Source organism: Gopherus flavomarginatus, chromosome 9 (assembly GCF_025201925.1).
Source record: "Gopherus flavomarginatus isolate rGopFla2 chromosome 9, rGopFla2.mat.asm, whole genome shotgun sequence".
Classification (NCBI taxonomy): domain Eukaryota; kingdom Metazoa; phylum Chordata; order Testudines; family Testudinidae; genus Gopherus; species Gopherus flavomarginatus.
Genome location: NC_066625.1, coordinates 20318427 through 21471859, shown reverse-complemented (window position 1 = coordinate 21471859; position 1153433 = coordinate 20318427). Strand labels below are relative to the sequence as shown.

General features: G+C 41.3%; 6 protein-coding genes and 1 long non-coding RNA gene across 23 annotated transcripts; 4 read left to right on the top strand and 3 right to left on the bottom strand.

Annotated features, from left to right (window-relative positions):
• Window positions 1-84761: 84761 nt before the first annotated feature.
• On the bottom strand, window positions 84762-332981 carry SHISA9 (shisa family member 9). Of its 2 annotated transcripts, XM_050967760.1 has the most exons (5): window positions 332400-332981; window positions 325306-325433; window positions 112111-112266; window positions 103517-103561; window positions 84762-87421 (listed from the first exon to the last, which is right to left on the bottom strand). In XM_050967760.1, the coding sequence occupies exons 1-5, from the start codon at window positions 332921-332923 to the stop codon at window positions 87051-87053; spliced, it is 1224 nt and encodes a 407-aa protein (XP_050823717.1). In that variant the 5' UTR covers window positions 332924-332981; the 3' UTR covers window positions 84762-87050. The 2 variants fall into 2 exon arrangements, with proteins under 2 accessions (XP_050823717.1, XP_050823718.1); XM_050967761.1 differs by lacking the exon at window positions 103517-103561 and having other exon boundaries at window positions 332400-332980.
• A 35115-nt stretch (window positions 332982-368096) lies between these two features.
• Window positions 368097-534753, top strand: CPPED1 (calcineurin like phosphoesterase domain containing 1). Of its 3 annotated transcripts, XR_007776298.1 has the most exons (5): window positions 368097-368281; window positions 382417-382635; window positions 419975-420397; window positions 451911-452629; window positions 534743-534753. XR_007776298.1 is itself a non-coding variant. In XM_050967768.1 (4 exons), the coding sequence occupies exons 1-4, from the start codon at window positions 368218-368220 to the stop codon at window positions 462028-462030; spliced, it is 771 nt and encodes a 256-aa protein (XP_050823725.1). In that variant the 5' UTR covers window positions 368097-368217; the 3' UTR covers window positions 462031-462357. The 3 variants fall into 3 exon arrangements, 2 of the variants coding, with proteins under 2 accessions (XP_050823725.1, XP_050823724.1); XM_050967768.1 differs by lacking the exons at window positions 451911-452629; window positions 534743-534753 and adding an exon at window positions 461966-462357; XM_050967767.1 differs by lacking the exon at window positions 534743-534753 and having other exon boundaries at window positions 451911-456871.
• Window positions 534754-553850: 19097 nt separating this feature from the next.
• On the bottom strand, window positions 553851-997554 carry SNX29 (sorting nexin 29). Of its 9 annotated transcripts, none has more exons than XM_050967714.1 (22): window positions 997446-997554; window positions 985447-985511; window positions 983597-983649; window positions 978432-978556; window positions 977580-977645; window positions 972975-973155; window positions 968437-968507; window positions 966378-966626; window positions 956032-956407; window positions 955129-955247; window positions 945867-945948; window positions 945235-945317; window positions 919623-919686; window positions 917501-917629; window positions 878936-879018; window positions 838614-838720; window positions 794837-794953; window positions 770056-770111; window positions 769232-769313; window positions 684275-684415; window positions 625222-625361; window positions 553851-558868 (listed from the first exon to the last, which is right to left on the bottom strand). In XM_050967714.1, exons 1-22 carry the CDS (start codon window positions 997450-997452, stop codon window positions 558739-558741), a joined length of 2526 nt encoding a protein of 841 aa, XP_050823671.1. In that variant the 5' UTR covers window positions 997453-997554; the 3' UTR covers window positions 553851-558738. The 9 variants fall into 9 exon arrangements, with proteins under 9 accessions (XP_050823671.1, XP_050823672.1, XP_050823680.1 ...); XM_050967716.1 differs by lacking the exon at window positions 553851-558868 and adding an exon at window positions 573631-573686 and having other exon boundaries at window positions 997446-997553; XM_050967715.1 differs by lacking the exon at window positions 977580-977645 and having other exon boundaries at window positions 997446-997553.
• Window positions 802293-803930, top strand: LOC127058185 (uncharacterized). Its single transcript, XR_007776304.1, has 2 exons — window positions 802293-802377; window positions 803277-803930. It is a non-coding gene; the product is annotated as an uncharacterized LOC127058185 (long non-coding RNA).
• Window positions 997555-999395: 1841 nt separating the features above from the next.
• On the bottom strand, window positions 999396-1048607 carry TNFRSF17 (TNF receptor superfamily member 17). 4 transcript variants are annotated; one of them, XM_050967783.1, is made up of 10 exons: window positions 1048384-1048607; window positions 1047415-1047468; window positions 1022237-1022427; window positions 1019603-1019736; window positions 1012724-1012882; window positions 1012307-1012384; window positions 1004947-1005174; window positions 1002744-1002881; window positions 1002267-1002413; window positions 999396-1001517 (listed from the first exon to the last, which is right to left on the bottom strand). In XM_050967783.1, exons 8-10 carry the CDS (start codon window positions 1002859-1002861, stop codon window positions 1001249-1001251), a joined length of 534 nt encoding a protein of 177 aa, XP_050823740.1. In that variant the 5' UTR covers window positions 1002862-1002881; window positions 1004947-1005174; window positions 1012307-1012384; window positions 1012724-1012882; window positions 1019603-1019736; window positions 1022237-1022427; window positions 1047415-1047468; window positions 1048384-1048607; the 3' UTR covers window positions 999396-1001248. The 4 variants fall into 4 exon arrangements, with proteins under 4 accessions (XP_050823740.1, XP_050823741.1, XP_050823739.1 ...); XM_050967784.1 differs by lacking the exons at window positions 1012307-1012384; window positions 1012724-1012882; XM_050967782.1 differs by lacking the exons at window positions 1012307-1012384; window positions 1012724-1012882; window positions 1019603-1019736; ... (1 more) ...; window positions 1047415-1047468; window positions 1048384-1048607 and adding an exon at window positions 1004228-1004353.
• Window positions 1048608-1048898: 291 nt separating this feature from the next.
• GSPT1 (G1 to S phase transition 1) lies at window positions 1048899-1095056 on the top strand. 3 transcript variants are annotated; one of them, XM_050967747.1, is made up of 15 exons: window positions 1048901-1049308; window positions 1063539-1063586; window positions 1063774-1063815; window positions 1066764-1066988; window positions 1068006-1068039; window positions 1070219-1070296; window positions 1075402-1075582; window positions 1075955-1076109; window positions 1076773-1076913; window positions 1081826-1081919; window positions 1082290-1082370; window positions 1086600-1086773; window positions 1087486-1087575; window positions 1088215-1088383; window positions 1093342-1095056. In XM_050967747.1, exons 1-15 carry the CDS (start codon window positions 1049002-1049004, stop codon window positions 1093392-1093394), a joined length of 1872 nt encoding a protein of 623 aa, XP_050823704.1. In that variant the 5' UTR covers window positions 1048901-1049001; the 3' UTR covers window positions 1093395-1095056. The 3 variants fall into 3 exon arrangements, with proteins under 3 accessions (XP_050823705.1, XP_050823704.1, XP_050823703.1); XM_050967746.1 differs by having other exon boundaries at window positions 1066761-1066988; XM_050967748.1 differs by lacking the exon at window positions 1063774-1063815 and having other exon boundaries at window positions 1048899-1049308; window positions 1066761-1066988.
• A 15227-nt stretch (window positions 1095057-1110283) lies between these two features.
• RSL1D1 (ribosomal L1 domain containing 1) lies at window positions 1110284-1118890 on the top strand. The gene is made up of 9 exons (XM_050967759.1): window positions 1110284-1110385; window positions 1110913-1111052; window positions 1111851-1111989; window positions 1113116-1113264; window positions 1113361-1113462; window positions 1114504-1114597; window positions 1114684-1114812; window positions 1115974-1116219; window positions 1118315-1118890. The coding sequence occupies exons 1-9, from the start codon at window positions 1110362-1110364 to the stop codon at window positions 1118663-1118665; spliced, it is 1374 nt and encodes a 457-aa protein (XP_050823716.1). The 5' UTR covers window positions 1110284-1110361; the 3' UTR covers window positions 1118666-1118890.
• Window positions 1118891-1153433: the final 34543 nt, after the last annotated feature.

Genomic DNA, 1153433 nt, shown 5'->3' with positions numbered 1-1153433 from the left:
GGAGGACGTTTATACATAACCATTATGTCTGACACTACAAGAACCCACTCTGTTATCCAACTGTTTAGCACTATGTTATATTGTCACTTAAATATAAAATTGGCTTGTGGATGTTTAGGTTTTACAAGGACAGATTGTGTATAAAGATAGCTTGGAGTGATTCACTTAGTTACTAATAATATATTATCCATAGGATGTGGATGAGGTGCTTTTTACAGCCAAGCATTGACTGTTTTTTGTTATGGGATTCAAAGTCAAAATATAAGAGTAGTTGTACTGCAGCTGACCAACAACCATTCTCGTCCAGTGCCCCTGTCTTCAATAACAGCCAGTGATATATGATCCACACTCATGTGCTTTGTAAAAAGAAACCTCTAATGCACCTGTCCTATTGCGCAATACTTTATCATTGGAATAAGCTTCATTCCAGTTTGTGATCATTCTGTACCTTGATACTGGTTATATGTCCAGATGCCATGGTGATAGAAGCATAAAAGATCTCAATGGTGAATTTAATTAAATATATCAGCAATGAAAGCCTGAATGTGTAAACGCTACAATTGAGGTTGTGAAATTTATATGTAGGGGTTGGAGGGATGACTAGGTGGTCTGTGCGTGAGGTCCTAAATACATAGATTTCCTGGAGTCAAAGGTTCATATAATAGGCAATATTGAATTAGCTCTTAATCTGTCAGAGGAAATGTGGTGCTCTTCAGGATTGTGAGGCACCTCAACAATACTTGCCCTTAATGTGAAGTGTCTTGTCTGCACGTGTTGTAGCTCAGCTCCCTGAAACCAACAGCCTCTGGTAACAAGAGCACTGCTTTCCAGGCCTCCACAGACCTCAATCTTTGTGCAGGTCAATGATAGGTACGCACCAGCCCTCAAATCCTTGGAATATTCTCTATAGTGCCCAGCCCTTAACCACTGGGCAGACACAGGTTTGCTGCCCCCAAGGGAACAATATACACACAGCTTGCACATTACAGGTCCAGATTAGCTCCTTTATAATATCTCAGTACTAAGATATATTTCTAGTGAAAACAATGATATGGTGATTATCAAAAGCTAAGATGTAAGAGATTGTGAGTAAGGATAATGATTATATATAAAACAAAAGTATTACACATTTTGTAGACTCTAAATCCTTGTCTAAAGTTTATCTATGTAAAGAAATCTCCCAGTGTCTCCAGCAAACCTGGCTGAGATCTTTCGTTCGTGAACACACAAAGCATTGACTTTTTTGCTTCCTCAGTGAAGGATAAAGGATAAAGAGAGATCTTTTGCCTTCTCCTTATGACCCCTGCCCTCCAACTTATATTGTTTATCTCCAGAGTGAAGATGACCTCCCAGGTCTATTCCCTGGCATGCTGACTTCATGTTGACTTCACATTCTCATGTTGACTTTGCATGCAAACGGAGCTTCCATTGTGCTTAATTTGCATGAAAATCAAGGCAGACAGGTGAATGCACATCCCTTTGTCTGGCAAAAACCTGGTTGTCAACCCTGAGTGAATTCAGACTGTAAAACATATTTTACAATAGATATACATAGTATCAGTAGATACATTTCACAATGGCAATGGTCATGAATATCATCCAAGCTTTCATTTAAGATCTCCCATAATATACTGTATAGATAAATACTATCAGTCATGTGCTAGGTGTAGTGAGTTTGTTGGGCCTGATAGGAATTGCTGTCATAGAACTGTGAACCCTTTGCCAATTAGCATTTAGGAGGCTTTAGGGTCACAGGAAGATAAATTGTATTCTATATAGTTTGCTATGTGTGGACTCCTTCTCGTGTCCTTATTCCAAATTTCCTCTATCCCCCGTTGTTTTGCATCAAGCTGGATGAACAGTTCACCCTCTGCCTCAGGGGAGTTTACATTCCGTTCAGATTCTGCTCCCTGTATAGTTGTGAAAGTGCTTTGTGGTCCAGAATGCAAGTTGCTATATATATATATAAAATATGATTGTTTAGAAAAATATATTTTAAATCATCTACAGTTAGGTCAAAATGGTGTAGGGTAAATCTCTGTGCACCAATGTAGTCCTGTAATATCTCTGCTTTAGGAATAGCTAGATTCAGAGGAGAGAGCCCAAAATATGCATGGGGCAAGATACATGTTATTTTCCATCATCCTGTTTTTTAAATGGCTACTAGCTCTTTACTGCCACAGATGCTATAGGCTAGCTCCTTTCCTTTGCTTCCTGCTACCACCAGAAGGTATTTCCCAAGAAGCTGAAACAGTAGCTGGGAATTAGAAAATTTGATCTTGAAAAGTAATCTAAAAAGTAAAGTGATTTAATTAAAAAACGGCAATTGAGGCTTTAGGCTCTAAGATTTTCATTTTCTGCCGGGTGTGGTGTGCCAGAAATATGGTAACACCCACACTTTAATTAAACTAAACATTTCCAGGAAAATAACAGAAAATAAAAAAGGGACTAGTTAGAAACTCAGAATGGCCTCTAATCTTAAATAGATCCATTTTAACTTAATGAATCAGGTGGCCGATTCAGGTGGCCGAAAACTTAACTCAAAGGCCTAATTAAGGAAGAGCCTTTGGGGCAGATTTTTGGAGACACAAGTGGAAGTTAGATGCCCAGCTCCTGTTGACTGGGAAATTAAGATACTGATGATGGTAGGATATGAAAATTGATGGTACAGTGTCAGTTCCAGTACAGTAAATACTTTGATTCTACATGGGTAAAACCCAAACTGAAAATTATATATTAAAATTTGGAGTTGACAAAATTGCCTTAAGTATTGACAGTAGAAAAGGAAAGAGGGTTGTAAATAGGTTGAGATGCCTTGGACGCCCTTCTCTTCATCATCATACAGTCTTTCAAGCTCTCTCTATTAGCACAGAACCATCCAACATGGTACATTGTGGCAACAGTCAAGGGAGTTGCTACTAGTTGTAATGTATGCCCCAACTTCACAAGTTCAGATCAAGCCCATAGGGAGTTCTAGTCTATAGATTATTGATAAAATAAACTAATACTTCACATTTCCTCTTCGCAGTGATGCCTCATTTATAGGTATTGGAGTCTATCCTGATAACTGGGGTTTGTGTATTGAGAAAATATAGTATATCAGTGGAATATCACATGAAAAATGAATGCACTAAGATTTCCCATTCAGCATATCTGCTTCTAAAACCTCCATGCTGTACCTCAGCTGTTTGTTTCTAATAGTTATTGCTGCTGAGCCAAGTAACTTTCTAGGGTGGAATTCACCCTGTGCACACAGTAAGCATAAGGCACATGTATAATTTTGGTGCCACTTATGCCTTATTTTGAGTGGTGCATAGGCCCTCTGCACAAGAGTGAATGCCACTTATACTGAATAAGTGTTCATAGTGCTTTACAGGTATAATAAGACAAGTATCCTGGCTCAAGGTACTTAAAACTGAGCTTAGCTGTTTGCAAACTTTTGTTTTCATACTCCTTTTATAGAATAAAAGATTAAGGTGGGAGTTGTCCTGACTCAGCTCCCATTGACATCAATGCAAGTTTTACCATTGATTTAGATGTGAGTAAAGATGCAGTGCAGAACACTTTTGAAAATCCCATCCTAAGAGTCTGAATCCATCTACATTTTTATCTCAAAATATTTAAACCATTAAAAATCAAAGATCCTTCCTGCAAAGATTTTAATCCAAAGACAACTCATGTCTATTCAGTGGAGATAAATTGAGATTATAATATATATACTGGTATAGGCTTGGGGATAAATATTTTGGGGGATCCCCATTCAAGTTAATGACAAAAAGCCTACTGTCTCTGGTATTTCCACATTGATGTCAATGTGGTGAGATTTAATGTTTGTGGACATGATCTAACTCCAATTAAATTCAATAGATAGATTCCCATTGTTTTAATCAGAACTGATTGGCCCCATGAGAGAGAATCCTATAATCATATATTTGTATATGGTCAGGAATCCCCTCAATCAGTGACCAGCCACAACTGTATTTTAAAGGGAGAGTTAAAATTAAAATGTTGAATAACAGGGACATTTTCAGAAAATATCTTGAAAGCAACAAAATGTATTAGAATACTGAGAGAGTTTGTTTTTTCAGCCTTCACTTAATTCTAATCCCTGTCATTTCAACTCTGAGTAAGGGAAATGGCAGTATAGGTCTTAGTATCATGCAATAAAATGTAGTCATAACTCATTCATGCAGGATTTTCTTCTTTGTGTCATTTTGCTATCTAAAGTATTTGTTCTGAAATTCTTTGGAGAACTCAGGTTAGAAGAAACATGACTGGACATAACTGCATAGTTAAATAATGCCTAGGTTGTCTTATAAAAGCCGAAGTGGCTAGATGAAGCAAAGAACACTGCATTAAGAATTTCCAGTAGTTCATGTCAAAATGATGCTTCATCTGCTAGTTAGCTCAGAATATGTTACTCATCAATTAGAATTTTTTCAAAAAAATAATTTAATAGGCAAATCATTATATTGTACAAATAGAGCTAAATTCTTATTCAGTTATACTGGTGAATCTGGATTAAAGCTAATGGAGTTAACCTGCCTTTACATTGCTGAATCCAGATCTTGTGAGTCACAGCCCAGAGCTTCAATGACTGCACCACCCTACTTCTCTGTTTTATCTTAAAGAATGTATAAAAATCCTGGCTTTTTGTTGTAGCTAACAAATATATTTTCTCACTATCGTGGCAAATTTAATTAACCAGAATTAAAGAAAGGAAGGGCAATGCCTGTGTTAGATTAATAACTGAACTATTTGAAGAAAGATGGGCTAGGTAGGGTGAAGAGAAATAGTTTTCATAAAAGAAAAGGGAATTTGTTTATATCTGTCACCCTCTGTCAGTACTTTCAGAAGAAAATAAGTTATTGTGTCAACATATCTGTTGACCTTTAATAAAAAATAGTAACTGAAATGTGTTGTCCAAAAACAGGACTAAGGAAAAAGTTTGCAGAAACTGTCAAACTTCATTGGACTGAACTACAGTTTCCCCATCCAAACCAGAGATAAACCTGTGAGAGGTTGTCACCCCAGAAGGGGGGGTCCACCTGATGTGCTGCAGTCCCACTGAGCCCACTTGTCCCATCAGCCTGGGTCTCTGCCCCCCCCCCATGCTCTGTGCTGCTGTGTCAGGCTCACCAGCCCCCTTCCAGCCCACACATGGATAGGGATACGCCCAGCTGTAGAGTCACACAGACTCTACAATCAGCTCTGTGTGGGAGGATTCAGCTCCGGGACTTGCCCAGAACTTTGGTGCACACCCCCTTTGGAATGTAAACCCAAAATTATATTGTCCTGTGTTGTATAGAAATTTATAGGGTGTAAGTTCATGAAATTCACCTCTTCCCTCAATGTGGAGGAAGATATGCACAGCTTTTTGCGCCTCCCCATTATGAATTTCACAAACTGGGTTTTGTAATAAAGAACAAGTTTATTAACTAAAAAAAGGTAAATTAAATTTTAAGTGACGACTATAAGAGATAGCAAACAGAACAAAGCAGATTACTGAGCAAATAAAATGAAACATGCAAACTAAGCTTAATACACTGAAGTATACTGGCCACAAATAATAATCTCTCACCCTAAATGTTGTTTCAAGCACGTTACAGAGTTTCTTGAAGGTAAACTGCACTGCTTGCAGCTTAAATCTCCAGGGATTCCTTTTATAGGCTGATCTGTCTCACCTGGGCTCAGTCCCTGCCCTCCCCCAGCTTAGCTCCTTTGTTTCTTCAGGTGTTTTAAGTAGTCTTCCTTCTTGGGCAGGGAGGCAGCGGAGAAGAGCCTCAATTAATTCACTACCCAGTCTTAAATAGGATTTACATATGGTGGAAACCTTTTGTTTCACAGTCTGACCCCCACCCCTCTTTTAATGGAAAAACACTGGAAGCCCAAGATGGGGCTCTAGTACCAGGTGACTTGATCACATGATTCTTCAGTGTCAAAGCAGCAACCCAGAAAGCTTCTCAAGAAGGCGAAAGATTAGTATCTTCAAAGTCTTATTGTTCTTCCTAATGGTCCATTCAGGCTAATTGTCTACTGCCTGGTGGGCATTTCCTAAATGCGAACAAACACTTCTGCAATTGATACAGAGCTTATATTCCTATCTTCAGATATAGCAGTGATGCATGCATACAAATAGGATAATCAGATTCAGTAAATCATAACCTTTCCAATGCTACCTCAGTTATGCCATATTCATATCATAAGCATATTTCTATGAAGAATATGAGGCATAATGTGACAAAACCATTACGGAGAATTTTGGTTTCTTGACCTGTGAAGTCATAAGTGTTTGAAATTGTGGGGTGAGTTTCTGGCAGGGTGAATAGATTCCATCTAGAAAACCTGGCCCTACAGAAGACAGACATTTAGTTCTTCCATTCTGATTCATTTCCAGAGTGAGGTGCTCATGTTTTCTGAGGAACACTGATAGCTGCTAAACTACCTATGTGCACACATTTCTTGTACACAGAGCAAAAATAATTTGGATTAAGGGGCCTGTTCAGAAGCCTATCATTAGCCAAATTATGGGTGCAAAGTGATCCTGGTTTTGTAGTGTTTTTGCACTCATTTTGCATGCACTTGTATGCTGAGTCAAAATATGGCCCATGTTGATTATAAATAGGTGTATACCATTGAGCTATAATTGAAAGGGCTAAGAGGAATTTTGAAAAAAAAGGGGGAAAAGGTGGCCAAAATCGCACAACAAATAACTAGAAATTCTTTAAATATACCAGAGTACCCTGTGGGAGATCCAGAGAAACTAAATGAAGTCTTTGCTATCAGTTTTCACCACAGATGATGGAAATAAACCTATACCAAGGTTATTCTTTATAGGTAATGAAGGTGAGGCATTATTCAGGGTAAAAGATGTATAAAAAAGAAGATTGATCAACTTGAGATATTCAAGTGCAATCAATCATGAGAAGTGGCTGGTACAGTATTTATCTGAGTGTTCTGATGGAACTAAACACAAGTAACTGAGCTGCTCACAAATATATAATTTATCATTACAATCAGCTGACGTGGCCAATGTGCATCTATCTTTTTAAAAGGTAATATAGGTGATACTGGGATGCTGTGAGATTTCAGAATAATTAGGAAAGAACATCATGTAAAGAAATCCTGAGTATAAGCTTTCGTAAAGATAAATTATGACTTTCAAACCTGTACCTAACCTTTTTCAAAGAAATCTAACAAAACTGTGGATAAAGTACACACATCTATGACTTATTGGGACTTTCAAAAGGCTTTTGATATCATTAATCACAAAAAGCTGTTAACGATGAGTTAAAAGATGAAGTTCTGTGTTAAGGGATATAAACCATTAACTAGTAATGAATAGCCAAGTCTCAAAATGCCAGTTTACGCTAGATGAGGTTTTAGCCCATTGATTAGATTTGAACGGTGACTGAGATCAGTAATAGATTATTAATACACACAGAAATGTTGCAAATGGTATTATAGGTTCCCTAGTGGGTCAGCCAAGAAGACAACTGTCATTTAAGTGAGTACCTGGGACTCCTGCTTCTTACTTGACTAGCCCAAGAATCCATCTAGACAGCCCTTCTTCTTGCATCTCCACGTTTCGCAATTGCATTGCTGCTATATACAGCACTGTAGATAGAAAATGCACATGCAGCTCTAGTGTGCACTTCATCCCTTCAACATGATTGTCAGACAGTGGGTGACAACTGACAAACTAGTTAAAGGTATCATCTGTGACTCAGTGAGTTTAAATAATTATACCTCGCCTCTGACATGTATCTGCATGCTGCAGGGTAAGCCCTTTTCAAACATCTCAGAGTACCGACTGAAAAAAGGAACCAAGACTTTTCAAGTTCTCTTGGTTGTTTTTCCACTCAGGTTGGTTCCAACATCTTTTTCATACATATTTTTTTTACTAGTAGTTGTTAAGGAGACCATCACAGAGTCACATTTCATATGATTCTTCTGAGTCATTTTCCAAATGAAGTGCTTAGATTAACAAGGTGATAGCTGCCCAAGTCATAGATGCTAAGTGATGGATTGGGATAATTGGAGCAGCAGCTGGAATATACAAGATTTTGGATAGGATGTAAAAGAAGAGCTCCATGCACCAGCCCTCTGCCGCTAATCCAAGAGATCCCCTAGGCCTGGTCTACACTACAGAGTTAGGTCAGCATAAGGCAACTTATGTCAACTACTTTAAAATGTAGCTCCTGCTCTTGTAACTCACCCACAATTAACTCTACCTCCACAAGAGGCCTAGTACTGGGATGATGGAGTTAGGATTGATGCAGTGTCATTGTAGACACTGCGTTACTTACATTGACTGTTGCTGCCTTTCAGAAGCCATCCTGCAATACCCCACACTGACAGTTAAATTGGGGCATGCACTCCTGGTGAGGACGCGCACTGCGGACACAAGGAGCATAGTGTGGACATGCAAAAGCGATTTAATTACTACAGGAGCTGCACATCAACATAACTTAGGTTGACTAAATTTTGTAGTATAGACTTCCCTCTAGTCTGTCTCTTCTCAATATTTCTCTTACAGCCTTTACTGTATGCATGTGTTCTCTGTTCATGTACTCTCTTATCTATGCTCATTTTTTTTGTTCTCTTCATCTCCCCCATTTCTCTATTGCCTTTATCTTTGTCTCCTTCTTTCACTCTCTCCTCAACTCACCTTATTCATTTTTTCACCCTGCCATTTCTCTGCCACCTCCTACCCCTTTTTCTGTTGCCCCACCTGTGTCCTCTTACTTTGCTTCTCCTCCTTTGCCCGACATCCTCAGGTCAACTAAGATATGCTCCAGCACTTTCAGGCTCCAGGCAAATTGCAGCCACTTGCCCCCTATTTTCCTTTTGCTGTACAGTAGATAAATTTGTTGCTACTGCATGAGGGGACTCAAGGTGCTGAAGTCCTACTGAGAGGAAGTCATTGTGTCCAGGTCCCCCTGAAATGAGAACTAACGGTGTTGCTTTCTCCACCTTACCTGCCCTTGGAACCAATCAAATCTCAGGCCTGGTGAGAGTTCTTCCAAGTTAATCACACTGCTTTAAGCAATCAACTTTTCTAAATACCAGAAAAATAGCAGTCCCTTTACCCATTGTGAACAGGTTTCACTGTATTTGTTTTGCAGGGGCATTCATATTCTAAATAAATAGCAGCACTGTCAGCCTGCAAAGGAGTTCTGAGACACAATCTTTACTGTTAACATACTGAGAAATAACATGAAGTTCCATATAAACTATGACACATGTCATATGAATGAGCCAGCTCACATTTGACTCAGAGACTTAAAGCATCATTGCCAAATGTGCCAGGGGCTAAAAATCTCCAAATACAGTAGGGTGCAGCCAAGCCATTACCCAACCCAGTCCTCACCATAGTGTTTGTTTTTTGGGGATGGATTATTTACACTCCACCATTTCCTCCTCCCTCCATACCTGTTTAAACTCCATTCAGGGTCCTACATCACATCAGCCCCATAGTTGTATTGAATTTACTAGCAGGCATTTCTAGTTACCCAAGAGCTGAAAAATACAACCTCCAGGTGGTAGCACCTGGAGGCCCCAATCATGAACCCATTGTGCTAGACACTGTACACATGGTAATAAGAGAAAAAGACCACCCCTGTCCCCCAGAGCTTTTAAATTTACTTTTTACTACAGACAGTATTTTCCAATGTTTGGGATATCTCTAGGGTTGCCAAGTTTGGCTGGCTGAATTCCTGGAGGTTTCATCACATGATATTATCTTTAATTAAAGTTGAGTGCTTAATTCCTGGAGACTACAGGACAATCCTGAAGGGTCGGCAACCCTAGAAATCTCAGGTTGGTATAGTAAAGGCAGTCAGTTCCCTTTTCTGTAATTCATTCCTAATCAGTTTCACTTTCCAGGTTTCCAGTGTTGTAAGGTTAGGGTTAAATAATATAAATAAAATAAATCTAGATCTTTTATATAGTGTGTTTCATCATTAGATCACAAAGCATTTCACAAAGGAGGTCAGTATCATTATTCCCATCATAGCAATGGGGAAACTGAAAAGACTTGCCCAAGGTCAGCAGGCCAGTGACACCACTGGGAAGTGCACTGAGGTATCTTGCGTCCCAGTCCAAGAGCCTACTCACTAGACCATACTGTCTCGCCTCCAAACACCACTTGGGGGATTTTTGAATTATTCTGACAACTGTTTCCTTTGAATTATTTTTGAAAGAAAGAAACATTTCAGTCAGGGCTGACGAAATCCTAGTTTAACAAAACCTGCAACTGTCACCTGATAGCAATGGTCACTTGAATAGATGCTCTTCCCCCTAAATGATCTCACTCTCTGCCAGTTTGGAGAGTCAGAAACTAGGAATGGGAATGGAAGTCAGCTCTGCCATGTGGCCATGTTGAGCTATTATACTAAACCCTTGGATAACCAGCAGAGTTTTATTTTATAGATGTATCTAAGCTGCTTACTGAATCAAAACTATACCGAGTTCTAGTTGGAAATTGTACACTTATTTTCGTAGACTGTGAATCAGGTGCTTCCCAACATCTGAATGAGCTTATTCCCAAAGTTTACAAGTCTCTCCTCACAAAATGGGATGGGCAAGTAGTAAATCAATTTTCTCAAGGATGAAATGTCAAGCTTTAGCATTTCTATTTAAAAAGGTGTGTCAGTGTCTTAACATTTTACAAAAGGTTGCACTGAATACTCTTTTTATAGCTGTAATATCATTTACTTGGCACCTCATAAATAATAATTTGCACATGAAGACCACTATATTGAAGTGCACTTAAGATTATCTGGATGAATGAATACATCTGAATTTTGTGTATCACAGTGGGAGATTGTTAGGTTGCTGAATAGAAATGGAGCTGATTAACAAGAACTGCATAACTTCGGATGTAACTACTAAATACTCATTGTGATCGAATGGGGGAGAGGGACAGCCTGACATTAACTCCCCCCTCTTTTCCCTCCTCTTCCCCGCAGAGCAAGCAGGAAGCTCCCAGGCACAGCTCCAAGGCAGAAGGCAGGAGCAGCACATGGCAGTGTGGGGAGGGACAGCTGAACTGCCAGCAATTGATAGCCTGCTGGGCAGCTGTTGCACAGGGAACTTAGCAGAGCGGGGAGCTGATAGGAGGGCTGCCCATCCACCCTGATTCCAAGCCCCCACCTGCTAGCTCCAACAGGCTGCTGTTTCTGCAAGCAGTGGACAAAGCAGACGTCTGCCAAACAAGGCAAGGGAGCATTGCACAACTTTAAAGGAGCATGTTCTCTAATTGATCAGCAGCGTAACAACAAAACAGGGACGACTTTAAGTGAGGAGTTACTGTACCATATGCTTTATTGAATATAAGATATGATTTTTTCCCCCAGTAATAGTTTTTGTCTAAAGAAGTAATACTTCACTTTTAGGAGACTGGTCACTAATTACCACTCCCATTGTTCTTGAGGGTACACAATTGCACAGTCTGCACGTATATCAGTCCTGCTGAGGTGACATGGTTGATACACCAGGGATTGCAAACTGGCACCCAATCTGAGAGTGGGAGAATCACATGTTTCAATCCCAAGAGAGAGACTTGAGAGCCCAAGTCTGAGACCTCCAGAGGAAACCAGGAGGGCTCAGAGATACAGTTCATCCAGTAACTGTGACAACAAACAAAATGCTAAAAGCCCAGTTAAAGTTGTTCATCTGGTACAAGTGTACTGAGAAAAAGGTTTCAGAGCAGCAGCCATGTTAGTCTGTATATGCAAAAAGAACAGCAGTACTTGTGGCACCTTAGAGACTAACAAATTTATTTGAGCATAAGCTTTCATGGGCTCCAGCCCACTTCATCGGATGCATAGAATGGAACATATAGTAAGGAGATATATGTACACATACAGAGAACATGAAAAGGTGGGAGTTGTCCTACTTACTCTAAGAGGCTAATTAATTAAGATGAGCAATTATCAGCAGGAGAAAAAAAACTTTTGTAGTGATAATCACGATGACCCATTTCAGACAGCTTGACAAGAATGTGTGAGGATACTTAACAGGGGGAAATAGATTCAATGCGTGTAATGGCTCAGCCATTCCCAGTCTCTATTCAAGCCTAAATTGATGGTATCTAATTTGCATATTAATTCAAGTTCAGCAGTTTCTTGTTGGAGTCTGTTATTGAAGCTTTTCTGTTGCAAAATTGCCACCTTTAACTCTGTTACTGAGTGACCAGAGAGGTTGAAGTGTTGTCTACTGGTTTTTGAATGTTATGATTCCTGATGTCAGATTTGTGTCCATTTATTCTTTTACGTAGAGACTGTCTGGTTTGGCCAATGTGTATGGCAGAGGGGCATTGCTGGCACATGATGGCATATATCACATTGGTAGATGTGCAGGTGAATGAGCCCCTGATGGTGTGGCTGATATGATTAGGTCCTATGATGATGTCACTTGAATAGATATGTGGACAGAGTTGGCATTGGGCTTTGTTGCAAGGATAGGTTCCTGGGTTAGTGTTTTTGTTCTGTGGTATGCGGTTGCTGGTGAGTATTTGCTTCAGGTTGGGGGGCTGTCTGTAAGAGAGGACAGGCCTGTCTCCCAAGGTCTGTGAGAGTGAGGGATCATCTTTCAGGATAGGTTGTAGATCTTTGATGCACTGGAGAGGTTTTAGTTGGGGGCTGAAGGTGACAGCTAGTGGCGTTCTGTTATTTTCTTTGTTGGGTCTGTCCTGTAGTAGATAACTTCTGGGTACTATATGTTCCATTCTATGCATCCAATGAAGTGGGCTGTAGCCCATGAAAGCTTATGCTCCTGTTCTGTTCTTTTTGAGAAAAAGGTGGCTCACGGAGTTCCTTTCGTCTTCTCCTTTCCATTTCTCATGTTTTCACTCACAAAGTGCAAAGGGGAGCAGAGAACCAACATGGCAATGTTAGCTGTTTAAAGAATCTGTGATCAGAGTGAATGATTCCAAATCGTATTACTTACTAGTAGATGAAAGCCCATGCTGCTGCACAGGAGTTACATTTGGGCCAAGTAATCAACTATCTGTGCTCTATATTGGATACATTTTTCTTTAGTATTCTCCATCTTCTAGGTTCTCTGTGTCCAGTGACTGTAGCTTTCTTTCTTGGCATTGTGTGTGGCCAAAGCATAGAGTGGTGCTGGTAATGGTGCCACCATATCCCATCACATATGGGAACTGTTTCTCTTGTGCCCAATTCTGTATAGCTTGGAATCAGACTATTTCAGTATTTGTGGCAGGCCTTCACACCAGTATGCCTGTGTTCCACTGTACCCTCAGTATGTACTGTTCCACTGAGCAGAGTAACAGGAAACATGCTCACAAAACACAGCAGCGATAAATATAATAACACAGCATAAAGCAGCGTGTGTTAGTGAACAGGAAATCATAAAGAGGCAGTAAAACCACATAGGCAGGTAGTAGTTTGAGGCTCTTGTGTCCATGCGCTATGTTGTAGTGAGCAATATTGCTGTTCGTACATGTTCCCCAAAGTAGGTTGACCAGATAGCAAGTGTGAAAAATCGGGACAGGGGATGGGAGTAATAAGGGCCTATATAAGAAAAAGCCCCAAATATCGGGACTGTCCCTATAAAATCGAGACATCTGGTCACCCTACCCAAAAGTGTGTAGGCAGAGCTGTCCCTGGGCTGGAGACACAACCACCTCTTTGTTACCCTGCAGAGCTGTTACTCCCACCTTCTCTGATGAACTGTCACATTCCAACTGCCAGAGAACCTTTTGGACTCCAACATTCCGTCTGGTTCTCAGAGTGCCCAGTGATTGAACTTGGTGCTATTGTCAACAAAAAGAGCTCTCAACCATGCTTGTGACTGTTTCCAGTGCTTCACATTGGCTCTACAGACATTCTAGGCTTCAAAGTGATATTAATGGCATCTTATCACATAGATTATACTGTCAAGTATCAGAGGGGTAGCCGTGTTAGTCTGGATCTGTAAAAGCAGCAGAGAATCCTGTGGCACCTTATAGACTAACAGACGTTTTGGAGCATGAGCTTTCGTGGGTGAATACCCACTTCGTCAGATGCGTGACATGCATTTGACGAAGTGGGTATTCACCCACGAAAGCTCATGCTCCAAAACGTCTGATAGTCTATAAGGTGCCACAGGATTCTTTGCTGCTTTTATAGATTATACTGCGGTACAACCTAGAGGCATGGAGCGTATGTTGTGTCACTGACTGTTCACTCACATAACAGAAAGACCATCTATTTATAATCTAATGGTATGTCTTCACTGGAGCTGGATATGTCCAGCTCAACTAAATATACCCATGCTAGCTCTGACTGAGCTAGTGCACTTGAAGTAGAAACGTAGCTAAAGTAGTGGGAGGGGCTAGGGTTTTGGATGGGGTCATACTTGAGGCAACCTGTCACTTATACCATCCTGTCACTTACTCTGCGGTAGTAGCATGCTAGCTTGATCAGAGGGGGGGGGAAATCTGTAAAATGGCTCCATTCAGCTCCAGTATATATGCATCTTGTGTATACAATGATAGACAACAAAGATAGATACAACAAACAGATGGGAAGCACTCAGTGAAAAAATTAGACTGATTTTTATATTTCTCCATGCAATTTTGGAGATAAATACACAGGAGCAGGTTATGCCTGGCTCTTTCATGGGTGAGCAAGGTGTAGGCATAAATAGTCTTTTCCCTAAGCCCCTGAAGAGTCAGGTACTACTGAGCTCACAAGCACATGTTGTGCTCCTTACTAGAGGCCCCTGGGCTAGTGATATGTTTTGTCATTCCAACCCCTACTGCACACACACATTGTGACCGTTACAAAGGAGGCTCCCCATGTAGTTGTGCAAGGATCTCACTCTTCCTGTGCTCTGTGGATTCATAGATTTTTAAGGCCAGAAAGGACTATTACGATCATTTAGTCTGACCTGCATAGCATAGGCCCTAGAATTTCTGGCAGTTCTGGGAGGCTTTGTGCTTCTTTGATTTTAAAGATAATTGGCCATATTCTGCTTTTACTAATCTTCCACTTTATTTGTGGTTTCACCACAAAATGTGTGAAATGTATGTGCCTACTAGTGTCTGATCTTAGAGGCTGGGGAGAGATCAATAATGGAGCCCACACCACACCTCTTGTAACATGCACTTCATTTACTCAGATTCCACTTTGCTGTTTCCTGTGTAAAAGTTCAAACTACAGAAGGCACAAGCTAATTTCAGATATTACATATTTTTTCTATGCAGTGGTGTAAGTAGAAATCATTTCTTGCTGGTATTGCGCTCATGGGAGGGAAACGAGGGACACGTGACCTCCCCATGTGACCATCCATGTGACTCCTCTTTGCCCCCAACCTGGGGCCCCCTGCTCTCTCTGTCCTCTCTGTTTCAGCATATGTACGACTTATTAAAAGACAAATGTTAAGTAGAACTGTATCCTAAACTGCTTTATGGTATTGTACCCAAACATTGCATTTCAATGTGGAATTCAACTTCCTTTACAGGAACAGACTCCTGAAACTCTTACCAGTCCATAAAAGTGTTCCATAGTCATGCAAATAGTCCCATTGTCTTCAACTGGATTGATCAAATGATTAAGCATTTACAGGATTAGGTTCCAAGTTTGTAAATTGTTGTGGATGAAACTGACAATGCCTGAGCTATCAGATCAGAAGGAGATTCATTTGAATAAAGGTGGGCAGATGTGTGATAAGTCTTAGATCTGTTGTTAAGATGAGCATATTTTCAGTAAAGTTCTTGGCAGATGCCTGAGGCACCTGTTTTAAGGCCATCAGTGTCCAGCATTATATTCTTCACTTATAGTTCTCTCACCCACAAACCTGAAAAATGAGGCATTTGTTTTCTTTGTTTTGCTGCTCCAGTTCCAGTTAACAAAATGCGTGTTAGACTAGTTCGGCTGCAAAGAAGAATTCTGTGTACACCTGGTTCCTGTAAGGCTGCAGAACTGGGCTGACATCAGAATCCAAACATCCTCTGGTCAGTGCAAACAGAGGCATTCCTCTAATGATTTGGACTTTATGTGATACAGTGTGGATATCATAGATAATTCAGACCAATGGGAGAAACAGAATAAAAAACACTGTTTAAACACCTTCCGTCCCTCCCTTCACTCCTCCCATCTTGAGGACTCCTGACCAACATAATAGCACAATATATATGCTAACAAACTTAAACAAAGCCTTTGTTTAAGTTTGTTAGGTTATGTATTGTGCTGTTAAAGACATTTCAAGAATGAATGCCCTCCCTAGCCACATTCACTGAAATTGTAAAGAATTAATAATAAAAAGCACCAAATTCTTCAAAGCCTACTGCATACTGGTGGGTACTGCCCTACTTGCACTCCAGTTTACAGGGGTATTTGTAGGCTTTGAAGAATTTGGTGCTTTTTATTATTAATTCTTTACAATTTGAGTGGATAATATTTTAAGCATTTTTTCAATTTTTATCTATATAAATGTTTACAGTTGCACCAAATTATTGGGTTTAAGTGTACTTTATTATTGATTTTAAATTTCACTATTGTGGGAAATTATGAGGGGTCAGACAATGGGGGGATCAGATAATTATTTAACAACAGTAGTTGAGATTCAAAAAGTTAAAACTTTATAATCATGAAAGCACAAACTGTGAAATTCACAAAGTAAATATGCTTAAATCAAACTCTAAAAAGTCCTCAAACAGCATTTTCTTTCTTCATCCATCAGTATATTTCAGTTATCGATTGAAACATTTTTGTTGGTTTGTGTGTGTGTGTGTGGTGAAATCAACATTTATTGACATTTTACCAATAGAAATCGAATCCTTTCAAACCTAGCTATTTGGAACAGAATAGAAAATTAACTAACACCTCCTCTGTGCCCCTCTCCATACAACCAAGTCCATTCCAGCCACCTTACATTTTTTAGACGCTTTTTCAGTCAATAATCTGATTCCTTTTTACCACATGCAAAACAATCAGCAAAACAACGGTGGTACATATACCAGCTGGTTATATGAAAATCTTCCTTTCTTATTCTTGGGACCCAGGCACAAAGTTATTAAACATTTTTCTTTTGCTTAGCATATGTGGTGTGGGTACATTGTCAATGCCCACATTCCTCCTCTTCATTATTCTCATCCTCTGTTCTCAGCTCATTTAAAATGTCAGAATCTGTCACTTTTCTGCCAATTTCATGATGGCCTACATTGGCAAGCATCCTGAACTCTGCTGTACTGATTCCTGCAAAGGGAGAGGAGATGGCCTCTTGATGCTTGTCTTGGATGATGTCATTTTTGTCATTTGGTTCTTATATAGTTAACCCATGTTTTCAAGCCACCTTTATGTATGATTCTGGCTGATAAATTATTTTGGGTGGAAACAATACAACATTCAGTTTTGTCTACTTTCAGCCCCAAATCATGTGTATTGTAGAGAGGATTTGTTGAATTTGAGTTTGAACTTGACACTCCAGGTGAAACCCCAGACTACAAACTAAAATAATACTTTGTGTGGACTGATGCAAACAAAAACTACTTTATTTTATTATGGTGCTCTGTAGATAGAGAAGGTAACATATCCAGTTCAGATTAGTTATTAGGGTGGGAATAGAAGTTCACAATTTCTACTCTCCAGCCGTACTGTCAACTCTTTTTTTTTATTTGGTTGCATAAATCTATTGGTGATCTTTAGTGGAAACCATTTAACCATTGCTTGATTCACCAAATCAGTATTGCCAAGCATAGTTTTCCTGTTATAACTTCTGAAGGATAGTGTGGGTAACAAACAGAGCTGGTTAAATTTTTTTGTTTGAAAGCTTTTTGACAAAAATGGCATCTTCACCAAAATGGAAACTGTGAAAAAATGACCTATTTTGACCCCTCAAAAAAACATTCCCAGAAAAATAAACAAGAAAACCAAAAAATGTAGGTTGTCAGATTAAACTTTTTGGAAAAAAAAATTGGCATTTGGCAACCAGTTTTTTGTAATGAAAACAAATTTTTCTTTCAAATTTTTCAATGAAAACTTTTATTTCATCAAAATATTTTGTGGGAACAAAAACATTTCCTGACCAGTACTTATAACAAATGAACTGTATATTTCAGTCGCATGTCAGGAGAGATGAACACACTAGTAAGGACTTATAAGCAAACAAAAGAATTCTCCCTGTCCTCTGTAAAGAATAACATGATCTGCCCACATTTGCAATTTTATAAACAAACCCTTCATGCTTATTGTTGCAGTCCCTAAATTAAGCAAAATTCCCACAGAAGTCAGTGGAAGCTTTGGTCAATTAAAGACCACTCAGGACTGGCTAAGTAGCACAGCAAGATGCTTTTCTACAAACAAAAGATGGTGGACATTCAAGTGTGTAACCTGAACAATGTGAATTTTTAATTTTTTGACTAGTGTTTTATTATAATTAAATATTTGTATCATGGTAGTGCCTATGACTCCAGTCTGAGAGTATAATACTGTATTAGGTATTGCACAAAAGCCTATTAAAAAGTCAGTCCCTGCCCCAAAGAGCTTTCAGTGTAGGTATGTGAACACAACAAGTGGACAAACTAAACAAACGAGGAGATGAGAAGTGGAGGAGCAAGTAGCAGCAGAATAAGCACAATCTGAGTACAGTAGCTACAGCTCACCACTTATCTAATCATTGTCAGGTGACTGTGTCTTGTAAGCAGCCTGGCTGACTGGCCGAGGTGAGTTGTAAGTAGGAACTGAAGACAGATAAGCAGGGCCGGCTCTAGGTTTTTTGCTGCTCCAAGCAAAAAAAAATTTTGTCTACCCCCATCCAAGCCCTGGGCTCTCCCCCCACAACCTACACCCCCTGCGGTCCCAGCCCTGGACCTCCCCAACCCACACCCCCCTGCCACCCCAGCCCTGGGCTCTCTCTCACACACACCCCGTGCTGCCCCAGCTCTGGGCTCCCAGTGCCCCCCCCACCCACCCACACCCTGCCGCCCCAGCCCTGGACTTTCCCCCCTTCCCCCACTTGCACCCTCCTTCAGCCCCAGCCCTGGGCCACTGGTAATTTGCTCCCAGGGCGGGTCATTCAGCAGGAATTTTGGATGTGCACAGAACACAGACAGGACTGGTTCCCATATGGTTACAGAACTGCAGTAAAGTGGAACAATTTTCAGCTTGTGTGATTGGAGGATATCTGGATGCATATTATAAGACTGTCCTCCATAAATGAGGAAAAGGTGAGGTGTCTTTATTATTCTTTTCTTCCACTCTTTGTTTCTATAGGGAATTTGCCAATGCAATATCACTGTCTTCCTTTTAAACAAATATAACTGGGGGGAAAAAAGGCAATGGCTGTTGAAAATAGAAATTCAGTCCTAAAAACCAATGGGAAGCACTTTTTGCTCATTTTTATCCTACTTTTTCTACAGCAAATTACAGTGGATCAGTATATTTGATTTGGGAGAAATGAAGTAACAGCTGCCCAAATTGAGCTTGAGCACTCCTGAATTTTGAGGCGTTCAAATCTGGAATGCAGGTGCTAGATTCCCTTTCTGAATATTAGCTAAATCTGGAACGGAAAAGTCCATTTCTGCTTCCAGGGCTCAGAAGTGGAAATCCTCCTATGTGCCTGTTACTGTATCTAAAGCTGCTGAAGTCCTCTAGTAGAGCCTCCTCTCCCTTAACTTTTCATTTTAAATTCTAGTGGTATCCACATACCTCCCTTGCTAGGCTTCAGATAGAGAGGTGCACTGTCCATTTAGTCCACCCAATTCCTTCTTTGGAGGCTACAAGGTGCGGTCACACCAGTGTCCCTAATCCAGTTTGGGGGATAACTTCTGAAGCCTTCTACTCCTTGGGCACACTTGTTCCCCATTCACAGTGCCACTCCGCTCTAGCAGTGAGCTCTCCATTCACAGCAAGCTGCAGCATGAGGTTTCAGCTACCATACTCCCTCCCCCTCCCTGTCCTGTTGATAGCAACCAAGGGAATGCTGGGAAATGTAGTTCTTTCCCTGCTCCAGGGCTGGCTCTATAGGCAGGGAGCTAATCAAGGAACTACAGCTCCCAGGGCCCCCTGTTGGTTCTCAGCTCCCAGGCTGGAACCCTGCCGCTGCCGCCCCTGCAAATGGGCTGCCCCAAGCACCTGCTTGCTTTGCTGGTGCCTAGAGCTGCCGCTGCAGATAAGATTTATTTGGGGCAGGGTTTCCACGCATGCGGGTAATTATGGGAGAAAGGGATGTAATTGTGGGAAAAGCTGACTACTAGGTGGTGATGGCTGAGCAATGTTAAACTAATGCAATGTCAAACATTGAAAAAGTTGTTTGTTCTTCAGACGAGAAAACAGGACATTTACCAGATGAATACTAAATGGCCAAACATCCAAGGAAGTCTGTCCCTGAGAGCATCAAATTTGACCCCATCTGTTCATTTTCCAGGAGCATCTTTGGAACTGACTCTAAGGAAGGGCCAAACCAAATACCTGATGCTAATTATCTCATAACTTTGATAGTCTGCAGCAAGATCTTTACTGTTTAAGCAGCGGTGGCTCCAGGCACCAGTGCTCCAAGTGTGCCTGGGGTGGCAGGCCGCGGAGATCAGCCTGCCAGTCCCTGCGAGGGCAGCACTCAGGCAGCCTTCAGCTTGCCTGTGGGAGGTCTGCTGGTCCTGCGGATTTGGCAGCACTTTGGCGGTGGGTACGCTGAAGCCGCAGGACCGGCAGGCCTCCCGCAGGCAAGCTGCCGAAGGCAGCCTGCCTGCCATGCTTGGGGTGGCAAAAAAGCTAGAGCCGCCCCTGTGTTTAAACCTGTCTCTAGTTATGAAGATCCTGAAGATCCTTCTGAGCTGAGTTTGTATGTGCTTGAATCTTTGTGCAGAATGACAGGAGACATGTTTGTAACACCCATGGCCCTTTGCCCTGCACCTTATGTAACCGTTTGCACCAGTGCAATGTATGAGTTCCATTCTAATTTGGTAACGTTTTAACCCCACTTTGCACTGGTATAAGCGTCAACACAAAGTGTGAGGAAACAGTGAAGTGGGAGCAGCAATCTCAAGCATTTTATAACCACACAGGAAACCTCTTTTGCAGAGAGGACTTATTGAACCAGATTCTGCCACGCACAGTGAATACTATCTTGCTCCTCAGGTAGACCCATTGCACTTGAGGAGTAAGGTACTGCTCAATGAGAGTAGCAGAATCTGTTAAGCACTGAAAGATATTTTATTCAGCCAACAAATTTCATGGTTTTAGAAAATATGCTGGTGTTCAGGTCTGCAAATAGCCAGCTTTGAACTGAAATAAAATTGTTCCTGGTCTCTAAAGGCAGGCTTCACAGCACAGATCAGCTTTGGAGCCTGGCTATCAACATTGCATGCTGAGATCCCTCTTTCATGCAAATTATGACTTTTTCTGTAAGTAAGTGATAAGCTTTTTTCAAATGGCCAAGTAACCGAACGAAAAAAAGAGCCTCTATCTGCATGAAGGAGTGGCCTCTTTTGTATGTATCTTAGAATGACCATAATTTCCATGCAATGAAATCTCCATCCTTTACTGATTTAACTGGGGTAGGTGACAGAAAAATGAGGGGAAAATTGGAGGAACTGGCACATTTATTGCTTCCAGATGATCTCATTTGGAAATACATAAAATGGATTTCAAAATTCAGTTGAACTGATTCACTCTTCAAATTAAATTATCTTTTATTGTAGTGTAGTTTCTGAGAAATTGCTATTATTCTGTCATAAAAATGTTCAGATTTCCAATTAAAAAAATGATCATCAATGAAAATTGGTTTAAATCTGCTCTGTATGTAACATAACACATTTTTTTTGTGATTTTTCTAGAGCCATACATCTCCTTATAACACTGCAATACTCAAACATGCAAATTTAAGTACCACCCCACCAAGTGTGTTATATAACTTATGGACAGCCCCTGTATAATAATGGAGGGGGGGTGATCAGAAGCCCCAAGAATACTATTTGTTTAATTATATTAATAGTTTAGAAAGAGAAATGTTATCTGTGAGTGAAACATAGCTAATTTAATAATCAAGTATTATCTATATGCAGATAAGTCTACACTTCCTGCCAGATCGGCAGGTAGTGATGGATCCCCGATCGTTCTGCCGTCGACTCCTGTACTCCACTGTGGCAAGAGGTGGAAGCGGAGTTGACGGGGGAGCGGCGGCAGTCAACCTCGCGCCGTGAGGATGCGACGTAAATCAACCTAAGATATGTCAACTTCAGCTACACTATTTCGTAGCTGAAATTGCATATCTTAGGTCGATTCCAACCCCTCTCCCCACATGCCCCTCCCATTGTAGACCAGGCCACTGTTTCTTTCAAAATCATAGGTGCTGACTTACTCAGATCCTGGGGTGTGCTCGACCTCCGCTCTGCCTCAGGCCTCGCCCCTGCTCTGCCTCTTCTGCTAAGCCAGCACACCTGCCCCACCCTTGTACCGCCTCTTCCCAGCCCCTCCCCCACCTCTTCCTGCTCCCACCCCTCTCCCCCCAACACCTCAATAACTAAGCATAAGTTTCCAGACACTGATCTCAGTTACCCTAGTAAATGCAGAGTAACTCCAGAAACTTCAAATCACATTGATTTTATAGTTACTTCGGTGTCACTGAAATTAATATAAAGCCCAGTTATGAAGAAAAATATCTGAATTTAAGAGGGCAGAATGTGATCATAGAATCATAGAAATGTAGGGCTGGAAGCAGCGGTGGTAGAAGCTTCCCAGAAGTGTGGAGTGGGCCAGGAGTCCCCACCTCTAAGGCCTCTCCACTTCTCCCAGAGGACCTGCCCCTGGCCAAGTTGGAAGCAGGAGCGAGGGCTGAAAGCAGCTCCTGCCTGTGTTCCTGGCCAGGGCAGGTGGAGGATCCACACCATACCACCCCACAGCTGCCCATGCAGCTCTTACGCCGATCTAGCTCCAGCCATACAGGTTGGACTAGATGACCAGAAGGTTTTCTAAACCTTCTGTCATTTTAGTTACTCTCCTCTTGACTCTCTCCAATTTGTCCACATAATATCTAAAACGTATCACCCCAAACTGGACCTAATACTCCAGATGAGGCCACACCAATGCTTACTAGATCAGGACAATTAACTCCCAGGTCTTATATTCAACATGCCGGTTAATACACCGTAAAATAATAGCCTTTTTCGCAGCTGTATCACATTGTTGAATCATATGCAGTTTATGATCAATTTTAACCCCCAGATCCTTCTGAGCAGTACTACCATCTAACCTGTTATTCCTGATTTTGTAGTTGTGCATTTCATTTTTCTTTCCTAAATGTAGTACTTTGAACTTGTGTTTATTGAATTTCATCTTGATGACTTCATCCAGTTCTCCAGTTTATCATAGAATCATAGAAGATTAGGGTTAGAAGAGACCTCAGGAGGTCATCTAGTCCAACCTCTTGCTCAAAACAGGACCAACCTCAACTAAATCATCCCAGCCAGGGCTTTGTCAAGACAGGCCTTAAAAACCTCTAAGGATAGAGATTCCACTCCCTCCCTAGGTAACCCATTCCAGTGCTTCACTACCCTCCTAGTGAAATATTTTTTCCTAATATCCAATCTAGACCTCCCCAACCACAACTTGAGACCATTGCTCCTTGTTCTGTCATCTGCAGCCACTGAGAACAGCCTAACCCCATCCTCAACCTAGCCCAAATAGTTGAAGGCTGCTATCAAATCCCCCCTCGTTCTTCTCTTCTGCAGACTAAATAAGCTCAGTTCCCTCAGCCTCTCCTCATAAGTCATTTGCCCCAGCCCCTTAACCATTTTGCTGCCCTCTGCTGGACTCTTTCCAATTTGTCCACATCCTTTCTGTATTGGGGGGCCCAAAACTGGATGCAATACTCCAGATGTGGCCTCACCAGTGCCGAATAGAGGGGAATAATCACTTCCCTCGATCTGCTGGCAATGCTCCTACTAATGCAGCCCAATGTGCCATTAGCTGTCTTGGCAAAAAGGGCACACTGTTGACTCATATCAGGCTTCTCGTCCACTGTAATTCCCAGGTCATTTTCCAGAGAACTGCCGCTTAGCTGGGTTTATTCACCCTCTCTGAATATCTGAAGTTTTCGGGTCCAATTCACTGGAAACCTACAATATCTCAGTCTTCCAGTGCAAAGTAGATTTAAAGCCACCAGAACTTTTTCTGCTGGAGCATTTCCCCATTGTGAAACAATCTAAGGTGCTCTCTTCCACCACTGCTCTCAGACCCGCCCTCTCTCCCCCAGATGCACACATAAAGAGTATGTCTACACTACCCGCCAGATCGGTGGGTAGTGATCAATCTATTGGGGATCGATGTGTCGCATCTCATCTAGACGTGACACATCAATCCCTGAAAACGCTCCCCATTTGATTCGGGAACTCCACCAGGGTGAGAGGCGGAAGCAGAGTTGACAGAGGATTGGCGGCTGTTGATCCTGCAGCCTGAGCATGCAAAGTCTATCTAAGTTGATCTAAGATACGTTGACTTTAACTACGCTATTCTCGTAGCTGAAGTTGCATATCTTAGATCGATTCCTCTCCCCCTCCCCCAGTGTAGACCAGGCCAAAGAGTGTAGATGATAGAAAGTGAGTATGTCCAGAGCAGCCTTGCCCTATAGCAATATTTAGAGGAGCCCTGTGTTAACGCTGGGCTGGTAAAAAACTGGCCTGAAAATAGAAACAGCTCCTTAGTGTCCCTGCTTCTTCATACCTTTAGCTGCACCAAGCACTAATTTTGCACAGCTGAGAATCAGGCCTGTGTTATCCCCAGATGTATGATTTATGTGCTGTGCCTATTTTCAATGTCACTTTTAAAGAATTTAGCATAGAAATACCTATTTTTCAGTATAAAATAACACTTCCAATGAAAAAGGAAAGCCTGCTATTTTAACAAAAGCATCAGGAGGAGAGGGTACTGCACACACTGTCAAAAATGCATGCAAATCAAAAAACAAAAGTACAGGCAGAAAAGATATTACATCTGAGCCCTCTTCACCAGATGTGTTCTGTATCCAAACTGCAATTAAAACTAGCTTATTGGTTTTGCTGTATACTCAGTGCCTGACTGTCACACATTCTCTCTCTCTCCCCCACCGCCCCCACCCCCACCCCCAGTCTTTGCTGAAGAATAAATCTCACATAATGGCACGTTAAGTGTTTTGACAGAAATTCATCCCCAATGAACCACAAGAAGGGTAGGTGGGTAATTTAGTAACCAATTTATTGTAAAAGCTACAAATGAAATAATTTGGGCACTGAACAGCAGTCCTGAAAAAAGTGACTTTTTATTAATGAAACTATTTAGATAACTTCACATTTGCTAATATTCTGAAGTACACACAGATGGCTTATTCCCAAGTGCTGGGTGGCCACAAAAGGAACGGGTAATCCTCATTATGACTGGGATGACATTTTTCCTGTGCACACACTTATAATTGCAATTCTAATCTCTAACTATGCTTTAATTGTAACAACTCACAGTGCTCCTGTTGCACAGTAAGACCAGCAGGACTTCTAGTTTGCTGCCATGATGTTTGTGTGATCGTTGAACTGCAGAATCCCATCAGAAAGAAGCTGCATACTTCTCCAAGTACAGGTGTAGCAGTGATTTTCTTTTAAAAGTTTTGAACTAGAAATGATGGGCCTGATTCTGATCTTTCACAAGTTTGACCACAATGTGCAATTCTGCTGTCTGCAGTAGAGTCACTTCTGATTTACATCAGTGTGAATGAGAGCAGAATCAGCCCAAATATATAATCACTTGAAGCCTTTCAAAATCTATTTTGTCCTGTGTAAGGACTGCAGGATTAAACTCCAGGCCTTGTTTGCCCAAAACCAGATAAACCTAAATACTGTAATTTTCCTGGTAAGAAGTTACAAGCTTCAGTAAAGCTATTTTTTTCAGCCCTGGTTTGGGGGGTGTGTGTGTGTGTGTGTCTGTCTGTCTGTCTGTGTGTTCACAGAAGCACACACATGCATGAAATCATGCTGCATTGCCACAGAAATATTAGCTTTCCCAAGAGTCTAGTTAACTATAATCCTCTCACTACTGCAAGTCAAGTTTTAAACATAAAAATACACTGTGGCTTTGTCTACACTGGCAACTCAAAGACAAAACTTTTGTCGTTCAGAGGTGTTATAAAAACCACACACCAAAAAGACAAAAGTTTTGTTGACGACAAGCACTGGTGTGAACAGCACTTTGTCGGCAGGAGAGCTCTCCTGCCAACATCACTATTGCCACTCATTGGGGGTGGAAGTTTTTTGTCAGCAGGAGAGCTCTCTCCTGCCAATAAACAGCAGGTACACTCTGCACCTTTTAGTGGCATGGCTGTAGCGGCACAGCCATGTTGCTAAAAGCTGGGTAGTGTAGACATAGCCTAAGACAAGTTGTAGAATCCTCCTGCCGGCTAAAATATGCTATGTGTGAGAGTTCAGCAAAGAAGTTACTATTGTATGTACAGTTTTTTTTAACATGCAATAAAATGTCAAAGCATAGTGCATTTGATCCAAGTCTTTTAAAACCAGTCATGACGATGTGTAACCTGGCAAGCATAATGATTTTTGTATGTTGTGTTCTTTCATGAAAAGCCTATGGACCAAAATTATATCTGACTTCAGTGGGGTTGCCTCTGCAGATATCTGGCCCCATAACCTCAGTTCAAAGAAGAATAGTTTGTGATATACCTTTGAATGTTTCCTCATCAGTTGTATAGTGTAATGATAAACTGGCTCATATGTACGTAACATTGCCCTCCATTGGATGGATTTAGAATTGCTTACATGTTACTGGCCCTATAATGCTAAGAATAGCCAACATTGATTCTCCTTTAGCTCTGGTCGTATAGTCCTGTGCTTTTGGAGCATCAAGATCTCAGTTCTTTCGTCACTGCCACTATGCAGTTCCAAAAGGCTGGGATGCATAGCAGAGTGACAACCATGAAGTTCTAGATTGCACTGGATTTAGTCATGCACTGCACTGCACTGTACAGTCATGGCTTATCTACAAAGTTTTTGAAGTTAGAACATTAGCTACATGAAATGAGAGAACATGTACCATACTCAAACTCCCATGTCTCTGAGAACATTATGCAAATACGTCCCTTCTTGTTTATTGTCTTTTATATTGTGCCAATAGCAGAATTACTTACAGCGGGTGCTGTACAATAATTAAAAGCAAAGGAATCTCAAAAATAACCCAGAAAACTGCCACCATCCACAAAAACTAACCCAGCCTAAAACATCAAACCAAGTAAGACTAACAACAGTAAACCAAACTGAAGGTCAACTAAACTCTCATATATTTTGCAACTTGCCAAACTCTGATGACAACTAAGGGCCAAGAGTTCCCCTGGGAGCACAGTCCTTTAACTGAGAATGCCCAGCTATCTAAGTTCTAGATAGAGCACATTTAATTCCCGTTCCTATTTCCTTTTTAAGATTCCCCTTGTTAAAGCTACATATTTTATGGTACCTTATTCAGCTACAGTTTGAATCAAATAAAGTATGAATGAACTTTCTTCATAGATGACTGCAAAGGGATTTATTCATCTGCAGAAAAGTATTTGCAGTCCTTTGCATCTATTGCTAATGTTAAGCTTGCTAATGAACATTAACAGTATAGTTAATGGATCTATTAAATGCAGTTATCAAAGCTGAGTATTTTAAACAAGACACAGTTAAAAAAAATCAAGATTTGTAAAAGAAGAAAAATGGTTCCTGCATTTGTTATATTGACCCCTTAATAGTCAAAAGTCTATGAGTTAAATGTATTCTTAAGACACAGATAATTGCAGGTTTGTAGAAGTATGAAGGGTTAACATGATAAAACATTTATTGTAAGCTTATGCCACAATATAGATCTCCTTTTTGATATGGGGCTTTATTTTTGTCAAACAGACAGTTTTTCTGTCTTCTTTTAATGTGGTAAATTTTTAATTACTTCCTTTAAAGTCTACCTTCCCCTAATCTGTCCCTCCGCGGACACATCATCACAGTGGCCCTTTTATTTCAGAGAGGATTCTAACATGCCTAGGGCATTTATTTAGCAAGGTGAATTTTAAAAAGTTGGAATTCGACCCAAGAGGAAAATCTCCATAGGGACTCTTTAGGATTTTATCCATGCACTAAACTGATTTCCTTGCTCATATTTCTTGCTTGAGTGAACTTTGCTAAGGTCTAGCCAATATCATTGCAATGTCTCTCTTTATTAGAAAATATCAGGAGAAAAGGGTTCAAACATGATGGTTCAAACAACATGATAAAGTATTGTGAAAATAACACTTGTTGAAATGTTCAGGTTATTTTAAGGGATTAAAAAACAAATAATTACTTAATGCTTCAACCATCGCAACTTGTTACACAGCAGCATGGAAACCAGAGCATCAGTGGGATTTCATGGTATTACTGCTTGAAATATTTGCCCAGAATCTCAAACCCACTCAAACTGAATGTGGATTTGAAGTTTGATGTGTTTGTGAACATCAGCCCATGCTTATGACATGTGCAACCAACACAAGCTCATGTTCACAGGGCTGGGAAACCAGCAAACCTTACTTCCTCTGGACATTACAAGAAAAAGAAGGGGGCTCCACATTCTTATTGTGACAGGAGCATGCAGATCCATAGAGATTTGGGCTGGTCAGACCAGAAGGAGATGATACGCTTTCAACCTCTGTGAACTGCACTGCAGGGCTCATGCAGTCCTGACTCTTAGTGCATACATACTGTACCTGCTTATTGATTAAAAAACAGAATTAAGCCAAGCCTTTGTTTGTCCTTTGAGGTTCTAAGAGTGCATCTGTACATGTGGTGGTGAAGGATCAAGGAACATTTTGTTGTTAAGCTTTTCAACATGATCGCCTTGCTGTTTCTTTATTGTTAAAAGATGATGTAACTGAACTTCAGAATTCAGAGACTGGGCAAATGGCACAGTTCATGTACTTGAATATTTCTTTACGCATAGAACTTGATCTAGTTCCCAGTGAAGTCCACAGAGTCCACACCTGTCAACTGAGAGGGAGTCAGACTGGCCTTATTTATATGGCACCTGTCATGCAAGCATCTCGGAACATTTTATAACCATTAGACTTCACAATGCTCCTGTAAACAGTAGATGGGGGATTAGCATTAAGGGAGAGGTTTTTTGGGTCCCCCAAAAGCCAGCTAATGATTAATAAGAGAGACAGTGGAGTCTGCCAGACCTCAGGTATACTTTAGGATTTCCACTTAGTTACGTTTTAAAATTAATCTCATATAGAATCTGGCCTGTTTTACTGCTTTTAACACTGGACAGAAGGGTTGCATTCCCATTTTGCAGCTGGAGAAACTGAGGCACAGAGTGTGCCTTGCACAAGATGTCATGAAAGGCAGTGACAGTGTTAGGAATGGAACATAAAACTCCTGAACACCAGGGCCATGTTGTAATCTCTTAACCATACTTTTTCTTCATTAAAAATGAACTATTTAATAAAATAATCAAACAGCGCAGCTAATACAAACCAGGTGCTCTGTCTTGCCTCATATTCTTACTTGCCTCATAGACTTACTGAGGCTGTCATTTCACCTGTTGAATCTCATCCTGCTGTCAGAAATGAAATCAATCTGCTCTGAGAGCTCACCTGTCATAGCTCAGGCTGGCATAGTAACATAGTGCCTATCTCTGAATGAGACACTCATTTTTGCCAACTACATACCTGCTTTAAATTAGTCCCCCTACCTCCTAGAATTATCAATCAGTACACATCTATTGTTAACATTTTTTAGGCATCTTTGCTTCTGGCTTCCTTACTTTAGAGAGTCCCTGGAACTGATAGGAGATAGATCACTGCATTTTATGGAGTGTTGTTTCCAGCCTTGTTCTCTCTTTTGGTGGCAACACTGGCATGGCTGTTGAGCCCTTCAGTAAAGCACTATTGTTTCAAAAACTCCTGCTGAAGAAAGGGAGAATTTGGGGTAGGGCAGGAACAAAAGAAGTTTTGCTGGTCAGCAAGATGGATGAAAATATGTTAGATTATTGTTTCCTTCCTTCATTCACAGATCTCATTCACACCAGTGCAGGTAAGATTTCTCACTATGTAATTTAAGTGGTGCCCAGAAGTAATGGTTTCATATGTTGGGTATTGCTGTTTCTGTCTGTAATACTTTCCTATGGGCAAATACACCCACCTTTCACAAAACCATAATGATTAAGATGATACAAGCACCCTATAATAATTTCTTTTCTTTTTGTAATTAATGATCTCCAATGGCATTGCTTGGCTTAATGAAGTAAACTATAATGCAACAAGAGAGGTTATTGACGGAGAGCTGTAGAACCCTTTAACTCTGTAATAGATTGTGGAGGGTTTCTTTTAAGTAAACTATTAGGGATGCAGAATTTTAACTTCTCCCGACTGTGTAAGGGAAACATAATCCTGCAAGGGGTCAGGCCAAAATCCTGCAGTGATTTCACTGGAGAGAGAGAGAGAGTGTGTGTGCATGCGCACATGCATGCACGCACACAAGGGTACCCCTGAACTCATGGTTTCTAACATTAGGTCTCAGCTGTGCAGTTTTGCTACAATACACTATGTCCAAATAGAGTTCTTGGATATGCAATTAAGGAAGACTAGTAAAAATGTGGAGTCAATTGTTCACTCATATTTTAACAAAATATTTAACTTAATCAGTTTTTTAAAAATGATAACGCCAAAACTACAAGGGAATATATATGGAACAACCACAACAAGTAGATGAATTTTACAATATCTGGATGAGGAAAAAAATAAATCAGAAATGATACTGCAGATGAGTTCTGTTGCATAATTACAGTAGGATCAATGTTCCAAATATCAAGAATAATTTTCAAATCTCTAATAAATTCAGTACCTAAGATTTGTTCTAGTTAAAAATCCAGTAAGCAAGATTTTTCTTTTAGAAATATCGTAATTACTAACCTCAAAGGATTGATCCTTGGTAGAAAATGTCTTAAGATGTTTTGAAATAAAAAAAAATTGGACCTCATTAAAGTCAAGAAAGGATATTTCATGATTGCAGAATAACTTGAAACTCCTGCAGGATAAAATATTGCTATTTGCACACTGCTCTTACTACTATCTGCTTTTAAAGACAGAGCAAAATTTTCAGAAGTTCCAGATTTTTAAAGGTATAGGTGCCTAACTCCCTTTAAAAATCAGACTTAACTGGCTAAGATACCAAAGTCTCATTTTCAAAAGTGAGTATTGAGACAGGTTCTTAGGCACATAAGTCACCCTCTAAGTCTCAGATCCTAAAACTGGTACTCTATGTGGGCAAATCCCTGCCATTGGGGCAAAGTTTAGAGTTGTATTTATTAAATCTAGTTAAATATAATGCAATGGGCTACTTTGAACAATCTAGAAACTTGAAAATTTTAATATTTGTATGCACCACTGACCATCTTACAATACTACGCCCACATTTTCCTAATGCATATGATAACTGGTTTTACTTCAGACATCTGCTGTTGACAATTCTAGACCAAAGTTCTATTGTGGAAGTTGTTTTACTGTTAATAGATTTGGTTTTCAAGACATTTCTCACTACTTTTTCTTTTTAGGTCTACCTAACCTCTCTGAATAGGAGGCAGATGTATGAGACTCAGTCAATATCAAGTGATTCTGTGCTCAGCAGACCCATGCCAATTGCTGAGTCAGTGATGTGCCTCCATCCATATTTCAGGCTGATTTCTGGTGCTTCGGCCCATAATCTCATAGATGTGGATACAATAGGGTAGATTTCAGTAACTGAACATTTTATCAGACATGGAAGACTACCAAATTATGATCTGCAATCTCCTAGGCAGATCTATACACACAAATAAGTTTCTTATTACAGTACATTCTGTAATGAATAATGTAAATTTCCTGTTTGCTGGTCTGCGAAAAGCTGTTTCAAAGATAGCAATCTGTTTCTAAGATCGCCTTGACCTGAAAAAAATACAATATAATGAAATAATATAGTAAAAATAAGTCAGACGCCCATCACAGAAATTAAACCTTTAAATGATCAGATCTACTGCAAATAAAACTCTTTTTAAGGTGCCTTATCACAGTAGCCTTGACATGAAAGACTGAATTTTCTATTGCTATGGCCAGGCAAATTAATTAATTTAAGCTGTTTTCCTGGTTGGGATGTGGGAGGAGGGGGGTGGAGTTTATAAACCAACTATGGGACTTTCAAATATTTCATACAATTCTGAGATCATTACCTGAAAATGATACTGCTAGTACATATTACAGTGTAAGGTCCTGCTTCTGGAAAGCATTTAAACATGTGCTTGAGTGATTTCCTGACTATGAATGGACTTAAGTGCTTTCCTGCATCAGGGCCTAAGAAAGTTGACTACCTGACAATGGGTGCAAGAAAGTATGAGTGTTATGAGGTGTCCTGCTAGCATTATTCCTTTGAAGACATCTTCTGTCCTTCCTATAACTTTGCCACTTATTTTTTAAGACTCCTTCTGATTATTTCTAAAACCGTAAAGCATAACTGCTTCTGCTTAGCGTCTTATCTCAAGTTTTACTGTATGAATTAACCTTTTTGTTAATTAATTCTGATCTTTTAGCAGTTCTAAAACATAGCTTACATTTGATCAGCAATACCACAATTTTCTGAACTTTAAAACAGCTTGCTGATAGTTTCTCAGTGCTAAGGCAGTGAATCCATGCAGGACCCATGGGACATCATAAATACAAGTGTTTATCATTTGAAATGGGCTGGAAAGCCATTTTCCTTATTGTTCCTGTACGTGATCTGTGATGCATGCCCCGAAAGAGTTTAAAAACGAGTTTCCATTTTGTTATACAGTTGTGAGGGAAAGGTGACAGCTGGACACCAATTCTACTTGTAGTTTGGAAAGCTCATCAAATGACTCTGTTTAGTAAATTCAGCATAATTTTCTTGTCTGTATTACCCTAAACTCAGAATGTGGGAATCAGAGACAGTACCAAGCACTTCTAATTTACTTCAACTATTTAGAGCATGAACGTTCTAGGTTCTTTTCGTCTGAGGCAGCAGAGTGGAGACACATGTGGCCTTTCTTAACAGGAACAGAAACAATGAGGGGGTTGTTTCTTGATTTGGCTCAATTTTTTTTGTCAAAGGGAAGTATTGCCACTCACCTTTTTTCTTTCAACTAAGTTTCTTGAATGGTTTATTTTGATTCAGTCTAACATTGAACACAGTGAGTTTAGGCAGAAAGATAAGTTATCTTGCTAATTAAATGGCAGATATGGAGATATGAGACATAATTTCATATCACAAAGTCTCTGGTTAAAATCAGCTTGCTTCATTCTTTACTTCTCAGCATTCAGCTCGGACTTGCTCGTTCAATTTATGTTACTTACATGTTGCATAGTCTGTTTTTTAGATGTTTAGAGACAAATGGAATGCTGCACTGTGTGGACTATAAGAGAGATTGGATGTTAATAACCAGCACTGGGAGTACTGGCCCAATCCTGCAAAGAAGAAGTCAATGAGAGCTTTTCCTTTCACATCAATGGTGCCAAGATTTCACGCACAGTGTATAGCAGAGTTCATTTTAGCTAGAAAAATATATTGCTTATAGAATCACAGAGATTTATTGGGACATTGAAGGTACCAACTCGCGCATACACCCATGCAGGACTGAACTTCTTGCTATCCCCCAGGTCAGATCAACAACATAATAATGTGCAAGCACTAAGATAAGGATGTGGCCCCATCTACTAGAGGAGGCGCTGTCTACACTAATCATTACAACTTTCCCCCTGCTAGTTAAATAAGAATTTAAATAACTCCTAGGAACCTAGGCAGTCTGTCATCCACACAATTTTCCATGTCCATCTGTCCACTTGAAGCCTATAGTCAGTCATGGACAACTCACTCATGGTTGGACCTACATTATCAGTGAATGCAGGCTGCATGTCCTCTAGTTCAAGCCTATCTGTTGTGGTAGACTGTCTGTTGAAAATGGCAGTGTGGTGAGGTCTCAAGAACACTCTGGCAATTCCTTCACCAGAGCTGGTCTCCCACCTTGAGTCACAAGAACTTGCCAGGACACCTCCACATCCTTCTCTGCATTTCTCTGGCATTCCCATTTCCTTTTTTTTCAGTGAATCTGTGCACCAGTTCTCAATGCAATACAAAGGGGTGAGTTCTTTCTTTTTGCATCAGGAAGACTAAGTTGTTTAGATTTTTTATCACTGTGTAAGGTCCCCTCCAAAAAGGAGTATGATTTTTCCAGGGACTAAGGCTGATTGGCCTGTAGTTCCCCAGATCCTCTTCCTTCCCTTTTTTTAAATAATGGGCACTACATTAGCCTTTTTCCAGTCATCCGGGACCTCCCCCAATCGCCATGAGTTTTCAAAGATAATGGCCAATGGTTCTGCAATCACATTCCTCAACTGCTTTAGCACTCTTGGATCCAGCGCATCCGGCCCCATGGATTTGTGTTCATCCAGCTTTTCTAAATAGTCCTGAACCATATTTGTTTTTGTTAATATGCTAATGTGAAAAGACTGACATACAAGTGGGGAGGGTTAGGCTGCCTAAAAATTGAACTTTGGTTGAGGAGCGGCAGTCAGCTACTCTAGGTCTTGTTCAGAGTTCGTTCAAAAAGACATCATGATGTACAGGGAGTAATGTACCTACAACCTGTGATCCTGCAATGAGTTGTTTGTTATTTGTATTGCAGTAATGCCTGTGTGGGCCCCATTCGTCCTTCTTGTAGCCACTATACAAACAAAATGAAAGCGTGAGCTGATGTCAGTGAAGCGCCATGTGCATGCAGGGTCTTCCCATGAAGAGTTCTCTGCAGGACTGAGGTTTCTGTCTGCTTTGAGGGAGCTGCAAAGCATTCCTTCCTGGATGACAGCAGTTCACATTCTACAAGGCCCAATCTGCATCATAAAAGTAAAACTTAGACGTTTTTAAAAGATTAGCGAGCAAGTGGCCCTAGATGGGCCCAGCACTGTGTACAGTATTTTCCTTTGCTGTTTGGCATCACTGGAAAAGAAAGTTGTTCCTTCCACACACTGCAAAAGGAATAGGGAATGAAGTGGAATTGATAGTTATGGATCCAGTTGGATAACAAGGAAGGTGCTGCTGCTATTTGTACTAGTGTCCTCAGATGGTAAACCTGAAGAGGTAGGGATTTTATCATTGTTTTAACCTAGCCCACCCACTGTACAGCACCATAGAGTTAGTGTGTGATTGGGTAGTCTGCCCCTTAAAGGTAGTACTGCATACTGGTCAGTCCTCCCTCTCCCATGGCATGGCTCTCAGTAGCAGGGCCGCCCGGGGGGAGGGGGGCAAGAGGGGCAATTTGCCCCAGGCCCTGGGCTCCGCAGGGGCCCCCACGAGAGTTTTTCGGACCCCCTGGAGCGGGATCCTTCACTTGCTCCAGGGGGCCCGGAAAAGTCTTGCGGGGCCGGGCCCCAGAGCTTCTTCCGGTCCCGGTCTTTGCCGGCGGGGGGGTCTTTATGCTCCGGGGGGAAGGCCCCCCCGCCAGCGAATTACCGCGGAAGCGGGACCTGCTGCTGAAATGCAACCCGGTCTTCGGCGGTAATTCAGCGGTGAGGGGCCCTTCCGTTCCGGGACCCGCCGCCGAAGTGCCCCGCAGACCCGCGGCAGGGGTCTCCCGCCACCGAATTACCGCCGAAGAGCGGGCTGCACTTCAGCGGCGGGTCCCGCTCCGGCGGTAATTCGCCAGCGGAGGGCCCCCGCCACAGGTCTGCGGGGCACTTCGGCGGCGGGTCCCGGAACGGAAGGGCCCCCCGCCGCCGAGCAGGGCCGGCTCTAGAATTTCGCCGCACCGGGGGTGCGGTGCCGCTTGCCGGTCCCGCGGCTCCGGTGGACCTCCCGCAGGCATGGCTGCGGATGCTCCACCGGAGCCGCCTGCCGCCGATGGCCCCAGGCCCCCGGAATCCTCTGGGCAGCCCTGCTCAGTAGTCTGATACACAAAGCCTGAGGAGATACAGGGAGAGAGGAAAGGGATAAGGGATCCTGAGAAGAAGTAGCACTTAGAGTGAATTCTGTAACTGTATCTTTAAGGACCTGGAGCCTTGCAGAGAGGACGGGGAGGGCTCCCCTCTCACCCAATGAGAGAGCTGAGTAAAGGGCCAGCATAAATGCTGCCTCCTGTTTCATAGCAGGGTAGATGCCTAGACGGTGCAGGGAGCAAGAAGGCTCCTGCAGGGCCCGGAGTTAGCAGGGAGCAGCTACCACCAGGAGAAGGCTGAAAAGCCCTCTGAGCCTGAGGGCTAAGTGAGGTTAGCTGAGGGAGATGATAGCCCTCTTCCTGGAGCTTGGTTGCAATTTGACTTCTGGTAAGGGGAGGGATATCATTTGTGTAAACTACCCAGGTTCCAGGAGGAGAACTGAGGCTCATGCCATAAGGAGAGAGAGAGAGTCAGAGAGAGAAGCCTGAGAGGACTGGGAACAGAACTCCAAGGGCAGGCTTTGGAGGAACCCTGAAAGCCAGAAGCACCTTTTGTTTATTTCAGACTTATTGTTATGGCCCCTTTTTTATGAGATTTTTTAATAAACAAGCCCTAAGGAGGGTATTATTGTCAAGCATCAAGAATGTCTGAAATGATGTTATTGGCTTTCTGAGAAGGGAAACTGAGGCAGGGAGTATTTGCAGTGCCACACTCACTCTGCAGGGCAGGCACACCCTAAGACATGGTGTTGTATAAAGAACTTCAAAAATAGCTACTTTTGCACACAGATCTTGTAAATAAATTTGCACTTCTGCACATCCATATTTGTCTATCCATTTATATTATGCTCCTCTCTTTAGTATCTGAGTATTTTTCAGAAGCTGACGATTCCAGCAGCTCAGCTAAATATAGGGAGTGTTTAATATGTTCCCTCTTTCCCTGGAAGAGGGATTTTTTTTAAATTTAATTTTCACTGTTTACCATTATTGGAAAGCTGTAGCAAAGTGATGGGTCTTGGATTTTGTCCTGAAGGCAGTAAAGTTTGTGTCCACTTTCAGTCCTCATGGGAGAATGTCACAGCTATAAGCAAATGTAATTTATGTGGAAAGGTATTCTAGTGAACTGTCTTTAATATCTTCCCCCCCCCCCGTATAAAGTGAGAGAGTCTCATGAGTCATATTTAAAAAAAATTGGTTCAAAAGCTAAAACAGAGTTGAAATATTTAACTCTAAGACAATGAAAATCAAAACAATGCTCTGCATTGGCAGTCCTGCAAGACTTCCTTATAATGATTATCTTAAAAGATAGAAATAAACAACCAGAAAGTAAGTGATCCTTTTATTTCCTTTCAGGGTTTTGTGGATTCATTATTTGTCAACATCCTGTCTTCCAATATGAGTGTGAAGACCAGTGAGAGCAAACTACTGAATTACTGTGAATGGACAAGGGCAGAGTTTGGTCCAAGCTCTCATCAAGTGTTTGATCTGGATCTGGCAAGCTTTCAGGATTTGGCTGTACAATCCACTAAAATGAAAGTTTGTCTGAGTATCCTACAGGATGTGTGTCATGGTTACAGGATAAGCTGCGGTCTACATCCTCTTGCAGCCCCCGTCCAGTGCATCCTCTTGCAGCCCCTCTCTCCAGTGTGGAACCATATGGTCCTACTGCTTTTAAACAAGGAGTGTGCATCCCAATCTACTACTTGTGAAAAAATGACAAGCCCAATTTATTCTGCACCTACAAGACCTTTTCCCTTCAGGAGCCTGTGATCGGTGGTTGACTATTGACTCAAAACAGCTTCTTCAACACAAAGGTGCACCCAAGGTACGTAACATTCCACGAAGGAAGTTAGAACAACAAAAGGCCTACACAGTGAGTCTTACCTCAACTTTATCTTTTCCTTGCAAGTTTTGATAAGGTCTGCTCAGCCTGGACACTCCTACTTCTGGGCAAGAAGAGACAGACAACCCCTACAGCATTATCTGGCTCTCCTGCAGCATCTTCCTCCACTCAGCAACTTCTGCCAACTTACCCCCGCCCTTCCTTTCTAGGCAGGGGGTTTTAATGGTTTAGTTTTCTTGATCTTAGGCTTGGGGAAAATAAACATAATAGCCTTGCTTCGGCCATGCTGACGAGTATTTCCCAATTAATAGCTCCCCCATTTTCTCTTAAAGCCCCTGGATACTTTCCCTAAAAGCATCTTCTCTCTCTAATTGTTTTGTTTACTAATTGGTTTTCTTTCACAGACTCATTTGATCACACAAAATGATAGACAGGTAAACTGCCACAGACAGCATAGCCATACAAAATAATACAGATATCTCTCCACAACATGCATACAGTCTTCTTTGGGCAATCATGGGTCTTGAGACCAAAGGGATGTTCCTTGCTATACCCAAAGGTAGCTTTCCCTCTCTCTATTATATTTTAAATGTGTGAATAATAGTGCTCCTTAAACATAAGGCAGACTGACACTGGAACTCGGTTGCCAAAATATATCTTATGGAAGGACAGGATAACTAAATGCATTAAGCGCATGACTACTGGTCAGAAACATTTTTTATGTTTAATGGGCTCATATTCACCAAGGTAAAATCAATGGGAGTTGAGTGTCTCAACACTTTGTGGGCTTGGACTGTTAGGCCATATAGTCCAAGTCTAAACCTATATTGAAGAGTGAGAACTTCCTTACAACCCTGATCAGATTTCTAGCATTGGGTCTCATAGTATGTGCCTGTTAACACCCTCTGCACAGCAAGTGGTTGAGGAGAGGCGGGGAATAGGTGGAGCCTTGGCTCCACGCCTTCCTACATGTTAGCCCGCACAGCCGAACTGCCTTGGGGAGTGTCAGAATTTTCTACTAGTCTAGATCAGCAACAAATTAGTTCCCTCTCGCACCTACTTGGAGCAAGGAGGAAGCCCAGCATAAAAAACTGTGACTTGTGTGTATCTGAGTCATGTTGTCTCCAAGGGCTAACCCTAGAGTGATACAGCTTACAAACCACCCTTTGTTCAGGGCAGTGCTTAAAGGCACAGTCTAGCCCATAGCTTCTTCCAGACTATTTCATCCCTCCTATCTCTCCCAAAAACCTCTGTTAAAAAAAGAGTGTTCTGTAGCAACTTATAAGAATCAGGTATGAGAAGGATAGCACAGTTTTCATGGAAAAGAAACCTTTCTCCTTTCTCTCCAGCATTTTAAACTCTGAGAATCTTTTCCCACAGCATAGTTAAAAATGCTCTTATTTTCTGCATGGAGAATAATAATCAAATTCTCCAACTTCCATCAGAACATGTGCATGAATGCTGGCATATCTAACGTTTGACACATTTTGTCATAAACAAGGTAGCAGATGTTACCTTATCCACATATATTCAGTAGACAGCATATTTTTTTAATTTTCATTTATAATGTTAACTCTTTAAGTTATGCTGCTAAGAGGGCCCAAGTGCTAATATTCTATGCTTAATGTTACTTTGTAGTTTGTATTGGATCTGATGCTGTGGGGGACACTAGTTTCTTAACTAGGAAAAATGTCATTGAATTATTGCTTTCCTAGACTATGCTTAATATGTACAGAAATGAGATTTTACTTGGCAGAAGTCACAAAACTGGATGTTTATTACCAAAAAGAAGGAAAATAACCTAACTGGGGATGAGCTGATATGGATTAGGTGCTTCTGTGAGACAAGGCACTAAGCATTAATTCCTGAAGAGCTGGGTTAGTCTGATTTAGGTCACAAGTGAGATGAGGAGTCTGATCTCAGCCTAGAATTATGGCCTTCATCCTGCAAGCTGCTCAGTATGGGTGAATTCCCGCTTCCCTGCGGAACTCCATTGAAGCCAATTAGGAGTCCATCCACATGGAGCAGTTGGCAGGATTAATGCCATAGACATAAAGTTCTAGGCTAAGACTGCCTAATTCATTTAATTTGTGACCTAAATCAGACTTTAAATTAGGTCTTCAGGGATTAATGATTAGTACACAGTCTAAGTGAGTCACCTGATCCATAAATCTATTCCATTTTATATTGTGTCCCTTCCTTCTGAGTTTTGGAGCCAACAAGGTTCTGCACAGGTCTTGAGAGTGGGGTGAGGGTGTCTACCTATGGAGAGAAGCTTGCAGAATCGGGTCTTAAATCAGCTCTCTTTTGAGACTTATGTGCACATTTTAATGGGAAAGCAGTTTTAATTGAATTGTGTAATTTAAGTGCATCTTACATTAAAATAATTGTGGATCTGACATGTAAAAAATGATTTCACTTGAAAATCTACTGAAAACAAGTTGGTAAAGAACACTTAGCTTTGTACTATGTTGCAAGAAGCAGAAAAATAATTTTCTGTAGCATGTGGGAATATTCAGTCTTCTGCCAATAGGTTAAAAAATATTATCTTTGTACAACATTCAGTAAAATGTTTTGTGTTATCCGCCTAATGTAATTGGTTTTCAGAAATTATAATGGATGATCCCATTTGACCAGGGCAAATGAAGAGTGGGTTGGCTGTAGTAGTAAAAAATTGCTGTATTACATTTCCCTTCCTCTTTGTGGTTTTGATTTCCTGATGATTCTTGGGATAAACTTTCCAGCCATCCATGATATCTTATGTAGGTAGCATCTGTTCTGGTTAAGAGGGTTGGAGAATATACAGAATATGCTCTTTGTGTTCAGCAGCTTTAACATGATGCAAGGATGGTGTTTTATTGCGCAGCAGGGACACCAGTCATGATAGGAAGCACTGATTTTGTGCATGTTATATTTGCGCAAAAAAAAAAAAGAGCCTTGATTAATAGCAATCAACAGAGAATCAAGTGAAATAGATAGAGGCTTGCATCATGCTGGGCGGATGCAGGGAGCCTTGTCCTCTCCACTTGTATGTTTGCACAGGGGCTTTTGCTCCTGCTTGTGGGGAAGTGGCAATATAAGGCAGCCTTATTATGCACTGAGTATAAATGGGCCATTCTGAGTTTAGAACTTGTTGTAGAAACCAGGGACTAAGAATAAATCTCTTGTCAAACTCAAACCATTCATAATTTGAATTGTCTGTAGTTGATTATTCTAGTTACCAAAAGTGCATTTTATCTAACATCCATATCAGTGATGGCAAACCTGGTAAAAATGGCACTTGGGACTGATTATTAGATGTCTAAAATCTAATCAATAACATGGATATTTTTTAGAGTATATTATCTAGACTGAAATGAAAACCAAGCCAAAGAATACCTTTACCTTTTTTTTTTTTATTTGAAGGGTTGGGGGAAGAGGAGGGAAATGCCTCTGACTTCAGCCTGGATGGTAAGAAACCCCATTATAGCACCACAACCACACTGGTCATCAAGATCAATAATAATCAATTCCACTTCATTGCTTACCGACTGTTCTTTTTTCAGTATGTTGAAGGAATAACTTTCTTCTCTATAGCAGCCAAGAAGTAAAGGAAATCTGAGGACAATTTTCAGGTAGAGAGCATATAGCTGATGATTAGCAATATTTTTCCCCTAACATAATATTGATATTTCCTTTTCCTATTCAATAGCCTTGAAAGAAAGGCTTCATCTTTGCTTCTAGTTTGGTATATGGTATATCATATTCATTTATTTTCATTATTCTATAAGTATAGTTTTTATATTTTATTTTTTGTTCATTTTGATTCCAATAATTGTATAGCTTAGTCTAGCATTTAAAAATATGTTTACAGTTTACTACTTTCAGGAGGTGGGGTAGACTGTAAATTATGGTGCATTTTAATTGGTCATTCAGTTCTGTACTTCCAGATTCTGTGCATACAGATTGTAGCCTAGAGCTGAAGTACTGCATAGGTCTTGTGCTTGTTTCTGTACACCCAGACACAACAGACCTTTAGGCAATCTCCTTGTTCTCTTTTTGTGTATGACTGCCAAATGTCTAGTGGCCCATATTGCAGAATTACTGCTTTGTCTCTTTCTGGTATTCATTGCAGGAGAGGAATCACTATAGCGAGCACAAAGTAGGAGCTGACCCCAAAGAGCTCCTAGTTCAAAAATCTTGATTTCAAGTATGGGGGCTCCATGGCTTGAATGCAACAGAGTCATAATAGGTGCCAAGTAACTTTCTGAGCTTTCCTGTAAAGTCTTGATTATGAACTTTGGCACCAGCATAGAACAAAAATATTCAACTGATCTTGTTACCGTGTGAGTTTCCTACCCTGGTGGTGGTGTACTAAGTCAATAGAGAGAGTGTTAACAATGAGACATAGAGAAGGATTCTTTCTCCAAGCCACAGAGACAAGACACGAGCATCAGATGGCCTTTAAAAAGATGTTCTCTCCTTTTTCCCTTTTTTAAAAGCCATTTTATACTATCTGGAACCAGATCTGTCATTCTTTTCAGAGATACGGATGAGAAATAGGCCTCTTATGTAAGGACATAGAGGTAGAGGTCCTTCTGAAAATATCGCGGAAACCTCTTAAATAAGTGCATAGGAACTGCCATGGCAGAAAAGACCAGTAGTCCATTGTGACAGTGCTACGGGACATGAAGCATTGTAGTGAACCAGCCCATAAGGGGATGTTTCTTCCTGGTCTGGGAGTGTTAGTGATTAGGTTTATGTTCTGAAGCATGAGGGCTTATATCTATTCTAATTTTTTATTTAGTTGACGCAGCTCATTAAAAACAGAAACCCTATATGACAATTACATAATTTGTTTCGATGAGCAGAAAGTCTCGGAGATACATTTTGCTGATGTATTCTTCTTTTTATTTAATTAATTCATTATTTAGTGCTAATTTTAAAGCAATTAAAATCTTGATTTAGCAAGGTATTTGAGCAAGTTCCTAATTTTAAGCACACGTGTAGTCCCAGTGACTTCACTGGGAGTACTCATGTACTTAAGATTCTTGTTGAAATGGGGGTTTAATTAATTTTTAAGTGCTGTGGTAAGGTTAACACATAGTTAATTTGGACAGCATGGAAAACAGCATGAGTGAACAAAGGGCTGCAGAGGAGAGAGACTTTACATGGGTAAATATCTATTCATACCTCTTAAGCTCCTGCACTAGGCTCCCAGACACACCACTAGGTATTTGCATTTGATATAGACTAGGTGTGCCATTTACCTATTGCTTAGGCTCATGGAAATGTACTACACTGAATTGGGTCTCTGGCAATTAGCCCAAGGAGGAGCACCGGGATACCGGGATGCCAGCTAATTAGATTCAGCTGTGGAATCCAATCAGTTCCAGAAGCACTGGTACTGTTTTATTTTCCTTTTTAATTTGCACCACTGGTACAGTGCCTCTGCTTCCTCTGTCCTATTTCCTTTCCCTACCTTACCCCCTACCTTCCAGTGACTTTCTGCACTTAAATGGGATGTACAGTGTACTGAGGGGGTTTTGTTTGCTGCAGGAAAGATTGTGTCTTGAATATATGGAGAAGCCCATTCCTCTCTGTAACAAAAGATATAAAAGCATCACATGGAAGAAAATAAGAATTCTACAGTGTTAGGCTGAAACTCTGTTTGAGGAAGGTAAGTCTGCCATCCTGTAGAATTACAGGTCATACAATGACCCTGTACAGCTAGTGAGGCCTGGGAGGGAAGTGGAGCCTTGAAATCCTAGAGTATAGAATATATATTTCAAGGCTTCCTTTCTTTCCCAGGCCACACTAGTTGTATTTGTTCAGGTCTGTAAGGCAGAGAGAGAGGCAAATTATCTTTGGCCACTGACACTGGGGTCTGTTGTACAAATCCAGCCTGATTAGTAACTACACCTCTACCTCGATATAACGATGTCCTTGGGAGCCAAAAAATCTTACCATGTTATAGGTGAAACCGCATTATATCGAACTTGCTTTGATCTGCCGGAGTGTGCAGCCCCGCCCCCCTGGAGCACTGCTTTACCGTGTTATATCTGAATTCATGTTATATCGGGTCACGTTATATCAGGGTGGAGGTGTATTAAGGCTAAGATTTTGTCATGGTTATTTTTAGTAAAAGTCACAGATAGGTCATGGGCATTAAACAAAAATTCATGGAAGCCTGTGATCTGTCCCTTACTTTTACTAAAAATAACCATGACAAAATGGGGAGGAAGACAGTCTCCCCTGCTGCCTATGGTGGCTGAGAGTGCCAGGGTCCTGTTTCCTTCTCTCTCTCCCTATCCCCGTGGCTACAGGGCTGAGCGGAAAATGTCACAGAAATTCTGGAAATCATGGATTCCATGACCTCTGTGACATATCTTAGCCTTAGTAACTATCTTATTAGTTGAAATGCCTAAGCACCTGTTATGAAAAGTGATGTGAGAATAAAATGGAAATCAACCCTTATGAAATAGGTGGATCAGTTATTATTATGATTAGAGATACAGGGCTTGGTTCAGCCTTGGCTTAGGCTGGCTTCCACTGGTGTGAACTAGAGCACAGTCCACCTAATGGTTGGAAGTATCAGAGGGGTAGCCATGTTAGTCTGGATCTGTAAAAGCAGCAAAGAATCCTGTGGCACCTTATAGACTAACAGACGTTTTGGAGCATGAGCTTTCGTGGGTGAATACCCACTTCGTCACATGCATGTAGTGGAAATTTCCAGGGGCAAGTATATATATGCGGGCAAGCTAGAGATAATGAGGTAGTTCAATCAGGGAGGATGAGGCCCTGTTCTAGCAGATTTGTCCTCAGATTTGTCACCTAAAAAGAATGGCTCAGGTTTGGGAACTCCCTCACATCCTCAGCTGTGGAGACCTGGGGCAAAGAATTCATTTAGTTTCGCTGTAATGATCTTATCATCCTTGAGTGCTCCTTTAGCATCTCGATCGTCCAGTGGCTGCACTGGTTGTTTAGCAGGCTTCCTGCTTCTGATGTACTTAAAAAAATGTTGCTGTTACTTTGAGTCTTTGGCTAGCTGTTCTTCAAACTTTTTTGGCCTTTATGACGGGGTGTGCATACCCCCATAGGCGTTGACTTCCTCTCTGCCCCATGAGTGCTTGACCCCTGGCCCTGCCCCTGCACCACCCTTGCCCCCCCCAATTCTACTCCCCTTCCCCCAAGTCCCTGCCCCTGCCCCGTCTCTTCCCCGGAGCATGCCGTGTCCCCCCTCCTTCCCGGAAAGCCTAAGCGCCACCAAACACTGTAAGGGGGGATGTACTTTCTTTCAAGGACCTTTCAGACTGGGTCAGGTGCATGAGAGTCTCCCACGCCTTCACCAACAGCTTGGCCACAGTAGGTTATGACAGCGCAGCTAGCCAAAGACTCAAAGTAACAGCAACATTTTTTTTAAGTACATCAAAAGCAGGAAGCCTGCTAAACAACCAGTGCAGCCACTGGACGATCGAGATGCTAAAGGAGCACTCAAGGATGATAAGGTCATTACGGAGAAACTAAATGAATTCTTTGCCCCAATCTCCACAGCTGAGGATGTGAGGGAGTTCCCAAACCTGAGCTATCCTTTTTAGGTGACAAATCTGAGGACAAATCTGCTAGAGCAGGGCCTCATCCTCCCTGATTGAACTACCTCATTATCTCTAGCTTGCCTGCATATATATACCTGCCCCTGGAAATTTCCACTACATGCATGTGACGAAGTGGGTATTCACCCACGAAAGCTCATGCTCCAAAACGTCTGTTAGTCTATAAGGTGCCACAGGATTCTTTGCTGCTAATGGTTGGAAGCTTGTTTGTAAATGGGTTGCAGTGGTGCGACTGCAAGGACCCTGCATATCGCCCGTGAATCTCTGTAAGTAGGTGCCATGGGTCAGGGGTAGGGCATAGTTGGGGCAGAATCTAGTGGAGAAGTTCTTTAGGAGTTCCTACCAAGTTTAAAGCTTCTTTCTCCCTGAAGAATCTGTGGACCAAGGTGTTGGTGCAAATATATGGTCAGGAACTTTCTCTGCCCTTGCCAATATTCCTTATAAACCTTTTCTAGGTGTCCCACTGTCATCTTTTCCATAGTATTACCCTAATGTATGTAACTTACTCCTGTACCAGAGATCTTGCTATTTAACAGCAGCTTGTAACAGAGAGCGGTTAAGAGTATGGACTGCCATCAGAAAGTGCTTTATTGAAGAGAAAACTGTTTTGTTGAGAAAGGAAGAGACTCCTCAAACCACTTATTGCACTTATTGGAGCCTCAATGTCTCAGGAAATTAATTCTGCCAAGGGAAGAACTGCTTATGAGTTCTTTCCTACAGCTCTGTTCCACACAACTCAGGATATTTCTAATAGCATAGGGCTAACATGTGGAATCCCTTTGCAGCGTTTGGCTTTTCACTCTGATTCATTTCTGAGACTATTGCAATATTTGGGCACATCGGAATGAGTCAAGGACAGAGTGCCTGTCTTGATTTTACTCATCCCAGTATAAGTTGTCAGTAACTCACTGAAGTCAATGGAATTACAAGAGGGGTTTTTTTGCTGGTAATGAGAGGAGGATCAGGCCAGAGTGGTAGCCTTAATTTAAATGCTAGTAGTTCCACTGATTATTTTTTTTAATTATTCACTAAAAGCCACTTTTGGCTGGCCCTGCATATGGAAAAGAGAGGCAAAGCTTTCCTTCTCCCTCCTCCCCTTTTGCCTCTGCACAGGTACCATTCACAAACCCATCTTTGCATTCTGTGAGCAAAAAGGTCAAAGTGTAGTGTTGACAATGGACACCTGGAACAGGGCGGGAAGAGACAAGGACATGGCTACTGTGTTGTCTCTTTCCTCTTGCACTGAGCTAGATTGGCAAAGTGGGAACACTGTTAAAGGTATTTCTTTGGCCACTAGATGCAACCTCCTTTGCTCCTGGAAGAGTTCTGGCTGAGTCAGTCACAATGCTTCCAGTACCTGCTCCAGTGAAAGCCTTCTGCCATGCACACACATCATGTAGGCTATAGCTTAACCACAGGGTAGCCCCAACATCAATCCCTATATTATATTTTGACATAGATTTCAGTATTTTTATTTTTGCATTCATCTCTGAATTGCTTACATTTCCTGAAAGGACTGGCTATTGGATTTATGGGCGGTGTCCAACACATCATCCTGTGACACTGGACCTTGTTTTCAGATGAAGATTGTAGGGAACATTATTTGTTGCAAAGAAAGTGGCTTGACTTAACTGACAGACTGCTAGAACTGTTCTCTGAGCTTTTCAGATAAGGTCTGCTAATCCCAACACCTCAGTAATTTGGCTATAACAACCTCCACACAAATGTTACCTGACTTCATTTTGCCCATAAAATGTTACCTCCATTTGTCAAAGTACTTGCCTGAGAACTGGGGAGCTTTCTGATTCAAGAAATTGCATGGGGGAAAAAACGTTAAAAGCACAGAGTACAGTAGTATAGCCACTTAAGTGACACTCCAAACACACCAAAGCTGGATCTCAGTGGAAGTAATGTTTTATTATGCCAGGAGCCTGGATTAGTAATACCTCAATCTACCACACACTGCTTTCTAAATTAATTATTCAATTCTCTTTTCCCTTCCTTATATTTCTTTCTTTGACTACTTCAGTTTCTGCAAAGAAAGATGGGATAGGGAAGATATAGATTAAACCAGCTGTGACAATCATGGGACATAATTAACATGACAAGAATGACAGTAGATGCCATACTATGAATGGCCATTTTCCAGCAGTGTATCGTCTTAGCTGCTTGTTAGTTAGTGGCTCTGGGATTTCCTTTGGGTTTGCTATGTAATTGGGCTGCTGAAGCTTTTCATTTTTCCCAAACATATTTTCAGTTCCCTCGTGCATCTCTCTTCCATTTATCACTCTCCATTGTTTTAAGTCTAAAGAGGCCTTTAAAGTACCCATGTACACTTTATCTTTTTCATTAATGCAAATCCCCTATTACCAGTATCCCTTCATGTATTTTAACTGCACTCCTAAATTGTTTACTTCCAGGGAATCAAAAGTAAACTCCACTTTATTTGCCCTTCAACAATCCCTTTGAATTCACATATACAGTTTACTTCTGGATAAGGAATTTATTTTCAAGCCTGTTTCTTCATTATCTGCACTTATAAAGGTGGGAGCACTTTCATTTAAATATAATTAGCATGCCAAAATGTTTTGATCTTGCTTATCCAAGTCAGAAGCCTCATTAGCAGCAGTCTTCTACTGATGAGGAAATCTAAATTTGAGTTTTGGACTCTCTAGATCAAAGCCAAACTTTAGACCAAATTTGTCTTCATTCAGCAATTTTTAAAGGATAACTGTTTTTAAACGGCTGTTTCAAATATCACATTTTTATGGTGTGAGTAAATGAGTAGTGTGATTTGTGGATGTTTAATTGTAGTTTTTCCTAAGGATGGACAGAGCAGCAAGTTCGTTTTTGTTTCTTCATTAATTGATTTACAGCATAAGATTTCAAAAGAGAATTTTACATAAAAGCATAGCACTCTCACTCTCATTTTTAACAGAGCAAAAAAAAAAGTGCCAATGGCAAAAATCTAGAAAAAAATCTAGTAACTTCTTCTGAGTCAGCTGCCTGTGTCTTGCAGATATATGTAATAAAAAAGAATACACATAAAGTTGTTGATACTCAATAGTTATACATTTAAGGCCCAATCCACCTAGCTTTATTCATGACAGATTTAGGTCCCACTTCCTGACTTGTCGACCTCAATGGCAAAACTCTATGATGTAAATGGGAGCAGGAGCATTTTACTTAGGGTAAAATTATGGCCCCATTGTAGTCAGCAAGGGTCTTGCTATTGACTTCAGTGGGACTAGGATTTCACCCTTAGTCAGTTGCCCTATTTAATGTAATTCTATTGACTCTAAATTCCAATCATACCTGGGTACTGTAATTTAAAGCATTATCAGTGCTTTCAATGTTCGGACGTATAAGAAGACTACAACTTCAGTAGTTTGAGTGGAATTGTCACTGTTCAGGGCAACTGCGCCTGTATTTCTCCTCAGTGGTCCAGCAAGGGCACCCACTCTTGGTCATCCAGATCCCCAGTTTAGCTCTTCAAGACTGATTTTGAAATACAACACACTTCAGGAGCCTCTAACAAAGTGGCTGACGCACTCTCCCAGGAAGGTTTCCCAGAATCAGCTGGGTAAAAATGTCCCTGCATTCTAAGTCAATGTAGTCCTTGAAATGTAAAAAGTACTGTTTAGTTCTTCATGTAATTATTAGAAAATTAGAGGTGCATGAATCTTATTAACTCTGTTTCCTGAACCTACAGAAAGAAATACAAGCCGGTGTGGACCCGACCTGAATCAGGCTGGCCAGCACTGTCTGTGATTTGGGGTGTGTATGATAAGTGAAGGGGGGGCGGAAGATAACTCCCGTTTATGAACACTCAAGCAGCCAGTTAGCTGTAAAATCCCGCTTGGTGTCTGTTTTCTGCTTGCTTTACCTGTAAAGGGTTAACAAGCCCGCAGGTAAAAGAAAAGGAGTGGGCACCTGACCAAAAGAGCCAATGGGAAGGCTAGAATTTTTAAATTTGGGAAAGAAACTTTCCCTTTGTCTGTTGTTCTTCAGAGAAGGAGACATGGAGCAGCATGCTGTGTAAGGCTTGAACCAGGTGTGAACATTCATCTTCCATACTTAGAAGTAATTATTTGGATAGGGAATGTTTAGTTAGACACAATCAGGTTTATTTTTTATTTTGACTTGTGGATCTTCTCTGTGCTAACCCCAGATACATTTGTTTATAACCTTTAAGCTCAACCCCCAAGAAAGCTATTTTGGGTGCTTGATTTTTGAAATTGCTCTTTAAAATCTAGCAAAAGCCCTACGTTCCAGATGTATTTTCTTTCTTTTTGATAAAATTTACCTTTAAGAACAGGATTGGATTTTTGGTGTCCTAAGAGGTTTGTGCATAAACTGTTGATTAGCTGGTGGCAATTTCCTTTGTTTTTTTTCTCAGCTCTTCCCTGGATATGTGTGTGTGTGTGTAAGGGCTTGCGCGTACCCCACAAGGAGGGATTCCCAAGTGCTCCTTCCTGGGTCCAAGGGTTTTTTTTTGCATTTGGGTGGTGGCAGCATTACCAGGCCAAGGTCAGAGAAAAGCTGTAAGCTTGAGAGTTTAATACAAGCCTGGAGTGGCAAGTATTAATTTTTAGAATCCTTGTGGGTCCCCACTTCCCGCACTTAGAGTGACAAAGTGGAGAAATCAGCCTTGAAAGGTGATATTAAAATATCTCACAAAAGTGAAATCCTAGGTCCACTGAACTCAATATCAAAAGTCTCATTGGCATAAATGAGGCCGAGATTTCAGCCCAGTTGCATTGGTTAACTAAAGAAGATTTGCCATTAGCTAATCTCAATATTCAAGTTCTTTCTTTTCACTAGGAGAAAGGAAGTGCAAGGGAACACTGTAGATGCTGAGATAACTATATATATTTATCGTAAGCATTACTGACAAATTTTTCAGCTCTACCACTGTGTATATTTGGGAAATTATGTATGCTTTTATTGCAAGCGATAATTTGGGAAAGCAAATTTGCAGCAGGCAAGATTGGAACTTTCAATATTCTGTAATAAATATTCCTGTTTTGCATGGGAAACCTTCAGATTTAGGGTCCAGTGGGTTGTAGTGTACTGTAAAAAAATATTACTGCTGTTATTACCAAATTTTTCTTTCTTGTACTTTATTAAATGCATTTTAACCTCTAAGCATGTATACAATAACAAATTTCTTGATGGTGTAATTTCATTGAACTCAATGGCATTACACCAGCAAGGTATTTAGCTCAGAAACTTGTACTGTGTTTTGTAAATTCTACTTTAATCTATCATTGTATCCACCAACACCATCAATACTCCATAGGTTTGGGTGCTTGGCTATGTCCCTCTTCCACCTCCTCCTCAAAAGCCTAGGAAAGAAGATGGGCCTTCATAGTAACATGCAGCAGGTTCCTTAGTTCATTTTTTCTCTACATGACTATACTTAATTTTTTTCAAAGTTTTCACTTGAGGGATAGGAGCAACTAGATCATTACAGCCAAGTTCTGCTCTGAGAATTTGTCACATAGAGTTCTTTTTCCTCAATGAATCTGAAAGTTTCATTTCCACTTGGATCCAAGTTATTTATAGCTGCTTTGGGTTATCATTTATAGTCTCATTTTGCTAAAATTTGTGTATTTCATATACTGTTGGGATTTTTAAAAAAAATCAGGGAAATAAGCATCAGGAATATAATTTTCAAAATCATTATTTCCCTCTTCACTTTCCAATCTCAGAATGTGTTGTTTACTATTCCATAACTTTACAGAGGCATCTTATCACTTTATGTATAAAATAAGAATAAAGGAGGCAATAAGTGGGATTTGGGAATTGTAATAATCATGGGGTCCAATCAGGTTCTGACCAAATAAATTCTCAAGTACCTTTGCTTTTGTGCAGGGAAACTGAATGACCCACTAACCAACAAAGTTCCCTCCAGCTCATTGTTGTAAGTGGGAGCAAACTTGCCAGTGGTATACTTGCTCTGTATATAGACACTTCCAGTTTCTACTGCTCTATCCAGCTCCTTAACAGTATTAAATTCACTTACATAAAAATAAATATGTAGATGCAAACACAATAAACTCCTGCTCCAAACTGATATCATTAGCTCTAAAGAACACATTTGAATGTGAAAGGATATGTATCTGCAATTTAACAGTCACCTTTGTTAATTTTCACCTCACCTAGGGAGTTGACAGCATTACTTTCCCACATAGATTAACCAGTTACAAAATGTTTCTTCAAGTAATAGCAAGGTGCCAGATTTACATACAGAGGATGGGTAGTGGTAACTTTAATTTGCTTGCAAGTTAAATTGATAACCCACATTGTCTGTATATAGCTGGATTTGTCAAGAAGTTAATTAACTCTTACAAGTCTTTCTTTCTGGTCAGGGCTGGCTCCAGGCACCAGCCCAGCAAGCAGCTGCTTTGGGTAGCCAATGGTGAGGGGCGGCAGGCCCAGGTCTTCAGCGGCAATTCGGTGATGGATCCCTCACTCCTTCTCGGAGCAAAGGACCTGCTGCTGAATGCCGCCAAAGACTGAAGGGGCGGCGGTAGAGCTGCAGATCGTGATTGCAGCTTTTTTTTTTTTTTTTTTTTTTTTGCTGCTTGGGGCGGCAAAAACCCTGGAGCCGGCCCTGTGTCTGGTGCTATTAAATCAGGATGCCAGTCAATCAATAACTGGGGACTCCATCTGTGACTAGGCAGAGACCCCCCACACAGTGCATATGGGCCGAGTTAGTGTCCAGACTTACCCTTTTCCTGGGGGTTGTCTGTACTGTTAACTTAATACACAAAATAAACAGCGTATTGAAAATTATCTTAAAATTACAAGCTATCACTTTTAAGTTTGTAAGGGGTTTCCAGGTCCTGCATGTGGGCTAGGGGGTTTTGTAGGGAACTGTTATCTGGGGGTATGTCTACACTATAAAATTAGATTGATTTTTATAGATGTCGATTTTTAGAGATCGATTTTATACAGTCGATTGTGTATGTCCACACTAAGCACATTAAGTTGGCCAAGTGCATCCTCACCACTGTGGCTAGCATTGACTTACAGAGTGGTGCTCTGTGGGTAGCTATCCCACAGTTCCAGCAGTCTCCACTGCCAACTGGAATTCTAGGTTAAGCTCCCAATACCTGATGGGGCAAAAACATTGTCGCGGGTGGTTTCGGGTACATGTCGTCAGTTGCCTCTGCCTCCGTGAAAGCAACGGCAGGCCATCATTTCACACCTTTTTCCCTGGGTTACCCATGCAGACACCATGCCACAGCAAGCATGGAGCCTGCTCAGCTCACCGTCACCGCTGCTGTTGAGAACATTGTAAACACCTCACCCGTTATCCTGGAGTGTATGCAGAACTGGCTAAGAGATGCCAGCACAAGGAGGATTTTGATGAGGACATGGACACAGATGTTCCTGAAAGCATGAGCTGTGGCAATTGGGACATCATGGCGGCACTTGGGCTGGTTGATACAATGGAACGCCAATTCTGGGCCAGGCAAACAAGCACAGACTGGTGGGACCGCATAGTGTTGCAGGTATGGTATGATTCACGGTGCAAAACTTCCGCATGCATAAGGCCACTTTCCTGGAACTCTGTGAGTTGCTTCCCCCCACTCTGAAGTGCAGGAATACCAAGATGAGAGCTGCTCTGACAATTAAGAAGCGAGTGGCGATAGCACTGTGGGAGTTTGCAACGCTTGACTGCTATCGGTCAGTCAGGAATCAGTTTGGAGTGGGGAAGTCTACTGTGGGGGTTGCTGTGATCTAAGTAGCCAGTGCCATCATTGACATTCTGTTATCAAGGGTAGTGACTCTGGGAAATGTGCAGGTCATAGTGGATGGCTTTGCTGCAATGGGGCTCTCTAACTGTGGGGTGATAGACGGAACGCATATCCCCATCCTGGCACTGGACCACCTTGCCAACCAGTACATAAACCGCAAGGGGTACTTCTCAATGGTGCTGCAAGCACTGGTGGATCACAAGGGATATTTCACCGACATCAGTGTGGGATGGCCGGGAAAGGTGTGTGACGCTCGCATCTTTGGGAACTCCGGGCTGTTTGAGCAGCTGCAAGAAGGGACTTACCTCCCAGACCAGAAAATTACCGTTGGGGATGTCAGAATGCCAATAGTTATCCTTGGGGATTGTGACAGGGTCATGACTCACCACCGCTGGCACCTCCTGCTGGTCTCTCCGGGAATTAGTTCTTGTCACCTGCGGAGCACCCTTGACATGTGGTGCCTCGCTCATTGTCTGCTCTGCTGCCCTGGGACCTGCCTTGCTCCCTGTTCAGCAATGTCCTTTGGCCTGCACCTGCCTCAGTGGCCAACCACAACCCTAAAGTCTAGCTCCTTCTTTCAGGAGCCAGTTGCAGTCTATCTCAGCTACACTCCTCTGTGACAGTATAAAGGCAGGGGACCCCAGGCCCACCTGCTATTCTGGGTCTTGACCCAGGGATCCTCTAGCAGCAGCAGCCTCTCTACCCTCCTTCACTCCCCTCTTGTCCACCTATTTTCCCTGGGTCACTTCCCCTTTTTCCCTGTGCACCTTCTCGACCCTTTTCAGCAGGGACCGCAGCTTGGCAGGTAACTGGGCTGGAGCTCTCTTCTGCTCCCTGAGAGCCTGCCCAGCACTGCTCTGTCCAAAGTGCTACCTCCTTACCTCAGGATCCAGTCCTCCTCCCTTGCTAGTCAGGGAGTGACAGCCTTCCCCTCTACTAGGCACCTTTATTTAGGACCCAGCCCGGCACTGATTGTCTGTCTCTCTCTTTGCCCTGATTGGCTCTCCACAGGCCTTTGCTGATTGGTTGCTGGCCTGTGCAGCCTCTCTGGCCTCCTGTTCCAGCCCTTTATCTCGGGGTGAGACAGCTGCCCCACCACAGGGACCTAGCCTACCCTTTGTTCCCATGGCTCATGAAGCCATACACAGGCAGCCTGGACAGTAGTGAGGAGCAGTTCAGCTATAGGCTGAGCAAGTGCAGATTGGTGGTAGAATGTGCCTTTGGACGTTTAAAAGCTCGCTGGCGCTGTTTGCTGAGTAGTCAGACCTCAGCGCACCCAACATTCCCATTGTTATTTCTGCTTGCTGTGTGCGCCATAATATCTGTGAGAGTAAGGGGGAGACATTTATGGCGGGGTGGGAGGTTGAGGCAAATCAGCTGGCATCCAATTTTGAGCAGCCAGATGCCAAGGCGATTAGGAGAGCACAGCAAGGCGCAGTGCGCATCAGAGAAGCTTTGAAAACCAGTTTCATGACTGGCCAGGCTTCATGTGTTTTTCTCCTTGATGCAAACCCTCCCCCTTTTGTTGATTTTAATTCCCTGTAAGCCAACCACCCTCCCCCCTTCAGAATAAAGTAACTATTGTTTTGAAACCATGCATTCTTTCTTTATTAATTTAAAAAAAAAGAGAGAGAGAGATAACAGACAAGGTAACCCGGGGGAGGTGGGGAAGGAGGGAAGGACAAGGACACATTGTTTATTGTAGCCACACTAAAAATCAAACTGTTTTAATGACAGACTGAGTGGCTGGGTGCCCGCCTCTTTCCACTCCCCGGCCTTCTTGGGCATCTGGGTGAGGCAGATATGGAACTTGCTCCCCTATTAGCCTCAGCATCATGTCCTTCCTCTGCTCACTTAATTATTTCCTGTCCTCTGCCACTGAATGCCTCCATGCATTAAACTGTGCCCTATCAGTGCGGAAGGACTGCATGAGCTCGGAAAACATGTCATCACGAGTGCATTTTTTTCATCTTCTAATCTGTGATAACCTCAGAGACGGAGATGATAGGGGGAGCATAGAAACATTTGCACCTGGGGGGAGATAAAAAGGGAGAGTAAAATTTAAGATGATACATTTGAGAACAAAAGGGAGACTATTTCACAGTGAATCAAGCAATTCACAGCAGACAGCACATGTGCTTTAGGTACAAGGTTGCATTTTGCCTTTTATATTGAGTGCCTGCCAGTATGGTGACACATCACTCACAGCTGGGCTACAGAATATGGTTTCCAAGCAGCCATGGTAAGCCTTTTAGTACGCAGGGTTGGCTTCTTATGCCTTCATAACGTGTGGGAATGTTTTCAAACTGCAGTGCCCTCCTTTCCTAGAGCAAGCAATGGATTGAGTTTCATATTTAAAAGGAGGGGCTGCAGTTTTCGGGTGGATGTGCAGCACACACCTACCCCCACCCCACCGCATGGCTATTCTCTGGGATGATTCCTTCTCCCCTCCTCCCGCTGCATGGCTATTCTCCGGGATGATCCCTTCACCTCTCCCCTCCGCCACATGGCTATTCTCTGGGATGATCCCTTTTAGCCAAGCGCAAACAGCCTAGCATGAACGGGGTCCTTTTACTGTTCCCTTACAAAAATTCCCCTATTTCAACCAGGTAACCATGACTGATATCACTCTACTGAGGCTAACACAGAAAGATATAGACCAAATAATGCTTGAATGCGACCAAAACCCAGGACTATTCGCTGCCCTGCTTTGTGGGGCAATGATTCCAGAATACTTGCTACTGGCTTGGTGTGTTAAAGTGTCCTACCGTGGAGGATGAAATAAGGCAGTCCTCTCCAGAAACCTTCTGCAAACGCTTTCAGAGTACCTCCAAAAGAACTTCATGGTGGAATCTCCATCTCTGGAGATATTTAAGAGTAGGTTAGATAAATGTCTATCAGGGATGGTCTAGACAGTATTTGGTCCTGCCATGGGGGCAGGGGACTGGACTCGATGACCTCTCGAGGTCTCTTCCAGTCCTAGTCTATGAATCTATGAATCTGTGTCCCTGGAGGATTCCCGCTCCATCCCCAGACACGTTAACAGACCTTTCCAGTAGCTGTACTGACCGTGAATGCATCCCAGTTCTTCAGGGCAAATCAAACATTAAACACTATTGCTTTTAAACCCTGTACTGTAGTTAAAAATGTGAACCTACCAGAGGTGCCTTCTCCGGCTTCAGGGTCAGGGATCCCGCCTTGGGAGGGTATTGGCTCCAGGGTGATGAAAAGGTCCTGGCTGCTGGGGAGAACAGATTCACCATTTGCCTGCTGCACATTCTTCTCCTCCTCCTCCTCCTCCCTGTTGCGTGAGACTCACCCCTTCCAGGTGTCCACGGACAGCGGTGGGATAGTGGTAGGGTCCTCACCTAGAATGCCATGCAGCTGATCATAAAAGTGACATGTGGGGCTCTGACCCGAAGCGACCGTTTGCCTCCTTTGTCTTTTGGTAGGCTTGCCTGAGCTCCTTAACTTTCTACAGCACTGCTGTGAGTCCCTGTTGTAGCATCTGTCCAACATGCCCTGTGAGATTTTGGCAAATATATTGCATTTCTTCTTTTGATCGAAGTTTGGCCTTGCACAGATGCTTCTCCCCATATAGCAATCAGTTTCATTGTCTCCCATTCGGTCCATTCTAGAGGTCATTTGCGCTTCTGGGTGGACTGCATGGTCACAAGTGCTACCGCCACACTGACCAAACAGGAAATGAAATTCAAAAGTTCCTGGGGATTTTCCTGTGTACCTGGGTAGTGCATTGGAGTTCAAAGTGCTGTCCAGAGCGGTCACAATGGAGCACTCTGGGATAGCTCCCAGAGGCCAATACCGTCTATTTGCGTCCGCACTACCTCAAATTCGACCCAGCAAGGTTGATTTTAGAGCTACTCCCCTCACTGGGGAGGAGTGCAAAAGTCTATTTTAAGAGCCCTTTAGGCTGACAGAATGGGGTTGGTTGTGTGGACGCGGTCATTTTTAAATTGACCTAATGCGTCTAAATTCGACCTAACTCCATAGTGTAGACCAGGCCTGGGTCTTGTGCAAAGAGTCAGCCTAGAGCAAGGCAGGCCAGCTTGTGACTGTATCTTAGGGAACACCCAGAATCAGTCTCTTTCCTTTTTTGCTTCTTGTATGTTAGGATTCTAGATTTTAAGAAGCGAAGTAGTTTTACATTGCAACTTTCCAGAAAGATAAAAATAAAGTAAAAAACTTTAACTTCCCTATGTGTATGTCATGAACATAACGGAGAACTGGCAAACACAACAGTCTGATTTCTTGTGAGTTTGGCTAGTTCCTGGGAGTTTCTCTTTGGGAGGCCTTTATCTTCTTATCTCTGTCCCGCTTCTTCCTCAGGGTGAGAGATAAACCCTCTTATTCCCTGGATTGGAGCTACATTGAGCCCTAGCTGGTCTGGCTTCCATTAACAACAACCCTTCTACTCCCTGCAGGGCCCTGAAGCCAGTTCAGGCTATATCAGATTTATACTGTAAAATGGGAGTCAAGAAGTGAGGTTGATAAAAAGGAAGTCTTTGAAATGGAGAATGGGTTGAGAATTTTAATCTTCAATTTCTCCTTTATTATTATTGCCTCCTTGCGGGACTGCATCAAGACTTCATTGCTTAGTCACTAACTAATGATAATCTATATCATATATTCATTCTATTATTTTTCCGCAGGCCCCAGAAACACCTTTTTGACTGTGGTACATCTTGTCCAGTGATTGACAATAAGTGTTTTGATAGCTTGTTTCACAGCTTTAGTTGTACCTCAGTGGGTTAATTCCTTTGAGCTATGAAGAGAAATTCTAGCCTTATCTGTGCTCACCAAATTCTTGTTCAGATTTTCTTCCTGAGTTTCTGCCTGCTTTTACTGATTTAATTAATACTTCTATGTCCCTAGGTTATATACCTGCTGACTTTAAATCTGTTGTCATTTAGCCATTATTAAAGTAACATTCCTTGCCTGATGACTTGGCTGCTAGTTACAGAACTACTGCCAAACTCCCATTCCTCTCTGAGATGCTTAGAAACAAGGAATTTAACTTTTTTTCCCCAAAAAAATCACAAGTAGTAAGAGTTATCTTCATAGTTTAAAGCCTAAAATCTTGAAGATCTTTAGAGGTAAATTAACTTGTGTTCCATTGTCTTGGACCTTTCTATTTTCTTGTCTTTGATGCCAGTGATCATTTGGAAAGTTCACTCTGCTGAAAACTGCTTTGCTCTTTTTGTGAATAGATGTGAGCAAGGTAACCAGTATTAACAATTATACCCTTGGCCTCAAACTCACTTCTTTTGCGCTGTCAGCCCAATTTTCTTGTTTAAAGTTGCATGACTTTTCAAACAGCATCTCCTTTTGGGAGATGGCCACATACTTACAGTGTAGGGACGAAGAGGACTTTACAGTGGCAGGATTAGAGGAGATTACTCTCTTTGTCATCTGCTTCTATTATGAAGGATACCCCAGCCATATGGATCACTAGGTGCAGGATGATGATTTCTGGTGGGATTGGTCTGTGTCTCCTGAGTAATTACAGTTCACAGTCCTGCAGTACCCCCAGTCATGATGTGAAAGAGTAGCACTATGTTGATGGAGATTGCTTTCATCTGGACCACAACATCTGCGGATACCTGAGCACCTCACCTCAGTGCCCCAGCTTGGTCCTCCACCCTGGTTAGACTAGGGGATGGGGGATCTTCATGGAGCAGAGCCTAGAACATGTCTGCAACCACCTCTGCTGGTAAAACCCGATTGAGTACACCCTGGCTGCACTCATCCCCACCTGACCCGGTGTTCGTGTATGGGTGCCTATCAGTGGGTAGTTTTATTCCTCCTTGTCTTCTCTCTACAAATATACATTTTTGATATTTTAAACTACAATAGTATTTCTCAAATTGATCTGTGAAAAATGCTCACTCACCATTTAAAAAAAAATCTGGAAAACCACATGAAACATCTTAGTTTATAATTTAATTCAAAATATTTGGGGGAGGGGGAAATACTTCCACCAATTTCATCCCATCTTAGATCAAACTGATCTTTTAAGTGATCAAACATTTATGGGCATTATTGCTTGATATGTTTTTTACTTTTGATATTGATACACAGCCACCTTTACTGGACGTATTGTATGGTTCGGCCTATGCGTTCATTCCTATATTTATGTGTGTATATGTATATCATGCAAGTTAAGTTATCTGAGGTACATTGCATTGCTACATAATTGTTATATATGGTTGTCAGGAGAGATTAAAGAGGCTAGGACTCTTCAGCTTGGAAAAGAGGAGACTAAGGGGGGATATGATAGAGGTATATAAAATCATGAGTGATGTGGAGAAAGTGGATAAGGAAAAGTTATTCACTTATTCCCTTAATACAAGAACTAGGGATCACCAAATGAAATTAATAGGCAGCAGGTTTAAAACAAATACAAGGAAGTTCTTCTTCACGCAGCCCACAGTCAACTTGTGGAACTCCTTACCTGAGGAGGCTGTGAAGGCTAGGACTTATTAACAGTGTTTAAAAGAGAACTGGATAAATTCATGGTGGTTAAGTCCATAAAAGGCTATTAGCCAGGATGGGTAAGGAATGGTGTCCCTAGCCTCTGTTTGTCAGAGGATGGAGATGGATGGCAGGAGAGAAATCACTTGATCATTGCCTGTTAGCTTCACTCCCTCTGGGGCACCTGGCATTGGCCACTGTCGGTGGTCACATACTGGGCTAGATGGACCTTTGGTCTGACCCGGTACGGCCGTTCTTATGTTCAGATAATTTGCATGATTTTGCCATTTATCCCTATCTCACTTGGCCCTCTTTCTAATGGGCTGCTTCAGGGTTATCTCCTTGGTTGAGTATTTGCTGTCTGTAGTGCTTCACTAATGGATATTATTCTAGAGTTAGAAATTCAAACATTACTGCTGTGTAGATGACACAGATGTTTCAATGTTTCTACACCTGATTTCATTTAATCTCTATAACAGTGTTTGTCCAAAATTTAACGTTTGAATGAATACAATTAAATTGACCCTCAGTGTTTGAAAACCAAGTCCAGGCACTCCAGCTGCCTTACAACATGGTGTTTTCCCTTCCAGTTCCCTTGCAGGGTTTGAAATCACATTATGTCTTGCTATAGAAAATCAGTTTCAATTCATTGTTTTAACTGTGTTAAATGTTTTTAAGCTTCACTTGTAATCATATTTGTAAACAACTTTGATATTTTTCAAGATGGCACTATGCAAATAAAATACTGTTTCTGAAGTGGAACATTTTGAGTTACAAATGAAAAATCATTGCAAGTTTTGTATTAAAGTAAAATCAAGCTTTGGCTTTCATCTTTTTTATGGCCATATTTGAGCAGTTTAGAAGCAGCTTCCTCTTCTTTAGGAAGAACTCAAAGGACTGGTTCTCTTCATTATAGGAGAGGGCCCCCATCCATATTTAAGTGATACAGCCTGGCATTTTATGAAAATGGCTGATGTCGCAAACTAATGTTTTTTCACTGAGGTCAGTATTATGACTTCATCAAGCTATCTCTTTACAAGGGATGGGAAACCCTGCATCTTTGCACTCAGAGTTTCCAAAGCACTTTTCCATTGTGATTGTGGGCTTACCACCCCACAAGAATAACAGGAAGTTTGGCCTTCATAAACTCTCAAGAACTACAGAGACTAGGATCATCTTTATCCACGCTAGCTCCTGAACCTCTTTGGCCCCCTCTGCGTGCTCTAGCTCACAGCTCCAGTCCAGCTCACTGCTTCAGTGGGTATCATGCTGCCACATGCTCCTTAACTGGCTTCTGTACCACACCTCTGTGTGATAGTATTCAAAGAAACCTTGTAGAGCTGAGTTCTGTGAGTTTTCATCATATCCTGCTTTCCTCCTTGAACGGTGGCAATCCAACAATTCCATCACAAGAAGGTTATCCTCATGCCTGAATGGGCAGGGGGAGAGTTTGCCTCATTGTGCAGGACATCTGAACTTCCTGTGGCTTTCTTAATTCTTTGATTTTTATGATATCTCAAATAACTCATAGAAGTTGAAGCCACATTTGTACAGATATGCTCCAAGACTCACAGTTACTGCTGGTGGCCAAACAATAAAACAAAATTAATTAGCAGCATTCCCGTTCTACAGCTGAACTTGGGTTGTATGTATCCTGTAGGGAACAGCAGCCAAGATTCCAACTGGGGAACCTTGTAGCCCACAGGCAACAACTCTTGGAAGGCCAAAAGGGAGTCAGTCCAGCACAAACAGGTGCTAAGGCTGTCTCCTCTGGAAATCTCTTGCACGTTTTACAGTTACTTTCTTCCTACTCTGTTGTGCCCAGTCTCCTCCTCTCCCTCTCCCTCCCCCCACACCCCACAAACTCCCAACCCACTTCTGTTCCAGGGCCATGGCTTCAAAACTTGGTGGCTAGATTTTGTTAAATATCTTGATAAGGTCTACATGGAGGCTAGCTGTGTTTGTTAATTTGTTTCAATATCAAAGGTATAATGCATGCTGTGCTTGCAGTGCTTCAGGGGCTAATGTTGTTGTGTCTTCAGGCAGTGCTGGTTGGTGAGGGGCCTGGCAGGGTAGCTGCTAGAGTGTATACTGATTCAGTGCATTCCTTCTGAAACCTCCAGTGGCCAGACTTCTGTGGAAACCCTGCAGAAGATTAAAATTGCCTTCTCCCTCATCCATTTAATCTTTGTGGCTATGCAGCTTTGTCAGGGGTTAAGCACAAGGTACTAGATTTACTCCTTCTGGTGCAGAGAAGTACAAATAGCAGCTGCTTGCCTCCCAGAGGAGCCCCTCTACCAGATTTGTGCCTTTGTCATGACCAATATCTAGCCAGTGCTGCTCACTTCTTGGTGTTGCATTGGCTTGCTGGCCTTTGAGGAGGGCTTGCAGATGCCTTTTCACTTCAAACTCTCTCTGGATGGGCTTTGCATCAGGGCCCCATGCCAGAGCCTGTGTTGACTATTGCCAGTGTAGTGAAATTTCACTTAAGGAAGTCCTGCAGGAATCAGAAAGTAGTTTTTCTTTCTCTTCAACTTCCATAATAAATACATTTTAGCTCAGGATTTATTGGTCATCTACCTACGTTTCTGTAACAATATGCCCCTTGCTGTGCAGCAAGATCCAAGTCTTCCAGATTTCAGAAGTGGCAAAACATCATAGCTTTAAAGCACCTTACTCAATGTATATGTTCACTAACCCATAAAAAGGCTAGATTGCTGAGGCACTTTTTCAGCTGAAACTCTTTAAAGAATGTTATCCTCTTCCCCTCCCCTAGGATTAAAACCATGTAGTTTTAGTCTAAAAATGATTTTAAATTAGATTGAGAAAAACAAGAATGGCCAAAAGTTTAGATTCAACTCTGGAAAAAAGGCTGCTCTCACAGAAAAGAAGAATTCTTACCGATTTAAAGATGGAGTGTACAGATGGAGCGAAGGAAGCATTCGTCAACACTAGCACTTTTGGCAAAACATATCCCTGACTGACATAAGTTTCACTGACAAAAGCGCCAGTGTGGACAGTGCTATGTCGGCAGGAGACGCTCTTCTGACGACATAGCTACCACCAGTCATTGGGGGTGGTTAAATTATGCCAACTGGAGAGCTCTCTACTGCCAGCACAGAGCGGCCACACAGGAGACCTTACAGCAGCACAGCTGGAGCAGTACAGCTGTGGCGCTGTAAAGTCCATAGTGTAGACATAGCCTTAAATATACCAGAATTGTGTGAACTCTACTAGACACTCAGAAATAATTTGATTACAGCAGGAGACCATCACTCATTGATACTTTCAGGTCCAATATTCAGGGCTCCTAGTTTTCAGTTTTTCTGTGGCTATGGCTACTGCAGAAATGAGGGTTAGCTACTGAAATGTACAACTTTATATATAGGCTTATGTTTCTTCTCTTTACCCCTTTTCTCCTTAGGTCACACTCTGGCTGTCCATTATCCCTGCTTTTCATAGAATCATAGAGTATCAAGGTTGAAAGGGACCTCAGGAGGTCATCTAGTCCAACCCCCTGCTCAAAGCAGGACCAATCCCCAGAAAGATATTTACCCCTAAATGGCCCCCTCAAGGACTGAACTCACAATACTTTTGTTCCTTTTTAGAAATGTATTGACTGGCATCTTTAAATTTTAGAACTCTGCTGTAACAAAAACCATTTAGAGATCCCTTTGACCAGAGGGAATAGAGTGAGTCTGGGAAATGGAAATAATAGATGCAGGAAGGAAAATGGAAATCTAATTCACAGTCTAGAATTATTCTAAAGTGAATTTTTTCGTGTAAATAACAAATATAATTAGCTTCAGATTGTGACATACCGAAGACTAAAGAATTCTAGGGTAATTTTGGTAAGGTTACAAATATTACTGCACTACCAGCAAAGCTGCTGCAAAAAGCAAGTCTTGCAGTGAAAATATAATTCTACAAAAAAGGAACTTGGCGTTCAGCCTAACTATATATTGAAGACTGGTGTATTGGTTTAAATAATTCAGCAAATTCAGACACTGTCCTTTCCTTTAAATAATTCTGCATATTTCAAGGACGTATGGTCCTCATTTAGGCCCCAATCCAGCAAAATGTACTTAAGCACATGCCTAACTTTAGGCATTCAATGTGCTATTGACTTCAATGGGACTAATCTCTTACTTAAATTAGGCTTGTGCTTAAGTACATTGTGAGCCTCAGGACATGATCTAATGTGTATTGGAGTAAATGGAAAAACTTCATTATATTAGGATTAGTTTAAGGCCTGATTCCACTCATTCAGATAAACACTAACCACAAGACACCTACAGACTTCAGTGGTGCAGGATCAGGGCCTTATTTCATTTTATATAACATATTTACCATATAGCTACATCTAACAAATAATCATGTGATTGTGTGTGTACCTGTGAAGCTGGTTGAATATTTACCAATATTCATTGTTCAGCAAATATTGCCAGTTTTCTGTCGAATAACTAATATGACTTACTGTTTTGGTATTTATAAAATAAATAATTGACCAATTCTGTAGCTGGATAATGCTATTTGTTTTAAGAAGTTATTTGGCAAATAGCAGTCATGGAAACTATTCTGCAAATATTTTTTCTGGCATTTAACCAGCTCTAATAGGTAGGTGTGTGTGTGTGTGTGTGTGTGTGTGTGTGTGTGTGTGTGTGTGTGTAGCAGGGAACGGAGGTGGGACATTTCTGCGGCATACAAGAAATACAGAAATTCATTTTATCACAATATGTTGTCAAGGGAGATTCCTACTAGCACAAAGGAGAGGAACTCTTCTATTTATTTTCATGTACCGTCTTTCAAGACAGCACCTTTTATCTTCAGTAGTAATGCATTATGATTTCAAACCAGTGTAGAAGGACTGCAAGAAATCCCAGGGAATGCCTAAAGCCCCTTTTACTCATATATTAAGGCTAAATCCTGATCACACTGAGCTCATTGGCAAAAACTCCCACTGACTTCAGTGGATTCTGGATTTAACTCTTAGGTCATATAGAAACTCCCAGGGCTGGCTCTAGCCCTGGAGCTCTTAGGTTTATGTGGCTGAGAGGTGCCCTGACAAGAAGTATGGGGCCCAAGAATGCTTACAATCAAAGTATATGATGAGAGAAAATTATATTATCTCAGTTTTCCAGGTGTGGAAGTGAAGCAAAAGGAAATTAAATGATTTGCACAAGATGACAAAAGAAGTCTTTGTGCAGTGGTGTTGTAGCTGTGTGGATCGCTGGGTATTAGATAGACAAGGTAGGTGAGGTGATATCTTTAATTGAACCAACTTCTGTTGGTGAGAGAGACAAGCTTTTGAGCTTACACAGAGGGCAGGTCTAACTACAGAGGAAGGTCAATCTAAGCTGCGCAATTTGAGTTACGTTAGTAGCGTAAGGAAGTCGACATAGCTTAGATCTTACCGTGGGGTCCACATTACGCTATGTCAAGGGCGATGCTCTCCCATCGACTCCCTTTCCTCTTCTCATTCCAGTGGAGAACCAGAGTCAATGGGAGAGCAATCTGCGGTCGATTTAGCAGGTCTTCACTAACCCACTAAAACAACCCCTGGTGGATTGATTGCTGCAGCATCGATCCAGCAGTAAGTGGAGACAAGCCCAGAGTTCTTCAAGTCTGAGAAGTCTCAGAGTGTCACAGCTAACTACAAGATAGAACAGATTGTTTAGCGTAAGTAGTTAACACATATTTCAAGGGACCATTCAAGGTGAAGCGGCCTGTTAACACTCCTGCAGTCATAGGGAGGAAAGGAAGAGTGGAGAAGCACCTGCGAGGGTTGTTAGTGGATTATAGGTTGTTTAATAAGCCATAAATCCAGTGTCTCCATTCAGTTCATCATTTTTAGTGTCTAGCATCGTAATGAATTTAAGCTCCCAGGCTTGTCTTTTGAAAGAGTTGTGCAAGTTTCCTTTGAGACTGTGGGCTGATTGGTCAGATATAGAGTGATTGCTTTTGGAAAAGTGTTCACCCATAGGTGATGTGGTGTTGTTTTTGTCTTTTATCATTCAGAAGTGTGGGTGAGTTTCCTAGATAATATGAACTAATCTATAGGATGAGTTCTGATCTCACCTCTCAGTGCATATCATCCACAGAAGTCATTGCACATTGCACAAATATATGTGAGGGCAGCATCTGGCCATTAAGAGTTCTGACTGACCCACAAAATGGAAGAGCCACAGTTGAAAGTGTGGAATAGAAGTTATAACACACATGGTATTGCTAAAATATTCTTTGTGCTTTTGGCTTCTTTGTTTCCAGACACTCTGCATCAAATTACATCAGAACAGAGCTGGCTTTTCGGGTGCTGTAGAACACTACGCACAAATTAGCAACATGAGAACTGCAGCAAACTATAAACTTTGAGGAACTATCAAAGACATTTGTCGTACTAATTAAATAGGGTTATCAGACATCTGGGTTTTCCCAGACATTGCCTTTTTACTGAGGTTCTGTCCTTTATCCGAGTGGAGTTTTCAAATAACAGGAAATGTCCAGGACTTTTGCAGAGCAGACAAGCTGCAGCTCAGAAAGAGCCCTGATTGGTCTGCTTCCCAGTTGGTCCCTCCCATGCAGCTGTAGCTGACTGGTCCATTCCCTTGGTAGCAGCAGTATCCCACCCATCCAGGCCCTGGCTCCCAGCCCTGAGGTGGGGGATCCTGCAAGGAGGTGCTGACTGATGGCTGACACTGTGTCCTGGGCTTGCGCCAGCCACTCTGCCATCATGACAGGGAATGACACTGCCCACCACTTCCAGTGAGTACCCCTTCTGTAGGTACTCCTTCAAGCACCCTCCAAATACCCCTCCCAGTACTCTCCCATCCCTCCAGCAGCCCCAACTGCACTCCCCCTCTGGCAGTGTCCACTTTTTGTGACTCTGGAATATGGAAACCTTATAATTATAGCTCTCAGTTTGAGATCATGAGAAATATTTGAGAAGATGCTCTCAATCTTCAGAGAAACATAAGATGTAAACTAATTTCCCAGTGGCATCTCATCTGTGCCTTCTTCACATTGGGCATTAAAGAGAAATAAACAAGTTGTCACTAAACAGCTGACATAAAAGTGCTCTTAGAACCTTTCTGCCCATGAGTACAGTATGTGTGTATGCATATTACACAAATTACAGTCCTATGGCTTGTATGATTTCCACTCCCCCATTCTGAAAAATTAAACTAATTGAATGAATCAAGTTTTAAGAGACTTTGTTTGAGATTCCTTAACACTTTCTAATCATGTGACTTGCAAAGTGAATCAAATTCTATGTTTCAATGTAAGTCAGTTTCAGAATTCCATTCACTCTCATCAGTAGAGCAGTTTTAAGTGTACTTTTTGGGACTCTGAACAATTGTGGAAGATATTCATGGCTTCACTTATTTATTCTGCTACAAATTGAAAATTAGAGCCCAAAGTAGAAAACTGAAACCCTCCGTATATCCGTGCAACTGCTTTTCTCACAAATACTCCAATTGTTCTTCCTCAGAATTTATGATTATAACATTCCCACATGTATAGTAATCCAAGTACTCAAATTATTATAGTGACATTTGAGATTCAGCCTCTTCCTATGAGGAAAATCTAGAATCTATGAAGCTCAATGATACCAAACAAAAAACAAACCTACAGAGAGTAGTAGAGAAGGAGTCAGCTATTTTAGAGCATTGTGATTCCATGAAATGAGAGGAAGGATGGCCTTGTGGTAAGGACACTGGGGTAGGATTCAGGAGGTCTGTGTCAATTTCTAACTCTGCCACAGAATAAACCAGGGCACATCACTTAATCTCTCTCTTCCTCAGTTCCAAATCTGTAAATTGGAGATGCACTCCAAATAGACAAGACCGTATTAAGATCTTTCAGGAAGTGAGTGTTACTTACATCTTTGTACAGTGCCTGGCACAAGGGGCCTCTATGTGATACTCTAATGAAAATGATTAATTATAACAGTTTATTACCATCTAATGGCTGTGTGTGGCCTCTGTGAAAGGAGTCTGGCACTCAAGTTCATGGTAGACTGGTGTCCACATTAACATACACATATCTCATTTAGCACTAATTGACATGCTTGTTGGTAGTGTAAGCAGAGAGGCCAAAGATTAAATGGTTTTAGAGACAGAACTGCCCTAGATGTGGTCCAGCCAAGGCAGCATTGAAGCACTTTGATAAGTCACTGTGGTGAAATTTGCACTGTTCATGCCCATTTGACACCTGTTCTGAAGTTACATAGAGAACTTCAATTTCCCAGACTGTCAGGCCATGAGAAGTGCATTGAAAAATATTACAGCTAGGCACATGTACAAAATGTAAAAATCTGGGATTTTATAGCTACTCACTTTAAACTAGATGCTCCATGCAAACTGAAAACAGGAGCTATATATCTTAGCATGCACAATTATAAATTGTTATGGACAGCAAAGGTGCTTTCATAATCTTAGTATAGCTATATAAAGTGGTTACTAAGTGGTTTAACATCTCCCTCTGAAACTGGCAGATGAACTCAACAATCCTGTTTGCTTCCCTCACTGCTCCTTCTTTTGTTTGGGATTTTCCTAAGTACCTTAGTAGCATGAGTCCCATTAAAAGTCTAAGGGATTTGTGCTCCTAAGTCATTTTTGCAAATTGGAACAGAGCATTTGGCCACATGCCTTAAAACAGAATGGTATCCAGGGGGCTGAGAATGAGGGAATGCATTCTGAATGCCAATATACACTTAAGGAGTTTTAATAATTTTCTGCAATCCATAGTCTTAGTCTTCAAGTCTACTGTGTAGGGTTCACAATGTCTAGTCATTCAGTAAATTGCTCAGAGTGAACACTTTATACCCTTTTAATCAATATTGTAAAAAATCTCTGTGTGTGTATAGGCAGAAGGATGAAATAAAAGCAAATAAAAGATTGCTCGGAAAAGACTTTTGATCTAAGTGATCTTACACCAATTGTAGGTGTTGCTTAATAGCTGGATATTAGAGGAGGTTTGAGTATTGTATTAAAAGCTTCACAGGTTATTATCAAAAGCTTTAGAAAGTACAGCACTGTAGTTCTGCTATTTTAAGGATGGGATATTGCATTTCATATCTTCTTTGGGAATAGGAGAGTAACTTGTGTTCTTCTCACAGATCGCTAATAAACTAAATAAGATTAAACCTAACACAAGTATGTGAAGGATTCTGTTGGCCACAGGATCCAAACTTCATACTTTGCCATTTACCATGATCCTTATGTTTATCACTTTCAGGCCTGTTTTCAAACCATGTGATCCACAGTCAAACTAATTTGAATTAATTTCTCCACTAAGATTTTGTGAAACGTGATAATGGCTAAATGGAAATCAAATAGAGGACAATGGCTATCAAACCTGTTTCAGGTCATTAGGCAAGATGATTTCTCCTTGTCTCCTTTTGCTTCTATCAGTTTTCTACAAATTCTAGTTTCTGACTTATATTCATTACTATCTACCTCTCCTTTCTGCCATTTATTACATATTTTTAAAATATATACTTGATAAATACTTCCCATCTAGGCCGGGTTGGTTTTGAACAAGTGTGACCTTCTTTCTTGTTTGTGAGATTGTAGCTTTTTGGAGAGCTAGAAACATATTCTCAAAAAGTTTCCAATTATCTTTCCCATTTTTCTGTTCAATTGTTTTTATCCTAACTAATTTGGCTTATAATTGTTTTTTCAGGGTTGTGAAACTGGCCCTTTTAAAGCACTAAGTGTGTGTGTGTGTGTGTGTGTGTGTGTGTGTGTGTGTGTGTATTTTACTGGCTGGGACTTTATCCTGTTTGCATGTAACAAATATTGTCAAAGCATGATCACTTGAACCTAAGCTATCCCTTATTTTTAGTTCTGTGATCTTTCAAGATGATATATAATATAGAATTTCCCCATGTTGGATGCAACACTTTCTGAGTTAGGAAAGTGTCATCTATAAGATTTAGGAATTCTGGGGAATGTTTTAATATTGGCAGCCTGAGACCTCCAGGGTGTGTCACTCCGATTGAAGTTAAAACCAGTGATTTACCTTCCAATCATGTGACTCCCCTGTGATGCTGGCAGACCAAGTGCTGACTCCTGCCAAGGTTTTAGGTCTCAGTTGAACACTGACAAGTTGATTGCTGGAAACCAGACTGTTTCACTTGTGTATTAGTATGGTTAAGATGGGTATTGCATTTATAACAATATGTTTCATATTTAGAGTTTATGAAATGCTTGTAAATTGCTGCATGCATTAATTTCACTCATAATATCTTTATCATATGCTGTAAGGTAATATTTAAGTTTTTGCTTTGTAATTAAAAAGTGTTTGCTGTGAAACTGTGACTCTGTCAGGAGGGATCATCTCCTGCTTATCAAGAAGGCTATCAAAACTAAATGGGCCTTGGTGGGACATCACAGTACAAAGATTTTAATTGCCCATTCATATTGAATGAAGAGGCTACATGCAAAAGGGCTTGTCCCATCAGCTTGAATTCTGGAAGAAGGAAATAAGAATAGCTGACAAGAACATTTTTCATCTCTCTTTTGCTGTTTGGACTCTGACAGGGCCAGAGCTAGGAGACAGAAGCACAGATCCTCAAGGTCAACCTGGGTCAGCCCTGAAAGACATTCAGAGCAGACAGATTACTGCAACTTTCTTACCTTTTAAAACCATAGACTGTAATTCATTTGTATATATAAGTTTGTGTGCTTTAACCTGATAATAATTATGCCATTTCTTTACTTAGTTAATAAATCTTTAGTTAGTTTATTACAGGATTGGCTACCAGTGTTGTCTTTGGTTATGAGCTCTGAGGTACAAATTGCCCTGGGGTAAGTGACTGGTCTCTTGGGACTGGGAGCAACCTGAATATTTTGTGATCTTTGATGTGTAGCCACCAACTATCACTAAATCCAGCTTGCCAGGGTGGCAAGATAGACTGAAATGCCTAGGGGGACTGTCTGTCACTCCATGATAAGACCGTTATAATGCTTTAGGAGCTCACACTTGTTACTGGGTTGGTGAAATCTAATTATAGAACAACCAGTTTGGGATCTCTGCCCTGCTTCTTGACAGTCTACTCTGAGGTTGGCACTCACGGTCACATACCGCTCCAAACAGCGTGACACCAGGTTTTAAGTAATGCTGATTTTTTTCATTGAATTTATGCTCATAAATAAGCAATTCCAATTCCTCTTGTTAATTACTCAGACTCCTAGCATTGGTGTATAAGCAAGTTAAGGATTTCTTCTCTTCATGTCTTTTGGTGTCTTGATTAATTTTGTTCTCAACATCTTAATTAGAGATGTAGGTTAGGGTTTAATGTGTAGTTCATATGCTCAAAACATTTTCCTTGTCTCTTCACTGTCAGTATTTGCCATCCATTTTCTCTCCCTGAGCCAAGCTTTTTCATCCGGTCTAAATCTGAAGTTTTTTGAAAACAAAATTTACCTAAGAGAAACCCCTTCTCTGTATTGTTTTTCTGGCTTGTATCATTGTGTAACATATGGATCTGTCCCACTGCGGAGGTTGTTGTCTGTTTCAGCTGCTGTTTCACATTTGTTAAAAATACTGGTTCTCTTCTCACTTGTGTATATTAACAGTGTGAGTGTAAGTGAACATATATGTCATTGATTCTGGAGAAGTATGATCCTTGCAAAGGAGAAAATCACTGTGTATTACAGCAGCATCTGTGGTTCCTTTATACACCTGACAAAGAGGTAATTAGCAGAGGTTGTAAAATTTCAGTAGTTGTTAACAGTAACAGCATCACGTCTGTAATTATGTTCCTAGTCTAGTTTTACCTGCATTTTCATTGTCCCTTAGAGGTTGTGGGTTGGTTTTTGTATTTTTTAAGATCTGTTCTGAGTTTTTGGACAATCCATTTAGTGGTGGGATTACCACCATTCTGGTACCAGCAAAAAAATCTGATCAGAGACAGAAATAAAGTTAGCTTTCCCTCAGTAAGCTCTTGTAACTGTGCTCCTTCATCTGTCCTTTCAGTGAAACCTTACCATTATTACTGTTGGTATCTTCGCTTGTGGCTAAGCATCTGGAAGCTGCCAACAACTTTTCTCCTTTTTTGTGTGTATGGGCATGAAGGACAGATCCTCCTCCCATTTTTCAGTGATCACTGAACGACTGGTAAGAAATGATCAGCTTTGAAGGCCATTGAGTACTGTGACATTTTAAGGGAATCAGCATGCAGTTATTTAGCACAGGTATTTCTGAAATTGTGACCCATCCTGTGTGGCGTGTGTCAATAAACTGTTCCCAGCGTTCACTACAGTTACTTAAATTAATCTTCTTATATTGCAGTCTTAGTGGTACATTGTTACATTGCTTTGTGTTGTGTTGTACTTGTGGCTGTAATGTTAAACAGGAAGGGAATGGGATACTGGCTGGATAAAGACCTCATAAAAATTGTCTTGTCCTTACATTGCCTTTGTTTAGCCTTTTTTGGTATTTTTTTGGTTATGTACATAAGTGTCTTGTTCCTGTTATGAAAAGGAGCAACCTTTCTAAAAAAAGAGTAGAATAAGTTTTGTAGTGAATCATGTAGTATTTTTCACGGCAAATTATTGCATTACCAACCTTCCATATGGGATGTACATTCAATAGGAAACTGAAAATAAAATTATGAGGGCTGTGATGCCAGAATTTTATAATCTTTGTTCATACTAAATGCACATCTATTATATTTAGCTTTAATTTTCAGATATTTACATATTGTAGGTGACCATCTACTTAATGCTGATAGTATAGTTTGTATATAACAGAATATCAAGTTTATGGAATGGTACTACAGAAGTGCACATTACAAGTAATTGTAGGTGTATATATATTTCTAGATTAGCAGCCAGACATTAACAAAAAATCCAAAGAAACTAAGGATGAAGGCTGAGATTTTCAAAGGAGCCTAAGAGAAATCTCATTGAAATTCACTTGGATTTGGGCACCTAAAAACCAACCTGAAACATTTTCTCACCATATATAGAAGGGATTCTCTGTAGTGTTGAAAGTTCATGTGAGAATAACAGTGTTATTATGAAGACACCGATATCCTAATGTGCACAGTAGCAGCTTTTTCACAGCAAGCCACCTGAGAATGTGAATGTTTGTCAGAACAAGGGATTTTTCCTTATTTATTATGAACTGTGTCAAGGTAACTAACATCTGCATGACAACCAGCAGAAAGAGGCAGATGAGATATTGGCTGGATGTTTCCCCAAGATATTATTTTCCTCCACTGGACAATGCTCCAGCCACTGTTCTATTGAACGGCAGTATCAGTAGTAATGTGGCTGTGTTTGAATGTACAAACCTGTAGCTGCATCTCGTTCTTAAAGGCTTACTTGTTAAATTGCAAACCAGCTGAATACATCTAACTTGCTCAAACTACTATAGGGAGTCTAATAAAGTTTTGCTTGGGGTGTGGGCCTCATTTTATGTCCACTGAAATCAAGGCAGAGATACCACAGGATCAAGGCCTTAGCTGTCAGAGGTGTCTCTCTACTGGCCTGTTCCAGCTGACTTCGGCTTGTGTGGCTCAGGCTAAGGGACTGTTTAATTATGATGTAGATGCTTGGGCTTAGTCTGGAATCCAGGCTCTAGGACCCAGTGAGGTGGAAAGGTCCCACAAGGGAAATCCCACGAGGCATTTATCTGCATCTTTAGGTGTCTACATACCTTCCCAAATCTGGGCCTAAATCAGTTTTGAAAATAGGATTTAGCCTCGTAAACCACTTAGATGTCTTTGAAAATGTTACCCTTCAGGAGTATTGCCAATCCCAAGCATTCAAAAATCATGAGTCCCACTCAGAAAATCCTGAGGTTGTCTTAAAAATCATGAGATTAAAAATAATTTGGAATCTTGCTGAGATTCTCATGTAATCATATGAATCCAGGAGATAGGGAGTTAAAAGATGCCTAGTATTGTGCAAAGCCTGATTAATATAATGGGATCTAGCAACACTTTGTAGGTGCTTTTGGAAATCCCATTCAGTCCCTCTGGGGCTCTTTATACAAATAGACCAGAGTAGCCGTGTGACAGCATTTTACAGTGTACAACATAAACTCCGCTATGTGGTGCTAAAGCCTTTGGCTCATCTGGGTTAGTGGGGGAAGGATTGTGTCCTTACATTCTGTCTTACCATCCCCTTTGGTGAGGAGGCGATCACTGTTGCTGGCACTAGTACAAGGACTTTGGTATTTCATTGATCCCGAGTCAGCAACTGTGCCCTGTGGCAGTATGTGGAAGAATCAGCAGGAAGTATGGCACTGCATGGTATCCTGTAGCATACGTGGGAAGTCCCATTGAAGCATAACTATTTATAGCACAGTCCTTGCTCAAGCCTGTAAAAGATCAGGGAAGGGGAAGGGAAGAATCATTGAGTCCTATTCCTCCCCCTATGAGGACATGTTCTGGGCCAGACAAAATCTGGATCCTAGTCTATAGTCCCAGGCTTGTAAAAGAACATAATGATAGTTATTTATTTATGTATTTTATTTTAAAAAACCCACTTCTGTTGCTTAAAGAAAGGGTAAATAACACGTAAAGTGTCCATCCCATTGGGGAGCAATAACTTTGAGAATTGCATCTACTGGCAATGGGCGACAGGGATGGATCCCTTGATGGTTGCCTGTTCTGTTCATTCCCTCCGGGGCACCTAGCATTGACCATTGTCAGAAGACGGGATACTGGGCTAGATGGACCTTTGGTCTGACCTAGTATGGCTGCTGTTATGTTCTTATTTACTAACATTAGTAAAGGTCTCTCAAGTTGTAATAACCCTATGATTAAAATGTTACCATAGGCCAAAGTAGCAGAGAGAAAAACTGAGACTGGTAGCTAAATATGGTACAGAGAAGAATATGCTTCTGCGCAGTAGCTTATTTCTAATACCATTTTGCACATCTGCTTTTTGATAGGCTTTGTTTTTGTAATTAAATAATCATGCCAATGACGACTCAACAGGCATATGATTATTTCCTGGTTCAGTTCTGGAAACTAAGCTGAACCTCCACAGCAGTTTCTCACATGAACTTGTGCTCTCTTGATTTGAAATCATCAGCTGTTTGATGCTCTATTGTGCTCCCAGCCTTATTTATTGCTAAGGATGCACACAGCATATTGTGTGTAAGTTCAGAAAATGAGATCTTCCAGTGAAATGTCAACCTCTGTTAACTTGAAGTGATGCACTCTTAGAATTTAAGTGCAAGTGATGTTGCTAAGCAAAGGAAGCTACTGATGACTAAAGCAGGCAAGGTGCAAAAGGAGCAGAAACCGTTTACACAATACACTGAGTATATTGTTAAAATCACAGAATGACAGAAGGAATTAATTTCTCTTTAACTTTCCTAGATAAATTTTAGCACTAAGCTAAATGGTATCAATCTTTTTGGAGCAAAATCCGCCCTGAGTTGTCCTGGGAAAGAGAGAAAAAAGGCTCAGAAACAGGGCTGTGCCCGACACATCAGTGAAGGAACAGCACAAGAGACAATCCCACCATAGCATTGTCTTGAACCTCAGGAAAAAAGATCCAACTATGCATTATGGCCCCAAATGGGCCTGGATAGGCAATTATGGGGCATACCCAAGCCTCTAGTTTCCCTGCATACATACTGTGATCAATGGCAGGTGGAGAAACTGGGAGGAAAGAGGAAAAAACACACTTACTTTTGGGAGCAACAATAAGGAGCATTTCTGAGCTCATTGTCTCTAAGTGCCCTGTCACTGTTCTACTGTGTTGCAGAAGGCTTGGTTCTCTGCTCATCTTCTGCCATTCTGCTCCCCTACTTGGCGAACCCTGATTGAGCACCTTCTTGGAGTTGTCCAGCTCTAGCGAAATTCTCTGGCAGTAGAGGTTACTGCATATATTCCAGGAGTTGCTTGGCACCTTGCAGGATCAGAGCCTGGGTGACTTAGGAGAGGGTTTGCCCTTGAGCATGGCTGTTGTATATGGCTATGAGTATTTTGGACATTCCTTCTAATCAGTGATTCTCTGCAAAGCTCTGCTTTGGAACTTATATTTAAGTCATCAGCTATGCAAGAATGCATCACAGTTTTTAGCTTACCACATTTTGTTAGAATGAAAAATAAAGTCAACAGTTAGTGGTTGTGAAATGCTGACTGAGGGTGTCTGAATTATCTTTACTCTGTTTCTACCCCATATAATTAGGCCATTTATTCCTGGTTTAGATTTAGATTTATTAGAAATTAGCCTGAGCTAAAACTTGGGTCTCAACTCCTTGCCTTTACTTTTATGGCCTGTCTCTGTAGTGGATCAATTAGAAACACCAGATCCAGACAGCTACTAAAGTTTTGAGGATTGAAATCTTGATCTGAGTTTTACATTTCAGGCTCCTCTCCAATCCTTGCATAATGTGTCACATGGCTGTGATAAGTAGGGAAAGGAAAGTAATTGCAAAGCATAAGTCATTGGTTACCAACCTTTCCTGGCAACTGTTTTCCAGACTAAGGGCTGAATTATGCTTGCTCTAGTCTTGGTCCAGGGATTGATTGATTGATTGATTCTGGTCTGGTTTCTGATACAAAGGCACAACTTGTAAAGTTCCAACAAACAGATCTTTACAGCGGCCTGCTCAGAGATCATCTCTGCATGCACCACACCAGGATCCAACCAGTTGCACTTCCTCTGTGGGCCAGCACTGGGTCAGCAATGGGATGTAGGAGTCCCGCACTGGTAAACTGAAGGTTAAAGAGCAGCTCTGGCCCAGAAGGCCCTGCCCAGTCGCACTTGCTCGGCATACTCACATTGGAGGCAGAGCTCAAAAGGGAGCAGCTCTGCTCAGTCTGGGCACACAGAGCAGAGGAGCAGTCATGTGCTGCATGCTCCTACAGAGAAGCCATCAGGCTTCTACGCAGCTGAGATCAGGCCCCGCTATCAAGCCATCACAGACCCTTCACTCCATGAAAGCAGGGAACGACAGGCCATGGCTGATAAAGGAAGACCCTTCAGAACACCAAGAGAAAGAACTCCAGGGGGAATCCAGAAACTGACCAGTGGAGTGGCTAGAGGAACCGAAGCCAGAGTAGGAAGTCGCCTAGGGAACAGGCATAAGGGCACTTGCCCAGGCCACCTATTTGAACTATTAGTCAAAGGGCTCTGGGTTGGAACCTGCTGGAGTAGGGAGAACCACTGGGCGACACGGTCATGACTCTGGCCACTGGGCAGTACTGCCAGGTTCAGACCTCAACTCCCCGATACGTGGTGGAGAATGCAGGCAATGACCAAGGTCTGTTAAAAGGACAGCGGGTAACAGTTAACCTTACACAAAAGAAGCCATGGACACACAGAAGTTACAAAAATGGATGATGGAGAGACAGCAACAGCAAGGCCAACTGCTACAAGAGATCATGATCCAGCATCAACAAGTGGCTCAGCAACAGCTACTCCAGGAACTGGCAACACAGCATCAGGTGCAACAAGAGCACCTGATTCAGCAGGTGGTGGCATGCTTGCATAGTGGAGAACTGTGGTGACTGACAGTCCAGCCTCACTGACACCAGAGATGGGGACTCCAGAACGAGGATGCTTACCCCTTGTGAGGGCCATGATAGGAGGGAAAGTCAATGGTGGCTGAACCAGCTCCTCCCCTTTGGGTCACTTCTGCCCCAAGGATGGGACCCAGAAGCAGAGGCAGAAGGGACCAAGGTCACCTAGGCAGGTGATGTGCCCCACCAGGAGGCGCCATGGTCTCAAAAGTGAACCAGCTGACCATGACCCCAAAGGGAAGCTGCTTTAAGTGTGAGAAGGAAGGGCATTTTAGGCGGGAGTGTCTCTTCATGGACTGTGGCTACAGGCAGGCATGGATAGCAGGTACCAGAGACTGTAAGAGGTACCTGGCCTAGATGCTGCTGCTGGTATGAGTCAATGGAGCTGAAGTGATTGACCTGGTAGGCTATGGGTGTAACCCTTGTATGAGCAAGCTTGGTAAAATCCCCCACCATGTCAGGTGCTCTGATCTACCTCCAGTGCATCCACAGGGATGTGTGATTCTGCCCCACAACAAAAATGCAGCTGAGGGTAGGAGGCTAAATGGAGACTTGTCAAGTCAGCCTAGCAGTCATCCTGGCCTACCCAATCATATTAGAGCAGGACTGGAAGTGGTGTGTGGAGCTCCTAAAGCAGTAGAGCGGGACCCTCACAAAAACCAACCCAGATCCAAAAACAAGCGGGTTTATGGGCCAAGACACAGTGGAAGACCCTGCCAGCCAGGGACACCAATCCAGCAGGCACCCAAGGAAGTAAGCCACGATTGGCTACCAGAACATGAAGACTTCATACGGGGCAATAGGAGAGCCCGATGCTGAGCCATGCCTGGGAGCAGGTAACCTGTCTCCAATGGGGAGTTGGGTGAAACCCAATGGGTGAAGTAGTGGCCCCACTTTGCACTTCAGAATGAGAGGCTCCAGACTCAAGAAATATGGTGACAACTGCTGGCAGCCAGGAAGTTCTACCAAAGCCTGCTACACCTAGCCCAGTTGGTGCCAGGGGCTGGGCACTTAGGGAGAGAAAAGACACTAGAAAGAGTGGCCCTTAGATTCTTCTGGATGGGCATCCGCAAAGAGATGAGTGACTTCTGTGCTTCATGCTCCAAAGGGATGCCAAAGGCCCCTCTGATTCTGCTCCCAGTGATGGGCATGCCCTTTGAATGGGTAGGAATGGATTTAGTGGTTCCACTTGAGAAGAGCACATCGGGGTACCATTGTATACTAATGCTAGCAGATTATGCAATGCAGTCCCTTGAAGCCATCCCTCTATGCAGGATGAAGGCACTCATCATAGGAAAGGTACTTATGAAGGTCTTTATGAGGATCGGAATACTGAGGGAAATATTGACTGATAGGGATCCAACGTCTCATCCAAACTGAGGCAGGAACTGTGCAAACTGCTGAGGATCAAATCCCTAAAGACTTCTATTTATCATGCACTGATGGATGGTGTCATAAACAGATAGTAGGAGTTAATAGAACAGAAGTACTTTATATCTCTTTTGCCTGAAAAGGGTTAACAAGATCAGTGAGCCTGGCTGTCACCTGACCAGAGCACCAATCAGGGGACAGGATACTTTCAAATCTTGAGGGAGGGAAGGCTTTGTGTGTGCTGTTAGTTTTTGGTTGTTGTTCTCTCTGGGTTCTGAGAGTGACCAGACGTGCAACCAGGTTTCTCTCCAATCTCTCTGACACAGGCTCTTATATGTCCAGAATAGTAAGTACTAGGTAGATAAAGCTGGGAGGAGTTCAAATGTGTATTTGGCTGGAAGGAGTTCAAATTTGTATTTTGCTGAAAGGATTTTAATTTGTACTTGTATACTTAGGCTGGGAGGGTATTCCCAGTGTCTATAGCTGAAAGACCCTGTAAAATATTCCATCTTAAATTTACAAAGATAATTTTTACTGTTTTTCCTTCTTTAATTAAAAGCTTTTCTTGTTTAAGAACCTGATTGTTTTTTTATTCTGGTGAGACCCCAGGGGACTGGGTCCTGATCCACCAGGGAATTGGTGGGGAGAAAGGAGGGAAGGGGGAGAGAGAGGTTAATTTTCTCTCTGTGTGTTAGGATTACTTTTTCTCTCAAGGAGAGTCTGGGAGGGGGAGAGAGAAGGAGGGGGGAAGGTGCATTTTCCTCTCTGTTTCAAGATTCAAGGAGTTTGAATCACAGTGATCTTCCAGGGTAACCCAGGGAGGGGAAGCCTGGGAGAGGCAACGGTGAGGGAAAGGGTTTACTTTCCTTGTGTTAAGATCCAGAGGGTCTGGGTCTTGGAGGTCCGTGGGCAAGGTTTTGGGGGGACCAGAGTGTACCAGGCACTAGAATTCCTGGTTGGTGGCAGCGCTACAAGTACTAAGCTGGTAACTGAGCTTAGAGGAATTCATGCTGGTACCCCATCTTTTGGACGCTAAGGTTCAGAGTGGGGAATTATACCATAACAGATGGGCTGGTGGATTGGTTCAGTGGGACCCTGAAAGTCATGCTGAGGAAATTTGTCAACACAGACCCTCAGCACTGGGACTGACTGCTGCCATCATTGCTATTTGTAATATGGGAGATGCTCCCAGCCCAGGGAACAGGTGTAAGGGCAGCTGCCTCTAGGTCACATATTTGAACTATTATTAGCAGGGCTCTGGATTTGAACCCACTGGAGTAAGGAGGGCCCAGGTTCCCCAATCCCCAGCCAATGGACTATGGCCTCTGAGCTATACAGCCAACAGACAGGCCACTGGGCTAAATTTCCCAGGTCACCAACACTAGGTGATACTGCTGGGTTGGGACCTCTACTCCTGAGGTCGTCTCAAAGGCACAGACAACTTCAGTGGGAGGAAAAGAGCAAATGAGGCCCCTTGCCAGCAACACTTCTCTGTAGAAGGCAGCTGAAATAGCGTGTGCTCTGGGCACAGTGAGGAAGCTGCTAAGAATGGCAGTGGAACTGAACATACAGAAAGGAATTATGTCTGTGCAGTTCTGAAGCATGGCTTTGGCCCAGTCCATCACATTACCCAGCAATTACTAGGAGGATCTGCCAGTCACAACTGTCCTAAAGGTCAATGTGATTGTCCAGTGCACAGAGAGGCATTATTCTGAGTCCTGCTTCTTGCGGACACACTTTTTCCAGTCACTACAGCTCAGGCAGTGCACCCTCTTAACCCATACTATATGTCTCTGTCACGAGGTCTGTTAGGGTATGTCTACACTACCCGCTGGATCGGCGGACAGCGATTGATCCGGTGGGGATCGATTTATTGCGTCTAGTCTATACAAGATAAATCGACCCCTGAGCCCTCTCCTGTCAACTCCTGTACTCCAGCGCCGCGAGAGGCGCAGGCAGAGTCAATGGGAGAGCGGCAGCAGTCAACTCACTGTGGTGAAGACACCACGGTAAGTCGATCTAAGTCAGTAGACTTCAGCTATGTTATTCACGTAGTGAAGTTGCATAACTTAGATCAATCCCCTGCCCACCCCCAGTGTAGACCAGGGTTTAGTTAATTCCTAAGCTTTCAGCTGTGCCAGGCAGTGCCTGTATCACTCATTCAGCTGTGTGTGCTCTAACCTGCAAGGATGCTTGATCTGCTCCAATTGTGTGTGTGGGAGGCAAATGGTGGTGAACAGGGGTCCAATGGAGGATTATAATTAGTGTAAGGAGAGAGGTGCATAGCTGTGGCTGGGAACCCCTGGGCTTAGCATGTATCAGGGTCCTGCAGTTGAAACAGTGCTCAGCCAGTGCACGTATAACAATTCCGCAGAAATTAACTAGAGTAAATGCTACATTATCTCCTGAATATAGAATTGGGATTCTGTATATTTTATACCTCTAAAGAGAAAAAGACTTTATCCCTCACCCACAAAACTGTTTTAATATATTATTGTTAAATAAATCTGTGTTCTACAGTTCAGGAGGAAATTTAAGTGGGAGAGGGGAAGGAGGATGATAAATGGAAAAACTACTTGTCACAACTATAACTCTGAGTGGTTTTGTTGTTGGTTTTTTGGGTTTTTGTTTTTTACGTGTAACGCCATCTGGTTGAATGTCTCAGAGTAGTTCTGGTTGGGATTTAAAAATCTGACAGTAGAAAGAAAGACACTTCTGAAAATCTTGGATTTTAAAGATATTCTTTTAACCAGATCCTTCCTATATGACTTTAAGAATGTGTCAGAGAGCAAAGCATAGCTGGCATTTACAATAAAAAATGTGCCTTCCATAATTCTATTAACATGAAAGAAGATTTTCTTTCCATTTCTCTAATCTAGTTTGAAAAACATATTATTCCAAGAGTGGAGGGGGAGAGAGAGCAGCTAGCACACAGCTTCAGCGACAACCCAAAGTTAAACAAATGAACCAGAAATAATGGGAAGTTCACATGTGAATTGAATTACTACCTGGACCTGTAAGAAAGAATTGTTCTGCAGAAATTATTTGAATTGCATTTTATATTAAATATATGTAGCGGGTCCATTATAAATATTGTTGGTTATCAAATATGAAATTTACAAGAGCAGTTATTTGGTGAAAATGTATAAAATTACATTTAACACCAATACAACATTAAGCAACAGAAGTCTAAATGCACAAAGGTGAAACATGCAGGTGAGTAGTTACATAGATTCTTCAGCGGCTAAGGGGAAGCTAAGGATGACAATAGTTTAGGGACTAAACAGAGGGAGGGTCAAGCAGCAGAATGTACAAAAGACTCTGGAGAAAGAATTTGAGAAGGTGGATCAGAAATGTGGCATTTGCAGACTCAGTTAATGGGGGGGAAGGAGAATATCAGGTTTGCTTTTATTCTTACAGGAAAAGAGAAGGAGAAGCAAAAATGAGTAGAGGGGTTGGGGCACAGGAGGAGGAGGAAAACATTCTGCTTTGAGACTGGTTACTTTCCAGGCAAAATACAGTCTATGTATAGGTCATTATATTTTACTCTGTCACATAGGGTCTTTTCAGGAGAATAAACAGTTTATTTTCAGTTGTACAACACACATTAATATTCAGTCATGGCTGTGAGTTAATATATAGAATCCTTCAAATAAATATTGATTTTTTTCCTCTAATTTATGTGAACTTAACAATTAATACATAACTACGAGAGTTTTAAAATGGCAAAAGTATATGTGAGGATTTTTTGACAGTTTTCACCCACTTCCTTGAATAACAACTGCATGTGTCCAGATGCATTGATTCAGAGTCAGTTCTTATTCTGCCCCAGAACAGAATGCATGCCCATGGTAATTTTAAGGAAGAAGCCTATTTAAGTAGTGGTCTTATTTAAATTATAAAATAACCCAAAGAGGGTTGAATAGAAGCATGAGTGTGCATGGTTGTGAAGCTTTTTCTTACATAATAGCTGTTTGCTGGAGAGTGAGAATGAATAATGGCATCCTCACATTCAATAAATTGGCTCGTTCAATGTAATCAGAGCAAGATCAGTTGACTTCAATGACAAAAAATAAGTCTCTGTTAGTTTTTACTAGCTGAGCAGCTCCAGCACAGCTAAGGGTATGTTTACACAGAAAATGAGTGTGATTGTAATGCAGGTAGGCATACCCACACTAGCTTTAATCTAGCTATCGGAGGTAACACTAGTAGTGAAGACATGGTGGAATGGACTTCAGTGTGGGCTAGTAACCTGAGTAATAGCTAGAGTCCCCAGTGGGCTTGTACTGGGGCAACTAGCCTGCACTGAAGCCCATGTCATCATGTCTTCACTACTATTATTACCCACTCTAGCTAGATTAAAACTAGATACCTATCCACACTATAATCACACCTTCTTTTGCTGTGTACAGATACCCTAAGACGTTAAATGGAAGCAGTTAATCAACATGGCAGAAGTGAATTAATGCAACACAAAATTCAGAGCCCAGGAGGAGGTGGGAATGAAGGTGGGTTTAAGTCATCTTTATACCCTCCAAATCATGGGCTGTTCTGGGTGCTGGAGAGGGCCCTGATGTAACATTGGAGAAAATCCAGAGACAAGCAATGAAACTCATGAAAGGTCTAGAAAAGATGAGCTCTAAAGAAAGATAGAAAAAATTGGGTTTGTTTAGGCTGGAGGAGAGAAGACTGAGGGGGGGACATGATACGTCTTCAAGTACATGAAAGGTTGTTATGAAGAGGAGGGTGATAAATTGTTCTCCTTAACAACTGAGGACAGGATGAGAAGTAATGGATTTAAATTGAAGCAAGGGTGGTTTAAGGCAGACATTAGGCAAATCTACCTGTCAAGGTAGTTAAGCACTGGAACAGATTGTCTAGGGAGGTTGTGGAATCTCCATCATTGAAGGTTTGCTGCTCCAGGCCAATGGGAGCTGCAGGTAGTGGTGTGGACCGAGGGACATACTGGCCACCGCTTCCAGCAGCTCCCATTGGCCTGGAGCAGCAAACCGCGGCCAGTGGAAGGCGCAGTAGGCCTGACCTGCGGACGCGGCAGGTAGACAAACCGGCCCGGCCCATCTGGGGCTTTCCCTACACAAGCGGCATCCCAAGTTTGGGAAATACTTGTCTAGATAATACTTAGTCTTGCCGAGAACTGGATTAGATGACCTCGTTATGTCCCTTCCAGTTCTACATTTCTATGGTTCTGTGATTCCCAGGAATCCCTGTCTAGCTTACAGCAGGCTCCCTGGGCTGCTATGTGGGCCACATCAGTGCCTGGAATCTCCCCAATGCTGTTTGCTGTGGCCCTACCCTTAGCATGTCCCTCCAGACCCCTACACCAGACTTTGTGAGGTGGTCCTCAGAGGGCACCCTTATGTCTGTCTCTACTGTGCCTGTGCTGTGGGAATCCTCCTCTGGCCAGATATAAAAGGGCACAAAAGAGGATGTCATCCATTATGCCTTTCAGATGGATAACTCCTCCATACACCACGGCTAAGGTGATGGATTTTCTTCCCTACCCAACATATCATAGTTTCCTAGGAACCATAATTGAGTAGTTATTGTTTAAGTGACTTGCCCAAGGTCACAAAGCAAGTCAGTGGCACAAGCTGGACTTAAACCCAGCTCTGACTTCTAGTGCTTTGTTCTAAATACTAGACCACATCACAGCATGATATTGAAGATTAACTTGGAGATAACTAAATACTTTGTTTTTCCCCTGTTGAAGTTTTTGTTTACTCACAAGTGTATGGGCCATTGTCAGCTGTAATGAGGCCCCATCACAGTATATTTCTGTTCAAAGCGAATCACTATACTACAGAGCCATAATATAATGTTTTTTTTTCTGTAATTGATAACTCCTGCATAGGAATGGAAGTGTTACATCTACAGTCACCCCAGTGCACACTATATGAATCAGATCCTGCAGTCCCATTGAGTTCCATGGCAAAATTCCCATGCACTTCAAAGAGAATGGGATTTGGCCCTTATGTGTCTTTAATTTTTTTCTCCCAGAACTTTTAAATAATCAGGTGTGCAGAGTTCAAATGCTAGCAAGGTGCATACTGACCACAGATAAGATAAAGCCTGCATTTGCAAGAGAACTTTCTTCCTGCATGATACAAATAATAAAGACTCAGCTTCTCAGTTCTGCTCAGCCAAGACCCATTGGCTTGACAGGGTGTTTGTAAAGACTTTTTAAAAGCTAAATGAGGAACTCAGGAGTTGGCCCAGTGATCCAAGTTTATGAATGAGCCAGCAAATCGGATTCACATAGAATCAGTTTTATTGCCAGGTAAGAAATTCATATTAATATAGTGAATACATATGTTTACAAATAAACATTCTTAAAAAACAAACAAACATTTTATAATAGGAAGTATTATTGGTATCATAAACTCTGTAGTTGTTAACAAGTATTAACACGAGTTTACTTACAGAACATACAGTTACTAAAATATTTCCACATAAAATATGCTCAAGTTACACAAAAATCTGTGTGGATAAGAGTGCAGCTGAAGTGTGTATCTAAAGCATATGGGTTAACAGCAACATTCCATAAAGGTTCAAATTAAGATAGCCAGTTGTGAAGGCAATAAACGTTAAAGGAATGAAGTGATATACTGGAGAACTTGGAGTGTGTGCAAAGTATTAGTCCATGGGCTTTGTCTACTTCTCATAGGCTTAAAATATATGATCATACAATTTAGAAGCACACTTATAGAGTGATGCCTGTATTGTCAGGATGCAAATCCATCTTGAGATGGCTGGATAAGTGTTCTGTCCTGTTAACCTCTTTTAAACTTCTCTGCTCTTGCATCCTTGCAAAAATCTAAGAAGAAATACTGCCCGAAACAGCTGAATACAGTTAAGAAATCCCACCTTTGATTCACTTTACAGCATACAGTTCTCAGACTCATGGAGCCAGTCATGTCCTGATACATTATGAAACTAAACTTAAGGAGAATGTAAATTTTATTGGGATGGTTAGTTTATGACTTGTCCAAATGACTTCATTTTTGGGAGGACAGGGATTTTTGTGCATGATGAAAGTGAAATGCAAATTGCATTGCCTGGTGTCAGGCTGTTGCCACACAGTCTTAGTCTCACAATTATTCACTTCACCGCTTATGTACACACATTTTACCATTCCAGGACTGCCAGGTTGCTAACTATGCCAAATTCTGGAGTGGTTTTATTGATATGAAAAATGTATCCAAGTCATCAGAACCATGGTAAGGTGAGACCATGAGTCTGATTTTAAACCCAGACCCTTGTGAGGTCTGAGGCTAGTACAGTAGTCCCCTTTATCAAATAGCCCACCAAGAGTGGGGACACCACTAACAAAAAGGAAACAAGAGAAAAGACAATATGCCATGTAACATTTAATTGAACTTTGAAGGAGAACTACTGTGCCTAAAAGCAAACACAGAATGAAAGACTATAGGGGATTTTAGGTAGGAAAATTATGGTTTACCATAGGGGGTGAGGGGCTAACTAAATATTCTTGACCTTGCAACCACTACATGGAGATGAAACATGAATTTTCATTCTTGACAACAAAAAAAGGCAGAGAGGCTGATGAGGATGGAACCCTTCTAATACTTTAATAAAACATGAGGAAATAAGCTTAAAATAACACGAGTTTCACTTTGAGAAACAAGACTGTCATTGAACAATAGCAATACAGTAAAGGCACCACCCACGCTTATTTATTTTCAGTCCGAAGCAGTTGAATATAGGCAAAACATTTAGGTGAAGAAAAAGTCTTGACAGTCCGCAAGGTGAGAGTTGTTACCTTCTGCCTGGAAAACAGGACTGAGGGGGAGTGGTTTTTTGCCCATTGCCCCTGCCTTCCCGCACCCCCCCCCCCCACATTCTGTCATATGATATGTCTCTTATTTTGGAGATTCAAAAAACTTTAAAACTAAACCAAAAAAAACTAAAATAAAAGCTTCTTGGGTTTGTTGTTGTCCTTCTGGACTCTTTGCCAGCCAGAAAGTTCCCATATGTTTTTAATTGTAACAGTCTTCGTTGGATTCACATGAAAGAGTCTTTTGTCTATTTTATTTTATTGGGGTTTTTTTTTGCGCTTCATATAGTGACGGCATGAAAGTACAATAATGTTAGGGCTGGTACCAAGTTATTTGCACTTGGGTTTTCACAGGTCTAGTGATTATTATTATTAGAATTTATACAAAATTCCTGACCAAAACAATGTATTACAGTATATTGTTCTCTCTCACTGGCTCTCTGTCTCAAGGCAGGAACATAGTGTAAATGGTTTAAGCAGACATAAAGTTTCTCTAGATTGTGCTACTTCTCATCATGGATGTCAGTTTCAAGTAAAAAAAAATTAGTCACAAGGGTTTGTTTTCCAGTGTGAAATACAAATGGTGTTTCTAATTCAACCTTCAGTGTATTGCTGAATGGTATTAGCCCACTCTTTGCCTTACAATTGGCTTCATAGCAGGAATGTCCAAGTGAAAGTTCCTTTCTTTCTTGATATCATTTTTTTTGCCTCTTTCAGTTATTTATGTGTGTGTTTTGTTTTTAAGGGATCTTTTTTTCTCAAAAGCAATCTCAAACAGTCACTTCTGTCTTGCTGTTAGTTATGAAATATGGCTGTGTGGGGAGATAGTGCTGGCTCCGAGTTGTCAGTGGGTCACTTGCTGCTGGTTCTCCTGTGCCGTGCTTTCCCTTGTTTGCATATGTCTGCCGTCGGAGGGACTGGACACTGGGGTCCCAGGTTTTGAAGTTGGTGTTGTAAGCTAAGGGGTGTGTGTGCATCTTTGAGACTTTGGATTTTTGCCCATTCTGTCTGGTCGTGCCATTGTCAGGTGGGTACGTTCTGTCTTCCTCTCTGCGCACTGGGTGCAGTGGCAGGCTCCCCTTGGCAGCCAGTTCTGCAAGATGTCGGCGTTTGGAATAGAAGTCGTCATTGACCTTGTCAGCTGTTTGATTTCAAAAAGAGGAGGGGGGAAAAAAAGAAAAGGTCAGTTGAGTGCAGGAAAATATTAAACATCAATGCAGAGTTTATAGTCCATCATGTACGATTACATCTAGATCAGCTAGAAAAACAAATCTTTCTAGATGGGAATAAAAATCCCTTCTTAAAATGGTTTTAGTAGGAAGATTCAATCTTTTCCTTAGAACTTTATGGATAGCAACAGCCCAGGTATTAGTGGCTTCAGTATAATATTTCAACGGATTTAAACTGGCCATGCAAATGTCTACCTCTACCATTCATTTCTGAAAACCAAAAGACCCCAATTTTAATTCTCACAAAGGGGATCTAGCAGGAATCTATATTGATTAAAACTACAGTACATGAATTTCCACTTGGATAAGGGGTCAGCAAGAATGATACTGTTGATAGTAGTGGGTAAGTCCCTGGCTCTATCTCAGCCATGCCCTCAAAGTACCATGGAAGTACATCCCCTCAGAGCTAGAGAGAAGGATCTTTTATGGGATCCCAGGAGCAGAGAGATACTATGGCAGATGTGGCATTTCCATTCTGTTCTCCCCCCTCTCTAACCTCCCAGATTTACCAGTTTTTCCCCTCCTCCATTTGCAGAGGATCCTCTACCTGTTGCTTTTTAAATGGTGAATTCAGTCAGGAGCAGAATGACTCTGGAGGGTTAGCTGTAGTGTTTGTTGTTTGTGCACATAGCAAAAATACAAAACCATTTGTTGCAATTCAACACAAATGGTGCACACTGCTCAAGAGAGGCTGCTGCAGGCAGAGATGAGATGCATTTGGTACAGCTGTACTAGAAAACAATGGAACCAAACACTTTGGGTTCCTCACTTTCAGGAGCACTAAATTAACTCAAATCCTGATAAATTTTTTAGCATCATTCCTAAAAACTGCATGTGGCATACCATTTCATTATAGAGGAATATCAGCAAAATACCAGTATTTAGACATGGTGCTGGTGACAAACTAAGCAAAGGGACTATAGAAAAACTGTGGTTACAATGAGTAGTATGGATGGCACAATGTAATGGATACTATCTTTTTATTTCAATATGGAGTCAGAGGCACTTGCCCCATCATCTCTGAAAAATATCTTCATTTAATGGAGGTTGTTTGGATTCTGTAGAATGCGCTTGCTGCCATGAATGGGTACTTTGCTGCGCTTTACGTTCCCCTAAAGAGAGCAGATTTGACTTTGCCAAACCATTCTTTGCACCACCTCTGGGTGTGCCTTAACAAATTATATCCCCTTTCCTTGAAGCTAAAACTATTCAGCCTCTGCAAGTCCTTTAGATACCACTCTTGCTGTAGAGCCTGACATCAGTTTCCATTATGTTGCATGCTTCCTCAGCTGCCATTCCATTTTTTTGCACTTTTGCTATTGGTACAGATTCTGTTGTGCTCTAGTCCTAAACATCACTAATCCTGAATTTAGCCTTACAGTATGGAAATTTAATTCAGAAGGTGAAATTTACCCCTGTGCAGAGGGCCAGCATGAAGGCAACGCACCACATCCATCCTCAAAATAGAGCTTCATTAGGACATAAATGCATCCTGCTTGTGCAGGCCCTCTGCACAGGGATAGATTTACTCACAATGGTTGCTGCTCGTCATCTCAGGACATTATCTGTGTAATGGCCATACAACTGGGTTTTCTTTTTAATTGTAGATTTAATCACTGAAGATGTATTTTCTCTTAGATGAAGTGAAATTGCTTAGGAAGGAGACTATGCTGTAAAATTAGGCTTTACATGGCTTACCTATCTCCATCTGTCTCTCTTTTAATTGGTAATTGACTGCTTTCTATAATGTACAGGTGCAGTAAAGAATTTGTCTTCCCATTTAATTAAAACACAGAATGTAGATAATAGCCTGTTCTAATTTCAGTACATGATGTGCCAATGCAATTACTGATAAAGCTGTAATATATTACAAAGAAGACTTGCTAGAGTTTTCTTCCTTTCACAAATCTGTGATCTAAACAGCAAGGAAATTACATCTACTTTGTTTCTGAATGACTTTAGTCAGTCTAAATATGGACAGTCCTATTTATTGCAAAATAGTGTTCATCAGTATTTGTTCTGGGGGGAGAATCCCTGCAGTTTCACACTGTTGGATACACAGCCTCTCTTATTAGCTTCTCATGAGCATTTGTGCTAGCAAGGATCTATTTGCAATTATGTATTTGTATGAGTATTCACACCAGATACTTTTATGTGGCCACACTGGTAGATTTGAGTTAGCCAGTCAGGGAGCAGGAATCACTACCATATGACTTAGTCCTTGTCCCACCAGTTTAAACAATTTTAAATTAATCTAAACAAACAAGTTCAAACTCCCAATGTAGACACACAACAGTTTGTTCCTTGTTTAAATTGATTTAATTTTCATTGGAAAATTACCAGATTAAGATAAACTGATTTAAATAGGGGTTAAAGTATGGGTTTGGATCCATTTAGCTAGATCTATGTATTTAAACTGGGGCAACTTCTGTCATGTAGGCAATGTCTAAGGTGATCAATCACAACATACGAAATGAATTAGGAATAGTAAATGATCAAAGTAATAATCACGACATAATTTATGAGCAATCTGTTGGGTGAAAATGTTTGCAAAGGCCATTCACTAAATAATATTTATCAAATTAATGAAATCTGTATCTATTTGTAAATAATGAATGAACTAGGAAAAAAAGGTGTTAACATCATAGAGGACTAGATTGCAATAGACTATTCACAATGAATAGTACCTTAACTTCATTGGTACTTCCACTTACGTCCGTTGTAGAACTTGTCAAGGAAAGGGCTTCTAAACTGGAGCCATGGTTATCAGAAATCTGGCCCTGAATAAATATGTTCTCTGTGAATAGTTTTCTGAGCTCTAGTTTTAGGTATAATTCTAGTGGAGTATTCCAAGGTTAATACTACCCACTTCCAGATCTTCCCTTGGCTAAGTAAGCAACACCCCAAAGAGACAACCTTAATTCCTTGATTTCTTTTTCTTCATACTGTTTTTGTTGGCTATATCTTTCATGCTGGAGCAGTGCCTGCATTCAGTCTTCTGTCAGATACAAGATGTATTACTCAGATCTCTAGATATATTAAGATAAATGTTCTCACACAACAGTAAATTGTGTTACCATTGTATCTCTAAGAATTCAATTGTTTAAAACAGGCTCCCATTGCAAAAACTAGAGGTGGGGAGAGCAAAGCCTAGAAAGTGCTGTGAATATGAGGTACCTGGTGGTTTTATTTTGCCCTCATACAAGTTATATGTATTCTGTGTAAAATTTGCAGCTATTTTATTGGTTGAGCTCAAAGGCCAAATAAATAGATTCTGAAAATACAGTTCCATTTTGTTAAGTATTTCAGCTAACTAAATCCAGTGAGACTTTCTAGAGTTTTACAAAACTAATGGCTGGAAATCTGAGATTCAAGGTAACAGCAAAGTTCAATTTGCAAAAGTTAGCCGGTGAGAAGTAAATGGGCGAAATTGGCAGCACTGGGGAATGACTGCATTTGATTTGCTTTAGGCTGCTGTGATAGCATGGGAATGTTGGCATTTGAACCTGTACTAATCAAATCACTCATGGCTGTCCGCTGAGAGATTCCCACATTTGCCTAACACTTTGATTTTGTAAAGAAGCCTTAGGAAGCTGCCTAGGACTCTCGCTTCTTTCTGGGTTTTCTTTCATCATGGCCCACAGTGCATGCATCTGAAGATAGCTTCTGCTATTCAGTATGAGAAATTCAAAGGCAGCTGAAAATTATTCTTGGTTCAGCTTTTGATAAAATTTAGAGTTGTCATGGATGTTCTTTATGCTGTGAGGTCTGCAAAGCTGTAGGACTCTCCCAGTTTATGCTACAGCTACGATTCTATTCCTATACTATTTTGAAAGCTTAAATTCTTTGTCTCATTTCTCAGTTCATTCTGTCATTTAACCCATTTTGAAAGCTGTCTAGAATGTCTTTGAAGGAAGAGACGTGATTGCACTTTCATTCTTCCCTGCTATGTTAAATACTATGCGGTCTATATTCATTCTTCTAGTTCATCCTCTCACTATCAATATGATCAGTGTTGATAGCATCTTTTGATAGTGAAAAAATGCTGAAATGAGAGTGCCTACGGATATGGGAAAAATGTGTATTATACCCTGTTCCTCCCACTCACACCTGAATAACTCAAAAAAACAGCTGAATAACTTTGGAAAAGTTTGAGCAAAAGACTATTCACCTTCAGGCTGAAACCAAACACACACAATTTCACCCCAAATAATTTATCTGAGAAAGTTGTGAGCAACTAGAAAGAAGAAATTAGAATTAGAGTAGTGTAGGTTGCAAATTGTATGACAGAACAATTTACCATCAGAAAATGTTGATTCAACATAATCAAAACATTTTTTCAGGAATGGCTTAATATCGAAATTTTCACATTTGTTGAGACTTTTGTTATAATAAAATGTAAAAGTAAAAACAATGAAGTTGCGATGAAACATTTTGATAAATAGTCCCAGATTTCAACTTTCTGCCCCATCCAGGGTGAAACCAAATTTTTAAATTATAGAATTTCCTGTGGGATGGAAACCAACTTTTGACCAGCTCTAGTTACAGAGAAAACTGGACTTCTCTTTACCTGTCAGATGTAGGTATTATTGAACCCATCTTACAGGTAGGAAAATGGAGGCATGGAGGGATTACATAACATGCCCAAGGTAAAGCAGAATCTAGAAACAAGTTAGGGAAACACATTTTCTTATTACCTCTGTGGCTAATACTGAAATATTGTGTTTCTATAATCTTTGTAGAACAACATTATTTCTTAAAAGGTAATTTAACATCTATAAGTTCTCAGATCTTTTTTAATTGTTGACTTTCCACCCTAATACATAAAATGTCTGTCTTTATAAATTTCAAAATATATTGCGTTCAAATCATATTGGGTTTGCATTTTTTATTAAAAATCCTTCATATTTATTTCCACTGTGTGTCAAAGTCGATCACATTTTCATTACTTAATTATCATCTGATAAACCTTTGTCACTATTAACAAACAAACTGCATGTCAGCTTCATTTTGAAAAAGCAAAAATACCAAAACTGATTTTTATTAAATTAGACCTAATAAGGCTTCTTTTTGTACGGAAACTTATCAACCTATGCAGCCTCACACATACAGTAGGAGTTCATTTGAATTTTGTAGCCAATTTTAACAAAAGGGGTTGTCAGTATGTGTTTATGAATAGGCCTGTTGGTGATGGATTTTAGCCCTGTCGTTAAGCTTTAATTTTTGTTGGTGTTGTGTGGTCACTAAAATCCCCCTTACATTTTTATCATCTTTGCAACTACAGTTTGACTTCTTGCTCCTCCTCTAAGGCAGGGGGAAGAGAAGTTGGACGGAAATGGTACTTGATCAGAGCTGTTTCATGTCAATGGGCCAGACTGCGACTGTTCTATTGGTGTGCATGAAAGTGGAGGACAGAACTAGTCCAAAACGTTTCCTCTGTGTGTGGGGGGGGGGCAGGGTGGACTATATCTGGAGGCCCCCTGCTGGAGGCCTCATGGCCCTGCATCACCCTGCCACAGAGAAGAGCAGCAAGAATTCCTCCAGGAAGCCTAGAGTGGCTGCAGAGGAGCGGCCAATCGGGGGGCTGATAGAGCAGCCAATCCAGGGCCAGAAGGGCCCTATACAAGACAAGCAGCAGAGCACAGAAGTTAAGTTGCTGGGTGGAGCTGGAAGAGTGAAGACTGGGTGACTGGCTGGCTGAAAATGCAGCAGTACCGTGGAAAGCTCACTGTGGAAAGCTCACTGCAGACAGGACTGAAGCCCAGGGAAGGCTGCTAAAGGCGGGGTGCCTGGCTGGATGGATAGAGTAGCAGCAGGACCATGAAAAGGTCAGTGTGGGCAGACTGAGCCCAGGACCTGGCCAGACCAGGCAAGGATACCAAGATGGGCCCCACTGGTCTGGCTGAAGACTGAACCCAGGGAGGCCTGCTGAAATACCACCAGCTGCGGGTACCGAGATGGGCCCCAGCTGGGTGGTTGAAGAAGGCAGTGCCTCTGGGAAGAAGACTAAGAGCTGTGGTCCCATACCAGGTCTTTGATAAGAACTTGCGACTATATACCCCGGAAGGTAGACAGCTTGGTCGGAGGGCTGAGTCGCTGAAGACCCACCAAGAGAACCATCAGACGGGCAGTGCTTGCGAGTGGTGGGTGCCACCCAGGGCTGGCTCCAGGCACCAGCCGAGCAAGCTCATGCTTGGGGCAGATTCTATGGGGCGGCATTGTGCCCAATCCTAGGGCGGCATGGCTCCTTTTTTTTTTTTTTTTTTTTGTTTTGTTCGTTCACCGATCCGGCTGCCCTGTAGGGGGCGGCGGCATGGAGGAGGGGAGTGCCCTACTGGGAGCAGGCTGCACGCTCCATTTGCCCCAGCCGGTGCCAGGTCTGCAGCAAGCCCGACAGGGCAGCCTGCGTCCTTCCCTCCCCATCGACCAGAGCAGCGCGGAGCCCGCCTGGCAGGCAGCGCAGCAGTCAGGGCCACATGACGAGCGCCCCACTGAAGCCCTGGCCACCCCCGTCCTTTCTCTCCCTCTGCTCCCTCCCCCACCCCCCTACTAGCCAGGGCACATCTGCAGCGCAGGGAGTCCCCCTGCACCTGCACTCCAGCTGCCCCGCAGGGTTTTTTTTTTCTTGCTTTGCTGCTCTGGCCACACTGCGGCTGTTGTGGTGTTTTTTTTTCTCTTTTTGCTTGGGGTGGCAAAAAAGCCAGAGCCAGCCCTGGTGCCACCCCATGGAAAGAACTAAAAACAAAAGCAGGTTCACACCCAACCAACCAAAGCGGGGGCCGCCTGCAAGAGGTGAGTTCCACCCCATGAAAAAGACTGATTGCAGGCATATCAGCCTGAGAGGCGGGTGCCGACCCCGTTACAGTATGCATGACAGCCAGACACAATTGTAATCCCTGCATGAGAGAAGTACAGGGGCTTCTCCTGTCCATACACCATTAGCTGCAAGGCACCGAAAGAGGACAAGGAGAGAGAGGTCCTTGGCCCCATCCCTTAACACATGTGCTGGCCTTCAGAACCTGCTGAGTGGAGATGGGAGGGTATGCTGCACTCTCTGAAGTAGTGCAGCAGTGGTCATGCTGTACCTGGGATGGTATGGTTCCTACGTGGCACAATCAAGCCCCAAATTGGGTAAGAATATGAGGCCTATATGAATAATGTTCCTGTTAGGTTAAATGGTTAACTCTCTTTGGATTACTTAAGATGCAGTTATGGTGTAAACTTGTCCCTCTTTCTCATTTATTTGTCCCAGGTGTGGATTTATGATGCCTAGGAGTTCATGGACCTTCTGCTATGAGGTGTAAAGGGGACCAAAACAGAGTAAAAATTAATCTCCTAAACCTGTGGAAGGGGGACTGCTCCTCCTATTTCCCAGAGCCTGTCAAAACCCCATCTGGATACCTCTTTGCAGTTGTGGCTTCATAGGTCAGAGATATCACTTAGAAGTCACTCTGTGAAGCCTAGTCCCCAGGTACTTCTGCTAGTTTATCTGTCTGTGTGGAACAATGGGATGTTGATGTGCTGCTAAGGGTGGGAAAGTCAGTGAACTTGCAGCTAATCTTAGATCTGTAGGTTGGAACCTCCTTTACCTTCACATACTTAGAGGTACAACCACCAAAATTTGAAGAATCTTTCTTTATCTGCATTCCCAAACCCTTCTGTCTAAAACACCCGTAGATTATTACCCTTCTGTTCATTTACCATGGGAGGGTTTGACACTTGGTGGGGTGGGGTTGGAGGGGTAGGCATTTAAATGGTTAACACTTTTCTATTGTGACCCTTTGAACATTAGACATCACAGCTTAGTATGGCTGAACTGTTCTTTTTCCAATTTGATTGTTGTACATCTAAATCAGCTTTAAAAATACCTAAATATAGTAGATGCATGAGTGCACCTTGGGATAAATATATTATGGATACAGAGCCATCCCTGCATCCCTCGGAATCCCATTTTCAGCTGTTAATGCTGTGTATAACTGTGATATGTCAGCAGTGTGTTTGATTGCACAGTGAAAGACACTGACGTTCAAAGCTAGTCTTGTAAATCCCATTTTCCATCTGTTTAAAGTAGGCTTCTTTAAAAAACAACATCACCAAAGAAACCTGCCTCAATAAACACAGACAAAAAAAGAAAGATAAATAGTGTAAAAAATCTTTTGGCAACTCTTAAAAGAGGCCAATATTCCTGCATGTTATAGCTCTCCACCTCAAAATGTGCACATCAACGGGGCAGAAGCTTGAAACTGAGAGCCACTAAATATTTCCAAATACATTATAACTGCAACATGCTACCCCTAACATACCAACACCTGATGCTAATCTATTGCAGAAACATATCCACTATTCAGAGCTTTCTAGCCCTCCCCTTTCTGATTGGAGGGGAGGGGGAAGGATGAGAGGTGATTTCCTATCAAGCCAAAAATAAAGCATGTACACAGTATATGGATACTTGTGAAGTCATCTTTGAAAACTGCCTGTTGAGTATACCTGGATGGGTTCTTTTTTATTTTAACCTGTCACTGTAAACGTCTTGTTTACCTTTGTGCACACAGTCAGGTTCCAGGAGACCTGGGATTTTGCTCCAGATTCTGCCACTGACTTGCTACATGATCTTGGGAAATCACTTAACCTTTGCATGCCTGCGTTTCCCTTGCTCTAAAATGGGCTGTTAATCCTTAACTACCTCCTCAGAGGTGTTACTAGGATTCATTGCTATTTGTAGAGTGCATTGAGCTCTCAGATGAAAGGTCCTATAAATTCATTTGTATTGAGTATCTTTTGTATGCAAGTCAGTAAAATAGGATTTAAAGATATCACTGTCATATGAGCACAGAGAGAGAGAGAGAGAGAAAAAAGAATTGGAATCTCAGAATTGCGTAATGACTATGTACAATAAGAGCTTTAATTCTGAGAGTCACCCCTTTGCTTTTCCTGTCTCCAGTATTAATGGTTAATTAGATGCATTTTGACAGTTCAACATTTTTGTAAGGTTCCTACCTTTTAACTTAGGGTAGTGTATGGTACGTCTGTGGCCCCCACCACTGTAGTATTTGAATGTATTATCGTCTGCAATGTATTTATCCTCACATTGCCCCATGTAGCAGGGAAATGCTGCTATCTCCTTTACAGAGCAGGAACTGAGCTACAGACAGGCTATGTGACTTGCCCAAGGTCACACAGGGAGACTGTGTAAGAGCAGGGAATTGAATCTCTGTCTCCTGGGTCCTCAGGTAGTGCCCTAACCACTTCACCATTCTTCCTCTCTTAGTGTATCCATAAACTTCATGATACAATTTCCCTTAAAAAGCTGGGATTTTTGTTTTCAGAAATCTGAGTGTTTGAGAACTAGGGGTTTTAATGAGAAACATTTTACATCTTTAACTGGAGTGGCTACTCTTGGTGACCACTGTTACTTTTAAAGATAGTTTGTCTTTTTATTAAGGAAGGAGGAGGGTTTATTTGCCTGCGCCTATGAAAGGGAGTAGAACTGGGCAAGCTATTTACCAAGTGTATCCTCTTTTTGTTTGTGAATTGTCCGTGAACAAACTTCAATTTTTGCATATTCTTAATCCAAAATTATGTGATTATGTATTTTAGACAATATGTTGCTTATAAGCTAAATAGTATGAGTGAAATCCTAGATCCTTGAAGACAATGGGAGTTTTGCCAGGAGAATACCCTATTTGTTTTTTTCAGTATTTTCTATCCATGCTGTATGACATGCCACCAAAGCTACGTAGTATTGTTTCTGTTCCTTAAATAGTCTTCATAATGGCCATTCAAATGCTTCTGGCACAAATATTCATGTGAACACATTTCCATTGATATTTGTGATATGTTTTTTTCCGCACATCTACTTCTTAGCAAACTTTTGCCTCTGCAAATGCTGCAATTGCAAATATTGCATGGTGGAAAGTAAAAAATGAGGTTATGAATAAGCAAATTTGTGGGGGATTTCTTATCTGACTGGGCTTTAAGGCCCCATTGTATGAGGCATGGAAGAAAACAGTTCCAGCTCCCAAGAACTTGCACTTTGAACTTAAGACTAGCGATAACAGTTAGGGAGACAACAACAAATGAGAGGGAGAACAGGAAGTGATTCAGTTTGGTATAATGAGTAGCAGATACTGTGCACCTTCCTATAAGTAAGTCTTAGCCTATGAACACTGGTAAAACTGTTTTGGGACTTGCTTTCTTCTACCTGTGGTCTTTGAGCTATTGTGTAGTTACAGCCATCGAATGTTAAGATGGGAAACCTTGCATACCTCTCCAAGTAAAGAAGTTGGAAAGTCCCCATGAGATGGCTCAAGGGAAGACTTCATAGTGAGGAGCCCTAAGGAGATATTAGAATCCTGCCTTGGCTTATATGTTACTGTGAGTTACTGTACCACAGTCAAATTGATTTAGTGTTAAATATTGTGACTGCCTCTGTTTATTTGTCTGAGCTGAAGCTAAAACAATGTGTTTAGAAGCTGCCAAACTACTTGAGTCCTGTTCATTTTAGGGGCTTTTACCAGAGTTCATGTGAAAACTGATGCAGAATTAATTCTGCAAAGAATCAACCCTATAGTAACTTAATGTTTCCTATGCTGGGGCAAAAGACAAAATTACAGTTTGGTTCAGTTTCACTGAGTTCAGTGGGATGAACTTTAAAAATAACTTTAAAAATAGGGCTCAATTCATTTTTACGTCTAGGCAGATAGAACTAATACCCAGAGAACGGTGCTAGGCATGCAGGGGTTCCCCAGACAGCATAAAGCCAGTATAACAGCTCTGGTTGCCCACCTTTGTAATTGTCTGGCATAGAGAAACCTGGAAACCAGAATGCAGTCTCATCTCTGGAAGTAGACAAGCTCCTTCCAAACAATGGTTGTAGAGATAAAGGAAGATAGGATATGTCTTTACGCGCACAGTGTTGCCAAAGGGAGGAGGTATGGCTGTGGCAGCTCACTGCTCACCAGCTGTTGTCACCTGTGGAATGACTTCTGCTGGCTTTGTTGCAGCTGAGCACAAGTTAGAGCAGTCGTGAGCTAGACTAAGAATATAGAAAGTGAAAAGTGGCTTCAAGTCACCTTTGCCTCCCTCCATTTCCATTATTGTACTGAGCACAGCTTGGCTAGAACTGAGAATTCAGCCCATGGACTGTAAAAGATTGATTTTTTTCCCCCCCTCTATATTTACGAGCATTTTCTACTCCACCTTTTCTCTCCCACCAGTTTATTTGTAACAGTCTGCAAAGAAAGATAGCATATTATGACCGCAGATTATTTTCTGTGATCCATATTAGTGATAGGGATGTTTGGTAAGCAACTAAAATAAATTATATATAATGCTCAGACTTGGATGTAAATGAGTCTCACGGGGCTGGTAATCCTACTTATGTGGCTCTGTTACTCCTTTTCTAACATACTGTACCACTTTATCAGTTTACTCATTTCTCATACTGATCTGGAGAGAGCCCAAGCATAAAAAGACATATCAAATCATTCTTCTCCTCCACAGATGCTGTTTGAAAGGCGCTTGTCCACCTCCAGACACAAGACTGCATTCTGTTTTCCAATAAAATAAAATGCTACTTTCATGTGATGAAAAATGATTAAACATAAATATGTAGGCCCAAGATCTTCTCCTGTTCTATTGACTACTTTTATGACAGCTTTTGAAATAGTCAGGAGGCCAGAGAATGTTTGGTTTTGAAATACAGTAGGAATATTTTAGAATATGAATGTAATTAGACTTGGTAACTAGAGCCTGCAGTCTCCGCAATGTTCTCTGCACCCACTGCAGACAGTGAAGTCTGCTGCTTGGCTGGTAATTCTGAGACAGAATTTGATTAACTCCTCAGGCACTAGACATAATGCATGAGATTTTCCATGGCACCTTGCTTGGTAGGTAGCAAATCACTGGAGCTTGAGACTATCCACATGTCCAGAAGCAGAAGTGCCCCTCTTCTGAACATGTGCCAAGAACTATAAACACAAAGGAGCTAATTATTTCTGGTATTTTTTTTCTTATTCTTTTCCATATACTTTGTAAGATCAAGCAGGTTTCTCTCTATGGATATGTAAAACAACTTCTTTTCAAAAGGTATTTTTATAATAGGCCACACAGGTTTGCATCATTTTAAATTACAGGGTTAATTTTATTTTACAAACTAATGCAGTGGTATCATCCTTATTTACCAATCAAAGTATACTGGCTACATACATTGTATACTATTATGAGATTAATAAATTACAAATATATATCAGTTGCAACCAATGTTAGGAAAGCAGTGCATTGAATACAGATTTTTCATAATAAAGAGACTCTGACTTCCTGGAAGCAAATTATGCTGCACTGTGTTAAACTAATAAAATAGTAGCTTTTGTCACAGGATTTGAAATCTGTTGATGGACAGCAATGCATTAAGCCTGACCCGAGCCTTGTACTAGTCACATTTTATAAAAGGCAAAATTTAAGCACAGCGAGGTTGTTACTCACTCAATGTCAAATAGTGAGTGAAAATCTGAGAACAAAATAAAAAGATTTCCACTTCTCTGTTCTAAGCACATGGCGATGGGTTAGGTTTTCCAAGGTACCTAAGGGAATTAGGCACCCAGTTCCCTTAGGCTCCTTTGAAAATTCCAGCCAATGGGTATACTGTAATTTAAAATCTGTTTCATAATGATCTCTCCCCTTTCACAGTGAATATTAACACTTATCCTTGCATGGCATCTACAACTGGGAAGTAAATTACCTGCCAAATCATGGGATGGGTTTCATTAAAAAAAAGCCAATGTCTATTACAAAATATTTATTTCATAAATTAATAGTTTGAACATATTTTTCCCAGTTTTCTGACAACCTTCCCTGCATATTAGGGTATAGGCAAAAAAATTACCATTTGAAATACAAATTAACAATCCAATCCTGCTGTCCTGCCTGAAATAAACTCCCACTGACATCAATGGGAACTAAACGGACTGCGGAGTAAGTTTACAACAGTTAACATAAGAGAGATTTCCAGGTTTCTGTTAAAAAGTGCTTGTTCCTTCCCTCCTTCAGTAATCTAGATCTGAAAAGTTTGTAGCAATCCTTTTATGCATGAACAAATCTTATAAATGTTAAGTTCTGTGTTTCAAATAATAATAACACAGTGTTCCAGAACGTGTTTCAATGACTAAAAATATATTTTTGTTTCCACAAACATGTGTATTTATGTTATCTAACTATGGACTGAAAAAGCTAACAACAAATTTGTTCTTCAACTCACAGGACAAGGACAATTCCTTACCATGCAATTTTGTCACATCAGTCCTAAAATTTGACTAAGTATTAAACTTCAGTTTAACTTCTGAAAACAAAAAGACCCTTGAAATCATGATACCTGTTGTGCATTTTTGTTAAAAGTCTGAACGTCTGACTGCCATAGTTCATTGATTCCCAAACTTTTTATTAAGGTGACCCACCAGCTATCTGTTCTTCTTTTGTGACCTACCATTACATATATTCATCTGCTCTGGCACCACAACCCTATTCCCAGCCCATTGCGGAGGGGAGGCTTTGGGAAGAGAAGGGTTGGAGACCAAACTCACCTCACAGTGGTGGCTTCTGTCCCACAGGGCTGGGCCTGGCTCTTCACTGTGGGCATTGCAACCTGGTGCACAGGGTCACTGTCATTTAGTGTGGCCAGGAGAGGGAGCCAGGCCCAGCCCCATCAGACAGGAGCTGCTGCTGCAGGGTGAGTGCGGGGTGGGCTTGCTCTCCATCCCACCACACCCTACTTCCAGGGCTTCCCCTCCACCCTAGACCAGGAGAAGTATTTGTTTGTCTAGGGACCAGAGATGGGTTAATCTGGCCTGGAATGTGGCAACCCATCGTATATCTTCCCTCAACCCACTAGTGGGTTGGGACCCACCATTTGGGAAACACTGGCCTAGTCAGTTACAAACGTTACTCATTGTCCTGCTGCGGGGAGCCACACAAGAAGCCTCAGTTCAGATCTCTCAGAACAGTTTATGTAACTTAGACACAATTTTTTACGCTGAAATAGGGTTGATTTTGCTCTGTTCCATCAATGGAGTCACTCCAGATTTACCCCATTGCTTCTGAGAGAAGAATTTTACCCTCAGGCTCTTAATTTGAATGGTATTGATTAAAATGAGAGCTAAACTCACAGCAGTACTATTATAGTTGTTTTTGCAATAATAGTTTTCCTTTGATCTTTTTATTAACAGCTACAATTTCAAAGAACCTTTTAGTCACCACTGCTCTGAACTGAAGTCAGCTGGCTTCTTAAATCTTAACTGTTATAAAATTAGTTCCAATAGTTGTTACTTTAAAAAAATGAGAGCGATGTTAAGCAATAACAAGGGAAATATAAATTTTAAGCCTTAGCTTCATCCCACACATTTCTTTCTTTCTGCCTGTCAGTTTTACACTAGAGCCATATGAAACTTTCATGATGAAACCTCTACCTAGGCAGAGTTCTGCAACATTTCTGAACCTTTCAGAAAAGCAGGGATGTGTTTTTAAGCAATCTTGGTTGATTTACAGTTTTAGGAATAAACCATATTGAATTCTGAGGTTACTGATTTTATGTGACCTTTTCACCCCAAGTCAGGCAACATGTGAAGCTTCATCTGAATTTTCATTTTGTTTTGGGAGTTGTTCCCAATGCAAAGCAAAATTCTCCAATGCCTGGGAACTGAATCCTTTCAATAGCTTTAATATATATAGAGAGAGAAAATAGGGCAGAAACTGAAAAGGAGCCACTTTGGCTGAACAGTTTCCTTGGCTGAAGCTCCATTTAATCACAAGAGAGGAGCTTGTCGTTAGAGCTGGGGAGAGGGGGGAATTTTTTTGTTGAAGCTGTCAAAACTGTCATTTTGTCAAAATTGCTGTATTCGTCAAAACGAAATGTGTCACTTTCAACTAAATGTTGTTTCTGGGGGAAAAAATGAAACAAAGCATTTTGATAATGTCCAAACGTCCCATTTTAACATTTTCAGAGTGAAACATTTTGATTTTTCATAGTGAAAATACTTTTTGAAACCAAATTAATTGCTTTATATAAAAATATTTGTAAAACATGAAAAAAATCAAAATCAGAACAAAATGTTCTGATTTTTTTTTATCAAAACGTTTTGATCTGAAAAGATTTTTTAAATTTCATCTCATGGAAAATTTTGAAATATATTGTTTTCATTCCATTTTGAAATGGAAAACATATATTGTGGAATTTCCTGTGAAATGGTTCCCAGCTAGCTGCTCTTGTCATTTAAAAGTCTCTCCCTTCATAAGAGCTCATTCTTCTACACTCACCAGTCATACAATAGGAAAGCCCATGATATAGGATTATAGTTTTGAAATAGGCAACAGCATCGCAAACCAGTCTGTCTTCCTTGTGGTTTACAGGAGGAAACACACTTTTTTTTTTCATAATAGTGGCTTACCTGGCTTTCTGGGGCACATAAACTTTCTCCTCCATAAAGGCCAGAAATCTTATCTAAAGTGTTACCATGATGATGTGCTGTGACTTTCTGGTTTATGCCACAGATATTGTAGTGAGGATTTTAGTTGTTGTAGTCACATAGCTAATATTTCAGAAAAATTCAATTTTTAGGCCAGTGGGAAAATTCATTGGGTGCCTTGCAAATCATGTTACTGCACTTCCCCCCCCCCCGAGCCTTTTATTATTACCACCATATAGGAGTGTAGGAGTAAAGCAGTAATGTCTGTGATTTCTTACCTGTGAGATTTCTTTCTTATACTCATTTGCTCCAGTTAGAACAGCTTTTGCAATACCGAAATGGCAGACTGTTAACAGCTGCTATTTATATAATATTTACAATAAAGGGTTCATTCCCATCATTTGCCTAATTGCTCTATCTGGCATTGTTGAAAAAAAAACCACACAGCTGATGTCAATGTGCATCATTGTACAAAGGTGAAGACTGCTAACATTTATCTGCATTTGGGTTTTGATTTTGGTTAGAACAAAAGAGCAAAAGATCCTACAGTACCTTTTGACTTAAGTGTCATCACAGGAAAATCACCATCATACCCTCCTAAAAAATAATCAAGACATGCTAGTATGTTTGTTCAGTTTCATATCACAAACATCAGAAGCACAGTACACTGAATACAAATAGTTTAAAGATATATATTTGAAGATATTATACTCTGCTTAGGACCTGATTCTCATACCCTTGCTCATATTCAAAAGTATCTTAATCCACAAATAGCCCCTCTGAACTCGGTGGAGCTACTTTGATAAATAAGGTGAGTACGGGAATTGGAATCTGTCCCTTAACGAGTTTGCCTCCCTAAGCCAGAACTCTCCATTTCACTTCTTGCAGTACACACCTGATTTTAAATGCTAATCCCTCTCATACACTTTCATTGTCCTTCTCTGTCTTAACCCCAGCACTGTGTAAGATTTAAATTAGCACCCTTCTTTAAAAGGTTGCTTTAATTTTCACTTTTGGGGACTTAAAAAGAAAGCAGAACTTCTAGATCGACGTTAGGCACAAAATATCATATGGTTATCATGACTTTTACACAGAGTGTCAAAATGAAATAAAGCATATAAAAGCAGTGTACCGAGAGCCCCTAGTCATGAGAAACTATTCAGCTATTGATTAAGTTCTCTTCTGCATCTTTCCCTATTCATCCAAAGTCGACTATTTCAAATTACTTCAGCACTTATGTAGAAATTTTCATTTGAAAATCTCAAAATACTTTATAAACAGTCTAATGAGTCTCACAAAACCTTTGTGAGGTCAGTTTTATACCCATTTCAAAAATGGATGGACTGAGAGACTAAGATTTTTCTCCATAATTTGAGGCCCTACCTGAGACAGTCTGGCCCAATTTTCAGAGGTGCTGAGCACTCACAATGGGTCACTGAAGTCAGTGGGAGCAGTGGATGCTCAGCAGCTATGAAAATCAATTCCTAAATGTCTCAGGGGTGGGTTCTTTTGGAAATGTTGGTGTAACTGACTTGACCAGACCCTGTGAAATCCCGCAGGGCTGGCAATTGGAGTGGGAGGGGGGAAGCCATGTTTTTATTTGTAAATGGAGCATATACAAAAGGCACTGAATTCTGTTCAGCTGTAACCATTTTTGTTCTGTAGCACAGACAAGGCCTAGACATCATCCCACACATTTCCTGTTATATCACTTACCGTAAAGTCCAATGTGTAATTCATAAAGTTTTCATTAAAATAGGCTTTTCTAGAGGCACCCTGAATTTAGATTTACTGGCTTCTTACCGATCACTGATCGCTAAATGGATGGAAATAAACCCGTTTTGATTGTTAGGCTGTTGCCACCAAATCATGCATCCACTAGCAATAGAGGGAAAAACCCTTCTAATCAGGTAATGTATTTCATTAGGCCAATTGGATAAATGCTGCTGCTGTTATAGGTCTACACATTGTACACTATGGAAGACAGGTATGTGGGAAATTAGTTTTTATTATGAACACTGTCAAATAATATGGGTTTGGAAATTCAATTCACTTTCAAAGAACCAGCCTAGCTTTTGGTGGGGGAGGGATGTCTTTAACATAAAACATAATCCTTTAATTGATTAAAACTGAAATCCTTTTTGGAGCAGGGGGGACATAGATTTGAATCACTGCAATTAAAGAGATTCGCAAATTTAAACTAGACGTGTAAGAATGAAAAATAGGTTGAGAATTTGACAGATTCTGAAAACTTCATGAGGTTCAGGCTCACCAATGAAAATAGACACTGGGTCAAATTCATTCCTTAAGATAAAACACATGCAGTGTTCAGCTTAGTAAATCCTAAATCTGTTTATCAAAAATAAGTAGACATCCAGTGGTCCAGGTATTCTCTCTCTTAAGATGAGATCTGAATAATAGTTTCTAAATCTTTTCTATACTTTACTACGTTAGTGACTATTTACAAATAAGAAAATGCCTTTGTGCTGCTGATAACCATCCTTACCTCCTGCAAAATTCTTTAAAGCTGGATACACTACTTGACAAGTAAAGGTGAGATGACACAAATGAAAGTGTTTGCGTGAGTCCTACTTTGGTGTTAAAGCTGCCTCTACTAGACCTAGTGCTGTTTGCAGTCTCTCCTCCCGCCTCTCCGCAGTCTAGGTGTCACTTCTACTAAAACCAGTCTTATCCCTAAAGAGCTACGTTTTCACAGCTCTGTTCAGTTGCTGAGGGATGGATGTGTCTGTAACATGAACATTGCCTTTTGTGATGGCTGATTACTAATCCTCCTATTCCCCAGGCCCCAGAAAGAGAAAATCACCAGGTAGCAAAGGAGTCTACTATAAAATGTAATTTCTTAAAGGCTGCAATAAGACACCAGCCAAACTACTTATATTGTATGGTATCTGGGATACCAAGGCATTTCACGAGCAGTGCTTATAGCGAAATTCAAATGCACCCATCTCTGAGGTAGAAAGTGACAATTAGTTCATTACATTATAGGAAAGGGGGAAATGTTGATTAAGGACATTAGGGTAGGGTTTTTTTTTCCCCTCTGACAACATCTAAGGGATATACAGGAACTAATCCAGCTGCCACTGAAGTCAGAAAAAGTCTGCATGATTTCACTGGGAGCAGGAATGGGCCCTGAAAGTCTGTACAAAATGGACAGCAATTTTCAAGTTCTCAGCAGAAATACCCACACAGAGTAACCAAACAGGACAAAATTTGTCTATATGAGAAGAGAGAAGGGCTCCTTGGACAGCACTGAGCTTCAAAACTGTGGTCCCAAGGTATTTCTGATTTCATGCTTTGCCCACAAATGCCAAGATGCTTAGAACTACATCTCCTGTACCTTGGGGGAAAAGCAGGGATTACCTAACATAATACTTAGCAAATGAACACCCCAAAGGTCCAAAGCTCCAGCCCCGCTAGATTTTATATCAGGCTTTTATGTCACATTTAGTTCTGATAGATCCATGGCCCCAATGTTGAATCAGGCAAATTGCCTCATCTAGCATTATATATGACACTGCACATACCTCTAAATATATGAAATTATTAACTGAATCACCCTCTGGATATGACAAATGATGTCTTAATCTGTATTTCCCTGTCTGTTTCCTAGGCATTAAACTCAGTGAGCTATTCCTGTGTCTAAGATTCTTTTAATCCATTTTTGTGCCACGATTTAAAGAAATGGTAGCTGATAGGTCTTTGCTGTTGGAAATGAAAAAGTCCCAGTGTGGTATTTATTTTGCAATCCCTCCTTGAACCTTTGCAAAGAAATGTGGTTCTTTACTTCTCAGTCTAACAGTGTGGTAGGTGGCAGTTGGTAGCATAGTGTAATTACATTATGCCTAATAATTTTAATTTAATTTTAATTTTTCTAAAGGATCATCCCCCATGAAGACATAAACACATCTTCTGTGTTGTGTGCAAGGAGGGGATAGTGCTTCCATAGTATTGTTTTCCTACCTATTTCTCCCCAGCTCCACCTCTTGCTTTGTGTAGATGCTCCTTAACTGGAGCTCCATGTAATCTAGTGGGTAGCATTGCGGAGGAGCCACTGTCTGCCATGCAGAAATCCCTTCCCTCTAGAACAATCTGCGTGGGAGGTAATACAATTCAGGTTTATATTACAGTACTTTTCTTTAGGTCTCATGTGTGGCAGAAGAGAAGAATGAGCGGGGATTTGATAGCTGCTTTCAACTACTTGAAAGGGAGTTCCAAAGAGGATGGATCTAGACTGTTCTCAGTGGTACCAGATGACAGAACAAGGAGCAATGGTCTCAAGTTGCATTGAGGGAGGCTTAAGTTGGATATTAGGAAAACCTTTTTCACTAGGAGGGTGGTCAAGCACTGGAATGGGTTACCTAGGGATGTGGTGGAATCTCCTTCCTTAGAGGTTTTTAAGGCCAGGCTTGACAAAGCCCTGGCTGGGATGATTTAGTTGGGAATTGGTCCTGCTTTGAGCAGAGGGTTGGATAGCTGACCTCCTGAAGTCCCTTCCAACCCTGATATTCTATGATTCACTGAGCAGCTGCAGGGGTCCCAGCTAAGAGTGGTAGCTTCTTCAGAGGCTGTGCTACTTGGGGAAGACGAAACAGTGGAGCAACAATCATTCCTGCAAGATAGTCCCTGTCTCAGCACAGAATGGGGAATCCCTTCTTTGTAAATCCCCAGGATCTGCAGGGTTAGGAGGGGGCATGGCTCCACCCTACCAAATCCTTCCCACTGGAGGGTATGGTTCAAGGAGAAATCCTTGAGGACAACCTCACAATAATCTCATTGTCCCTTAGTCTCCACCCACATGTTCATAGATTTCCAGGGTAGCCAGAACTGGAAAGATGGCTTCACTTGCATGCTTCACCTCTGCCAATGGGATTTCTGAACTGCAGATAGCAGCCACAATGTGTCATATATAGCTAAAACGACCAAAAAACCCACCTCTTAGGCAAAAGTGAAAAAACAGGAGAAATTGTGGGGGGCGGGGTTTCAGCATTATATTTGTAGTTTCTCACTTTGGCCATGAATAGGACAAGTATGCTGTTTAACTTTATCCCTTGTGGGATCAAAGAACTGCTAAACCTCAAAGGATGCTGGGAGCTGTGAACGATGAGGTGGTCATTCAGCTGCATGCAGATAGTATTGTTTGTTTATGCAAGTAGTTCCACTGAGAACAGGTGCTTTGGCCACTTGCCACTCCTTGAAAATCCTGGAAAGAAATGAACTATTTGTGTGAGTCAGGAGCGCAGAATTGGGACTTAAAAATGCTAACTGTTTGCCTATATATTAATGTATGAAGACAACTAATACCTTCCATGAATCTCTGACTGAGGGAAAATTAGCTTTCAGCTACAGTATGGCAGTCAACTCTTATAGCTCAGGAGAAGAAGTTCAGGTTGGACTAATCATGCCTTCTGAATGTCCAAAGGCTCAAAAATGGATTGCAAAGTCTTATGAGGAAGTGACTCTGTGTTTAGTAAATCCCAGCACTCCGATTTAGTGAACATGTTCAGGTACTCTACCCTCGTCCTTTTCAAGAGCTTTCTATGTCAGCAGTGCATAAATGAACAATGACCATTTAAGCATGGAGTACAAACAAGGTTGATGAATTGAAAGTAAGAATAATTTATGCAGAAAACCACTTTCTGCACTTTTCTACGTAAATAATGAAATATTGTAAAAGTACCAAAGGAGACCAGGATCTTGCCATTGCAGGTGATAAAAAAAATTAAGATGGCTGAACACCGAGTGCTCTATGCCACCCAGCATTCAGTGTAATTTTTTGAAAGAAGTGGCTTTGGGGAAAAGCTTGTAGAACCTTTAGTATATTGTATTTGTACATTACCTAGCACAAGGAGGTCCTGGTCCACAACTAGAGCTCCTAGATACTAATGTAATACAAATAATAGTGTGTGTTTAATCTTTGGGAATGATTCCAACATTCTAACTCATTAAAAACAAGTCAAATGACATGGACTAGGTTGAGAACTATTGCTCTCAATTCCATGGGAGCAGGCAGTAGGAGAACGTATATCATCAGACGTCATCCCTGATATCCATCCTGGGCAGTGGCAGGAGTTTAATGCTGTTGGGGAAAAAAAATTCTGGCTGGATAGAGATAGAGCATGGAAAGGGGGCAGCAGATGGCAATAAACACTCAAGTTTATTAGTGATTCATGAAGTTGGATCTGCTCCCACTATTGCAGGGAAGTGCAAATTGTAGTCTTTTGTTCCAGAAAGGCCCAATAAGACTCCAGTGGGGAAAGCGAGTGTTGTTTCTGGGGAAGAGGGGACGGGGGAGGGACAGCTATTTGGCTCAATTTGCCATTATCCTGCACCTTTAGTAGCCGTACACATAAGTGCAAAGTGGGTGTAAAATGTTATCCCATCAGAATAGTACTGTTTTACACAGACATAAATAAATACACAAGTTGATGGGCAAAGGCAAATTTGACCCTTAGTTCCTGGCCTACACTCAACAGAATCCCAGCACTGGAGGCTGCATCAAATAGCTACCCTACAAAACAGCTAAAAATGAAGAAAAAATCCCCTCTTCCATGGAACTTGTAGGAGGAATTTAGATAGGAGTAGCATGACCATCTTTTCCCAAAGGGAAAACAAGACATCCCGTGAGCCAGCCCGAGGCCCCCTTCTTCCTCCCTCATGCAGGGCTGGCCAAGCCCTCCTTGCCTCCTGTCTACACGGGGCTGGCCAGAGGTCCCCATTCCTTTGACAAGTGGAGCTGGACCAAGCCCTCCCTCCCGCAACCCACTTCCTGTGTGCAAGGCCAGTCCAAGCCCCCCTGCGTATGGAGCCAGTCGGCCCAAGCCGCTCTCCCAGCCCTCCCTCCAGCGTGGTGCTGGTATTGCCAGTCGCTCCCGCCACCCGCACGTTCCTCCATACCTCACTAGGGGTCCCACACCATTTTTTTGACAAAACTCTGCATTTGTCCAGTTTGCTCTTGCCAACTGATCACCAGTTGGCAAGAGCAAACTGGATGAATGCTCAGTTTTGACAAAAAAGTTGGGACAGCCGGGACAGGGCCTAAAAAAGGGACTGTCCTGATTAAAATGAGATGTATGGTCACCCTAGATCAGAGAGACTTATTGAATCTGCTGTTTAAATTTCCTTATGTAAAAGCCTTTCCAATTTAAATAAAATATATAATGTCAATGATGGCCATTTCAACTCTGTTCCTTCCCCCTCTTTGTGCTGAATCAGGTGCTTTTAACACCACATTAATTAATAACAATGGCACTGTTCTTGTTTAGCAGTTCTTGTGCTCAGGAGTCTTGAGTTTGTCTGAAGTGCTAAACATTATGCAGGTGCAGCACTGTGTGCTCTGAATTACTATGGACCACTAGGTTTTTAAGAATAGAGCTCGTATAGTATCTTACATAAAGTTCTCTGCAGGCTGAATAGTTGTCTGCTAGAAATAAGCAGCCAAATTATTAGGACATCTATATTACAGGAGGAAGCAGCTGCCTTACCTCTGTTAACTTTAATACTGCAGCTGGTAATGCATCACTTTTTCAATTGCCTAAACATCTTATCAATTGGATTTTAATACCATGTTATGATTGGTGATATTTACATACTGTAGTACCGACTGCTAATAGTTGACAATAATGTTTCTCTGCAAGTAAAGGGAATTAAGCGTAGTCAACTAATTCCTAACATAAAGATCATGTAGCATGAGTTGCCCTTCAATGGCTATGGTTCATTTCCATGTACCACAGAGAGAGGAAAACCTCACTCATTATTACATTTCTGCTGTAGGCAATTGGATCAATGCTTAAATCACTTGTCATCAAATGCAAAGGGAAAACTAAAGTGATGGAACTAAAGTGATTAGAATCTGAGTGAACTTTATGATTTACGTGTGGGTGTATACAGCCAAATGAAAGGGCAAAACTGGTGTAAATGTAGAACAGCATCAAAGTCTTTGTTGTTTGCCAGTGGCATCTCTGCTCAAGAGAAGACTTTGGGTAACAACTGAAACTGGCAGGTTTTGTATCACTCTAGTAAAAACCCACCTGAATGTAAAACATGATTAACATGGTCTCAGACTAGCAGATCTTGTGAGTGTGCATGGAAAAATCATTTGCTAACAAGCTCGGATTTCAGCTTGCAATGAATAATTGTTCTGGTGTGATGACTTCCTTTGAATATCTGAGTTTTCTCAGCTGTACAACTATTTGTCTGAGCCAAAGAGCCACTTCTGAAAACAGAAGGTCTGATGCTGTTCTAAATGTAGGGGGCAATGGTGTTAACTTCCATATATAGGAACTGGGAAAGGATTGTTGGGACGCTAAGAATGGACAGAATCCCTAATTTTTGCTTTCTTATTGACTAGAAGGGGACAGAAGTGATAAGGTAACAAACAGTTCATATCCCTAAGTGTTGTGCTAGGGGATGTTACATCTCTCAAAATGTATTAGAAAAATAATTTCCATAAACGAAGGGTACGTTGCATTCCCCATCTGTCCCCTGCTGCCCCCATCCATGTAAAGTGCCTTTTCAAGAGCTTTAAAAACAAATATATATTAAATTAATGAGCCTTGCTCTGACAGCAATAAGCCACAACCGTGTATATATAGGTGGTTAAAGGCATGAGGCCTCACAACACACCTAGATTATACACCAATAGCCTGCTAATTGCTCCAAATAAAGGTCATTCTTACTGAACGTATATAGTTGTGCTTTCTGTATGGAAACACAAACCGGGTGCCTAAATTGTATTCTCTAAATTTGCACATTCATCTATTCTTGCATATCCCTTATCTGAGTGCACAGACTGGGTAACTATTTACTTAAGAACCTGCTCAGTACACAATTGATTGATTTGTATGTGTAAATGCAGTATTTGGTATAAACTTAAAATAGTGTTTGTGTGTCTGTCCGTGTACAAAATCCTTAGTTTGAATTTCCTTATGGGTAATTGTAAAGTAACCTCAGTGTTAATTTATGGAGTACTTTCTAACTGAAACAGTATTAGAATGGCTCAAATTCTATAATTAAGTGGTCAGAACAGTAAGGATTTCTTTTTAACTTAGAGGCTGATTGTTAGCTGACACCAGATTATGCAACATATTGAATTAAATGAGGAGCCAAGCGTTATTTTTCTTACTTACCGACTGCCTTTAGGGAGGCATACTTGTTAAGCTCCTTGCCCGGGGGCTGTTGTTCATAAGGATTTGTGATCTGTCCGATGCTGGGGTATGAATGTGGATGTGCCATCTGAGGGAGGAGCGGAGAAGTTGGTACCACATTATTCATCTGTGGGCCATCTGTATTAAAAAATAAAAATGAAAAAGATAGTCTCATTTTAAAAAAAATAAATCTTTAGGTTTGATCATCACTGTCCATTACAAACTAGACAGAGTGAATGTATCATGGTGTTACCAGAAAACAAATTAGTGTTAGAATACAGCCAATCTAACCTGTCGCAGTAAATATATTCATAGGCCGTGGTATGGTTAAAGCAGCATATATGAACAGAACAAAGACTTGGACTAGTAAATATTATTTTGAAGCTATTGATTATTAATACGCTACGGCTGAGTTCATTGCAGCACTAACTGCATGGTTTTGGAGTGTTTATTTATTTATGTGTATATATATGAATATGAGAGAGAAAATGAACACATATTGTGTATATATATAGTATATATATATTATATGGACCAAAACTTGCATTTAGTTCCATATTCCAACCTGAACCCTAAAGTTCAGGTGTATTTGACTCTAGGGTTTTGGTTCAGGTCCATCATTAACATTTGAGGTCATTCTAAAAATTGATACGTCTCTAAAGGCAGGAAGCCATTTGTATTTTTCTTCCTCCCCTTCCTCTCCACCACCCTTGATAATAGGTATCATAGCTGCAGAACAAGATAACATTTACTGTAGCAGCTCCCTCAAGTCTAGAGACAGAAGCTGGTGAGTGCTTCTGGACTGTCGTTATCAGTACAAATTTTATATCCATTATCAGGCTAGTTTGTCCCTTTATATAAGTGAATACCGCATGACTACTCCCCCTCCCCCTAAAATGTACGTGCTTGAACAATGAGCTTCTCCACCACTATTTTAGCTTCTGTCTACCTAGATGAATCAGACTTGTATGCTTCTCCCAGTAAGCTAGATTTCTACATGGTCAGCATTCCCTTTTGGTGAGTCTGCTACCAAGCTGTGTGCTTTACAGTATTTTGAACTGTATGCCAATCAAATAACAATGCTGTTGTCAAGTATATAGAGTTTCAGAACTCTTAACATTAACAGAATAGCTCATTTTTGTTACCTATTCCCGCAGTGAAACCATCATGCTGACTTTGTGACAATACGGTAACTCTCATAGCATCAGACATAGGATTATGACAAAGTAGAAGGAAAAGCTGGGTTGCAATGGAGAAAAAGCTTATGATGGAGTAAAAGGACCTTCCCCCACAGGATCTGGCAGAAGCCAGATACCCCTACAGAGGCTGCCAGGATTGCAAGGGAATGGAGCCACCTGACTGCCTACAGTGCTCTAATAAAGCTGAGTGGATCAGCAGGAGCTCCACGGAGAAATGCTATCAAGTCCCTCCTCCTAGCATTTGTATAAACCAGTTGAGAGAGGACATCCATGTGAATGAAGGATGGGGTTGGGCAAATCTATGATCTAATAACCAGGGGTGGCTCCAGGCACCAGCACGCCAAGCGCATGCCTGGGGTGGCAAGCCACGGGAGGCACTCTGCCGGTTGCCGTGAGGGCGGCAGGCAGGTTGCCTTCAGCGGCATGCCTGCAGAGGGTCCGCAGGTTCCGTGGCTTTGACGGACCTCCCGCAGGCGTGCCACCGAATCCGCGGGACTGGGGACAGCCTGCCTGCCGTACTTGGGGCAGCAAAATACCTAGAGCCGCCCCTGCTAATAACTGAATGTTCCTTCTTGCTATCACTGAATATAATAAGGGGTAATAGCAGGAGTGTAATCGGTGGATACTGACTAAAGTTGGGTGGAAAACAGTATTCCCATTTCGTGAGGATTTTTGAACATTTTTTCTGTCCCAAGTTGGGACAAAAAGTTAACATCTCAAAAAAATTGTGAATCAAAAAGCTGAAAAAAAAATTGATTCAGTCAATTCAAATGTTTAATTCCAATAATTTCAAAAATTTTTGTTTCAATTGCAATTTTTTTTACATTTCATTTTGAAATGTAAGTTAATTTACAGAAAAAAAGTAGTTTCAAAATAAAAAATGGAACTTTTTCATTTTGAAAAGTCAAAATGTGGTATTCTGACAACTTTTAAATGTTTTTCCAAACACTTTCTAAACTGTAAATTCATTGAAACCAACCTGTTCCTGCAAACATTTCTGGTTTTGACAGTTCAGCATTTTCCAACCCCCACCCCACCCCCCAAAAGGAAGTTTGATTGGAAAATTCCCAACCAACTGTAATAATGACCCCTAGCGACTGAATTACTGTAAAAGCAGCAAAGAGTCCTGTGGCACCTTATAGACTAACAGACGTAAGTTAGTCTATAAGGTGCCACAGGACTCTTTGCTGCTTTTACAGATCCAGACTAACACGGCTACCTCTCTGATACCTGAATTACTGTAGTGACTACTATCAAACAAGGAGCTAGTGCTAAAGAAAATCCATTCCCTTTCTGCTGAGTCTGGGCTCAGCTGAGGAAAGCCTTTTACTCTGATGACTTGTACTAAATGGCTTTGAAAGTAGCAGGGCTCCCTTTGCAAACCAGCTGTATCACCCAAGTATTTGGCTTGTACCTTTATGGCTGAGTCTTCACTAGACTTTTTGGGGGAAGTCACGTGCCATTGCATTAACAGCACTGTAGCTCCACTGGTGGGAGCATTGCTATTAATAGGGCATCAGCATTTTTACTAACATGTCCTTTAGTCTTGTTCAGAGTGGAGTGTAGATAATGCAGTGGTAAAAATAGTGGTGGGCATGGCTACACTAGCAATTTAATTGTTGCTACCACTGATGGACATGCAATGGTGGAAATCTTGTCTAGTTTAGGTAAAGTATAGGTGGCCACAGTTCTTTATCTAGCTTCCACTTCTCTGTCAGGCCTGTCATGCTTATTCAGAAACATTTTTAATAGCAACAAGGGAAATATAGAAAAACACTGACAAAGAAAATGGATTTAAGTATAAAAATGTTCTTTCTTTCAAGTGCATCCAAGGGCTTGTCTACATCAGAAAGTTGCAGCGCTGGTGAGGGAGTTACAGCGCTGCAACTTTGAAGGTGTACACATCTGCAGGGCACCACCAGCGCTGCAACTCCCTGTTTGCAGCGCTGGCCGTACTCCCGTTTTGTCTCGGGTGTAGAGGATCCAGCGCTGGTGATCCAGCGCTGGTAATCCAATGTAGACACTTACCAGCGCTTTTCTTGACCTCCGTGGAAGGAGGAAGCCTCTGGTAATCAAGCTGGTCTCCTTTCCCGGTTTGCTCTCTCGTTCCCGGAGCCCAGAGCAAGCAGATCTCCTTCCCTGCGGTTTGCTGGGTGGCTCCGGGAACGAGAGAGCAAACCGCGGCGAAGCGGGTCTCCTTTCCCGGTTTGCTCTCTCGTTCCCGGAGCCCAGAGCAAGCAGGTCTCCTTCCCTGCGGTTTGCTGGGTGGCTCCGGGAACGAGAGAGCAAACCGCGGCGAAGCGGGTCTCCTTTCCCGGTTTGCTCTCTCGTTCCCGGAGCCCAGAGCAAGCAGGTCTCCTTCCCTGCGGTTTGCTGGGTGGCTCCGGGAACGAGAGAGCAAACCGCGGCGAAGCGGGTCTCCTTTCCCGGTTTGCTCTCGCGTTCCCGGAACCCCCCTTGAAGCCGCCCAACAGCGCTGCAGTGTGGCCACATCTAACACCACTTGCAGCGCTGGTTGCTGTAAGTGTGGCCACTCTGCAGCGCTGGCCCTATACAGCTGTACTAATACAGCTGTAACAACCAGCGCTGCAAAACTTTAGATGTAGACATGGCCCAAGTGTTGAAGTCCCGCTTTAATACCAAGCTATTATCAGAGTTAATGTTGCTGCTTTTCAGCTCTTCAACAATTTATGAAGATTTAATAATTAAATATATTAGCTATTTTTTGTATGTCTGTGGAATCTGATTTCTACTTTGCCGGCTTTGTCTGAGGCCATGAAGTATTCTAAATGGTGACTTTCAATTTGATTAATGAGAAAACCTCTTTCATTGCATTCACTTTCTGCTACAGTAGCCTTCGTTCACACAGAAGTACAGATGCAAGGCTAGATCATTGGATGGAAAAGATTATTCAAGTTCCACATTCAGTTGGCCATTAACACAAAGGCTAATTAAGCAAAAGGCCAAACCGAGACACAGTACATTGCATAAGCAAGGAAAAGATGCATGTTTATAAAAGCCTCTACATTAGACTGGATTTCCAAGACTTAAAGGGAAATCTGAGCTGTCTATGATCACACACTTTATTCTGCATTCTTGTATTTTCTTTGAGTGAATTTGATAATCAAATGCCACTGTGGAGCCAATTTATCTTTTTCCCACCAAACATAAGTAATTTAACAGAGATGAGTTACCCCAATATTTGAATGATATTCAGAAAAATCTTATTATGGAATTAAGAAGGATATAATGTGAACTATCATGCTGGTGATGTGACTGTCTAAATCTGCAAAAAAAACAGGAGTACTTGTGGCACCTTAGAGTAAGTCTAGTAAGTAAGTAGAGACTTACTCTAAGGTGCCACAAGTACTCCTGGTTTTTTTGCAGATTTAGACAGTCACATCACCACCATGATAGTTCACATTAAATCCTTCTTAATTCCATAATAAGATTTTTCTAATACTGTTCTTTTTGCAGATACAGACTAACACGGCGGCTACTCTGAAACCTGTCTAAATCTAGCCACTAGGGGGAGCCCAGGTTTAACTCCAACCAAGTAATGTTCTTCAACATGACCTTGTGCTGCCTACACTAAGGGCAAAGTCCTGTTTAAAATTGTGTTAGGTAAAATGTGTTAGCTACATGTTTTAAAATGAAACCTATTTTCCAAGTCTAGATGAGGCTTCAGTGGCAGGGGTAGTCCCAGGAGACACAGAAATCTAACTCTAATCCCCTGATTAGAACTGGGCAGGAAACAATTGTTCTGTCCAATGAGACTTAGGATTTTTTTTTTAAATAAAATCTCAATCTTGAAGTGGGATGACAAGTCAAAATCCCCCCAGAAAGTTGTGAATTGATAATCCATAATAATTTTCTGGTTGGGTCAACCAAAATGTTTTCATTTTGATTTGACCTTTTTAAAATTTTAAACTTTTTGGTAAAAATTAACCAAAATTTCAAAATAAGAAGCCATTTAGAATTAAAAACTAAAAATTTTCATTTAAAAAATGTCAAAGTAGGATGTTTTGATGATTTTGAGGAAAAAATTCCCGACTAGTTCTACCCATTAACTCTAATGGCATGTTGAATCCTGACTATCCATCAGCCATGTATTTTCTGATTGATATTTGGAAATAGCTGGCTTACCAAACAGGACAGTTTCAAGCTCAAAGCTCCGACTGTGTTGATACATTACGTTTGGCGTTCCAACACTGCTATGTTGCCCGGCATGATACTCCATGTAACTGGCTGGCACTGTGCAGCTGCCAGTATTTATTTATTTAAAAAAGCCAAAAACAAGAGCACTACAGAGTCAAAGTATTTGCACCATGACCAAAACCTCCAGCATGCATAGTCAGACTTAGCCTAGTGGTAACTGGTGATGTTGTAAGAACTTACCCATGGGTCTCATTGGCTGCTGGAGCTACAATAGTTGACATCATGCTGCCAGCTGACCTGAGTTGACTCTGCAACCCCTGGACTGTCTGGTCCACAAGGACATGTGAGAATTTAGTGTGTTTGGCTAGCCCTCCGTCTCCCTACTGCCAATACAAGAAGGAAGAATAGGAAAGGAGTGTGCTGCAGTTCACCAACACAGAAGCTAGACACCTGCTGGCACAGCAAATGAGGCAGACAAGAAGACAGATGGTTCTTCAGATGCAGAAGCCTGCTGTGCCTGCTACCTTCCTTCCTTAAAAGCACTAGACATGGGAGCAGCCAGCGGGAGGGAGAGCAGTGCTCTAGGCAGCCTGTGTCTCTGGAGAAAATCTAGATAAGAGCTGGACAGGAAGGAAGCAGCACTTGAGCCACCTGATAGTTTGGGAGAGAGAAGAAATACAAGTAAATACTGACACTCTCTCAGCAGAGGAAGGGGGAGAGCAAAGAACCTTAGAAGCTAAGATGCCAGCATCTCATCACAATCCCAACAGGTGAAGGGTTTTTTTTGTGGTTTAATAAACTGGGTATAGTGATTGTGCACCACAACTTTCTATTGGATAATATCAGACTACTCTGCTGTGTGTCTCAGACACTATACAACTAATGGAGATTTTGAAAGTGGAAGTACTTTTGGAGCTAATACATCTGTTTTCTAATAGCTGCCCTTGTTGGGAATTTTCACATGGCATATGGACAACAGTGGAAATACATGGCTACAGTTTATTACAATATAAGCTGCATTCGATTCAAATATGGTAGTGTCATGTCTAATTTCAGCCTTTTGCTGAGATGCAGTGATGGGCATATCAAGCACTCATTAAACACAAAATAGATACCCAATACATGAGGGGCTGATAAATTCCCCCCACATCACTCTTATTTGAGAAATGTATTGTGCAGCTTACCCTGCTTATGTATTGGTGTTAAGCTGTCCTTATTTTAGGGTTAGGGAGAGGGAGAGATATGCCAGTACCCTGATAGCAATAATAAGTCTGTTCAACATGTGGTCTGCCTTGAATCTTCCTAAAGCTCAGGAATAAATCATTATTAAAATCTTCCTTCTCTTCAACTCTCTGAGACTGAAAGCTATTCTATAGAGTGGCCTGAGGATTCACTTCCTTCTGTAGCAGAAAAGTCAATTATTCTGTGCTTGGAGACAAGGAAAAAGAAGAAAAAAATACATAGGCATAAAATAGAATTTATTAGTAAATGAGCAGTTGAAGACATGAGAAAAAGAGCAAATGAGACAGGCAATATGATAACAAAACAAAATGGAGGGGGCGGAAGGGCAGAAAAGCAGAGCAAGATTTTGCTATGAAAACCACCTGCAGGCACATACAAAAAGGAAATGAGGACAGACTGACAAAAAGAGATCAGGAAGTCAGGTGAAAAAGAGACAAAAGAGCAAATTCAGAGCAAAATTTAAGATTAGTTGGACGTTTTCAGAGACTCAGGCTGAGTGATTGAAGAGTGTTTGTAGATAACACCTCCCCCCCAACACACACACGTGCATTTATCTCCTTTTCCCTCTTTGTCCTTTTCTGTACTGTACATTTAGCTTTGCCTTATTTGCAGGACCAGTTCAGCCAGGGCTGCCAAACCTGCAAGCCACGGGGTCATGAGACTCCACCACACCAGGGATAGGTTGAACTGCTAGTGTGATATTAGATGCAGTACTGAAGAACCACTTCGAGGCTGACTGTGAACTCCCTGGTTATAACACCATAAGCTTCCTGTAAACTCACTCTTTTTGCAGTGCAGTTTAGGATATTCTGTAAGGAACATTCTGCATACTAATTACACACACATATATACACACACACACACACACACACTTATTATCTGTTGCCCTCAACTTATCTGTGAGACTAAACGATCCGCGCCCAAGTTGGCATTGCAAAGTGGTTTGTGGTGGGGGCGCATGCCACCTACTCAATCACAAGCCTTGCAGCCTCAGTAGTTAATCTTATGGCTTTGCAAGTGGCCACAATTTTAGCTGAACTGACCCTGTTTGGTCCCCCCCCCCTCTTATTTGTGCATCCTTTCCTATGGCTAGATCTTATTTGCTTTTCCTCTCTCTTTTCTTGAAGGTATGCTTTTGCATTGTTAGTTGTTTTTTACTTAGGTGCCATCTTACATTCTCTACCACCTGTACAGTGGATGGCCTATTTGTAAAGGATATTCCAGTTCAGAAGTGGATTCTCAGACTCCTCGTGTTTCATTCTAGAGCTGCAGTATCCTCTATCAAGAACGTGTGTGTGACTGTGACAGGAGAGGCCACAAAAGCAGGAGTCTTTGGTTATCTAGTTGCTTAACATAGGAATTTGCCATACTGGGTCAAACACGTAGTCTGTTTAGTCCAGTATCTTGTTTCTGGCACTGACCAGTACCAATCAGAGGAAATTGCAAAAATCCCACAGTACACAGATGTCGGATAAACTGCCTCATATGATGGCCTCCTAACCTCTAATAGTTGGAGATTAATTTAAGACCTGAAGTGTGTGAAGTTTTTAATCCTTTAAAAAACTTTGTTTGCAGTAACTGTTACAACTCTGAAAGTTCTTGTAATCCATGTAATCCTTCAGTATGACTTTTCATCTTACCAAGTTCTTGGCCTCAAGATCCTGTAGCAATGTGTTCCACAGTGTAACTGTTTAGTGCAAAAGTATTTCTTTTTATCAGTTTTGAATTGTCTGCCTTTCTATTTTATTGCTCTTGTGTTACGAGACTGGGAGCTTCTGCTCTTCCTATCTACCTTCTGTATACCATCCATTATTTTATACACTTTTTTCATTTCCTCTTTTGTCTCCATTCTAAAGTAAACAATCTCAGTCTTTTCTGTATCTCTTCATATGAAAGGTTTTCTATGCTCCTGAGCATTTTGATTACCTTTTTCTGAACCCTCTCTAAATCTGCAGCATTCTTCTTGCGGTGGGGTGACCAAAGCTGCGCACATTGCTCCAGACGAGGCTGCAGCATTGCATTATAATATCGTCCATATAATTTGCCATCCAATTCCTTATGCAGTAAAATGTCTTGTATGCTCCTTTTTTTCCCCTAACCATAACTGCACACTGAGCAGAAGCTGTTTTTCTCCCAAATATGGGATAGCTGGGGGCAGGGAGCTTACTACACGCCAGTTTCACATTTCAGACGCTGTGTCCTGTCACAAACACAGTTAATGCAAAGAACTCACTGTTTAGTCATGTCCACGCTAATGGAATGACACAGGCTCCCAGATGAGTTATGGTGCCACTTTTTCTAGCAGGAGCGGGCTCCCATTTGACTGACATGGCAGTCTAGGGTGTTTGGGTCTGTCACCAAGCACATTTCCTCAGATAGAAAGAAACGGAATTCCACTGGCAGAAGGGGAAAATTGCAGCCTACTCTCTAATAGCTCCCATGTGCCTGAATGGAAACACAGGATTTGACATGGTGGAACAGACCATTTGTCCAGTATGCTTTTGCCACTCAAAAGAATCATGGGCCTCCATCTCCACCTGAGCTCAATGAGGGGTGAGCAGAGAATGTTCCTGTGTTGATGTACAGTTTTCTCAGTAAGCATGCAGTTAAGGATCTCCATTTAAATCCATGGAAAAGGATTTTTTTTTTAAGTATATAGAATTCTCTCGCATGGGAGACCTAAACTGTGTGACAGGGTGCCAGTGGGATAAAAGACAAAATCTATCATCTATCTATCTATAAAATTGTATCTGTGTATGTTGATTAAGCTAGATTACTGGAGAATACAGCTTCCCTTCCCTTTCCAGTGAACTAGGGACTGACTGATCCTGTTATGTACTGAATACCTTCAGCACTCATTAACTTAGGAATTGAGGGCCCTTGGTGGTTTTTATGATGGGCTCTTAGTATCTGATTAGGCTCCAAATGTGTAGGAGTCAAATCGAGTTCTGTGATATCAGTTGCTTGTTTTGCTACCATCCAGGGAGGTGTGGGAGTGGGACAGCATCGGTCTTGTGACTAAATTGGCTAGGAGCCTATGTCTTCTACATAGTTGCTAATTTCATACTCCCTGTGCACTGTATTATACCATTGGACTTGCCTTTTATTTTCTCTGCTCTGTTGTATGTAAATACACTTTATTTTGGACTTGGTTTTACAGATAACTTTTCATATGGACTTCTTGTCATGTGACACCATGTTCCCTTTTGTGATGGACATTTACCTGTATGAAAACAGGATCTTTGTCACTGAGGATTTTGCAGCCTCTTCTTATTTGTTCCCCACCTGAAGTAGCTGTAATCCTCTGATCAGATTTGTGACATTGTAATCTTCTCCCAAGCACCCATTGTGACTTCGCAAACAGAGGATTACAACATTTTAAGAGAGCACTAAAGTCTTCAGATAAAAAGTCTCTTCTTTCATACCAATCTCCAGTGCTTGAATTGTGATGGGAATGGTTGTGGGGGACAAGAAATGATGCTGTGCTCTTACTCCACCCACATTTTTGTCTGTCTTCATCTTCCTTTTCCTGCAGCAGCTACACACACTTTGAGCACTGCGAACATCCCTAGCTATGCAAATTAAGAAAAGACAAATTCAGCAAATTTGACTTATAAAGCTGAATTGTTGCTAAGCAGAATGTTCTACACATTTTTCCCATGAGGTGTCAGCTGTTCTTTAAATCAAACAGTTTTGTCCATTCCTAGAAATACTAGCAGAGTGGTTGAAATGTGCCACCTAGTTCTATGCTTCATTATCCTACTGTATTTTGTCTCTTATTGCAAACGTTTCCTGCCAGTAATACTATAACTTCTGCTTTAGAATGGCATTGTGGTGGTCTTATTATAATCTTTGGCATTTTTCTGTGTTTCTTTGCCTTACTTGCATTTGAATTTGAATGTGGAAAGAGTGTGTGTGGAGGGGGTGGTTTTATTTTTTCATTTTTCAATAGTGGTTATTGGCCACCAACTGATGCAGAAGCGATTTTCTTACAGTTTGAATACATTAAAATATTTTACTTGGGACACCTCAGTGGGCAGCCTGTCATCTGAATTGGGCAGCTGGCCTGATTAATTTGAGACCATTTGAGAGATTTTAAATGAAATAGCATGCTATATGGAATAAAAATTACAAGAATAAAAATGATTCTCACTGCATCTTAAAATTTCTGATCCAATTCAGCATCACTTAACTTCTTAACATGGGCCAAATGCATCCCCATTAAGCAGAATGAATGCCGATTACTACCCTGATTAAGCAGTAGTCATTACCATTCGCTAGCATCATAGCTAAATTGGCTAATTGAGAGGTGTCTTATTAAAACATCTACCCAAATTTAACCACATCCTACATAAGTGGAATATACTGTAAGAGACATATTCTGTCTTCAGTTACATTTGGGCATTGATAATGGAGCTGCCTGAACCATATACCTTCCTGGTGTAACTCAGTTCATGTCAGTGAAAATTGTGCTTGTGTTCTAATATGATGCTTTAATGTCCAGATCTGGGCATATTCTCTCCTGTTTCACATACATACAAAAACTCAGAGAACACTCTTAAAAGCAGTAGAGAATCACTGCTCAACCTTGAAAGAAATAGTCACAATTTGTCACCCTTTAGATACAGATTCCTGATGCTTGGGTGATGCATCTTACTATTTGGATTCATGTTTTTCTATGCCTTTTTTAAAGGGACATCCTGACTTCTTGACTCTTCAGCTAAGTAAATTGTTTTTTAAGAAAATAACCTTTAAAGCTGAATTATGCTAGAATCTTTTGCTTCCTGTCCTTTTCTGTGATCAACCCCAAACTTAACATAAATGTAGCCCTTTTACTTAAAGCAATTGCTGAGCATTTAACTAGTTAGTTATGATCTGAATCACTCATTTGAAGAGTTGCTTTTTCAATTTGTTTCCCATATAGCTAATGTTGTTTTATCTGAGCGTATGCATGGAAATTGCACAAAACAGTCGGAATTATGGGCGAAGGAGGAAGACAGGTGCATTTTAAAACAAAAATTGCCAATGGAAGAACATTTTCCTTTCCTTCTATTTTTGGTCTCTTTATTTGCTTTAGGCCTTTAAAGCAGCAGTTGAGGTAGCATGAAAGCAGATATACAGGACAAAGTGTAAATATAACACAAATATGTGGCCAAATTAATTTTTTTTCCATAGAGTCATTTATAAACATCCTGCCTAGGAAATAAGTTATTATGGTACCTCACAGACAGTCTGACTTTATATTCATAATATTTGCAGTTCCTATCAGACGGTAGAAAAGCTGTCTGGGAGTGAAAGAAAACATACTTGAAACCATTGTTTGAAAAGAGGCACATATGAACTTCCTAAGGTTCCTTGGTCCTTTCAGTTGCTGCATTGCTATTAATTTGTTTCAGTCTGAGTTTGTTTTGCTAGCTGTATATGTGGCCAGTAGCTGAAGATTAGTTACATTTCTGTCATAAGGTATGCTTATGCACCAACAGTTCTTAGAATATCTGTTGATTACATTTTCAGTCAAAGGTCAGACACCTTATTTGCCTTTTGTGTGGCCATTAAGTACAGGATCTGGAAAATTAAAAAAAAAAAGTGGGGGGGTCTTTTTTTTTTTTTTTTAATATTTCCTTTTTAAAAAAAAATTGAATTTCCTTCCATTTTTAAAAGTGGGACAAAATTAACCAATTCTGTAGTTGGATGAAAAAGAAGGACAAAATTTCATAGAAATGTCATCAAAGTTTTCACCACTTTAAAAATAAAAAGTCTTATTGACAGGTGCTATTTTACATTAGTATTTTAAGATGATTCTCAAGTTACACATTATTTGACCCTCTCTTCTAATCATGCATATAAAACAATAAGTAGGAAGCTACAAAATATAATTAGTGGGGATGGGGACAAAGGCCTGCCCTTAATTGGTCCATATCCACTAGAATGTTATTTTCCCTTTTGCTAAACCTCTGCTAGCATGTGTGAGGAATTTTACCATTTCAATCACGTCCTCATTTTTTTCAGTTTTCAGGTTTAAAAGGCAATGCTGGTAGTTGGTGTCTCAACTCCCATGTTATTTTAAGACTCTTTTTTTGTGGAATTTTTCTGTGATCAATAAGGTCCATGCACATACATTGATGTCTAGCATAGAGATGACCTGGTTCTATTTTGGGATGCTGTAAAGGTCTTTCGTAGAGGGACAGCATACCTGGTAAAAGGACAACCATGAACATATATTTCAATAAATGAGAGAGAGAGAAAAAAAAACTACTGCTTTAGAGATTCAAGTTTCAATAGTTTTTTTAAATGTCTTCTGTCACTTGAATGGAGATTGAGATTATATATTTTCTTACAAGCTCCTTACCAAAAAGGAGAAAATTCACTAAGGATAGGCTTTACACAGAGTGACTAAGGCCTGGTCTACACTACGCGTTTAAACCGATTTTAGCAGCGTTAAACCGATTTAACCCTGCACCCATCCACACAATGAGGCCCTTAATATCGATATAAAGGGCTCTTTAAACCAGTTTCTGTACTCCTCCCTGACGAGAGGAGTAGCGCTGAAATCGGTATTGCCATGTCGGATTAGGGTTAGTGTGGCTGCAAATCGACGGTATTGGCCTCCAGGCGGTATTCCACAGTGCACCATTGTGACCGCTCTGGAAAGCAATCTGAACTCGGATGCACTGGCCAGGTAAACAGGAAAAGCCCCGTGAACTTTTGAATTGCATTTCCTGTTTGCCCAGCGTGGAGCTCTGATCAGCACGAGTGGCGATGCAGTCCCAAATCCAAAAAGAGCTCCAGCATGGACCGTACGGGAGATACTGGATCTGATTGCTGTATGGGGAGACAAATCTGTTCTATCTGAGCTCCATTACAGAAGACGAAATGCCAAAGCATTTGAAAAAATCTCCAGGCTATGATACAGAGTCCACAGCACAGTGCTGTGTGACAAGCGTAACGGAAAGCCAGAGAATCAAATGGATGCTCATAGAGGGAGGGAGGGGGGGACTGAGGACTCCAGCTATCCCACAGTCCCCGCAGTCTCTGAAAAGTATTTGCATTCTTGGCTAAGCTCCCAATGCCTGTAGGGTCAAACACATTGTCCGGGGTGGTTCAGGGTATATCTCGTCAATTTACCCCCCCGACCCCCTGTGAAAGAAAAGGGAAAAAAATCGTTTCGTGACTTTTTTCAGTGTCATCCTATGTCTACTGCATGCTGCTGGTAGACGTGGTGCTGCGGCACTGAACAGCAGCATCCTCTCCCCTCCCCTCCCCAGTGGCAGACAGTACAGTACAAAAGGACTGATAGCCGTCCTTGTCATCAACCCGTGAGTGCTCCTGACTGTCCTCAGGTGAGGTCGGCCGGGGGCGCCTGGGTAAAAATAGGAATGACTCCTGGTCATTCCCAGTAGATGGTACAGAACGGCTGGTAACCGTCCTCATCATAACAACTGGGGGCTGAGTTCCATCAGTCCCCCCCTTTCATGTCTAAAGAAAAGATTTTTGTACTGCCTGGACTATCATAGCAGCGGGAGGCTGGGCTCCTCTCCCCTGCCCCCCACCGTTTAATGTCCGGCCTGGACTATCATAGTAGCTGGAGGCTGCCTCCCCCTCATTTTATCTCACCAAAAACTCGGTGTTTCTTATTCCTGCATTCTTTATTACTTCATCACACAAATGGGGGGACACTGCCATGGTAGCCCAGGAAGGTTGGGGGAGGAGGGAAGCAATGGGTGGGGTTGTTGCAGGGGCACCCCCCATGAATGGCATGCAGCTCATCATTTCTGCGGGATCTGACACGGAGTGGCTGTGCTTTCTGGTTCTCTGATACACTGGTTCTCTAGTACACTTCCCCCATATTCTAGGCAGGACTGACTCTATTTTTAGATAAAACATAAAGGAGGGAATGACCCGGGGAGTCATTCCCATTTTGTCTTTGCACCCCTGGCCAACCTCAGCGAAGGCCAGCCAGGAGCACCCATGACAGCAGCAGATGGTACAGAACGACTGATAACTGTCATCTTATCGCCAATTTACAATGGCACAGCAGATGGTACAGAACAACAAGTAACCGTCTCTGCTACCTTGCAAAGGCAAATGCTGCTGTGTAGCACTGCAGTACCGCCTCTGTCAGCGGCATCCAATGCACATGCGGTGACAGTGACAAAAGGCAAAATGGGCTCCATGGTTGCCATGCTATGGCGTCTGCCAGGGCAATCCAGGGAAAAAGGGCGCAAAATGATTGTCTGCTGTTGCTTTCACGGAGGAAGGAATGAGTGACGACATTTACCCAGAGTCACCCGCGACACTGTTTTTGCACCATTATGCATTGGGATCTCCACCCAGAATTCCAATGGGCGGGGGAGACTGCGGGAACTATGGGATAGCTACGGGATAGCTACCCATAGTGCAACGCTCCAGAAATTGACGCTAGCCTTGGTACATGGACACACACCACCGAATTATTGTGCTTTGTGTGGCTGCGTGCACTCGACTTTATACAATCTGTTTTACAAAACCAGTTTATGTAAAATCGGAATAATCCTGTAGTTTAGACATACCCTAAAGCTGACAAAATAACTACAGTCGGTTTATTAAAGGACACTGCGAATCCAGAGTAAAACCAAAGATTTTATTCATATGAGAGAGTAAGGCATATTGACTGGATAATAAAAAGATTGTAAACAAGTCATTTAATCTACTTACATTTAGCCAAAAATACCTTTCAATGTATGCAGGTGAAAGGACCACAGTGAAAAATAGTTCAGTCACTGTCCATCCATTCATTTTGGCCTCTCTGCAGAGAGGATGGTGCTAATTTGTGTTTCCCTTTAGAAGGTGCTTTTTGTAATATGGTCATTGAAAAGTAGTTGAGATCACCAACTCCTTTCACAAAGGCCACCGAATAGTCATTAGTTGCTAATAACTTTCAATCACTGCCAAATACGAGCTGTGTTTGAATTGGTTACATGGAGGTAAAAGGCCTCTTTATCCCACTGCCAGTCTCTGAAGCTCCAGTTCCACCTTTCATTAATTTACACCACCATTCTTTACATTCAGTATACAGCACTGACCGTCTCTCTCAGATTCCTATACTGCATGCATGGTTTTCCTGAATGTTTACCAGGTTGTAATATTATCTTTTCTAAATTGGGCAGTGTACTATTGTCTGGTATCTGTGACCTAGATGCCTTAATTTCTTTAGCGAATTACAGTCCAAATAAGAGATCCCCATCGCTCAGTCCTTTGCTAGTCTGCAGGATGAGATCAGCTAGTTCACTATATCTAAAAAGCTTTCAAAATTGGACCTTTGCCGTCTTGATAAATGGATGCTCAACAGAAATGGTTGTTTCAGCGTTTTGTAACATTTTAACTAAATCAAATGCTCATTATTTTGAGGCCACAAAGACCTGGTACAAAATGATGAATGGAGAGCTACCACACTCTACTTAGCACTTGATACTGATTAACAATGATGTTGCACTGCAGTATACTGATCTGCCAGCTTCCAGTTTGTGCTTACATCTCCACAGGATGGTAGTGAATGCCCTTAGGGACCACAACAAGATTTGGGAGCCAATCCTACATCACCTCCAAAAAGTAAACTGGGTTGGCAGAAGGGGAAATGATAAAATTCCATTCATGCCCCAGACTTCGTTTACTCTCCCTAGTTATTGCTGTCCCCCTTTCCAGGTGGTTACTACTCCTTTCCTGGTTGCTCATTTAGGGTGAACTCCACCTCTGTGTAGAGGGTCAATACAAGGCAATGACGAATATGGCATACATGACGAACAGATGAATAAGCTCTGTGCTGGGGTGACTTTCTCCCTAGATGCAGTTTTACACTATAAGTTCATGTTCTTTGTGCATTTGAACAATTGTATAAAATTGTTCAGCATCCATTGCTAACATGTGAAAACAAAATATCAGCGTTGGCACTTCATTTCTCAGTTGTTTCTGGTAATCATATATTATGTCATCACTTTGAATACAATATTTTTAATGAAATGCAGAGTGTGTCTGACTTTCTCTGAATTCCTTCAGAGAACACTGCTTTTTTGGAACCTTAACAGACACATGCACCCACATGGTTTGCACAATGTTCTTTTCTCCTCTTCCTGGTAAGGAAAGGATTTTGGCAACAGCATTCCTATACTTCCTTCCATTACACCCTGGCCCCAAATGCCCTGAAATCAATGGAAAAATTCCTTTGTGCCTTAATGCCTAATCCTCCAACATGCTGAATGCCCTCAGCTCCCATTAACTTCTATTTATTCACTTAAATGCTCAGCATCTTGAAGAGGTGACATCCCTGGGCCCATTGAAGTCAATGAGACTTTAGCCAGTGATTTCAGTGGAGTCATGATTTCACTTGAGGACTCAGTGGCTATCAGCTTCCTGGAGTGTGTTGGTCCTTAAAATAGAACTCCCTGCACAGCTGACTGAGACAATGGACTTTCTTAGTGACACATAGACTCAGTTATGAAAAACTTAACTTCCAACTCTATATGATTATTTATTTATTGCTGGTAGCATCCACAGTGTGGTAGGTATTTTCCAAACATAGAAAAAGGCACAGTTCCTTCCCCAAGGAGAATGTGCTAGAAGCTTTGCTATTTGGATGCATATAAACTAGCTTTGTAACCAAAGGCCATGTCCTTGAATTAATTCTGTCAAAACTCTGTTGTTTCTCACATGTTACTCTGTATAATCTCTGTTTAGGTTTAGAGACTCTACTGTAACTTCCCATAGAAACTCCATACTCCGTAAATGTGTTTGTTTCTCTTTAATACATTTTACTTCCAACTTTAATTAATAGTATGTTTAAAAAATATGACCTCATTTTATATATTTACAACCACAAATACTACAGCTAACAGTCCCTTTTCAGGATTATTAAAGATTGCAGTAGTTCAAAACAGGATAAAGATTGCAATAGTTTAATAGTAAATATTAAAGGTGCAATCTGACATAACATTTTGGGCAATTATATTAATGCTTCTATATGTTAATTCCCTCTCTGGTTTCTTCAAATCCTGCCCTAAACCTTTGTGAACTATTTTTGTGAGCTATTAAACAGCTTCCACATAGAATAGGCTGATTTTTTTCATGAGTGAAGTGATCCCTTTGTTCAATTTTAATTTTTAAGTTAGCTGCTGCTTTTTTTCTTCCTTCTCCTACAAAAACAGAGAGAGAGAGAGAATGGATTTGTGATGAAGGCATGAAACTATGACTTGAGAGATTTGGATTCATTTCCTGGCTGTGCCGTAGACAAACCCTGTCTTGTTGGCAAGACACTTCAGAGGATGTTTTTAATGGGAACTGTGCTCCTAAATTCTTTAGATGCTTTTGAAAATTGCAACTTTAATCTCTCTCCTCATTAGTTCCCTATCTGCAAGTCAATATAATAATACTGCCTTTTTGTCTGTCTTGTATGATTTAAACTAATTTCTTTGGGGAAGAGACTGTCTTTTAATGTTTGTTTGTAAAGTGCATGGCACAAGGGGCCCTGATACCAGCTGGGGCCTCTGGTGCTACTGTGTTACAAGTTAATACTAAAAATGTTTTTGGTTCCATTAGAATGAAATGTACTATATAAACATATGCAGTTATTTTGTCAAATGAAGAAGAAAACCAAATTAAATAATACTGTAAAAAAGAGGAATGTAGCTGCAATGTCTACCAGCAAGTACGATTTCTTTTGTCAGTACAGTATATGCAGTATTTATTTATATTACATAGTGTACAGTCCATGCTGAATACTGCTTTACAGCCATGAAGTCAGATGCCTATATCAGAGTACGGCCACTTACTGTGGGGAAAAAAATCAGTAAAAGAACCCCTCATTTTGTAGCAGCAGCATGCTTTTTTAGATTAAATTCAGTATGTGGCAGAGTCACTTGTATCTACAGAGAGCCTCTAATTATCTGTTATGTTCTTTTGTACATAGGTCACTGCATGCGAGAAGAAATACATTTTGCACTTATGGAGTTTGCCTTTTTTAAATATAAGTTGCTGTTGTTGTTTTGAGTGAGTCACTGCATGTAAAAGGTAAAGAAAAGTGTATACACAAAAGCAAGGGTAGAAATCAAAACAGCATTTTTCCTGAGGGCTGGTATGGTTTATGATAGGGCTACCAATTTTAATCCTAAATCTTGCAGAAAATAATAAGAAATATGTATGACCTATTTGTAGGACTGGACAAAGTTGGTGTGAATGGGCATCATGTGAGTTCCTGTAACTACAGCCATGGAAATGTGACAGTTTCCATTCCCATTGGTTTGTGGGAACCTCTTTTCCAGTTTTAATTCAGGTGGATTCACTCTCTTGTGACTTTTGCATTGTAATTAAAACTCAGAATGAAACATTTAAAAATGCTAGATTTTGTTCACTGGAAATGACAGCCAAGGTTGTCTTCAAACTCTGTTCAGGTTCTTTCCAAGTTTCACAAAGGCCAGTACACGTCTGGATAGTAGCAAAATCAGGTGAGTCTTGCCTAGTTTCAGATTATCATACAGAAAACTTCCACAGCTCCATCTGAGACATCTTTCTTTTGCATAAATACAGTCAGAATGTATTCTATTCCCTGCATACCTCCAGACCCAGAAGGCAGATAAATCTGAACCTAATTGCTAATTAGAAAACAATCTGGCCTTGGCAGTGTTCAGTGATCATAGGATTTTTCCATATCTTGCTGATTCAACTAGAGGGAACTAAAGATTTTTCTGCATATGTTTTGCATTATTTGTTCTTCACATGGGTGGATGAATGCCCTTTGCTTAACCATTTCTGTTCATAGCAAAATAGAGAACATTTTTGTAATTATTACACATGCATGTGTCCACTTGAGAGTGATTGGTGAAAGGACTTGAACTTTTATTATGATAAAAGGAAAACACAAGAGATTTATTTTATTTATTTATTTTATTATAGCCGGATTGGCTTGGAGTCCTAAACACACATCTATTTGAAATGTTAAACACAGCCACTTTTCGAGGCTGGAAGTAGTACTCACTCACATTATTACAGTAAAAGGGCCTGATCTGCATTCTTTATTGAGACAAAGCTGCTACAGACTTCAACTGTGCATCCAACACACATGATCATGAGTTTTCACCTCAGTAAGGATAGCAGGATTTTCCCCTGAACCAATAGAATTCAGCAAGGGAGACTCAAATACATACCTGTTTCCTGAACTTTTTGGAAGTAATTTCATAATACTAAGCTTCATAAATCCCTCAGATATTATCGGTTGAATTTGAAATGAGGAGAAGATGGTGATGCTGTGGTGCAGGAGCTGTTGTGTGCAAATGAGTTATACTGCTGGGAGCAAGATCTCCGACTCTTTTCATAGATTCCTAGGCCAGAAGGAATGATTGTATAACCTCTGGCTCTTTGAGTCTATCACTATAAGGCATGTTTTCTAATCCTTTAATCATTCTTGTGGCTCTTCTATTTATATTCATCTGCTAGTGAATGTCTGGAGCTGTAATGCTTGATACTTGTTGCTATCCAAAGAATACCACACACTGGAGAAGATAAACAGCTTTTTCAGAAAATCAGTATTTCTACATTTTGGGCCAAATCCTACAAGCCCTTCCACTTCCACTTAGTCTGAAATCCTGGCCTTAATGAAGTCAATTGGTGTTTTGCCACTGAAGTCAGTAGGGCCGGGATTTCTCTCTTAGGGTATGTCTACTCTGCAGTTAAACACCTGTGACTGGCCTGTGTCATCTAACTTGGGCCTGTGGGTCTTGGGCAGTGGGGGCTATAAAACTGCAGTATATATGTACAGGCTTGGGCTAGAGTCCAATCTATCAGACCCCACAAATTGGGAGAACCTCACGGCCTGGGCTCCAGTCCAAGCCCAGACATCTACTCTGTAGTTTTATAGCCCCATGAGCCCAAGTCAGCTGACACGAGCCAGTCACAGGTGTTTAATTGCAGCGTAGACATACCCTTAGTTCTTCTCCATGTAGGCCCTAATCCAGCAAAGCACTTAAGCACAAATTTATTTAACATTAAGCACCATTAGACTCAATGGGACTACTCAGGTGTTTAAGTGCTTTGCTGGATAGGGGCCATAGGAGCCTTATCCAAAGCCTATTGAGGTCAGTGGCGGCTTTCCATTATCTGCAATTGAAGCTGGTTCATAATTCCAGCAGTGCTATCAACAAGTGTAAGCATTTTCAAGATTGGCCTCTTTATACTTCAACCACATGTGCTGAAATATGCAGTGAAATACCCAAGCTTTGTGTGAGCCTTTGAAAAATGTTCACACTACACAAATTACTCACATCTATTCCACTTTTAGTCAAGGTTCTACCCAGTCCAGGAATATAAAGTAAACCCACAATTATATTTTGTTTAAAAAGTGTTGAAATGTGGCACTAGTAACTGTGTATGTGCTTGTTATTTTGGCTTATAAAATCAATATTTTGAATATAATATATTTTTATATTATGAGTGTAAAATTAACAGAGGATAGGGCCAGGGACCTGAGTTTGTTTCCTGATTCTGCCACTGAGTCACAGTGGATATGTCTACATGGTAAAAAACCCGCAAAAATACAAAACCATGGCAGCGAGTCTTGGAGCCCACATCTATAGACTCATGTTCATGCTCTGGTGCTAAAAATAGCAGTGTAGATGTTCCTGCTCAGGCTCCAAGACCCTCCCCTTCCCCAGGTTTCAGAGCCCAAGCAGGAATGTCTACACTGCTATTTTTAGTGTCACAGTGCAGCCTGGTGAGCCCAAATATGTAGACCCGAGTTCTAATACTTGCAGCTGCAGGGCTTTTGTTTGTTTGCAGTGTAGACTTACCCTGTGTTATCCTGAACATGTATTTCCTCTCTCTGGTGTTGTCCTCAATTGTAAAATGAGGAGAATGATACTTTCTAAAGTGCTTTGTGAGCAATGGATGGACTATGGGCTGTTATTTTAGGATAAAAACCTGTCTTAATAACCTAAGGGAAAGTCCATGGGAGGCATGTCTGAATAAAAAAATCAGGCTTTGACTCATAGTAAGCTGTAAAGTAAGTATAACCAAACCTGGCTGGGCCTACTAGCTTATCAAATACCCCACAATGTTACCCTGTTATGGTCAGGTATGGGAACATCCTGAAAATTCTCATTTTGGTTGAAAGGACTATAATTACCATATAATTTTCTTGTTGGAATAACTACTCTAGAAAGGAGATATAGGGATATTATTGGAGAATTACAACCTGGAAAGATTCACTGCCTGATTAAGAATTGCTTGGTAGGCTAAGCACCCTGCCAAGACCAGTCCAACTGAATCATGGTTTGAGTGACTGATTTTGAATAAACCTCGTTGGCAAATGCCCCAAAAGCTAAGATGAATGGAAAGAGAGCAATCAAAGCTAATAATGTCTAATATACCATAATAAAGAGAAATAACAGAGGAATACATTTCAAGACTAGCTAAATTCTGTACATATTTTTGTCCTTCAGAACAACTCCATGAGCAATATGCTAAACCTGGCGCAGAAAACATTAATCACGAGGCTAGCTTTGATTGATTTCAAGTGAAATGTCCTGATTTCAAAACAAAGAATAATTAAAATATCCTACTGAATATCAACTAAACTTGAACCTCACATTCCTGTACTTTTTAAAATATTGAGTCTAAATTTCATCCCATTTTTAAGTAATTTCAGCTTCATCCTAATTCACATTTCCTTATATTACAATAATAAAGTCATTGGGGGAAAAATTCTATGCACAATTCCCTTCCTTGCTGCTGGCACTAGTGACATGTACTAGGCTGCCTACTATTCATGGGGTTGTTTAAGATATAAACATCATAATTCATTAGGGCTTTTTTCTTTTCATTCTCTGAAAAGGACCACATGAAAAATAAATATATCCAACTAATTTGTAAGTATCGTCTCACTTTTTGTCCTGTGTCTTTGGAAATAGAATATTTGATACAAATCACAAAGGTTACATTTGTTTTTCATTTGGCTCTTCTAAATATTAAAACTACCCGAAGTCAATGGCAGCAAGATTGGGCCCCAAGACTGTTATCATTTAAGGCTTGGATTTTCAAAGCAGTCTAAGGGAGTTAGTGTCCAGCTCTCATTGAATTTCTATAGGATTTGGGCACTTAACTGGGGGAGGTCAGAAATTCTCTGATGAACATTTCTGAGTTGGAGATGCCAAATCATCAGACTTGAAATATTCTGTGGAGACTGTTGATTTCAGTACAGGTCTGCCGAAAAGCAGACTGGTTTCTGTTCGCCCACCCAGCTCCAGGGCAGTCCACCTGGGAGCTTTAGAAGCTCTGGGAGCCCCAGCTCCTAATTTTCCAGGCTCCTGGGCTCCTCCACAGATTGCCTAGTAGGCTCCCAGAGCTTCCATTCTCCCAGCAACTTTGAGGCCTACCTGGTAATCTGACAGAGTGCCTGGGAGCACTAGCTTCCAGGCTTATGGCTCTTTGGGAGTCCAGGCTACCAGGGCTTCCAGGGTCCGCAGCGCTGGGGCAACCCACAAGATAGACTGCCTCAAAGTCATGGGCCCCTGTGCTTTCCCTTTCATGTAGAATTTTAAAATCAAAACAAAATTAAATTTCAAAATATAAAAAATCTTCTGTGAAATGGAATTGCCTTTCTCTGCACAGCTCAAACCTTAGGCCAAAAAGTCCCTGGCATAATTGCTAAAAAAAAAAAAAAAAAAGTCTAGTGCAGCATGCAGTCACCTGGGCACAGAGATACATAGCCAGGTTGCACAGATGTTTCTGCTCCCAAAAATACCCAAGAGTGAGGAAGAAAGGGGAAATTTCCTGACAAATAAGCAAGCTGCACAAATTCATATAAGCAGAATTTCAAAGCCTTTTGCAAAAGTTAGATGGACTGGTGAAGATTCCTTGGGCAGCCAGAGCTTAAATGGTAAATAATTCAATATCCCACTGCTCTCTACAAGTTCAGCCTTTATGTAAGAATGAAAAGTTCTTAGAAAAATATCTCTAATTTATTAATCACAAGCAGACCTCAGATCTGGGTGCTGTTCTGTTTTGATGTTCAGGGCGTGGGGGAGGCTTATTTTTGTGTCAAGTATCAGAGGGGTAGCCGTGTTAGTCTGGATCTGTAAAAGCAGCAAAGAATCCTGTGGCACCTTAGAGACTAACAATTTCCAGGGGCAGGTATATATATGCAAGCAAGCTAGAGATAACGAGGTTAGTTGAATCAGGGAGGATGAAGCCCTGTTCTAGCAGTTGAGGTGTGAAAACCAAGGGAAGAGAAACTGGTTTTGTAGTTGGCAAGCCATTCAGTCTTTGTTTAATCCTGAGCTGATGGTGTCAAATTTGCAGATGAACTGAAGCTCAGCAGTTTCTCTTTGAAGTCTGGTCCTGAAGTTTTTTTGCTGCAGGATGGCCACCTTAAGGTCTGCTATAGTATGGCCAGGGAGGTTGAAGTGTTCTCCGACAGGTTTTTGTATATTGCCATTTCTAATATCTGATTTGTGTCCATTTATCCTTTTCCGTAGAGACTGTCCAGTTTGGCCGATGTACATAGCAGATGGGCATTGCTGGCATATGATGGCGTATATTACATTAGTGGACATGCAGGTGAATGAACTGGTGATGGTGTGGCTGATCTGATTAGGTCCCGCATGGCCCCACAATATGCCAATATTTTTATGGTCGACCTGGAACAACGCTTCCTCAGCTCTCGTCCACTCATGCCCCTTCTCTACCTACACTACACTGAGGACATCTTCATCATCTGGACCCATGGGAAGGAGACTCTGGAAAAATTCCACCACCATTTCAACAGCTTCCACCCCACCATCAACCTCAGCCTGGACCAATCTACTCGGGAGTTCCACTTCCTAGACACCACGGTACAAATAAGTGATGGTCACATTAACACCACCCTATACCGAAAACCTACCGACCACTATGCCTACCTTCATGCCTCCAGCTTCCATCTCGGGCACATCACACGATCCATTGTCTACAGCCAAGCACTGAGGTACAACCGCATCTGCTCTAACCCCTCAGACAGAGACCAACACCTACAAAATCTCCACCAAGCATTCTCAAAACTACAATACCCACATGAGGAAATAAGGAAACAGATCAACAGAGCCAGACGTGTACCCAGAAGCCTCGTACTGCAAGACAAACCCAAGAAAGAAACCAACAGGACTCCACTGGCCATCACATACTGTCCCCAGCTAAACTCTCTCCAATGCATCATCAGGGATCTACAACCCATCCTGGACAATGATCCCACACTTTCACCGGCCCTGGGTGGCAGGCCAGTCCTCACCCAGAGACAACCTGCCAACCTGAAACATATTCTCACCAGTAACTGCACACCGCACCATAGTAACTCTAGCTCAGGAACCAATCCATGCAACAAACCTCGATTCCAACTCTGCCCACATATCTACACCAGCGACACCATCACAGGACCTGATCAGATCAGCCACACCATCACCGGTTCATTCACCTGCATGTCCACCAATGTAATATACACCATCATATGCCAGCAATGCCCCTCTGCTATGTACATCGGCCAAACTGGACAGTCTCTACGGAAAAGGATAAATGGACACAAATCAGATATTAGAAATGGCAATATACAAAAACCTGTAGGAGAACACTTCAGCCTCCCTGGCAGATCTTAAGGTGGCCATCCTGCAGCAAAAAAACTTCAGGACCAGACTTCAAAGAGAAACTGCTGAGCTTCAGTTAATCTGCAAATTTGACACCATCAGCTCAGGATTAAACAAAGACTGTGAATGGCTTGCCAACTACAAAACCAGTTTCTGCTCCCTTGGTTTTCACACCTCAGCTGCTAGAACAGGGCCTCATCCTCCCTGATTGAACTAACCTCGTTATCTCTAGCTTGTCTGCATATATATACCTGCCCCTGGAAATTTCCACTACATGCATCCCACGAATTGGGTATTCACCCATGAAAGCTCATGCTCCAAAACATCTGTTAGTCTCTAAGGTGCCACAGGGGGATTCTTTGTTATTTTTGTGTGTGTTTTTGTTCGTTTGTTTTACAAACATAGGGTTTGAGCCTACACCTGTAGAAGTCAATGGGAGTACTGCTATTGTCTTCGGTGGGTACAGGATCAATACCATATTTAAGGCTGATTTTTCAACCTGTCCAAAGCCAAGTGACCAGATTTTGAATGGGGCTTCTCTGCAACAGTCATAAAGGACAAAACACTCTAAGTTCCCCACTACAACTTCCCGCCATTTCTCTGCTATTAATGCATCCTTCACTGCTGTTACTTCAGCCATACCCTGTATTGCTCCATTAGCTGGGGCTTTGGCCATGGATCTGCATGGCTGTGGACCCACTGGTCACATCCTCTCTACCCCGTCCTACCCCTGCCTCAGTCTAACCTTCCTCTACATTCATGTTTCTGCACAGCAGTTCTCCAAAGCACACACTATTGTCAAAATCCTCCTGTATTTCCTTTCACTGTGTTTAGCATCCCTGTATTGTCAGCCCCAAACATTCAAAAATCATGAGATTTCCTTAAAGATCATGAGATATTTTTTAAGTGCATCCAAGTAACTGTACACACTTGATCAGTGCATCTAGGACATTTTCCACTGCATGTGTTCAGCGTACAATTTTCAAATGCATGCCTGCAGCCTCAAAAATGGGGAGTTTTTGGATGAATCACCAGGGAGAAAACGGCCGGGGCCCCTTTAAAGGGTTCCCCCCTCCCTTTATCTCCCTTGCAGTTTTTTGGGGGGGAGCACTGGCCAAGCTGATAGGATGGCCTTAGGGGCTCAGAAGTCCATTAGTTCCACACACCCTTTCTCTACAGTAGAATGCCATTACATGCCCAGATCAACTTTGTTAAATCAAAGTAAACTCCTTCAATTGTGTTTATACACACCCGTATATGTATATTCAGTGAGAACAATAGCTTTGACCTATATGCCTATAGGACTCAAGAGACATCGATCTCTCCAGCTCTTTTTTCATTAAAGCTAACCCAGGCTTCCTGCCATAAGGACTAGGGTTCTTTCTAAAGGAAGATCCCTAGATAGCTATAGAGCCCAGCTCTGCTGTGTAACTTGCACAGCCCCATCTATGGGAGTTCTTTTTGCAGTATATGGACTGTTCTCCACTCTGAAGTTCTTATACAGCCAAACTCAGCTCCTGATGCATAGTCAGACAGAAAAACAGACCAGTTTAAATAGAATAAGAGTAAAAATAAAAGAATGGTAGGAAAGAAGGCAAATGGCACAAATAAACCCTTACTGCATAGCAGCTCTGGGGCACCAAGGGCATTTCAAGCCCCCACTAGACAAACAAATAATGAACATGATCAACAAGAAAAAAGAGACAATACTGAAGACTGGAAACTTCCATTGTTTTAATCTATTTTTCTATTTTGACTTCAGTTCCCTTTCAAACAATGATAACAGAGTGAAGAAAATGTATTGTCCACGCAATGTGTAAACCATTTTGTCTCATTAAAATAAAAAAGGCATTATTGCATCTTTAAACTTCATTACTTCTTTAGAGGCTAATGCAGCACTCTTTATTTTTGAACACCCAGTAATGGGAACAGAGGATGTTTACCGTTAACTTACTGCATGATCCTTTAGTCTATTATGAAATGTGTTATTAAGCTGGAGATAATTAATTATATGACAAAGAAAAGGCATTATTGAGCAGTTCAGGATATTTCCACTTCAAATCTAGTTCACTAAAAGGTCAGTCTCTCCCTTCTCCTTCAGTTACTTGGTATAATAGTGTGACCAAAGATTATGCACCACTGGCAAGATTCACTCTTGTGAAAGAAGGAGCACAAGGCCTGGGTAGCAGTTAAAGCCTATTTAAGCCTTATACTGAAGCCTTCAGTAGGTTGTGAATGGTACGTAGGCCTTATATTGATCCTCTGAACACTGGTTTCAGTGGTAGCCATATTAGTCTGTATCTGCAAAAAACAAACAAACCCTGAGGAGTCCTTGTGGTACCTTAGAGACTAACAAATTTATTTGGGCTAGAACCCACTTCATCAGATGTATGAAGTAAAAAACACAGGAGCAGGTATAAATACATGAAAGGATGGGGGTTGCTTTACCAAGTGTTAGTCAGTCTAACGAGATAAATCAAGTAACAACAGGATACCCAGGGAGGAAAAAATAACTTTTGAAATGGTAAGAGCGTGGCCCATTACAATAGTTGACAAGAAGGCCACTGTGCCAGCAAGGGGCCTCTCCAGTTGGAAAGTTAGTATAACGGCTTGATGTTGGACCTGATCTCCATCCCTGGGTTAGAGGGCAGGCTGGGGTGAAGTCTGGGACAGAGGGAGTGTTGCTGCGAGCGCATTGCACTACACCTAGTCTCCACTTCCCAGGTCCAGAGGATACGCTGTTGGCCTGGCAGGCCCATGGCTGCCCCAGGGCACACGGGGTACAAGGGAAGCTTAAAGCCACTTCCTGCTTCCTGCCTCAAGCACAGGAATGGAAGAAACATGAATGAGAGCCTATGTTGCTTTAGGACACGGGTCTTAAACACTTTTGGTTATTTGCTGTTGCCTGCCAAGCTCTCAGCTGTTTGGAGGCACTTAGTGCTTTCCAGGAAGGATAGGGGAGAAGCGGGGAGCCACGTGCTGAGGGGAGGAGGAAGAGAAGAAGCAGGGCCGGGGCCGGGATTTGGGGAAGGGGTTGCAATGGGAGTGGACTTGGGGTAGGGACTTTGGGGAAGGGGTGGAGTGGGGACAGGACCCGGGGGGGAGGGGGACTTTTGTACCTTTATATGAAAAAGTGTCAGTGATGAGGCCCTTGGGCCAATGTACTAGTCCTCATATGGCCTTCGTGGTGATTTGAGTTTGAGATCCCTGCTTTAGGATTCCTTAAATGAAGTTGCTGCAGAGCAATGCACCATAATGGTGACTTCAGCGTGCTGAGGCAAATCCCCCATGTGAAATGAATATCTGAGTGGGCACTGATCTGCTATCTTTCATTTCCTCTCTCCTCCTCTGTCTCTTCTCTTTCTCTTGCTATTATTTAAACTGGATGATTACTCTGTTTCTTTCACTAGTGTATGCAAGAACATGAGTGTAAGAGTTTTATTGGTATTGGGGTCGGATAATAGTAACATACTAAGGAAACCTGTTGTGCTGATGCGATTTGATATTTTTCTGATTTCTGCCCCACTCCTCCCTTGTAAAAACAAACCAAAAAAAAAAAGGAGCAAGTAAAAGGAAAAAGGAAAAGCCCCTGCATTGAGGGACTGTGTGATGGAGCATTGCCCCAGAGAGAGTATAGGAGCTTCCTAGTAAGGAGCGGGAACATAGATGCTGCTAAGCTCTTGGCACACCATATTCTTTACCCTCCCCTCCTCCACACTCAGCTGGCCTGGTTTAGAGGTTTGTGTGAGGACAGAAGTCATGGCTTCGCCTTCTCTCTAACCCAGTGGTGCCCAAACTTTTCCTGTCGTGTCCCCCCTTACTAGTAGTGGAATTTGTTGGTGAAGTTTGCTCAGCAGCAGAGCTTGGGCTGAAGGCAGAGCTGGAGGCAGAGCTGGGGATGGGGGAGGATCTGGGGCTAGAGCTTGCGGAACTGGTCTGGGGGTGTAGAGGGAATAAGCGCAGAGCTGTGCTGGGGCTGGAGCCGGAGGCGGAGTGGAGCTGTGGCTGGGGCCGGAGCAGGGGGCGGAGTGGAGCTGTGGCTGGGGCCGGAGCAGGGGGCGGAGTGGAGCTGTGGCTGGGGCCGGAGCAGGGGGCGCAGTGGAGCTGTGGCTGGGGCCGGAGCAGGGGGCGGAGTGGAGCTGTGGCTAGGGACCGGAGCAGCGGGCGGAGTGGAGCTGTAGCTGGGGCTGGAGTAGGGGGCGGAGTGGAGCTGTGGCTGCAGCTGGGCTGGGAGCAGAGCAGAGCTGAGTCTGGGTGGTACTTCCTCCCCATGTGGAGGCCGGCCTGGGCCTGCCACACCCCCCCGCACGAATGTTCCTCTGCATCCCCCTAGTGGAGTGAACCCAAAATTTGGGGACCACTGCTCAAACCAGTTTGGAATAGTAGGGGGAGTAGTTAGGGAGCATCTCCCGTGCTTCCCTGAATATATTTACTACCCTCACAAGGCTGTTAGGGGGAGGAGCGAAAACAGGGAGAAGACTCTATTTGTCCACACACACTGTGCACTTGCATAAGGACTAAGCAGAATCTGGCCCTAAATACTGTTTTACTCTCTTGTTGTCGGTAAATTCTTTAGCCGCAGTTCCTCACAATCAGCATTGCAAACATTTAGAATTACTTATGAAAATGACCTCCTTATGCAACAGAAGGCAAAGGGTTTATGAGCATAAAACAAAGTTTCCCTAATTAATGCCCCTGAGAAATATTTCTTTATTTAATGGTTTTTTAATGCTAAAATGTCTTAATATTATGGTAAAATATGTTAACTTCCTTGCTTCTCTGACTTGACTGATGAAAAGAATGGAAAAGTAATCTGTTACCTACCGTACTCATGTCACCTTGGATGGTGGTGGTTTCTGTATTTACATAATGTGCTGATCATCTGCTTATTCACTAATTGCATCTACATTTAAAGTGTATTAATCCTGCACTAGTTTATCATCATTGGCCTTTTATCTCATGTATCCACCTTCAAATCCACAACTCCCCTAGCTTTCAACTGATTGAAAATGTAAGTAATGTTATGTTGGAAGAAAGGTGGCTCCTAGTAAGTGTATCTTTGATCTATGTTCCATCACAAACCTCACTGAAATTGATGGACATGCTAACCATCTTCCATTCAGGCTAAATAAGGGAATAATTAAATGCCCCTTTGTGTAGTGATAGCTGAAACAATGGAAGTCACTACCCAAAGACTAGATTGAATGAAGGTGCTGGGGCTGGGGATTGATTTGATTGCAGCTGTGTGTCAGAAACTCTGAGGAGCAGGAAGAAAACAACAGAAAGCCCAGGAGACAGCCAAAGAAGCACTTTTAGGGTGGCCCTAAAAGGAAGGCAAGAAAAAGAACTGGCTGGAAAAAGACTTGGAAATTGTGAGCAAGGAAATGACCTCCTGTTATTTGTTCCTACTGTGTTCAGGAAAACAGGACTTATTGTATAACAGGATTGCACGAAGTAATATCTGACTCTATCGTTCATTTCTCCTTCTATGGCCTTAAATATTGCCTAATTGCTTGGGCCAAAAAGTGTAACAGTAATAAAAACAAGCTGTTCCAAAAATTTGAAATCACTCTGGCTGCTGTTGATATTCCCAAATCCTCAGGGCATTTGTGTCTTAAACCATGTGAATTGTCATGTAAATTATTTTAAAAACGGATTTTGGACAGGGAGGAGCTGGATTTGATTCCCCAAAAGCCCTAGTTAACATTCTGCCATCCAAATGAGTAGAAGATTGGGATGATTTCCTTGCCCAAACTTTTCTGGGTACCTGATAAGTCATCTCTACCTGAGAGGATTTATCACCAAGGCTCATGAAAATATTTGTGAAACCCACCTTTTTTCGCTTTTAGAGTGGGTCAGATAGCACTAAATGATAGGTATTTTCAAAACAGTCCATTTGGAAGGATGCACTTACAACTTTCGCAATCCATATGAAGCAGAACCGGGTGCTATACTCAGAAAAATAATTGAGAACCAGGTATAAATATTTCCATCAAAGGGCAGCTAAAATGTGAATTTGTGAACAGAATGGTGCCACCTCCTTCCTTGGTAATGATCATGAGACGGCATTTCAGATTACATGAGAAAACAAATGCATCAACTCCCTAGTCCCTCTCCCTCTCTACTCTGCCAGGGTACATGTACCTGCTACATTAAGTTTATCACAGTTTAAACATGGGAATTTTGTGTTAGTTCGCTGTTAAAATATTGGTAGTGCATCAATGTTTTGAGGTGTATATGTATGGAATACAGTTCCCTCAACAATCTTTGACAGTCCCTTAAAATACAGTAGGTTTTCTGAGATAGAAAAAAGGTATAGTCAGTTTGCCATAAAAAGAAAAGGGCATGAACTGCTTTAGCAGTTACACAATAAGCACAGTCCTGCATTCCTTATGCACCAGACCTCTGGTTATTTCAGTGGCAGGTCTGGGTGCCCAAAGAATGCAGGAATTGGCCCCATCTAATAAATTATATCAGGGGTTGCCAAACTGCTGTCCAGGGACCTTTAGTTATTTGCAGAGATGTGAGTGCTCGTACGGTGCTAACTCCTCCTTTTCTGGAACAAAGAATCTGGAAGCCTGTGAAAGCAGCTGGAAACAAGGAGAAGGAATCAGAACTACATAAGAGATGGAAACAAGAGTTGCCCTAGTGGGACAACTAGAGCTGCCAGATACCAGCAATGCAGGAATCCCCAAGGCAGAAGAGACTAGGCAGCCAAGTATTATGCCCAAGGGATTAGGGGGAAAAGATGAACAGGTGACTAGCTAAGTGGCCAGCATTTCTAGGGGGTCAGTGCAGTAGGGAACCAGTTGGTAGGGAAATGTGTCCTGGAGGAAAGGGGACCCAGGCAACAGGGAACAACTTGGAAAGGGAGAAGAGGATGAAGCAACCAAAAAGTATTTGCAGAGGACTGGGAAAAAGAGAGGAACAGAGAAGGTGCGGAGAGGAACAAAGAACAAAACTAGAGTCAGTGTGATTCATTTTTTTAAAAAGGGCAAAATACTTGTAAAATTTTAGGATGAAACAACTTAAGTTTTCTTATATAACTTCCCTAGATAAGCAATCGCTGTAGGCATCAGGTGGTGTTATTCAATTGTGAGTGGAAGCTGGAGGTTATCTGCATAATAATGAAAATGAGGAGGGTTTGGTCCCTCAGTGTCAAGCCTTGATATCGTCCACAGTGTAAATAAAATCAGAGAATCTGCTTTCTGATTTAATGGTGATAAATATATTACAGACTAACTAAACTCCCAGGCCAAAGGTGCATGTAGTGGTTATTATTTACTGTGTTCTATTATGCTGAAATGTCTAAATATTTTTGCAAAATATTTGGGTTAAGGGTTTGTTTTTTTAAAACTTTGAAAGACAGATGAAAGTCTGGAACAGCAGAAGTTGGCAGCTGGAGGAAACAAGAAGTTGAGGGAAGCAGCAGGAGAGGCAGGGAAATTTTAGCTGACTATTTTTGGAGTCATATCTAGTGCGATCTAGTGGCATGTTTACATGTCAGTTCTGCCAACTCACTTTCACAGGTTGCCAGACTGCTGCCAACCCGTGATGGCTGTCCCCAGTTGTTACAGGGATGTAAATGATGAGTTCTGAAGTCAACAGGAAGTCAGAGGGTAGGGAACGCATGAGAGCCAGTCAGGATGGAGGGACTGTGGTATGTTATGGATACTGGAATCTACCACAGTGGCACTGTACAGCATCACTGTGCTCAGACTGGCTGAGGGCATTCCATATTAGTGTAATAGTGTAAAAAGGCTAATAATGTGCCTAATAGAACATTCATAGCTTCATTTTAATGAGCTTCAGAATGATCTTATGAAAGCACGAGGATTTTTTTTGTCAGAATGATTTATTTGTAACTGTGTCCATTAACATTTTTAAAATGCTCAATAGCTCCTTCGATACACCTCATAAATTAATCTAAATAAATATGCAATAGGAAGCAGCTTACCCCAGTAATTGACATTTAATACCATACAATAGCTACAATTTCTCAAATAATTCCTACAAGAAGTTTAACTCTTAAATAGCCCAATGTCAAGATGTGGAAGAGGGAATAAAACCACTGGATGTCTTTGAAAGATGCTAACTGAGGTAAATTGCATGTTGCATTATTGTTAGTGAATGATTAATGTAAACTGTTGAGAGAATGGAGAACAGGATAGAACAAATACTTTTTGAATCTAATAAAGGCATTATTCACACTAAACATAACAAAAGATCTTTTTCCTATTGGCGCATTTTTTAAATTTATTTTCGTTTGTTTTTCTTGTGTGGAAAGTTTAGGTCAAAGAAATACATTCCAAAGGCAATGAGATTTTTGGTGGTTCTTATATCTTCTGGGAGTGAGTTCCACTATCATAGGCCAGTTGTCTAGGAAGCTCTGTCTCCTTCAGACGTCAGTGTACTAATGTTCCAGTGAAAGCCATAATCTTGGACTCCGAGGCAGTCCTTCAGGTGGCTTGGGCTAATCCCAGAGAGAGCTTTAAAGTTAAAAACCAAAACCTTGACTTTGGCTCTCTATTCAATGGGGAGACATTGTAGGCAGTGAAGCAATGGGTGATGTGTTCTTGGCAGCCTGTGTTACGCAGTAAACAACCAAATCTGAACCATTTTAAGCTTTTTTTAAAGTCAGAGGTTTGATTCCTACGTGTTGTGCATTGCAATAAGTGAAGCTGAAGGTCACAAATACATGGATAAGTGTGCCAAGTCTGAGTCCAATAGGACTGGGTGCAATCTCATAGTCACCAGATATGGAACAGTGTGTTTTTCACAGAAATGGATATTTCAGCAAATCATAGATATTGTAGTAATATGGAGTGCACAGAAACCCATAGAATGAGGCCTATATTGATGACCTAACAGTAGATGCCCTCAATGGAGGGCAACACCTACTGTAATGGCATTTTCCCTTTCCCCACCAGTACCACGTTTAATCTTGCCTCTGTTTAGCTTTGTCCAGGGCTGGATTAACCTTTTGTGGGCCCAACACCAAACATATTTGTGGGGCCCCATGGGGGCAATGGAACATGGCGCGGGGAAGAGGGGTGTTGGTCCCCAGAGCGAGGGGCCAGCCAGGGGCATGGCATGGCATGGCTTCTCTACCCAGCCAAGTGCGAGGGCACTACAAACTGGCAGTTGCCAGATGCACAATACCCCACCTGGTCATGTGCTGTTAGCATGTCTCTTCCCCTCGGGGGTGGGCCCATGCCACACCAAACATCCCCCCCCCGCCCAACACGCCCCTCCCAATTCCCTATGGCCAGAGCCCCCATGGACCCGCTATGCCCAGACCCCATCAGATCCTGCCACAAATGCACAGCGCCCTGCACATCACTACCCCTGCCCAGCGCCCCCCCACACACAGCCCCCCCACAACTGCCCAGCACCCCACACAGAACTCGCACTGAAGAACCCCCCACTAAAGAACATATCTGAGTGCCCCAACACACAGAGATTTTCCCTAGCCCCTCATAGCCCAGCACCATTCCCAGGCTCTCCAGAAACCCCCCTCCCCCAGGCCCTGCCCCCATCCGCACTCACCAGCCCTCTGGGAGACGACTCTGTCTGCCAGGCTGAGCCACCAGTGCAACCAGGACTAGTCCCGGGGCAGGGGATCACTCCAGCCCCTCGGGAGTGACACAGTCAGCCAGGCCAGGGCCTGTCCTGGTCAGGCTCCCTCAGGACCCACTTGTTTGGAGGGGCCCAGCCAAGCCCCTCAACTGGCCGAGACTGACCAGGCTTCTGCACCAGTCCCAGGCGACTCAGCTCTGGGGAGACAGGTGGGGCCTCACAGGTGGTGGGAAGCAGAGACTGCCGGGAGCCAGAGGTGCACTGGTGTCTGGCTGGGAGGCAGAGAGAAGCTAGCAGGTGGGGTCAGGGGGTGGAGAGGAGACCTCATCCAGCAAGCAGGTAAGCCGAGAGGAACAAGTGGTGAGCAGGGAGGAGCCAGTGAGCTCGGAGGGGTTGGGTGTCTCAGGGCACAGTGCAAGCGGAGCAGACCAGGGCTCCTTCTGAGCATGGGCCTGGCTCCATGGTGCCACCGGTGCCATTTTAAACCCGCGAGACCTCAGAGATGGTGGTTTGCTTGAGATGTAAAAGAAGCATAGAACTGAATCTGATCTGCTTGCTCCTGGCATTTGAACCTCTGTGGTCTCCTAAGGTGGTTCCCAGGCTGGGAATATTAAAGCCGGAGAGCAGATGCTTAAGAGAGAGAAAATTTCCTCATCTCCTTAAAATGTCCACCTCTGAAAAAATCAGTGAATGATCCTGCAGACCTTATTCAGACTGTCCTCGCCCTGGCTTCAAGGGGACCTTAATCTAAGGACTGCAGAATGGACTCCTTATTCAAAAACATTGCAGTCATTTTGGATAATGCTGAATAAAGAACATGAAGGATTTGTTGTAGCCATATATGATATAATAACCCAATAATACATATCCTTAACAGCGCTGTTCCTAATGACAAAGCACACTGTCTTATTTAAGCTTATTATAGAATCAATTTGTGGCAAAGACAGTCTACTGCCAAACCTTTGCTCTTAGTTACATTTAGTGCTTACTAAAATCAGCACAACTCATAATATAATTATATCGCTGATATTAACTATTGCAACTATCACTTTGCCTTCAGTAACTAACTTTTATGGGCAAATTCTTTTAAAGACAATAGCATGTCAAGAGAGGCAGCAGTTTCAGCTAAAATGCACTGCGGCCAAATTCACCATTCAGATGTTGTTATATTCGTCTGATGATACTATCAAGCCAAAGTGTTTCAATTTATTGTATTTATAAAACTATATTTACTATGAAAGTGTATTTAACCCATAAGCAAAGTAATCATTACTGTCAGATTGCTTAATAATATGATTTTATTTTTGTTTGATTCTCTTTCTGGTTTTCTTTTGTTATCTCTTCCAGGATCCCATTTAGCTGTTTCCTGGACTCAAATGCCTATATGTTTAGTGTGCATTTCAATGCAATGATTTTACTTCTCTTGGGTCAGTGAATTCTTTGTCACTAAATTTTTCACATCTCATTTCTCTGTTTCTTTTGTTTTCTTACCCTGACCTTGTCTTCTGGTCACTACTGAACCAATGATTCAACTGCTGAATTGCCAATTCTATTTTAAAACAAAAAAGTGACAACACATCTGCTGTTGCCACCTCTCAGCCCCATATTGTTTTTTTTTCTTGTGACACGAGTCTAAAAAGTTTTCAGCTCACACCAGTATAATAATTTCATGCCCTAAATCAGCTGCTAGTTTGTTATACCATAACATACTTTGTTATAACATAACTATAATTCCATATGACAGACTTTCTTTAAAGATGCACAAAAACACAGATTCTTTCCATCAACCTGTCTCAAGATTCAGGGAGATTATCTCATCCTTAGAGAACAGGATGGCACTTTTCAGATATTGTGGTGTATATTTTCAAAATGGTGCTCAGGAATGACGCATCTCTGATTAGCAAATAATTGGGATTTGTGAGCCCAACTCTCTCATGCCAATTTGAAAATGTACCCCCATGTAACGTCTAATTTGCAAAAGTTAAAAGGAGAACTCAGGCCAACCTCGTTAGAGTTCGTCTTGGTTTTTAAATGAAAGTAGGCCCATGGAATAGAAAATTCTGAACTGACTTTAATCCTGGATAAAGAATCTTTGAGTCTCTTCTTTGTAACTTTTAATAGTTCCAAGGGACTGGCTCTGCAGATGGCACTGTTCCCTTCAATGTACAGCAAGGGTCCTGTCTTCAGGAAAAAAAGTATAACTTTGTTTTCCCCACGTCATTTCATTTGCAGCTGGAATCACCGTGGGAGGGATTCTTTCCACTTGTATACCTTTTGCCATCTTGTTTCTCTTGCTGAAACTTTAGAAAAAGAAGCTAGTAGGTTTTCTTTGCTTGCAGCTGAGTAATTCCAGTGAACATGGCTGAGAGGTGATAGAGGGAAAGAAGCATTCTGATACAGTATGAAGTGCCCAGAGAGGACTGATGCATCCCCATATGTGGATCCTGTACTGTTGTCATTTTCTTCTGAAATCAGTTCCCCTTCTCTTCATTTCCCCTTGCCCAGGTCAGTAGGCAAGTAGGAAACCATGATGAGGTAGATGACTGATCATCTGCCAATATGGCTATTGATTATGAACATATTATACCAAATTCCTCTCTTAGTTACACCTGCATCAATCTACTTGTAACTCCACTGACTTCCACAGAGTTACTCCAAACTTACACCAGGGTGAGAGAGCAAAACTTGGCAAAATATAGTTTGAAAATAATCAGATTCTGTTCTGTTTACATGTTCAGTTTGAGAGCCATGAGCATTGATACACAGACTCTCCTACCCAAATCTGTCTAGGGTAAATGCTGATGGGCAGTGGCCTAATTCATTTTGGGAGGCATATGGGAAGATAACTTTGTGCTTACACTCACACCTTCAACTTGGTCCAGAGTGCTCTCCTCTACTTATCACTCAATACCCACTGCCACATAACAGCTTGCATATGTTCCTTGTAAACCCCGTATTTGTTGTGGCGCTGATTCAGGAAAGCACTTAAGCATGTCTTTAGTGTTTTTCATGAACAGTGATGCCTTCCTGAACTGGGGAAGAGGGGAAGCATCTGTAATTGATGCTACAGAGCCAGTGCAAAGTGGCCAGAAAGACATGCCAAACAGGGATGTATTTTTGGCCAGATGAGCATATGAAGAAAGAGTCCAATAATTCTTTGTATTGGGAAGGCTCCCATGCTTATATAATGCTACTAGCTGAGCCACTAATTTTGTTTATAAAATCTCGTTTATTCGCAGCTAAACTGTATACATTTCTAGCATTACTCAGACTAAGATCAGAGATTGTCATGGTGTGAATCCCAATGTAGGAGTGTGTGACCAGGTGGCACTCCCACCTGCTTCCAAAAAGTCTATACAGACTAGAGAGACCAGATGTCCCGATTTTATAGGGACAGTCCTGATTTTTGGGTCTTTTTCTTATATAGGCGCCTATTATCCCCCACCCCGTCTCCATTTTTCACACTTGCTGTCTGGTCAACCTAATACAGGCTGAGTAAGGCCATACTTACTAATAAAGCCAAATCTCAGGAAAGAGTAATTGATGTAATAACAACAGAACATAAGCCTCAGCCTAAATTTTCTCCCTAATCATGGCTGTCCCTGGGGTCTTCTTCAGGCTCTCCCTGTCTGCATCCCTAGTTCTCTCTGATCACAAGGTCATATCCACCTCTTGTATCAGTAATAACCAAAGTGTGCCAGTCAGTGGGCAGAACTAACTCAGCAGCTTTATGCAGGGCTGTAAATCATCCTCACAGGGCAGCTCAACAGAAGAGCCCAGCATCCCTATGCAAGGTCACAGATCCTGCCATCCTGTTACAGAGCACATTTCTTGTTAGGAAAAGACCTTAATTTTCCACTGTTGCCTGGAGCTTTTTAGCTGATGCTGCTCCAAACAGAATAACAAAATGAAGAAGGTATTTTACATTTAGATATACATTTTTAAATGGTTAATCCATATTTCATAGTGGAGGAGAGAAATTATTTTAGCATAACCCAGTGCTGTATTTGACTAGAAATGTACCATATTGTATTAAACCTTTCCCCAGGTACACACAAAAAGCCCCACACTGTCTGGAAGCTGCAACATCATATATAGAGTTGGATGGTGCTGCAAGCTGAGAAAAGTATCATAAAAATGAAATTATTCCTCCTGTGAAGGGAAATGCGGAACTACAATTGACTTCACATCAGCATATAAATTGACACAGTGCAGAGATGCATTCCATGGAAGCTGGCGTGTATCGAAATAGCTAGGACTGCCATCTCAGAGTACAGATAAAGACAAAAAGATGATATTGTAGGAAATTATGCATTTAAAAACACTGATACTTTGCCCTATAACTGCTCATCTTAAGGCAATGTTTGAAGTTATTCAGCAAAGTGAGGTGGGTCTTAAGATTCCTTAGAACCTCCAGCACTGAATATCTTAGTAGAGGCAGGCCACTGGAGTAAGAAAGCATATCTGATCATTAATAAACCTATCCATGGCTTCTTTATCCTTCGTGCAGACCTGAGAAGGAAGGAGGTGGATAGTTTTGTGGATAAAGCACAAAATTGGGAGTCATGTGATTTGAAATCTCTTCGTGGTTCTGCCACAGACTCTCTGTGACCCTGAGAAACTATCTTCACCTCTCAGCACATACATTTCCTTATCTATGAAATAGGGAAGATACTAGTTATGTACACAGATGCTGCGAGAGTAAATTCAGTTACATTTGTCAAGTGCTTTGTGAACCTTGGATGGAGGGTACTATAGATGTGAAAATATGTCATATCTCTGTGTTGTGAAAAATGCAGGCATCTGGGCAGTGTAAGCAGGCAGAAACTGATTCATATTTAAGGAGATGGAAATAGTGAGTTTTGTGGTAGAAAGGTTTGCCCAAAGCATGCTTGCACATATGAGTTCCCCTGCTATCTCAATCCACAGACACACAGGCTTCTTTCCAGGGGCTCCAAGGTCTGTCCTGGGAATATCTCCTTTGTATGCTCTTTGGAATAAAATGTTCACGTTTTATACAATTTGCGGCATGTGTTGTTTAAATTGGTTACTGAATTGGTATTTCTTTTCACTGCTAGCATACTTTGCTTCTTGAATGGCCTTGAGTCAGATCAGGTTGTCTTACAGAATGTGACTTAATTTTACAAACACCATTATGTGGCATGACATTCCTGAAGAAAGACTTAAAAGTGTCTAAGCCACAATAACACATTTCCAGTTATAAAATAGTTTCTTCTCTTCTTTACTGAGCTAATGGAGAAGGCATAAGCTATGGTATGTTAAACTGAGGGTTATTGGTTGTTGTTTTTGCTGAATGTCCATTATAGTCACATGTTTGAAATAGTGGTTGTAATTTGTAAAATCACCTCTTTTTGTGTTGGTTGAGGAAGAGGCGGAAGGCTGAATATTACACCTATTATTTAAAAGATGTTTCTTAGCAGCCTGTTCTTCTGTCACTATCCCTGTCATCTCCCCTTATACCAAAATTGCTAAATGACTAGAGTCCAAGGCTCATCTCAGAGCGAATGACCACATCAGCTGTTGATCAGTAGTGGGGCAACTAGTAGGTGCATAATGTAATTGCAGTGAGTAATATGCAATTACATGAAAGGTACAGTACATTTTCAAAATGAAAAATACTTTGTAAATGATTGAAAACTTTTCTTTTGGAACCACTTCCATTCAAGATTCATCACAAATTAGACCCAGACCTGGACTGAAGACAGTGTAAAATGTCAGGTCCAGTACAATCTACAGTGGGTAGTGGGGATTCTTGTACCCAATGACATGCAGTACCCTCCTGCTGTACAGAGGATAGGTAGCAGTCTCACACTGTCTGTCTATGATATTTATAGGCTGCCCATCACTGTTGTACCCCGGATAATCAGATGTATAGACATAGGAAAAGTCTCGATTGGCACTTCACAATGTTCTGCTCCTAGGCAAATCCACAAACTAGCTGTGAAGCCTCTTTCTAAACACTCATATAACTATGGTGGAAATGTCTTTCTAAACACTCATAAAACTATGGTGGAAATGTCTTCCCTCACTCCCCCCAACTTTTTGTCTCTTTCACCATCACCCAAATCCTTGATCTGGGGAACATGTGTACATATCAGTCACCTCTTTAGTTATGTTGTTGCCCCAACGGGTAGTCAATAAGACTCCCCCTGTGATTTTGATTCCTCACATATGTAAGTGTTTGCATGACCAGTCTTTAATCAAGAGTTAAAACAGTCTCTCTGACATTTATAGATTTCTTTCAAAACCCAGAGAAGAAGCTGAACAAAGGAGACCAGAAAGTGCATTTTAAAGACACAGAACTACTGGTTTTTACCTTGAAGGTTTAGTTTGGTTTGATACCACCACTCAGGAAGAGCAAAAAACTTCAATAAATCTTCTTTTCCTCATAGTTGTATTTTGTTTTGTGATGCCTGAGACTTGGCAGGGGAAGAGGGACGCGTGCTGAAGTAGCAAAACTGGGACAAATCTCAGGGTCTCAAAAATCAAACATATTTTTTCTTTTTTTAAAAAAAGATATATTCCTGAGGGTAGTTCTCCTCTTATGCTCATAGTCACATGAAAGCAGAGTGGTTCATAGGCTGTGTGGAGCCTGTGAGATTAAACAGGCTGTAGTGAAAAGGTTTGATATACCTAGATGCTAGGCTAAAAAACTTGGCATTGATACAGCTGATCCACTGCCTTTTTCTCCACCAAAAAGAGCAAGCGTCTAATCCTGCAAACTTTTGTCCATCAAAGTATTTCCATTGCATGGGTGTTGGTTGCAAGACCAATCCCTAGAAGTAAGGGTTGGTTATAATTCAAGTGCACTGAATGACTTAAAACAATACACTGCATGTGCCTCTGCAGTTCCAGTTCAACCAAGTCAAAGGGCCAAATTCAGTCCCCTGGGGCACAGGAGAGGAAGTGGTACCTCCCTGCACCAGCCTACCCTGCTGCACACCAGAGGGGATTCACCAAAGGCAAAACAGTTTATGGCACTGCTGCCTGTCCTCTCTGTCTTTGGGTTTTCTCTAGAGAAAGGCAGCTACAATCTCCACCACTGGCTCTATAGCAGCCATCCTCCATGAGGAGCACTACCCATTTCTGTGGCTGCAGCCATGGTTGCTGACTCCCTCAAAAAGAAGGGAGGTTATGGCTGTTGCCTTGCATCTCCCTGCTGCATGGGCAGACGCTTGGATACTAGGAACCCTGTGCCAGAAGCCAGCACAAACCCTGGGTTAATTTGGTACAGAGTCATCAGCAATGGGGAGAATAAAGCAATTAAAAACCCAAAAGCAAGACAGTGTTTAGGGAGAAGAGTAGCAGCTCAGGCTTGATCCAAGTACTGCTTGTGGAAGGAGATGGTTAGTGCTGCTGAGATGTTCTTTCTCATTTCCTGCTATAATTGTGGGTGATCAACCATAAATCTTGCTAGGCAGTATGGCAGAGTCAAATATGATGGTATGTGCCAATTATGCACCACTGGAGATATGCCTGCCATCACCATCTGCAGAGCCCTCCACCTGCCAGTTGGTTTCCTTGGAGTCCGGCAGAGCGGGCTGTGCTGGAGTGAACACATCTCCCTACTGCCTTAATCTTTTCTCTCCGCTAACTATAATTAGCCTCAGCTAAGGCTTGCAAGGCATCGGAATAGTGGCATTTTAAAGTCAGTTTGCTCATATGATGGGTTTTCCTAGGAACACCCAGTTCTTAAGGGGAGGAAAAAATAGCTAACATAGTAAACCTATAGTTACTCTATTGAGAAATAATAACCAACATTTTTTAACGTAACTCCTCTGGCACAACTCTAGTGGCTAATTATACAATTACAAATTTAGTTACCACAATTAGATTAGGAAAATTTCGCTTAATAGAATAACAATCTCCCTGGTGACAGAGGCTGTGGTAGTTAGGCCTGTAGTGAAGTGCACTCTTCATGGCTCTTCATTTTTTGAGAGATTGCTGGTTGCCAGGAAAGAACCCAAAGGTCAATCCTGAGGTTGCATCACCAGACACATCATACTGCATTATTTCTAGGGCATAAATTGCATTCACCAGCCTGGGAGTCTTGTGCAGAGTAGCACACAGGAACTCCAGGAATCTGTACAATCAATATTCTCTATATTTAGTTGGTTAATTATAGGAGTAAAGTCAAGCAGAGGAGCATAAGCACCACTTTCTGGAACTAAGCAAATTAACAATTTGAACCGTACATTTGTGACATTTAAAATGGACATGCACTCGTTCAACAGGCCTTGTCTTCTGCTGATGTAAACTGGCATAGAGCTATTGACTTCAGTGAAGCGACCCTGATTTCCATCAGCTGTGGATCTGGCCCACTTTGGTTTTATTATTTAAAAGGTGCCTGACAGACAGACTGAGAAACCAACAGTCTCTATCCATAGAACAATTACAGCATGGGCAGTGACTAAGCAATCTCTGCAGTCTCTCTACCCATGTGCCTCAGCTATATCTGGGAGCTGATACCCATTGTGTGGGGATTAGGGTTGCCAACTTGGTAATATTTAAAAACCAAACACTCCAGCAGGAGTGCTGGAACCTCCCCTGCCCCACCTCTTCCCCACAAGACTCCATCCCTGCCCACCTCTTCCCCTTAGGCTCTGCCCCATCCACTCCTCTTCGCCCCGCACCCTCCCATCGCTTGTTGTTTTTCCCCTCCAGTCTCCCCACCCGGGTTAGGAGGGACTTGCCTGCTTTTCTGAGACTGGGAGATGCAGCCACCTGACACAGGTAGGAGGTGGCCCCAGCTGAGTAGGGGCTGGTACAGGTGATGACCCAATGCCTCCCTTTCTCTCGCCCACAGTAATGACTGTGGGTATCAGGTCAGTAGATCTGACAGGACACTATTAGGTCCCCTTTTGGACTGAAATTCTGGTCAAAAATTGGGCACTTGCCTACCCTAGAGGGGGTGGGAAGGAGGTTCAGTCTCCAGAGCTCCATGCTATCTTTTATTTCTCTGAGGCTGCCAGCAAGGGTGTTTATGCGAGGAGGAGATTTGTCCAATAAGAACGGCAGTGCATTTAAAGCTACAATATCAGAATCCATCTGCATTACAAATGTCATAACATTGATACAGAATGTGCATACACTGCTAACCAAAGATTATTCATTCCCAAACATTGCCTAGTTATCATAAAGCATGGCAACAGATGTGTCATCAAGATGAAATACCAAGTCTCATATCTATTTGCATAATCCAGAAAAGATTGGCAAATATTTTAGAACTTAGTCTTGATTCCCAATTAAAGATAAAGTTTTCTGGTAGCCTGCATCCAGTTACATCTGGGATCCAGTCCTCTGCTGAAAGGAGAGGCTCTATCAATTTCGACATGACTATAGTTTTACTGTAAGCCATTATCAAAGTTACATTATGTAATCTGTTCATCTTATCAAAGTGTCCAGTGCTGCTTTACAATCCAGAAGCTACAAAGCATGTGATAACTCTGTTTGTCTTCAGCCTTATTCAGAAAAGTTTGTTCATCTTACCTGCACAGAATTTTGTAAAGAAAATAATTCAGCTCCACATTAGCTGCAGAAAAACAAGTCTCTGCTTCTTTTTGTACCAAATTATACCTCTTCTAATTGGGATAAATTTGGTATTGAAAGTATTTTGTCTTGGAGGGAAATAAATGTGTCCTAAATGGATAAATAGCGCAATTGGATTAACTGATGTAAAAGGAATTTGCACATCTAGGTTCTTAGCACTAGTTCCTCCTGTTTGTTTATCCCGAATAGCAAAAGTTGTGTAATAAGATTAACAGCATTGCGGCAGCTACTGCAGATTACTGGTTTTCCTCTGGTTATTTTTTAAGATATTTTGGTTGGTCAGAGGCAGATTACGATTTTGTGGGGCCCTGAGCCAGAGCAAGTGAGGACCACTCCCCACCTCTTCCACCTGCAGTCCCCTCCCGCCCCCTGCCAGGCACTCCTTCGGGGAAGCAGGGTTGGGGAGTGGGGGAAACCAGGAGGGTGGAGCAGGGCAAGCCCCAGTGCCCCAACCCTGCTACCCAGCAGGAGCGCTGAGTGGGTCGGGGCACCCATTTTGGGGGGGATCCCAAATGGCTGGGGCCCCTGGGCATAGGCCCCGTTGGCCCAGTGGCTAATGTGCCACTGGGTTGGTGCATGGCTGCAGGTTTATACCTCTTTATCTCCCCATTTTTATTATATGTTAACTTAGTAAAATATGTAGGGCAAAATTGTGCACTCAGAGCATAATAATACATTTATAAATATATGTTCTTGCAACTCCCATTGCCATCAGTGAGATTTGCATATGAGTATAAGTGGGCAGAATTTGGCCTATCATGTTTTTAGTTCACACAAAACTGTAGAATTTAGTACAATACAATTCAACAGTCACACTGGACTCAAATATTTGTATGCCATATTAAAGCTAAAGAGACATTCTCTTTTTAATGTTTCCCGGGTAATCACTCTAAACGTAAATGCATGTTCATTGCCTAAGTATTCAGAGTTTAGATGCACAATGGATTTCTTTACTTTCTTTCCACTCCAGCAGTGTTGGATGGGGTACTTGATTACACTGAAGGGCCAATTTAAAGCAAATCAGGACCATAAACACATCCCAGTTTAGGGTGAGCAGAGCAAGGTAAATATATCTCCACCTAATAGGGCTACTCTGGTTTGCTGGACAAATATGTATATTGGTGGGTTTTTTAAATGTTTAACAGTTTGTGTCTGGCTGCAACACCGTTGATTAAATACATATTGGAACATGGTTTTGTTTTCCAAAGTATCCAAAACACTGCTTCTAGATACCACTTGATTTTTTTTTGCCTGGCATGAACAATGGTTATGTTGTAATAATCCCATGAGAAATTGAGCTCAGAGTAGAAACTGAATCTCAACCCTCACTGGAGTAACACACCACTGTGAACAACAGATACAGAAAAATTAAGATTACAAATGACATGCTGATAGCGGGCTTTTCCTTAAGTACTTGGGAAAACAGAACGTGATATTCCACAGTCAGAGGAAGTCCACAAGGACAGAATAATCAACTCCAGTCTTGCCTTCTGCCTTTTGCTTCTGTCATCTTGTCACTTGCCTTAGCATTTTCCAGCACATGCAGATATTGGGCTCCATTCTGCAGATGCTCTCTGCATTGAATCAATGGAGGTCTATATGAAAAGAGCCTGCAGGATTGGGCCTATTATGCAGTCACATTTTTATTTTGCTATGTTGATTTTCTATTCTTTTTTCAATTTTTGCCCAGAAATAACATTTTCATTCCCTTGCTGGATTTAATATTTTTCCTTTCAAAGGGATCCAACTGCTGTTTCTCTCACAATGGAAATCATGGTATGATGAACAAGATAACCGGAAAACAAAAGCTAAGCCCAGTGAACCCTATTTATCCTTGTGTGACGGTGAGCAATATCTAATTTCACTTAACCTCCTCGGTTCACAGATCTCTCTCTAGAAATCCTGTTAAGCCTTAATTCACCAGTCCATGAGTTTTGATTGTTTCTAGAGGGTTTGGAGGCTAACAGACTGGTTATTTTATTTGCATAGTTCAAGAAACACTGAAATTGGTCTGAATGATTATATTTTTGTCCTCTGCTTGCTGAATCACACTTTTCAGAGAAGTTACATTGGTACTCCCAAGAAACAGCATTCTTTCCCAGGTGTTCGTGGGCCTGCACTAAATGTAGTAAGTGCCCCCAATGGCTATGATAAACTGGTAATTGTCTGGATGAGTGTGAAGAGTGTAATTCAAGGAGCTCTGCTGCAAAATATTTTTTTAAGCTCACAGGGTCTCGTTAATACCCCCCATTACCTCACTGGTTCCAATATAACGTGCCAAATTTACTGCTCCTGAACAATCAGGAGTGATTTACTGCTCCTGCTCTTCATCAGCAAGAAGGAAGAATCAACCCATCCTATTAGGTAGGAAAATGAGGAGGCTGTTAAACTGAACAGAATAGATATTTATATTTCCCTGTTTTTCATGCAGCTAAGCTACATCTTGTGAAGGTGAACAATGAGTGTCGGTAAAATGGCATTCTGGCAGTAATGAAAAGGATCTCTAAGTTGGATGGTCAATAAGTGCATTGGAATCATGACACTAACTGAGAAAGATGCTTCCATCTATGCTAATGCCTTTTTTTCTCTTTAGAGCAATAAACCAACTCTAGTTGTTTTGTTTTGGACTGTGCAACTTTGCCTTGGGCTGTGGGCTCCTCTCTTGTGCGTAATTTGCAAAATGAGTGAGCATCTTCATTTCACTATTGGAAAGTTATCAGCCTCGTTGAAAACAGATTAATTCACAGGACAAGCTGGCCCCAATAACTTGTTTGAATGCTGGGGAATTATATGTGCAAAAAGAAGGGAGGAATACAGCAGAAGTGGAGCTGCTCTTGGCTTCCACTCCAGCCTATTGGTGGAGGTGACCCAGGCACCCTCCCCACCTACATAGAGATGAAGGAATTCAGGAGCTGTATAACAGATTCTCTAGCATTCTTTAGCCTTGACAACTCTCCAGTCCCTTTTCCTGCCTCCAAATCAGCCATATGTAACAATGCTCAGGGACTTTCTGCAGAGCTATATTCTCTGCTGCGAGTTGGTGCACTGCCTCCCAGATCCTGTTGCATGTCCATTGTACGCTGATTCCACTGCAAGAGGGCCCTTTGTGTCCATAGAGGAGAGATCAGGATTTGCCCGGTAGAGGAGATGATGTTGATGGTATGGTTCATTTATATATAAAACTAAGATTTAAACACACAAAAAAGAAAATAGCATTAAAACTGAGCAGTAATTATATGTGTAGTTTTTGGAAAACTTAAAAAAATTATTTAGCTATTGCACTAACTATAATATCAGTTATAAGTCCCTGTGTCTAGGGTAATAATCTTTCTTCCTCGTCTCACTGGATAGCATACTTGTTGTTCTAAGTTCACTACCAGATGAATAGAGAGCATGAAAATGTTCTACAAATGAGCTGCAGTGGGAAAGGTGACTTCTTATCTTCTGTAGGCTTAATTTATTGTACACACCAGGCTTCCTTGGAGTCCTCTGTTCCACCCCTGGAGCTCCCTTCCATGCCCCTATTTCAGGAACTCCCTGTGACTCGCCTCTGTCTCTCCAGATGGCAGCAGTTCTCATTCCCTCTTCTGTCCCTATGATTTCCATTCCCCACTTCTGCTCCATGATAGGGACTCTGTGTCCCCCTATAGCAGGGTCCCCAAATCTCTCCCTAGTGACAGGGTCTCTGTGTGTGCCATCTTCCCCCAGTCTTCCCTCAATATCAGGGGTTTTGTATGCTCTCCATTTTTCCCTTCCATGCCAGGGGACACCTAGCAACCCTTCCCCCCACTCCTTCTTGCCTAGAGCTCTGTCTGCCTCACATTCCCCCCTTCCCCAAAGGGCTGTGTGCTCCCTCCCTCCACACCAAAATCCTCCAACTTTCTCCCATCCTCCATATCAGGGTCCCCCATTCCTCTCCCAGGCCAGGGGCTGTGTGTATGCCCTCATTCCCCTATTCTCCGCACAGTTGGCCCTCCTCACCCCATTATTATTTGTCTGGGAGATAAAGCATGTTAAACTCTGTATTGAGAGGATGAGTAGAGATGAGATGGGGTATTGTTGTGCTGGAAGGTGCTAATAGGTGCCACCAACCAGTTGTTTGATCTATAGACAATTGCAGAGGTGCTTGAAGCTATGGCTGTGCTGAGCTAGGGTTGCCAGGTGTCCAGTTTTCAACCAGAATACCCAGTCAAAAAGGGACCTGGTGTCTCTGTGGTCATTAAAAGTCCTGTTGGTGTGGGGCTGGCACACTCTCTACCCGGCTACGTGTGGCTCCCAGGAACTGGCCAGCACGTCCCTCTAGTTCCTAGGCACAGGGGCAACCATGGGGGTTCTGAAAGCTGTCCCTGCCCCGAGTACCAGCTCCGCAGCGCCCATTGGTGGGAACTGTGGCCAGTGGGAGCTGCAGGGGTGGCGCCTGCGGGCAGAGCAGTGCACAGAGCCCCCATGACTCCCCGTACACCTAGGAGCCAAAGGGACATGCTAGTCGATTCCCGGGAATCACCTGAGGTAAGCGCCACCTGGAGCCTGTACCCCTCACCGCCTCCCCAACCCCTGGCCCTAATCTTGAGCCCCTTCCTGCACACAAACTCCCTCCCAGAGTTTGCTCCCGCACATTAACCCACTGCCGGAGCCCTCACCCCCCCCGCACTCCTACCCCCTGCCCCAGCCCAGAGCCCACTCCTGCATCCTAAATCCCTCATCCACAGCCCCACCCCAGAGCCCGCACCCCCAGCCAGAACCCTCACCCCCTCTTGCACCCCAACCCCCTGCCCCAGCTCAGAGTCCCCCCCAAACTCTGAATCTCTCTGCCCCAACCCTGAGCCCCCTCCTGAACCCCAAACCCCTCATCCCCGGCCCTACATCAGAGCCTGCATCGCAAGCCGGAGCCCTCACCCCTCCCACACCCCAACCCCCTGTCCCAGCCTAGAGCCCCCTCCCACCCCCTGAACCCTTCATTTCTGGCCCCACCCCGGAGTCCACACTCCTAGCCAGAACCCTCATGCCCTCCCACACCGCAACCCCCTGCTCCAGTCCAGTGAGGATGGGGGAAAGCAAGCAACAGAGAGGATGGAGTGAGCAGGGCCTTGGAGAGGGGCAGGGCCTCAGGGAAGGGGTGGGACATGGGTGTTTGGTTTTCTGCAATTAGAAAGTTGGCACGTTGGCTAAGCAGATGGCAGGAGTTCCACGTTTTCCCCCATTTCCCCCACACCTTTTTGGTTTTCTGATGTTCCCCAACATCAATAGGATTCTGGCCATTGATTCTTAGAACAGTCCCTGACATTTTGGAATTGACTGGATGCAGTGTTTAAAGTACCTGTATGTAATGCAATCAGACAGATGGACCAAAAAAAAAAATCCCATTATGTTGAGTGTAAGGCCTTTGCCAGGTTGGCCAACCAGTGCAAAGTGGGTGTAAAATGTTGCCATTCTGATCTGGTAGCACCTAGAGCTTGTTACTCCATCACACGTTATTGTTATATATGCACACTCAAGTTATATTTAAAGGACCTCCCCAAACTCAAATATTTTAAAATCAGTTGTCTAGAACATTACTTTTTTTCACTTATATGAACAACCAAAACTTGTAAATGGTTCTCATGTTTGACCTTATGAAGTGGTTAGAGTATACGTACTGTGATTCATTGCATCTCAAATGTCATGGATTTTTAAGATCTACACACAGGGTTTGTTTATCCAATTTTAAGTCAGTCTCTGCACTAAAGGCTAAATTCACAAAGGAATTCAGACACCTAACTGCCAATTTAGGATCCTAAGTCTGACATTTAAGCACCACTGACATTCACAAAACCCCTCTTTAGCTGCTCTCTAACCCTGGAGGTGCCTAAAGTCCCTAAGTGCCTATGTTGAATCACTGTTAAAGTCCTCAAGGGCCTTACATTTCAGTAGTGGAGCATGTTCACAGCAGTCTGTCCTGACCCCATGCAGCAGCTCAGTGCCTGAGCCTCAGTGGAATTCACAAAATAGATGCTTCCCCACCTTTCTTGCTTTTGGGGCCTGATCCAATAAGTGTGCTCTGAGCAGGTGTAAACCTATACAAAATAGTCAGTGGTTAGCGCACTCACCCAGGCTTTAGGTGGTTTAAGTCCCACCTCTGCATGATGTAGAAAAGGGAGTTGAACTTAGGTTTCCCATCTCTGAGGTAAGTGCCCTAACCACTGGACTATAGAGTCATTCTCATTCTTTCTCCATTCCAGTGCATATTAAATTATCTACACACAGTGCATCAGCTTCAGCAGGAGAGACTGACAGAGCCCTGCATATTAGCCCAGAGCCTAGTGATTAGGGCACTTTCCTGAGAAGGGGAGACCTAGATTAAAATCCCAGATCCATATCAGGTAGAAAAGGGAACTGAATCCATATCTCCCATAGCATGTTTCAGTCCTCTGACCACTGGGGTAAAGATGATCAGAGTGGTGGTGGCATTTCTTGCAAAAATTAGCTTAGGTGCCTAAATCCAGAAGAGGTCATGGCTGTGAATCCCAAGCAGAGAGAGGCACCTCACCTGGGCCAAGAGTTAGCCACCTAACTCCCTTTGAGGGGCCTTGGGCTCCACCCCGCTCATCAGCCTTTCCTACTAGCTAGCTCAGGTGGCTCCCCACCCAGTGTGTTGGCTCTTGTGAATCTCATTCTTAGGTGCCTAACTCTCCCATGCATAGGGAGTCTGGGATGCCTGTCTCAGGGTTGTGAATTCCATGAGGCAGCAGGACTCCTAAAAGTTAGGTGTGGCACAGCTGAGTATTGCAGTGTCTAAGTCTCCACCTTACAGTTAACTCCATGAATACTACACTTAGAGCAGTATTTTCTGTTGCTATTCCAAACAGCTTCCATGAATGTCAGAAGGCCAGATAGTGCTTTCGTTTACCTAGCACGAACCCACTGACGCTGCTGCTGTGTAAATGAGGGCACAATTTGGCCCAGATGATTATACAAATGGAATAAGCTAACCGTATGGGTGCCCCTTGTTCTGAAATGTGACTTCTATGTGAATGGGAAGCAAACCATTTTTAAAATCTCCTTTGAGTCTACATAGTAATTATGACAATCTCTGCCTCACTCCGTCCCACAAAAATAACCTCAGTGGAAGTCACACGAGAAAACTACGTTCAAGCATTTTAACTTGTTACTGAGAGTCAGAAAAATTCCAGGTAATTCTATGTGAAATGCACCACAGAGAATCACCAATTAGAAAAACTGGAGCACGTACACCCTACCTTAATGCATCCCTTTGTGCCTGGGTACAGAGCAGATTCAGGAATGCCTCCTCCATTAATGTATTGGTTTTCTTTAATTATGCACAACCTTTGATGTTTTTTAATAAGTAATACACTCCATACAGGATGAACACAACAAAGTACTTCTCAACTCTGACATTTTACCTCCAGATATTCAAAAATAACCCTGCCCTGTATCACTTCCATTAATTTTATGGGCATTTTTAAAGCCACCTCAAATGGTCTTATTAATACTTTCCAGATTATCATGGAATCATAGAATATTAAGGTTAGAAGATACCTCTGGAGGCAATCTAGTCCAACCTCCTGCTCAAAGCAGGACCAACACCAGTTAAATTATCCCAGCCAGGGCTTTATCAAGCTGGGCCTTAAAAACATCTAAGGATGGAGATTCCACCACCTCCCTAGGTAACCCATTCCAGTGCTTCACCACCATCCTAGTGAAATAGTGTTTCCTAATATCCAACCTAGACCTCCCCCACTGCAACTTGAGACCATTGCTTCTTGTTCTGTCATCTGCCACCACTGAGAACAGCTGAGCTCCATCCTCTTTGGAACCCCCGTTCAGGTAGTTGAACGCTGTTATAAAATCCCCCCTCACTCTTCTCTTCTGCAGACTAAACAATCCCATTTCCCTCAGCCTCTCCTCATAAGTCATGTGCCCCAGCCCCCTGATCATTTTTGTTGCCCTCCACTGGACTCTTTCCAATTTGTCCACATCCCTTCTGTAGTGGGGGACTCAAGACTGGATGCAATTCTCCAGATGTGGCCTCACCAGTGCGGAATAGAGGGGAATAATCACTTCTCTCGATCTGCTGGCAATGCTCCTATTAATTCAGCCCAATATGCCGTTAGCCTTCTTGGCAACAAGGGCACACTGCTGACTCATATCCAGCTTCTCATCCACTGTAGTCCCCAGGTTCTTTTCTGCAGAACTGCTGCTTAGCCAGGCAGTCCCCAGCCTGTGGCAGTGCATGGGATTCTTCCATCCTAAGTGCAGGATTTCTTTTGGCCCAGTCCTCTAATTTGTTTAGATCACTCGGAATCCTATCTCTACCCCCCAGTGTATCTACCTCTCCCGCCAGCTTAGTGCCATCTGAGAACTTGCTGAGGGTGCAATCCATCCCATCATCCAGAACATTAATAAAGATGTTGAACAAAACCGGCCCCAGGACCGACCCCTGCGGCATTCCAATAGATACCGGCTGCCAGCTAGACATCGAGCCATTGATCACTACCCGTTCAGCCCGACAATCTAGCCAGCTTTCTGTCCACTTTATAGTCCATTCATCTAATCCATACTTTTTTAACTTGTTTGCAAGAATACTGTGGGAGACAGTATCAAAAGCTTTGCTAAAGTCAAGATATATCACGTCCACTGCTTTCCACATATCCACAGAGCCAGTTATCTCATCATAGAAGGCAATCAGGTTAGTCAGGCATGACTTGCCCTTGATGAATCCATGTTGACTGTTCCTGATCACCTTCCTCTCCTCCAAGTGCTTCAAAATGGTTTCCTTGAGGACCTGCTCCATGATTTTTCCAGGGACTGAGGTGAGGCTGACCGGTTTGTAGTTCCCCAGATTCTCCTCCTTTCCTTTTTTAACAATAGGCAATATATTTGCCTTTTTTCAGTCATCCAGGACCTCCCCCAATCGCCATGAGTTTTCAAAGATAATGGCCAATGGCTCTACAAACACATCAGCCAATTCCTTCAGCACCCTCAGATACATTACATCTGGATCCATGGATTTGTTCATGTCCAGCTTTTCTAAATAGTCCTTAATCTGTTCTTTCACCACTGAGGGCTGCTCACCTCCTCCCCATACTGTATTGCCCAAACAGCAGCATGGGAGCTGAGCTTCTCTGCTGCTTTAAACTGCAAACTATGAACAGTTACACTGCACTCCTATAGCACCTGGCAAGCTGCAGGAATGGGGCATGTATGAACAGTACCAAGCTCCCGAGAGCAAGTATGTAACTGCCTATCCATGTAGGCTAAGTGCTTTGCTTACATAGGGCCTGATTATGCAACTCTTACTCCTGTGCGTATAGTCTCATTGTGCGACTACAGTTCACACTTAATAAGTACTATATCCAAGTAAGGGCTGCAAAACTGGAGACCGGCTTTTCATTCAGCAAGGTACTTGAAGTTTCAATGAGACTACTTCTGTTCTTATGTTAAGCATGTGCTTAAGTATGTCACTAAACAGAAGCTATGGATGACAGCTCTCCTGGTATTAAAAGATGATCTCCTCTTGGCAATAGGTAGAATCCATATATCAGTGCATTCTATTCAGCCCCTCTACTATTTTTTATATAGGAGCTGCAACAAGGAGCTGCAGACTTGCTTGCTTGAGATAACTGTAGTAGCACTACAATGGCTCAAATTACTCCTTCTTAATAAGGCCCATAAAATAGTGCTGGGCAGCTGTTCCTCTTCCCCAAAAGCCCTTTCCTGCAAAGTCCCACAGAAATCTATCCTATGCCTTATTTACAGGATGCTACATGGACACTTGGAGAGGACCTCTCCTGCCAGCAACATACCGATGGCATTCAGGAATATTTCACATTTTCCACACATGCAATTTATGCCATCACCAGGATGTCACAAAGTCTTCAAGAGATCAGATCCTGGATTAAGAGCATCTGGGATGGAAATGCTGGTCAGAAAGGGGAAAATGCTACAGAGAACTAACTAAATTGCTGCCTTATGTTCACCAAGATGGGATACTGCCAATCATTAGGAGGGCCAGATAATCAGTTAAAATCAGATGCCACTTTCTACCTCTGTTAGGAAGGTTTTGTGCTAGAAAACGTCCACTTCCTCCCAGAAGAGGATTTGACCGCTGTTCCATATACACAAGACCTTCCTCTGGATTACTACATCTTGCACTCTAGTTGGTGCTGAAAGTGTCAGCAATGCAGAAGATTCAGCTTATTCAGAATGTGGACTCTTCAATGAGATGCATTTCCAAGAACATAGCACCATGTGCTCCGATTCCTCCACTGTCTCCCAGTCTGCTTTCTTTGCCAGTTCAAGGCTGTGATCTTCAAAGCCATCAGTGGGTCAGGATCTGGCTAAATCAGCAACTACATCTCCATGCATGACCTTGCCAAAACAGCAGTGCTCTTGTGGGGCAATGTAGTTGACAAAACGCAAGTTGAAATGTGTGAGATCTAGAGATGGGGTTTAGCTACAGAATGAGCTTCCAGAGACCCACCTGCTGAAGTGAAGAAAGAGATTGACAGAGCCAGAAGAGTACCCAGAAGTCATGTATTACAGGACAGACCCAACAAAGAAAGTAACAGAATGCCACTAGCTGTCACTTTCAGCCCCCAACTAAAACCTCTCCAGCGCATCATCAAGGATCTACAACCTATCCTGAAGGACAATCCCTCACTCTCACAGATCTTGGGAGACAGGTCAGTCCTTGCTTACAGACAGCCCCCCCCCCAACCTGAAGCAAATACTCACCAGCAACCACAGACCACACAACAAAAACACTAACCCAGGAACCTATCCTTGCAACAAAGCCTGTTGCCAACTCTGTCCACATATCTATTCAGGGAACATCATCATAGGACCTAATCACATCAGCCACACTATCAGGGGTTCGTTCACTTGCACATCTACCAATGTGATATATGCCATCATGTGCCAGCAGTGTCCCTCTGCCATGCACATTGGCCAAACTGGACAGTCTCTATGTAAAAGAATAAATGGACACAAATCAGATGTCAAGAATTATAACATTCAAAAACCAATTGGAGAACACTTCAATCTCCCTGGTCACTCGATTACAGACATAAAAGTTGCAATATTACAACAAAAAAACTTAAAGAACAGACTCCAATGAGAGACTGCTGAATTGGAATTAATTTGCAAAATGGACACCATTAAATTAGGCTTGAATAAAGACTGGGAGTGGATGGGTCATTACACAAAGTAAAACTATTTCCCCATGTTTATTTCCCCTCTCCCCCCCCCACACACTGTTACTCACAACTTCTTGTCAGCTGGTGCAAATGGACCATTCTGATTACCACTACAAAAAGTTTTTTTCTCTCTTGCTGGTAATAGCTCACCTTAACAGATCACTCTTGTTAGAGTGTATATGGTAACACCCATTGTTTCATGTTCTCTGTGTATATATGTATATCTTCCTACTGTATTTTCCACTGCATGCATCCGATGAAGTGGGCTGTAGCCCACGAAAACTTATGCTCAAATAAATTTGTTAGTCTCTAAGGTGCCGCAAGTACTCCTGTTCTTTTTGCAGATACAGACTAATATGGCTGCTACTCTGAAACCTTCCAGAGTCTGAGCACCTTTAAAGCACACAGTAAGACCTTTCTCATTGATAAGGCTTTCTCAACATAATGGGAATTATATATAATACCCCAAGCAAAGTTCACTATAACTAGGGAGAGGAAACAAGTCTCAGTTACTATGGTGATGGGTGCCAGTACAAAACTCTGAGATAGATGGATAGAAGAACAAAAGACTCCAGGAAGTCAGGGTCACTATGTAGATATAATTGAACTGTGGAATGCTGAAACACTACAACGATGGGTTCTGTAGAAAACAGTAAAATACAAAGATATAATTAGCAAAGTACCAGACCCAATGCTGGCATACTTGGGTGCTGTAATGTCCTTCTCTGTATTAATTCTCTTTGTAGTGTTAGAAAAGGCTGCATAGGCTCAGTGAAGCATCAGAGAAGGTCCCGGAGAACTGGAGAGTCATTGAAGAAGGATCACAAAGGTCAGGGGTTTATTGTTAAGGGCTACAGGAAAATTTCATATTCACAAAAATGTCTGTAGGAGCATCAGAGATGCTCATGAAGAACAAGATGGCATCAGAAAGGGCATGGGGGGGCAGGCAGCAGCAGAGCAGGTCAGCTACTGCCAAAAGGAGCAATGAAGAGAGCCATTAAGGTGGACCAGCCATAGGAATAATAGAGGGGTAGAGGTCCAAAAGGGTATTGACCACTAGTTGGCAGGGGCGGCTCCAGGCACCAGCATGCCAAGCGCATGCCTGGGGCAGCGAGCCACGAGGGGCGCTCTGCTGGTCGCTGCGAGGGTGGCAGGCAGGTTGCCTTCAGCGGCATGCCTGCGGAGGGTCTGCTGGTCCCGTGGCTTTGGTGGACCTCCCGCAGGCATGCCACTGAATCCACGGGACTGGGGACCTCCCACAGGCAAGCCGCCGAAGGCAGCCTGCCTGCCATGCTTGAGGCAGCAAAATACCTAGAGCCGTCCCTGCTAGTTGGTGACTGAATACTGATGAGGTTACAAAAGTGGGGGGAAGGTAATGATGGGGCTGGGAGACTCTGTGTTTATTAAGAAAATTAAACCAAAGATTTCATGAATGGCTAAAAAGGGGCTAATTCTAACCATCAGGGTCTACACATCCTCATACCCTATACTTGTGATTTAGTGCATAAATTATCCTCCATATAGATGCAGTGAAGCTGCCTTACTGTCAGCTACATTTCTAACATTTTTTTTCATGTAATGTTTCAAGCTACTTATTTATTTCACTTCCCCTGGCTCAAATAGCCTTGTATTTCCTGTAGCACAACTACTGTGACAGTGACCACATACTCTGGGTAGCATTATATGCTTGACTAGCTTCCTACCATTCAAGTCCCACCAAATGTATTTTCTTCAGACTACACACAGCAAGATTCATAGCTGCTATAACAAAGCAAGGGAGGATGGGCTCGAGCTCACTGAACACAGTGATACAGCTTGACATTCTGCTATAGTTACTGGCAAACCTCCAGGAGGCAAATTGTAGCTTTATTGTGCCCACAAGCACAGGAAACATTAAATGCTGGTCCAGAGAAAACCATTCTTCTATCAAAGGGATAGTGAGTCTGTAAGAGACCTGCTTCTGATTATACTGTATGGTCCAAATTTATCCCCTGAGGCAACTCACTTATTGTCAGTGGAGTTAGTTATACCTGGGACTTAGCCCTCTGTGTTATGTGGAAGGAGGAGATGAGAGGGTTGGCTTTTGGAATAAGGCACCAGACTTGGAGTCTGAAATTCTGTGTCCTATTCCTAATTCTGCTGTTGGTTTCCTACATAATATGGATTTGTAAAGTTGATCAGAAAGATTTTGATTGCCTGGCGCCTCTTTCCCACCTGCTCTGGAGAGTCTAGTGCTAAGGCTAACCATATTTAAACCTTGCATTCAGGGGAACACCAGGACCATATTGTAGCTGGCCCTGAACTGGGCTAAGGAGGGCGCAGAGGACAAAGAAAAGAAGACACCCCCTTCCCCCACACACAATTACACACCAGTGCAAGGGGGAAGCACAATATGAAAGGGTTAATTTAATTTAGTGCTGGTTCTAGCCTCTCCATTGAGTGGGGAGAGCTTGGCATTATTGCTTTGCCCATTCTGCTCTCTTCGGTGACTATGTTCCATCAGCACTACCCAGAGCTCCTGTAAGCATTGTGGCTGCTGCAGAAAAGCAGGTAGTACTACCCAGAGAGGCAGCATAGCCAACTGAATCCCCTTGAGCTTGGCGATAGCTAAGGGTCTGGCCCCATGGACTCAGTTTTCTCTCTTTTCCATTTTCATGCCTGCCAGCTAACAACATCATCCACTTACTGTGATGAACTTAACATTTACATTAAATACAACATACCATGCTTTTTTATTTCCATTCCACCATGTTACAAAATATGGAGAACAGCGGGAGTAGAAAGTACCTTATCCCCCTGACCTACCACAGTTCAGGAGCTCTCAACTATTCACTTCAGGTATTGCCAGCCCCTTAACACTTCTGAACAATGCCAAGGTTGGGGCCAAGAGAATAATGAAGATTTAAAACCTCTTCCTAAGCAGTTTGTAATCTCTAATATAATGGAGTTCAGTACTTATTCGAAACCTCAGAGAGATGACTCCTCACATGGAAGAGTTTTTAATAAAGCCATTAACTTTGCAAGTAAAGTGAGGGCCCCTCATGAGTGTCCTTACTCCCAATTAACTTCTTTGTTCAAATAGTATCTAAAGATATTTTAAAAAATATGCTGAGTCTCGATGTGTAACTGACTAGGAAAGCGAGACATAGAAATGTGTTGAAATGAACAGCCACTTGCATTTCAAAAGTGTTTAACCTTAGCCTGAAATTATACTTTATTAAATAATCCATTCCTGATGGAGACATCAACATGTAATAGGCAGCTGCTGTGAGAATTCCTGCAGCCCTATGAAATAAGAACAAAAATCTACCACACTTCTATAATTAATTTATTACCTTCCAGTTTTAAACACCTTTAAAATTCAGCATGAATCTCTTTCCAAGGGTGATGATGTACAGTAGTTGCATAATATCCATTGAATGCTGCATTGCTAACAGTAGAAAGTTGTGGTTTAGAAGTATACGTTTACTGCCCCTTTTGCAGTGTGCTGCATCTAACAATAAGAACTTAAGAATGATCATACTGGTCAGACCAGTCGTCCATCTAGCTCAGTATCCTGTCTTCTGACAGGAGCCAGCGCCAGTCGCTTCAGAGGGAATGAACAGAATATGGCAATTTATCCAGTGATCCATCCCCTGTCTTCCAGTTCCAGCTTCTGGCAGGCAGAGGTTCTGGTAGTTTTTAACTTCTCTAAAACTACATTCAGCAAATGTCTTCTCTTGAACTAAAATCTTTTTTCAAGCTGATTGAAAATGAAATTCAGAGTGATCAATTATTTTTCATGTAAAACTGAACTTCAGTTTAGGAATTGTACAAAAGAGGCTGAAAAGACCTAAAACAAAATGTAAGTGTCTTACTTTGGATTTGTTCATGAAAATTTTATGCACATAATACTGAAAATGCATTTAATATGATTTTTACTCATCTATATTAAAGGGCCAATTTTATCTGATTAATTTTCTGCACTAGTTCTATACCTGTTATTGTTTTATTCTCAGGTAATTAACTATCTCCCTGTACGGAGTTGGCTATATATATAAATATATATATTTTTAACACAAATCTTTTGTGGAAGAGAATGCGTTGTTCAGGACAGCGTATTCATTGTTTGCAGGGGTTTTTAAGGTTTGGGGTTTTATTCAGGACAGTGAAGCCTAGAAGCATCATAATGTCAGAGAGATACCAGTATTTTAATAACTTATAGAGATGGCTATAAAATTGAGCATAGCATAAATAATAATTACCTTGACAGTAAATTGCACTGAGTGAATAAAACTATTGGTATTCCTTCTGCCAATGAATTATTTGCATTTTCTTCGGCAAAAAGGAGAAAAATCACTTTTCAGCTTCTCTATCCCATACTATGAAAGTAAATTGTCAAGTTGCTATGTGTAGTGACATGTACAGGTCCTGATCCAAAGTAATCCAGGAAGTTTCATTCTTGGGTGTCTGCTATTCTTTATAACAGGAACATAAGAACGGCCAGTCAGACCAAAGGTCCATCTAGCCCAGTATCTGACCACCGACAGTGGCCAATGCCAGGTGCCCCAGAGGGAGTGAACCTAACAGGCAATGATCAAGTGATCTCTCTCCTGCCATCCATCTCCATCCTCTGACAGACAGAGGCTAGGGACACCATTCCTTACCCATCCTGGCTAATAGCCATTTATGGACTTAACCACCATGAATTTATCCAGTTCTCTTTTAAACGCTGTTATAGTCCTAGGAGTCGGCAACCTTTCAGAAGTAGAGTGCCAAGTCTTCATTTATTCACTCTAATTTAAGGTTTCGCATGCCAGTAACACATTTTAACATTTTTAGAAGGTCTCTTTCTATAAGTCTATAATATATAACTAAACTATTGTTGTATGTAAAGTAAATAAGGCTTTTAAAATGTTTAAGAAGCTTAATTTAAAAATAAATTAAAATGCAGAGCCCCCCAGACTGGTGGCCAGGACCTGGGCAATGTGAGTGCCACTAAAAATCAGCTCGCGTGCTGCCTTCGGCACCTGTGCCATAGGTTGCCTACCCCTGTTTTATAAGAAGAACATCTGAAGTATGGGAAGGTCTGATGTCTAGTAGTTAGAATGGAGGAATGGGAGTTGGACTCCTGAGTTCTTGTCCTAGCTCTGATACTCACCAACTTGGGTAAATCATTTAGGATAGAATCCTGACTCAACTGAAGTCAATGGGAATTTTACCATGATTTCACCCAAAATCTCTGTCCCTCAATATGCTAACCTGTAAAATTGATACCTGTTTCACAGGTGTGTTGGGATGATTAATATGTTAATATTTGTACAGTGCTTTGAAGATGCATATTAACTGTTACACATTATGAAGGAATAGAGGAAGGGAAAACGTAAAACTGTAGGACTTCATATGCAACAGATCTAAGGGTCTGAAAAATTCAGACTACTGATCAGAAATTGTCTCACCTGTACTGAACTAAGCTACTGTGAAGCCTTTCAGGGAAGATATACAAAAAAAGACAGAATATAATCCTGTGCTCCTTCACTGCTGTAAAAAGTGACCTGGCACACAAATAATTATCTGGATCTGCTTGTGATACCAACAATTCATTGTCTGTAAAGGGAAAAAGAAAGAATTGGTAACATTGTAGGCTAGATATAGCTTTTCTAAGAATGTATAAATTGTAACACAAACACAACTATTACCTGCTTTATTAAGGAGGTGCCAACCATTTGGTTTTGCTGCAATAACTTTTTTAATAAATACTTTCTGGGGCCCACTTTCTGATACCCCCCACCATTTACACCAGATCAGCAGCAGCTCCACTGAAGTAAATGGAGTTACACTAATGTGAAACCAGTGTAAGTGAAAAGATATTTGAGGCCAGCATTTTTGTGATGTATTTCTGGAGAAATGAAGTGACTTGTGCCAAAGACAATGGACCAGGTTCTCAGATCATGTGAATTAGTGTAGAGAAACCAATGGAGCTACACTGATTTGTGCCATGCAAAGATTGGCCTGCAGTTTTCAATAAAATGCTAATCATTTATGTGTAATATGAAAGAAGCCCAGAACTGGAATGGGGCCAAGAAGGTTTCCCCCTTACTGTCTTCTAAGAAGCAGAAATGACAAATTCTGATATTTACAGTAGCCAAGACGTTGGGAGGTTTGTTTCTCATGATATTCAGACAGCTGACAACTTGCTTCACATGTCTTCACTTTGAATTAACTTAACATGTCCACATGCAACATCAAATTCATGCAGTGTGAATATGCAGAAGTCCAAGAGCCTCCTAGAACAACTGCTCCAGTTGTTTATGCTGTACATATCAGGCCAGATCGTCAACTGGCATGAATCTGCATAACTCTGTTACTATGCTAATTCACAACAGCTGAGTGTCACAGTTCAAGGCTAGCTGCACATCTGACCCCTTCAGTAGGCTCTCCCTGGGTGCACCTCACCCAGGTTTTAGGCCGCAAGCCTTTACTTCCTTGGGGTGGAATCTCGCAGTTCTTCCACTTGTAGACTGGCTTCCTAGGCATGGGCGGTGGGTATAATAGGCCAAAGGAGGCTAAGCCTCCCCTGGCGCAGCCACCGCCAACCTGCTGCAGGATGCCTGGGCTGTGTTGGCCCCACCTGTCCTTTGCCTCTTCCAGTCCCTCCTCTGCCCCTTCCTCATGGTCCCCACCACTGCCTGGTGTGTCCCACCTCTCTTCCACTCTGTCCTCCCTCCGGAGAACCCTGCCACCCACCATGTCCCATCTCTCCTCCACTACCCGCCGCTCCCTGAGTCTCACTTCCCACCCCGTCCCGTGCCAGACACTCCTCCTCTCCCCCTCCACCTGCCGCAACCCTCCTCAATTCCCTCTCCTTGGAAGCTGGTGGGGGCTCAGCTTTCAGTGACCTGAGTCTCAGGGCTCGGGCTGGCTGATGGCTCAGGGTGGCACTTGAGCTAGGGGTTGGGTTGGTCTGGCCCAGGCCAGGGGTTGGGGTGACTTGGCCAGAGGTCCTCTGGTCATGGAGGGGAGTCCCTCAGGGCTCTGGTGGGGGGAGAAGAAGGGGCAGGGGAGTGGCAGGGCCTTGAGTGGAAGGGGCAGGGTTGGAGGTTTGCCTCCCCACAGGGTGGTTTCACCTGCTGCCCATTTTCCCAGGATACAGCATCCTGTGTACCAACTATGATTGCTCAGTAGTCCTGACTGGATCCAGCTGCTTGCAAGTCTTCCCTTAATGAGTTGTGAGTAATGTGAATACAGAAACTCAGCACAGCCTTTTCAAAACAAGTATTGTTTAATCTGAATAGCAGTTTTAACATAAACTATTTACACACATAACTGTTTTACCCAAAGTTTAGGAACCTCTGGGAATTTGGGTTCAATCTGCTCCCCTCCACCTTGCATGTACTTCAGGGGCACAGGCTTTTATTAATTCCAGCTTTCTTTCTTTCAGTTTCCCAGCTGATAGCCTTCCCTCCTGGGGTCACCAGCCAGATAGCTGATCTTGGTTTGGTGGAGGTAAAACTTCAAAAGAATTAACACCTGCATTGTCCCTAAGTACTGTTAATGGAGGACGGTCAGAATGTTTGCCCACTTCCCTGTCTATGTGTAAACCATCTCATGCCTGAATTAACCCCTAATAATCATATAACAAAAAGACAACAACAATTAACAAACAGATGGGAATATAATATTCATCACATCCTTCACACTGAGTAACTGGCTCTTTGTCCTTTCTCTTCCAACATAGTCTGCCACTTTTTGAAACTAACAGTACCTCCCTATGATGATAATACTGTCAATTACAACCACAAAGTGTCAGGTGTATTTTTGTAGACACTGCAAAATAATTTCAGATTACATATTCTTTCATTACCACATTAATTGAAATGGCATTTAATGGATACAAGAGAGCAGAATGAAACTAGCAGTTTTCTAACAAAATTCAGGTGTATTGAATAAGAAGAGTCACTGGAATTTCCATTTAACATTTAGGATAATAATAGAACTTTTTGTCTTGGACTGACAGTGATTAACAAGAAAAAATGAAACAAGATAATATGTGTGGGAAGCCTCTGTGAAAAATTTTTCAAGAACAGTTGATCCTTACCTAAAGATAACCCTCATAATTCTAGAAAGGCCAGTGTTTGAATGGATTATCTGATGCACACAGTAAATGTTGGCCATGACATTTCCCCACTATGACTGAAGTGGTGCAGTTATTGCATATGGGATTTGGTGTTTTTGTTTTGTTTTTCTTCTGTCTTCAATACTCCTTTATTTCCCTTCTGTGTCCATTTAAAGTTATCCTGCACCCAACACATACACATGCACACATGTACTGGTGTGTGAACGCTGCTAGAGTACCTTTGTCTGTGTCAGAAATCCATGTGTATGAGATTTGCTTTTGTTAAGTTACATAGGAAGGGTCATGCTGTCTGAGTTTCTTTGAAAACTCCAAGGAGCAAACCATTTGAAAATAGGGTACTTGCTATTAGACGTGAGGCTGAGTCAAGACACCTACATTTGGTCAACTCTGAACTGTATGTGAAGCAAAAAAATAAAAAGACAAACTTGCAACTTTATAAAAACACATTGCAAAAGGTAAACAAGCAAGGCTTAGGTAAAGCATTAAGTAAGAAAGCTATGAACTGGCAGCAGCCAAACAAACAGATGAAGTAGAAAACGGTTAGGATTTTCTCTGCCCATAAGCACTGTAAATGCCTAGACTAATTTATTTATTTGAAATTTGTTGCTACTCCTTGCAAGCCGCAGAGAAAAGATGGACCTTGCAGTGTGCCCTGCGTTTAACAAACTTGGCCTGTCGTAGAGCAAGGCCCTGCTTCAAGAAAGCATCCCTGTTTAGGACAGCACTTAAGCACATACTTGAGTCCCATTGGGTTCAGCTGGGCTTACATACATGCTTAAATGCTGTCCTGAATAGGGATGGCGCAAGCACATGATTTAGGATATGTCTGCACTATGAAGCTGCATCTGTAGCGCCATGGTATAGATACTTCCTGCATCAATGGATGGGGTTCTTCCCTTGTTGTAGTTACTCACCTCTTCGAAAGGTAGTAACTAGGATGACAGAAGAATTCTTCCATTGAACTAATTGCATCTCCAGTGAGGATTAGGTTGACCTAACAATATTGCACCGGATGCAAAATTGTTCACAGCCCTGATCTATGTAACTAGGATGATCTAATTTTTAGATGTATACCAGGCCTAAATTCTTTGCTGAAACTGGGCCCAATGTGAGGCACAGTATAATCTCATTTGAATACCAATGAATACTCTATCAAAGCAAGTTAATGTTTGTAATATTCCTTTGAGCATATATTCCAACCTTCCTCTTCTTTGTTTCATATCTTAGCTAGCCAGGGAGCTCCAGGAGCACTAAGCTTTTAATAACACAAAATTGTCAATAAGAATGTTTTGCTAGAACCCACACTGGAAATTAAGTAAGTGTAATTGTGACGTGTGTACTGGTACTGTATATCAGGTGTAATGGTGTCAGAGACGCTCAAAGGGACATTTGCAAATAGCAATGTGAAGAATGTACTCCTTATACACAGTTTTCTGTGTGAAACAGTAATGAAATATTCAGGATTTTGCATTTGGTGGACTTCAGTTTTATTGTGACTATTACAACATCTCCATATCTGTTTGCAATGTCTTTATGAAGTTGTAATGAGTGTTTTTGTTTCAAGGGAAATGCTGTGTTGTTTTGTGATGCAACTCAACAAAGAAATGTCTTTTTTAAATACAAACAAATCCTTAAGAACTAGTAAAAGTATTTTGTAATTGGAGAACTGTCCATGATTTAATGGAGCCCTCATTATACCCTCCATGCCTCTTCCTAGTATAATACTGTAGGATAGAATCTAATAATTGTTTCATGAACTGGTCATTAGTTTTCAGTTTGCTTACTGGATGCCATAAAGAAAAATTTTCTTCTTGTCACCTCATACCACTGCTCCTGACCTGTGATCCCACTTCAGCAGTCTGTCTCTATTCTACAAAACACTTAAGCACATGCTTAACTTTAGGCAGATACTTAAATCCTTTTGACTTCAGTGGGACTTAAGCACATGCTTAAGTGTTTGCTGAATTGGGATCTGTATGCACAATGCTGTTAGCGATCTGCTGCTCCCCGCTTCCATCCTAGGTACTGTGGATGAGGAATGGTGTGAAGTTGGCAGGTGGTCTGGAAGCCAGAAGTAGCTTGACATTAATATCCGTATTTTTAAGAGCAATGGAAGGACAATTTAAACAAAAAGTTTTACTACTTTTATTGGTAATGTTAAGTGAAACTGAAACCTGAAATTCCTATTAACATATAGGAATGCATTCTGGAGTCATTCTGGATTTCTATACCAGAATGCAGTCATTGGTTCGTTGTGTGACCTTGGCCATGTCACTTCACCTCAACTGATCTCTATTCAGGACACCACATAAGTCCCATTGATTTCAAAGTTTAGCATGTGTTTAAGCACCTGCTTAAATTCTTTCCTGAACTGGAGCTTGTATTTCTATGTCCTCATTTGTAAAATGAGGATGATAATGCATGTCTTTGCATGTGAAGGTCTAAAATTGTTTTATGAAGTATTACTATTTATTTTCTTTTTTTAAGTAACACTCATTGTTAACTCAAGTTAACATTTGATTGGAAACATTTTGATTGTAGTTTTTACTAGTTTTTTGCTTTTACAGACAACCAACAGACTCCCACTACTCTTGCCTCTTAAAAACTATTTTGTTATATTTTAGCCCAGAATTCTGAAAACAATTGTGATGGTGTTAGTCACAATATTGCAATGCATTGGATGCGTTGGCCACATTAGTCATATCATGTTGTATTGTATCTGATAATGTTCCATAATGTGACTTCCTGTGTGCCTGATTGAATGTATCATCCAGGGAATCTGAACATAAAAATCTTTTTCTATAAATGAGGATTTAAAAAAATCTTATTTTGAAAAATACAAAAGAGGCTTTATATTTTTTTCATAGATTTTAAATTATTATTTGAGTGTACTGTTACCAGCAATAGTTTTTTTTCTTCTTCCAGAGAAAAGGGCTGTAGGTAGCTAAGATCCAGCAAATTCTTCTGCATCCTTCATTAACTTCATTGCCTCCACGTCTTTAAGTATTTAAGTGCTGTCATTCATTCAGATTTTGACAAATACAGTTTTGAGACATCGTCTGATTTGGATTCTTATTTTAAAATGTATTCACTTACTAAGAACAGCCAGGATTGATTTTTCTGATCAGCTGGGGTTCTTCAGAGATATTTTGCCAATAACTCATTTGCCTTGGGATGGACAAATACTAGAATTCCACTCCCTGGGGAAAAAAACCATCAGTTCTGCTTTTCATCACTCCTCCAGAAAACAACAACAACATTCCTATCTCCTCCAGAAAACACTTTCCTTTTGGGTAGGACCTATTGTTCAAGATGGCTGCAAGCACTAGTTTGGAAGTTCCATAGATATACATGACTTGTCAGTTGGCCAGCTGCATTCAGAAGTATCCAGAATGTACCCAGACTGTTTCTGCTAAACTCTAGGTGTTACTGTATCAATGTATAACCACAACCAGTTATTGTTTTCACCTGTGGTTCTTCAGTGAATTCAATAGCATAGATAAACTATATAAGTTGCAAGCAGCTGGCCATTATTAACATTCACAAAATGCAGAGCAGTATTTTAAAATAGAGCTAGTGTTGGCAGCAGGCTTATTTATAAGTAATGAAATATTAAAATCCATATAAATCCTATGGTGAGTGGCTAGTAACAATCAATCCATTATATCATTGATTGGTCTTGCATTTACCACTAGTACCTTAATGGCCATTCCCACTGTAGCCTTTGTCTCTACATTAGTTATGAATGGGCAGCCTGCTCCCTTTCTCCCATTCATGTGTGTGCATGCTCACTAGAGTGGAGTTTTGGCTGATCCAAACCTCAGTCTTACGCAAGCTGAGAATTTTAGGATTAGCAGCTCCCCAACTTCTTTTACGGGTAAGAACATGCTTAACTGAATGGGAGGCAGGCAACAATGAAGCACACAGATCTGACCATTAGTTCATCAAGCTGAGGGACAGGACAAAAAGCTTATACATTCTGGTGATTTGTTAGTTGCTTGAAAATATCGAGGAGCGCTATACTATGTGAACAATATGTGCTGCTAGTTTCTTCTACCTTGTCTTCAATACATCTGTTCTCAAATATCTGCTTATACCTTGTAACATCTCTGACATACAGAGAATAATGGATTGCTGCTGGGGGGGCATTCTAGGAAATAACCGGTCCCTCGGCCCTACCCCAGGACCATATAGATTTTTTTGTGGAAAATAGACTATGGCCAATCTATCCAATACCCGAAGAAGGGGCTGTCAGGGTATCGACGCTTCCCTCTAGCCAGTCTCCAAACAGGGAAGTGGAGGAATAACCAAATTCTTCCAAGACTTCCCAGTCCCAGACCCTATCATCCCTGTCAACTGCTTCGGGTGTAATAACCTCCACTAAAACTTCCCCTTCCCATTCGGAATCCTCCTCGGTGGAGGAAATTAAAACATATTTGAATTTCTCCCCAGAAATTCAACAGCAAGTCCTATCTAACCTGAAACGACACACAGCGGGATTATTAAAAAGACTAAAATTAGAAGGAAACTCTGAAACTAACGCTACTCGGCGACTATCCAACTGAGTGGCTATAATAAAAATGCTGTTCATTTCCCCCAAACTGGGCGTGACCACTCGTGCTAAAGTTCACAAGGCCCAGAAAGAATTAAAGGGGGCAAGACAAAAAGAATGTGAAGCGGTCAAAGCGTAAACTTCCCGGCGTAAATCATCATGGCCATGGAACTATGGTAACTGTTCATGCTCCCTGGACCCCCGCTGACTTATTTCACTTAACTGACACATTCCCCAAAATTAGGGAAGATCCTGTCAAATTTCAAGAACAATTGGCACAAGTTTTCCGTTGTTATAATCCTCCTTGGGCAGAGTCCAAAAGTTTGTTGGTAGGTGATTTTGTAGCAAGAGGGGAGGGACTTACCGGAGGAGTGCCGTTGGTTCTTGTGGTTTAGAAAAATACGAGCGTGTTATGGAAGTTTAGTATTAATAGCAGGAGCATTGTTACGCATGTGAACCAGATGGAGGGTATGACCCATTTCCGCACCATGGCCAACTCTTTTATTTTTGCTGCTGGGTTGGTCATGGTGGTAGAGAGCCAGTGGGCACTAGGCTCTCCACTGGACTTTGGAGAGGCGTTATTATGGCCTTGTGTATGCTAAATTTGCACCCATAGCCCAAAACACACAAAACATGGGTTCCCAGTATTTGGTGTTCCCCACAATAACTCCAAAACTCTTTAAAAAAGTAAAAGCAGCAAAGAATCCTGTGGCACCTTATAGACTAACAGACGTTTTGGAGCATGAGCTTTCGTGGGTGAATACCCACTTCCTCAGATGCATGCATCTGAGGAAGTGGGTATTCACCCACGAAAGCTCATGCTCCAAAACGTCTGTTAGTCTATAAGGTGCCACAGGATTCTTTGCTGCTTTTACAGATCCAGACTAACACGGCTACCCTCTGATACTTAAAAAAGTAAAACGTCTCTGTCCACCCTTGGTACTTCTTACCGTAACTCCTCACTAAACACCAAGGTTACCAAAGGTGTACCCCCCCACCTTTGTCTGGTATATTAACCCCCCTCCCCCAAAAAAATTACTTTATGTTTTAAAGTCAGTCAAACATTAAAAACCACCCCAGTAAAAACTACCCAAAATTGCCAGTATATATTAAATTATTTTAAAAAAACAAAAAAACCAAAAAAACCTTTAAGTTGTTTGGTTCCCCTGCAAACAAAACCTGATGTAAAAACTTTCATTGCCATTCCTACTTAATCCAATTAAGTGGCACCACCATCCACTTATTTAATAATAAATAAATTCTTAAGCCAAATTCTTCCCTTTGCAGCAATAACACCAACCTCCTGTTAAATAACCCCCCGGCTTCCACCCTATGGGTCAGTTTGGTATGCAAAAATACCTCCAATAATAAATCTGGTATTTAAAGGGCACTTGTAAAGCACTTGCATAATAACAATGGACACACCCGGTGTGTCCCCCTATAGTTATGGCCAGATTTTCCAAAAAGGTCAACTGCCAGTACTCCCCATTTAGACACCTAAATAAGATGGTGAGATTTTCAGAAGCGTTAAGCCGCCTTCAGCTTCCATTGTCCTCAGTGACAGCTGAAAATCTGGCCACTTTATTTAAGTGCCTAAATGGGAGCTGAGCTGTTTGGAATATCTGGATCTTTACTTAGCAGAGATGCATCCCAAGAAATTTCTTTTTTTTACCCAAAATAGAAGGTTAAAGGTGAGTCTTATACGGGTAAATGAGCACTTGAAGTTAATACTTCAGTGCTTGAAATTGCTGCAGCCAGCTGCAAGATATGTAACAGTTCTTTTAAATCATCACCGCTGTCGGTTAGCAAATGCCATGGTGTAAAGTTTACATGCTCTTTCTGTTAGAAAGTCAAGCACTAGAGCTACTCTACTTAAGGAACTGTCAGCGCTCTGTTCCATTATCAGACTTTTCCTGTAGCATTAGAAGGATATTAATATCCTAGCTGTTTTGAATCTTATTGCATTGAAATTGCTACACAGATTGTCAGCAGAGATGGAGTTGGTTTATGTTTTACAAAACGAAGTCCAAGCACTTTTGATCTAGTGCTTGATTTTAAAATATAAAATTCTCAGAGTAGCAGGTGCTTTCCTGCCTTCTAGATTAAAAATAGTTAGATAAGTTATGTCAGATGACACACTGCAATCAGCTGGAAAATGAAATGTAGTCATAGATTTGGTGCTTGGAAATCATCCAGATATTCAGATTTGAAAACACTCTCAGTAGAAACCTTGTAAATGCATTGTGAACCTTGATAGATACAGTACTTCTTGTTTTTCATGGTAGCATATCCTGGATATTTCAGACTGCATCATGGAACATCTTGACGCTGCTATCATCTGAGATGATCTATTTATTCATTTGATGAACTTGGCTTTACCCGTAACATTATTATGTAATTACCAGCCCTGTATGACTATGTAAGACTGTGCTTTCTGTGTAATAAGCCTTGGCATATTTACTTTCACAATGGTCAGGAATAAGTAGTAATGTTTTATTGAAATGACTGGAATGGTTGATTTCAATGGAACTTTGGATAACAGTACATAATACAGAGTGCTAGCATGCTAGTCATGCTGCTACCGAAAAAAACATCCATTGTAGGAGTACTTAGTAAAGGGCCTGGAAATAATAACAATTCTAGACTGAGATAACAGGACGATCAGTGAGTTATCTTAAGTGCCTGTACACAAATGCAAGAAGCCTGGGAAACAAGCAGGGAGAACTGGAAGTCCTGGCACAGTCAAGGAATTATGATGTGACTGGAATAACAGAGACTTGGTGGTGCTCAGAACTCCAGTATGAAACTGCAGAAAAACCTGAGAGTCTCTGGATTAAGTTTAGAAGTATGAGCAACAAGGGTGATGTCGTGGTGGGAGTCTGCTATAGACCATCAGACCAGGGGGATGAGGTGGACGAGGCTTTCTTCCGGCAACTAACAGAAGTTACTAAATCACAGGCCCTGGTTCTCCTGGGAGACTTCAATCACCCTGATATCTGCTGGGAGAGCAATACAGCGGTGCACAGACAATCCAGGAAGTTTTTGGAAAGTATAGGGGACAATTTCCTGGTGCAAGTACTGGAGGAACCAACTAGGGGCAGAGCTCTTCTTGATCTGCTGCTTACAAACCAGGACGAATTAGTAGGGGAAGCAAAAGTGTATGGGAACCTGAGAGGCAGTGACCATGAGATGGTCGAGTTCAGGATCCTGACACAAGGAAGAAAGGAGAGCAGCAGAATATGGACCCTGGACTTCAGAAAAGCAGACTTTGACTCCCTCAGGGAACTGATGGGCAGGATCCCCCGGGAGAATAACATGAGGGCGAAAGGAGTCCAGGAGAGCTGGCTGTATTTTAAAGAATCCTTATTGAGGTTGCAGGAACAGACCATCCCAATGTGTAGAAAGAATAGTAAATATGGCAGGCAACCAGTTTGGCTTAACAGTGACATCCTTGCTGATCTTAAACACAAAAAAGAAGCTTTCAAGAAGTCGAAGATTGGACAAATTACCAGGGAGGAGTATAAAAATATTGCTCAGGCATGCAGGAGTGAAATCAGGAAGGCCAAATCATGCTTTGAGTTGCAGCTATCAAGAAATGTTAAGAGTAACAAGAAGGGTTTCTTCAGGAATGTTAGCAACAAGAGGAAGGTCAAGGAAAGTGTGGACCCCTTACTGAATGAGGGAGGCAACCTAATGACAGAGGATTTGGAAAAAGCTAATGTACTCAATGCTTTTTTTGCCTCTGTCTTCACAAACAAGGTCAGCTCCCAGACTGCTGCACTGAGCAGCACAGCATGAGGAGGCGGTGACCAGCCCTCTGTGGAGAAAGAAGTGGTTCAGGACTGTTCAGAAAAGTTGGACGAGCACAGTCCATGGGGCTGGATGTGCTGCATCCTAGGGTGCTAAAGGAGTTGGCAGATGTGATTGCGGAGCCATTGGCCATTATCTTTAAAAACTCATGGTGATCAGGGAAGGTCCTAGATGACTGGAAAAAGGCTAATGGCAGCCTCACCTCAGTCCCTGGAAAAATCATGGAGCAGGTCCTCAAGGAATCAATTCTGAAGCACTTAGAGGAGAGGAAAGTGATCAAGAACAGTCAGCATGGATTAACCAAGGTCAAGTCATGCCTGACTAACCTAATTGCCGTCTATGAGGAGATAACTGGGCCTGTGGATGAGGGGAAAGCAGTGGATGTGTTATTCCTTGACTTTAGCAAAGGTTTTGATATGGTCTCCCACAGTATTCTTGCTGGCAAGTTAAAGAAGTATGGGCTGGATGAATGGACTATAAGATGAATAGAAAGCTGGCTAGATCGTCAGGCTCAATGGGTAGTGATCAATGGCTCCATGTCTAGTTGGCAGCTGGTATCAAGCGGTGGTGAAACACTGGAATGGGTTACCTAGGGAGATGGTGGAATCTCCTTCCTTAGAGGTTTTTAAGGTCAGGCTTGACAAAGCCCTGGCTGGGATGATTTAATTGGGGATTGGTCCTGCTTGGTCCTGTTTTGAGCAGGAGGTTGGACTAGATGACTTCCTGAGATTCCTTGCAACCCTGATATTCTATGATTCTTTGATAACAGACAACAACCCACCTGTCTCTTCCATCCTATTGCCATCTCCTGACTCACACCTGCACAGGCAGCCCCAAATCTATGTGGATGACCATTTGTGCCCATGCAGAGCTTCATGGAATTGGACAATATGGAACAGTCCTAGGACTGTATATCCTCTTGTCCGATTTGGTTTGCACGGACAAACTGTCTTCTGTATTTATGTTGCATTTGCTGATGGGAATGGAGAAAGAAATTTTTTAAGGGATCAAATTTGTGAATTTTGGTAAAGATCTCAAGCTTCATGTGCAAATCTAAATTAAAAAACCTATGGTTTTGCCATTCCAGCAATTCACCTAGTGAGAATATTATACAGTTATAACAAAAAACTGCATAAAAGGACAGTGGACTACAAGAATAATTGAGTTGCTGGTGCATCTTATGGGATAATAATCTTCTTTCAGCAGCTTGGGCAGGTGTCTCTCTACATGTTATTTTACTCAGTCCCAATGAAATGAATAGAGTACTGCACCATTGATTTCAATGACGTTTTATGTATCAAGAAGAATATGCAATAATATTACAAAGACACTGTCTACTAAAGAAAAAGAGAGTTATTTGTGTGTTACACATGACTCGGCAAAACTCAGATTTCAAAACTCGTTCAAACAGCTGCTCATTTGGGGATTGTTCCTGCTCCCATTAAAGTCAGGTCTTTAGTAAGACAGCTTGCTATACATTTGGGGTTAGAAATGTTTACTTCCCTTCAATGGTTGATATGCAACAGAAACTGCAACTCTTCTGTGGTGAAAGGGGTCCTTTAATAATTAATTTTAAATAAGTAATTAATTTTAATTGGTGTTTAAATTAATGTAATATTACATAATTTGAAATAATTTCTGGAGTCCTAGCTCAAACACATTAATCAATTTAACCAATTCAAATTTAAAACACCATCATTCTCTTTCCATCCCATAATTATTCTTGGGACAGAGAAGCAGCAAGGTTATTGCTGGGCAGAGGAGACACACCCTCTCTGCCTCTCCTTACTACAAAATCTCTCAATTTTGCCTCTATTCCCTATTTCCTTCCCTCCCATCCCTTGGTTGAGATGAGGAGATTATTTCTTTTTTCCCACACTCCCCCAGCTCGTATGCCCTCCCTTATCTGGTAGTCTGCCCTTTTCCCGCAACAGACCAGTGGCGAGTACTCTGCTCGTCATAAGAAATCCCTTTCCAAATCATAGAAACCTTTGAATCTAGAAACTTAGGCTGATGATCTCTTGATAGCAGCCTTTCTCGTGAGCTTCCTTCCAGTTTCTGGCTGAGCCAGAAATAACATGAAAACAGCTTTACTCCTGGTATTTTGGCCTTTCCATTAAATTAACCAAGAGTTAGTTCAGGTTCTGTTCATATTTTCATGTGAATACTTATTTTACCTGACCTGATCTGCCCTTTCCTAGTTAAATCACCTTGTATGTGATAACAGTGACATTTCATGGGAATTTGGGTACCTAAATATGCAGATAGGGAGATGCCTAACTCCCTTAGGCACTTTTGGAAATCTCACTATGTGCCCATCTGCCTCTTTAGTTCCTAAGTACCATTACAGATCAGGCTCAAATACAAAAAGGAGACTGCATTTAAAACAGCAGGATATAACTTAGAACAAGTAATAACTGACATTCTTTCCTTAACTCTTAAATATAACCGTTTGTATCTTCTCCTGTTTTTGCAGGTCAAATATTAAATACTACCACTCCATCTCCCTCTTGCATACACAGCACTGCCAACTCTAGTCTTAACACAAGTCTCACTATATTTGGTGGGTTTCTTAAAGCTACAGCTCCTGATTCATGTGATTACATGAGATTCTCAGCTTTCATTTCAAAACAATCAAAATATTTCCAGTCCTCATGGTTTTGAAGAAAAGCTGGAAAATGTGATCCAAGTGCTGTCCTAAAGGCTCAAAAATCAAATAAAAAAGAACCCTAAATTTCTTTTAAAAAAACCTCATGATTTTGTAAGCCACGTCTGATTCATGATTTTTGAGCACTTGGTGTTGGTATAGGACATCTTCCAAGATCAGTGCATGGACTAAAAAGTATATGCTGCTGCTGAAATGCACAGTCACACTGGGCAAGTTCAGGGCAAAATAGCATCTTTAACTCTGAATGTCATTGTATTTGGCCTTTTACGTTTCATTCTGTCATTTGAACATAAGGAAAATGGGCCATGGGTAGGTTTGAGGATTTTTTTGGTCTGTTTGTTTAATAGTTTTAATAGTATAGAACTCAAAATAGCACAGGCCTGATTTACTTTAGAATAACATTAAGGGGCTTATTCACAGAATTACAAGCCATAAGCGTGAGAAAATTGCATAATTTAAGAACATAATAACTGTAATCATTAGAACATCAAAGGTCACTGGGTCCATCAATACTGTTTCTTCATTTCCCTCACTTCCATTCCTCTGCATGAACAGTATAACTTTATCCGTTCCATTCCCTCATTAAAGCGTCTGCCCCCTCTCTCAAAAATAAGTTAATGCATTGTTCCCTTTTCTTAATTGCATAACACAATCAGTTTACCTAAAGTTCTCCATTTTTAATACCAGTGTTGTAATGTATCAATCCTTGCTTCTATGTTCACTTTGTTTTTAATCTGAAAATTTTTACAAGTATGGAGTTGCTCCTTGAGTTCAAAACTGATTTTTTTAAACTTTCTCTAACAAATTATTGCTTAGTGAGCTATGAAGCCCTATCATTATAGGAAGAAGTTTAATTTTCTCTTTCTTTCTTCCTTCACAGCTCAACTATACTAAGCATGTCAAATAAATTTCTGTGTTTTATGTGCACGTGCACACACACACACCCGCCTTACTCTTGTATAGCTGAGGCCAGGGAGTGTCACTTGCCCAGGTTACACTTGATTCATGTCAACACGAAACGAGGCTAGTCTGAATGTGGGCCATGGGTCTTTCATCTAATTCTTGGTGCAGGTTGCCATTTTTCTGTGAAAAATCTTTCTCCATAACATGATATTCCATTGTAATAGCAAGCCATGTTCAGTTTCCTCTGAGTCAGCAGTGCCTCTAATACACACTAGGAGGTTATGCAAGTGAGGTATTGGATGCTCTCTCACAGCATTGCACCAGCAGCTGAGAGCTTCTCCTCCTGTACTACATAGGATTCTGCAAAGTTTGCATACTTTCTAAGACCTACAAGATCAGTGAAAATCTATTAAACTAGGTACTTATGGCCTTAGGCCTTCAAACTTAGGCCTTCATCACTTCAGTATTTGAGTATCATACCTGTCTCGTATGGAAGTATTATTACCCGAGTTGCTCCCAGGAAGTGTATTATACAGGAAGTTTGTGGCCAAGCCATGGATCAAACATGGATCTCCAGAGTCTCAAGTCAGCCTCATATCCACTAACTCATCCTTCTTACCTAGAACTGGTTGTTGTCTGGAACCCAGACTGTCTATTAACTTGAAACATACTACTTTGTTTTTCATTATTCTGAAAACCCATACCTTCTCAAAATAGTTTAACAGAGAATGTTATGAAAGCACCAACCAATCTTGATTAGCTGATGTAGTGATGTTGTTCCAGGACAATATCACTCTGTGAGTGGCCTTTCTGCATCTGATGTCAAACCATGCACTTCTTCCAAGTTCCAAATGGAACTGAGTGGTTATAGCTGGTGTTTGGGAGGAACTCACTAGACACATTGTTTTTCTGCAGACTCTAACTCTAATAATAATGGTAATGCAATATCCATTGCTTTATACTATAAACCTTTTTCAGTTCAACTCAGCACACTATTTGTCTTTTTTACTGCATCTGCACCTGAACATTTTACCCAAGGCTTTAGGGATTTTCTGAAAACTTTCTCACATATTCTAAACAGTCAGCATCAGATCCCCTCTTTTAGTTCTTTGCTCTAAGATTCATTCCATATGCACAAACTGAATTTCTTTTTGTGAGTCCTAAGTTCTTCTGTATTTGGTTGCATTGTTCACTATGTGCAAGACATCTTAATTTAGCATCATTCTACCATTTAGAAACACAAATATACAGGTTTATCAGGGAGAAACAGTTTGTAGCTAGGATGTGTCTGTACCTTGGAATCGCTGACTCATTGGTGCCATAACCAGATGGGCATAAATTAGAGCAGTTCTCAAACGGTCTCATTCTCATGATCAGCACAGTCCTCGGCTGGCTCCAAGCCAGAGTATATGCATGCATGCGTGTGTGTAAATCTAGCATAAAGCTGCCTTTGCCTCACTCCCAATCTCTCCTGAGCTGCTCATACTCACCCGGATCGGGAGCTCAGTTAGTATATATTATTTGTATTCAGGAAGTGCCAAAAGGCCCCAACCAGGATCAGGGTGTTAGGTATTGGACAACCAGCTTGGAAGAACTTGCCCTGAAGAACTTATAGTACAGTCTAATTTAAGACCAAATATAAAAAACATGAGTATGATAAACAATAGGGAAGAAGGGGAGAGAGGAGAAGGCAACAGTAATAAATTCATGCAGTTGCATAGTCTAATTATGTTCATAAGGCCAAGAGGGGGATAAGCAAGGAGGCGGGGTGGGAGGATGTTTTCCATATGCATTTGATACCCAGCTGTATGTCTCTGTCTTGTCCAACGCTCATTATGCTATTCTGTGCCTCAGTCACTGTCTAGTTCAGACTGGGGCATACATGAGAATAAGCTGACTAAAATGCAACCCAGGCAAGACTGAGGTCACAATGGCAGGTTGGAGAAAGCAGCTGGAGGAGGTAATATCAGCCCATTGACTAAATGCTATGTCTGCCATTAGTTACTAGGGTTTGCAACTTAAGTGATTTTGGATGCCCAACTGCAGTTTGACAATCACACTGTAACAGTAACCTAGTCCATTTTTTACCATTTGAATATGACTAGTAAACTGCAATCTTTTCTTTTGGCTGTAAACCTTGCCACTGTTAGCCAGGCATTTGTTACCTCAAAACTAGGCTATGCAATGTGCTCTGCATGGGGCTAGACCTTAAAACCATTCAGAGACTGAAGCTAATGCAGAATGCAGCGGCTCACTCACTGAGAGAGGTATTTCTCTGGAAGCACATGATAACAGCGCTCTGGGATCTGCACTGGCTGACCGTTGTTTTCCAGCTGGAGTTTAAAGTGTTGGTTATTACCTATGAGCAGCTAAAAGGCCTGAGACCAGCCTCCGTGAAGGATCACCTCTCTCCTCTTGGCAGACTGCCACAGCTGCATAGGCACCTTTTCAATTACTTTAAATCTAAATAAAATTTAATGAGTAACTATGCACAGAGGTGATTGGTTCCAAATCAATTACAAGTTTGTGTGTGTTGTTCAATATAAATAAATATAAGCTATCACAAGCTGCACTTCAGCCTACCTGTCATTAGTTGGCTAGGTTACAGAATAAAGTCTTGAAGAAGGATTGAAAATGAGAGGGTAGAGGCTTTACAGTCTAGACCTGGGAATCACCAACATCACAAGGATGACACATAATCAGAAAGAAGAGATAAAGTAGAAAATGTTCCTGAGGCACTATTCTTGTTGTAAGCGAATTTGGGGGATTTGATGTAGATAAAGTGATGTGTGTGAGTGGTGCATGTCACAGATCAATCTTGTTAATAATTGAATCTTCAGCAACCATTGTCTGAATATTCAATCATTCTCCTCGTTTAAGTTATTATCTGTTGGAAAGTGAAGTGGATTGGACACACAGATGGCAAGATATTTGCCTTTTAACTACAGCCATAGTGAACTTCTCACCTTGATTGTGCATTCTGTCAGACAAGAACTAGAAGGCTCTCTTTCTGCTGCAAATACACTCCATGTGATGAAAAATCTAAGACCTTAAACTGGAGTTTTTTGCACTGGAATAAATATGGTGATATAACTAAAGCAGTGCAAACCTCTAGTGCAAATAGCAAAGAGTCCTGTGGCACCTTATAGACTACCAGACATATAGGAGCATGAGCTTTCGTGGGTGAATACCCACTTCGACTCTTTGCTGCTTTTACAGATCCAGACTAACACGGCTACCCCTCTGACACTCTAGTGAAAATGTGCTGCAGCCATATAAAAAGTGACTTCCGTGAGTGGAGTCTATCTTGGTGTCAAACCCTTATCCAAGGAACTTTTTACCTCAGTGCAGTGTCTTTGTTAGGGGTTTGCAGGGGTATAGCTACATCAGTGTAGCTATGAAGGTGTCAAAATCTCCAGTGTAAAGAAGGCCTTCAAAGACCCTGCTTTCTGCCACAAAGGAAGCAGATTCCTTTTGAAAGGTATGGTGGTGTTAATTGGTTTATATCCAACTGATGCATGTATTCACTTTAAAAGGATAACCTCCTTACATAAATTTAAAGAGGTTGTTTGAAATAGGAGAACACTATTTGAAATGGCATCTTTGCAAATTAGGAGGAAATTGAAAAGGGTTAATGTATTTGATCAAATACATTGTGTCCTAGAAATATAATTGAAAAATGTTGTCTCTTTGAACTGTCAGATGAGGTGATCCTCAATAAGCAACATGCTAATAAAGACTTTTAACTCTTAGTCTGATAAAGCCATCAGAGATGCTTAAACAGAAGATCTTCAGTTACACATAGAGCTGATAGCTATGAATCAGATAGTGAACCCATTACTTGTACTGGTGAGCAATTACTCATTTAAGGAGTTCTGGTGAAGTCCCAACATTAGTAAAGGGTTCACATATCTAGCACTGTGGAGGTACACCTTTCTGAAACATTGGCTATGGCAAAGGAAGAAGCAGATACAATGCTTTTGGAGTGAGGGAGAGAAGCCAACCTTAATATACAATTGGTCCTCAAAGGGCAGTATCATAGCGAGTGATGCTTATCAGCTGGTTGAAAAATCCAATTTTATTTCTGTGAAAAAATTCAGATGAAGCAAATTCATTCAAAATGTTTTCTGGAAAATATAATTTTTATGAAAAAATTCAAAACAAAATACAAATGTGTGTTTCATATTGAAGTGACATTTTTGCTTCATTCAAGTGCTCAAAAACCCAAATGAAATAAAAATGTCAATTTGAATACAAAATATTTGTTTTTATTTTGAATTGACGTTTTGTTTCACAATTAAACAATGTTCATTTTTACAAAATTCTTCATTCAAAAATCAAAACAATTGAAATCTTTTAATGAAAATGAATTTTTCAATAAAAAATTGTTGAATTTTTTAATCAGCTTTAATGCTCATCACAATGGTTTTAGTCTACTGTAATTATTATACTCAGCTTTATTTTATTTTCTGTGATTATTCTCTTCATTTTCAATCCCATGCCAAATCTATTTATCTTTATTCAGGATAACTAGAGTTAGTAACAGAAAATATTTGTTTGGAGATGATGAATATTCTCAGATGCTCATGAGGGAAGGAACCTGAGATCTGACATTCAGGAAGATGGAAGCAGAGCAGAAGAACTCTGAGCAGACAAGCAAAGTAAATGGACTGCAAGACCCCTCCCCAAAAGTTGGTGGGCATGTAGAAAACAGGAAGACTGCTAGTTGTGGTTACATTCCCCATTCCATCGAAGAAATCAGAATTTTTCAAATGCTTGACCTTTAGCAAGAAATCACATTCAAAACAAGCTCAATTGTAAAGATTGCATTCTGAACATAAGCCACTTAACTACAGTTGAACAGGAAACTGTCTCCCCGTCCTATGAGAATTTTCAAGATTTCAAAACTTTTCCTGGACAAATTGGGACAAAACTGCAAAATCTTGAAACATTTCACAAAATGATAATCCAAAAAAAAAATGGATTGGATCACTCAAAATATTTTGTTTCAATAACTTCAAAATATTTAATTTCAATGTTGGCCTTTTAAAATTCTTTTAACTTTATTTTATGGTAAACTAATGAAAATTTCAAAACAAAAATAATAGTGTGTAACTGGAAAACTAGTTTGTTTTGACAATTTTAAACCAAATGGGGAGATTCATCTAAATAACCCTTTCCTGCAAACAGTTTTGATTGTTGAGAAATCAACACTTTCGGTTTAAAAATGTTACATTGGAAAATTCCAGTTCAGCTCTACACTTAACCTCCCTCTGGCACAATTTACCGTTCTGTAAAGACACAAGTGTTACAAAGTTTAATTAATGTTTGTAAAGCACTTTAAGAGCCTTTGATAAAATGTTCTTATACAACAGCAAAATATATTTTTCTGTTGTGTAGTAACATGAACTTTGCAGGTTCATGAATGTATCAGAGGCATGTATTGTAGAGAGCATCTAAATTTCCCTTTATTGCATTTGTTGTTTTCAAAATGTAGCAGAGGGAAGAAGGAAATAGGGCCAAAAAGAGGGGATATCTGAAACATTAAAATAGCAATTTTATTTTGGCTTATTGAAAAGAAATATATTCTGGGGGCAATGAATGAGAGGCATTTTCAGACCCAAAACAGCAAGTATACGTTTTCATAGGAACATAGGCCCTATATGACTAGAAGGGACCTCTTGAATCTTGTCTAGTACCCTGCTATCACAGCAAAGAGTCCTGTGGCACCTTATAGACTAACAGAAGTATTGGAGCATGAGCTTTCATGGGTGAATACCCACTTCATCAGATGCATGTAGTGGAAATTTCCAGAGGCAGGTATATATATGCAAGCAAGAATCAGGCTGAAGATAGTGAGGTTAGTTCAATTAGGGAGGATGAGGCCCTCTTCTAGCAGTTGGGGTGTGAACACCAAGGGAGGAGAAACTGTCTTTACTGGAATTTAGGCTTAAATTTATTCATTCATTTCATTGCTTTGCTTTGTCTTTTTCATAAAATGTCTGAAAGGTTGAGAAAGGAAGAGAGAGGGGTAAAGCCAAGGACATAGCTTGAGGAATGAATGTTCATGTCTCAAATAAATAACACTGTCATATTTTGAACTTTTTCTGTTTTTTTCAGCCCAATAATAGTATAGCATTTTAAAATGCTTAATTGATTTGTGTCCTATAGTACTAATTGAGGTTGCTGTACTGTACATTATTTAGATTTGTGACTATCAAGCAGGGAAAGTGAATTTGTTCCTTAAGTAATTCGTTCTCTGCTATTCCTCCAACTCTGGTAAATCCATCATCGAAACCTATTATTTACTCCATGATGACAACAATGGCATATGGAGTCTGAGGGCCCAATCTAATTTAAATAAAATAAAACAGAGTTGACTGCAGTCACCTTTATCTCTGCGCTGACAGTGCAACCCATGAAAACTACTGGCTCTAGCCTGTCTCTCTCCATCTCGACGAAGCTGCTCCAATCAAGCTGAAGCACTGCATGCAGAAACCTACAATATATAGGCCCCAAAAAGATAAATCCTGAAAAGCTATACTGGAGCTATCAGAGTTACTGTCTATGTCTAATGATAGAAAACAGATTGCTTGTATTAATATTAGTATTGTTAAGGTTTCCGTTTGTTTGAAAAGCGTCAGTGATTATTCATTATTTCATGTGAGGAATGTTCAACACATGGAGCCAACCTTTAAGCAGTGAGTAAACTGTTGTCTGCCTTTCTTCTATCCTATAAATTTAGATAAATTTCTTGTATGGCATGAGAAGAAGTAAGTGTACAATTTCTAGCCAACAGAAGTAGCAAAAATTATCTTTATACACTGCACTGAAAGTGTACACCTAATCTGCAATGCAGTGTGTTGGTACCTCAAACTGTTTATGAAAAAAACCAAGTCTGTGACAATCTCTTCATTCTCCTTTAATTATAATTCTACCTTCAAAAAGTGAAGCAACTTTTAGAATTAACACCTTTCTTTCATATGTCCATGGCAATTATTCTTACTCAGTTTGTGCTGATTCTGGTCACATACTCCACCATTTGATTACCTTTGATGGGTTACTTTGTAAAATATACCACACAACAGCTGACATGACACAGTAGTAAATCATAACTTTATGATAACCATTCACAACTCAAAGAGCTCTCCTAAACTGCAGAGAAAAACTTGTGAAAATGTCTGCTAGAGCCTTGTCAATGTCCGTGCCTTTTTCTCTGCTCATCATTGAGAAATCTTGTAGGATTTGGTTTGCAACCTTTACATTTTGAACAGTCTTTAACCTTATTTATAATTGTTCAGGTACTCTACTTTCTGCTTATCTCATAATTCCCCATTTCCAGGTCTCAATCACAGATGGATTTGTTGTTGTTTTATCCTGTCTCTTATTCTCATTATTATTTTTTCATGAATTAACCATTTCATCATTTTTCTCATGAAAAAATATTTGTAAAAAGTTCAGCTGTTCTGTTATGTTTCATGTGCATGATTATTAACCTCTTTTGTTAAGCTTGTTTTACATATTATTTGATATATAAAATATGTCCTTATACTTTTCATGTTGTGCAATACATCACTATGATTTGAAAGGGCATTCTGCTTATTGACATTTGTGTCCCCAATAATCAAATTTTATAAAATATATACTTATAAATGTTTTTGTGGTGCATGTGTTATATAAACACATTGTGTATATACACACAAATATATTTTATTTGTATATATATGTGTGTATATACACACATACACATACCCCCCTCAAAAACCCATTTCAATTATATAAGTCATATATACAGAATTTACAGACATGGTTTCACTTGTATGTAATACTGTATATAAAAGGCCAATTCTTCTGTTGATCTCAAGCCAGTCTTCAGTTTTACATGCCCACCTTTTCCTTGTGATTGCACCACTAAATGTAAATAACTCATGCAAAGCAGGCTGCTGAGCACAAATACCTGTTTCCACATGCAAAATGGATGCCTGTTCACTTTTGCAAGCTTGCTACATATGAGAACAGGACTCAATTTAGACTCTGAATTTAGCCCCCAAAGTGTACTCTGGTTTACTTTTAACTATTTCTGAGTGCATCTTTTACTAAACTTTCTTGCTCAGTTTCAAATATAGATAGAATCCCTTGTATGTGTGTATCTCCCTCTCTCAGCTGCACAAACTGAGCAGTCAGCAGCAGTGCCACCATTAGTCAAAGTCAGAGAAGCTTGCTCATGCTAGTATTTCTGTCACAGCTGTTACTATGGGTCGCAACACACTGATATGACTAAATGCCTTTCTTGGAAATGCTTTTTAGCTGTGCAAGGCTTGCTACTTTTTTCCTTCTCAGAAACAGCCTTATAAGTCTGCTGGTGAAAAGGAAAGAACAAGAAAAATATACAATAAATATCAAACTTGTTATACTCTCCTATGCAATCCTACAGTAAAGATCTGTTAACTATGCTCTATAAATACAGTATATGTTAGTTTTATATTATAATGATGTTTATAATATTTATTGTAACCCTTAAAACTTTACAGTTTTGCTTTAGATGGTGATTACATACCAAAAAAAACCCAAAATGATAGTAAAAGAATGTTAAGGTTGCAAAATCAAACAGTCGAAAGTTAGGAAAGGCTGGAATTAATTGCAACAGGAAACATTAACTCTGTCCTCTTGGGCATATGCATTATGATACAATTTTTAATTTTTCACAAGACCGCTGCCTTATTTAGTGTGCAGGAAGAATTGTGTTTACCAAGTGGGTAGCTATAAAATATTTATTTTTATCTTAATTATTCAGTATGCAACCCCAGGTCTTATTTATTGCACATGACTTGAACTCCGCTCTGAACAGAGTATTATTAATTTCCTCATAGGCTTTTCTATGAAGCTCATCACCAAAGTATTTCACTAGTTCACAAATATTATTGTATTTATCTCTACAACACCTTTGTGAAGTAAAATGGTATTATTATCCCACTGAGAGACTAAGGCCAGAATGTTTAAGTGTGTGCTAATTTTGGGTGTCCAATTTGAGAATCTAATTTCAACTTGAGGTACCTAAAGCTTGATTTTTCTGAGTACTTTGTTTTTCAATAGCACTATATATACTTAAGCACAGATCCCACTGAATTCAGCTACAGTTGTGAGCATTCCGTATCTTTGCAAATCAGGTCTCAGGTACCTCAAGATGGGCACCTAGAAAATGACAGAACACACCATGCCCGCCTGTGAAAAATGTGCTGTAAGTCACCACATACAAATTCTGTATCACATATGAACTTGAGGGCAGACACAATGAAAGAATTCAGTTCTCCAGGGTGAGACCATCCTTTCTCATCCTACAATCCCATCTCATTCACTACACATCTTTCAGCTTCTGCATCAAATGAGATAGGGTCCTACAGACAGCAGCCTCCTGTCCAACATACTGGTACCTACTGCCCATCTACTACTGACATACCCTGATCATTGTCCATCCTGTACACTGAATAAAGGCAGGGGTCTTTGGGGGTAAAAAATTATGTGACTATGTAATGTAACCATGTGCAGACATGACAGGGGCAAATTAAGGTTACACAGGAAGCCTTGATTCTGGCATGCCTAACTTTTGAGTGCTTGGCTTTTCAACCTTAATATTCTTTTAATGAAGGGATATTTTACACTATAATCTCCTACATGTTTAAAAAAGGAAACTGAAAAAACATAAATTCCATCATGTGAATCAAACTGATCTCACATGGGTCATCAGCAGGGTTGGTGGAACTTTTAGATCCACAGCACAGACGTGTACCACTTAAATTAACAGGAGAACTGGTAGCAGTGGTAGTTTATCTTATACAGTGGTATGAAACACATTTTGCCAATGTGTTTCAGATCTATTTGCTGACAGCAGAGGAATTTTGGAACTCAAGATCCCTGAGTTCTGTTCCAGGTTCTGGAGTGGAGTCTGCTCTGCTTGTTACAGATCAATCTGCCATTTCTCCTGCAGCCTGCTCCCTTCCCTTCCTGTCCTTCCAGTTCTGCTTGAATTCCACCACCCCCACCCCCACTCCAGCCTGCTTCCATCCATCCTAGCATGTCTTGTCATCCTTCTCTCTTTTCATACCTCTGCATTCAGGGAAGTCAGACTGTTTCCTGCTTTTCCATGCTGTCTGGGTACCAGCAGCGGAAATCTTCAACATTCTTGCTCTCAGTTCTGTGCCTGGCACCACAGCACCCTCTCCCCCCGGCCCCGCCCCAGTAGCTAGGAGGAACAACTGCAGGAGGAGTGCTGCTTAGCCCCTGAATACTGTACAGCCATGCTCAGTTACTTGGAGGGGGAAAATCTGTGGGCAGTCCAGTGGACATGTAGTAGCTGTAAGGGGGAAGAGTTTTGGCTAAGGACAGGTCAAAAGCTTACTTTCACACAAAATGCCATGGAATCTTAATGTAAATAGAGGGGATCTCAAGTTTTCAGGTTTTAGTCACAGGAAAGATGAATGGCAAGTCAACTCTTCTACCAGAGTTTGAGTGTAAACTTTTTTTTTTATGATTTTTTTTGCTGTATAGCAGAATTATTGAGAATTAATAATCATTAGTTGTATATGATACATTTTTAAACTTTTGTTTATGATAAATGGTGTTATTTTTCTTTTCTCATATCGGACACAATATAATACAATAATACTAAGCATGATTCATACATTCCAATGATTCAGCAAGCCTGGAAAGTCAAAAAGTAGATCTATGTAGTTGGAAAGTTTTAAAAAAGAAAGAGATCTCGGGGATGTTTAACTTGGTTTTGTGCAGGGTAATGCAATATGTTTCAAACTATTAGGGACTGTGTCTACATATACAAAAGATACACATGGGTTGACCAGAAATATTATACTAATACTGTATTTATTGAAGTCAAAGTCAAAACTCTCCTGTTGTTTTCAACAGGTGCAGGATAGGACCTTGCTTGTAACGTTTTGTACAAACCAAGCAATAGAAACCGAGATACTAGAATTATTCAGAATCCAGTCAACATAACTGTGAGAGAAAATGAAAATTTGCAATAATGACAGCAAAAATGGGGATAAACAAAAGACCTCTAATCTTGCCACAAAAATTCAGATTTTGTGGAGTACATGCTAGCAGAAAATGGCTACTTTTTAGGCAGCCAGCCTATTACCTGTCACAACATAAGACATTTTCACCTTCCCCATATTAGTGCCTGTCAAACTATTTTCAAATTTCAGCTACAGGAATTTCAGTCAATTTTGGAAAGTGGATGTTCCAGGGCACAGCAGACTTCTTAAAAGAGTCATAAAATAACAAGGTATAGCCGTATTAAAGGGGATCAGACAAAAAGAGAAATATAAATATCCTTGAAGATCTAGCCTTGTAACTCTTAATTTAAACATCATACATAACTGAATTCATATCCAAAACCCTTGATCCTTTGCTTGGCTATCAGCACTTTCTGTAACAAGTATCCATACCAATATGTCATCCACAATTAAATATGTATTATTCAATGCAAATATGAAACATGAGAAGCTGTCTGGTATAACGCATATGACTGCTTCCTTTTATTAACTTCTTTAATTAACTTCTAATCTTTATTAGGCTCAGTTACTATGTATGGATCACGATAAATATTTTTGTGATAGATAATTGGTCTACGAAGCATGTGTAGGTCTATAACGTAATACATTAATGCTTTAATGGTTTCTTTCTTTTCATTTTTAACAAGTATGGACCAAGTTCTGCTTTTGGATGAAGATTTCTCTTTGATGACAAGGGTCTCTAGTGTCTTATTTTATGACCATTTAAAACACATAACCTTTATCTTTGTTTGGCTTCTGATTACTGACTGCTGAATCTTCAAAGGTTTGGTTCAAATGCACACTCAATATCTAATTTGAACTATCAGTATCTTTGTATCTGTAAAATTGTTTTGGAAACATCTTGGTGTCATGTTTTTTGTGTGAGCTGTCAGGTGCTTCTTGCTTCTGTCTGGGCTGTAAATGCCATAAGAATAGGGTTTTTTGTTTTGTTTCAGCACTTCCACTCCCTATCCCAGCCATGATCAAAATGTGTGAAAGCACTGCATAGAGAAAAAAAAAAAGTTGGATGTGTATTTTCGAACTTCGAGAAACGTTTGGTTTGTATTTTGGCCAAAGGTTCAAATCAGTTTTTATTTTAATTGTGTCACTGCCTGCATTTCTGTGCTAGAGCATCAACTGTGGGTCATTATTGCCCTCTGTTATATTAATTTAGATTAAATAAATGGGCTAAAGGCGTTATCATTATCCAGTCACTATACAACATTAAACAATGTTAAACAAGATCTGGAGCTTAGAAAACAGAGACCTCAGCTTGCTTTGCATCATGCCAAACACACCATTTAAAAATCCTTTAAACTTTTTATTAACAATATGGAAAAGAAGGAAAAACAGATGAAATGTAAAGTATTAAATAAGGCTATGTCTACACTGCACTTTTTTCATTAAAACTTTTGTCAGTGTGAAAAAACACCCCACTGGACAGCGTTTTGTCAGTGAGAGACGCTCTCCTGCTGACAAAGCTACCAGGCCTAGTAGAGGGTGGTTTTATTTTGCCAGCAGGAGAGCTCTTTGCTATTTGCTTATGCCTCTTGTCTTGTACTTAGGTTGTAAGCTCTTCTAGGTGTAGTACCTGTCTTTTTGTTATATTATACTATACAGTATCTAACATAATGAGGTCCTGGTCCATGATAATCTAGACGTTACCACGTGCAAATATATAATAATAATTAATAAATTCTCATATACACACCACTTTTGATCACCATCAAAGGTAGTTTTGTTTTAAAAGGGTTGTAGTCCTTACTAACCCTTTTCAACTTTGTGATAGTGAAGTTAGAATGTTGAAGCTGTGATATCACAATCCTTTCTTGACAGCAGATCAAAATGGCACAAACATATAACTTCATTGCTTGGATCAGACCGAGGTTAAGAGAAAGAACTTCCCACATCAAAATAAACATATCCACTGGCTACCGAGAGTCATATAGACAGTTACTGTCAAAGTAAACTGTATTTTCATACACTCTGTTTTTCAGAATCTTGCTTTAAATCGTATAAGTTACCATGACTGTGTAGGTGCTGGTAGAGAATCAAGGTTCTCTGTGTGGTATTCTTATCTTGAATCACTTGCTGTCCTTTGCAAAACACGTGTCATTTACTAGATGTTTATTTTTTAGGGTTTGCCCTTGAACTATCCATAGAGTGTTTAATTTAAAGGCAAGTAACCATCTAGCAGTACACCGAAGGACTCAGGGCTAATTGTTACCATAACCACTTCTACAGCATCTTTGTACACAGGCACTGTAACCCCTTCCAGCTGCCTTCTTATGACCTTTGGTACCTTTTGAGTAGTTAACCCCATCTGCTTTCCCTCTCTCCTTCTAAAAGTAGAGCTTGTCATCTCTCAGACAGTCAGCACTTCTTCACTAGTGTTATCAATTTAAATCTAAATTATAGACACATTTAAACACCATCCTGTTTGTTTCAGATACAGAGAAAAGAAATGCACAAAATAAAGCAGGGAGAGGGGAAGCGAAGAGACTATGAAAAGCCTCCATAGTACAAGTTGCTGTAGCCAAGTTGGTCCCAGAATATTAGAGAGACAAAGTGGGAGAGGTAATATTTTTTTACTGGACCAACTTCTGTTGATGAGATAGACAAGCTTTTGAGACACATAGAGCTTTTCTTCAGATCTAACTGAGATGATTAGGAGATAGAAGGCTGGACTCTCCTCTGAAAAGCATCAGGGCACACACACTTTGGCTATGAATTGTATGTAGGGAAATATTCTGGTAAGTTTTCCTAGACCTAAAGAAGAGCTTTATGTAAGCTCAAAAGCATGTACCAACAAGTAGTTGGACCAGTAAAAGATATTACCTTACCCACTTTGTCTCTCTAATGCAGGGGTCGGCAACCTCTGGCACGTGGCTCACCAGGGTAAGCACCCTGGCGGGCCGGGCCAGTTTGTTAACCTGCTGCATCAGCAGGTTCGGCGGACCACAGCTCCACTGGCTGCGGTTCACTGTCCCAGGCCAATGGGAGCGACAGGAAGCCGCGCGGGTGAGGATGTGCTGGCCGCGGCTTCCTGCCACCCCCATTGGCCTGGGACAGCGAACCGTGGCCATTGGGAGCTGCAATCGACTGAATCTGCTGATGCGGCAGATAAACAAACTAGCCTGGTCTGCCAGGGTGCTTACCTTGGCGAGCCACGTGCCAGAGGTTGCCGACCCCTGCTCTAATGGGTCAGTCAGTCAGTCTTGTGTAGCCCTTATTCATACTACTTCTGAGGCTCGGTGTGGAAATGTACAAAGTCCTAATTAACATGTTGCCGTAGTATTTTCCAGTTTACAAAAACATGTCATGAAGGTCTGTATCTTGTGCTATACACTCTAATTTCCTTTTTGCATATTCAGGCACTTCAAAGGTCTTTCCTAAACTTCAAAGGATACCTTTGGATCCACTAAAGTCCAGTCAAGTTTTGCCAACCTGATGGTTGCTCTAATTTGGATCAGCTGCCCACAGCCCATTAGGCCACATACAGTAGCCACGGTTCACTGGGGCAAAGGGATGCTTTGGCCATGCTTCCTTTCTGCCAGCCCTGCTCCTATGCCAACCACAGAAAGAGGAAGGTAGTGTAAAAATCACTATACCAGCATTACATCGCCACAGTGTCCCCCTTATATAGAGATGATCAGATCTGGGTCTGTGTTTTCCAGTTAGTTAAACTCAGATGAATTATAACAGAGGTTCGAGAATAATTCTACAGCAGCCACTTTAGAGGACCTTAAGGTAGTCTCCCGCTGTCAGGTTCTCTTTTCCTACCTGTAGAAATTGCCTTAGTGAAACACGCTGCCACTGCCTGGCATCTTGTAAAAATTATTGGTCCCCTTAACTTGTGCAGATGTATATTTTTTTTATCACTCTGGCACATCATACTCGCCCAAACACCTCTCTGTTCTTGACTTCATATTACGGAGAACTTCAGATGTCCCTTGTGTATTCTTGATAACATCTCCCACTAACGTTTGTGGAATCACTATTCATTCATCTCTCAAAATAGACCAATTTGCTCTGCTGAGCTTCCTTCAGAAGGACCAGTATTGCCCACTCTCCTTAAAGCCTTTATGTGTTGCCTCTGTCTATCCACTGGCTGCTCTCTTTTTAAATATTAAGTGTTTTTATCATGCCTTGTTCCAAGTTGTGTTTCAGCTAGTCTGTTGGAAAAAACTGGGATGATGTGCATTTTGGTTTTCACTTAACTTTATAAATCCATCTGAAACCTCATCTGTTTACGTGCTTGAAAGAGAATTAGCCCTAAAAGTGGTTTTCCTGAAACATCTTTAACCTCCATGCCACAAAAGAGTTTATATTGTAGGGAAGAAGGAAAGTGTGTCTTTCCAAACCCGTACCAAAGGTCAGCTGGGATCTGATTGAACTGTTAAAGTGTACTCAAAATCCAACTACTGAAGTCTCCTTTCCAGTTTTCAACAGGTCTCCTAAATACAAATTGTCTAATTTTCAAAGGTGCAGCTCCCATTTAATTTGAGTGAGATTTGTGGGTGCTCAACACTTCTGAAAATTAGACCTCTTACACTCAGGTACTTAAATATAGATTTAGGAGCCTAACTTTAGCCTCCTAGGTTTGAAAATGTTGACCTAAATTTCTCTCAATTGATTATAATTTTATTTTTTCTCAGAAGTTTGATTCCTGGGGCTGATCAACGTCTGCACCCAAAAGAAATTTAATGTAATCTTCCTCAATACAATAATCACTTTCCCTCTCTGTTCAAATGTATGGTTCCATGAATATTAACAATATTGAATCTCAGCAGTAAATAATACGTCATTTTCTGGTAGATCATACTTAATTCACAAAATTCCTTTTAATTGTCATGCACACACTATTTCTTTCTACTGAGTTATTCAAAGCCCTTCCTATACAAAATGTATTATTCAAAACACAATCTGTGCTCTTGATTTGCAGGCTTCACATACATTTCAGAAGCTCTTTTGTGTAGTGTTTTACTTTTTTTTTTCTTCAATGCCATTTATTCCAGCACATACTTGTCATAATTTTTATTCTTTTCTAAAACCTCTTCCTTCCCTTTAGAGCAAGCTAATCTAAGGAACACATCAGGGAGAAGAGTAGAGACAGGATGAATATATTTTAAGGATGATCAAACTCCCTCTGCTGTCCTTTCCAAGTCATTGAACTATAATGGCATTAACATGAGTGCCCCTCATCTACCTGGCTTCTTTGAGTTGTTTAGCAGTTAAAAATCCCTCTTCAAGGAAACACCAGAGGCAAAGATCCATATGCTGTGCCCTCCTTTACATAATATATAGTTAGGGTACAAAATTACAACAAAACAAGGATATAAAAACTCCACTCAAAGAGGCAAAACCATGTGGTGTCATCCCCTGAGTACTTGTGCCATCCATTAGACATCCAGCAGTGCACAGCATCTGTGACTGTCATGCGCTGGTTAGAAAAATGTGCTCTGTTTTAGGTTGAAGGTGGGAAGGGTAAAAACGGCAGGCATTCATGCTATATGCTCTCCCACACAAAAGCCTGGAGATACTAATGATAAGAGAATCACAAGTTACTTCTGTTCCAATCTGTCAGCAAGCAACACAAGGTTCTATCAGTCGATGCTAGAAAATAGAGATAATAACCCTCACTGCTTAACTCACTTAACGTATCCCTTGTTCTGGTGATGTCTGCCTTACACAGCCATACTCCTCTCCTGCTGCATACTAGTCAGGGTCATCTTGCTGCGATTGGCTCTGGCTGTTTGAAAGTTCTCTGTCAGTTTGGTTCCTTGGTAATAATGTCCTTTATTCTCTCTCAACCTGCAGTTTGATCCCTTGCATGTTTCTCTTACTTTCGCTGCTGCTTCTTAATGTTTATTGTGTATCACCCTTTATGTTGTGCTACATGACCACACCAGTGCTCCATCAGAGTTTCCTTCTCAGTGGCTTCCTTTAGGGTATGCTATATAGCACAAGTGTCTGTAGCTTTATCCTTTACACATTTTTGTGCTTCTCTCCCCATCATTTATTTATGTGGATGGCTAGTATGTGGGCCCAGGAGCAAACGTCACAAACCAACATTCTCCTGTTGCCAAAATTATGCTCCAGCAGCATGATCAGAGTCCATGGGGAAATCTAAGATTCTTTTGAGATTTTTATTCCAAAATCCTGGTCAGGAATCTGGAGGTGGGAGAGTATGGTTTCCTATGGCATACTAGAGGACTGCTGCAGGAGAAAAGAGGGAGTATTCTTATTTCAACTAATTTGAAGCTGTGAAAAGGTTTGGTTTCGGTTTGAGGTCTAGGCTGAGATTTAGGTTAGTGTTTGTTTATTTCCAGTTGATCTGCCTGTCTCGATGTGGATTATCTTTCCCTGACTATCTGTCCATCAGAACCTTAAACCTGTCATTTATATTTTTACAGATACTTAAGATATTATGTATCAAACAGTGCTATAATTCACCCTCAGCCTCAGTTGCAGTCATTTTCTGTTCACTTAACAAGAGTCTCATAAATCATTCATAACAAAGGAACATAAATCTCTCAGCTCACACCGTGCACCGCTACCATTATTAAATTTCAGACCACCCTTCCTTAAAAAATAAAGATGAATGCATTTAGTAACAATAAATAACTAGGACTGCCAGCCTTAATAATGTACTGAAAAAACTGTCTACATGTGTAAGGAATTTGAACTAGAGCAATGCATGTTTTCTTTTCAGGCATCTGAGCACTAATTCATTAGGAAAATTAACTTTCATGTATATTATTTGCTAATTGTGGAGTGGAGTTGTACTTGACACCTCCAGGGAACATCAACAATGGTCTAGCTAAAGAATAAAGAATATGATAAAGTTTCAGTGAATATACTCATGATCTATACACTCCTGACAAACCATGATATGCCCTTGAGAATCCTGCAGGAGTGAACCATTGAATTTGTTGTATTAGTTCAGCAGTTAACACTCATGCAACTTTCTCAGAACCCATGTGTATGCATTTAAGATTAGGCCATCTTAATTTGCTTTTCATGTGACAGTGTGACTTTTTGTCAATTTTCTTATTCAGAGAGGGATCTAATCTAGAAAGAAAGTGGTGAATACCACAGAGAGGTGTTTGGGTTTTGTTTTAGGTGCTGGGGGCATTGTGTTTTTTCTCTTCTTTGGAAGATTAACTTGTTTAGTGTAACTTGTTTCAGCAGAAGTTTGGTCTGTGAAACATAAATAATTCATTGCATTATTTTGATATTTAGAATGTATTAAACATATTGAGTGGGTTTGAAAGCTAGGCTTGAACAAAAATCTAGTTAATTTGAAAAAGATAAACCTTTTATTTGAAGAATAAATGGGTCACCATTTTGGGGGGGGTCTCACACTATGATCTTTCATAATTTGTTCAAATAAAGCTTTCATAAATTAAAAGAAAATAGTGTGGTATAAAAGGAGATTTTAAGTGACATCGGCCAGAAAGTCCTGGCACTGGGATACACTTCATCCTTACTACAGTCCATAGCTTTGACACTTTGTGTGTAATACAGTGACAGGTAGTAACTACTGAATTTATAGAATTTGGAAGTGTATTTACAATAAAATAAAATCAACCTTTCTGTATTTAAGGTATATTTTTAGTAGACCAAAAGTGTGCTTGCAGCTGTAATTCTGTGAAGCAACGATGTTCCCATGGAAATTAAGTAAGTCTGTATGTGACCCTTCTGGATATGGTAAAGAAAGTCTGACCTTGGTCAAAGTGACATTTTTTCACATTTGTATTTGAATTTTGGACCAAAAATGCACAAGCAAGTATAGTGTATGAACAGTGTATATAATATACAGTGAAACCTGCAATCAGGATACCTTCAGCAAATAGCATCCTGTCATACGTGACTGCTTTAATGTAACCACAAGTTTTCATGTGCAATTTGGGTTGACCTTTAGTTAAGACCTACCTTTAGATGAGTAAGCCCTCAACTCTACTAAAGCTTGCACATGAGTGAGTAATCCCACTGATCTCAAAATTCTATACACTGAATTCAGTGAAATTTATTCACGTGCATATATATGCTCCTGAGTAGAACTGTGGCTCTAGTTTGTGCTGGTTTGTTGGATGATTTCTTAAAACAGAGTTTCACTGTACTGTCTATAAAAATATATTTAACCTGTTAGATCAATTGATATTTAACAGACCCATAAATTAAAAATACATTTGTTTATACACACACAATTTCTAACAGTATCTTATCTATTGGGTATTATTTCAAATTGGTTTCTATATTTTCTTTTTGCATTTTAGCCACCGTATAAGGAGTACCTGATGCTGACCTGAGTTTGTTACATTGGTGTAAACCTAGAAGAAAAATCCACTTAATTCAATGGCATTTTTTCCAAGATTAACACCAGTGTAACTGAAGCAGAATCAGGCTGTATGCATGTGTGATGCAGAGGGTGGTCTATGTTTTCCTCATTCCAGTCATAAAACAGAGAAAATAATCTGGGGTGGTTTTATTTCACTCTTTTTTTTCTTTTTTTCTCTCTCTCTCATTTAGAACATAACAAAGAGCTGAGGGGCTTGCTAGAACAAGATTCAATGGTACCTAACTGGTACATTACAAATAGTGATCCACACTGTGAATTAAATTCTAGCTGTCTGTAAATATTGTGGCTATACCTCTATGAAGCTGAAAATGGAAAGGCCGCCTTTGTCACAGCCTAACTGGATAGGAAAAGCTTTCCACTGAAAATGCGCAGCATACAATTGCTACTTACATATATTTTTATTTGTATGATGCAGCTGTATATGGTACATGGTGTTATCATCCGCTACACAGATAACATTATGAAAAGACCTGGAAGTATGACAAGAAAAGCTTTTCTTGTACTTAGTTAAGCTTGCCAGAAATCACTATGCTGCAAGTCTTCTCTTTCTTTTGCTGATGAAAAACAAAACTCATAGTGCTACAATTGTGCTAAGTGACAAATAGCATAAAGGTAAATAAATACATAGAAGAAAAATTGTTCTGTCTTTAGAGTTTTCACAAAGTGGAAGCAGCATGGCTCCCTGGTAGTTCAGTTCAATAGCACATCAACACTTCATCATTCAATAATTTAAGAATCCATAGTGGCAGCTGATGGAGATTTGTGCTGTTCCCTCCCCCCAAGCTTTTGCAGGTTTAATCATTTTCAGTGATTAATTAAAAGAGACCTACATATAAATAATGTCCACTACCACCTGGTGATATTAGTGAAGCAAATTTGTGTCCATTTACCACCTTAAATTCTCCATCACAGCATGCACACTCCTGACATCCATTTAAGCACTTAACAAAATGTTCATGTATTGATTTTAGTGTCTTTTGATCCACTCAAATGAATTACATATGAGTATTTAAGTATTTGTGAGTGGTCCAAATGGGCACTGATCCTAAATAATTACCTCAGCTTCCCCAAGAGATCACCTTCTTTTTCCTGTTCCCCTTGCTTGTTTGTGAAGTACCTGGCCGGCATATTGCATAAGAAGTTCAGAAGTTAAAGAAAAAGAGGGCAATTGATTCTCAACTCTCACCATTTTTTACATTAATGCAACACCACTGCATTCATTGCAGTTACTCCTGATTTAACCCAGTATAAATGGGAAGAGAACCAGCCACAGAGTTTTCATTTATTTGGAACATTTCATGAGGAAGGAAAGATACTATTCATTTTAATGGATTTTTGGATAAAGGGCCCAATACAATGCCCACAGAAGTCACTGGGAATCTTTCTATTAACTTCACTATACATTAGATCAGGCTCCTAGAGAAAGAAGTGAAAGATGCTTTCCTCATCTTTTGCAAGGGTCTCAGTCTATACAGGTACCTCCTGGGAAGTTTTACTTTTTCTTGTGAGTAAAAGCTCAATTCTTTATAAAGCCTCTTGTAAATTTTCTGAGTTGTGAAATATATTCTTGTGAAAGCTATGCTGTAACATAACTACAGGAAGTATTCTCTGTACCGTCGAAATTGCACAGAGGTACATCAAGGATAATCCCTTTCTTTGTTTTCCATTTTGATTCTCAGAGGCACTGGTTTCTGGGAGGTTCTCACAAACTTTTCTGCCTCCTAGTAGATTTTTACTCATGGTTTTTTTAAATTGCTTGACATATTAGACCAGTGGTTTTCAACCTTTTTTCATTTGCGGGCTCCTAAAAAATTTTGAATGGAAGTGTGGACCCCTTCGGAAATCTTAGACACAGTCTGTGGATCCCCAGGGGTCTGCAGTCCACAGGCTGAAAACCACTGTGTTAGAGTACAATAAAAGCAGCTAAAAGTGTACTGGCTTTTTCAAACTACTGTACAGCATTAACTAGCTCTCTCAAGACTCCTGTGAGATAGGAAAGTACATAGCATTCTGCCCATTTTAGAGAATGGAAAAATGAAATGCAGAGAATGACTAGCCCCAGGGCAGACAGTGATCTAGTGCAGTGGTTCTCAGCCTATTTACCACTGTGGCCTGCATAAGTGGCCCACAGTGTCTTATGTAGGCTGCATCCAATCCTACCTGTATGGCTCTGAGGATGTTACATGTGCCACAGCTCTGTGATGATTGGACCACAGGTTGAGAAACACTGATCTAGTGGTAGAGCTGGGATTAGAAATTAAGGCCCTGATTTTCAACTATAACTGACCTGCATTTGGACACTGTGAAAAGGGGTGGCTTCAGGGAGCCAATTGCAACTCCCTGATTTGAAGCCATATGGTCCTGACACAAGTTAAAGCAGAAGAGGTCCTCCTCTAAGTTATGCTGCTGGCACTGCAGTCATAAAGTTCCTTACACCAGCAGGGGATCAAATATAGCAGAGCTCATATCTGCTACATTCCCTTCTCATTAATCATTCAGAAGTAAAGTGGCTTCACTTCATCAGAGTGAAGTGAATTAAGCTAAAGTAAGCTGAGGCCACTTTGTTTCAGAATGAGACCATCCATGCCCACACTTCTGTAACAGACTGGAATTACAGAATATCTTCTTTAACTGGCTGGTTGGTATTTCTACATGTTAGAGCTTCTACTGAGGCTTGGTCTGCATTTTGAAAGTTATATTAGTAGAGCTATGTCATCAGGGGCGTGAAAAAAACACATCCCTGACGGACATAGTTATGCTGACATAACCTCCAGGGTTGACACAGCTATACCAATGGAAAAGATCTTCCAGTGCCATAGCTAACGTCATTCAGGATGTGGTGTTCCTATATCTTTAGAAAAACCCTTCTGTCAATGCAGGCTGCATCTATGTTATGAGGTTTTGCAGGTGTAGCATAGTTGTGCCAGCAGTCTCTGTACTGTAGGCATACCTAAGAGAAGACAGAAAGAGAGAGACATAGACAGTCATGTTCAATGACTACTGAACTTTGTGGGTTTAACTAACATGCTAGAAATTCATACATTCAGTTACTTAGGCTTAACTTTCCTGAGTGTCTCCAGGCAGACATGCCCTAACTGTTGGTACAAGAAAGCCCAGGAACGTTGATTTTCAAAGCATGGTGTGAAGCCCATCTGTTTACTTAGACTTTTGCCTGGCAGAATGTGTTTGTTTCTTCTTAGCATAATCTCATGTTTCTTTGTGATAGTCATGTTTCTTTGTGATACTAGCTGATAGCAGGTTTTTTTCTGTGCCTGGGTCCAAAGACAGCATTGTTACCTGCCTATATTTAGGGCACCCCATTTCACTCAAGGCTGGCTTAATATGGGGCAGGGAGTAGATCAGGTCTCAGGCAAACAGCATGATGGGAACATTTGTAGAAATAGGTTAGACCTGGGGTGAGCAAACTTTTTGGCCCAAGGGCCACATTGGGGTTGCTAAACAGTATGGAGGGCCAGGTAGAGAAGGCTGTCTCCCCCTAAACAGTCTGGCGCCCGCCTCCTATCTACCCCCTCCCACTTCCTGCCCCCTGACTGCCCCCCTCAGAACCTCCCACCCATCCAACCCCCCTGCTCCTTGTCCCCTGACCACTCCCTCCCAGGACCCCGTACCCCTAACCGTCCCCCCTCAGGACCCCACTCCCTATCCAACCCCCCCCCCCGCTCCTTGTCCCCTGACTACCCCCTCCCGGGACCTCCCACCCCAACCACTCCCCTGAGACCTCACCCCCTATCCAGCCTCCCCTGCTTCTTGTCCCCAGACCTCCCCCTCCCAAGACCCCAGCCCTATCCAACCCCCCTTGCTCACGGTCTCCTGACCGCCCCCCCCCGCCCCGCATCTCTGAACCTCCGCCCATCCAACCACTCCCTCTCCCCTGACTGCCCCTCGGGACTGCCTGCTCCTTACCAACCCCCTGCTCCCTGTTCCCTTACCATGCTGCTCAGAGCAACAGGACAGGCTTATTGGAAAGCCTGAGAGGTGGGCGGGTGCCAGCTATGCTGCCCAAGCAGCAGCATGGCTGCAGGGGAGGGGAGACAGCGGGGGAGAGACCGGGAGCTCAAGGGCCAGGCAGGACGGTCTCGCAGGCCAGATGTGGCCCACGGGCCGTAGTTTGCCCACCTCTTGTCTAGGTATACTTGGTTCTGCCTCAATGCACGAGACTGGACTAGCTGACCTCTCGAAGTCCTTTCCATCCCTACATTTCTATTATTCTATTTATTAAAAATCACAAAACAGAATATTTTCTTACCCTGACTTTTATTGAGCTGTATTTTTATGTCTACAGTTATATATTTCTCTGTTTGTTGTTTGTTTCTTGGTTTCTTCAGTCACGTTTAGCATTTAAGAATGTGCTAAACACAATGTAAGGATGCCACATATGAGAGAGAAAGGTCATACAAATGGATATCTATCAAGGTTGCAAAAACAACTCTGGCAACACCAAGGCCTGGTCTACACTTGGTGGGGGATCGATCTAAGATATGCAACTTCAGCTACGAGAGTAGTGTAGCTGAAGTCAATGTATCTTAGATTGACTTAGAATCACTTACTTCACATCCTCGCGGTGCGGGATTGACGGCCGCCGCTCCCCCGTCAACTTGGCTTCCGCCTCTTGCTGAGCTGGAGTTCAGCAGTTGATGGAAGAGCGATCAGGGATCAATTTATCACATCTACACTACATGCAATAAATCGATCCCCGATAGATCGATCGCTACCTGCCGATCTGGCAGGTAGTGTAGACGTACACCCATAGAACAAGATCAAATGCTACCCTGAGAACAGGAGTTTCTTTCATTGTTGTTCAAGTGCATTGTACGTTCTCTCAGCAAAAATTCCATTTAAGGGACTGGAATTCTCTCCTCTTTTCAGCTCAATTAAAGTATCAAATATTTGAACTGGTATTTTTAGTCTTGTAATAATAAGCATGGCACAAAAGCAAATACCCTCCCATTCCATAGATAGGTGCCCCAATGTCTAGAGATACTAATTTCTGTATGCAGTATTTCCAGTATTCAATAGTTTTTATTCTGCTTCAAGATTGTAAAGTCCTATCACCACAGAAGCAACCATCTGACTTCTGCAGTATAGCTAAGTAACTGGAGAGTATACAGGGAAGCAGGAGAGGGGAAAAAATGGAATTAGTGAGTGAAAATGCCTATCGGTATACTATGCTTGTTCTTTGCCTTATTTTGGTTTATAAAATACTTTGAGCACTTTGTACTTCTGTGATGTCTTTCATCTATGGGATCTCCGAGCATTTTATACACATTATTAATTAGGCCCCACAACAACGCAGGAGGTAATTAAGTATTTATTATTGTAAAGATGGATAAGCTGAAACAGAGTCTGAGCCACAGGACTTGATTCTCATTGACACTTAAAGTGGGTGTAAATTATATAGATGTTCATGTTGAGGCTCCTTCCCACAGCCAGAACAGTAGTTTTGGTGTGAATGAGAATCATGTCCATAGAGGTTATGTCAAACAGGGAGCCAATGGTAAAGCAGGGACTAGAACCCACTTTTTTCTGGTTCATAGTCCCCTACTAGACAACACTCCCTCCCCCCCACCAAAAAAAATAGAAAAGGAAACACAAATACAAAAGAAAGGATACCCAACAAGGTAATATAATTAAAGCCCAAAGAAGTTCCATAAGCGCAATATTAAACAATAGTTTGTATAATATATGTTCAACTCACTAGCAGGCCTAGTTCACCCTGCTGTAGAAATCCAGCACAAAACAGAAAAAGAAACAAAGACTCCGAAAAGATCCCCTCAGAGTTATTTTTGCACCATTCCATTGGGAGGAGGGACTATCAGTTCCCGTGGGATAGGCCATGTTTCCACACCAGGAATTCGAAGGGACCACACAGCACTCTCCATTAAGAACTAAATGTAAAACTCATCCCTTTGATTTGGTGAGCTCTCTCTCTCTCTCTCACACACACACACCTCGCTCTCTCTCACACACAGCTCTCTCTTTCTCTCTCTCACACACACACATTCGCACAAATGGCCCTCTCACTCTCTCTCTTACACACACACGTGTCTCTTTCTCTCTCTCACACACGGCCCTCTTTCTTTCTCTCTCTCTCTCTCTCTCTCACATACATGGCCCTCTGTCTCTCTCTCTCTCTCTCTCACACACACACACGCACACACAAATGGCCCTCTCACTCTCTCTCTTACACACGAGTCTCTTTCTCTCTCTCACACACGGCCCTCTTTCTCTCTCTCTCTCTCACACACACACAGTTTGCTCTTGCTCTCACACACACACTTTCTCTTACAGGCTTAGAAGGAAGATGTGGAGACTAGTGCTGCTCTCTCTAAATCCTTCAGATATGCCCAGATATGAAAATGATGAGTGCCATTATAAACAGATGTCAAAGGGACCCCAGGACTTTTCCTCTACTTCCTGGTGGTTCAGCTTCGCTGGAGCTTATTTATCCGGGCCTCCCCTGACCATAGCTGCCCAGGGAAACCCCATTAAAGAGATTTACTCCACATAGATGAGGTGTGGACAAGGTAGTACAATAGTATTACCTTGCTTGAAAAATCTCTACAGTGCTAAAAGAGGAATGATGTGGCCCACTGGCCCTAACCATAGCTTACCCAAGCTCACTACTTCCTGCCTGTGTGGATGCAAAATCTACAAGGAGCAATCAGCAATGTCCTAGGTGTATTGTCTCTTTACTTTCCTGTTTGTGTTGATATGTCAAGAAAGTTTTGTTAGCTAAGCTGGGCTCCCTCTACTGCCTCTGCAGCAGCGGAGTAAAAGAGATGGGCAGTGACTATTGGCATTTGGTTTTGAACCTGAGCAAGAAAACAGTGACTTTAAAACATACGCATCTCAAATCTGGAGGACATTTTGTACAAACTTCAAGGTTGATTTAAATTTTGGGCATAAACTACCTGACAGTGTCCCTTTAATATTGTACTATTTCAGCTTTTATTAAGTATAACAACAGTGAAAAAAGGTACACAAACTGGTGCAAAACCTAGTAGATCTTTGCATTTACTTAATTTGTCCTGACAAGAAGCCATACTTATTCAAGTTTAAGTCTGGAGTGCAATAACCTTCTATTTGTCCAAGGTGTGCTCATAAAAGCAACACAGCATTTAAACAAGAGGCAGTCCTCCCACCCTCGTGATTTTATACATGAATGTGAACTACTTACATTTCTAATATGTACTATGACACTTAAAGCAATATCTTCTCTAGAGTGCTGGAAGAATGTCCATCCAGGCTGTCATCACCAGCATATGGTAATAAGGCTGACCCACATAGACCTGGAAAGTTTTTGCATCAGTTTTGAGAAGTGCCTTTGTTATCCAATTATTTTCTAACAAAACTTTGCTTTACCAAAAGGACAGCATAAGGTGAAGAAAAGTCTTTGTGGTTTAGAAAGGGTCCAGGCTTCTATGTATCAGTTCTTCCCTACCCTGCTCTGCCTCAGGGTAGAAGTCCATCTGAGGTAGCACCCTATATTCTCCCTACATACAAGAGATGTGATTCCCAGCTCACATAGACATGCTGGCTCTCATTGAGCTAGCATGCTAAAAATAGCAGTGTCGCTGGGATAGCAGGGGCAGCGGTGAATGGTAACACAGGGCTAGTTGTGCTGCGTATAGCCATGGGGCTCAGGTGGTTTGTAATTGGCACAACTAGCACATGCCACCACTGCCCATGCCACCCTGGCTACACTGCTATTTTAAGCATGCTAGCTCAATGACAGTTAGTGTGAGTTTGTCTATGTGAGCTGGGAATCACACCCCAGCTCCAAGTGCAGACGTAGCCTAACACACACAACCAGCCATCTGCATGACAAGTGCTGCATTCACTCTGCTGCTGGGAGGGAAGGAATTACCTTCTATGAATAAAATGCCAATTCATGTCCCAACTCTATAGAGTGAAAAGGGTAATAGTGCTAGTGGGCACTCATCCACCACCTGTGACTTATATAGTGGCTGTGACTGCATCACTTCTCTGATACTCCCAGACTCAGCTAGAATGAGGCACAAAACACTTGAGGCCACTCTGGATTACAGGACTAAACGAAAACCTGTGCCTCAATGATGATTAATGGGCTATGGGTCAAGTCTCATTACAGTTTTAAGGTCTTGAACGATGCATCTAGATAGAATATAATCCTTTTAGGAGCAAGTTGTTTCCTGCTTGTCCATTGCTGGCTAAGGACTTTCCACTGGGAAAATCTAACAATCTTCTCTAAGGAATAAAATATGCTCTGAGGTTCTAGAAGGACAACAGTGTTATAACAAACTCATTTAAATCAGGGCAAAAACGCCTTATCTTGTAAATTAGTATTTTAGATCCTGGTGCACTGAAATCCTGTAACTTTTTATTTCAATTAGAAATAATAAGGTTGAAAAGAACATCTCTTTCTTAAATATACAGATGCGGAATGAGTTTCCTTTCATCTGAGCAAGATTGAAATGTCTAAATGTTGCATTACTACTTCAAATTGTAGATTGAGAATCCCAATACACATTTTAATTTACATGTAGTACCATAGCAACTGTATACAAAACACCATTTTTGCTTATGGAAAACTCAGATTTAACAACTGTCTAGTAGTCAGAGTCTTAAGGCAGAAGTCGGGGAGCATATTACACATACACATAAACATGCACACAGAATAATTAAGATCTGATTCTCTTCTCAGACAGTGCAATTTGATGCAGCTCTGTTGAAATCAATGAAGCTGTGCTGATTTACATTAACTGAGGATCTGGTCCTCGGTTGTTGTTTTTGTTAAATGAATGAAATGTATCCCTTCCCCATTAAAATTAGTAATGTATTGTTTTCTAAGAGTTATATCATCTTCTTATGACATATTCCCCATATTAGGAAAATCCTATAGGAAGGGGATAGACAGTAAATGCAACTGCAAGAGATGAGTCTCCTGAAGTTTGCTACAAGGCAACAGAGGTTTGGGAGTACATTGGGGAAACAGAGGGCATGGATCTGCAAAACCACATAATCAGAGATCTGCAGTGAGCACCTTCTGTGGAGATGTATATAATGTGCTGTGTAACATACGCTGGTGTATATAGAAGTGCTTCTCGCTCTGCAGCTGAACATTATGTAAATGCTGTGCTGCTCATTACATTGTTCTGAGACATTTTATAGTTTTGTAGTAAATGCAGATAAGTGCATATACCATTTCTCCAAAACACATGAGCTTTTAATGTGACGTATACGATCAGATATTTATGTGCAAAGACGTTATGCTGCGTGATTCTAAAGACCATAATACTTAAAATCCTGCTAATTGAAAAAACACTTAATTTTAATAAATCTATCAACAAGTAGTGACTATATGAGATGCCTGAATCAAAAAGAACAAAGGAATAACTCATGCAGATATAAACAGATATTGTGGAAAGAGCCTAAAGAAAGATTGTTGAGTTGTCCCAGTAGCAATGTTCTGTGCTGCCATATGGGGGGATTGTCTCTTCTGTCAGAAAATCCCATAAGGATGTGTCTCATGTTCCTTAACGGTGACACCTCTGTCCTGCTAAGACTAATCACTCATTGACTCTAAATGGAATGCCAAACTGTCCTCCTCAGATAGAAGGCTAGTATTTTATCAGCCATGAAGAAAGAAAATCTGTGGTTAATGCACCAGGCCAGATCTCCGAGATCTGAATCTTGTTTCCATCTCTGCCACAGACTTCATGTGTGACCTAGTGCAAGTAACTTAACTGTTCTTTGCCAAAGTTTCCCATCTGTAAATTTGGAATAATATTTCCCTTCTTCCCTCAAGTGTTAAGAGGGTTATTTCATTGATGTATTCATGATGTTCAAACACTATGAAGATGAGTATTGTAGATAAGTCTGTATATGAAATAACTACATGAAAGTTTAAAGTGCAGTTAAGGATATCAAAGTAACTATGTGAAAATGAGACCTTTTAATTTCACAGATCTGTTCCTGTATTTTACTCCTGTGACCATATGCAGGAAAAGTTATAAGAGAATGAGCTGCATTTTATTCTGGCTTGTGCTTCAAATCATGTCTAGAATTCTTAACTAACTTATATTTGCAGAAATTTCATTGCTATTAATTTGTGTTTTTTCTGGTTCACACTTGAACTGCCAGATCCCAGATTGAGTTTGCAGCACAGACAGTTAGAAATAATTTGTAACCTGACCAGATTTGATAGAGGAATATTACAGAAACATCCACATGGAACTCCATATTGCTATTTTCAGAATAAAATGGTGCTTCCATGTGAAGGAAAAAGAAAAATTATTTTATTTACACAAGAGATGTGGCAGATGCTTGAAGGAGAGAAAATAAGAACCTATGTTTAACAGAAATTACAAAAATTCCTTTGGAACATCTTCAGAATGTATTTGTTCATGCTGTTGCCTAGGGAGGTTGTGGAATCTCCATCTCTGGAGATATTTAAGAGCAGGTTAGATAAATGTCTATCAGGGATGGTCTAGGCAGTATTTGGTCCTGCCATGAGGGCAGGGGGCTGGACTCGATGACCTCTCAAGGTCCCTTCCAGTCCTAGAATCTATGAATCTATGTGTTATGTCATCTTGGTCTGATTGTGCCAGTTTGGAACCTGCACTGTCACATGCTGAGTGACATAAATTTAGGCCATGTCTTCAGAATGTTTATAGTGGAAGTTCAGTAATTCTCAGTGTCCCTCATGATGCATATATTGTGTATTACTAGTTTCACAGTATTTTTAGAAACGAAAAGGGAAAGGCTGCACGTGCGGTGTGTGTTTTTTAAGTTATCAGATGGCAATAAAATAATCTGATCTCACTAAAACACAAGCAGTGCCCTAACACACAAATAGGTTAGTCTTCAAAAAGAGCTTCTATTAGTGTTGAAACATTGAATTGGGCAGTCGTAAATATCCATTTTAACAAGCCTCGGTTGAGATCTTCTTTTCTTGACAAAATTAGCTATTTTTTTAAGTATATATGCATCTTTCTTTCCAGTTTTTGTGTGTCAGAGCAAGAGAGAGACAGAGGCAGGGCTACTATATATTGGTCTAAATATACTTAATCTTGTCAAGTATCAGAGGGTAGCCGTGTTAGTCTGGATCTGTAAAAGCAGCAAAGAATCCTGTGGCACCTTATAGACTAACACGTCTGTTAGTCTATAAGGTGCCACAGGATTCTTTGCTGCTTATACTTAATCTTGTCTCAGTGTGGGAGATGGACTAGATGACCACTTGAGGTTCCTTCCAGCCCTACATTTCTATATGGAGTTGCAGCCCAGTTCCCTCCCTCTCTGTGCCATTCATCCTCCAACCCTTGTGTCACTACAGTGGTATCTACAGTGGTACCTAGCTGTATCTTATGCCCCACAAATCATCACTCTAATACATACACTTCCCTTCCTAAGCTTTGGCAAATGCCTTTCAGCTCTTACTGAGTTTCTGCAGATACTTACAGGAACCAAGAGCTATTCCATCAAATTCAACCTGCAATGCAACAACCCCCTTCAGGACAGAAGGATTTTATCCTTTGAAAATTATTTTTATTGGATAAATACATCTTGAAAAAGCCATCTGCACAGATTGAGCAGGCATCCAGAAATACAGTCAGCATTATGTAGACTGCACACACTAAAATTAGAGATCATGGTTATTAGTAATATCCAAAGCTTTTTAACAATCTCTTTTTATAAGGAAGTCAAACAAAGCCAGTATAATCCAAGAAGAGAAGAAAAATGTATTATTGTAAAGGTTTACAGCCTATCATTAAAATTAATCAGGACTTTTTAGTTAATCAGAACCATCATGCAAGAAACTAATTATTATGTGTCAGGATCTCTTGTATTTTGGTGAGGGCAGGGAGAGGAGAAAATACCTGAGCAATGAATAAACAGATGCTCCTGCAAAAGATAGTGTTCTAATTTCCTACTACAATAACTTACTAGCTTCTACCTGACACAATAGAAAGCACTGCTACCAAGGATGCCAGGGACTTGCTAAGTACATGCCTGATACAATGTTGTGCTAGGGAAGGAAAAAGGGGAGAGGTTAAATATCATACATTGTGATTCCTGCTTGCAATCCTCATTAGTTTCTGCTGTGTCACAGCTTTTGTTTCAAGCAGCTGTCTTTGACAGTGTCAAGCAATCTGGTTGCTGATGTCCCAGAATACATATCTGATTTCCCATCAGTGGCGATTCCATTTTTTGCCAGATAGAAAACAGAGCTTCAGTTCCTCTGTTCAATTTTTGTTTTTCAAAATAGCACACTCTCTTCTCCTTAGCTTGTATGGCTGCATACAGAGCTGGGGAACTGAGAAATTTTAAATTCCAATTTCTTTTATAGCTTGTGCGGGAGCAGCATTTTCTGTCCTCCTCTGATCAGATAGAGATGTGATAAGAGTGCTTTCCTATTGGGAGTTTTTGTAGGCTTTCTTCTTAGAGGGCAGTTAGTTTTTTCTAAATAGATAAGATCTTCTTTTACATCAAGATTCAAAACTTTTGGCAGAAGATTTTCCATACAAGAAAGCAGCTCTGAATTATCCTTTCCCTGGAGGGATATCTACCACTTTTAGGTCTTGTGAATGCTAGGATTTCTTAGACCTGTCGTTCCCATTTAAGACAGTAAGAGCACCAGTGAAACTGGAGTGTAGACAAGGATCAGACCAGCTCAGGTAATTTTGCTGTCATGCCACCTACCCAGCTCTGAAGCTTGTTTACACTACTACTGGGGAGGTTGCAGGGGATGGGAGGGGGAGGCTGCTCTGATTAGGAACTATGGATCTGAAATGTCCAAGTGTAGACACAGCCTCTAATTTCTATATAGTATTTCATTTTCTGTAATTCCGGTCAATGTTCTCTAGTCACACTGCCCATGATAAGATTTGTAATTTGCTCCTGATGTTATTGAGATGTAGGGTTTTCAGCCAAAGCCTGCACTTTTTTGTCATTATTTCCCATCGTTGCTTCCATTAGTAAATTAAACAGCAATTTCTGCAACTTTTATTTTCCACAAGGGAGAGAGCAGCACAGAGATCTTGTTTAGAGTTAATCCACTGCAGTGTTCCTTGGATAGAAAACAATTCTGGCAGAGTTTCTGTGGGTACAGCTGATGACTACGTGGTGTTGGAAAGGGTCCTGGGTTTTTAAAAGTCCTTATGTTCACTTTTACTAACAAGTGTGGTATCTCCTTCAGAGTCAGTGTTTCTTGAAGGTTTTGATGGTGCTCTCTCCTGTCCTATGAAAGAAACTTTTAAAAAAAGGCTTAAACTGATTAAGCAGTAGCTTCCATTTCATGGTTCCTGCTCCCCTCCACAATGCCACCCCATCCTGGGAGGAGTTATAGCCAGGCATTCTAGCCCCAATCCAAGGCCCTTTGAAGTCAGTGGAAAGACTCCCACTGACTTCACCAGGCATTGAATTGGGCTCTTTGAATGCAGGAAATAATAGTTCTGATCCAGCCAAGCTTATGATCACATGCTTAATTTTTAACATGGGAGTCATCCCAATTAGGGTCAAGATTAGTTGTCCCAATAGGATGATTCACGTGCTTAAAGTTAAGCATTTGATCAAGCTGGATTGCTGCTAACATGCTTTAAATTCTCTCTATAGCTGGATATTTTTCAAAAATTCATCAGCATTTATTTATTCTCAGTGATTACATGCATGCATTATTTTAACTAGATGTCATTTCTTCTTTCTCTCTCCACTTTATTTGAATGCAAATCCAGTCTCTCACTGGTGAACAATGAAAAGGTCCACAACCTTCTGTTCTACAGAACACAGTTCAGACTTCAGGAGTCAAAGGAAGAAGAACTGTGCCAATCCTTAAGAAAATTAGAAAGCTTTGGATCGTTTTGGATTTAAATTACTGCATGTACAATGTAGTAATAATAATATGTAGTAATTAAGGAAATAAATTTATTGTACTTTCTAAAGCATAGCGCGCGTGCGCACACACACACACACCTTAATTGACAGTGCTTCCAGGTTCATAAGAAAATCTATCGTACTGCACTTTGAAATAATCTCAGAAAAATCTGAAGGAAACAAATTGCATTCATTACTGTTTTTATTAAACAGTGGTTGTTGTGACATATCACAACCTATGGCAGTAGGGTTCACATCAGGTAGAACTAGGACATTAAGCAAATAAGAAATCAAGAGCAGTAATTGAAAGATTCTGTCTTCTGAATGTATGCACTGTGATCTGTAAGAGTGTATATGTGACTCTAAAATGACTTAAGACTATTACTCTTGAGGTCTTCCTTCCTGTATGAAGTGAGCAAGCACAAAGTGTTAGTACCAGAAAAGAGACAGCTTGAGTTGGAAACTGTTCCTTTAATGCAGTGGTTCTCAACTTTTGTACTGGTGACCCCTTTCACATAGCAACCCTCTGAGTGCAACCCCCCGTTATAAATTAAAAACATGTTTTTATATATTTAACACCATTATAAATGTTGAAGGAAAAGCAGGGTTTCAGGTGGAGGCTGACTGCTCATGACCCCCCATGTAATAACCTTGTGACCCCCTGAGGGGTCCCAACCCCCAGTTTGAGAACCCCTGCTTTAATGAATATTGAAGTAAATAGGTAAGTAAGCTTCCTGTTCTTGGACAGATCTAACTGATACTAGAGGTTTATGTTACACTGATTTTTAATGGATAGATAGAGTTTATTCATTTGAGCAGGACATGCCTATTTTCCAGATAACTGCTCCTAGTTTTTGGACTTTTATAATCTCTAGGGTTCTTTGGTAGGTTATCAATTTGTTCATCAAGAATGAAGTTGTGATTAATAGAACCCCAAAAGAATTTGTTTTTTCTTGCTTTGTTCTCCACGTCTTGAATATACTCATTAGAAGGTCTGGATAACTGTTGATTTGAGCCTGAAACATTTTTTTTTCTTGTTTGTATATTAATTCATATACTTGTGTCATGTACAACATTATGTAGCTACATTGCGTTACAAGGATGAAATATTATAAAGTTCAAGTTGAAAATAAGATAGTCTTTATAGTTTATAATGAGAATATAAATAATATAAATAAACTAATGCTTGTCATGGGAGGACACATTGAAAAGAAAGGGTTAAATAGTTGCTCTGGGGCCAGGTGGCCCTGCCCCACCAGACCTTCAAAGCCTGCACAGGCTGGAGGAAGAGCTTCAAGAGAGGGGGGTGCAGAGTAGCCAATGGGAAGCAGACAGTAGGGGTAAACTGATGTATACTCTGAGCTCCTAAGAAGGAGAACTACAGGAGCTCTGACCTGGCCATGTCTACACAGAAAGGACTTGTGACTCTCTAAAGGTCAGAGACTTTGGCCTGGTCTACTAGGAATTTACATTGGTATAACTGTGTCTTTCAGGTGTGCAGGAAATCCACACCCCTGAGAGACACAGCTATGCCAACCGAACCCCTCCTGTAGACAGAGCTGGGTCAACAGAAGAATTCTTCCATTGACCTCTCAGGGAAGGTGGATTACCTATGCCACCAAAAAATGTGGAATTTTGTAGCTTTCCTCTTGTACCATGATCATGGGTGGAACTAAAGAATGGGACACATGGAATTCTCTGCCTCCTAAGTATCTCTACAACTTGTGGCCATGTATTTTGTTTCTTCTAGGTTACAATGGTATTTTTGCCTTTCTGCTGAATTAGAACCACAAGACTTTAGTCTACCATGGGTTTGTGGTGCCCAGGAGGGTACCAGTGTTTGCAGATGCATCGGGCCAAAGTGTATATTGTAAAATTTTAGTATTTTGATTACTTGCCATTAGTGAATGATTATAACAGATGAACTTGCATGCTACCTGTCCTGGATACCAACAGCATAGGAATGATAAGGGTGTTTAAAACACAAATCATCTAAGCATTAAAATATGCCAAAGATATTATACTATTGTTTTCCACAATAAAGGTAACAACAAATCTTTCCAGTATAAAGAATTCATTTCTCCAAACTTAAAAATATCATATTGTAATAATGGAAAAATAGCATGTACTGCTATATTATGATTATGTTCAATTAATTTTTCCCCTTACTTTCCAGACCATAATAAGAATATACTAATTCTATTTCTGTCTGTGCCGCAGACAGAGTAGTCGAAGTGAATTAGTTTTCACTGATTTTTGCCTAGTCATCTGTAAACAAGATCTATTAAAATAATTAAATGCAGATTTTGTAATTTGTACAGTGTTTAATCGAAAAATAGGAAATGTTGTAAGGATGAGTATATTTAGCACCAATTTGCCTCTAAGCTATGCAAATGTTGTGGACGCCATTATTTCTTGGTGAATTAAAAGCTAATCTCTTTTCGATTATAGGGTTGATGTTGATTTTTGTAAAATACACACAAAGAAAACCCCATACTACTGTGAGAAAAATTATAAATAAAGTCAATAAGGTACACGCGAGCACACCAGAGTCCACCCATACAGAGCTCACTGAAGAACTGGAGCCTTAGTCTTTCCTCGGGCAAAACCTCCACTGGTTTCAATGGAGCTTTAGCTGAGCTAAGATTAAGTAAACACTGCAGAATTTGTCTCTTTTTGTCCACTGTGATTTTTAATTTAACTTCCTTCTCACTGTTTTACCCTCCCTTCAAAAAAGTTTCCTTTCTCAGTAACCAGATTACATTTATGCTAATTGTCCTAAAGGCTTAGCCCTTAGTTTTCAAATCCATTCCCTCACTTGGCTATTCCCTATGGAGCCTACCACATGCTCAAAAAGTGGTCAGAATATATATCCAAGGATAAGCAACTGCTGCTTTGCCAGCTTTTGACTAGCCTGATTGTTGGCTGCTGTCCTATCAATCCTCCTAGGATCTGAGAGACCTGGTTTGCCTTTCATGTCTGCTCTGGTTTTAAATAGTGATACATCAGCAGTATGATGTTGTTGCATCTCAACAAAGGTGAAGTTCAAGCAGCCTCTCTGTGTCTGTCAATTTCCCATCTATTTTCAATTAACTGTCTAGATACTAATGCTCCCATCACCCTGGTACCTGAGCATTATACTCTTGCTAGCTAATTCTAAGAAGAAAACTGTTGATTTTTTCAGATAGAGGCAATAATTTTTCCTCTTAAAATGGGTTTCAGCTGTTTTCTGTCTTCCTTTTCCCTGGTCTTGAGAGATATCCATTTATCTTTGGCTTTCCTTTGTCAACAAACAGGAGTTTGTTTTTATTTTTTGAAGGAGAAGTGAGTTTAATTATGTTTCTTAGTTACTCCTCTTCTCCATCTCCTGTACTGCAGCTGCAGCATGAGCTAGAAAAGTTGTGAGGAGCTGTATGTACTGACTGCTGAAGGAACTGGAACTAATTATATTTCCCCATCATCTTATTCTAGTTGTTATGTCAAGACAAGTTCAGAATATCTAAAATATGCATGTAGATTCAATCATAGGAACATGGCTACAATGTTCAGTTGTCCAGAGTTGGAGAACTATCTAGTGGAGCAAGTCAAGTTATTTCTCCAGCCCTGAAAGACGAAGAATGACAAAGAGGATAACAGCACCTCTGAGGGGCTCTAAAGGGACAAATAGTGTTTGAGGAGCTGTAGGATGGAAGATTGCCTACTAATGGTCCTGTGGCAGTTGGGAATTTTTGGGAAAGTGTCACATGAAATGCTGGGGCTGGGAATTCTGTGGAATTTAGGAGTTTTTAGGGAGTGGTGAGATAGAATGTTTGGGCTCAAAGATTCTATTATATTTGAGGGTAGTTGAGCTGTTGGATGGAATATGCCATGGTATCCAAACACTCTCAACACTTCCAACTGCTACAAAGCCCAAATATTCGCAGACCTCCTTGTGAGCCAGAAAAATCCTCTGGGTTTCATGAGAAGGGCGCATCCACTCCATTCGTACAATCCCGATTTTCCTATAGGTGTCACATAGCAGTTGCACAGCTCGTGTTTTAGAATTCTCTGGAGGTAGAGCCCCACTACGATAGATCAGGAAAGGAGCCACAGAGCAGAATCATCAGCACTTGTAATCCAGCACACTGTTGAAGAAGATGAAAATACAAGGTGCTGCTATCACAAACTGGCCTCTGCCTGTGTTGGGGACAACTGAGGGTTACACATGCATGCTGAAAATTACTATTCATGTTTTCTTGTCTAAGTTGTGGCAGCCTCCCAGGGCTGCACTATGGGCCACAACACTGCCCAGAATCTCAAAAGTATTTCACAGCTCCACCCCTGACATGTTTACAAGGGGGTCCTTCAAAGGCAGTCTTATGGCCATGTCCAACACTACCTGCCCAGGAGGAATCCTGCCCCAGCCACAACTGGGGCTTTTAGGGCTCCTTTATGCCACTCCACCCCTTTTATCAGGCATAAGATGCTGGAGTGGAGGTGAGGATCTCATCCTCAATGTACATAGTACTCAATTCATAGGTAAATATGCAGCCCCTTCTACCTAGCAGCAGAGCTCCTCAGTAGCAGTTTGCATAGGGTTACAGGGGATGGGAAGTGGGAATGTCAGGATACAGTAGTAGCTTAGCCTGTGCATTTATGCACAGCCCAGAAATTAGAGTTGTGACTCGGGTCCACTACTCCACACCAGACCATCTAATAGCTACCATCTATTGATACAGGTGTTCCATGCTCTAGTTCTATGTTGCAAAGTGGGGAGAGGACAGTCAAGGATATTCTTTGGGCTTTGCTTGCGGAAGTTGGATTTGGCCCAAAGTAATTAAAATTTTTCTGATGTTGACCTATGGCCTCATTCATCTTAAGCAAATCAACCTAATTGTCATCTAGAATAAATGTTGACAGGAGACAGTGAATCTTGTGCAAGAACTGTATTGTTTATAGTGTGATATGACTGACATAAAAGCATTGTTCCTCTAAAGTTATTTTTGTAATGAATTAAGTTGAGTGCTATTAATTGTACCCTTTAAATCATTTAACTTGAGGCTTTTTAGTTTTTCCTTTAAAAAATAATAACATTATCTTCCTTTTCTCCATACTTTGACCACTTTGCCATTTTATTTGACTGTCTCCTGGACTTCCAGTCTCTTACTGTAACAAATCCAAGCTCCTCTGTACTTATGAAGTCTGCAGTGTTTATAATGAGCTTAAATGAATTGAAAAACAACATTTAAAAAGAGAAAGAAAATCCAAAGATTTTCTGCTTTATTTTCCTTTAATAGGCTGATGTTTGAATTTATGAAATGATAGCTCAGTGTAAATATGGGTTAAATCCATCAACAAGTGCCCATTACATATGATTGTACTCATACAGTGTCCATTATAGAAGACTATAGCAATTGGCACAGTTTTTAATAAAGTGCCCTACACTTTAAGGTTTCAGGATATAGAATTTTAAGGTGCTTATAGATACTATTGTTGAGAACAAAATGGGGCAGTCAGTGCCCTGTTGAAGAAAGTGTAGATTCACTTTATTAGGTAGTATTTCAACAAAGACTAAAAGATCGGAAGTGGTGAATAATGTATATTTTTAAAGAGTGTAGTTCTTTCAGATTGATTTTCATTATGCTGGCCAAGCAGGCTATTGGGAAATGGAATATTTTCATGACCGTTTCTATCTGAACAGTGGATTTGCCTTGCAGTGTGGGTTGGACAGTCTAGTGTAATGTAACTCAGCTGTTCATATTCTAGAGACCTGGATGGAGTTCATTCTGACATATAGCAGAAGTTTAAGATTTTTCCTCCTATCCTTAAATTTTTTGTTTGTTTTTTTTAACCACCAACCCAGGTAAAAGAAAAAGTAAGTGAACATTTGATTAAAACAATTTTTTAAGTGTGAGGATTAGTTGAAATGGATCAAACATTTATTTAGCAATATCTCTGTGTTTACATTTGCTTTCCATATTATTTGGTATAATGGTGAAATATGTTTATATTATTTCCTTGATAAAACATATTAAGTGCTGAAACCTTTACAAAAATAAGTAATTTCAGTATATTTGAGTACCATAAATGTCAGTGTGGGTGACATTTAAAATGAGGGCATTATACTTTTTAAATTTCCTTTCCTCATCTATCAAAGTTGAGTGTTATCAGCTGGCATATTCTATGGAATATTCTTTCAAGGACAAGTCATGACAGATAATCATGCTAGACATTTTCTGCCTTGGTTGTACTTCCTGCCTGACAACTTGTCTAGTTTTAATTACTCATTTTTATTTCAAAAGATATGCTCTGAAAATTATTTTAGCACTTCAAAATTATATGGGGTCTTATGGCTAGTTCCTGCACACACCTGAAAGCAGTAGCCCAAAGAGAGAAAGGTTGGAATTTTTCTGCCCTATTTCTGGTTTCTCTTCAAGAGGCTAATAGAAAGTCTACTTAAATCAATGGAATAAATCCCATTGAATTCAATGGGTTTTGGACCAGGCCCCAAACTTGGGAACAGGCCATTTCAGGAGATGCTTAGGGTAGAAAGGCCTTGTTCCATTGTATTTCAGTAGATACATCACAAGTAGTCTGTGCACCTTATCTTGTGCAGATGATAATGCATAGTAGTTATACTAATACAGCATTCATGTTTACCCATTTTGAGTAAAACCAAACAGTGCTGAAACAGGGACCATTAGCAGGAAATGTATTTTGACACTCTGGGAAAAAAATGGATTTTTCTTCTTTTTCTGTATATATCTTTGCAATAATGCCAACCTTGACAATTTTATTTAGGTTACACAAAGATAGTTATACGCATATTTTAATACAAAAATCCTGACATTCACTAACCAAGAAAAGGTCATATTTCACAGCATTGTAACTACAAAGCAATTATGAGGGACCAAGAGATCTATTTGTCACTGCTATATAGTTATAGCAATGTAATCTGAATTTCATACGGTGTAAATAAAACAAAACATTGCCGGAAATAAAACGAACAATAAACCCACTAACTCTTCTTAGAGATTGACTTTGAAAATACATCTTTATTTTCAAAATGTTCACTATATATCTAGTAATGACTGCACATTTAACGGTCACATTAGACACACAACTTCTCAGTTGTGTGCCCAAATACCAACCTTAGTGTTTATTGGATGTGCAAATGAGGACAACACTGATTTTTTTTGTGAGTGACCTACCTCTGGCTTTGTTTTCACTGCTAAAAAGACTGTGTTTTTACACAGGATAACTAGAGCATGTTTGCTATCCCACTGTAAAATCCTAGGGGAGACAAGCACTGTAGTCTTACCATGAGGTAAACTAGGAAGATCAAACACAGGCTGGGGGCATAGTGCTGACCTCGCCTTGCTATCTTGTGGCGAGACCTACAGGTGCCTTGTCTCCACTAGGATATTTATACCAAGATAACTATTGTGCACTATCTTACGGTAAAAAAGACCTGACCTTTTTTGCAGTGAAGACATAGCCTCTAACATCTGAGTGTTCCTACTATCAAGTGCGCAAGATATACATAAGTGTTCTGAAAGCAAGCTAGAATTATAAAAAGCATGCAGGAAACTTTTGTCCATTTTTTCTATTTATGTACAACTTATATGCAAAATGGGCACATTGGATGTTGGAGAGATATTTCATATAAAAATTTAATTTGAAACATGATTCCTGTGTTTGATATACTTGAAGGTTAAGAATATGGTTTAAGGTTCTGAGGACATCATAAATTAGAATCTCTTTATACTGACCATGTTATTAGAACTGGAGAATCTCCGGAGGTTAGATTTGGATAAGCATCCAAATGAGTGGATCATTATCTAAACCTTTTGGGTGTGAAAAACTGTATAGCTTAATTGATTTCCAGTGCTTGTTGCATCTGGTTGTGGCCAGCAGAGCCATCCTTAGGGGGTGGTGAATCAGGGCAACCGCTCCAGGCCCCATGCTTTGGGGGGGCCCACGGGCCAGGCCAGGGTGGTGGGGCTTGGGCAGGCTCAGGCTTCAGTCCCCTCTCCTGGGGTCGTGTAGTAATTTTTGTTGTTAGAAGGGGGTTGCAGTGCAATGAAGTTTCAGTACCCTTGATCTAGCACTTAATTTATACTAACAATAATAATAATTGGATGTTGGCAGACGATCCCAGGAGTAATAAGACCAAGGAAGGATATTGCAGTGCAATATGTCTGTCATGCAGGGTACAGGTGAACTAGAGGAGCACAGTAAGCTGAGTGGCATTTACTGGGGAGAAGCTATATCATGGTGGCTAGGGGAACCAAGTTTCTTTGTAGCTCCTGGCAAGAGTTAAATTTTCTCCCCATTTCAACCCAGCACGAGCTTTTAAGTACGGTGATGGTGGTAACATTGCTTGTTTTCCACCAGTGTGGATTCTCCCCCATGTGTAATGGGCTTAGTTGGTGCAGGAAGTTGAAATACGCCTCTACCCCGATATAATGCGACCCGATATAATGCAAATTCTGATATAACGCGGTAAAGCAGTGCTTGGGGGGGCGGGGGGGCGCACTCTGGCGGATCAAAGCAAGTTCGATATAACACGGTTTCACCTATAACGTGGTAAGATTTTTTGGCTCCCAAGGACAGCGTTATATCGGGGTAGAGGTGTATATGCTTCTCTAAACCACTACTGTTTTATCAAAATTAGCAATTGAGAAACATGCCCACTGGTCAAAACCCACCTTTTCTTTTGCAGTGGATTCTCCAGTTTCTTCTGAGCTCTGGAAACCAGAGCTTTGAGCATGCTATTGTTCTTTGTTGTATTAGTAATAGAAGTATAGAAGTAATAGAAGTGGTAGCATCCAGGGGTCACAGTCAATAATAGAGCACTAGGTTCTGTAAAACACATAGTAAGGGACAGTTCCTTCCCAAAATCTTTACGGTCTACTCTGAGAAAAGATGCAACATGTGGGAGTGAGAAACAAAAGGAGGGATGGAGAGAGGGAGTGTGAATGGAACAGAAAAAGAAAACATGTATAGCTATTGCGTAACCTGAAGGTTTTTGAAGGTACCAAATGTTTAATAAATAGCTCAAATCAGCTATCCCTGCCAAATCATCATTGGGTGGCATATTTATTGTAGGCATCCAGGAAGAGAGAGTAACAGCCTTACAGATTAATTCAGAGATGGTGTTCCATGAATAAGGAAGAGAAGCACTCCCCAGAATCCTCCGTGCCAGTTCAGTCTATGTTAAAAGTGCCGTGTGCTCTGATGCAACCCAGCTCTTAATGTGTTCTGAAGTTCTGATGTCTTTCAATAAGCTCGTTCCTGATTGCCACAGTTCTGCCTTATCACCCATAGGGCAGGAGTATTGCACTGTAGCCCGCATCTTCAGTTAATACTATAGAAATGGGAAATGATTTTAGCACTAAAACCCAACTTTGGTACAAAATAGAATCATGACAGCACTTCCATTCAACTCACCTCTTCATACCTCCTCACAGCAATCAGTGCTCTTTTGTCACTCAGAGTAAATTAACCCACTGGGATATAACTCATTTCAAAAGAAGAACCCACCTAATTTTCAATGAAGTTTTGTATATTAGAAATACTGTAAAACACTTAGATGATCAGGCATTAGGTTATTGTGTGCATCACCTGCACACATCTACCACTCAAAACTCTGCCCACAATTCTGACAATCAATCTGACAACACAGCCAATCAAATTCCATCCTACAGCTGCTTCCTAGGAAACCAACACATACTGTATCTATGGAAACTAACTGCAACACACTGGATGAAACATGAAGAAAAAATCATGCAGTTTTTTTACCACTTTAAAAAAAAAGTACTTGAAAATTGTTTAATACAGAGGGGAAAAGATAGCAGTATTGAAAAACACAACAATATTGTGTTCAAACAGTGTACAAAATAGATTACTCTTTGTGTGTGTGTGTGTGTGTGTGTGTGTGTGTAAATATACATATACCAACACATATGTATATGTAATATATCCATACATTTGAGTTTCAGTGTTCCATAGACAGTGAATAAGAAATGACACAACAGATGTGAAAGTTACATTTCTCATTAACAGATGTTTGTTTCTCTGTATGCAGCATGTTTGCCTATTGTATCTCTGTGTGTGTGCATGCATGCACACACACACATTTAAAACTACCTTCTGTGGTTATATATTTTATATATATATTATATATATTCAGATTATTAGAGTATGCAAAGTGGGAAAAATCTGATTTTCATTTTGCAATGCAAAGATACATTTTATTTTATAATTGTAAATTTCACTACATTTCGTCTGATCTCTTTGTGAGTGGTACCCTTGTAGAACAGAGTGTGTGAGAAGAAAGGAAGAAGAAACATTAACGATCATGCCATACAAAGTAACAGGAAGGAATTTGATATGCAGCACCTTATAAAGAACCCTGAATATTATAAATAGTACCTTAAAAAGAAGGCACCAAAGACAAATAGTGCACATCAATTATAACAAGACAGAACAGCCCCTTTCACCTTTTGTCTATCGTATACCACAGTACATTACATTGTACACAGTAAAGGTGTCCAGGGAGTGTGCAAATGTGTGTCAGAGGGAGTATTTATGAATTTGGAATGAATGAAAATGTTTTAAATTATAGACTTTTAAAAAATCTTCCCCAATAATTTAGTTTCATTACATTGTAGTTATTTCAGTTCCCAATACTCAGAACCACTAGCATAATTTGAAGGTGAAAGGCTGTTTTCCACTAAGACAGACTGTAAATCTGCATGCTGATTGCTGAGGCCCCTGATAGTTAGAACAGATGGGGCTTCTGTGTCTCTGCAATGCCCCCTGCTCAAAGCACTACTTACAATGGAATAATCTAGCCTACTAGGGTTGCCAACTTTCTGATTGCAGAAAACAGAACACCCTTGCCCTGCCCTCTGCCCCAAGGCCCTGCTCCTTCTCAGAGGCCCTGCCACCCCTCACTTCATCCCTCACTCACTCACTCTCTCCCACCGTCGCTGACTCACTCGTTTTCACTGAGCTGAGGCAGTGAAAAACAAAAGGAGGGATGGAGAAAGGGAGTATGAATGGAACAGAAAAAGAAAACATGTATAGGTAGCTATTGCGTAACCTGAAGGTTTTTGAAGGTACCAAATGTTTAATAAATAGTTTAATAAATAGGGTTGGGGTGTGGAAGGGAGTGAGGGCTCCACCTGGGGGTGTGGGCTCTGGGTTGGGGCCGGGCGTGAGTGGTTTGGGGTATAGGAGGGGACTCCAGCTGGGGCTGAGGGGTTCGAAAAGCGGGAGGGGGCTCAGAGCTGGGATAGTGAGTTGAGGTGTGGGAGGAGGTGAGAGGTGCAGGCTCTGGGTGCTGCTTAGCTCTGTCCTGGGAAGCGGTGACCTAGGAGCACCTAGGAGCCGGAGGGACATGCCAGCCCCTTCTGGGAGCCGCATGGAGCCAGCCACTGCGGCCAACCAGACTTTTAGCGGTCCGGTCAGCTGTGCTGACAGGAGCCACCAGGGTCCCTTTTTGACCAGGTGTTCCAGTCGAAAACTGGATGCCTGGCAACCCTATATCCTACTGACACTCAGGGAGAGATGGCTATTCTATTCTGTTAACCCATTCACCAAAATTCTTGGACTGCACTCTCTGCTATGTTTGTTCAAAGGTGATTTATTTTTAAAGTTTGAAGAAAGGCCATGTAGCCACTTTTTTTATTCCCATTTAAAACTACTTCAACTTTTTTGTGCTCTGATAAATCCAAAGTGTCTTTGTTTTAAAACTTCAAAACCGACAAAGAGGTAGCTGGGAATGAGCTGTACTCACTTTGCCTTGATTGAAAATATTTCATTAGGAAACACAAAATTTGGACTTTGAAGTTCTACTCTGCTAAGCATGGTTTCTGTTCTGATCCTGGAAGTACTGCTGTCTCTCCTTTTCTCCTATCCATCTCCCTTTTTTCATCTCTTCATTGGTTTTTGAGTGTTGAGAGGATTTTTAAAACTATATTTCTGTTGTAATCAAAGCATATAATAGTGTCTTGCATGCGTTGGCAGCTACACTTTATAACTAGATTGTTTACTATTATTGTCACACCAAATAGTCATACTACAGACACTCAACAAGATTCTGGATGAATTCATATTCACCGGGGGAGGGTGTTTGGACCTGGAAGTCTGGCAGAATAATTTCCTGTTACTCAGCAAGTTTACAAACATCTAAAGAGGTCATGGTGAGAACTGAACAAGACCCTTCTCCTGCCCCATTAACCTCCCTTAACATTACAACCTGACACCTATGCAGCTGTTCATTACATTTTAACTCCAACAGTATAGCAAACTTAAAAAATAAAAATAAATTATTATCTGACAACTTTTCAGTGACTTACATGAAATTAGCTGGTGGTTCAGTCCAGTTCTTGGAATATTAGGTGGCCATATTCCCCAAATGACTGCCATATGTGGCATCAGCTGAAACCCTTGTTGGCAGTCTCAGCAGAGGCGAACAACTGAATGGGTCTGGAACTGACCTTCTTTCTAATGATCCCTCAAAAGCAAGGCTGAAAGATTTTGAATGGACAGAGTGGGAGGCTTCCATGTCACTGCCTATGTGTGATGTACATTTTGGCACAACTTCTCCAGAAGTGCATGCTTGGGAGTAGAGGTAGGGGGCCTGATTATCCATTGCTGTGCACTTTCTGTAGTCATTTACATCAGTGCCAAGTAGGTGAGACTGTAACCCACAGCTGTGTGTGCTACTGGGCTCCCACTGTGCCTATCGGTAAAGGATAGGAGTTCTGATCTGGTGGCATTTTACACCCACTTTGTACTGGTGCTAATGACTAAACAAGATGAAGGGCAATGGAACATCAGGCCTTGGATTTTTTCATTTTCTTTCTCAATCTGCTACAGCCTGAGATTACTGATGCGGTAAGGCATCTCCTTTTTGCCATGAATTTGTCTGTGGGTTGAAGCGAGGAAGATTTTTCTGTTGCAGCAAAGGGCGGGAAAGCTATTTGTGCTGTCTTTGTGACCAGTTTAATTAGATATGTTGCCTGTTTATATGCTGCTTGCTTATATATATGTAATGCCAGATGCCCCAGCCACAGGTCCAATAAAAAGCATTAAAATAAACTGATGACTTCAATTGCTGGTGGTATAAAACTGGACCTTTTATGAATGAAAATCTAATAGGCAATTAACCATAATAGAGCTTAGAAAAATATCAGAAAAGCCCTGGGGAATTTGTTAAAATCTATAAATGTGTTTTGTTAAATCCCCAGTTAAAATTTTATCTTTGCATGTTCATTTTCCTCTGCATGTTAGATCATTAGTGTTCTCATTTTTTGACATCCTTATTTGGCTCCTAGGGAAGTTCAAACTGCTAAGTTTTCACATTGAACATCCAAAGCACTATTTAGGAAGCATGTGCAGAAGTGTGAAATAATTGGTGATATGCGTTTACTTGCCAGTACAATTATGAAAATGAACTCTGTTTCATTTTCACCAGCCAATTTAAATCAGTCTACAAAAAAAGTAGAAGCTGCGTCTCCAAACTTGTATGTTCTGACCAAATTTCAAAATGTATGTGGGGCGGTTTAAGAGTGTACTATGACTACAGGCAGTAGATTTCAAAGAAGTTTAAGGGAGTTAGGTGCTCCCATCTCATTAAAATCCAGTGGGATTTGGATGCCTGATTGATTTAGGTTACTTTGACTAGCCCACATTCAGTAGTTAAAGATTAACAACTGGATATTTGCACCGTTTGCAAGTACCTAACACTATGTTTAACATTGATGCTTATTTGTTTACATTGATTTTATAAAGAAAGTGGCAACAATGTTAACAGTCCCAAGCTCCAAAGAGTTATACCACCTTCCACATGAGCCTCACAACACCTCTGAGATAGGTAAGTATTAACCTCCCCATTTTAAAAGATGGCGGGAAATGAGGTTATGTTTTACCCAGAAAGTCAGCAAATAGCACTCAGATTTTCTGGTTTCTCGTCATGTGCGGTAACTTTGAGGCCATCCTGCTTCTTGAGCCAAAACTGCCTTCATATGGCAACATGCCTTTAGGTAAATGACAGAATGACACCATGGCTTTGCAAAATACTTTGGCAACCCACCAAGTGTGGCAAGATCCAAATTCAAGGGTCTCCTAAATACTGGTAGTTCTATAGAATTCAAATCTAGGGTCTAGCAGCACAACTGCCTCACTTACTATAGGCTCCAATCCACTTCTACAAATACCAATGGAAGATTTTCCATTGACTTTATTAGGAGCTGGATTAATTTGACAGGGCTTGATCCTGAGCCATTGAAGTAAATGGAGTTAGTCATTGACTCCAGGGGGGCAAGATCAGACCCACAGTGAATAGTTAGAGAAGTGTTCTTTCAAACAGCTAGAAGCCAGATTACATAGGATAGTTAGCATCAACTAGAATTCATGTACTTGAGATAAAAGCAACAAACAAATAGTGGTGTTTTGCAACTATACAAGGCTGAAACCCTGAAGTACTCACCTTTTTAAAAGGTAGTTCTGTTCTGAAAAGCAGCTATACCACTTTATTCACTCAGATCTGTCCCATTTGTATTCTCTATTTATTTTAATACATTTTTATTACTTTTTATAAATCTCAGCAGAACCAATACAGCTATGGAAGAGTTAGCTGGATTCTGTTCTTGCTCGTGCTTGATCAACAGAATTATTAATTTTTGAATGCAGAATATTTGTTAGCAGCCTGGCATGGATTTCAGTTTCCAGGTCACATAATAGGTTTAGCAGTTAGGGAAGAAAAACACACACACGCACCCATTTTTCTTAAAAACTGAGCAAATTTGATCTGAGTCCCTGAGAGAATATAAATATGCAATACTACCATTCCAGACTAGAACCACATTTGATGATCTGGCCATAACGATTAAAGAATGTATTTACTAGTTTCTAATCTTGTCACTATATGTAAGATTTTGAAATACATTTTGCTTTATAAAATAGCGTTTATTCTTTACACACCAAAACTAGGTATGTCCCATAAAGTCATGCTAAATTGCACTGAAAGATTAAGCATTGAAAAAGTTTGTAGTCACTGATTAGTTTCTCTACTTTTTAATTCAGAGACATTTTAAAATTCTCAGACACCAGGGTTTAGTGACTAGACAAATATTTTATAAACAAATTAGCAATATTTTACATTAAATAGGCAACTACGCCAGCACACCCAGAAATCTAACCAAAGGGCAAGTGCTCTCCAATTCAGAGAAGAGTGTTAGTGGCATGTTGCTAGATAATGGGAGTCTGGTTATCGTCTCTTCTACCAATTTAAAGAGGCAGAGTGGTGTTTTGCTTTTATGGAAATGTAAATGTGATGGGTGACACTCATCTTGAGTGCCTCCTCGTAACTGGGTGTGGAACTGCAATCTTTGCTTTTCTTGGCACCCCTTGTAGATTGTCCGCCTTGCCTGTTAGGTCTTCAGTGGCTCAGCCTTCCAGCCAAGTCATGCAGTGAAATGAATAAACCCCTTCCAGGGTAGCAAAGCATTCAACACACTGTTTGCCCTCACTAGGGTCTTCAGCCCATCTCTGGGCCCCTTTAAATGCTGCCTTTCCCTTGGGCTTCCCAATGGAGCCTTTTCCCCTTATCGGGGCTTAGGACGCTATGCTGATGGGGGAACATGGGCCTGCCCACTTCTCTGGGTCCCAACACAGGGACTCTATAAACAGCAACCATGTACCACTGCCACAATTCCCTGGGCTTTTTCACATGTAGTCCTTAAGTTCTCAGATCCTCTTCCTCCTTGCTGAATTCAAAAGCTACCAGCACCCGCCTTCTGGTTCTCTCTTGCGCTTCCATGACCACATAGGAGCACGCTTCCTTACTCCTCTGGTCTCGGCCAAGAACTGACCTGCTAAGGGCCTGCAACTCCTTTTATATCAGCCTGCTGGGCTCTGACTAGAAGCCTTTCTAGGAAAGGCTGGAGGACCCACCTGCACTGCTTCTTCCCGGGACATGGTATAGGACTCCAGCACCTCCAGCAAGCACCCACAAAGGGCCAGGGACACCCCACCATAGCAAGTTATTTTAAAATTTGCGTAAAGTCATTCTTGAAGTCAAGACTATGTAAACCAGATACATTATTTTGCTAGAGTCAATGCATGTGGAACTGAAACATACATTACTTCCAGTACTTTGCTAGACTGTACATTAGCTGGAGGCTCCTATACTCCAACGATGGAATATTTTTTTCTTCAGTTTTCAGGGAAGCTAGATGGCAAGTTAGCTAGATTGTGACAACTTTCATCAGGAAATCAAAGCCATTTTTAGTTGTTTTGTTATTCCAACAATATTCTCAGGAAGGTAATCCAAAGAAATTATTGTAAATCTCTGTAAAGGTCTGTAACCTTTTACTTTTCATTTGGTTTCCCTTTCATTACCATTTCCTTTAGTCTTTAGTACTGATATAGCCCTGTAGCCTTGTATACGGTAATAATTAACTCTATTATATTATATATGCAAGATAATAATTACGTAATCATCAGCTCAGCAAATATAGTGTTAAATATCTTTTTGCTTTCTAGATCACTGCTGAGACTCAAACATGAAAATATGGGATGAAATCCTGACCCCATTGAAGTCAATGGGAGTATTGCCATTCACTTCAGTGGGTCTAGGATTTCATTCCTAAAGTTCATGTTTAATAAGGGAAAATTTAGAGGTGAGGTGTTTTAACTAATTTTTTAACTAAAGGTATTGTCTAATTATGAGAATTCTGAACATAGTGCAGCTTTGTTGGAAGTACAGCAACTATGTCAGACACTTATGAAACAGATATTGAAAGCTGGGCCTGTTCAACTGCATGCCTAATGTGTGTGGAAGTAGCCAACGTAAATTCACTAATCAGGCATGTGTACATGGCCAGTTAGGTACTGTAAGATGCTAGCTTGTCCCCAGCCCATGAAAGACCCATTGCCACACCCAGAGTCTCATTTCCAGGCATAGGTTTATATTCCAAACATAAGCAAACAAAAACAGTTCCTCAGCCCACTCTGGGCCATAGCTCCCAGGGGAATTTCCCCTTTGCCTCTTCAAATTCTCCCTGCTTCAGGGCCTAATAAAGCATTCTCCCATGCTCTGTTAATTGAGCACTGCCTCCCAGGATTCTTTCCTTGGAGACTATTTTCCTCCTGGTATATTCCTGCAGTCTCCTCTCCCAGGGTACTCTGGAAGCCTCTCCCAAGGAAGTTCTGCTACCCTGGTCTCCTGGCTTCTGGCCTATCTCCTTTTTCCCCAGAGATCATGTCCCATTTTCCCATGTCTGCTCTCTTTCCCTTTCTTGAATAAGTTTCAGGTCTTACTAACCCAGTTTCCTCCCTTTCTGGACCCAAGTGCCTTCTCTTATAGTCTGACTGGGGGTCAGCTGTTCAGTCACAGGTACTCTGGCCTCTTCTCTCTTTAAGGGCAGTGCCACCCGGTGACAGTATCCAGCTGGCCATGTGCAAATAACTAATTTGAAAGCACACATTCCGCATGGCTTAGGCAGACATAAATGTATGCAAGCAATTGCATATACCTAACTCTGAAAACCTGGCCCTTTGTCCAGGTATGTATTCAAAACAGATTTTAGCCTGTATGCAGGTACTTTCTCATTTGACAGTATCATAATTTTAAAGAAAGCAGGGCAAAATCCTACCATTCCCAGAGCAAAAATAATTTAAAAAATTGTCCCTAGCCAATCTTGCCATCTTGTAGAACCTATGTTATCAGAGGAGCTGCTGTCCAGTCCCAGTGTACTGGCGGTACTCCCTACCTTAACTTACTATTACTAAAATTAATAGCATCAATAGTATTAACATAGTGTTTGCATACATAATTGCTTTCCCCAATGTATTTTAGTTTTCCCTTAACTATTTCTGAAATCTAGGGCCTGATCCCCCTCCCACTGAAGTTAATTGAAAGACTTCCATTGATTTCATGGGAGTATGATCTGGCCCCTAATCTCAGTTTTCAGTAACTGTTATGGTATACTAGCTTTGTCTAGAGCAGGGGTCGGCAACCTTTCAGAAGCGCTGTGCCGAGTCTTCATTTATTCACTCTCATTTAAGGTTTTGCATGCCAGTAATACATTTTAACGTTTTTAGAAGGTCTCTTTCTATAAGTCTATAATATATAACTAAACTATTGTATGTAAAGTAAATAAGGTTTTTTAAATGTTTAAGAAGCTTGATTTAAAATTAAATTAAAATGCAGAGCCCTCCGGACCGGTGGCCAGGACCCGCAAAATCAGCTTGCGTGCTGCCTTCGGCACATGTGCCATAGGTTGCCTACCCCTGGTCTAGAGATATAGGACTGAATAGAACCTCATCAAGTCCAGTCCACTGCCATTGCCGGCAACCCAATCAGATAAACCCATTTCTAAAGTTAGCAAACACCCTTTTAAAACTAGGTAGGCCATTTGCCTGCACTGCTTGTATTGTTCCAGAGCCTCTTTTCTCTGAAGGCTAAAAACTTTCTGATTTCCATTCATGACCACTTTACACCCATTTGTTCCTGTGCCAGTATTGTCCTTTAGCTTAAATAGATCTTCTTCCTCCTCATGTTTACCCCCAATGTATTTACAAAGAGCAATCATGTGGCTTTTCGACCTTTGTTCTGCTAAACTCTACAAGCCAAGCTTGTTTAGTCATGTCTGGTAAGATACGCTGTACATTCTCCTCTTTATCCTAGTCGCTCTTCTCTGCATCTGTGCTTTACCTTTCTATTATTTTCCTTACAATTCAGACTCTAATCACTTTGTTGCAACTCTAGACCCTCAGCTTCCCTTACTAAGCTACAGCTATTCTTTCAATCTCACGCTGAACTGAATCAAACTGTCATTCCATTTCTGACTGAAGGACGACTTCACACCAAAATTCCAGGCGCTTGCTTGGACCATCCCCCCTGCCAGTCAGCTTTGCTCATGGAGTGGGGTTTTCTCTCAGGTTCCTCTGACCCTAGTTACATTTTTTTAATATCATTTTACTTACATATAGTGGGCCAGATCCTCAGATAGTATAAATTGTCACAGCTCCATTGCAGCCAATGGAGTCCCAGTGCCTGGCTATAGAGTCCCCATACCCAGTACAGATTACTCTCCATGGTACTTTGAATCAGCTGTGCTGGCTGGCATACTGTGTGGGGGAGGGTCAAGCCAAGAGGTAGTCCATGTGCAAAGGAGGGGCCGTAGCAGCTTTCTAGAGGCTGCTCCACGCCAGTATACACACTCATTATTACCCATGATGCAGGTAGCCTGTGCAAGGGAGTAAGGAGGCTCACAATCTACCAATAATCTTCTGGAGGTATCCTACTTTGATTCTTGGTGCCCAACTCCCCAGTGGACTTAGCAGGTTGGTCTGAAGTTTTCTTCTTGGTGGCAGGGAATCCCAGAGGATTCAGGGGGCCTGGGGTAAAGCGGGGAAGCTGCAGGGCTTGTTCTCATCCAGTGGCGGTCCGGGTCTTTGGCGGCATTTCGGTGGGGGGGGGGGGGGGCCTTCAGTTGCTCTGCATCTTCGGCAGCTCTGAAGGGCCCCAGACCGCTGAAGACCCGGAGTCACTGAAGGGCCCCCTGCCACCGAAATGCTGCCGAAGACCCGGACCTCTGCTGGGCCAGGGCTTGCGGGGCCCCTGTGGGGCCTTGGGCAAATTGCTCCACTTGCCCCCCTTTCCCCCCCCTCTAGGGCAGCCCTGCTTGGTGCTGATCAGCTCAGGGTGGATTTGAATTATATCTCCCACTTCCAGCAGCCACTGGGACTGCTGACAGTCTCACTAAATGTTCTCTTTAAACATTTGTTAGTTAACTAAAACTAACAGCAGCAATGGTGGCTATAGTTCAGCTCCATCCCAGGCACACTGGCAGCTAGGAGAATGCCGCTGCACACTCCACAAGTCTCCCAGAGAATCAGAGCCCCAAAAGTAGCAGGGAGAATCAAGGTGCCCTGCCGGCCTCCAGATTAATCTTATGTATTTTACTCTCTTTGAGATTGAAACTATGGTGCCTGCACATAATTACCCTCTGGCCCAGTACGCCAGATCTGCAAATGTTTGTGAAAACCTCTAATTTTGCGTGGGGTAGGAGAGAAGAGAGAGAAAAGTAGAACTATGGAATTTCATATAGTTCTTCAGCCAAGGAACCTCCAAACATTAAGCTTAACTGTGGATAAATCAGTGGATTTCAGTGACTAATGTTTTTCATGGTTCTATCAGATTTATCTTTTCTGCAAAGCAGGACCTCAGATAAAGATGCCAGGCAAAATGGCCAAGGAACAGCAAGTAAGCAAATATACCTGAGCCTCAGGTTAGAAGTACATTGATTTTGGCAAACAAATTTGGCTCCATTCAGCTATTAAATGTATTAAGTTAAGAGGAAATGAAGTCAGCAGCTAGGATGTTTGGCTGATGTATCCTGTGCACCAACTGAATACTCCAAATCTTTGTAATGAAATTAATAAATTATCTACTTTTTGGCTGTGCTATTTTCTCTACATCCTTAGAACTCACATAAATGGAGATGGTACTGTGGTACATCACTGTAATAAGTGACTTTAAGTACATTATAATATCTCACCATGGCAACATCTTTCTGCTGATGTTATTTATAGTAAAAGAAAGAAAACAAAAACAAATCACCAGAACCCTGAAAAGTAGAGATGAAAGGCTAACCCAGGTCAAGGATTTTATCTTCATAACTGTCTGTAAAGTGCTTTGCACACTTTTGACACCATATAAACTATAAATAATAATTTAAAGAAGAAACAATACTTTTCTGCTTTTAATTCTCACTTTTTCAACTTTACAAAGAAATAGTAAACACAAGTGAATTTACCTAGTTAAATGGCTTTTGCTTGGGTAGCTCTGGCCAAATATAACTTGATTATAATAGAAAATGCTAGAAAAATACACTATAGTTTGCTATTATACCTTGGAGTTTGGCACATGGCCCAAGTGTGTGGGGGGGGAGGCCTGGTATAATTCCAACTTTGCGCTTCCCTGAGACTTCCTAGTGTCTGTCCACCCCCTGGCATAAATTAGAGAAGCTTCAGGATAACTAACTAATTTATGCTGACTGGTAAGGCCCCCTTAGGGGCTGTTATGTCATTTGGGGTTGCCAGAATGTAATCACTCCAACAATGCTCTGACATGCCTCCTCCACCAAAGGGTTGGGAGGAGGATCTGGCCCTATGTTTTGAATCCATTACCATGTCTCTGTTTGGTTCGTGCATATACAAATCAGTGCTGTGGAGCAGGCATGTGTTAGGGAGGTCCTGGTGAAGAATGGGGGTGTGTTGGATCAGAGGGTAACAGGACTGGTGGGGAGACATGGGGGAGCTATGGTGGTTATCAGTTACACAAAGGATGAATATGGCTTTGGGATGATGGGGGAGAAACAGAGCTTGAGTTCTGGGAGGGAGCAAGCAGAACAGAGAGGAGCTCTGCCCTGCTGAGCCATCTATGTTTCATCAGAATGTGCCTGCCTTCTAATGAATCACCCCAAGGGTCTCTATCATGGAGCAAGAGGGGGCGAGAACAGGGAAGTGGTAGCCATCCATCTAGAAATGTTGTGGTTGTATGGGGGTCAGTGGTGATGTTTGGTGGGATGCTGAAATGGAAGGGATGGGGCTGTGAAGTAAGGTTGGTGGGGGGGCATCCTCAGCACTGAGGCAATGACATTTGTAGGGTTTCTCTCTGTGTTGCCTAGTGTGCCAGGGAACCAAAACAACAGTGCTGGAGGAACCCTTCAAGTAACATTGCTTCAGGACAAACTCCATCCCAGGCCCCTGGGACAGTTGTAGTTCCCCTCCACTCCTGACTCTACCCTCCACTTGCCCTGTTTGTATATTATGATCAGTCATTAACGTGTAAAAGAGAAAGACTGCAGTCCCAGCTAAAGTACAAATCTGAAGGTAACTTTAATGTCTTTGGCCAAAATGTTCAAAAGTAGATGGCTGAAATTAGGCACCTAAAGAAGTAGCTTGGTTTCCAGGTCACTGAGCAGCCACAATTCCTGGTGACTTTGAATGGAGTTGTAGGTGCTCATCACTCAAAAAAGTCGTGTCACTCATTTAGGTGACTATGGATGCAGGTGTCTAATTTAAAGCACCCACTTTGGAAAACATTGGTATTATCGCTTGTTTCACTCCCACACACTCTTCATTCATCCAACTTTTTTTAGAAGAAGAAGCCCTATGTTTATATTCAGTGTAAACAAGGAAGGAAGTGAAGGGGAAATATGAAGAGATTCTGAATTAAACGCAGGACACCCCCCCCCCCGCAACTATTTTTAATCCTTCATGAATCTTTCATTACTACTTCCCACAAAACACCTCCTGCCTTCTCCAAATGTTCTATCAAATAAATAAATAAATGCTTCCAGGCTTGGTAGATAAACGCAGCACAAAAAATAATTGTATTTAAGCAACAAATGTTTTTTCAAGCTACAGGCATAGTGACTTCCCACCCCTACATCTTTTGCAATAGGAGTAAGATCTTTAAATGTCAGGAGAGTAAGTGCTGTTAGCTGTGCAAACAAATCTGTAATATGCATATGAGGGAGGGCAGGGAATGTTCAGAATATGGAAAACTTTCTTAGCCAGAGCATGGCTCTTTCTGCTCACTTGTACATAGGGATGCCAGGCATTCAGTTTTCGACCAGAATGCCCAGTCGAAAAGGGATCCTGGTGGCTCTGGTCAGCACGGCTGACTGGGCCATTAAAAGTCTGGCTGGCGGTGCAGCGGAGATAAGGCAGGTTCCCTGCTTGCCCTGGCTCCACACAATTCCCAGAAGCAGCTGGCATTTCCCTCTGGCTCCTAGGCAGAGGCATGGCAATGGGGCTCTGCATGCTGCACTTGCCCCAACAGCTTGCTCCGCAGCTCCCATTGGTCGGGAACCACGACCAATGAGAGTTGCAGGGGCAGCACCTGTGGATGGGGGCAACATGCAGGTCCACCTGGCTGTGCCTCTGCCTAGGAGATGGACATGCTGGCCACTTCTGGGAGCCACCTGAGGAAAGCACCACCCGGAGATGGCACCTTGAACCACCTCCTGCACCCCAACCTTTTGCCCCAGGTTGGAACCCCCTCTCAGAGCCTTCACCCTTCACCCCCACCATAACCCCCTGCCCCAGCCCTGAGCCCCTTCCCGCACCCAAACTCCCTCCCAGAGCCTGCACCCCTTCCCATACTCTGAACTCATCAACCCCAGTCCCACACCAGAGCCCGCCCCCCATCAGGAGCCCTCATCTCCCCCCGCACTCCAACTCCCTGCCCCAGCTCGAAGGCTCCCCCTGCAGCCTGAACCCCTCATTTCTGGCCCCACCCCAGAACCCATACCCCCTCCCACACCCTATCGCTCTGCCTTAGCCCGGAACCCCTTCCCACACTCCAAACCACTCATTTCTGGTCCCACCCTGAAGCCCTCACCTCCTCCCGCATCCTAACCCTGCCCAGTCCAGTGAAAATGAGTGGAGGTGGTGGAGAGTGAGCAATGAAGGGAGGGTGATGGAGTGATGGGGGTGGGGCCTCAGAGAAGGGGTAGGGCAGGAGTGGGGACTCGGGAAGGGGTGGGTCAGCGGTGGGGCAGAGGCATTTCGTTTTCTGCAATCAGAAAGTTGGCAAGCCTACTTGTACAGGGAAGTAAAGGAGTGTAAGGATCGCCTTACTCCCTGCACTTGTTACCTGTGTTGCGAAGGACAGAGCAACTACTAGTGGGTCCCAACTCTCCTGCCATGGGACAGCAAAGAGTAGGTGGAGCCTTGTCTCCACTTTTCCACCTCCATGCGCCAGCTGTAGGAACCTGCATGGTACTTAGAGAGTGAAACACAGATTTCAGGAAGGGAGAATTTGGAGGAGGCATCAGGAGATCAGTGTATGTGTATACGTTTGGAATGCGTTTCTGTAAGAAAGTTCTTTTAATGAAGAGTCTGTTTAGTTTTCAAAACATGGATTCTTCTCCTGTTATTGCCCAGCACACAGTACATGAAACATGAGACAGCACAGCTGAGCTGGCACAGAAGGAGAAATAAGTTGTACCAGGCAAAGTGCTGGCGCAAATTACTTTCTTCCATGGAACAAGGGAAAGCAGAGATTGAACTGTCATTCTTTGAGCCAAAATGGGTTCAAAACTAGATTCAAAAGGGGCAGGTGAAAAATGCCCACAGATAAGCATAAAAAAGGCCATCTTAACAGAGCTAGAGATTCTATAAATATACTAGGAGCAAGAGAAAGACACTGGATAGCGTAGGTCCTCTGCTTACTGGGGAAAGAGAGCTAATAACTGTTGACATCAAGATGACTGAGGTGTTCAATGCTTATTTTACTTCAGTCTTAACTAAGAAGGTTAATGGTGACCAGATACTCAACACAACGATTATTAACTACAAGGGGAAAGGAATGCAAGCCAAAATAGGGAAAGAACTAGTAAAAGATTATTTAGATAAGTTAGATCTATTCAGATTCATCCTAGGATACTTAAGGGACTGAAACAATCTCTGAATTGTTGGCAGTTATCTTCAAGAACTCCTGGAGGACAGGTGAGGTTCCAGAGGACTGCAGAAGGGCAAATATAGTACCTATCTTTACAAAGGGGAACAAAGAGAATTTAGGGAATCATAGATCAGGATAGATATCTCAAAAGATTCTGGGACAAGTTATTAAACAATCAATTTGTATCCTAGAGGAGAATAGAGTTTTAAGGAATAGTCAGCATGGATTTGTCAAGAACAAATCATGTCAATCCAACCTAACTTTTCTTTGATAGAGTTACTGGCCTAGTGGATTGGGGGAAGCAGTAGATATGATAGATCTTGATTTTGGTAAGGCTTTTGACACAGTAACACATGACATTCTCATAAGCAAACTAGGGAAATGTGGTCTAGATGATATAAGGTGGTTGCACAACTGGTTGAAAGACTATACTCAAAGAGTAGTTATCAGTGGTTCACTGTCAAACTCGGAGGGCATATCTAGTTAGGTCCCAGAGGGTCTGTCCTGGGTCTGGTGCTACTCAATATTCCCATTAACAACATGGATAATGGAATAGATAATACATTTATAAAATTTGCATATGACATTAACCTGGTGGAGGGGGAAGTGTGAGTTACAAGCGTTTTGGAGGACAGGATTAGAATTCTAAACAACCTGGACAAATTGGAGACAAATTCAACTAAATGAAATTCAGTAAAGATAAGTGCAAAAAGTACTTCACTTAGGAAGGAAAACTCAAATATGCAGCTACAGAATGGGAAATAGCTGGCTAGATGGTAGTACTGCTGAAAAGGATCTGGGGATTATAGTGAGTTACAAATTGAATATGAGTCAACAGTGTGATTCAGTTGCAAAAAAAGGCTAAGATCATTCAGGGATCTATTAACAGGAGTGTCGTATGTAAGACATAGGAGTAATTGTCTCCCAGTACTCAGCACTTGTAGGGCCTCATCGGGATTTTTGTGTCCAATTCTGGGAATCATACTTTAGGAAATAAGTGAACAAATTAGAGAGTCCAGAGGAGAGCAACCAAAAAACCTGGGCATGTTTAGTATTGAAAAGAATACGGAGGGGGGACCTGATAACAGTGATCAGATATGTTAAGGGCTGTTATAAAGAAGATTGTGATAAATTTTCTCCATCTCCACCGAAGACAGGACAAGAAGTAATGGGCTTAATTTGCAGTAAGGGAGGTTGAGCTTAGATATTAGGAAACACTTTTAACTGTAAAAGTAATTATGTTCTGCAGTAGGTTTCCAAGAGAGGTTCTGCAATCCCCATCATTGGGGGTTTTTAAGAACAGATTAGACAAACACCTGTCAGGAGTGGTCTAGGTTTACTTGGTCCTAGCTCCATGCAGGAGGCTGGACTTCATGACTTCTTCTTCGAGTGATTGCTCATATCCATTCCAGTTAGGTGTGCGCACGCTGCGTGCACGTTCGTCGGAGAAACTTTTACCCTAGCAACCCTTGGCGGGTCGGCTGGGCGCCCCCTGGAGTGGCGCCGCTATGGCGCCTAATATATACCCAGCCGACCCGGCCACCCTTCAGTTCCTTCTTACCGCCCGTGTTGGTCGTTGGAACAGTGGAGCGCGGCTTAGCTGACCTCCACATTCCCTAGCAGCTCATAGTTTTTCTTATCGTTGTTATATCCATAGTTGTAGTTGGTCTTAGTTAGTGTTAATAGTATAGCTGTTAGTACTTGTTTGAGGGGATCGGGGGTCAACCCCTTCCCCGCACCCGGAGCCGGAGCTCATGCCCGGCTCACCGGGTTTCAAACAGTGCTCGGCCTGTCACAAGCCTATGCCGGTAGGAGATCCCCATGACTCCTGTCTAAAGTGCCTCGGGGAGTCACACTTATCGGCTAAGTGCTCAATTTGTAAGTCATTCAAGCCGAGAACTAAGAAGGAGTGGGACATCAGGTTAAAGCAGCTCCTCATGGAAGCGGCCCTGACACCTCCGTCCTCGGCACTGAGCACAAGCCAGCCGGTAAGCAAAGGCACCCCCACGGCACTGAGCGCTGCCACCAAAGACTCCCGGCACCGGCCTCCGCTGGCACCGAAACCTACTCCGAGCCGCTCCCTCTCCCCAAGGTCGAAGACGGCGAAGACCCAAGTGAACCCGCCAACACCTGCCTCGCAGCCAGAGCCTGCACCGAAGCCGGACCGCCCGGCACTGATATCTGCCGTGGCACCGTCTAAGCCGGCACCGTCGACTCCAGCCCCACGAGGGCCGTCGAGTCCGGCGCCTGGCGGCTCCCCGGTACCCACCGTGGTAGAGCTTACTTCGCCGTCTATCCCGGAGACGTTTTCTGCGGCAAGAGATCTGATCGCGATCACTGATGCGGCACCGCCCTTACCCCCGGCACCGCCGGTGCGGGTACTGCAATCAATGGGCAAGCCGACCCTGACCAGACCATCATCAGTCAGCGTGGCGGACCGGCACCGCTCCAAATCGCGATCCCGCAGATGCTCCAGATCGAGACGTCGTTCCCATTCTCGACAGCGATCCCAGTCTCGGCACCGTTCCCCGACTCGGCACCGTTCGGACTCCCGGCACCGGCCTTCACCTCGGTACCGGTCAGGCTCCCGGCACCGGTCAGGCTCCCAGCACCGGTCAACATCTCGAGCGTCAACCCGATACTCGCGGTACCACTCCAGCTCCCGGCACCGTACCAGGCACCGCACCTCCAGGAGCAGGTCGAGGCAGAGAGACTCGAGATCTCGGTGGACCTCCCGGCACCGAGCCGGTTGCAGGTCCCGGTCTCGCTCTCGGTACCGATATGAGTACCGGCACCAGTCGCCACAACCGAGGGGTGTGAGGTCCGTTGGGACTTCGGCTCCAACCTTCGCTGCTCCACCATGGCCGTCCAGAGACACGTCTGCATCCTCCCAGGCGGGCAGCTACTATGACCGGGACCAGGATCCGGAAGTACTGGTGGGTGTGTTCCAGGACCCCCGTCCGCAGGACGTGGGATCCCAACAGTGGGCCTTCTGGACACCCTGGGCGTACCATCAGGCCCAGGGTGCTCCCCTGGTCCAGACCCGTTCTGCTACCTCAGAACATCGGGTACCAGAGGCCACCGTTTTCCGCCCCCCCGCAGTTGAGTCAGAAGAACAGTTACCACCAGACTCCGCGGGGCAGCTGAAGCAGGAATCGACCCAGGAGCAGGAGGCCATCCAGGACACACTCATCCCCAGAATATCCTCCTCCACCTCGCCAGATGAAGCCGTGGCAGGGACCTCATCTTCAGGACCCCCGCCGATAGACCTCAGGGCCCATCAGGACCTCCTGCGCAGAGTGGCCCTTAACATCAATCTGCCTGTGGAGGAGGTCCCAGAAGTTGAAGACCCAGTAGTGAGCATCCTCACTGCGGATGCTCCTACCCGGGTAGCGCTACCATTTATCAAGACCATCCAGGCCACTGCCGATACCCTTTGGCAGTCTCCAGCCTCCATTCCACCGATGGCTAAGGGAGTCGAAAGAAAGTACATGGTACCCTCTCGGGGGTACGAATACCTGTACGTCCAGCCTCCTCCCTCTTCCCTAGTTGTCCAGTCGGTCAACGAAAGGGAACGACATGGCCAGCAGGCACCGGCCCCTAAATCCAAAGAGGCTAGACGGATGGATCTCCTGGGTCGCAAGGTGTACTCAGCAGGGGCCTTGCAACTCCGTTTGGCCAACCAGCAGGCCCTATTGAGTCGGTACAGTTATAACACCTGGGCGGAGGTGGGTAGGTTCTCCGAGCTACTACCCCCGGACTCATGCCAGGAGTTCAATGCCTTCCTGGAGGAGGGTAAGAAAGTGGCCAGGACCTCTCTCCAGGCCTCCGTGGACGCGGCCAACTCAGCAGCCAGAACCCTGGCCTCGGGGATTACCATGAGGCGCATTTCCTGGCTTCAGGTCTCCAACCTACCCCCGGAACTGCAGCACACCATCCAGGACTTACCCTTTGACGGCAAGGGTTTGTTCTCGGACAAAACGGATCCCAGGCTGCAAAGCTTGAAGGACAATCGAGTGATCATACGCTCGCTGGGGATGCATACCCCTGCGACCCAGCGTAGACCCTTCAGGCCCCAAGCACGCCGCCCATATTTCCCACCCTGCCAGAGGCAGGACCTCAGCAGAAGGTGCGGACGGGGGGGGGGGCTGCAGATGCCAGTCCAGCTCCCAGGGGGGCCAAAACCAAGGGCCCTCTTAGGCACCTCCGGGCCCCAAGTCCGGCTTTTGAAGGTGCGCCCAGGGACGGCGTACCAGCCTCAGGACAGGATCCTTCCCCTACCTTCTCCAACCACCTCTCCCACTTCCTCCCGCCGTGGTCCCAGTTAACATCAGACCTTTGGGTTCTGCGCACGGTGAAGCAAGGATACCACCTACAATTTGCTTCTTCACCACCCTCCCACCCCCTTCCCGGTCCCTCTTCAGGGACCCCTCTCACGAGCAAACCCTCCTGCAGGAGGTCCGATCTCTCCTCGCAGCAGGAGCTATAGAGGAGGTACCTCTAGACGAGAGAGGAAAGGGGTTTTACTCCTGATATTTTCTGATTCCCAAGTCAAAGGGAGGTCTCAGACCTATCCTAGACCTGTGGGGCCTCAACAAATGGATGCTCAAGTTGAAGTTCCGCATGGTCTCTCTGGGAACGATTATCCCATCCCTGGCCTGGAGACTGGTATGCCACCCTCGACATGAAGGACGCGTACTTCCATATTGCCATTTTTCCACCCCACAGGAAGTACCTTCGCTTTACGGTCAGACACCAGCACTTCTAATTTGCAGTCCTCCCCTTTGGCCTCTCCACAGCCCCGAGGGTGTTTACGAAGTGTATGGCTGTCGTGGCCGCCCACCTCCGTCGGCAGCAAATTCATGTGTTCCCGTACCTGGACGACTGGCTCCTCAAGGGGTCCTCCCAGTCGCAGGTACGGCAGCATGTCGAGGTGGTTATGGACCTTTTCTCCCAGTTAGGCCTGCTCCTCAACACCGAGAAATCCACCCTGGTCCCCACGCAGAGGCTGGACTTCATAGGCGCAACCCTGGACTCTACTCAAGCCAGGGCCTACTTACCTCAGCCCCGCTTCCAGACAATCGTCTCGATCATACGGAGCTTGCAGGCCTCCACGATCACCGCAGCTCGCACCTGTCTTGCACTACTGGGGCATATGGCCGCATGTACTTATGTGACAAAGTATGCCAGACTCCGCATGAGACCCTTCCAAACGTGGCTTCATTCAGTATTCCGCCCGGGCAGGGACCACCTAGACGTCCTGGTGACAGTCCCCCCCGGCCCCCTCCGCTCCCTCGACTGGTGGCTGACTCCATCCCTCGTATGCGCGGGGATGCCATTCCATCCACAGCCATCATCGATGACTTTGACAACGGATGCATCATCCCTGGGTTGGGGGGCCCACTTAGGGCACCTACGTACCCAGGGTCTCTGGTCGTCCCAGGAGTTGACACTTCACATAAACGTCTGGGAGTTGAGGGCAGTCCGCCTCGCCTGCCAGGCATTCCAACAACACCTACACGGCCGTTGTGTTTCGGTATTCACGGACAACACAACGGCCATGTACTACATCAACAAACGGGGGGGACCCGTTCGTCTCCCCTATGTCAGGAAGCCGTTCGACTCTGGGACTTCTGTATAGCCCAGTCGATAGATCTTGTGGTGTCCTTTCTTCCAGGGGTCCGGAACACACTGGGGGACAGGCTCAGCCAGTCCTTTCTCTGCCACGAATGGTCGATCAGACCGGACGTCATACATTCCCTTTTCCAGAAGTGGGGATTTCCCCGCATAGACCTGTTCGCTTCCCGCTCGAACAGGAAGTGCCAGGAGTTTTGCTCCTTTCAGTGTCTCTCTCCCGGGTCGATCACGGACGTATTCCTCCTGTCATGGAGGCACCACCTATTGTATGCCTTCCCTCCATTTCCCCTAGTGCACAAAGTCCTGTTGAAACTCCGCAGGGACAAAGCGCATCTAATCCTGATCGCACCTGCGTGGCCCAGACAGCACTGGTTCACCACACTGCTGAATCTGTCTGTGGACTCTCCAGTCCCCCTCCCTCTCCATCCAGACCTGATCACACAGGACCATGGCAGGCTCCGTCACCCGGACCTACGAGCCCTCCACCTCACAGCGTGGCTCCTACATGGCTGAACGCGGTGGAGTTGAGCTGCTCCGCGCCGGTTCAGCATGTTCTCCTTAGCAGCAGGAAGCCTTCCACCCGCTTAACGTACTCGGCGAAGTGGAAACGCTTCTCTTGCTGGTGTGCAACTCAGGGCATTACCCCTTTGGAGGCTCCGATCCCCACGGCCCTAGACTACCTCTGGCACCTTAAGCAGCAGGGCCTAGCGACATCCTCCCTGAAGGTACACTTAGCGGCCATATCCACTTTCCGACCAGGAGAAGGTGGCCACTCCGTATTCTCCCACCCATTGGTCGCTCGGTTCATTAAAGGCCTAGAGCATCTCTATCCCCTCGTACGTCGCCCTGCCCCTACCTGGGACCTTAACTTGGTCCTAAACAGGCTCATGCTCCCACCATTTGAGCCACTAGCGACTTGCTCACTCCTGTACCTATCATGGAAGACAGTCTTCCTGGTGGCCATTACATCGGCCAGGCGGGTCTCCGAGCTGAGAGCTCTTACAGTGGACCCACCCTACACTGTTTTCCATAAAGACAAGGTACAGCTGCGACCCCACCCGGCGTTCCTCCCTAAGGTTGTGTCTGCCTTCCATACCAACCAGGACATCTTCCTCCCGGTCTTCTTCCCGAAGCCCCACTCTTCTCGCAGGGAGCAGCAGCTACACTCCTTAGATGTACGCAGAGCACTCGCTTTCTACATTGAGCGAACAAAGCTGTTCCGAAAGTCTCCCCAACTGTTTGTGGCGGTCGCGGAGCGGATGAAAGGCCTGCCAATCTCCTCTCAGAGGATTTCCTCCTGGGTGACTGCATGCATTCGCGCATGCTACGATCTAGCTCATGTCCCTTCTGGCCACCTCACAGCGCATTCCACTAGAGCTCAAGCGTCATCAGCCACCCTCCTGGCGCACGTACCTATCCAGGAGATATGCCATGCAGCGACCTGGTCATCGGTCCACACATTTACCTCGCACTAAGCACTCGTCCAGCAATCAAGAGATGATGCAGCCTTTGGCGCAGCAGTTCTAAATACCGCCACATCTCACTCCGACCCCACCGCCTAGGTAAGGCTTGGGAATCACCTACCTGGAATGGATATGAGCAATCACTCGAAGAAGAAAAGACGGTTACTCACCTTTGTAACTGTTGTTCTTCGAGATGTGTTGCTCATATCCATTCCAAACCCACCCTCCTTCCCCTCTGTCAGAGTAGCTGGCAAGAAGGAACTGAAGAGTGGCCGGGTCGGCTGGGGTATATATTAGGCGCCATAGCGGCGCCACTCCAGGGGGCGCCCAGCCGACCCGCCGAGGGTTGCTAGGGTAAAAGTTTCTCCGACGAACGTGCACGCAGCGCGCGCACACCTAACTGGAATGGATATGAGCAACACATCTCGAAGAACAACAGTTACAAAGGTGAGTAACCGTCTTTTCTCAAGGTCCCTTCCAGCCCTATATGTCTATGACTCTGTGATTCTAAAATGGATACATTTTCAATTTCTTGCAACATTTTCACAATATCTTTATATCCGTATGTCTCCTGGGTGCTGCTCCCAGACGCGGTACTGCAGTGCTACACAGCAGCATCTCCTTGCCTTGCCTTGCGGATGGCAGACGGTACAATACAATTGCTAGATGTCATCGTCATCCTGTGGGTGCTCCTGGCTGACCTCGGTTAGGTCATTCTCTTTAAGTTTCGTTTAATGGAGATTCAGTCCTGCCTGGAATATCATGCCAGCTGGAGGCTTCTGCCTCAGGCTGGTCTCCTAGTGAGCAGCACCGCGCAGTCGCACCTACCCCAGCCTACCTCTTGCTCCCAGGGCTCATGAAGCCTGGACAGTAGTAAGGAGCAGTTCAACTATAGGCTGAGCAAGTGCAGAATGGTGGTAGAATGTGCCTTTGGACGTTTAAAAGGTCACTGGTGCAGTTTACTGACTTGGTTAGACCTCAGCGAAACCAATATTCCCATCGTTATTACTGCTTGCTGTGTGCGCCACAATATCTGTGAGAGTAAGGGGGAGACGTTTATGGTGGGGTGGGAGGTTGAAGCAAATCACCTGGCCACCGATTACAGACAGCCAGACACCAGGGCACTTAGAAGAGCACAGCAGGGTGCATTGTGCATCAGAGAAACTTTGAAAACCAGTTTCATGACTGGCCAGGCTATGGTGTGAAAGTTCTGTTTGTTTCTCCTTGATGAAAACCCGCCCCCTTGGTTCACTCTACTTCCCTGGAAGCCAACCGCCCACCCCTCTCCCCTTTGATCTCTGCTTCAGAGGCAATAAAGTCATTGCTGTTTCAAATTCATGCATTCTTTATTAATTCATCATACAAATAGGGGGATAACTGCCAAGGTAGCCCAGCAGGGTTGGGGAGGAAGGAAGCACAGGGTGGGGTAGTTGTAGGGGCACCCCCTAGAATGGCATGCAGCTCATCACAGAAGCAGCATGTCTGGGGCTCTGACCCGGAGCGGCCGTTTGCCTCTTTGGTAGGCTTCACGCAGCACTGCTGCGGGTCCCTGTTATAACCTCTGTCCTTCATGCCCTTGGAGATTTTTTCAAATATTCTGGCATTTTGCCTTTTGGAATGGAGTCTGGATAGCATGGATTCGTCTCCCCATACAGTGATCAGATGCAGTACCTCCCATTCGCTTTTGCGATTCTGGGACTCCATGGTCACATGTGCTGATCAACTTGCTACGCTGGCCAAACAAGAAATGAAATTCAAAAGTTCACGGGGCTTTTCCTGTCTACCTGGCCAGTGCATCTGAGTTGAGAGTGCTGTCCAGAGTGGTCATAATGGAGTACTCTGGGATAGCTCCCGGAGGCCAATACTGTCAAATTGCGTCCACACTACCCCAAATTCGACCCAGCAGGGTCAATTTCAGCACTAATCCCCTCGTCTGGGAGAAGTACAGAAATCGATTTAAGAGCTCTTTAAGTCGACAAAAATGGCTTCATTGTGTAGACAGGGGCAGGGTTAAATCGATCTAACGCTGCTAAATTCAACCTAAAGTTGTAGTGTAGACCAGGGCTAAGATTGATGAACTTCAAATTGACAGCACACTAATCTTTCCAGGGACTGTCTTTTTGTTCTGTGTTTGTACAGCACCTAGCACAATGGAGTCCCGGTCCATGACTGCGGCTCCTAGATGCTATCTCTATACAAATAATAAATAACAGTAACAGAAAGCATGGTTCTAATTCATGATTGCCATATGTCTTGTGTAGTTATTTACACTGAGTGCAGAGTTCTTATTTATTATTTTGCATGTTGGTGACTCCTAAAGGGCTCAGTAAGGAATTGGGACCTCACTGTTTTAAGCACTGTACACACATAACAAAAAGATGATCTCTACCCCAACGCATTTTGGATGTAAAATGCTCTCATTCTGGTTTCATAGTATTTTACGCTGACTTTACACTGATGTAAATGACTACACAAAGTGCAGGACAATAATGAATCTGTCCCCATGAAATGAATCTCAGATAACTACTGACTTAACTTGAATAAGAAACTGGAAGGTGTAAGTGGGAAGACCAGATACATAATGATCAAATTGCCCAACTCAGTGATACAAGGAAAGGTTTTGTTTGTTTTGATCTTAATATATTCTTGAGGAAAGAGAAAGTTTTCATGTTTTGCACTTCAGCCTGCAACATCAATAGCAAACCTTAATTGTCTGTTTAAGCAACCTTCTAAACTGACAGGGTTGGCCAATGCAGTCACACAACAAAAGGCTTTCAAAGAGACAGCTTTGCTCCCAGGTGTTTATTGTCAGGCATTTGAGTTAAACTGATTTTAACAACCCAAACAAGAACTCCACAGGGGAGTTTTTCACAAACAGAAAACTGAAGCTCAGGTTTGGCTATTTAAAAACTCCAATCCCTTATACCTGATGTGGCAGTCTGCCTCCTCCAAAGCCCCTACATTAGCCTGTTCCTTGCTAACATAAGTTTTTCTGCCTACCAGCGAGCATTTATTATAGGGGTCTCTGATATAACTCTTGACTGACCTCAATTAGGAATAGCGATTGCTCTATACAAAGTGACAAATGTCTTTCCCTACCACCCCACAGTCATCACATGAACAAGTTATTGAACATTTTGCTGCCTGTAAAATTTTGAAACCTTAGGTGACTGCCTGCTCTACTTACATTGTAGAGCCCGTCTTGCTCAGGAGCCATACCTCATTACACCAACCCTTTGCTGTGCAGCCATAGACTATGGCACTGGAGACTTGAGGCAAGGATTCTGGCCAGAGTCTCTGCAGCCTGTCAAAAGTGGAGAGATTGGCCAAAAATAGAATCCAAAAATAAGAAGATAAATTGTATCTTGTTCTTTTCTGACTTTGTGTGTACCCTCTGACACAATATAAATAATAAACAGTAATATGAAAAGTTTATATTACTGAAAGTCCTAGAGTACTTTCGGGTGAACTTGGGAAAGAAGACAGAGAGGGTCTGTGAGTTGGGATTTGTTTTTAAGTTCAGTTCTGCGCTGAAAATGATTGTATTAAAAATTGCACCCACAAGGAGACCATAAATTACACATTAAGGAAAACAGAACAAGACCAGGAGGACAAAACAAATATATAAATAACTGTGCTAGACTAATAGAAACTGCTTATAAAATACATGAGACTCTACAACAGCCATATTCCAATCAAATTAAAAGTGATTTAAATTTCTAATTTCAAAGTTTGACTTGCATTCAAAAATCTCAGAGAAATTATCATGATTTCTAAATCATTCATCGTTCAAGCTTTGGTCAAGGTTTGAGGGGGAAACTCTGAAAACAGGAAAGTTATGAGCCTCATCACTGTACCGTCTGTAACAGGGTGAAATGCACTACAAACACCACTCTGATTATTTTATTTGAAATGTTACAGTCACTTAGGTAGAATCCTGCTCGGCTTAATCGTTCAAGTAGTCCCACAGACACAAACTGGAAGTCACAGGTACTTTGTGCTGCACCTCTGTCCCCTGCAGGTAGACTCTCCTCTGCTGGGGTGTTGCATTTGGGATGATGGAGATAGAAGTTGGCATACACCTGGGAATGACTCTAACCTAGCATCTACAGTAATATTAATGGACAAATTATTTAAACAGTGTGCTGCTCTCTGCTTTGGAACCATACTCTTGCAAGAACACACTGAATATGTCTGATATTTTACTGTTTGTTTTTAAAATCTAAATAATGATCAAGATTTTTGAAGGTGCCCAGTGATTTTGGATACCTCAACTTTTGGGTGTCCAACTTGATGTACCAGCAAAAGCCGAGTGATGACCCTCTGCAAATAAGTGTTTCAAGTTGAGAACTCAAAAATTGGTGCACTCCAAATCACTAGGTGAAAATTTTGGCCAATACTATCTCCCCCATATTATCCATGTAAAACAACTATTCCCTGAATATAAATTATAAAGGTATCTAGAAGTTTTATAGCAAATAGTTCTTTACTCGATATTAGAGGGTGGTAGTACCAGCTCTGAAAATATCAGAACTATTGTAACAAGAACCAATCCCAAAACTAACTTTAGGTGTGAAAAAAAGTTTAGATAGGTGCTTCCCTGGGCTGATATGGTGGGTAGAAAGAGGGAAGGAGGCAAAGCATTCTGGGATACTCCTAATCCAGGCATGTGATGTGATTGGAGAGGAAGTTATAAGGTTAGGGAGCTTATTGATGCGACAGAAGGAGTGATCTGAGGGTGAAGAAAAATTATAAGGAGCTTTCTGAACTGTGTGAAAGATACAAAAATGTATTCTTTCAGGCAACAAAACAAAATCACCATCTTGTTGTCTTTTGCTATGGCAAAATTTTATTGCAAAAGTGCTTTCTGCTTGGAACAAATATATTAAAATTTACAATTTTGTTCTAAGGCTAGAATTTTTCATTATTATTCTGAAAGGTGTATTTGCTGGCAGAGTTAGCAAGAATGTTAAATACCTTTTTTTTATTTTGTAAAAACTCAAAGATTTTTCTTAAGTGACTACTTGCAAAATGAAAACAATTTTTCACAGCTGTAGTAAGGAAACCTGCAGGGCTTCAAATAAGCATCCATACTTCTAAGGATTCAGTCAAATCTACTAATCAGTAGAAATCATATTTATACAGACTAAGCATCCAATTCTTCAAGGATGATATGTTAATCGAGGGCTATTAGCCAAGAGAGTTGGGACACCCCATGACCCGAGTGAGCCTAAATCTCCAATTGCCAGAAGCATGTGGCATTGGCCACTGTCAGACAGACTAATGGACTAGATAGCCCATTAGTTTCATCCAGTGTGGCTGTTCTTATGTTCTCAATATTTGGGTGCAATCAAAAAATTGAAAAGTTCTGAGGATATTTTGCAGCTTCTTTGCCTCCCTCCCCCCTACACTTTAGTTTTCTTAATTCAAACAAGTTATTGTGTAATTCTAATAGTGATGTAGGCATGACAATATCTCCTTACCTAACATCAGTGTGTTTCTATTATGATATTTGTAGGTTGCAGAATTCTGCTTTCAGTGTTGTTTGTAACATATATGTCTATTTCCAACAGCAGCTTGAAGCATATGTAGATCTTTCTTGAAATTTACTATAGCGGGTTACATTTATATCTTACAAGATGTGAAATTCCTGACATGTCAGCCAGATGCTTACTGTGTTTATTAGAGATTTATAATATGGCAGGGTTAAAACTTCAAGGCACAGAATCGGGATATTGCTGATAGCAACTAACTTTCTAATCTGATTTCACCAAAACCACTTTGATATTATAGGGAAATAAAATGTTTATTCTCTTTTATTCCGTGTCCATTGTTTCAGATATATTGATTCTTTCCTAATTATGAAGAGTGAAACCTGAATAGTTAACTTTCTGTACAAAGGTACTTTAAGATAAATGACTATAAGGAAGATATGACCCAATACATTAAAATAGAGAGTGCAATATACATACTGCGAATGAGTAACAATGTAAATCCGATATGATGATGAGTTCAGGATCAGGGTGAAAGGATGCAGTTATGCATGCAACCTCTAATACAGGATAGCTACTTCACACAAGCATCTACCCAGGATTGCTGTCAGAAGGACAGGTGGTAATTTTGTCCTGGTCCTAGTCTTAGCAGGGGTGCTAAACTACTGCTGAGCTGCTTGATGAATGTTTTAAGCATCTTGCTACACTGTAATGAAACAGCAGCAGGGGGTGCTTGACTTTTCCTTCCTCACTGTTCCTCCTCCCCCACCTCTGTCTGGGAGGAGTAAATGTGTTCATTTCTACTCTTTGGCTCCTATTTGACTATGATTTAATAAAGCTAAATTTTAGAAATCATGTAAACAATTACTAAGGAATTGTAATAGACTTAATATTTTTCTGCTATTTTCTTACTTATTTTGCTAAAGGAATGGGCTGCACTGGATCTGAAAATATAGTCAAAGACTGTGTGAAATTTTCCTAACTTTACAAGCAGGGATCTTTGGTCATGTTCCATGAAAGTTCTGCTGTGTGATCTTGGCCCAGTTTAATGTTCTGTGTTGAAACCAAGTGGAGCTCTCTGATTTCACATGGATTTCAACCACAGCCATTGGGTTTGGATGAGTTTCACGTAATTTGAATCTGAATCAGTGTGAAACAAAAGAGGAGAAAAGATTCACACTCCCTAATGAATTAAAACTAGTGAGTTTCAAACATCAGTTCTGCAGAAATCTGTGTACCTGCATAAGGAAAGGAAATTCCACTACCCATCTGATGCCAACATGTCATGCATACAGTGTGCATATCAAAACTATCCCTTAGGAAAGTTGCATGTGGAAGGGTGGTAGACTCTTTAAAGGGAATGTATGTAAGTCTGACCCAAAAACCAAATGCAGCCTCTGGCCACCATCTCCCTGTAACTCTAGGGTGAAGAGGTAACTGTGTATTGCTAGTTAGCTCAAACTACAATAAATATCCTATGCAGCTATTAAGAAACATATCAATTAAAGTAAATATTAGTGGTCATTTGCATCTGTTATTGGAAAAAGCAAAACAGACATAGCTCTCACGACCAGAGGGCAAAAAATTCAGGTGCTCCGCATGTCTCCACAGGCAGTTGTATTTTTTTCTAATTAACCCAATCCTGCTGTCACTGAGATCAGAGAGTTTTGCTGTTGACTTCAGTGGGGGTAGGAGCTGATCAAAACACAACTTTTCAATCAGAGCTTTTCAAATGATGTCAATAAAGCTAGACTAATTCCTACCAGCTGAAGAGCTGGCCCAATAATAAAAAGTACAAGTTACAAGTAAGAGGGGACTGTTGTAGTGTTCCCGGATCGTTTAGCACCAGGGTTATTAGTTTCTATTTCTGTTTCACATTCTATATATTTCTCCAGCTGTTGAATCAACAGCTATTTCATCTGTCCTGTTTTCTGAAATGCCACCCTTCTTTCTTCACAGAATTTCTTTAGCCTAGATAGACATTAGCAAATGTCTATTGTAAATGCCTCCTGATATGTGTCTGTGAACAAATCCTGCATAATTATGCTTAAGCATAGTTATGCGTAAATAGCTTTAAAATACATACACTAGTTTTTAATACTTAATAAGTAATGGTGTGTAAGAAATACAGGATCAGTGGTGCAAAGGGACTAGGAAGCTGCTTTTAGTGTGTATCTGAAGATTTCTCGTGCACAAGAGAATCTTTGGCTGACATTACTAGCTCTATAGCAACGCCTATCTGCATTCACCTCCAATCGATAGGGGATGTCATTAGTAAAAGGGCATCCAGAGATCTTGCCAGAATTAAAAGCATCTTGGGGGCCATTATGATTGAGGAAACAGCATAGGATTGTCCTCAGAGTCAGGGATAAATTGTGCCTTTACAACCTGCCACCTCAACTGTTTCTATCACTTATTGAGTATAGCTGGGAATTCAAACCATTATATTTAAATATACTTAACATATCCTACAAAGCTGTCTACTGAAAGGCTACTCAAGGCCATAACTTTTCTCCATTTTGGCTAACCTGCAACACACAACAGTCTGTAGATTTTCAGGTTGTGAGAAATACTCCTACATTAATGCAACTGTGCATGGAATTTATACAATAATAATATACTACTAGCAATAGATGACTAGTAATGAATTATATCATTTAGTTTTACAATATAGAAACTGTCAAAATATGAATATGACTCCAGTGGAGTTACTGTCAAAATATGGGCTCTGGATTTAAACTGGTGTACCTGAGATCAGAATCTGCTCCATATACTGTATTATTATTTTATTAATAAGCCTAAATGTATGCTGTAAATGCACACTATTAAATGATTACAAACAGGTTTTCAAATCTGAATGTTCTTTTGATTATTATTTGTGTTACAGTAGCACATAGGAGCTACAGTTATGGACCAGGACCCCATTGTGCCAGATGCTGTACAAAACTAGAGCCAATGGCGGTCCCTGCCCCAAAGCATTTACAGTCTAAGTAATCTAAATATCAACAGTACATTAGTGCTTCTCAACCTTTCCAGGCTACTGTATCCCTTGTAGGAGACTGATTTCTCTTGCATATCCCCAAGTTTCACCTCACTTAAAAACTACTTGCTTACAAAATCAGGCATAAACATACAAAAGTGTCACAGCACACATAGTGAAAAATTGCTTATGTTCTCATTTTTACTATATAATTATAAAATAAATCAATTGGGATATAAATATCGTACTTACATTTCAGTGTATAGTATATAAAGCAGTATAAACAGGTCATTGTATGAAATTTTAGTTTGTAATGACTTCACTAGTGCTTTTTATCTAGCCTGTTGTAAAATTAGGCAAATATCTAGATGAGTTGATGTACCCGCTGAAGATCTCTGCGTACCCACAGGATACATGTACCCATGGTTGAGAACCACTGATCTACATTCCAGACAGAGGACCTACACACAAAAAGGCAACAGTAAAGAGCTGATTTTGGAGGGATGTGGGGGAAGGTATAGTCAGGGGTGAAAGTGGGCCGATACAGCATACTAGTAAGAAGCTGGTACCAGCCCACACGCAGCTGATGTTGAAGTGCTGCTGTGCAAAGGACCCTCCTTAAATGTCACTGCCTCTTTTGCCCCCCGCGTCAGTGGCCAGTGACCCTACTGGCAGGGCCTCCGACACGGGGGGGCAAAAGGGGCAGCTGCTCCAGGACTGGCCAGAGACCCGGGCCCTTTTAAATTGCCACAGGAGCCCCAGGCAGCATGGGCTGGGCAGCGCGGATGGGCTGGCTGAGGGAGGCTGACTCCCCTAGCCTCGCTCCTTCTACCTGAGGCCCCGCCCCTTCCAAGGGCCCAGAGCTGGGCCCCCATACCGGTAAGAGTTTAATACTACTTTCACCCTGGGTATAGTGTCCATTGTCAGAAACATTGTGCCAAGTTTCTGTTCTCACAGAAATAGCTAAATTATAAACCTCTAAAAATTAGTGTTTATGATAAAAACTCTGACAAAACCTGAAGTATTGCAGTTGAAATGGTGTTATTGTAATATAAGAGTGATGAATATATATTTTCCTGGTAATATAGAATATATTTTTTCTATGCATTTATCTCAGTGAATACACAGTAGGGCTCAAAGTGTAATGAACTCAATGTGAAGTGCAAAATTAGAGACTAATTTGATTATATACTTGTGTGGAGAAAAAGGTAGATAGACCATTAAATATATGCTGAATGCAGTATTGTACCTGAGATTAATGTAATGTTACTAATGAGACTAATGCTTATGCAAGCACAAGCAGCAGCACTGGCAATTTCATTAATCTCTAAAACTTTTTTTTGTTTGAATATTTTCATGCCGTAATACAAATATCAATCATAGCACAATAGCCAAGCAATAATCAAACAAAACACTGAAATACCATGATAAGGAATGGTGCTGCTGACAATACTGGGATATGTAAATATGAATATGAATTAAACATAAAATAGAAGAAACCTCTGCTGACCATGTGCAAACTCTGATTTTTTTTCCAAAGACTTATAACTTGACTGCATTTGGTCAAGTTATTTCACAGGAACAAGAAAAGGCACATCACTGATACATAGGCCAATCTCCTACCAAATTTCAATCCCTTGCTCCAAAGTGTAGGGGTGCTGTGGTATTTCAAAGACGAGGTCTCAAGAATTTTTTAATATGGGCAAAACAAATTATTTAACTAGCCTTTTTCTTGCAAATGCTAAATTGTTTTGGCTAAAATTTTCCAAAAACATTTAGCCTGAGGCAATTAGTCAGCATGGAAAAATTCAGTCCAAATGGTTAGTTTCATAAAGCTATAAACAGCTGAAAACAGAGTCTTATAACTGGAAGCATAAACCAACTTTACAAGGCAGTACTACCAGCTCAACCTATAAAACTTGGTGTGGGAGAGAGAGGAAGTTATCAAGAATCCTAAATACTCTCCGAAATGGTAGCATATGTGGGTGCACCCACAGATAACAGTAATAACATAAGAGTTATATGAAATATATCCATATAATAACCAACCCATAACCAATGTCTGATAGAAATAAACATGCAAGTTTTCAGACTTAAACTCACACATACATCATTAACCTTCTCTATTTGTAGCAATCAAAATACTGAAGACCAAAACATATTAGTAAATAATGTCCAAATATTAACAATATAAGGTGACGTACCACCTGCAGAAAAGCACACAGCTCCCACTGATGTCACTCAAGTTGCATTAGTGAGCTGATAGCTAAATTTGCTTCATAGATCCTTGGGGATGGATTCTGGAAATCTTTACTATGGAGTTTGTTCCTGCGAGCACTTAAGACATGTTAGTAATCTCCACTGAAGTCAATAAAGATGCTCACAAGCATAAGAGTTTGCAGGACTGAACCTTTTTTGAATCATATATACTCATACAGGTTGTCCCATTGAAATCTAGCAGAAATATTCATGGATATAGGAATGTAAAAGTAAATTTTAGACTATTTACATCAGAAACCTTACTTTAAGAGTTATTTTCCTCCAATCAGGGAACAGAAATAGTATCATGTGATCTATCTCACTAGTCAAAACTAACCAACTCAGCTCAAATTCCACATTTTGAATAACCCACCCCTGCAATGTACTGATCATGAGCAATCTGCAGACCAAGAATTATTTACAGAAGTTATTCACTGAATTTCAAATAGCAAATAAATTCAAGAAAATCATGAACTCTGATCATTTTGTAAAGAGAAAAGGATGATAATGCCATTTTATATAAACTACTTGCTCAGCTTGTATGTGTAAATGAAATATATAAATAATAACTGCTGAAATAGCATCAAAATATGATTGTAGGATATTGCTTGTAGCTAAAGGCTGAGGGCACTGTGCCCATTTGAAATAATTTTTCTTTTAACACTTTTGCCTCTGTAGCCCATTACTATTTGTATTGTGAGTATTTGGACTTCGTTTTATGCACTTAACTTCTTATATGTTTAGATTCTGCTCCCTGTAAAACTGATGTAAATCTGGAGTAGTTCCTTTGAAATCATTGGCATCATTCCAGATTTATGCTGGTGTGACTGAGAGCAGAAATTGTCCCAAATACTAGAATACATGAAGCCAGCTTCACTGAGCAAGAGACATTTGGTCTGCCTATAGGGAGGAGAAGTCAGGGCAACTGGCCAACCTTTCGTTCCAAGAGTTGATGCCGGGTTAGTCAGCAAGCTCCCTTTGGCCATCAGATGTCATAAAAGGTAGTCATTCCCTTCCCCTAGTGGGAAGTGTTAGGAGAGCCAGCTGACTTCTCTTTCAGGAGATTCAAGAGCCCCCACCCTCTCTCTCTCTCTCTCTCTCTCTCTCGCTGTGTGTGTGTGTGTGTGTGTGTGTGTGTGTGTGTAGTTATATATATATATATATAGTTGCTATAGCCCCTGGCTACCTTCTTACTCCATGGCTGAGGTTACTTGCAGTGTGTGTATATGTGTATATATAAATCAGTTATACATCAATTTATATAGCCCTTACTTTATTTATATTAGGATATAATGTAACATATTACTCAGAAAAGTGGAACAAGAAAGGCGGACATCAAAAATATTCTGCGAAGTACAAATAGCTGTATAGTGTAAAATGTGAACATCAGACTATTCCCCAAATGTTCAATTACAGGCAGCTTCAAAGAGGGGAGAAACGCATTTTTAGCAATTATATCACACTAGATTTATATTGTCTTTGCTTAGAGGCAGTCTGCTTTTCCACAGACATCAAAATCCTGTTGAAGGGACCATCAACCAGCAAAATGGAGCAAAAAAAAAGTACAAAAGTGTGAAGTGGAATGTCTCCAGCATGCACCTCTCTCCTTCTGGGAGATTGAGGGAGTGTCTTCATAGCAACTCCTCATGGTCTAGGCCAGGGATGGGCAAACTTTTTAGCCCAAGGGCAACATCTGAGAATAGAAACTGTATGTGAGCCATGAATGCTCAGAAAATTGGGGTTGGGATTTGGAAGGGGGTGCGGGCTCTGGCTGGGGGTGCAGGCTTTGGGGTGGGGCTGGGGATGAGGACTTTGGGGTGTAAGAGGGTGCTCTGGGCTGGGACCAAGGGGTTTGGAGGGCAGGAGGGGGATCAGGAATGGGTCAGGAGGTTGGAGCCTGGGCAGAGGCTCAGGGGTACAGGCTCCGGGCAGCGCTTACCTCAAGCAGCTTCCGGAAGCAGGGGCATGTCCCTTCTCTGGCTCCTGTGCAGAGGCACGGACAGGTGGCTCTCCACGCTGCCCCATCCACAGGCACCGCCTCTGCAGCTCCCACTGGAGTGCCAGAAGGGGGCCATGCCACTGCTTCTGGGAGCTGCATGGAGTGACCCCTGACCCTGCTCCCCGGCTCAAGCGCTGGAGAGGAGGCTTGCTGCGGCTTCCAGGAGCCACGTGGAGCAGCCCCCAACCCTGCTCCCTGGCTGGAGTGCCGAAGTGGGGCAAGTCCCAGACCCTGCTCCCCAGCGGGAGCTCGAGGGCCGGTTCAATATGGCTGGTGGGCCAAATCTGGCCCATGGGCCATAGTTTGCCCACCCCTGGTCTAGGCTCTACAGTTCAGGGGATATGTGAGTCAAGCCAAGAGGTGGGTAACAGGGGTAGCTACTTTATTCACCATTCTCCCTGCTGAACTCAATGAATTTGCTAGGAAAACATCAGAAGTAATGCTTCTACTTCCATTCCATCCTGTCTATACCCTTCAGGTGCACAGTGTAGGTTTAGCTGAGGTGAAATATAGTGAGCAGTGTGAAGAGACAATCCTACATCATATATGTTGACCAACAGCGAATTTTTCAATTCCACTACCCTGCTTAAAACACTGAGATTTTGATGCTGAGGACCTTAAACTTTTTTATTCTATTTTGTAGAGAATCTCAGATGCTTACTGACTTTTTTGTTTCAACTACTTGGCCCTTGTTCGACATTTATTGAAATAATCACCAGATAAACCAGAAGCAAGCACTGATGTTAAAGGCAGTATTAGGAATGGACCTTATTGGTTGCTTATGGATGGGGGAAAATCACTTTAGAGTCCCAGGTTTCAGAGTGGTAGCCGTGTTAGTCTGTATCAGCAGAAAGAACGAGGAGTACATGTGGCATCTTAGAAACTAAAAAATTTATTTGGGCATAAGCTTTCGTGGGCTAAAGCCCACTTCATCAAACAGTTGACAAGAAGGTGTGAGTAACAGTAGAGGGAAATAGTTTTTACTTTGTGTAGTTCTGCAGTACTCACCAGCAACCACACACCACACAACAAAAACACTATCCTTGCAACAAAGCCCATTGCCAACTCTGTCCACATATCTATTCAAGGGACACCATCATAGGACCTAATCACATCAGCCGCACCATGAGAGGCTCATTCACCTCCACATCTACCAATGTGATATATGCCATCATGTGCCAGCAATGCCCCTCTGCCATGTACATTGGCCAAACCAGACAGTCTCTATGCAAAAGAATAAACAGACACAAATCAGATGTCAAGAATTATAACAGTCGGAGAACACCTCAACCTCCCTGCTCACTCAATTACAGATCTAAAAGTTGCAATTCTTCAACAACAAAAACTTCAGAAACAGACTCCAACGAGAAACTACAGAACTGGAATTAATTTGCAAACTGGACACCATTAAATTAGGCTTGAATAAGGACTGGGAGTGGATGGGTCATTACGCAAAGTAAAAACTATTTCCCCATGCTAATATTCCCCCTACTGTTACACCTTTTTGTCAACTGTTTGAAATGAGCCATCCTGCTTATCACTACAAAAGTTTTTCTTCTCCTGCTGATAATGGCCCACCTTAATTGATTAGTCTCATTAGAGTTGGTATGGCAACACCTATTTTTTCATGTTCTTTATGTATATCTTGCTACTGTATTTTCTATTGCATGCATCTGATGAAGTGAGCTCTAGCCCATGAAAGCTTATGCCCAAATAAATGTGTTAGTCTCTAAGGTGCCACAAGTACTCCTCGTTCTTTTAGAGTCCCCGAATCTTTCTCAATGAACATATCAAATTTCTTTCTTATTTGTATCAATGGAAAAAATGCCAAATCAATACTAGTAAGGACATAAAAAAATCTTATTTGGTGGGTGGATGGAGGATCAGGAAACTAAGAGTGATTTGCCAGAAATAACATGATACATATAGGCCTGGTTATCATTTACATTAAGGTCCCTGTGCACCACACTGGCACCATAAAGAGGCCTTAAAAGGGGCCTTAAAGTAGCTGCTAATGTAATTTACACCCATTTTAAGACCACTCAGTGGTGCAATACTAGTGTAAACGGGGCTTAGTGTAAATGAGATTCAGGCCCCTATCTGTCTATTTACCTCTCACGAATTGCTCCTGGCTTCCTAATTCTGATTATTTGTGTACCACATTCATTATAGCTGTACTTGTCAAGTGAAGTTTGCTTCAGAATTTCTGTGGGTTTTTATTCTGGCTATATTTTCTCTGGACTGATCCTTGCAAGAAAAGTCTTAACTAGGGAATAACTTAACTTAAAAAAATCAATATAGCTATTTTCTTGGATCTAGCAAGAAAAACTCACATCAAAGTTCAGGATTTGTATGTCATGGAGACTTCCTCAATCATTTAACTTTAAAAGGTTTTAATTTAACAAATGTAGATTAACAAGAAATAAGACCTCAATATAAGCTAATACCCTTTTTCCCCTTCTAAATATTGGTTTCTGTTAAAGAACCAATTCAGTGAAAATATTTTAGATTTTCTTCCACTCTAAATAGACAAGACCTCAGAAGCACAAAATTTGACTTCTATACCCATCAAAAATGAAATCAGGACATTCTCTTTTTGAACTGAGCCTTCAGATGATATCACAAACCTAGGGCCAATTTCTGATCAACACACAAAAGTGGTAACTGCAAACGCACACATGATATTGCAGAGCTGATGGGGAAAAAGCTGCAGAGCAGGAGTTGCTGGATGGATGGGTATATATGTAATATGAGAGAATTCAGTACCTACTAGCCAACTAGTAACCTTACCCTTATAGATGCATAGGGTTTTTTTATATTGTTATATTAATGTAATGAAATATTAATATGAATTTAAGTGCAACAGGTGGTTAAAATCTCTGTTTCTTTTTACATTTTAAGACCTTGTTGTCACTTGAAAGGCACAACATATGGATAAAGAAATTTAACTTCATCTAGTAAAAGAAGACTCCTAAGGCAATGCAGAAACATATGGATTTCTTGGTTCAACATGCTTATCCTTAATGTGAGTTTTACATAATATTTGCTATTCAGTGGTATCTTTTATTGATTGAGGGCTGAGTTGATTATTTCCCAGCAGTTGATTAAGCTAACATATTCGTCACTGGAGCAATTACTCATCAGTTTGGAAATGTATTCTCCCTCTTTCTCTCACACACACTGTTTTAATAACTAGAGTCTCTGTGGTGACTTTCACCAAGAATTATTTCAAGGCAATTGTTCTGTTTTCAGGCTTTCATTATATTAAAGAGTAGAGGTTGAATTATGACTCAAGGCTGGATTCAGTGCCCACTGCAATGGAAAGACTCACACTGACTTCAATGGACTTTGGACCAGGCTCCAAGTGCATAGTTCTCATGTGGAAGAGGGGATGCAGAAGCACATCGCTCCAACAGGCATTCAGGAGACACTATGCCAATCAGGCACACAATGTTATGAAGCTCCTGGAGACTGAATTCACTTTTACAGGTGTGCAATATGCACCTCTGTGCCCAAATGGCATGCATATCCCCAAGTTCTCCCCTCCTGTATCATCTTTATACAGGTGGTAGTGATGGGGAGAGTAATTCTGCAAGTAAGTGGGAAAAGAAGCTGCACAGCAGAGAGACACAAAAATTGCAAGTATGCCTTGCCCTCGCTTAGCGAACCAAGGCAGGTAAGGAGATATTCCTTGCACCCTCCCATTTTTATGCACCCATTCAGGCAACAAGCACATTCTTGCCCCCAAATTATAAATTAGCAATTCAATAATAAGAAACCAAGGTTCTTGGTTATAATTCATATAACTATTAAATTTGTTGCCTTCTGCATATTTCTTGCCCTCATGGATCATATTACAGTTACTGTATCTTCCTTTAAACCAGCCTTAGTACTTAAAGCTACTAGTGGGGATGAGATGCAATAATAGCTTTGTATGCTTAAAAAGTGAAGCAATGTATGAGTGAAGAGGAAAAGAGCTTCTGTTGTTTGCTGTCAATACTGCCACTCTGAAAACAAGCATCTAACGTAGCGTGACACCTTCTCCGCCTTTTAGAACAGATAGCTTCTAAGTCTGCTGGTCGACTAATTCTCCTTTTGTGACAGAGTGGATTTAAGATACAGTGCAAGAAACAACTGCTGTCAGACAGGGTTATTATTTCAGTTAGATTAACATGGAAAAGCATCTAATTATTCCTATCATCCAACACTCCTCACAAGGCAGTAAGTCTCATAGCTCCAGTTGTAAGTTTTCTCAAGCACTAAATCTATTTCCTCACTATGCCTGTTCTACAAAAAACAAATGTAAAGCATTTAAATATGACAGGATCCTCCAAAGAGCAAACTGTAGATTCCAGAAAAGAGTGTGGATAAATTTCAGTAGTTAAAAATCTACAACTAGATTATTTTATTTTATTGTTGAGCCCAAGCTGTCTTAAAGTGGCCTTTTCCAAATATTCACGACCATCTATCGTGGGGATGCGAAATCTGGATTAATGAAGGAATGCTTCTTGAAAAAATATCCCAGCACTTCCAAAGGCCTCCTACAACAATCCAAGTGCCTAGAGATTGCACTGCCTCTATCTCATTGGTCTACTTCCTCCAACCCACAGGAACCATATATATTTTGTAATTTTGGAAAGAATTCTTCCTCCTTCTGCTCCTTTCCTTCCTCAGACTTCCATTCACGTCCAGGATCCTCACAACTCTTTCTGAATTTTAGGGATCCTAATGTTACTTTGATATAATTAACTCTCACAGACTGCACTGAGGCCCTCTTTATCTTCTGACTCAAAGAGTACTGGATGGGACTCACTGAAGATCATTGCTCCTTCCTATATATCTGAAGGGTCACAACTGAATAATGTAAGGGACTCCCTATCCGATGGATCCTGGGGAGCGAGACCTCTGGGAAGCAGGAATCAGACGTTGATCTCTGGTGTGCCAATGCATGTTCGTGTTTTAGTCAGATTCTCATATTTATACTTTGACTCCAGAACTTTTATTAGATCAGAGGACTGCAGCACCAAGCCACAACCCTTTTGTCAGGCAAAACCTCTATCCCCATTCAGCTATGTAGCTTCTGTTTCTAATGGCCTGCCTCTTCACTATCCCCATTGTGCCAGTTGTAGGAACTGCAGCTCCTCTCTGCAGTTATGGCGCCTAGCACTATTTCAAGCCATCCTGGACCTTACATCCTTTATTCTGGCTCACTCTGCTGCTTTGTCCCATCTTCCCCTGCTGCCCAAGTAAAAACAATTTGCCATTACCCACTTCCTTCCTTTGCCACTATATTTTACTAACTCATACACTTGAATATTCTGACAATAGTCCAGGAAATAATGGATTAATTAATTTTTAGCTATTGCAAATTTGTCATAAGCATACAGAAAATCTCTTCTTGAAAGTTATGCAGTGGAAAGCTTAATGCCCAGAACTTTCTTCAGGCATTCAGTTAAATCTCTTAGAAAGGAGACATAATTTAACATCAAGTGAACATATGTTGCAAGTTAAAATTACACAAAAAAGAAAAAAGTTTAAACCAAGTAAATACTGTGAATTAGACACAGTCTGGAATACAGTATTGCAAAAAAATCTTTGATTTCTTTACAATATAGTCCCAAAATAGTCTCTGTTAACAATCAGTTATTTAAGTATTTCAAAAGTATTTGCTCTAAATGAGCATTTCAAAGCCTAGTATATTGCTCGAAGCTTCATGGAAACATATTTTAGATTTGCTGAATATACAGTTTCTGTTCGAAATTGTAGCAGCAGGAAAGTATTGTTCATATGAATGAAATGCACAGAACTATTACAAATTAGAACTGCATTTAAAAGAATTCAGACCTCAGAGGAAATTTTCCACTGTTAACCAAACATAAAGAACAAAACAATTATGAAACGACTGTTGATACACAGCTCTGGTAGTTTAATTCCAGAAGACAGAAAAACTCATAAAAACGAATAAATGACGGGGCAATGGAATTAGTGTCTGTTGCAGTTATGGCCATCAATAAACATGCTTAAAGCCTAGCAGTGAAAGACCCTGTTCTCATTATACTGCTCAAGCCTATATGCAGCAGTTATTCTTACTTGGTTAACCCTGAGGTAACTTCCAATGTCACTTTTAATATGCAGTGCATACTATTCAAATGTCAATCACTATCATGATTTGCAAATGCCAGTCTGAGCAAATAGCATTATTTTCTGGTGCTTGCTTCCTTTTTATTTACTTTTTCCATCATGGAAAGGGACACGCCCTCACTCTAGTAGAGAGGAGAGTATTGAGCTCTTCTGGGTCTGGTCAATGCTAACAAGGCGCACCTGTAAGGCCTGCTCAGCCTCAAGCTGGGGAGCTTAAAAAGGGAATCCCTGCCACAGGAGAGGGTGGTGAACAGGAAGAAGACTGTTATAGTTCTGTGACTGCTGACACAGATCAGCCAAGAGGGAGAGAGCTGTAGGCCTTGCGGCCCCTGAAACTGCATGGACCAGCTATAAGACAGGGTGCCCTAAGAAGACGGGCTAGAGGTAGATCCCAATTAAAGGCACTTTAGCAACTGATAAGCCAAGCCCTAAAGGGGTGACCCCAGAAGATTGCTTAAGAGAAAGATCACCTTTGCCTTTTGTTCCTTTTACTCTGATTCCCCTCTCCCCGCAAGGGGAAGAGATAGAAAAGTACCTTTTTTTTGTTTTTGTTTGGAGAACCCCGTGTATGCTACAAACAGGGGAAGGAGATTATAAACAACTGGAACTGGGGTCTGGTGGGGACTCAGAGGAGCCCAACTCAAACCCTTCCTTGCCCATCCTTCCCTGTTGCAAGGTCTCCAACTGGCAGATTGATGCAGTTCATCCTATTCCCACATCTACCTTAGGTTATACATTGGATGTCAAAGGAAACAGAAATGCTGCATATAAAAAGAATTTTCCAAACTTTAGGTTTCATAGCAAAGAGGCTCCAGTAGATAAAACCAAGGAGTTTTAAGGAATTTTCAACAGAAACAAGTTAGTCCCATATTCATTCAGTTATGTTCTTGCTAACTGCTTCAATTTGGAATCAAAACCTCTAATGACTGTATGGTCTCTTAGAAGAGCACACTTTCCCGAAGAAAGGGAATGAGTTGTCTTTTGTGTACTGCAGTCAGCTGTGGACAATATTTCTTTCACTAGTTTTGATTAATATGCCATTGCATTCAGCTAAAATTAATGGACTGTGAAGGATATTTGGATGTCTCTCCTATTTCAAAGCAAGAGTGTTAAGAATTTAAATAAACGTAACTGTGATAGAGCATGGCCAGAGGGTTAGAAGGGAGCCTTATTCCCTGTAAGGGGAAGAAGAGGGTTAGAAGGGAGCCTTATTCCCTGTAAGGGGAAGAAAGTTTGCTATAGATTATTTAGAGCACCTGAAGCCAGTTAGAGCACCTGAAGCCAGTCATATGATAAAAAAAACCCTGCTTCAATCAGACAGTGTGGGAGTTGGAGCAGAGAGGAATTAGTGTTGGAGCAGAGAACAGTTTGAAGGGAAGCAGAGGACAGTTTCGAGAAGTGCTGTGGTGAGCTAAGAAGTCCAAGACCTTAGGTAAAGGGGCCACCTGGCTTGTACAGAGGGAGAGCAGGAAGCCCCCCACAAGCTGAAGGGCAGGAGAGGGAAGTAGCCCAGGGGAAGGAAGTGTCAGTTCAAGGTTTACCACTATCCTCAGGGCCCCTAGGCTGGGACCTGAAGTAGAGAGCAGGCCCAGGTCCCTCCCTCTTCACTCCCCCTCCTCTAGGACAGTAGTGAGGCAGTTAACATTCCACTGCAGGGGCAAGAAATGGTGCCCTGAACCCGTCCCAAAGAAGAGAAAGTGCGAGACCCATCAAAATAGTGCCGGCAATTTGCCACAATAACATAGACTGTCTATTTTATCAGGGTCTAATTACCTATTTCTTCCATTTTTAAATCTGATTTTAATTTCATTCTAGTGGACTGGCTTACAGCTTTTGGACTCGGGTCATGTTAACCCACTGCAACTAAATTATTTCAACAAGTAATGAAAACTTAGGCTAGTTTAGGTGATCACATTTGTATTAACTGCCAGATGAAACAAGAGATAAGCATGACCACTGTAAGATGCTTTATAGATGGTGTTAAAAAAGGCACGTTTACTGTAATGATATCATTGAGGCAGTCATAAGAAACTAAAAGAAATCCGCAAAAGCAAAGATCAGATATTAAAAAGCACTTGAAAAACTGAAATGAAGTAAGAAAATCTTTAGATTCTTGAAGAATGTTATAGTTTTTATCAGTCGTGTTAAATTAGAAGGAAACTCCTAATGGCAAATAAGAAAACATAAGCCTGAGACTATTTTAGGCTTTACTTTGTGTTTCCTGTGCATATTTTAGCTAAAATATTTATCTTTGAAATCATCTACAATGTAATCCCCATTAATTACAGGCAAAACTACGCTGCCAGGCAGAGAGAGATAAATTCAGTCAATGAGTAGGAAGTAATTCCAGCAATTGTTTCTAACTTTCTTGAGCTACAGAAATGTTGTGCCTCTACTGATTTTAAGTGGCAAATCCTAACATGCTATTAATTAGAAACAACTGGATACAATTCCTTTTGTAGCCCCAATTAACAGAAAAATGTGATATACATAATCTCCCAACACCTTTATCCCCCTGTTCAGACCTACATTAGCTCACAGAACCATTTTAGTCATAGGTGACTGGATGACTGAAGGGATTGGTAATGAGATATGAATCTTTTCGTTTCTTGCTCAGTGGTATGAAGCTGACCCATGCAGACAGTGAGCAAAAGTCATTCCCATCTGATGGTTATTCACTGGTATATATGACTTGAATAGGCAGTCTCAGATCAGTTCTTGTTAGCCAAACTTTGACATTGAAAAAAGAAAAAAAAACCACGTGGGGCATGAAATGTCATCCTTTTTGGAAGTATCAGCCGAGATTTATAGACTAAGGGCTTGTCTTCACTACTAGAGTGAGTCAACCTAAGTTATGCTACTCCAGCTACATGAACAATGTAGTTGGAGTTGACGTAGCTTAGGTTGACTTACCCCGGCGTCTTCAGTGTGCTGCGTCGATGGGAGATGCTCTCCAGTCAACTTAGCTTACTCTTCTCAGGGACCTGGAGTACTGGAGTTGATCAGAGAGTTTTCTGCCATCAATTTAGTGGGTCTTCACTAGACCGCTGCACCTGGCTGAGGCAATCAGATAACCGCAGCACAAAGAAACAGTGAGGAGCTCAATGCTAACAAAGAGAAAAGCCAATTTTTTTTCACTTGAGGCTACAAGGGTTTATTCATCAGGACTTTAGTCTCTGATAACTCATTGTAGCTGAAATGACTTCTTTCACCAAGGCATTGTGATTGCCACAACCAGAGGTGACAAAGCACATATTGCAGCCAGGAAAATATGTAAGCTCACCAAACAAAGTAACAATGGCAAAAGGCCTTACCTAGGCACTGAAGTAAAAAATGACGTAGAAAAAATCAGTAGGCATCAGCAATACCCAGCCTGAGCCTGATAAATGAAGACTTGAAAGTTTGTGAAAGTGCTAGAATTTATCCCAGATTATCTTGCACATTTTTAATAATGAATAATTTCCAGTTTAGGATTTTACATAGTAATATCAAGGCATTCTAAGTGGACACTTTAACAGATCAAAGAATTCCGATAAGCAGCTCTGTCTGATAACTGGGCTTTATGATGCTTTAAATAACTCATTGTTTTACTTTCAGGGATATTCTGACAGACGCTTGATTTTTTTGCCTCTAACTTTTTTGCTAACTTCGTAAAACTACTGATGGTAAAGTAACCACAGTTGTCAAATTAGAAATATGCAAGCTTTGCATAGCTTTAGGCAAGTTTCAGAAACAGGTTTGAGACTGCAGTTTTCCTCAGGCTGATGGAGCCCTTGAACCAGCTTCTTCTTTTTTCTACAACACACATAACAAAATAGCACATTATATCAGTTACTTATATAATGTATACAATATAGGTCACATGTTCTGCTGGTACCTCATGTCAACTAGATAAATAGTCCTTTTGCTGGCTTTGGTTTGTAGGAATCTTGCTATAACCAGAATTTTCTCTAAACGCGTATATGCAGATTCAATACCATTAGTCACAAAACTCCAGAGGTGAAATTCTGGTTCCATTAACATCAATGACAGAATTCCCATTGACTTCCACTGAGCCAGGATTTCATTAACATGACTAAGTGTCTAACCCAATGGGACATCTTGTGAGTGAGAGCTACACTAAGGAATGGAATGAAGATCCCTTGCATGAGGTCCTATTTAAAAGAATTGTTTTCCCTGACACATATATACATATTGATTTCATGCTATTTTGCTCCGTTATCATCTATGAATCATCAAATATCTCTTCTAACATCTTCACCACAGTTATTTATAACTTGCCTGTTAAACAGAAGGTAGTTTACAGAGTGTTATTCAGTTCCACAGCTGTTACTACAGTGTAGCCAGAATAAGTTACTTGCAAGTGTGTATATATATATATTAAATTACAGATGGGCCTGCACTGAAATACCATGACCATCTGGTTGTCGCAGGGACTACCAAAATACTGACAGACATTCAACAAGTCTTATCCATCTTTTTCCCTTTAAGAAAACTTAGGGTGGGTGTTTACACAGGTGTCTTGTTTTGAAATAACTGGTTTCACTTTGCAGTTTGTGGTCTAGTGAATCCGCTTTTGGAACCAGTTCAATTCAAAATAGATAGCATAGCTAAAAGATCCAAGGCAAAATAAATGAAAGATAAATTTGACCCTCCTAGATAACAAAGTCAAGGCTAAATGACCATGGCCAGTGGCTGTAACTGACACAAGTACCTGGTCCAGCAGAGTAGAGGAGGGGTAATCTGATACTTACAGAAAAAGTCCCTTTATTAACAGCTAGTGAAAATTCCATGTGTTTCCTTCAAATGCTTCTGTGGTCAATGAGAATATAAATTTGCAGTATGTTGGGAAGCCAACAGTCACAGAATTAGGCATCAAAAGGACTGCCAGTGCCTTGTACCTCAATCAGTTATCTAATTCAGCATTTCACTACCTGAGTTCTATAAGCAAGGACCTATTCCCAGAGATTGTCCTCTGGACCTCTTAGACCCTGGAAGGTCTATAGGAGTAAAGCAATCACTTGGAAACTTACTTCCATAGCAGATTCGTGGAAGGGGGAAAAATGATCTTTCATAAACGTGCAATGGCAACTACATACAACAGTGATGGGTGCTCTTGATATAGTAATGATGAGAGACTGATACAGCATATCAGCAAATATGTCAAAACACAGTGTGGCTAATCTTAATTGGTATTTAACGTTTGTGTAACAAGAGTTTTAGTGCTACTAAAAGCGTGTTCTTTATTTTATATATGTGAAGGGGAGGGACAGTTGCAGAAGAACCATGATTTGAATGAAGGTAGGGAGTGAATTCATGTCAGGAACCCAAAGATATGACTTCTGTATTTCTCTGTAATTAGGTTAAATATTTTGCACTCTTTCAATTTCTTAAAGTAGGTCATTGGCAGGAAATCTTTGGTCCAGTTCAAAATAATAGAAAGGACTTCACTTATCTGACCGGATGTGACCTTTTAACTAAAAATTAGTCAATGATGATTGCATATGGCAAAATTCAAAAGAAATGCAAAAAACATCAAAAATTGTAAAGCTAAGACAGTTATCTTTTCTTTCGGAAGTAATGCCAGACTTAAAAGATGCTGCTAATCAGCTGTTAATTAACCTTTGATCTTACAGAAGAGCATCTAAGTGAAAACCACTGGGTGGGCCTGGAAACACTGAGAAAACCCTTGTGGTCATATGAGAATATATTTATTTGTATTAAAACAAGGATGTAAGTAGTTTGGAATTTAATACTAAATGTCTAGTTAATATTTGAAAATAAATGTTATGATTAAAACCTGCTTGTCCTAGAAAACCATTTCAATCAGAACCTGGAGGACTGACTTGTTCTATATCAGTAATGAGCACATATTTCCAACTTGCAAGACAAAATAAATGGCTCTAGGTACTGTCATACACCTCTAGGCATAAATCCCATTAGTGCCAATGCAAATTACATATGCACATTAAGAGAAGCATAGATTTCTTAGCTTGTGTTTTGAAACTGTTGTCCATGGCTAGAAGAATTGTGATGGACTTCCAATCCCTATCTAAAAGCAAAAACAACGAGGAGTCCTTCCGGCACATTAGAGATTAACAAATTTATTTGGGCATAAGCTTTCGTGGGCTAGAGCCCACTTCATCAGATTCATGAAGTGAAAACTACAGAAGCAGGTATAAATACATGAAAGGATGGGGGTTGCTTTACCAACTGTGAGGTGAGTCTAACGAGATAAATCAATTAACAGCAGGATACCAAGGGAGGAAAAATCTCTTTTGAAGTGGTAAAAGAGTGGCCCATTACAGACGGTTGAGAAGAAGGTGTGAGTAGGGAGAAATTAGTACCCGGGAAATTAAGTTTAGGTTTTGTAATGACCCAACCACTCCCAGTCTTTATTCAGGCCTAATCTGATGGTATCCCGTTTGCAAATTTATTCCAGTTTTGCAGCTTCATGTTGGAGTCTGTTTTTGAAGTTTTTTTTGTTGAAGAATTGCCACTTTTAGGTCTGTTACTGAGTGACCAGAGAGACTGAAGTGTTCTCCTACTGGGTTTTGAATGTTATGATTCCTGATGTCAGATTTGTGTCCATTTATTCTTTTGCGTAGAGGCTGTCTGGTTTGGCCAATGTACATGGCAGAGGGGCATTGCTGGCACATGATGGCATATATCACATTGGTAGGTGTGTAGGTTAACAAGCCCCGGATGGTGTGGCTGATGTGGTTAGGTCCTATGATGGTATCCCTTGAATAGATATGTGGACAGACTTGGCCCCGGGATTTGTAGCAGGGTTTGGTTCCTGGGTCGGTGTTTTTGTTGTGTGGTGTAGTTGCTGGTGATTATTTGTTTCAGGTTGGGGGGCTGTCTGTAGGTGAGGACTGGCCTGTGTCCCAAGGTCTGAGAAAGTGAGGGATCATCCTTCAGGATAGGTTGTAGATCCTTGATGAGTGCTGGAGAGGTTTTAGTTGGGGGCAGTAGGTGATGGCTAGTGGCATTCTGTTACTTTTTTTGTTGGGCCTGTCTTGTAGTAGGTGACTTCTTGGTCATCATGAATAGGTCGGAATATGAACAAGAGGCTGCTAGACAACTCTCTGACAACACATTCTACAGGCCATTACCCTCTGACCCCACTGAGGATTACCAAAAGAAACTACATCATCTGCTCAAGCTTATCCCCAAATATATTTGTTAGTCTCTAAGGTGCTACAAGGACTCCCCACTGTTTTTGCTGATACAGACTAACACGGCTACCACTCTGAAATCTATCTAAAAGCAGATGCTTATAAGGCTTTCTGATACTGAAATTCTGAGAATCATAATTCTTTTCTCTTAAAATTGTAGTTGTTTGCAATAAGGCACCATAATGAGCTCTTCAGTAAGAATCAGTATCTTTGCAGATCTTATGATCATTATTATTCAAACTGCGATAACTGGGTCTGATCCAATGTCCATTGAAGTAAATGGAAAAATTCCCACTGACTTCAGTGGGCTTTCTTTCAGATTTACAGAGAGATGATTTTTTCCATCATACACCACCTTCTGAGGGTAGGGGGAAAAGATTGCAAGATAGATAAATCCTCATTTGATGGATTATTTGCTCAATATTGGAAATATGGTTCTGGCTTTTAAAAAGGCAGTGTTTTTCACTATAATTCTCAAGTATTGAAAACATTTCTGCACATCACTACCTTTATGCATAAAAGTAATGCCATTGAGTTAAATGAGAATACTGACATGAGTGAATGTATTCATACCAATATTTCTTTGCAGAACCAGGCCCTCAATCCCTAACCTCATTTTTGGTACCATGAGATTTGTTGTGCTCTGAAAAGTTTGATAGAAGAGAAAAGGAAACTGAAGCTTCCTGTTGACAATTGAATTTGACCTTTGAAGGAATAAGGGCTTGTCTATATGGTGGGAAAAGCCTGGAATAGTTAGTTCAAAATAGCTACTACAGAACAGCTATTTTGCTGAAGCTCACTGTGTGGATGCCCATATTCTTCGCTGAGTGCTTTTAGGCAGACTAGTGTCAAGAACTCAGCTGCCTCCTGGGTCAGTCACCTAGCAACCCGATGAGGTTGATAGGGCCAAATAAAACCTCACTAAGTGACTGTGCTCCCAGATCACCATTTAGACCTTGTAGCATAGCAGCACAGTGGCTGTTTAATGCATTCTACAAACACTGCTGCACCAGACCTGCTTCCAGTCTGGCCCCTGCTTCAACCCTTGCTGCTCCGGTTCAGCCCTAATCCCTGCCTACCTCTAAACTCCTGATTCCTGGCTCTGGCTACTGGCTTGTCTCATGACCACGACTCCAGCTCTGACTTTCAGTTCTGGTCTGGCTCCTAACTCTGAACTTTGGCTTGCCTCCTGACCATGCCTCCAGTTCTGCTCTCTGATTCTGCTCCAACCACTAGGTCTCACACCTACATCCCAGTGTGTCACAATTAGACTAAAGTGGATTAGACTAAAGAGTACAAAGGCATTCTTAGTGTGGAATAACATCCACACGAGAAGCTAATGCAGAATAGCTATTGCTCTTTAAATGCACACCCTATCAATTTCACACTAACTTCCCTCTGAATTCCCCAGGTAGACAAGCATAAGATTCATTACATCTCATCCTTGTTTTTGAGTCTCTGACACCAATCTCTATACAAGTAGAACCAGGAATTTTGTATCTCTCAGAAGAGAGAGGGCTGGGATAAAAATCTGACAAGTGGTACCTATATGTGGAAAATGGCTGTTTTTTCCTTTTGATGCTGGCACAAAACCTTCAAACCTTTGTTTATAGCAACTGAACAAAGGGAGAAGATGTCTGGTGCTCTAGTCTCTTTTTATTTACAGTATCACTGGTAGAAATGAAATGCCTCTCCAGACAAGATTGGGAATGATTAAATGTCGAGTTTTCTGTTGTTCTTCATAGCTAAGGAGATCTAAAGACTGAACTTCTTGATATCCTCATCATAAGTTCCCTTTAATATTTACTAATATTAAATACAGGATTAGCATTAGTGATTGCCCTGAGCTACACAGATCAGTTCCAAACTTTCCCGTAGTTTGAGACTGTAAAGCTCCAGGCTTTTGATTTAATACAGATGAGAGCTTCTTAACCAAAGAGTTGTAGTTTAGGCCTAAAACGATCAAAATACTTAAACATGTACCTAACATTAAGTGCTTGGTTGTGCTGTTGAAGTCAATGAGACTACATCTATGCTTCACATTAGGCATGTGTACCTTGAACTAGGAAAAAAATACTGCAAAGTTTGCAAAGAAGAGAGGAGCAGTTTAATATGAGGATGTGACTTAGTCTCTTCAGCACTTCTCATTGCTACATTACCATATGCCCTGCCATCCTTTTCAGACCTGCATGAAAGTATTACAGGCATGAGGTCAATTCACTACATTAATTTAAATGGTGTGATTCCAATGATGAATTTGGCCCTGCCCTGACCTTGTGTATTGGGCATTGAAACCAATTAGAGTAAAGGATGCTCATCATATCTCAGACCCCATGTTTTCCCTTAAGCAATTTCTCCCTCCTTTGAACACTGCTTGTCTATACAGGCACGATTAATCGGCACCGTTGCAATCGACGCATCGGCGTCGATTTAGTGGGTCTGGTGAAGATGCGGTATGTCAATGACAGAGCACTCTCCTGTTGACTTCAGTACTCCACCTCCCTGAGAGCGGAAGAGGCGGAAGGCACGTTGGCAGGCAAGCGTCTCCCGCTGACATGGTGTAGAAACCGTGTTAGGTCAACGTAAGCTACTTAAGTGGCAGTGAAGACCAGGCCTGTCTCTGAGATTCCTTCTCTCTTCACTGAATTATTGCATTTTAAAAACAAAATTTGTAAAATTGCATCTGTTGTATGTGGTTGCTTGGCTGGTAATAGCAACTATATATTTTTGTGTGTCACTATACTAACACCTATCTTGGCCAAAATCTTGTAAGTAGGAAATGTATTGGCATCCTTTCTGATAGCAAACATTGGAGCCAGAATTTGGAAATGCTACAGTGGTACTTCATGTTTCCAAGTAATATGTAGATAAACTGGAACCAAAGTTCTGCTTCTTGGTGAATGGTGGGGAATGTAGAGGCAATTAACTTTTTAAGAAAGATAAAGACTTTTTGGTAATTATACAGTCAAGATCATTGTTGTCTGATTTCAAGTACTTCTACTGCTACAACTATTATGATGTTCATGATGTTCTATGTATTTCTTTGAGAATCCTCTGCTTCTCTTACCCACGTTTTATATATTTCTTTGAGAATCCTATGTTTCTCTCAGCCAAGCAGAATTTTAATTCGGATAAGACCTTGAACTCCTTGCAAATCAAACACATTATTTGAATATTGTTTTTGTTTTCTGTTCTTCTAATCACAGCAATCATCTCTTTGCTGGCTGGGAAGAATACTGTGTCCCTCTGGTAACACGGGCAGTTCTGATCAAATTGTTTAAACAACTGAACCATAAACCCCACCCTGTTTGTTTATCCCCAGGATAAAAGAAACAAGATTAGGGAAAAAATTATTTGTGGACTTTTTTAATATGCTATTTTGAATAGAAATAGTTCCTGCTGTCTTTGGATCAATGTGTTTCCATACCCAAAGGCATGCTTTCAGTTTATTTTAAATTAGGGGAAATAACACAAGAGACCAAAATTAAAATCTGTGCAAGGAAGCACAGTGTATGTATCTGTTCTGTAACAAGCTACAGGAACTCTGACAACAAAATGGCTGCTGCCTCTGCTTAGAGTTCTTACAAATTTCAGGGAGCAGTATACAGAAAATAAGACCATTGCTAAAGTTTTCAAAAGCACTTAGGTTCACAGAGTCAATGAAATTTAGGAGCCTACATTACTTAGACACTTTTGAAAATTTTGCCCCATGAGTTACTTGAATAAATATTCCACAGAATGCTAAATGCAACTGAGACTAGTGATGTTTTATTTTCAAGGCAATACATCGGTTGAAAAATGGATGTCTAAGGGCCAAATTCTGGTGACAGCTGTGGAGCCACTATGTCCCACCACTGCAGAAGCCAGGGTGCCAGTAGTGGGCCAGAGGAGGAAGGGGGCTACAGCAGATGGTAGGAGGTATCATCAGGCTGTACTTGCACCCCCGTGATTCCCCATTGCCACATCCTCCATAGGAATATGGCACTAAAAGGCACAAATTGAGCTGCTCTAGCCTGTGTCTTGGCCCCCAACTTCAGCAGCAAAACCGGGGAAGTGTAAGAAGCCTCCTCGCTTTCCCTGCTCTGTCCCTAGAACTGGTATATGGATGAATTTGGCCCAGTAAGTGTACATGACCTGAGGCTTTTCCATCTCAGAAAGCCACAAAGCTGGTGTACAGAACTGGTATCTAAATGAGGAAAATTAAATACAGATTTCTAATTTTCAATTACTGTGGCAGTATCCTTGCAAATTGGAATTGTGGAGAACAGAAGGTTAATGTATTGCAATTTTATGAATGTGCCCTACCTATTAAGATAGTAAATGCATAGCCTTATTGGTTTATTTGAATGTGTAAATGAACTGGTTCAGTTTAAGAGTGAACTGCTGGAAAACAAGCAGGATATTAAACAATGACTAGAGGTAAGATATTTCTGGAGAAAATACTTTCTCAAGGTCCTTAAGCAAACAAACGGTTCTTAATAGGGAAGTGCCTACCTGCCTGACTCCAGCTAGTTATCAGGATTATTTTTTCCAGAGCTGTGGCCTAAAATCAAAAGGACACTAAGCTGTTTAAAATCCCTGTTTACAGAGAAAGGGGAGGAGGCGAGTGAGCAGCAGCAGCTATTTAGGGGGGGAGACTCTAAAAGAGAAGCTTAAACAGGACAGTCTGCCCCTCCCAGCTCAGAATCAGGTGTACCTGGGCTAAGTGGAACTTACCAGAGATTGAAAGGAAAGGATATAGTTTAGGAAAGACCTATGCATGTAGGACTTTTGTTGTTTTAATTCTTGGCTTTGGGCACATAAACAATACATTGGTTTTGAAAAAGCTTTTTCAGTTACTTTAATAACTGCTGGGCACGTCTCTTAAAAGGAAGTCTCCTGTAGTGACCAAGCCCAACTGGACCTGCTAGGAGCCACTATTGGAAAATGGGGGCTGCAGCCCAAAGACTCAGTCTAAGACTGGTTGAATTGTGGGGTTCTCACCTAGAAAGAGATGGAGGAAGCCAAGTCTGTCGCCTGAGGGGTTCACTCAAGCGTGACTGCAAAGGGGTCTAAAACCTGCAGTTTGCCCTGTAGCCACGACAGAAATCCACTCAAACGTCCATTGACATTATTGACTCCATTGGTGGGAGTTCTACATGCAGACCAATGACAAGACCAGGCCCTAAGGGAGGCATATTTGCTCCTAAACTTGGCTGTCATCATTGGCAGCTGCCCTACTGTAATCCATCTCATTTTAAATCCTGACAATCTATCTATTGTATTAGTGTGTATCACTATAGAGTCTTGGTTCTGAATGATCACTTCACGCAATATTTTTAGAAACTTGAGTTTAAACGTTTTGGACGTAACAGTTAGAAATTCTGTACTATGCTGAGATTATTCACCTTATGCTATGGGCCAGATGAGGCCCTGCTGCTCCATAGGTGTGCAGAGATGGCAGGGTACAAGAAACACTACCCCTCTTACAGGGTACAACTGCAATCCTGGAATGCAGGGATTGCGGCTTCTATGCAAACCCTGGAAGCACAAGGGGGCAGGAAAGATGCAGGTCCTGAGGTTCGGGGCGGGGGGGGGGGAGATATGCTGCAAGCCCTAAAGGGCTACTGGGGATTGGTCCTGCTTTGAGTAGAGAGTTGGACTAAATGACCTCCTGAGGTCCCTTCCAACCCTGATAGTCTATGAAGTTATTAAGTTCTGTGTGACTCAAATAACTTCCTAAAGTCTCTTATAATCAAGAATGATTTCTGTTTACTTTTTCCTTCTCCATACAGATTTTTCATTAATTGCAACAAATTCTTCTAAACTTATGAAACAGTTAGTAATGGATCTGAATCCAAAACACACCCTGTGAGAACTGATAGTATAAAAGAACAGAAAATCTATAAGTAAGGGCTGCAGTTTCTTTAATTGTATCAAATAAGTGGGTTTTTTTCTCCCAGACATTTGCACAATGTAAATCCAATGTTTAAATCTGCACAAGGGTTAACTACAATTTGGCCTTTTACCAGTAGCTCCATGTGTAAAGACAAAAATAGATTATCCTTATCTTGGCTTTGAAAAGCTACAGTTTGTCACTTATCTCATCTCCCAAAAGTGAGCGATAACACATAATGCCATACCCATTGTCCATTTAGGTAATGGATTGTAGCTCTAGCATCAGGTATATGCTAATAAGAGTACACTGTAGAACCAGTTCTCCAACTCTAGATGGTACTGCACATTTTGCACTTGGTTTGGAGTGAGTTATTATGTTTGTTTGAATTGAATACCAGTAAGTATATTAATTACCACTGTCCCCTAATATGGATGGCATAAGGAGACTGTGAAACTCACACTAAAATCTGTAGTTGGCTAAACCATATTATGACTATGCTTATCACTATCACATTTTCACTGTTATATAAGAGCTGAGTATCTTGTAACCAATATTCCCATCCTTCCCATGCAAACAAGCTACAGGACAAAAAGTTATGCAGCTGTAACTACTAAAGAAGAAACATAAGGGATAAATATTCTAAGAGTTATATAGTACTTTAGCCAATGAAGTCAATCGGAATCATGTAGCCAAAGTACCTTGTGAATTTTTTTAAACACTTACCTCAGAATGTTCTAATCAGATAGGACTTTGAGTAAAAACTGCAGAGAACTCACTAGAAATCATTGAATATATTTTATCAATGGACTGATTCGATACTGGGGAATTTTAAAGTATGTCAGATCTATGCATTTACATTTCCAGTTTTGTTATTAAAACTATCATTCAAATCAGTAGGGTTTTCATCTGATATGATTAATTCTGTGCTTCTAACAGACACCCAAGATCAGCGCAGAAAAACTGTGAAATAGTGGTGGTAGACCCAACACCAAAGCAGTCCTTTCCCTACTGACTTCCCGCTCCCTATAATATCTCTCTACTGCAGAGTTCCTCTTACAGAAAATTTTCCCCTAGCATGCCTTTCTGGGCAAGGCCTTCTCAATTTGGTGGAGTGAAAGAGCTCATGACCTAAAGTGGCCATTTTACAAATGACAGCTTCTAGCTGCATCTTTCTATCTTCCAGCTGGTAAATGCATGTTATGTTTTCCCTTTCCTCTTGCTAAGGAGATGGCAGTTCCCACATACACAATGTGGGCTAGATTCATCAGTGCAATATTCTGTTTTATGCCAATGACACTCCCTTTAAATCAACAGAGTAAAATTGGAGTAGCACAATGGTGAAACAGCACTGATGCCTTTAATTAGTCTGCCATTAGACCATATTTTTCATCCTGACTCTCACTGCATGATTATACTTGTAAGAAAGAGGACAATGCAGTCTGCAGATTTAAATTTACGTGTATTTAAACTGAAATATGTACTATACTGAAAATACGTTTTTTGTACATCCTGACACCTAAGATACAGATCTTAATTTGAAAAAAAAATCATCCTTCCAACTATTTACACCCAGAGTATTTCAGGAAAATGTTATCAGATATTGACAGGGAAAGAGAAAAAATAAAGCTATCTAAATCATAGTGTTAGATTTGGTTATGTTGCCTAACCATGCAGCTAGAGAGTCAATGGCATGCAGTTTTGTAGTGGAATACACAGGACAATTGTGTGGAAAGAAACCTAATTATGAAGACCCTCTGAAGTGCTACAAGGCAAAAATGATACATCTGTAATAACAGACACCTCTGAAACTAATGTACTTACTCTCTGCCTGTGTAAAGATTCTGACAGTTACACCCCTTTGAGATCTCTCTCTATATTGATATCCATATATTTAATGATTTCATGAAATAACAAACTCTGATCACAAGTAAGTTACTCCTAAATTATGCACCAAATTAGGCCTTGGCTCCCACAAGTTGGCAGATGCATTCGGTCTTCTCTATAAGACCTTTTACCATCTAAAACTGGGCTGCCAGCCAAAAGTCAGTGAGTCACAGCTTTTGCAATATAGCGCTGCTGCAGATCTGCCATGCTGTTCCATTCACATTAGTGGAGAGACAATGCAAGCTACTACCCCTCTATGAGTATTGACAGGAAGCATCAGAGTTTGTTAGTGAAACCTGCATAACAAGTAAGGAGAAGATACTAATTGTTTTCTCTATTTTTAAAAAAATCAGAATTTAAGGGACAGCCTTGTCGAGAAGCTTCAGTGTCTGCCTTGGGCTTTATTATTTGTGATGGTAACGACCATCATCATTACACATTGCTAGGCTGAGAATTCCAAATGAGGCTAAACCAAAATCCCACTATGAACACTCCTGACTTCCAGGGAAATTCAAATGCAAATCCGATCCAAGCCTTGGAGGTTAGGCTCATCTCTAATGACAGTTAATTTTGGGATGGACTTAAGGTGAAACTTTTTTCATATTCAAAGTCAATTGTAATATACTGAAACACAAAGGCAATTCTGACGCTGAATTTCTGGATATCCAAATATCGATACTAGTCTGGAGTGGTTGACAGAAATATTGTATTCATTACTGAGCACCAGTGGTTAGCTCAGCACAGTGCACAGGGAAAAATCTCTGCCCCAAGTATCTTGCTATCTAAATCTGACAGACAGATTAGCTCACACACACATAATAGACTGGTTGACAAGGTAAAGGTCCAGCCTCCACGCTCAGGAGATTTTTTTTTGAAAGGTGATGTGCACAGATCAGCAATTTGCTTGCCCTCCACTCAAGAATTACTTTCATGGCACTGAGCAAGTAGCACATTTCAATCTGAGAAATGGGTGATTAATTTTACGAAATAAAATTAGTGGACAGCAGACACATGATTAATCATGATTATCTGTTTGCTTTAAATTGCAAATGTAAATTCCTGAAATAGGCTTTGAGCAAAATTGATTTTTAATAACAAAGCAGCATATTCCAAGTTCTCAAACAGATTTGCACAAATGTTTCTCTTCCCGTATACTTCTTGACAGTCCCCATTGTTTACTACTCTTGTCCTTGTCTTGATGTAACTGTAGCTGGGTGAATATTTCAAAATTGTTACCATGAATATTCACTTCAATATTTTAAAAAATTGCATCATCCATGTTCACGTCCTATTGTATTTGCTTTCTGCAAACTTGTTAGTGGACAAGATTAGTCTAGAATGTTCATGGGAAAAGTGAATTTTAAGAGAATATTAAAGAACAGCAGCTATTAAGATAATGAATTTTGAATCTGTATATGCAAGCATTCATGTATTTCCCATCAAAATAACTCAAACTTCAAATTTCAGATATCAAATATGAGCAGCAAATTGTTCACAAATGAGCACAGACCAAGGATTATTCATAATTTTGTTTAAATTGATTTAATTGTTTAAAAAATACCTGTCCTCAATTCATTCAGAAACAGAATGAGGTGAAATCCATTGAATAAACAGAGGCCTTACAGCTAATGGTCAACTCCCAGCCCAAAATATTAGTTATTTTTCGCACCACCCAAAACACAACAAAGTTCTCTGACCAATGTTTGGTAATGGGACTTGAGGTGGATTGAAACTGCTTCAGGGGGTGGGAATTTCCTGAGTTATTCAACAGGAGAGATCTATGTTAGACTCATAGTCATTATGTCTCTTTGCTCACACACTAGGGAAACCCATTAGATAACAACCCACTCATGATTTATTTGGTGCCGCTCATCTCTTCTACATCTATGATTTGATTGTTCTTATTGAACTGAAAAGTGAGTTCCTTCTCTTAAAGACAATCACACCTATTACTTCCAGGTCACTCTGGTTCCTATTGTTTTTTACATTTTTTTCAATCCTTTCCGATGGAAAATGGCCAAAGAATGTCTTCCACCTTCTAGAAAAATTACTTCTGACATGAATAGAGCTTCCTAGGTCAGATTCTTCCCCGTGCTGTTGGCATAAGAGGTATAGCTGGGGCAAGTTGGGTGTTGGCAGCTGCCACAAACTAGAGCATCCCAGAGACTGCTCTAACTTCCAACATAGTACACAACCAGTCCAGAATGGAAGGTGTCTTAAAGCCAGATTTACCCCCTCTACAAATTGTATTGTGTGCTCTCTGGCCACAGGAAAGAATCTGGACTATATTCTTTAATAAATGCTTTGCCAGTGTTGCCTTGCCATGTTTTGTTTATGGAAAGAGTTCGCTTCTGATTAGAATCTATAGATTGTGACATTATACTTCAAAAGGAGTTTGCCAAGTATTAAGATTAATAGACTTATTAATAGCAAGCATAATATAATGCAAATACAATTTAGTTTGAACCCAATTTATATTTAATGACATGACAGTTATCAAAGTTTAGTTAGTACAATTAGAATTTCACTCAATAAGACAATTAATTACTTTGCTGAGCACCTTACAGGATGAGGCCCTAAGACAGGGATGAAAGAGAGCTGGTACGGGCCGGTACAGCATACTGGTAAAAACCCACACCGGCCAGTACGCAGCCCACATTAAAGCGCTGCCCCCACAGTCCCGCCCCTTCTGCCCGAGGCCCCAGCCCCGTACCAGTAAGTGTCTGTAGTTACTTTAACCCCTGCCCTAAGACAAATGGTTGCTAAAACTGAGTATTTGCATGTCTGAGTTCCTTATTCGCATATCCTCAGGGGAAGTAACTGGATACTACTGATCTGCCTTTTAATAAATTATCTCAATATTTTGTGTAGTAGTAGCAATTTTGTGGAGCAGTAGCAAATCCCTCTATTAATGTAGTTTGTAAATTTAACAAAATCATTATTATCCCATATATCTGGTGCATGTTTTTCTTTTCTTCTTCATCAAGATGTCTCTTGCTACATAGAGTTTAAGGGTATGTCTACACTACCTGCCGGATTGGCAGGCAGCAATCGATCCAGCGGGGATAGACGCGATAAATCGATCCCTGAGTGCTCTCCCATCGACTCCTGTACTTCACCACTGCGAGAGGCGCAGGTGGACTCGATAGGGGAGCGGCAGCAGTCGACTCACCACAGTGAAGTCGATCTAAGTACGTCCACTTCAGCTACGTTATTCATGTAGCTGAAGTTGTGTAACTTAGATCGATTTCCCCCTCTGTCCCCCAGGGTAGACCAAGCCTAATATTTTCCCTCATATTCAAAGCCACTGGCCTGTGGTATGGATATTATAAACTGTTTATATTATGATTTGCTTTGTGCCTTACTTTTCCAATAAATGTAAGCCGGGCTTCACCAATGTAATTTATTCAAATGAAAATACATGATTATATAGTTCTTATTAATTTGCATGCCTGGACACTTTGAAAAGCATCACATTTTAGGAGTGGTATTAATTTAGCTAATTGTTATGCACAGATCTAGAAGAGTTTTAATGGGTACCACAATAGGATTTTATTTTATTGTAATGGCTTAGTTTTTGTGAAGTCTGAAGTATGAAATGAAAAAGGAAGGAATATTTTATTGCTTTCTGCTCCAGGCTACCAACATGCACCTGTTACAACTTCTCTAATATTTTGTTAAAACATTGATGGTTTGTTTCTTTCCCACTTCCAGAAGATGGTCCTTATCTTAAATAACTGGTGTGACAGGAATGTTTTACTAATTTATCAGAAACCTACTAGCTTGGTTAATCCACTGGCATATATTTCAGGTTTGTTATTTTAGGATGTCATCATATATGTACAGTTCAAGGAAGAGCTCTGTTCCATTACTCTGCAATTAACTACAGTATTGAGGGCTCATTGTAGCTAATAATATCCCCCAGCCCTCTGGTGCATAGCAGAACCCTCCTACCTAGAGAAAAGACCACTTTGCCTCAAAAGAACAAAAAAAGAAACCTAATTTGTGCAGATCTTTGCCAGTTAGTGGCAGAGCTACTCAATGCATAGAGAGTTATATTTTATTCTCTCTCTCAGAGATTTGTAAAGTTGGGCTCATAATACTAAGGGAGCTTGGCTGTGCAAGTGGGGAGATACAAAATACAAGTCCAGTTTAAAAATAATAATGAAATAACTAATGTATTTCTGAAATAATTGTTCTAAATATGCCATATGTAGAATATATGTTGCTCTGGCTTAAAAGTTTTATTGGCAATCCTTTGTAATCACTGTTAAAACTCAGGACTGGCTTCACCACTCATGAATAATTAGGCCGCCCTAAACTCATGCTGATAAAAGCTAACACACCAACATGTATTTTTTGTTCTTAGGATACATAAACTATATATATAGGGATATAGCCTCAGCTATAGCTGAGATAATTCCACAGAGTAATGGAATCAGTGCTGTTTGTACTACATCTACATATGTATGGATACTTTATCTATATTATGAGGGAGGGAAAAGGGGGTGATCCTGAGGGCAGTCTGGTCCCATCATAATTCAAAGCAACCTTATGGCTGCACTGAGTTATACCTGACTGCCCACAGCCAGGGATTGCTGAGATATAGGGATGCCCTGGCTGCATCCTTGTTTTCCCAGAAATGCCATTCCCTGCACTGGCAATGTGGGAAGGAGAGGTGACATATAGAGCCTCTACATCATAGGAACAGAACAAAACAGCACCGCGTACACATTTCATACTAAATGGGACACTGAAAGCCAGCCCAAGATTCTCCTGGATAAATGCAGACTGCCACAACATTATAGGGAAACCCTCAGTCAGTTAAACTGGCTTTCTGGCTTCTTTGCTTTGCTATAGCAGAATAAAGCACTTGGAGAGCTCCTGAGAATTGGGCCCATAGAATATGCAAGTTCCAGAAAAAAAAATAAAGATAACTTCGATATCAAATTAGTGGGCCATGAAGAAGGAAGCTGCCTAATGGTACTAAAAACCAAACACGGCTTGAAATCAGAAAGTTATTTATTAAAACTTTAGGTATGAAAGCAAAACCATCTAACTTCTTTTTACCTTCTGCAACACAGTGTTTTTGTAGCATCTTCTGTGCAAATTTGTCAAATAATTAATAGTCATAAACTGTATATGTAAATCTGGCTAATATACCTAGATTACAAAACAGTGTAATATACAGTTAATGTAGCTTTTCTCCATGAAGTAGGACAAGGATGCAGAAAAGTGAAAAAACTAATATTTTGGCAGAATTATTGAGCTCAAGAAAAATGGATTTGATTGTTTTTATTGAAGAGAAGCTTAGGAATGCAATAAGATTCTGTGCTGCATCTCTAAGAAGTGTGTTTCGGGGGTGGGGAAGCTAGGAAGGCTTTAAACCCTCCAGATTCTGGGCTGGAGTGATCCCCAGCATAAATTTTGGCCTTCCTATGAGCAGCAGCACTGCCCAGTATCTCTCTAGCACCATATTCTGTGGCATTCCCCCTTCCTGTTCCAACCCTGCCTTCACATGCCCCATAAACCATCGTTTGTGACCATCTTCCCCGATTCCTGTGTTGGTGGAATTCTTCCCCACTGGATCTGGGGCGTAAGAGCCCCTTTGCACTAGGGTTGACAACACTGTATTTCAAAAATACGAGACAGACCTCAGATATCCCCAGTCTTGATTTGAGCCTCTGATGGGCAAGTCCCTTTTCCTCCCCCATCCTTCCTAGGCTCTCTCCAGCTCTGGGTGTCATGAAGACCCCAAAGCCTCAGGCACTGGGCTGGGGGGCTGCTGCAGCTCCTGTTAAGGTTCTACGTGTGTGCTCGGATCTGAATCAGAGTTGCTGATCAATGCCTGCTGCAGTGTTGTGTGCCACTAGCAGTCGAGGCTGAAAGAAAGGGGTGCCAGGAGGGGTGCCATTTGGAACAGGCAACTTTCAGTGGGGGACCAGGGGCAGAGGGTTAGCAAGGCCAAATTTGAGTGGTGTTACAACTCCATGCATCAGGTTGCAAATTTTGCCTGGCTGTTTCTCTGTTATGCCAGATGGGGGAGAGGGGCAGCTGGGCCAAATTTGAGTGATGTTGCAATCTTGTGTGCCAAGTCAAGTTGCAAACTAGCAGTGCTTTGCAATGTGAAGTGTTGGTTTGAAATACAGAATAAAAGGCATCTCATACTAGTTTAGTACAGGACAGACAATTTTTTGATAAGAGACATCGCTTATAATACGGGACTGTTGGTGCAAAGTAGGGTTGTCTATTTGTCTCCTTGGCTGAAGCAGAGTTGAGAATCTCACATAGGTCAGTGCAAAAAGACTGTTCTTCAAAGTGAATTTGAAAAGACAAGGAAACTGTTTTAGATAGTAGTTACAGTAAACCCATATCAACATCACAGCCCCCAAATTGTCTGTAATTCCAAAATATACCCAGGATATTTCCTCATAAAATAGATTTGATTTAGACTAGTTGAACAATTGCATTTCATGAGTGCTAAATATACCCTGAAATATTTATTTCTAAGGCAGTAATTTTGGTATGGCAATTCCACTGAATATCAAGATATATTCAGAAATATTAATTAAACCGTTCCAAGAGCATGTGCCATAATTTTAAAACAAAATATTTATGGCTCTAGTTTAGTCTGAGACTAGTGTCTAATCTATATCTCAATACACCTGTATTCTCTTGTATACAGAGGTGGAAAGCACAGGATTAAGCTGTAATAATTTTATGAATATGTGACCTAGCTACTAATAGAGTACCTGCATAGCCTCTTTGGAATGTGAGAATTGATTGACTAAGTTTAATAGTGGGCTGTGGGGAAACAAGCAGGAAATGATACAATGACTAAAACATCAGAAGTCTTGGGGGGAAATGCTTCAAGGGTTCTTAAGAGAACAGTGGGTTAGCTATTAATTGGGAAGTGGCTACCTGCCTGGATCCAGCCAGATTAACAAACTTATTTTTCCAGAATGGGATCTAAGATCAAGAGGATGCTAAATTGTTAAAAATTCCTGCCTAGAGAAAGGGTGGTGTGAGGCGAGTTGCCAGCAGCTGCTGAAAGGGAGATGCTGAGAGAAGCAGAAAATGCAGGAGGGCATTTGGTCTGAGACACAGGCTCTGTGGGATGTGTCTGGGGCAGCAAGACTTGCCTAGGCTTTGAGAGAAATGATAAGCTTTAGGTAAGCCCCAGGCATGCAGACCTCTTGTGGTTTTAACTCTTTTCTGTGCATGCTGTTTACCTTTAATAATAATAATGTTTGTTTGGAAGGAGCTGTTTTGGGTCACTTTAATCAGCCACTGGTCAGAGGCTCCCAGAGGGAAGTGTCTTGCAGCTGCTAAATACAGCTGGGGCTATCATATTATCATGGCTTGGAATGGGGGTAGGGGTCTCCTATCCTGGGGTCCAGTATGAGTGGTAGAGCTATGGGATTCCACCCAGAGAGAGGTGACAGTAGTGGCACTTGACACCTGAGGGCTGTACTCATGAGGGACTGCAGAGAAGTCTAATAAGGCACCACTCACTCTGTAACCATGACGGGGGAGAGAGGGGTGATAAATAGGTGTGTTGTACCCTGGTGAACCAGAGTGTTCCACTTTGGGAGAATTGCAGGTAGAGAAGCCTGTCACTTTAAAGCTGCGCACAAAGAGACTGTGGGAGAGATCACAGGTGCAGCTCTCCTCTGAACTCTCACGATACCGCCTTCTTATGTAAGAAAATAATTTGTACTGCTAAGGCTTCTATTTATCACTTCTTTAATAAAAGAACAAACAAAAATATTGGTGGTGATATTATAAATGGAACCTACTGCACCTCTTCATGTTCTTGCATGAAATCTATACAAAGAGCAAAGATCTTTATAGATTTACAAGAGGAGCTGCAACAGAGGCTTCAGTAAGTTTCCCCATATAGACAGCGCAGCATTTGCCAGCTTAACAGAGTTTAATCTCAAAGTTTCTTGTCTCTATTCCCTCCATAGCAGTACCCCTGCTTTTAGTTTGAATCATTTTGTACTGAACTGGTTTTGTTATGTGCCTGACTGCCCTCTACTGGATGGGATGTCAGACCTGCTCATTCACATGTATAGTTTCCCTCTGTTGACTGAGCGTGTGTAGCTGTTCCTTTAAGATCATTAAGAGGCCTGTAGTAATATACTGGCTTATGCATATGTTTACCATAGCCCAATATAATATAGAATCAGACATGCTCAAGTATTTCCACTTGTCTTGCCCTCTAATTGCTAACTTACAAAAAGTATATACACCCAAATGCTACTGATAGTCAATGGAGCTTTTTCTTTAGCGCAGGTGGAGAAGGATTGTGGTTTTAAAATAGAGGAAATGAATTCGAATTCTGCATGTGTGCAATTCAGTTGACTGGTGTCTTTGTAAGTAAGGTGCCATGGTTTGTTACAGACTGGTTCTCTGTAATGAATTGTGATTTACCCATACCTAGTTTGTATGTGAAAAATTCTCCCATTCCTACTCAGAGTCTAATTGTGACTTTTCACCTTTTACTCTTGTAATTCTACCAATATTTTCAATTTTGAAAACACTGCCATGAAACTGCTGCAGTTGGAAACACTAAGTTGATAGTGATATTAATGTAGTCTCAGAATAAACTAGAGCCATAAATATTTTGTTTTAAAATGCATGGCACATGCTCTTGGAACTGTTTGTTTAATAGTTCTGAATACATCTTAATATTCAGTGGAATTGCCATACCAAAATTATTATATTAGAAATATTTCAGGGTATACTTAGCACTCATGAAATGAAATTGTTCAACTAATCTAAATCAAATCTATTTTATGAGGAAATATTCTGAGTATATTTTGGAATTAGAGACAATTTGGGGGTCGTGATGTTGATATGGGTTTACTGTAACTACTTCACGGTTGTCATAATAGAAACAGTAGAATTTTGAGATTAGGAATATATAGAATTTTGAGAATACGAATATATATAGATATCTAGTAGAGATATATAAATAAATATATAATAGGCCTAACTGTATTAATGAGTCTGTAAGTAAAGATGTTGGCTTTCTAGCAATAAGATTTAGTATCTATGTAAAACTAGATTAGAATTTGAGAGAGAAATTTAATACTGGATCAATAGTTTGAATAAAAATCCATTGTATATTTAGATTTATAAATCCCTTCGGCAATGTAGGCAAATGCTTACTTGGCTCTTGCAGGCGGAAAATAGTAAATACACACTTCCTGAAATTCACCAGTGAAATTGAAAGCTATAAGGATCAGACACTATATGTAATCTTAAACCACACTTGCACTCTACATTTACAAACAATAAAAAGCATGATGTACAGTGGGATTATTGCCACAGCATTTAACAGGCAGAGGATTAAACACTATTCATGTTTTGAATCAGAGTAATTAGCACATTTTCTAGATGAGAACAACTCAGAGAAGGTTAACATTACTCAGGGGCACGTGTGCGCACACACGCACACACAACCCAAACAGCAGCTCAATGATAAAAGATAATGAAAGTTACTTTACATCATTTAGGTGGTGCATCTTTCTGGATTATTGCTTAGCATAGGCACTGGCAGAAGTCCATTTAAAAAATACTTGTAGCAGCACCACAGGTTTGCAAAGTTATTTGATATTGAAGTCATATAGCAAGAGGGGAGAAACAGAAAAACTGGAAATAAAAAAATAAATTCCAGGTACCAAAGTCATTTCAAGAATTCTACCCTCACTTTTTGTCTCTGAATTCAGTGCAAGCTTCTTTCTCTCAATGGCAACTGGACAGTCAGAAACCCATTTAACAAATTATTTAGGAAAATATTTGTTCTATTAACTGTATTTTTAACATGATACATTACACTGACTATAGCCAATGTTTCTGAATAAAACAAAATATAGGAGTCTGAGGACAGGAAACATTTTTATACTATAGTTAGTGCTCAGTGTAGTGTTTATATTTTTCGGGTTCTGTTAGGGCTGTAGTAGCTTCAAAGAGGGAAGAATGGGCACTGTCTTTGCAGGAGTCCCTGCTGTATTGTGTTTGTACACAGAGTACTCCTCATGCTGCCAATGAGCACTAGCAAGCCCTGTGCAGTTGCAGTGAAGAAGAATCTTCTTCCTGTTCCTTCTTCTTATGTTTAGAAAACTCACAAGAAGGCCATTATATAGCCATACTCTTCAGTGCATCAAAAATATTTCCATTTCAAAATAACAGAATTTCCATTTGCAAAATATATGGAATGTATTTCAGAAGAATTCCACCATGTGGCTAAGGTAAGCAATGAAAAGCATCACAGTGGCAATGTGTGGTGAAGTTTATGATTTTTGCACAAGAATTGATGTATTGCAGGGTGAAATATCTTGATATGGAATTCAGTAACACTAACTGATTTGTACTTTTCATTTGTTAAAATTCAAGTGCATGGTGCAATGTTCCTTATGAATATTTGATTTTTATTAACAAAGACCATGTGTGGTACCAGAAAATTAGGAGAAAGAGGTCACAACTTGGGGACTGTTTATGGTATACTTGTGTGTAGTTACTGTTCTCAACAATATAAAAGTACACTTCATCTAATGCCTTGCAGAAACAAACAGAAGTATGCCTATGTATCCATGCATTCCTGATCTTCAACTTGTCCTTTGTAAATGACCATATTACTCCACTTCCATTAATCTTCATTTATCTTGACACAAATGCTAATGTCATGGTCAGCTATTTTGAAATGTCATACACTATATAGTTTGTTATCCATTTCCTGTACTAAGAATGACCATAAAGACTTGAATCTCTGAAAATAATTAAATTATCTGACTCCACTTCTCAATGGAACCAAGTCTATTTCATACTTGTATACCAATATCTTAAACAAACAGTGAACTATTTTGCTATCTCCTTTACATAACTGATGAGATTTAAAATGATCATATGATAGATGAGTATTCTAAAGACACTGAACCTTTTAAAACTAAATTTTCTATGAGAAGTATAGACCATGCATTACAAGGTATTTTCAGTATCAGTCAACATTCCTTGGTGCTCATCCTATTTGAAGAAACCCTGCATACAGTCTTTATCTTCAGTGTCTTCCAGTTAACTGTATAAGATTTGTAAGCAAAACAACTGTTAAATTTTAGTTTTTCTCTTTGACGAATGAAAAGAACTGGTTGCTAACAGTGAAAAGAACTGTGTAGTAATGCAATCATTCATTATAACAAGGACTGTACACCTTTGAAATGTCAAGACTTTCTCAATAAAGCATTTATTTAAAAAAAATATAAATTCAAGTGGATTATAGTGCTCAGAAAAGATGCCAGACTGACACCCAGAGAGACTTGTCTATTCATAATGAGATGTGGTACAGCACACACAGCAGCTCCCTCCTTGGCTCACAGACTACACGTCCAACCCTGTGCAGAAGAAGGAACTTTTAAGAATCACAACGTTTACCTTGTAAAATAAATCAGTACCAATAAATTATGTGAAAGGATGTGGAAATGCATGGTCTTTTGTATAAGAGGGAGACTACTGCAGAAAACACAAAGGGTTAAAATTAGATAGATTCCCTCCAGGGGTTATATCTGCAGAAGCCTCCTCTACCTGCATTCTGGCCCCCTCACCTGTAGAAACCCTCTGCACATCCAGCACAGTCCCAAATGAATTGTGCTGGAAGCAGTGGGGATGGTACATAGGTTTTATTGGTACTTGTGGCTTAGGAAAGTGGGAAATAATCTATTTCATTACATTTACATTGCAGCCTTGTCCATCAGGGTTCCAACCAGTTGACACACACAGCAGTTCTTCCCCATATCAAGCCCCAGGGAATAAAATGGTGGAAATGCAGCATGGCCTCCATCAGAAGTGATATCCCCAGGTCACAGCATCTCTCACTGGTGCAAGAATCTGCAAATTGCATGTATGACATGTATGCAGGAAATGATTTCGTAATACTTGACTATCTTGTGCTTGATCCAAAAGCCACTGAAGTCAGTAGGAACCTTTCCCTTTTCTGCAGTGACTTTTAGATCAACAAATGTACACTAGAGAACAAATATAAACTAGAAATATTCATTGTGCTGACACTGTATACAATCAGTAGTTAAAGATTCAGACTCATACAAGACTCTAAGGTAACCACATAGCAAGTGTGAAAAATCGGGCTAGAGGTGGGGGGTAATAGGCACCTATATAAGACTGTCCCTATAAAACTGGGACATCTGGTCACTCTACAAGACTCAGCAGTTTCTAAACTCATTAATATTGGTGCAAGGAACAAGATGCTATACCTCAGACATACACATTTGGAAACACTCAGGAGAATTACATTACACCTCATGGAAATGTTGATAGCAAAGATCTTTTGGTGAAAGTGTCATGACCCCAAGTGATATAGTTTAATTGAAGCTACTCTACTGATAAAGCTTCATAAGATGCAAATTACAAGCCGCTATATTTCCAAACAATTAATAAGTAATACTGGACGCTGCAGAGATTGCGCAAAATTGGGTCATGGGTTAGTGAACATGTGTAGGGAAGTGCTTTAGGGAATTGGTTGGGTTGTTAAGACATATTGCCCAAATACTAAAACATATTGGCATAAAATTAGGGACTATTTACAATAAAAACTAAACAGATTATACTAATGGATCCAAGTCCATTTACTAATGTTCTTTCAACACTGAAATGGCTGCAAAAACATTATATATTCTGGATGAGATCAGTGAGGAAAAGGGTAATGTATAGACTGAAAAGAATAAGAAAGATCAAACAAGACATAGCAAGTCCGTAAGAATTTAGATACTGGATATTGGATGGACAACAGTGAGTCACCAATAGTATCAGAGTGGGTTAGAGAGTTAGCAGATGATGTCTCATACGCAAGATCAATATATAAAATATAAAGTAATTTGTCATGTTATCAGTGTGTGAACAAACACCTTCTTGGACATTTTTATTGATATGTGAGCTTGTGTTGATCCAATACTAAACTAAATAATATAAGAAAAATGACGAACCACTGCTAGTATATTGGTTTAGCCTGACAAATCTATAATACCAAATATATATATATATAGGGCTCAATCCTCTGTTGTACTGAATAAGCATTGAACTGAACTGAAAAAGGAGCCATTTGTGACTCCATGATCATGAGGCTAGTTCTACGCCATTCTCAGCCCCAATGTACTTTACAGCAGCCTCAGGTATCTCAGGTACTTTACTGCACCAGGTATCTATGGCCCCAAGGAGCCAATACCCTAGCTGGGAATTGCTGGAGTGTAGTGGTGCTCCAGCCATGCCCCTGTACTCCCCAGCCCCCTAACACCAGGGACATCCATGTTGGCTGTATGCTACCAAGTGATTTCTCTAGGCCAGGTGAATCCCTAGCTGGCCGGTAACACCAGCTTTCTGGCCTCTTTTCACCACCAAAATGGTGCAATAAGACTGAAGAGGCTCTGAGAATCTGCCCCAGAGTTTGTATGTGGAGTGTTATAAAATACTGGAAAGTTTCATATTCAAGACAAAAATCAAAATATTGTGGGCTGAAGTAAGGAGGATGGTGTGTCTGTGTGAGAGAGAGTTTTGGGGATGGGTGAATTATTCATGACTGTTAAAGCCAAAAGTGTCGTACCACACATCCCAAATGAATGTCAATAAAACTTTGTACCACTATCATGTATTCTGTATTTGTTACAGAAAAACTATTTTAGGAATGTTTTTAAGAGTTTTAACAATTTTATTAGAAATATAATTTGTATCTACCAACTTGTAAAACCAGGTGTTTAATTACCATAAGTCTAAATATATGGTGATCAGAGGAGCCATGGAAACTGTTGCAATAATCTTCTACACATAAAAATCCCAATTTTAAAGTGTGATAGCTTGTGGGCTTGTTGGGCTAAAAGTAAACGCTGCCTGAAGCAGCTCTAGCATTTGGAATGTTGGAATAAATCCCAGGGAATTGGATTAGTGAGCAAAAGGCAGGTGAGGCTGTCAGTGGTGCATAAATGTATTCATGAAATGAATTTGCCACATGGATATTACTCTCATGTATGTTATATCTGTATATGTTTGCATATAAAAAAGCAGTTGAAAGGACCCCTAACTCTTCTAATTAATTCTTTGGCCTGCCTACTGAAACTTCCAAATGAGCATCTGGGCGGGGAGGGAGGAGGACAGAGAAGAATTAGTGATGTAAACATTTGTCCAGTAGGTTCTGGATGGAGTCTACCAACTTCTTACACTTAGGCCATTGAACAGCAAGCAAATGCTACTATCTCTCTCTCTCCTGCACATGTGCAGAGTCTGTTTGTTCCTCTGAAATAGTTGCTTGTCCTACTAGCTTAAGGAGAAAATTATAATTAATATGAAAACAATATCTTAAAATAAATCATCATCTCTAGTACTACTTCTTTTCTCTTTTTGCTTGATATCAATTAGAGGTTAACAGAACACCTACATAATGGAACACATAAGCACATTTACACTGCTGAATTACATTAAGACATGGTACCAAAACAAATTCCAGATAAAATAACAATTATAGATTGTCATTAATATTCCATAATTTGCACCTTAAACACAACCCTGGCTGCAGTAGAAGATGAACTGTTTGACTTCTCAATTCATGAGCTGAATACAGGAACTACTGGGTGAAATTATGTGGCCTGTGCTGTTCAGGAGGTCATGCTAGATAATCACAGCGGCCCCTTTTTGGCCTCTCTGAAATCTAAGCACAGGGTCTGTGCTCCTTCTCTGCAAAGCTCAGGGGTTTGGAAGGGATGGGAGCTGACCAATGTGTGTATATTGCTTGTGATCCACAACCACATACACTCATTGTTTTATGCCCCACAGTGAGAGCATGGACATATGCCACAAGCTATCATAGGATTCGGTCCCTGATAATCATCTGGTTAATAAAATGATGTCACCTAAAATTAATCCAATCGGTAAACAGAATCTTCTCAATGCTAATATGCTCCAGAATATTCCCTTCATGATAATGTTGCAAGTTAGCAAAACACTTATTTTCATGCCCTAGAACCTATCCATATTCATAAATTGAAAGTTGGGACTCCAGATCTGCTGATAAACACTCCCCATTTTTGTTTTAGCAAATCTAGCTAGTTAAAAAACATCAGGGCTCTCATAATCTATATGGACAAATATCCCTGATATCATTAAAACCCTGAGATGGCCAGCTTCTCTCTGGATTATTTAATACTTTAACCAAAGAACTGGCAGCTGGTAACAGACATGTTAACACTGATTACTAACTGGTAATTACTTTGTTATTCACTACAAACCATTGCTAGATTTAAACCAGAGACCTATATGTTAAAAGTTCTGTATGCCATTACCAATCTCCTGAGCTATCCAGTCCCTCAGGACTTCTTTTCTTAAGGAATTACAATTTCTTTGTTTCACTTTCCTCTGTCCATGTCAATAAAAGATTATATTTTTTCATTCTTCTCCTCCTATGTTGTGTGCATGCTGAGTTTACAAAATGTCATTGCTAACCTAAGCTATTTTCTTTAGTGAATAGCATAAAATTGAATTAATTAGCCTGGATGCTCATTTTATACACTTTAATATTTTATTACTCTAGTTTGAATCATTTTGCCATTAGAAATTCCCAACTTACTTGTCTCCCTCTCCCCCAGAAATGAACTTCTAATTAGTACCAATTTCTTAACAATTTTTCAAGTGTTTATTTTAATAACTATGTTACCTTGAACTGCATGGAAATTGGAAACTACCCTCCATCCAGAGTCTATATTCCAGGCAGGCTGCCACTATTTGTAAGACTTCTAGAAATCTCTGAGGTTTTTCTCTGCATTTCCCAATCTCCAGTATTTTATATTCTCATGTTTTTTGTTCTTAAAAATCATGTTACTTAGATGTCAAAGTACCTGAGGTTTGTAATAATGTTTATATAAGTAATATAGTAGATTTTTAGAAACATCTTTGGCTAATGAAAAGGGAAGTGTTACTCATCTGTAAAACAAAGATATCATTGGTGATAATATGCATAATGTGATATTATTCTGTGACATCTCAAGCATCTTTATTTAATATATAATGGGGTTGATCGAAAACCTACTAAAATCCATGGAAGTCTATCTTTTAACGTATATGCTTTGGATCAGGCCCAATATGGTGACCATAAGAACGGCCATCCTGGGTCAGACCAAAGGTCCATCTAACCCAGTATCCTGTCTTCTGACAGTGACCAATGCCAAGTGCCCCAGAGGGAATGAATAGAACAGGCAATCATTAAGTGATCCATCTCCTGTTGCCCACTCCCAGCTTCTGGCAGACAGAGACTAGGGACACCATCCCTGCCCATACTGGCTAACAGCCATTGAGGGACCTATCCTCCATGAATTTATCTAGTTCTCTTTTGAACCCTGTTCTACTCTTGGCCTTCACAACATCCTCTGGCAAAGAGTTCCATAGGTTGACTGTGTTGTGTGAAGAAATACTTCCTTTTGATTGTTTTAAAGCTGCTGGTGGTGTGAATTTTTTTCACAGCAATATTTTGCTTGTGAGTCTACTAATTCCACTGATTTAGGCATGAACTGTTTATCCATTCTAAATGGCAGGATTTTGCCCAGTACAGTTCAACAGCTATTGCAACTGAAAAAGATTTTAAATAATGAGCAGAAAAGTAACTCTGCTGGTAGAATACATCAGTTAGTTCTCTATCTAAAGGCTACATTTCCAAAGCACGGTGTAGTGAGCTCTCTGTATGACTCCCAGTGAACCATGTGACTATAGTCATGCATAATATTTTGAAAATGTTCTTCTAAGATGGCATGTTTGTTGCCATATTAATCAAAACGAATTCATTAATTAGTCTCTTGCTCCCTGAAGGTCCAGAGGGGCTAGGAGAGCTGTAGAGGCAATGTATACAGCCTCCCAAGGGAAAACGACGTAAGTTGCTCTACAGTCACTCCTCTGACCCAGAGTCATTGCTGAAGGGATCAAGAGAACATTATATCCACTCCTAGAAGGGACTGAGATATGAGACCTTGGGGTGGTGAGGAAGTTAAAGAAGGTTAAAAAAATGTTTACTACAAAAATTATATCTGTTACTCTTAGCCATGTAGTGTCAACATCAAGCCATTAGAAAGCCATAATGCACAGCACTGACAATGATAAGTCATGAGCATGATTTCTTCTTCAGCTCCAGCTGGTGAAGAAACAGAAAAAAACATATTACCATTTCCTGTGTTACCTTTATAGACCGTTATGATCAAGTGTCTCTTTAGTAGTTGGTTATGTTTTCCATGTCTCTACATGCATTTCTACGTTTTCACTCTCATCATTTTTTAAAAACTACTGAGGCATTGGGAGGTTTAAGAAAATTTGACTTCTGCTCTATGCCACAGAGCCTTAGAGAAATTTACATTTCAGTGATCACTTTCAGAAATTAATGTCAGGGCAAGTTTCATTTCATCTCTTTTGGCACAGTTTTCCTGGAATTCTTGTTCTTGTCACTGTCTACGGCATATCTTCATTAAAACTGTCACACACAGAATACCAGAATCACAAATATAAAGGAAACGAAAGGTTTTGAGAGAGAGAGACAAATGATCGTGTTCATCTGGTTGAGGCTCCTCTTGATGGGAAGAGATGATCTTGCCTGTGCAATTTTGAGTCACGTCCTGGCACAGTATGATCTTTAACCATTGCTGTAACTTGGCTCTGACTTCACATGCCAATTTTTGCCTATCTTCTTTTAGATATTATTGAGTCTTTTTTAATATTATTGATTATTGATCTTTGGCTATTTGGGGCCAAAAAGTAAAAAATGGAAGGTGGAATATGAATATTATGGGTCAGATATTGATTCATGTGAATCAGTTTGGCCTGCAGAAACATGCTTGCCAAATGGTCAGTTTAAGTAATTGTATGCTTAAGTATTATGGCAGTTTTGCAGGCAAAAAGACATCTGCATGGATCTTTTGGGATTCCCATACTGTACCCACGTTTGAAAATTTGATCCTATAGCTGAAAAAGAGTCTTTCGAGCCCTTTGATATTACATCCATCCCAGCTCCCCATGTGCTTTTTTTGACTGATCCTCATTTGTGGGCTAGATTCTGCCACCCTTACTCTATTGCGTAGTTTCTTACTATGTCTTGACTTTAGGGGGACTATTCAGGGAATGAGGTACACTTGGCGGAATCTGACCCCAGCTTTTCTCAGAAAGCTGCTTGTTTTTGGAATGCTGCATTGGCAGGTTCTGATTTTATCTTGTTCAGATAATATTTAGGATCAAATCATTCCCTCCCAGATTGTATCCCATCCAAGCAGAAAAGAAAGCTCAGGAACACTGAGAACATCACAGAGTGACTACTGCATGTTCACTTTCCTCATTGAAGATGCAGATTGTACAGACTTCTAACCTTCGAGCCTAAGGATCTATGGGGAAAGTAAACTTCAACTCTAAATGCAGAGGCTTAGAATCTGGGAATATTCACTGAAGTCTTTCCCCTCCATGCTGCCGTTCACCCTCCCACTGGCAGCTGCGATTGGCTTTCTGTTCTGCAGCTGTACAATACTACTTTTCCAGAAGGGCTAGAAGCCATAGAGGAAGAATAATGCTGCTTTTGAACAGCCTTTAAATACTGTGCAGATTTCCACTGGGAAAGCACCCAGAATGATGTTGGCATTGTGCACACCAGAAATAATAATAATTAACAATTAATAACAAATCTGCCAATGTTTGAGGGAAGCATGCTGTACAGAGCTGTTGCTCCCCTGACATACCGTTCCCCACCATCACCACACACATATGCAACGTGCAGACTACAAGTCAAGCACTGTATTCATGGAAAAACTTTGAGGATGGGGAGCATGCTGGAAAGCCACCCCACACATACATCTCACTTTCCTGTGATGACTAGATGTCTATTGCAGATGGTTAGGACCTCTGAGTGCAGTATATCAATATCCATTTATGTGCTATGCCAAATTCTGTGCTAACTATACCCTGTACTATTTTACTGCACTCAGTGGTGCTGCATGGAGAAATTTGTGTAGAATCTCTCCTTAGAGGTGAAATGTCCAAAAAATAGTCATATTTTGGTGGTTACAGTTTTTAACAGTTTCAAAACAAAGCTTGGCCCTGTTTTATCTTTCATTCTAAAAATGTGATTTTAATGCCTACTGAAGTGAGTCACTAATAGCTCTGGCTGTATCGAAGCACAGAGCAGGCAGGTGATATGCAAGCTTCCCAACACAACTCTAGAAATACACTCCTTTGATTCCAGTCCAAGGCTTTGCCTGAGTAGAGCTTGCCAGTCCAAAAATTGGCACAATTCAGCATGTTATGGATGAATGCCCTAGGAATTAGGATGAAGTTGCCAAAATAATTTTTATTTCAACTGAGATCTGCAGGGGTGAATACCAACTGCACTTAGCTGCCAATGACAAAACAATACCACCATATTTAAAAGGGTGCCTCTCAGAGTGAGTATTGTTTTCCTATTTTATTTTAATTTGCATTGATCAATAAATCTGCCAAGAAAAAACCTAGATCTAATTCTTCCCTGCCTTTATCTTATATGATCTTTTATACCTGTTCACAGCAGGTATAAAACAATATTGGATCAGAATGGTAATGCTGAACCCTTTCTTCATACTCGGGTTACACAGGTGTCAATGACTACACAAGGTACAAGCCGGAGAAGGATCAGATCTTCTGTGGCCTTTTATCAATCCCTGCATGCATGAAATTCTTAATAATGTTAACAGTTCAGGGAAACAGATTTCCTAAAGTGGATTGAGACCATGTTTTCAAAGAAATGTTAAAGGATTTTTATCAGAAATGTCTCAAAGGTCAGAAGTTGCCAGTAATTGCCACTGGTTTTGTTATAAACATTTTTACCCATGCTTAGTCTCTGAAGAAATCCATCATTCACAATGACACCTCTGGATAATTAAGGAGTACCATGCTGGGCTCCAAGGGGACATCTTTAGCCAGGAGTTTGTTGGCTTTCATGCAAGACTCTGTAGACACAGAGGACATGACAGACACCCACTGCAAATTAAGGAAATGTTCATTTTAAATTAACTTTGGTAGTTATATATGTTGCTTAAAGAGATCATTGTTCTAAGTTACACTTCTGCAGAAAACCTCCTTATAATCTCTTACGCCATTAAATGTGTTCTGATATTCCTGCTTTTCTGTGGTCGCTAGAAAACCTTTGCTTGGGGCCAACTGATTCAGTTCCAAGAAAATCTGTTCCTTTTTGCAGAGATCTTTTGTAGAATGCTTTGGAACAGCAAGAAAGAAAACAAGAAACTTGAAAAATAAAGTGTTAAGATGATGCCAAAGAAGAAATAATCAGTTGTGTATTTAAATGATTTTGCTAAAAAAATCTTTCTTAGAGCTTATTTAATTAAGCAAAGCTTTTAACGTTAATTTAGTTAGGGTGTGACGGCTGGAATCTTAAAAGCCTTCTAATTGAAATGGTGGTCAGGTCTTGTTGTTGACAATAGATAATGAATATTTCCCCATAGTCCCACTTGCTATTCAGAAATTAATTTGAAACTTTAAAAGGAAACTGGATTATTCCTGCAGAAACTTAGTTTTCTGTCATTGTAGCTTGGAAGAACATTTCAATTCATTATATAAAGCAGAAATTATCCTTAGAAATTAATCATTTGCTGAGGTGCAGCAGACTGGGGCTGTTAGAAAGAGAGTTACAGTTCCCTGATTCTCTGCCCAGCCCCAGCCTAGGGAACGCCAGCATACGGCAGCTGGGAATTGCCAGAGCACTTTGCACACTGGCCAAACCTCCTGCTCACTTGTCCCCAACATGCCATCCCATTCTAAACCTGTGACACAGACTCTGCACCAAGGACAACAGAGAGGATAGAATCCAACTCCTCAAAAAGAAAATTACCAGTAGCCTCATCTCCCTTGACACTACCTAGTGACACTAAGGGATTGGAGTGAAGCTGAGAATATGGCCCATAATATTTAGAAATGCTTTATGAAGTTGTAGTCACAGGGGCCAATTTAAAAATAATTCATTCTTACAGTAGAGCACAACTCAATATTTATCTTGAAATTGATCTAGATGCATTTTGACATGGGTCAAATCCTGCTGGCCTCATACAAATAGTCCCACTGCAGTCATTGTGAGCAATTAAAGCAGTGAACTCAAACCTTGTGATATGTCAGAATAGGTGAAAAGGGGATTGCTTCCTTGTATCATCCTCCCTCCCTCCTCCTGCCCTTGTAAATATCCTCACACATGTGCTCCATGAAACCGGGGGGGGGGGGGGTCAGGAGGAGGAGCTGCTTTTTCTGCATTCACCTAAGAAGAAACAGCTCTACTTAGATGTCAGTGCCTGTATTAATGCTGCTTGCATTAACTTTATACTCCATTGACCAGATTCCATAGTACACCAAGTTTGTGCCATTTACAGCCTAAAGCTGGTGGAAGCCAGCGTCTCTGCCAGCTCTCCTGCTGGCTCTAGCACCTCTTGCACTGGAACCCTCCACCCCTGGTGGTAAGAGAAGGGAAGGGATATGAGAGAGGGGCATGGCAGAGCAAATTCCAGTATATCCACTTCTCCACTAGTATAACGTCCCAAAGAGACTTTATGCCAATGGCATAAGTTAAAGCTTCAGGCTGAAGCTTTAACTTGAGCCAGAGAGGGGTGGCTGAGAACTGTGGAACTGTAACCAGCTTGTGACAGCTTCCCTGAGACCTTGGAAGTAGTAAAGAATCAAGCCTGATGCCTGCAAAGCTGTCAGAGGGGATCATTTTGCATGTTATCTGACTAATGGAACTACTGCTCCTACAGCAGCCATGCTGCCAAAGAGGAGGGGCCTAGAGTAGTAGCATGGAGGGGCCAACCTGTACAGGACTGGGGTTGCCTTTTCCCATGGGTGGCAAAGATCTGGACAAGATCTGGAAGTTGCACCTTTTGCCTCCTTTGTAGATTTCCAAATCTATCACCACTCATTGGACAATTAGAAGAAAACTCTGAACTTAAATGGAATTTCCTGGATTTTATAATATCCTTCTCAGGAGGGTATAATTTGCTCTTTATCTGGTAATTTGCACTCTACTTTCACTGACTATTTTATATTATTCTTTGGAATAAACATTCTTTATTCCTTTTTTTGCTTTGAATTAGGGATATTAACTGTTAACCAATTAACTGATAAGCATCAGTCTTATCAGTAAGGTATTCTGGTTAACATTTAAACTCTGCTGCCACCCCGCCCCTGCAATCCTGGCTGCCCCAATCCCAAATGCTGCACCATGTTCTTGGGTCTCTACTGCCACGCTCTCTCCCCGCGCCAAGGGTCCCCCAGGATCCCGGCTGTCTGCCCCACACCCAGGACTCCATGGTGCAGGACAGCATGAGAGCCCCAAGCATGCAGGGTGGCAGCCAGGATCCCAGGCGTGGGGCAGCAGCAGTGCCCTGGCCACACAAGGCAGCAGCCAGGATCCTGGGCTCAGGGGAGGCAGTGGATCATAAAGTTTAAATGTTTAACTATCAAAATTTTAATAGTTTAAATGTTTACTTTTTTAAAACATTATTTACATCCCTACTTTGAATTCCTCACATAAACTGTGATGGATAATTCAAAATTGTCATGTTCTTTTAATTCCCTCTGAAGGATCTGACATTGGCCACTGTCGGAAGACAGGATACTGGGCTAATTGGATCATTGATCTGACCTAGTATGGCCATTCTTATGTGTGGTGTATTAAAACTAAATTACAAGCTATCACTTGCAGGCTAGAAGGCTCTCTGTGGAAGCATGTGATCTGGACCTTGTGCACGCAATTTGCAAAGAGCCTAAAGCAAGGTGGGTCGAATTGTGTCTCTCTGCCTTAGGAAGCGACCTGCTTTATCTCCCTCTGGGTCTTTGGATCTTGTACTAGGGTTCTGGATTGTAAGACGTAAAGCAGCGTTATTGTGCCACCTTCCAATAAGGGTACTCTATGTTTTGTTTCCAACTCTCTCTGTATATGCCATGAACATAATATAAGGCTCTTCATGAGAGGGGGGGGCAGAGGAGTGAGTGTTCTGCATAGCTTCTTATCTTTGTCCCATTGAAGACAATAACAAAACACCCATTGGCTTCTATGAGAGATGGATCGGGCCTATATGAGTTGTATTTTAATGCATTCGTTTATAAGTCAGACTTTATGGGTGAAATCCTTCCCTCATCAAAATCAATGAGATTTTTGCAATTAACTTCCAACAGGGCCAGAATTTTACCCTGTTGGCTTAACCTAGCTACTGTTGAAGTAATTGGCAAAACTCTTCAATTGTAGCAAACGTCAAACAGCATATCTACCCCTCCATGGTTATTCCTTCAAGTGTACCTGTTATCAGCTCTCTGTAATTTAAGCATTTGGGGAGGAAGGTGGGGATCAGGAAATTAATTCTGAATGCCCTGAAGTCAGTAACATGACATGATGATGGAGCCAGCGAAAGAGCTTTCTGACATATTGCCTTGTGCACTGTCCAGGGTGGACAATCTTAGAATATTTCAGATTATCTTTTGAGATCCTGAACTTTCTAGAAAAAGACATATGTGTTTCAGAAAATACTGTTTCTAATCACTGAAAGGGACAAGGTTGTTACAGGCAGCAGAAATGACAGCATTTCAGTGTTAATATGTAATGGGAAACACAAGGTTTATTATGCATTGGAAACACATTGAGAAAACAATTGAGAAATAAAAATCAAAAATCACTGATCAGATTAGGCCTGGAAGAGCAACTGCATTTAAGGAAAAAGCCTCTCATAGCTACAGTTGTAGAAACCAAAATATGAACTAATGCAGCCAGGATAAACTCTTCAGAGCAAGAACTATGTCTTCTTTTGTGTTTGGTAATCACTTAGCAGATCTTGGGCACTATCCTAAACTAAATATTATATAATTACTAATAACAATAATACAACCAAACTTCTGATCCACTAGATTTGTCATCTGTTTACTCTTTTTCAAGTGTCAAGGATTTGATGCTGAAACAAAATGACATTATCTTGATACATGTTTTAGAAATTAAGAAGTCAATATCAGAAGCACATATACAGGCTCCAATTTTTCCTTCTTGTTGCCAATAACAAAAGTGCAAGGCAAATACATTTCTTAGAGTTGGATGCTTGCTCAGTTATGAACTATATGTGAAGTATGAATAATGTTCCCCTTTTTACAAAGTTTTAAGAATACTGTTTTAATATAGTAGCAAAAAATAAAATTTCAAGTTTTAAGGTTTAATGATATTTAACAATACATTAGAATCCATATTGTAATTATCTGTGAATGATTATTAATGTAGCTTTGCATCAGCTGTAGAGATTTGCTCTCATTATATTTTATATTATCCATATCAACAATATAGCCATTTCATAAATATTAAACATACTCAATTCCCTTCTTGGCTTTATTTTATAATAATGAAACTGGAGTCGGCACTGACATGTACATTTCAAAGCAAGTTATGATATAAAGCAGCAAATATAAATTAAATGGAACAAAGCTACTGAATACTCATTTGTGATTGAATTTGGTGGATTGAATTTTTTGAAAATATTACTTTACACTGAATAGCATTTCATAATTGCCTACTAATGCTGCAAAGTGTATTTATAAGCTTTTTAATGTATGCACCCAACCTCCACCACTTTTATCTTGTAACCACTGATTTCTGATGCAGGCTAGTAAAGTTAGTATCTATGGATTAAAATATGAAGTAATAAAAGAGAGGTGATCTTACAGGATGTAACAATAGTTTAAACCATAAATTTAGCATCAAAGTTTCACTCAGCCAGAATGGAAAAAGATATAGGTGCATCTTCAGCTTGCAACAGTTTATATCTGGTCTTGTATCCTTAGCTGAAACCAGCATATGAATGTATCCATGTTCTTTACCATTGCTGTGATTTTTTGAGACAACTAACATGGGGGTGGAGATGGGAACAGACTTAGAAAGATGATTAAGCTTTAAGCTAGCAATTAAGAAATCTATTTTGGCATACAAATGCAATTTCTACATATGACATTGTTGGCAAACCAGCACTAGAAACGAAAGGTACCTTTTGCCTGCCTTTTAACCAGGTGACTCATGCCACAATACCTTGGGCCTTATAAAGTTGTACATTCCATTTTAAGAAAACAAAAGAGTCCAAACTTTTTTTCAAGCAGAGTTACACCATGGGTGGACTCAGACTTTTCCATCAAAAATCAAGATGTTACAGATTTTAATATCAATGAAACAGTGATGCCTGATGCTGCTGACAATTATTATTAATAGAAGTATGTATTGCTAAATGTTGGTCAACCCCAAGCAAATTATAATGATTGTATCTGTCAAAGAGCTGTACATGATTTTAAGACCATGAAAAGGGGTAAATTGTTAGAACTTGCCACATTAAGAAGATGTAACAAATAAAAATGTAGCTTGTAAAGTGCCAAGCTAGTCCCAAGTGGTTATTATTGTGAGCACTCCTTTTTTTCTCAGAGGAACAGTGGACAGCAGTAAGCATTAACATTTAGTAGCAAGTATCTGCAGGAATGGACCCTTAGTAAACAATTCTCTTGACGATGCAAAAGAAGAAACTAAATCACCCAGGAAGTGAAGAAGTTCTTCTCAGAGTCAAATCAGATTTTAATATTAGACCTCATCTTCCCATGTATAATATGACAATATATCAGAAGTGCCGTGAACCACAGCAAAATGAGTGTTGTTTTTCACTATGTACTTTCCAATTTTGTTGTTGTGTGGACTGAAACTGCCCATATAATACAATATTATTGCAATCTTCTCTTCAATTGTGAGAACAATTTTTGTTTTATTAATGAGACATTCATTTAATTAAACTGTATTATAAACTGTAAAATTTATGCTAAATAGATTTTTAAGAACAGAATTTTAATACTATAATTTTAATTACCACAAAATTAAACAAATCTGTGATAATTAACTATTGCTGTATTTCTCTCAAATACCTTTTTACGTTGTTAAATATTTTATTAAAATATACCAAATTAAAAGCATGCTAAAATGATTATATATCAAATGGAGAAAAGTATGTTCATATTGCACAATAAAGAAGGCAATAACCAAAAAAGGACCTTTCTTGCACATTCTGAAGTTTTTAATGGCAGTGATCACATAGGGGCATTGTGATGGGGTCTCTACCACACAAAGCCTGACTGAGTAAAAAGGACCAAATAAGCCTGTGACAGGCTGTGCCTGGAGGAGCGTCAGGACTGATAATGCTTCAGGCTCCATCTCTGTCACAAAGGTCATGGATTCCGTGACTTTCAGTGACCTCAGTGACTTTTGCAGTGGCCGGTGTGCCCAGCCCGGGGGCCTCCTGAGCAGCTCAGGCAGCCCCTGGGCCAGGTGCAACGGCTGCTACTTTGACAGTCTTGGGTCCCCCTCACCCTCCAGCAGCAGGAGTTGGAGGGGGCTCAGTGCTGCGAGTTGGAGTGCAGGGTGGTGCTTACCAGGGTGGGCTCCCCAGAATGGCAGCAACTTCCTTCCCTCAGCTTCTAGCTCTGCATGCTGACTGTCGCCCCTTCAGCTCCCATTGGCCATGGTTCCCAGCCAATGGGAGCTGCAGAACCAGGGTTTGGGGTGAAGCGGAGGCAGCACATGGAGCTAGGAGCTGGGGTCACCGCTTCCCAGGAGTCAGCTAGGGAGCCTGCCCCAGTCCCACCAACCACCCCCGCAGCACCCGAAGCACCTCCTGGGGCTTCAGCTCCCCCCTGCCCCCGCCTAGCACCCATGGCGCACCCAGGGCTGCCCTCTTGAGCCTCCCCCCCCTCAAGTTTTAGTTAGGGGTATATAGTAAAAGTCATGGACAGGTCATGGGCCATTAATTTTTTTACTTCCGGTGACCTGTCCATGACTTTTACTAAAAGTACCTCAGAATAAAATGTAGCCTTAATAATTCTCAATGGCTGATGAAGCTCGGCTGTGAGAGGAACTGGGAGAGGCATAAAGAGAAGAAGCCACTGTAGTCACTCCCCAGAGAGGATGGGAGTTGGCAAAAGACAAGCAGGTCTAACAGGAGAGTAAGCCCTGGGATTTTGACTTAGACTATAGACTGGTCAGAACCCAAGAGCGGGTGAAGTAGATGCAGGGTGCAGGGGAAGCTCAAGTGGTAACCTGGGGTGGGTTAGAAGATAAGGTAAAGTAAGGAAGAGACTAAGAAATCAGCCACAGGATCTGGGATTATGTAGACTGTGGCTGCTAGTCATAGGGTCCCTGGGCTGGAACCCAAACCATTGGGCAGGCATGGGTTCCCCAACTAGCCACTGGGGACGTGGCACAGATCAGCAGTGAAACTGAAGACTGCCTGAAATAGTTTGTCCAGGGGTATTTTGATATCCCAGAAGGAGAAAGCTATAGTGACCTGGCCAGAGGGCCAAACCATGATGAGGGAGCACCCCAACTCATGAAGAATTAGTAACCTGACTCCAGAGAGGGATCACAGGGTGAGCAACCAAAGGAGGGTGAACCAGACTGGCTGAGAGCTAATTTCCAGATGAGCCAGAAGGAGGTGATCTAGCAGTGAGTAACAAACCTTGTCACAGGCAGACCCACAGCTGGTATAAATTGTCACAGCTCCATTTAAGTCAATGGAAACCCATATGGTTTCAATCCAAATTTCACTGACTTCAGTGAGATTTGAAGCCAGCCCTAAATGAATGTGATAGGCCCTGCACAAAACAGCATCCATAATATTGTTCTCACTGATTTCCCAAGGAAATCATAGCTGACAAGAATCATTTTAAAATCAAGAAGTAACTTTTGGTGCGCAGTGCTGACTTCATACCAAGGACACAGTCCTGTAGTCCTCACTCCACCAAAATTAGGTGCCAGTCCTACAAAGATTTACATGTGTGTTTAACTGTATGTACTGTGATTCATTCCATTAAAGTCAACAGGATTCACTGTGTATAGAGTTAATCACATGGGTAAGTCTTTGCAATATTGGTGGCCTTACCGTCGGATTGGGGGCAGATCCTCAGCTGGTATAAATTGTCATAGCTCCACTAAAATCAATGGAATGGTGATAACTTACACCAGCTGAGGCTCTTTCGCCTCCACAGCCTCGAAGGGTCACTATGGTGCACTGAGCACCAATATTTTATAAACCACCAATAGAGACGGTACTTCTGCTTTTAACATAATTTAAGTTAATGAACGTAGTCACTGCTTAATGACGAATTTATCCTACTTCCCCCACTCCTCCAATAAACTGATAAGATATTCTTTTCAGATTCTAAGTGACAATATCTTACACTATACCAGGCAAACTATTGAATTGTTATTCCTTACTGAATGAAGCATTTTAGGAATTCACTGTATTAAAAATGCAAATGTTTATGTAATATTGAGGGGACTGTATGTAATTCCATGGTGGGAAGGGGACCACAGTCCTCCAGGAACTAAGAATGGTGTGGGGTAGTTAGATAAATTCACTCAGGTTATAGAATTTCCAAGACAGGCTGGCATATACTGGTTCAAACTCAATTTTCCAGGGAAAAACAAAGGATTTTTTGATAAATAGCCTGAGTTAAAACTGACTCAGGCCCTTCATTCTGATCCAGCAAAGAGGGAAGACCTTCCATCCAAGGAAAGGGCATTAATCCTTAGGGAAGAGTAGGAAGGATTGACATGTGCCAGAGCTCCTACTGGAGTTGTGGGGGGATCTCTGGTAAGCTTAATAGCATGTGTGTAGGTTCTTTTATGGTTTTTAATGCATTTTCTCTGTAATGCTTTTACCTTAAGAATAAGTGTGGTTGCTTAGAAATAGCTCTGTGGTAATTTAACAGTGAGTAATTACACTGTGGATACCCTTTGAAGAATAAGCAAAGCACAGACGCAGTCCTGTTTGTGCGGTCTGCCTTGATGGGAAAGAATAAAGTAGGCAAGGTACTGTACAGCTTGGAAAAACCCTGGGAAGCAGGGAGAGGTCTCTGACCAAGAAAGGTGACAGCTAGGGTGCTGGAAACCTGAGAATGGGTGCCCTTGCTGCATCACAGAGGGGGAATACAAGTGCAGTTGCCCTGAACTGTGACAATAATGAACTTCCTTGAAAATACTCACTGTTTTTCAGGAAGGTTCATAACTCTTATTATAAATCAGTATAATGTATCTGTATTAAAATATGAAATGTAAACTAGTTACATTTTATATTAATGATTAACAGAAAATGGTTAACACAAATTCAGAAATAATTAAACAGTGAGTTATAATGACTGATTGAATCCATGCAGGAGATCAATGAAGTGCGCATTCACTTACTGTAATTTTAGATTGGAAATCTGTGCTTCCAACATGGGAAGCTTGGAGTTCTCATATTTATCTCTGTAACCATAATTATATTAACAAAAATCCCTTCAGCAACCTGCAAATGCTATGAATCCCACTGTATGTGCATAATTTAAACTGAAGTCAGGAGCTGGAAATGATGCTGTCTAGGTGGTTGTGACAATGCAGATTTTGGTTTTAACCTCAGTCAGAAACTACAAGACATAAAAAAAATATTGTGCTCCTTTGGTGGTGGTAGTTGTAGATTTCTCTTGGAAGAAAATGAATTTGTTTTGCTGGGTGAATGATATAAAACGAGAGTCGATCCACTCATTGTAGATAACAGGCAAAATGCAGTAAATAGCCGTGTCCCATATACCAGGGCTACCTTAACCATCCAAGTTTTTTTACATAGGATTCTTGATGCATCAATTAGTCTATAGTATTTGAAGTATCTGATCTTTAGAAATAGTTTTAAACTGCTTTCAGCTAGGTTGTATAAGGCCTAGTAAAACAATTTTTACATAATGACACTAATGACTAAGGCCTCAATTTAAATTCAGTGCCAGTATTGCAAAAATATATTCACATGCTTAACTTTAAGCAAATGACTTAAAGTTTCACTGAAGTCAAGGAGACTACTCACGTGATTAAGAGTTAAGCACAGGCATAACTTGTTGCAGCATGGAAAGCCCTGCAGATCATTATTGTTGCAACATTTTCCCTTCCAGTTAATTGTTCCTCTTAGCTGAAGCATTTGGGATTTTTCTTTGTTTGTTTAAAATTAATTTGTTTGTTTAAAAAAAATTGACTTTTTTGTATGGACTTAAGTTTTACAACAGTAGGGTCTTACAGCTGAGTGTCAGAAACAGCTGGTACTATCAATGGCTTTAGTACTATCAATGGCTTCTGTGCATGCTAAAGGGGGGAAAGAGAGCAGATTATAAAAAATGGACTAGAAGGATGATGACAAATGAGAAATCACCCAAATCTATGGAGACCTTTGAGGGCCAATGAAACCCTTCATCTGCATTTAGCAAATCAGCAGATTACCAGCTATATACAGCAATGCAGCATAAAATCTCCTTGGTAGAGTATTTCATTCTTTCTCTGATCAATTTTCATTTACTTGATTATTTAAATGGATAGATAAGTGTGTCCTCTCTTTATACTCTCCTGTCTTCCCTTTTAGTTCATACATTTGGCATTATCTGAAGGCTTATTTGTTTTACTATTTATCAGCAGTTAATTAAAACTTTTAATTTGTGATGAGATATAAGCAAAATAGGGAAATAAAACGCTAATACAGCCCCAGCTCCATGTCTGTTCCATCCATTACAACAGCAGTGTCTGCCCTGTTCTTGTTCCTTCCTAAGTCATCACTTCCCCACTCCCAACCATGTTGTAGAACCTCTTCCAAGTCAGCAGTCCACAACCCATTCCCCCGAACTAACTACACAGTCCCCTCTCCCATCCACAGCACTCTTGCTTCTCACAAACATGCCAGTCCTGCACCTTGAACCTATGCTAGCAGTTTCACGTGCCCTCATTCTTCTCTAACTCTGGCCCCCTCATCAACAGGAACGCCTATTGCCTGGCTAACCTCGGATACCCCTTTGGTGGCTCAACACCTCCTGTTATCCTCCATCTTCTTGCTCAGCAGATGTGGGTGAAATCTTTCCAGTAAAAGCTGCGTTCTTGGACTCCACTTGCATCTTCTGTCTGGAAGAAGCTGAGCAACCAACCAAGAAGAACATATGGAGAATACACTCTAATTCCTCTGGGCAACAGCCTGTAAATAACCAGGCCCAGAAGGACATTTTACTGTAACTATGTAGCCTAAATGCTGAGTAGAGGATGCAAATAATCATATACTCAGTCCTTTGTATATTTCCATATATCTGCATATTAATGACAGTGTAAGTTTAAGGCCCAGATCAAGGACAGTATTTTACCCAGAATAATAACTTTGCAAATTCTCAATAATGGCAAGTTAATTAACTGTGAAATTACATGATCAACAGATATCATGTCAGTAAACTTACTATATAGTATTGCGGCTCCAAGGACCTTCCATTTACAGGAGTAGCAACCTTTAGCCCTGCTCTAAAATGTAACCTCTTCATGATGCCTCCATACTTATTTCCTATTAGCAACGATAAGATTTATGTATAGGCAAAAATATTCTAGAAACACGTCAGAATTTAATGAATCATCTGAAGTAAACATTTTTGTTGCAAATGTATTTTTTTAAACATAAAAATAACTCATTTGCCAAAGGAGTCTTTTATTTATTGCTTAGGCATTCTAAATAAATATAGGCAACTGCGGAAATTCTTGCAAATCCTAACTTTCTTTCTGCCAGTATCAAGCAATGGATATAAGTGCCAATCCTGCTGTCACTAGTGGCCACAGTAATACTTTCTGTGGGAGCAAGATCAGGGCGATTATAAATGTTGCTTCAATATACTCTAAAATAAATTGCATTTGTATAAAATATAGTTCACTCTATTTATATGCCTGGATATTGCATAAATGTATTTTACAGTCAACTTCCTACTTCTTCTTATCAGACCCAATTCAGTATAACACAAACTTAACTTTAACTACCAGCCTTAAAACAAAACAAAGTTTCTTCATTTTTTTGTTTGCATCAAAAATGTTCAAGAAAAAAGAAAAAACATATGCCATCAGCTGGCAGAACAGTCCATTGAAAATATTTTCACACTAAATGAAACAGTAATATTATAGAACCGTCTGTGGCAGAACTGGAGATAGACCCCAAATCTCCTGACACCATACAATGCTCTTTACCTACTAGGCCATGTTTCCTCTCCACTGTCAATTTCTGATACACCTTTTACTTGTTCAAAAACAAGTTGCATTTGATACTACTTGGTTGTTTTTAAAATGTCAATGTGTCACTATTTTATATTTGCAGATGGGATTTTGTCATGTGATGACACTGAAAACTTAATTTTCAAAATGGCATAATCTCAGGATGGACAGTTGTCTACTAACTTGTCCTTTGTGTGCACAAATACTGCTTTGTGTATGCAGTCACAGTAATTGCACTTCTGCATGAGCCATACAGTTTTTCACAGGACCTCAGATTTTGCTTGTTTGAAAAGAGGTCCTGAAAGTTATTGCCAACTTTGTTATATTCTGCTAGTTTACTACTAGAGCTGGGAGTTTCTGTCTTCACAAAAATCTCACTTTTCATTGAAAAAAAAAAGTTCTCAGTTTCCATGTTCTTGGGGTTTTTAAAAAAAAATCACATTTTTCCACAGAAAAAGGTTTTCTGCAAAAATTTTCATTTTGTTGAAAAAAACAATTTTCATCCAAAAAATCAGTTTTTGAAAGAGAATTTTTGACCAGCCCTATATTAGGAGGCCTTAACACAATGATTATCCAGAATGTCAACATCCTTTGATTACTGTTTGACTTCTTCTTTTGTATATATCCCAAGTCAATACGTACATTTTTCAGTCATCTAACTGCTGCATCACCAAGGGTAGCAAGGTATTGCAGTCCACCTTCCAATCTTGTGATTATGCACTCCTGCACCACGTTTCATCATCTGCATTGCTGCCTCACAGTCCTACTGAAGAGTGGGCTAAGCCAAATTTCTGCACTAGGCAGTCACTCTGGCTGTTCCAGTATGCAACATGGGATGGAGATCCTGGACTACGTTTAACAGGCTGCTTACGGGTAGGTGTAAGTTAGGGCTTCTGAAATTCATCTGCATGCCTGTCTCTCTATGCCCGAATTGCTGCCACTCTGCAAGGCCCTAGCCCATGACCCTGATATGACATTGTTCATCCTAGGTTGGCACTAGACTGGCAGTACTGGACATGAGTGTGTGAATGGCTACCATGAAAGGATGTTGCAAAGTCAATCATAGCAAGTCAGCAGGAACTGCAGGTGTGGGTGTTTTCTTCCAGGCAGATCTCCTTGTAGGAAGTGTGAATTGTTTATTTACACCTATTGGAATCATTGTTAGCCTGGAGTGCAGCAGGTTGCATTCATCCATCATAGCCCTGCCTGCAGTTTTAAGGGTAATGGCATCATGTCAAAATTTTGAGGGAGCTATATGAGCCAACATATATAAATTAGATGTTAATGTGTGGCTAATGCAGCCACTAAAAATACGGGTAGCTGTGTTCAGCTCCAAATCAATGAGATGCATAAGCAAGCTTTCCCCATTCCCTCTCCCCGACCCCAGCTCCACAATATTCCACTCTAGCACATACCAGCAACAAGTCTGAAGTTTGTCAAACATTTGCCTCTACTCCCCAGCGTCTCTCCTGCTCACTTCTAGTGTGGCAGGTGATCTTTAGGGGACATTTCTTCTGCCTTCTTGTGGCCCCAGGAGTAGCATAAAGCAGAACGAACGCAGATAAGATACAGTACACAGGTTCGCATTCTAAGCCTACTGTTTTGACAAACTAACCATACACAACAGTGTGGAACATGTTATTTTAACACACAATAGCTTCAGAAGAATCATCCTCTTTCTAAATATCCAGTGTCCCAAATGGAAACAGTGGCTAAACACACACATAATTCTTTTCAATACACTGAAACTCCTTTATAAGCACCACTCTGTGGAGTCCAAAACTTTGGCCTTTATAACATTGGCCACTTACTGCAGTATAACAAAATATATCCTTCACATAAGCGCTGCCAATTCACTTGCACTTACACATTTCTGTAGTTTTATAATAAAAAATTATAATAAAAATTATAATAAAAAATTAAAAATTGGAAAATAACCCATAACTCCCTCAACTCAATTAAAATGTAGACAATTTATACAAACAATTTTCACCTTAGAAAAAAATCCATAATGTAGAAGTGGCTTCCCTTTTTAGTCACCTACAGCTGGGGGAATCTGCAGGTTCCCATCAATGCACTATGAAGGTGGCTGACTACTTTAGGATGAGTTATTACTGTGGACATAGGAACTGAGATTTTGCTGGTTATAGGTCAGTGGGTAATATTAACATAACCATTTGTTTCACTATGCTGTAGGACTGAGACTTAAGAATAATAATGGGAAGTATATTCCAGAAATGAGGACCATAGCTTCAAAGACTTTGCATCAACGTTATGATCCTGACAAGTTAAATAAATTACCAACTCCTAACATAGTAATCAATGGGGAAAATATGGCAAAAGAAGATTGATCCACTATGCTGTTCTCTTAAGAATTATGAAAGTTTAAAAGAAATTAACAAAAACATGTAACACAAGATTTTGCAACAAGGTTTAATATTTTCCTGACTTCCAAATATCTATATTTTTAAAATATTTAGAATTGTCCACTAATGAATTTTCTTTAATATTTCCTGTTAAGCCCCTTAAATGCTATATTATTTGGTGAACATTTGCTGTTCACTGTCAATTAGGGTCACCAGATAGCAACTGTGAAAAAACGGGACGGGGGTGGGGGACAGTAGGCACCTATATAAGAAAAAGTTCCCCAATACTGGACTGTCCCTTTAAAATTGGGACATCTGGTCATTCTACTGTCAATGCACTATTCAATGGTAATGCAAGTTGATGAAGGAAAATGTAGGAAGCTGTTTTGGCTTTAATCCAAAATAAAGCACATTACTAGAAGAGAAATAACGACAGTAACAACCAGTAATGGTCCAAGAAGACTTAAGCAGTGAGTATTTAGCCTCTCTGGATTCAGATATGCACAGGACAAAAGTCTGTCCTTCTCCAGATCCACCAAGATTGATATTCAGAAAAGGAAGAATGGCAAACCAAGTAAGTTACAATCCATTGGGCTGCAGAGACATGGAAATATTTTGCACTTATTCTGCAGGATTTTAGCTTTTCGTTGGATTCCTAATCTTGGCAAGTAGCAAAGCTAACTGAAGGCTGCTTAGAAAATCCCTTTTCTTTAGTAAAAAGTAGTCTAGAGACTTAAGCACAGTCTTTTTCAATGTCAGAGTTCATGCAAGGTATTTCATTTTGATAGAGTTCTTTCTGAAACAGCTTCAGTATGGTTTGGCAGCATCAGCAAAGAAGCATTTCAAGAGATCAGAAAGAGCAAATGAATAATCGCTCAAATTAGAACATGCTTGAATAATACTTTGCTTTTAAAAATTAATCTTTAATACATTTGACAAAATATTCAATGAAAAGTACATAGTGGCTATGTAACTACTCCCTGCTTTCTTGCATCATGGAACAATACAAAAGGGATGATTTCAAGGAACTTCTGACAGAAATTTTCAGTCTCAGTTTGAGGTGTTCCTGAAGGTTGTAAATTGAAAGAACTACTATTATAGTAGCCATCAGCTGATGCAGTAATTTTGTACCACTTCATCTGCTCTGCATGTGTAGTAACTTGTGATAGACCTATGAACCATACCCAAGGTTCAGATTTATTTGCTTGCAAAAACAAATTTTAAAAGGTTGCTCATTTCTTTAACATTAGCACTGGGTAATGCCATACTGTTACAGGTTAGTGATTCTGCTGCCAAATTTACTAGTTTTTCATAACTCCACCATCAACATTTCAAATTGCTAAAATATTTGACGTAGAAAACTGACTTCTGCTAATTTCACATAAATATTTTTCATAAAGGATTTCACTCTGTACCCTACATATGCACTTGACAGAATGTAATAGCTTCTAAAGCACCAGTTAATTCTGTTGAGTGGCTTAATCCCATTTTGTCTAAGTATGTATTTTCATGACTGATTATAATAGCACAAAAGCAATGATGATTTATCAGTTATATAATAAACATGTTTAAAATTGTTTATGTAACTCTATGATAAACCTGACAGGAATACCATGCCAATGTCTGCACACATTCCAGATTTTATTTCCATTTCCTTATTAACATGAAAAGCAAAGAAAATGAAATACAAAGGGGCAGATCCTCAGCTTGTGTAAATTGTCAGATGGGCCTATGGTATCTTAAATCAGTTGAGGATTTGCACTAAAAAGTCTAAGGTACCTTTACAAAACTAACTCAGACCCTGGTTCTGTCAACATACTCTCATTGAGTTAAACCTGGTATCTAAAATTGATACATCTAAGAAATACAATGAGGTTAATAAAGATCTGCTGTGTTGTGCTTATATAGTGCAGTATATAAGGTACTGTCTGTTAAATGCCCAGTGTGAAGATTTCTGAAATACCCAGAAATGAGCAATGAAATAAGAAGTTGTGCATTTCCTTGCTTTAATCTGTAACCTAGATCCTTAACATTATTTTAACATATGGGGATGAATGGGGTTGCACCTAATTGCTTTACCACTATGCACCTTCCCTGCTTGAAAACCTGATCATAGGAAGGATTTGCCTCTCTTTTTATTCAGAGAAGACCAAACAGCATATACTCCTGGGGGAATTCTGCGCCACTGTGCAAAGCAGAATTTTGCAGAAATTAATGTTGTGCATGCAGAATTCCCTTTTTCCCCCACAGAAATGGGCTACAGAGATGTTGGCTGCCACTAGGGGCCGCTGGACCCACCAGAGCCCAGCTCGCAAATAGAAGACAAGACTCAGGGAGAGAACTAGAGGGTTCCCAGCAACTGCAGTTCCCAGTATGCCCTGAAGGAAGGAGGCGGTGGCATGCAGGAAACTCCGTGCAAGCCCAGGACCCAGCATCCCTCTGGACCCCTGGCCTCTGGAGACTAGGGGATGTGAGTGTCTGGGCTGAGGGGGCTGTGGCTGGGCTCTGGGGAGTTGGGGGTGTGAGTGTCTGGCCTCCTGGCTGGGCTCTGGGGGCGAGAAGTGTGAGTGTCTGGCCCCCCGCCTGGTCTCAAGGTGGGGAGGGGGAAGAGAAACAGGAACTGGGTTGTCACAGGGTTTTCTTTAACTCTCTACCCCTTGGGAAATTTTGTGTGACTTGCTGACAAGTATTTTTAAATAAATTACCAAAATAATTGAAACTGGTGTGATTATATAGTGGTATTTTGACAAATAACATTTGCAGAATTTTAAAATCTTGTGCACAGAATTTTTTATTTTTTGGCACAGAATTCCCTCAGACGTAAGCATAGAATTGGTATATGGGAGTACAGGGATAGATGCAATGGCTACACCACACACTCCCATCTTTACATCAAACCTTTGAAAGTTCATATGTGCTCCATGCAGTTAAGGCTCTTTTGATTGGGACCGGAGTGTAAATTCCCTTTGGGAGCAGGTGTATTTTTGAGTGGATGTCAATGGGGGAAAGGGGGAAATTAGGTGCTTTTGTAAAGCTCTGTGCTTTGCCTTCTCAATGGGGCATCCAGATTACAATAGGAGGCCAGGCTTCACTGTACATAATAGCTTCACTATAAGTTGGAGTTTTTGCTCTCTCTTAGTACCTGGTATCCACAGAAGGGGGAAATCAAATCTAGCCTTCACCACCACCCCAAAGAGTGGTATTTATGAGAAATGCCGTTATTTATCTGGGTTCTCTGACCCTCCACCCCTCACTGGTTTTACCAGCAGATGGTATGATATAGCTTCAACACAATTGTACAATATGAGCCTAGCAAAACCTATTTTCTTGGTTAAAGATGTTGAAACTGTCAGCTCTATATAGTTGTAGAAAGACATATAAAAGAAAAATTGGCTGGCGATTTAAATATACTTAAAACACATCAAGAAATAAATCCATAATAGTTTTGCAATAGAATACACATTGCAGATAGACAACTCAGAAAGAAATTTTCCATTGTAGCCTGCTATTCTGAATTATGCTATTTTCTTTCACAAACACCTTGAATTTGAATATATACACACAGAAACCCGCCCAGCAGAAAGGGAAAGTTAATCTGTGCAGGAGAAAGAGCTTTCTTAGGGGTTTGTCCAAGACTGTGGAACAAGCTTGCACAGGATCTAAGAGCCGCCTGAAGCCTTGCCACATTCCATACCAAGTGTGAGGTGCACTTTTTTGACATTGCTTTCAATAATACAAGCACATAGCACAGCTGATATAAAATAAATGAATACATAATATATATTAAAAATAAAATAGAATAGAATAAAACAATCCTCCCCTAATTATCTCTTTGGAGACAGAAAAAGGGAGGAAGGGAGGGAAAGAGAACGTGACAAATGCCTGTCACTGTTTATTGCATTTCTGGAAGGTGTTTAGATGTTATGGTTGTATGAGTGGTATAAATACCTACACAGAACATTTTCTTTTTGGACTTTACAGCCTTATTAAATATCCTGTAAGTCTTACTGTAAACTTGGCTACTTTTGTATTCTCTGTCAAGTATACTGAAACAGTGAATAGGTCATAATCTGAGAACTGAATGAAAATGCCTTCTTAAATAAGAGACAGAGATATGAAATAAATGGCAGCCAACCACCAAAACTAATCCCAAATAAATGCAATAATTTAACTTATTTCAGTTGAAAATGCCATTCTGACAATGTAAAGTACTTGATGTAATCTAATTCAATAATAAGGCATTATAAGGAATAATTTCTGAGTTACAGAACCCATGTCCTATCTCCTTTGATCATAATCATCTCATTCACTCACATAGCAGAACAGTGATAAAATATAATGCAACTCACGCAAATTATTTGCAGGTGGCCTTGTCTCCATGTTTTCATAATGTTGCACATGAACTACAATGTTTAGGTCTCTTTCCATGTGATCTGTTGTGCAAGGACCCTGAGGTCGCATAACATCAGCAAGAGCCCTGAAGAACAAAAATTAAACTCAATTAGAATAAATCTGCTGCAAAATCTATAATGCAGTTGCAATGTACTCTGGTCCTTTTAGTTCTCGATATTGTACATTACAACGTATGTACTGCAGAGTCACAGTTTAATAGGGGCCTGCTCCTGCTCCCATTGACATCAAAGAGAGTTTTGACACTGACTTCAGTAGGAGCAGGACTGACACTACGTGTATACTATATAAGTAGCTGATCCATTACTGTGCCATAGAAAATAATTGGCCCCCTGCAAAAGCCCTGGCCTTAGGCAAAGGAATGATATGGCATGTGTTATTAATGTCTTCAGGGTTCAGTGCAAGTGTTTTCAGTTCTGTACCTCACTGACCGTTGTTTGCCTCCTTTTCCACCAGATTTGGACCGTTTAATCCATTTTTAGAGAATGGATGTTCTTACTAGGCACTATGCCCAGTTTAGTTTAATTTTGTGTAAAATTACATACAGTATCCTAGATACTGCATCTGGTTTATAAATTAATAAATAAATACATTCACTAATGAAAGTCGAGGCAAATACAGTACAGCTCTTCCACTGAACCAGTGTGACAGCAGTTATTTTCCTAGTTGTTATGTGCTATATTGAAATATTGAACAGTAACTCCATATAAATGTGTGGGTTACAGATAGAGAAATCTTGACCTGGATCTTGCTCTCAAAATGCAGATACAAACTTTGGTGCACATAAAATATACAATATGTTCCCTCATGTTTGTGGAAATGTTTATGCTATTAGAATGTGAGGTACAATTCTGATTGTGTTACACCTGATGATACTGTAAAAAGTTAGAAGGTAACCAAAATTATTTAAAGAACTGAGGCAACATTTCAATATGAAGCAATACTTATACAGCAGGAGTAGCAGAGCTGGCTTACATAGCTGAGAAAAAGGCCACTAGCAGAGATCTCATAGGGGTATGTACAGTATGATCCTAAAAGGAAAGGATTATATCACAAACCACAGTTTGAAAACAAGTTATGGACTGAAGCTGGGAGAGCACTCCTATCTAATGAATGTATGCAGAATTTGTTTATACAAAACAAATTGTTTATGTCAGCATTATAGATTTAATTCAAGAGGCAGCTGGACACATTTTTGGAAAAGGAAGAAATGCAAATGACAGATCTCACCTTCATTCTGGGAGTTAAAATGGTGTAATCTCATAATGCAGAGATTAGTATTTCCCAAGTCTAGGAGACCAGGCTTTTAGAGATGGCTTTTTCGTTGTCTTTAATGTTACTGTAAATATTATTAATTATATACTCTAAATAACATCCCACATGCTACCAGATTAACTGTTCCCTGTGTTTGAAAATACCAATGAAGTCTTCACCATTTCAAAGGGGGTTCCAGGAGTTAGGTATCCGACTCCTATTATTTTAAATTGCTTTTAAAATCCAAACCTTAGAAAACCTGGGCACATTTTGATTGTCTAGTACTAATTCAAAAATATGTGCTTGTTTGCTAATTACTGAATATTCAACCAGGCATTAAGAATGCCAAAAACCAGGATAAAAGAAAGAAACCTCTTTATCTGCAGAGTGTCTTTTGTTGTTTTTTCAACTAAACATTACCTCAATTTGTATTGTAATATACAAGTAAAGGGCTTGATCCTTCAAGGAGCTGAACATCTCATGCAAGATGCTGCACACTCTTATCTGTCATTTATATCAATGAAAAATAAGAATGCTCAGCACTTCATAGAACCCAAGAAAAAATATATAGAGAGAGAGTGACCAGATGTCCTGATTTTATTGAGACAGTCCTGATTTTGGGGTCTTTTTCTTATATAGACTCCTATTACCTACCCCCGTCCCGATTTTTCACACTTGCTGTCTGGTCACCCTATATATATAGGAGATCAAACATAAATGATATATTATTGTCTTAATTAATATTATAGTTAACGAGTCACATTCTATCCTTTTGAGGATTTGCTCGTAATTTTAAAAGTTAGTGTATGTTTATGTACCACACTGACAACATAAAGTACTTGGTATAGGGTGCTTGTTTTTCTGAAACTGTATATAGATACAACAGGTTGTTGGGTAGGGCTTCTCCCTCCATGCATTTGGCTAACCTGAGTAAATATGACCATATCTTTACTCTTTACCCATATATAGTTTTTCACTTGCTGACTTTGCTTCTGTATTGTAACTCTATTGAGGTACAATACAGAATGGCAGAATGATATTATCTTATAAATATCTGAAGAAGATGTCATTAAAGTTCTCACTGGGAAATTAAATAAGAGACTTATATTGGCACTATACATATGACTCACATTTAATGAATTTAAGAAAATACATATTACAGGATGAGATGAAAATCTTCAAATCAGAGATGTTGTCTGTCCCCTACACTGATAATGATGGAAATCATACATATATGGAACAATGTCTTTGACCTATCATATCAGCCCAAAGCTATTAAAGAGTGTCACAAATCTTCAGGATATCTCTTATTATAAGATTTTGCTCTCTGGATCTATAATGCTGTTTTAAGAAGTTATAAAGCATATCTAGCCCGGCAATTCCCTTATGGCTACAAGCTTGAAGAGGTGCATACAGATGTGATTTCATGAACGGTTAGTTGTCGTTTTTTTGCTTCCAAAAGTGGCTCAAAGCCAATCTGGGAAATAATTTCACACAAAGGATTTCAGCATTTTGGCAGTCTAGACTATTTTTGTCCCCAAGCACACTCCTTTTGGAAAATCAGCACATTCTGGAGGGTGGGAAAATTCAGGTGGTTCATAAGATATTCAGGAGGCAGCTTTCAAACTATCAAAAACATACAAGTTATAACAAAAACAGGAGCTATAACATTGCAGATCTGATTGCAGACTTTGGCCTTTAGGCCCTTTACAGCTCTTGATTTATGTGCACATCTCCGATGTGAAGTGGGGCACTATATGATGCTGCGTTTTTATTTACAAAAACAATCCCTTCTGTGGAGGAGAGGTAAAGTCTATTGAAAACTCTGCAAGGATCACTTTTTGGGGTTCCTTTCCTATTCACCCCTCAAGGGAAATGTTTCTCTACTTGAAGTGGCAGTAAAAGGATGCGGCTTTACAGCCTAGAAATCCTGTCGAGCCTAGTGCTCTGATGAACACCAACTGCATCCTAGGGCAACAACAGACCCCCTCTCCACTGCTACCCAGTTTCCCCATCTCACCTGGCAACAAAGCTCCCTCAGAAGGGAGGATACCCTACCATAAGTCTTCCCACCACAACGACATCTACCTCTACCTTACTACTTCTCATAGGAGATAGAAGATTCAGAGGGAGAATTAATGCTCTCTTGGACACATCCCTTTCTTGGACACTAGTTCTCTTTCTTTGCCTATGGATAAAGAAAACACTTTAATTCTCTTAACTTTGAACAAATTTACCTAAAGAAGACCAAGAGGTAGCATTAGGAATTAGGAATACATGATACTTTAGAATCCTATGGAAAGCATATCATGAGGCATCCTTCTCCCACTCTTATCTTCCTCCTCCTTCACCCAACACCACAATCTAAAGAGAATAATATATTAAAATGTAACAAGGGTCACACTTTGCCTTGTTTGTCTAAACTACAGGAAATACCCAGCATCCCTAAAAAGGTATGAATTAGTTTGGTGAATAAATCTGTTTTCCTTGTCAATGTTTTGTATGCATTTTAACTGACAAATAATTTATAAAATTTCAAAATGGCCATTTAATGTCAAAACAAATGTCTTCACATAGCATCAAGCAGAGTGCAGTCTATGGTAAAAGAAACCATATCTGATCATTCTAATTCCCAGGTTGTGACACTCTTAAGTACGTGACTTGGCTAGCAGATCTATGGACTGTCTGCATAAAAAAGTACTCCACAAGATGAGTAAGAATGACACAGTCTAGCCCTAAATTAGACAACATTCTTATTCCCTACATGCATATACAAAATTCCAGATTAAAAATAGCTTTCAGCAATGTAATATGACTAAAAATAAAGCTTTGCATGTTTTGGTCATTAGTAATAAAATAGGTGCACCAGTATATTGTGTGTTATAGTTCCGGTAAGTAATGCCTCTTTCTTTAAGTGAATCTGTTTGTAAAGTTAAAGGATTCAAAGAGTTCCATTAGCTAGTTAAGGAAGCTAAAGCAGTAGTGTCCCTCCTTGTTAGCTATATTCTCAGCCTGACCTGGGAGATGAGACACTGTCAAATGAGGGAATAAAAAAGCAAGTTAGCTTCTGTGTGCTTCTCACTACCAGCCAAAATGGACAGCACAGAAAACCAAACAAACTACTGTAATGAAAAATAGTGGGGTAAAATCTTTAACCAGGATTTCTAACATCAAGTCCATCATTTCAACATGGCCTAACTAACTCACTCATGACCAGGGTTTTATAATTTACATGATTTAAAAAATGAGATTGCATGTAGGCAGAGCATAGGAAGCCATGTTCATTTCTTACAGACCTCATGGGGATTGGTGCCATATAAGAAGGTAGCTGTCTAGATAGGATATATAATGTCTTTCTTACTGTTACTATGAAATGTTTTTTAGCAAGTACTTATGTTTACATCGTAAAACTTTGTGCAGAGCTCTGCCCCCTTTCTTTCTCCCCCAGAATTCTGAAACAAGTCAGGATATAGTGCTTTGGTTAAACTGCTTGAGGACAGGGAGAATGCCATTCATTTTAAAGGGAACTGGGATTCTAGTTCCCTTAGGTAGCCTCTGAAAATCTCAGCTACTGGGTGAAAAATTAAATTAGGCATCCAGATTCCCTAGATGGTTTCAAAAATCCCACCGTGTATGTTTGTCATGAGAACTTTTGAAAAAGTTGTAGCAATTCCCTAACAGCTGTGGAATATCCATTGTGTGTACTGAGTGGGCGTCTGTTTACCATCCTGACTCTTGTAGGTTCCTACAACCTCTGAAATAATCCTACCTTAAGAGATCTATGAATAAAAAAGTACATGAGTTTGAACAATATTAACTAATCAGGGCAACAGCTGTCCTTTCTGAGCCCCAATTCAGCAAGCTAATCTATATACATGTCTGAAGGGGCTTAGAATGATATTCCATCCCCTATAATTCTGTATCCATAGGCTTAGGGATAGAAATATCATTTCAGAACCTTTCATACCTGTATCTGATAGAGAGAAAATAGATATATCCTTTTAGAGGTTTTTTTAAACCAAATATTTCTACTACTGGAAATATGACTGACTGATCTAACCAGAGCTGAACAGAGATGGATGCACTGTTTTCACCTTCTCTCTGTCATGTGTTTGGTTGTTTAGGTGGTTTTTTTTGCAAATGAAGTGTCTAAACTCACCTGCTGTTTTACCTGCATGTAGACACTACAGAAATGGTATGAGGCAGATGGGAATAAAGCTATTTTACCAAAGCTTTGGCTAACAGATTCAGGGTACAGTGTACAATTTTTTTCAGGATTCATGTATTCTTTTTATCAATTTAGTGGGTCAGGATTCTCAAAATGTCTTACTATTTATACTCTGCTTAAGAAATCCAGTCTCCCCAGAATTACCACAGACTCTTAGTGTTGAGTTGACTAAAAATTCTATAGTCTGCTTTGTTCCTCAGTAGTAAAGATGAATCCATATCAGCCAGTATATAAATAGCAAATAATTGCTAGTGAACTGGTGATGCATTCGCAGCACTATTTTTGGTGGCTTCTCTGTTCATTTCAGGGGAGGCTGTTAATCACAAAGCAATACAGAAACTTGGACAAGAAATAAGGCTCCAGGTGTTGTCGATCTCTTGAACTATCTTTCCGAGGGTGACTCCTGAGCCAAGCTTTAAAGCTCTGACTGTGAATTACTCCATTTCTATTGACCACCAGTCAGGGAGATAGAAAACCTTCTGCCACACTGCATGTCCGCTAGAAGGTGTCCTTGCAATTGTATTTCATTTCCAAAGTTGACCAAGATGTTGGAATCAATTTAGACTCTTTAATGGCGCTATTTGCCTTTAAAAAAAAATCTGCAAATGTCTTTCCCCATCTGTTTTACTTTCCTGTGTCTGGGATTAGCATAATGAATCAGACAGACTGAAAACTGGACATATATGTTATCCCTTGATTCTAAAGTGCTGTGACAATCTGGATGCTGGAGTATGATGTTAAAGCAATTGGGCTGTGTCCTGAGATGCCCACCTGCCTACCCACCAGCAGGCAGCCAGTCCCTGGAGCAGGCAAGTACACGGCATGTCTCACTCTAGGAAGGGAAGGTTCTCTTTGATGTAACCCAACCATTGCATTGTGGACACACAGAGTGTAACAGACACAGGACAAAGACTTTTATGTTCCATATTTGGTTACATTTTGCCTCTGTAGCAACTAGGGGGGGAGGCTTGATACGCAGGCAGCTTGGTTACATTAAACGTTAGAATCCTTCTACAATAGGTCCTTTTAGTCTCTCCCTCTCTACCCCCCAACCTCATTTTCAGGACAAAGAGCTCTCACACTTCAGGGGCTGGGGGAGGGAGAGTCCTGTCAACACCATTTTGCAGTGGGAGAGGGAGGGAGGGATGAGATTTGTTTACATCCTTCTGTTGAGAGATAAAAACCTTGTCGGGGCTTGGCAGGGGGAACCCAGCAGCCCCCCTGGAGGCTGATTCAAGCCCCGCATTTGCGGCTAGACTTGGGCTTTTTCGTTTTGAGACAATATTTCCAAAAACAGTTACTGGCTCTTGCAGGGGAGGGGGGCGAACACTGCAGGTTAAAAACGGGTTAGTAATGCTGTCTGGTGCTCCCGGCCGTGTGAGGCAGAAGCCGGGGCTGGGGTGCAGCCCTGCTCTCCAAAGTTGGTGTGTCTAGTCTCTCCGTGCAGCGGAGCCTGGCTGGCTGGAGTTGTTTGCTTAGCGGGAACACATGGGCTCCGGTACAGTCTCCGGGTGTGGGGAGGGGTCCCCGCTGCCCGGCGCGGCGCCTTACCTGGACATGTGCTCCCGCTGCGGTCTGTGCGCCTTCTCCAGCCCCAGCTTGGTGAAGATCCCCACCAGCACCATGACCGCCACCACCCCGCAGATGATGTAGACGATGAGGTTGGTTTTATCCCTGGTGGGGTCGTGCAGGGGGTCGTCGATGCGGGCAGGAGGCTTCCCCGTGTTCATCCACACCGGCGTCTCGTAGTTCGTGCAGGTGTTTTGATCCAGCCGGGTCTTCTTGAACTTGCAGCAGAACCTGAAGCCACAAGTGCCGCAGCAGAAGACGAACTCCCCCGAGCTGCAGTTGAACGGCGGGTCCCACTGGCCCATCACGTCGAAGTAGCCCCGGCAGAAGTCCGGGGTGGGAGGCGGCTCCGAGGCGTCTCCGTGCTCCGCAAAGCTGGAGTGGTTCCCCCCGGAGAGCACCACGATGCTGCCCAGGTGCTGCCCGGCTTTCTCCTGCGCCCGGCACACCAGCGTGAGCAGGTCCGCCACCAAGCACCCGAGGGCCAGCCGGAGGAAGCCCTTCATCCTGCCTCCCAGCCCGGCCGCTGCAATGCCGCCGCCGCCGCCGCCGCCGCCGCTCGAGCTGCTGGCTGCTGCGCTGCGCCAGGAGCCGAACATCCAGGGGCTCGGCCGGGCGGGGGGCCACGCGCTCGCTCAGCCCGCTGGCGCCTGCGGCAGCCTGGTCCGCGCGGGCAGGGGCAGGGGAAGGAGCTGGGCGCCGAGCCGCCCCCTGCCTGGCGGGCTCCCCAGCCCCGGCAGCTCCCCGCGAGCCGAGCGAAGTGAGCGGCACTTGTGGAGCGTGCGGGAGAAGGGGAGCGAGGCGGAGGAGGAGGAGGAGTGGAGCGGGGTGGAGGGGGCAGAGATGAGAGGAGGGCTGGGGGGAAGGAGCGGTGGGGCTGGGGAGAGCGGGCAGGGGGAGGTGCGGGCTCCGCAGAGCAGGGGAGAAGCGGGCGCCGGGAGAAGCTTCTCGCGCAGCCTTGTGAAATCTGCAGGCACCGGGGAACCCCCCTTCCCGCGCCCCGTGAGAAAGCCCGGCCCGTCCTACGAGAAAACTCTCGCCCTCAGCAGAGCCCGTGGAGCCCCACCTGAGACAGGGGGCTGGTGCATCCTGACAGCGTCCGCGAGAGAGCGCGGCGGGGTGCACGGGCTCCCTGCAGCATCCAGCTGACCGGCAAGCGCTGTCACCGAGGGGAAAATCCGATTTGGTGGGCAGCGTGGCTGTGAGCGAGGGAGATGCGGATTTGGAAAGCTAAATCCGTCTAGCGAGGCGCCTGCAGGAGCCCCAGCGACGCTGCCTAGGTTGACAGTGCCAACAAGCACAGCCAGAGCAGCCCCCTTCAGCTGTAGCTGCCCCGCTCCCACTCCTTCGGTTACATAACACGGTCCTCGGCGAGGAGCGGGTTTCACACGCCAGCCAAGGTGCGATGGCTGTTCCTCCCCCTCCCTTCCCAAGCCCTGACCTGTACATTGCGGCCTCTTTCTCCCTGGTCCATTCCCACCCTCAGCTGCAGCCTCTGGCCCCTGGTGAGAGAGGAGCTGCCCGCCACCTGGGAAGAGAGGGTCCCAGTGGGGATTAACGGGACAATCAGACACACGGCTCAGCCCTTCTGGAAACAAGAGATAAGAGGGACTGAGAAATGCCAAAGGCAGATGTCTGGGAAGAGGCTGGAAGCCTCGCTGAGGTGATCCCCCCCCCCCATGCCTTTCTTCAGGAGAACCCAGAGAGTCAGGTGGGAGACGAACAAGGACCTTTGCATCAGTTTGCAGTGACTTGCCATGTGGACTCTCTCCTCAGGCCCTATGCTATCAGCACTCCCAGCTATCTTCGAGACACCATTGACTTCCTGAGGAAACTGCAAACCATCTGTGATCTTCCAGAAAACACCATCCTGGCCACTATGGATGTGGAAGCCCTCTACACCAACATTCCACACAAAGATGGACTACAAGCCGTCAGGAATAGTATCCCCGATAATGTCACTGCTAACCTGGTGGCTGAACTTTGTAACTTTGTCCTCACCCACAACTATTTCACATTTGGGGACAATATATACCTTCAAGTCAGTGGCAATGCTATGGGTACCCGCATGGCCCCACAGTATGCCAACATCTTTATGGCTGACTTAGAACAACGCTTCCTTATCTCTCGTTCCCTAACGCCCCTAATCTACTTGCGCTACATTCAGGGCCGGTGCAAGGAAGTTTAGCGCCCTAGGCGAAACTTACACCTTGCACCCCCCTAGCTAACCCCACCCCCCCATGGCAGCCAACTCAGCCCCCCACCCAGGGAGCCCCCCCCCGCAGCAGCTACCTCCCCCAGCGCGACAGCTAACCCCTCTCTCTCCCGTCCCCCCATGGCAACTAACCCTGCCTGGGGAGACTTCCCCCATTCCGCTGGCAGATAAACCTGCCTGGGGAGACCTCCTGCGGAAACTAAGCCTGCCTGAGTAGCCCGCCCCAGCTCACCTCGGCTCCGCCTCCTCCACTGAGCACGTAGTCGCTGCTCTAATTCTCCTGCCCACCCAGGCTTGCGGCGCTGATTGGAGGAGACTTAGAGCTGGGCTGTGTGCTCAGCGGAGGAGGCAGAGCGGAGGTAAGCTGGGTCAGAGACCCGTTCCCCTGTGCGTCCCCCCCCACCTGTTATTGCAGGCAACCCTCTCTGCGCACCCCCCCCCCACCCAGCTCACCTCCACCTCCTCGCCTGAGGGGGCTTTTAGGCGCCACCAACCACTAGGCGCCCTAGGCGGCCGCCTAGTTTGCCCAAATGGTTGCACCAGCCCTGGCTACATTGATGACATCATCATCATCTGTGCTCATGGAAAAGAAGCCCTTGAGGATTTTAACAATTTCCATCCCACCATCAACCTCAGCCTAGACCAATCCACACAAGTGGTCCATTTCCTAGACACTACTGTGCTAATAAGCGATGGTCACATAAACACCACCCTATACCGGAAACCCACTGACCGCTATACTTACCTACATGCCTCCAGCTTCCATCCAGCACACACCACACAAACCATTATCTACAGCCAAGCTCTAAGATACAACCGTATTTGCTCCAAGCCCTCAGACAGAGATAAACACCTACAAGATCTCTATCAAGCATTCTTAAAACTACAATACCCACCCGCTGAAGTGAAAAAACAGATTGACAGAGCCAGAAGAGTACCCAGAAGCCACCTACTACAGGACAGGCCCAACAAAGAAAATAACAGAACACCACTAGCCATCACCTACAGCCCCCAACTAAAACCTCTCCAGCGCATCATCAAAGATCTACAACCTATCCTTAGAGATGATCCCTCACTCTCACAGGTCTTGGGAGACAGGCCAGTCCTCGCTTATGGACAGCCTCCCAACCTCAAGCAAATACTCACCAGCAACCGCACACCATACAACATAAACACTAACCCAGGAACCTATCCTTGCAACAAAGCCCGATGCCAGCTCTGTCCACATATCTATTCAAGTGACACCATCATAGGACCTAATCACATCAGCCACGCCATCGGGCTCATTCACCTGCACATCTACCAATGTTATATATGCCATCATGTGCCAGAAATGCCCCTCTGCCATGTACATTGGCCAAACCGGACAGTCTCTACGCAAAAGAATAAATGGACACAAATCTGACATCAGGAATCATAACATTCAAAAACCAGTGGGAGAACACTTCAACCTCTCTAACCACTCAGTGACAGACTTGAAGGTGGCAATTTTGCAACAAAAAAACTTCAAAAACAGACTCCAAAGAAAGACTGCTGAACTCAAACTAATATGCAAATTAGATACAATTAACTCAGGCTTAAACAGAGACTGAGAATGTTTGGGTCATTACACTAATTGAATCTATTTCCCTATGTTAAGTTCTCCTCACACCTTCTTTGGGTCATCTTAATTATCACTTCAAAAGGTTTTTTTTTCTCCTGCTGATGATAGCTCATCTCAATTGATTAGACTCTTCCAGTTGGTATGCATACTTCCACCTTTTCATGTTCTCTGCATGTATAAATATCTCCTGTCTATGTGTTCCATTCTATGCATCCGAAGAAGTGAGCTGTAGCTCGCAAAAGCTTGTGCTGAAATAAATTTGTTAGTCCCTAAGGTGCCACAAGTACTCCTGTTCTTTTTGCGTATACAGACTAACACGGCTGCTGCTCTGAAATTTGCCTTTACTGCGCACCTTTGGATTCTGACCCCACCTCCCTCAAAATGGGGGCAGGATTTGAACATATACGGGAATTATATGGTACTTGGAGGGCGGGGAGAAAGGCTGCCACTTTCCTGATACTTCTTACTCCATAATCCTCTTATCTGTCTCTTAAGTTTCACTTACCTATATAAAAAATGCAATATAGGCCAGAACAATTCTAAATGTGTGTGTATGAGACTATGGCTATTACATGGCAGGGAGTGTAAACATAGTGCACTAGTTCTAGCCAATGCTATGGAATGATCCTACATTCTTGTCTTTCATACCTGAACTCCCTTGTATCATCTATTTAAGAAAGCATTTTATCAGCCAGTAAGGCTGGCTCCAGAGGACATCCTTACACCTCCGGCTATCAGATGCACAATTAAAATAACTTCACTCCCAACGCATCTTTGATCCTAGGAAAGACTTCTCAATGATTCACTCCATCCTGGTTACTCTACTTTCTCATCTCCACCACTTGGTTGGAAATCACCCACAGAAATAGAACATTTTCCTAAACACTGTGCTGCCACCAAATGCTAGGAGAAGTCCATTAAAGTGTGGGTTAGCAGACTGTGGTCTGTGTTTTAAAGCAGCTTCCCATCTCCTCTTTGTATATCTCAGATTGCCTCACCAGGGCCTCTTTGCTGTTATCTCTAAGGAAGAGAGGTTTGCTGATGGGCTCTGAAGCTGTGTGTGCAGGGTGGCAGGTCACAATTCAGTGGTGGTTCTTCCCCACCTTTGCGAGAGGGCTAGATTGCCGATGCATTTCCAGTGCTTCAGGCAACTTCCTATGGGAATTAAGAGTCAGTAAATAAGCAGAAAGGTGAATCAGAGGACAAAGCAGACGTTTGGAATCGGAGAGGGCTGTAGTTAGCTAATTGCGATCCTTTGCCGTCTCTTAAAAATAGACTCTAAGTACAGTGAGTCTATTGAGCATTTTGACAGGAAGCCTGGCATCCCTGGTCAATGGGTAGGAAATAAAGCCATGAAATTCCACAGCAGAGGAAAACAATCAGTTCCATTCAAAGCCAGCTTTCTTTGGTGTTAATATTTAATTCCTAAAACCTCCATCTTCATCTCCCTCTCTTTTCAAATCTCATCAGCAATCATCTCTCTCCTTCCTTGCCTATATTTCTCTCTGCTATTATTTATTATTTAACTCTGTAAAGCACTTTGTGGTACAGTTTGTACTGAGGATGCTGCACAAAATGAAGCTGTACCATATTTATAATCACATACAGAGTTATAGGTCCCAGGCCTGCCAAGCACTTGAGAAGGTGTGTCACTTTGCATACCTGAGTGGTCCCATGGATTTCACTTGTTAGGCAGGTGCTAAACTGCGCGGCAGGATTAGGGCCATAAATATATAGATATAATGATATTATAAATTAAACACAAATCTGGGCTGTTAGCACTAATTTAGTTGAACCAGAGATAACAATGGAAAGATTTCTTAAATTCTAATAAAGGCAAAACCTGACGGATTAAGGCCAGATTCTAATCTCAGTTACACCAGGAACTCCACTTACTTCACTGAAATGAGATCAGAATCGGTTCCTAAGTGATTTGCCCAGGAGAGTAGCACTGGGAAACACAAGGCATAATTCAAAGTCCATTGAAACCAACAGAAACACTCTCACTGATTTAAGCAGGGGTTTGGACCAGGCCTATAACTCTTTAATTTGAAGTCCCTACTCCAATTACACTCTTCGCCTTATTTTATTTTATTTTATTTTATTTTTGTATTGCCATAGCACTTAGGAGCCCTATTCATGGACCAGGACCCTATTGTACTAGGCCCTCTACATTTATTTTTAAATGGCTTCAATTACAAAATATAGTTGTTAGAAAGAATTATAAATCATCAAAATGTGAAATCATAAAGTGTAATAAATATTACAAAAGAAACAAGAAGTGGCTGTAGTTTACCCTTATTTCAGACACAGATATCTCATTGAAAGCGATTAAAGTTTGCAGAATGATGGGGTAAAATATGGGCCATTATGTGACAAAGGAAGTATTGCTCAACATTTAGGGCTTAATGCAAAACCCACTGAAGGCAGGGAATAGATTTCCATTTACTTCAATGGACTTTGGATCAGATTGTTAGACTTTTACAGTTTTAAGCTATGGTCTATCACTTTTACTTGCTTCCAAAACAGTTGAAAACTTGCAGCCTTTCACGATAATTATTTTCCCAACTCATACCTATGGGGTCAGTCTGCTGCCCTTATTCAGGCAAATAGTCCTTAGCCATATGAGTAGTCCATTGCAGGATCAGGCTTTACGTAGGGTCAGATCCTACTATGACTTCGTCTCTTCTTCTCTCCCCCCCGCCCCACCACCAAGTACTGCCATTGATTTTACTGAGATTTTCAGGTGTGAATCAATGACAGGATGTAGCCCAAAATTGTTAAAATAATAGGCTTCTTGCTGGGAAGTCCTGTAGCAGCAAAAAGCCAGTTCTCAATGAGAGTTAACTAAACAATTCAAACACCATTAGTAGCAGTAGCATTTCAGTAGCACCTAGCTCCAGAGTCCTGTTGTTCTAGGCACTGTACAAACAATTAATAAATGGTGTAGATGTTAAAACCGTGATCACAATCTATAAAAATGTTATGACGTTTGTTAGTAGAGTCATGTTCTTTACAACAGCAACACATGGTTTACACCAAGATACTACCAGACACTGTAGTGGTGGACACTCCATATATTTATTTAATAAAAATATTACTATAATTGTTCCTGGCAGGCATCCTTATCAGTCCCAGGAGTCAAACTAAGGATTACATGGTCATGGAAACGGGATGACTTTCTCACCATTAAACATGGTCTGTCTGCATCAAGGCTGAGCCAAGTTGGGGAGGCATTGAGGAAGTTTGCCATACCAGTGCCCTTGCTGTGCTTGTTTTATGGCTAAACAGCATTTGGTCTCTAAGTGCACCAGGCAGCACCATTCGTTAAACATGAAAATAATTTAGTTTGTAACACTATGTGTATAATATGTTGTTTTAGTATTGTATTTAGCTATCTAAGGTATTAGAGCTAATCACTACAGCATCTCTTTATTGACAATGGGGAAGTAAGGTTAACAACCTTCACTCAAGATTGAAAATCAAGCAAGAAATTATAATTTTGAATTAAACTGAATGTTGAGAGCATTTTGATGGGCAAGTACTCTAGCGATGCTGTGTACAAACCAATTGCAATTGCTGTGTTTAATAAATCCATAGTTCATATTTTTCATTTTATAATAACAATTGCCTTCAGGACATTTCCCTGGGATTAATGACTGACTAGGGTGAAAGGCTCAGTAGAGGGCCATAAGCCATCAATTCCTTCTAACCAGTCATTAATGCCCTGCACCTCAATCATTATTATTAAACAGACATTCCAGAGTCATGAAAATTACTACAACAGTAGCCAGACAGTACTCAATCCCTAGACAGTACTGATGCGAGGGGCATTCTCTCTTCTAAGAAGAAGTGTCGTGGCAAACAAAGGAGATGATTCCTCTATACAAGTCCTTTGTCATGCTGTTTTTGGAGTAATGAGTACAGTTTTGGTCATTGATCTTTAAAAAGGACATTTAAGTGTTAGGAAGTGTTCAGAGGGTAGCTTGAGACATGGGGGAAAGGGTTCAAGAACTAAATGTGTTCAGCAAGGAGGCTGCAGGAGAGCTGTGGTTTACAAATTCTCAAGGTGGGTCCTATGATTTACTATATTTTTTTGAACCTGGTTTGTTTCTTTAGAATACTTCAATGTTCTCCTTGCATGGTGATGCAGCATGCCACCCTGAGCCCTGACTGAGGTCAAGTGCCTCCATTAAGAGAAGGCTGAGCAAGTGCAATGGCCCAATTACCATCATACCAGTACATCACTGTCTGAAAATCTGGCTATTGTGTTTTGATAGTAAATCTACCTTTGCTGTTTCATTTTTTCTTTGGCATGTGTCTCAGTCTACTCTTGAACTCTTTTGGACCTTTCAGTTAAAAAACACACGTAATGAGATCGAAACAGAATGAACTAGGGCTGAGAAAATGCTAATATAGAAGTGCAATTTTTAATATTTTATTTAAATTGGCTTCGTATGACAAGCATGTAACAGTGGGCTCACCAATGATATTGCCAGGCCGGTGGCAAGCACTTCATGAGCTAAAGCTACTTAGCATGCAAGGCATGTTTTCCTGACTCTCCTGGGGAAAACAGTTCACTGCAGTTCTACAATATTGAAACTACGTTTAACACCTGATATTGTCCTTTTCAATCCTAGTATAAAACTGTAAGTTTAGTAGTTGCTTAAGTTTGGGTATTTTCTCTTTTTGAATGGAGATAAAGAACCCTTAACAGTTCTAGTTGTTTAAGGTTAGATTATTCAATTCTACAAATTCAGTTTAATTTAAAATGTAATCGGAGTACTTGTAAATATATGAGGGAATCCATTTACAATGCATAGGTTATCTGTATATACAGAAAAAGGAAACATGCCAAGAAGTCCACAAAACTTTAAGCAGAATAGTTGATAAACTAGGTGTGCCCTAATTTGTCTGTTGCATGGCTATTACTTTGTCTCTGGAACACAGCTAATTGTCAGTTTTTTTCTATCTTCTGCAGCGTTGATACAGCTTGAGAATTATAATAGTATTTGCAAGTACGTGAAAATAACTTATGTTTCTTCTAATTAAAAATCAGGACTGTCTGCAGAAGTCAGAACTATGGGTAACTTGCCCTGGGGTTTGTGGACTACTGCAATTAACAGAGTGACCACTGCAGATCATTCCAAAGTCATGACACTAGAACCTTTATAGCACACCACACTATAGTGTATTCTGGACATGCCACTTTTACTGAAAAAAATTGTTTTAGGAATGTTTTAGAAACTCATCAAAAAGAAATTAGGACTGGATTTTGTCTCCTCTACCTGTAAAGCCAAATGCCTTTGTTCTCATGAGTTCAAGTGTGAAGTGCTCAGAGGGAGCCATAAAACCCTTTTAAAGTTGACTAAAATAGCATTAATATGTCATACATTTAAAGGCAATGGGAGAAATTCTGTACCATGTGTGAGCTCAGCTCAGGCACAGTGGATGGTGCACTGCAGGGAGAAATCCATGATCCTGTGCTGCCTGGCCCTGACATGTTGGAGTAGCTGACCCACACTACTGCTTAAGGTCTATAAGTGACCCTGTGCTAGTGGAGGATCACATGTAGCCAAGCTTTACTTTAGCATGCCTTTTCTTCACCCCAGAATATCCTGGACACATTACTTCGCTCCCCATATGCCAGAGGAGGGACAGCTGGTGCAGTATGCAGCTCTCTCACCTCTGCCAGCTTTGTGCCAGTGACTTTTCTAGAGCTAGAAGTTAGTAGTGGGTCTCGGTGAAAGCTGGGTATCTTTTCTTTCCAGTGTTATAAAGCTGCTGACCTACATTTTCAAAACTGCCCAGTGATATTGGGTGTACCAATTTTAGACACATTTCAGGAGCCTAATTTTCTGAGCGTAGGTGCTCAGCACTTCTGAAATGCTGTCTCAAGTCAGGCACCCAAAATCATGAGTCACTATTTTGAAAAATTATACCACCATTTTTAGTGGTGCATGCCCACAAGATAGTTAACTTTAAAGCCATGATATTTTCATATATAGAAAAGTTGCCACTTGCTCATCCTGGTCATGGGTTTTTTTGGTCTTGTTTTTTTTGAGGGGAGAAAATTTCACATTTGAAAAAAGAAAAGACAACATTTTTCTGTCAGGATGATATTTTTAAACATGTCAGCAGTCTAAAGTTACTCAGGGGTTTAGAATAGTAAATTAAGTCACAGGAGAGATGGAATAGTAGGCACACAGCGAGTAAGCTGTCGGAGCTATGATAAACTAATTTAGTCCGTGGATCTGCACTTTTTCACATGGAAATCAACTGCAAATATGTGGTACATTATTGTGGCCAACAATTTCAAATCTGTTTGCCAAAATTTACACACTCAAGGTCTGATTCAATGTCCACTGAAGTCAACAATTGTCTTTCCATTGACTTAAATGGGACTTGGTTTGGACCTCTCTCATTCAGAGGGCTGAGACTCACAAACACTGAACTCAATAGAAATTCTGAGTGCTCCATGCTTCTGAAAGTCACGTCACCAAGAGCCTAATAATGGATTTAAACATCTAAATTTAGACATTCAAGTTTGAAAATGAGAAGGGTATGCGCACAAATGCACATGCATGTATATCACTAGGTTTCCAGGCAGATCATAAAAACAGCGTTTTCTAAACTTTACTCAACAGTCAATCCATGGAGTAGTATTGGTATTGATCCCAGAGGGATCTTCTTTTCTGCCTCCCAGAATTATGATCCATACATAATAATAGCTTGGCCAAAAAAGTATGAAGAAATCAAGATGCAAATACAGCTTCATATATTTTCTTTCTAAAAAGGCATTGTGATATGGATAATATGAGTTATCATTTGGTATTTTTCAACATAGTACAATCCTCTGTAGCTTGAACAAAAAGAACTCCTTCCAATCTCTCTACTCTTTGCATCATGATACTAGTACATTGAAGAATAAATGACTTAAGTAAATAAAGTGCTCTGTGGAAAAGCATGTTTGTTATTAATACTTTGTAGTCTTTTTTTCTTCTGGTTTTGCATACTGGGTTTGCTTGAGGTATTTTATTTTGAAAGGGCAGTGATTCCCACAGCTGATAAATAATAGGATAGATAAAAAAGGTTTTAACAGTAATGTAAAATGCACATCAGAGAGCTGGGAGAAGTAATGCGACAAAGTGCTGAAAGCAGATCCTGAGATGACTTTTGTTGCCACATTTTCTTAAATCAGCATATTATCTCTAACCTGCTAAATATCATCTAATTTGAATAACATGTTTAGGGTAGTAGCAGCTAGTACATGTATAGGACATTCCTGCAGTCTACACTAAGGTTAGGCTTAATACAACATGCTGGCAACTAAGATCTACAATTTTTAGAATATTTTATATGAGCATGTGAATAGTCTCAAAATAGTGGTACTGGCTTACATGTAATGGAGATGTTCTAACTGTACCTGAGATTGGAATGGAAATCATATGTCTATAGGGGCAGCTGTAATTTAATTTTTTTTAAAGGGCAACTCCCAATCTTGTTGGGTGAATGTGGGAGTTAATCTGTCATTCACACCCACACTCCTGACAAAAAGCTGGCCACTAAAGAGGCAATTTTGTAATTTATGTACACCTTGTACAGCCTTTAAATATGATCTTCCAGGTTTAAAAATCAATGGGAGTTTTTCCATTGACTTCAATAGGGCCAAGATTTCACCTTCAGGGTCACAGTGTGATACCCATTCTCACACTGACTAGTCCTTTACTCCACATGGAGTTTCATTAGTTTCAATGGGGCTACTTTAGAAGAAAGGTGCTATTCATTGTGAGCAAGAATATCAGAATCTGGTACTAAAGATGGCTCCATATAAACACAAAAGGATACAGGCTAGAGTCAGAAAAGGTTAAATAAAAGATCAAAACCAAAATGTGGCTGAAGTTAAATCTAAGGGCCACTTTCTGACCTGTGCTGGATGGATGCCTTTGGGGCAGGAGGTGGTGGAAGGAGCCTTTTATTACCCAGACACCTTACAGTCCAGTGCAAGATAGCTAGTGCTCAACTGCATACTAACAGAGAGGCCAGGGTACCATGCCCGTCAGCATACCCAAATAGGCATTGTCTACCAGCCTGGTGATTTGACCTCACACACAGCTCACTAGCTCATATGCTCAGGTGTGCACCATGCATTAGCAGTGAAACCAATACAAAAAAATCAGTAGTGTGTTCCACAACACTTGTTAGCACCCCTGCAACCTTTCAGCCATCCTGAGCCATTTTTCTGCACCCTAACTAAGTGGTTCTGAGAGCAGAGAGACTGTCTCATTCTCCAAGATCAGGGCCTACCACTACAGTTACATTACACAGGAACAATGGGACAGTCACCTTCATTTCAGTGGCAGGGAGAGTATTCTCAGCAACTGGCCCATGGCTAGGTAATTCACTCCCTTAAGATATTAGAAAAAGCATAAATCCCCCTTTGGACTGAAAGGTAAAACCCAGTACTCTAATCTGTACTTTCCATAATAATACTATCAAAAATAATGAAGCCATCTCCCTTGAGAGTTGGACAGAAAGCTAGAGATCCTTTATTGTATTTACTCTGAGAATTTGTAAGGTGCTCTGATACCATGGTGATGAGCATTGTATAAATGCCTAGCTAGATGGACGCATCCAGCTGGCACCTCTCAATTCTTCCCACACACACCATGGTGCTCACCAAAGCAAGCATAGCAGTACTTTTTTTATTAAGTATCTGGGCACATATTTTGCAGAAATGACACCCATAGCAAACAAACAATACTTTACACACTTGATTAACATATACAAATGAATATATAAATAAATATACAGTGTTCTTCCAATGAAAAAGCCCTTCATAGCTCTATCTGTCTGTGTCATCTTAAAGAGGATATACACAAAATGATATTACCCTGCTTGTCCAGATAGTGTTTATTATTCAAAGGTTTAGAAAGACTCATCCAAGTTGAGTCCTAACTTGCCTTGCTATTTACATAGGATTTGTAGAGAGATACCAGTTTTTCTTATCTCAAGGATAAATATTTACTATATCAGTCTTTGCATTATAGGCTGTGTCAGAAGTATCCTAGAGATAACACAAATCTCTTAAGGAAACCAAGATTCTGAAAAGTAATGGAAACTTCTTTAGTTTCACAAACTATTTCAAGGTTGGAAAGTATTTACTTTGCCTGTCAGACTTTTCCTAGTTTTGAATATTAAGCACTTTACTATTTTTGCATAATTCAAATTTTCACAACTTTAAAAAAAAAAGATTCCCCTTTCAGTATCCTTGTTGGTAGTGTCAGCAGAGGGCAAAGACTGAATAACTATAGAAAAGGAGCTAAACTTCATCTCTAAAAGTAGTTATTCCCAGGTCTGACTGAGGGCACTTTAATGGGGCAATGTGGGAACAACTTGCACCGTTGCTTCAGAAAGACTTCTTAGGTCCAAAGCCTTACAACTCTCCTGTACAATTATCCAGCAGTTGTAACTAATACTAAAATATTTGTTTTCTAAAGAAACACTTTTCAAATGGTGTAATTAGTTACTAAGGCACTGTATTGGGCAAATTGCTGGATGCTTCCAAAACAATTATATTCATAAGATAAGAAAAAGACAAACAGTGGGGCAAATAAAAATGGGTGCAATTTTAACTGATTTAAATTGGATTAGCATGCCCTTTCACCAGGAGTGAATTTGGTCCTGTATCTGCATGAATTGCAAAATTCTGATTAACTGGTTTTTATCCAGAGTTCAGTTAATATTAAAATATGGAAATCAAATCTTTGGTACTGATACCATAACTTTTTTTTTAAACCAAAGACTCTAATGACCAAGACCTAATAGAAGTTAGAATAATCTCTTTCTATCTCCCACCTTTCTCTTTCCATTAAAAATAATCAGTTTCTTGCTTTGTATTAAATCAGGTGGTGCTTATTTCCCTATTGAGGAATGAGAAGGGAGAAAACAACTCAGTTGCCCAAATTGAAGCTGCACTTCAGTAATACTGGAACCACACAGACCTATTTTTGCCTTTGAAACACATACTGAAAGTTCTGCTACCAGTTTGTTTATTATATCATTATTTTTAGCCAACAGATGCTTCTCCAGGTCAGGGCTTCCCAACCTTTCACAGCACAAGTGTCTTGTCTTTATTTACACTTTTATGTGGATTTCAAATATCATATCACATATCAAGCCTGCTTGTCATGGGCTAGGCCCAGAGGCCCTGTGCTGGAGACCTCAGGATCCTGCCACACCAATCCCTGGAAAGAAGCAATGGTGCTAAGTCCTTCAGTGGCCTAGAGAGGCTGCAAAGGGCTAGTCAATCAGAGAGGTTACAAGGAGTAGCCAATCAGGGCCCAGGAGAGCCATATAAAAAGAAGGTGCAGAGCCAGAGCCAGATCCAGTCAGTTCCTTGCTGGAGTTAAGAGGAGTATGGTGGGTGCTTCTGGAAGGAAGCTGCAGCACCATGGACAGCTCAATGCTGGCAGGGACTAGGGAAGAAAGAATGAGCTCCTGGCTGGCTGATCGGCCTGAATGAAGAAGAGCCCTAGGGTAAGGGTGCAGCATCAGTGAAAGCTGAACCTGAGGGGAAGTAGCCTAGGGAACTGAAAGCAGTTTTGCTAAAGGGACACTGGCATGTGCCTGCTATTTTTAGGGTCCCTGGGTGGGGTCTTGAAGTAGTGGGTGGGCATGGGTCTCCCTTCCTGCATAGGCTCCTGGGTAAAGTGGCCTACAGTCACAGTGATAAACATTCAGAAGGGGATTTGAACTATGCAGTGGCCAAGCTAGGGCCAGAACATACCAAGAGGGTAAAACCATTGCCTCTAGGGAGGAAGCCCTGGGGGTATGGCCTGATACCAGGGCAGGGACTGTAGACCACAGACACACCTGACCAGAAGGGGTGCTCATGAGAGGTGAGTGCCACCCTGTTAGCCTGCTGTATAGGATTCAGTGGTTAATGCCTTAAAGTAGAAGGGCCCTCTCAGTACATGTTCAGCAAAAGCAGCTTGCAAAGTCCTGTTCTAGGATCAGATTTCACCCTGTGTAGAGAGACAGCAATATTTAAGGCCCATAAAACCCTTGAAATGATGGAGTCTCATGTTGCTGTTGACATATGATTCAACAAACACTGTAGTTGAACACATGTATGTGAAGTCAAACTAATGTGACAACTGCAAACCCAGTTATATGTGGGACAGACAAGACTGTCCATGCCCACTAAAGATTATCTGAGCTATATAAATATTCAGTTTATATACTACATTATTAAACTATATAAACATCCAGTTTATACTACATTATTTACCACCTGTGTACTGTACTAATATTTAGACTGTTTGACTCCAGCTTATCTGAAAATATTTCTAAATGAATCTGACTTCCAGTTTAATTTGACCATCTCACTAGCAAATTAGCTTCAAAGTTTTCTGGGGGAACTAACACAATACCTGCTTCCCCATCCTTATGTTCCTGCAGAGAATATGATGATTCCCATCTTGGACATAATCTAGGTGTAATTATGCATGCTACATAGGGTGACCAGATAACAAGTGTGAAAACTTGGAACAGAAGTTTGAGGGGAAGGGGGTTATAAGCTCCTATATAAGACAAACCCCTAAATAGTGAGACTGTTGCTATAAAATTGGGACTTCAGGTCACCCTAATGCTATATTGCCAGTGGGTCAGCAGAGGTATTCCAAAGAATGGATTCAAATGAGAATTCCTTGACATTTTTACCAGAAATAATCGAGCACTATGGTGTCATGTTAGATTAGGTTTAAAAGTGCTTGAGTACTGGTGAAGACAACAAGGTGCTGTGCAGTTTGAGATTCAGAAATGAAGTGAATACATTATAAACATGACTGTATGTATGTTACACACTGGAACAAAAAACTATATAGTAAATTTCATATATTCTGACTCCTGCTGAAAGAGAAACATTAACTGTTAAATCCAATTCTACAAATCAAGTACATATAGTATAGCAAAACCTCTACCTATTGCATCACATTTATCCCAGAGAAAATAGCTATTTTACATGTTGACTAATATCACCTCCAGGAAGTAAAAACAACAGAGAATGATTAAGACTATAACACCTCCAGAGAGGTACTACTTCTTGGGAAGGCTCACATATTCTGGTTGACACTGGATTCTCCAGAGACCAACAGACAAAGAAAAGACTTTTGGATAAATAGGCTGATCTTCAGCTGAGTCAGGGCTTGCAATCTGGTTCAGGATATAAGATGGAAGAACTTGTAAACACAGGGAAAATCCAGTTGTGGGTTGGAAGGACTGAAAATTACAAGATCCCCTAGGTTGGAGTTGGGGGTTACATCTAGCAAACTTTTTAGCATGCATGTAGGTTCTCTTATTGTTATGTTTTCTCTGTAATGCTTTTACCTAAAGAATAAATGTGCTTGCTTAGAAGGAGCTATGCAGTAAATTATAACTGTAGGCCTCAGAGAGAAAGCAAAAAAAAAAGGCCAGCACCTGTGCAAACAGTCTGGCTTTCTGGGGATATCACAGAGAGGCAGGGAGTGGTGCAGCCTTAAAATTTCCTGTTAGGAGGAACTGAGATGTGGGTCTCTGCCTAAGAGAGGTGACTGCTAGGAGCCAGAAACCTGAAGTGGGTGCCCTTGCTGGACTGTGGTAGGGGAACACAGGCGTAGTTGCCTTGAAACTGACCGGCATCATACCAATTTTCTGTGCACCCCCGCTCTCCACTCAGTATCAGGTCATATTCAAGAAGATCTTCCCCTTTAAGGCCTTCAGTGGGTTACAAATCTAACTCCCTCATCGTCTGCAACTCACAAGACAGCTGCATTCTATGGAAATCCTGTGACTATCTCAGCCCAGGGTGAAATAATGAGGAAAAAGAGGGAGATGGTTCTTTGTCAAGGCCTAAAAAAACTCAACATTTTTAGGGTCTAAGTGTCATGATGCAGTATCAGTGGCTGAACCTGAGGCATAAGTTATCTTAAAAAAATACACTTTAACTGTAAATGCCATGAAGTGAATACAAAAAATGATCGACTGGAAATGGACCTCTACAGAACTAACCATTTTACGTACAACTTCTGTCTTTTCCACAGACTTAATTAATTGTTATGCTTCCTTGATGTTAGGGTCAGCAGATAAATGATTTGGTTTTGCTACCTTCACAAAAGCTCTGATAAGGGAGATTAATGCCCGAATGCTACCAACCTACACTCTAAGAAAAACATGGATGTATCTGGCTCTTTTTTCCCCAGCCTTAAATGCTTAGGGATATATCATGCTTCATGAACTTGTAGTTTCTAATGACATCGTGTGCACCATAATGTAAGTCATTAAGAATTTTCTCCTGCTGTAAATTTCCTTTTTCATGACTTCCTCCTATATACTTATACCAATCTAAGCATTTCTTAAGTTTGGAAACACTGATAGAGCCGCAAGAGAAGCACAGTCAATTAGTTCCTTCATTTGAATAATTAAACATTTTAAATATTCCCTCCATACCTTATGTTCCACTATAAATATATTATTAATAGTCAGCCTGTACTCTGTACTGCAATAGTGTATAGGCATATAATTCCTAGCGCCTGGTGTGGAAATATTTCCTGACACTCTGAATTTACTTGCCCATTGACAAAAAGTATCTTGTTCTAATTAATGCCTGTTTCACACTGTAATAGATATACTGTAGGACTGTTGTACTTCTCTCTTCATGAAATTTCAACACCAAGTTAATCAAATAAATTGTTGTGGCTGATGAATCCATCCTACTGTGTTCAGCAAAAATGTTGATCATGCTGTTCACTATTTTTAGGATATTACTTCGTTGTTCATCTCAATAGTTTAACCTGTAAATGACTGTACAGTCCAAATGCCTAGGTTTAGTTGCTCCAGCTTCTATTCTGAATGATCTTAATCAGTCTGTCACAATTCTAAGGACAGCTGCACCTCTGAACCCTCTCTGATTTTTTCAAAGTGTAACCTCACAGGTGTCAGGCCTCATGTCTTAACCTCTACTGGGTTGGATTCACATACTGTTGTTCCCACTCTTAGACTGGGTTCTGGGCTACCATGCTTACCCAACATATCCAGCTATGCTGGGTACCTGCAAGTCTCCCCTTCAGGATCTTGTGTCCAGTGGTAAATACAATGATCAGATAACTTTCTCTAACCAAAATACCGGTTAATTTAACTGTAGGAACAAAGTATAACATACGAGAGAGGATTTTAAAACAACAAAAGATCTATTTACATGTCTATCTTGCCTAAAGCCCTAGTATCCTATGAAGGTGGTGTGGTAGGCCTACCTGCTTGTGTGTCAGTCTCTTCTGTTCCACAACAGTAACTGTCCCTCCCTAAAGAGACAGTCACTTGTATCCCCCCAGAAATCCTTTGTCCTAGTTTCTTGGGATTTTGGTTCTTCTGTCTCCATAAACTCAGACTCCACCCATTGAAACTAGCCCAGTGACCTCAGCAGAGTGTTGGAGGTAACACAGCAAAGTGAATAGCCCTAGCAATGTCTAGCTTTAGTGTTTGCTTGTACGGTGTACTTCAGGATCTATCACCACCCTTTCTGACAATCCTGCTACGGAATTAACTCAATATATGCCTACAGTAAACATCACAATAACCAGATCAGCACATAATACTGATAAATTATTACAGGCAACTCCAAATTTGTGTGATAATGTGTTGAGTTTATTAGTTTTTAGCTTTAGGGAGTGTATGAAAACTTCAGAGGAATATCTTCTGAGACAGATATCACTTTTATGGAAGAGCTATGCTTCCCCTCCTCCTCCTATCTCTTATCAAGGTAACACATTATCAAGTGGCCACAATCCAGGAACCAGAAGCAGAATGCACTGCACATATTTGCAATTCATTTAACAAGGATTATTGTTAATATTTAGGGTCACATACTTCCCCCAACTCCATCCCTGCAAATTCCATTGACATCAACAGGAGTTCTGCTGTGGCTAATGGGCATTTTAGTCTCTGAATTATGACATAAGGCCCTGACATATTTTAGAATTGTATTTTAGTAACAGCTCCTCATCTCTAGTGCAGAACTCCCATTCTATAGGAAAAATTGTTACTATTCCATCTTCCACTCCAAATGTTAAATCCTAGAAATGTCACTCAGAAGCAGAATTTTTGTGTGTCTACATTGCAGTGAAAGAACCATGGCCAGATGACTCTGGTTTGCAAGGATCAGGCTGCGGGGCTATTAAAGTGCAGTGTAGCTGTTTTGGGCTCCTGAGCCCAAAGAGCTACACTTCAATTTTATAGCCTCGCAGCCTGAGCCAGAGTCAGCTAACCTGGGCTTTTTAATTGCATTGGAAACACACCCTGTCAGCCCCCGCCCCCCCCCCCCGCCCCTGTTTGCACATCTCAGCTCTGATAGGAGACTGGGAACATAAGATTTGAGGGCGCATTGCACATGGACTCTAATACATCATTCTCATTAATGAGAATGGTTGATGGGAATCAAAGAACCAAACCCCTTCATAGATAAAGATCTATTCTGTCAAATGCAGGCACCCCAGAAAAAGCAGGGGAGGAGACATTTCTTCCACCTAGCAGGCCACTTAAATGCTGACATTAGCCAAACCCCTGACAATTAAAGAGCTCTATTACATCCAGTAGCTCTGCAGACTGTGGGCAGGTGGGGTGGGGATGTGGTCAGGGCTCTCCAAATACTGAGATGTACAAAAGGTCAGAAAACAGATGCTGGGAGAAGCAAATGTTTCACCTTTCAGCAGCAGGTGTATGGAGCTCTCAGCAGTGTCTTCTCCCCAGGGTAATCTTAGTCACTCTCTGCATTTGCCCTGTGCCAATGCCTGAGAGGCCCTCGTCATGTTTGCCAACACTCCACACATCCCCCTTGCATTGCTCATAACAGAGAGGCCAGAATATACCTTTAAAATATCTCTTTGTGTATTGATGGTATTCTAAAGTAAAACAAACAAAGAGAATGGAGTTTGATTTACAGAGACAGCATAGCCTGTCATTCTGGGCAATCCTAAATTATTTGGATGTCTTCCTCTAATACAGTCTGCTGGGGAGAAATTGAGAGATCCACAATTCATACCCCTGATTTGTCATTATTAACAGTGACCTTTTTTGGCTGCAATGAATCTTAAGTATAATACATTGTCTTGGTCCTGCAGTCCATCCAGGAGTTATTATCCCATTGTGGTAAATATGAGGTCTGCATCAGAATGAACTGTAGAGTTGTTGTTTTTTGTTGTCTTTTTCTCAATAATCATATTGGACCATGAATTTCAAGAACGAATTTAGCATCTCATCCAGGTTTTTTCTAAGGGTTTGATCCAAGGTGTCCAATCCAAAAGGTTTTACTTTCCTTACAATATGACCTAAAAATGTGGACAGGTTTTTAAGCCTACACCTGACACATCTTGCAGAGTGGTTTATAGCTTGGTTCCATCTGTTGATTTTCATTCCTACAGTGAGTCCCATCTGCAATCTCATGATAGTGGGTGCTATTTTCTGAGATGTTTTGATAGGAGACGATCTTTTGACCATTTATTCCAGCTAATATTTCCCTTGATAGAAGATAGATCATTTGATGATTACCTGTTTTGTTCATTCCCTTTGAAGCACCTAGCATAGGCCACTGTTGGAAGACAGGATACTGGGTTAGATGGACCATTGGTCTGACCCAGTATCACCATTCTTATGTTGTTATGATTTTAACTTTCTTCCCAAGGAGCTTTATCACATGGCTATAGAGGTGATCCAGCCCAGGTGACTTGTGTGGTTTGAGCTTCCATATTGCAACTCGTGTACAATCGATCTTTCTAAAGCCATGGTACTCAGATATGTGTGCACGTTTAATTCTCCATCTTTCCTCCTGAATAATCCATCTGGCATATTTTGCAACAGCCCTATCCTTATCATTATATATGAGCCTACTAGTCTTGGTGTAATGTTTGACCAGCATATTCAGATGTTTTTTGTCATCTAATTCCACAACACCTCCAATTTTGGGGATTTTGGTGGTTTTTTAAATTGCAAGCCTTAGTCTGTTTGTTCTCAGTTCACTTCAGTATCATCCACAAATATTTTAATCTGAGGATCCAGCTGTTTACGAATCTCTTCCTACTGCCTTCATCTATTTTCACAGTGACCTCTTTTGAGGCTTCATTTCATTTCAACTGTCCTCTTCATCTCCAGGGCCTGTTCATCTTTAAATCAAACTTGATTCCTTTCTTAAAGATTCTTTTCATGCCAGTATCATTCCAATGTGGGCCCCTTTTATTCCTCCTGGGATGCTCTTTTTACTGTTTTTCTGCAAAGCAGATTAAAAAGAATGAGGTCTTTTTCAAGGTTGTTTCATAGGTGTTTGAGAAATAATATTCTCAACTTTAAAATAGGACTAGTCACTTTATGAAAGCTCTACCTCCTGTTTATGAACTGAAAGCTGACTATCTTCCTATTCCAACAAGTGAGTACAGGTCAGTGATCACTTCCAACATCCTCTAAAACATTCCATGTGCAGCTCGTGGACATGCTGCTGGTCACCAGAGTTGTATCTGATGCTGACTGTGTGCCATGTGATCTTGACATATAAGTCATAGTGCCATCATTCAAGACAACTAAATCATTGTCACCAATAATACCAACCAGCGAAGTTCCATTCAATTAATTCGTTCTGTTCTCCTTCCCCTTCCCTCCTCCTCCCGCCCCAACTTCACTTTTGGCATTGAAATCTCCACAGATGAGTTTCCCAATGCCATCACAAGATTGTTCTTATCAGTTGGGCTGACATCAGGATGGTAGACATTGACAACTCTTAACATCTTACTCCCAAACTTGAACATGCATACTGAGTTGGCTTGTATCACTGTCATCTCATACATTTCCATATCTTTCATGTTTGTCTCCCTAACAATAAACATCAGACCTCCACCAGCTCATCCCCTGCATTCCTTTCTCAAGCAGTCAAAACCCATAATAGATACACTTCGTTTATTAGAAAGCTTTGTTTCTTGTATAGCAGCAACAAAGATATTTTCCTCATAAATAACTTTTTCAACTTCTGATACAGTTCTGGCTCCCCGTTGCACTCAAATGCATGATGCTAAAGGTGGCAGTAGCATTTTTGTTGACCCCTCCCTTGGAAACCACAAGAGGTGATGTTTGGTTTCCCCATGTAGTTGCATTGTATTTCTGAACTCTCTTCTAAAACTTCATGGTGGGAATATGCTTGTTAGAGCCCCATTAGCCAGAGATTCCCTCTGGAAACACTCCACTATCACAATGAGGTGGGGATGCTCTTTACTTGCAACTGCAGTGTTGGAATAGATTTGTACCATTCTAAACAGAATATTTCATATTAGAACTAATGGAAGACTGTGACCTCTCAGCAACCACAGGATAATACTTTTAAATGCCATGGTTGTCTAACATTTATCCAGTGAAAGAGAAATTATAAAAATAAGGTCCAGTCCCATAAGGTGCTGAGCACATCCTGCTAGGTGCTAAATGTTAAGTTCAATGGGAGTTTAGGATACTTAGTACCCTACAGCAGTAGTTCTCAACCAGGGGTCTGATGGACCCCTAGGGGGCCTCAAGCAGGTTTCAGGGGGGCCTCCAAGCAGGGCCAGCATTACTCGCTGGGACACACAGCAGAAAGCTGAAGCCCCACCTCACGGGGCTGAAGTACAGGTCCCTGAGCCTCCCACCTAGGGCTAGGGCTGAAGCCGAAGCCTGATCAATGTAGGTTCATGAGGGCCCTTGTGGCCTGGGGCCCCACGCAATTGCCCTGCTTGCTACCCCTAATGTCGGCCCTGGCTTTTCTATGCAGAAAACCAGCTATTGTGGCACAGGTGGGCCATGGAGTTTTTATAGCGAATTGGGGCAGGGGGGAGACAAAGAAAAAGGTTGAGATGCCCTGCCCTACAGGGCATGTGTTTTAATCGGTTGGTCTCACACACACAACCTCAAATAATTTTGGCTTTTAGTGGGATCCTATCAGGTTTTACAGCTGGCATGACTGAGGAACAAGCAGATAAAGTTGGGGTTTGGGGGTGGAGGGGGTTGAGGGGTTTTTTTTTTCTCTTTTCCTCAGGGTCCCACAGTGAACTTGCAATTCAGGCAAGTTTTACATCTAGAGTTTTTCTCCTGCTGAGTCCTTTGCTTTAAGACAACACCACTTCTATACACTGCCTGCCACATGTACTTGCAACCAAATGACAACAGTGAAAAATACTTTTAATGCTGTGAGCCCATCTGGAGCATTGGTGAGTGAGTTTAATTTGTTGATCCTTGCCTGCTGCATAGTGAAGGTATTGCGAATGTGATCATCTCCCAGCAATGGTAGGAATGTACTAATAAGGGGACAAGTAACATCCACTGATAAAATCCCATTACCCTCATTATATTCAGCAGTAGAAGACATTCAAAGGGAGTTGAAGCCTATTTTTCCTCATGTACGTTAATGTCTGTTTCCTTCAGAACAACTACATTTAACACCTGGGTATGTTATATTTACACTATAGATTTTCAGAAATGTTGTGTGAAAGACATCATTAATCCCCAGGGTAATACAGACACCAGCAGACTTTGTGTGCTGCTATCATTTGGGGACTTGTAATAGTGTAAGTGCAATGGTGAGAGACACTGAGAAATGTCAGTATAAACCAGGTGCCTGAGAATTCTTTCACAGGATTCTAGTCCGTACACTGAGGTGGGAAGACATCATAGCCCATCTTTGCCTACAGCTCCTGGGATCAGGCCTGGTTGTTGGTGCTGTCCTATCTTGTCAGGCTGTCCAACTATTTTAAGTATTTCCAAAGTATGCATCCCTGTAATATCTGAACAGTTTTGTCCTGTAGAGGCCTCTCTGCCTAGCGTTCCTGTGGACATAGAGGAAACTATGGTTTGTACACAAGCAGTGTAACAGCTCAACAAATTAACAGAAAAAAATATATATTTCTAGCTAACTAATACGCAGCCAGTACCTTAATGCTGCCAGTACCTTAAAGCTGAGATAAACCCCTGTATAAAGGCTGTATGTGTTTTAGAGGGTAGGGTAAGAGACTGGAGAATCTGGTCACTTGTTTTCCCATTTAAAGAAAAATGGTTTCTCATAACTAAAACCAAGAAAGGACCACATGGCAAGCAAGCTTATATTAAGGGCGCTTTGCAGGAAATGGTTATACTTTATTCCTGAAATATGTTCCATTGACTTGTGTGCTCAGAACCATGTTCCATAGAATTGTGTGTGCTCAGAACTTCTGACAAGCAGGCCCACTGAATATATTGGCATAATAGAATATAGAACTTGTGTTGCTTGAATGGATGGGGGAGACATTACAGGGAAGCCAGCAGATTTCCAACCAGAGTGGATTTTGAAAACACCTAACATTTGGTGCAATCTGGTGCCTTCCAAAGACCAAACGAGTTTTTAATGCTCTCCAGGGTTGCATAATTTCTGGCAGAGATGACTGAGTAGTGTCCAGTGAGAGGTGACTCCATCAGAGACAGTGGATTACCTGACCTCTCCCTTAAATTGGCAGTGGCTCAATTTTCAGGCTAAGGGACGCAAGCATTTCACTGCTAGACTGAAAAAACAAATAAGATGCTGTTTAAAGAAAAAATCTATAGCATATTTCTATTGTCAGACTCCCTTTCAAAGAACTAGTTTTAAATTCAAGTGTGGTCCAGATGAGCATTATATGCAAACTTCTGGAATAAGAGACAAGATGGGAGAAGTAATATCTTTTGTTGGACCAATGTATGTTGGTGAGGGAGACAAACTTTTGAGCTACACAGAGCTCTGCTTCATGTCTGGGAAAGGTACTTAGTGTCTCAACTAAATACAAGTGGGACATCAGGAGGTTTAGCATGTCTAAATCAGTGGTGCAAAAATGTGCATATTTTTGCATGCTTCTATTTTTAGAATTGCCCCTGCTATCTCAGGCCAGCAGGGAGGATGTTACCCTCTCAAGTGCTAGTTCAGTCTGCCAGGGAAATGGTAAGGTTGGGAGTTTTGCCCCCTCTTTCCCCCAATCCTCCTGCTTCATTCTAATACAAGGTTGGGAGAATTGACAATTGAACTGTTCCTGGTGTAAACCCAAGTGCGGCACACAGGAAGGAGGCATCTGGAAAATATGGGATGAGGGGAAGTTTAGCACAGATCAGGGCACCCCTCATCTCTACCCTCATTCCCTTGTATGAAGAAGGGTGGTAGAAGATAGAAATATCTGTCTGAATCTCAGATGGATTAAGGAATTAGGCCAAGGGTGCCTTACCTCTATTGAGGTTATGACATACAGCAGGGGTAGGCAACCTATGGCACGGGTGCCGAAGGCAGCACGCGAGCTGATTTTCAGTGGCACTCGCACTGCCTGGGTTCTGGCCACTGGTCCGGGGGGCTCTGCATTTTATTTAATTTTAAATGAAGATTCTTAAACATTTTAAAAACCTTATTTACTTTACATACAACAATAGTTTAGTTATATATTAGGCTTATAGAAAGAGACCTTCTAAGAATGTTAAAATATATTACCAGCACCCGAAACCTTAAATTAGAATAAATTAATGAAGACTCAGCACACCACTTCTGAAAGGTTGCCGACCCCTGGCGTAGAGCCATGCCCTCCTGCGTTTAACTGTTGTTTCTGCCTGGTAGTACTGTTCACCCCTGTTATTAAAGAATTAATAAATCAGCCTGCTGTGTAAAACTCATCCTCTGTGTGTTGTCGTCTTTCGCCTGCATGTCTGCATCAATATGGGATTCCATGTATTTTAAGGATCTCCTTCTCTCCTCTCTTCTCCCTTTATTCAAGGTTTGTAACACAGTTTGAGATATTTGGATGAAGGAACCTAGAGAAGTGCAAAATACTATTTATCACTAAGATAATATTGAAAATGGAAGCTTTAGATTTGTTAAAAATGATCCTTAATGGAATAGAAAGGGTGCTTGAAATTCTCTGCAACAGAAGCTCTGAGCAAAGCTGGAAGATAGTCCACACTATAACACAGAAAATATCAAGTAATATTTAATTCTGCAATCATATTTTTTGCAAATTAAACTAAAATGTTTATAATATCAATTATCCATTCTGAGTCCATCAGTCTCAACTCATTTTCTTCAGTCATTACTTGAGTTGTAAAGACCTCAGGTGGGTCATTTGTGTTTAAATTAATCTGTGACTTTTCCCAGAACAGTGGCTTTGTTCATTTCCAGTTTTAATTACAGAGAAGTATTTTGTTATGCAACATATCCAGCACATCCAATATATGAAAGGATAGAAAATCCATAGCAAAATATATGTATGTTTCAATAGATGGTCATCGTTTCAGGAGGTTCAGTGATTAACATATCAGTTCTCTTCGTTAGCATAGGTTATACTGATGATAAAACCGTTGGTAAAGTAAGTACATAGCATGTTAATAGCTGTTACACCTTGAGAACACTGCACACTGCCTGAGTAAATGGGTAGTGCAGAGGGGAATGCTATAAGTGTTTGGAGGGACAGAATCCTTTCCCTCCCTGGACCTGAAGTAACAGCATAGCTTCTCTTTAGCTGCTGCTGCAGCAATCTATGGGTGAGGCTACAGCCTAAAGGGAGACTAAGCAGCCTTGGCAGCTCTTATGGCCAACTCCTATAAAAAGGGTATATGGCTGGTTGAACAATAGCATCCAAGTTTCCCTGCCACACTCTCAGGGCCGGCTCCAGGCACCAGCCCAGCAAGCAGGTGCTTGGGGCGGCACGTCTGGCTCTTCGACGGTGGGTCCCTCACTTCCTCTCAGAGCGAATGACCAGCTGCCAAATTCTGAAGCGGCGGCGGTAGAGCTGATCGCAACTTTTTTTTTTTTTTTTTTTTTTTTTGCGCTGCTTAGGGTGGTAAAAACCCTGGAGCCGGCCCTGTCACACCCTGGCTGTAATTGCACCCAGTCACTGAAAGGACTGTCCTTTAGGGGCTCTGCCTTATCTGCATGGGCTCTCCACATCTTGTCCTCTTTGTACAGTGGAAAGGAAATGAATCCTCTATCATTTCTTCTGTCCTCACTAAGGCAAGAATTCCTCCTCAGTGAATGTGATTTAATGCTTCTGTTCTTTACTTAATTTGGTATAGCCAATGTGAATGATACATATGCTTCTCAAACAAAATTATTTGACTAAACAGGTGACCAGCAAAGAGTTGTCCAAAGAAGACTGGAATTAACATTCATGATATTTCTAAGGTAAAACCAAGCCATGGAAAATAGAAACCCTCCTTTTGAAGACACAAGGAGAAAGAAAAGTCTCAGCCCTCTTTGCGGGTCACCTGTAATAAAACAATGTATCCTATCCAATCTGAGAGAATTTTTCTCTACATGTCTAGTTCAAAAAACAATCTGAGGGCTGTGATTGTTTGAATCTTTTTCTTTTGCCATTTCAGAAATAGCAACTGCACTTTAATAATCTTTTTTCCCCAATAAAATGTCTCTTATCAACAAAAGAGAAAGAAATCTGAAAAAGCAAGATAGACCATGCATACAAAAGCCAAAACTAAATCCAGCTTCTTTTGCCAGACTAACCTAGCACATTAATGGGAAAGTTCACTGTATTTAAAAATTAGACAGGTCAAGCTGTAAACTTCAGATCTAGATATGATCTTTCCCAAAGTTAAGGATACTTGAATCTGGGGTTTTGATCCAGGGCCACCTAGTAGTAGCCCTTAGGGGCCTGATTTTTAAAAAGGTATTTAGGCACCTAAAGGTACAGATAGGTACCTAGTGAGATTTTTCAAAAGCAGCTAGGCACTTAACTGATTTTTTTTCTGGTACTTTGCGTTATCCTTCAATTATACTTATGACATCAGGTTTGAACCATGGCTAATTAATGCTGAGTAACAATGGTTAGTATAGTCAATGTGTTCCTTGCCACACCCTACATAGGCCAGGAAAGGATTTAGGGCAGGGATGGGCAAACTTTTTGGCCTGAGGGCCGCATTGGGTTTCGTAAATTGTATGGAGGGCCGGTTAGGGGAGGAGGTCGTGGCCTGACTCCTGCTGCCTCATCCAACCCCTCCTCTCATTCCTGATGGCACCCCAGGATCCCTGTCCCCTGCCCCTGAATCCCCCGCCCCTGACTGCCCCCTGCAGCCCCATCCAACCCCTCCTCCTTTCTGACTGCCCCGACCCCTGCCCCCATTCAACCCCCTGACCCTTATCCACACCCTCCACCCCCTGACCACAACCCCGAACTCCCCTGCCTTCTATCCAACCCTCCCTGCCCCCTTACCACACTGCCTAGAGCACTGGTGGCTGGTGGGCCTGCAGCCGGGCCATGCCACCGCCACCACCACGCAACACAGAGGCTAGGTCAGGCTGGGCTCTGCAGCTGCGCTGCCCCAGGCGCTCACAGCCCCACCGCCCGGAGCATTGCGCCGGTGGGAGAGTGAGCGAGCTGAGGCTGTGGGAGGGGAGGGGAAACAGCAGGGGAGGGGCTGGGGTCGAGCCTCCTGGGCCAGGAGCTCAGGGGCCGGGCAGGATGGTCCCACTGGCTGGATGTGGCCTGCAGGCCATAGTTTGCCCACCTCTGATTTAGGGAGAAGCCTGTGATAATACTGTCAACAAAGGCTCTCTTTAGGAGGGAGCAAAAGAGTCAGGATATCCAGCAATTCAGCAAAGAATCTCCTTTGTATTTATTAGCAGTGAGTCCTTTCTCTTCTTTGTTATAATGGATTCTATAAATGAGCCCAATCCTGTGATGTGCTGAACACGACCTGTAACCTGGTCAGCACCCTTCTCTGGAATCAAGGTTGCAGGAAGTGCTCAGACTTGCAGGACTGGGCCCCAAGTTTACGTATATAAGCAGCAGGAAGGTCAGGAACTTATGTATGTAAAAATATTATGACCAACATTTTCGGAAGTAGCCTCTAACCTGAAATGCCTCCATTTTTTGGGTGGCCAACTTCAGACACCTTGAGCTTTGTTTGCTAAACATTCAAAAAACTCCAGTTACAATATTGCAAACATGGACATATCTAGATGGAATCTGTATCCGTGTCAAGAATGGGAATTCAGCGTGCAAAACAAATTGAGTTAAATAACGTATTTAACACATTACATCAACTTTTATATCTCTCATAGTTACAATGATTCAAGGAATATATTATAGGTTTCTTGAACAAATGGAGCCTGCCCACACTAAATGAGTCAGATAAAAATCAATTACATTGTAGATTCTTAACTGTGGAAACAATCAATGTCACTTTAGTCCCCTCCTTAGCAACAGCAGATCAGTTCTGGTCAACAGATTTTCAAGTTGGTGCAAAATATTTTTAATTTTCTTCATATTTTAAGAAAAAAAGTAATATTTATTTGAGTCCCTTTGAGCATTTGCTATTGAAGGACAGAAATTAGTAAAGATTTATTTCTTGCCTTTGTCGTCTTTGAACAGGATAAGCATCATTGTAATGACTCACTTGCACTTATTTAGTATGTCCAAAGTTACTTTCCCTTCCCATAATCAGATGGAAGGCCCCTGCTCAACCTATTTAACAAATGCCAAACTGCTGCCTTTGGAACTGACATTGCAGGAGGCTTTCATAATATAGAATTTTGAATACTTTGGGCTAAATTTTACAATCAGACACATGCACTCAGAGCCCACTGAAGTCAATGGGAATTTTGAATGAGTAAGGACTTGGTAGAAACTGAATGGAGACCTCAAGATTTGGCACATCCCATTTTTCTTCAGGCACATCCTGTTCTAATCATCCATGAACCTTGTGCACGCATCATTCTTCTGAATCACGCGGTTTACTTTCCTCCTAACGTTAGGGTGGTCTGCTGGCATGCATCTCTTAGGACCTGACTAGTATTTCTTGTGGTTGGATTGGTTCTTTCCTGGATAATGTAGGATTGTGATAGGAGTAGGTGGCTGAAATATGGCACCAGTTTTCAAGCATTACTAACTTTGTCCGTGTGTGTGTGTGTGTGAGAAAGAGAGAGAGTAAATACCACTTCTTCACAAGTGTTATAACTACAGGTATACTTAAATACTGGAGAAATCACACATTTTTCACAGCAAAAAGCAAATTTTGCAGATGCGTTCATACAGTATATATGCAAGTATTGTACTGTACTATTGTTATGTTTGTAACTTGCCCTGGATAAGGAAATCTGCTAAATTTTTAATAAAAAGTAATAATGCTCAAAGTTGTACATAAAGCTTAGAAATACATTTATGCTTACTTAAATAAAATAGTCTGTTTTACTTGTAAATGGAAGCATATAGCATCCACCAGCAGTTGCAATTGACATATTCTGTCTCTGTGGGATTACTCCTGGGGGAATTCTGCACCACTGCATGCATGCATAATTAATAAGCCATGCATATTTTTAACTTTTTTGTGCAGAAAAAAGCTTCTGCTGAAAAGTTGCTGCAGTTCTGCATTTTTCCCACCAGAGGGCACTGTGGTGATAGACCACAGCAGCAGCTCCCAGCCAGCTAGAGAAGAGAGCTTTCTTCAGACCAGATCAGCTATGGGGAGACAGTCAGTGTGAGTTGCTGTGGGGGGGGGTGGTCAGAAAAGGGCTTCTAAGGGGTAGTGGGGGAGGACAGATAGGGCAAGGAACTGAACGGGATTGGAGGCATAAGGCCATGAGGGAGGGGAGTGAAGGGCCACATGATGGTGCGGATGGGGTGTAGAGCTACATAGGGACAGAGGGTGTCTGAATGGCGGCCCGGAGATGCATGGGGAGGGGGTGCAGGGCCACATGGGTTTCTGAGTGGATGTGAAGGGACACCTGTGCCTGACTGAATGGAAGAGGCTAGGGGTCAGCCAGGGTCTGCATGGGGGAAGCTTACGAATGGTCCCTCCCCACCCCCCCAAAAAACTATTCCGTACTTTCCCACTCATACCCAACAACTCTCCAAGTTCACATCCAGGCTCCTTCCCAGCCATTATTTCCCTCTCCCTCAGCCCCTCCATTACCCTTGACTCCCCCAAACCTTTGAACTGCTTCTGGGTGGTTGGGGAAATACAGCTGTATTGTAGTTTAAATTAATTATTACTAGAGTTCTGTATTAATATCCCTAGTAAAGAATCTATTTGTCAAAAAACAATTTCTGAATTTTGTTTGTTACAGACATACTTGCTGACAGGTATTTTGAAATAAATGACCAAAAATAATTGAAACTGGTGTGATTATATTGTGTTATTTTGACAAAATATGCAGAATTTGAATTTTTTGTTGCAGAATTTTGAATATTTTGGTGCAGAATTTCCCCCAGGAGTATGAGGTGAATACCTGGCCATATGTTGAAACTGCATGTTCTGCATCCACAGAATTGGTAGGAACTGTAAGGCAGCATTTTGCCAACTTGTAGCGACTTGGAAACCAATCACAGACAGAGTCCCAAAACTCAGTTACTTTTACTGGCATTCTTTGACAAAGGCCAAGTAAGCAGCACATTCATTGTCATGATTTTTCTCCCACCCAGAAATCGCTTGAGTTAGCTCAGGGTCAAAACACAGAAAAGGCACCTGATTTAGGTAAAAAATGTGAATAGCACTCAAAAAGTAGGTATCTGGTTGTTTAAACCAAGATGGTAGTACCTGAAGTACTGGTTTAACTTCTGCTATTGACTAGAACATTTCTTGTCTGAGGCTATTTTCAGCTTGGCAGTCTGAAAGTTGTTGCGATGCCATATCTTCAGTCTATATGATCAAATCTATCAGTTTGTTGTACACTTTGAATCAAAACTGGCTGACTTTCAAACCATGTTAGAAGTTGCATGAACTGGATTTTATTCTCAACCACAACCTTCACTTGGTCTTCAATGTTGCTCTCTTTTAACAGATTAGAGACTTTAAGCACAGACTGTGTGATTTCAAGCTCCACAACCACAAATTGATGGTGGTATTTAATATTCCTTGCACGGTAAGTGTAACAAGGTGCTGGCCAGGAGGGCCTGAGCCAGGCCCCTGTTGGCCCAGCTCTAATTACGAGGAATTAATTGGCGCTGACTGGGTGTGGCTCACCTAGGAGCTTGAGGAGAAACACCTGCAGGCCTTATTAGCAAAAGGGCTATATTAAAGCTTGCAGAAAAGAAGCCAAAAGGGGGGGTGGGGGGTGGGAGGTGGGAAGGAATGAGAAGGCAGCAGCAGCAGCCGCCGCCGCCGCCGCCCGGAGCCCTGCTGGCCGAGGAAGCTAGCTGACACCCCTGGGTCCTGGTGAACAGACTGTATATAGATGGTGGTGGGAAGTGACACTGCAAATAAAAAGGCACTGGTGCTTGCACTCTAAGTGATCTCTGGCTGATTTTTGGCACAAGCAGCCCAAGGCTCTGTTACAGTAAGCAACTGCATTAAACTATGAATTCCGCCTTGTAATCACTGGTTCAGGTGGAAGCGAAGCTGCTTGGTTACCACTTTGGTTAGCTCCATGGACTCCTTAAGTTGTAGTTTATGGCTTGGACAATGCTTGAATATTCTTTTTAAAAGAAGAAACCACTATACCCAGAACAGGAAAATGTGTATACCAGATATCACTGGCCATTGAAAGAATGTGTGCATTACAGGTAACGTGAACTGCATTGGGCATCATTCCTTGTAGTACACCAGAGAGAGCTTTGCGCATGTACATTACATTGTCAGAGAAATGCTGAGACCTTGTTGAAATCTAACCCTTAGTTTACACCAGCCTTTACTACAGCTTGTGATACAGCTGAAAAAATTACTGACTTGAGCTGAATAGTCTGTTAGGAAAACAGGATAGTTGTCTTTCCAGCTGCAGGTATGAATAAAATGTGGAGTATGTACTTATCCTATGCATCTGTTGCTTTGTCAGCAACAATTGAAATGGAATCATATTCTGCCAGCACAGATTTTGTAAACTGAAGGTGCTTCGCAATTACTTCTGTTAGATAATCTTGGTGACATTTGTTTGCACACTTGAAACTGCCAGCATTTGTTACATGCTTTCTGAAGTATTCCCTTAGTTTTGGATTATCCCTTTTTTCCCCCCTAAAAGTACGTTAGCAGCCTTGAAAGCCTCCACTAGCTCCATTGTATCATCATTTTTTTCCCCCCAGACTACTTTCAATCATTCTTGTAAACATCACGGACACTGTCACTTATTTTTTGTTCTGACCTGTAGCCTCTGAACGTGCTTTTTGTTTAATATGCAATTCAGACTCAAAATGGCAACCAATTATGTTTTTTCTGAACAAATCCAGAGTCACATTGTAAGAAGAACAAAACAATTTACACCTGAACCTTACTACATATAAGGTTCTCCATGGGTACTGCTTCACACTAACCAAAGCTGAAATGTTCTTCGCTTTTTTTGATTTGTCAGCCATCTTTATATACAACAACAATCCTTTCACTCAACCTGTTTGTGCTCACTTATCGTCATAAATGTTGACACACTCTCAACCAACAATCTACTGTAATGACTGCTGTGCTAACTTTAGTCTACGTCATGCAACTATCCACTATGATGATTGGAATGATATTGCATGATATAGACAATTGTTTTTGCATTGTGGCAATCACAAGTTTTGCAGCATATTTTATGACTAATAAATATTTTTATTTTGAAGGTTAATTTTGTTGTTGATCCCATAGATCACAATTTCACAGGAATGTGAAATAAGTAGGCTTCTAGTTATAACTGTTAGGGCTGTAATCCATTCTCTTATTGTAGGGTTGCTGCAAGTTTATGGTGTTTTGAATAGTATCGTTTTAAAATCAGATTTTATTAATTATATTCCTTATTTAGCTAATCCTTTTAAATCCATATTGTCCCTTAACAAACACAAAGATGTGGCCCTTTGTATATCAAGTTTTATTTCCCTTATTTTGTCTAACTCTTCCCTCAAGGACTTGTGTATATATATCAGGACACATCAGAAACAGATGTTGATAATCCTGTGTGTGTTGTTTACACCCTCAGCATTCACTGGATTCTCTGAATTCCAGATGGCACATAGTCATTCTACTCTATGTATAAGATTAGAATGGGTTTAACTTCAAATGTGCATCTGTCTGTTTTGTAACTTTAATTCCTCAGTCTAGACCTCTCTGTTCTTTTCACCTTTAATATTCCTCCATTCTTGCAATATGATTTCTTCCTTCACTGAGAGTAGACAAGTAGCTTTTTTCAATACATTTTTGAACTACTCCTCATCAGAAGTTAGTGAATTTAAAAATTACTTGTTGTATTAGTGCTTTATTTAAATTTCTCAGAAGCGCATAGAATTATACCTTGAATTGCAGCAATTGATATTGGAAAGATTAGAAACTGAATTTTCCACAACTTTCTAAGGGTTAAGAATTCATACTGTAGAGCAGGGGTTCTCAACCTGGAGGTCATGTATCCTTGGGGATATGCAGAGGTCTTCCGGGGGTGCTTCAACTTCTCTACATATTTGTCTAGTTTTACAGCTGGTTACATAAAAAGCACTAGGGAAGTGAGTAAAAACTAAAATATCATACAAATGTTGACTTGTTACACAGAAATGTAAGTACAATATTTATGTTCCAGATGATTTATAATTATATGGTAAAAATGAAAAAGTAAGCAATTTTTCAGTATTCGTGTGCTGTGACACTTTTGTATTTGTCTGATTTTATAAGCAAGTAGTTTTTAAGTGAGGTGAAACTTGGGGAGGCAGGTACGCAAGACAAATCAGACTCCAGAAAGGTTGAGAGCCACTGCTGTAGAGAGTGTAGTCTACTGTATATTGCACTGGATCAAGTCTTAGCAGACCTGGATTCTATTCCCATCTTTACTACAGTCCTGCTGGATGACCTTGAACAAGTCACTTCCCCTTTCTGTACCTCTATTTCCCTTCCCAACTTTTGTCTGTCTTGTCTATTTAGGTTCTAAAGCTCTTCAGGGCAGGGAATGTCTTACTGGGTGTTTATACACTACCCATCACCAGTTTGGACACAGCACATACAAAAAGAACTCCCTCTCCCTCCCAGTCTTTGTGTGACTACTCAATCTGCTGTTGAGTTCAAAGAAAAATGTGGGGTTGCTGGCTGGGGCTGCTCTCCACTGTGCTGTACAATTCCTAAGGCTTCCAGGAAAGCACGATGGAGCCATTACAAGCATACTTATCAGAGGACTTGGATCCTGGAATGGGGTGAGGAAGAGCAGAAGGTGAACATGGGGGTCAGAGTGAGAGAGGTTGTGCCTTTGGTTTTAAAAACAAAAAGTTTAAATCCTTTGTAGAGCATCTTGAATAAAAAAAATGTTAAGAGAAAAGGAAACCATGAACTGACCTAAAAAACAGTCTTTAAAGACAGCATGAGCCTGAGGCTATTGTTGTTACTTTGCCCGCCAGTGCTGTTAGGGAGAAACAGATTCATGGTGTTTCACAAGTAAGGAGACAGTTGAACTACAGAAACTCCCAGATGCTTTTATATTTTAATTTAAAAGACAGACTATAGTGGGGGCAGATTCAGTTCCTGTCTCACAGGCCCACATTTTGGCTTTCACACGAGAGCCATCTAGCTGGGCCCAGGCACTACAGCCCAGCGCTCTGGCTCCCTCCCTGCAAAAGTTTGCAGCAGTGATGTCAGCTCAGGGCGCACGTGTTTTCACTCCGTGCCCTGACATGGTGCTGAAAACGGCTGAGCAAAGTGCAAAGTTGCCTGCCCCAGTGGTGCTGCCTCTAGGGTGACCAGACAGCAAGTGTGAAAAATCAGGATGGGGGGGGAATAGGAGCCTACATAAGAAAAAGACCCAAAAATCGGGACTATCCCTATAAAGTTGGGACATCTGGTCACCCTAGCTGCCTCGCCTGCCCCTCAGGGGCTGGATTCCACCCTTTGCCCTCCTGGCCAGGAGCCCTCTCCCTTCACCTCGTCCCGCGCTCCCCTCGGCCCCGCCCCGCGTGCGGTGGCGGCACCTCCCCTCCCAGTCGGCCCGGCCCAGCGCTGGATCCGGGTTTCCCAAGTCTGCCGCGGAGCAGCCACCTGGGGGTTCGGGACTTGGCTGCGCTTAGGCGGACGCTATGGCCGAGGAGCGGGACGTGTTTCTAAGAGCCCGGGGCAGGACGCTGAGCGCCTTTCGCGAAGGTACGCGGCCGCCTGGCCCAGCACGGGGAAGGGAGGCGGCTGGAACTCGGCACCCGGCGGAACGTTTGTGCGGGGGGCGCAAGTTTCAGCCGGGCTCTTGTCACCGGGCGCTACCAGGCTTTGGGGGGACGGAACAGGAGATGCGCGGGCCCGTCTGGCGGGAGGCTGGGGGAGCGAGAGGGTCTAGGGGGGCTGCGGGGTCACGGCTCTAGCAGGGACTGTGGGACCGCTGGGCTCCGGTCGCGCCGCTGCTGTGGGGCATGGTGGGAAGGGTCACTGTCCTCGCAAGCCGCGGTGGAGAGGTCCCTGGCAGCCCGCGCCCGCCACAGCCAGCGCGCAGCAGGAGGGAGCGGTGGGCAGCTGCGGCTGAGGGCGCTCCACGTACACTCCCGCCCCCGCGGAGACTCCGCAATCTGTGGTGACCTACAGCTGTGAACTTCCAGCGATGACTCCGGTTCCCATTGCCCTGCTCCCCTCACTGCAGCGCCCAGTGATTAACTCTGTAGAACACAAACATCAGTCCATTATAGCCAATGCCAGGTATGAAACAGAGTTGGCCACTGAGTCTATTAGGCTGCCTCCCACCGGTAGTTCATGGCTGGTGTGTTTGAGGCTATTGACGGTCGGCCCATTCATACCACCTCCTAATAACGCTTAATTCTTTCAGAGTAGCAGCTGTGTTAGTCTGTAGCCACAAAAAGAACAGGAGTACTTCTGGCACCTTAGAGCCTAACAAATTGATTCGAGCAGAAGCTTTAGGGAGGTGTGTGTATATAAATACACGTACGCAGGCACACCGAGAACATGAAACAATGGGTGTTACCATACATGCTCTAAGAAGAATGATCAGTTAAGGTGAGCTGTTACCAGCAGGAGAGAGAGAAACTTTTTGTAGTGGTAATCAAAATGGTCCATTTGCAGCGGTTGACAGGAAGTGAGGAACTGGGGGGGGAGGGAGAAATAAACATGGTGAAATAGTTTCTCTTTGTGTAATGACCCATCCACTCACATTCTTTATTTAAGCCTAATTTAATGGTGTTCATTTTGCAAATTAATTCCAATTCAGCAGTCTCTCGTTGGAGTCTGTTTTTGAAGGTTTTTTTTTTTTGTAATATTGTGACTTTTAGGTCTGTAATCGAGTGACCAGGGAGATTGAAGTGTTCTCCGACTGGTTTTTGAATGTTATAATTCTTGACATCTGATTTGTGTCTGTTTATTCTTTTACGTAGAGACTGTCTGGTTTGGCCAGTGTACATGGCAGAGGGGCATTGCTGGCAAATGATGGCATATATCACATGGGTAGATATGCAGGTGAACGAGCCTCTGATGGGGTGGCTGATGTGATTAAGTCCTGTGATGGTGTCTGCCTAATAGATATGTGGACAGAGTTGGCAACGGGCTTTGTTGCAAGGATAGGTTCCTGGGTTAGTGTTTTGTTGTGTGGTCTGTGGTTGCTGGTGAGAATTTGCTTCAGGTTGGGGAGGCTGTCTGTAAGCAAGGGCTGGCCTGTCTCCCAAGATCTGTGAGAGTGATTGATCGTCCTTCAGGATAGGTTATAGATCCTTGATGATGCGCTGGAGAGGTTTTAGTTGGGGGCTGAAGGTGTCCAGCGCACCATCAAGGATCTACAACCTATCCTGAAGGACGATCCATCACTCTTACAGATCTTAGGAGACAGACCAGTCCTTGCTTACAGACAGCTTATGCTCAAATAAATTTGTTAGTCTCTAAGGTGCCACAGTACTCCTGTTCTCTTTTGCTTAATTCTTTGTAAGTGGTCTGGGTGATGATCAGTTTATGTCTTGATGTACGAGTTTAAGATTACCATTATGTCAGCTTTCATAATTAGATCTAGTCCCAGGTTGTTATCCTAGCCATAAACTAAGATTGATTTAATATATCTTGAAAGTCAGATGTAGAAAAGGTGTAGATTTTATCTCTCTATTTGTTCTTGAATTGGTTTGCTGAGATGGCTAGAGGAATAAGGGCACAAAGCACCAGGCAACATTTGTCATATTTTCTTGCCTTCTCGGTGGCAATATTTGGTCTGGCTTACTGCCAAATTTAAAAAAATCACCAATTTTAAGCCTGTGAAATACATGTTAACTCATTCTGGCAGCCTATTAGTTACGGATGGTCTTGTTGGTTTGGAACAAAGCACTTAGGGTTCTTGGAACAGGTAATAGACCAGCCCCCTGGTTACATCAGCTGTATAGTGAAATCTCAAGGAAGGAATAGCGAGTAATAGCGAAAACATTGCTGAACAAAACTAGATCCAAAAACTTAATGAAATATGGTTGTATGAGAAGAGCAACAAGCAAAATTGTCCCAAACCACATTCTTTACAAGTGTTTTCTTTTTGCCTCATATCATCTGGGAACTTGATATTCTTCAAATACCTCCAATAAAATCATCTTTTTGCAAACCATTGTTGGTTTGGACTTACAAACTTGTGGTCAGTGTTCGTCTGCCACCTCTAGCTGTGATGTTTTCTTGTACTAGATTTAGTCTGTTCTTTTGAAAAAGGCTAAAGTTCAGTGGAAGAAATGTGTAAACAATAAATAAAGCGCTGGAAAGTGCAGATCCCAGGCTCCATAGGCCCAAGATTCTTCCATTTGAAAATGAAAACTATTTGTTCACATTTTGGGCTGGGGTTCCCAAATGTCTTTGTTGTTAATCTGTTCCACAGACATCATTCTGTTCACGAATCTCTCAACTTCTTTGAGATGCCTCTCACCTGTAATACTATTCTGGCACAATATTTCTTCAAAAAACATGAATACACTACCCATGGGCCTCATTTCCTTTTCTTATTGTTTCTTTTGCTAATCCACTGCTTCTGCATTCTATACTAGAATTTTTTGTATACTCAGCTTTCACACTTTTAGTTGTAAATGGATCTGTATTGACTTTAGGCTTGGTTTTTTTTACACATTTTCCTCCAAATTCCCTCTACCCCCTTGAAATTGTGCCCCAAATTTCTCATTGTTTAGAACAGTTGTAGTGTTTCAGTTAAGATGCTTGGCCCTCTATAGTTTAGACAACTAATTTTGCTAAATAAATCACACATTTTTAAATACTTGGTTTGTCCAATACAGTGTATTGTAAACAATTATTTTGGAATTGTATAGTGCCGTTTGAAAATGTGATTGTACTTATCTAATGCCATAGCTAGGGCCCTACCAAATTCACCATTCACTTTGGTCAATTTCATGGTCATCGGATTTTAAAAATTGTAAATGTCATGATTTCAGCTACTTAAATCTGGCGCTGCTGCCTTCTAAGCTAGAGAGCAGTGGCTCCTGGCAGGGAGCCCAGCTCTGAAGGCAGAGCTGCTGTCAGCAGCAGCACAAAAGTTGATGGCATGGTATGGTTGTCATGGGTTCCCCCTTGGGGTGCCACGTGGAGCTGGGTTACCTCTGAGCCCCCTCACCTGCCAGCCTGGGCTCCCTCTTGCATTACTGTTGTGACAAGCTGCAAAGCCTTCCAACCTGCACATTCACATGTAGGGGCATACTCAGCTGCAGTTATACATAGGCTCTCTAACCACCAGCTTCCCAGCCTGGGACCCCAAAGCAGTACTGTCTTGTCCTGCCCTCATCAAATCTGGGCAGTATATGGGTTTAATACCTAGTCTGCCCATCTCTCAATGTGAAGAGAACAATGCACAGTTATAACCCAGGAAAGATTTTTCCCAACCACTGCAGTCAAAGCCCACTGGTTTAGATTAAAACAAAAATAAGTTTATTAACTACAAAAGATAAAGTGATAGCAAACAGATTAAGGCAGATAGATTACCTAGGAAATAAAAAAAATTGAAACTAAGATTAATATACTTGATAGATTGCATACAAATTAGCAGAGTCTCACCCTAAGAGAGGATACAAGCAGGCTGTAGATTCTTAAGGCACAAGCTGCATTAGCTTTACAGCTTGGGTTTCTCAGGTCTTTATACACAGGCCAAAAATCCCTTTAGCCTGGGTCCAGCACTCCTTCCAGTTCAGTCTTTGTTCCTCAGCTGTTTCCAGGGGTCGTTTTGTGTGGAGAACGAAGAACCACAGATGATGTCACTCCCTGCCTTATATAACTTTTGCCAATGGCATGAACCCTTGTTCCAAAGCTTGGTTCCCAGACCAGTTTGTGGAAAAATACTGACATCCCAAGATGGAGTCCAGCATCATGTGGCCTGGTCACATGTCCTTGTAGAGTCATACCAGCCATCATTCTCAGGCTGTCTGTAGGGTTCTCAGGAAGGCTCACCAGTTGAAAGATAAGCTTCTCCTGAGGCCTATTGTTCTCCCTAATGACTCATTGCCCTGAATAGACCCTTCCCAACCATCTATCTAGACTGAAAGCATCTTGTCTAGTGGGCATTACCTAGCTATAACTACATTTGAAATACAGATATACAATCAATGTTCATAACTTCAGATACAAAAGTGATACATGTATACAAATAGGATAATCATATTCAACAAATTTTAAATTTTCCAATGACCCCTCACAGACTTACCTGTATAAAATGCATCATAATTATGCTACAACCATATCATCATCATATCACTATGAAGAGTGGGGTGCAGTGTCACAATGGTATTGTCACCTTTACTTCTGCACTGCTGCCTGCAAAGCTGGGCCTTCAGTCAGCAGATGCCACTCTCCGGCTGCCCAGCTCTGAAAGCAGCAGCACAGACATAAGCAGGAGCGGCACCAGAGTTTCTGACACCCTAGGTGGACGGCCATTTCGCCGCCCCCTCCCGCGGCCCCAGTGGACTTATTGCAGTGATGCCGGCGGGCGGTCCGCTGGTCTAAAGGCTCCGGTGGACCTTCTGCAGGCACCAGAGCCTTTAGACCAGTGCACCGTCCGCCGAAATGACTGCGGCAGCTCCACCCAAGCCTTTCCAGCAGCGGACCGTCTGCCGGCATCACTGCGATAAGTCCACCGGACCCGCGTGCCGACCTCCCCAGCAAAATAGCACCTCCCAAAAATTCTGGCACCCTAGGCCATTGCCTAAATGGTAGCACCGGCCCTGGACGTAAGGGTAACATGGTATGGTATTGCCATCGTTACTTCTGTGCTGCTGCTCGTGGGGCGCTGCCTTCAGAGCTAGGTGTCTAGCCAACAGCTGCTTCTTTTCTGTGCTGCCTTCAGAGCTGGGTGGCTGAAGTAAGAGTGGCAATACCGCAGCCCTCCTAAAATAACGTTGCAACACTTCCTCCCCCCCACAACTCCCTTTTGGATCAGGACCCCTAGTTTGAGAAACGCTGGTCTCCCCCATGAAATCTGTATAATATAGGGTAAAAGCGCACAAAAGACGAGATTTCATGGTCTGACGTGTTTTTCACAGCTGTGAATTTGGTAGAGCCCTAGCCTTAGCTCTGTAGAAGTGCAGCAGAACTTCTAAGGGCAAAGGATTTGTAGGAATAGGAAAGATAGTTTTCAACTGTATAGGAAGCAGGCAAAATAGAGAAAAGTGATTGTACAAGTGGCAGTACTGGCAAGCAGACACTAATTTGTGGAGTAGAAAGAAGCATGTTAAGGGAAAGGAATTTTTTGTTACTACCTTGAAACTCTTTATTGCAAGTGAGTTTTGCGGAAAGTTCTGCCAGATGCGCATGTTTATGCTTGTGTAATAAAATCTATATATTGTAGATAATCATTTGAGAAAAGCCATATATATAAAAATAAAACCTCTCCCCGATATAATGCGACCTGATATAACACGAATTTGGATATAACACGGTAAAGCAGTGCTCCAGGGAGGCGGGGCTGCACACTCTGGCGGATCAAAGCAAGTTCGATATAACGCAGTTTCACCAATAATGCAGTAAGATTTTTTGGCTCCCAAGGACAGCGTTATATTGAGGTAGAGGTGTATTAACTGAGGCTTTAAAAAGTCCTCAACACACTTTACATTTAGAATAAACTATTTTACAATTGCCAGTTAAATAAGAAACGCTTAATTTTAACAACATTAAGACCACCCCAATTTATTTAAAGATTATTTAAGAACTAGCTTTTTTTTCCTACCTCTTCCCAAAGGTGATGAATATCACAGTTGTTAGAGTCCCAGCCACTATTTCCATTTTGCTAGCAAGTTTTGTGATGCTTTGGATGATGGATGCTATATAAAAATTATTTGTATGTCTCATCTAGGGAAATACACACTTCTCCGAGCCAGCTCTGTTTTTCACAACAATTAGGCAAACTTATAGCCGGTTTTGACTAATGCACCATGATTTCACTTTGCCATAACATATTGCACGCCCCTCCAAGCCTTTTAAAAAACTTTTTTCTAAAAAGTCGATATTTTATATAATGGGCTTAAATGTTAAAATTTGGGGGTGAAGATGAAAAGGAATGGAAAATCCAGTGGAAAGAGGTCAGCCTTTCACAGTACTCAGCGCAAGCAAATCTATTTTTCTTAAAATAATCAGGTTAACAGATACCACTTAGATACTTATTGTCTAAGTATCTTTTAAATCTTTGTATTTTGCTAATGCATATTGTAAACATACATATAAGAAACTTTTTTTCCGCAGAAGGTCATGGAATAGTTTACCTTGGCCAAGAAGCAAAAGCCTCTTACGTACATTCTATGGTGGTTGCTAAGGCAAGACTTTGTTAAATAACCATCTGTCTTCTGATGGTTTGCTTGTTGGATGAAATCAGTCTTTGTACCTGCTCATAGAAGCAATAATGGCAGCATTTTTTAAAGTCACAATTAGTGAGAAGATTTTAGAATTGAACAGGAAATTATAAATGATATACTACAGTGTTCAACCTTTTTACACCCAAGATCACTTTTTGAATTTAAGGGCAACCCAGGATCTATCCTGCCCCGCTCACTCTTTCCTCCCCCCCCCTCGTTTGCTCTCCTCCAACCTCACTCACTTTCACCAGGCTGGAGTCGGGGTTTGGGAGGGGGAGAGGGCTCACGGCTTGGGCTGAGGGGGTTGCAGTGTGGGAGGGGGCTCTGGACTGAGACTGGGGTGCAGGAGGCGTTACAGGGTGCTGACTCTGGAAGGTGGGGCAGGGGATTGGGGTGGAGCCTCCTGCTGGACAGCACTTACCTCCAGTGGCTCCCGGTTGGTGGTGCAGCATGGCTGCCACTAAGGCAGGCTCTCTACTTACCCTGGCCCCATGCCATGCCTGGAAGGGGCCAACGTGCTCCTGCCGCCCCTGGGCGGGGAGCCCAGAGGGCACATGGCTCCATGCACTGCCCCTCTCTGAAAGCACTGCCCCGGCAGCTCCCATTGGCCACAGCTTCCATGTCTCAGCCAATGGGAACTGCAGTGGTGGTGCTTGCAGGCAGGAGCAGTGCGCAGAAGGAGACTCCTGGATGTGGAGCTGCAATGGCCGCCTCTGGGCGCAGTGTGGGGCCAGGGAAGGCAGGGAGCTTGTTTTGCATATGCTCGCATAATTTTCTTCCAAGTATCCTCACTCATGTTAAGCCTCTTGCTGTCTTGGAAGTAGTCCAACTTTGAAAAGGTGCTCTCTGTATTAATAGATCCAAGGGTACACTCAAAGTTTGCCATGCCACTTTGCTGAAGTTGGGAAGTGTGTCTTGATGATTGTTCCAAAAAGCCAGCACATCCAGTTTTGCATTGTCAGGGTTAGGCAAGTTCATGAAAGTAGTAAATTCCCATTCCCCTTCCCCTTCCAGATTTGAAATTTCATTGTCCATGGCAAATGATTGAAACATTCTGGCTGCAGAATTCATCTTGAGAAAGGGGTGAAACACCTAAATGACATTCCAGAAAGAATCTTTGTCACCAAATGCTTCAGGGTTCAGATTACAGATCATAGTCATCTCCCAGGTCTTGCTAAGCATTGTGTTAAAGGTTTTGAATGCTTTTTTGGTAAACATCAGTATTTGCAAACGTGGTGGCAGTAGTTGGAGAAAATGCCAGTGTTTTCTGTGTGTTACAAGTTTTCAGTGATGAATATTATTACCTTGGTGCACAGAATCTGGAGGTCGTTTTGGTTATTTGCTAGACTCGTCATTTCTTCTGCTTTAGAAACAGCAAACTCAGGATAATCTAGGTCAGAGCTTCATTAGCACAGTCCACACATTATTTACATGACAGTAAAGTAAAAGCTCATCAGCCAATGTGGCACAACAGGAGTAGGTAATCAGCAGTCAGCTCTGCACTTGTCTCGCACTGTGTAAAACAAAGCCTTCAACTTGTTTGCATGCTTGAAAATGGCCGAAAACCTAATGATGCAAGATTTCGCATCTTTCATTTCTTCTGTACCAGTAGCTGCTGACAGCACAATGTTAATCAGATGAGCAGAACAGGTAATGTGTAGCAACTCTGGATTCTGATTGAGTTTAATCTCCTGTGGAAATTTAGCCATGAAAGAAGCCAAATCTGTGTTAATTGTGGCCACATTGTACCAAGTTAGTTGGTACATCTCAAACAGGTCAGTTACTACTGTGTCACATCAGCACAATAAAAATAAAATAAAAATAAATAAAAAATAAGAAATAAAAAAACTAAAACAAAAGGCCAAGAATTGGATAGTCCAGAGCATCAGGAGACTCATCAAAAATCAGACTGGACGTCACATTTCCATCAGTTCATTCTGTCAGTTTAGATACTAAAGTATCATTTTCTTTCAGATATTTATGAGTGAGGTTGTCTGCATTCAGAAGGGTTTTTGTTGGTGGACAGTATTGTTGCACAAAGTCACCAATAGATTCCTCTGCAATTAACAGTGGTTGTCTGGCGAAACAAAGAGCGCACACACATTCATTGACACAATTATGCTCTGTCCTCTCTTTCATTAAAACCCTGGTGAAGGTCCTGATATTGAGTGCCAAAGCTCACTTCCTTCTTTAAGCTACTTGTGTTGCTTGCTTTCAACATGCTCCTTTATTCTGTCTGCATGAGCACTCACCTCAATGCTGCAGTAATTGCAGCGCAATGCATCCTCTTCACTCCAGTCTTCACTTGTCTTGAAAATTTTTAAGTACTGATTTTCTTGTTGGTTTTCAGGCACAAGTTTGCATTTTTGTCCCACATTTACCTTCTCTTTATCTGTGGAGGATTGATTGATTACATTCAGCGCTGCACTAAACAGATGCCAGAAAATAGGTTGGTATGTGAGCTAGTCGTATTGCGATATTAACATTGTTTTATTTTTTTTTTCCCTGACTTCCGTCGTGTGCTCTGTGTTTTACATTGAGAAACTGTTTCAGTCTCAGAGCTGCAGGAAACAGCAGTCATGTAAAGCATTAGTGTTTAACAAAAATAAATATCCGAAAAAAATTGAGTGGATTGATTTAAACTGGTGTAAATCAGTTAAAACTGAACTCCTTTAATTAAAAAAAAAAAACCAACTCCTAGTAATTTATTGGTGAAAATTGGTGAAAAACTGAAAACATGGAACACTAAGAATAATCTAGCTTCTGGAAACAGAAGTGTATCCTCCTCCTCCTTATTGATTAAAACTCAGTTAAAAACTTTTACTTTTTTTTGCCGCACCTGACACGTTTGTGGAGAAGCTATTATATCTGTTTCTCATGACTACATGTCGGAATTAGGAATTAGTGATGTTGTAGTACATAGTTCAGACATTGGCCTTATTTGAGACTGTAGCATTACAGCCACCATGGAGCTGGCAAGCCAGTTTTTAATTCTCTGGACTCTGCTAAATTATATGATTTTTCAACTAAGATGGAAAGGATGCTCACTGATGTGGAACCTCTAGTCATTTGCTCGCCCTTTGAATAACCCTTGTGTTTGTGATTATATAACCTACCCAAAGGGGTATGAAGAATGTACCTGACTTCCACTAGCATTGAGGACTGAGACACCTGGCTAGAGTGATACCTGCACACTCTCAAAAAAGCCATTGCCCATTGCAGTTTTGAAGCACAAAACTGCTGTGCAGTGTCTAATTGTAATTTTGTCTACGAACATTTTATTTATGAATAACCTTTCTTCACACAGGGTTTTGCAGAGGTTTACACTAAACTGGTGCAAACTGTGTATAAAGAGTGCTTTATCTTGGATTATCTTAAATCTGTTCCTAATCAATTTAAGATACAGTATAATAAGGCTGGTTTAAACCAATATACAGCCTTTTGCATTAGTGTAACCAAATGGGTTTAAAATTGCACCAAGTATTAATTAAGGATTAGTAAACTGGTGGAGCTCTGTGTAAATAAGCCCTATTTTTCTGAAAAAGGAACTTACTACTTGGACTGATCAAATAGCAGAAAAGTGTTGAATATATTATGTATTGATCTTCGTTGTTGTTTACTGCGTAGCTGAGCTAATACCACAGAAATATAGCTGACTGTTTTCCGTGGCATTGTTGAATAATTTTAATCAAACAGTATATTAACCAAATACTCTTTGCCCATCCCTGCTTATTGCAGCTCTCAGTTCTGATGTATCTTCTTCCCCTTCCTGGCATCACTCAATTTCTTCTTTTTTCTTTCTTATGATAGGTAATGGTGTAACTTTTCCTGCATCATTTCAGTTTCTCTTTCCTCTGTTTATTCTCAATCCTTCCATTCCTGTGTCTCTTTCCCTTTCTCTATTGTAAGTTCTTCTGCCACTTCTCCTCATAGAATCTCTCTGTATACTGAACTTCTCTTTTCTAATGTATCCCCACATCACTCACACCAATACATGTACATTTAAGTAATGGGAATTTCATACACTTATAAGGTAGAGGACTAAATTTACTAGCCAGTAACCAATTAGTATGAAAAAAGTAGATGTCCTTGTTGTCAGGGACAGTAATCAGGTGATGAGCCAACTGCGTAGCTCAAGTTGTTTGACCCTGTTCGGGTAGTTCATTTTTGTGTAAAACTCAGTTTAGTATGTGTTTGATAAAATTGAAGCCCTCTGCCTTCTCTAGCTTCTGGAAGAGAGAAGTACTTTCTCCTTGTTCTTCTGTGCTGCTGCATGAGTGTTTCTGATGAGGTGCCTTATACTCTACTTTTCCCAGAGACTCCACTTTTGTATTCTCCTGTAGTGCGTGTCTCCTGTATTGCGTGGAGCTTTCCAGGGCAGCAGTGAAACTGACTTGGTTCTTATCAGTTTCACAGCTGGCTACAGAGTTCTCACCAGCAGCAGTGAAACCTGAGAGGAATCTGGTCTGTTTTCATTGCGTAGCAGAATGGAGAAACTTTGAGCAGGAGCAAGGAGCACCAGACAGCCTGACCTTGGAAAGCTAATTACTCCTCCAAATTGAATAGCTTTTCCAAACCCTCCTTTTCCTTACTAAGTCACAGAACATGTCTGCTGAGTTAGAACCCTCAGAGAGGCAGGCTTCCTTAACTCATCTTTATAGCTTTTCTCTTAGATTTTTTTAAGTTGATTTCTCTGCCTAAACAATGTCTTTGATGCAGCACATAAACTGATTTTTATGACAGTCATATTTCTCATTTTCCATGCAAGACACATGAAATAAAAACCTAAATTATGTTGTGTCATTCAGCCAGTTCCAAAAGGATTCTATAGAAAACAGATGGATTGATGGATCATTTCACTGCTCTGAATAAAAACCTGTCTGAATGAGTTTTCTAATTTGCAAATGTTAAAGGTTGCATTTCAGATTTAAAAACTAATGGATAAAGGTTTTCAGTCTGTAAAACGTGAGATTGAGGTATTATTAATATACAAGAGGATGATGACTGTATGAATTGATAGATGTTAGCTGACTATAAATTGTTTTATTTAACAATTACATTTTAAATTAAGTGAAATGTAGGAACCTACATTTGGCAAAGAGATGTGGCGCTAACGACAGCAGCTAATAACTCAGAACTGATCCTGATATCTCTTGCTTTTGCTGTTGAAGGAGAGGAAAGTGGAATGGCATGCATTAAGGAGAGCAGTTACTTTTGCCAGTCTGTGTTTGAGTTTTAATGTTGTTAAACAATTTTTTTAAAGTTTTTCCTCCTAAAGGATCCCCAAATCAGGCCATTTATTTAGTTGGCTACCTTTGGGTTTAGGAGCCTAATTTTTTGAAATTTGTTTTTGATTTTTAAGAGCTTATTTGAAAAACCTGACTTGCTGTAGGTTGCCTAGAAATCAGTGTAGCTACCTTGGAAGGATGAAGTTCTGAGCTCACCTTGATAACATTTGAATCTGTAGTTCCAGGGGCACTGAGCATGTTTCTAAGCTAGCTTTTTATTATATTTTAATTCCAGTATTGCAGTTACCACAATTCCAACTATTATGTTGTGTAACCCTAGTCAGAGAGAATTCTGGTGGAAATGGAGTTCTCCTTATTCTGAAGCACTATAGTGGTAGAATGTGGGTTTTTCATCATGAATTTAATAAAAACAAACCCATCCACTTATATAATAAACAAGCTCAAGGACTCCAGACAGCTACTAATGAATGTTTTAATTGCAGATATTAAAGCAAGGATAAAACTAAAAGGGGTAAGACAAAGGGCTTGTCTACACCACAGGTTATGTCGGTACAACTTATGTCACTCAGGGATGTAAATAAGTTCCACTGACCTAAACACCGGTGTGTACAGCTCTATGTCGGCAGGAGAACTTCGATGCAGCTGTGCCACGGTAGTGTTTCTAGTGTAGACTAGCCCAAAGTGAGAGTCACATACCTTAAAGGAGAGCATAAAAGGAAGAAACCCAGCTGCAGTAGTCCAAAACTAAACACTTGGAATGCAAGGAAATGCCTTTAGACAATCAGGGCAGCAACAGTATACTTTTGAAAAGTTTGTACTGTAGTTTAGAGAAAAGTTGGGACACCCACGTTCTCTCATCTCTAACAGAATATGGTCTTAGCTATTCATGGACGAGTAATGCGAAATTTTTTCTTAGCCTGCTTTGCTATCTACACTATCTAAGCTATTTTTGTGATACTCGTTACTGAGATATCTGAGGCACAAAAGTACAAAAAATTAACTGAAACTACAAAAATCCTATTCTTTCTTCTCTAAGTTTCTGGTCTTAAGCGGAATGTGGGGGAAGCTCTAAACATTTTAGTTTGCCTCCAGGCTTATATATTTTTATTCTAGGTTTCAGTCAGGAGCCATTAAGAGCATCCTAAATTAAGGCTTCCATTTGACCCTTCCAGTTGTCACTAATGACTTTGAGACCCAATGTAAATGACCGAAGCTAGCAAATAAAAAACAAGCAATGAAATAAATTCTTTATAATATTTCAAAGTATAGTAGTAAATGTTGTGTAGCATTTTGAGTCATGGTAACGTTATGGGAGTGGGGAGAGCCTTTTGTAAGTCTAAATAGTACAACTGAAATGTATGAAAGCAGACCTGAAAAATTTGCCAGAGAATTAAAATTACCAGCCCAAAGTTCAAGTCAAGGAGAAAGGTGGTGTGCCTGGACCTCACTGCCAGTTGACCGTATGGGTATGTTTATACCACAGTTAGGCTCCTGCAGCTGGCCTGTGCCAGCTGACTTGGCCTTATGGAGGTCGGGCTACAGGGCTGTTTGTTTGTAGTGTCACTTCCAGGCTCAGGCTAGAAGCCTGGGCTCTAGGACCCAGTGAGGAGAGAGTGTACCAGCCCGAGCCTAGGAAGGTTCCTGCCCAAGTCTCATAAGAGCAATTCAGCTGGCATGGGCCAGCCCTGAGCTGCGGGGAATGAGGAAAGAATGCTGCAATTCCTACTGGGTTGCTGTCCTGCATCCTGTACAGGGGATGTCTCTCTAGCTAGCAAGAGCTTTGCACTAATGAGTGAATTTTTCAAGCTTTCTCTAGTAGAGTAAGAGCAAAAAGCATTTAACATAGTAATAATTTAAGTGTGTTCCTTCTGACACCATAAAATGTAGTGTGCATTTTTAATTTAATTAAAAAGGCAATAATTGAAAATGAATCTCATATGTCCCATGCTATTGAGCTATGTTGTAGTGCTGACGTTTTAAGCAGCATTTGCTTTGTTGTTGGTATTCTTTTTCTTTAGTCATCATGTAGCCACATGTCAGCATTGCATAATTACAATAAATACAAATGCTCTAATCTGTTATAGGGAAATATTATGCTTGTGCTTACTCTATTAAAGTATTGTGCCTACCGTATCAAAATGGCCTTCATTTAAAGAAAGTTACTCTTCACCTTAATAATACAGGGAAAATTTCCTTTCCCTTTAAGACTTTACTATTTTATTTATTTTTTAAGATGATGAATGTCAATGGAAAGCCCCTTTCTACTTCATCCAAGGAGCAGATCCTCAGTTTGGACTGATGAAAGCCTGGGCAATTGGTGACTGTGACAATGGAGGTGATGAATGGGAAGAGGAGATCAAATTAACAGAGCAAGCTGTGCAAGCCATTAACCAGTTAAACCCCAAGCCAAAATTCTTTGTACTGTGTGGTGACCTCATACATGGTATGCCAGGTAAGACTGTTAAAAATGTACACTGGTAATCATATTCCCATTTTCTTTTTAAATTTTAGATGTGATCTATAATTACCTTAGCTTTACAGTCGGGCATAGTATTAGGTACTGTATAGTATCGTGTTCTCATTGATGTGTGCTTCTAAGCCCATGCTTGAAGTAGTATTCTGACCTCTCCAGTTGACTCCCTGTGCCATTCATGCATGCTAGCTCTGCCTCTCTGTTAGTAACTTCTTCCTGTGGCTTAGAGAAATTTGCTGTTAGAATGAAATAAAATTTTTAAGAGGACATGCAAAAGTATTTTCACCAAAAGTATTACTTTCATAAACAGTATAGGGACTCCAGCCAGGAGAGAACCAAGGAATAGCCATGCATTTGAGTACCTAAAGGGAGTTTAGTTTCGGGCCTAATAGAAAATCTTCAGCGAGATCTTTCTAATGCTTAATAGAACCTTCTTCTTAAAAGTAATATACTCTATCTTAAAATGCCCTAATACAATTCAGAGAGTAGAATTCTAACCCATTGTTGCAGGACCATGAGATCAGACTAGTGTTATATACTGAAGCAGGCTACAGCAGAATATATACAAATATGGATTACAAGATTTAGCTGTTCCTTACTTTTGCAACTAGACCAGTAAATTTTCTTTACCGTAACTACTGTTTTTGTTTAAAAAGATAAATAATTTTATTGGAAGAGTATAAATAGTTTCATAGACTTTATGGGGTTTTCTTATTTAAAAGCCTCAACATCTTGGCAATTTTAATTAGAAGCCCTAATTGATGTTAGGGGGTTATAGGCCACAGAACTTTTTTTTTTTTTTTTAAATCTATACATGGCGTTGATAACAGAAAAGCATAGACAACCACTAAATTTAAACTTCTTAAGGAAATAATCTGTTAAACTAAGCAAAATAACATAAGGGTATTGGATAGTTCAATCATTTGATCATAAGATATGGTGTTTCATCTCTAGGTCACTTCACTGGTTTATTTAAATTCAGCCATCAAATTCAGCAGCTGCTGTTGCTTACAATTTGATGTCTCTTCCATTTTCTTGTATTTTGCTCTCAGGATCGCTGGTTGTTAACATTTTATGAATTGTTGATTGTGTGTTTTATTGTCATCTTTCTGCAATGCTTTGGATTAAAGGTTCTCCATAAATAGAATATGATGTAATCATAAAATACTTAATTTCAAACAAAATTATCCTTACACAGTGGTAAAAATATACAGTATGTTTGGTACTTAGGTTGTCATATATGATTTTCCTTCAATTTGGGAGTTCAGTTTAAAAAGTGAACATTATAAAATCAATATAAAATTGTAAAACTTACTCTCCCTCAGAAGGGAGAAAAGACTAAAGGGTCATGATCCTACACCAATGGAGGCAAAACTTCCATGAACTTCAGTACTGCAGCAGTGGACCCTATCACTTGCTAATCTCTCCATTGCATAAAGGTTTGCCACATCTTTTAAAGAGTCTGACTTTCCCAGTACAAAATTGTAGTGAGATTTTCAACAAATATCCCCAGTTTCTTTGTACTAATATTCCAATTTTGTTGCTTCCAGTATCCCCTGGGGGGGAAGGGGAGAGAGCGCACAGGAGAAACTCCAGAAACCAGCTATAATATGTCTGTTGCATCTGTTGGAGGACTTCCAGTCACCAAATTAAATAATGCAGTAACCTAAGATAAAACTGTTACGTTGGATTTCACCTTGCATGGGTATTTCCTGAAAGTCATTAACATAAAATGGCTCTTAAGCCTCTGAAAAGAGTTTTGTCTACTCAGGACTCATGTCCATATAACAAGCTCCATCATAAGTATTTCTCTTGTTACAAATTTCAGAGGGACTAAGGACCGAATGGGTGTAGAGCCTGATCTATCCTCTCATCTTTAGATGGTGTCTGTACCGATCAGGTTCTGGCAGGACAGAATGCAGAAATTTGTATGCTGTTACCCTTTTTTTTTCTTTTTTTTTTTTTGGGTGGGGTGGGAGTTGGATAGTGGACTTTTCCAACCAGTGTTGTCTGTCTAGCACAGTGATACTCAGACTGACTCTTGCGAACTGCAAGTGGCTCTTTAATGTGTCTCCTGTAGCATGCGATGTTAAAACACTGTGATTTTTATTATTAACCAGTCTGTTATTAACCAATTGAGATATTTTTACTATTACTTTCTTTATTTACCCAATGGTAGTTGATAAATAATAATACTTGTTCAGTCATTTTTGCTGTGAGAAGGGCTCTAGAGGTGATCCCGGCAATTACAGACCGGTAAGTCTAACGTCGGTACCGGGCAAGTTAGTCGAAACAGTAATTAAGAATAAAATTGTCAGACACATAGAAAAACATAAACTGTTAAGCAATAGTCAACACGGTTTCTGTAAAGGGAAATTGTGTCTTACTACTCTATTAGAGTTCTTTGAAGGGGTCGACAAACGTGGACAAGGGAGATCCAGTGGACATAGTGTCCTTTGATTTCCAGAAAGCCTTTGACAGGGTCCCTCACCGAAGGCTCTTACGTAAATTAAGCTGTCATGGGATAAAAGGGAAGGTACTTTCATGGATTGAGAACTGGTTAAAAGACAGGGAACCAAAGGGTAGGAATTAATGGTAAATTCTCAGAATGGAGAAGGGTAACTAGTGGTGTTCCCCAAGGGTCAGTCCTAGGACCAATCCTATTCAATTTATTCATAAATGATCTGGAGAAAGGGGTAAACGATGAGGTAGCAAAGTTTGCAGATACTAAACTACTCAAGATAGTTAAGACCAAAGCAGATTGTGAAGAACTTCAAAAAGATCTCACAAAACTAAGTGATTGGGCAACAAAATGGCAAATGAAATTTAATGTGGATAAATGTAAAGTAATGCACATTGGAAAAAATAACCCCAACTATACATACAATATGATGGGGGCTAATTTAGCTACAGTGAGTCAGGAAAAAGATCTTGGCGTCATCGTGGATAGTTCTCTGAAGATGTCCACGCAGTGCGCCAAGGCGGTCAAAAAAGCAAACAGGATGTTAGGAATCATTAAAAAGAGGATAGAGAATAAGACTGAGAATATATTATTGCCTTTATATAAATCCATGGTACGCCCACATCTTGAATACTATGTACAGATGTGGTCTCCTCACCTCAAAAAAGATATTCTAGCACTAGAAAAGGTTCAGAAAAGGGCAACTAAAATGATTAGGGGTTTGGAGAGGGTCCCGTACGAGGAAAGATTAGAGGCTAGCCCTCTTCAGCTTGGAAAAGAGGAGACTAAGGGGGGATATGATAGAGGTATATAAAATCATGAGTGATGTGGAGAAAGTGGATAAATAAAAGTTATTTACTTATTCCCATAATACAGGAAGTAGGGGTCACCAAATGAAATTAATAGGTAGCAGGTTTAAAACAAATAAAAGGAAGTTCTTCACACAGCGCACAGTCAACTTGTGGAACTCCTTGCCTAAGGAGGTTGTGAAGGCTGGGACTATAACAGTGTTTAAAAGGGAACTGGATAAATTCATGGTGGCTAAGTCCATAAATGGCTATTAGCCAGGAAAGGTAAAGAATGGTGTCCCTAGCCTCTGTTCATCAGAGGATGGAGATGGAGGGCAGGAGAGAGATCACTTGACCATTGCCGGTTAACTTCACTCCCTCTGGGGCACCTGGCATTGGCCACTGTCGGTAGACAGATACTGGGCTAGATAGACCTTTGGTCTGAGCCGGTACGGCCGTTCTTATATGAGAATATATACAGATATAAAAAACTAAATATTTCCCCTGTCACATTGTTTAAATATGAATATATAATAGTAAATGAAACAATGAATTCACACTACTGTGGCTCTTTTGGGTAATGTTGATCGTTAATTTAACTCCTGAACCACTGAGGTCTAAGTATTACTCGTCTGGCATCTTTCATGAACATAGGGCCCTGATTTATCATAAAACGTAAGAAACAAATTTGTCAGAGTATGGCAAATTGTTATCAAATAGTCATCTTAGTTACAAAATATATGAATGTTAAACTGAACAGATTGTAGACTTAAGACTACTTATGTTCTGTATAGTGTATTTGCTATGCATTGTACAAATATTGGCAGCAGCCTATTGCAATTTCCAAGTAGTAGCAGGAGAGAGCAATTTCATTTAGCGTTTTACCTTTGTCTCATTTCTTCTTTCTGGTGTAAAGATAGCTAGTAACTATAGGTAGTACAGGTATATCTTGCTTTGATCCTATGTAAATGTAAACATGTAATCTTAAATCAATGAAGCAATATTCTATACATCTGCTTTATGCTTATTAGACACTTTATGGAGACCTAAGGAAATAGTTTATTAAAGGAAAGCGTAGCTCCTGCTAGAACAGCTCATCTATTGCTTTACATTCTGTTTACATGTGTTTAAGTTTATATGAATGATTTACTGATGCCTTTTATAAATACATTTTATAGCCAGTAATTTGTCTTTCTGTCTAAACTGGAAAGAGACAAAGACACTAAAGTAAATCATTCTTTGGCTAAGAGACTGTGTGTGCAATCTCATCATGGGCATAAACTCCGTCACTGTCCTTTGGATGTATGCCAAAAAGGTCATTGTCACTTGAGTGCTTGTAACACACTGTTCTTTGTTTCCTTTCCGCAGTCACATGGTTTGGCTCAAGATTACAAAAAAAAAAAAAAAAACCTTGTCACATGTCCATTGACTCCAGTGGCTATTGTGATGCTTGGATTTAATATTTTTTTAACCACAGTTAAAAATCAGAGTGACATTCTTTTGTCATTCTGAGATGCCATAATTAGACTGAAGCAAAGCTAAATCATCAACTGATTACAGTGGAAAAAATGACCTGATTATGGAAATCCTCATAGGACTACTTAAATTGGTCTATAAGTGTTTTCACTTTGTTATGCCAAGAACTTGAAGTTGTAGAAAAACCTTCTGCAGCATTAAGGAGCAAAAGGCAAACTGCTTGAGAATTTAAGTATTTTTTGTTATGAATAATTAATTGATTTTTGATGTTTAAAAAATTACCTCATTTCTGCAATGTATAACCATCAATAATCAGAGGTCTTAAACTTAACTTTTAAAATTCAGTCCAACAGACACTTCCACAGTAGCTCTAATGTAAAAAATGGGGATATATCTAAACAGGGAGTATACCCGCATAGCTATGGCACTGTAGTTATGCTGACATAGCTGTGTCTACACTGTGGGGTTGACATCAACTTGAAGGGCTTTTTCCAGCAGTGAGGAACACCACCTCCACAAGCAACTGTAGTGCTGTCAGTGGAAATGTCAGGGTGTGGATTTTTCATAGCCCTAAGCAACTTAGCTACGTCGACCTAAACTTTAAGTGTAGACCAGGCCCGAGACTGCTCATGTTTGTGAAGTTACTCACATGCATCACATGTTTGGAGTATTGGTGTCTAATACTATTTTTGTCAGGTTTTTTTGTTTTCCTTTTAATTCTTTCTGCTTTCACTGTTTTTATCACCATTCAACACAAGATCATTTGGATCTACACTAATACATCTGTAGAGAAGAGGTACTGACTTCATTTCATGCTTTTCCACAGTGGAGTTTTTCTAGTGATCTTTATGTCAATTTGTTTAATCATTTTAGTTCCATAATGTATTAGGAGGAAAGGCTAAAATATGTTTTCTCAATGGACATAAATCACCAAAGACATAAGAAGAGGCAATCCTTGATTTCAGTCTGACAGTTGTCTGACATTTGGCCCATTAATATTTCTAATTGATATATCAAATTTGATACGAGCCCTCTAGTTCAGTTGTGGTTTTAAACAGGGCCAACGAGATGGGGAGAAGCCGGTACAAATTACCGGGGCCCAACAGTCTGATAGGGGGCCCGGCTTCGTTGGCCCTCTTTAGCTGGTCCGCCCTTGCTGCGGGGGAGGCCTGAAAAAAATTTTCACTGGGGCCCAAGCCTGCTCTCAGCGGCCACTTAAGCTGACAAAAAATAATGTTAATCGAAGAATACTGCAGTTGTTTCCCAGTATGGTTTTTGCTTAAGAATGACAGATTAAAGTTTGAATACATTTTAGCATCCATTGACTTCATATAATTATCTATGCTCTCTTGGATTGTATTTAAATTTTTCTATGCTCAACTTCCATCTCAATCAGTTTAAAAAAAAAAAAACAAAAAACCCTACCCATCTTAAATACATTTTTAACTAGGAGGAACACATGAAGTAAGTAGAGCTTTGACGATGACTGAATTCTAAAGCACCACAGATTTTTGGTCGAAATGATGTCAAGACCTTTGAACAGGGACTCCAAGAAGTCTCAGGATTCCAACAGCTAGGAGTGATTGAATAGAATCCTGATCAGCTAAGCTAGGAAGCAATCAAGCAAAACACTTGTTATCCATTACACATGCCATTAAAGGAGCTAAATAATCAGTGCCAATGTCTCAGTATGTAGATGCTGATTAAAAGTGATTTATACTCAGAACATTATTTTGAAAAGTTTTTCTTGATTACGTAATCAGAAATAATGTTACCAAGAATAGTTAACCTAGTATTGTGGCACTAAATCAAGAATTTTACAAAATACAGTTGCAGTATAGATACTACTAAAAATAACTTTTTCTGCAAGCTTCTTAGATATTTATAACTAGATATATTGTGATCCTTGAAAACTTTCTCCCTAAAGACTTCCATGTGCATATTATGTCAGCATAATTTGGTATAGCAAAAAATGTTAACCTGCAAAGCACAAAAATGCTATTGATTGGATAATTTGCTTGTTTCACTGCTTTGCTGCAACTTTCCAATTATCATATATTGAGTTCTCTAAATCTTCCTCTTTAAATTATAATTTTAATCTTTTTTAACCCTTAGTGCAGGTCTGCACTACAGCCAGGGTTGACACTCTGAGATCGATCCACTGGCAGTCAATTTAGCGGATCTGGTGAAGACGTGTCAGATCTCTCTCCAGTCAACCCCTGTACTCTACCCCTGACGAGAAGAGTAAGTGTAGACCGCATGGTAACTCGACCTATGTTATTCACATAGCTGGAGTTACATAGCATAGGTCGACTTACAACGGTAGTGTAGACATAGTCTTAGAAAGTTGTTTCTGCCAAATAACATTTCCATTATTTTTATGAACTAATTTTCTAATGTCCTAAAATGTGATATTTTATCTAGCACAAAAGAGATCACAGTAGATAAATTGAAGGAAGATGTCACTGCTTTATAACTGACCAAAATAAAACAGATTACCATGAACTGGAAATTCAACCTGTTGCCAGCTTGCAATAAATGGTGTAATAGAGCATAAAGAAAAAGGGTTTCCACAAAACAAGTGGGTTGCAGATGGGTCCTGTAGTCCAGCATTCAGGGGATGCAAAAATGTAAGTTGAGACTCTTCTTTTGGGTGAATCCCAACCCACTTCAGTTTCTCACCGCCAGAACCATCTTTAATTCTTGCCATGTACTCCATATGTGACACTTCTCAGGCAAGCATCAGGAGACATCAGTGGAGAATTAAGACAATATTTACTTATTTGCAGGAGTCAGAACTGGTGTGGGCAGTGAAAGCAAAGGAATTAGAAATGAGGCATGTGTGGTTTGAATTGGGGCATTTTATCAGAGGAGGAAATTTTGGGAGTGGAATAGAGCTAGAAGTGACTCAGGCCCCCTCTCTAGGGGAGGAGGAGGGATCAGTAGGATGGTGTAGGTCTGGAATGCTTTTGGTGAGAGAGTGCAATTACTCAGGCAGAACACACTCCATCAATCCATGGAAGACCTCTTCCAAATCACTAGTTGCTAATCAAACATCCATTCACGTAGTTTAGTGCTTCTTGGCAAACCTCTCAGTTTCTGAACATTTAAGGCAGCATTGTTCAACCTCTTCAGCCTAAGAAACCTCACAAAGGGCTAAGGGACCACAGTCAATACTTGCACTGCTTAGTAAAGGAAGCAGAAACCAAATGCAAGTCTCCTAATGAGAATTCTCCCAATGCAGAGGAGTCTCTAGAGCAGTGGTACTCAAACTGAGTCTCCTGAGCCACAAATGGCTAGTTACTGTGTCTCGTGAGGCACTTTGCAACACATGGTATTAAAACACTGTGTGATTTAATTAACAATCAGTCAGGATGCTTTTATTATGTTATTAATGAATTGTAGTTCATAAAATAATACTTGGTCAGTCATTTTGCTATGAGAATTATATATATGTGTGTGTGTGTGTGTGTGTAAAATAATAGTAAATAGTGAATTCACACTACTGTGACTCTTTTGGGCAATGTTGATCACTAATTTGGCTCCTGTACCACTGAGGTCTGAGTATCATTTCCCCAGAGGATGTAGAGCCAGCATAGCTGGTTCCTTCACCTTTATCTCTCCCCCCTGACCCTGGTTCAGGGGCTGGAGTGCACTGTACTTTGCTAGCCTCAGATGACATATGGTCCCTACTGGACTTTTGTGCATTAGCACAAGTTAATGTCTCCTCTGGCTGCTTTAATCTGGGCTGGGGAAGGAAGTTGGGAAGTCATAACTGGATGTTGTTTTTCAGCTTCTCATCTCTCCTCATATGGCAGCCGTTCCATACCCCTAATCATTTTTGTTGCCCTCTTCTGAACCTTTTCCAATTCCAATATATCTTTTTTGAAATGGTGCGACCATATCTGCATGCAGTATTTGAGATGTGAGTGTACCATGGATTTATATAGAGGCAATATATTTTCTGTCTTATTATCTATCCCTAATGATTCCCAACATTCTGTTCAGTTTTTTGACTGCCGCTGCACATTGAGTGGATGTTTTCAGAGAACTATCCACAATGATGCCAAGATCTTTCTTGAGTGGTAACAGATAATTTAAACCCCATCATTTTATATGTATAGTTGGGATTAAGTTTTTCAATGTGCATTACTTTGCATTTATCAGCATTGAATTTCATCTGCCTTTTTGTTACCCAGTCACCCTGTTTTGAGAGATCCTTTTGTAGCTCTTAGCAGTTGCTGTGGACTTAACTATCTTGAGTAGTTTTTGTATCATCTGCAAATTTTGCCACCTCACTGTTCACCCCTTTTTCCAGATTATTTATGAATATGTTGAATAGGACTGGGCCCAGTACAGAGCCCTGGGGGACACCACTATTTACCTCTCTCCATTCTGAAAACTGACCATTTATTCCTACCCTTTGTTTCTTTTTAGCCAGTTATCAGTCCATGAGAGGACCTTCCCTCTTATCCCATGGCAACTTATTTAGTAGCCTTTGGTGAGGGACCTTGTCGAAGGCTTTCTGAAAATTTAAGTGCTCTATATCCATTGGATGCCCCTTGTCCACATGCTTGTCAACCCCCTCAAAGAATGTTAGTGGATGGGTGAGGCATGATTTCAAATCTGTGTGCCTCTGTTGGAAAATCCCACTAGACCTACATCTTTAAGTGCCTAAGTACCTTTGACTATCTGGCCCATAGTATCCAGTGCAAAGTGAATTTTGAATTTGATGGCTTTAGGTTTAATTTCTGCTCTGGGAATAAAAAATTTAAAATTACATATAGATATTTATTAATTTCTATTATAAAATTAATAAATGTTAATATATAATGGGCAGTCTTGTCAGGGGCTGACTTTTTTTGTCCACTAATGCACTTGCAGCATCCATTGTTAGCTTCAGAATATCAATGATGTTGCCATTTTCCAGTTACGTGGACATGGTATGTCTGTCTTAGTCTGCACTCAAACCTACATCCTTCACTAAGGTGGTTTGGTTGAATCGCTAAACTGGAAAAACCCCAGTTCTGAAATATAATTTTTTTGCATGGATCAGCTAGCAAAGTTGTCTTTTCTGGAACCCTGCTGCTGGACACCTAGTACCTTCTCCTCTTCAATGTGTCTAGTTCACATTATTAAATGGCCCAAAGAGGACTAGAATTGCCATCTAAGGTGAGACGGAGGATGAACTAAGTAAATTAATAAATAAATTGGGGATGATCTGAAAATCAGGACTGCTTAAAAGCTGAAACTGCTGAAAGGACACATTTCCATTTAGCTCGCTGATCCCCTTTGCCATTCTGTGGGAGATGACTGATGGACAGGCTGTGATGGTTCTATGTGCTGCATTTTGATTTAACGTACGATACAGTGCTTCCCTCTTCATTTCATAATAGTAGTTTTATTTTGCCAACTGAAAATGGCTACAACAGACTAATATGTCAAATACAAGGGGCTGGATTCTTTGCTGGGGTAAATCAGCATAATTCCATTGAAGCTGAGAGATTTACACTAGCTGAGAATCTGACCTCAAATCTTTCGTGCAGCTGAGTTTCCTTGAGAGAACTTGCTTACATTCTGTAACTTCCTTGTGACACTACTGCTTGTTATTAACTTGATATGCACTTTGTAATATAAATTGAATCTTTTAAAGTCCACTATATGATAGACTATTAGGGCAGGTGTTTAATTGTGTTTCATGAATTGTATGCTGAGTGTAAGTACATGCTGTGACCTCTTACATCTCCAACTGTAAATTGGATATAGCTGTTAGAGAGTAAATGAAACAAGTCTTGTCTAATAATGTTTATAATCGAAAAACAAGTAGAACCTGATTAACTTGATCAGTTAGCAATGTGATAATGGACCAATGAACAAATGTTTATGCTTTCACTGTTTTAGATCAATGCATTTGTGTTCATATGTTAATTAGAAAAAATTAAAATCGCTAGAACAGGAAAGTATTATGGCACTTCAGCTTCATTGTGATTACATATGCTAATTGATCTTGTTAAGTGAAGGAATAAATCCTTAATCTTTAATGTCTGCTGAAGTGCTGCTCAGGTCATAATGTGCCAAGTAATTTGACACTAGCATCTTGTTAGGCAAGCCCTAGAAGTAGGACTCTTCATTCTCTGCATATTCTCATTTTTAGTCTTGTATCTCTAGGTTGCTGAATTCAGCCTTTTCTAATGGTCATGCTTCTTGTTATAACATGTTTGAAAAAAAATGGCTCTGGCTGAGGTGAATTGTTCATAAGGAGTATAACAAACTCCCTATTGGATGGCATGGATGGTCCTGTGGTTAGGGCATAGGAGTGGTGATGGGGCAGTCCTACCATAGATTTCCTGTGTGGTCTGCGGTTAGAGCATGAGTCTGGGAACTAGGAGATTGGGATTCCAGTCCTGGCTCTGCTAATGATTTTAGATCAGGGGTGGGCAATCATTTTGGCCCGAGGGCCACAATGGGGTTGTGGAACTGTATGAAGGGCTGGATAGGGAAGGCTGTGCCTCCTCAAACAGCCTGCCCCCCTGCCCCTTGACCCATCCAACCTCACCATCCCTTGTCCCCTCACTGCCCCCTCCCGAGACCCCCGCCCTCTATTCAACCCCTCTGCTCCCTGTCCCCTGACTGTCCCAAACCCTATCCACACACCCCCATCTCTGACAGCTCCCCCGGGATTCCCACCCCCTATCCAACTGCCCTCTGCTCCTCATCCCCTGACCACTTCCTCCCAGGAACACCCACCCCTAACTGCCCCCCGGGATCCCACCCCCTTATTCACACACACCCCGCTCCCTGTCCCCCAACTGCCCTCCCGACCCCTATCACATCCCTGACACACCCCCTGGGACTCCCACTCCCAACCCTCTCTGTCCCCATCTCCTGACCGCTCCCCAGAACCTCTGCCCTATCCAACTAACCCCTCCTCCCTGACTGCTCCCTCCAGGACCTCCCTCCTCCCTTACCTGACCCTACCCCGCTCTCCGCCCCCTTACTAGCAGCAGGAGCTTGCAGCCACAGCACCCGACCAGAACCACTGCGTTTTCCATGCTGCCCAGCGGGAGCGGCAGGCCAGAGTGCAGCCTGCGCGGGAGAGGGGAACAGCGGGGGAGGGGACAGGGACTAGGTTCCCTTTTCGGGAGCTCAGGGGCCGTGCAGGACAGTCCCACAGGCCGGATATGGCCCGCGGGCTGTAGTTTGCCCATGTCTGCTTTAGATGATCCCTTTTAATGTTTCCTCTTAGTTTAGGAGACTAGACTAATTATTTGACACAGGCAGAAAATAGGAGGCTGTGAGGTGCACTGTGCCAAAGGCCCCCGTTATTGTGAGATATACCCAGATAATCCTGGCAAGTGACCTGCACCCACCTGCTGCAGAGGAAGGTGAAAAAACCCTAAGCTACTCCTAGCTATAGTTTCTTCCCAGGAGTTCACATCACTGGGGGGGGGAGGGGGCTGACTTCAAAGAAGTTTTCTTTGATGGAGACACAGGTTTCACTTTTTAAATCTACCTTCATAGGCTAATTCAATCCAGCCACATGTTTTCTTTTAAGTTACTATATTAGAAATAAATTGAAGTCTGTTACAGTCCCATGCCTTACTCTCTTGACATATCTGGTGGATACATTCTGGGTGCATTATTTTTTCTGTTAATAACACAGTCAAAGATTAAACTATAGGCACCAGCATCAGAGGGCACTACTGGAATGGTTAGCCAACATCTGGATGAGTGAGTTTGATCAAGAAAACATTAATCAGAATTCTTTAGCTCGCTTTCTCAGAACTAGACAAAATTGTCAGTTGTGTGTGGGCATTAGTGGTGAGGTGTATTTAACATAAACCTCCACTGCTGTCAAAATCCACTAATTTCCCTGAGTTATAGCATAGTATCAAATTATATATTATTATTTTGACTTTATATTTAGGTTATCGTCTTATCTTTGTGTACGTGTGAAACAATAGTGACTTTATTTCCTTAGAAAGCAAGCTGTAATCAAAGCGGGAAGGTGGGTTGCTTACAGGGAATGAGTCAGTCAAGGGGGGTGTTCATCAAGGGGAAACAAACACAGCAGACCGACCATACCCTGACCCGTGATGAAACTCGTTTTCAGAGCTTCTCTGGTGCACACCGCTTCCTGGTGTGCTTTTCTAATCGCCCTTGTGTCTGACTGCGCATAATCAGCGGCCAGGTGATTTGCCTCAGCCTCCCACCCCGCCATAAAGATCTCCCCCTTACTGTCTCAGAGATTGTGGAGCACACAGCAAGCAGCAATAGCAATGGGGACATTGGCTTGGCTGAGGTCAGAGCAAGTCAGTAATGTGTGCCAGCGCGCCTTTAGATGGCCAAATGCACATTCTACCACCATTCTGCACTTGCTCAGCCTGTAGTTGAACAGCTCCTGACCACTGTCCAGGCTGCCTGTGTATGGCTTCATGAGCCATGGCATCAAGGGGTAGGCTGGGTCCCCCAGGATAACTACAGGCATTTCAACATCCCCAGCTGTTACTTTCTGGTCTGGGAAGTAATTCCCTTGCTAGAGCCGTTTAAACAGAGTAGTGCTCCTGAAGACGCGAGCGTCATGAACCTTTCCTGGCCATCCCATGTGGATGTTGATGAAACGTCCCGTGTGATCCACCAGTGCTTGCAGCACCACTGAAAAGTACCCCTTGCGGTTTATGTACTGGGTGCCCTGGTGCTCCGGTGCCAAGATAGGTATATGGGTTCCATCTGTCGCCCCACCACAGTTAGGGAATCCCATTGCAGCAAAGCCATCCACTATGACCTGCACATTTCCCAGAGTCACTACCTTTCGTAGCGGCAGCTTAATGATTGCTTTGGCTACTTGCATCACAGCAGCCCCCACAGTAGATTTTCCCACTCCAGATTGATTCCCGACTGACCAGTAGCTGTCTGGCGTTGCAAGCTTCCAGAGGGCTATTGCCACTCGCTTCTCAACTGTGAGGGCTGCTCTCATCTTGGTATTCTGGCGTTTCAGGGCAGGGGAAAGCAAGTCACAAAGTTCCATGAAAGTGTCCTTACACATGCGAAATTTTCGCAGCCACTGCTAATCGTCCCAGACCCGCAAAACTATGCCGTCCCACCAGTCTGTGCTTGTTTCCTGGGCCCAAAATCGGCGTTCTATGGCTAGAACCTGCCCCATTACCAGCAGGATCTCCAAAGTGCAGGGGCCCGTGGTTTGGGAGAATTCTGAGTCCATGTCCTCATCACTCTCGTTGCCGCGCTGCCGTAGCTGCCGCCTCCTCGCCTGGTTTTGCAGGTCCCGCTTCAGCATAGACCGCATGAGAATGCGTGAAGTGTTTACAACGTCCACGATTGCAGTCTTGAGCTGAGCAGGGTCCATGCTTGCTGTGCTGTGGTGTTTGCACAGTTCACCCAGGAAAAAAGGCACGAAATGGTTGTCTGCTGCTTTCACGGAGGAAGGGGTGAGGCTGTACCCAGAACCACCCCCGACAATGTTTTTTGCCCCATCAGGCACTGGGATCTCAATCCAGAATTCCAAGGGGCGGGGGAGACTGTGGGAACTATGGGATAGCTGCCCACAGTGTAACACTCTGGAAATCGACACTCACGTCGGTACATGGACGCTCACCGCCGAATTAATGTGCTTAGTGTGGCCGTGTGCACTCAACTTTATACAGTCTATTTTAAAAAACTGGTTTCTGTAAAATAGGAATAATCCCGTAGTGGAGACGTACCCGTAGATTGGTACTCTAGAGAGGCTAACATCTTCTGTTTATACACAGAAGAGACACAGCCTAAGTAACTGCTGTTCATGCTTTACCAGGCTTTTCCCCCCAGCATGCCTCTACTGTGACCTGGAAGGCAACACCTCTAGTAGTGAGAGAGTAGCTCATTCTCCACAGTCAATTCAGTTCTCTTCTGAGATTGATGATAAGGTGAATCACTGTCCACTGGAAATGTGACTAACCCCAAAGATTTAATGGACATTGGGTGATTTTTGCGCTGAGAGCAATAAATTGTGGCACAGAAGGGCAATTCTTCATTTTCAAACTTTAAAAAATACTAAATGTGTAAACAGAGTCGGAGGTTGTGCCTAGAAAAATAATAGACGTGGGTAACTTAAAATTGGAAAGGAGAGAAAAGCCTGCACAAGCTGCTTAGTAGAGAGGCAGTTAGAGGTAGTTTGTGTGTGTCATTTATATATTTGTGCATGTGTTTATAGGACTGCATATACAATTTTTTTAAAAATGATACCTTAGTCACTTTGCCTTTGTTTAATTCCTTTCACAAAGCTTTGTCTATGCTTTGTTTTTGGTTTTTTTTTAAATAAAAATGTGTTTAATGAAAGATTGTAAGCTCTTCGAGGCAGTTCCTGTGTCATGGTCTTTGTACAGCATTTAGCATGATGGGGAGGGTCTCCAGTCCCTTGGGCATAGGTGTAATACAGATAATAATAGTAATCACATGTTGATAAACTAATATCTCTAGCATCACCTCTGCCCACACTAATCTGAGCTGACTTTGAACTGGCAACTACTAAGTGAAAGACTCTCTGTATGTAACTGTTACTGCATTTCTTTTTATAGCTGATAAATTATTAAAATGTTCTTATTCCTCTCAGACACATTTAATCAACTTCTGTTTAAAAAAAATTTAATTAACTTCTAGTTTCTTTTTTAGGTCTTTTCACTTGTATTTTATAATTGCCAGAAGAGGAAACTCCCGAGAGCTGGCTATGTTTCCCTTCTAGGATAGGGCTGCTTTGTGCTATTCCAGGCCTCTTAGGCAGGTCTGTTTACTGGAGAATTTCTCCCAGCTAGGGGATACTCAGGCACCATAGAGCTGATTCTACACCATTCTCCCTGTGACCCTAAGAGCCCTTCAGTGCTGACTGGCAAAAAGGGCTCACTGTCATGTAGCAGCAACTTCTGTCAGGCCTGAGAAACACACTACAGCTAACACATAGTTGTCATGGTATTTATCTATAAAGAATTCAGTGTATGGTATCAAATGAGAACATATCACGTTGGTCGTCATTGTGGTGTGATGTATGTAGAGGTAATAATGAAAAAGTTGTATGTATGTACTAAAAATATGCTCAAGCCATATAACCAGGGAGAGTTGGTAAATAAGTTTGTACCAGAGAAAGAAATGTTGATATGCCCATCTGCCTAGGTCTCAAATGTAAATGGAGTAGGGTAAGCCAAAGTCTGTGGGAATTATATTTGCATCTGAAGTCAACAGGAAAAGCAAATCATGTAGGGAATGGGAAAAGGGGCCATGGTGCCAGCGTTCTGGGAAACAGCCAACAATACTTTTCAGAGGAGAAAGGGGAAAAAGACTTTTTGGTTATCCATCACTGAGGGAACAAAGAGATCAGTCTCTCTTGTATCTCTCTGAAGGGTGGATCCCCAGCCATGGGAGTTGGTGATAGAGATGGCTTTAGGTGAGAAACTGCCTTAGACAGGACTGTAGCCGGATAAGTTGAATTTTAATTACTAGAAATAGTTATACTTTTGTTTTATTGTTACCATTTTTGGTGTCTATTATCTTTTGCTTATCACTTTTCACTTTTAATAAAATTATTCTTGGTTTTACTATAAATTCATCTTGGGCTGTAATATTATAGGAAAGTGTAAATCTTCAGTTGATAGGCTGGTGTGAATACTATCTCTTTAGTGGCAGTGTACTTGATACTTTCTGATGTTGTCCAGTGATGGGATGATGCTGCAGAAGAATCCTCTTCCGGTGTCTCAGGGTATTGGGGTGCAATGCAAAGTAAGGGCTGGTTTGGTTTATAAACTGGGGTGTCAGGGAGTTGTCACTCAGTTTAGCACCAGCAAATCTCTCTCACTAAGGCAGAGGCATAACAAGGTGACTTACAGCTCTGAATGCCCAGAGAAAGTGTCACACTCCCTCCTTCCCAGGTGGTGGTGCTGTGGCCAGAGTGTCCCTGTATCCTACCAACCCCTGACGTCTGAAATTGCTCTTGCAGTGGTCAGGTGTTAGCGCTAACACAGATTGGATAGGCTGCTGTTGGTAAACCCGATGCCCAAATGACCCCAGAATAGGAAGTGATAAGGTGACTTAAAGCAACCTTTGTGCCCTGCTTCCTCCGCTATAGCTGTGGATCCAGGGCCCATGTGGTTTTATGTATTGCTATCTCCTTTTGAAGTATTATTCATTAAGGGCCTGATGCTGCTCATCTTTAAAGGAAAGATTCCCTTCCTCCTACCAAAGGATATTGGGACTTTTTGTGTCGTGTTCAAGATTTCAGGGTTTGAGATAGTGTAGCAGGAGAGAACCATAAGGAAAGACCACAGCTTTGCAGAGCAAAGAGCCTTTCAGTAGGATTTTTAACATTTCAAATGAAATGAAGGGTATGGGGTTAACTATACTTAAATATGTTAGGGCCACGTAATTACTGTATGATTTCCTTTATTCAAGTCTAAAAGTTAGGAAAAAATCTTTGATAATTGCTATATGTATTAAGTAAATTGACTTTCTGGTGGAATATACATTTTGCTTGCTTTCATTTGCTATTGTATGCTTTCTCTGTGTGTTCTTCTGTTTCCATACCGTCCAAGATATCTTTCAGATCCTTAGCAGGCTAAATGCAATGAGTATGATCAGCCCAGTAAAAATGACAGAAGTTGATATTTCTTCAGACATAAAAACCAGTTGTAGTTTTAGAGAACAGAGGGGCAGCTGGGGAGAATTAATCTGAAATTGTCAAGTTTAAATAAGCTGCCAAATTCTGGCCAGGATAGTAATAGAAAACATGAGGGATTGTTATCAACCATGACATCTTATTAAAACGTGTGCAGTGGGATGTTCTGCACTAATCAGATATCAAGTTAGAATTTGAGTTATGAAAGGATGTTTTTCAACAAAGCAAAGCAAAATCTACATTTTAAAATACTTTTCTGAATAGTTATCAGTGTTGTCACTTTTAAAATATCACCATTCTTCTGCTTGACCTGTCAGTATCTTATTCTTAATTCATTTTTGCCCTGTTTGGTCCCAGACAACTCCGCATGGAATCTGTTCAATCCACTGATGCCATCCAAAGCCTATACCATGGAGACTTGCTCTATTTTGGGATAAGGACATAGGGTTGGTTGTGAGTGGGTTACTCTAGTTTTCAACCTTATATTCTTTCTATGCTGAGGTTCTCTTTTATCCATTTGTTTATTTAATGACGATCCAACTCAGCAAGGTTCTTAAGCAAGTGTCACTTTTTACATATGTGAATACTCCGATTGAAGTCAATGGAACTACTTACATGCTTAAAGTTAAGCCTGTGCTGAAGTCCCTTGCTGATTTTCAACCTTATTGTAGTTCTCCTCCTTAGCTGCTAAGACAGCATGTGCAATTCTCCTTATGCTCCCGCGTACTGAAGTTGTCATTTGTGTAGCTCTCCCAGGATTTCAGGACGAGGCAATCCCAAGATTGTTCCTGAACTCAGGTCACTCCTTTCATCATTCTGTATGCTACTTGTCATAATTGTAAAATTATTAGGTATTCATTACATAATGTATTTACGTTCTAGTAGTGCTGATTAGTACAGCATTCTGTATAATGAAAAAAATCCTCTTTCCTTTAGTTATCTGAAAATGTTTGCGTTCTTCACCTGCAAGTCCAAGCATTAGTATAGGCCTACAGCTATCTTTACCCCTATCAACTTGTCTATAGAGCACCATCTGTCTTCGAAGGAGCATTGATGTAAAATATTATATTGACTGTATTTGTTTAATCAGTTCAGCCAGTATGCCGATGTTGATAAGCTCAGTGTGTATTGAACATATAGTAGTACAGTAGAACTTTGGAGTTACAAACTGACTAGAGTTATGAACTGACTGGTCAACCACACACCTCATTTGGAAGCAGAAGTACACAATCAGGCAGCAGCAGAGACCAAGCAAACAAAGCAGCAGTATGGTACTGTGTTAAACATAAACTACTAAAAAATAAAGGGAAAGCATTTTTCTTCTGCATAGTAAGGTTTCAAAGCTGTATTAAGTCAATGTTCAGTTGTAAACTTTTAAAAGAACAAACAATGTTTTGTTCATAATTCTGAACAACTTCCAATCCCAAAGTGTTCATAACTCTGAGGTTCTACTGTATCCAAAATGCACTTATTTATCTTTATAACTTTTCCATTTGCCAGTGGAGCAATTTAAATCACCTGATTTTTTTTAAAATTATTTTTACAAAACCACAACCTAATTTGACCTGTTTTGTTTGTTTGTGCTCCTTTCTGTCTGCTTTATGCACCTGTTGTCTCTTGTCCTTTACTTGGACAGTAAGATCTTATGTGGTTGTACAGTAGCTAACACGGGGGGGTAGGGGTGTCATAAACAGATAGCTAAGGGTTAATGTCTCTTTCACCTATAAAGGGTTAACAAACAGTGACCTGCAAACACCTGACCAGAGGACCAATCAGGAGACAAGATACTTTCAAATCTCGTGGAGGGAACCCTTTGTGGGTTTGGGGTTTGGCTTTGTTCTCTCTGGGTCCTGGACGGGACTAGAGGTGCAACCAGGTTTCTGCCAATCTTCCTGCTACAGTCTCTTATCTGTTCAGAACTGTGAGTAAGAAAAAAGGCGGTTATAGTCTTTTAATTTGTTTTCTTATTTGCATATGTGTACTTGCTGGGGAAGTAGCTTAAATTGTGTTTCTGCTGGTGTAGTTGACTCACAGCTGGAGTTCTATTGTCTAACAAAAGACTCCTGTTAAACTTAATGGCCCTTGCCTGAGGCCATATCTATGCACAGCCAGACAGAAGCAAGGAAAAAAAAATTCTCTGGTTGTAGTTTAAAAAAATTAACCTCTTCCCTCTGCTTATAACCAACTAGCAGAGAAGCAAATTAATAATCTTACTGGCTTTTGGATTCTTATCTTTCCCACACGCTGCCACCATGTCAAGTATAATTCTCAAATCTGGACCTTAGCGTCCAGGATATGGGTACTAGCATAAAGTCCTCTAAGCTTAATTACCAGCTTAGATTCTGTAGTGCTGCCACCAATCAGGAATTTTTAGGGCCTGATACCCTCTGGTCCCCCCAAAATCTTCCCAGGGAACCCCAAGACCCAGATTCCTTGAGTCTCAAAACAAAGGGAAATAAACCATTCCCTCCCACCTCTTTACTTCCTCCCAGATCTTTCCTGCCTGGGTACACTAGGAGATACCGTGAATCAATTCCTTGAAACACAACACAGAGAGATCAAGTTTCTCTCTCCCCCTCACCCAGAGGCAATACAAATTTACCTTTCCCTCCTTGCTTCCCACCAATTCCCTGGTATATACAGACTCAATTTCTTTGAACCTTAATTAGGAGAGAAAAATCAACAGGTCTTAAAAGCAAAACTTTTAATTAAAAAAGAAAAAAAAGTAAAAGGTTTATCTCTGCACTTTAGATGGTAAATAGTTACAGGGTCTTTCAACTTATAAACAATAGAAAGAAACTTTCTCCAGCAGAAAAACAATTTAAGCTACTTCCAGCAAGTACACATATGCAAATAAGAAAACAAATTAAAAGACTATAACCGCCTTTTTTCTTACTCACAATTCTGAACAGATAAGAGACTGTAGCAGGAAAATTGGCAGAAACCTGGTTGCACCTCTAGTCCCGTCCAGGACCCAGAGAGAACAAAGCCAAACGCCAAACCCAGAAACAAAGGCTTCCCTCCACGAGATTTGAAGGTATCTTGTCTCCTGATTGGTCCTCTGGTCAGGTGTTTGCAGGTCACTGTTTGTTAACCCTTTATAGATGAGAGAGACATTAACCCTTAGCTATCTGTTTATGACAAGGGGGAATGATCCTAGTCTGTGTCTGGAGCACCAAGATGCTAGCACAATATAAATAATTAATAATTTTGAAAATGTGTATCATAGCAATTGTAGTTTAATATTTCAACTGCACTAAATTATAAGCTGCCCACTATAATGGAATGAAAACTTTATATTAAATTGAATGTGTTGAATTGCTAGTGAAAAACTACTCTCTTTCCTCAAACTGAAACCTTAACTGCTCAGCAGGATTGTCTGGCTATGTGGACTATCTCCTCAGGCCCTACGCTACTAGCACTCACAGCTATCTTTGAGACACGACTGACTTCCTGAGGGAACTACAGTCCATTGGCGATCTTCCAGAAAACACCATCCTAGCCATTATGGATGTAGAAAGTCTCTATGCCAACATTCCACACAAAGATGGACTACAAGCTGTCAGGAATTGTATCCACGACAATGTCATGGCAAACCTGGGGGCTGAACTTCGTGACTCTGTCCTTATCCACAACGATTTTGGATTTGGGGACAATTGATACCTTCAAGTTAGCGGGACTGCTATGGGTACTTGCATGGCCCCACAGTATGCCAACATTTTTATGGCTGACTTAGAACAACGCCTCCTCAGCTCTCGTCCCCTAGCGTCCCTACTCTACTGGCACTACAAGGAGGGGGAGGGATAGCTCAGTAGTTTGAGCATTGGCCTGCTAAACCCAGGATTGTGAGTTCAATCCTTGAGGGGGCCCCTTAGGAATCTGGGGCAAAATCAGTACTTGGTCCTGCTAGTGAGGCAGGCGACTGGACTCAGTGACCTTTCAGGGTCCCTTCCAGTTCTATGAGATAGGTATCTGGACCCATGGGAAGGAGGCCCCTGAGGAATTCCACCAGGATTTCAACAATTTCCGCTCCACGATTAACCTCAGCTTGGACCAGTCCACACAAGCGATCCACTTCCTGGACGCTACAGTGCAAATAAGCTATGGTCGCATATACACCACCCTATACCGGAAACCTTCTGACCCCTATACTTACCTACATGCCTTCAGCTTTCGTCCAGACCACATCACACAATCCATTGTCTACAACCAAGCTCTAAGATACAACTGCATTTGCTCCAATCCCTCAGACAGAGACAAACACTTACAGGATCTCTATCAAGCATTCTTAAAACTATAATACCCACTTGGTGAAATGAAGAGACAGATTGACAGAGCCAGAAGGGTACCCAGAAGTCACCCACTACAGGACTTGCCTAACAAAAAAAAAAGTAACAGAACACCACTAATCGTCACCTATAGCCCCCAACTAAAAACTCTCCAGCACATCATCAAGGATCTACAACCTATCCTGAAGGACTTAAACCTCACTCTCGCAGACCTTGGGAGGCAAGCCAATCCTCGCTTACAGACAGCCCCCAACCTGAAGCAAAAACTCACCAGCAACTACACACCACACCACAGAAACACTAACCCAGAACCAATCCCTGCAACAAACCTCGTTGCCAAATCTATTCAGTGGACACCATCATAGGACCTAACCACATCAGCCACACCATCAGGGGCTCATTCACCTGCACATCTACCAATGTGATGTGCCATTATGTCCCAGCAACCCTCTGTGCCATGTCCATTGGCGAAACCGGATAGTCTCCACGCAAAAGAATAAATGAACACAAATGTCAGATATCAAGAATTGCAATATTCAAAAATTAGTAGGAGAACACTTCAGTCTCCGTGGACACTCAATAGCAGATTTTAAAGTGGCAATTCTTTAACAAAAAACTTCAAAAATAGACTGCAATGAGAAACTGCAGAACTGGAATTAATTTGGAAACTGGGCTGAATAAAGACTGGGAGTGGATGGGTCACTACAAAAAGTAATTTTCCTCTCTGCTAATACTTACACCTTCTTGTCAGCTGTTGGAAATGGGCCACCTTGATTTCATTGGCCTCATTAGCACCACAAAAGTAATTTTCCCTCCCTTGGCATTCACCCCTTCTCAATAGCTGACAAGAATAGGCCACTGCCACCCTAACTGAATTGGCTCGTTAGCACTGACCCCCCACTTGGTAAAGCAACTCCCATCTTTTCATGTGCTATAATATATATTCTGGTTACTGTTTTTTTCACTCCATGCATCTGATTAAGTGGCTTTTAGCCCATGAAAGCTTATGCCCAAATAAATTTTGTTAGTCTCTAAGATGCCACAAGAACTCCTTATTGCCTTAACTGCTCAGACGATCTCTAGTTGGCTTGATTGACTGCCATCGTTTTGCCATAATAGTTCTGATACCACATTGTTGCATCAGGCAGCTTGACTTGTTTGGAAATGGGTAAAACATCCAGCATAATGCTGTATCTCTGAAATCCATTAACTAAATGAGGTATTGGATATGGAACATATATGTGAAGACGTCCCAGCCTTATCTGTGTGATCAGGATTAATGATGATATAATGAATGGCGGCATCCGTATATAGCAGCTTTCCTCTAGAAGGAATTTCTAAGTTCGTAACAGTCTAGGTCATATTTAGGCCTGGTGTAATTAGGGACAAATTCCATTGGGGGTAAAGCCAAACTTGGCCCTCTATCTTTTATAATACTTTATTTTACCTATCGCTGAAATACAGTCATCTCTGGGATGGAGTATCATTCTGTACCATCAATGCAAGGCAACGCATTTTAAGAGGTGCAGTGAAGAAAAATGTCCTGTTGAAATTTACAGATGGAACATAATCACCAATGCTGGAATTTGGCCAGGGCATCAAGGTTAGTAAACAGCAGAAAATATCAGTAGTTGTCCTAATGCACTGAATATGAAATAGGTCACTGAAGTTTAGATGCGATGATTCTAGTATTTTGGTATGTGATTAGGGTTCAGTAAAAAAATTTGCGTACCCCTGCCTACCACTAACCAAGTACTATACAAATATGCATTTTTTCATAGAAGGAAAAAACATAGTTTAAAAAAATATTATGGGGATCCCCTATTATCTCTTAGTGATTTGCTTATGTCACTGGTGCTTTACTTGTATTTACCACCTCTCACCCACGGTTCCTAAACGCTTATGGAAGACACTAGCATACTTAGCAATTGGTACAGAATAAGAGACCCTAGTAAATAATGTTTGACTGTCATATTCAAAGCCTTTTGTTTCTATTTTTCAAGTGCTATGTTAAATGATTCATTTCATTAGTGTAATGAATAAGCTCCAGTGAGCCCTCTAAATGTGCATTGAATATGAGAGATTCTGAAATACAATGTATCATTTTGATTTATAGTACTGGGGCCAGAGAGACTGCACCTGAGCAGCACTTGATGAAGCTGAGGAGGAGGGAGTGGTTAAAGGTGGTTTCAGACCTCCTTCATTCTTCCCCTTCCTGGGACCTAGCCCTAGATCTCTCTTATTTTGTTTGAAGTGTTTGATTTTTGTCCATAGATTGTATTGAAAGACGTTAACAGCTCAGGGCATATGTGGTCCTCCATCCTTTGTGTTTAGCAGTCTTCCAATTCAATTTGCTCGCACTCTCTAGAGAAGGTACAAAGTTTATTTATTTGAGAGCAGTGTATTCAAATTAATCAGGCATTTTTGGCCTGATGGATAAGATCAAGCAGAATTAAATCTAATAAAACTTCAATCCACGATTAATGATGGTATAATGAATGACGGCATCCATATATAGCAGCTTTCCTCTAGAAGGAATTTCTAAGTTCCTCAGTGATCTACTAATAGTTAATTATTTTCAATCTCTTAAGTACTACAGTCTCCAAAAACACACACAGGGTTCAAATTCTGTACAAGCCCAATGAACTGTGTCTGCACAAAAGATCATGGGATCTAGAAATTGCAAAACATTATCAGATTGAAATTCTGGATATAGTAAAGTTAATATATCTTCTCTCAAGAAACTTGTCAAGTAATTCATCTAGTCTCAGAAAAAATAGAGTACAAGTGAAGTTTGTGATTTTACACAGAGTAGTGTGCTCCAAGTATTCTTTTTTTGCACATTTGGATTTCGATGTAGCAGTGACTGAACTTTAATCCAGGAGAGAGAAGATTTGCTGAGGTAGTACAGGAGATGGACAGTTTTAAGCTAACTGAATTTTAGTCATTTTGTCCACAAGAAGGAAAAACAGCTGATCTTGATGGGGGCAGAGAACTGTGTTATGTGACTAGTCCACGTCAAGACAAGATATCCATGCTGTAGTGTATAGGAATTTGGGTAGTATTGCTTTTAATAGTCTGGCATCCCACTAGTGGACCTCTGCTGTCTTCTATTGCAGAAGAGCTCCCAAACTATTTAAAGCAGTACTACCCAATTCCTTAACACTACACATTTGCACAGCAAATAACATTTCTGTGCATTCCTAAATTTGGCAAAGTTTTCAGTAATTTCAGGTACGTGGATGTTCTCCATGTGAGGGAAGTAATGGTAATATTTGCCAAGATTTTCAAAAATTGGTGCCTAATATTAGGCCTCTAAGTTCATATTTAGGCACCTAGAGAAGTGGTCTGATTTCCAAATCATTGCTGCTCCCACTAGATTCACTACTTAGCAACTTTTGAAAATCAGGTCACAAGATGTATTAGGCACATTGATTTTTTTTAACTATATAATACTTGTATAAAGGTGCCTTTACAAACCATGATTAGTGCACTGTAGAGGGTGAAGTTATTTCTGTTCAGAAGAGAGATCTTTAGAATTAAAGAACATCAAAGTTGATAGTGCTATTGTCTAGGTAGAGCTAAGGTCTCATTTCAATTTATAATCACTAACATTTTAAAACCATTATTTTTCAATCCATTCTGAGAGACCTTCTAAAGGGATTGATTATTTTGGGGGGGCATTTATAGGGTTATCTGAGAAGCATATTTTATTCAGTGTGGACCAGACAGAAGAAAAAAATACACCACTCAAAATTCTCCCAATGAAAGGGCTATATTGTAAAATCCGATGTTTTCCCTAGCCTTTTACTTATGAGGCATTTATGAGCCTGAAAAGGCACTGAACACTTGATTGCAATGGGGTCAAGGTCACATAGCACATCCCAAGAGGCTTTAAGTATCCTTCAGTGTTTTTCTCAACAGGGAGACTGAGATAATATTAGGCGGAAGCTCTATCTTGCTGTTGCCATTTGATCAAAAGAAGTCAGCAACACTTATATTGTGAAGATATACAAAGTGGTAAACTTTAGCATACTTTCACAATTGATTTAGTCTAACTTGACATGCTTTCTAAACAAGAGCCTACAGTACTTGTACTTTATTACATAAGAATACTGAATTATCCTGTTCACATTTTAGCAGATATAGTAGCTGAATAAGGTTTGAAGCCCTTTGGTTCTTCTAGTGGAATTTGGCACCCGATATGTGCTATGGATGTAATGCTGACAATCTGTATTCAGGCGCAGAAGCAGAATTTATGCACTTGTGAACCGAACAATTCACAGAAAAATGACTGCTCCCATACAGAGTTTTAAGATTGTGTGCATTGAATTATCAGCAAAATCTACAAAGAAAAGAAATACTTGAAACTTTTAAATATTTTTTTTCAAAGTGCTTTCCCCATAGTATATACCTGATATAACACACATTTGGATATAACGCGGTAAAGCAGCGCTCCAGGGTGGCAAGGCTGCGCACTCCAACGGATCAAAGCAATTTCGATATAACGCAGTTTCACCTATAACACGGTAAGATTTTTTGCTCCAGAGGACAGCGTGTTATTGGAGTAGAGATGTAATAAGTTATTGAGCACTCATCTTTGGTCAGGAGTCACTTTTGTTATTGCTGTTATACCATCATTAATCTTGTGATAAGTCTCCTCTGTCTTTGTAACTATAAATAAAAGCTTCCCATATAAAATTGAAGCCATACAGCTTGCCCAGAAGGACCGGGGACACCTTTTATGAGGTCTGCTTTAATAAATAGGGATTTTATTTTAATTAACAATACTGCAGTTTATAAAAAAAAAAAAATTCCCTTCCCCATCCAAAAGTTGACAGCATAAATTCTAATGTGTTTGTTTTGTCTGCTTATATGGCCCATGTTACTGTGGTTACTGGTTTAAAAAAAATCGTACTTCCAATGATATTTAAAATATGGTGATGACTTTAAAAAGTGATTGTAAACATGTCACCTTATTAGAACACACATTTACTCCTTTTTGTCTTCTCGGAGCTGATCTGCTTAGTTTACTGACAGAAACAAGTTTGTTTAGTTTTTTAACTACCATCACCATTGCACAACTATGCAGAAGCCATCTGTATTCTATTTCATCTCATGCATTTTCAGCAAAATCAGTAGCTAAATTCTGATTCCAGGATCTTTGTTGGGTGGTGTGGAAGAAACCCTTCCCCTTCCACAGTGGTGATTCATGATGGAGTGCGAAGTAGGAAAAGTACAGCTTGATTTTTCAGATACCAGGCTGAGAATTCAGAGATGATATTTAGAAAAATGTCTGCTCTGGTGTTTAAACTGCTCAAGTTCTACATGAGTCGTGGGAGAATAACTGTGGGATATTAACATGTCTGATGTTGCCTCAAGGAACATGAACTGATTTACTGCTGATGGACTGTGCACATGTGTTCTGGATTTGATCTAGTCTCCTGCCAATAAGTTAACTTAAATGACCTAATTGAACAAATTTTTCATGTGACTGTGTGTGCGCTATTTTTAAATTTGTTGCTAATTAGGAAGAAGCCAAAACTGTCACAAACTTTGATGGTTTAGATCAGGGGTAGGCAACCTATGGCACGCGTGCCGATTTTCAGTGGCACTCACACTGCCCAAGTCCTGGCCACCGGTGCAGGGGGCTCTGCATTTTAATTTAATTTTAAAAGAAGCTTCTTAAACATTTTAAAAACCTTATTTACTTGACATACAATAATAGCTGATTATATATTGTAGACTTATATAGAGAGACCTTCTAAAAATGTTAAAATGTATGACTGGCACGCAAAACATTGAATTCGAGTGAATAAATGAAGACTTGGCACACCGCTTCTGAAAGGTTGCCGACCCCTGGTTTAGATATAATGGAATCCACATCCAAAGAACACTTGACTATTTTTTCCCCAAACCCTCAGCCCATTGGTAATTTTTCATGTCCAAAGACTTTTTCTAGATGGAGCAAGCACTGTCAAAGGAGTTTTATATTCCCTATAAAAATTCATTATATTTGTACATTACTATGAAAATATTTATTTATGCAATTATCTGATTTCAATAAAAGCTAATGGAGCACTCACGACCTCCAGACAACTTTAGTATAAATTGTATTTACTATAATCATCCCATGAGCAGGGAAGTGTGAAATATACTCAATGCATGGTTTACCTCTTTGACAATATATTTTTGGCTTATGGGAACAAAGAAGCCTAGTGTAGTGGAAAATAATTGTATCTGTTGAGCAAGCATGCTTTCATTTTATTCATGTGCTGTGTCCCAATCCTGCAATGAGATCTGCTGTAGTGGATCTTGTGCCTCTGATGAATCTTGTTAACTTTAACTTAATCTTACCACTCTTCCTATGCTCAGCCATTGTGATAATCTTTAACTACGTGAACATATAACACAATATAACACTATCAACTTTCTTCTAAAACCTTAGCTATATATTTATTTGCAGAGTCTGCTAATTTAACTGGGTAGTCTTACCAATAATTATTTAATATTTTGTTTTGCTGTATTCAGAGATCAGGTGTTGAAGATGCTAGTTTGATTTCCTCCCCCCATATCCTAGCAAGAATTTCATCCATCAAAATAAAATTATTATTTTTTTACCACATCTTTATTTTTTCTTCTGTGTAGGTGAAGATAGATTAGCTACAAATATTTATTGAGCCAGTGGCAATGATTCCCAGCCCAAAGAGGTTTGATTCCATATATTATTCTCTCAGGTTGTTAGGCTGCACACTCACTGTGGTATCTAAGAACTGACAAATATATTTATACATAATTGGCAGCCATGTTTTAATGGTAACAATCCCATTTGTTTGTGGTACGAATGGTTGTAATACTTGCTAAAAAATGAGATGTGAATGTAAGGGTTGATATTTCTATGTCATTTGAGGAAAGCTCAGTTAGTAGAAGACTAATTTCTATGAGCATGTTTCAACTAGAACTCTTAGAAAGTGTGTCTTGGTGTTAACTTTGCAGGTATAGAAGGCCATATTATTCCAAAGTATAATGTTGAACAGTGAGTAGATAGAATTTCACTTAATGACCTTTCCTTAAAACAAAGGACAGTCTCAAGAAGACAAATGAGGAAGCAAACACTATACAACAGAGTTTCTGTACTGTATAATGTGCCAGACAAATAGTTTGTTATGCAGAATGCACACAGTATATATAAGCTACACCTCATTACTCACCCAGAAAAGTCTATGTGCTATATCAAAGTTTTCTATGTCCTATGTCATTTAGGCAGTCAGACTAGATTATCATAATGGTTCCAGTCTCTTTTTAAATTCAGTGAATTTTGAAAAGGTGTATTTCAGGCCTTTTTTCTGACCATCTGAACTGAAATTGTTTTCTACGTCTTCCTCCTTGGATGATGATGATCCATGTCCAACCAGCAGCAAGTTTGATTCTGAGTTAATCAAGCTGGAGTGAGATGGGGAGACCTCAATGTGCTAGTTTTCATGGAGTTAATAGGAGGCAACATGATCTATCGGGTACTGAACTGAGAGTCCTGAGATTCTATTCCAGAGTCTGCTATTGACCATGGATGAGCTGCTTCACCAGTCTGTCCCATCAGTCTGTTTTGCCTATTTCAATTGTAAAATCTTTGGTGCAGGGACTGTTTGCTACATTATTCTGTTCAGAGAACTGGTTTAAGAGTTCTTTTGCAGGTATATTCCTCTAGGATGGATTGCCAGTATATTCTACCAGTATATCTACACTGGCAAACCACAGTAAGTATAGACAAGACCTCAGACAGCAAAGTAGGGAAATTTCCCTTTCAGTCTTTGCACTTTCATCAAAAAACTTTTTTTAGTTTTCTGGTTGAATATAGTTGTTGGTTTGTTTTTTAAAAAAATCTTGTAATGGGACTAGATCCACAATTTGATGAAAATATTTGCGGTAGATATTAGACATGTTGATAATGCCTCAGTAGGAGATGAAAAATATTATGAAGACCTCAGAGCTGGTGAACTTCTTCTCAAAAAAGCAGTAACCAACTCTCAGAATATATTTAAAGTTTGCATAGCTAAACTTCATCTCCTTGCCTCTTGAATAAAAATAGCAATTGAAAGCTAGTAGTTTGTGTCTTCAGTGACACTCTGTTAACTTTTTTGTAAATTTTGTGTAATTATGCTAGTCTTGTCATGGTAACAATCAGAAACAAAGCATTGGCAGTGATGGGCTGCACTTGATATGCAAGGACTAAATTGCTAAGGTATGTGTGTGGATAAAAGAGCTGAGTATGCTTAAATGAAGCATAGCGATTATTTTCACAGCAGAAGGTGGAACAATAATCTGAAGGAATAGGTAGTTAAGTGGACACCTGTGCAGCTGAAAACTAGGAAAGAAGCCTGAATTCTCCATTTGTTTTTTATTTCACTGTCATTTCAGAAATATTATAATCCATTATGAGCTCATACTGTAGTAAAATTTTTGTATTGCTTACTTCAATATAGAATGCCCCAATATACTGTTAAATGAGTCTCTCATATCTTAGCTGTGGTAAAATGGCTATTTCAATTCCCAATGAAAAGATTCTTTTAGGTTTCTTTATAAGACAGGAAGCAATGAGTAATTTGTATCAGTGGTGTATTCATAGAATCATAGGACTGGAAGAGATCTCAAAAAGTCATCTAGTCCAGTTCCCTGCACTCAAGGCAGCACTAAGTATTTTCTAGACCATTCCTGACAGGTATTTGTCTAACCTGCTCTTAAAAATCTCCAATGATAGAGATTCCACAAGCTCTCTAAGCAATTTATTCCGGTATTTAACCACCCTGATGGGAAGTTTTTCCTAACGTCCACCTAAACCTCGCTTGCTGCAATTTAAGTCCATTGCTTCTTGTCCGATCCTTAGAGGTTAAGAAGAAACAATTTTTCTCCCTCCTCCTTGTAGCCTTTAATGTACTATAAAGCTGTTATCATGTCCCCTCTGTCTTCTCTTTTCCAGACTAGATAAACCCAGTTTTTTCAATCTTCCCTCATAGATCATGTTTTCTAGACCTTTAATCATTTTTGTTGTTCTTCTCTGGACTTTCTCCAATTTGTCCACATGTTTCCTGAAATGTGGCACCTAGAACTGGACACAATACTCCAGTTAAGGCTAATCAGTGAAAAGGAGAGTGGAAAAATGACTTCTTGTGTCTTGCTTACAACACTCTTGCTAATACATCCCAGAAGGATGTTCGCTTTTTTTGCAACAGTGTTACACTGTTGACTCATATTTAGCTTGTGGTCCACTATGACCCCTAGATCCCTTTCCTCAGTACTCCTTCCCAGGTAGTCATTTCCTGTTTTTGTATTATCTTATTAAATATGATTTCAGTCACTCAATGAATAGATTTATATGTCTTTGCGCGGAGTAAAAATGAGACATTTCCAGGGTGATATTTGGACTTCAGTCTTCAGTTTTATTAATAACACATATACTATCATGTTTACTAAAAAGATGACATGAAACATTTTGCCTATCACAGCACAGACTTTAACCTAGAAGGAGTATATTTTAAGAACATGACCACATGGAGATTATAAAATGTGGAGTATCCGATGTGTTCTTCTTGCATATATTAGTTGGAATCATTAACCCACATGCATTTGCAATATGTTGTATTACTGTAGCAACTTGGGAGCCCTAATCAAGAACCAGGACCCCATTGTTCTAGGCACTGTATAAACACAACAAAAAGATGAACCCTGCCCTAAAGATCTTACAACCTAAGTATAAAACGAGGTCCAACAGATGGATGCAGACAGATGGGGGAGTACAAAGAAACGGACAGAATTGGTCAGCATGATAGACAGCGGTCTCAGCACACCAATGATTGTCAAGTTCTTTGTACATATCACAGAAAATGGGAGTTCTAAGGAGAGTTTTGAAGGAGGAAAGTGAGGTAGCTTTGTGGATGTTAACTGGACCTGCTCTCAAGTGTGAGAGGCATCATGGGAGAAAGCACGAAGGTGCTTGTTCAAAAATTTAACAAGTGGAGGTTGGAGGCTGGCATTGTGGACTAAAGGGAGGTGGGAGTTGACACCTCAATAGCAGATGAGTGTGTAGAGTTCTGATGTGAAGGGCCTGGAAATGAAGAAAAATAGCTTATGTTCATGATAAAGAAGGGGGACCCAGAGGAGGGATGCAAAGAGAGGGTTGATGTGGTCAAAGAAACTGGTTAGGAAAATGATATTTGTAGCGCATTCTGAATGGCTGAGAGTGGGACAAGACTGCTTTTGTCAAGGCCAGAGAGAAAGATGTTGCAGTAAATGAGACATGAGTTAAGACCATGGATGAGAGTTTCAGCTGTGTGGATGGATAAGTAAGGGTGTAGAGATGTTATGCAGAAACAATTGTTAAGATTTAGACATAGCCTAGATGTAAGGATACAGAGAGAAATCTGAGTCAAAAATGCCACTCAGATCATGGGCCTCAGTGGCAAGCAGGATGATCACAGTGGTTGGAGGAAAAAGGAATTTTTAAGAGCTGTTTTAACCATGTTGAGCTTGAGCTGACGGCTGGATCCACAAGAAGACATCAGAGAGACAGGCCCTGATTTTAGTTTAGGGTACGTCTATACTACCTGCTGGATCGGCAGGTAATGTTCGATGTATCGGGGATCGATTTATCACATCTCGTCTGGATGTGAAAAATTGATCCCTGAATCGACACCTGTACACCACCTCGGCAGGAGGAGTAAGCAGATTCGTCGGGAGAGCCGCGGCGGTCAACTCGCCACCATGAGGAGAGCCAGGTCAGTTGAACTAAGATACTTCGACTTCATCTGCGTGAATAGCATAGATGAAGTTGCGTATCTTAGTTTGAAACACACACACACACACACACGCCAATGTAGCCCAGGCCCAAATCAGAAAGAGAAAGTTGGGAGAAAAAAGTACTTCTGGGAATCATCTACATAGAGATAGTAATTGAATTTGCATTTGCAGATGAGATTACACACAGATAAGGTGTTGAGGGAGAAGAGAAGAGAACCAATGGCAAAGTCCTCAAGAACCCACAGAAAGAGGTAGGGGACTTGAGGAAGATTCTCCAAAGGACACACTGAATGAGTAATTAGAGAGATACGGGGGAAACCAGGAGAGGACAGAGGCACATAAGAGAAAAGAGGCCAAGATTTCAAGAAGAGCATGGTAGGTGGTGGCAAGGGCAGCTGATGGGCCAAGGAGGATGAGGATGGAGTACTGCTTCTGAGCTTTGGTAAGGAAGGGTTCTTTAGAGACGTTAGTGAAAGCAGTTTCAGTGGAGTGCAAGGGGTGAAAGCCAGATGGAAGAGGTTCTACGATGGAATACTGTATATGTACCTTTGTCTTAGAGTGCTGTTTGTAGTCATCATGTGTATTTCTTTGAATGGGCCTAATTGTCTTTTTTACAGTGATGTATCTCCAATGACATAATTGTAAATGAAAGAAGAAACAGCCCATTATTCATTCCTCCATCAGTGGTGCTGTGCCATCTTTTAACTCTTTTAGACTTGGTACTATTTCTGCCTGAGATAATTCCATTTTTGTATTATTCTTACATAAAATGCAGTTCTTCTCAGTCTTCAGTCTATCCCTGTAAAACCAAATTTGAATAGTACAAAGCTAATTAGAAAGCCCTTTCTGACCTGGAGAGGTCAGGTAGAGAAATCATGCAGAATAGAGAGCCTATATGTTGTGCTGTGTCAACTCTATAGCCAGTAGAGTTGTATGAGTCCACATCCATTCTTGACTAGTCTGATTATTTGGCATCCAAATTATAGGATGCAGGGACAACTGGGAACTGCAACTCCCACTGACCTGGATAATAGGACCCCTCCAATGATTAACTCTCCTGTTATATGGTGCCTTGCTGGACAGCCACCAGAACCCAAAGGGAACCACATCTCACCGCCCTTGCTGCATATCAGTAGGAGATATCCAGCTGCCGCACACCTAGACTGAGCGCACAAGTTTGCAGTCGGTAGTGCTGGAGTTGTCTTTTTGATGCAAAATTCACAATAAACATGTTTACAAAACCACAAATCTGTGGCCCCAGTTATGTGGTGTGTTAAATCATATTTGTAGCTAATGCATTTGAAAAACTTTTTTTTTTAAAAAAGATATGTAGGTTTCTTCTGCATTGCTACCAAGGTAAATTGTAGCATGGATTATTAGCAGAAGGATTATTACCTTTGCAGAATAAACTGCAAATACTACTCCTGCTGACTGCAGCAAGTTTTGGCAAAGACATTTGCAAAATAGACTTCTTCTTTTCTTGAAATCTGCTCTAAGTCAGAGAAGAAAGGTTGTCTTGACTTTTTTGAGCAATACACTATTGGAAATGTTTAGAGAAATAGAGACTTACAAATAACTTACAATAGAAAGATGTTCCGCAACAGAGATGTTGTCATTTCCCCTTTATACTTTTGCTCATGTCACTCAACTTTCAAAAAATGATAGAACAGAAACCTGAAAGGAAAATTGCAGACAACTATACTCTAGTGACAGTTCTAGCTTCTTTATATTCCTTAAAAGCAAAATTATCCTTCATGGGCTATTAATTTTTAAAGTCATTTATCTTAGAGCAAAGCGGTATGTAGAGAACATAATATATAACATCAACATAGTATGGTGTGGCTAGTGACTGAAGGCATTTTGACATTACAACTCCAGGATAAACTGAACAAAAATGAACTGTTCATTACTTTAATTATATCCACCCTGACACTTCCCAAGTCAAGTTTCCCTGTCATGCCTCCCAGCAGTCCTCCTTCTCTCTCTGCCATTTTCACACTTCAAGAAACAGCTACAATAAAATACAAGACTAATAAATATCTCTTCACTTTTATTTAACCTTCCCCACAGTGAATACTATGTTGATATGTGTATTAAACTACATACAGAATACTCCTGTTCATCCAGGTAGGATGAGGGGACATGGATTTTATTGAGATAATTGGGAGTTGGGATCATTGAGAGGCCATTGAATAAGCAGTGAGGGAAGCAAAAGTGCTATCACTTTCTGTATTTAGAAAAAGAGTGCACATTTATTGAAAAGTAGATAAGCACAAACAAATCAGGTTGCCAGGAAATACTAGCTCACACAAAGCACGCTGAATACAGAAGCATAAGCAGTCACAGTAATCAGGTACAATACGCCAAAGAACTCTGTTATAGCAACCTGCTTTTTAGTACTCTTTAATTTTTCTACTGTCTGCATGCATAACTTTTGGAGTAGCAAGATGTGCAGGTAGTTAACGTTCTTCTGACGTCATCCAGTGTAAACATTTGTTCGATGCAGCAGCTGCTGTCCAGTAGCTGATCCAAAGGTGCTGCTATCTTTGACTCTCTTCCTTGTTATCCTCTTCTGCTGTGTCCATGAACTATATAGTGAATAGGATACTGAACAGGGACTCGGGAGACCTGGGTTGTATTCTCTGCTATGCCAATGCCCTATTATATGACTTGGACTCTAAACAAGTTATTTCTGTTTCTCAGTATGCGCCTGGGGTCCCCTCTCACTCTTTATCCACCTTGTTTAGTTAAATTGTAAGCACTTAGCTAAGGGACTCTCTCTATTTGTTCTGGGCACCGTGCCTTGATGCTCAACTTCAGTGAAGCCTTCAGGTGCCAACTGTAATATAAATAACATCTAGGTCCTTAGCTCTCCATTTCTGTTTCATACACAGACATTGCTACCTTGACGCTTCCTTGTTCTCATTTTTTAAAAATAAACAAATATATTGTCTGGACCTTTACTAAAAATACGAAACTAACTATTTAATTCTCCTAAAATTATTCTTTTGACCACTTAATGCAACTACCGAGGCTCTTGGGAGCAGAGATCTTGTTCTTTGTTTTGATGGCTGATTTTTAGTGTTGTAAGGCACTCTGTACACCTGTGTTGCTATATAAATAAAACTGTACTAATTGAGGAAACCACTGCATTGCTATCAATAAAGTGTCAGGGTTTTTTCCTTCATGTATCCATTTGCATTTTTCAAGCTCTTTTCCACTCCTATACAGAATCCTAGTAGTAGTAGTAAAACACTAGAGTAAACTTCTATCATTTGTTAAATATTCAAAATGAAGATGGTAAGGTGATTATTTTAAGCTTGTGTTTTTGTTAAATTTTCAATTCCTTTTGAAAAGTCACTAGTAAAATTTATTTCAGGTCAAGCATTCAGACTTTAGAAACTTTGAAGAAGCATGAAAAAGAAATTGTATAAACCTTATAGTGATAGGTGCAATTAAAATAAACTTTGTAATAGATTTTATGTAAAATCTATGTAGTTGAGAATTCTGAATGTGTTTAAGTGAACATGGTTTTTCATCGTTGTTACATGTATAGTCACCACTGCAATGGGAGCCTCAATTCAGACCTCCTGGTAAATAAAGACTTTTTTTAAAAAAATCCAAACCCAGTTTTATAAAAATGGCTTCATGGATTCTAAAATCCAACTATGTGAAATTTACCTTTGTAACATTGTTCCTTTAAGTAAAATACATACATATTTTTTTTAGAAATGTAATACTTTAATTCATTTATAATAAACACATAGCAACTGTCTCTATATTTTAAAAGTGTTCTGTTCTCAAATGTAGAACAAACTTTCTTATTTTTATTTAATGTAAAATAAATACACTCTCCAAAAACACATTTTTCTAACTTTTCATGACATCATGTACATTTCTCCAGTGATTAAATATGCATGTCCCAAGAGTAATAGGACTTCCTGTCAGCAGAATGATAAATATTTTAGACAGGCGTATTATAAATCAGCCATGGGGGTAGGAAAACAAATTGGTAAAGTGCACAATTACCCCCCCCCTTAAAATGAATCCCATGTTCTATTAATTGTTAAAACAATCTTGTACTATCTAAATGAGTTTCTACAGGACACTAATTATGTTTTTGCTGAAGCCGTTCTAGTAATGAACGAAAACTCCATTCTTTTACGTAGCCGTAAAATATAAACCAGATGTTTCATCGGTTGCTACCTTGTACACAAACTTGAATTAAACCTTCCAATGATTCTGCATTTTTCTCAGTGGATCATCGGTCTGTATGATGTATCTAGCCTCTGTTTGCCAGAAGCTGGGAATGGGTGACAGGGGATGGATCACTTGATGATTGCCTGTTCTGCTCATTCCCTTTGGGGCATCGGGCATTGGCCACTGTCAGAAGACAGGATACTGGGCTAGATGGACCTTTGGTCTGACCCAGTATAGCTGTTCTTATGATGGGGGAAAAAAGGAGAGAGAGATGTTTGATGCAAAATACTGACCATGCATCCTTATGGCATCTACTGTTGGACAATCTGTAAATTGTCTTCGGCAGTCTTGTGCATTGAAAGGTGTAGAGAATTGCAGAATACTAGCCATGGAAGGAAGGAAGGAGGGAAGCATGAAGGAAGCAGACAGCAGAGAAGGCATCAAACTTAGATGACTGATGGATACATTAAAAATATAATTAAAGAATAACATTGTACATTTTGTCTGCTGCATATTTGTTTTATCTGCGTAGCAATATCATTTGGTTTTACTGTCAATGCTGTCTGTATAAACAAAATTAAGTGGCGGTGGTGTAAGAGTGTAGTATAAACATAAAAGGTAGAATCCTGGTAAAATAACTCAACAATTCTTTTTATAGGAACTCCGTGGCGAAAGAACCAAGAACAAGATTTGAAAAATGTCCTGAAGAACATTGACGAAGACATTCCTTTGGTATTTGTCAGTGGAAATCATGATATCGGCAATGTTCCAACACCTGAAACAATAGATGATTATTGCAAGCACTGGGGAGATGATTACTTCAGTTTTTGGGTTGGAGGAGTTTTCTTTCTTGTGCTTAACTCTCAATTATACTTTGATTCCTCTAAGTGTTCCGAGTTAAAGCACGCCCAAGATGAGTGGCTTAATGCACAACTGGCTGTAGCTGAGAAACGGAAGTGTAAACATGTAATAGTATTTCAGCATATTCCTCTATTTCTACAAAACCCAGATGAAGACCATGACTATTTTAACTTGGAAAAGTCTGTTCGGCACGAGCTGATGGAAAAGTTTCATAAAGCAGGTATCATTACTTTTTGCATTTGACTGATTTTTCTTTTCAGCACTGTGATGTGAACAGCTCATATCCTGGGATACAATAAGTGGACATTGGGTGGAGTTTGGGTTAAGAGCTTTGTTTTGGGTTTGGCATAGGAAGGGAAATTTTTATTTTTAGCCTTTTTAAAAAGAAAAGCAGTTAGAGGTAAATGTGTAGTACTTGGGCAGTATGTTATGTGTTTATAAGTAGAATAGAAATTAAGTAGAAGTAACAGTTAAAATTGAAAAGGAGAAAGATCTGAGCAGCTAGGGATACTTTGTGTGTGTGTGTGTGTGTGTGTGTGTGTGTGTGTGTGTGTGTGTGTGTGTGTGTAAAATGTAGTAAGATGTGTGACTAATATCACCATGTGTGCATTTTTTATCTCTCTTCCCTCTACCTTTTTACATGTTCTGTCTTATAAACTATAAGCTCTTCAGGGCAGAAGCTCCTAATGTGTTTGTATAGGATTTAAAACAATGAGGTTGACTGGGGTAATACAAATTAATTACATACAGTGGGTATACTCCCCCCTCCACCCCACCCCCACCCCCGGAAACAAATAATCCTTCATGGACAGCCATTAATTTGGACTGCGTATTTGACAAGGGTGTAAGAGAGAGATGAGTCCCAAGATACTCAATTGTGTGAATGGACAGAATCCCACAGATTGAAGCCTCCCACTGCTCTGTGTGTGTATATAATATTTTTAAAAATTACATCCAGAGAATAGGCTGTATCCCATACAAGTGAAGCACCAGATAATACTGATTCAAGTCTCATTTAGAATCTTGTGATTGATAAATCTGTTTCATCTGACAGGTGTAAAAGTTACCTATGGTAAAGAGTAGTTTCAGAGCTATCAACCTCAGCAGGACATCTCCCATTTTACATCTCCCCATAAAAAGAAGAGCTGCAGTCTCAATAAAATGTCACTGCTGCATATCACCATGTATTTTACCGTGATCACCTTAGCTTGGTTGTCCATTTAAAAAATGTTCTCTGCATTAACCAGTAGCAAAAAAGAATAGGTATGGTTGTTCTAAAACAATGACCTAGAATTTCACATACATAATTTTGGGGGGTATTTAAGTCTGTGCCTGTGTGTCTGTTTCCTCAAAAAATAATTGTCAGTATTTTATTTCCCAAGCCCAGAAACTATCACAGTAGTCCAGCAAGCATCTTTGAATGTTAACATTTTAAAATATGTTTATTGCTTTAAAAAAAGAAAAAACAAAGCTATCTCCTTGGTACTGTTAAAATTTAAACCTTTTCTGTCACAGCTTTTCTGACACTGCAGTATACCTCACAGATGCATTATTACAAAACCATACTCTGCCACATTTTATTTTCGTTATTAGATCCCTGCTGCCAATAATATGAAACAAAATGGCCCAGGGGGATGGGAAATAATATAAGAGTATAAGGAAAAGTATCTTTCAGGACTGTCCTGGAGGATCATAGTGGAGGTTATTGTGCAAAATATAATCCTTCCATTTTGTCCTTTTAATCTTTGTGAATAAAATTGTTTAGCATTTTTTAAGAAAAATACAATAGGCATATCTGTTTATGGAGTTTTCAAAGAGCTGTTCATCTCAGTACTAGTTTAATAGGAAATATCTTGAATAGGATAAATACTTACACATTGTTTTAAAGTGTTCAAAAATGTATGTGTGAGATATTCGTACTTAGGCGTTGTCTACACTGCAGAGTTTTATTGCCAAAAGGCAGCTTTTGGCGACGAAACAGTGGAGGTGTTCACACTGCAATGCCACTTTTGGTAACAAAACTCTTCAGTTTCAGCGAATAAAACCACCTTGATGAGAGGCACAGAGCCTGTTGCAACAAAGCATTAGTGTAGATGCTGCCATTCATTATATCACTATAACTGGCTTCCCCCAGTATCCCACAATGCCTGCCGTGACTGCTCTGCTCACTGTTTTGAATTGGGCTGCCCTGCATTCCTGCTACATGGGAATGCACCTCTCCCCTTTCAAAGCTCCGCTCAGCTCCGGCAGCAAAGAGGAAATAATTAACGGGGAACGCTGCTCTCTCCCACACTATGGAACGCAGAGACAGGCCGGCAGAGGCATAGAGTGAGCGTATGAGAGAGAGAAAGAGAGACTGCTGTGCTGTGCAGGGAGGCAGGGACTGATGTTGAGGATGTCCCCCTCCTCCATCTCAGGGCTGGTTGCTTCTGATGGTTGCCTGAACTTAGAGACAGCATGCCAACACATTCCCTCTCCCCTGACACACACCCTGTGTCTCTCTCATTCGCACTTCCCCTCCCTCTCTCTTTTACTCCCCCAACACACACTCTGTCTCTGTGTTTCGCGCACGCACACGCACACACACACGCTCTCCCTATCACATGCTCCCCCACTCCCCCACAAACTTCAGTTGAAAAGTGGCTGGCAATCTAGCACGATGCCCTTGGAACAGTGGGATTGTGCAACCTACATCATGTGATGCTGTACCTGTCCCATGAGGCATTGCAAACCCTTCCCAAAGAACCCTGCAGCCAGTTGCCCAGTGGAATAGCTACCCACAGTGCACTGCTCTCTATGCCAATGCGAGAGCTGCTAGTGTGGATTTACTCTGCTGACATAAGGAGCATAGTACGGACATGCAATAGCAGTTTAAAGCGCTTTAATTAAAGTGACAAAACTCTGCAGTGTAGACAAGGCCTAAAATGAAATGGGTGTCATAAGTCTCCTGTAGGTAAATAAGCATTAATGTAGAGTCAAAACATTGTTGTCTTCCAAGTTTATTTTCATTCAGTTGATTTACTAATATTTGGTACCATTTTATAATTGTGACATTATTCCTTTGATATCAGAATTAATTCTATGTAAAATTCCTTCATTGTAACTGATACATGATACTGCATTAAGGCTCTAGTGCATTATATACCCCCGGGGGGAATTCTGTACCAAAAAATTAAAAATTCTGCACAATATTTTCAAATTATGCAGAATTTTGCATATTTTATTTGTCAAAAAAACAAAATATAATCACACCAGTTTCAATTATTTTTGGTCATTTATTTCAAAATACCTGTCAGCAAGTATGTCTGTAACAATATAGACAACAAAAAAGATTCAGAAAATGTTTTTTGACAAACAGATTCCTTATTAGGCATATTAATACAGAACTCTGAGTAATAATTAATTTAAACTACAATACAGAACTGTATTTCCCGCACCTCTCAGAAGCAATGAAAAGGCTTTAGGGAAACAGGGTTAATGAAGGAGCTGAAGGAGAGAGAAGTAATTTCTGGGAAGGAGCCTGGATGTGAACTTGGAGGCTTGTTGGGTATGAGTGGGAAAAGTATGGATGAGGTTGGGGGGAGGGGGTGGACAGGGACTGCTAGGGAGCTTCCCACAGGTAGACCCTGGCTGACCCCTAGTCTCTCCCATTCAGTCAGGCACATCTTCCCCTGTGTCCTTGCACCTCCTGTCCACATGTGTCCTTCCATCCCCATTCAGACACACACTCACCCATCCCCATGTGGCCCTACACCCCCTGTCCCATGTGACTCTGTGTCCCCACTCAGCCACTCCCCCTCCTCCTGTAGCTCTGCACCTCCCTCTTTCTCTGCCTGTGTGGCTCTGCACCTCTGCTCCCATTCAGACCCTGCCTCCGTCTGTCCTCCCCCACTACCCTTTATCACCCCCATCTGACCCCAGTAGTAGCCAACGCTGTCTGTCTCCCCATAATCCCTGTTTCCTGACCTGGTCCATCAGCTGCTGTGAAGAAGACAGGCTCTTTCTCTTCCCCAGCTGACTTGGAGCAGCTGCTGTGTTCTAACACCACAATGCCCTCTGATGGGCAAAAGGTGGAACTACAGCAATATTCCCGCAGAAGCTTTTTTCTGTGCATAATATTAAAAATAGGCACTGCTCATTAATTATGCACACACACAGTGGTGCAGAATTCCCCCAGGAGTAATAGTGTTACTGAAAACTAGCATTCCACTTGCCTTTTAAAGTTTACATTGTACAGTGTTTCTCCCTATCAGAATATTTCACAGAACTACATCTTACATAGTCTTGTCCTGCCATTAGACTGAAACTTGGTTGACTGAAACTCTTATCAGTATATAAAGGTCAATCATTCCTATTTCCTGACTGGTCACAGTCATGTTAACACTTCAAAGTGCTATCTGCTCAGATAATGTTTTACAGAGTTAATTAATTTAAAGATAACATAAAATAGTACATAGCTGTTGTATTTAACTTGGTGCTCCCTGGCTGTTTCATAGTCTCTCTTCGCACAGTGATATTTCATATTCATTTGTCTAAGACATATTGGTAGCTGTAATAAAAAGTCAATACTTAAGTATGTTAAAACTTTATCAGTGCACCAAGATAGCTTTAATTCATGGGGAAAAGAGACTGTAATAAAAGACCACTCTAATGAACAGATCACCAACCCTCACATAATAAGAGATACAGTCTGTTTGGTTCACTTACAAATACTTTAATGGATAATTCTGGCTTATTCTACAGAATAAGTAAATGATGTAATAACTAATAACAATCAGTCAAACGTTCGTATTAATTAAACAAATGAAATGAGGATAAAGCGCTGGAAAGCTAGCAATACAACAGCCTAACTAAATAAGCTGTGAAAAATTCTCTGAATCAAAAACTGAGAGCTCTCTGTGACTCTGAGTTTCCTTAGTAACAGATGCATTCTGCTTTCATTTTTTTATTCTCTTCAAGAATCTTCTTTGTATGAGTATAAAAAACAGTTATCATGGTAGCACAGATGTGTAGTGACACCAGTTATTTTCTCTCTTTATGCTTTTCCCCAGAATTAATCAATTTCAGCATGTCCTTGGTTAGGAAATTGGTTTTCCCCATAATTCACCTCATATATACAAGGAAGAAAGAGAGAGACAATAGATAACAAAGTCCCGGTGTACTCTGTTTGCTTATTTTCTGGGGGGAAAGGAAAAAAAAAAAAAAGACAGACACTCTGGCTCTTGCAGGTTAAGTAGGTTAACCTTTTGAGCCCTTAATATTTATTCTAATTTTCTGACTCTAATCTGAGAAAATTATTCTGGCTTTTTAATGAAAGGTTTTTCAACACCCCTCCACGTTCTTCCCCGCCAGTGTTCTAGTACTTTTCTCTGCCTCAGTGGGAATGACTTGAAATGCTATACAAAATGGTTTGTAATGATGAAAAATTCTAGTAAAGAATTCTCTTCTGTAAAGGTTAACAAGATATTTTTGTCTGAAATTAGAATATTTTTCCTGTTTTTAAAGTCTCTCTCTCTCTCTCTCTAATACCAAAAAGCAATTTTAATGTTGGAGAAGGGCAGAGAAGAAATTGCCAGGGAAAGTGAGATAGGAAAAACATTTGCACTTAATAAAGGGCTATATAGCAATAGGTAAACTTGGTTGTACTATACATGAAGAAAAAACACATGCAGATTTTTAGGAAGTAAACGGGGTGTTTTAGCATTCAAATATTGCATAAAGTTTCTTCAGATTAATTAACTTGATTTAGAAACTTCAGTATCCTTTTCAAGTTTAGAGCTCAGATTTGGTGCGGTTACTCTAATAATCAGTTGCATGTTAACATAATGTTTTTAATTTTGATTTCAATATCTCATTCATTACAAGCAAAGATAAAAGACTAACTGGCAGAAGCTACATCTGGTGCGAAATGCTGAATTACATTTCTCACGTTAGAAGTGTCCTTAACAGTTGGGCTAATTAAAGATAAAATCATGTCCTTACGATAAATATTTATAAATTGAAAATCTGGCACTTGTAAATGAGTATTATTACTTTATGAAGTTAAACCGTACAGATAAGTATATATCTAACAAATTATCCATTTTCCTGCATATAGTCAAAGAGATTTTTGGTTTGGAGTGTAATAGTAGATCCGCTCAATTCAAAGCAGTTTTTATCAGCAAACAGAAATTTGTTTCTGAAACCATAATGCTATAACTTCTGAGTTTTAGGCCTCTGTTTGAAAAGGCTGGTCTCCCTTATGTGCACACACATTCTTTCTCTTGCTAAGTGAAGGTGAAGAAAACTAATGTGAAACCTATGGAGTGAAAACATATTTGACCTACCCTAACGCTTGTGCATGTTAGGATTTGCACTTGCAACATCAGTTGGAGCCCGTGGATTCTAAGGGAGTTGTATGCATGCTCAGCTGTTCAAATTTTAATAGTGGGTACACAGGTGTGTGCACCTGAAAAGTGCAGGCTCAAGCTACGTGTACACAATTTTGTACGTGAAAGGCTGGGTGCAGGTTGAGCTGAAAACTTGGCCTTTAGTTCATATTACTTGAACAAATATGTATTGTTTCTTAAAACTGAACCTTTGTTTATTTCATGCAAAGCATAATTAATTGTGACTATTTTATTTAAATAAGCGTAGTTTTGTCAGTAAATTACATATATTTCTGTGACTTGAAAATGTAACTACAGTTCAATTTTAAGTATCCAATCCTGCAAACACTTAGTACGCTGAGTACACGAGTGACATCTGTGGGGCTGCTTAGATTAGTAAGTGCTTCACCCAGTAAAGTGATTGCCGATAGCCCTAATTCACTAATGTGACGTTTGAGTTTTGTTGAATTGGGGACTAGTTTAGTGGGCAGATTTATAGACCAAAGAGATTAGGGAAGAGGAGTTTGTGGTCAGGGATGACACCAAGATTACAGAGAGTGTTATGTGAGAGGTTTTGAAAAGATGATTATTGTGTCCAAGAGAGTACTACACCTCTACCCCGATATAACGCTGTCCTCAGGAGCCAAAAAATCTTACTGCGTTATAGGTGAAACTGTGTGTTATATCGAACTTGCTTTGATCCGCCAGAGTGTGCAGCCTCGCCCCCCCGGAGCACTGCTTTACCGCGTTGTATCCGAATTCGTGTTATATCAGGTCGCGTTATATCAGGGTAGAGGTGTAGTTAGAAATGCGGAGTTGAAGAAAACCTTTTGGTAAAACAGCAAGCAAGGAAGGTCTGCCGGTGGTGGTAATGTTTTTTGTATTAACCAGATTTTAGAATTCACCCAAATAAGTGTCTCCACAACATTTTTTTTTCAGCCCTGGTAAAATATGAAAACATTTTATGTATAGAAAAATAACTCCGCCTGCTAACATTTCTTTTTTTTTTTAAGTAGTAGTAATTATTACACTTGTGTTTTTATACTCCAGAACTTTCAACAAACTTTAGTAATTAGTTATAATCCAAAAAAGTTAGAAAATGTAGTGTAGGTGCTTCTCCCTCAAGATTATATGATAGAAGAATAGAGTTAGAGGATGAATATTTCAGAATATTTATTTGTATACAAGAAACTTTCTAAACATTTGGGGCTGGCATATTTTTGGTTAGAAAATTAAAGTATAGTAGCCCTTACATTGTTCTTTGAAATTTTACCAGACAGCATATGGCGCATTTCATTAGTTATAGTAGAATACTATTTGTTGTGTAATCAAAGTTGACAAGGGAATAATGTGGTTTTTTTATGCTTGCCACTAAGCCCCTGATTTTTGGCAAAGCCCGCTAACATGTGAGTAATCCCATCTCTATTCAGTTAAGCAGTCGAGCATGTGCTTATTTAGCATGTGTTTAAGAACTTTGCTGCATCGGAGCCCAATCTAGTATGTGTGTAAGTACCCCCCCACACACACTTTTCCATAGTGATCTGACCAAAATCTTTCTGACTTTGGTATTGTTTGTGCTAAGGGTGCATAAGGTGATGTAACTTGAAATTTTATGTATAACTTTATAAGTATAATATCTTACGGCTTATCCCTTGTTTCTGGTAATGGAATCTAACAAACAGGTATAAGTCTTATTGCCTAATTAGAGAACATGTTGATATATTTTTTTCTTTGCATAAATTCTACAGGAGTCCTGCATCAGTGCATTTATTAAGTAATATATTTCAGTAAATTCTGATCAAAACTTTAAAGACATTTGTTACTAATCTTTACCCATTTTATCTTTTTAGCACTGCTCCAAATTACACTATACTTTTTTTAAAGCCTAATGTAAAACACACTAAAAGAACTAAGTACATAAAATCTATTGAGAGTTGAACTCAATATTTGTTCTCTAGCTAAATTTGCAATATTTTCTGTTTTATAAAAAACACGTCAGGTTAGTAACAAGTTCTCACTGAACTGTAGTTTTGGATGATCAGGACTTTATTTTTATAACAGAGCATAATTTAAACCATGGCACTTTTTGGTTGCTTTGCTTTCAAATAATGCCAAGCAGTTAACCCAAATCAGGGAATACTTGCCTTCAAAATTTTATTGTGAACACTTTTAATGGATATTCTTCAATTTAAAAAAAAAACCTGAGACAAAGGCCTTGTAAGCGAAATATTTCTACTGAGTTTTTATTTTGCAGATAAGTTATAAGCTTTTAATGAGGCAAAGGCAGACCCTTACATGGTACCCCATTTAGATGCTGGTCTTGGAGCTTGATCTCTTACCCACTGAAGACAATAGGATTCCATTGACTTCTGTGTGTTGGATCAGGCCTTTGATCCTTCTGTTATTTAAAGCAGTCTCCACTTGCTGAACTAAGGGAGAGTTTTCTTAAGTAAGGCCTGTAGGAACAGGCTTACTGACAACAGGGAATGGTTTCTAAATCTATTCTCTTATACTTAGAATTCAGTATTTGTACATCTAGCTCAACCTGCATTTTCATGATTAATGTTAGCATGAAGTAGTATATGGCTTACAAAAAAGAATACACAAAATGAACATATGATACTGGCACTTAGATTGGATTTTATCGATTATGAAATTGATGGTGGCATTCACACACAGGCACGATTTTAATTCCTTGACAGTTTTATCAGCGTACACGTCCTTCTGTCAAACCACAGTGAACAGGAAGTGATTGCTTTTTAGAGAATAACGTGAAAATGGTCTCAGCATTGTGCAGTCCTGCTAATATTATCCCTACTACTGTATTCACATCTGTGCTTAGTGCTATAGCACATGGTTGGCAGATGGCATGAGGTGAATACTCTGGCTCTTTGAGTTGTAATGAGAGAGAAATCAATTTCATTCCACAAGAGATAGATATGATGGTGTGGAAGATTACTAAATACTGTCATTTGCTTGTAACACTGGAGTCTTGAAAATGATGTGGAGCACCTGACTAGGAAAAAATGCAGTGATGTGAAAGTTCCTGAGTTGTGCCTGTGCTGTATGAGGAACACTCTGAAGTGCAAAGTCATTTTGAGATTTTCCTGTACTGGCCACAATGCGTGCTCGGAATTTTAGAAAAATTACTGCATGCCTGTAGTGAAAGGAAAATCTGTTTGGGCCTAGTGCTTATGGGGAAATGCTTTGTCACAATGTCAACAATTCCTGAAGAACAAAAGAAACCACTTTGGACTGGGGGTGGGATCCTGACTGAAAGATTCAGCCAGTATGACTGCTAAAACATTTGCTTTGAATTTACTCAACTTGTTAAGTTAGGCATTAGTTGCGATTTACTTTTTTCTTGTAACCAATTCTGACTTCCTTGCCTCATTACTTGTAATCCCTTAAAATCAATCTTTCTGTAGTTAATATACTTATTTTATTGTTTTATCTAGCCCAGTGTGTTTGGACTGAAGTGTTTGGGAAGCTCCATTTGGGATAACAGGATTTGTGTCTATCATTTTCTATTAATAAAATGACAGAATTTATATGAGCTTGTGTTGTCCAGGAGAGGCTGGGCAGTACAAGACACACATTTCTGCAGGAAAGTCTGGGACTGGAAGTTTGCTGGTGTTGCTCTGCAGTGTAATTCAAAGGTGGCTGGCTGTAGCACTCTTGCAGTACAACAGAGTAATTTATATGCTGGAACTTTGTGTTTGAGCAGACTAGCAGTGTAAAAGGCACCCCAGGCTGGAGAAACGAGAGGACACAGCTGTTCATTGGTCCAGATTGTACCCTGGGGAACGTCACAGGGACATTTTATGTATTTATTGACAGGAGCCTCCAGGACCATAGTGTTCAGGACTGCTGCTGAGCAGGTTGACTGGTGTTCCAGTAGCTCTGCTGGAGTGGCCAGAGCTAATGGAGTGCTGGTCAGGATGCTCTCTGCTTTGCCAAAAGACCAGTGATAGTTGACTCCCTACTTATTCCTGATATCATGGGGGAATGGGGAGAAGAGCCTTTGGCCCACTCTCACACAGAGAAATTCCCTTGGGTTGTGAGAGGGAATTGTATTGCCATTTTCTCCTCTGGCCCATATGGAGAGGAGAATACCCATTCCCAGGACCTTTGCCTATCCAAAATATTTACATGTATGTGCTTGGGTAATTCATAGTGGAACACGTGAAAAACATTAATAAGATGCAAATATTTTAAATAGGTCCCATAGAAATGTAAATGCAAATTTCACAATGAAATATAGCACTGGCTGCACAAAATGTACAGTACCGGACAGTTTTCTTTTTAATTAAAAAAGGGGGAAAGTCTGACATTTATTTTGTAAAAAATAGACATTTTAAGGTGAAATAGACAAACAGCCTTTATATTAGGCTACAGTGTGTATAAAGATAAAGAGAATCAGTCTGAGGTTAAGAGTTGGATTGTCTCTTATAGACTCACCCACGTTAGGGGTGGGAGCGATTCCAGACTCTTTGTGCTCTTTGGCATGCACGCTTCCCCTCTTTCCCCCCCCCCTGCCCCCACCTTAAAAGGGTATAGTGAATGCTTCACTTAATGGCCAGCCAGTTCAGTTGGTCCATGTGGAGACACAGCCCTTCTTTCTTCCAGGCTGTTAAGGCTGGCTAAAGGCACTAGCATCACACAGTTGTTGTACTCGTTCCATTACTAAGGGAAAATGAGAGTAGAGCAGTACTGACTGGGTATGAGGGATGGGGGAGGGCTTGGAATCACAGAAGTGCAATTAAACAATAAGGCAGCACTGGGGTGTAATTATTGTGATAGAATTACCCTTCCAGGGCTTATGATGTATTACACACAACTAACTTCCGGTGTTCCACTACAGTGCAATTATATCATAATCATGCTGACCCCTTTTCCCTGGTGCTGCAAAACTGATATTCTAATGGGTTTATTTGTAAGTAAGAATATATTTCATTAGAAAAAGATGGTGCTGCAATTTTAATGTTCTAAATAACCTCACTCCACACTCTTGCTGACAAAGGAATATACTTCTTTAGGATGTTCAGCATGTGGCTTCTACTCAAAGATGAAACCTTTCCTCGTCTGTCATATGTTTCAGGGTACTGAAGATTTAATTTCTAACAATTTTAGCTACCTAGATGTTCTGTAATTGTTTCTAATCCTTTAAAATTCTGGTGTGGCCGCTCCTACATTCCTCAGTGTTGTAGTTAGTAGTTGTGAAATTAAACATGACTGCTAGGCCCTGAAGGAGGGGGACCTCAGGATCAAAAAGCCCAGGCTTGTATATAATTTCTTGTCAGAAGAGTGCACTGCAGGTTGCTTCTGATTGTACTGGGATTACCCAGTGCCATAAACTTTTGTTTTTTCATATCCACGAAGGATACATGATTTTCCCCATCAGAAATCCTGCAGCATACTTGGACATGTCAATTGTATTTATAATAGAACAAACAAAACCTGCAAAATAATTCGTGTATTTACTTGTTTTAAAAACAGTTTCAGCAAAGTTCCACCATTGAAAAGAGGTCAAAATGTAACCTGGACTCTGGAATCTAGACCAGTGGTTTTCAACCTTTTTTTCACTTGCGAACTCCTACAAAATTTCAAATGGAGGCGTGGACCACCTTGGAAATGCTAGTCATAGTCTGCAGCACCCCAGGGATCCGCAGACCACAGGCTGAAAACCACTGATCTAGACCATATGTAATGCTTTTGACAATGCATCAAAATTTAATTTATATTGTGATTATGGGTGTGGTATTAGAACCATTGAATAGCATAGATGGAATGAAGGCATTTGCTTCCAAATAAGTCATAGGAAGCTCAATAAACCTCTGATAATAACCGTTAACTTTATAATTTTCCTGTTTAATTTCTGCATCCAACAGACAGGTTCTGATTGGCCTCAGCTCCCATTGATGTCATTGAGAGTTGAGGACACTGAACATCACAGGATCAGACCTTGACTCTTCACATTTGTACATATTTCTGAATCTTGTATAGTAGGAGCTCCCTGGACCCCACACTTGCAGCACGTACTGTGCATCTATCCTTTCCCAGGAAGTTATGCACATAGTTTAGCAGGATCTACTGGACCTTCTCTTTCAGAAAGGCCCCTTTAATTTAGCCTGCTGTTTTGGGTAATAGATAGAGAGTTAAGAAAAAAAGCAGCTCTGAGGAATGCTGATAAATATTGTCCTTCTCACAAAAAGCTACTGCAGCTCAAAAACATCCAAACCAAAGAGAGCTTGTCACTCCCCATAATCACTTCTTCTTTGGTATGTTGCTCAATAACTTTTGATTTTTAGAAACTAGGCTCTCATACATTGGTATTCATGGGGGAGGCAAAAATATTTAAAAGCATTATTTTTAATTCCCCTTGAAAATATGTACCATACAAGAAACTTATGAATTCTAACAGAAGTTAAAAATGAATAGGGTATTCATGTGCCCTTGAATATTTCTCCAAAATGTGATACTTTTTTTTTTGCTTGGTCAAACTTCCATATAAAGTGTGTTTAAAAGGTAGCATTTTGAATTACATAAACTACACGCTACTTTCTGAAGGAATTTTATTCTTCCTTTGCCTGTCCCACTGGATAATACATATAGTGTGAAAGTATGAGCCAGAACAACATAATCTAATGTTTATATTGGTTAGAATAAAAACAAGGACCTTTTAAAACATATTTCATGGTCAAGATTTCAATAAATGCAGAGTTATCAAAATTTTGCAACAACTGTTAAGTATCATTTGAAGATAACACTACACATTGTCCATTGATCAAGTGTGTCATGAAGCAGATGCTGCTAATGGGCTGCTGTGCTCACAGAACTGATACGCAGAAACTCATTTAAAGTCCATTACTAGGACAGCATGTTTAGGGGAAAAAAACACACTCAGTTATTTGGAACTACCATATCTTGTTGCCTTGTCAAAATCAAGTCAATGAGAACAGTTTTGTTGACTGGAACCATTAAAAATAGTCTCCATTCTCCTCTTACTGGCATGGTTTTATACTAGGATAACTATTAACTTCAGCAGAGTTACTCTCGATTTACCTACTGTTAGTGGGATCAGAATCAAGCCCTGTATTTAGGCAGTGTTTTAAAGGAAGTTCAGGAATTTTTGAACTGTTTATTTGTGTTCAGGTGGTTGTTAAAGTTCGTCTTCGATCTGCAAACGAGAATGTCAATGTTCTTAGGCATTTGTACACAAGCTGAGTGTAGTTTCAGTTCAGATTGCTAGAGGCATGGTGATGTAGCTGATTGATTCATGTCTTGAAGACCTGATATAAAATCACATTTCAATCAAAAGTGAGTTTGGTGCTAGCAGACACTTTGTCAGCATCATAAATCTTGACAGATCTCTGCATGATCATTAGTCTCTGTTTGAGAGATTGTCATGACTTGGATCAGCAGGAGTTACAGAAAACAGGCAGCTATGATTCTCTATGATGATGAAACACTCATTGGTCATAAAATACTAGTTCAAGCAGATGACAGAACCTTTTCAACAGCCAGCCCACAGCTTTGGAGCTTCCTATAGCACCAGCTGCACTTCATGTACAGTACCTTCCTAGCTGAGGGTAATAATGAATCCAACCACCTTCAGTACAAAGCCATATGTAGCTAGATTTAACATTCAGTATGCATTTGCAAGCGTGCTCTCTGGGAGTGAGAGAGAACTGACCAAACAGTAAAACCTGCTAATTCTGTTTCTTCTCACGGTGGGGAAAGAAGAACATGGGATAACAAGTTTGTTTTTTGTTAGAACATCTACCTGCCTCTGGAGTGAAAGAGTATCGTGTCTTTGTAGGGTGTTTTCGTAGACCACTCACAGTTCATTTAAATTTTGCAAGACATTCTGGTATCATAATGATAGGTATAATATAAAATCTAGATACAGTCATTTTGCAGGTCAGGACTAGGGGAGCATCAGCAGAGATGAGTGTATTAAAATTTTATACAGTACCTACCTGCACTGTTCCTGGCTCTGTCCAGTGTATTTAATTTCTTGCTTTGCTGAGCACTTTATATACTTGCTTTTTTTTTTTTAAATGAGTAGTCTCTTATGCATGAATAGTAATTGATGTAACAGGTCCTAGTTTTTGTGAACGGTTCTGTAAAACATTCTGTGTTACATAATTTTGGTTTAATGTATATTTCATAAAACTTATCTAATGTATACTTGTGAAGGTGCTAATGCTTGGACAGTTCTTGGCACAGTGGTTTATGATTGCTTTGTAGTTCCTGTCTTGGTACCAGAGGTTTTACTAACATCTAGTTCAGAAATCAACACCATGCCTGCAACATGAAGAATTAGCAGCCATCTGCTGCTTTAATCACAATACTTTCTCTAAAATAGTGGGCAGCACCATGCTGTTTGAACATAGCAAGTTATACAGAATTGTAGTTAACTTATCCAACATATTCTGAAGCAGGGCATGAAATGATGCCTGCCCAAAAAATGCAGCATTCTTTCTAATAGAATGTATTTCTGAAATAATAATTTGACAGTACTACTTGAGCAAAACATTCTAAGTGAATAAATTTGAGTGTGTTACACATTTTATAAGACTCTTTTTATGTTCAGGATCAAAAGTAAGAGAAAAGTAAATTGCCTGCTTGTCATCTTAGTATTATTGCATTGAGTGGTTCACCCTAGCTTCTTATGGTGATAAGTTGAGTGAATAAAAATAAAAACCCAAACTGTGCATTAGTGAAGAAAGAGGTTTCATCAAATAGACTTCTGTTAAAATACAGCAGAGACCTGTTTCTGTTTCTTTGTTCAAGATGTAACATGCATTTTTGGCCAACATTTTCAACTGAAGGTGCCTGAAGGTAGACACCAAGGGCCAGATCCACAAAAGAGCTTTAGGCACCTAAGTCCAACATGTGATTCTGAAAATGCCCACTGAGCTGCCACGTAACCCCTAAATCCCAGGCACTTAAGTTTCCTCCAGTGGGCATGTGCAAAACTTCCTATCTCCTGCCACTGCCAAGCTGTTCAGCACCCTAGCTAATAACTAATCTCTGATGGGATTCTCAAGCAAGTTGTTCTCCTGCCAATCTTGCAGGTGGGGCCCAGTCTTTCTCTGAGCCATAGAAGACAGTGAAGGTAAGCAGGGTGGGATTTTTTGGCACTTACTGTATGCATCCAGTCATTAGAGCATTTAGCTGGGATGTGGAAGAATCAGGTTTGAATCTCCACTCTGCCTGAACTGGAGCTGGGACTGAACCGAGGTCCCACGCTCCAGGAGAGTGCCCAAGCAACCAGGCTATTAGGTTTTACGGGGTGGGGCTTTCTCAGTGTCTCCTGTTGGAGCTGTTCTACTTCATATAAATAAATAAATATTTCTCGGAGCCGGGACTTGCAGAAGGCTTGTGTACATCTGTAGCCATTGGCTATAGAGTCAGTCTGTCTTGTGAATATTTAAATGATTTATACAAAGTGACACCGCTTCAATGGGACAGTTTGAGACCCACCCCGTTTTGGAAGGTGGAATACCCTGGGTTCAAGCCCCTGCTCCAGATGAGGCAGAATAGGGATCTGATAACAAGTCTCCCACCTTCAAGGAGAGTGTCCTGGCGTCTGGGCCATTGGCTATAAAGGGGGTGTGTCTAGTGGTAGTGGCATTGATGCTATTTCAATGCTGTATTAAAGGATTGCCTTGATAAGTGTAGCTAAATCAGATTAGCATCAATAAACATTAAATATGCTGGGGAGGGGGAACAGACCCATTAAATTGCAAAGCTGAAAGTGCTTCATATGATACCTTTTCTTCATGTGTATCTAACCACATTTTAATTTCCCATAGGCTGTATGAACTTGTTGCAGTATGGTAACAGGCCCTCTAAACAAGTTTTGAGATTGACAAGGTGGGTGGGGTAATTTTTTTTTTTTTTTAATTGGACCAACTTTGGTTGGTGGAAGTAGGGTGACCAGATTTCCCGATTGTATAGGGACAGTCCTGGCATTTGGGGCTTTTTCTTGGATAGATTTCTATCCTCTCTCTCTCTCCCCCTCTCTCACATACACACCCACACACCTCCCTACCTGACCTGATTTTTCACACTTGCTATCTGGTCACCCTAGGTGGAAGAGACAAGCTTTTGAGCTTCATGGAGCTCTTACTCAGGTCTTGAGAAGGTAACCAGTATGTCCTAGGCAAATATAAGGTGGGACAGCTTGTTACACATAAGGGTTTAACACGTGTTGCAAGAAACCACTTAAAAGGAAGTGGGCACTGAACAACCCTGCAGTCATAGGACAAAGAAGCCTTACTAGGTTACAGAATGTTGTAATGAGCAATAAAACACCAGTGTCTGACCTTGATTTTAGTGTCTAGCAGCCTTATAACGTTAAGTTACAACGCTCATCTTTTGAAAGTGTGCAGGTTTCCTTGACAATGACCCCCCTGCTTGCAGGGCGATTTGGTTGGTCTGGCTGAGTGAAGGGAACAGTGCTTTATGGCTGGGAGGAGGAGAAGGAGGAGATGAAAACTGCTGCAAAAGGGAGAGAGTGGTTGCTGACTCCTCCCCTGGGAATGCAGGTTTGAAAGGGAGCCTGGACCCTTCCTTTTCGCAGGGTAGAACAAATGCCACCTCCAGGTAGGCTCTGTTTGAACAGGGCATAGGTGACAGAATGCAGGCTGGTGCAAGGGGCCAGCTTCAAGCAGTGGAATGGGCTAAGGCCTCCTGTGGGACAACCCAGAAAAGCCAATAGGTCACAGTTGTGGGCTGGGTTTTTAATGGAGGTTCTTATGCCCTCTGTGCAAAATAATAATTAAAGTTGGGGTGGGGTTTGGCCATCTCGTTAAGGCAGTAATTCCACAAAAATGAATTCTGAGCCATAGTGGCAGGACCATCCAACCAATTGCCAGTAGACAACTCCTGTGGAACTACCACAGCAAGGCTGTTGCGTCAAATTTGTGGGCTGGGTTTAATGGGGGTTCTTATCCCCTTTATATACAATAATAATGAAAGGGGCAGTGAGGTTTGGCCATGCTGTTAAGACAGTAGTTCCACAAATATGAATTCAGGAGTACAGTGGCAGGGCCATCCAACCAACTGCCTGTGCACAACTTGTGTACTTTGCCTCGGCTCCTGGAAAGGCTCCAGGGAATTACATTGCTTCATAACCTCTGTGGGGTTAACAATGGTATAGCACACGCCTTGTCTCATTTTCAGGTCCACTGCTTTCTGGAGTTGGCACCAGGAGCCAGCTGGGAACCCAGACAGATGCCACTAGTGCTATGGAAGCTTGGGGCAGAATGGTTGTCAGTGTGGTGCAGAAATCAGTTACTCCACGCATGTGGCAGAGCTATGAGAGAAGTTTTAATGATTTTATGCAATTTCAGGATCAGGAAGGCCGGTCAGTAATATGGCCCATTATAGAGGAACAGGTACTGAGATACATGCTGTCGTTGGCATTCTGTCAACTGGCATCCTCCACAATCTCGAATCGCCTTTCTGCTATTACATTCGTTAGTAGGCTAAATGGTTGTCCTGATCCTTGCAATGCTTTCTTTTTTTTTTTTTTTTTTTAAGTAGTTCAAAGGTTTTTGGCTGGGTGGTCACGTTCCGGTGGCCCTAGGGTGGATTCCCATCATCCCATCACGGTTTACATACTCAGGGATCTCATGCAGATCCTTGGCGATGTAGGTCATTGTTAAACTTGTGACAGTCAAAGACAGGTCACATCAGTCGGGGTAAATCATCCTCTGGAAGGGTGACGAGTCTGGGGTTCGGGCTTTAAAGGTCTATAGAGTTATACTGCTGAAGAGGAAAGGGCTCCTTTTTATGTATGGTGACAGGAATCCCCTCACAGCATAATAATTTGTTACCATGTTGAGATGGGGGCTAATGAGTTTTGGGGTTGTCAGCCCATGAATTTGGCTCCCACTCATTCAGAATCGGAGTGCCAACAGCAGCAGCACTGCCTCTGCTTCCATACCTAGCTATCGGGCTTTGGCATTCGGATGTGTACCAAACATATGCAAAACCTCAGATGTTAATTCAGTATTATACTGGACGACCAGCCATGCAGACATTGGTGTGGATCTGCGGGCACAGTATTGTCTTTTAGGCCCACAGGTACTCGTCCAGGTTTGCCCGAGGATTCACAGCTGGGCTTCAGTCATGGAGCTATGCGATAGTTGGCATACAAGGGAGGGCATGTTCTGGGATCAACTAATACCGATGCTATATGCTGTGCGGTCCCATCAGCGGCCCCCAGATATAATTGTGGTGCATCTTGGGGAAAACGATTTGGGAATGCTTGAAGGAGTGGAACTAATGCTCAGAGCAAGGAGGGACTTGTGGCTGATCCTTGAACTTCTTCCAGGAGTTAGCATTATTTGGTCAGACATGCTGCAGCGCAAAGTCTGGCAAGGAGCCATGAGTCCCCCGCAGGGTGGACAAGACAAGGAGGTATGTGAACAGGGAGGTGGCCAAATTCCTTTGGACCACAGGAGGGACAGTAATTTCACAACCTGGCATAGTATATGGGGCAGCAGAGTTGTTTTGGGAGGATGGGGTTCACCTGTCCGACTTAGCTGCTGTCATGTTTTAACTGATATAGAAGATGGCATTAGGAGATGTCTGGGAACCTGACTGGGTTTGGGGAGGAGGCAGCCAAGCTGATATGCCTCCTTGTGGCAGATGTCCCATGCAGGAACCCCATAGGAAAGTGACTGTATAAATGGCTTAGAAGAGGACCTGAAAAAAGGTGTTCATTAAAGGAATGAACTGGGGGGGGGACTCCTATGATTGGTACGGCAGGGAGCCAACCCCCCATTCTTATAAGCCACCGTAACCCTCCTACAAGTGGGGGCATGGATGGTAAGGTCCTGACAATGGATTTGCGGGAGGGTCCTGGATGGAAAAAGAGGGGGAAGCTGGTAAAAGCCCCCTGGGTAATTAGGGAATAAACTGCACACTGTTATCTGCCGTGTAGTCCCAGACATCTAATAATGAAGTTGCAGCCTGATTAAACCCATGTCAACTGTCTCCCGTCCTCCTTTCAGCATAGCCAGACAGTGAAGAGTGAGAGGTCACATGAAGGTGAACGCTTTTCACAGAGCTGTCATTCTGTTGAGTGATAGGGTGTTTTTGTCTCATCGTTTTTCTGTGTGAGTTGAGTGTAGTATCATCTGGTTTCACCCACATAGTTGTTGGGGCATTTAGTGTACTGGATGAGTTACACCACATGTTGTGCTAGGCATATGTAGGACCCATGGTTCTCAAAAACTGTGTTGTGGGTATTTATCATTGTAGCAGTGGCAGGACATCTGAAAGTTTTGCATTTGTTGTTAGGACAGAGTCTGGTGCCGCTTTGAATTGGTGGGTCCTGGTCTGTAGGAAGCTTGCTTCTGATGTTGAGGTTGCGGGCGGGAGGAGTGAGTGTTGTATGAAGGCCAGAAGAGGGGTAGTTGTTTGATACCCCATATGATTTCCAACTCTGCACACTCGTAGTTGTCACCTACTTCCCCAGTCAGTGCGGGGGTTCTTTTTCTCTATTATCTCTCTTTCACGCACGGAAGTTGGTCCAATTACCTTACCAACGTTGTCCCTCGTAGCCCTGAGACTAACATGGCTACTACAGCATTGCAAACAAGTTTTGAGTTGTCATAGAAGGAGGTACAGCACTTAGATCAGGGCAAAACATAAGACTAAAGTTACCTATCAAACTGCATCTTGCTGTGCTATTTATTGTGCTTTTATATCCTCTGTTACTGCTTTTCCAATTATAAAGAAAATACAACAGTAAGGGGTTTGGTTGGGGGTGGGAGGGGCAGCTTGTCACAGCTGGTCGTTTTCTTTCAGACCAGTAGGATTCTGGGGAAGGCAATAGGATGTCACTTTAGGAACACCCCAAACAACTTCCAGCTGAAGAGAGATTATTTTCCTTTCTAAGTTTAAAAAAACCTCTGTGACAATTTTTTTTAACATCTCCTTACAGCTTTATCACTGTAACTTTTTCATAAAAGACCAGGAGAGGAAACTGAGTTCTCAAATGACATTTTCTGCCTTCTGTGTAATTGTAGAGAAGAGCCAAGAAAAGTGACAGTAACAGGAGGAGAAGGGGGAGAAATAGGCTGCAGTGGAACTTAAATTCTAAGCAGTTTTTCTTCATCTGTAAAAGTGACAATATTTTCTTGAAAAAACTTAGAATTTCCCCTCACACTGACAGCACTAACTCTCTTCCCATTTCACCTAGAAAATTATATTACACAGCCAATTGGTAGACCCATCACATAGGGGTTTCATGAAAGGTATGGGACATGAATTTATTCTTGCAGCTTTAAGCCAGAGGTAGCCGTATTGTATTTCTGAATGAATATATTGCAGTGTTTTGATGGAGCTAAGCAGGCCTTTCATTCTACTATAGGAGAAAGTCTTACAACATAGTAGTCTACAAGCAGATCAGTGTCAGGACAGAAGGGAACATGCCAGAGATAAAGGTTGGTGGGTTTATTGGAGTGGAGTAGGTTGGAAGAAGTAGGTAGGAAAGGATTTAAAGGAAAAGAGAGGGTGAGGTTGGTGGATGAGAGGTGGGGAGCTGGAGCATTCTGTCTCTAGACCTGGAACAGTTATATGTCCATGCTACATGAATGACTGCTGTAAGTGATGAATCATGGTGAGGGAAAGGCCAGTCAAGTTATCTAGAAGGCAAGAAGGGTGGAGGTAATGTGAAAGGAATAAATTGTACAAAAATATGCTTGGGTTTCTGTTACCTTGTTATCCCCATCCATTAGTTTGTTTCATACAACTGCTGTGTCTTTCATAAAGAGATTGCAAGTTTTTGGGGCATTGGCTGTCGTCTTATTGCAAGCTTATGCAGCACCTAGCACAATGAGAGCTCGAGCACTGATCGTACACCTAAAGGCACTAGCAATAATAAAGGGAAATGTGAGCAGCACGTAAAAGAAAAATGAGTCTGCATTTGATTTAGTGAACATTCAATTGTAAGTGTATGAGTGGGGAGACATGAAAGGAGAAACAGGTGCATGTTATACTTTTTACAGAAGCATATTTTATATCTCTTTTTTAGAACCATATTCCCTTTTACAAAAAAAATTCCTCTACTAGTATCATGACCACATAGCCTTCACAATGCAATGCTTTTCACTGAGGCTGGATAAAGGAACAGGAAACTCCAGAAATCATATTGTACATATAAATATTGAGACACCTTGTTTAAAGTAAAAACAATACTGCTTCTGCATATAATGTGATTAATAAATATAAAAATTCAGGGGCAAGCAGTTTTTCTGCTTCATCCTGTTTATGAAGTTCCTTAACCTCTGCGTGATAGGAAATCTGAGTTTCTATATCTAAATTAACTGTCACCACTCAAGAAAGAGATCTTAGGCCACGTCCAGACTAGGAAATAAAATCGATTTTAGATACGCAACTTCAGCTACGAGAATAACGTAGCTGAAGTCGAATTTCTAAAATCGAGGTACTCACCAGTCTGGACGGCGCGGCATCGATGTCCGCGGCTCTCCGCGTCGATTCCGGAACTCCGTTCGGATTGATGGAGTTCCGGAATCGATGTAAGCGCGCTCGGGGATCGATACACCGCGTCCAGACTAGACGCGATATATCGATCCCCGAGCAATCGATTTTAACCCGCCGATGCCGCGGGTTAGTCTGGACGAGGGCTTAGAATTATTGCGGATAGTGCTCTGAAAACATCCACTCAATGTGCAGCGGCAGTCAAAAAAGCGAACAGAATGTTGGGACTCATTAAGAAAGGGATAGATAATAAGACAGAAAATATCATATTGCTGCTATTTAATCCTTGGTACACCCACATTCTTGAATACTAGGAGTTTTCAGCTTGGAAAAGAGACAATGAAAGGGGGATATGATAGAGGTCTATACAATCATGACTGGTGTGGAGAAAATAAATAAGAAAGTGTTATTTACTCCTCATAACACAAGAACTCAGGGTCACCAAATGAAATTAATAGACAGCAGGTTTAAAACAAACAAAAGGAAGTATTTTTTCACACAAAGCCCAATCAATCTGTGTAACTCCTTGCCTGAGGATGTTGTGACGGCGAAGACTATAACAGGGTTAAAAAAAGAACTAGATAAATTCATGGAGGATAGGTCCGTCACTGGCTGTTAGCCAGGATGAGCAGGGATGGTGTCCCTAGCCTCTTTGCCAGAAGCTGGGAATGGGCAACAGAGGATGGATCACTTGATAATTACTTATTCTGTTCATTCCCTCTGGGGCACCTGGCATTGGTCACTATCAGAAGCAGAGCTGGCTCCAGGCCCCAGTGTGCCAAGCGCATGCTTGGGGCGGCATGCTGTGGGGGGCGCTCTGCCGGTTGCCAGGAGGGCGGCAGGCGGCTCCGATGGACCGCCCGCAGGTGTGCCTGCGGAGGGTCCACCAGAGCCACAGGACCGGCGAGCGGCAGAGCGCGCCCCGCGGCGTGCTGCCGTGCTTGGGGCGGCGAAATGGCTAGAGCCGGCCCTGATCAGAAGACAGAATACTGGTCTGACCCAGTATTGCTGTTCTTATGTTTTTAAAAAAGTCTTTAAAAGCATGATGGCTCCAGCCCATTTTCCACAGAACCTTTTAAAGATCTGCTAAATCTTCTGGTTTTTTAAAAACTAGTTTGCTAGATTCATACAGCTAAGTCAAGGAAGTCGTCTTTTTACATTTATTATAGTGAATATCTATAATAGATACCACTTTTATCCTGGGCGGATTCAAATTTGGTAATCCTTTTGGTCAAAAACTGAAATAGGACTACTTTTTTACAAGTGAGTAAGGAGGATTCCACTGCTGATAATCAAACTGATATTTCACTAGTCATTACATATGTTCTGTTGGGTGCACGGCAGCAGAATACTTATTTCTGTTTAGAAGAGTTCAAATGGCTTTGAAAGCCTAGTTAATTTTTTCCCACAGCAAGTGAAGACTGTTGGCCTACTTTATGCAATTTATATCCTCTTTCAAGGCATTTAGAAGCTGTTCGTGCCCTCCCACGGACCCTGCAAGTTGGCGAAGTCTGAGAGCTCAGGCTGCAGCTGAAGCCCAAACCTCTATATCACAATTAAACTTGGCACAGGCCAGCTGCAGATGTCTAGTTGAAGTGGAGACATATCCCCAGGCCCAATCAAGAGCTTATCTAGAAGGAACTCCAGCGTATCCCTGGTTGGGAGACAAACTGGATTTCTTGTCCATTCAAGAGCACCATGAGGATTACATTCTCAGAATTCCCTGAAACACACAGATTTGTGAAGCGTTTGAGCAGGAAGTCCATGAACGCCCTTTGATGTTCAGGCTTTAGAAAGCAAAATATCATGTTTCAAGCCCACAGCTTCAGGTACTGTAAGTCCAGGAGTTAGGAGGCTCAAAGATGCTGAAGTGATATCTATAGGAATCAGAGATGATGGGTGGCTGGGCCAACCCTTCTGCTAACTTCTTGAAGATTCAATATCTCAGTTGACATGATGATGTGTGAATTGCCATCTTGCTTATGCAGATGACCTTTAAGCTGCTCTTTTGTTCAAATTTATGTAGTTTTAACCAGAGTGGCTTACTGTAAACCAGTTTTAATTTTTTGCATTTGTACTTTTTAGTTATTTTCTTAAAGAAAGGTTGATTCTCAGTGTCTGGTAACCATTAAACTATGTTGATTTGTAGCTCAGGGCTTATCTGTATGACCCATTAGTGCGGAGCAAGCTGAGGTGCAAATCTACAGTGCTCCAGTGTGCCACACATTCACTCTGCCTGTGGACAGAAAGTTCCCCAGTGCACATTGGGTAAGACAGTACTCACTAGAGTTTTCAGTGCACAGCAGTAGGGTCCCCATAGCCAGTGTATGTGCACTATGCTGGAATACTGTATATTTACACCCCAGCATGCTGCTAGCTCTTGTATAGACAAGCCCTAAATAGAGCCTTTATACTAAATTTGGTACTGTTTGCTAACCAGAAGAATACATTATACCTGTTTCTTAAAGCATATAAAACACTTTCAGCTTCTTAATTTATTAGTTAAAATGCATCATTCACCCTTTTCTATTTACTAGATTAACTTTTTATTTGTGATTTGTATCAAGCTGAATTTGGATGGAAATTGGAATTAAATTAAAAATGCACAAAAACTAGCATTTTAAAATTGTTTTAATTAAAGAAAACTACTATAAATGTACAGATATACAAGTTTAGTTTTTAATGCAAAACACATTTTGTATTAAAACTGATCTATTAAACAGAGGAAGTATTATCTGTAGTTAGTGAAATGGACTGATTATTTCAGGCTACTACTTCCTTGAAGATTTCAGATGTTGTAGAGCTTATCCTCTCAGACCTTATTTTTTATTCAGATTGGAGGACAACAAGTTTTTCTTCTTTTTCAAACTTTAAATTGAGCTAGCCAAATAAACTGAAATGAAAAAAAATTCTCTCTGCCTTTGCTGCAGCTGTCAAAAGCTGTTTTAACATTTTCACAAACAATGGTTACAGATGCTTAGAGTGACTTTAAAACTTGGTCAAACTTGTACTGCTTAACTATTTTAATAGACTGTACTAAATTTAGGCCTTAATTACATTTTGAAATTATTACAGAGGCTCTCTTTTTTTTAAATAAACTTGTATTTGATTTGAATTTTTAAAAAAAAATTCTGTTTTTACCTGTCCTGGTTTTAATATTAGATGCCTTATGTTGTGAACTGCTTAGAGAGCACACAGTAGGTGCTAGTTTAACAAAAAAATTCCTGCTCTTGGACCAAGAGACTTTCCCTTGCTTCATTCAAGATTTAATTTGTACTTTCTTGTTCCACTCCTAAAGTACCAGTAAGTCATGCAGGTCCTATTGTTGCTTGTTACATGAATGATCAACAAATCCAAAGGAAATCCTAAGAATAGGGGAAATGCTACCCTTTTGAAATGATGGTGACTCTAGCAAATTGTTCTGCTGAGCTTCCTGAGACAATAATTTGCCTTGAATTAAAGGGGGTCTCTGAACTCCCTCCATAGTGCTGAAGAGGAATCTAGTTGCTGATTCTGGAAATACTCTTAACATGAAAGTAGCTCTGTCAGTACTGTTTTGCTTAGGCTGTGGTTTAGCTGTAATGCACACACAGATGGCTATTTCAGTATTCCACTCAAACTGCAGCTTTAATGATAGACTGCTGTATCTGATCAAACAACTTTGTTGGTGTTGTCACTGACACTGAAAGCAGCTAACCATATATTTTTAAATCTATATCTATATCTTTTAAAAAAGGAACCAAACTAGGTTGCTTTGTTATTTCCAATACCTCACAGAAATGAATAAAGTTAAATACTGCATTATTCCTCATGGAGGGGGGGGAAAAAGTCACTTTGCCTACACATTAAAGAACTTACATTCAGCCTTACAGTGAATTTCTGTGCTAACATTTCTTAGCTTTAAGATGCTTGATTTAGAGCTTGTTTTGTTTTATATTTTGGCCTTTTTTAAACACAATGTTAATTTATTAGAAAATGGCTAGTCTAGGAATTATAGGCTGTATGTCTTGCTACCAAGGTAAGTAGTATGCGAAGTTTTTAACATAGCACAACTGTATCTCAACCTGTGTAGTGAGCTATATGCACCTAAATGTTGCACTTACATGCCTAAAGAGTGCTTACATACCTTAGTAAATTTGGCCGCAAGTGATTTAGTAGCACAAGTTCTATTGACTTTCAGTGGAAGGTATGCTCCTAAGTAATTTAGGTGCTTTTGAAAATCTTATTTTCCATTCACTTTTTAAATTACCATGAATAATATTCTTAACTAACATCAGATATAAAAGTCCTTCTATAGTGACACTAACCTAAAGTATACAATTAAATCGTATGCATTGTATGTGATAAATTATAAAACAATTTTCAGATTTTTCTGCCATCTGGTCCAGTAGTGTTTTCAAGCAGAATGGAATGGAGTAGGACTAGATTAGATGCAGCCTTAGGGAGTTTGTAACTGCCTGACATGCAAAGCATTTTGCTGGTTTGGTGGTCTTGTTTGTTCGTTTTGAGGTGCTAAATCTGTTTGTCAAATTTGCTATTTATGCTTAATTCATATGTCTGAGTTGTACTGTATCTGAAGTGATTTGCATTAAGTGTGAAAGCAATGCACATTAGCAGTAAATAGCTGTAAGAATACATTTTTGTTTAAATTACATGCTACATCTATTGGCATTCACCGGGGGGGAAAAAAAGACGAAAATGCCAGTTTAGGTATGTATGATGGTCAATATTTCATATTTGAGTTACCATGCTCCTTTAATTAGTCCCTGCAGATGGAATTATGTGACCATTTTTATTCTTGCAGTATTTTTTAAAAGTACCAGAAATGGCATGGAGCTCCTGCTTCAGGCAGCATGCATGGTGAACTGTCCAACAGCCCTAGGGTCCTTGGCTCTAGAACCAGGTGGATGAGCTGTCAAGAAATCAGACCAGCTTCCATCAGAACGTCATCAAAATTGGACTGTCTACATGAAGCAGTTTGATTCTGATGAAGCGGCAAAGTTTGAAAACTAGGGCTGTCGATTAATCCCGGTTAACTCAGGCGATTAATTCAAGAAAAATTAGCTGCAATTAAAAAAAATTAATCGAGTTTAATCGCACTGTTAAACAATAGAATACCAATTGAAATTTATTAAATATTTTTTGATGTTTTTCTACATTTTCAAATCTTGATTTCTATTATAACACAGAATACAGAATGTACAGTACACACGTTATATTTTTATTGCAAACATTTGCACTGTAAAAATGATAAAGAAATAATATTTTTCAATTCACCTCAAACAATTACTGTAGTGCAATCTCTATTGTGAAAGTGTAACTTACAAATGTAGGTTTTGTTGTTGTTGTTTGTTACATAACTGGACTCAAAAACAAAACTCTGTAGAACTTTAGAGTCTACAAGCCCACTCAGTCCTACTTCTTGTTAAGCCAATCACTATGACAAATATGTTTGTTTACATTTATGGGAGATACTGCAGCCTGCTTCTTATGTCACCTAAAAGTGAGAAGAGGCAGTCACATGGCACTTTTGTAGCCAGCATTGCAAAGTATTTACGTGCCAGATATGCTAAACATTCGTATGCCCCTTCATGCTTCAGCAACTATTCCGAAGGGCATGCTTCCATGCTGATGATGTTCATTTAAAGAAATAGTGCATTAATTAAATTTGTAACTGAACTCCTTGGGGGAGAATTGTAGGTCTCCTGTTCTGTTTTACCCGCATTCTGCCATATATTTCATGTTATAGCAGTCTTGGATGCTGACACAGCACGTTTGATTTACAAATACTAGCTCTGCAGATATGACAAAACGCAAAGAAGGTACCAATGTGAGATTTCTAAAAATAGCTACAGCACTCGACCCAAGGTTTAAGAATCTGAAATGCCTTCCAAAATCTGAGAGGGATGAGGTGTGGAGCATGCTTCCAGAAGTCTTAGAAGATCAACATTTCACTGCAGAAACTACAGAACCCAAATCACTAAAGAAAATCAACCTTCTGCTGGTGGCATCTGACTCAGATGATGAAAATGAACATGTGTCAGTCTGCTCTGCTTTGGATCATTATCGAGCAGAACCCGTAATCAGCATGGATGCATGTCCTCTGGAATGGTGGTTGAAGCATGAAGGAACATTGAATGTTTAGCACATCTGGCATGTAAATATCTTGTGACGCTGGTTACAAGAGTGCTACACGAACACCTGTTCTCACTTTCAGGTGATATTGTAAACAAGAAGCAGGCACCATGGATTACATTTGCAGGGGATAAACTGCTTTGTCTGAGTGATTGGCTGAAGTAGGTCCGAATGGACTTGTAGGCTCTAAAGTTTTACATGGTTTTATTTTTTAATAGTTATTTTTTGTATGTAACTCTACATTTGTAAGTTCAACTTTCATGATAAAGAGATTGCACTACAGTACTTATATTAGGTGAATTGAAATATACTATTTCTTTTGTTTTTACAGTGCAAATATTTGTAATAAAAAATAAAGTGAGCACACTGCACATTGTATTGTGTTGTAATTTAAATCAATATATTTGAAAACGTAGAAAACCTCCAAAAATATTTAATTAAATGGCATTCTATTATTAAACGATTAATTTTTTTAATCCCTTACTAGAATTTTTCTGATCAGCTCTACTAATGTTAAAGCATTTTTCATCCCAAAAATCTCAAAGCACATAATTCTTATGAAGTATAAAATATTTGTTTGCTTCCTCTTCCTGCCACCATTTATGTCAGTGAGCTTTCCCCAAATCCCTGCTGCCTAGAGCTATTATTTGGGTCACACATTAAGGCAGAGATTAGCAACCTTTGGCATGCGGCCCGCCAGGGTAAGCCCCCTGGTGGGTCCAGCTGCTTTGCTGTATCCACAGGTTCGGCCAATCGAGGCTCCCACTGGCCACGGTTCACCACTCCAGACCAATGGGGGCTGTGGGAAGCGACGCGGGCTGAGGGATATGCTGGCCGCCGCTTCCCGCCCTCTCCATTGGCCTAGAGCGGCGAACTGCGGCCAGTGGTAGCTGCAGTCGTCTGAACCTGCAGACACAGCAGATAAATAAACCAGCCCACCAGGGGGCTTACCCTGGCGGGCTGCATGTCAGGGGTTGCCAGTCTCTGCATTAGGGGATTACCTGAACAGAGTTCTTGAGGATAAGGCACAACTTTTCTCCCCAGCTGTCTCTAGCAAGAGACAAGTATTTCTTTTTTCAAGGCCATAGTTATGTTACCTCAATATGGTTTAAAATACAAATAGTGTAATTAAAAACAAGATTGATTAAGTATACAGAGAAAAATTAGATTAAAAACAAAATGATTGTGTAACATACTCTGCAAGAGTTAATTCACATTATTATAGTACCTCTTTCTCTTTGCAGTCTGTCAGCCTCCCCACTCCAGGTAGTTTTCATCTTCCTTCCCCTCTCATCTAACTTAGAGGCCTCTTACATGTTTCAGGTTTCTTTGATGTGCCTGCCTTATTTATATTCCAGACATCCTTCATAAAGGGGTGTATCTCGCAGTACCTCTGGACAGGAGGTCTGTCTTCGGGAGCCACCTACGCGGACCCATCACATCTGACCACAGCAGTGTTACTGAAGGAATATTGAGACTCGGAAAAATCATCCTCAAACCATTCACCACACAAAGGGCCAGCTTCCTCCTGAAATTCCACAAAATTATCAGGTTCCCTCCGAACACCATCCTTGCCACCATGGATGTCAGCTGCCTATACACCAACATACCTCACAATGATGGCATTGCTGCCTGCCTCAGACATTTACAAGATAATGTACAACGCTCAGATATCCACCCCAAAACTTGTCCATTTCATCCTCACTCATAACAATTTTACATTAAATATACACACCATAGGAACAGCCATGGTTACTAAGATAACTCCCCAGTATGCCAACCTCTTCATGGAGCACTTTGAGGAAGAATTTCTGGATAAATGCACCATGAAACTAGTCATATACCTAAGCTACACTGATGATATTTTTATCCTCTGGCAGCTAACCTACAGACCCTCAAAGATTTCCACCACAGTTTCAATTACCACCCCTCCATTATACTCTCGCTAGAACACACTCACACTAGTATCAACTTCCAGGACACCACGATTAGCTTCAACAATAGAACCTGACAGACAGCAAACCCATGGATCGCCAAACCTACCTTCACAGAACCAGTAACCATCCTAAACGCACCAAGAAATCTTATCTACAGCCAGGCACCCAGATACCACAGAATATGCTCCGAGAACGTCTGGGATATACATCTTAACACACTTAAAACCACCTTCACCAAACAAGGGCAGTCCACAAGAGAAGTAGATCGCATCACAGAGCAGACCACCAAAATACTGTCAGGAGAACCTGCTTCGATACAAAAATGAAATCCACACCCCTAAGTTGTCACCTACCAACTATATGGGATATCAGACCATGATAACCCATACTCAGTGCAGACCACAGCCTAAAAGAAATCTTTCCTGAATCTCCCTCCCCTTTCTGGCTTTTAAACAACCCCCCGACCTCATCATCAGCAAGGACTCAAAGCAGCACAAGACCCTGCCAGAATAACAGATGCAAAAATCTGTAGACATCTCTCCAATGCTCTGATTTGCAACACCCCACATAACACACTTCCCAATATCCATGGGTCCTATACATGCCTATCACAACATGTGGTACACCTCATTGAATGCATTAAGGGCTACAACAACGATGTGGATGAAATCCAGCAATCACTACACTTTTGAATGAATTCACACAGAAAATACGATATCACTTGTGGGTGATTACTTGTCACAAACTGATCATTCTTAGATGACCTCAGTGCTCATCCTCAAAGGAAATGTGCACAACACCTTCAAAAAGGCAAGAGCTTAAAGTCATAACTTTGCTAGACATTAAAAATCATGGACTGAATAGTGACACTATTGTGATACGCCATAAATCCAATTTAGAACCCACTTAAATACCCCCCTCCCAACCCTATTACTGGAGAAGTTAGCGGGCCACTTTCACTTGAATAGTCCCTTGCAATATGTAGTAACTAGTATACTATACAATTCTTTCCCACCTTGTGTTTAGCTGAGACATTTTCCAGATCTGAAGAACTCTATGTAGGCTCAAAAACTTTTGTCTCTCACCACACAGGTTGGCCCAATAAAAGATATTACCTCCCCCATTTGTCTCCCTTCTCATCCTGTGTCTGTCCTACGTTTTAAAGTCATTCACTCGTATAATCATTATCCCTTTGAGTAAACAGGTTGGAGGATCCTGTTACCTGTTAGTTCTCCAAATGTTAATTGGAAGGTAATGTGTGGATTCAACAATTGACTTTCTGCTCCTATCTACATGCAACATCCTCTGGTTAATTACTTGATTTAGAATTACAAAAGGACTTTCAACAACACCATGCTCTCACATTTTTACTGTTTCTGATCAAAAGAGTATTGGGAAAATAGCTGGCTTGAATCTGAGTTTAAAGATATAGGGCTCCAATATTTCTAAAGGGATTGGGAGGCTAGTTGGTCTGCACATCAGTATGTTGCTAATATTTATTTTCTTCTTAAATATAATATCATGTAACCAATTCCCTACTAATTTTACAATTTCTAAATCCATTAGATTACAAATGTCCATTAAGAAAATAAGGGTAAGCACGACAAGTTGTAGCTGATCTTAGTCATAAATATCTCTTCAATTATAATGGCTGCATAAGCCTAAAAAGGAGATCAGACTGTTTTTAAGCTCATTTTCTTTGTAGGCTGTAAGTATTAACTAAATATATATCCTAAATATAATAATATATATTATTTTTAAACAGGCATTAAAGCTGTATTTTCTGGACACTACCATAGGAATGCCGGAGGGTCCTACAAGGATCTAGAGATGGTGGTTTCATCAGCAATCGGATGTCAACTGGGAGAAGATACCCATGGGCTTAGAGTGGTCATTGTCACAGCTGAGAAGATTGTTCACAGATACTGCAGTTTAAATGATCTGAGTAGCCGAGGAATAGAAAAAGAGCTGATGGATTTGATTAAGCAAAATTAGCCATTTTCTAACTATGACAAGTCTCCAGTTTATTTTTAATTCGCATGTTTTATTTCACAGATAGAAACACCAGCTCAGCAAAAACAAAAAAGCCTACCACAAGCTGAAGATGATTCCCAGTTGTGTATTATGCACCAAAATAGTTGTCTTAACTCATTACCATCCTAAATAACAAAGCAGAAAGGTGTGCAGAGATATTTATACCTTTGAGGGGAAATGAAACCAATTATAATATGAAAAATAATAGAAGTAATGCTATCGCTATTGATTTTGTAATGGGGAAGAACTATTCTGAGGATTAGCTGCTCTATTCCTGGATCAGACTTTTAAAGCTAAGTAAGCGTACCCATGAGTAGAAGCAGTGGCTTCTGGATGACAAACCCAACTCCTAGTCCACCCTTCTGTTCTAGTGAGGCCTGCAAGATGCATCTCAAAATCATACTTAATGTTCTCTATTACTTTCTTGGTAATCCTCCAGAAAGTGACAAAGTACATGTGGCATGTTCGTATTCAGTATGGGCTAATCCAAACTCTTTGAAGTCAACGAAAGTCCTCTCTCTGACTCCAATGAGTTTTGGATCTCACTCTATTTCTGCTTCCTTCCAGTTGATGTCATCTCCCATCCCTAGCCTTTACTTCTGTAATCTCTTCACAACCACTACAGCAATCGGAGCAAGCTGGATTCTTCTCTGCCTAGCAAATCACCATTGTGGGTGCTGTAGGAGAGACAAGACTTACAATTTGGGTCTGCAGGAGTGGAGGTTAGAAAAGCCTGTAAATTAAGAAAATATAACAAGAAAGCCGTAAAGAGAAACAAAATGTAGAAAAATCATTTTACCGATACCTTTTGGCATTTAACCGCAATTAAACTTGCTGTTGAGTTCCCTGTAAGAGCATATCCTCTTTAGAAAATAGCTGACTCCTAGACAAATGGAGATTTATGGATGTCCATAAAGAACGCACAATATTGTAGAGACAGAATACATCATCTCTCTTGTACATATGTCATTTCTATAAGAGGATAGTAAAAAGATTTAGATATGTGAGAGACGTGCCCCTGTGTACCCCAAGTTAGTTTCGCTGAAGTCTTCGAAAGCCTGTCAGGTAGTTTATTACTTAATTTTAACTGTGTCAGCTTTTCCATGGAGATGCTCCACACTACATGTTAGGGAGGCTGAGGAGATTCTGACATTGGTCAGGGCTATTCTGGCTTCTGACAACAGAAATTGAATAATTAATTAGGGTGAAATTTCAAAGTTGTGCTTAATACAGGGAAATATTTTTATAAATAGGCAGACAGGAAAACCAAGGTATAGGCGGCCTCCTACACATCCATAGATGCCTCTGCAGGAATCAGTTTATGCACACAACCCATGAAATAGCTTTCCTGGTTTAAGAAAGGTTTAGAGCAGAAATAGGCAAACTACAGCCTGTCCTGCCTGGCCCCTGAGCTCCCGGCTCCTACCGGGCGGTGGGGCTGCGAGCGCCTGCTGCTCTGAGCAGCGTGGTAAGGAGGTGGAGGGGGTTGGATAAGGGGCAGGTGGTCCCAGAGGACAGTCAGGGAGCAGGGCGGGGGTTGGATAAGGGGCAGGGTCCCGGGGGGGGGCAGTTAGGGATGGGGCTGTGAATAGGGATTGGGTTGGGTCAGTCAGGAGCTGGGGGCAGTTGGATGGGGCAGAGGTTCGGGGGGAGGTCAGGAGATGGGGAACAAAGGGTTGGCATGGGAATCCTGAGGGGCCCATCAGGGCGGGGGTGTGGATAGGACTCAGGGCAGTCAGGGGACAGGGAGCAGGGGAGGTTGGATAGGTCAGAGGTGTAGGGGGGGCAGTCAGGGGGTCCAGGCTGTTTGGGGAGGTACAGCCTTCCTTACCCGGTCCTCCATAGAGTTTTGCAGCCCCTATGTGTTCCTCGGGCCAAAAAGCGTGTCCTCTCCTGGTGTAGAGCCTCCAAGTGGCCTTACGTAGTTGGATATTGTTTTAGTAGTCTGGTTTTCAGGATGCCACCTCAGATTTAGCAGTTTGTCCTTCACTAAGGCTAAGGACCAGATTTATAAAGATATTTAGGCTTGATTTTTAAAAGCATCTAGGTGCCTACCTTCCACTGATTTCAATAGTAGTTAGGCACCTAGTAGAATTTTCAAAAGTGCCTATCTGTAGCTTTAGCCACTTTAAAATCTGGCCCCGAATGGTTGAGATGTCTTTGTCCTTCCTGCTAGTTAATGCTTTAGAGTGGTGCTCCCCTTACAGTTTGTTGCAGAAGGAAGGGTATTCCAATGTTACTTATATCATTTAAGTATTGCAGTTCAGGTTATAGTAGCTCATCAGAAAGAACGGGGAGTATGACAGGCACTGGGTGGTTCTGTTGGTTTTGCCCCATACAGTAGAGTGAGCAGAAAAACAATAAGGTGGTTCATTTAATTGGGAGGGTGATATTTGGGGGAGCTGAGATAGATTTGAAAAGAATGGTTTTCCATAAACATGAGACATTAATAGAATGGGTATGAATGAGTGGTTCTAAAATATTTAGAATTTATGATTTTATAGATGATATATAAACAAGTGGAATTATAAAGCATGAATGTGTTTATGCAGAACCATTTTAACTATACAAAGTCATAACTCAAATTTCAACATTAATTCACATTGTATAAATAGTTCCAAGTTTGCTTTTTATAAGAGAGATTTTTTTTACCATAAATTGTTCATTGTCTTCTCACTAAAGTGTGTTACTACACTGTGAAATCTTTTTAAATCCAATTAAAAATATATATATTCCAAATAGTGTGTACCCTGTGATTTCTAAGAATATTTTAACTGTTACAAACCCTTGTCAAAACAAAAAGATACTAGCTTTATAAAATACAGATGCTTCTGGTGTCATTGTTGAATTCAAATATTAGATTTACTGAATCTTATACTTTATTTGAATGGAATTAATGTTCCAGAAGTTTTGGTTTCGTTGTATATATATTAGTTTTCATGATTGAGTGAAGTATAAGAAGCTTCAGGAATTATACATTAATCATACGGTCTACCATGAGAAAGAAAGATACTGTATAAATCAGGGCTTTCAAGTCTTATTAATAGCGAATCTTTCAGATCCATTCATGACACTATGCTGGAATAAAATAAATACAAGGTTCACTGAACCAGTGATGCCAGCTTTGTTGTCAGAGGTCCACTTCTGTCATGGATTTGCTTTTTTCCTAGGCCACTTCCTATTCTTGGGAAGTCCTTCTGAGGCTGAAACCCAGCGTACTGCCCTGTCCTCCTTCAAATCCCTCCCTAAAGGCCCACACTTCTACCTATAAAAATATAAGCTGCAAGGCAGCTGTATGTTTTTAAAAAATGGAATTAACATGATGTGCTTAGTATCACCTCACACATTTAATGACGTTTAGGGATAGAACTTGGATCAGCTAAAAGTGTGGGATACTCTGATTGCAGGATATCTACAGCAGATGGCTGTTTGTCTGTCCTGCTTCCCAGCAGCTGGCTCAGCAGCAGATCTCCAGTTAGCCCTCCAGCTAAGGAGAAGTAAAAAAAAAAAAAAAAAAATCCCAAAATGTCTGATGTGTGGTCAAGTTTGGCAGACATGATGGGCAACAGGAGGTTTACCCTGGCATCCCCACCCATCCACTTCACACAGCACAGCGTTTGAACAGTCTCTGCAGCGTGTACATGCACATGCTTCCTGCTGTCTTGCAGGGTCAGCCCCTTATTGTCTGTATAATTAGAAGACCAGTACATTTTAATTGGGAATTAGAATCTTGGTTACGGTGACAGAAACAATACCATTCAGCAGGAGCTAGTGCTAGTGACCTGTGAACTGTGTGTGCCTGTTTTTCCAGAGGAAGAATGCACCATGTGTTCATACTTTATTTAAAAACAGGTGTCACTTCCCTAATTTAGTCATGTTATACCTTTTTTATTGCTCAGCAAAGTACAGTAGTGTCCCAGCTGGCCATTGCAAGAATATAAAAGCAAATGTCTAAAACATTTCTTAACCTGCCAGTTAAGAGATTTGAAGCAAGTCTTCAAACTCATCTGAATAGTTTAAACTGATCACATGAAGTAGTACATAGGAGAATCAACAAGAAGGTTTCACTTAGGATATTGAAATGTACTAAATATAATGTATATTTTAATAAGAAATCAAGGGGAATTTAACTCTAAAATACAATTGAATCAACACTTTTCCAAAGTAGTAAAAAGTTATTTAAAATAGGAGGAGAGGGGAAGGGTATCTCACATATTAAAATACATCTTAAAAAAAAAAGTTTGTAACCTGGAACTTTATCGTGGCTAATCAACAGAAAAGGTAGATTGAGCAGTCATGGTGCAAGATAAAGAATACTTTACAATGTGCTACAAACCTGGACAGCAGATCTTTTGAGGAGTCTTACCAGTTTCTCATTCACTGATCAGATGAGTTTTTAATTCTAGATCAATTCACATTTTAATAAAGCAATGATTAATACATATGTCTGGTTTTTAAAAAATAAGGCCCAATTCTGAAGATCTTGGGGAGAACGGGGGCGGGAAAGGGTGGTGGAAATCAAATTAATGGAAGTTCTACCCAGGTAATGACTACAGGCTTGGATCTGTAGTAATTACATTTACTCTAGTCACTTTGGAAAAAATAAGTTAAAAGCGATTTCATATGCCCAAGGCCCCATTCTGGATTTTCTTTTACAATCACATTTTCCTTTAAGATGTTTCTCTCTCTCTCTCTCTCCTGTTATATTGGAGACCATTTCCCCCATATAGTTAATGAAACTGACTACGTACAAAATACTGTCAGATGCACTAAGCAAGCAAACAGAGAAAAAATCTAGTCTCTTAGTCTTTATAGTTGCTGCTTGTAACAATAGCAAGTAAGAGAAATGTCACGCAAACGTGATTTAAAAGTTGACAGTGCCCCTTCAATATTGTTTCATTCAAACCTAATCAGCCTGAATGAACCACAGTTCTAGAACGGGGGCACTGATATACATTACCAAGCCATCTACTTTCCATTATTTTCTCCTGAATATGAAAGTAAAGCAGGAATATATACATACGCACAGATCTTGGTGAGGATCTGATGACAGAAGTGACTCATGTATAGTCTTATCTCTAATAGTGGGGGAAAAGTTAGATACACAAGCAAGGTCTAATATTTTTCAAACCAAACACATTTATTCTAATTTTTCAGGAGTTTTAAATGAAATGCCAGAATGTTGGAGGTGATCAAGCTGATTACATAATTTGCCATCAGTTCAAACTTGGTTCATCTTCTAGGTTCTAAAGTAGAGCAACACTAGCTACGTTGGGAAGTGCTCAGAGGAAACATTCTTAGTAAAAACAACGAGGAGTCCTTGTGGCACCTTAAAGACTAAAGTTACTCCTCATTGCTGTTACAGACTAACACGGCTACCCCTCTAATTCTTGTTAGTGTGTGTCTAGGCATATCTAACATAAACCCCCTATATAAGGTGGGAGGTTTTAAAGCTGGATTTATTGCCTTTTTGTTGAGGAGGGAGAAAACTTTAATGACCCATTTTGAACAGAAAGTAATCACTAGAACTGAGCAAATAATTGACTTCCCAAAAAATAAAATAAAAAATGGTTCGGTCAGACAAAAACTGTCCTTTTTAACCTAGCAAACAGTTTGAACTAAATGTTTTGTTTGATTCAATTTTTTCTAGGTTTTCAGTATGTTCCCATGTACTTAAATACATAAGTACTTGAAGCACTCTACTTATTACGTTGTACTTAGTACCCATATTTAAGTACATTTTAAATGTATTTTATATAGCTGCTTTTTAATTTGAATCACGTCCCTCCCAACTGTCCCAGATTCTGGGGGCCCCCAGAACCCACTATCCCAGCTTAGGCGCTTCAAGCCCTGAGCTCCAGCTTCCAGGCTTCTTTCTATTTACCCTGCTGTTGCACCATGGCAGGAGGGTGGGGGCTTTGCCCCCTTCGCGTCTGATTGGTCATTCAAACAGGCGGGTGGGAGACTCACTCCCCAGCCCAGCAGCAGTGGGGAATGGGAGACTGCCAAGAAAGATCCATCTTCAGGATGGTTTGTTCAAGATTATTGAAGAGAAGTGCCCATTTCATGGAATTGATGCTGTCTGTACATATTTTATACATATACATATATAAAAATAAAATGGAAGTAAATTTATAAATTTGTTTGAGATTTTTTTCATGGTTATTCCATGCTTGTGTCTATGAATAAAATGTTATTGTTGCACTTCCCTCTTCCACAATGTGCTTATATTATTTATATTATTTCGGTAGTTGTCCATATATTGACTAGACAATTGCAGGGAATAGGGGAGCTAAAAGTATTTGCACTTATGCTTATAAATACATAGTCCTTCTGTAATAGTGGAATTGGCACTTATATTTAGTCCATTTTATCAATACTTAACAGCGACACCGTCATTTCAAAATGAACTGTTTTGACTTAAAATTCCAATGTTTTTGCAAAAACTATTTGCCAGATTTGACAAGAATTAGTGAAAAGGTTTCAGTGCCCTGAAAAATATATCTTGCAGTGCATTTGCTATTTGCTGGACAACAAATGCATCCGGCTCTAGTCAATACCCCTAAAACAATGAGGAGCCAGCTTCTGCTTCAGGTCCATTGGCCTAAATGGACTTGTATCAGTGCAAGTGAGAGCAGAATGTGACCTAATTTTCAATCCAAGTGTTGGCAGATTCTTAACCACAGTGGAATTGCTTGGGAAATACTACCAGTGTTTTTTAAAAAATCAATTTCTACCAGCAAAAAATGTCAAGTTTGTTGGATTAATTTACTTTGTCAGGCATAATTAGCTAATTTAGTATTTATACTGATGTCTTAACTAATTAGCAATGGCAGAAGTCCTTATGGTCACAGTGTCTCATCTGTTTATGTACAGAAAAATAATTCATACTGCGGTAATTTATGAAAGAGTCCACCCATGGAGCCACTCTAATTATCATTCAAGAAAACAAGCTTTTGATGATGGGGAGATATTTCTCTCTCTCCAACAGAGCTGATAATTGTAACTCCTGTCAGTGTATGAGTGACTTTGGAGTGGGATGCCATGAAAACCTCAAACTGCTGATGAAACAGAATAATTGAGTTCTCGTGCATTTCTGTGGCTCCTGGACTCGCTCTAGGTGGAAAAATGGTTAATCAAATGACCACAATTCATCTTAATTTCCTGAAAGCAGCTAAACGTCTACAGTTCACTCTGAAGAATTTAATCGTGTAGAAATTTCAGTTTAAAAACACCAGAACAATCTGTGAAAGAAATCTAATTCTTCATAATTCAATTCAATCTGAAGAAGAAACCTGTGCACAGGGTGCTCACAGGACGCTCAGAATAGCTTTGGCAAAGCAGAGTGTTCTGACCTGCCAATTTCTGTTTTTCATTTTAGTTTCAGAAGTAAACGCCTTTCTTTATCCTTGAACCCCCGCCAAGCTTACCCCTTGAAATTGTGTGTTTCTAGTTTGAATGCAGACACTCTTCCCTCCTCCCCTTTTACCTCTCTTGGTCCAACACTGTCTGATATTGTGTGGTTTTTGTAACTGATGATAGGGTGTTAGTAGTGCAAGATGTCACTAGTGGTTTTTTTTTGTTTTTTTACAGTATATAGTGTCACTGATATGCATGTTTATAAGTAAGGCAAAGTCCCTGTCCAGGAAATCATGGATTGAAGAGCATTATTTGAGGAGTTCTCATTATTTAATTACGTAGTTTTGTGGTGGTTCTTAAATACTTTTAGGTGTTTCCGTTTTAATATAATCAGAACATGAGGGGAAGGAGCACAGAGCTGAGAATGCCAAGAGAAAAGCTAATTGCGAGAAGTAGATTTTGAAAAAGGGAGCGATGGAAGGTGGTTGGGTACAGAAAGGCTGTAGCATTTAAAAGTGCACAAAGGCAGGTGTGGGAGGAGAAGACACATGCAGAGGAGGATTCTAAACTGGAAGTGACTACTCATGAAAAAAATGGCAAAGTAGTTTGACTTTCCAACTCTACATGAGAGTCCAATCATAGTCCTTCATACAAGAATGGGTCGTCCTCCGCAAGTTCTATGCCGAAATTGAGGAAGATGGCGCTGTATTCGCCTACTGTGCAAGGGACACTTAAAGTCATGCAAGTGTGGGATGATTCCTAGTGGCTGCAAAACGTTCAAATGCATAAGGCCATTTTCGTGGAACTCTGAGGGTTGCTTTCCCCCACTCTGAAGCGCAGGAATACCAAGATGAGCACTGCACTGACTGTTGAGAAGAGAGTGGTGCTAGCCCTGTGGAGCTTGCAACGCCTGACTGCTACTGGTCAGTCAGGAATCAATTTGGAGTGGGCAAATCTACTGTGGGGACTGCTGTAATTCAAGTAGGCAGTGCAATCACTGACGTTCTGCTATCAAGGGTAGTGACTCTGGGAAATGTGCAGGTCATAGTGGATGGCTTTGATGCAATGGATTTCCCTAACTGTGGTGGGGTGATAGACGGAACACATATCCACATCTTGGCACCGGACCCCCTTGCCAACCAGTACATAAACCACAAGGGGTACTTCTCAATGGTGCTGCAAGCACTGGTGGATCACAAGGGACGTTTCACTGACATCAGTGTGGGATGGCCAGGAAAGGTGCATGACGCTCACATCTTTAGGAACTCCAGGCTATTTGAGCAGCTGCAGGAAGGGACTTACTTCCCAGACCAGAAAATTTACTGTTGGGGATGTTGAAATGCCAATAGTTATCCATACACAGGCAGCATGGACAGTAGTAAGGAGCAGTTCAACTATAGGCTGAGTAAGTGCAGAATGGTGGTAGAATGTGCCTTTGGAGGGTTAAAAGCTTGCTGGAGCTGTTTGCTGCCTGGGTTAGACCTCAGTGCAACCAATATTCTCATTGTTATTGCTGCTTGCTGTGTGCTCCATAATATCTGTGAGAGTAAGGGGGAGGGAAGCTGAGGCAAATCGCCTGGCTGGCAATTTTGAACAGCCAGACACCAGGGCGATTATAAGAGCACAGCAAGGCACACTGCGCATCAGAGAGGCTTTGAAAACCAGTTTCATGACTGGCCAGGCTACGGTGTAACAGTTGTGTGTGTTTCTCCTTGATGCAAACCCGCCCCCTTTGTTGATTTTAACTCCCTCTAAGCCAACCACTCTCCCCACTTCGATCACAGCTGGCAAAGGAAATAAAGTCACTATTGTTTTGAAACCATGCATTCTTTCTTAATTAAAAAAAAGGGAGATAACTGTAAGGTATCCTGGGTGGGGTAGGGGAGGAGGAGAGGAGGGAAGGACAAGGCTACTTTGCTTATTGTAGCCACACTACAAATCAAAGCTGTTTAAATGACAGCCTTCTGTTGCCTGGGCCATCCTCTGGAGTGCAGTGGCTGTGTGCCCGGAGCCTTCCCTCCCGCCCCCGCCCCGTGTTCTTGGGCATCTGAGTGAGGCGGATATGGAACTTGGGGAGGAGGGCAGGCAGTTGTACAGTAGATGCAGCGGTGGTCTGTGCTCTTGTTGGCTTTCCTGCAGCTCCACCAGATGCCTGAGCATGTCCATTTGCTCCCCCACTAGCTCAGTATTGCATCCTGCCTCTTCTCATCATGCTCACTTAATGCTTTCCTGGACTCTGCCACTGAATGCCTCCATGCATTCAGCTGTGCCCTATCAGTGCAGGAGGACTTCATGAGCTTGGAAAATGTCATCATGAGTGCGTTTTTTTTTTACCTTCTAATCTGCGATAACCTCAGGGACAGAGATGATAGGGGGAGCATAGAAACACTTGCTGTTCCCTTACAAAAATTCCCCTATTTCAACCAGGTGACCATGAATGCTATCACTCTCCTGAGGATAACACGGAAAGATATAGACCGAATATTGCTTGAATACAATCAAAACCCAGGACTATTCGCTGCCATGCTTTGTGCTGCAATGATTCCAGACTACTTGCTACTGGCTTGGTGTGGTAAAGTGTCCTACCGTGCATGACGAAATAAGACAGCCCTCCCCAGAAACCTTCTGCAAAGGCTTTCAGAGTACCTCCAGAAGAGCTTCATGGAGATGTCCCTGGAAGATTCCCGCTCCATCCCCAGACATGTTAACAGACTTTTCCAGTAGCTTTCCTGACTGTGAATGCATCCCAAGTCTTCAGGGCAAATCAAACATTAAACACTATTGCTTTTAAACCCTGTATTGTAGTTACAAATGTGCACTCACCAGATGAGCCTTCTCTGCCTTCAGGGTCAGGGATCCTGCCTTGGAGGGTATTGGCTCCAGGGTGATGAAAAGGTCCTGGCTTCCGGGGAGAACGAATTCACAGCTTGCCTGCTGTGCATTCTCCTCATCATCATCATCCACAAAATCCTCCTCTGTGTTGCATGAGATTCCCTCCTTGCAGGTGTCCATAGACAGTGGTGGGGTAGTGTTAGGGTCCCCCTCTAGAATGCCATGCAGCTGATCATAGAAGCAGCATGTCTGGGGCTCTGACAAAGAACGACCATTTGACTCCTTTGTCTTTTGGTAGGCTTGCCTGAGCTCCTTGACTTTCATGCAGCACTGCTGTGTGTCCCTGTTGTAGCCTCTGTCCATCATGCCCTGTGCGATTTTGGCATATATATTAGCATTTCTTCTTTTTGATCAGAGTTCTGCCTGCACAGATTCCTCTCCCCATACAGCAATCAGATCCAGTGTCTCCCATTCAGTCCATGCTGGAGCTCTTTTGCAATTCTGAGGGGACTGCATGGTCATCTATGCTGCTGAGCTCGCCACGCTGACCAAACAGGAAATGAAATTCAAAAGTTCCCGGGGCTTTTGCTGTGTACCTGGCTGAGGCATCAGAGTCGAAAGTGCTGTCCAGAGCCATCACATTGGAGCACTCCGGGATAGCTCCCGAAGGCCGATAACATTGATTTGCATCCGCACTACCCCAAATTCAACCCAGGAAGATTGATTTTCATGCTACTCCCCTCGCCGGCGACAAATACAGAAATCGATTTTAAGAGCCCTTTAGATCGACGGAACAGGGTTGCTTGTGTAGACGCAGTCATTATAAAATCGATCTAACGTGGCTAAATTCGACCTAACCCTGTAGTGTAGACCAGGGCTTTGACTGATCAATGGTATTTCACTCAAATCCTCTCAGGTTTGTTTTTAAGTCTTCAGCATTTTAATTACATGGCCTTGTTTTGGGTTCCTAGAAATCCAGTTTAAGTAGAGAACATTCAACTGGTGCTTGTATTAACTTAGTGTTGAAGATAAGTATAACTATGAAGTTTCTAGTATCAGAGGGGGTAGCCGTGTTGTTCTGGATCTGTAAAAAGCAACAATGAGTCCTGTGGCACCTTTAAGACTAAGAGATGTATTGGAGCATAAGCTTTTGAAAGTGTAGATATTGCCAAATCCAACAATCCCAGTCTAATATATAGCTCACTCAGAGCAGGATTAGGTTCCTCTGAGCTCCAAATCCTAGGCTGTTATTCAGCAACGTATCTAAGCATATCAGCAAAAATGCTTAAATTTGGGGAACGCTTAAAAGTACCTTGCTAAATTCACGGCCCATCTCATCACCATTTAAACTTGCACTCACACGTGTAGAACTCCACATCTCTGCTCTGCAGGATCAAACTCCATGTCTACTTTTTTTCAAAAGAAGAAAGGAGTTTTCATGTAGTTCGGGGACACACACACACACACCCACACACACCCACCCACCCCCCTACATCTCCAAGTTATTCAGAGGTCTCAGGAGTAACCTGAGTCTACTGGGAGTGTCAACAACAAAGAAAGCTAGCGTACTGGGTTTGCAGGCCTGGAGTGTACACTTCAAAGGCTCCCATAATCTTAGAGCTAGGTCAGCTATCTAGTTTTGGTGCAGACACTGCAATCTGGGATGGAGGGAACCCACAGCTTAACGAAGACAAGCTGATTAACTTTCCCAGTGCTAGTTGTACCTACTTCAGACACTGCACTTTGGGGGTTCGAGTGTAGTGAAAACCTTTTCCAACATTAAGCAGCTCTGGAATAGAGGTGGTGTTTTGAAGACCCTTAGACACTGAAGATATATTGGTTAGCCAGCAGAGGCTATGCCCCATAATTAGGGGATTGGGAGCACAATCAACACAGTAGCACATGGTGCCATGCTCTGGTAAGTGCCAGATTAGGGATTTATCAGAAAGACACACTAAAGCCCTGGGGTCATAATCAAATCTCAGTTAAATGAGAATATAGTCAGGATTGTGCAGTACACAGTACATATATAAATTGCCCCTTTTTTTGTCTAAGTGGCTAGCCACTATTTGGGGCATTTCCAGGATGTTTCCACAGGGGGAAGAAATTGATGATAAGACTCAGGGATTTCCTTGTGTACCTTTCCTTGTATATAAACAGAATTGCACCTAAGTCCTATTTCCCTTTTCATAGTAGAAACAGACAGGAGGCAGGCAGTTTCCATACTAAGAAATCCAAGCCTGCCTTCCAGCAAGTACAGTGCCTTTACTCCCTCTTGTGTCACGCTCACAACTGCATCGCTTGCTTTCTGCCCTGCATACACATCTGCAACCAATCAAATCAAAGTCCTTGCCTTTACAATCAACCCCAGAGAAAGCCTCAGGCCTATACAGTTTCGCTTCTGGACAAGAGAAGACTGAGAGGGGACATAACATTTTTCAAGTACATAAAAGCTTTTTACAAGGAGGAGAGAGAGAGAAAAATTGTTCTTCTTAACCGCTGAGGATAGGACAACAAGCAATGGGTTTAAATTGCAGAAAAGGGAGGTTTAGGTTGGACATTAGGAAAAACTTCCTAACTCTCAGGACGGTTAAGCACTGGAATAAATTGCCTAGGGAGGTTGTGGAATCTCCATCACTGGAGATTTTTAAGAGCAGGTTAGACAAAACACTTGTCAGGGATGGTCTAGATAATACTTAGTTCTTCCATGAGTGCAGGGGACTGGACTAGATGATCTCTCAAGGCTCTTTCCAGTCCTATGATTCTAAATCAGCATTGCTCTGAGGCTGACGGACATTGGTAGTGGCTTTCTGCTCTCACTGCACAGATTAATTGCTCCTTCTGTTTATCCTGAATTAAAAGTGGCTAGCACATCAACACCTGCCAACATAATATTTTAAATGAAATAAATTATTCAATCACAAGAGAAAACATGTATGTGTACCCTGCTATGTGCTTCAAAAACACTATGGACTAGGTGGTGAATATTATGTTTTTATTGCCTGGTGGTGAAGTAAAATTTTGTAATAACCTTGGATTTAAAGCGACATTAATGAAAGACACTGTGCTGCATATTTAAAAGGTAGATGTTGGTCAACTTGGTTAAATTTAATTTTAATGATCAAGGTCTTATGTTCTATATGATCTATTATAATATGCAGATAAATTATGTACCCTTGAAAAAAAATATATGAACAAGTCCCAATCAGGAGAATAACATTTTTTTTTAAAAAATTCAGCCAATGTTATTAAGCACCTTATTTTTGAAATATAATTAACAGTTGATTCATAATGAGAATAGCTTCTTACCTTTTGAACATGCAGTCTGGTGGGCTGAGCGGAAAAAGATTGAGTTTTTCTTTTGAGACTCAGCATGGTGGTTTAAAGTGTACAAGATGAATTGTTGCAATTTACTTTGATCTGACATAACTTTGTTTCTAGAACGTCTCAGTGCACTATTTGATAGTTTTTTCTAAAGAGGATTATATCTTTTCCCTCCGCACTTCAAGATTAATGGCTGGCTGTAAAAATAAATAAATAAATAAATAAAATGTAAAAATTCCATCGGAAAAAGTTTCCATACTGGCAACGAGCATATGTATTTGTGGAAAGCACTATAAAACAGTTATAGATAGACAGATAGATAAAACACAGTTTATTAAATTGTGCATTCTGTGGCATTTACTGCATTCTTGTCAGTTTGCATTGACTGATCAGTCCAGTTATTTCTTTACATAAGAACAGTCTTCTCTACATGCATCTGATGAAGTGGGTATTCACTCACGAAAGCTCATGCTCCAAAACGTCTGTTAGTCTATAAGGTGCCACAGGATTTTTTGCTGCTTTTACGGATCCAGACTAACATGGCTACCCCCTCTGATACTTCTCTACATAGCAATTCTGGAGCAGTTCAGGCTTACCCATTACATTTCCAAAGGAATCTTCCAAAAGGAAGGAAGGAAGGAGGGAAATAACTCTGTATCACAGCTAAGCAGATTAGTATTTCTCTATAAATACAATCTCTTGTAATGCAGCACCATTCTACAGCTAATTCTTTGCTGCACTGCAACGGAATCGTGATGCAACATGAATGGTACTGGCCTTCAGCTCTAAGTCACTTTTTTAAATCTAGCATTAGTAATGACAGAACATAATACAAGGGTTGATTTCTAACCTATGTAAAGTGAATGGATTGTCTCAGACCAATTTCTAATAGAGAAGTATTCCTATGACTTATCATCACCACTCCATTTGGCACCTTCATTGTCAGTTGCAGAGAGACCAGGCACGGAAAAGGAGACTCAATTAACACAGCATAACTGACTCCATTGCAGGGTGTGTCACTCCCGATGTTGTGATATACCAGTTCCCCAAAAGTGGTAGCATGCTGGTTTTAGCACAACCTCAGAGAGACAACCATTGCAGGCACTCCAGACTGTAGGCTTTAAGCTCTTGGTGTGCTCCCAAGAAGACTTGCAAGTTTCAGATAAGACAGAGGATTTCTTGATTACTGGAGGTTAACATGGAGCCCAGTAACAACCCAACAGGTTCACTGCAGTATGTTCATTAGTCCTAATTCCTCCAAGGCCAGGTTGAAAAGGAAAGATTAGAGGAAGTTTACACTGCCAAGCTGACAACTTTCATCTTTGTTTTTAAACCAGCTGAAATGTTGGTTCAGAGCTGGAGCCTGTAAAGTGCTGCACATTCTGGCCCTGAGCTAGCAAAGCACTTGGCTTAATTTTCAGCACATAAGCAGTCCCACTGAAGCCAGAATCCTTAGGAAGAAGTTGCAATGCAGCAATATTGTTTAGGTGAAAATGTTACAAAATACTATTTTCGCTCATTATTGTGCCCAAAGCATAAAAGCCCCAAAAGTGCCAATGTGACTTAGGAGCCTAAGGCCCATAGAAAGCCAATGGAATGTAGGTTACAACATGATTTAGGTGCTTTTGAAAGTTTTACCCACTTTCAAGTAGGTTGGGCCCTAAATTAATATTGTGTAAGTTTTCTAAAACCCAGTGTGTTTTCACAGATTAAATGAGAGGCAGAGACACACACATAATATCCTTTAGGGGGTCCCGCTTTTGATTTAAAATGTGATTGTTAAATAATAAAGGCCTGAGCCGAAGCCCATGGAAGTCAGTGTAAAGTCTCCCATGCATTTCAATTGGCTTTGGATGAAGCTAGAAGTGTTTGAATACTAATGACTTGTCTACATTTTAAAATGCTGCAGCAGCGCACATATACTGCTGCAGCTACACTGCTGTAGCACCTCAGTAAAGGCACTACCTATGCTGACATGAGGGCTTCTGCCATTGGCATAGTAATCCACCTCCCCAAGAGGCAGAAGCTGGGTCAACAGGAGAATTCTCCCATCAGCCTGATGCTGTCTACACTGGGGGTTGGGTCATTTAACTGCATCATTCAAGGGTGTGGATTTTTCACACTCTGAGCAACATAGTTATAGCAACCTAATTTCCTGATGAAGACCAGGCCTATGAGAGCACGTCTCTAAGTAGCTTAGTCTCATAGCTATTTCCTTTCTTCACTTCACAATGTGCCGGAGGTAGAAAAAACTAAGTAACATTTTAAAAGCAACCTCATTGTGAAGTCTCAGTTAGTGAAGACATCTGATGTACAGCAGCAAGTCTCAAATGTGTTTTTCCCCTTACTATTTCTGTAATAAAGAGCCTAAAATGGTATCAAGTGCATCTTGTGCTATCATTTGTTTCTCAGTAGGGGAAGTTAGAGGACCTCTTCTCTGACTCTGACATTGATTCCACACTCATTACTTTAATTCTCTCACTGAACTATCTTGTTCCCAGTGTTTCCACAAGAGGTACTTAAAAGCTGTCCCCAACCGTGCACACACTTCTTTATAGTGAGACAGAATGTGTTAAAAAGCTACAATGAGACTCCTGTGGGTTCTCATTTTGATAAGCCAGACAGAGTTGTGTCAACTTAAATTTGACAAAATGGTTTGAAGTTTGTATTTGTGGCAAGAAGCTACTAATGGAATTGTTCATTTAGCTCTATATTTTCAGAATGTTTAAGGGGAAGGGGTAAAAGGGGAAGAGGAATTCAAAAGATGGGTGGTTTTTCTTGTTCAGTTTCACTTTCCTTGCTAACTGGCATCATAAATGCAAGTAATGCATCACTGACTGTTCAAATGCATTGCACCTTTTTATCACCTCAGCCCTGAGCACGCATTGTTACAGTGATGGGCACATGTGACTAATGCATTTTAATACACTTAGAAGTCTTGGTAAAAAACATTTATCAGACAGAGCATTTTAATAAAAAAATCATGTTAAGAGTTTGCATATTCTTACAGTTTTTGCAAAGCAGAACTGAAATTAAGATTTTAAAAGGCTTCAGAAACATAGTTCAAAACCATTTGATATGCTGGAATTGTTTGCCACTTTATGAGAAACATCAAAGGAGAAAAAGTAAAATCTTAATAATCCTCCAAAATATCCTGATTTGATGACTTGACCCTGGTATCAAACTATTTTGGAATGGCTGCATTCAGCAATGCTAATGTGTCATTAGTATTTTGTTCCTGGATATCAGAATTTACTAATCATAGTGGAAAACTACCAAAGATACCAGGACATTTTAGTACATGGTATCTAACAGCAACCCAAAAAATCAATGGACGTGGTGTTGCTGCTTTGCCCTACTTATAATTTATTATTCCATATTATTATTCAGAGCTAGATCAGGTCAAACATATTTGCTGAATAATTCATTCAATTAATTTCATAATATATTTTCAATAAATTATTCAATAATTTTTGTATTATTCATGCAGTTTTAGCATGACACAATATAGTTTTCAAGCATTTATTCAGTGAATTTTGAGATAATTTTTTTGAATAACTATTAAATGTTAAGCAATTATTCACCCAGGCCTGGTCAAAAACTCAAAACTTGCTCTTTTTACAAAATAATATATTGTTACTGGCAACATGTCAGCAGGTGGCACTGCACAGTCTGTCTAGTTTTTTCTTGGCATGTGAGCAAATGTTCAGCTGTGGGAAGAAATCTTGTGGTGATGGTCAGGGCCGTAGCAACAAAGAACGTGGCCCCCTCCGAACATATGTCCGGGGCCCCTTACAATGCAGAAACTGGAATGCGGTATTTATTTTATATAATATACAGGGTTCATATTATGCATACATAGGCCTACAGTGTACATGTATTCCGTATTTATGCAAAGCGCTTCTTTCGAGCCTTGTTCTCTGCAAATTGGTTAATCAATGCATCATAGTCCAGAGATCTGGCAATCTTGTTTTCGATTGAGATAACTGCAAGCGCAGAAAGCCTGTCATCTGTCATGGTTGAGCACAGGATATTCTTGATCAGTTTCATTCTGCTGAAGCTCCTTTCAGCACCAGCGATAGTAACTGGTGTGGTCAAAATAATTCTGATGCAAATGCAAAGATTCAGATGTATCTCTTGAAGGCTGTTCTTGTATATGTACGTTAAAAAATTGTTTGCCGTGACAAGTCCTCTCTCTTTCTCGATGACATAAATAAAACGATTCAATTCCATTATGAGTTCATTGGCATCAATGTCTCCCATTTTTCTTTCAAACTTTTTGCTGTGATTCTCCAGTTCATTTTCTCTGTGACACTGCTTCAGGCTGTTAGCGTTGTACAGAAATCCAAACAACTTATACCATTCCACGAGTTGGTCAAATCGCGACGAAACAGAAGATATGGCCTGATCAGTGAGAACAAGAAAGAACTGCGATTTGAATTTTTCTTCGGCAGAAAGACGACTCGAATCATCAGCACATTCGTAATCAAACATTCTCTTCTTACGTCGCACCCTGGTTTCTGGAAACACCTGCTCAATACCCATATGCTCTGCTATTTCATGTGCATTTGTGACCACAGAGTTATATCCTGTATTTTGATAGTCTTCCAAAAACTTCATTGTAGCACCGACTTCTGCCTGCAGTACGTCAATTGACACATCCGGTGACTGAATTAATTTGCTGGTTTTATTGACGTGAAATAGTATATCATACCACATGTACACAGTCAGAACAAAAGGCCACGTAGTAACATGGTCTAAAAGCGCACCAGCTTCTGTTGCTGTATTGCCATCTTTCTTTTCAAGCGCATATTCTCGCAAAGATGACAAAGCATTGCACAATTCTTCAAGGTGATAACGCAGTGGCTTCACAGCATCAATTCTCGACTCCCAACGAGTGTCCGATAACCCTTTAACAGATATTGGCATATGTTCTTGAAGTATATCCCAACGTGAAGGTGAAGAAGAAAAGATAACGTATATTCTGTTAATCAGACCGAAAAAGTCAACGGCATATTTTGATGACTTTGCCGCGTCTGAGATCACAAGATTCCAAGTGTGACCTCCACATGGTACATACAAGGCACAGTCATTTATTTCTAGCATGCGGGCTTGAACTCCTTTATTCTTTCCTCTCATATTTGCACCGTTATCATAAGCTTGGCCTCTCATGTCAGCAACGTCTATTCCTAAGTTGTTTGCCTTTTCAAGAAACGCTTCCAATAAACCCTCGCCAGTTGTATCATGAACATTAAGAAAACCAACAAACGCTTCACGAATATTGACACCATCTTCACCGTTGCATTCAACAAAGCGTAACACCACAGACATCTGTTCTTCATGTGACACGTCGGGAGTACAGTCCAAAATAACTGAATAATATTTTGCTTTTTTAAGCTGCGCTATGTTGGCCTCTTGAATGTTACTGGCAACAAGTTGAATCAGCTCATTTTGGATCTGTGGACTGAAGTACTGAACATGTGTCTCTGCCTTCTTAATCCTCTGTAAAAGTTCACTGAGGACAGTATCATACTTTGCAAGCAATTCAAACAGTCCCAAAAAGTTGCCATTCAAAGGATCGCCGAGCTTTTCATTATTTCCTTGAAATGCCAAGTTTCTTTCAGACAAGAAAATAATGACATCAACCATGCGTTTGACAACGTTTCTCCAGAAATCTCTTTCTTTCAGAAGAGCCTGGAATTCGAGTTGGTCAATAGATGTATGGTTTACTATGCCTGACCGATAGCATTATGATGTATCATAATGACTTCACGGTTTTGTCAGTAAAACCAACATGGATTGTTCAATAGTGTCAATAAATGTCACTTACCTAGTTATACCTTACATTTTTTTTGCCACTTTTAGGGGCCCCCTTCCTTGTGGGGCCCCCTCTGGTCGGAGGGTACAGAGGGCTCTTGCTACACCTCTGGTGATGGTAGTTTTTGTTATGCAAGGTTCCCAGCAGAGGGAGCTGAGCAAGTAGCAAGAGAGTGTGCTCTCTACCTTGGTCTCTGATTGGAGTTAATTCTTGAAGTACCTGGGAACTGGGCATTTGGTGTCAGGCTGAAAGGAAGAACTGTACTGCATGCTGTTTGACCATCTCATTTCAGGACTTATGTATGTATGTAAATAAAATAAGTTCCACTTAGACACGGGTGGTGCGTAATGGAGGCTAGGGGAGGCTAAGCCTCCCCAACCCTCATGCCACTGAGTGGGGGGCTGTGGCGGATTTGGGGGCCCCTGAAATATCCCCCCACCATAGCCACAGGGCTGGAGGAATTCTTGCTCCCTGCCGTGGCCCTGGAGCCTTTTCCGATCTCAGGAACACAGTGGGGGAGGGAGCAAGTGGGGAGTGGGGCCTCGGAGGAAGTGAGGTGGAGTCAGGGCAGAACAGGGGTGGGGGAAGGGGCGGGACAGGGCCTTGTGCAGAATAGGGCGAGGCCACAGAGAAAGGGATGGAATGGGGTGGGGGGCACAGGGGAAAGAGGCAGAACATGGGAGGGGCTCTGGTCTCAGAGCTCCAGCCAGGGCAGAGAGCTCTCAGCCCACCTCCTCCCTCGCCCCAGCTGGAGCCACAGGAGAGAGAGGCCAAGCTCTCAGCCCACCCCACCCCAGCTGGGGCCATGGGATAAAGGGGCTGAGAGCAACAAGCAGGGGCAGGGCCTTGCCCAAAAGAGGCAGGGCCTTGACTGGAAGACAGGGCTAGGGGGCTAGCCTCCTCAAAGGGAAAGCGTCACCCACCACTCAGGCACTTTAGAATATACCTGTACACAGTGTCACTGACTTCTTCTTCAGTGGGAAGCCAGCGTGCAAGGCCCTGGACATCTCCCACCGCATAATCTTTTAAAATCTTAAACAGCCTCCAGTTCCCGCCCTCCTCCCTCCCTGCCACATATATAGAGGTATTCTGTTTGGGTATTTAAGAGATCTCTTTTCCCTAAAGTGAAATTTTTGCACATATGCAAAGTCCCAAACTGAGCTCTCCAGAGGCTGAAATTTTGTCTGTCCACATGGTAGGAACAGCACAGGCAGAGGAAGAGCAGGATTCCCTTTATCCCTCAACTGGATGAAAGAATCACCAAGGAGTGAGAAGTTACTTCAACCTCTATGGCCTCTCTCTAAGGCTGCCAACAAAGGTGCAAATTGTGATAGCAACTCATTACACACAGTCATAGGGGGCAGTGGTTTCACTTTGGTAGTTAAGTAGTAGTAGTACCCTGCTCACTAGCAAGCTGTAGATTGCGTGGCGAGTTACACATGCTGAGTCAGGATAGGGAAGCTGATTCTGCTTTTACTTACAGCAGAGGAAAATAAGGAGCAATTGCACTGAAACCAACAGAATTACACCAGTGTAAATGAGAGGAGAATCAGGCCAGTGAATAATGGTGTTGAGGTAGAATCCCCACCTTGCAGTGCCAGCAACAAAGGAGATTTTGGCTGTTGTTAATGTTTGTATAAATTAATTTATTGCTCCAGAAAGGTACCACATTGACGACTCTTAACTCTAACTATCTGCTATCCAGAAGACTGGCACAGCTAAGCTGCAGCACTGTTATATTAAATCAAAAACCTCTCCTGTAAATATGAATTAATAATCAAAGATTCCAACTCCAAGTTGGAGGTACTGCCTCTGGGGCCAAGATGACTGGTCTCTCTATTCAGTTCTTTGTATCTATTCTGAAAACACCACCACCTAGGTTCCAAAGGCTAAAAAGCAACAATAGTAAGAGGCCAACGTGTCTCCATCAGGAGCTCTTTAATGACCTGAACATTTTTAAAAAAAGAAACTTATAAAAAGCGGAACATGGAAAAATTGCTAAGGAGGAGTACAAAAAAGCTCAAGCATGTAGGGACAAAATCAGAAAGGCTAAGGCACAGAATGAATTACACCTAGCAGGAGACATAAAAAGAAATGAAAAGAGGTTCTATAAATACATTAGGAGCAAGAGAAAGATGGGAAAAAGAGAGAACTGTTGACACCAAGAAAGCTGAGGTGTCTAATCCCTATTTTGCTTCAGTCTTCACTAAAAGATTAACAGTGACCAGATACTCAACACAATTAATATTAACAAGGGAGGAGAAATGCACATTACAATAGGGAAAGAACAGGTTAAAGAATATTTAGGTAAGTTAGATGTGGCAGGACCTGATCAAGAACCCCTAGGGTACTTAGGGAACAAACTGAAGCAATCTCAGAACTCTTAGCAATTATTTTCAAGAATTCATGGAGGACAGGTGAGATCCAAAAGAACAGGAAAGGGGCAAACACAGTAACTATCTTTAAAAAGGGGAACAAAAAAGGAGAATTATAGACCAGTCAGCCTAACTGCAATGCCTGGAAAGATTCTGGCACAAATTATTAATCCATCAATTTACAAGCACCTAAAGGATAATAGGGTCATAAGGAAGAGCCAGATGGATTTGACAAGAGAAATTAGGCTAGTTTGGCATGATTTGTTTTCTTTGACAGGGTCACTGGCCTAGTGGATGGGGGAAAGCAATAGACACGGTATATTTTGATTTTAGTACAGTAATTTTGATTTTAGTTTAGTAAAACATTTGACACCGTACCATATAACATTTTCATGAGCAAACTAGGAAAATGTGGTCTAGAGGAAATTACTATAAGGTGGGTGAAAAACTGGTTGAAAGACTGCACTCAAAAAGTAGTTATCAATGGTTCACTGTCAAACTGGACATATCTGGGGTCCTACAAGGATTTGTCTTGGGCTTGGTACTAGTTAATAATTTCATTCATGACTTGACTAATAGAATGGACAATATATTTATAAAATTTGCACGACACCAATCATTTGAAAGACAGGATTAGAATTCAAAATGACCTTGACAAGTTGGAAGATTGATCTGAAATTAACAAGATACACTTCAAGAAGAACAAATGTAAAGTTCTACACTTGTGAAGGAAAAAGGTCAAATACACAAGTACAGAACGGGGAATAACTGGCTAGGCAGTAGTACTGCAGACAAGGATCTGGGGGGAGTTAATGGATCAGAAATTGAATACAAGCCTACAATGTGATATAGGTGCAAAAAAGGCAAATATTCTGGGGTGTATTAACAGGAGAGTCCTATGTACAGGAAGTCATTGCTCCTCTCTACATGGCACTGGGGAGGTCTCAGTGAGAATACTGTATCCAGTTTTGGGTGCCACACTGGACAAATTGGAGAGAGTCCAGAAGAGAGCAACCAAAATTATAAAAGATTTGGAAAACCTTGTCTATGGGGAAAGGTTAAAAAACCCTGGGCATGTTTAATCTTGAGAAAAGAAAACTTAAGGCTGTTGTAAAGAGGACAGTTATCAATTGTTCTTCATGTCCACTGAAGGTAGGACAGAAAAGAAAGGACTTAAACGAGAGCAGTGGTTCCCAAACTTTAACAACCTATGAACCATCCTCCCTGATTGAACTGACCTCGTTATCTCTAGCTTGCTTGCTAGCATGTATATACTGCCCTGGAAATTTCCAACACATGCATCTGAAGAAGTGGGTATTCACCCACGAAAGCTCATGCTCCAAAACGTCTGTTAGTCTATAAGGTGCCACAGGATTCTTTGCAACCTATGAACCCCTTTCACTAAAATGTCAAACCCCCACCTAAAAATGAATATTTCCCAGGATTTTCTCCTATACCTGAGTATACATTAAAAAAGCAGTGATCTTGGAAATACAAAATTTGTTTTCATGACATGCTTATTACACACTCTTTATCATTACAGTATTTTTATTACATTATGAAAATGGCAACACTCTTCCAAGATCTCACTTTCGTAGTTTGTATCATTTTGAATAAGCCTGTTAGAAAACAAGGCTCCTAGGTTTCATCCAGGAGTATCAGATATGAAACAGCATGAAGGCATTTAAGAAGCCAACTCAAAGAGTTCCTCCTATGCAAGCATTCAGGGTCTTGAGCAGTCCATGCAAACAACACACATTACAACAAAGCTTAAACTTGTTCTTCACAATAATTTTAAAAACAATACTAGCTGCCTATTTAATTTTAAAAGCAGCAAAAAATATCCACCTCCCTTTCCGTTTCCTATAAGGAGTCTTGAAGTTTAAATCTCCTCAGTGTGATAGATATGCTTGCCTTGATCTGCTTAGCTCTTGGAAGTCCAGAGGCTCTGGGCTGCTGGCCACGAGTTGTCCTGGTCCCTACGGCCAGCTCTGTCTGCCATTAGGGATTTTTTTCCCCCGAGAGCCACCTGTAACATTTTGCAAACCCCCAGGGGTTCACAAACCCCAGTTTGGGAACCACTGATCTGGAGCAAGGGAAATTTAGGTTAGATATAGTTGGAAAGTTTTTTCCTAATAAGGATAGTTAAGTACTGTAATTAGTAATCAAGAGAAACTGTGGAATCCCTACCATTGGCGGTTTTAAAGAACAAGTTAGAGAAACACCTGTAAGAGATGATCTAGGTATACTTGGTCCTGTTCTAAGGGGCAGGGAAGGGGGTGAGGACTAGATGACCTCGAGAGGTCCTTTCCGACCTACATTTCTATGACTGATTTACATTTGATTATGAAAGGTCTTTGTTTGCTGGACAAACATGGAGGTTTCTAATGGTCTGTCAATGATCTCGTTAGCATACATAGCACACTCAGTGAATGCATGATCAGAATTCATGCCTCCCAAATTACACTTCATATTGACAATAAAAGTTATCCAGGCAGATGCACTTCAGAAAGATTATTACACTCCCTGTATGCTTTGGCCTTAATCCACCAGAGGCATGTTTTCCATTTTTGTCACAGAACACTACAGTAGGTTTTAAAAATGCATTTTTTCCAGACTGGAAAAGATTTCGTAAATACCAAATTTAAATGAAACTCTTTCAATACATAGCTTTGTATGGGAAAAAATTCTTAGTGACCTGCCCTTCAAGAATAGCGATCCAGATGAATCCTGCATCTGGCTAAAAGTCCCTTGATGCAGCTTAGTAGTCCAATCAGGAAATCATAAGCTAGAGTTATAGTCCTAAATAGGCAAGTCTTTTACCACTACTGCTTAAGAGAAATGACAGTCTAGTCCAGGGGTCGGCAACCTTTCAGAATTGGTGTGCCGAGTCTTCATTTATTTGCTCTAACTGAAGGTTTCACATGCTGGTAATACATTTTAACATTTTTGGAAGATCTCTTTGTAAAGTCTATAATATATAATTAAACTATTGTTGTATGTAAAGTAAATAAGATTTTTAAAATGTTTAAGAAGCTTAATTTAAAATTAAATTAAAATGCAGAGCCCCCCGGACCGCTGGCCAGGATCCAGGCAGTGTGAGTGCCACTGAAAATCAGCTCATGTGCTGCCTTCGGCGCCCTTGCCGTAGGTTGCCTACCCTGATCTATACAAGGGAAAGCTTGAGTTTTAACTGAGATTTATACGGACGAAGTAGGTAGTGGATATGTGAAAAGTTGTTTTCACACCCATCTTCAGCACTGTGTGCTATTTTAATTTAACAACTTTTTACTTAGTAATATCAGCTCTCAAGATACCTTTGGCCAGTCCAACTTGTTCCCATGATAGATCTTACACAAAAACAACAGGCAACTACAGCTACATAAGCATAACTGGGGGTGTGAGGGGATTGTACCTTCAAAAGAAAAAATGGGTCCCAGTTTTCAGAAACAACTGTTAAATGTGCCTCCACTAAACTTACCACATTTGTCAATGATCTGGAACTTGACAATTCTTTATGAAACTCTTTTGCCATACTACTGAATTTCTGTCTGTCACAAGAAAAGCAGACATGAAAACTCATCTTTCAGCTGACAGCTATTTCAGTTACTATCTTCTTTACTCTTCCATCTAGACATAGCAGCACAAGAGAGCCAGTCCAGATGATCTAATGATTTCCTCAGCTAAAGCATTTATTAAAAAGATTGAAACCCATAGTCAATAAAGCACAGAGTCTAAAAGCAAAAGGAAGATTCTATAGTTCTTACTTGCAGAGCACATCCTGGCAGTACTCAGGAATTGGATGACCCTATCTCTATTTAAAAAGCTATTTCTCATGGCAGTAGTGGAGGGGGGAATTCTGCAGCACAAAGTGTCTATTTTCATGTCAACAGCCAAGACACCCTTATAGCTCTTACCTTTTCCATAAGGGTGCTAGTCCCTGAATACAGAGAACAAAGCAGCATATTTGGAGGAGACTGTGTGCACACACTGGAGCGGACAAGGAGAGCAGCACATTTTGGGCACGCTATAAATAGTGCAGCTGGGTCACAATCATTCCACAAAATCACTACCCCAAAAAATCCCCACACAAAATACTTTGGTTTTCTAAAACCAAAAGAACAACACTTCTCAGCTTTCTGAAAAAAAAAGGTTTTCTTAAAAAAAATGAAAAGTAGTTGTTTTTCATGAAAAGTCATTTTTAAAAATCCTTAAAATCACGTGAAAAACTCACATTTTTTAGCCAGTCTCATACATAATTGGCCAGTTTTCGAAAAGAGCTCAGTTCTCAGCAGCCCCTACTGATTTCTGTGGGAGCTGGGCAATTCTTGTGAATCTGGCCACTTCATTTAGGTGCCTAAATGGAAGCAGAGTTCTTCTGAAATCCTGAGTCAACAAGAAGTTGTATGACACAGAAAACTAGCCCCATTTATATCAGCCCTCAACACACTTGAAAAAAACTTTTGCAAGCTCAACACACTTACTGTAAATCCCATCAGCACTTACTGCTGCCAAAGCAACTCCCTGTAAAATGGCCAAGGAGCCCTAGAACCAGTTTGTGCTACTGTCCAGGGAGGTAACAATAAGACTGATTAACTCCAGGTTATTTTCTCTGCTGATTAAAGTCCATTTAAGTCCTAAATTCTAATGCCTTGAAAAATTTGGTAAAAGTTGTTCTCTACATTTGTACATGGAAAATGCTCGATCTGTTTATTACAGTGACATTTATTCAAACAAATATGGGGTCTAAGGCTTAAATGTTCAAAAAGCATTTACTTTTTGTGTGCATGTCTCCATTTGGGACCCTTTGGCTTTGATTTTCAGAGATGCTGCACAGCTGCAGCTCCCACTGGCTTCAATTGGAGCTGCCCGTGGTGAGCACCCCTGAAAAAAAGCAAGTAATAGAATATTCAAGTTGGGCATCCAAAAGCTTAGGCCCTTGTAATCAGGGTCAACTGTTAAACATATTGACACAAATCTCTCTCATTTGCATGTGTAAGTGCTGTCAGCATGTATGAAAAGTCAGGAGGCTGAACATGAAAACAAGGGTCCCAGTTCAGAGGCTGCACTAAAGCTTCCTTGAAAACATGTTGCTATGTATCCATAATTTCAAAGGCCACCTCAGTTTGCTTTCAGTGTTCAATAATAATGTCCAGATATTTTAAAACAGAATTCACGGCTAATTCAGCTAGAATTTCAACTATGAAAATCAACTCTAAAAATAATATTGTGGGGTTTCTTCTTGATACCGTCTTACAGATTCTATACCCAAGTTGCCCAATTTCAAAATAAAAATAATCCTCCCCACCCCAACCAGTGTCCTGCAAATTCTGCTAGAGCTATGAGAATCAAGCCAGCTTCTTCCCTTCTTGATGATTGTGACAGGGTGTACCAGCCCTGCACTGGGCTGCCAGGGGTGGACCAATCATTGTGGGCCCAGAAGGCCACACCCCCTCTTCTCTGCTGCACATGCTCCAAGTGGAGAACTCAGATAAAAGGAGGCAGCCCAGGCCAGTTGGAGGTGTGGGTGGTTGGGAGGATGCTGTTGGGTCTTGCAGGGGTACCTGTAGTGTTCCTGGTGGTAAAGCCCAGTGACCTGGACTTCCCATCAGCCTCAGAGACTGCCCTGGCAGTTGAGCTGCTGCTAGTTGAGGAAGCTGCCTAAACTATACCCCAGTTCTAAGAGATGTGAGGTCTACAGACTGTTTGCTTACCTTGCCCTGCTCTGGGGTTGCAGCCTGCTTGCTGCTTTGCCCTTGCCAGGGGGCTAATTCCCTGGAGGGTTTGACTGTTTTGTTGCTCAGGATCCACTGACTCTCCCATCCTTTCTCTAACTCATTAAATAACTTCAGCAGGCTGTAGTGCCAAGAAGGTGATGATGTAAAAGGGTGTAAAGGCAAAGCTCAGGTTTTAACATAAAATCTCCATCTCAGAGTAGAGTTTTATTTGCAAGCATTAAACTCTAATGCAAATTGACAAGTCTCTGTCTATATTCCTTCCATGCAGATTATACATAATAAACTCAATATGCAAACCTTACATGTTTCTTTCTTGTTTCCTCAAAGCTCCTTGCAGTAGCTTCTGATTGCCTCCAACACTCTTGTTTCTTTGCTCTCAGTCTACAGTGGACTCAGCTGCATTTAATTAGCTCTCATCTGATAGTGCTTCTCTGAGCTGTCTCTGAACCCTGACTGGCAATTAACCCCTGAAACTCAAGGTTACTGGCTTGGCAGGGCTTCCTCCTAGGGACACCACCAGGCAGGCAGACATTTGTCAATGGTCTGGAACTTGACAATTCTTTATGAAACCCTTTTGCCATGCTATTGAATTTCTGTCTGTCACAAGAAAAGCAGACATGAAAACTCATCTTTCAGCAGACAGCTATTTCAGTTACTATCTCCTTTACTCTTTCATCTAGACATAGCAGCATGAGAGCCTCTTATGCTGGGGGCACCAAAATACCCATACACCCCTTTACACACAGTTACTGTGAATACACCTAAGCAAAAATGGAAGCAAAAAGAGGCTTCACTGTACCTGTGAGGCAGAGGATTCCAGAGTGACAAGCCCTCAGCGGAAAGCTCCTGATTCCAAATGTGTCAACTTTTATACTTTGAGATTAATCAGTTCCACTGCTACTGATAAAATACCATCTTGTCCATATTGCAGCTTTTGTTCAGAAGGCACATAATGTCACAGTAAAAACAACATAGGATTTTTTTAGCCTTCTGTAAGAAGCAACACTTTCCTGACCACCAACCCTCCACTTCTCTGTCCAAGACTAGAGAGCACTTCCCCCCACCACTGTCCTGCCTTCCCCTTTGCCAAATCCCCCCCTCTCTATCCCCACTCCTTCACCCTGTCTTGCCTCCCCTTGCTACAGACCCCCTCCTCCACTCCCCACCCCTGTCCTGCCTTCCCTGGCCCAGACACCCTCCCTCCTCTTCACTCCCAAGCCCCATCCTGTCTCCCCGTGCTTCAGATGCCCCCACTCTCTTTCCCTCCCACTCCTCCTTACCTCAAGATGCTCTCCCCTCACTCCTCCCTCCCACATCCTCTTGCACTCCCTTCCTCTGCATCTTCTAAATCTGCCCGTTGCTCCCCATTCACCTTTCATAGTATCTCTGCTGTCCCTGGCTATCTCCATCTGATCACAGAGTGGGAGCCATTTTGCCTGTGAGCATTGTTTCAATCTCATTGAAAACATCCAGTTAGACTCACCTCCACATGCAGATGGCCTGTAGGGAAAGGGCAGCAAAGCTTGCTGAGTTCAGTCCCGCCAACTGTAGTAGTAAATGGTAATATTTTGAATAAAGGGGAAATTAGTAAATTGGCAGTTTTCCATCATGTTTTCACAAGACAGGAAAAACACACCCCAAAATTACTAGAGTTGTGATCAAATTGTGGGAGTTGGCAATACTGGCTTTTGGCACTGTGGTCAGTCCTGGATCCAGTGGTATTCAATAGTTTCATTAATGCTCTGGATAGCGGAATGGAAAGTAGGCTTCTTTTTTAAAATTTGCAGATTACACCAAGATGGTGGGGGGTCTGGTGCAAGCACTTTGGAGGACAGGACTGGAGAATTGGTCTGAATTTAACAAGATGAAATTTAATAAAGACAAGTGAAGTAGTTTGCACTTAGGGAGAAAAAAGCAAATGCACAACTACAAAATGGGGAATAACTGGCTAAGTGGTGGCACTGCTGAAAAGGATTTGGGAATTATAGTGGATCACAAATTGAATATGTGTCAACAGCATGAGTCAGCTGTGAAAAAGGGTAATATCATTCTGGGGTGTATTAACAGGAGTGTTGTGTATAACACACAGGAGGTAATTATCCCACTCTACTCAGCACTGGTAAGGTCTCAGCTGGCGTACTCTATCCAGTTCTGGGTATCACACTTAAAAAAAGATATGGACAAATTGGACGGAGTCCAGAGGAGAGCAACCAAAATGATCAAAGGTTTAGAAAACATGATCTATAAGGAAAGGTAAAAAAACTGGGCATATTTAGTCTTGAGAAAGGAAGAGTGAGGTGGGACCTATTAACAGTCTTCAAATATGTAAAGGACTGTTAGAAAGAGAGCGCTGATCAATTGCTCTCCATCTCCACTGAAAGTAGCACAAAAAAGTAATGGGCTTGATCTGCAGGAAGGAAATTTAGGTTAGCTATTAGGAAAAACACTTTCTAACAATAAGGGCAGTTAATCTCTAGCATAGGATTCCAAGGGAGGTTGTAGAATCCCCCTCATTAGAGGTTTTTAAGAACAGGTTTGACAAATACCTCCCAGGGATGGTCTAGGTTTATTTGGCCCTGCCATAGCACAGAGAGCTGGACTTGATGACTTTTCAAGCTCCCTTCCAGCCCCACATTTCTATGATGCCATATAAGGCATTTGTCTTGATATTGCATGCCATTTAGATAAAGCAATTAGAACGATACAAAATCAACATGGTACACGCTAACTGGATTAAAAACTGGTTCTCAAAATTTAATTGTAAACAGGGAATTGTCATTGAACCGGTAAGTTTCAAGTGGGTCCCGCAGGGATCGGTTTTTGGCCCTACACTATTTAAGCTTGCTATTGATGACCTGGAAGAAAACACAAAATCATTACTGATAAAGTTTGCAAATGACAAAGATTGGGGGAGAGGTAAATAATAAAGAGGATACATCACTAATATAGAGCAATCTGGATCTTTTGGTAAGCTGGGCACAAGCAAACCATGTGTTCAGTACAACTAAATGTAAGTTCATACATCTAGGTAAAAAGAATTTAGGACACACTTACAAGATGGGGTATTCTATCCTGGAAAGCAGTGACTCTGCATGGACTCCCAGTGCAACGCAGTGGCAAAAAGGGCTAATGTGATCCCGGGATGTATAAACAGAGGACTATCAAATAGGAAGGTTATAGTACCTCTGTATTGGGCACTGGTGCAGTTGCTGCTGGAATAGTTACTGGAATCCAGTTCTGGTCTCCACACTTCAAGAAGAAAAAGTGTTGAAAAATTGTAGGGGGTTCAGAGAAGTGCCACAAGAATGATTAAAGATTGGAAAACATGCTTTATAAACTTAGAGTGAAAGACTCAAGAAGGTCAATCTATTCAGCTTACCAAAGAGAAGATTAAGGTTTGACTTTAATCATAGTCTATAACTATCTACATGGGGAACAGAAATTCAATAAAACAGGGTTCTTCAATCTAGTAAAGATATACTAAGATCCCAATGACTGGAAGTTGAAACTAGATATAGTCACACTAGAAATAAGGTGGACATGTTTATCAGTGAGGGTAACTAACCACTGGATCAACTTACCAAAGTCTGTGGTGGATTCGCTATCACTCAAAAATTTTATAACAAGATTTGATGTTTTTCTAAAAGATATGTTCTAGTTCAACCATTGTTATTGGACATGAAACAGTAATACATTTAGGTCAGACTAGATGTTCACAGTCATTCCTTCTGGATTTAAAATCTATTGATTTGGCCAGACACTGATGTTAGTATAACGTCTACAGACCCGGGTTGTCAGCAGGCAGGATTGAACAGGGGATCTCTGGAGCTTAGTGCATGAGTCTCTACCGCATAAGCTAAAAATCAATTGGCAGACTTATTAATCTCTCTCTAAGTGGTCTCAATGCCACTAGATGGGACGGAACACCACACCCAGAAGGTGTGTGGGTTACATTAGCACTCCCACTGTTAGGGATTGCTAATGCCACAAAACTCAAAAGGCAGAAAGGAATCAGGACACTGGCTTTAGGTCATAATTGAAAGTCAATAATAAAAGTTAAAAATACCACACAGAAGACTCATAGCCTCTTACATGACCAGTGGTAAGGTCTCAGGTAAGCGAGTGACTATATTACCAACTAGTAAGATAAGACTTTAATCAAGCCTTTCAGCTTGATAGGGAGCAGTGCAGTGGTCTGGGCCGTCCAGTGGCCTGGGAATAGCTGATATTGAAATTAATAAATGTCAGTAGTCTTCTTTGCAGGCTAGAAAGACACAGAAAGTGGAGAACGAAGCAACTGAATCGGAGCCATCATGATCAAATGCAATCCTTGGAAATGATTACCAAACATTTAGAGTGGTCTTTATGTGCACTCAATTGGAGCTCTGCACACAAGAGTTGTGTAATGTTAATAAAGAATGTGTAGTGATTTTTCTGAAGGTAATTGTAACATCACCCTACTCCCCTAGTATTATATTGCTAAAGGTTGATTCTTTGCCCTTTTGTACAAGGTTGTGGAAACAGGTAGCATTATTTTTCATTTCATGCAAGTTTTAAAACTTGACGGGTCAAAAGAGCATCCATGATGAAATAGTTTTATAATCTCATTTGGTATTAAGCACAAAATATTTATGAAATAGGCACAAATATCTTGATGTCACATGTTCACAGTTCTGACGTGTCCCACAATTTTGTTATGGGATAGAAAATGCAGTGTTACTGAAGGACTCAAAAACAACTCGGATTGACTTTGTATTCAGGGTTGTTGTTTTTCTCTCTCTCTCTCTTCTGTCAGCAAATTGGAACTCAAAGTGCATGAAGTCTTGGGGTATGTTTATCGGCGGGCAGTGATCAATCCAGCGGGGGTTGATTTATTGTGTCTAGTCTACTCCTGTATTCCGTCGACTCCTGTACTCAAGCGCCACGAGAAGCGCAGACAGAGTCGACAGGGAAGCAGCAGCAGTCGACTCACCGCAGTGAAGACACCGCAGTGAGTAGATCTAAGTATGTCGACTTCAGCTATGTTATTCACATAGCTGAAGTTGTGTAACTTAGATCAATTCTCCCCGCCTCCCAGTGCAGACCAGGCCTTGGTGTTTACAATGATGTGAAGTGTCTATGATACTTATAACACAATATAATCCCATTACATGATAAAGAAAACCATAACTCCTTTGTAGCAATGGGACAAGATTATTTTGCATGAATACACTGAATGGAAGTTGATTTTTTTTAATATCCATAGTGTGAAAACTTGTCATTTTTATTTCCTGGCACAGAGTGCCAGTCTGATCACTTGATGACTGTAGCTAGCTTTTGTGTATTCATTTTTCTCTTGTTTCCTATGGAATACAAATCTAGGCGTTAAAAAAAAGAGAAAAGTGTTTTTTTATTGCTTCATAGTACTTGAGCCTAATATTGCTGATACACAGAATTCCTGATGCTAAATCATTTACAGAGATGGGTCTCTTTCTCTAGACAACTTTCATGGCTCAGCAAGATTTTTGCCAAGATGGTATGTAGAATTATAGCTGAGGGTCAGAACCTGAAGAATGCTGAGTATCTCTTAGGAAATGCTGAGTTGTCCTCTGCTCCCATCAATTTTTTAAATTGTTATTTAGGGTGTTTTTTTTTAAATAATTATACTCAGGTACATATTGCATATGAAATGAGAAGAATGTGGAAGCACAGAAGTCAGCCATAGCAGAATAGCTCTCTCCTTTACCAGGAGATTGCCAACCACATCTTCTAGCAAGTTTCACAAATCTAATATATCACAAGCTCATTGCTATAAAACTAAATATCCATGCTCAGCTTCCTCCTGTATACAGTATGTACCCTATACTCCTTATGAGCTCTATACACTGTTTTGGAAGTAAAGAAGGGGACACATGAGTGCACTTCATTGTTACTATCAGTCTGGGGAATGAAAAAATATAAAGGTAAAATGGACACCAAAATCTTTGGAAATATCTGCATTAACACTAGTGCTGCTACTTAGGAATTCTTAATATAGTTGCTTCTTTAGTTCAACTGGGAAGGGCCTGTGCTTTTGATGCAGGTTCAGTCCCCACAGATGACTGTGGTGCCAGGACTTATGCTGTCATGGTTACTTATTTCAATATTTTTACTACAGCATTATTAAATTATTCTTGCCAAAAGAGGACATATTTCCATAAGCTAACTCACAAGAGAAAATGGAAAAGAAGCACCAGTTTGCTAAAATAGTTGGTGTTGCCAACTCTTGTGATATTTGGTGTTTTTCTGAAAGTATCAGCTGCTGAAGACAAATAATTAGGTAAAAAACCTCAGCTTTCATTTAAAGAAAAGGTAAGTGCCTATGGTTGCTGAGAAGACTTGAAAGCAATCCAAATGCATCCTAGGGGCCCATAAAAAAGAATGGAAAAATATATGCTGAAAATCTCATTATTTTTAAGTCAATCTCATGATTTTTCTCATTTTCTGAACATTTAGGGTTGAAAACACTGAATACTCCGTTTAAAACAGGGCCCTGCCTTAGGCTTGGCTGAAGCAATGAAGATCTTTCTGAATACCTCTTTATTGCCAAACATTTATTGGCTCTCAAGACATATGACATGTTTAATTTGTTTGGATATTGAATACAGTAACTGCATGTCTTTACTTCTCCTATTTGCCTTTCACTTGTCATCTCTGACATGCGATACGGGCGGTACACCGAATGCATCTAGCTTACCAAATTATAAACACAAGAAAGATGTCATCACTGTACTAACAAGTTTTCTTTGGACAGCACAACAGGTGAATATTGTAGGCCAGAGATAATGGGGATGGATGATCTCTCAAAAATATCAAATCTCAGAAGGTGAGGAGTATTGGTTTGTATCATTCAGCTTATGCTATAGTGTACAGAGGTGAAAAATTGCTCTTGGCCCTGTAAATCCTCTCTAAATCATCCAGTTTCCAATATAGTTCTGTGTTCCTTCTCAAAAACACTGTGCTTGGGAACCAGTTATTAACTAAGCTAAGGTAGAAAAAGAATGCAAAAATCCCATGAGGGCTGCTCAACAAAAATACACACAGTCAAGAAATTCAGAAGTGAAGGTTCCAGCAGCATCAACTCAGCTGCAAGGCACATCCTGTATGTTTATTGCACAAAGAGTAATACCTCCATGCAAGCAGACTCTACCCCACTGAAGTTAGATGTGATCTCATGACGTTATAATATAAAATTTTCAAAAATGATTGTGGGTTTTTTGATCAGCTCATTAACAACATATATATGTAGCCATTAAAAATGTGAGATTATCTCTGCTAGCATCAAAGAATTCTGATCTTTTCCCATTTTTATCCATCATATTTTCTTCTCTGTTTCAATTAGAGATTACTTTAAAATTCATGTTGTCTATATTATTCAGATGTATTTCTCCTTGCTGCAAAGACTGGAAAATTAAAACTAAGACGCTTAGGCATAATCTCTATATATAGTCACCCTACTGCCCTCCCACCATCCCCCATTAAACTTTGCCTAGTAATAATAAATTACATATTGTTAGAAAGTAATATACTTCTTAGTGCTCTCTCAGCTACATTTCTTGCCCTATCCTGTGATGAAAATAAAGAGAGATGAGTTGCAATATTTTCAACATAATCAATAGTAATGTTCAGCCTGCTTCATAGTGCCTACCTGCATGCTCCTACACTATCGAACCACATTTCCAGCTGCTGTAAATCTGTGTAATTCAACTGACTTCATTTTACATCATCTCAGGATTGGGCCCATCTTCTATACATTAAAATCTACATTTGTCTTCTTATACTTATTAGAAGTTTTAGTCACAGGTATTTTTAGTAAAAGTCGTTGACGGGTCATGGGCAGTAAACAAAAATTCACGGCCTGTGACCTGTCTATGACTTTTATTATATACCCCTGACTAAAACTTGGGGTGGGCAGTTTAGCTGGGTGGCCCTGGGGATGCTGCAGATGCTGGGGGCGGTGGCCTGGGGTGTGCGTGGGCACTGGGAGGGGGTGCCGTGGGTGCTCATGGCGGGGGCAAGGAAGCGCCATGGGTGCTGGGGAGGTGGGCGTGGCCTGAGAAGCACCGTGGGTGCTGGGTGGCATGGGGGGCAGTGAATGCTGCAGATTCTACATGCCTGAAGTGCACTTTTATTCTCTCTCTCTCTCTCTCTCACACACACACACACACTCACACTACATTTCCCAAGTTTTATCTTATTAGAGGAGAAAAAATAAAATGGCTCTGAATGGTTTTAATTAGTAGAACATTACGAACTGTATGGTCTGCCTTTCTCCAGTTAAAGGCTTTTTTTATTTTCTATACTGTTGTACAGTTTGTTTCTCAATTAGTAAATGAAATATTGTTACATTACATTATTTTGTGGCAGTTTTCAATATAAACAAATGTTTCGTTGCCTGGGAACTGCACACAGATACCAAGCCATGAAACCGTTTGTGCATTTGGGAACATTTTCCACTGATTTCTGGTGGGCCTAAAGCGAGTCAGAAAGCAGTATGGTGTTCCAGTAGATTTGTACACAGCAGAAAACTGGCTTATTTGTCTCAGAGGCATTTACAGACCTCCAATATCTACCTGTGAAACTATTTAGACAATAACTTGAGTGATTCCTGTTACTGAGGTAACAGTGGTAACATGGGCTAAATAAAGTCCAAAATGGAGATGCATTAGCCTGGGATACAGCTATTACTGAAATATTTAATGAACAATATTTCTGACAAGCAACTGATTTAAATAGATTGGAGGGTTTTTTTTGGTTTGTTTCACGAGGTCTGGATGACATGACAAGTTTAAGTGAACATGTTTCTTGGGGACATGTGGACGGGAAGTTCTGAAAGCAAAGTGCTGTCATCTGCATACTGTAGTAACCGACAAACTATCTGTACAATGGTTATCACAGAGCAGTAACCACAGACCATCCATACCCTTGACAGCCTGAGACCAATCTATTTCCAGAATAATTTTTAGTAAGGAAAATATTAGAAATTTAGAACCCATCTATCTTTGTGACACCTGCACCCAAAATAAACGGCTCTTCCTGACATAATCTGTTTTTTCTTGCAAATCCAAGTCTCGGTTAAGATGTATTGGTTATAATGTTTTCCTATCTGTCCTTTATTTCCCCTCATCCTAAGCTATGTCTGTGAATGCCATAGCACTCGCCTGTAACGGACCAACTGCTTCTGCCAACTATCAGTAGGGCAAAACCACAGGACAGAAAGAGACAGGATCTTTAAGGCCCTGATTCTGCAAGCTTCTTCACACAAGAAAAAGCAGTCCCTACATGGGGAGTAACATTTTATCATACATAGGACTCTGATGAACATACAGAATTGGTGATATGCCTGCTTTTGTTTTTAATTCCAGTAGTATGGTTTCTATATAAACTGTCTGCCGTTCCCTTTACTTGAGATGGGAGATAACTCAGTTGTTTAAAAATGGAAGCTATGTGGGCAAATAAGGAAATCATTGTCAATACAAAATCTTCTAATAAAAGGAGTAATTAGCTGAAGAATACAAAGTGCAGCACTACTTGTAAGTTTGTAGCATGGTTTTCCTGCCATTGTTCATTAAAATATCTATTTTATGCACACTAAAGTACATATTCCCACATTTCAGCAACTCACGCTGAATTTGAATAAGCTACTGTAATTATTACTCCTCTTGTACTCATGGGGAAAGGTAGCTGATCTTTGCTCACGTCTGTGCTTAGCACTGTGTGATGTTGAAAGAGCATGCAGGTCATGGGGGAAATTCTCTCACTAAGGATATTTCCCTGAAAGAAGCCATTTGAATGTCCAGTGTTTGGGTGGGTCTCAAAAAAATTTGCATATAGCAGTAACATCCCAAGTGGTGCATCAGCAAGAAAACTTCCCTTGCCAGCTTTAAAGTTAGTTTGCTTGCAGTACTGTACTTGACCTCATTAGAACCGTTTTTAATTTGCAGATTTGTTTAAACAAATACCAGCACTTACAGTAGCTGTTATCTGCTAGTGTGTTAAAACACAATGGGAAAGATAGTACAGTATTACACATTTTATAGCTGAAAGAACACCAGAAAAGACAGTGACCTTTTCTGTAACTGGTGTTCTTCGAGATGTGTTGTTCATGTCTATTCCACAATAGGTGTGGCTGCTCACCATGTGCACTGGTTCCGGAAGTTTTTCCCCTAGCAGTGCCCATAGAGGAGTGCCCCAGAGACCCCTGGAGTGGCACGTGCCTGCCATGGTATAGGGGAGCTGCGCGCTCCCCCTAGTCTCAGTTCCTTCTTGCCAAACAACTCCGGCAGAGGGGCAGGAGGGAAGGATGTGGAATAGACATGAGCAACGTATCTCGAAGAACACCATTTACGGAAAAGGTAACTGTCTTTTCTGCTTCAAGTGATTGCTCATGTATATTCAGCAATAGGTGATTCCAAGAGATATCTGTTGGAGGTGGGTAGGAGTTCACAAATTCTTGGGACGGAGCACAGCTCTGCCGAACCAGGCATCATCCCTGGCCTGGGAGACGGTCGCATAATGCGAGGTGAACGTGTGAACTGAAGACCACGTGGTGGCCCTACAAATGTCCTGAAAGGGGATGTGGGCCAAAAAGGCAGCCGAGGCCTGCGCCTGAGTGGAGTGCACCTTGACCATTGGTGGCGGAGAGTTTCCCACCAGGTCATAACAGGTACGGATGCATGAAGTGATCTAGTTGGAGAGCCGCTGAGTGGAGACTGGCCGACCTTTCATGCACTCAGTCGAGGCAATGAACAGTTTCTGAATGGCTTAGTCCGCTCCAGGTAAAAAGCCTCTGAGCCCATCTCACATCCAGCATGTGGAGGCGGCTCTCCTCACTGGATGCATAGGGCTTGGGGCAGAGGCCTGGCAGAAAAATGTCCTGACCCATGTGACAAGCAGAGACCGCCTTCAGGAGGAACAAGAGGTGTAGGCGGAGCTGGACCTTATCCTTATGAAACACCATGTACGGGTGCTCGGAGGTCAGGGCCCTGAGTTCCGAGACCTGCCTAGCCAACGTGATCGCAACCAGGAAGGCCACCTTCCACGAGAAGTGTGACCAGGAGCACGTGGCTAGCGTCTCAAACAGGGGCCCCGTGAGATGAGCCAACACCAGGTTTAGGTCCCACTGCGGGGACCTAACATATGGGAAGAGACCATTCAAATCCTTAAGGAATCAGCCAGTCATAACATGGGAGAATACCGCATGGCCCTGCACCAGCAGATGGAAAGCTGATATGGCAGCCAGGTGCACCTTGACTGATGATGGTGCCAGACCCTGGGCTCTAAAGTGAAGGAGGTAGTCCAGAATAAGCTGGATAGGGGCGGCCACTGGGGAAACACCCTGCTCATCCACCCATCTGGAAAACTGAGACCACTTTGTCAAGTAGCTTCGGCGCGTGGAGGGCCACCTGCTTTCTAGGAGGATGCGCTGAACCCCTTCTAAGCATGTCCTTTCCTCCCTACCTAAACACTGAGCAGCCATGCCACTAAGCTGGGGTGCAGGAAGTGGCCCTGGTCCTGGGACAGCAGGTCAGGCAGGACAGCAACAGCCACGGCGGGGCAACCGCCAGGCCCATGAGATTCCCGTACCAATGCTGTCTGGACCATGCCAGGGCAATCAGAAGGACCCAGACCTTGTCTGTCTTTATCTTTCCCAGGACCTTACCAACCAGCAGGAACAGGGGAAAGGCATAGAGAAACTGGCCTGACCAGGACAGGAGGAAGGCATCAGAGATAGCGCCTCGTCCCAGCCTCCCCGAGAGTAGAACTAGGGACAGCGACACTTCTGCCGAATTGCAAACAGGTCCACCTGGGGAGTTCCCCACACACTCTGGGTGGAGAGACCACTTGTGCTGAGAGGAGAAGTCCCTGCTCAAGTGATCTGCCCATGCATTCCAGGCGACTGTTGGATGGAAGACCTGTAGGCAGATGTTGTGGGCTATACAAAAGTCCCACAGCTTGAAGGCTTCGTGGCAGAGGGCAGAGGATCGGGCCCCACCTTGCCTGTGGATGTAGAACATGGATGCCATATTGTCCATGAGGTGCGAGCGGAGTAGAGGCTGTCTAGCCCTGCCACTCCCTGTGGTTGACCGACTCGACCACAAGGGAGTTAGGAGCAGAGTGGATGTATACTTATTCATGCCCCTTGGCGAGTACAAAATATTTGCGTTCCGCTCTGGAGATGGGGGCCAATGAGGCCAATGTTTGCCACAGGGCATTTGAAATGTTTGCCACCCCTTCATGGAGAGGCAAGGCCACCCTGCCCGGTGCCGAGGAGGACAGCACATTAAACAAGGAGTTCAAGGGCTCCTCTATCTCTTCTGCTTGGGGGTGGAGGCTTGATGCCACCCTTTATAAGAGTTCTTGGTGGGCCCTAAAGTCCTTCTGCAGAACAGAGGGAGGCTGGGCCATAATCACCTCATCTGAGGAGGGCGAGGAGGCTGGCGTGGTACTTTGGATGTCCACTGGCACCGGAGGGTCCACCACCTGGTTGGTCTCCAGGCACAGTGCTGAGGATGTACGTCCCACCGACTCCTTCCTTAGAGGTCTGGAGAGGGAGGTCAATGATTCTTCTGAGGCTCCAGCCACTGAGAGAGCCCCCACCAGGGGCTGCGTTGGAGGCCACGATGCCCACTGGTACCATTCAGCTGGCCATGGGGCCCAGTGTCACTGCACCTGCTGTGGCACTGGCGGGGCCGGCTATTCGGCCTGGCCCATCGATGGACGACTGTGAAGGGAAGCCGGGCTGACATACGACCTGCCACTGTCCCCGGACCAGGAGGAGTGGTGGTGACAGAAGTGGTGCCGACCATGGGACCACAATCCCAACGTGGAGGTCTGGTACTGTCAGTAACAGCTGCTCTGCGATCGACTCCAGCAGGCGGACCCACAACGGCGAGATGCCGGTGATTGATGTCCTAGGCTGCAGAGGCAGTGCCATGATGGGGTCCTGGAGCAAGGCCGAACGGGAACGACCTCGACGTCCGTGCTGTGACCGGCTACGATAACCCCTCCAAAATAAGAACCTTTGGCAACCTCTATCTCGGTCCTGTCAGTGTTCGCTCTTCAAGGTGGAGCAGTGCCAAGAGTCTCAGTCAGATGGAACCCAACCAGACAGCCCGGTGGGCATTGAGGGTGATCCACGTGGACTTTGCTTTGAATGGATGCTAGGTGGAGAACAACGTCAGGAAAGTTCCCTCGACCAGTACCAAGCTGGGGGCAACTGCAGAGATCCTAGTGGCGGCTTGCCTCTGGAGCACGGGGCCAACATCGGCGGTGCTCCTGGTACCAGCATGGACATACCATCCTGGGCCGCCTGCAGGGCAGCCAGATATCAAGGGAGGCCTGCTCCGAATGGGCCGGGCTACTCCGCTCAACTTGAGTCGGAGGTCTAGTGGCCGATGGGGATTGAGGACTGCCCAATATGGGTCTAGCCTCTGTCCTGGTTTACTCCGGTGCCGTGGCAAAGAAGGCCTCTTTCTAGCATTCTTGGCATGCCCTGTGGATGGGGAGCGGTGTCGACTAGTTGATGGTGCCGAAGGGTCGCCGTGCACCGACACCAAGTGCCCAGTGCTGACTCGGAGTGGCGCACTGGAGCCGATGTCAGCACCAACTCCATCAGAATAGCCCGGAACCTAATATCCCTTTCTCTCTTGGTCCGAGGCTTAAACGACTTGCAAATCTTGCAGTGATCACTGAGATGGGTTTCTCACAAACAGTGCAGCCAGTCCACATGCGGATCACTCAGTGACATAGATCACCTACAAGTGTCACACAACTTAAAACCTGGGGCCTGGGGCATGCCCCAGTTCAGGCGCTCTAGCTACGTTAAACTAAACTAACTACAGATACCATACACTGAACGAACAATCAGTTTTGGGGACAAGCTACAGCAAAGCTGGAGCAGAGCAGTTCCAAAGCACCTTCACTGGTGGCAAGAAGGAACTGAGGGTTGGGGAGCGCGCAGCACCCCTTATACCACACCATGGAGGCACCACTCCAGGGGTCGCTGGGGTGCTCCCCTACGGGTACTGCTAGCAGAAAAACTGCTGGCACCAGTGCACATGGCAAGCGCACACACCTACTGTGGAATACTCATGAGCAATCATTCGAAGAATTTATATTTACCCTGGACATCTGATGTAAAAACCATAATAAAATGGTAATCTCAGTAACACCCAAGGAGCAGAAAAACATACTTCCAAAGATGTTTCTGATTATGATGTGAAAATTATTAGGCTATTTCTCACTGCTTCCCTATCAAAATGTCAAGCCCTGTCCTCTGTTGAAAACCAGAGATAAGAGTCAGGATATTTTCAACATAATCAATAGTAATATACTGCCTGCTGCCTTCCTGAATTCCCTTGATAGGTTCTGAACTTGAAGATCTATATATTTGTCTCCTGATATGTATTAGCGATGGTAGCAGACTGCAATTGTTTAGCTAGATCAGAATACTCATCAGAGGACTCCAGATATTGTATTTCCCCTGACCTGCTTAATCTGTTAATGCATTTTCCCCCTATAAATGGTGCCATATAGATATAAGAGAATTTTAAGAGAGAAATTTAAGAGCAGAAATAAGTTGCTAAAACCAAAATCTCTGGCTTCTCTTCTGGAATGCACCCAGCCTTACTACCTGTTTATGTTGTATGCATGCAGGATCTATGGGAAAAGATAAAGGCTTCACCTTGTGGGGAGGAGGGAAATGAAAGAATGACTGATCAAAGCAATTGTTTCTGCCTGTTTGATTACAAAGAGGAATGCCAACAACAGAGAGGCTCCTTCAATACCTTCAGCAAAAGTGACTGTCTGAATGTTAATCACGTGGGGAACTAGATGGCTCAGAAGACTGGTAATGGGACATGGAACCTTTCATCTTGTCTGCAGCGATCAAAAAATGTTATCATCAGGTCACCCTTGCTGATCGTCTCTGTCCAATCCATAGTAAACAGGTGTCAGTGTGAAGCCTCAACAGACAGATAAAGAACTGGAATGCAATGACCATCCTCAGGCAGTCCCTCCTCCTTGCTATTGAGACAGGGCATTGTGGGGAAGCGTGTGCTGTCATCAGCTGGTCTGTAAATAGAGAACTTCAATACTGCAGGCCAGATTATACAAACACTAAATTTACTTTAAAAAAGAAAAAGGGTCACTAGAGAATTATTTTGGTGTAGCTATTCAATCCTGCTACAATCAAATGCGGTTAATGTACTCACAAGTATGGAGGGCTTCTAAACTAAATCTCTTTTAAAGCAAGATTTTTCAAATACAGTTTACCTTAGAAATGTTATCTGCTGAACAATTCGCAAGGTCCGCTAGAGACTCTGCACAGCTTGCAAGATCCAAAGAGCACACACAACTTGGGGCCCTGTGGGATTTGTGGATCTGCTGGGGTTGCTGCAACCTCTACAGGGATTCTGTCCAAAAATCATTATTAATTTTTTTTAAAACTTAAGGAAATTTCCAAGCAAAAAAACTTCGTTACCTCAGCTTAAAAAAAGCCCGTAAGAGAATGTGGATTGTCTCAAAGGTCATAAATGTTTGAAAACCTGGACTTTCCAAGTTAACTTTAACCTGTAAAACATTTGAGTGTTCGGTTATGTACACATGAGGACACCAAACCAGATGCCTCAACGCTACCCTGTATCACTATGCTGAGAACAGAAACTGTAGACAACCTTACCCATTTATCACACTTTTGTGGTCACTAATGAACCTGTGCAGTGGAAATGACTTTATTTGAAATGTTAACCGCTGCACAGGCAAATAAGCAGGCTGCATGCAATGTGATACGGTGGCATTTCATGCAGGGGTGACTCCAGGCCCCAGCACGCCAAGCATGTGCTTGGGGTGGCATGCCGCGGGACCAATGGACCCTCCGCAGGCATGCCTGTGGGAGGTCGACTGGAGCGGCAGGACCGGCGACCAGCAGAGCGCCCCTCGTGGCATGCCGCCATGCTTGGGGCGGCGAAACGTCTAGAGCTGCCCCTGACTTCATGGATTTAAATACAGAGTAACACAGCACGAAACAACTACCCTGAATATCAGGGAAATATTTTGGTCTAAGAATGGACAGCCATGATCTGTATAATGACTCCTTTGATCTCTGCACTATCATTCTGTCTGTCCATTTCATTTTTACCTCTCTTTCTTTTCTTTGTAACTGTAATATGCAAACTACAAAATCCATGCAACTAGATATATCCTTGAACTTATACTATATCAATATGAATGTTGTTGAATATTTAGTAGTAGTTTGAATAAGATTTGTTATATGTTAAACTGCAAATCTGTTTCTCTTTTCTCCTAAGTAGTTTGATCCTGATAATTACACACAGGCGTGTGTTTGTATGCGTAAATCTTGGATCTCAATTCTTACTTTTTCTACACAAATCTTTAAAATGACACTAAAAGGAAAGATTAGAGGAGGCACATAGACTAGCCCTAATTTGAATCCATTTTGTGTCATAAAAAAGCAACACAGTTGGAAAGGAGCAGGAGCAGGAGCAAAGAGAAATTTACATTCTGTAACTGAGTAGGACAGACCAGAAGGTGAGTAAATGTCAATGCAGGGAACCTGAATCATTCTTTTTACAACTGACCCAAAGCCAGAGCTTGCATAGCTTATTTACATACCTCCACTTCTTCTCTTATTTGCACTCACTAAAAACAAGCAGACATGGGGGATCCTAATTATCCTGAATAGTGTTGCTAACTTGGGAAAGAGTTTCTGAGCAGCAGCGCAGGGCCATAGTGCCTGCACTAAATGGCTATGGAGCACTGAGCAGTTTGTTCTCCTCCTCTCCCCAGCTAGAAGACCAGGTAGCACAAGTCTCCATGCCCTATTCCTCCACCACACAACAAAGAAAAAAGAACAGCTCACTAAGCCTCTCCTTTGGGGAATCTAGCAGAACCTGTGAGGAGGAAAGCGAAGTCCCATTACCCTTCTGTCAGTGTGGAGATGGAGGACAGGGAAAGGTATCTCTCACACACCCCCACCCCACCCCTAGTGCCACTTTCCTCTGACTCTGCATGGGAATAGATAGGGAAGAGAAGAGATCTGAGGGCGGATGGGAGGAAAAGATTGCACCTTGCATGGTTTCTGTGAGCAGGGAGAAGGAAAAAGGACCTCCTCCCATTATTTAGGAGGAGGAGAAGGAAACAACATACAGCCCTGTGTCACTGTAGGGGAAGGGGAAGGGGAAGAGATGGACCCAACACTCAGAATTCAAGCAACGAGGTGGTCAGTAACGCCCAATGCCAAATGTGCACCAAGCCCTAAGAGTTGAATCCATGCACTTCCCTGCAGTTGATTCTTAATTAAGAAATGCTTGTGGCTTTACTTAAGCATGGTCGAGGTGTAAGCAGAGGTCCTAAAAAGGTAAAGACCACAATAGGTTTTTCTCTCTTTTTCCTTCTCTAGTGTCTTGGACTCCTCTCTTCTCTCCCCCGCCCCCTAATCTTATTTATTTTACTTTAAATTTCACCACTGGCTCTCTGCCTGGGAGCTTAGCAAGGTTTGCCTGTTTAGAAAAATAAAACATACCCCACTACACAAGCTTGCTGAGAGACAGCTTTTCCCAAACCCTCACAGCTCTGCATAACATTCAAGAATGCAAACACCTACACTTTTACTAGAGATGGAGCTATAATGATCCAAAATATTCACAAGCAATGTGTACAATCAATACTCACTGGGAAAACATGGCCTGTGACTGCCTCTGCTCCCTGATTCATAATGAATGAATTATACACCCACACTTCAAGCACAACAGTGAAAAATATTGTGCTAGATGTATTTTTTTTAAATAAAATATTTAGTTTGGGGGTTTTATTCCCCACGTGGATTTTCCCCATGCCCGCTGTGTTATCTTCTTAACTCTTTGCCACAAAGAATTGTCAGAATGCTCTCAACTGTGCAACTGACTCAGTAACACAGAAAGATTTAATTTATTTTTTGAACCACTGTATTAAAGTTTAGAGGATAATAGGAATCTGCATCATACTATAATGCCCTTGCTCCTTGAATTTTTATACTGCAGTTAGCCACCACTGAGCAGATAAGACGTGGAAGATGTTCTAATCCATTTTACTCCACAGACATTTGTGAGTTTTTGATCATTGACATGTGTAGGCTACTAATAAGCTATTATGCCACCTTCTTGGCCTAAGCAGCGATTCCTTGTCATTTACCTCTCATTCAGAGAAATTGTGAACCTGTTCCTGCTTCAGAGATGAAAGTTGTCCAAAGTTCTGAGCTTAGATTCTTGTTAAGTAATGAGGGAGAGAAAGGATCAACACCCTGTTCCAAGGTGTTTCTACTACAGAAATGTGCAGATTAGGCTTAAAGCCACCCATAGTCAATGCATATTTTATTTATCCTGTGAAAGACTTGGGTATACAAAGGAAATGGTAAAAGGGGGTCCCTGAGGCAAAGCCATTCCCAGTGCTGTGTAAAATATGATGCAGAACTGTAATTATATATAACAAAGAAATATAGTATCTGCAAATAGGAAGTTACATAACTGGGAAACTAGGGACCTAGGTTTATTTGTAGCTTTTTCCATTTATAACTTCAAGAAGCGACATGACTCCACTGAGTCAGCGAGTGTAAGGTAAAACACATCTAATATGCCAGGCTGTGAGTAATTTAAGAAAGCTTGTATAATTCTTCGTCAACCTATTTCTTAATTTACTACAAACTATTCTGTTAGTCTCATATGAAAATGCACTGCAGCAATTTAAGAATAATGATACATAGAACTGTATACAGCTTTAATGAACCACATGGGCTCTAGTGGTTAGAACAAAGGATTAGGCATTCACATTCCTGAGTTCCATTCCTTGCTGTCTCACTGACTCGCTGGGTAACTCAGTTATTTCAGAGTACCTTTTGTAGTCCTGACCCATGTCATGTGATACAAGCCAGGAAATAAAAGCCAAACTTTTATCAGCACTCCTATGTGTCACACCTTTATTGCACTGGGCAAGTTATTAGCCTCTCTACTTCCCTCTGTTTCCTCATTTATAAAATGAGGACAACTACATTTACTGACCTATGGGACACTGAGGGGGCTAGATTAATTAACATTGGTGGCATGGTTTGGAGACAGTTGGATGTATGATGCTGTAGAACTTCAAAGAATTCTTACATTAGTAGTAGCACATAAAGATGTCTGATGAATGTGATGAATAATATCTACAGGAATATATGCCCAGAAAACAAACCAAAACAGTTTCTGAGACTTGGAAAGGTTGGATTTATATGGTTGACTGGTTGCATTGTTGGTTCCAGATGGTATTGTCATGGGAGGTGCCAAAATACCATGAGAGAGTCTGTCCTCACATGCTGAGCCAGAGTCTCAGCTGACCCAAAACTACTAAATACCTGGTCCAGTATTTCAGGCCTGGCTGGAAACAGGAAGGGACAAATATCTCAAGGAAACCTGTTCTCAGGAGATTCCAGCTCCATTTTGCAAAGCCAAGACATTTGGATGGTTACTAAGCTTTTTGAGGGTTGGCCATGAATAATAATATGAATTTAGCAATGAGAGCTGATTAGGAATATAAAATACTCTAATTTGGTTAATTCAGGCAATTTGCTATGGATTTTTTTTTAAACAAAGTCAGCCTCGATCAGTTGGTGACCATTTAGGACAGTGAGAAGGGAGTGATGACTATGATCTCTTTGAAAGTCTCTGGACTAAATTAGAAGTATAGAATCTATCGATTTATTTTGATTCAATCTTTCCCTTTTCAGCTGAGCCTCAACCTTAGCCTCCATTTTTGGAGGTAGAATTTTGTTGGTTCAGGTGAGTACTTAGACATCTATCTGTCTTTGCACTGACAGTGAATTACAAGCAAAGCAAGATAGTGAAATTATGTACAGGCACAAGGTTTGTTTTTATTTCTCTCTCGCTCTCTCATATACACACAAAAACCACACAACATTGACAATCAGACCCAATAGCAGCAGGTGGAGAAACATTATCCAATTCACTGCTCCTTTTTCTGAGAGTTTTTCAAGTAATGACTAGTAAACCTTTTAAATATTTTGTGTCATTGTGGCTCATATGGAATATTTATTTTAGCCTAGAGCTTATCCTGAACCAAGCCTGGAGAACCACACGCCATTGAAAGGTTATGGAATGTCAGATCAAGAACCAGGATGGTCTTTAGATTTTTCCTGTAGGTTTCACAGGAAGAGGCACTGCTGAAGTTTGGATTCTGCTGGTGAGAGAATTACAAATATTACAAATATTCTATAAATTAAGTAAATGTTAGCAAAAGTTGTGTTACTTTGACACTTGCTTCTCTATTAATTGGTGAGCCATTCCATCCCACTATTGATTTATAATCTTGTTTAATTTGTGAAGAAAGAACAGAATGAGCAAGGTAATCAGCAGAGAAAATATTATAAAGGTTACTGCATTTAAGAACCCCACAGTATTTCTTGCTGAATGTATTGGGCATTAAATGTCTAATGCCTAATTCTGAATCCAAACAAAAAAACAGCACTCCATTCTGTCCAGATTCATAGTAATAAGAACAGGAAATGATAAACTGTAACCAATTCAGTCATTGGATAAGTACAGTCCCAAATGCCTTTCCAGGTACTACTGTATATCGAGCAGTACTGGGAGACTAATGCCCACTCTAAGACAGCACAACAGTAAGGGCTAAAACCATTTTTTTAAATCTACTTTACTTCATCTTTCCTCCAGGCTAGAGCAGGGACTTGGGAGGAGGGAGAAGGAGAATGGCAGTGCATACAGAGGCTTGTAGTTTAGCAGTCAAATACATCAGTGTAGTGTGCAGAGAAAAAGCAGATTTTGTTACCTCCTATGGGTCCAGTTCTGCAGACTAACTTCTGTGGGAGTTGAGGGCAGGTTCCAAGGGGCTGCACAGACCCTGTGGTGAAATGTGACCTGGAGCTGGGAAAGGCCCCCAAAGGGAGGCTTCAGTGGGTATTGGTACTGCTCTTCGCTCTTCCCTCCCTCACCCTGCTCAGAGAGTGTGAGCAGAGCATCCCTCACTACCTCAGAACAAAGGCCACCAACAGATCCCTGCAGCAACAGCAGGGGGATCCTGAGTCCTCCCCCCCCTTCTTGGCACCGTCCTGGCTGGCTGGGAGGCACTGAGGCCCAGGCTGATGGAGCAAGAGAGTGTGGTGAGCCTGCAGTGCATGCTACCTCCCTAGCGGTTGCCCACAGATCCAGGCTCATTGTCCCCTTACTCAGGTAAGCAGCAGCCCTGGCTTCCATGAGCAGGAGAGGTACAGGAAAAAGATCTCTCCCTTTCTGCCCTCCCCCTCCTCCGCTCCCAACCTGGCCTGAAGAAAGAGGGAAAGAAGATCCCTGCCCCTCTGTGGAGGAGACTCCTCAAAGCAAAGAGATGCTGAGGGGTAAAGAGTCTAGTGGAGAGGTGTGAGACAAGGTATAGTGTGAGGACGTATCATCGCCATAGCAATGAAGTGGAGAGACAAGATAAGACCTGACCCGCTGGAAGAGAGGGAGATGTGACCTTTGTCAAATGGCTACTTTAGGACTGGAACTGCTTGGCTGTGGCAAATGTAAAGGGCCATCAGTGTCTATCCTTGCTGTATCACATACTGCCTGTGCAGGTGCAGGGAGGGCTGTACGTGTGTGTAATTGGTGTTGCACAAGACAAGACTGGTGCTGAGATATGTATCTGGGACAGACTGATGCTGGGAGTGTGAGAAGTGGTTTTTAAGTTAGAGGCAGTTCCCACCATTCCCCAAGCAAGTTTCAGTAAGCAGACCTCAAAGTCTCCCAAGTCTGAGCAGAGCCAATTTCCCTCCAAAATTCAACATAATCTCAATTGTAAGGCTTATTTACACTGTTCATGCTGTAAGCAGTCACATCTAAGTTCAAAGTGTCACACATTTGTGGGGGGGGGGGGCGGGGGAGAGATATGTGTGGCATATGTGCTTGCGCTGGCCCTGGAGCAAAGCAACTTAACGAGGCATTCAGCACCTTGCAGTATCAGGCCAACTATCTCTCCTAAACCTCCACTCTTATTTATAGACTTGGACCATTGTGAAGTCCTGAGGAATAGCTTGCCAGCTAGTAATGCAATGTTGAGAATTCTAGTTCAAGATTAATCACCAGCCCTAAAGAAAACAACATTAAAATAAATATTAAAAGGAAAAATATCATTAAACTTTTGATTCCTAGCAAGGAGTGGGAAGAGGGCAGTCTCTTTGCAGGAAAAAAATATGAAATACTCATTAACAAACTGGAATGGCTAGTAATCGGAAACATCTTTCATTTGTGAAAATTCCTCAGAGCTGTCAGGTCTCATTGCAAAGGCGAATGTGGCAGATGCTTTGTCCAGAGGGAAAAACGTGTTGGAGGAAATGTAGTTACCTTGGTAGCTTTGAGATGGGCTGTAAGAGAGAAGCATATTTACAGCTCTTCAAAACACTCTGGTAGAGGGGTTTATGTCCTGCTGGAATCAGGGATGCACTAATAATGAGCTGGAAGGAGACAAGATTCTTAAGGTACTCCCCATTTCAAAAACAAAGTCTAGTTCTAGTCAGGATCTGGACTGAAAAATTCCTAGATCTAGGTGTCAGAGCTGGTCAGAAAATTACCTTCAACATGGAATTCTGAAAACGCCTGCCAGCACCTTGTCCAATCACCTGTGTTGCTTTCATACTCTGAGGAGGGTGACAGGTTTCTAAAAATGGACAAGATTGGAAAGGATGACAGAAAATGCGTCTCAGAAGCTGGTAGTACTGATTCACCTCTTATCAGGACCTACTTTTCAGGGAGACAAGAGTCTATTCACAGGGTTTACATAGTACATGGGTACTTTCTGTCTTGGCTGAACTCAGAAAATAAAGATTCTTTTTAGAGAATTGATACCATCCTTGATTTTGGATTTCTGTCTGGCAAGGTAAATGACATGAAGGATGTTGCAGTGAATAAGGCTTTTTCCTCAACTTTATGTGTCTTTGGTCCTTCTGCAATATGAAGAAAGGAATATATACACACTGCTTCTAAGGGCATCTAATTTGAGCAGACAAATTTGCATCGTTAGTTTTAATGATGTTCTCGAGAACAATTCTATGACTCTTGACCATTAGCAACTCTGATCTTTCAATTTCTCTTTCATAAGGGCAACCAACTGGTGGTTGAAATATGAGCCATGGTTGTCTGGAATTCCTGTTTTATCTGGTGAGATATGAACTCAGCTTTTTCTTGTTTTTAAGAGAGAAAAAGAGAGAGAGAGAACAAGAGAGAGAGAGTAAGTGTATTTTCATCCTTTTATGCTGGAGTCTTATACCATTTAGTTGGTTTGACTAGGCAAGTACATTACTATTTCTCACTCCCAATTTTGCCTTAGAAGTTATGTGCACATGTCTTTGTTAGACCTTTCTAGATGTTTATTCAGTTTCAAATATGAGGCTGCAGGGAGCTTCTTCGTAGAAGACAGACACTAAATGAAATTCTACCTTTTACTCTTCTTTGTAAGTCCTGATCTCAGCCATACTCCGTTATACGGTGTATATAGTTATGAAATTGTTAATATTCTTTTCTCTTTACTTTACCTTTAAATGTGAGAAGTCTTTGCTGCAGAGGAGTGCAGCAGTGTTATGAGGCAGTTCAGGATGGCTTCTATTAGAGAATGAGATACACACTGTGCACTCTCACTTATGTTCCTTTTTGTTTTGTTTTCCTTAATCTACAATAAATTGTTCAAAATGGCAAGTACCTCTTGCAAATTTTACACAGGAAACAACAGTCTATATCAACCATCATAAAGAATGTTATTCCACCTTTCCTATGTTTGTGATCTTTCCAGAGATAATGAAGTTACTGGCACTACTAGTGTACGTAATGCCACACTGGACATGACAGGCAATGACTGGGTTTTTACTTCTCCAAAATAGAAGGGCTGATATGCTATCATCACAGGGCAGTTCATGCTCCATGTACAGGTCAAAATCATGCTTTAACTCTTCGGCCTTGCAAGGTGTTGTATCAACCAGGCAAGGTACTAATAAGCTTCAACAGGACTTCATTTTTACAGTGAAAACCTCTTTACCAAGCTGCTGCTGCACCCTCTGTAACTCTCACTCAGCCTCCTCAACTCTTCCCCCCTCCTTCCAGTTTCCTGTCCTTTCAGACTCCCTACAGCCAGTGCTCCCAGTTCTGATAATATAAGCAGCATCTAAACACCACACAAGGGAAAATACACACAATAGTTTCATAATCACTAAAACTGTGTGCCATCTGAGCCTTGACAAATAAATCAAACATTTTACCGTTGGCAGAAAGAGATCCTGATGCATACAGTCTGTTGGGTTCACTGTGGGATATGGTTGCCTTCAGTATGCTTTGAAATTCTGGTGCAAAAACATGCACTGCAGTTTAAAGGAATTGCCTTTCGGAGTCCATTGAGTTGAGTTCCACTTCTTTTAAGGTATTATGTAAATCATCAGCAACTTGTAAATTGCAGTTAAGCAGTGCATCAATGCACTGTGTCGGGGTGTGTTTCCATTTGCAAATGAACCTGATGGATTTTTCCCAAAACTACAAAGATAACTTGCAATACAGTTTTCGCTGGTTTCCAAAATACAAATTATCCAGCATAGTTTCATTGCCTGCTTTGAGGGGACTGCATCTTCTTCCTTAAATTCGGTCACATTGTCTCCATATACATGAATGAATTTTACTGCCTCAAACCAGGAATACCAGCATGATGGAACAACATGAGGTGGCATATGCAAACTCATTGGCTCACACTTTTACAGACTTAATAAATTGTTCAGCTTTGCCTGTTGGCATATATAAAAATATCACTAGAATATGTACCACAAAGGTGTTGACATCATGGAACACATCTGTTTTGATTGCATACCCAATGGCTACATGTAAAAGATAAGCAATATATGCAATGTGCAGTAGATGTGGATACTTTTCTGCAAAGTTCTTTACTAAACATTACTGTAGACTGCAGAGTCATTTCTTGATTGACACAAAGTTTTCCCAAGTTTGGCCAAACTCTCACAACACTCCTTGAATCCAAACTGAAGTGACCCCCTCATTGCACTGCAGAACGGAGAATTTGAATAGAATAGAATATAATTTATTGATTTATTTTTGTCACTGTAGAACACTGCAAGGATGTTAATTGCTGGCTTTTTAGAAAGCTCTATGGTAAGTGAATAAGCAGGGCTCAGGCACAGCGAGGCTGCAGTGGGCTCATTGTGCAACTGATTGTGCAAAATATCGGATCCCCACAGGCACTAAGTGTGAGGGAGGTTGCACTCCTGGCCTGCAGAGCAGAGACTCCTGCCCAAAGCACCACTCACCCCCCCCTCACTTCTAGATAGTGAATGGGGCCATGACAGCAAGGATGCATGGGTCTCCCTGACCAGCCAAGGGCCCAGGATACTGGATCCTTTTAGGCAGTAAGTGCAGGGGAAGCTGTACTTACTGATTACTGTCCACGGATTTTTTTAAATGTTGATTTCTGTGCATCAAGTACAATTGACACTTACTGCTAGCTAATGATTTAAATCAAATCCTTCTTCTTTGAGTGATTGCTCATATGCATTCCAGTTAGGTGTGTGCGCGCCGCGTGCACATTCGTCGGAGAAACTTTTACCCTAGCAACCCAGGCGGGTCGGCTGGGCGCCCCCTGGAGTGACGCCGCTATGGTGCCCAATATATATCCCAGCCGACCCGGCCACCCTTCAGTTCCTTCTTATCACCTGTGTCTGTCGTTGGAACTGTGGAGCGCGGCTTAGCTGACCTCCACACTCCCTAGCAGCTCATTTCGCTATCGTTGTATATAGTAGTTATAGTTTATTGTTGTACATATATATATATATATATAGTTATTAGTTAGTCAGTTATCTAGTGTTATTAGTGTAGTTATTAGTTGTAGTTTGAGGGGATTGGGGACACCCCCTCCCTTCCCTGCACCGGGAGCCGGAGCTCATGCCCGGCTCATCGGGCTTCAAGCAGTGCTCGGCTTGTCACAAGCCCATGCCAGTTGGAGACCCCCATGACTCCTGCTTGAAGTGCCTCAGGGAGTCGCACTTATCGGCCAAGTGCTCAATCTGCAAGTCTTTCAAGCCGAGAACCAAGAAGGAGCGTGACATTAGATTAAGACAGCTCCTTATGGAAACGGCCCTGACACCTCCGCCCTCAGCACCGAGCACAAGTCAGCCGGTAAGCAAGGGCACCGCCACGGCACCGAGTGCTGCCGCCAAGAAGCCGGCACTGAAACCAACTCCGAGCTGCTCCCTCTCCGCGAGGCCGAAGATGGCGAAGGCGCAGATCATTCCGCCACCAACTGCCTCGCAGTCAGAGCCTGCGCCAAAGACGGATCGCCCGGCACCAATACCTGCCGCGGCACCGTCTAAGCCGGTACTGTTGACTCCGACCCTGCGAGGGCCGTCGAGTCCGGCACCTGGTGGCTCCCCGGTGCACACCATGGTAGAGCCTGCTTCACCTTCTACCCTGGAGACATTTGCTGCAGTGAGGGATCTGATCGCGATCACCGAGGCACCGTTGCCCTTACCCCTGGCACCGCCGGTGTGGGTACTACACGCCATGGGCAAACCGACCCTGACCAGACCAGCTTCGGTCAGCGTAGCAGACTGGCAGCGCTCCAGATCGCGGTCCCGCGGACGCTCTGCATCGAGGCGTCGCTCATGCTCTCGACGTCGATCTCAGTCCCAGCACCGGTCAGACTCCCGGCACCGGTCACCCCGGCACCGCTCACCTCGGCACCGTTCAGGCTCCTGGCACCGATCACCTCGGTACCGCTCACGCTCCTGGCACCGGTCAGGCTCCCGGTACTCCTGGCACCGCTCCAGCTCATGGCACCGTGGTAGGTGCCGCGCCTCCAGGAGCAGATCGAGACAGAGGCACTCGGGATCCCAGTCGACCTCCCGGCACCGAGCCGATCGCAGGTCCCGGTCTCGCTCTCAACACCGTCACCAATACCGACACCGGTCACCACTACCCAGAGGTGTAAGGTCTGTCGGTACCTCAGCACCGACTTTCGCTGCTCCACCTTGGCCATCTAGAGGCACGTCGGCATCCTCCCAGGCGGGTAGCTACTACGAACAGGACCAGGATCCCGAAGTACCGCTGGGAGTGTTCCAGGACCCCCACCCGCAGGACGCGGGTGCCCAACAGTGGGGTTTTGGACACCCTGGGCATATCATCAGACCCAGGGTGCCCCCGTGCCCCAGGCACGTTCTACCGCCTCAGAACATCGGGTGCCAGAGGCCACTGTTTCCCGCCCCCCCGTGGTTGAGTCGGACAAACAGCCACCTCCAGACTCCCCGGGTCAACTCGAGCAGGAACCAGGCCAGGAACAGGAGACCACAAAGGATGCCCTCATCCCTGGAGTATCCTCCTCCTCCTCCTCGCCAGATGAGGCAGTGGCTGGGTCTTCAGCATCAGGACCCCCGCTGATAGACCTCAGGGCCTACCAGGACCTCCTCCGTAGAGTGGCCCTTAATATCAACCTACCGGTGGAGGAGGTCCCAGAGGTTGAGGACCCGATAGTGAGCATCCTCTCGGCCGATGCACCTACCCGGGTAGCCCTCCCATTCATAAAGACTATCCAGTCTACTGCCGATAACCTGTGGCAGTCACCAGCCTCCATCCCGCCGACAGCTAAGGGAGTGGAAAGGAAGTACATGGTACCCTCTCAGGGGTACGAGTACCTATATGTCCACCCTCCTCCTTCCTCCCTAGTCGTCCAGTCTGTCAACAACAGGGAACGGCACGGCCAACAGGCTCCGGCGCCTAAGGCCAAGGAAACTAGGCGAATGGATCTCATGGGGCGCAAGGTGTATTCGGCTGGGGCCTTGCAACTCCTGTGGCCAACCAGCAGGCCCTACTGGGACGTTTTAACTATAATATATGGGCGGAGGTGGGTAAGTTCTCCGAACTTCTACCCCAGGACTCACGCCCGGAATTTAATGCGTTCCTGGAGGAGGGTAAGAAGGTGGCCAGGACCTCCCTCCAGGCCTCCCTCGACGCGGCTGACTCAGCAGCCAGAACCCTCGCTTTCGGAATAACCATGAGGCGCATTTCATGGCTTCAAGCCTCCACACTACCTCCGGAACTCCAATATACAGTCCAGGACTTACCCTTTGACGGGAAAGGGTTGTTCTCAGACAAGACGGACTCCAAATTACAAAACCTGAAGGACAATCGAGTCATCATACGCTCGCTGGGGATGCATACACCTTCCACCCAGCGTAGACTCTTCAGGCCCCAAGCACGACGCCCATACTTCCCACCCCGTCAGAGGCAGGACCTCAATAGATGGCGTGGCCGGGGGGGCCGCAGACGCCAATCCGGCTCCCAGGGAGGCCAAAGCCAAGGGCCCTCCAAGGCACCACCAAGCTCCAAGTCCGGCTTTTGAAGGTGCGCCCGGGGACGGCATACCAGACGCAAGACAGGATCCTTCCCCTACCTTCTCCAACCGCCTCTCCCACTTCCTCCCGGTGTGGTCCCGGTTAACTTCAGACCATTGGGTGCTACGCACAGTGAAGCACGGATACCATCTGCAATTTGCTTCCTCACCCCCTTCCCGCCCCCCCTTCCCGGTCCCTCTTCAGGGACCCCTCTCACGAGCAAACCCTCCTGCAGGAGGTTCGTTCCCTCCTCGCGGCGGGAGCTATAGAGGAAGTACCTCTAGGCGAGAGAGGCAAGGGGTTCTACTCACGATATTTTCTGATCCCCAAGTCCAAGGGAGGTCCCAGACCCATCCTAGACCTGCGGGGCCTCAACAAATGGATGCTCAAGTTGAAGTTCCGCTTGATCTCCCGGGGAACCATTATCCCATCCCTGGATCCTGGAGACTGGTATGCCACCCTCGACATGAAGGAGGCGTACTTCCATATCGCTATCTTTCCACCGCACAGGAAGTACCTTCGCTTCACGGTCAGACATCAGCACTTCCAGTTCGCAGTCCTACCCTTCGGCCTCTCCACGGCCCCGAGGGTGTTTACCAAGTGCATGGACGTTGTGGCCGCCCACCTCCGTCGGCGGAAAATCCACGTCTTTCCGTACCTCGACGACTGGCTCCTGAAGGGGTCCTCCCAGTCGCAGGCGCGGCGACATGTCGAGGCTGTTACGGACCTCTTCTCCCAGCTAAGCCTGCTTCTCAATGCCGAGAAATCCAGCCTGGTCCCCATACAGAGGTTGGACTTCATAGGCGCGACCCTGGACTCTACTCAAGCCAGGGCTTACTTACCTCAACCCCGCTTCCAGACGATCGTCATGATCATACGGAGCTTGCAGGCCTCCCCAATCACCTCGGCTCGCACCTGCCTCACACTACTAGGGCATATGGCCGCATGCACTTACGTGACGAAGTATGCCAGGCTCCAAATGAGGCCCTTCCAAACGTGGCTTCATTCCGTATTCCGCCCGGGCAGGGGCCACCTGGATGTATTGGTGACGGTCCCCCCCGACCCTCTCCGCTCCCTCGACTGGTGGCTGACCCCATCCCTAGTATGCGCGGGGATGCCATTCCATCCACAGCAACCGTCGATGACTCTAACAACCGACGCATCATCCCTGGGGTGGGGGGCCCACCTAGGACACCTGCGCACCCAGGGCCTCTGGTCGTCCCAAGAGCTGTCACTCCACATAAATGTCCGGGAGTTGAGGGCAGTCCGCCTCGCCTGCCAGGCATTTCAACGACGCCTACACGGCCGTTGTGTTTCCATACTCACGGACAACACAACAGCCATGTATTATATCAACAAACAGGGGGGAACCCGTTCGTCTCCCCTATGTCAGGAAGCCATTCGACTCTGGGACTTCTGCATAGCCCAGTCGATAGATCTGGTGGCATCCTTCCTCCCAGGGGTCAAGAACACACTGGCGGACAGACTCAGCCGATCCTTCCTATGCCACGAATGGTCGATCAGACCGGATGTCATCCATTCCATCTTCCAGAGGTGGGGATTTCCCCGCATAGACCTCTTCACGACCAAGTTCAACAGGCAGTGCCAGCAGTTTTGCTCCTTTCAGGGTCTCTCTCCCGGGTCGATCACGGACGCATTTCTCCTGCCATGGACCCGCCACCTACTGTATGCCTTCCCTCCGTTCCCTCTGGTGCACAAAGTCCTGTTGAAACTACACAGGGACAAAGCGCATCTAATCCTGATCGCACCTGCGTGGCCCAGACAGCACTGGTTCACCACCTTGCTGGACCTATCTGTGGACCCTCCAATTCCCCTTCCTCTCCACCCAGACCTGATTACGCAGGATCACGGCAGGATCTGTCACCCGGACCTATGAGCCCTACACCTCACGGCGTGGCTCCTGCATGGCTGAACACGGCGGAGCTCAGCTGCTCCGCACCAGTCCAGTATATCCTCCTTAACAGCAGGAAGCCTTCCACTCGCTCAACGTACAGGGCCAAGTGGAAGCTCTTCTCTTGCTGGTGCGCTACTCAGGGGGTGAACCCTACGCAGGCCCCGATTCCCACGGTCCTAGACTACCTCTGGTACCTCAAGCAGCAGGGCCTGGCAACATCCTCCTTAAAGGTACACTTAGCGGCCATATCCACCTTTCGACCAGGAGAGGGTGGCCGCTCGGTATTCTCCCACCCCTTAGTCGCCAGATTTGTTAAAGGCCTGGAGCGTCTCTACCCCCCCGTACGCCGCCCTGCTCCTACCTGGGACCTTAACTTGGTCCTGAACAGGCTCCCGCTCCCGCCATTCGAGCCACTGGCGACTTGCTCGCTCACGTACCTGTCATGGAAGACGGCCTTCTTGGTGGCCATTACATCAGCCAGACGGGTCTCCGAGCTGAGAGCTCTCACAGTGGACCCACCCTACACCGTCTTCCATAAGGACAAAGTGCACCTGCGACCCCACCCGGCGTTCCTCCCTAAGGTTGTTTCTGCCTTCCATACCAACCAGGACATCTTCCTCCCGGTCTTCTTCCCGAAGCCACACTCTTCTCGGAGAGAGCAGCAGCTACACTCCTTAGATGTACGCAGAGCGCTCGCTTTCTACATTGAGCGAACAAAGCCATTCCGGAAGTCCCCTCAGCTGTTTGTGGCGATCGCAGAACGGATGAGGGGTCAACCAATCTCCTCTCAGAGGATTTCCTCCTGGGTGACTGCATGCATTCGCGCATGCTACGACCTAGCTCGTGTCCCCTCTAGCCACCTCACGGCACATTCCACGAGAGCCCAGGCGGCGTCGGCAGCCTTCCTGGCGCATGTGCCTATCCAGGAGATATGCCGTGCAGTGACCTGGTCATTGGTCCACACATTCACCGCACACTATGCGCTAGTCAGACAATCAAGAGATGATGCGGCCTTTGGCGTAGCAGTTTTAAATACCGCCACATCTCACTCCGACCCCACCGCCTAGGTAAGGCTTGGGAATCACCTAACTGGAATGCATATGAGCAATCACTCGAAGAAGAAAAGATGGTTACTCACCTTTGTAACTGTTGTTCTTCGAGATGTGTTGCTCATATCCATTCCAAACCCACCCTCCTTCCCCACTGTCGGAGTAGCCGGCAAGAAGGAACTGAAGGGTGGCCGGGTCGGCTGGGATATATATTGGGCGCCATAGCGGCGCCACTCCAGGGGGCGCCCAGCCGACCCGCCTGGGTTGCTAGGGTAAAAGTTTCTCCGACGAATGTGCACGCGGCGCGCACACACCTAACTGGAATGGATATGAGCAACACATCTCGAAGAACAACAGTTACAAAGGTGAGTAACCGTCTTTTCTTCAAGCCTAATTATGGACATTCCTCAGAGAGACCATTGAGTTCTATTTGTCAGAATTTTCCTGTCACATGTATGTTTTACTGTCTGTCTGCACCTTGACTACTTGTGGTTTTCATAGGCTATTTTTTTTTTGTAGGCAGCATTTCAGGGTCTCCCAGATCTCAGTCTTTGGTCTTTTACAGCTGTGATTTAACTATTGCCTTTGGCTGATCTAATTTAACAGCATAATATTAACTTTCATAAGTCTGATGTTGATTAATCTTGAGTTTTCTCAATGCTGATTCTAGTATTTTATAAGGACTGAAAGTTTTAGGAATTTAAACTTTGTTCAATTGAAGATCCCCAAATGCAGACGCTATTCTAGTGGTTTTGCTTAAGGCAGTTTGCAGATTGGACAACAGACTGATTGAATCAAATCAGTCCACTGTTTTCCTCATTTCAGGAATTCTGCATACATAGGCCAAGCACTCTGCTGTAATGTTTAGCTTTATCTTGGGTTTGTCTAGAATGCCTTTTCAATCATCTAGACATAACTTTTTCTAGATTAGTTGATCCAACCAGGTGGTTTGTAGAATGCCAGGGATGAGGATATTTACTCCTGTTTCAATCTAATCATAGTGGCTGCTAGTCTTGGGTAAAAATACCCAAAGGGTTTCTTTTATTCCTTTGCAGGAGTAGGCACCACCATCTCTTTTCTCCATCAGAGCAGCAAAGTCCTTTTGGTCTACCCTGGTTCTTAAGAATGGTGGGTGAAATTTTCAGCCAAATTTACCAAGCTCTACTCAGTAAAAATGGGAATGGGAGAGAATAAATGGTTTTATATCACCATTTAACCAGCCACGCACCCGCCTCCTCCCCCTACACACATGCACTGATTATGGGGCTGGCCAAAGCAAGGGTAGCCCTAGCACATATTAGAGCAGCCTCAGTGCTGCTCTAACTCACACAGACAGGTAACAACTCTCAATGGACACTCTACCAGCCAGAGGCTTCTGGAATAGAGTTGCCAACCCTCCAGGGTTGTCTTGGAGTCTCCAGGAATTAAAAATTAACCCTTAATAAAAGATTATGTCCTGTGCTGAAACCTCCAGGAATACGTCCAACCAAAATTGGCAACCCTATTCTGGAACAAAATCACATTGACATGCTTCTTGAAAGAGTCCTTATTCAGAAAAGCACTTATGCATATGCTTAAAGGTCAGCTTGTGTTTAAGCACTTTCCTCAATAGGGATAAATTTAGGGATGTGTTTAGGTTCTTTCCTGAACTGGGGCCTTAATAGGAGGTCAGGATCTAGCCCAGTATGCTAATGGTCTCCATATTTATCCCTGTCAACACTACCTCCTCTTTGTCCTCACTCAGGTTTTTAGTTAATATTATTTTGTTTTAATAAATTGACTTAGTTCAGGCTGAGTCTTAGCAGGTTTGTATCACTTTAAAGGTAGAGCTCTCAATAATCTAATCATAGAGCTAACACTGAGAACTCTGTGTAACAACACATGTGTTCTTCACAACACGTTTATATTTGTATAAAACTTTGGCTAGTATATTTTTTCTTTGCACATTGCATGGCATTTTCACCATGTGGTCTTTAATTTTGCAAGATGTTTGAATTTTGTAATTTGTTATTCAGTGCAGCCACTTTTGCTACTGGAAAACAGCTTTTCATGGTGATGGAAATGGAAGTGGGTCACTTGTTAAAATGAAAAGCAAGTTTATTCCTGCAAAAACTGCCATTTCACAAAAATGAAAATGCAAGGATTTCCAGGGGAAACCACTAAATCATGTGCTTTTCATTAATCCAGTGAAAAATCAATTTGTGCTGGCATCATGAACAATAGGAATACATTTTCACATAGCTCCATTAGTAAATACTGTTGTATTAGAGGTATATGATAAACACCCTGGAATTCAGTAAGCAGAACATTTAGGAATGCAAATATAAATGGTAGGTGAAAAGTACTTTCTACTGGCTATAATAAATATAGCTCTTCAGGGAGAAAAGCAGTTGGAATATAAAGATATGTATGCCTGATCTGAAGAAAAGTCTGCTTTGCTTCATGCAATGTAGAAAATTATTCAAGTACAGTTCACCTTCTACATACAATTATATCAAGGTTTCTTAATGCCGCTGAAATAAAAAAATTACTTGTTTGGCACACAGTGAAATTACAGTTTTAGCCACTTCAATATATGCTACAACTCTGTTTAGAGCATAAGCCCTTTTGTAAACACTAGGCTAACTACACAATAAACTTTTTTCTACTGTGCTACTCTAGTATTTTTTATAATACCATTTACTGTAGTCTCATTTTCTCACGTGGCTCCTTTCAGGGTAGCATTATACACAATCAGTCAGCTTTATGTGCTTCAGAATTGTCTCTGATGCTTTTCTTTCATACTAAAAAGCCTCTGTAGTACATTATACCACTTTACAAATAAGTCTTTTATGTACATATGTAAATTGGTTTCATTTATTTATGCCAGTGGCCTGTATGCTCTAATTGTGTAACTGGTGAGTAAACAACTTTTTCCTGCCTGAATTATTTCTTTTACAAGTTATATTGATATGTTTCATGCCACTCACTCCAAAAAAGCCATTTATTCATTAGTTTTTAACATTGTGTGGATCCTCTGCCAAAGCAGTAACACAGTTTTGGCAGCTTTGCAGCAGGTCAGTTTCTTGTTGGAGAAGAAGTTAATAACAGAGACACAGGGTTTCCTAGTCTCATTTATTTATTTATGGTATTTACACAAGTCCAGTGGTGAGCTGGAGCCAATTCCCACCGGTTCGCAGGAACCGGTTGTTAAATTTAGAAGCCATTTTAGAACTGGTTGTCCCGCCAGGGACAACCGGTTCAAAAAGGGCTTTTAAATTTAACAAAAGCCCCAGCAGCTCCCTGCCCTTCCCCCGGCCCCAGCTCACCTCACTCTGCCTCTGCCTCCTCCCCTGAACGTTCCCCCAGCTTCTCCTACCCCTCCCCGGCTTCCCGCGAATCAGCTGTTAGCGTGGGAAGCCTGCGAGGGCTGAGAAGGAAGTGGCTCCAGCCTGGCCCCCGACCCCGACCCCGTCCCTGGGCGCCGCATGTCCGGGCCGACCCCAACCTCGGTCAGCCAGGCGGCGCAGCTCCAGCCCGGTCCCAGTTTCGGCCAGCTGGGAGGCACGGCTCTGGCACAGCCCCAGTCCTGGCCAGGTGGGCGCCCTGACTCCGGCCCCAACCCCAGCTGAGCAGCCCAGCCTGGCTCCGACCCGGCCCCGGCCCGGTCCCCACCTCCAGGTAGTGCAGTAAGGGGGCAGGGAGCAGGGAGCGGGTGTTGGATAGAGGGCAGGGGAGTTGAGGAGGTGGATTAGTGTCGGGGCGGTCAGAGGGCAGGGAACACGGGGACTGAATGGGGGCAAGGGTCCCGGGGGGGCAGTCAGGAAAGAACAGGGGTTGGATGGGGCAGTGGGGGGCAGGCAGGGGCAGGGGTTCCAGGGACAGTCAGGGGACAGAGAGAAGGGGTGGTAGGATGGGGCAGGGGTCCCAGGGGGACCATTAGGAATGAGAGGAGGGGTTGGATGGGGAGGCAGGGGGGCAGTCAGGGGATAGGGAAGGGGGGTGAATGGGGCAGGGGTCCCAGGGAGGGGGAGCTGTCAAGGAACATGGGGGGTTGAATGGGGCAGGAGTCCTGGGGGGGTGGGGGCATGATCCCCTCGTGGGGTGAGGAGGAGGGAACCGGTTGTTAATATTTTGGCAGCTCATCACTGCACAAGTCCTGTTCATCTTGAACAGAGATGTCCAAAACAGCAGCATGGTTTCATAGCTCCCAGCTGCAGAAACCCCAGCCAAGAAGCTAGTGCAGAGGTCCCCAAACTGAGGGGAACATTCGGGGGGCGAAGTGGGGCCTGGGCCAGCCTCCACTGGGGCGGGGAGGCGGGGAGGGAGCACCACCCAGTTCCGCTCCACAAACAGTTCTGATCTGGCCCTAGCCCCAGCTTCACTCCCAGCCTCAGCCCTCACTGCGGCTCGGCAGTGGCTCCGCACCCGGTCCTGGCCATGCCTCCAACCTGAGCTCCTGCCTGCAGTTCTGCTCTGGGCCCTGGCCCTGCTCCCAGCCCTCTTATTCTTATCTGCCTCCACTCCCCCCCCAACTTGGGATCCGCGGCCCTGCTCCCAGCCCTATTATCCCTGTCTGCCTCCCCGTCCCCGCTCGGGATCCGCGGCCCTGCTTCCAGCCCCAGATATAGGGGCGGGGGTTGGCAGGCAGACAGAAGTAAGCAGGAGGGTGCGACCCTGAAAAGTTTGGGGACCACTGAGCAAGTGTGTGCAGCCTGGTACTGGAAGAATGGCACTCTCTGACTTTTGTCTCCTTTCAGCACACTCTTTGTCACTCTCTCCTGCCTGCCTTCTATAACCACAACTGCCAAAGCCCTCAGCCTTACACCACATGGTACAACCACTTGGAGACTAGTGGTCTCTACCCTGATCATAGGCTAGTTCAGTGATACTCAGACTGAGGCTCCCAAGATGAAAGTAGCTCTTGAACATGTCTCCTGCTGCTCTTTGCAGCACATGATAGTAAAACACTGTGTGATTTAATTATTAACCAGTCAGGATGCTTTTACTTTGCTATTAACCAATTGTAGTTGATAAAATAATAGTACTTGGTCAGTCATTTTGCTGTGAGAATAACATATATATGTATAAACTAAATATTTCCCATCATACTGTTTAAATATGAATATATAGTACTATAGTAAATGAACCAATAAATTCACACTACTGTGGCTCTTTTGGGTAATGTTGATCACTAATTTGGCTCCTGAACCTCTGAGGTCTGAGAATCACTGAGCTAGTTCATCTTGTCCCTGGGATTTAACCCTCCTTTTGTCCAGCTGTTTTGCAACATGAAGGAACTCTTCACATTTTCAGCTATAACCAATGCCCACTGGAGCTGAGTTCTCTGAGCTTCTCCGTTTACACAAGAGAGTACTTAACACAACTCCATTTAACAACCATCAGGGTGTAGCTGCTGCTGCCAGCCCATGTGAGGTCCTTTGAGCAAGCCTCTCTATTTTAACCTTTTCTGTGGAAAGTTTTATATCAAGCACTCATGAATAAAACATAAAACACTTACCCCGGTAGCCAATAATTTCTCTGATATGGTCAAAAAAGCAATTTGCTTCCATGAGAATGTAGCTCAGAAAAACAATGACAGAGAAAAATAGAAAACACAACCATGATATGAGCCTAACCTCAGAAACTGCCTGGAGAAGGCTGGCTCCACAGAGAAAAATTAATGGAAAAACAAATCCCCTGGACTGAAAAAACTGATATTGCTTATTAGCGCTCTGACACTTAAACTGTGGTCCTGACCCTGCTCCCTGTGAAGTCACTGGCAAAACTCTCAGTGACGTCCTTAAGAGCAGGATCAAGCCCACTAATATCTGCCACATTGTATATTTTTCACATATGCCACAGAAATCTCCTTACTATTCATGAAGGACATTTTACATTACCAGCTAGCACTTTTACCTTTATTAAAGCATCTGTTATTAGAGTCACTCAATATTTTTTTCCAAAAGAAAGTCTATAAAATGTTCACTTCTTTAAAAATAGAACAGAAATAAACAGGCTTGCCCATTTGTGAAGCCAACTAACAACCATGACAACGAGCCAATTAGCAATAGATGCTCAGAAAAGAGTGGGTGGAAAATGCTTGTGTGACCCTCTGCCAATGCCCCTGTGAGGGTTGGTGTTATGCTTGCAAGGATTTTAAACACTTCAATGAAAGCTCTTCAAAGATGTTTGTTAATTTTGTTTTTATTTCCATCCTTCTACTAAACCCCATTATTAGATCTCTGACCTGCAATAAAAGGAACATGACATGAGCCATATGCTCACCATTTCCCATTAATTATATACTATCTGTAAGTAACAGATAATAAAGCATGGTTTGATTCAGAAAAGCATCCAGAAATATCTTTTCAGGAGATTCCCGGTCTAGAATCTCAAGCTTTCCATTATTCTTCAGGTTCCATTTAGATCAGAAATACGCTAGTCTCTCAGTGTATAAGAATGTCATCCTCTCCAGAATGAGAAAGGAAAAAGTAGAGAAAAATATGGCAGAAGTTGAGAGCAGTCGGCAGAGGCAGATGCAATAAACAGTTTCTAGTTCCAAGATGACCACTGTACGGCTGCAGTTTCCCATCTGCCAATTCTAGAGGGCTGGCCCACAGAAAGGAATGTTGGTAAAAAGTTCCTATAAGAGGGCAACTTTTCATCTGGGAAGATCAATATGGAGATTGTCACAAAGGTAGTTCTGGGTTAAAACAGCTTGTATGTGTTATATATTACCACTCTGTCTGATAACACTTCCACTTCAGATCTTAGGCAAAGAGGGAACATGGAGAAGGGTAGGAAAATGAAGGAAAATTAAACACTAATTTTCTGAGGCGTAAAAGCTTTGGTTTAAGCTTTTTAGACAACTATTCAGGCTAGGCCATTTTTTCCCTGAAACCGAACCAGCACTGTCATCACATAACTGCTGGGTTTGAAATGAATTATTATTAGTGGTAGAAGTCATAGTATTGTAGTAGTGCAAAAGCTCCTGTTAGGATCAGGTTCATTGTGCTAGGTACTGTGCAAACACATATGAAGATGCAGTCTCTGTCCCTGAAATGATTACAACAAACTAGTCCTCTTTGTAGGGAAAAAGAATTGTGCGATTCAGGTACACAGATCTTTTGGTGTTTTGATTAAAATTTTAATTCACTGTGACTTACATATTATTTTCATAAGTAGGAATATTTATTGAGTATGTTTCTGTTTAGTATAATCAGTATAATAATACTAATACCCCTCTACTTCAACATAACACTGTCCTCAGGAGCCAAAAAATCTTACCGTGTTGTAGGTGAAACTGCGTTATATCGAACTTGCTTTGATCCACCAGAGTGCGCAGTCTCACTCCCCCGGAGCACTGCTTTACCATGTTATATCCAAATTCATGTTATATGGGGTGGCATCATATCACGATAGAGGTGTAATTGGTATAGTATTATAACTAAGACAAAATAACATGTGGTTCATGAAAGGTAGAGCTATACTTAGCTGCTTCTCAAAGATTTCTCCTCTGAAATTGAGAGGCAGTGTGGTCCAGTGAATAGGATACCAACAGAGAGCTGGAGGACCTGGGTACTATACTTGTCTCTGCCACTGAGCTATTTATATGGAGTTGGGCAAATAGCTTAACTTTTCTGTGCCTCCATTTCCCCATCTGAAAATGGGCAAATGATATTTACCCTGTTCTTCTGCTGAAAGCGACTATAAAGTGCTGAATATTCATTATTATTGCAGATGTGCTTTTGTAGATTTCAGGTCTATACATCCTTCCTCTGAACTAATCACTTTGCCAAAGCAAACCTTGTGTTCTACTAAAAAAGTAATGAGACATTATGACAAACTATAACCTAAAACTTCAGAAAGCTCATAATTAATGAACAGCCAGGCAACACTGAATATTTTGAAGATACTGTGATCCAATTTTAAACAATCATGATATGGAAAAATATGGTAATGGTATACCAGTGGAAGTATATTTTCACAGATATATTGCCAGATGAATTGTTCATGTGGTATCATGACATTTTAAATCAATAATGAAAACTTGGTCATACCTCTCCTTTCCCCTCCTGTGTGCAGAAATCCCTCTCTCTGTTCTTCATCTTGTCCTCCTTTACCTAGGGCCTCTGTTCCTCCAGTTTTATTCCACTGCAGAGTTAACTTGAGTTAACCTAGCCTGGCTAGGACCATGTTGTATCATTGCATTTTAAGACCAATAGAAAGAATGGAGGTATGCCAACACTCGCTGCTGATAAATCAAAGAAGAGTACAACCTGAAGCACTAAACATAGTTTGTAGATGAATATACTGTAAAAGCAGCAATGAAGACGTAATGAAGATGGCTTTGTATTTAGTTTTGATTGTTTCTGACAATATGGGAAAACCAGTCACCAGCACAAGATAAAGAGAGATTCTTATCCTCTGTGCTGAGGTCACCAGATGTATTAAAAGGGCTGTAATTTTCTCAGCAAATATTAAATACAGTGAATAAACACACAATGTAAGAACAAAATCCTATATTAGATATTCACAGTCACTGGATGAATTCATAGTATTTTTTAAAGTCCCGTTTGTTTAGAATTTCTTTCCCCTAGGTGTTTATACTGGATAGGTTTCAAGTCAAGCTTTCATACTTTGTGGTTAATGTTTTCTTTTGTTAAGTGCTACAAAACATTCCTTGGAAAGTTGAAAATATTACAGCTATGTACTGGTATTAAATATAATTAAATATAATATACTGTGTATATATCATGAATCATGATCCAACGTCCCTGAATGTATTTGATTGATATTTAAAAAGAGGTTTTGACACTTTCTGACCAAATCCTCATCTGGTGTAAATCATTGTAGCTCCGTGGCAGTCAACAGAGCTATGCCAATTTACACCAGCTGACTCTCTGGTCTTCCGTTTAATTTTTAATTTAACTACTTTTAATGAGTAAAAAATGAGGAATACATAGATGAGGGTAGAGCACTGGTAACAAATTTTACATAACATAAAGGGTTAATAACTATACAGAGATTTTAACATATACTTTATTGACAGGTTTTGAAAAATTTGCCTGGCGCCTACTCACATAAGGACTAAGCCAAATAGACCAGGCAAAATACACCTACGCTAGCCTTCCACACACAATGCCAAACTTATTCATGTTACATTGCCAGATTGTCTCTCCTGCAAAATACACAGTTGTTTCCCCAAATCAATCCTGCATTCCCAAATTAATGCTGCTGCCACCTCATTATTAACTCAATTAAAGCTCATTCTCTCCTCCCCACCCTTGATAAATCAATAATGAAAACTTGGTCATACCTCTCCATTCCCTTCCTGTGTGGAGAAATCCCGCTCTCTGTTCTTCATCTCGTCCTTCTTTACCTAGGCTCTCTGTGCCCTCCAGTTTGAAGGTGTGTCTTCACTGCAGAGTTAACTTGAGTTAACCTAGCCTGGCTATGACCAGCCATACTGCAAAGCAGTAGCTGCACTCCTGTGTGTAAGTCACTAGGCCTTCTGAGGCTGCTCTGATTCTGTCCCAATGAACCATGGGAGAACTTGTCTGTCCTTCTGGGCACCTCGGGTGAGGGATATGGGCAGCCATTAGAGGACTATCAGCATTTGAGTAGTTCTTGAGGGTCCTCGCTGTAAAGCTGATGGGTTACCAGCCTGAGCTCTAACCCATCTCCACTCCCAAAGAGGGCCAGTTGCCAGGTTAAAGCACCACCAAACTCAGATGAGATGGTTTTGTGTGCAGACAGGCTGGGTTAAAGGCAACACCCACGTAAGAGTGTGAGTTAACCCTGCAGTGACGACATAGACAGGCCTAGATTAAGCAATGTGCAGACTGTGCACTTGCAAAAGGCCCCCGATTTCAGAGGGGACCCTGACAACTGGAGAGGGGGGGAAATGAATGGTGTCACACCAGGCTGAAATGCCACTTGCTCAAGTTTGGCCTGGCTGTCCCTCCATGATGGTGGACAGGCGGTTGCACCAAGCCTGAGCAGTGCAGGGTTGTGTGAGTATGGAGTGAACACAGCCAGACAGCTGGGGTGGGAGCAGAATGTTAAACTATAGATGGGGGGCACGCCAATGAGTGGCTAGAAAAGTCCTGGGGGTGGTGGGTGAGCGACAAGGGATGGGTGAGGTGTGAGTTGTTGGTGGACAAGTGAGGAGTGATGGGGGACAGTGGGATGAGTTGTGGGGGAAGCTGAGAGCAGTGGGATTGGGGACTCAGATGGTGGGGTGTGCAGGAGGATGTTGGGGGCTGTGGCTGGTGGGCTGAGGGATTGGGGACTGTGGTGAGCAGTATGTATGGCATGTTGCTGGGATCTGTGGGATGGCTGTCAGGATAAGTGCGGGCTGGTGCAGAGTTGTTCTGGTATATGTGGGGCAGGAGGGGCTTTCATGGGCCTGTGTGTGAGGTGGAGTATGTATGGGTAAAGGGTGCTCTGCTGTCTCATTTATGTAAGGTGAGGAGGGACCCAATTTCCATAGTGCACACGGCCCCAGAATTCTTTAATCCGGGCCTGAATATATCCTTAAAGTAGCAAGGGCTCTGCTTTCCCTTCCTGTGAAAACACATAGTGGCTCAAACTGCCCTGACCCTGCCTTGCCCTCTATCTGTACCTAGACCTGCTCCCCTCCCAGCCTCAGAAAGATCTAGTAATTCAGGCACCACTTTGCTCCATCTTTACCCTGTGAAAAGGAACCAGCAGTTTGGAACCCATTCTGCTGCCTTCCTCATTCCCTCCTATCCTGTTAAAGGAACACAATGGTTACTCTACTCCTTTCCTTCCCTTCAGAGAAAAGACCCAATTCAGCCCAGCCACCAAAGGGAAAATGTCTGCTCTCTCTGAGGTGGTTCAAGCCCTCATATCAGTTCACAGGCAATTAAATGTTAACATTTTCCAACATTAGTATCCCTCCTTGGCAAGGGATGATCCCACTCTTAACCTACTGACTTGGGAACGTTTGCACATTAATTTAAATGTAAATGAAAACATAAACTATGCATATTAAAAGACTGCCGTAGGCTTAAGCTGTTTTTTTAACCAAATTAATTATCTTTAGAGATTAAAGAGGTTTCTTATATAAAAGAGTGATTTGACTCTGGGAAGTCACTCTGTTATAACGCTGTTTTGCAGAACCATGTTTATTGTTCCTCAGTGGCTCCAGAACGAAGATCCTCAAGCTTACAAATTAAGAAGCTTTTTCTAGCTGGTGTCCTTGTATCCCACTAGACATAGAGGCAAAGGAGAGAAATGAACCTTTCACAAAGGCGTGCTGGAGAGAAACAACCCCTCCAAGTGCTAGCATCCCTGATTAGACTAGGAAGCCAATGAGAGTGGCAGCCAAACTAGCCACCAGGGGCTATTATTTAGGCAAAGGTGCTCTAGTTTCCTTGCAATGTGACAGCCACTGAAGTATCATAAGGAGAGGAGCTGTAAACTTCATCTACCAAGGAATCCCCTGTGTACTTCTTGTCATTAGGACATACCAGTCTAAGGCAAACTTGGAGAAAGCATACTTAGCTCATAGTAATTTAAGTTCTTCAAGATGTGTTGTTCCCGGGTGTAGTGCACTTCAAGTTGCATATGCGCCCAGGACCAGGGATTTTTCCTTAGCAGCATCAGTCTGATCTGTGCATAAGCCACTGCTCTTCTCATGTACTGGACTGAGGAGATAAAAAGGACTGCAAGACCACCATGTCACCATCTTAGTTCCTTCTCTACTGCCAGTTCCCAGCAGGATAAACCAGCTAGCGGGAAAGGCTGGCAGGTACTGCATTACACAGAGGTACAACATCTCGCGAAGAATTCAAGTAACCCATCCTTCACTGACTGATTGTCTTTATATGTAGGGTACTTCAGGTAATTCGCAAGCAGTGTCTCTTTAAAGAAGTGTCCAGGATTCATATGACACAACAGATTGCAGAATTGCTCTGTCTAGAAAAAGCATCAGAAGCAGCTCAAGGAGAAACTTCACCTCCTGCTGAAGAATGTTCTTGTGAGGATGAGGGCAGGGGTGTGGGGTGGGTGTTAGAGAGAAAGAGAGAACCGGATATTGTGCACTGAGAAGACAACCTCTAGAACCCATCCGACCATCGTGATTTCTGTCCAGGGAGATAGGTTGTGAGAAAGTCAGTCTCCAAAAGGAGGGGAAACCAGAAGGGTTGTGCAGATCCAGAGGGACAGTTGGTGCATGGCTTGCTTTCAGAGATCCTGTCAAAACATCAGTTTCAAAGGTGGTGGTGGTGGTGGTGGATGGGAAGCAAAAAAACAAAAAGGTTGAGCTTGGGCACCCTTTCTATGTATCATTTGATGCTTGTGTGGTGATTTGTAGTGCCACTGGTGGATAGTGCTGGTTGTCTGAATTGGGACTTACTGGGTTTTCTGTTGATTGCAGGTGCGTAAATACCCAGTGATCAAAGTGTGGCTTAAGAGTCTTTCAACAAGTGAAGAGACTCATCCATCTTTGCACTGAATAGAGCATCACACTCTAATGAAAATTCTGCCGCCATGATTTGAATCTCCTTTGGGATTCCTGAGGAGGAGATTCATAATAGGAGTCTCTCACCACAGCAGTCACCATGGACCTCGCCACTCGGTCTGCCATGTCTAAGGCAGTCTGAAGTGCTGATCTCATTATCAGCTTTCCTCTGTCATTCGGGGCCTGGAACTGATATCGCCTGTCCTGAGGCACCTTATCGACAAAGCTTGTCAACTTACTGTACCTAGTAAAATCATACTTGGCCATCAGAGATGGCCAGCTTGAGACTCAAAACTGAGAGAACCTGAGGAATACATCTTTTGTCCAAGGAAGTTAAAGGTCTTTGCTTCTCTGTCATATGGTGTACATCTGGCTTGTCTCTTTCTGCTTGGTGGTCACTGACACTACTAATGAGTTGGGAGATGGGTGAGAGAATAAACATTCTGACTCTTTTGCAAGTATGAAACACCTCTTTTCTGCCTGCTTGGATACTGGTGAGATCATGTTGGGTGTCTGCCAAAGAACACTGGCAAAGTCGATGATATCCTCATCAAGAGGAAATTGCTTGAACCCAAGTGTAGTGAGGCTGAGTGGCCTCCCTCTGAGCAGGAGAGCACGGGACCATTACACTCCCCTTGGAGGGCAGAACCTATATTGCCCCACCCCCCTCGCTGGAAGTATCAGGGTGTGGCCAGAAGTATAAAAGGCCAGCCCTGCAGCACAGCTAGGGGAGAGCCTGCGGAGGGGAAGGACGCTCTGCTGGTTCGTCCATGTCCCAGAATGGAACCCTCACCAGGCGATGCCCAATCCACAGACGCTGATGACTTGCAGACTCTGGTCCTAGCCACGCAGGGCCTGTCTGAGTGGCCTCCCTCTGAGTGGGAGAGCGAGGGACCATTACACGCGGTGGAGAATGCAGGCACTGGCCCCTCCCCTGAAATAAGGGGACGAGTCAGCCACAAAGCTTGATAGAACCCCTGCACCCTCTACTGGGATACAAGGATGGAGGTTGAAAGGTTAATCAAGTGGCTAGCCGAGATCCAGCAGCAGCAGCAACAACGGCTGCTGCAACAACTCGGCAATCAGCAGCAGCAGCTGATCTGGGAGTTGGGGGCCAAAACCGTGAGCAACATCAGCAATGCTTGCAGCAGCTCATGGCCCTTTGGCCGGCCCTGGGATCAGCCAACCCCAGCGGGGCAACAGGACCTCCTGACTCAGTTGTGCCCATGCACCTGACCAAAATGAGGCCTGATGACAACCCTGAGATGTTTTAATTACCTTTGAGAGAGTCACCTCTGCAGGTAAGTGGCGATAGGCCCAATGGGCCACTTTATTGGCACTGTACCTAACAGGACCAGCCCAAGCCACCTACAGGGCACTTCCTGTGGCCAAAGCCCATGACTATGAGCGACTATGCGAGAAGACGTATAACCTGGGAGCCCGACCCAGAATGGTAGGCCAGCAGGTAAGAGAGGCATGCTTGTGGTGACTACAGCCAGAACAGCGTATGGGGGCTGATGTAGCAGAACAAGTGGCGCTTGAGCACTTTTTGCATATCCTTCCAGCACATGGAAGGACTTGGGTCATGCGCCACTGCCAAACTACACTGAACAAGGCTTTGATGGAGGATTTTCTTGTGGCTGAGACCCCTGTAGGACTAGGGTCTTGTCCTCCAGCCACCATGCTGGTCCAGTCTTGTGAAGGGAAGACCTGGGGCCAGAGGAGCGAACTCTGACCTGTCCTAAGACCCTCGGATGGATGTGCGGTTGGCCTGGCCCACCGAAGACCCCAGAGACAGTGGGGCCCACCAATAGATGCCCCCACTGAAGGGAGGCTCCAGGTCGTGGAGGCACCAGCTCCATCACCTATTGTGTTAGATCAGCCCCAATGCCCTGAACTCGACCTGTTTCATCTGTGGCTGCCTCGGACACCTCTGTCGCAAGTGTCCGATGATAAACTGCAGTTTTGGGCAGGTCTGCTCAGGGGATGCCCGGGCCCGTAAGCAGCCCTTGGGTAAACTGACTATCCCCATTATGGTGAATGGAGCCACCGTCTCTGCGCTCATCGATTCAGGGTGTGGGCAGACACTTGTCCATCAGGGTCTTTCCCCTTTGCCCGAACCATCACTAGGAGGTCATTCAGCTCCAGTATATATACGGGGATATGTGACATTACCCCAAGACCCTGGTGACCCTGACTGTAAAGGGGGAAACCTGGACCCTGATGATTGGGCTAGCCCTGAAGCTGGCGTACTCAGTCATCCTGGGCTGAGACTGGAAGGGCTTCACGGGGCTCCTGCGAACAATGGCTGATAGGACCTCACCTGCAGGGACCGCCCTTGGAGGTGCTTGCGCCCGCCCACCTCCCAGGATTTCCAATAAGACCCTTGGAGGTGAACCTACAGAAGAAGCAGACCAATCCCCCAGGAGGACCCCAATGGGAAGGACTAGTCTGCTGGCCCCCCGAACCCAGACAGCCTGGAAGGAGGGGAACCTGGTCAGAAAGAGGCCCCAACCTTGGGCGCAGACGTCAGTTGTGACCAACGGGAGGACCCCTCCCTTAGGTGTGCATACGAACAATTGGTGAGGGTTATTGGAACCCTGAACCTGCCCCACCAGTCCACCACATATCCCCATTTTAAGTTTGTGCGGGGGATCGCCTGTACAGGATCACCTGCGAGACCCAAACCAATGAAACTCGGGCATAACTCGTGGTTCCTCGATGCCACCGACGGGGGGTTCTGCAGCTGACCCATGATGTCCCCACTGCTGGCCACCTGGGCTATGAGAAAACTCTGGCCCAGATCCTGGCCTGATTCTATGGCTGCATCCGGAGGTCAGAGACTTTTGCGATTCTTGCCCAGAGTGTCGACGAGCCATTCCAAAGGGAGTACCGAAAGCCCCTCTCATTCCGTTGCCTGTCATAGGCACTCCTTTTGAGAGGATAGCCATGGATTTTGTGGAGGTCCTGCCCAAGAATGTTGCGGGGTTCCGGTATATCCTAGTGGTCCTGGACTATACCACTCGGTTCCTGGAAGCCATCCCACTTCAAAGCATCACACCCTGGGCGATTGCCATCAAGCTCCTGAAAATCTTTGCCTAGATAGGTCTTCCCTGGGAAATTCTGACCAACCAAGGCACCAATTTTACATCCAAGTTTCTGTGCCAAGTCTGTGACCTCCTGGGGATAAAAAAATTGCAAACCTCCGTCTACCACCCCCAGACAGACAGACTAGTGGAACGCTTCAATCGCACATTGAAGCATATGTTACGGAAGCTCTCCCTGAAAGATATGTGCCAGTGGGACCAACTGATCCCCCGCCTGTTACTGGCCCCCTGGGAAGTGCCTCATCTTCAACCAAGTTCTCCCCTTTTGAGTTGTTATATGGCTGACAGCCCAAGGGGCTACTCGATCTCATGTTGGAAAACTGGTAGCAGGCGCCATCCCCCTCACACAACCTTCTCCAGTACATCCTGCAGCTCCAGGAATGACTGACTCTGGTGGGGGACTCAGCAAGGGAAAACCTACAGAGTGCCTGTAGCAGGGTGGTTGCCTGCTCCAGCCCTGGAAGGGTTAAAGCCAGCCCTGGGATAGGGCTGAGGCTATGAAGGAAAGCCTAGGCTGATTGGGGAAGGCAGTAACAGTTGGGGCCATGTCTCAATCAGGCCCAGCTGGTCCCCATAAGAGGTGTGAGCCAGCAACCCAAACAGTCTCTTTGCTTGTAGAGAGAGAAGGGCCTGGCTGCTAGGGAGCAGCCTGGGAGTGGAGCAGGGCGTGGGGAAGGCTAGAGGAGCTGGGGAGCCCCAGCCTGGAAACCCCCAGGCTGCGGCCTAGCTGAGGGCCTAAGACAAGTACTGGGGTTGCAAAGCGGCAGCTCAGCAATAGGTAGAGGCAGCAGGTCCAGACCCAACCTTGCCTATGATGAGTGGCTGACACTACAGTCTGCCCCAGGGCGCGCGGGCGAGTTGGTGCCTGGCAGTAGCCTACGACTGAGGCGAGGTGGGGGTAGCGGGTGGGGGTTCCCCTGAGTGGGGAGACCTGGAGAAAAAGTGGGGGTACTGCTAGGGGGCCAGGGCTGTCCAGGGCAGAAGTGATGAATCCATAACTTCTGGGACAGCCCACGCTGGCCACGGGGGCCCCCCAAGCTCAGGGCCCAGAGCAGTCTCGCGCACCTAGGCACCCGGCAGCCCGCTCAGGTGATTTAAAAGGGTCCAGGGCTCCTGGTTATCGCTGCTACCCCCTTCCCGCCTCCTCTCCCCCCCGTCAGCAGGTCTGCCGGGAGGCTTGGAGGGAAGAGTGGGAAAGAGAGATCTTAGAGCCACCGTGGGACTGAAGAAGATGGGCCACACTTTCCTTCTTCAGGCCAACATATAGAGTCAGATGTTGCTCCCACCTTCACAGCTTCCTCCACGAGTAATCTGAAGGCCAAAACTTCCTGGTCTGTTTAGTTCTGCCCACAAACGATCTACAGATAGTGCACCTGGAGGGGGACATGGGTTTTCCCCGGGCATTATGGACGGGTGTTGTGCAAGTCCATGACTAGGAAGTGTTTGTGTCACTTTATGCAGTTTTTTGAAGCCAGGGATCCTTGGCATACTCCCCAACAATGGTTGAAAGACAGAGAGGGTGTGTGTTGGGGGGGGGTGTGTGTCAGAAACAGCTCCCCACCCTGGACTGGGATTCCAAACATTGGAAACCAAACCCTGAAGATATCTCCACCTGGCTATACTATGAAACAAACAAACAATGAACATTTAAAATCTTGTAAAACTATTTAAGAGAGAAGCTGAAGTGGTCAGCACAGACACTGAAACTCTGTCCTAGACCACAAGTGGTAAGAAAGAACTACGTGGTGGAAGTCCTGCAGCCCTCTTTGTCCCCCTGGTGCAGTGCACAAGGAGAGTGGGGGTGCACGCATGGAACAGGAGGACACTGCTAGGGAAAAATCTCCAGTCCTGGGAGCATAAAGCATATGTGCAAACTGAAGTGTACTACACAGAGGGACAATCACTCAAAAAAAATCTTCTCCATGCCCTTATGAAGTATGTAAATGCTAAGGTAAATCTACTCTGACAATGCTCTTAAATTAATTCACAGTGTAGCATGACAAGAAATAATCCATGTGTAGTGGGAGAATAATCACCATTCAGATACAGCCTTTGTTTATATTTAGTGGAATACAATGATCACTCCTCAGTCCATTCAGAGGGATACCATTTATTTTAATGGAAAACAGCACCATTTGCTTCACAAAAACCAAAACAGCTCTTTAAGGATGTAAAGAAGGAATCTTTTTCACATTACCTAAATATTGCAATGATTAAACTAGATAAATGTTAGATTTATTAAAAATTCACTACTGTCTCGTAGGGGCTTTGAAAATGTACAGCATGATATAATGATTACTGCAACTCAAAAGGTGTTATCAAAGAGTAAGAGAGATCAATATTGTTTGTTGGATAATACTTGTCAATATAAAGTGAGACTTTTATGGCTATATTAAACAATGTTGGGAGAGACTTCTTTTTAGATTGTAAAATCATTGGGCAGAGGACTGGTTTTATTGGTTTAGTACAGCATCTAGCGCAAAGTTGGTGCTTCGTAAATAATAATAATGCCAGCTAAAGAAAGAAATCTTGCTGAAGAAGCAGTGAACTGGGACAACGTCAAATCTTTATTTTTCACCATTGCAGTATGAGATTTCTTGAAGTCAGCATCCAAACAAAGATTTGTATCCAATCATACTTAACAGCACTAGAAGCTGTATAGATGAAACTCAAAGATTTTAAAACAATTTCTATTGCAATCAAACCTTTGAGATTTGTCTTTTGAGAATAAAAAAACCAGATATGAAAATGCTTTAAAAAAAACAAAACAAAAAAATCCCTCAAAACCAGCTATTTCTGGACTAGGTATTTATGAGAAACTTTTTGGCAACTCCACTTTTCCTAAGTGTTTCATCCGTACCTTGGCAGGGTACATGATATGTATTTGTTGTATAGATAAAATTGCCAGTTTTCCTAGAACACTTAATTAAATCCATCCTTGGGAAGCAAGAAAGGAGTGGGGAAACAGGTGGAATGTGCACCTTCTCTTTCCATTTAACAGTGAATCAGCTGCAAGTCTGACAGAGAGGAGAGAATGCCCTCTGGAATTATTTTCTCCCACAGTTGCTTCTGTCCATCACCTATACTGGCAGTTTTATAGAGCTCAGGGGAAAGATCAGTCTTTCTGGAAATTGCTCATACTGATTTGTTTGGTCTTGCCTTTAATCACTAGATATTCCTCCGAGAGGAGGATGAACTTGTGGTTAAGGTACTTGATTGGGAGCTAGAAAATACGAGTTCAGTGCCTGACTGTACAACACACTTCCTTTGTGACCTTGGACAACTCACTTCTCTCACTGTGGCTCAGTTCCCCAACTCTGAAATAATAATAATTCTTCCTCCTCTTGTTTGTCTTGTCTACAGAGACTATAAGCTCACTGCGGCAAAGACCATCCCTTGCTATGTGTATGTATGGTGCTTTGCACGGAAGTCTGTTAATTTATGAGTACACATATGAAAATGTGTGCATGTGTACATTTCAATAATATTTGTATGCAACTGGATTAGTAGCATGTCTTGTGTGGCTGATTTATCTGAAAGCGGACATTGTGTAAAGGTTAGAAATGTTCATTATATATTCTCTATCTTTGCCTGTTGTCTGGTGTGTGGAGATGCAAAGACTGTCATTTAAGACTACTGTAATTGATTATTAAATAATATAGCATTGAGATTTCAGAGTTAAAATTGTATTACAATTAATTTTTCAGTTCTTTGATGTGAAGAGAACTAAAAATGGGTGTTAGGAAGCGTGTTGATGTGGTGGAACGTATGACGGCTATGTGCCAGTACCTGGATATGGGTATTACATGGCATGTGGATGTTACCTTAATTTATCATTTCCTTGTTTTCCAGTGTATGCTTTATTGTAAGGAAATAACTTTGACCATCCTTAACTCTTTTTGTAAGATAACACTTGCATTAATGATCCCTTCCAATTCCCATTGAATTCAATGAAAAGATTGGCACTGACTTCACAGCATCCCTAACCTTTCCCTCTTCCTTAAAATAAATAAATTAGATAAATAATAATTAATAGAGAAGTTCCAGAACTGGGGAAAGATCACAGTCATATGGATTGTTCATTCTTGATCACATCTCTACTCTGACAAGATACAATTTAACCTCAAGTTGAACCTGATTTGCACAGACCACAGGGAACAGTTATATAACAGAGAACAATTAAAATTAGCCAAAACACAAAAAAGCAGGCAAAGGTTTTATAAGCCAAAGCCTAGAAGATTTATTAATGATTTATGTTCAAAGTCCCTTTCACACGAGCATCATTTAAACTAAATACGCAGTATCTGCTTCAGAATCAGAATTCCAAAACTGTGCTTACACATAATTTACGATTACTTGCATTTCACATTTGTCTTAAAAACCACCACCTTACAAACCACTTTCATTGCAGCTTACCCATTACCTTTCCCTTAGATAATCTGGTTTCCTTATGGGTGTTTCATTGGCAGTCTCCAGGTTCTAAATCATATATAATGAACTAATCTTAAGTATGTCTCTGTAATAAGGCTCTATAGTACTTGTGAACTGGATCAGCATGTGGTAGGCCCCTGCACAGTAAAAGTCTTGTCATGGATGACACCTCTCAGTGGGACATTTGCAATTTTATTTCTGAGTGTCAGAATTAGGGATTCTTCATACTTTCCTAATGACAGTTATAGTCAAACATACCTCACATTTTTACCTCTGAGGATGAAAGACCTCTCTGTGCTAACTGCAGGAGGCTATTCGTTAAAGATGCAATCTAGGTAACAACATTAGAGTGTTCCACCTTTGACATGTTTTTTTCTTTCCTATTTTAAGATGAACGAGTGCAAACCTAAAAAGGAATATTTAATTTGTGGTCAGCAATTGTATAGAGAAAAAGGTCCAAATGTGGCCCAAACCCCACCCTCAAATTTGAGTGTTGATAATGGAAAATTCTCTCTACTCCATTTACTGCAGATCTTGCTATATACTTCATTGCAGTGCTGTGAGTGGTGCTGGGTTTTTTCCCCCTTCTACAGTGAAATCCAAATTCAGTAAATAATTGCGTAATCATAGAGCAAAGAAAGCAGTTGGGGAGCATGTTTGTTGTATTTGTTGACTTTCACTACTTATGATGTCTTATAAAGTGCTTTCCTGTAGGCAGTAGGAACCTAATTTAATAACAGTAAAGGGCATGAAAAAGTTGGATAGTCATTTATGGAAAAAGATATTTTACCCATCTAGCAGGGATAATGGAAGTTGTGAATTCTGTAGGCTTTTTTGAAAATTTTAATTCCAAGATTCGACACACTTACTCATATTTTTGCTATTTTAGTAAACTAGGAGATGAATCACAGAGTGTCAGAATCCAGGCACAACACGTAGTATTACATAACGAGTCATTTGTTTCATACTGGAAATGTTGGCAAACTTACGTGTGTACAAGCTGACTGCTCTGCCTAGTGCTCACTTCAGCTTTTCACTTCCAGGCAAGCTCTTTATACACTAGTCAACTGCACTGTGACTACAGAGTTTAATATGTTCTGTTCTGCTTCTAGTAATAAAGATGCACAGCTGCCTCAGGAAAAATCATTAAGGCTAAAATTGACATTTAAGACCCACACCAGGTGCCCGATTTATTAGGGCTTATACAAATCCAAATTAAAATCTATTAATTATTAACTGAGGAAAAACTTTCAAACTGCAATTAGAGTAAAAAGAACAATGTTTTTCTCTATCTCAGGCATAGTCAACCTAAACGTCAGTTTTTGTACAGATCTGGGGCCTGATCATATAAGGCCCTAAGGAATTGATTTCAATAGGCATTGAGAGGGCGCAGCTAGCCCCTGCAGAAGGCACTCAGCACCTCACAAAACTGATGTCCCCCTAGCTACAGAAAACTGGCTACAAAGTTGAATTGTGCATATTTTTGAAACACCACTCATGTAATAATGGCATTTTTAAGTGTGTCCAACCATGCATATTAATCAAGAACCTGCAACAGAATACAATGTACTGTATGGTGACAGACAGAGCTACTCTTTCCACTGGAACAACATCACATTAATGTACCAGCTACCTAGCATACAGTGATACCTGTTCCAAATTACATTTTCCTTTAATTTGGCCAGTGATTCTACCATAAATACTATAACTAGCCTTTGTCAATACATGCTGTGAACCACTAATTTTTGTGGGAGCCAGCAGACAGCATTATTTTTTGGTTAAATGCTTGTTGCTTCTTATTTTTTATTTTTTGTTTCTGTCACCCATGAAATCAAATAAGCTTTGCACTGAAAAATACTTTTGAGTGCAATCAAGAAGCCCCTATAATCCAATACAAACTGGAGTAAAGACTGCAGGATTGAGTTTATGAGTAATTGCTCAACATGGGGCCAAACATTCAAAAGCACCCTTTCAGAGCCCTGTAACATTCCATTCTTATTCTGCCCTCATTACCATAATGTCAGAGTACCTTTCAGCAGTGTATTCAGCAACATGACTAACATCGGTCATGTGTTGTTTGTTCTCTCTCATCCTCATCATTCTCATTCACAACACAGAATTGTTCATGCAACATAGTGTTTGGTATTGGTAGGGTTTGGTTTGGTTTGGTTTAAAAGAAAAGAAATGTACACACTTTCTGTGTTTATGCTGGAGAAGGCAGATTGAGGAAATGTTCCTTCCACTTGGAGCAGATGCTGATGAGGTCCTGGCTCGTTCCACAGCCTTGAACCAGCCCCCGAGAACGCTTTGTCTCAGCTGCTGTTGAATGCACCCGCAGCTCCCACTGAAACTAATGGCAGGGAGAGCACTCGGCACCTCAAATGATTAGGCCGTCAATTCACACCCTCAATTTTGAGCACATGCAAATCAAGTAGCACATTTGAAGGCCTGGTCGATGTGAAGCCCAGCATTTTTATGAGCCAGGATCTTAGTTTTAGAATTGTCTTCAGACAAATCATCTGCACTTTCCCAACATGTTTTTCAGTTCTCTTTCCAGTATCCCACCTTTCATCAAAAACATCCTAAACAAACAGCCATCTGGGCAGAGTTGGCTGACTTCAGGCTTTAGTGGGGATTTTAAGCATAAGCAGAGACTGCAATTCCCTTCCCTTTGAACACAGAATAGAACAGCTTCAGCCTTCTTGCAGGCTGAACATGTCACAAAGAAGTATCCATCTGTGTGTATTGCACAGGAGCAGATTAGTTTCACAGAACACTGCTGGAGAGCTGCCTCCACAGATTGATCATGTTGATTGTACACATATTAACACTTTTAACACCCTAAACATTGCTGTCTCTATACTCTCTGGTGGTGGTACCATTTCTCACACACACACTCCAAAAATAGGTCAAGGGGCACACTTCGGATTGTCATGAACCCACAGATTCAAAAGACAGAATTACTATTGCAAAGCAAAATCACTTGACAAAGTAAGGAATTGTGAATAAATCTCATCCAATACATAAATAAATGAATATAGTACCCAAGTGTCTAACGGAATTCCATGCTACAGTACTAGCTTGGGCCATGAGCAGGTGAGTTTCTAAGAGAGGATTACTATGGAAACAAAAGATGGTCACACGTAATTAAATATGAAACTACATGAGATGTCTGCATAGATTATCTAGCACATATTCTGTTTGTTAAATGAAATTGTATTGTCAGGTTAGATCATTAATGTTTTCCTCAGTTTCTATGCCTCATTTTAGTTTGGACAGAATGCATCTCTGTGGACTTAACTGGAGTTCCACGCCTTTTACGATCAAGACAGCAGATGAGGGCTGGATGTTCTCTCCTCTTGCCAATCAATGGCAGCCTTCAGTCAACCAGTGAGATTTCTGGGCAGCCTAAGTGAGAATTACCATTATGATATAATATATATGAAAATCTGTCTAGCAAGGGCATAAATTCTTTGGGCTACACCTGGCCCAGTCTACACACCTGTGCAGGGGTTTAAGGCTCATTAAGGACCCCCAACCCCACCACCACAGGGCCTCCCTGAACCTTGAGGCCAGGCACATAGAGCAAAGTAGGTGCAGTGTGCCCACTATTCCCATGCCAAGCATGCTGAGAGGGTGCTGGGGTGACGGAGTAGAAGCCTACAAGTTACCACATCCCTGAAGCAAAAGGGGAGTAAGGCAGCACAGCTACATGTGGCCCCTTACACAAGAATTTGTATATGTACAGTCTAGATCCTTGCATGCACTGGGTAACTGCAAACAGAATCATTTTAATGGTTCCCAATGAAATCATAAATTTGTACAGCCTTCTTAGGCTAGCCAGGGCTATTGATCAAACAATGTGCCAGGTGTTCAGCTGGTGTAAACCAGTGTAACTCCATGCCAATTTACACCAACTGATCTGGCCCTTTATTTTTAAATGAATTATCACTGCTTGTGGAAGGCAGTAGATTGGCAGTCATGGAGACTGAAATACTCTGTGTAACCACACGAGAGTCCAGCATGGGCAGAGACATCCATTCTAGTTAATGACTGTGATGCAACAATGACTTCTAAGGATCCTCCTTTTAGGATGAGAAGGGTGTTCATTGTCCAGGGCCAATTCAATCTTTGACTCCCTATTGTGGCTCCTCAGCTAATTTTCAAAGAAGTTAATAAAATTTACTTGAACCAACATTATTTACTAATTTAAGTAATTCCTGCTAGACATTTTAGAGTATTAACCTTAACTAGCTAATTAGCTCATGCATTATCTGTATAATGAATCACATACTATCAGTGCAATGAATCCTAATGAGTATGGAAAACATTCATTAGAAGGAAATCTGATTAATTTAAATTGCTGTTATTATTCTAGCACGAGCTCTTTATATCAACACTCTGTGCAATAAAATAAATACTTTCATGAGAACATGGATACAAATAAGGGCCAGATCTTTGACCCTACGTAAGTCCCATTTACACTAGGCCAGCGCACAAAGGAAACTTAGTGAAGCAACTGTATTACATTAGCATGAGGGAGTCTTCAGCTGGTGCATTCTGTTGCTCCACATAGCAGGATTATTCAGGAGTGGGCCAGGGGAAAGATCAAAGCACAATGCACTCCATTACGCTTGGCCTCTTGGGGGCCATTATCCACAATTGCAAGTGAGCGTAGCCCTGAGGCTCAGTTCTACTGGAGCTGACTCTGGATCTTCCATTGCATTTTTAATACTATGAAGAGCTTAATTTGTCTACTGTATTGGAGGTGAGGGTTTAGAGTTGTAGTACACGAGATTAGATGGCTACGGTACAGGAAAATGAGTCCACAGAGAAATTGACACGAAACTTTCAGCCAGCTTTAAGTTATCCGGTTTTGGCACACCCTGCGCAAGAATGAGCACACAGCAGTTCTTGCACAAGCTGCAGCTGGGGGAGATAGTTTTCATTATCCTACTTGTGCATACAAAATGGCTGCTTATCTACTTTTGAAGGTGCAATCATTTGTCTGTGCACATGGTGAGTGGCAAACAGAAACAGAGGCCCAGGTTGAAAGAGCGATGAAGTCAGGTCAAATTTGTTCTCTCAGATCTGCATTGTCAATCTGAAGTCAGTATTCTGCTGTTTCTGCATGTCCAGATTTCCCATTAATCACATCTCAACGGGAGTTCTGCATAATATAGTGTTGTCAAAGGGAATTCCAGTCATGCAGGGAGAGCAGAATATCATAGTCTAGCTCTGTCATGCAGAGAGGAGAACTTTATCTGCACTGATTAAGTACAGCAGACAACAGAGTATTTTTTAATTATTGACTTATCCAAAAGGATCCCGTGGCTTGACAGAATCCTTAACACATTTGTTATCTACTCGAATGCATCTCATCATGGAACATATGGTGGCACTGTGCTGCAATGCAGAAATTTTTGTTTTCTTCTCTATATACATGCAGCCGTTTATATATATTGTTACTCTCACCTCATTTTGCTGTGTGGGAAGAAGCTCTCTCATGTTTACTCTTTCATATTGTTTGTTTAATTATCCTCCGGTTTTGTTACTTGCAATCAATGTACGTACTGGTGTATCTGTCTCCAGATCACTTATTTTTATAAGACAGTTCATCAATCCTATTCTGTTTTTAATAATGTTAATCATTTAAAAAATCAGCCAGATGGATTACAAACATGCAAATAATGTCTTAACGTACTGCAAAATGCCTCATCATATTAACTGCTTGCAGTAAAAACTGTAACTCTGGATACACAATTAATTTTGTATTCCAGTACTGTGTCAAGCAAAGCCTTTGAGGGTTTGAGTTGCTTCATGATAAATCTAAGAGTTAACAGTTAAATTGTACAAAGTATTAGTTTGTATCTCATGTTCAGATCAGAAAAGCAGATCCTTCAAACAGCCCAACAGTTTAAAGAGTTCAGTGCCGAGGTCATCATCGATTTTTCTTTAGTCTTCCACTTAAGGAATAGACTGGTTTGGTAGATCAGTGAAGTCAAACCACACATTTCTGATTCCAAATTATTTTATGGTGTTACCTTTTATAATTTGTGTCAATTAATGCACACACAATTTGCACCAGATGAAAATAAAATAGTGTGATACCCCCTTGTACTATCGGGTGTCTGGTGCCCGCCCACTGCTAAAGGATCCCCCTCCAGCCTAAGGGGAGGACCCACAGGACCACAGAACCCACTGATTATGGGGGACAACTAATAAAAGAACAGGGACAGGAGTGAGGTCAAAGGGTCATAAGAAGGGAACCTGACGGGGACACTGAGCAGAGAACCCCGGACAGCGCCCACTGCTCCTCGAAGGCATCAAGGGAGCCAGTGGATGCCGCCCAAAGGAACTCCGCCTGGATACGGGAAAGGACCATGGATCGGAAACAAGCCCCACAGTCACCGGAGCCTCCATCGGCCAACCTCCTCTCTCTGGTCATGTAGATGGCCTTTTTAGCCAGGCAAGGAGGACGTTGACCAGGAGGTCCCAGGACTTCGTGGGGCCACAGATAGGGAGTGAGTAGAGAAGGAGGTGAGGGGAAAAGTGCAGCCAGAAACACAACAGGAGATTAGTGAGGAGCCGGTGTAGGGGCTGCAACCTGGCGCACTCCAAGTAGATGTGCGCCAGGGTCTCCCTCATGCCGCAGAAGGGGTAGGCGTCTGGGACAGGGGTAAACTGCGCCAAGTACATGCCTGTGCTCATGGCCCGATGAAGGAGCCGCCAACTGACATCCCCGGCAGGCCTCGGGACCAGGGTAGAGTAGAGGCTGGCCCACTGGGGCTCCTCACCCTCCAGAGGTGGCAGGAGGTCCCGCCACTTCATATCGGGCCGGGACATGAGGGTGAGGAAGTGAAGGGTGTGGAGCACGAGCGCGCAGAGTTGTTTCCTTGGTGCGGTTTGGAAACGGACCGGCTGCAGGTCGTGCAGCCGGCTTGTGGAGAAGGGGCGGGGGGGTGGCGGTCGGGCCTACGGGGCAGAGGCCCGATGAAAAGGTCCGGAGGGCCTGGGGTGGGGGTGGGTGGGGTGTGCCCTCCCGCAGGACGCGGTTGAGGTAGGTCCGAGCAGTGGGCGGCAAAGCAGCCTCCACCTCCTGGAGTACGCGCCGGAGAGTACAAGGCCTGGAGAGCCCCATGCGCTGAGCGAGCGTCAGGGGGTCCAGCCAGTCTCCCCGGTCATAGTCCAGGAGGTCTCTGACCCTGGCAGCTTCTGCCAGGACCAACCTCTGGCGCACCGCAGGGGACTCCGCCACCTGTACACGGAGCTGGGGATTGTGTAGCAGGGGCTCCACGAGGAGATCTGCCCCCTCGGTGGCCGCCACGGACCTGGTCGCAGAGAACAGCTTCCAGGTCCGGAGGAGATCCTGGTAGAAGACTGGCAGCCAGGAGAGGTCTCACGGAAGACCCCTCGGTTCGAGATAAAGGAGCTGCCGGTCGTATCGGAGCCCTCGGAAGCGGTGCAGGAAGGCATGCGCCAGTGCTGTCCATGCTGGACTACCTGCACCATAAAGAAGCCTCTGCAGTGCCTGGAGGCGGAAGACGTGGACCTGAGTGCACAGGCACTTCAGGCCCTGCCCTCCCTCCTCCAGGGGCAGGTGGAGTACCCCTGCAGGGACCCAGTGCAGTCCCGGCCAAAAGAACTCCAGAACCACCCTCCGGAGGTCGGCCAGGAAGCCCGGGGCCGAGACCAGGGTGTTGAGCCAGTACCAGAGCATGGACAGGACTAGTTGATTGAGCACCAGTGCCCTCCCTTGAAGGGAAAGGCACCGGAGGAGTCCTGTCCATTTCCGGAGCCACTCCGCCACCCTGCCCTGCAAACCTTGCCAGTTCTCCGGTGGAGACGGATGCGTGGTGGAAAGGTAAATGCTGAGATACAGCAGCGGACCCGTGCTCCATCGGATGGCCTGAAGTGTGGCGGGGAGGGAGCTCGCCTGCCTCTCGTCCCCGACCACCAGGCCAGAGCTCTTGACCCAGTTGACCCTGGCGGAGGAGGCTGCTGAGTACATCGCCTGGCAGGCCTCCACCCGCGCCAAGTCGCCCGGGTCCTGGACTACGAGGAGCACATCGTCGGCGTACGCCAACAGGACCAGCCACAGCTCCGGCTCCCGAAGCACCAACCCCGTCAACCTCCTGTGGAGGAGACAGAGGAAGGGCTCGATGGCCAGAGTGTACAGCTGGCCCGAGAGGGGGCACTCCTGCCGCACTCCCCGCCCGAAGCTGACCGGCTCTGTCAGGGTCCAGTTGAGCCTGACCAGACACTCTGCGGAAGCGCATAGCACCTGGAGAAAACCCACAAACTGGGACCCAAAGCCGAACGCTCGCAGAGTGCCCAGGAGATACCCGTGGTCCACCCTGTCAAACGCCTTCTCCTGATCCAGGGACAGGAGGGCGAACGACAGACCATCCGTGCACCCAAGCTCCAAGAGATACTGGACCAGATAGAGGTTATCAAAGATGCTACTGACTGGGACAGTGTAGGTCTGATCTGGGTGGATCACGTCCTCCAGCACAGCCCCCAGCCGCAGCGAGATGGCCTTGGCGACGATTTTTTAGTCTATGCTGAGGAGCGAAACGGGACGCCAATTCCGTAAATCGCGGAGGTCCCCCTTCTTCAGCAATAAGGCGAGCACAGCTCACCTGCACGAGAGAGGGAGGACCCTGCCCTGCAAGGACTCGGCCCAGATGCGGGCCGAGGACATCCCAGAACACGCGGTAGAACTCCACGGTCAGCCTGTCCATGCCCGGAGACGTGTTGGTGGGCATGCGACGGAGGGCGTCCGAGAACTCGGCCAGAGAGAGAGGCAGCTCTAGCCAGTCCCGGTCGCCCACGCTGAGCGTCGGGAGCCCGTCCCAAAGCACTCTGTGAGCGGCAGGATCGGTCGGCTCTGGGGAGAAAAGGTGCGCATAGAAGGTCCGGGCCCTCTCGCACATCTCCGCAGGATCTGTGAGGGGGGTGCCGTCCTCCGCCAGAAGGCAGGTGACGTGCTTCTTGGCTCCCCTCCATTTCTCCAGGGCGTAGAAGAAGCGGGAGCCGCGATCCATCTCCTGAAGGAGGCGGATGCGGGAGCGAACAAAGGCGCCCCGAGCCCGATGGTCATCGAGGACCCGGAGCTCCTCCCGCCTCTCCCGGCACGCTCCGCAAAGGGATGGATCCTCGGGGCTGGCGGCCAGACGCCTCTCCAGCTCTAAGACCTCACGTTTCAACTGCCCTATCGCCGCATCCCTCCGTCGGCTGACGCCCCGGGTGTAGTCACAGCAGAAGAGCCGGGCGTGCACCTTCCCCACATCCCACCACCGCCTCGCCGAGGGAAAGGCGTGCCGCTGCCCTCGCCAGGCCAGCCAGAACTCCTGGAAGGATGCCACGAAGCCCGCATCCTCCAGCAAGCTGTTGTTGAAGTGCCAATATGCCGGCCCCGGCCTCTCCGCACTGAAAGAGGCCATCACAGTAACGAGGTGGTGATCTGAAAAAGGGGCCGGCTGGACGTTGGAGGACTGGGCCCGTGAAAGGTGGAAGCGCGACATGTAGATGCGGTCCAACTAGGAGTGGCATGACCGATGGGCTCCCACCCAGACATAGGTGAACGTGGAGACATCGTCTGGGTGGTGGTCGTGCCAGACGTCCACCAGGGAGTGACGGTTGACGATCTCCCGGAGGACGTCCGCGGCGGCCGGGCTCTGCTCGGTCCCCGAGCGGTCCCGCTCCTCTAGAATGATGTTGAAGTCCCCGCCCTGGACCAGGCACTCACAAGGATCCAAGGAGCTGAGGAAGGCGGATGCCTGCTGATAGAACGGCAGCCGCTCCAGGGCCGATGTCGGGGCATAGATGTTCACAAGGTTGACCATGAGCCCCTCCATGTGGACCCGGAGGTGCAGCAGGCGACCTGGCACAGCCTTGGCGACCCCCAGCACCTCTGGCCGTAGGTCGGGAGAGAACAGGGTAGCCACTCCAGCACTACGGGTTGTGAGATGGCTGAAGTAGACCCTATCCCGTCACTCCAGTCGCCAGCTGGCTTCGGCGGCCAGATTCGTGTGGGTTTCCTGCAGGAAAACCACAGAGTACCCCCCCTCCCGAAGGAAGGAGAGCACCTGGCTCCTGCGGAAACCCACCCTACAGCTCCGGGTGTTCAATGTGGCAAAGGTGATGGGTGCCATGAGGAGGGCTGGGGGGGGATCCTCGCCGGCAGGGACTCCCACGGCCCCTGTTGGGCCACGCAGCAAGCCGTGACCCACCCCAAAGGTGAGCAAGGCGTCATGGAATTTGAGGACCCGGGAGTAAGCCACGGCGCCCTGCTTCCCAGTCCTTTTGCCCTCCCCCATGAGGGCCCTCGCAGCCCGGAGGATCTGGTGGAAATCCCCCCAGCGCTGGAGAGCAAGCCGTACCTTGTTGCGGGAGCCCCTGACATCCTCCAGGAACTCCCGCAGCTCCTCTCGCAGCGCATGGGGGGTGGGGTCTCTGGCACAGCCCCGGGGCCTACGGAGATGGGAAGGCAGGGGGTGGACCCCCGATGTGGCGCCTGATGGGCTGGTGCCACATGGTCTGCCTCAGACCCCAGTTAGACAGAGGGCAGCGGAGGGAAGAGTGCAGCCCCTAGGGGGTCGGGACTGTGAAACACAAAGGCCGCCCCCCTGGGGGTCACCCTCCGGGAAAGGGAAGGGGACAGCCCCAGGGGCGGCAATACTATCGGGGGCGGTGGAGGGGACAGGGACGGTGTCAAGAGTAAGGGCAGGGCTGGGGTCAGGGATAGAGACGGAGATGGGGTCCCGGGCTGCAGGAGCCGGACTTTCAGGAGGTGGCTCCTCGAGGCCAGGCGCAGGGGTCTGAGGGGTAGGGAGGGGGTCACCAGTGATGCCTGGCTCAGGCTCAACGGTAGACGCGCTAGCCATGGCATCAGGAGATGTAACACTTTCAGTGGGGCCCCCGCCCGGGAAGGAACTCGGGTGCCCAGCACCACCGAGGGATACCCCCGTGAGCCCATCTCCCGGCCACGAGGCACCGGCCATTGCCTCAGCGGGCTCAGCGGCCGTCAGCGGGGTGCCATCCACGGCCAGGCAGGGCAGGGAGTCCAGGGGACCCTCGGAGGCAGGAGCGGATGCAGCGGTCAGGAGGAGGGAACACGGGGAAAGGGGAGCTGGGGAGAAGACAGCTACGTCGAGGTCCGCTGGCGGAGGGTCGTCCTCCCCCTGGGTAACTGGGGTCAGACCCAGGGCCTCGATCTCAAATATGGAGGGGGGCTCACCTCCCACCACCCCGAGGTCCTCCCTGCTAGCACCCGAGGCAACGATCGCTTTGAGTGTTGCAGGGGGCGCAGGTGGCAAGGGAGCAGGGGGGACCGCATCCGTGGCCTCCACAGAAGGGGATTGCGGAGGAGGGACGGTGGTACCCTCTGGTGCTGCCACGGCTTCCCTGGCCGGCACTGGCGGACGGGCTGACCCTGAGGGCACGGCGGAAGTCTCGGCATCGGCGGCCCGCTTTCTGGTCTTACAGGGGGCTCCCGCATCAGGTGGTAGGAGCGGAGCTCGAGCCTTCCGCTTTCCCCGCCTACCCTGGACTTGGGTCCAGCCCTCCATGTCGTCGCTCGCGGGCTGGTTGATAGGGGTTGGGTCGGAGGGCAGGGTTGGCGGTACGGGGACATGGAGGGGCACTGGTGGGACAGCCGGAGGAAAGGAAGATACCTCCTGGGGAGGGCCCTCTCCCACGCCCGGAGGTACCCCTGCCGCACCCTCCTCCACAGGCCCCGCCAGAGCACAGGCAGCGGAGGCAGGGCTCTCCCGCTCATCTGGGCACGCCGAGGGAGGTACCCCTGCAGCCCGAGCGGGAGCAGTGATGGATTGAGGAGGAGGAGGGGTGGCCCTGGGCACCGGGCGGCCAGGGGTGCCGGCGATGACGGGTCCAGCACCCTGCCAGGGCTCGGGGGTCCCGGGCGCTCCTCCAAGCTGGGCCAAGGGGCAGTCCCTCCGGACATGCCCGGTCGCCTGGCAGAGGTAGCACCGGGCCTCCCCTGTGGAATAGTGCACCCGGTAATGGGCCCCTTGATAGGGGACCAGGAAGGACCCCTCGAGCGTCTCTCCGCCACGTGCCGCCGGCAGCAGTTGAAGCTGCACCTGCCGGCGGAACGAGAAGATGTGACGGAGGGCGGGGTCCTTGCAGCCCAAGGGGAGAGGGCTTATGACAGAAATGGGCTTCCCCAGGGTAGAGAGGGCGGGCAACAGGGCAGCATTGGGGAAGAAGGGGGGGACAGAGGTCAGGACAACACGGACCCCCAGAGCCTCCAGCGGCTCCAGGGGGACTAACACGTCCCCCACCGCCAGGCCCTTCTCCACTGCCTCCTGGGTGGCGGCCTCCGAGGCAAGGAAAAACACAACCTTGCCATACATTTTGGAGGCCGCCACGATGGCCGTGGGCCCCACCACCCTCGCCAACGCCGGCACGTAGGTCTCCACATGGGACGAGGCAGGCACCAGGAGGCAACGGACGCCGTGCTTCCTGGTCAAGGTGGGGAAGGGGCCCCGGCCGCTATAGATGGTAGCGGAGGCAGCGGGCTGGGGAGATGTCAAAGCGGCAGGCGGGTGGGCCGCCGTCACTTGGGCATACACCCTGGGGGCTGGGGGAGGGGCACCTGCAGAGCTGGTGGAGGGAACAGCAAGGAGGGGCGCACCGGCTGGTGGCGGGGCCGCGGCAGAGGTGGCAGGCTCCGCCATGGAGGGCTTAGTTTTCCTGGCGGGGCCCTTTCCCTTCTTCTTGCCCTGGCCCTTCCCGCCAGCTGGGGGAGCTCCCCCAGAAGCAGAGGGGGTGAGGGACGTGGCGGCAGCAGAGGTCACCCCTGCGACGGCCGCTGCCGGCGCCCCAGTGAGAGCAGTGGCAGGTGGTCCAGCAGCAGCGGTAGAAACTAGGGGGGTGGTCGAGGGAGCAGGCGGGGGAGGGGGGACAGGTGTCATCCCAGGGGTCCCACCCACTGCATCCCCCGCCATGATGAGTAGGGAGGGAAGGAAAACAGCGGAGAAAGGGAGGGGAGGGGAAGCAGGTCAACCACTCCTCCCCGCTAAGCTGTGGGCAGGGGAGGAGGGTGCCGAATTGGGGCAGGGCGCGGATAAAGGGACTATGAAGGACTTGGGGGAGGGTCAGTCACCGACATGGGAGGGAAAGCCGGCTTCTCTAGCTGCACTAGGGGAGGGGAGGGATACAAAAGCAGTTGGGGGGTGCAGTGCAAGAAGGGAAACTCAAACGGGGGGGAGCACAAGCGCACGAAAGGGGCATGGGCGCATGAGGGGAGGGGCCGATCAGGGAGAAGGGGCCGTAGGGAAAGGGGAGCAACCAGGCTGGGAGCGGGGCAGAGGGACCAAGGGGCTAGCTTCAGGGCCAGGGCAGGACAAACAAGGCTGCAAAGGGAGACGGGCGGGGCAGGGAAACAAACTAAAGCTGGGGAGGGGGGGAAGCAAAATGCTACAAGGGGCAATGGAGCAGGCAACAAGGGGAAAGGCTAGGGGGCCTGTCACGGAGGGGAAGAAGTCAGGTTGGGGGGGGCGTGCACCCACGAGCACTTGTGCACAGTCAATAGGTGGCTGGCTGCTGCTGGAAACCCAAACGGTGGCAAAAGGGCGTGGCTGCCCAGGCAAGCAGCCGAGTCCCAGAGGTGGGAACCGAGGCAGATGGTAAGCGGTCTGTGGGGGTCGTGGAGGGGGCAGCGGTGGTGGGGGTTGGGGAGGGCACAGATGGACCAGTGGGCAGGCTCCATGCCACACCCCCTGTGCCCCCACAAACACAGTCTACGCCCCCACCACTAGAGCACAGTCAAAGAGTTACACAGTTTCTGAGGGCCCCCTCCACAGTGGTCTCCAGTGTCTTCTAGTGTGCTCCCCCAGCAGCTGGCAGTCTTCTCAGTCCGCACTTGCCTCCAGGCTCCAGCAGCTCCCCAGGCAATCACAGCTCCAGCAGCAGCAGCTCCTCCGCCAGCAGCCCTGGCAGCCAGACAGGAAGGACCCCACGCAGGTGGTAGCCGCGGTGGGGGTCCTGGCTTCTCCCTCCGGAGGTGGAGGAGTGGGGGCTGGCCAGCAAGGCCTCCCCCCCACCCCTCGCTCAGCAGCAGCAGTCCGGGAGGGGAGCACTCCAGTCAGCAGCAGCCCAGGAAGGGAGAAGGAGCTCCAGCCAGCAAGGCAGCCAGAGAAGGGGGAACGCTCCAGCCAGCAGGGCAGACAGAGCGCTCCCGGTAGCGGGGTGGTGACTCTGCTCCTGCCCTGAAAGGGTGAAAACAGCCCAGGAGAGGGTTGTGGCAGGGGAAAAGCTGGACTGATGGCGGGAAAATAGCCTCAGCTGAGGTCATGCCCCAAACACTCAGCTGGCCCTATAAAGGCAGGGAAGCCAGGGGCAGACACACAGAGAGTCTCTCTCTGCCTATAGAGGGAGAAGGGCTTGGCTGCTAGGGAGCATACCTGGATACCTAAGGTGGAGCAGGGCTGGGGGAAGGCAAGGGGAGCTCTGGCCTGGAAATCCCCCCAGGCTGCAGGCCTAGGGTAAGGCCAACTGGGTACTGGGGTTGCAAAGGGGAAGTCCATGGGTAGGCAGAGACAACAGGTCCAAACCCCTTTGCCTGTGATGAGTGGCTGATACACTGCAGTCTGCCCCAGTGAATAGGAGCTAAGTGATGACTGGCAGTAGCCAAGACTGAGGTGAAGTGGGGATGGTGGGTGGGGGTTCCCCTGGGAGGGGGAGACCCAGAACTGGGGGGTTACAGCCAGGGGGCAGCACCCCAGATAATGGGGCACCAGGTCTTGGGACAGACATGGGGGGCCAGAGAGAGGACAGGCAGATCACCGGCCTGCAGAGGGTGTTCCGGAGCTGGACCGAGCTAATTCCCAGAAGTCACCAGCTGGAGGCGCTGCAGGGGTGAGTCCACACCTCTAGACCCCTGTGATTATAACACAGTTGTTGATGTTTGTAATAATGTATGTCATTATTTAAGACTTAGTTATTAAATTGGATTTTGCAAAGTAACCAGGAAAGACTTAGTAAGAACTTTAAGGAAGGTTTGAGTAGGGTAAAAATATCATTTATTTTTATTTCATAAAAACCCAGAATGACCCAATACAGACATTCAGTACTGAACAGAAATGTAAAAGCAAAAACATTAAACGATAGCTCACACAAAATACTCACTTTCAGATCTGATGGCTATTTCACTAATCCAAAATCATCTTGGTCTAGGATTAGAATGCGGCATGAGGCACTGTTCTATTCTATTTGGCTAGCATCTTTGTGATGTCACACCAGCATCCTATAGCATATATCTGCACCCTTCTCACCAGACACAGCTGGGCATGGAAGTGGGGCAAAGGGAAAGAGACAAAACAATTGTTTTAAGTGGCCTCTCATTCCCCCTTCCTCCATGAATCCAGGTTCTTTTTGAAGGCATTTGAGGTCCTCTGGTCATTTAAACTTCATTCTCATATAATACATGAAATTGGGAGCTTTAATTTTTATAATTGAAAATGGGATTTGAAAGCAGACACTGGAACCTCAAACTGTTGTGAAACGCACTTGAACTCATGGAGGAATTTTAAGAAGAAGGGTCCAAACAGATGGGAACCTGGTGGGAAATAAAGTTAAGAAATATAAATTTAATAATAAATATATTCAAAATGGTACAAAAGGTGCTTAATTTTTTCACTGCTATTATCTCTTAACCAATACCTATTTTTCACAGAAAATATATGTAGCAAGCCTCTCAATCATTTTTATCACATTTTTTCTTAATGAAACATAAAATTAAGGATCCATCCATGCCAAAGTGAGTATTAGCAGGCTGTTACTGCACTCCTCAGGCACTGGGAGGGACTCTGCTTTTGGCATTGTGCCTCCCAATACATGCAATAGCCTACACACATATCAGAGCCTTATAGTTCAAAGTATTATACATTTTCCCCAATGAACTTGACTCCTAATATATTAAAGAAAAATATATTAAATTCACATGAAAGGTCTGACATATCCACAAAAGCAGAGTTGAAGGAGTCCTCCAAATTCTAAGCTTGTTCTAACCTAGAACTTAATTTATCTAATTCATTCCCAGGCTTTGTAGTTAATTTGGGGGCAGGTCTTAATCAAGCATGATTTCCACTTAAGTCAATGGGTCTGCATGACCAAGGGTAACAAAATCAGGATTTTTCTATACTATGTCCTGTATGAGTCATTGTTCCATGTTCTCTTTGACAGGGAATCATATAGTCCCAATCACACACCCAATATTAAGCACGAGTAATACAAATTCACATTAACAGCCCCATTGATTTTGCATGTGTGAAAATTATTTGTCTGAATATGAGTAAGAGTGGCCAGAACTGGGCACACAGTTAATTTAATGGAAGTTATCAAGGCTGGTATTTTCAAAGGAATTCGTGGGAGTTAAGTGCCCAACTTCAAGTGACTTTCAAGTCCCCTTTGAAAATCCCAGGCCAAGTTAGTTATAGGATATTCCAACAGAGGCAACAGGACTCTGATCTTAAAAGATGAAGCAGCAACTACATTATTGTTAATATAATTATGTTTAATATACTGAATATTTTTCTTACTGAAACCAGTAGTAGAAAAGTTCAAGTCATTGCTGTTGGAGTTTGCATAATAAAAATAAACAGAAGCAGCCCTGCTAGAAAATTGGTGACAAAACAATATTTTTATCACATAATACATACCAGTTTTGATTCTGCTTTTTCTACACAGCATTATGTAATGTTCCTATGTACAATATCATGCTGAATTCACAAATCCTTTTTGAAATGGATGCAAGTATTTTATTTCAGCTGGTCATTGCATGGCGTAAGTACCATGCCACAATATTGCATAAAAAGATATTGCATGGTAAGAATAAAATCATTTGATGCGTCATTTAAAAAATAGGTTTTTTTAAGAAACAAAAAGGCTTTAGCCTACATTAAAGATTAACTGCTCAGTTCTGTTCTTAAACAAGACAAAATAAAGCGTACGAAATCCTGAAAAACATTTTTTCCTGTTGTGTAAATTATAACCATATATATGGAATGAAACTTTTCTGTTCAAAACTTAGGATCCAGACCGACAAGTTGTATAGGCACATTTTTTCTAAAAAAGATTTAAAATTACTAAAATGTGAAAGGTTCAGCATTCGCAGTTGATTAGTAAACAGTACTGTTAATGATAGCTGTATCCTTCAGCACTGCTGTGTAAACTGCACTGTAACTGTCATGCCTAACTGATCATAAGTTTGCTTGTTTAAAAAAACAAAAACCTTATAAAGGACAAAGCACCTGAGCCTACAATCCCCCTTTCATTTGATAGTTCCACTGCTTTCAATGGATCTTACACAAGCGTAATCTCTATTTACACAAGGAGTTTCACCAGTTTTAATGGAATTACTCACCTGACTATGTTGTAAACAAGCAGACCCTTCCTGCCTGTATAATTATTTTAAATTACAACTTCTTTTGGTACCCAACACTTGACTAAGTATACACAAAAGGTCCAATTTAAGCTTTCCAGTCATATTAGGCACCCAAATTTAGCAGCTGGGTTTTTGCATAAGTACTTAGGTAACCAAGTATGCATTTTAGGTATGCAAATACCAATCTGGATGTCCAAATACATGATTTCTCTGAGATCCAAATACAGATACTTGGACGCTGAACATAAGAAAGTAACCAAATGAAATAAAATAATGACCTAACCAAGTAAGCCTAATTCCTGTTAAGAAAATGCATTTTTGGATAAAGATTTTGTATATCACACTGGCTAAATGAGATTTAATACTTTTGGCATTTATTTAGTGCCTTTCATCTAAGATTCCAATGCGCAGCACACAATTACAACTATGTAAGCTTCCACAAGAAATTCAAGAAAATACAGCTCATTTTTACAAAAAGCTAACTAGCTAAAAACAAAATCCAACCTGGCGGATTATAGGAAAGAGGAGTTCCAATTTCTCTGTCTCAGTAGTAAAAAGAAATTGAGGGAGAATAAAGCACGGAGGTCCCCTTATTGCCTCATTTACTAACGTGTGGCACATGCATGCGAAGCCCATGAAAACTGCTGCCTTCCCAAAAGGTTCTAAGCTTTCACACACATCCCAAATCTGTAGATATGGCCAGGTAATCTGTGAAGCAGCTTTATTGTTCATGTTTTATGGAGGAAGAAAATGCAGGCAGAGGGAGATTAAAATGGGTCTAATTTTCAAAACAGCTTGATGCCACATGGCAGGTCATTGGCAGACAGAAGAAAAGAACTCAGATCCTTGTGATTCAGTCCCCTGCTCTAACTCCTAGGCAACACTGAGTCTAACAAAACAATGGAGTTATATGAAAACTATGATTTCAGAACAGAATGCAGCTAGTGATCTTTAACTACTCCACTGTATTTGAAATAATTATAAGAAAATACAAAGAGGTCCAAGGTGACTTGCTCTTTGTCAAATAGGTCAGTTTGTCTTATATAAAACAAAAAGTTTGCTTTTAATGTTTGAAATATTCCCACTAATAATAATGTTTTCATTAAACTCTTCTCTCCCTAATACTTCTGTGATTCCAAGACCCCATTTAATTGTATTGGTTTTTGCTTGGAACATATTTTCAATGGCAAATGTGCCTTTCTAACAGCAATATGGAAGACAAGATGAGAATATAATTGAAAGATGTTTACTGTTTTGTTTTCTTATTTGTTTGGTTGACTGTACTTCTGATATCCATGTCTCCTAGATTTCACACATCAAATAAGCTTCATCAGACACAATGAATGAGAATTTTAATCTAATTAAAACCAGATGCCTAGTACATTGTTTTGGAAATTTAGCCCAAAGTATATTTGTATTAACTTTGCACATTTAAAAGGTGAAAATAAATCACAGATCGCTGTTTTTAAACAGCCGAGTACCACAAATAGGCTGCAAACATGCTATCTTTTACCATACAAAATGCCAATTTTTTAATTTTCTTGTTAGTATAGTGGCATATTTAAACCAAATTATAACAAAATTACCACAGGATATTTCAAAAGAAATATTTAATACAACAAAGTATTTAGAAAATTATATATACATTTGTTTAAAAATTCTATTATGTAAACATTAACATAACATGGCTTACAAATAATATAAAGAGTTTATAGATGCTTATCTGAATACTATATATACATTAAAATTAAAATAATCTTGCCTATTTTCTACAGTTGTGTAACAAAAACAAAAAGGAAACCCGGTTTCCGGCAGGTTTGGTCCGAGACAAAAGGGTATTTTTAGTCTATTTTGCTCAGGGCTTCTTAGAAAGTGCAGACCTTCAGAATTATGATTTCTTTTCAAAAGCTTTTATTTTCCTTTAAATTCATTATATGTAAAGCTATAGACTCTTAACATTTCAAATTATCCATGTGAAAAAATCAACTACCGGTTTAACTTTTCTCAGCGACATGGGCACTGCTACTGAAATATTGGTAAACATATTCCCATATGAATGTATTTGATCTATTCCACCTTAAATATTACAGTGAATTACTTGTGTGTAAATTCATGTCAATATAAACAGAAAAAACAAGAGTTCTTATTAATAGATGCATTGATAGATTTCCAGATGCGATTTCATAAATAATACAATTTATATGTAATAGGACCATAAAGTGAACTTTTTGGGGGACGTGGGGGGGCACAGAACATGTAACAACATTTACTGGGCCACACCATTGTTCGGCAGCAGAGCAGAACAAAGGGTACAAAGCAAACATTTAATATTTTCTTGAAAGTGTAATAAAACATAATGCACATCAACTTACAGTTTTAAACATAATAGCACTAGTTTAATATATTAAAATGATTTTTAAGACATTGCACATATCTAATGCTACAAAACCATGCATTCAAAATGGCTGAATGCTCAGCAGATTAATATTTCATGTTGTGGTATATGAGATAGGCCAAAAAATAATGAGGAAATGGTAAGGAGACAACTAAGTTAATTAGTCTCATGATCCAAGATGATGGAGCTTGAATGCATCTGCAGGAGTGGCTTATTCAAGCACCAGCAGGAGGGTGCTGCTCCTATTGATCTTAAGGACTCAATTCTGCTGTCAGCTGGGCTCTGATAATCTAGTTTTCCTATATGCCTGAAGCTCCCATTGTAGAACAGAACACTAGAGTCAAGTTAACTCGGTGACAACATACCCTATATGCCTTTGTGCCATTTGGTGACCCTCCTATCTCAGGAGATAGCACCTGATCTCAGAGCAGAATTTTGGCCATGACCTCACTTGCTTCCAAAATATCTGTTCCACAGGATTCCCATGGAATTTGGGTAAATCTAAGAACACCCACACACAGTATTTAGAATTATGGGATGAAGGACAACAAAGTGGGTATTTTTCTGAAACCTCTGAAACACAAAAACTTTGTAGAATCGGAGAGGTCCCAGTGGCATTTTGAAGCAACATAAAGAGAATGGCTACCACAATGCAAACAGAAAGTGAAATCCTTGAAAAGAGTAATCTCATTGGTCGATAGGTGCCTTTATAAAGCAAACAGAATTTATTTTGCTTGCTTATACACTCTACTATGAGGGAAGGGTTAAAAGCTTCAAATCAGTTTAAAAAACGTATGTGGCCATAGTTTGCAAATAGCTAATTTTATAAGATCTTTCCTCTCCCCACAGGAATGTAACACATTTGAGGTTCACTTGGCTAATAAATATTAATTGGTCTGGAAATGTCCTATGGGATAATTCACTTTTCCACAGTCTTGGCAGCCCTATGCACAATAGCTAAGTGTAGGGAAGAGGAGCAAATCTGAGACTAAGAAAAAAGGAGGTGTGTGGGAGAGTCCCATGAAACATACTCCTGTAAGTATGACACTAGTTAGGAAGAGAATCTGTCCTTTCTCCAACTTAAACCTTGGATTATTAGTATATACTCTTGTTCAGCTTGTCCAGTTTACTTCCCTGCCTACTTCTTAGCTGATGTAACACCTTTTCCATTTCCTTACTCTCGTCAAGTGCTGGAAGATAGCTCCTCCCTCCAACACATTCAGGTGAGAGCCTCCCGTTGCAACATGTCTTTCACTGACACTGGTCTCCACTCCCTTCTGCCAGCTTCCATGCTAGTTCCTCCCCAACTCCTGCATGACCTTGAGTAAAATCCATTTTCCCCTACTGGCGCCCAACCTGAGTGGAAGTCACGTTGAGAAGTGAGCCACAAGAGGAGAGGCAATTTGGATTAACTATGAAATTCTGAAAGCCTGAAGCATTTATTTTACAGTTTGCCCCAACAGCAACAGAGGAAACTTTCAATCTGTAACAAAACTGAGAATTAGTCAGTTTCCCAAGTATTAAGAGTTTAATATTTTCCCTATTGAAGCTGGATTGATTCAGATGCTATATTTGGGCAGGCAAGATTTATACATCTGCTAGAGTCTGGACCAGCCTGCAAAATTCTGGGTTTCTGGATTGAGGCCCATTTCTAAAACAACAAAACTCAGCTCTTCACTTCTGACGTATTGATAAGAAAAGATCACCATATTAGGTCATTAATATGAACTGACAGACAGCATCACTAGATCACTCAATGCTCATTTCAGGTCCCACTTATTACTAGCTAGCTGTTCTGAACCATCAATCCTATACATTAATAGGTTCCTAGCAGGTTCAGTGATTTGATAGCTTGTAAAGACATTGTTCTGTACAATAAAACATTCACTTCACAACAACAAAATGCACCTTAACATCTTGGTCTTATTTACTGCCATTATGCAGTATCTGCAAATATTTATCATATTAATCCCATCACAGTGGTTTACAAGTTGCAGTAAATTTTATAAAATTATACAATTTGTTTACAACTAACCATGTGACAATGTTTTTTAAACAGGACTGGTTTAGAAATTATGAATCCTTCCACCAACGTGTGATTTAATAGACAGGTCAAGTTAAGCCTTTGCTATTGTGTCATTATCCTTTCTCCAGTTAATCTTGGGATTTTTTTTTGTTTTGATTTAAATGGGAAATTTGATTTAAGACATGATTTAAGTCAGTGCATTAAAATCTGTGTATAGAATGCCAGAGTCTCTAAATAGACAAGATTCTGAATAACTGTAGTCAATATTTAATAAATTAATACTGACAGACAATCCCATCTGTAATAAAACTGAAACTGTCTGCTGTCTACTTTGTTTCTTAGGAAGTTATTTATTTTGAATGTAATAGGAAAACAGCATTAAAAATCTTTTCTACAATTTCTTTTAAGCATTCACAAAAGATTCCAGATTAAGACCCTGGAGATTTAAACAGTATATATACATAGAGTCCTATGAAATCCTTTTTATTATTGTGTATTTTCAGATTTATTATTTTCTGATTTCTTTTTTTTTCCATTTAAAAAAAATAATTAATTAAATCTTCTCCAGTGCTGGGGTCATGGTGGGGACACAAAGCTCCTCTGGCCCTGGGTCCACAGAGAGGAGACAATTTTATTTTTTGGTATTGTGCTGGATTTTTGAGTGCTGGATTCCATGTTTTTGTTTTTATTCCGCAATTCCATCCATGTTCTCGTTAATGTGGATTTCATAGTGCCTTAATATACAGCACAGGTACTGAATAGGAGGTAACACTGCAAGTTTCTCTATATTGTCCTGACACTGTGCTACAATCCTAAACTTAAAAGGCAACTCTATAAAAGACAGGACTATTTGATTGTTAACCTAACTGCTCAGATCACCACAAAATGACTGGTGTTCAGTGATGTACATGCTTATCTACCAAGAACTGGATTGAACCCACCAACTCATTTTGCATAGGCCACTGATCAGCTATCAGAAAGCAGTGTTTAATAATCAGAACTGCATGCATTTAATTAAATGATATATGGGAGAAATTGAAATTATTCTTATACACTTAATAGAACCATTGTTATGATTACAGTATTTTTATGCATACATGATATAAACCTACTAGATTCTTTAAACTAGATGGTCAAGATTTTCAGTGCCAAAACATTTTAAAGGGCCTGATCATCAGAGGATGAGTTCTTAGCACTGACTAACTAGGCCCCATTTGGCTCAGATGCCAAAAATTAGGGCATCCAAAATCAGTAGGCATTTCTGAAAATCTTGGCCAGAATCCTTAGAACACTAAATTCTATTCATCTAACTCACGTGAGTAGTCTCATGGTACTCTTGAGTAAAGCAAGCAGGATCTGGCTCATATCATATCATATAATCTGTTATTGAATGTTTCTACTGAGATTGCAGGCTCAGATACTGTATAACCTTTTATAATGTGTTAATTCTAGAGAGGAGATCCCACTGAATTATTGTCTTAAAGAGACAACAGAAGAGTATTTAAGTGGATTAATAACTGCAGTACGTAACACAAGCTCATATCACAAAGTGAAGGTTCTCTGCAGTCACTAATCTTAGTAGCATATATATATTTTATTTACTTGTGAGGGCATTCTGTGCCAAAAAATTAAATTCTGTGCACAATATTTTAAAATTCTGTGTGGAGGAGCTCAGTGTGGGGGGATCCAGGTGTGGGGTGAGAGAATTCTGTATGGGACAATCTGGAAGGAGGCAGCTCAGTGGGGGGTCTAGGCGTGGGAGATCTGAATGCCCAGAGGCTCCCCCCACATTGAGGGGGTTCCAGGTGCAGGGGCAATTGGACTCTGCAGGGGTTTCCAAGTGAAAGTGACTGGGACTCAGCAGAGGGGTCTGGGGGTGGGGGTCTTGGTGGCATGGGAGTCTGGGTGCAGCTAGTTGGGGGTCAGTGGTGTAGGGGTCTGGATGTGGAGGTACAGGGGGTGGGGCTTGTGGGGGTGTTGAGTGCAGGGAGGTCAGAGGGAGGTGGTCTGGGTGCAGGGGCGGGGGTCTGGAGGCAGGGGAACTGGGTGCAGGGAGGATACAGCTGCAGGGGTTGAGGTTCAGTGGGATGGGGTTCAGGTATGGAGGGCTAGGGGGGTTCTGGGTGTAAGGGGGAGGTTTGGTGGGGGTGTCTGGGTATGGGAGGTCCAGCTGCACGGTGGTTGGGTGGATGGGACAGCAACTCCCCATACAGAGACATCTACCCCTGCAGCTGTGAAGCGATGAAAGAAGGATGCAGAGCTTCCTGCAGCTGTGGGAGTGTGTGGGGGGGTTCTGGGTGTGAATCTGACACAGCCCCAGCCACTCCTTGCAGGGGAAGAGGAAGTCCCATCCTCACCTGCCTCCAGCCCAGCTGGGACTAGCAGCTGAACCCGGCTCAGGGTAGGAGTCACTAGCTGGGTGTCTCTGCGGTGATTTACCTCTCCATTGGCTGCTCCGGGTGCCTGAAACGATGTACCTGCACAGCTAGGGAGCGGTGCCTGACTGCTCTTGCAGCTTCCCTTTGCTTCCCTGTCAGAAAGTCATTTTTCTGCGGGGAAGCAAAAAAAATCTGCAGGGACATGAATTCTGCACAAGTGCAGTGGCGCAAAATTTCCCCATGAGTAATTTTATGCTAAAATTAGCAGGGAACAACTTGTTCACTGTAAACAAGTCCAGTATTTTTGCATATTTATTCATATACTAAAAATTAGGCAAGGCAAATTAATCAGGAGAGAGAGATAATTTAAAGAGCCAATAAGGACAGTTTTAAAAATATGGATAGTACACGTCATTCTATGTTTAGCACATGTGTATCTACTAAATTAGTTTCCTTACCATTTGCAGCTTTTCAAAGAAGGGAGGAAAAGCTGTACATTGAACTATTCTTTGAAGACGAAAACAGATTCATGTGATAAACACATCTACATCCAATTCTCCCCAAAGGAATTTATGCAAGGTAGGCTTTCAATTCAATCTGTAATTCAATATTAGTAGGCAAAAGTTGGCACATGAATTACAGATTACACTCCTGTCAATCTTGTAAAGACTTTAGACCTTTTAAAGATATGAATTTTTAGTCTTTCAAAGTGGAACTCACATTCAATCTATGAATTTTTCAACAAAGACAAACTTCAATATACAAGTTATGCATCAAATTAATTGGTTCGGAGAGGCTTTAGCTGCAGTCTGCTTACAGATTTTCTTATTTTTTATTTTTAAACAGATTCAAACACCAATATTAACTCATTTTCTGATTCAACCAAGACATCTAGCTTTTATGATAAGCTGCTTGTTGGGATTCATTTATAAAGGAGCTCTCTTATCGATGTGCAGAAGATACTGCAGTAGCAGATAAGACTGCAAGTAACAGAACAATTTTTGATTTCTGGGACATGATTTTTCTTTTGGGGTCTCGCATGTTAATACCTAGTTGCCGCTGGTTGCCTTTTCCCATCACTCAGTGCAATCTATGACAGTTCTTCACACTCAGTTCTGCAACCATTATTCACTTTGAGCAAACCTTATTCATGCGAGTCGTCTGACTGAAGTCAATAGGGCTACTCGTGAATAAGTGCCACAAAATGGGACATAGGCTTGAAGAATATGGGTCTCAGTTCATTAGATTTTTTAAAATAGCTCTACATTCAAAAAAGTGCATTAATAAGAAGTCACTTCTTTTTCTGAAAAAAACCCAACCCCTTGGGTTTCTATAACTACTGTCAGGTTTTAACATAATAAACTGACAGTCAATAACAAAAATGACCCACACAGCACCTTTAAGTGGGGGGCCGTTGTCTGGCTTGCTGAGGGAAAGGAATCAGTGTTTTGAGGATGAGGGAGAGAGGTCAGAAGCTGCTGCAAAAGGAGGTGGAGTGAGTGTGGTGACTCTGACTCATCCTCTGGGACTGGAAGGGCGAAGGAGTTGAAGAAGAGCAAGCCTAGGCATGAGGAGCTCTTTTTCCACAGAGCGGGCAAGGCAGCACCTACCTTTCCCTCCCCTTCAGGTGGCAAAATACCAGGTTTGGTCAGGACCTGCTGTGGGCATCATGCTAACCATTTCTTTTAGGGCATTTGGGAAGGACTTTTTCCCTCATCAGCAGATTGGCCTAGGTGGGGTAGGTTTTTTTTTGTCTTCCACAGCAGGTTCAGGGATGGTTTTATTATGGTTAACAGCGAAAGGAGTTAGGCTATATGTCGCAACTCATTATGTAAGTGTGGGGTGGTTGTCCAGGTACTCCACAGGGAATGTGTACAGTGACTGGATAAATGGCTTGGAAAAGGACTTAAAAAGGAAGTGTGGGTTAAAGTAATGGAACAGGGTGGGACAGGGGCTTCAGGGCTCCTAAACGTGGTATAGCAGGAGACAACCCCCTTTTCTTACAGCCCACCTTAACCCTCCTACAAGGGTGGTGGTGGATGGCAAGGTCCCAGCAATGGGTGGCTGGGGGACCTGCATGGAAAAAGATGGGGGCTGGCAGAAGCCTTCCAGGTATTAACTGAATGATCACGGAGTTACCTGCATGATACACTTTTATCTGCTGGGAAGTCATAGACATCTAATAATAAAATTGCAGTCTGATTAAAACTATATCAGGTGTCTCCTGTCCTTCCTTCGGTATAGCCAGACAATTCAGCAGCCTACGGGAACACAGATTATCCAAACAACTTGTGAGAAGAGAGTTGTTCTGGTGCACAGGTAAACCAGAATATATTATTTAGTAAACATGAATGAATATTGGTTAAGACTCTATACCGGAGGAAAAAAAAGATGGCTAAAGCACAGTTTACCGCCTGTGGCAGTATAGCTAACAGATGTTATGAACTGGATTCCAGTTGATCCATTTCAGGATTTACAGCACTTGTAACAATTATTCTCCCAGTTTTCTTTAGTTGTTCTCACAACATCGTTACAAGTCACTTTCCAGTAAAAAGGTGACAGGCACTTTCAACTTAAGCAATCTTTTAGCAACAGCATTTCATGTGTCTTACAAACTAGCTGTAAGAATGCCCAAATGTCCCCTTTCTTTATGCTGAGAGACTGTTTTTATAATAACATCAGCAAGAAATCAATAACAGAACAAAGTCAAATGCTGGAATACTCTATTCTGTAACATGTTAACTTTGTGTTTCCTTTTTTGCTAAACTCCTTGAGCTGACTTGTACTGCACCTTGTCTTTAAGCAAAAACAAAAATTTCAATAGAAAATTATTAGAATCTCCATTTTGGTAGAATAACTCTTCACAAGTGAGAGCTTCTGGGAATATCTGACTAGAAACACACAGGCTATTTTTGCCCTCTCTACTGTTTTTCCTTCTGTTATTTACTTTGTAACGTTTATAAAAGACTCTTGAGTGCACCAGAAGATCATAATGAAAAAGCAACAGTCATTCCATTTCCAAAAGGCCATGGGTTTGGAAAGTTTTTTAAGTACAACTTTGTGACAAATATTGATTAGTGATAGTTACAGTTGTACTTCTAAGAAAAAAATAATATTCTCCAAACATGATGCGCACAGATCTCAGGAACAGAAATAGATGGTATGGGTGTACGAGACACTACAGCACAAACAAGGGACTCAAAGTAGTGGAGTAAGTTTAGAAGAAAAGAGAATGCTTTACAAAACAAAGTGTGTACAATTTGCTGAGTGCCCCGTGAAGAGCCCTCATATTCCATTGGGAAAATGCTTGCTGCTTTTGAAAGTGACCTGTTAAATCAGAATGATGAACCTTAGTATTGAGTCTCCTTTCAGGAATTAACTCAATACAGCTATATTCTCCCCAGGGCCTTTCATAATCAACAGTATAGGATAGGTCAGAATCACAGGGCAGTTTAAAGTACATGGTGCTGATGTTCACAATTATACAAAGGGTCAGAGATCACCACTTTGAGGCTCCAGGTTCCGTGGCTCCCTTTGATGGTGCCGAGATAGCTTTGGAAAGCGGGTAGCCACTCTTGAGCGATTGCTTTTGCTTACTGGTTCTCCCACAGGTTGGATATCACTAGGAAAAAAGAAAAAGAAACACCAGAATAAGTTAATGTTGTGTGTAAATTCTCCTGTAGTTATTCTAAATGCAGAAAAAGGAGATGTTATGAGACTCCAGCACATGATGGCAAAGTACCGTATATATCTTTAACTACATGGACTTGCATTATTTATACTGCTAACTGGAGTATGAATTACAAATGCACTCTAGAAAAAATGAGAACAAGTAGTACTTTATGGAAGACTGTAATTTCTAAGACAAAAACATAACTCAATGGGCTGAAGTTCAGAGATGGCATTAAAAGCATTTGAAAGTGATATATGTAAAGGCAAACTAGACAAAAGCTTGGATGATGCCCTAGTTAACATTCTTCTCATTATGGATGGATGTATCCTTATGTGATGAAATACGTTAGTAACACACTGCTGCTGGAAATTCTTCATTCTACTCTGGCCCACAACAGACTATGATCTTACATGAATGAGTCTTCTGAAAATAACTTGGAAAGCAAATACTCTAAGAACAAAAAGCAGTAACAGAAATTTCTGGTTACACAGGTGTCATTCAGAGGCTACAGACACCTCCAGAAACCACAGCAGAAAGGAATAATGTTGTACTTTTGCCATACTTTTTAGAAGACTCTACAGGGCTTCAAATTATACAGTTTACACACGTCTCAATCAGCATCACTGATTAGCATTTCACAAACCAGCCAAATGATAACAAGGTTATGCAGCATGCAAAGTCAAAGTTATTTTGACATGTAAAAATCAGCTATTTATACCAATATTCAATCTGAGTTGATGAATTAAGAAGAGAGATGCTCTTCTGCAGTCTTTACTATTTTGGCTTAAAGCTGATGTATTTTAAAGCAAACAATGCATTAACTCCACGTAGATCTCTTCTCCCTGCAGGATGGCATTTACCACTGTGCAGAGAGCCTGCCTAAGGCTTATTTCCTTCATAAAGCACTTGGAGAGCTACTGATGAAAAGCCCTATATAAGAGGTGGGTATTATTATTATAGGCACACTTAGATTCCATTTAAGATGCATTTTGAGGGCTTAAATGGGATGGACCTAAGTGGATCATAGGCCTTGTAAAAGCTCTGTTCAAGTGTGCAGAATTCACCCTCAGGGAGCAGAGTATTTTAGTAAGGTAAGTCAATCAACAGTACTTCATTTTGTCAGTGGTAACTATTAGTTTTGTAAGGCTAATGAGCAGTTGCCAATATTCCCCAACATAATGGACAGTGGTTCCAGAAAATACCCTGCCAAAGTCAGTTGCTAAATTGAAAATGTTAGCAGAAAATAAAAATGCTTTTCAAATAGCAGTGTGACATTTCATTGTTGTGCATTTCCCTAGTAGAATAGTTTGAAGTAGCCTCGGTTTCGACACAGCCTTAAGTATACCGATTTTAACTAAAGTTTCTAACACAGTACTTTTTCTTCCGCTGTGATCAGAAAGTCCACAACATGAAAATAATTGCATAAAATTCTCATCAATCTCAAAACTTCTTAGCAACACACTTGTTGTTCTTGTGTAATAGCAAGGCTTACAAACTACCACTTTAGTGCTTTGCTTGCTTGTCAATAAAATCAAAACACTAAAATGTAGCTGGGTTCATAATCTTACTCTGTGATAGCCACAGATAATTAGATATCCATTTCAACATTTCCAGATTTTATGATTTTTCATTTTGTGACATCAAAGCCCTGGAGAATCCAAATTAACAAACGCTATATGCAGTACCTAGAAGATCCTGCTTTCTGAATCAATTTCAATTGTGCATATTAATATTACTTCTATTCTATTTTTATTAATATAGGTGCTGAAGGAGAGAATTACTACTTACGATTATACTATTCTTACCATATTAATACACCAATTATCCAAGGTAGCAAAGAGCATCATCATTAACTCAGATGTGTCTGCCAGTTGTATGATGTCATCTGCCCAAATTAAGGAGTTTAACTGTAGATCATCCAATGTCACATCCTCTAACTCATCTAACATTCTTAATGTTTAAGAACATGAAGAAAAGTGATAGCGATTCCATATCACCTTGTCTTACATAAAACTGACTTGAATAAGTTGCTTAATTCTCTACCAATTCTTACAGCACAGTAATAATTTTTATACATAGCTTTTATAATTGCAATCATCTTATCTGAAACTCCATATGATTTTGCTACTTTCCATAATGCTTTCCTATAAACCAAATCAAATGCCTTTGTGAAGTTCATGAAAACACCAAACCCCTATTCTCACTTTTTGTTCCATCAACTGTCAGAGCGTGAATAATTAATAAATGCAACTTGGACTTGGTCTGAAGTTGCACTGTTCCTCGCCTACTAATTTTTCTAAAACTGGCCTTAATCTGTTGATGATTACTTTCATCATAATTTTTCCCAGTACTGATGATATGCTTATTCCTCTATAATTATCTGAATTTGCAGGATCTCCTTTCTTCAAGATTGGCCCAGCTATTGCCTTTAGCCAGTCATCTGGTGACTCCTCTTGTTCCAGTACCTTTTTCTATATTTTTCTAATGCTTCAATAGCACTTGTCCCATCGGCTTTTAAGCAACTGAGCTGTTCAGTAGTCTTTTTTTCAAACAGCTCCACTTGCTCTTTCTATTTCTTCTTCTGATGGTAGTTCAGATGTCCATTCTCTTTGAAAGCTGCCCTATTCACCTAGCGTGACTAGAATGCTTGCATCTGGATGAATTACAAGGTTCAGACCCATGAGTCTGACGAAGTGGGTATTCACCCATGAAAGCTTATGCTCCAATACATTTATTAGTCTATAAGGTGCCACAGGACTCTGTTGCTTTTTACAGGGTTCAGACTTTGTCAGAATGCTCCTTCCGTACTTCCAGCACCTCTTTGGCATTTGCTGTCAGTTCACTGGTAGCCTTTTTTGCTGCTTGCATTGTTGGCCTGATTGTGTTTCCTTGTAACTTAATCGGTTTGTGTATTATTTTCATAGCTTGATTTCTGGAGGTCAACTCTAGTTGCTGAGCCTCTTTTTTCCAAAACTGTTGCTTGTCCAATCTTTGTAATTTCTTCACCACTTTGCATAATGCTTTTACTCCTTCCACTTTCCCAGCAGACTTGTTTGACTTGTTTACACTTTTATGGTGATATTCTTGTTTTGTTGCTTGTCCAGCTTTTCCTTGTTTGCTTATGCCTTCCAATAACTTCCTCCACTGTGTTTTATATTGTTTCCTTGAATATTTCTCAGCCAGACTATAGGGAGATTTCTTCATCATCACAAATTAATATCTTGAAAGGCCTTCCAAGCATCACCTTTTATGCCTCCCTCAGAGTTATCTTTTATCTTATCAAGAGAAAATTTAGTTCCAGCTGCACCCATTGTTTTTTCCTGGACTTTAACTTAATTGTTCCCATTCATGATCACTGCCACACTCAGCATTTCTGTAGACTAATATCCAACAGTGACAGTCTATGCCTTTTACTGATAATAATGTGGTCAGTCTGGTTTCTGGTTTGACCATCTGATGAGTTCTATGTAACCTTGTCTGTGTCTTTGTGAAGAAACTAAATCCCACCAATATTAGATCATGCATCTCACAGTAAGTTTTTAACTTTTTCCAATTATTGTTTGCCATCATGATGTTGTGTGGTCCAACACTATTCATTTGCTTACCATGTCCACTACTAATGTTTGCATTCATATATCCCATTATCAGGATCCTACCATGATGAGGAATCTCATCTACAGTATTATCCAGCTGCTCATAAAATCCATCCCTCTCTTCTGCTGGTGCGTAACAACAGATCACTGTTATGCATAGTTTATCGTAAGCAGTAGTAAACTCTGCTATGACAATCCACTCAGACACCAGTTTCCAGCTGTTCACTGAAGTAACTGTTTTCTTGTTCACTGTTATAGCAACTCTATCTCTATGCTTTGTGTGTTCATTTGAATGACCAGAGTGAAAGAAAGTGTAACTTCTACCTGTCAACTCTCCTATACTCAGCCAATGTGTCTCTTATAGGGTAGCAAAGGGAACCTGTAATTTCCTTAACTCGTTTGCTACTAGCTCAGTTTGGCCTGGAGCAAATAGAGTTCTAACATTCCAGCTTGTCATCCATGTAATATGTTCAGCAGTTATCTGAAATCCATGACCATTTCCATTTGTTAGGCCTAACAGGCTGGGTCGAAATGTGCATAAATCCATTTGGTTTGCTATCCTGTTTCTATAACAAGTAAGTTTTGGCTACAATGACTTTTTAGGCCAATTCACCCTATTAATCTCATGGGAATGCTATGTTATAGCCCGCTGGTCTCCTGGAACAGGGATCAGCAGTTCCACCCTAGCCACCTGACTTCCAAGGCTAAACTGGAAGCAATAAAAAAATAAATACTGTGACAGACCCAGACCAGGGGGGTACAGGAGTCTGGGTAGAAGGCAAATACACTGGCCACAGGATGAATAGTTTTCTGTTCCCTGAGTGACCAAAGCAGATAGATAGTGCTCCACCTACCCCTCCACCCAAGAACCAATACGCTGTTCTGGCAACAGGAAGTGAGGAACAGACACCAATAGCTGAGGAGGAGGCACTGCCTGCCTCCATATCCCCAAAGCTGTTGGGCTCATATGAGGTCCTGAGAGGTGTGCTGCCTGCCTGAAGCCTGCATCTGAGACATTAGAGAAACGGTGCCAAGGCTTATCCATACCTCTGACTACTCCTCCATGCTGCTCAACCACATGGGCACTAATGATACTGTCAGGCGTGACCCTGAGCAGATCAGCAGTGACTACAGGGCTTTGGGAGTGAAGATGAAGGAGTCGGGGGTGCAGGTTGTGTTTTCATCTATCCCCACAGTTGAGCTTAAGGGCACAGGCTGGGATAGGCACATCCTGAAGATGAATGCATGACTGTGCAGATGGTGTCGACAAATGGGCTTCAGCTTTCTTGAAAATGAGAGCTGTTCCAGGAAGGAGAACTGCTGGGAAGAGATGGGGTTCACCTGACCAAGAAGGGGAAGGGCATGTTTGCATGCTAACTCACTAACCTACTGAGGAGGGCTTTATACTAGGTTCAGAGGCAGCAGGTGACAAAAGCCCACAGGTAAGCATAAAAAAAGGTGACCTTCTCAGGGAACTATATGTTATGGGGGAAACGGAAAATTACAGCAGGGTCATAGGAGCAACAAGAGGGAAATTAGTGGGGGAATTTGCTCAACATCTTAGATATCTATACATAAATGCAAGGAGTACGGGGAACAAACAGGAAGGACTGGAAGTATTATTACATAAGCTACATTATTACTCAGGCGGCATCAGAGATTTGGTGGGATAAATCTTACGAATGGCATTTTGGTATAGAGGGATATAGCTTGTTCAGGAAGAACAAACAACAGAAAAAAGGAAGGAGGCACTTTATTACACATCGAAAATATATACACCTGTTCCAAGGTCCAGAAGGCAGGGAGAGGCAAAGCAGTTGAAAGTCTCCAGGTAAAGATAAAAGGGGTAAAAAATAGGGGTAACGTCAGGAAGCGGAGGTGGATGAGGCATTTCTAGAACAAATAGCAGAAATATCCAAAACACAAGACGTGCTAATAATGGGGGACTTGAGCTACCCAGATACCTGTTGGAAAAGTAAAACAGCAAAATACCATTTCCAATAACTTTGGAATAAGTTTCCGAAGGTGGTGGAAGTTATTAGGGAACAACCATTTTAGATTTGATTCTGACCATCAGGGAGGAATTGGTAGTGAATCTAAAGATGGAAAGCAATTTGGTTGAAAGTGATCATGAAATGGTAGATTTGATGATTCTAAGGAAAGCAAGGAGTGAGAGTAGCACAGTAAGGACAATGAACTTGGGGTGGGGGGGGGAAGCAGACTTTAACAAACTCAGAGAAATGGTAGGTAAGGTTCCATGGGATAAAAATCTGAAAATCTAAGAGAGAAAGGAGTTCAGGAGAGCTAGCATTACCTTAAGATGACAGCGTTAAAGGCACAGCTGCAAACTATTCTGATATGAAGGAAATGCAGAAAGAGTAGTAAGAGGCCAATATGGCTCCTCCAGGAGCTCTTTAATGAGCAGAAAATCAAAAAGGAATCCTACAAAGAGAGGAAACACGGACACATTGATAAGGAGGAGTACAAAAGAAAAGCACAATCATGTAGGGACAAAATGAGAGAGGCTGAAGCACAAAATGAGTTACACCAAGCAAAGGGGATAACAGGCAATAAGAAGAGGTTCTTTAAATATGTTAGGAACAAGAGAGACAAAGGTAAGTGTAGGGCCTCTACTTAGTGGGGGAGGGGAGCTAATAACTGATGGCATCAATAAGGCTGAGGTGTTTAATGCCTATTTTGCTTCAGTCCACACTAATAAGGTTAATGGTGACCAGATACTCAACACAATTAATATTAGCAACAGAGAAGGAATGCAAGTCAAAATAGGGAAAGAACAGGTTAAAGAATATTTAGATAAATTAGATTATTCAAGTCAGCAGGGCCTGATTAAATTCATCCTAGGGTACATAAAGAATTAGCTGAAGCATCTTGGGCCTTGGCTACACTGGTGCTTTACAGCGCTGCAACTTTCTCGCTCAGGGGTGTGAAAAAAACACCTCCCTGAGTGCTGCAAGATACAGAGCTGTAAAGCGCCAGTGTAAACAGTGCTGCAGCGCTGGGAGCGCGGCTCTCAGCGCTGCAAGCTAATCCCCATGAGGAGGTGGAGCATGTGCAGCGCTGGGAGAGCTCTCTCCCAGCGCTGGCGCTGTGACCACACTCACACTTCAAAGCGCTGCCACGGCAGCACTTTGAAGTTTCGAGTGTAGCCAAGCCCTTGGAAATGTTGGCAATTATCTCTGAGAACTAAAGGACAACAGGTGAGGTCCAAAACATATATATATTTTTAAAAGGGGAACAAAGAGAACCAGGGACACACAGACCAGTCAGCCTAACTTCAACACCTGGAAAGATACTGGAACAAATTATCAAGCAATCAGTTTGTAAGTACCTAGATGATGATAGGGTTATAAGGAATACCCAGCATGGGTATGTCAAGAACAAATCATGCCATATCAACCTACTTTGTCAGAGTTACTGGCTCTGGCCCAGTAGCCGTAGACAGGTATATCTTGATTTCTGTAAGGCTTTTAATGTAGTCTCACATGACATTCTCGTAAGCAAACTAGGGAAATGTGGTCTGGATAAAATTATTATAAGGTGGATACACAACTGCTTGAAAGAGTAGTTATCAATGGTTCCTCCTCAGATTGGGAGGGCATCTCTAAGTGGTGTCCCAAAAGGGAACAGTTCTGTGCCTGGTACTATTCAATATTTTCATTAATAACTTGGATAATGGAGAGGTGAGTATGTTTATATAATATGCATATAACACAAAGATAGGAGGGCTTGCAAGCACTTTGGGGAGAGAATTAGTATTCAAAAGAACAAACAAATTGGTCTGAAATTGACAAGATGAAAGTCAATAAAGTGCAAAGTATTACAAAGTATTACACTTAAGAAGGAAAAATCAAACGCACAATTACAAACTGGCTTGAAGGTAGTACTGCTGAAAAGGATCTGGGAGTTAAAGTGGAACACAAATTGAATGTGAGGCAACAATGTGATGCAGCTGCAAAAAAGACTACTAACATTCTGTGGTGTATTAAATGGAACGTCCTACATAAGACACAGGAGGTAATTGCTAAGTAAAGCAGGACACTGTTGAGGTCTTTTCTGGAATACTGTGTCCAACTCTGGGTACCAGACTTTAGGAAAGTGTATGGATAAATTAAAGTGAATCCAAAGATCAACAAAAATGATAAAAGGTTTAAAAAACCTGAACTTCGTGGAATAGTTAAAAAAAACTGGGCACATTTAGTCCTGAGAAAAGGAGATTTAGGTTAGAGATCAGGAAAAACTAAGTATAAGGATGGTTAAGTTCTGGAGAATAGGCTTTGAAGGAAGGTTGTGGAAACCCCAACACTGGAGGTTTTTAAGAACAAGTTGGATAAACATCTATCCAGGATGGTCTAGGTTTACTTGGTCCCACCTCAGCACAGGGGGCTGGACTTGATGGCCATCCAGTTCCCTTCCAACCCTTCATTTCTACAATGCTATGTTGGGGATTGTGTGTCAAACTGTAAACTCAGATTGTGCGTTTGCTTTCTACACGGCCATTTGAATTGCATCACTCTGTTGTCCAGTGGTGAGAATGTGCTCAGAGACTGTCGCTATAATAATAGCATTTAGACTTTGGCTTTAAAATAAGAGTGTTCAATGTATACCTGGATTTATTTATTTATTTTTGCTACTGTTATAATTATCTTTCCAGTACAGTGGAGAAAATCATTGCATACACACCTTAAGATACATTACTATGTACTGAAAATATTGGAGTAATTAAAAATAGAGAAGAATTTTATGCATCAGGATTCACAATACATCTTACATGCAAAAATGAGAGGAGTAATGTTTATTTGTTTGACAACAGCAATTTCAACTCACTGATACAACGCTGGATTATAGTGACTAACCAGGGACTTCCTCCTTCATATTCTCAAGTCGTTTGCATTCAAAGACTGACAGATTGAGTGTAGACAGCCTTAATTACCAAATTAACTTTTAAACAGCTCATAATCAATATGTTTGGCATTAGAAGTAACAACAGAACAGGATGAAATAGTAAAAAATGAAGCATGTAAACTATTTACAGAAAGCATGTTCTGAGACACTAACATATCTGCAACTAATAAAAGACAATTTTATCCCTATAGAAATCTTAAGCCATGCAAATCCAAATTTTTACAAAAGAAAGCAAGCAGAAGCCACACCACCCCCTCATCCGACAGGGGTGAGAAATGGAGATATTTGTCATCTCCTCTTACATCCCCTACTCTCTGCCTCTATCATGTCAAGAATATTTGAAAAGTGAAGTCTTCTACTGCTGAAATCACCAACTTACCTCCTGTGCTACTATGATTCAGTTTCCTCACTGAGGGTATGTCTACACTACAGGATTACTCCGATTTTACATAAACCGGTTTTTTAAAACAGATTGTATAAAGTTAAGTGCATGCGGCCACACTAAGCACATTAATTCGGTGGTGTGCGTCCATGTACCGAGGCTAGCGTCGATTTCCAGAGCGTTGCTTTGTGGGTAGCTATCCCATAGCTCCCGCAGTCTCCCCTGCCCATTGGAATTCTGGGTTGAGATCACAATGCATGATGGAACAAAAACAGTGTCGCGGGTGATTCTGGGTAAGTGTCGTCACTCAATCCTTCCTCCGTGAAAGCAATGACAGACAATCATTTTGCGCCCTTTTTCTCTGGATTGCCCTGGCAGATGCCATAGCATGGTAACCATGGAGCCAGCCCTATTGCACCATCTGCTGCTTTAGAAATTGGCAATGACGGTTACCAGTCATATTGTACTGTCTGCTGCTGTCATGGGTGCTCCTGGCTGGCCTCGCTGAGGTCGGTCAGTGGAGCATGGACAAAAGTGGGAATGACTCCCCAGGTCATTCCCTTCTTTATGTTTTGTCTAAAAATAGAGTTAGTCCTGCCGAGAATATGGGGCAAATGTACTAGAGAACCAGAGAGCACAGCCGCTCCGTGTCAGAGCCCCAGAGATCCCGCAGAAATGATAAGCTGAATGCCATTCTAGGGGGTGCCCCTGCAACAACCCCACCAGTTGCTTCCCTCCTCCCCCAACTCTCCTGGGATACCATGGCAGTGTCCCCCATTTGTGTGATGAAGTAATAAAGAATGCAAGAATAAGAAACACTGACTTTCTAGTGAGATAAAATGAGGAGGAGGCAGCCTCCAGCTGCTATGATATTTCAGGCAGGACATCTCCATTACTCATTAAAGGGTGGGGGGGGGAGAGGAGCACAGCCTCCTGCTGCTATGATAGTCCAGAATCTCCATTAGACATGAAAGAGGGGGAGAGGGGAGAGGAGCTCAGCCTCCAGCTGCTATGATGAGGACAGTTACAGCCTTATTGCACCATCTGCCAGGACAGAATCTCCAGGACACAAAGCTTAAAGAACGGAATGACCGAGAGTCATTCCCATTTTTGCCCAGGTGCCCCCCGCCGACCTCAAAGAGGCCAGCCAGGAGCACTCACAGGATGATGATGAGGACAGCTATCAGTCATTTTGTACTGTACCGTCTGCCACTGGGGAGGGGAAGGGAGAGGATGCTGCTGTTTAGCACTGCAGCACCCCGTCTACCAGCAGCATCCAGTAGACATACGGTGACACTGAAAAGAGGCGAGAAACAAATTTTTCCCCTTTTCTTTGGGGGGGGAGAGGGTGGGTAAATTGACGACATATTCCCTGAAGCACTGGCAACAATGTTTTTGACGCTTCAGCATTGGGAGCTCAGCCAAGAATGCAAATGCTTTTCGGAGACTGCAGGAACTGTGGGATAGCTGGAGTTCTCAGTCCCCCCTCCCTCCCTCCATGAGCGTCCATTTGATTCTTTGGCTTTCCGTTATGGTTGTCACACAGCACTGTGTTGAGTCCCTGCTGTGGCCTCTGTCTATCATAGCCTGGAGATTTTTTCAAATGCTTTTGTCATTTTGTCTTCTGGAACAGATCTCTGATAGAACAGATTTGTCTCCCCATACAGCGATCAGATCCAGTATCTCCCGTACGGTCCATGCTGGAGCTCTTTTTGCATTTGGGACTGCATGGCCACCCATGCTGATCAGCGCTCCACGCTGGGCAAGCAGGAAATGAAATTCAAAAGTTAGCGGGGCTTTTCCTGTCTACTTGGCCAGTGAATCTGAGTTCGGATCGCTTTCCAAAGCGGTCACAATGGTGCACTGCGGGATACTGCCCGGAGGCCAATACCGTCGAATTGTGGCCACACTAACTGTACTCTGACATGGCAATACCGATTTCAGCGCTACTCCCCTTGTCGGGGAGGAGTACAGAAACCGGTTTTAAGAGCCCTTTATAGCGATATAAAGGGCTTCGTTGTGTGGATGGGTGCAGGGTTAAATCAGTTTCACGCTGCTAAATTTGGTATAAATGCGTAGTATAGACCAGGCCTGAGTGATAGGAAAGCATCACCATCTGATTGGACTACTTCAGTCAAATCTTTTAATCTTATTACTGCTTTAGATTGCTTTGTCTTGGTTGAGCCCACCTTATTCACTACCAAACCCAGCTTCCCATGGACCATCTCTGTATCACCAGAGCTGTGGGTTTTAAAGAGATGTAGGTGCACATGGAGGAGGGATGTAGTAGGGCTGTTAGATCTCCCACTCTGTAAATCCAACATCCTCATTGAAGCAGGGATTCAGGCAGCAAAGGCCAAGGAGCAGGTGCACAGCTGCTGTGTTGCCTAGTTGCGAGGATTCCTCTCCCCCATTCTTCTTGAGACCTTCTTGCTCCAAGCCCAGCTCTTTGGATTTGGAACAATAGGATGATACATCTCTCAGCAATGGAACTCACATTTTTTTCATCTTTGTTCAGATATTCCCCTTAGTAAATAAGCTTCTAAGATGCTCTGCTCTGAGTTTTGCAAATACACTGCTTAGAAAATAATTTAAAAAAAACATGTTATGGCACAAAAGTTCAATGAGATTATTTTTAATAATGAAATCCTTTCTGTTATTATGATAAGAGTGAACAGCATGATAAAAAGAAGTTTACTCAAAAAAATCTTGTTTTGATCAACCAACAAGTCCTTCATCTTTAATTAGTCCATCAAATAAAGAAGTTTTAGCTGCTTTTCTGAAAGTAACCTCATCATTTGTCTTAGAAGGTAACAGGAGTGACATTAACACATGCAACAATGTAGAACAGAATCAAAGAAACCCTTTATTAAAGAAAGATTAGGATTTTCATGGGTGTTAAGCAAAGAATAGTAAATATGATAGGAGAAAAAATTAAGAAATGGGAAATCCACTTCTAAAATATAGTTCTGCAAGACTATGACTTTTCTCTGGTAGACAGGTTAACTACAGTAAATAAATAAATGAACTTTCACAGCAAAAGCTCTTCCTTTTATCTTTTATTACAGATGACAACTTAAGTGCTAACAATATGCTTGCTACTGTGGACAACAAGATGGCCTTTAGTCTAAAGAGCTTTTGAACAGAGAAAGGCCTCACCTTGGATAAAGTTTTATAGACTTTTTGGAGTTTTTAAAAGCTATCATTTTCCATTTCTTTCCTGTGGGAGCCTCATTAAAATACTAGACTTTTATGAAGTATTTGAATGAGCAGATCGTTGAGGCATGACATTCTGGATTTGGAAGTACATTTCATAAATCTCATCAAGATCATGAAGATGTAAACAAAGGGGGCATTTGGGCTAGCGTTGAGGAAGTGCAAGAAGGAATATGATATGGGAGGATGAAGTTATGCAGTGTATTAAAAACAGGGAAGGTGAAGCTAGTAGAGCAAATCAAAGAGGGATATGACATTGTCTGACCACTAAATAATTTTGGTTGTAGCATTTTAGCTGGATCAAAGAGGAACTATGTGGACATCACGGAGAACAGCAAGGAAGTGGCCACAATAATCAGTAACAAAATCTGATTTCACATAGCAGCAAGTTAAAAGCAAAAAAACAAACAAACAAACAAACAAACAAACAATCTCAGTAACTAAAACCAGGTGGAATTTAAACAAAAAAACATACTAAAAAGGCATCAGAATCTCTGGAAAGATTTAAATAATAATGAACCTTTGCTATAAGTATTTTTCAGAAAAACTTGAAAACCCAGTCTTCAATGAGACTACACCAGACTCCTCCCATAGCCAGCTGAGCCTTAAAACTCTGGACAGAAAACTCAAAAGACTTAACATTTACGTTAAAGTATTTAGGTGGACCATACTTCAATCTAGTCATCTTCTCAGCTTTGCATGAGTAGTGGCCTCTCTCCATAAACACACATCTCCCAAAGGTGTCCCATACACCAACATGCTCAATACAGGGTTGCTAAAAAAAGTTTTAATCTCCAACACATCAGTGAATTATGCAATATCAACTTGTACTTACGTTTCCTGTCTTTGAATGACTCATCTTGTGTGTCGTTCTGCTGGCAGAACCACTCAGCTTTATATTTTTCACACCATAATGCACAGGACAGCATACTTGAAAAAATCAACAGATTCAGACAGGCTTCCATTGATTTATGTTTCAGATGCATTGGCAAAGAAATAAAGCCACAGAAAATGGGATTTTTTTGTGTTTTATAATTTTAAATCTGGACTATGTTTCCCAGGATAAATATAATATGTGATTATCCATTTGCCCTTCATGAATGCTCCCAATCATTCATAAATTATCAGGTGTTACCTAACTTTAAAATAATAATTAATTAGTTCATTTCATGATATTAGAATTATATATAAAATTTAAATGGCAATAAACCTGAATGGCTGATGTATTTGCAGCACTTAGCTTATGCTGAACCACTTCAGATAAATTTCCTCATTATTCTCTGCAAACATATCCCTCAAGGGCAACTGAACTGTGATACTGACATTTCAGAAGGTCTGTAACGAACAGTAAGTACTAATGTTCAAGAACTTTGCTCGCGATATTTCTGAGCATGGATTACGTAAGTACATTATGCCAAAAGTGTTGCAAATGCCACACGGTGCCAAAAGAAAAGTCACAAATAGACACCCAATGTAAATATTGCCCTTTCTTTAATCTACAGAGATTAATTACAGGCTCTGGGACCTGATCTGGTGACAATTCTTGGGAGGTGCCTATTGCATCCTATTTCCAATGAAAGAGTAAAATACGCATCTTGCAGATCTGATGCCATGAAATATATTTTGTCCCCAAATCTGCAGAAAGTCCAGTTCTGTGGTGATACATTCTGTGATGAAAAAGTGTGGGGTGGGGAGAGTTGTGCCTGCTCAGGAGGAGGAAGCATTGTTTTATTCTCCTGGCCTAAAAGGAGATATGACCTGAGGTTTTCACTGCCTACCAGCAAGGTAGCATTCAGTGCAGACCCTGTACGCATATCTCACTCCATTTTCCTTGGAGTTCAGGCTCCTCTGATCCACACAGAATCATGCCCATAACAACAGCGGGAATGGGGGAATTCAGACTCCCCCTTCTGTTGATGCATAGAACTGTCACTGGCTATGGATTTGTGAGTGCAGATCCACTAATCCATTCTACTTCAGAGAGAAGCGTGCAGCCTCCGTTGGGTCAACTGAACACATACATAGGGCTAGGATGACCAGATGTCCCATTTTAAAAGGGACAGTCACGTTTTCTGGGACTTTTTCTTACGTAGGCGCCTATTACCCTCCACCTCCATCCCGTTTTTTCACAGTTGCTATCTGTTCACCCTACATAGGGCTGCTGTTCTACGGCATCTTTCACCCAGCCCTTGTGGAGCTCTTTGTGGATTTCATTTAAGTAAAAGTTAATGCTTAGCTTAACTGGGTTCTTGGCAACCATCTTACTGAGTTTCTCATCAAAAAGAATTCAAACTGATCATTTTGAGACACAGATGATTTGCTTTGAATGCATGTTCCAGGACTTCAGAGTTGGTGGCTGGCCACTGGAGTTAGCTGTCTTGCTCCTTGTTACCAGACTCATGGAGTCCACAGATCTCTGTCATGAACACAGTAAATAGAGAGATTTTTCTAAGTACAGATTTCAACTTGTCATGGTTCTCAGGATGAGGCTTATTGGGTCCTGGCCTCTAGACACTGTAGTTCTAATGAAGCATGTATTTGCTAAAGAGTCTGGGTCAGTGAAGAAACTGAAATCACTGTCAATGTGTACAGCCTCTTGGGAGGAAATGTCCCTCAGCAGGAATTACCACATCAATTCCCAAGGCTGACACTGCTGCAAAATAAAACCAAAGTTTTTACATATAAAAATTGTGTAGTTTGTGATTTCCAAAATATGTATTAGTGAGGAAGTTATTTTAAAGGTTATGCAGTTCAACAGAATGGTTTTACTGAGCTCAGAATTAAACCGCATTAGTAGATATCTTACACTACCTCAGACTACACTGCATTTTTATATATACTATAAATACCCGTGGACTCTTGAATCTTTCAATTCCATTTATGAATTTCTCTTTATCTTATGCACATACATTTAAACAGATATTTAACTATTTGATTGCATGTACTAGAGTCTTGGAAAGCCTTAGTTAATTTAAATTTTAAAGAATCACTAAAGGAATTACATAATATTTCAAAGCTTGAGTGTAGGGCATTTGTCAACAGTGGAATGACATATCTCCATCCACTAGGACCCCTCATGACACACTAGTTACCTTAAAAGGCTCAATCTTTATCCAACTGTATCTGTACTGAGCCTTGGAAAGTACCTCTTCTTTAAACTCTCGCAGGCTTTAGTGGGTTCTACATCCCCAAGAATGTGAGATCAGGTTTTGAAGAATACCAGATCTTACTGTAACGCACAGTACAATACATGTACAAAGCAAGTCTCAAGAAAAAACATTGTTTTGAAGTATGTAGTGTTGTTGTAGCTGTGTTGGTCCCAGGATATTAGAAAGACAAGGTGAGTGAGGTAATCTTTTATTGGACCAACTTCTGTTGATGCGAGACAGAAGCTTTCGAGCTACACAGAGCTCTTCTTCAGGTCTGGGAAACTAAATACAATGCATAAGAAAGTAACACATATTTCAAGGGAGCATTCAAGGTGAAGTGGTCCATTAACACCTCTCCAGTTATAGGGAGGAAAATGGGGGGCGGGGAAGAGCAGCTGGGGGGTGGAGGTTGTTAGTGGTTACAGAATTTTGTAATAAGCCATAAATTCAGTGTCTTTATTCAGTCCATGATTTTTAGTGTCTAGCAAAGTAGTTTGTAAGGTAAAAATAGATATTGAGGGTCATGGATCCCAGAGCTACCACAGGCCACTTGAACTTGTCCATGGACAATTTGCTGGACATCATGCTCTAATCAACTGACCAAATGACTTCTTATTAAACTATTTATTTGTTTTATTAGCTTACAAAATGATTCACTGGTGGTAGTTCATGAAGATGACTCCCCAGTACCTTATTTTCTGTAAGAAATGGTTACTTGCTTTAACTGTGGTTCTTTGAGAGTGATGCAGACGTATTCCACTTAGATGCGTGCGCACCTACTGCAAGAAGCCTTTTGCCTAGCAGTATGCATAGACTAGTGGCACTTGTGCCTTGTGGCTGTGGTCCCTTCCCAGCTATACGAGGTGATGCTGCCACGACCTCCCTCAGTCCCTTTGCACTGAAGGCCCATGAGAGGAGACTCTGATGCAGAGGGGATAGAGGGTGGGTTATGGAATGCACGTCTGGATCACATCTTGAAGAACCACAGTAACAGTAAATAACCATTTCTTCTTCTTTGATTAGATGCAGACATGTATTCCATTTAGGTGATTCAGAAGCGGGGACCCCAATCTGGAGGTGGGGTTCAAAGTTTACTGAAATAGGGATTGCAGGACCGCCCTTCCAAGGTCCGCATCTGCGCTGGTCCATAAACATATGTACGGAGGACCATGTGGCTGCCCTGCAAATGTCTAGTATGGAAATGTCACTCAATGCTATTGACATAGTTTGTGCCCTCATGGAGAGAGTCCATATTCGCTGAGGAGGTGCAGCCAAAGCTATCTCATATGCAGTCTTTATATGTGATGTTATCTGTCTAGAGATGGTCTGTGCAGAGACCTCTTTCCCCTTCATGTGGTCTGCATATGACACGAACAGGCAAGGTGAAGCACAAAACGGTTAGTCCTGTCTAGATTAAAGGCTAGACATTACCTGATATCCAGAGTGTGGAGGCACTGTTCTACAGAAGAGAATGTGTTAGAGGGAAAAACAGGTAAATACACACCATCTGATTCAGATGAAACTGAGAAAACACCTTGGATAAAAACTTGGGCATGGTCGCAGCGTTACCCTGTCCTCGGAGAATTGAATGTTAAGGCAGCTCAGCCACCAAGGCCTGCAACTCACACACACTTCTTGCAGATGTCATGGCTATCAGGAATGCAGTTTTCTGAGACGGGGAGAGGGCAACAGACAGGATGCCAGGGGCTTGACTGGAGGGCCCATTAGAACCACCAGCACTATGTTTAGGTCCGACAGGATGTAAGTGGCGAGGATGTAAATGGAGAAGCCCTTTCAGAAACTTTGTCACCATGGCATTGGGAAAAAAAACTGATTTTGCCTGAATATGGGGATGAAAAGCTGACATTGCTGCTGAATGCATTCAGCGAACTGAGCGCAAGGTCCAATTTCTGAAAATGTAGCAGCTACTCCAAGAGGTCCTGGATGTCATTTGGGTCCTATGGGCCAAGGACCACACCAAGAACCTCTTCTACTTTGGTGACTAGGCCATCCTAGTGGAGGACTTCGTACTGTAGAGTAGGACCTGCTGAACAGTCGCCGAGCACTGCTCCTCTGCTTCATTCAGCCATGTAGCAGCCATACCGTAGGGTGCAGGGAGCTGACTGCAGAATGGAGGATGTGGCCATGCTCCTAAGTGAGCAGGTCAGGATGGAGAGGAAGCAGTACAGAAGGCTCAACCAACAGAGCAAGGAGCTCTGAGAACCAGCACTGTCTTGGCCATGTTGGAGCAATGAGGATGAGCTTGGCCTGATCTGCCTTGAACTTGGGGATGATCTGAAGAATGATCGGAATAGGAAGAAAGGCATACAGAAGAGTCAACTGTAAGCTGCAGAGGAAAGTGTCTGAGAGGGAGCCAAGACTGAGGCTCCTCCATGAGCAGAATAGGTACACATTGTTTCCCCTTGTCGCAAACTGGTTGATCGCGGGGATGCCCCACGTCGGAAAACACTCGCTTTCAGGGACCACTCATGGCTCAGGGAGAAAACCCTGCTGAGATTGTCCGTTAGATGAATTTGCACTCCCAGCAAGTGGACTGCTACCAGAGTGATGTCTTTTTTGATGCAGAATTGTGTCAGGTTGATCGCCTCTAGGCAGAGTAACCTGGAATGTGCTCCCTCTTGTTTGTTCACATAGTTCAATACTCCAGAATGAGAGGTGGCAGCACTTTCCAAGCCCAAGGGCAATCTTCGGCCCAAGGAGGGCCTCGGTACCAGATCAGGCCATATGGCCTGTCCAAGCAGGTGCTGCTTGAGGCAAAAGTCCCATGCCACCTGAGTCCACTTCCAGAACAATCTACAGATTGAACAACACACTTTAAGGTGGGTCTTGCTGAGATAAAGCAAGCACCGCACTGGGGGTCTTCCCTCCACATGAAGGATAATGTTTAAACCTCTGTGAGGGCATCACTGGAGACACTATGGATAGCTCAGTGGTTTGAGCATTGGCCTGTTAAGCCCAGGGTTGTGAGTTCAATTCTTGAGGGGGCCAATTAGGGATCGGGGCAAAAATCAGTACTTGGTCCTGGGATCAGGGGCAAAAATCAGTACTTGGTCCTGCTAGTGAAGGCAGGGGGCTGGACTTGATGAACTTTCAAGGTCCCTTCTAATTCTAGGAGATTGGTATATGTCCAATTATTATAACTAACACTATCTACTGAACACTAACTAACTATATACAATAAACTAGGCTAAGACTAAATGCAAGACTGTGAAACTACAACCACACTGAGCTCCAACTCCAGCCACAAAAGTGAGAAGGAACTGAGGGGACAGTTGGAGTGGTGCCTCCTGCCAGGGGTGGAGCTACAGCCATAAGAGCCTCCCCGCCCCCTTTTATGGGTACTGCTAGGCAAAAAAGTCTCAGGTTCCCGCACACAGGGCATGCACACACTTAAGTGGAATATATATCTGCATCTACTCAAAAAATAGAGACTTGCAGATGGTTCGTTTCTCCTGAATACAGGTTCTATGAAACACTCTCTGAAACTAGCTGCTAGCATGCAGTCCTTAGCTACATATACTGGTATCCTACTGTGCAGATCTAGAGCTGCCAATCTTCTTAAAATGCTCTTCATAAAGAGATAAATAGCAAGCAATTATAGATCAGCTAGATTAACATCAGTCGTAGGAAAATATTATAAACAATTTGTGGGGATTTAGTGAGGGAACTCTTTAAAAAGCACAATTTCATTACAGAGAGTTGACTTGGATATAGGAAAGGGAGGTCTTGTGGGGTTCTTTGAAGATACTACAGCAGTGGTAAACAATGGAAGTGCTGTGAATATCACATTCTTAGTTTTTAAAATAACATCATAGTATTCCATAGCAAGTATTATTGGCTAAAAAGAGGCAAATGACATGTTTAGGGAGAAAACTGACTCAGAAACAAGAAATTTCCCCAAACAGCAATTTATCTAGATGGAATAAAAATATCTGTGGGTTATACATATGTCACAAACTTTTTGGAGCTCTCCAAATGATAAACTGAAGAATGGTGTAGTAAATTGAATTTATCATGCACTTTTACCACCTTATTTGCATTTTTCCCACTAGTCAATCACCACAGAGACTGCTTCTAATATTCCAAGTCTCTGAGCAGCTTTAAACAACTGTCATTTAAGAAAAATAAATAGCCAGGAAAAACTGACTTCTGATTTTTATAACTACATTTTTTATTTCAATTTGTCGGTTAGGTCAGCTGAATGCTCTCTGATCTTTTGGATACTGCATGCAGTGTGAGCATGTAAGTTAATTTGTAAAGGGTTTGTGATTATCCTATAGATCTGTCTCACATGGAAAAGTCAGAGATTGAAAAACACAATGATGACACAAGTGAGACTGGGTTCAGGTTATTACAAAAGGGAACAGACTTGCTAGACTAAGTGATTTTTTTCCTGACCAGCAATTCTTTGGCTTGAACAGGTATTGAAAGGTATTAAAAGGAGCCCATAATACCAGTTTTCAAAGTGTGCCAATTTCTGCTACTTCTTTTTTCCTTCTAAATTGATTAGGGCCAAGGTTATTATTTTTGATCCATGCAAAAGGTGACCTGCAAAAATAGAATAAAATTGAATTTGTCATTTTTTGTTTCTCTATGATGTATAAAGAAGGCCTAAAAACCCCCACTTCAAAAAAGGGGTTTGTTTGTTTTTCTGTTTAAGAAAAAAAGAAAAACCTAAGAAATATCAGAAATATCCCTGATTGTAGTAGAAGACTCATGTGGGCCTCAAATGTGCACTGCAAGATTTCTTCAATCCTTAGTTCATGAAGGAGGGGAGTTAAATCTTTAACATAGGTATACTTTAGTCCAAAAAATTTATTATACATTGGAATTAGATAGATATTAAACAAACAAACACAAAAAGATCTTTAAATTGGCTGACTAAAATTCCCTTCCTCTCTCATATGCTCAGCGTTCAGTTTCCTATCTTTGGTGATGCTACAGGCTCACTAATTCTCTGCTCGGCCATTGAGTTCCAGTGATATGGAACTCAATATGTTTGATACTGTTGAAAAAAAGTTAAAACCAAAGATATGAAAGTTAAATATGATTTTAGCAGCATTAGCTGAACGGGGGGTCTGATCCTGAATTTAGTATGAACTGGTTTTAACAAAGACAAAGAGTATGAACTTGGCTACAAAAACACAAGGACTAATCTGACTAGAATGTTCTTAGATTAAAATAAGTCCATTTGCTCCTCTCCCTCCCTCCCCCTCCAAGAGTCTTTTTTGAAAGACTCATATTGGTTCTGAATAATGTAAAGCATTATGGGAAAGTAGAAAGAACAAAAGGTCTAGTTCAGGGAGGACTGAGGGAGATGACTTCTAAAAGAAATGGGGGGAGGGGGGAAAGATTCCTAGAATTAGGAAATACAGAGAAAAACAGAATGTGAGTGAGAGCACAGGACTGAAACTAAATAGCTGTCCATCCAGCAACTGGACTATGTAGTATGTAGCTACAAAAAAAATTTCGGAATGAAAGCCAAGGTAAGAGGTTAAAGGTTCTTCTTACACCTTATTCAAAAAAAGCTAAGGTCTGACAACTCAGTACTTTAATGAGAGGCAAAATTACTCCTCAGGACAGAGAAAGAAATTTCTGTACCTTACGGGAATTATTTAGGAAGTCAGAAGATGTCTAATAGTTCCCGAAGAGTTTGGGGTCAAATCCAGAGGGAGAAAGCTGTATTTCTATGTTAAAGGAAAGGAAAAAACACTCCTTAAAATTTAACTATCTTCCAGGAAGTCTCCTTCATTCACATAAACTTGTGCGTTTTCCAGTTCTTACTAGTCACATTTATAAGATTTTACTACTAGAACACTTTTTTTTGGCAATAAACAGAAAAAAAGATAGTTGAACAGTCACAGGCAATTGCAATCTATATTAAAGACTATTTGTGTAACAAGCTAACAAGGAGATATTGGGCTTAACTATTAATCAAAAAGCTTGGATTTACAAAAGTAAGGCAAACTGAACAATATTCGATTGGGTGAGCTTTTCAGTAACAAACTCCATATCAATGTTTAACCTCATTTTTCAATCATAGCATTGTCTTCTAGTTAGCAGCTCCACAAAAACCAAGGCTGACTTTTAATTATGAAGCTGGATGAATTAGTTTTTTAAAAAAAACATTACCAAAGAAGTATTAGCAAATGGGTTTACATGCTATACATGGTGAAAGAGCTGAGACAATTAGCTTTAAACTTCAATGAAAAAAATATTTTTAATGTAAAAAGAATAACTAAAAAGTGTTCTGACAAATTGATCAGACTGTGATTACAGTCAAAAGTCCTATCTGTATTCTGACAGCTCATAGAGTTGACTTTATGGTTCTTGCAGCACGTTTTTTTCTGGGTGATCTAATAGCAATAACTGGAATTTTATAAGAATGAGTTCCTTGCTGGATGAAAAAGTTTCCTAATGGAGGTTAACTAGCAAGAAGGGAGAAGAACTATTTACAAGAAGTAGGGAGAAGTTGAGAAAAAATGCAGCTCATATTGCATATGTATACTGACACCTGTACTCTACTATCAACAAGGTAGTTGAGGTTCAATTTCCACCAGTGCATAAAATACAGCCAGGGCTGCTGTTGTAAACTGGCATAGTGTCAGTGACTTCAAACAATGTGAAATCATTAAATAGAAAGATGCAAGTAAGTAATTAACACACACAGTTTGCTCCTTTTTTGTTATAAGCAGGAGCCTGTTTTTGAACTCCACTCAGTGACATTCATCGGATCTCCACTTGTGTTATCTGAAAATAATGCAGTTTGTAAACTCTTGTAGTTCATGTTCTCCCTTCCACAATTTGATCGCAGTACAAGACAAACTGAGAGCATAAATTAAAGCTGCCCCTGGGAGACACTGACTTGCATGACAAACAGCTGCCCTGAAATTTACTCAATAAAAGTTTTAAAACTGCTTTGACAGTTCATAGTTTTATGATATTTTCTTAAATGCAGCAGATGAACAGAATTTTGGTTTTAAAATAAGATATTTAAATGGTCTTTCACTAATTCTTCTTAATCAAATACACTGTACAGCAAGTCAATCTTTACTAACTGTCATTTGTAATCAGAGTCACAAAACAATCACACAATAATGTGCAGCTAATGCATTATAATTGTTGCATCACTATGTGATGGCACTGTGTTATTTCAAGTCATCAAGTTGATGCAAAGTCAAAATGTAACACTTTTTATACCATGAAAGGAATACAGTTACAATACAGTGTTAGAGAGTCACCCAACATTTACCACTCTTAGCATTTTCCAAACTTATTTTTCAGCAACATTTTTGTATGTTATTTTTGAAGTATGCTTAGCTCTCAGTTTTTTCTTGACTTTTTTCTCCTTAAGTACTTATTTCTAAGGACACTGTGACTCATGTTTTGAAAGTAAAAATAGGGTTTATTGGTAGAGTATTTAAAAACTTGTCCCTACTGAATTCTGTAAATTGGCCTTACTTCAAATTCCTCCATAGCGGTGATCTTACCAACTCTCAGAGGAAGAGCAGGAGCGGCTGGAAGAGGCTAGTGAAATACACCCACAGCCACACACACATCAAATACAGGAAAAAGGGAGCAACACTTGCACACATGTACATCTTGGAAAGCTTTTCATTCCTCTGTTGAACCCAGCAAGGTCTTATCAATTTGCCAGTCAAACTTTATACATTAAACAAAAATTATGGACTTCCAATGACACAAACATAACAAAAACTCACCCCAAATATGCTCAGTGATTCAAAACTACTTCTAATTTTCGTAGGAATTCACCTGTTAAGTGCTGTGACAGATGTGAGATCTTAGAAGCATGAAAAGTTCAAAAGACTATTACACTGAGATGTACCAGATGCTGTGGGCACAGGGATTACTTAGGCCCAGTCTACACTGAGGGGGCAGAGGGAGGGGTAGGAGATCGATCTAAATTATGTGAATAATGTAGCTGAACTCAACATACTTAGATCGACTTGCCATGGGGTCTTCACCGCAGTGAGTCGACTGCTGCCGCTCGCCCGTTGACTCCGCCTGTGCCTCTCGCGGAGGTGGTGTACAGGAGTCGATGGGAGAACGCTCAGTCTAGACGTGATAAATCGACCCCCGCAGGATCAATCGCTGCCCGTCGATCCAGTGGGTAGTGTAGACATACCCTTACAAACTTTTATCTATATTTGTTATATATACACCTTTGTGAGCTAGGAATTTTATTCTAGCTTGATGGGGGCGGGTTACAAAGTTTCCCCCAGGAAACCCCAGTGGGGGTAATTACTGCAAATTCCAGAGCAGGATACAACTTCAGAGAAGTATCAGCCCCTGGAGGGAACTGTTTTTGCATATACTGGCTCGTATTGGGTCCATGAGGCCCAGCAGACAAAGAACAGGCTTTTGCTACAAAGGCACAGGCTGAACTAAGTCAGAAATCCTAATTTTGATCCTTGAATTGACATGACACTGTAACCAAGAGGGCAAACAGTGCTGGAAGGATTGGAAGGCACCACTCAGTCTAGTTCCTCTTTGCCTTCTATCACTCTGATCTTTCCCAACATTCTTATCCTTTTTTCTCTCTTCCTCTCTTAATCATTCTCCCAAGATTACATTCTTCCCCTCTCCTAATCAAATCTATCCCTCAATCAAATCAATCCTCCAGAGTCAATTTCGCCCCTAACTCTACATCTAAATCAATTCATTTCTGCTTTGCTACTTAGTCGTCAGTCTTGCCCTCCATTAAATCGATTCACACATACTCATTTAGTTCATGAAGCTGTTTGCACTAAGCTCACATTTGGCAGGTGTTCTTCACAACCACATGGACTAAAAACTAATTATAAATTAAAGCTAAAATTCTGCAGTCTGATGGACTTCATCTGTCACTAGAAAGGCCAGTGTGCTACATTCTGCTCAGCCATGTAGCTCTAGCGATAAAACTCCCACTGAGTCTGAGAGAAAATTTTGGTTCATTGTCCCACGCCTCCAAAACATCTATTAGCACCAAGGAAATGGTCAGTTTCAGGTATTTTTGGTATGCAATTTAATATAGACTACGAATCCCTGCTCACTGGTAAGGAGTTATTTTAATAATCTTTTTGCAGCCAGTGGAACTACTCATGTGAGTAACTGCCCACTAATGTAAGGAACTCACAATCTCTCTCTTTTCAAACACTTATTCTTTTACTTTTGTGCTCTGTGATTTTATCGGTTTAAATGTAAATCCAAAAATTCTAAGAACACTTTCTGATGCACCGCAAACTCCATACAGTAGTAATGTTTTCTTGGATTAAATAGAATAACTATGATTCATTTGTGTTGCCAGCTAGCGAATAGGAGCGGCTAATGGGAGTTTTGCAAGGGAGTTTAGAGGGGAAGCGTGTGTATGTGTGGGGGTAGATAAATGTAACATTCTTCAAACTAAAAGTCAAAAACATCCCCTGATAAAAATAAAATAGTAACAAAGGAACAAGATTCAACAGTAAAAAGATGATGCAGGCAGAAGTCCAGCAACAGAGTGAGGGCTATTCAGTTTATTGCACACAATGTACCATGCATGATTACCTGCCCTTTGGGCAGGTGGTGTATATGTGTATTCGGTAAAAGGACCTCCTTGCCCTCAGAGACTGTGAATGGGCTTTGGAGACCAGAGTGGATGAACTGGAGGAGGTAAGGGAGACAGAGAGGTACACAGTTGAGATCTTCTGGGACAAATTAGCAAGCTGCATGGAAACTTTTTCAAGACATCATAACAGAGGCTCAACTTACATGTATACCCCAAACTAAAAAACATAATAAGAGAACCAAAAGAAGTCCCACTGTGGCTAAACAACAAAGTAAAAGAAGCAGTGAAAGGCAAAAAGGCAGCCTTTAAAAAGTGCAAGTTAAATCCTAGTGAGGAAAATAAAAAGGAGCAAATGAAGTGTAAAAATATAATTAGGAAGGCCAAAAAAGAATTTGAACTACAGCTAGCCAAAGACTCAAAAAGGAATAGCAAAAAATTTTTTAAGTACATCAGAAGCAGGAATCCTGCTAAACCACCAGTGGGACCACTGGACGATCAAGATGCTAAAGGAGCACTCAAGGACGATAAGGCCACTGCGGAGAAGCTAAATGAATTATTTGCATCGGTCTTCACGGCTGAGGATGCAAGGGAGATTCCCAAACCTGAACCATTCTTTTTATGTGACAAATCTGAAGAACTGTCCCAGATTGAGGTGTCATTAGAGGAGGTTTTGGAACAAATTGATAAACTAAACAGTAATAAGTCACCAGGACCAGATGGTATTCACCCAAGAGTTCTGAAGGAACTCAAATGTGAAATTGCAGAACTATTAACTGTAGTCTGTAACCTATCATTTAAATCAGCTTCTGTACCAAAATGACTGGAGGATAGCTAATATGATGCCAATTTTTAAAAAGGGTTCCAGAGGTGATCCCAGCAATTACAGGCCAGTAAGCCTGACTTCAGTACTAGGTAAACTGGTTGAAACTATAGTAAAGAACGAAATTATCAGACACAGATGAACATAATTTGTTGGGGAAGAGCCAACATAGTTTTTGCAAAGGGAAATCATGCCTCACCAATCTACTAGTATTCTTTGAGGGGGTCAACAAGTATGGACAAGGAGGATCCAATGGATATAGTGTACTTAGATTTTCAGAAAGCCTTGACAAGGTCTCTCACCAAAGGCTCTTAAGCAAAGTAAGCTGCCATGGGATAAGAGGGAAGGTACTCTCATGGATCAGCAACTGGTTAAAAGATAGGAAACAAAGGGTAGGAATAAATGGTCAGTTTTCAGAATGGAGAGAGGTAAATAGTGGTGTCCCCCCAGAGGTCTATCCTGGGACCAGTCCTATTTAACATATTCATAAATAATCTGGAAAAAGAGGTAAAACAGTGAGGTGGCAAAATTTGCAGATGATACGAAACTATTCAAGATAGTTAAGTCCCAGGCAGACTGCAAAGAGCTACAAAAGGATCTCTCAAAACTGGGTGACTGGGCAATAAAATGGCAGATGAAATTCAATGTTGATAAATGCAAAGTAATGCACACTGGAGAACATAATCCCAACTATACATATAAAATGATGAGGTCTAAATTAGCTGTTACCACTCAAGAAAGAGATCTTGGAGTCACTGTGGATAGTTCTCTGAAAACATCCAGTCAATGTGCAGTGAAGGTCACAAAAGCTAACAGAATGCTAGGAATCACTAGGAAAGGGAGAGATAAGACAGAAAATATCATATTGCCTATATATAAATCCATGGTACACTCATATCTTGAATACTGCATGCAGATGTGGTCACCCTATCTCAAAAAAAGATATATTGGAACTGGAAAAGATTCAGAGAAGAGCAACAAAAATTATTAGGCGTATGGAAGGAGAGATTAATAAAACTGCGACTTTTCAGCTTGAAAAAGAGATGACTAGGGGGATATGACTGAGGTCTATAAAATCATGACTGGTGTGGAGAAAGTAAATAAAGAAGTGTTATTTACTCCTTCTCATAACACAAGAACTAGGGGTCACCAAATGAAATTGGCAGCAGATTTAAAACAAACAAAAGGCAGTATTTCTTCATACAATGCACAATCAACCTGTGGAAGTCTTTGCCAGAGGATGTTATGAAGCCAAAGACTATAACAAGGTTAAAAAAAAATAGATAAATTGATAGGTCCATCAATGGCAGGATGGGCAGGAATGGTGTTCCTAGCCTTTGTTTGCCAGAAACTGGGAATGAGTGTCAGGGAATGGATCACTTGATGATTACCTGTTCTTATGTTCTTAAAATGTTTAATAGGGCTACTTGAAAGTAAGGACTAAAAAATGGGCTTTGTGTTATTTCAAAATGACAATACTTTCCAGAAACAAAAAAAATTACTCCTGTACTTTTAGGGACAGGATAAGCCTTCCAATTGCTAGCCTCTGTAAAAATCACTAGTGCTTATATCCATTTTGGAAATGATGCCACTGTTACAAAGAAATGCTTCCAGCTTTCACAAAGGGTGCCAACGTTTCTGAAAAGCAAACAATGTTAAACAGATTACTTGACACCTTTTTCCAAAGTCAAATCCTTTCATGAAATCAAAAACTGGGAAGGATACTTTGAAGTGTTGCATACTTAATTGTATTAGCATTTCCAATGTTTCATGTTTTATAACTAGGATGTGAAAATCTGCTCCAGACTCAAATTTGGTAGACATGGCCTTAAGGAATACTGGTTTTGTTATAAATTAAGTACGTGTAACGACAGAATAAATGTAGGATGGCTTTTTGTCAGAAATAGCTGTTGCTTTAGCTAGAACTTAATCCACAATGTACAATCACTTCTAGTATTTTGAAAAACGGAAACATATAAACTGTGAAAAGTAAAATCTGCAGCATGTATATAGATATACATATCTATATACACATAGATATAGACATATACTGTCTATAGATATAGATATAATCTAACACACACACACACACCACTGCAGAAACTCTTACAAGGTTTGGTAAATACACATTAGAAAAATATAAGAGAATGTCCTTTTATTCAGTTTAGGCTACATTCCTCTGACTTTGATCATTTACATGAAAAACTCTGCCTTTTATCTGAATTTCTATTATAAAAATAAACTCATCTCCCCCATTCCATTCAGAGAAACAGAGGATTTTATGCTGTTTTTAAACTATATTCAAATTCTAAATTAACTAACAATTTTCTATCCTAATTTCATTTTCAAATTCAATATTTCAAGTTAATTTTCAAATGTTAAGTTTTTAAGACTTGTGAGAAAGATCCTCCTCTACCTTGGTGGGTCCTGCACTTATTGGCAGATTTGCTCACCTCAGTGATCTTCCCCACAGTCTGGGTCAACTCCTCCTGTGTCTGATCAGGAGTTGGGAGGTTCGGGGGGAACCCGGGCCTGCCCTCTACTCCGGGTTCCAGCCCAGGGCCCTGTGGATTGCAGCTGTCTATAGTGCCTCCTGTAACAGCTGCATGACAGCTACAACTCCCTGGGCTACTTCCCCAAGGCCTCCTCCAAACACCTTCTTTATCCTCACCACAGGATCTTCCTCCTGGTGTCTGATAATGATTGTACTCCTTAGTCCTCCAGCAGCACACCCTCTCACTCTCAGGTCCTTGTGCCTCTTGCTCCCACCTCCTCACACACACTTCCTCTCCTCTGGCTCCCCCATCCCTGACTGGAGTGAGCTCCTTTTAAAACCCAGGTGCCCTGATTAGCCTGCCTTGATTGGCTGCAGGTGTTCTAATCAGCCTGTCTGCCTTAATTGGTTCTAGCAGGTTCCTGATTACTCTAGTGCAGCCCCTGCTCTGGTCACTCAGGGAACAGAAAACTACTCATCCAGTGACCAGTATATTTGCCCTCTACCAGACTCCGGTACCCCACTAGCCTGGGTCTGTCACAGACTTTACTTACAGAAGCTGACAAAGAAATTCACAGTTAAAACAGAAACTCTGTACTCCACCCACCACTGAAATACGGACAGTATGGGACTGAGAGAAATTTGGATATGAGTTGTTTCGAAAATTTCCTCTCAGTGTTTGATAAAACAATAACGGTCATTATTATTATTTAAGACGTTGAGTCACAATATAACTAGAAAACTAGCAACTGTTGTTCAGAGTTTCCAAATCAGATGAGGTGTGCCCAGGACAAGGCTATGGGGTAATGAAAATGGTGTCTCAAATTACTTTTGCATTCTCTGATCCTGGGGCTGGAAGATGCTTTCCCTGGAAAAAATATGAGCAGACTTCTTATGCTTACTACTCAAGACCCTCAGGGATCATTTTCATTGAGGAGTGTCAGAATACAGAGATGCTATGGCCATACCCCTACAATCCATGTGCCAGGAGAGGGGTAGCATAGAAGCAGCTACAGCACCTCTACATCACCAGAAGATTCTCCTTATGCGGAGGGAATGTTCATGGGGCTATTTAGGATGGGATTACAGCTTCTGCAAGCATGGGAGACACATATCCCTTTAGGTCTTTTATGCATTTATGGTCTTAACTTACCATTAATTTTTAATTCTTTCACAGACTAATCAGAAAGTATTGTATTTGTTTTAGGAAAATATGTATATTTGGCGTTACTGTTTTTAATCTACAACTGCAGGAGAACATATATACATTTTTTAATTTTACAGAATAAAATATACAGACCTTGATTCCTATCCACATTGGTTTTATGCTGGCATAACTCCATTCACATCAATAGTTGCCCCCGATATACACCCGTGTGACTGAAATCAGAATCAAGTACATGCTATCGTATATTAAAATTTGTTCTATTTAAAGTTTTCTAAACTACAACATAACTCAAAGAAAGATTTTAATCCAAAATTGAATCAAGGTTATTCTGTATGGGTTTCCTTCTGCCTTTTTTCAGGGGGAGTGTATTTATGTTGTGCAGACTTTGAGGAGATGTAAGAAAAAATCCCAACTGTACTATTAATCACCTTTAAGAGAACAAAGAAGTGTAAACTACTTTCATAAGAATCATTAAGTGATCTTTGCTATCCTGAAGGCAAAACACTACCACTTCATTGGAAGTATAAATCACCAACAGACTTCCAGGCAAATGTTATTACGGCTTATGCTGAATGATTAAATTGGTCCACTGGGAGTCATTCATGACCGTGGGAGTCCTACCCTCATAACTATTATGGGTGCCTAAAGCTGGTCCCTGTTAGCACTTCATTACAGATTTTTTAGTAATATTACTGTGAAAATTAATTAAAAAGTTGCAAGCTTCCCTGCTATGATGAGGTTTCCATGCGTCACAATTAAATAAAAGGTACAAAGTCCAATAGGATTACATTCATTTTGCCACATTCTGATTCAGCTGAAACAGCAGAAGTCCAGAGGAGCTCCACGGAGATCAGAATCTAACCCATTCAATTCTTTGGGGGAAAAGAATCCCTAAATTATCTTCCTTCCTTCCTGTTCATGAGCAGCTCAGACAACTAGAACAGGTGAACATGTGACAGCTTTTCAAAAACATTATGTTCTAATTGTCCTGTTTGTTGGCTGAACTGCTACACACTAATCCCAAAAGAGTCACTCACAAGCATCCAATTTTTTTCATCATTATAACAACGACCAAAATGGGAAATCTGAGACAAGGAAAAGAAAGTGCAACCATATTAGTGAAAGAATATCAAAAGTCCTTCGTTCAGCCTAGGTTTCATTGATAAGGATCAACCCATATTCCCTCCGTCCTACAGGAACCAAAATTCATGATGCCAACCACTTATCAAACTGTTTAAGTCCCTACGTTGCCTGAATGTGACTGCCTTTGACTCACAGAAATTATAGATGGAAACCAAAGAGGGAACATAAATCAAGGAGGAACTACATCTTAAGTTGTGAATAAAATGTTTGCAGTATTGCTAGATGCTGCTTTATAGAAATACAGAGAAACATGAATATAGAAACTAGATTCTAGGACTGGAAGGGACCTCGAGAAGACATCGAGTCCAGTCCCCTGCCCTCATGGCAGGACCAAATACTGTCTAGACCATCCCTGATAGATATTTATCTAACCTACTCTTAAATATCTCCAGAGATGGAGATTCCACAACTTCCCTAGGCAATTTATTCCAGTGTTTAATCACCCTGACAGTTAGGAACTTTTTCCTAATGTCCAACCTAAATCTCCCTTGCTTCAGTTTAAGACCATTGCTTCTAGTTCTATCCTTAGAGGCTAAGGTGAACAAGTTTTCTCCCTCCTCCTTATGACACCCTTTTAGATACTTGAAAACTGCTATCATGTCCCCTCTCAGTCTTCTCTCTTCCAAGCTAAACAAACCCAATTCTTTCAGCCTTCCTTCATAGGTCATGTTCTCTAGACCTTTAATCATTCGTGTTGCTCTTCTCTGGACCCTCTCCAATTTCTCCATATCTTTCTTGAAATGTGGTGCCCAGAACTGGACACAATATTCCAGTTGAGGCCTAACCAGCACAGAGTAGAGCAGAAGAATGACTTCTCATGTCTTGCTCACAACAACCTGTTAATGCAGCCCAGAATCATGTTTGCTTTTTTTGCAACAGCATCACACTGTTGACTCATACTTAGCCTGTGGTCCACTATAACCCCTAGATCCCTTTCTGCTGTACTCCTTCCTAGACAGCCTCTTCCCATTCTGTATGTGTGAAACTGATTGTTCCTTCCTAATGGAGCACTTTGCATTTGTCTTTATTAAACTTCATCCTGTTTACCTCAGACCATTTCTCCAATTTGTCCAGATCATTTTGAGTTATGACCCTATACTCCAAAGAACTTGCAATCTTTCCCAGTTTGGTATTATCTGCATACTTAATAAGAGTACTTTCTATGCCAATATCTATGTAGCATCAAGTGATCCCTCCTGACACTATATCAATTACATCACCAAAGAGCTGTCAATTCCTCACCATCATGGCTCTGCTTAAAATGTCATTCCTGAAATGACAGATGACTTTCCTCTGGAAAAGATTTACAACTAAAGAATGCGACACTTCAGGCCAGATCAAAACTGGTGTCAAGTGGAGTAGCACCATTAAAATCAATGCAGCTATGCTGATTTACACCAGCTGAGGATCTGGTCCAGTGGGTATACTCACATAGCTCACCTCCTACCTTAGGCAACTTGTTGTCTCTATGTTTGTCCTACACAGTCAAATCAGCACCTGTGTTAATGATCAACCTCTGTGGATAGGAAGGAACATTATGTCCCTGTTTACCTGGGTTTTTGTTTGTTTTAAGACAGACACTGGGCAGCAGGGGAAGAAAATTCACTGCTTGGGTAGAAAACATCCTCTGGCTGTTGTTAAAGCTCTCCCTTTTTTTGAGTGGGGGAAGTGTTTGTTTGGTATTTTCTAAGGTTTTCTGAGTATAGTGTCTAAAGTATTAAGGTCGGAAACTCCTCCTTTTGTCGCCTTTATGAATTCTGTGTGTTTTAACCAGAGGTGAAAGTAAGTCGGTATGGCCTGGTACGGAGTACCAGTTAAAAAAGGAGCAGTAGTGTACCGGCAAATAAATGGAGCATTCAGTACCGGCTTACTTTCACCTCTTTTGGTTGCATAACAAAAAGTTCAAACTCAAAGCTAATAAAAGCTTGGAAAGGGAAAACTCACTGTCACATTTGTTTGTTGTTTCTCTCCCTCTCCTCCTCCAGCCAGGCTGCCCCAGGCGGCTCCGTGTTTCCCCAGCACTCCCACTCAGCAGGGGCTGCAGAGGCTCCCCTCTAGCTTGTAGCAGGGAGGAGGGGGACTGGCTGAGGGAGAAGCCTCCCCAAGTAGCCTGCTGCCTGCATAAGAACAGTTTAAATTTAGCTGTTCGCTCCACGGTCTGAACCGGGATTAGGGGCTGCTTCTGGCATCCTTGTGACACCAAGGCAGGGGCAGAATACAATAGGCATTTGAATGCACAGCTTAAATCCAGAGCTAATAAAAGCCAGTGGAAGGGGAAAACTAACTGTCACATCCGTTTCTCTCCTCCTTCCTCCTCCAGCCAGGCTGCAGATGTGGCTAGGCTCCGCATTTCCACGACCCCTCACAATCAGCAGGGGCTGCAGCGGCTCCCCTCTAGCTTGTAGCAGGGGGACTGGCTGAGGGAGAAGCCTGCCCAGGTAGCCTGCTGCCTGCATAGGAACAGTTTAAACTTAGCTGTTCACTCCACGGTCTGAACCGGGATTAGGGGCTGTTTCTGGCATCCTCGTTAATTTCACTCACGGTTGTTGGGGTGAGGGCTGTGACCAAAACCGGGGCAGTTCTCTTCTATCTATGATAGATTTAAACTTGGAAATGGTTCCTGATTTTGATTGTATTTTTTGTGTATTATATTATTGAAGATCGCCTCATCCAGGGGGCAGAAAAGAACCCAGGCTAGCATCGACTTCCAGAGCATTGCGCTGTGGGTAGCTATCCCACAGTTCCCGCAGTCTCCGCAGCCCATTGAATTCTGGGTTGAGATCCCAATGCCTGATGGGGCAAAAACAGTGTTGCAGTTGGTTCTGGGTACATGTCGTCAGGCCCCCCTCTCCCTCCTTCCCTCCCTGAAAGCAACGGTAGACAATAGTTTCGTGCCTTTTTTCCTGGGTTACCTGAGCAGACGCCATACCATGGCAAGCATGGATCCCGCTTAGCTCACCATCACCATATGTCTCCTGGGTCCTGGAAGACATGGGACTGCATTGCTACACAGCAGCAGCTCATTGTATTTTAGCAGCAGATGCTGCATTACAATTGGTAGCCATCGTTGTCGTACTCCTGGGTGCTCTTTTAGCTGACCTCAGTGAGGTCGGTCGGGGTGCCTGGGCAGACATGGGAGTGACTCAGCCAGGTCATTCCCATTTTCTGCCAAGCACCCAGGAGATGACGATGGCTAGCAGTCGCACTGCACTGTCTTCTGGCTAGCAGCCAGGAGATGATGATGGCTAGCAATCGTAATGCGGCATCTTCCGAGTACCCATGAGATGACGATGGCTAGTGGTCGCACTGCACCGTCTGCTGCCAGCCTAAGATGTAAAAGATAAATGGAGTGGATCAAAACAAGAAATTGACTAGGCAATGTGCACATCATGCTGATGAGCTCTGCATGGTCACCTGTGCTGATCAGCTCGTCATGCTGTCCAAACAGGAAATGAAATTCAGAAGTTCGCAGGCCTTTTCCTGTCTATCTGGCCAGTGCATCTGAGTTGAGAGCGCTGTCCAGAGCGGTCACAATGGAGCACTCTGGGGTTGGTTTGGTTTTACTGGATTTTTTACACTCCTGAGTGACAGTTATATCGACCTGTTTTCCTAGTGTAGACCAGGCCTGAGAGAGGGGTGTTAGGGGAATTTTATAATGTACTTATTGCTTTTCTGTTTTTCTTTGCTAGACAGCAAAATCCTTTTCTTCCACTCTCTCCCTTTAGGCTGCATTGCCTAATCGCTCAAAAGCTTCTTTGTAAAAGGACTGCTGCTGCCACTACATTCTAGCCCCTGCAGGGGTGGGTGCAGCTCTGCTGGTTCGGGAAACTCAAAATACTGGGATTTTAAATTTTAGGAAGGAATTATCCAAACGTTTCACAGATTTTAAAAATTAAAACAGACATGGAAATCTCAACCGGTTTACTAGCTGAGATACTAACGTGATACTAATGTACTCGCACTGAACTGATCAGCTCTGCAGTACTTTTCATTTGTATGATCTGTGTAGTATTTCTTTTAAAAAAGGAAAACAGGATTTATAGTTGCTCTTATACTACATAACACTCATACCCAGTCTTACTTTCCAAATCATCATCAGAATGGATTAAAAATTCTAAGAAGTTACAGAAACAAAAGGGGAAAAATGCTTCTTATTGTTTTAAACATTAACATTTAATGTTTTAAAAACAACTTAAATTTTTTTCAATTCATCCTGTTACTAAGTAACTGTAGTAAAGATAGCTTTCTGAAATATTTTTCTTATTCATGTTTTAAAAAGTTGATACTAATTGCAACTTTTTCTACTAAAAATAACAGATGCCCTCCAGATGTATTTTAGTCTTTCTTACTTTCCAAACTAAATCTGACATGTTATCTGTAATAAGGTAAAATGAGGAACTGATGCCAATTACATCTTACATTACAGAAATACTATTCTTAGGCAATGGTAAAATTATTCTGTTATTTGGCCAATGTTTGTTCCATAAATCCTAATATAGAAAATGCTCAAAATAAATAAATAAAATGCTTTCAAAATCCAGAATACCACTTTGCTATAAAAAAGTTTTGCAAAACTTCCTTGCCCATTCACTCAGACAGGTAATTATTTTCCCCACAAGCCAGAAAAATATCATTAGTTCACTGCATTATCACCACCATTGCAAAGGTGACAAGGATATTTTAAAATTTTTATGTGTGATTTGTCTTGCGGTCAAATTTCACCTCACTTAAAAACTACTTGCTTATAAAATCAGACATAAAAATACAAAAAAGTGTCACAGCCCACTATTACTGAAAAATTGCTTACCTTTCGTTTTTAACCATGTAATTATAAAAAGAAATCAATTGGAATATAAATATTGTACTTTGCATTTCAGTGTATAGTATATAGAGCAGAATAAACAAGTCAATGTCTGTATGAAATTTTAGTTTGTACTGACTTCGCTAGTGCTTTTTATATAACCAGTTGTAAAACTAGGCAAATATCTAAATAAACTGAAGATTTCAGAGTAGAAGCCGTCTTAGTCTGTATCTGCAAAAAGAACAGGAGTACTTGTGGCACCTTAGAGACTAACAAATTTATTTGAGCATAAGCTTTTGTGGGCTACAGCCCACTTGGTCTATGTGTCCGATGAAGTGGGCTGTAGATAAACTGAAGTACTTCTTCTGTGTACCCCCAAGGACATGCGTACCCCTGGTTGAGAACCACTGAACTGAACTAAACTTCTCACTGTAAAACATTTTCTCCAGCCTTTGAATCATTTGTGTGGCATTTTCGCTGCATTCTCTCCAAATTTTCAACATCCTTTAAAAAATATGAAGACCAGAACTGTATGCATTATTGTAGTATCAGTTATCAATGACATATACAGAGATAAAATCATCTCTCCACTCCTACTCACTACTCCTCTGCTAATATAGCCAAAAACTACACTAGCCTTTTTTGCCACAGCATCACACTGGGAGCTCATCTGGGGTCATATCCTTAGCTGGAGTAAATTGTCATGGCTCTATTAACTTCAAAGGAGCTATGACAATCTTCACAAATTAAGGACATGGTCCACACAGTGTATTTTTAAAACAAAAACTTAACTCCAACTACCAGTTCAAGAGTTTTAAAATTTGTCAACATTTTCTCTCAAGATAGTAGGAAATCATAGCTCTTTGGGGCAGGAACTATCTGTTCTTTGTACTGTGATCCTTGTCCTTAACTAGGGCTCCTAGGAATTATGATAATAAGACAAATACTAAATGATAACTGTTGTTATAATGTATATTAGAGGTAGGGGTCCACTCACCGCTGGAGCGTCTCCTCCTGGTTGCTCTGGGGATTAGTTGGTTCCAGTTCTTACGCCCTCTCCTGTCAGTTCCTTGGCCTGTGGTGTCCCTCTATCTCTGGGACTCGGGGTGCTTCTTCTTTGTGACTAAGGCCTTTGGCCAGGTCACTATAGTCTTCCCCTTCCAGGGCAACAAAGTCTCTCTGGACAACCATCCTAGGCAGTCTGCACTCCACTCACTTGTCTGTGCCACTTCCCCTGTGGCGGGAACCTGGGCTTGCTCATTACTCTGGGTTCCAGCCCAGGGACCCTTCAGCACACAGGCAAGGTCTGTTCAGTCCCCAACGTTGCTGCTCATTCCCTGGGCTGCTTCCTACTGGCCTCCCACAGGCCTTCTTCTCTACCCTTCTCTCTTCAGGGTACAACCTTCCCTCAGGGCTAATATCCCACTCCTCTCTCTCTATTGCATAGAAGATGGCTGCAGACTTCCTCACTACAGCCCTTTGTGTTTATCCTAGCCCCCATCTGGTCAAGTGACCTTCATCCTCCTATCAGGGGTTGCTCTTCCAGCCTAATCCCATAATGTGGGGCCTATCACACTAACTGGCCCTTTCTGAGCTTCCTTAACTCTTTCAGGGCTGGTGTGGGGTGCACACTCCACCACAAGAGATTCCTAAATTTGTTGGTCTGTTCTTAGAAACAGGAAGTTGTTCAAGAAACACTTAAAATAATAAAGGGAAGGGTGAGGTAAGAACAGCAGAGGTGAATGTGAGAAAAACAAACACAAGGCAAAGTGGGGGCAGTGAGAGTTTGAAGGAGAGAAAACAGGGATTTGGAAAAGAACGGAGTAAGAAAGGAATGAGGAACAGTCTTGAAGTGAAGAGAAAGAAAAAGGAGACCATGAAAAGAAAGAAAATGGGTGAGAGCAGATGATGGCACAGCGAAGTCTTCAGTCCCTTCCACTGTATTTCTTGGATAGGGTGTTAATGCTCTAGGTTTTCAGAAGTGCAGAGTATTCGGTGCAAACATGTATGAGTGGAAAAAGACACTGGGTCCCACTCTCCCTTTGCTGCTGCTAGTAGTGAGGGCAGGGCCGGCGCTTCCATTTAGGCGGCCTAGCCAATCGCCTAGGGTGCCAGGATTATTGGTGGGCAGCATTTTGGCGGAGGGGGCGGCAGGCGGCTTCGCTGGAGCTGCCACAGTCGTGCCTGCGGACGGTCGGCTGCTCACGCGGCTCCAGTGGACCGCCCGCAGGCACGACTGCGGCAGCTCCACTGGAGCCGCAGGACCAGCGTGCAGGGTGGCGAAACTGCCGTGCGCCTAGGGTGCTAAAACCCCTAGCACTGGTCCTGAGTGAGGGAAAGGACGGCCCCTCAAGGAACTGTCAGGAGAGGTGATCCTTCCAACGAAGAGACTCTCAGATAGTGCCCTTGCCTTTCAAATATGATGTGGGAAGTGGAAATCTTACAAGATTCAGTTATTATGCTCTGTGCCCAGTACTTCTGGCATGGTTCTCTGGGGTCAGGCTGACAATGGCCATGTGTAATATCACTAGGCTGCAGCAGTGAGGAACCAAGTGCCAAATACCTCCCCCACAGTAATATTCCTATTCATTATTCGAATCCCTCAGACCATGCTGCTTCCCCCAGCCCCCATTGGCCTGGAACGGCGAACCACGGCCAATGGGAGCCGCTATCAGCCGAACCTGCGGACGTGGCAGGTAAACAAACTGGGCCGGTTTACCCTAGCGGGCTACAGGCCAAAGGTTGCCGATCCCTGTTCTAATGGATATCAAAAAGCAGTGCTCAGATACATTACTACTCTGAATAATTCAAACATGTTTATAAAGAATATTTTATATTTCAGCTATTTTGGTTTTAAAACGCATCTGAATGATTTTAGCTTGCTGATATTTCTATGAAAAATCAACTGGGGAAGCAGTTGCCAATCATTTCATGTGTGGTCCCTGGTTCTTAGCATTACAGTTCATTACTATATTACAGACATGTTAACTTAGGGGTAGGCAACCTATGGCACACGTGTCGTGGGCGGCACGTGAGCTGATTTTCAGTGGCACTCACATTGCCTGGGTCCTGGCCACCGGTCCTGGGGGGGGCTCTGCATTTTAATTTAATTTTAAATGAAGCTTCTTAAACATTTAAAAAACCTTATTTACTTTACATACAACAATAGTTTAGTTATATATTATAGACTTATAGAAAAAGACCTTCTAAAAATGTTCAAATGTATTACTGGCATGTGAAACCTCAAATTAGCATGAATAAATGAAGACTTGGCACACCACTTCTGAAAGGTTACCGACCCCAGTGTTAACTCTTGCGAATTGATTGGGACAGTCGCGATTTCTGAGTAAAATTAAGCCTCACTCACGACCTTGCGCTAGAACTCTCAAATATCAGGATTTTTTTTCAACCCTGGCACAAATGTATTTCCATAAAGGAGTTACCCCACCCTAAACAAGGGAATGTGTTAATTTCAAAGTACTTTGAATGAAAATGAACATGAATTTACATATCAGATTAACAAACTACCAAACTAACAAGAAACAAAGTGGCTACACCCCAGCAGGAAAGAGAAACTTCATCTAAAATAAAAGGGTGGGGGAGGGTCAACCTTCAAATAAGCAACTGAATCAATTGAAAAAATTTCCTGACATTTGAGAATTCTAAAAGGGAGGCTTACTTTTACTTCGGGCTAGTCTACAGTGGCAACGCTAATGCGCTGCCGTGTCAGCACTTGAACTTGCCTTGTGTGGTCGCAGCGCAGCGCTAGGAGAGAGCTCTCCTAGAGCTCTAAAAAACCACCTCCACGAGGGGCGTGGCTCTCAGCGCTGGGGCACTGTTTACACTGACGCTTTACAGCACTGCAACTTGCTGTGCTCAGGGGGGTGTTTTTTCACACCCGAGTGAGAAAGTTGCAGTGCTGTTAATTGGCAGTGTAGACAAACCCTTAGAAATCCTATCAGCTACTCCAGGTATGGCTGGGGCCCCAGCTGTCAGTCCCGAGTGGTTGCTCCCGTGCCAGCTTGGGAAGAGGGAGAGGGGACCCCACTGCAGCCCCCCCAAAGGCCTGTAGAGAGTAAAGTACCCTAAGGACCAGAGGTGAAGCTGGGTGCTTCAGGGGGCCTAAAGTGAGAAGGGTAAGGGCTGATTGGGTGGGGGGCTGTATTGATGATGGGTTCTGAGCAGATGGGGTAAGTGCTTGGAGGGTGAACTGAGGGTGGTGGGGGGTCTGACTCATGATTTTTTATCTCCTGAAGTTGGCAATACTGACATTATTACATCACATCCAAAGATTCTAGAACAGGACCTAAGAATAGGATTATAGAAAAGAGTGATCCACCTGGGGGAAGGAAATGAAAATCATACTGTGGATAAATATAACAATATTTCAACAAAGATTTTTATTCCAGTTTATTCTTGAATTATCTGCAAACCAAAGAAGAGTCGCTCATTATATTTTTCCCATTTAACCCAATCTCAAAAATGTATTTTTCTTTATTGGTTATGGAGCCCGTTCTTTGTTAATAGAATTTAAAAGACACCTGCTGCAACACAGGAATGACTAAACGTCTAAAGTGTTCAGTTTTAAACATAAGAGTGCATGTCAGTTCGTTGTTACCAAGGAAACAGGATCACTGCTATAATGACCCAAAACTGTAACTGGTTGCATGTTCTATTTTTGAGAATAATTTTAACCTATTCCTAGACTGCTAGAAAATAAGCATGTTACAGTGATACTCTGTATGGGTTAGAAAACATCCTTCCTGCCAGAGGCAGGGATACTTCTGTGTTCATTTGCTGGCAATAGAGGAGTAGGATAAAAAAAGAGAAACAAGTTTTGCCAGTAATGACAACCATTCATTTCTCCTGAATGATCTGTCTTTTATTAATAATCCCCTTTATTACTGGGAGGGAAAGCTGGAAAACAAACATGTTACAATGCCTGGGGTCACAACCAACATAACACATACACAAAAAGCAATTAATCATGGTATATAACTAAACACAACCCAGCATGGGCCTGATTTTTCTTAAGTAGGAGTGTAAATGTGTCAGGTGACAGCATAGCTACATTGCACAAACTGATGGGTAAGCGTTGTTAAGCAGCAATCTACCCAAAATGTCATTAAAACAGCATTGCACATTATTAAAGCGGGAAGAGAGGAAGCAAGCTTAGGTGCATTGATGGTTGCTTATTTTCATGATAGGCAAACTGGCATTCTCACTTTCCCATAGGACACATTCCATGATTTGAAAAAGTGGGAGAGGGAACAAAATCTAAAAGACACACTGGAGGCAAAAACAGTACACTTAATACAAAGTTTTAAGCTGGCACTTGAGGAACACTGTAGGGAGTCTGTTGTAATACTGAATATCATTTCTTGTTTTCACTGTATTTCCAGTTCATCTCGGGGATTTAGATGCACATCTGTTTATAGTGAAAAAAGAGAGCTGCATACAGAGTGCATTTTGTATGCTTGACTTAAGCCCTTATCGTTAATCTTCTTGCTTTAAATTTTTGCCCCAAAGACCTCAAATTAAAGCATTCTCTAGACCACTGCTGGTATATTTGTAAGTACAAGTGCCACACACTTTTCTTGATGCATGTCAATAAATGTATATACATAATGTCAGCATTGCCTGATTTGATTTGATTTTTCTCCTTATACAAGACTAAGCAAGCATTTCTACTTTACTCAAATGGCAACTGTAAAAGCTGGTAAGTTCTCAAGTATTCTCAACTCTGGCTGGATAGCATTCAAGTACTGTATGCACTAAATTATTCCCTTCATGGGCCCTGCAAAGGTAGCTCTGCATACAGAGAAGCTTGATAGAATCTACCTGATGGGAATGCATTAATAAATATCCATGATTTAGCTATCTGTGAGGATTGTTGAACAATTCATAGCAATTAACTCTGCAGAGCTAAATCTTATTGTAGTTATTTAGATGCTAATCTAGTTTAAGAGTCCTACTGCTTGAGTGAAATGGATTTTTGCTTTAAACAAGATTTAATATAAATGTGAGATTCTATAATACAAAGAAAATCTTCAGTATTACACATTTATTTCATGACATGCCAGTTTGATAGAATACCATCAAGAGTAAGCAACACTGACCCAGGCGTGTTCTTTGAGGTATCTCGGACCTGAAACTGTGACAAGGTTAGGTGTTTCATTAGGGCTAGATCAGAGGGATACATTCTGAATATGAAAAAAATCAAAAGCAGAACACAGCAAAAATGGTTTGAATATATTTATCCTGGATGCTAAAATACTTCAGCACAAAAATGCCTAAGAATATTGCATATGTTTAAAAGGAAGTATGGATTAGCTTCAAAACACTTTGGCTGTATTCTCCACTAGTGAACTGTACACTACAAAAGTTGTTACACTGTAATGTTGAGAGGGAGGAGGCGGCCTCTCTTGGAGGTGGGTTTTTAAAGCACTGGGAGAGCTCTCTTCCAGCGCTGTGCCACGACCACACAAGGCACGTTAAAGCACTGCCAGTGTAGACTAGCCCTTAGGTTTTCTCCCAGAAGTTTTAATTCCCTCTATAACCAGGAAAACATATCTGGCATGACATGTTTATATGATTACTGCACATAGTTCAGGTGCGATATTCAATACACAGTTTTAAACAGACAACTTTTTGGAAGCTTCTGAAAACAGATAAAAAAGCTTAGAGAATTCTTTTAGAAAAGTGTGAACTCTAAACTATGGAAACTGGGGCTTCCTGTGATGTCTCAGAGCATGTCTTCACTGGCAATGTTAAAGTGCTGCCGCGGCAGCACTTTAACGTGGCTTGCATAGTCGTGGTGCAGCACTGGGAGAGCGATCTCCCAGCGCTGTAAAAAACCCACCTCTGTGACGGGAATAGCTCCCAGCGTTGGTACTTCACATCCCTGAGCAAGAAAGTTGCAGCGCCGTAAAGTGCCAGTGTAGACAAGCCCTGCTCTATCCCTGGCAGAACCAGAAAATAAAAGAATTTGGACACAAAAATTAAAAAATACAGTTAGGGACAGTGACTCATTCTGCACTAAGATGCCCTGGTTGAGAGTTCTCATGAGAGAGATGACAGGTAAAGTGGAGAACAATCTGCTGTACTGATAGCAATCAAGGAATCCAAAATAATATAATTAAGGCCCTGATCCAGCACTGAGAATCATGAGGTTCCACATGGGCACAAGAGCTGCCCGTGCACTTCTCAGCGAAGGATTTGGGCCTTCATCATTCCTGAAGGGTGACAAAATATATTTTTTCATCTGATTCTAAAATAAAAATGAAATCTAAAAATGAATTTTGATCTTACAGACATGATTCATCAACACTAAACCTGCTTTTGTATCAATCCACCCAAAACAGAAAAGAGTTAACTTGATATACACATTTCAAAATTCCTGTGGAAGAAGCCAAGAAAAAAATAAATTATTACAGCTCTTGAAAAAATAGATGTATAGCCTTTCCACATTCATGGTTATATCAAATTTTATGATGTATTGGAGCAAAGATAAGATCAAATGGCTACATGACTAATACCACTAAGAACTATGATTTTTTGGTCAAGCAAATCAGAAGAAGTTCACAGGGAAATGATCCATGGATTTCTAGAGTTCAAAATATAGGAACATATGAAAAAGAGACTAGTACTTCCAAGGGATATTTCAAAACTGATCATCATTTGCAAAATCTTAGAATATTACACCTGATTTATCAAAATATATAAGAAAAAAATGTATTTAAGAAACTTATTTGACAACATTGAGCTAAAGTACAATAAAAGTTACGATAGGGATTTTGTATCTTCCTACAGTTAGTTTAAAAAAACATAAGAATTAGAGAATTGAACTAGATTTTCCCTTACAAAACAGCAGGGCAATATTGACAATATGAGGTTAGGTGTGGGGACTGAACCAGCAAATCTCTTCAGAGAACTGGAATGACTATGAACACCACAGGTTCCCCTTCATGAAGAGAATATGGACAGAAAATTTTGATTAGATATTTTCGCACACCAGTTTTACCAAACGACAGAGACACAAAGTTCTCAGCAAAATGCTATACTAGATGCCTTATGGGATTGTTCCAATCTGAAAGGCTTCTGGTCTGATGAAAGGATTATTTAACAGATACACAACCTAAATTCTGCTTACTAAAGTCTAAGGGAAATACCCTGATTTGCTGAAACTAAACAAAGAGAAATACCCATTTAGATCTCTTGCTACAATGAATGTATATCATTACTCTAGTCTCAATCCTGGGAAACAAACTGAGTGTGTGGGCAGACCCCTGAACCTGCATAGAGACAGTTTAACTTCAATGGAGCTCTACACCGATGCATGGGGACCACCCACATAGTTTTCTGTATAGGACTGGAGCCCATGATTGCAAAAACAAACATCAGCTACAGAAATGAAGTTGACTGGAATGAAAAAATTAAGAGAAATGGAAAAACTTGCTGCCCTCCCCCCCCTTTTAAATATTAACTGAACTATCTGAGGAAAAACAGAAGACCAAGTGAGATGAACTTATAAAAAATATCACCGGTAAAACTGTAAACAACAATACACATATTCACTATAACTTGTAGTTTATCTTGTTCAAATCCTGCTGTAATCTTTTTATATTTGTTACCCTTTACTAACACACATGCAAAAACCTGTCAATAACGTTGTTCGTCTCTGATAAAATATTACTAACAACGGACATTATTTTTCCTGATTAAAAATTACCATTATGAGCTCTAGTTAGTAATACTTTGACCCCATCAACTTCTGCAACTCAGCACCTTTTGCACTGTATTCAGACTCAGCAGACATTTCCAGTATAATGGCTCTTTGGAATGTATCTTCATCAATGTCTATTGTATAAAGACTGTGAATGCCATTGATATTAATAACACTGCACGGAGTTGACAAGCCCCAAAATGCCAATTTATGGGGAAGAAATCTCTATGGCTGCAATGAGTATTTAGACACACTCACTCGGTACTGTTACTGAAGGAATACGAAATTGTTCATAGTCATACTGTAACATCATAAAGAAAAAAAAAATACAGACACAAGAGACAATACCTAAAGTTCCCTGAAATGCTTATGGAGTACAGTAATCTGAGGAAAAGACACCACTCAGTTATGGATGGCTTTGATTCACACTGGAGTCAGTTATTGATACCTTTGATTCTACAATAGATTCAGTTATTGATGGCTCTGGATTGAAATGGGAATTTCATTAACTTTCTTCAGGGTCCTGCATGCACGGTGGAATGAACAATTTTATATTCAGATTATGGAGGCAACCATCTGGATAGCTGATCTATGTATGCCCTTCCCTGGGTCACTCCACAAAGTGTAGGCATTATTTAAACTGAAGAGCTTTAAAAAGAAAACCTCTCTAAAAGCTGAAGGATAAGGAAAACAGATATTGAAAGCAGAAAGTCCTCAATCAAATAGGAGCCAATAAACATCTTGACTACAGGACAAGTTTGATATTTAATGTGGGGGGGAAAGAGGGAGGGTGTGTCAAAGATTTTGAATCCCAACAAATGAGCTCTGGCAAGGATTCATGTCTGCATCTTATGGTTAATCTATATTTGGGCTGCTGTTAATATATGCTGTACGGTAGGGATCAAAGTTTTAATCACTTGATGAAGATGTGCCACGCTGTAGGGAAAGAGGGAGAACTCATTAGTTTGAGCCCAACACTTCCCTCAGGCACCTCTGTGGAGGATGCATACATGCAGAGCTTCCTAATTTGCCACTCTGGAGAAATTGAGCTTGTTGCTCAACAGGTTAGCTTGTTATCTGCAAAGTCAAGAACTACAACCTTGTGCAGATTCTTCATTGTTAATAGCTAAAGGCTTACTGCAAAGATAGTGAAACTTCCAGTTTTAGAAAACCAAAAATAATACTAATACTTCTAATAATATTGCTAGCCAGGGCTCAAGAACCAATCTTTAGAACTATTTCTTACTGCTTTCTTCACAATATACCAAGTCGTCTTCTCCACATTAAATGCCCTCGGTCTCTTTTCCTGTTTGATCTCCCTTCTGTCATGTACTTTTTTGTTCCTCCTCTCATGTTTTCTGTCCTCTACATTCATTCACCTGTATAATCTTCCTTTCACATTCACAAGCATGTTCACCTACTTATAACCGAGACAAACAGGTTCAATACATTTGTCATTCCCTCCATTGCCTCTGTCTCCAAGATTTAAGTTCCTTCATAATATTAAATAAAGATTATATGCCATTATAATACCATTTACCGGGTACCCATTGCCTTTCTCCCCCCAGAGCTAAAAGGTTTGAGCTCCAGCAGACCGGGACTGTCCATCAAGAACATCCTTGTTGTAATTCTCGGGTCCATAAGGAGAGCTGTGGTTTCTTACATAGCTTGGTGCCTAATCACTCAGAGCTTCAGAAATTAAAAATAATACCTTCAATTTCAGACTAAAGCATATGGGTAACCAATGTGCTACAAGGTGTACTGGCTAACTATGCTCATGTCTACCCACTTCATTAAGTACTGTATATGGGGCACTATATTCTACACTGGTTAAAACTTCAAAATGGTCTTTCTGAGAAGAACTGCTGACTTAGTACTGTCTTAACCCAGTCCCCCCAAATCCAGTTAATCTAATGTCACAGTGAGATATCACATGCTGGGGCAGCATTTCCACTAGCCCTACCTTCATAATTGACTATGCTTATGCCAACGGAATAGGCTTCCCATACGTCTGTCATCAGTAAATCATTAAAAAGCTCAACTATATTCATTTCAAAAATCAAAACATTGGCCCAACAGTAGCACATTTTTGCTACATGATTTCCTTCATTGTCTTAACTTGTTTACCAAAGTTTATATATCTAATGTATTTTTACTTCAATTATCAGAAAAACTATAGCAACACTCTACTATTACAAGGTAAATATCAGACAATATCTCTATACAGTATTATGACCAAATCATTCAGTTAACATGATAGTAAGTTAGCTTCATTAGCATAGATCAAGAATTAGAAAGTGGCTTTGCCAATTTTAGGAGACTTCTATTATATTTCTTTTTTAAAAAGCCACATATTTAAGCAAATGGTATTCCCAGTTTGTTTTTTTACATTATGTTCCTCTTTATCAAACAAGATGTTTACTTACTGTTATAGGGTGCTACATATTGAGCTAGATCTCACTTAATGCAATAGCCAACTTGACAACATGAGCTGCCACTAAGGAGGATGCATTCAGGTACAAATCTGGCCACTGGCCACTTTGCTTCAGGACGTGAAGATAAATAAATAAATATTAGATAAATATTGTCACTCCTGCATTACGAGTCATGCATCCTTTTTATAATTTTTAACATAATTCTTGATGGCAAATGTTATAGAAGTACAGATATTGTTCCTTCAGAAATTAATCTATTCAACAGTGTAATTTAACAACAACATTTCTTATCATGCTGTTTTGCAGCATTTAGGTTTTTGAATTTGATTGGTAGTCAGACTTGGCCCCACAACAGAATTATTGGCACTATATATACTGCAAAATATAAATATAGACAACAATGCTATCTTATTATAGCTTTTGGCTGCAACTCCAGACCCAACGAGTGCTGTGACAGGAGGAAAAGAAAAATCCTAATGTGACAGTTAATATTACCAAGGACTGCACTGGTATTTAGAAAACAATATGAATCATGAAATAACATCAGGTGAAACATGCACAGTTACATCTTAACCAGCAGAATTTTAAACATTCATGACTCTACTGGAAGTATGCTGTTTGCTCAGATACATGCTGACCGCTTGCTTCTGAAAAACATACATGATATAAGTGATCTAATAGTTCTCTCTCTTCTATGAACCATGCATTCTAACCAAGTAATGCCAAAGATATTGGCCCACTGACTATTAAAATGCACACTTACTTGAATAAGTAAATGCATATTATTATAATATAATTATCCACCTATCTAAATATATTCCACACTTATTGGCTGTTTCCTACACAGCAGAATTACTTCACATAATAGAAACCTCCATTGCTATGTATACAATATGTGCATGTATATAGAACAGAATAAAGAGAAGGGGACTTCACTTGCTCAAGGGAAAACTTCTATCTTTATCATCATTTTTGCTAGTTTGTTTATGCTCCATACTTCACAGAATAACCATTTTTAGAACTTTTTAAAGTTTAATGGAACCAATGTTTTGGTGTCCTTCCTGTCAGCAAAGACATCTTTAGCAAAGGGTCATAATGCTGCCTTAGTATCATAAACGCACTAGAGGAAGAGAACAAATCTAATGTTTTAGAAACCTCTAAACAGCTGAAACTGGTTTTCTGTAAATCATAATCTTATATTTTAATAACTTCTACCTGATGATCAGCCAGGGCTAAAAACAAGTGCTGCAACCAGGTTGTTTATAAAAATGGTTTCTGGCTGAAAGTTGTATTGTACTCGTGCCAAAGATAGACTGAGAAATTAAAGTTAAAAGGTTAAATTTCACAATACTCCTTCTCTTCTCCACATTTGGGTTATCAGCTCACATTCAAAGTCAAGACCAACAGTGCACAAAATATAGTGTAATATATGACTGAATGCCTCTATATTTCATCAACACAGGTAGAATGAGAACTTGACAATTACCTTTGACAGTAGTGTACACTAGACCTCTCTCTGTAGGCCGGGCTATCAGAAGCCTTTCATGGGCAGAATTCCAATTTAACAGGGAGTTCTCTGTGCCAAAGGTCATCAGGATGTTGTCTTAAGGGATCCCGTCTCTACTCTCTGCACTAATGTCCCCGTCTGTCAATGCCCCCACAGATCTTATTTAAACCTGTATTTCATGAACACTTCAGTAAGGAGCTGTTTTCTTTTATTCTTCGTACTTGAACAGTGTCCACATCTGCTGCATATTAAATTAAACCATGTTGAGACCTGGAGCTACTGACTGAAATGCAGGAGACAAAGTCGGAATTTTTAACTAGCTTTTTAGTCTGGGCTAACTTCAATTTCTTTGTCCCTTTATTTTAAAATGTTTTGAAAGTAACCTTGAAAATTTGTTCAAAATGTCTTTAATGAACGTAGTCGCATATAAAGTACATGAAGCTCTTCACTGTAATTTTCTCATCATATTTGCTTAGTTTATCAGTCAAAACAACACTAGCAGCACTACAGGTATTAAAAGGAATAATCTTTTTATCGGCTCCACATATAATTATATACCATTAATAATCCATCTCAGGCTTTAAATGTTTCAGGTGACCACACTAGTACTGCCAGTTATCACTGAAGAAAGGATCATAAGAAACTTTTCCCCAGAAGTGTGGTTGTTTGATCTGCAAGACTTACGAAATCAGACATTTAATTTTTAGAAGTCAACTGAATTAATAGGTCAGATTAGTAGGTGAATAATCTACAACAAGATCTTTGGCTTGTGGTGGCTGGCAATGGCTTGGAGGTGAAATCCACCTGTCAACCAAGGCCAGAGGGCAGATCTCAGGGACACTCCACTACCCCTCCCTGGAGCAACTCCCTCCATGGAGCACTCTGGGAAAAGAGTGTATTGTTTAGCAATAAGATAAGTCAGGAAGATAACAAACAGTTAATTTCTGTACAATTACAATTTGATTTGGAAAACATGAGACTGAAAGATGAGTGACATTAATCACCCCAGAAATGCAACTGCCCTGAAATATACTGCCAGAATTGTCATATTATGAAATGGAAATTATATGGAAAAATAAGGAAAACAGTTAAAATCATATATTTATTCAGCATTACTGTCATCACTGACAGGTGATTATTTCTACAGTGTCCAACTACTTCATAATGCTATAGAAAATATCTTTTAAAATCACTTTTTAAAATATATCAATTATTAATCCATTCAAGAAAATATTTCCTTAGAATCCACTCCAGACTATTTTACCAGAAAATTTTCCAACCAAAATTATTGAGGATTCTACCTTCTGCCTGTTTTCAAACATTCCGTCAATGAGAACTAACCTTACGAACCTCAGAAAGCGCAGCTTGACTGAACATACTGTTTAAAACTGGTAAACCTCTGAGGTTAGTTTTTAATACTTTTAAAAGCATTCCATATCACAGATTTTAGTTAAACTTTTATCTAAGCTTTTTGAAATATGTCCTTTACATTGTTATAAAGTATAATTAGGGATCTATAAAAGCAAGTAAGTAAAAATGCGTACTTAACAGAGCTGCTCTTTGCATGTATTGACTAATATCTGCTTACTTTGCTGATGAATAAGCTTTTACTACACATTTTACTTCTATTACCACGGCAGAGTCAATACAACTGTGGAGTTTGGAACAGTATTCAATGCTGGTTTGTACATCAATAGAATATTTTAAGTTATAATTGCCAGCACAGGAATAGTGTGCCATAATAAGTAGTAAAGTGTAGAATATGTGTCTTAGTAGCTAATAAACACAGGTAAAAAAATTATATATGTATAAAATTTGAGTAAGCAGTTGCTGGCTTAGCTAACAACTGGATGGAAAAAGTTTGCATTATGGAAAAAGTTAGGGTGCACAAACTTGAATTAATATGGCTTGACTTTCAGATCTCCGGTTGAGACTTCAGGGATGCCACAGGGGGAAAAAAAGTTTTGAACTTGTAATATGAGCATGTTTGATACAGAAATCATTGAGGTTACATCTACACTGCCAAAAAATCCAACTCAACCTAAAACAAAACCCTGCAGAAATGAGTCTCAGAACCCAGTTACTGGTATTCTGAGGTTTCGTGGTTCATCTCAGGATATGTCTGTCTAATGTTTTCCATCCTTGTGAGGAATAAATTTAGTAATGTGCACCACCAGTAGAAACAAAAAACCTATACAATATATATTTTTAAAAAGCTACCATATGGATAATTACTCCAGCCAGGACAGGTTAGGCATTTTAGAACTCACTACTCAAAGAATTAAATTTAAGTATAAGAGAGAAATAAAAATTATGAAATGCATAGACCAGTCAAAACACTAAAATAACACACTTTGAAAGATTAAAATTACAGAGAATACATGTTGTCATAAACAGATAAGTAAGAGTTAATAGAACAGAAGTGCTTCATATCTCTTTGCCTGGAAAGGAGTAACAAGAACAGTGAGCCTGGCTATCACCTGACCAGAGGACCAATCAGAGGACTGGATACTTTCAAATCTTGAGGGAGGGAAGTTTTTGTGCTGTGCTGTTAGTTTTCATTGTTGTTTACTCTGGGGGCTCAGACGGATCAGATGTGCAACCAGGTTTCTCTTCAATCTCTCCAATACAGGCTCTTATAAGTTCAGACTAGTGAGTACTAGGTAGATAAAGCGAGTTAGGCTTATGGTTGTTTTCTTTATTTGCAAATGTGTATTTGGTTGGAAGAAGTTCAAATGTGCATTTGGCTGAAAGGAGTTCAAATTGGTATTTTGCTGAAAAGATTTTAATTTGTACTTGTATCCTTAGGCTGGGAGAGTGTTCCCAGTGTCTATAGCTGAAAGACCCTGTACCTATTCCATTTTTTTTAAATTTACAAAGATAATTTTTACTGTTTTTTCTTTCTTTAATTAAAAGCTTTTCTTGTTTAAGAACCTAATTGTTTTTTTATTCTGGTGAGACCCCAGGGGACGGGGTCTGGATTCACCAGGGAATTGGTGGGGAGAAAGGAGGGAAGAGGGAGAGAGAGGCTGATTTCTCTCTGTGCCAGGATTACTTTCTCTCAGGAAGAGTCTGGGAGGGGGAAAGAGAAGGAGGGAGGAAGGTGAATTGTCCTCTCTGTGTTGTGATTCAAGGAGTTTGAATCACACAGTGATCTTCCAGGGTAACCCAGGGAGGGGAAGCCTGGGAGAGGCAACGGTGAGGGAAAGGGTTTACTTTCCTTGTGTTAAGATCCAGAGGGTCTGGGTCTTAGGGGTCCCCAGGCAAGGTTTTGTGAGGACCAGAATGTACCAGGCACTGGAATTCCTGGTTGGTGGCAGCGCTACAGGTTCTAAACTGGTAATTGAGCTTAGAGGAATTCATGCTGGTACCCCATCTTTTGGACGCTAAGGTTCAGAGTGGGGAATTGTACCATGACACATGTGCATTGCAGGAAATACCAAGAAGTAACAAAAATAATACAAGTATGTGTTTGGATGTGAGTATGAAAGACTTTGTGTGTGTGTGTAGACACATTATGTAGAGATACAGCCTGTGCGTGTGTGTATGTGGAGAGAGTTCCTCTGTGTGTGTGTGTAAACAGTGTATGTATGTGTAGACACAGAGACTGCGTGTGTGTGTAGACACAGTATGTATGTAGACACACAGCCTGTGTGTGTGTCTGTGTCTGTGTCTGTGTGTGAGAGAGAGAGATTGTGTGTTCAGGGAAGTCTCTAAGGTAAAGGTACTCACTCACCACCCAGAACCGCGTTTAGACCTCAGATCCTCGGGGCTATCTCTTCTCCCCTGCTGGGGTACAAGGGCAGGGTAAGGGGGACACCCTGACAACAACAACAGCTCCGCCCTCTGCACAGCCAGCAGGAGAGTCCCAGGAGCAGCAGGGGCTCCAAGGCAGAGGGCAGGAGCAATGTGGCTGCAAAGCAGCGGGGGAGGGGCACCTGACTACATGCTGCTATCTGGATGTGAGCGACTCTGCTAATCAACTGTATGGCACTTCAATCACTCCTCGGAGGCCGCCCACATGCACAGCTTAGAGGGAACACATATCTACACTGCAAAAACAAAAAAAAAACCTAAAGCAGCAAATCTTAAAACTAGGGATGTCAAAAGATTAAAAAAAAGTTAATCGCGATAAATCACGCTGTTAAACACTAGTATAACAGCATTTATTTAAATATTTTTGGTTGTTTTCTACATTTTCAAATATATTGATTTCAGTTACAACACAGAATACAAAATGTACATTGCTCACTTTATATTTATTTTGATTACAAATGTTTGCACTGTAAAAAACCAAAAGAAATAGTATTTTTCAATTCCCCCATTACAACTACTGTAGTGCAATCTCTATTATGAAAGTTGAACTTACAGATGTAGAATTATGTACAAAAAACCCCTGCATTCAAAAACAAAACCATGTAAAACTTTAGAGCCTACAAGTCTACTCAGTCTTACTTCTTGCTCAGCCAATCGCTCAGACAAACAAGTCTGTTTACAATTGCAGGAGATAATGCTGTCCACTTCTTGTTTAAAATGTCACCTGAAAGAGAGAACAGGTTCACATGGCACTGCTGTAGCAGACGTTGCAAGATATTTATGTGCCAGATGTGCTAAAGATTCGTATGTCCCTTCATGCTTCAATCACCAGAGGACTTGTGTCTATGCTGATGATGAGTTCTGCTTGATAACAATTCAAAACAGTGCGGAACAATGCATGTTCATTTTCATCATCTGAGTCAGATGCCACCAGCAAATTGATTTTCTTTTTCAGTGGTTTGGGTTCTGCAGTTTCTGCATCAGAGTGTTGCTCTTTTAAGACATCTGAAAGCATGCTCCACACCTTGTCCCCTTCAGATTTTGGAAGGCACTTCAGAGTCTTAAACCTTTGGTCGAGTGCTGTAGCTATCCTTAGAAATCTCACATTGGTACCTTCTTTGTGTTTTGTCAAATCTGCAGTGAAAGTGTTCTTAAAATGAACAACATGTGCTGGGTCATCATCTGAGATGGCTATAACATGAAATATATGGCAGAATGTGGGTAAAACAGAGCAGGAGACATACAATTCCCCCCCAAGGAGTTCAGTCACAAAGTTAATTAACACATTATTTTTTAAATGATCATCATCAGCATGGAAACATGTCCTCTGGAATGGTGGCTGAAGCATGAAAGGGCATACAAATGATTAGCATATCGGCACATAAAGACCTTGCAAAGCCAGCTACAAAAGTGCCATGAAAATACCTGTTCTCATTTTCTGGTGACACTGTAAATAAGAGGAGGGCAGGATTATCTCCTATAAATGTAAACAAAGTAGCTTGTTTAGCAGCTGGCTGAACAAGTAGGAGGACTGAGTGGACTTCTAGATTCTAAAGTTTTACAGTGTTTTGTTTTTTAGTGCAGTTATGTAACAAAAAAAATCTACATTTGTAAGTTGCACTTTCATGATAAAGAGATTGCACTACAGTACTTGTATGAAATGAATTGAAAAATGCTATTTCTTTTATCATTTTTACAGTGCAAATATTTGTAATAAAATAATAATATAAAGTGAGGACTGTACACTTTGTATTCTGTGTTGTAATTGGTGGCAATATATTTGAAAATATAGAAAATCACCCAAAATATTTAAAATTTTCAATTGGGATTCTATTGTTTAACAGTGCGATTAAAACTGCGATTAATCGCAATTAATTTTTTTGAATTAATCATGTGAGTTAACTGCGATTAATCGACAGCCCTACTTAGAACCTAGGTCAAGTGAAGGCCAGTATAGACGTTCCCTCTCAGGCAGGAGCCGAGTTTCTGAGATCCACCCTCCAGACTGAGTTGGAATGCCTACGCTACTATTTTTAGCCCTATAGTGGGAGCCCGGCAAGCCTGAGTCACTTGGCCTGGGCTCAAAGACTTGCTGCTGCAGGTTCAGGGTTTTTTTGGGTTTTTTTTGCAGTGTAGACAAACCATGATACCTCACAATACCACTTTTACAAAGTCACTTTTCAGAATAGAACCACACTTAAAATAAATGGTATGTTAAAATTACATACAATTTTTAAGATGTAGATTTTTAAATGAGCAGAACAGAGAATAATGTTCTGGTTGTTGAAAAAGTTGCCTATAATTCTGATATATGTATTTATCAAGAGTTAACATGCGGCATTTTTTGGACAGACTGAAGTTTTAATTAAAAAAATAAGTGTACTTGCTATAACAAGTGCTACTGGTATACGACATACCAATCACGAGTACAATTGTTCATTTAAAAAGACAGAAAGGCTGTGCTCACACATAGTAGACAGAGGTGCCTCAGGTGCTTGATTACAGCAACCAGATTCAGTGCTGCCCAGCCCCAGCATGAGTTAGATCAGGAGGGGACCTGAACTTACTAAACTGGAGAATCCGTCCCAGTGTCCAGTTCTTCCCCACATATTGAGTTGGCTGTTAAATCTATAAATAGGCAAATTTCAAGTACAAAAAAAGTGTCATCTGTATACTACGATATGAATGCTATATATGAAGGAAACTGCTAGACCAATTTTGAGCTTGGTCTAATACAGCATTAAAATGTAACAGCCATGAACCAGGATTAAGAATATCTCGTAGAAAGAGATTCACATCAAAAAGAGAAGATGAGCATATTCAGATGAGAGCTCATAGTATTAGGAATTACAGGCCATTTAAATTTCCATCAAGAACCACCAGTATTTGCTATAGCAATGAAAAGGAAATGTTAGCAAAGTGGTTCAAACAGACTGCAACCATATCTGGGCCTCAAAACAAAGTTTGTTTTCATTTTATAACAATGGCACACTAATAAATTTCATTACAAATCATTTGGGCAATCAGGTCAGTGCTTAAATTATTGTATAAAATCATTGTACTTAAAAAGAAAAACAGACATGGAAGTCCTAGTCCTAGGTAGCAGCACTATTAACTAACTTCAGGTGTTTAATGTTCAGGGTGTATATGTTTAAAAGAGATTATTTTTAAAATTTCCACTGAACATTTTCACATTTTAGGACCTCAAGTGAATTAATATTCCTGGCCCTAAAAATTTATAGACATAGGGCACCACATGAAGTGGATCGAACTGCTCTTGGATTATTTTTTTTTACATTGTTGGGAGTGTTTGTGTGTAATTTTTGAGTGACGAGAAAACACTCAATGTAAGTACATGTAATTATTTTTGATTATTTTTGTTATTTTACATTTCAGTGCTTTCTAACACATAGCTTCTGTGCCCCGCGGATTTTTTAACTTGTATTATAGAATTTTATTTTCTGCTCTCCTGAGATAACACTAATCTTTGCTTCACAATCTGAAAGCTTGACCCACAATTGTTTGGCATCTGCAAACCCTTTTCAAGAGAAAGGTAACCCCTTCAGGAAACACAGACATTTATTACAGAGCTTAAATGGAAAAACACATTACATCTAGTTTATCACTACATGAATTTATAATTAATATTTTACAATAAATGTCCTTTATTAAAAGTAGACATTTACAGATTAGAAAAAAATATAAATAATTTCAAGTACAAAATCAAGGTTTCTGTCAAAGGATGTAATAAAGTTATCAACATAAAGTCCAATTCTTGTTGAGTGATTTCAGTTTCCATTGAAGGAGTTCAGAATTGCCAATGAGATGAGAGATAGGAGGCTCTTATGGGAGAGATGGGGCAGGGAGGATTTGGTGGGAGAACTGAATCACAGTCATTTTGGATAGTATTTAAAACCCATCAGTGTTAATGCCATTTCATTACGCTCAATTAAAGGAGAAAGAGTACACTCAAATGAGACACTGGGATGCTGTTGCCTTCTCTGGTTCATTGTTTTTGTCTATGTCTGAAGGGTCCTATGATATCACTGATTATTATTGTTCAGGTGAAGAGATAAACTGATCCTGATACCTCTGTAAAAAAGATCTCATCACTTATCACAACTGAGAGCTGCCTGGGAAATATGCTAAGATTTATTTGTTTGCTTGTTTTTAAGCTCTTCCAGGACCTCATTAATACTCTCATTGGAAACTGTCTATTCCAGTAAAGAGAGGGCTCTGACATTTTTCCTAATTCCATTTGAAAAAAATGCCTCAGCAAGGTTCACAGGATTTATGGGAATTTGAATCCTTCTCCCACAACCCTTGGGCTCCCAGAAAACATTTTGAAATCTTCTACAAACAAGTGCTGGAAACTGTGGGACAGGTACTCAGAGTGCAGCACAACTGTAAAAATGGATCAGAGTGCTAGTGTGTACACGCGTAGAAAAGCACCCAAACGATGGCTAACATGGATGCACCACCACAATTTGCCTTGGTGCAATCCCACCAGTTCATTAAGTGTGAAATGAAAAGTGAAGCTGAAGTGAAAAGATACTTCTCATGCTTTGTGTAACACTGTGATAACACATCACGCATTTCATATTTAGGGTGACCAGATGTTCTGATTTTATAGGGACAATCCCGCTTTTGGGGTCTTTTTCTTATATAGACTCCTATTACCCCCCACCCCCATCCCGATTTTTCACATTTGCTGTCTGGTCACCCTCGTCATATTAAAACAGGACCTTAAAAGGCACTATATAAAAATGCTGCCACCTTACTCAAAAGACTTTTGCTCTCTATGCGAAAGCTGCTAACTTTCATGACTAAAATGAATTTTTACTGCTTTTTTCACCTATTATCACTGCAGAGCCAATACAAGTACAGAAGCGTGAGCTGGTGTTTATTGTGACTTGTGCATCACCAAAAGAATTGTTAACTGGGTCCCTGATCTTTCAAGCTCCTGAACAAGGTTGAACCCCTGGGCCTGGACCTAAATTCTATTCACAGAGGCCTGGGGCCTAAATTATATTTACAGAATCTTTACAAGAATACAGCTTGACTTTAAGATTCCAGGTTGAGTATACAGGGCTGGGCAGTTTTAAAAAACACCCTCCTTTTTATCTGACAGCTTTAACTGAGGCAAATATAGAACTTACAATGCTATTTTTACAAAGTCATTTTTCAGAATAGAACCACAAAGAAAATCAGATCAAATTATCTCTAATAAGGTAATCAATAAAAACAATCAAGAACCTCCAGAAAACCCGAGCTATCATTTGTTTTATGACAGTAGTATTCATCATCTCATATTTCACAATATTAACAGCACAATCACTGTTAGTAAATCTGTACAACTAATGACCTTTTAGAAAGAATCTTTAAAATGTGACAAATTCTAATAAGTGGAATTAAACGTTCAGTGATAGAATACAGTTCCTGTTAAAATTTGTAAATAATCCATTATAGATTCAGTAGCAAACTACCACTTTTTACATAATTTAATTACTGCAAGCGCAAAATTTTATGCACAACTCCAAAGAACTATTTATCAATTTATTTTATCCAGAGTAACAATTTTTTTTCTTATCTAATTTTAACTAGTGTCTGTTCCAAATTATTGTATCCTTTTCTACTTATTTTGACGCCAATTTTGCTCTATTGCCACAAATTTTTTATGAGTTTCCCCAAAGACATGGTTACACTGATTGTTACAAAAACTATGTCCTTCCAGGCCCAGGATGTTGCCTGACCTCTGGTGGAGTGAGCCTTAACAGTCAGTGGGATAAGCAGACTGGTCAGCTGATAACAACGTGAGATAAAATGTGTAATACCCACTTTGACAATATTTGGGATGAAATAATCTGGGGACCTTGGAGTGGCCAGTTATGGCCACAAATAGATGTGGGAATAGTGTTAAAAGATTTGGTTTTCTCAATGTAATATAGCAGAGCTCTGGCTATGGCTAGAGTATGTAGCTTCCTCTTCCCCTGCATGAAATGAGGTTTAGGAAAGCACAAAGGTTGACTGGTTTAGGTGGAACTCAAACAACCTTTGGAAAGAATTTTGCATTAGGTCTAAGTATTCATAGGTGCCGACTCTGTGGGTGCCCTGGGGCTGGAGCACCCCTGGAAAAAAACAGTGGGTGTTCAGCACCCAGCAGCAACAGCTGTTTGGCAGCGTCACCAATAAACTAATCTGGGGCTTCACCAAACAGCTGTTTGGAAGCTCGGGGAGGAGCTTGGGGGAGAGTGGACAGCAGTGAGTGACAGGCAGGGGCCTTGGGGAGGAGATGGAGTGAGGACGGGGCCTTGGGGGGGAGTGAAGGTGGGGCATTAGGGGAGGGGCAGAGCAGGGGCAGGGAGAGGCAGAATGAACAGGGCTGCCCGGGGAGGGGCAAGTGGGGCAATTTGCCCCAGGCCCCGGGCTCCACAGTGGCCCCCACGAGAACAGCTGAGCCTCCTTCCCCGGCCCCAGCCCGACCCAACCCTGCCTCCGCCCCTCACCCGGAGCCTCAGCGCATCCAGGAGTGTCCCTGGATAGCGCCGTAGTGTGGCTCCAGCAGGGCCCCTGAGCTCCGCCCCACTCAGAGCTGCGTGGTCAGGGGGCGGGGCTGCAAGCTCCAGCGGGGCCTGAGTTCCCTCTGCTCAGCATGGAGCTCGCAGCCCCACCCCCTGACCACGGCTCTGAGCGAGGCGGAGCTCAGGGGCCCCGCTGGAGCCACGCTGCACTGCTGTCGAGGGAAGCTCCTGGATGGGCTGAGGCTGCAGGGGAACGGGGGAGCCAGGGGTAAGGGGCCAGGGATAGTGGGGTTGGCTAAGGGGCAGGAAGTCCCGGGGACAGTCAGGGCACAGGGAGGGGGCAGAGGTTGGGGGGGGTCAGGGGACAGGGAATGGGGAGGTTGGATTGTGGGAATTCTGGGGGTCTGTCAGGACTCAGCGGGGAGGTGGATAGGGGTTGGGGCAGTCAGGGGACAGGGAGCAGGGGTGGGGTCCCAGGGTGGTGGTGGGGGTCTCTGGGGGATGGTCAGGGGACAAGGAGCAGGATGGGTTGGGGATTCTGAGGGGGGCAGTTGGGGGGCAGGAAATGGGTGGGGTCAGATAGGGGCAGGAGCAGGCTGTTTGGGAGGCACAGCCTTCCCTACCCTAAAGGTCATTCAGCACTTTGAGGCTTGCAGAAGAGCCAAGCTGTTAGCTTTTCCATTAGGGCTACCATCCCTTTCACTTCTCAAATGCCAAATTATTGTCTATGTTTAATTTCAGTGCATTAGGGAGATTCATGTCAGGGGAGGGTAGCTTCATTTAAAATTAGCCACTGGCAGAGGGATCACATGAGAAGAGCAATATCCTTTCCAGCCCTACCAAGGGAGACCCCCCTCCACTGCATTCCCTGAGGCTTCAAAGGGGTTAATTCAGTGGTTCACAAACTTTTATACTGGTGATCCCTTTCACACAGCAACCTCTGAGTGCGACCCCCCCCTTATAAATTAAAAACACTTTTTTATATATTTAACACTATTATAAATGCTGGAGGCAAAGCGGGGTTTGAGGTGGGGGCTGACAGCTCGCGACCCTCAGTAATAACTTCATGACCCCCTGAGGGGTCCTGACTCCCAGTTTGAGAACCCCTGGGTTAATTTAATTTTAGCACCCTGTGTCCATTCACATGCATGTGCTATTTTGAGCATTTCAGTTTTCACAACATAGGCTCATCCCAGATTCTGGAACAAGCTCAAATGCTCAGTTCGTGAAGTATGTACATAAGCTATACTAAAGACAAACCCACAGTAACCGTCTCCAGTTTGTGAAGGACCCCATGGAGCCAGTCTCTAGGAAACAGATAAATGCTGAGAACCAGTGATACCTTGCAAAGAAATTTTCTCAAAACTGGGTTTGTGCCAAGATGCAGAAGGTTTATTTTTTCCAGGGCCCCCTGTGGTGGGGCAGGAAGTGGGGCAATTTGCGACGGGCCTCCCACAAGAATATAGTATTGTATAGTATTGCAATTTTTTTTATGGAAGGGGCCCCCGAAATTGCTTTGTCCCAGGCCCCCTGAATCCTCTGGGCGGCCCTGAGAATGAAGGTGGGGCCTTGGGGGAAGGAGCAGAATCTATGGAAGTGCCCTCTTCTTGAAGGGTATGTCTACACTACAGCTGCTACAGTGGAACAGCTATGGCACTACATCTGTGCTGCTGTAGTGTAGATACTTCTTAAATCAATGAGTTTTTTCTGTTGATATAGTTAATCCATCTCTCCAACAGTCATTAGTTAGGTCAATGGAATAATTCTTCTGTTAACTTAACTGCATCTGTACCAGGGGTTAGGTCAGCCTAACTACAGCACTGCTGCTGCAAAATTTTTCAGAGTCTGGAGTGACATAGCTAAGTCAATCTAATTTTGAGATTAAGATGGTGGCCTGAGATTAAGATGGTGGATGGATCACTCTGAGAGGGGCTGAGCACAGAGCTCCATAAGCTTCAAAAGGACAGTGATGAGGGTCCCATGCTGGAGTAGTATCTCTGACTGCTGGGTAAGCAGGCAGTAGACCCTTGTGAAATTTGGACACTGTCAGATGAAGGAAGACCAAGAACAACTGTATTGGTAGATGATATGCCGATGTTACTGCCAGATGGATGTTGACTGCACTAAATGAAAGTCCAGTATGTTTTTACTACAGCAAATAGTCAAGAATTTTCAGTACTGGGGCCTGCATGAGGTTTAGACTGTATTAAGCCGCATCAGGGTGCAGTCAACTGTATCAGGGTGCATGCAGTCAGCAGTTCAGCAACCTGAGGAGGCGTAAGGACTTCCTTTTTCAGTGGGTAATTTGCGGTTAAGGCTTATCAGAGTTTCCAGATGTGAACTGCCTCTCATCAGCCAGTTGCCCACATAGGACTAGACACTGATGCCCTTTTCCCTAACGTGTGACACCACTATAGTCAGGACCGGTGCTAGAGTTTTTCGCGCCCTAGGTGCACGGCCATTTCTCTGCCCAGCGCGCCGTTCCCGCGGCTCCGGTGGAGCTGCCGCAGCCATTTCTGTGGAGGGTCCGTTGGTCCGAGGCTCCGGTGGAGCTGCCGCAGCCGCGCCTGCGGGAGGTCCACCGGAGCCGCGCGGGACCAGCGCGGACCATCCACAGGCATGACTGTGGCAGCTCCATTGAAGCTGCGGACCAATGGACCCTCCGCAGGCACGACTGCGGCAGGTCCACCAGAGCCACGTGCTGCCCCCCCCGGCAAAATGCCGCCCCCCGAAAATCCTGGCACCCTAGGCCATTGCCTAGTTCGTCTCAATGGAAGTGCCGGCCCTGACTATAGTGAGGCATTTCATAAACACTCTCAGGACTGTGGAAAATCTGAAAGGCTGTACCTTATACTGTTAATGATTTGGACCCACTCTAATTACAGGTATTTTCTGCGGGCCAGGTGGATGGCAATATGGAACTACACATCCTGTAAGCCGAGAGGTACAAACTAGTTCTGAGGTTGAAGAGATGGAATGTCAGAGGAAAGCACTACCGTTCTAAATCTGAGCTGGTGTATATACTTCTTCATTCTTGTCAGGTCTCTGATGGGACTCAGACCCTCTCTCTTCTTCAGAATAAGGAATATCAGGAGTAGAAGCTTCTTCCTCTGTACTCCCAAGGAACCTCTTCTATGGCTCCCAAACAAAACAAGAAAACCACTTCCTTTTGTAATAGGTCCTGTGAAAAGGGTCCTTTGAAGAGGAATAAATAAAGAAGAGTGAGGAGAAAGCGTAGCATGAAAATTGATGTTATAGCCATAGCGGATGATGTCCTGCACAAAACTGTTGGCTGTAATCTCTTACCATGCCCAATGGAAGAGGTGAAGTGATTTCCAACAGTTGTCTCTCCATAGTCTTGACATGGTTCTCAACATGCACCCCATCCAACTGGCTGCCTCTGTGACAGAGGAGGAGTATGACAGGAGCCTCCTGATATAACAGGGATGTTTTCTGGGTAATTATGGGCATCAGATGGCCTTTGCCAATGTGAGGGCTGCCACTAGAAGAACTTACAATATAGTGCTGGGGTGCATATGCTTAAAGATTTCAGTGTTGCCCTTGAATCCTTTAGGGAATGGACTGCTTCATCCATCCAGTTGCTGTAGAGCTCTATTACATCGAATGGTAAGTCCTCTATAGTCACTGGAACTTCATTTGGAATCCCAGAAGCCTGTAACCAGGTTACAATTTGGTTGGTGCATTGTGACTGCTGTAGCCATGGATCTAATGGCCACATCAGACTCATCTAAAGCCACTTGTAGCACTAACTTCATTACCATCTAGCCTTCTTTGATGGCACTTCTCAGCTTCTATTTGGAGTTCTGTAGGAGCCTAGTTAGGAAGGGAGTTACCCTTTCCTACATTGAAAAATTATCTTTTACTAACAAGGTTTGGAAGTTTGCAATGTGAAATTGGAGGAAGGCTGATGAATAGGCCTTTACACTGAAAAGTCTAGTTGATTGGGGTCCTTATTTTTTTGAGTGCTCTAACTTGGACTTGGTCTTTTTCTGGACTGCAGTTACCACAAGGGACCCTCATGTCAGATGCCTGTAAAAATGTTCCCAAGCCCTTACGTGACACCTGATAGCACTTTTCTACTTGCTTCAAAGTAGGAGAAAGCTAGGTGAGTGTACCACAGTCCCTTTGCTGGGTTCAGTATGCCCTTATTATTGGCAGGGCAATTCTTGTTGGCACTGAGGAGCTGAGAATATCAAACATGTGCATGTCCTCTTGGATCACCATTGTCTCAATGTCCAAGGTTTCTGTTAGTCTCAAAAGCAGGTCTTGTAAAGTTCTAAAGTCATTGACAGCTGGTATGTGTAGAGTTCAAGGCCTTGCATGGAAAAGATGAGGATTCCTTTAGCAGGTAGAGCAACTGGAGTGTTTTCCAAGCCATCTCCACTCCTGGTATAACAGGCCTGGCCATCAATGCTGATGGTGACCGAGACTTCCTCCTCTTTCCTTTCATATGTTATGAGGCCGCACTTCTAGACCTAGGGAAAGGTGGGGCCCAGTAGGAATATTCTATAGGAATTGACCAGACTGCAGTTGACCTGTGCATTGCCAGTCATGTTTAGGTGCATTGGGTGCTTCAGGAACAAACCATAGGGTATCCCTCTGATCTAACAGGAGTGGGCTCTTTGCTTGATATTCAAAAGAAGGAGATCTAATTTGCCTGGGAAGCACTTTGATGCTAAAGTAATGGGCTTTATGGAAAACCCAGCTATATGCTTTCTATAGCCTTCCTTCATGTTCTCATTTGCCTTTAGGTTCTCCCACCAATACAGCTACTGCTGCTCATGGGGGATGCAGTAATTAAGTCAAATGGGAGCGCTCTCTTCCACTGGTGTAAAGCATCCGCACTAGCAAAGGTGCAGTTGCACCGCTGTGAGATCTGTAGTGTATACATAGCCTAAGAATGTTTTGAACTTGAACAATATCCAATTTTTGTTTGCATCTAGGTAAATTCACACCATATCAATTCAGTTAACCTGTAACCTTAGTTATATCTCGATATTTTATTGTGCACCAAACATTCAGATTTTTATCTGCTTTTTGTTGTGTTTGCTTTTTTACCTGAATAACTATGAATTTACAATTGAAAAGACTTTGGGCCAAATTCACCACTGGCATAAGTGGATGCAACTCCATTTAAGTCAATGAAATGCATAAGCTTATATCAGTGGCAGACTCTTTGCGTCCATTAATTCTATCCCTTCCTTTGGGAAATTCACAGAATAGCACTAATAGTAGCTCTTGATGGGCAACATATGTTACGTCCTGATAGCAAGAGGGAACATGATTCTGGCTGGCAAAATAGGGTGAGATCCAGAACGATCCCAGAATGATGAGAGGATAAAATTTTTTTTGAGGACTCAAGCAGAAAAGCAAAGTAAACAAGTATTAGACAACAGTGCAATATGTTGTTTGTCAACTGATGTTCCACTTGTTGTTTCAGTTAGAATTGAATCATAATCCCAGACACGAAAGGCTAGTGATAATCAATCAAATCATCCAGCTCTAAACTGAATTTAAAGTTGCAACTTCCATATTACTAATAATGCTGATAAGCTATTAGCAATTCACATTTCACAAAAATATGTTTAACAACCTTAAAAGTAAACATTATAGGAGAAAGAGAAATAATGATTTCATACGAAAATTCAATTCCAAATGCGGGTTACAATCTACATTACTTCCCTCATTTCTTTAAGAAACAAAGTGAAACAGAGCATTTCCTAAGAACTAATTTCTTTAAAAAGAATTAAAATAATAGAAAATTCTCTAATGATCTTTTAAGTGACAAAATGTAAAACTATTTAAATCATCACAACCTGTAGCCAATTTACACAGATGGAGTTCTTTGGAGAAGGGGTAAGTTTTTATGCCTTTACAAATGATATCTCGCCATTTATGCCAGCAACTTCAATATGTCATGTCAAATTCACTTTTACTTTGACAAAATGCAGGAGCAACTGAAACAACGAGAATGCCACAAAATATATTTTGGTATTCTTTCTATTTATCTATCAGTCTTTTGTAAAGAACAGGCTACTGGAAAAGCACAGATGAAGGTACAGAGAAATCAGAAGCCAGAAATTAAAAGATGACATGACTGTGTACATTGGTGCAATCCTTATTTTCAACATAAAATTACTTCTGGCTTTAAAGTGAAACGAAATACCACTGAGATTTTAAGAGAGTCAGCAAATTTTGTTTTCACACACTCATCTGAGGAAGTGGGTATTCATCCACGAAAGCTCATGCTCCAAAACGTCTGTTAGTCTATAAGGTGCCACAGGATTCTTTGCTGCTTTTACAGATCCAGACTAACACGGCTACCCTCTGATACTCAATATGTCAGATGCAGTTTTAAGTGTAAGGCAGGGAATGCTAGCTCATTAAAACTTGAAGGTATGCATACAATTTTACTTTATAACAAAAAGAACCTGGTGGTATCTTGGACAAACATACTGAAATTATGGAAATTTCCCTGTCAGAGAATGACAAGCAGAATTAGACTATGGAAGCAAGTTTTCTAATAAATGTCATTTTTTTCCCAGTCAACTTTCTATCCATACAGATCTCTGCCCTGGAAAATACTACATTTCAACTTGCAAATCTCAAATGCAGCACAATATATTGCAATTAGTACAAGTGACAAAAGAGGTTTGTTTTTTTCTGGAATATATCGTATTTAGTTGGGCCCTGTTTCTGCAAACTGATCCACTTGAGTGGATCCCAGTGGAGCCCCAGAAATGGAATCTTAGCGTGTAAATTCTTTGCACTGTTCAATGAACATACAGATTGTACATGTTCAGTAACTATATATGATTAGACACTACCTGAACCAGATTCAAAGGGCAGTATGCTCCAGAGGAGTTGGGACTGGATTAGGGGACAGATAACCTGGGTTCTTCCTGCCTCTGCCACGGGTTAAGCACTTTGAGAACTATCGATAAAAAGAGCTACCATACTTAGCTCTGAGAAGGTCTAGAATTTCACCTCAACTACTTAATGTTGCACCTGAGTTAACAGCACCGTTTCATTATAAAATTGCAGTCATATCTGGGCCCCATTCCTGCTGCTATTGTGATCAATGACAGAACTCTCAATGGCTTCTGTGGAAGCAGGGTTGGGGCCTTCAAGACTTTAAGCATATCCTGGCTCTACTCCTACAGGTGCTGAGTTCCTTCTGAAAGATTCTGCTTGCTCTCATTTCCCATCATTCAGTATCTTTCTGGATAGGCCCCTGTTACATATTCAGGCCAAATGAAGACCAGACATAACACAATGCGCTTCAAGACTGTCAGAGAGAAAGACTGACACTCATACTCCAAAAAACAAGTTTTCATTCATGTTATTTATCATTTTAATATTTTAAATGACATATTTTAAGGGGCTGTGCTTACAACAAAATGAAAAGGTAAAAGAAAAATGCTATTCTGATATGGTGATATATTAACGTTAAAATACTCTAACACATGACTGGGTTATATGGAAGTATGTCTGGCCATTTTTTTCTATCTTTGCATTTACACAACTATATTATTGTACCTGGAATAGTAATATTACTCCCTTCCTGTAGTAAGTGAAACAGTACACAGATTGCAAAAGTTCTGCATTTTCCTAGAAAAATTAGTCAGATTCCTTTAATTCTTTATTTTGGCCCGTATATAAAAAATGGGGGAAGGGGGAGAAGGTAGAATGGAGCACCAAAAAATAAAAACAAAACTTTCCAAAACCCAGAGAGTACAATTTTCAAAAGTACCCAATGACATCAAAAGGACTAAGGCTCCTAAATCATTTAGATGCTTTTGAAAGTTTTATCCATAGTGGCCTTTATTCAAAGAAACATTTGAAATGCTGAAAAAAATATACAGTAGATGTATAATTTCTTTAAACATATCAAAAGCTTTTATCGTGTTAGTGGTAAAATGGAGATTTCAGGGGTAATGCGTTACATTTTAAGTTAAACTGCAAAGAAAAAAGCTTAACATTTTGTTGAGTACTGCATGTCTATTAGACACATACTTACACAAAAAAGGGCATCAGTTGAATAAGAGACTCTTTTTTGGGGCTAACTGTGAATTCTGGCACAGTTTGAATAATTTTGTTCATAACATTCCGTAAGTAATTTTGTAGCTGTTTGCGTCGTTCCTCAACAAACTTTGCATCCTGCAAAAGAAAAAAAGAGTTGAATTGTACAAAAGATGTTTTCCATTCTAAAATGCCAGACAGCAATAATGACATGAATTCTGATTGATGACTTGTTCTTATCTCAGCCACCTGTAGCAACATATTATCTAATACATTTGCAGTCAGGGTAGACAGAGACAAGTCATGTTATATAACATTATATAACTTGGTTATGGATAAAACTCTGTCCATGACACTCTGACATGATGCTGAACATAACTTATCCCTGTCTACCCGCAGTGTATTCTTCCCTGAGAGAAAGGCCTCTTCTATAGACTGTTTTCTTTTAAAGGACTGTTATTGAGGCCTAGATGTCAAGCCCTTTCAGGACTAGCAACTTATACAGTCCTTTAGGGAAATGGAGGTACTTTTCCTCCCTTCTAAGAAGTTTATTAATTCCTCCTCTCCCTGCCCTCATATCATAAACTTTTCAGAGGCTGGATACGTACATCTCATGATAGACCCATATTTAACTATAATAGCAGACATATCTCCCTCCATTTAGTAACACATTTTGTTAATGAATTTTACATAACAGTCTATTTTTTTAACTAGCATAATGTATCATTGGTAAGATGCTTTGGAAAAGAGGTTTTATTTAAGTGTTAATGTTTTATGTCTCTGGCATCAATGAATGGAGATAACTGTACCACTCCTCATTCCACTGTGAGACTTACAGACTGAAAGCCTAACAATAGTACGTCTACTTAGATTTCATAACTTCAAAACATACATATTTTTGTCTGTGGGAAACACAATTATAGTAGAGTATAATACAATCTGTCAGCAAGCATAATAAACTAGAGTGAGACTGTAATGGATTTACTGAGAAATCAGACTCTTTTTTGTATTAGCGCCAACAAGCTATATCTCAGAAATTCAGGCATTCTTCTTACCTGGTTTAAATGTCAGACTATGCTCTTCAGGCATGAAGCCTCAAACTATTATAAGACAATTATAGCTTTCAAAGGACGAGTAGAGTTCCTATTTTGTGTAAAATGTGTCTAATCAAGCACTGTTATTAATCTATTCAAGAAAAGTGCTTAGAAATGTACAAGTTCCTGTTTCTTGCTAAAAAAAGATAATAGATGCAAATATGTTTAAAATGTTACCAAACCATTCCATTTAATCAAAAACAAAAAATTCATAAGCTGGGTTGCCACATATTGGATTTGAGTTGAAGGTTAGCTCTTCTCACTGGTAGAGTCAGCTGCTCCAGGCATAAGGCTTAATTGGCCACTTGTCTGGATTTTGAAGCAGTACTGTAAAGTTCTAAGAAGTTTTGCCATCTTTGCCTTTAGGAAAAGTTGGCATGACAGAGGTATTTTTGGAAGAAGGGTCCTAAAGAAGAAAATGAGATGGGATCCCAGAGACTGGCTTTCCAAAATAATTTAAATATTAATAAAATTTAAAAAAATATATTAAACATTTGGCGTTGCCTTGTCAAATATTGGAAAGAAAGGCTCCAATTTTGCAAATGCTTATGCCTGTGCTTAACTTTAACTGCCAATATGTATTCTGTTCCCAGATTGCTAAATGTATAAGCCCCATTTACAGGAAGGAATTTTACAAAATTCAGTGCAACCATCAATTGAGCTGAACTGCGTGGAGCCCTAATGTAGACAAGGCTCCTGAAACTGGATGCATTTTTACCACCGTGTCAGTTAAACTTGCATCTAAACAACATGGGATGAAACTCTAAGCCCTCTGAAGTAAATGGCAAAACTCCAATTGACTTCAACAGATCCAAGAGTGTATCTATGTTGTTTAACTTGGTTAAAAGCACCAGCAAGTGCCATAGTAGGACTCCCACTGGTAAAATATGTGGGATTTTTTGTAAAATTATCTGGTAAGGACATGACTCCAGAATACCCTACACACGTTCTCCTCTACCTCACAACACCTTGCCTCCCTATGTATAATGTTTTAGAACTAGCAGGAATACCCAGCTTCTCCATATTATATTTGTATTAGCCATATGCTATAGTATATACTAGTAATATACTTAAAGTAGCAGTGTACTGGATTCCTATGTAAAAAAAAAATAGTCTTGTGTTTCTGTTACAAGTGTTTTCTTCAATTGTTTATAGAGAATCCGTGTGCATTTATCTGATAATAAATATAATCTAATGGCATCCATACTCAAAGACGTCTAAAGGTTATGCAAAGCCTATTTTGTCCCCCCTCTGAAAATTTGAAACACATGCAGAGTAAAACAAATATGGTCATTTAAGTAGGTGAACATCCACACCTAAAAGACCACAAGAGAAACTTAGAAGGAGAGAGGCAAAAATGATCACTGTAAAATGTGGTAACAGTCATAAATATTCTGTCATTCTCTGCTTAATTCCTGCCAATAGCAGCAGTTACAATACTGAGAGTTTGAATAGATATTTTAAGAGTAATTCTTGGCCTGGATTATCCATGGATAGCAGGTAACTGAACTCAACTGCTCAAATCTATTCAAGGGACACTAGCATAGGACCTAACCATACCAGTGACACCATCCGGGTCTCGTTCACCTGCAAATCTACCAATGTGATATATGCCATCATGTGCCAGCAATGCCCCTCTGCCATGTACATTGACCAAACCAGACAGTCTCTACGCAAAAGAATAAATGGACACAAATCTGACATCAGGAATCATAACATTCAAAAACCAGTAGGAGAACACTTCAGTCTCTCTGGTCACTCAATAACAGATCTAAAAGTGGCAATTCTTCAACAAAAAAACTTCAAAAACAGACTCCAACGTGAAGCTGCAGAACTGGAATTAATTTGCAGACTGGATACCATCAGATTAGGCCTGAATAAAGACTAGGAGTGATTGGGTCATTACAAAACCTAAACTTAATTTCCCCAGTACTAATTTCTCCTTACTGTTACTCACACCTTCTTATCAACTGTCTGTAATGGGCCACTCTCTTACCACTTCAAAAGTTATTTTTCCTCCTTTGGAATCCTGCTTTTAATTGATTTATCTTGTTAGACTGACCTCACACTTGGTCAAGCAACTCCCATCCTTTCACGTATTTATACTGCTCCTGTATTTTTCACTTCATGCACCCGATGAAGTGGGTTCTAGCCCACGAAAGTTTATGCCCAAATAAATGTATTAGTCTCTAAGGAGCCACAAAGACTCCTCGTTGTTTTTACTCTGATGTAGATACTATTATAAATAGGAATGGTAATTTTTGACAGAAACAGAAAGTTTATAGTTTAGCTGTTTAAAAATGTATTCAACTTTTACTAAAAATTATTCTTAAATCTATAAACTGAATACAGTACATATAAGGAGTTAAGATTAGTCTGTCTACAGAAGAAAGTATTATATAGTACATGCTTTAAATGCTAACCATTTTCCTTCAAATGAATCATTCACTGTTAAAGACTGGTAGTAGTTAATTTACCACCACTACACATGGCAGTTTGAGAAAAAAATGCACTGATGTATCAACCAGGTGTTTTTTAATGATTATTGAAAAATAATTTTTAAAAAATTCTTTAAGAGGAGCCTTGTGCTACTTTGCTTGATGCAATCCACTCTCTGAGGTCTCTCTTTTAGCACATCACAGTCAGAGCACAGTGACTGCTCATACTAATCAGAGAAACAGCTTTCTCCATGTTCTACTGCAATGCAGAAGGCTAGACAAATGTTCTGCTGAACAGAGCTCTCTATACAAGCTGCTAGAAAATACTAACAGTAGGAAATCTAATGCATGTAGATATATAAAAGTTAGAATGGAAGATAATACTACAGGAAATTATTGCTGTATTGGAATGCAACTGTATTTATTGTTTTGTCTATTTAAACTGTTACATTATTCAAGTAAATTTTATATTTCCCACTTTCCTATTTAATACTGACATTTTCCATACAATGCTGTTTCAGCGTACTGTAAATCTAGAGACTTAGTACAGTGCCTGCTGAGCTGCTAATCTGCACAATCCAATTTCACCTGCATGTTGAATTCTAACACTAACATACAATATTAAAAAGTATTTTTAGTTAGAATGAATGTTGCACCCTTAGGACCACCTGCTTTTACCACATATGCTACAGATCAGGCATTCACAAACTTTTCATAGTGCAAACTACATCTTAACAGAGATATGGTCTCCTAGACGGCTTCCTCTCCCATTCAGAATTGTGTGAAAAACTGCTCCTTCCATTCTTAATTGTAAAATATTGCTGACAACTATAGCAATTGCTTATATGACAAAGTAATATTAGCAATATATTTTAGCTATCTTTCGTGTGATAATTACTCTATCCTTTTAGAAAAAAGGTTAATTAAATGGCCTCTACTTTTGTCCTTCATTTCATCTTCTCTCCCATCTATTCTGCTCCCCTGATCTTGCTTCTATGCTGCTTGGCTCCCTTCTCATTTTCTGTATGTTCTCTCTTGTTGCTTGTTCTTCCATTACCCTGGGACATGCTAACTCGTCACTTGGCCCTTCTGCTCTGTTCTCCTAGTTATGCTATCCAGTCATTTGGTTCTCTGTTTCCTCTGTGCCCCTGGACAGAATGCCTGTACCATTCTTTTGCTTAACCATTCTTTTCTCCCCTGGATGTTCCTCTTCTGCAAATGGCTGACAGGTCCAGTTCCTTGAGGGAGCCCGTTTAAGTTCCTCCTATATACTAGTGGGTTTTATAGGAGCAGCTAGGCAGAGGGCAGATGTTGCACTCCATTAGTAACTTTTATTTCTGTTTAGAATCCTTTTAGTTATATGGCTAAAGATGGTTTTTACTTGTTAATTTTTTGGTAACGGAATTCATGTTTCTTCAATATGGCCAGCGTCACCCAAGTCTCTGAAAGCAAAAGTCATCACATTAACACAAAAATTAATATTCCCCATACCACCAAGTGAAAAAAGCACAAAGTACAACCAGTTTCCAGTGGCTCCATGCAAGTATGAGGCATATAAAATATATATTATTTATTAAAATCACTAAATGTACTGTTTATTAAATGTAGGCTCTATTGTTTAAATACTTCAGTTTGCATAATCTGCTACAAGGATAGTTTAAAAATCTTTAGGCAACTGAAAACAAATTTGTCTCATTTTTATATAATTTCTCTAATCACAGTTAATTCCAAGCCAACCAAATTTAACATCAGGGCTGTAAAGTTAAGGTGCATTGTCCTTCATGGATCATGTTTCTTATGAATAGCTTTTGAGTACCCTCCGTATTTCTTTGTATGAAAAGCAGTCAGCCGGCTAAGGACCCCACTTAACTGTGCATGTGCCAGTGCTCTAAATAGGCATATTTGAAACTCCTCTGGTTTAGCTCCTAAGATCCCCAATCAAAGAACGCATTAGAAATAACAAATCTGGATGAAAGCCCAGCTTGTAGAAACTGTCTAACAGCTCTGGCAGTCACTTAATGAGGTCTTACAGCTTGTGATTTCACTGTTTTTCTTCTACTACTTTCCTATCATAATTCAATTATGCATTAAAAAGTTAATAGAGAATATTGAGAATTAGGTCTTGCTTAAAAAAGGAACAGTCAAGGCTATTTATTAAGATTTCTTTTAGAAATTCTTAATTTTATTTTGAGACCAAAAACTGGTCATTGTAAATTAAGAAAAGATGTTTCATAACAGCCAAATATTTTGAAGGAAAACTATGTTATAATATTGATAAAATACAATAAAACTGACAAAAAATTAAATGCAGTGGGGCATGCATTTCTTTCAGTTAATTGAAAATGAGCAAATAATAAAATGAATAATTAAAAACACAATTCAAACATGCAAATACTGACTACATCATGCAGATAATGACTCTAAATGCTGCTTTCCATTGAATGTCTGTATGAACCTTCTGTACAATAACCTTGACCAACTGTGATAGCTATTGAAAAGGTTTACTTTCTGCAGTATGTTTCAGTTGCGTATGTGGTTTTAAAATAGTACATATTATGAAAGGACGGAAGTCACTTTTACTTATCCATATCTGAAAACTACAGACAACCAACTTCCACCTTGCTTTTAATTAATCATTATGCCTTTAATATTGTTGGGTGTGAAATTCACACCCCTGCGCAAAGGGCCTACACTGCAGGTATAAACCACTGAGCTCCCACTTTGATGTTTCCAGATCTCAGCTACTGGAGACACTATGGATTTCACCACAACAATTTTTGGATCAACCTTTTTATAGGGAGAAAGCTATGGAGGAAATCTCCCATCCAGTATTTGACATTCTTGGGGCTACCTCCATGAATAGTTTGTCACTCCCTACCTTGAGCAGTCTTCTGCAGACTATTTGGTCTACTCCTGCTTCCTGTCAGCCTATTTCCAAGAAAGCAGGCAAACAATACTAGATTTCACATGAAAGGTTCTCTTACTTTCACCCACTCCTGTACCAAATTCACTGATGGTGTCTGCTGCCAGTAACAGGTTTAGGTCTGGCCAGGCTCACTCTAGTCCTGTTGATAGATTGGGGAGGAAAATTGGCACACTTGAGATGAAAATTTTCTCATATTCTTCTCTGGGAATTAGTGTGGGTAATTACCAGGCAGTGATGCCCCATTATCATTTCCACCTTTGGGATAGGATGGCATTGTTTGTCCAAGTTTTGCCACATAATAAAAGAAGGCTGGCTAATGCTGTTTTGACAGAAGGGCAGAACGTGGCAAAGCATTCCTTCAGAGTATCATGTGATGCTTCATACTCTTCTTACAGAACATTGGCATCTCAGTTACCTTGAGGATGATATCTTGGCTCAAAAGTGAGACAGTGACAGAATTAAGATTGTCTATGAAATAAATAAAAAAAATAAAAATCTGAGGCAGACATGGGATAGGGAAAATTTTAGCTCAAATAACTTATCAAATTTAGAGCAGTTGAGAATGGGGTCTTATAGTGGGAAACGTTGGGCACCGTTAATAATAGATTTTGCTACCAGACCACTTACAGCTATATATTTGTGTCAATTATAATAATGACAGAATTGTCCCATTTTTTGGCGTGTGTGTAAGCTAACTGATGGGAAGACAGCTCCCATGATAAATCGGATCATAAGAGGTTCTATACATTGACCCTGATAGTTTGTAGGAAGATCTTAAGTATTACATTCTTCCTCTCCCACCAAAATGGATGGCGATTGGGATGTCAGTTGTGTGGTGAATCCATTGTTGGGAGCAATGAAGGGTTAGGCTAAGAGTTGCTTTCCACCCACCCTTTCCTCCTGGTCTGGCTGAAAGCCAGGTTTTTCTCTTACTGGCTATTTTTTTTAACTGAATATTGCCTCTTGTTTTAGGGAGCAGCTACCCCCTTGGTTTTACTAAAATTTTATAAACTTGCATCAACCTAATGCTTAAAATCATTCTCTATGTCTGTGACTCATGTACCTGGATGTCCTGATCAAGTCATTGTATAAAAAATGCAATTGGGGGGTTGCACTGTTTTTGTGGCTGTGACAGACAATATACATTTGCCAATAAATGTTTTTGTCTAATTGCCAGTTTACACATTTAACAAAGAATCTGTTAGTCTGTGAGTGTATGTATTGTCTCACTTGTATGTTATCAGTAATAAATACTCTGCAATTAGAAATTGAGTTAATTCTTTTGATGACATATGAACCTGAATAAAATCCAGCACAATCTCCCGTAGTTTTATTGTCTGAGCATTGATTAAGAGGAAAATACTGCGGTGTGTTTTTTGTTTATTTTTCTTCAGAAATGTAATAAGATGCACCCAGGAACAAATTAGTTGTTTAAGAAGATGTTCAGTATTGCAATATTTATAAAATAGATCGGAGAAAGTGCTAGAAAATATGCTCTAGGGAACAGTCCTACTTAACAGGGAGATGGGCTAGCATTACCTAATATGTCATATCTATATCTTATTATTATTCTATGGACCTGAAATTAAAATAGGAGAGTCGAATATGTGGAGAAGAATTGTGGATAGGAGCCCAAGTGTTGTGTGAGGGAGTGATTTTTGTTCACCACCTACTTTTAAAGAAGTTTAATACTTTATATATTTACATGTTTCTAGTTTACATGGAGAAATGTGCTTGGAAGATGAAAAATGTAGTTTGGGTCATGTTTTCAAACAGAGTGTTGGATGGGGCAGTAGTATTTTTTTCAATCCCACACACTCCCCAGGCAAACACTACATGCAGTGTCACAGTATGTGTTTTATACATTCTGTTTGAATCTCTTATTTTATCATGTTGACTAACTGAATGACTGAATCCATAATTTGTCAATATCTGTCTAAATGCATTATTCAAATGAAGGTTATCTTATTAGGATAAATCCCACATGTGAGTACTGATCTGGGCATCTAATTTTAGCAACCGTGTGTATGTGGCTAAAATCAGATACTGTTGTTTTTCCTGTTTTGTTCTGTCCTTCATTTTCAGATATCTACATAAAGTATTTAGTGAAATTTTAAAAAAACAACAAAAATATCCTTCTGTAATGTACCTTTTTAATGTTGTGGAACTTCCAGTATATTATATTATTTTATTATACTTTGCAAGAAACACTAAAGAAAGTCATGCTAATTAAGTCAATTCTCATATTGATTTGCTCAGCCAAACCCTGATTTTATAATTTCTGATTTTATATGGTTTATTTTTATCTGAAATGTTTTTTCTCCCTGTCCATTCCTCAAGCCCGATTACTAGGCTTTTGTGTTTCCCGATAATTTTACAACATTTTGTGTGTTCCATGAGGCATTTGTAAAATCCATGTTTATCTGTTTTTCATTGTTTTCTATTAGAATTATGGAAAAATCTTAACAAATTTTGCCTCTAGACCTCTGAGTGCATGCCATTCTCCACAGTTCAGTATATTGTATAAAGCAGAAATGAACAAGGACACATAGAATCATACACTGTTAGGACTGGAAGAGACCTCAGGAGGTCATCTAGTCCAATACCTTGCTCAAAGCAGGACCAACACCAACTAAATCATCCCAGCCAGGACTTTGTCAAGCCTCACCTTAAAAACCTCTAAGGATGGAGATTCCAGCACCTCCCTGGGTAACCCATTCCAGTTCTTCACTTCCCTCCTAGTGAAATAGTGTTTCCTAATATCCAACCTAGACCTCCCCCACTGCATCTTGAGGCCATTGCTTCTTGTTCTGTCATCTGCCATCACTGAGAACAGCTGAGCTCCATCCTTTTTGGAACCCCCTTTCAGGTAGTTGAAAGCAGCTATAAAATCCCCCCTCACTCTTCTCTTCTGCAGATTAAATAAACGCAGTTCCCTCAGCCTCTCCTCGTAAGTCATGTGCCCCTGCCCCTTAATCATTTTGTTGCCCTCCGCTGGACTCTCTCCAATTTGTCCACATCCCTTCTGTAGTGGGGGGACCAAAACTGGACGCAATACTCCAGGTGTGGTCTCACCAGTGCCGAATAAAGGGGAATAATCACTTCCCTCGAACTGCTGGCAATGGTCCTGCTAATGTAATTACACATACTAATACACATCAGATAGACAAAACTGTGAATTTTACTATTAATTTCTGATTAAGTTGGGAGTCATCATCACTTCGCACAGGTGGCCTGCCAAGGAGAACAGAGGACCCAATATTGATGTATCCTTTCACTGAAGCACCAATATGACATTAATTTATGCAGCCAGTTCTTGGTAGAAGTTATGTTGCTGGTAAAGTAACCTACCACAGGAGGTAGTTTCCTTTAATTACTAAAGGCCATACTGCCAACTTGTGTAGCTCTTAAAAAAAAACAGAAAAGAAGAGAGTTATGGTAAATCTGTTTTTCTCTTTTATGCAGACATCAGAGCTTGACGTCCAGGTTCCTTAAGCAGAGGATAGCCTCTGTATCAAGTGAGGCTAGGTATGGTAAACCATCACTAGATGTTGAGTTGAGGATTGTTCCACCATGTGAGTTATTGTCTGCCACACTGCTCCACAGTCATAGCCCTGGTCTACACTACGAGTTTAGGTTGAATTTGGCAGCGTTAGATTGATTTAACCCTGCACCGTCCACACGACGAAGCCATTATTTTCAACTTAAAGGGCATTTAAAATCGATTTCAGTATTCCTCCTGTGATGAGGGGATTAGCACTGAAATCGACCTTGCCAGGTCGAATTTGGGGTAGTGTGGTCGCAATTTGACGGTATTGGCCTCCGGGAGTTATCCCACAGTGGTCCATTGTGACCACTCTGTACAGCGCACTCAACTCCGATGCACTGGCCAAGTAGACAGGAAAAGGCTCGTGAACTTTTGAATCTCATTTCCTGTTTGGCCAGCGTAGCAATCTGCAGAGATGACCATGATGGAGTCCCAGAATCGCAAAAGAGCTCCAGCATGGACCGAACGGGAGGTATGGGATCTAATCGTTGTATAGGGAGATGAATCCGTGCTATCAGAACTCCGTTCCAAAAGATGAAATATCCAAACATTTGAAAAAATCTCAAAGGGCATGAAGAACAGAGGCTATAACAGGGACTCACAGCGGTGCCGTGTGAAACGTAAGGAGCTGAGGCAAACCTACCAAAACAACAGAGACAAACAGCCGCTCCGGGTCAGAGCCCCAGACATGCCGCTTCTGTGATGAGCTGCATACCATTCTAGGGGATTCCCCTACAACTACCCCACCCCTGTGCTTTGACTCCCTCAATGGAGTAGCATGCAACAGGGATGCAGGTTTTGGGGACGAGGACGATTAGGAGGAGGAGGTTGAAGATAGCTCACAGCAAGGAAGCGGAGAAACCATTTTCCCCAATAGCCAGGAACTGTTTCTCACCCTGCACCTGGAGTCAGTACCTCCAAACCCACCCAAGGCTGCCTCCCAGACCCATCAGAACTTTCACACCATAGTCTGGCCAGTCATGAAACCGGTTTTCAAAGCTTCTCTGATGCGCACCGCACCCTCCTTTACTCTTCTAATCGCCCTGGTGTCTGGCTGCACGTAATCAGCAACCAGGCGATTTGCCTCAACCTCCCACCCTGCCATAAGGGTCTCCCCTCACAGAGATTGCGGAGCGCACAGCAAGCAGTAATAACAAGGGGAATATTGGTTTCGCTGAGGTCTATCCAAGTCAGTAAACTGCACCAGCATGCTTTTAAACATCCAAATGCACATTCTACCACCATTCTGCACTAGCTCAGCCTATAGTTGAACCCTGACTACTGTCCAGGTTGCCTGTGTATGGCTTCATGAGCCATCACATTAAGGGGTACGCTGGGTCCCCAAGGATAACTATAGGCATTTCAACATCCCCAGTGGTTATTTTATGGTCTGGGAAGAAAGTCCTTTCCTGCAGCTTTTGAAACAGACCAGAGTTCCTGAAGATGTGAGCGTCATGTACCTTTCCCAGCTATCCCACGTTGATGTTGGTGAAACATCCCTTGTGATCCACCAGTGCTTGCAGCACCATTGAAAAGTAACCCTTGCAGTTTATGTACTCGTTGCCTTGGTGCTCCGGTGCCAAGATAGGGATATGGGTTCCGTCTATCACCCCACCACAGTTAGGGAATCCCATTGCAGGAAAGCCATCCACTATGACTTGCACATTTCCCAGAGTCACTACCCTTGATAGCAGCAGCTCTTTGTTTGCATTGGCTACTTGGATCACAGCAGCCTCCACAGTAGATTTGCCCACTCCAAATTGATGCCCGACTGACCAGTAGCTGTCTGGCGTTGCAAGCTTCCACAGGGCTATCGCCACTCGCTTGTGAACTGTGAGGGCTGCTCTCATCTTGGTATTCTTGTGCTTCAGAACAGAGGAAAGCAAGTCACAAAGTTCCACGAAAGTGCCCTTACACATGCGAAAGTTTCGCAGCCACTGAGAATCGTCCCAGACATGCAACACTATGCAGTCCCACCTGTCTGTGCTTGTTTCTTGAGCCCAGAATCGGCGTTCCCCGACATGAACCTGCCCCATTAACACCATGATGTCCACATTGCTGGGGTCCGTACTTTGAGAGAAGTCTGTGTCATGTCCTCATCACTCTCAAGACTGCGCTGCCGTCACCTCCTCGCTTGATTTTGCTTTTGCAGGTTCTGGTTCTGCATATACTGCAAGATAATGTGCGTGGTGTTTACAGTGCTTGTAATTGTGGCCGTGAGCTGAGTGGGTTCCATGCTTGCCCTGCTATGGAGTCTGCACTGAAAAAAGACGCAAAACGATTGTTTGCTGTTGCTCTTATACATCTTAGACTGGCAGCAGATGGTGTAGTATGACTGCTAGCCATTGTCGTCTCCTGGCTGCTCGCCAGAAGACAGTGCAGTACGACTGCTGGCCATCATTGTCTCCCATTTATGTCCAGGGTGCTCCTGACCGACCTCACCGAGTCCAGCCAGGAGCACACTTATCTGCACAGGCGCCCCCAAACGACCTCCCCGAAGTTGGCTAAAAGAGCACTCACGAGACGACGATGATGGCTACCAATTATAATGCACCATCTGCTCCCAAAAGACAATGAGCTGCTGCTGTGTAGCAATGCAGTACCACGTCTGCTAGCACCCAGGAGACATACAGTGATGGTGAGCTGAGCGGGCTCCATGCTTGCCGTGGTATGTTGTCTGCACAGCTAACCCAGGAAAAAAGGCGAGAAACGATTTATTGCTGTTGCTTTCACGAGGGGTGGTGGGGGTGACGATAGTTATCCAGAACCACCAGTGACACTGTTTTTGCCCCCATCAAGCATTGGGATCTCAACTCAGAATTCCAATGGGCGGCGGAGACTGCGGGAACTGTGGGATAGCTACCCACAGTGCAATGCTCCAGAATTTGACGCTAGCCTTGGTACTGTGGACGCACTCCGCCGAGTTAATGGTCTTAAGTGGGGACACACACAATTGACTGTATAAAATTGATTTCTAAAAAATCAACTTCTATAAATTCAACCTAATTTCGTAGTGTAGACATACCCATAGTGTGGGGAGGAAAACAGGCCAAGCCAGTGCATAGTTCCAGCAACTCTGGATGAGTGGCAGAGTAGCCTGTTGAGCTTGGTCTGGGATCTGTGATCAAGTGGACACAGAGGCAGGTGTAGCTTTGGACTCCTGAATTTATTTAGTGTATTAGGCTCTCTTTCCCACCAGTGCTTCCCCTCTGTAAGGACATAGTTTTCAGCTCCCTGGACGTGCTGATAATCCGTGCATGGTGAAGTGGCAGTAGAAAGTGCATGAGCTGTCATTAACAAAGGATTTTCAAGAGATCAGACATCGTGTCGCATCCCAGTCTGTAAGAAGTGAATCTATGTGAGCTCTTTGTATGCATCCCTAAACACTAGTCTCTTCTATCATATAGATCATGTTTTACCTTTATAGAACGTCACATCCCAAATGGATAGATTATGCATTGTACAAACATTTCTATGACGAAGATAACAATTTCTTTAATATCTAAGTTGCTCCATTTTAAATGTAAAGTATGTGTCTTTCACACATTATCCTCAACTGCTCTTTCATGGTAAGGAACGTCCATCAACTCTGGTGCTGAAGGCTCTGGAAATAACATTGAGGACCAGACCAGGGTAGGAAGACTTCATAGAAGAACTGAAGGACAAGAAGAGAGTGAACTAAGCAAGAAAGAAGAGTGAGGCTGCTCTAAATTTGGGATTAAAATGAAAGAAGATGCAAGACCGAGAATAGAAAAAGAGAGTTTGTATTAAAAACTGAGACTAGGAGTGACATGGAAATGGAAACAGAGTGGTGGGGGGATTATGTAGTGCCTTGAAGGATAAGGGTTAGATATTTGAATATAATGCTATAAAAGATAGGAAACCAGTGATGGGGGTCAAAAGTTGTGGTGAAATGGTCAGTAGCTGGAAAATAAGGTAACTTTATCAGCAGCATTTGAGTAGATTGGATGGAGAAAGTTACTAGGGGCAGGCCAGAGAAAAGTAGGTTACATCAGTCAAGGTGAGAAATAATCAAAGAATGGCAAGAGTTTTAGCAGAAGGAATGGATTTTGGTAGTGACATAGGGAGAAAAGTTGTGGGATTTAGCAATAATTCTTGGAATAAATTTACAGAAGGGAGAGGTTTTGAAGATGCTTAGCCCAGAGGAAGAGGTCTTGCATCCTGTATATGGCTGTCGGCACCCTTCAAAAACCCTTCTCAGAGGTTTTTAAAAGGAACTCAAAACAAACCCTGGGAACTTACTGATCAGTTAATCAGATGTCAAATATATTAAAATATCCTAAAGTGCATTCAGTTTAATTAGTATGCACTATAGAAGAATATCCATCAGTTATCTATTTTTAACTTAAAAAAAAAAAAAGAGAGAATTCTCCAGAGAGCATAGCTGGTTGCAACATGTCAAAGGAGAAATTAGCCTAAAGAAGGCTACATCAACCATCATCTGGCTCAGTGTAGCAAACCACCCTCAGTTCTGTGGCTCTCTGTAGCCAAACTTCAGCAGGCATCCTCATCTTGGATTACTAGACTCACACCCAAGCAAGAAATATGAGGCACGTTATCAGCAAAGAAGTTCTATTTGAAGGTTACTTTCAGTGGATAAGGGAATCAATTTATTGAATTCTGACAGAGGACACTACTGTTAATGAACTGCTGCTTCCTGAAGACTTCAGAGAATGATTTTTGTACCTTGCTGATTGTGTGGATACTGCAGATTTTTAAGAGGACAATGTATTGCAGGTGACTTTCAAAATTACGTTTGGTGCTTTTGTGCAGTTTCTTCTCATTTTTTTTATTGCTCTTTAGGAGGTTTTCAGACTTGCTGAGAAAAAGAAAAGGAAAAAAGAAAACTGCAGCATTTGTGAGCACCGAGACAGAGTACAACTATTGTAGCTGATGGTTACTGTTCCAACTTAGGCTACTGGATAAAGTTGGGGTTTTTTCAAACTTTTTGAACCATTCTGTTACTGTATTAGTGTTATTTATTAGATTTCTGATCTTTAATTATACTGGGCTGAAAAAGAGAGCACTAGACAAATCTCCCAAGTCGTCATAATAGGAAAAAAGATTCTTAGAAACAGGAGACCGCTAAAGCCTGCAGTTCTCTACTGTAGTTTGTGTAACTGTATAAAATAATAGAGAATTGCCATGTCTACTTTCTTACCATAGGGGTGGTTATTTAATTGTATTTCATTCTTTCAATTAAAATGGCTCTATCAGGCTGTTGGGCAGCCCTGAAGATGATTTATTCATGAATTTACTCATAATTTCTTAAACAAGATGTGGGTCTATGTGTTACTACAGTTTTAGAGTTATAATGTTATGGCCGCTGTCCTCAGGTGATGCTGTTACAGATAGTCTTCCAAGTTATTTTTCTTAATATGTGATTAACTTTAGACTGTTGGGAAAACATGCAGTGTTGCTGATGGTTTGCAGTTATGCAGGGTTCTGGAGAAGGAACTATATGAGCAGCAGGAGAGTTTGCTTTCTGCCTTGTTCTCTAATTAGAGACAGTTCTTGAGGCAGAGTTACTCCCTAGAAATTCTACATTGGTGTTGGGCTGAGATTCCTGAAAGAAGGGATTGTCCATGCTAATAGACCCTCTTATTTCAGGACTCATATACAAGTGCAAATCAAGGAAACTACACTTAGACAATATATATAAACTTCATGTCACTGATTTTTACCCTGCTAGAAATGACCCAGCAAGGTCATGCTCTGTGCTACCACTTGGCAGAGTGCTGACCCTGGTGTCAGAAATGCAACACTAATGACTTTGGAAGAAGGGGCAACAATGTTATCCACCTCAGGATACTCAAAGAATTAAAGTCAATCGTTAAACTAGAATTACTCTGACTTGAGTTTCTGAGAACTGGTCCTGGGAGTTGGGAGCATTTTCTGTGGTAGGGCAGTTTCTCAGATAATGTCTACAAACATTTCCTGAACTATTGTATATTCACACAGTACTTAAAATTGTAGATATTTGTATTAACTCCATTATTTGTAAAGTCTAGTTACTAGGTCCCCTTTATCAGTCTGGCACTTCTTCACCCATAGTTCATGAGTATATGTAGGAAAAATGCAGTTCTCACATATTAGCAAACTCTAGTTCATTAAACTCTTTCCTGTCTTGGCAAGTGAACATATCTCAGTCCATGGAAAACCATAACCAGTGCTCAGTTTAAGAGGTCACTTTCTTGCCATGTATTTTATCTAGTATGCTCATTATTTCCAAACATTACATGGGAAGGGCCGAGGCAACAGAAATATAGCAGTAAAAACAAATACGATATTTCAAGTGATCATTTCTAAGACATACATTTCTGCACTGTTAGAGTATAGAGATCTTATCTGCCTCCTTTCGCCCTACAATTCTCTCGCAATCAACCAGGCAGAATAGTACATAATAGCCAGCACATCAGGCACACGACATTGTGACGGGGAGAGCCAACTGCTTGCATCTGGCTAGAATGTATGCGGTTGTTAGCAACAAGTACTACTGGGCAAGCTAATGAAGGTGTACTTGCTGATATGAGCAGCAAAGTGTGAAAAGCCTGTAGTGAGGAGATCCTGTGCTGGGAGGATTGCTATTGCGCAGGACATAGTAGCTGCCAATAACCTGTTCATCTTAGCTGCACCAGATGCTTCAAAGAATGGCCAGATTTAGTCCTAATGAAAACTATGAACCAAATAATTAATTCCCATAAGAGCAACTCACTGTTGCTTAAGATATACTGCTTAGTTGGATTAAGTTGTTCAGAAATTTACAAAGCCAGCAGACCACGCAGCATATTTTATTTTATTGTTTAAAATTTGTACGGAGGAAATAATACCTCAGAAACACAAACACATGAAAGCATTTAAAGTCTCATAAAGTTGAAATGACTGTGGTATATTGGGGGGATATTTGCATATTCATTCTTAGTGTGAGAGAAATAGTGTATGTGGATACAGACCTTACATAAATTTAAATTATTTTTTTTATTGCGAGTGGGTTCTGTCCTGACACATGAGAATAGGATGGGCATTTTGAGCCTAAATAATGTCCATGGTTTTGTGTGAGTGTATGTTACCACCTTCCTTGTTATATTTGTAGAAATAGACAGTTATCTAATTAATCTTTCAAAGCTGTTTGAAACTGGCTCAGCAATCTAAGGTTTAATTAGTTCCCACAAGGGCCTCTGACTGCCAACCCTACTGTTAGGCTACCACTTTGGTGCCATGAACATAAATATAATAGGCATTTTGATTAAGACTGACTGGCAAAGAAGTTGACTCTTCACAGAACTTCAAGGCAAGAATAAAAGTATCTGACTCTCTTTTCTTATTGAACTAACAGATTATTCTTTGCGTAAGAGCACTGCCAGCTATGTGTGTGAGTATGCATTGCCTGATATTCTAGAACCTGATCCCGCTCCTATTAAAGTCAATAGCAGTTTTCTCCTAACTTTAACTGGAGTCAGATTGGGCCCCTACTGAGTTGTTCTCTCAGCATTAACAATAAAAGAGGTTAAATGCTAAACAGTTGTCTGGGCATACCGCAAGAAGGGCAGGAGACTTGTTACAGGTTTTAATTGGACCGCAACTTTATTATATAGATGTCTGGGACTACCCGGCAGATAAAGTGTACAGTGCAGGCAAATCTATTCTTATTTAAATCAATTCTCTGGGGCTTTCGTCAGCCCCCCTCCCCTTTGTTTAATCCATGCGTATTCAACTCAGTTTTCTGAGGCTTTCACCAGGCCCACGTTGTTTCCATCCAGGTCTCACAGCCAACCCATGGCTTGGACCTTACCATCCACCAGCCTCGTGAGAGGGTTTAGGAGGGCTATGAGAACAGTGGGGGTTGGATCCCTGCTGTACCAGTCATAGGAGTCCCCGAACCCCCTCCCCCGTTCTGTTCCTTTATCCAGGACCTCCTTTTAAGTCCTTTACCAGGCCATTTATCTAGTCACTGGCTGTTCTCCCTGTGGAGTACCTGCACTGAAAATCTGCCCAGTATTACAAAATAAGTTGCAACATATGGCCTACCACCTTTTCTATTGACCAGAAAAGGTCCATCCTCACACCTGCTTAGAGAAAGGAAAAAAAAAAACCACACTCCACCAAAGCCAGTTGTGGTGGTGGGGGAAAAATTCCTTCCCAGCCCCCCTTTAAAAAGGGCAACTAGCGTAATGCCCACAGCAGATTCTAACCCAGCCTGCCATTCACCTCCACTAGGGGAGGGAGGGTGGATGTTGGCTTCCTTGCTGCTTGGATATAGAGACCCAGGTTTCGTACCTTTATGCATATTCCTGTGGGAAGGGGCAGGGGGGGGGAGTCACTGCTGCAAAGCACCTTTTGCAGCAGTTTCTGACCTTTCTCCCTCCCCACCACCAACCACAAAGCAGAGCTGCCTTCTTTGGGTAAGCCCAGACAACTTTTGTCCCACTTTTAGTTGCGGTGCAGTCATTCTCTTGGACAACAAAATTAGTGCATTTTGTGTTGATTACAGCAGTGTCAAAGCTGTAATATAGAAGTATTTTACATATCCATAAATCATGCCCAATAATAATGACAATGTACTGCTTCAAATAGTCTGTGAAAAGTATTTGGGACATTTTAAGTGAGCTATCCCATTAATAATAGCTGAATACCAGTGTTAACCACCTGTTAGGCAATAACAATGTATATTAAAGGCCAACATTGGTCTGAAACTGCTCAAACTGCAAGTTGGAAGTACCATTCCTGTAATGAAAATTGCATAATAGGCTAATATAAAATATTATGTTATGTCAGACTCTGAATTTCAGGTTTATAGTGTCAGATTGCAGGCCAATACCAGTGCAGTTGAAAATCTGTCAAGTTTTCAGTTATACATTCTTATATACTGGGTTGTAATTTGGCATTAACACTTTGATGTGGGCAGAAACGTGGCACATGATCTCCGCCAAAGAGAGTGTTCATAAATATTTAGGGTGAAATTAACTTCATTTTCAAACAATGGGGGTAAAATATTTTCCTCGGATGCATTTTGATACTTGTACAATCTAAAAAAAGGGTTTTGCTTGTTTAACTGCCTGCAACATTTCAGTTTATCAGGAATGTAAATTCTTTGCCAGTGGGTTAGAAAAACTATTTTAAAACATAGAATTGTTTTATTTGGAAGTGGCTAATACACATAAACGGTAACTTTATTTTAACAAACATTTCACATGAACTTTGATAAACATAAGCTCTTTATGGTCTAAGAATTTAGGTGCAGTATTATTAACTGGTGTAAATTAGTGCCAGATGTGTCCTAGGTGCTTTAAAAATACACCTGAATCCCTCCCTAAATTCTTACTATTCAGCAGAGTCCAATGATTCCATCTACTATCCCTTCCTGTCTTAGTGTGGGAAGAGGGATTTTTGATCAGAGAGGAAGGGAATGGCCACCTTCGACATTCCGGTTAGTAGCTGAGTGTTCCCTTTGAACCCGCCACCTCCTCCTTCTGCCTTTTCCCAGAATACCTGTGGGGATTGTATGTCCAGTGGCACTGCGGTGAACTGAGTGTAGTTCCACCCACCCTAGTCACCCAGTGGCCAAATCAGAAGTGAGGGATAGAGAAAGCAGATTGGCTCCAGTAACCCTCTCCTCCCTTCTCCATCCCCATCCCCATCCCCATCCGATTTCCATGTGTTTAAACATTCCTGGGCATACAGCAGACATTTTTGCTGCTCAGAGCTGCCCTATAGGTGGTGCAGCTGTCAGAGCTGAGTTTCCAGACTGGCTATGTGTCTAAGTCACTCAGCCTTTTTCTGTCGGGCAGGATTGGTGGGGTGTCCAGTGTGTTTTCAATTCCCCACAGTATCCTGAAGGGCTGGCATGTGGGGATAATAAAAATATGAGGCATCATGTGTTTTTTTTTTTAAATGAGTAAGGGATAATAAACTCAATAAGTAATGTCACAACTTGCAGCCAGTATCGATAAGAGCATCGATAAACCCAGCTCCTGTGGGTTAGATCATGGAGTAAATCTAAGCACAGGACCCAGGAATGACTGGTGGACCGTGTTAGCTGTGTATTGAAAAGAGATCTTAAGTTTTTGCAGACTGAGCTCCTCTTCTCAGGGGGAGGGTGATGGGGTGCAGCATTGGGCTGAATCATGAATTGAATAGAAGGAGTTTAACTGAGGAAGCCAGCCCTCTGGCTTGGTTGTATGGTCTGGAAGTCAGCCCCTCACTGGACCCAATTAATGCCCTGGTAGTTAAAGGGGGAATACTTCCCCTCCCCAGCCCTTTAACATTAAAGGTATTAAAGTTGTGACCAGCTGCTTTAAATGCATTCATGTGTTTGTCGTCATTCTTCTGCATGTCCTCCTGAGGTGTTTTCATGAAGACTGTAAACATGGAATTGTACAAGCAGATCTACCTATGGTCCTGCCTCAGAGCAATACTTAAATATCTGCTTTCCAGAATTGGGGACATGAAAGAGCCAGTATGTTCTATAGTGCAAATGTATTTTTAAAGTTTCTATATTTTATTTTAATAATTGTCAAACCCTATGCAATAATTAGTGTGCTATAGATAGTAGCAGTTTTTTAAAGTAATAGTAATAGATAAAATTTGCATTCCAATATTTTTAAAATATCCTTTTGGGATGTGGCTTGAAAACAAATATAGCACTGCACCAGTTTTTCAAAACAGTCTGTAAAAAGATATTTTTAGATCTACAGAATCTGCTGGTTTCCATCCAAAACAAACCAGTCCAAAGCCTATGTTAAAAAAGTGATGTATGTGCCAGTGGCAAGTAAAATTCTAAAAATTCTTTAATTAAAAATATCCTTCATTTTTGTTGAGGAAATATATCCTGGTGTTCATTTGGAGCATGATTCAACAAAGCACGTAAGCATATACTTAAAGATAAGCATGTACTTTAGTGATCTAGTGAATCAGGGCCATAGTTTGGCAAACATTTCTATAGGATCTCTTTTCTTTGTGGATGAAAAAGCAGTATTACCTATGATTTTCCCTATTCCCTGCTTCCATTCCACTTGAACTATCTAAATATCCTTAAGCATTGAATCAGCCTCATACTCTGTCTCCTTCACTCCATCTATCCAAGTGTCCTACTGGAGTTGATTAATGTTGCCTCTTAATCATCTGGAGAGAAGTCATTTTTGAGCAGTGCAAAATGTGCATTTTATTTCTTGAACACCATCGCAGCCTTCCACCTCTACCTGATTTTCCTTACTCTGAACTGTTTAAATCCAACTCTTAATATTATTAAAATCCCAATTTTCAATGCTGATGTCTAAATTTCACCCACAAAGATGCACTGTTCCCAATGTTTGTGCATGCATGTGTTCAAATCTGCATACTTAATCTTGAGCAAGGGTAACTTTGCTGATTTATTTGTGTGTATATGTTTATTTTTATGTGTATGTATTTATATGAGCATATGCACATACACGCATATAGTATACAATTGCTGTAATTCCTCTAAGTGAAATTTTACATTCACTGGGTCTTATGTGAAAGCTTTCAGTGGCATGATAAATTTTAAATCCTTTTAAAAAAAAATCTAATAATGGACAAAGAAAACTTCTCAGAACTCAACTATATATAGTTTTTGGGTGCAGAGTTAGTGAGATAGAGTATCAATGGGTGAAGAAAATTAGGAAATATTGAAATGCATTGCAGTACAGCTGAATTTGGATTATATGAGTTTGCCTTCATAAGGTCTTAAATTCTTCTCTCCCTGGTTATCATTTACATTTATTCAGAATGCTGAGGAGGATGAAACTTTAATCAATGAATGTTACTAAGAGCTTTCTTTTGACTTTGGAAAAGGGGGAAGAAAACCCAGAGAAAGTGTAGCCTGTGTATAGAAGATGGAAGAAATTTTTGGCAGGAACAGTAATATTCCTTTCTTTCCCCCTCCAAAAAAAAAAATATTAAGAGGAGATGATGTTATGTTCAGAATAGAATAAGTCAGTTAGTGTATATAAAAGCTGTGAAAGTTTAGATGCCTTTTTATGTAGTTTTTTTCTATGTATTGACACAGTAGGTCAAAGACTTGGTAAGTAAGAGAGTTACACTAGGGATGAATTTGGTCCCACACATAGCCGCAATAGTGTATGTTTTCATTGTGTAGTAGAGAGAATGCAGAACATTCTATCGAAATCCATAGTATTTTACGTGAGGTCTTTATAACATTTCTATCATAGTGTCAGATTTCATGAAAGCCTTTCTTTCAAGGAAAATGTTGTATAGGTAAAGATGTCTATCCTAGGTAAAGACAGTTACAATAATGTTTAGGAAAAAACAGGTGGGCCCTCATCTCTCTTTAAAATTGTCTAACAGTCTTCCATAATAATATTGCACGCATGGATTTGGTGGAAAGCTGCTGGTGGGGAGGGGGGCGGGTTCTGATGTCTTCAGCTGGAACTTGTGCAGAGAAAATTATTCATCTTGCTCCTCAACAGGGTATGAAAAACTGCACTGCCTATCTAGACCCGAGCTGGTGTGAGGAAAGTGCAAAAAATGTTTTTCTCTCTCTCTCTTACATGCAAACACACATACTCACTTGGAATCTTATCTTAAACCCTGGAAGTATTTATTATAGGGGTTGGTAGAAAACAAGTTGATAAAATTCTGACATTTGCAAATTCTCAGCCAAACCCCAAGTTGAGACATTGAGAGATGCAAACAGACCAGAAAATATGCAATACGAGGCCACTTCCCTTTTTCGTTTGTTCAGAAACATTCTCCTCAGTCCTTTCTAGAGGATAAGAGATGTAGGCAACCCAGCAGTAACAGAAGTTGTTTACAGAAAACCAAACTAGACTACTAGACACTTCCAAAATTGCAGATGCCAGTGACCTACAAACCCTGCTCTCAGTCTGACTATGACATCTGGATCTTTCCTCCTGCAAGCTCTCGTCTTTCAATGATCTTCCCAGACTATCCACTGTTTAGAGCAAGACTTTCCCATTTCACTCAAATAGGGAGTTTAAGGTTTCAGGTTGGCAGGTGAGGAGGATACATTCCTAAAATCAATATCAACAAGTTCTCCCTGACAGTTCTTTGACACAACCTGTTTAAGTGCCCCAAATATTTGATGGAGGTGAAGGACTTCATATAAGGTTAATCTGACTTCTCTGAACAGAAACTTTAAAGTGGACATAGGGACAAATTTCACTCTCTGTAATACTGCTGCAAATCAAGAATAACTCAACCAAAGTATATAAAATTACTCTGCTAATCAGCATAACTAAAAGCAGAATCTTGCGCATGACCTTTAGTGTGCAAAGAAGAAAAGTATAATTTAGTAATCATAATCCTAAGAAAATACTTCTGTTGCAGGTAATTAGGTCCACTGAAAAGAGTACAGTATTCACATGGGCAGTCACCTATTTATAAGCTTAGTTTCTGAAAGAACTGGCCAGGCTCTGGGACAATTACTGTCTTGACCTTTTATGTACCAACTGTATTCTGTATGTGAGAAGCTTGATCCCATTCTTATTTCACTGCTACCTGGCAGCAACTACAGTGTGGCAAAGTAATTCCTGATAGCAGACCTGGTATTGGGTGTGACACTGGTAAACCAAATGTCAACTCTGGCAAAGGCCGTAGGCGTTAGCTAAGAACTTACAAACTCATAACTGGAAACTAAACCAGCTCACCTGTATGTTAATTTTATTCAGAAAAGGTATAAGTCTTATTAGAATGTATTTCATGTTTAGACTCAGTGAAAAGCTTGTAAATTGCTGCCTGCATTAATCTGATTTATAATGTCTGTATTCCATGCTACAAGGTAAAATGTTTGTTTTATAATTGGAAAAATATTCACTCTGAACTTGTGAACTCAGACAGAAGAGTGGCCACTCATCAAGTGGACTATCAAGACTTACTGGACCATCTAAGACAAAGAGCTTTGTTCATTGCCCCATCCACCTATGAAGAAGTTACATGCAGGAGCCCTTGTCCCATTGGCTTAAACCCTGGGGGAAAGTTGTATAAAGATGCTCACAAGAAGAAATGGCTATCTCTTTGCTGTTTGAATTCTCACAGGGCCAGAAACACTAAACTAAAGTAAAGATCCCCAGAGTCAACCTGGGTCTGCCATGAAAGATATTTTGAATGGACAGATTACTACATCTCTGCCATCTTAAGGAATCATAGATGGTAACTCATTTGTGTGTATACATTTGCTTGCTTTAACCTGTCTTATTTTGTTACTTGTTAATAAATCTTTAGATAGGTTATTACAGGATTGGCTCCTGTCATTGTCTTTGGTGTAATGTAATTGATCCAAGATAAGTGACTGGTCTTTTGGGACTGGAACTAACCTAAATATTTTGCGATTTTTTGGTATAAGTGACTATCACTAAGTTCAGCTTGTTTGGGTAGCAAGATAGACTGGAGAAGTCAAAGGGACTGTCTGTTACTCCACCATAAGACTAGTATAGTGATCCAGGAGTTCATATATGTTACTGGATTGGTGAAATATAATTTTAGCACATACCACCAATCTGGAGTTTCTGCCCTGTTTTTGACAGTCTGCCTTGAGGTAGGCACTCACAATCATGAGCCACTCTAGGCAGCATGACTTTGGGTATTTGGGTAAACTCATTCATTTTCCTTCTTCAAAGCCCTCAAAACTCTCCTTTTCCATGATACTTACAAAAAAATTGGCAGTGTTAGGCTGCTGATGCACTGAGACTACTGCCAATCATGCTGACCAATATTGTCTCATAGTTTCCTTGTACTCCACCATCTGTCTGTCTGTCTCTTGTCTTATACTTAGAGTTCAAGCTCTGTGGTCCAGGGACCTTCTTTTTGTTCAGTGCTTGCACAGCACTAGCACAATGGGGCCCTGGTCAATGAGTAGATATCTATGCAGGGGTAGACAACCTATGGCACACATGCCGAAGGCGTCACGCGAGCTGATTTTCAGTGGCATTCACACTGAGCGGGTCCTGACCACCAGTCCGGGGGGCTCTGCATTTTAATTTAATTTTAAATGAAGCTTCTTAAACATTTTAAAACCCTTATTTACTTTACATACAACAATAGTTTAGTTATATATTTTAGACTTATAGAAAGATACCTTCTAAAAATGTTAAAATGTATTATTGGCATGCGAAACCTTAAATTAGAGTGACTAAATGAAGACTCGGCACGCCACTGCTGAAAGGTTGCTGACCCCTGTGCTAAGGTAATACAAATAATAATAATAATAAATATTATGACCTATGGCAAAATTTCATGATAGATCACTCAGTATTTGTATAAGAGATAAAACATATACCACCAAAGTGTTCTGAATTGTTGTCTGCTAAAAGCTGCACGTTGAAAAATTTTTTGGGAGTTTTGCTGCATTTTATTAGAACAAACACCAGGAAAGTAGTTGCATTTTAAAAGACTAAAATGAACACTTTTAAATAGAAAATCTGCCTTCCCAAAACATGTTCTGACAATAATCAGAGTTTAAGTTTAAGAATTCCTGTATACAATAATTATCTACAGTAAGTGTGTTTCCTTGTTTTGACCTAATGAATTGGCAATGCGTACATTCAACATTCTGCTTCTGTGGTTATAATTACCTACCTAGCTACGTGTTTTTGGCTGTGGAGAGTTTTTTAAATAACTGTACTATGCCTATAAATGAAACTAGGAGAAAATAACTTAATTTTTATATGAAAAACAAATGTTAATGTAATTGTAATGACTTAGTTGAAAATATTATTGCCGAGGAAAATTAAAGGTTAAAAACGGTCAGATTTGGTACTATATGAATGGTTAGTTGTATATATGAATGCCTGAAAACCTTACTGATTGAAGTGATAGGACAAAAACACATGGGATGAAATCCTCCTCCTCAAAATTAATGACTTTCCCATTTGACTTCAGTAGGGCCAGGATTTCACCCAGTATGTCATACTCACACATCACGTGTCATAATAGAATAGACTTCTAGTATAATAATCAAATAAAAGGCCAGTGTTTTATAATTACTAGTAATAATTTGATAAGATAGCTGTTAGAGCTAGTCATACTTAAATATTAGTCTTTGAAGTAACTATGTACATAAAATAATGGAAATTTTTTTTTTAGTATGGTCCATGTTGGATTACATTATATGCATAACCTTGCATATGCTTACAAAAACAGAAGCCTGGTATCAGCTCATATCTTTGTGTGTTTATTTAACTAGACTTCAGCTTCCTAGTTTTATTGTTCCATACCTGCAAGATGTGAAATGAAACTGTGAATCATTCCTTGTTTATGTGATTCATCATAATATAGATGGGTAAGATATAAAATGTTGATCTGGATTTAGAAATGTATGAAACTAGTAAACCATACTTCACAAAATAAGAGGGGTCTTTGCCTCCCACCCACCAAAAAAACCAGGACATCTTAAGTTGCTTAGTTCATGATCAAAATTCTTAGCATTGATATTAGATGTTAAACACAAAACATCTCCTGCTAAGGAAGGAGAAGTACTGTGAACTTTCTTTCAGTTGGGTTGGAGATGTTTTTCTCAGTTTTGCTGTTAACTTATTAACAAATGCTTCTTTTAAAAAAAACTACTTGGTAATGTTTGCGAGACCATTAAATAGTTCCATAATGAATAACTATTCACTGCACACTGATGTCCCCTATGAGAATCTTTAAATTGACAATAAAAGGAAGTTCTTCCTACCAATTAGTAATTATATATTGGTCTCTAGAAATAATTACTAAATTATTGCTGCTTCAAACTCAAGAGATAAAACTTGTAATAAAAATAAATTCTCAGACATATTTTTACATTATGTTGTGACCCATATGCACACCTCAGAATAATGAAACAAGCTGCACTATGGAATAACTACATTCCGAAGTGTACCATATCTCTAGTTTTCAGGGTAAAATTCGCCCTGTGTAGATGGCTAACACAAGACTTATAAATCACTTAGTTCTCACTGTGATTTTCCTCCCCAATCTATCAACAGGACTAGAGTGAGCCTGGCCAGACCTAAACCTGTTACTGGAAGCAGACACCATCAGTGAATTTGGTACAGGAGTGGGTGAAAGTAAGAGAACCTTTCATGTGAAATCTAATATTGTTTGCCTGCTTTCTTGGAAATAGGCTGACAGGAAGCAGGAGTAGACCAAATAGTCTGCAGAAGACTGCTCAAGGTAGGGAGTGACAAACTATTCATGGAGGTAGCCCCAAGAATGTCAAATACTGGATGGGAGATTTCCTCCATAGCTTTCTCCCTATAAAAAGGTTGATCCAAAAATTGTTGTGGTGAAATCCATAGGGCCATGAAGACCAGGGCTGATAGTGTCTCCAGTAGCTGAGATCTGGAAACATACCCATAGGAGGAGGAACAAAAGGATAAAGAGGCATAATCTGGGAAGAATAAAGTTTCTTGATTCTTCCTCTAGCCTCCTCTAAAGAAGGATCCAAGCTTGAATCAATTATGAATTACACTGCAGACAGCAACATAACTGTAGGGTGAAGAAAATAAAAGGGTGAGAAAGATCCATCTTGAGATCCCAAAGGAGTGTTGTCAGGAAGAGGCATCATAGAAGGATCTGGAGAAAAACTAAACATTTCCTTGGTTGTTCTCCTCTTTGCAGGAGAAAAAGTAGATCATAAAAAAGAGGAAGACTGTCTCTTCTTCATCGACAAGTTTATGTCTGTTTGATCCAAGGAACATTCAACCACTGGAAGGTGGTGTAACAGGGTAGCACTCACCTCTCACAAACGCCCCCTGGTCAACTGCTTGTGCTTGCACTCTCTCGGTTTGTGATAACCCCCAATGGTGGTTTTTCAGCTAGGTTTTCAGTGACTCAAACCCTCCAGCTGAGTCACAAGCACCGTTTGTACATGAAACAGAACAAATCCCTTCCAGGGTGTACAGCCTTTAACTTGCCCCAGCCCTGGTATTGGGCCGTACCCCCAGGGCTTCCTCTCTGGAGACACTGTCTTCTTGCAGCCCTCACTGTGTTCAGTCCTTACTCAGTCCGAGCAGCCAACCAGATCCCTGCCAGCACTGAGCTGTCCTTGGTCCTATTGCTCTTTCAGCCTGTCAGGAACATAGTCCTCTCTCCTCTAGCTACAGGCAGCAATTGACTGGCTCTGGCCCTGCATCTCCTGCTGGGCAGCCTCTCTCATTGGCTGCTTCTCTGCAAACATTCTGGCTGCTTGGAGGACTTCTCTTCTGCTCCTCCTTGGCACGGGGTATGGTAGGACACTGAGGCTTCCAGCAGGGGGCCAGTGGGCCTGTCCACACCATCACAGGTGGACATCAGTCACCACTGTTAATATCTTCTGCAGATCCCAGGGTGATCCCTGAAGAGGAGCAGAGGACGGAACAGGCACCACAAGCCTGGAATTACCAGATCTAGAGAAATAATCAGCTCCACAGCTCTGGACTTTCCAGCAGAACCTGGAATCGATTTGGGTTTCAAAGTCAGAATTGTAGAGGCAATGTCAGAATTGGACAGAACTGATATGTCTGATATATGGGATCTGGCACTGCTAACAGTGGCCATCTTCTCCCTCAACTTCTTCTTTGGAACAGATTCAGTAGGAACTGAAATAGTTTTAGGTTCCTTAGTAGGCAGTCGGCCTTTGAACCCTTTACAACTTTAGCTGAAGGATCAGAAGCCAGTATTGACAAAAACCCCAACAATCTGGAACCCTTAGACAACTTAGAAGGATCTGGAGGAATTCGCTGGAGCCAAAACAGGCCTCTTAGTCTTCAGATCCGATGATCTTATGTAATCAGACAGTTTAGCAGCAAGAGCTTCCTTAAGCAGAAGCACATGAAGTCTGTTCTGTCTGTCCTTGCTTACACCACCACACAGAAAACTCAGAAGGAGAGTGTCCTTCTCTCAGGCACTTAAGGCCCCACACATGCTCATGCAACGCTGGAAGGACAGCTGGGCACAGAACACATCCTTGGAAGTCCTCTCTGTGATTCCATCATCACACAAGAAACTGAACTTATGAAACTGTATTAAGGTATTTTGATGGGGCAAGGCCAGATGGTTATAGTAAAGTAGTGGGAGACAGATATATTAGCCCCAGGCTAAACAAATCCCTGTTACCAGGATAAGCAAATGGCAGTGGCTCCAAGTCAATTAAGATAACTGGGTCCAATTAAGATATTTCCAGAAGGCAGGGAAGATAACTAGGTTGATTGGGACACCTGAAGCCAATCAGGGGCTGGCTGAAACTAGTTAAAAGCCTCTCAGTTAGTCAGGTGTATACATGTGTGTGTCAGGATCTGTAGGAGGAAGCCGTGCTGTTGGAGACACTGAGCAGTACAAACCATATCCGGCACAAGGATGGAGTCCCTGAAGTAAGGGTGAAGCAGATATTGAGGAAGTTGGGGCTGCTGTGGGGAACTGGCCCAGGGAATTGTATGCATCCTATTTCCAAAAAGTCAGCTACCATAGCTGCTTCTACTAGAGTCCCTGGGCTGGAGGAGAGGGCAAGCCCGAGCTCCCTCCTCCTCTCCCTGATTAATCACTGAGACTGAGAGACAACAGAGACTGTGCGAGGGAGGGTAGCTTCTCCTCACCTCCCTTACTGGCTTATGATGAAAATGGCTCAGTAGGCTGTGACCCTTGCCTTTAGAGAGAGAAGGGCTACATGGAGGGTCACAGTGAGCCTCTGAGGCTAGCGAAATCCACCAGGAAATGCGGGACCCACTGAGACAAGATCAGAGCTTTGTCACAGTATCTACATCATATTAAACTAGAACTATCTTATTCTAAAATTATAATAAGAACAACTATAGACTAACTACGCACTATAAATGGAGAAAAACACCAGACCTGATGGACCAAAGCAGTTCACTTCCGTCTGGTGCAGTTGTAAGGAACTGAGACAACAGAGGTTGCTGCAGCCCCCTATATTGGCTTGCCCTCAGAACATTCAAAAACATTGGCAGATGTTGGAACGGGCGCATGTATACTTTACTGGGCACTGCTGAGATAAGGTTCTACTGTTAGGTGCCACCAGACAGCCCAATACCCATAAATGGGAATATGCAGAGACACTTGGAGAATTATAGAAATGTAAGACTAGAAGGGATCTTGATAGGCAGGACTAAGTATTATCTAGACCCTGACAGGTGTTTGTCTAACTTGCTCTTAAAAATCTCTTATGACAGAGATTCCATAACCACCCTAGGTAATTTGGTCCAGTGCCTAATACTCTTACAGTTAGGGAGTTTTTTTCCTAATGTCTAACCTAAAACTCCCTTGCTGAAGTTTAAGTCCATTGCTTCTTATCCTGTCTGCAGTAGATAAGGGGAACAACTTATAACCCTCTTCTTTATAACAACCTTTTAGATACTTGAAGACTGTTATATCCTCCCTCAGCAATCTATTCTTCAGACTAAACAAATCAATTTTTTCCCAATCTTTCCTCATAGGTCATGTTTTCTAGAGCTTGAACCATTTTTGTTGCTCTTCTCTGCAATTCCTTCAATTTGTCCACAACTTTCCTGAAGTGTGGTGCCAGAACTGGACACAGTACTCCAGGTGAGGCTTTATCAGTGTTGACTGGAGTGGAAGAATTACTTCTTGTATCTTGCTTACAACACTCCTGCTAATACATCCCAGAATGATGGGTTTTGTTTTTTTTTTCAACAATATGACATTGTTGACTCATACCTAATTAGTGATCCACTATAACCCCAAGATTCTTTTCTGCAGTACTCCTTCCTAGGCAATCATTTCCCATTTTCTAGGGAAAACTGATTATTTTTTCCTAAGTGTAGTAAACCTCTATCCTCATATAACGCGACCTGATATAACCCAAATTCAGATATAACGTGGTAAAGCAGCGCTCCGGGGGGGTGGGGCTGCGCACTCCGAAGGATCAAAGCAAGTTCGATATAATGCGGTTTCACCTATAACGCAGTAAGATTTTTTGGCTCCCGAGGACAGCGTTATATCAGGGTAGAGGTGTATTTTGCATTTGTCCTTCTTGAATTTCATCTTATTAATTTCAGATCATTTCTCCAGTTTGAACTCTAATTCTGCCCTCCAAGCTGTTTATAACCCCCCCATACACTCAACCCCCGAGCTTGGTATCATCTGCACACTTTATAAGTATAATCTCTATACCATTATCCAAATCATTTATGATGATATAGAACAGAACCAAACCCAGAGCAGATCCCTGTGGGACCCCACTCAATATGCCCTTTCAGCTGACTCTGAACCATTGATAACTACTCTCTGAGAGTGTTTTTCGAACCAGTTGTGCATCCACCTTACAGTAGGATCATCTAGGCTGTGTTTTCCTAGTTCATTTATGCGAAAGTCATGTGAGACAGTATCAAAAGCCTTACTGAAGTATATATATATATATATATATATATATACACACACACACACACAGCCTTCTGCATAACTAAACTGGAGCTCCAGATGGTGTGGGAAAGGTTAAAAACAACAACCCAAAACCTCAGGATACTAGCCAATTTTGCCCATCAATAAATCTGTTCCTGACCTCAGAAAGGCTATTCGTCCAGGCCTACAATGTACCTGAACAATCAGCTAAGGCAACTTCAAGAATAATTCAGGTGATGGCACTGGGCCCATGAGCCTTTTAAGCTCCAGGGACCAGTCAAAGCAGAGGACTTTTCCAAATCAGACAATTCCAGACCAGAGAGGTTTACAGTGCTGGAGATCCCCTGCTGATCTAACCAAAATCTCTTTCCTTTGTTGAGACTGGAGGGGTGTATGTGGGGTTAATTTTCAGAGCATAATAATACTTTAATAGGCTGCATTATTATCACAAATTTTACTCTTGGGAAAAAATAATTGATAACATTTATCTGCATATAGCTGGGTACAATATATTCTCATGAAACAATATGCATATAATATTTGATACTGCATTTATCAAATTTACTGCCTTATTGCTAAATTAATTAATTTAATCAGTCTTTAAGAGTTGTTTCTTGGATTATCTTGAACCGCACACAGTCTCAAAACTAACACGTGGTGAGAGGAACTGAGCAGCGGCTGGTGCACTCGGCCCTTATATTAGGTTGACCAGACAGCAAGTGTGAAAAATCAGGACAGGGGTGGGGATAATAGGCGCCTATATAAGAAAAAGCCCCAAATATCAGGGCTGTCCCTATAAAATCAGGACATCTGGTCACCCTACTTTATATGCCCTCGACACAGAGCACGATGAGTCTCATGCATCCAGTATAGTTGCTGCTGGCCGAAAAATTCTGAACTTGAGTGCATGAGAAACATAATGTGGAAAAGTACTTGAAGGGAAACATTTCATTATTAACAAATGAAAACGAAACTTGGATAATGAAAATAAGCACTATTGCACACGGAAGATAAAAACATTTCATATCCACTGTGCTTCATAAACTCACTATCAAAATTAAAATGCTAATTAAAACACAGATATAAAATGCCCTATGTTTGAAAAAACTTGGGTTTTCACAAACAATAATGGGAATTCCACACAGTTTAGAAAACAAACTATTAGGCAACATTCACACTAAGCAGAGACCACAAGGTATAGATAGTAAATCTCATTGATTATCAGGAAAATAGGACATTTTATGGGCAGGAGATAACCCAAAGGCTTCATTTGAATTAGCATGTATTAATCTACCATACTTGCTTTCTACAAACACCGATCTAACTCCTGTTTTTAACAATCTTTATTATGTATTTCTTGTCTCTGGTAGACAGTTCCAAACTGCTACTCAGAATGTGTGCCAACAAATCTAATTATTGAACAGATGACCATTCTTTATCAATCCACTTAATTATAAATATTTGATGTCAAATACATTTGTAGACTCATTAAACTACAATTTAATTTCAAGCCACGCATCATTTTTGTTGACAAAAGCTTTCTCTGTATTCACTAAAGTATTTTTTAAACCTCCAAACATCTAGTCTCAATCTTCTCTTTCACAAAGAGTACAGATCTGCCAAAGATTCTGTAACCTTGCAAATGTCTCAGATCTTCAATTCTTTGCATCTTTCAGTTTGCCCTTTGCTATATCTTCTCAATTTCCTTGTTGATACACGGTGATCAGAAAAGTGCGCACTATCCCAAATGTGATCTCAGTAAGTTCTTTAAGCAATGCTGGAATTATTTGATTCAATTTACATTTGTTTGCTATCTTTGCTAAGCATTGTGCTATAGGGCTTATAAATTTTATTGTGTATGACTTCCAGATTCTTGCCCCATTCATTGTTCTATACACGATGATTCAGTAAACATCCAAACAGCTCATCCCAATTTCCTTTATCTGAAGAAAAAATATAATCATGTATACAGTGGAAATCACTGTGTTACTATTATCCCAAAATACTTTCCTCAGGGAAATGTGACGTGCAGTGCAGTACATTGCTTTATACAGGCATTGAAATATCAGCTTTGTATCAGCAATATGTAATCTGCTAAAACTAATTAGTAAAACAGATGTTTTATGTAGTAATATACATTATTGTTGCAATTTATAATAATTCAATGAATAGAAAGTTATATGCAAGAAATCAGTTAAATGTACTACAGACAATATTTTTTTCAACTCTGTACAGGTACTATATTTAATATAATTTGTCATGACTGTGTTATCTCTAAGGGCAAAATTCTGTCCTCTAATATATATTGAAGCAAATGGGTGTCACTCTCATGGACTTTATTATTAGATATGCATTAGAGGGCAGATTTGCCCCCACCACTGTACTGTATTAAATACTCCAAACAGTGAGATATCATCCTAGTACAATGGTGAATGCCTTACACTTGCAACTTGTGGCAGGATAAGCCACCTCTGTGGTTTAACCAGAGGTTCAGGATGAAATTCTAAAGATGATACACAATTCTGAAGAGAATGTGCTGCTAATTCAGAGGTCCCCAAACTGTGGGGTCCCCCCCAAGAGGCATGGAGGAATGTTCAGGGGGCACGGTGGGGCCCAGACCAGCTCCCATGGGAGATGGGGAGGGAGGGCCACCCAGCCCCGCTCTGTCCCCAGCTCTGCTTCTTGTCTTGGCCCCAATTGTGACTCTTCTTCCAGCCACAATCCCAGCTTTAGCTCTGTCCTGCTCCCAACGGTGGCTGCACTCCTGATCGCGGACCCTGGTTCCTGGCCCTGGCCCCTGACCACAGCTGTCGCTGCTCCCGGCCCCAGCTCCCGACTGCGGCTTCCAGGAAAGTGTAAAATTGGGTGGAGGGCAAAAAAGTTTGGGGACCACTGTTCTAATCTACTTTTTAAAAGATTTCCCTTCTTATTCTGTGATGGTGTGTACAAACACTGCACAGGTAAGGAAGGGGTTAAGCAGCTACTCAGGGCCCAGGCCTTCCTAACCCACTATACCTGAAAAGCAGGTTTAGCTTGGAGGCGCTCAAAGTGAGACTAGACCAGCTCAGCTAGCGGGCAAACAGTGGAGGTGAACTGACCTACACTCTGAGTTCCTGGAAAGCGCTACTGGTGATCAAGCTGCCTGATGCCTCTGGCTGTGGTGACTTTACCGGACCCACAGAGAAAGGACTTTTGACACTAGGAAGGTCTGAGACTTTACCGTGTTTTTCAGTTGTTTAATGTCTTACTTCATCTTTTGGGAAACTGGGCACTAGTAGGAAGTGATCCAGGGAACCAGCAGTATAGCACTTCTGGAGGCAGTACCTAGCTGCCTGCCAGTGGGGCCTTGGATCAGAACCTAGTGGAGAGGGCAGGCCCAAGTTCCCCTACCAACTCATGGATGGTGAAGAAGGCAGAAAGCCTACCCCCTCATCCAGGGGAATCAGCACAAGAGAAGACCCTGAAGTCAGAGGGATCAAGACTCTGAGACCTCAACCCAGGAGAGAACTAGGGCCCCTTAGTTGACCAACAGGACTACCCTTTGCTAGACTCTATGTATCCCAAAAGGAGTGGACATAAATGTGTGACTTGGCCTGAGGGCCAGATCATAGCAGGCCCAGGATGACTGTCTGCAAGGAGCACCAGGATAGGAGAGAGTTTGCTATGATCACACTTGGCCACAAAGGAGTGTCTGCAGTGAGTGACTCATTCACACATTCCCAATCAATTCAAAAAAATTTCTTTGAAAACCGTTTACAAGAGGACAGTGCTTCCAGATCTTTTGATTGCATAATTAGTAGTAATAGTGATATTGGAAGCTAAGTAACTGTTACGGATTTGTTATCCTTAATTTGCCTTATACATACTCCAAGTTACACTGGATAAAAAAATTGATCTAATCCTGAATGAGTCACAGTGGTACAAGGTACAGTACAGTGAGTCACATTAAAATATCCTGTAATCTCAGAAATCCTGCAACAGTTATAAGTAATAAAAAAAAAAATCACCTTTTCCCTGTCACAGTGACTACTGGGGTTATTTAGTGCAGAAATCTCATTCTGCACGAAAATGTTACACTTTATAGAAAGTGATTGGGATGATCAATCAAAAGACCATTACTGTCTTGAAAACTTGATCACCCCACTCCAAGAGTCTCCGATCACTAGGACAAAACTTGGCAAATGATTGGGAGAGCTGCATGGCTTCAGACACATGAAGGTCAAAGACGCTGAAACTCTGTACAGTTACACACTTCTGAAACAAACGAGAGGCTAGACAGAGTATTATTTCCAGTGGGCAATATGCAGAACTCTAATATTCCAGCTTCTAGTAATAAAATCTTGTCCAGCAGAAGGAGTTTAATCCTTATACTTTGAAAGACCCTTTTGTAATACAAATTAGATAGCCGACTTCATATTAGTTGTATATTGAGGGCTTAACCTTGTCACCTACTTCTTCAGACCTAGTGTGTCTGGAATACAAAGATGCTCTAGGTTAATCAGTCTGAGTATACTCAATCAGAAATGTTTCAAAGCAGAGAGACTCCTTCAAAACCATAATTTCATTCTAGCGGCTTTGGATTTTCCTCTCATTCTCCAGAATTCTGAAATTATACTATCATCACAAAATGGCAATGATGTAAAATCATTAAAAATAATTAAAATTATAAGTGGGCCTTCTATCTGGCTAAATATTAAGGCCCTCCCTTTGATTTTTCCCCTGTACCCCAGTAAAACCTACATGATATGACATGTCACATTGTACATTATTACTTTTCTCATATCATGAAATAATGTAAAAATATAAAAATATGTAAAAAAATTTAAAATATACTTTGAAAAGAGAGGTAGGTTATTTATTTTGCAGTAAACCGGAGTGCTTTGAAATGTCTTTGTTCATGTGGACCCCCCTGTAGGTGTGTGCGCCTCTTGTGTGCAAACCTGGAATCTTTTAGCTAGCAGTGTCCATTGGTGTTGCCTTGTACATTGTCATGACCCCTAGAGAGAGGGCAGAAAGCACCCCTAACTGCCATTCAGTTCCTTTACTAATATGAAAATCCTCGTAGGATGACTACATGTGCTGATTTTAGAGGGACAGTCCTGATATTGGGGGCTTTTTCTTATAATAGGCACCTATTGTCCCTCACCTCATCACAATTTTTCACACTTGCTATCTGGTCACACTAAATCCATATTAGAACTCCAAATCAGTGGGAAAGAAAGAAGGGTGGGTTGTAGGAACCATGTGGACAAAGGCATCTCAAACAAATCCAGTTACTGTAAGGTAAATAACCTCTTTTTTCTTCTTTGAGCATTTATCTACATGGATCCCACTGGCCAGCAGTTATGCTCCAAGGAGGTGGCTGTTTGAAGTCTCTATCTTAATAATGACTGTAGAAAACCTTTGCCAAACTGAGCATCTGATCTAGAACTGTGACAATGGAGTAGTGACTGGTGAATGTATGAACTCAATTCCAGGTAGCTGTTCTATAGATTTCAGAAATAGAGATCTCTCTTAGACAAACAAATTGCAGATGTCAGCAGGGTCCTAGCTGAAACGAAAGGGAATCAGAAGTTTATTCACAGAATATTCAATCTTATTGCAATCTGTGTCCCATTTGGAAAGTCCCTGAGAGGAAACAGTCTGATCCTTTAACTTATTACCAAAAGCCACTAAAAAAGTCTAGGTGATTTACAAAAACGTCCTGTCTTAGAAACATAAAAGGACATTACCCTATGTACATCTAGTGTATACAGTTTAATCTCCCCAGGAGAATCAGGTAGTTTAGGAAAAAGCCATGGTAGATGTATAAACAGATTGATATGAAAGTCCAAGATTACTTTTAGCATAAATTTAGGGTGCTGTTACTCTGTCTTTATGTAAGACAGTACATGATGACCCTAGCAATAAAGCCCGAATTCCTACCATTCTGCAGGCAGAGGTAAGAGCAACTGCAAACAATGCCTTAACAGAGAGGTGAAACAAAGAGCATTTTGCATTTGGCTCAGGTGGCAGGTCCATGAAAGATGTGAGTATTATATTCCAGTCTGAAGTGGGAAAAGGCTCCTTAGTATGTGGAAACATGAGTCAAACTTTTTATAAATCTAGATACTGCAGGTGGAGGCGGGGGAAAGAGTAACTGTCAAAAGGCAGAGGATATGCTGAAACATGTGGACTCTGCAGAGCTAACTGAAAGTAGAGCATGTTTTAAAGACAATAAATAACCCAAGGTGATTCACAGAAAAGAGTCTTGAGGTTGCACATGATTCTGAATAGACCACAAACAGAAAAGCTTCCGCTTCCCTTGATACATCTTTCTGGTTGAGGCCTTTATGCTTTGGACCAAATTCTCCTGAATAGCTTCAAAGTAAGATCTTTCCACAGAATTCAGCCAACCAGATTCCACACTGTTAAGTTTAGACAACCTGGGTTCAGCTGAAGCATGAGGTCTTGGCTCTGAAAAGCGATATCTGGTAGATTTGGAAGTGGAAGAGGTGGACTTCTGGATAGATATCTGAGGTCTGAATACCAGAACTGGTTCTCTCAGGCAGGGGCTATAATTATTACTCAAGCATTGTCTGGGTGATCTGTCCATGGGCAATGAGAAGGAACTGAGGGGTAGAGGGAGTCTTTTATCCGTCAACGAAGAGGGTGTGAAGGCGTACAGGGCACAAGCAAAGCCCCAAGGAATACGGCTGACTAAAAGATTCAGGGCTCACCCACACAAGGCACACTTACCTGCACAGGGATCCATGTAGACAAATGCTTGAAGAATAAAAATGTAGTTGTGAAATGAGGTTTCCAGTTTTTATTTCAAAATGAAATTTTCAGAATGATTTTTTTTTAATTTCTGTTTCAAGGAGCATATAATACACTAATCACAGCTGCGAGTGGAATCTGAAGCCATCATTCAGCTGCCATGCTGGGCACACCAAAGTACATGCCTGTGCTTTCTGAACAGGCAGAAAATAACATCATAGCTAACTGCAGAAGTGCCACAATATTCAGGATATGTGTTCTACACGTGTCATTGCTGGGCATGCTTAATAGGATAACAGTAACACAAGTCATAGGAAGTGCTGTATGGGTTGGATCCTATAATACTAAATTTTTCTGCTTTAAAAACCACAAATAGACAAAAAGGCAGACATCGAAAATTGTGAACAAATGACTTTCACAGATCATTATATCATTTTAGCCCAAAACCACATTGCTTAACATTATCATCTGATACCTGAAAAACTGCCTCTTTCCCCAAATATCACAGAATCATAGAATATCAGCACTGGAAGGGACCTCAGGAGGTGATCTAGTCATCCATCAATAATAGTGTTGTGGTTCCAATCAGCAGATATGTTTGAGCAGACAGCTCAAAGATGGCCGGGGGGAGGGGGGGGCATAAGGGCTAGTGGCATGGAGATTTCAGTGAACGGTTCTTGACTCTGGAATTTACTCTGCATTAGGCTTTTGATCTAAAATAGTCTGTATTTCACTACCCTCAGGGCACAGTGCAGGCCTCATCTACGTGGGAGAGAACTAAGCCATGTGGTGTGGTTAGGAATTTTAACAAGGAATTTTATTTTCTCTACTTTGTAGTTCACCTAGTTGATAAATGTATTAGTTGGGTCAGCAACCAAGAGGGAGAGAGAGAGGAGAGATACTGTTTAGAACAGGGCTCCTGTTGGCTTGGGGAAAGATTACAGGGATGACTGAACAGAGGAGGGGGCACAGTCAAATGACTGACAAGGGTGAGCTGGGGAAGAAGAGCTAGCTTGGCCAACAGGGAGTGAGAAGCCATTCCCTAGGAGCTCAGGAGTGGGGAGAAGCCATTTTGAGAGCAGCCTGGAGACAGCCACAAAAAGGGCAGGTCTGGCTGTGTGGAGAGCTGGGGAGTCCCAGGCCTGGATGCAGGGTTCCCCCTGAGTACTGGCCTGGGTTACCTGAAAGCAAAATCACTCAGCTGGACTTTTCCTTCTCCAAGGTGACTCCCAGTTTGTAAAGCTTTGTTGGGAAAACTTCCTCCAGCCAGGCTGAATTAGCCCTTCAGCTCTCTAGGTGAGATCAGCCCGCTCTGCTCTGGCTGCTAATCCAGGGCTGCTGCCTGCTGTGAGTGTGTCTGAGCGCTGGGGTGTGAGACTAACTTTTCGATTTTAGTATAGTTTTGTAATCTGCACCCTGATCCCTACACTCCTTCATGATGAGGGGAAATCCTGGCACCAGAAGCATGAAGAGAAAGCCTGCCAGCAGTGATCGTCAGCCTTCTGCAATGACTGAGGAGTCCAGAGCCATCTCTGAACCTTAGGATCCATCACAGAGTTGTGAATGCACCATCTTTTAGTTAGCCAGTCAGGGAAATTTTTTGAGGGACCCCTTACTTCCTGAACTGTGTCCTCAAGCCAGGGGATAAGAACATAAGAACGGCCTCACTGGGTCAAACTGAAGGTCCATCTAGCCCAGTATCCTGTCTTCTGACAGTAGCCAATGCCACGTGCTTCAAAAGGAATGAACAGAACACGACATCGTCAAGTGATCCATCCCCTGTCATCTGTTTCCAGCTTCTTGCAAACAAAGGCTAGAGACACATGATAAGGGTTTGGGGATTTTATTACCTGCTGCCTATTAAATCTGTGGAGAGACTTACCACCTTATCCTACTTGTGAGTCTTTTGGGCTGTACTAAACTCAGTCAGCCACATTGCTAATTGCTGCACAGAAGATATTGTGGTCACTGGTCATCAAGGGTCCCTACAAAGTACCCACGTACCAATGGGACACTAATTGTATGTTTTCTATATCAGGCCATGTGACTGGGGAAATTCACTATGGACACCGGTGACCCCGAGAATAGTGTTTTACCCTGTTATATTTATCTCCTGTTTAATAGAATCATTGTGTTCAATATATATTGCATGTGTTTGTGTTATTTCTTGGAAATCGCCAACTATCTGGCAAGTAAGTGGTGCGTGTGTGTGTGTGTGTGTGTGTGTGTGTGTGTGTGTGTGTGTGTGTGATCTTGTGATTAGAATTTTCTTTCTAAGATGTCCTTGGTGACTCTGCCAGGAAAGAGTAATGGGGGTGCAGGCACCCCCAAATAAATTCATGTGGAAAGAAAAATAAGTTACACTCTGCTCCGTGGGTGGCAGGCTCCAGAAGAACCCAGACCTGTCCATCAAAACCTGTAAGGAGACTGGCATTAAGGAAGGTAACCAGGTAGATAGGTGGCGCTACATAACTTTTTTCAAATATACTCAATGTATAGTATACTATTTTTGAAAACTACATGATAGTAACTACTATATAGAAATAATAGTATATAAATTCCCATTAATACAGTATCTGATCCAGCAGTAGCTTTAAATGCTAGAATCCATTGGCACTGAAATCTAGAAAAAAATATAGAATGTAATTTTATATTTCACACTATACAAAATCAAAGCAAGTGAGTACTAATGAGTACAATCTCCAGTTAAAAGATTATTTAATATTTAACTTAATTGAGGGAATTATATTTGCAAAGCCTTCTTTATTTAGTAAATGTATGCTAATTTCTAAAAAATATTAGACAGATGTGGGTATCAGAGAGATGTAATTTTTTAGTAGCTGCCTGTGAAGCATCAAAGTATCAAGTCGGCTCCTGAGAAATCTGCTCCCACTACCCAAATGGTATAGCAAAGTCAGGTGCAAAACAGTAATGGAGGGAGAGATTTTAGCAAGAGGCAGCTGTCCCTCTTTTTTAAAAAAAAAATCACAGCTCACTACTGCATTAGACAACACTAAAGAACTAATGGGATGGAGAGCAGTTGCTACAATAAGCAATACAGCCCCTGATTCAACAAAACATTTAAGCACATATTTTAGTACTTTGGACGTCAATGGGATTTAAGCATGTACTTCAAGTTAAGGATGTGTTTAAGTGCTGTGCTGAACCAGGGTTTAAGAGCTTCCACTTCCTGCCCTAAGCTTTTACAATGTAACATTCCTTTTGTAACAAAATTGTACTCTTTTCAGTGTTTCAAGTAAGCAGTGAGTAAGCATCATCTTTCAAGCATGCCCTTCCAACATTTACACGGTTAAACATTTACCAGTTATATAGAATTGGTATGATTCATTTCTGTAAAAGTACTTCACACAAACATTGTAGGAGTATTTATTATTAAACAAAACTACATTTTCTATAAGAGCAATAAAATCATAAAAGTGGAAGTCCTGCATATGTAATTCACAAACACAGCTATGACAATGCATAAAATGCCCAACTAACTTGTATAAACTGTGTTCATGATTTTTCATGCCAGTCTAGCATTACACAAGAAATGTAATCAACAGGTTCACAAATACACTAGAAAGTTCTTAGAGTTTCTTTTGCACCACATTAGCAAAATGCACAGTACACTAAAAATGAAGTGCACACATAAGAATATGTATTGAATCGTGAATATTTAATACAGTATATACACATTAGCAAATTTGATTGATAAATGACAGAAGTACAAGGATTTCCTGATAAACAAAAGAGCTGCTATGTTAAATCAAATGTGAATACTCAAGATTGGACAATTATACAGTATCCTGCCCTTTGGAAAGTTTCTGATAGGCCTCTTGTTCTTGTATTGTAAGAAAGGTTCCTATATTTACCCTAATTTAGCTTTCATCATTTTGAATACCTTTATCATATTCCCTCTTCTTTGGCTCCTCTCTAAACAGTCCTAATCTTTTCAATGTCTCCTCATACAAATACTTGTACGTATTTTTATTTTCTACCTCCAAATCTCCTCTATTTTGTCTTTCCTTTAAAAAAAAATAGGATAACCAGAAATGAACAGAGTATTCCAGGGAAGTGCATAATTGAATTATATATTGCCATTATAATAATAATTTAGTACTATATTATGGTGAACATTATTTGCTTTTTTGATTGCTGATGCATATTTTTCAAATAATGTTTACAATTAGATGAATGGGGTACATAATGAATGAAGAAAGTTTATGTTGTGAAAGAGGTTATTGCCAGTTAACCCACTGTCTCATTCACTACAGAAGCTGTAAGGGAAGGGAGGCTTGCAGGGAAAGAAAGGATGGATGGTTAAGATAACTGGGTTCTACCCCTAGCACATTTATATAATACTGACAAAGTCTCTTAAAACAAAAATTTCAGAACTGGCCATTAATCCATTTTCATTCGAAGTACTAGACTCAAGATACCTAGGGACTGATTTTCAAAGACACTGAGCACTCACAACTACACTGGAAACCTGTGGAATGCTGGGGGTGCTTGGCAACTTTGAAAATGCAGACCATATTAGTCACAAGATGGACATCCAGATATTGAAGCAACTAATATCAGTCGATGCTTTAGAGAATGTTGGCTTTCCCTACCTGACAGGTTGTTATGAAAAATTCATTAATGTTTTTAGATTACTGTGGCTATAAGCACAATAGGAAAACAGATTAAAAATGTGACATTCAGTGCAGTGTTTGGATGATATGTAGTAAATAAAGCATGGGACCATGTACAGAATGATGAGGATAAAAAGAAATATTGAACAGATACTTCACTGAGGACCATATACGCTGTGCATTGAATGATGCAGGTCTCCTATTGAAAAAAATAGTACAGTCTGTGATCATGTAATTAGACATAGTGTCATACTGCCTACGAATAAGTGAGCCAAATTAAAGCTGCAGAGGCAACCTTACAGCATTTTAAAACTTTTAAGCATTTTACTTTGTAATCTTAACATTTTTTTAATGGAATATAAAAATGTGCCTGTGTGTGCATGTGTGTACACGCATGTGTGTTTAGTTTTTATGTGTGAATGTTTTACAGTGTATGTATGTGTAGCCTTGTTATGTTGTAAAAGACTAGTTGAACAGTATGTAGACATTTTCTTACACTGCCAGGCAACTTTCTGCCTGGTGAATAAGATTTAAAAAAGGAAACAATATATAATATAAGATGTGTAACCTATACATTGTCATTCTCATGTATTTGCAATTAAAAGCTTTGCTTTCTAAATCTTACCATTCCAAAAGAAAGATATCCTGAGGAAATTTTCCACATCCTTTTGGGTATCTTAAATAACATGCAAATATACCTAACACTCATTAAAGACAGTTACATGTACAGAAACAGAAAGCTACTGCAATGATTGATGGGCTGTTCTGCACTACAGAAGCAATGGCAGGATTACCATTGACTTTAAGGGAAGCAGGTTTGAGCTGTTAGTGATAAACAGTAGTGCTTTAAAATGTACACAAGAATTCAAAAAAAATCCACTGATACAATCACAGACTTGTAGACAGCTTTAGAACATATATACATGTGCAAACATACAAAATATCTAGAGACACAAAATTTGTTAAGAACTAGCATTGGGGATTTCACTGATAGGTGACTACTGCAGAGGTCACAGGTAATTGTGTTTGTTGGTCTACTCTTGGAGGAAGGAGTTATGTGGGCGGGGGCATTGCTAATACTGAGGGCTAGCTACAGAAAGAGTGCATATATTTTAATTGAATGAACTAAAAATGATGAATGAGTGCTGCATTCAGCACTTTTTCCCAGGCAGAAGAGTTATGTAAGATCACTGCAGAATTCTTTCTGGGTAGTTAGACAATCAATACAAAGTGATTCTCTTCCAAACCTAAAGCACTGTGCATTCTTTTCATATTAGGTATCTAACGTTTTAAAGAAGAGCAATGGATATCATGCAGATATGTCAGTATTCAGTGTAATGGTACCATACTCAATTTCTACACATTCAGACAATCACTGAATTCACATAATTGGTGGAAAGTGAAGAATGGTTTCTATTTTTTGATATGTCATCTACTCGGGGGATTAATTTGATTAGTTGTTAGGTCTTTTCCATCAATTACTGAGATCTGTTCTTCAGTCATTGCAGGTTTTCTACTGTGGGAGCACCAAGTGACTGCATTCATATTATCATTATGGCACCCACAGAGAATGAGAAGAATGGGCCAGGAAATATTTATGCATTATTAATATGTAACTAGTCCAACGCCTGTTTTGAAAAATTAGCCAGTATGAGAGTGTTTAGGAGAGCAAGAACATTATATGTTTTAAATTTATAAAACATTTGGAAAAAAGGGTAGGAAAACTGTGCTCGTCCTAAGATAAAGACAACTGAGCTGAGAGTATGATTATGTACAAAAGCATAAAGATAATATTATTGTAACTTTTATAATGTACAAGGATCAATTATTCCTGTAATTGTATATGGGCAGGTTAAGAAGTAATGGGTTTAAGCTGTAACAGAAAAAATAGAAGCTATATATTAAAGAAAACTATCAGACATAAGAACTATTAGGCAATGGGCAAGATCCCAGAAGTTGTGGAAATGCCATCAATGCAGTAATTTAAGACAAACTTGAGACGGATCAGGGAGGATTAACTATTAAATAAATCAATCCAGTTCAAGGTGCAGGTGAATGGACTAGTACCCTTCCAACTCTGTTCTACAAAAGTTGATATAAAATACCCTCAATTCTTTTCAAAATGCACATAGTCTGGCATTTGATGTGCATGCACATCATATTGCAATGGAGTGGCAGTAGTCATTCCATTGTGAAGATTGCCACTGAGTAGAAACTTATAAGCACAGTTCTGCCCTTTCCACTCTAAAATAGGCAACGAACAAACACTCATATCACTGGCCTCAAAATTGGTAGATCAGATCCGGAGGCCCAAAGAAAGGAAGTCCTGCACTTGAAAATCCTAAGAGATCTGGGGGAGGGAGAGCAGAGAGAGAGCAGAGGGCCTCTCCTCACAAGCCTTAGTAAATGAACAGTAAGCGAAGACCTGTTTTGGAGCTGAGGACCCTACCACAGCTGTGGGTGAAGCCACAAAATTACATGGGGTGTTCATGAGGGGAGAAAATCCAAAGTCTTAAATGCTCATCAGTCCCCCTCTTGATACTTAAAAGATCCATTCCCCACAAGCATTAGGGTCATAGATGTCATCCACCTCTCCCCGCCCTCAACTTTAAGCCATTTATCTGGAGCCTCCTCCAATTCCCTAAAAATATCATTTGGCTCATTTAGGATTCAGAAGCCAATTTTGGTTCATTTGGGACTGAGGAGACTTTTAAGTATCTAGAGTGATTTGCCAAGAGGCCTATTAAGACCATTGAGGAGGATGAAGCCTTGCTGAGCACCCAAAGGCTTCCCAAGGCAGGCCACAAGCCTCCTAAGGTGGGAGGTCAGAGGTAGTAGTGGAGTTCATCCCATTGTGAGACCTAGGGAGCATCAGGAGGTTGAAAGGCAAAGGGGGAAGAGTCATTCCGCATGACCCTCTCCAAGTATGGGGAGCACCATGAGGGGTAGGCCACATTCCCCAGGCCCTTCCTACAGAACACAGGAGGAGAACCCCAATCCTTTGGACATTAGGAAATTGACCGGAAGGAAGGGAGTACTCCTTGCGGAACTGAATTATGCAGAGTGCAGGCACATTTAAAAGCATAAATGGAATTTATTCAAGGTATCAGCAGACTGACTGAAAGACTATGATGTTTCAAATATGAAAAAAACATTGTTAGAAGTATGAAATCACTTTGTATGTGTTTGTAGATAAAAGCAGATCTTAAGTAAATTGATAGCAAATCATGACCAATATTGGTATAAGACATGTCTTAAAAAGGTATAGAGTAGACTGTTCAAGTATTCACAACGCAGTTCAGCTCCTTTAACGTTACATGAATTGACCCATAGTTCACTGCATGGAAAGTGTCAGGTGTGAGATGGATGTATATTGAATAGAATCACTAAGAAAAAACATCTCCCCTGTCAGAGTCAAAGCACAAAACAAGGAAAGAGAACAAGAAGAACTGCCTTGGTCTTTTCCCATTCTTACTCTCATCTGCAATGCAAGACAGATATTGTGAAGAAATTCTGCTTATCCTAGTAAGAATTATATCACTGAAAGTTTTCTGACATTCATTTGTTCGCAGCTCAGAAAGATCACTGATAGCAAGTATTCTATGTGACGTTCCGATGTGTAAAAAGAAACATTTGTTATATTAAAATTTTAAATATATTGCTATGATCATAATTCTCTATCAGTTTGTGTGTATAAATAATTCAATGTAGTTCTGGTTTAAATAAAAAACTTTGGATGGGATGAGTAAGTTTTTCATTGTATTACATTAGTTTTAATTTAATATATTTAAAATGTGGTACCTGAGTACTGTAAAACAAGGTCACAAACTGAAATCAAGTAGACTCTCTTCTCTGCAGTGTAAAAGCAATGTTACTTACCCATAAAGAATCTTCCTTTTTTTCTCTCTGTTCTCTTCTGGATACTAATTTGTGATGGATTACGATGTCAGGTGGAATGAGGACAAATTATATATATATTAGGCTCTATCATAACTGCCTATACAGTAGACTGATGTTTCCCCATTTAAAAGTGTTAAGACTAAATTCTAATTGTAGATATGTGATTTTGAAGAGACCATGAACACAGGACACAATTTATTCTAGAAATAAACAAATGGAAAGAACAAGTGCACAGCAAACAATAATTGTACCAAATAATACACTGTATTCTAAATCTTACTGTTTTACAATTGTTAAATATTTTCAACTTTCACAAATAATTGCCATTGTATACAATTTTAGCTGTGTCAAAATTACAGACATCTGATTTCCTGGAATTTGTCTCTATTTTCATTCAGTTGCAACACTATTCTCAATTCCCATTTTCTTTGTGACAAAGCTTCAGGTCTCTCTGAACTTGTACCTGCGTTCTCTCATGTCTCTATTACAGTAGGTTGGGGAGTTAATAGCACTCCACATACTGTTCCACATGATTGTCTTCTTGGCAGGTTCAGTCTTCGGTGCTCCAGTCCTCTCTATAGAGATATGCTGGATAGCATTTTGTGACTTTCTGCACTAGTAGATGTAGGCCATTTCAGAGAACATTTTGGTATCATTCTTTTCGGAGAGAATCCAGTAAGTGTCCCTGGAGTTGCACTAAATTTGAGAGGTGTGACGAACAACAGGACAGAGAAAAGGCCCAGTGGCTCCAGGAGGAACAGTGAGAAAAACACTGCTGAAAGTGATCACCAAATATCTCAATTTTGGGAAGAAGGGCTCTGAATGCATTTCTCATAAGTAACATACTATAAGATAGCCAAAGGATTTTTGCTGATTCTTGTCATCTGACAAGTTTTCAAGGAGCAAAATAACCCGGTTTAATAGTTTATGTGAATTCACACTTCATCCTTATGAAATTGAGAGCGATAACCCCCCAGAGTTGATACTGTGTGCAGATGGAAATAAGAGCCTTGCAGAAGACAAACAGGAAATCAGAAGCTAGCTGTAACTTTAACTATGGGAGGACTCTGCCCCCGTCATAATTCTGACCTAAGAGCAACAACTTTTATTGAAATAATTCTGTACCCACGAAAGGTCACATGTTCTAGTAGCAACTGAAAAGGAAGGGAACCATATGGCCCAGAATCATCACCAGCTTTTTCCTCTTGCATTACTCATTACATTACTAACTCTCTAAAACCTAGATTGGACCACCTAATCCCAAGGCTCAGATGGACCTTCATTATTACAAGACATAGACACAATCCCATGGAAATTACTGTCCCATGAAATCCAACTCCCTCTGGCACAGGAAGGTAGCTCAATGGCATCTCCCCATCTTTCAATCATCCATTGGGTGTAATGCTTCCTATGAGGCTACTTATACCGTTGTTCAAGAACATGCCACCAAAAGGTCTGATTTAGTTAAATGAAAATAAAAACTGAACATGTGCTTATGGTTAGAGCCCTGCAAATCCGTGGATATACGCTTTATATCCATGGACCATTTTTGTGGATCGTGGCTCGGATACAGATACAAAATTTGTATCCCCACAGGGCTCTGCAGCACACACTCACCAGAGTAACAGTAGAATGGAGCAGGTGTCACCCAGCCCAGCCCTCAGGCTCCAGCTCAGGGCTCTAAATCATGCAGCAGAGGGCTGCGATATGTGGCAATAGCCTGCTGGGAATTCTGGGAGTTGTAGTCCCCAACTTGCTCAGATGAGAAAGTTAAACTACAACTCCCAGAAGGGAGTGGGACAGTGTGCTCCTGTGCAGTAAGCCAAGCACTGCCTGCGTTAGAGCCGCCATTGCTGCGTAGAGGCGTCTGAGTCCTCCACTGGGAGGGCAGCACTGCACACAAGATCCCAGGATTGTAGCTTCCCTGCCCGGACAGGGAAGGAGGTACAGCAGGGGAGGGGGACAGGCGGCAAGGTATGAGATCTCTGGGGAGAAGTGGGGGGCGTTGGGGAGGAGGGGTTGGCACAGCCCTGTATCACTGCTGAGCCTGCTAATCCACAGATATCTGCATCTACGGATGGCTGCAGACAATTTTTGCAGATCGGATGTGGATACAAATTTTGTATCCGCGCAGGGCTCTACTTATGTTTATAGAATTATTATCTACACAATATAATCCATTCTGCTACACAAAAAGTCTAAGCCCACACAAAAAATGTGCAATAACCTTAAAGGTGATCCACACCGTATAAGTGCACAGAGAACTGAATCTAAATGGCAGGAATACTACTATACACTATTCTGTGGAAATAAACAAATGTGTGATGATGGGAAGTTCTGCAGAATACAGCAGAAGGTAAGATGATGCTATGCAGGTGGCACAGAGACAGAGATACCACAACTGACCAAAAATACCAAACCCGCCACTGGCTGGCGGATACCGTGATATCACCTCAGCACTATAACCTGTTCTCAGGCCCTGACCCAGCATCCTAGAGGAATTGGTAGTCATTTTCTCATTGCAACTCCGTGTAAGACTTCATGGGATCTGATATGAGAGTAGGGAAAATGACAGTGAGTTTACATATCATTAAGGTAGATATGTAGACATCAGCAAAAGTGTTGGATGAATATCGAATTTGTATAAAAATTAGTAGTGAATATGTGGCTTGCTTGCTAATTTTTGGAAACTACTGATTCTATGAGCTGAAATTGTAACTTAGAAATAATGTTTTATGTAAGGTAACTGAGAATGGAAGATTCAAAAAGCACACAAGAAGCTTTCCATAATTTAATGAAAACCAGGATCAGGGCCGGCTTCAGCTTTTTTGCTGCCCCAACCCGACTGAGCTCCTGCCAAAGTGCCGCTGAAGAGGAGGAGACGGAGTGAAGGACCCACTGCCGAATTGCCGCTGCAGACTAAACCAGTGCGCTGGAGCAGCTGCCGAAGTGCTACCAAAGACCTAGACATGCCGCCCCAATAACAGATGGAGTGCCGCCCCTTTCTATTGGCCGACCCACTCACCTGCTTTCTTTGCTGGTGCCTGGAGCTGGCCCTGACCAGGATGATATTCCATCACACAAAGCATGTTTTTTTAAGTAAGAATATTAATATGTATCATTTCTACTACAAAACTAACCATTAGAAGCTTAACACAGATGCATTTTACCTTCTTCTAATTCATGGAAAGGACAAAATGCTGCCAGATGAATTTTCAGTGAAGGAGTCTGTACCCTGATAAGTAAGTACATTAACTCATATCTTTATCTTGGTCAGGCAAATACTGTATACACATTACAGATCTGTGCAGTGCTCCTCGCCCTAAGATACTTGAAACAACTCCATATTCCTGTAACTAAGGACTTATCAAGGTGGCCTTGGCTTAAAATGCCTAGCTGTGCTCCTTCAAATTTCTGCTGGCACCAAGACAGCTTTATTCAGCCCTTGCTAGTAATTCAGTACATTACTAATTAATTTTATTTTGAGATAAACATTATTTAGAATACAAATTTATGAAATGGCCAAATGCATTTATAATTACGCTCAGTCTCCAAGATGCAAGATTGGAATATGTTTCTGGGTGCTAAACAAGCCATCAAGGTGTAAAAACCTGTGCATGCCCTGTGAGGAAGTGGGAATGTTCCCTTGTTATGTTGTGTGTGTCCTGCTGTTTTGCCTGGCTGCTGTGTGTGACTTATGTGGAAACTGCTCCAGCTGCCTGCAGGAATGCTATGGCCGCCCCTTCGTAACCTGAGACGCAGGAGAGGAATGCGACCAGGTGACTCTGGCCCGGGAAGCGAGACAAAGGCCGGAGGAGGAGTAACAGGCAGGGCAGGGTCTCGGCTGGCTTGGGGCACAGGGGGAGGACCAGAGTCCTGGCTCTCGGCTCCCTTCCCCCCAGATGGACTTGGCTGAAAGTCACTGATTTCTGTGCTAACAAGTTCTGCCCTACGCTGTGTTCCTGTTGACTAATAAACCTTCTGTTTTACCGGCTGGCTGAGAGTCACGTCAGACTGCGGAGTTGGGGTTCAGGGCCCTCTGGCTTTCCCAGGAGGCGCCCCCCCCCCAGGCAGACTCACTGCGGGAAGCACACGGTGTGGAAGGGGATGCTGAATGCTCCGAGGTCAGATCCAGGAAGGTTGAAGCTGTGGAAGCTTCTTGCCCTGGAGACAGTCAGCTCAGAGAGAGGAGGAGGCTCCCTCAGAGTCCTGACTGGCTTTGTTGGGAGTAACTCCAGAGCATCACCCTGGTGACTCCGTGACATGCCCCCACCTTGTTAATCTGAATGTATCCTCTGTGAAGACAAATAAGTTAACAAGTCTATACATTTGTGCTACTGTATTTCTCACATATGATTTCCATTAGACTCTCACCCAGAAGCTAATAATGATTCCTTCTTCATGGCCCTGGAGGACCTCAGATCCAGGGGAAATGTTATCACTGCAGGGACAGTGTGATAAATGAAGGGGGTGGGGAGATAGCTCCCTCTTATGGACACCCAGCCAGCCAGTTAGCTGTAAAATCCCTCTTAGTAGCTGTTCTCTACTTGCTTTACCTGTAAAGGGTTAAAAAGTTTGACTGCATGCATAGGTAAAAGGAAGAGAGTTGGCACCCGGCCAAAAGAGACAGTGGGAACTTTTTGAAATTGAAATAAGACTCCTCTCTGTCTCTCTGTTGTTCTCTGGAGAGAGGAAATGCAGAACAGGAGCAGGGCTGAACTATGCTGTAGGAAGCTTTAAGCCAGGTAGGAATTGCTCATCTGAAACCCCAGATATGTAAGTAAATCAGGGAATGTCTAGGAAGACACAATAAGGGTTATTTCTTTCATTTCTTATTGGCTTGTGGACTCCTCTGTGCTAACCCCCAAATGTTTTTGTTTTGCTTGTAACCATTAAGCTGGTCTTCAAGAAGGGTATTCTTGATGTTTAATTTTTGTAAGTGGGTTTTTAAAATCTAGCAAAAGCCTAGGTTCCAGATGTATTTTCCTTCTTTTTGTGTTTAATAAAATCTACCTTTTTTAAGAACAGGATTAGATTTTTGTGTCTTAGGAGGTTTGCGCACATGTTGTTTAATTAGCTGGTGGCAAGAGCTGATTTTCTTTCTTTTCTTTCTCAGCTCTTCCCCGGAGTGGGGCTGAAGGTGCTTGAGGGTACTCTACAGGAAGGAATTCCCAAGTGCTCCTTCCTGGGATCTCAAAGGGTTTTTTTTTTGTTTTGGTTTTTTTGCACTTGGGTGGTGGCAGCATCTATCCATCCAAGGTCAGAGAAAAGCTGTAACCTTGGGAGTTTAATATCAGCCTGGAGTGTCCAGTATTAATTGTTAGAATCCTTGCGGGCCCCCACCTTTTGCACTCAAAGTGTCAGAGTGGGGAATCAGCCTTGACAGGCAGTGAAACAGGATTTGTGAAGCTAGTACATGGATATGTAGCTTGAAATCAGAAGCCAGTGTGCACAGGGAGGAAGGAAGGGGGAAAATCCCTCCTTCCCCTCACACGGCAGGGTTTGGCAGTAAGCCAGGTAGGGGCAGGGCTAGTGAATCCAATACTAGCTCTGTGGTGCATGAACACTGAAGCAGTGGGGACTTATTGCAATACCTAAGCTGCACAATCAGCAGTAGAGAAGCACCACTGCTACTTTGCATCCAAGGGTATGTGCATGACTTCTCAGTCCCTGTTCCATAGCAAGCCCAGTTGCTCAGTCTTGGAGTGAGGTGGTGGAGCGTTTATTTGGATCCAAGTCAGAGCTGCCATTTTTGAACCTTCAGGATCCAAATCCACTGAAATCTTAGTGCCCACTAAAGATTCTGGAGAAAATATAAACCATCTTCTCTTATTTGTTTTCTTGCTGTTTTAAATTACTTAATATCATGAATGCACAACAACTGCATTCATCCTTCCAAGGTAGATATCTATCACAGCTACAACAGATTACATTATTGGCAAATATGCTGGTATTATGGTAAAACAGATGGTAAAATAGATGGTTTCAGGAGGACCATATATAAAGGAACAGGTATCCACTGGAAAATATTTTGCTTAATATTTTTGCTTTCTTTTCCCATCATTATATCTGTGCAGTAGGATAGGTTTAACATTTCCTTGAAGATAATTGATGAAGGGCTAAAGGTATAACACGTGCATGAATGCAAAAAAGATAAAAGCCCTGATAACTGTTGATACTAAAATTGATGAAGGCATTGCTCAATGGTCTACTATAGGAGATATATCAAAATGTGATGTAAAACACAAATATTTTACAGGATTAGCTCAATGTTGCTTTCATCTTTTGACTCTAGAAAAAGAAAATAATTCTCCTCTCCAACAGTTACTATAAAAATTACGCATGTCTGTAATTACAGGAAATATATTGTATTGTTCTTATGTATTGTTCCTGAACTAATGTTGTGCCCTGTAGATTTTATGCAAAAATATTTCATGAGCTTGGGATTAATCAAAATATTTTGGTAATTGCTTGATCAACACTAGACAGATAACTGCAGTTCATTCCCTCTACTCTACTGAAGCTGCAGCTGAGTACAGAGACAATATTTGATGTGAACAGCCCACCCATCAGTTTGCATTTCTTTTGCCTATAGAACAAGGAAATATGCTTTTCTTATTTCCATCAATCTTTTTAAACTTCAATTTACACAGTTAAACAAATTAACAAATTTGCATCAAAACATGCACCAGTATAGTGGCTATTAGAATAACTTTGCATCCATAAGATATGCTATTATTAAAATATGCCTATCAGACTCTTGACTGTGCTGAATATCTAACCTCTCTAACACTCAATCTGTCTGTGATAATAAAGTATGTTTTAAGAATTCTCCAGATCTGCTCTGGGCAACAATCAGTGTACTTAAGAGAAGCAATGATATCTTACTCTGCCAAAAAGAAATGAGATCAAAGAACAATTACCACTAGATAGGAAAATTGTAAGTTTAGAGTGACAACTATATCAAGAATAGCACTCTTCTCCTACAATTCTTAAAAATCGAGTAGTTATCAGAGACATATTTAGATTCTTTAGTAATTAAAAAATATATATACCTAGCTGACACTACATATTGAATTGATTATATAAATGAGAGACTACAACTGGTCATTTTGTAACCAGATTAGTTTACATTATACAGGATGTCAGACTAGATCAGCGGTTCTCAAACTGTGGGTCGGGACCCCAAAGTGGGTCACGACCCTGTTTTAATGGGGTCACCAGGGATGGCATTAGACTTACCGGGGCCAAAGCTGAAGCTCGAGCCCCACTGCCTGAGACCAAAGCCAAAGCCTGAGGGCTTCAGCCCTGAGTGGCAGGGCTTGGGTGATAGGCACTCTGCCTGGGTCTGAAACCCCTGAGCTTCGGCCAGGATGGTGGGATTCGAGTGGGCTCAAGCTTTGGTCCCTGCTCCTGGGGTCATGTAGTAATTTTTGTTGTCAGAAGGGGGTCACAGTGCAATGAAGTTTGAGAACCCCTGGACTAGATGATCTAATGATCCCTTCTCTCCTTAAAATCTATGAATTATTAAAGTCATTATACAAAGTTGCAAGTATACAGTAGCTACCGGTAGATGTGATGAAAGCAGAGCAAATAGACTCTGTTGAAATTATGAATAGTATATTAAACGTACATAAATAGGCCACAATGCATATGAAATAGTACTTCTGATCTGAAAGGTACTTCCATTTAAAGAAAGCAACTTAGATGCAGAACACATTAATGGTCATGAAGAGAATAATTATATGGCTTCCAAAAGAGTCAGAATGAACAGCAAGCCTTACTCAGACTGCAACACTTGAGAGAACCATTTTAACAAGTACAGGATGGGAGATAATTATCTGAATATATCTATCTAAAGTACATATATGGACTCCATTATTGCAGTATCTGAATGACTCACAATCTTTAATGGAAGTACTATAATTCCCATTTTACAGATGAGACATTGAGGCACAGAGAGACTAAATGACTAGTTAAAGACATAGGAAATCTGTGGAATGTATATGGAAATTGTTTACAGTTTACATTGATGGGTCAGGGATTAATATAAACAAATATAGTAGCAGTACCTATTTGTAGGGTGAAACATAAAGTAGTAAAGGTTTCCTCCTTAAATATACATTCAGCTTTCAAGAAGTGTATTCTGCTTTTCTTTCCATTTTGGTTTGCATGGTTTTATTTTTAGTGACTTTAGGACTTATTCAATAACTGGACAGTAAATGCATTTGGAGGTGCTGAAGATAAAGGTTATACATAACTCCCTTATTTGTATGGTCTGGTTGTCATTAGAAAGTTTAATGAGGATTCCTAAATCCATAAGAATCACACTTTCCATGACTGGAGGATGATGCCACAATGTGTGCAGAAGCTGCTTGTACCTGGTCTTTTCTCCGATTCCCCATGTCAACTCAGCAATTTATTATTTGTTTCGTTACAAATGGTGGGGAGGAGAAGAAACAAGGTTAGCATCTAGGCTCTCCCTCCCTCTCTCACACACACACAGAACTCATAACCCAGGAGGACGCCCTACGGTAGCTTTTACATCTTCCCAATTCTGGGCTGCTGCTGGTGGCTAAAGTAGGCCCCAACGTAAGTTATGCAGCCCATCAGGATTGTCTAAGCTATTGCAGGCTGTCCCCACCTGCGGCCTGCCCCCGCTTGTCCCCAACCCGCAAAACTGATAGGAAGCAGTGCTGCCCAGAATCTGTACAGTGTTACTTGCTGTGACTCCACCCTAACACATTCCCCCTACCTCCAAAACCCCTCCTATGCTGGGGTCTGCAAGGGAATCCTCAAAAAATAGCCTATGACTGTTTTCCTCAGTTCCTGTACCACAGAAATTCTCACGTCAGCTGGATCCAGGATTTTAAGATCACCTTTATATCACTCTAGCTTCATCACACTGTGCAGAAAGGTGGTGAGTATCTCACCCTTAGTTGTCCTGGTGATGGGCCAGCTTTTTCAGAAACCCTGGGAGCTCAGAATAAGAAAGTGTCAGCAGTCCATACTAGTGCATGATTTCACATAGTTCTGCCAACATGCTGAGAGGGGCTAAATGGCTTGATATACCCTGGGGTGGGCTTAGGGTGACCAGATGTCCCAATATTGTAGGGACCGCCCCAATACTAGAGGCTTTGTCTTATCTAAGCAACCTATTACCCCTCCCCTGTCCCAATTTTTCACACTTACTATCTGACCACTCTAAGGGCTGCTGGGGGAGATAAGCACTCACATGATTATAGGGAGACTCTCATAACAATATTGGAGGTCAGGAAGGAAAATTTTCTTGTAGCACAATAACCAAGCTAGTTTCCTTTTCTTTCAGCCTTCCCCATGGAGCACACTGAAATGGGCATCCCTGGGTGAGGACATGGGTGTCCATATGTAGGGAGGGCTCATTGTTTACACATGGTTTACTACAGGGAGACATTAAGAGCTGTATGCTAGAAGCTGTTATTAGAATAAAGTTCCTATTTTTAAGAAAGGAAAAAAAAATGTGATCTGGGTAACTACAGGCCTGTTAGTTTGACATCTCTAGTATGCAACGTCTTGGAAAAAAATTGAAGGAGAAAGTAGTTAAGGACATTGAGGTCAATGGTAATTGGGACAAAACACAACATGGTTTTACAAAAGGTAGATCGTGTCAAACCAGCCTGATCTCCCTCTTTGAGAAGGTAACAGATCTTTTAGACAAAGGAAATGCAGTGGATCTAATTTACCTCAATTTCAGTAAGGCATTTGATATGGCTCCACATGGGGAATTATTAGCTAAATTGGAAAAAATGGGGATCAGTATGAAAATTGAAAGCTGGATAAGGAACTGGTTAAAGGGGAGACTACAACAGGTCATACTGAAAGGTGAACAGTCAGGCTGGAGGGAGCTTACTAGTGGAGTGCCTCAGGGATCAGTTTTGGGACCAATATTATTTAATCTTTTTACTACTGACCTTGACATAAAAAGTGGGAATGTGCTAATAAAGTTTGCAGATGACACAAAGCTGGGAGGTATTGCCAATACACAGAAGGACCAGGATATCATACAGGAAGATCTGGATGACCTTGTAAACTGGAGTAATAGTAATAGGATGAAATTTAATAGTGAAAAGTGCAAGGTCATGCATTTAGCGATTAATAACAAGAAGTTTTATTATAAGCTGGGGACACATCAGTTGGAAGTAACAGAGGAGGAGAAGGACCTCGGAGTATTGGTTGATTACAAGATGCCTATGAGCTGTCAATGTGATATTGCCCTGAAAAAAGCTAATGCGGTCTTGGGATGCATCAGGCAAGGTATTTCCAGTAGAGATAAGGAGATGTTAGTACCATTACACAAGGCACTGATGAGACCTCATGTGAAATACTGTGTGCAGATCTGGTCTCCCATGATTAAGAAGGATGAATTCAAACTGGAACAGGTACAGAGAAGGGCAAACCTGATCCAAGGAATGGAAAACCTGTCTTATGAAAGGAGACTCAAAGAGCTTGGCTTGTTTAGCCTAACCGAAAGAAGGCTGAGGGGAGATATGATCGCTCTCTATAAATATATCAGAGGGATAAATACCAGGGAGGAAGAGGAATTATTTAAGCTCGGTACCAATGTGGACACAAACTGGCCATCAGAAAGTTTAGACTTGAAATTAGATGAAGGTTTCTAACCATCAGAGGAGTGAAGTTCTGGAACAGCCTTACAAGGAGAGCAGTGAGGGAAAAAGACATATCTGGCTTCAAGACTAAGATTGATAAGTTTATAGAGGGGATGGTATAGCCTAATTTTGGCAATTAATTGATCTTTGACTATTAGCGGTAAATATGCTCAATAGCCTGTGATGGGATGTTAGATGGGGTGGGATACGGGTTACTACAGAGAATTCTTTCCTGGGTGTCTGGCTGGTGAGTCCTGCCCACATGTTCAGGGTTTAGCTGATGGCCATATTTGGGGTCGGGAAGGAATTTTCCTCCAGGGCAGATTGGCAGAGGCCTTGGGGGTTTTTCGCCTACCTCTGTAGCATGGGGCAGGGGTCACTTGCTGGAGGATTCTCTGCACCTTGCCTTTAAACCATGATTAGAGGACTTCAGTAGCTCAGACATAGATTAGGGGTTTGATATAGGAGTAGGTGGGTGAGATTCTGTGCCTGCCTTGTGCAGGAGGTCAGACTAGATGATCATAGTGGTCCCTTCTGACCTTAAGTCTATGATTCCATGATAAAGTCACTGCAAATACTGTATTTGGGTCCACATTGCCTAGGACATTTGTTATTAACTTCACTTGATAGACAGGAGTCTCTTATTCTAACAGCTGATTGTCTTGGCCTCCTTTCTTAAATCTTGGACTCAGGTCATGAAACAGCTGTGCTAAGAGCCTTAAGAGATGAGGGACTTATGTACAGGTCTTACGCATAGATCCCTTCATACAAGTACATCTTCCACCTCGACACTGGTATGGTTTGGGAGCTGCATCCTGATCTACTTCATCATACCATTGTTGAAAACATCTGATAGGTATCCTTGTGGCTACTGGTTATTAGGACTACGTGCATGACTAGCTGTTGGCCAAAACTGAAGCTTGAGACATTTCAATAAAATTGCAACCTTGATCTTTAATCCATTTACCAAAATCTTGTGTTTTATTTCTGTATCCCTCCAAAGGGCATCAGCAAACATTGAATATTTAAAAACAAAATAACTAGAGACCACATTGACTGCATAGGACAATCTGAATTTTCTATCTGTAAATAATTTACTCGGTAATTTACTTCTGAGAATACTGAGAAATTGATTAATCTAAGTCCTATTACAGATGAATAAATTAATAGGAACGACTAATTGTAAATTTACCAGTATTTGATTTAGTTCAGATTTTCTGCACAGATTTGTAAATCAAACATTGGTCAAAATATAGATTAAAGACCTCACCATCATTTCATTTATACATTGCAATATTTAATTGCACATACCTGAAAACCTCTTACATATACAATACCTTTTAGACATATGTCTCTGAAAACCTACCCTATCACCTGCATTGATCTGTAAGAAATAGAAATCACTGCTTGCTTTTACTAATCCTCTAATAGTCTTAAATCAGGAATTAGTTTAACACATTAAAAGGTTAATTATGAAGCACTGTTTGCATTAAATAACTAAAAGGAATATATAGCTCAAGTATTCAATTCCCTGCAATTTGTTCCTCGTTTCTCAACTGGGAAAATTATGGTTTGTATTGTGCATTTCATAGATACATCATTCACAGCTACATCAAATATAATTGATATACTCACCTGCATTTGTGCTCTATTTTATTAGGATTAAATTTCTGATTATAACTTTCACTTTAATGCATTCAGTATTTAATTTCACAATATTAATAAATGTCGAGACTATGCTTTTCTTTACCTTGTTTCCAATGGCTTTTTTTGGTGGGAAGTTAAAGGTCCTTACTTGGTGGTATTTATTCTGCAGCTTGTGGTGCAAGCTTCTGAATTCTGCATATCTTCGATAAACATTCCATTCATCATCTTTTATTCTGATATATACCTGCAAGCGTAGACAAGAAAAGATCAATTTTAAAGGCAATCATTACATTCATTTTGTCTCTTTGTTAAAAGTACTGTTTGTCAACTACCTTCACCTTTATGACATAACATTCTCAGTAGTTTTAGGACTATTTACCTACAACTACATCCAACTGCAAACAGTCATCGATTGTAGCTATGTCTGTTCAACAGGCCATTAATCTAATTCTCTTTTATTGGATTCAGTGGTGACATACATTAACTTGCTCATTATTACAAGACGGGGCTGCAATTTTGTAGTAAGATAGCTGCTAATGCTTCCTGTTGCCATGGTTTTCAGCAGGTTCTACTGACCAGTGCACAAAGAAAAACTTAATCTGATATACTTTACCATTGATTTCTGTACATTTAATAGTTTTCCAACTTCACACATGAATTTCTAGACATAATTCGTAAGTCACAAACTTTATTTACTCATCATCGTTATGCTGAAGCAAACCACATCCTTCATGAATGAATGGGTTTTTTTAAGAAGTCAACATGTATTATAAAATACTGGAGTATAAACTACTGAAATCTTATTACTTGGAAAATAGAGGCAATTTTCTCTCTTTTTTTTTTTCTTTTGCCCAGGACGTGTAGTATAATTTCACATACTGAATGTTTTTGCCACAGCTCAATTACTTTCATGAGGGTACTACCAATAATGTGCTAAATGTTCTCCTCCCAGAGGGAAAAACCATAGAGAAGGAAAACATACTCACAAAACTCTGAAAATTAATTAATGGCTCTGGAACTATGTTCTCTATTGGGAAAAGGGGTTTTAACCTTATTGAGGGAGCAGGAAAGGCATGGCACTAAAACCCAGAAACTCCACAATGAACTCAGGACCCAACACCATGACTGAGGGCATTTGGGACTAGTGTCCTCTTTGGTGTGACTTCTTGCTTTCCTACCCACAGCTTCCTTGAGGAGCTATGTTTCCATTGCTTCCCTCTGCAGCACTTGTGCCCTATTCTTCCCACCCCAAACTTTCTAGCATTAATGACTTCTGCAGTTTACATAGAGCAGATTAGAACTGATGAGGCAAAACTGCCATATTTCTTCAACAGCATTTTTAAAAGAGTTTCCAGATTACTGCGATGATGATCATCAGAAAAAAGTAGTGCTAATGGTCATCAGAGACACAATGATCAAAAAGAAAACAGAGGAAACAGGAACAAGCAAGAAAAAAGCCAAAGCACAAATATTCAAACTCAGAAGACTAAAATTAAATATCCAAATCCACATTCAGATATCTATATAATTAGCCTGATTTTCAACAGTGCTAAGGATCTAAGTATTTTATTTAGGTGCCTAACTTTTGATACCAACATTTAAATATTTCATGACAATTTTTAAAGTATTACAGAAAATTATCACATTTACAGTAACAGTGAAAAAGTAAAGGGATGAATATAGACTTTACAAAACTATTTAGCATAGTATTTCATACATGGTGCCATAGACTCCTAAAGGAAACACAGTTCTCAATCCCAAACCTGTCATAACTGTAAACAGATAATGGACAAAAGTCCAAGAATTCAAACAATACAATGATCACCATTAAAATGCAATATTTCTAACAGCTACCACACAAATAGTATTTGAGTTACTATGGTATTTCCCTATACATAGTACAGGCAATAATCATAGTATTGTGTGATAACTTGTTAAATGCAAGCTTGTAATGGTTACCACTGTACAACACTTCACTTGCTCTTCATAATAATGATGGTAGATTCTGCTGGAGAAAGCAAATATGATAATCTCAAAGTTGAGAATGCCAGAGCTGTTGAGTTTGGTCTACTTAGATTATATATGAACACACAAAACTACAGGCAATTGTATTTGTCAATAGGAACTCAGGTAATACAGCGATGGGGCTCTAAAAATAGGTAGACGACATGGCCAAGTATTTAAAGAGCAATACAAATTTTAAAATAATAGGTAGTGAAATAGCTCTGCTAACTAGATTTAATAGGCAATTAAGATAACGTGACTGATTCATTAATATTTTAAAAGACTATCAGTGGAAAGAATTCAGCACACCTGTAAATGAAGAGAATTTGGAAGAAGAGAAGCAAAGTGATCACAAACAGCCATGTTAAGTAGGATGCTGGTGGCCGACAATAATGCCAGGGTACTGGATTTCATATTAAGTGATAGAAAAGCAAGGGATTTAGACCTAAATCCAACAAGATACTTAACAAGATTACATGTCCCTAAGTATGTGAGGTAGTTCCACTGACATCAGTGGCACTAAGCATGTGTTTAAAGTACTTTACTGAATTAGTGAAAACTAGATGATTCTAAGACATACTATATAACTAAGGCACAATATATTAGAACTCTTAATGTAAAAGAAATTAGATTTAAATGAAGGATATCAATGCCAGTGACAGGAAACATTTCCATATATGCAAACATTTGATGCATTGTGGTAAGAACTGTATTTTTAAATACTTTTTATCCGCTCAGCTCTTTCCCCACCTTTCTTTAATCACTATGTTTAAAATATATTACTTTGGCATATATAACTATTATTCAGAATTTTTCAGGCTCCTTATAAAACAACGTATACCTAAATAAATATTAATATAGTTATTTAATATAGAAATCCTATTTTTACTACTCAACTACAGAGAAAATTGTAATTTGGTGAATCATGCAATTCTATGTTACCTAGTAAGGTGTAACCTGTAGTTAAGTAATTAAGGAGTCTAATACACTGTAACTGAACATTTTAAAGACTGCAAAAACAGATTCATGTGTTGTACACATCGCTAAAGATTTTACTTGTTCTTTGAAGAACAGAGATATTGATTTCTTTGAGATTGTAAGGTATGAAGAACTGACACTAAGAGCTCTGTGTCATATTGAATTTATTGACGATCATATAACAGAGTCTGAAAGGAATATTAAAGTTCCTGCTTTAGTACAAGCATTTACAACTTTATTATCTCAACAGGGAATACTGTTCAGAAGCCAAGATATTTCAAGACCATTAATCTCAGCTCACTTGGGAAATCAAAGAAAATAAGCCCTAAATGTTAAAAAGATTGGTTAAGCTTGTTTTAGTTTAGTGCCCATAAGGCATGCAGATGGCTATTGTCAGGCAAATGAATTACAAAACGTGAGTATAGAAGGATGGAGAACAAAATGTCTCTATAGTTGATTTACTACTATACATCACCAAATCAAGCAGCCTGGTACATGTTGGGTTGAAATCCTGACCCTACTGAAGTCAATGGGAGTTTTGCCATTGACTTCAGTGCGGGCAAGATTTCATCGCCTGTCTTTAATTTCGAATTCAGCCTAATTTCTGACTACTAAATAAGCAACAACACTAAAACAGATGCTATGATAACATCAACAGCCACTTTGAGGAACTGGTGACCTCAAATTGTGCCAGCGGAGTAGGAAAGGTCTTCAATATCATGAAATAATCGATCAAAAATGAATATTCTATATAACAGAAACTAGCACAAGTTATTTGAACCAAATTTTAAAAAAATAAACAAATGGTCAGTTCTCAATAACTTTCATACAGCAAATGTAAGCCATTAATATCAATATCTTGCCAAGAATACTATTCCTTTTCTAGTGTCTACTCATGTCTCTCCCAACACACTTCCCTGATTGTTTGTTTATATTTATTATGATTGCATTAGTGTGGCATCTATGCACCAGACAAGCACCTCTTTGAAGTAGAAGAATTTTATCTACATTTAACAGGTGGGGAAACTGAGACAAAAAGAAAGAATAAGTGATTTGCCCAGGAAGCCTGTGGCAAATTTGAAACCAGATCTCCTAATTCCCAGTCCAGTGGCCCTTCCCATCTTAGCAGAAGTTTGATCAGACCAACAGGAGAATGGCAACTCCCTGTGGTACTGGTGAGAGGAAGCACTATGCTACAGGAATGATATCATTCATAGATAACAGAGAGAATAAACAAGAAAAATCCAGATATCAATTCTAACATTAACATTAATACCAGATACCTGATACCAATTCTAACATTAACACTGATTTTTTTATAAAGCATTTTTTTCACCATAATCTGTTGTTCTAGGGTGTAGACCAAAGTCATATATAATTTGGCCCAGCTAGTCTCTAAACATTTAGTTTTATTAAACGTGAGAAGAAAATGATTGTCCAAAGAAAGCAAGGTCCTACACTTAACTTGATGCTATTTCTCTCTGTTTGGCTGTAACATAATTTTTGAAAGCTGCATCTGATCAATTCCAAAATTTCCAGGAATGTTCTAAGCATCAATGGGCAGAACCATGTTGCTTATGGTCAAAGTCAGAAAACTATAAGGGCAAAACGATGGACACATGGAGTCCCTGCCATCTGGCTAGCAGACCCATCTGCTTCCACCAGCTCTGTAATAGTCTATAGATCAAAATAAATGCATGAGGGCATTAGCATCTTCCAGCATAACATTACTCCCCATCTCAGCTCTGACCATTGTCCCTGAAGAAGAGCTCTGTGTAGCTTGAAAGCTTGTGTCTTTCAGCAACAGAAGTTGGCCCAATAAAAGATATTATCCCACCCACCTTATCTCTTGATTAGAATGTTGACACCCTCAAACACTTATCAGCCAGATGGAAAGAAAAGAAATAAAAAATTGGGTGAAGTATAGGGAGAGGGGGTACATAGAGCACCTGGAATAGGAGACCCTGGTATAGGGGAAGAAGGGCATACAGAATAGAGAGATGGAGGGTATGTGTGCTGGGAGTCCTTGAAATAGAGAGAGATGGGAAGATGGCACACAAGGAGCTTATGATGGGGAAATTTAGGAATGCAATAAGTCCCTTGTGTGCACCATGCACTTGGCCTATACGAACAACAAAGTATGCCATCCTCTAGTTAATTACTCAGCATTCTCTCATTGACATTGTTCAAATTCATCTGTTCTTGTGCCAAAAACAAACTATAATGCTACAATTTAACAATTACATGTAATATCGTCCTCTTCTGATCTAACAAATAAATAAATAAAAAGATAAAGATAACTTGTAAAACTGCAGATGCTATTTTAAAATTGTGTTTTAGAATGCTTAAAAACTCTAAGGCTTATTCATTGGTCAATTTAAAAATCAGTTCCAAGACCCTCTGTATCCCAGCTCACACTGGTTTTCTGACAGATGTTTCTTTTTCCTCTTATAATCGTTTTCCTCAACTAACGTCATTAAGTAATTTTAAATTAAAAATCCCCTTACACATTAAATCAGACTCTTTCCAAGAATGGTTATTTAATTGGAGAGCAAGGATTTTTGCTTGAACATTCTATCATCCATCTCTCAAAGAAAAAGTTAGCACTTTTGTCTGTAGTATAGAACTATTTTCCACCAACACTGTCTCATGCAAAGGCTGATTGGCAGCCTCCCTTTATGGCCATGATATACCACATTTGAAAGGCAGATTCTAATTAATACACACTAAGAATTAATCTACAATCTTCTAATCTCAAAGAGCACTGAAGCCCTGAAGATTTGAAGAGAAGTAACTAAAATAACTATTGTTGTAATCCTGTTTTGCAGACAACCGGTTGGTGATATATCTGCAATGTTTTTAGAGCCATATTGAAATTATTGTGATAATATTGTCATCATAAAGTCAGTTCATGGCCCTTAATTCTGCTCCACAGGGCAGAATGATTCTGTCCCCAGAAATCTCTAGTCAAGCAGCACACTATATTAGGCGCTGTTAAAACTCCGGAAGATTCCATAATCACATTATAATATAATGCGTGGATTTATACGGATATTGTGTTGCTGTGTGCTTTCTTTTAGAGTATAAGCTTGTTGCTTTGTACCTGATATTGCAAATTCTTGTGTTGCTCGCAGCAGGAAGTACAAAGCTGATTTGCTCCAGTTGTCTGTTGAAGCTGATTGTGGTGTCCAGGAAATTTATGCTGGTGTGGCAGTGTTTGATGGAGTCCTAGAGAGAGTTTGATAGATGGGTAGAAGTGGCTAAAGTTTTGGTGGAAATCTATGAGGGGAGGTTAGGTTATCTGTCCAGATGATGAAAATATCATTGATTTAGCTCAGGTATATGATTGGTTTTGTAGTCCATTTGTCCAGAAATTATTCCTCGAATTGGCCCATGAAGAGGATGTTATATTAGGAAGTTATATGGGTTCCCATGGCTGTTCCCATAGTTTGAACAAAGTGTTTATTGTTGAATGTAAAGCTGTTATGGGTGCGGATGAAATGGATGAGTTTGGAGACATGTTTGAGCTGGATATATCTGGGAGTTGTCCATTATCTTATATATATTTGAGGCAAGCAGCAATTTCATCACTGTGGTGGATATTAGTGAATAGGGAGGTGGCATCCATGGTGGCAAGGATGGAGTTCTGAGGGAGGTTGTTAATATTGCAGAGTTTCTGAAGCAGTCGGTTGTGTCCTGGAGGAATCTGGCCCTTTGTGTGGTGAGTGATTTAAGGATGGTTTCTATGAGTCCTGATACCCTTTCAGTAAGAGCGCCATGGACAGGTATGATAGGTCTGCCTGAGTCTTGATATTCTTTCAGTAATAATGCCATGGATAGGTATGATGGGTCTGCCTGAGTTCCCTTGTTTGTGTATTTTAGGAAGCATGTAGAAGGTCCCTGGAATGGTATGTGGCAAATGAGGTGGTATAGTTTCTCTTGGAGTTGTTTGGGGAAGGATTTGATTATATCCCTAAATTCCTAGGAGAATTGTGGTGTGAGGTCTTTGAGTTCTTGGTAGTAAGTGCTGTCAGAGAGTTGTCAGTTGGCCTCATTGACATAGTCATCATGGCTGAGGACTAGGATGAGGTCCTCTTTGTCTGCTGATTTGATCACCATTTGGTGGTTGGATTTCATGGACTATATAGTTCTCCTTTTGGGGGTGGAGACTGTGGTAGATGTGATGCCTGTTAAGGAATCCACCGTCGATTTTTTTTCCTGAAGCTATCAATTTAATGATCAAGAGTGTCGGTTTCATCTACTGTGGCATGTCTGATTAGATTATTCTTTTTTCTTATGATTGTCAGTGGAGACATGATAGTTGTGGGTGGGGTCATCTTTGTTGTGAAAGAATTCTTTGAGGCAGAATCTAATTCTCCACAAAGTATGGTATCAGGTTCTGTGGTGGGGAAGAAGTACAGTTCCTGGGAGAGTACAGATAATTCAGCATTGGTTAGAGATAGTCTTGGTAAATTGATGATAATGGAGTGTTATGGATCCTGGTGTAATGGTTTCTCCTGGAGGTGATGTTCTCTGTATGTTGTGAAGCTGGTTGCACTTTTTTGTTTTTGTGCTGGGTGACTATGATATTTTTGGGGGGTTTCTTTCATGAGCTTCAGGTAGGTTTCCCAATATTTTTTCCTTCCAGTGGGTAGGAGCATGTGATGATTTCTTGTTTCTTTTCCATAAATAGTAATTTATTTGTGAGCAGCCTGCCTATTATGCAAGCCAAAAAACTTCTAGTTTCCCTACCATAACCTGGTGTGACATTGTCCAATTAAAATATAACCATGCAAATCATTATTGCTACTACTATTATATAATTGCAATGAATCTTACACAAAACGTAACTCATAGTCAGAAAGGGTTAAACAGTTTGCAGGCTAACTAACCCAAAACTTACCTTTAAAGACATGTTACAAATGTTAATTAGGGCCATTGCATGCTAAATAGGCTAGAACTTTGAACTGCAAACCTATGTTGTTAGAAGTCAGAGGTAATAGTAATTGTGTGTATCTTAGATGCTACCCCTGTAAAGAGACAGTTCCTGTCTGTCACTATAGCTACTAATTCAGACATCAAAAGGGAGTATTAACATTTAAATGAATCTTGAGTGAAGTAATGTCATTGTCTATTTGTCTCTTTGAAGTTTGTAATAGACTGCCTAATAAATAAGTTGCCCTATGTTAAGTTGTGTAACTAATTACTGGTGGTGTTTAGAAAGCAAAAGGTTACATCAAAAGCCTGTTGTTTACCCAGAATTGTATGGTCAAGTGGATGTTAGAAAACTGTATAAAAGACCCTTGGGTCCTGATTCCCTCATCTCAGATCTGCTTGATGATTCAAAGCAGGGGAAGCTTAAACCACAAAATTGGGACTGGTCTGTCCTGAATATGATATTGGACATTGGACTATAACCTATTAACTAATTTCTAAAGGAACTCTTTGCAGCTACATAGCTCACCATCTCTGCTATGTATCTGAACCTCAAGAATTGAACTCATGTCTGTATGTATATCGATCTTTAACCATACTTTCTCTCTTTTGTTTTTTAATAAATTTTGGTTTAGTTAATAAGAATTGGTTGTATTTGTGTATTTGGGTAAGATCTAGAATATTCAATAACTCGGGAGGTAATGTATCTGATCCTTTGGGATTGGTAGAACCTTTTCTTTTATATGATGAAATATGATTTTCAGAAATCATCATCATATTTGACTTGGGTACCAGGATGGAGGCCTGAGGCTGGGTTGCTTTAAGGGAACTGTGTTGTTGGGTTTTGGGCAACCAGTGAGATAATAAATAAAATGTTTTATGCTGGCTTGGTAAATTTAGGTATTGAATTATCCACTAGCTTTGGGGTTTGTCTGTCCCATTCTCTGAAGTTCACCCTAATTGAATGACTTCAGCTGGCTCCCATGGGGACCTTGGTCACACCTCCTCAGTGCCAGATCAACTTTTTCTGATCATCCTGTGCTCTGCTGTACTCCATTTCAAATCCACACTTGAGCAAGTGAAGATTAGTAGTAAACTTAATAACAGGTTTTAGGCATACTTGATTTCATAGAATCACAGAATTTCAGGACTGGAAGGGACCTCCGGAGGTCATCTAGTCCAATCTCCTGCTCAAAGCAGGACCAATCCCGAACTAAATCATCCCAGCCAGGGCTTTGTCAAGCCTGCCTTAAATACCTCTAAGAAAGGAGATTCCATCACCTCTTGAGGTAACCCATTCCAGTGCTTCACCACCCTCCTAGTGGGAACGTTTTTCCTAATATCCCACCTAAACCTTCCCCACTGCAACTTGAGATCATTACTTCTTGTTCTGTCATCTGCTAACACTGAGAACAGTCTAGATCCATCCTCTCTGAAACCCCCTTTCAGGTAGTTGAAAGCAGCTATCAAATCCCCCCTCATTCTTCTCTTCTGCAGACTAAACAATCCCAGTTCCCTCAGCCTCTCCTCATAAGTCATGTGCTCCAGCCCCCTAATCATTTTTGTTGCCCTCCGCTGGACTCTTTCCAATTTTTCCACATCCTTCTTGTAGTGTGGGGCCCAAAACTGGACACAGTACTCCAGATGAGGCCTCACCAATGTCGAAGAGAGGGGAACAATCACATCCCTCAATCTGCTGGCAATGGCCCTACCTATACAGCCCAAAATGCCATTGGCCTTCTTGGCAACAAGGGCACACTGTCGACTCATATCCAGCATCTTGTCCACTGTAACCCCCACGTCCTTTTTCTGCAGAACTGCTGCCTAGCCATTCAGTCCCTAGGCCGTAGCAGTGCATGGGATTCTTCCGTCCTAAGTGCAAGATTCTGCACTTGTCCTTGTTGAACCTCATCAGATTTCTTTTGGCCCAATCCTCTAATTTGTCTAGGTCTCTCTGTATCCTATCCCTACTCTCCAGCGTATCTACCACTCCTCCAAGATTAGTCATCTGCAAACTTGCTGAGGGTGCAGTCTACGCTATCCTCCAGATCATTAATGAAAATATTGAACAAAACTGCCCCCAGGACCGACCCTTGGGGCACTTCGCATGAATCCGGCTGGCAACTAGACATGAAGCCATTGATCACTACCCATTGAGCCCGACGATCTAGCCAGCTTTCTATCCACCATATAGCCCATTCATCCAGCCCATACTTCTTTAACTGGAAACAAAAAATTTATCCTGTACATTAGAATAATCATTTTAAGAAATCAGACTATTAAACCATTTCTGTTGGCAAATTAAATTTGTTTTCTCTTCCCTTTAGTTTAGCATTAAATAATTCTTGAGAGTACTTTTAGCACACATTTTCATCTTCAGACTTTAGTTCTTAGTACATACAGACCTCTTGTTTCAGGAATGAGGGTGGAAAATAACCATACATTCATGGAGATGCTTTAATTTCTGCCAGACATACAACTTTTGGTAAAGTTCTAAAAAAGTCACAAAAGGCTTCTGCAATAACAAGTTGTTGGGTTCAGAGAGAGGAATAGTTGCTCTGAATGGATGAGAAGATTTATTCTCAAACCTCTCCAACTTAACAGAACATGTACATCTTAAAGTTTCTACAAGTGCCAGTATGAAAGAAAAAAGAAAACACACTTGCGCTGAAATCCTGTGCACACTGAAGTCTATGGCAAAACTCTTGTTCAACCTTGGTTTTCCAAGAAAATTATTAATTTGAACAGTTGTCTTTATCTGGGAGAAGATTTATATAGTGCACTTCATTTTGATGACACTGGAAAAAAGTCTAATTAGATAGTTTTATACTTATTATTTATGTAGTAAGGATAAAATACAAATACTTTTACTGTATGCAAGATGTGAATTTTGGTTACAGAAATGCAAATGCATAAAGACACTTCATTCGGCATTCCGTCTGAACTCCCGTTGACTTCTGTCAGAGTTCAACAGATGGAATTATTTTAACATATTACACCTTACTATCCCTAAGTACTGGACCTTTAATTCCTTCACTGTAAATGTCACTGTTCTATGGATTAGTATCCCATGGCCCTAAAAAAATTTTCATTTTGATGTCTGAAATGCCTTTTTTATGTTTTGTGTTTCTAGTGTTTCTTCATTAGTAAACAATTTCTCAAGAATAACTATAAATGGGGTCTGTATTTTTAAAGGGTCGTCCAAGTTCCAAATCTATTTTCGTTCTTTAAATAGCATAGGGCATGAAATCATCTGTTTGATAGTGGTCTGTACAAATATACATATTAAATAAGTATTCTCACTGCTATATCAGATGACAATTATTGTAAGTTCATGCTGATAAGATATCAATATCAACAACTGCCAGTTATGAAATTATTTAGAAGAAATTTTTTAGTTCACTGAGCTATGTAAATTGAAATAGACAAAGAAAAAATACACACTGGTATTTTTTTTCCTGAAAAAGGTTTTTAATTTTTAAAATGTATGAACTGAAAATGTATCCTCTCTCAGCAGAGATGTTTTTTTAGCAGGTCCAATGAAGGTGAGAAAAGTAAAATTGAACTAAATGCTGCATGGCTGGGAATCTGTACTCTTCCAGTTAGCTAACTGGCCCCTATCTGTCCTCCTTACAAACATAACATTTCTTTCCATCCTCCCAAAATATCCCATAGCAGCACTAGAGGCCAGCTTTGTGACTGGGATAGGAGCCAAAGACAAAAGCCTCCATCCAGCCTAGGGCCTCCACCTGGACCGGAGACAGTGTCTGCCTGAGGCCTTCATTAGCCATTGTTCAAGAGAGTAACACATTGGAATAATTTTGCTATTAGTTAACAGGTGTGGGGGATTTAGACTGTTTAATTTTTTTCCCAGCATTCTTTTCAGCTGTAAACATATCATGCATGTCTTGCTATGTTTTCCTCCCAGGTGTTATGATGTAACATGCTGCTGGGGACACCCACAGCTGTGAGTCACCTTTCTGCCTCAACAAAAGTGAGCTTTGCTGGAGATTAGACGGCCTGTTTTCCTTACCAACAAACTCCAAGTCTCTCCCAGCCCAAACCTTGCCTAGCTGGTAACAATCAGTGAACTTCAGCCCCCCAGCACCTCAGAAAGGTTTCTCTGCAATGTGCAGCCCCTATCACTAAAAATTTATACAAGATACTAAGTTCACTGCTCTTTCAAAGAGTCAGTGCAATATAGTTTATTAACTTAACTGGGGTAAACACACACTTCCCTTCAAACACAGCACTGAGTTGTTTCATAATAAAAAAAAACAACTTTATTAACAACAGGACATAGGTTAAGTGATACCATGTAGAAGGAATTAAACCTTGAAATGGTTACAAAGAAACAAAAATAAAAAACTTTGCAATGGCAAAGACCTACATTAACAAGCTACAGTCTTTGTTCAAGGTAGTTTCCTCAGTAAACTTTCTTTCCCAGCAATAGCTGGCTAACTCTTAGCCAGGATCCGCACCAAGTCCAGGTGCGGTTTTCCTTGTCTTATCAGGTGAAGGATAATCCAAGTCTTTCTGTTTCGCTTATATCTCAATCTGGCTTTGTTTCAAGGGCCAAACTGATCCCCTGGGGTTCAGTCTCCTGTTGCTTATGGGGCAGGGGCCACTACATCTCAATTAAGATGCCCCTTGATGTGTCCTAATGTGATGATTCCTGCTGCAATTTTACAATATCAATGTTCTCTTCCTGTATCCTTCGATATAAACGAATAGCCCAGTGAATTTGGCCACATCTGGTTTGAGGTGTTGGCCTCTTTCCTTTGTCTTGAGAAAACCTGTTTATCCACTCCCCAACATGCTAGCTGTAAACACCCTTTAGGCTATGTCTACACTGTGCACCTTATAATGGCACACCTGAGCCGCTGCAGCTGTGCCGTTGGAAGATGCACAGCATAGCTGCTCTTTGTTGCTGGGAGAGAGCTCTCCCGGCAATTAAATAAAACCACGCTGAATAAGGGACAATAGCTTCATCGCCAGGAGAGCGTCTCCCACCAACAAAGCACTGTCCATATTGGTGCTTTTCGTCATTAAAACTTTTGTTGTTCAGGGTTTTTTTCACACCCCTGAGGAACAAAAGTTTTAACAACGAAAGTACAGCGTAGACATAGCCTTAGTCACAGACTTGAAAGCATAATGTAAGTATATAAGTGAGTATCCATAATTCCACACATTTCATTGTCACATACATTTCACAATGATATTATTGACATTCTTCATATTAATTTGACCGTTTTCAAATTAAACCTTACAAGGCATATTTTGTTCAGATATCATCACAGCACTGTAGGGGTGAACACAAGGGTGCCTAGGCACATACATGCATTCTGTGATTTTCATGGTTTTTTAAAAATATGACTTTGGGCATTTTTATATTAGGTAGATATGATGATAAAGACCAGAGCCTATCTCGCTAAGAACTTTAAGAGCTGTAAGCCTTCCTTTCACCCACAGTTAGGCTAAGAGAAAGCAGAAGCTCAATAACAATACTGCAATGACACAAAGATAACCAGTGAGCAGAACACGATTTTAAGTCATCCAAAGAAGAGGAGGCTCTCCCTTCCCCAATGTTTGTTTATTTATTTATTTATTTTTGGGTGGTGGTGGTGGTGGGGTTAAGTTTAAAATGATAAATTGACTTCATACCTAACTCGCTTATCTCAACTAAAGCACTGTTCCTAGTTACTCATAGAAAACTAGGGAAATATAAGTTACATAATGTAAAAAGTTTGAGGTACAAAACTATGTCTGAGACACAGTGACATTTTTACTATACACCTCTACCTTGATATAACACTGTCCTCGGGAACCAAAAAATCTTACTGCGTTATAGGTGAAACCGCATTATATCGAACTTGCTTTGATCCACCGGAGTGCGCAGCCCTGCCCCCCTCCAAAGCACTGCTTTACCACGTTATATCCAAATTTGTGTTGTATCAGGTCGCATTATATCGAGGTAGAGGTGTATGGTCAAGATTTTTGCCCTTTTCATAATGATCACTCTGCAATATGCCATTACATAAATGCTGTAACAACACAATTAATTCTCTGTTTGCAGTGATACACACATTACACAAAAACTGATCCAGTCTTAAAGTTAACATCTACTTGGGACAATACTCCAGATTATAAATTCCAATTATTATTTTAAACCAATAATTTGCAATTATTAGAATAAAGCCAAACATGTAATCATGCTCTTTGTGTAGTACAGAGCCTACAATGGTTTTGTAGCCTTCTGCTGAAGATGAAATGAGCACACACTAACTAATATAATAATCAGACAGGAAGGATGATAAAGGTCAACTCATTTAGAAAAGGAGAGAAGCATGCATTCATTCATTTCAATGAGATGCCCAAGTATGTACCTGAGAACAGGATTTGGCCCTAATTATTCCTTGTGCTCTTGCTGCTCTACCTTGGTAAGTGACTAAAAAAATCCATTATTCATAAACTTTAGTTCTAAGGATTTAGTTTCTTTTCTTTCATTCAGATTTATTAAGTGTTTTTGTCCAGCAATATATTTAATTTCTAACACTGCTGCTTTGGGGGCCAGTTATTGAGCTCTAGAAAGTTGGTTTATGCTAAGAAAGCAGCTGACTGCACCAGCTGCAATTGGCAAAGCTAGAACAAGCAATCCTCACTAGCCTGGGGAGAACTGCACTAAAGAAAGACTCAGGCTAGCAAAGTAATGCTGAAATTAATCCCTGCTAATCTATCTTGTGAAAGATTAATAGTATCTGCAGTTAGAATATTAAATATTGAAACTGTGGCTGCAAGAAGGCCTTTCTTCATGGTTTATTTTAAATATTACCACAACTAAAATGGCTCAGGAATGTTACTGTTTTCTGATGTCAGTCCTAACAGCAGCATAGATGTCCATTTTTCCTCATATTGAGTTCAAGCTGTAGAATACCACTCTTTGACAGAATAGCAACTCCAGCCAACTCCTGGTGAGTTGGTAGGAGACCAAATCTGTTTTAAAAGCCTAAACACACAGGGAGACAAATAAACAAAATCAAACCAATACCAACCTTCTGAACTTTATGGGTTGCACAGCAATTTGTATGTAAAATAAGGTTGATTGAGCAATACAAAAGGGCAATATAAAATAGAGCATTGTTTTCAAGTAATAAAGTTACATTAACAAGAAAATGAAAAAACGAGTTAATCTGCAAACTTGGCATTTCACTGAGCAAGGTGAATTCACCACCATTAAGATCTCCCGTGTCATCAAATACCACCACTTCCTCAAAAATGGAAAGCAGATATCAGTTTTATGGACTCCAAGCTGATGATCTTAAATTCTCTGATACTTTGGTTCAATAATCTCAAACAATTAAGTGAAGAAATACTTTGAGAAGCAGTAAACCACTAATAACACACATCAGGACTGTAGTAGTCTGTAATGTATACACAGCCATGAGTATGCTTTCTGTTGTCTCTCTCAGACATTTAATCTAAAAAGGGATCCACTGCCAAACTGTTTAAGAATAAGAAAACTTTTTCTTTGCTTTAATTGTTATTCCTGAAGGCTCATTATAGATCATGTTTTCTTTCAGTACGTGTTTATACTACTTTTGTAAGTTTAAAAATACTGGATTTTTCTGGTATAGGTAACGTAGGTTCAACTGCAGCCAATAAGCCCTTTCTTATACCATATGAGAAGTCAATGAAGGTTTAATGTTAGCTATTTGTACATGACAGCATAATAAAACCTTGTTATAAAAGGAATAGTTTAAAGTGTTGATGCAGAGAAAATTACTCTGTTTCTCAGTCTTTTGGCACCAACGAGCTTTTCAGAACTTGTAAAAGTTCTGAAATAAACAGCAGCTGACAAGTGCTGTGGTATAGTCAGAGGGTACTTTAATTTACAAGATTTTGGATGGAAACTGCAAAACCAGATTATCTTCATTAAATTAGAGTATACCACTCTGTTCTCCTTCCTTTACAGCAGTGTTTCCCAAACTTGGGACACCGCTTGCGTAGGGAAAGCCCCTGGCAGGCCGGGCCGGTTTACCCGCCGCGTCCGCAGGTTTGGCCGATTGCGGCTCCCACTGACCCCGGTTCACCGCTCCAGTTCAATGGAAGCTTCTGGAAGCAGCAGCCAGTACATCCCTCAGCCCGCGCTGCTTACAGCAGCTCCCATTGGCCTGGAACAGCAAACCACGGCCACTGGGAGCCGCGATGGGCCGAACCTGCGGACGCGGCAGGTAAACAAACAGACCCTGCCTACCAGGGGCTTTCCCGACACAAGCGGTGTCCCAAGTTTGGGAAACACTGCTTTACAGTATGCTTTTCAGAAGATGAACTACACATATTTCACAATCTATTTGGGAAGCTTTTATGAAAGTGATTTGAACACCAAGAATAAATACAAGAAACAAAGGTGTATATCGCAGACGTACATAAGAAGAAGAAAGCAGATGCATTTTCAGACTTGCCTAAAGGACAATGAGATTCTGTTAGGAATATAAATCCAAGGTGAATTCTCTAAAGTTAGTCCCAAAGTGTCACAAATAAACACAGATGCAAATTATATTTTGACACAGCTGCAAGACTGCATTTATGGTTGCTAAGTTTCCTCTTTGAAAATCACCCATTTTAAGAATTCCTGCAGTACATGTAATCGTTTCAGAGTAATGAAAAACAAACAGAACAATGGAACATTTCAGCTGGGATATGAGCAGCTTTGTGTGTTTCTTTCTAATGTACATTTAGCAGAGACATATTAGTAATTACAAGAAAGAAACTTTTATCTCAACAGTGCTATATTTTACTTGCACAGACACCACACACACATCATAATGCATTTTAATGCATATTCAATTTAAATTATATATTTTAATTTATAATCAATTTTTAATGAATAATAGAAATCATAAAAATAACCAGCACATGGCATCAAATACAGCCAGGGAGTGCATAAGCCACAAGAGTGCCATCATCATTCCATCAATTAGAGGTGAACTGGTAGTAGAAATGCCAAACTTTTCATGGATATTACCCAAATACTCTGAACACTGAATACTTGAGGCCATATGGCCAAATCATTAAGACATTCAGGAAAAACTTCCATTGCAGTCATTGGGACTTCATAAAGGCTGCAGAACCAGGCCTATAAACTTCTATGGTATGATTACAAGAGGAAGGGAGCATTTGGGTTTCTCCCACACAAGTCTTTTCTCCCTTGGTTGGATCCATATAAAACAACACACTCCTGTAATCACTATATGAAATTTAAGATGTCACTTGGATGGTAACCTAGATAACACATTAGTTCTTTGAAAAATCAATTTTGGTTTTTCTGTTGTTTATTATATACAGATTAACATCCCTGTATTCAAGCCTAATTATTAAGTTTAAATTGTTGTGTTTTTATTTCAGAAAAAAAATGTAAAATGAAAAAAATTGAACACACGTAAGTAAACACCACCTTTAGAAGGGCTTGTCTTATGTTCTTAAGCACAGGAAAGAGGAAAATTACAAAAACTAGCAAGGGACAATGGATTTGCACTGTTGTCTTGATTATTTTTTTAAGGTTTTTATAAGATGCTGTCTCTCTGATTGCCCTCTGTACTTCCCCTCTAGCTATTCTAAAGCTTCTCTGTTCTATCCTTATGCTGCTCTGACACATGCTCAGCTCTCACTAGGACAGCTCTGAGATGCTCACTTTGTTACTTAATGTACCCTCAGGTCACTCTCATCCTCTATCTCAGAAAGCCATAAGCCATGTCTTTCTCTCCGTTTCTCTTAAACTCTTCTGGGACACTTTTTCCTCCATTCATCCTGAACTCTTCTGGGTTAGTATCTCTGATATCACTACAAGTCTCTATGATTCTCTCTCCATCCAACTTCCCTTAGTGCCATGATACTACTAAAATATTCTTAGAAAAGAAACAACTAAGGGGGATACAATAAAGGTCTGTCAAATCATTAATGTTATGGAGAAAGTGAATAGGAAGTGTTATTTATCCCTTACACAAAGCAAGAATTAGGTGTCACCCTATGAAATTAATATGCAGCAGTTTAAAACAAAACCAAGGAAACACATAGTCAAATTGTGGAATTCATTGTCATGTGATGTTGTGAAGGCCAAAAGTATAACTGGGTTAAAAAAAGTAAATTCATGGAGGGATAGCTCCATCAATGGCTATAGCCAAGATGATCAGGGATGCACCCCATGCTCCAGGTGTCCCTAAACTTCCAACTGCCAGAAGATGGGATTGGATGACAGGGGATCATTTGAAATTCCCCTGTTCTGTTCATTCATCTGACACGGCTTGCTGTCAGAAGACAGGATACTGGGCTAGATGAACCATAGGTCTGACCTACTATAGCCATTCTTATGTTTACCTGACAATCTTCCTCCACTCCCTTAGCCTGAGCTGATACGAGTGGTGGAAGATTGCAGCTCCCTTCTCCTTACCACACCATTCAGCTTTAAAAGCACTTTGATTCTGAATATATCTAAAAACACATCTATAGAGGGTAGGGGTAAGAGGAGAAGAATGATGGGGAGTGTTTTAAACAAACAATGTAATGAAAAATATTGTGAGAATGGAGATAAGTCCATCTTAATCAGCAAGGCTGTTGACAGGCACAGGAGTGAGGATGGTAAATTATGCTAAAATGACAAGCATGTTTCTTGATAATAATCTCTTGAGGGAGTTTCCTGTTTACAAGGCAATAATAGTATCCTGGGCAGATAAGCTCATTGGCCTTCAACCTTATATTATGTAGCTCAGAAATGGTTACTACTTTGTAAAAGAAGAAGCACCCTCAAGTAATCAGCTAAATATTGAAATATTTTAAGTGAGATTTATAGAATACTAGATTCATTAGCTTAAGTGTCACTTGTTTGGTAATTACAGCAATGAAAAGCATGACAAATATTAAATTTGCTCTAGAGTTTGTAGCAAAGTGAAATCTGGATTCAAAATGTGTGTCTGCAACAATTAATTATATACTCTAGCTGAGAAGTATAACAAGGAAAATAATTTTACTGCAACTATCTTGTTGTTACGTGACTATGAAAAGAGGCTACAGGTAACTATCACGATGTAAAGGTATAATGTGAATGAAACAAACTTAAAAAGAAATTTACATGGCTATTTACATTTGTATGAACCATGAATACATTAATCAAGGAATGGTTTTGTTGTGGCAAAAAATCAGACAGAGGATCTCCTGGATATGGGATTTACAACACAGTTTTGCAGTGAGCTGCACAGATTACTTACAACAGATATCAGGGATAGTCTAATCAGGCTAACTAGAGAACAAAGTCCACTTAAGATGCCCATGGAGTTCTGACAGATCAGGATTACATCAAATAAAGCCCTAATTTGGAGACAAGGACCTAACATTAAAGTTCATTTGTGTTTAAAATATGCGGGCTCCCTATACTCCCTGTTATATGGTCTTTTCCAAATGTGGCTAGCTCTTTTAATGGTGACCAGTCCAAATGGCGGCTCCAGAATCTTCCTCTAACAATCTACAGTATTTGTACACTGTGATTTTACGCACATGTCTAACACAGAATTTTGAAAACTATCACAAACCTTATAAGCAGGGGCGGCAGGTTTGTATAATTTTTGGTGGTGTCCAAAACCGGTCCAAGTCCCTCCCCCACCCCCCACACCTGTCTAAGGCTCTGGGAGGGAATTTGAATGCAGGATGCAGATTGGGGTGCAGGCTCTGAGATGGAGTTTGGGTGCTGTATACAGGCTCTGGGCTGGGGCAGGGGGTTGGGGTGCAGGAGGGGGTTTGGGGTGCAAGCTCTGGGAGAGAGTTTGAGGGGTGGGTGTGGGCTCTTGGCTGGGATGGGGGTTGGGGTGCAGGAAGGCGTTTGGGCTGCTGGGTGCGGGAGGAGGTTTGAGAGCTGGGTACTGGGTGTGGGCTCTGGGCTGGGACGGGGGTTGGGGTGCAGAGGAGGTGGGGGTGTGGGGTGCAGGAGGGGGTTTGGGTGCAGGCTCTGATAGAGAGTTGGGTGCAGGAGGGGTGCAGGCTTTAGGAGGGAGTTTGGGTGCTGGGTGCGGGCTCTGGCCTCGGACAGAGGGTTGGGGTGTGGGAGGGGATGCAGAGCATGGGGGGGAAGCATAGGACTCCCCCTAGCCTTCTGCCTGCCGGCAGCAGTGAGCTCCTCGGGGGGGGGCACTCCCCAACCAGACACTCAGCGAAGCCCCCCCAGGCTGCTGCTCAGGAGGTTCAGCCAGGATAAGCGCCCCCTCTCCCCAGAGTCGCCTGCTGGGGTGTGTTGGGGGGTGGCTGCCATGCACTGCCTCCCTCCTCAGGCCAGCTGCCGCCTCAGCCTGCCTCCGGCGTTGCTCCCTTGTAGCCAGCCACAGCAATGGCTGACAAGGGAGTGCAGTGTGGAGCGGCAGGGAGCAGCCACCCGCTGCCCAGGGCAGGTAAGGCTGCTTGGGGGAGGAGCACGTGGGGATGGGAATGGGGAAGAGACCTGGGCCTGAACATTGGTGGAGCCGGGCCCCCTTTACTGGAGCCTGGGCACCATGGGCCCATACAACTCACTGCCCCTGTTTATAAGTAACTCTAAGCCCACATATTCTTGTTCTTGCCCAAAATAAATCATGGGGAAATTAAAGATCCCTAGATATGTACAACCAGAAGGGACCATTATAGTAACCTAAGCTAACCTTCTGCATAACAGAGGCCAGGTTCATCAGGTTCATCCAGTAATTCCAGCATCAACCCTACCATTTCTCAGATGAATTAGAATACATCTTTTTAGAAAGCTATCCAACTTCTGATTTTAAATCTGAAGCCTTCAAGTGACTGAATATCTACTGCACCACATGGTAAATTGTTACAGTGATTAATCACCCTCTCTGTTAAAAATACGAACCTAATCGAAATTTGTCTAGTTTCAGTTTCCAACCACTGGATCTTGTTAAGCCTTTGTCTGCTAGATTAAAGAGCTCTCTACTATCAGAAATCTTCTCGCCATTTAGGGGCTTATAGAACATCTCTTAACCTTCTCTTTGAAAAGACCAGTAGACTGAGTTTCTTGAATGTTGGCAGGTTTTCCAGACTCAGAATCATTCTTGCAGCTTTTTTCTAAATGATTCAACATCCTTTTTGAAGTGTACATACCAAAACTCAACTGGCTCTAGCATTCCTATAATGGTTTCACCAATATTGCATACAGAGTTAATATTAACTGCCTAATTCTAATTGTTATTCTGATTTACACATTCAAGGATCACATTAGCCCTTTATAACCACAGCATTGCACTGGTAGCTCATGTTCAGTTGGTTAACTACGATCACCTCTGTCTTCTCCAAAGGCATGGCTTTCCAGCATACAGCTACCCAGCCTGTAAATGTGATATACGTTATTTGTTCCTAGATATATGATCTGTCATTTGGCTATTTTATAATGCATGTTGTTCAAATGATCTGTTTAACAAGAAACCTATACCCCACTGACCTGCCTTTATCATTATTTACCACTCTACCAATTTTGTGGTACCTGCAAACTTTACCAGCTATGATTTTATAAATTCTCCCTGATCATTGAAACAGATATTGAATATCATTGGGCCAAGAACAGATCCCTACAGAACCCATCAGAATATACCCACTGGGTTATGATTCCTCCCCATTATAATTACTTTTTAAGATATATCCGTTAGCCAGTTTTTAATCCATTTAATGCTTGCTGCATTCATTTTTTAAAATCAGACTGTTGTGCAGTACTAATTAAAATGCCTTCCAGAAGTTAAGTATATTAGGTCAACAGAACCTTTATCAGCCAAAATTTTACTCTCAAAAAATATCAAGTTTGTTTGACTGAAACCCATTTTTCATAAAAACATGTTTATTGGCATTAACTATGTTATTGTTCTTTATTCTTCACTGATTGTTTGTTTCAACCTTTACATGGGTTTTGCCCAGGGTTGATGTCAGCCCTATAGTTACCTGAGTAATTCCATTTTCCCTTTTTAAATATTAGCATAAATTTAACTTGTTTCCCTAGACTTCTGGAACTTTAATAATATTCCAAAATTTATTGAAATCAACAGTAATTATTTTATTAATTCATGTGTTTCTATGTGCAATTCATTCACTAAACTTAAAGATGGAAGAAAGTTCTGAAAGATTGCTTAATGGAAGAATATACACTTCAACTTTTAACACACTACAACTTAGAGGCAACATGATTTTGATAAACTACCTGTGCTTATTACACTCAATTGAAAGAACTCATCAAGTATTCAAATGTGTGGAATTTAGATGATATTTTAGAAAACTGCCAGAATAAAAGAAAAAAATTAAAAGTTAATTTCAAAGGTATTCTAAGGACCACTTCTATTTTAACAGGGGAACAAATATCTTTTCATGAGATTTTGTCTAGTCCCTTGTGGAGATGTACCAGTGATGAAGACACAAGCACAGATATCTAATTCTACTCACATCTATAAGCCTCAAACTTCAATGTACTATGAGAAAAAAAAGAGTGGATAAAAAACTAATTGAAACTAATACAATTTTGGTAAGAAGAGAACAAAAGGAAAGGTGACAAGGAACAAAAAATGCTCAGTTCATAAAGGAAAACAAGGAATTCTCAGTACACAATGAGAAGAGAAACTTTCAGCAGATGGGGAAGTTGCCTCAGTGATCAAAGTGATCAGCCCAAGAGTCGGAAAGAATCTCTCAGTACCAGCACTGCTCTGCAAGATGCTGCTGCTACCAAATCTCCTACTTGAGTTGGTGAGATCTGTCTTGTATATGCCAAGAGTTGATGACATGATGACATGGGTTTAACTGGATATTAAAGGTTTATCATAACTGAAGGTTTATTAACACTTTCTCCTGTTAAACATTAAAGAATTGGACATCATATTCCCCCACCCCCCCCATCAGTGTTTCTCAACCTGCAGCCTGTGGGCCACTTTCGGCCCAATCAGCACAGAGTTGCAGCCCATATGACATACGCGGTGCCACACAGGTAGTATTGGATATGGCCCACATAACACATTGTGGGCTGCATATGGTAAACAGGTTGAGAACCACTGCTCGCTCTCTCTATATATATACACACAACACACACAGAGACTGCATGTATGGGAGATTCTTCATTTTCAACAATCTGCTAGTTTCAAATCATCCTTTAAGCAAATATGTGAGTTACCATATTCCAGCTTTTTGTTATGTCTTTCCACTACAGAGTTTAATCTTCAATATTCTCTGTACCTCTGTGCTCTGGGAACTGATCGAGAAAGGACATGAAGATGCACAAAACTTGGCAGCTCTGGCTCAGGTGGGTAGGGTTCAGGGGTGTCTTGGGTGTAGCTGGGTGGGTGAATCTGAGTGGGTGGCTGCTGGAGGTAGATGGGTACTAAGACTTCTGAGGAGGCAGGGATGGGCTGGGGGCTGTTCACATAGCTAGAGGTGGGTATTTGTTGCTGCTAGGTTGTGCTGGAGGAGCAGAGTCTGGTGCACCTGACTGAGGGATATGTGTGTGTGTGGACAAGAGAAAGGGAGCTTGGGGCTCATACTGGGCCTCTTAATTTTTGCCACTGCTGTCTCCTGAGTGCTCGTACCTGGCTGTACTCAGCAGGGGGAAGAACAGAGGCAGCGCTTGGCTGTCTGCTCAGTAGCACTATAGAAAAAATCAGTGGCCAAAAAGTAGAATTGAATGCAATCGCCTGCAGCCTTCCTGTAGCTCAGCCAAAAGAGTGACATTCAGGCTGAAAACTGATTCAGTTTCTTATTTCTGCTTCATGCACTGTCCCAAAGGACATGGAAATGTCATCCTATCCACCTGTGCAATTCAATGCAAAACCGTCAACGTAATTTACAAGTACTGTTCTTATTAATGTCTGGAGCCTCCAAATTATCTACATTAGTTACAAACTGTTATGGCAATAAAAAAGAGAAGTCATGTACAATTAGGAAAAAATAATTCTTATTTCTTATGAAAAGCACTAGGGCTTACAATGACTAAAGAAGAACCTGCATATTTGAAGTCAACAACTCCAGTTCCCGAGTTTAACCTTTAAAGCAGAAATAATACACACTGAGCATAAACAATTTTTCTTTGAAGAGGCTGCCATGCTGTCAGATTCAGCTACATATTAGTTATAACTATGCAAACTCAAAGGGCCAAAAGTCAAGTGAGAGCAATATGCTTCCCTAAATGTATATGTACACATTTGCTCCTCCATGTGGTAACTTAATCCTTCTCACCAACTAAATGGCTGCATTGAGGTTGTATTTTTAAAATTACCAAATTCTTCTCTATTGTTTTAGTGAGGTTTTGAAAAAAGGAATTACCTCTGATTTTAAAGAACAAGTAAGTGTTCATTTGATAAGGACTGATGTTATTTTCCCCAGTATACATATATGTGCGCACGAATGGAGTCCTATGTCATGGCTTGGGCTAGAGATTCCACCACTACTTCTCTGGCTGATAAGATCAAAGGTGAAAAATCAGTGGGAATTAGTAGGCTCCTCTGAGCAGTGGTTCTCAAACTTTTTTTTCCGCAGACAACTTGAAAATTGCTAAGGTCTTGGCAGATCACTTAATGATCTTTTAAAATGTTGTTTGTACCATTAGCTAACTATTGTAAAGCGCTTTGGATAAAAGCGCTATATAAAAAAAACTTAATTATTAACTTTTTTTGTTCTACAAATAAAAGCACACAACATATATTTTAATATCAGTAGTCTTCCCTTTCTAATGCGATGGATGTGCCCTTTTCCCCCCCCCCATGGCAGCCCCCGAGTTGGAGCTGGGAAGGAGGGGGGTCTCTTCCCAGCAGCCACAGCCTTGAGCTGGGGAAAGTTGCTTCTTTCTCTGGCCGTTGCAGCCCTGCACATCCCAAATTCCCCCCACTCCCTCTTCTCACCCCACTGCCCCCTCCCACCTACTCCCTATTCCCCTCAAGGTCACCACCTCACCTTACATGTGCATCATCTCCAAGATCCAGGCACCTAATTAGTGGAGCCACAACTGCACGGCTCCACTAATTAGGTGGGTGGCCCTTCATTTTCTTGTGTGCAGCCGCCCAGGTGCGCACCTTAGAGGGAACTATCCACAGACCACCTGAATGGAGCTAGCAGACCACTGGTGGCCCTCAGACCACAGTCTGAGAACCTCTGCTTTAGAGGCTACATTTTTGAAAAAGGGAGGTTTCCTCCATGAAGCTAACTTGCAAAATACCAAGAGAATAATTAGCATTTGTCTAGGAAAAAAGCCCTTTGTGAAGGTTGAGAGCATGAGAATATGAATTCCTTTGATATAAGTGGCTCTGTCTATGGAACAGCACTCTCATGGATTTTCAGTATAAAAATAGTATGTTATTTCCCAAGTGTTAAAGATTCCACACCTGAACAGTCAGTACAGCAGGGCATCATGATTCGCAACTATGTTAGCCATTGAGATTACTAAATTGGGGTAATTTTTACAATTTAATTGAGTGATATAAAACATGTGATTCCTATTAATCTTAAAGTGAGTATTATGGATATAAATTGATAGTCTCAAATAGATTTATGATTCCCCAGCCCTCCATCCCACTATCTCTAAATTCAGCTATTTAAATTGAACATATACTTTTGGTTCTTATGTTTGCCGCTCCTGTTTTTATATTCTTTAAAATTGATGACAAGGAAATGCTATTAGTTAACTAAAGCTGCAGGAATACAATGAAACTTCAACCTATAGACCTCATATAGACCTCAAACTAAAAATCTTCCATTTCTAAAAGGATTACTACTGCAGCACTTTCAAACTCTTGTGGGCATTGAGAATCCTCCTGTAATTTCTAATCTTTAGGAGTATACTCCTGAGTTGCCCAACGGTATAAGAAATTGCCTAACTAGCTTCAGGACATATTTACCATTTTTATTCTGGAGCTTAGCTCCTTGCTTGCTAATGCAAACCTGTGAAGAATATCACAGCTTTTCTTGTGGCTAGCAGAGGTACACTGATTTTGAACCTACATCCTAAACATACTAAAAAGAAAAGCTCTGAAAATGTCCTTGATATTTCATTACAATAACATAATTCTGTAACAAAATTCCCACTGTCCTTGCACCCTACTCTTCTCCCTCCTGATATTCCTCATGGAGTAGATGGTGCAAAGAAACAACTAAAAATGCTGTACTTAGTATCAATAACTTCTGTTGGCTTACCAAATGCAAAAAGTACAGCTGGTTTTAGACAGGTACAAATATCCCCAGACCTTTGGTGCTCCAATCTCTATGCCTTCCCCTCTCCATGTTCAGGGGGCAGGGCTTCTGCAGTCTTGGGGTAAAGGAAGAAGCATGCTGTTTTGATTCCCTGTAGCAAGGTCTGATGACCAGCTTGCCTAGTGGTCAACATGTGTCCTTACAGTTTCTGCCAGTCCAATAGTCCCAGTGGGGGCCCCAGCTGAGGCTTCAATTACTCCCTCATACTCAGATTGCTCCCCTGAATTCAGTCACTACAAATGAGCAGGGGGAGGATGAGTTAGGGGGACCCAGGCTGGCCCATTCCACTGAGTCCTGACCCAGGGCCCTATAGGTATATCAAAGTGTCCAGCCCAGCTACTGAGTTACCCCAAATTTTGTTTCCACGGGTCACTTCCCACCAGTCTGGAGCACCTCAGTTTGGGACGTGGTTGCTGGCTTAGCAGACTCTCCTCAGTTTCTTAGGTCTGGTCTATATTGTGTGGTGAGGTCAACGTCAGCTATTTAAATTAGCGCTTGTTGACATAAGTGTCTCTCCACATCCATTTAGTGACACCACCTCCCTGAGCGGGACAGAGTCACAGTTGATCTAATCAGTTCGATGCAGATTCAGGGTAGACACTGTGTTGCTTACATCAACTGCGACTGATTTTCAGGAGCAGACCCATAGTGCCCCTCGCTGATAATACAATCAACGTAAGTGGTCTTGGTGAGGACCTGCACAGCCGACACAAAGAGTCAAGTGTACACACACACAAGTGATTTAGTAAGTGTGGTAGCTGTATGCTGACATAAGTTAGGTCAACATAATTTTGTAGTGTATACATGGCCTTAGTATCCTGTTCAGTCAGTCTCTCTCTCATAGGCTTATCTATACTTACAGCATTGCAGTGGCACAGCTGCACCACTGTAGTGCTTAGTGAAGATGCTACCTACGCTGACAGGACAGCTTCTCCCCTTGGCGTAGGTATTCCACCTTCCTGAGAGGCACTTGCTATGTTGATGGGAAAAGCCCTCCTGTCAACATAGCACTGTCTGCACTGGGAGTTAGGTCAGTATAACTAACTGGATTGCTCAGGGATGTGGATTTTCCACACCCTTGAGCAATGTAGTTATACCAACATAAGTTTATAGTGCAGACCAGGTCTCAGAGCTTTCAACTCCTAAAGAAAGGTGCGTAGGGATCCAAGCCCCTGCTGGTAGAGCAGCCTTCAACATAGTTTTCAGCCTTGTTTCCTGGAAAACATAGAACTCATTCCTTCTTCTCCTGGACTACCAGTGTCCTTTTAAATTGTTCCTCCACTGGGTATATGCCTTGTACCTACTGAAGGGCAGCGCCTCTCTACCCAAGTAAAGCTCTACTCCTTGCCCTGATTCAGCATGGGGCCTTTGGACCCCATCATATTCCCTCGTTCTTCTGCACGGTTTGAGGTTCTTTGCAATTCTTTCCATCCTCATTTGCTCATTTCCAATGCCACATGCAGCTGTGCAGGACCCCGCTATATTTCAGTACCCTGGTTTCCTTATTTTTTTGTCAAAAGCTCAGCATTTTTTTATTTTTTTGAGGGGGAAGGGGGACCAGAAAGTACAGGAGCCGTTCTAACGTACACCTGTGGAGAATCAGCCATAGCAGAGTTCTGCTCTATCACACACTCTCTCCTCTCCATCACACACATGGAATGCCCCAATATGCTGAGAGGGAGGAAATGGCTAGCACAGGAAGCAGCAGGGCCAACTCCACCAGCTTTCTGGAAACAGAATGCAGCAGGAATCTCCGCTGACTGTTTCCTGCTGTAAGGTACTTTGCACTGCTTATGTAGTGCAAAGCAGTATTAACAGTTCAGAGACTTCAGCCCTAAATTTTCATAGCTATTTAAAAATTATACAAAAAACTTCTGACTGGTCCTGCATATAAACTGGAAATATCTCAGAGTTGCCAAGAATTTAAAGGCGAATCCAGGAAGCTAATTGTTCGTTAACTTAGAGTATTGTTTTCACTAGAAATTAGGCCATGTTAGAATATGAACTTTAACACTGTGCATGCTACCATAACTCTGAACACATCTATGGTGTCAGCATAGACTTGGACAAGTTACTTTTAACACTGTGGCAGCTACTGGGACCATGCTCTAACACAACCTAATTTTCAAAACAAGCCGTCAGGGAGTTAATATCTATTAAGTGACGACCATCAAGTACTGTCCTCCTCTTTTGAACAGGCAACCTCTCAACCACAGTTCACCAGTGCTCAAAATTAACTAATGTGCAGATGACTAATTCAAGAATTCTGTATCCATTCAGTGTTGTTTTGCATAATTTTCAATCTTTGCAGACTGTAGTATCCTAGATAGGCTATGATATTTTACAGCATGCCTATGAAAACAACATTCAAATTTGGAAAAAAGATAGGAAATCTAGCTTCTAGTAAGTGGACCAGAGCACTACAACACACAAAGATCAATGCGTTTATGTAATTAAAACAACAGGATCCTGATTATCTGAACCCCCGTTTCTGAACTCCCCAACTGCCAACTTGTCTATCAAACATTTATATCCATTTGTACAAATAATTGTTCCTAACTGCTTTCTGCTTATAAAACACTTAAAGCAATTATCTATTTGCTTTCTTTTATTCTTGTTGAAAAGGCATGCAAGAGGAAACAGGCTGCTTTGACCTTATGACAAAAATCGTAGAGAAGAGTGGACATGGGGGAAAGCAGTACTGGGCAAATCTACAATTACAGACAACAAGGAGGTTGAAGAAAAATGTAAAGATTTTTCTATGTTGATGGAGACCTTCCAAATGTCAGAGCAGTGCTGGAATTATGAATCTGTTGCCCTGTTTCCCAATACAACATCAAATTTGCATGCCTGTGACTAAGGAAGGTTTTACTTTTTATTATAATTTCCTTTAAAAATATCATAGTTATAATATGTCCTCTCAGAAAACAACAATAAAACACCAATGAATAAAGTCATCGAGGGTATCAATCTTAAAATTGTCATTTATGGGTTTGCAAATTCTAAGCTAAAACCGTAAGATTGAGGCTGAAACAAAGATGGAAGATGCTGACCTTCTGAGAGAAAATGAAAAATCTCCTTTCCTCCAGTTACCAGTGAAGAAGTCAAGTGGGCATTGACGACAACGACAATTAACATAAACATGAACATCTCTTTGAGGGGTCGTTTGTAAATGAGGTATGGGACAGATAGGGAGAGTTTATTAATAAAGATGAATATGCTAGTTAGAAGGAAAGGCACTCAACTTTTGAAGTAGAGCTTACGTACTGTGAAGCTGTTGAGCACTTTGAAAAATGCCTGCTATACATGAATAGCCAGAGTGACTGCTGTACCTCTTTGGTTTATGTTCCTGTATATTCTTCAACTATGCCTTCAAAGTTTGATTAAAAATAAAATCTCAAATTTTTGCCAAAAAATAAACCACCTTTCCTAGTACAGGAAATTTTATGCATTTGATAGCATCACAGTGAGTAGCAAGGAGGCAGCTCTGTTTCTATCTTAATTGCTATCACTTACAGTGTTTTTCCTCCATTGACTCCTAATTAAACAAACTCCCTACAATTCAAACAAATATAAAGTCATCCACGCTGTTTGGAAAGTCAGGATTCTACATATTCTTCCACTGAATTTTCTCTCTCAATTCACAGATGTTGCCATTTCTGTATAAGGATTCCCACAATTTTCCTTTTTTCTTTATATCTTTTGATTCTGTCTGCTGCTCAACTTGATAAATATCTATTTTCCCTTGAAAAGCCTTTGTATTTTTAATCCTGTTAGCAGAATCCCCCAGTTGCTGCTACCAGTTAAATAATTCACACAAACATACTCATTTTTGTCCATATCTGGTCACTTATAGATTAACATCTTTAGGTTGCTCTCCTCATGTATCTTCTCACTTTGAGCTTTCACTAACATTATTATATATAGGATCTCATTTTCAGACATACCATGGACCTACCTCTCCTATGTACTTTAGGGGGAATAATAAGCTGTTAGCACTTTTGAAAATTAACTTCACCCAAGATCTGCAGTTTTAATTTCTTCTCATTTTTATCATAGCCTTTATGTACATCCATATTCATTTGATATCTTTTCCTGCTCAGAATTCAACAATACGTCCAATTTCCCTTTTGTACCTCTCTGATATTATCCAGATTACCTGAGACCTGAGGTGAAGTTTCAGCTCTGCCAGAAGTAGCGATGATCTGCATCAATACTAACATTAAACAGTTTTACATTTGAAAATTGTCATTTTTCCATCTTCTCAGTGCAATGATTTCATTGATATATTGATTTCCCTTGTCGCCAACATCAATTGATATTAATGCATTTCCATGTTCAGTGATGGGATAACATAATTTTTTTTATGATCAAGATGACTCTCAGAATTGAACTCATTCGTTTTTCCTAGCTGTTTACTCCCAATCCATGTTAGTTCATTACAATCTGGTAGAATCTGGTAAACACTCACTCCCACAACTACAGCACTGAATCAATTTTCTGTAATCAGCAGCACATGTTTTGGCAGAGAGTTAATAGGACAAATGTAGAACTCTTCAGTGTTGTTGTTATACTAGGTTACTGCAGACAATACACAATCTTGAACTGAAGATTTACAATATAACACCTCTGAGGTAGTTTTAAAATCAGCCTGATGTGGACTGGATTATATCCAACAGAGGTGTAAATATATCTTTTTTCAGAATAAGTATACATTTTTTCTAATCTTCTTTCAGTATTTTGTACACACCAAATTTTCTTTAATAGGGAATAATAAAGAGACTATAATGAAATTAATGTGGCTGCTTCAACTCCACAACAGACCACATTGTTTGTCATACATGCAACTCCCATCATAAAAAGTGTGTTATCCAATTTGATCTCTCAATTAAGCATTTTTGATGCCAAATCTATAATTTTCTAGAGGCCTCAATCTGCCCTTTTATGTGCCAAGAGAGGAACTTCCTAGGTAGTTTGCTCTATTGTTTTGATGTGCCATTCTCTTCAAAAACATTGTGATTGACACAAGGAAATCATTTTTGTCTCTTTCTAAATCTTGACACATACTTCTTGCTCACTTTTTAGTGCATATGCTGAGCTATTGAGCACAACCCCATTGCCACAGCATGTCAATGATCTGAAGCACAGCATAAGGAATAGAAACTAGCATCACTTAGCTTCAAAGTGTTTCACAGAACAGTAGGACAGAGTGAATGGAATAAAAAGTTGTTAGAGACATGCTTTAGTTAGCCGGTGGCTAAACAAAATTTGATATTTTCAGTTGCTGACCTTCTTCACACATTCTTGAAGACTGTTTACTGATATCACAATATTACTGAAGCACTCTTGAAGACTGATAATAAAAAATGCTGACTATTTCACTATTAGATGGTCAGAAGAAAGTTAAAAGTCCACTTCTTTCACACACATAATTCAACAAGTTAAAAATTGGTTGATTGACACGACTATCATAGGGAGTAAAATGTATTAATCTATTTAATTTATTTAGATTATTCATTATGTAAGACAGTCCATCATTAGCAAAACTCCATGACAAATTGTGCAATACATTTCAGATATACACTCACAATGCCGGCCAGCAAAAAATGCTATAAAGAGTAACAGGAACACTTGGTCAATTTAAAAAAAAAATCATGTGCATCTCTCATCTAGCAAATTTATATGAGTGCAGCATGTTGAAACAACTTCACTGGAAAACTACAGCTGGGGATTGGTCCTCCTTTGATTGGGGATTGATCCTGCTTTGAGCAGGAGGTTGGAATAGATGATCTCCTGAGGTCCCTTCCAATCCTGATATTCTATGAATACATTATTTGTGGAGGATTTGAAGAAGTATACACTTTTCAAGAGTTGCAGGCTACCCAACTTGGGCATGGAGTAAACACAATGAAACACCTCAAAACGGATTATCATTAGAGTGACACACAGATCAGACTTTAATCTAGTAGTACCTTTAAAGCAACTTTTAACCACTACTCCAGAAGCTGAGAAATCAGTGACTCATGGACCCAAAGGATATTTGGAGGCTTCTTTGTGAAGAAAAAAAAGTAGCCTAACTACAGAACTATTTCATTCTGCTATGTCCTATGAATAAAGGTTCTGTAAATACTACCTATAGTTAAAATAGAATTTTCCATGGTAAAAGGATATTTGTTATATAATGTGATACTGTATATATTTTATAATCTGCACTTTAGTTGAATGCCATATAAAGATTTGAAAATAATTAGAAATCCATTTGGCTGTTTTTAACAGAAGCAGTTAAAGAAATATTAAATGAAAAAGTTCTGATTTCTAAATGTGTTAAATCAAGAATGACAAAACGGACTACGGATACTAACCCATATGTAAAACATCATTAACATGTTCTAGTTTTTAATTCATAATTTGTGCTTGTGTTTCTATTTCTGTAATTATCAACTGCTGATGAACAAATACAATGCTGTGTACCAACTCCCAGAATTCACTTGCTGGACCCCGACAGAACTCCCTCTTAAGGTATATTGAGCTAGAAAACAGAATAAATAAGTGCTGGCTTTGGGCCAGATTCTGATCTCAGTCATACCATTTTTAACAGGATCAGAATCTGGGCTTATGACTGCCATTAGTTAGCTTATCCCTTCCAAATGAAAAAAGTAACAGTGGCTAATGAGATCAAAGATTAGCAAGATTCTGAGTGAAATTTCAACGTCACTTTCCTACTACAACAAGGACTTCACAATTTATTTATTACAAAGTTAAGAGGATGAAGTTGGACAAGTACAGTTGTCCGTGTCTCTAATTTTATAGCAGCACACTCTTTAGTGGTTCCTGGAAAAGCTATTTAAATCCTACAACTGCTGCATTTGTTCTGGTGTCAAAAGGCAAGTTATTAATTCAGTGCTTGGACCAGTGTTTGCTGCTGACAGGAAAAGTAAAGCAGCCTAAAATGTCCACTAGATTTAGAATCCATGTGTCTATCTCTAAGTCATTAATCACTTGGTAATTAAGGCCTGCTTCTGCTCCTATCAAAGTCAACAGAAAAATTATCATTGGACTTCAGTGACACAGGATCAAAACACAGGGGCTAGATACCACAACTCCTTTTCTGCAGTAAAGCTATGAGTTTAACTTGACACAAGACAGCAGACTCCAAATGTGGCAAAGACACTTTGATGCAAAAAATTTTTTTATCAGCATAATATATTTCTGTAAAAATCATGTGGAATACACAAATGAATAAAACCAAAGTAACACAATCTTTTTTTAATTAATCTTGGAAGAAAGAAAAATAGTGTAGTGTATTCCACAAAGTATAAGCAACACAATTTCAGGTCTTCCAGGAAGCACAGTAATAAATTACATATATAAAAGAGGTTAAAGGGAGTACTGGGATAAAATTAGGCAAAGGAAAGTCAGGCTAAACATTAGAAAAACGAATTCTCTCAATAGTTAGATATGACAGACTGATGAGCAGTGTTCCCAGTGAAGTAGTGGGAGCCTGATCAGCTGGGGGCGATGACAATAGCCTGAAGAGTGCATTTGCTCGTGGAACAATCCTGCATTAACAAGAAGATGAACCTAATGCTCCAATGTGCCTTTTCAATCTCTAAATTCTAGAATATGATCATATGTAAACAAAACAGTTTCTTAAACTCCTATTTAATATTTTCTACTCGTAAGTTTTCCTTAGACATTCACTTACATTGATTTCCCAGTATTGTACACTTTAGGATTTTGCACAGTTAATGACATATCAAACTCACTTAAACTCTGTGGGCTCATTTTCCCTGCAAACTGATACTTTTGAGATCTTTCTTTCATTATACACACTTTCCTTTTATGGAGGTTGGTGGAGGAACTGAGTAACACTTAAATCATCTACTCCCACGGAATGTTTAGAATGCAGTGTGGCAGCATCGGAGATGGTGCCGCTGAGTGGTGAAAGTTTGTAAAAATGAGGGTGGAAGAAAGTAGTGAGTAACTGGTAGCAGTTTGGGGTGACAGCATAAGAATGAGAACAAGTAAGGAGAGGCTACTTTAGATCCCCCACCCTCAATACATTTTTCCTCTAGCAGGGCTGTGGGAGCTGTGGAGGGCTGTTAGTGATACACTGGGGAAGGAAAGAGAAAGCTATAGAAGGGTGTCTAAAGAGATAAAGACAAGTCTAGGAAGGACCAAAATATATATACCAAACATAAAGTAGAAATCTTAAAGCTAAATTAGTTTATCCAGCATGCAGGTTACCTTTGTTTTTATTATTATTTTGTACTTCTCTGAAACCTCCACTATTTTGGTTAAAAAATAAATCTCTTTTTAAACATGAAAAAGACATTTTGTTGTTTTCCACTTGTTTTGAATATGATCTGGTTTTATACTCTGAATATGTAGCTGCTCCTTGTGAGACCTACAGAATTGTGCATGTGGTGGTTTGTAGGCATAGGTGTCCAGCTTCATCTCTAAACTTTTCACAGAGAGAAGGCAATTTAATGAACTGTGGTAACACACATGCAATCATCATAGTAGTCAGCAGCAATTAAACTTGAGACCATTAGCATCAAAAATCCAGTACTTGAACCAAAGTGCCACCTCCATTAGCTGAAAGTCTTAAATAGCCAATAGAAGGAGATATGGTCACATGCTCACAATAGGTAAGTGTGTTACATACCTCCACAGTTCCAAAAGCTCACCCTCAGTGCCTAAATTCAAGTCCCATGTTGAGTGCCATGCAGCCATGGTTCATAAGTGGGGCTAGCCCGATAACTAATTTTTCAGTTTCTTGGCAGTTTTGAAAAATCAGAATAAAATTCCTTTTTGGTAGAACTCAAAATTTATGATCCACCACTGCCACAACACCCTTCTCTTACTGCGGTTTTGTCAGTCTACTCCAATATTTTTTTGTTAAAACTATTTGGCAAATACTGCCTGAATTCAACCCTAAACTGCATTTTTCAGCAAATGAACTATTTGCCTGAAAAATTTTGCCCAGCTCAATTCATAACAAGATAACATTTGAAGTAGCAGTGGTCCCCAATGCAGTGCCCGCGGGTGCCATGGTGCCTGCCAGGGCATTTATGTGTGCCCGCCTAGTGCCTAGCAGGGGAGAGAAGCCACGGCCCCGCACCTGCCGGGAACAGAGAACTCTGGCTGCGGGTGCAGTGTTCTCTGTTCCCAGCAGGTGCGAGGCCTGCCTAGTGCCCAGCAGGGGAGAGAAGCTGCGGCCCCGCACCTGCCGGGGACAGAAAATTCCGGGGCTGCAGGCTGTGGGCGCCGGTGTTCTCGGTCCTGGCAGGTGTGGGGCCGCAGCTTATGCTGGAGAGAAGCCACAGCCCTGCATCTGCTGGGGACAGAGAACTCTGGGGCTGCAGGGTGCAGGCGCCGGTGTTCTCGGTCCCAGGCAGGCATGGGGCCACGGCTTAAGCTGGAGAGAAGCTGCGGCCCCATGTCTGCCTGGGACAGAGAACTCCGGGGCTGCAGGCTCGTCTCCTCGGTCCCAGGCAGGCGCAGGACCTGCCTAGTGCCCAGCAGGGGAGAGAAGCTGCGGCCCCGCGCCTGCTGGGGACAGAGTATTCCGGGGCTGCGGGCACCGGTGTTCTCTGTCCTTGCGGCTTCTCTCTTCTCTCTGGATTCATATATTATGTAATATTAAATATGATGGTGTTTGTATTATTTCATGTACAAATACAAGATCAGCCTTGAAAAATCGTTGGCGCCCGCCACGCACTTCTGAAAACATGAATGTGCTACGGGCCACACAAAGATTGGGGACCACTGAGTTAGGGCAAACGAATGACTGACAAGAAACTTTCAGCCCATAAGGTACTTACTTTTATTTGCTGAATTTTGGAAAGCCTGTAAGAGATAAAAGCCTTAGAATCAGAGAGAAAATGAAAGAAAGACTCTTTATTACATGGGAGGGAAGGCCTGATCCTGTGAAACAGGGAAAAATTAGGGGAAAGAGAGAAAAGATGAGACTGTAGAAGTAAGGGTTACTTTATGAGAGGCAACTGCCAAAAACATTGCTGTGGGATTTAATCCTGGTGAGCCACATCCCCAAGGAGAACTATGAATTTGTGATTTTTTTCTTTATAATCACATTTGGATCAACACCTTATTCCATTTCCTCAAAAAAAGATAAACAATTTTTCAAGTTCAAAAAATTGAGCCTTATTTCTTGTAATGTTTCTAAAGCAATATATTGCCTATTAAGCTTTTCCTCCCCTTAGGACTGTTAATATGCTGTATCCATACCCACAGATCAATGAAATGACTAACACAGAGGAAAATATAATATTACTTTACAAATAAATATTGAAGACTCTGACCTGGAGAAGATAGCTCCCAAACAAAATGAGTAAAAGAACTATGTGCAAGGTTAAAAATACTATTCCTTTGTAAACGGCTTTAAAATAACAATGTCGTTTTGCTAACACTCTCAATAGTAGAGGGCACTAAATGCCATTAGAACATTACAGGCTAGATACTCTAGCTCAGAGTATGTGGCTCGCTGGTGTGCTTTCCAGAGATGTGCTGGAGGCATCTTACCTTAGGACAGAAATGGGTAGAATGCCTCTAAGGCACTGGAGAAACTCATTCAGAAGCACCAACTATTACACCCTTAAAAGGGTACGGTGTGTGCACTCTCAGGGCCAGACTCTGGTTGTTGGAAGATGCATGTAGGGAAGGAGCTATGTCCACAACTCTAGCATTCCCATGAACACTCCTCCTGAGCAGACGAACATCTCTGTGTACTAGTCCATCCCTCACAGTACTGTCATACTATTTGCTCCCTTGGCGGGTGCACAAAGCAGATATAAGGGATTCCCTACGTCCTCTTCATTTCCTCAGAGAGTCAGAATTCAGTGAATTCTGCCCAAATTTGACCTGAAATTGCATTCAAACAAAGCCAGAATTTAGTCCTGTATTTTCAACTGTTCATCTCAGTCCCCACTACAAATGTCAACACACCATTGCATTGCTGCTGAAAGGAGCATCAATAACTTCAGTATAGAAGATGGGTATCTTATTTAATTGGAACCAGACATTCCAATTAATATTGAGCCAAAGTGGATTACAATTTTTTTGGTAACATCTAAACTCTTAATGACAGGATCTGTGTCTGGCTATACTATAAACACGCAATTAACAGATACACAATAATCTCTGTACTTCATTTTAATTATCTGTAAAACTGTTAATATACTTAATCATATCATGAATATTAATTGGTATTTGAAAAGTTCTTTGTGTAACACATACAGTTTATTCACAATAATTCAAAAGCATATAAAAGAATGCAAGGCTTGGCAACAATTATAAATTTCTTATTTGATAATGTCAAAGACACAGACATGAAGTTTCAGCTCCAAAGAAGGTCATGATTCTGTTAATGACACTTCCCTTTTTCTTCCTGTTATTCTCTAGAGTTTATCAGCAATATTCTCCCTGGAAAACCTAATTCTTAGATGCGATGAGAGCCTGTAATTTTCATCAGGCCCTGAGCAAGATATTAAATCACTTATAAGGGAAAGGCACACTAAGAAAATGGTACTATCTCTTTGCCACTTTTTCATGAATTTTTGTTTCACTAATAATAAAAGATAATGGAATCCTCGTATGCTTTCGTTTTGTGCAGTCCATTTTTGTTGTGGTTGCAAGTATTCCTTTGGTGCTAATATGGGACAATTTTGATTGAATTTGAGTTTAAGGTGGAATTCTGAACCATTACCCAAGTGAATTTTTTCTTATGGACTGAGTTTAAAAGTGACCCTTTCTTCAGTGACTGGGGATGAAAAGGTAGCTTAAAAGTCCTTTCTGAAGCAAGGTACAGCATTTGATAAAAGTCACATTCTTTGTTCCCAGAAGAACAGTCCAACTATCTTTGAAAAAATGTTATTTGGGACAGTTCAAAGTGTTGCAGACAGCAGGTTTGACATGGGATACAGTTTTAATTGTTTGTACATTTTGCTTAAGAGTTATATATTTATACAAACCATGTTAAAACAACGGCATTGCCAATATGTTCTGTAGTTATTTCCTCTTATTCTGACACAAGGAACACAGTCATGGCCAGCAAAACCACTCAGTCTGGAGCCGCCATGGTGCTGCTGGCACAGCACACCCAGCCAGAATCCATTGACTCTGGAGCTTGCCCTGCTGGTCTGAAAGTCTGTGTGTTATATTGTGAAGATTTTCTGAATGGTAGGGCTTTGGGCAAGAGATATGACGTTTTTGACATGAACTGTGACCGTATAGATCGTTGTTGCAACCAGGGTCCTATGGTTGCACCAAGTCCTGTACAGAGGAGATCAAGTGGGGTGTCTATGGAAAGGTTGTAGTTTGCTGGTTATGATTATGCTGTCTGTATGTGTGTATCATTTTTGTATTTGAAGGTATGAATATTGGCTATGTATTTGTATCTCAATGTGTTTGATTCTAAGTAGCCTCAGTGAAGCATTTGGTCAGCTTCTTGAGAAAGGACTATTCTCAGTAAATGCCCAGTCAAGAAACACATCACTGACAATGGACTTTGGAAGATGCCAATCCATATCTGAGCTTTCCTGGGAATGTTCAAACTAACATGTAAACAATGGCGTTGGCCTGCAAAAAGCTGAATCATTCATGGACATGTGACTTGCCCAGGTGGCTACAAACTCCATCTTGTTGCTGTGACTTTGCACAGAACAACAAAGGGCTTTCCGCCCACAAGAGAGAGAATATAAAAGGCTCTGGAAGCCTCTCCATTTTGTCTTCACATAGCTTAAGACATGGCCTCTCAACTCCAAAGAGATGCCTAAAAGAAACTGGAACAAAGGACAGTAACTATGCGGGTGTGAGTGATTGCTGGATCCAGACTAGGAAGGAGTCCAGTCTGTGAAAGAAGCTTATTGGAACATCTCTGGGAGTGAGATTTCATCTGTAATCAGTTTCTTAATGTATTATGCTTAGATTTGTGTGTTTTGTTTTATTTTGCTTGGTAATTTACTTTGTTCTGTCTGTTATTACTTGGAACCACTTAAATCCTATTTTTTATATTTAATAAAATCACTTTTGCTTATTAATTAACCCAGAGTAAGTAATTAATACCTGGGGGAGCAAACAGCTGTGCATCTCTCTCTATGGCCTGGTCTACACTAGGGGATGGGGTCGATGTAAGATACGCAACTTCAGCTACGTGAATAGTGTAGCTGAAGTCGACGTATCTTATTTCGACTTACCTCCCATCCTCACGGAGCGGGATTGACGGCCGTGGCTCCCCCTGTCGACTCTGCTACCACCGCTCGCTCTGGTGGAGTTCCAGAGTCGACGGGAGCGTGTTCGGGGATTGATATATCGTGTCTAGATGAGACGCGATATATCGATCCCCGATAAACCGATCGCTACCCGTCGACATACCCTATGAGTGTTACAGGGGGCAGACAATTTATGAGTCTACCCTGTATAAGCTTTATACAGATGAAAACGGATTTATTTGTGGTTTGGATCCCATTGAGAACTGAGTGTCTGGGTGCTAGAGACTGGAGCACTTCTTAAGCTGTTTTCAGTTAAGTCTGCAGCTTTGGGGCACATCGTTCAGACCTTGGGTCTGTGTTGGAGCAGACTAGCGTATCTGGCTCAACAGGGCAGGGTTCTGGAGTCCCAAACTAGCAGAGAAAACAGGCTCAGAGGTAGTCTCAGCATATCAGGTGACAGTCCCAATGTGGTTTCTGTGACCGAACCCATCACAATATGCATGTGATGAGTTCTTTGGGTTGGACAAAATATACATGTATTTTGAATTACCAGCTGGGTAATTTTGTTGAATGAGGGTTCTGTTATATTGTAGGGGGAGGGGAAGATATTTTTTGTGTGCATTGCTTTATTAAATCATTGTTGGGGCATTTAAAGCTAATCAAAACACAAAACATCAAAAAAACTGCAATCTGAGAGATTTAACAAGTATGTTCATACTTCACCCATCTGTCATTTGTTACTGAACTTTCAAAAAACCAATTTGTACCTCTCAATGACAACTGAGAAGCAGCCACCTACTGGATTGAAGTGCTGCACTCTTTTCTGCACAGCATTCCACTGTTAGACTGTATTTGGTCTGTCGTAGAAAAATGTGATTTGTAATAGCTGATGGCATAAATAATAACAAATAATAGGGCTGTCAAGCGATTAAAAAAATTAATTGCGATTAATCACGATTAAAAAAATTAAACAATAGAATACTATTTATTTTAAATATTTTTGGATGTTTACATTTTCAAATATATTAATATCAATTACAACACAGAATACAAAGTGTACAGTGCTCACTTTATATTTATTTTTATTACAAATACATGCACTGTAAAAACAAATTGTATTTTTCAATTCACCTCATACAAGTACTGCAATGCAATCTCTTAATCACGAAAGTTGAACTTACAAAGTGTAGAATTATGCACAAAAAAAGGCATTCAAAAATAAAACAATGTAAAACTTTAGAGCTTACAAGTCCACTTACAAATACTTCTTGGTCAGCCAATCAGTCAGACAAACAAGGCTGGTTACAATTTGCAGGAGATAATGCTGCCCACTTCTTGCTTACAATGTCTCCTGAAAGTGAGAATCAGCGTTCACATGGAACTGTTGTAGCTGGCGTTGCAAGATATTTACGTGCCAGATGTGTGAAAGATCCATATGTCACTTCATGCTTCGACCATCATTCCAGAGGACATGCTTCCATGCCGATGATGGGTTCTGCTTGATAATGATCCAAAGTAGTGAGGACTGATGCATGTTCATTTTCATCATCTGAGTCAGATGCCACCAGCAGAAGGTTGATTTTCTTTTTTGGTGGTTTGGGTTAGGTAGTTTCTGCTCTTTTAAGAGTGTTGCTCTTTTAAGACTTCTAAAAGCATGCTCCATACGTCTTCCCTCTCAGATTCTTAAACCTTGGGTCGAGAGCAGTAGCTACTTTTAGAAATCTCACATCGGTACCTTCTTTGAGTTTTGTCAAATCTGCTGTGAAAGTGTTCTTAAAACATGTGCTGGGTTATCATCCAAGACTGCTATAACATGAAACATATGTAGAATGCAAACAGAACAGGAGACATACAGTTCTGCTCCCAAGGAGTACAGTCACAAATTTAATTGACACATTATTTATTTAACGAGCATCATCAGCATGGAAAAGTCCTCTGGAATGGTGGCTGAAGCATGAAGGGGCATATGAATGTTTAGCATATCTGGCATGTAAATACCTTGCAAAGCTGGCTACAAAAGCACCATGCAAATGCCTGTTCTCACTTTCAGATGACATTGTAAATAAGAAGCAGAGAGCAGTATCTTCTGTCAACGTAAACAAACTTGTTTGTCTTCGCGATTGGCAGAATAAGAAGTAGGACTGAATGGACTTGTAGGCTCACTGTTTTGTTTTTGAGTGCAGTTAAGTAACCAAAAAAAATCTGCATTTGTAAAAGACGGTTACTCACCTTTGTAACTGTTGTTCTTCGAGATGTGTTGCTCATATCCATTCCAGTTAGGTGTGTGCGCCGCGTGTGCACATTCGTCGGAAAACTTTTACCCTAGCAACTCAGTGGGCCGGCAGGTCGCCCCCTAGAGTGGCGCCATCATGGCGCTTGATATATACCCCTGCCGGCCCACCCGCTCCTCAGTTCCTTCTTGCCGGCTACTCCGACAGTGGGGAAGGAGGGCGGGTATGGAATGGATATGAGCAACACATCTCGAAGAACAACAGTTACAAAGGTGAGTAACCGTCTTTTCTTCTTCGAGTGATTGCTCATATCCATTCCAGTTAGGTGAATCCCAAGCCTTACGTAGGCGGTGGGGTCGGAGTGAAATGTGGCAGAATGAAAACTGCTGAGCCAGAGGCTACAGCATCTCTTGACTGTTGAACCAGGGCATACTGCGAAGCAAAGGTATGGACCGAGGACCAATGGAGCTGCGCGACAGATCTCGTGGGTAGGAACACGAGCCAGCAAGGCGGCAGATGAAGCCTGATCCCTGGTAGACTGTACGATGATGTGGCTTGGGGAAATATGAGCCAAATCATAACAAGTGCGGAAGTCCGCCATCACCCAAGATGAGATCCTCTGAGAGGAAAACAAGCAAGCCCTCCCTTTGGCCCGCTACCGTGACAGAGCTGGGGCACCTTACGAAATGGTTCTGGCAGCGCAATATAAATGCGAGCACTCCACAGATGTCCAAGGAGTGCAATGGTTGTGTCCATTGCGTTGAGCTGTGGGTAACATGAAAGGCCGAAACCACCTTAGGGAGGAAAGCCGGGTGCGGTCATAACTGCACCTTGTCTTTGTGAAACCTAGTGTACGGCGGAACCACCGTAAGAGCTCTGAGCTCGGAGACCCGTCTGGCCGATGTAACAGCTACGAGGAAAGTTGTCGTCCAAGACAGGTATAGCAGAGGGCCAGTCGTGAACGGCTCGACTGGGGGAGACATAAGTCTGGTTAAAACTAGGTTGAGGTCCCAGGTTGGGGCTGGGCGGCGCACCCGAGGGTGCAAGCTCTCCAAGCCCTTGAGGGATCTCGAACCCATAGAGCGTGAGAACACGGAACGTCCACCTTAGCCTGGCTGGAAGGTAGAGATGGCTGCTGAGTGTATCCTCAGCGATGATACCGCCAGGTCCTGCCGCTGAAGGCCAGAGGCAGGCCAAATAGAGGGGATCGAGACCTCAGCAGGAGCAAGATTGAGCGTATTGCAGCTGTAGAAGAAACGCTTCCACCTGGCCCGGTACGTTGACCAGGTGGAAGGCTTCCTGTCACCCCGGCTCAGTTACGCAGCAGCCACACCGTGAGGCGAAGAGGCTGCAGGTCCGAGTGACGAAGCCTGTCGTTGCCCTGAGTGATGAGGTCTGGGTGGGGTGGCAGGGTAATTGGGTCTGTTATTGACAGGCCGAGCAACGTGGTATATCAGTGCTGCCTGGACCACTCTGGAGTGATCATGATGATGCGTGCTCTGCCCCTGCGGAGTTTGAGCAGGACCTAATGAACCAGTGGGAACAGTGGGAAGGCATAATGGAGTTGGCCTTTCCACGGCATCAGGAATGCGTCCAAGATCGATCCCGAGGAGAGACCTTGGAAGGAGCAGAACATCTGGCATTTTCTGCTCTCGCGGTGAGCGAACAGGTCTATGTGAGGAAACATCTCCGCTTCTGGAAAGCGGAACGCCTCACATGGGGCAGAGTGATCACTCGTAAGACAGGAAAGACCTGCTGAGTCAAAGCGCCAAGACGTTCCGAACCCCTGGGAGAAAGGATGTCACCAGCTCCATCGAGTGGGCCATGCAAAAGTCCCGGAAATGGATGGCCTCCTGACAAAAGGGAGGAGGACCATGTCCCTCCCTGGATATTTATGAAGCACATGGCCACTGTGTTGGCTGTAAACACCGAGATACAACGGCCTCGCAGCTGCCGCTGGAACCCCTGGCACGCCAGGCGGACTACTCTCATTTTTGGGGCATTGATGTGGAATGCCAGCTCCCGAGAAGACCAAAGGCCTTAAGCTCGGAGGTGACCATGAGCACTTGAGCAGAGAGATGACGCGTCCGTCGTCAGGGGCAGTGAGGGCTGCATCCCTGCCCACACCAGGGAGGGAGTTAGCCACCACTCTAGGGAGCCTAAGGTGCTCGAGGGAACGGTGACTACCATGACCATTGGCTCCCTGTCCGGGTGGTACGCCGAGGTGAGCCGGACTTGGAGAGGACGGAGGCGGAGCTTGGCGTGTTTGGTTACAAACTTGCGGGCAACCATGGACCCAGGAGACTGAGACAAGTACGAGCCGAGGTCGTTGGGAAAGCCTGCAGACCTCAGATGATTGTTGCCATCGCCTAAAACCGCAGTTGTGATAAGCAGGCTCCGGCTAGGTAGGAGACCAGGATAGCCCCTAGGAAGTCCAACCTCTGCGTGGGAACCAGAGTGGATTGCTCTATAGTAATCATCAGGCCTTGACCTGTGAATAAGACCGTGACGATGTCCACGCGCTGAGTGGTTTGTGTCTCAGAGTCTCCTCGGATAAGCGAATCGTCCAGATACGGAAAAACGCATATCCGATATCAGCGAAGGTAGGCGGCGACTATGGCCATAAACCAGAAGTACTAACAGTTGGCTAGAAAGCGGAGGTATCTCCTGTGCGGAGGGAAGATGGCGTTGCGAAAGTACGCGTCCTTCATATCCAGGGTGGCATAGTAGCTCCCAGGAGGCAAGGATGGAATAATGGTTCCCAGGGATACCGTGCGGAACTTCAACCTTATCCTAAACCGGTTGAGTCCGTGCAGGACTAGGAAGGTCTGAGACCTGCGTTCGAGTGGGGGACTAGGGCATAACGGGAGTAAAACCCCTTGCCCCTTTCGTCCATCAGCGTCTGCACCTCTTGTACGAGGAATTGCTCGTGAGAGGGGTCCCTGAAGGAGGACAGGGCTGGAACAAATTAGAGGTGGTACCTATGCTCCACCGTGCGCAGGATCCAGCGATATGAAATTAACTGGGGCCACGCCAGGAGAAAGCGGGATTGGGATCGCGGCCTGTGACTGGTACACCGCCCTCAGGCGCACCTTGGAAGGTTCGTCTTTGGTCCCAGTGGTAATTGCAAGGGACCTTGACCTTGGCTCTTTAGGGGTCCTGACGTTCGTCTGCGACCACCTTGGCCTCGCCGTTTGCCAAAGTCCTGTCTCTGGCTAGGCACAGAGTATGGCGGCTGGGGACAGAAAGGCCTGCGTTTGGTCGCTGGCATATGCATGCTGAGAGAGCGCATTAGGACCCTATTGTCCATCAGGCTTGGCAGCCTGGGGCTGTCTTTGCCGCGAAAGGCCTTTACCAACAAAGGGTAAATCCTGAATGGCATAATGCAGCTCCGGCCGGAGGTTTGAAACCTGAAGCCATGAGACGCACCTCACGGCGACACCAAAGGCCAGAGTCCTGGCTGCAGAGTCTGCTGCGTCCAACGAGGCCTGGAGGGACGCTCTGGGTACCTTTTTTCCCCCGTCCTCCAAGACGGCAGCGAACTCTTGGCGGGAGTCTTGAGGGAGAAACTCCATAAACTAAACTACCTTCACCCAGGTGCTATAATTATCGCAGCTAAGCAAGGCTTGTTGCTTTGCTACCCAGAGCTGAAGGGCCTCTGCAGAGTACACCTGGCGGCCAAACAGGTTCATTCGCCAAGCCTCTTTCGGTTTCGGGGCTGGCGCCCACTGGCCATCGTATCAGAATCGTGGTCCTGAGCATAAGATCTGCGCATGTGGGATGACACGGATGCGTGTCCGGATGGTCATGGAGGTACTAAAAGAAGGCACAGGCAGAGTCTCTGACTCTGTCGGACCTTGCCCAACTCGGCACCGGGAACCGGCACCGGGAGGCGTACCGGTACCTGGAACGAGATCCAGACCCGCAACCAGAATGGTGCCTGGAGGTCGACCGAGATCTCGAGGCTCGGGGAGAGGCTACAGGAGTCAAGGTACCTGTCGCGGTGCTGGGAATCGGAACGGTGCCGATAGCGGGTCGGCGAACGGGATACCGACCGGTGCAGCGAGTGCGACCAGTACCGATGAGGAAAACAGCACCGGGACTGCAAGTGGTGTCGGGCGTGCCGACAGGATCTGGAGTGTCTGCGGGACTGTGATCATGAACGGTGCCGCTCTGCTGTGCTGACAGAGGACGGTCACATGAAGAGACTGTATTACCCGCACCGGCGGTGCCGGGGTCAGGCAGCATCGACTCTGTCATGGCAATGAGATCCCTCGCCGTTGGTAATGTCTCCGGCGTGGAGGGAACAGCAGGCTCAACCACAGTGCATACTGGGGAGCTGTCAGGCACCGGATTCGACGGCCCTCGTGGGACCGGGATCGACGGTACCGAGGTCGTCAGAGCTTCGGTAGGTGTCGGTGCCGGGCGATCTGAGTTAGATGAGCTGTCTGGATGCGGTGCAGTCGGCACGGAAGCAGCAGGAGCAATAAGCTTGACCACGGCGCGCGCCGGGGAGCCGTCAGGCACTGGATTCTACGGCCCTTGTGGGACTGGAATCGACGGTGCCGACGTTGTCGGTGCCTCAGAGGTGTCGGTGCCGGGCAATCCGACTTAGATGAGCTCTCTGGCTGCGGTGCCGCTGGCACGGAAGCAGCAGGAGCAGTAGCTCAACCACGGCGCGTGCCGGGGAGCCGTCAGGCACCGGATTCTACGGCCCTTGTGGGACCGGGATCGACGGTGCCGACGTCGTCAGTGCCTCAGCAGGTGTCTGTGCCGGGCGATCCGACTTAGACGAGCTTTCTGGCTGCGGTGCAGTTGGCACGGAAGCAGCAGGAGCAGTAAGCTCTACCACGGCGCATGCCGGGGAGCTGTCAGGCACCGGATTCAATGGCCCTGGGGGACTGGAATCGACGGTGCCGATGTCATCGGTGCCTCTGCAGGTGTCGGTGCCGGGCAATTCGACTTAGATGAGCTGTCTGGCTGCGATGCAGGTGGCACGGAAGCAGCAGGAGCAGGGGGCTCAACCACGGCGCGTGCCGGGGAGCCGTCAGGCACCAGCAGGAATTGTAGGCTCTCTCGACCTCGGAGGAAGGGAGCGGTGCCGAGTCGACTTCGGTGCCGGCGACGGCCGGTGCCGAAAGGCCTTGGCAGTACCGGCGGGGTCCGGTGCCGAGGAGGCACTTCTGCCAGCCGCTTGATCATCGCTCGGCGCCAAAGGTGGAGGGGTAAGTGAAAGTCCCGCTCCTTTTTGTTCTCGGCTTAAAAGCCTTGCAAATGGGGCACTTAGCTGTCGAGTGTGATTCCCTGAGGCACTTCAAACAGGAGTCGTGTGGATCTCCCTTCGGCATCGGCTTCTGGCAGGCCGAGCCCATTTTAAAACCCGGTGAGCCGTGCATGGGCTCCGGCACCGGGTTCATGGAAGGGGCTACTTCCTGAACCCCGCTAACAATTACTAAACTAACTATGTTAGCAAAGAAAAAACGTATAGCTATACAAATATATATATAAAAGGATTATAACTGCATAACTATATACGAGAACTACGAGTAGCTAGGGAAGTGGAGGTCAGCTAAGCCGCGCTCCACTGTTCCAACGACCGACACGGGCGGTAAGAAGGAACTGAGGAGCGGGTGGGCCGGCAGGGGTATATATCAAGCGCCATGATGGCGCCACTCTAGGGGGCGACCTGCCGGCCCACTGAGTTGCTAGGGTAAAAGTTTTCCGACGAATGTGCACACGCGGCGCACACACCTAACTGGAATGGATATGAGCAATCACTCGAAGAAGAAGTTACACTTTCACAGTAAAGAGATTGCACTTCAGTACTTGTATAAGATGAATTGAAAAATACTGTTTCTTTTGTTTATCATTTTTACAGGGCATATATTTGTAATCAATAATAATATAAAGTGAGCACTGTGCACTTTGTATTCTGTGCTGTTACTGAAATCAATATTGAAAATGTAGAAAAACATGCAAAAATATTTAATAAATTTCAACTGATATTCTATTCTTATAAGTGTGATTAATCTTTTTAATCGCGACTAATTTTTTTGAGTTAATCGCATGAGTTAACTGAGATTAATTGACAGCCCTAAAAAAAAATAAAGTTCAAATATTTTTCAACTATTACAACAGGAACTTTTTTTAATTCCTGTCAGTAAGTTGTAGTCAATGCTTTTGTAAAACAGAGAAGGTAAAAGAAGCCTTGGATTTTCACACTTATATTACACTGGATCATCATTTGAAAGTGTTCTATATTTTATAATACGTGAACTATATATGGTCAGCTCTCCTGGGGAAGAAAGAAATATTTTTCCCCCATGTGAATATTGTGAATTGTACTGATGGAATTATAAAAACTAAACAACCACATCTGTCTCCTTATGAACTCTTCACTCCTTAGCTTGACTAGATCTGTTTAATATATACTACATACACCTCTACCTCGATATAACGCTGTCGTCGGGAGCCAAAAAAATCTTATCGCGTTATAGGTGAAACCACATTATATCGAACTTGCTTTGATCCGCCGGAGTGCGCAGCCGCATCCCCTCCCCCCTGGAGCACTGCTTTACGGCATTATATCCGGTCGTATAATATCGGGTCGCGTTATATTGGGGCAGAGGTGTATATGGAGCCAGATCCTCAGATGGTGTAATCAGCAACATATTGAAATCAGAGTTAAACTGATTTACCACCTAAAGATCTGGCATATAGTATACAGGATTGTAGAAATAGTAGAAAACTCAGTAAGAAAACTAAATAAAGCATGTCAAACTTAGCACATCTTAATTTCTACATGACTAACTCCACTGGATCCTGAAGGAGAGATTACAACCATGTTGCAGTCCTAGACTATTTTTTAGGCAGAATGGCAAAAAGTTTCAGACACTTGGTTTGTAAGTATGAAGCCCACTTTACATAAGACAAGATGACTATTTCAAGTCCTTTCACACTTGGCTTAAGAAACAAAGTAGTATGTTTATATTTTTTTCTCCTAGCTGTTGCCATAGGAAATATCCAGCATCGTTACTGATAATCTTCCTCTCAGCTCCCTTTGTTTTGTTTTTTTAATTTTATTCTTCATTAAATGACCCTTGCACTCACAAAAATGCACTCTCAATAAAATAAAGCAATTATCACTTAAAAATATAAATCAATATTGTATTTTTGCTGTTACCATGCATTCTATATTTAATTCAGAATACTAATAGTACAGAAGAAAACGCTAGGTGCTGTCTGAATATGAAGTCTCTGGAGCCACCACATTTAAATTAAAACTCTTATATGGTAGATATCTTGAAAAGGAAATAACATCTGTGCTTCCTAAAGTCTTTGAAAGATTTTTTTCACTGGATAATCATTCATTCCAGGCACTCATTATTATTTGGAGACAAGCCCTTACTGAAGGCTTAAATCGAGATAACTCAAAATAACACATTTTATAAGCCTCCTTTATTTTACTGTCCAAAAATCTTTGGTATAGTCTGCTTTAACATTCACAGCAGTTGCCAAACTCCTTCTGAAACCAAATGTAAAAAACTAAACCCAAGCAGTACAACTACATTTCTGCTGACTCTTTCATTGCTGGAAAAATATATACAATGATATTCAGGGGTGACTTACTAAATGTACTGCTGGCCAACAGCTTTAGTTTACTGTTTCAACTCATTCTGAATCACGGAGGTTGTTGGGAAGCTCATAAGACTGTCAACGGGGAGCAAGGTGGGCTCATGCGCCTACTGGAGCCCCTTACTAACTCCTGCTTGAATGGGGAGAAGCCATACATTTGTTTACAAAGGCCTATTTCTGCCACCTTGGTGTTGCCCCCTCTGTTTCACTGAACGGACAATTACCCTTGGTGGAGAAACAAAGAAGAACAGAGGGGAGGGGGCAAAAAGAGAAGGAAAACTGGCCAGGTGCAACCTATCCCTGTATACTTCTTGCACCGACACGTAAATCACAGTAAGGCTAAGCCCTACGTAATTAGGAATTCTCATATTGATACTACATTTCAACATGATGGTCTCCAAATAAGGAGATCAGATTAGCTAATGTTAGCCTCAAAAAAATGAAGAGTATCCTGCCTAAAGAGGTATATGCTCAGCATATATTCTGTCCTCACCTCTCTTCAATTCTGATTGCAATTTAGTAATACAGATCAAAGTGGATACAAATTGAATACTTTTTAAAATTAAAAAGCAGATGTTTTATTTAAATTATATCCAGGTTCATTTTTTGTTTTTTTTTTTAAATAAACCTGGATTTAAGTTCATTTTAGTGTTTTTTTTAAATAACCCTATTTAAAATTAAATTATGATAACCTATGTTAAGGCCTACACTTACTATAATTATTAACATCGTTTTAAATTACATTTTAAGAATATTAACTAGTACATGTTTGCTGCCAAGTTTAGAAGAAAGTGAAGCCACTGGACTGGAGGAAGCCACTGATTAAGCACCTGGAACCAGTTCGTTGAAGTGCTAAAATGACTCTCACCACACAGTAAGCAGTGAGGACCTTTGTCTGGCTTGTCGAAGAAGGTGTGTTGCCTCTTTAAGAGTTATCTGCTGCCTGGAGGCAGCTCCTGTCAGGTCAGCATGGGGATGCTGATCTGATTCAACCCTCTTTCCCCAGGTGACTAGAAGAGAAGGAGACTATGTAAGCTTTGGATCAATGTCTAATGTAGCTACTCTGTAGGGAATGGATATGGTGATCCAGTAAAATGTACTGGAAATGGATTTTAAAGAGGTATTCTTTAAAGGAATGGAAATGGGGGGAGGGCTGCAGCAGCTCCATGTGTATATGTAATGATTATGGAATTACCTGCACTGTACAGTTTTATCTGCGAGCTACTCCCAGATATTTAGGAATAAAGTTTTGGCTTAATTAAACCACATCTGGTGTCTCCTGGCCTTCTTTCAAAGTTCTGGCATAGCCAAACAATAGCTTTTGACAGCAGTAGCCACTTCTGCACGTACAGAGAAAATAATTTTCTTCATTTTCAGTTTATTCACCTAGTTCAGTTTAGTGACTAGTTCTTTCAAAGGTAATGAATGAAATGGGAGTTAAAAAGCAGGAAAGTTTCTTTTCTTCTTCCAGTCTCCGAACAGAACTAGGTATGAGAGGATGAGATACACTAGCTCTAAAATCTTGAAGGACCTGGTCACCAGAAACAAGCAGTACAGTTCACTAGCAGATGTTTCTTTTGTTAAATAAACCAGTTAAGATTTAAATTTAAAACATGTTCTGATAGACTTTTGTTTTTTTTAATGTATCCAGCACATTTAAGGTAGTTTTAGTTAAATAATTAAAAACCAATTTAAAATGCTGCTTCTGTGAATTTAATTGAATCACAATTTCCATCCAACTAAATCCTGACACATATCACAAGTAAAAAAGTAATTATCTAGTAAATGAGAAATGCATCATTCACCATTTTTGACATAAAAAATGTAAAATTTAAGAATCTGAATAAATGTAAATTAAGCTGTATAATCACTTAAATAAATGTGTATATTATGTATTCTCCTGGTTAGCATAAAGAAACACCAAATTTAGTGTAAATGCTATATTCAGTTGCGAATAAACATATTCTAATTGCTACCAACCAATTAGAATCACACTTTCTTTAGGAAAATAACTAAAAAGTACAAATGCAAAACAAGATTAAAATTTATTATTTAAATCAAGGTTTCTTGCTTGTCAATTTAAATCATGATTTTAATCAATCTACTCAGATGTGGAAAATTGCCTATTCACAACTACAATCAGGTAAAACATATTTTCAGTTCTAATCTAGCCAGAATATGAATCCAGATCTCCTAAAGAGAAAGGTCACTTGGGGAGGGAGAGGGCAAGGAAAAAAGTTATATTCTTCTGTCAAGGCTTTCAGGAACAATGTATTCAAAAGATATCAAAAAGTAAAAACAAAGTAATTGCTACACACAGCTAATGGAACAGAAAGTTAGTTTAGAGCAGAGGTCCCCAAACTGTGGGGCGCCCCACCCCGGCGGGGTATGGAGGACAGTTCAGGGGGGTGTAGCAGGGCCATAGGGGATGTGTAGGGAGCACCACTCAGCCCTTCTCTGTGCCCAGCTCTGCGCCAGCCCCAGCTCTCAACCTCACTCCCAGCCCCAGCCTTGCCCCCAGGCTTGGCCTCCACTGCAGCTTCCGCTCCCAGCTCCGGCTCCTGGGGGGGATGGAGCCACTGACAGGAGGCACAACTCTGAAAAGTTTGGGGACCATTGGTTTAGAGTATTACTAATTATTAACTAAAATGAGACCTGTGCTTTCCTGTAAGCAAAGTCAAATAGCTCTGGTCAGAAGCACATAATTGGTCAGCCCACTCACAATTCACTGTATGTTTTTTTAAATTATTTTGGCAGCACAGATCTTTCTGTTTTGGAAATTTCTGAGGGGCCTGTCACTATTGTAAATATGCAAGGAATGGTGTTCACCACAAAAATTACCTAACTAGAAACAAGTTTCAGTGTTGATCCTTTTTCTGACAAGAGCTACTTCCCACAGAAATTAGACATTTGTGAGATTTAAAATGAAAAGTTACTTTGCCATATCTATGGGAAAAATTCAAAATCCAATCATTTGGAGTTTTGGAAACAAATTTGATTCACAAAGAATATGAAAACACAGAGGAAAATAAAAAAAATCCTGTCTAAACTCTTGTGTAGTCTAATGTCCACACATTCCCATTACTCTCCATTTAAATCAATGAAAACAAACATATCCACAAGAGGACAGACTATATAAGCAACTTGTACAGATTTTCAAACACATAATCTTTTCTTTGCAGAAGTTTGCAGGTTAAAGATTCCCCAGGCAGTTTAAATGTGCACAACCAGCATACACAGCTCATTTTAACAACGAAGTCTTTACAATATTCATTTTCTGCAGTTTATAGACAAAATCCTTTTTGTTTCACATTTTCTCCTTTGTGAACAGATTTTATTTGCTCAAAGCAAGGGCAATTTCACTCTGGAATCAAAAGTCCTTTGTGTCCCCTTTTTAAAGTATTTCAGAATAGTGGATAGTACAGTGGAGTCCCAATTAGAACTGAGCTTTACTCGTTTAACATATCTGGGAATACCAGGTAGCAATAAATCGAACAGTGCAGATTTTAATTCTTTCCTTGATAGTTTCCATGTATCTGGGAGGACAACAACCAGTACTTCCTCTTCCCAACCTGGTTCCTGCCAGCCCATTGTTAGGATCGTCTCTTTTGTATGAGGGTTAAGGGGAGACTGGAAAAGAGGTTTGGGTTGTCTCCCCTCTGTACCTAAATTCACTTTCAACTCAAATTTATTAAGGAACCATATTCCATCTCTAACGAGTACCTGCACTAGGCACCTGCCAACTACTAAGCTGCATCATTTTGACCTGACCTCCTTACCTATATCTCCAGATCTATGAGCTGCTGTGGGAAAGGCAAAAAAATCCACCCCACCCCAGACAAACTGGTGGTGAGGGAAACATTCTTTCCCAGTCCCAGTGAAAAAAGGTGACAAGACCATATCAGATCAAAAATTCAGTTCTATTCTGAACCCATGGGGTGGAGGGTAGGAACTGCTGACCAGTGACTGAGAGAGATCTAGTTCCTTCCAGCATGCAGGAATATCAATAATCTCCCTCATGATGGAGAAGGGAATCTATTTCTTGTTATTAACCAAGATTATTTGCACACCCCTTTTATAACTCTAGGCTATGTTATATACTGAACTACATGACCACACAGGGCAATAAGGGTCAGTTAGACTCCTTATTATACCTTTGTTTGGGCCTAGACATGGAGTTCAGCCACATAGTAGTAGGTGGCTGCAGAGTATCCACTTACTCCATCCACCCTCAACCTCTTTGCCAACATCTGGGTCATTAGCTTTGGCTCTGCCATCCCCCTCACTGAATATACTGGCCAACACAGCTGAGTCAGCACTGATGGTGTGGTAATTTCCTATTGGTATAAGCCAACTGCAAACTATTCCTCCTTCCAGTAGAACAATGGGGAACAGAGCGGGACCTGTGTCTCAGACCAATGTGTTTAAGACATAGTGCCTCCTGGGGTGATGTTGTTTGTGCAGCAGGCCTGTCAGGGCCAGTCACACAGTCTAGTCTTTATTCTTCTACAAAACATTATTTGGGAGATATAATGTCCGATCATTGAATGACCATTATTTTCTACTTTTATGCAAGGTGGTTAATTTTTAAGATCTTTAAGCTCTTCTATAAATAAATATTTGATTTTACTTTGTCATTTCTGAAGACACATTCTTTTTATGTTTTTTTTTTATCATAACTCTGCCTTTTTAATAGTAGTTTGGGAAAAACATAGGGCCAGATTCTCATCTCATGTAAATGGAAGCAGCTTTGTGGACTTCAGTGAAGATTCCCAATTACCCCAGCTAAGGACCTGACTTTGAACATTTAGCCCTGCAAAGTTGTTGATATTAATCCCACATTTACTGCATTGTTTTTATATATACCTTTCTAATGTTATACTTTAATGTAGCATATATCTCACTTCTGTTACTTCTTTTTTTAAAGTTGGTTTTACTTTTTTTAAGTAATTTCCTAATATACGGTGACTTTGGCTGATACAAACAAGACAGCATAGCATAACACGCTTCAAATCTGACCATACAATTCCTGAAACAAACTACAGGTACAGTCTGACACATATATGGGAGTGGACAGCCTTGGGGAAAAAAGAATATCACTTCAATCTATTTCTCTCGTTTGCTCCCTCTGTCCCACCTTTTATGTTCACACATATGCCCACTTGTGTTTCATGATACCTAAATTGTCCCTCTTCCACCACAACTCTTGAATGTATAAGACTGGCTTCACATTGCAGAAGAATTGAATCTTTGATCATCAAGATGGCTGAGTTAAAATATTCTGGTTGGATAGGAAGTGGCATAGTCTATGTACCTCATCTTTCTTGATCATACTGTAGTCATTTATATTTACCATGATACAGTACTTTTATTAGGCACTTAAAGTGTGGGGGTCTTACCACACTCTTGGGAGTTTCTGGCTTGCTAGACCAAAACAGTGACTTGTATAGATTAATCAGGTTTCAGTGAGATGAGGCTGCCAACATGGGAGAAATATGAGGGTGTCAGGAATGGGTTTGCCACTTCCCTACATGTTATTTTCTCAGCTTCCTGGTTGGCCAGGGAAGGGAAGTTTTCAAACCCTGCCAGTGGTTAGAGGACAGCTGGGAGAGGAGTAAAGAGAGCTAGTATCACCCTTCTCCAGCAGTAGGTTGTACACCTTCTTCCTTTCAGAGGTTAACTTTGATCGTTGCAGGTGTCAGATCATCAAATATTTTCAGGTTTTGGATCTATGTTCTCTGCTTTTGTTAACAGAACATAGCGGTTATTTTGAATCAGGAAAGACTTTCTTCTTTCAACATACTGGGTCTGCTGTTAGGATGGAGAGGCCTTCCATTTCTCTTGAGAAGTGAATGGGAGGTCATCACGCAACATTTAGCTATTAAAGGGTAGGTTCAGCTGTTTCTGATAGGAATTATTTGATGTTCTGTTACACTTGAAAACTTTCATCCTAAAACATAATGGTGGCCTGGGAAACATAAGGCTAAGGGGAAGATGTGCGAGGGACAAACATTACAACACTTAGTTTGCTGCAAGCTGGGATCTAAATCTCCACTGTACTAACCTGCTGCCCACTAAGGCTGCACCTACACTGCACAGTTCTTTTGGTGGCGTGTAGACTATATACTTGGGTAGCCCCCCAGCACGGGTTTAAGTAGCAGTGCAGATGATGAGGCACGGCTTAGGCAAGTAGAATACAGACACTCCTGAAAGATGTGGATATCTCCAAGAATTTTGAAAAGAAAACTGAGAAAATGCCTAATATATAAATAGCAATCTTTCTTAATTTATATGTCACTAAATAGAACATACAATAGAACACTAAAATTTAGGGCTGTCAAGAGATTAAAAAACAATCACGATTAATCGTGCCATTAAACAATAATAGAATACCATTTATTTAAATATTTTGGGATGTTTTCTACATTTTCAAATATATTGATTTCAATTACAACACAGAATACAAAGTATACAAGGCTCAGCTTTTATTTCTTTTTATTACAAATATTTGCATTGTAAAAACAAAAGAAATAGTACTGTAATGCAATCTCTTTATCATGAAAGTTGAACTTACAAATGTAGAATTATGTACAAAAAAGGCATTAAAAATAAAGCAATGTAAAATTTTAGAGCCTACAAGTCCACTCAGTCCTACTTCTTGTTCAGCCAAATGCTCAGATGAACAAGTTTGTTTACATTTGCAGGAGATAATGCTGCCAGATTCTTGTTTACAGTGTCACCTGAAAGCGAGAACAGGTGTTCTCATAGCACTGTTGTAGTCGGCATCACGAGATATTTATGTGCCAAATGCCCTAAAGATTCATATGTCCCTTCATGCTTCAACCACCATTCCAGAGAACATGCGTCCACACTGATGATGGGTTCTGCTCGATAATGATGCAAAGCAGTGTGGACTGATGCATGCTCATTTTCATCATCTGAGTCAGATGCCAAAAGCAGAAGGTTGATTTTCTTTTTTTGGTGGTTTGGGTTCTGTAGTTTCCACATCACAGCGTTACTCTTTTAAGACTTCTGGAAGCATACTCAACATCTAGTCCCCCTCAGATTCTGGAAGGCACTTCAGATTCTTAAATCTTGGGTCGAGCGCTCTTGCTATCTTTAGAAATCTCACATTGGCACCTTCTTTGCGTTTTGTCAAATCTGCAGTGAAAGTGTTCTTAAAACAAACAACTTGTGCTGGGTCATCATCTGAGACTTCTATAACATAACATATATGGCAGAATGCAGGTAAAACACAGAGCAGGAGACATACAATTCTCCCCCAAGGAATTCAATCATAAATTTAATTAACACATTATTTTTTTAATGAGCATCCTCAGCATGGAAGCATGTCCTCTGGAATGGCAGCCGAAGCAAGAAGATGCATACGAATTTAGCATATCTGGTGTGTAAATACCTTGCAATGCCAGCTACAAAAGTACCATGCGAATGCCTGTTCTGACTTTCAGGTGACGTAAACAAGAAGCGGGTAGCATTATATTTGGTAAATGTCAACAAACTTGTTTGTTTTCGCGATTCCATGAACAAGAAGTAGGATTGAGTGGACTTGTAGGCTCTAAAATTTTATGTTTTGTTTTTAAGTGCAGTTTATGACAAAAAAATCTACATTTGCACTTTAATGATAAAGAGATTGCACTACAGTATTTGTATGATATGAACTGAAAATTACTATTTCTTTTGTTTATCATTTTTGGAGTGCAAATATTTGTAATACAAAATAATATAAAGTGAGCACTCTACACTTTGTATTCTATGTTGTAATTGAAATCAATATATTTGAAAATGTAGGAAAACATCCAAAATATTTAATAAATTTCAATTGTTATTCTATTGCTTAGCAGTGTGATTGGCAATTAATTGCAATCAACTTTTTTAATCGTGATTAATTTTTTTGAGTTAATTGCATCAGTTAACTGCAATTAATCAACAGTACTACTAAAATTACAATGTTTTTTCTTTATAGGTTCTCAGAGAGGCATAGCTCCAATTTGTACATACCAGGTAGTTTACCTAGCAGGTGTAGATTACTGTATTAATAGCTCAAATCTTTTCCTTAGTAATAAATAATTTACATTATTTAAAAGCTGAGGACTTTAATGAATACACAGGGAGGAAAGATGCTGTAAAACATGGAACTAAATACATGGCTATATTTTAAACTAACTTTCCACTTTGCGTGAGCCATTCAAATCCCACTGTTTTTAGATGCTTTTTTAGTCTGTGTTTAAAATAACGCTTTGGGGCAAATACACCAGTATGGTACATGGAAAATTAATTGCTAAACTCCCAGTGGAAGCTTCTCCACTAAGTCCCAATACATCTTGCAGAATACGTACATCAAACAGCTGTACTAAATTGATACAAAGTCAGATTTTCAAAGTGAGATGGAAATCTTGTCATGAATACTACATCCTGTTTCACCTATTGTATAAAAATTATCCAATATTTTCTTCCGATTTATATTTCCATGTTGTGTTGATTGCTGTCTTGTATTTTGATAAATGAAGCTACTGTTATGAAGGTAATTTAGGCTCTAAGGAGCTCAGATTCTATTGAAAGGTGTCTGACTTAAAAGAAAAAAAAATTGATGACATGGTATTTTATAGTACCATTTATTTGTTTTTCTCTCCCTAGTAATAGCCTTGAACTGACGGTGGATTGGAATTCAGAGTGTCATTTTAGTAATTTTTTTTTTTTTAAACACAGGCTTGTTCACATAACTATTCAAGGCATAAGCGCCAACTTTCTCTGGCGCTGGTGGTTCCTGTGCCCCCTCGCACCTTTCCCCACTCCTAGCCCCACCGTGACTCCACCCCATCCCAGCCCCCATTCCAACCCCATCCCCAAAGTCCCCACCCTAATTCCACCCCCTCCCTACCCCAATTGGATCCCTTCCCCAAATCCCTGTCCCGGCCCCACTTCTTCCCCCAGCGCACTGCGTTCCCCCTCCTCCCCCCCTGCCCCGCGAATCAGCTGTTTCGCGGCACAAGCGCTGGGAGGGAGGGGGGAGAAGCAAGACGCGGCAGCGCAATCGCGGAGGAGGCAGAGGCAGAGGCCAGCTGGAGCAAGGGGGTGGGGCAGGGCCAGAGAGAGCTGCCAGTGGGTGCTGAACACCCACCAATTTCTTTTCGTGGGTGCTCTAGCCCCAGAGCAACCACAGAGTCAGTGTCTATGATTCAAGGTTATTATTTACTCAATAGTTTACAGTGGGTCAGAATGATTTAACTCTCAGCACTCCAAACATAACTCTTTTGGAGAAGTTGCAAACTATTGTATGTGTTTGCTCTCATAGACTCATAGACTTTAGGACTGGAAGGGACCTCGAGAGGTCATCGAGTCCAGTCCCCTGCCCTCATGGCAGGACCAAATACTGTCTAGACCATAGCTAATAGACATTTATCTAACCTACTCTTAAATATCTCCAGAGATGGAGATTCCTCAACTTCCCTAGGCAATCTATTCCAGTGTTTAACTACCCTGACAGTTAGAAACTTTTTCCTAATGTCCAACTTAAATCTCCCTTGCTGCAGTTTAAGCCCATTGCTTCTTGTTCTATCATTGGAGGCTAAGGTGAACAAGTTTTCTCCCTCCTCCTGATGACACCCTTTTAGATACCTGAAAACTGCTATCATGTCCCCTCTCAGTCTTCTCTTTTCCAAACTAAACAAACCCAATTCCTTCAGCCTTCCTTCATACGTCATGTTCTCAAGACCTTTAATCATTCTTGTTGATCTTCTCTGGACCCTCTCCAATTTCTCCACATCTTTCTTGAAATGCAGTGCCCAGAACTGGACACAATATTCCAGTTGAGGCCTGACCAGCGCAGAGTAAAGCGGAAGAATGACTTCTCGTGTCTTGTTTACAACACACCTGTTAATGCATCCCAGAATCACGTTTGCTTTTTTTGCAACAGTATCACACTGTTGACTCATATTAAGCTTGTGGTCCACTATAACCCCTAGATCTCTTTCTGCCATACTCCTTCCTAGACAGTCTCTTCCCATTCTGTATGTGTGAAACTGATTGTTCCTTCCTAAGTGGAGCACTTTGCATTTATCTTTATTGAACTTCATCCTGTTTACCTCAGACCATTTCTCCAATTTGTCCAGATCATTTTGAATTTTCACCCTGTCCTCCAAAGCAGTTGCAATCCCTCCCAGTTTGGTATCGTCCGCAAACTTAATAAGCGTACTTTCTATGCCAACATCTAAATCATTGACGAAGATATTGAACAGAGCCGGTCCCAAAACAGACCCCTGCGGAAACCCACTTGTTATACCTTTCCAGCAGGATTGGGAGCCATTAATAACTACTCTCTGAGTACGGTTATCCAGCCAGTTATGCACCCACCTTATAGTAGCCCCATCTAAATTGTACTTTCCTAGTTTATCTATAAGAATATCATGCGAGACCGTATCAAATGCCTTACTAAAGTCTAGGTATATCACATCCACTGCTTCTCCCTTATCCACAAGGCTCATTATCCTATCAAAGAATGCTATCAGATTAGTTTGACACGATTTGTTCTTTACAAATCCATGCTGGCTATTCCCTATCACCTTACCACCTTCCAAGTGTTTGCAGATGATTTCTTTAATTACTTGCTCCATTATCTTCCCTGGCACAGAAGTTAAACTAACTGGTCTGTAGTTTCCTGGGTTGTTTTTATTTCCCTTTTTATAGATGGGCACTATATTTGCCCCCTTCCAGTCTTCTGGAATCTCCCCCATCTCCCATGATTTCCCAAAGATAATAGCTAGAGGCTCAGATACCTCCTCTACTAATTCCTTGAGTATTCTAGGATGCATTTCATCAGGCCCTGGTGACTTGCAGGCATCTAACTTTTCTAAGTGATTTTTTACTTGCTCTTTTTTTATTTTATCTTCTAAACCTACCCTTTTCCTGTAAGCATTCACTATATTAGACATTCCTTCAGACTTCTCAGTGAAGACTGAAACAAAGAAGTCATTAAGCATCTCTGCCATTTCCAAGTCTCCCGTTACTGTTTCCCCCTCCTCACTGAGCAGTGGGCCTACCCTGTCCTTGGTCTTCCTCTTGCTTCTAATGTATTGATAAAAAGTCTTCTTGTTTCCCTTTATTCCCATAGCTAGTTTGAGCTCATTTTGTGCCTTTGCCTTTCTAATCTTGCCTCTGCATTCCTGTGTTATTTGCTTATATTCGTCCTTTGTAATCTGACCTAGTTTCCATTTTTTATATGACGCCTTTTTATTTTGTAGGTCACGCAAGATCTCGTGGTTAAGCCAAGGTGGTCTTTTGCCACATTTTCTATCTTTCCTAACCATCAGAATAGCTTGCTTTTGGGCCCTTAATAGCGTCCCTTTGAAAAACTGCCAACTCTCCTCAGTTGTTTTTCCCCTCAGTCTTGATTCCCATGGGACCTTACCTATCAGCTCTCTGAGCTTACCAAAATCTGCCTTCCTGAAATCCATTGTCTCTATTTTGCTGTACTCCCTTCTACCCTTCCTTAGAATTGCAAACTCTATGATTTCATGATCACTTTCACCCAAGCTTCCTTCTACTTTCAAATTCTCAACGAGTTCCTCCCTATTTGTTAAAATCAAGTCTAGAACAGCTTTCCCCCTAGTAGCTTTTTCAACTTTCTGAAATAAAAAGTTGTCTGCAATGCAGTCCAGGAACTTATTGGATAGTCTGTGCCCCGCGGTGTTATTTTCCCAACATATATCTGGATAGGTGAAGTCCCCCATCACCACCAAATCTTGGGCTCTGGAAATGTTATTAAATGGCTCTCTGACAACAGCACTTTTGAACCACTTTGTATTTTGTTCTATACTATTGGAGTTAGTACTATGTTGATACACACATTTTGATTCACTTTCAAATAATGACTGTTACTTTTTAATACACACAAATACTAAAAGTGTCTATTCCACATTTTAGAGTAATGCTCAACAAAATATTTACAGAAATAAACATCCAATGCATCCAAAACTGGTTAATTGTTTCAAACCTTCAGTTGTGAATATTAAAATATCAGAGGTTCTATTGTGCTAAACATTTATAGAGGGAAAGAATGAGCACAGACCTTATATGTCATGTTTCATCCTGGTGAGACCTTTAGATCTGACCTGGAACAGTTTTGTAGTAAAAATGCTGAAAAAGCACCTAATAGCACAGGCAGGCATATATAAAGAAGTGCAGTACTTCATGATTGCTACTAACATCCTACTGAGAAATACACTAACATTTGTAATTAGGATTAAAATTCAAAATATAAATCGAGAATTACGCGGTGATGTTTCATATATCACTCTATTTTATGAAAGCATGAAACTACTGTGATTGTCTAGAGTAAATTTTAAAAGGAAGATAGTTTATGAAAATAGTTCTAGTGGAGATTCTGAACCTTAATGGGACAGGTAAATAATCTTTCTTGTTTGTTTAAAATTAGTTCAAGTACTTAAACTCAGAGTAGTTTTTTCCCCCGATGACTGACATGTAACAGCTGAGAATGTCAATTGAGTTCATTTACTTGAAAGAGATTGAAAATCTGTTGGATTTTAGTGGGACACTTTTTTGGAAAAAATATTAAGTATTAAAATGATCTTTAATTTTTTTGGTAGAGTCTGTTGAAAATTAAGGTGTGTTTCTTCTTTCTTTTTTTTTTTTTAATTTGGCAATGGTTAAAATTGAGTTATGACTTCTCTCTTGCAAATTGGACTGAGTTTTTAATATTACTTTAAGTAAATAAGCAGTCAAACCAAGGTTTTGAACAGTGAACTGCAGATAAGTTTAGTACAAAATGCAATCATTTTATTAAAGAACTAAAGAAAAACAAGTTAGTTATCTGAAGTGACTGAATTAACCTTAATCCAAACCAAAAGTGACATAAATTCCAGGGATTTTAATAAGTGTTGTCAGTATTTAATTGTACTTTTATATAAATTAGAATTAATGCCTGGGTGCAGATTGTTGTCAGATGCTACCGGTGTGGTGCTCTGCTCTGTTCAGTGTTGATATCAATCGGCTGTGTGCGTGTTCCCTCTGTGTGCTGTCCCAGCTCTGTGCAGATAGCTGACACATCAGATCCCGAGAGAACCTCCAATGACTACAGACTCTAGTAAGGTACGAAGGCACGTCGGCCAGGTTTATTGTCGAAGAGAAACACAGTCTCGAGCTCCCTGGCAAACAAAGTCCAAGGTGCTGCTAAGATGCAGCTAGCCAGTACTTATGTGCTCCCTGGCAAAGGACTCAGGTCAGTCAGTGGCAGGACTTTCCACTGCCCCCTAGGCTGGACAAGGACACCGCCCCAAGGATGCATTCTTATACACAGGTACAAACAAGTTACACACCACTCCTGACGTATTGAGATGCAACCCTTCTACGTAGCAAGGTGCAACTCCTTTACGTAGTAAGGTGCTGCCTCTCACCTTGTACTTTTGGTTCGAAAAAAACAACACTATCCATCATATTACCCTTTTGGCTCTGTCATTGGGATGGGTCGGCCTGTTTCTTGTTATCTGTGGAATGTTCCAGTATGTGAATGTTCTGATATCCAGTGTTCAGGACCTTTTAGGTACGTATCTTCTTGCAGCATCAGCCCTTTCCATGCCAGCTTCTTTGCGAAGGGCCTGCCTCTGGCTCACACCTTAACTTTGCTTTATGTTAGCAAAGTCTTGACCATTACTTCATTTCCGGCCTCAGGTCTCATAGCAGGCCTCTGATACCAAGGTTTATATTAGGGCCTCCTCTTACTACATTCCCCCCACTTTTTGTCTTTTTATGGGGAGGATGTTTACTCATCGTCCCAGAAAAGCATAATGCATTGACTAAAGATAACCCAGTGGGCTAAACATTGTTATGCGATTATCTTACTTTACCATCCACTCACTGGTGTACTCTGGCCATTTTACTTTGGTGACACAGACAGAAACACACTCTTATTAGGGCAATTCCAGTGACCACCTCTCTCATTATTAGTAGTAGGCTGAGTGTTTTGAAATACTGGGATAGGGATTGTGACAGTGTGTCCCACAGCGTATATGAGAAGTAAAACAGAAATTTGGAGTAGTGACACTACCACCGAGGCCTTTATATATAAATATATTGTAATTAGTTACTACATGTACTGTCCATTCATGTTATAGGTTACCCTTACTGATGGCTGTCACCCTCTGGTAAGCTTCACTGGGCAGGAAACAGAAGCGAGTAGCTTCTCTGTTCCATTGGTTGATGTAGATCCAGTTGTTTCTTATGGATGCTGTTTTCCAGATAACCTACTGAACAGACAGTAACCAATTTATCAAATATTGCTGTGTCAGGATTTAATATTGGTACCCAGACACTGAACAAGATTGTTTTGAATAACATGTGCCTTAGCTAGGATGCAGTGTCACTGACCCAAATTATGACTGGTACTAACAGGCAATTTGTTTACCCAATTTGTAGTTACTATGTAACTTAGTTTCTTTACCAATTTGTTTTTTCCTTGTCTTCATGCTGTTTGCTGCCATTCGTTTGTTGATTTTTACCTGTGTGTTGGTTAAACAGTTTAGCAAGGTTATACACAATGTACATGTTGTACAGCAATAATACAATAAAGCAATAATACAGTAGTACAGCAATAATACAGTTGTTTTTACCCAGTAACCAAGTTGAAATTAAATGACAGTTTTCCTGGTCCAGCTAGTGGTTTTTAGCTGATTGTTAACTTAATTGTCTATATGTGGTAAGTAGAGGTGTATTTGACCAGTCTCTTATTTATAAAGCACTTCATTTTTCTTTTCTTGATGTTTATACATAGAAGGGTTGCACTCAATACGTCAGGAGTGACGTGTAACTTGTTTGTACCTGTGTATAAGAATGCAACCCTGGGCAGTGTCTTTGTCCAGCCGAGGGGGCAGTGGAAAGTCCTGCCACTGACTGAGCTGAGTCCATTGCCAGGGGGCACATACTCATAGTACGTCCTGTAGAGTAAAATCTAGAGGGAACTATCATTGTGCCTCGTTTGACAATAAACCTGGCCAAAGTGCCTTCGTACCTTACTAGACTCTGTGGTCATTGGGGGTTCTCTCGGGATCTGATGTGTCAGCTATCTTCAAAGAGCCGGGGCAGCACACAGAGGGAACACACGCACGCAGCCAAGTGATCTCAACACTGAACACAGCAGAGCACCACACTGGTAGCATTTGACAACACAGATGACCAAGGACTATGATTACAGCCCTTAATTTGTTCAGAGAGCACACGAGTAGGTTGGTTTTCTGTGAGGACAGATATATGCAGCATAAGCTAAAGAGGAGGGATGGTGCCTGAGATTGCCTCTTGACCACATTGTACTGTACCATGTGTAGGGTTGCCAACTTTCTGATTGCAGAAGACCAAACACCGCTGCCCCACCCCCTTTCACAAGGCCCCGCCCCTGCCCAGTCCCTTCTCCGAGACCCCTCCCCCACTCACTCCATTTCCCCCCGGTCACTCCTTCTCCCCTACACTTGCTCAGTTTCACCAGGCTGTGGCAGGGATTGGGGTGTGGGAAGGGGTAAGGGCTCTGGCTGGGGGTGCAGGATCCAGGGTGGGGCCAAAAATGAGGGATTCAGGGTGTAGGAGGGGGCTCTGGGCTGGAGTTGGGGTATGGGAAGAGGTGAGGGCTCTGGCTGGGGGTGCAGGATCCAGGGTGGGGCCAGAAATGAGGGATTCAGGGTGTAGGAGGGGGCTCCAGGCTGGGGTTGGGGTGTGGGAAGGGGTGAGGGCTCTGGCTGGGGGTGCAGGATCCAGGGTGGGGCCAGAAATGAGGGGTTCAGGGTGTAGGAGTGGGCTCTGGGCTGGGGTTGGGGTGTGGGAAGGGGTGAGGGCTCTGGCTGGGGGTGCGGGCTCTGAGGTACAGCCAGGGCCGAGGTGTTCAGAGCTTGGGTGCAGAAGGGGGCTCAGGGCTGAGGCAGAGGGTTGGGGTGTGGAAGGGGGAGTGGGGTGCAGACTATGGGAGGGAGCTCAGAGCTGGGGCAAGCAGTTGGGTTGCGAGAGGGGATGCGGGCTCCAGGAGGGAGTTGGGTGTGTGAGGGATCTCAGGGCTGGAGAAGGGGGTTTGAGGTGTGGTGCAGGCTCCAGGCGGCGCTTACCTGAGGCAGTTCCCAGAAGCAGCGACATGTCCTCTGGTTCCTAGGCGCAGTGGCGGCCAAGGAGGCTCCATACACTGCCCTCGCCCACAGGCACCGCTCCCACAGCTCTCATTGACCATGGTCCCAGACAATGGGAGCTGCAGAGCTGACTCTCAGGCTGGGGACAGCGGGGACAGTGCCAAGGGGCCGCTGGGACATGCCAGTTGCTTCCAGGAGCCATGCAGAGCCAGAGCAGGTCGGGAGCTTGCCTTAGAGCTGCTGTGCCGCCAACTGGACTTTTAACAGCCAAGTCAGCAGTGCTGACCAGAGCCACCAGGGGTCCTTTTTTGACTGGCCGTTCCAGTCGAAAACTGGACACCTGGTAACACTATGTAGGCCTGGCTTGATGTGAGTAATTAATCATGGGGAAGTTCTCATTTTTTGGACAGCAGAATTAGGCCAGTAACTAGATCAGCAGGCTGAACATGCAATGTTTGTGCTAAGATAAGTAAACAGATCTGTGAGTTAAAAAACAGAATGTTTGAGCTAGCTAAGATAAAAAGGGGGAACAGCCAGGGAACAATTTACTAAGAAAAAAATGACAGTGCAAAAGAGAAGTTGGGAGCGCAAAGATGAGATAAAGTCGGACATGGACAGCATGTGGACAAAGCATGTTTTACGGGGATTGGTTACTGTAAAGTAACCAAGCCAATCCTAAAACACGTGCTTGAATGTACAACGAATAGAATATGATGTGTAAACCTGAAGTGGGTTTGTGTAACGTTGGATGTGTGGTATACCCTGTACCTACTTCTTCCGTTTGAGCCTAATCAACTCAAATCATTCAATCAAATTAACTACTGCACGATCAGATCTCTGAAGAAAATTCTAAGAAAAAGCAGAACTCTGGTGAACAAACCCATTTGTTCTTGAGAGCTTTAGACAGCAAGTTCACTGCCATTCATTCAATATAGCACAATAATAGCAAGTAATTTTAAAAAACTCCTGATTTTTAGTCCTGTATCTCATAATGAGCCTAAAGTCATATACAAAAAGATGGTTACTATTGTACTAGTGAGGGATTCAAACTACTCTGTGTGGGCAATTGAGAGCTGTTGAAACATATACTACATGATCTGAACAAGGTCACTACACCCTGAGCTTAGCTTACACTAGGTTTTATTTGGTTTCTCTGAGCAGAGGCTGGAGTGTTAAAGAGAGATAAAGAGAGGGAAGAATGGATAGAGACATTAAAAAAGGCAGCTGTGAGAATGGTTTGGGGTCCCCCCCCCAACTCAGCACCAATAACTAAGATGAGAACAAAGAGTGAGGGTTCTTGGTGCATGTTAGCTTTTATAGTGTTTAGTAAACCATATCAGTCAGATGTAGTTTTGAAAATACCATCCACATTTTAGATGTTTTTCATTGCTGAAATGTACACTTGCTAAAGCCCATATTAGAGCCAAATGGAATTCCTAAGGCACTTAATGCATAGTTCCAAAATCCTGATTTCAGCTAAGGTCTCCCTGAAAAGCTGGGATTTGGAATTAAGCACTTCTCACTATCTCTGGTGTATCATGAGATGGTAGGGCATGAGATATCAGACCTTAAAATTGCAACATAAGGGTGTATAGAAAAACTATATTAGATCAGGGATTCTGAAATGAATTAGCTGAAAATTCTCTCTCCCTGGAAGGCCTGTACAGATAAACTCAAGTCACAGTATTATGGCATCCTGCCTTTCCAGGTCAAAGGCTATGAAAAAAGAGTTCCAAGAAAAATTGTAATAATGCTTATGAAATGCTCACAAGGTGGGAAGGTCCCAGAGCCCAGACTCCCTCAAAGCCCAGGTGACAGTTTTTTAGCTCTACAGCCCAAGCCCCACAAGCCCAAGTGAGCTGAAATGGGTCAGTCACAGGTATTTACTTGCAGTGTAGACATACTATTAGATATGCCTTTAACTCTTTGCAACTTCCAGTATCTCTCTGATGCCATTTGTGAATGTTAGCATTATGGAAGTATTACCTCCTGATTCTGTCTACCCCCTCCATGACAGTGCTCCTAGAGGCAGAGATAGCAAGAGCCCTCACACTATCCTGTGCTAGAAAACACCTGTTTCAGTTCATGGCAGGGCAGGTTCTAGGTACCAGCCCTCCAAGCATGGGCGGTACTTTCTAAGGGGCAGCAAACTCTCCCCCCCTTTTTTTTTTTTGCTTGGAGTGGCAAAAAGCCACTTGCCCTGTCAGCACATGAGCTGGGATCCGCGCCTCCTGCCCAGCCCAGCGGCGCCCTGCACAGCCCACTCAAGCGGGGAAACGCTGTGCCGACCTGGGGACACTCAGAGCGGCAGCGGCAGTAGGACCCCTCCTCCTTCCCTGCATCCCAGGCCCTGCGTCGCTCCCTCCCCGGCTCCTCACACACTCCGGGAGCCCCTCTCGCAGCCGCAGCCAGGGCTCGGCTCCCCATCCCTTACCGGATCCTCACACACTCTGGGAGCCCCTCTCGCCGCCGCCGCAGCCCGCACTCAGCTCCAGGTCCCGGGCTGCGGCGGCGAGAGGGGCTCCCGGAGTGTGTGAGGAGCCGGGGAGGGAGGAGAGCGGAGTCCCCTGGAGCCGAGCCCGGACTGCAGCGGCGAGAGGGGCTCCTGGAGTGTGTGAGGAGGTGAGCGGCCGGCTGGGCTCGATGGTGCTGAGCAGGTAGCCCTACAGCCGGAGATCCTCGCCTTCCCACCCTCGCCATCAGGGCTGGGCCAGGGCACGGTGAGGTTGAAGAGCAGCAGGTTCAGGGGACTCTCCAGGTCCTCAGTCGCCAGCATGTCGGGGTGAGGGTGGTGAGCATGAACTGATCCACCTCAGCCACCAGCAGCGCCGCGAAGCCCAGGGAGGGGGCCGTGTTCTCCATGCCAGACCGCAGCTGCACCGCCACCTGGAAGTACTCCTGCTCTGTGCTGCCCAGCAGCTCCACCCGCATGGGGATGGAATCATGGCTGGGTCAGGGCTCGGCCGCCGTGTGCTGGTAGTGGATCCCATGTTTGGGGGTGGGGAGCCTAGTGCTGGGGCGGCAGGAGGTGTGGGTGGGTGGAGGAGAGAGAACCCAGTGCTGCGGTGGTGAGGGGGTGGCACTGGTGTGTGGGGGAGAGCCCAGCGTAGAGGGGGCAGCCAAAAATTTTTTTGCTTGGAGCGGCAACTAGAGCTGGCCCTGGTTCATGGGGGCCTGTAAGTGCAAGAATGGGATTGAAACACAAGGTCCTCTGGGAGAGGTATGCCAGTTTGGAGTGCCTGGGAGGTCTATAGGAACAGGACTGCAGGTTGCCATGATTTTTATTCTCATACATGTACACAGGCATGATTAATACACATTAATCCTGATATTCAGAACACCACCTTCTGGTAACTCTTGATGCAAATTTTCTGTGTAATAATTATCAGAGTCCATGTTAGTGAAAAACAGTATTAACAGTCCAACTTTTAAAAACAATTTCTCAAATGTTGAGGATGCTGAAGTAATGAACACTATGCAATTTGTTCACAGGCAAATTTATCCTGCAAGTAAGAAGTGTGTACATTTTAGCCCCTTTTCCCAAATCTCCATACTATGATCCACTGCTGCTATTTCCAAACTGTATATTTACCCTGTGTGAAACATAAAAAGAAAAGGTCATTGCCTTCTGTAGGACAAAGATAAGAATTTAGGCTTTGCAGTCATGTGTATTCTGCTTATCCTGCATGCATTTCAAAATGTAAACTCAATTATCAAGTTAATACTATTGCCAGAGTTTGAATGTGCAGTATATACAAGATAACAATAATTGATTATTTTGTAGGGTATGTCTTAACCAGGGTTCCCTCTAATTTTTTACATCCATGTGTGGAATGACTTTTGTTATGTTCATCAATATGGAGGTGATGTGTGACACACCACCTTCATATTAGTGCATATAACAAAAGCCATGTGGTGGGGGTGGGGCTGAGGGGTTCGGCGTGTGGGAGGGGGCTCAGGGCTGGGGCAGAGGATTGGGGAGTGGAGGTCTGAGAACTCTGGGGTGGGGCTGGGGAATGAGGGGCTCAACATATGGGAGGGGGCTCAGGGCTGGGGAAGAGTGTTGAGGTGCGGGGGGGCATGGGCTCTGAGGTGGAGCTGGAGATGAAGGGTTTGGGGTGCAGGAGGGGGATCAGAGCTGGAGCAGAGGGTTGGGGTGCAGGGGGTGCAGGCTCTGGGGTGGAGCTGGGGGAGAGGTGTCTCTCCCCGGCTGTGGCAGCTCCAGCGGGGCTGGGCTGGGCCAAGGGAGAGGCTCCTCTCCCCGGCAGCACAGGTGGACCTGGGCCAGGCAGGACCAAGGGAGAGGCTCCTCTCCCCTGGCATGGTAAGTCCAGGGCAGGTCCACGCTGGGGCTGGCAGGGAGAGGCACCTCTCCCTGCCACGGCACGTCTGCGCTGGGGCCAGCAGGGAGAAGCATCTCTCCCCGCCGCAGCATAGAGCCCCTGCGTGGGGCTTAATAGGCAGCTGCGTGGCTGCGCAGCTTAGAGGGAATTTAGGGCCTAACAATTTAAAATATCCAGCTACCATTATAATTACCTTAAATTAATTCTCAAACTCTCAAGGAATTTTCTGCTCACCTGTCCTTCTCTATATGTTAGCAATGCTAAGGATATGTCTACACTACAAACCTAAGTCGACCTATATTAGGTTGACTTACAGCCACCGGAGTAGTTACTGCACTGGTGCATGTCCACACTAATGTTCTTGGGTCGGTGGTGCACGTCCTCACCAGGAGCCTGGGCTTCAGATCCCAGCTGGGAGCAGGATCTGAAGCCCCCTAGGCTTCTCACCCCATCTCCCAGCCAGGAGCGAAAGGATAGCCCCCCAGGTTTCTCACCCCAGCTCTCAACCGGGAACATGGTCCAGCCGCCCAGCCCTCTAGGGGAGTGGGGGCTTTCTTGTCAATTTCACAACTCCTGCCATGAAATTGACAAGAAAAGGATGCAGTGTCTACACAGACAGTGCGTTGTCCTAACTACACTGACATAAGCCTTATGCATCTCATGGATGTGGAGTTATTATGTCAGCGTAGTATGGCACTTACATAGGTGGGACAAAGGCTGTAGAGTAGAAACTGACATAATTTGATCAACATAAGCTGCCTTATGTTGACCTGTGTAGTGTAGGCCAGCCCTAAAATGGCCAGCTTTTAGCCGATTTAATTTAAAGGCAAACTATAAAACTTATTAAGAACCTGTTGACAGTTATATTCCATTACTGTTATGTAGAGCTGGTTTATAGGAGTATTCCTCTACCTAACAAACACTGAAAGGATTATTTTATTATTTGCTTGGCAGCTGTAACAGGAACACTCTTGAAAAGACATCTCTAACAGTTTTTTTAAAATGTGTATATAAAGAACATTATACTTCTCACTCTTCTTTTGTTAGAACGTTAAATATATAGTTAAAGTTGAATTCCCCATCATCTAGATGCAAGGGAGTAATGCCAGGGATCCTTATTGCAGTGAAATATCCAATTCATAGAAATAAAATATTCAGAGATGTGATTGTGGTGAGATGGGATTCAGATACATTATCTTCATTCCAATGCACAACACTATTGAGAGCAGCCTATGGTTGCTGGGATGGGGTTTTCTCTCCATTTTCTTCCCAGAGTTGAGAGGCAATATTTAGGTAGGAAATATTGGCAGATACCAAGGCAGACACCAAGCTAGGAGTACATGCTGCTAGGTATAGAATTTCTGATAAAGTGACCAGAGATGGAGAAATATTAGTGAGGAAAATGTTTCAGAATAAAAAGTGAGAACTAATTTAGCTGTCTGAATAGCAATGGTGTTCATGTTGCTTGGGAAATTTAACATCTTCCCATCTGTGGTGATGTGCAAAAATAAAATAAAATTATGATCAGACTCAATATTGTAGAAATACTAGAGTTTTTTGCATGAAATAGATATACAAGTGTGAGGTTCCTTAGTTAAACTACATTGAACCTACATATTTAATTTAAAACCACCCATTATAGATAGATGTTTGCATTCTGTACTTAAATTCCCAAATGAAATATTGCCATCATGATTAAGTTTCTTCACATTTTCAGAAGCTACAGACCTAGCAGGTATAGTACTGCTTCCTCCAAAGCAGAATTGCACATATGCCTGATTAATTACTTTTTGGAGTCTCTCACCAAAAGGCCATGTCCATAACAAATACGATTATAATAATTTCCCAACTTCACAGATTGTGGTGAGGGACAAAGAACTCTGCATCACTCAGTTTAAATGATAAACTGCTTACAATGATATTTAAAGCAATACAGCATATTAAATTACATTTGCATTTATGTTTCTATACATTTATAGATTGACAAGTATTTAAAGTAGATCTAGATACAGAATAAATTGCATCATGGAACGGGCTACCCAAATACCAGAAGAGAACCTGCTTCAGTACAGAAATAAAATCCGCACTGATTACACACCCCTAGCTGTCATCTGTCACCCCACACTAGAACACATATGGAGTATCATCAAACAATTACAACCCATACTCAATGGGAACCACAATCTGAAAAAAATCTTTCCTGAACCCGCCTCTTCTGGCTATTAAGCAACCCCCCAACCTTTCCACGCTCATCGTCAGAAGCAAACTCCCCACAAACCAGGACACACCAACTAAAAGTGGCTCTAGACCAACAACAGATGCAAAACCTGTGGACATATCTCCACTGCCACAAAGATCCCTGATAACAACTATGTGGGTGAAACCAGATAATCACTATGCTCTCAAACAGGGCTGGTGCTTCCATTTAGGCAACCTAGGCGGTTGCCTAGGGGGCCAGGATTTGGGAAGGTGGCATTTTGTGGCCCTCGGCGGCAATTCTGCAGTGGGTCCTTCACTCACTCTGGGACCCGCCGCTGAAGTGCCCTGAAGACCGGGAGTGCGGAAGGACCCCCCCCCCGCCGCCAAATTGCCGCCGACTGGGACCGAGGAAGGACCCCCACCTAGGGGACCAAAAACCCTGGTGCCGCTCCTGCTCTCAAATGAACTCACACATATAAAAGACAAAAACACCATATTGCCTATAGATGAACACTTTTCACAAGCGATCACTCTATATCTGATCTATCAGCCTTCATCCTCAAAGGAAACCAGCACAATATGTTCAAAAGACAAGCCTGGGAGCTTAAATTCATAACTCTGCTAGACATTCAAAATTATGAACTGAAGAGAGACACTGGATATATATCTTATCACAACAATCTATGACTGACTAACCACCCCCACCCAAGCTATCTTTTCCCTTTCCACACTATGAATGGGGAGGTGTTAATGGGCCACTTCACCTTGAATACTCCCTTGAAATATGTATTAACTACTTATGCTAAACTATCTGTTCACCTATATTTAGCTGTGACACTGTGAGTACATTTCTCAGACCTGAAGAAGAGCTATGTGTGAGCTCAAAAGCTTATGTCTCTCACCAACAGGAACCTGTCCAATAAAAGATATTACCTCACCCACATTGTCTCTCTGATATCCTGGGACTAATGTGGCTACATCACCACTGCATACAATTAGGTATTCAAGCAATCTTATCACTTCTTTTAGACGTGTACTTAGGCCAGGGGTCGGCAACCTTTATCACGCAGCTCGCCAGGGTAAGCACCCTAGTGGGCCAGGCCGGTTTGTTTACCTGTCACGTCTGCAGGTTTGGCTGACTGTAGCTCCCACTGGCCGTGGTTCGCCCCTCCCGGCCAACGGAGGCTGCCGGAAGCAGCGCGGGGCGAGGGATGTGCTGGCGCGACAGGTAAAGAAACCGGCCCAGCCTGCCAGGGTGCTTACCCTGGCGAGCCGCGTGCCAAAAGTTGCCAACCCCTGACTTAGGCTATGTCTACACTACAGACCTTACAGAGGCACAACTGTACCGCTGCAGCTGTGCCACTGTAAGGTCTCCCATGTAGCCATTCTATGCCGACAGGAGAGAGCTCTCCTGTTGGCATACTTAAACCACCCCCAACTAGCGGCAGTAGCTATGTCAGTGGGAGAGCACTGACAGCTTTGTCAGCATCTCCTGCTGACATAGCACTGTTCACACAGTTTTTTTCACAGCCCTGACCAACAAAAGTTTTACCAACAAAAGTGCTAGTGTACACACATAGCTTATCTTATGTTAGCGTAATGCCTGTATTTACAGGCTTCTCACTATACTTTCTGCATAGAAGTATAAGACAGTGATGTTTAAAGGAGAAATGTAAATGGTTTCAAAAGTTATAGCATTCGATACTTAATAGAAGTTTTCCATCTAATTTAATTTGTTACTTCAAATGCATTGCATCTAAATCATCTTTAGAAATATATTACTGCAGAGAGGCAGCAAGCCTCCTACTATTTAATGGGCTCATCTTTCTGAAGTGAATAACGCTCTGGACAACTCCTAACCAAACACGAAAGCATTTTTAAAAAAGATTGAAAGCTAAAACTATCAAAAATTCACAAAACCCCCAAGGATCTGTGCATGGCTATTTTACACCAGAAATTTTGTTTTTTTAGCAATGGCATGGGTGATAGAAATAATTATTTTCATCATTTATAATTTGAAAATAATATAAGCTAAAGAGCCAGACAACAATTAACAAAAAAGTAGGAAAACTCTGTCTAGAATCTTGCTATACCCAGATAATTTTCTAAGAACTGCTAGGCCTTCTCTAATTATTTGGTTACTGACATAACACTTGCAAAAACTCACGAAAATAAATAAATAAAAGGAATGGAAGGTAATTTAGTTATCAAGGAATGCACACAAAATACCCTTATGGCACACATTTCAGCTGTGGTAAAGCAACATTATTTTTGCCAGCAAGAACTACACCTGGCTTTATTCAGTTTTTAATGTGAAAAGTCCTGAGGACATCTCAGAGAGTGAAGGTTGAGAGAAAGAAAAAACTCATCCGAAAATGCATGGGACATCAGCTGGGTGGAGCAAGTTTCTTCTTCTGATCTACCCTTTCCATTTCAAACCTTAACACTGCACTGCTTGTAATAAATAAAAATCTTTATTATTTGCACAATATGTTTTTCATAGAGAACACATAATTTACATTATTCCTTTTTCCTGGATTTAATCTAAGGATAATTAACATCTGAATTGTAATTTAATTTTAATAGTAATTAAATGTACGTACATAAATAACTTCTTAAGTATTTTGGTATAATACATTATCAATACTTCAAGTTTCTTTTGGCTCTTCGGTGGTAAAATAATTGTTAATTAAAATCTATTATTTTTCTGATAGTCCAAGGTAATTATGCTGTAAAATACTGATACTTCAATATGTATTAATTTAATAATTTTAAAAAACTTAGTACAGATACTAATAAGTATTAGTATATACTTGGGGATGTTGTACTTCTACATCACTAAAACATTGTTTGGAAAAGGGTGCTATGTATTTTCTATATAAACTGCAGTTCAAAAAGAAACCTGCCTAGGAGCTTAAATTCATAAATGTGTTAGACACTAAAAATCAGACTTAATAAACACACTGAATTTATGGCTGATTGCAGCAATCTGTAACTCTCCTTCGCGCTTTGAATGCAGAAGTGTTAACTGCCTACTTCACCTTAAATGGTCTCTTACAACATGTTAACTCCTTATGCTAAACAATCTGCTCCATCTTGTATTTAGCTGTGACATTGAGTACCTTTTCCAAAACTGAAGAGCTCTGTGTAGTTCGAAAGCTTGTCTCTTTCACCAAAGGAACTTAGTCCAATACGAGATATTACCCCACCCACCCTATCTTTCCAATGACAAGTTTCAGAGTAGCTGTCATAAACAGATAGCTAAGGGTTAATGTGTCTTTCACCTGGAAAAAAAGTAACCTGAAGCACCTGACCAGAGGACCAATCAGGAAACAAGACTTTTTCAAATCTGGGTGGAGGGTTTTTTGTGTGTGAGTCTTTTGTTCTTGGGGTCTTCTGCCTGACTCTCTCTCGGCTATGAGGGGATTTCTATTTCCTGCTTTCTAATCTTCTGTTTCCAAGTTGTGAGTACAAAGATCATAAAAACAATAGGGGTTATTGTTTTTTTCTTTTGTATTTACATGTCTATAGTTGCTGGAGTGCTTTAAATTGTATTCTTTTTGAATAAGGCTGTTTATTCAATATTCTTTTAAGCAAATGACCCTGTATTTGTCACCTTAATACAGAGAGACCATTTTTATGTATTTTTCTTTCTTTTAAGACCTGTTGGAGTTTTTCTTTAGTGGGGAACTCCAGGGAATTGAGTCTGCAGCTCACCAGGGAATTGGTGGGAGGAAGAAGTCAGGGGGAAATCTGTGTTAGATTTACTAGCCTGACTTTGCATTCCCTCTGGGTGAAGAGGGAAGTGCTTGTGTTTCCAGGACTGGAAATAGAGAGGGTGGACTCCCTCTGTTTAAATTCACGGAGTTTGCTTCTGTGTCTCTCTCCAGGAACACCTGGAGGAGGGGGGGAAGGGAAAAGGTTTATTTCCCTTTGTTGTGAGACTGAAGGGATTTGGGTCTTGGGGTCCTCAGGGAAGGTTTGGGGGGACCAGAGTGCCCCAAAACACTCTAATTTTTTGAGTGGTGGCAGCTTTACTAGGTCCAAGCTGGTAACTAAGCTTGGAGGTTTTCATGCTAACCCCCATATTTTGGATGCTAAGGTCCAAATCTGGGACTAGGTTTATGACAGTAGCAGCCGTGTTAGTCTGTATCCGCAAAAAGAACAGGAGTACTTGTGGCACCTTAGAGACTAACAAATTTATTTGAGCATAAGCTTTCGTGGGCTAGAGCTCACTTCTTCGGATGCATAGAATGGAACATATATTGAGGAGATATATATATAATTGCCAATTAAGTAAGAGAAAAAAACTTTTAACATTTGAAACAAGAAAAAAAGGTGGACTGTGACCTCCTTCTCTAGAAATTCAAGTATAAACTCCAAAAGGAAGTTATGAATTATATGCCATAAATACCTTATTCAACATTTAAAGCTATAGAAAAGTGGCTTGTTAAGTTACATAAGTTTTTGCTACAATGGTTACTTTTCCATTCAAAATAAGTAACTACCATACCAACCTCAAAATATGTAATATGTACACACACACAGAGCTGAGCACAGAAAGATATGAACACACTGTACATGGTGTAATTATCTACTGAGGCGGGAGGGAAGGGAAGGAGGAAGGTCAACACCAAGGATAAGTTTTAGTTGTAAAAGCTCATTAACAAGGCACACCAGTAGCAAACTCCAGAACTATTATTTCCCTAACAGTTGCAATATCTATTATAAGATGTCAATGCTGGGGACACCTGTCATATAGATAAGCTAAAATATACTTTTCATTCCAGATTCTAAAGAGTCCTTCTAAAACATTCAATAACTCTTTTGGATTATATCTTAACCATTACTTCTGTATCCCAGTGGTTTTCTACCTTTTTTCATTTGTGGACCCCTAAAAAATTTCAAATGGAAGTCCGCTGGCCCAGGGGTCCATTGGCCACAGGTTGAAAACCACTGCTGTATGCTAATTTAAGGACTTCCCAATGTTGTATTCCAGTTGACTAACAAAACCTAATCTCTTTCTCTTGGCAAGCCATATGAAAAAGAATTTGACTAATGTCATCAGGGCCATACCTTCTCCCTAAGACAATTTTATTTCATACTAACTGGGACTGAAAGAAATAAGGAAAAGGGAGCACGGTGTAATCGTTTGCCCTTACTTTGATTTTCAAATATGTTTTTTGGGATCATGAAGTGACACCTCCTTCTCTCACTCTCTCTTTAATACCAATATCTATATCACTAGTCACTTCCACTTTTGCTTACATATTTCTCGTCTTTCCATTTTGTGAAATGTCATGTCTCTCAGACAGATGTTTGAATGACAATACCACAGCCAATGACATCTCATAAATTGGGATAATAATAAGAGAATATGGTAAAATTATGAACTAAGTATATAAAATAAAATAATTTTTTTAATGAAATGGTCAATATAGCATTTTCCTGGATCATTTTAAAATAGTTTTTGAACAGAATTAGAAGACTTTTTTTTTCAAAATGATTCATAAAATGTATTTCTACACTAAAGAAAATGGCACTGGCAGAATTGGCATTTATAAAATAAAATTCCTGTAACAAGGCCCACAATTTATATGATATCGCCACAAAGCATTTGACCCTGACCTGAAAACGCCCTATATTGAGATAAAAATTGCATACAACAATATCCAGCCAATAAAGTAGCTCTCTAAAGTATCACGATTTTATCATAAATCTTATTACAAATCACAATCTTTCTACTTATTAAAATGATCAGAAAGAAGTTATAAAAGCACTGTAAAAGAGAGGTTATTGCAATTTGAAAGCTCACTATGTGTAATGTGAACCTCAAGGCTACTAGTATATTTAATCCCATATAAAAAACCAAAGGAATAAATCTGCAATCACATGTCAAACTCTTTTATAAAAAACAGATTTAACATATAAGTAAAAATTGTCTGTTTCAGTGAGTTCAATATTAAACTTGTATTGTTAACTGCTTAGTTTTTCTTACTATTTCAAAAAGTGCTGCCACATTTTGATCAAAATATAGGTAACCTCTGAATACACTTAAAGAAAAAACAGGGGTATTACTGTCTTGTGTATATTTAAATCTTCCTGTTGTGTTCAAATGTACATTAAAATGAATTACTAAAAATGGTTTTATGCAATTCATGTGACTTTAGTTTCTCAGCATAAATATTATTAATTACAGATTAACATCTGACCATTGAGACACATGGGGATTACTATAGTTATTCACTAGATTATTCACTATAAATTGTAACTATCATAAATCAGATTAGATTATAATCACTTTTTAATGGCTCAAGTGCAATTACACAGTAATCTGCCTAAAACATGTAAATAGTGATACCCTCCTTTAGAAGATATGCCCCTTTCCTATGTTTGGATCTGCATGTATACCCGTTTGCTTGCACAGAGCCCCACTGACTTCGGTGGATCTCTGCATAGATATAAGATTCTGTCCCTGCAGATCTGATTGCAGTCAAGATCTGGGCCTATATATAAGTAATATATTATTGCTACAAATTAACAATGTCACTTAGGTTACAGGCACAGCCACTAGCCCATACTTACAAGGCAATTATAAATAGGCTGACAGAATTCCATTTTTATTTTTTAATAATTTTGTCAGATAATATTGATGTTCATTTTTAAGGATTTTCCGATTTTTATTTATTTTAAATTTTCACAGTTCTGTGATATTATGTGGCAGTAAACATCAGATGTAAAAAATATTAGGGCTATTAATCGATTAAAAATTAATCTTGATTAATAGCAAGATAAAAAAATCACAATTAATCAAAGATTTAATTGCACTATTAAACTATAATAGAATTGGCATTCTATTAATGTTGAATAGTGCGATTAAAACTGCAATTGTGATTAATTTTTTAATTGAGTTAATTTGTTTCGAGTTAATCAATTGAGCTAACTGCGATTGACAGCCCTAAAACAGTCATATTCAATCACACAGCATCACAAATTGCACAGGTGAAAAGGAGCAGGAGCTGACAGGCAGAATCTTTACTACTGCATGAATCCAGGAGTGGAGGAGAGGAGAGGAGAGAGAGAGAGAAAGACAAAGAAACCAACACAATTCAGTACAGGCTTGCTGGCTGTAACTCGAAAGCCAAATGAATGAGCCAAACAGCTAAGTAATTCCACAGCTGCCATTAGCTACTTTACAAGTGAACAGCAGCAGCAGGGCATGATGTCTCCTTAGGGACCAGAGGTGAACAGGATCACTATTAAGTCAAAATTGTCCAAGCCACAGTAGAGCTTTACTAAATGTAGCACTGTGCACCCAATAAATAGCTCCCCAGTGTTGAGGATAAAAACTGTATCTGTTAATTATTAAAAACATATTCTAGGAAATCTCTCTTTCCATCTAACCAGGGAGATTGCAATGATTCAGACTCCAAAGTAGTAGTGAAGAATCTTATCCTTTCCAGTGCATAACACAGGCAATTTAAAAAAGCAGCTTATACATTTAGTAAAAAAACTATTTTTTAAATTGTTTTTCTCAAATACTCAATCTCCGCCAGATTCCTCTAAAATAGCGGTGGGCAAACTTTTTGGGCCGAGGGCCACATCTGGGTGGGAAAATTGTATTCAGGGCCAGGGCAGGGGTTTGGGGTGTGGGAGGGAGTGCGGTGTGCAGGAAGAGGCTCAGGGCAAGGGACTGGGTAAGAAGAGGGGTGCGGAGTGCAGGAGGGGGCTCAGGGCAGGGGTGCAGGAGGGGTGTGGACTGTGGGAGGGGGCTCAGGGTAGGGGTTTGGTGTGCAGGAGGGGTGCAGGGTGCGGCATGGGGCTCAGGGCAGGGGGTTGGGGTGCACAGGGGTGCAGGATGCAGCAGGGAGCTCAGGGCACAGGGCTGGGGTGCAGGAGGGGTGTGGGATGTACGAGGGGGCTCAGGGCAGGGAGTTGGCATGCGAGGTGCAGGCAGGGGGCTCAAGGCAGGGAGTTGGGGGGTGGGCTACAGGAGGGATTCGGGCTCCAGCCTGGTGCCTCTTACTCCGAGGTGGCAGTGGTGCGCACCGGGGCCAGGGCAGGTTCCCTGCATGCCTGCCCTGTCCTTGGCCCCTGCCTTGTTCCTGGTTCCCGGAAGTGCTGCGGTCCCTGGGGGAGGGGGAGTGGAGGGCTCTGCGTGCACTGCCCTTGCCGCGCCTCCAGGTACCTCTCCTGAAGCTCCCATTGGCCTCAGTTCCCTGTTCCCAGCCAATGGAAGTTGCAGGGGGAGGTGCCTGGAGGCAAGGGCAACGCATGGAGCCATCTGCACCCCTGCCTGGGGATCGCAAGGATGTGCAGGCGGCGCCGTGGGCTGGATCCAAAGCCCTGAGGGGCCGGATCCAGCCCGCAGGCCATAGTTTGCCCACCCCTGCTCTAAAAAATACCCCTGTGCTATTTATTTCTTATCACAGATGTTCTGTCTATTCAGTTCTGGCAACTCTGAACACCAGAACTGACAGCATTTTTTGTAATTATAATTTTCCTACTATGTTGTAATGCCATTGCTATTGGACTTGGGAGCTTTGGATGGTACACAAAAATATGTTTCCTCTCATTCCTTTACCTATCACAGCATCTTATCCTTCCAAAGGCAGGGGCTGCTTACAGCTACAATTTCCTCCCTTCCCCAAGCAGTGTGCAACCAGAACAATAACTGATTTTGCTGGGTTTTTATAACAGAAAACAAAGAAATAAAGTAAAAATAGCAAAGAAACCCACAGTTTAGGCTAATCTGCTTTTTGTTCACAAGTTCCAACTGCCTCATTTTAAATAAATACCTCAACAAATAGCTACCTACCTCTGTAATGACTTGTACCATGCCATAGCCATACTTTTATGTTTAAAGTAATTAAAGGGTAGTGCATAACAAGAAAGAAAAATGAGAATGAACTTTTCATCCACTGGGTAACTGTGACAGAATGCATTCCTGTATTCACATCCAACACACTATCGTAAATCTTTGTACAAAGTTTGCCTTGTGAAGTATCATTTGAAAACTCAGAACTTGCTCATCAGTAATATCATGGTAAAATGTGTGCACCAGTATTGTGGGTAAAGTTACAAACTTCTCCCTGTATAATGTATAAAAACTTCCTAACTGTAAGAACAGTAGGACAGTGGAACAGACTGCTGAGGGAGGTTGCGGAAGTTCCTTTCGTGGAGATTTTCAAAAGGAGGCTGGATTGCCATCTCTCTTGTATGGTTTAGTCACAACAAACCCTGTGTCTTGGCAGGGAGTTAGACTAGGTGCCCACTGTGGTCCCTTCTAACCCTCTGATTCTAATTACCCCTGTAATTCTATAATTCTAAGGTAAAAAATACATGTTCAGACTCATGTCAAACAGATCTGTTTTGAACAAAGGAGTGTATGCTTGTCTTAATTTTCCATAAACAGAGTCATCAAGCAGGAAGGGAGGGGAAAAAAAAGGAAGCTCGCACAGGTGAAAAATCCAGCAGGGAACATCCTTCCAGACAAACGCTTTATCTACTGGTTCTCAGATGGCAATGTTTTTCAAGATAGGGACTGAAACTATAAAAAAAAGAGGTGCAAACATTCCCAAGGGACCTCTCTCTTTCTCTCCCTGTCCATCTCACTCTTTGCACCTGGGAAGACAAAAGAAACATCCACTGGACTCTGAGAGAAGGGTCCTGAGCTGAGAGTTTGGTCAGTAATATTGGGAGCATGTGAGTAAGGGCTTTACCTTGAATTAAATTTAGCCTGTCAAGTTTAGCATTAGAAAGTGGTTTATCTTTATTTTCTTTTAACGATTTCTGACTGTATTGCCTATGCTTATTCTCATTTAAAATCTCTCTCATTGTAGTAAATAAACTTGTTTGATTGTTTTATCCAATCCTGTGTGTTTAAATTGAGTGTCTGGGTAACTGCATTTAAGGTGACAAGTTGCTGTATATTATTCCCTTGAAGGAATAATGGACTTAATATATTTGAACTGTCCAGGAAAGGGCTGGACAATACAAGACATACATTTCTGGGGGGAAGTCTGGGATTAGGAGTGTGTTGGGGTCACCATGCAGTATAACCAAGGCTGGTGAGAGCCAGGGTGTGACTTGCAGGCTGCACACACACACACACACACACACACACACACACACACACACACACACACACACACACACACACACACACACACACACACACACACACACACACACACACACACACACCCCTGGGAGTAACCTGCATGCTGGAAAGTTGCTTGTGAGCAGTCCAGGTTGAGCACTATAAGAGTAAGGCATTGCTAGGACCCCCAGGTTATCAGGCAGAGGGGGACACAGACTGCCACTGGTCTGGATTGCACCCTGCTATGTCACAGTAACTTTCTTGCTTATTAAGCCAGATGAGGAGAAGGAGGCTAGTAAGATCCAAAACACAGGCTATGGACCTGCCATTCAGAAAGACAAGAGAAAAGAATGTCTTAACAGTTACTGTAGTTATTATTAATCATAATATTTCTACTGAATCACACTATAGAAAATATGTATATATTTTATATATTAATATATATATTAATATATATATATATAATATATCAGTATATATTATACTGAGCTGCAGTAATCTGCTCAAAATGATTTACTTGAGTCTGCTGTTTTCTCTTCTCCAAGATCTTAACTACTGAATGGCAAGATTTCTGGCAATGGATAAGATCTTCTCTGCTGTGTGGAAACCTATTCACTAAAGGCAACAAACCTGATGCTGTCAGAAGCAGGCCTCAGATATAAAGAGGGAAGATACAAAGATCTCTGGGGCTTTACTGAATAACTATAAAATAAGAAAAACTGTAGCTAGTTCAAATGCTGAAATTAATTATACACAATGGGACAGAAAAGAGAATAAAGTTTAAAGTAATGTCTTCATGAAGAGATCATAAACATTATTAGAGAGATGCAAAAATAATGCTATACAGAAATGCTATTTGTTATATGACATTTCTTGACTTCAGTAATCATAATGCCAAAGCTAAAAGAGTGGGAAATGCGCTTAACTCTTTAAAAGCTATTTCGTACTAAGTGGGTACCTGCTTATCACCAATCTGGACTGCAATGTTAGTTCTCTTGCTCAATGATGCTCCGCTCAAAAAAATCAGACCACTGGGGAGGACATTAAAGGGTTTTTAGATGGTCAGGAATACTGCAGAACTCATCTCACAGATAATCACATATTTTCTGAGTCTGTCTCATTTAGTCTTTAGCTTCCAGAGACAGAAAATTGCTAAGTGGCTTCAGAAAAGAAAAACATGCCAAGAATCTGTTAAGGTAGATCACATTCTGCCTTTTGATAGATGAACTGTCTAGATTTTTTTTTTAAAGAGATTCTATGGAAGAGCTTAAAACTCTTGTTCTCTACTACAGAATAGTACTTGTCAGGCACTAAAGCTGTACATGTAAAAAAATCTGCTCTTTGATTGCTGACTGTCCAGCTTAAATCACTCTATGCAGAAAATATGTACATATTCACATTCTCAAATATTTAACTGCTCCTCCTAGAGGAACATGAAATATAATATATTTCACTGGGTCTTCTCTGCCAAAAAAAAGTCTCTCCTAACAATATTACTATGAGAAAAATCTGCTGTTGTACAGTTCTTCCCACTGTTCTATATGTGCCTCCCCTAAAAAACTTCCTGAAGGTTCAGTTACTAAAGACCCATTTCATTAAATAGCTGTAACAAGTCAGCGTGCACGCTCCTTGAAACCAAGCAGTAAAAAGGTGAAGTGTAACACTGTGGGTTTTAGAGATATTGGATAGAAAGAGGTATATAAAACCTGCAGATATTATTGGATAACTACGTTCAACTGTTCACAGAAAATAAATGTTTGCATACAATACTGGAAAGATCACAAACCAAGAGCCCAGGATAAAGTTTTCATACATGCTTAAATGACTTAGGGGCCTACGCCTTACCTTCAGAAATTATTCATGCACTTAGATGCTAAAATCCCATTGACTTTCAATGAGACAGACTCCTAAGTACCTATGTTACTTTTGACAATGGACTTGAGCTCATCTGGAACTCTTTTCCTAAGAGTATATACACAAATTCCTCATGGAGGAAAGCATCTTAAGACACATGAACCTAGAAAAGAGTGGGGAAGGAGTAATACGAGACAAGAATTCCACTTTTACAAATAGGTTTAAACAAAGCAAAACACCACCCCAATAGCAACAGCTGTGCTGTTCCACTAAAATTAGAAGAATCCACAACAAGACACAGCAACTGTGAACACCACTTGAACTAAATTTACATAGATGGCAAACATATCTCATTTTAATTCAGAAATTTCCATGTGGTATGGCATCTTTTTGTTTTAGTTCAGGTGAACTTATTCTTTCTCTCTACTCTTCAGAGAAAGCTGGGACCCTTTTAATTTAAAACTTGTTTATTGAGATTTTCAACTACAGGGAAAAAAAAGACCAGAGTGGGTAGAACCTAACTGCGAATTTAAACAAATATTTGAACATATGCAAATATGGCTTAGTTGCTAATACTTTTCTGCCTGAGGCTAGTACCTTGACTCTATTGTTAACATATTTTCATGCCTGAGCTAGACAGAAGTAGACAGACATCTCACAAGAGGGTTTGATTTCAGAACCAATATAGACACTTAAGTAGAAAGGCTTCTGCAATAAGCCACTATATAGAAGTCATTTCTATTCCCCACTGGTGTCTGTAAAGGTAAAAGTAAAGACCCTCTGGTACAATTTGTAAAGGTAGGAAATAGGCCAGGTTTTCTGGCTACTAATCCTTCCAATAGTTAAATCTGCAGATTTGTGTACACATGTGAAAGAGCTGCGGTTGAACACTGAATGGTTGTCTCGTTTGCCTACAGTCACTGTACCGCCATTTTACTAAGTTACTAGGGTCCTACCCTGAAAATACACACACGAGTAACTCTGCTCACCTAAATAGTTCCAGTGAGCGTCTCACACTAGTAAAGGTATTATCCCTGTGCATAAGTGTTCAAAGACTGGTCCCTTCATTTGTGATTCACTTTCAGATACTGAGAATATTTTAGAAGTTTGTCTATTATTTCACTTATGGAAACCTCTTGCAAATATGATTTCTTAAAGTCACATTACTTACCTGGTAAACATGGAATGCATTAGCAGCTTTTCCTCGTAGAAAGACTGAGGGAATCCAAACATTAATAAGGGCACGATTTGATCTGAGCAAAAGAAGAGACAAGTTTAAAATAGGGAATCATCTTTACATATAAAATAAAGCTACAAAGAAGTGTCTACCTCCAATGCTTGCAAAATGTCCACAGTGAGCAACTGAACTAAAACTTTCTGAACACTTGAAACATCACCATTTTGCCTAAATATTGTGTATTTATTATACCTAAAAGTAACAGTAAGTTAGGAACCATTAGGATAGATAATAAGACAATATCTGAATGTCACTACATAAATCCATGGTATGCCCCCATGTTGAATACTGTGTACAGTTCTGGTCATCTCATCTCAAAAAATATATATTAGAATTAGAAAAGGTACACAGAAGGGCAACAAAAATGATTGGGGTATGGAACAGCTTCCATATGATGAAAGATTAAAAAGACTGGGACCATTCAGCTACAAAAAGACAACTGAAAGGGATATGACAGGGATTTAGTTGGTCACGACTGCTGCTGAACCATTAGCGGACTAAAAGATCCAACTGAAAACCAAAACAAGCTCCCAAAGGATGGTTCAGATGCAGCATAAAACTGAATTCCTTCTGTCCCAAGATTTATTAAAAAAAAACTAAATAGGACAAAGATTCTGAAAGTTAGCTGTATTATTTCCAATAAGAGAATACCCTATCTGGTGATTCACTTATTAGAAATTAAGTAGGGAAAGCAATGTATTAGATTTGATCATTTGTTCCCCACTCCCACACAGATAGTATAAAGATACAACACTTACATTTCAAAATCTGACAAACTCTGGTCTTCAGATGTCTGACTCAAATCCCCAGGGACCTGACATCATCAAAAAAAAAATCATGATTATTAACTTTACCAAAATCAACACTAATTCCAAGTCATATAAAAGCATGCATTTCTGAGAAAAATAATTAATTAGAATTTAATAGATAAATGGTGCCCTTCACCCCTATATTCTGGTGCAGAGGCCATTACCCAGTGGAACTGGTGTGGTTCTGCTGCAGAAGGAAGGAAGCAGGATGCTGAGACCTCAACACAGTGTACAGTGACCAGATAGCAAGCGTAAAAAATTGGGACAGGGGTTGAGGGGTAATAGAAGCCTATATAAGACAAAGCCCTGAATATCCAGACTGTCCCTATAAAACTGGGATATCTGGTCACCCTAACACAGTGTGTCTGTACCTGCTATATGCCAGACCAGACCAGCTACACAGGGACTCACACGACTCCAATATGCAGACAGGAAAAGTTGTGTGCCTGAGTGGAGCTGGTTTGGTGAATCTGACATTATGTGGCATCCTATCTTATCAGGCATCATGTGGCTATTCCTTCCCAATGCACCAGAGCCAAAGAAGCTCTGCTTCTACTCCATAGCTTTGGGGGAGGATTCTCTTTTGCAGCTTGTGAGAAACTTAACAGCACAGAAACCTCTTACTCAGGTTGTTTCCTGAGTTCTGGATTTATCCTTCAAAAAAAGTGTAATGGACTCTGCACAAATTCCCTCTCTGGAGTTTTTCTTTTAGATCTCTAGAAAAGGCTAGTACTACACATAACGAAACAAAGTAGGCATGCAATATTATTGTAACCTTCCCACTTCACTCTTTGCCAGGCTTCCAATCAGTCTTCAGCTTTTACCATGATGACAGCTGCCCGTTGGCCTGCCTTTAATGATTATTTTCTTCTATTAACAGATATCGAAGAAAAATTATTTGGCAAATTTAAAAACAAAAAAAAGTGACTGTTAAAAGCAGCCCTGTACACACAAAATTGAATCCAGGTAATATTAGGAGAAGACTAGTGTTAGCAAATGTATATATTTGTTAGGGGTGTGGCATATAATATTAATATTGTACACATATCAGATATAAATGCTGAGTAGTCATGCTAAGTTGTACAACTGTGAATTGTATTATGTTTTTCACTGAATGCTGTTTACTCCTATTCACTCAAGCTAATGTATATGCCCCCCTAACATTCTGCAACAGTTGATTTAACTCTTGGCACAATCAGATACATGTCAGAAATCAGATATATGAATAGTATGTCCGGGTACTCCCAGGAAGTGCTTCCATGGCCCACTGACACCTGGAATGTGGTATGCACAGCAAAGATAAGGAAGGTACTGGATGATACAGAAAAACAAGATAAGAAACAGGTGCAGACTCGTGGGTTGAATCTTGGGTGACATATAGAGTGCTTTTAGCTTGGAAACAACCACAGTATAAATACTTCAGTGCTTATTGCGGGAGCGGGTCTGTGAATTTCCTGCCGCTTTGGGTATTTGATATGGCAGATTCAGTATCCTTCTTGGACACTGGGGTTTAAAGACAATGCCTGCAGCATAGTTAAAACTCCAACACCAAACTCTACTTTTCAACACCAAAACAACATTACCTCACATCTTAATCTGGCTAAGCATGGAAAACTTCCTTCCTGTCCCGAACTGTGGTGACTAGCAACTCCCTGATCCCAGTGAGAACTGTGATTCCCTGACTTAAATCAGCCTTTATGGCTGATAGATGTGCTCTCTAAATTGGATCAAACTATCCAGGGGCAGGAAGATGGGAGAAGCTCCCTCAAGGCAAGCAGCCACTCGTTCCTCTGAGCAGACACACTGGCAGGATTTGAAACACCCTCCAATTCCTGGGCAGTCCCAGAGACAGTCCCTTCCTACACAAGACAATGCAGAGGCAAGTGTGATGGGAGAAGATCTCTGCCTCTTCCTGAACCAGAAAGTTGCACGGTTACACGAAGGATAGGGGAATGAGGTCTTGATTGCCAGAGGCCACCTCACTTTTTGCCAAACCTAAGCAACTGGGGATGATATGTGCAGAGATGGGAATCTCCATTCTAAGGATGAGCTCATAGGTGCTGGAACTAGTGGTGCTGCTGTACCTCTTGGCTTGAAGTGGTTTCCATCATATCCCGGGTTTACAGTTTGGTTCAATGGCACTCAGCACCCCCACTATACTAATTGTTCCGGCACCCCTGGATCAGCTATGCAAAAGGACAATGAGAAGATACAAATTACTTCATGGCATCATGGTTTCACTCATGGTTTCCATATTATTTATGAAAATATGCTTATGATATGAATATGACATAACTGAGATGTACTTTATGCATGATGGGTCTTGTAAGATATCATTGGAAAAGTTATCATTTACTGAACATCATTATCTAATTTGTATCATTTCTGTATTTGAAGTTAGGAATATTGACTATGTATCTGTATTGCAACTATGCTACTTTGGATGATACCTACAATGGAACAATGGAAAAGCCAGAAAGGGCTGATGGCCCATCAGCGAGGACAATTAACTGTGAAAAGGCTTGGCCTTCCTGCGGACACTCCATACTGCCATTGACTCATGGACGCTGTGATACTACAGAGTCAGGTGGTCTTGTCACCTGATACTAAACATTACCTGGGACTTCTTGTAACTTTCCACTGCAAGCGGGGGCGGGGGGAAGGGGAGGGCAAGTTTGAGACACAGGATTCCCGCTTTATGTGAATCCTATTTAAGGGTGGGGAGAAAGGCAAAAGGAACTCCTCCTCTCTATGGCCTGTCTGCCCAAGAAGAAAGACTGCTAAAGCTACCTGAAGGGAAGCTGGGGGAGGCGGAGCAGTCCAGTCTGAAAAGGAATATAACTGCAACTCTGAACCACAGAAACTTTGCAACCTGCCTAAAATAACATTTAGGGTGAGAATTTACATTTTGTAACCTGTTTCTTAAGTATATTGAGTTTAGCTTGCGTGTTTTGCTTTATTTGGTCAGTAATCTGCTTTGTTCTGTTATCTCTTATATTCACTTAAAATTCACCTTACATAGTTAATAAACTTATTTCTTGTTTATAATATAACCCAGTTTATGTGATTTCTAACTGGGGGAAGTGGGGAGGGTGGGAGAAGTTGTGCTTTTCTCCCTCAATGTCCACATTGAGGGAGAGGGCGAATTTCATAAAACTCTTGGGTTTATACTCCATAAAAGGAGTGGGCACCTTAAGGCTGAATTTTTCCAGAGCGGATCTCTGTTTCTCTGTGCAGCTGGGTGTGGCCCTGCCTGTGTGCTTGGCTGGAAGGGGACCCAGGCTGGCAGAATAGGCTGACTCAGTGGCATCCCAGCACAGCAGGTGACACCCAAAAGGGCCCAACCGATCACAATCACTTCATGTCTTCACTCCATGTGTATGTTTTATAAATTGTTCTGTGTTTGTCTATGTTAGACTAAAGAGGATTATCCATGAACATTTAGAACCTTAGGGTATCCGCAGTCTCTCATATGACAAATCAGATATTTCACACAAAGGTAAGCTTTACAACAAACAGCACAGTTATTACATGTCTATGCTCAGAACTTTCATGTAATGTCAACAGCTGGGGAAAAACAAAACAAAGACAGCCAAAAAATATATTGGAAGCAGCTCCTGGTGCAAGTTATTTCTATCATAAGTCCATCGAATAACAGTGTGTTCATAGTTATTTTTAAAATGCAAATTTTTAAAATTTAAAAATCTCCAAATATAATTATTTGAATCAATAATGCAAAGTGGTATATACCAATAGATGTCAGCAAATGAAACAGAACCCCAGGCTTGATGGCAGATTCTATGCAGACAGTTTCCAGTGAGCACAGGGGGGAAACGAGAGCGGGGGGGAATTTAAGGCAATAGAGAAAAGAGATGAGGAAGAAAAGCTGCAGGAAAGGAAACAGGTAGAGTAAAAAAAGAAGGATTCTAGAGAACTGCAGGTGAAGAAGCAGAAAAGGATACAAATGGTAAGAAAGCTGTTTGGCTCATATACAACATTATATAAAAATTTAAATACACCAAATCATTCAGCAAAAATTGACTTTTAATCTCCATGATCTGGTGACACTGAGCAACTAGCAGTTTTGAAACAGTGGAGTCCCACAATAGGTTATGAAAGCCAATCTATCACCTGAGCCCATGCTTTCATCCCCATGTAATCATGCTGCTAATTCTACTATTCATAATTCATAATTCTACTATTCATAATTAAACCTAAGAAATGCTCTGTTGATTGAATAACCTGATAAATGAATATCCTTTGCTATATTTCAGCTGTAATACTGTTAGTGGTTGTAAGATCAGGCATCCTTGTTAGCCTACATAGCACTTCCACTTCCCCTCTCCTTGTATTTAAGGAATTAAAATTTCCATGGTTAAATCTAAGCTTTAGCTTCAGAACTCACCCCTCTATTCCTTTGGTTCACCAAAGCCTGGATTTGTTATATTTATGGGGCACAGTGCAAAGCACACCTTTTCCTTAGGGTATTTTGATAGTGAGACTGTTCATTGGTGTTATTATAAGCAGAAAGTTTTTATGTTGTTTTTCCAAGCAGTTTAATAACATCACTGAGTTCAAGTAACATGTAATAAGGTTATACTGTTCATATGAAACTGTGATAAAGCACCAGAATGTAAGATGAATGATGAAAAACAATGAAAATTCTCAATTTAAAAAACATTCTGTAATAAGTGTAATGAAAAATTATTTCTAGCAGATCTTTTATTTTTCTCAATGAAAAATAATCTTTTACTCAACTGAATTTTAAAATAAAAATAGCATCTCTCATATGACATTAACTGTAAGAATTTGCAAGAGACAAAGAAGCTAACCATTCAATACTATTAAATAAAAACACAGGATTTGTCCCAAAGCTAAGATGACCTTATGGTTAAGCAGCACGTCCAGCTGCTAATTATCACAAATATAAGCTGCTTCAAGAGTGGGATAGGGATTCAATCCCAGCTTTATTTTATTTATATATAAAAATGCAAACCAACTTTCCCTCAGCAGATGATTCTGCTCCTGCTCCTTTTCTGTATAGAAAAGAATGATACTCATGGCAGGAGCAGGATCAGCTGCTAGAGAGAAAGCTGGTTTGCATCTACTACAAACACTGTGCATCAGCAACCAGAGTATATGCCTCTGTCAGGAATTATTTTTCTTTACTGAACTAATGTTATAATATTGACAAAACCATAAAGTCCTAGCCCATCAGATTTCTAAAATGAACACAAACTGTGTCTATCTTCAGACTTCATAAACAGCCATTGATTAAGAAGATGGGGACAAAAAAATTTTGGAAATAGGCAAAATTATCAAAAACCATAATGGAGTCTTCTCTTTGACCTGCAAAATGTTTAAAATAGGTGTCTCTGCTTGAGAGAAATCTTCGAAGCATAACAACTTCTGAGACATTTTTCTTTAGATGTAAAATAGGATAAAATAATCAACACTGTCAGCCTGGAGGTATGGTCCATTTATCGCTAACTGAGCATGCACACTATATTTTTAGGATTACATCTAGCTGAGGTGTTTAATGCCCATTTTGCTTCAGCCATCACTAAAAAGGTTAATGGTGGCCAGATACTCAACACAATATTAACAACAAGGAGTAAAGAACACAAGCTGAAATAGGGAAAGAACAGGTTAAAGAGTATTTAGATAAGTTAGATGTATTCAAGCCAGCAGGGCCTGATGAAATTCATGCTAAGGTATTTAGCAACTGAAGCAATCTCAGAACCATTAGCAATTACCTTTGAGAACTCAAGGAGGGCAGGTGAAGTTCCAGAGGACTGGGAGAAGGGCAAACATAGTACTGTACCTATCTTTAAAAAAGGGAACAAAGGGGATCCAGAGAATTACAGATCCATCAGCCTATGAAAAGCTACTGGAACAAATTATTAAACAATTTGTAAGCACCTAGAGAATAACAGTGTTATAAGGAGCAGCCATCATGGATTAGTTAAAAAAGAAAATCATGCCAAAGTAACCTAATTTCCTACTTTGACAGGGTTACTGTCCCAGTGGATGGGGGGAAGCTGTACATGTGATGTATCTTGATTTTAGTAACGCTTTCGATAAGACTCCCACATGACAATTTCATAATACAATCTAGATGAAGTTACTATCAGGTGGGCGCCCAACTGGCAGAAAGATCATACACCAAGAGTAGTTATCAACAGTTCACTCTCAAACTGAGAGGGTATATCTAGTGGGACCCTGCAGGGGTCAGTCCCGGGCTCGGTACTATTCAATATTTTCATTAATGACTTGGATAATGGAGAGAAGAGTATGCTTATAAAATCTGCAGATGACACCAAGCTGAGAGGGGTTGCAATCATTTTGGAGGGCAGGATTAGAATGCAAAACAATCTTGACAAATTAGAGAACTGATCTGAAATCAACAAGATGAAATTCAATAAAGTTAAAAGTACTACAATTAGGAAGGAAAAATCAAATGAACATCTTCAAAATGGGGGGAAGTGGCTAGATGGTAGTACTATAAAAAATGAATCTGAGGGCTATACTGGATCACAAATTGAACATGAGTCAACAATGTGAGACAGTTCCAAAAAATACTGCTATCATTTTGGGGCATAGTACCAGGAATGTCCTATGTAAGACACAGGTGGTAATGGTCCCACTCTGCTTACAACTGGTGACGTCTCAGCTGGAGTGCTTGTCCAGTTTTGGGTGTCACACTAAGAAATATGTGGACAAATTGGAGAGAGTCCAGAGCTGAGCAACCAAAATGACAAAAGGTTTAGAAAACATTTGACCTATGAGGAAAGGTTAAAAAAACAACAACTGAATCTTTAGTCTTGAGAAACTAAGACTGAGGGGGATTTAGTCTCAAGAAACGAAGACTGAAGGGGAACCTAATAACAGTCTTCAAATACGTTAAAGGCTGTTATAAAGAAGACAGGGATCGACTGTTCTTCATTTCCACTGAAGTAGGGCAAGAAGTAATGGGCTTAATCTGCAGCAAGGGAGATTTAGGTTAGATATTAGGAAAAACTTTCTAACTATAAGGGTAGTTTAGCTCTGGAATAAGATTCCAAATGAGGTTGTGGAATCCCCATCACTGGAGGTTCTTAAGAACATGTTGGACAAACACCTGTCAGGGATGGTAGGGTTACTTGGTCCTGCTTCAGAGCAGGGTACTGAACTTGATGACCTCTTGAGGTCCCTTCCAGCCCTCCTTTTCTATGATTCTACCTACTACAGTTGATGAGGTTCAGTTTTCACTGTTAAACCGCAACAAGGAGTAAAAAATACTTATCAGAGCAGTATTCTTTCACAGAGTTCTTCACCATGACTTGGTTTTATCACTTACCCACAAAATGAATATATAAATAAATGATGCACCTTATTGTGACTTATTCATTTACATTTTGGGTATACTGCAAATGATGTCAATTTGAGGGGGAAGTGTCATGAGTTGTCAGTGTGATAGCATATATAATAGTCTTCTAAATGTCATCTTCATTAACTGAAAAAAGTGTCATATCTACTCTCAAACAGATTTGCTTTATCTTACAGTTTACTGGAGTGCAGACTGACTTAGTATATTCATAATATTGACATCCCGCCCAGAACTATTTTCTTCTCTCTCTGAATGAAAAGCTGATTCTAATCTTCCTCGGTTGCATTCTGATGATCGTTCTGCTACAAACATAAGACTCCACTCATGACTCCTTACTTGGCCCACCACTCCTCACTCTCATTGCAGTAAGAACAAATTTCCAAATAAGCTGGCAATTATATACAAGTATTAGACATTGGGAAAAGAATCAAAATATTCACTGTATGAAATGAAATTTACTGATCCAAAAAACGATACATGAAAAAATGCATATTATTCATCATGAACTTGATTTTCTGTTGCCCTTCATCTTTGGTTTGTCTAGACCAAGCTTTTAGTCCTGTTTTAACTCAAGTTAACTAACAATAGTAAATGTTTAAACTAATAGCAAACAAATATTTGCTCCAGGACACAAGGATCTCTGAAACAAATTACCATGTCTACACTAGCATTTACAATTGTGCTAATTAACTTGACACAACTGACCATTCAATTACCTTGAATTACTACAAAACCAAAAAATCTAGTCTAGACAAATCCATTGTGCAGTTATTTACAATGCACAATGTGACTGTAAATTCCACCAAATCAGAACAGTAGAGTTTTGAACGTTATACTAGTGAAAGTAACTTTGCAAGGAGCAGGGCAGCAGACAATCAGGTCCCCCTTCATGAATAAAGTGTAGGATACCTGGAATTTAATGAATGAATACTTTGCCCAATTTAACTTTTATAATAAATGGGCTGCTGGACACAGTGTGTACAGAAAATGATTTCTCTAAATTAAAGTTTCATGCAAAACAAACACTACATGATTAAGAGTGGCAGCATTTGGTGCTAAATTAATATAGAGCATATGCTGGGAGATTTTTCCCACACCCGAACTACACGGTAGATCATCATCACTAGATTTGTACTAGCATTGGATCAATTAATCTTGATTTCATTTTCAAAGAGGTTTATTTGCCTTGATATAATCACTTAAATCATTCAGTTTTGTGAAAAGTGACTGACTTTAAAATATTGTGTACTTTGAAACTTACAGTTGTGTCATGCAATGTCACGTGATAACCCAGTGACCTATATACTACATACAAAGTCAGTAACAACATTTGCTACAAGTTTACACAAAATCACCTGGAAAAAAATTGAGTAACATTAGCTGGAAGCTGTTCCATGGTGTCCTAGCAGAATGGAAGCAGCCTTCCGTTCCTGGGGTGGTTACACTTCATTGGCTGTATATCAGCTCTGATGCCAAATAGTTTATGAGTACTGTTTATATAGCCATTTCATTCTACGCTTTCAAAGGCAACATTCAGTATATATTTAGGACGTATTTTAAAAAAAATAAAAATTAAGAACACCATAAATTGCCCAACAGAGTCTGAATATTAAATGTAGTATGTTGATGACAGAAAAAAAATCAGAAAATATATTAAAAATAAAACACTTTCAAAACTTCAATGCAAACAAGCTTTTTGTGTTTCTTCTAAAAAGGGGGAGAGGGGCAATTTTCCTCACAGCTGGAAATCTTATGATTTGCTTTGGATTTACAGGAAGAAAAACAGTCTATCCCAATTTTAAAAATAGGTAATATTTTCAATATTTACATGTGTGGCTGGAGAAAAAGCTTTTTAATATCTAGTTGTTCCAAACAGCATTTAAGGTAAACAGGATATTTTCAATATGTCACATTTAAAATATTTTTTTGTAAAACCATGAATATTTTAGACACCACACTGATGTGTAACTTAAAAAAAAAATATTATTCAGAGTCCCACCAAAGCTAGATTTTTTTTTAAAAACAGCTGACGTCAGAATAACTGGGTGACTGGAAAAATACATTTTTAAATTAATTCTTTTAGCTAGAGATGGTATGTATCATTGACGTTTTAAAGATGCTTCACAGTTGAAATCATTTGTATTAATTTCATAAAATGCCACAGTGGAAATCTAGGAGAACACTTACACACTATGCTAACATTTATAACCTGCCAGAAAGACAAAGTAGGTGTTTCTTATTCAACATTATATTGCAGTAGCATCTAGAGGCCAACCAAAATAGGACCTCATTATGGCAGGTGCTATACAAACATACAGTAAATGACACTCCCTTCTCCTATTTGGGGCTTTGTAAAATGCAAAACATTTTTCCTGTCTTTCTAGTTTGGATTTTTAAATGTATTATTTTCTTTTTTAGTGACAGGAAGGTGCTGGACTGACAGCCTTGGAGGCAAAATTCTCTGGACAGATACACACTAGAAACATCTACACAAACCTTCTCACCACAGTGCTTTCTGTCTGTACAAACCTTCCATCAATCCAGACCCGAAGTAATCATCTCTAGTGGCAAGGGATCTCCTCTGCCTATTCATTCAATATCTCCTTTGCTGAGATCTCTATCAATCATGGCAGTTAGGGACAAATGTGAGAGTGAATTTTATGTAAATACCTGCCCATTTACAACATTAGCAATTTAATAACTTTGTGTCAGTGCCAAACTGGGTAGTAGTCAAGCTGAAGAGCTAGAGATGAAAGGCTCCATATACCATCTCTTGAGACACATACATTTGCTATCAGACTTGCAAGGGGACAGACAGGCCAACCAACACCCCCAACACCTCCCCCCTCCGATTGCTAAGTCAGAGGTTTACAGTTTGTAAGTCCAAAAGGATGTAGATATCCTGGACTGTGGTAATAAGGTGGAGGAGGGAAAAATAAATTAAAGCATGGGTGCAGACCATATTTTGATGACTGCATGAATGTGATCAGGAATTTGTGGCAACTCTGCCATTTGGGTGGAAATCAGTTGATTGCACATATCAATCACCTAAAATTTCCCAGGCTTGTCCTGATCACAGATGCATAACTAGGATTACAATCTAACTGGAGAAATCCCTTCACAGGCAGATGGAAAAGCTCTATTAAACAACAGCCGGTATATATAGAGAATGAAAGGAGAAGATTTACCTTCAAAACCCTGAAAGTAATTGCAAGGCCCAGACAGTTGGCATATAAAAAGTGGAAAGGGGAGCATGACCATTTTCGCAGGTGAGAACATCTTAAGGGATGGTCCAGTTCTTGGGTGTGAATGAGCAGCAGGTCAGGGAAGAGAGAATTAAGACTGGAGTCCTCCCTATGGATGTAGGCCACAAGCCCAGAAAGGGATTGCTTCAGAGACCCAATAAGCAACATAACAATTAGGTTTTCTAAGGATAACCTGTTCTATATGCTTTCACATATTTAACAAATAGCCTGTTGCCTTTTTTGCACAGTATATTATCAGTGTGTCCTTCCCAATGTGCCAGAAGCAATACTTCCAACAAGTACATATGGTTCTTTTCCTCATTTGAGAACAGCCCCCCTGATTGTGCATGGTAAACTAGCTGAGTCACTGAGATCCAGTAAGAGCTCTTTATCAGAAGAAACTTGGCAAATGAGTTTGCCTTAATTAAACTACCAAAATTGCTGAAGAAGTTTTGGTCATTAAGAAGCCATATACACACAAATGAATAACAGTCTCATTTCATTAGTACTGACAATGCAATGTGAGTTGCTTCCCTCATGAGTAAAACTATTTTTAAATGTGCTAGTTTGTCTTCCATGCTACATTATTCCAACTGATCTGAATATCTCTCAGTCTCTTAAAATTTGCCTGTCAATTTTTATTATTATTCAAAACAGATGCTTGTCTAACGGAACAGTTTTAGTAAACTAATCAACTTAAACTCTGTTAAGAGATGGAATTCACTTCAGCAATTTAAATTAATGGATGCAGGCCATAATCCACAATAAAATCCTCTGAGCAGACACTGAGTGACCTTTCATTCGGTCCACCACTGCAACGAATATCTGCGTTGACTTTGCAAAACGGCTTAGTCCTGTCAGTGTACAAGGCAAGTGCCCTCTCGATGTCCAGGGCGTGCAATCTGTGCTCCTTTTCTGATTTATAAGGTTTTGGAAAGAAGACTGGTAAGTATACATCTTTGCTGTTATGAAGCTGTGAAACTACCTTGGGCAAGAACACTGGGTGCAGCTGCAGTTGGCCTTTGTACTTGTAGAATGCCATATAGGATGGTTCTGAAGTAAGCGTCCTGGTCTCAGAGACCCTATGGGCAGACATTATTGAGACCAGGAAAGAAACTTTCCAGGAGAGGAGGAGAAGGGAGCAGTAAGCCAGAGGCTGGAAGGGAGGACCCATGAGGGCCGACAGCACAAGTTTCAGGTCCCAAGGAGGGACAGCATCCTTCATGTGTGGGTAGAGGTGCTCCAGACCTTTCAAAAACCGGACCATCATGTCATGAGTGAAGACTAATCTGACTTAGAGTGGAGGTTGGAAGGCCAAAATAATGGCAAAGTGGATTTTGATTGATGACAAGGCCAAACATTGGAGCTTGAGGTGCAGAAGATAGTCCAGGATCACTTGCAGCAAGGCCTGCTAAGCTTGAATACCCCTGGTCCGAGGTCCAGCACATGAACCTCTTCCACTTGGCCAGGTAGGTCACTCTGGTGGAGGGCTTTCTGCTACCCAACAAGACCTGTTGGACATGGGCCAAGCATTTCCATTCTTCTGCATTTAGCCAGGCAGAAGCCATGCTATGAAGTGCAGCACTGACAGATTCGGATGCAGAAGACTGCCATGTTTCTGGGACAGCAGGTCCAGCCAAGGAGACAGCTGAAGTGGGGCAGATACTGAAAGGTCCATCAGTGTTGTCGAGGCCACGCAGGGGCTATCAGCATCACCTTTGCCTTGTCCTGTTTGATTGTCATAAGGACCTTGTGGATTAGTGGCAGCGGTGGGAAAGCATACATCAGAGCCCCTGACCACAGAAGCAGAAAGGTGTTTAACAGGGAGCCCCTGTCCAATCCCCAGAACAAGCAGAACACCTGGCATTTCATGTTCTGATGAGACATGAACAAGTCCACGTGTGGAGTCCCCCACCTCTGGGGGATCACACTGACCATCACCAGATGGAACAACCACTCGTGGCAAGACGAGAAGGTCCTGCTGAGGTGATCTGCCAAAGCATTCCTGGTCCTGGGCAGATGTGTGGCTACCAGATGGGAAGGTGTGCTGCACACAGATGTCCCAAAAGTGGAGTGCTTCTTGGCAAAGGGCCAGTAACCTGGAATGACCCTGCCTTTTGACGTAACACATTGCAGTGTACTGAGTGACAGAACCTGCACCAGCTTGCCCATGAGGTGAGGCAGAAAACCTGTCAGGCCAGGCAAACCACTTTGAGCTCCCTAATGTTTACATGGAGGGACAGATCATCCCATGATCAGCGGCCTTGCATGCTGAGCTCACTTAGATGGTTTCCCCTGTCCAGGTCCAAGGCATCGAAAACCAGGATCAGCGACAGGAATCAGGCCATGAAGGGAACTTCCTCCAACTCCGATTTGGGGCTCAACCATGAATCCAGGGACAATCGGATGTGAACCAGCACCGTGATTACGCAGTCTAGATAGTGTCTGTTGGAGATGTAGACCAACGCCAACCATGCTTGCAGTGGCCAGAGATGGAACCGGGCGTGCCAGACCACATAGCCTAACAACCGCAGGCAGGTGTGGGCAGTGGTGAGCAGGTAGTTTTTCACATGGGAAGTCAGGTCCTGGAAACACGCCTCTGGAAGGAAGGGTCTGCCTCATGTGGAGTCGAGAACCGAACCAATGAACTCTATCTATTGTACTTAAAGTCGATTTCTTTTCGTTTATCAACAGGCAGGTTGTGGCAAGTGGAATGAATCAGATCGAGGCTCTCCTGCATCTGTTCCCAAGATCTGTCCTTGATGAGCCAATCATCGAGATACGGGCAGACCTTTGGGGCAGACGAGAGACCAAAGGGCAGTGCCATGAACTGGAAATGGCGCTTGCCCACCATAAAAACGGAGGAATTGTCTGTGATCTTGGAAGATGGAGATATGGAAATAAGCATCCTTCAGATCAAGGGAAGCGTACCGGTCTCCCGGATCCAGGAAGGGGATGATGGAAGCCAGGGAAACTATGCAGAACGTCAACTTTTTGAGAGACTTATTGAGGCACTGCAGCTCCAGAATGGGTCTTCAGCTGCCTTTTGCTTTCAGGATTAGGAAATAACGGGAGTAAAACCCTTTTCCTCTCATATCCTGTGGGACCTCCTCCACAGTCTCCAGCTTTATGAGATTCTTGACCTCTTGAAAGAGGAGTTGCTCCTGAGAAGGTTCCATGAAGAGAGACAGGGAAGGGGGTGGAGAGGACAATCAAGAATTACAGGGTGTATCCCAGAGTTAAAACTCTAGCATCCACCAGTTCGAGGTGACCCATGACTAGGCCAAATAGTGGGGATGAAGACAGTTGAGGAAAGAACGAGACGGATCCCAGAAGTTCGGTGGAGCCTTGCTCTTGAGCACACCCTCAAAATGAGCACTTCTGGCCCCAGTAGTGCAGGGGAGCAGGAAGACGAAGGGCGGCAACAACTAAAACTTGTGTCTCTATCCCTTCTCGTTGTGGGCCCCTGTTGAAGCTGCCAAGGTCCTGGCAGCAGCCAGAACTACTTGCTCGTCAACTGAGATGTATGCTGAGCTAGTGAGCGAAGGGTAGCCTGAGTGTCCTTCAGTCCGTGCAGACTTGCATCAGTCTGCTCAGTAAAGAGACCGTTCTCATCAAAGGGAAGGTCCTGAACCGAGGCCTACTTTACCTGGGATAGGCCAGGAACTGCGCCTCATGACCATCGTCGACACAACCACCCTAGTTGCCAAAATCAGCCGCGTTCCCTTGAGTGGCAGCCTTCCCACCAAAGACTGCTTGCTAGCTCTCCCTTGCCTAAAGATTAGAGCTCATAGACTATTCATTAGTTCAGCCCTGCCTAAGGGCTAGAGCAGACAGGCTACTCATTAGCCCAGCCCTGCCTGAGGGCTTAGGTCCTATTGACTGTTTGGAGTTCCACTCTGTTACAAAGGTGGGACGAGAACGCCTACTCTGCTAATTCCTTTTACACTAGGCTGTGATCCCGGTGATTTAGTGAGGCGGTGTGGCCTCCCTCTGCCCCAGAGGGGGAGGCACAACTGAAACACCACTATAGGACTCAATAGGAAGAATCAAATGTTAGCTCAACAGACGACATAACCCCACCAATAAATCCCAACAATATTTAAAAAACACCCTTTCTCACTACCCTCTTCAGCCAGCACAAACCCCAGATCAGCCTTCTCTTCCAAACATGAAAGTCCAAAAGAAAGCAATAGCTGAGGGAAAATAAAAGCAGCAGGAACTGCCACCCACCCATGGCTCTCAGAAGCAACATAGGCAAGCATCTCAAAACATGTAGGCAGCAGCTCAAAAACAGAAAACAACAATGTACAGCATCCTCAAAGCTCTTGCAGACATCCCACCTCAGCAGCACTTATGCTGACAAAATGATCCTCCCAAATAACTTTCTCTAAAATTGTTTTGAAGGAAACAAATCCCACTCAGTTGTTTATTCACCAATACAATGTGCAGATCTGAAAGGTAGGAGCTACACAATTCATGATACTTAGAGTCTAACTGAGATGTTTAGAATGCTCAGATGCCTAGAAAGTCTAAAGGTCTGCCTGTCTGTCCTCCAGTGTGTAAGCAATCTAGCATACACAGGTTTCACAGGCTGTTTTCTGCAACACTAATGTAAATTTGATCTCTCCACAGAAGACTATCTTGTGTTAGAATGGGTTGCCTAGACTTCAGTTCAAAATATTTTCTATATCATTTAATTACAAAAACAAAAAAAAGAAGAAATTACTTATCTGTAACTGAAGGTTCTTCGAGATGTCTGATCCCTATCTATATTCCATTGAAGGTTATACATTGGTACCGAGCTCCCAGAGTCGGAGAATTTGAAAGCAGTGTCCGCCAAATACAGACAGGAATCACACAGCTCAAAGAACCTCCCATTACAGGTAAGTAACCTCCTCTTCTTCTTTGAGTGATGGTCCCTATTATATTCCACTGAGGATGATTAACAAGCAGTACCTAAGTCGCAAGAGGGTGCGAGGATGAAGACAGAATGGTTGTGTGGAAAACTGCAGTGCCAAGGGAGTCGTCGGTTGCCAAGTCCTGCACTAAGGCACCATGCATTGCAAAGGTGTTCACAGAACTTCACATGGCCGCCTTACATATGTCCTGGGGTGGCACATCCTGGAGGGAGGCCATGGCAGAAGCTGTTGTGGAGCGAGCTCACACCCTGGTATGGGGAGGCAGACTTGATAATTGGTAGCACAGTTTGATGCAACCCAAAATCCATTTGAGTTTCTTTGGGTGGAGATGGCCTGTCCCCTGAGTCTTTCTGCTACTGCAACAAACAGTCTGGGGGACTTCCTGATAGGTTTCATTCTCCATAGGTATAGGGCTAAAGCTCTTTGGCAGTCTAAGGAATAGAGTCAGCATTCCTTTGTACATGTGTGGCTTTGGGAAGAAAACAGATAAGTGAATGGATTGACTGATATGAAACTGAGAAATTATCTTTGATAAGAACTTGGGTTGCAGGTGCAGGGAGACTAGCTTCATGGAAAATTGTGAAAGGTGGGTCTGTCAGAATAGCTCTAAGTTCGCCAATCCTTCTTGCGGAAGCAATAGCAATACAGAAGGTGACTTTCATGGAAGGGGGGGGAATAGAGCATGATGGCAACAGTTCAAAGGATGGTTTCATTAGTATGGCTAGAACTAGGTTCAGGTTCCATTGAGGTCTGAGGGGTTGGACAGGTGGGACGGTTCTGAGGAGACCCAAAACCTAGCAGTTCGCAAATATGTAAAGAAAGAGTGATCTTCCACAGGAGGGTGGAATGCGCTAACTGTCACCAAGTGGACTTGCAAAGAGTTGAAGGTGAGACATTCAGAGACAGAATGCAGTCCAAGAGGAAGAGGATTCCAGCTGATTCTGGTGGAATTCTCTTTTGTTGGGCCCAGGAGAGTAGGCGCACGTTGCCCTAAGACTGGTGGCTGAGACCTTCCCTGGAGCAGTAGGGGATGCATTTGCTGTTTATATGTGAGGTGAAGAGATCTCTTGTTGGAATCCCCCATCAGGTGAAAATGTTATGTACTATCGAATTGTGAAGTTCCCACTTGTGGTAAATCACAAAATGTCTGCTGAGTGAAGCTCTGAGCACAGTCTGTGTCCCGGGAATACAGGCTACGGACAAGAGTATCTGGTCTCACAAAGCTGGGTGACTGGGCAACAAAATGGCAGATGAAATTCAATGTTGATAAACAGGGCCGGCTCTAGCCATTTCGCCGCCCCAAGCACGGCGGCAGGCCGCGGGGGGCGCTCTGCCGCTTGCTGCTCCTGCGGCTCCAGTGGACCTCCCGCAGGTGTGCCTGCGGATACTCCACCGGAGCTGCGGGACCAGTGGACCTTCCGCAGGCACGCCTGTGGTAGGTCCACCGGAGCCACCTGCCGGCCTCCCGGCAACCAGCGGAGCGCCCCCCGCAACATGCCGCCCCAAGCACGCACTTGGCGCGCTGTGGCCTGGAGCCAGCCCTGTTGATAAAGTATCAGGAGGTAGCCGTGTCAGTCTGTATCCGCAAAAACAATAAGGAGCCCGGTGGCACCTTAAAGACTAACAGATTTATCTGGGCATAAGCTGAATGAGGTTTTTTACCCACGAAAGCTAATGCTGATAAGCACAAAGCAATGCACATTGGAATGCACATTGGAAAACATAATCTCAACTATACATATAAAAGGATGGTGTCTAAATTAGCTGTTTGCACTCAAGAAAGAGATCTTGGTGTCATTGTGGATAATTCTCTGAAAACATCCACTCAATGTGCAGTAATAGTCAAAATGTTGGGAATAATTAAGAAAGGGATAGATAAGATAAAAAATATGATATTGCCTCTGTATAAATCCACGGTATGCCCATATCTTGAATACTGTGTGCAAATGTGGTCACCCCATCTCAAAATATATGTACTGGAATTGGAAAAGGTTCAGAAAAGAACAACAAAACTAGACTAGATAACCTTTGGTCTAACCCAGTATGGCTGTTCTTATGTTAAGTGATGCACCAATTCAGAGAGCAGCTAAGAGTCCTGTGGCACCTAATAGACTAACAGATGTATTGGAGCATGAGCTTTCGTGGGTGAATACCCACTTCATCGGATGCATGTCATCCGACGAAGTGGGTATTCACCCATGAGAGCTCATGCGCCAATACATCTGTTAGTCTATAAGGTGCCACAGGACTCTTTGCTGCTTTTACAGATCCAGACTAACATGGCTACCCCTCTGATACTTCACAATTCCAGAGATTGACTGCTTCTGCACATAAAGCAGTAGATCTCATGCTCCTGTTTGTTGATGTAGAAAATAGCGGTGGTGTTTTCTGTCATGATGAGAACAAGATGGGAATGGATGAATGGAAGAAAAGATCAGCATACTTTCCTTACAGTTCAGAGTTCCAGGATATTGATGTGCATCCTGGGTTCTCGAGACCACATTCCCTGTGTCATGTGATCGTCCATGTGTGCTTCCCGGCCTACGAGGGATGCGTAGGTGATGATCATCTTGTCTGGAAAGGAGGGAACCCCTATGCAAACATGACATGGATCTGCCCACCACTCAAGGGATGACAGTACCATGGCAGGGACTGTCCATAAGGTCCAAGGGGTGATATTTTGGGCAGTAAACTGTCTGGAGTCACATCTGGAGGCAGTGAAGGTGGAGTTGAGCAAAAGCAGTTACGTATGTACATGAAGGCAAATGGCCAAGAAGGCAAGTCCTGGTTGGTACATAAGGATTTTTGACAATGAGAGTTATGATTTCTCTCATTGCCTGGAACCTGTTCCTTGGTAAGCAGGTCCATGCTGTGACTCAACTGATGGTGGCCGCTATCAAATCCAGGGATTGTGTGGGGTCTAGGATCGATTTCTCAACATCGAATAACATGGAGGTTGAAACTTGGGCTTCAAGCCTGGACCGTGCACCTAGGAGCCAGATGTCAAGATATGGAAACCCCGGGACCCCAAGACATCTGATATAAGCTACTACAATAGAGAAGTCTTTGGTGAAGACTCTGGAAGAGGTAGCTATTCTAAAAGGGAGTACCCTGTTTTGGAAATGGTGGGTGCTGACTATGAATTGCAGGAAGCCTATGTGAGCCAGATGGATACTGATGTGAAGTAGGTGTCCTACATATCGAGAGCAATAAATCACATATTTTTGTATGGATGGGATAATAGCTGCCAACTTGAGTGTGTGGATGAGGCGACTGAGATGATAGCGGTCAAAGACTGGTCTCCACCCGCCTTTCTTCTTAGGTGTGATGAAGTAAGTCAAATAGAACCCCGTTCCTTGATATTCTGGGGGAACATGGTCTACCACTGTAGCAAGGAATTCAGTTCTGGGGTGAGAATGCTGTCATGAGAGTGGTCCCTGAGAAGGGATATGGAGGGGGGTTTTAGAGGAGGTAGCATAATAAATTAGATCATATAGCATGGTGGATGATGTTCAGAACTCATTTCTCCATTGTTATTGCACTCCTAGTTTGGGAAAAGAGTGTTAAATGATCCCAAAAGGGGGCAGGATGCTTGTGAGGTGGTTAGCAATATGATTGGGTGCCCTTGAGGCTCTTAGTCAGAGATTGAAGCTGTGAGGTGGAAACCTGTGAAGGGCGTCCTGGAAGGCAGGATCTTTGGGTTTTCTGTCACTTCCTTGGTGGCTCCTAAGTAAGGCTACATTTTAGTCACATATATTTTTAGAAAAAGTCATGGACAAGCTCCCTGGAAGTGGCTGGTAAGTCCCTGCAGTTCCTCAGGGGAGAGAAGGCCAGGGGGGCTTTATGTGCTGTCCCGCCATGACTGCCAGCTCCGCAGGTCCCACTGGCAGGGAACCACAGCCAATGAAAGCCGTGGGTGCCATGCCTGTATGCAGGGGCAGCAGCACACAGAGCCCACTGGCCCCTTCACCTAGGAGCTGCAGGGACATGCTGGCTACTTCCAGGGAGCTCTTCTCCCTTCCCCAGGTAAGCATGGCCCCACACCCCAATCCTCTGGCACCAACCCTGTGCCACCTCCCACAGCCAAACTGCTGCTGCCGCAGCCACCACTGCAGAAGTCATAGAGGTCAGGGAAAGTCATGGAATCCGTGACTTCCACGACCTCCACGACAGACACGCAGCCTTACTCATAAGGTCTCTGAGGGCAGAATTGGGGGAATCTATAGTGTTGGGTGGGTGGTGGGCGGTAGAATTTACACTTTGGGGTAGCAGTGTAGATGCCCAGCAAATGAAGGGTGGCTCTGGAGTCCTTGATGGTATGTAGCAATTCATCAGTCTTTTGATTAAATAGATGGGATTCATCGAAGGAGAGCTCTTTGATAGTGTTCTGCACCTCACTAGGGAAGCTAGAGGAGTGGGCCAAGATTCCCTAAGCATAATTATGCTGTAGCCATGGTCCTGGAGGATCTGCATCCACTGCCAGTTGGAGCGCTGTTCTTGCTACCAGCTTCTCTTCCTCAGTGAGCGCTGGAAAATGAGTCTGATCCTGTTGTGGAAGGCTATCAGCAAATTTCTCAAATTTGCTGTAATTCAGGAAGTCATATTTGTTTACTAACATTTCATTGTTCATAACCCTAAATTGGAGGCTGGCTGAGGAAAAGACCTTACACCTCAAAAGATCCAAATGCATGTCTTCCTTGTCAGATGGTGTAGAGCGAGGGTGCTGTTATCTGGCTCATTCCTTGCTTAAACAACCAGGAAGTTTGGAGAGAGGAACTGAGACGAGAAACTCAGACCCCTTAGCCAGAACGTAATAGTGTCTTTCTGCCCCTTTGGGCAGTGCATGCCATACTGTCCTGGCAGGCTCGAGGATGGCATCATTAATAGGCAATACAACCCTAGTTGGTGCCAAGGAATGGAGGATATCCAGGAGCTTCTGCTTGGTGTCTTGGATTTCCTCTAGGGGAATGTGGCATTCCCCCATGACTCTGTGCAGCAATTCTTGGAAATACCTGAAGTCATCCGGAGCTGAAGGGGACACTAGTCACTGTCTCTTCTGGAGAAGAAGAGGGAAATCTCACTGGTTCTAGAAGCACTCTTGGAGCCAGGCTAAGGGTTCTTCCTCCACCCAACTGATCCAAGCACCTACTAGAAGGGGCCGTCAATGGGGAGGCAGGTGTAGGTTGCCTGTACATTAGCCTTAGGGGTAAACTTCCTTACCTCCCAACTAGACCCTGGCATGGAGTCCACAGGTGTGGTTCCCCTGGAGCCAGATTCAGACTCAGTAGCAAGAGGAATGCTCCTCATTATTTCAGGCTGATGTATTGGGCATGAGGTCCCTCAGCTGGGGGGCATAGTCCCATACTCACATGTGGGTATGGGGAAGGAGAGGATAGAGAAACAAACCCCCAATCTATCCACACTAATTACTAAAAACTATGATAAAACTATAAAACCGGTAAAACTACTATAAAAGTCAAATTCTAAAAGCTATTAACAACTGTGTATTTAAAGGTGTGTCAGAAACAAGGGCACTGAAAGTTCCGACCCGGACCATGTGGCGGTGAGGAGGAACAGGAGACATGGTCGGTCCAACCCACCCTTTATCGTCTCAGAGGAAAGCACGACACAAGCCAGGGCACATACGTGGACCAGTGGACACTATTTTCAAATTCTCAGACTCCAGGGACATGATGCACATGTGTAACCCTTAGTGGAATACAATAGCAACCATCACTCAAAAGAAGAACCCTCCAGATTTTAACAACACAGCAATACATAAGAGTAGAATTTGGTCCAGCTATTATTACCTTCATGCGGTTTGCATAATATATGGTACATGAAGAACACTACGCATAGAGCTTAATGTTTACCACACCAAGATCTGAGCAAGCAACCAGCCTGAAAGAATGAAATTCTGTAAAGGAGAAGAAAGGCACAGTTTTCTCTTCCTCCATGGAAAACAGCCTCCCATGCAGATGATGCGAGAAGACCCTGAAAGCCTTATTTCAAAAGGACATATCTGCTACTGGGAAGAACCTTGAAAAGTAGTGTAATGTGCTGAATGGGACAGAAGCAGAGAGAGTTGAGTCAATTTGGGAGTGGGAGAAAGAATGGAGGGTTAGATAGTCAGGAGGAAGAAACCAGTAACGGAGCATTCTGGAGTCTGGGAGTGGAAATACAGCCTTATAATGCAGAGTGGAGATAGACTATGTAGCAAGAGGATTCAGAGAATTGGGAGCTGAGGAACCATAGCTGGGGAGGGAGGTAGAATTCAGAGACTGTGTAGGGGGACGTGGCGAGTACAGCCCAGTAGTTGCTGCTAATGACTGCATCACAACTAAGATGGGGCAGAGTTTGTTTGGGGCTTACCCAGGAAGGACAGCTCTGCTTTATGGGGGAGGGAGGAAGGAGGTCAGAAACTACTGTAAAAAAGGTGCTTGTTGGTCAGCTTTGCAGCAATGACTCACCCTCCCCGCCCTGGCCCTCCACCCCCAAATCTGAAGTCCAAAGGGCATAAAGGTACGAAACCTGGGTAGGGCAAGTCTCTTTGTTCCATGCAGCGAGGAAGCTAGCACCCACCCTCCCCTAGTGGAGCCGAATGGCAGGCTAGGTAAGGACTTGCTGTGGGCATTACGCTAGTCACTCTTTTTAAAGGGGTGCTGGGAAGGAATTTTTCCCACATCATTTGAATTGGCTTTGGTGGCGTGAGGCTTTTTCGCCTTCCACACAGCAAGTGTGAGGGAGGACCTTTTCTGGTGAGAAGAAATAGGTAGTAGGCCATATGTCACAACTTATTTTGTAAGGTTGGACGGATGTCCACTGCAGGTACTCCATAGGGAAGGCAGCCTCTTAAAGATAAATGGCCTGGTAAAGGACTGAAAAGGAGGTACTGGATAAAGGAACAGAATGGGGGAGGGGGTTGGGGACTCCTCTGATTGGTAGGGCAGGGAGCCAAACCCCATCCCCCCATTCTCATAGCTCACCTTAACCCTCTTACGATGGTGGTGGATGATAAGGTCCAAGCCATGGGTCGGCTGGGGGAACTGGATGGAAACAAAGGGGGGCTGGTGAAAGCCCCAGAAAACTGATTTGAATAAACATGAATATGCCTGCAGTGTAGTCCCAGACATCTATATAATAAAGTTGCGGCCTGATTAAAATTCATAACAAGTGTCTCCTGCCCTTCTTCCAGTATACCTAGACAATGTGAAGGTGAAGCTATGGAACTTCCCATAAATTCTGTTTGCCTCATTTATGTTTTCCTTTTTATCCTGCCCTTTTTGTTTGAGAAACTCAACACATTGTCTCTAATGCCTTAGCATCTTTTATTTCAATTGCCTAGTATGATGATGATGGATGATCACCTGTTACAGAATATGATGATCGTCCATGGGAGTTATGGGTCTTCAGATGGCTAATAAGGCCAATTCTTGAACCACAAGTTCTATTACAATGAGGGCAGATGTTTTCAGGCTCAGCAGGAGGCTGTTGACATGACTGGAAGTCAGGTGTCTCCTTCCTCCTGCGCCTCTTGTCCTCTTCAGCTTGTAAGCGAGCAAGTTCAAAACGCAGGGGATCATCACATAGGACTTCACTCCATTTTAAGTGATCCTGGGCAAGTGCCTCCCAAGTGTCAATGTCAATATTACATTTTCTTAGGCTGTCCTTCAGCAAGTCCTTATAATGCTTCCATTGTCCACTCACGTTACCCTTCTTTCAGCTGAGAGAACAGGACCTGTTTTGGGAGGCAATGGTCTGGCATCCGGACATGACCAGTCCAAAGGAATTGCTGACAGACGATTATTGCCTCGATACTGCTGGTCTTTGCCTCTTCCAGAACACTAATATTGGTCCGCCTGTCATCCCATTTGATCTTCAAAATCTTACAAAGGCAGTGTTGATGGTGCCTCTCAAGGACTTTCAAGTGGCGTCTATAAGTTGTCCAAGTTTTGGACCATACAACAGTGTTGGGAGAATAACAACTTGATAAACAAGAATCTTGGTGTCTGTTCGAATGTCATGGTCTTCAAAAACCCTGTGCCATAAATGAGAAAAAGCTACACCGGCACAGCTCAGGCAATGTTGAATTTCTGCATCAATATGTGCCTTGGATGAAAGATGACTTCCAAGGTAGAGGAAATGATCGACATTCTCCAGTGCCACTCCATTAATTTTGATAGATGTGGCATGTAATACCTCATTTGGAGAGGGCTGATAGAGCACTTTAGTCTTCTTGATATTAAGAGTGAAACCAAGACATGCATAAGCTTTGGTAAACACATTCAAGATAGTTTGAAGATCTTTCTCAGACTGGGCAAAGATTGCGTTGTCAACAGCATACTGAAGTTCCACAATAGATATTGCGGAAATCTTACTCTTGGCTTTCAGCCTGCTAAGCCTGAACAGTTTTCCATCCATTTTGTAAATTATTTCAATGCCAGCTGTAAACTTCCCAATTAGGTAAAGAATGACGGCAATAAAAACCGCAAACATGGTTGGAGCAAAGATACAGCTCTGTTTGACTCCTGATTGTACTTTGAAAGGTTCACTCTAGGAGCCAGTGCTGTTCAGAACAGTTGCTTTCATGTAATCATGAAGCAATTTTAGGACACTGATGTATTTATCAGGACATCCATGCCTAGTATATAACATAATTGTTTACATTTATCACTCCATGCCTGAAATACTTTGACTTTATATTCTTTCCAAAAGTCTTTAGCTTATCTTTGAGAAACTGAATTGCCCTAGGAACATTGCAAAGTATTTTCAGAATACATTGACTATAGATATCTGAACATTTACAGGTAATACATGTAACCCACTACTTGAAAAACTACCACTTATATTTACTCTAAATATATTGTGCCAACTTTTCAGTATAAAAAATTCAGATTAGTAATAAAGATAAAGGACAATTTATGAGTTCTTGGTTCAAATATCAATTTAATTTTACTATTCTTTTTCAATTTCTGGTAACGAATACTGCTAAAAACGAGATAAACAACAATGAAAGAGACGAGAGGTCATGAGTTACTAACAGATGCATTATTAACCAGATTATTCTCTATAAAACAATAGGAATTTTATTTTAAGTGACCTTTACAATGGGAAACACTTCTAAAACTATTACACTGTGGTATATTTTGAAAATTAGAGAATAAGCAAGCTTTTAAATACACAAACACACTTACTGGCCCTCTCAAATCAATGAGTTCCTGCCTCATTTGGGATACAAGAGCTTCTTTAGCCATCAAAGCACGGTGCAGTCGCTCATTGAATTCTATAAGCTCCCCATGCATTTCTGCCACCTGAAAGACATACAACCAAAATGTTAGATAGAAGAGAACAAATCTCCCCAGATGAAGACATTTCTCTCTGTATTGAAAAGATTAACAATATAGTTTCATATCCATGTATACAGTTCCTGTAAAATCAAAAATATGCATTTCCTAATTAATGCATAGTATTGTTGATGCAGTAGTTTGGACAGTAACATTAATGACAGACAGACAAATGCTGTTACAACACATAAAAATCTCGGCCTGACTCATATCAACCAGGTTACTTTGCAATTGTAATGCAGACACTGGCATCTACTTTGATCACACAACATTTCAATTCGAACTTTATATCCTGTATTTGAGAAAGGTGGGTGACAAGGGACCAATAGTGTAGTAATTCAAACAATACTGTTGTCGGTTTAATTGTTTGGATGAATGAAAAGTGCTCATAAAAGTAATGGATTAATAGAAGTAATTTAAATTAGAAACAGTGCACACAAGCAATTCATATACAGCTCTGCTCCAGAGCTGTGTCCTGCAACGCTCCTACTATCCCACTCAAGCAGAAACTACTAAACTGTCTCAAGTTGTATGATATTTTGTGATAACAAATCGGGCTGAAAGGAAAGGGTATTTGCACAGTCTCAGAAACCAAGTGACAAAATAACCCAACCTTTTGTTGCTGTATAAAACACAAAAGATGAAAATATAGTAAAACTCAGACTTATGGTGAAAGAGAATATTGACCTCTGAAATTTTACTTACAGAAAGATATATTTACATAAAATTATCATTTGTTTAAATATTGATTTTAAAACAAAACTTTCTAAGGGTCTAAATAAAACATGACTACATTCTATTTTGTAGTAATGTGTAGAACAGTTCTGGATTTTGTTAGCAGCCATTTACATGACTTACTTTTTTCAGAATACATCTGTATTCTCCTCTTCAAAGGAGCAGGGAACCAGGCCCAGTGGAAGTTAGGATGCCTGAGTAGGTGCTCTAACTTACATAATTGGCAAAATGTCCTTTAAGTCTGTACCACACCATCTATCCATCTTACGGGAGAGTGGAGAACGTGCAGCAGATGCTGGCACAGGAGCCACTTCCACCAGCCTTATGCCATCGAAGATTTCTCCTGCACAAGGGAATTCTCAGCTGGTCATCTCCAACCAGAATCCAGAATTAGGACAGAGAAGACTGGAGAATTCAGCCCACGGTCTTAACATAACCCAGAAGAAATGAATTTAGATGCACTGCTGTAAAACAGTACATAATGTTTTAAAGACTTTCTGAGCCCATTTTGCTTTCTGAATTGTAATTTTTTGTGAATTTATCTAAAATACTGTGAATTAACTGAAAGCATTTCAGAACACTTTATAGAGATTTTGTTGATTTCTTTGTTTCTTGTGTTATAAGAGAAATACCTAAAAATGAAAAACATTTTACTGAGATTAAACTTTTACCTCCCGCCCTTCTAATTTTCTTCCAAATTGAATTTTTCATCTACAGGCCACTAATTCTAGTACAGGGGTAGGGAACCTATGGCACTCGTGCCGAAGGCGGCACACAAGCTGATCATTAATGGCACTCGCAATGCACGAGTTCTGGCCACCGGTCCGGGGGAGGGGGTCTCTGCATTTTAATTTAATTTTAAATGAAGCTTCTTAAACATTTTATAAACCTCATTTACTTTTCATAAAACAATAGTTTAGTTATATATTATAGACTTATAGAAAGAAACCTTCTAAAAAGGTTAAAATGTATTACTGGCATGCAAAACCTTAACTTAGAGTGAATAAATGAAGACTTGGCACACCACTTCTGAAAGGTTGCCGACCCCTGTTCTAGTACATCCTCTGTTTGGTATCCTATGTAAAGTATGCCCACTGCAACCTTTATGCACATGGATCTTTGTCTAGCTAGCTGGAAGGAAAGAGGTGTTGCCTTAATAGGGGCTCCCTTACAGCACATGGGAACATAGGGAACAGTTTATAGGGATGGACAGGAAGAGCAGGAAGCAGTTGAGGCCAAGTTAGGACAAGTCACTTCACTGCCCTTCCTGTTGATCAGAAGAATGTGTGTGCTGGGAGGGGGAGGGGGGGAATTTATGCCTCATCCAGCTCTGTAGAGGCCCTCTTTACCAGGACTGGAGCTGGCAGAACCCACTCATGAACTTGGCACAACTGGGCTCCCTTTTGATCTGTTGTGGGCATTACACTAGTTGCCCTTTCGCTTGGGAGACTGGAAAGGAATTTTTCCATCGCTGCCAATTGGCCAAAGCAGACTGGGGGTTTTTCACTTCCCCATAGGGGGTGGGAAGCAGGCTGTGTCACAACTTAATATATAAAACTTGTGGCAGATGTCCAGTGCAGGTACGTTATAGAAGGGATACAGTTATTGGATTGGAAAAGGATTTGAGAGAAAGCATCTCTTAAGGCAACTGAGTAAGATGGTTTGGGGCTCCTAGGTCTGGAACAGTAGGGAGACAATGCACTCCTTCCCTCACTGTACAATTGTTGCTAGGTACTCCCAGATATTATTGTGGCCTAATTAAACTACATCCATGGCCTCCTGTCTTTCTTCTAATGCGGACAAACAGTTGGGCTAAGGCCAGTTCTTTATTTACTGTATCACCAATGTGCAAACAATTGTGGGAACCTCAGCAAATTGTGAATTATTAAATGGTCACAAAGATTAAACTAACCACTCGCTCTCTTCGTTGTGGTGCTATGGGAAGAACTTTAAAATTACCAAAAAATTCAAACGTGAAGGTTCTCATAGTAATGTTAATTCAGCAGAACATACATAGAAACTGCTATCATTGTTTGTGTGGTTAAATAAGAAGTTTAATTCTCGCATTGTTAATTTTAAATTATACGTAACAAAATGTGCAAAACCTGTAATATGGTTGAGTTGACACTTCAGTTTTGAACTTTCTGACTTTTTAAACTAGGAAACCTTAACACTGCATTAATATATTTTGTGCACTTAATTATATATTAGCTGTTTGCTTGTATGCAATTTTAATTCACTGCCTTTGTTTCTGTACTTGTCATGCTTTTCTGTTCTACTTAATCCCATTAGAGGGGCTCACTCCTCAACCTCATTTGATTTAATAAATAGAGATTCCTCATTAATTAATCTATTCTGGCTTCTTTTGATAAGATCAAAACATTAAGACTTCCAACACCAACAATTATGGTATTATGTATTCATATCCCAACTGTTCACTGAACACAAATCTTGAAGGCTGTTTAACTTCAAACACTTGCTAGTAAATTAGTAAGCTTATTTCAGTCAAAATAAAAGATACCCAAAAACACAATTTCAGGATTTTAACTAAACCCAGATCTATACTACAGACCTATATCGGTATAACTACATCACTCAGGGGTGTGAAAAATCCACACCGCTGAGTGACATTGTTATACTGACCTAACGCTCTATGTAGAAAGTGCTATGTCAACAGGAGAGCCAATGCAGCATTTTAAATGTAGACCTACCCTCATACATACTAGTCTCTGATTAGGCACAAGTGGTGTTTAAAATGTCTACTTCTTCACAGGTGATACTATATACATCACTAACAAAACTGCTAATATCTACCACTTTAAATAATGAATTAATGCCATTAATTCTGTGCATGCCATAGCTCTACCAGCAGCCATACCTCTACCACTAACTCCATGTCAGGCTGTTTGCTTTGAAATCCACCTCTGTCACAGGTGGCTATGGGTCTATTTCATTTTGGGATCTTTCCTGGTGTTTCTGTTTACAGTTAGAACTTCAGAACAGTTAGTGCTTTGTCTCAAATAAGCAATCTACTTTTTTCTCTTAAAAATTTCTCTGGCTCCTAAGAGGACTGAAACCTTCTTTGGAATAGCAATAAATGATCCAGGATAATCCAGTAACTTAGAAAAATACTCATTGTTTCTCCAGAAGGAATATGAAAGAAAAAGGAGAAAGAAAATCTGACTGACGCATTTATGTACAGGCTTTCAAAATCTGTTTTTCAAAAGCCGCTTTAACTCTATGCATTCTGAGGAAACAATACAACATGGAATGGTTCTCTCATTACTTGCCCACTAACTATGGAAATGTGGATTAAATGTGAATGTCTGCTATGTAACAGAGTAACTTCAGGATGAAATAGACTTAAGCCTGGTTAAAATTCAATTTCTTTTCTAAACAAATGATCAACATCCCACCTTCATAATGATTCAGCCTTTGAATAACTAAATGAAACATGTAGCTAGAAAGGTACACGTCTTGAGGATAAAAATTCATTACAACCCTTTCTTTATTGTATTGAGCCTTCACCGAAGTGAGATGATTCATATTATTCATTTGGGAGTGGCTGTCTTAAAAACCCAAGTTTAGGATGGGGACTGTTTCAGAAAACAATTTTTGAAAATATGTATGTTAAAATTTTAAGGGTTTACACTAACTTTTAAAACTTTATCTTGAGCCAGTCTGAACTTTTTTTTTTTTTTACAAAATCTGGATGCTTTGATTACAAATAAAGTTGTTACCTTTTTAGATGCAGACAGCCATGGAAAAATTCAGTGATTAGATAGGTTCCACAATGCAAATGAGAGATAGAAAATTAGGAAAGAAGGTCAGTATTTCAGAAACCAAGCCATGCTTTTGGGGTTTGGATGGGGCAAGAGGACTTACTGAAGAGGTGATGTTTTAAGAAAAATGCATAAAATACTTACAAATTTCTTTGGGCATAAGCTTTCGTGGGCTAAAACCCACTTCATCAGATGCATGGAGTGGAAAATACAGTAGGCAGGTATAAATACGCAGCACATGAAAACATGGGACTTGCCTTAGCAAGTGGGGTGGGGGTTAGTGCTAACGAGCCAATTCAATTAAAGTGGAAGTGGCCTACTTTCAACAGTTGTCAAAGAAGTTGTCAACTGTGGCAACTCCCATCTTTTCATGTGCTGTGTATTTATACCTGCCAATAGTATTTTCCACTCCATGGGAGTTGCCACAGTTGACAACTTCTTGTTAACTGTTGAAAATAGGCCACTTCCACCTCTTCAGTAAGTCTTGTTGCCCCACCCAAACTTGCCCAAAGAAATTTGTTAGTCTCTAAGGTGCCACAAGGATTCCTCGTTGTTTTTGCTGATACAGACTAACACAGTTATCACTCTGAAACCTGTAAAATACTTGGTTCTTTCATTCCCCTATTGCTGTTAGTAGACCAGCAAATTAGTCTTAGAGGACATTGCCTTTGCTGACTATCATTATTTGTTTATATCTGGTGTAGCTATCATAGGAAAGGTTTGGGGTTATGCATGAAAAAAGGCAGCAGAGAGAAAGTAAAGTAAGCAAAAGCCAGACCTGCCCACTCACATTAATCCCCATTACTAAATCTCTGCTTAAAGAGGAGCTAACCCTCTGTCAAATTTTGTGCCTGGAGTACATGAGGCAAGGGAGCCTTTCTGCAAAATATTGTGCTTGAAGTTTAGGAGAAATGATGTGAAGGAGGGTCTACAGTCCTTTTGGCCTAAAGAGTAAAAAATGAAATTGTAGACATAAGCCTGGCCTACGGGGTGGGTGGGGTGTTAATGTAAGATACGCAACTTCAGCTACGGGAATAGCGTCGCTGAAGTTGACGCATCTTATTTCAACTTACTTCCCGTCCTCACGGGAGCAGGATAAAACGGCCACAACTCCCCCGTTGACTCCGCTACCGCCGCTCGCCCTGGTGCAGTTCCAGAGTCGATGGGAGTGCATTCGGGGATTTATATATCGCATCTAGATGAGACACGATATATCAATCCCCAATAGATCAATTGCTACCCACCGATCCGGCGGGTAGTCTGGACTTACCCACAGCCCCAGTACTGACTATAAAAACAGCAACATCATACTCAACGTGTGTGCTCCTGGGTTACAAGTCATATTAAATTATTTTACTGAAAAAATATAGCTCTTACTGCTGTTAGGATTTCAGAGCCAAGACAGCTATGGGAGAGCAATCTAGATGCTATTAATGTGCCCTATGCTTCTCATCCAAGTTCTGACTGCAAAATCAGTATTACAAATAAGAGGCACAAAGAACAGAGCTTGATTTTCAAGGCTGAGTTTGCAGTGCTGGCAGTTAGAAAGTGGCTTATAAACAGAAATGTTGTTCTCCACGCCACACAGAGGATAAAATGGACTACCACAAGGTCATATTCAGTCACTTTCCTGACTTTATATGCTCCTAAGAACAGCAGCCTACTTGCATATCACGATTTTAGATTTATCCACAAGACAATACTCGCCAAGAAACTGTTTTTAAACTGTGGCCTCAAGAGATAGTCATTAGTTGCTCTACAGTGCAAAATAGTCTTCAAAATTTCACCACAACAACCATGTAAGATTTAAAACAAATAAACAAAAAGAAAAGATAACCCAATTCTAAATGTAAATATTCAACAAATATTGCTTTCAAGTAAAAAGTAACTATATTTTCTTTCAAGGTCAAAAGAGAACCTCTTTGTGGTAGTACCTATAACCGGGATTCCACTCAGAATATCTCAAAATGGAATAGTGACCACCAATCTCTCTCACACACAAAGTTGTGGGTCATATACTTTAAAAAGTAATCTCCTTTTTTGTTTTAATTACCTTTGAATCAAGGCTAATATGATTATTATGAAATTTAGCCTTCCCCTAATCACATCTGTTGCTTCCCAAATTGGCATTCCTGGAGGAATACTTATTCCCTATAATTGACAAGAGGCATATGCGTTGTCTGAGATATAAATTGTGTTTGTCACTCCTTCTAGTTTCTGTTACCATCATAGTATTTCAAATGCTCTCACTTTGCCCCTTTCCCTCTCAGGTCAATTCTCTGCCATTTTCTCTCCCTCCTCTGTCAATCAAATACCCTTCTAACCCTGTACTCTTGATCACTCTCCTCCCAAAGCATTTCTGGCATCAAAGTATTAAAAATAGCAATTCTAGCATCTCATGTTAGAAGTGATGCCAATGTTTGACATCTCACACAGGTAGTGCTTTAATGGTGGTTATTGTGTCTGTGGCCTTGTCTACACCACAAAGTTGCAGCGCTGGTGAGGGGGTTACAGCGCTGCAACTTAGGAGGTGTACACACCTGCAGGGCATTACCAGTGCTGTAACTCCCTGTTTGCAGCGCTGGCCGTACACCCGGTCGAACCTCGGGTGTAGAGGATCCAGCGCTGGATCACCAGCGCTGGTCATCAGGTGTAGACACTCACCAGCGTTTTTGTTGACCTCCGTGGAATAAGCAGGTATCCCAGCATACCTGAGGAAGCCTCTCTGGTAATCAAGCAAACTCCACTGCCCTGTGCTCACCTGACCCCTCCTTTAAATGCCCCGGCAAATTTAAAAATCCCCTTCCTGTTTGCTCAGCCAGTCGCAGCAGCTGGAAGCTGACGGTGAGGAGGAAGCTGAGGATCGTGCTCGTGGTAAGTAGATTTCAATGTTTTGGGAGAGGAGGATTTTGATTATGGCTGCCTGCATGCATGCCTAAACGTGGAATAGCCCATTGATTTGATCTATCCTTCCCCGCGGTTTGCTCTGGTGTCCCCCGAACCCATTCTCCAAGCAGGTATCCTTCCCCGCAGTTTGCTCTGGTGTTCCCCACCCCCCCTCCAAGCAGGCATCCAGCCCCGCGGTGTGCTGCCGTGTTCCCCACCCCCCCTCCAAGCAGGCATCCAGCCCCGCGGTGTGCTGCCGTATTCCCCAGCCACCCTCCAAGCAGGTATCCTTCCCCGCGGTTTGATCTGGTGTCCCCTGAACCCCCTCTCCAAGCAGGTATCCTTCCCCGCGGTTTGCTCTGGTTTTCCCCACCCCCCCTCCAAGCAGGCATCCAGCCCCGCGGTGTGCTGCCGTGTTCCCCACCCCCCCTCCAAGCAGGCATCCAGCCCCGCGGTGTGCTGCCGTGTTCCCCAGCCACCCTCCCAGCACGGAGGCAGCCCCGCGGTGTGCAGGCATCCAGCACCGCGTTTCCACCCCCCCCTCAGTATCAGGATGGGTTGAAAGTGGACCAAAAAAAACCCCAACCCCCCAAGCACCTAGCTCACCACCTTCCTGTTCACTACTGTCCCTTCTTCATGACACCAGCTACCCCCTGTACCCACTGCTGATAAACCCCAGCGACCCAGTGGTCAATTCCCACTCCCAAGGGGTAATTTTTGCTAAAAACACTCACCCCATTGCTCGCCATGACTTAGCTTGCTTGCCCTCTCTGTGTTATGTGAGGTATGTGAGAAGGATGCTACCAAAATCTCAAAAGTCCTTCAAAATTTGATAATAAAAAATGATGCCTCTGTGTATTACATGTTTCTATCTCTCTGTTTTCTAGGGACCTTGACTACTGCAGCTGTATCACCGCCCTCACGTAGGTTGCAGAACCTGAGACGCAATCCTAGGAAATCAAAAGAGGAATTGATCAAGTCTGTTCGGAGCCACTACAACAGGGAAAGTAGGAAGACAGAGGAATGGAGAAGCAGTGTACAGGAGTGGAGAAAGACTGTACATGAATGGAGGCAAACAGAAAGCAGGAGAAAGGAATTGTGTAGGCAAACAGAAAGCAGGAGAAAGGAATTGTCTGCCAAAAAAACAACAAAGCAGATGATAAGCCTCCTGTCTCGCCAAACTGAGTCTTTCGAGTCTCTTGTAGCCATGCAGACAAATATGTACCGTGCTAACCCACAGCCCTCCCAAAGCCCTCTTCCTTGTCACCCTGTATATTCACAAAACAACTTTCTCCAGCAGCCAGTTCCTTATTATCCCCAGCTGCCCCCAACACCTATAAGATCACCTACTAGCCCTGATAACTATAATTCTTACCCTGTTCACTCCACCCCCATCATTCTGCAGCATAGTAATGCTGAAGTGCAACAGACAGTGAATATTGATCAAAATAGGACATAGTAAAACCTGTAAATGTACTGTCAACCACCCCTACCCCCTTGCATGTTTTGTACTGTATGTTGAATAAAGTTTTTTTTTTCTATTTCTTTCACTACGTTTTATTGCTGCTGGAAGTGGTAAATAATACACAATGAGGTAGAGCAAAGCACATCAAATGCATCAAACATTACTGCTGGCTCTCAGCATCAAATTGCTCCCTTAAAGCATCCCTAATCCTTGAAGCCCTTTCCTGGGCCTCCCTATTAGCCCTGCTCTCTGGCTCAGCAAACTCATTCTCCAGGCATCTAACCTCAGAGGTCCATTCCTCACTGAATCTTTCACCCTTCCCTTCACAAATATTATGGAGGGTGCAGCACGTGGATATAACAGCGGTGATGCTGCTTTCCATCAAATCTAGCTTCCCATAAAGACACCTCCAGCGAGCTTTCAAACGGCCAAAAGCACACTCCACAGTCATTCTGCACCAGCTCAGCCTGTAGTTGAACCGGTCCTTGCTCCTGTCAAGCTTCCCTGTATATGGTTTCATGAGCCATGGCATTAAGGGGTAAGCGGGGTCTCCAAGGATCACAGTGGGCATTTCCACGTCCCCTACTGTGATCTTGCGGTCTGGGAAAAAAGTCCTGGCCCTCAGCCTCCTGAACAGGGCACTGTTCCGAAATATTCGTGCATCGTGCACCTTTCCAGGCCATCCTGAGTAAATCTCAGTGAAATGCCCACTGTGATCCACAAGCGCTTGCAGAACCACGGAGAAATAACCCTTGCGATTAACATACTCTGATGCCAGGTGGGGTGGTGACAGAATATGAGTCCCATCTATTGCCCCTCCACAGTTAGGGAACCCCATTTCCGCAAAGCCATCTACAATGTCCTGCACGTTCCCAAGACACATGGTTCTTCTTAGCAGGGTGCGATTAATGGCCCTGCAAACTTGCATCAGCACCATTCCAACGGTAGACTTCCCCACTCCAAACTGGTTCGCCACCGATCTGAAGCAGTCTGGAGTTGCCAGCTTCCAGATTGCAATAGCCACCCATTTCTCCACAGGCAGGGCAGCTCTAAATCTCGTGTCCCTGCGCCGCAGGGTAGGGGCGAGCTCAGCACACAGTGCCATGAAAGTGGCTTTTCTCATCCGAAAGTTCTGCAGCCACTGCTCGTCATCCCAGGATTGCAGGACGATTTGATCCCACCACTGAGTGCTGGTTTCCTGAGCCCAAACGCACCAGTCCAGGGAGCTGAGCACATCTGTTACTGCCACAAGCAATGTACTGTCTTCACAGTGAGGCAATTCAATATCATCGTCTGACTCACTGTCACTCTCACTATCACTCACTTTTTGCAGGTGAAGGAATAGCTCCACTGCCAAGCGCGATGTGCTGGCAACATTCATCAATAAGGTCGTCAGTTGCTGAGGATCCATTTTTAAAAAAATTCGCAGAAAAAGCGCTGTACAGTCACAATGCTGCCACACTGCTCCGCATGTGTAACAAAGCACCGCTGGGCGTTGGAACAGGAACAGGAAGCGGAAAGACAATCACACTTCCTTCCCCTTCCCACAAGCCACAGCGCCGATATGGGACGAGGTGCTCTGTGGGATAGCCACCCACAATGCATCACTCCCAACAGCGCTGCAGCGTGGCCACATCTAACATCACTTGCAGCGCTGGTTGCTGTAAGTGTGGCCACTCTGCAGCGCTGGCCCTATACAGCTGTACTAACACAGCTGTAACAACCAGCGCTGCAAAATTGCAGATGTAGACATACCCTAACAGGAGTAGTACTAAGTGTTCCCCACTGGGATGGCATGTCATGCTGTCTCACAAGAGGAAAAAAGTTAAAATCAGATTGGGTCTGAATGCTCTGTATGCAAACCCATAATCTGAAATATATATTTAGGAAATCATAATTTTGAACCCAACCTTATTATTAAGTTAGTTTAAAGGAGCAAGCTAAAGTCTGTCCTAAATTAAATTTGGGAAATACTTTACAGATGCCACGAAAGTATTTCAAAATAGTTGATAATTCAGTGACAGGGAAGGGATGAATTTGAATGGAATCTGTGTGTTTAAAGATACAATTCTCTGGTTTAGGATCGGTAAGACATCTTATAAAGGTATTATTATTACTTCTGTGTGTAAGTGCTGTTAGCATGCTCGGTGCAATACAAGTATAAGATTTCCCCTGTCCAAATCTTATTTGTTTTGCTTTCATCTGTTGCGAGAAGAAACCAATCCTTATAATGTATTTTAAAATGGATAGGGTGGAGCGCTAACACACTCAGGAGTAGAGTTGGGAGAATGTTTTTTTTTTACATATTTTCTTTCATGAAAAAAATAGTTTTGATCTACCAGAAACTATTCATGAATTTCACACTCTGATGCGTAGCCAGAAAGGGTTAAACATCCTGCAGAATAAGATTCAACCCATTCAAGACAATGTTTGTGTTTTTGTGTATTTACATATATACGGAAATTTCCTTAAAATTGTGGCGCTGATGGCTGAGTTTGATGCTATATTCCAAGAGCATCTAAGAAGAGTCACCACCCAAGAAATGTACACACATCACTACCTTGGAAAAACAAATCAAAATGAGATCATACAGTTACTGGCAACACAAGTCAAATAGAAGATTGTGACAGATCTGAAGTCAGCAAGATATTACTCTGTTTTTCTGGACTGCACACCTGACATCAGCCATATGGAACAAATGGCTTTGATGGTGTGTTTTGTAACAATAACAGAACCTAGTGAAAAGGTCCCCGCAATGGTGACTGTCAGAGAGCATTTTCTAGAATTTATTGACATTGATGATACTACAGGAGATGGTATGACAAATGTGCTTCTTAAAAAGCTGGACAATATGGGAATTGCGATACCTGACATAAGAGGTCAGGGCTCTTATAATAATGCCAACATGAGAGGAAAGAACAAAGGAGTGCAGACACGGATCCGAGAGTTAAACCCTCGAGCTTTTTTTGTCCCATGCAGCTCTCATTCATTGAACTTGGTGGTCTGTGATGCAGCATCAGCTTCTAGTGAGGCTGCTGAATTTTTTAATGTAAATCAAAGCATCTATGTTTTTTTCTCTGCATCAACTCATCCATGGCAAATTTTGAAGCAACATCTGGGAACATCCTCTCTGACACTTAATCCGTTGAGTGCTATACAATGGGAAAGTCGAGTGGAGGCAATAAAACCTATCAAACACCAAATTGAGAAGATAGATGATGCCATAGTTACCATTATGGAGGATAATGCTATGACAGGAACTGTTCATGGGAGAACAGTGGCAGACGGAAATGGAATCACCAGAAACATACATAACTTCAAATTTCTGTGTGGCTTAGTGTTGTGGCATGACATACACTTTGAAATAAATGTTGTAAGGAAAAGACTCCAAGGTGTTGTTCTTGAGATATCTGGAGCAATGGAACAACTGTACAAAGCAAAGTCATACCTATAGTCTTACCAGTCAGATGAGGGATTTCAAAACATTCTGAAGAGTGCACAGAAGTTGACAGAGGAACTTCACGCTTTAGCTATTTTCCCACCCATTCAAGAATAGAAGAGTCACTGAAGAAGATGACATTTTGATTACGAGGCACGGGTGTGATGAGTTGGATCACAGAAACCCCTTTGGGAGCTGCCACCTGATGTGCCAAGACTACTTCTATCCCTGCTCTCCTGACAGCTCAGGACTCCAGCACCCTGTCTTGCTGAACCAGACACTCCCATCTGCTCCAACACAGACTCAGGGTCTGAATTACTTGCCCCAAAGCTACAGGTTTACCTGAAAGCAGCTAACAGAAATGTGCTTGTCTTTAATACTCAGATGCCCAACTTCCAATGGGGTCTAAACCTGAACAAATCTGTTTTACCTTGTACAAAGCTTATGCAGGGTAAACTCATAAATTGTTCGCCCTCTATAACACTGACAGATATGCACAATTGGTTGCTTCCCCAGGTATTAATACATACTTTGAGTTAATTAATAAGTAAAAAGTGATTTTATTAAATACAGAAAGTAGGATTTAAGTGTTTCCAAGTAGTAACAAACAGAACAAAGTAAGTCACCAAACAAAATAAAATAAAATGTTCAAATCTATGTCTAATTAAACTGAATACAGATAATCTCACCCTCAGAGATGCTTTTAGTAAGTTTTTTCCTCAGACTGGACACCTTCCAGGTCTGGGCACAATTCTTTCCCCTAGTACAGCTCTTGTTCCAGCTCAGGTGGTAGCTAGGGGATTCTTCATGATGACTCGTCTCCCTCTTTGTTCTGTTCCACCCCTTTATATATCTTTTGCAGAAGGCAGGAATCCTTTGTCCCTCTGGGTTTCCACCCTCCCTCACTGGAAAAGCAACAGGTTAAAGATGGATTCCAGTTCATGTGACATGATCACATGTCACTGAAAGACCCGAAGCCTTCATTCCTCCCAGCCTGACTCACAGGAAGGCTTGCCCACAAACACAGCCATCCAGTCAATTGTCCTGATTGATGGGAGCCATTAAGATTCCAAACCACCATTAATAGCCCCCACTTTGCATAATTACAATAGGCCCTCAGAGTTATATTTCATATTTCTGGTTTCAGATACAAGAGTGATATCTTTATACAAATAGGATGACCACATTCAGTAGACAATAAGCTTTGTAATGATACCTTACAAGAGACCTTTTGCAAGAAGCATATTCCAGTTACATTATATTCATTATCAAATTTTTATAAAATCACATAGACTGCAACATCACAACGGGATAATCCCATAAGAGACTCCAAACAACAATTCAAAGCTGAATTCTTTAACTGGGTGCTAAATAGTGCAATACAGTCAGTTGAAGAACATTTCATGCAGCTCAAGGAACACAGCAATATATTTGGGATGTTGTATGATATTCCAAAACTCCTCACTATACCTGAAGAATCACTAGCAAAGCAGGGCACTAGAGACAGTGTTGACATATGATGACATGCGCGATATTGGTGAAAGTGATTTAGGTGATGAACTGAAAGTCCTTTCAAGATACATTTCAGCAGGATCAACTCCAAAGGCTGTTCTGGAATATATGTGCACAAATAAGATGACCACCCTCTTACCAAATGCTTTTGTTGCTCTGTGAAAACTTCTAACAGTTCTTGTAACAGTTGCCAGTGGAGAACGCAGCTTCTCCAATCTGAAGTTAATTAAAACATATCTACGCTCCACAATGACACAGGAGAGGCTGGTCGGCCTTGCAACCATATCAATGAAGCATGAGCTGGCCCAGACTGTGGACCTTCAGGAAGCAGTTCAAATCTTTGCAACCAAGCAGGCACAGAAAGCACCACTTTGATTATTCAAACAGATAAAAATGCCAGCGTTTACTATGTAGACAAGAAAAGTTACATTTGATGTTTAGGGGGTTGAAAGTTAAATATTACTTAAAATTTCTGAACAAGGCATTTTAAGTTGTTAGTTCTCCTTTACTGGGGTAGGTAGCAGAGCAGTACCATGAGAGGAGTAGAACAGGAAGCAGGCAGAATTGAGACTTTTCAAAGTTTTGGCCCAAGCAACAGGGTATCGGGGTGTCATTTGAGCTCTCCGCTTCAGGTGCCAAAATGTTGTGGGTCGGCTCTGTTCATAGGCCAAAATTAGTCTGATTGAATCAGGAGCTCTTATTACAATTAAGCTATCAGATGGCTTTGTCTTCTGAACTGCTTAAGGCTATTGAAGCATTAAAGCCTGAAGTTGGACTCCCTCTGTCATCTGATGAGGAATGGTGTTTTTGAAGTCATCAGTGATGAACCCTGTTAGCTCAGTATTGGGAACTCAGCCCTTCAAACATCATCCATGGATCAGTGAGGAGACATTCACTACAGTTGGAGCTAGAAAAAAAGTGGGACCACAGTTTGAGTCTTCAAACACGTCTGTCAAAAGCAAAGGCTGATTGAGTTTGATTTTAGATCATCTTCAAGTCATGTAAGAAAGATAAGTAATCCTGGCATCAACGCTGGCAGCCAGTTTAGAAGAAGCGGTTGCCAGGCTCTCTTTCCACATCCTCTGTTCAGCTTTGTGATGGTTGTAGGAGAAGGTGACATCAGCTTGTCAGGTAAAGAATCAGAATGACAGCATCAGGCCAGAGTCTGCACGATCAGTTACGTTAATGGGAAGATCATTTTAAGATGCTCCTCAATTGTTTGTCTTCAGTGGTCCCTCTACCATTTGAAGAGGGGCAGGAAGTTATGGTAGAGCCACCCTTCCTTCAGCCAAGACCATCTGGTGAACTAATATCACATCTGATGACCGAAAGAAGGGTATTGTTCTGCTTCTGTTTAAAAGAGTGATAAGGCCAAATGTAGCAACTATAGAGCTATTATGTTGCTGGTCCCAGGGGAAGCCTTTGCTTCCTTGCTAGTGTCTTGAATCAACAATCCACTTCATGACAAAGGCTGGGATGATACTGAGTGTGGCTTTAGTCCTGGTCATTTCCTGTCAACGAGATGTTTACCATGACAGTCGACTGCCAACAATTTGGGCTGTACCAGGACTGCTTGTAAATTTTGGGTGCCAGAAAGGGAAGTCAGTGATTACCAAGTCACTGGCAGCCACAAATTCTAGCAGTTGCTGGCTGTTCCTTTTCTTCTGCCTGATACCTAGCCTCCTGAACGTGCTTGCCCAGGTGACATTATCCTTTCCCACCTGCACATTAAAATCGCCCAGATCATAACAACATCTCTTCTTGGAGTTTCCTTAAGGATTAACTTTAGCTTCTGGCCTTGGTGCTAATGGGATTACACACAGTGATTATGGTAAAATGGGCATAGCCTGTATGAAATCGGACACTGATAAGTTGTGCACATTAATCACCTGGCAACCCTGGAATATCCCTTTAACATTAGGTGAAACCACAACGGCCACCCTGTGCTGAAGTAACCTATCAGGGCAGCCTAAGGACAAAAATGTATAGCCTTCAACTTTTGTTTCACCACTTCCTGACCAGATAAACTGCAGATACAATGTTCGGGCCTTACAACTACTTAATGAAGAGGACGCCATGTGAACCATTTTGGATGATGTTCGAACATTCTAGGAACCAATTTTACATTTGCCACCAACATGCAAGATATTTGAATGGCCCTTTCACAATACTTCATTGGTCATCTTTCTCACAACAACAGTCATTTCAGCTACAAAGACAATTGAGCAGATAGTTGCAAGTGGCTGGCTTCTGCAGAAACACTTTCATTATGTGAACATACCGATTGTAGAGAGCAGATGTGCTTCCTGACCTTGGTTAAATAATTCAGTTTAATGAGTTTCAGTTTTCCCAATCCATAAAATGGGGAACAGTACCTATCTCACAGAGTTTTTCTTGAGTTTAATCAATTAACGTGTAACGTGCTTTAAGAATCTCTCCTGGAGTCATCTAGTATTCAGAAAAACAAACTTTTTGCCATAAACAAATGTAAAGCTTTGACATTAATTTTAAAATGTTTGCTACTCATATACCTGTATGTGCAGGGAAGGGAAATAAAACGCATGCACTTGGTATACTTTGTCAAGAGAAATATTTAGACATAACAACAGATCATGAACAGAAATACCATCCCTGTAGCAACATGCATGCCTTTATACTAATTGCGGAGGAAGAGGAAAGCACTCTGTTCTTTCACACTACATGTTCAAACTAATTTGAAGAGGGAAAAATGGTTTAATTGACATATAATTTAGCATGATTACCTTTCTAATGGGAATTTTCCATTTAAAGCTAGGATAAAAATAAAAATGCTTGATTTGCGATTTATATGGCTTATGGATAAAGAGAGATTTCTTATGAAACCAACAACTAATATCAGGGCTCAAATTACAACAGGCCAATCTCACTCCTCATATATTCCACCGATAGTTATAATCTAATCCTTCCCTTGCCATCAGATGTTGCACAAACAAGACCCCCATCTCACCCCACCCCTTAATCTCTGTTTACCCTGGGCCACTCTATATTGTTAGGCCTCTAAAGTTTTCTCTCTCTGGGTAGAGTCTGATTTCTTTGGTCAGCTCCTTTTGCACATTCCTCCAGCTACCCAATGGCACACCTGCCATGGCAGTCGCTTTGGCTTCATTCTTAACACATCCCAAATAGTTTCATCTTCTTTTCTGTATAACTCTAGAGAGAGGATTGTTGAAATCCATTTAATACCTACTATTTTTCTTTCCTATGAAATTTACTTTAGAAGACTTTTAGACACCATCAGTACTTTTGGCGGATTGACTGATTTCACATCAATACATTCAGATGGAAATAACATCTGAGTTGAAAATTTGTAGTTTAATCTTTACCTTGTAGATTTTTCTATGACCAAATTTCATTTATGCTGGTAAATATAGCTGCCACCTTGCCAAATCATGACATTATTTCCTTCTAATATCCCCACTGGCTTGCACATTACTACCCAAGTATGTAAATTAACTCATTTCTAGTATTACTTTGCCTTCTAAAGTAATGCCTGAGTCGAGAGTTGCTGGGGTTCTCATTAGATTTGTTGTTTTTTTTAATAACTTATTAGACCCATCTTTTTTGCATTACCTTTGGTTTTTACTTACATATTGGTTAAGATGTTCCTTAGAAGAGCTATGCTGCCAGCAAAATCTAGATCTTCTAGAATGCTGCTGCTGAGCTATGCAATGACTGTATTACACTTTTTCTCATAATGAAGGACAATAGCAATGCCAAATAGTAGAAATGAGAATCCATCCTTGTTTGACACTAGTGTTTATGCTGAACCATTTGCTTATGCTTTTGTTTACTTTATCTGTGCTTGCTACTCCTTGATATAAAGCCTTGATAATCCTTATTATTTTTGTTTGCATACCATAACACTTTAAGATGTTCCAGAGTAAATAATGATGGAGGCTACCAAATGCTTTCTTGAAATCTATGATGTTTATGATGATGAGCACTGTCATTTGATGCTTATTCTTAAGGTGAAAATCTGGTCAACACATGATTTTCTGTGTCTAATTCCAGCCTGCACTTCCTTTAGCACCTCCTTCATTCTGTTTAAGATGATACTTCAGAAAAATTTACCTATCGCAGAAAGGAGTAACACCTCATCCGTCGTTGCTATCACTCTTCTTTAGTATTTTAACTACAATGGTATTTTTCTGGAGACTCTTCCTGGTGTCACACTTTGATGATGAGATTAATAATTTTAATCTACGGTCTCATCGCAAGTTTTCAGCATTTCCCCAGTGATCTGGTTCTCACCAGTAACTTTTCAAATTTTTAACTTTTTTATTGAGTCTTCAACTTCTTTCTTTGTGATGTGAGATTATATCTAATACTGTGTGTTTAATTTGTTTTGTCAAACTCTAGTTTGTCAGACAATCGTTTCTTGCAGTGTTGATCTGCTGAGCCCCTCTATACCAAATATACTGAAGTAATTCACATTCTAAGCTGTATTTAAGTAAAATGCTGAATTTCAAATTTTTTAATCTTTTTTTTTTAACTCTAGTTTACCAAATTACTTTTCAGTTTTATCTATATATCATCAGGCATAAATTACTCAAGAGAAGTAAGTGTGCATGTAAGTGTAAAATTTACAATTAATTTTATGTTCTGGTTAACTAAATATAATTACCATGCTGGTGACAAAATCCTAAAATATCTCTCAGAAAGCAAAATACTATAATCTGGTAAAACAGATTTTCTGGAAAAATACTTTGAAGTTACAACAGCTTCACAGAATTACTTTTTCTTTCTAATCAATGTGTCTTAAAATATTTTTGCAATGAGCTATTGGTTGCTTTGTTCCGGCAAGATCCTAAAACCTCAATATAACGCTGTCCTCGGGAGCCAAAATATCTTACCGTGTTACAGGTGAAACTGCATCATATTGAACTTACTTTGATCACCGGAGTGCGCAGCCCTGCCCCCTCCAGAGCACGGCTTTACTGCGTTATATCCAAATTTGCGTTATATCAGGGTAGAGGTGTAGGTAATTTTTATTTGGAAAAAAAATAATAACAATGGCTATATCTGGTATACTTGCAGTCTTTGGGAGTATGAACAGATGTTACTTCATATGTACTTTATTTCAGCACTCCAGTTCAATAAAAATATTCATAAAACATTCATAAAACACATTTTTCAATCAGCTCCCCCATATATCAAAAATCTTCCCTGAAAATAACAATATATTGACAAACACTGTTGTTGAAATTAGTGTGACTGTTTTTTTGAACTCCATCTAGTTTAATAAAAATATATTTTTCCTGCATTCCCAGAAAGAAATTGGATTCCCACTAATTTAATAAAAGTTTAAGTGTAGCAAATATGATCAAAATATAACCCCTGTATCTCTCATTACCTCAAATATATAACCAAATCACATGGGCCTCCTGGTCCACTTCCATAGCCTGACCAATGGTGTCCATGTTCATAAATCAGCAAACTGAAGTACTTAAAATTCTACCAAAGTCATCAGTGCAAGTTTTGTGTAAATAAAGAGAATACAATGTATATTAATAAAAAGGAACCATTAAGAAAATTAAATTTTCTGAAATTATTTTAAAATTTCAGCTATACATAATCAGGCACAAATCCCTTAGAAAGGATACACTTGCAATACCTAGGGGGAAAAGAACCTTGAGTCTAAGCTGATATGTTTTCTTATTCTTAATTTTGTATTTGTTGCCATCCTGTGGATACAGCATGTCTTTCATTGATCAATATTTACGGTTTCCCTGCTTTGAAATGTAAATGATAAGTACTTTGAAAAAAAAGTTGAAAGGCTGTCTGATTTTTCAGACCTTGCAACATTTGGTGAAATGCTGTTGTGCAACTATGAATAGAAAAACATAGTAAAACACAACTGATATCTCCATGTCAAGGATATAATTAATTAGTCTTCTTACATTCCTCAGATACATGATATCAGTGTTGCAAAGATATGCCCTGGCCCTGCACCGCTCCTGGAAGCGGCCAGCATGGGGGTGGGGTGGGGCAGGCACCTCCACTGCGCGCTGCCCTCACTGCATTTTACTTAAATACAGCTTAGAATGTGAATTACTTCCATATATTTGGTGTAGAGCGGCTCAGGAGATCAACACTGCAATAAACAAGCTCCCATTGGTTCCCCGTTCCTGGCCAATGGGAGCTGCAGGGGGCGATGCCTGCAGGTGAGGGCAGTGCACGGAGCCCTCTGCCTCCTTCTCTCCCCCCCACACCATCACCAGGGGCCACAGGGACGTGATGCTGGCCACTTCTGGGAGCGGTGTGGGGCCAGTGCAGGCAGGGAGCCTGCCTTAGCCCCGCTGTGCCACAGGTCTGGCAAACCCGCAGGCCTGATTGAAAGCCTGACAGGCCAGATCTGGCCACGGGCCGTAGTTTGCCCTCCTCTGGCCTAAGAGTACAATTCAACACCCTAATGACTTGATTTCCTGACCCTTTTTATAAGATTACATCATGGCCTTTATATTTATTTCTGTTTAATTACTGAAACAGTGGCAGGCTCATCATATTTGCAAAGACATAGGAAACATATATAACTCAACTATCTGTTCGTGTATTAAGAAAAAAAAAGCCAGTAATAACTAATTTCCTAGCAGTCCTGCAATGAGTAATTCTTATCAGCCATTCGCTAGACTAGTATGAAAGGCATGTGGGTGGGTGGGTAATGGATAAGAGAACATGACATTTCTTGCTACAAAAGCAGGCAGGCAGAAAACTTACTTGATCTAGAAATCTGAGGAATCTGCCACATCCTCAAGCGTCTTATCTAAACAAGCTGGCAAGTCCATTGTTGACTTCAGCATCAAGTGTGCAGTAAAGTGCACACTGTAGTGCGTTGCACTGGCCTGTTGTGTAGAATCCAGCACTCAGCCCTGGCATGAATCCTTCAATAAAGGTCACAAAGTCTGTTCTTACCCACTGTTTGCTTTTCCACATCAGGGCTGAATTTGGCCCACAGGTGTCTTTATTTATAGAGCCCTACATAAAAATGTTAATTAGATTCATACAATAAAAAGGACTAAAATTCAAGTCTTGGCAGAGATCAAAGAATTAACATATATCTGTTTCCAAAAGTATATATATAAAGGCCTCTGCACCATATGTTGAGTAACTTATCCATATAGGGAGCAATCATTCTCAATTAACAGGTGGGTGAAAATAAAATGGCATTTGGGGGCAACGCTGTACACAGCGTTGGCTAATCTGGTAGCAGAACAAAGTTGGCCAGCAACAATGAGAGCAGCCAAGGATGAGATGCTCACATGCAGAAGCCACCTGTAGAGAAACCCATTCCAGAGAGGGCATGCCGGTTCTGTAGCACATACCAAAATCACACCAGCAGTTGGCTTCAATTTAGAAATGAATAAAGACAAAGCACATTTTATGTCAGCACTAGAAAAATGCAGAGTGTAGAGTGAGAACTTCAATTCACATGCCAAATGTGCTTTAAAAACCGTTATTTTTAAAGTGGAAGTCATGTCAAAATAAGATTTTTTGGAAAAACACAAATATGATATTAATATGAATTAGCAGAAGGAAAAAATGCAACATTTTGTTAGAAAAAAAAAAAAAGCATTTCTTGGCTCTAGAGAATTTCAGACCAGTGTAGCAAGTTGCAAAAGAATTGTATTTAAGTCTAAATCCATCTTGCCTTTGTCAAACATCAATCAAGCACAAAAGGTAATAGTGGGAAGGGGAACTGAGAAATGAACTGAAGACATGTACACTGAATCTGATTCCAGTCCTCATTGTATGAGTGGCCATTACAATAATTCTGTTAATTTCTATAAAAGATTATGATATTTTATTTAAATTAGTTATTTGAAATGAGAAATAACACATATGCACTCTTTGAGGCAAATCATGGGGAACTAGCACTGCAGCTCAGACTCCATTAGGCTTCTGTGACAGGCATACCCATTGTGACTCAGGTACTACAATAAAACCCATCTGAGTACCAAGCTGGGCTACTGTCCAGCTGTTATTCCCCCACTATGGGCTGATCAGGTCTTATTCTCACCCATTTCCTCACTGTCACTTTCCTACCTGCAGATTAAATTCTCCAGCTTCCTGTTGGGGTTGATGAAGTTTCCCATTCTTAGCAAGGGAAACCGCCTGATCAAGAGTTTGACCATCTATATGGGTCAAAGGAAAAAACCAATGGCATATGCCACAATAAGTGGCCAACTGTATGTTTCTTATAGGTCAACTGTACATCTCTAAGAATAAGCAATGTAATCTGTTATGTACACACATCAATTATCATTAGTAAACCTTCTCCATGTGAACACTATGATAGATTAAATCTTTCATGTTCTCAGTACTCAAAAGACATAGGCATGTAGGTGGGATGTGTGAACAGTGGAAGTAGGAATGCAAGGAGGTCTCCAAACAACCTGTAGACCTTTTACAGAGCTAGCTCTTCTTATCTTTCAACTGGGCAGAGAGAGTCTAATCCAAATTTATACCACTCTGCAGTTTGGAGGGCCAATTCGCAGATCCAATCAAGTGTCTAATCATAGCCTAGACTTAATGAATGCCAAGCTATGACTGATTCCCCCATGTGGCTTCCCAAAGGGTCCTTCTGCCTAACGGGCAGGAACCTCCCCACATATTTATACTGAGGGAAACTGTAGCCCCAACATTTGAAGATAAATTCTTCTGAAATAGGAGTAGATTAAAATGCAGTAAGGAAGTTTTAGTGTGCAGCAACAGGGTTCACAGATACACTTATTATGTGGCAGGCTAGTGCGAGGTAGATTTACACCCCAGTTTTCCATGAACTAAGTGTTCATGTAGACAAGTCCTATAATGCATCATTGCACACAAACATGCAGATTTCTACTCTGTAATTTCTACATAAATTATATATGTAGAACACAGATCACTCATTCACTAGCTTTTCCTAAACATTACAAGAAAACCAGATTTCATAGCCATCATTTCTCATCTGACACTATTCCAATGAAAGTTACATACACACACCATTATAAGAGCACAAAGAATTAAGTAAAATGTAATTTATGAAAGCCACATCAAATCCATATTAATCATGAATATAAACTAATATATAACTAATAAGGCGGGAGATCAGGGATGCATTTTGCTCAGGATGAAAGGCAGTCATGACTTAGAAGAGGAACTGATCACAATGTAGATGGAATGATGAATGACATAACTGCGTATTTCCTTGCTTTTCATGGTTTGCATTGCTGGAATACGCAATCCATGAACCTTAAATTTAAATTATTCTATGGAAATTATATTAAATTCCATTACCTAACAACGGACTTGATCTGTAGCTTCTGCAACTCCCACTGAGTAATAATAGGTATTATGAGTGCCCAGCACCTCTGAGGATTATCTATTTGCAGTAAACAGAGTAGTATATTTTACTTTAAGGCCTTGTAGTGGGGCGGACTGCCCCACTTCCTGGGAGGATGGGCTGTGGCAGGCCAGGGAGCCTGTGCAGCCCGGGAGCCAATCAGAAAAGGGCTTATGGGGAGCCAATCAGGGCCCAGATTGGAGGGAACCAATCAGGGCCAGGCTCACCCATATATAAAGGTTGCCCAGAGCAGGAGTGATCAGTCTGTCCCAGGCCTTTAACAGGAGAAGGTCAGTCTCCAAGGGGGAGACTAGCACTGTGAACAGCGCAGTGCTGGGCAGGCTCAAGGAGGCTAGAAGGCTCTAGCCCATAGCTGCCAGGCTGCAGGCCCTGAAGGGAAGGGCCTAGTGGATGCAAGGGGCTGTAGGGGAAGCGGCCCAGGGGAACAGGCAGAGGAGGGGAAAGAAAGGACAGTGAGGCTGACGCCAGAGGGTCCCTGGGCCGGGACCCACAGTAGAGGGTGGGCCTGGGTCCCCCCCCTTCCTCTTTGCAGTACATCCAGCCATTGGCCGTAGGGAGTGGCCATTATAGACTACGCCCGATCCCTTACAAGAGGGATAAGCATTGGGGTGTGTGGTTGTACACAGAGGCTGGAGTGAAGGACTGCTGATCACCAATCCCCAGAAGGGGGTCCAGATGGACTAAGGGACACTGCTGGAGGGCAGTGGCCTCGAAGAGGATGCTGCCGAGCAGGGAGCAACGTGCGTCCGGTGACAGCAATGGAGAGCAGAGGGCAGAACAATGGACGGGACATCACCAGGAGGGGGTGCTCCACTGGAATCGAGCTAATTCCCGAAATAGCCAGCAGGAGGCGCTGCGGGTGGTGAGTCCCAACCCATTTACAGGCCTTGATCTAGCAGTGTACACACGATTGTGCTTAACTTTAAGTACATGCTTAAGTCTCTGCTGGACTGCAGCCAAATATCTCCTACTGATAGGAGAATACAATAGATCTAATATGCCTTTCCCATGTCTAACTTCCATGACTTACAGTTTAACTATCAAAACCAATATTGGTTAATTATATTCTGTATATTTTAATAAAATTATGGATTTTCATAAAACCCCTATAAATTTGATATAACAGGCATTAATATTTTGGAAACAATGACTGAGGAAAAGCACATAGGCAATGTGTAAATGACAAATCTAGCATATTAAACATCTGTTATAAAAAGGCAAAGAATAATAAATTTTACTAGGAATGATAAACTGGGTCACTACAGAAATTCCAATTCTTCTTGCATCAGTGGTTGATTCTCTGCTGTAAGTGAGGAAAAACTCAGCCTGCGTCCTCACGTAGAGCAGCGCAACTGCACCGCTTTAGTGAACATGCTACTACGCCAAAGGGAGAGCTTCTCCCATTGGCATAGTTAATCCACCTCCCTGAGAGGCACTAGGTATGTTGATGGGGGAAGCTCTCCCATCAACATAGTGCTGTCTGCACAAGGGGTTAGGTCAGTATAACTACGTTGTTCAAGGTTATGGATACTGCATTAGTCTAAAACAGCCAATTGCATAAGAAAATCATTTATAATCTCCATAAAACGATTATCATATTGTAAAATAATGCTGCATTTTCTAAATCCACGTTTTGAATAGGAGCATCCCCCTCAACTTCATAAAATAGAGCTGAAGGATTTTTCTATGCAGGAAAAAAATTACAGCTTATTAAAAGTTGCAAAGACTCTTTCTAATCCCAAATGTTGGTAATATTGAAATTTCCTTTTCCAAGATAACTATTTGAGTAGTTTAAGTATAAAAGTAATTCCAACAAACAACACGTATCAATTTGCCCTTGTGATGGTATGTGACAGGTAATTCAGTTCTTTAATTGGCTGGATCTCTCTTAATTATGACTTCATTTTGCTAAGGTTTTTTATCTACAGCTGTCTTTCTTTTAATGTTTAGAGAGCTTTAGAATTTACCTTTTTAATCCAGTCTAAGTGGAAAATATAAAAGATGTTCCAAGGTCATAGAAAGAAAGGAAAGGAATGTCTTATATCAGATATTTGGGGGGGGGGGGAAGGTATTTGAGATTTTGTTCTTGTAATAAAGACTGAAAAATTAAACATGATATAAAATATTCAGGTATAGAATAACCTATGATACTTTTGTATCATACTTTACAAATCCTTTACAAAACATTTGCTTGAAGCATTTTAAACTCCTTCCATCACTCTAACTTTTCTTACTGTTAGAGCTACCTAACAATGTATGAAGAGTTAAAGTATGGGACACTTTTTGCATTGCAGTATTTGCTATGTGAAGACTCCATGGTCTTACTGATATGTAAATGAGCATACTAGACACAACAAACTGAGAATATTAGCAAATAAAGACCATTTGGCTCTCTGAGGCCACCATCCTCTGTTTTTACTATATCCCTTTATATTCCCTTCTCTGGAAATATGACAGGGTGTGTCTAATCTATTTCTACTAAATTGCTTTTTCTTACTTTGAGAAGAAAAAAGTTTATTGGAATAAACTTTGTTCCTTTGCCTATGTATTACTAAATGGTAGAGACTTTATGAACCTTTGTAATATATTATGCAGATCACTGTCCCTTTTTCATGCACTGTATATTTAGTAGTAGTAATGGTGACTTACTGCAATGCTGTAATTAGGGGCTATAAAGGTTCATCTGAGTGACATTGAAATTTAGGCTATGATTCTCCACCAGCAGTATAGAATTCCACAAGGAATAACTTTGTAGAAGTATTTTTAACTGAGGAAATAACTAGTTTCCAATGAAGACAGGCTGGTACTACATGAAAGTTCAAATTCCCAGGGAGACTAAAGGACTGTTTCTTTTTATATGCATCTCTGAACCTCCTTCACTGATGAGTAGGTTTTTGGGAACTCAATGTTCTTGCAGACACTCCTCTCAAAGATTAAAAGTTCTCCATTGGGTGTTTCTCCTAGCATGATTCTATTTTAAAGGGAAATTTGGGGTTGTGAACATGTTCACGGAGAGCTAATATTTGAGGAACAATCACTTTAATCTTAAAGAAGGTGTTCTTTCTAAAAGGGATAGTCCTTCACAATGTAAACCATCTGAAGGGAATACCAGCAATGTGGTATATTTGAAAAAGGTCCCTTCAAAAAATAAAACTGAAAGCATAAGACTAATTGTGAACCAGGGTGAGTATAACTTTCACATTAGCAGTGGTACAAAAATGAATCACTGAGGGAGTCTTTTGCCAGTGGGTACATTAATCTTCACTGAAGAGTCTATGTTCTAGCATTAGTTATTATGTTAGCTACTGAGTTAATAAAATATAAGACTGTTATTAAGATACTGACCACTTGCTTTTGTTATGAATTTATATATCTTTATATTCTGCATATTAGCTCTTTGCTTTATTACTTTATTGGCATTAAACAAATGCTCACATAAAGAGTGTTAAGTACAAATAATATCTTGTGTAATGGTTTTTTTCCTCATTGACAAAGCAATATATTTTAGGTTTTTATCCCATATCCTCACTCTTCCATTAAATTCGGTCTTAAATTTTGATATCTAGTAACAAGATATCTAAAAGATTCAACATTCTTTGATTCACTCTTATCCATATTAACATTGAATAGAACTGAATTAGCAGAAATCTTTTGTACCTTTTTTATTACTGCATTTTAAAAGAAGACCTTTGAAATGCAGTCCTTTGTTATAAGAGCTATTCACTACCTAGGTGTAATGCCTTTATACATTGTTACAAGTTTGGCCAAGCTCTGAAAAAGTGCCTACTGATTTTTGGATGCTTCCATTTTAGGATGTCCAAATTGAGATGCCATTAAGAAACCTTACTTTCAGAAAGTGCTAAGAACTAGTCCTCTGAAAACCAGGTCCCTTTAAAGTCTCAGGGTACTTCCAGACTACCTGCCATATTGGTGGGTAATGATCGATTTATCGGGGATTGATATATCGCGTCTCATCTAGAAGCGATATATCAATCCCCGAACGTGCTCCTCGTTGACTCCGGAACTCCTCCGGAGCGAGCGGCGGTAGCGGAGTCGGCAGGGGAGCCATGGACGTCAATCCTACGCGGTGAGGACAATAGGTAAGTCGGAATAAGATACTTCGACTTCAGCTACAGTATTCCCATAGCTGAAGTTGCATATCTTACATCGACACCCCCACCCCCCCCAGTGTAGACTAGGCCTCAGGTTGGGCTCCCAGAACAGAGCCCTCCAAATTGCCAGCCACTAATCAAAAATCTTGGCCAGTGTTTATGTTTACTCCTAAAATGTGCATGTGTGTTTTTGTGCACTCCAGTGAATGCAAATAAGTTCTCTTGTGGTTAGAAATACAGCATTTCCCCCTCAATACTTCAGTGCTTGCTCTTTGAGTAGAGAATGAATTTTTTAATTTTGAGTTAAACATTTTTAAATGAGTCTTTAGCACTATGTATCAGGCAACTTTTAGTTCTGAATGATCTTAATGGAATAAACAGACTGTTCAAATTTTCCTTGCAGTTAAAATTCATTAAAATCTTTTAGGACATATTTGAAGAAATTAGTCCAGGATTAAAAGCTTTTTTTGCTATTATTCATAACTGAAACATTATTTACCTTGTGACATACCAGGGTCCAATCCAGATGGCGGGGGAGGAAAGGGGGGGCTGAATCACCCCTGCCTTGCAACATCTTAGGCCACGGCTACACTGGCACTTTACAGCGCTGCAACTTTCGCGCTCAGGGGTGTGAAAAAACACCCCCTTGCGCGCTGCAAGATACAGTGCTGTAAAGCCTCAGTGTAATCAATGCCGCAGCGCTGGAAGCACAGCTCCCAGCGCTGCAAGCTACACCCGTAAGGGATGTGGTTTACGTGCAGCGCTGGGAGAGCTCTCTCCCAGCGCTGGCGCTCCGACTACACTCACACCTCACAGCGCTGCCGCGGCAGCGCTTTGAAATTTCAAGTGTAGCCATACCCTTACTGTTGTAGCTCCCCACCTGTCCCGTTCACAAACAGCTTGCCAGCAATCAGGTCACTCCCATATGGGTCTGTGTTTACTTGCAGCCTGCCCATCACACGGTGACTCTCACCAGCCTTGGGTTGTACTGCAGGGTAACCCTAACACACACACAACTCCAGATTTTCCTCCAAAACGTATGTCTTGTACTGCCCAGCCCTCTCGGACAGTACAAATATATTAAGTCCATTATTCCCTTAAACAGACTTACCCCGACACTTACTTAAACATTGGATTAGATAAAACATTAAAACAAGTTTAGCAACAAAGATATTGAGAATAAGTAACAAGGCATAAAAGTCAAGATGTATTTACAGGAAAAATAAAGAGAAAACATTAAATTAGGCACTAGAAAGCAAACTATATTAGACTCAAAGCAAAGTTCCTCACCATATGCTTCCAGCAGCATTAACGACCAAACTCTTCAGGTCAGGCCCCCTGTCCCAGAGTTCAACAGGTGTTTCCATTGTCTTCTCAGACGGGGACAATGAGATATGCAGGAAGAGAGGGGGTGGGAGTGTTGGGGTGCTTTTATAGCTTTTTGGGGTTTTTTTAGCCCGTTTGAAAAGCATTTCCAGCTGAGAACCAGGAGACAAGGTTCTCTGCTGGAAGAAGTAGACTCCATGCTGTATCTTTGATAAGATGCAGATCTTTGTCCCAGCCCCCCTCCTTATCAAAGAATGGCCACTTAGTAGATAATGGCCCATTATCTTTGTTGACACCTGACTGGGCTGTCAGATTGCCCTTTGTCTTTGAGAAACTTTGAGAATTTTAACCACTTCCCAGACTTACCTGGGAAGCATAATTCAGTCATGATTTCACCTCATGTTCATAACTTTACATATAACATTGCTATATGCACTTTACCATTACCAGTGATCAGCAAGTTATGAGTTTTCAGATACCTCACACAGCATATTTTATACAAAGATTATTACAATAGCATGTAGAGTATGAACACAGGAGTGTATTCTGTTTCATACGCCCTGCTGAAGAAAATATTTCTTCAGGTAATCCCACAAAGAACTGCCCACTTTCTGGATGCTATCTCTCATTGTTCTCAATGTGAGTAAGGTTAGAGGTTTCTTGCAGGAAGATGCCCCTTTTCAAAAATGGCCACTGTTCCAGATGGGAATGAAGCCAAACTGCTATCAGGAAAGAGAGGCCACCATTAACCATAACTTAATATTTTATATAAAAAGCCACGTGATTTCCTTTCTACAAGTGCAAAACGGTCAAATTTATAACAGCTGGTACCAGCTCTCTCTCACTCCTCATTTTATGAAAATACTTCTAACTCTCCTGCAATATTTGAATACAGAATGATGTCAATTTGTCCTTCACTGTCTGAATTAAGAACAAATTACTTACGAATCTTTTAAGTGTCAGATAAATGAAATCAGACACATTGCAATAACCCCTACGGGCATAATACTTAAGTAGTAGTTATAATTTAATCATTTTGCCAACATCAAATAATAATAATTAAACTAAAAGTTATCTTCAGTTTCAGCCTTAGGATAATTTGGTCATAAAGATTGTGCAATCTACAGTCAAAGAATTATTTTATTGCTGCAATAAATAATACTCCAACCCAGGACAAAAAACTTAAGACTGTTTTCAAAATTCCAATTTTCTACATATTTATCTACTAGTCAAACAACTATAATCACTTCCCATAAATTGACTATTAATTAATTCCTTTTTGTTGTTCCTTCTTTCTAAACACAAGAAACTGATTTTATTAACTACGAACCAGTACAATCCAGTCCTTTTCCATTCAAAACATTTTGGGCAATGCATATTCACACCAGAATGCACAATAAGACTTCCTGTGTCAGGTATATACAATATAATCTATATTGATCAAAAATGATTTCTCATACACAAAGCAGGGCACAAACATTTCAGATCAGCACCAAGGAGGCCAGTCAGTATGTTTATAGGTTCTTCTCTGTGCTACTGAAATACATTTACATGCAGATAAAATGGCCTTTGAACTATTTCTTTAATGTATTCAGCATCAACATGCTTCCTCCTCAACAAGAACCAATTAATACATTTGGATACCATCTATGTGTTTAATATATTTTCTGTACAAAATTAAAGGAAATTCTCACTAATCATTTGTATTTTATTTTTTCATTTGTACAGTCCAGACTACAGAATGGTGTTGCACAGTTTTAATATTTGAAACCCTACTGTGACAGGTCACAGGATGCCCCAAATCAACTCTTTGGGGTTCCAGGTATATTTCAGGAGTCCTGGTTTAATCAGAGTATCAAAAGGTTGGAAAAACCTCTGGCTGCTGCATCCTTCCATTTATCCTCATATCCAGAGAAGTCTAACATTAAAATATACCAACCAGCAAACAGAGCTGTGCTTATGTTTTCTCAAAGCTCCCGAAGCTGGCTTCTGATCAGCAAATCCTCTCTCTCTCTCTCTCTCCCTCCCCTTTGGGAAAGAGACAGCCCTATAAGCTATTATCAGCCTCAACTCATTAAGTCCCAGCTGGGACTGCCTCCCTAAGGTGACTATATGAATCTTTTTGGGGAGTTAAAACCACAGACTTCCATCTGGCTCAATGGATCCTCTTTATACAGCCACTACTGAGGCAGGTGCAGCAAGATTAGGAGGTCCTGTATGGGGATACCAAAAGATGTGACACCATCATACTTCCTCTAAGGGCACACATAGTAATCACAGGCCATATTTAATGAACAGATGCACATGTAGGGTGAAATCCTAGCCCTAATGAGGACAATGAGAGTGTTGTCTTTGACTTCAATGGGTCCTGGATCTCACCTCCAGTACCTAAAATTGATGTTCCTCATTTTAGATAAGGTCTGTCTCCAGGTGTGTATAGTAACTGGAGATGTTAGCTTCAGTTCTAAATCCTAAAGTTCATGCTTCATAAGCATCAGCATGAGGCACTTCTCTAGTAGTTTGCAAGGAAACCACACTGTTCCTGCCTCCAACAACCTGCAAAAAGTGAGTGCATGAGCAGTTTTGTCCATACATAGTCTTATACACTGCTCCAAACAGGAGACCTCCTGCATGTTCATTCAAAATCAACACTCAAGTACACAGCTATCTGAAGCTTTCCTCTTGGCTGTCTACACTGGGAAAATGTATTGTGTTATAAAACATGGCTATTAGTTTAGGAGATTAACCACAACATATGTTTTTAAATATGACTGTCCAAAGTTGTGTTTAAAATCATATTAGTCAAAACATTTTCTAACACAGTGCATTTTCTAAGAGTAGACATATCCTATAAGTAATGGCAGGATTTTTTTGGATATTTTCCATGAAACTACACAAATATTTCACAAAAATGAGACTGTAGTATAAATGAAACATCTGCAACAAAGCCTCATGAATTCAGCCACTGCTGAAATTAGAATCAATTTCGTAGGGATCTTACATGAACACAATTAAACATCTCTAAAGTTTGTATCTTAATTGCTAACAAAAGCAAACAATTTAAAAATCTCCCTACTCATAGGAGAAGGATTAGTTATTTATTTAAAAAAGAAAATGGCATAAGGTGGGTAAAATCTCCAAATAAACTTCCAAAACAATAAAATTATAAAAACTGAAAAACTACAAGGGAGTTGGCCACAGGGAAAAGAGAGCAGGATTTATTGTGGGGTGGGAAAGACTTCTAGAGAGAAAAACAAGTATAACTGTTCTCAGTGGCATTTAGTCAAGCACACTCATCCTCACTGCTGTAAGAGACTGTCACCACTGTCAGAATAGTACTGTTGTCAAGAATGGTTCTAGCTTTGAAAGCACTTCTTGACAATGGCTGGCAGTTCTCTATGGAGCACATATGAGTTGTTATACAGATGCCCGCTAGTGCTCATTATTTGTATTGTGGATTCTTGGTTCCTCGGACAGCTGGTGTTTGCCTTGAACTTGACTTTTTAAAGAACACTTTATACTATTGATTGCATGCTGTTTTCCATGGGTTGCTGTATCTATTCTTTCATTTTCCTGATATATATAATTACAGAGCATTTGCCATCACATACTTTAGATGCTATATGCAACATTCCAGATTGTAGAAACGTAATACATCATTTATTGGTGTTTCAGATATCATTATGATTAAAATAATATTATGATTAAACATAAAACATCCATGATACATCCATTTATCCATTGTTCTGTGTGTCTTTGGTAATCTGCCTCAATCACAGCAGCTGTGGATAAAGTTTTTTTGGGGAGTGTTTATTTACTTTATATTGAAAAGTACTCTTGAACATTACATAAACTAATGACTGATAAACTCCAGCAGCTTGTACCACCATGAAGAAAATTTAGCCCACCTATGAAATTAGCCCCTCAACCGATAATTCAATTCACTTTATTTTATCACTATTCAATAAAAGACCCAAATTATGCTTCAAAATTTATAACTAAAATAACTGTGAACCTAAAAACCTCTCAATGTCAACTGGTAAAGGACTCATTGTTCTGTAACAGTAACTCCTAGCAGGCCTGACAAACTCACTACATTCAACATATTGTTTTTGCAATGTTTATCTAAAGAAAGTGAAGTGACGTATCTAAAAAAGGTTATGTGATACCAATTCTAATAATCATTGTGAGATGTACATACAGATTATATTTAAGGAGTTTTGTTAGCATACTGTTTTGCATATGGAGTCAACCAGGGCCGCGAAGGCAACTTTGATCCAGCACAAACAGAAGGGTATCACAGGTCATCCTGTAACTCTTCACTGAAGAAAGCCTTTGAATAGCAGGGGATGTTCATGAATGCTTGGATCCTTGTTGATTGAAAACCAGCTAGCTCTAGAAAAGACTAAATCCTTGGGGGGCAAATCTACTGTATTACTGTAGACCCAGGTTTCATTTTACATTTTTGTTTTATAAGTAGCCATTTCTGTTTCCATTACCCTTATTCACTCTCTCTTAAATCTTAGCCTTTGATAATAAATGTACGATTGCTTTGACTATAATTGTATCTCAGTGTTGTGATATTATAAAGGACTGAACCTGAGTTCTACCAGTCAAGCTGTCTGTATACTGGTCCCTTGGAGACAGTAAACCTGGTAATTTCTCTGAGCATCAAGTGACAGGGGCCGGATACTACAGGTGGACTCTGCGGTAACCTCTAAGGGTACGTCTACACTACAGGATTATTCCGATTTTACATAAACCAGTTTTGTAAAACAGACTGTATGAAGTCGAGTGCACACGGCCACACAAAGCACAATAATTCGGTGGTGTGCGTCCATGTACCGAGGCTAGTGTCAATTTCTGGAGTGTTGCATTGTGGGTAGCTATCCCGTAGCTATCCCATAGTTCCCACAGTCTCTTCCGCCCATTGGAATTCTGGGATGAGATCCCAATGCATGATGGTGCAAAAACAGTGTCGCGGGTGATTCTGGGTAAATGTCATCACTCCTTCCTTCCTCCGTGAAAGCAACGGCAGACAATCATTTCGCACCTTTTTTCCTCTGGATTGCCCTGGCAGATGCCATAGCATGGCAACCATGGAGCCCGTTTTGCCTTTTGTCACTGTCACCGTATGTGTACTGGATGCCACTGACTGAGGCGGTACTGCAGCACTACACAGCAGCATTCATTTCCCATTGCAAGGTAGCAGAGACGGTTACCAGTCGTTCTGTACCGTCTGCTGTGTCATTGTAAATTGGCGATGAGATGACGGTTATCAGTCATTCTGTACCGTCTGCTGCTGTCATGGGTGCTCCTGGCTGACCTTCACTGAAGTCGGCCGGGGGCGCAAAGACAAAAATGGGAACGACTCCCCGGGTCATTCCCTCCTTTATGTTGTATCTAAAAATAGTCAGTCCTGCCTAGAATACGGGGCAAGTGTACTACAGAACCAGTGTACCAGAGAGCACAGCCGCTCCATGTCAGATCCCGCAGAAATGATGAGCTGCATGCCATTCTAGGGGGTGCCCCGCAACAACCCCACACGTTACTTCCCTCCTCCCCCAACCCTCCTGGGCTACCGTTGTAGGGTCCCCCCATTTGTGTGATAAAGTAATAAAGAATGCATGAATAAGAAACACTGACTTTTTAGTGAGATAAAATGAGGGGGAGGCAGCCTCCAGCTGCTATGATAGTCCAGGCAGGACATTAAATGAGGGGGGGGTAGAGAGGAGCCCAGCATCCCACTGCTATGTTAGTCCAGGCAGTACAGAATCTTTTCTTTAGACATGAAAGGGGGGTGCTGATGGAGCTCAGCCCCCAGTTGCTATGATGATGACAGTTACCAGCCATTCTGGTACCATCTGCCAGGAATAACCGGGAGTCATTCCTATTTTTACCCAGGCACCCTCAGCCAACCTCACCTGAGGCCAGCCAGGAGCACTTACGGGATGATATGGATGGCTACGAGTCCTTCTGCACTGTACCGTCTGCCACCGAGGAGGGGAGGGGAGAGGATGCTGCTGTTCAGTGCCGCAGCACCGCATCTACCAGCAGCATGCAGTAGACATAGGGTGACACTGAAAAAAGTCAAGAAACGATTTTTTTTCCTTTTCTTTCACGGGGGGGTAGGGAGGGGCAAACTGACAAGATATACCCTGAACCACCCCGGACAATATGTTTGACCCTACAGGCATTGGGAGCTCAGCCAAGAATGCAAATGCTTTTCCGGGACTGTGGGATAGCTGGAGTCCTCAGTCCCCCCTCCCTTCCTCCATGAGCGTCCATTTGATTCTTTGGCTTTCCGTTACGCTTGTCACACAGCACTGTGCTGTGGACTCTGTATCATAGCCTGGAGATTTTTTTCAAATGCTTTGGCATTTCGTCTTCTGTAACGGAGCTCTGATAGAACAGATTTGTCTCCCTGTACAGTGATCAGATCCAGTATCTCCCGTATGGTCCATGCTGGAGCTCTTTTTGGATTTGGGACTGCATTGTTACCTGTGCTGATCAGAGCTCCACGCTGGACAAACAGGAAATGCAATTCAAAAGTTCACGGGGCTTTTCCTGTCTACCTGGCCAGTGCATCAGAGTTCAGATTGCTTTCCAGAGCGGTCACAGTGGTGCACTGTGGGATACCGCCCGGAGACCAATACCATCGATTTGCGGCCACACTAACCCTAATTTGACATGGCAATACTGATTTCAGTGCTACTCCTCTCATCGGGGAGGAATACAGAAACCGGTTTTAAAAGCCCTTTAGATTGATATAAAGGGCCTCGTTGTGTGGATGGGTGCAGGATTAAATCGGTTTAATGCTACTAAAATCGGTTTAAACGCGTAGTGTAGACCAGGCCTGAGGCAAATGAATGGCTGGCAGATTTCCTGAGGAAATTGTCTGAGTGGCTAATAGACTTGACTTGATGTATGTTCCCTGACACCACCGCCATAAGCAAATATTCCTCCTGCTGGATGCGGGGGGTAACGAGGTGACTCACAGTTGTGGGCAGCCCAAGAAAGCATCACAATGACCAATAAGTTCATTTACTGATACCAGTATCTTCTCTATCCTTTAGCAAGAAACAAGGAAGAAAATGTATCCACTCATACCACAAATTTAGGAGGTAAAAAGCAGCATATCGATTTACTTCAAGAGGGAATAGCAATATATTAGCATCACAAACTAGCTTTCTCTTCAAAACAAATTATATGCATATATTACATAGTCAAAATCACACTACCATAAAGCAGCTTATTTAGGAAAGAATATTCAAAATAGCAATTGACATGCATTTGACTAAAGTTTTAAAGCAATAAACCAACTATTAGTGTGAACTGAATTAACTTTAAGGTAGGTTATTTTTTCCTGGTTGTCTGTTGATAGGTTTATTTGCTTTTTTATTGTCTTGAACCAAGAATTAAACTGGAAACTGGGCTTCAGACTGGAGCATAATCAGTGGCTGCCAAAACCAGAAGAGCTGGGATATGATAATCAGTAAGACTCATGTGAATGATAATCTTATTTCATAAATGAAAATTTAACAAAATAGTAGTTAAAACTGCTTTCAAAGCTATTTTTGATCTACAGCCCATTGAGGTTCACGGAAAGACTCACTGACTTCAAATCGACTTTAAATTAAGTTTTTTAAAAGGATTTTTTCAGCATGATAACACACATGCCACCCATTTCTCCACTCTATGTTACAAATTAGAGATGGGCCAAATCTGGAACCCCAAATCGGAATCCCTAAGAAGCTCAGGGGATAAGCAGTACAGATTTAAATCACCAGATCTGAACTCACTCCTACAACTTCAGTTCCAGGTGTGATATTACACTAATCTGGAGGTAAATATTGCTCCCTTGGCCCATCCATAAATCACAAAACAGCACTACATAATACCATGGCAACACTTTACAGATAATGAATATAGGCCTTTCTAAATATAGTAGTAATAGATTTTAGTAGTGAAAAGGTGGTGCAGCATTAGGAATGTGTGAAATTACTTCAAGACGTGCCTGAGTAATTTATCCTATGCCTCTCAAATTTATCAGACATATCACCTACACACATGTACACATACCATTATTTCATATATAAAACATATCAGAAACCATCCTACACATTGTATTTTAAAGTTTAAGAAATAGCCGAAGTGTTCATAGCAACATTATTATTGGCACAGACCAACATTTTGTCAGGAACTTTCAGAATATAGTTTTAAATGGTAAACACTTATCACAGCCTACTTTTCTGCTAACTGTGTCCCAGCATCAGTGATTTTCGGTTTAAATAACTGGACAAAGAAAAAAATCTGACCAGATATGAGTGTATTAGCAAACGGATGACTAATTATGTGTATTGAATGATGGGACTGGAAGGGACCTCAAGAATCCAGTCCCCTGCACTCATGGCAGGACTAAGTTTTATCTATACCATCTCTGACAGCTGTTTGTCTAACCTGCTCTTTAAAAGTCTCCAATGATGGAGATTCTATAATCTCCCTAAGCAATTTATTCCAGAGCTTAACCACCTTGACAGTTAGGAAATTTTTCCTAATGTCCAGCCTAAACCTCCCTTGCTGCAATCTAAGCCCACTGCTTCTTGCCCTATCCTCAGCGGTAAAGAACAACAATTTTTCTCCCTCCTCCCTGTAACAACCTTTTATGTACTTGTAAACTGTTATCATGCCCCCTCTGTCTTCTCTTTTCTAGACTAAATAAACCCAATTTTTTCAATTTTCACTCATAGATCATGTTTTCTAGACCTTTATTAATATTTGTTGCTCTTTTCTAGACTTTCTCCAAACCTCTCGAGGTCCCTTCCAGTCCTAGAGTTTATGAGTCTATGATTGGAATATTGGTATAGAAGGATACAGCTTGCTCAGGAAGGACAGGCAGGGAAAAAAGGGAGGAGGTGTTGCCTTATATATTAAAAATGTATACACTTGGACTGAGGTTGAGATTGAAATAGGAGACAGATTCGTTGAACGTCTCCAGGTAAAGATAAAAGGGGTAAAAAACAAGGGTGATGTCATGGTAAAGGTCTACTATAGACCATCTAATCACCTAACTAAGAAGAGGTAGATGGGGCTTTTTAAAAACAACTAACAAAATCATCCAACGCACAAGACTTGGTGGTGATGGGGGATTTTAACTACTCAGACATCTGTTGGGAAAATAACACAGCAGGGCACAGATTCTCCAAGAATATAAAAACTTAAGAACGGCCATACTGGGTCAGACCAAAGATTCATTTAGCCCAGTATCCTGTCTTCTGACAGCAGCCAATGCCAGGTGCCCCAGAGTGTATGAACAAAACAGGTAATCATCAAGTGATCAGACTAGCTAGAGACATAAAAAGTAAAAAGAAAACATTCTACAAATACATTAGAAGAAAGAGGAAGACCAAGAACAGGGTAGGCCCGTTAATGAGGGGGGGGGAAACAATGACAGAGGTGCTTAATGGCTTCTTTGTTTCGGTTGGTGGTGATTGGACATCTAACATAGTGAATGCCAGTGAAAATAAGGTAGGATCAGAGGCTAAAATAGGGAAATAAAGTTAAAAATTACTTAGATGAGTTAGATGTCTTCAAGTAACCAGGGCGTGATGAAATGCATCCTAGAATACTCAAAAGAGCTGACTGTGGAGATATCTGAGCCATTAGCAATTATCTTTGAAAAGTCATGGAAGATGGGAGAGATTCCAGAAAACTGGAAAAGGGCAAATATAGTGCCCATCTACAAAAAGGGAAATAAGGACAACCTGGGGAATTACAGACTCATCAGCTTAACTTCTGTACCCAGAAAGATAATGGAGCAAATAATTAATAAACAGTCAATTTGCAAAGCAAGGGTTCTCAAACTGGTGGTTAGGATCCCTCAGGGGATTGCGAAGTTATTACACGGAGGGTCGCGAACTGTCAGCCTCTACCCCAAACCCTGCTTTTCCTCCAGCATTTATAATGGTGTTAAATATATAAAAATGTGTTTTTAATTTATAAGAGGGGTTGCAGTGCAGTTCAAGTTTCTTCCAAAGGACAGGTGCCAAAATACAAGTTCACCCAGGGTGCCATTTTCACTAGGGCCAGTCCTGGTCCTGGGGACGAGGAATTTGCCCGTATGCCATATTTTGCATTGGACCATAATTTGTTAGTGGGAAAATGAACTAAATTTTGATTGAGTATTACATTCAGAGTTTGCAGTCACTTTAATTGTGTGGTGCTGTAAGACAGCCAACTTTTTCAGAGAACTGCAAAGGTAAAAAATTATCTAATCTCACATTCTATGTGTCTGGAAATCAACTCTTTAGCCATGACAAACAAGTACAATGCAATTTTAGTACTTTTATATAACTTTAAATGTTTGAGGGAAAGACATGGTAAAGTATTACAAAGCCCTCTGAGAAACTCAAAAAAGAGAATCAAAGCTTTGGGAGAAACTGAGCTCTAAATCCTGAGCAATGTATTTCAACAGACATTTTTAGGTATAAAAGATAATAACTGGCTCCCGAATATGCCTTTGCACATGCTACAAAAGCCCATTCTGGCTCTCCTCCATAAAGAAGTCATTCCACAAACCTCCCCTGACTACAGTAACAGAGGGCATTCCAGGGATCAGGGACCTGTGGTCCACAGTTTCAGGGCACAGAGCCTCTGTCCCAGCAATGGGTCCATCCCCTTTATTTCCCATTTCCTGACAGGAATAATCTGCATCAGGAAATAGAAGGCCCAATTTTAATTATTGAGTCTTTAGCAGCATCTTCGAAAGACACATTAGGGGCATCTTGAGTAAATTTTTCAGCATAAGTTATAATTTAAATCTGATGAAATGCAAGTTTAAACCATGAATAAAATCAATCATGAATAAGGCCCTAAATTGTACAAGCCTGAAACTGCAAGGAAAGCTGAATTCTGTTCTCTGTAATTAGACATACTTAAGAAAAGTCACCGAAAAATTAGAGTGTCAGATATATTTTTTTTTCCAATTTTCCATTATGAGTGCTCATCTCTTCATTTCAGGAAATGTTCATTACTAGTCTATAGCCACAAAAAGAAAGACACTGTAAACAATAGTGTCCCTTATGGATATCAACCCAGCCACAGATCTTGTTTTTGTTCGCACATCCTGAACATCAGTCACAGCTGTTTTTTGTTTTGTTAACTAATCCTTAGCAATGCCAGCTCTGCTGGGACAGCAAATGTTCAGTGACTATTTATTTTGAGGGTAATTGTGATGCAGGCTATAAGGAGTTTACATTTCCCAGTAGGAAATGTAAGCTGGAAAAACTTCTGGAGCAGGTGAAATTAATTAAACAAATCCTTCAAAACCAATACAAATCAAAACACTCATGTTTATTCCTTATGTAAAACAAAATGACATTAACAGCACAAAGCAAAACATGTCTTATTGTGCATTTAAACTTGCTTAATTGTTCATGGAATTGCATTATAAATATCTCTAGAGTCCATTCTCCTTTTCATACAGAACAAGGTAAAATTTGAATCTGGTCTCATATTGTATGAGATTGACTAACAGAGAGCCAAATGTCAGGGGACAAACATTGCTCAATGTTACCCAAACACTCTGTCAACCACTCAAAACATTAGGGGCTCTGTGACTGATCTCAAACTTTTGCATTAGAAGAAATCATGGTACCAAGAATGATGTTCTTTATATGGCTCTTTCTAAAGAGAGCCATAGAATTTTTTTAGCGTAGAATTTATGCAAAAGTAAAACGTGTCTCAAATATTCATAATGTTTAAAGCACTAAAAGTGTTTCTAATATGTTTAATATGGAAGTTTATTAAATCAACTTTCTACTGCTTTTTTGTATCTTCATTATATGTTTATACATTTCTTTTGTTAAATCAATTCATTCATAAAACAGCAATAAAGAATAATAAAATGTGTTCGAATAAAACTCCATTACAAATGATAAGAAGAAATTCCGATAATTTTAATATAATAAATGCTAATAATATGCACTCATGAGATATCACTAACAAAACTCTCCATAATGGAAAACCATGAAGAATAACTTCAGATATTACATTCTATTACATGAACATTTCAGCTCAGTTTCTGTTATACCCGTTTTTTAATATTTCATCAGCAATCAAGGCTTATCTCATATTTCTTTAGAGACTGCAGGATCCTGATCATCTGGTGACAAATTCATGAGGGGGTCTCTGACTTGATGTGAAACGTTTTACTAGCCAAATGGGTCCTGCAAGCAGCGTGCCTATAGCTCTGGATTACCTTAATCTGATCATGCCAACAGACTCTTTCCTTCCCCACAGCTCCTGCTCCATAGCACTGCCACAAGAGCTTTCGGCAGTGCTCCCCTTCCCACTCTTCAACATGACAGCTAGAATGGGCCCATGTAAAAACTGACAGCAGAGTTGGTACCCTGCACTTGTTGAGAGAAAAAGCAAGGGGCAGTGTCAGTAACAGCACCTGGATTATTATAGAGTCATGTCCCCACTTTTGGCATGTGAATCTATGAACACAACATCCTACACTGGACAGAAAGTCAGGCTGCCTGCATTAGATATGGTTTGCAGATAGGCTCTACAATGGAGCAGGTGTGTCCACAATTCTACAGAATCAAAGGAATTCTGAGAGACCAGCTATTGGCAGCACTGTATGGAAACTTTGTAGTATCACTGGCAAATCCTGAACCTCTGGGAGAACAATATAGCAGCTGAAACCAGGTTGGTTTTTTTAATGTTTATCAAGACATTTTACCTGGATTTTTTACTAAGACATGCACCTCAGACAGATTTGGCATCAGAAAAAGGCCATATAAACCCATAAAAAGGGCATACCATTTGAGAAAGTGGTGACCAAACATAAAAGGATTACTTGTACTTGTCCAAACATGTTTTCAAAGGATAGTATCCAGCTGTTCAAACAATGGACTATTTTTGTCAATATTCTCCCTATAGCTAGATGAGAGTTTGACTATCCAAGACGTTTGAGCAGATGGGGATACACGAAGACTCCCTCAGGAAAATGAAGCATGGTCAAAGATGCAGATTTAAGGTGACTTTGGAATGTCTGGGTACAAGCAGGCGTATACTACAATGGTTAATTAATATTTTAAGGGATGTATGTTTTTGACCTTAACATTTAACTTTTTTTTTGTCTGATCATTTCATTTTTATTGAACCTTATAACAAACATTAAGTCTCTAATCCTCCCTTTTTTTAAAAAAAATAATAAGCTTAATAGCCTTCAAAGGTGGAGCTCATGAGTAAAGCTAAGATTTTGTCATGGATATTTTTAGTAAAAGTCAGAGACAGGTCATGGGCAATAATGAAAAATTCAAGGAAGCCTGTGACTTGTCCCTGACTTTTACTAAAAATATCCATGGCAAAATGAGGAGCCTGGGCATCTGCGTGGAGGCTCGGAGCTCCAGGGTCCCTCTCCACTGGTGGTTCTGAGCTGGGGGGTTCCCCTCTGCTGCCAGCAGCCACCAGGCACTCTGGAGTCCCCACTGCCACCACTTGAGGCAGCTGGAAGCGGGAGGGTCCCCACTGCCACCCGTGGTGGAGGGGAGCTCCCGTCATCTAAGACTGCAAGGGTACCCCGCAGCTCCCTGCCTCCACAGGTGGCAGGGGACCTGCAGCTCCCAGCCAGAGCTGGCTGAAGTCACGGAGGTCTTCGGAAGTCACGGGTTCCATGACATCCATGATCAAATTGCAGCTTTATTCATGTGTATCACAAGCTTTGTCAATATAGTTACATCAGGAGAGCTTGTAACTTCTATCAGTCATTTCAGTATTAACATCACATCCATGAAACTCAACAATTTACATCAGTGCAGCATTAAGAGACTATGCCACAGTTCTGGAACATCAATTAGCAGGTGTTAAGAGTCCTCTGGGAAGTTACAAGTTTCACTAGCCATTAGAACTTTAAAGTTCCATAAAGTCTCAAGAAAGGTAAAAGGGCAGTTAGCACAGGCAACAACGCTTGTAATTTTATGAGGTCTTGAAGTGGAGGTCTCGGAGTGTAACTTACATGAGGCCTGAAACATGTGGCTCAGGGCAGTTACAAACTCAGGAAGTAACACTGGCAGCAACTGTAACAATTGTGAACATTGTTTTACTGAAGATGATGCTCAAATAAGTTATCGATGTCTCAAGGGATTCCAAGTATTACAAGCTGATTCCAAAATTAATAGTGTAATTAAATATCTTTTTAACATGGAAAGTAAACAAAACCAGTATTGTACCCAATTTTTTTAAACTCAGAACAAGTATATCTGATACATTTGAAACTGGTAAAGTGTAAGTCAATTTTGATACTAAAGTATGGATGTAAAAAATACTTTCTCCAAGAGGGAAAAAAAAAGTTACTTCTCAAAATTTCCATGTCTAAAAATTATAGCTTCTTCAATCAATTTACAACTTTTGAAATAAACAGTTGAAAGTATTAGAAATATCAGATTGTTTATTTAAAGAATTAAAGGGAGACACCAAAATTCAGGCTAAGAATGGAAATTGTCTTTCACCTTGAACTGTTAAGTCGCTGCTATTATCTACATAATAAAATTCCAGGATTGTGAACCTGTGTGTCACTCTAAAGCCTAGAATGTCTGTTGAGTCACTGTGAAGAGATGGAAACAGCTATGTGGTTGGGAACTCGTTTTGTTCAGAATATCACAAGGTTGAATTATTACTGGGATTTGCAGTTTGTTACCATCCAAATGTTTAAATTCTCAGTCATTTTGACTTTGTGAATTACAGCTGTGCAACAGCAAGACCTGTTTATCTATGCCATGCCAAGAGTCCCAGACCATTGTGATATCAGAGATAACTCAACCAGTCACCACTCTGAGTATACAGCTAATTTGAACACAATCACTTAATTATTTGTATGAGATGGTGGATTACTTGGCTCAACTTCCACAGCTGTCTGACAGCATGGGCTTTCAGCTACTAGCTCCTTAATAAAACTTCTAAAGTGTAACAGATTCTTACCTCAATCAGTTTTCTTTCATAGGAGTTTGCTAGTTCCTCGTTGTTTTCTATTTGCTTTTGCTCAGGTATGGTAAATTCCCCATCAATATTCCAAAGGTTTGGCAGAACTAAAATACAAGACAAAACAAAAATACAAGAGTAGTCTACAAAGGAAATAAATGTAGAAGCACTTAAATCTCTTAAACAATCTTTCGAAAAAGGAACAGGTTTTTAAAAATGTTGATAATAAGTATCCTAATATGGTGCAAATTGTAAGTGAGTAATATCACTAAATAAACTAAATACTGAAAAAAGTAATTTTGATGCCAAGAGTGCTTTCTTATAATGTTTAAGTAACTTCACATAATGTAACAGCAAACATAAAAAAAGAAACTGATTAGTTATTTGTGTGCATGTTTCCCTAATTCATGCATGCAGTCAATATAATTTTACACTTTAGCTTTCCGAAAATTTAAATCTTAACATCTCTGCCTATATCTTTTCTATAACACATTTAATTATTTTTATATATTATCTGTATGATTTACAAACTTACAATTCCCATTTGTTCTGTGATTCGCCTACTACGAATTGATTATTTATTCTTCACTAATGGGGAAGCTGACCTTCAATATCTTTACACAACGTATTGATGGGGATAGATCTCAAGAATATTTAGTAAGAATCAAATAAGTAATAACCATTATTAAGACGTTAATAATTTTGTGTGCACATTCATAATAACTGTGTTCTAAAATTAGGTATACAATTTTATTATGAAATTATTTTAAAGCCTGACCCAAAAATATATAACTTCTCCTTAACTTGAAGTTTGCATAGTTTCAAAAATAGCTGATTACATTTCCTTAATCAAGATATAAATACTGTAATTTTGAAAAACCAATAAACTATTGCTCAGTGAGAAAAAGTACTCCAAAACTCCATAACGTTGACTAAATTATGTTCAACAAATCTCAGAATACAATTCCATTTCCCTACAAGTCAATCAAAATTTTCTGAATAAACTATGATGGAGCCATGAAAAGAGAGTCCAGTGTTGCCCGATCTTTAGATTATATTGATTACTTAAGAATCCCCAGTTATCACTTTGAGGGTTGAAAAGTTCTTGCCTCAAGATCAGACCCAGTATTACTCAAATTATTATATAGTAGGGAACCCCGATGCGCACAGTTTCAACACTCACTATAGGAACTCTTTTTTATATTTACAAATATAGTTTATTAATGCATTTATAATAATGCACAGTCACAAACACCCCAACTCAGTAAGATAGATAGAGATACTATAGAACGCACATCTGCACATCCATATACTCTCACCATCTGCTGTAGAACAACCTGAAATGTTAGCCACCATCTTCCTCCCCACCCTTACCTTTCCCATCATCACCAGTGGCCATCATTCTGGCATCTCCCAAGGACTATATCTCTCTCTCCTACTGCCCCTAGACTGGGATACCACTTTTATAATACATTACACTGACATCACTATGTTGGTGCATATTCAGTAGCACCAACATAGTGGTGCTTTTCCTTAATTGTATTTCCTCCCCTTACTAATGTTGGAGTGTTTTTTTCCTATAGGTTAGTATATCAGTGATCTCAACTTATTATCATATACATCCATTCATTACTACGGCCCTTTCATGGTTAGGTATCCCATTTGTTATTTCTGTCCCAACTGGTTATTTCAGTTCTCTCCAAGTTCCAAGTTGTGGTGTACCTATTAAGTTTAAAAGGGTATGAACTTAGGAAAGCCCCTATGCCAACCTGCATTAACGCATGCTATACGTTAAAGCTCGCAGCCATATATGGATCTTATGCTTTAGCTCACCACTATCCATCTAGGTGAAAGGTCACAAACATATGTATGCTAACTTTGCCTTCGCTCAACATACAGAATGTGACCTGCAGGTCCCTTGTGTTACAGCCAAAATATACTCTAATATAAATCTATAAACCTATTATAATAAAACAAATAATGAAACCCAGAAGAAAATAAAAAACTTATAAGATACATAGCCAAGAAAGCAGGCTAGCCTTAGATGCGTCTCATTTACCTGTTATGTACGTCAGTTCGTTGCCAGGACACTTTTGTGGTTGACTCATGTATCTGTGGTCAGGACTGCCCGTTAAACTCTACTTTCAGCTCCCCAAATACTTGGGGTTTTCTCTTGGGCTGTTTATTTGTGCCAAGTTTATCTGTTCAAAGTGCATAGGTCTCGAGCCTTGTGCATAGGTCTCAAGCCTTATGCTAACTTGCTAAAGTTAATGTCTTACAGCATGTAGGTTTCTTGCATTACTGCTGAATATAATGCAAAAAAGTAAAAAAAATAAAGGCAAGCTAGCCCACTGGGCTACATAAACGGTACAGAACAACATTTGAGAGTGATCAGACAGGAGAGGCAAAAAAGGCAATGACAGCTTTTTCAGTGCATTAGTTCTGAAACAAGTGACCAAAAATTTAATAAAAAAGCATGTGTCAATGAAACTATCATTGAATTCAGAAAAGCACTGTTTCAGAACATTTGAAAATAACTTGACAGTAAAAGTTAAGATTTAATTAACTACTTGGGGTCCATATTATGAATCACTTGGTATAATGTGTGATTAAAATACTATTATTTAAGTGTTACAAGAATAGGTAATGTTCAGAATTTTTCTTACACAAGTTGCTGCAGCATTTAGGGGACAACCTGAACTGAAATTATTTTTCTACTTTTCAGAACTACTAGCGAATGAAAAAATCAGTTATTACAGAGAGCTAGATTCTGAAATTGTCATTAGTGGTGGTGACGAAAAAGGAAGAAAGATCAGAGCTTGATATTCAGAACTCGGATTGAATTTGCATGGTTGGCAGAAGATAATTATCATATATGTAATAAAATACAGTTCTTAAATGGTAATTTGTCAAACTGTATGCTGCTAATATACCTGTGGTACTTGAAAATGTGATCAGCAGCCAATAATCTGCTGTGAAATGATGCATAATTCCACCAGTAACACCACCAAAGCTGATAACATTATGATTTATATAGACATCTATTCTCAGTCAGAGGCAATTTTTGTCCTACATTTATAACTGCACAACAGGAAGATATTGTTCAAATACAAAAAAAGGATAAAGGAAAAAAAATTGGCAGAACACAATCCTGATCTTAAATCAAAAGTCAAATTTTCAAACATATTATGCTAAAACTGGAAATTATTATTTTTAAGGTACAGAAAGACTACTTTTAAAAAGTGTATTTTTAAACAATTTTTTAAAATTAGGTAATTTATGTTTAGAATGTTTTTGAGGTTTGCTTTTATGGCCCTATTGTCTTCAGACCCATCTAATTTACCATTATTTTTCTAAATTTGCCTAAATTAGTTTGAAAGGCATGCAAGAGCGGTTATTATTCATATGTGCAGTACACCAGAAATATAAGTTTTATGGATTAACTATTTAGACAAAACCTAACACTCTTGAGCAGTGCTTCTCGAAGTCAGGCTGCCGCTTGTTCAGGGAAATCCCCTGGCGGTCCAGGGTGGTTTGTTTACCTGTCTCATCTGCAGGTTCAGCCGATCATGGCTCCCACTGGCTGTGGTTCACCATGGGAAGCGACACGGACCGATGGACATGCTGGATGCCCTTCCCACCGAACTCCATTGGCCTGGGACAGCAAACCGCGACCAGTGGGAGCCGCGATCGGCTGAACCTGTGGACGCAGCAGGTAAATAAACCGGCCCGGACTGCCAGAGGCTTTCCCTGAACAAGTGGCAGCCCAACTTTGAGAAGCACTGCTCTAGACAACTGAATAGCATCTGCTTAGGCTCGGAAGGATCAGATATTTATTGATAACTGCTGGTATCAACAATTTCATCTTATATATACAAACCAATGAAAAATATTTTCATTGATAATTGAAATTTACAGAAAGGTAAAGAAAGAATAATGCTGCTTGGGAATTTAAAGTTTGATTTAGGATATTCATTTTGTATATTTTGACATGTAACACTGGCAATGTGTATTTTATTGGTTATAAAGCTTTAAAATTTTGAATGTCAATGTCTACTGTCATTAAATAATAAAAGTCAAATGGAGTCTATAAGGAGTCACAAACGCACACCTTGTGAAAGACCCAAAGCAGAAGATCTCTAGCTTCAATCTGCCACAAAGTTTATGGGCAACCCGAAACCACATTCACACAAATCACGGCAGATGCGGATACTTGATGCACAAATGGAATATTCAAAGCTCTCTAGGGTGCAACTGTGATCAACCAAAACAGACCATAGAAACTATAACAACTCAATGCCCGATTCACAAATATGAAGGAGGCATCACAGCAATAAACTCTGCTACTCCTGATGCAATTATCTGTCTTAACCACCTAAATGTAAAATTACAGTAGTTGTTCTACATGTACATCAGTCATACGAAGATTAAATAATTATTGCCTGAAATCCCTATTGTCTGATCCCTATTGTCTGATTCCCACAATGTAAAACATGTCAATATAAATTCCCCAACCCCAAAATACTTAAAATCCACAATTTTGCAAAGTGTGCAGATGTACATAAACAGACACAGAAAAAATGCTTTAAAATAAACATCAATGTTGTCTGTCAAAATTTTAAAAAATAAAAATTGAATTCTATCAAGCCTGCATACGACTAAGTTAATTTTGTTTAAAATGAGGCTTAATTCCTATTTGACAATGATAGAGTAGATATGGCAAGATGCTGTAATTTTACATTCTGAATTGCTTTTATTAAGCTTGTATTACTTTCTTTTCCTACAGTCAATTCTTTGAAGTGTTTCAGTGTATGTCTTTATGATCTGAGACAACAAACTCAGGGAAACAAAAAGACTGAACATAAATTACAGCAGAATATGCTTTGTCGGGGTACTGTACAGCTCAAGGGATTGCCAGTGCACTACAGAGCCTTCCATTTGTAGGGCTCTTATTTAATTCCAAGTCAAACTGGCAGTGATCAAAAGCAGTCTAGTGGCCCATGTGAAATGAATGAGTATGGAGAGCGAACTTCCATTTGCCCCTTCTAGGTCAAAATTGATGAATAGGGCCCTACCAAATTCAGGAAAAATGCATCATGAACCATGAAATCTGGTCTCCTCCTGGGAAATCTGGTCTTTTGTGTGTTTTTACCCTATACTATACAGATTTCACGGGACAGACCAGTGTTTCTCAAATTGCAGGTCCTAACCCAAAAAGAAATTGCGGGGGGGGAGGTGTCACAAGATTATTTTAGGGGGGTTGCAGTATTGCCACCCTTACTTCTGGTGCCTTCACAGCTGGGGGTGGCCGGATATCGGCAGCTATTGGCCAGGCGCTCAGTTCTGATGGCAGCATCCCGCCAGCAGCAGCACAGAAGTAAAGGTGGCAATACCATACCAGGCCACCATTATTTCTGCACTGCTGCCTGCAGAGCTGGGCGGCCAGAGAGTGGCAACATCTGATTGAGGGCCCACCTCTGCAGGCAGCAGCGCAGAAGTAAGGGTGGCAATACCATATCACGTGATCCCTGCCGTTCTTCAGCTGCCCAGATCTGAAGGCAGCGCTGCTGTCAGCAGCAGTGCAGAAGTAAGGGTAGCAATACCACAACTCCCCACAACTCCTTTTTGGGTCAGGACCCCATCAATTACAACACCGTGAAATTTAAGATTTAAATAGCTGAAATCATGAAATTTATAATTTTTAAAATCCCATGGCCATGAAATTGACCATAATGGACCGTGAATTTGGTAGGTCCCTAATGATGAATATTGGCAGGATTCTATGGGGACGCTTGTACTGCCACCCCCAGGACTTCTGTGGCAGGAGGTGTGAATTACATACAAATAGTAAACTCAGAATACAATATTTTATCCCCAGTTACAGGACAGCTAATGTGCTTTGCCAGGGCCGGTGAAGGATGTTTTGCGCCCTAGGCGAAACTTCCACCTTGCGCCCCCATCCCGCGGCAGCTCCCCACACCATCCTGAGGCACCCCTCCCCGTGGCAGCTCCCCCCTCCCTCCTGACGTGCCCCCCTTGCGGCAGCTCCCCACCTTCCGCCCTGAGACACCCCCCGGCCCAGCTCACCCCTGCTCCGTCTCCTCCCCGAGCACGCCGTGGCTGCTTCACTTCTCTCACCTTCCAGGCTTGTGGTGCCAATCAGCCTAGGCACTGCAAGCCTGGGAGGTGGGAGAACTGAAGCGGCCACAGTGTGCTCAGGGAGAGGCGGGGCAGGGGTGAGCTGGGGCAGGGAGTTCCCCTGAGTGTCCTCCCTCCTTATTTGCTGCAGGCGGCCCTCCCCACGCTTGCCTGCCCCAGCTCCCTCCGCCTAAATGCTGGCGGCGACCGGGGCGGCCGAAGATCCATCCGCCACGGTTGCTGCTGAAGAAAATGGCGCCCCCCAAATGCCAGCACCCTAGGGGACTGCCTAGGTCGCCTAAATGGTTGCACCGGCACTGTGCTTTGCTGTTGCTAGCATGCAGGATGAAATGCTGATTTTTCCCCAATTTTCTCATTTTCATCGCAGAACTGGACATTTTTATCCAATTCTAGGTCCTTGGTTTCAATTCATTCAATTCGCAATTTTTTTGAAATTCTGCCAGAAGTATTACGTGCAATCTAAATTTGATGTTCACCTTTTAGCTGGCTCACTTCAGTTCAGAAAAGTTCTAATATTTCACCATACTGGTGGATGATCCTGTTTTTGCCATGTATTGTTTAAAGAGGCAACAGGATATCCATGAAGAAGGATGACAGAAAGAGTAAGAGATGGAGAGAGATGCAAGCTGGACAGAGAGAGTGAGCGCTAGGAATGGAGAATTAGCTCTGAGAGTTGTTTGGATAACCTTTCAAAAGGGTGCAGATTTATTTACTGGACAATGATCACAACTTTGAATACACTTCTCTGGTTGGACCAGTTCCTTCTACTTTATTAAGTTTTTCTGTTAAGTTTCCTCTCTTAAATGGCTTGAAATTATCTAGATATAGAAGAGATTCATAAATACATCTTAGAATGAATGCATTATTATAAAATCCGAACTGTCATCATACCCGTCACAATCGCATTTTCACTTGCTCACTTGGCTTGCACCTTCAGCTTCTTAGAAACAGAAGTTTTGCTAAATGAAGAGCAGCTTGACAGTGAAAATTACTTCTGGCTTATAACAAAATTCAGATAACTGTCAATTTTTGGTCGTACTGCAAAACCAATTAAAAAGATCTATTGTGGAGGGAGTGGGGGGGGGCATATTTTGTGTGTCAATAATTCTTTATCAAATTTTTTTAGTTTGCAAGTAATGAGCTGGAAGGGTATTTTTTATTCCTGCAAACTTAATTTGGTGTCTGAAAATCAAGCTATGTTTCTTCATTTTCACGCATCATCTTCAGCAGCAAAAATTCTACAAAATAAATTAGGTCCTTAGTCTTTATAATATACATTTGTAACATCATGGCTATTTTCCCCCAAAACTTTGCTTAAAAGACAGTTTCTCACCTAGCTTCTGAAACGTGAAAGTGAATAATGACATTTTTTAGTTACATGGGCACCAAGAAGCTATGTCCCAAATTTTACATAAGGAACACTTTTCAGAGTAGAGACACATTACTGAGATGATCAATAATATTTGATATTCAAACACAGCCACAGTGCATAAGAGTCCAGCCTGACAATACGTAACAGTTGAATGATCCTCTGAATGTTAACTATGCTGCCAGTAAGTGCTTTAATAAAGTTTTATACCATAGTAAATTGGATCAAAATGGAAAAGTTATGGTAGTAGCTTACTTCAAAAGAGAATATTCAATGGAATAAAATTGTCACATTATAGTGTAACTTTAATACTTCAGAAATAAAGTAAGTTTGATCCAGGACACTCTTAAAATTAGTCTGAGCCAAATTAGCTTCCTTGACTTAAGAGAGTTTATGAGGTAAGGCTTTTACCTAGGCAAAAAAGAAACATAATTTTAGCAGTAGGGTTGGAGATAAAGGAGCAGATTTTAGAAATGGCAGAGAAGCAACTACAAGATTTGGCAAGGGTAAGTATGTGGCGAGTTGGGCATAACCCCCAAGTTGTGACACTGAGTGATTGGAAGGATGGTGGATTTGTTAACTATGATGCAGACAGGCAGATGGGGAAAGAAGAGAAGTAGTGTAAGAAAGTGTCAGGAGATTCAAGGGGAGATAACTGGGAAAGGAGTTAGAGCCTAGAAAGACATCATGAATGTTTTAGAGTCATCCCCAGAGAGGCGATAGTATATAAATTCAGTTTCTGAAAATAAAATTTAAAAATTATAGGAGTCTACAAAAACTCAAAGAAATAGGAGGCTAAATACTGTACAAATCAAAATAATGAATAATGAATACAAAGATGTATAGCATAGAAAAATATAGAAGACTAGGAAAGAACAACTAAACTTGGTAACAAATTAAACACAGGAACTAATCAGTAAAAAAGAAGCATTTCTGAGATACATGAACACAAACAAGTCCATGCTACCAGAAGTTGCTGAACCTTGATTAAAGGGTGGGGCTTCTTATAACGCAGCCAACCAACCAGCCAGTGGCACAGGAGCCGAACAGAGCTGAAAACAGGGGAATGTGAGTGGGAGTTTGGAGGACGGTGTGTGTGGTGTTTTTAGGGGTTTTTCTTTTCCTCACTTCTCTGCAGGAGTTTAAGAGGGAAGGCTATAACAGCTAAAGAGGCAGCAGTGGCAGTGACTCCAGGAATGGAAGAGACAATGAAGATGATTGGATGTGCAAGCTGTAGAATGTACATTATTCTGGAGAAAAGTACTTGGTTTGTAGGAAGTGCTGCCTGACAGATCTGATGGAAGAGAACATCCAAGGTTTGGAGTTGCAGCTAGAAACTATGGTTGAATTTTGAAGGGGATTGGAGGAAAGGAAAGAGAAGACTGAAAGGAAACCTCCTGGCCTGCAGATGTGAGGGTAGCCTGCTGAATGAAAAAAGTGGCAGTAGAAGCACAGGACTATGAGAACAAGGCAGAGGAGAACAGCAGCTAATGAAGGAGAAATAGAGCTCAGGAATAGGTGTGCTGAGTTGGAAAACAAAGGGGAAATGCAGACAGTAGAAGGAAGAAGAACAAGTAGTTCTACAAGAAGAGAGGAAGAGACAATAGAGACAGACAGAGTTTGAAGCCCCACAAGGACAGAGGATGACTCACAGAAGATTGCAAATGAGAACAGAAAACAAGAAGCCTTGCAGCCTGAAAGTGCAATTCTCCAGCCTTCCCCCTTCTGTTCTAACACTAAGAGGCGTGAGGTACTCAGCTGGGGACTCCCTACTAAGAACAGACAAGCGTGTCACCAGAGCTGATCTAGGAGAACTGAAGAGTGTGCTGTCTACGTGGAGCTAAAATACAGGATGTGGATCTGAGACTGAAGAGGATCCTAATGGGAGCAGGAAAGAATCCACTGATTGTCTTTCACCTGGGAACAAATGATACTACTAGAGCCTTGCTGAGATGCATCAAGGAAGACTACACCAGCCTGGGGAAGATGCTTAAACAAATGGAGGCTCAGGTGATCTTCAGTGGGATTTTACTTGTCCTTAGATGAGGAGAGCAAAGGCAAGACAAGATTATGATGATCAACAGATGGCTTGGGCAATGGTGCTATAAGGAGCACTTTCAGATGTTTGACTAGTGGGAAGCATTTATGGACAGAATACTTCTCTCAAGGAATGGACTCCACCAGAGTACAGAAGGAAACAGACTTCTGGGATGGAGGCTGGCACAACCGAATAAAAGAATTTTAAACTAGGAATTTGGGAGAGATGGTTGGAGATGCTCATGTAATCTCCATGCCTGATTCAAATATTGAGTGGGAAGAAAATCAAGTAAAAAAGGATACAGAACTGGGTTAAGGAACAACAGAAGGCAGGAGAATGGACATAAGCAGAAAGATAGTGCCAATATCACTGACAGTAACTGTCAGGTAGGCAATACTGACAGTCTCTGTACAGACATTTTTACAACTTGTAGAACCAGCCAGTCAGTACTGTGCTGAAGGTGCTGCATGGCTGTGTTCCCACAGCACTCAGCTACGTGTTGCATTTTATATTACTTTTCCAGATTTTAGCTAAGAAAAATAAGCAATAATAGTCACTTTGGAATTATCTACAGTATGACACTTAAGTTTTTGTTAGAAATATATTAATTCAAATTGGCATAGAGACTGTCTTCATTTTATGACTTTATCATAATGTGTACATTGTTAGAACTTAGCAAATAACAAATATCCATGTTAAAACACTGTCAGCAAACAGTTAAGTTTGCTAAATACAACTCCAAAGAAGGTGTACCATTACATAAATCATTTAAAACAACCCAAATATTATAAACTATAAAATACACACAGTAACATTTTGTAATCCAACTGGACATAACTTTGTTACCAATTCATATATGCACACTAACAAACAAAACAATTAAACACCAAGCCCGAACAACTTTTTAACTTTTTCCCATAACAAGATAGTTACCAAGCATATAATGATTTTATCTATCCAACCATCAACTTACACTCAAAATCGAGCATCAAAGTCTTATTCATAAAAAAGCTTGTATAAAGGAGAAGGCAGAAGATTGAACTAATTTATAGCCCCAAAACTTCAGACTGTTTCATCCAATTAGAAGTTAGAAAAAAAATTAATGATGACAGTCTAGACACGGCCTTAAGTATGGAATTCCAAGTGATGTCTCCATAATAATAAACATAGCTCCTTATAGTGTAAATACCTTACTTGTTAAAGTATCTAAATGTAAAAATACAGTAATCTTTACACGCTTACTAAATAAATGTACACAAGAGAAACAAAGACTATTTTTATTTCATCACTTGCTATAGCATAGTCTCATCTATTAATACTTTCTGTGTGAACACAAGACAGTGAACATAAAGGCAGTACAAGTACCTGTACGCAGGATGAATGTCCTATGGCACAGATAAGTCTAAAGCAAAATTTACAAAAGTACTGAGTTAAAGCTAAAAAACACACACTATATCAGATAAGCAAAACATATCAAGGATAAAGCTGGCAAAGAACATTTCCCGCATAGGAAAACAAAAGACAGTTGTGGACATCTGCACCAACAAGCATCTGATCAGTAGCGCTGACACAACAGCTGGAGGCAGTCCTGAGAGCAAGGATCAAAACTACCAAGGAAATCTAGAATTAAGCTGATAATGTAATCGGCAACAAATATTACAAGGAAAATTAACATGATAATCACTTTATCTTAATGCTATGGCATCACTTGCCAATCAAAACTACATTTTGGACAAAAACTTAGTCATTCAAAATATAACCATTATGTTCTAAAAACTACCAGTATTTTCCCTTTTACCTCAAATCATAATTTACAAAATACTGAAATAAATCATGTGGATGAGCTATTTCTCCACCCCAAAAAGAAAGCAAAATAGAATGCTATAATTAACAGGTGCAAAGCGTTCACTCAAACTGTCTGTTTCACATCACATTTGCAAAATACATAAACACTTCATAATCATAATACTACCTTGTATTACATTATTCCTAGTTAATTTTTCCCATCAATTACTTTTCAAATATTCCAATATCAAATTTAAACAAGATTTTTGCCTTGATTTAGGTTTTATACAGAAGATTACTTATGTTACATATTTTAGTGCCCTTCCACAAGTTATTTAAAAAAAAATACAATACAGAAATAATCCTTAAAATATGAGGGACTGGCAAGGAAGATACTGAACCGTAAAAGATGTCATTCTTCAGATGAGATATTGGTCAAATATTAATTGGTCTAAGACACTTTTCAAAAAGATTTAGGACAAATTACTTTCATGATCAATATTTATTCTCATTAAAACTGACTTTAATATCCAAGATGGAAACACTACAGTCTTTTAATAAGTGCATAATTGCAATTGCCATTCCAAAAATACCACTGCATTACCAGTATCAATATCATTGCTTTTTAATACACCTTGGAATATCTTAGGTACCAATTTCAGTCAAGTGAACAAGAATTAACAACAAACTGCAGAGTTTTGCAAATGCCAACAGAACAGATAATATAGCATCTGAATATTATTGCCAACATACATCAATATATTTATAATTTGTTAACTACCATAAGTCTAAAAGTGATCTTGAATTTTCTACTTATCTAATATATTTTAAATCCTCACTAAACAAATGTACTAAACAGAACAAGCAATCAAAATAAAACACTGACTAATAAGGTCAAAATATTAAACCCATTCAGGTGGCTGAAAATACATTCTTAACATATGGTATACCTATGCAATTCATATTTGACCTCAGGTACAGATGCCTTCCCTCAAACTGTATGTGATAGAGTGCATCATATTGTATGCAAATCTGAGATTATGATTAAGACAGGACCTACTTTCAGAACCCATACAGAAAGCACAATTATTTTCTAATTTTTAATGTTTGCGCCATGCCTTGCCTGGAGAAAACTCATAGGGAAGGACTGCCCTCACTTTTGGAGGAGAGTGTTATTCCCTCCTTTCAACAAAGTAGTATGCTAGCTGCCTTTCCAGGAAGCAATTCCATGGCCTCTGCTCCAAAATTCACTCAATGTGGACAAATCAAGCCAACTATCAAACCTGTTTAAAATCTTCCTCTTTGAGTAACATTGAGGACGGTGTGTAGAGACTTCTCCCACAGTATCTGAAGGACCCAGATTTCCTTGACACTTTGGTTAAACTGGGTTCAAACTTGGGTATGGTATGCACACTGCTTGCGTTGGTCAATTAACTCTTTCTGGCAAATAATGAAGATACAGTATCCTCACTAAAACTGTTCAATATATTTGCTACCTTCAATATTGTTAATCATGTTCTGAACTACCTGAAGATGTTAATATAAGTGGATGCTAGGGGTCAGGTGACAGATTCCACTTTCTTTCTGGGAGAACCCAAAGGGCAGTATTCAGCAATTGTTGTTCTGCCCAGAGGGATCTTACGTAGAGCTCTGCTTTGGTCATCCATCCTGCTGAATGCATGTAAAATGACATAAGGGTGTTAATGGAGAGACATGTTAATGGTGCCTTTAATAGCACTAAGCTCCACTCCAACATCTCATCTATTCTATATGGTGTAGCTGGGTACATTAACCAGTGTTTGGTTAGATCGGGACATGGGAAAAATTGGCCCTTCGTTCTCTCATGTGCGGCTGCCCAGGAGCACACCTTGGAGGGAACTATCCGTGGACCACCTGAATGTTGCTGGCAGATCACTGGTGATCCACGGACCACAGTCTGAGAACCTCTAAACTAGTGCATTGAGTTCTAAGTTACGGAGTTATACTTTAAGAATATTACCAAGTATGCTGCTCTTCTGAAAATGGGGAAACATTTCATCCCGACACCAGCAGGTGATCAGTTTCTGCCTAGAAGCTTGAGTATTGATAGCCCTTGTAATTTTATTCTAATATGTGTAACTCTAGATACTATTCTTTCTTTGGTAACTTTTTCTGCTTAGCTTCCCCGGTGACAAGCAGATTGGTAGAACTGGGCAATATGCTGCCAAAATTTCCCTATTTCCAGCTAAGCCACAGAGATCAGATAAGGCTTTCATGATTTGCTAAAAATACATACTAAACTCATTACTGAATAGATAGCTGCCATCTCTTATTCAAGGCATTCTGCATAAAGCCCAGAAGAAAGGTAGATCTCAGAGCCCAGGCTCCAGACTGAGCAGGAAACTCTACATTGCTATTTTAGCCCCATACCACAAGCCCAACTTAGTTGACTCAGGCTCTGAGACTTGCTGCCACAGGATTTTTTTTTTTCAGTGTAGACTTATCCTACCTGAACACTGATTTTTTTTTTCAAATACATACATGACTGCTGCAAAGTAGAAGAAAGGCACCTTAACTCATCTGACCAAACACTCTCTAGGCAAGAAACTGATTGTTGCTCCAAGGAAGAATATATATATTTGGGGGTAAATTATTATTTGAAGCAAATTTTGAAAACTATTTTAAGAACTGCTGAATCTCTTAAATCTTTCTTCCAGTAAAACTCTTTAAGCAAGACACTTCTGAAATCAGTCATTTTCATAAATATGACATGGTTATATCCAGCACTTCTGGAGAAGAGAGTACATCTGTTACATAAAAACATCCTGCATAAAACTTTTTAAAATAAAACGAAGACATTCTGCATTCATCATACACATGCATAAATTAAGTCACACACTGGGAGACTGAAAGGGTTCCCTGGGGTGAAGATTCTAACACTTGGGAACCATAAAAACACTGAATAATATATAAGTGCGAATATTTACAGAAAGAAAAGAAAGGATGAGTTCTGGACACCAGAGGATTCCAGCTGAGGCCATGCAGCGGTCTGCTCTGCCCTTTATGCCCGCAGGGTAGAGCACAAGGAGAGCTGCGGTGCAGGCATGGATCAATTGAAACTACTTACAAGAACAACAAGGAGTCTGGTAGCACCTTCAAGACTAACAGATTTATTTGGGCATAAGCTTTTGTGGGTAAAAAATGTCACTTGCATCTGAAGAAGTGAGGTTTTTTACCCACGAAAGCTTATGCCCAAATAAATCTGTTAGTCTTGAAGGTGCCACCGACTCCTTATTGTTTTTGTGGATACAGACTAACACAGCTACCCCCTGATATTTGACACTACTTACAAGAATTCTCTGGTCTCAGGTTCATGAAGTGCATGTTCACTCATAGTGGAATATACACAGAGACCAGCACTTGAAGAAAAACAGTTTTGTCTGTTAATACATGTATCAGTGCAGCTATAGCTGCAGAAAATATTATCATAGAGAAAAATACCTGTATAAATAAATCATGTGAGAGATGCATAAATGAAAATTACACATTTTTAGAAATCACTAGTATATTAAAAAGAAAATGGCACCCAAGCAAACCAGGAGACCAGACAGTCCTCACCATTTCAACCATGCTAGAGATCCTAAACCTATTCCCAAACGGCCAAGACAACTGCTAAAGCTGCCAAGTAGCCAGATGCTCTTGCTGTAGCAAAAATTATGTGTTGCAGTTCATCATCCAAGTCCTGTGACAGCTATGTAACCAGAAGGAGGAGGAGAATTGGCACAGGGCTACAATAAATTCACATTGTTCCTAGGTCAAGCATTTAACACATATAGTTAAATGAAGTTTATTAGATAATTTCTCCAGCTTGTTTTGAAAAAGAAACCTGCCAATTTAAAAAAAAATTAATAAGTTTTCTTTAATTAACAGTGAGGCAAACTAGAAGAATACAGGTAATGTGAATCCTGGCATATTGAACATCTGTCTTTGAACATTTATTATTAGGATGAATTAATATGAAGAGTCTTACCAATCTGTAAACAACTGTTACTATCTATTTTTCAAATTATGGGAATTGGCTTTTTTAATAGAAATCATGTTTGTAAATGAAAGTTTTATCATCACTGCAAACTAAATGTCTATTACAAATATTCCACTTCTCCATAATGTCACATACATAGAGATTTTAGATCCCAAATCAGGGGGGCATTTATGCATATCCTTAGTATAAGTACATGCTTAAACACCCTGGATGAACAGAGATGTTTCCTGACTTGGGACCTTAGCAGTTTGTTCTGTTCTCAAAAGCACACTAAGACTTTTCATTAACAGTGATTGGTGCTGCACGCAAATGAGGACGGAAGAATTTGCTAGACAGGTACATAGTGTTTGCAATTGGTTACTAACATAGTAAAAGCATCCTGACCGGTTAATAACTTCGACTGGTTATTAAACCACACAGTATTTTAATGTCATGTGCTACAAAGAGTCACAGGAAACATACTAAAGAGCCACTTGTGGGCTTGTCTCGAGCCTCAGTCTGAGTATTACTGGTATAATCTGTTAAAACATTTCAAAATCTTCGCTCAGTCTGAGAACATGCAGTAGAAGCAGAATTTCTGTAGCAGATACAGGAGCAATTTTACAATATATATTATTTTTTATAATTGCCTTTCACTTACACATTTCTGCCGTTTATACTGTACAACTACTTTTAACTGAGGTCCTGTAGGAAAAAAATAAACTACCACCAGTTGAAACATTTTGACAGATGGAAGGAACAAACCAGATGGCACTAGGTAACTCAAGATTAATTGTGTTCATTTGTTAGATTGTACTTTCTAAAGCTCAGTCACTTTTTACTTGCTTGTCTTCTTGCAATAATAAAGGCATACAGCAGTTTGCAAGTTAACACCCAATTCAGTCAACGGAAGTCAAGGACACTCAGGTCTTGTCTACGCTGCAGAGTTTTGTCGGCAAAAGTTATGTCACTTTAATTAAATGCTGTTGCAGGTCACACTATGATTCCTGTGTCGGCAGAGTGTATCTACACTAGCATCTCTTGCATCAACACAGAGAGCAGTGCACTGTGGGTAGCTTTCCCACTGTGCAACTGGCAGCAGGATGTAGGGTTGCCAACACTCCAGGACCGGCCTGGAATCTCCAGGAATTAAAGATTAATCTTTATTTAAAGATTATGTCATGTCATGAAATCTCCAGGAATACATCCAACCAAAACTGGCAACCATAGCAGGGTGCTTTCGAAACAGTTTGCAATGCCTCGTGGGGCAAGTACAGCATCATATCATGCAGGTTTCTCAATCCCATCATTCCACTGGCATCCTACTGAATTGCCAGCCACTTTTCAACTGCAGTGGGGGGAATGTGTGTGAATATGGTGGCGGAGATGGAGACTGTGTGTGTGTTGGGGGAGCGTGTCGGCATGCTGTCTCTAAGTTCAGACAGCCGCCAGAAGTAACCTGTCCTGAGGCAGAGGGAGGGGGACACCTCCGACATCAGCCCCCGCCTCCCTCTCTGCCTCTGTACAGTACAGCAGTCTCTCTCTCTCTCTCTCTCTCTCTCTCTCTCACACACACACACACACCTGCCTGCTTGCCTCTGTGTTAGAAGTGTGGGAGAGAGCAGCATCCCATGTTAATGATTTGCTCTTTGCTGCCAGAGCTGAACAGCATGCTTAGCTGTCAGAACTTCATGGAAGTTTGAAAGGGGAGGGCGCATGACCGTGTAGGAGAAATGCAGGGCAGACAAGTTCAAAACAGTGAGTAAAGTGGTCGTGGCAGGCATTGTGGGTTACTGACGGAGGCCAGTTATGGTGATATAATGAAAGGCAGCATCTACACTGACGCTTGTCGCTTTAAGTTTGCTGCAAAAATCTCTATGTCTCTCATCAAGGTGGTTTTATTTTGTCACCGAAACTGAAGCTTTGTTGCCAAAAGTGACATTGCGGTGTGTTCACTTCCACTGTTTTGTTGCCAAAAGCTGCCTTTTGGTGACAAAATTCTGCAGTTGAGGCCTTGTCTACATGGCTTCAGGGATGAGGTCCTTAACGTTGTTTTCTCAACTGTAATTCCTTTACTCGATATTTTGAAGAGGTTTAAGTCTCAATTCTGTTTTATTAAGTGATATGTTAATACATTTCTGTTTTGTTCACCTTGATTAAAAACAAAAGCTTCAGAGACAGAGTTGGGAGAAAATGTTTTCATTCTCTCAGCAGTAACTGATCTGTATTAGCAATATTTAACAAAATTCATTTTACCCATCTCCTTCCCCACAGTTTTATTTCCTTTTGTGTGAAAGGCAAGAAATCTTAAATTAACTTTCACTTTCCAAGGTTGTATTCAAGCATATAAAAAAAATATGCCAATCCTATTTCAGCGTACAATTTTCCTACAGAATCATTTATTCAGAAAGGTGAAACTGAAGTATTCTCAGCTCTAGAAGCACTAACATGTTGTTCAGAGTTTGAAACAGCATGCACTTCCAAATGAAACAGTCAGTGACATTTCCAAACAGAAATGTATTCAAATTAAGGACCTATATTATCATTTTCTTAGACTTTTGAAAATGTTTTTCCATTCAAACATGGATACTACTCCTTTTAAAGAAACAAAGAAACTGAAAGCATATTAATAAAGAACAAGCTTTTTATTTTATCAAATAAGTATTCCTATAACTGCATCACATCATGTCATGTGTATCTCAAATAATAAAGGTAAACACATGATCAGGGATAACTGGGAATTTGTTTTCAGGGTACAGTTAGCTACATCAGTCCTTACATCAATCATTTCTTTACATCCATACTGTGAATGAACCCCTTCTCCAAACACACACATCTGATAAGTGGTCAGGTCATTCATTAGTACACTATATGACAACCAATCCCCCTTCCCACACACAAGCAGGTTGTTCATAAAGGCACTCTTTCTCCCTCTTCCATAGGTCCACACAATTCCATAGGTCCACGCAATTCCATAATGTGGGAGTACAAAGCATCCCTGATTTCTGTTGTCTGGGTGCATCCAGCTCCAGCTGTGGCTAGTGCACTTTCTGACTGAGTGTACCAGCAGCCCCTTGCTGTCACAGGTTCTTGGGGGAAATGTCTTACCTCTGGCTTCACAAGACTGTAACAAACACAGCAAGCTATCTCCAACAGGATCTCAATTCGTCAAAACCACATTCAACAACCATTCTACCCCTGCTGAGAGGGTAATTAAACCTTCATTTGCCAGGGCCTATAACAACAGGGTAAAGTTTCATAAGCCAATGCAAAACGGGGTACATGCAGGGTTCCCCAGAATAATGCTGGAGATAATAACTCCCTTTATGATGATGTCATTTGGTGGGAATAGAGTCCCAGCCAGCCCATGAACCTAGGCTCCCAATCACCAAAAAACACTTGCATCGTGAATTTTTCCAGTGCAGCCCATGTTGACGTTCATAAATCAATGAGGGCCTGCATTACAACGGAGTATTACTCTTTGTGGTTTGTGTACTCAGGTGCTCCTTGAAGAGGGAAACTATTGGTAGAAATATTTTTTATGCCCACCACCTTGGGAAAAACCACACATCTGATTGCCTCAGAAACCTCCGACACCACTTTAGTCACAGTTGATTTTCCGATACCAAACTGATTGGCAACAGATCTCTGGCAGTCTGGGTGGCCAGCTTCCACATGGTTATAGCAACCTGCTTCTGGACAGGCAAGGCTACTCTAATGAGGATGTTTCTTTGCTGGGCGGGGAAGAGTGTGAGGCCAAGTTGCTCACAAAGCTCCAAAAATGTAGCTTTCTTCATACAAAAAATTTTGGACCCCCTGCTGGTCATCCAGGTCTGCATGGTGATGGGGTCCCGACAGTCTGTGCTTGTGGCCCTGCATCAGAAGTGCCAGTCTACACAGTAGGCATCAGTAGCTATATTGAGTGTCATGAGCAGCATCAGTCAAGTTCAAGTCTGCCATGTCCTCCTCCGTCATTAGCTCTGTCATATGCCTTTGACAGGTGACAAAACACTGTCAAACTGCCCATCAGCATCTCATGGAAGCTCTGTCCTGAAACAGGAGCAAGAGCAAAGCAAAAGAAGTTATTGAAACAACTCCTTTCCGCTGCTGGCTCCAGATGCTGGAACTGCTCAGCAGGATGCATTGGCAGGCTGTTCAAACTTCCTGTAATGAGCAAGGTGGACAGTGACATTTTCCCACCTTACGTCATAGTCAAAAAGCTAAAGCAGGCACATTCTAGGAGGGTGCTGGGGAGTCAAGGATATGGTTGGTTTTACTCAGGTCTATGTGCTGCAGTGTGGACACCAGAGCTCTGGGTTCAAGTTCAGGTTAAAAAATTCTTAACCTAGGGTCCACTGCTTCGAGTCTCAGTAACCTTGGGCTTACACTGCAGACATATTCTGACAGTCTTGGATAGTGTCTTTTATAATCACTTCTATAGGATTTACCACTATGTTTTTTTTAAATTCACCTCAGTATAATACAGTCTTAGACTTTAAATTTCAATCATAATTTTAAGAAACCATTTTAAAGTCACAGACTTGACAGTTTGACAATACTTGATTTGAATAATTTTCCAGTGTAGAGGGCTGGTCACCCGCTCCTGCCCCGAAGGGCTTGAAATCACCCCTGGGAGAGGGCCGAGACTGTGCGAGGGCTGCTGCTAGGAAAGCAGCAAGCCTTGACTGATTGGGGAAACAGCCACAGCTGCAGCCATGCCCCAATCTGGCCACAGCTGGCCTGTGTAAAAAGGCTGGAAGCCAGGAACTCAGAAAGGCTCTCTCCAGTCTTGGAGGGAGCAGGGCCTGGCTGTCTGCAGAAAGGATACTGGGAGTGAAGCAGGGCTGGAACAGAGTGCTCCAGGCCAGCAACTCCCTAGGCTGCAGGGCCTGGTCCTAGGCCCACAGAGGTACTGGATGGTAGAGGAAGGCAGCTGGTCCAAACCCCTCTTGCCTATGATGAGTGGCTTTTACACTGCAGTCCACCCCCCCCCCCCAAGGAGCGGGGACTTGATGATGACTGCAGTAGCCCAGACTGAGGCAAGGTGGGGATAACAGGGTTGAGGGGAGACCCAGAGGCAGAGTGTGGGGGTAGTGCCAGGTGAGCAACCCAAATAAAAGGACACCAGGATCTGGGAGGGACACTGGGCCAGCGGACAGCAAGACATCAGCCTGCAGAGGGCGCTCTGCACTGGAAAGAGCTAATTCCCGGATGACCAGCACGAGGCGCCGCAGGGGTGAATCATCATGCTGCTACATCCAGCAATAATGTTCCACGTGCATTCTTTTCTAGTTACAAAATAAAATCCCAGACTGCAGCAATTCAATTTATTCTCAAGCTTCCCCTGTGACTTCACAGTAACTCTAAATACACAATGTTCCAAGGTCTACAGTATGTTTACCAAGTCTTTTCTTTGGATACTCTTAGAACATAAAGAAGATTAATCACCACTAAGAGATTAATCATTACGATGGAGTGGGGCAGCAAATGAAATAATTTGTATGCAACAGTTTTTCTGTCCCTGGTGAATGCAGCCTTCACCAGAATGTCAGAAAAATGATAGCTGGAATATTTCCAATTTTAAAACACAGAACTCTATTGCTCCAGCTGTCTGTATTTAGGCTAGTTAAAAGACAAGATAGTAGCCTCATTAACCTTAATGTATCTGTGAATAATTTAAACATAAAATGATTGTTAAAGAAAATATTAGATCTCTGATTTAAGGTAACAAAAGCAGGGAAGTTAGTAGTTCATTCTTTTTTTCATCCCATTTCCCCTACACATTGTAAGAGTCTCAGTACATTATGAAATCTTGCAAAAACGTGCTGCTATCCTTTGGTGCATGTCAGTTAGGTAAGAGCAAAATCACCTTAAATCTTTGTTTCGGTCATTTTAAGTTATAACAACTGTATTTTACGTTATAACAACTGTATTTTACAGGACTGAAGAAAAGATCTTCTTGGCTTCTCCAAAAGTTTTCCTACAGTTGAAGTGGGCTACCTAGCACACATTTGTTAGCCTTATGCTACACTTACAAAGTCATATGCTTGATAATCTTTATGCATTCTTAATGTTGGAAAGCAAGGATCACGTTCAAGGATCATTCTTCCTAAAAGTGGAATGAAAAATCAATAGCAATTTTCTAAAGAATGAAGGCTTGTTGCTGATGGAAGTCAAGGTGAAAAGGAGTAGAGGTTAGGTCGTTTTCTTACAACATTGTTTCCATTCACAAAAAAAAAAAAATTGTGATGGTACACAAACACTTGAAAAATTCTATTACTCTTCTTAAATATTTCTTATAGTATAGGGATAATCTTTTCAAATTAGCAGTTGTGGCTTTTTACATGCCAGAGTTTTCCATGTTCCTCTCTATATTTGAAAAGAGAAGCTACTTACCTATACAGTAACTGGAGTTCTTCAAGATGTGTTTTCCACCGATGGTGCACACACACCCAAGATCAAAGCCTTTTGGTTAGCAGTTTCTGTAGTAGCAGCGCATGTACCCTAAGTGTATTCATACCAGACATAAAAGGATGGAACAGACCAATTGCCACTCAGTTTACTCTGCACAAGAGAATCCAGGTGACATAAGAGACTGAGGTAGAGGGATGAGAACAGGTAGTGGAATATGTATATGAACGGTTACTGTACATGTATTAACTTCTTCCTCCTTCAAGTGATTGTCCATATACATATTCCACTTCCATTGCTTGGGGGAGTCACTGTATCAAATGTAATAGAGTTGAGAGATTGAAGTCTTTGGAGAACAGAGACTGACGTACAGACTTTCCAAACATACCATCTGCTTAGAAATTTCAATGACAGAGTGTTTCATCAAGGTGTGAATAGATCCCCAGGTGCTTGCTTTGCATATGTCCATAATACACTTTTTTAAAGATGCTGCAATGGCTGCCTGAGTTCTGGTGGAGTGAGCTTTGAGAGAAGTAGTGGAGAAATCTCCTTTAGTCACTTCATCACAGCTCTCACACAGTCAGATATCTACCTAGACCATCTGAGATGAGAGAGATTTCCTTTTCATCCTTTCTGCTACTGAGACAAAAAGTCTTGGCATAGATCTAAAAAGTTTTGCTCTCTGCAAATAAAATGCCAAAGCACGTCTGACAACCAGCAGCTGAAGCTTAGCCTCTTCCTTACAAATGTGTAGCTTAGGAAAAAAGTATAAACAGGTGAATTTGCTACTTTAGATGAAGGTCCATGACAATGTTTGGGAGAAACTTAGAATCTGTTCTAAGTAGGGCTGTCAAGCGATGAAAAAAGTTAATCGCGATTAATCGCACTGTTAAACAAAAATAGGATACCATTTATGTAAATAATTTTGGATCTTTTCTATATTTTCAAATATATTGATTTCACTTACAGCACAGAATACAAAGTGTACAATGCTCACTTTATATTTATTTTGATTACAAGTATTAGCACTGTAAAAAACAAAAGAAATAGTATATTTCAGTTCATCTAATACAAGTACTACAGTGCAATCTCTTTATTATGAAAGTTGAACTTACAAATGTAGAATTATGTACAAAAAATAACTACATTCAAAAATAAAACAAATGTAAAACTTTAGTACCTACAAGTCCACTCAGTTCCACTTCTTGTTCAGCCAATTGCTTAGAGTCTGGTTTTTAACCTTTACTGCAGCCTGCACCTCTTTGGTTCTCAAAATATGTTCTTGCACCCCTTATCAAAAATTATTCAAGTAGGTAAGTTCTTTAAACCTAGATATATTTTTTGTTTGTATATTACAGTAATAGTTAAAATATATATATAATGTTAATAAATACATAGGTTTGATTAAACAAAGTAGTTGTACTTACGTGCCTATGCTTAATTTGTGTTTTCAATGATTTACCTTCCAAAAAAATCTGGCATGTCTCACACCCCCAGGGGGTGCATGCACCCAAGGTTAAGAATCACTGGCTTAGACAAATAAGTTTGTTTACATTTGCAAGAGATAATGCTGCCCACTTCTTGTTTATAAAATCACCTAAAAGTGAGAACAAGCATTCACATGGCACTGTTGTAGCTGGCGTTGCAAGATATTTCTGTGCCAGATGTGCTAAACATGCTGCTAACAGGATCTGCTTAATAACCATCCAAAGCAGTGCGGACTGATGCATGTTCATTTTCATCATCTGAGTCAGTCAGATGCCATGGTTGATTTTCTTTTTGGGTGGCTTGGGTTCTGTAGTTTCCGCATCTGAGTGTTGCTCTTTTAAGACTTCTGAAAGCATGCGCTAGACCTCATTCTTCTCAGATTTTGGAAGGCACTTCAGATTCTTAAACCTTGGGTCGGTGCTGTAGCTATCTTTAGAAATCTCACATTAGTACCTTCTTTGCATTTTGCAAAATCTGCAGTGAAAGTGTACTTAAAACGAACATGTGCTGGGTCATCATCCGACACTGCTATAACATTAAATATATGGCTCGAGTCAGGGAAGTTCGAGATGGTAAATCAGTAGACAGGATGACATGTTCAGTAGGTTGGGAAACCAGAACTTTCAGGGTCAGAAAGTCATCTAGCTGTGATGTAGAAGGAGGAACCACAGCCTCATCTGGAGATAATATGGATAAAACTGGGGCCCAACAAGTCAGCACAATGGGATGGGAGCTCCTTTGCTAAATCGTCAGGTTGAGGAGAAGTCTGAATAATGTTTTGCTCAAGAGCTGCCTGAGTTGCTGATACAGTACAATGAGATGTTTTATGAGTCTGAGGTATCTCATGAAAAATCTCCTGTTCACATGAAACCCACAGACCCCAGTAATGCTACACAACCAGATAAGAACTTCATGGCCATATGATAAGTAACCATGGCCCAACCCTAGAACAATCAAGTCCATAGTATCTGTTAGGAATAAGTTTCTGGTTTCCTTGAATGAGGCAGGAGAAGCAGGAAGGTATATACTTATAAAGTACATGTTGGATTACTCTACACTGTCATCAGATGCTGTTGAGGACAGTGGTGAGAAGAAGCACTATTGGTGAAGTCTATTGGTGAAGCTGAAGAAACAAGTCTTGAAGGCTGAGAAATGGTGTGCATTAAAGAAGAAGTGCTAGGTACCACAGGCAGAGGTGGACCCAATACTGCAGGCATTAAACCAGTAGAAAGTAATAGGGATTAAGGCTCTGCAAGATCTCTAGATCCCCCAGTACTGTATACTATCAGTATTGTACAGTGCAGCATGGCCAGCAGCGGAACCAGGGTAGAGACCGGTGGAGTCAATAGTGCCAAAGTATTCAGAATCAGACAAGACATTGACAGTGCCAAGGAAGCATCCTGAAAAGTTGACGGTACCAAGCTCTGAGATGAGATAGGAGATTGAGACAGTACCTAACGTGTCAGCTCTTTAATGTGCCATTTTGGTGCTGAAGCCTAGGCACCAAAATGGGTCAGAGCTTCCCGACACTGGACCCGAAGAAAGAGCTGACTGGGCTTGAGATCTTGTAGACTCCACGTTGACAGGATCACTCAGATACAGTCAGGTTGTTGGGGAGGAGGGGGCGGAGGGTGGAGAGGAAGAGAAGGGATATGACACAGGGTCCAAAGCCAGTCTCACTGTTTGGGTCCAAAAGCAAGCCAGAAAGCGTCTGTGTTAATACAAATTACCTGCCTGACAAGGGAAGAAAAGTACTGCCCATAAATAGCAGCACAAAGAAGCTGCAGATAAAGAACATACCTGGTCAACAAACAAATTGTCTAAATAAAAGGCATGGTATAACAAGATACCTTTAATAGATTTAATGTTAATAAGTACCCCTGTAACAATGTATAGTGTGCATGATTTTTGGAAAAATCCTTTAAGGTCATATGGTAATGATGCTTCTCAGCTATTTCCTGTGAATAAACTTAAAGCTTAGCACAGAAGGAAAAAAAAAAAACATTACAAACCTGGTCTGTTGTATGAAAAGGGAAATTAAGGTACACCACCTCATGAATTTAATGACTGAACAGTGGGATAATTTCCCATAACCTTTAAAAGGTAGAAGCCATTGAAACCTGGCCTGCCTATAGGAAAATATAATTCCTCTGTTTTGCCTGCAATCAGCAAGGGTATTTGTAAAAGAAAGAAATATTTGAAGCAATAATCTGCCACCCCAAAACTGGTAGAAATTTGTTTTCTGTCTTTCAGAAAATCAGAAAAAGCTGATACCAGCTGAATAGCGACCCAAAATACCATGAATTTACTGTCACAACATAAATTGTGTTCTATATTTTGTCTTGTGTTGTATGTCTTGTTGCTAGCACTGTTTTGTATTAAATATTGCAGGGAAAACATCCTCAGGTAGCAGACACCATATTAGGAGAAATTGGTTTTGAAGCAGGGATTATAAATACTGTAGACCTGGAGGTAATTAAAAATAAATGAAGCTCTCTGTCCCAGCTACAGGACCGCCTAATACAGAAACAAATGGAAGTAAAAAAACCATACTGCTATAGCTATTGGATGTACTGAAATGCAGATACTTGCGTTGTCCACCTTGGAACACAAAAATGTTTTGGGTAATACCAGGAAACACTAAGGTTTTTATACACTTGCTAACACAAAGAAAAATATCACTGTTTGACACTTATCAGTACGAATGGATGCAGTATGTTTCTAGCATAGTAAGGCCAGATCTTTTAACTGGGAAAATTCTTGTTAAAATCACACATCAACAGGCTCTGGAAGCAAAGATATGAAAAGTTATCCCACTCCCCACATTGCACATGGGATCCTTCTGGTTACCCCGGGCCTCGAGCCAGTGGGCTGGGGAGGGAGGGAAGCTATTGGACACCAGAAGTTGTATTGAGTAGACTCCTCAAAAGTGGGTGTGTTTGTTCTTGCCTGTTGCTCCAGAGCCCTGTAACAAAGACATTTCACTAGGATCCTGTATGTGGGATAAAATGCATAATGAGACCAAAGTACTGTATAATGGGCTATGTGTAAGAGTTAATTCTTGGGAAGACGTGTTTTGGGAGGATAAAAGCGTTAGCAACCCACCAGTAAACAAATGTAAATGTAATGTAAGTACTGTGTTTACCAATAATCATTTACTATTTGCCACAACCAAAAAAGTCTCAGCACTGTGAGCACTGATTTAGCTGAGTTCTCTATCTATCTTGGGATTGAATAGCAGAAAGTTAACAATCAGCTGTTAAAAGGTAAAAAGGTAACACAGTTCCTAGAACAAACAAAAAGGCAATGTGAGAACCCGAATCATTCATATTGTACATGCAAAGAGGGACATGTTAAAAATTGCTACTGCAGCTTACCACTAGTATGACATATTTTCTGGATGGTCTCCCACAACTACTGGCATACTATCTGTAATGTTATAACCCCTAATTGTTTTGGTTTTAAATTGTCTTTGTTTAATTGGGATGTTTGGAATGTGTTGTTGGATAAAACAAATTTATGCAAAGCTAGAGCCATGGGCCCAAATCACTTCCCAGTATTTTCTATTACGCAGACTAAATAAGAAGTGACACTGGCGATTAATAATCTTAGTGTCAAACGGGGGATATGTAGGAGCAGGATTTTATAATTGTACTATGAGAACTAATGTAAGATTTGATTTCATCCTCCCAGCCACCCTTTTTGAATAGCAGAAAGGAATGACCCTCTGGGACATTGGTAGAAATGCATCTGACAGACTGCAAATGTCTGTACTGATGTTAAAGCAGGGACAGACCAGAACAATCCTTATGACTGATTATGGACACTCACTTGTTTTAGGATAAGTTATAATGTCTGCTATGGTTTCCTATATGTATTACAAATTAGGCACTTTAGTTAAATATACATTTCTTTGTTTGAAGGTTTAGTAAGCAAGAGACAGGATCTTGTATTGTCTATGTTAAGGGGATTAGAGGAATGTTGAAGGCCTGGGCCCCAATGTAAATTGTTTTGATTATAAGATTTAGGGAGGCTTAATTTTCAATGTCTTTTGCTCTCAAAGGTCTCTATAAAAGACCGTTTGGTGAGTGAGGAATGTATGCATCTGTAGCAGGGTGACCACCCGCTCCAGCCTGGAAGGCGTTGGAAAAGCCCTGCAGAGGGCAAGGTAAAACCCTGGCTGATTGGGGGAAGTGGCTGCAGCTGGGGCCATGCCCCAAACTGAGCAACAGGGCCTTATAAGAAGGCCAGGGAAGCCGGAAGGATCAGTCTCTCTCTGTCTGCAGAGGGAGAAGGGCCTGGCTCCAGGGAGCTAGAGACAAGGTACCTGAGTGAAGCAGAGCTGGGGAAAGGCTGAGGAGTTGGGGAGCTTCAGCCTGGAAGCCTCAGGCTAGGGCTTAGCATTGGGCTAAAAGGTACTGAGGGTTGCAGAGGGCAGCCCAGGAGTAGGCCAAGGCAGCAGGTCCAAACCCTCCTTGCCAGTGATGAGTAGGCTGATACTGCAGCCTGCCCCAGGGTGCAGAGGCTAGACAATAACTGGCAGTAGCCATATACTGAGGCAAGGTGGGGAGAGATGGTGGAGGCAGGGACGGCTCCAGGCACCAGCATTCCAAGTTGGTGCTTGGGGCGGCATTCTGCAAGGGGCGGCAGTCCCTGTTGTTTTGCCCCCAAGCAGCATGCCGAATTGCCGCTGCGAACAACGGAGACAGTCTGTGCACCATTAGGGCAGCAGGCGCGTTTCCGCGGCGGTGGCAATTCGACAGCAGCATCTATGTTTAGCTGTCCGCGGCGGCTTCAGTTAAACATAGAAGCTGCCGGCGAATTGCCGCCGCCACGGAAACGCGTCTGTCGCCCTAAGGGCACACGGACTGTCCCCGCTGCGGCAATTCGGCACGCTGCTTGGGGTGGCGAAAACTGTAGAGCCAGCCCTGGGTGGGGGGTTCCCTAGGGAGGAGAGACCCTAAGACTGAGGGGTTACTGCCAGGTGGCAGCACCCCAGGTAAAAGGGCACCAGGACCTGGGAGGGACACGGGGCCAGAGGACAGGCAGATCACCGGCCTGCAGAGGGCGCTCCAGAGCTGGAATGAGCTAATTCCCAGGAGTCACCAGCAGGAGGCGCTGCAGGGGTGAGCCCGCTCATCTACAATCAGGAAAAGATAAGGTGTGAAGGCCATTGTTATAGATGGTCAAGGAAGGAGTGAAGAAATTTGACACCAGAGAATCATCAATGCGCATCCATAATTAAGGAAGGGCAGATTGACGACCCTGAGGTGAAGGCTACACCCCTAAGGTCAGGATGACCCTCTTGGAGATGTATTGGAATGTTTACATCAAAAGATACCACCAATTAAGGAGTAGCAGGTCATAAACTGACACAGCAAAATCCATAGACTTCAAAAGAGGAAAAAGACTATAAGAACAGGGTACTTTGCCCTGGGACTCTGGGTTCATCTTGCCACTACTCCAGGAACATAGGATCATGACGGACAGAGCCTGGCTCCCCTGTGTGACCAATCTGGCTGGCCACTAGATTAATCCAGACTCTGGACTGGAAACTATAAACATCAACTGGCAGAACACTACGTGTGTGTTTTTGAAAAGCATATGCCAATGGCTTTATTCGCAATAAATGCGGCGGTTTTGCCTTCTCCCCTACAAAGATCCTGTGTGCTTTGTACAGAATAACATTCAGTCACAAATTGAATTAACACATTGTTTTTTTAGCAAGCATCATCAGCATGGAAGCATGTCCTCTGGAATGGTGGCTGAAGCATGAAGGGGCATACGAATGTTTAGCATATCTGTCACGTAAATATCTTGCAATGCCAGCTACAAAAGTGCCATGCGAACGCCTGTTCTCACTTTCCAGTGACATTGTAAATAAGAAGAAGGAAGCATTATCTCCCGAAAATGTAAACAAACTTGTTTGTCTTAGCAATTGGCTGAACAATAAGTAGGACTGAGTGAACTTGTAGGCTCTAATTTTACATTGTTTTGAGTGCAGTTATGTAACAAAAAAAATCTGTATTTCTAAATTGCACTTTCACGATAAAGAGATTGCAACACAGTACTTGTATGAGGCAACTGAAAAATATTATTTCTTTTGTTTATCGTTACAGTGCGAATATTTGCAATCCAAAATAATAGTGTAAAGACAGCACTTTGTATACTGTTATAACAGTAATCAATATATTTGAAAATGTAGAAAAACATCCCAAAATATTTCATAAATTTCAACTGGTACAGTAACTCCTCACTTAACATTGTCCCAGTTAATGTTGTTTCATTGTTACCTTGCTGATCTATTAGGGAACAAGCATGTTTAAAGTTGCGCAATGCTCCCTTATAACGTCATTTGGCAGCTGCCTGCTTTGTCCACTGTTTGCAGGATTCTCTGGAACAGCAGCCTCAGCTTGTGAGGATTAGAACCGGGGGGGGGGCCAGCAGCTCCCCCAAATTCCCTGTAAGGTATGTGGCTCGGCAGCTGCTCAGCAGCAGTTCAACTGTCCCTTCCCCCACTGCTGTGCTGCTCCTGCCCTCGAGCTGCTCCCCGGAGCTTCCTGCTGGGAGTGGGAGGGGTAGAAGAGGAGCGCTGATATCAGGATGGCCCTCTGCTCCTGCCCCACCCCTGCTCCGTACCCCCTCTCCACAAAGTGGAGGAGGGGGACAGGGCTCAGGGACAGAAAAGAGGGAGCTTGTTGGAAGCTGTTGCTTCCTGTTTGATCTGCTTAAAAGGCCAACGTCTTTGAAGTGGGGTCGGCTATTTAAAGGGGCAATGCACGTCTCTCTCTCTCTCTCTCTCTCTCTCTCACTCATGCACACATCCCCCAGCACCTTGGAAATTTATCACTTGTGCAGCTGTGCATGTGCCGTCAGGAGGAAGGAGTGGTGCACTACTGCTGAATAGTGTGGGCTCATCAGCATGTTCAATTTTTGCAGGGAAGTGTTTGCAGCTACTGCCCTGTATCTATTGTTTCCTCCCTTCTGCCTCAGTCCATGCTACATTGTAGAGTGTGAGGCTACATTAACAACAGTGTAGTAACCCTTGAGGGCTCAGCCGAGTGCTAGTTCATCATTTAGCAGCAAGGCATTCCCTGGGAAATATTTCACCCTCTTACTCCACCACCGCAACCAAGAATGAAAGACTGAGATAGTTCTCCCACTCACTGCAAATAAGAGTATTCATTACAGGAGCAATCTTTGGAACTGTTCAACATAAGGCTATGATTGGTTAATAGGCACAAGGAGTCCCTGACATTCATTCAAGGAAATCTTCAGCAAACCCAATCCATATGACCACTGTCTCACAAGTCTGTGTGGAGCCAGAGAGGCTAAAGGGAGTACAGTAGTATACATTCTCATAGATGCAAAAACTCTAAAAATTTATTAAAGCTTAGCTTGCCTGACCCAGACTGCAGATTCTATTTTTATTCAAATTAAACAAATCAATTATATACTCATGCTGTGAGAATAACTACTACTTAACCTAGAGAGAGACATGAATTAACCAAGTCCGTTTGCTACTCAACTCTTTTCTCTATGGTTCTGGAATAATAAATAGCAACTTGACAGCGCACCTTCCCAAGTCTCATCCAGAAACACGTTATAGCCTCATAATTCTAGACACAGAAATTGAACTATAAACTCTTTAATTTAACTATATCCAATTACTAGAATGCTTACTAAGCACTACAAACAGGTTTTAACAATCTACACTATATTCATATTTTTCTGAAAAAGCATGTTTATTCTTTGCTATATTGTAGCCTGTAGGAAACTGAATACAAAAAAATACTTGAGATATACTTTTACCTTCCCAGATACCTGTAGAATCCATTTCTACATCTCTGTTTTATTTTAAGTGAATTTTAGTCCTTTTAAAATAAGCTGACTTGACAACATTGGAGAATTACCTCTAATTTATACACAGAACAGATATATAAGAATTAGCAATGAAGATTTTGCCACAATACTGTGACTCCACAAGACTGTCAAAAAAAAAAGGGATATTCTTACTAAATTCCACTGACAATTCTGAAGACCACCTACAATCCTAGAATACCTCGATGTTTCTGCTAAAATGAGCAGTCAGGGAATACTTAGTTTTGACATTTAAATCATTAGGCTATAGAGTTACCTCTTCACTGAGCTCTTGCTCCTTGGAGCTATTGTTTCTGTCTTTCTGCAGACTCAGTGGCCTATTTACATTGGACAAGTTTATATTTGTAGGTTAGGTCATATCACCAGTCTTTGCACCTACGCAGTATATACACACTACAACTCCACTGCTGGGAAAAAATCTCAATATAGCCACGCCAAGCACATTTCACAGCCATTCTTGTATTTCTGAATTCTGGGACTCCTGACCTCCATCACATAATTGGCACCATAGACTTTGGAAGATCTGTAAAAAATGGCTCCCACAACCCAATGCTGAAGTGATGGAGTTGAAAATTATACTAGGAGTTTTGTTTATCCTAGAGTTCATCAGTTTCCACCTGTTTCCAACATGACTCTCCTTCCTCAACCCCCTGGAATAAGCTCATTACATGGAAACCCATTTCTAAAAAGAATAGATGGTGTGAAGTCTTCCGGCCATGAAGGAAAAGACCACAGGTAAAATTCACATGTAGACTGAGGATTATGGTCTATATCATATTTGTACCTTCAAGCACTTTAGTAGTCCCACTGACTTCCAGGACTATTTACATGTATAAAGTTATGCACCTACTTAAAGTACCTTCCTGAATCAGATCTGTATTACTACAAAGATTCTTACTTAAATAATCAATGACAGATAACAAAAAACACTTACTTTGTAAGAATAGTATATGTACAGCTTACAATATAAGGAGAATCATTGTGAACAATGCATGTAGCTAAAATTTATTTTGAGTATTACTGATGACAATTATGGGAAACTTAGCATAGATTGAGGAAATACACTTACAATGTTCAGCACAAAATTATTTATTTTTAGAAATGTTGCTACTGTTCCCCACCCCCATTTTCTCCTATAAAATCTGACCATCCTACGCAGTTTCTATTCTTATCACTCACTAATTTGCGTAATTTTAACACAGGCTAACTATATTCTGCAATTTTTTTTTCATAATTACACTCATCACAGAAACTGTCAGTATCTAATGAAGGATAATTTCTGCTATTATAAGATGCTTAAAAGATCGTTTTCATGAATAATTCTTAATATGAATCACTACATTCAAACAATGTCAGAAATAAAAATTGTATGTAATTGCAAACAACATTCCCTTTTTATGGAAGAATATGGTTTTTGAACTACATACAGGTATAGTAATTAACCTTTCAGAGCAGCACTAAGAAGGCTGAATCACTTCTGCAAGGGAAATGTAAATCTTAGTTTTCATACAAAGTCTATTAGGTAAAATATTTATTTTAGAAATAGTAGTCGTACAGTGTACACCAGAGATGCTGAATTACTTACACACACAAAAAAAAAAAATGATATGGTCCAATCTCACCTTAACTGGCAGATTTCAGAAATGAAATTTTCATCCTACAGTTCAACACAGGACAGTAATGATCAAAAGCGGCTACTATCTAATGACAGCTGTGTGTACTGGCACATGAAATCGTCTCAGTGGTAGGTCTCTATCTAGACCCTTGTGGACAACTGTCCACATTGCAAAACTAACTGGTACTCTTTGTTAGAGTCAGAAGAACCACCAGGGATAATGGGCACACTAAACTATCTTCTTATCCTTAGACTGGTTCTTTCAGAAAGGGGGAAACAAGAACTGCTGCTGCTGCTGCTGCTCATATTGTTTTTGTTCTCTGAACTTCATTCTCCAAAATCACAAAAGGGGCCTGGGATAGATAATCTCTAAAACAAAAGAATATAAATTCATTTTAAAAACACAGAAAGGAAAGTTACTTATCTTTAACCCGGAATTCTTCAAGATATGTTGTTTACATTTGTTCCACTTCTGAGGTGCATGCCCCGGAGAGAATAATGCTTTAGCCAGCAGTGTCAATTGGTCACACTTGCTCTCGATGGCCTCGATCCCCTCCCCTCCTTGAAGGTATAAAGGGGGCTAAGCAGGAGCCTGACCAACCCTTAGATCCTGCACCACGATCAAGTCCAGGTTATTAGACTTAACAGTGAGGAAAGAAGGGTGGACACATTTAAACAATACATCTTGAAAAATTCCATTTACTAACGGCATGTAGAAGGAAAAATACCTTCAACTTCAGTCATTTTGGTGTTAGAATTTACTGTTTCACACTATAGTCTCACTCCGTCAAAGATCAATTCTGTGCTACACCTTTACAATGGTGTCAGCCCCAAAATCAGAGGCAAATTTAAGAAACAGGCTGAAATATCAGAATAACTCCTTGAAAATATATACAATTTTGTGTAACAGCTTCATGATTCAACCCACCATCAACCTCAGCCTGGACCAATCTACACGGGAGGTCCACTTCCTAGACACCACAGTGCAAATAAGTGATGGTCACATTACCACCACCCTATACCGAAAACCTACCGACCGCTATGCCTACCTTCATGCCTCCAGCTTCCATCAAGGGCACATCACACGATCCATTGTCTACAGCCAAGCACTGAGGTACAACCGCATCTGCTCTAACCCCTCAGACAGAGACCAACACCTACAAAATCTCCACCAAGCATTCTCAAAACTACAATACCCGCATGAGGAAATAAGGAAACAGATCATCAGAGCCAGACGTGTACCCAGAAGCCTCCTACTGCAAGACAAACCCAAGAAAGAAACCAACAGGACTCCACTGGCCATCACATACAGTCCCCAGCTAAAACCCCTCCAACGCATCATCAGGGACCTACAACCCATCCTGGACAATGATCCCACACTTTCACAGGCCTTGGGTGGCAGGCCAGTCCTCGCCCAAAGGCAACCTGCCCACCTGAAGCATATTCTCACCAGTAACTGCACACCGCACCATAGTAACTCTAGCTCAGGAACCAATCCATGCAACAAACCTCGATGTCAACTCTGCCCACATATCTACACCAGCGACACCATCACAGGACCTAACCAGATCAGCCACACCATCACCGGTTCATTCACCTGCACGTCCACCAATGTAATACACACCATCATATGCCAGCAATGCCCCTCTGCTATGTTCATCGGCCAAACTGGACAGTCTCTACAGAAAAGGATAAATGGACACAAATCAGATATTAGGAATGGCAATATACAAAAACCTGTAGGAGAACACTTCAACCTCCCTGGCCACACTATAGCAGACCTTAAGGTGGCCATGCTGCAGCAAAAAAACTTCAGGACCAGACTTCAAAGAGAAACTGCTGAGCTTCAGTTCATCTGCAAATTTGACACCATCAGCTCAGGATTGAACAAAGACTGTGAATGGCTTGCCAATTACAGAACCAGTTTCTCCTCCCTTGGTTTTCACACCTCAACTGCTAGAACAGGGCCTCATCCTCCCTGATTGAACTACCTCATTATCTCTAGCTTGCCTGCATATATATACCTGCCCCTGGAAATTTCCACTATATGCATCTGACGAAGTGGGTATTCACCTATGAAAGCTCATGCTCCAAAACGTCTGTTAGTCTATGAGGTGCCACAGGACTCTTTGCTGCTTTTACAGATCCAGACTAACATGGCTACCCCTCTGATACATGATTCAACAGTAACTTTAAATGGACAGTGGTCTCACTCCAGCTTTTTATAGAAGAAAGATAATCAGAAGTTTACACAGACATCGAGTAATGTGGTCAGAGCATTTTAGCACAACATGTTCCCTCCTCTGCCCCCTACTTTGCCTGGTACAAGGAGTGCTGCCTGGGATCTCATTCAAGTCAGAATACAGCTGTTTTGGCAGAAATGCAATTGTCCAAGCCTGTTTATATCCAGGAATCAACAGGGCCGCCCAGAGGGGGAGCAAGAGGGGCAATTTGCAGCAGGGCCCCCAAAAAACTCTCATGGGGGCCCCTGGAGCAGGATCCTTCACTTGCTCCAGGGTCCCCAGAAAACTTTTGCAGGGCCTGGGCTCCCCGGAGCTTCTTCTGCTCCGGGTTTTCGGTGGCAGGGGGTTCTTCCGCTCCAGGGCGGAAGGACCCCCTGCCGCCGAATTACCATCGAAGCGGGATTCGCCGCCAAAATGCCGGGTCTTCGGCGGTAATTCAGCGGCGGGGGGCTCCCCCCGCAGGTCTTTGGGGCACTTCGGTGGTGGGTCCCAGAGCGGAAGAACCTCCCGCTGCCAAATTACCGCCAAAGCAGGGGCCCCCTGCCGCCACCAACTCCCTGAATCCTCTGGGAGGCCCTGAGAATCAAATAGATCTTGAATTTGACTCTGAAGTGTAAATCTCACCACAGTTCCTTTAAGAAACTGGAATTTTTTGCAAAGACATGTACTATATTATTTACAGTTCAAAAGATTAAATGAACTATTAATAAGCTCCACGCTGCAATAGGTGGTGTGTAAATATTACAGCTAAGCTTTCTAGTTGACCATTCTGTATAAGGAACAATAGATTGACTGTCATGAAATAGATAAGCAATAATGTTGACAGGATTTAAGATAATGTTTTATACGCACACTTCTGTGAAGCACGAATTGGAAGGTCAAGCTCTTCCACTGCCCGGGAATGTGCATGTGACACTACTATAATCCCACAACCAGGAGTTAGAAGATCTTTAAGTAAATTATTATAAAACTCTGGTAAATGAGATTTAGTTAGTTAAAGCGAGATATCAAACTACATAGGTTTACTCATCTATACCATGCCCATCAACAAGGCATAGGAATATTACAATACCCATCACCTAACAAGGTTTCTCCCCATCAGGTTAAAGTACTTTTCATAAAGGGAAAATAATTCCATATGGAAAAGGGGCCTTTCTCTTCAAATTATAAGTGATTGTAGCACTTCTTGATAATGCATACATATTATACAAACCAATCACTTTCCAAATAGGTTGTTTACACTCACCTTAGAGTTTGGTGGGGCAGCTAGTACAGCCACTCCCCAACACCAACAAGGTAACAGATTGGGACTAAGGAGAGAGGTGGGGAAAAAGCCTCGTCCATTAATGGGACCAAAAATGGTATTACTCATTCCATTGCTTCTGCTCAACTGATTATTAACCTCACTCTGGTTTAAGATGCTCAATATTACACCATGGTATTACAGAGTCCTAGTAAGCATTAGTATCTGTACCAAATATTACTATTTTAGTCCCAAAATGAGATAAGTTCAATCACAAAACATACAGTTGAATGAAATGCAGAGTCCAGACCAAAATTCTTTCAAAACGGTGAAGATGGCCAAGAGGGTCAACAAACCTCAGTGGACCTCAGAAAATGTGTTTCATAACAAGATATTCAGACCAGAGAATACATCAAGTAAAACATTCCTCACCTTCACAACTGGGGAGGCTCTCTTTCAAGTTAGGAGATATTGCTGAAGATATTCACAGAGATATTGCTGTAGAAAATATGTCTTTTATTATTATCCTAGGTGTCTGTTGTATGCATTGTCTCTCCTGAAACAACTTTAGTTGTTGGTTCTCGAAAACAGTTTTAGGTATCAAAATGTTGCTGGTAACAAAATGTTGCTGGATTGGACAAAACATTTTTGACCCACAGATAAGCTACTGGTTTTCATTCTTCCATTCATCGACAGCAATGAAGCTGTGTCAATTAACACTAACGGAGAACACGGACCAACTTTTTAGATATGGTTTAAGCCCATATTTAGAAGTGCTTTAAAACAAGTGAAAGAGTTGAAAACAGTGTAAGTACCTTTTTGCCAAAGTTTTAACATGTCATTGGTGGCATACTGGTTTCAGAAAATGCCTTTTAAAAAAAAAAACTACCAAATGTGGGATCAAAGGATAGATGCGATAACTCAGTGCCAGAATGCTGCTTTTAGCCTCTACAAAGCCAAACATTTCTTCTGCATGGTGTACAGCTGCAAGAGATTGAATTACAGCAGCAACTCTTGATGCTAGCAAACAGAACTGTGGTCAAGTCACTTGAGAAACAAATCATAGGTACACTGGCAAGCTTTAGAGTTTAAGGCAAAAAGGGACCATCAGATCATCTACTCTGACCTCTCATATATTACACCACCATGACCGAGCACCCACACACTAAACCCAATAACCAAAATTAGACCAGGTATACAGCCCTCTGAAGACTAAACTATTATGTGCCAGAGACAGAGGAAAGGAGGAACTGAGCTGTACCAAAGCCCCTACAATGGCAGGGAACTGATTAAGTGAGATATACCCAGACAATCCTGGCAAGTGACCAGTATGCCATGCTGCGGAATAAGACAAAAAACCACCACCAAAAACCAACGTCTCTGCCAATCTGATCTTGGGAAAAATTCCTTCTCAACCCCACATATGGTGATCAGTTAGCCCCTGAGCAAGTGAATAAGTATCAGCCAGCTAAGCACAGGAGAGAGAGAATTCTCAGTGCCACCTCAGAGCACTGGTCCAGCCTGTCCAGTGTCCCATTTCTATTCGTGGCCCTCTGTGATGCTTAAGATGAAGGAGACCAAAAAACTCCAGAATACGTTGGAGGTGAGAGAGGAGAGGAAATATTTGCACTGTAAAAAAAAGTGCAATCTACACGTTGATGCATGAAAGGCAAATATTTGTAATAAAAATAATATAAAGAGAGCACTGTACACTTCGTATTTTGTGTTGCAATTGAAATCAATATATTTGAAAATGTAGAAAAATATCCAAAAATATTCATAAGAAATTGAAATTGGTATTCCATCACTGTTTAACAGTGCGATTAAAACTGATTAAAAAATTGTCATTAATTGAGTTAATTTGTTTTCAGTTTAATTGACAGCCCTAATAGTTGTACATTTAGCTGTTTTCCAGTAAGGGCAGACTTTGATAATTGCAAAACACTACACCACAATATTGATTTAAAGAATTTCACTATAAGAGTAATCAAATTCTTTCATTCACAAAGGATGCCAGGAAAAAAGACTCAAAATGTAAGGATTCAAGTTGTGTATGTCAATGGAAAATACTTCCATATTTAAAGTACTTAAAAGAGCACTGAAAAAGCTTTTACTGCGTGTCAAGAATTTTTTCCCTGCTACTTTAGTTCTCCAATAAAAAGTTTCAATTACAAAAAACAGACATTTTTTTCCAATCTCATATTACACTGCAAAGGAATCCAATTTTCAGTTCCACATAGGACACTCAAAAAAGTCAAACAAATCTCAGCTTCTCCAAATGTCCCTTTATAGAATAATATGATATACATGTGACAAATGGGAGAAGCTTCACAATCAATCTCTATGAGTCATTTAAAGGTGCAAGTACAGCTGATCTAGTGGAGGATGAAACAACTTTACCCTTTGTCTTACTCCAACAAAAGTGTAGTCTTCTAGACTTGTGTCCATTTTACCTTACTATTAAACCTTTCATCAAAGCCACACACAGGAATGCATTTCTGAGCTTAAATCCTCTTAACACAAGCTATATCTAGTACTGGCACTCTCACATGTTTTCAAGGATATTATAAAGAGATAAATGCTGACTCCCACAATGATCTCTCCCACATTCTATTCAGGACCAAATAGACTGAGGAACTTTGTGTGCCACCAGAAGGAGGATCACTGGAAACAAAAACAACACAACGTTTTAAAACACCCTCATCTCCTCATTAGCCAAAATTTGCTTAATTCAAAATAAAATGGGTTCTTACTGAACACTTGTAACATCAGAGGTACTAAGCTTACAAACATGTTAGCTTGCTGGAGATGAAACCTAACTACAGCAGAGTCCTTTTTATAGGCACCTAGTTTGGCAATTATTTAGGTATTTAAATAGTCTCAGCATAGTGATATGAGCACTTCCCATATATCTGAAATAGAAAACACTTACTCTCTACTCCCAAGTTGAATCATCATTATCAACAATCTATTCAATCATCTCTCATTACAACCATTCCTCCTTCAACATAATGGGCACAAGTTCATAAAAACATACCTCAAACGTGTGCCATCACCTTATATATAAATATCATTTTAAAACTCTGCAGACACCTTGACGCTCCTCTATTTGAAAAGTGAAAGACAACTTTTTTATCTATATTCCGAAAGGAGAAAAATTGTCTTGTCAAGGAGAGGTAACCTAGACCTATTCTTGCAGTGAGGATGCCTTGCAGCATCTCCCAGATTGGGAGATGTCACTTAAGCATTTCTTCCTCATTATTATTAGAGTTTAGGAGCTCTCATCATGAACCTGGACTCTATTTTACTATGCACTGTATCAAAATAACAAAGACAGTCTCTGACAAAATAAAAATTAAGTGCTTAAGCACTGTCCTTTTGCTCTGGACTTGCAGCTGAAGCACGCTCCAAGGTCCTCTTTTAAACTTTTTTAGATGTACAAGTTAGTTTTTCATTTTCTACAGCACAAAGTCACAATACCCTATGCTCATGCAGTCATATGCGTGTCTGAGCTGGTATGATTTAGCTGGGGATTGAGCCTGCTTTGAGCAGGGGGTTGGACTAGATGACCTCTTGAGGTCCCTTCCAACCCTGATATTCTATGAAATAAGCATTCAAAAAAAAAAAAAAGACATTTTCAGATAGTATTTAACTCAGCTATAGAAATGATGACCACTTTAGACAGAGATGAAGTTAACTGTCAGCTCTTAATAGGACTGTGTCTTCCTTATAAGTCTAAACATGGCCTAGCACGCTTTGGGCAGTACTGTAGTATAAACAATAATGGAACAAAAAAAGACACCTGACCTTGGACTCTGTGGAGTGTGTACCTCACCAACTTTGCAAAACATAAAAACTTTAGTTATTTAAAATATTCAAACCATTGTAACAGCTTGCCTCTTTCTACATTATTATTAGCCAAACATTTCACACTAACGCATCGCTTTTTTTTCCCTTCAAAAATATTTTCTACAATGTCTCATAATCAATAAATTCTTCACTAATGTACAGCAATTTTTGTCAATAATGATGGAATGATATATGCTATGTGTCTTCCCTGTATAGATTTTTCTCCTCATTTTCTCCTTACCTTCTGCTGTTTGACCTTCTCTTTTCAGCATCTGGACAGCTCCCACATACTTCTTGAGTTGTACTTTCAGCACTTCATTCTCCCTGCAGGTACAACAGTACGAAAAAAATATTATTACCAAATATAAAAGAAGATATCATTTGTTTCAGATGTGAAATGGGTTAAAAATAAACATTCATAAATATTACTATTTTCTATCTTCAAAATGAAAAGCAGTAACCTGTAAAGAGAATTACCACAAAGCTAGTATCTAATGTATATGTCAGTAACACTGCAATAGGGAAACTAGTTTTCCAGCATGAGGGTAATATGTGGCCAAGTGAAATATAGGCCAATCAATACAATATAGTAGATAATTTATACCCACAGCTTCTACATTACTTTCTGTCTATATTAGGCATCTCTAACCACATATCCGCCATCATAATAGATCTAAGTGACTGTGGCCAAAAGTACAGCTGGTTAATAATTGAGGGTGGACTATAAACAAAGAAATGCAGTGGCTCACATTACATATTAGTTATTTTATTCTATTTTTCCTATGGTCTAAATATTTACTGCTGAACAAATAATTAATTCAGAACTTGAAACTGACTGTACTAGTGAAAGAGACTGACAGTCCTCTTTGTAAAAAAAATATTCAGAATGTAATTTCAATGTATAGCTGCTAATTAAGAAAAATTTAGTAAAGTGTAAGTTACACATTTTTATTCTGCTATTTTTCAAAGTTTATCTTCTACTTCCTTATTGTTTTCAATTGGAGAAGCAAGTATTTAAATGTCCCACTATTTTGCTGCCACTAGTGACACTAAAAGCTTTAGTTAAGGTCTGAAATAGAAAAGGATTGTAACATCTTAGATTTCAAACAAAGATATAAATCAGCCACCCCTTTGAGTTCATTCAATCTCATTAATTCCATAGAAGCATTTATACAGAAGAATCAGAATTTAACTTTGTCAAGTGAGTGAATACAGAAAACCCTTATGTAATAACACTTCCAGATAATCTCATTCAACGTGGCATGAAAAGCACTTCACACTGCAAATGTTTTGGAAGTAGACTCCCCCTGTAACAAGAGACCTGGCTTCCCAATAGTTCCCTCAAAACAAGAGGCTTTTTTCAGTATAGAAAACACTTGTCACTCTCAAACTACAGATTTATAACGTGAGGCCATGCAGAACAGTCTGCCACAGAAAATTAGAAACAAAGATGCAGATTCAACTGTTCAGAAAGATTGCTTTTCTGAAATAGACTTACCAGGTGGAAAAGCCTTGGAGGCACATTCTCCCTTAGAGGAAACATGCTAAATTATACATTTGGCAGTTAGACTGGTTACGGGGGGAAATATGCAATGCCTCAGGGGCAGTCCAAAAACCTTTAAAGAGTTACAACTATCCCAATAGATAGTCCTCTCAGGTCCCTACAGAAGGGTATCTTCTGTAGGAGTGCTGCCCCTCAAGATCCTCTTCCACCCCACTCAAAAAAAAGGGCCGCAAATTGCATTCCAGCTAATAGCACTATGCCACCGAAAGATACTGTCAACAGAGTCAATACTAAATTACATTGAACTCTTTTAATTATTTCTTATGCAGGATGAGGAAAGGGGACATTAATGGGAGAATGCAATACTAAATTAACCTTTTTAATCTAATTGCAATGCCAATGGAAATAGGATGAATTTGAAACTTTAACACTCTTTTAGAGTTGATATGGGGCTATGAAACCTGGACAGGAACACACTACTTGAATTATTTTAAATATTGTCGATAGCATGAAATTAGGTGCCAGCAATTGCACTTAATCCTGTACCACACAGCAAGCAGACTTAAATCTCCACAGCAAAAGTAAGAGCGCTCTCACTTTCTCACCATTAATCTGGACTCAACTGAAATTCATTTCTGGTTCCACTTTCGTGGAGGAAAAGGTTTTCAACTTCCAATCATCCTGCAATCCCACAATTGCTGCATCAAATACTGCCTTTGAGTTTGAAAGTAAATCCAACTATTCTGCTAGATTCCCAATTAAGTTCAGCCTAGAATAGTTACAATAGAATTTTTAACTGAAGCCTTGAGTTTCTGTGACACAATCAAATAAAAATATTGAGAAAGTCATACTTATTTTGTCACAATTGTGCTACCATCAAGCAATCCACACTTCAGCTGCAGTAATTTAAACACTCACTGTTAAAATAAAGGGAGGGCTTTCCCTTGGGACTATCTTAAGAAATGATTACTATATAAAAATAACAATATAGAACATTAGAGAGATCAGAATTCTTAGAAATTTACTGGAAAATTAGGCTGCTGCTATATTCTTTATTTAAAGGCCACACAGTTGTCAAGTCAGATTTCTGGTCAATGCAATCACAGTTTAATGCAGTCCCTTAATAGAAGTTTGCTAAATCCTGTGGGGAAGGAACTATTCTTTACTTAACTATGAAATTTTAATACAGTCCTTGAATGTTTTATGCATTTCAGGATATTTTTAATTTCCTAAATAAGTAAACTACAAAAACAAGTCTTTTTTTCTTCAGATAGAAAGGAGAGAGGTGAGATATAGAACAAGAAAGCACAGAAATATTGTTTAATGATGATAGGATTAAGTAACTCATTCTTGGGAAATATTATATTTTATACCAAAATCAGGGAGGAAACACTTGTCATTAACAGTGCAGACATATCTATATTTATAACTATATTCAGTTTTGAATTAACATCAAAGGAATCGCAAGGCATGATAAACAGAACCTTAAAGGGCCATTTTTAAGTTGGGAAGATGGATAGGGAATTTGTCTATACTGAGAAACTAATACCATTTAAAAACATTAAAATTATATTATTGTATCAAAGAACTCAAAAAAACCCCCAACAAAGTACACATTCACTTCACAGAGGTGGTCAAATCACATAAGATTTCCAATTTAAGACCATTTCAAAGCAAGCTATCATAGTTCAGTTCACATTTCATTTTCAAAAGTGTCTCTTTATAAATCAATTGGCCTAATTTTACTTATTAGTCCTGAACATTTATTTTATAACACCAGCAGCAACAATCTAAATTCTAACATAGCCCATCCCTGTGGTGTGCGAATTTCTATAGCTCTTTTTATCTAAGGATCTCACAACACAAAATACCTGATTTAACACCCACAAAAATTGTCTTTCCATTGACTTCACTGGAGTTAGATCAGGCTTGACGGAACTTTGATTGGAACTGGGAGGGAAGAGACAGGGAGCAGAAAGGTAGCTAAGGAGTGTGGGGAAGGGACAGATTGGCTGGACAAAGTCAAGTGGGACAAGGAGTGGGGTTTGGGGTGGACAAAGGGCAAGAGACAGGACAGGAATAAAGACAGTGTGGAGAAGACAGGAACACGTGTCAGGCAGGTGAAGCAAATGGGCAGAAAAGTCTGTTCCCACTAAAGCACACTCTCCTCCAGAATCTGAACAGAACCCAAGATTCTCAAGTATTCCTCTGCAGTCAATAAATAGCTGTGAAACCCACTAGCAAAGCATGCCTCTCGTCTCCCTTTAATGGCTGGCCTACAGAGGACAACAACCTACTATTGCTATCAGTCTGTTAGCTCAACTGCCAGAGGTCTATGCTGTGGATCAAAAGGTTACAACTCTGTTGATGACCCATCTAGATGTCAGCATGATGCCAAAAGATAGAAATTCTGTTTTTTCAGTTTGCTTTTTTAAAACCCCAAGAAATAACACACAAAAATTATGTTTAAAAAATGTTAAAATTGATAAGGCAATCATGGAAAAAAGTTAGTAAATGACAGATCTAAGATTGTTCATGCAACATTAATTCAGCCCCCTCCTCCTCTTCCTTGTATACAGTCTTTTATTTGAGTATGCGACATATAAACAAACTAACCAGATGACTAATTTCTTTTAGGGGGAGGAGGGAGAGGTATCAAAATTACACACACTTTCCAATTTTTGTGTAGACAATATTACAAAGTTTGCTTTTGACAAAACAGATGTGTTTTCCAAACTCTCTTCTTTGGTAGGATGATTAGACAAATACAGCATAAACCTACATTTCAATATAAAAAGTGACAGCTTTTATATATCTCTAAAGGCAAGGAGGATTTTTGTCAAACTAATATTCAGTCTGAAATTGATTCAAGTAGTAGGAGGTGGTTGTCAATAGTTTTGCAACTGTATTCCACAACAAACAATATAAAATGTATGTCAAAGTTTTAACAAATGTGAACATTTTGTATTTCAAAAATTCATTGGTTATTAACCTTTTATCAAAACATGTTTTTCAAAGCTAATTTCACTGGCATAGATAATATTGTAGCTTCTCGAGATTTTATAATTAAATGATATAGTTAGCTTTTTCCTGTGTAAATTTTCCCCAAGGCAAATCAAACAATTACAGACTTCCTTGACTAGGGAGTTTCAGCCTTTGATTACAGTATTGCTTTGAAAATAAAGTAAAAATATGTCACTAACAGTCACGAAGCACTACTGGACTATAATGCATTACAGGCAAAAGAACAGAACACATTTAACAGGAAAGTAAATATTAAAATTCCAACAGCAATGCAAGAAAAACCAGGAACTTGCTAAAAGGAAGAAGACAACAGGCTGCACTCAAAGGTGAACTTTTGGACTTGGAGATTTCTAGTGGAGTTCCTCCAGGACTGGTTTTGGGACCAATCTTATTTAATATTTTTATTAATGACATAGATAAAAAAAGTAGGAGTGTGCTAAAGAAATTTGCTGATACACAGTTGGGAGGATTCAGTAATACAGAGGAGGACTGGAATATTATAGAGGAAGAACTGGATGGCCTTGAAGACAGGAATAACAGAAATGGGATGGAATGTAACAGGTCAAAATGCAAGGTCATGCAGTTAGGGTTTAATAACAAGAATTTCTGCTATAATCTGGGGTTGTGTCAGTTGGAAGCAACAAAGGAGCAGGGAGACCTAAGTGTGTAGGCTGATCAGAGCATGACTATGAGCCGCAAATGTGATGCTCCTGCAAAAAAGGCAAAGGCAATCATAGGATGTATCATGTGAGGCACTTCCAGTAGAGACAGAAAAGTTATTAATGTCATTGTACAAGGCATGGGCAGGGCCTGCTCCAGGCAACAGCTAAGGAAGCAGGTGCTTGGGGCGGCCAATACCAAGGGGCGGCCCTCCAGCTGCTATTGGGGCAGCACGTCCGGGTCTTCGGCGGTGGGTCCCACAGTCCCTCTCGGAGCAAAGGACCCACTGCTGAATTGCCGCCCAAGAGTGGAGCGACGCAATTGTGCTGCTCTTTTTATTTATTTATTTTTTTGCGAGCCACTTGGGGCTGCAGAAAACCTGGAGCCGGCACTGGGCACGGGTAAAACCTCCTTTGAAATACTGCGTGCAATTCTCCTCAATCGTGTTCAACAAAGAGTAATTTAAATTGGAACAGGTGTAGAGAACAGCTACTAAGATGACCATGGGAATAGAGGGCCTATCTTATGAGATATGACTAAAGAATGTGGCTTGTTTAGATTAGCAAAAGGAAGGCTGACAAACATCGGGGGTAAACACCAGGGAGGAGGAAGAGCTATTTAAGTTAAAAGATAATGTTGCCACAAGAACAAATGGGTATAAACTGGCCATGAACAAATTCAATCTAGAAATCAGAAGGAGGTTCTGAAACAGCCTACCAGTAAGACAGTGGTTCTCAAACTGGGGTCATGACCCCTAAGGGAGTGGCGAGATTATTATGTGGGGGTCACAAGCTGTCAGCCTCCACCCCCAAACCTCAATTTGCTTCCAAAGTTTATAATACTGTTAAACATTAAAGAAGTGTTTTTAATTTATAAGGAAGGGGTCGCACTCAGATGCTGTGTGAAAGTGATCACCAATACAAAACATTTGAGAACCATTGCAGTAAGAGTTCTTGGGGTGTGTGGTTGACTGATCAGTTCATAACTCAGGTGTTCATAACTCTCAGATTCTACTGTATCTCACTTAATTTCCTGCCATTACAAGGGTCTTGGGCACTGGTGCACCTTGGTCCCTTCTATTCTCTACCTGTGGCACATAATTAAGGCTGCGAGTTTGTCACAGAGGTCACGTTTGTCACGGAGCTGCGGGGGTAGTGCCTGCAGTAGCACTAGATTCCCATTACCAATGTGAGAATCATGGCTTTCAAGGCTATAAAATGAAACACAGCTAATAATGCTTAAATAGGGCATTAATTTTCAACAGCAGTGTCAAGCTTCTTTACTGTTTTAAAGGAATGGTTATGGTAAGAAATTCATTCTTACATATATATAAAATATTGCTTTGCTGAAGACAGGCATTCTATTTTCACAATAACTATTAATGACACACAGACCCATACTTCCTTAGCAACAGTTTATACTGTTCATACTGCCTTTCTTTAAAACTACATGGAAAGAAGAATCTTCAAATGAGCAGTGATTGCAAGTCTTCCAATAGCTAAAAACCTCTATTTCCGCAGCAATTCTGAAGTTGAAGTAATTATCTCTATCCTCATTTTATCTTAGACAACCTACTCAAAAAAAAAAAAAACAGAACTACTCCATCTCTATGTATTTTGGCAATATAAAAGTGTCAACATTTTGCAAACTGAAATGATTCTTAATATGACTGCACTTAGTTTAATGTACCTGTCTTTTAATTCACTATATACATATAACACTCTATATAAAACAGAAAATTCTACAAATCAAATGCAATTCCTCGCCTACATTACATCAACTCTGAATAGCTTAAGTTCCAAAATTATAATATACTGAAGCAACCAAATTTAGATAAGCTAAGCCAATAATAATAGCTATACACGTTATGCAAAATTAATCAAGGTGGCAGCTGGAGGAGCAGGAGGCAGTTTCTGTTCAAGGACTGGCTCAGTAGCCTTGGCAGTTGGCAGATGCCGAACTCACTCAGCACCAGTTCAATAAGCCTCTCCAGTAGCGAATGCTCCCATTCCCTTTGGCCTCCTGCTCCATGAACCAGTTCATTAGCAGCGACTCCTGCTGAAGAGCCTGCTCCTGCTGTGCTCTGAGGATTTCAAACTGCTCCTGATTTCCCTCATCCATCTTTATGAACAGCTTTTCCAGGGTCCTTCTCCATCTGCCTCTGATGTCTCTGGAGTACTGCTCCAGCCCTCCTTGCCAAAGGGTTTCCCTCTCAGGTACCAAAGGTCCTGCCAATTCAAAGACAAAAGTCGCACAATATTTTGTTTTCCTTGGAAAAGCTGAGAAATCCTCCCACATAACACAACTTTTCTGTAGAAGGCCACAATTCTGACACTTTTCAGCATTCCAGGAATGCGACTATCCTTGATTTTCAGACAACTTTTTCAGCCCATGAGGAAGAAGCAGAAGCTTCTAGTGGTAAAATACAAATACTAATGTTTTTAAAAATGTAAAATGTTCATAGTGTCTCAAGGGGAGTGGGGAGGAGCAGTTCCTTTTAGGGACTATATTACCAGTTTGCAATTTCTTCTCCAGATGTTGGCAAGTCTTTAAAGAACATGGCAGTTTTCAAGGTACAAAAATGGAAGAAAGAAGTCTTCCAGTTTTGTGAAAGAGATCCAGCAATCTATGCCTGAGAGATGTTTCTACTAATGTTCCCCTTCACACGTTGCTGAATGGAGGAATTTGGTCAGCTATGAAGGTGGACCAAGCAGATTTGCACTGCCGTTGAATCTCAAGACTCAGCTAGAGTTTCTGCTACACCAGAAATTTGCTTAAATATGCTTAAAGGACTGGCAGGCAATTCAACTGGAAATTGACTATATACTCAGCTAACATACAGCATTTCTGTGCAAAGGGAGATGCAAACCATGAACACTGCTCATCTGACCCACTCCAGCATCACCAGAAAATCCTCTCCTGTGCTTGCATAACAGTGAAATGGACAGGGAAAGAGAGAGAGACGCCACAACTTTATTTAGTTTCCTGAAGTTTCACATCAGCACAATAAACCACTCGCCTCTCTGATGCAAAGGGACACTGCACTGTGTTTATTCAACTGCCAGGCTGGATCTTTCTCCCATTCCCATTTCCCCCAGCCTCTGCAGCATGACTCAGTGTCAGGAGAAACCAGATATCAGGGACAGGGATGGTAAAAATTTTGTCATCTTCCAAGGGGCAAAGGACTGATGCGACTAACTTTTCCTCAGACAAATGATACTGCTAGCTTCTCACTGGAACATATCAAAGGAGACTATGTGAGGCTGGGAAAGATGCTTAAGGAAATCGAGGCTCAGGTGATCTTCAGTGGGATGCTGCCTGTTCCTAGAGAAGGGCAACAAAGGTGTGACAAGATTATGACGATCAACAGATGGCTCGGGCAATGGTGCTAGAAGGAAGGGCTTTGGGATGTATGGCCATTGGGAGGCATTCATGGACAGAGGACTGTTCTCTCGGGATGGACTTCACCTGAGTAAGAGGAGAAATAGACTTGTAGGATGGAGGCTGGCACAACTTTATAAGGGAGCTTTAAACTAGAAATTTGGGGGAGATGGTTGGGAGATATCAAGGTAATCTCCACACCGGATTTTAACATTGAGAGGGAAGAAAACTAAGTAAGAAAGGATACAACTATGGGTAGGAAAATGGACATAAGGAGGAAAGGTAGTGTAGATACCAGTCTAATAGGTGATACTGGTGGTAGAATGTCTGTGCCTAATCAGGTAAAGAATGTGAGCGAAGCCAAACAGCAAAAATTAAGATGTTTGTACACCAATGCGAGGACCCTAGGTAACAAAATGGAGGAACTAGAGCTACTGGTGCAGGAAGTGAACCCAGATATTATAGGGATAACAGAAACATGGCGGAATAGTAGTCATGACTGGAGTACAGGTATTGAAGGATATGTGCTGTTTAGGAAAGACAGAAATAAAGGCAAAGGTGGTGGAGTAGCATTGTATATCAATGATGAGGTAGACTGTAAAGAAATAAGAAGTGATGGAATGGATAAGACAAAGTCTGTCTGGGCAAAAATCACATTGGGGAAGAAAGCTACTAGAGCCTCCCCTGGGATAGTGCTTGGGGTGTGCTATAGTCCACCGGGATCTGATTTAGATATGGATAGAGACCTCTTTAATGTCTTTAATGAAGTAAATACTAATAGGAATTGTGTAGTTCCACATGAGGAATTAGTAGCTAAATTGGAAAAGATGGGGATCAATATGAAAATTGAAAAGTGGCTAAGGAACTGGTTAAAGGGGAGACAACAGTGGATCATATCGAAAGGTGAACTGTCAGGCTGGAGGGAGCTTACTAGTGGAGTTCCTCAGGGATCAGTTTTGGGACCAATCTTATTTAATCTTTTTATTACTGACCTTGGCACAAAAAGTGGGAATGTGCTAAAAAAGTTTGAAGATGACACAAAGCTGGGAGGTATTGCCAATACAGAGAAGGACTGGGATATCATACAGGAAGATTTGGATGACCTTGTAAACTTCAGTAATAGTAATAGGATGAAATTTAATAATTAAAGGTGCATTTAGAAATTAATAACAAGAATTTTTGTTATAAGATGGGGTGCATCAGTTGGAAGTAACAGAGGAGGTGTTAGTACTATTATACAAGGCACTGGTGAGACCTCAACTGGAATACTGTGTGCAGTTCTGGTCTCCCATGTTCAAGAAGGATGAATTTAAACTGGAACAGGTACAGAGAAGGACTACTAGGATGATCTGAGGAATGGAAAACCTGTCTTATGAAAGGAGACTCAAAGAACTTGACTTGCTAGCCTAACCAAAAGAAGATATGACTGCTCTCTATAAATATATCAGAGAGATAAATACCAGGGAGGGAGAGGAAGTATTTAAGCTCAGTACCAATGTGGACACAAAAACAAATGGATATAAACTGGCCTTCAGGAAATTTAGACTTGAAATTAGATGAAGGTTTTTAAACCATCAGAGGAGTGAAGTTCTGAACAGCCTTCCAAGGGGAACAGTGGGGGCAAAAGATATATCTGGTTTCAAGACTCAGCTTGATAAGTTTATGGAGGGGATGGTACAGCCTAATTTTGGCAATTAATTGATCTTTGACTATTAGGGGTAAATATGCTCAATGGCCTGTGATGGAATGTTAGATGGGTTGGGATCTGAGTTACTACAGAGAATTCTTTCCTGGGTGTCTGGCTGGTGAGTCTTGCCCACATGATCAGGGTTTAGCTGATCAACATATTTGCGGTCAGAAGGGAATTTTCCTCCAGGGCAGATTGATAAAGACCCTGAGAGGGGTTTCCCCTTCCTCTGCAGCGCGTGGCACGGGTCACTTGCTGGAGGATTCTCTGCACCTTGACGTCTTTAAAGCACGATTTGAGGACTTCAATAGCTCAGCCATAGGTTAGGGGTTTGATACAGGAGTGGGTGGGTGAGATTCTGTGGCCTGCGTTGTGCAGAGGTCAGATGAGACAATCATAATGGTCCCTTCTGACCTTAAAAGTCTATGATTCTATGATTTAACCAAAGTGTTCTACAGCTGTGTTCTGTTTCCTTCCTGGGCCTAACCCCACCCCACCCACTCCATAAGTCTGCATGGCTCCTGTTTGTACAAAGCACTGAACTGTGTAATCTTCCAAGGGACAAAAGACAGCTGTTACTAACTTTAGAACTGCAACTGTAAGTCTTCTACAACTGTCCTATCCCTAACTGGGACCCTTCTAACCCACCCCTTCCCGCAGTTCACACCTGACTGTGCCTGTCCAAGGAATGCACAGACACAGGAGCACAATGATTTTTTCCTTAATAGTAGGTTCTTAAGAAATATCTTTAGCCAAATGCATAATAGTTGTTAATCAGACATCAATAAAATCATTGATCTATAACTGTGTCCTGCTTGGGGACCATTTTGGGATAGTTGGATGGGGCTGGATGGAAGGGAAAGTTGAGGGAGTTTGGTTAGGACATGACAACGGCATGATTTGAGCACTGCAGTTGAAACAGAGACATAACAAAACATGGTATGTGGTCTAGGGAGAAAAAGTCAGTGCACAGTACTTCAAAAGCCCTCAATCTTAAAATCAGGAATTAAGCACCAGAGCAAGAGGGGACATTTGCAGTGAGAGTGCAGGTCCAGTGCAACTTACTAGTCTCAGGTTCTGGTTCCTGCCATGACTCAGGGTCCTCCCCTCAGGTTTGTTGGGGAGGCTTGCTCAACCAGATTCTCTGAATAAAGGTACAGAATCATATGCTCCTCATCCTCCAGGTCTTCTGGGGCATCCTCCATGGTCCCTGTTGCTTCCCTGATCTTGCCAACATCAGTATTCATCCGGCAATGAGGCCAGCAAGGCTGAGATGGAAATCATGAGCCACCTCTGGCTCTGTACTGGGAGCCTGTGACAGCTCCTCACAGAAGGGGCATGCACAACAAGCCCTCCCAGCATGACTGTTCGAGTCTTTGGCCTTCCTGTACATGAGACTCAAGTGTTTGATGAGTTCCCAGCACTGGGCAAGAGTCCACTGAATGCCCACCTGCTCCAGCCTTTGTAAAATTCCCGGTACAGGTGAATGTTTCTGACACTTCAAGAGAAGTGGTGGAGGACAGTGTACTCCAACCACACACTGATCAGCACCCAAGTGCGGTAGAGGGGCCAACCAGCTGCTCTTGGAGCAGGATCCATTTTCACCTGTACTGATCTGTAAAGAGTGCAGCAGAAAGCTGTTCTGATATGGTCAGTGCAACTTGCTACTATCACTGAAAATGGGGAGACAGGGACCTTTATGAACTGGGAAAGGGCCAGGAAGAAAAGGTTCAGTGTGTTGTGGGAATGGGGTACAGCACTATTGAAATTTGAGATCTGGCACATGTCCCTTACGCTTATTCATGTGCACCCCTCTACTTGCCTTCAGATATGTGCTTCTGGGGTTTAGGAGCAGGCAACAGGGGGAGTATGGCACAACCATGCACACTGATGCATATAATCACTAGCGTAGACATACCATAAGGCAGCTGCTCTCCAACCCCTTATACTCCAGGATTGTCTTTGTGTCACAGTTCCCTTCATCACATACATCTCATTCTTTTCCCATGAATCCATTCTCAACATCACAGTTCTGCTGGGAGCAAAGAAGTGGGTGGAAGTGGCTGCATGCAAGGAGGGTATAGAAATAAGTGGGAATATGAGAGAACAGTGAGGTAGGGGAGGAGGATGAGGTCAGAGAGAAGCAGCAGTGTGCATACAGTTAAGGTCAGAAGGCCTATGCTATGAGAAGAGTGCGGTATTAGGAAGACGAACACCTCTCTCCATACTCCTGCCTCAGCTCTCACAGCAGCACCGACTTGGTGCACAAGACAGTAGTGCAGCGAGGAATCTTTCAAGCACTCATATCCAAGCTCGGATAGTGTCAGGGAACCTTAAAGAGCTGTGACAGTCGGGTTCAAGGAATGTACTAATGAGAACTCTTGACATGTGTCCAGTCTCCCTCATATCGCTGATTATAACAACCACTAAGAACTGTGACATACAAATAGCTATGAGGAAGGGTGACAGTTGATTGAGATACCTCTGATGATACAATGGTCATACTAGAGGAATCCAAGCTGTTAACCTGGGCTTTTCCATATTGTCATAACATTTAGCTACAAAAATAGTTAATAACTTGGTTTAATTATAACCTTGTTTCAAACGTACTCTATGCACAAGATTTCAATGGGTTTTACTTACGTGAAAAGTTTGAAGACTTTGTGTTATTCCAATTTTAAGATCACTTAGAAAGACAAAAACAAAGGTCTGAGACCATTAATTTAAAGGTCTCAATTTTAATTTTAGCTTCAACCAATTAACTTGTAAATTCTCATAAAAATCCTTCTGTATTAAAAGAATAAATGCTGTAATTTGGGGGCAGATACACTGCATTCTTCATACAGAACAAAAAGGTTGAAGCTCAGCCATAAGTATAACAATCTCATCCCACAGTGCATCTGTGGAACTGTTGCTAGTGCCTTCATAATTTGTTATCAGATAGCTCCTGAAGTCCAAGTTAAAATCAGGGGCCTTCCCCAGGAAATATCATGGAGTAGTTAATATCTATATCACATGTCAGATAGTCATGCTTAAAATATTGTCTGTGGTGGCTGCTGAGTCTTTGGCTTGCTCATATGTGAGAGTGTTTAGGTCAGGTGTAATGCCTCTAAAGATATCCAACTACACCATGCAAATCATGTTTCACTTTGATTAACCAGTTCAATTAATGTGAAACAAATCAATTAAGAGATGAATCATTAACAATTCAAATATAATTAGTAATGTACATGAATATCAAGACTTTTTGGTTTGATGCACTTTATCCTTTTACATGCTATACCTTATGAATACTCACATGCACAACTAATTAAGCATTTGGTGTTTTACTCTGAAGTAACATCAACCATCTCATATCTTGGGCATACATTTCTCAGTTTTTTTCATTGCTTTACTTTCGATTTTGCAATAGTCTGATACAAATAAATATTTGCTACCTTTTGGCCTTTTTATTGAGGACAGATGATTTATTTCAAAACCAATTTTTACCTATCCATAAATAGTTTCTTGGAAGTTATGTTAAGAGACAAGATTTTTTACTTCTTCGGGAATTTTAGTGCACAGTAGTTGCTTACAGAGATAAAATAAAACCAGCTCATGCTTTAGCTCTAGAGTCTCTCTTGGATTTTTGGTTTATGAAGAATAATCAAAGACATTGGCTTTATATAATGCCTTTCCTCAGCTCTCTTGCCTGTATGCATCTGAATCTATACTCTTAAATACTTAAGTTGGGAAATACTGCAGTTTGTGAAAAACTACAGAAATTCTTGCAGATCTCTGCTACATTTTAAGATTATTATTTAAAGAACTACTTAAAGTAATTTTTTGAATTCCTCCTACTATTGCTGGATATATGTCTAAAGGCTTGAATAATATCTTAGTAACACTAAATGACATCTGAGCAACTAATAATCTGGATAAACTGAGTCCACTTTTTGGTCTACGTTTTAAAACCAATTCTCCCACAACACTCCCAAAACCATATATTTGTTGCTTTATGGGAGATGTGGCCCCTTAGTTGTGGTATATGCTCTCTCAGTAATACCACTGTATATTGTTATTTCTACTTTTTCCAAGCGAACCAAGCGAATTAAAAATTCTGGTGACCATAAAGTCTCCACAACTTTTCAGCCCACTGTAGTTCTACTCTAACACACATTGGCATTGGCTGTTTTTTGTCTTTACTAGAATTACCTCTCTCTCTTCTATTGTTTAAATAAATTTCCAAAGTGCTCACTGAAAATAAATGAGGTATGGAAATTGTTAAAGAGAATTAACTTGGCAAATTTGGCAGAGCGGTTAGAGAAGTATTTTTCTTTCCGCTTTGATAATTTTTTCAACCATTATCTACTGCGTGTGTATATATATTTGCTACTATGATTAATGCTGTAATTTTCTGAGAGTTTTTGCTTTAGTCAGTGCAAATGCAAGTTAGTCTAAAACGATTTAGATCATCAAAATTACATGGTAAAGACATGTGAGTTAGACTGATGATCTACTACACACAATATTTTCTCATACATTGTTCAAAAAAAAATTATCTTCAGGTCAGAAAGCTACTTTTGTAAGTTAAGAACAGAACAGAGTAACACAGTGTAATCTTTTATATATCTAAACTATTCTGGCCTGAAGAGTATTTTAATTAAATGTATAAATTTCTAACAGTAATACTGGATGTTAACGGGTACTTTGTCAGGAACTGAAAACACTCGTCTCACTTCTAATCCAAAATTTACACAGAAATCCAAACATGTATTTTGTTCTGCTGACAACATACAATGTTTAAGAAGCTTCAAAATATAATATAGTTTTACACAAATCTAGTAAATTAACTGGAATGAAAAAAAAAGTTGCACGAATGTTTCAATTGTGCATATATCCAAAACATATTAGTCAGGATACGGTTTGATCACAGAGGTCACGTATTCTGAGACTTAAACAGATCTCCACGACTTCTTCAGCTTCAGCCCCACCATGGCGGGGTTCAGGCTTCGACTACAGCCCCGCAGTGACCTTACCCTGATTTTGTACCTTTTTACCATGACTGCTCCGTGAATTTTGCCTAATTTTACCATGGAAAAATCGTATTTGTTCATATGAGGTATAAATACAACATTAACTGGAATCATAAAACTCCTGGGATTGCATGTAGAGCAGGGGTGGGCAAACTACGGCGTGGGGGCCACATCCAGCCTTCCAGCCAGTTTAAACTGGCCCTCGAGCTCCTGCTAGGGAGTAGGGTCCGGGGCTTGTCCTCCTCCCACGCTCCAGCCAGGGAGCGGGGACTGAGGCTGCTCTGCACACGCATGCTGAGGCTCCCGGAAGCAGCAACATCTCCCCCCTCCGGCTCCTACGCTTAAGGGCAGCCAGAGGGCTGCACACACTGCCCTCGCCTGAACCGCCACCCTCACAGCTCCCAGTGGTTGGGAATTGCGGCTAATGGGAGCTGCAGGGGAGGTGCCCGTGGACAGCGCAGCGCTCAGAGCCACTTGGCCACACTGCCGCATAGGAGCAGGGACATGCCACTGCCTCCAGGAGCTGCTTGAGGTAAGCATCGCCTGAAGCCTGCACCCCCTCCCATGCCCCAACCACCTGCCCCAGTCCTGATCCCCCTCCCACCCTCTGAACCCCTTGGTCCCAACCTGGAGCACCCTCCTACACCCCAAATCCCTCATCCCCAGCCTCACTCCAGAGCTCACACCTCCAGTCGGAGCCCACCCGCCTCCCCACTCCCCAGAACACCAACCCAATGCTCCAGCCCAGATCCCCCTCCCGCACCCTGAACTCCTCATTTCTGGCCCCACCCCAGAGCCCGCAACCCCAGCCAGAGCCCTCACCCTCTCCTGTACCCCAGGCCCAGTTTCATGAGCATTGATGACCCACCATACAATTTTCATACCAAGACATGGCCCTCGGGCCAAAAAGTTTGCCCACTCCTGATGCAGAGCCTGTCATCACATCACTAAACATGACTGCTAATGCAACCAAGTCTTTAAAAAAATTGCAAGGAGGCATAATTTAACAGAAAAGTTTGTCACAAAGGAAAATATTACATGCTTGGAAAGCTGTAAAATTGTTTTCTTTTGGCTAACATGGCATAAATCATGACCAAATGTAAAATGTATTTGTGCTTCTGGTTCAACGTTTTCACAGTAATCTTCCCATTCAAAAAAGTTTATACTAAGTATGAATGCCAGACAAAGTGATTTGTCTTCTTCTGCAATCTCCTCTGTAGTATGGACTTTGTCTACTGAACAGCCTCTTTGTTAATTTGTCTGACTGAGCTTTAATGTTAAAGCAATTCTATCTTCTCACTGCCTTTTCTTGGCATAGATGTCACATCTGTGAGAACAGGAAGCGTTCACATATATCTTTTCAAGATTAGGCAATTTCCTCATCTTCCTTCTGAAATATTACATTTCACTGGATTTTCTATGTTTAAGAATACAAAAACTGTTTCCTCTTTGTGGATTCATTTTTAAACTCATCCTTTGGTGGTTTATGGAATGGCACAAGCCAGCTTTCCATCATATAACAAGTAACTTAACAAGCTGACAGAAGCCTTTGAATAAAGGACAGTTCAGATTATTTTCAGAACCCAGGTCAATAAGGTGATACTTTATTCCTCTACTATCTCTCTACACACATTTGTTTTAAGGTAAATCACATACACCATTTCACTTTAACAGAGCATATATTGTGACAAAGTTCCTCCTCTACCTTGGTGGGTCCTGCACTTATTGGCAGATTTGCTCACCTCAGTGATCTCCCCCACAGTCTGGATCAACTCCTCCTGTGTCTGATCAGGAGCTGGGAGGTTTGGGGGGAACCCGGGCCCGCCCTCTACTCCGGGTTCCAGTCCAGGGTCCTATGGATTTGCAGCTGTCTATAGTGCCTCTTGTAACAGCTGTGTGACAGCTACACCTCCCTGGGCTACTTCCCCAAGGCCTCCTCCAAACACCTTCTTTATCCTCACCACAGGACCTTCCCCCTGGTGTCTGATAACGCTTGTACTCCGTAGTCCTCCAGCAGCACAGCCTCTCACTCTCAGCTCCTTGCGCCTCTTGCTCCCAGCTCCTCACACACACTTCCTCTCCTCTGGCTCCTCCACATCTGACTGGAGAGCACTCCTTTTAAAACCCAGGTGCCCTGATTAGCCTGCCTTGATTGGCTGCAGGTGTTCTAATCAGCCTGTCTGCCTTAATTGGTTCTGGCAAGTTCCTGACTACTCTAGTGCAGACCCTGTTCTGGTCACTCAGGGAACAGAAAACTACTCACCCAGTGACCAGTATATTTGCCCTCTACCAGACTCCTGCACCCCACCTGCCTGGGTCTGTCACAATACATTATGACTGGCTGTCAAAAATGGTATTGTTTAGATAATCACGAAGTCATTCTGACTGACTTCATTGTATTGTCAAATGACAAATTATGGTCAACAACAACTGTGTAAAAACTTGTGAATGCCACTTTTTAAAATAGTTCCTTGCATTTTTATGGGCATGTTTACATCCTGAAGAACACCAAAGCATTTATAAGCAACAATATATGGGAATCATTTCATCCAACACTGAAGTACAGCTGTTTCTGAATGAGCATAACACTAGATAACAGCTCAATACAAGATGCCAAATTCAGAAAGGATGTACATGGAAGAACCATTCCTGTGAGTAATTTACATGCTGGGTAGAGGAGGTGAACAGATTGGTTTGTAGCAGAAGCAACAACAGGAGGATGTATCAAGGTGTGAAAAGGTTTAAGATAAAGCACAGCCTGTTCCTCATTTCCCCACACACACTTTATCTTACATCCTACTCCTTTTCAATGCTTTTCTTGCTACAACCCTGCACTTTTGCCCCCTCAGTTAGTAAGATGCACTGATGCCAACTTCTTGAAGTGTAAACACCACCATCTTTGAATTTGAGCCAACGTGAATAAGATTATCCAGTTTCACTGTAAACTTCAATATTCTTAGCTTGACACCTCATATAAAACTGTACAGAAAGAATGCAAAAACCTCAGTTAATACATTGTTAACATTCTCAAAGAGCCCACTGGCTCAGCGTGCATGTAATTTCAGAAACATTCTTTGAATAGACAAAGATCAGCTTACAAAATGACACCAAAAAGTTCAGTACCACACCAGAAGGCTAGTAATTCACCATTGCCCAGTTTAAATGTTTTAAGTGGTCATTTAAACCCAGTATGATGGCTAATAGCTAGAACTAATTAAAATATTTCATGAGAAGGACTGAGTTCACTGCCATTTCTAACTTAAATGACCCAAGAATTCTTCTGTGTTTTACAAAGAAATCCATGGCAGAGACTTCCCTGGGCAAATGAGTCTCTTCTCTAGATTTAATAGACTGTGGAGAAAGGCAAATTTTGGTAGCTTTCTAGATTACAAACGACATCAAAGTCATAAAGAAATAATCATTCCAACAACTAACTGACGACATTCTAAGAATTTGGGAACACTCAAAACACAATTTTTGGTACTGAAAGATGAAGAACTTCATTCCTCCAAAAGAAAGAGAGCAACACATTTGAGAGAATTTCCAGGCTAATGGAGATCATTTTCCCAATTAACAAAATAATGGATTTGCAGTGTAACTTCTCAGAAAAATCTGTCCCGTTATATAGCCAATTTCTAGATAAAAAAATTAAAAATGCATTGCCAGCAGAAGTTAGTTGGCTAGTGTTAACAACTACTTCAGGGACACAGCCAATCTGAAATTTAATCATTTTTAAAAAACTAAGTTCAAAATAGTTTCAACCCCTTCCACGTATGCTGATATTCCATTTTGTAGTTCTGCAACCACATTGGCCTATGTGGTTTTCTGTCCCTATTGCTGTGTGAAGCACAGTTATTTGTAACAGTATCAGATCAAAAACATTTCATCCCAAAGTCTAATATTTTAGTTAAGGATGTCCCTGCAGATTGAAGTCCAAAGAACCTATTCTTCTGTTAAAGGGCTCAGGTAGGAAACAACATACTGCACAGTATTACAACATTCATGCACAGAAACTATGTTTACTTATCATATCAAATATATGGTTTAATTTCTAACTACTCCATCAGAGTTTCATTTGGAGAATACTCCTCAAGTGTACTCCAACTTTCAAAACACAGAATTTCAACAACAGTAGAATCTCAGAGTTATGAACACCTAGGGAATGGAGGTTGTTCGTAACTCTGACATTTTTGCAACTCTGAACAAAACGTTATGGTCATTCTTTCAAAAGTTTACAACTGAACATTGACTTAATATAGGTTTGAAACTGTACTATGCAGAAGAAAAATGCTGCTTTTCACCATTTTAATTCAAATGAAACAAGCACAGTTTCCTTACCTTGTAAAATCTTTTTTTTAAAACTTTCCCTTTTTTTTTTTAGTAGTTTATATTTAACACAGAACTGTAGTGTATTTGCTTTTTTTCCCCTCCATCTCTGCTGCTGCCACCTGATTGCATACTTCCAGTTCAAATAAGGTTTGTGATTGACCAGTCCGTTCATAACTATGAAGTTCTACTATATCTTCTTTATCGCTTCACTCTGGACTCATCTCGTTCTGTCCAAACTTAAATCTCAGCCTGTCTGTTAATATATTTTGTTTATATCCAAACATCAGTTAAGCCTGAAAATCACCAAAACTGAACTCTTGCTCTTCCTCCTGCCCAATCCTTTCACTTTACTCTCACTCACCATGGACAATGCCACAATCCTCCCTCTCACTCAGGCCTATAATCTGGGTATCATCTTTGAGAGATCTCAATATACATCCACGCCACATTCAGGTCTTGATGTTTCTTCCTGTATAACATCTTTATAATTGAGACTTTCCTCTCCATCCATGAAGGTAAGATGCTCATCCAGGCCCTTGTCATCTTGTCTTGACTACATCAAGCTCCTCCTTTCTGCCATCCTGCCCTTCTTAAATCTATTTAAACCTTTCCAGCAGTGTTTATCTTCCTACCTCATTTTCCTGATTCCCCTACCCTCGTTCTGTATCCCTTTACTGGCTCTGTCTATTACACTACACCAAAACCTACTCATGCTCATCTTTAAGGCCACGCTTCGTTTAGTCCTGCCATGCTGCCATACTTATCTTTTACATGCTATTAAGCCATCAACACCTGCCTGGGCTCCACCAATGATGACAGGACCTATTATTCATTACTGAATTTTTCCTAAAAGTACTGTTGCACTTTCTCTTGGTACCCTTTATGCAAAGGGCATGCAAAGTGCCCTTTATGCCCTTTAAAATCTCTAAAGCCACTACATCATCCCCCTTCAAATCTCCCCTTTGTAGCAATGCCTTTAAAAATCATTTTAAATCCTTCCGTTTCAATCCAGTGAAAAAAATTAGTTTTCATTTCATGCATTTTGATAAAAGCAAAGGAGAACTAGATTCACAAACCATGGGGATGGTAGGAAAGAGGCTATTCCTCATCATCATTCATGATGGCAAGGGAGAGTCAGTCGACCAGGCAAGAAGAGGGATAACAATGCTGTAGCCTGCCAGTTAAAGTATTTAGCTAGGATGTATAAGACCAAGTGCAAGTCCCAAGTTTCAGTACATGTTTGTACAAGGCCTAACACAATGAAGTTTTGATCCCTCACTGGACTTTCTAGGGCTAACACAATTCAAATAATAATAAAACCAAATATAATGAGGAAAGCCCTACTGACTTTTTTTTTCTTTCCATCTAGTTATTCTCGCCATCAACGGAAGCCACTTCCATTAAAATACATCCAGATAAATATCAAAATAAAATGTCCTAAACATTTCCAAATAGAGTAGCTCCTAATATAAACCAGCAGTAAAGGCAAAAAAAATTCACTTGCCCTCTGATGGGACAATTTGAATTAATCTCCACAAGGAATTCCTCAAGGAAATATCCAAGTAAAATCTCTCCTCCCATAGTTTTTAAATGTGTAAGGGGACAATCTGGCCAACAAATATTAACTATATAAGCTGAAATACTTTGTGCCAACAAATTACACCAATAGAGTCATTATTAAGTGTGTGTGCTTATTCTAAGAAGTCTCAGAATATTGCTACTTAGTGAGTTATTGAGCAAGCATTAACACTGAAAGTTGTAATAACATGCCAGCTGTACCAGAATTTCATATTACATAATATCTGGAATTTAGCTTAATCCTACCCAGTGTAACAGTCTTTACCCAATTCTGCAGAATGTACTGCACTGCAACTAGACCTTAAAAAAATCCATAACAGCACACTACCTATTAACAGCACTATTATTCCATCTCTTCTTCCATGACAAAATCATTCAGTTTGCCCCAAATCTAGATGTGCAACTATCTAAATATACTCTTTCAATATTTCAGCAGCATCAATTACAGAGTAAATAGACAACTGTAGCCGGAAAAAAATAAAATAAAATCACTATATAGTGCAATGTTTCTGTTATACTAGAAAAGAATTTCTAAGATACACATTTAAAGTCCAAAACTATTTGAGCTACAGTGACCACTTGTTTCACTGGAAGGTACACTGCCACTACATTTTTACCACGCCCAAGTATGCCAACTCCAAGAGAACCAGCAACACGACGTATGTTCCGAATATGTCAGCAGAACTGAACAATTCTATTATTAAACTTATTTCAAAAAATCTCTTTTGTATTTTAATCCAAGTGAGCATCTCTTTAGGCCTTGTTACCCTATCTGTTCTTCAAAACAATATGTGCATGACAAATGTGTGATTCACTCATATGATGTCAATGCAAATTTAAAAACTGTGGGAGAAATGAGTCGAAAAGGTATGAATATATAAATCCCATAGCCTAAAATGTGAATATTAAGTATGAGAATTCGCCTTATCTCTACTACTGTACGTCTTTTGAATGTAAAGCCTATTTACACACATTTCTGCCTTACCCTGACTCCCCAAAATGAGTAGTTAAAAATTTTCAAGTGTAATCAGAAATCAAGTTAATGGCACCTCAAATGCCAAGCAAGTACATCTCTTAAATTTGTCAATTTCAGCTACAGGCTCTGTGTTTGCAACACAGAGTTCCTAAGAATCTCATACGGTAACTGTCAAGCATTATTAACATGTGCATTTGCACACATGCCTCTGCATCTGTAGATAAACTTACTGACCATACCAGACAGCTATCACCTGGGGTGTTACTTTTTTGTTTCAGATTGAAACATTGAATCAAGTCTGGTATTCCACATATACAGTAAATGTTCCAAGATTTTAGACACCAACAGGTTTCCTATGGAGTGTCTATAGTTTAATTACGAGGGCAAAACGAAGAAAATTGTGTCATTATCACTGCATTTAACTTTGGGATCTTTTTCCTACATAAATATAGACTAGGAAGGGTTTTAAGATTCTTTTCTGACACAGTATCAACTATCGAGTATTACACATTAGCCCCTGAACAATGGGCAGCACCACTACCAGGAACTGAAGCTCAAATAGAAAAAGCAACTTTGAGAATTATATTACCTAACCCAGGCTGAGCAACCAGGCTAAAAACAACGCAAGAAAAAACAGCCAAAAAGTCCTAGATGAAACGTTAATAAAAACACAATATAAATATCAAGGACACACAGGGCTCAATATAACTTTTCTATGAGCCCAGAGATTGCCACAGTATGTTGTTATACTGTCCCAGCAGCCCAGGAAGTAGATGATGAGTAGCAATCTCCAAGAGTAGCAATCTCCCTTCCAGTTTCTCCACTGCTCTAGCAAAGGCATAAATTGCATCAGAGGCATAACTGGTGCAATATATGTTCCCTAGCATATTAGAGAAACTATGCTGGACGGCACATAGAGCTGGAGAGGGTGAGAAGATGGCACAGTCAAGGCTTCACCTATTTCCCCCTCCCCCCCACATGTATGGGGGAAAATGTAGTGGCTCTGCGGAGCCTACTTCCTCTCCTATATTACTTAAGCCATGGTATGAGTAAACCCAGGCAAGGGAATAAAGGGGTACCTTACGCTCATTTTCCCATACAAGTTCACTGTCTGTTCCTGGGCTATAGTTTAATTTAAAATTTTGTTCCCTTTTTCTTTGAAGATGATCAATAGAATTCTTCTTCCCAATGATTGTCTACAGCACTCTCCAATTATCTACCCTGTATTCCTTTACAAAGGGCAGTATTTATTCTGCTTTTGGTAGCTCATTCAAGGAATTACAGCACCTCTCATAGAGATCATTAGCCAGACCAAACAGATTTCAACAACTCACTTGGGTCAAAAGATTCCCTTCATGCACAGACCGTAGATAAAACCCACTTCATTTCAAAGCTAGTTAAGATTGCAAAATAATAAGCCTTTCCCTATAATATAATTTGCAAAACTCAAGCACTTAAAACTCATGAAACAAATAACGACATAATTCATACATTGATCACATGCTGTAATACTTATTTCACGAGCTGCACGGACATACATTGTGGAATAATCCTCTGGAATCCCAACTAAAGTTGTTACTATCACCATGTACAGAGATACAAAGCGCTCAGTAAGGGTGAACAACCAGACTGGCTCAGTGTGGAGACAGGACTGCATTTTATCTCCACAGTTTGGCACTGCCACAGACTGGATACTGAAGTGTGTAATCAACACAAATATTTGTACAGCATGGGTAAATGGCATATGCCTAGGAGACCTAAACTTTGCTGATATTGCACTACCGAGCAACACTCCTGAAAAGTTACAAACAAAGACAGACAGACAACCTGGCACAAAAAGCAGGCAAGCAAGGCTCAAAATTAGTTATGCTAAAACAAATATCCTTAAAACTCAGGTGCCAAGCAGTATCATCACATTAAAAGGCAAAAATATCAAGAAAACAGTTCATATCAAGAAAACAGTGCTACCTGAACAGCACTATATCGGCCAACAGAGACCTCAAGAAGGAAGTGACATCAAGGATAGGAAAGGCATACTAAACAACATATGGAAATCAAAGATACATAACATCAGAAGAAAACTTAAGAATTTTCAATTCAAATGTAGTCTCAGTACTAATCTATGGCTGTGAAAGCTGGAAATCTACCAAAACGTTAGATAAAAAACTAAACGCCTTCAAAATAAGTGCCTACAAAAGACTCTTCGCATCATTATTACAAACACAGAGATCCAAGATGCCACCAACCATTGGTTCTTTCTACCAGAATCAGAAGGATGCGCTAGACCTATTTGGGTCATATGCTTGGATGCCCGTGCACAGACTCCCACATGAAGCTGTCAAGTAAAAACCAGCTAGTGTGGGAAAATGAAGGCATCCAAGAGAAACTAAGAACTCTTGGCACAAAGGACAGAACAGTCAATCTTAAGCAGCAAATCACAGAGAGGAATGGAAGGGACTAGTTTCTGCCCAAGTGTGGGAAGGACACCATGTAATAATAACTGTGGAATAGCAGCATACTTCTCGGGGAATTGTGGGAGTTTGGGGTCAAGTTCCCATAATTCTCTCTTCCATCCTATAACCTCCTCTCCACTCCATTTTTAAAAATTCCCAAAGTTTTTCATGTCGGGTCTCAATCTCTCTGCCATCATGCTGGCAGAAGTATGGATGTTGACTACATCAGCAGAGCTCGTGTCTGTTTGAGGGAACATCTATATGGCAAATTAACATACAGCAAGCCAGGGTGCGAATCTGCAGCATTTTAAGCTGACACACACTAATTTGCAATGTGGACCCTGCCACAGTCCACTAAACATTTCATAGTGCACTGCGACACACTCCCATTTGAAACAGCAGAATGTTAACACATACTACAGAACTTTTAGTGTGCTGTAGCAGGTAAATGTGGCAAGTTAGTCCAATCGCAGATTCACACCCTGGCTTGCCACAAACTAATTTGCTGTGCAGACAAGCCCTTAGAGAGAGAGTGCCTGCCGAACTTCAACAAGTACCACAGTTCCTGGCCATGCCACAGTGAAAATGAGAAAACTTCAGAGCGAATGATGCAGTGAATTAAAGTTGCCAAGTGCTAGAGTCGTTCACTGACTAAATGCACAAAATGGAGAGGCACTTCTGGGTAAGTGAAACAAGCACACAGTGTGCCAAATTTACATCACAATCTGATCCCTCCAGCACAGACACACCAAAATGAGAGCTGTTTTGACAGTGGAGAAATAGGTGGCAATCACACTCTGGAAGCTTGCAACTCCAGACTGCTGTTGGTCAGCTGACAGTCAATTTTGTATTGGAAAGTCTATGGTGGGGGAAGCAGTCATCCCAGTATGCCATTAAGCACGCCCTGCTGCACAAAACTAGGACTCTGGGCAACGTGCAAGAAATAGACAACGCTTCCAAAGACATGGCAGGGTGATATAAAAACGACATATATCCTGTTTCTGCCCCACCCTACACCTGAGAACAAATGGCTCTTTTTCCAAGGTTATGCAAGTGTTGGTAGATAACGGGATACTTCACTGACATTAATATAGGATGGTCAGGGAAGGTGCATGATGTTTGAATCTTTTGGAATACACAACTTTTTAAAGCTACAAACAGGACATTATTCTCAGACCAACACATTCACATTGATTGGGCTGCAATGATACTCAGGGATCCAGCTAAATTTTGTTTCAGTGGCTCATGGAGCCACACACCAGGATAACAGCAAGGAAATTTTTAACTATTGTCTTAGCAGGTGAAGGATGAGTGTTGAATGTGCGTCTGGCAAACTGAAAGGACATGGGAAAAGCCTTATGACTAGGCTGCACCTCGTGAGCCAAATATTCCTATGGTTATTGCTGCACGTTTGTTTTACTTAATATTTGTGAAGCAAAGGGAGAAACATTACCAGCAGCACGGTGGATGGGGAAAATGGAAAGACTGCTGATTCCAAACAGCCACACACAGGGCAATTACAAGAACAAACTGAGGCACTTCATGGCTGAGGGAGTCCTTAAAAGCACACTTGGCTCTGTGCCATAACCACACAGTGTGCTGGTTTGTGTGAATTGGTGTACTTAGCTTGTATATTAATTTTAAATGAACTGTTAACATATTTTTGATTTTGGTGGGAGTATTTATTTTTTTGCTGGGGTGTACGTCTTCATTTTTCAAACTAAAATTTTATTGAGCAGTAATAAACAATAAAAATACTTCTAAAAAAGGTTTTAACTATTTAAAGAAGTGCAAGGCATTGACTGTTCCTGAATGAACAACACAGTTGTCAGTGTAGACAAAGCCACAGCAATTCACCATATCTTACAATAGAGTTAAGTGGAAGGGATACTGTGACATGCTATGCTGGCACTACAGTCCAGGCTCCAGACAGATTAATTTATCTATGAACTGCAATGGTGGCTGAATGTAAGTGTTCCGGGCATTTTGCTCCATAATCCTTTGTAGAATTTGTGCTTTCTGCCTCAGGAACCACATAATGTCTTGGTGGACTTCCCTATGCTACTCCCAGTTCTTTTGTCTTTCCTCTCATGCATTCCCTCCACTCATTTGTTTTGTGGCCCCTGGACTTGGAGCTTTTGAGGATATCTGAGAACATGTTTTCCCTTGTCCATTTCTTCTTCATCTTGATCAATGTCAGTCTTTCAGCTGGCATGGAAGGTGTTGGGGGTGGAGGGAAGGAGCAGGGCCGTCCTTAGACTTACGCAGGCACCTGAAAATTTGGGGCACCCCTGGGTTTTAATGTCCACCCTCCCATCTCTTCCTATCCTTGTTCTGAATCCTGCCTGCAGGCTCCCATAGCTAGCTGCTGCAGCCTGGTGACTCTTTACTCCACAGGGGATCTAGTAACTTAAAAGTGAAAAAGGCTGCCAGCGTGCCAGACCTATTAGCACAACACTGAAACTGTTAAAGAGCCATTCAAGAGGTAACGAAGGCATTTAACAGACATTTACTGACAAAAACAATTGTGCATTACTGCAATATTTATTCAGAACATGTTAGTCTACAGGACCTTAGTTTAAAATTTGCTTTAAAAATATTTCTTTGGTGTGTTGCTGAAGACAATAAAATCACATCTCTAAATCATCCTTGCATAGATTTTAAGATGCACAATCTGAGTATTCATCTTTAGCCTTAAATGCTTGGATCTTCATAGTTTTTTTAAATAAATCCTTCAAAAGGACCACTCTTATCTAAAACATACCTTTTAATTTTAATTACTATAGTACAAAAAACTTGCTTCCAAAGTCTTCCTGTCCTTTCTGTCCATCCCTTTCTCCCTTCACATCCACCCACATTGAAGAGAGTCCTTAAAGGGACAACACCTCTTTCCTGCCAGATAGCTGAACAAATGAGTTTCCTTTTCTTTACTTCTGACTATTTGATGAAATAGTTTTAAGTGAAGCCTCTACCAAAATCAGTACCTTAGTAAGATATAAAATCCCATGTTACGCCTAAAATCTTTGGAAAAAATATTTTGTAAAGTTGGTGAAATTTCATAAACATGTCTGCTGTTATGGAGTCACACAAAGTAAATTAGTGTTCCCTTTTTCTAAAAGCAATGAACATTGTTATGAACAAACTAAACCCATGTGACTGAGTAGTTTAAAATAATGTTTTTGTTTCAGTGAGTTAAATATGTAGTAATCTGGAATGATTACTTTATGAAGGCTTAAGAGTACATTTAAAATATAAAATCATCTTAGAAATATTGATTAAGAAAATATAAAACAGAGAAGAGCTGCATCATGTATTCCATAATATTTAATGTTGCATTCAGCAGGTCAGCTGACTTGCCCTTACTACAGTTTTTGCAAATAAATCTCTGACAAACCTCAGGTATATCAAAAAACCCATGACTGACATTTTTATTCCCAAGTTTAGTGCTTTTAATTAGGTGCCTTCTGCACGTCCAGACTTCACCTTCTGGCATGCAGTGGAAAACATGCTCCATTTTCTTTAGAAAAAAATTGCAGAAGAGAGTTTTTTTCAAATGTCATTTGCTTCATTTGGGTTCAGAGATTTGGCTGGAAAGGGGTGATCAGGGAGGGAGAGGGAAGAGAGGAGGGAGACAGTGGGGAGAGGGCAGTGCCTGGGCAGAGTGGGGGCGGGGCCTGGAGCAGAGCAGAGATGGAACATGGGCGAGGCCACAGGTGGGCTGGGGAGCTAGCTTCCCCAAGCAGCAGCTTCACCCACCGCCCATGACAGTAGATAAGAGCAGGTCAGCTCCCGCACACCCAGTGAGCACTGCAGTCGCCTTATGCAGGGGCAGTATTCACAGAGCCAAATGCGCCAGCACTGCACATTCTGCATGAGGGAAAGGGTATGGGGGTCTCTGCAGGGAACTGTGACTCTCGGCCACCGTGAGGCGGGCCGGGCAGCTCAGTATCCTTTGCTGCCTCATCCCTCCCCCCCAGGGCTGTGAGCCCGGACTGCCATCGGACAAAGGGCCACCAGTTGAATAATACTGTGTAGGGCCCCATAAATCCTAAGGATGGCCCTGGAGAGGAGGGTCAGCTATACAACCTTGCCTTCCTAAGTGATAGTACTCCCCGTGGGTTTCCACCAGCTATCTGTCTGGCCTGAGGCAACTGACTCTGGAGCATTAGTAAGTAGTAAACAACTCTTTATTAAGGAAGCAAGGTTACAGAACATCAGAGCTCTGCTGTTCAGACAGAGTTGTGGTGGGGTAACATGTCCAGCGGATAATTCCAACAAGCTACTAAAAGCATACAACTTATATTTACTAATTATTTGGCAATCAATAAAAACCAAGTGTCTATCATACGAGCCACTATTACGATCCTTGCTGAACAGGTGCCTTTCGTATGATTTATGACCATAAGTGGTTCTCCATCACTCAATGTAACCACAGCTTTTCTATGCCATCCTCCATTATTACTAAATTCACAAACTGCAGGTAGCGACTCAATTTACGTTGGTAGCATTCCAAGTGGTTTTGGCCTACCCCTTAGATAAGGGGTTCCTTCTGTGCATGTCTGGACCAGTTTAACTTTTGTCAATGCAACCTACAGAAAGCATACTTTTCAAGGATAACCTAGCCAAGGTCACTGAAAAACAAGACAGAGAGACACTGTTAGATTTAAAGTGTTAGCAAACAAGAAAAAAAGTGAGAAAATTCCCTAAAATGTTCACATCAAGATATTCATAAAAGTATGAAGTGGGTCACATTTGCTTCAGGACCGCTTTCTTCAAGACAGTTCAGTGACTCCCAGCATGGAGAGTTTATGTGGTAATTTTCAAAACCTGTAGCCATGAGGGGTGTGAGGTGGACAGTGGTGTGTCCCAGGTAATAAATGCGGGGACAGTGCAGGAAGTATTGCTAAATTTACTACAGGTATTGGTGATTCTGGCCAATATATCGCTCATGAGGATGCCAAAGGCACAGAGAAGGCAATTGTTCAAGGCAACTCCAGGCTGCCCAGGCCTGTCTGATGCCAGTCCCCTGAAGTGCTACTAGATCACAGTAGGGTGGCTTATGAAAGTGTCCTACCATACTGGAAAAAAAACAAAACACCCCTTCCTATAAATGTTCAGTCTAAGCTTAAAAGAATACCTGCTTGAAACCTTTATTGAGATTATGACAGACAAAAAGAGATATTCATACCAAGATCAAGCTAAAACTCTAAAACAGAAGGGTTGTCGCTGTTGTTGAGCTCTGGCAAGTCAATTCAAAGCCAAGCCCCCTGAGCCAGCAACAAACCATCTCTAACTCTTTCTATCCATGAATCTAACCCGCGGATGGGCAAACTTTTTGGCCTGAGGGCTACATCTGGGTGGGGGAAATTGCATGCAGATCCACGAATGTAGGGCTGGAGCAAGGGGTTGGGATGCGGGAGGGAGTGTGGGTGTGGGTGCGGTGTGCAGGAAGGGACTTGGTGCAAGGGGTCCAGGGTGCAGGAGGGGGCTCAGGGCAGAGGGTTGGGGTGCAGTAAGGGTGTGGGGTGTGACAGGGGCTCAGGGTAGGGGGTTGGGGTGCAGGAGAGGTGCAGCAGGGGGCTCAAGGCAGGGAGTTAGGGGGCTCAGGGTAGGGAGCTGGGGTGCAGGGTGCAGAAGGGGTTCAGAGTGTGTGCTCTGCCCTGGCGCCGCTTAACTCAAGTGGCTCTGGGGTGGCAGCGGCGTGCAGGTGGGCTACGGCAGGCTCTCTGCCTACCCTGGTCCCGCACCACTCCCAGAAGTGGCCAGCATGTTCGGCAGTTGCTCCTGGGGGTGAGGTGGGGCAGGCGGCTCTGCCACGTAAGGCCCTGACCTGCGGGTACCACCCCCAAAGCTCCTACTGGTCGTGGTTCCCCTTTCTCAGCTAATGGGACCTATGGGGGGTGGTGCCTGCAGGCAAGGGCAGCCCACAGAGCCCTCTGTCCTCCCCTCCTCCAAGGGCCGCAGGGACGTGGTACTAGCCACTTCCAGGAGCGGTGCAGGACCAGGGCAGCCAGGGAGCCTGCCTTAGCACTGCTGAGCCATGGGGCTGGCAATCCCGTGGGCCGGACTGAAAGCCCTGACGGGCCAGATCTAGCCTGCAGGCCGTAGTTTGCCCTCCCCTGATCTAAGCACAACATGCAAGTAATCTGTTGTGGACTTGGACTAAAGAACCAAAGTACTGAGTTTTATTTACATATTTACCATCCAATTAGTAATAAAAAATCATGTAGTCTGAATGACCAGTTAATGGACTGCTTGCAAAGTCTTTTAAATTTTCTGTGTATTTTAATTGAATGCTCAGGTATCCATTTCAGTATGTATTCTTTTTCTGTGTGCATTATCAATTTATATTACTAGAAATACTATCTGTCTGCTCTGGCTGTAGCATGCATTTGGGAATGTTTGTATATCGCTTATAGTTAGGAACCTGTGTAAATCACTATTGCATGGTGGTCACAAAAATCATGAAAATACTCCCAAACCATGTCTTTTAAAAATACTACCTTAGTTACCATGATCTTTTTAATAGTACCTTAGCTTTCAGTGCTGTCCCCATGCAAAGAAACAGAGTGCTGTGTGCCTGTCTGTGAGGAAGAATGGAGTACTGTGCACAAATGTACTAAATTTCAAGGATGGAATCAATTTCACCAGCAAACTTTGTCAATGTCAAGACTAAGTTTGCTGGTTACATTTGTTCCATGAAAGGTCCATGAAATTCAATACTCTGCTTTACTTATACTATTTTTGTCTTATTTTTTGTGTCTGATTGCCAGTGAATGTTGTTCAAACAAAGGCTACTTCAGAAAAGAATTCCTTTGCTGTTTCCTGCCTACAAGTGGTTGCCATTTTGAAGGGCCCATGAAATGAGTAAAAGAAACATGTATTAATGCACCTACACCTGACCTCCCTTCCCCTTCCTCAGAGGATTCCACCTCTGGGATTGTCTGGGTCAGGTTTGGCTGGCTCTCAATGAGCTCCAGGCTCTCTGCAGAGTCTGCATCCTCCATGTCCCTCTCCTAAACAAGCTTTTCATCACTGGGCATTGCTGGGGCTCCTTCTTCCACATTGTCTGAGATGCCTACTGTCACCTGCCGGCTGGTTGTGGTGTCCTCACCTAGCATGGGATCCAGATCTGCATAGAACTGGCCAATTAGTGCTACCAGTAGAGCTCCCAGATTCTGACAAGATCCTCTGCCTTTTGGCAGGACTGTTGTAGTTCTTCCCCTTTACTCAGCATTGCTGCTCATCCCCATACAACTTTTGCATCCCCTCTGCAATGTCAGAAAAAACATGTTTATTCCCGGAGCAATTCCACAGCCGGGCTTGCACTGACTCTTCTCTACGCAGGCTGTGGAAGTCCAGGATGTCTTTCTTAGATTTAACTGCAGCATAAGGCTTGCCTGACATTTTCTTAGCTGCAGCTTTACCTGCTGCCCGTATCTATGTGCTAAGGTAACAAAGATGTGATTGATAAGGTGGACTACTAGAATAAGAGGAACTTCCAAAACATATTGGGAGTTTCAAAGCAGGGAAATGGGGAACAGACTTCCAGTCACTGTGGCCCTTGGGCAACAGAATTCAAAATTAGGACCAGAGTGATCACTCACAGGGACAGGAGCTTTGTGGGATAGTTCCTGGAGGGCTATTTCCATTGGTACAGGTAACACATTCTAATAGTGGTGCAGTTTATGTAGAGGGCTTATGTCATTCAAGGAGGTAGTTTAACTTGACTGACATAAAGTCAGTGTTTTACCAACAGGACTCAAAATTGAGTGTGGACACATGCAAGAATGTGTTGAGGTAAGGCAAATTTTATTGGTAAAACTTGGTAATGTAGATCAGACCCCAGTCAGTCACGGACATTTCACCTTAAAAGAGGTACCAAGTTTAAATCCTGATTTACTGCTAATCTCTACCAACACAACATCCGCAGGTGGTATGTCGGTGTAAGGCAAAGGTCTAGGGCTAAAAAGTCAACTGACCTTAAAGCGGGTAAAGTTCCTGCTGGAACTGCACACAATGCTGCCAGGACCCATGTCACTGACCCCAACAGCTAGCCAATACTTCGTATTTTTAAGGGGAGACAGGTTTCTCAGATCAGGAGATCACACTTCTGGTGCGAAGCTCCAGTTTCCATCATTTTCAAAAAAGTTGCAGTGTTGCTGTATGGTTAGGGTCCTACCAAATTCATGGTCCATTCTGGTCAATTTCACAGCCATAGGATTAGAAAATTAGTCCATTTCAAGTTTACATCTGAAATTTCACGGTGTTGTAATCGTGAGGGTCCTGACCCAAAAGGAGGTTGGGGGACAGGGGTCACAAAACTGCTGTGGGGGGCTCTGAAGGCAGCAGCCTAGGAGCCTCCTGGAGGTGGAGATGGGTCTGGTCATTCCAGCTGGGCGCTCCTAGCTGCTAGTCCCAGCTGGGCTGGGGAGGCACAGGACTTGCCCTTCCTGATCACACCATTCTCAAGGGAAGATTGGACCTACCTTTGGGTACTTCCCCCAGCTGCAGGGTGCTCCCAACAGCACAAGGGAGCTCAGATCCACCTCCACCTCTGGAGGCTGCTGCCCAGCAGGCGAGGTACCAGGAGGTGGGTCTGATTTCCCTCCCAAGAGTGGCTGTGCAGTGGAAGAGTAATTCCTATCCCTCCTGAGCCCAGAGGGGACTAGCAGCTGGAGCCGGGGGCATAGTAGGAGCCCCCAGCTACGGACCTCCCAGCCCTGCCCCTCCCATAGCAAGGTTTTATGTAGAAATGTCACGACAATGACACATTTTTCATGGTTGTTAATCTGGTAGGGCCCTATATATGATGCTGTAGATTCAGAACTCAATTCACCTTCATCTGTTCAGAAAGTCAACAAAGGCTGATATGTCTTAGGGCTCGTCCAGACTGGGGGGGGGGAAATCGATCTTAGATACGCAACTTCAGCTACATGAATAACGTAGCTGAAGTCGAATATCTAAGATCGAATTACTCACCCGTCCAGACGGCGCGGGATCGATGTCCGCGGCTCTCCATATCGATTCCGGAACTCCGTTCGGGTTGATGGAGTTCCGGAATCGATATAAGCGCGCTCGGGGATCGATATATCGCGTCTAGATTAGACGCGATATATCGATCCCAGAGCAATCGATTTTAACCCGCCGATACGGCAGGGTAGTCTGGACGAGGGCTTAGGCTACATCTATGCTATGAGGGTACATACTCAGCATGGCTAAGCTGTGTCTCCACTATTGCTATCCACTCTACTATGGCTACAGTGCGATTTATACTCAGCCTAGCTGTACAAGAGCAGGGGAGTAACACCCCTACCTCACAAAGCTAGCACAAGTATGTGTAATCACACCCCTATCTCTTAGTGTAGGCATAGCCATAGTGAAGGGTACACGCCTGGTGGATTGGCAAAAGGTGTTTGTACTGACACTCCCACAAGGTAGGGATGTAAAACGTTAACCAGCTAACCAGTAAGCAGTAGTCTTACTGGTTAACCCGCTTTAACCATTAACCTGCTAATCCTGTTAGCCCCAGCCCCAGCTGCACCGGACAGATCGGCCCCAGCTGGTTAACCATTTAAACTAAATATTTTAAATCATTTAAACAGTTACCTTTTATACAGTATTTACACCCCTACCAGAAGAGGATGTTTGCCAAGGGAAGGCAGCTGTACACTGTGGTAGAGATTCTATAACATCCCTCCCACATCCCTCCTTATCCAACTCTGTCCTGTCTCAACCAAACCCTCCACAATGGCCTTAACAAAAAGTTAAAACAGAGGCTTTTCAGTATGCTTGGAAGTAAACAAACATGGGCTCTAGAGGACCAAGTGGGAGACTGAGTCCAAAAAATAGAGGACCTCTCACAAAGAATGCTCTGCCAGCAGTTCCCCTCATTTTTATTGAGGAAGGTCCTGCTCAACACACCTTGAATTCTACCCAGAAGTTTATTGGAAGTCAATTCAGATCACAAAACACTGATCTACTGTGCTCCCAATATATAACCCCATTTAATGAACCAGTTGCAGCATGCTGCTTCACCTTCCAAATGGCCCCAAGGTATAATCTCAGGTAGACAGCTGTAAGGTGGTGGGTACTTTTACTAATCAGGGAAAGGAAATAAAGCTCCTAGCATTAGTCCTTTTAAGGCCCATTCCTCAGGGCTTGTTTTATTATACACAAAACAGTCACAGAACCAAAGTCAACTGAAAAAACACTTGGCAATAATCCCCCGAGGCTTTCCTGATTCAGCCAGCGTGAAGGGGAGAAAACACACCTTTCCCCTTACTTCCTCTTCGAGTAGTCATGTGACCAGCCAGTTCCTGTAAACCATTTACAGGTTCCTGCTCTATGACAACTAGGGACATATTATAATTATTAATATAGTATATCCAGCTCTATAGCTGTTAGATGCTATATAGTAAATGCATATGCAACACACTAAATGCACTGCAACTTATGTCTTTTAACTAACTCTACTAATAGCCTCATATACACAATTATCAAGAGAGGTGGCATACTGCCCACTGCAACAGAGAAACAGTTGCCCATAGCTACTCTGAGTTCTGTCACAGAGATAAGAATGGAGTCACTCAAGAGCACCTCTGCTAGCGTTCACAAGACAGCTAACAAAATCTTTTACAGTCAACTGTAGTAAAGGTTGCTGATATATCTAAAACAATCAGCATGGGCCCTTTATCTTCATCCATTGCTAGGTGATCATTAACTAAAGCAACCACTGCTGTTTCTACCTCATACCCAAGCCTATAATCAGATTAAACATGATTAAAAAATCTGAGGAATCAAAGAACTGCCAGAATTGCCTTGCCACAATCTTCTTGTTACCTTTGCTAAAATCTGAGCTATGACACAGATCAATGGTGAGTGAAAAAAATTAATATTGAGAGTTAGTTTCCTGAGCACAGGCCTTACACAGCAGCTTCTTTAAGAGCTGCTGGTACCCAGCTCCATATATGGAAATATTGACAATCTTGACCAACAGTAGCCTCTGTACTCTTCCCCTGGCCTTCACCAGCAAGGACAAGGTTCTAATTTGTACGTTGTGGCATGAAGCTGCCCCAACATCTCTAACTTCAACAGGCAATTGTGGCTGAAACTCAAGCAAACACAGTGTTTGTCCCCTCACAACACTGTTCAGCCTCCATGGCAGAGAATAGCTCAGGCTGAATCTAAGCATTTTCAGTTGCAAAAAACAGGAAAATTTTTCTTAATGAGAACACCACACACGACAGTAATTGAATAGAGACAGCAAGGATTCCCCAAGCCACTCAGAACAATTCAGCTGTGCAAGACTTTGCAAATGCTATGATGGATGTGAAGTATATTTTTTGCTTCCCGCATGCAATCTTAACAACTCAGTATGAAGCAATCAGTCCGATTGGGCTCAAGACTTTCAGCATCAACACTAGCTAACTCCCATCTTCTGTTATCTGTCGCAAGTCATCTGTAAACCATAGTGACATGTGAGGACAAAGTCAGAACAGTCTGTAATTAAGAGTCACTGTAACAGTGGAGAATGAATGTTGTCAATGGTTTGATAAGACTTTATAATAAAGTGGTCTGTCAGAAGAACAGATTTATCCCTTAAGACCTCCTGGAAAACTCACTGGGAGTCCAGGCAAAACCATCAAAACAGGTAAGATAGATGCATCCAAATCTCAAACTGAAGGAGATAAGGGTTGGTCCATCACAGGGGTAATTATCCATCATTCTAGTCTTACTTCTACCCCAGACCTAAACCACAAGAGCTGGAGTATGCCCTCCCTTTTGAGTTTGCAAACTATAGAAACAAGAAGACACCTATAGCCTAGGATAATACAACACAGCTTAGTACTTGAGAAAAGATTGCTCAAAGTGTTTTGCTGAAAGACCATTAATTATATTGACTTTGATTTAAAATAGAATCAACAGAGAAGACAAGCTCATTTATACTTTGTGCCAACACACACTTGGCAGAGTAAACTTTGCTCAAAAGAAGATCCAGGCTGGAGAAAATTTAATCCTTAGCTTGAACCTCCTATTGTTATTTGGGGATTTTTCTAGCAAATATTTAGATATATTTCCGGCTATACAGCAGCTGACAGTTGACCTATTTGCTTAAACACTGAGTGATGTAGTTTCTTCTGAAAATGCTGAAAAATGCTTATACATCATACTATGCTGCTGGAAAATAAAGCAAGTTTTTGACACAGGTGAAGTTATGACCACAGATATAAATCATCACAGTGACAGTTTTCCATACCTATTTCAAAATTAAGCATTAGGCGTAAAACAGTAAATGGCGGCAAATAAAAAAGATGAATGACTTGAAAGGAAATTTGATTAATTTAACCAGCTTGTTTGCAGGAAACATTCCCTCCCCCTCCCCCCCCACGCACTTGTTTACTGATTACTTAGTACAGTATTTTAAATATCTGAGAAATAATGAGTAAGAAGAAAATCAGATGTGCCCACACAAAGTATTTACTCTGTTATTAAATTTAAAAAGAAAGTCTCTTAAATGAAGCTGAAATTCACACTTTTAAAAAGGTGCAGCATTACTGCTTTTCTTGTATCACACTCTTTAGAGGCAATACAGTGCTAACATCTCATGCTTTATGTTCACTGACAACATCAGCATGAAGACTATATTATTTTAATAAATTATTGAAATATTTTTTTCTTAAGAGGCTCATGTGGCACTTCATAAATCATCCTCCACTAGGGGATTGAGGACATATAGTCTCATGTGAAAGGGCATGGCTTAAGACAAAATACAGGCAAAGGGAGACTTAAAAAAAAATTAAGCCTATCCCTTTTTATGGTCTCTAGACCCAATACCTAACTGTTACTATTTTTATTGCCTCTAGATTTTAATCCTGGACTATTGCTTTGTTATTTTTTAAATTTAACTTAACTCCACACAACTACCAGTTACTAATATCCCTTCATCCCTCGGCTGCTGTTTGTGGGGTTTAGATCTTTTTTCATTAAGGTTGTTAATCCTTACCTATTTTCTCCTGAGTAGTTACTTTTTAACCATTAGTAACTACTGACAATTAATTTAAATCGCATCTATTGTAGATTTTAATTTTCCCCCCTTTAGAACCCCCAGAATCTAATTATATTCCAGTGTGAGACTGTAGAAGATGCTAAAACTGAATAGCCCTACTGATTATGTCTACAGTCTAGATACATTACAATAGCATGTGAGGAAAACAATTTGGTAAAGACAAAATCTTTTCATCGACTACAAGATAACAAGAGATTCACATTTTCATTTCATTTCAGATCGGTTAGTTGAGTACAGCATATTTGCTTGGAAATTAAACTTTGAAGGTTGCTCACATACAGATCACAAAGGCAGGTGAGCACAGAATAATAGACTATGAGTATATATTAAATTATTTCAATAAAATAGTATCAACATCTTAAATTACGCTATTTTCAATACATAATATAGCCTTTTTCTGTTCAGTAAGTACAGAAGTAGACAAAGCCATTTAGTTACAGTTAGTAAATTGAATGTTCGTGGGACAAGAAGAGTGAAAGGAACTACCTTACTTTGAAGATAGTAAACTTTTCTTCTATTCCCTTAAAAAGCAGATACATTCCTATTGACCCTTACCCAGAAGAGTCTTTCCTTGCATTCTCTCAGATCCTTGACTACAGAACATTATTACTAGTGAAAGTTATTGGTTTTGACCAAGTCTACAGCTTTGAGAGGAACAAACTTGGAGCGGGAGGGACATCTGTCTAGCCAGCCATATCAGCCAAATCAATCTTGGAAATCAGTGGGGTGACAACTGTCAGCATTTTACTGTGCTCACACCCAAAGGGTTTTTTTTCCTCCCAGTAAATACAAAAAAAAAATCTTCCCAATGAAAATACACACAAAGATATGTTTACACAGAACAACAAAATACAAAGAATGAAGTTTATTAATGAAAATTACATTTCTTTGAAACTTACCACACAATTTACACACAGAATGGTTTAATATGATGTATTTATGCACTTCATAGAACAGATTATGAAGTACATAGATCACCTACTCCTGCACATTTGTGTGTCCCTTACTCTCCTTACCACCAAATGAAGTCTTTCCATATGCAATTCACCTATGTAGGTCTTTTCTAAAGAAAGCTAAGTATATTTATTCCAAACTTTACCTGGCTTTCAGTGATTTTTTCACCTCCCTACCTTGCCAAGGCCTGGATCTTTGCTGCATGTCGCTCCTCATGCTCTGCTACTTTCCGTCTCAAGTTTTCAATTTCTTGCCGGAGTAGTGCAGAATGTTCCATCTCTCCATCGAGCAGGTTTCGCAGAGATCTGGAAGAAGGGAGCTCCATCTGTTATAACTAGGCAAATTCCCTGCGATTTACAGTGCTGTATATATAAAGGTGGGTGGGGCTCAACCTACAATCACTGGGAGGGGAGGGGCAGGAAATGGATGGGGTTCATCAGCAGTCCCTACATTTTAAACCACAATAAGAATAAGTTACAAATAATTAAGTCACACTTTAAACAATAAAAAGCAGGACATTAAAAAAAGCCACTTAAAGGTGTAAACTGCAATCTGTATGACTATAGTATGTGTCTCAGACAACCCACTGGGAGAAAAGGCCACACTTTCTTTATATCATTTCTATGCTTTTACTTATGGTGTTCCAAATAGACTGAGTAAGTACGTTGCTGGAATAAGGAAGATTTTTGCCTATTTCATTTTGTTATTAAAAATATTTGTAAACGTTTAATTTTAAATAAGATAGCATTTTTCATCCAAAAGAAATAGAAAAAGATATACAAACCATACATTGACACAACATTAGTATAATATATTTATATCCGGTGTGGTTTATACTTCTGGTGTGGCAGCTAACCGACATACAAGATGCTGCTAACTGAGAAAACAGGAGACATTCTGGCCCGAGGTAATAGGGCAAACCTGTTCTCTTATGAAAAGTATCCTGAGATCTTAAAATATTATTTTGACCACAGATTTAGTCTTTGTAAAAATATAGTTCAACAAAAATTCTCAGCTCAGTCAGTTCAATGCAATTTTAATTCTAACGAAAGTTTGTTTGCTTGTAAATCATAGAAATCATAGATTGTAGGACTGGAAGGGACCTTGATAAAGTCATTTAGTCCAGTCTCCTGAAGTGAGACAGGACTAAGAATTATCTAGATTAGACTATCCCCTACAGGTGTTTGTCAAACCTATTCTTAAAATCCTCCAATGATGGAGATTTCACAACTTTCCTAAGTAATTTGGTCCAGTGCAGAATGACCCTAACAGTTACAAAGGTTTTTCCAATGTCTAACCTAAAACTCCCTTGCTGCAATTTAAGCTCATTCCTTCTTGTCCTATCCTCAGTGGGTCTGAATAACAGTTTGTCACCTTCTCTTTATAACAACCTTTTATGTACTTGAAGACTTATGTCCGCCATCAGTCTTGTCTTCTGCAGACTAAACAACTCCATTTTTTTCAACCTTTCCTTGCAGGTCATGTTTTCTAGACCTTTAATCATTTTGTTGCTCTCCTCTGGACTTCCTCCAATTTGCCCACATCTTTCCCCAAGAGTGGTGTCCATAACTGGACACAGTACTCCAGTTAAGGCCTTATCAGCACTGAGTAGAAAGGAAGAATTAGTTCTCGTGTCTTGCTTACAAAACTCCTGCTAATACATACCAGAATGATGTTCATTTTTTGCAACAGTATTACACGGACGATTCATATTTACTTTGTGATCCACTATAAGCTCCAGATCTTTTTCTGCAGTTCTTTTTCTGAGGCAATCATTTCCCATTTTGTATTTGTGCATTATATTATTCCTTCCTAAGTACAGTACTTCACATTTGTTCTCACTGAATTTTATGCTATTAATTTCACACCACTTTTCCAGTTTCTCAAGATCATTTTGAATTCTAATCCTGTCCTCCAAAGCGTTTGCAGCCCAGCTTGGTATCAACCACAAACTTTATAGGTGTATGCGTCATGCCATTTTCCAAATCATTTATGAAGTTAATGAATAAAACCGGACCCAGGACATATCCCTGCAGGACCCCATTCAATATGCACTTCCAGCTTCACAGTGAACCATTAATTATTACTCTGACTAGATAACAGTTACACATCCACCTTACATGAGGTTATAGAAACACTGCAGCATTTTGCTTGTTAAGTTGCACAAAAGGAATGCAAGCACCAAGCAAAAGATAACTGCTTTAATAGCAATTTTTCCTACATGTAAAGGAGCTAAGTGACAAAAACATAAATATTATGAAATTATACATGGCATCCAGTGTACAAATAGAAAGTTACCTGTTCTGTTCTTCGAGCTCATCCTTTCTGTTCATCATGGCCACAATAGCTTGCCGAAGTTCATCTGAGAAGGGAAGAAAATATAAATGAACTATGCATCCTTTTATCATTTCAGATCAAAAGGTCATAAGTACTATGGCCTCAATGCTTACGTTTCATCAACTTAAGTGATCTTTTAAGAAGTGGTGTAACTTGACACCTGCAGTATGCAATAGAATACCTTGTTTAGTATTGTAAATCAGTCTGCATGACGCTGTAATTCTAATTTTAACAATGCAGTCTACCTCACTGCAGTGGTGTCTTCTGACACTGCCACATACGACACCTTAAAATAAGTTAATATTTTCAATATATGTAGATGAACAAACCAAATCGTCATAGCTTACTATCTTTACTTTACTCAACCTCTGAGCTGAACATTCTGACAAAGGAGATCTGCCTTGACAAGATAACTCCTCTTTCCCTAGTTTCTGAGGGAGACTTTCGGGCACATCAAGTTACCAGAAATAAACTAATCAAGAGTCTCTCGCTTTCTTGTTGATCAAAACTAAAAGTTTAATTAGTACAGAGTAAGTCCCTTTTAAAACCAGCTTTACTTGTTCCATAACTCAATCCCTACCTTCTGGAGTGTCTGTATTTTTTAACTAACTGAGAATTCTCTTGGGGGAACAAAGGCAAGGACAAATATGAGTCAGAAAATCCAATGACATCACATCAAGTTTTTAGGGTGGAATTTTACACTGCTGTACAGAATTACTAAACTACATGCAATAAATTCCTTCTGCATCCTAATAAAATTGAGAAATGCTAGATCCGAAGACCAGTCACATCGTTATTCTAGATATTCCATACTGCACAAGAAAAACTTATTAAATGGACACATAAAATGGCAATTACACTAATGACATTTGGATTTTTACTTATGAAACCATCAGATTCAGAGTGAGAAAATTCAGCCATCAGTAACTAACTTGGCAGAAGGTGGTGGCAGATTCGGGGACCCATATGAGTTCACCTCAGGCAAAAATTTTCAGAAGTACCTAAGGGTATGTCTACACTGCAATGTAACACCAGGGTTAGTGGAACTCAAGTTAGCGGCCCCTGGATTTGAGAACTCAGAGCTTGAGCATCTACACTGATTGCCAATGACAGGTTAAGAATTTTTCAACCAGTGCCCAAACCCAGGGTTCCAGCATCCACACTACAGTACACAGACACAGGTCCAACCAGCTGTATCCTAGACTTCCTAGTGGCCTCTTGAAATGTGGCTGCTCTATCCCTTTCTTTGCGGTGCAATGTGGGAAAACTTTACAATCCACGCCGCACATTACAAGAAGTTTAAACGCTCTGCCAACACATTCTGCCGAGTAGTCATTTTGGTCTGCACAGTTCCAGCAACTGGAGCCAGTAACATGGAGGACATTTCAACAACTTTTATTGCTTGTGCTCTCGCTACTGTTTCAGGACACAGGCAGCTGAATTTCCATGAAATGCTGGTGGGCAGTTCAGCAGCATTTTCTGACCCGCCAAAGGCACGTGACAGAGCTAATGATGGAGCAGGATGACGATAACACAGATATGAGACTCAACTGGCTGAGGCTGCTCATGACACTCAGGGTATGTCTACACTACGGGATTATTCTGATTTTACAGAAACCAGTTTTTTAAAACAGATTGTATAAAGTCGAGTGCACGTGGCCACACTAAGCATATCAATTCAGTGGTGTGCGTCCATGTACCGAGGCTAGCGTCGATTTCTGGAGTGTTGTACTGTGAGTAGTTATCCTGTAGCTGTCCCCTAGTTCCCGCAGTCTCCCCCACTCATTGGAATTCTGGGTTGAGATCCCAATGCATGATGGTGCAAAAACAGTGTCGCGAGTGATTCTGGGTAAATGTCATCACTCAGTCCTTCCTCAGTGAAAGCAACGGCAGACTATCATTTCGCGCCCTTTTTCCTCTGGATTGACCTGGCAGACACCATAGCATGGCATCCGTGGAACCTGTTTTGCCTTTTGTCACTCTAATCTAAACACTGAACACTGCAAGTGAATGTTGATAACTAAAACGGCAAACATCAGAATCATGTTTCACCCCTTGGAGAGCAGACACAGCAAACGAAGCTCAACTACAGTGATAATGTTCTTTTTAATGGAGATAGGGATAAGCACAGCCCCCACAATAAACAATCCCGTTACATAAAATAAATGTTTTAAATAGTTATATCAGGAAAACACCTGAAAAATGATCATACTGAGGTTGTATTACCGAAGATTTCTACTGATCTTCCATGAAATACAATCTGCAACTGTTCTTACTGGACCTCAAAATGGCCAATGAAATCCAGTATCAGATAAATAATTGCAAAAACTAGATATGCCATTACCAAAATTTGACTACTTTTGATCCCATATAAAATAATGCAATAATCTTAGCAAAACATTTATTTCCCTTCAGCCCATAACACAGATGTATTGTTTCAGTATCTTGAACGTCTCAATATCCTTACCAATACGTATGTTGTTTGTGCCACTTGCAATAGCAAGAAAAATAATATCCAGATATTAAGAGTCAAAAGACAGCCATCATATCAAGGATCATTGTCAGTAAGGTACACATTTGTTTAAGGGACTAGCAACTCTTATTGAGGGGGAAATCACTTGTACTGGAGGGGAAAAATGGAACGAATCTACTGAAATATGGTATCCATATAAAACCCTTTTCTCTAAGGATTCCAATACCTTTACTTTTTACAAACTCATGTCCCTCTTACTTGGTTTTAGTTTCTCTCACACAGCTAAACTGGTCATTTGGGATTTTATTTTCTTATATCAAGTACTAAAATTTGCCAAATGAAGCTAAATAAATTCTCTTACATATTTCAATTATTTTAGTCTATCCCTGCATTTTAAATTTAAAAAATAACACTTATCAAATACAATACTTTTTCAAAAGCTGCCCTTTTTAAAAATGAAAATGTCTCCCTATTTAAAGTAAATGGAAAAATGGGTAAGAAATGCAGTTTAATTCATTTTCCAAAAATTACAAATCATGATTCATTATATCACACCTTTTTGCTTTCTGTTCATTCCATTTACATACTGAACAGCCATGCAGTTTCAAACGAGCCGTCAGTCAAAATGGTGCAGTGCAGATTTAATCTTTAATCTATCTATGTGAAGAGACCTCTTCACCTTTACTGGAAGTTATAGAGACTTATATTCGGAGCATCAAAATTATAAATGAATCCTAATTTAGAATATTGCATTCTAGTTTGTGAGAATAAGGAGGGGGAAGAGCTGGATGCAGCCAGCAAAGTTGCAGCACACTTTTATTCTGTGTGCGCTATGAAGAAATAATAATTTGTACACTGATCTTTGTTTAGAGTTCAAAATAGCATTCCAAAAGTGCAGCCAACCACAATTACGCATCTAGGGAATTTCTTTTTAAATATACAATTATATAAGTTATAAGTGGCTGAAAGTTTTCCTAAATGGATTTTAAACACAGTTAGGCTTGCAAATGAGCAGTCAAGCCCATTAGAAGAAAAAGAAAAAACACAATTATGGGAGCATGAGTAACTTGTGCGAGATATCCAGAAAAATATAATATAAAGAAATGACTGTGTATTGCACTTATCAATCAATAGGTCTCTTGGTAATCATTAACTTCCAGGTTCACTATTTCATTGCTAAGATAAAGTACAGCAAAAAATTTGGGATCTTTTGAAAAATGTTTTCCTCTAAAAATTATTACAATTTTGTAGAAAAAAACAAAAGTCTTATTCATCAGATTCATTTCAGAAAACTAAATAGGTATTAGCTGTCTAAGGACAAAACACTAAGAGAAATTGGTTTAATCATCTATAACTTTAACGTATTAAAGAATGTCGGAAGGCAGGTCCTAAGTTTAATTTTAGGAGAGTGCTTGTCTTAATTCATCCCTCTCAATCAACAAATGAACCCACAGTACCAACACACAGTACACCACTCTGGGTAATCCTATAGGCCACACATACAGTCACTTAAATGTCATTGTACAAGCAGGCCAACTGTTGTCCTGAAAGCTTGAACCTTCCTAAACCTAAGCACCCTTTAGCTCTTAATGGTTGGCTTTTCTCAGGCTGTTGCATAAGGGTAGCTGTAATGCTCTCTCCCTCTCCCAGTCCAAGGGAGGCCACTCAGGCTAGTCCTATGGGGTCCAGACCAGAGTCTGAGAGACAGGCAAATAGTCAATAACCGGGCTTTAACCTGGTCTAGGGTAGCTCAGGTAGTCAGCCCTTAACTATAGTCTATCACGGCTGTCTTTGGCCTGGGCAGAACTCAGTCAACTAGCAAACCAACTGTCTCAAAGCAGCTGGCTGTAGCCGGAGTGGAGCTCAGGCAGCCAGCAACAAACAGTCTTCCAGGGCTGGCTTTGGCCTGAGCAGAGCTCAGGCGGCCAGCAAACCAACAATCTCTAAGGGGCTGGCTTTGGCCTGGGCAAAGCTCAGGCAGCCAGCAACAAACAGTCTCAAAGGGACTGGCTGTAGCCTGAATGGAGCTCAGGTGGCCAGCAAACAGTCTCAAAGGTGAGTGGTGAAGGAGCTCCTATTCTGGGCTAGAGCCTCCTTGCACCGTATATGGGGTCAGCCACTCGGGATGCGGGTGGCAGGGGGACGTGGGCCCACCCTACTCCACCACGTCCCAGCCCAGGGCCCTGGCAGGGCCGGGATTGGCTGCCCTTGTATCGGCAGGGATCCAGAAACAACACGCAGACTGAGCCACGCCTGGTTCTGCAGCCAGCTACTCCGTGCCTGCCCCGGGCTACTTCCTGCCTCCCCGGGATTTGGTACCTGCAGCCTCCAAGCCTCTTCCGGCTCTTCGGGGTAAACGGCAGTGGGTACTCTGGGCCAATCCTCGTCCATACCTGGGGATCGAGAACAGCCAGACGTAGGTTCCTCTCGGGGCTTCTGGAGAACAGGCTGAGCATCCTCCTCCATTGCAGGCTCTTCCCCAAACTGAACTGCAGGGCTGCCCTTTTATATTCCAGCCCCGCCCTAGCCCTTCTGGCAAGGGGGGTGGGGTGATCTAGACTCCGCCCCCCTCAGAGGCCTGGAATGCTCCCTCCCTCCCTCTCCCGGTCAGAGGGAGGCCACTCAGGCTCACTACAGTAGCCAATCTGCTGAACAAACCGTACCAGGGCTGGAGGCCACAGAACCCCTCACAAGGGTTACATATTTAAATTAAAAAGAAGAAAAAAAAAAGGTCTAAAAGCTGTGAGGCATGAGTATACAGAAAAAGGAAACCTAAAGACAGCATATGTTACAGAAAATTAGTGACAACCCATAGTCAACAGATTCATCTGTGGCTCAGTATCTTTACAGAAAGGATAAGAGCAATGATTACAGTATTCAACCAAGGACTAGAATAAGAGTGGGGGAAAGAAATCAGAACACTGCCTTAATGGCCACCAAGATGACCAATACATGTAGAACTGATAAATGAAATTGTTTTTAATTGTTCCCTTTATTAATATAACTTCTGTTCACCATTCATTACACTTGCCTACACTGTAACTTCTGTTCCATATTGTAATTCAAACCCCATTTTAAAACACTCACTCCATTTTGTAAAAGCTTCCTCCAACCTTCATTTTTGCAAACCCTGCTGTAATCTTATTAGTTTAGTTTAGATGTGTGAATGAGGTATGTATGGATGACGGAATCAACCTCCAGCCCCAGCCTGTCCTGATGAGATAAAGTTCAAATACCAACGGCTGAAGACCTAGACAACAGCCCTAAACAAACTAAGAAGCATCCACCCTAAAAAGAAAAGGACAACAGAACAACAGAAGGAAGATCAAAGCCAGGTTCAAGGCTGAAAGTCACGCCTGCAATTGATGGGTGATCAATCTAAACCCAGAGGCAGCGTGACACAGCAAGACCTATAGGCTTTGAATCCAAACTAAGCGCACGTCCAGACTAACCCGCGGCATCGGCGGGTTAAAATCGATTGCTCGGGGATCGATATATCGCGTCTAGTCTGGACGCGATGTATCGATCCCCGAGCGCACTTACATCGATTCCGGAACTCCATCAATCCGAACGGAGTTCCGAAATCGACACGGAGAGCCGCGGACATCGATGCCGCGCCGTCCAGACGGGTGAGTACCTCGATTTTAGAAATTCGACTTCAGCTACGTTATTCCCGTAGCTGAAGTTGCGTATCTAAAATCGATTTTAATACCTAGTCTGGACGTGGCCTAAAAGCGTATAAAAAAGAAGGGTGAGATGAGAGACTCTGGGTAACATTCTGCTGCCAACATGGAAGGACATCAGTGCCTGGCCAACAGAGATCCAGCTTGTCCTTGTGTCTGGCTTTCCTGGCCAGTTAGCAGCCACTGGCTTTCCTGGCCAGTTAGCAGCCACAAGCTACAAACCCAAGCTACAAAATCAAGCTATGAACTTAAGCTATCTTCAGGACTGGTAACTATGCAGCAGCTGCAGAACAACTGATGGGTGTGTGTGTGTGTGTGTGTGTGTGTGTGTGTGTGTGTGTGTGTGTGTGTGTGTGTGTGTGTGTGTGTGTGTGTGTGTGTGTGTGTGTGTGTGTGTAGGTATTAGGTATAATGTGTGTGTATAAGAATTAAGATATTAGTTGTTAGTCATGAATCAAATTATCATCATAATAAATGTGGCATCTTTGTCTTGTCCCCTTTAATAAGATCCTGCTGGTTTTTACTGGTCTAATATAATTGGTATAACATACACAGGTACTGTATATACCTAATGACCAGGCACCCAGTCAAAGTGGCCAGAAAGTCACCACTGCATATTTGCCCGCTTTTTTCTGACTCCTCCAACAGCCATAAAGGAAGTCAGCATTTTAGTCTAACACAGAAGAAGGTCTATGTATTAAGCCATGTACAACCAAGGAAACTGCACCTCCTTCTCTGTCCTTCCCTTCTCAATGCTAAGCAAACCGAGCTCAGCTGCAAAACACAACCAAATTACAAAATTGTAACTACACACGAAATTAAGGTTCCCATATTCTTTGACTCCATTTTAACCAACCTTGAGGTTTGTGTTCACTGTCAAGCCCACTTGAAATACAGCTAGAGCAGATTCCCACATTTTATAGTACTGCAGCTTCCTTATAGGTATTTTAAAACTTGGTGGTTCCCCACAAGCAAATATCTTTCTTTTTAACCAATTCAGGACACTAGATTCAAGAGGGACATCAGAGTTTGGACATTTTTGCAACTTTATACAATTACATACACAGTTTAATTACATAATATGATCTAGGCTTTTTAAGTTATATTGTGAAAACATGGATTATTCTAATGTTCAGACACTAAAATTTTAGTGAGAACGGACCCGCTTTAAATTGCATAGGCTGGTTGAATCTCTCATAGCACCAGAGGTAAATCATTTTTCTAGGTCTGAAAGCACCACTTCCATAGCTTCATCACTGAATTCTTCATATTCTCCTTTAACAGAAACCCAGAATTCCTGGTTCATCAGATTTGAACACTTTGTCTTCCGCACATGATCATTTGACAATTCTAAGAGATTTTCTTGAGCAAAATATTTAAGGCTGGAATGGAGTAAACTCTTACTGAGAATGCATTCTGAATCTAATTGGTATCTGGAGATTTATGTTCAGCTCCAGGAAAATATTCATCAGAATGGAAATAACATACAAACAAGTTAATATGTGGACTTCAATAACATTTTGATCACTTTCACTCTCGTTTAAAAGTCTGATAACATGCTGAAAAGGGAGTTAACTCCAAAGACAAAGCTTCTTCATCAATCTCCCAATTTTCTCTTTCATATCTGTATGTATTCCTACCTTGAAATGTTAGGTTCAGCCCATGCAATTTGTCGAATACATCCACCAAGTAAGCTAACGTAGTCAAGTATTGCACATTAAACGTGTAATCTGCAAGGTCTGTTTTCCCAAGCAGGAAAATTCTGATTTAATCATCCAATTTGAAGTCACTTTCTCATGTGACAACCACCTGTCTTCACCGTGAAACTAAAGTTGAATGTGGTCAAAGCCCATCTGACAGAAACCAAGGCATGAAGGGTCAAACTTTTGGTCAGTGCAGTGGCAGTCACACCTAGTGGATCCCAAGGAGGGAGTTGCCATTGCAGCCCGAAGCAGGCAGGAGAGCACCAATGGTTCACTCCTGTGGCACAGGCGCCCCTTTCCCTCATTCCTCATGCTGAAGTCTCCTGCCAGGCTGGACAAGAACAGCCTGGCTTTCCCCCATCCCAAAACCATTACCCTTCCTCCTGGCTTGAGGCTTCCTGATGATTCTTGGAGCTGTTGTGGGTTCTGGTAAAAAGGCACAGCAGGCAGAATGGGACCCGAGTAGCGGTGGGACTCCCTCCCAGCAAGAGGACCATTCCACCCCCTGCATTCTTTACCTCTCCTTGGCAACTTAAGACTTCCTGCCATTCTCTGAGACCACAAGGAACTACACAGATTCTGGCAGGAGGAGCAGCTCGCAGGTTCTCGCCAGGCTCCCTCTCAGCAGTCTCCCAACCCCTCAATCCTAACCCCTCCCTGCAGTCTTGAGGCTTCCCATCAGGGAGCTCCCATGGCTTCTGGCACGCAGAATAGGACCCAGGTGCTGGCCCCGTTCCCAGTCACATGAGATGCATGCACAGTAGTGCACATCCAGGCCTGGTTGCTGTGGATGCAACTGAAGCACAGCTACAGCTGCCCTGGTTTCTCTTTCTCAGAAGAAACAAAGATGGTCACATCAATTAATTTGTTCCCCAAACACTTGGGGCTTCCCCATGAATCCTTCATGGCTCTCTGAGGAAGCCACGCTTCACAGTTTAGGAAGCACTGAGCTAGAGGTCAGATGCTTTAAGGGACAGGTGAAGGGGAAACAGCTAAGTAAGTTTATGAAGTTACAACCCTTTGCTTAGTGAAATACTTTGTTTACTTGTGATACCATACACACAATTGTACTTAATACAGAGTTGTGTTGACCTCACCAGATGTAAAAATGTGGCACTCAGAGGTGAAAACATGTAAATATTGTGAATAAGTTAGAATATAAAACCGAACAACATGCGTATACCCCAAGAACATAGAGAGCTATCAACAAGGAACGGGTATCCTTGTGCCCACGATAATTTCCACCCACAGCCAAGCTTATAGGGAATACTGCCAACAAACTGGCATGTCGATATAAAAATTACATGCCTGGATCGCACAGAGAATACTTCTTTACCAAATAAAGCATGAAAAAAATAAGTTAGATCTACTGCCCCAGTCATAACTCACATATATTCATTATCGTACATTTAAGCCTATTTTAAATCTCAAACCAATGTTTAAAAGTCATTTCTTTTACAGGTTTGCAAATACCACTAATATAGGTCAATACTAATCACTAGGGGCTAAACCATGCAGCCCTTAATCACACTACTGAGCATATACTCCTACAAGAAGTCACAATGGAATTATTCATGGAAGTAAATGCTGTTTACCATGGGTTTAAGAAATGATGCAATGCCAGTTAGTAGTGCTGTAATCTGACCTGGGTTTCTCTCCACTTTGACGTCTATTTTGTGCTGCAGCATTAATATGTCTGAAATGATCAACAGCAACTCTCAGGCTTACTATATGCAATTAATTGCTGAAAAACTGAGGAAGCTAAGCAATACATATAGAACTTCAGGGAATACATTCCACACTGCACCTTATTACTGCTGATCTTTTTATTACTAATTTTGCATAAATGATTAAACAAATCAGAGTGGGATATTTTTAAATAAGAGGATTTTTGCAAAGATGCTGAACTTAATATCCCCCCAGAAAACCAGCAAGAGAAATACTCATGGGTTTATCAATACAATAAATTTGCCAACTGTTATTAAAAGTAACGACAGCAGATGATGTCAGCAGGTCTTCTGCACTTTCAATTAAGCTAAACTAATTGGTTTATGATTTGTACTGTGCATTTTATTCTAGGATGAGAAAGCTATCAGCAACTTTTCTCCCCCTCTACTTTGAACTTGTTCAGTTTTCACTTTATTTACATATTTTTTCTTAGCACTCTTCACACTTACATTGTTGTTGGTTTTTTTTTAATCAGATCTACGTCTTAGTTTTCCATGGTACCTATGCAAAATAACATGTAAAGAGCCACATCCTTCTGTGATGGACAAAGATGAAATGTTTATACTGATACAAATGAGATACATCAATCTATTATAATTCTGACCACAAAATAGGACTCACCTATGGAAACCAGCAGACAAATGAAGTAACACTTGGATTTGTCTCTCTGAGGAACAAACAAGTAGTTCTCGTTGACTGCTAAACTGCCCAGAGAGTTCTCTCATGTAGGGTGTACTACAGGGTTCTATTGTCACTCCTCTTGTTCGGTGTGTATGTTAAGTAGCTAGGAGATAGTTTGTTTGGGTTGCAGTACCATCAAGATGCTGACTCACCATGTTTTTCCTTTAGTCCTGGACTAATTCAATAATTTTCCCATTGTCTACTCAACACTTGGGCTAGATGAGAGCTAGTTGACTGCAATTCAACCAAGAAAGAGTGTTGGCAGGCTGTGAGAAATGGTCAGAAGAAATGATGGAGGTAATACTTGCTTCACTGACTGTGGGTTGCCCACATTATTGATCAAATTCACAACCAGGGCAAAAGCATTTTGCAGTCCATTAGTTCCACAGAGGAATAATGGTTACTTTCCCTACAGCAACTGTGGATCTTTGAGATGTGTTGATCACATAGATTCCAACAGGCAATGCAGGCCAAAAGAGTCTTACCCTGTACAGCACCATAAGTGGAATTTGTGTGGACAACATAACTCAAAAAAGAAATTTTTCTTTTGTACTACTAAAACTACTTTTAGAAGAGCAGTGTAGTGCATGAGTGAGCACCAAATCTTCAATAGACAGACCAAATATTCTCTAGATGTTTCTGCCTCTTGGTATCTGATATTAACAACTCAGACTCATTAGCAAGAAAGTGAAAACAAAATAAAAGCACAAGTACACCACATTACAAAAAGGTGCTTTGTTCATTTATTCCAATTACCATAGGTTGGATTTAATAGGCTACTTTATGATGTACTAGTAGAAATAAGCTACAGCACTTTGTGAAAATAATCAAGTGTTAGTATCATGAGGCCCTACTACAGCATTCAACTACTAGATTTTTAAAACTCTGCAATTATGACACTCAGCACTCAACCCATGGGGTGAGTGCCTATCTGAAGGCAGCTTGGAGAAATTCTACTGTATTAATAGTTGCCTTTTTCCAACAGTGAAAAATTGGTGTTTAGTAGATAGCAGATACTAATACTAATTAACTGGCATTGCTAACTATGGACCAGATCTTGCCAAACTACTTGTGAAACAAAGTCTATTCAATGGGAGAAGAGGTGGCAGAATCCAGCCCTGCATTAATATGGTTTAAAAAGTGTATAACAAAACAGGTGTCTGAATTAACACAATCACATCCTGAAGTAAAAGCAACATTTGTATTATCTGATGAATTCAGCATCACTCTGTAATGCATCATCCAAGTCGCATTATAACTATTTTAAGAGAGGTTTCAGAGTGGTAGACGTGTTAGTCTGTATCAGCAAAAACAACAAGGAGTCCTTGTAGCACCTTAGAGACTAGCAAACTTATTTGGGCATAAGCTTTCGTGGGCTAGAACACTTCATCAGATACATGGAGTGGAAAATACAGCAGCAGGTGTGTGTGTGTGTATATATATATATATGTGTGTGTGCGTGTGTGTATGTATATACACACACACACACACACACACACACACACACACACACACACACACACACAGAGTACATGAAAAGTTGGGAGTGGTAAGGCAAATCCCATCTTTTCATGTACTATGTGTATATATATACCTGCTACTTTATTTTCCACTCCATGCATCTGATGAAGTGGGTTCTAGACCACGAAAGCTTACGCCCAAATAAATTTGTTAGTCTCTAAGGTGCCACAAGATTTCCTCATTATTTTAAGAGAGTTCTTAACATATCAAGAGACTATAATCTGAACAAACTGCCATTATTGCACCAACTATGGCTGAATAAACTCTAATTTGATAATGAAGCACTTTGAGAAATTATTCCTGGGGGAATTCTGTGGCAAAAATAATAATAATTCAGCAATAAAAAAATAAAAATTATGTACGTAATATTTTCAAATGCTGAAAAATTCTGCATATTTTATCTGTGAAAATAACACCATATAATCACATCAGTTTCAATTATTTTTGGTCATATATTTCAAAATATCTGTTAGCAAATATGTCTGTAACAATACAGACAAACGAAAAGGTTTCTGAAAATGTTTTTTGACAAACAGATTCCTTACTTGGCATATTAACACAGAACTCTGAGTAATAATTCATTTAAACTACAATACAGAACTGTATTCCCCGCACCCCTCAGAAGCAGTGCAAACGCTTGGGGGAATCAGGAGTAATGGAGGAGCTGAGGGAGAGGGAAGTAATTGCTGGGAAGGAGTCTGGGTGTGAACTTGTAGGGTTGTTGGGTATGAGTGGGAAAAGTATGGAACAGGTTGGGGGGGCGGGAAGAACTGTTAGGGAGCTTCTCCCATGAAGACCCTGGCTGACCCTTAGCCACTCCCATTCAATCAGGCACATATGCCCCATCTCCATGTGTCCTTGCAACCCCTGTCCACATGTCCCTCCACCCCCACTCAGACACTTCCCTGTTCCTATGTGGCCCTGCACCTCTTCCCCCATCCCCATGTGTCTCCGTGCCCCAACTCAGCCACCCCCTTGCCCCCTGTAGCTCTGCTCCCCCTATGCCTGTGTGGCCCTGCACCCCTCTCCCCGTCGCCCTGTGCCTTCACTCCCATTCAGACCCTGTCCCAGTTTGTCCTCCCCTACTAGCCCTTATGAGCCCCTGTCTGACTCCCCCAGCAGCCCCACGCTGTCTGTCTCTCCATAGCCCGTCTCCTGACCTGGCCCGACAGGCACTGTTAAGAAAGTAGGCTCTTTCTCTTCCCTCGCAGGCTGGGAGCTGCTGTGTTCTAGCACCACAAAGCCCTCTGGTGAGCATAAGGCAGAACTGCAGAAGTTATTTTCTGCTGGGAGCTGCTGCTCTGTTCTAGTACCATTAATTATGTGCACGTGCAGTGACACAGAATTCCCCCAGCAGTAAGAAATGTAATTTCACACTATTTTCCCCTTGCAGATGAACATTACTGGTAAGCAACTAATTCAGATAATGAAGAGGGATTTAGAGGTTATTGCCATCTTCAGAAATGGAACACTATAAATGCACTGAAACTAAAGTTTAAAAAAAAAAAGCCTTGTATGGAAAGTGAAATAAACTTTCAGTGGACTGCTTCCTTGATGCTTAAAAAGCTTTAAAGACATAGGGCTGAACTTTGAAAGTATACAAAGCCAGTTTATATTTTTTAAGACACATCTGGAACCAAATTCTGCCTCAACTTGCATCCCCTTCCACCTAGCTCATTTATTCAGCAAAGATAAATTTGATATTCATAGCAAAAGCCTGAAAATGTAACAGAGTTTGATTAAAGGATACACGTATGATGGAAGACCACAATTTGTGGGAATAGGATTAACTGAAATAGTATTTGAACTTCACAGATTATGAAGGTTAAATACACTGCTACAAGAAAACAAATTCATAAAAAAGCAGGGCTCAAGTTATTTATGAACAGGTAATATTTTATTTTATCAAATCAGCCCCTGAGTCTAGCCCCGGAGTCTAAGGCTGCTTGCAGAGAGTTTCTGGCAATGAGCTGACCCTCTGAACAAATTGATTTAAAGTCCTCTATTATGACAGGGAGTGGCTTATTAGAAAAAGCTGCTTCTTTGTCCCACTGAATACAAATGTATTTGGTGTGCATGTCTAAGTAGTTTGAAATTCTAACTAGAACAGAAGCTGAAAAATACACTTTATGACCAAAGAGATCTTATTTTTTGGGATTGTTCTCTTGAGGTAAAGATTTTTGCTTGGACTGATCATTTGCTGCAGTTACAAGAGATGACAGTGACAGTGGGGAAATGAAATAATCAAATCCCTTAAGAAGGATGTGATACTTTTGCTCAGCTGTTTTTGAAGTTGTTGAAACAGATGCTGGAGTAGCACACAATCCCTTAGTGCAAAATTCTCAACTGGGGGCCTTAAGCAGGTTTCAGGAGGTCTGCCAAGTAGGGCCAACATTAGACCCACCGGAGCCCAAGGCAGAAAGTGGAAGCCTGAGCTCCAAAGCCAGGAAGCGAAGCCTGAATGGTCAGCTGTCTGCTGATTCAATAGCTTCAAGCTCCCTTCCTCATAGTTTGCTTTGTTCAAGCTTCCACTGGGTCCTAGGGACTGCCATTTCTCGAGGTATTCTCTCGGTCTTAGCATCATGATAAGAGAAGGAAAAGTCAGAGATGGTCTGGGATACACAGGCAAAGAAGATTGCGCAGATTTGGGTGGGTAGATGGCTTGGAAATGCTTTTATAACTTAGCTTTGAGGGGGGCAGGCCATTGTCCTGCTTGCTACCCCCTAATGCAGGCCTTGGCTTTTATATGCAGAAAACCAGTTGTGGTGCAGCTTGGCCATGGAGTTTTTATAGCATCCTGGTGGGATCTCAGAAAGAAAAAGGTTGAGAACCTCTGCCTTACTGAGTTCCAGAATTCCTTCTTTAATTGGAAGGTCTATTCTAGTCTGCATGGACAGCTATAAGATATCAAATAACTTGTATGTATTCTGGTGCCAAATCCTCTGCCTGTACTGTGGGATGCTAGTGGTCCCACTGCAGTACTGAGGAAACCCACACTGAAGAGTCCATCTGGGATCTCTTCAAAGGCAGAGATGCTACAGGGAGACAATCTCACACTGCTCTGTCCAGTCCCAGTGCCTACCTCTCCAATGCTGCTTTAAGCAGTTCTCTTAAAACCCACAGGTCTGATTTCCTCTTCCATGGTACTGGGAAAGGGGACCTCTTCCCAGCTGAATAGGAATGATCTATACTCTGTGGTCAGCAGGAGTGCCTGACTGCTTTAACTGTCTAGTCCAGGGATCGGCAACCTTTGGCCGGGCCGGTTTGTTTACCTGCCAAATCCGCAGGTTCAGCTGATCGCGGCTCCCACTGGCTGTGGTTCACCACTCCAGGCCAATGGAGGCTGTGGGAAGCAACGCAGTTCGAGGGATGTGCTGGCCGCCGCTTCCCGCCACCCCCACTGGTGAGTGGGAGCCACGATCAGCTGAACCTGTGGACGTAGCAGATAGATAAACCAGCCCGGCCTGCCAGGGTGCTTACCCTGGCGAGCCGCATGCCAAAGGTTGCCGATCCCTGGTCTAGTCTTAGTAATCTTGTGCTTCTTAGGACGTAATAAGCTCAGGGTTACCTTTCTCGCTGCTGAAAGATTCACTCATTTAGGTCCCCAACATTAAAAAGAGCCTCAGCCTATGTGTTTTGGACCTCTGAGTGCATCTCTTAAAAGCTCTGCAAATAGGGCACTTCGAGGGGATGTGAGATTCCCCTAAACAAGACAAAAGTCACATCCATCTGCGAGGGGAATGAGTCTCCTGTACAAAGAGCAGTAGTTGAAGCCCATTTTGACAAAGTCTGAAACTGACAAGGCAACTAACTAGCCTCAGTGAGACACTAAAACAACAAACTATCTTGTCTTAAAAAAAAAAAAAAAACTAAAACTAATTAGCTAATGACTAACTAACAACCAAGTTAAAAGACTAATAACTTGTAACAGTAACAAACAACACAAACTAAATAAGGACTCAGTGCTCTGACTTGCTGCCAGAGGGCAGTTAGAAGAAATTGAAGGTGAATGGGTGGCATTGCCTCTTTATGCTCAGGAGTGGGCGCATGGCCAAGAAGGATGCATGTGGAATCCTTACTGGACACTGATATCTGAAATTCCAATCTTCTGCACTGCACTGTAAGTGGAAGCCACTATGACAGTACCTCCCATAAGGTTCTATGGAAATACGCTTAGAATGTGTTTTATCCTACATATGCCATGAAACATATCTCAAAGGTTATGATCTACTGAATCTATTAATCCTATTTGTATGCAAGTATTATTTTTGTATTCAAAGTTATGAATATTGGCTGTGGACTGGCCTGATTTCTAAATAACCTTTGTAGAGCATTTGGTCAGTTCCTGGAGGAAGGAATGTTGAAGTTAAGTACCTAATCAAGAGACACTTAAAGCACAATGAATTTTGGAATGTTCCAATCCATGTAAGACGTCTTAAACTGCAGCAAGGGAGATTTAGATTGGACATTAGGAAAAAGTTCCTAACTGTCAGGGTAGTTAAACACCGGAATAGATTGCCTAGGGAAGTTGTGGAATCTCCATCTCTGGAGATATTTAAGAGTAGGTTAGATAAATGTCTATTAGGGATGGTCTAGACAGTATTTGGTCCTGCCATGAGGGCAGGGGACTGGACTCGATGACCTCTCGAGGCCCTTCCAGTCCTAGAGTCTATGAGTCTATAAGTCTACTTGAGGATGTTCAAGGTAGCATGTGACCCATGACTGCTACCTGGTAAGAAACTGTGAGTCATGCATGGACATGTGACTTGCCCAGGTGACTCCTAAACTCCATCTTGGAGCTGGACTTTGCATAGAAGTGAGGTGGGGGTCTCCATCCACAAGAGAAAGTCTATTTAAACCCCTGGGAGACCTCTCAATTTTGTCTTCAGCTGGCTAAAGAAAGAGCCTCTCCACTAGGGTGACCAGACAGCAAGTGTGAAAATTCGGAACAGGGGGTGTGGGGTAATAGGGGTCCAAATAAAAAAAAGCCCCAAATATCGGGACTGTCCCTATAAAATCAGGACATCTGGTCACCCTACTCTCCACCCCCCAGGATATGTGAAAGAAACTGAAACAAAAGACAGTGTGCAAGGGGTGTGAGTGATTGCTGGACCCAAGCTAAAAGGAGATTAGCCTGTAAAAGGGAGCATTCTGGAACTGGTGAGGATCTTATCTGTATTTAGTTTGATTAGACATAGATTTCCGAATTTTTTTTGCTTGGTGACTTATTTTGTTCTGTCTGTTACTAATTGAAACCACTTAAATCCTATCTTCTGTATTTAATAAAATCACTTTTTACTTATTAATTGACCCAGAGCATGTATTAATACCTGGGGGAGCAAAAAGCCATGCATCTCTCTCCATCAGTGTTACAGAGGGCGAACAATTTATGAGTTTACCCTGCATAAGCTTTATACAGGGTAAAACAGATTTATTTGGGTTTAGATCCCATTGGAGTTGGGCACCTGGGTGTTAAAGACAAGAACACTTCTGTTAGCTACTTTCAGGTAAACCTGCAGCTTTGGGGCAAGTAATTCAGACCCTGAGTCTGTGTTGGAGCAAACAGGTGTGTCTGGCTCAGCAAGACAGGGTGCTGGGGTCCTGAGCTGGCAGGGAAAGCAGGAGCAGAGGTAGTCTTGGCACATCGGGTGGCAGCTCCCAAGGGGGGGTTCTGTGACCCAACCCATCACACACATGCAACAAAACTTGACAAATAATTGTTCACATCCATTTAGTTTAAAGAAACATAAGCCTCTGTTAAAGATTCAAAACCTACATGCTTTCAGTTACAACTACATTACAGTTCAGTAACGCAGGATGTTTCTTCTGCATTTGTTCAGCTCCTAGATCCCAATTTTGATCAGGACCTTTGGACATTACCATTAAATATTAACTAATAAGAATAAAGCTCACAATGTTATAAGAATAAACGACTTTTAATAAATCTTCCAGAAATATAAAGGAACAGACTAGACATTCCTAGTATTTCCAGCATAAAAAGAAAAGCAATTTTTCAAAATAAAAACTTTTCAGACATTGTTTTAAATTGTACGAAACAAAAAGTATTTTAACAGTTTATATTGTGTAATAGCAAGAATGTAAAGAGTTGTGCTCTAATATTGGTCAAATTAAAACATCTTGCTGAGGATCAGATAATGTCCTCATGTTAAATTTCTGCCATCCTCAAAAAAACCTTTAGTAAAAATATTTGTCCTTTCATAAGGAAAGTCAACAATTAATTCTCTATGTTGAAATTATACTTAGTGTAAATTGCTGGATAACTGATGAGTATTGATATCTACTTTTTAAAATATTCCAATAATTTCACATACAAGATTCATAGTTGAGAAATGTGTCAATTCTAAATAGCTATCTCACCAAGAATGTGGGCTACAAATTGCCAACTGCGATGTCACATCGTATTCGGTATGTGAAGTATGTCTTCGTAGCTATCTCCAAGACTAGTTGATGATCTTAAAAACTCTTTCACTGTCTAGTCAAGAGATCAAATAAGTAAAATTTGCAATTGGCTCCTGAGGAAAATGAGCTGTAAATGAAATCATCTGCCAATGTACACCTAAAGATCCTCAGGTCAAGGAGCTAGTCTCAGCAATTCTTCTGATGTAGTGTCAATCTTGGGAATGACTTCTCATTCTCTTTTCTTAATGTAAATTTACACAGGAGTTTCCTCTATCTCAAAAAAAAATATCTAACAGATTAGTAACATCTGATATCAGAAGACTGAGCTCAAAGGATGCGTTCACAACGGAGTCTACATGAACATCTGCCATGAAGGGTTTGTGCACTAATATTCTGTACACATTATCCAGACTTGTCACTACCAGCTATGATAGATTTCAGTGCAAAGCACCTGGTACAATACTGTCTGCCTTTGCTAGTGGATAGCAAAATGCCTTAGTAAAAGGGGAATAAAAAAAAATTGAAAGGTTCTGAAAAACAACATGTCTGTTGAAAAAGCAGAAGGTGATTTTAGTAACTCAGCAAGTGTTCATGAATGAAAGTTGGTAACAGGCTTTTCTGAGGATGCACGAGAAAATTTTAGAAACATTAAACCAGGGGTAGCCAACCTGTGATTCTGAAACCGCACGCAGCTCTTCAGAAGACAATATGCAGCTCCTACTAGGAGCCAACTCTGGGGGAAAAATGGTGGGTGCTGACCCTATCAGTTCCCCCCTCCATCCCTCATGCCTTCTACCCACTGTGATCATCTGTTTCGTGGCATTCAGGAGGCTCGGGGGGGGGCGGAAAGAGTGAAGACGTGGCATGCTGCCCCCTCCCTCCCATAGCACCTCCTGCCCACCGCGACCAGCTCTTTCCCGGCTCTGGGGGATGGGGGCAAGGACTCAGCTCATTTGGGGGACAGGGTGGGAGATGCGGGTGGGGACTTGGGGAAACAAGTTGAGTGGGGGTCGGGCCTGGGATAGAGCCAGGTGTCCAGCACCTCCTGACCAGCACCACTGTCTCCTTGAATAAAGAACACAGTGACTAGCTGGTGTTGAAATTTTTAATCAAAATGTTTCTTACACCATCTAACAACGGAAGGCAACTGCAAATATTAAAGAAAATACACAGATGAAAACTGAGGCTTCCAACAGGAGTGGGAGAATAAGTACTTTTTCACTGAACGTAAATGGTAAGGCCATGTGTCTTCTTTGCCAGATGTGTATCTCTCAGTTCAAATCTTCAAACTTGCAGTGTCATTTTGCTTCTAGCCATCCACATATGGATCGAGAATTCCCACAAGTTTTTGATCAACCACTTCTTCACCTGATTTGCCAACCAATTGCAGACTGTAACGTCAGCCTTCTATTATGTGGCCTGGCACACAGACCATGTGAAAAAGCCCTACTCTGAAGGAGAGCGTATAAAAACATGCCTCACTGATGTGATTTCAATCCTGTCACCAGAGAACGAGAATCTACAGAAGAAAATTTCTGGCCTACAGTTTTCACGTCACACAATAGAATAGAGAATCTCCAGCCTGAACAGTGACATTGAATCGCAACTGCACTCACAACTTCAGCAGTGTGAATATCAGAGCATCACTTTGGATGAGTCGAGCCATGCACAGGATAAACCTTATTATCGGTATTTGTCCACACTGTGTCTGACGACTGCTTTGTAACTTCTTGATATCATGTCACTAAAGGACAGAACTCATGGATGAGATCTAAAGGTGCTGATGTTGGTAGTTGTGAAAAGCCACTTGCCTTTACAGACAGACACTGCCATTGCAACAGATGGGCTTCATCCATGTGGGGATCTGCGAATGGATTAGTAGGGCATTGTAAGTCTTGACAACAGCTTTCCCGAATTTTGGACATTTCACTGTATTATTCCTCAGGAGCAACTGGTATCTAAAAATCTCAAATTTGATCACATCATGAAACCTGTCTTGCATATTGTGAAATTCATTCTCTCAAATGCATTCAATCACAGAAATTCCAAAATCTAACTGAAGAACTGGATGAAGACCACTCCCGTGATGATTTGCCATTTCACTGTGCAGTTCAATGGCACAGTTCTGTGGTGAAGTCATTTCCCATTTTTTTGAGCTCCAGGAACCAGTAAAAAATTTTATGGAGGAGAAGCACAAAATACACCCCGAGTTTACAGATCATGGATGGGTTCTAGACTTGGCATTTCTTGCAGACATGCTGCATTTGGATAAACTAAAGGTGGACTTACAAGGAAAATTCCGGTTGCTGTCTGATTTAGTGCAAGGCATATTTGCGTTCATGAACAAACTGCAGTTGTTTCACAGACAAATGCTTGAGGGCAAGCAGACACTTTTCCTCAATATCACAACTTCAAGCCAGATCAAAGAAGATGCAGCAGAACCCCCAAAACAGCACAATGAGGTATGCGGTGTGATTAAAGATCTTAAGGACAGTTTTGAGGAAAGATTCCAAGATTTGCAGCAGAAAATACCTCAGATCAGATTTCTGATTGACCCTCTTAGTGCTGAAGCCGATTGTCTGAAGCCCCCTTTAGTCACTGATGAAGCAACATCCCAGATGAAAATAATAGAACTTTTGGAAGATGACAGACTGAAATCTGTTCAGAAGACAGAGGGGACCCTTACTTTCTGGAAATCTGTACCAAAGGATAAATACCCCAACATCACAGGGGCAGCCCTAAAATTAATCTCTATGTTTGCCTCGACCTTAGCCTCTTTGTGAGGCTGTTTTATCATCAACACTGAAATGTGAAATCCAAGTACCGATCTGTTTTGACAGACAGTCACTTCAGACAACTGCTGCATGTGAGCACAACTGAACACAAACCAATCTTCAAGGGAATTGCTGAAAGCAAAGGTAGCCAGAATTCCTACTAAGTAAAATATTAAGTTGTTATTATTGTTAACTATACATTATAAATGTATAATAAATATACATTATAACTTATATAATGATTATGTGTGCATGGATATTTTTATGTATATAAATTTATATAAAAATACACGTGCACACAGGTTGGCCACCCCTGTATTAAAGGATGCACTCTACTTCAAGTTTCCTTGTCTTTTGTGTTTAAGGCCAACTTTAGAAACTAGTGAAAAGTATGCTGGAACACTCAAGTGCCAGAATGATTACAAAAAACAGTCTAGCAATACAATCAGAAGGAAACTGTATGTTAACATTTGCTACAAGAGAACAGGGCTCCCTTTGAGAATCCTTTCAAAAAGGAAAGCTTTGGAATGAGTTTCAGTTTCACAGAACCCAAAAATGAACATGGTGAGTCTTGTGTTAGCATGATTCTTCTCCTCTGCAGGAAAAGGCAGAAGACATGGTCGGGGAAGGAATATTCACCTTAATTCTGTCAGTCAGAACTACGGATACAAACATATTTCTGTCTGTGATATAAAGTATGCAGTGCAGCTGTAGCCATCTCAGTCCCAGGATATTAGCAAGACAGGGTAGGTGAGCATTAGCCTGCTAAACCCAGGGTTGTGGGTTTAATCCTTGACAGGGTCACTTCGGGATCTGGGGCAAAATCAGTACTTGGTCCTGATAGTGAAGGCAGGGGGCTGGATTAGATGACCTTTCGGGGTCCCTTCCAGTTCTATGAGATAGGTATATCTCCATATATTAGGTAATATCTTTTATTGCACTAACTTCTGTTGGTGAGAAAGAGGAGCTTTCAAGCCACACCTGAAGAAGAGCTCTCTGTGGCTCAAAAAGCTTGGTCCTTCTCAACAACAGAAGATGGCCCAATAAAAGATATCAGCTCACCCACCTTGACTCTAAAGTGACAGACAAGTACAATTTAAAAAAATGGGGGGGACAATAATAATAAACTAGGAACAGAGATCTTTATCATCAGGAATTACCTACATCTGAATCCGAAGAAGAGTTGCATGGAAAAAATTTGAACATAGTACACTAACAGGAAAAGGCTTGAATCAGATCCACTTTGATCACTGTGGAAGCACCTCTGCCTAGCACACATTTTTATTATACTAGTATCTACAAAAGTGCTCTTTAAGACTTGCGATATTCTCACTTTCCATAGAGATGCCTATATGAATGACAGGAAGGAAAACAATGTATTTTTCTCATTTAAAAAGCTTGACTGGACATTACATTTATATATTTTTTAAGATTAGACCCTTTTGCGGAAAATAAATACAGAACCACCTTGGACCTTGATCCTGAAAAGAGCAGAGCCTTGTGCTTTCACAGAGCTACACTACTTCAGTGAGGTTCCATCTGCATTGTTCTCTTTACAAAATATAAGCTTTATTCTAAATAGTGTCTTTCACATGAATTGTTCCCAAATGTTTTATAGAATTAAACAGTAGTTCAAATTTTTTAAAAATGAAAGCAGAAGGAGGACACAGAGTTGGAGGTAAAGGGAAAAAAAGTTTACAAATGTGATCTGAAAATATATGGGGTGAAATCCTTGCCCTACTGAAGTCAAAGGAAGTTTTGCCACTAAGTTCAATGGAGCTAGGATTTCACCCATGGTGTTTATTTTAAAATTATTTATTTATTTATAGGGTTTGGGGAATTTTTATATGGCACTTATGATGCAGATGCTGTTAAGATACACATTGCTTTACAAACGCAACATCGCAAACACAGTTCTCATACCATCACTGACCAGACTGCATGTCAGGGGAACAGAGATAAGGCTGGTTCTATAAGATCAAAAGAAAAGGAAGTGGAATAGAGACAGTATATAGCATACGCAACAAAACTGAGTTCAACTCATGTTTCATTTTATAATTGTTATCTTTGAAAATATAACTGTAGAAAGCTACTTGTCATTGGAGGCCTTATGGCTTTTATTACTGCACTATTCTATTTCATTTTGTATGTCTGCTATGTGTTTAGAACTGTGTTGCTATGCAACAAGCTAGAATCCTCACGGTTTAGAAACCATTCTGCAGATTATAACGAGCAAAAGCCAGCCACTAAAAATCTTTTCTGTAATATTGAACTCTCCCTACACCCCCAGTACAGATGCCAATAAAACTTAAAGACCTATAACAACAAATCCTAAAAAAGAAAACATCTGAGTTGAACATTAACAAAAAACGTAGACTGCTATCAATATTTATACAATTATTCATGACTAATCAGTCGCATCTTAAGAAAAATGTTGAAAACAAAAAATATTTACTGAACAGACACACAAAATTATTTACTATGATCTATCTCTTCTCTCAAACAAAAAATACAGTAATGGGAAATTCATTTTAATGTTAAATGTTAGCTTTCATCATAACCAGAAAAGGCTAAATAATCACTGAAATGCAGATCATAGTCAATTTTAACTTTTTTCATTGTATAGTAGATTAATTGGACATAGGCTGGAAATCAATTTCAAAGACCAACTGCTCCCCCTAGTGGTGACCAATTGTTCTATATTGCTATAAATATTACAGCTCCTAATCCACAATTCACAAAATAATGCAGGAAGGCAGTTTCCAGCTTGACTTTCTATATTTCAGCCAAAGTAATAAAATAATTACATTTAAATTTACTTTAGAAACAACATGAACATGATACACAACTAATACTTAGAGACACAAGGTGGGTGAGGTAATATCTTTTATTGGACCAACTTCTGTGGCTGAGAGAGACAAGCTTTCAGGGCACATAGAGCTCTTCTTCAGGTCAGGGAAAGGTATGCCCAGCATCACAGCAAAATACAAGGTGGAACATAAGTAATTAGCACATACTGTAAGGGACCATCCATGGTAAAGTGGTCCATTAACATCTCTGCAGTCACAGGACAAAAAGAGGGGGTTAGTGGGTTACAGATTGCTGTAATACGCCATAAAGCCTGCGTCTCTGTTCAGTCCATGACTTTTAGTGTCTAGCAGAGCAATGAATTTAAGCTCCCAGACTTGTATTTTGAAAGTGTTGCACAGGTTTCCTTTGAGGATGAGGACTGATAGGTCAGACATAGAGTGATTGCTTTGGGAAAAGTGTTCACCCACAGGTGATAGGGTGTTTCCGTCTTATATCATTTTCCTGTGTGGCAGGGTCTGGTACCACTTTAAATTGGTGTGGTCTGGTTTGTGGGAAGCTTGCTTCTGATGATAATTTTTGAGAAGTTTGGGGGGTTGCTCAGATAGGGCTTGGGAAGCCACCTCCCTCCAGTGGCGTAGCCAGGTTCTAAGTGCAGGGGGAGCAAACATAAAAAAGGCGCCCCCCCCCCCCCCTTAGCTCCTCCTCTGGCCACTCCGCACCAGCACCACCACCCCCTGCCGGCTCCTTCAGCCATGCTGCACTCCCCCTCGGAGGGGCTCAGTCCGGGGCGGGGAGGGTTGTGGGCTTCCATTAATTTCTGTTTATTTCCTTCCACCTGCCCGTGACTTTTACTAAAACTATCTGTGGTAAAATCTTAGCCTTACTGACAAGCTGTATGCCATTGCTGATATCCAAATTCTATTAACATTAATGTTAATAGCACGAGATTGGTTCCCCACAATATGCTGCCATTAACTGGATGCTGCTAATATCAGCACTGCTATTAAGCAGAACCTACTGTACATTTTTGCAGATGAAATTTGATTGTTATTTCTCTCCTCCTGAATGTGATCATGAAATACTGTTATAAAGACGAAGTTTGAGGAAGTAGGCCCTGTCCACTAGCCCATCTGGAAAGCCGCCTGCAGAGCCCTTCGTAAGTAACTGGGGAATAATAAAGCCTGGAGAACAAGCCTCAGAATTGTTAACCCTTCTAACTCCACTGCAGCGTGTGGGAATATGGGAGAGATATGGAGAGGAGTCAGAGTCACATTTGTGACCATGGCAGGATTGAAGTATTTTCCATATCAAATGAATAGAATGAGTGGCAATGGGAGGAGTAGAGGGGTTTTCTGCTCTGACTAGATGTCAGGCAAAATGAACAGTATCTCAACAAAAAATATTGCTTAAGGTCAGCTCTCCACCAGCTCTTCTGTGGTATTTTATCAAATTAAACAATTATTCTGGTAATTGTTAAAGACATCTCTAATATGACAGTATTTTGAGCAGTTTTTGGAGAAAAAAGGCTGGTGTCACATTGGCAACACAGTAACACTAGCTGAGAACTGCAGGTTCAGAACCATCTCAGAACTCTCATGCCCACTGATAGCCAGCAGGTCAAAAGAGAAGTAACGTGTGTTCATCAGAGCAAAGGCTTTGCCTCACAGGAAACATCTCAGAGAGAGAAAGAAAGCGAGGCCGCACACTATCAGTAGAGCTTGAAAAGCTAATTCTGAAAAGCACATACTGTCAGTCTAAATGGTTTAAGCAAGTACTTACTAATTGTCATTGATTCTGGCACAGTGGCTGAAGGCAACATATTGCTTAAAGCATTCGCTTGAACAGGAGGACTGACATCCACTCTAGTAAGACAGAAGATCATTAATATTAACCGAAGGAACACAAAATGCTCAATTCAAAGACTAATAAGCAAAATTTGTAGAAGTAGAAATGATCAAATGACCACATTCTATTCACCAGGTGTACATGTAACTGTAACATGCTGAAGCCATAAAGAGCAAAATACCTTTATTTTAATCCAAACTTATTTGAAATTTTAAAAAAATTAAAATTTCTGCATTAATCTTAATTTATAAATACTGAAAATATTTTTCTATTCAAACAGACACACTATAAGACTAGTATATGGTGCAAAAATGACTTCCAGATGAAGTCCAGATACCATTTGATATGACTCCTTTAGCATCATTAGAGATCATATAAAATATTAAGAAGATTATGGAAATATGGATTTAGGCATTTGTCTTTCCAGATGTTTATAGCATTAATCTGATTAGTGGTGTGTTTCGAGTACTGAGTAATTATGGCTTGGGTGTCAACTTTACTTTGCATGTGCCTGTTTACCATTAAGTACTTCTGTTTTATAATTAGAAAATCTAACTCTGATTTACCTATAAGGAAGTTCAGATCCTCTCTGAGCCAGTTCTACTGCAAGAACAGCACTTTCCTGCCCATCTCCATTCTCCAGGTTACCTAAAGTAGCATGCACAAGACATAAATTAGTTAATGAAAAAAAAAATCAAACGACATACAAAATAAGCAAAATGTAACAGTTTTCCATTACACTTGCAACTAATAAAGGTAGTAAGGTAAGTAAAATTTTCAAAAGCACCTAAATCAAAATTTCACAAAGGAAATAGGCTTGTAAGTGTATAAGCCCCACTGACTGTCAATGAGACTTAGGTGCTTCTGAGAATTTTAGATTTAGTCATATTACATTTAGTGTGCTGACATTTTTACAGTCACAATTTCATGTTTCAAAGTTCTGAGGAAATGTCTTCCCTGAAATATCACAAATCCTGATGAGTTTGATATTCATCACAAACTGAGAGCTGTGGGAAGTGAACTGGTGGTTTAAATCCAGTCATAAATTGACATTTTGTAAATTTAAAACCCACTATTACAACTGACATCTTTGCTGGCAGTCTTCATACAAAACATGAGGATTAAATAAGCATAGAAACCATTCACTTCCAGAGGTCATTCCATCGTGTCAGGGTTTAGACATTAATGGGTCAGTGTGGAAAAGTTTATACCTCATACTGTATCTGTTCTGTATATTAAGAAGTTAATTTTTCTAAGTCATCTAACACTGACTATTTTATGTCCCTAATAATTAATTCATATTCATACCATCATCCTACATACAAAAGGCTGTCTCTATTTAACAGCCCCATGGGCCATTCAGTCCCTTATAAAACGTTCAAGTGAAACAAAAATTTAGTCATATTTCACTGACATTTTCTGCATATATCCTAAATATATTTTATAATAATGAAGTTACCAGAAAATAAACCTAGAGGCAGATGTTAAAACAGTACTGGATTTAAAAAAAAAAATGGAGAGAGAAAGTTGACAATGTTTTGACAGTGACGTTGGGTTGAATAAGGACGGGCATGTCTGTTTGTTTTTTAAAATGGTAGAGTCATTACTGAACTTTCCACTTTGTTTCCAAGCAACTGAATTTCAACCCAAGTTGTGCTACCTCACAATACATGTAGACTTGATGTGTCTTGACACATCCTTGAAGCGTTACAATAAGAAGTGAAGTCAAGGTACCCTCACAAATTAATGAAAAAGTATATTGTAACAATTTCAAAGTTATATCAGCCTTGATTCTAATCACTGTAATAAGCCTATAAATCAAGATAAAATATTAGGATGTTAGTATATACCATATCAGTGCTGCAACAATCCAAACAGTATGCTTTAATAACAATCTTTTCATAATACTGCCCTATTTTCCAATCAATTAAAACACTAAATATTTCCTCCCACCATTGCAGAATAATTAGCAACTGTTTGTCACAGACCAAACTCCAGTGTTGTCAGCTAAACAAAGGCAAAACCAAATAAAGAAATCAAATAAATTAAATTATATTAGCAAACAAAATAGTTTCTCTCTGTGGGTGTTTTGGTCTGAAACCTGGTACAAAATTTAAAGACAAATTTAAAAACTCAGAAAGATTGCTGATAGGGGTTTGAGGCTCACAATTCTTATTAAATGTACAAAAAAGGGACTGCTCGGTTCTTCTCTATTCAACTACTGGGACAAGGTAGTATCTTTTATTGAGCAACTTCTTTTGGTGACAGAGACGAGGTTTTGAGCTTAGCTAGAGCTCTTCTTCAGGCCTGAGTCAAATCTGAAGAACAGCTCTGTGCAAACTCAAAAGCTTGTCTCTCTTACCAACAGAATTGGTCCAATACAAGATACTACTACCTCACCCACTTTGTCTTTCTAGTACCCTGGACCAACACAGCTACAACACTGCATACAACTATTCAACTACTGATATTTTATTAGTTGCAAGTATATGAAACAACAATAGAGGGCAGTACAACATTACTTAACTCTTTGCAAGTTATATTCTTTGATTTTTACCACCATAATGATACAGAAAATTTTCTAAGAAACACTGCCCATTTATCTCCCTCATCAATTAATGGTTCTCAAAAACTATGGGAATATACACAGCAGATTCAAAACAGAAGAAAGGTTTTACTTCTGAACTGCATATATTTGGAATGCAGCTGAATTGTTAAGTAATCATTAAAAAGAGAACACATTCAAACAAACATGTTGTTTTATGAAACAATTAGCCAAGTAACTAAACAAACTATATATTCTGGTGACACATTATGGCAAAATAAAGAATCTTTAATGTACACAGTTTTACAGACTCACTCCCTGCCCTGGAGTTGGTGCTCCATATCATCTCAGGATCATAATCATTCAGAAAAATGATGCTGTAAGGGATTAATGCTGTTGGTAAAAGGATTCTGGAAAGAAATGGGTTTTGGGGTGGAGTGTGCATGGGTGCAAGGAGAGAGTGTTCCATCTGTAGAAGGCAACAGGATAGGAGTGAAAATAAAAGTGTAAGAAAGATGAAGGGGGCAGTAACATAAAAACTAGGAATGGTGCAGAAGGAAATGAAAGCACAGGTGTAGGAACATAGACATTAACAGACAATGGTAATCTTAAAGTAACGACATTGTTAGTTATGTACATCTGATTTGGTAGTTTTAAGGGCCCATAATAAAAGCTAGCCTTACCAGGGACTTTCAATTTAAATCTCAGAGTACCATAACTCCTCATTTAAAGTCATCCCGGTTAACTTTGTTTTGTTGCTGATCAATTAGTGAACATGCTCGTTTATAGTTGTGCAATGCTCCCTTATAACGTTGTTTGGCAGCCACCTGCTTTGTCCACTGCTTGCAGAAAGAGCAGCCCAGTGGAGCTAACTGGTGGGGGCTTGGAGCCAGAGTGGACTGGCAGCCCTCCTATCAGTTCCCTCCTCCCCTAAGTTCCCTGTGCAGAAGCTGCCCAGCGGGCTATCAATTGCTGGCAGTTCAGCTGTCCCTCCCCCCACTGCCATGTGCAGCTCCCACCCTCTGCCTTGCAGCTGCGCCCAGGAGCCTCCTGCTTGCTGTGCAAGTGGGGGAGAGAGGGGAGCTAATGTCATTGGGTTCCCCGCCCTCCGCTCCTGCACCCAACTTACCCCATCTCCATAGGGGGAGTGAAGGGACATGACAGGGCTAAGTATAGAGGGGGCTTCCTGGCAGCAGCAGCTGCTGTCTCAACTTGCTGATCTACTTAACAAGGCAGCGTACTCAGAGTGAGGTAAGCCTACCTATTGGGCCAATGCGCATCCCTCTCCCTCTCTCACACACTGTGTCTCTGTCGGCCCACGCTGTCTTCCCTCCCTCCATTCATGCTGCCCTGTAGAGTGTGAGGTTACAATAACAACAATGGGTTAACCCTTGAGGTCTCAGCCAAAAGCTAGCTCATCATTTAGCAGTAAGGCATTCCCTGGGAAATCTCTCACCCTCTTCCACCCTCTGACTTCACCACCTCAACCAAGCTTCACAATCATGATCGCTGTGTACAATATTAAATTGTTTGCTTAAAACTTGGGGGGGGGGGGTGTTGGTTGGCAAAAAAATTTCCCTGGGACCTAACCGCTCCCTTTACATTAATTCTTATAGGGAAATTGGATTCGCTTAACATCATTTCACTTAAAGTCACATTTTTCAGGAATATAACTACAACGTTAAGCAAGGAGTTACTGTATATCCAAATTAATCCATTTTCAGTCCCTACGGAAATCCTGTATTTTCTCCCTGGCTCCTCTAACATCTAAATAACACTACTGTAGATATTGGAGGATGAAAAATACGTAAATTGCTATGAGAATTCAGTTCTCCATAGACCTTTATGGCCGGGGAGTGGGGAGAGAGAATGGGCTATCATACGCACCCAGCAGATGAGATTGAGACATAGCATTCAGTCAAACAGCCATATTTTGTATATTCCTGTATTAAACCAACTACATGTTACTTTGGTTATAGGATATTTTTCTCTAGTTAGTATCTGCCTAAAATTTTTCTTCTTTAACTGAAGCTTTATATTCCTTGGCCTCAACCCAACAGTGAATTCTATTTTTGAGAAGATTCATTATAGTTTTATACACACAAATTTAACCATCGCCTGTTGCACAGATTAATCTTGTAATTTTACTGTTGTAACATAATACTAAAGTATGCATATAATTATTTTGAATCAGCTATATTCAAGTCTTTCAAAGATTAGGCTTTTCAGGATTTGGAAGTGTCTGTGGTAGGCATCTATCAGAAACCAAAGCTTTGTTCCACAACAATACATTAAAATTTGCATTAGGCAATTTTACATCTGTGGCATCCTGCTACTCCTTGACCTTTCAATCTCCACTTTTAGACAAGTGATATTGTTTTTTAAATTTGAATAGTTTAGGTAGACGTTTATTCACATCTCCCATATTCTGAGGTGCTGAGCAGCGCCTGCATTAATTGCAACGGAAAAGAGGATATTCAGCACCTGACAGGATTGGGAATCAAGTCCTCTTAATTTATATACTGTGTACAATTTAGTTATTCATATAGTGCCAGATTCTGCAAGGTACAGAGAGTCCTCAACTCCTGTTAATGTAAATGAAAGCTGAAGACTGTTCAATACATCTCAAGAAAGTGCTCAGCACCTTTCAGAGTTGGGCTCACGGAAGTCAAAAGAAAGCTGCCAACAACTGATGAAGTGCCTCCTCCTGAACAATCATGCATTATTAACTGTGAATTTAAGATGCTCCTCTCTCTCTCCCCCTCCAACCCCTGCTTCCAACCCCGACCCCCCACCCCAGGAAGAGCATTGTCATAGCATCCTTAACCAAGCTTATGACTCAGGAGAATTACATAAATTCGTTGCTCTCAAAATGACAGTTCTCTGCCTGTGCTCTGTATCCCTTTCACACCTCAACACAAACAAGTGTGCTGTTGTTTACTGTTATCTACACACACTTAAGACTGCATACTTATTTTTTTTTGCTACTTTTAAAATATTTTTATTACTTTCCTCCTCAGGCACACCTCTACTAACCAATAAATATTCCAAAATTCCAGTTCTAAATAATTTTATTTTAGTGAACAGTTCAACATTTCAAAAGAAATTTTTTATATTTTTTTAGTGAAGACAACTATAAATTCCTGCTATGAGATCTTTTACTGTAAACAGTATCAGAGTATCCTTTCTCACTGAAGGACTGTCTGGATATATGGACTCTCTACTCAGACCCTATGCCACCAGCACTCCCAGCTATCTCCGCGACACCACTGATTTCCTGAGGAAACTACAATGCATTGGTGACCTCCCAGAAAACACCATCCTAGCCACCATGGATGTAGAGGCTCTCTACACAAACATCCCACACACAGATGGAATACAAGCTGTCAGGAACACTATCCCTGATGATGCCACAGCACAACTGGCTGCTGAGCTCTGTGCCTTTATACTTACACACAACTATTTCAAATTTGATGACAATATATATCTCCAGATCAGTGGCACTGCTATGGGCACCCGCATGGCCCCACAATATGCCAATATCTTCATGGCCGACCTGGAACAACGCTTCCTCAGCTCTCGTCCACTCACACCCCTTCTCTATCTACGCTACATTGATGACATCTTCATCATCTGGACCCATGGGAAGGAGACTCTGGAAAAATTCCACCATGATTTCAACAGCTTCCACCCCACCATCAACCTCAGCCTGGACCAATCTACACGGGAGGTCCACTTTCTTGACACCACGGTGCAAATAAGTGATGGTCACATTAACACCACCCTATATCGAAAACCCACCGACCGCTATGCCTACCTTCATGCCTCCAGCTTCCATCCCGGGCACATCACACGATCCATTGTCTACAGCCAAGCACTGAGGTACAACCGCATCTGCTCTGACCCCTCAGACAGAGACCAACACCTACAAAACCTCCACCAAGCATTCTCAAAACTACAATACTCGCACGAGGAAATAAGGAAACAGATCAACAGAGCCAGACGTGTACCCAGAAGCCTCCTACTGCAAGACAAACCCAAGAGAGAAACCAACAGGACTCCACTGGCCATCACATACAGCCCCCAGCTAAAACCCCTCCAACGCATCATCAAGGATCTACAACCCATCCTGGACAATGATCCCACACTTTCACAGGCCTTGGGTGGCAGGCCAATCCTTGCCCACAGACAACCTGCCAACCTGAAACATATTCTCACCAGTAACTGCACACCACACCATAATAACTCTAGCTCAGGAACCAATCCATGCAACAAACCTCGATGCCAACTCTGCCCACATATCTACACCAGCGACACCATCACAGGACCTAACCAGATCAGCCACACCATCACTGGTTCATTCACCTGCACATCCACCAATGTAATATACGCCATCATATGCCAGCAATGCCCCTCTGCTATGTACATCGGCCAAACTGGACAGTCTCTACGGAAAAGGATAAATGGACACAAATCAGACATTAGGAATGGCAATATACAAAAACCTGTAGGAGAGCACTTCAACCTCCCTGGCCACACTATAGCAGACCTTAAGGTGGCCATCCTGCAGCAAAAAAACTTCAGGACCAGACTTCAAAGAGAAACTGCTGAGCTTCAGTTCATCTGCAAATTTGACACCATCAGCTCAGGATTGAACAAAGACTGTGAATGGCTTGCCAATTACAGAACCAGTTTCTCCTCTCTTGGTTTTCACACCTCAACTGCTAGAACAGGGCCTCATCCTCCCTGATTGAACTGACCTCGTTATCTCTAGCTTGCTTGCTAGCACACATATATATACCTGCCCCTGGATATTTCCATTACATGCATCTGAGGAAGTGGGTATTCACCCACGAAAGCTCATGCTCCAAAACGTCTGTTAGTCTATAAGGTGCCACAGGATTCTTTGTTGCTTTTACTGTAAACATTTTCACTGAAACCATTAAGGTATTTCATTTTGAGTCCACAATAATCTTCAAGATGGCAAGTATACTTAGCCCACTGATTATTGAAAACCTCTCAGCTGGAACACTTTCCACACTGGAAGACATGCCAGAGAAACTTGCTCTTCCACATCACCCCGGTATGTCTGATGTGTCATATTATAATATATAATATAATAAAAACATACACATTTTCTGGCATCAGCAAGATAATTAATGTGCAAGACAACCCATGTGCTGCATGGATCTATGTCCATCCTCCATTAGCTCAGTTTTTTAGTTAATTATCTAAATAAATTGTACCAACTATCAGGTTTTCTTCCTGAAAACATCATCCTGGCCACCATGGATGTAGAAACTCTTTATATCAATATTCCACACAAAGATGGACTACAAGCTGTCAGGAACAGTATCCCTGATGAGGCCACAGCACACCTGGTGGCTGAACTTTGTGACTTTGTCCTCACCCACAACTATTTCAGATTTGGGGACACCTTATACCTTCAAGTCAGCAGCACTGCTATGGGTACCCGCATGGCCTCACAGTATGCCAACATTTTTATGGCTGACTTAGAACAACGCTTCCTCAGCTCTAATCCCCTAAAGCCTCTCCTCTACTTACACTGCATTGATGACATGATCATACGGATCCACAGGAAGGAGGCCCTTGAAGAATTCCACCTGGATTTCAACAATTTCCACCCACCATCAACCTCAGCCTGGACCAGTTCACACAAGAGATCCACTTCCTGGACACTACAGTGCAAATAAGTGATGGTCACATAAACACCACTCTATACCGGAAACCTACTGACCACTATACTTACCTATATGCCTCAAACTTCCAGGCAGGACACATCACACGATCCACTGTCTACACCCAAGCTCTATGATACAACTGCATTTGCTCTAATCCCTCAGAGAGAGACAAACACCTACAAGATCTCTATCAAGCATTTTTAAAACTACTATACTCCTCCACCCCCACCACGGGAAAGTGAGGAAACAGACTGACAAAGCGAGACAGGTACTCAGAAGTCACCTCCTACAGGACAGGCCCAACAAGGAAAATAACAGAACATCACTGGGCATCATGTACAGCCCCCAGCTAAAACCTCTCCAGAGCATCACCAACGATCTAAAACCTATCCTGGAAAATGACCCCCCCACTCTCACAGGCCTTGGGAAGCAGGCCAATCCTTGCTTACAGACAGCCCCCAACCTGAAGCAAATACTCACCAACAACTATACACCACACCACAGGAACCAATCCCTGTAACAAACCTTGTTGCCTTCTCTGTCCCCATATCTACTCTAGTGACACCATTGTAGGACACAACCACACCAGCCACACCCCTCTGCCATGTACATTGGCCAAACTGGACAGTTCTATGTGAAAGAATAAATGGACACAAATCAGACATCAGGAATGGTAACATACAAAAGCCAGTAGGAGAATACTTCAATCTCCCTGGACATTCAATAACAGATTTTAAAAAGTAACCATTTTTCAACAAAAAAACCTTCAAAAACAGACTTCAAAGAGAAACTGCAGAGCTACAATTCATCTGCAAACTTAACACCATCAATCTGGGCTTAAATAGGGACTGGGAACGGCTGGCTCACTACAAAAGCAATTTTCCCTCTCTTTGTATTGACACTTCCTCATCAATTATTGGGAGAGGACCACAACCACCGAATTTGCCTACAACATTGGTTCTCCACTTGTAAGGTAACTCCCTTCTTTTCATGTACCAATATATATTTATGCCTGCATCACTCCATGCATCTGAAGAAGTGGGTTTTTTACCCATGAAAGCTTATGCCAAAATAAATCTGTTAGTCTTTAAGGTGCCACCGGACTCCTCATTGTTTAAATAAATTGTGTAATGCACAAAGTTAGTATTCAGAGGATATGAACAGAACATTAATCGAGTCAGAATGCATGCTGAAAATGCGGTGGACAATAAAAAGGGAATTGACTTCTTGACGTTCACACAATATATGCCAAAACATATGCAAGTATATTTTATAGCTAAAAAGAGGAGTTTTTTTCCATTCACTTAAAATCCAAATTCCAGTATATGGCTGGTTAAAGCCCATTTGAGAGATTCAGGAGTTCATATAAATACATAGCTACTGTATTACAATCACTAATAAAGAGAAGCATGTAGAATTGATAGCATGTCAAATCAAATACATACAGGTAGAATATGAACTTGTGTTTATCAAGAATGATAGCACTCAAATTGTATAAAAATTATAGTATTCCAGAACATGGTTTCAACACAGTAGAGAACTAGAGCAATTTATTGAAATTAGATAATAGTAAATACCTACCAATCTGGGAGTAAGAACCAACAGCACTGACAGGAAACAGAATATCTGAATTATCATTCAGGATCTGCAGGGGAGTCCAAGTGCATATCTGTGAATTGCATGTGCTCCCTTCATATGGCCTAAATAAAAACACATAAAACACAGCTCACTACCCACCATATATTTCTTTGAAATATAATATATATTCATTTTGTACAGTATTTTCAAGACAAAAGTTGCTATGAGTTATGTTAGGAAATAATTGTATCTCAGTTCCCCATCCCCAACCCCAATCCTTGTGATTAGATGTATGAAGAAATGTTTCAAACATAACACAGATTCACAGAAGAGTTGGCTGGTCCAAAGTAGGCATGCAGGCTGGGCAGTGCCCTGTTCTCCGCCGTCAGTGCCCAGTAGTCTGACAAACATGATCAGGAAAAGAATAGAGGATGCAATTTCAAAAAATAAAATATTAAAACTGTGTCATTTAACTATGTATTTTGTTTCCCCCAACCTCCCATTTAAAAAACAAACACCATTTTACTTTACAACCAAAATCCAGGTGATCACATACGAAGGATGGGAAAATCTCCAATGGGTAAGGGTTGGTTTGAATTTATCATCCAAAAGTTTGGATGACTATTTGAAACTTGAGTCTGAAAAGCTCAGCTGGAAATCTTATAGGGAAACTCCTGGAAATCTCACAAGTTTTTCTTCTGGTCCTTGCCAGAAATCACAAGTGAAGAATACCAGATTTGACATTTTGACCATGTGAATTATTTGGGTAAGTTATAGTTTGATTCTAAAAATAGGTAAAAGTTTAGGGATCTTATAGGTTAGGCAAATTAATTTTCCTGTTCCTATTAAGCACTTGAAGCAACATAGAAATGCATAGACAGTTTAGTTTTGGCTCTATGTACTCACTTTTCTGAAACTTTTGTTTCATCTTCTACGCCTTTGTTTCCCAGGATCTTTCCATATATCTCATCCTCATTTTCATCCACATCTTCATCATCAATACTCTTCACATCAAGCTTCTGGTAACTACACTCTCCATTCAAAAACATGGAATCACTTTTCCACAAATGGGTATTCTGATTTCCATTTAAATTTTGTACAAGAGAGCCTTCAGAGGAAGGTAACACAAAAGCTGATGACTTGTCTGAGTTCTCTTCTGAGCTTTCTCCTGCAACTGCTGTCTTTAAAGTATCTCCTAAATTTTGTTCATCTTCCTCCTCATCAAATGAGATGATGTGTGTCACCCTTTTCTTCTTCTTCCGATCTTTTCTACATTTTATATCTGGTGGCAACAAAAGATTGATTTACATATTTTAGAGAAAAGCAGCTAACAACAAATGGAGATACTTAATTCATGTTTTAGGACTTTACTGCCTTTCCTTAAAGAGGTGAACATACATGATGATGGGACAGGGGAAACAAACCACACACAAAAAGATTTTTCCAGGATTAAGGCTGCCAAAGCAAGTTTGCACACTGCTAAAATGACATATTTGAAACAAAAAGATAGCAATGTATTTAATATCTTCCCCACCCCAATCAATCAAGTCGCTAACATTTTTGATAGTTGCTCAGGGAACCCTGATGGGAAGCGTTTCACAGAAAGAAATTCCAGATACTTAAAAAGAGTATTCCATGGCAATTATTTAAGAGTACTACTACAAATAGAAAAGAGTTAAAATAACAAAGAATGACAGATAAAATTAGTGTTTGTAGTACTGTTGCAGCAATGTTGGTCCCAGGAGACTACCGGATCGGCAGGCAGCGATCCATCTATCAGGGATCGACCTATCGCATGTAGTTTAGATGCGATAAATCGACCCTCAATTGCCCTCCCGTCAACTGCTGAACTCCAGCTCGGCAAGAGGCGGAAGCAAAGTCGACGGGGGAGTGGCAGCCATCGACCCCGGGCCGCGAGGATGCAAAGTAAGTGATTCTAAGTTGATCTAAGATACATCAACTTCAGCTACGCTATTCTCATAGCTGAAGTTGTGTATCTTAGATCAATTCCACCCTCCCCCAGTGTAGACCAGGCCTAAAGGTAGTATCTTCTATTGGACCAATTTCTGTTGGTGAAAGAGAGAACCTTTTGAACTACACAGAGCTGAATAAAGCTTGTCTCTTTCACCAACAGAAGTTGGTCCAATAAAAGATTTCTCCTCATCCACCCTGAGTCTCAGACAAGATTAGTGACAGGCCATAGCATACTTATAAAACCTGATGGGTTTATATTCTTTACCTTTAAATGTACTTTTGAACCTGTTAAGCAGTTTATTTAAAGGACCCCTAACTAAATGGCTCAGACTTTGAAGAGTTGTTTTTGAGGAGATGGGTGGATGGACGTGATATTTGTTTTTGGCAGCATACTGGAACTCTCTCTGAGAACGAAAAGTTCAAAATATATTTTGAAATTTCTAAATTTTGTCCCTTGCCCTCATGACAGCAACCCCACCTCCTCTCCCCCACAGACTCACACCATTCAGCTAAACTAATATTACAGTTTTCTGCCTTCCCCTTTTGATCTAGAGGGCAGAGTGGATTTGATTTAAATCACTAGGTAGGAAGACTCGGAGTAATCATGGATTTCTACATAAAAGTGCATTCTTGTTCGTTGTTATAACCTTAATACATATTCTTCACAACTCACAGATAAATGTAGGTTTCATTTTTAGAAGGTACACACTATACATTTTTAAGTGATTTATTTTGAAAACTTTTCAGATAAGTTTTACAGCTATATCAGAAAATGAATGGATTGTTTGGTTATTTCATTTACCAAAGGTAATTGAAGCAGATATTTATGAAGTCATTGGGAGGTGACTATCTCCAGTTCAACAGGTTAACCATTAATATTTGGAGGATTTTCTTATTAGGAAGAGAACATCACCAGACAGAGATTTAAATTGTTTTATTTAACTAAAACAACATTATGTATTCTGGATTTTTTTCTTCAACAGCAAACATATAATATTTTAACAAAACAAGTATATTAATTTTTTAATTTAGTTAAATATTCAAGTTTTTTAAAATCAGGTTTGTTTTTGTTAAAATTGTTTTTAACTAAAATTGTTAAATGAAATATCTTAAAAAAAATTGACTGTCAGCCAAGTCAACATGAGAAACTTAAAATATTGGCTTCTGCAGCTAACTTAGTTGTCTTCATTTTCCTGTTTGTTCATAATCTGGAAAAGAAAAACAAGCTTTCCTGCTTTTTCAGGTCCCAAACGATTTATCAATTTGGAATTAATTAGTCCAAAAGAAGAAAATATTCTCTCTACACCGTCAGAAGAAGCTACTGCTGTTAAAAGTGAGATTATCACTTCAACAGTCTTTGAATCCAAGTGCTTAAGTGACTTCCACCAGTTCACTGGTGTGATTTTCTTTAAATCATCATCAGCAAACATACATTCCTTGAATGGTTCACCCTTAGCTCTGAAGTTTATTATAGTTGGCATTATGGAGGAATGATTGCTGGATGTCCACATCATAGTCAAGTCCTTTTCTTCAGCAGTTAAGGTTTGACCCTGGTACCAAGTATTGAGAATATTTACAAGAAAATAAGCTGGAGATAGTGCTTGACCCATTCGCTTTTTTAATGCTTGCAATTTAACTCTGTCATTGCATATTTCTCTTTTTAAGATCTCACTCAGTTCCTTTCAAATTTCAACAGCGTCAGCATTAAAACAACTATTTCCCTGCATTTTGTTCAAGGCTACAGAAATAGGGTTCAGGGTACTCAGCATGTGTTCAACATTTCTCTTAAGCCCAATGTTGAGAACGTTGGCTGTGACAGTGCCATCTATTTTTTCACAATTTTGTTCACGAACTGTCATCAGATTAGGCCAGTTCTTGATACAGTGCTAAAAACAGTCCACTACTGAGTTCCATTGCACATCTTGTGGGAGAGTTAGCTTGGTTCCTCCCAATTTTTTTCAGAGTAGCTGCTGCAAAGTGGTTGTTACGGAAGCATTTTGCAATTTCAACATTAGCCTTTATTTCTGGAACACTAAAGTCTTTGGCTAGAAGGTACATCAAATCAGCACTGCAACTGTGTTATTAGCCTGGGACTCTCTTCACTCTCTTCTAAATAATTTCTTCTCATCTTGGATACATTTGCAGCATTGTCTGTGACCAAGCTGCATACTAGATTTTTGAATTTTTTTTTCACAGTCTGTTATAGTTTTTACGCACAGACTGGCTAACCTAGTAAGGAGGGCTTTAAACTAGGTTCGACGGGGACAGGTGAGCAAAGCCCACAGGTAAGTGAGGAACAAGACCTGGGAGATGGGTTGGAAACAGGAAGGAGCACGGGCTATAATGGCAGAGAGGAAGGAGGGTCAGGGCAAAGCTGGGAGGCAAGATCAAACCAGTATCTTAGATGCCTATATACAAATGCAAGAAGTATGGGTAATAAGCAGGAAGAACTGGAAGTGCTAATAAATAAATACAACTATGACATTATTGGCATTACTGAAACTTGGTGGGATAATACACACGACTGGAATGTTGGTGTAGATGGGTATAGTTTGCTCAGGAAGGATAGACAGGGGAAAAAGGGAGGAGGTGTTCCCTTATATATTAAAAATGTACACACTTGGACTGAGGTGGAGATGGACATAGGAGACAGAAGTGTGGAGAGTCTCTGGGTTAGGCTAAAAGGGGTAAAAAACACAGGTGATGTCGTGCTGGGAGTCTACTACAGGCCACCTAATCAGGTGGAAGAGGTGGATGAAGCTTTTTTCAAACAACTAACAAAATCATCCAAAGCCCAAGATTTGGTGGTGATGGGGGACTTCAACTATCCAGATATATGTTGGGAAAATAACACCGCGGGGCACAGACTATCCAATAAATTCCTGGACTGCATTGCAGACAACTTTTTATTTCAGAAAGTTGAAAAAGCTACTGGGGGGAAGCTGTTCTAGACTTGATTTTAACAAATAGGGAGGAACTTGTTGAGAATTTGAAAGTAGAAGGAAGCTTGGGTGAAAGTGATCATGAAATCATAGAATTTGCAATTCCAAGGAAGGGTAGAAGGGAGTACAGCAGAATAGAGACAATGGATTTCAGGAAGGCGGATTTTGGTAAGCTCAGAGAGCTGATAGGTAAGGTCCCATGGGAATTAAGACTGAGGGGAAAAACAGCTGAGGAAAGTTGGCAGTTTTTCAAAGGGACACTATTAAGGGCCCAAAAGCAAGCTATTCCGATGGTTAGGGAAGATAGAAAATGTGGCAAAAGATCACCTTGGCTTACCCTTGAGATCTTGCGTGACCTACAAAATAAAAAGGCGTCATATAAAAAATGGAAACTAGGTCAGATCACGAAGGATGAATATAGGCAAATAACACAGGAATGCAGAGGCAAGATTAGAAAAGCAAAGGCACAAAATGAACTCAAACTAGCTATGGGAATAAAGGGAAACAAGAAGACGTTTTATCAATACATTAGAAGCAAGAGGAAGACTAAAGACAGGGTAGGCCCACTGCTCAATGAGGAGGGGGAAACAGTAACGGGAGACTTGGAAATGGCAGAGATGCTTAATGATTTCTTTGTTTCAGTCCTCACTGAGAAGTCTGAAGGAATGTCTAGTATAGTGAATGCTTACGGGAAGAGGGTAGGTTTAGAAGAGAAAATAAGAAAAGAGCAAGTAAAAAATCACTTAGAAAAGTTAGATGCCTGCAAGTCACCGGGGCCTGATGAAATGCATCCTAGAATACTCAAGGAGTTAATAGAAGAGGTATCTGAGCCTCTAGCTATTATCTTTGGGAAATCATGGGAGACAGGGGAGATTCCAGAAGACTGGAAGGGGGCAAATATAGTGCCCATCTATAAAAAGGGAAATAAAAACAACCCAGGAAACTACAGACCAGTTAGTTTAACTTCTGTGCCAGGGAAGATAACGGAGCAGGTAATCAAAGAAATCATCTGCAAACATTTGGAAGGTGGTAAGGTGATAGGGAATAGCCAGCATGGATTTGTAAAGAACAAATCGTGTCAAACTAATCTGATAGCGTTCTTTGACAGGATAACGAGCCTTGTGGATAAGGGAGAAGCGGTGGATGTGATATACCTAGACTTTCGTAAGGCATTTGATACAGTCTCGCATGATATTCTTATAGATAAACTAGGAAAGTACAATTTAGATGGGCCTACTATAAGGTGGGTGCATAACTGGCTGGATAACCGTACTCAGAGAGTAGTTGTTAATGGCTCCCAATCCTGCTGGAAAGGTATAACAAGTGGGGTTCCGCAAGGGTCTGTTTTGGGACCGGTTCTGTTCAATATCTTCATCAACGATTTAGATGTTGGCATAGAAAGTACGCTTATTAAGTTTGCGGACGATACCAAACTGGGAGGGATTGCAACTGCTTTGGAGGACAGGGTGAAAATTCAAAATAATCTGGACAAATTGGAGAAATGGTCTGAGGTAAACAGGATGAAGTTCAATAAAGATAAATGCAAAGTGCTCCACCTAGGAAGGAACAATCAGTTTCACACATACAGAATGGGAAGAGACTGTCTAGGAAGGAGTATGGCAGAAAGAGATCTAGGGGTCATAGTAGACCACAAGCTTAATATGAGTCAACAGTGTGATACTGTTGCAAAAAAAGCAAACATGATTCTGGGATGCATTAACAGGTGTGTTGTAAACAAGACACGAGAAGTCATTCTTCCGCTTTACTCTGCGCTGGTTAGGCCTCAACTGGAGTATTGTGTCCAGTTCTGGGCACCGCATTTCAAGAAAGATGCGGAGAAATTGGAGAGGGTCCAGAGAAGAGCAACAAGAATGATTAAAGGTCTTGAGAACATGACCTATGAAGGAAGGCTGAAGGAATTAGGTTTGTTTAGTTTGGAAAAGAGAAGACTGAGAGGGGACATGATAGCAGTTTTCAGGTATCTAAAAGAGTGTCATCAGGAGGAGGGAGAGAACTTGTTCACCTTAGCCTCCAATGATAGAACAAGAAGCAATGGGCTTAAACTGCAGCAAGGGAGATTTAGGTTGGACATTATGAAAAAGTTCCTAATTGTCAGGGTAGTTAAACACTGGAATAGATTGCCTAGGGAAGTTGTGGAATCTCCATCTCTGGAGATATTTAAGAGTAGGTTAGATAAATGTCTATTAGGGATGGTCTAGACAGTATTTGGTCCTGACATGAGGGGAGGGGTCTGGACTCGATGACCTCTCGAGGTCCCTTCCAGTCCTAGAGTCTATGAGTCTATGAGTTTACTGCTACTTCTTGCAAGTATTCTGCTGTGTGTGCATTTTCTGATGTATCAATTGTTTCTATAAGGAAGACATTCCCTTCTTCTATTGTCACACAAGCACATACAACAGGATCATTGTGGATATAGCTCCAACCATCAAGACTCAGGTTAAAACAATTTTACCCTCTAACCTTTTGCACACTGCTCTTCAGTCTTGGTCTTAATGACTGAACCATGTTAATGAAGTGTGGGTTCTCAATCATATGGAAAGGAGAGTTTGTTGCATAAACAAACCAGGCAATTTTTTCATCCATTACCTCTTTTTGTAATCTGCTGGTTCTTATCAAAAATTTATCTACGGTTGTTTCTGGATGATGGAGTTTTTTTTTTTCTTTTTGCTACAAGTGATATACTGTGGCTATGTGACATACACGATGTGACTGAAACGCTATCATTGGCAGAAAACTCAAACTATGAAAATTATGGTGATCTTGAAGGTGGATAGTCTTCATAATCCTGTATGTTGAGGATGGATTCTCCTAAACAAAATAAGGCAATATAGTTATTAAATTACTATTACCATACTGCTCATTTAGAACTACTCATTGCATTCACTGACACTCAGTACTACTTTAAAGGTGAAATTGTAAAAGGAAGATCTGCCTATTTCAGCTATTTATTTTTTTATCACACTGCATCTAAAATGATAGTACCATAAAGTAACAACTATATTTTTTGCTCAAACATGAGAATTCAAGAATAGTCCAGAAGGAAGACAGGCAGTCCTTAAGAAAGAAGTATGAAATAAAAATGTCTACCAACCTGAAGATCCTGCATGTTCAGACATGTTCCTTTCATCATCTTCAATGCAGCTTCCTCCTGAGAAGGAACACTTCTCCTCATGATGTTGTGTCATTGAGGCAACCAGGTCTTCCATTTCTTTGTTGCACTGTTTGTATTTTGCATGCATGCCTGTCTTACCCCCAGGTAGAGAAATTTCATTAAAATATTCCCAAACTGGGTCTCTTTTATGGCCTGCTGCCATTATTGGTTTTCCCTTCTAGTGAGAAAATGGTATGGGAGATCTCAAAATCAATGAACGCTACCACTCAGAAAGACCTCAAGACTTCTGGAATATGCTGCTCAAATACCTTCACTTTTGTTTCTACTGCCTGTCCCTCCCTTCTCACATGTATCTCCAGAATTCTTCTCCTTGTCCAGATCTATTCCGCCCACAATAATTTTCTATTCATTGAATTTTTTGAAATTTTGCACTTTTACAGAGAGGTAAGGGATTGACTCTTTGTACACAAATTTGCAGAGGGACAATAGGGTTGAGGTCTGTTATTTCTCACCTCTATATGTTATTTATTCATTTTAAAACATTTTTGCTGTTAACAAGCATGTTATTTCTGGAGACACAAATCTACAGTTTGAGAACTGCAAAACTAAGCATCACTGATGGTATCTTCTGGACTGAGCACTAGTTCCATTAGGTAGATAGATTAACCTAAATAATCTATACAGAAGCCCTTGGAACCCCATAAAATTGAGTCCCTAATCCATGAACTACTGGAACTCATTTACAAATCTTTTCTTAAACATTACATGAATATATTGTCTCATACTATAGAATTAGAATTTATAATCCTTATTACATGATGAGATATCTTTGAGCTATAATGTATCTTAAGTAAAACTATCTTTAGATAAAATGCTTTTTGAGGACAAAACCTATCAAAAAATCCTATTTAAATTAAAAAATCCAATTTTTTATTTAAAAAAATAATTGATTTTTATCCACCCTGCTAGAGGGAAGTACAACTGTTATTTGCCATGGGTGTACATCCCATTTCCCACCAAGTTTACTAAGTACATTGTTTTCTATATTTTATTATTTACTCAAATGTCAGTTACTAACCTAAATAATTACTCTATCACTAAAAAATGATGTTCTGCATTTTAAAACAAATATACTTCTTGCAAGGCAGTGGCATATACAAAAAACCATCATGTGTTAGTAGATCCAAGGGCAACACTCTTCTGCTCAATCCCTTACATCTGTGACATTAGACTCATTTTATCTGACAATACATCCGGTCCTGTCTATATAACAACAACAACACGAAGAGTTACTCAAAACAAATACAAAAACAGTTTGGTCTCATTCTGGAAAGGAGTTAGTTGATTTTCAAAAGCCATTTTAACCTGTTCCCACAACTAGGCAGTGATGTAGTCTTGGGATTGGTTTTCAAGAGACCTTTTAACCAATTTATGCCTAATCTGCTCTGGCAAAAAATAAAAAAAAGCTCCTGCCTTTTTTGTAATGTAGATGGGATGTAAGTCACTTCAAATAGCTACATGTTATTTTAGTACAATCCAAGAATACCAGAAACACATGGGCCTGGAAAACTGGTACGGTGGACTGATTCTTTTCTGCCTCTCCCCAACCCAACTCTGACCAGCACATATCCACAGAAAACTTCTCCCTAATGATAAAATGAGGATGGAATGTTTTCTGAACACAAATAAAAGAAGCAACAGAATACAAGCAACAAGTGTGATTTCAATGGAATCACCTGACAAATTTATTCTAAAAATTCAATTTACTGCTGTATTTGAATGCATCTAATGTTTCTGTTCTATCGAAGTTGCACACTAATGTACAGCACATGGTCAAGTATTCTGTTGTTTGAACTGTAGAATGCTTTTTGAAATAATAAAAGTTATCCCAAGTATGGAAGCATCGCAACCTTCTTAATTCAATTTAGCTGAAAATCTGCACAAAAACCTTGGTGTCAAGATATTTTAAAAAAGTTTTTTTAATATAAACAGCATATTTTAAATGCCAGAAAAGTAAATAATTTTTGCTCTCCTCCCCCACTCACACTACACACATTTACACATTTTCGTAGTTCTAATGGAAATTCATAAGGCATCAAAAACCTACAATGAATAAGTCCTCTTCTTCTATCATCTAAAGCAATACTTAAGCATCTCCAAGTTAGACTTTTTATTTGATGAGTACAAGACTGCCAAAATGGTGCTTTATGTTTGCAACTTTCAGTTTCCGGAGATGAAAACTTACCCCTTCGATACTTGCATAGCAGACTACATATAAGTGAAAGCTGCATCTTACTGCACTATTTTAAACCTACAGCAGACTCAAGTCTTCACAGACGCTGTGAGTGGCTGTCCAAAATTATCATCTACCATGTTTGTGCTAGCTGCAGCAGGGCAATAGCACATTCAAATGTTCTAGCCTTGTGTGGCTAAACTATGATCTATAAAGCATAATTATTTATTATTTGTTAAGGGACTTTACAGACTATATACACTGTCTGCCCAAACAGTTAACAATCAAGCTGGAGTTTGTAATCTAGATACACAAGCACAGGCATCTCCTACTGTATTTATCACTGATAGGTAAGGATATGTGCCACACGTAAACACATTATTATTAAAGGGACAATGAGTCATGAAATTAGCATCTGCCAGGTCTGATATACACCTCTACCTCGATATAATGCTGTCCGCGGGAGCCAAAAAATCTTAACGCGTTATAGGTGAAACCGTGCTATATCGAACTTGATTTGACCAGAGCGCGCAGCTCCGGCCCCCTCAAGCGCTGCTTTACTGCATTGTATCTGAATTCGTGTTATATCAGGTGGCGTTACGTTGGGGTAGAAGCATAATGATTTAGAAGTGTGCCATAACAAATTTCAAGTGAAAATCCCAAACTGTCAAGAGATTATAATTTTCTATTCTCAGAGATACAAATAGCACGATGCATATATCCATTATACAGAAGAGCTTTTCATTTTCTGTCACACCAATATTTCCACACTACTTTTCTTAAAAACCAGCCTACCAGTTTTAAGTTTAAATTGTAACAAACAGGATATTTAAATTATGTGTAACAAATATGTTTAATGATTTAAAGAATTTATTCTTGATATTCTTTTAGTCTTTTTTAATCTAAAAAAATTAAATATTTGAGCACTTTATATGTGTTTTAATTATGTTACTATCCCCAAAATGCTTACCAGCACTAACATTCTTTGATAGAACTGGAAGTGGGTCAGTGTCTTGATCAGGTTTGATTAAAATGGAAACAGCAGAGGATGCTGTTATCTCTCTTAGAAGGCTGCTAACACCTTGGGTGGATTCCTTCAACAATGAGGTTACATTTTGCGTGGATTCTTTTAAGAGATCAGAGACGGTAGGAGTACATTTGCTCTGCCCATTTAAGTCCTTGTTGTCGATGTTGATTGCAAAAAGAATGGAGTTCAGACCTTTAGATAAAGAAAAAAAGAAAAACCATACAGCAACATAGCTGAATACATATATGCAATGATATTTCATACACAAATGAAGTTAATAGAACATTAAGGTTGCAATTAAGAAGTCTGAAAATAGATCCACAACGAAGAGTAGATTTTAACACTGCCTCCTTCTATAATTCACTAATCACATACTATCTCAAATATCACATAGCGGAAGATCTGTGCTGATGACTCACAGATCTACCTCTCTCCTCTGGACCTGTCTCCTTCTGTCCAATTAAAATATCATCCTGTCTCTCTGACATTGCCTTGTGAATGTCGAGCCATCACCCAAAGCTTAATGTGGCTAAAACAGAGTTCTTAATCATATCTCTCCTCCAATCAGCCCCGCTAATTCCTTCATTGATCACTGTGGACAACACCTCTGCCCTGCCAGGCACTTAGGCTCCTAATGTGGGCATAACTTCAACTCAGAACTCTCTCTAGGTCCTCACATTTAGGCTATGTCTAAATCTTGCCAATTCTTTATGTATTAGATCTCTAAGATATGACCTTTCTTATCCATCCATGCAGCTAAAAATTCTCATCCAAGCTCTCATCAACTAGCACTTCAATCACTCCAACATCATTCTCTCTGCCTTTCACAAATATAATCTTGCCCCATTTATATCCATTCAGAATGCTGCTACAAATATCATTTTCCTAGCTTGTTTCTTTGACCATGTCATCCCTCTCTTTACATCCTTCCACCAGCTCTATTACATCAAACATAAGCTGCTTGTCACCACTTCCAAGGCCCTTCAAAGTGTATCCAGATGTTACCTATGATCTGGCATTTGCTATTAAGATGTTGATGCTCGCCTATGATTCCAGCCTCCTTCACCCATTTGTTAAATTTTCTCACAAGCATCTCTGTGCTCTCTCACATGCTGCCCCTGATGTTTACGAGGCACTCTCAACAAATATCCACAAAACTAACTCATTATCCTCCTTGAGAAGCCTCCTCAAAAATTATCCTTTGCTGTAATCCCTACTAAAAAAAAAAACAAAAAAAAACACTCGACAACAAGTAGGCTGCTGGTTTTCTGAGACCACTGCCTATCATGTTGACCAATATTGTCTTTGTTTCCCTGTACGACTGTATCCACTTGTTGGCTCTTGTCCTGTACTGAGATTGTAAACTCTTTGGGGGCACAGACTGTCTTTTTTGTACCGTGGCTAGTAAAATAGAGTCCTAGGCCATGACTATGGCTTTTAGGCATTAATGTAATAAAAATAAATAGGAAGGAACATTACACAGAGGAAGGATGGTCCAGTGGCTAGAACATTAACTTGGACTTGCCAGAGCAAAGTTCAATTCCCTATCATCTTGGATGCAATTCAAGAAATAGTATGCAGTCAAGTAAGACTACTGCATTGCTGACACTGTCAAGATGCTGCTTTAAGTTGTTTTGCTGTTAAAAAAAAAAAAGTCAGTGTTCTTATGAATAATGTTTCCCAATTATTTTCTTTGCTAGTGTACTGATACAGCAATATAAACTACAATTTTGAAAGATCAAGGTTTGTAAGCAAAAAGTTAAAGCTCCCACACAAAGTATGCCCACCAAGTAGAGACCTACAAAATCTCAATGCTCCCTCTGGATATTGGCACCAGCTTAAAATGTACATAAAATGAACCAGCACTCGCCTCACCAACAGCACCCAACTCATTATTTTATAAAGTGCTTTGCAATTACTACAGAAATAAGCACATTCCAAAAATGAAGTCTCTCTCACAACAGTACCATTCAAGAGTTTGCCTTAAAGTTTCCAGGCTTACCAGCTGCCATCGTAGGGATCATACTAGAACGTTCTTCATCCATCATAAAAGACCAGTCTTCATAGAAGACACTATAGATTAAAAGGTAAAAATAAAGCCACATTGTTGAATACTCTTTATTTAGTATACACTGTTTTTGAAAAAAGAAAACATGACACATATCAGCTGCACAGAGGCTTGGATACATCAGCTGATCCAAATACAAACTGCAGTGGCCCTTTAAAGAGCCTGATATGCATGAGATGGGAGAAAGAGTAATATAAACTCTAGGCAATTCTAAACTAAAAGTAGAGACACCTATTCAAATGTGAGTTGTATAACAGTGAATACTGGGAGTTAAAAGAAATAGTCTGCTTTTGATCTTCGCATTTTCTAATAAGATGCAAATCATTCAGATCAGGAATCTCTCAGCTGCAAGACTAAGTTTACAGTAATACTAGCAATTATTTCTGGATAAACAGCTATATTAACAGCCATATCACTTACCAATGCATATGCATGTAGTTGCCATATTTGAGAAATCCAACATTTCACCCATAGCTACCAAACCATTTTGGAGCAAGTTAGAAAGGATAGATATAAAACAAATAATCAGAACAGAGCAAGATCCAGTGTTAAAAACTGAGCTGTTGAGCAATGAATTATCAGGCTCAACCAAATTATTTAGGCTCTTGCTCAACCAGGATGTAAAGGCACTAAAGAATCAAAGGGAGGTTGATGTGATTCCTGTAAGTAATAGGCAAGAGACTGGTAACTAAACATGTCGGGCTGAACCCTTTCCTTAGCAAGCACCATACTCTATCATTACACATTAAATGGATGGTTAAAGAATGGGATAACAAAAAATTTATTGTGACAAAAAATTGAGACTGAGCTCTTATAAAAGAAAATAAAGGGAAGAAAATGGATGTCATCTACCAGGTTCTGTACTTTGTAACATTTTGCGTGAACACTGTCTACTAATTGTCTGCGTTGTTTATTTAGATGTTGACTCTTCAGATCAGGGACTGTCATATAATGTGTACGAAGAATGGTGTCCAATCCTGACTAGGGCATTTAAGCTCGTTCGGGTTCTCGCTCGCTCTCTCCTCCTCTCCGCTCACTCTCTCCCTTATCCCCATCTCATGCAGAACACAAGGCCTTAACCACTGCCTTCCATCTTTTCCCATCTCCTGCTACAATCTTAATTTCTTCTAGTGTCATTTTGACAACTTTCAATTCTGCTTCTATCATGTATTTCCATGTTTGTTATCCAGAGTCCACCTTATCATCTCGTGCCTTGAAGATGTCAGTCCAATGCCTGTCTCATCATGTTATTTGGGTCTTTCCTCCATGTATGTCCTAGACACCTCCATTTTCATTCCATAATTTCCTGCCCTATTAGTTTCTGTTTTGTCCTCCTGCAGAGTTCTTTGTGTGTGATTTTTTTCTGGACATCTGACATGGAGGATTTGTCTAAGACAGCTGTTTATGAAAACTTGGGAGTTTAGACAGTAAGGTCTTAACAAGACTTCAAGTTTCAGCGCTGTATAGTAAGACTCATTTTATAATCATGTTAAACATCTGAAGTTTAGTTCAGAGGGAAAGATTTCTGTTTCTCCAGATCAGCTTTGGCATTACAAAGGCATTTCTGGATTTCACTATTCTGACTTTAATGTCTTACTAGGCTGCTAAGATATGTGAACATCTGTGACATCTGTGACAGAATCGTCATAATAGATCTGAATGTTCACAAATTTTTGAAGGATAACAGTGGCATACCAACTTCCATAGAAGTGTTCTATCTTCTGTTCCAAAGGCATTTTGGAAATCTCTATAATTCATATAAAGCGGCAACTATCACTCTATCAACAGTTCTTTCAAGACACATTGCTATTTGATCTATACATGATTTCTCCTGTTTGAACCCAGCCTGTTCTTGTCTGTGATGCTTCCCAGGGGATACCCAGGGTTGTGAAGCATCTCGCCACCACCTGCCCTTGGTGTGAGGTCTGTGCCTGCTGTGGATAGGCTCCCTGATTTCAACAGCCTCTGGCAACACAAACACTGTCTTCCAGGCCTCCACAGAGGCCTCTCTGTGCAGGTTAGCAATAGGCTCACATAAATCCCTTAGTCCTCTGAATGTCCGTCTGGAGAGCCCAGACATTAGTCCACCAAACACTCACATAACTCTCAGATTCTCCACTCCCAAAGGAATAGTTTACACGAAGATATTTTTAATTCCTCTCATGATCACCACTCTGCTTAACTCACAGCACTCTGATACGTTAATAAACTTATTCTTGATTTCACTATAATCAAAGAACAGAGATTAAAACAATAGTAAATAAGTATATTGGAAACAAATAGTTACACATATAGAGCATCTCTCTGCACCTCAGATATACTAGATCAGACTTTTGATCTTCATCAGCAAAGAAGGTTCCCATCCCACCCCTTGCTATTTACCTCTTCCTGTTCATTTCCTAATGAAATTTCCACAAGCTCTTCATTAGCATTTGATTCAGTATGCTGCAAGACACACAATACACAGTGGTCCACCAGGGGAAGATGTTTCTCCCCACCTCCTGTGTGGAGAAGTTTGTCTCAAAGCATGCTACCTTTGAATTATCTGCCTTTAATTACAAGGCTGGAGAACATAATTTTCAGCATATACACATAACTCCTTGCATATTTTTCATATATACATCTCACAATGATTATGACCACTGTGACACAGTCTTTCACTAAAGACTTTGCATGTCATTCTTTCGGTGAATCCAAGGTATCCCTGTACCCCAGGCCCTCTCCTAGTTGGCATCAAGAGGTCCTTGGGCTACAGGATCATAACCCTGAATCTACATCTTTATTATGTTTAGGCACTACCACTGCACAAATATGAGTACTTCCCTTAGACATTTGACAAGATACCAAATAAAGAACCTGAAGGTTAAGTAAAAAACTGGAGGCATTTGTGAAAGATTGGAGGTCTAGAATGTTAACTAGTTAGCAGGAAGGCTAGAGGAAGTCAGAGTAAATGTAAGGAAATCTTTTTCTATGGAGTAGAAAAGTGGGTTCCCAACAGCTTACTGCTAGGAATGATCTTGCTTGATACACCCATAAAGTGATTTAGAAAGGGGAGCAAACTGCTTGATTGTAAAAGGAAATCTTTCTACTGAATTCAACAGGAGTCAGATAAGGCCCAATATCTATGGATGACAGATACTGGAAGGATAACAGACATTCTTGAGAATCTTCAGCAACAGGAGGATCTAAGCAGACTGGAGAAAAGGACAAAAATATGTCATATAGAACTGAATGTGATTAAATGTAAAATCAATAACATTACCCACTTTCATAGTGCCTTTCATCTGACGATTACAAAGTGCATGTTAAATTTTTCCTTAACATTTCTATAGCACACTAGACCCTTTTTACAAATAAGTTGAGACACAGTGATTAAGTGACTTCCTAGAAGTCTGACAGAGCCCTGAATCCTGAGTCCAAAATCATGAAGACATAACAACAGCCGTACTGGGTTAGACCAAGGGTCCATCTAGCCCAGTATCCTGTCTTCTGACAGTGGCCAATGCCAGGCGCTTCAGAGGGAATGAACAGAACAGGTAAAACAGAGGCTAAGGACACCATCCCTGCCCATCCTGGCAAATAATCACTGATGCACCTATTCTCCATGAACTTATCTAGCTCTTTTTTGAACACTGTTATCATCTTGGCCTTCCCAACATCCTCTGACAAAGTGTTCCACAGGCTGTGTTGTGTGAAGAAATACTTCCTTTTGTTTTTAACCTGCTGCCTATTAATTTTATTTGGTAACCGCTAGTTTCTATGTTATGAGAAAGAATAAATAACACTTCCTTATTTACTTTCTCCACACCAGTCGTGATTTTATAGACCTCTATCCTATTCCCCCTTAGTCATCTCTTTTCCAAGCTGAAAAGTCCCAATCTTATCAATCTCTCCTCATATGGAAGCTGTTCCATACCCCTAATCATTTTTATTTCCCTTTTCTGTACCTTTTCCAAATCCAAAATATCTTTTTTGAGATGGGGTAACCAGATGTGCATGCAATATTCAAGATGTGGGTGTACCATGCATCTATACAGAGGCCATATATCATATCATCTATCCCTTTCCTAATGATTCTGTTAGCTTTGTTCACTGCTGCTTCACATTGAATGGATGTTTTCAGAGAACTAGCCACAATGACTGCAAGATCTCTTTCTTGAGTAGTAACAACTAATTTAGACATCAGCATTTTATATGTATAGTTGGGATTATGTTTTCCATTGTGCATTATTTCCTATTGTCTGCGCTAGCCACTGAAATTTTTAGAATGCTTTGGATCACAGACTATAAAATAAATTGTAAACAGCTGTCTACAAAAAATTTAAAACAGCAGTTAAAAGAGTGATACTAAGTAGTTTAACTAAAATAAATGGACTACTTCATCGACTACTAGTTTCAGACATTTTTAAATGCCAGTGCTTAGTCTGCAATTGCATGCATTCCTCCATTTTTATGTCATTAAATACAGTTACCTAAGTCGATTTTTATCTGCAAGCAGCATATGGACATATCTTTCCAGAGAATGTTCATTTAATGCACAGCGTAGCCAGGCACGGCCTCTGCCAATATCTGTAGTAATAGTCCTCAGAGAGTAGAAGCGCTGTAGTTCATGTTTATTCAGAACTTCTCTTACGTAGTACCAAAAAGCTGGCTCTGCAAGATATATTAAGATACAAAAATACACTTAACTCATATGTCTGGTCTATTTTTCTATCTTCCTGTCACAAAGTCATTAAAGAGAATCCCATTTATATCATTTCTATTCATACCTCCAAATTTTTATGCCAGTTTTTTCAAATATCATTTTAAACCAATATAATTACTATTTCATGCTTAAGAACACACAATAAACTGTCTTCTCTCTATAGGACATGCTATTTTACTAAAACAATACAATTACCTGCTCATGATCTTGAACACAGATGAATCATTTCCCAGCTTGTTGTAACCCTTCAGTTTAGTAGCTTGCTTACTTCTACAGAATTTCTCTAAAGCTATTGATTGTAGATATTTGTGATAGGAATTATCCCTGTAGGATTCCACCTTCACTCCTAAATCTAATATATATTTTAAAAGTCATCCAATTTACCATTTCATTTAAAACAGCAGGGCCAAAATTTCATCAGGGGATGCATACTGCTATAGTTTTTAAAAACACACCTACACTCCAGGATTGATAAATTTGTAACTGGTGTAAGATAACTTAAGTTTGCTGGCAACAAATTCTACTTACTATTAAAAACCTCCCATCAAATTACTGTACTACAGTTAACTACCATTCTACTCTATATAAGTTCTTATACTATGCTCAACACTCTGACATCTGACCATTTTCCAGCAATGCATTAAGCAATATAATTAACACTTGTCCTCTGTTTGTTCTCTCATCCTGTCCCAAGGAGAGGAGTGGAGCGGTTTTGGGTTTGATTTTTGTTTTGTTTTGAGGGGGGTGGGGTATAAGAGGGGGAAAGAATTTGGTTTGTTTTTTTAAATATGCACATTTCTATGTGTTTATGCTAGAGAAGGCAAGGTCAAATAAATAGACCTTGTACTTGATGTGGAAGGTGGTGCAGATTCTGATGGTCATTATTTCCTGGGGGAGTTAATCCCACAATCTTGAACCGGCCCCCAAGAAAGTTCTGAATTAGAGGCAATGACAATACACATGTCAAGAACAGAATGTGTGTGTATAATAAAATACTTTTACTACACCACATATTTTCAATTAAACTCAAGATGTTCTCAAGATACTTTTATGCCAGGTCACATCTTCCCACCTCATCTATTAGCTTATTCCTTGCCATTAAAATATTATTTTTAACAAGTTATATGCAGTTTGACAATTACTATTGACCATCAGTATTGCATGAAATATATATATTGCTCAAAAACAAACTATACAGCAATATTAGCATTAGAGTTTTGTGATGACACCAAATGGGCACAATTAGAGAAGACTGAGAAACTTCTAAAGGATCTAATAAAGCTAGACAATTGGCAACATGAAAAAAGATTAAATTCAACGTACATCAGTACAAGGAAATGCATATGGGAGAGAACAATTTAAAGTACTCCTACACTTTGCTGTTAATTTAGAAGCCAACAACCACTCCGGAGAGAGACAAAGGCACCCTTGTTGACAGCTCAATGAAAATCTCTCCTCAATGTAAAATGGTAGTTAAGAACCAAATAAGATTTAGGTTTTTATTAAGAAAAGGACAGCGAAACCTCATACTGCCATTACATAAATTTATAGTAAACCCTCATCTTGAATACTGTGCTCAGTTCTGTTCATCCCATCTCTTAAAGGATATGACAGAAATAGAAAAGGTTCAAAGAATGGCAATACAAAAAAAAAGCACAAAAGGCATACAATCTCTTCTCACACTGGAAGTTTTTGAACACCTCAATCCTGTCACATCTTATTTGTCTCCTCTAAATTAAATAAGCTCAGTTGTTTAATGCGATTAATATTATAGGAAAGGTCAATCAGGCGGTCCTAGTTTCTCTCTGCTAATATAAAAACATTGCAAATGTTCACGCTTTTGAATAGGGATTGCATGCTGAGAGGTAGAGTTATTGTGGGGGCTGTTTGTGGGGTTAGCTGCTTTTTTACGTTTATTTGCCTCTAATCCGTTAAAAGAAACCTAAAGTGTTAAACAGGCACCTTTTTAATATATTTTTAGAAATCGAAATACAAAAATGAATAAAAATAGAACCGTATAACCTTGTGCAACTCAGTACCACAAGATATTATTCTAAAAAATTAGGGAAAAAAAATTCAAGTGTGAACAAGAAAATCAGCAGTTCCGCTAAATGAGATGAAAACATGTAAGAGATATCAACCATAAGAGCTGAGCAGCTGGAGAGCAGCAGCTGCTGGTAGGGAGCCCAGCTCTGAAGGCAGTGGCGTGGCCACTTAATTCTGTGCTGCTGCTGGTGGAGAGCTCAGGGCCGGCGCTACCATTTAGGCAGCCTAGGCAAACGCCTAGGGCGCCAGATTAATTGGTGGGCGCCGTTTTGCCGGAGGGGGCAGCAGGTGGCTCCAGTGGAGCTGCCACAGTGGTGCCTGCGGAGGGTCCACTGGTCCGCGGCTCCGGTGGAGCTGCCGCAGTTGTGTCTGCGGACGGTCGGCTGCTCGCGCGGTCCAGTGGACCTCCTGCAGACATGACTGTGGCAGCTCCACCGGAGCCATGGAGCACCGGACCCTCCGCAGGCACCACTGCGGCAGCTCCACCAGAGCCGCGGGACCAGCGCGCGGGGCAGCGAGATTGCCGTGCGCCTAGGGCGCTCAAACCCCTAGCGCCGGTCCTGGGAGAGCTGCTTTCAGAGCTGGGCACCCAGCCAACAGCCACCGCCCTCCAGCTGCCCAGTTCTGAAGTCAGCGCAGAAGAGTGGCAACACCATGCCCCTCCTCCCCAGCCAAAAATAACCTTGTGACCCTCCTGTAACTCCCTTTTGGGTCAGGAACCCTCATTTTGAGAAATGCTGGTCTCCCCAGAAAAGACCAGATTTCACCACAGGGGAGGAGGGTAGGGGATAGGCACGATCAGATTTCATGGTCCGTGACACATTTTTCACGGCCATGAACTTTGTAGGGTCCTAATAGTGAGGAATATAGGAATGCATTTAAATGTCAAAGTATTGTGATCACCAGGAGCAGTAATAGGTAACTGGAGAATAAAAGATCTTGGATTAGGAGAGGGCAGAACAGCTGCTGAACAAAAGGGTGAGATTGTTGATTGGAGGCTGGGGAGGCTATCCACTGAAGAAACTACCAATGAGAGGAGGGAGGAAGAAGCAAAGCACTCTGCCATCCCAATCCACACTAAAAAAAAAGGCAGCAACAGATATAGAAGCAGCTAGGATTCCACGAAGATTTGAATAAGCAGCTGAACTTTTATTTGTTTATCCAGTCTGAATCTCCAAACTGTTTTGAGTTTTGCCCATCACTACCGAGGAAAGAAATATACGAAGCTATCTATACAAACCACACTGAAAGGATAATTCAGAGAATATACACAACAGTTTCCAAAGAAAGCTAAGTATTTAGCTTCAAATAAAACATTAATACAAGAGTCCAGAACACCAGCACAACTTATCTTAGCCCATGACCAAGAAGAACAAAATCTGCATTAACTAAATTATGAGAAAAAAATAAGATTAAACTACAAGTTCCTATTGCACTTAACTGTATTTGTAATATGCCACATAACAATATTATGGAAACTGTAGGTGGAGGTCACAGTAAGTATCATAAATTCCATCAGATATTTTGGCATTAAATCCTTCTATTACTTCAACACTTGTTACAGTTGAGTGATTTTCAGAAGCTTGAAGATTATGGTCCCTTATAATTAAGGCTACATTTTAGTCACAGATAATTTTAGTAAGAGTCATGGACATTCACGTGCAGTAAACAAAAATTCCCGGCCCATGACCTGTCCATGATGTCTACTATATACCCCTGACTAAAACTTGGGTGCTTTGGGGCAGGGGGCAGCCCAGGGGCACCGTGTGGGTGTTCTGGGGCAGGGACATGTGGCTCGGGACCCCCACTGCTGCTGGGGGACGGGGAAGGCTGGCGGGATCCCTACCAGGCTCCGCACGTCTCCCAGAAGCAGTCAGCATGTCCCTGCAGCCCTTAGGCGGAGGCGTGGCCAGGGGGGCTCCGCATGCTGCCCCCACCCAAGCGCCCACTCCGCAGCTCCCATTGGCCAGGGACCGCGGCCAATGGGAGCTGCGGGGGCAATGCCTGTAGGTGGAGGCAGCACGTAGAGCTGTCTGGCCATGCCTCCACCAAGGAGCTTGTTGCAGCTTCCGGGGAGCCCCCACAAGGTAAGCATCAACTCTCTGCCTTAGCCCTGAGCCCCCTCCCACACCCAAATTCCCGCTGCTGGCAAGGAGGGGGGACAAGGGGGTGCGGTGGCCCGAGACTGCCCCAGAACTACCCCAGCACCTGAACTGCTCAGGCAGCCCCCAGGCTAGTTGCACCAGCCACTGCAGAAGCACGGAGGTCCCGGAAAGTCATGGAATCTGTGACTTCCATGACATACTCACAGCCTTACTTATAATACCTGGATGAGGAAGGGAAGACAAACAGATCACTGGATGCCATGCAAAGGAGACATCATGAAGCTGAACTGTTTAAACACAAAGTGTGAATAAATAAACATTGGGGAATGAAGGGAAGAGAAGAGGAGCAGAAAGAAAACAGAGCCCAACACAAAAGCCAAGTGTTCACTAAAAAAAGAAAGTATTTTGACCACAAAAATAAAAAATGGCAAATAAAACTCCACCCAATACAAGCAGCATAAGCTCTGTTTTTAAAATTCCTATTGAGGCTTACTATCTCATGCTCACTGCCATAAATTTTGAAAATTAAAACCAGAATAAAATAGGGTTAATAATGGAACAATACCTTTATAAAAGCAACATTACAATTATATAATGTTTAGCAATATCAACTGTTACCAAATAAGAAGTGCCTTGGAAAGTTTTTACTATAGAATTGTCTGGACTGATAACTCCTGAAAGTCGTGAAAGAGATTTTGGGCTAAAACTGCTATAAAAATGAAACTAAACTCAAAAATTTCAGAAACTTTATACTGCTATTTACAATCACTTTAAGAAAATAAATTCCAGCATGTACTAAGCTAGTATTAACAGCATCTTGGATTTTGAAACCAATTTTCAGATATTCAAATATTAAACACTCTTCAACATGAATATGTACAACATGCTACATAAAAGAGTGAATTAACAAGCATTTTTATTTCATAATGAGACTTCAGTTAAATACATTAAAATTAGCTTAGAGTCTGGTGTGTTTTCTTAAACCCAAAAATGAGAGGTTATATCAATTGCTTACACATAACAAGGATAATATTTTGACATTTTTCAATAGGTCAGCTGGAACAGTGTATTACCTGTTTCTGTTTTGCTGGAGAAACCTGCTGCCTGTTTGATTGCTGCTGCTGTTAATGCTAAACCTCGGCTCCTCTTCAAACCGTGCTGTAGTACAGCTTCAAACTGAGCACACAGGCAAGTCACTCTGCAACAGCATATGTGATTAATTACAGACAATGTAAAAAGAATAAAACACAATTATGTTTAGATTCAGTGGATTTAGACATCTGGAATAAATGCAGAATGTGCAGGTACATGCAGTTCCCTACATGGAAAGTCCTTTACTTATGCCCCAAACTCAAAGTGGGTAACAACCCTGTTTTAATGGGGTCACCAGAGCTAATGTTAGATTTGCTGGGGCCCAGTGCTGAAGCTAACGCCTGAGCCCCACCGACCAGAGATGAAGCAGACGCCAGAAGGCTTCAGCCCTGGACAGCGGAGCTCAGGTTACAGGCCCTTTTACCCAAGGCAGTGAAGCTCCGGCAGGCTCAGGCTTTGATCCCCCCTCCTGGGGTCGTGCAGTAATTTTTGTTGTCAGAAGGGGGTTGCAGTGCAATGAAGTTTGAGAACTGCTGATTTGTGGTAATCTTTTTAATATGCGAAAGCTCTATAAACCTATTCATATCCACTAGGTTACAGTAACTATACAGAGCCACAGGAAACTGCTTGTTAAAAAAAGTTAACAGCCAATTTAGAAATCGATCTTTACACGCTGGAATGTTTTTTATATCCCATTCATTTCAGCTCCTCTGTACATAATACAATTACATTTTAAACAGATAAACTTCAAAATTTACAACTACTTCATGATTTTTTTGAATATGCTGACAATGTGCGAGTACATGTTCTGGGCAATTTTACCTGTTTGTTAGTGATACTTTTGCTGGTTTTCAGATGAATTGTAATACATCAAATGCAAAGCTTATTTCTATCTGTGCAACTGGAACAGCGTCAAACCCACGACATGTGAAAAAGCTCAATTTTTATGAGAAAAAGCAACCTACACAAAACTTGTCAGAGTAACATGCATACACCTTCACTTATGTCTACATCTTGATAGCAGCTGAAATTTTTTATTTCAAGTTTTCTGTAATTATCTTTAAAACTTAAATTGTTCAACACAATCTGTACTGCAAACCTGACTAAGAAAATAACATAAAAATGTATATTGATGCTCCTCAACTATTTTAGACATTATAAAATGAAGCAAAATCTGCCTAGAAAGTAATTTAGACTTCTTTTTAAAAATCTATGTCAACCTTACTACCTGATATTTTAGCAAATTTAACTTATTTTTTAAAATTAAGCCAAAGTCCACTATACTCCATTTCTGAATATGTCATAACAAATACAGCAAAAGCTTTGTTATCTGACATGTTGGGAGAGTGGAAGGTGCCCGTAAGTCAAAAATTTCAGTTAACTAAGAGGGAGGGAGTTTGGGTACGTGAGGGAGCTTAGGACTTGGGGTTGGGGTGCAGGAGGAGGTGCGGGCTCTGGGAGGGAGTTTGGGTATGGGAGGGGGCTCAGGGCAGAGTGGTGGAGTGCGTGAGGGGTTTTGGCGTGCCAGATCCGGGTGGCGCTCACCTTGGGTATCTCCCTGCAAGCGGCACCATGGAGAGGCATGGCCAGGTGGCTCTGCGTGCTGCCTCTGTCCACAGGCGCCATCCCCACAGCTTCCTTTGGCTGCAGTCCCCAGCCAATGGGAGCTGCAGAGTCTGTGTTGGGAGGGGTGGGGGCAGTGCATGGAGCCCCCATGGCCATTCTTCCGCCTAGCAGCACTGACCACGGCCAATGGAAGCTTGCGGGGGGGGGGGGGGATGCCTCTCCGGACATGTTGCCACTTGCGGGGAGCCATCCAAAATGCTGGTTTATAGAGCTTTCCAGTCTGTAAAATGCCAGATAACAAAACTTTTCCTGTACAGTGCTCTCACACTTTGTTTCGCCAAACTATGCATACTGAAGAATGCACTGCAGGCAGCTAGGCAAGGAAAAATAATCTCGCCACAAACATTTGAGAGCTGTTAAGAGACAATATCAGGACTATTAGCTTTGATGATTTTGCTTCTTTCCATCTAATCTATAAACTGGGTTGGACCAAGACAGGAAAGAGCCCACAAATACAGGAGATTAAGAGAACTCTGGCAAGTTTTAAAAGGAACACTCCCTCAAAAAGGGGGCGGTAATTATTTAGAGGAACCAGAGAAACACAGGAGACCACAGATAGGGATTTCTGAAGAAGTTAAACCTGCCTAGTCATCATCAGAAGACAGTAAGTTTTTATATGAGATAGACAGGCGTGTAGACAGTGGGGCAGAGTGTTTTCTTCTGTGTTATCTTCTCAAGCTTTGTTCCTACTGCTACATAAATAATACTTTGGTTTTAACGAGGCAGTCTGATCACCATATCTCATTGGTGATAGTAGGGTTAGTTTACGTCTGGGTTTTCCCAGATGTTGCCTCTTTTTTGAGCCTCCGTCCTCTGTCTGGGCAAGCTCTGTAACCATGACAGGATTTTATATATAGAATAACTTTGGTGGGAAATACTAAGGAAACTTCTTTTGCAATACTAAAAAAGTAACACATTATGGATAAGACAAACAAGATGGAATTTTATGAACAAATGTGAATAATTGAGTGTTTTGTTAAAGATAACTGCAATTAATAGGAATTTCAAAGTTTTGAACAAAAGAATCCACTTGACTCTTGCAGTTCTAAAAAGCAACAGCTAACACAGAGATTCTAGTTCCTCTGATAAGGAAGATATGTCAGTCAAATGATTAGCATGAAGCAAGAAAACTGAATAATACTGAATATTACTATGAGAAACTGAATTATGTCTCCCAAAATGAAATGGAAACATTTTTCATACTGTAGTAATAAATTCTATACAGTAATCTATAGAAAAAGCAAAACTATATGAAAAATAATAGCCACTGGAAACTAAAAATGTTTCAATCACGTGTATTTTGTGTGTAGGTAACATATACTATCACAACGATGTGTGCAATAGAAGAGTCTATATAGAACAAACCAACAACAAAATGGCCCTTTGTTTACTGGACACTGGAGAACTGTGAACAATTAAAAAAATCCAGCTATAAAAAAGGCTGAAAGAACATCACTGAAATTAGTAAATCTCGTAAAATTTGCAACCCACATAAGGCCTGGGCTACGCTATAGAGTTAGGTTGACATAAGGCAGCTTATGTCGACCTTACTCTGTCAGTGTCTACATTACAATGGTGCTCCCACCGATGTAAGTCACCCACTTCATCAACTTAATAACTCACCACCGCAAAAGACGTAGAGCTTAGTTTGATCTAGTTAGACTCATGCAGTGTCCGTGTAGACCCTGCATTACTTACATTGCCTGTTGGCTGTCAGCCAGGCACCAAGCTAACAATTGGAGACTGCCCACCCCCCAATCCCAGGGCTGATGGCCAGAGCCAGAGATAAAATTTGAAATAATAGCAGCCATGAAACTGACAAGAATGTGTGTTTCACTGCTGGTAGGCTCCCTACTGTGAAACTGAGCCCTGCACTGGACTCACATCTCAGGCTTTCAGCCCTGTGGCATGGGGGCTCCAGCTGTGAGCCCCACATTCCAACTGTCAATGCTCCACTTCAGTTGGTGCAAGCGCACCTGATGAGAATGTGCACCAGTGGCAGAAGGAGGGCAGTGCAGACACCAACAGCAAATGTAATTGCTCCAGTGGCTGTAGGTTCAACCTAACTTCAGTCGACCTAATTTTGTACAGTAGATAAGCCTTAAGTGTGACTTATTCTCTCCTCCAAAAATATTCTCAACCACTGAGCACAGCTCCAAATCACACTGGAAAAATATGTGGTCAGAAATCTCTACATGTAAAATTTTCACTTCCTGTTTAATTAAGATTAAACTGCCTAACTACAGCCCAAATAGCACAACTGAGCAAGATGAGCATTATGGCTGATTCAGGAGTCTGTTTGTGAGTAAACCATGTCATTTTTTGGCTTAGCATTAGGCTTTTTAAATTCCAAATGTCCATGCCTGTCAATATATCAATCCTAAAGGAGATACCCAAATCTCTAATGCTTGACAAAGTGTTTCAGAAATAGAGTAATGTTCCAAAAAGTAGTAGGTTGGGTTGGAAGCTTTTGCTTTGAACCTGGAGATCCCTACTTCTATTTTAACATTACAGTTCACACTCAGGAAGACAGTCCCGGCCTCCAGGAGCTTATACAGTAAGACAAGCAACATATAAAGGGTTAGGGAGAGGTATAATATACACAATAAAAATAGGAATTAACAATTCACAATTGCCATTTTAATTCACTTTCTATGGGGAAAAAAAATCTAGGTATTCAGTTAGTTTGCAAGAAACTGATCAATGGATGACACACTACACTTGAAAAGGCAGCTGAGCGCATAAGGAAGAAGTAGCTGCCATTTCCATCCCGTCAGGTACTTTTTTCCAAAGATACTGAACTAAGTTCAAGGTTAGTTTACAGAACTGAAATGGGAGTTGGTTTAAGAATTTAGGATAGGCAGCAGTGGAGTTTAGTGTATGTTCTGGTAGACTATTAGAATCTTTCAACTGGTCTCTGCTGGCTTCACTAAAAAGACCAGCAGCCCTAGTAATTAGTTACACTATCAACCTGTTATTCAATGCCATAACCTAATTGACCAACTGGAACCTAAATGACAACAGAAACTAAATAATTTTCAATTGGCATTTCTATCATTGAGAAGAGTCAGTCTGTAGCAGGGGGAGAGGAATAAGGAGAAAATATTTTTGCAGCTAAAGAACATTAGGAGTAAGAAGAAAAACCTTGGGTTTTCATATGTTCATTTTTAATTGGTTAAAATATGAAACCCATAACAGAACAGGTCTAGATTTGAGACATCTAATTAAATACAAGATATATAGTCATTTTAAAAACAGAAGTATTGGGGTAAAAAATGAAGTTCTTCTTTACTTATATCCAGACTTCAGAATTCACCATGTTGCCTTAATCCTGCAAACACCTGTGTAGCCCTTTTGTCTGGAATATGATTCATGTGCAACAATACGAGGAAGGCAACCAAGAGTTTCTCAAGCATGTTTTTAAGTGGGTCAAATACTCTACTAGACCAAACATCTTTTTACTATATCAGCTAAGCAGTAATGATATATAAATTTCAACATGCTCCCTAAAGCTTTTTACCTGCTATCAGAATCTGAAGCAATTTCTTTTCTTCCTCCAAACCGGATTTGACACTGTAATGAATAAGTTTAAATAACACGAGTATTAAGAAACTGAAAATTCTTTAATGCTCTAATTTTAATTTTAAAAAACAAACAAAAAAAGATGTTCACTGACTCAGCATGTAAGTTATATTTCAAGCAACATAAAAACCTAGAAGCAAGGCAGGGCTGTAGAGCAGGGTAGTTACAAACCCGTCCTGCTGTCAGAAAGAATACTTAATCACATTTTAGCATTATGCTCCCTGACAAAACCTCCACAGAGCAAATAGATTCAAACAGCACAGCAGCAGAGTCTAGATGCACTACTAAATTACTGCTGCTTCTGAAGTATTATAACAGACCAGCCAATATCTATCATACATATCATTGATTTATATTGCCACATATAGTTGTCCTTGTACAGCTTCCTTTTAGTTATAAGGACACCAATTAAAAGTTGTGGAAATTAAATATAAAGTTCTGTTTTTCAGCAAAGAAACATTCTGAAAATAAAGACTTTAGAAGTTATTTTTTAAATACTTTTAATAAGTCAAGTAACTTCTCTGTTAACTTGTCTGGAGGGTCAAGAATCCAAAACCGCTTTCATCAAGACGGTGATGTTCTCCATTTCTAAATCCAATTACTAATTCAGGCTTAAATCTGCACACACTTATTGCTTCTAGGAGCAGTATATACTTCAATGAGTAGTCACAGAAGCAAACACTATACCCTGTACTGTATCCAGGATTGCACCAAACCTCACAAATAATAATAATTTTGCACTTGGGACGGGAAAGAAAAGAAGTGCATCATACCTGCATTGTCTCTATTTAACCTTATGGGATAAGAGAGGCAAGCAACATTTGAAAATAGCAAAAAAAAATAAACATGTATCTGAATTCAAAGTAAATAAGTTACTAATGTAAACTGTTACCACTATCTCCACTACCAGCACACAGTGCATTATCAAACCTTTCTATCTTTTAGCTGCTAACTGAAAATCTGTTATATTTGGCAACCCAGATATCAAAAGCATTGCATTTTCCTAGATCATTTTATTAATGTAACAAACTTAGAACTTTTTTATTCCAAACTTCTGAAAACTTCTACACATTTTTTAAAGTTGTCAGAGATTGCTCAAAAAATTTCTGAGTTAAGCTATTAATTATTTAACATATTTGTGTGCACATTTCCTTGTAACATGGCCTCAAGAGTTTTGACATTCAGTTACAGAATTAGGGCAGAATTCTCCACTGGACTACTATGCACAGACATAGATCACAGAAGCAGAACCCCATACAGAACACCAAACTTCCCTTCACATTCTACCCACGACCCTCCTATATAAGTTGACCATAATGGTCCTTTCTAGCCTTAAAAATCTATCAAGTTCTGGGTTTATAACTTTCGAGTGAACAAAATGCCATGTCTATATGAGGCCAGGAGAGTGCATTTTTTAACTCTGTAGATAAAATGACATTAAAATCCTAGTGTAGACAAGGTAAATTGTAGTTTTAACAGCATCTTAATTGGTCAAGGTAAACCCCAGGCTCTCTGCTAGGGTTTACCTCAACTAGTAAACATGTATTACAACTGTAACTTGCCTTGTCTGTTCTGGGATTTTAATACATTAGGTAACACGCCTTTTTCCCTAGTGAAGTCAAGGCCTGAGAGAACTTCTTAAGAAGAGCAAGTTTCCCCCTCCATCTACTGAAGAGGGGAGGGAAGAATAATAGCAGCTCTTGACAAGAACATCAACTCAGCATTTATACACTGCAGAAAGATTTTTAGAATTGGGGCAAACTTGCATGTATTGTTTTGATTTCTTACCTGTTTCACTGCATCCAGTAGCCGCTCTAGAAGAAACTGTCTTTTGGTGTCGTTGTTCTGTGATCCTAAAATTCAACACAGCTCTATTATTTTAACAAAACTATATTAGTCCTAATTCTGGAAAACTTTCCTCACATGTACTAGTCATCCCACGGAGATTAAGGAAGTACTTCTACGAGTAAGAGGATGCAGGATCAGACCTTTGTTTTGTTTTTTAGATACCCTTTATTTAATATGCAGAAATAATGCATCTGATTTTAATAAATTATTCTTTTTGTGGAATCAACAAAAATTACCCTAGAGTTCTTAAAATATTCAGAACAGTATTAACATAGTTTCTGTGTTAAATGCCAATCAGATAAAGTTAATTACCGGCATAAGCAAGCCACTACACATACACATTAATGCACAGGCCACAACATTTAACTTTTTAATCTAAATCATTTCAATATGCAGTGTCAGCTTTCACACCTTGCTTGGATGAACACCTTTTATAAACATGTCTGGCTGCACATAAAGCTTGCTGTTGAATTAGGCTAAGTCACTGAGTTATACACATTGCTGTTGTAGCTGTACTGGTTCCAGAATATTAGAGAGGCAAGGTGAGCGAAGTAATATCTTTTATTGGACTAACTTCTGTTGAGGAGAGAAAGCAGCTTTTAAGCTTACACAGACCTGAAAAAGGGTTCTATGTAAGCTCTAAAGCTCATCTCTCTGACCAACAGAAGTTGGTCCAAAAGATATTACCTCACCACCTTATCACTCTAGGCCTTAAGTTAGACCATTTTGTGCCCACTTTTCTTCTTCTTGTTTTTCTTCCTCCTCCGTCTCCTCCCATAGAACATTCAGCTTCATATAAAACTCTGACATTTCCCTCATCCCTCATCACCTAGCAAAACCTACCACTCAAACATCATTGAAGAACTGGAGAAGGTATAAGGGGTGGGAAACATTTCTCTCTTCTTCTTGCAATCCATCACCCTGGAGCACCCATCTCATATGTGTACTATTCCTGCACAAAGCATCTCCAATTTACCCAAGCAGGAGAAAAGATTAGAACTGACCACAATTCATTCTCTGGAAGCTGCTCCTCTCCTGCAAAGGAATTTCTAAAACCCAGACAAGAGTTGGACTCAAGAAAACACAGGATGCCTGTACGAGATGTGAATCCACAGTTAAAGAAAACAAGTATATTTTATTACCTAAATTACTATTATCTAATTACATAAGAACTTAGTGGTGCTTCATATGGAAACAACTGCTATTTTCTATTATTAATTTACAGAGGGTTAACTTTAGATTTTGAACTCTGAATCAAGTTGTGCAATCATTACGAGATTTTTTTTTTTTGTTTAAGAACTCTGTGCACATGAATGGGACACTAGTAGCTCTATCTAGAGTCAAATTTAGTACAGCTAACTTAGTACACTGTACAAGCTTCATCAGACAGTTATGCCAATGCACATCAGCCGTGACCTGCATAATCATTATTATTCCAGTCCCGAGAATTTTTACCAGAGGTTCCAACTTCGCTGAATTAAGTCATATTGTACTATGGTTTTATTTATATTTTTAGGGAGTAAGTAATCTGTAGGTCTAAGTGTACCACAACTAATCAAAATCACTTACAAAACTGTACAAGTAAAACATGCTAGTGAGAGTACACTCTTAGGGCTTGGCTACACTGGAGAGTTGCAGCGCTAGTGAGGGGGTTACAGCGCTGCAACTCAGGATGTGGCCACACTTGCAAAGCACAGCCAGCGCTGCAACTCCCTGGTTGCAGCGCTGGCTGTACACCTGGTCTGCCTCGGGTGTAGCGATTCCAGCGCTGGTGATGCAGTGCTGGTCAGCAAGTGTGGACACCACCAGCGCTTTTATTGGCCTCCGGGGTATAAGGAGGTATCCCAGAATTCCTGTCCACAACAAACCAGAAGAATGGCTGAGCTCCGATCTCCCCGTAGCTACTTCCTAAAAAACAAACACAGCTGCTCTTTGCTCCAGTGAGCGAGCCAGTGAAGGCAGGAGAATTGCTTTGGAATGTTCAAAGCTGTTTGCTTGAGGAGAGAGGGGGGAGGGGTAATGTTGAGCAACTGTTTATGTGGTCTGACGGCTATTTAGGAGTGCATAATTAGCATTTAGTGAATAAGAGACAGGTGGGGGAAAGGTCAAAACTTTTTAAATGATTGAAGGTAGGTGCTGTGTATCTTCCAGTCCTTAGAACTTGCAAGGCAGGGAGCTGAGAACAGTGTCAGCTCCAAAAATCCACTCTCTCTGTCTCCCCCACGCTCCCTGTCACACTCCACCTCACCCCCCTCTTTTGAAAAGCACGTTGCAGCCACTTGAATGCTGGGATAGCTGACCACAATGCACCACTCCCAACAGCGCTGCAAGTGCTGCAAATGTGGCCACACTGCAGCGCTGGTAGCTGTCAGTGTGGCCACACTGCAGCACTGGCCCTACACAGCTGTACGAACACAGCTGTAACTACCAACCCTGCAGAACTGTAAGTGTAGCCATGGCCTTAGTAAAATCCAGCCATAAACAAAACCACCACTTAAACACATGCATGCCCCATGTTGCCTCAGACTGACTCCTTCAACACTCCCATTTCTTTCCAGGTAAGTGGGAAAATACAATGAGATGCTTATCTTAAAGTCAGCAGTCTCAGGCTATTTCAGAATGAGAGTTTGTAGGAATTTCACAAGGTGAGCAACTTTCATTCAAATGGAAACAAGTTTTATAACATTAGTTATGTGGAGGAAGGTTGTCTTCAGGGTACAACGCATGTGTTAATTTTCAAATCCATACCACTCTGCCATCATTATAGCTATTAACATAAAAACTTTGATCATCTACATACCAAATTGATGGGCAAAACATAAATTCACAAATATGTAGAACATACCAGATTAAGCTTCTCTCTGTAGTGCAGACTCTACTAAAAAACTGAATGGTGTGATACCAGCAAATCAGCATACAACCCTGTATGGATGTGAAATTAAAGCTCAGTCCACACTACACTTGAAACTGTACTAGTCTCCGCCATGGCTGCACATGGCTGTTCCTAATAATTTTGTTGAGTAGTTTAGATGAGGAGTTTGGATGATTTTGGCAAGAACAATGTTATAAAACTATGGATCATTTTCAGCAGTTTGATAAGTACAAATTAAAAAAAATTCCCATTTCACATTTGTCAGAAAAACTATGATACTGTTGTGTTTGACATGTATATTTTGTATGAAAAAGGGGTTTACAAAAAGCTACATTAAAAAAAATCCCCCAATAATTTTTAAAACGTAAGTCTTTAGTAACATCAGCAACGCACAGTACAAAAGATTCACAAAGTAAGACTAGTCAGTCTAGTTTCATTATCCAAGCAGAGAAAAGTGCAAAAAAAATAAACATTTTTCATCTTTTATAAGATTAGTAGCTAGTAATATTGTTAGAACTATATATTTTACCCTGATTCTCTTTAAAACAACATATTAAATGTAATATATTAGGGATCGGCAACCTTTGGCACATGGCTCACCAGGGTAAGCACCCTGGCAGGCCGGGCAGGTTTGTTTACCTGCCACGTCCGCAGGTTCAGCCGATCACGGCTCCCACTGGCCGCGGTTCACAGCTCCAGTACAATGGAGGCGGCAGGAAGCAGCGTGGACTGAGGGATGTGCTGGCTACAGCTTCCCACAGCCCCCATTGGCTTGGGACAGCAAATCGTGGCCAGTGGGAGCCACGATGGGCCGAGCCTGCAGACACGGCAGGTAAACAAACTAGCCTGGCCTGGCGGGCTGCGTGCCAAAGGTTGCCGATCCCCGATATACATAAACACAAAATAGTATAACAAGCCTCAGTTAACTGTTATGATCCTTTAAAGCAGAGGACTCAAACTCAAATTTATCTTAGGACCAGTGCCAGTCCTCAAATCCACCCAGCGGGCCAATGTCACTCATGCCACACAGAACCCTCCCCCAAAAAACTCCGCCCCCCACCTGCTTAAGGCTCTGGGAGGGAGTTTCGGTGGGGGAGGTGGTCTGGGGTGCAGGCTTTGGGAAGGAGTTTGAGTGCAGAAGGGGTGAGAGGTTGGGCTCTGGGAGGGAGTTTGGGTGGGGGAGGAGGTCTGGCGTGCAGGGTCTGGGATGGAGTTTGGGAGCGGGAGGGGTGCAGGCTCTGGGAGAGAATTTGGGGTTGGGAGGGGGTGTGTGGGAAGGTGGAGATGTGCAGGCTCTGGGAGGGAGTTTGGGGGCTCAGAGGATGTAGGGAGGGGGTACAGACTCTGGGAGGGAGTTTGGGGGCAGAAGAGGATGTGTGGGAAGCGGGACGGGATGCAAGCTCTGGGAGGGAGTTTGGGGGCTGGGGAGGTGTGGGGACAGGGTGCAGGCTTAGGGAGTGAGTTTGGGGGCAGGAGGAGGTGTGTGAGAAGGGGAAGAGGTGCAGGCTATGGGAGGGGGTCAGGGAGTGCAGCGCTTACCTGGGGCTCCAAGGCAGGGCGGGCCAGGGGGCCTCTGCGCACTGCTGTCCCCAGGCACCACCCGTGCAGCTTTCCAGTGGCCACAGGGGCACTCGGGGCGGAGGCACAGCCCTGTCTCGCCCCACCTCTGGGCCACAGGGAGGGGCCAGCAGCCACTGGAGCGAGCAGGCAGCTGCACTGCACTGCCGGGGCCCCTGTGCGGGGAGCGCCCAAGGGCAGCTGGTGGGGCCAAGGGAGAGATCCAGCCCCAAAACTGCTGGAGCCCCACGGGCCACATTGGGGAGGCTCATGGGCTGCAGATGGCCCGCAGGCCAGGAGTTTAAGACCCCTGCTTTAAAGTGCTAAAGATAACCCTTGGTAAGTCTTAAAAAAACACTACTGAAAGCCAATTTTACTTATATTAAATTTTATTTCATTTAAAAAAAAGATACTAGGGATATTTGCATAACAGTATCTTTGTTGTTTTTAGTATATCAGTCCCTGATTATCTCACTTGAAGTCCTAATTCTCCATTCACAGCATCACGGTTGGCTGCTGTGGAGAACAGTGTGATGAGAGGTGGATTAAGACTTCAAGTGAGGAGTCAACAACAGGAATGAATATCTGACCTTGAAAACAACATGCATACAAGATAAGCATGCATAATTACTACTCCCTTCTAATGGAGTTTTACCTGCATCTGAGGACATAAACGGGTCCAGAATATTTTTCATAGATTCCTAGGAGGCATCAGTTAGTTCTGAGGTATTATTGTGTAGCACCCTAATTATCTATACTATTATGAATGGCCTTGATAGTTAGAAAGGCTAATTGCCTTATATCAGTGGTCCCCAAAGTGGTGCCCGTGGGCGCCATGGCGCCCACTGGGGCATTTATGTGTGCCCGCCTAGAGCCCAGCAGGGGAGAGAAGCTGCAGGCCCACCCCTGCCGGGGACAGAGAACTCCAGGGCTGCAGGCTGTGGGCACCGGTGTTCTCTGTCCCTGGCAGGTGCAGGGCTGTGGCTTCTCTCTGGCTCTCCGGGGCTGCAGACTGCAGGGGCCAATGTTCTTGGTTCCTGGTAGACAAGGGGCCGGCCTAGTGCCCAGCAGGGGAGAGAAGCCGGGGCCCCGTGCCTGCTGGGAACAGAGTACTCCAAGGCTGCAGGCTGCAGCCGCCAGTGTTCTCTGTCCTCCTAGCTTCTCTCTGCACTGCTCAGAACTGGCGCCAAAAACCCCCCAAAAAACGAAAACAAAAAACAAAACACTCCGACTCTGCAGAATGGACGGAATGCCGCCCTGCAGCACGTGCTGCCCCAGGCATGTGCTTGCTCCACTGGAGCGTGGAGCCGGCCCTATATGTGAGTAATTGTTGGTGCCCGCCACACTCTTCTGAAAACACAAATGTGCTAATGGCACAAAAAGGTTGGGGACCACTGCCTATATGAATGAATGCAGCCAGTTTTCCTGTGTATATATAGGAAATAGAAGATCAGCTTCAAAGCAACAATATACACTGCCTATTCTTCATTCAGGAAAGGTCTTGCTGTGGCAATTGTTATCAAGAGGCTTATCAGCTTGCCAGAAGACTCTAAAGAAAAAGCCCCGGACCTGATCCTTTTTATCTCAGGTCTGCTTAAATTCTGACAAGCAAGATTTAAGTCACAAGACTGAGGTCTCCAGGTTTACTCTGGATTTACCCTGGAATTCTAATGGAAGAATCTGAACAAATGCTACACCTGGACTAACTATTGGACTATAACTTTTTAAAATTGATTCCAGAAAGACTTTCTACAAATCATCAGCCTCACAGTCTCTGCTACAAAACCGACCTCAGGACTTTTCACATATCTGTATGTATACTGATCTCTTAAACACTACAACAACTCTCTTCTTTCTTTTTCCTTTTGTCATTAAAACCTTTAGTTTTAGTTACTAAAGGTTTGGCATCTGCATGATTATTGAGTAAGATCTAAAACTCATGTTGACCTTGGGATCAATGTCCGGTCCTTTGGGACTGGTGGACCTAAAATATGGTAAATCTGGTTTTCAGTAACCATTATATTACACTTGGCTATCTAGATAGAGGTCAAGAGCTGGAATACTTAAAGGGGACTGTATTTGGCTTCTTGGTAACCAGTGTGGTATTACAGAAGTTGTTTTGTTATGATGAATCTAATCAAGAATAAACCACCAGTCTGGGGGATTGTCTGCCCTATTCTTTGCAGTTTGCATCCTCAGTGTGGCCCATTCAGGCACCCAGTCACAAGGGGGTACCAATTAAGAGGGATCTACTGCATTCCATTTCACAATTTACACACAGCTAAAGTTATTGTGATGCCCAGTCCTAATGCTGGGTGGCTGAACTACTCCCATGCAAATTCAAATAGCAGTAAATTTGCAGCACTATATATATTACTGGGGGGGGTACATTAAATATGTCACGCTGACAGGATGAAAAGTTATATTTAGATTACTATGTAAAAAAAAGGAAGTCCATGCAGAAGTCTAAAAATGACAATGAAAATATGAGTTTGAAGAAGCAAAAGCTAAGAAACGCATGAAGAGACTCCTTCCATTTAAAAGTAATCAGTTTCAAAAAATGAGCTAAAATTAGTTTCAGGTACTGCACCTGCCTCTGAGTCACCTCACATTTTTGGTGGTTTTACAGACACACTTTTCTATTTTTAAAATGTTTTTCCTCTCTGTATTGTATGAGAAAGATCCAAACACACACAAGTAGAAACTGACTGATTAGGCAAGTGGGGAAAAAAAGTTTTAATCTAATCCTTCTAAGTTACAGTGATCTTAAGAACTATTTGTAGCAACTATAGTTAAAATAACACAGACAAAAGCACAATTTTTAAACTGTGTCCCTTTAATTGATCCTAATACACCCAACCACTACATATGCAGCAACTAAGATTAAATTCAAATATGAACAAAGATCAGCTTTTAAAAATTGTATTTGAATTTAGTGCTCAATGGCGCTGCCTTGAATTAGCCATACTACAGAAAGCTTTAGTACCTAACTCTGTCACACACCTAATTCTTGTCAGACCATACTGATACTATTTTAGTCCTCATCCTCTCTTACGCAAAGACAATCACAGTGAAGGCTGTGGTGCACAAACAGAGCTTAATGTGACTCTTCAGATTCCCGTTTTCTTGCAACCCAAGCCAGGATTTGAGTCAGTTTCAAAAAGTTAAAGGCAGATACATTTCTTCACTGCACTACCCAAGAAGATAAAATCATCTTGAATAAGTGACAAGTTAAAGACTGTGTTGGTATTAAAGCTAAGTTTACATTAGAAGCATAGTAAATCTGTTGTATCATTTCACCTAAAGTGTCTTGTAATGGTAAAAAAAATTAGGTTTGCCAAGCCAGACAACTGACCATCTATTATTTGACAAGGGTTAAATACTGTCAGATATTCCACCAAGAATGCCCTGATGTAGATGACAATCAAAAAGGTAGGCTACATCATGGTGCCATCTGTTAGCAAGCATACTTAAATGTACTGATCACTCACTTTAACATATGCTAAGACCAACTGTTTGGAAAAACGTGACCTATCTGAAAGCTGAGCATCTTGATTGATTGGAATCTCTAGAACAAACAATATGTTTGAATATATCTGTATCTTTATTTGTATACTTGTGTACATGGTAGTTTACAAAACACATTAAACAAGTTAAAAGACATGATCCCTGCCTCAAAGAGCTTAAATCTAAACTGACTAGACAAATGTACATAAATTAATTCAGAAAAGAGTGAGGGAGAAAGAGGAGCACTCAGCCATTAAGTATCCTCCCCCAACAAAGAGAAAATATGCACAAGCCAGTAAGATGATGGAAGAATTGGCCTATCAAGCATAAGTACCTTTAAAAAGTTGCTATGTGTTTTATTTCTGTTTAGTTTTATTTTACTTTTTCATTGTAACTGTTCAGTCTTGAATAACGTTCACATTTAAAAGTTAACCCATTGCTAAAAACGGTAATAAGAGTAATTATTTCTTTCATTTTTTTAAAGATTCATTTCATTGTGTTTCATATTCTTCTGAATTGAAACTTGTTTTTTGTAATTAGGCATAAATATCTAAGGCTAAGCCTAGTACAGACCATAACATCTTACACTTTAGTGTTACTATTCTAATAAATTAGTGCTTTAAAATATTTTACCTGTTATTTTTGGACCGCTCAAATGCCAACCCTATTATATATTATATGCGCGAGCGCGCGCACACACACACACACACACACACAGATACAGCAGACCCTTGCCAGAATGTGCATCTTTATACTGCAAATTCAGTTATAGTGCGGGACCATACATGGATCCCAAATTTAATTACCTTCACTAGAATCCATGGTAACGCGGGACCGCGCATGGATCCAAAATCCTGCGTTCTAGCAGGGGTCCGGTGTGTATAATTTATTTTTAGAGTTGGCATTTGAGCAGTCCAAATATATAAACACACACACACACACACACACACACACCAGAATCTTGTTTAGCCAAAGCCCCCTTTGTCAAACCACCTCCACATCTAAAATTAGGCTATGTCCCCTGATATGAATCATTCACATTGAAGAGCATCCAATTACCTGAATAAATCTCTCATTCTGTTAATAAAACTGGGTTCTGTCACACAATAACCTAAGAAATTCCACAGTGTGCAGACTCCAATATGCAAAGTTTGGTAATTACAGTTAGCAAATATAGTGAGTTAGTTATTTGTGTGATGGTCTCTGACAGTTTTAGCTATTCAATGCTGTACATGGCAAGTCCAAAATGCTATAATGGCCCCACAACTGAATACAGTTCGTGTCTATATTAATTGGGATTGTCATCTCACCCACAAAAAAATATTCTAGCATGTAAGAGTAGATCATCACTATTAATAAAGTAGATATAAATGTACAGGAAATATCTATCAAGCAGTATTTCATACATGAGTACAGTTCCATATTCTGTTAAAAAGACATCAAAAAAGTCACACCATAAAATACTCAGTCTATGTTACTAAGGCAACAGATTAATAAAACTAATAAACTTACCAGTCTAATTAAATTTTTAACTTTTGTACCATATTTCCATTTCAATTTGAAAAAAGTGCTCAGAGGCAATTCCTGGTTCTCGCACACTAACATTTATACTTTTAGAGGTTGTAATATCGTAGAAAAATGATTAAGGACAAAAGTTTTAACTGACTTGTTTAATGCACGCAAATTGTCCTATTCATCTTTAGTTTTAAGACTAAGATTTTAGACTAAATATAAAGAACAGTGCAAAATCTTAGTCTTAAAACAAAAAAGATGGAGAGAAAAATTCACATGCATTAAACAAGTCAGTTAAAACTTTGTCCTTAATCATTTTTCTATTATATTATAAACTCTAAAAGTATAATGCTAGTGTCTGACAATAAATGATAGTGTCCCAGCCTCAAAAAGAGACATAGCTGAAATAGATTACATTTAAGTTTGCCTAATTCTCTACCTAAAGACAAGTGTAAATATGATGCATACTTTCTCTTTCCTGCTGCTCTGTTCCGTGACACTCAAATTTATGTTCCCATAAACCCTACTTTTTTCAGAAGAAAGAGTTATATCTATGTTTCACTTTATTGTTTGGTTAAACTCATAGATCTTGGCAAGATTTACAAGTTTATAAAGGTAGATCAAACATTTGGCCTACCATCCTTAATAACATTGCTTTCTGCATGATCCTGTCCTGGATAACCGAAAAACATTTCAATTTAGAGAGAATTCTACCTGCATCATACACGTCTCTCTATTGGTAAAAAAAACACAGATGAAGGCTTTAAAAACAAAGATTTGGTAATTCATAAAAATAGTGACAAGAAATATAGTATATAAACAAACTATGGACAAAACTGCTGCTAATAAAACAGCTTTCAAAGTTTTTTGTAGAGATATCAACTGTTCTTTTTAACTGTAAAAGGAAATTCCATTGCTCAAGTGTGCAAAGACTTACCACTCAACAACAACTTAAGCCCTACATCCAGGTTGAGCTTACTACAGGACTGGAGTCACACCTAAAAAGCAGATGCAGGCCCCTATAGTGTTAAGAGGGTAGTTTTGAAGTATATATGTATATAGTGGCAAAACTTGAAATGAAGCTGAATTATCTGAGAAAAGATTTGTGTTTTGACAGTTTGAATGTCACCTGCATTTCACAAAATACTAATAACTTTCCCTGCAGATCTATGATCATCTTTTCCATCTCCTTTCAAGTCAAAATTATTTCGATAAATACAAATACAAATGCCAGATAAACGGAGAGAAAATGTTACTAATTTGCTTTCACTTTCATCCGTTGTATAGTTTCTCTTTCATAGCCAATGTAATTAATGAATCTACATGGGGTTTAGCTGCCTCAGTTCTTTAAATGTTAAAATTGCACCTTTCATCAATATGGGTTAAACATTTTGGCAGCAGAGTTAGAACAGAACCCAGGACCTAATTCCCAATTCACTGCTGCAGAAAAAAGGACAGTCTCAGGGTCGGGGATGATTTCCCTCAGCATGCTATTTGTGTTTTATGAGCAACTCTGACAAGCCTTATTTCAAGTCAATTTTTATAACTAAGTTCTCTATTTGAATGAAGAATGTGTCAATCTGCATTTTGAAATAATATTTAATATATCAATCCCATTTGATGATAACTATTGTTAACAGTTACCACCAGTCCTGGTACTTCAACTTGTGTGACCAATACTCACTCTTCCCTCCACCTCAGAGAATAGCCTCTATGCTGATTCGCTCCCCACCCCTGCAAGGATAGTATTGCCCTAGATCCAATATTTCTGAGCTAAAAGTCCAATTCAAGAAAAACTGAGGCCTGTGCAAAACTGTACAATTCTTCCTCTCTCATTACAATCTTAAGATTCAGTGAACATCATCTTGCCTCACTTGACCTTAAATACTTTGCAGTTAATTTAGGGTAGAAGGAAAAACACGTGTCCAGAACTGGTGTGTGTATTTCAAGGGTTGCAGATGAAGGTTTCATACTCTCACTTAAAAAAAAAATCACATCAGCAAACACGTTTCTTTGCTCAGGTTACTAACCACACCTCAGTGTATTAAGTCAAGTAAGAATATTACATTATTTATGCTCTGTTTACTTTCTGCACTTTGCAAAGCAGTCGGCTTTACAGGTGTTTACAGTCCGTGTGTCTCGCAGGGGCTCAGCGCCGCAGGGTCTGCGATTTCACACGTTACTGGAGGACTGAGCTTCACACAATAAAAATGAAGGGGGAGGAGCGGAGACGCGCCTCATTCAGGGCTCCGGAGTACGAGGGGCCACCTCCCTAGTGCCCAGGGGCTAGGATACCCCTCCAGCACGTCAGCCTGCTCCCACCGGGAGCCGACCGTCTAAACCGGCCCTTAGCACCGGCTGGCACGGGGCGCGCCATGACCCCCGGCAGGCAGCACAGCGGCCCCACAAAGACTCAGGGAGGCCGGGACTCAGCCGGGAGGCTGTGACACAGGCTGAGCCCCCATCCCCGCGGGCTCGGGCGGGCACTCACCGCTCATGATGCCCTGAGTCCGGTCCCTCCCCGGTACTGCAGCTAGCCCCCCTGCTCCCCTGAGACCGCTCCACAGAGGGAAGCCCGGCCGGGGACACACAGAGCGCGCCCCGGAACTGAAGCCCCGCCGCCCCGGAAGGTAAATTCTGGAGCCTGGGGGCGCGCGCGCCAGAGAGAGCTCTGACATTCCCTCCCCGCCGCGTGCGCCTCCCCAACCGCCTAGCAGGAGCGCTGCGAACAGCCTGGCCTGCGGAAGGGCGCTCTCGCGCCCGGGTCCTGTGATGCCCCCGCTTCCCCGGTGGGCGGGTCTCTGGGTAGCTCGAGGGCAGGCTCTTCTCTGCCCCGCTCATGGGGGGAAGGGCCCCACTGAGCCTCTGGCCGCTCCCGGGCCGCACGCGCAGAGGAGTTTGGGGAGGTGGAGGGCCTGGGGCTGCTTGGAAGGCTGCTCGTTAGGGCAGCCGCTGTTTGGAAGCAAAGTAAGAACCACTTAGTGGGAGATTCAGGGCCAATTTTCTCTGCTAACTAATTACCTGAGTTAAAGAATCAGAGGCAGGCAAGGAAAAGGAAAGCTGGTGATGTCAGAAAGCAAAAGGCAAGGTCCAGATCCTGGCATTAGCAACTCCAACCTGGGGGAAACGGGGGTATCCAGGCAATTTATGCAAACTGCATCATGGGGTTTGTTTGTTTTTTGTAAGGTGAACCAAAAACAAAGCAGATTATCAAGTGTGAGCTTTTTTTCCACTCCTCTACATGGAAGTGCTGCTGATCCTGATCTGAACTTCATTATTTGGGACCAGCCCCTTCCGATGGAATTAAAGTAGAAACCTACATCCGCACCTCACAGTTCAGGCCTATCTAGCAGCAGCATGAAGCAGCACTTGAACTCCAAGCCATTCTACTCTTAGAAACATAATCATCCAAATGTAAATGTAGTCCTGCGGTAATTTGGAAGCTTCTGAAGTATTTCTTCTCTAATGTGCTTCATAAAGCAACTTCCCCTTCACTGATTCTTTGCATGTACAGATAATTGTTTCAGAGCAAAGAGCTGTATCTTCACAATAATAATTTGAAATGATAAATACCATATATAAATAAAAGATGGATTAAACTAGTGAAAAATAAAATTCTAAACTTTTAAATACAGGTGTCAGGTATCATTTAACCAAAAAATAATTCCAAATTGTTGATGTTTCAAAATACACAGCAACAAGAATAACTACAAAAGTCATTGGAAAAATTAGGTAGCAAAGCAAATAAGAATAAAATCTACTTTCTTCGATTAAGGGCTATATCCACACATAGATGCAAGGACTTGTATCCCAAGCACAAATGAAGATTTATGCAATTATTATAACAGAAACAGTTACAATCCATCTTATTTAGATTCTCATGATGTATGGCTAGGCCAAAATTTTCAGACTTGTGTGGCCAGAGTTACGCATCTAAATCCATAATTGGACGCCTAAATATGTGGCCTGTGTGTCAGAGGTGCAGAGTATGATGTTCAGCAAGTTTCTTAATCTTTTTCCTTTCAGTTCCTCAATTTCCCCATCTTTAAGATGTGGGTTATTATTGTGTTATGAGTCTTAATTCACTCATGATTGTTCGTTCTCTCTGAGATCCTTATGTAAGCGGGGGAATGGTCCCGCTATTGTGGGGAACTTTCCTGGCTTCTACGCTACCCCGGTGAAGTGGGCTAGCGAAAGGATCTGAGTCCTCACTCCCACTTCCTTTACCCAGAAGCCTCCCTGCCCTTGAGGACTCCCCTTCCACTCTCCTGTCTGGCAGAATCCTCATAACCCCAGCAAGGCTGGGCCCAGGATTCCTGAGGGGTTCAACCCCCAACCCTGCTGTGGTCACCCAAGACAGGGGCTAAGGCGTCCCCACTCCGGGGTACTCTCTTTGCACTACGCACTTCCCTGACCCACTGATCACATCATACAATTTAAAGCAAATACAAGTTATTTAATTAACAATTTTAAAAAAAGAATAAGGAAAAATGGGAAAGGTTAAAAGAAAACACATCACCCTGCTCTGTGGCAGGGACCATCACAAACAGTGTCTCTGGACATCAGGGCACTTCACAGTCTGTTCCTTGTAGGTCCCAGGCCTCCTTCTCAGGCCTTGGCTGTGCTGCAGGGACGCTGCAGGTTGGACACTTGCTCTGGCGGTGGCCACACACTCTCTCAGGCTCTGGGTGGCAGGACCCTTCTCCCCAATGTCACTCCCACTCTGTCAGGGTTACGATCCCCCTCCAAGTCTGGCCTGCAGGGCCTCTTGGCTGAGGCCCACTGCCCAGGGTCCCCTCGCTTTCCCCAGCTGCTCACCGCACCCAGCTCCGGACTGCTCCAGCCCCAGCTCCACACTGCCTCAGCACGGCTGCTGCTGCTGCTCTGCCTTCAGCTCCCTGGGCTGCTTCTCTGGCCTCCCTGGCTCCACTTGTACAGCTCTGCTCCCAGGGCAGGTCTGCTCTGCAGGCTGCTTCTGTGAATCTCTCTCAGCTCTCACTTGCTTCCTGGGCTGCTTGTCTGGCCCCTCTGGCTCTGGTTGCTGCAGCTCTGCTCCCAGGGCAGGTCTGCTCTCTCTGGGCTGTGCTCTGGCTTTTTAGGCTGCAGCTCTGCTCCTAGCAGCTTAGCTTGGCCCCCTACTCTCACCTTAGCTCGGCCCCCCTCTGTCTGACCCAGGCAATTTCGACTCACATGGAGGACAGGACCCACCCTGGCCTTCTGTCTCTTTGATTAGCCTGCCCGCCCTGTCAATCAGGCTGACCTGGAGCACTGGCCTCTCACCATTGTTCCTGGGGACTGTCAGTCTCAGGGCCCTGATTTGCCATCGATCCCTCCCTTTTTAGTGCTGGGAGCTAGCAACCAAACACCCGCACTCAATGTTAGTAAGGGGATAACTGTCCCCTTACACTTGGATAGACAGTGCTCTAGTAGTACAAAGGTGATTATTGCTGAGCACAAACAGCCTTCATTGACTTAAATGGGAACTGCAAGTGCTCAGCAGCTATGAAAACCATAACACTTATTTAGATACCTAGGCATACCTAATTTTAGATTGAATTTTTAGCATATAGCTAGCTGATACTCCTAGTAAATCCCTGCTAAGTACAAAAGATCATTATGGAGCCCATGCTAAAATAGGGAGATTTTACATTTTTTGAAAATGTTTGGTCCATAAAAGAAAGCCCTCCTCTACTATCAGGAACCAGATTGGCAGTTAGAGGTTCTGCAATACCATCTCCTCTTCCAGTATAGCTCACAGCTGATATCTTAACTGGATATAATTTCATATTCCATAGATGTATCCAGTATTAGAGCATTTCCTTTGCAAGCATTTCCATTTTCACTGGGCCCCAAAATCTCAGAATCTGGATCTCTGAAGTGGTACAAAAGTGATGCTACATACCTTTTTTTTTTTTTTCACCTCTTAGTACTACAAAAACATTTTGGTACAAGATTTATTTGTGTGACATAGTCATTAAATATATATTTGAGCTTGTTTATTGATGGCATTTATGCACATCCAAACTTTTGACTAGTAAATATAGTCTTTAATGATAGTGCAGAAAAGTTTTCCCCACGCAGGGGTTCTTATAGCTTATAAGTTCCAGTAAATAGCTCCCAAGGGAGACTAAAATTAGAAATAATATAATACCTATGAAAGTTAAATGTAAGAGCTATAAAGAAACCACATGTACTATCCTTCTCTACTGACAGCAAATAATAAAATTTATGAGTATACCTATACTGGATGAGCTGATTGATTATTATGTAGTAAAAAATGCTTTCATTTCCCTATCACAGAGTCATCATTGCACCTGGAATATAGCTGCAATATTCAGAAGTCTTTGTGGTGACCAGAACAGTAGCTCCTTCCTCTGTGGCTGGTAATGGGAATGAAGTATCAAAGCCAGTTTGGAGTTTCACCAACCCACAGTCCCCGCAAGTGCATTCCTCCTCTGAATACATCAGTGATGCTTCACTTTGGAGGGAATCTCCAATTATATCTGTATTCACACTGGTCTCAGTATCAGCCTTGAGTATAATATTCAGCTCCACTGCAGATTCTATGAAGATATGAAAAGATATTTTAGTTCATGTGTCATGCTATCTCACTAGTAAAGTCAAGTCATAGAATCTACTAAACATGTCCTCCACTCCCAAATTTAGGATGAGCATGTATGGAATCTATTGTATATTTACTATCATATACATAAATAAAATTAACAGAAGCATCTTTGCTGTAAATATCTATGGATATGAAAAGGTCAAAAATTAATTTAATTCTTTCTGCCTCAAGGAAAATATACTTTATATATGGCTTTGAGAGGCTACAGGGTTGAATCAAGTCAATTTACACTTTATAAGCTGTGAGGCTAATCTTCCATTTTTATTCTCCCGCCGGGTAAAATTCCTTTTGACTTCAATGGCAGGAAGAACTGGGCCTTGATAAAGAAATTCTGTTAAGAGTTTATAGCAATTTTCCAATGCAAAATAGGATATGCAAGTTAAAAATATATATTGAAATAAAAAAACAAATATGACTCTGTAGCCAAGACCAGCGGGCTCCTAACTAATACTGGCTATAATATGATATCCTTACCCGTGTTGGGAAGTACTTTTTTCCACAGTTACCCCCATTGACTTTAGTTCGTCTATTTATGAAATAATGTATTCTCCAACATGAGTAAAACTATCAGAATCTGGTGATGTAGGCTATATTAAAAATTATAAATTAAAACAACATAGCGGAAATTCACAACAATCTGAAAATATTTTAGAAAGAACTCTATTTATAGACAAGCATATTTTGTACCTGTGTTTTTCAGTTCTTCCTTTGATTGTTTTGGGTGCCTCATTTTAAACAAGACCATTAATATGAACACTGTCAATGTTAAAATCACTCCTATTCCCAAACCAATCCAAAGAATTCCATCTGATACTTTTACTTGACCTGTAGTACCTTTTAAATAAAGGAGACATATTATGCACATTAAAAACAACAAGCAATTAATAATAAATACATGGCATAATCTATAAGTCTCTCACATATCTAAGGAAAAATTTGTTTTTCTGGTGAGTGACAGCTAGGTAGCTTGAAACATTTACTTTTCCTAACATAGTTCAGTTGATATATAGAAGACTGTGTTTAGGTCTTCAATCTTGTACAGATTTTATACTTGGTCTTGTAAACTTTAGTGTCATTTTTCATGGTTTATATTTAGAATCAATGCAAAGTATAAATGTGAAAATGCACAGCACAAACAAATAATGTTACAGAATTGGTACTTACTCTCATTACAATAGCTCTGACATGAAAAAGGTGGCTTACTGGAACATCGAAGTTGACAGGGTATACAAGATTGCAGCAAGCTGTCAAAATACTCATTTCTGAAGCAATGTTGAGCCATCAGGGTCAGTAATTAGTGAACTAGGAAGCCACAGAAATGGTTAACGAGTAAGGACAAGCTAAGGAGGAAGAATTTTTCCACTTCTCACTTTGTACAAACAGTAGTAAGTGTGGCCTGCAACAACAGCTAAATATCAAGGTTCTTCTTAAAAAGAGTATATTAAATAATAGGGATTTCACCCTGAGGCCTCTCAAGGGACTCTGGCTGCTCATTTGAATAGCAACTGCAGATTCAAGTTTCTAGATGGACCATCCAGCTGGATGGAAGTAATTTTCAATGTAAATTCTGTCTGAAACAGAAACTGATTATTTATAGAGGACATTTCTCAAGCAGGTGCTAAACATTATACACTGTAGAAAAAGTCTGAGGATGCCTAAACAAGCATTTTCATCAACAGATAGTCCCTGTATTCAGGAGTTTGTTGTATTCTCTCTCTCAAACTGATGGATCTGTACCAATTATATCTCATTCTAGACTGCAAACTTCTCCATGAAGCATTGGTTCAATTTTTATTCTTTTCTGTTCCATTGCCACCACCAAACAACATACTGTATTGTTGATGAATAGAGGGAAAAAAAGAGGCTGCGTTGTCTAGTGGATAGAGAAGAGGACAAAGTCAATACACCTACAGAATGCATGCTGTACCTCTCCTCCTCTCGGATCCTCCACTTCCCATTGGCTGGGCTGGGAGGATGGGCGAGCTGATTGCTTCTCAAGTTCCCTTCCCCGCTACCTTTTTAAACAACTCCTCAGCTTTTCAATAATGACCATGAGATTTCAAAGAGAGAAGGTGGGTGAAGTAATATATTTTATTGGACCAACTTCTGTTGCTGAGACAGACAAGATTTTGAGCTTACACAGAGCTCTTCAGGTCTGGGAAACTCACTCAGTTTCCCAGACTCGAAAAAGAGCTCTGTGTAAGTTCAAAAGATTGTCTCTCTCACCGATAGAAGCTGGCCTAACAAAAGGTATTACCTCATCCACTTTGTCTCTCTAATATCCTAGTACCAACACAGCTACAACAACACTGCATATATGAGATTTCAGGTCAGTCCAGAAAATCCAGTGTCCACATGGACATGAAGTCACTCAAGGCAATAGGCCTGGATGTATTTGTGTAAAATACTTGTACCCGCCTGAGCTATTCCAAATATGCAGACATACCTTCAAAAGTGGCCACTGATTCTGAGTGCTTCTGTTCGTGGAGTTATCTACCCAACAGTTAAAGCTCCCAAAATCAGCTTTTAAAATATTAGCCTGAAACTATCTTGACGTTTACACTAGATAAACAACCTAGAACAAAACTGTAATTGAAATAAGGAATGTCCTGCATCTGAAATTGGTTACAAATGGATAACTTTCTCACCCTGAGCCACCCTGGTCTTCTTTTGCACTATGTATCCATCTAGAACAGTGGTTTTCAACCAGGGACACGTGTACCCCTAGGGGTATGCAAAGATCTTCCAAGGGGAACGTCAACTCATCTATTTGCCTAGTTTTAGGCTACAAAAAAAGCACCAGCTAAGTCAGTACAAACTAAAATTTCATACAGACAATGACTTGTTTATACTGGTCTATATACTATATTGTATGGCAATATCATGTGCGTATACGCACTGTATTAGACATGTGTTTTATGTCATTTACTGATGTATGCAAACACATTAATGAGGCTGAAGTTGTCATAGAGATTCAGAATATTAGTGCCATGGCCTTGCATGGATAAATTTAGATCATTCAGATTGCAAAATGTATCTGTGAAGTAGGCAAGTTGAGCTAACCACACAGAGGCAAGAGGGAATGAGCTATATTTTCAATTCTACAACACACGATGTCATTTGATAAGGGTACTTTCTTGACAGAATCAGCTGCTTTTTTATCAAGCATGTTTTCTGCAAGCACCATAGTGGCAGGCAGAATAAGATCTTCTGAAATTGTGTACAGCTAATTTGATTTTGCTACAAGAAGTGAGACAGCATATGAAAGTTTCAAGTGCTTTTGTAGAAATACTGGAAGCTTTTTTCATTTTAAGCTGCTAAGTCTGGAACTCAGAAAGCTTTCTTTAAAAAAATTCTTCTGTCTTACCTGCATGCCCGGGGTGTTTTGTCTTCAAATGTCATTGCAAATGCGCTGGTTTCATACTGTTAATTGATAAGAGTTTCTCCGCAAAGGAACACAAAGGTTGAGGTGGATCACTATTTGTAGAGATGTGAATCCAAAAGCAATATATTGTTTGCAGAACTGATTATATCTTTTTTCAGTCATCAGTAATTTCTTGCCATTTTCAGGTTTCAGAGTAGCAGCCGTGTTAGTCTGTATCCACAAAAAGAACAGGAATACTTGTGGCACCTTAGAGACTAACAAATTTATTTCAGCATAAGTTTTCGTGGGCTACAGCCCACTTCATCAGATGCATAGACTGGAACATATAATAAGGAGATATATATACACATACAGAGAACATGAAAAGGTGGGAGTTGCCCTACCAACTCTAAGAGGCTAATTAATTAAGATGAGCTATTATCAGCAGGAGAAAAAAAAACTTTTATAGTGATAACCAGGATGGCCCATTTCAGACAGTTTGACAAGAAGGTGTGAGGACACTTAACACGGGGGAATAGATTCAATGTGTTTAATGGCGTGGCCATTCCCAGTCTCTATTCAAGCCTAAATTGATGGTATCTAGTTTGCATATTAATTCAAGTTCAGCCTGTTGGAGTCTGTTTTTGAAGCTTTTCTGTTTCAAAATTTCCACCTTTAAGTCTGTTACTGAGTGACCAGAGAGGTTGAACCAGAAAGTCTCTACGCAAAAGAATAAATAAACACAAATCTGACATCAGGAATCATAACATTCAAAAACCAGTAGGAGAACACTTCAGCCTTTCTGAGCATGCTCATTTTCCTGAACAATGAAATAATTTCTCTCCTTTTTAGGGAAGTGTTTGCAATTAGCTTCCCAAGAAGGTAATCTGGACAAGACATCAGCCTTAGTGTGCTTGTGCCCAGACTTCTATGTAACTGTGAAATCACAACCTACAATTCTTCCAACCACCTGGCATGTTGCCCTGAATCTAAAGAGCAACGGAAGGGATGCATGGTATGTCCTAACCACAATCTTCTTCAAATGCAAATAATGTTGAAAATTTTCTATAGAGTTAACTACTGACAGAAGTTCCTTTCAGGTAATGCAATAATTTCTCTCCAGAGAATTTAGACTCTAATTGTAATAAGTCCCCACCCTCTCAAGTCTTTTGCTTTCTAATACTTACGTCAATATTGCCCCCAAACAGTAAGCACTAGCATCTGTATGATATGAAAGGAGTTTAGGCTAAGACAGGAGCCACCGTAAGAACTTTTATCAATTCTGAAAATGCTAAAATCACATGCTGTTGACCACTGAAGTAGTTTCCCTTTCTCACCCATCCTACGCAATGGTTTTGTAATACTGGCTAATCCACAAATAAACCTTCTATAATAGGAGCAGAGCCCTACAAAACTCCGCACATAAGTGAGTGTCTAAGACATTGGCTAGTACTGCACAGTCTCAATTTTCTTTTTGTCAGTGAAAACTCCCTCCTCACTGTGTGCCCAAGGTAAATTCCTTGTTTTGAAACTACTCACATTTGTTTAGGTTCAGTATGAGATTAGTAGCCTTAAGCTTATCACAGACCATTTATAAATGTATCAGTTCTTGCTCAAAGGTTAGCGTGCACCACCATATCACTAAGTAAACAAACGGAACTAGAGAAGCACATCCTGCAATACCCTCTTCAAAAAAGTCTCAAACATGGCCTGGCAATACATGAGCTAAGCATCACTTTAAATTGCCACAAGCCTTATCCTGCTGTGAAAAGCAGTCTTTTTCCTGTCCTTTGGATCCACTCCCACTCACCAATACACATCTTTACGATCCAGTGAGAAAAACCAGACTGAAGATGCAACAGCATCCAGGGTATCATATATTTGTGGTAATAGATAAGAATTCATTTTATTTTCTATACAGACACCCTCCGACTTACACAATCATTCCGTTCCAGAAAGCCTTGCGTAACTCGAATTTTGTATAAACGTATATCCGTACGTTACACAAAAATTTCCATAACTTGAAAATCCTATTTCTGGCTTATTGAACTTTGTTCGTAAGTGCGAATTTGCGTAAGTTGGGTCTTGCGTAACCCAGGGAGCATCTGTAGTCCACTCTGTAATAGTATGCTACATTGCATTAAACTGTTCTGCCAGTAGGTGGTGTTATGTGCTCCATAATTTAACTGAGCATATAATATACCCAGGGCTGGCACTAGCAATTTCGCCACCCCAAGCACAGCGGCACGCCGCGGGGGGGGCGCTCTGCTGCTCGCCGGTCCCGCGGCTCTGGTGGACCTCCTGCAGGCGTGCCTGCGGATGCTCCACCGGAGCCGCGGGACCAGCGGACCCTCCGCAGGCACGCCTGCGGGAGGTCCACCGGAGCCACCTGCCGCCCTCCCGGCAACCAGCAGAGCGACCCCTGCGGCATGCCACCCCAAGCATGTGCTTGGCGCGCTGTGGCCTGGGGCCGGCCCTGAATATACCTGACAGCACATTAAAGATGTATCTCTCTGGGGTGGAAGTTCTGTAACCAATCCATATCTGGTACATCACACAAACAATCTGGTGCTGCCATCTTTTTCTTAACCAGAACTATGGATTAGGCCCAAGGACAGGTTGAAGGGTTAATTATCCCTTCTCAATACATTTCTTCAATGGCTTGTAAGCCTGTTTCCTCTTTGCTTCTAGTAAATGATGAGATGGCTGTTTAATGGGCCTGTTTTCTCCAGGATCTGTCTTGTGCTGGACCAGTGCTGTACAACCTATATTGTGCTGGACACAGTGCTGTACAATTACTTCTGATTCTAAACCACAAAGTCTTGTAGGCCATTCTGCTTCTCATTTATGTACAGCTAGGCTAGAACAAGTCCTGTAGAAACTCTGAACGCTCACCTTTTCCTCCTTCTGCTTATTTTTCTTCTGTACCAATATTTACTAGATCCACTCATTCACAGCTTTCCCTTTTTTTTTTTTTTTTTACTATTTGCAGAAACATTCATCAAATGGACAGGAGTCTGTTCCTGCTTCAAATCCACAAGAACTTTGGCAGCAAAGGTTCCCTCAAGGACCCAGGTCTTAAAGTAGGTCTTGATAAACCCCCTATCTTTCCTGTGCTGTAATAAAGCTACCACATCATGTAGCTGTTATGATTAGGGCCCTGAGAAAAACTCTAGAATTTTTTTTAGAAAATTAACGACAGTGGCACTGGTAAAGTCGCGATTTTCACAGGCTATCCACAGAATGCAGTCAGCGAAAGGACACTGCTGCATTCCTTTGCATAAAATTGACATCTCTCCCTGCAAACTATTACAATTACTCTGGTGACTGCAGATTTTTTCCTCCCTCTTTTCCTTTCTCCTGCCTAGTGCCCCCCTGTCCGCCAAGCTGTCAGCAGCTGGTTTTAAGGGAGGCTGCTTGGAACATGAACAGCTGCAGCCTCATCATGTATGTGGAAGCATACCCGGCCTTCAAGTCCACTTGTAACTGCCATGCCCACATGGTGTTATTGTCCAAACTCAAACAAAAACAACAAAAACAGTTCCTCCAACCACCCTGGGCGACAATTCCTGTGGAATTTCCCCCTTTTCCTTTCTAGTGTCCACTGCCTCCCTTCCCAGGCCACTCTGGCTGTCCTGCTGATAGTGCTTCAGAGTTTTCTTTTCAGGTTCCCACTGCCTCCTCTCCTAGGAGACTCTGGCAGTTCTAGCTCTCCAGAGCTCCCTATTCCAAGGAGCAGACAGTGAGAGCCTCATGTCTACTCTCTCTACCCCTTATATGCCCAAATCTCAGCCACGCTTTCCCTCACCAGGTCTCTTCTTCTCTAGGCCTAGATGCCCTCTTTCAAAGCTTGTTTGGGTCAGCTGATGAGGCACAGGTGCACTGGCCCTGCTCCCTTTTGAAGGGCCAGTGTCACCCTGTGACACTTGCCCTCCTCCCCCACCAAATTGCTGCAATTTTTTCTAACAGTGAGGAGGCAGAAGTAGGTATCTACATGCAGGGGCAGCTCCAGGTACCAGCACGCCAAGTGCGTGCTTGGGGCGGCAAGCCGCGGGGGGCGATCTGCTGGTCGCCATTAGGGCGGCAGGCAGGCTGCCTTCGGCGGCATGCCTGTGGAGGGTCCGCTGGTCCCACGGCTTCAGCGGACCTCCCGCAGGCGTGCCGTTGAATCCGCGGGACCAGGGACCTCCCGCAGGCAAGCCGCCGAGGGCAGCCTGCCTGCTGTGCTTGGGGCGGCAAAATATCTAGAGCTGCCCCTGTCTACATGTGCCATTCATGCTCAGTATGGCTCAGTGTGCACAGAGGTATCATGTAGGAGCAGCAGTTTCAGAAAGACTTGGCAGTTACTGTGCACTTCCAGATCCCTGCTGAGGCCACAGCTGTTTGTATTCCAAGCAGCAGCACCTCTGCCTCACATAATACCAGCCGCTAAGTCTACAGCAAGTAAGCCAGCTTTGTATTCTGGCAGGCAGGCACCAAGTGGGAGAAGCCATAAAGGATGAAGTCTGCAGCCTCTGGAGTAAATCACAGCAGTTTGGGGCAATCACTTGGAACTCCTGCTCCAGCTTGATGCTGCCACATGCCATAAGCACAAGACCAGCATGCAGGGATACCTGCTTCTGCCTCCTCCATTGGAACAATCATTATATTGGGCAAATTTTTACAATTTCCGTTCAGTCTGTGACACTGATTTTCTCAGGGCCCTTAGAGGGAGGACAAACTTGTTCATTGCAAACCAACTGCCTATAAATAATTTGCTTCACCTGGGCCACATCTTTAAAGGTAGTTCCCACACTGAATTTGTAGGACACCTTTCCTAGCATTTATTACACAGTTATTAGGCATAATTAAATCCATAATGAAATTAGCTCATCTACAATCTCAGCTTCCAGACTTTTTCAAATTCTGGAGATTTAATTTTTAAGCCCAATTTTCTCAATTTTGAATGAGTGCAGTCACTATCTCCATTTGAGATCAATTAGAGAGCTCAGTTTTGGATCTTTTGTTCCCAAGCATGGTTAGCAAGTCTGGTGTAATAGCTGTCAAGTTTGAGTCAGAGTCCACTATTCCGGTGCATTTCACATATTCTGTTATACTTTTAATAGCTAAATTCTCATTATTGTTTTTTAACTGCCTGAAGGGTTAAAATCCATGTGCATTTTATATAACAACCTGGTATATGGATCGTGCCAGCTCTTTCTCAGACCCAAAGTCCAGAGTTTGGTCAAAAGACCAGAGGCCTAGCAAACAGTGATTAGGCAAGAGAAAGCTGGGGTAAACAGACAGTCTTGTTTTTGCTAAAATAGGCCTGGTCAGCAAATTGCCAGTGTTAGAGCTAAGAACTAAATAATTGTGTCTTATTCAGAGTTGCAAATTATCAAAGGATCCCTGTTCCTATTGTGTCAGTCTCTTGTGTTGGGAACGTTCTTCCCACAGATCCAACCTTGAGTTTATGAAAAGTTGGCACGTCAGTATCAGCTTTGGCATCCTTCTACCTCCCTTCCCAGGGACCAATGCCTGCCTTAAGACAAAAAGGGACAATCTTTATTGCTATATACTTTCACTGGTTTTTTTTGCTTTAACCCCTAGGAATGTACCTCTTGGACAATCAAAGGAGTTGCTCCATTCCTATGGACCCCAAATCAGAATTCAACATATATATTTTATACTAATAACATTTTATCAAAGTATTAATTAAATGTTAACTTGCTAACTTGAGACCATGGGCGTAGACATTATGTAACCTTTTAACCACTGGCTAATGTGCTATCTTGTCTTGCTGCAAAACCTATCCCGGGGTGTGAAACTACCTACCCCGTCACTTTCCCTGCCCATGGAAAATCTATATATTCTGTTGTAATCAATTGATTGGCAGTGTCTCTGAGCCTAATAAGCAAGGTGACATTCCGCCAGCACTGTGTGTAATAAACTCCTATGCTTGGTCTCTACACGGTGTGGATTTATGTCCTTCACTGCCCAAACCCAAACAAAAACTGTCAACGCAATCATTATACCTCCAAGCTTGGGCCCTTCATCTTGATGACCCCCTTTCCCAACTTCAGTGAGATTTCATCCAATCTCTAGCATTATATTATTAATATTTTTGTAAATGAATACAGTTATCTACAAGAGCGGACACTAGTGTTTTATCCCTTAGGCTAGTGTTTCCCAAATTTGGGATGCCACTTGTTTAGGAAAAGCCTCTGGCGAGCCAGGCTGGTTTGTTTACCTGCCGCGTCCGCAGGTTCGGCCAATCGCTGCTCCCACTGGCCGCAGTTCGCTGCTCCCACTGGCTGCAGTTCGCTGCTCCAGGTCAATGGGAGCTGCTGGAAGTGGCAGCCAGTATGTCCCTCGGTCTGCGCCACTTCCAGCAGCACCCATTGGCCGGAAGCGGCGAACCACGGCCAGTGGGAACCACAATCGGCTGGACCTGCAGACGCGGCAGATAAACAAACCAGCCCGGCCCGCCAGGGGATTTCCCTTAACAAGCAGCATCCCAAGTTTGGGAAATGCTGCCTGAGCCTGTTTTATCTTGAAAAACTTGTAGGTCTGAACAATTTAAAAAAAATTAAAATGACAAGATTACAAGGGTACCGCCCCCACATTACTGTGAGTTGATCCAAATAGCTCCATTACCTCTTTTTGGGCTCATCTACACTAAAAACTATTAAGTCAGAGAACACAATTACAACACAGTTGTCCCTGAATCTGGTACAACACAGATAAAATGTAAAAAGTTGGATAGTGCCTAACCATAGCCCAGAACTAAGTTAGAAGTCCAAGAATTTATCCTGGTTACAGGAACGCATATAGGTCCAATCTACACTACAGCATTTAACAGTGCTGTACCTGTTATCTCCTGACTTGTTAATAATTGTACTGCAGATGGTGTCTTATCTGAAGTTCATACCCTGAGGTCCTAACTCAGTTTTCACTCAGGCAAAGTCTCATTGTCTGAATAGAAGATCTGGATGAGTAAGGAGTACAGGAACAGACCTAGGGTCTAGAGCCATTTCTTTTCTATGTTCAGTGATTGCCAGCTTTATCTGAAGGATCAAAAATAGACACCGTGTAGAATCAAGCACGTGAGTTTATTACACACAGTGCTGGTGGAGTGTCACTTTGCTTATTAGGCTCAGAGACACTGCAGAACAATAAATTACAATAGATTATATAGGGTGCTCATTGGACAGAGAGAAGCGATGAGGATGGGTTTTCCCAAGCCCCTGATTAGGTTCTAGCAGCAAGACAAGATAAGTACAATAAGCCAATGGGTCTAAAAGATTACATAATGGCTACACCCATGGCCCAAATTAACATATTGCTGACACACAGATAATTACCCCCAAACTATGTCTATTACAGTGTATAGGTTAAATCCCAACTTGGGGGTCCAGGGGAATAAGGTATCCGCTCTCCCGGTTGACCAACAGGTACATTCCTGAAGATTTAAAGCAAAAAAGCAGTAATTAGTGTTTAACAATAACAATTGTTTATAATTACCTTTGCATTTCTGTGGGCTAGGAATAGCATACATCTGTGAGGGGAGTGTGTCATAACTTAAGTCAATTATATTAGGCCTCTCCCTGAACTCTCTGGGATCTGAGGGGTATTGTACCACTATCTCCTCCCTGCATTAAGAGTAACTGTGAGGCCTTTCTCAGTGCTTCATGGGTCTATAACTCACACTAAGTATGCCCAATTACATTCAGAGTTATGCTGACTCCACTCACTGACTTGAAACACATAAGGTTATCTGTTTACCCCAGCTTTCTCTTACCTAAGTATTGTTCTCTGTTAGCTGGCCCCCATGGCCCAGCCGAGCTGTGGACTTCAGGCCTACATGAAAAGTTCTTAGCAAAAACTGCAGTTAAGATCTTACATCAACAGCAAATGGATTTTGGCCCTTCATTATTCAATTCCTGCTGTTCTGTGTAAGCTGTAGATAAACAGAAAATTCATTTTACTTATAGGGTTCTTTTAAATCTCTGTAAGTAGATTCTCTTTTTCAATCCTACAATGATTTCTACCACAATATCTTCAAAACCCCATGTTCTATTAGAAAATTATGAATATATTAATAATCTACACATATTATTTTTTTCAAATTGCATTGGAATGTGGTAATGCAGTTTTAACATTTGATTTTCTGATTAAAAGGCTTCTAGAGATTGATAACAGCAAATCCTGCTGTCAATAAAATGAATCCCTTCTTACAAAATTTGTAAGAGCATATTCATAATGCAAATATTTCCATTTCAATATAAAGTTACATTTACTAATTTGTAGTTTCTTGATCTATTTTTTAAATAAAGCTTATAACTCAAACAGTCTTTTCTTGCCAGAGTAGTTTTCCATTTTTAAGCTTTAATTAATCAAAAAAGGACATTCAGGCAGTGTATATTCTAGTATTTGAAATTACTACCACTATTTTTCACCTCCAACTTAACAATAGTTAAGAGAAATGATACTGTATAGTGCAGGAGCAGCTTTTAAATTTAATATGTATAAGAAAAGAATTACCTGGCATGATTAAGGTTCTTTGGTTCCTTTCATGGCTAAACCATGACCTCCTGTGAGAAGGGCTGTGGAAAGGCAAAATTTAGATGGAAAACTCAGTAACCTTGAGGTTATGGAGTTTCTGCAGCATTGTCCTACCACGGTCAGGATACAGATAGAGCAAGAGAGTAGTCATCAGTGGTTCACAGTCAAGCTGAAAGGGCATATCAAGTGGGGTCCCACAGGAATCAGTTCTGGGTCTGGTTCTTTTCAATATCTTCATCAATGATTTAGATAATGGCATAGAGAGTACACGTATAAAGTTTGCAGATGATACCAAGCTGGGAGGGGTTTCAAGTGCTTTGGAGGATAGGATTAACATTCAAAATGATCTGGACAAACTGAAGAAATGGTCTGAAGTAAATAGGATGAAATTCAATAAGGACAAATGCAAAGTATTCCACTTAGGAAGGAACAATCAGTTGTACACATACAAAATGGGAAATGATGGTTTAGAAAGGAGCACTGCAGAAAGGGATCTGGGGTCATAGCGGATCACAAGCTAAATATGAGTAAACAGTGTAATGCTGTTGCAAAAAAATCAAACATCATTCTGGAATGTGTTAGCAGGAGCAGGAGTGTTGTAAAGCAAGACACGAGAAGTAATTTTTCTGCTCTACTCTGCTCTGATTAGGCCTCAACTGGAGTATTGTGTCCAGTTCTGGGTGCCACGTTTCTGGAAAGATGTGGGCAAATTGGAGATAGTCCGGAGGAGAGCAACTAAAATGATTAAAGGTCTAGAAAACATGACCTATGATGGAAAACTGAAAAAAAAAATGGGTTTATTTAGTCTGCAGAAGAGAAGACTGAGAGGGGACATAATAGTTTTCAAGTGCATAAAAAGTTGTTATAAAGAGGAGGGAGAAAAAATGTTCTCTTTAACCTCTGAGAATAAGACAAGAAGCAATGGGCTTAAATTGCAGCAAGGGTGGTTTTGGTTGGACACTAGGAAAAACTTCCTTTCAGGGTAGTTAAGCATTAGAATAAATTGTCTAGGAAGGTTGTGGAAACTCCGTCACTGGAGATTTTTAAAAACATATTAGATAAACACCTGTCAGCGATGGTCTAGATAATACTTAGTCCTGGCATGAGTATGGGAACTAGACTAGATGACCGCTTGAGTCCCATTAAGTCCTACAATTCTATGATTCTACAGTGTCTGTTGAGGAAATGGGAGATCAAAGGCCATTGTGACATCGGAGAAACATAGACTGTTTCCAGAAATCCCATGGAATCCTGAGGAAGCAAATCTGTGCACCTGCAGTTTGGAGATGACAAAGGATCTGCCAGGATACCCACAGAGGTGAAAGTTAAGATGTCCTGCTGACCTTCTCAGTACAGGACATCATGCCACTTGAGCTGTCAAAGTTCTGGATCAATGGACCACAGGGCAATGGTGGTGGGCTGAAGGCTTCACACTAGATAATGCTGTCAAAATCCCTTTGACATTAGTGGAAGTTCAGCACATCATCATTACTGACTCTTTCAGGACTGGTCTTTCTTGAGTAAGTGAGCTCAACTATGAAAACCCTTAATACTCTAAGACAAAGAGAAGAAAACAAAAAAAGAGGGCAAAGCTCTTTGAACAGAAGTGGTATGTTAGCCACAGTGTGGATCTCTATTACATATTCTGCACTCATTCATACATGAAATTCCTGTTGATTTCACTGAACGTTCCATACATGAAACAAATACAAATAAAGGTACTGTTGGCAGGTGTACATATTATATACATATAAGACAGATACAGAAAGAGAAATCCAAGAAAATAGCATTCAGTGTTTCCTTGTAATAGTACTTCTATTTTTTTTTTGTTAGTTCTTTTTTTACCCAGCATCTCTTCTTCCAGTTCTAAACTGGAGTACTATTATATATTCATCATCTTGACTTTCATCCACATTTAAATGTTTAAAATTAAATATAAAAAATCCTCAATAAACTAGCAATATAAGGCAAGCAGGGCCGGCACTTCCATTTAGGCGACCTAGGCAGTCGCCTAGGGCATCAGGATTTGAGGGGGTGGCAATTCGGTGGCAGGGGGTCCTTCCACCCTCCGAGTCTTCGGCTTCAATTCAGCGGCAGGGGTGATCCTTCTGCGCTCCCGGTCTTCGGGGCACTTCAGCGGAGGGTCCCGGAGCTAATGAAGGACCCGCCGCAGAATTGCCGCCGAAGACCCGGAATGCGGAAGGACCCCCCGCCGCCGAATTGCTGCCGACCGGGAGCGTGGAAGGACCCCCGCCTAGGGCACCAAAAACCCTGGAGCCGCTCCTGAAGGCAAGCCACATTGAAAATATCTGCCTGATGTCACTATGACATGAAATGAATGATTAGAATCCTGGGCTTATTTGAAGCCAAGCTGATCCTTTTGCGTCATTTAATTTCACTTTCTTTTGGCTTCAGAATGAGGAGATAAAAAATATTATCAGAAAATAGCATAATTTCAGAGCATATTATTATGTCTGAGACAGTGAGGGACAAATGAATGTTATTTTTCTGTGAAATTCTCAGCACATGGCAATTCGCAAACAAGTTACCTTCGGCAGAATATTCTAAATAAAATTAGTCTCTGTATCCAAGGTCTTTAATATACTGTATTGTGCAGTGTTAGTTCTGCATTTGCCATAATAGATCAGGTGCACAGACTTAAGTCTTTTCATTAGGGCTATTTATCAATTAACAATTCATTAAATATACATGAAAGGATAAAGCCTACAGAAGAGGGAAACTGGATGGCTCAAGAGATTGGTAAAAAGTTATAGAAACTTTCAATCAGAGGCTACTGATATCTAATTCAAATCTGTCTTCAGTTTGCTAAAGTTGTAAAAGCATTGAGCCAAACTCATCCCTGCTTTAACTCCTGATGTATGTCAGCTTATATCAAGGAAGAATTTGGGCGATCATTGTTAACTATTGTCCAGGAGTCAGTCTGAATGAAACATTAGTGGCTCTGTTTGCAAACTTTATCCACAATCTCAAAATACACCTCTACCCTGATATAACGCAGTCCTTGGGAGACAAAAAATCTCACCACATTATAGGTGAGACTGCATTATATCAAACTTGCTTTGCCCCCGCCCTCTCCAGAGACCCCCATTGTTATACCAATTATATTAGACCAGTAAAAACCAGCAGGATCTTATTAAAGGGGACAAGACAAAGATGCCACATTTATTATGATAACAATTTGATTTATGACTAATAACTAATATCTTAATTCTTATACACACACACATATTATACCTAATACCTATACACACACACCCATATTCATCAGGTGTTCTGCAGCTGCTGCATAGTTACCAGTCCTGAAGATAGCTTAAGTTCATGGCTTGATTTTGCAGCTTGGGTTCGTAGCTTGTGGCGGCTAACTGGCCAGGAAAGCCAGGCACAAGGCCGAGCTGGATCTCTGTTGGGCAGGCACCGATGTTCTTCCATGTTGGCAGCAGAATGTTACCCAGAGTCTCTCATCTCACCCTTCTTTTTTTATAGGCTTTTAGTTTGGATTCAAAGTCTATAGGTCTTGCTGTGTCAAGCTGCCTCTGGGTTTAGATTGATCACCCACCAATTGCAGGAGTGACTTTCAGCCTTGAACCTGGCTTTGATCTTCCTTCTGTTGTTCTGTTGTCCTTTTCTTTTTAGGGTGGATGCTTCTTACTTTGTTTAGGGCTGTTGTCTAGGTCTTCAGCCATTGGTATTTGAACTTTATCTCATCAGGACAGGCTGGGGCTGGAGGTTGATTCCGTCATCCATACATACCTCATTCACACATCTAAACTAAACTAATAAAATTACAGCAGGGCTTGCAAAAATGAAGGTTGGAGGAAGCTTTTACAAAATGGAGTGAGTGTTTTAAAATGGGGTTTGAATTACAATATGGAACAGAAGTTACAGTGTAGGCGAGTGTAGTGAATGGTGAATAGAAGTTACATTAATAAAGTGAACAATTAAAAACAATTTCATTTATCAGTTCTACACCATCCCTAATCACCCCCAGGATCCCATCCCCTACCTAATCCCCCTGTCCCCTGACTGCTCCAAACCCATCCACCCCTCCTCACCCCCTGACAGGCACTCACCGGCAGCAGCGGAAAGTGGAGCAGCCCAGCCCCAGTCCACTCTACCCTGCCAGCTCCCAGCCACGGTGCTCCGCTTCACGCCATCAGTGAGTGCGGGAAGGTTGGGGAAAGGATGTTCACCCCCGCACTCACCTGCACCGGGAAGCAGAGCAATGCGGCCCCAGCGTGCTCCGCTTTCCTTGCCCCGGCCCCAGCCGTGTCGCTGGGAGGCAGCTGGGGAAAGGTCCTGCACTCACCTGCGGTGGGAAACAGAGTGCCATGGCTGGGAGCTGGTGGAGTGGAGCTGGCTGGGGCTGGGCTGCTCCGCTTCCCGCCGTCGGTGAGTGCAGAGAGGTTGGGGAAAGGATGCCCTCCCACACTCATCTGCGGCTGGAGGCGGAGCAACATGGCCCCAGCCTGCTCCGTTTTCCTTGCTCTGGCCCCAGCCATGTCACTGGGGGGTGGCTGGGGAAAGGTCCTGCACTCACCTGCTCAGTGGGAAGTGGAGCGCCATGGCTGGGAGCTGGTGGAGTGGAGCTGGCTGGGGCTAGGCTTCTCCGCTTCCCGCCGCTGGTGAGTAGGGGAAAGGACGCCCTCTGCACTCACTGGTGGCAGGAAGCGGAGCGACATGGCCCCAGCCCGCTCCACTCTACTACCTCCCAGCTGTGGCGCTCCGCTTCCCACCGCAGATGACTGTGGGGTGGTTGGGGAAAAGACGCCCCCCCCACCCCATACTCATCCGCAGCGGGAAGCACAGTGCTTCAGCTGGGAGCTAGTGGAGTGGAGCGGGCTGGGGCTGGGCTGCTCTGCTTCTGCTGCTGCTGGTGAGTGTGTGGGGGATCCCTTCCTCCAAGCCCCCTCCCCTGAGCAATGCAGCTCGGCCGGGCCGAGGGAAGCAGAGCAGGCTGTTCCCGTCCCTGCTAATTCCTCGGGCCACTCTGGGACTGGGAGGCCCCCAAAGTGCCCTTCCATAGCTCATGCTCCCCAGACCCTGGGGGGGAAGCCCCTGACCACCCAGAGACCGTCTGCCCCTTATCAAACCCCTCGGCCCCAGCCTGGTCTGGCACCCTTAACATGCTGCTCAGAGCAGCATGTCAGAGCTTTACTGCTTTGTATGCAAACCCGTGTTCTATCGGGTCGCGTTATATCAGGGTAGAGGTGTAGCTGTGTTTCTGCCATATTGCTTAGAAATAGTTACATATAAAACAAACTCCTAACATGCTTCCTAGAGACTAAGCTTAACAGACTAACCTCCTGCCTAAAGAAGTTTATTTCACCCCAAACGTCTTCTGCAACCCTGGTTGAGATCCCATTTTCATTCACGTTAAATACAGTTGGGGCCAGCTCCAGCTTTTCTCCCGCCCCAAGTAGCAAAAAACAAAACAAAACAAAACAAAGAGTGGTGGCACTTCAGCGGCAGCCCAATCGCGCTGCTTCTCCTGTGGCAGTTCGGTGGTGGGTCCTCCCTCTCTTCCTCTTTGGCAGTAATTCAGCAGCAGCTCCAAGAGGAAGAGAGGGAATGAGGGACCCACCGCCAAATTCCCACCGAGGACTCGGATGTGCCGCCCTTTTGAATTGGCTGCCCCAAGCACCTGCTTTCTATGCTGGTGCCTGGAGCCGGCCCTGAATACACTGCTCATTTACTTCCTAGACACAGGATGACAGAGTGTCTTCTCTGTTCCCCAAATACAGTCCACCAGACCTTATGAATGTATTTCAAGAAAAGGGTCTCTTCCCTTGCTCTGCACACTTCCTTATTGATTTCATATCACTCTATTGACTTCCCATGTAAGTGTGCCACCACTTATAATCCTGATTTTACATGCTGACAGAGAGACAGGCAAATAAACATCTTTTGGCTGACAGGAAACCTATTTCTCCACCTCTGCTGTGATAGAGAATCTAAGAACATATTTTCAGTGTACATACATAGCTCCTTACATAGTTTTAATACATACATTTCACAGGACACTGAAGATCAGTATGACCCTGGATTTCATTTAAGATCCCATATGATACTATTTGGTGAACCAACATATACATACCAGAATCAGGATATTTTTGTAACCCCCTTGCCAGCTGGCACCCAGAGGTTCAGAAAACCATGGCACCACCGAAGAACTGCTGGCACAGTGTTCCCTGGAGCACCAGATGGCTCTGTGGATGGCTCTTCAATGACCTGTGTGAAATAAGTTGGTGAATCTCAGTCCAGTTCCAAGGGTGTGGATATGTTTATCACAAACATCCCTCCCATAGTATATTAGTTGGCACCCTGATTAGTAATGTCAGTGAAAAGGTCAGTGGCTGAATGGGCATGGAGACTGAACTACTCTCTCACCAGTAAAGATGATCCGTTCAGAACAAAGTTGCAGAGCATTGACAAGGCAGTGTGGGAAACCTGCAGTTGCAAGAGCCTATGATGTACTTGTTTTGTAAATAAATAGGAACCCTGGTTCAAGAAAGGATAATAGGACTAAAGTGTCTGCTTAAATGTAAGCATGTTCTTAAATGTTGTCTTGAATATGACTGGACTTAAGCATGTGTTTTAGTGCTTTCCTGAATTCAATTATCAGAGGGGTAGCCGTGTTAGTCTGGATCTGTAAAAGCAGCAAAGAATCCTGTGGCACCTTATAGACTAACAGATGTTTTGGAGCATGAGCTTTCGTGGGTGAATACCCACTGCATCCGACTAAGTGGGTATTCACCCACGAAAGCTCATGCTCCAAAACGTCTGTTAGTCTATAAAGTGCCACAGGATTCTTTGCTGCTTTTACTGAATTCAATTGTGAGATGTGTGGGACAGTGACTTTAACAGCGGGCACTATATAAATCAACTGTAATAGAACTAGACAATAGAGATAAACAATATTTGTCTTTTGTCTTATCCTGTGTTGCAGCTTTCTTTTGTAGCTTTCTTTTTACAATTGTTTTTGGCTTTACTTACATCAGCACATCTGGTATCACTAAATATTAGTCATTAGTTCCTTTCCACAGTAGCTCTTTGCAGCATGTTCTAACATAGCATCACACACATAAGTGAATAGGGTTTTAACAGGACCACATCCTGCAGTCTTTACTCTGGCAAAATTCCTGTGAAATCATTAGCCCTCAAATGGCAAACTCTTAAATTGTATTCACACCTGCCATGTGCTTTTTTACATATTTTAGCAAATGTGGTCCAAGGAAACCACATAAAATTTAGCATAATAGATGAATGAGCACAGTTCCTTAACCACAGTTTCACACTTTTGTTCATACTTTGGAGGGGGTAGGGAAATAGCAATTGTGAAAGTATTTTTCTTTGTTTTAGCTGCTTTTCTTGTAGTTTTCACACACATTCTAACAGTTAGGTACAACGTCAATGGCTTTCCTTTCAAGACTGAAGAGAGTGTATACAATTACTCTGACTGAGCATTAAGCTCTTTAACAGTCTTCAAAAAGATTTCACTAAATACACGGATGATATCTGCCTGATATTCAGTCATTATACATCTCTAACATTATGTAGAAAAAGTAAGAGTTAGGTTCAGATTGTCAACACTAGTGAAGGTTTTTGGTGGAAGAATGTAACCCAATGGTATCACATGATAACTGGAAATCAAAAATAGGCAATGTAGAAAATAGAATTATGTTTGAATTTATATACAATATTTAATACATTCTGTAAAATATTAAGTGCTTATTATGAAGAAAGAAATAGGCTCAAAGCACACCATCTGCTGATGAAAAATATTAAACAAAACACCAAGCATGTCATTTAAAACAAAAATCTTCAGAAGACTCTGATGGAAGCAGAGGTGCACATACAACTTATGCATATACACTCATTCAAATTCTAACCTTAGGTCTGAATTCCAGCCATCAAGTGTACATGCTCCAGAAGTCATTAGTTATAATTAATTTTAGAAGGGCCTCTTGGAAACAGCAATAAAACAAAATGCACATGAGGTGGTATACAACATCAGGCTCTGATTCAGCAGAGATCTTCAGTGGTAGTAGCTTTATTTTGAAAATACTGGCCTTACCTTGTCTGTGCCATTGCGAACACTGAGGATATAATGTATGTGTGGTGAGGAATGATGGACAGTATTTGTTCATGTCCTAGCTACTATGTGAGAAAAGTGGAAGTAGCCTTCCAATAAGGAGATGTGGTTACTGTGTGCTCCCCTCCAGAAGTAGGGTAAAAAAGATTCTAGAGTGAAATGAAACTGGCCAACACAGCAAAAACATTCTTGCTTTTACCCTCTGCACATCAGATTGCTGCAGTCAGTATTAGTAGTACTGCTGTGGGATTACTATTCCTTTGGGGATCATATTTATTTGCCAGATAAATCGGTTTAGTATTAACAACTACATCTATTTTACATTATTAGCGTTATCAGTCAGTAAGTGTTGGGACTCTGATTCTTCTCCTATGGGTAAATTCAGGCCTGTGCAGACCACCATCACAAGGCTTATGCACTACTGAAGAGCTACTTAAGCTTGTTCTGAAGGTTTAAATGATGCATAGGCCATGTACTGGCTTCTGCAAAGGGGTGAATTTCACTCCTCACAAACAATATCTCTAACACATCCGATTTTGTTTCTGAGTTATGGTATGAGATGATAGGGAAGTCAATAGAGTTACACAAAAGACTGAAGAATTAATTTGGGCCAATATATTAAAAAAAAATCCTTACCTGCAAATCAAAGTGTAGGTGTTTGAAATTGAAGTCAGTGAAGTTTCACTGAAGCAACACTGGTGTAACCAACTTTGAAATCTCCTAATTCAGCTTCTCTGAACAATACAATTCTGGGAAGTCATGTTATATGGTGTGATCTTTCAGTGAAGCCAAGTGGAGGAAATATTTAATATTAATATTCAGCTTTCCTATGGAGGAAATATTTAATATTATTAGTCAGAAAAGTATCATAGATAAATACACCAAAAAAGGAAGAAGCAAAGCAATCACCTTTTTTGTAAAGAATAAAATTTACACTAAAAATATTTCGGAAACTCTTGTAGGCTGACTCAAGAGTGACACCCAGTGACAATTAATTATACTTTATGAAATTGTTTCTTTCATCTTGTTAGGAAGTTGTTACATTTTACCTCTGAACAATTTACCCTTCCTAGAATTGGCAAACGATATGTCACTGGCTTAAGAAAATCAAGCATAGTGGAAATTTTACCATGCTGTCAAGTGTAATGGCAATTTAATTAACAGCATTTCAAGAAACAACTAATTCTTCCTTTTTTGAGATGCAAGAAGAAAAGTGTATTTGGGGGAATTAGATTAAAATTTTATTTATTCCCCTACTGTCAGAAGAACATGGGGTTTTCCACCTTATTTATTATTTATTTACTGGAGAAGCAAAATACAGTGTTAACCCTTGACATCCTAGTACTGCTAGGATTCCAATCTATCTAACATTAATCAAACTAAAAGAGAGGTTTGTACATAAACATTCTGGTAGCACTCTGAATGCAATCTATTTCATGTCAGAATAGGGTAAATGGACAGCATTGCCATCCCACTTGAAATGCAAGACACACAATATGGATGTTGTTCTTACTTAGCCAATTGGAATGTACAAATGTAATTCAAAGCTGAATTTCGGCCATTAACTTATTGTTTAGAGCCTCTTCAGATCATTAGGCCAGCCAAAAAAATCTTGCCTTACTCCATCACTGCAGATGATTAAAAAGAAAGGGATTGCAAAATCTGCATTGCAAAAGGCATAATTAGGCCTATATTATTGCATCATTGGAAAGCACACCTACAGATACTGGAGAGTGTCTGTTACAGCTATCCCCCTATTCCATTTTGTTTCTTACAGCTGTTCCCATACTCCATTTTGTTTTTGTTCTCCTCCTGTGGCCGCCCTTCCCTGGCTGTTAAGTTGTTTACCAGGGCCACTGCCCTTCTCAAAGGGAGGGCCCCTTAAGTTGTTTAACAAGAGCCATTGCCCTTCTCAAAGGGATGGCCACTTGTGCTGTGTGCTAAATGGGACCACTGCCCTGTTCAAAGGGTTAGTCCTGTTATCACCTCGTTGAACCTGGGCTCGGTGTAGGGCAGGCAATGTCCAGAGCTGCAAGACCTATTGTGTTTTTAAGACCCTGGGCATGAGTCATAGGACTCATGTGCTTTTGAGTCACCTATTGCACAGGACTCTGCCCAGACATGTTTCTGTGCTTAACCTGCAGTTTTTCCCTGTGCCTCCTCCCCTGTGACAGAGGGAGCCTATCAGGATTACTGGCGGGAAACTGCCTGAGTTTGCCTTTAAAAACAGACATTTTTGAAACAAACATCAGAAAGGTTCCTGCATTGCTGCCTGGTCTGATCAGCCAGGGGTTTTGGGGGGTCCTTTCTCCGCTCTCATTTTATTTTTTGAGCATACCCCTGGTTTTTTAAACCCCCCCACACGAAGAACGAATTGCTACCTGAGAGATCTCCTGATTATTGAGACTGTACCGAGCCCTCTTTGCTTCTTCTGATGTTGCTGCTGCTTCTGCCTTTGCTGCTGCCTTGGGGACTGGTAAGAATCCCTCTGTGAAACTTTCCCTACTTTTATTTTATTAATTTAGCTGCTGGCTCTGTTTCCCCAGCACACAGACTCAAGCTAAACCTTGGTCTGTGTCTTAAAACCTCTCTTAAACTCCGCGGTGCTATGCCGCTAAAAATAAGTTTGTGCCCCTGCTAAGCTCTGCTCCTGTGGGCTTTGCCTGGGGGCTCCCTGCTTTCAGCTGTATTCATTGCTGCAGCCACCATCCCTTGGCTTTCTTGGGAGCTGGATCCTGGGCACACACCACTCTGCCCTTTGTGACTTCCCCATAGCATAAGGTGCACCATAGGTTTTGTTTTTTCAGTTTAATAAGTCATAGTTTGTTAAGATTGTAGAGCTTGTAAGTTCACCTGCCTTGTTATAGTTTACTGTTTTGTTGCTCTGTATAGTTGCTTGTTATAGTTTTGCTCAGAATTGTGATATTTGTTGTTTTGCCTAGTCGTTGGTTAAGATAGATAAGGTTTTTGCTGCTTAAATTCGTCTTCCCGCTGTCCCGATCTCTCCCTGAACTTTCCCGTGTCTGTTTTTCCCCCGATCCAATCTCCCCCGTGTACTTCTCCGTGTCTATAGATAAGGTTTTTGCTGCTTAAATTCGTCTCCCCCCTGTCCTGATCTCTCCCTGAACCTTCCCGTGTCTGTTTTTCCCCCGCTCCAATCCCCCCTCTGTGTACTTCTCCGTGTCTATAGATAAGGTTTTTGCTGCTTAAATTCGACTTCCCGCTGTCCTGATCTCTCCCTGAACTTTCCCGTGTGTTCTTCCCCCGCTCCAATCTCCCCCTCTGTGTGCTTCTCCGTGTCTCCCTGTTATAACCCTTTGCTGCTTTTCCCCCCGCATCTGCACTCCCTCCGAACTTCCCAACTCCTTGCTGCTTCCGCCCCCCGTCTGCATTACCCTCTGAACTTCCCAAACCCCTTGCTGCTTCTCCCCCTGTATAACTTCCCAAACCCTTTGCTGCTTTTTCCCCCGCATCTGCAGTCTCTCCGAACTTCCCAACTCCTTAATGCTTTCCCCCCCCGCGTCTGCATCACCCTCTGAACTTCCCAAACCCCTTGCTGCTTCTCCCCCTGTGAAACTTCCCAAACCCTTTGCCGCTTTTTTTTCCCTTTGTTTTTGGTGTCCGCTTGTTGCTTAAACCTCTCTCTACCCCTTCTTTACACTTCTCCACTGCCCCTCCCCTACCGAAGATCACCATCACACTGCTCCATTGTCCTTACCCTGCAGGGCTTCAGAGTCTCTCGCTGCTTCCAGCCGCACTCTCCTCTCATCAGTTGCCACTAATCATTCACTCCCCCCTCTCCTGTTCCTTGCAGATTATCTGCTATCCTAGCCTCACAAATTAAGTCAATACTTTTCTTTTATACCATTACATTGCATAATTTCACTTATCACCCATATTGTATTATTGCACTGTGATTCACATTTTACTTGTAATTATAACACCCCATTGGTTGCTTCCACTTTTCTGATATACTTTGTATTTGCATTGATACCATTGTGTTACATTGTGTATAAGGCCACTAACCACCTAATACATTCTATCTAAGATTGTTGACCATTTTATATAGAAGCTACCGTTTTATTTTGCATTTCTTTTGATACGCTTATTGACTGTACTGTATCCCATTGTGCTGAACCCCACTTACTGTACCCCACTGTTAGAACTCCCTGCACTGTTCAGTAAGAACCCCCCCCATCATTGTCTATTGTAAACACCCTATACACCCCCATCCCATCGTACTTCATTGTTAAATTCCCACCACTTCCTTTTTCCTTTAATAAAGAAATTATTTGGCACCCCACCTGTGTGGTAATTGCTCCCCAAGATCCCATATACCTGCAGGCAGGGACAGAGAGGATTCTGTTTTTTAAATAAAACATGGAATGAAGAAAATAACTATTGAGACTTAAATAAAAAACTCTTTTACACTGACATCTTTATGAAACCATTAGAAGAAAATCAAACAATACTGATGTGTTCTGGAACAGTTTACAAGAAAGGTGATACTGATATTTATAAATCAGAAATATTACAGTTGTTGAAAAAGGGACAAAGCTAAAGGCGGGGGGTGGAGGGGGTGTTAAAGGAAAGCAGCCACTGTGTTACAGAAAACAGTAAACCCCTTTCAACTTGAGTGTGTGGTGGGGAAAGATTATAATAGAGGGACTCATTAGCACTACAAAAAGTAATTTTCCCTCTGTTGATATTCACCCCTTCTTGTCAACTGTTAGGGTGGATGTGGCCCATTCCCAACTGAATTGGCCTTGTTAGCACTGACCCCACACTTGGTAAGGCAACTCCCATCTTTTCATGTGCTGTATATTTATACTTGCTTACTGTATTCTCCACTCCATGCATCTGATGAAGTGGGTTATATCCCAGGAAAGCTTATGCCCAAATAAATTTGTTAGTCTCTATGGTGCCACAAGGACTCCTCATTGTTTTTACAGATACAGACTAACACGGCTACCCCTCTGAAACCTGTCACCATGCAAGGCACTGAATTTAGCCGTATGAAGTGGAAATCCATCAACTTCATGAAAAAACTTGTGCAGATACAGACAGACATCATCTTTCTTTCCAAATGCAAACAGATGGACATCATACCAAAAGGACTAAAAGTAAAAAATCCATTACAATCAACATACCACACAGACTATGGTGAGAGATTGTGTTACAAACTGTCAAAGAAACTCTGGAACCACCTGATCAACATCCTGTACAGCAAACAGTAAAAGACCAAGAATGAGCTCTCAAAACTGGAGACTCTCATAAAAAAACAACTTCCACACAAACTTCCTTGTGGCTGGACTTTACAAAAACTAGACAAGCCATTTACAACACACTAAACTATCTAAACTCCAGGGTGGATTTGATTTAAACAATAATTTAAATCACTAGTCACGAAGACTCAATTTAATCATGGATTTCTACATAAAAGTGCATTCCTGTTGGTCATTATAATCTTAATTCTTATTCTTCATAACTCAGAGATAGATGTAGATTTCATTTTTAGAAGGTACACCCTATACATTTTTAAATGATTTATTTTGAAAACTTTTCAGACTAGTTTTACAGTTAGATCAGAAAATGAATGATTGTTTATTTCATTTACCAAAGGTAATTGAAGCAGATAGTTATGGAGTCATTGGGAGGTGATCTCCAATTCAACAGGTTAATCATTAATCTTTGGAGGATTTTCTTGCCATGCAGTATTAGGCTACGTCCAGACTACCCGCCATATCGGCGGGTTAAAATCGATTGCTCGGGGATCGATATATCGCGTCTCATCTAGACGCGATATATCAATCCCCGAGCGCGCTTATATCAATTCTGGAACTCCATCAACCCCAACGGAGTTCCGGAATCGACAGGGAGAGCCGCGAACATCGATCCCGCGCGGTGTGGACGGGTGAGTAATCCGATCTTAGATATTCGACTTCAGCTACGTTATTCACGTAGCTGAAGTTGCGTATCTAAGATCGATTTCCCCCCCATAGTGTGGACCAGCCCTTAGGGGGAGAATATCACCAGGCCTTGCATTTCTTTGTTATACTGTTTGCATTTGCATGCATGCCTGTCTTACCCACAGTGAGAGGAACTTCATTAAAATATTCCCAAACTGGGTCTCTTTTATGGCCTGCTGCCGTTACAGGCTCTCTTCTAGTGAGAGAATGGTATGGTTGATCTCAAATCAATGAAGGCTACACTCAGAAAGACCTCAAGACTTCTGGAATATGCTGCTCAAACAGTTTCACTTTTATTTCTACTGCCTGTCCCTCCCTTTTCACATTTATCTCCAGATTTCTTCTCCTTGTCCAGATCTATTCCATCCCCAACAATCTTCTATTCATTGAACTTTTTGAAACTTTGCACTTTTACAGAGAGGTAAGGGATTGACTCTGAGTACACAAATTTGCAGAGTGACAATATGATTGAGGTTTGTTATTTCTCACCTCTACATTTCTTTATTTAAAAACATTTTTGCTGTTAACAAGCATGTTATCTCTGGAGACACAAATCCACAATCTGAGAACTGCAAAACTAAGCATCGCTGATGGTATCTTCTGGACTGAGCACTAAGTCCCACTGGGTAGATAGAAAGATTAACCTAAATAATCTATACAGAAGCCCCTGGAACCCCATAACATTGGATCCCTAATCCATGAACTATTGGAACTCATTTACAAACCTTTTCTTAAACATTACATGAATATATTGTCTCATACTATAGAATTAGAATTTATAATTTCTATTCCATGATGAACTATCTTTGAGCTATAATGTTTCTTAATTAAAACTACCTTAAAATAGATTTTTTCCTCAATATACTCCATTGTAGAGCTTTTAAAAAGGCTTTTCCTATTGTCAGTGACTTTGCAAATATACTGAGTTACAACAATGCAAACGAACTATTGTGTATTAGCATTCTACCATTTTGAGAATATATTTTCTACAGTTAGACATGAAAAAAGCCTTTACAGATTTATAGTTCTCAAGTGTATAAAATGCATTCAAATGTTCTGTCATTTTTTCTGTAATGAACTATGAGGATGGCCATCTTCATACTTCATTCTAAAGTATGGCCAGAGGTCCTGGAGTGGCACATTTCATTGGCAGAACATAAGTAGCAACATGACTGTACTGCATATGACATTTCTTCTTAGTGCGCACATTTGCAAGCCTTGATCTAATTTTATGATCATTGGTTTGTTTTGACATCTGGAAAGGCTTAGCACTGGCAAAAATCCCAGTGTTAGTGCCCATTTTAATTCACTGGGTAGGATGAAACTGGAATTTTTTTCTGTATTTATCAACCGATTCCACCTCAGTCCAGACTCTTGTTTCCAATTCCAGTTCATGTTGTTGTGGCTGTAGTTCCACTGATGCTGAAAGAACTTAGTCATATGACAAGGGTGAGGAGAATTTAGTCTTTAAGTGTGAAAAGAAGCTATTGAGAGTTTCAACCCTGAGATAATAGGAATATATTTCTGCCATATAAACTGTGAATGGACAATCCAAAAGAATAACAGCATATTATATCAGCAGTTACACATGCAGGCTGAAATTCACCCCTGCACAGAGAAACAACTTGAGGCCTATGCAACACGTAGGCCCTCAAAAATAGGGCCCTGTGTGAGCCCTCTATATGAAGGTGAACTTCACCCATACTATACCAGCATTAGATTCTGTAAATCTAACTGTAGAGGGTACCCAGGAATACAGCCCCATGTAATTCCCATCATTATAGCAGTCCTAAAAGCTAGGTAAGTTTGGCATACAAACAGTAAAAGCTTCAGTGTTTCTCCTTCTCCCTAATGATTACCACATTTTCTGTGGCCTTTTTAGCAAAGCTTTGTGGAAGACGGGAGATGCCACATACAGTAATATCATGAAAAGCCTTAAAACTGTCTTGAATAAATAACAGAGGGGTAGCTGCGTTAGTCTGGATCTGTAAAAGCAGCAAAGAGTTCTGTGGCACCTTATAGACTAACAAACATATTGGAGCATGAGCTTTCATGGGTGAATACCCACTTCGTCTGATGCATGTTTTTTTGATTAAATAAGTGTTTTTAGAAATCTCACTTCCTTTATCAAGAACCATGTGTTTCTTAATTCTGTGGTTTGGAGTAGAGGGGTGAATTGTATCTTGTGGAGAGAGGGGGCACACTTTGGTTATAAACAAGGAAAGAAGACTGTAAAGGATTTTGCATGTTAATTAACTTTTACGTACAAGAAAGAACAATGCCCTTCCTTAAGCACAGCACTGTATAATATATGTCATGCAGGATTCAGTGAGATCAAGAGCAACAGGATTTCACCTGTTTGGCTCAGCACATTTTAACTGGGCCTGTCTACACTTGAACCATTACACTGGTACAGCTGCAATGCCTCAGCTGCTCCGCTGTAGTGCTTCGGTGTAGACACTACGTATGCTGACGGGAGGGGTTCTCCCACTGGCGTAGATAATCCACCTCCCCGAGAGGCAGTACTTAGGTTGAAGGAAGAATTCTTCCCTCAACCTAGCGCTGTCTACGGGGCTAGATCAGCTTAACTATGTTGCTTGGGTCTGTGAATTTTTCATACCTCTGAATGAAGTAGCTGGGTCGACCTAACTTTTTAGTGTAGACCAGGCCTTAGAGCACTGCTTCCAAGAGAATGATGTTGTTGTTTACAATGTTGCTACATCTGGTACTTCAAAAAAGATTAAAGACCAAAACAACTAGACACAGAAATGTTCTTTAAACATAGTAATTAAAATACCAATGGTGCAAACACTTGTTAGCTAAACATCAGAAAACTTCCTGCAATCATTACACTGAAAGCTTATTTAACTAGGAATTGAATTACAGAAAACAATAGTGGAAAAAGCAGTGTTCATAGATTGTAAACTCTGTGGGTCACAGACCATCTTTTCATGTATCTATAAAGAGCCATGTACACCAATAGTATTATACTTTATCAGAACAATGAATAATACAGTAGTTGTGCCAAATAAATTTGGATTGAGTTGTACTTGGTAGAAGCCTATTAAACCATATTTTTCTGATAGTTACAATAGTGTCTTCAGAATATACACTTTAATTTGAAAAAAAAAAGTTATTGGGCCTGTGGTTTCAAAGATAATCTTCCATGCATTGCTTCCAGATGATGATAAAAGAGACACCTGGATAGATATTATGAGTGGCATCATCATCATGAACACTAGCATGAAAAGACTGAGATGACCCACTTCTAGTTAATCCAGGAAGTTTATGTGCTTTTACAGTCATTTTTGTAGAAGACTATTATCTTGCATTGTGAATTAATATTCGAGTTGCTCCATTATATACTAAAAAAATTAATCCTATGCCTTCTACATGCTAAACATCTTTTTGAGATGCTAAAATTTAGCTTCACTTTCATTTAATTTGATTTCTAACAGACTTCACTTAATCTGTCATGGGATTTTCCTTAAAACTATTGGGGCTCAGCCCTGATAGACCTGGGGCATCACTCCAATACTGACTTTCAGCCAGACCCCTGTCCACAGACTTGAACACAGCTGCATACTTCCTTCCTGAAAGAGAAATACAGCTACATTTTTAAATAAGAAGCACCAGTACAGTTGTTAGCATAAACATTCTTGTGCTGGTTTGTTTTAACTAGTTCCTTTTTAACATTCTATTCTACTAATCCAATTACTTTCACTCTGAGACATGTATGTGCTTCTGCTTAAAGGAAGAGAAAACTAATAAACTCAGGACAGATTTTTGGTGCGTTAAATATTGATAACTGTCCCTTTGAGTAGACAGGATTTTCTGTTCAAAGGTTCAAATAGAAATATAAAAACATAAGAATGGCCGTACCGGGTCAGACTAAAGGTCCATCTAGCCCAGTATCTGTCTACCGACAGTGGCCAATGCCAGGTGCCCCAGAGGGAGTGAACCTAACAGGCAATGATCAAGTGATCTCTCTCCCGCCATCCATCTCCATCCTCTGACGAACAGAGGCTAGGGACACCATTCCTTACCCATCCTGGCTAATAGCCAGTTATGGACTTAACCACCATGAATTTATCCAGTTCTCTTTTAAACGCTGTTATAGTCCTAGCCTTCACAACCTCCTCAGGTAAGGAGTTCCACAAGTTGACTGTGCGCTGTGTGAAGAAGAACTTCCTTGTATTTCTTTTAAACCTGCTGCCTATTAATTTCATTTGGTGACCCCTAGTTCTTGTATTATGGGAATAAGTAAATAACTTTTCCTTATCCACTTTCTCCACATCACTCATGATTTTATACACCTCTATCCTCTTTTCCAAGCTGCAGAGTCCTAGCCTCTTTAATCTTTCCTCATACGGGACCGTCTCCAAACCCCTAATCATTTTAGTTGCCCTTTTCTGAACCTTTTCTAGTGTCAGTATATCTTTTTTGAGGTGAGGAGACCACAAGCAAATAGCCAAGCAACAAACTCTTTCTGCTCTTAGAGCTCCATAATTGAACCTTCACAAGCATTTTGTGCATCTGCTATTCTTTCAAAGGTAAAAAAACAGTTTCTCTGGTTTATCAGAGATGTTTTACAATTAATTTCACTTAGTTCTCTCAAGTCTCTCCAATTTTTAACTGTCATCCTTTCAGGTGGAGGCTCTGGCATTAGTTCAATCTCTGTCACTTGCTTAAGTGTGTTGTCTGATCATGTCTTACAACTTTTCCACAGCAATTAGTGATGACAGTTGCAGAACAAAGCTTAATGTATATTAAAGCAACTATGTTTTAGTGTCATTACATAGACAGATATTGCAATTTAACTCTCTTTAAATTGATGTAGCCCACCTTTGCTTCACTTGAGTGTGTTTTCTTTCTGTATGTGGACTATCTATGTGTATAAGTATGGGTCCTCATCGCTATAGTATCCCAAAACAAACTGGTAAATTCTACCTTGAACACTTGGTAAGCGAGGTTTTTCTGAGAACCAAATAAATGTTTACTCCTTTCAAACTTATTTTCCTCATACAGAAGTCTGCATATTATGCCGTGAAAAACTGCCACTTTGTATTTTTAATTCCCTGTAATTGAGAATGCATCCTCTCCCAAACACCGCCACCACTAAAAAATAAAAATTGTAGGATTCTATCTTTCAGATAAGACACAAAACCAAGGTCCTTATTGTTTATAGCACTTATCAGAAAAGTCTCCTGGCCAAATCTAATTTGGGACATTCTGGCTCCTTGACAGTTGCATATCGAATTCTTCTCCTGTTCCTTTCCTCAAGTGTTATGTAGTATTGCTCGGTAGTGTTAATCAGCTGCTGCATTTCACCCAAGAAGTTGTATTTAAAGGGTGGATAAAACGTTCCTAAAATAATATAATTTGTGTATCAGTTTGTAAGGCATTTGGGGATGTAAGGCACTACTTAAATGTAAGCTATTACTAACATTTTATGATAATTCTTACTATGATCTCATTTGTGAACTAGCAGGACTACTTTCCTGATGAGTTCTATAAGGGAGTTTGATTAATCCTCTTAATCAATTTAATCCTGCTGTAAAGGGACTGTCTTGTGGTTAAGGCACCAAATTGGGACAATGGAGACCTGCATTCAATTTCCAGCTCTGCCACAGACTCCCTGGAGCACAGCCCTTGGGAAGATTTTCAAAGGTATGAAGAGTAATTATGCACCAATCTCTCTATTTACAAAAGAAAATATTTGTAAGTCAATAGGGGTAGCATATATTAAAGACCTAACAGATCTCCATACCTAATGGGCAAAATGCTCACTCCTACTGAAAATTCTGGGAGGGGAGAAAGGGAGAGAAATGTGCTCCTATATGTCTGCGTGGAATTAGTGTTGCATGCCCTTCTCAGGGGGAAGAGTTTGCAATCTATAAGGTGCCTACTATCTTGGCTGCCGAACACTCATGTACAGGCAGGAGGTACACCTAGAAGCCCTGTGGAGCTTAAGGACATACAGGGAAACGTAGAGAGGCCTCCATCCCATACTACTCCCCAGAAATTCATTTATACCTTGCAGCACAGGTCATTCAGGAGTCATGCAGCCATTAGCTCCCCACCATCCATGCCATGCCATGCCAGACAAGAAAGACAGGTACTTTTAAAAAATGAGTTAGCTAACGTGATTTGAAACACCTCATAACACCTTGCACTGTATATACAGATTAAAACCTCTGAAATTGTGCTGGCTCATGTTGTGACGTTATTGATATAAACTGGGACCATATAAAACATGGTTTGCAACCAAGGTCCTGTAGTGGTACCAAATCTTATGTAAAGGGGGTCATATAAGGTGTCTAGGACCAGGTTATGGGTTACTGGTTATGATTATGCTGTCTGTATTTCTGTATCATTTTGTAGTTGAAGTTATAAGTATTGGCTGTATACTGTCTGTATTTCAAATTGTTGTTGTAGTTCTGGGTGACACCCCAGACAAGTTGGTGTTAGCTCTGCTTAGCCTGCTTGATGGCCCATTAAGGACCATCAGCTACACAACTGACCCATTGAGAGGGGGCAGATAAGCCTTGTAACTCAGCAGGGTGTGCAGTAACTGGCCCATATGACTGCAAACTCCATTTTGCTGTAATTTTCCACAGTAAGAACAAAGAAGTGTTCTTACACCTGGAAGAGCCTATATAAGGCTGATGCCTCATCTCCATCTTGTCTTCAATCCTGCTTCTTACCTCTGGAGGGACTTTGCTACAAACTGAAGCTCCAAACAAAGGACTGATGACCCATCCCACCGGGGGATGTTCTCCAGAGACTTGATTTGAACCTGCAGTTTACTCCATCACTGCTACAAGCCTGAACTAAGAACTTTGCCATTACTGTATGTAATTGATTCAATTTAACCAATTCTAGCTCTCATCTCTACCTTTTTCCCTTTATGAATAAACCTTTAGATTTTAGATTCTAAAGGATTGGCAACAGCGTGATTTGTGGGTAAGATCTGATGTGTATATTGACCTGGGTCTGGGGCTTGGTCATTTGGGATCGAGAGAACCTTTTTATTTTAGAAGGATGTTGGTTTTCATAACCATTCATCCCCAGGACGAGTGGCACTGGTGGTGATACTGGGAGACTGGAGTGTCTAAGGAAATTGCTTGTGTGAGTGTGGTTGGAGCGCCAGCGCTGGGAGAGAGCTCTCCCAGCGCTGCACATAAACCACATCCCTTACGGGTGTAGCTTGCAGCGCTGGGAGCCGTGCTCCCAGCGCTGCGGCACTGACTACACTGAGGCTTTACAGCGCTGTATCTTGCAGCGCTCAGGGGTGTGTTTTTTCACACCCCTGAGCGCGAAAGTTGCAGCACTGTAAAGTGCCAGTGTAGCCAAGCCCTCAGTTGGGTCCCGCCAGAACCACATTGTCACACTTGTCTACATTACAGTTTTTTACCTCAACAATTAACATGAGTTAGTTAGCAAGGCTGCTCTGGACATTTCACATATGTCTCTTCTAGGACATGTTATTTTACCCTAGGCCAGTGGTTCCCAAACTGGGGTTCATGGACCCCTGGGGGTTCGCAAAATGTTACAGGGGGTTCTCGGGAAAAAATTCCCTAATGATGGACAGAGCTGTCCCTAGGGACCCCAGACAACACTGGGCCAGCATCCCGGAGCCCCTGGACTTCCAAGAGGTAACCAGATCGAAGCAAGCATATCTATCACACTGAGGAGATTTAAACTTCAAGACTCCTTATAAGAAATGGAAAGGGAGGTGGATATTTTCCACTGTTTTTAAAATTAAATAGACAGCTAGTATTGTTTTTAAAATTATTACCAAGAAAAAATTTAAGCTTTGCTGTAACATGCGGTGTTTGCCTGGACTGCTCAAGACCTGAACGCTTGTGTAAGAGGAACTCTGAGTTGGCTTCTTAAATACCTTCATGCTGTTTCACATCTGATACTTCTTGATGAAACATAGGAGCCTTGTCTTATAACAGGCTTATTCAAAGTGATACAAGCTACAAATGTGAGATCTTGGAAGAGTGTTCCCATTTTCATAATGTAATACAAACACTGTAATGATAAATAATAAATAATAATAATAAATAGTGTGTAATAAGCATGTCATAAAAACAAATTTTATATTTCCAAGATCACTACTTTTATTATTTATACTCTGGTGAAGGAGAAAATCCCTGGAAATATTCATTTTTACGAGGGGATTCACGAGACTTGACATTTTAGTGAAAGAGGTTCATAGGTTGTTAAAGTTTGGAAACCACTGCCCTAGGCTGAGCTCTGTACTGTCACCTTTATAATAACAAGAGGTCTTACTTTCTTTTATAATCTATACTGCTCCTCTTACTATAATCTCAAACACTGCAATTTTTGCCCCTGAGATTTTGCCTGCAGAATGAAAGCACCTCCAGTCTCACAATATGCTTTAAACCCCGAGGCCAAATACTATCTGAAGGCATATTTTCATCAGTAGTGATAATGTGCTGTGCTGTAAATATTGCTGTAGTATAACAGGAGTCAACTTTGTACCATCTGTTTGTATTTGAACTGAACACTGGAAATAAAATAAAATAAAATAATAGCTCAGTGGTTTGAGCATTGGCCTGCTAAACCCAGGGTTGTGAGTTCAATCCTTGAGGGGGCCATTTGGGGATTGGTCCTGCTTTGAGTAGGGGGTTGGACTAGATGATCTTGTGAGGTCCCTTCCAACCCTAATAATCTATGATTCTATGAAACCCCAAAGCTTCACTGATAGAGCCAAAATTCCTAGCATAACAGAAACCAAAATGGATTGAATTAAATTGAAAGGCAGCGCCATTCTGGCTGCTGTTGCCCAAACAGACTTTGCAGAAAGTCTGAAAGCTGATGGGAGGGGAGACTTCTGAAGAGAGCTCACAGGAGAGATTCATACAGCCACAGTGGCTTCAGGCCTCACCATCCATTTCCTTAACAGATCTGGTCTAGGATGCTCATCTTATCAAAAAGAGGACAGCTGACATTAGTCATAAGTTCATACTAGATACTATGGTCCTTTTTTAAGGGAAGGGACATTTATCAGCTTCCTTTACAAACATCAGCTACTTCATCTGGATGTAGGATTTTCTGATAGAGCATCTATTTGTTCAATAAAAGCAAATGTCAGTAACAAATGGTGCACTTCACGCTTGTACATTACTTAGTGGAAAAGAGCTGAAGGTACAAATACTCAGTTAAAATTGAACTGTTCTAGATCAAGACACAGTATTTCAGCTTCAAACATACCAGGTCTTGTACAGATGTCAAAGTCTCCTGTTGATATACCTACATTTTCAACAACTCCTATTAGAGTTCCAGGGTAGGATCAACTCTTAGGCCTGGTCTACACTACGAGTTTAGGTCGAATTGAGAAGCGCTAAATTGAATTAACCCTGCACTCAACCACACAACTAAGCCATTTATGTCAACATAAAAGGCTCTTAAAATCGATTTCTGTACTCCTCCCCGATGAGGAGAATAGCACTGAAATCGACATTGCCAGTTCAAATTAGGGTTAGTGTGGACGCAATTCGACGGTATTGGCCTCCAGGAGCTATCCCACAGTGCACCATTGTGACGCTCTGGACAGCAATCTGAAATCAGATGCACTGGCCAGGTAGACAGGAAAAGCCCCAGGAACTTTTAAATTTAATTTCCTGTTTGCCCAGCCTGGAGAGCTGAACAGCACAGGTGACCATGCAGAGTTCGTCAGCACAGGTAACCATGCAGTTCGAGAATTGAAAAAGAGCTCCAGCATGGACCGTACAGGAGGTACTGGATCTGATCACTGTATGGGGAGAGGATTCCATGCTAGCAGAACTATATTCCAAAAGACGGAATACTAAAACATTTGAAAAAGTCTCCAAGGGCATGATGGAGAGAGGACACAATAGGGACTCACTACAGTGCCGCATGAAAGTTAAGTAGCTCAGACAAGTGTACCAGAAAACCAAAGAAGCAAACGGACAGTCTGGTGCAGAGCTGCAGACATGCTGCTTCTATGCTGAGCTGCATGCAATTCTAGGGGGGGTGCCACCACTACCCCACCTCTGACCGTGGATTCCAAGGAGGGGGTACTTTCAGCCAAGCCTGAGGATTTTGCGGATGGGAAAGATGATGATGATGAGGAGGACGAGCTTGTGGAGAGCACACAGCACACCATTCTCCCCAACAGCCAGGATCTTTTTCTCAGCCTGACTGAAGTAGCCTACCAACCCTCCCAAGGCGGTATCCCATACCATGAAGCCATAGAAGGGACTCTGGTGAGTGTACCTTTGTAAATATAAAACATGGTTTGAAAGCAAACATTTTTTAATGATTAATTTGCCCTGCGGACTTGTGATGCATTCGCGGCCAGTACAGCTACTGGAAAAGTCTGTTAACGTGTCTAGGGATGGAGCAGAAATCCTCCAGGCACATCTCCATGAAGCTCTCCTGGAGGTACTCCAAAAGCCTTTGCAGAAGGTTTCTGGGCAAGGCAGCCTTATTCTGTCCTCCGTGGCAGGACACTTGACCACGCCATGCTAGTAGCAAGTAATCTGGTATCATTGCATGACAAAGCATGGCAGCATATGGTCCCGGTGTTTGCTGGCATTCAAGCAACATCCGTTCTTTATCTCGCTGTGTTATCCTCAGGAGAGTGGTATCGTTCATGGTAACCTGGCTGAAATACGGGAATTTAATTAAGGGTACAGAGGTGGCCGTTCCTATGGGGCTGTTTGCCTGTGGCTGTAAAGAAATCCTTCTCCGCAGTTAGCCAAGCGGTGGGGGGGGGGCTTTGGTGCTGAGCTGTTCGTGTTTGGCTAGCAGGGATCTTCCTTGATATCAGCCATATGGTGTAGGAAGGGGTAAAGTGATCATCCCAGAGAACTGGATGGTGCAGGGGGTTAGTTTGGTTTCTGCTGCTGAACGTTAACATGGAAACCGCAGAACTCAAAGAATTTTGCTTGTTACAGGAAAGGAGGGCGCTGCTTTTACGAAGGTTGCAAAAGCTGAAAGACAATGGCTTACCATGGCCGCATGCAAGCCGAATTCTGTTGCCTAGCGTCTGTGATCTCCAACATCAAAACCACAGGCACTCAATATTACGATGCAAAATGTGACCTTGTACCAAAATCAAATGTGCTACGTAATGTGAATAGTGTTGTTCACCGTGAAAGAGTACCATGCACCCTGCCACTCCACCCCAGTGGAGCCCAAGCAAAAGGCTGTCATTCAATAAGTTTTGAAATGGCCTTTTCTTTCCTTCCCTCTTCCCCTCCTCCCACACCCCACCCGGGCTACCTTGTCAGTTCTCTATTTTTATAATCAATTAATAAAGAATACATGTTTTTTAAACGATAGTGACTTTATTTCCTTTGAAAGCAAGCTGTGATCGAAGGGGGAGGGTGGGTGGCTTACAGGGAATGAGTCAATCAAGTGGGCAGGTTTTCATCCATGAGAAACAAACAGAACTATCACACCGTAGCCTGGCCAGTCATGAAACTGATTTTCAAAGCTTCTCGCATGCGCAGTGCTTCCTGGTGTGCTCTTCTAATCACTCTGGTGTCTGGCTGCAAGTAATCAGCGGCCAGGCAATTTGACTCAACAATGTCTCCCCCTTACTCTTACAGAGATTGTGGAGCACACAGCAAGCAGCAATAACAATGGGAATATTGGTTGCGCTGAGGTCTGAGCGAGTCAGTAAAGTGCACCAGCGTCCCTTTAAACGTCCAAATGCACATTCTACCACCATTCTGCACTTGCTCAGCCTATAGTTGAACAGCTCCTGGCTACTGTCCAGGCTGCCTGTGTATGGCTTCATGAGCCATAGCATCAAGGGGTAGGCTGGGTCCCCAAGGATAACTATAGGCATTTCAGCATCCCCAATGGTTATTTTCTGGTCTAGGAAGTAAATTCCTTGCTGCAGCCGTTTCAACATATTAGAGTTCCTGAAGACACGAGCGTCATGAACCCTTCCCGGCCATCCCAGGTTGATGTTGCTAAAATGTCTCTTGTGATCCACCAGTGCTTGCAGCACCATTTAAAAAGTACCCCTTGCGGTTTATGTACTGGCTGCTCTGGTGCTCCAATGCCAAGATAGGGATATGGGTTCCATCTATCACCGCACCACACTTAGGAAAACCCATTGCAGCAAAGCCATCCAATATGACCTGCACATGTCCCAGAGTCACTACCTTTGGTAGTAGCAGCTCAGTGATTGCTTTGGCTACTTGCATCACAGCAGTCCCCACAGTAGATTTGCCCACTCCAAATTGATTCCTGACTGACCGGTAGCTGTCTGGCATTGCAAGCTTCCAGAGGGTTATTGCCACTCGCTTCTCAACTGTGAGGGCTGCTCTCATCTTGGTATTCTGGCGCTTCAGGGCAGGGGAAAGCAATTCACAAAGTTCCATGAAAGTGGCCCTACGCATACGAAAGTTTCGCAGCCACTGAGAATCGTCCCACACCTGCAACACTATGCGGTCCCACCAGTCTGTGCTTGTTTCCCGGGCCCAGAATCGGCGTTCCACAGCATGAACCTGCCCCATTAACACCATGATCTCCAAAGCGCTGGGGCCCGCGGTTTGAGAGAATTCTGTGTCCATGTCCTCATCACTCTCGTCGCTGCGCTGCCGCCTCCTCCTCGCCTGGTTTTGCAGGTTCTGATTCAGCATAAACTGCACGATAATGTGCGAGGTGTTTACAATGTTCATGACTGCTGCGTTGAGCTGAGTGGGCGCTATGCTTGCCGTGGTCTGGCGTCTGGACAGGTAACGCAGGAAAAAAGGCGCGAAACGGTTGTCTGCCGTTGCTTTCACGGAGGGAGGCAGGGAGGAAGAGGAGGGACTGACGACATGTACCCAGAACCACCCGCAACAATGTTTTTGGCCCCACCAGGCATTGGGATCTAAACCCAGAATTCCAATGAGCAGGGGAGACTGCGGGAGCTATGGGATAGCTACTCACAGTGCAACACTCTGGAAGTCAACGCTAGCCTCAGTACTATGGATGCACACCGCCGTATTAATATGCTTAGTGTGGCCGCATGCACTCTTAACCAAATTAAGTTAAATCAATGTTAGCCACTCTATTCTGCTTACAGACTCACTATGTAACTTTAGGAAAATCACCTAGAACAAAACTTTTGAACATGTTTGCTTAAAGGCACACATCCAAATCTACATTTAGGCACTATAAGATAGAAGGGCTACAACAAACAGCAACTCCCACCTGACAATTTCCTACTACATACTACTTCTCCCTGGCTCTTTTTATGGTAAACTTATTTTCCCAGCATGCCTTTCTGGGTCTTGCCTTTTACATTTGGTTGAGACACACAACTGCAATCCTAAAGTACTGTAGTCATATTGCATCTCACTGCTACATTTTTCTCTTCCTACTGGTAAGTCTTAACTCTTTCATTTTGCTGAGTAAATGGCATGTTTTCTTAGTCTTGTTTTCAGATTCACTACTCCCTTTGACTTGAAAGCACCTCTAAAAATCAGGCTACTTTTTTAAATACCTACGTGTGGATTTAGGTACCTAACTGTAGCACCAAGGCTGAATGCTTTTGCCTTATCCTGTCTCAGTTTACATAACTGTGACAGAGGTACTTCATAGGTGTGTCTATGTGAGGCTTAATAGTTTAAAGTACTTGTAGAACCTTGAATGAAAGATACCATAGAAGTGCCAAGTATTATTACTAATATGACAAGGATAGTGTCCTCTAGTTGATTGCTGCAGAATGAATTTCTGATCTCCAAGAGCTGGGAACCCACAAAACCAGGGGTCAATTCTCTGCCCCACTATAATTTCTGTAGCTAGCTCACGTAACAATACCGGTGAAACCCTAGCAGCAAGGGTGTGGCAGCTCAAGTACATACCAAAGGTACTGTGCTACAAAGGTTTCATTACTATTATTACTGGAGCTAGCTTTGATTTACACATGTTATGACCACACCTCCAAAATTCAGTGTAGATTAGTCTCTCTGTACCTCAGTTCCCCACTTGTAAACTGGAGATGTGCTTCTCTACCTCCTAGGTTATTGCAAAGATAAGTACACTAAAAGATTGTGAGGTGCTCAGATATTATGGCAATGAAGGCCATATAAGTACCTATGATAGACATGTACGAACTAATTATTACTGAAAGACCTTTAAAACTTTTTCATCTCCCTTGCATTATGGGTCCTTTTACATTCATGAAGAAAACCTAATGAGGCAATCATGTTGCAATGATGACAGAATCTGTATGTAAATCAATAATCTAATTTAATTTAAGGAATGGCATCAGTCCATTACAAGAATTTTGGCAGCAAACATGAGTGGTTCTAGAATAAAAAATTCTTCAACAAAAAAAATACATACGAGCTTTTACTTACAATTTTAGTTTAAATGGCTGGATGATATAATGGGACTATTTGAAAAAGTAAAAAGCTTTATATTGCGGAGACACCTCAATAAAACATCACTATCTATATTCCAATAGATATGACCCAGTTAAGTAATCATGATTTTACTTGTTTGCTTAGCTCTTGTTTTTAAGTACTGCTTAATATTCCAGGTTGAAAACACTGAAAGTTATCAGATCAATTAAAACCTTAGGGTTTCGCTTTACTCACCTCTTATGCATGGAAAAACCTGCAGAACAGGTTTGCACACCCTTTGGAACACCTGGGAGAACCACAACAGCTTCTGAAACGATGTCTGACAATCACAGTATCTAGGGAATAAGTGTCAGGCTTGACAGACACTGCAAGTAACCTTTCTTCCACACAGAAAGTCTCTGAGGCTTCTGGCAACATGTACTCTGGAAACTATCAAACCTGTTTGCATTTATATTCCAACCCCTCCCCATCATCCCCTGTGCCTTCTCCTTCCCCTCACCCCCTAGACATACACACATAAACAAACCCAGGAACAATGGAGAAGAGGCAAGAACAGAGTTCAGGGATGCTTAGGGATGCCAAATCCAAGTTGTATTTCAAATACTTTGAAGTCCAACCTTCTAAGGGATGCCAAAACATATGTAATAAGACAGTACTGCCCACAAGCTCTGTGCGCAAGTAATAGTCTCAAGGCAAACGCTGACAGAACTAAAATCCTTTCCCCACAAATGAGGTAGCCAGCAGAAGTGACACATCTCCAAGCTGTTAACAAAAGAGAGACTGTGGAAGCCTTTCTAAATGGGGCAAAAGAACTGAGAAAAATCCCTTTCGTGTATGGCATTTGGTTGAAGGTAAGAGCTCACTTGACTTCTCAGTAGAGTCAGAACTCACATAATAATAGGTTTACCAATTGTTAATGTGATAGTTATAAAACTGAGCAAATAAGGGCTTATCCACAACTAAAGGGAAACCATAAAATAAAAATTTACCAGATACCAAATAGCCAGAAAATGTCACTTATTAACCAGAAGCTAATATAAAGATTCATGGAAAGCTGGGGCACCAGAGAAGTCCTGGTAAGAAGCCAAGCCTTCCTTCCCACCAGCTGGAGGGTGTTGGGACTTCTTTCAGGGTGCTCCTACCTATAACTCCTTGTCAGGAGATCTATTTTTCGTATATCAGGGGTAGCCGTGTTAGTCTATATCCACAAAAACAACAAGGAGTCTGGTAGCACCTTAAAGACTAACAGATTTTTTTGGGCATAAGCTTTCGTCCAAATAAATCTGTTAGACTTTAAGGTGCAACCGGACTCCTTGTTATTTTTCATCTGATTTCTGGCTGTTAAATATCTTGCTTTTGCCCTCAGGCTCCTTTGGATGCTGAAAGAAGAAGGATCACTCTTTTCCCACTCCAAACCCAGAGACCCCATGACTGTCAGGAGTGGTACTAATTTTGGCAGATTCAAAGAGCGGGAAAGTGACCTCCACTACTTTGCTCTTCCTCAGAATTTTGGCTGTTGTCAGGTGGGGGGGGGGTCCTTTTTTTCAAGTCCATGTTTCATATGGTTAGCACCTAGACTATATCCTGCTGCTCATAACCCTCCCATATGGCAGCTGAATAAAAATGAGATGACGCATCCATTTTTACAAAGTTCTGAATAGTCCAGTAGTGAAACAGATTTAAGTCTCCTTAATTTCACTCTTGAAGAAATCTCTGAGCAGCAACAGAAGCCCTGGAAATGCTACTGCATACTCAAGAAAATAGCACTGCATCAGGTCACAATTGGAGTTTTTTTCATAACCGTAATACTTTTTTAATGGGAGTCTAGATTCTTCAGAAATTGATGGAGTTGGCCCTTTGCATGATAGGGAGAGCTTTGCACTTGGCAGAGGAATTATTTAAGTCTACATACTTTAGAAATGTATTGTTTTAGTACTACCTCTTTTACTTAGTTTTAAACAACTCATGACCTAGTTACTTACATTTCAATCTTTTGCCTCCTATGTTACGTGGGATCAAATGGAGAAGGAAAAATAACAAATGGTGGTACTTCATGCTCTGCCTACAAATGAAGCTCCACCCCTTGAAATGTACTCACAGCATATAGTTGGGGAGATGCTCAAAATATGATCATGGGCTTGCCTCCCACTGGGTGTGGCTCAGATGTCCTATTGAACACCTCCCCAGTCGTGCCATCCATGGTTAAGATATATATCCCAGACTTTCTCCTCAGAGCATATTCTGTGGTATCTGAGTATCTGGTCATTATATAAATACCTGCATCTGTAACTTTCACTACATGCATCTGAAGAAGTGAGGTTTTTTACCCACGAAAGCTTATGTCCAAATAAATCTGTTAGTTTTAAGGCGCGACCGGACTCTGTTGTTTTTGTGGCTATAGATAAATTTCTTGGTGTGTTTGAGGTGGTAACTGGATCTGTGAAGGTGGGTGTGCTGATCCATGGGTTTCTTGTATATAGCTGTCTGTGGCGTTCCATTATTGGAGCTGATTGTGTTGTCCAGGAAGTTGATCCTAGTGTGGGAGTGTTCTAGACATTGTTTAATGGATGGGTGGTGGTTGTTGAAGTTGTGGTGGAAACTTATGAGGGCATGTATGTCCTCTGTCCAGAGAATGAAAATATTATTGATGTATCTCAGGCATATGATTGGTTTAGTGGTGCATTTGTTTAGAAATTTTTCCTCAAGGTGGCTCATGGAGATATTGGCAATTTGGGGAGTCATCCTAGTAATTACAGCTGTTCGCACAGTTTAGACAAAGTGCTTGTTGTTGAATGTAAAATTGTTATGGCTGAGGATGAAACGGATGAGTTTGGCCATGTCTGGGGTGGATATCTGAAGTGTTGTCCATTGTCCTATAGATATTTGAGATAGGCAGCAATGCCATCATTGTGACAGATATTGGTGAACAGGGAGGTGATATCCATGGTGGTAAGGATGGTGTTCTGAGGGAGATTGTTAATTTTATGGCATTTCTGGGGGAAGCTGGTTGTGTCCTGAAGGAAGCTGGCCCTTTGTGTGGTGAGTGGTTACATAGAGTAATACAGGGGTAGGCAACCTATGGCACGTGTGCCGAAGGCGGCACACGAGCTGATTTTCAGTGGCACTCAGGCCGCCCGGGTCCCAGCCACCAGTCTGGGGAGGGCTCTGCATTTTAATTTAATTTTAAATGAAGCTTCTTAAACATTTTAAAAACCTTATTTTCTTTACATACAACAATAGTTTAGTTATATATTATAGATTTCTAGAAAGAGACCTTCTAAAAATGTTAAAATGTATTACTGGCACGCGAAACCTTAAATTAGAGTGAATAAATGAAGACTTGGCACACCACTTCTGAAAGGTTGCCGACCCCTGGAGTAATATACACTATATATCTAGAAAGAGAGAGAGGTTATATAGAGTAACTTAAATACGTGCAAATTCCATTCCATGTATTCACAAAATGTCAATGAATATTTAATAATTTGGTCAAGGGAATTAACCACTGAGGATATGCCAATGTCAAGGTTGGTTGGTTGGTTTTTTAACACTTTGGGCTGAGAATAATTAAAGTCTCAAGTTAAGTAACCATACTGGAAGCACCAGAAATCAATGGCTCTTTCTGTAAAATGGGTATAATACTGCTTATCAACCTCACTGTGTTAACTTGTGGCTTAATTCATTAAGTCTTGTTAAGCACTTTGAGATCCTTGGGCTCTGTAGAAATATGAAGTTTTAATACGCTCTATACTTTAGCAGTTTAAGAAAACAGAAAAACGTTAGAACCATAGAAAAAAATATGCTACACAACGCTGTATTACACAGACCACAGCTTTGATCTCACAGACCCCTCATATTCTTCATAACTTGCTAAGTGAAAAATTCCTCAAAAATTTATCCATCAAAATTTAAACCTTGACCAGAAAAAAAAACTCTTCCTTTTTAAACTGTCATCTTGATATCACCAGATTCCATATGCTCTCCTGCCATCATATTCTCCCTGCTGTTATGAACTTGTACCCACCCTAAGGGTATGTCTGTGCAGCAAGTAGATACCCACTGCTGGCCCATGCCAGCCAGCGAGGCTGTTTCATTGCTGTGTAGACTTCTGGGCTCTGGCTGGAGCCTGGGCTCTAGGACCCTGCAAGATGAGAGGGTCCCAGAGCTCAAGCTCCAGCCCAAGTCTGGAAGTCTACACAGCGATGAAACAGCCCTGTAAGCCTGAGTTGGCTGGCATAGGCCAGCAGCGGGTTTGTCTTTGCCCTGCAGGCATATCCTCAGTGGTTAATTCCCTTGACCAAATTATTAAATATTCATTGACATTTTGTGAATACATGGAATGGAATTTGCACGTATTTAAGTTACTCTATATAACCTCTCTCTCTTTCTAGATATATAGTGTATATTACTCCAGGGGTCAGCAACCTTTCAGAAGTGGTGTGCCAAGTCTTCATTTATTCACTCTAATTTAAGGTTTCGCGTGCCAGTAATACATTTTAACGTCTTTAGAAGGTCTCTTTCTAGAAGTCTATAATATATAACTAAACTATTGTTGTATGTAAAGAAAATAAGGTTTTTAAAATGTTTAAGAAGCTTCATTTAAAATTAAATTAAAATGCAGAGCCCTCCCCAGACTGGTGGCTGGGACCCGGGCGGCCTGAGTGCCACTGAAAATCAGCTCGTGTGCCGCCTTCGGCACACGTGCCATAGGTTGCCTACCCCTGTATTACTCTATGTAACCACTCACCACACAAAGGGCCAGCTTCCTTCAGGACACAGCCAGCTTCCCCCAGAAATGCCATAAAATTAACAATCTCCCTCAGAACACCATCCTTACCACCATGGATATCACCTCCCTGTACACCAATATTTGTCACAATGATGGCATTGCTGCCTATCTCAAATATCTATAGGACAGTGGACAATACTTCAGATATCCACCCCAGACATGACCAAACTCATCCGTTTCATCCTCAGCCATAACAATTTTACATTCAACAACAAGCACTTTGTCTAAACCGTGCGAACAGCTGTAGTTTAAAAACCTTTAAAAATATTTTGAGTTATTTTTATTTGCCTTCCAGGTTCTAAGCCTTTGATATACTTGGATCACTTTTTTTTTTCAGGTTTTTCTCTGCAGCCAAGAGCTAAGTTATGCTATCCTTTAAAAAAACAAAATTAAAAAGAGTCTCATGTAATCACTTGACTCCGGAGCTGGAGCTTTAAGAAAAAAACACCAAATATCATGAGACTAGCCATAAAAATCATCAGACTTGGCTTCACTGCCTTTGTCCTAACCTTTTTTCAGGAGTTCTGGGCCTCCACTAGTCCAACTTAAGTCAAAGGGAGACTTCCAATTAATTGGAGCCTGCAGATGTGAACTGGAAAAGGCTTGTGTTTAGGAGATGGAGGACCCACATCCCCAGGAACATCTATAGAATTGTGCATATGAGGTTACTTCATGTGACACACTCACCTGAACTTGGAAGGGGGATAATTGAGCGCCTCCAACTTGGTAGCTCTCTGAGGGCTTGTCTACATCACAAAGTTGCAGCGCTGGTGAGGGGGTTACAGCGCTGCAACTTAGGAGATGTACACATCTGCAGGGCATCACCAGCGCTGCAACTCCCTGTTTGCAGCGCTGGCCGTACTCCCGTTTTGTCTCGGGTGTAGAGGATCCAGCGCTGGTGATCCAGTGCTGGTAATCAAGTGTAGACACTTACCAGCGCTTTTCTTGACCTCCGTGGAATAAGCAGGTATGGCAGCATACCTGAGGAAGCCTCTCTGGTAATCAAGCAGGTCCCCTTCCCCGGTTTGCTCTCGCGTTCCCCGAACCCCCGAGCAAGCAGGTCTCCTTCCCTGCGGTTTGCAGGGGGGTTCGGGGAACGCGAGAGCAAACCACGGGGAAGCAGGTCTCCTTCCCCGGTTTGCTCTCGCGTTCCCCGAACCCCCGTGCAAGCAGGTCTCCTTCCCCGGTTTGCTCTCGCGTTCCCCGAACCCCTGTGCAAGCAGGTCTCCTTCCCTGCGGTTTGCAGGGGGGTTCGGGGAACGCGAGAGCAAACCGCGGGGAAGCAGGTCTCCTTCCCCGGTTTGCTCTCGCGTTCCCCGAACCCCCGTGCAAGCAGGTCTCCTTCCCTGCGGTTTGCAGGGGGGTTCGGGGAACGCGAGAGCAAACCGCGGGGAAGCAGGTCTCCTTCCCCGGTTTGCTCTCGCGTTCCCCGAACCCCCCGTGCAAGCAGGTCTCCTTCCCTGCGGTTTGCTCTCGCGTTCGCCGAACCCCCCTTGAAGCCGCCCAACAGCGCTGCAGTGTGGCCACATCTAACACCACTTGCAGCGCTGGTTGCTGTAAGTGTGGCCACTCTGCAGCTTTGGCCCTATACAGCTGTACTAATACAGCTGTAACAACCAGCGCTGCAAAATTGTAGATGTAGACATACCCTCAGACTATCACCACTGAAGACCACCAGCTGCCACCCACCTTTCCTACTTCTAGGTTAGTTATCGGAAGGGCTGTTGTTCTCCCTAGTCAAGGGGGGAGAACTACATTTCCCATCCCTCTATGCGGTGGCAAAAAAAGGTTGAACAAAGCAAATGAGCACGCAGTGCCTGCTGGGATTCGGTGTTCTCCTTCAGCATGGCTTCCCCGAACTACATTTCCCGTCTCTCTGTGGCGGGAGGGAGGGGAAAGAGGCGCAAAGCCGAGAGAATAGCGCGTAAAGGCCGCCGGGAAAAGTGACCCAGTAGGCCAAGAGAACTACATTTCCCGTCTCTCCCAGAAGGAAAGGCAAATATGTGCGCGCAAAGCCTAATGGGAATCGTAGTACCTACACCTCAGTACACTCATGTTATGGAACGGGAACCAGGGAAGAAATAACTACCAAGATGGCGACGAAAGATTCTGTCGGGAGGAGGCACGGGAACTCCGGCAGGTCACACTGCGCAGGGCGGTGGGGCACACGCGGAGTCGCTGGAGTGAGGGAGTGCTGAGTCGGTGCTGCCGCCGCCGCCGCCGCCTTCCCCCGTACGGCTTCGGAGCCGCAGAGGTTTGTGGGGCAGCCACAAAATGGAGGCGAACGGGAACGGCAGCGGGAGTAGCAGCGATTCGGCTCCCGACTGCTGGGACCAGGCGGACATCGAGCCGGGCAGCGGCGCCGACCCTGGGTCCGCCCCGCCGGCCGCAGAGGCCCAGGCCGAGCAGCAGGAGCTCCTCCTTGATGCGGCTTTCAGCCGCCAGCTCAACGTGAACGCCAAGCCCTTCGTGCCCAATGTCCACGCTGCCGAGTTCGTGCCGTCCTTCCTGAGAGGGGGGGCGGCGCCTGGACTACCGCCGCCCTCCCCCCCACCTGGCCTGCCGCCGCCCCCGCCCCACGGTAACCGCCGCCGGGGCCACGTTGCGGGGAAAAGGGGGGGCGTGCACCGGATGGGGGAATGCAGACGTAGCCCCGGGGGCGAAGAGGAAACAAGGGAACACGGGGGGAGGGCCTGGTGGTGAGTAGGGCCCTGGCACATTCAGGTATGAGGGGTTACGGCCCGGAGAATAGGGCTGGGGAAGGGGATATTGGGGGATAGCGTTGGAGGAGGTGGAAGCCGAAGCCTTGAGGAAAAGATTGATGTCGAGGCGTGGGAGTAACATTGACAGGAGGGAAGGGGAGCGCTGGGAGGCATCACTGGAAGTGGGATGTGAGGGTATTGCTAAGGGCCATACTGGGTATGAGGATAACATGTAGGGAGAGACTGGGGGCTAATATTCGTGGGGCCTGTGGGAGGGAAATGGACTGTGAGGCTGCTGAGGGGAAATGTAGGAGCAAGGGATTGGAGTCTGCAAGGAGAATTTGGGTTTGAAATCGGGAGGGGAGCTGTGAAAATGAACTTTGTAGAGAGAGAAGAGGACATCAGAGAGGCTGGTGGTACGTGGGGAACTTGAGCATAACCTTGGTGTGTGTGGAGAGGAAGAGGGGCTGAGGATCACATTGCAAAATCTAGCTAAAAGAGCCTTAGGACAGCATAGAAATACTTATTGTGACTCAGGATACAGCCACAGAGATGGGGGGTGGAGTTATAGTGGAGCAGGGCAGAAGGGCACTTTGTGGCACAGTTTAGCTACTGGAGCAATGTGCTGAGCAGGTTTAGGAAGGAGACAAAGGGTACAATTTAGGAATCTGAACAAGGGTGCGCAGTAAAGATATCCTTATTGTCAAGAAGCGGAGATGGAGAATGGGGTAATTCAGTTTTAATTAGTACCATGTTTCACATACTATCTATATCCCAAACTCTCTCTACATAACTCATTTTTTTTTTTTTTTTTTTTTTTTACTTTTCATCCTTAAGGGTCAGAAAGTGCCTTAGATCAATATACTTTTGAGAGATGGGAGTGGATTGGGGGGGGGGGGGGAAGGGAAACTGAGTGTAGAAAAGGGAGATAAGGCACAGATCTGGGTGGTAGTAGACATGACATGGCTGGGAGATTGGCCCTGTAGCTTCCACCAACAATTTCAGAGAGATCATTTATGCCTTTATGAAGAGGATCACTTTAAGCATTTAATAATCTTTCCAGTGTGACACTTTTTATAAGGTTGTTGGGGCGGAGGGCTGTCTAGCTGGCAGGGCTCTAGATTAATATCTTAAATTTCTATATTGCCTTTCATTTCAAAGGATTTCAGCGTATTTTGCAAACACCATATGCATGGTGTTCACTTTTTACATAGGTGAAATTAAACAACAGCTGCTTATTAATACCTGTTTCAAATTGAAGGCGTCTCCTTCCAAATGTCAAAAACTTGGTTTCATTTTCTGGCAGTTTGTCATTCATAAATTCTTATTCATAGATTACAAGGTTACTCTTGTGATTTAGGATTTTGAAACTTGTTTGAATATGTCATTTAAAACCTCACTATTGATTTTTTTTTGAAATCTTCCTTTATTCATATTAACACAATGTGAGAGAACCCTCTATTTCAGATATCAGGGTTGCAGTAATTCAGTCACCAATTTGTTATACAGTGTTTAATAAGCCATATCCAGCAAGAGATCATGAGTTATTAATTATTGCATACTGACTTAGTGTCTAAAGGAATATCATAGTCCCCTTAATATTTAACTTCCATATGATGATGATTGAAATCAGTAACAAAACTTTCACTTATTGGCTTGTAGAAAAGTGTTTAAAATATTCAATATTAAAAACTAATATTCTTCTCTTAAACAATTAAGTGTAAAGCTCTGTGGTCATTAAGTCTGACTTTGCATATTACATATCCTGATATTGTAAAATTCAGGATATGTATTATGTGGGCAGCTGACAATAGGCATGACCTTGTGCAATACCATTAAAAATATTATTTGGATAAGCTTTGGACAGACTGCTCAATTCCTGTTGAAAGAATCCATGCACTTTAATGTTCATAGGTAAATGTAAATTGTGAAGGTGCTGCCAATAGTTGAAGTGGTATCAGAATTTGTATTAAGAACCCTTGAAAAATATTTGAAGTTCACTCCAATATGAAACTTGGAATTAAAATTTAAAAATAATTAAAAAAATACTTTTACATCTTGTACATAATCCATCAGAATCTTTTAAATTTAAACATAATGAAAAAGTTTACTTTTAGATCCCCTCTGCTTCTGTAACTCGCATCATCTTCTCCTCAAGGGAGAACCATCAGACTTTTGTTCTGTACTGTGAACAAGGACTCCTGGTGGTGTTTGAAATACTGTTACCAATATTTGAATAATGGCATCTGCAGTAATTTATTTTTCCCCAGTTCTTTTATGAGGCTGGCAGTTCCTTGGTAGGAGTAGGCTGGATAATACTTTCCCTCATTTCCTTTACTGTATGTTGCCCCTTTTCTGCCTTCTCACCACTGTTGAGGCCTGGGGACTCAGCTTCCATATTTCCAGATAGACAAGCGGAGACTTAACTGAGAGCCAATCAATATGGCTTCCTTGGTGTGATCAACACTTAAAATTTAAATTGACCTAGCTATGTTGCTCAGAGGTGTGAAAAATTTACACCACTCAGGCCTGGGCTACAGTCATGGGCAGGTTCGAACTAAGATACGCAACTTCCGCTACACTATTCATGTAGCTGAAGTCGAAGTATCTTAGTTCGACTTACCTGGCCGTCCTCATGGCAGCGAGTCGACTGCCACCATTCGCCCTTGATTCCCCTTACTTCTCCTCCCGAGGTGGAATACGGGTGTCGATTCGTGGATCGATTTATCGCATCCAGACGAGACGCAATAAATCGATCCCGGATACATTGAATGCTACCCGCCAATCCGGCGGGTAGTGTAGACGTACCCTCAGTGCTGTAGTTAAGTTGACCTACCCCCCCATGTGGATATGGCTAGGTTGGGGAAGTGGATTGCCTACATTGATGGAAAAACTAATTCTGTCTGTGTAGGAATTATTTGTACTATGGTGCTAAAGCGACATAGCTGCAACTGTGCAGCCATAGAGGCATAGTATAGACATGGCCTTAGTCTTTCGAAGTGGACAGTCTTCACTCCTTTCTTTCCAGCTGCTGAACACGCTGCCTATGTAGCAATACTATCTTTGGCTGATTTGAAATTTCTGGCTTGTATAATAGTCATACCTTCTAGATGTTTCAAAGGTTTAAACTGGTACATTACTAAATATTTACTTGGGTTTTCATAATATTAAGCCGTTGTCTATTAAAAGCACTTTTGTCTATCTTGGAGCAACCTTCTTCCATCAAGAGGCTTTTGCAATTCCAAACAATATCTTCATTGCTGTGACCCTTTGAGACTGGGAGTACCTAGTCACGTTAAGTAGTTGATGACCAAGATATTGGTGGAACCAAGATGGTTCTTTTGTGTGGTTCTGTTTTACCCCATTAAGTTGCTGCCTCCTGCTTATATGAACATCTGTGACTCTTCTGGCCAGGAAGTGGAGTTTGCCCTGGAAATCAGTCAGTATAGCTCATGATTAGCAAATAGTGCTAAATAGGTTGTTTGAGCAACACTGTCTGACTTTTCCCATTTCCTCAGGCACTTACGTGTTCTGCAGCAGTCAGCCCCTGCCAGCTCGTAGAACATCTTGATTCACATTTGTTATATGTATTATTTATTATTTGCATTTCAGTAAAATGTTAAAGCCGTAGTGGTGGGCCAGGACCCCATTGTGCTGGGCACAGTGCAAACACAAAATAAAAAGATGAAGCCTGCTGCACAGAGCTTACAATCTAAGTGTAGTGATCTGGAGGAGTATTAATGATTATTGTGCCAGGCTTCTTTTAAAGAGAAAGTGTTAGATGTCAATTAAAAAGAGTTAAGTGGCCTAAAATTCTAGGTTCCTGTAAAACTCCTTCATAAAGCCACAACATATTCAATCTCTTCAGGAGGGGAGTCCGACTCAAAAGGATGGTGCAGGTCAGGAACAAGGTACATTAGTAGAACTGAAATGAGAAAATTGCACTAGCATTGGTTTCTTTCATAAATACTAAATTTACTTCTTATTTTTAAAATGTATTTAATAGACTAGAATGGTAGTTTTTGATTAAATAGCCATTTGAGTGTTTAATCATCTTTTACCGAAGATATTTAGGAAAGCCAATTCTAAAAAGTTTCTTTTCTTTTTTTAAATCCAGGAAAAACTCTGGTTTTAGTTTCAGAGTGGTATCCGTGTTAGTCTGTATCAGCAAGAACAATGAGGGGTACTTGTGGCACATCTGGTTTTAGTGCCATACTTGCACTGTTATGCTGTTTTATACATGGTTTTCTGCTGTTTGCACCTGAGTCCACTGAGGAGAGTGTCTCCCTATAATTTTTATTTCCTCGCTTTCCTTTGTTACTTTTAATGTGACTAGAATTTTTGTTCAGCTTAATTTGGTTGTCATAAATACAATTACATGCCTGACTTTGGAAGCAAAATCACCTTCAGATTATACATAAAATGGCATTTTACTTGGTTTCTTTGGCCAAACTGTCATTTTTCTCCTTTAAGAATTTTTCCAAATGCAGTATCTAGCTTTAAGAAGTCTTGGTTTTGTCAAGTTCAACTAATAGTTTGACTAAGGTACAAGAAGGTTGACCTACCTAAAGTCATACTTCATGAGACTTCACCTGGAATTTTAACTGAGAACCTTTCTCCGTTTTCATCTATAATTGAATGCCATCCTACACTATCTTCCACTAAGTGTTTAAGTATATTATAGACAAGATATGCTTTTGAGAGAACTTATTTTATGCAGCCATCTCTAAAGTATTAAGCCAAACTAAATTAATTTGAGCTGAAAGTAAATCTTAAAACTACAGTTGATCATGTGTGGGCCTCAGAACAGTTCTGTCCACAGTAATCACTATTTCTATAGCATGTATTTAATTCTCATCACGCTTTATTGCTTTTCCTAAATACGTATAAAAGAGATGTTCTGGGCTCATGCGTTGTTCCTTACTTTTGTATCTATTTGAGATGTTTATGCTTTAAGGAGTGAGGAAGCAGTTAAAAGAAAATGCTTTATCTAGGGCAGTGGTTTTCAACCTGGGTCCGCAAACTATGTCTAAGATATCCAAAGGGGTCCATTTGAAATTTTTTAGGGGTCCGCGAACTAAAAAACGTTGAAAACCACTGATCTAGGATGAGTTCCTTAAGGTTACAACTCTTGTTTGGCAATCTTATCAGATAAATGGGTATGGAAACAAAAGACGTGTATTTTGAAACTAAAGAACAGAAGTGAGTTAAGACTCTTGTTTTCAGTAATTTTTATTATAGTACTCTCTAAAACTTAGTCAGTGTAGTCATGTTTTTTATTGTGCGTATTGTATTTTGTGACTCACTTTAAAATGGCTTTTAAAGATTGCTGTGGTTGTGGTATGTAGAATTTAGAAGAATTTTACATACAAAGGTGATGAGAACAAAAACTGGAGGGTGAAAGTTGTAGAGCAAGTCAAAATGTTGAGTTACTTTTAATGGCACTAACATTTCTTTCAATGTCTTTTGTTTGCTTCTAGCAAATTTCTTAATGTGTTTAGCAAGGACTCAACAAATAGGTTAAACAGAACTGTTTTGCAGACAACAGTTGAAAACTTTCAAAGGTCTAACACCCTTTAGGTGGCTTTGTTCTCTACATACCCAATGGGAATGTGGGAAAATGACCAAGAACGGGTCATATTTTCTCCCATCAGTTATATGCTTTGTGCAAAGGCTGCACAGAGACCATAAAAGGAGGGTGTGGGGGGATAAGAAATGAGTATGACTCAGGCAAATAGACAGGAGACAGACAAAAGTGTGGTAGTTGTACCAGTAGTCTTGTGACAACAACTTTAGGACCAAAATCCGTCTCTTGCTCCCTGGGGCAGAAGGAAATAGGAGTACTGTGGAATTGGTCTCATTTATTGGATGAAGTGAAAAATTCATTGATTCCCTTCCCCCATCTATTGAAGAGGAAGTTTGGGGCTATTTATTAAACCACATCAAGCCCTTCTGAGCTAAAGGAAGGGTTACTATCATGCAGGGCATTTAAAGTGGCAAATGGAAATAAAATGAAGGGAAAGAATAGGAATTCCAGAACCACCTCATAAAAGAAAGGAGAAGTTCAAAAGAGGTGGAGCATGAAATATAGTCAAGAACAAAATTGACTTTGTAACTAAAATAATTAGAAGATTAACAGTCACTGAGCAGTTTTCAGCTAGATTTATTTCTTGTATCCCAGTTCAGCTGACTCTGCTAGCAGTTGTATTCCTACATTTTAGCCACTCTTTCTCTTCTTTTTCATTTTTCTTCCCAGTCTCCACAAGCTGTCTCTTCTGGACAAAGAAATTTAACTTCCTTTTATTTTAAATATCAATCCAAAGCAGCTTTCTGCTGTTTCTGTAGAGCAGTAAACTGTACAGTGAAACTTACCTTGCTAGTACTTTAAACTGCTAATGCTATCAACTTGCTGACTTACGCTTATCGTTCTCAACAAAAACAAAATAAGTTGGTACTTCAGAAAGTGGAGCGCAACTTGTTTTTAGAGCCCTACCTGTCTTCTCCATTCAGTATTCCAAGGTCTTGGGGCTATTGTACAACAGAAATATATAGAAGCACAAAATACAATATAAATAATAAGCAACAGATCTGTGTCAGCTATGGTAGAATAATGTGGATTATATAGGCCATAAGGTGCATTCTCAAAGGTATTTGGGACACTAGAATAGCACTTTAAAAGGATGCATGATCCATTTTGTTGTAATGCAGTTTTATACAGGCTCAATCTGAGTGCAGTTACTCTTTGCCAGAGTCAGAGCTCCCTCTAGAAACTGAGCTTTTACCTAATGCAAACAGTATACTGCAATACGCTATATCTTTTCTGATTTTCCACCCTTAACGATCCTGTGTCTGTTGTTGGAATGATCAAGTGGTGATAAAGCTGAACAATGTTCCAGATCTCTAACATCTAGGAAGACTGTACGGTTTGTTTAGCTATTGCTGCCACGTTCCACAGTCACAGTATTACCAATATGTTTAATGCCTGCTGTAATGTGCTTTGAGAATGGGTGGAATGTGAAAGATGATACATAATACCAAATTCTGTTATGTTAAACTATGTGTAACTGCAGAATTCTGCAGTGTTTTATGTGATCTTCTGTAACACTTGGTGTGAATTAAGATTGACATTCTGATAAAATTGGATTTCCTGGTAAGCTGATGACACCTTGATTGTAAAGACTTTTACCAGAACGACTTCCACAAATAATGAAGAGCTAGATTTTCAAGCAGAATTTAGAAGTGTGGATAAAAATTTCATATTGTTCACTTAAGTATGCTGTGTATGATAGTAGATGCTACACATGATCTACTAAAGACTGCTTTAGTAAACTGTTGTAAAAAGTGTAAACCCATAATATGTTGTCTAGACACTTCATGTGGCTTGTGGAAAACTTAAGGAAGTCTGAGAAACTTTAGGTATTTGCTAGAGTATTGTCAGGGAAAACAGAAGAGCACAAGATACAGGAAATATCATTTAGGACGTTCCCCATTACCTCCTTTGCTTCAGTTAACCTTCAGAAGTGCTGTGTTGTTGTGACCTTCTCTCCAGCTGATGAAGTCTGGACTTCGTTACCTCGGCTGAATTAATCTGCCATGAACATATCTCCAAGTGGGTCAGCAGAGGCTTTCAACTTTTTTCCAACCCTAACCCCACATTGAGCCATCCAGACAGTCTGCCTCAGCTGGGCCTAGGAATTGTTTAGAGCTCATCAGAGGAGATGCCATTTTCCAGGGTGTTTTTGTAAAGCGTAACATTGACTTAGAAACGAGATGCTCTCTATTCCATTATTAATTCCTTGAGTTACTCAGTTACCTTTTTAGGTGTCTGTCTTAAAGGATTTTTGATCTTCAGTAGACCTCTTCATTTTTACACAGAGCACATAGTGAAAGTCTGTCAAAAAGTCTGTCAAATTTATCTCCTCGATCAGATATTGCTTTCCTATATGTTTGGCACCAACCTCCTAGTACCATAATCTTCCAGGGTAGGTAGAATGTTCATGTCTTAAAAAAAAAGAGTTGTTTTCAGAAAGGTGTTTACATCACAGTCAATATGCACAACCCCAATACTTTTTCCTTTCTAGGGTAGGTCATTTTTAGCTTCTTTTATTTCTAATTATATCTTCTACCATATTAAATTTTTCTGGTGTTCATGTTTTTTTTTATGCATTTGCAAATGTTTGTGTTAACCCTTTCCTGCTCTAGTGGAGCTATATACGTTAAAATCGTTGAGTTTTTTATTTCAAGACAGTTCCTCCAGTTTGTCTTCATCTTCTTAGTACTGAGGTGCCCAGAACCGTTTGTCTAGCTCAGGGGTTGGCAACCTTTCAGAAGTGGTGTGCCAAAGTGGTGTAATTTATTCACTCTAGTTTAGGGTTTCGCTTGCCAGGAATACATTTTAACGTTTTTAGAAGGTCTCTTTCTATGTCTATAATATATAACTAAACTATTGTTGTATGTAAAGTAAATAAGGCTTTTAAAATGTTTAAGAAGCTTAATTTAAAATTAAATTAAAATGCAGATCCCCCCAGACTAGTGGCCAGGACCCGGGCAGTGTGAGTGCCACTGAAAATCAGATTGCATGCTGCCTTCAGCATGCATGCTATAGGTTGCCTACCCCGGTCTAGCTGCAGTCATACTAGAATGTATATATCCACCGCGTAGCTCTGTGAAATACTTCTGTGGATGCAACTCAAGGTGACACTAGCTCTTTTGCTGTTGCCATATTATATGGTACTTTCATATCTAATTTGACTGATACTTCTGTGGCAAGGCATGCCCTTCGCTGCCTCAGCCTTTCTCCCTCAGACAGTGGGGGCCTGGAGTGAATCAGTCTTACTCCAGAGCTTTTTAATTCTTCGCTCTGATTTATTTTTTCAGTATTTACAAGGTGAGCCTCAGGGTAGACACAAGTAGCTCTCTTAAGCAAAACAAAAGAACAAACTCACAACACACAAAAGGAGATACTTTACCTTGCCCACTTTCCGGGTTTTTGCCTTATTATGCTGATTTCTGGTTGCCAGCCCTTCCCCAAACAGCAGTTAACTAGGCTATTTCTCCTACAGGGAGTAGAGCAGCCTTCCTCCCAAGAGAAGCCTTTTCTCCCTTCTGCCACTAACCCTGCTGTAGTTTTTCTCATCCCTCCTCACTCTATCTTAAGGGAAGAGGGGTCTTTAAAGGTCACCGTTAGCCTTTAATTGATTCAGGTGTCTGAGAGGAAAGAGCTTTAGTCATTTTAAGGCTGATATTACTTGCCTTCTACCTACTCTCTTACAGCTGTCAGATCTGACTTTGTCACATTACCTTAACAGAAGTTCATAATAGCAGCAATGCTGCTCCTGCTAGGTCAACCTGTTACACTAATAAAATAATACCAACAGGATCTTATAAGAGGGATGAGGCAAAATGCCAGGTTTATTGCAAATATATAGAGAGAGCAAGAAATCAGGATATGCAATTCAATATAATTTCACTACCATTCCTTATTCATTCACACACTCATTCATACAAGTTTTGTTGTTATAGTTACCAGCCTAGAGGTTGCTCATGGCAGAGTACTGACCAGGTAGCCTGCACACAAGGGTGGAGCCGAGTCTTTGTCAGATGTGCATCTGATGCTCCTGGAAGGTGGTTGCAGAGCCAGATTCAAAGTTTTCAGTCTTTAGAGTCTGTTCTTAAAGGATTTTGTCCTTATACAAGTCTATGGGAATTGCTTCATCCTGCTAATGTTTGTTTGAGGTGATTATCAATCAGCAGGTGGCACATCCCTGATGTTTGAGTGTTATCTTGTTCTTTGGAATCATGGGGGGGGGGGGCACTTGGGTGGATTCCAGCCTGGTCTGTGCATTCTTCAGCCAATTGAGAGTGAAATTGTTATTCTTAGGCTGGCACTTCCCTGATTCATTCTTTATCTAAATCAGTTTATCCTGTATCTAAATCAAGCATCCATTCACATACATCCTCTGTTTTAACATGCATTTATCATTTATTACTTTACTATTTCTTAACTTTTAGCAACTCTCAGGATGTTGCAAATCTACTTAAACTTTAACATACATAGCAAAGAAGTTAAAAGCTACTAAACTGTGTTCTGTTTGGAAGAACAATTACAGTTGTTTTTGAGAACAGACTTTCTGTCTTAGGATGTGTTAATGTAATTAGCAGTTTGGCCTTGCATGTTTCCCAGAGAGAGGGAGAGACACAGAAATGGAAAAATCAAGAGGCCTAAGCTGTGGGGAATTCAATTGAATTCAGTTTTACTCCTTGTCTCTCTTGGCCACATACACTTTATGGTTTTAATACAGAAATTCCCTGATATGGTCCAACAAACCCACATTCCCTACTTCTTTGTGTGATACTTCCCATTTCCAGTATCTCAGTTCTCTGTGGAGGAGTTGCTTTCTTGTTGTCCTCAAACCCATTGTGCCTATGGATCTAGAAACGGTAGTGCAGAGCTTCAGCAAGCTTGCTTTTGATCCAGTACTATGATGAGAGAAGCGGAACAGCAAATAGCTTTTCCTATCCTGCAAAAAGTTTTGAGATTTCAAACATGTTCCTGTTCTGCATAATGATGAAAGGAGATACTTTTTTTTGAATTTTTTGCAGGAAAAAATTAGACACCCACCCCAGAATAACACACAGCCTGGTGGGTAGGGTGCTCATTTGTGATGTGACCAAGAAGAGACTTTGAATCTGGGTCTCCCACATCCCAAGTTAGTGCCCTAACCATTGGGATATTGGCTATTCCGGGGTATCGCTCTAACAGTTTTAGTTTAGATGAATTGGTGTTTTTCTATGAAATTCCCAACCTGCTCAAACGATATGTGCTGCTGTGCATATGGTTTATAGGAGAGGAAAAACAAACAAACCTCTTTCATCTACTTATCATAGTGTTTCTATTTCAAGGCAAATGAAAGTACAATGAACATTGGATAGATTTTTTTCATTTGCAGGCAAGAGACCATGTGGAAAACTTCAGTTCTAAAGGTGAATCTCTTGAAAAATCACAAGTATGTGTAAATAAGTTTGTAATGGAAATGATTTTTCAGCCTTGACTACAGAGAATGCATTAAGTTGCTAGCTGAAATTTCGGAAGTGATGTAATCTAGAAAAAGGAGTTTGGAGTTAGACTTATATTCTAGTTCCAGCTATTCTACTTGCTGTTCAGTGTTAGGTGAATAAGGCAGTTTTTGTTTCTTGGATTCCCATCTGTAAAATGGGGGTATTAACCACTTTTATAAAGAATATTAAGGTCCTCAATTTGGATGAATTGTACTATAAGTAAGGCTGTGAGTCTCATGGATTCTGTGACTTTCCAGGACTTCTGCAGTGCCTGGTGCGACTGGCATGGGGGCCGCCTGAGCAGCTTGGGCAGCCCCTGGGCCAGCCGCAATTGCGGGCTACCGTACCTCTCCCACCCCAGCACCAGCAGGAGTTTAGGTGTGGGAGGGGGCTCAGGCTAAGACAGGGAGTTGGGATGCGGGAGGGGGTGAGGGCTCTGGTTGGTGCTTACTTTGGGGTGGGGAGGGCTCCCTGGAAGTGGCAACATGTTCCTAGGTGGAGGTGCAGCCAGGTGGCTCTGCATGCTGCATCCGCGTTCAGGCACCACACCCGCAGCTTCCATTGGCTGTGGTTCCTGGCCAATGGGAGCTGCAGAGCAAGCGCTTGGGGTGGGGTCAGTACGCGGAACCCCCCTGGCCACATGTCCACCTAGGGGCCACAGGGACATGCTGGCAGCTTCTGGGAGCCGTGCGGAGCCAGGTAGGGAGCCTGCCAGCCCCATTAGGCCACCTCAGCACCAGCATGACCCATGTCCCCTCCCGCACCCTTCCTGCAAGCCTTGTAGACTAGTATTCTGCAATGAACACGTGCCACAGACCTAAAGCAAAGTAGCTGAGGGTCCAGTTTCTCTTCATTGCTCTCTGTGATGCTTTGAGACATTTTTTTCAATGTTGAGGTCTTTCGTGAATATAGTTCAAATAGCTTAAGTAGTATAGGAGTCTGGGCTGTATGCTAAGTGTGGAGGAAGCAGAGCTAACAACACAGCCAAGTAAAGGATATGGGATTGGTAAGGAACTAGTCAAAGGTAAACCAACAATGTGGATGGAGATGCTGTTTTTGACATACTATAGTTGCTCATGTCATTTCAGAGACCCTTGAAAAATTAAACTGATTAAATACCCCAGAACACTTTGTCCTCATATGTAAAAATGTTCCAAAGAGTCAAATGGTCTAATAACTAGTTGGAATGGATTATCTGAGCAGGTTTAATTAGTTACAACTCAGCGTGACCCAATTTAATGGTAGCATTACTGCAGACCAATTTGAATAGTACAAGGAATGTTAGGTTGAATTTGACTCCAGGTCACTAATGGCCCTGTGAAATCTTCTAGAATGTATTTCTTCTTGGAACTGTACTGAGGTTTATAGGATAGTGTATTGTAACTAAAATGGCTTAAGATGCCAAAGTGAATATTAAGGAAAATATCTTAAATCAGTTCAACATGTGTGGATGCAATAAATCATTATGCTTAATCTGGTCCAGTTATAAATGGTTCAGTTCTTCAATTTGGAAAAAAACATTAGAGAGAAACTTTGATATTAGGTATCAGAGGGTAGCCGTGTTAGTCTGGATCTGTAAAAGCAGCAAAGAATCCTGTGGCACTTTATAGACTAACAGACGTTTTGGAGCATGAGCTTTCGTGGGTGAATACCCACTTCCTCAGATGCATGTAATGGAAATATCCAGGGGCAGGTATATATATGTGTGCTAGCAAGCAAGCTAGAGATAACGAGGTCAGTTCAATCAGGGAGGATGAGGCCCTGTTCCAGCAGTTGAGGTGTGAAAACCAAGAGAGGAGAAACTGGTTCTGTAATTGGCAAGCCATTCACAGTCTTTGTTCAATCCTGAGCTGATGGTGTCAAATTTGCAGATGAACTGAAGCTCAGCAGTTTCTCTTTGAAGTCTGGTCCTGAAGTTTTTTTACTGCAGGATGGCCACCTTAAGGTCTGCTATAGTGTGGCCAGGAAGGTTGAAGTGCTCTCCTACAGGTTTCTGTATATTGCCATTCCTAATGTCTGATTTGTGTCCATTTATCCTTTTCCGTAGAGACTGTCCAGTCTGGCCGATGTACATAGCAGAGGGGCATTGCTGGCATACGATGGCGTATATTACATTGGTGGATGTGCAGGTGAATGAACCAGTGATGGTGTGGCTGATCTGGTTAGGTCCTGTGATGGTGTCGCTGGTGTAGATATGTGGGCAGAGTTGGCATCGAGGTTTGTTGCATGGATTGGTTCCTGAGCTAGAGTTATTATGGTGTGGTGTGCAGTTACTGGTGAGAATATGTTTCAGGTTGGCAGGTTGTCTGTGGGCAAGGATTGGCCTGCCACCCAAGGCCTGTGAAAGTGTGGGATCATTGTCCAGGATGGGTTGTAGATATTAGGGAGGATCTTAAAATTTATTAGCCTTTAAAAATGAAGTTACCAGTCACTTGTTTTTATTTCTTACCATGTTTGGTAATTATGGCAGATCTTTGCTTAAACAAGGGCTCATTTGTTTCCTACCCTGTTTTAATTTCCTATTTGATTGTGCAGTGAAGCTATTAGACATCCAGATACTGTGCTGATGGTCATTATAGAAATTCTACAAGATGAATAACTTTTCTATACAATAGAAAGATCTCACAAACAAAAGAGTACTTCATTCCAGATAGTGAAGTTATATTTCAGTGTATTAAGCTCTTAACAAAACCCAAATACCTCAAATAGCTAGAATATGCAAAAAGAATTGTGAAGTAAAATGCACATGTATAACAATTGCTTCCCCTAAATTTGCTTTGGAGTCTCTTAAATACAGGGGGGACAGGAGGACTTCCCCCTCCAACTATCATAAGTAACAGTTGTTAAAATACAATATACCAGCTTTAGTAGAATTCTTTCATACTAGAAGGTTGTATTTAGTGTCCTCTTGTAGGGAGGAGGGAGTATTTTTATTAGATATGGTTTTATTTGTTGCTATGATAAATTTGATAGAACTCTGGTCCTTATGGGATTATCTTGAAATTAATAACCTCTGATTCTTGTTTTAAAAGTAACATTTTTTTGTTTAAGGAGCATCTGCAGAGTCTTCTCAAGAGGCGCAAACAGCATCTTGTGAAGGTACTGGGTTTTCATGTTTGAAAATCTTTTGTAGTGCCAATAAATGGGATTAACAAAAATAGATATTTTTAGAAATTGCAGAAAACCTCTTTAATAAAGTGTTCATGGTGGTATTCCAAAGTTGTTTATTTGATATTGCTGGCTTCACATTAAGCAAATGTACATAATGCCTCAATTTTTTGTTTAGGTTCAAATGTTGCTGTTAATATGGAAGTCTCAGAACCTGTTGGTAAGACATGGCCATTAACAGTTTCTAATATCACTTGGGTTGATTTATTGTTAGCTAAAATGAAGGCTGCCTTAATTGGGCGTTTGCAGTTTAATTGGTACAAAACTCTCAGTATCACTGCTGTGTGCCTGAATCAGAAAAGAGACTTAATGGAATACTAAAGTACCACTACAGTAAATTTTGTGATGGCAGATGTAATGGGATTATTTGAACACTGAAGAAGAATATTCTGTATATTCTACACTTCCTTTCTTCAATGCATTTGTTTTTCAAATAAAATAGTCTCAATATTTCATGCCATGGCATGCTACCTATTGAATAAGCGAAACAAGTCATAACATGTTGAATGTAAAGATGCGATATTTTTCCTGATTTTGTATGCAACTTTCCCTTTTCCTGCTAAAATTGTGGTAATCTTCAGTGCAGTTTTCAGTACAAATATTAGTCTGTAGTTGACCATTATGCTATTCTAAGTCTGTGTTTGGGTTTTCTTTTTCCCCATAAAAATGCTGCTTTGTTAAAATAGAAGTGTCTTAAATCCCTGGGGCATGGTCTACACTACGTGTTTATACCGAATTTAGCAGCATTAAACCGATTTTAACCCTGCACCCGTCCATACAACGAAGCCCTTCATATCGATATAAAGGGCTCTTAAAACCAATTTCTGTACTCCTCCCCAACGAGGGGAGTAGCGCTGAAATCGGTATTGCCATGTCGGATTAGGGTTAGTGTGGCTGCGGTTCGACGGTATTGGCCTCTAGGCGGTATCCCACAGTGCACCATTGTGACCGCTCTGGAAAGCAATCTGAACTCTGATGCACTGTCCAGGTAGACAGGAAAAGCCCCGCAAACTTTTGAATTTCATTTCTTGCTTGCCCAGCGTGGAGCGCTGATCAGCATGGGTGGCCATGCAGTCCCAAATCCAAAAAGAGCTTCAGCATGGACCGTACTAGAGATACTGGATCTGATCGCTGTATGGGGAGACAAATCTGTTCTGTTGGAGCTCCATTCCAGTAGACGAAATGCCAAAGCATTTCAGAAAATCTTCAGGCTATGATAGACAGAGGCCACAGCAGGGACTCAACACAGTGCTGTGTGACAACCGTAACAGAAAGCCAAAGAGTCAAATGGACGCGGAGGGAGGGAGGGGGGGGACTGAGGACTCCAGCTATCCCACAGTCCCTGCAGTCTCCGAAAAGCATTTGCATTCTTGGCTGAGGTCAGTGGTTCAGGGAATATGTCGTCAATTTACCCCCTGTCCCCCACCCCTCAAAGAAAAGGGAAAAAAATTGTTTCTCGCCTCCTTTCAATGTCACCGTATGTCTATTGGATGCTGCTGGTAGACGGGGTGCTGCAGCGCTAAACAGCAGCATCCTCTCCCCTCCCCTCCCTTGTGGCAGACGGTACGGTACAAAATGATAGCCATCCTCGTCATCATCCTGTGAGTGCTCCTGGCTGGCCTCGGTGAGGTCGGCCGGGGGTGCCTGGGCAAAAATGGGAATGACTCCCAGTCATTCCCTTCTTTAAGCTTTTTGTCCTGGAGTTTCAGTCCTGGCAGATGGTGCAATAGGGCTGTAACTGTCCTCATCATAGTAGCTGGAGACTGAGCTCCTCCCCCCCTTCATGTCTAATGGAGATTCTGGACTATCATAGCAGTGGGAGGGTGTGCTCCTCTTTCCCCCCCCCCTCCTCCAACCCTTTAATGAGTAATGGAGATGTCCTGTCTGGACTATCATAGCAGCTGGAGGCTGCCTCCTCCTCATTTTATCTCACTAAAAAGTCAGTGTTTCTTATTCCTGCATTCTTTATTACTTCATCACACAAATGGGGGACACTGCCATGGTAGCGCAGGAGGGTTGGGGGAGGAGGGAAGCAACGAGTGGGATTGTTGCAGGGGCACCCCCTAGAATGGTATGCAGCTCATCATTTCTGCGGGATATCTGGGGCTCTGACCCGGAGCGGCTGTGCTCTCTGGTTCTCTAGTAGACTTGCCCCATATTCTAGGCAGGACTGACTCTATTTGTAGATTAAAACATAAAGAAGGAAATGACCTGGGAAGTCATTCCCATTTTTGTCCGTGCGCCCCCGGCTGACCTCAGCGAGGCCAGCCAGGAGCGCCCATGACAACAGCAGACAGTACAATATGACTGGTAACCATCATCACCAATTTCCAAGACAGCAGACGGTGCAATCTGTCTCTGCTACCTTGCAAAGGCAAACGAATGCTGCTGTGTAGCACTGCAGTACCGCGTCTGTCAGCAACATCCAATACACATACGATGACAGTGAAAAAAGGCAAAACGGGCTCCATGGTTACCATGCTATGGCTTCTGCCGGGACAATCCAGAGAAAAAGGGCACGAAATGATTGTCTGCCGTTGCTTTCACGGAGGAAGGATTGAGTGACGATATTTACCCAGAATCACCTGCGACACTGTTTTTGCTCCATCATGCATTGTGATCTCAACCCAGAATTCCAATGGGCGGGGGAGACTGCGGGAATTATGGGATAGCTATGGGATAGCTACCCACAATGCAACGCTCTGGAAATCGACGCTAGCCTCGATACATGGACGCATACCACCGAATTAATGTGCTTAGTGTGACCACGTGCACTCGACTTTATACAATCTGTTTTTTAAAAAACGGTTTCTGTAAAATCGGAATAATCCCGTAGTGTAGACATACCCTGAGAGTCATAATTTTCTGATGTCAGCAGCCAAGCTTGCTTGAAAGCTAGCGGTAATATCCTTTTCAAACAAAGCACAGAGTACCTGCTTTGCATACCAGGACATCCACAAACTGAATATCTGAAAAGCAGAAAAGTTGCATCTTGATTTAAAAATAAAAATAAAAAATCAGTTCGTTATTGCTGGAGTAAAAATATTGACTAGCTTTTCTGAGTTACATTTTTAATTTATATGAATGTACTTCGTTTCACTCTAGTAGAAAATGGAGAGACAGAAATGTCCCCTGAAGAATCATGGGATCACAAAGAAGAAACATGTGAAGCAGAGCTAGGAGGTGGCCCATCAGGAGATGCAGGGCATACTGAGGAGAGTGCCCAGGAAATGATGGAGGAAGAGGAGGAAATACCAAAACCTAAATCTGTAGTAGCACCACCAGGTGCTCCTAAAAAAGAACATGTGAATGTAGTATTCATTGGGCATGTAGGTAAGTTACAGATAAACAACTGTAGAGCAAGGGATAGAGATATTTGATAACGTGAATAGTAAGTTCTTGTATGACTCTGTCCTTTTAATGAATCCAAATTGTGACTTTCACTCTCTCTTTCTAGGTTAACAGGTTACTAGAATTGGCAGAATAATTTTTAGATTGACAAATATTAGTAGTATTACTTTGGAATCTAATAAACTAGGTTGTTATGTACAATTTTGGCTGAAGATTTGAATCCTTGGGGCAGAGAGGCTTTATTTGTCTAGAATAATTAGGTTGCATGAATAACCCCATCATAGATGAACGATCATTGATAGCTCTTCTAGTATCATATTCTGATACTTCTTAATATAAAAGTTAATATCTGTGAAATACCATTTTATTTCTTTTACAAAAATGCTGTTGCTGTTCAATTTTATGACATTCTTTAGAATGATCAGGGCTGGCCTCTCGCTCACTACATAGCTGGTGCTGTGCTGTAGGTTAGGTGAAGGCTATCCAAAAACCTCTCCTGCAAAAAACCAAACAATCCTTTGTCAGAAAATGTTTTCTTTTAATCCGTTTCTGGTAAAGCCATACCTGAAATATTGGTGCTACACAACCAAAATGTCGTTAACAAATTGGAGAATTCGGAGAGAAGGAACAAAAATGGAGGAGTTGACTAGAAATTGAGAAACACTTATATGCCACTGTCCCACTTTAAGTGTTTTTAGATAATCAAAAAAAGTGAAGGATGGAAAATAATTATTAAGAGTGATAGGGGAAAATACAGACTGAATATATTTTACTAACAATGAAATCTTAAATTGGGGTATAATCTGCCAAGAGAAGTGGTAGAAGCTCCATTGGGACATTTTAAAACTAAACAGGACAAACTACTAAAAATGTCCTGCAAAACAATGCTATATTGTCATGAAATGGGTTTAAAAGACCTAACTTACTCTCTCTTTTTTTTTTTTTAATACTTAAAACTAAATGACTTTGTAAAGTATCTTTCTTTTGTATGTTTGTTAGATGCTGGTAAATCAACCATTGGAGGACAAATAATGTACGTAATTTTTAAAAAATAAGATTTTCTTTGAATTGTTAGACTCTTTTAATATTGTGATTTATAACACATGGGAAGTAAGTAATATAATAGATGGGTTTAGTAAGCATAGACTGTTTGTTTTTTTTAATGAAATACCACTCCAGGTCTATTAATTTAGTAAGTCATTGTCTTTTGATTTGTTAGCTTCAGTGTTAATCTTATTGCTCAGGAGTGTCATTTGCTTAACGAAAGTATAACTATACAAAGGCATATTTTACTAAATAACAAATAAGTTTCTTTAGAATATTAGATTTCATTTTTTCTGAGAGTTGTTCTTTAGAACTGATACTCAGATTGATTCAGCTCTTGTTAAATTTTGTCCCATGTGAGATTTTTAAAATTTTTTATTTGAATATGCTCAGCCTCTGACATTAGCATTATCATTCATATATTGAAATCCAGATATTGATTTTAAATCATACCAGATTATAAATTGTCAACTTTCTTTATATACATTAAACATGTACCAAACAAATCTGGAATAACTTTCCCATAGAAGAAGTTTCTTCATAAGGCCAGCCTTTTAGAAGTTGGCTTTTACTGTGCTGCATGATGTCACTCTCTTAAGCCATATGAGTATATTTTAATATCTGTCACTGGAAGCACTCATTATCCACCTAGGTGTTAATTTTTAAAAATTCTGTGAAGATACTTTGTTAGTTTCATAAGTTAGTTCTGCAGTTCTTTTTTTTTATGCCTTTTTAAATTTCGTTGAATATCCCTTTTTTATTAGAAAAAGTAAATGTCTGTTGTACCTTCTCTCAGCCATTAATTATTCTGAATGCTGCTATAATTTCCCCACTTCCTAGTTTCCTTTTTAAATTAAACAGACCCACTCTTGCCATTACAAGATCAGATTGACGCTTTAAGGAAAAGGAACATACCTGATATGTTAGTATTATACAAAGAGTATCTAATATATATCTCTAGGCTTTTAATATGCAAAAGATCTGTGGAAAAATGGCAATTTTCCTTTCCTTGCCAATTTAAGAAGGCACTGGTCAAAAGTATTCATCTTCAGACTTCACCCAACTGTTAGCATTTTTCTTTTATATAAACTTATATGCCAAGGTTTCTGATTTGTATTACCATTTTGTAGTTCTGTGGGCAGTGACTCAGTCACTTATGATCTGGTTTGGTTTAGAATGTAATGCTTTCAGTTGCTGATACCTCTTTTCTTTTCCTTTTCTCCGTTTATATTTTGTGTGTCTTCTACATGGTTTTATTGTTCTCTAATATTTATTTGTTTTAAGATTAACAAATAAATTGGAAGTTTTGACTAATCCAGTCTTCTGTAACTGTTCTGTTCTAACTATGGATGTCTCTATGTATGCATATATTTTCCTTTAAACACTTGTTTTAAAATAATCCAGAAAAGTAGTACTTGCTTGATTAAAACACATTCTGAATGAAGACAGTTCCTTGGGAGGTCATGTCTGTGAAACGAATATATTAGATTTTGTACCCTTTTAAAATTTATTAAATTGAAGCATTTTAAAATGCAATATATAACCGTCTATTTTTTTGTTTTTAAGTATGTCATTTGTATACAGTAGAGCTCATATAGTAGGTAGGCTTATGCCTTGTTTGCTCTGTACTTTCTTAACAGATAGCCATGCCTTACTTTTTGAATTATGAAATTGCTCTTCTGAGAGCAGATATTCCATTGTTACCCTTTTCTGACAGTACCTCAGATCTACAGAGTAATCAGATCATGTATTCCAGGGGTTCTCAAACTTCATTGCACCACAACTCTCTTCTGACAACAAAAATTACTACATGACTCCAGGAGGGGGAGTCCAAAGTGTGAGCCCACCCGAGCCCCAACACCCCAGGTTGGCGGGACAAGGGCTTCAGCCCCCGGCGGGAGGACCTGTAACCTGTGCCCCACCACCAAGGGCTGAAGCCCTCAGTCTTCAGCTTCATCTCCAGGCAGCGGAGCTAGGGCTTTGGCTTCGGACCCAGATCCCAGCAAGTCTAATGCTAGCTCTGGCAACCCCATTAAAAGGAGGTTATGACCTACTTTGGGGTCCCGACCCACAGTTTGAGGGCTGCTGATATACTCCATTAGAATAGAAACTTAGCTGCCATGTAGTTAATGTAAAATGTCTTCTTTTTTTTCTTCCCCACGCCCCAGGTACTTGACAGGAATGGTTGACAAAAGAACACTTGAGAAATATGAAAGAGAAGCTAAAGAGAAAAACAGAGAAACCTGGTATGAATCTTTTCTAAGAATATACCATGGCATCCTTTTTTAGCTCCTGAGAGGAGACTGTTTTGAAGTTTTCCTTTTAGTATTTGGTTCCTTTTGATTTTTTCCAGCCAGGTCTTTAATGTGTGCCACATTATGCAGTGTATTCCATGCTGGAGCAGATTTTGCTTCCATATCGTACAGAATATTGCCTTAATTTGTGGTGCTGCACAATAGCAACTGACTGGTAGGGATGATGGAGGAAGAAAACCATCCTCGGACAGCCAGAGGACCCTTATGTCTTCCTGCCCTTCCCCTATAAGTACTGTATGAAAGAAGTGTCGGAGAAAGAGGCTTACAGTTCTGGGGGATAGGGAGGGAGGTAGCAGGCTGGATCACAAAACTTTTCACCTAATGAGATGAGTGAATGAAATAGGGCCCTGAACTGTTAGCCTCCAAGGCTGTGAAGAGCCACCCTGCTGCCTCCTTCCTCAGCCAACAGTTCCTGGACAGCTGTGTACCCTCTCAGAAGCATCTCCTGCTTCTTGGAGGGGATGGAGACGGCATGCAGTAAAAGAGGACCTCATTAGAGGCAATAGCTATGAAGCAATGCAGAGAGGTAGATTTGTACCTGAATTAATTGTATTTGGACAAGGTAGAGGGATAGAAGATGGCATGAATTAATTGTATTGAGGTAAGCCTGTGTGGGGACCGCCTTTTCCATTAAAATCCTATGACAAAACCACCTAGCGTCCCTCCACAAAATCCTGAGTATTCTGAGCAGAGACCTTCTCCCCATCCATATCCTGTTTCAGAAATGCTTTGAGTCATACAGTGAGGGAACATCTTTTTAAAAACAAGTTTCAAACTTAAAATATAGCATGATGTGCAACTGAAATGTGAAACACAGATTTTGTCAGTGGTCACACATTTCGGTGACACATTAACAGGCTTGAAAGTTGAGAGATATGTCTTCAGCTTTACTATATATCAGGCCTTAGCCCCATTCCTTTTGAGGGACCCCTCTCATGTGTTAACTGCTTCTTCAGCAGGTTCAGACTCTGTGCTCTGGAAGTTATAGAGGAGGTTCCTCCTTTTCATTAGAAAAAGGGATTCTACTCTCAGTACTTCCTGATCCCCAAGTCCAAGGGAGGGATGAGACCTATCCTCAGTCTCTGCGATCTCAACAATTCATGTTTATGAGATTCTGTGTGGTTATCCTGGCTACTTTTTTCCCCATATTGAATCACAATGATGGGTTTGTTCTCGGTCTTCAGGACACCTATTTCCATGTAGCAATTTTCCCAGGACACAGGAAATTTATGAGATTTCTTGGTGCCAGTCGACTTTATCAGTACACAGTTCTCACCTTTGGCACATTGTCACCACTGTGCATCTTTACCAAATGCATGACAATGGTAACAGCAGTCTATCTCAGAAGAAGGGGAATTCATGTCTTCCTGTACCTAGATGATTGGCTAGTGAAAGGCATTTCTGAGGAACAAGTCCTCAGTTCTCAATGGACCTCTTCGATTGATTGGAGCTGACTTTGACTCCAACTCAGAAATCAAGTTCTGTGGGGCCTACTAGACTATGAATCTGAGGGCTTTTCTCCCATATGTGTGATTGCAAATAGTTCAGTTCATTGTCTGGATCTCCAATCTCATCTGACCACGGTCCGTGTATACCTGAAGTTAGTTACGTGGTTCAACATTTGAAGTTGTCTTCAGTCTTGGTTCAAGTTGGTCTGTCGTGAGCTGCCTGTCATAGGAAAAGCTTGTCTGAGGGCCTCCAGAGATACTGGACACTCTACAGTGGTGGGAAAAACAAAACAATGTGTACCAGGGTATTATTCATTTTGTCCATCCTCTGCCAACTAGAACTGTAGTCACTGATGCTCCCCCACATACTGTGGACACACATCTAGGAATGTTAAATGTTCAGAATTTGCAGTCAGGGCAGAAAGCATCATGTCATATCAAAGTGGTGGAGTTTCAAGTCATTTACAGTGCCTTCAGGGATCAGATGAGGAAATCAATGAGTCACATACTCACCACCAATACCATTGCAGTGTGTTATGTGAACAAAGAGGGAGGAGCCTACTCCAACCAACTTTGTCAGGAAGCAATACATTTTTGGCATTTTTGCGTCAAGGAAGACATCGTACCCACAGTAGCACGCTTACCGGGCTCTCAAAACCAGTTGGCTGACCATCTTAGCAGGACTTTCTCCAAAGAGCAGCATGGTGAGGCTATTTTCAGGGAATGAGGCAACCCATTGATCATCCTAGGTGCAACAAAGGACAACAAGAAGAGCCGTCAGTTTGGTTCCCAAGGGGGCTTGGTTCAAGATCTCTAACCAATGCCTTCCTTTGGTACTGAGGAATGCACCTGATGGATGCCTTTCTCCATACCCCTTTCATGTTATTCTCAAACTGAAGTTGGACCAATTGATACTTTCTTGGCCAAGCCAGCACACTATGTTGATTCTCTGACTTCCTCAGTTTCTGTTCGACCACCCAAATCTCTTCCTCTCCTTCTGACCTACTTCAATACCATGGCCAGGTTGTTCATTCGGCACTGAGTAATCTACACCTCAAGAGATGGCTGGTACATGGCTAGAGTAGAAAAAAGGGTAATTCTCAGAGGAAATTCAGAGGATCCTGCATAATAGTAGAAAACCATCTATTAGATCTACTTCTTTGGCTAAGTGGATGCATTTTTCGGTTTGGTTGATATCTAAGGGAATTCAGCCCACGTTGGCTCATGTTCAGGACATTTTAGACTATCCTTTACATTTAAAGTCCTTTAGGTCTGGCTCTTAGCTCATTGAGGGTTCACTTGGCAGTATATTGGAGTGCCATCCTCTGTTCCAAGGAAAATTGGTTTTCTTAAACTTCATGGCAGTGAGATTTCTGAAAGGTATAGTCTCCCTGTTTCCTCCTGTGAAGGAAATGAACCCTTTGTGGGACTCTAATACTGTGCTGGCCACCCTCATGGTTCCTCCATTTGAGCTGATGACAACCTACTCGTAGGCTATCTTTTGGGAGACACTCTTGTGGCTATAACATCTGCAAGAAATCAGCAAATTACAAACATCTCTGTAGTCAGTTTTTCAAAGACAGTGTCCTTAAAACCACATTTAAAATTTTGTCTAAGGTGATTTCATAGTTTCACCTTAATCAGGTTATTTATTTGACTATTTACTTTTTTAAGCCACACTCAAATGCAGATGAGCAGTATTTCTATACGTTAAAATGCCAAGCACCACTGCACATCTGTCTGGAAAGCACTAAACCATTTAATTCACCACCTCAGATATTTTTTGTCTCCTATGCGGATTGGATGAAAAGTCAGCTGATCTCCATGCAGATAATTTCCAGACCATGGCTTTTGCAGTAGTTCAGGCTTCGCCCCACAGACATTACAGGCTCATTCTTTGAGAGCCTGGGTGACATCAATCTCATTTCACAGTCATGCTTCAATATTGGACATTTGTAGGGATGCTCAATGGTCTTGAGTGCATACTTTTACCAAACATTATGCTGTTACCACATCATCTAGGTCAGATGCAAACTTTGGGACAGAAGTTCTGCAGTCATTGTTCACTGCCTAGTGAAACTGCTTGTGAGTCACCTGAGTGGAATATACACGTGCCACCATTTGAAGAAGCAAAACATTTACTTGTATTGTAATTGCTGTTTTTCAAGATGTGGGTGCAGATATTTGTGTTCTACTCAAATTGGGCATGCCTGGTGCACCAAAGCTGGAGTAGAATACATGTCTGCACACCAATTACTTGGGGTGAACAGATCATCTCAGGGTTAGGTCTCTCAAACCGCGCCCTCCCCCCCTTTTTTTTGGGTAGGGGGTTAGTTTATGTTCTTCCTAGAAGGCATCAGATCTGCCTTATATCCAAGACAAGGTTTCACCCACATATGATACAGGTAGTAAATAGGGACTATTAAAACATTATTATTGAAGAAACAACTGTCTCTCCAGCTTGAATCTTTGACACAACATGTTTTCATCGTTTACCTTTGTTAAATAGACCTTTATTTGAAACTATCAGATTCCCTATTGAAACAAGGACTTTATAATTGCATGACCAAGTTTGGATCGACACATTCTTCCATCCTTTACCAATAAATAAAGTGAAATTTATGATGGAAATTATAAGAAAATAGAGAATTACAGTTGTCATAGCAATTTTAACTCTGTCCCTGTTCGTCACGTGGAATATTGTATACCACCCTGGTGTTAGCATTAAAGGATTAAGATATTAATTGAGGCATGGAAAGAATAACTGAACTTCTAGTCATGTGAAATCTGTTTTGATATTGTGACAACAGTTTTGGAGACCTGGAAGTAGAGTAGGTGGTGAGTGTGAAAGAAAGTTGAAGCAAAGGTAAATTTATCTGATTCTGCACTGACAATCATATTTGAATGCCTAGAAGAGCATGTATATGAAAGAGTGTACAAAATTGCACATCTATTTGAAATTGTGCCTAAGAGCAGTGAGCACTCGAGTGGGCAAAAATTGAAAACCTAGGCACTAGAAACATCAAACTTCCTGTAATTGTTTTGATGCCATAAGGTCATATTTATTTCTTAACTAACTTTTTTTAAACTTAACAAAGCACACATTCTCTAGGAAGGATGGTATGTGCCAGCTCTAAACCAGTTTTGTTACCTGTGCATAAAAGACAGAAAGCCTTGAAACTTTTTTTCCATTATCAAGTTGACCATTAATCTATTGGAGTTTCTTCAGATAGCAGTTTATCTCTAAGCTGAGGAGAAGCATGAAGTGTATGTATGTGCTTAAAAGGTAACTTTGGGAAATTAAGTCATGCAAGTAAGGGTTTGGAATAACAGTATCGTCTTAGCCATCGCCAGAGGTAGAATTAGCTTAGTACTATATGTTGTTGTAGTAATGATTTAGCACTACAGGGGTGTCCACCTGCCTGTATAAAATCTTACACCTATCTGCCACAATCTTAGAAATGCTTATAAAGTTGTCAGTGTTGTTGAGGCAGTTTAAAACATTGTATATGAAAAACAGTCTTTACGAAAACCAAAATATTAGTGTAGTAAATATTAATACAGAACTAGAATAATGTATTTTTGCAGGTACCTATCTTGGGCCTTAGACACAAATCAAGAAGAACGAGACAAAGGTAAAACAGTAGAAGTGGGCCGTGCCTATTTTGAAACAGAGAAGAAACACTTCACAATCCTAGATGCCCCTGGGCATAAGAGCTTTGTTCCAAATATGATTGGCGGGGCGTCTCAAGCTGATCTGGCTGTGTTGGTAAGAAAAACAAATTGGACATCTACACATAATGGTATTGCTACAAATATCTAGATCAGAATTACATATATAAGACTATCTCGTCAGTTGTGGTCTCTGAAATTTTCAAATCTTAATGTAGCAATCTTGTAATATTTGTATGTAATTCAGTTCTGATAGGTACACTGTAACCCAGCTTCTAATGTCAGCACTGTTAAATGGTTTTCAGAGTTAGATTGTGATATGTTATTTGTGTGTTCAGGGTTTATTGCACTATTGAATGTAAGGCTGTAAATCATGCATTGTCCTTTGATTTAATTGCAGAATAACTAAGAATAATTCTAATTCTTCAGTTGTTGTTTTTTAAATACTTAACACTTTTTTTAAATTTAGGTTATTTCTGCAAGAAAAGGAGAGTTTGAAACTGGATTTGAAAAAGGGGGACAAACAAGAGAACATGCCATGTTAGCAAAAACAGCAGGTGTAAAACATTTAATAGTTCTTATTAATAAAATGGATGATCCAACTGTAAACTGGAGTAATGAAAGGTGAGTGTTTCTACAAAGTAAAAAATATTTTAATATTTTCATGTAACTAACCATAGCTGAACTACAAGCTACAGTAGTGTCCAGTTAGTGCTGTTTTTTGCCAAAGCCTCATTTGATCATTGACTGAAAGGATGATGGGCCTAAGAATACAGGCATAATCTACAGAGCATCTACTGGCAAAGTAGATAATTATGTATTTTAACAGTTTGTTGTGCATGTATGTCTAACGAAGCCACAAGCTCTAATATCAATTGAGAGTCAGGAAAACTTTTCAAGGCATTTAGAGCAAGTCTCTCTCACACACACTCCTCTCTCTAGTTAATTTAGCTAAATTCAGTTTTCCAGACTTTCATCTACTTCAGCAATAATTTGAATAACTACAGTAACTAAGCTAAGAGGGCATTCCGCAAATTTATGTTAAACTTCCTTTCTTATCCCTCAGCTTGTTTGGGGAAGCATTAAGCACACATTGCTAAAGTAGCTGCGTGTAGCAAATTGATTGGCAAGTCACTTCTAGTAAACTTGATCAAATCCGGAATGTTGGTCTAATCAGCAAGTTTTCTTTTTAATTTTTATTGTAATATTAAATTTCAAATAGAAAAATATAACTTTACTGGAATTTCTTAGTTTAGTGTGATTGAGCTGCATGTCAATTTTTAATAGATATGAAGAATGTAAAGAGAAGTTGGTGCCATTTTTGAAGAAAGTTGGCTTCAATCCGAAAAAGGATATTCATTTTATGCCCTGCTCGGGACTGACTGGAGCAAACCTTAAAGAACAATCAGATTTCTGTCCTTGGTATATGTAAGTAACTTAGTATTGTTAACGTGTTGGGGAAATAGTAATAGGTCATTAATAGGCAGTACTACAGTACAGCTAGGTGGAAATATAAGTTTATATCTTGTGGTCAGATCCAATATGATTGACTAATGTATACGAGGGAAGACTGCCTTTGCAATGATAATCAAAAACAATATGACGAAGAAGTAAAGCAGAAGCATTTGAGCACTGTTGAAGAAATTCGCTACAAAAGCACTATGGGTATGGCTACACTTACATTTTTGCAGCGCTGGGAGTTACAGCTGTGTTCGTACAACTGTGTAGGGCCAGCGCTGCAGTGTGGCCACATTTGCAGCATTTGCAGCGCTGTTGGGAGTGGTGCATTGTGGGCACTATCCCACAGAGCACCTTGTCCCATTTTGGCGCTGTGGCTTGTGGGAAGGGGACGGAAGGGTGCAGGTCTTTCGGCCTCCTGTTCCAACACCCCATGGTGCTTTGCTACACATTCCAAGCAGTTTGGCGGCATTGGGCTGCAGCGCGATTTCTGTTACAAATGGAGCCCGAGCTGCTGAGGACCTTGCTGATGAATGTTGCCAGCACATCACACATGGCAGTGGAGCTATTCCTTCAGCTCCAAAGTGACAGTGAGGAGTCAGACGATGATATTGATTCGCCTGACGCGCAAGACACTAAATTGCTTGTGGCAGTAACGGACGTGCTCAGCACCGTGGAACGCTGCCTTTGGGCTCGGGAAACAAGCACTGAGTGGTGGGATCACATCGTCCTGCACGCCTGGGATGACGAGCAGTGGCTGCAGAACTTTCGGATGAGAAAAGCCACTTTCATGGGACTCTGTGCTGAGCTCGCCCCTACCCTGCGGCGCAGGGACACGAGATTGAGAGCTGCCCTGCCAGTGGAGAAGCGGGTGGCTATTGCAATCTGGAAGCTGGCAACTCCAGACAGCTACCGATCGGTGGCGAACCAGTTTGGAGTGAGAAAGTCGACCGTTGGAATAGTGTTGATGCAAGTTTGCACGGCCATTAATCGCACCCTGCTAAGAAGAACTGTGACTCTGGGGAACGTGCAGGACATTGTGGATGGCTTTGCACAAATGGGTTTCCCTAACTATGGAGGAGCAATAGATGGGACCCATATTCCTATTCTGGCACCACCCCACCTGGCATCAGAGTACATTAATCGCAAGGGGTATTTCTCTGTGGTTCTCCAAGCGCTTGTGGATCACCGTGGGCGTTTCACTGACATTTACTCAGGATGGCCTGGAAAGGTGCATGATGCACGCATCTTTCGGAACAGTGCCCTGTTCAGGAAGCTGATGGCTGGGACTTTTTTCCCAGACCGCAAGATCGAAATGCCCACTGTGATCCTTGGAGACCCCGCTTACCCCTTAATGCCATGGCTCATGAAACCGTATACAGGGAAGCTTGACAGGAGCAAGGACCAGTTCAACTACAGGCTGAGCCGGTGCAGAATGACTGTGGAGTGTGCTTTTGGCCGTTTAAAGGCGCGCTGGAGGTGTCTCTACGGGAAGCTAGATTTGGGGGAAAGCAGCATCTCCGCTGTTATATCCGCGTGCTGTACCCTCCATAATATTTGTGAAGGGAAGGGTGAAAGATTCAGTGAGGAATGGGCCTCTGAGGTTGGATGCCTAGAGGTTGAATTTGCACAGCCAGAGAGCAGGGCTACTAGAGAGGCCCAGCAAAGGGCTTCAAGGATTAGGGATGCCTTAAGGGAGCAATTTGAGGCTGAAAGCCAACAGTAATGTTTGGTGCCTTTGCTGTGTCTGTTTTTCCCTTGGGGTACAGTATTTCTCACTTTCTTCAATAATAAAAAATGTTTTATAAGCCAAGAAATCATTTATTCAAAATACAGTACATAAAAGGGCAGGGGGGTAGGGTGGTGGACTGTACATTCAGAGGTATGAATATGTCCTGCTTGGATTGCTGTTCAATGCCTGCTGCACTTCAGGATTAATATGCTGCATCGTGATGGGGGTTGAGTGCATAGGGTAAGGGTTGCAGTTATCAGGCCTGGTTGGGGTACAGCATTTATCACTTTCTGCAATAATAAAAAATGTTTTAAAAGCCATGAAATCCTTTATTCAAAATACAGTACATAAAAGGGCAGGGGGGTAGGGTGGTGGACTGTACATTCAGAGGTTTGAATATGTCCTGCTTGGATTGCTGTTCAGTGCCTGCTGCACTTCAGGATTAATATGCTGCATCGTGATGGGGGTTGAGTGCACAGGGTAAGGGGTTGTAGTTATCAGGGCTGGTAGGTGATCGTACAGGTGTTGGGGGCAACTAGGGGTGGTAAGAACCAGGCTGCTGGAGAAAGGTGTTTTGTGCAAATACTGGGGAACAAGAGAGAGAGCTTTGGGAGGGGTGGGGTTTACCACGGTACTGATCTGCCTGCATGGCTACGAGAGACTGCATACAGTCAGTTTGGCGAGCCAGGAGGCTTATCAACTGCTTTGTGCTTTTCTTGGTAGCCAATTCCTTTCTCCTGCTCTGTGTTTGTCTCCACTCATGCATTTTCTCTCTCCAGTCCTGCAGCCTTTTACTGTCTCTGGCGTACTGATTCATAACTGCTTTGATCAAATCTTCTTTTGATTTTCTAGAATTTTTCCTCAAGTTCTGTAACCGTCAGGCAGGCGGTGATAGTGCTGGATTATTCAAGGTCACTTAAAAAAACATAAATAGAAACATTTAATACAGAGGCTACATTGTTTATTATCACAGTGAAGGAGTTTGTAGACTTTTTGTAGCATCATTCCCACATACCTAACATAGCACAGAGAGGCCACAACAGCGAAGGCATAGGCATGTCTAGCAATGGGGTGAGTGTTTCTGCCGCGACTTCACCTGGGAAGGGGAACTGCCAGAGGGCTGGGGTTTCTGTGCATTGGGGAAAGCAGAGGGCAGGCAGTTGGGGAGCAGCAGTGGGGAAAGCAGAACAGAGGGCAGGCAGTTGGGGAGCAGCAGTGGGGAAAGCAGAACAGAGGGCAGGCAGTTGGGGATCTGCACTGAACAATCATCACTACATTTTCAACAGGATTTTCTACTGCCAGATATATCACTGCTGCGTGTTACCTGGCAAGAGAGGGAGGGTCTTCTACAGCAATGTGGATTCCGCCCTGGACCCCATGCAGCTTGCCTGTGTGCAGCAATGGTCCCCCCACCCCTCGGGGCACAGTGGCGCGGACGAGTTAGCCTGACCGGGACAAGGACCACAGTGGCTCTCCCTGTAAACTTGCGCAAGCACATTGCCCACGTTCTGGCTGCAACTTTTGAAGAGACTACCAAGGCCGATTACAGAGACGTGATAGACCAAATCAATGGGCTATTCCACATCTATGCATGCATGTATGCAGCCATAACCCCCACCCTCCTCTCACAAAACATTGCCATCCTAAAAATAAAATCTGCTTACCAGGAACACGCTCCTCTGCTTCCTCTTCACCAACAAGTTCCAGCTGCTGCGACTGGCTAGCCTCCTCCTGGCTTGAGAAGAGCTCCTCGCTGCATGCCTCTTGGGACTCCAGGGTGTCTCCCTCCACCCCAGTAGCCTCACTCTCCGCTTCCTCTACACCCTCCCCCACTTCTCCCTGCCCTGAACTCTCCATCGTGCTCCTCGGATTGGCAGTGGGGTCACACCCAAGTATGGCATCCAGCTCCTTGTAAAAACGGCAGGTCATGGGGGCAGCTCCTGAGCGGCGGTTTCCCTCACGGGCTTTGCAATAGGCACTGCGCAGCTCCTTTACTTTTACCCTGCACTGCAACGCGTCCCGTTCATGGCCCTTTAGCAGCAAGGACTTTGATACCTGCCCATAGGTATCATAATTTCTACGGCTGGAGCGCAGCTGTGATTGCACAGCTTCCTCACCCCAAACACTGATGAAGTCCTGCAGCTCAGAAGGGTTCCATGCTGGGGCTCGTTTGGGGCATGGAGGCATGGTCACTGATTGATTGATTGCACTCCACACCTGGCTGAGCAAACAGGAAGGGGATTTTTAAAATTCCCGATGCATTTAAAGGGCGGGTCACCTGAGCCCAGGGCAGTGGAGTGTGAAACGATGAGCAGAGTGGCTGAAAAGCTATGCTGGGATACCTCTTAATACCCTGGAGGCCAATAAAAGCGCTGTTGGTGTCCACACTTGATGACCAGCGCTGGAATCGCTACACCCGAGGCAGACCAGGTGTACAGCCAGCGCTGCAACCAGGGAGTTGCAGCGCTGGCAGTGCTTTGCAAGTGTGGACAGAGTGAGTTGCAGCGCTGTAACCCCTTCACCAGCGCTGCAACTCTCCAGTGTAGCCATGGCCTATTTCTGTTGTATGTGGAGTTAGCTTACCACAGACCATAACAGTATTTTCCTTGCCTTGTGAGGTCTTGAAAGTGCTGTACTGCCACTTGAATTTTCCAGTGATTTCACGTTGGGTGTGTGGCTAGGGTGAAAAACAGTTTGATGTGAATAGTCTGTGTAGAACCCTAATAAGATTGTGGACATGGCTCATAGCCATTTAATGTTATGTTTGCTGATATGGCTCAAGGCAATTAAACCATGTTAATGAAAACCACTCTGAAAACTAGCCTATTGTGTTCACACTCCTGGAACAGTTTAGCATATCTAGCAAGAGTCTCAGTGGACTAATGAACTGTTCTAAAAATGCTTGTAATGTGATTTTAAAATTAAATGGTGTGAATGTAAGCAGTATAACCACTTTGCATCACCACTTTTGATCTATGTTAACATACACAAGTTAGTGGTGTTAAGGATTTCATTGTTTAGAGGTTAAAGTTCTTTCCCTCTGCTGTGTTTGGCTGAAATCCTTTTCTTGATTTGTAATGAATAAGCCATACAGTTTAGCCAAACTGTAAGTGAAATGTTTATTTAAATAAATATTTTTATTCCTTTTAGTGGTTTACCATTTATTCCATATCTGGATAATTTGCCAAACTTCAACCGTTCAGTTGATGGACCAATCAGGCTGCCAATTGTGGATAAATATAAGGTACAAAATGAAACTAGGATTTGAAATTAGTTATGTTACCTTCAAATAGGTGGCCCATGTATTCCACTCTTACTTTATTTTCAAAGGGTTCCTGTAGTTCTGTCTTAAATGTGGTGGGCATCGTGTCATTTACCTTTTGATACACAGGATTGACTGAAAAGGATCACATTTGCTTTTAAATATGTTCTAATGCTCACCATTTCATGCTTTAGATGCTTTTCTCATTGGAAAATACTAACTTAGATGCAATAATGCAACATCACTTGATTATATCAATATATGTGTTGTCTACGTTTATGATTAAACAGTAAAACACAGCAGTATTTTAAGAAAAATAAGCTTTGAACTAGTGTTTCTGTTTTTTACAAAGGATATGGGCACTGTGGTCCTGGGAAAGCTAGAATCAGGCTCTATTTGCAAAGGACAGCAACTTGTGATGATGCCAAACAAGGTATGGCAAGTTTTCATCTTCCATATTTAAGAAGTTTCTAAGGCTATAATCAGCTTGGTTTACAGTAAGTAATTTGATCAGAACTAAGCGCTTCCATATATGACACTATGTCAGACAGGATTCAGCTTTATATAACTGCCTCTGAAAATATTCCATGTTTTAAAATCATAGGACTGAAAGGGATCTCAAGAAGTCATCTAGTCCAGTCCCCTGCACTCCTGGCAGGGCTTAGTATTATCTAGACCATCCCTGACAAGTGTTTGGGAAAATGTATGGGAGAAAACATCAGTGTTTTTAATAGCTGAGTTTAGCAGTTAACGTTTTTTCTGGATGTTGAGTATGTCTTTGATTTCCTCAGCATTCAAAAGCAGAATTGCACTGCATCACTAAACTCCAGTAACCCTTGGGTCATCAAATCAATCTGGCTTATTTGAGCTTTAGTTTGCTTTGCAATAGGTATGTTTGCCTAGTTGAATCCTTTTTCTGCTGGGAGTTAGTCACCACCTTCCTCACACACTGTATCCATTTTCAAGTGAGAATGGAACAGATTCCAAGGACATAAGCTGAGATATATATTGTATGAGAGAACTACTGTTATTTTTATTGGCTTAAGTTGAGAATTCCTTTACCTCTTCTGTTCCAACAGTCAGTGAAAATTAAGGGTGTCTCAGCATTCATGCCAGAACATAAGATGAATCTCTTGTACACGGGAAACAGAAATTTCTTTATGCAAAATGCATTGATGTTTAGACTGATTTCCATGTCACCTCTTCTGGAAAATTAGCAGCTGCAAGTTAATAGTACGGGGCATGTTTTTGCATTAAAGATTTAAAAATCGACAGTATAAAGGAGCTAGCTTTGTGTTGCTGCCATCTGATGAATAGTATCCAGGAGTGTGATTAAAAAGTACATTCTGTAATCTAATGTCAAAGGCCTTGAAGGATGCATCATACTTGTTTTTGACAGTCTGTCTATACCTGAATTAAGATTCCAAGATAAAAAGAAATTTTCAGACACTGTCTCTAAAAGTTAACTTGGGTAGTAGCCTCTACTCTATTTGATGTCCAGTCCACCTTAATTTAGGGTGTGGAGAGCCAGTTAAATCAATATTAGTGCTCAAATTACTAACATTTGTTCTACTGGTGTAGTGACTAAAGAAATGAATCATCACAGCACTGAACAAATTTGAAATTTGAGTGAAAGACAAGTTTACCAACATGTTGGGGAAAAGTTCCATAACGGTCAAATGCATTAGTAACAGAATATTTTTCTTGTTACAACTTAATTTGCCTATTGTGGTGAAAATTGAGTGCTTCTCTGGATTTTTATACCTGGCATTTCTTATTTGCAAGTGGTTTAGAAAATATTGTTTTAAAATACACCTTCCGTGGAACTTGAGGAATTATTCCCCCAGGGGAAAAAGGAAGAAGACCCAACAATTTAAAGAACTAATTTGAGATGTAATTCTCAGATGAGCTTGTACTTTTGACTTAAGGTACTTTAAGAAGCTATTTCCTTTTCATCACAAAACTGTTTGACACTACTACTACTGACAGACAACCATGTAACTCTGTAGGAGAATTAGTAGGGAGCAGTTGAGAAGTTGCAAATGCTTTTAGCAGATTACCATAAACATAAAATTTGTATATTTCAATAAGTCCTTTTACACTTCAGATGACATGCACTTCTGTTAGTAGTAGTGAGCTAAAACCTTACAAAAGTGAACTGTGGTAACCCTTTTACTCTTTTGGGGGTAGGATGAATCCTTTTTTTTTTTCCCCCCCCTTACTCTTTCAAATTAATCTAATTCTTCCCAACTGGTCCTTACTGGTGAGTGAAGGCATGAGACCAAAGGACAGACTATGGTGTAAAGGGATGTCAATAAATTAGATTATATGATGTTTTGATTGAGAGTATTCATAAACCTGCATCCTGATTTATATTCATCTGCTTAGGAAGCTCTACAGAATCTTCTCATGTGATCTGCAAACAAAATCACTTCACTCCTTTATTCTGACATATTATTCCTTTTATCAGAGTGCTGAAAGGGTACGTTTTAAAAATGTAACCTTGGCACATACTAGCTTTTCATCTTTAGAATATAAAGTTCTCGAAATCTTAAAACTTCAATGTTGTGAACACCTGGACTAATTCTGATTCTAATATTAAAAAAAATACATATTTATTTATAACACCACAGTATACACTCCCCAAAGTGGATGAGACTTATTTCCTGCATATGATCTCCATAAATATGTGCCTTTCTCTATGATGAAAGCCTTTTGAAACTTGCTGTAGACTAAGATTAAAAATACAATGTATCACAATGTTGTCTAAATTGGAATATTGGACAGAACAAAAGTGCTAGATTATATTTTAATAACTGAGTGATACCAGCAAATTTTCTTCTGTGTTCAAGTTTTTCATAAAATTGTGAATTAAAATGCTTTATTATAATCATTAGGGCTGTCAAGCAATTAAGGGTTTAAGTGTGCGATTAATCGCATTGTTAAACAATAAAAGAATACCATTTATTTAAATATTTTCCACATTTTCAAATATATTGATTTCAATTATAACAGAATATGAAGTGTACAGAGCTCACTTTATATTTATTTCATTACAAATATTTGCACTGTAAAAAAAAAAAAAAAAAGAAATTGTATTCTTCAATTCACCTCATACAAGTATGTGGTGCAATCTATTTATTATGAAAGTTGAACTTAAAAATGTAGAATTATGTCCAAAATATAACTACAATCAAAAACAATTTTTTAAAAAACTTTTTAGAGCCTACAAGTCCTCTGTCCTATTTTATGTTCAGCCAATCGCTCAAATAAGTTTGTTTACATTTGCAGGAGATAATGCTGCCTGCTTCTTGTTCAAAATGTCGCCTGAAAGTGAGAACAGGGGTTCACATGGCACTGTAGTAGCTGGTGTCGCAAGATATTTACATGCCAGATTCATATGTACCTTAGTGCTTCAATCTCCATTCCAGAGGACACACGTCCATGCTGACGACAGGTTCTGCTCGATAGCAGTCCAAGGCAGTGTGGACAGACACATGTTCATTTTCATCATCTGAATCAAATGCCACCAATAGAAGGTTGATTTCCTTTTTTGGTTGTTCAGGTTCTGTAGTTTTCACATCGGAGTGTTGCTCTTTTAAGACTTCTGGAAGCATGCTCCACACCCCGTCCCGATCAGATTTTGGAAGGGACTTCAGATTCTTAAATCTTGGGTCGAGTGCCGTAGCTATCTTACAAATCTCACATTGTACCTTCATGTTTTGTCAGATCTGCAGCGAAAACATTCTTAAAATGAACAACATATGCTGAGTCATCATCCAAGATACTATAACATGAAATATATGGCAGAATGTAGGTAAAATAGAGATAGAGAAATACAGTTCTCCCCCAAGGAGTTCAGTCACAAATTTAATTAATGCATTATTTTTTTACAAGCATCATCAGCATGGAAGCATGTCCTCGGGAATGGTGGCCGAAGCATGAAGCGGCATATGAATGTTTAGCATATCTGGCACATAGATACCTTGCAATGCTGGCTACAAAAGTGCCATGTGAATCCTGTTCTCGCTTTCTGGTGACATTGTAAATAAGAAGTTGGCAGCATTATCTCCCATAAATGTCAACTAACTTGTTTGTATTGGTGATTGGCTGAATGCTAAATAGGACTGAGTGGACTTGTAGGCTCTGAAGTTTTGCCTTTTTTTTTTTTGGAGTGCAGTCATGTAACAAAAATCTACGTTTGTAAATTGCACTTTCACGATAGAGATTGCACTACAGTACTTGTATGAAGTTAATTGAAAAATACTGTCATTTTTACAGTGCAAATATTTGGAACACATATAAAGTGAGTACTGTGCACTTCGTATTCAGTGTTGTAATTGAAAGCAATATATTTGAAAATGTAGAAAAAATCCACAAATATTAATAAATTTCAATTGGTATTCTATTGTTTAACAGTGCATTTAAAATTGCAATTAATCATGATTAATTTTTTGAGTTAATCGCATGAGTTAACTGCGATTAATCTACAGCCCTAATAATAATACACCTAATGCAACATATTTAAACTAATGCAGAGATGTAGCTGACAAACTGTATAGGTCTAATATACTCTTTTGTATTAGTGATTTTTTTTTTTGGTGACATGCGTTAAGTAAAACATTTAATATATCAGGAAACCCGAATCTCGCTTTCTTTAAGCACAACGTGGAAGTTCTTGGAATCCTTTCTGATGATGTAGAAACTGATGCTGTAGCCCCAGGTGAAAACTTGAAGATTAGACTGAAAGGAATTGAAGAGGAGGAGATCCTTCCAGGATTTATACTCTGTGACCCTAATAACCTTTGTCATTCTGGACGCACATTTGATGCCCAGGTACGCTAGCTGAAATACAGGTCTGTAATTCCTTGGTTCTTGTATCTAATGATAGTGAATGACACTAAACAAGACAATTTAGTTAGAAATTTCACAGCTGCTGTAAGACCACTGTGTGATTTCATAAATCTTAATCCAAGATGTAAAATCATTGCTTAAAAAAGTCAAAAGTGAATTACATATTTGTTCTTTGAACAAATGTTCTCTGAATGTGAATATTCTAACTGAAGTTTCAGAAATCCCTAATCTTAAAGCAAAATTCTATTTTCCTTCTTATAGATGAGTTATTTTTCAGTAAGTATATTTCTGTATTATAAGACATTCAGTCATTTAGGGGGAGGGATAGCTCAGTGGTTTGAGCATTGGCCTGATAAACCCAGGGTTATGAGTTCAATCCTTGAGGGGGCCATTTAGTGATCTGGGGTAAAAATCTGTCTGGGGATTAGTCCTGCTCTGAGCAGGGGGTTGGACTAGATGACCTCTTGAGGTCCCTTCCAACCCTGATATTCTATGATTTTGCTGGTTCCCTAACAAGAGTGTGGGGTTGGCCTTTTGCTTCTGAAAAGTTTTATTCAGTGACGTGATGTGGCATGTATATGAAGTTCTAGATAAAAATGTGTGATAGCTAACCCTTAATTGGTTAGTCTCTGCCTCTTCAGAATATAATATGTGAGGAATGCAGTTATATTAAACTTCTTATATTACTTTACAGATAGTGATAATTGAGCACAAATCCATCATCTGCCCTGGTTATAATGCGGTGCTGCACATTCATACCTGTATTGAAGAAGTCGAGATAACAGTGAGTTTATATTAATGCTTTAACTTAAAGACAGCATGCTCTTCAGAGGAGGAACTTGTTTTCAATTGTTTTTACAGAAAATAGTACAACAGATCTCCAGTCCAGATTGGATCCTTGTGCACTAACACAACATAGCAAATAAGCATCATATATACATGTTATGAACACTTTGGGAGCCCTGAATGCTACTGTATATTCAAACTTGATATCATAAAAGGACATGGTCCACTATCACACTTCGGTCTGAATATCTTCCTAAAAGTACCCAAAAAAGGGGGGTGGGGGAGATATCTTTCTCCCTTTTTTCAATTTGTTTACTTGTGGATTTGACAGCATTTTGTATGTGTGTTTCACTGTATTCCAAGTATAGTCCATTTGTGTAGTTTTTTCTGTAGTAACAAGGGAGAAGAGTATTTGCAGAAAAAAAAATATTATAAAATCATAGATGTTGGTTGGGGTGAGTGTCTCACGAGCAAGTGTTAGGTAAACCACCGTTACCTTTTCAAAATTGACTAAATTTCAAGTAGACAGTAGTTTTAAAGAGGCTTGGTGAATACTGATGCTTCATTTCTGAGGGGAAAATATAATTGTCAATAAACTGTGTTTTGCTAACACTTTAAACTTCTCATTCTTGTGCAGGCCTTAATCTGCTTGGTAGACAAAAAATCAGGAGAAAAAAGTAAGACACGACCACGTTTTGTGAAACAAGATCAAGTATGCATTGCCCGTTTAAGGACAGCAGGAACCATCTGCCTTGAGACATTCAAAGAGTTCCCTCAGATGGGTCGTTTTACCTTAAGAGATGAGGGTAAGACTACTTGTGCAACTATTAAAGTTTGTTTCTCTATATATACACCATCTTATTACACTTAGAATAAGAAATCTCAAACACTGAAATGAAAAACTGGAAATGGAAATATTATCTGTCCCTTTTCTAATTGCAGTACTTAGTAGAAAATTATCTGTAGAAGACTGTTTCTTATTCTTCCTGCTGAAAAATAGATATTCCATTGTACAGTATAGAGAGAGGAGACAACAGGGCTGCTGCTAATAATAGAAATGCATTCACAGGTCTTGCATACTAAAGATACAGTAACTCTTCACTTAACGTTATCCTGGTTATGTTTCGTTTTTACGTTGCTGATCAATTAGAGAACATGCTCGTTTAAAGTTGCACAGTGCTCCCTTGTAACATTGTTTGGCAGCTGCCTGCTTTGTCCGCTGCTTGCAAAGAGCAGCCTGTTGGAGCTAGGTGGTGGGGACTTGGAACCAGGGTGGACTGGCAACCCCCTTATGAGCTCACCTAAGTTCCTTGTGCGGCAGCTGCCTAGCAGGCTATCAATTTCTGGGCAGTTCAGCGGTGTCCTCCCCCTCCATGTGCTGCTTCTGCCCTCTGCCTTAGAGCTGCTCCCGGGAGCCTCCAGCTTGCTGTGCAGAAAAGTTAAAGAATACAGAACATTTCTCAAGATCTGAGGCCCAATTTGGGAGACTAATAATATTGTGACAGGTTTCAGAGTGGTAGCCATCTGTATCAGCAAAAAGAACAAAGAGTACTTGTGGCACCTGAGAGACTACACAAAGTAAAACCTGTTTCTCCATGCTAATCCCCCCCCCCCCCCCCCCCCCCCCACACACACACTTTTACTCATACCTTCTTGTCAGCTGTTGGAAATGGGCCATCCTGATTATCACTTCAAAAGGTTTTTTTCTCCTGCTGATAATAGCCCACGTTAACTGATTACTCTCATTATAATTAGTATGGCAACACCTATTTTTTCATGTCTTCTGTGTGTATCTATCTTCCTACTGTATTTTCCACTGCATGCATCCGATGAAGTGGGTTTTAGCCCACAAAAGCTTATGTTCAAATACATTTTAGTCTCTAATGTGCCATGAATGGTGGGAGGGGAGACAGCATGACAGAGAGAGACAGTCATACACCCTGTGTGTAACACACACACACACACACACACACACACACACACTTTCTCTCTCTCTCTCACTCTCTCTCTTTGTGTGAGAGACGTGCATTGCCCCTTTAAGTATGCTGACCCCACTCTAACTACACTGCCTTTTTAAGTAGACCAGTAAGTTGAGACAGCAGCTGCTGCCAGCAGGCACCCTCCATCCTGAGCCCTGTCATGTCCCCCACCCTGCTCTGTGGAGATGGTGTAAAGGAGCGGGGCACAGGAATGGGGGGAGGAGGGCACCCTGACATTAGCAGGGGAGTCTATGAACTGGTCTGTCTCCCAGAAGTGGATCAGTACACCCAGAAAGTTAACTTACAACAACAATCTACAGTTACTATCAGGGCTTTGGAGCTGTGGTCTGGCTCCACTCCAGGCAAAAACCTGCAGTTCCACTGCTCCGGAGCTGCTGTGCGCTCCAGCTGCAGGCTTCGCTCCAAGGCCCTGGTTACTAGGTATGTCCACTTTTTCTTTACTGATATAGAGATTAAGTGGAAAGAACTGAGGGGCAGCTGTTTCCCCTTTCAAGTCCTTAAGTCTGAATTTCCAGGCTGAGAAAAGGATGTGTGCAGCACGGAGGGTCCATCCATTTTTTATGTGTCTCAGACAGATGGTGTTTATGGACATACGAAGAGTTGGCTATTAGTACAGATCCCCATTCTTTCTATTTACTTGCCATATCCTCATCAGACTGGCTGAATATGCTGTTGCTCAGCTTTTGATAAAATGAGCCACTTATAAAATATAATGACAGGCAGGAAAATGTGGTCTCTTAAAATGTAGCATTTCTGGATGTATTAGCTTTTTTCCGGAATAATGCCCTTGTCAGGCGTTGACTGCAGCTTAGTTGAAAAGTAAATGGTTTCCCGAGAGTTTCTGCCATCTTCCACATCTTTTTCTCAGTTGAAAAGAAAAACAGGCTGTTATGAAATTATAACACTTTCTAGCTGATAGCAATGCGTGGAGTCACTTCAAAAAATGGTACTTGAAAGCATGATTTCCATTCTATTTAATCACTGTTGAGCAAAAAAGGCAGGTTCATACTAGAGTTCTTAGCTTCCGCCATCTTCCCAAACTGTCCATAGCTTCAGCTTTAGTTTATACCAAATCCCTACTGTTCACTAACCTGGTCAGCATGATTCTGTTTGGCTCTTAATCTCTATTCTTTTTTTTTTTTTCTTCCTTCTACAGTAATTAAGACATAAGAGATCTCTTGTAATCCATTGTTGTTTCATGATGAACTACCCAAGTTAACAACTTTAGACTCTAATAGTCAAGAGAATCAAACTGAGGAACATGAATCTTGGGTCTTGTAAGTGAGGCATAATATTTAGGGCTGTTGATTAATCACAGTTAACTCACTTGATAAACTCAGAATTAATCATGATTAAAAAATTGTGATTAATTGCAGTTTTAATCACACTGTTAAACAATAGAATACCAACTGAAATTTATTAAATATTTTGGATGTTTTTCTACATTTTCAAATATATTGATTTCAGTTACAACACAGAATACAAAATGTCCGGTACTCACTTTACTACTTTTGTTACAAATATTTGCACTGTAAAAATGATACAAGTATTGTAATGCAAGTATTCCTCATACAAGTATTGTAATGCAATCTCTTTATTGTGAAAGCGCAACTTAAAAATTTAGATTTTTGTTACATAACTGCACTCAAAAACAATGTAGAACTTTAGAGCCTACAAGTTCTCTCAGTTTTATTTCTTATTCAGCCAATTGCTAAGACACACAAGTTTGTTTATATGTGCGGGACATAATGTTGCCCACATCTTATTTACAATGTCCATCTGAAAGTGAGAACAGGCATGCACAATGCACTGTTGTAGCTGGCATCGCAAGATATTTACGTGCCAGATATGCTAAATGTTCGTATGCCCCTTCATGCTTTGGCCACATTCCAAAGGATATGCTTCCATACTGGTGATGCTCATTTAAAAAAATGTGTTAATTAAATTTGTGACTGAACTTATTGGGGAGAATTGTATATCTGCTGCTCTGTGTTTTACCTACATTCTGCCATGTATTTCATGTTATAGCAATCTTGGATGATGACCCAGCACATGTTGTTCATTTTAAGAATACTTTCACTGCAGATCTGACAAAATGCAAAGAAGGTCCCAATGTAAGATTTCTAAAGATAGCTACGGCACTCAACCCAAGATTTAAGAATCTGAAGTGCCTTCCAAAATCTGATCGGGACAGGGTGTGGAGCATGCTTCCAGAAGTCTTGCAGGAGCAACACTCCAGTGCAGAAACTACAGAACCTGAACCACCAAAAAAGAGAATCAGACTTCTGCTTGTGGCATTTGACTCAGATGATGAAAGTGAACATGAGTTGGTCCTCACTGCTTTGGATTGTTATCGAGCAGAATCCATCAGCATGGATGCACGTCCTCTGGAATGGTGGCTGAAGCATGAAGGAACATATGAATCTTTAGTGCAACTGGCATGTAAATATCTTGCAACACCGGCTACAACAGTGCCATACAAACATTTGTTCTCACTTTCAGGTGATATTATAAACAAGAATCAGGCAGCATTATCTCCTGCACATATAAACAAACTTGTCTGAGCAATTGGCTGAATAAGAAGTAGGACTGAGTAGACTTGTAGGCTCTTAAGTTTTTTACACTGTTTTATTTTTGAATGCATTTATTTTCTGTACATAAGTCTACATTTGTAAGTTCAACTTTTAAGATAATACAAGTACTGTAGTGAAATCTAAGTGAATTGAAAAATACTATTTTTTTATTTTTACAGTGCAAATATTTGTAATTAAAAAAATTAAGTGAGTACTGTACACTTGGTATTCTGTGTTATAATTGAAATCAGTATATTTGAAAATGTAAAAATATCCAAAAATATTTATATAAAAAGTCTTCTATTGTTTAACAACACGATTAATCACAAATTATTTTTTTTGTGTGATTAATCATGATTAATTTTGTTAAATGTGATTAATTTTTTAAGCGCTTGACAGCCCTAATAATATTTTGCAGGAATCAGACACTGAAAAGTAATTCCCTTTTCCCCCACCCTAGTTTTTCTGTGCCAGCAACTGGGTATCGAACACCTGCACGAAAAGTTTCTTATGACATCTCCGTCAAGTAAAAATGACTTATGATCATATTATTTAAATCCATTTAGCTTGAAGCAGGTGTTTCTGGTAAAGCAGAGTGCAGGTGCTCACTGATACTCCAGCTGCTAGCTGAACTTCAAACAAGAAGGAAAAAGTGGTATTCCCAAATGACTTTTCACTAACCTGACAAAACATGCCTTATGGTCACAAAATATTATGACTTGAGGCAATCTTTATTTTGCCATTCATTCTAGACTTCCGGCTATATGCATCCATAATAAAACTTATGAAATTACTCCCTTGCGCTGTAAGAGCTGTCCCTTATTGGTTACTTAAATTCTTCCATGTATTCCCTTGTCCTACAATATAACTTGCAGGAATGGCGTTTTCAACCTGTACAAGTTGGAATAGCATAACTTAAAGCACTTATGATGAAGCCCGACTTAGCAAGCAAAAATTCAGATGAATACAGAACAATCTCACTCTTTGTATCTATATTGATTTCTCCTTTGAGAGAATGGCACTTTTGCTCCCATTAACACACTATTATACTCTTGTCATGAAAAATAACGTTCTCTAATATATAATTAGACACCATGAGGAATCTCTGTTTTAGAAGCTTTCACACTTCTAGATGTAATGCACTGTTCACCAATAAAAGACCTAACACAAGCATCTTTCTCCTTGGTTTAGGTAAGACCATTGCAATTGGAAAAGTTCTGAAACTGGTTCCGGAGAAGGACTAAGCATTTTTCTTGATGACCCTGCACAATACTGTGAGGAAAATTGACTCTGCAAAAGCCTACTTCACACCGCCTTCTTATTTCTGCCCATTGATAAACTTCTCCCCATATTTTGCAAAGACAAATTTCACAGCCAAGGTCCACATTATGTCAGCTTTCTCATATTGAGAGCTCTGCTATGCCATTGTTGAATTTCCCAAAAAGGGGTTTTTTTCTCCCAAATTCTGCTTCCTTGCAAAGATTCGGCAATAGCTTTGTAAGTGATGTGGACATAATTGCCTATAATTATGAAAATCTAAAGGATTTTTAATGTTTAATTTCCCCTGGCATATTAAGACATCTTTTTTCCAGGCAGATCACTCAGTGTGAGTGTGTGTACACGTTACAAAGACAACTACCATGTTAATAAACTATTCAATTTGAAATCCTTTTTGGTATTGGAATTGCTTTTGAATAACGTTTTTTATCTGGATGTAACACTGTTGCACTAGCTTTTTAACTTTCCAAGGAGTCTAAATGTTCGATTACTTGGAGTTTTCTAAACTCCTCAGCAGCTCTCTTCCTTCTCACTCCTCCGTGTTTTAAATGAGGTACTTAGACAACTGACCAAGTTTGTATAAAAGGAATTCGTTTTGCCCCAGCCTAATGGTGGTGTTTAATGCATTCTTTAAATTAAATACCTTTCTGCAAATGTGGCACTACTTTATTAGCTTTATGTTGATTTATATCTACAGCAAACCTAAGTTGACTTAACATAATTTCTTAGACACAGTAAGTTGGTTTTGAATGCTAGAATTACATACTATGTCTTTTTTTATAAAGTACAGCATAATCAAATTCTTACCTTCAGAAAATGCTAACAACCAGTAAATCAATGGAAGTTGCAAAAACATGGTAATGGTGGCAGTAATGCCTGCATTGGTATTTAACTGGGCCAGTTAAAGTGCCAGTTCTACAAGTCACTTAATTCATTCTCTGTTAGAAGGCTGGATAATCCTTGCTGTTTTAAAGATCTGTCTGAATTGAGGAGAGAGACTATTTAAGACTCTAAGTGTTTGCACATATTGAAATGTAGGAGGTGCAGAATCAAGTGCAGTCTGTACATTTTTGCATATCAAGCCAATTTAAGCTTGTGTAGACTGGTGAAGAGCTTTCTTGAGAAAGTAAAGCCATAAGCAGTTGAAAATTAAGCTTCCTCAATACAGCTTGAAGGAACTAAATATTAAAACCCTACGTAGTTGTAGGTAAAAGTGGACTATCTCCTGTTGCCATCCTGGTTCGAACGATGTGAAAAAGGGTGAATGGGAAATGAGAGAAATACAAAGTATTAATGGAAATCTCCATTATTATTTTAAAGGGTTAACTTCAGAGCTTCTTCAGAATACTTTTCCTTAAACTAAATATTTTGCAATTGTAAAATTAAATAGTGGTGAGCCCTTGCCTTCCCCAGAAGCTGACAGTCACATGACTGTTTCAGTTTACAGAACTCTAAAATTTTAAAGAGTTTCATCCTTCTTGTTTCTTTGTAACTGTGGAATTCCCATTCATTTCACTTAAGGCTACATTGTATGGACAGCGCAAGTTAATTGTCCTTCAGTTTCATATGATTACACTTGTAGCTACCGTAATGCATGAAATTTAAATAAATTTTATTAAGTCTGCAAATCTCTGGGCTTTTATTTTTCTGGGAAATCTGAGAGCTTTAGACAAAATATAAACAAACACCTTCCCTCTCCTTTCCCCCCTCCCAACTGAACAAAAGCAAACCACAGACACTTGGATCTTAAATTGGTATAAAAATTAGTCAAGGAAATTCTTGCAAAGCTCTTTTTGTTTTTCTGGTTTGACTGAAAATTCTCAAGTACATATATTGGCTCCCAAAATATTTATGCATTTGAAATTTTCTCCTTATTAAAACTGTCTTTGGGGAGTGACAGTTCAGGGAGGACCTTAATGTAAAGTTATTTTTTTTATTTAAAGTATTGAAATGCGACTGAAGCACTAAATATCTGAATTATCACTTTTGAGCAAACTTATAATGAGGACTTAAATTGATTAGTTTGATCATGGATTGAAAACTGATTCATCACTGAAACCTGAAAATCAGCTGATGGATGGAAATGTATCAGGTACATGGAACTGTCAAGGATTTCTATAATATATTCCATTGTAAATCTAGTGTATTTGAATCTGATTTACATAAATTGAAGTGCATTAACAATATGTTGAAAGGTAGGTTGTAGATCTTGTTAAAGCAATACAAAATTTTTATAAGGTTGTAAGATATTCTGTTTGAATATTTTACAACCTTTAAACATGCTAATAGCAAAAGGCAAAGCAAAAATATAGGGCATTTGGCTTCATTATTAGGTATAAGAGCTAAATATGTCTATATACCTTTCTTATTTTGACCATAGACTTTTTTTGAATCTTCCTCAAATTGCGTAAGTTTAATGTACTCCATTAAATCTTCGTACCACATTGTTAGTGCAGTTTTTACTACAATTGGTGGGCTTAATTTAGATAATTAAGGAAAAAGAAATGGTGCAGTTGCTTTGTTTTGAAATAAGTACTGCTTGCTAATAAGTTCCTCAATGTAATAAACTTTTTTAAACAGTTGTCATTTTGAATCCTTATTTCCTTCTGTCAAAACACATGGCAAACTACTATGAAGATGAAAGAAATAAAGGATTTATCCAGCCATAAGAGGAAAAAATCATGTGAACTAAGACATGAAGAGTTGAACTGAGTGTAAGGAAATGGCTTAACTTATCAGCAGATAAATATATTATACTGACTTTATATAATTAAGATCTTTTGTTACTGAACTGAAAACCTTGATAATATATGTAATGGTTAAATGCAAAAAATCTTTATGTGGAGTAGCAGAATCCTGATTATTCTGTAACATGAAAAATGACAGTGCATTCTTTCCTGCTAGTTATAAGAGGAAACAAACACCACATAAAATAGGGCCCTGGGCATGCTAATCATTCACCTAACTGGGAATATGCCTTTCTTTGGTCATATCTGCAGATAGGCAGAAACTGCTTTACATTTGCTGGCTCCAGTTTCCTGATGCATACTTATGCTAATTGTTAACTATAGTGGCACCAGCCATTCACTAGGGATAGTTCTTTGGAAAACCAGATGCTTTATGAAGTTTATTCCACAAGGGTCTTTGCTGGTGGTATGGCTTGAGGCTACAGATTTTTCAGTGGTACAAGATGCCCAGTGAAAATTGCTTAATGAATAATCTCTGCCACCAACTCATTAAATATTATCATCATTATGAGAAATATAGCCTTCAGGAGAGGTCTATATATGTCCTGAGATATTGGGGGCATTTTTAGATGGTGAACCATTCCAGAAGTCTGAATAAATGTTATGTCTTGCTTTTTTTATGTTGGTAGTGCAGAATGTTCAGATTATCTGCTGAGCAGATGGAGTTTCCTTCATACAAAACTTCATGGCTTTTTCTCACCCAGCACTCCAAGAAACGTGCTCAGTCAGCAACTCAATAGACCTAAGCTGCTTCTTTACAATCTCCATGTGGGATCCTTATAGAAAAGTATACCAACAAAGTTAGTTCTTAGGTAGCTATTGTTGTTCTTAAGGAAAGTGATAAGATTCTCAATTTACGTCAGTGGGCTATGGACCTTGGTTATCAAGTCAGTTTATACCCTTCCCCCTGCCGTGGAGAAGAGTTACCACTGGTTCTAATCTTAATATCCAACAAAGATTACTTCTGACTGGGCTGATAGATATGTTGGATTACCTTTAGCTCTGGGTATAATGGCCATTGTGTTCTCTTGTTAAATTTCATATTTAACTCTCGACTCCTGTCCCACCATTAGTTGGATTTCTGTTGCCAAAAAATCTGTTTGGCAGAGTGGAAGAAAGCATGACTTCTTCAATTCTTTGAGGGTGGCTCAAGATACTGCATATAAAAGCTTTTCCAAGAAGTATTAGGATTTGATTAAACCACCCTCAGGTGGTCAAGTTATTTAACCTGTTCCTTGTAGGGCAATCTAAAGAAAAACATGGAGAATTAAGTAGATGGAAAATTACTTCTGTTCACCTCAAAACACTATATGATCACTGCCTGCCTAGAGAGTGCTTGTAGTTCTGTTCCCTGGATACCATAACTCCGTGGAATAGGGGACAGGACAGAAAACCTTCCACGTCCTGATCACTACACCTCTTCCAGATATTTGTTCTTCTAAATGTTCTAGTTGGTTGAGTCGCATTGAAAAACTTGCACATGTTGAATGCTGTAGAAGGATCCAAATCTGTTCTTCAAAAGTGTTATGTAAATGGAGGGACTAAAGGAGGGGAGAGAATCTGGCTTCTCCATAGTGTATAAAGGCCGGAAAGAATTTTTCTAAAGTACTTTATTTTTTAATATTAGAAATTCAGACCTTGCTTGTACTGTTTGTCTAGAGAAACTATGATCCACTGCAGAACTAATAGGTTTTATTATTGGCAGTTACTTATGGTAGTGCTGAGGCCGCAATCACGGGGGCGTCCCATGGTATTGAGTTCTGTACAATTACAGAGGTAGGGATGGTCCCTTCTCTTGGAGAATGAGTAGCTAGGACGTGAAACCTAATTATTCAAGGGAAATAACTATTATTCATACTCTGGTAGTGTCTAGATGGCACAATCAAGCTTGGGCCTCCAGTGTCATAGGCACTGTATAAATACGTTGTAAGAGTCAGTTGCTGTCTAACAAGCTTACACACTGATTTCAAGATGGGAAGTAACAAGTGACTATAGAGGAGAGGAAAAAGTGGAAGGAAATGAAAGCTTAATCAAGAATAGGACTTTGAAAATTCTGTGGAGGAAGAAGTAGTAACCAGAAGGATTTGGCCAGGTCATGGGTGTGTAAGGTAAGAAGAATGGAGTGTTATATGATACCCATGTGTTGTGACAAGGAAGATAAAGGCATTAACAACAAAAGAAGTGGGAGAGGGCTTGGAAGGAAAGGTGAGAAGTTTTTTTCCAGATGAAGTTTGACGAAGATACCTAAGGAGTGTCAGAGACAGGTCAAGATGCTGAATTGTATAGGAGGAAATAAGTCAGCAGTATGTAATGTGAACAGAGACCACTGTAAAAACAAAACAAAAAATTAAACCACCTGAAGTGGAAGAAAAGGTGTCCTAGTTAAAAATTAATCACATATGCCCCTTTAATTAAGGGATGAATGCACAATTCACTTCTCTAGGTTCTTCACCATGACTTCCAGCAAAAATAGAGAACGGGCTTTAATTCTACAATTTCCAAGATAAACTAAAGCAGTATTGTTTTCATAGAATCATAGGTCATTTAGTCAAGTCCCCTGCACGCAAGGCAGGACTAAGTATTACCTAGTTCTAAAGCAGAGGTCAGCAACCTTTCAGAAGTCATGTGCGAGTCTTCATTTATTCACTCTAGGTTTCGCGTGCCAGTAATACATTTTAACGTTTTTAGGGCTCCTTCAAGTCTGTAATATATAACTAAACTATTGTTGTATGTAAAGTAAATAAGGTTTTTAAAATGTTTAAGAAGCCTCATTTAAAATTAAATTAAAATGCAGAGCCCCCCAGACTGGTGGCCAGGACCTGGGCAGTGTGAGTGCCACTGAAAATCAGCTTGCGTGCAGTCTTTGGCATGCGTGCCATAGGTTGCCTACCCCTGTTCTAGACTATGCCTGACAGGTGTTTGTCCAACCTGCTCTTAAAAATCTCCATAATAGAGATTCCACCTCATCTCTAGGCAATTTATTCCAGTGCTTAACCACTCCGACAGTTAGAAAGTTTTTCCTAATGTCAAACCTAAACTACCCTTGCTGCAATTTAAGTTGTGAAAACCTTTTCAGGTCTTTATATGTCAAGAAGAAAGGCACTAACTGGAACCAGTTTTTCCACTGCAGTCACTTCTAATAATGGCTTTGGTAACAATAAAATGAGCAATCAGATTTTTTCCCCCCCTTTATATGTAGAAATACTGGCTTGAGGCTCCAAATACCAATTTAAAAAAAAAATTCTGCTTTTGGTTTCCTGCTATCAACTCTAGTCCAGAGGAAGGTTAATCACAGCCTGCATCAATGACAATATGCACACTACACCTCTACCCCGATAGAATGCTGTCCTCGGGAGCCAAAAAATCTTACCGCGTTATATGTGAAACCGCGTTATATCAAATTTGCTTTGCCCGCCAGCATTTCCATTATTAGTAGTCAGCAAATCATTTCTTTAGAACTAACACACTGTATGCAGTAAATAAATCTGTTCTACAATAGTTAAATTGTATTGCCTTTCTTTAATTACAACAATTTATTTTATAAGCTTACTTAAAAGATAGTGTATTAACACAGGTACTAAACACTGCTAAATGCGCTCATGAGGACTAGGTTTCATCATATATCAATCATTTGGTCTGTGTGTAATGCTTAGGAAAATGCAGAATTCACATAAAATATCAGAAAAATGTTTTTAATTACACATCCTTACAAATTGTTGTAAAAAAGGATTTTGGTATTTTAGCAAATAGGAGCATGGGCCACTTTGTCACTTAGCCAACTATGTTATATGTAGATTGTTATGTAATATGAGCTGTTAACTATTAAATACATTGTAGTTTGAAAACTTTTTGGGGAGTACAAGATGCTTGCTTATAAGATGCACCCTTTAACATTTTTTTAATTTTTAAAAAAACTTGTTATACTTTGTTGCTTCATGCTACTGCGAGCTGCCTTCTTTGCCAGATCAATTATGGATTTTAACTGCAGTATTTGCAGTCTATCCACATCCTGGCTTTCTAGCCACTTAAGACCAATCTCTAACCCTACAACCGCATCAGCAGCTTTGGGCAGTGGCTCCGAGGGTTCTTTATCACTATCCTCAGGGTTAGACACATTTTCTGAGGCACCAGGTGGTTGACGGGCATCATTATGAATTATATCTACATCTGTAAGTCGTTCATAGGTTGGACACACAGCATCCACCTCCATCCACTCTTGAACATCAGCTATTCCACTTTGAGCCATAAGTTCCCTGTAGACTTGTTCTGCCTCCATGGCCTCTTCTTCCGTAAAACCTTCAAAGTTGTTCTTATCTTAGTCTTCTTCCTCATCTTGGTTGTCATCGCTTTCAGTGACAAAAGCACTTTTGAGACCACGATGCCAACATTTCTCTATCATTGACGGAGTGATTCCTAGCCAGGCTGTCTCACCTAAGTTAAATACATCCAGCAAATTCAATTTCTTGATTACATTCGTTATGCTACTGTTGTCCTCAACAATTTTATTTACTAAGGCTTTACGATAGTTTCATTTTAAATGTGACTATAATGCCTTGATCAAGGGGCTGTGTTTTGGACGTCATGTTCTTAGGAAGGTAGCTCACCTTTATCTTCCCATCCAACTGGGGGGGGTGAGCAGGACAGTTGTCAAGTAGGAGCAATGCCTTTGGCTCCAGGTTTTGTCTGCATAGATGGTTCTGGACAGCTGGTACAAAATACTTCTTAAACCATTCCTCGAAAATATCCAATGTCATACAGGCATTTTTTGAATGGCGATAAATGAATGAAAGCGAATCCATGTTCTTATGGTGGAAAGCCATAGGTGACTTGGATTTGCCTATGCACAGAGGTTTAAGTTTATGTGAAGCGGTTTTATTCACACAGAAAAAGTATTGTCACTCTTTTATCACCTTACCACCTTTGGTCTTTGGTTCTTTGGTCCTAGAAGCAACTGTTCTATCCGACAGCATATGGTAACATAAGCTGGTTTCATCAGCATTATAGATTTGCTCCGGAGCATAGCCACCCTCAGTGATGATCTCTTGTAACTTTAGTGGGTAATCATCGCAAGCTTTTATATCTGCAGAGCGTGTCTCTCCTGAAATTGCAACTTGCAAAATGCCATGACGTTTTTTAAAATGATTAAGCCATCCACTGCTAGCATTAAATTCGTTACCTTGATGTGCAGAAGCGTCCTAGCCCGAGCATGTGAAATCGAGATCCTTCTTCAATTTCTCCACTTGTTTCCTTATGCATGGGTGGGCAAATCTTTTGGCCCGAGGGCCACATCGGGGTTCAAAGTTGTATGGAGGGCCAGGAAGGGAAGGCTGTGCCTCCCCAAACAGCCTGTCCCCACCTCCTAGCTGATGCCTTCCTACTTCCTGCCCCGACTGACCCCTCAGAACCCCTGACCCATCCAACAGCCCCTGCTCCTTGTCCCCTGACCACCCTCTCCAGAGATCCAACCACCCCTACCAACACCCCACCCACTAGCCAAGCCCCCCTGCTCCTTGTCTCCTGACTTCCTCAACCCTATCCATACCCCCACCCTGACAGGCCCCCCTGGGACTCCCATGCCCTATCTAACACCCCTGTCCCCTGACCGCCCTGCCCCCAGAACCTCCAAACCATCCAACACATCCATCCCTTGACTGCCCCCTGAGACCTTCCACCCCTTATCCAACCCCTCAGCTCCAGCCCAGCACCCTTAACATGCCACTCAAAGCAGCATGTTAGAGCCAGTCACACTGACGCGCTGATCCTCCAGAGCGCACAGCCCCTTCCCTCGCCCCCCAACTGTTGCTTTACAGCATTGTATGTGTACCCATGTTATATCAGGTCGTGTTACAGCGGGGTAGAGGTGTACTTATAAATGACGACACAAAGTATTTGTGGATCATCATAAATAGGACCTTACCGAATTCATGGTCCATTTTGGTCAATTTCACGATCATGGGATTTTAAAAACTAAATTTCACAGTTTCAGATAGTTAAATCATAAATTTCATGGTGTTGTAATCCTGCGGGTACGGACCCAGAAGTGAGTCACAAGGTTAGTGTATGGGGGTTGTGGTATTGCCACCCTTACTTCTGTACTGTTGCCTTCAGAGCTGGGCAGCCAGAAGGCAGCTGCTGGCTGGGCGCCCGGCTCAGAAGGCAGCGCTGCCTCCAGCAGCAGCAGCAGCACAGAAATAAGGGTGTAGCATTACCATACCCTGCCACTGATCTGGGGGCCCAGCCAGCAGCTTTCTCTCTACAGCCCTTCAGCTCTGAAATCTGGTCTCCCCTACGACAGCCAGATTTCATGCAGAAGATCAGATTTCACGGTCTGTGATGCATTTTTCACAGCCGTGAATTTGGTAGGGTCCTAATACTGAAGTTTGACATCTTCCCTTGTGTTTAAAGCATTTTTTTTTAATTTTTACACTAGGAGTGTAAACATCCATAATCTTTTTATCTCTAACTCAATTATTCTTATTTGCATTTATCAGATCACTATCCTTAAGAACATAAGAACGGCCGTACCGGGTCAGACCAAAGGTCCATCTAGCCCAGTATCTGTCTACTGACAGTGGCCAATGCCAAGTGCCCCAGAGGGAGTGAATCTAACAGGCAATGATCAAGTGATCTCTCTCCTGCCCTCCATCTCCATCCTCTGATGAACAGAGGCTAGGGACACCATTCTTTACCATTCCTGGCTAATAGCCATTTATGGACTTAGCCACCATGAATTTATCCAGTTCCCTTTTAAACATTGTTATTGTCCCAGCCGTCACAACCTCCTCAGGTAAGGAGTTCCACAAGTTGACTGTGCGCTGTGTGAAGAACAACTTCCTTTTATTTGTTTTAAACCTGCTATCTAGTAATTTCATTTGGTGACCCCTAGTTCTTGTATTATGGGAATAAGTAAATAACTTTTCCTTATCCACTTTCTCCACATCACTCATGATTTTATATACCTCTATCATATCCCCCCTTAGTCTCCTCTTTTCCAAGCTGAAGAGGCCTAGCCTCTTTAATCTTTCCTCATATGGGACCGTCTCCAAACCCCTAATCATTTTAGTTGCCCTTTTCTGAGGTGAGGAGACCACATCTGTACACAGTATTCGAGATGTGGGCGTACCATGGATTTATATAAGGGCAATAATATATTCTCAGTCTTATTCTCTATCCCCTTTTTAATAATTCCTAACATCTCGTTTGCTTTTTTGACTGCCTCTGCACACTGCGTGGACATCTTCAGAGAACTATCCACGATGACACCAAGATCTTTTTCCTGACTCGTTGTAGCTAAATTAGCCCCCATCATATTGTACGTATAGTTGGGGTTATTTTTTCACTTTACATTTATCCACGTTACATTTTACATATTACATTTACAGTTGGGTTTATTTATCACTTTACATTTATCCACATTAAATGTCATTTGCCATTTTGTTGCCCAATCACTTCTTGGGGAGAGAAGGAGTGTAGTCTAAGATTATACAGAAAATATATAACTAATGAATGAACTCTTAGAACAATAGCAAAATTTTCCAATGTCTCCAATAATAGGTTCCTTGCAAATTCTTCCTCAAAATGTTTTTCTTACAAATTTCTGCATATTTTCCTTCTACAATTTAAGGCAAGTAGTACATATGGTCCTGACAGAATATGGATTTCAGAAATTTGCCTCCAATGAAAAAGTAACCTAGTCTGGGGAAATAAAAATACTACTTAAAAAAAATTGGAATCCTTAGGGAGTTTCCACCAGCTGGTTTGTTGACTTAGAACTACAGAAAAACTAAGCTTTTAGTTTTGGTATGTACTACCCACACATTGACTAAGAGCAGTTTTCATTTGACAACCACAATCATAGACAATCGTTCCACTGAGGAGACTGACTCAGGCTATGGCTGTAGCTACACTGGCACTCTACAGCGCTGCAACTTTCGCGCTCAGGGGTGTTAAAAAACGACCCCCTGAGTGCTGCAAGATACAGCGCTGTAAAGCCTCAGTGTAATCAGTGCCGCAGCTCTGGGAGCACGGCTCCCAGCGCTGCAAGCTACACCCGTAGAGGATGTGGTTTACATGCAGCGCTGGGAGAGCTCTCTCCTAGCGCTGCAAGCTACACCCGTAGAGGATGTGGTTTACATGCAGCGCTGGGAGAGCTCTCTCCCAGCGCTGGCGCTCCGACCACACTCACACTTTAAAGAGCTGCCGGGCAGTGCTTTGAAATTTCAAGTGTAGCCATACCCTATGTCTATGCTACAGATACTTCAGCTGTGCTACTGTTGCACAGACACCACCTATATCGATGGAAGGGGGTTTTCTGTTGTAGTTATTCCACCTCCCTGAGAAGCAGTAGCTAGGTTGAGGAAATTTTTTACAGCCCTGAGTGACTTACCTAGATTGATTTAATTTGTAAGTTACATCAGGCCTCAATTGTCTAACTTCCATGATTATCTTTCCTCTACCCTCCTGTCTTTGTGTACGTCCAGTATCTCAAACAGGAGTCTTAAGAAGGGGCATAGTTTGGGGCAGACATGATGGGTGTAGCCCCTTCAAACTGGAAAGGCTTGGGAAGGCATGTAATTTACCCCCACGTGCAGCCCTGTTGGCCTGGCTGGAGCTTCCCCTCCAATACACAAATAAAACTTGAGGTCTCTGTATCTTCCTTCTCTCTGAAGATCCCTAAAACACACACGTTCTTTGATGTCACTTGTTTTGCTATCATTTTCATTGTGCAGAGCCTCTACTGATATGAGCAGAAGACTTTATATTTTGTGACCATCAATTCACTCTCCACATCCTAATGCATCACAGCAATGTGCTTTTGGGACCACCACTCTGTGCTGTGACACTGCTCTCTATCTGCAAGCTCTAAAAAGCTTTCTCTGATTTCAGCATAAGCTTCCTTGTCCCACACCTGCTTTGCCAGAGATGCTCCAACAGGTAGAAGAAACATAGAATCATAGAATAACAGGGTTGGAAGGGACCTCAGGAGGTCATCCAGTCCAACCCCCTGCTCACAGCAGGACCAATCCCCAACTAAATCATCCCAACCAGGGCTTTGTCAAGCCTGACCTTAAAAACCTCTAAAGAAGGAAATTGCATCACTCCTCAGGTAACCCATTCCAGTGCTTCACCACCCTCCTAGTGAAAAAGTTTTTCCTAATATCCAACCTAAACCTCCCACACTGCAACTTGAGACCATTGCTCTTTGTTCTGTCACCTGGTACTACTGAGAACAGTCTAGATCCATCCTCTTTAGAACCCCCGTTCAGGTAGTTGAAAGCAGCTATCAAATCCCCCTCATCCTTCTCTTCTGCAAACTAAATAATCCCAGTTCCCTCAGCCTCTCCTCATAAATCATGTGCTCCAGCCCCCTAATCATTTTTGTTGCCCTCTGCTGGACTCTCTTCAATTTTACCATGTTCTAGTTATGTTGTTTAGGCCACACCATCTACAAGCTGTCCTATCACACTGCTAGCAACACATATATATACATGTAGTAACATATATAGATCTCAGCAACTTTGAAACAGCTGCCTTGCTAGTCTACTCCAATCTCTTATCTAGGGCAGAGGAAAGTTTGAAATCACTAACTAATCCACTTTGTTACCCAGTAGATGGGGGTGGGAAACTTTTTGGCCTGAGGGCCACATCAGGGAATAGAAACTGTATGGCAAGCCATGAATGCTCACAAAATTGGGGTTGGGGTGTGGGAGGGGGTGAGGCCTCTGGTTGGGGATGTGGGCTCTGGGGTGGGGCTGGGGATGAGGAGTTTGGAGTGTAGGAGGGTGCTCTGGGCTTGGACCGAGGGGTTTGGAGCATGGGAGGGGGATCAGGGCAGGAGTGCGGGAAGGGGTGCAGGTTCCGGCTGGAGATGCAGACTCGGGGTGGGGCTGAGAGGTTTTGGGTGCAGGAGGGTGCTCTGGGCTGGGATCGAGGGGTTTGTAGAGCAGGACGGGGATCAGGGCGGGGGCAGGGGTATGGGGAGAGGCTCAGGGGTGCAGGCTCTGAGTGCCGCTTACCTCAAGTGGCTCCCGGAAGCAGTGGCATGTCCCTTCTCCGGCTCCTATGCAGAGGCGCGGCCAGGCAGCTCTGCACACTGTCCCATCGGCAGGCATCATCCCTGCAGCTCCCACTGGAGCACTTAGGAGCCAGAGCAGGGCCATGCCACAGCCTCCGGGAACTGAGTGGAGTGGCCCCTGACTCTGTGCCTGACTGGAGTGCCGGAGCAGGGCTGAGCCATGTGGTGCGGCCTGTGACCCAGCTGGAGCGCCAAAGTGAGGCTGAGTCATGTGGTATGGCCCCCAACCCAGCTCCCCAGCCAGAGCAGGGCCAAGCTGTGTGGTGGGGCTCCCAACCCAGCACCCCAGTCGGAGCAGGGCCGAGCTCCATGGTGCAGCGCCGGAGTGGGGCTGTGCTGTAGCCCCCCAACCCAGCACCCCGTCAGGAGCACAGGAGCGTGGCCGAGCCTCGTGGTGTGGCCCCCGACCCAGAGCCCCAGTCGGAGCACCAGAGTGGGGCCACACCACTGCCCTGGCTGGAGCACCACAGCAGGGCAAGCCCCAGACCTCGCTCCCCACCGGGAGCTTGCAAGCTGGCTTAAAAGGGCTTGCGGGCTGAATCCGGCCCACAAGCCGTAGTTTGCCTACTTCTGCAGTAGACGCTAGAAAGCCAGCTATCTGAAATGGCTGCATGGAGTGTGTCAGAGACCAGAGTATTTTAATCCTTGTATTCTATTGGTACTGGCACATCAACAGAACAACAAACTAGGGGAGGACATCTCACAGAAGGGAGTGAGAGCAGGACTGAAAGGCCGAGAGAATAAAATAAAGGGGGGAAATGAGCAGAACTGCCAACTCCATATATTCAAGCATGGCCTCCCTGCTGCCTTTGTTTCTGTACCTGCTACAAGCCCTGCAGCTGAAGAGTGAGAGGGTTAGAGCGGAAATGCATTTTGAGCCTTGCCTGAACTTACAGACCATGTTGTTCAGAAACCCCCTATGTGACATCCCCTCTCACCTCCCACACACCCCAATTAAGTGGTATGTAATATTGGACAGCATTAACCCTTTAAAAAAAAACAAAAACCCACCCATGCCAACCTTTACCAGTGTTACCTAGGGCTGGGCGAACCTCCATCCCCCAACATACAGATTTGTTACATTTGTTTCTCTCCATCAGGTCTCATCATGGTTTCCAAAGGTCAAATCCATATAGCTCTAGCCCTGTCACCCTATTACTGTATTCTTAGGCCTGGTATTCTGTTTCTCCTGGATACATTCCCCTGATTTTCCCTGTATTTCTTCACGTTACCCATTTTGTTACTGTATTCATAGGTATTTCAACCAACGTGCCTCTAGAATAGACTAGAACAGTCCTCCTTGTATCCCTTTGCAGACAGGGAGAAGTATACAATAAGACCTTAAAGTCTATGAGTATGAGTAAGAGTAGTGCTGTCAAATGATTAAAAAAATTAATGAATTGTGATTAATCGCACTATTAAACAATAGAATACAATTTATTTAAATATTGTTGGACGTTCTCCAAATTTTCAAGTATATTGTATTTTGTGTTATAATTGAAATCAAAGTGTACAGTGCTCACTTTATATTTATTTTTTATTACAAATATTTGCACTGTAAAAAATGAAAAAAATAGTATTTTTCAATAAACCTAATACAAGTACTATAATGCAATTTCTTTATCATGAAAGTTGAAGTTACAAATGTAGAATTATGTACAAAAAATAACTGCATTCAAAAATATAATAACGTAAAACTTTAAAGCCTACAAGTCCACTCAGTTCTACTTCTTGTTCAGTGACTCGCTCAGATGAACAAGTTTGTTTACATTTGCAGGAAATAATGCTGCCTGCTTCTTGGTCATAATGTCACCAGAAAGCGAGAAGAGATGTTCCCATGGCCCTATTATAGCCACCATCACAAGATATTTATGTGACAGATGCGCTAAAGATTCATATGTCCCTTCATGCTTCTACCACCATTCCAGAGGATGTGCATCCATGCTGATGGCAGATTCTGCTCAATAACAATCCAAAGTAATGAAGATCAATTCATGTTCATTTTCATCATCTGAGTCAAATGCCACAAGCAGAAGTTTGAGTCTCTCTTTTGGTGGCTCAGGTTCTATAGTTTCCACATCTGAGTGTTGCTCTTTTAAGACTTCTGAAAGCATGCTCCACTCCTTGAAGGCACTTCAGATTCTTAAACCTTGGGTTGAGTGCTGTAGCTATCTTTAGAAATCTCACATTGGTACCTTCTTTGCATTTTGTCAAATCTGCAGTGAGTGTTCTTAAAATGAACATGTGCTGAGTCATCATCCAAGATTACTAGAACATGAAATATATGGCAAAATGCCGGTAAAATAGAGCTGGAGACATACAATTCTCCCCCAAGGAGTTCAGTCACAGATTTAATTAATGCATTTTTTTTAACAAGCGTCATTAGCATGGAAGCATGTTCTCTGGAACAGCAACCAAAGCATGAAGGGGCATACGAATGTTTAGCATATCTGGTGCATAGATACCTTGAAATGCTTGGTACAAAAGCGCCATGCAAATGCCTCTTCTCACTTTCAGGTGACACTGTAAATAAGAAGTGCAGTTATAAAACAAAAAAAATCTACATTTGTAAGTTGCAGTTTCATGATAAAGAGATTGCACTACAGTACTTGTATGAGGTGAATTGAAAAATACTGTTTTATCATTTTTACAGTGCAAATATTTGTAATAAAGTGAGCACTGTACACGTTGTATTCTATGTTGTAACTGAAATCAATATATTTGAAAATGTAGAAAAACATCCAAAAATATTTCATAAATTTCAATTGGTATTCTATTGTTTAACAGTCAGATTAAAACTGAGATTAATTGCAATTGATTTTTTTGAGTTAATCGCGTGAGTTAACTGCGAATAATCAAGAGCCCTAAACAACTGAGGAACTAATTAAGAAAAAAACGCCCCCATGATAGGATGCCTGAATATACACACATCAAAGTTTAAATCTAGTGCTTGAGTAGGAAACTAGGTGTCAGGCCTGCTACATTTTATTCCTGAGTATTTGTTTTGGGCTTGTTGACACTCTGCTGAGTCTGGCTTTGTCTACATATGCAAAGAGGGCTCTGGTACGTCATGCAAACCTGCAAGTAAAAACACCTGAACCCTGCAGCATACTAGATTTTCATTTAGAAATCTCCCATCACTAGACAGCTACTGGTAGAGCTGCCTTGGTGGTATTATGGTAGGAAGGCAAGGTTATGACAGGTAACCCCACGAGACCCCCATTCCCCTTGTTTCCACAGCTGGCTTCCCTTCCTTGCAGCCCCAGGCTCCCTGTGCCCACAGCCCGCCCCTTCCTGGATCCCTACTGTCCCTGTGCCCGGAGCTCCCTCCCCATTAGAACACCCACCCACCCCCACTTCCTATGCCAGCAGCTCCACCCGTGCAGACCATCCTCCCTCTACCCACGGTTCCCTTCCCATTTGGACCCCTCACTCTCCCTATGTCCTCAGCTCCTCCCCCGCACCTTCACACCTCCCTGTGTGACCACAGCTCCCACCCCCCTCAGCAGTCTCCCCCACCCCCTCAGAGAGCTACCTTAGAACCCTCCTCTCAGAATCATCTCCCCTCCACCCCCCACGTGGCCGCAGTTCCCTCCCCAGCTCCCTCCTTCCCCTCAGTTCTCCCTCCCCCCATAGCTGCCTCCCGCCTTTGAGAGATCTAGGGGGAGGGATAGCTCAGGGGTTTGAGCATTGGCCTGCTAAACCCAGCGTTGAGTGCAATCCTTGAAGGGGGCCATTTAGGGCTTGGTCCTGCTTTGAGCAGGGGGTTAAACTGCACGCTCTCGTGAGGTCCCATCCACGCCTAAGAATCTATGATTCTATGAGAGTCTCTTGCCTGCAACCCCCTCCCACCCTCACAGCGATCTCCTCTCTCTCTCTCTCTCCCCTCAGAACAATTTGCCCCTCCTCCCCGCTCAGAGCGATCTCCCCGTGCCGCAGCTCCCTCCCCCCCCGAAGCGCGCCAAGCGGAAGCGCAGCAAGAAAACTCACTCAAGCAACAGACCGCCCAGAGCTTGCGCTCGCTGTTTACGTCATCACGACGCGACATGTGCGCGTGCGCAGGGACCGTGGCCCACGCACACGTGTCGGTCTGCTGTGAGGAGTCGGGAGCATGGCGGCGCTGGATCGCCCACAGGTACCGGCGGCTGCTCGGCCAAGCAGGGCTTGAGTCGCGTGTCGTGGAGGCTCGAATCGCTGCGGAGATTCGTCACTGCCGGCGTGCGGACTCGGGGCCTTGTGCCGAGGAGATCCTGAGCCTTGTACGGCTGCTGGCGGGGCAGCTCGTCTGCCTCAGGCCTGAGCCCTCCCTGGCACTGGGGACGAGCGGGAGGGGGGTTCCGCGCTCGCCCGGCTTCGGCTGTGTTAGGGGTCGAAGTATGGGATGGCGGAGGCCAGAGAGCTTGGAACTCTGGCCCCGGGGTAGAAGGAATTCCGCGGTGACTTGTGCTGTGTCTAGGGGGAACATCAGTGCTGGCAAACCGAATACATTTTAACTGTAAAGCAGAAGCTCCCTTCTGGTGCTGGGAGAGAGCACACTGGTCTGCCAGGCAGTACTAACCATAGAGTGCGTGTCTGCCAATAACTCACTTTGATTCACACTAATAGGAGAACTCAGGCCTGGCCTTAACATTACTTTATCTTGCTGTTTCTCTACCCTTCCAGGTTAAAAAGGCAGTGCAGGCCTTGCTCGCATACACAAAGGCCAAAAATAAAACAGATGAACTGCTTTTGAATGAGAATGAGAATGTATACTTAATGGTGACAGTATGGAAAATCCCACCACAAGAACAAGTTATCAAAATGTAAGCATTCTTACACTTCTGGTTTTCTTCAAAGGCTCTGGTTTTCTGTATTCTATAATAAATACTTTTCATCTGCTGTGGCATGCAGTGGACTGAACTTACATTCATTGCTTGTATCCCCATAAGACCACCATGTTTAAATATATTATATGTTTCAAGAATTGTTAGTAGTGTCAAAAGTTTGGAGCACTGACTGAGCATGTGTGGGAGTTTCCATGATATATGAGTCAGATATATAAAGGATCAGATCCTTCATACCTTACTCACTTGAAGTCATTTACATTAGTTACGTAAATAAAACACGATTTAGGCCTATAATCTCTGTATGGATCTATCTACTAGGCTCCAATCCAGCAAAGACTTCAACATATGCTTATCTTTACACTTCTTTTTAAGTAGTCCTAATGAGGTATGTGGGATTACTCAGTATTTAAGCATGGGAGGGTCTGTCTACACTTAAAATGCTGCAGCTGCAGTGCTTCAGTGTAGATACCATCTACGCCAATGAGAGGAATAATACACCTCCTTGAGAGGCAATAGCTAGGTCAGTGTAAGAATTCTTACATCAACCTAGTGTGGGGTGTATGCCAGGGGTTAGGCTGGTATAGCTACATCTCTCAGGCAGATGTAAAATTGTAGTATAGAACACACCTAAGTCACTGAAAGATTGGGACCTAAGGTCTTTCTGAAGTACTCATAACTGTAGTGATTTTGAACTTCTCTGTAGGCCTGACTTTGGAAAGGGAGATTCATAATCCATCTCTGAATGTTTCCACCCTTCTCACTCTCTTTTTATAGCCCACTTCCTCATGGTATTCGACCAGAAACATCTGAAGTTTGCCTCTTCACAAAAGATGAACCTGAATTATCTGCAGAACAGACTGAAAACTTGTACAAGAAACTGTTGATCCAGAATGGGATCACAAGTATCAGCCAGGTAAGGAACACATTGGAATATGATATGGACAGTAATGTCTTGTCTCTCTGCTTAAAACTTCAAAAGAAGAAAAACAGGTGTGTGATTTCTAATGCAAAATATTAACTTAATTCAGATGGTTCAAAACTTAGGACTTCTGATGAAATTTCTCTAGCTTGTCAAAGTTTCAAAACTTCAAAACGTACCCAAAGGAGTAAAATTGTCATTGCTTTCAATATTATGCAAGCAAAATATATCAGAGCACGCTTATTAATTAATAACTTCTTTTGCTTCATTTTTAACGTGCCAATAGTTTACAATAATTCTAAATTAGTTTTTAAAGCATTTTTAGAAAGCTTTTTTTCAGTGATTGCCAGTGTGGTTTCATCATTAACTGTGATATGACTTAAGTAAGATAATCTTTCATAAATGGAAAATTGAATATTCTCTAACATGTTTATTTACAGGACAAAATTATATAGTGTTTGACCTGTGAATTGTTAAACAGAGTTTGTTTACACCAGTGGTTCTCAAACTGGGGGTCGGAACCCCTCAGAGGGTCGTGAGGTAATTACATGGGGGGTCACAAGCTGTCAACCTCCACCCCAAACCCCGTTTTGCCTCTAGCATTTAGAATGGTGTTAAATATATAAAAAAGTGTTCTTAATTTATGTGGGAGGGAGAGTCACACTGAGGCTTGCTATGTGAAGGCGTCACCAGTAAAAAAGTTTGAGAGCCACTGCTTTACACAAGCTGAAACAATTCGCAGTTCTCCCATTTTCAGCTGTGTTGGCTCCTATGTTCTAATAGGAATAAAAAGCAGTCAAAATTTCTTTTTGAAATGTGTGGTTTTGGATTGATTATGTGTGACCATATGTACTTCAGCTACCATTTGATAGTTATATATATATTTTTTTATTGGTAACAATACAAAATGTTAGATTTGATTTTTTTTAAAAGGCTGTTACCTGTTTTTTAAACATCAGTTGGTCTTTTTTTAAAATAAAGTAGAGAAGACAACAGAATACATTTTAATGTGGAAGTCTTATTGGATTGGCAGTCATGCCACTCAGTTGTATATAATCATAGAAGTATTCCATTCATTCTTGCAAGGGAGTTTAATCCTATTATTACTTTCACATTACAGATCATCTCTTATAAAACTCTCAAAAAAGAATACAAACCATTTGAAGCAAAACGTCGTCTCCTGAACAGATTTGACCTCTTCCTGGCTGATGACCGAATTAGAAGGCTTTTGCCCTCACATATAGGGAAACACTTTTATCAAAGCAAAAAGTAAGTCTGTAGCTAATACATGTTTTTAACGTATTGTCCTGGGAAGCTGAACTGTTCTTACTGAATTTTGTTTTTCTTTTCCTTTTTTGTTTTTAGGGCACCTTTATCTGTAAACCTGAAAGCCAAGAATCTAGCTAAGGAACTAAACAAACATATTCAGGGAACTATACTTCCAGTTACCAACAAGGGGTGTTGTTAGTAAGTATTGATTTTTGGCTTGTGCTTCACTTGAAGGACAGTATTGTGCTCAATAGTAGGGTCAGAATGCAATATTGAATTAATTTATTTACTTTTCCTCCAGTAGGGCTTTGAATAAAGTGAGGTAAAGGTTCACTAAAATGCACAGTACTTGCAGTGGACTTTGGGTTGTCCAGAGAGACTGGGGTTTGTTTGTTTTTTAACAGAAACTTTGACAAGGAGTTTTCTTTTTGACCTCTTGACTTGACTGTAACTTTAAGAAAAAAAAATGAGAAGACATCATAGCCCTAATCATCATAATGCATTAAACATTAGTGTTAATCTCCCATCCTGCTACATTTGTGTGTGACCTAATAGATTGCATAGAGTTACTTACTACCATTAATAACAAATCAGTTTACCAGGACACTCCATTGTATGAGAAGGTCTTGTTTCTGTAAATCAGAGATAACTGCCATATTAACACACAATTCTCTTTTTTCTGTATTTTAAATCTTTATTTTATGACGGGCATAACACTTATTAGCTATTCTAATGATGTACATAGGTAGTTTGAAGATTTATGGATAAAATTTTCAAAAGCTCATAATGGACTTTCGAACATAGGTCCCATTGAAAGTCAACAGGTCTTAAGAAACTAAGTCACTTAGTTCTGAAAACGTTACCCTTATGACCTTTGAGAGACAACTCCTTGTTTTACCAATTGAAGTATCTTTTTCTTAAGATTTCCCCCCTTTGTTTATTTTTATTAAAAGACTTCTATAACTTCTTTATCCATGATTAGTTCCTGCTACAAATATAGGTATTCTTTAAAGATTTAATAGCATCTTGCAAACCAAAAAGAAGTACTGAAAAGGCTAATGTAAAATAGTTACAATAGATCTTATTTCCCTGTGAAGTCCAGCATTCTTTTTTTAAAATTAGGATCATTGTGAATAGACAGTACTCATAGTCAATTTCTTGATATGCCTAAAAGCAAGTGGTTCAGTCAGGAGGTCTGTTTTCATGTCAGATAAACAGCACACCTCTCTTTTCTTTCAGTACAGCACGTGTAGGTCACACTGGAATGAAAGCTGATGAGTTATTAGAAAATGTTACTGTTGCCGCTGAGGTGATTTCCAAGAAGTTGCCAAAGGTACTATGACATGATTAAATTAGAATGTCAAGTGGACTTGATTTAAGCGTTTCTTTGTTTATATTTACTCTTCTTAATTATTGCAGAATTGGAAAAATATTAAAGTTCTTCACCTGAAAACACTCAAATCTGTTGCTCTCCCAATCTTCAATTCATATATCTCCAATTTAGATGAGCTTGACAAGCAGCCATCTCTGCATCAAAAGGGAGTACAGGTAAAAACTTCCTACTAACTTTGCTGAATAACTTTCTACAAGGTGGTGCTATAACTGGTTATTTGTTACCTTTATGGAATAAAGCTTGTCATGTAAGTTTAACATGTTGGCATTGGGGATATTTGCCAGACATCTAGGTGCAGTACACAGACAGCAGTACACATAAGTGGTGATGAACTGTTCTCACTCAGCACTTGTTAGCATGACTGCATGCTTTTCCAACAGTACATGGTAATAGGAAACCACTGTTTCTACTTGAAGTAGTGGCAAATGGAAAACGCAATCATATAGTGTTGCTAGTCTCCTCCCTTAAACTGGTAGAGGATGAGATTCCCTCACTTTTCTGTACCCTTGTTTCTACCTTGAGATCTGGTCTTCATGGACCAGCCAGGTTATACGGCTTCAGTTCTTTTCATAAGGAAAATACAAAAAATGAAAACAAATACTTAATCGTATTAATTAAACTAATGCACAGCTCAGGAGGATGCATCGATTGCTATCAGCTGAACTATGACTTCAATATTGTTTGGGTAATAAACTCTAAAAAGTTTGGGTTATTATTTTTTTGTCTTATTTGGATGTTGTTTCATTAATTTAATCCACTTGAAGACTGTCAGTTATTTCTTTGCATTGAATTTTGCAATTGATTTCCCTGTACTTAAAATAGTTGATTTTTGCTTAATTGCTCACAGCTCTACACTTTAAGTTGTCATTTTGATGTCAGCATAACTTCTATACAGGGAAGAGGAAGAATTTTTTTAAATGTAGATATATAAGAATCCACTAAACCCTGTAATTTATTGATATTAATACAGTATATATTAGTCCATGTATGTCATTCATACAGGATTACTATACCTTTAGTAAGTTCTGTAAAAGTAAAACTCAGCATTGTTTCCTCCTTGTCTGTTGCCAAATCTGAACTGCTGCATAGCAAGATGCATGGTAACATTGCTTATAAAATTGCTGTTACCAAAGAATTGTAATTAGTGTTGGTTTAGAAGTTAACACTCTTTCAAGATCTCAGTTTCAGAAGTTCTACAAGAGTGGACTATTCATTCTTGCCTTTGTAGTAAAATAGATCAGTATATTTGTAATAATGTGTCCGACTGGGATGGAGGGATGATGTGCAATTGAAGATGTTTTGATTCTTCCTATAAGAAAAAGGAAGGGACAAAAAGGAAACAGAAGGCAGTCACAAAACAGAAGGCAGTCACAAAACAGACTTCAACTAAAGCCAAAGTGATAGCTGAAAAGAAGATGAAGAATAATGCTACTACCAAAGATCTTGAGATGGAACAGAAGAGAAAAGCAGAAACCTTGGCAGTCACAGAACCAGATGAGGATGATGGAGAAATTCCGCAACTTGTTCCTATTCAAACAGAAGCCAATGTAACTGGGCAGGAGGTAATTCTATTTAACAATAAGTTTGTGAAATCTAGAGTTTAGCTTTAACTGAATGAAGATTTTGAATGTGGATGAAATATACCTTTAGAAAGGAAAAGGCTTGAGACAGGCTAATGGAAACAGCGAGCAAGTTAAATCATTGGTATGTCTAACCTAATGCTTGCAGGACAGTCTGTTTTAATACACTTGGAGTGCAACATGTATTCCTGGGGACATCACAAGAGCAAGGGATTCTTTTCTCTTGGGATTTTTTACAAGCCTCTTATGGACAGAGGAAGCAATTTTTTTTAAACAATATTACTTCTGACTAGCACAAATAATAGGTTCTCTTTTAAATAAAACAATGGCTTCTGGAGTGAAATTTTATCTACTTTTTGCATTCCAGATGTCCAAAATCTTAATTAGTCAACGCATTTTCCACATGTCTGCTATTTGGAAAGATGAAAACTATGCACTCTGTAAATGGATATTCTGCCCGTATATGTGTCTTGTGTACCATTTCATCAAATTGTTTGACATCAGTATGTTGGTAATGGACTGGTTGCCATAGATAATCATAGCTGTGTGGTAGCAATTCATTCCCTTATTCTGACTTTTGAGATAAAACAGCTTTGAAGCAAGTTCTGAATCAAATAAATCTCTTTAAATGTGCCTCCTTTTGCCTGAGTGGAGGTCACTACTTAGGGGAGAAGTAACATCAAATCTTTTGTGGACTAATACATATAATTTATACTTCTGATAGCAACAAAATAGGAGACCCAAAGGCTATTAAAAATTGAAAGCCTTGATGCACTGTTTATACTGATCAAGTCATTACTGGGAATGGAAACACTCAGGATCATATACCATATATAGTTGTTCATAAGCCGAATATTTTTGGTAAAAAAGGTGATGAATCAAAGAGCGAGGGTCGGCTTATAAACAGGTCTGCACCAAAATTTGATGATTTTAAACTCTGTGGAATCATTGAATTGAATATCTAATACAGGGATTGGCAACCTTTTGGCATGCAGCCCACCAGGGTAAGCACCCTGCGGGCCAGGCCGGTTTGTTTACCTGCTGCGTCTGCAGGTTTGGTGGAGTGCGGCTCCCACTGGCCATGGTTTGCCACTCCAGGCCAATGGGAGTGGCAGGAAGCAGTGGCCAGCATATCCCTCTGCCCGCGCTGCTTCCTGCAATCAGCCGAACCTGTGGACATGGCAGGTAAATAGCATGAGCTATTACCCTGGGGGGCTGCGTGCCAAAGGTTGCCAATCCCTGATCTAATGCATTGTAGTTTTGTTTACTTGGAGCGTCTGCAGGCATGGAGCCCCTCAGCTCCCCATGGCTGCGGTTTGCCATTCCCAACCAATGGGAGCTATGGAAACTTCCTGCAGCTCTCATTGGCTGGGAATGGGGAACCACAGCCACAGGGAGCTGAGGGGCTCCATGCCTGCAGACGCTCCAAGTAAACAAAACATCCTGACCTGCCAGCGGCTTACTGTGACGGGCCAGGAGCCAAAGTTTTCCAACCCCTGAAGTAGAGGGTCAGCTTATGAAAGGGTAATACAGTTTTTGGTATTCTTACCTATCCATTTTGGGGGGTCGGCTTATAAACAAACAGGCTAATGAACAAGTATATGCGGTAATTAAAATTTCTTCAAAACTATCAAGTTAACTTTGGAGGATATTGGTATTCACATCTCTAACCATGCTCAGTTTGCAGACATTTCCAGCAATGTGTTAAATATCCAATGGAGAGAAAATGAATGAACGTATTTTACAAAGTTGTTCTAAAATGAAAAATAGTCATCTTGGATTTTTTATTTTAAGCACAACCTTTCAACTACTAGCATGTTCTCCTTAAGTCTGTTCCTTTTCTGTACAGTATCAGTCAAAATATTTTTTTCTTGGACCTTTTCATGGTTGAGTTGGCTTATATTAACCCTTGCACAGTCTACCTGAAATATGACCAGCTGAGTTAGGGCAAAGAATATTCTATTCATTGGATGGCACTGATCTTTAGTGCTAATGTTTTTATCAATATTGTCTTGCAAAACAATTATGATGTGTCCTTTGTTGTAAGATAAGATTTTTCCCCATGTCTTAAATACAGAAAACTGAACCAAATCAGACTCCAGGAAAAGGTGTAAACATGAGCAGAAAACCTGAGACACCACTTGGTAAGAGAAAGATGGCATCGTTGGCTCCAGAGACTCCAAAAACAAAACTGAAATTGGCTGAAAATGAGGAAGATTTGCCAACACCAGCTCAACAGAAACAGCCCAAGAAGCCCAGGATCCCAAAGGAAGTAGTAAAGGAGAAGGAGCTGAAAAAGACTCCCAAAAAAACAGCAGCAAAATCCTTTGACACACCTCATGGGGGCAAGCTTGTAAAGTCAGCCAAGAAAGCTCCCAAAACCCCAAAACAGATGTCCAAGAAAATGAAAGTCCCACAATCAGTCTGAACTCTGTCAGTTATATTATTGCTTTATCCTATAAAGTGAACTGATTAAACGTATTTGTTTTGCTTAAAAAAATAAAAAATCACTATAAACTAGAGAAAACTGCTTGATTAAAAGAGAGCCTGAGCATAGGGAGCTGTCTTTACCAAGGTTTGTAATGGCCTGTCAGTGTTTCCTTCCAGTAGCAGTGGTGCTATGAGACATGTAAATAAACCTTTTTCTAATTTGGTGATTTCTGCATTTCTTTGTGTCATCCCCCAGGCTTTATTATTTCCTTTGCCTGTACTAAAAATACACTTCAGTGCTTTATTTAGCTACGTGGATGCTCCAAGAGGTGACTCCTTTTAACAACTGAAAAGGGAGAGAAGAGAGAGGATAGTAAAGATGAGGGAAATACAGTTTTTGTTGATGTTCTAAGGATAGATGGAGGCTGTGCAATGATAAATATGCTTTGGGTTTGTGACAAAGCTGTTGCTTTGGATACTGGCTCACCTCTGGGACAACGTCTGCTTGATTGGGTCAGGTCCCTCTCCTTTACTGATCCTTCTCAAGCTGAGCAGAGATGGATGGGCAGTCTCAGCTTGCTGTGCTGGTGCCATGCAGTACAGTTGATTTCAGGATCAGGTGAAAAGCAGAGAAAGAACAGGAGGAAGATTGCAGGGGATGGAAAGGAACACGGGGTTGGGATAAGAGGAGAAGACAGAGGAGGATCTTGCATGTCAAGCTGCGGTTCTCTCTCTGGCATAGCGGTGATGGTCAAACATCCCCATTGCGATATCAGGGACTAGTGTCACAGCAAGAACTGTTACTGAGGTGATGGTAAAAAGCTTTTTTCTCCCACAAAGTGTTTTCTAAGGGCTCTAAAAAAGCAGTGGATGGAATAACTCATCCTTTTGTTATTTTGTCCACCAAAAAGCATAATTTCCAAAACATGTATTTTGGTCCATTGATTTTTCTGTCCTTATTTACCAGTCATAATTTTTAACACAGTCCTTGAGTGGTATCAGTAAATCCTTTGTTTAAATTAATTCAGTCTTTGTCTCCTCACATTTTTCTTAATCAGTTTTATATAACATCATTCTGACAATTCATGAACAGTTATGCATAGTTGAGTTCACTATTAAGGTAAATCTGGAGGTCCCATTATTACAACAGTCTTCTCTTTGACCTGTCAGTGCTTTCTAAGTTATCATCCATGTTCTTGAAATCATGTTCTCCCTTGGCTTCCATGTCACTGTTGTTTTTTGGTTTTCCTATCTGTACTGCTATTTCAACATGTCCTTTGGAGAATCTTCCAGTGTTTTGTGGGAGTTCAAGGGGGCTCTGTCTTTGGTTCCCTTCTCTTGTCCCTCTACACCTTATCTCTGGGTAACCTTATTCACAAACATAAATTCAACCGCTATCTCTTTGTGGATGACTTACAGATCTCCCTCTCTACTGTGCAAACTGAAATTTCACTTGGTCTCTGACATTTCCTTGTGGATGTCTAGCCATCAGCTCAAGCTCAACATGGATAAAACAGAGCTTTTAATCTTTCCCTCCAACCCATTTCCTCACCTGCTGCCGCCATTCTCGATCCTTGTGGATAACAGCACCATACTGCCTGCCAGGACAGCAACCTGGGTGTCATCTTTGACTCAGAACCATTTTAAGGTTCTTACATCCAAGCCCCGTCTAACTCTTGTTGATTATTTCTGCACAAAATCTCTAAGATACAGAGAGCATGAAAAGGTGGGAGTTGTCTTACCACTTTGAGAGGCCAGTTAAGTAAGAAAAAAAGCTCTCTGTATGTGTATATATAGCTCCTCAATATATGTTCCATTCTATGCATCCGAAGAAGTGAGCTGTAGCCCACGAAAGCTTATGCTGAAATAAATTTGTTAGTCTCTAAGGTGCCACAAGTACTCCTTTTTGCGGATACAAACTAACATGGCTGCTACTCTGAAACCTAATGTTAAATATTTCTGTGTCCAACTAAAGATGCCGCAGTGTTCGCACTGGCACAGTTTAAGTAAAAAAATCTTATCTATATATGTTATCTCTCTAGATACTATGTGACTGTTGAAGAGGGGGAGTTGCAGAGTTGCCTTGTGGTTGGAGTTGCTGTAGGCTTGCCGTGTGTGTGTGTGGGAGAGGGAGAGGGAGAGGGAGAGGTTGCTGGTTTTTTTGCATTTCAAAGTTGGTAACCCTAGTCTACATCTGCAGAGAACCTTAATCAATAGCTCTGAGAGGTACAACTTGTCCCATTCATCTCATGCAAGGATCTGTGTACTCCCCAGTTCACATAATTTGATATTTTCCCAATATAAATATGATATGATGGATTTTAGAATTCCTGTCATGAAATTAACCATTTTGCTGCAGCCAGGCACATGAAATTTATTCTCGCCCTGCGCTGCACAGATTGCATGAAGCTGTGGTTTATTCTGCAGCTTTCCACCCAGGGAAGAATTAACTAAATTACAGTGTGTGATCCCTGCTCTGTTCCATGGAGCTAAGCAACAGGAAGTTGAGGAGCAAGAACTGGACTCCAGCCTGTAGACACGGAGCAGGGGAGACAGGAGTGTAGGCAGCCTGGAGAACGGTGTAGTGGAGGCCTAGGGAGCCAGGGAGATGAACTGTTCAAGCCAACTAAAACTTCAAACAACATGATGGGAGCTAATGCCTGGGAAATAGAGCCAGGTTTCATGGAGAGCATAAGAAAAAGCCATCCCCCAAAATAATCAACAAATTTCACATCAGTTAATATTTTTAATGATGAACCCACAGTTCTGTATGAATGTGTATTGACTCTTGACTATCGGTGGGGGTGGGGGTGGGGAGATAGGAAAAAGAACATTTCATGGTGAAAGAATAAGCCAATGCTGCCATGTAATTTAGGAACTGCTGCAGCAGAATTTGGTCTCTTTATGCTGCAAAGCACATGAGGTCCTGGCTATTAGTCAAACTATGCTGATTTGAATTTTGCATTGTTACGGTAGGTCTGGGAGCTCCTTTAATTAGTCTTGTAACTCAGGATTGTTTAGAATAGAAAACCTGTGGGGAGTTAATTACATTTAATTACCATAAATCTTCATTTAGAAGCCATTCACAATTAATAATCACCTTGTTTAGTAACAGCAACTGAACAGTAAAAGTTGCAAGGAGCAAGTGATTTATATTGAATATCAGTCACAGCTTCTAAACTAGTATATATATGTCCCCAAGGACAGTGTTGGATGATTAAGGGAGTTTAATTCCTTTTTGTTTATTCAGAGGTTTCTCAGAAGAAAGACAATTCTTATTAGCAATGTTTTCTGGCCTCCTCAAGAAGTCTTGGCAAACCTGTCACTCTGCTAATCACCAAAGAAGGAATAGGAAAAAACAAATGTTCCTTAAATATAACTTAAAGGCTTAACTCTGCCTATTGATGAAACATCAAGCAATTAAAAGAGACCTGTATATTCTCTCACGTGTGAAACACTCAGTTGGTAACTCATTACCAATTCCAGAGAGCAACTCTAATGATCAAGCCATGTCTTCACCTGCTGTATGTAACTGCTGATGAAACAGAAGAGGTGTATGCTCTCTATTAATGGTCGGTTAGATAGAAAACACCTCCCCAAGGGCAGACTTGTCGCTTTGAAAGGCACACCAGTGGGCATTAACGTCTGTCTTAAATCAACAGCTTCTGCGCAATGACCATGTCAGAGCTGATTAAGGAAATTTCTGTGAATGAATATCTCTAGCGAGACTAAAATAAATCAGGTATGTGCAGTTTGAAAGTATGTATACATATTTAGAAAACAAAAAATTTTTTTCCCTTAATGCTTGTTTTATTTTAAGGAGTGTTTTTGAAAAAAAGCCTGTTAAACTGTATTTTTTATATTCTTTTTGTTAACTGAGTTTCTGCAGTCTCTTACTCTTCTATCTTCCTTCAGGGGGGAAAATGTCTCTCTCTTTGTCCTAGTTCTCAGATACAAGTAAACTAGTATTAATATTAGAAGACTATATTACTACTGAATTTATCAAGATTTGACTAGATTTCAAATTACTTATGCCACTGTTTTGAAGTTACATTTTTTTGGCACAAAACAACACTTACTTTAGGAAAGTGGGTTTTTTCCTTAAGTCCTTGTTTTTCTTTTTGGCAATAAAAGTGTAGTTTTACATCTATTAAATAATTGTTTGTAGACTGGAAATACCTCTTAAACTTAACGTCAAAATGTCCTAAAGCCTTCTAAGAGTATCATTGCTGCTAAACTTAAATATTGCAGGGTCTCTTTTGGAAATGTATGTATTTATTTGGGTAAAATACTTCAAAGAGACTTTGAAGTGCCCCCCCCCCCGATGTGCCTATGTTGCCAATTTAATAAAACACACAACTTGTTTGCCGTTAAATAGCAGATGATTTAAGACGTAATTTTCTTAACACTTAAACACTTAATCCAAATCAACCCATTGTAGTGAGATTTATCACTTATTTGAAAGCTTTATTGTAAACTGATGCTATCAAAATGTAATTTTTTGCTCTCTGCTAGGATATATTGCAGTCTTTTATTTGGAACTGATTTTACATTGAGGATAATGTCTACTATACTTGTACAAGTCTTTTAACCTCTCTGCCTCACTTTTTCCATATCTATTTAAACTGAAGTTTATAGTTATCTACCTCTCAGGAGTAAAACACTGCAAAAAAAAGAAATGTGTCAAAAGACCACTACAAAATTATTATAGATTTGCATCAACAGTGGAACAAATCCAGGGCCAATTTCTGCACTAGTTTACAACCCTTGTTGCAACTCTGACATCTAAGGTCTTCTCTCTTTAAATAAAACTCTTAAAACAAACAAATCCACTCCAGCGGTATAGTCAATTTTAAAAAGAACTTCAGATCCCTATAACTCAGACTCATAAGGCAGTGTTACCTTTATTAAGCTAGCTAGTGGAAATCACCTGGAACACTTTGGTACTGTTTTAAAGTATTGTATAATAAAATGCTTTTAAAAGAATAGTACCTAAAATTGTTGTGACCATGAGCAACTTGCTTAATCTCACTGCATCTTAATTTCACTGTGAATAAAATTAAGTGTGCACTTAAACAAACCACACTTTGGCTTTTGGATTTGTGGTTCTGCAAACAATGCTGAAATAATTGAAAATATAGCAGATCAACATTCTGAACATAGCTTGCACAAGTAAGAGATGGGCTGAAATTCTGGCGCCACTGAAGTCAATGGGAACTTTGACATGGAATTCAGTGGAGATAGAATTTCACCTCTGATCTGTAGTGATGTCAGAGATACTTGACAGAAGCAGAATCTGAGTTCATCGGTCTTCTCCTGTTACATGGGGTAATTTCACAAAGATCTCTGAAGAACTTCAAGTGCTTGTGAAGTGAACAACTCTGGCAAGAGAAACAGAATCATGAAACTGGATCCTAACAGATATAATAATCTTTTTTTTTTTAATTATTATAGTAGCACTTAGCAGATCAAATAGTGTCAATACCTATTGGACTAGAGGCTTAAATTTTGAGGATGTCATTTTAATGCTTTGCAGATACTTTGTGTTTTAAGATCGCAAATTGATTTGCATCTATTACAATGCATTTTAGTTTAGCAAACATGTTCTGAATCATAAAAAAAAATTAGTACTACTTCAGGAGTGCAACATTATGAAGAATACTCATCTTTTACCATAAAGGGGCATCAGCTTTCCTATAGTTTTTCATAATGGTTAATGAACTGTTAATGGTGTAAAACTTATGAGATCATAGCCTTTTATATTGTTTCCAACTGTGTATTTACCCATCTGTCAATGAAGTATACAGAACCATATTCTTCCATAGTAACCTACAGAGACCATTGTATTTCTGTGTGCACCTGAAAGGACTAGAACACAAACATATTGATTAGTTCCTGGAGGGCTTTTGTATTACCTAGGGAAGATAAAGCAAAGATTTGAGTCCTATCAGATAAGAAGAATAATCTCTGACATAAATACAACTTGTCAACATTTAAACTGTTTTCACAGCTAGTTATTAGATCTTATGACTCTGAGGGTGTGTTTTGGTGTCAGAAATGCCATGGAGACAAATTTGTCATTTTAGTCAATTTTTCCAGCAAAGCCAAATTGATGTCTTTCACGTCAGTTCCTGTAGCACCTGTTGTACCATGGACGGAGAGACGGACGCCATCCCCACCCGCCGCAGCATGAAACAAGGATGCCTCCTCAGCCCCATCATTTTCAACTTGGCCATGGAACCGCTCATCCGAGCTATCTCCAGCGGCCCAGCTGGTTCCAACCTGCACAGCAAGAAACTCAGCATTCTGGCCTACGCGGACGATCTGGCCCTTGTCACCAACAGCTCGGAAAGCCTCCAGCAAATGCTTGACATTACCAGCCAAGCCGCCGAGTGGATGGCCTTGCGTTTCAACCCCAAAAAGTGCACCTCCCTTCATATCGACAGTGGCACCAGGGCGCTGGTCCGTCCGTCGCGGTTCCTTATCCAGGGTGAGTCCATGACCTCCCTCGAAGAGGGAGAGATATATCAACACCTCGGCACACCCACAGGAGTCTGCGTCCAGCAGACCCCCGAAGACACCGTCACGGAGATCCTGCGAGATGCAGCCCAAATTGACTCCTCCCTGCTCACCTCCTGGCAAAAGATCAACGCCCTCAACACCTTCCTGATACCCCGCATCTCCTTTGCCCTCAGGGGATCGGCTGTGGCCAAGGTGCCCCTGAACAAGGCCGACAGCACCATTAGACAGCTTGTGAAGAAGTGGTTCCACCTTCCCCAGAGGGCATGCATGGACATCATCTACATTTCCCACAGGCAGGGCGGCGCCAACGTGCCTCAGATGGGTGACCTGTTCAACATAGCGGTGATGACCCACGCCTTCCGCCTCCTGATGTGCCTGGACCCGATGGTGAGGAGCATCGCGCAGGAAGCTGTACGGGGCGCGGTCAGGAAACGCATCACCAGGGCCCCCTCCGAGCGGGGCGTCACCACTTACCTCAGTGGCTCCGTGGAGGCTGAGTTCAGGAGAGACAGGGGAGACCTGTACTACCTTTGGTCTCATGCCCACAATGCCTCGAGATGCCTGGGTAAGAGAATCGGCTGCTGCTGGAAGTGGTGCGAGGAGCGCTGGGAATACTGGTGCCACGCATAAAGAACCTGGACCACGCCATTGTCACCCCGACCGCCAGAACCATGCTAGAAAGGTCCCTGAAAGACACCATCCGCTGCCACTACGCCGAGAAACTAAAGCAGAAGCCGGATCAGGGCAAGGTGTTCGAGGTGTTCAGCAAGTGGGACACCAGCAACCACTTCCTCCCCGGGGGCAGCTTCACCAGGTTTGCTGACTGGCAGTTCGTCCACTGGGCCCGACTCAACTGCGTTCCCCTCAACGGAGCCATCCGCCACAGCAACCAGGACAAGTGCTGCAGGAAGTTTGGCTACGCAAACGAGACCCTGCCGCACGTCCTGTGTGGATGCAAGCAGCACTCCGGAGCCTGGCAGCACCACCACAACGCCATCCGGAACTGGCTGGTGAAAGCCATCCCTGGGGAAGATCACGCTGGACTCCGCCATCCTTGGGACAGACAGCCAATTGTGACCCAACATTGTCGTGACGGACGCAGAAAGAAAAAGGTCCTCCTGGTAGATGTCATGGTGCCTTTCAAAAACTGGTCACCGACCTTCCACGAGGTCTGAGCACGGAAGGAGTCGAAGTATGCCCCGCTGGCCGAGACCCTGAGAGCCCAGGGCTACGAAGTCCAGGTACACGCCCTGATCATGGGAGCCTTGGGCTCGTTGGACCCCCGCAATGAGCCGGTTCTGAGAGTGTGCAGGTTCGGTCGACGCTATGCCTGGCTCATGAGACAGCTCATGGTGTCCGACACCATCAGGTGGTCCAGAGACAATTATACCGAAAACATCACTGGACACGGCCAATATTACACCAACTAACTGAGACAGCCGACCAGGGAAATAACCCACTTCCTTCCCTGACGGACCAAGGGATGCACCCCACCCAGGTACTTATCCGCTCCACCGATACTGACTTGGACTCCTTATTCATTCCATGGTGGTGTACCCGAGCCTACTTATCCACTGACACTTTAAAAACCCTTGCACCCCAATCTGGGTCTATGTCGGTTATGCTTCAAACGATATCTGTAACCCCCCATAACCCAAGCCTGACTCCAGATGTACAGTACCTTCTCTCTCAACTTGTGTATATTCCATTTCAAACATCTGGTCTCACCCAATTTGGCTTTTCAGCCTGTAAATGCTCATATTTCTCACCTGAGCAAAATTGGTGCAGCTTTTCTGGAAGGACTGTATGCTGTCCTAAGAACTCCTACTAATGTCAGTATATGGTCCTAAACTTTGTTTGTTCAACAGCCTTTTTTTTATCCAAATGGAATGGAGATCATGGAATTTATTCAGATAATGTGGTGTCACTCATGTAGTGATGATCATTAAGGGACATGTGCTACATTCAAGAATTTGGATAATATTTGACTGTTTCCTCTGTGTGTATTTAGTTACCTTTTATGAAGGGGGCTGGAGGAGGTGAGTGTATGTCATTCACCCCATAAGGTACAGGATATTTTTAGAGAGGAAAATGACTGTACAATCACATCAGTAGTTGCACCTGGAGCTACTTTAAAGTTCAAAAATGCAAGGAAATCTGTGGGGTGGGTGGATCCACATACACTGGCTTTCAGTCTTGTGACTTAGCCACAAATATTTTACTGTAGATTCTTAACTGGAACTTGCTGTTGCTTTTGAAACAGAACCATCACATTTACAACCTTTTTTTTTTTTTTTTTTTTAGGTGATTCAGTTCACCCCCCATACACACCACCAGAAAAACATCCTGTGGCATAATGTCTGTAATAAAACAACTTCCCAATGAAGAAGTGGTTTTACCTGCTGCTGATTCTCCAGCTTCAGCGAGAGTAATGACAAGTGAACCCAGTTTTTTGGTCAGAGATAGAAGTCCATGGACTTATTATAACAAGCCCATTACACTCATTGCCATTGGAGGACTGGTCTTTTTTGGTGGTATCCTCACTGCATTGTACTTTAGATACGTAAGTGTCCCATATGCCCTGGGGCCTGTTTGTCTTTCCATTGGACTGATGTTTCTCATTGCAGGAATTTTGTGGATGCTAATCATTAAAACAGACAATCAGATATGATGGGCTTCTGAGAAGAAAATATCCAAGAAAATCCAGAGCTGCACGCAGTTCCAGTGTATGAAGGAAACTGGCTTTCTTTTTTTAAATGCTGTTAAGTTCATGTAACTTTTTTTATCTTTTGTGCCAACCACTACAATGCCAAAGGTGAACTGAACAAAATGTAAAGATCACCTCCATTTTCCTTGCTTCTAATGTCTTAATCTTTTGCCTTTGTATTAAAAAAATAAAGCTTCTGCTTTGAGACAGCTAATGTGATAAATATGCAAATACAGTACTGAAGTTAAAAAAACTACTAACTTAATCCTTTTTGGAAATGTCAAAATATAGCTTGCTTTAATAGAAACCAACAGTCGGAAGACTTAAATGTTCTCCATGGGGCGGGGGGAGAGAGAAGGTTCTTCAGATTCCACCACTGAAGGATGTAGGCACTGTAACAGTTCAGAGCAACTGCAGCTGTATTCCCCCTCTAGGCTCCCAGCTGTCACTGCTCTGGGCTGGAGCTCCTCTCCTCTGGGGTCTCTGTAGCGCACACAGCTCCCTGTCTGTACCGTGACCTCCTCAGCAAAGTCAGGACGCCGATGCTAGCCTCCTTTACTTTTCTCCTCAGAGATGATACATAGTGTAATTGCCTTTAGTTAAGCTGCCCTACATCTCTTTCTAAGCAAGTGCGTTTTTTCTTAAGGCAAAAGCATTAGAGGAAACATTAAAATTCTTGAGTCTGTTCTTCATGGCAATGTAAAGTGTGTTTAAGTACAAGCCAGACCGGGACTGTGGGTACGTTGACATCTTGCTAGTCCATAGTGAAGCTCATACTGCCACATTTATGCTATTACTACTCTGTGTCCTAGCTAGATTGAAGTATGCTTACCTCTGCTTCAAGCACACCTTCATGCTGTAGTAAAGACTCACCTGGGGAAGCAGAACAAATGTAGCTTAAAGTTGCATTCTTTGGAACCCAGTAAACCCACTGGTCTAAATTTTTGCTGCCAGCACCTTTGCTAATTCACAACAGCCTGGGCAGGTTTATGGGGTGAGCACTCCAGACTCTCCATAGCTGATGTGCCACAATGATGCCCTTTATCCTGGAGTTTTTGAAAACACAGTGTTGGGCCATTACCTCTAGCACCTGGGGAATCATCCCTTCTTCTAGCCTTTGAGGCACAATTGCACTCCTTGTAGGTTATTTGGTGGCCAGGATGCACACTAGGGTTGCCAACTTTCTGACTGCAGAAAACTAAACACCCTCTGCTCAATCCATTCCCACCTGTCACTTGCTCTCCCCCACTCTTGCTCATTTTCACTGGGCTGGGGCAAGGGCTGGGGTGTGGGAGGGAGTGAGGGCACCGGCTCAGGGTGCAGGCTCTGGGATGGGAACAGGGATGAGGAGTTTGCGGTGTGGTAGGGGGCTCTGCCTGGGGCAGGAGGTTGGAGTATGGGAGGGGGTACGGGCTGTAGGTGGGCTTGGCAGTGGACCAGAAATGAGGGGTTCAGAGTGCAGGAGCAGGCTCTGGGCTGGGGTGTGGGGATCAGGCCAAGGGGTTTGGAGGGCAGGAGGGGGCTCAAGTTGGGGTGCGGGATGGGGTGTGGGCTCCAGGCAGTGCTTATCTCAGGCTGCTCCCAGAAGTGGCCAGCATGTCCCTCTGGCTGCTAGGCAGAAGTGCAGTAAGGAGGCTCCTTGCGCTGTCTCCACCTGTAAGCACCACCCACACAGCTCCTATTGGCCACAGTTCCTGGCACTCAGGGTGGCACGCTGAGGCCCCTTTGGACACCCCTATGCCAAGGAACTGGAGAGACATGCTGGGCACTGCCAGAAGCTGTGCAGAGCTAGCCTCTGCGGCCAACCAGACTTTTAGTGGATGCCTGGCAATCCAAGGTGCACCATCCCCACTATCTGTGCAAGCTCTTGTTCAAAGCCTAAGAGCTGTGCTTAGTCACAGCTGGCTTTCCTTGGGCCTGGCCTAGATATCTGTGTATAGATTTAAAATAGCTCAGCTCTATCTGAGCCAAAACCCTGAAGGATGGGGGTGGGTGTCTGCTTCAAAGAGCAAATCTGGATCTGTATCCTACCTCTATGCCTGTAGAGCAGGAGCTGGTGTAGTGACTTCAGTGGGGTTGGGGTGATGAATGGGCTCCTCTGGCACCGGTCCCCTGCTGGAAGGACTGAGGGTGGGTGCTGGGGCTGCCTGACAAGGTGGGGGCAATGGGCAAGCCCCCACTGCCAGGCAAAGCCCTGCAGGAAGTGGGTGGGGAGAAGGAAGACAGGCAGGTGCACCCAGTGTTTCCCCCAGGAATTGAAATTAGGGGTGTAAGTTCAAATTTACGAGGGGGAGGCAGGGCCGATGAGGGCTAAGGTGGGCTGTATGGCACCATAGTAAAAACTGAAAAAATGTTTCATGACCATTTTATTAGATTTAACTCATGTTTTAAAATCATCACACAAATTAAAGTTGACTACTCAAGCCTTCTATGAAGCACTACATCTACATCTGTCTTGGTTTCCGGTTATACTTTTGCACAACTCTGTTAATGAACTTCTTGAATGCAATGCATTCAGCTTTGGAGGCTTTTCTTGTGTCCCGTACTTCCATTCCTTCAATTGCTATGCTAATTAGTTCATTCACATGATCAGGCAGAAGGCGACTTCTTTCAGAACACAAAATTCTATTCAATGATGAAAAAGAACTCTCAACTGTAGCTGTTGTGACTGGGAGTAGCAAGAGATGAATTCCTGCTTCTTTCGTCCCAGGAAATATAGCATAAAGATTGGGTCAAGCCACTAGTGATGATGATAAAGAAGTTGAAGTCAAATCTTCATTTATTGTATGATATTCCACTCGGTGTTCAAATTCTCTATTTTGTCCTGAGCACATGGCAGCCCCATTGCTAGTAGTGCCTCACCTCCAATCAAGTGTCAGTGTTTTATAGGACAGGGATCTGTAACAGCTACGTAGAGGTTGAGTAGAATCTAGAAGTCGCTGTTGTAGATTTTTAAGAATCAAGTCTGTGTACTTTTTTGGTTGTCTTAACAAACACTTCTTGTCCTCTTCACTTAAGGATTCGATATAAATGCCTTCATTAGTCAACTTCTGGACTGAAGTATTTGCTTCTTCCACTACTTTTTCAAATGGACACCTCTCTGATTGATCCAAACGTAGCTTCTATTGCTGGAAAAAGATTGACTACGGTTGTAGCAGATGCCTGGATGGCATTGTTTAATGACCCAAGTGGTTTCAACAGTAGACTTAAGAGAAAGAGAATGGCAATAGTCTTCTCTGAACATAGTAGTAAAAGTAATCCACCAGCTTGACTACTTAGATCCATCCCATCTTGATAGATACTTTCCAAAGTCAGTAATAACAGCTGGAGTAATTTTAAGACAACAGCCAAGGATTGCTCATGAGAAAGCCAGAGGATTTTCCCAGGTTGGACTAATTTGAACTTCAGTCCCAGTGTATCTTCTATATTTTCCAAGAAATTCAGTCTTTTTGGATTCTTGCTGAAATGGAATAATTAAGACATTAAATTTATAGCTTTTTTAATGTCTTTTGAAGAGTCTGCAGCTCACACTCGTGCTAGTTGGCGTAGATGGCCTCTGCAGTGTGTATAGGAGAGATTAGGGCTATACTTTTCTCTGAGCAAAGCTTGTACTCCACCATGTCTTCCAGAGAAGTTTGCAGCTCCATCAAATGCACAAGCAGCCATCTGTTTGGGGTCCAACTGGCAAGCATTTAACTCTAAGATGTGGGTTGTCACAGATGCAGCCAATGTCTTGTCTATAACTTGAACATCTAGAAATGCATCTACTGGCCTACCACTGACCTCAGGATAACGTACACGATGACTTAATACTTGATGCCCATTTGCATCGGTGCATTCATCGGCCATGTATGCAAATTTTTCAGATGTGGTGAAAGTGTTCTTCACTTTTTCAACCGTTGAGTCTTTCACTGTTGCACCACATGTTTCTAGCCAGTCAGTTGAGTTTCTTACAGAAAGACAGTGAGCATTTGCAGGTCTTATGTGGAACCAGTGTTCAATTTCAGGATGAACAAGTGACAATGCACTTGACATTGGCCTTCAGTTTGTAGTGTGTGGTATCTCTTGCCTAAATAGAAAGTATGATGTCACAGCCATTGTCAAACATAAAGGGAAGGGTAACAACCTTCCTATATACAATACTATAAAATTCCTCCTGGCCAGAGGCACAAAATCCTTTTACCTGTAGAGGGTTAAGAAGCTTAGGTAACATGGCTGGCACCTGACCAAAAGGACCAATAAGGGGACAAGATACTTTCAAATCTGGGGGTGCGGAAGAGGGGAGGCTTGGTCTGTCTGTTCTGTGTGCTTGCCAGAGACAGATCAAGAAGGCAAGCAATCCAACTCAATTAGAATTAGTAATAATAAGGGAATGTGTTAGCTTACTTTTATTTTGGCTTGCGATTTTCCTCATCTAGAGGGAGGTTTATCCCTGGATTTGGAACTTTAAGGTTTTGCCTAGAGGGGAGATCCTCTATGTTCTTGAGGATTTTGTTATTCTGTAAAGTACTTACGATCCCGATTTTACAGAGGTAATTCTTTTACCTTTTCTTTAATTAAAATTCTTCTTTTAAGAACCTGATAGATCTTAAAAGATGAGAAAAAAAATCAAAGGGTTTGAGTCTGTGTTCACCTGTACCAATTTGTGAGGATATTATTCTCAAGTCTCCCCAGGAAAGGAGGGGTAGGGGCTTGGGGGATTATTCTCAAGCCTGCCCAGGAAAAGGGGTGTAGAGGCTTGGGGGGATATTTGGGGAACGTAGGGCTCCAAGTGGCCCTCCCTAAATGTTTGTTTAAATCACTTGGTGGTAGCAGCATTACTTAATCTAAGGAATAGGGGAGTTTTTAACCTAAAATGGTAGAAATAAGATTAGGGGGTCTTCATGCGGGTCCCCACATCTGTACCCTAAAGTTCAGAGTGAGGAGGGAACCCTGACATGGTGGCAGAGCCATGAACCAGAGATAATTTTGAACCAAAAGCCCAGTAGGATTTTTAAGGACAATTTTTTTTTCCTTTTTAGCTGCTTAGAAAGCAGGAGCTCAGAGCAGATAGAGATCTTATCTCTCTTTGCCTGGAGGCAAAAGGTATCAGGTCCTTGTAACAAAGGGATGTTTTTAAGCTGTGAGCAACTGGAGATTTGTCTTGTAACTGAGGGCAGGGCAGTTAACTTTCTACAAGGGAATTCATAAGCAGTTTTTTTCCCTTTCTTTCTTACTCTCGGGATTAGCTAGGATGACAGAAAGTGACGTCCAGAAAAAAAAATGGAATTAGCCAGATTTGAGGCTCAAGAGAAACAAAAAGAACATGATAGACGGATGGCCAGAGAAAAAGTTGCCCATAAGAGGGCTAGGGAGGCCCAGAAGGATGAACTGGAGTTAGAGAGGATATAAGCAGAATATACCAGACAACCCTAGCAATCCTCCTCCAGGTACCGTTTTCCATCCCAGAAAGTTCCCCACCTACAAGGGAGGCAATGATACAGAGGCCTTCTTAGAAAATTTCAAAAGGGCCCGCCTTGGGTACAACAGCTCTACAGATCAGTATATGGTGGAGCTGAGATCACAGCTCAGTGGACCCTTAGCAGAGGTGGCAGCTGAAATGCCTAAGGAACACATGAACAGCTATGAACTTTTTAAAAACAAGGCCAGAATTAGAATGGGGCTAACACCTGAGCATGCCCATTGGCGGTTCAGAGCCTTAAGGTGGAAACCAGAGATTTCATTTACCCGACACGCCTACCACATTGTTAAAAATTGGGATGCCTGGATATCAGAAGCAAGTGTTAAATCTCTGGAAGAGTTGCCCTTCCTAATGCAAACAGAGCAGTTCTTAGAGGGTGTTCCTGAGGAAACAGAAAGGTACATCCTAGATGAGAAGACCAAAACTGTAATTGACGCAGGGGCGATTGGAGCCAAATGGGTGGAGGTGGCAATAAAGAAAAAAAACTAGTAGCAGTTGGAGCGACTATCAGAAGGGGCAACCTGAAACAAAACCCTACCACTGGAGGCAACCCAAGGCCCCACCTACATCCCAAGGAAAACCCCAAACGCCTTATCGTCCCACCACACCGTCTCCAGCAACCCGCCTTGCCCCAGTGACCAGTCCGCTGGGCGATGTTTTAAATATAATGAGCTGGGGTATATAAAGGCCAACTGCCCCAAGAACCCCAACAGATTGCAGTTCATTACACCGAATCACACCAAAGGTCCCCAGGCCCAGATGCCTGCCAGATACCCTCAGAGCAAAGGGAAACTGTGAGTGTGGGTGGGAAGAAGGTTATCACATGGAGGGACACTGGAGCACAAATGTCAGCTATCCACCAATCTTTAGTGGACCCCAAATTCATCAACCCAGAGGCCCCAGTGATGATTCAACCCTTCATGTCAAACTCTTTAAACTTGCCTACAGCCAAGTTTCCTGATCAGTACAAGGGCTGGTCAGGAATGTGGACTTTTGCAGTCCATGATGATTATCCCATTCCCATGCTGCTGGGGGAAAACTTGGCTAACATTGTGAAGCTAGCCAAGAGGGTGGGAATGGTCACCCACAGCCAGGCTAAGCAAGCCTGCACACCTAGCTCCATCCCTGAGCCTTCTACAAGGGCCCAGTCTGTGTTACCTGAAACCCAGACTGAGGTGATGAAAACGGACCCCATGCCCATGTCTGCGGCAGCAACAGTGGATCCAGTCACAGAGACCCAGACAGAGCTAGTCTCAGAACGTGAACTGGCGGAGCAACCTGCACCAGAACCATTGCCAGCACTGATTCCAACGCTTGCAACCCCATCTACAACTTAAACGCCAGAGGGCACTAGTGAGCCTGCACTGGCAGCAGCAGATAACCCTGTGCAAGAGGCTCAGCAGGAGCCTGAAATACAACATAGCGCACCAGCACAGAGCGGTTCACAGTTCACGAAAACAGCTCCATCACCTACATCACTTCCAGAGGGACCAAGCCCAAATCCACAATCCAAGAAGGAATTGTTGTTTCCAGCATCAAGGGAAACAGTTCCAGGCCGAGCAGGAAGCTGATGACCGTCTCTTGGATGGCAGCATGGAGCAACCCACTGCCTCTCAGCTCTTCTAATTGATCCAGGTTTGTTGTAGAAAGAGGACTTTTATACATGAACTGTATTGTGTCTCCAGCATTCTTAACAGCCTCATTAACACTCACCGGTGTTGTCCTTGGTCAGTGGCGACTCAGAGTTCAGAGGTGCTTTCACATGAGTTCACCTCCCAGGTGGGGGGCAAGAAGGCACCTTGCTCGTTCCTCCAGCTGCTCATTGTTTGCTCTGGCCACTGTTGTTCGTTGTGCCACTGTTCACTCCATTGCTCTGTTGCCAATGGCCCTGCGCAGTCACCTTCTGCTGCCACTGTGACTTCTGCAAGTTGGTCTTGAGGTTCCACCCAGCTGTCAGTGATCTGAGCTAAGCTCTCAGTGAGGGAACCTCACTGCTAGAGCAGACTGGGCCATTTCTTCCACAGAAATACTATCCCACAGCAGGTCTAAGTACTTAGACCTGATTATCAAGACTATCTATGGAGTCTAATCAGCTGTCTTTAAACAGTGGAGAGGGGCAGGTCAAATAGCACCTGTGACTCAGGCAGACCATCAAGTAAAACACCGGTCCCCACCCTCTCTCTTGATGCCCTCAGTCAGCACAGGCTAAGTACAGTTCTACTGCCCTTGACTCATTCAATAAGAAAAACAACATTTCATTACCCCCTGCATTCAAGTGATTTGTTGTAACCCAACCCCAGCCAAAATCTATCACTTCGGCAACACAGCTCTGTTTGCTGGATACCTAGGTAGATTAGGTGTGAATGTAAATACAATCTGGTCCTAAAGCCTTTCCCCCCAGCCCCCAGCTCATCACTTGCTGCCAGGGAGAGCTCATTTAGACTTTGCTTATGTAAGCAGAGTCAGGATAAGCTCTACCCTGACATCTGGTGGAAAGAATTTCAGAGAGTGTATTTGCATAGGCACGCCTACCCTATCCCAGACTGCCGAGCTGTGGGACTGCTTGGTGACAAATGACTCACCCTCAGTTGGGTGGTACTTGCTAGACAAGGGACATGGGTTCCAAAACCCAGTGAATTGAGAGAGGTTGGGGACAAGTATCTGTAGCTGGTGGTGCAGGCTCCTTCTGGAGCCAGAAGCACCAGTTCCACCCCCTTCTCTCTCCACTGTGGAATGTCAGAGTTGATTTTTTATTCCCTTAAGAATCTAGATACAGGTTACTGAGCGGAACTCACTTTGGGCTAATGGTGCACTAGCACTGGGGCTCCCCCACTAAGAGTTGAAATCACTAAAGAGCTGAAATAACTGAGCTGAGAGTACTGTTCTAACTAGTGGGGGAGCCTGAAGTTATACTGTGGAACAGAGCAGCTGGTGGAGTGGAGCAGTTGTGGGGACGGCTGGAGTGGATCACGGGACAGCTGGTGGCAGCAGAGCGGCTGGCAGAGCGGAGTAGCTGTGGGACGGGTGGAGAGGCCCACAGAGCGAGCGGAGCCGAGCAGTTTGCAGAGCAGTTCATGGAGCAGAGCAGCTGGTGGAGCGGAGCAGTTTTTGAAGATGGCTGGAGGAGCAGAGTGGAGCAGCTGGTAAAGCGGAGCAGTTCATGGAGAAGGCAGAAGCAGAACCCACGGAGAGGCAGGGCAGTTGGCCCCGGACCACGTAAGGTGCCCCTTTCTACCCAGGCTGGGGGGAGGGACCTCTACAGATAAACTCTCGAACTCTGGGGTGGCATTGACCAGAGACTTTTGGGTTGTTGGACTTTGGGGTGATTGGACTTAAAACCCTAAGGGGAAAAAGGACAGTGCCAAACGTACTTGGAGGTGGGTTTTTGTTTATGGTTTGTGTTATAACCCTGTTTGTGGTGTTTCTCCAATGGGATGCCGCATTGATTCCTTCCTTTATTAAAAAGATTTTGCTACACTCAGACTCCGTGCTTGCGAGAGGGGAAGTATTGCCTCCTAGAGGCGCCCAGGGGGATGTGGTATGTGAGTGTTCCAGGTCACTAGGTGGGGGCTCGAGTCGGTTATGCATTGTGTTACTGAAACGGAACCCCTGGATACTGAACCCGGCCCTTGTTGCTGCCAACTCAGAGGGGCAGAAGGGTTACACTTATAAATCATAATCATTATTAGGTTGGCCAACATCACCGAAATGAATGCACTGACATGGTCACAAAAAACAACAGCTGTATAAGGAAGCTAGTCTATGGGTATGTCTACATCTACAATTTTGCAGCGCTGGTTGTTACAGCTGTGTTAGTACAGCTGTATAGGGCCAGCGCTGCAGAGTGGTCACACTTACAGCAACCAGCGCTGCAAGTGGTGTTAGATGTGGCCACACTGCAGCGCTGTTGGGCGGCTTCAAGGGGGTTAGGGGAACGCGAGAGCAAACCGCGGGGAAGCAGGTCTCCTTCCCCGGTTTGCTCCAGTGTTCCCCGAACACCCCCCCCCCCAGCAGGTCTCCTTCCCAGCGGTTTGCTCCGGTGTTCCCCGAACCCCCCTGCAAGCAGGTCTCCTTCCCAGCGGTTTGCTCCGGCGTTCCCCGAACCCCCGTGCAAGCAGGTCTCCTTCCCAGCGGTTTGCTCCGGTGTTTTTTGAACCCCCCTGCAAGCAGGTCTCCTTCCCAGCGGTTTGCTCCGGTGTTTTTTGAACCCCCGTGCAAGCAGATCTCCTTCCCCGCGGTGTGCTGTCGCGTTCCCCGAACCCTCGTGCAAGCAGGTCTCCTTCCCAGTGGTTTGCTCCGGTGTTCCCCGAACCCCCCTGCAAGCAGGTCTCCTTCCCAGCGGTTTGCTCCGGTGTTTTTTGAACCCCCGTGCAAGCAGATCTCCTTCCCCGCGGTGTGCTGTCGCGTTCCTCGAACCCCCGTGCAAGCAGGTCTCCTTCCCAGTGGTTTGCTCCGGTGTTCCCCGAACCCCCCTGCAAGCAGGTCTCCTTCCCAGCGGTTTGCTCCGGTGTTTTTTGAACCCCCGTGCAAGCAGATCTCCTTCCCCGCGGTGTGCTGTCGCGTTCCCCGAACCCCCCTGCAAACCACGGGGAAGGAGATCTGCTTGCATGGGGGTTAGGGGAACGCGAGAGCAAACCGCGGGGAAGGAGACCTGCTTCCCCGCGGTTTGCTCTCGCGTTCCCCGAACCCCCTGCAAACCGCGGGGAAGGAGACCTGCTTGATTACCAGAGAGGCTTCCTCTGGTATGCTGGGATACCTGTTTATTCCACGGAGGTCAAGAAAAACGCTGGTGAGTGTTTACACCTGATGACCAGCGCTGGATCACCAGCGCTGGATCCTCTACACCTGAGTCTCAACGGGTGTACGGCCAGCGCTGCAAACAGGGAGTTGCAGCGCTGGTGATGCCCTGCAGATGTGTACACCTCCTAAGTTGCAGCGCTATAACTCCCTCACCAGCGCTGCTGACTTTGTGGTGTAGACAAGGCCTATGTTTATACTTTTCAAATCTATTATACTCTTTCTGACACATGTATTGTATCATCCACTTTATATGCTTTTCAAGTGTGTATTAATGTTTCAATTTCAATTTCCAAACAATCACTAAATTGGCAACACTGCATGTAACTAGTTCACAAAACTCGGGGGGAGGGGGCTGTTGGGGAAATTCAGGGGGGTGTACAAGATCTGGGAGTGCACTCACTCTGCACAGCCCCCTCGCACCGGGAGCAGCTGCAGCGCAAGGGGCTCCAGTGAAGTGAAAGGGGCGTGTCCTCCGGCGCGGGGGGGGGGGGGGAATAGAAAGGGGCGGGTCCCTTTACCTGGGGGATTTTTGACCTCAGGTGTAGGGGGCGTGTCCTCACTCAGCTGTGTGCGTGGCCGCGCCCGCCCTGAGGCTCGGCCGGCCCGGGCTGTTCCGAGTCCCCTCGCCATGGCAGCTCCCGGCGGGCTGGGCCGCTGCGTGGTCGCCTTCTGGCTGGCGCTGGCTTTCGACGCGCTGGGCCTGGTGGTGCTGCTGACCGGGGTCTTCGCCAACCTTTTCTTCTCGGACCTGCTCATTTACGCGGGCGGCATCGGCATCTTCCTCAGCCTCATCTGGTGGGTGTTCTGGTACGCGGGCAACCTGGAGGTGCCGCCCGCCGAGCTGCGCGACGACGTGGGGCTGGGCCCGCCCAAGGGCCGCGGGGACAGCCTGCTGCGGGGGCTGGTGAGGGGGCTGAGCACCTGCATCTCCGCCGTCTTCTCCTCGGCTCCCGCGCCCGCCACCGTGGAGCTCCAGCCCGCTGCCAGTCCTGCCCGCACCCAGCCCGCCTGAGACTGAGCTCCGCGCCGCCAGGTGGGACCAAACGCGGCTTCACAGCCAACGCAATGGAGAAGCGGCGATGGCGATGACATGGGGAGAAGGGGACAGCGCCCCCGGGCCGGAGGCGGGTGGGAGCGGGTGCCAGGGCCCCCGCCCGAGGGACGCCCCGCTTCCTGCGCCGGGCCGTGCCGCCAGCAGGCGGTGCTGTAGCTGGGGGGTGGTTCTGCCTCGATTTCCCAGCGGGGAGAGGGGCTCCAGCCTAGCTGGCGGGCGCTGCGATGAACCCGGGTGGCGCTAGCGGGTCAGGCGAGCTGTGCGGGCCGGGGGGGCTTTGACATGCAGTGTCTGGGAAATACAAGCTGGGGCGGGACGAGGCTGGTTTTCCTAGGACAAACAGGAGAGACCTTTCAATGATCTTTCCATGGTCCTGGCAGGGGACCGCAATGAGAGTGCCACAAAGGGGTGTAGTTTAGAATAAGGAGGACTGATTAGAGAGGCAGAGCAAAAACTCCTTTAGGATAGAACCTAAGGAGATTTTTTTCCCTACCTGGCTTTCTTTTATCTGATTGAACTTTATATATATATATCTCTATGCTTTGGTCCTTAATGAAACCACTAACACACTATATAGTTAAATGTTTCAATTCGTTTGAAATGTTGCTGAGCTTTAGTAATATGATAGAATTGAGAAAAGAAAAAATTGGACCGAGTACCAGGAAAAGTCCTAAAGCTGGCTTATATTAGACTGTGGGGACATAATTCCTTGGGAACTGCTGCTTGATGTCTTTAAAGACAAGGCTGGACAAAGCACTGGTAAAAGTGATAGTGAGTTGGCAATTGGGTGGTTTAATGAATGGATGGTGTCTTCCATCTTAAAGTTATGAATCTCTCTATACATTGTACATGTAACGAAGATTATCTTTGTCCCAAAGATTTACAATCTAAGAACATACTACTATGCATCTCAATAGGCTCTTCAAACTTGGAATATCAGCTAGAAAGAGGCCAGTGCCTTGAAACAGCTGAACAAACATTAACCTTTAGTCCTGTTGGCTTCATTGAAGAAGACTATCACTTCTAATTACTTGGTATACCTATCCAAGAGAGAATAAAATACAGTGAAATCAAGAAGGACATTGCATGCACCATTCTTGCTTTCTTATATCCTTAGAAGTAGAATTGCAGCCAACAGCTTAAAATTCTACATACAGTGAAATAGTTCCTTTCCCTGATCTCTCTAACCTCCTAAAGTGGACTTGCCATTACATACTAGGTAAAATTTTCATAGTCACTCAAGTGACTTAGCAGCCTAAAACCCACTTTCAAAGGTCACTTGATTGGGCAAAGTTTTCAATAGGATTGGCAATGTGATGGTTAACCCAATATGTATATTTTAGGAGAAAAGAATGTTTAATAAGTAATGATTTAACTATAAAAAACCTGTCAGTTGCCATATGAAAGGCTGCTATACTATGATATAACCAAACTTGCTGAACACTAGTGTCAGTCCTGTTTGTGCAAAATTAACTCTTTTTAACAAGCAGCAGATAAAAAGCTGAACTAATTGAAAGGGCTACCCACCTTCCCTCTCACCCCCCCCCAATTTTTGTTTGCTAAAAATGCTGCATAGATGAAAGGAAATAAGACTATTTTTTTTTTCCTCTGTACTGGCCCTTCTGAATTCTAAGAGGAAACCTTATAGATGGGGAGATAACTTAAAGCAGCATGCCTGTTCCACTTTCCTGTATGTGAAACCTAAAGGAGGAGGTAAGGGCAGAGCACAGCATTGCTCCAGCAGGTGACTTGGTGGCCTTTAGTTTATCATTAACTATAACTGCAATTAGGAAAGGCTTTCATTACCATATGACTTGCTTTCATTTGTTTCTGGGTGTGGCTGTCACTAAAGTTCTGAAGTTTAATATCTTGACTCATGGCAATGGACACATTTTGAGCTGAAGGAGAAATAACCGATTCACAAATAACTGTTACTAATTAATACTAATAGTTACTAATTGGTAATTAATATTAGTTACTAATACTAGTATTAGTAACTAATATCAAATAACTAAGATTTACAAATTATTAGATTTATACTTGCACTACAGAAAAGGAATGCTTTGAAAGAAAATGTATAAAGTATGGCTACTGTTGTTTATCTTAAGATTGTTTGTTTGTTTGTTTGTTTTTATTATAGCACCCAGAGGTTTCAAATAGCACAGTCCCTGTCTTGAAGGATTCAGGTTAGGATTTTCAAAGTGGCTAAAGTTTTGTGTAAAATGGATTAGAACTACCCATATAAGTAAAACAAGTAGATGGCACCTGCAAATTTAGCCTACTTTAATGAACATAAGTTCATTCAAATGTTACTTCAAATTATAAGGTAAAAAAGTTCTCTGAATTTTAACTAGATTTCATATTCACCAAGTCCTATTCTTTGAAATGGGATTCATTTGTGGCTTCTATTTTTTTTAGTTATCTGTCTGGAGCCAAGTTTATTAGTTACATTTATAAAGTAAGGTATAGGTGGCACTGTGTAATAAATAAGCTCTGCCAAGTAAGTAGCAGGTCTCTGCTTCAATTAGCTTTTTGTCTAATTGCATCAGTGAGTACAACACAGAACACAAACTGAAGTACATAAGATTCAAGGTAGTAAGCTTCAGCTTATACATAGCATTCCCCCCCTTGGGTAGGGGTAGTAGTGTTTGCATCTGAATTAAACTGAGTCTCCATTTCATAAGGCTTATGACAATTGTTTTCTAGAAGTATTTGGTATTTTGTCCCATAAATGAAGATTGATTGCTGCAGGGACAAACCTGGGAGAAATACCTGAACTTGATTTACTGGACTGAATGTTTGGGGCAGAGATGCTGGAAAGACTAGTCTGTCAGCAGATAATCTGTCAGCAGTTTTGCACTGAAGTTGAAGACATTTCATTATTTATTAACTTTGTATTACTAGAAGTCTAAAAAGATTCAAGCTTTAAGCAACTGTCTATATTTGTAATCAAAGTAAATCTGTTCTAAAATAAACTCAAATTCATTTAATAAAAATATTAAAGGTAAAGAACACTTTGGATAACTTATTTACCAGAAGAAATATAGGTAAAAATCAATTTTTATTTTTCCCTCCCTTTAGCATCTTCTGAAGACATGACTACTGATATTACTGCCACTTAGGAAAAAAACTCTTGTTGTGGCATGTTGGGAAAACTGGAAAGAAGATTTCCCTGTTGAAGAGGATTCTTTATTTATGGAATAATCTCTACCACCTTACCAGAATCTATACCAAATAGACTTATAGAGCTATCTCTCTGCCAAATGTACATATTTCAGGGTTGGACTAGAGAATTTTAATTGTATTTATTGACAGCATTTCAAGCCATATGAAAGATTCCTCTGTTTTTTTTAAATTAAGTTCTCATGTGAAAACTAATTGGTTTACACTTTTAATAAAATCTTAAACAGTGTTTCATAAGTAATTTCAGCATCATGTATAATTACTTGTTTAAATGCCTGAAAAAGTAGGATGAAAAGCTCTAATTTTAAGCTAGGTATAGAAGTTAAATTACTGTGAACTTGTTTTTACTGTGGCAGTGCAATGCCTTATTTGTAAGGGTGCTTTTGGTATCCCTTTGAAGCAGTTTTGGAAACCGCTGATGTAAGATTAAACATCATAAAGTTTTTTTTACTGTAAATACACAACTTTGACCCAATGATTAATGTCCAAATGTACTCCTTTTCCAGATTTTTTTAAAACTGTTTTAAGTATCTTAGCTGGACAGATAAAATTAGTGAGTGTTTTGACAAGACGACCTGTTCTCCCAGAAGAGAAATGGAAGAACTGCTGTAATGTGAAGAAGCAGGATAGAACTATGAGAAGAAGCCTGATCCCCAAATACTGTCTTAACATTGCAGCATTCTAGAAACGACACTATTTTTTTTTAACCTTGAGTAGAAGACAGTTGTTTTTGGTAGTGCTTAACCTACATAGTATTACTAGTTTAATTCCCTACCCCCATCCCCGAGAAATACTGTTTAAAAATAGCAGATGTAAGAATAAGGAGGAAGAGGGTTTATATTAAAGCTAAAGGTAACTGGAGACCTGGGTTAGACAGGTTCCTGCATGAGTTACTACTTATCTCTCTTGCTGAATAAAGTGAGCATGGGATTCAGTCCTACCATGGGCAAATAAAGGTGGATCTTACACTTGCACTGGATTTCTGTGTGAATCATTCTTGTGTGCCACTTGCAAGTTGTTAATGAATTAATGCAAAAGAATCTGGATCTGTCACAACCGTAGCAGTCACACACAAAATCCTCTCCAGTAAATGGTGTTAAGGTCTCCTTTTCTGCTGGTTACTTCCTCTTCGTTTTATAGGGATTTTTATCTCCGATTCTGTGCAGGGAAATGGAACAATCTCTTCTGTAAAACTACCCGGTGGCCAGCGTGATCTTTCCCTCTCAGTTAATGACTGCCTGAGATCATCTGCTTTGTTTAAGGCACAAAATATATCCTCACTTCTGCTTGCAATACTGAAGAGTAACATTCAGAGAGGGTTTGTTTAAAAAAAAAAAATTACAACTAGAGTAGGTTCAGATGCAGGTTGTTTTTTTTTAAGTTCCTCTATTTACAGACATGAATTTTAATAATGCAGTTGCTAGGATTACTGAAAATTTGGTTTTGAGTTCATTAGCGTGCTCTGAGCCACAGGATTTGGCTAGGAAGTTCCATAACTTCTGTCTGTAAACTGGACAGCTTTGAATTAGACATACAAGGCAGAGAGATATAGTAATGTGAAACTACTTTAGGGCTTTTCTATACCTGCACTTAAGCTTCCCAGTAGACAGTCACCTCTATTTACGTTAGTTACTGTTGTAGTGCTAACCAATTTATGGGAAGAGTGAGATGGAACAGAATGTAGTTAATTCTAACTGATTTATAAATCTCATTTTGTACCTTTCTAGGAGTGGTTATGTGTGAGGTAGACAGAACAGAGCTTGATTTTTGAAGTTCCTCACTGAATTGCAAGAATTAGTGACTGCTGCATTTGTGAACAGTTTACTATGCAAGCTTTTAAAGCAAAATTTAATCAGTGCTTTTCTCACATAAAGAAAAAAATGTATTTTAGAGAACAGTAGCAATCTATTTTAAAAGTACCTTTACCCTTCCTTATTTTAGACTCACTTCCTGATGATAGCATAGCAGGGATTTTATAAATAGTGTATTGAGCGGTGTTAACAATTTCAAGTTCATATTTTACAAACAGAAAAGGCAGCCCGCTTTAAGGACAATTTGATGGATTCAGTTTTCCAAATGTTGACTTTTTAAAATGTTACCATCAGCCATATTTCCCAAATCTTGTTGTCATTTTTGGATGATATATTTTCTTCCTGTGAATTTGCAACAGAACATCTAACTGTAAATAAGTGGAATATTAGTTCTCTACATTTAAAATGTTGTTTAGTAGAAGACCCACAATAGTACCAATAGGCCCACTGTTAAACTCCAGTTAGTAATGTCTTTAGCTATTTCTAACACTTTTCCATTTTAAGATATGACTGTCATAATGATATTGAAATCCTCTTCTTTAATTTCACAATTAAACAAATGGATAAGGAGCAAGGGGGACTGACTTAAATCACTGATTTTAATCACAGTGTGCTTTACTCTTACAGATATCTTCAGTTATCATCATGTATGGATTTACACATTTAACTATTAGCATTAACAGAAGTTAGGAAAATAAATCTTTCTCCACAGCAAATTTTGTCTTGTATGACTCAGCAGTGAATTTTCACAATATGAATTTTAGTACAAATCTGTCCTTTGTTACAGCTGAAACAAATATTTGAAAGCTTATTTCCAATTAAATTAAAAATCCTGTTATTTACCTAAACAGGACTTCTAATGGCTTAATTTCTATGATTATCTTAGACATCTTCACAAAAGTAAATATCAAACTACTGTGATGTGAAAAAATTATAAACTATCTCAAACCTGTATGAGATTTCATTGATGCAAACAGTTTAATGCTTGTCTCTCTAAATTTTCTTTTAAGCACAAAAAATACTGGGCTAAATTTATCCATGGTATAGCTTTATTGAAGTAAGTGGAATTATACTAAGGATTAATTTATCCCAGTGTATTTGTCTGAGGTCAGTGTAAACATTAAGAAAAAACTAGGGCTCATGCAATTAAAAAAAATCACATGATTTAAAAAAATACTGTTTAAATACTTGTGGATGTTTTCAACATTTTCAAATATTGATTTCAGTTACAACAGAACACAGTGTACAGTGCTCACTTTATTTTTGATTACAAATATGTGCATTGTAAAAACATAGTATTTTTCAGTTCACCTAATACAAGTACTGTAGTGCAATCTCTTTACCATGAAAGTTGAACTTGCAAATATAGAATTATGTACAAAAAAACCTCACTCAAAAATAAAAATGTAAAAGTTAAGTTTACAAGTCCAATCAGTCCTACTTCTTGTTCAGCCAATCATTCAGCCAAACAAGTTTTACATTTGCAGAAGATAATGCTGTCTGCTTCTTGTGAGAACAGGCGTTTGCATGGCATTGTTGTAGCTAAGGTTGCAAGATGCACTAAAGATTCACATGTCCCTTCATGCTTCAACCACCATTCCAGGGGATGTGTGTCCATGCTGATGATGGGTTCTGCTTGATAATCATTCAAGGCAGTGTAGACCAACGCATGTTCATTTTCATCATCATGAGTCTGATGCCACCAGCAGAAGGTTGATTTTCTTTTTTGGTGGTTTGGTTTCTGTAGTTTCCACATCAGTGTTGCTCTTTTAAGATTTCTGAAAGCATGCTCCACACCTCATCTGTCTCAAATTTCAGAAGGCACTTCAGATTCTTAAATCTTGGGTAGAGTGCTGTAGCATCTTTAGAAATTTCACATTAGTATCTTCTTTGCATTTTGTCAAATTTTCAGTTAGTGTTCTTAAAACAAACAACGTGCTGTCATCATCCGAGACTGCTATAACATAAAATATATGGCAGAATGCGGGCAAAACAGAACAGGAGACAAAATTCCCTCCAAGGCGTTGAGTCACAAATTTAATTAAAATATATACATATATTTTTAAACAAGTATCATCAGCATGAAAGCATTTCTGCTGTACCAGTGGTCAAAGCATGAAGAGGCATATGAATCTTTAGTGCATCTGGCACATAAATGTCTTGCAACACCAGCTACAAGAGTGCCATGGGAATGCCTGTTCTCACTTTCAGGTGACATTGTAATTAAGAAGTGGGCAGCATTATCTCCCATAAATGTAAACAAACTTATTTCTCTTTGTGATTGGCTGAACAAGAAATAGGACTGAGTGGACTTGTAGGCTCTAAAGTTTTACATTATTTTGTTTTTGAGTGCAGTTATATAACAAAAAACCCTACATTTGTAAGTTGCACTTTCTTTCATGATAAAGAGATTGCACTACAGAACTGGTATGAGGTGAATTGAAAAATACTATTTATCATTTTTATAGTGCACATATTTGTAATAAAAAATGTAAAGTGAGCACTGTTTACTTTGTATTCTATTGTAATTGAAATACATATATTTGAAAATGTAGAAAAACATCCAAAATATTTAATACATTTCAGTTGGTATTCTATTGTTTAACAGCATGATTAATCCCAATTAATTTTTGAATTAATCATGTGAGTTAACTGCAATTAATCGACAGCCCTAGAAAAAACAAAGTCACATGACTGTGCTGCCAGATCTCACTTGTAGTTCTAGATATGGAGTTTCACAGCCAGCTGCTGGGAGTTTTAATTTTGTCACTTCCCATTATGTGCCATAGGGCCTTCTGTCACAGATCATTTCTTATTTTAGTTACTCCTTGGGGAATTCTGCACTAAAAAGTTAAAAGTTCTGCACACAATATATTACAAAACAGTATATTTTACTTGTCAAAATAACGCTATATAATCATGTCCATTTCTATTAGTTTGGTAATTTATTTCAAAATACCTATCAGCAACTATGTCCGTAACACAGACCCCAGAAAAATTCCTCCAGGAGTAGAGAGTTAAGGAAACATTTATGACAACCCAGTTCCTATTTCTCTGCCCCCTCCTCCTAGTGCCTAGGTGGAGGGGTGTCCCCCAGCCCAGCCACTTGCATGCACCTCCTACTCCCAGAGCCTACATGCAGGGCACCCCCTAGCCCAGACACCCGCACCACAGGGTGATCCAAAGACCAGACACTTGCACACAGACCCTTACTCCCCAGAGCCCAGCCATGCCCCTCCCCACCAGCCCAGACATTCACACACCCTCCCCACCCAAGCACAGTTGTGCACACAGCCCTCTCATCGCCCAGCCCAGACACTTGCACATGCACCCCGGAGCCCAGGGATCCACAGGGAGAAACAGCCTGATGTTGGTCATGGGTTTGTACAGAGTTTCCTGCATGCCGCCTCCTTCCTTCAGGGCATGCTGAAAACTGCCGCTGCCAGGAACACTCCAGCTCTCTCCTCTTCCCCCGACCCTGTCTTCTACTTGCGAGCTGGGCTCTGTTGGGTCCAGTGGCCCTAGTTGCAGCCAGCAGCTCTACTGCCCACTTCTGTGGGGGTGAAAGGAAATTCTGTGCAAAAAAAACATTAATCTCTGTGCAAATACTGCATGTGCAGTGGTGCAGAATTTTCCCAGGAGTACTTACTTCTCCCTTATAATATTTCATATAACCATCTTTTTATGTGAAGTTGTTGAGTAGCAAAAATATATTTTTCTCTCAACCTATTTTACTGGCATCTCATGACTTATTTCTATTTACAGAATTAAAAACAGTTTAGAAATATTATTCTATTCATTTCTGACTTGGTACAGTTTTAAAACTTTAGATTGTTGTTTTGGAAGCTTTGTTACTCAGAAAACCTGTCCCTGCAGGGCACTTCATACTTAAATATCTCTACTGTAGAGTTACTGTTTCACTTTTCCTTGTTACAGGTTTGTAACATGTTTGTCAGTGAACTAAGAAACAGCAAATATACATTAAGACTGACCTGAGAATCTCAATTTAGAGAGCTAAACAGGTAAAAGAAAGGGAGAAGGGTAATGCCTATGTTTAAAACTGTGTTTCTGTTGGATAGTCTAAAGGCAAAAGCAAAATGAACTGTTGTTGGTATTTAGGACATTTGATTTAGGAAACTGAATCTCATCAGAACTATTTTTAGTACTAGAAAGGTTATTGAAAGAGCAGAGCAATGGAAGATAAATCAGTTAAATCTACAGACTATCAGTTTCCATACAAATAATCTTGATGTACTGTGTTCAGCAAAATAACTTAAAAGCTTATTACATTATTCTGAAATGTTAATTTAATTAAGCTCTTGCATTCTCTATCTTGGTAAATTGAACTGTCAAGAACTCTTAAATTTAAGGCACAAGTTGAGAATTAATATATAAGTATTTTATGCACTTTGTAGTGGGAATACTACATTGATTTGGAATGACTGATGCTGTAATGACAGCTATTTTTCATTTCCTGCAAACTGCCAGCCTGCCCGTCACAAACTAACAATAGTTAAGAATAATCCCTACCTGCACTGAAAACAGGTTTAGTGAGACTCTTGGAGAGCTGTATGGCAACTCTCATAGCAGTTAAAAAACAAACACCCCCCACCCCAAAAGCAAGCCCCATCCCCAACCCACTTTCAGCAGTGAATACTGCTGGTGAACAGTTCCAGTGGGAAAGGCTGGAGACTAGCAATTCCCTTCCTGGGACCTTACCAACCACCCCCCTCATAGGAGGGGTTAAGGTGGACTATAATGATGAGGGGCTGGCTCCCTGCCGTACCAATCAGAGGAGTCCCTAACTGCCTCCAGCTCGCTCAGTTACCAAGCACCTCTCCTTAATTCCTTGTCCAAGCCATTTTTCCATTCTTTTGTGCCTTAATTTATGGAGTACCTGCACTGAACATCGGCCACAAGGAGGCACCACCCATTAGCTTGGCTGCCTCCTCCCCACACCCAGCTGGGTTCCCAGACATCTCCCAATGCCCTCTTTTATATCAGCCAAAAATATGGAGTCTGACAGGTGCACCCCATCCTCCTGAAATAACTCCAGTGCCCCACAGAATATGCCAGGATGTGAAATCACTGTCCCCCCCCAAGGGCAACAAATAACAGTGGAAATGCAAGCTTTTCCCACACTGTCATCAGTGTCCCATGTCTAGTAGAACTGATTTTAATACATTGTTCCCTAACTTGCTTATAACATTGCATTACATAGTTAAGAGGAAACCTTAACTGTGATTCCTGTGGTTTTAGTACATTTAAGGAACAGTTTGGTCCTGTCTATAAAATGGAGCTCTGTGGTAAAACAGTTGGCTTACAACACATCTGTTACAACACGTCACCCATCTCCTTGCAATATAATTATATTTGTAATCTGAGATGCACCTGTTGTTCCTTCAGTCTTTAGCCTTGAGACTGAAAAGTGCAAGGTAAGGCAGTGTTTTTTGTTACTTGGATATCTAGCCATTAGGAACAGAACTGAGGGCACTTGACATACCAGTTCGAAATACTGTGTATTTTGTACTCTCTCTTTCTTCTAAAACAATCTGTCATGCACCTGATACTAAGTGCAATAACCAAACACACAACTGATTGAAAGGACAAAGGCCAAGAATAATCTCACATATTGCTAGAGCTATTTCAGGTGAATTACTTGGAGAATGGAAAGTTATTTATTCAGCTAGGCTATTCTGAAATCCTTTCAAGTTGCAGGCAGTTTGCCACTCATGGCAAATGTACCCGAGGATAATATTTCAATGTACATTTCACTGTAAACAGTGGTACATTATTTAAGAATTAATGGTGGAAAAACCTCTGACGGTTTTTAAATCATAGTTTGTCCTGGTTATTCAGAAAGCTTTTGGTATGTCTATGTGATTCCTATTACTAAAACAAAGCTGTGGCATTGTAAATTCCCTACAGACAATAGTGTGTACACAGTTTTCTTAAAGCAAACTTCAGGGATAATCTGAAAATTTAGATCTGTGGTGTAACGAGGCTGCACTGAACAGGTACACTTTAGTGTTGGCAAAATGCATTAGCATGTAGCCACAGAAGTAATGAAGAGGACTGAACTAGGCATGAAAACTTCATAACAGACTGTGGATTAATAGCATAACATACAACTGTACAGGTGAATAACATTTGATTTTTAAAAATGTATATTTATAACAAGAGGGGAAAAATCATTTCTAGGCTTCTTTAACATAGTTTGAAGACAACGACATAAACCCCCCAGCATTCCTATGCCAAAACCAGAAAGTATCCAGAGATAACCAGACACTACTGTGACAATACCATCACACCCACAAATACCAGCCAGAGTGTTTAGTTAAGATTCAGTGCTCCCTATGCACTCTGCTCCATGCTAACATCCTTCCATACCATTGTACTTTATTTATACACACCCATCTCCCACTTAAACCACACACCAGAACTAACAAACTAGAGGTGTAGCCAAGATAGAATGGAAACCCTTCTTGCTCAAAAAGGACAGAATGGGAAAAATTGATAGGAAGAATGAGGTAAGATGCCCTAGTCTTCTCCAAAACCAAAATAGGGTTATTACTCCTTTTACCCTTATAGAAAGTCCCTTCCTCCACCTTAAGCAGAGCTGAGATATGTCTGCAGGTAAGCTTGCCCTGCAGATCGAGAGCAGACTTCATTCATCAGGGGTAACGCGCTATGTGACCTTGAGCAAATCACATATTCTCTGTATCTCAGTTCCCCATCTGTAAAATAGCAATAAATCTGATGCCTTCAGCAGCACTAAATCCACACAATTTTTTTAGAGCAGTTTATGGTGGTCTGCAAATATTCAAATTAACTCATTACATGTAAACCCAAGCATACATGGAGCTCCACAAAGCTTGGTACGTATGTTCACTGGACTTGAGAGGCTGGGAAGGGTTCCTGATATCACTCTTGTAATGCTAACTCAACGCAATCCATCTCATTTTACTTTGCTCCTCAGCTCTTGAAGGCATAAGAAAAGTGTCCTCTGTGGTGAAGCATTGCTAGCTGGGCAGGACTGGGTGTCTTTCACTGCCTATTTTCCTCTCATGCCCATACTTCATATTATGTTGCATCATAACCTCATAAATGGTTTCTTGATTCTTCTCCATATTCAAAGTTTGCACTTGCCATTTTGCCTGATTTGATGCTTTGCATATTTGTATGGCTTTTTAAAAGAAGTTAACTTTATAGTCTCTGAGCAAATACATACCTTCTGTTCTGCAGCCCACCACCAACCTGTCTCTACTCAGAAAATGTTTTAAGGGGGAGGGGTGAGGGTGTCACAATTTCAAGGCTGTCTCTTTAGCATCCATTCTGTAACATTCTTCAATACTTTCTTGTGCCTTTTACACTCATGTGGAAGAGGAATCTTTCATAGATTTCATTCTTTTTAGGTATTCTGCTAGGGTCCCATTAAAATCAGTCTGCTCCATGGGTGAGAGCTGGAAGTTATTAAAAGTATCTGTGACTCCTGCACCAAGTACAGTTAGTAAGACCACTTTATCAACAGCACCACTCATTGTCTCTTCATCCGCATACAACCACCTCTGTTTGAAGCACTTTCACAATTCATGCATCCTTCCCTGAACTCTAGTGGTGATCTGGCCATCCATCCTTACCAGTAGTGTATGTACAATTCAGGGGTCTGGAATTATTGTGAAAATTCTTCCTGATTGTTCTCAAATCTGTCCACTACTGGTATCATGCATTGTTGCTCTCAGTAATCCAAGGGCTTATACTTAATAATTGTGTTATTTTTATTTAAACATGGTAGAACACATGGTAGACAGCAACTGCTGTCTGCAATTCCCTTATCAGTGTCTACAGTCCAGAGCCCACACCTCACAATCCAAGATGGATGACCTTTGCTCTCTATGGCCAGCTACACCTCATGTTCTTACACAATCACTGCCTCATATAGTCTTGAGGAACTTCCTGGGATCTGTCAGAGTGGAGCTCCCTGTCTGGAAACACAGGAGCTGATTCCTGGAGTAAGTCTGTCAGGTCTGTTATTCTCTAGGAGTCTAGGGTTTAGAGACAGTCAGAGAAGGAGGGAGGAAGACATATATAAAGTGTTCCAGAGAATTGGGGCTAATACCACTGCTCTCTGATGGTGTTCTGGAGGTATCACAAAACTTTTTAGGCAAAAAAGGTCAGTGTCTCATGAAAGTGTGTAGAAATAGGGAAGTGTTGTCATGGGTGGATATCCAGTCTTTAAAGACTGTTGCAGCCAGAATAGTTCTGATCCTAGTATGAATGGGCTACATTTGCCAAGGGAGTTAGGCTTCTGAACTCTATAGGGTTCTAAACTTACTTGGTGCTTAAGTTTTTGCATTCAGACTTCCCCTATAGTAAATGGAACTTAGACACTTAACTGCGACTTTAGGCACGTAAATCCTAGGATCAAGCAGCAATGATATTCACAAACCCCCAGTTTAGCTGCCACTTTGTGAATCTAGCCTGGTCTGACTTAAGTGAGGCAAAAAACACAGGCCTCAAAAATGGGCCTAAACTACATAAGGTTGTCCTCATTATACTAACAAATATAAAAAATTCCTTTTTAAAAAAACTCCCACACATCAGATCATACTCCATTTATATTGGGTGCCCTCAATTTCTCCATTGACTTCAGTGGGAATTGAAGTAACAGTTCTATCACAAACCATATTTATACAGAATTCAAATGGTTTCCATAACTATGCTATACTTTTAGCAAACAGTATAGTCACAAAGCAGTTCTTTTTTCCCTCTGCATAGCTTGCAGAGATCGCCAGTCACACTATAGATAAAATAAGAGATCTTTGTAATAGCTATCAAGATTCTATAAAAATCCTGATGTATTTATGGAGCTCCAATAATCTGTGGAATATACCTGCTGCTATTACAATTACACTGTTGATTACATGAGTTTACAGTGCAATTGATCACAAGACCATCCTAAGTTCCATCCTTTTTTGGGGGGTGCAGACAGACGTGGTCTCATCTTCCATAAAAGACTATGCACAGTTTTGAAACAGTGAGTGTTATTAGCTAATTTCAGATCAACATCATAAAAATTAATGAATATATTTGAAAATGAAGTTTTTAATAAAATCTGGCATTCCATTTTCCAAATCAGAAGTTCAAACAGTGTTAACATTGAAGTTGTCTCAAAAATATTGTCCAGCAACATTTTTTCAACTATAATCTATTAAATGTTTATGTTCC

Coding starts and splice junctions, on each gene's coding strand:
- SHISA9 (XM_050967760.1), bottom strand. CDS start 332,923: ATGAAGGGCTTCCTCCGGCTGGCCCTCGGGTGCTTGGTGGCGGACCTG. Junction 112,267..325,305: donor GCCACCTGCAAATAATTTGC/GTGAGTTGCATT, acceptor TTTTTAATACAG/ATGGCCCACAGATGAATAAT. Junction 103,562..112,110: donor TGCCTCCCTAAAGGCAGTCG/GTAAGTAAGAAA, acceptor ATTATTTTTTAG/GAGGGTATGATGGTGATTTT.
- CPPED1 (XM_050967767.1), top strand. CDS start 368,218: ATGGCCGAGGAGCGGGACGTGTTTCTAAGAGCCCGGGGCAGGACGCTG. Junction 382,636..419,974: donor CCTCATACATGGTATGCCAG/GTAAGACTGTTA, acceptor TTCTTTTTATAG/GAACTCCGTGGCGAAAGAAC. Junction 420,398..451,910: donor GGAAAAGTTTCATAAAGCAG/GTATCATTACTT, acceptor ATTTTTAAACAG/GCATTAAAGCTGTATTTTCT.
- SNX29 (XM_050967714.1), bottom strand. Junction 977,646..978,431: donor CTCCAGCAAAACAGAAACAG/GTAATACACTGT, acceptor GTGTTTAAACAG/TTCAGCTTCATGATGTCTCC. Junction 917,630..919,622: donor GAGCTCGAAGAACAGAACAG/GTAACTTTCTAT, acceptor CCCTTCTTCCAG/ATCTCTGCGAAACCTGCTCG.
- TNFRSF17 (XM_050967783.1), bottom strand. CDS start 1,002,861: ATGGCTCAACATTGCTTCAGAAATGAGTATTTTGACAGCTTGCTGCAA. Junction 1,002,414..1,002,743: donor TCAGAGCTATTGTAATGAGA/GTAAGTACCAAT, acceptor TTTATTTAAAAG/GTACTACAGGTCAAGTAAAA. Junction 1,001,518..1,002,266: donor GGAAGAACTGAAAAACACAG/GTACAAAATATG, acceptor ATATCTTCATAG/AATCTGCAGTGGAGCTGAAT.
- GSPT1 (XM_050967746.1), top strand. CDS start 1,049,002: ATGGAGGCGAACGGGAACGGCAGCGGGAGTAGCAGCGATTCGGCTCCC. Junction 1,070,297..1,075,401: donor GAGAAAAACAGAGAAACCTG/GTATGAATCTTT, acceptor GTATTTTTGCAG/GTACCTATCTTGGGCCTTAG. Junction 1,087,576..1,088,214: donor TTGAAGAAGTCGAGATAACA/GTGAGTTTATAT, acceptor ATTCTTGTGCAG/GCCTTAATCTGCTTGGTAGA.
- RSL1D1 (XM_050967759.1), top strand. CDS start 1,110,362: ATGGCGGCGCTGGATCGCCCACAG. Junction 1,113,463..1,114,503: donor ACCAACAAGGGGTGTTGTTA/GTAAGTATTGAT, acceptor CTTTTCTTTCAG/TACAGCACGTGTAGGTCACA. Junction 1,114,598..1,114,683: donor TTTCCAAGAAGTTGCCAAAG/GTACTATGACAT, acceptor TAATTATTGCAG/AATTGGAAAAATATTAAAGT.